At 44.8% G+C, this 1,153,433-nt stretch overlaps 4 protein-coding genes and 1 non-coding gene across 5 annotated transcripts; 3 read left to right on the forward strand and 2 right to left on the reverse strand.

The window, feature by feature from the left end:
• The first annotated feature begins 32,116 nt into the window (after positions 1 to 32,116).
• FARSB (phenylalanyl-tRNA synthetase subunit beta) lies at positions 32,117 to 340,329 on the forward strand. The gene is made up of 17 exons (XM_078665975.1): positions 32,117 to 32,274; positions 45,979 to 46,034; positions 48,401 to 48,555; positions 52,583 to 52,655; positions 61,707 to 61,822; positions 64,860 to 65,010; positions 80,271 to 80,379; positions 93,369 to 93,439; positions 101,333 to 101,394; positions 101,475 to 101,526; positions 146,965 to 147,026; positions 176,901 to 177,108; positions 192,101 to 192,181; positions 210,973 to 211,065; positions 219,296 to 219,413; positions 264,217 to 264,369; positions 340,065 to 340,329. The coding sequence occupies exons 1-17, from the start codon at positions 32,217 to 32,219 to the stop codon at positions 340,214 to 340,216; spliced, it is 1,770 nt and encodes a 589-aa protein (XP_078522101.1). The 5' UTR covers positions 32,117 to 32,216; the 3' UTR covers positions 340,217 to 340,329.
• Positions 316,870 to 326,721, reverse strand: LOC144791999 (uncharacterized). Its single transcript, XM_078666865.1, has 3 exons — positions 326,572 to 326,721; positions 325,403 to 326,312; positions 316,870 to 316,982 (listed from the first exon to the last, which is right to left on the reverse strand). Exons 1-3 carry the CDS (start codon positions 326,719 to 326,721, stop codon positions 316,870 to 316,872), a joined length of 1,173 nt encoding a protein of 390 aa, XP_078522991.1.
• Positions 340,330 to 404,347: 64,018 nt separating the features above from the next.
• On the reverse strand, positions 404,348 to 953,251 carry SGPP2 (sphingosine-1-phosphate phosphatase 2). Its single transcript, XM_078665976.1, has 5 exons — positions 952,830 to 953,251; positions 789,610 to 789,768; positions 502,408 to 502,587; positions 496,063 to 496,152; positions 404,348 to 409,362 (listed from the first exon to the last, which is right to left on the reverse strand). Exons 1-5 carry the CDS (start codon positions 953,052 to 953,054, stop codon positions 408,826 to 408,828), a joined length of 1,191 nt encoding a protein of 396 aa, XP_078522102.1. The 5' UTR covers positions 953,055 to 953,251; the 3' UTR covers positions 404,348 to 408,825.
• LOC144792000 (uncharacterized) lies at positions 613,275 to 715,838 on the forward strand. The gene is made up of 4 exons (XM_078666866.1): positions 613,275 to 613,488; positions 672,939 to 673,071; positions 709,730 to 710,979; positions 715,732 to 715,838. Exons 1-4 carry the CDS (start codon positions 613,275 to 613,277, stop codon positions 715,836 to 715,838), a joined length of 1,704 nt encoding a protein of 567 aa, XP_078522992.1.
• A 187,180-nt stretch (positions 953,252 to 1,140,431) lies between the features above and the next one.
• Positions 1,140,432 to 1,140,504, forward strand: TRNAA-AGC (transfer RNA alanine (anticodon AGC)). The gene has a single exon. It is a non-coding gene; the product is annotated as a tRNA-Ala (tRNA).
• The last annotated feature ends 12,929 nt before the right edge of the window (positions 1,140,505 to 1,153,433 follow it).

The following is a 1,153,433-nucleotide window of genomic DNA, read 5'->3' on the forward strand; positions in this document are numbered from 1 at the left end:
CAGCAGTGTGAGGCGTGCAGCAGTGTGAGTCGTGCAGTAGTGTGCAGCATGCAGCAGTGTGAGTAATGCAGCAGTGTGCAGCATGCAGCAGTGTGAGGCGTGCAGCAGTGTGAGGCATGCAGCAGTGTGAGGCGTGTAGCAGTGTGAGGCATGCAGCAGTGTGTGGCGTAGCAGTGTGCGGCAAGCAGCAGTGTGAGTAATGCAGCAGTGTGCAGCGTGCAGCAGTGTGTGGCGTGCAGCAGTGTGTCATCCCGCAGTGTGAGTATTGCAGCAGCGTGCAGCAGTGTGAGGCGTGCAGCAGTGTGAGGCGTGCAGCAGTGTGAGGCGTGCAACAGTGTGTGGCATGCAGCAGTGTGAGTAATGCAGCAGTGTGCAGCGTGCAGCAGTGAGGTGTGCAGCAGTGTGAGTCGTGCAGTAGTGTGCAGCGTGCAGCATGCAGCAGTATGAGTAATACAGCAGTGTGCAGCATGCAGCAGTGTGAGGTGTGCAGCAGTGTGAGGCATGCAGCAGTGTGAGGCGTGCAGCAGTGTGAGGCATGCAGCAGTGTGTGGCGTAGCAGTGTGCGGCAAGCAGCAGTGTGAGTAATGCAGCAGTGTGCAGCGTGCAGCAGTGTGCGGAGTGCAGCAGTGTGCGGAGTGCAGGAGTGTGAGGCGTGCAGCAGTGTGAGGCGTGCAGCAGTGTGTGGCGTGAAGCAGTGTGTGGCGTGCAGCAGTGTGAGGCGTGCAGCAGTGTGAGGCGTGCAGCAGTGTGAGGCGTGCAGCAGTGTGAGGCGTGCAGCAGTGTGAGGCGTGCAGCAGTGTGTGGCGTGCAGCAGTGTGAGGCGTGAGGTGAGGGTGTGTGAGGGTGAGGGGGTGTGTGAAGGTGAGAGGGTGTGTGAGAATGAGTGAGGGTGAGGGTGTGGGGGGTGAGGGTGTGGGGGTGTGAGGGTGAGGGTGTGTGAGGGTGAAAGGGTGTGTGAGGGTGAAAGGGTGTGTGAGGGTGAGAGGGTGTGAGGGTGAAAGGGTGTGTGAGGGTGAAAGGGTGTGTGAGGGTGAGAGGGTGAGTGAGGGTGAGGGTGTGTGAGGGTGAGGGTGAGTGAGGGGGTGTGAGGGTGAGGGGCTGTGAGAGTGAGGGGGTGTGATGGGGTGTGTGAGGGTGAGGGTGTGAGGGTGAGGGAGTGTGGGGGTGTGAGGGGGTGATGGTGAGGGGGTGTGAGGGTGAGGGGGGTGAGGGTGAGGGTGTGAGGGTGTGTGAGAGTGAGGGGGTGTGAGGGTGATGGTGTGTGAGGGGGTGTGAGGGTGAGGGTGGGTGAGAGTGTGTGTGAGGGTGAGAGGGTGTGTGAGGGTGAAAGGGTGTGTGAGGGTGAGAGAGTGTGTGAAGGTGGGTGAGGGTGAGTGAGAGGATGAGTGAAGGTGAGGGTGTCTGTAAGGGTGAGGGGGTGTGGGAGGGGGTGTGAGGGTGTGGGGGTGTGAGGGTGAGTGAGGGTGAGAGGGTTGTGAGGGTTACAGAGTGAGGGTGAATGAGGGTGAGTGAGGGTGAGTGACGGTGAGTGAGGGTGTGTGAGGGTGGATGAGGGTGTGAGAGTGAGTGAGGGTGTGTGAGGATTTGTGAGGGTGAGAGGGTGTGAGGGTGTGAGGGTGAGGAGGTGTGAGGGTGAAGGTCCGAAGTAAATGGTGGCAGGGCAGACATCATAAGACAGAGAGAAGAGACTGCGTGGTGACTGCGTTGGTCAGTTTCAGAATCAGGAGGGGCAGAGTCAGCAGAGTCTGTGAGGGATCAATGTGTCTAGAGGCAAAGCATATCGGATGTAGCATTGCAGCTAGCAATTTGAGTGTTTTCAAGCTGAGTCTCCCTAGTAGAGATGGCAACCCAGCAACAGCATTTGAGGAGCAAGGCTACTATAAACAAGCACGGTAGGCTTTCACTTTCGTCCAGAAAAAAACCCGAGAAAGGTGCCGAGAACGCCGAACAAAGCACGACTTCCCCGCAAAATGGATGCAAAAAAACCCCAAGCTCTTGGCATTGCTGTGGCGGGGGAGCGGGAGCGTATTCCTTTGAAGTCTGATGGGGGGGGGGGAGTGGCTTGGGAGCGGATTCCTTTGAAGTCTGATGCCGAGGCTTAGACAAATGGTGGTGTGCGAGTCGCTTCCTTTGAAGTCTGATGCCGAGGCCGATGGTGTTTGATGTGCACGCGCCTGCCTCACACGCCTGCCTCACATGAACTGTACGCGATCCGCAGGCTAGGTAGATTTTTTGAACTGCTTAGTATAATCTCGCCTATTTATCCCTAAAGGGATATAATAGGCGAGACCTAAAAAGGAGGGAGGAGAGTGGGCAACCCTGCCTTGTACCAATGGAAATCTCCATCTTAGCTGTCAAGTTACCATTAACCAGTATCCTAGCAGTAGGATTTTGCTATATTGATTTTATTGCTCCTAGAAAACCCACCCGTAAACCATACTGCATTAAAACTCTGTGCAGGAAAGCCCAACTCACCCTATCAAAGGCCTTAACTGCGTTGAAGGTGAGGACCGACAGTTGAGACCCAAACTGTGTTGCCAAATCCACTGTGCCAAGCAACTTGTGTGTCAATTCAAAAATCGGCCTTCCATTACGGAATCCCTTTTGATCTGGGTGTATCAATTGGTCTGCCACATTCCCTAGTCTGCCGGTTAATATTTGAGTGAAGATTTTATAATCACTGTTTAGCAACGAGATAGGTCTATATGACTAGCAACATTTTGGGTCCTTCCCTGGTTTCAATAGAACACAGATAGTTGCCTCGTCCCATCAAGTTGGGAAATCTTTCCCATTTAAAAAAAAAACCAGAGTTCAGTAACTGGGTCAAATACGTGGCTACCTCCTCCTCTAAGGATATATATATCTCATTCGGTAATGCATCTGGACCTGCTGCTTTCCCTCTTTATAGTTTCTTTATTGTCTCCCTCACCTCCCCAATTGTTATTTCAGAATTTATTTCCTCCCTTTGCTCTCCTGACAAAGTGGGGATTTCAAACTTCGCAAGGTACAAATTGATTTGATCTTTTGTTGCAGCTACAGCCTCTGTATACAAATCTTGGAAGAATTTGACAAAGGCATTCTCAATCTCTCCATCAATTGTGGTAGGGGTTCCCTACCCTGCCACCCGGATTGCCTGGATCTTATTCTGATTTCGTTCTGATCTAAGTTTCCAAGCTAGCAATTTCCTGCATCCGTCTCCATACTCCTAATTTGCGAGTTTACACGCCTTTCATTTCTTCCTGGCAATTCTCTCCAAAATATTGGCCAGCTCTTCTTTTTTCTCTTTCACTTCTGTGTCATTCTTAGCTTCCTCCTGAGGGCGGCATCATTGTTCTGTCATCCTCTCTAGCTGTTGTAATTTGCTTTCTAATAGTTTTATTTTATTCCTTATACTACTGTTCTTAAAGCCTGCTAAGCTTATGAGCTTCACCCTGATAACTGCCTTGTAAGCGTCCCAAATAAATTGAATAGAAGTGCTATCTTTATTCAAGTCACAATAATCCTTAGTTGCCTCTTTGAGGTTTGACACTACCTGTTGTTCAAGGAGCAAATTTCGGACTAATGTCCACCTTGAAGAGGCGACAGCTTTGTCAATTATTAGTTCCAGTCGGACCGCTGAATGGTCCGACAGATGGGCCGGTAGATGCTCTACTTTCTTACCATTTTTACTTTCTCTGGTCTGTACTAAAAAAATAGTCTATCCTGGACGCATGCCCATATTTCTTGTCTCTGAATGTGAACGTATGCTCCATTTCTCCTTTTATTTTCCAGACATCCACCAGCCCAAATTATTCCATACAATGTTTCAAACCCATCCTCATTTTGGGTAGATTAGATTCTATAGACGTTTTCATACAGGCCACCTATCTTCCTTTGGATCTGGTAATAAATTGAAATCCTCTGCCAAAATTATAGGGGCAGTAAAATCCAACAGTTGACTATGCAGTGACTGCAAGGGGTGAGAATCGTCTTCATTAGGCCCATAGTAGCCTGTAATCACAAGTACTTTTCCTCGGATTTTTACTTTAGCCACGATCCATCTACCCTTAGGGTCCATATGTACTTCCTTCACTATTACTTTAGGTGATTTCTTAAACAGTATGGCTACCCCCTTCACACAGCAGGCCTGATTATTGCAATCATAACTGTCTAGCCATCTTTGTTTTTTTTATTATTTCCCGCCATTCTACTTTTAATAAATGTGTCTCTTGTAAAATAATGAGTTTGCTATCTACTGATTTTAGGTACTCCAATATCCTCCGCCTTCTTCTTCTGACTCTGAGGCCATTCACATTCCAGGACAGAATGTTAACCAACATTTTACCAATTATGTTGAGGCTGACCATCCTCTGGTCCTTCCCTGCCTGTACTTCTCTTTTTTCCACAAACTTGGACACATCTGTTTTGTCTGTTTTTCTCCCTATATGCTCCAACACACTTTGTGCATGTACCAGTAATCTATGTGAAACCCTACCACCGCCCCCCCCCCTGGAGAACCCTCCCTTCCTTCTTTGGGTGAAAAATGTTCGCCCTAGTCGAGATTCCTCTTGCTCCAAACGTAGAACTTTACTTATTCAGTTGTAATTTGATTTGCTTTATAAGTGCCTCCACTTCTTTAGGCTTTCTTATATTATGCATCTGGTTTTTCCACATAATCTTCAAATAGCAGGAAAACGCATCTGCGCTGTCGCCCTCAAAGACCTCAACTCCTAAATAGGCTGTCCTAGCTCCCATTGTCTATCCTGTGTAGCTTTCGAGATATGCAATCACATTAAAAACAACCAATCTTCCTTGTTATATACACCAGCTTTCAGGGCATCGTTTACGATCCTCTCCTTTAACGTGTAACTCTTAAAGGTAATCAGAATGCTTCATGGGTTTTCCTCATACCCACCTTCCTAAATGGGTCACGATGTACCCTTTGTATGTCCTCCTCCAGGAGTGCAGGGTCCAGCCCCGGGACAAACTCATTTAGGAGAGCTACAACAAAGCTCTTAATGCTCTCACCTTCCTTCCCTTCCAGGATATTCAAAATTCTCAAATTATTTCTTCTTGCATTGTTCTCCAATGTTTCAATTTTTTTCCCTAAGTTCTTTTTTGCTTGCCTTCATCGCCTGAATTCCTACTCGGTTTTCTTCTACTTCTCTGCCCAGATCCTCCAATGTGGCTTCCATTGCCGTAACTCAATTCAACAGCATATTAATTTTCTCCTCTAAGGCATCACATGTTCCCTGAATTTTCCCCTGATTTATTTACGAAGTTGCAAAGTTCTGTCTTGTCTCGGGGGTTAAGGATCCTATTAGCCTCTCCACCCCTGTGTGGTCCACTTGACCCGTGGAGCTATATGTCTCTTTTTGTGCACTCCTCTGCACACTGCCATGGGACTCCCCTAGCGTTTGCTTCCCCTGAGGGATGGAGGGTGATGACATCTCTGGTTCTTCTGTAAATAGAACTGTCACATTTCAGGCGTGTTAGCTCCTAAACTACATCTCCCAGAATGCCTGTGTGTAGTCTGTCCTCCCTTTCTCTACCTACGTTCTGTCTCTGTTTTCCATATCAGCCTCTTGCTGGTAGCACTCGGTGCTTGTCACCTGCTATGTTTGCCATTAGTCCTCATCGGATTTGACTTGCCTACTGAAAGGCCGGAATCACAGTTGCAAAGAGCTTGTTATGCGGCATTATGGATTTCCTTGGGATGTATTTGGAATGATCGTGGTTGTCGCCATGTTCGAGACCGGAGAGGAGAGTCTTTCTCTCTGACTCAGCGGTGCTTTGTGACCCTTGACCCGCTACTAGGAGCCACGCTGGAGAGCAGGGTGAGAGACGCTCTCAACACAAGCAGTGTGCGGAAACATTGACTGGGCCACTTTGAACTTCGTTTTCTCTCGGAAATAAGTCTGACATTGGAGACATTAGCTTAAAGAGCGAAGGCAGCTCTTTTCCTATTTTTGTTCGTTATTTTTTGTGTTCTTGGACAATTCTTATTTGGCTATCCCTAGAGCTGTTGAGAGGCTCGGATTGTGTTGGGGAGCATCATGAAGGAAGCAAGAGTTATTGTTTCCAAACGTCCATCATGGATTGTGTGATGGAGAAATAACCACTGGAGTGGAAGAGACTCCCTGAATGAGCTAAGTCGCACTCTACCTATTTCTTGCATAGACTGTGAGAACTTGTACCTTTAGGCTCGCCAGTGCCTAGCTAAGGGTTTTTTGTTTCTTTTGGTATTTACTTTATTTTTACCTTTTGTGACCTTTTCTTCTTGGATGTTAGCGGCAGCTATCATAAGTGAGTTCTCACATATACACACATATACCTACATTTACTTGTGAAGAAGAGCAGTAAGGAGGGGGTGTATATTCATGCGTGTCTCTTGTGTCTTTTCTGCAGGAACCAAGACAACAAAACCAATGAATGGTATCTACCCGGGTTGTCTCGTGCCGTAGATGGTTTCTGGCTGCCTGCCATTTATGTTTATTTTCTCCACTTTTCCCCTTCCCTGGGTGGGGACCTCAGAGGGGAGTATAAATGTATAATACTCACTTGGGGTGCCGCTCCTAGGGAGGAGAGAAATCAGCCACTACATCGCTCCTGCTGTACAGGATACACAAGGTTAGTCAACCTGCCTTAAGTTGTGACAAGAACTTGGAAAATATTGCTGACTTCTACTCCTTCCCATTGTCGAGCCCTCCCCCCTTCATCAGACTCTCCAGTGACCAATTCGTATTGCTACTTTTGGGGGTAGGGTTGCTGGACTTGAACTTTAAAGAAAGAGGGTGAACAAGGGGTGATTTTTATTTTAGTTCCTATGCCCCTTCCTCCTGTTGACCAATTAGGAAGTGATTAAAAACTCTGAGTTGGTTTCCCTCTCTTGTTCTTACTCGGAGCTGGGTACACCAGTACCGGTCTTGCGTGAGAGGCTAGAGTACTAGAAGCCCTAAATTCCTGTTCTTTAAACAAGAACTTCACCCCGCTTTTCAGTTGTTTCCTAACATCGTGGGCCCAGGGCCTCATGCTTTTTACCTTTTAGTGGGTTTAAATTCACTCCTTCTGTTTCTGGGGCTGTCAAGGCTTGTGTGTTCATTTTTCCAGCTCCCTGTCGACTTACCTGCGTCATGTGCTCACCCGCCTGGCATCTCTGCCTCTCTTTGGTCTTGCCTGCTCTTTTCACCCACTGCAAGCCTGTATCCAGGCCGCAAACTATCCCCCGGAAGGAGATTCGATCCGCGGCCCTCCATCAAACTCCTGCCGCAGCTTAAGCCCACACTTTTCCAACCTAGCAACTGCGAACTGCTGTGCCCTTCACTTGCTGCTGGACCGCTACTTTCTCGAGCATTCGGCCCGTGCTGAAAGAGCCTGTACTAAGGAACCAATAGAACAAGATTCAAAAGAAAGGTTTGTGTATTTAAAATTTTCTACCGGATTTCCTTGCGTGCCGCCATGTTCTACAAACAAATTTACATTCTTGTCAAAGTCTCTTTTACTTCCATCTCAAATCTTATGGGGGCAAGGGGACATACCCATTTTGCCCTTTAAGAAAGGGGGATGCTAAAGAAGATTATGATGACAGAGAGTCTGACTATGGTTCTTCTGAATGCCATGATGGAAATATGGAACTGGAAGTGAATTGATTAATGAATACTCAAATGCCCTAACATTGTACAAATAAATAGCACAACAGGGAGGGGTTGTGGAATAGAAAACATTATATTAGCGTAACTATAGCTTGCTTCAGCCATCTTCTCTTGTGCACACTAAGAATGTGTAGGGAAGTAGGATCTACTTCTTATGGTTACCCTCACTTTTTGCTGGATGTGATGTTGTTTCTGACTGGGATCCTGCTAATCAGGACCCCAGCCTATCTGATTTCTCCCTCAATTGGTTTTTTCAGTACTTAGGTACATCCCAGATTGGATACTGGGGTACCCTTGTCAGTCCCTAGTTTATGGTACCCATGTACCCAGGGCAAAGGTCTCCCATGGGCTACAGCATGTATTATGCCATCCATGAGAGACCATTCAAAATGGAACTACAAGCCTGCCATTGCTGTCTGTGTAAGTTGGTGCATGCACCACTTACTAAAGATATACGTTCACTATATCTAAGGGTCACTGCACTTAAAACCTATAGGTCACCCCTATAGCAGGCCTTTGCAATCCTGAAGGCAGGGTGCTTGGTTCTAAGTGAGAGGGTGCCCCTGCATGAACAGGACACCCTTGCAGCCTATGGAGTCCATTCTCACGGGTTGTCAGTGAAGGAGCCATATACTATATAGCAGGGCACTGTGTAATTATGCAATGACAATCTCGAAAACAACTGCAACGAATCCTATCATGTTTGGTATCAAACATGTTGGAATCATACTCCCACACCTCCAATGGTGTGGGAAGTATGATTCTAAGCACTGGAACGGGCCTCTGTTAGGTTCTCAGTGTTCCTGGTTCCAGTATTCCAGACCCAGACAGCACAAAATTGTTGCTGCCGACCACAGACACATTTCTGCCCTCCTGCTGCTGAACCAAGCTCGAGCAGGGGAAGGTGGAACAATAGGCATTCTGTCACAGGGAGGTGTGACCACCTCCCAGACAGGATTTAGAGTATTGGGACCGGGTGGGTGCACTTGCCAGCGCCTGAAAGTCTGCATGATGGGCACATTTGATGTCCCTGTGCATAGTCCAGTTCAAACCAGTTTTGGGAGTCGTTGGCTCCCACTCTGGCACAAAACTGGACAAAGGACATGGGAGTAACCTCCCCCCTATCCAGACCCTCCCCTGGGAGGGTCCCCTGAATCTTCCCAACCCTTTCCCTAGGTTACTTAAGGGCTTACTGGGGTGTAGGTCCCTAGATTCGTTGTGGGAAAAGATTCAGATCAGACACCACCACTTCTACCATCTGGGCACTCTGGACTTCGCTGGACTTTGTTTGGGCCGGGCTTTGTCTCTTTCCAGTCTGCTGCATCGTCTGTGCCTGTGCATCATACAGCAACCTCCAAGACCTGTGAAGCATCAAAGACAACTGAAGTAATCTACCTTGGAGTGAAGGAGTCACTCCCTACATTTGCAGGCAACTCAACAAAGTCGACCTGTCTACAGACCCTGAGTTCCTCCGGACTCAGTGGGCTCTGCAACACAGGTGATCGTTTCCCTCAGCTCCTGAGGCCTGCTCTACTCTCTCATCAAATTTAAGGCCAGTAGTTCTCGTGGGGGTTGCAATAACCAAACCCGATGGGTTCCGCGTCTAACTTGCAGTTGCAAAAGCTTGTCGACTTCTTTGCAAGAAGATCTTTGGGCATAAGTATCCCAAACCTCAAGCATCTCCTGTGACCAGAATCTTCAGCCACACCGCATCGTGTGCATCGTGGCCTACATCTTTTGGTAAGCTGCTTGAGCTTCTCTTGTGACTCCAGTGCCTCCGATCTGTGGGTCCACTTGAGGGTCACACTTGTTTCTTTTGGGCTCCCCTGTTTACTCGGGGCCTGCCCTGACTCCCCTGCCTGTGGTGAGTCTCCTGGACCTTGCTTGTCCCGACGTTGCTCCTTCTTTGATTCCTGCATGGCTTGCCTTTGCCAAGGCTTCTTGGTGCTCCCGCCGGACACCGACCCCTCAGCACTCGACATCCTGCAAGGAACAGCTTGTATCCGGGTCCTGGTCTTTCTCAGCAGTGCCTGGTCCGCACAGCTGCAGAGTCAAGGTCCTCGTCATCCATCCTGAAAGACCCAACATTGGAGGGCATTTGTCTTCCAAGTCTCCTGTTCGCCCTGAGTGACATAGACTCTGTCCTCTCTGCTTTCAGGTACTCCTCTTCAAGAATCTATGTTTGGATTCTCACTGAAACTTTCTCCTCTTCCAGCAGCGGCACTTTCCTGAAGTCCTCCTTTTTTTTCGAGTGGGGTTTCCGACACCACTTCACAGATATACACCCGGCTTCCCTGGTGTAGGTAACATGGGTACTAGGGTATCCACGGGTGGGGTGGCTCTCCAACTTTCTGCCTTCCACAGGGTTTTTTCAGGGTCCACTGGGAAGGGTCCTTAATCTTTAAAAAGCCAACCGCGACTTGCACGTAGACTTGTATGGAGCACGTGGTTGTGTTCCCACACTACCCATGCTCTCCGTGGGGGTCCCTATCTACTTACCTTGGAAGGTTATGTGGGTCCCCAGCAGTTCTACGTCCTCTCGACACTGTCTTGATCCGAGTCATGGATCTTATACCACTTTCTTAGTATATGGTTTGGTCTCCCCCTGGGGCCACTGTGTATTTAATGCTATTTACTGTATTTCTTTGCTAAAGTATTTTGTGCATTGTGTTTATCTCCATGTTGGATAAACTTGAACATTCTAGAGAGTATTATATAATAAATACATATTTTCGTCATTACTTGGTGTGGTTCTTTTCACTTCCTCTATGCTATAAGATTAAAATTACATTCTGGTAAAACAAGCTGCTTTACACTCCTTTTGGACTAAGCTGAAGGCTGCTCACCACAGCTACTACTCAGAGAGCTTTCTAAGGTTGTCTAAGACCTCTTAAATCACCCTAAGGGTTGTCTGGACTTGTGCAAGGTGCCCACTTACATTAGTGAACATCATATACCAGGCCTGCCTCTCTCAGAATGCCCACAGTGAGTGCCTATCTCAGATATTGAACTGTGCTCACCTCTTGGCTCTCAATGCAAAAAAATGGAGATTATCTTGCTCAGCCGAACCTTTTTCAATATTATCGTTACAATTTGATTGCTGTTTCTCTTGCTATCATGATTACAGCCTAGGCAGTTGCTTGTATTTCTTTTAACAATTTGCTATGCTATGTTATGTGGATTTGTAGAGCACGGCTAATCACCCTTGAGGGTATCCAGGCGCTGAGTAGGGCAGGCCCGTGGGAGGACGAGGAGATCATGCCTGTTTTCTCTGGAAGTGCCTTGTCTTGAGGTTCCTTTGGAAAGCCATGAGGGCCATGATTACATGTGAAACTCACGGGTACTTGTGTATAACTTGTGGTTCGCCATTGTTTCTACAGTAGGCTCCATTCAGTAGTGCTAGGGGAGATTATGGCTGGTTGATTCTGTGATTCACAGATTATTCATTTTTCTTTTTAATAAACCCTTTCAAACTTCACTTGGTGTCTGTGGAGATTTTCACAAACTTGAACTCAAGAGGAATGCTATTCCATTTGTAGTATGAGATTTTAAAATCAACCCTTAAACCAAACAAGCCTTTCTCTCCTGTTGTGAGATTTGGTTGCCCTCTGTCACAGACTTTTTGAAAAGTCTGTGATGGCCTTGCTTTCTCTAATTGTTTTCACATGCATGCCCATACTTTTGGTTTTGCTAGATATATCTTTACTTCCAATTAACTTTCCATTTTCTTTCTAGGCGTTTCTCTCAATTCTTCCATCTGCTTTTGCCTGAGGGCTTTCAGACAGGGTGCAAATATTTGAATGAAGTCAAAATACTCAGCTAATACATGATTGTGTCACCATATGGATGCCTGGAACGCTCTCATTATAGTTTCCAGGATTTCTATCCATTTCTCCATACGGGAGGCTAAATCTATAATGACCAATATCGCGATGCGCTTAGACTCTTTGGGACCCAATGATCGAGATCGTGAGGTTCCTAACTTGTTCCCTGAAGCTACTACTGCGCTAGGTAAACTTTTTGTGGCTTGCCCTTCAGGCCCAAGGGGCAGCGGAAATGGTAGACCCATGCGCAATATGGGTTGGTTTTCACACGCCTGCAGTGTCGCCAAAAAGGAGCTGATCAGGGCGGTAAAAGTCAAGGATGGGGCCAAGATTAGCTCCGCTAGGCGTAACTACAGAAAGACCTTAGCAAAGGCAAGGGTTGAGTATGAGAACTCGTTTTGGCAGGACCTACTGGCAGCTAGTCTCAGGAAGGACTCTAAAGGCTTCTGGGATCTAATAAGAACCAAGGATAAACCCACGGACTCGCTCATAACATGCAATATAACCGAGGGAGCATGGTTTGACCATTTCTCCAAGCTTTATGCAGCCACCGAGGGCCCCGTGTCCATTGAGGTGGGGCAGTATGCCCTGAGCAAATTAGAGCCGAGCGAGGAATCCCAATTTACTTGCAAAGAAGTTGAAGGGGCGATTAAGTGCCAGGTCCCCAATAAGGCGGCGGGTCCGGACGGCCTCCCAGGGGATCTACTTCGTGTTAATTTAGCCGAGTGGGGGAGACTTATTGCCTCTGTTTGAATGCCGGCTTGGCTGGTGCGGCCCTCCCAGATTCATGAAGGGGTGCAGAGGTCGTCCCCATCTTTAAGAAAGGGAACCGGGACGACCCTGCAAATTACCGTCCTATAAGCCTCCTGGATTCCTCGCAGAAGGTGGCAGGCAAAGTCGTCCTAGGAAGAATCACGCAGTGGGTCGAAGAAAACAATATTCTGTCAGATCTCCAAGCCGGTTTTAGAACTGGCACGGGGACGATCGAGCAAGCATTCCGGTTGCTGATGCTTTACTGGAAAGTGGTTGTACTGGGCAAAGGCAGCCTGTACTTGGCATTTATAGATCTAAGGACTGCCTTTGACCTGGTCCCACGCAATCAGCTCTGGAGCGTTCTCGATGCACTAGGCATTCCCCCTTACCTTTTGAATATTCTGATAAGTTTCCACGCAGACAACTTTGCACAGATCAGGTGGGGAGTTCAGGGACAAAAACAGCGCGAATTCCTGTAAATAGAGGGGCTGTGTTTTGGCCCCCACTCTGTTTTCACTATATGTTAACGGAGTGGTGGAGCATCTGCTACAACATCCAGCAGATGCACCATCCCTGGCGGGCAAGAAAATACCTACACTCTTATTTGCAGATGACACCCTCCTGATCTCTAAGTCACCAGTGGGCCTGCAGAGTCTTTTAAACAGCTTTAAGATCTTCTGCGACTCAAGAGGCCTAGTTATAAACACGGGGAAAACAAAGTTCCTGGTCTTAAACCCCCCAAAGAAGTCAGTCAATCCACCTACACTTGACTTAGTCCCACTCGAGAGGGTTAGGGAGTTCGACTATCTTGGCATCCGTCTCTGCGACTCCATGAGTTGGAAATTCCATCTCCAAAAGATGTTGCTGTCCCACAAGAGAGTGATAGGTGCCCTTCTCAAGAAACATTGTGGCTCCTCCTATAAACCAATTGCACCGGCCCTTGTTATCTACAGGGCACGGGGTGTTAGTGCAGCTCTCTCTGGGGCAGATTTATGGGGTGTGCAGAATGTGGACCAGCTGACCCGCTCTGAAAATAAATTTCTTAAAGATCTAATGGCCCTTCCTCACAGTACCCCAACCCTCCCTCTTCTTTTGGATACGGGCACTCGCCCTATTGGCGATCAAGCGAGGTTGCGTCCGCTTCTCCTATGGGCCCGTATCTGGAGAGTCCCTGAACTGTCCAGCTACGCAGATGGCCTTAAGGAGATTCTGGATTCGCTGGGCTGGGCTAAGATCCAATGGCTAAGGGAAGTTAAACACCTTCTAATAGACCTGGGTCTTGAGGATGATTGGGCCAACAGGTCGGCCCCGCCTAAGTCAACTTTAAAGAAGCTATTTTGGTCCTGGGTGGCTGAGGGCAGAAATAGGGATGTTAATTTGTGTAGGTCATCGACAGAATTTCTTTTGGTAAAAGATGTGCACTTTTGTGAGCCATTTTTGGATTTCATTACAGCTCCTTGGGATAGGGCCCTCTATTTCAAGTTCAGGGTAGGTGTTCTTCCAGTGGGAACTGTGACTGCCAATTGGAAGGTCCCGGCACAGACCTCTCCCTTCTGTCCTTGTTGTTTACACAGATTAGAGACAGTTCCCCATCTATTGTTTGAATGCCTGGCCTATGCAGTCCCCCGCAGCAGATGGCTGAAGCCACTCTGTAGAGAACTTGGGACTAGGTCACATAGGGAGGCCCTAGGAATTCTCAGATCGGACCCCCGTCCCTTGTTCGCCACTGGAATGGCTACATTTTTAGGCTGGGCATGGCGTATTAGACTTAACAGATTAGCCTATCTTGCTTGAGAGCACTCTATACTGTTTATTGAAATCAAATAAGTAAAGTGTTGTACAGAGGTTATGTTATTTTAATGTTTGCTGTTTTTTAAATTGTTTTTTAATGCATATGTAATGCTTTTTATGATATTAATTATATATCGAAATAAAGCTATTTACAACAACATATTGTTTACCAGTTTATTATAGGTTTTGGCTCACAGTCCTTCTTTTGCTTTAGTATTTCTTTGCTAAATGATTTTACTGTAGCTGGATGCCTTTTCCCCTTATAGCTTACTCCTTTTAAGAGTCCATTTTTCCGTCCCCTTTCATTCTTTTTGCGTTTTTAATTTTGAGTTTTTCTAGTTCTTTTCCTTGTACACATATTTACCATTTCTGGCTTCCCCTTTCTTTTTTTTTTAGATTGGCCTTTTTCGCTCATCGATCTCTGCAGTCCAAACCACAAAACACTATCTTTGGCTGCATTCCTCTTCAATTTCATCTTAATTTTTTCATTTTCTGTTTCCTTTAATCTCTCCGTTCCTCTTCCACTGTTCTAGCAATTTAATGTTCTTTATTTTCTATTTCTTCTTATGTGCTCCTTCTTTTTCATTTTTGTTTCTATTGTAGTTTCCTTTTTTGTTTCACTTTCTGTCTCTTTCTTTATGTCTCTTCTATTTACTTCATCTTGGGTTTTTATACTCTTTTCATGTTTTCCCTTTCTTCTTTTCTTTTCATTTCTCTCACTCATTTGCTTTTTATTTCTCTCTTTACTGTGTTTTTCGTTGTCATATTTTTCTTTTCATCCTTCCTTGCCTCTAAGTTCCATTTTCTTTAATTGTATTTTCCCTTTCTTTTTTTTTCCTTATCTTTTTTGCCCTTATTCCTACTTCTGTTTCTTGTTTTGACATTTATTCTTTTCTTTCATCTCTCCCCATTGCAACTTTCTTTTTCTTCAAATGTGTCACCTTTATTTGTGTACTCTCTGGTTACTTTGATCTCCCTTGTCTTTTAATGGACCACATCCCTAAGTGATGAACATGTTCAGGTGACATGGAGACAGGTCTCATGTTGGACATAGATTGTAAGAGCACAGGTGTACAGAAAGAGAACCAGGAGGTGATCCAGAGTGTGGAATGAGTCTGTGAGTAACAGACTGTGGGGTCATCGGACTGAGCACTTATGTGACTCTGTATGTGCTTGAAGCAAGAATGTCCTGGGGAAATCAGTCCATAAAAGTTGGGAATAGGTGTCTGTGGGAAGTGTTCCATAGATTGCATGCTAGGTGGGGTGGTGGGGTGTTCAGGGGTCCTTTGAGAAGCTCGCACACCTGGCCTGGCCCTCAAACAATGAATGGGCTAGAACTCTCGGGTATTAAAGTACTTGGAAAGTCACCACTAAGGTATCCTGAGCTACTAGCAGGCAGCCTTTCTATTGATACCAAACTACCAACCTGTCCCTGCAACTACAGCTAGTTCTGGAGGCAGGTGAGGGGTGAATAGTGCATTGGAGCTGATCCCCACAATACATACATTTAATCAATAAACTAAATCCACAAGCAATAAATGTTGTTGTAATCCGTTAATTCCATATTGGTGTAAAATTTGCAGTTGGTCCGGACAGTATCTAAAATGCATAGAACTTACTTCAGAAAAGTACTAATCAACAAGCTTTTCACTCGTTCAACATACAAAGTTGCCCAAGTTCCTGTAACTACTATGAAGCAAAAGCATCTGGGGTTTTTGAGAGTGTCAAGGTTCCTTGGCCTATTGGCCACCTTTGTGTCCTGCCTTGTTGCGTGTCCATCACAGCTGGTGAACAGATTTGGGACAAACCAGCATCTCTGCAGAGCAGTAAGTGGTGAATGCTTGCTCCTCAGTTCACCACAGAGGCTAGTGACCCATCGTGTGGAGGCTAGAATGAGACTCTAGATCCTTATCTAGGGGAAGGGCCTCACAAAGTTCTAGCATAAATACAGGTTCAGTAGCATAGTCTTTCCTTCAGGAAAAGGGAACTTGTGCACCCAAATGGTGTATTCCCAAGGAGACAGGTGGACTAGTACCTCACACAGGTTTCAAATCAAATTTTGTGTCACTGCAGGCTGTGTTTGCATCCTTAGAAAAAAGGTGAAAGGGGGCCCTTAGAAGGAAATTTAAGAGGGTTGTGATGCTCTTGCTCAGATGGGATGTTTTCATCTTGGAGAAGAGTACCTCCATAAAGAATATCTGGGGGCCAGTAAAAGCATTTGACCACACGAGAGAAAGCATAAGATACCCCAGAGTGAATGTATATAATCCCAGCCAAAACTTTGTACGCCAAGAGACTTTCCTCAGACGCATTCTGTTGAGTCTCTCCTGGCCGCTGTGTTTAATTAAACCAACTTGCTCCTGTTCTGCCAAATGCCTATTGTCTTTTCATCTTTTTAATGTAAATTCATATCAGAGCAAAGTGTATTAAGAAAAAAAGTGGGTATTATCTGTTCAGTTTCTGCAGTTAACAAACCCTGATTGCTCTCAACTTATCAGTTGTGGTAATAATGAATATAGGCGGAGAGCAAAAATGTTATGATCTAGATTAACTAAGGAGATAGGTCTATAATTCTTGCAAAGTGTGGGATCCTTACCTTCTTTAGGGATAAAACATATTATGCATCTTGGAATGTTCCTTTTTTTTAATTATTAGTAATGAAGAATGAAAATAACCGAAGAAGTTTAGGTAACAGAATTTTCAAAAAGTGAAGATAAAATTCAATTGTGAATCCGTCTCGCCCAGTAGATTTCCATTTCTTGATCAAGTTAATTGAGTTAAGAAATTTCTAGAGTAGTAATTTCTGTCTCAGGATGGCTAAAGTCAATTGAAGTGTTATATTCTCTATAAAGAGAAGAGAAATATTGTAGCAATTAGTCAGAAGGAGCGAATAATTTCAAAGTATACAAAGTGGAGTAATAGGATTTAAATTCCTCTAGGATATCATTATCAGTAAGGAGAAGAGAGTTGCGTTTGTCAAGAAGGGAATCTACTCTAAAATGTTCCTTTCAAACCTTAAGATAGTTGGCCAAGAGTTTGACCACATTATTGTTCCTTCCATAGCATAGTATTTGGCACTCAATTTAAATAAATAAATAGTGTCTTCTGCAGAGATGTATTAAAAAGACATTTAGCTTTAAGTAACTGATCAAGATGGGGTTTAGACTTAGAAGTGTAATATAGATGTTCTATACGTTGAATATGCTGTAAGAGTTTAGCTGACCTTTGATTTACAATTTTGCATTTTGAGGTGGATATATGATGATGAAGTCTCTAGCCGAAGCCTTAAAAGAATCCCAAAGCAGTTGTGGAGATATATCCGGGGTATTGTTAAAAAGAAATAAATCTTGTGTATATGATTCAAAACCTTAAGAAAAAGTGATGTCTAAAAGAAGAGAGTTAAACTGCCATCTTTCATTACATTTAAGTTTTAGCGATCAGATGGAATTTTATCATAACTGTTGCATGATTAGAGATCAAGATTGAGCCAATTTCTGAATCTAAAATATTTGAAGATAAGGATTTAGAGATGAAAGGGTAGTCAATCCTTGACTGAGAAGGATGAACTGGAGAAAAAAAATTATATTCTCTCAAAGTTGGTTTACTGAGTCCCCATGCACCCACCAAAGATATATGGTCAATAGTTGATGTGAATTGTTAATGTACATTAGTGGAAACAAAAGTGATCTTTGAATTCAGATCAAGGAAAGGATCCATGACCAAACTACAATCAGCTCCTAAAATAGGGTAATCATCTGAAAGAGACATGATTTTTGTGAGATTACAGGCCAAAATGTTTCTCACATTGAGTAGGAGCATAGATGTTCAAAATTGTGATAGGAATATTGTTAACAAATAATTTATCAAGTGTCCATCTCCCTTCTTTATCACATTCCTGAGACATTAATTAAATATTTAAAGTTTTTTTTACACAAAATAACAAAATCGTTTATTTTACCAGTTCCTGGTGAAGAGAAGACTGCACACACCCAATTACGGACAAGTTTATAGGCTTCTGATGGTGCTGAATGAGTTTCTTGCAGCAAGGCCATCTCTATAGTTAGTGTAGCTAGAGAGAAAAGAATTCTCTGCCATTCAACTGGTAAAGCAAACCCCCTAACATTCCAAGAAACTACTTTTAAAGACATTAACTCTTATTCAGAATAATAGTGATAGAAACTGTCTAACATAAACTAATAATCAACAAATTGTGGTAACAGCACACAATAGAAGAAAAACAGTACCGCAAAACTATGCAATGTAATGAATTGATGGAGAGAACAACAAAAAATAAACAATATGTAGCAAAATAGTTGTAAAAGCTATGCATATATATAGTGACAGCAGGGAAAATGCAGATAGAGTAAGAGAAGGAAAGGATAACAAAGTACAGAAATAATGAACTTCATAACAAATGAAAACAAGACACAAATATCGGAAGGACAAACAGAACATACCAATTACCAGACAAATATTCAGCAGTGACGGATTCATAGGAAGAAGATGACATGGTAGGGTCCACGCCAGGTTGGAGGAGGGGGGAACAGTAAATGAGAAAGGCAACAGCAAAACACAGGACTTAACTACAGGAAAATAAAGAGTATAATGGAAAGACTTAACATGTCAAATAAGAACCACATGACAGGCTTTAAACATATAAAATCAGCATTAATTATGCAATAAAATATATAAAAAATGCAACAAGATATATAGAAAAGCTCAAGAGGAAGAAGTCTGTGATGTATAAATGTAAATTTCTCAAATTAAATCTAAAACTTTCTGTAGTAAGTCGGCTCCTCATAAATTGTAGTCTTATTTTTGTTTGTTGCTTTGAACAAACAATGATGGAAGAGACCAATCTATCATCCATCGAGCGAAGAATGGGTCGCATTGATAGGACTCTATTGCGCCGAACTAGAGTAGATTTAGCAACATCTTGAGAAAAATAGAGATTATTACCAGACCAGGAAATTCAACCTTTACTATTAGAGGCTCAAAGCACTTTGAGCATCTCTGTATATTCTAAGAAAAGAAGAATAATGCCTATATGTTTTCGTGAAGGAGAATTATGGAAGGGATGCCCAAGACGATGTGCATGTTGAGTGTTGATCTTGGTGTCTCCTAGCAGGTCAAGAATTTTAGGAATAAAATTCTGAAAGAAAGAAATAGGATCTGCATCCTCCAGGCCTTCTGGCAGGCCATAAATATGCAAATTTTTCTTGCAATTGTGATTTTTAATCTTCTCGGCATGTTTTTTTAAGATGAGCCACTTCGGTTTGAAGGTGTTAAACATGTTGAGCAACATCTTGTAAGTCACAAACTCTATGTTCCACTTTAGATACTCTATCATCAGTTAAAGACCATTTATCATCCAGTTTCTGAAGTGTCTAGTTTATTTCGTCTATAAAAGGTGCTCTAATTTCGTCCAGAAGAAGTTCTATGGAAATGGGTGCCGGTGACTTGACTGGACAAGGCGGATCTTTCTTGACTATCTTATATGCAACATTAGAGGAAGAACCACCTCTTTTTGCCTACATATTTGCCAGAAAGCATAGGAGAGGCGGAAAGGGTGACCTCAATAGAATCTTGCAGGGCGTGAATATTGCCTTCCATTGTGGGGCAAAACTGTGCTGAGGACAGGGGATTAGAGGGTGCAATGTACGCTTGCAATAAAGAATGCCAGGTTGTCGAGGCAGATTTCAAGGAAGAAACTTATCTTGACCTTTTATCATATCTTGAGGAAATCAAAGATGATATGCTGCCTGAGGCAAGATCATAACGAAAACAAACTTCAGGTTTTAAAGAAAGTCAAGGGCAATTTTTGAGGACAAAACTGGCACAAAGCTATTCCATAGTAAAAAATGATTATATTAAGAGCCTTGTGATGCTCAAAAATGGTGAAAGGCTAAAAACGAGAAGCATGAAGTCTCCTGATACGTAGGGAAAAAATGCAGATGGCAGAGCAACTAATGCCGGCGACCGGTCTGCTCCCATCCTTGAGCGCCGCCGAGCACCGTTAATGTGCGGCCATCTTCGTCGGCGTTAAGCCATGCCCCATTAGTTACCAGTATGACACCCAAATAAAGCAATAAGCAGTGGTGTCTCTTCCGCTAAGGCGGAGGAGCATGGTCCCATTGCTCTATGAGCAGTGTAAAGTAAAAATAAAATGATAAATAACTGAAAGTTATTATCATTTTATTTTTACTGTAACGGAGTGGAGCCCGGTTAGGGCTGGCGGGGCTTGTTTCAGAGGGGTGAGTGGATGGGGTGCCTAAGTGTGCATGATGGTTTGGCCGGCCGTCTTGGGCTGGCCAAACCGTCATGTTCACTTAGCATGTTCTCCATCAGGCTGTAATGCACTGCCTGGGTGTAGAACATGACACTCCCTCTCTGAGCGCCGAACCAAGATCCTTAGACCAATCATGACAGTGCTGCCATGGTGACAGCTGCATCATGATTGGCTTAGGGGAGTCTGGAAGCCTGTCTGCTGCCTAGATCAAGGAAGGGCAGAGGACGGAAGGAGACTTGCCGGGTAGCAATAGGCAACAAGCAGGTAAATCTTCATCTTTTTCCCCCTTTATTTACTAACCCCACAGCCACTGTTCCCTGCCAGCCACCATGGGCATTAAGCAACAGAAATATGACCAGTCTAGCTTTGCAACAGGCCTTCCTTTGCATGACAATATGTGTTACTTCTTTTTAGAAACTTCTGACCCGTTTGAGCTGGGAACACATTTTGTTTGGTTAAATCTGGAGATTTTGCAGATGATGAAATATGTGGTAAATGTAGCAAATCAATCATAATGTGGAATACACTATTGCTGCAAAATCGCATCATTCCAGTGGCCCTGGTTTTATCCCAATAGTTATATCACTTTCCACATATCTTTAATAATCCCAGATTCAGATAACCCGTGTTCACAAACCTGCACTATTTGGTGCCAGTCCCTCTCACTAGAAGTCACTAATCCTTGGCGGACAAGGCAAAAACTGGTTACACTTTTTTGCCTTGTTGTTATGTCTCCCTTTCCTCGTGTTTCCCTTTGACCTCTTCTTTTCTAGCTCTTTTTCTGAATTTTCTCTCATTTAATCTCCTTTACTTAATTTTACCTTACTGCAACTTTGTTTTCCCTTTTCACTTGCTTCTCCTTTAGAATTAACATGCCATCCCAATCACTATACTTTTTCACTCTCTCTCTATACCTGACACCTTTTCTTCAAGTTCACTTTCTTTTCATCTACTTTTCCTAGTGTTCTGTTTTTTTCTTTTGCATCTTTCCCAGGTTCTTCTTTTTAGGTCGAGCGACCTATCTCAATGCGCATGCGCATTGAGCGGGAGCGAGATATATAGGGGCTTATCGAGAGTTTACCTAACTGGCGATTTGATGCTGTGCCCGTGCGCTTTTAGGTCAATGCGCAAGCGCATTGACCTAAAATGCGCGTGCACAGCATCAAATTGTCAGCCATCTGTTGCCCAGCTTGGTGCCGCTCCACCCCCTGCGGCATCAAAGGCTTTCACGGCCGGCCTCCGGCCGTGACTCGCATTTCTCCTTCCTTCGTGCCCAACCCCCCTCCCAGCGCTGCCTTGTTTAGTTAAGCTTTGTTTACAATGTGGTTTCATTTGTACAAGTGCTGTGTCCTGCTTAGATATATCAATCTGGCATTTCACTGTCTTGTTTCACGCATTTTTATTTGACCTGTGTAAACTTTTTTGTTATGTAAGCAGAATTTATGGCATTTTGCCCCACGCATAATTTCTGGTATTTTGCGTCATGCTTCGTACCTGAGATTTCAGAAATCAAGAATTATTCCTTGTAGAATTATTCCTGGTGGCAATATTAAATACCATTCAGGTGGAAATCCTATCAAGAGCACGGAAAAAAGTAAATGACTCAAACGTGAAAAGCTGCTGTTTGCAGCATTTTCATTTCTTGCGCTATTATTTTTGTGCGACATGCGTCATCCATAGGCGCATTCTGCACTATAAGTTTGCGCTATATACCAGATTTCCATTTTATGCCATTTCAAAAATGCTCAGCACTGTTTTTAACTCCTCTCTAGGTATATGTTCTTTAGTGGAATTAAAAATGTTCGCTTGTGTAATATATAATTTTGAAAGGGGTTGTCCTCATAAAACATCCGTCACTTCCTCACATGACATGGTACTTGCTGTATTGGGAATTTGGCTTTTGTGGGCAAGGTTATTTCCCCTCACCCACTTCTATTTTCATCATTTCATAGTTGGCATTCAAAACAAATAAACATTGACCGAATTATCTATATAGCTTACAATATGTGCAGCTGGAAAATGTGTGTGATCTTGACAATGAACAGTTTATCCCATAATATTTCGAGCCAGTAACTTGCTGCCCAGTTACCTTGCAGCCTCTGTTCTTCCAGGGCCGGGGGACCTAAAGCATCGCCACCAACTGACAGGGCATCAGACTTCTATACCTTCAACAACTTTCAGAAACACACCCTGTTACATTCTAATAGCTTTTATCTATTATCTAGTTTTGTACGACTGTTCCTTTAAATGCATGCGACATGTTATGTTTCTGCTTGCATTCTGTATTCTGAACAGTTTTCCTGATGTAGCATTCTGCACTTTCTGGTCAGTTGAACCTGAATGCAGCTGTACAAGTAACCTATGCTGTGCTGTTGAATAAACCTTAAAATATAAGCTGTTTCCTGAATTACTACAAAATTTGGCGACGAGGACAACCTTACTCCAGCCATTTACAGCACAGGAGCGGAGTTTTGGACCCAATTTACAATTTTATGGATTTTATCTTCATGCTGGTGTACTTAGAAAATATCTACACCATCTCCACTTGAGGAAGGTTTTTCTGTGGATCGCTACTCGAAAAGTACTCATTGTGGAGGTTTTCTACGTGAATTTCACTTTATTTCAAGCATATTTGAACCAGCGCCTTCAAGTTGCATTAGCTAAATTGGTCTTTCGACTTGATAATCCTGTGTTTTGTTTATGCTGCCATACTATCCACTCTTCAAGATTTGGATTTCCATCTTGTCAAACTTTCAGAAAGGTAACTATTTCGTTTGTTTACCTGCGGACCGTTGCGATCTCAGAGTTGTTTATGCTTGAACAGCGTGTGTGCAGCGGGTGACATCGCGTGTCCTTGCACGCTCACCTTCCACTCATCTTCGGAACCATCGGAGCCAGCGTTCGTTCCAGCCTCATCGCGAAGACCCCTGGCAACCTGATGTGACGCGTCAGTGAACCTTGACACTGAGGTTCGACGTTCACGCACCACGTCATCACGCAGCGGCCATTTTGAGTTCTCCGTTTTCTCTTCACGCCGATGCGCACGGCTGCGCATTTTGGTTACCATAGCTACCTTGTGTAATCTTGACAATTTATGCAACTACGCCGATGCGCACGGCAATGGGATACATTCGACTCTGTATGGTAAATTTTACTTCATTCTCTACATCGTCGATGTGCACGACTGCACATTGAACTAATTATAATGTACTGCGATATAATTCAGTAGAAATTCAGCTACTTAAACGTTCAAAAAAATGTTTTTGCGGTATTTACCACTAGCACTGCTTTACAGTTACAGTCTTTAACACACTGTTGTTATTAGCATTTTATTTAGTATTGCCTTTACATTATCTTAGTTATACAATATATTCATTTACTCTACTTTCCTAATATATTAACATAATGCAGTTTGACCCTCCTGCAAAAGTTTTACAGATTAAAGGGGACCCTCCAATGCCTTGGTCCAGATGAAAGGAGGAATTTTTTAATTACATGAGGGCTATTGATGGGGAGCGAATGGGTGCGAAAAGGAAAAGAAGTATCCTTCTGCATTGTCTTGGTTCTGAAGGACAAGAAATCTTCAGAACTTTACCACAGTTGTCAGTTCCTTCTGGCAGTGGGGACACCATGAATGTTTATACTGAAGCTCTTAATAGATTAGAAAAAAGATTCAAACCCACTGCAAACATCGCCTTAAATCGTTTCATGTTTTACACTAGGGCGCAAAAACAGGAAGAATCTTTTGATGATTTTCTCACCTCTTTAAGGGCTCTAACATTGCATTGTAATTTCGGATCTATGTCTGATGAAATGATTCGTGACCAAATTATTGTTCATGTTAGGAACAAAAAGATTCAGGATAAATTGTGGTGCATTGGTGATCCCAACCTGGAAGAAATAATTGCCATCGCTAATTCCACAGAATTGTCGGAAAAATGGATGGACGCTGTTGTCAAACAGAATTCTAATCCTGGTAAAACTGTTTCTGAAGAAGAAGTTTGTGTTGTTAAGCCCAAAATTGACAACAAAATTTTTATTCCCACACAAGTGAGATCCAAAAATCAATATGGTATCAATAACAGGAAAACAGATGTTAGTAGTAACTTTGTTTCTTGTTATAGGTGTGGTAGTAGATCACATATTGCATCTTTTCAAGGTTGCCCTGCTGTTGATAAAACATGTAATGTTTGTGGTAGAGTAGGACATTTTGGTAATGTCTGTAGAGAGAGGCGTTTTAACAGTCAATTACGAACAGGACAAACACGTCCATCCTCTCACAATATTACTCCCGCAGAGGTTTCATCCATTAACAGCAGCAGCGAGTGTGCAGAACAAAACCTGGATAGAGGTTATGTTGTCTCTATAATTGAAAATAGTTGTGTTATGGTAACCAGTAGGAAATCACCAAAATGTATCTTTCATGTTTTTACTATTGCAATTGAACTTATGGTAGATTCTGGGTCTCCTTGGACCATAATTACTAGGGAGTATTTTAATGAAAAATTACAAGAGGTATGTGATATGGCTAACTTTCAACAATCGGATATATTAGCAGAGGGCTTCAATGGGAACAAAATTGATGTTGAAGGATTTTTCAAGGTTCCGTTAAGCTTTAGAGGCAGATTTGCTCATATCAAACTGTACATTGCTGTTAAAGGTATTAATGTGCTGGGTTGGCATGACCAATGGGAACTGGGTATCATGTTAAATCCGCGTGGTAAGGACCCCATTTCACTGTGTAGTGAGCAAGATATGTTGAATTCTATTTGTCCCAGTGAGGTAGGAAAAAACGATATTTCTTTTTGGAGCAAAAAAATTGATAAAGTTTTCTCTGATCAGTTAGGGAAATTAAAAAACTTTACACATAAAATAGTGCTGAAGGAAGGAGCACTTCCTGTTAAGCAAAGATTAAGAGGTGTTCCTCTCAATATTAGGGACGAGTTGAAAGATATGTTGAATGACTTACTTAAAGATGACATTATAGAACCCATTGAGTCATCAGAATGGGTTTCGCCAATAGTTTTAGTACGGAAGCCTGATCAAAAATTAAGAGTCTGCATTGATTTGAGGGCATTAAATTCCAACATAATTATAGATTGCCATCCCCTTCCGAATATAAACGAGCTTGTTTCTCTATTTGATGGTGCGCAGATTTTCTCCACATTGGATCTCCGATCTGCGTACCATCAAATTGAGCTCACTGAGGAATCTAAAAAATACACAGCTTTCATCACTCCCATAGGTCTCTTTCAGTATAAAAGAATGCCATTTGGGTTAGCATCTGCTGCCTCTGTTTTTCAACGGGTTATGTTCCAAATATTTAGAGATCTTGATACCTTTGTGAAATGTTTTCAAGACGACATCTTGATATTTTCCAAGGATGAGCTGGAGCACGCCTCACACTTGAGTGAAGTTTGTAATAGACTGGAAAAATCTGGTCTTACCCTCAAAGCACACAAGTGCAAATTGTTTAGTAAATCTGTGGAGTATTTGGGCCATACATTGTCAGGGGAAGGTTTGATTCCCAAAAAATTTAATGTGGAGGCTATCCTTAAAGCTCCTTCTCCAAGCAACAAAGAACAACTACTGTCTTTCTCGGGCATGTGCGAGTATTACAGTAAATTTGTTGCAAATTTCGCTACTAAAATGGAACCATTAAGGAGGTTATTAAGACAAAGTAATGAGTTTCTTTGGAAAGCTGAACAAGAAAAGGCATTCACTGATATTAAGAATGATATTGTAAATTCGCCAACTTTAAAACCATTTAGAATGGGAATTTTTTTTATTATTACCACTGATGCAAGCCTGTATGGTCTGGGGTGTGTGTTGTCTCAGACGGATATTGCTATAGAATGGAATGTGGCTTTTTCTTCTAGGACATTGAGTGAGACAGAGCGCAGGTATGCCGTTATTGAACGAGAGTTGCTCTCCTGCGTCTGGGCTATTGAACATTATAGGATTTTCATATGGGGCAGTAAGTTCATCTTAAGAACGGATCATAAGCCGCTTGTCCATATTTTATCGGTTGGTGGAGGTTGGAACTCCACGGCAATAATTGCACGCCTGGCATCAAAATTACAGGAATACAACTTCACTGTGGAATATATTCCTGAAAATTTTTTTTTTACTGCTGACTGTTTGTCACGCTTGCCTTGTGGAAGTATAGTTGATCAAGTTGATTGTCTCAAAGAGGTTGATTTTGTGTTGAGTTTGTCCGATCTGGTTTCTCCTCAATATCGAGACATCACAGAGCAGTGTTGGTTGAAATGTCAAGAAGATGATGGAAAATTGGTTTGGTTAAAAAAAATATCTTCTTGAGGGTTGGCCCAACAAATCCAATATCAGAGATGATTTACCTCCATTTTACAACGTGGCAGATGAATTATGGTGCGAAGGAGATTTGATTTTCAAATCTGGTAAATGTATTCCACCAGTTGGTATTCAAGAAATGATACTTCAATTAGCTCATAAAACCCATCCCAGGATTTCGGCCATGAAGCGCTTAATAAGATTAGACTTTTGGTGGCCAGGGATGGACAGATTTGTGGACCGCACAGTGAGGGAGTGTAGTGAGTGTTGTATCAATGACAAAATGTTGAAATTGCATGTTCCACCTCTCAAGGCTGTACAATGGCCGGAATTTCCCTGGTATAAAATAGCGTTTGATATTTCAGGCCCTTTCCATATTTTGCCAGAGTCTTCACGATTCGCACTAGTCATGATAGATTATCATTCTAAGTGGCCGGAAGTGAAATTTGTGGCTAAAGTTACCTCTGAAGTGGTTATTTCTTTTTTTAAAGAAGTCTTTGCGAGAGAAGGTTCTCCCTCTGTTTTAGTGTCTGATAATGGGGTACAGTTAGTTTCAGCTGAGATGCAATCATTTTTACAGGGTTGCAACATCAAGCACATTCGGACATCTCTTTTTACGAACCACATGAGAATGGACAGGTAGAACGATTTAACCGAGTTTTAAAGGGTTTTGTTGCTGATGCTGTCAAGGAGAAAGGTAATTGGTTGAATGTGCTTAGAGAGAAGTTGTGGACTTATCGCATAACTCCTCATACCACCACGGAAGTTAGTCCTTTCAAACTTCTTAAAGGTAGAGATCCTGCTTCAGATATTTGTCCCTGGTGGTTTAAGGAGAGATGCTGAGACTTGACGAAAGATGTAGTTGACATTGGAGAAATTGCCAACAGGGTTTTTTGCAAGCAGGGTAAGTCGGCCTTGTGGTACAATAAAAAATGGAAGACCAAAGAGCATAATCTAGAAGTTGGTGATTGGGTCAGGATATTGAAACCTTTCATGGTCAGTAAAGGCATGAATAAATATGGCAGGCCCATGCAAGTTAAAAAAGTTTTCAGCAATTCTGTCATTGCGCAAGATGGCAAAGTTTGGAACGTGAGTAAAGTTGCCAAATGTCCCATGCAGAATGATGTTCAGTCACAGTCTTATGGTGATTTAGACAGTGTTGGAATAAACGACAGTTCGTGTTCTGACTCAGTGGCTTCTAGGGTCAAAGATGATACACGTGTCAGAAGAAGACCCACTTCCTTACAAGATTTTGTATAATACATATTTGTGTTGTTTTCCTAATGAGGGGGATGTGTTACATTCTAATAGCTTTTATCTATTATCTAGTTTTGTAAGACTGTTCCTTTAAATGCATGCGACATGTTATGTTTCTGCTTGCATTCTGTATTCTGAACAGAGTTTTCCTGATGTAGCATTCTGCACTTTCTGGTCAGTTGAACCTGAATGCAGCTGTACAAGTAACCTATGCTGTGCTGTTGAATAAACCTTAAAATATAAGCTGTTTCCTGAATTACTACACACCCCCGTCTCATACTTTCTGGATTCCAGGCGCTGCATCTTGTTTTGTGTGTGCAATGTTTACAATTTTTGCATCCTTGCTTAAAAATGCGAGTATTTCAATGTTTTAGTTATGCGAAGTCTCTTCTTTCTCCGTGATTTAAAAGGAATAAAAACATTCTTAACACACGTTAACGTCCGGCGCCACTTCAGTCGCAACTAACTGGATTTTATTAAATGTTGACTATTGTTGTGCTCTCTTAACTTGCGCAGCCAGGTATTGAAAGGTTGGTATGTGGTTGCTGCTGCCCCACCACATCCACCACATGCACCACCACTACATCCACCACCCCATCCACCACCACCAACACCCCATCCACCACCACCACCGCATCCACAACCACCACCGCATCCACAACCACCACCGCATCCACCATCACCACATCCACCACATCCACCACCACCACATCCACCGCATCCACCACCACATCCACCACCACATCCACCACCACATCCAACACATCCACCACCACTTCCACCACCACCGCATCCACCACCGCATCCACCACCACCGCATCCACCACCACCACATCCACCGCATCCACCACCACCACATCCACCGCATCCACCACCACACCCACCATCACCTCCACATCCACCATGACATCCACCGCCACATCCACCACATCCACCACTACCACATCCACCACATGCACCACCACCGCATCCACCACCACATCCACCACACCCACCACCACACCCACCACCACCACATCCACCACATCCACATCAACCACCACTTCCACCACCACATCCACCACCACATCCACCACCACCACATCCACCGCATCCACCACCAGCACATCCACCATCACCTCCACATCCACCTCCACATCCACCGCCACATCCACCGCCACATCCACCGCCACATCCACCGCCACATCCACCGCCACATCCACCATCACCTCCACCATCACCTCCACCATCACCTCCACCATCACCTCCACATCCACCATGACATCCACCGCCACATCCACCACCACATCCACCACCACCACATCCACCACATGCACCACCACCGCATCCACCACCACATCCACCACCACATCCACCACCACCACATCCATCACATCCACCGCATCCACCACCACCACATCCACCACATCCACCACCACATCCAACACATCCACCACTGCATCCACCACCACATCCACCACCACATCCACCACTACTTCCACCACCACCACATCCACCGCATCCACCACCACCACCACATCCACCACCACATCCACCACCACATCCACCGCCACATCCACCGTCACATCCACCGCCACATCCACCGCCACATCCACCGCCACATCCACCGCCACATCCACCGCCACATCCACCACCACCACACCCACCACCACTACATCCACCACCCCATCCACCACCACCACCACCCCATCCACCACCACCACCGCATCCACCACCACCACCGCATCCACCATCACCACATCCACCACCACCGCATCCACCAAATCCACCACCACATCCACCATCACCACCACATCCACCACCACATCCACCATCACCTCCACATCCACCATGACATCCACCACCACATCCACCATCACCTCCACCACCACCACATCCACCACATGCACCACCACCGCATCCACCACCACATCCACCACCACCGCATCCACCACCACCACATCCACCACATCCACCACCACATCCACCACCACATCCACCACCACCGCGTCCACCACCACCACATCCACTGCATCCACCACCACCACATCCACATCCACCATCACCTCCACATCCACCATGACATCCACCGCCACATCCACCACATGCACCACCACCGCATCCACCACCACATCCACCACACCCACCACCACATCCACCACACCCACCACCACATCCACCACACCCACCACCACCACATCCACCACCACATCCACCACCACATCCACCACCACATCCAACACATCCACCACCACTTCCACCACCACCGCATGCACCACCACCACTGCATGCACCACCACCACCGCATCCACCACCACCACATCCACCATCACCACATCCACCACCACCACCACATCCACCACCACCACCACATCCACCACCTCATCCACCACTGCATTCACCACCACATCCACCACATCCACCACCATCACATCCACCACCACATCCACCACCACATCCACCACCACTTTCACCACATCCACCACCACCACATCCACCACCTCCACCACCTCTACCACATCCACCACCACCACATTCACCACCACCTCCACCACATCCACCACCACATCCACCACCACCACCACATCCACCACCATCACCACCACATCCACCATCACCACCATCACCACCACCATATCCCCCAGATCCACCACCACATCTATATGTGTGTGTGTGTGTGTGTGTGTGTGTGTGTGTGTGTGTGTGTGTGTGTGTGTGTGTGTGTGTGTGTGTGGCTCTGTGTGTGTGTAGGTGCAAATGTTCTTGGATTTTCGTCACAATAAAATACACTGAACATAATCTTCACAAAATTTATTTACAAACGTTTAAGCTATTGCCATTATAAATTACAATAAATTTTATTTAAGTATTAATTATTTAACAAAATTAAAAGCCATTGTTATTTGTAATATCAATGCATGTAAGTCACGTAAATACAACACACATTACATTACAAATGCTATAGGTGTCACATTTGCGAAAGTTAAAACTATTGACATTGTAACTGACAAAGCTATTAATTTTGCTATTTTCAAAACCAACACATAAATAAAAAAAGTGTCATTTACAATACCAATCGCTCAAACTTTCCTAATGCGAGACCTATTGCATTTCCAATGCTTGTTTAGTTTAATTATAATGGTTTCTTAGATAATAAAAACAAACCGTTTAATGATACGTGATCAACAAAACATATAAAATGCATTTTTAAACAGCCGGGTGAATAAATAAATAATGAATACATTATAATAATTGTAATTAGTGTTCTTTTAATTTTCCAAGCTAAAACACTCCAGGCGATAATCATTTGTTATTTGTATATTGTTCGTAAACTAGCCTTCTTCGACCCTTGTGGTTTTTAGGTCGATCCTAGGCAGTGTATGCGCTGCTCTGAAAGGCATGATGTATTCGAGTATAGACTTGAAGCCCCGCCTTCTTTCCGCCCATATTTTCCATTGGCTTGTGTCATTGTCCTTTGTAAGCGCTGGCTTCTGATTTCTTAATAGGCTTGTTAGACCCTCCTTAGTACCACCTTGTCTTCATTTGTAACCTCCCATGAGGACTGGCTCTTTTACTTTGGTTGTTACACTGTATGTCTTACTTCGTTGGTAAGCACTATTTTCTTTAATGAGGTTCTGGTACTGCAGGCAGGACCTGCTGTCTTTCAACATGCTTTCCTGCAATCATGCTTTCTTGCAACATTCAGAGAGCCACGCGTGCTTTCACTTTCATTTAGTACACATGATTTGTTTATGTCTACATGGGTCACCTTACCTAGATCTGCAATTTTTCTGCACTTAAAAAAGGCAGTCGCACGCCTTTAAGCTGTTAGCATTGTAAATGACAATGCCTTTTATTTATGTTTTAAAAACAAACATAAATTAAAGGCGTCATTTACACTGCAATAGCTCAAATACGCGTAAATGCGAGACCTATTGCATGGCAAATGCTTGTTCTGCTCGTCCTGTTGTATGGGTTACCCTGGTTTAATCTCCTTGCTCTTTTCGTTGTCTTACTTTGATAGCATCGTGCCTTCTATCCCTTCCATAAAACATGGACATCATTATGTGCCTCATTATTTCAAAAACATCGGCGCTACTCTTATTTGAACTAAAAATAAAATCTCGATTTTATCCTCCCAACTCGAATTAATTACACTGTGCGCAAGCGCTGTGCAGCAACATTTGACAAGAACGACATAGATACTCAAGCACTACACGCAGCTATGCTGCGCATGCGCACTGCGGACAAGCGGAACGGTTTGCAATGGGAACCCAGTGCGCACGTCACTTGTGACTGGGCGGCGCGTTGCTCGTGTTACTCCCTTTCCTGTCGGCACTGAGCAGGGAGCCGGTGTGTGGTTCCGTGTGTGTTACAGCCATGCCGACTGTCAGCGTGAAGCGGGACTTGCTGTTTGAGTCGCTCGGCCGGACTTACAGTAAGTGTGAGATGGGGTGTCTTTTGTGACACTTTGCAGGTGGCAGCGAGACAGGGCTTCTGGCACAACAGGAGCACATGAGGGATCATTCATCCTCGCTCACTCCGAAAGCCTCCCCTTCCCCGCAGTGTTTTGGGGTGTGGTAACGAGAGAGTGCTCCACACAGCCTCAGGGGTGTCCTTGTATGTTGGGGTGCTGCTGTTTCGCTCAAGTGTTTTAGAGGCAGGAGCAGACATAAACAGTGGTGTCCGGGTTAGCTGGGTAGAGACACAGGCACCGATTGTAGTGAGATTGCATCATTCGTAGTGCTGGCGCTACTGACACATGTTTTCCTAGTCGTTGATGTCTGGACACCCCCTTTAGCTTACTGTTTTCCAGCTCAGCATCCTCGATTAGCAATAGGACCTACATAGGTGTGTATTTGTTTGTGGTGTATCTATAGTGCTTAACCCCTAAATAATCCAAGCATATGAGATTGGTAGTCACACACCTGATACTAGGCAGTTCTGTCCTTGCAGTTTGCTGACGTGGGGTAAAATACTTTGGCTCTGATTTATGTATTTTTCTCCTTTGTAAAGCGCATGATAAAGTATACATATCTACCTCTGGCACTGGATGCAGTCTAGCCGAGGAGGGGATCATTTTTTTCTTAATTTATTAACGAAGGCAAAGCAGGTGTCTGCAACAGTTGCTGCCTTTCTGTTCCCCAGATTGCAGTGAGCAGAGTCCAGTAAGTGGTAAGGAGACAGACTAGTGCTGTCTCTTCCCCCAAACAAAAGTTGTTAATAAAAGGACTTTCCCTTTCTGTGATTACGGTCTTTGCCTGTGGTTGTTACAGTTTAATATTGTAGTTTTAACCTGCCTGTGACTGCATATTTTATCACCTGTTTTGTGTTTTAAACTTGTGGTTTTCCCTGCCCATGATTGCTTCCTTTTAACGTGTTGAATTGTGGGATTTGCGGTCCAAACTCTGTAGTTTATCCCTCTCATTCCTGTTGACAATTCAGTTTTCCCTTCAAATTTCTCCTATGCTCTGTGCCAAGACCTGTATGTTAAAACAGTGCACCCCCAGCCACCATTTTGTGTTCACAAGCCAGTGAACCCAGCCCCCCTGCCCCCAGCAACAGGAATATATTTTACATCAGAGGGTGCTTCTGCGAGCTGTTAAAACTGTGTTTACTAGGGACTGTGCACTTCGTTTTGTGTCCAGGAGAGGGAGTAAAGTTGTATTCAAACATTATTGTTAGATTTCAAGTTAGTGAGGCCTTTACCTGCAGAAGTCCAAAGTGTGGATTGAGCCTGTCTGTCTCCTAGGAGATTCTGAACAGGAGCAGCAGCTTCCAACTCCCTGGCCAGCAAACCTTGTATGAGGTCGCCAGGACCTTATATGGTCTGCTAGTGGTTGGTACGTGTGTACACTGATTGGTGGTTGTATCTGGTGTTTCTATTGGATTAGGGTTAGTGTCCTCATTTGTTGGGTATTTGAGGATTCTGATTGGTTTCTGGGTCTGTGATTTAATCAATGTAGGGTGGGGACTAGGTCTAGGGTTAGGATTTTTATTGGAAGTAGGGACTAGGGCTTTCTATGTTATTGGTTGTTGGGATTATGGTGGGACTAGGGCTAGGGTTAGACCTTTAATTGGAAGTAGTGATTAGGGCTTCTGGTGTGATTGGTTGCTGGACTAGTTCTGGGACTAAGAGTAGGGTTAGGCTTTCTATTGGAAGTAGGGACTAGGGCTTCCTGTACCATTCCTTGCTTGGACTTGGGTTGGGACTACTAGTAGGGTTTGGGCCTCTATTTGATGTAGAGATCAGGGTTTTTGAAACTGATTGGGTGCTTGGACTAGGGCTAAAATTGGCTGTAAGGTCCTGGTCTCCTATTGGCTCTAGATTTTAAGGCCAGTGTTGTGAATGGATAGTGTTAGGGTTCCCATTGGCTGAAGGGGTCACCTGATTACTAGGACTATAAAAGGCCAGGGATAGGGCGTCTCAGAGAGGACAAGGGCAGTTGCCTGTTTGAGCCAGAGAGGACAAGAGCAGCTACCTGTTTGAGCCTGTTAAGGGCAGAGAGGACAAGGGCTGCTGCCTGTTTGAGCCTGTTAAGGGCGGAGACGACAAGGGCAGTTGCCTGTTTAGGGCAGAGAGGACAAGGGCTGCTGCCTGTTTGAGCCTGTTAAAGGGCAGAGAGGACAAGGGCTGCTGCCTGTTTGAGCCTGTTAAGGGCAGAGAGGACAAGGGCAGTTGCTTGTTTGAGCCTGTTAAGGGCAGAGAGGACAAGGGCTGCTGCCTGTTTGAACCTGTTTTAAGGATAGAGAGGACAAGGGCAGTTGCATGTTTCGGGCAGAGAGGACAAGGGTAGTTGCCTGTTTGAGCCTGTTCGAGACTGACCAGGGCCAGGGCCAGAAATGCTGCCCATTTTCCCATTTAACAATACCCAGCCCACACCATCCACATCCACAAACTGTAGGTACTTATGGATCTATATCACTTTCTTCTAATTTAGCATTTCCAATGCACTACCCTATTTCTCAGCCCATACATCTATCAATATATCCTCTACATCCACTCTCATTTATCCCAAACCCCATACCCCTAATATGATCCCCAAAATAACCCTTTCTTGACTCCCTCCTACTCTACCCCTCCTTGTATCATCTAACACCTCTTTCTACTATACCTATCCCCAAAACAAACCTTTCTAAACTCTTTCCTCTGACTCCTCCCCTCCAAAACTTCTTTTTACTCATCCAAAAGCCTCCTCCTACTGCTAAGACCTAAAAACAAAACAACAAAAAAGTCCTTCACTCTTTTATCCCTCCACTATCCTTTTTAATTAAAATTAACAGACTAACATGTTCACTTCACAAATTTCATATTCAGCTATACTAATTCACCACTAATCCTTTATGGGTTCCGAAGTAGTGTGCTTCAACACCCGATCAGGGGTAACAAGTGCTATATGAATGCAAACCTTTCTTCCCCTCCGCTACCCTTCTCACTCCAAATTACTGACTACTATCCACCACTGAGATTACTTTCATATTTCACCATACTAATTCACTAAACCTTTATGGGCTTCCGGAGTAGCGTGCTTCAACACCCCATCAGGGGTAACAAGCGCTATATAAATACAAAGCTTTTTTCCTCTATCCTTCTGCTATCATTCCAAATCCAAATAACTGACTAACCTATCCACCACTTAAAATGTACTTGCATGTTTCACTATACTAATTCAACACTAATCATCTATGGGGCCCGGAGTAGCATTTTACTTGCCGAAAAAGTGCTTCGACGCCTCGTCAGGGGTAGTAAGTGCTATATAATTGCAATTACAATACAATACAATATAGTTGCCAACATTTGAAACAATTTCCAGGGACACTTTGCAGCGCAGCTATCAATCACTTTCTTGAAAATGTACCACCTCCACTGCCCCAAAGCTCCGCCCAACCCATATAATTATAATTTAACTCCACCCACTTGTTATAGTGCAGATTTTAGGATCTACTCAATAAAGAGAGAATTGCAGGGAATTGAGATGGGAATTTTAAAAGTAATGCCAAAGTAGCTGAGTTGGAAAAAATCCCCCATTCATCTGCATTGGAGAATTTTTCCAACTCTGCTACTTTGGCCTAAAGTTTGATATTCCCATTGCAATTGCCGGACTGTCCCAGAATAGTGAATTACTCAGGACAGTCTCCAACTTGCCGGGACTGTCCTGGCAAAAGCTGGACAGTTGGCAGCTATGCAACAGTATTGCTTTTCTTTGAAATAGCTGATCATCTGTGATCACTCATAGATTTTTAGCAAGGGTAGTGTGGGAAGAGGTGCTTTCAGATTCATTAGACACATTCCGTGGTCCATGACCAACTACGAAACAAAGAAATCTCAGTCTTATCACCATTCAGCTTGAGGTGATTAGCTATCATCCAGTGTGCTGTCGTATAGTTGACGAAGTTGACGTTGGTGTCCTTTATGTTCTTTGAGATGGAAACAGTTATTTGCATATCTTCTACATGTGGTATGAGGGCAATCTCAAAGGGTTTTTACCATTGTAGCCAGGTGAGTCACGTAAATATTGAACAAATTAGGGGTCAGGAAAACCCCCCAAGGTACTTCACATTTGGAAGATAATTTTTCCGATCTAAAGGGGATGATAGGAAATGATTGGACAGGTAGGACTAAAAGCCTGCCACAAGCCTTACTACAGATTCCTAGGTTAGTGAGCCAAGTGATTAGCACCTGATGGGATACAGTGTCGAAGGCCTTCAAAGGTTCCAGAGGAGCAGGACTTCAGATCTCCCCTGATCTAATATCATACAGACTTCATGGGTCATAGCCAGGAGTACTGAGTCTGTGCTACGACCTGTTCTGAATCCAGATTAGGTAGGGTCCAACAGATACTTAGCCTCTGTGTAAGTAGATATGTGTCTGTTGATAGCCTTTTCAGTTATTGTGGGTAGAAGAGGCAGATGGGAAATTGACATAAAGTTGGCAAGGTTAATGGGATCGTCTTTGGCATTTTTCAGAAAGGGGTGGTAGCGGTGCTCTTCCAACTATTTAGATGGATTACTGCTTTAAAGGAAAGATTACACAATTAGGAAATGACAGGGGAGAAAGTATCCAAAGCCAGTTTCAGAATTTTAGGAGTTGCCGGATCGAAGAGTGGTGGTGATTTGGTGCACAAAAAGAGGTCTTTTATTTTGGTTTAAGAGAGTGGGTTGAATTCTTTCAGGATGGCTCCTTAGCAGTGTGGGGGTGCAGTGTTTTCTGATGATTCTGGGGCACTGTCTTCTGGGAGGTAGATATTTTTTCATTTTGTTTTCTTTGAAGAAACTCTTGAGGTCACTGCAAAGTTTTTGTGAGCAAGAGATCTGGAGGCTGCATGTTCAGGTTTACCGAGAGTATTTACAATCTTCATTCTTTTGACCGGTTTTTGGTGGAGGAAATGGTTATTAAAGAATCTGCTTAAGCTTTTTAAATATTTTGTTTATATGCAGCTATTTTATGCTGCTAATATAAATTGCTATGCTGAGACACAGTTTAACATTTCACCGACAATGGATGTGTACTGTATAGTTTTGCATGTATACAATATTGGAAAAGTTAGGAGAATTGAAGCATTGTACTTTTTGACGCCTGCCACAAAGAGCTGTTATTTTTGGGCATAAAAGCCCTGGCTACCATGTCTAATAAAGAAGATGTTTTGTGAAAACCTATGTGTGGTTGCATGGGAACGCCCATGTACCACACATGGGACACCCCACGGACACAAACCATTGATAGCTCTTACTTTCCAATGCAGATAAACTTTTGCTCTGGATACTAAATCCCAAATTAACAGTTTGTGCCAATTTTTTTTACTTCTGTGATGAAATTCTGCACAAACAGTAAATCTTTTAGTAAGCCTTTGGGTTCAGGGGGACAAGCCATCAAATTCTTTCAGAGACGAGCCAGGGCCTCGCTTGACAATTAAGAGACACATCATGAGTCAAGCTATCCCTACCTTCATAATACACATATCACAACAATTGTTATGTAAAAATATATAAAAATGCTTTCAAAATGAAAAATATATATTTTTTAAATATTTGTTTTACCCATTGAAAATTATCACTGCATTGAATGACATTTGTTGAAAATTGGCGAACAGAAACCTAAGGCAACTCTCGTATTACTATGGGCCAGATTTCCATAAATAAATATATGGGGAAGTAAAAGAGGGCAACAAAAGAATTATGCTAGCGAATAGATCTCAATTAAACAATTATGTTTATTCAAAATTCAATAGAGATATATAATGATTAATTCCAAAGAAACAAGATTCGATCTCTTAATTTCACATCCACATTGCATCTACAATCACACTAATCTCATCCAACCTATAAAAGCAAGGTACACAAGAAAACAATTATTTGAAAAGTGCACCTCACGGTCTGGTGCTCCTGGGCATTGGATGCACTAATATTACGTTGGGAAACATCATTTGTGGTTTAAAAAATGGTTATCTGAAATCATCTAAGCGAGTTTCGGCACCAGCGCCTTCTTTAGGAAAGCCTCTTAAAGGAAATGGATAGTACCTGCAATTATATGAACATATATATGTTTTACATGACTATGATACATGATAAAAGCAAAATACTACACAGTTTGTGTCTATTGGCCAACCAAACTTGAGAATCCCCAGTGCATACCTGTGTTTACATAGGCAAACAAGGAAAAAAACAGGTGTCCAGAACATACCATGGTCCCTATAGATAGTAGTACACGAGGCAACCATAGTTTCCACGAAGTGAGACATACAAGCCTCCGAATTGTGCTATATGACCTATGAACATAGGTGTGAGTAGCTTAACCAAAGGGAAGATAAACACTGTACCAGGCTTGAACCTCCAAGGACTCTGGAGAGTGATCAGTTGTAACCGGCCTGAATGAAACAGGAGAGTACTGTAGCGATAAGAACACGTGGGACAGAATAAATGTATATATATTGGGATTGTTCTGGACTCCTGTTCTTTCCTCATTTGCCTATCTAAACACTGGTAATACACTGGGTGATTCACACACTGATATAAAATGCAAAGTACAAGCCTTAAAGATAACTTGATTTATCTTTTTGAATATGAACTCCTATATTTGTATACCATATATTTCTGGAAATCCTGTGAACAACACTGTTGTCAGTATTTTGTAATATTTTTGACTTTAAAAAAAGATAATCCGAACAGTTACGTTTTTTCCACTGATACATTAGCATTTCAGTTAAACGATTGATCTGTTTGAATGAAGCCTTTTAGTTAGTTGAAGGGTGATGCTTAATGTTCATCTTGTTACTTAAGCATTTTCATATCTAAGGAGCTAAAAGCATGAAGAATCATACTGCGGTTTGGTTTTTAATTTTGCTATTTGCAACTCCTGTGAATAGCAGGTGTTAACACATATATGTACCTTGATCTTTGAGTCTCAGCCTGGAAGTTTGAGCTTGGCAACTGCAGTAGAGTAGCATCATTTAAGGCGAAAATCAAGAGTAGAACAAAGTGTTAGGGCAGTTTTCGAAGGTTTCTGAGCAATAAAAGCATACTTCTGGCTGGCTGAAATAAGGCACACGCCCTACCAAGACCGATAATAAAACAGGAAAAGTATGCATAGATAATCCGCCACACTGTGGGGTAGAAATATATGCTCTGTGTCACATCTGATAGATGACTCTTGGTAACCTTTCTCTGTTCTTTTTTTATTTAAATCGTTTTAATAAATCACCATACAACATTGTACGTCTCATCATAATATATACATATAAGAGAAAATATGCCAAACGTAACCTATTGCTGTAGACATGCCTTTTCATTTCAACTTCCTTTTATGTCATACATGAACCGTAATAACTCACCTAATTGAGCATTCACCCAGTTGGGTGAGGGGTGGGGAAGGAGAACCTCAACAACATTACATACCTACTGAGTCAAAAACAAACAGTATAATGCACACTTTAATCATCTCCCAGGTTGCATATAAACAGGTATGCAGTAAGTGCTTATCCAGTTCCACCATTTAGGTGGTCTCCTCTGACAGCGATGCCACTCTAGTGACATGAATTGCACAATTCCTTTGCTGCCTCAGGTTGGGTTAATAGAAATGTTTTTGCCACTCTCAGATTTAAGCTTCGTTTTCTGTCCTGATTCCTCACTATGGTCATATGATTTTGGTCTGAGACAAAATGAACTTTTGAATTGGCCATCAGAGACTTTGTTACCAGCTGTCGCCCTTGCTATCCGTTTTTGTTTGCCCCAGTTCCTTAATACTGCTGCATAGTTGTCCAGTGCTGCCCCCTAGTCCTGAGGACCCTTGGTGGTCAGCTGAATTTCTTCCACAACCCCGATACCTCCATTATCTATGTCCTGAAATACGACAGAATTAAGAAAGACGTCCCAGTGAAGCCTCCATTGGCCTTGGACCCACCTACTCATGTGCTGTTCTGTCCTGAATATCTGATCAATCAGGTCACTGTGTTCTTCAGGGTGGTGGTGCCTGCTATGATCTGTTCTAGCATCTTTGCGTGGCTACATTAGAGCAAAGCTTCCCCAAGGAGGTCTTGGGGAGCTTTCAGACAACAAGTGAGAACTCTGTGTTGAGCTCTGTGCCAGTGTTGTCTCCTGCAGGTGGCAAAAAAAGACTGGACGTACCAAGACCAGAGGGTCTAAGGCAGATTGGGAGGACAACGGGACACCTGGATTCTTTGTGCGGGAGGCCTATACCCACGGTCCCACTGTGCAGGATGCCACTGAAAAGAAAAGACACCCAACCAATGGAAATACTGACTTTTTCCCACACTTCCCAAGGCCTAGGGCTACACAGGAAGCCTATTTGGTAGGCAGCCAGTGCAATTTGGGTTACTTTTACCCAAGGGGAGCCACCCATTATGGCTAGTCAGGGAGCTTCAACGTGCCTCTTACTGTAATTAGGAGAAGGTGTCCTTCTGACCCTCAAAAGTTGCATCTGAGTCTGCAGGACCTTGGAGAGTCGTTGGAGTACAGCTTGGTCACACAACAAGAAAGTTACCGCCAGTTAAAGGGAACCGCAGGTTTTGCTGTAACAGTAGTCTAGTGGCAACTGGGTTTTAGCTGAACTTCACGTGCCATTCAAGGGACATCAATCCCTGTGGCCATAGTGGACCCACTGTGTTCGTTGACCAAGGAGTTGATTCAGGAAGAACCCTGTTACTGGCTCAGCATCCTTGAGTCATGTATCCCTTACATCAGAACCACTCCATTAAAATCAGTAGAGCCTGGACCTGGACTGGAGACTACTTTGACTGCGAGATAACTGTTTAGCTTAACCTCTTTGGTCCCTGTGACTAGCTTCCTGACGGAGTTTGTTCCTCAAACCAGTCCGCAGTAGTGGTTTACAACTTTATAAAGGTTTTATAAAGTTTACCACTAGTGGTGTTCATTGCAATGATTTATTGTGCCACGTAAAGAAGCAGTGATCTATTGTTCCTTTAAAAATTCATATCTCCGGAACCCTCCTGTGGATTTTTGTCATTGAGGTGTCTATTTAAAGATAAAAATACAACCTATTATTATAAATTGTTGACATATTTTCTACTGAGTCTTGTTTCTTTCACATTCAACAGTTTTGGTACTTCTTAATGCTTTACACTTGTTCCTTTGATAAAGCCTGACTGCTCACAGCTACATCTACTCAGGGTTGAGCTAAGGTTTTTCAAATGAATCTGACTCAACCCAGTACAGGTATTGAGTTTATTAAAAGGTGAGGGCGCACAACCAAACCATATAAAAAACACTTTCCTCACAAAGAGGAATTGTGAATATTCACAAACGTTCACAAATTTCCAGGGCTTTCCCTCCTGAGAATGCATACTCCACTCCCACTAGAGATTTCCGCACACTGAAACCTGCCTAAGTAAATCTTTTTTACAAGTGCTAAACTGACTTCACACACATAAAAAAGTCCTGTTTGGGCAAATCAGACTTGCAGATAACTTTGTGAATGAGGTCCCATGTATGCAGCAATTAGTAACAAAGTAATGGAAGAAAGTCTTGAATTAATTTATTTTAATGCAATCGCTCATGGCAGAATTTCAGTTTATTGTTACTAACCATATGCACATCAGCCTTGGCTCTGATCCAGTAGGAACAGCCTAGACAGACGTGCCACACCAAGTCCCATCTAGCTGAGAACACAAGCAACCCAAGACCAAATTTGGCCTGCTTAGGCCTGGTCAGTGAGTTATACCTTGAGTCCTAGAGGACAGTGAGAACAAGTCTTGTGTCTGAGCATTCCATCCATCACGTTGTTGAAGTAAACACCCTAACTGTATCTGCAGCATGGGCCCAGAAATCTGCTGCTGATTTCTAGACTCTTGTACATGGGGACGGGACGCCATTGGTTGGCCTTCCAAGTCTGGTGTATTAGTAGAGCGAAGCAATGTCTGTTGGAGATTTTCCAAAAAGGATTCAGCGCATCAACATTGAATACACCTTGAGTGGCAATTCAGGCCCTCTGACAGATGTAAAGCCAGTTGATTATGTTAGAACTGTTAGTTCGCAGATTACTTGCAGTTTAATCAAGTCTTCGTTCTGAGCAACTCTGTTTAGCATATGTCTTGCTATTTACTATTGTGTGTATTACTGTGTGTTTGTGTGTGCGTTTTAGCCACTGTCGTTGAGCTCCCTTCACATCCTACAAACTGCACTGGGTAATTACGTGCTCTAAAAATAAATAATAAGTTTGCCCGATTTATTTATGTATGTAAAGAACATAATACATAGTTTTTTTTATTCTTATACTATTTAACTGTTCTAAGTTTCTTATCCAATTGGCCCATTTCTCTACATGTCAGTTTCTTCTAAACAACAATCAAAAACATTGTTAACCTGAGATTAAAAAAATTGTGTTCACAAAGAGTCAGTAAAGCCAATATTTTGTGTCTTCTTGATTTTTCGGTTCAGATAAATAATGCCATATGCATGGTAGAATAAATAACAATTCACACCCGTTTAAAGTTAAGTTTATAATATCGCAAAATATGTAGTATGTGTGAAACGTGTAAGTAAGATGCCTATTATCCTAAATGGACAGTAGTAAACAATGCCTAGAGTTATTACAATTCTCAATCTGTTTCTTCGTCGAGATTGACGTGTCTCTCAGACCTTTTTCCAAAGAAATATTTTATTTGGGTGTTCTGGACTAATTCGAAAACGTGTTAACAAGAAACATCACTTTTTCTTCTTTTTTTCGCATACATCAAAACCTTAGGTTTTTTCTGTTCATCAATCTAGTCCCCAGAACGACTGTTATAATCTGGCTATTCCACTTTTTTATTGATGAGACATGGGGTTCTCTGCACCAACTTCCCATTCTCCACCTACTGGTTTATGATTCCATCCTTCCTGAAAAAAAGGACTGTGATGTTGATAATGTCCAGGAAGTGATCCCTACACTTAATACAACTCAGTCTACTTGATTTCCTCAGGCTGTCACTATGATGGGTTATTTTGAACTAAAATAGTATTTGTACCCAACCAGCACAGTGTAAGTGCAAAACATAGAGAAAAGATAGCACAGTGCAAGAAGATGATATATTTTCGTACATTACCAAGAATTACAATTTCAGCTTTGTTCTCACTCCCCGTCCCAAGTATGTAAGTAGAGCATAAGAATTCCTCCTAAATGAGAGGAAATGCCATTAGACTAGTGGTTAATAGATTATACACTGTGCTAGGTAAAACGCTACTCAATTGAAGAAGGTATTCAAACTCCCTATGTAAGTTTGAAAATCCAATTAATTCTACTATATGAGGAATAGAACTGGCCACCCTATTTTTATCCCAGTGCTTGGTTCAGCAGAATTAAAATTACACAAGGGTTAACAGCGACTTACACCACCGGATTACAGTGCAACCACTCAATTAATGCACAGGAAGATACTGGAATCACTGTATACTGTACTTGTTCCAGTGAGACCCCTAACATTGTACTGCACCTTCACCAAATTTTTCACCTTAAGTGAATAGAATACAAATACTTAAGCCCAAGCAGTAGTCCTTCTTAACCTGTTCCAATACATTTCACACTTAATATCCTATTCTTTTATTTGTAGTTCTTTATAAAATTCCTCAAATACAAAATCTTTGTGTTGTATATTTGACATTCACTTCCTGGGACCACTTAATAAATCATTGATTATGTAATTATGTACATGCGATTACTAACTAATTAGGTAAATAGTAATGCCTGAAAAACAGTTACACTGGGGGTTAAAATGCTTAACTGTGAAGAATAAATCCTTTGAAAATGTAATAAACCAGAAGGAAAAATCTTAGAATCGAATTGATATCCTCATTACTGGATCGTATCCCAGTGCCTCTTTTTACTAATCTACACCACTATAGCAGCAATATCTCATATTTAGATTTGTTACACTGTTTATTAAAATATTTCATGCAGCAAGAAGTAGGCTTGAGGGCTTATTGGAGACTGGTTCTTGTGCCCAGGTTATGAATTCCAGCCGATGACAAATGCTAGAAATGTCAAATAGAGCAAGCCTCTCATGGCTATCTGTTCACACATCTTGATGTACCTACTGTATATAAAGACAATAAAACCGTTTGGTTGTCACTACAGTTTTTTTAGGATGTGATTATACGAATCATATGATTTTCTTAGGGTTCAGGCTGTAGTCCAAAATAAGAATGTCTCAAGAGAGACAGAAGCGGGTCTGAAGTGGTAGAGGCAGCTCAACACAAACCTACTATATGTCTTACTCTCATCTCTTCCACTCAAAAGCCTAGACAAAGTAAAGTGGGACACCCACTCATAGGATCAGCCCTCACTGAAGTTCTAGGGTGATCTAAGGTTGAGTCCTCTTTCTGGGTCCCCACAAAATTTACATCACACAAAGGGTTATTGCAATAAAGTTATTCAAGGCATTCTCTGTTGCCACCCTTTCCAGATTGACTATTTTTCTCATATTCAGGAAAGAGAGGGACTGAGTGAGGCCACATAGCCCCTCCACGTCATTGCAATTCTAAGTTTGAGCAGAACTAATCCCAGTGATAGGGCCTTCACTTGAGATCCGTCACTTACCTTCATTGGCAGGATTTTCTGCAGAGCCAGAGTGACAGAGATAACTAGATGTCATCCCGCAATTGCAGCCAAGTGAGTAATAGCACCTTTAAAATATGCGTCAAATGGCCTACATTCCAATCCCTGCGACAACTAAAGAAGCAGGTAGCTACAATTATTGTACCATAAAAGGGGTAACACATGTCTCCATTAAGCATTTCCATTAAATAATTTGATTCCAGTTATTACAGAAAACAAGCTTGGTGTTTTTACTGGCCATACCCCTTTCTGAATTGTTCGGCCTGGCCTGTCACCTACTTTTCTCGTATCTTTCATAAGTTGCTGAGGTACCCAGCAGACTATATGGAAATGTGTTTTATTCCTTACACCAGCATATGCAAAGCCAAATTTACTGCATGTAGCTCAGGCCTATTCGGAAATCCAGCGTATGTGTGATTGGACTTGGCAACAAGTGATTTCAATTGTAGAAATCTCATTCCCTGGTTTCTGTAGTAGGTAATAAACGGATCAACAATATTGAATCATTCGCCTTATGTAGTTGGCCTGTCTCCTCCATCCCTCTCTGACATTCTTTGAGCCTCTAGACAAATATGCACCCTAAACACCACATAGTCATACCAAAGACATTTGGTCATTTGGCCACGTACATAGTCCTCTAGTTTTTAAAAGTGTTAAGGCACTTGCAAGGGACCCAAGAGGGTTACCAAAGCCCTGGCAGCATGTTGAAATACAAATGTGTGTCCGCCAGTACCAGTCACATCAATATAATGTTTAGTTTATTAGAAACCTGTTCAAACAAGTCCATTAGATGTGGAACACTGTTGCTTGGTTATACATTTTTAAATGAGGCACTTCCAGCCCACCCTTGACACAAGGTTTAGTTATGTGAAATTCTTTAATGATTGTCTCATTAGAATACTGTAAAGCCCGTCTCTTGAAGTGACAAAAGCACTATGTCTACTGACTTATTTTGAATTGGTAGTATGTATTTTTTACTAATCAAAAATTATAAATCTGATATTTTCATTTAAAAGAGAGGCGGGCTATGTCTTGTAATCTCCACTCTCCAATTTAATTGTTTGTGTTTGTTTCCAGCCGAGGAAGAGTTTGATGAGCTATGCTTCGAATTTGGATTGGAACTAGATGAAATTGTAAGTATACAATTTTATACTAACAGTATTGTGCTTTTCAACATTGTTCTTTTTGCAATCTAAAACAGAAAATAGTAACCTTTGTCTTGATGTAACTGCTGCAATATTTGTTTACACAAGAAAGATAGAAGCAGCTTAGCGTGATGAACATGCAGTAAAGTATTTTGGAGACCTACCACTGCAAATGTGGATTGGGAAACAATGAAGAAGAAGAACATGGTGAACTAAATAAATCTGTTCTGGAATGCTTAGTGCATACATACTGTTAGATTTCTAGGCACAATCATCTCAGCAGCATGGATGTAAAATGTCCTGACTAAATCACTGCATTGTTCCAATGTTTAACTGCTCAAGAGAACCGTGTTTTGATAGGGCTTCAATATTGTTAGACCTTACCCATGAAACTGTGGCCAACCACACCAAAATATGATGAATTCAGAAAAAAATACAGCACAGACAGGACAAATATTCTGAAAGTCTGTAATAAAATAAGTGCAAATGTATTTTTTTCTAATGCAGACATAAATATTTGTATGATTTTAGTACTCTGTGGATGAGGTGTATGAGGAAAAAGAACCGATGTTTGGACGTGTAGCTGTGGAACAAGATACTTCGATGTCTGTGGGTTTATTCATGGACAGCAAACCCACTTCAAGCCCTGAAAGATCATAGATGAAGCTGAATTGATTACTATCTCCAACAAAACAAACTACTTCAAAAATAAGATCATAGCCACCGCCAGCGGTTCCAGATCTGTTTGAAAATATAATGTAACGCACTTTGAAAACTCAGCTCCCCAAGCACAAATTTCAAGCTCCTCAGATGTTGTCAATAACATAGCTCTTCTCTCCAAAACATCTTTCCATAAATTGAGACCTAAAGAAAACTCAAATGGTCTGTCATCCCTGATAGAGACCAATCTTAACTGTCTCCTTTTGCAAAATTCGATCAGCAGGAGTTCACATAAATTATCTCATTCCTCACTCCCTCTTTGTACACAAACTACCCGACATCGTCAATTTTACTGAGGAGTTTCTCGCAGGACATTGCACCCCTCTTGATCAAAATTGTAAACACTTCTCTTTAACAAGGCCTATTTCCCTCTTCTCTCAAACCTGGTTAAACAATACCAATTAGCTGAAAGTTAGACCTTCACTCCTGTAACCCCCCAAATCTCAAACTTATTTAAGAACTCCCTTTCCTAGGAAAAAGTATTCAGAAGGCAGCTACCTCAGAACTCTTTACCCACATCTCCAGTTCTTGACTCTCTTTAATGCTAAAATGATCCTAAACAATTTTAACTCTTACATTACTCATTCCTTTTGCCTAATTTTCTCGCTTTAAAAAGTCAACTATCTATTCTCAAAACAAATAGCAAGTGGCTTCCAGAATGGTTTAACAACGACAAAAAAAGCAAGCAGCTCTTCTAATAAGAAAATGTGCATTTCAAATTATTGGAAGCCTATTAAATGGTTGTTCTTTATACGTCCAGGGAAGATGGTCCCTTGCTATATTTTCAGGAAATGTGCATGACATGAGTTGATATGTAGTGAATAATTAGGGGAAACATTTCCAAAGCCTAGTATTAACCTCAAAATCTGGCATAATTCCACGTGGCTGCTTTGACTTTCACTAGACACTCCTAATATGTGTTAATTAAAACTCTACACATACATCCTAGATCTGCATAAAAAAACAAATTATATACCCTAAATTGTTTCCATTATTTATTGTACATTATTCAAGATTAAAGAAGACCAAGAATACGATTAAAGAAGAAAAAGCATACAATGTCCACTATTCTCCTTTTCTCTTCTTAACACTTTGTCTTTTATGTCATTTCTCCTATTTCCTCCCCTTTCCTTTCCTATATGCAAGTTTGTTCTTCTTTATATTAAACTATATATGTTAAATCAATAATGTTTATGGGTCTACTATGATATATTATACTTTTATGAATGTATATACAGTTAATCTCTCAATAAGGAATTATGACACAAAAAAGATTAAAGAAGACAGTAGCAAATAATTACCCATACTTACCTCTTTATTTAATGCTTAAAGACCCACTTTAAGCATCTGCCATTCATTTAAACAAAAGATAAAGTAGAGTCCTACACATGCTGGCTCATGGTTGATGATAAAATCATCCTAAACATTTCAATTCACATCCATCAGCTGTCTTTGATTGTTCAGATTTTCTGATGGGGAGAATTAATAATGTGAACAAGTCTAAATAATGTGATTATGGGCGTGCTACAGTAAATAGTTTCTCCAGAAAGCATCTAATGCTGCAATTAAAAGTCATAGGCTTCCTTTTAAAAAATGTCCCTTGTTTAAATGTATTATTGGCTTTCTTTTTGCAGACCTCGGAGAAAGATATCATAAGTAAAGAGCAAGGGGATTGCAAGGCAGGCTCTGCATCTGATGTGGTTCTTTTCAAGATTGATGTTCCTGCTAACCGCTATGATCTTCTGTGTCTGGAAGGACTAGTTCGAGGGCTTCAGGTTTTCAAGGAGAGGTGATATGTTGCATTCATAAGACAGATGCTTAACTGTACCAATACCTTTTTCACCCTCCCTAGTTGCACAGTATTACTTATTAGGAAAATTGTATCCTTTGTTTTTTCATGTAAAGGTATGCATGGCTAATGAATTTTAGTCTGAATGAGTCTGCATCCTCTCTCATTTACCAGTACCTTGAGGTGAAGTTGTGTGCATATTGTTATTTTTATCCCTCTGATCTGGTGAAAGTGCTAAATATATCCTTAGAGCAGTGCAAATATTCTCCTTTAACCAGCAGTACTTACAGTGGGCAGTAGTTAAGAATTCACAGTTAGCAATACTTAATTAAAGGAATACTGGAATTCTAGTACATTTTGTAAAGGTGTATATTGGCTATTATATTTTGTGCTATCCAGTTTTAGAAACACCTATATGGTTACATGTTGCATTTATTTAATTTAACATATTTCCCACTATGTTGTGCCTTTGATCACGACAAGATCATAAGGACCGTGCCAGCCTGTCTGTTTTTCTTGGCTTTCGATCCTACCTACTTCGTTCCTATTACTTTTTTTATTGAAATGTGAAGTGGTTTTGTGGTTTCCAATATATTTTCTATCTTTGGCTGGTAAGGTCTTGATGATTTATTTGTATGCACCACCGTTTTACAGTCTAGTGGCATGCATGTAGTAGGTTGATGACTTCAAATAAAAAGAGTGGAAAATCATTAACACATTTAGGGGCCGATTATGATGTTGTAAGGAAAGGCTCCGGATGGGATCCGGTATTGCAGAATCCGATTCGGGACCCTTGTTTCGAACCGAATCATACAGATTTTCCAACGACCGATTACGATGCGCGGAAACTGTTCGCGCAATCCGAATCGACTCAAAAAGGCATTTGGACAGCCAGAGTCTTTCAGAGCTGATTCATACAGCTCAATGGACATGGTTTCCGGATGAGCGATTATGATGACTGATTTGGACAGCTGATTCGGTTTGCTCGAGATGAAACGACTGCTGAAGTCAGTCTTTGGGGGCCCGTTGTGAGCCCCCCTTCATCTGGAGACATACAAATGTAGCCTGTGGGGGTTCCCAACCCTGCACAATGTGGCAGGCACCACCGGGTACCCGCCACAGGGTGTAAGGTTTTCCCCAACCACCCCTTTTTTTAATGGAAGCCTGTGTTCTCGTTCGGAACACAGACTCCCATTGATTTCAATGCGTATACGACAGTACGATGTTGGGAAGCATCGGAATCAGTTGTCCGGAATCGCTGCACTCGATTCGTTTGGAAACTATTCCGCAACCTAATTGGTCTGGACAGTTTCCTAACGACATTGTAATTGGGCCCTTAGAGTGTAAACCAACTGATATGTCTTGTACTTTCTGCTAATATTCTGTGAAGGAGCTCAGAGTAAATAGCTGGAATTTACATCTTCATTATTTATGAATGCTCATCCCTGGGTTCAACTCAATGAAACTACTTTCAAACATGCAGGAACATTCTTCATCATAAAGCAGTTCAGTTTCACTTTAAGCCACAATTATTTTTTTTTTTTTTTTTTTTTTTTTTTTAAAAACCTTTATTGAAATACGCATATCAGTACAAGCGCAGGCCTACAACCACAGGGGCCGGCCGCAAAATCAGGAGAGCCAAAAAGGGAGCAACATCAATGTGTACGGCAAAATGAATACAGTATAGATGTGGAATAAAGTCGCTACACAGTAAGCGCCAGGATAAGAAAGGTTCCATTTTATGATTTATAGAGGAGGCAGCAGCCATATCTACCAGGGCGTCATGCAACATATACAGAAAAAAAGGGGGGGGACGGGAGGGATATAGCCCCCCACGCAATCAGGTAACCATAGTAGGGCAAGGCCCAACGACATCCTATGCCCATCAAAGGGGCCAAAAATAAAGGACAAATCATAGCAAACAATTGAATAGGACGCCACATGGACAGCCCACCCGCCCCGAAAAAGGAGAAAGTGCAGACACTTGCGAATCGAAGGAGAAAAAACAAAGGGACATAGCCCACCCCCTAGAAAGGAAGCAAAAAGGGACCATAGAACAAAACAAGCTAAAATAACAAACACCCCCCCCCACCCTACATCACTGTAATGGCTATGGCCTACCCCACTAAACAGCGTGCCTGTCGCCCCAGAGTCACCCGAAATATAGGAGAAAAGAGAAAGGGAGAAATAACGGAGAAAGAAAAAGGAGAAAAAGAGAGAAGGAGAGAAACAAGGAGAGAGAGAGGAGAGGAGCCGGCGATCGAAATACAGAACACCTCCCCACCCGCAACAAAGGATCAATAATCGAGGTCAAAGAGGATACTGAGAAAAGCCTACACAAAGGATGAAGACAGGAACTGTCCAAATAATGAGGCCCGGAGATGCCATTAACAAAACGAAAGTCCCGCAGGCACCCAGGCACGATCACCCCTGTCCACTTCTATGAAGAGCAGAACTGCCAGACCCCGGCATGGCCAAGAAACAGTACGATATAGTGGGATCATACCAGTCAGGGAAAGCAAGTGGAATCTTCGCGGAACACCGTCCCGGCCACCAAGAAGCAACCAGGAAAACTCGGCAGCAGTCAGAATGCAAAAGTACACCGAATATCCACGTGGCCAAGCACAAAATCTGGGCTGTCCAGCACGAAGCAAAGAAATCAGGATGTAGGAAACACTGCAGCATCGGCACCGGGTCCACTTGATCCCATAGAATCGAACACCCATCTGGAGATCCCAGCACAGCAGCTGGAGGAGGCTCAACAATACCAACTCGGGAAGACGACACAGCGTCACAAAATGGCGGAGCAACCATGGCGGCGATCCGCAACTCCAAGACCCGGCATTTCAAGGACAGGTCGATCCGCAGAGCAGCCAGGGCAAGCAAAACAGCACTTCGTGTAGGGGCCGCCCAAAGCAAACGAGGTCCAGGGAGAGCAAAAGCAACAACGTCCCTGTCTCCAGGAGGAAGACACTCCGAGGGGCTATCCGCCATCTTGAGCACATCGCCCGCCGCCATTGTCTCGTCCGCCTCCAAGTTCACCATGAGTGCCGGAGGCCCCAGGACACACAGCCGATCCGCGGCGGATGGCGCCTGGCGGAGAAAGGAGAGTCACCAGAAGAACGGGCGTGCTCCCCACAACTCTCGGGGAGCCCTGCACCGGATACCAGGAGGGACAATCAACAGGAGTGGGCGTCTCACCCGAGGGGTGCCGGACAACGCGGCTTCTCTCTCTGGTCCGGCAGGCAATCGGGCATGTGGGGCGGCCCACTATCGGGGGTGGGTCCGCTCTGGCGCCACCGGCTCGCGGCTCTCAGGCTCCCACCATCGGGTCTCTCCACCGGTTCCGGACCGCCGGCACTCCGAACACCTCCGGGCAGGCACTGCACTCGAGGCCCCGGCGTCAGGGCCGGGAAGGCCGGTAAGACGACAAGGGCAGAACGCAGAAACCACTGCACGCCGGAGCCCCGGAAACAGACGGTAAGTGAAGGCTCTTCCTTGGTAACCGAATTCGGAACGCCCCGAACAGGATTAAAGACAGGATAGGTGGCGGGGAGGAAGGGATCTCGGAGCGAAGCATTTATGCGACCGTTCCGATCGCCATCTTGGCTCCTCCTCCAAGCCCACAATTATTAATGTATTCATCTGTAGTTTTTTGAGTTAGAAATCCCAAGCGTATAAGCACATTTTTCTATTTAAGTGAGGTAGAGTGGTAAGGGAACATCATTGATGCCCTAGTCCATTGTATTATTGGAGGCCTAGGAATCATGGGCATAGGAAGAAAGCCATAATGAAATAGACTTGAACCAGTGCAGTATGTGGAAAACCTCACTCCCAACCTTTACCTTCAATGTCAACAATTTCCTGATGGGAAACTTTATGTCCAGGTGTAGCTTGCATGTCGTACTGTTGAAGTAGAAAATATATTTGCACCAATGGGTATGAAAGTTTATTATTTTCTTGTTTTAGTAGCTGTCCGTGTTATCATGTACCACTGTTTAACATTTTTGGAAATAATTCTTTTTAGGATCGAGGCACCGAGATACAAAAGAATACTTCCAGAAAATGGGGAGATTCAGAGGTTAATTATCACAGAAGAGGTGAGGCACGCTAAAAAGACTTTTGATTCTACAGGTACGGTTAGTTCAGGTGTTCTAAATGCTGCTATAAAACTCCAGCAGAATAGATAATCAGTGCATTTATGTGGAATTGAAAGCATGCTATTTAGTGTATTCTTTAATCTTCAGCCTTTCCTGTTACCTTCTGCTTATCACTACTGTTACAGTTTTCAGTAGCCTGTGCAACAACTGGGATTTGTATTTATTGTGTGGAGGCTGTAGCCTTATCAAAGAATTTATGAAAAATGTGCTTGCCAATACTTATAAAAATTTTACCCAGAGGTCCTGAAATAGGCACATCTGTTATACGATATTGCTTAGATATTTGGTGGCAATTCACCCTTTAAGCATTCTTATTCCATCAGGCCACTTGGACCCTGTGCTTCCAGAAACTATCTCCTTATCCATTAGTTGGAAAAGTGAATGAAAGAAAAGTCAAATTTGGATATATGATGAATTTGAACATTACCCACCTGTATCTATTTTGCTTAAACACCTTAGTGCTTTGAGTTAAGAAATTACAATGCCCAATAACATGGATTTACAATTGTATGAATTACTAAACATAGAAATAGTCCGCAATTACGTACTGCCACATAATAATAAGTAATCACTACCACATATTAATAAATAATTGCTCAATCAGTGGTTTAGAATGGTAAAGCATGTGGCTATAATAGTGAAAATGAGCAACGTGACAAAGTATATTCTGTTTTAATTTATTCAAATTGAATTTGGTATCCGCGGTCATGTACTTGATGAATTGATAAATAGTAGTAAATTGGTGAACATTTAAAAAATGATTACAAATTTATGAAAAACTGTTAAATGTAAGAGCCTGTTATTACTTAATTCTTAACAACGCGTTGGCAATATATCAAACTTTTAACTGTGTTCTAAAAGGTCTACATGAGGTGAAGGAAGAACCTGTGTGTGTTTCCTTGTGTAATTATCCAAACATCCGCCTGTTCTTTTTTCTTTATACTGTTGTCCAGATAGCCCATTTCCTAATCTTATTCTACTGCTTGACTCCAAATCTTACTGCAGCAACCTTAGTTTTCCAGTCAGTCAAGCCCTAATCCTTCTCAAAACTGTTCATAGCCACTGTCCTAATGTGTTACCATCACATTAGACACAAACAGTCGTGGGCATTATTTATTTCTTGAGTTTCATTTTCTTACCTGAACCTTTGGCCCTAAGTTTATACCTTAGATGAATCAATTGTTTTAAGGCAATTTTCCCAATGTATGATTTTCTAAAGAAAAAAATCCTATGTTCTTGTAAGTGATTCTTAACCTTTTGACTTCTAAGAACCCCTACTTAATAATTATTCAAATCGGGGAACCCTCGCTGAGTCATTACTGGAAGCCTGGGACCTGGCACGAGCACTTTCGATGATTTGACCGCAAAACAATACACACAAATTACAAAAACAAGCATTGTCAAATAAATGCAAAAAAAATACTTTAATTCACCAGCAAATCTAAAAATAAAAAATCTTTTAATAGGAATGTTGGGGTATTTTTAATTTCAATTCAGCCCACCTCATTGCCTATACTGTATTCTGTTTGATGCTGTTGCACTGCTCCCACAAATCAATCTGAGTACACTAACTTAATTTTTAACCTCCAGTTTGAAATTCCTTCACATTTACAGGACGTTTTAAAAATTTCAATTGTACATTTTGCTTCTTTATTCATATACACTTGAACAATCTGTGAGTATTATTTTATTTCTAAGCAGTCGTTGACCTCCTGAATTACTTTTGCAGACACCCAGGGTTCAACAGTCCACTGTTTAAGAACCACTGTTTTAAAGCATACCTACTTTATGTATCGAATAAATAATTACACATTGTTTATTAGGAAACAATAACCATAAATTTACAAAATATGTATTAGTTACTTAAGTGATCTCTAGCAACGGGCCAGTAGGGATTTTTTTTCCAAAGATGCTAATTACATTTTTTTTTTAAAGTGTAGCAACGTTTCCTCTCTCTAAGTCCCACCCCCCACCGGCCTTGAGGATTTCTCTGAGATCCACAACATAATACAAGAGAACCGAATCATAGATTTGCTGGCCTGAAAATCTCCCTTTCCCAACTTCTGTGCTATGTTGTCCTAGCTTTATATGAATTCCTTCCACCACCAAGCACGTGTAGAGGTGAAAAACTGTTATTAAACAACTTCAACACTTTGATAATTCGACAGGAGCTCCAACACCAATGTAGATGAACATTTAAGGCTAATATGGACTACCGGTTGATTGTAAACGTATTTGTTTAATGTCTTTATTGGTAATTTCAATAATCTATTAATACATCCATCCATGTGTTGAAATGACATCAATCAAGCTCAATATGATGCGCACTATACACATTTTACTTTACCTGAATAACAACCTGGTATTAGGTTCTCAATCAATTGACTTTTGTGACAATGTAATCGAGTACCATATAGCATCATAACAATGTTTCCTGTTTTCATTCTCTATATGTGCTCTAGGGAGTCACAAATGTCTCTTAATCAATTAGACATACCCTATAAGTAATAAAAAACATCTGTCCCAATCTCTGGGAAACAATGTAACTTCGCATCGTGCAGTGTTGTCCTCAGATTAATCTCTTCATGGTGGGGAGGATGTACACGTCTTCATATGCCTGATCTCTGTCCATCACCCAGCAGGTGGATCGGGGTGGGGGGGCGGTTGGATACCACCTTTCAGCTGGACCTCCCACCTGTCTCCTCCCTCAAGGCTCTGTAGAACCAGTCCATTCACTCTCTGCACTCTCATCGTTGTCCACACTCCCTCTAAAGTGTACTTTGTCCCTGGTGATCCATGCCCTCAACACTTCCGTCCACAATCCTGCAACCGGGCGGCATCGAACCTACCAAGCTTCCTCACGTTGTATTACCCTTTCTTCCGCTTTGGCCCATAGGTCTACGTTTTTTTCTCCAAGCTAACAGTGTGGGCCTCGTCGTCGCTTTCCATGTCATTGCCATCTGTCTTCGCGCAAGGACCAGGGCTAGGTTTTCGACTTTGGAACCCACCTTTCTCGCTTTTGGTCTATCGAACAGTCCCAGGAGAGAGACCTCAACTGAGCAAGGAAGCGTTCGGGTCAGTGTTGTGTTACTGTGGTTTAGAACCGTTCCCCAGAGCCCCTGCAATATTACACACTCCCAGGTCATGTGGACCGAATCCTGCGTCTCGCATTCCACATCTAAGGCAGCCACAAACTCCCATGCATAATGTTCAGTCTGTGAGGTGTCAGGCAGACCATATGGACATAATTAAATTGTATACGTTTTAATGCTGGATTTCTGGACACCTGTTTCGAACTCCACGGTACCCCAGCTATGCAAATCCGTCTGCAACAACAACCCTAGTTCCGGAATGTTCACTGAAGGATGTAGGAGCTTAACCAGCAGCAGTCCCTTATTATCAATAAGGTCCATTGTATATAGCAGCTCAAAGTTCCTTCCATCCAGCCACTGGGCTAGCCATTGCAGTTGGTCCATAGGTGATCCCCTAGATTCGGTGCGCACTAGCCATGCAAGTAATCTGCCCGCCTTGCCCCCTTCCTCATGGTTGATATTCGTGCAAATCTAAGCATAGCAGCCGCGCCAAGGCCTTGTTATACTCACCCCTCATATTTTCCAACTGCTTATGTGTCTCAGTGTCCGCCAACAATCGAAGACCCTGATCATATAGTGTGCTTTCCAGCATGGAGAGCTCTGCCATCAGTTCTTTAGTAGTCCCATGGTCTTCCCCCAAACAATGCCTCCTCACCACCACTTTAAATGGCTCCCACTCTATCGTCCTAGTGACAGTCGTATCCTGATTAAACTGAAAATATTCTGTAATCCTCGTACTTAAAGAATCCCTAAAGCACTCGTCTTCTAGGAAGGCAGGGTTAAGCTGCCATGTGGGCGTCACCGTAGGTCCCGCTAAAGGGCAGAGACATAGTAGTAGTGGGTTGTGATCAGACAAGGTGCGCCCATAATATTCGGTGTGTGTTATAGCTGGGCCCAGTCGAGCCAAGCAGGCGGGCTTATCTAATCTGATGTGGAAGCTATATAGGTGAGTGATCAGAATAATCCTGTAGCAGTCCGTGGTGCACTCTCTAGATGTCTATAAGTTTCCATTGTTCCATCCACTCCCTGAACCACCTTCACCGCCCTTGAAACCAATGTGCCACGTAATGGGGTGGGGGATGGTTGATCTGTCTAGGTCAACTTTCGGGACACAGTTAAAGTCTCCCACTAATAGATGGTCTGTTATACCCAGAGATGAAAGGGGTGTAGACAGTTTTCCCAAGTAGGAGAGTTGGTCTTGATTGGGGCATAAATACTCCCTAATGTGAGCTCTCTGCCCAACAATCTGGCCTGCACGAGTGCGTATCTGTCTTCAGGTTCAATACGCGTGTGTCTCATCTCCAATGGTGTGCCGGATCTTATCCATACCAATGTCCCCCTCGAAAATGTGAAGTAGGAGGTGGCATATAATTGGCTCTGCCACCTACGTCGCAACCTGGCCCCTTCTTCGGAGGTCAGGTGAGTCTCCTGCAGCATCATTATATGTGCTCCCCTATGGGTAATGTAGCTATGTATTTTATAGTGCCTGGCCGCTAACCCCATCCCCCTCACATTCCAGGACAACATTTTAACTTCCTGATGTAGCTGCTTCACACTTGGCTCAACCATGTTCTAAGATCACTCCACCCCCCCAGTCCCCCCCAATTCTTCCTCACCATCCCCAAAAGCAACAAGGATCACTGGACGAGCACGAACACCCCAAACAAGTACCTCCCCATCCCCAGGGCAACTTACCAACGGTTGGTCACCCAAACCTGTGAAAGAAAGCAATACTAATAGATAGCTTTCCCCAGTCACCTGGCAAGGGAAATTTAGTTGGGGGTGAGCTACGAAGCAAAGATGTGTATCTCCCTTCCTGGCCCGGTACTCGAAAACAACAGCAGCCAGGGTCCGGCTTGTGTCCTCTGTTCCGGACAAAGTCCCCCCTCTGTTACGATACAAGTGTGCGTGCCACCCGACAGTCAAGCTGTCCCCACTGGGCTTTTTCTACCCACCCTCATAAAGGCTAAAGAGAAGAGGTCCCATATTTTCCAGCTTACCGTTGGGCAGAGCCAGCCCCCCACACTGGCGTTAAATTAGTTTGGCCAACAATCCCGGAGTCACCACAGGGAGCACAATTTCACTCTGTACTGAGGCCCGAGTCTGAATGACCAGTTCTGTGATCCGGCGACCCTTCAGTGTCTCCGTCTACTGTTTAGATCTCTGCCACCGCTTTCAGTGTTGCTAGTCATTCCTGTGCTGTTGGGTGTCTGCAGTGTAGCTCTCCGAACAGATCACCTCAATCTTCACCCTTTTGCTTTGTTTGCTGCGACAGGCCCACCTCGTGGTAGGGGAAACAGTGTGCCTGTCTAATAGCTCTCTAACCACAACCACACTTCCTCTTGGGAATCATAAAAGTGAGCTTTACCATCCAGGTGTGCTTGGCGGTTGGCTGGAAGCTGAAGGGAGTATTGTATGCCTTCTTCCTGCAGTGCTTTTTTTGCCTCCAGAAATTAAGCCCTCTGTGCTTGCACTTTTGCTGTAAATCCGGAAATATTGACCCTTTACTGTTGTCAATCACATATAGACCGTTTGTGCGAGAATGTTGAATTATGGCATCCTGATCTCTGTAGTATAGTTGTTGTGCCATCACCGAGCGTGGAGGCCACCCTGGTGCCAGCGGTTGTGCTCTCTCTAGAGCAACAGACTGAAAAAGTAGTCCTGGAGCCACTGTGGTCCGGAGACAACCCTCAAGAAAGGATTGGGGGGGCCTTCTGGGATCCCCACCACTCGAACATTATTGCGACGATTCCGGCCTTCTACATCTTCAGCACGTTGCTCAGGTGTCGCTGCTCTGCCAGTTCTATCGTCAAGTTTGCAGGTGAGGTTGCTTGTTCTGTTTGTAGCACTTCCACTGTAAGTTCTACTTCTTTCATTCTATCAACTAATTTATGATGTTAAGCTTGCAGTAGACCCAGCCCCACCGACACCGCCCATATGTCCTGTGGCAAAATGGCTTCTGTATCCGCGATGGCAGCCAGTGCTTTATCCTGGTGTGTATATATAGGTTGGTTAGCGACCTCATGTACTTCTGCTCCATTCTCTGTAATAGCTTGGGTGCTCTCCCGTCTGGTGGCATGCTCCCCTTTTTCGGACGTATTTTGCCCATTAGCATCTCCAAGCCTTGAATATGACCTAACCCAGGCTTCTATGTCAGTCCCAAACTTAATCCACGTCTTAGCAAAATATACTAAACTGGCCTCCACCCCTTTAGCACTTCATTTACCTGTCTTTTCCCCGATCTTGTTTTTTCACTGGGCAGGCAGTAGTCTTGATTCTCTCTGGCCTCCGCTTGGCCAGTTAACAGACTCTCAGAGCAGTGGTCACCCCCAAGGTGCCTCTGGGGCGAACTGGTTAACCTTACCCTCCCTCCCCCCCTCCGTCTGGGGCAGGTGTCAGTCATCAGTGTTCAATTTTCAGCAATCGTTTCTAATCACTGCTGGGCTTCCCGGTTCATTCAGTAAGTCTCTCAAGTTCACAGTGTCTCAGTGGGAGCCTCCTCACCTGGGTCGTCAAGACTTGTCTGCCTGTCCTCTTGCCCCAAGGCATTGGGTGTTGCCACAGTTCGCACAGTGAACCTTATCTGCCCAGTAAGCTTATTTAGGGGCCAAGGAGGTAAAAACTGCCCGCCAGAGGAGTCCTAGGCCCCCAAAAGTAGTGGGCCACATACATTCAGGTAAGGAGGGCCACCCAAAAGGCACTGTAGCTGCACGGCAACAGCAACGACCCTTACCGTGCTTCAGGGGTTCACAGGGCTGACCTGGAAACAGGCAGACGAAAAGCTTAGCAGGCCCAGGCGCGGTCACCGCGCCTCCCCGCACCGCCACGTTCCAGCAGCTGCAGATACCCAGCAGGTATCATTGCTGTGGGTGGGGGCAGAGGCAGGGAGCGATCACCACGAGGCAGCGAGCGACCGCCACAAGACCCCGGTCACTGATCACCGAGAATACACCACCAGCGGCGACGATCAACAGGCCAGATGACCTGCGTCACAGCTTTCTGCTCCAGGCAGGCTCATTCACTCCAGCCCTTGAAGGAACCCCATCCAGGTAACAGTTGTCGCTATGCGAGTGGTAGGGAACTCCTCCGCAGGCAAGATGGCGGGTCAGATCACCGCAGGCAGCTGCTTCCGGTTCCCCGGCCCGATGCCTTCACAAGCTCCATGCTGCATCTTTGGAACAGCATGCCACACCAGCTGTTTGCCCAAAATGCCTCCTACGTCTTACACCGAGGCTCTGCCCGAGCCCGGAACCTGCGGTAGCACTCAGGATTGTGTCTCCGGCAATTGGCAAGCTGTTGTCGGGGTGAAGGAGAGGCTGCTGCTCCGTTACAGCAGGAAAAATGTTGGGCCCAGTACGGAGCTCTTCAACGAGCGTCCAATGCAGCTGGCATCTTGGCCACGCCCCGTTTGATTGTAAACTTATAACATTAGCGTCAAAGAATGGCTTTGAAATATTGTATTAAAATGGCAAAGGAAACCCACAGCCATCGCTCATATATTCCAGTGTGCCTTCCAACACCTACACATACAGTAAAGAGGAAAAAAGTGACTTTTAAATATTTTCTGTAAAACTATTTCTTAGACTATAGAATAACTGACAGGTTATGGTAGTTAAAACCTTTCAAGGTATTTTCTCATGAATATTTAACCATTAATACGTTATAGAGGAGCTCAACTTGTTACATGTCTAACAAGAATTAGTGGTGCTATTACAATATGGAAAAGCTAGACTTAGTGCTGTATGTTATACAAAAATTGCAATATACTATGCCACTCACTTTATCTTTTTTTTCTTTATTGCAAATTTATTTTTCTACACAGCCATTTAAATGTGATGGTGCATTACAAAACATCTGTTGGCTGTATTAGTATATTCCTAACACTCATCGCTATGTATGTTTGTTGAAATATTTGTCTAAGAACTAAAAAATTCGTCGTATCAATACTCTATTATAACCTATCACATTGGATGGTTGCTTATGCAGTTGTCTATGAATTAACAAACAATGCTTGTAAATTATAATGATTGTCTAATTAACTGAATTTCAGTAATACGGTTCAGATGTTGAAGAGAAATGCTAATCTAATCTTGAAATTTTAAACCGAGCTGTTAGTTGCCTCAACAAACCTGTTTTACTCTTGAAAATAATTCCTTGGTATTTATTCTGTGAAACTGTTTTTAATCTTGAAGCCTAGTTCGGTTTCCTAGACTTGAGCAACAACAGAAGTTAAGTTTTGGTTAAGGTTTGTTAGCATACTTGCCACCTGTAATTGATGTCACACTCACGATGCAACAAAACTAGGTGCCTCTGCATCTCCTTCGAAGTGTGATCTAAAAGTGCCTAACTGTTAGTATATATTAAAACACTGAAATGCTTGCCCAGCTCTTTAGAAGGACAGGCTTCTGAGACAGCCAACAGTAGGCCGCCCAAAACTAGGTAAATAACAGCAGCCTCAGTACACATACCTGCCTGCGCTCATTGGCAGTCAAAATGGGTCCTGTCTACCTGTTGGTCCCCCTATTGACAACTAATGTCAAATCTCCAGAATAAAAGCGCTCTAGCAGGCAAACCAAAGCTTTTCTTAACTGCGCTTATACCACATAGTGGAACAGTTAACTCAAACACTCACCTGAAGTCAAGAAAACAAGTATACAAGTTTCCATCAATACAAGGCTTTTGGTTGATGTACCAAAGGTAAATATCTATTAGTAAGTGCATGGGCCAGGTCGAAAATCCGCTTGCTCTTGTGTTTAACACTCTTCTGCTTCTAGATTTTGATCTGGTTATTAGACTTTACAGGTTTAAAGCACATGTATATCTTGTTTATTTTGCTGCTTAAACCCTTGCTTGTGAAATGACTTGTGCGTAATGTGTTCTTGTCACTTTTTTATTTCAGACAGCCAAGGTTCGTCCGTATGCTGTAGCTGCTGTTCTCCGGGACATAAAGTTTTCTAGGGAAAGCTATGAGAGTTTCATTGAGCTGCAAGAAAAACTTCACCAGAACATCTGCAGGTGCGCTTTGTACAATTCTTTGTCAGTCATTCATAATGTTTTGAATTGCAGGTCTGCATGCTCTTTCCATAATGTTCATGTAGTACCACTGATAAACATTTAATTTTGCTATGGAGGGTACAGGCACTGATAATTAAGATGGTTGTGGTATAATTTCCTATAACTTGAAAACAGCTATGCATTTTATTTATGTTATAGGCTGTTGCGCTACAGTTTAGGAGGGCTGTAATTGAGTGGAAGGGCTGCAAGAATGCTTGAAAGTAGGGATATATGAATGCACTTTGATGTGAACGGCTTACAGGAGTCCCTTCCTAAAAACTGTAGTTGCATGGTTGAGTAACGTTGAACATTAGTATCCTGCAACTGTGTGAATGCCACAGAGCTGTCTACTGTAAACATGGAAATGTCAAACGTTTTGTTTGCCTTCTACCCTGATGGGATAGAGTCTGTCATTTCATACTTTTTCTGCAAATGTGGTACCACAGTTCTCTGCTGGCAGTGTGTGTATTGAATTCAGAAGCACTGGTAGCTTCTTGAAGCATAGAGCATGATCAAACACTGTGCGAATATTCAACGTGTGACCACCAAGCATAACTTCTTGTAGTAAACACTATCTTAATTGATTCTTCCATAAATTACTAAAAAAATTAAATTAATCTCCAATTCTAAAGCATTGGTTCCTATTTTGCACTTGTTTGTTATATAGTCATTAAATTACACATTTATCTGTGTATGGTCAAGAACTATTCCAATATGTGTTCAACTTAGTTTAGTGATATGGTGATCTAAGACTTTCGGTGATAAAATATCCAAATAAAAAGCAAAGTAAAGTATACCCAAATATTTTAACTGTGTCGGTGGTTAAAATTACACATTCAAATCCAATTTTACATGCAATGCAATCATGCCTCACGTGCTTGTGTCTGTCTTGCACTGATGCACCATTGCCCATTTCTTCTACCTACAGTCTTAAATAGATTGTGATGAGACAACCTGATCAAAATCTTTTTTTTTGTTGCAATTTCATTCCAGTTCATATTCAGTTCCTCAGTTATTTACACAAATCATTCAAATTGTCATCTTTAATTTTGTTGCACCCTGATATATTGCAAACATGGGAATGTCAGAAAGTAGAATGCCGAAAACATGGAAATGTCACACATCAGTACCATAGAAAACTTGGCATCTGTTTTTGAGCAGCAGTGTGAATCAGTTTGTAGTTGTGTGCAACTCTGAACTCTGACCAGAGCAATACAAATGTGAAATGATCTTTGCAGAAGGGGTGAACTCATGTAAAGTTTGTGTACACTAGAGTGAAGGAGGGAAATAGAACAATGGCAAATTCCACCAGTGAAGTTTGACCCAATTTTAACATAAATAAATTGTCACTGGGAGGGTTGATCACGAAGGGAAGATTGATTGCACTTAACTCTTGCTTGAGGAACTGCAACGTCCCTTTGCTAGTATTTCATTTCTGTACAACAGAGAGGAATTGGTTTGGAAATATTTCAGTAAGACGTTTGAAATTGGCATGGTTGATGTATTATTAGTAAAGATTCACATTATTTTAATGGAAGGTGTTACTTTATTGAGGTTTTTCAATTTTCTATTGTGCTCCCCTCCCACCAACCCTCTTCTTTTTGTTTTTACCTTTACACAACCTTGATTTTAGCATTGTTTTTGTATTACATAGTCCATCGACCCTTATTCACTGAATGTTGCCATACCCTGATTAGGACGAGAAACATCTTATAGCTTTTTTCCTGCCAAGCCATCACAGATTTTTGCAACTATACTATTTATATTCTCTTCCTTTTCCTGGTGTTGTGGTAGGTGATAATAGTCTAAAACCACGAAAAATTACGAGGAGTTTGAACATGCAAAAAATGCATTAATTATAAAGAATCTTTTATAACTTTACTCATTTTATTAGGTTTAACAATATTGTAGCAAAAAAGATTAAACTCTTATAACAAAGTTGGAAAAGCTTTGTAAATGGTTAAGAAGGTTCAGACATTTTCATGAAACCAGTCAAACATTATTGTAAGTTTTTATAGAATAGCAACTTTTTATATTTCCTTTCACATTTCTGAGACAATTCACACTGCAAAATTATACTGCATGAACATGATTTTGTGCAAGAAATGTAGCAGTGAGGGATTTCTCTTTTTGGCCACTTCTAAGCTGTGTATGAAATTTCTGTTACTTAAGACGATAATCAAGATCTGAAGATTACAGTCAACATGTGACACCCCTCCCCCCCCCCAGCTTTGAAATTATTGTGTGTTGGGTAGAAAAATATTTTAAAAGGCTACCACTCCTTTGATAAAGGTGTAGAAAATGTTCTAGGACGGACTTCCAACTAAGATAGGACATATAAGTAGTGGATTTGTGTCTTAAAAAAAAAGTAAATGTTCGAAACTTGAGCAATTTAAAAAAGAATGCGTGTGTAATATATCTGAGAATTCTTTTGAGAGCTGCACATTCAAGGTAGCTATGTTATTTAAATAAGTATCTTCTCATTGTCAGACCCTTTTTGTAACACATTTGCATTGTATTGTATGGTGACATCTCATTTCCTTTTGCATTTTGATTGCTTGATAAGGCTTGCAGTGGGGTTTTGTTCCGGGTGAATCATTTGACATCTCTTATCCACTTATTTTCTAAGAAGCTGAGTTGGTGGAGCATTTAATTTCTTGTATGGGGGTGTCTTGATTTTGTGTAGCAATAATTTTTTTTTACCAACACTGTATAGTGGATGGTTGTTTCTAATACAGTACTTATGTAAAATTAGATAGTAAAACTGAATTATTTGATGATTTTACAACATACAAAATAAACATCCAATCTGACCCATCATATTGAAACTGGTAATCTGCCCCTGAATTCTAAATTCTAGAAAAAAGCAATCAACCTGCTGGATTTAAGTTAAGTGTCTGACATTTTACATTTTCGTGATGGAGTTTGATTATTTAAAGAGTCTCATTACAGTCAAAACTATTTTAACCTTGTTTTTTGTTTTACCTTTTATTTTCAGACGGAGAACATTGGTTGCGATTGGCACCCATGACCTTGATACCATTTCGGGTCCTTTTACCTATAAAGCACTTCCTCCTTCAGATATTAAGTTTACGCCACTGAACAAAAGCACAGAGCTCACCGCACCAGAAATCATGGACCTTTACAGAGTAGGTGTCATTGAATGGCTAATATTTTGTGTATTAAAATAAGTTTGAAATGCAGGGGTTTTTCAACCTCTAGGGTAAACATCTGGAATCGTTTAGGGCTCAAGGTTTAGAATTAGGCACTGTATGTGGGGACAAAAAGCATGTGAATTGAAGAAAGTATCAATGGGGCTGACTTTTAAATACCTGCACTACTTAAAGTCTCCTCCAGAGGATCTTCAGTTATAGTCTTAAACACTGAATATTACTGCCTATGTGCAAGATCCCAGAGTGCTTATAAATACATGTATGTTTAACACTTTTTATTATTGATAGTCAATGTAAAGTAATTACATTTCATTTTTTCCCCTTAAAATGCCAATTTGTTTTTTTTAAAACCTCACTAAATACTAAATCTGATAACCTCTTCTTCTAAATAATTGACACTGCTCCTTTACGGAAACACAGTGACAGTTTTCCCAGATTTTTTTTAATGTCTAATAATGAAATGATGAAGCTCTGAACTCCTTCGCTGTTTTTTTTTATGCTGAAAGTCTTTTTAAACCTTGGAGAATCTGTTTCACTTTTTTAAAAAAATGAGTTTTGGGGTGTTTTTTTCATTTTTATAAATTCCTCACAGGAAATGCTTTTCCACCTATACTGAATGCCATCTTTGGGAAATGTCCCTTATATGTCAGAAAGAAGGCTGACAAAGACACACAGAACCCCGGTATTATGTGTTTGCTATATTTATACAGTCCAGACAGCTCAACGCCTCATTGAAATGCAGAAATAGTGTGAGACCTCAAAGATGAATTATTGACTTTGAGACGCCATCCAGTTGCAAAAATACGCCTCTTCACCTTTCTGCATCCTGTGCCAGGAAATTGAAGACTAAGAGGACTCTGACCATATTTGGCTCAGTAGATGCCAGGGCCTAGCTCTTGTCTCCGCAGTAATCACACCATTCCTCTCGTCAAGTGTCTGCACTTACTGTTTTATCTCTACTAGTGACTCTGCAGCTTCGAGTTTCAACACCTTCAACTGCCCCTCAGCCCATGGATTGTTCCAGTGACTGTGGCACGTTCAGGACAAACTCCTATTCCTTCAAGACATACTCTTACAGCCCAAAGAAGCTAAATCTCCTAAGGGACACAATTTAATGCATTGCTTCAGAGCAAGAGAGACGATTTCATAGGGTCAGACTGGCAATACAAGTACTCCTTGGGTTATACTGCCAGAACTGCATCAACAGTCATTGAGTGTACGATGTTATTAACTCATTTTAACTGACTCACAATAATTGAGAATTTCTCCATTTAGTGAAATCAACATGTTTCATGAGGTTCTAGTGGGAAATGCAGCCAAACTGATCATCCAGATATTTATTCCTCCTACAATATCAGCAATCATCTTTGGAGCACTTTGTCATAGAAATTATGGGACCATGTTGCCCGAGGTTTAAAGCTTGATCTTGCCATCTGTGCAATATCTTTATTACATCAGCCTCTGTACATGCTGCTTTTTCTTATTTCCAAAACAGGGTCCTCTTTTCTATAGAATGGACTCTCCCCCAGATTTTGTTATTGTATTCGCAAATAATAAAGCCCCTCTCATAGATGCCTGGGATTCTCTTCAGCTGTTTGCATAAGATCTTTCTAGGTATAGAAATGTTGACTTTTAAGAAATCTAAGGACATTATGGTCTTGAATCAAGTTATCTCTGCAGTAGCAAGCTTAGCTGATGTGGCTTCACAAAACTATTGTCATGACGTTACCATGAAAAGATCCTCCTGGGTTTACTTAATGGGTTTAAAATCCAAAGCCTGAAGAGAAACTTTAATCTGCAATTGTTGGATGCTGGCTCAGTATATGGTGTACACTTATGTAAGTGGGCACCTTGCACTGTCCAGACAAACCTTATGGTGACTTTAGTGGTCTTAGACACCCTTAGAAAGTTTTCGAATAGGTAGGTGTGGAGAGCAGCTTTCAAGCTTGGTCCAGAAGGAGTGTGAAGCAGCTTGTTTTACTAGAACATAATCTTATAAGTATAGATTAAGTGAAAAAGAACCACACATTATAGTTATAAAAATGTGTATTTTTTATAAGACACTCACTAACCCATACAGATATCTCCTAGCTGGAAATATACACAATGCACACTATACTTTGCAACAGAAACAGGTAAGTGGCATAGAATACACAGTGGTACCCAGGGGGAGACCAAACCATATACTAAAATAGTGATAAAATCTGAAGAGGTAGAAGTTCTGGGGACCCGAGGAACCACCCAAGGTGAGTATCCAGGAGCCCCATGGAGGTTGTGTGCAATGTAGGAACACAACTGTGTTCTCTATACAAATCAACGTGTAAGTCATGGTTGCAATTTGAAAGAAAGAGGACCCTTCACAGTGGACCCTGATGAAACACTGTGGACGACAAGAGGTTGGAGAGCCACCCCACCCCTGGATACCCTTGGAATCAGGTTACCTGCACCAGGGAAGCCGGGTACATAGGTGTGAAGTGGCGGAAACTGTTGTCGAACTCAATGGGAGACTTCAGGAAGATGCCACTGCTGGAGAATGTGAAAATGTCAGGTGGAACCCAAAGGTGGATTCAAGGTGGAGAGTACCTGCAAGCAGAGGGGACAGAGTCTAGGTGACTCAGGGGTGACCAGGAGGCACGGAAGGCGAGTGCCCACCGATGTTGAGTGTTGCAGGAAAGTTGACGGTGACCTTGGAGCGGCAGCTGAGAGGACCAGGCAATGCTGTGGAAGACCAGGAGCCGTTCACGAGCTGTCCCAGGTCGGATATTTAGAGTTGAGGGGTCGGTTTCCGTCTGGAGCACCAACAAGCTTTGGCAACTGCAAACAATGTGGAAAGTGAAGAAGGTGCAGTGTAGGGACCAGCAAGGTCCAGGGGAACCACCACAAGTACGGGAGTCAGGGCAGGCACCGAGCAATCATGGGAACCCAAAGAATTCAAAGGTGACCCTCAACAGGACCCACAGGCCGGAGACACTGGAGTTGCAAGAGGACCTCAAGCAGCTCACCAAAGAAGCAGGCCCACGTTGCAAGCGATGCAGTGTGGTCGAAGATTCTGGTCACTGGAGATGCTTAAATTTGGGCTACTTGGAGCCCTAAGATCTTGATGGAAGGAAGCTAACAAGCCTTTGCAACGGCAAGTTGATGCGGTGCACAACGGTTTGGTTCCTGCGACTCCGACGAGGTATACTGGCCTCAAAATTGGTGATAGGTCAGAGCAGGCTTTGAGGGATGAGAAGAACCACCACCTGCCTTGCTGAGACTTTTGGAGTCCATGGAAGCCCAGGATCAGCAGACCAGTCTGCTTAGTTGCGGTGCCTGCAGATGTAGGGAAGGGACTCCTTCACTACAAGGGAGATTCCTTCAGGTGTCTTGGATGCCCACAGGCCTTGGAAGGTTTCCTGTATGGAGCACAGGCATGGATGTTGCAGCAGATGAGCAGGGCGAAGAGATCAGGAGCAGCAGGAGTCTTGCCGGTTGCATCCTTCATGCCCAGAGCGAAGCCCAGTATTGTCCAGAGTGCCCAGACGGTCGAAGTTTAAGTGGTGTCTGAATTGAATGGTGATCCACGACAAATCTAGGGACCCACCCTCAGGTAAGTCCTTAAGTACCCTAAGGAAAGGGTTGGGACGAATCGGGGTTCCCTCCCAGGGGAGCGGTTGGACAGTGGGGAGGTTACTCCCATGCCCTTTGTCCAGTTTTGCGCCAGAGCCTAAGCTGGTTTGAACTGGACTATGCAAGGAGGGCACCAATTGTGATCTTCAAGCAGACTGAGTGGCGCTGGCAAGCGTTCCCACCCGGCCCCAATACACTAAACCCTGTCTGGGAGGTGATCACACCTCCCTGTGACAGGATATCAATTGTTCTGTCTTCCACTGCTCGAGCTTGGCTCGGTAGCAGGAAGGCAGAATCGTGTCTCTGGTCAGCAGCAGCCATGTTGTGCTGTCTGGGTCTAGAAGACTGGTACCGGGAGCACTGAGGTCCTAACTGAGGGCCTTAACAGTGCTTGGAATCATACCCCTACACCGAGTGGGGGTATGATTCCAACATGTTTGATACCAAACACAACAGAGTTCATTACAGCCAGTTTCGAGATGGCCATCGTGTAATGACGCGGTTCCCCTCTATATGTTACATGACTGTCTCACGTACAGCCCGCGAGAATGGACTCCGAAGGCTTGAGGGGTGTCCTGCTCATGCAGAGATACCCGAGCACTTAGAACCGAGCAATCTGCCTTTAGGATCGAAAAGGCCTGCTGTATGGGTAGCTTCTAGGTTTTAAGCGCAGTGATCCAAGATATAGGGAACCTATATCTATCTTAAGTGGTGTTAGCACCAGCTTACACAGGCTGCAATGGCAGGCCTGTAGTGACAGTTTGAATGGTCTCCCATAGGTGGCATAATACATGCTTCAACCTATGAGTGACCTATGGGTACCCCAGTATCCAATCCGGGATGTACCAAAGTACTTACCTTAACAATTTAGGGGAGAAAGCAGAGAGACCGGGGTCCTGATTAGCAAAATCCCAGTCAATCTAGTAAGAAACAGCATAGCACCAGGCAAAAAGTGGGAGTAACCATAAAAGCAGATCCTACTTTCCTTCAGCAATTACTTTGGAAACCTATTTGAAACCAATGGATGAAATCTGGTGGGGCGTACTAAAGCCCGTGGGAGTGGGAAGAACGAATACTGTTGGTATTTTCACCAGAAGATTCAAACCCACAAGTAATCACATCATCATCATCAGCAGTTAAGGCAATCCTAACATAGGAGGCACCCCATTTAGGGGAAGAGGAGGTCAGCAAGCAAATGCTCCTGCTGAGGGCAAGCAGTGATTCTTCTTTTTCTCCCCCTTCACAGTCACACACTCCACTCTGGGGAAACCATCATGAGTCTGGAAGAGTGACATAGAACCACAAAAGACTGATGAGTGCTGAATAGGGTACAACATGAATATCCTTCCAAGTGTTAACGCCTCTCCGCCTGCAATGCTTCCCAAGAAGTCTCGATGCTATAAGGAAAGCCTTCAACTAGAGGTCATACATCTGCGGAAACAAACTGAGGATAGTGTCACTAACTCCAAAAAGCAGAAAATGTATTCATTTCTGTTACACTCTGTTTCGAAAGAAACAGCCTATGCAAGAAGTTGGGCCAGTTCTGCGTTTGGATGTGAAAAATGAATATGAAAAGTAAAGCTCAGGATGCTTGTCCTGTAACAGTTGTATTGTGGACTCAATCAATGGGTTTGTATGTATGTCATAGATATTCAGTCTGCTTACTTTTGTATTCCAATAGCACTGAAGCATTTGCATTTTTTATGTTTCTTGTGGGCAACAACCATTACTGATACAAGATGTTGCCTTTTCGGCTTCAAATCAACTCTGAGAACCATTTGAAAATGCATATCAGGGGAAGGAACATATCAGAAAATGTGAGAAAGTGACTCTTTTTGCATGGTTAGCTCCACTGTGTGCCAGGTTTTGATGTGGTTTCAATTGTAGTGCACTTGTTCCCTGCCAACCAGGACCCTGTGCCAATGCTTCTTGTCCAAAACATACCCACAAGTAGTACTTCAGCACCCTGCAAGTCCCTAGTAATGGTACACTGGGTAGCTAGGGCCTGGGAGCTGAAGAGGGTCCCCTGGGACCCTTTTCACCTGGACCATGCCACTGCCCTTGCAGCTTGCATGCCCCTGTGAGCGAGAAAGCAACAAAGTTGACATGGCACTCTGCCTGGGTGCCATGCCAGGCTGGCCTGCTTGAAAGTTTAGGAAAGCCATCTCTCTAGCAGGCCTCACAGCCCTAAGGCAGGGTGCAGTATACCACAGGTGAGGGTAGATCTGCCTCAGCAGATATGCTCCTACAATATTAGGATCCATCCCTTAATATTGTAAGTGCCACTGAAGCCATAGAGAGTACATGGTCTGGAAACTCGGCCTATGGAATTCCACTGCACCATGATGGCTTTACTGAACACAGAAGTGTTTGTTACCTAACTACTCCTCTCGATAAATTTGCAATGATGTCAGTGTGAGATTTATTGTACCAAGTACTCAGATGGCACCTCAGAGATGCCCCCTGAAAACCTACCAACCCTGGTGTGATCTCTGACCAGCTGTGGCCAGCCAGCTACTACCAAACATGTTTCTGGGCATCTGGGTGAAGAGCCCCTTCTCTCTGGGACCAGAAACAATGCACATCCTGGGCAGAGGTGTCCCACCTCCTCCCCCAGAATAGGCAAGTGCTCGAATGGGGAAGCTTCAAAGGCCTACTCGCCTTTGTAATTCGACCCCCAGCCTCTGCTGCTAGCAGTAGATGGCAGCCCCCGGTTTACACCCCCACTTTGGGCGGGAAAACTGGCAGGAAAACTTAAAAGAATAGGAGGTGTGCCCACCTCTTCCAACTCTACCCCTAAAGTGGGGGAGGCGAGGTGAAGCACATCTCTCAGTCCCTGCCATCTTGAAGATGGGAGGGACCCCTCCAATCAGGGCTAGGCCTATGCCCCCTCCTGCAAGAGAGTGGCATAATAGAGGGTGTAGTCACCACAGATAAGGTGTCCATTGCCCCGATGTGCTGCTCCTAAAACACCCCTAAATCTATTATTTAGGTGGCTCCCCCATACCTGTATCTGCATCGACCTAAGAAGACAGAAGACATACTTGAAGAGAAAACCGAAGAAGACTACTGCCTTGACCCCAGCCTTACCGGCCTGTCTCCAGCTTCGGCAAACCTGCGACCTGTCTTGCAGCCAGCAACCTCTGAAAACATGCGGTCCCCTAGAAATGTTTATCAACAACTTTCTGAAGACACTCGTAAAGGCAGCTAATGTTATAGTGATCCTTGGCAGCTAGGACCTGATATTGTTAAGTTAATTAACTTGATAGTAGAAGATTTTTGATTAGAGACTAATGCAGGCTTAAAAGAGTGTGAGCTAAACCTGAAGCATAATTGCTAAATGAATTTACATAGACCTAACCAACTGCAGCTATAAAAGAAACTGTCCAGTGTGGCAGTACTCATTCCAGACAGCTGGTTTCAGACATAATGTATAACCTGTGTATTTGTAAAGCATAGGTTCACCCTTATTAATCTTGGGCCTCAGTAGTGGAAGTTTTGATTGTTACCTAAATCAGTAATACTTATGTTATTAACTTTGGGCAGATGAAAGGTTGAGTTGGATGTGCTGGGATTCGAACCTGTGAGCATCAGGTCAAAAGCGAATCCCTTCAGTATATCACTTAGTCGACGGAGCCACCATTTCACCTTGAGGTGCAAGGTACAAATATCGACCTGCCATTTGGTGGCAATTCACTTTTCAGCAGCTCTCAAGTGTGTGAAAAATTGATAACCGAGCAATGAGATCAGTGCCATAGTTTTAAAGAAAGTATTCGTAACATCGACTTGAAGTCAAGTGTATTTAGGGTAAAGTCTGATTCACTCTCATTCACTATCTGTATCTTTTTGCTCTTTTGAAGTATCTACATCCTAGCAAGACAAGTAGAAAAACGGCTGTTCCTGCCAATGTTGTCAAGACAAGATAGAAAGTATGCAGATCTACCACAAGGAGCAAGTGAATGACCAGGTGTAATGTAGAATAGCATGGTAGGAGGGCATTACTTTTCCATCTCGCCTGCCACTATTTTTGTCATGGCAGTGGCAACCTGGATGTTAGGTCAAACAGCTGTGTTCTCTATGACAGATGGATAATGAACACAATTTAAACTGAACACCCTGTAGAATGTGTTACAAAATTGCCAACATCTCCATAAAATCCTGATCCACCGACACTTGAAAGGGCTGCAGCATGACATATTACTGATGAGTGTTATGGAAAAGGTTCCAAAAAATCTGCAGAACTGAAAAATCAAGGGTTTTTATTGTCAAGAAGAAATCTGTGGAGAGTGGCCCTTTCTAGAGCTTAACAGGCTTAGAACAGGCATTCAAGATTTTCACTTTTATGATCTCCTCCTGCTGATCAAAGTTCAATTCCTAAATACCAGTTGACAAAAATAATTTGGAACACTTGTTATGAAAGACCAACACTATTAACTTATGGCCTCAAATCAGCAGCCCAAATTTTGATTGATGTTTGTAACAGGGAGCTATCGAACCCTCGACCTAGCTGGCCAAACCTCACTGCCAAGAATTTAGAATCTGGAGGTGTGTGCCCGTAAAAATAATTTTTTTAGACATTAAATACATACTCCAGACCATGTTTTTCATTAAAAGGTTTATTAACCAACGTATCAGAAAAGGCAACGTGAACCACTTGTCAGTAAGGCGAAACTAAATCATAAAAGATTGCTAACATTTAAAGCCCAAGAGGGTTTAACACATTCTGTGAGCTGGAGGTGTTATACACTATGATTTGCCTAGCTGTTCTCTTTAAACCCCTTTCCTTAAACAGCTACAACCTATTGCTGCAGGCATTTACACTCCATGCACACTGTTAACTCCAGTGAATACCAGAAACTGACATGATGCTGTTGCTAAGTTATTAAGATAACTAGTAGTTCTTATACCACAGGTACATTTCCTCACATTATCCTTTAAACACAAGCACCACATGATTAAACATCCATGTACCAACCTATCTGAACTAACCTTCTTCTCTCTTTCTTTGTTGATCTGAATCTTCCCTGCTCTTTCATTTTCTTGGCAGGCGTCCTCCTTAACATCAGCAACATTATTTTTCAATTTCCTATACCGCATCAATTTGGAATTATTCCATCCCTGCCTATTCTCGGAGATAATCTTATTTCAAGTCCTTTTTGTCTCTTTTCTGCATAAATTAAACCTAAATAAACCTTCTTGATGCCTCCTTTGTACCTTTACCGTTACATTTTCGGAAATGTTGTTCCTTCTTGACATTCACTTTCTGTGTTAAAATCACTCTTAAAAATAACCCACCCTTTTATTCCACCATAACTTTTTGACTCTTTCAGTCCGCCCACCGTGTACTTAACTTACTAAACGATCTTGCATTAAGGAAGATGACTAGTATATCACCTCATTAACAGTACATCTGTGCACAGTTAACATCTCTTATACCAGGGGTCTCCAGCCTTTTTCTATAGCAAGAGCTACATCGGCCTGATGGAAATAGTCATGAGCTACTAATGACTTCGACAATTGTTACAGCAGTATCCACTTCAGAGACCATCACAGCAGTGGCCACACCATACAAAATTGAAAGCAGTAGCCACTAAGAGGTTAAGAGGTATGGCGCAATACTGAGTGATACAAAAATATGATATCCAGAGTATTAAATTAATATAATATCATTAATGTACTTATAAATAGATAAGTATAGATTTACAGTTATATAAACTCATCTATGTTCCCTTAAAGGTATATATATCTTCAAGATAAATTGAGGTAAAGTTTAGAATGTAATTAAAACTATACTTGAAGTTGAAGTAAAGGTACTTATTAAGCGCACGGCTACCAGGCGGTTTCTTGGCGCTAGGGATACGAACCCAGAGAGAGCAGAGCGCGGGTGCTAAGGCGAGAAGGCTTGTGAAAAAAGGAAGGTCTTCAACGTTTTACGAAACTCAAAGTAAGATCGGAAGGCCTGATGGGAAAAGGAAGGGTATTCCAAAAGGTGGGGGCAAGAACACAGAACTTCATGCCACCAACTTTTGTTTTCCTAAAACGAGGCACAGAGAGAAGGGACTGGGAGGAAGAACGCAGCTCTCTACTGGGAATATAAGCTTTAATTTCAGAGTTAATGAAAGCTGGGGCAGTTCCGGCTGGGCCTGAAAGGTAGTGCAGCCCATCTTAAAAAGAGCACGTTCTCTAATAGGGAGCCAGTGAAGGGCTTTGAGTAAGGGGGTGACGTGATTTATGAAGGCCATGGATAAGGCGGGTGGCTTGATTTTGGACCAGTTGAAGGCGCCGGAGATCATAGGCAGGGACACCATTGTACAGAATGTTGCCGTAGTCCAGGCGTGACAGGACCATGGCCATAAGAATAAGTTTCAGGGCAGAAAATTGAAAAATAGCGGGAAATCTTACGGATTGTGCGGAGAGTCAGAAAGGAGAATGAAACCACTGCGCTAATCTGGGAATGCAAAGTAAGATGATTATTGAGTTTTATCCCTAGTGTTTTGACTGAAGGGGAAGGTGAGGGGGGGGGGACTCAGGGCAAGGGGCCAAAACAAAGTGGTCTAGGGACTGGAGCTACCACCTGTAGGTACCAGTTCAGTTTTATCAGGGTTTAACTTTAGGTGGTTGCAGGTCATCCAGTCTCTGATAAAAATCATAACTGATTGAAAATTATGGATGGAACCAGGGGAAGGAGAAAGATTGAAAATAAGCTGGAGGTCGTCGGCATAGTTGAAGACAGTTACCTCCATCTGCTGTAAAGCAAACATTAGGGGAAAGATGTATAAGTTAAACGTACCTTTACATACTTACTTCATGGTATTGTGGTAGTCTTTATGGTGCGTACAGTATTTTGGTTGGATGATATTTAGAATTTGATATTGGAATTGAGCACCAGCCATCCGACACATAAGAGGGGGTTGCTACCAGCAGTGTCAGGAAAAGCTTTGCCATCATAAAATGTCTCTGTGTAATTAATAAAGGAACAGTCACAGAAGTAACTGCCCACTGACTCAAAGAAAATACTAAAAGCTATAAATCTAGACCAACTTTGTATGAATTGTCATCCATATAGAAGTTTGAATATGTTTGGGATTTTCAATCCTTTTGTTTGTAAACCTCAGCATATCACTTTCTCAAAATACATGGTTTACTATCAAATATACACTTTTTATTTTTTATTTAAATCATTTAAAAATAATCTTGTCTTAACTGATTTTCTTTATTATGGCGAGAGTAGACCCTCTGAATTACATAGTGTGCTGCTATGCACTTCAGAGAGCTACTTCTGCAGTACAGGTGAGCTACCAATAGCTTCAGAGTTACTTGCTGCAGCTTTACTTATTGTTGCTTTTACCGTTCAAAAACCATTACTAGTATAGATTTACTATTATTATGAATTTCTTTACTCTTCTTAACCTCATCACTGCGGCGCGAATTCCGCCGCAGTGCTGAACATTCCGATAGCGGGTGTGGTCATGACGGCTCCCGGCCGTCATCAGCACACGCCCACCGTGACTCATGACGGCTCCCGGCCGCATGGAAGAGGTTAACTTCACATATACACAACGTGAGGATATACATATGTATTTTCAAGGTATGTAAATGTGGAGTTAACAGTAGTAAATCTATACTTGGCTTTATATGCTTACTTTGGTGACATAATGGTAGTCTATATTTTAGTCTGTATTTTGCAGTTGATCTTTTTGGAGGTTGAAATGTGTGACTTCAGTATTCTGACATACAGCATTAAACCAGTATCTTCAACATGCGGTATGTTTCAGGCTTTTACTTAGACGAAGACCAAATACTTAAGGAAATTACACCAGTTGCGGATACTCTATGTGCACTGAAAAGGGAACAGCCTTTATCTAAAAGGGGCATCTTCAGTGGATCTTGAATTACATTAGTTTGTTGCAATAAAGCAGGACAGCCTTTACTCCACAAAGTTAGAGGGTATTACTGCCAGAGGAATGATTATGACTATAGTGCTCTTAATAGGCATTTCTCTACCCTTGTGGTGACATAAAAGCCACGCCAAAACTTCATCTGAATGTATGTGAAGTTAAGAACTGAACCTAGCGTGTGATATTTGGTGCTCTAGAACCTGTTGTATTAAGAGGAAGGAGTGTTTTTCCTGCTTTATAGTTTAAATCCAAGTATGTAAATCTACTGATGGAGAAGAACGCTATTTAGTTATATAACTACAGTCGTTCATTGTTGGTATCCGTGCTTAATTTGTAAAATATGAAGTGCAGGTGCTCAAATGTTTGTCGGAGGCCACACCTACTTTTCTCTGGCTCCACCCACTTCCTCCACTGGCTCCACCCTCTTAGAAGTCACTGGGAGGATGATGTCTGACCTACTCCTGTCAGTTTTTTTGCACATCATCTCTCATACCAGTGTAAGGTATCAGAACACTTTGCATCATACACACATTGCATACATACAATCCTACGTGTGTAAATCAGTAAACAGGGAATGTTAAATCAGACAGGACTACAAGGTATAGGAGTCACATGTCATCCATGATTGTCATTGTAAGCAATATAGTTTAAGAGTTCTAAGTCTGGAAAAGCACAAATTCTGAATTTAAAACATAACAGCATTGTTAGGGGTTCTCTCCAATAAGAATTGATTTCTACACAAAGATTAGGATAATGAAAGATTGAGAAAAAAACATATAGCTCTAATATATAACTTGCAGTTTGCATGCAGCTCTTTGGTGACAGTTAATAGCATGCTGTTCTGTGATAGGATTTTAACTTACAAACTGCAAGTAACAAAAGGATCTCTCCGACAGAAGCAGTAACACACTGACCTACTTTACATTAAATGCACTTTTTGATCTGCATGGTAAACATTCTTTGCAGCAGTTATATTAACCATCAGTACTACCTTACAAGCAGTCACGACTTCCCCTAGACAAAACCCCTGGCTCTCTCCAGGAAGACGATTAATCATCAGAGTTATCTTGACATTTTAATTTATGATTTGAACATTACTGGAGGCCAGGAAGGAACTCAGCAGCAGGAGGTGCTTTTAAAACAAGAATATAGTGGCAAACTGACGCCCCCACAGTGTTGCATTAAAGAATGAAACAGAGCTTCGCTAAGGGACCTTACTTTACAGTAACAGTGCAGCCAGGAACAGTGTGTGTCAATTAAAACTTAAGTTACTGGTTGGTTCGGGACAGAGACACACACACTGAGTACTGCAGTAGTGCACATGCTGCAGCCTTGCTTAGGCTGCTGCGCCTCTTTATTTTAACTGATTAGGCCTTGCCTCAACTGGTACCTGGTGCAGTTACTGGCGGGCGGCACTGGCCAGAGTCAGACTGGCCAGTAGTAGTACTGACTCACTGCTGGCAGTGGTTACATCACTGGGGGCCGAGCTACTCTGAGTCCTAAACCCCAATAAGTCACCAATGCATGTCGTCACACCACAATAACCTCGTCTGGCCTGGCCGTTCGCGCTTGCTGCTGGCTTACTTTTCACACTCAAGTTAGAAGTGAACCGACGCTGCTGAACAGTTCTTGTAAGTTAAATCCATGATCGTGAATGGCCATGATGACTCGGTGGTGGTGAGGCTGGAGCGAGGTGAGGCCGTGCTGGGGTGTGGTTAAGCAGCGAATGCGCGTGCATTACTATAAAAAAAATCTGCGCACACTGACAGTGTGCACTGTTCCCGCAACACTCTACCGTGGGACGGGACCCGGACCAGTAAAATGGGACTCTGGGAGTCATCTAGGACGGGACCACCTGACTCACTCGGCTCGGGAGGGACTCTGTCACCGTTAGGCTGCTGCGCACGGCGCAGCTTCATTAACTGATTAGGCAGCGGCGCCTGCCAGGCCTCTGCCTCACCTGGTGCTCCTTATTGCGCAGCTTTATTTTAAATAAATGATGCCTACCAGGCTGTACCTCACCTGGTGCTCCTTATTGCGCAGCTTTATTTCAAATAAATGATGCCTACCAGGCTGTACCTCACCTGGTGCTGTTGTCGTCCAGATCGTGCTGAGCCTCTCTCTCAGAGACTAAATTGAAGCCAAGGGCGGCAGCGGCTGCAGCACCATGATGACACGTTGAGTTGAGGCCGGTGCGGGTATGCTGGGGCATGGCAAAAGGCAGTGAATGCGCACGCATCACAATCTAAAAAATCTGCGCACGCTGACTGCTGCTGCCGCGCACAGCCCCAAGTCAACCCCCGCACCCGCAGAAGACCAACCAAAGGCTTAGCCCTCCTTAACTCTCAGTGTCCCGTCCACTGGGCCTGAGCCATGGCCGCCAGTGCCTGCCACAGTGCCACTGCATTGAACAGTGATTGAGAGGGAACAAACAGTTACAAAGTGAGAGAATTATTTACTAACTTAAACGTGTGTGACATGTGAAGAAGTTCATCAGTCATCAACAACACAACTAATTACTATCAAGTATTAAATCAATTACGTGCGGTGCACTAAATGCGTGCAGACCCGGCCCTGATAATTAAGTGCCGATGCTAAGCACCGGCAAGCACCGGCACAAATTAAGCTTTGGTTGGTATGTTTCATGGATTCGAATGCAGAACTCTGTGCTCCCCTTCCTTCAGACCTCTAGTGGTAGAAGACATCAGAGCTCTCTTGCCTTTGCCTGTACTGCTGTTCACACAATAAAGTAGATGAACAGTACAGAGTACTTACTATGTTAAATGAGAGCATTGAGACATTATTCTGTTAACATTAATAGTGAGTACTGCAGCCTGTTGATGGAGAATAATTCAAAGCATACGATTTGATGATAAAATCCAAATCTGATGAGCTACACTTTTAGCCGAGTAGCTGTCTTGAGGCAACTAACCTGAGTTGAGATGTATTCTCAGTGAGGTATTGATTCTCAGTGAAGTAAAACCAAGAGCTGGTTGTCCAACCTATGTGCAAAATAACTGAATCATCTGCAATGCCATAGATCACTTCAGTCGCAGAACAGTAGATAACACAGCACTGTTTGTTATTGCTGGCAGAATGTAACTTTTTGTCCTGTCTTAAAGGAAACAAATTTGCAGCGAGAATAGTTGTGCAGCGAGATGTCGTTTACAGCTTCTGCTGCCACAGGCTTTTTCGATAAGTCATTGGGGGCTCCTGCTTTTTGTCTGTGCAATTCTTTTTTTATGAAGCGTATTGGTAAAACCAAATTGAATTGTTCTATTTGTAATACTACAATAAGAGTATATGTGACTTGAACTCTTTATACTTAGACTTTTATATTTCCACTATGTGGTATCTGGCATATTGTATGGTGGTATTAGTGTACCCTTTGATTACAGATTTGAGACGCAAACCTTGATTAGTTGTCTTGGATAAAGAAATGTCACTTCATTGATTTCTCATGATCATAGACTTCTCTTGACATGTGAGCAACATGAAAAAGACACACTTGGAAAACATTTGATCAGTATTTTATGAGTGATCTTTCATGTTGAAAGAAGGTATGTGCATTTTATTGACTGCAGAGTTTGTACATTAAGACATGCATACTTTATTAACCAATGAGGATGTTATCCAAAACAGCATTATTTTTAGAAAATACCCAAGGTTAGCAGCATCTTTAAGTGTAAATGTTATTGATCCATTTTTTTTTATATTTCTTTCTTCTAGACTGACAGCAATTTAAAGCATTATTTGCACATTATTGAAAATAAAGAAGTTTATCCGGTTATATATGACAGGAACGGGGTGGTTCTCTCCATGCCTCCAATCATTAACGGTGAGATTGCAATACAATTGTTTCTTTGTTTTTTAAACAATAATTAAATGCTAGTTCCTTGTAGCATGTATCCCCACTCCTTTTAATCGAGGCAGCAATTTCCACATTTCTTTACTAGAGTGTTGGCTAATGAAAGGTCTTGAAACGCACAAGAAATCAATCTTATGATTTGTTCATCTTGGGATCTACATTACCATTCATAAACAGTGACTATCTCAAGGCATTTACTGGATTCCTGACCCGTTTTTGAAGAGAGAGAAATAAAACAAACAATACTTGGTGTAAAGGCAATATTTAACTGTCTATTAATCACAAGAAACGTACTTAATTTTTATAGCTATCAAACTTGAAAATCGAATTGGGTTTAGAAATGCCAAAGGATCTGTGCCTTCAAACTATCATGTTACCAGATAGCCATCAGGCGATAAGACAACCCCTCTAGAGGGCCAGTTAGGCACAGAAGTAGACCAACAATGATTCAGAGCATCAGTCTGCTGGAGGGGCCTGCTGCCAGGTAGCCAAGCAACTAAAAGACTGTACATCAGTTGGCTAGAAAACTATGAGCCCATGATGCCAGAGGGTGCGATTGTAGAGGCTTGCATAGTCTGTGGTCCAAAGACATACTGAGAGCCCATAAAGTCAGGAGACCCCATAAGGTAAGGGGTCCATGTAGTAATGAGGACTGTTTAAGCTGAGTGGCTTACTTGGCCGTTCTTCAGCGCGAGGACACACTAGTACAGTGTAACCAGGCGCTTTACAAACTTAATTATTATTATTATTATTATTATTATTATTATTAAGCTCTCAATTTTCTTGAACTTTGAAGTTGTGTGTTTCTGGACCCCACTTTACACGGGCAAAAGCTTTGAAAATAGTAGATGCACCTAATCACTCTCCCTGGCTACAGTATATGTGGGTCCCATGATGAGAAGAAAACACATGGCACCATAACATGTCAGGGAACCCCAATGTGTCATAAAAGCTTTAACATGATGGCTACAGAATTCCTACTTCTGTAATAGGGTGGACCGATTTTAATGGCAGTCAAAATTCTAGAGGCCTGTGAAGTCCTACCTACTATGCAGCATTATCGCTATCGAGACCTAAAATATTACAAGACCCTTCAAGAGCTTGTCTTCTGAGCAAGATGGTGACTCATACTACCTTTCGTTCCCAAATTAAAATGACCTGCCCTTTTCCATTATCTGGAATCTCTTGAATGCTGACCAATTGATAATTTAAGAGACATCTCTCATCCCGTTTTTCTTTAAAGGAGATGATTATAAAGCTCTTACATACAAGATGTTTTCCAGTGAGGGAAGTTTACCTTTAAGATCCTTTACCCTCTTTATGATCACTGGCTTTACATTAGAGGTTGTTTCAGAAATGCAAAATCTATTCATTTATTTAGACCTTGCCTTTTAATGCAGGAAAGTTAAACTGACTCTCAAAGATAAGTGCTTGCTCCTGCTGCCTGACACATTCTGAAGATCTTTATAAAAGCTTTCTCTGAAAAACGATTCAACAACTCCCAGCAGTGGATCATATATTGCACAGGAAAAAATCACGGTGGAATACACCACAGTTCCTAAAATGAATATGGTACCACCAAACAATGATTTATATTGTGACTAAACTCTGTTATCACCTTTGATATGTGCTCCTTTTTGTGACACTCAAAAATAGACTTTCTCTATAATGAATTTCAATGGGGACCATGTCCCTATGTCCTGTAATGGCTGCCACAATAAGTTGTCCATTTTGTGGCCAACCATCCGGAGGTGGGGCGGGGTTGCTTACCCTCCCCCATGCCCCTTGAGGTCAAGGTGTACTCACCTTACTCCCATATATTTATTTTAAAAATTAATTTTCAGAACCCAAGGAACATGTTCCTGAGTCCCATAATGGCTGCCACAACATATTGTTCAGATTGTGATAAGCTAATCAGGATTGATTACTCCCCTTAAAAGTGGCACATACAAATGTATCAGGGCACCAGCAGTCCAAATATACCAACTTTTTAAACTCCTTTATGACCACCTCAAGCACCTCTCTAAATGTAGATGTCTAAAAAAGAGGGGTTTACACCAAATTGCAAAAAGCATGCTATCTGAGGAACATTCTAGCTTTCTTCCAAAGTTGATGTAAATCTGTTAAGCAGTTTTTTCTGTATTGCTTCCAAAAGTCTCCTATGGGAATTAACATTAAAAATCAATGTTTTGCAAAACCCTTATACCTTGTCCCTTGCTTTATGGATCTGTGCAAAACTGTGTTTGAAGGGTCTGAGGTGGATGAACCTTTGTTTTGGAAAGTTTCATGAAGATTTGTCAAACGGGGCCACAGTTAATAGCTCTTTCTGTGGAAAGAAAGATAGAAAGAGAGAGAGAGATACTCCTACGCACAAATAACATGCGTATTCAGTTCTCCATAGCTGCGAAAGACAAAACAGACTGATCGTAAACATCCTATTCATAAATATATATATATCAGTCTTCACTTCATTCTGAAGTCAAAATATGACCCCAGAGAATCAAGAATCCTTCTCCATGTAACTTGGCATTTCCTTCTGTCCCTATTTGACTTGAGTCTGCGCCCAATTGGTTTATTCCTTGAAAATAAGAGTATCTACTTACAGCATTCTGATTTCATACTGTGTCACTGAGGCTTAACTTGCAGTTAAAACTTAAATGCTGTTTTGTACATTCAGAAAATGCATGCTAATATGTTATATAGTTCCTCAAAGATGTCTAGAGGAAGAATTTCAGTGATGGGATCAACACTGGTTTTCCTCTCTGCAACTGTGATCAAGCATGAGGTTAGAGTTTTCAGATCCAGGTGCCTTTACATTATACCTGAATGTAATCTCTTTATTAATCTTTTAGTCATATGCTGACTGCTCTATCTGCTACATTTTCTTTTTTCCTGTGGTGTAACTTCAAATGAAAAAAATACTTTTTTTGCCTCGATCAATAGTGTGTGCAAGTATTTCAAAGGCCTACTCACCTTTGTAAAGGCTACAGCAGTTCTTATGATGCAGTCAAGTTTGTTATTCAGTATATCATAGCATTTGATTGACATTGCTAATTAGTACCAGACTTTCGAAACGTTTCAGCATCTACATGTACTTTAGTAGGCGTTCTGCTCACATTTATCACAATAGTCTCACGTTTGTATGTACAAAGGTCTTAAAAATCATTGAGGTTTAACAGGCGTGTCTGTCCTCGTCTCTTTCAGCAAGGAAGAAGTTGATTAAAAGTTACAAAATTGTAAAGTTAGTATCCTCTTATTTTCTTTTTGGTGGGAGGTGTTATTTCTTTGAACCCCCTGTATTTTGGTAGCTTCTAACTGAATTAGTCTTGTTTCTCTAAACACGGACACATATCTTTATGTGAGTAGTCAAGCAAGGTTTCATTTGTGGTAAACTTCTTTGCAGTCTGAGAAACGGCAAACAAGCAAATTCCAAAGTCACACAAACCCGGTATGCATTTTCTCACGAACTAAAACCTGCATGTTTTCACACCACCCTGGACTTGCAAAATCTTTATTTCATACTAGAGTTTACCTTCAAATGTTGTTGAATGACCTGGCTTCTTCCTACTCTTCTTTGATGGAGAATACCTTCTTATCATTTACTATCAACAAAGTGGTCACCATGGGAGCAGTATAGCCCTTGCCTTCCAAGGCAATAATATTATAAAGAAAAAACTTCTCATGTGAGCAAGTTTTTGTTATGCGTTTAGTGCATTTATTTTAACAAATCTCATTTCACCATGCAAGAATGGATTTTGACAGTATAAACCAATATTTATTCTTTTCTAGAAACAAGGTGCTCCTAAAAGGTGACGGCACAGTGAAAGTGATTATATATAGTGAATAAAAAGTGAGCTTGTGCTATGCACAAGAATAAATACATGTGGCTGATAGGGACAATAGGATGTTTATAGCCAACACCCATAATACAAGTGTCGAAATCCACCATCAAATGTTAAAAGAAAACTGTCTACGTATGTTATTGTTGACGTCCCGAGCAGTGTCATCATCAGGATGATATATTATAACAAATTGATGTCGCTCTCCAGTAATACTGTTTCAAATGGTTTTATTCACCACTACCACCAAAGCGTTTCACTATTCAGGCTTGAATGGTGAAACGCATTGGTGATAGTGATGAATAAAACCATTTGAAACGGTATTACTGGAGTGCAACATCAATTTGTTATAAAATAGAATATTGGGCAGAATTCCGCCCACCTAGATGCTATCCCTCCAGACTATACAGAATAAGTTTATAAGAAGACTCCTGTCTATCCCACACTCCACTCCAACATTATTTTGCCATGAGGAGCTACAACTAAACTACATGGATGATTACTTCAAATTACAACCCCCTCCTACTGTGGCAGCATATTTGAAAAAACCCAGAAGCCCAATTATGTAGATCAGTGCTGTCAGATTTCATGAATCTGGACAATTGCTTAGACATCCCTTTCCTCAAATCTGTTAAAAAGGGCTTTGAAAGTCTGGGCAACCCAGCTCTTTATCATAGCCCGGCTCTTATATCAAACATCTCCTCTGCACACACCAAAAATCTTTATCAATGTGCGCAGAAAAAACAACAGGCGATAGCCGGGAAGAGTGCAGAGTCAAATTTTGGGCTCTGCTATTACGCCCAGCACTTTACTAACAGTATATTGTAGATAAACAACAGAAGTTCCTACTAACAAGGTTTCGACAGCAAACCATACACTTCTTGGTGGTCTATCACTTCAAAGGTACTTGGTTTTAATTCTTACCCCTCTGTCATTGTGAGAACCCTGTCGAACAAAACACTGTGCACTTTACATTATTTTGCACATTTTACCTACATCAAAGAAGGCAGTTCCTGCGCCCCATATTGCGTGCTTTGGATTCTAGACCCCACATAGCAGCCTTTTCTTACTTGCAGTGCCTGCAAAATAAAACTGTTATTATTGCTGTTTTTAATTAAACCTTACGTTTCCTGAGACTACGATCTAAATATTGAAACTTTTCGGTATCTGGCTGCATTCACACTATTTAATGGACCTTATCTGATGTTTGTATGGTGTATTTTCTTTATTTCCCCCCGGATTTTTTAATCCTACATGAACCCCTTTGCACTGTGTATTTTATGATCTGACTTTGATGGCTCGCTAGAGCCGAATAAATAATTTGATTGATTAACTGTTACTCTTAATCTGATAGTCTCTCTTGAAACACTCAAGCCTGTGGAGCGCAGATAATTTATCCTGACGACCCACTCTTTCAGCGCATGTATTTTTCGACCCATAACCCTATCATTCAAAATTGCGAAACCTGGAATACTATCTCCACAAAACTCCTCAGCATGCAGAAAAAGGATTAGTGTTCACCCTTTTGTCCTTACCATCAGCAGATGCAGGCGTTCCTCCTCACCCTCAAACCATTTTCCTGGTTCTTTATTTATTTGGAATCTCACCTCACTGAAGAGAAAAAGGCAAAAGCTTCTTCTCGAGAAGTGTTGAACAGCCTGGGTTGATTTCAAAACAGTTTGTCTAGCTCTGAGGCGAAATATGGTTTGCTCCCAAGAACAGTCTTTTGCACTAGAAGAAGGCCTTCTCACGAGGAGGAAATTGTGTTGAAGCCTTATTTAGTAAGGTTGAACAAAAAGTTTTAGCATGCTCACACATACTAAATGTTAATTTCCTGTCTGAAAGGAAATGAATGGGTGAGGATGAGGCCTACTGCAGAAGTTCGAGATTACCCACTGTATGGGAAACATCCCTTTTACACTTCTCCACCTCCCATGGCATAAGTCCAAGTGATCTTTCTTGATTTCAAAAAGATTTTGCCAGAGTACAATTGCAGGTTCCCTCAACCTACACCTGTTTGCACATCATAGCATATGAATGCCCCTTGTCTCTCCACAAGGAGTTTGGGGCAAAAGCTACTTTCTGGCCGGGGCAAGCCTGTGACCCACGAACTGAAGAAGAGGTGGAAGAAGGGGATGATGATATTGTTTAGAGAAAGCATTTTCCTCGACAGCTAGGAGCCTACTCACTGAAGTGGACAAATGGATGATTAATCTGCACTGAATGATGGTGCCATGAAACTTATTGCAAACATTTCTCCACTCATCCACACTGCTCTTCTTTCCACCCCTTCTTAAAACTCCCAGCAACCTTCACTCTCTTCAAGGTGACCAATACTTTTCCTTTCTCACTGGTCACGGGTAAATTGTAGCATAACTTTCCTCTCTACTGCAGCCAACCTACTTACTTTCTTTTTAGTAAGCTCCTTCGCAAATATACTTTTACAGCTTTTGTAGCCTGATCTGCTCTTATTTTATTAATGTTTATGCCAAATGGATACCTTTAGAAGCCACTGTTATAATTTATAAGTCATTTTTCATTCTTTCATTTATTTGTGTATATATCTGTGTGTGTATATATATATATATATATATATATTCACTGAAAAAACCATAGGTTTCACACCAGTTATAGTTAGGTGGAAATTTTACTCTCATAAAACCATTGAAATTCCCACGTTATAGTTAGTTGGACTCACTATAACTTGCGCGTGCAATGCACTGCTGATGACATCACATATTACATCACTCATGACATGGTCAGTGACATCACTCATGACATCACTGATGACATCTCAAATGACATCACTGATGACAACATCCTTGTGACAAAGTGGCAGACCTCCTATCAGCATAAAATAACATTTGACACACACATTCAAAAATAGAAACTAACATTTTCTTAAAAAATGAGAAACCAATACCAATTATAACAACTTATTAGGTAATTCCAACATCTACATACACATCCACTCATTCACCAACAGTTCTATATAGTCACTCATGCATGTACTTACTCATCATATGTACTCATACACCTATACATCCTGTTACACACTAATACTCATCCATATAGTTACTCACACACAAATTCACACATGCAAGTAAACTATCAAAAAAACATTTACTTGATTATACTGCTATATACACACCACTACACATACTTCTACAGAAACGGAAACATATTTACTCTCTTAAACAATCAATTATAAGAACACATACTCACTAACCCACCCATACACACAATCACCACCCATACACCCATACAGTCTTGCACACATGCTGTCTTCAAAATACATACAAATAGTGAGTCACTCATTCATGCATCTGTGCTCTAAGTAATATCCCCCACCGAACCATACAGACACTGATACTGATACTCAAAAAAACAACCAATAACCCATATACACACTCATGTAGCTACTCACCAACCCATGCAGCCACTTATACACAAAGTGAGTCACAGATACAGATATTTAAATATTTAAACATTACTCGCTAATATATGTATTCACTAAGATACATTTAATAAGTCAGTTAACCAATCAATTTTACACAAAAAAAACATCCATTTAGACATTTATTTACCCATTTATTCTTCCATCAGCTTTTAGATATACATATATAAAAAATATTTATTTTTCAGAAAGATACACATTCACTGGATGATGTCATCAGTGATGTCATTTGAGATGTCATCAGTAATGTCATGAGTGATGTCACTGACCATGTCATGAGTGATGTAATATGTGACGTCATCAGCAGTGCATTGCACGCGCAAGTTATAGTGAGTCCAACTAACTATAACGTATAATGCTAATTCCTAACTATAACTGGTGTGAAACCTATGGTTTTTTCAGTGAATATATATATATATATATATATATATATATATATATATATATATATATATATCCAAGACGATGTCCATTCATCAGAATAAACGTCACCAACACTCTGGAAGTTGCTGTGCACAAGAGATTTTAATTGGCAGGAAAACAACGCGTTTCGCTTTGCAGCTTGATCACGTTTAAACCCCTCATTTTGTTCCTTTTCAAATTAAATGTATTAAGTGTTACCACTTTATTCCAATCAAGATGACTTCAGGTGTGCCATACTTTTGTCATAAGTAAGACTGTTAGCGTTCTAGTTGTTCTTTAGAACACTCTGGGACATTCTGTCATTGGGCTATAGTTGGGCTACATCTGGCTGATATTTGGGCTACATTTGGGCTCTTTTGTCTCTGGTGGCCATCTTGGGAGACTGCATATCAGAATTTTTTTTATTGAAATATAAGAGGATTTGAGAAGTCACTCAAAATGTGCCCTAATTTTTCTTTCTTCAGCACTAATCATAATTTCTATGGCAAAATGAACCCCCTCATTTTGTTCCTTTGCAAATTAAATGTTTTAAGTGTTAACACTTTATTCCAATCAAGATGACTTCAGGTGTGCCATACTTTTGTCATAAGTAAGACTGTTAGCACTCTAGTTGTTCTTTAGAACACTCTGGGACATTCTGTCCTTGGGCTATAGTTGGGCTACATCTGGCTGATATATGGGCTACATTTGTTTATTTTTGTCTCTGGTGGCCATCTTTGGGCTACATTGGGCTACATTTGGGCTCTAACATATATATATAGCCCAATGTAGCCCAATATATATTTTTTCAAAGTAAATTTTCGTAAAAACCACTGGAGCATATATCTTGAGACATAGCAAAGGCACATCGGGGTACCAGTCCCTACAATTTTGCCAAGTTTGGTGGAAATCCATTCAGCCGTTCGGGCTAAAAGTGAGTCCAACCGCCCTATGGAAATTAACATGGGGAAAACACGTTTTGGGACCCCCCTTTTATCTCGGCCCCCGCTTGACTGATCCCCCCCGAAACTTTCAGGGAAGGAGCAGAGCGCAGCGAGGCAAAGTTAAGGAAAATTACAGGCAGATCCCTCATTCAGCGCCAAAGTTATTCCCAATAGAATGTTGCGGATTTCCTAAGGAAAACGATCCTAACTATAGGTAATATAATATGAGTCTCTGCTAAGTTTGATCTGATGGCATCTGCACTAACTAATTTATTAGTTTGATCTGATTTCAAAGGGAAACTTTGTAGGTCTCTGAGAGTTATTCACTGTTTTGGCTCACCCCTGCCAAAAGAGTTGCATTATAAGAGAAACTAAGCTATTGCTTCTGTGATCATGGATAGTAAGACAACAAGATCAGTACTCTTGTTGTATAGTAATACTATAAACTTTACTTGGGGAAGAAACTTAACAAAGCAGCTCAGGAGCACACAGGCATTCTTTGAGATAGCAGTCTCAGTCAACATGTGCTGACTCCTTCACGGAGCATACCCACACCAATGCCAAGTCAGCAGGTTGGAGAATGTAGCCAGTGTGACAGGGTGTAGCACTGGGCACATATGTTGTTTACAATATTCAATATTATCTCTATCTGACATTTATGAGAGCGCCCTACATACCTCTTACAGGGGACCAATATCAACATCTTCAGGCCCAGCATTTGGTGATACTTCATATTCTGCTTAACTAAGCAAGAACAATAACCAAAAGCTCTTGAAGGCAAAGAGTTTTTTTTTTTAAATTCTTCATCCAGAAGACCACCTGGTAGCCGGCACCATATTTTGGATTTATGAAGCATAGATACCAAGGGTTCCAAATAGTGACACTTCATGACATTCTTCCGTCCTGAACAAGATCTTTGGCAATATAGATGTACAGGATGCCTGCTTCCATAATTAAATATAGCTGTTAGACATGTCATCTTTAGGGTGGCCTTTCCCCAAACTTTTATCTCCTCTTTTTGCTGTATTCTTTTGTTGATCTTTGGACTCTGAGCACTTTACCACTGCTAACCAGTATTAAAGTGCATGTGTTTCTCCTCTAAACCTGGAAATATTGGTGGATACACAGTTGCCATATTTAGCTTACTTATGAGTTCCTTGTAAAGTGGTATACCATATACCTAGGGCTTGTAACCTAAATACTACCAGTGGGCCTGTAGCCTTGATTGTGCCAATCACACAAGTAGCCTTTCAAATCTGTCTCAGTCCTGCTATTGCAGAGCCTGTGTGTGCAGTTTACTGTCACTTCGACTTGCCATTTAGATCTACTCGCCAAGCCTTAAACTCCCCTTTTATTACACATAAGGCACCCCTTAGGTAGGCCCCAGGTAGCCCATAAGACAGGGTGCTGTGAAAGTAAAGGGTAGACATGTACTGTTAAGTTTTACCTGTCCTGGTAGTTACAAACACCCCAATTAGTTTTTCTCTACTATGATGCCTACTCCTCTCTTATGTTAATATCAGAAATTCCTTAATTCACTTTTAAGCTGTAATTCCTGATTAGAAAGGAGTAGCTGCATCATGTTTTATATCTTTGAAATAGTACTGATAAATCTTCTTTACTGGTAAAGTTGGGTTTGACATTAATATTCTAGGAATGCCACTTTTGGAAAGTGGTCATTTCTCTGCTCTTACTTCTCTGTGTGGCTGCAGCCTGTCTCCCATACATGTCTGGGGTGGGTGACCGCTACACTTTCTGCATTCCCTCTAGACGGACACAAACACAGGAAGGTTAGGTGTGTCTGCATACCCATCTGCATTCTAATGGCTTTTCCTGAGCAGGAAGTGTGGGGAAATCTGATACCTACACGTGAATAGGCTGTTTCCTGTTTCCCATACAAAGGGCAGATTACCCCCTAATGATAGTCTGGTGCCAGGGCTGGGAAGAAAGGAGCTGTGTGCACTTCAAAGAGCCTTCTTTGAAGTCACCCCCACTTCAAAGGCACAGCTGGTTAGAAGTAATGGGACTATGACACTAGCAAGACAATACATTACTTGGCCTGTGAAGAACTCAGCCAGGAAGAAGGACTGCTGTGTGGCTACAAGGACTGCTGCTCTGATGTGCTGGCGTTTGCCAGATTCTGGCTACCCTCTGCCCTGCTGAGAAAAAGGGTTGGATCCATCTCACTTGAACCCAGAGTGATTCCAAGGGCATTCTGTTTTGCCACCTGTTCTGAAGTCAGGGGCATCAGGCACTTCCTGCAACCCTTCAACAGCACCTGGACTCTGCCATCTGCGAGTCCCTGCCCTGCCAAGTGGTGCAAACCCAGTCTTGGGCCCTTGGAAGGGAGGCTTTATGTGCTGCTATTCTCGACACATCGCCACCTTTACGCAGATCGGAGCCGGCGCAGTGCACCAAACGATGACACATCGCCAGCTCATGTGCTGATTAATGATGAAGTATTCTCGAGTGCGCGGCTCAACGATGAAGCATTGTACCTCTTTGGTACTGCTCGACCCCAAAGCTTTTCCGGAGTGCCCGGCTAGATTACGACACCTCGCATACGAATCCTTCGGATTGACTACGATGCTTCATCTTCCTGCTCTCATCTCGTCCTCGATGTCTGTCCTCCAAAGGCACTCTTTTTAATGGGACAAGGCTGGTTCCTGTATCCAATCTGCGCTTCCTCTCGGTCGGCCTGAGCTTTGGATTTACCCCAGTTTAACGCATCCAGATGTCTCCGGTTGACACATTATGACTTTAAGCACTGTTTTAATCATTATAAATTCATAGCTCTGGTTCTACTTATTGGATTTTTGCGGTTTGGGTTTTGTTTTACTCATCAAAGTCTGATCAATTTGTCTAACCCTGTGTGGAGTATTTTTGTGGTCTCTTCATTGTGTTAATCTGCATGTGTGATTGTGTTTCACAAATACTTTACAGATTGCCTCTTTAGATAACCCTGACTGCTCTGTGCCAAGCTACCAGAGGATGAGCACAGGCTATCTTTTAATGTGCATCTAGCTTACCCTGACTAGAGTGGTGGTTCCTATGTGGACAGGTGCATACCTCTGCCAAACAGAAACACCATTTCTAACAATAGCCCTCAGTATTGTCTATATCTACATTTGGTAACCAGTCTAAAGTTCTGTTCTTCGACGTGAAAACACTCACATAGTCGTTAATGCATGGCTCCAGTGGTAGCATGTATTCTTTGATAATAGGTGGCAGAGCCTACCCGTCTAGAGAGAGGGGACATAGACAGGCAGCTGACAAAGACTACAATTGCAGGCACACTTCACATTCTGCCAGTATAAGGCTATATTGAGATGCGTGCCTCCATGTATTCTTCTCATACCTCAATGCCTCCTACGTAGGGTCAAGATTGACCAAATAGAATACCCTCACTTGCCATCAGTAGTAACAACCATATTCATGACAACAACACCTGGACTTTATTTAGTGTGTTTTTAATTATCTTTAGAAATGTTATTTTTTTACTTTAAAAATTCAGCATTTCAAAAGGATAGGTGCCACCTAGTGCACATATTTAAAAAATGTAAATGAAATTTATTTTACACGTTAACAAAAAAGTGCAACAGTAAACACATTACATGGGGTACTGCCTTGATCTTGATATGAAGTCACTTGCATTAATCTAATTATTCATGGCATCAGTTTTGTTTTCAATATTTCAAGGTAATCGACTAATTTAATGTAGTCCCGTATAAGGACGAATAATGTTCTTTCTTAAAGTAAAGTTCGTATGTTTTAGCCTATGACAATACATTGTCTATTTTACGCCTTGTGAAATAGGACCGTTTTGTGCCATAGACAGTGTCATAGATTTGGAAGGCGAAGAGTACTTTTTTTCTAGTATGCCTATTTTTCCTTTACATTTGATCTCTACTTACTGTGTCCTATAACCCTACAACATGGGGCTTTTGATTGAGTGGATTTTGCATGCCTGCATCATATTCTTATTGGCTATGTATGGAATTGCTGGTTCTGTGAGCTCTGTCTCTTTCTTCTCTCTTTCTTTCTCCTCTGTCTATCTTGATCTCTCTTTCTTGATCCCTCTCGTGTTCTGATGGGCATGCTTGGCAATGCCATAGTCTCATTTGTGCTGCACTTTAAATCCTCCTTAGACCTTTAATTCCGGCATCAACATTTGAGCCATGTGTTTAATTAGCAGTATTTTAGAATGCACACAGTGACACAAAATAGATTGAATAACATGTATTTTACTAACTAATAACCTAGGTAAACATTCCTAAACTATTGTTATTATTAATGAAGATATTTTTATACATCTAGGGGACCACACTAAAATCAGTGTAAATACAAGAAATGTGTTCATCGAATGCACAGCCACAGATCTTACAAAGGTAAGAATTAAAAGGTTACAAGGCTTCTTTTTCACGGCAGTCCAATTGAATATTGCAGAAATGTGTAATGTTTTGTTGCTTTCAGTTGTGCAGAGCAATGGCAAAGTGTTTTGAATTCCTAGTATAAAGTTGGTAATGTCTGTTTTTCTGAAGGGAAGACTCTTCGAAAAAAGACCTTCCTAGTTGTATGTTCTGTGGCATACATTTTTTTTTTTATAAATCTTTTTATTATTATAACACAAGAGGAGAAATATACATATCAGGTGTCATTAAACGAAATACAACACAGCTGTGGACGGGTAAATGAAATGGAGAAATACCGTACAGGCAGAATCAGCAAAGAAATCAATACCAGCGTAAAGCAGTAGCAGGAAAATTATATAGCAATGACCGCAGGCACCCCCCCACTGCACCCGCCCACCAGGAGTACAGGATATACGAGGCCAACATATGACACTCAGATACAGTGAGGCAAGAATCAGGAGAATACGCCACATCTCTAGTGATGGCATACATTTCTTAATGTCAAAGGAAGACTACTGCAACACTTTTTATTGTTTTCATTTTACTGTTTCTAATTTACTGTGTCAAGTTCCACAGTAAGGGTCCTAACTGAGGCATAGCTGTCATTTGTGCACCAGGGCGCATCAAAGACCAATCAGTGTAAGATGCCCACTGCACCCCAGTTATGGCTTTTACCACTGAGTTGGTGCCAGCTGGTCTTTCTGTTTCTTTCTTTAAGACACTTGGGCCCCTTGTCACTGGGATTCTGCTTTGAAACAGAACTGCGCCATGGGATAGCAGGACGCCAGAATGTAGGGGCTGAGTCTCTCTACCATACCAGTACCTGTTGGCCCAAATCCGGCAAGCTCACTGGGCCTCACCTGAACACCTAACCGTCTCAGAGTAACAGGTGATTTGGCAACCTAGAACATGACCCTCTAGTCCCCAAGGGAATGAATGAATATATCTTTTTATCTATCTATCTATCTATCTATCTATCTAAACACCACAATCCTGAAGTTGAGCTGGATGCACAATATGTATGTATATATATATATATATATATATATATATATATGTTCAAACAAGATGCCTGTGACATGAGAGGCACACTGCAGGGCTCTCCCCTCCGGGCTGAAATGTCTCAGCGCGCTTCTCCACGTTGCAAAGAGTAATGTGCCCGACGCGTTTCTGGGGGACTCCACCCCCGTCATCAGGGGCTGCTTCCAGTCAAATCTCAATGTATTTCACGTGATTTATGGACTTTTTCTATCAGGCAAATCCATAGGCAAACATGTGGCCTCTTGGTTGGAATTATGGGATTTGTAGTCCGTGGTGAAAAATACACATCGATAATCTCGGGTGCATGATGCTTCAATTTGATACCTTGAGTAGGCTTGCTTTTTGTGTTTCAGCGCGCTGATTATTAACGTGACGAGTCCTGCGCTCCTTTACAGCCAAAAAGTTTGGATGCTTCAAGCTACATCCTGCCGCTCCTCATTCCAGAGCAGCAGGCGAAGGTATCAAATTGAAGCATCATGCACCCGAGATTATCGATGTGTATTTTTCACCACGGACTACAAATCCCATTATTCCAACCAAGAGGCCACATGTTTGCCTATGGATTTGCCTGATAGAAAAAGTCCATAAATCACGTGAAATAGATTGAGATTTGACTGGAAGCAGCCCCTGATGACGGGGGTGGAGTCCCCCAGAAACGCGTCGGGCACATTACTCTTTGCAACGTGGAGAAGCGCGCTGAGACATTTCAGCCCGGAGGGGAGAGCCCTGCAGTGTGCCTCTCATGTCACAGGCATCTTGTTTGAACATTTCCACGCGGCAGCCTGGCCGCGGAGAGGGCACCATCGCCTGCTGCTCTGGAATGAGGAGCGGCAGGATGTAGCTTGAAGCATCCAAACTTTTTGGCTGTAAAGGAGCGCAGGACTCGTCACGTTAATAATCAGCGCGCTGAAACACAAAAAGCAAGCCTACTCCAGGTATCAAATTGAAGCATCATGCACCCGAGATTATCGATGTGTATTTTTCACCACGGACTACAAATCCCATAATTCCAACCAAGAGGCCACATGTTTGCCTATGGATTTGCCTGATAGAAAAAGTCCATAAATCACGTGAAATACATTGAGATTTGACTGGAAGCAGCCCCTGATGACGGGGGTGGAGTCCCCCAGAAACGCGTCGGGCACATTACTCTTTGCAACGTGGAGAAGCGCGCTGAGACATTTCAGCCCGGAGGGGAGAGCACTGCAGTGTGCCTCTCATGTCACAGGCATCTTGTTTGAACATATATATATATATATATATATATATATATATATATATATATATATCAATCACCAGGAGAGGGCCGTTGGCTGGACCCACATGTTGGGAGCCAGGAGTACATGTTTTAACTGAGCAGACGACTTGTAATTCAAAAATAAATTGCTTGCCCTCCACACAGCTGTGATCATTTTGTTTATTTAGATAGCTGCCTGAGCTTGAATTTGAGTGACACACACATGACATTGTAATGCTATTAAAGTGTCTTAGATTACGAGACAATTTATGTTGTTTTTCTGTGGCAGCAGCACAGCTGGGAGGAGGGTAGTGTGGATTTTTAAGTCTGACTTGACAGTTTGCCATTTTACCTTTAAACCTACACCAGTATTCTACAGTTCATTGCTTCCACAGAAATACATATTCATTCCCATGCTATTTACTTGTAATGCTCGACAATACCATACAACATTAATTTAAAGAAAATTCTATTGGCATTGGCAGTGCTTGTGTGTGGTATAGCCATGCACTTTGTTACCTAGGGCATCCGAGTTCTAGATATTTGCCCAACTGAAATGACCCCAAATGTCTGTGGTACTCAAATGTAACATAGTTGATACCTCTGCACCTACTCCTGCTATATAAATTACCTGCTGAGCCTTGCTTCAACTCTGATACTGTTTATTGCAGCGTGAGCTTTAACCATTAAGATGTTTTATGTGGATTTTTATGTTTTTGGATGCATTTTTTGTTGTTGTTACAGTTGGAATATATTGTTGACCAACAATGCTTCTAAAAATCTTTATAGTACACACATTTGTTATATGATTACTGTGAATGTTTATGAAATCTACAGTGGATATATGAATACATTGTATTGGATCTGTATTAAAAAAACTAATAAATATCTATATCCTCCACGATGTCCTTTACTGACTTTGCACGTGGATGTGGGCCCCTACTACTTTGCTCGTCTAATTCCATTTCCAAAATAGGGCCGCAGTCCATTTTATGTTTACCGGGTTGCCTTCATACCTTAAACTGAAGTTCTGGCTCTCGGAGTTGATCAGGAAATAGTTTTATGTGCACCGTCTTAAAGTTTTACCATATCGGCACACGATGGCGCTGTACACCCTTTGTTAAATGTTAGGCTTTTGTTTCCTGCGGTCATCATAAAAACATACCGCCTTCTTTGGTCTGTGTGACATAAATGTACAGTCATGTGTTTTTTCTTTTCGCATATATGTATTGCCATTACATGTTAAAATGGCGTCAGTTTATTCCGATCTGTAATTGAGAAATAGCTTTCGGCCTGATTTAGAGTTTGGCTGCTGGGGTACTCTGTCACAAACATGACGAATATCCTGTCGGCAGTATTCAAGTACATTTTATTAAGAGCTCCTGGTTTTATATATTTGCTTCACATTTGCGTCTGTATTTATCCATATTTGTTTTGCCATCCTATTGGTATCTATATTTATTTTGTTTTGAGAATAAATTAATGTGTAAAGTAGTATATTTCCACCTTTATTTAACTGATAAACACACACTTTGATGCATATCACGTTTTAGCAAATGAAGCAGCCAAATGTAACTAAACACAACACCCACAGGTAAATATTAGCTTTAGATACGAACGTTGTAAGTTAACATATGCCTGTGTTTTAAGAAATCTCGTCCTGTTTTTTAACTACTCGTGATATCTGCTCATCTGTTGGCCTGGAATTCATGAAGGACAGATTCGAGAGTCACACATGAAGCACACTTTTCTGTATTTATCCACTTTTAAAAATAAATACCGACAGTAAACGCATTGCTTTCTCCTGTGTTATGTGTAAAAAATCAGAAAGAACGGTAAACTGGGAGCCTTGATTATATATTCTAGCGTGGACCGAATGTCCTCACGTTTTTGACGGGTTTCCATCTGCCTAAGTCTAAATCAGGCCTCGATTCTTATCCTAAGTCTACGTTTTCCGAAGTTCCACTTTAGTGTTCTGACTTGTGTATATGTTTTTGTTTATCATTATCAGACAGTTTATGAGTCCTAGGGACGCTGGCAGGTTGTTGATGCTCTTAATGCGTTTGTCTGGTGTAGTAAAAGCGTGAGTTTAACTTAACACCGTGAAATCCCACCTGCTTTGGAGCTGGAGGTGCGATTTCCAGGAGAAGTATTGCCCTGGTTTAGGTTTCTACTAAACTGCCAATATTTCCTCATGAGTTTATTAGCATTTTCCCAGAGGTTAAAACTGTTTCCCTTGCGAATTGGAACCGGATGTATATGATGGCGATCCATTAAAAATAATATATATATATATATATATATATATATATATATATATATATATATATATATATATATATATATATATATATATATATATATATATATATATACACATATATATATATATATATATATATATATATATATATATACACATATAAGTGGCATGAATTCTTAACGGATAACCCACACCGATTACTTTATGAGCGACGGAGAGAAATCGTATGCTCCTGGGAAAAATTCGGAGTTTACACACAAAAAACTGCTCACGAATATATGCTCCTGTCCAAGTGAAGGACTTAAGGGGCAAAAGTAGCCTTGTGTGCATACAAACACGTGCTCAGTATTACAGTATTGCGGGACCAGAAGAGTGGAACTGCCTATTCCTGTCTGAGGTAAGTCGCCAGCCTCCCGAGCGGCTGCAGATCAGATCAGTTTGATTTAAATGGGAGGTTGTCAGACCACAACGTTTCCTTTTCCCAGAAATGATGCCGATGATTTCCAGGCCGACTATATTTTAGTCGCTGGAGAACATGACCTGCAAACTCAGCGTAAAAGCCACTTTGTAATAGTCGCGTGCAAATCAAAAACAGAAGCTTCTGTGCAGACATTCATGGATTTGATTATGAAACAACCTAACCGTTTCATGGGTTCACCTCTGTTTGCCGCTGCAATAAATAGGTTTCATAAAAAGCGAAAGTAAAGAAAAGAGTGCTGCATGCAGGGTTTTATGAAAAAAAGAGAACCTTGCCTAGAGGAAGGGAAAATAATCAGAATACACCCCAACACAATTTTAACTAGAACGGTGTCTAGTAGGGTATTAGGTGAGTATCAATAATTAATACAAAGTAGGATGTCGGAGGTTCGCAGCCTTACTCCAGTCTTGTCCTTTTGGGATACTCTTTACAGTCCCCTTGAAACAGGAATCTGCCATGTCAACACCAGGATCATCATCAAAATGTATGCAGGCTTTTGCTTCAATCAATCAGGATATTGTAGAGCACGGCTGCCTCACCCGTGAGCAGGGCACAAGTCCTAAAAAAAGAAGTGGGGGGACGCTGACGTCACGACAGGAAGTAACATCATGAAAGGGGGCTTGCACCATTGACACTTTCGAATGTATGTATACCACCCCATCCATTTATGTTCTTATACTGTAAAGCACTCTGATACCCTCTGGGTCATGTTCGCGCTATACAGAACTCTATAGATAGATAAATAAATAAATAAATAGGTTGAACGTCCATGTCTTGAGGTCAGAGCGACAGTGAGGCTCTGAGGTACAGGGGGAGGTCATTCCAGTTCTTGGCCGTCAGATGGGAGTAGGAGCGGCATCCGCTTTATGTCTGGCGGATCCGATGGGTGGCAGCTGGGGCGAAGGATCCGGATCGGAGTTTTCTGGTGGGCTGCTTTAGCCACAAACTTCCATGATTGCAATCCCAACAGCTCAAACTCTGCAGCTGCTCATTATATCATATTTCTCTATACTCCAGTAACCTCTTCCCCCTTTCAGAAAAAATATATATTTTATGGCCTACAGCGACCAACTAATGGTAATATACCGCAAATCTAAGGTTCCAAGCTAGTATAGTAACTGGGCGTTTTGGTTGTTGATTTCAAGTGGAATCTCTCAAAGTATCATTCAGTAGATGAAAAGCGTTGAGTAGAGGGCCATTGATAATGTGAAGTGTCACATGGCATGTATATAATCTTGAAAAAGCTTCCACTTAATGCCCTGATGACACCACAACAACGTTGCTGCTCCTGCGTTTCAAAAAGAGAATGGAAATCCAGAGAGAAAATGACGCTCTTTAAAGGATTTCTCTTCACCTAAAAGGCTCACCTGGCATGAAGTCATGCCATAACTTCTCCACTAGTGAGACATGAGCGTGTGAGCATTGCACATCGATATGCCTGCTGCAGTCCGGAAAAAAACGGACCACCTGTGCCAGGTCACAAAACAGAGCCCGATAGAGACCTGTTTCGAGGCCTCCTTTAAAAAACTGCTGGTGCTCAGCACCGGTGAGACTCGGCCCACTTAAAGTCCTGGCCATGGGTATGACATAGTCTGAGGCCTCTTGAAAAGCAACCTAAAGATTACCATCTCCAGATGCATGCCTGAATTCGAACCTGCTCGGATGATCCATTAGGCATCCGAAAAGTCACATTACTAATGAATACATATTTTTTATTTAAAACCCTATTTAGTCAAGACGAGATCTTTGCAGGCTCTTTAAACAACACATGGCTGGCATTTTTCTTTTGGCAATCCTACTTTATATTCCATTTCATGAAATGCATTCTCACACTACTGCAAAGGAATAGGCAGAGTGGGGGCCCAGGGGGTACTGGAACCAGAAAAAAACTAAGCCTCAGTAACCAGTTTACAAAGGTATGTAAATATGCAAATGGTCTTTAAAGACCTGTGAAAAACTAGGGCGTGCCAGAGATAAGACTCCAGACACTGCCCAGCTGAGCCCCCAGCAGCTCGAGCTGCAACAGCCTGGGCTGAGACATACGATGGGGGGGGGGGGATTTCCTCATTAGGATTCAGCTCGAGGTCGTATTGGACCCTAGGGCTCAAAACGAACCGAGCTTTCATGTATCTTTTGTGTGAAACCCACGCTCTAACCTAATGTGCCAATAATTAAATAAAGAACTTTAACCTGTAATGTAAAATAGGAGAGGAAAAGAGATACTGTCTAGTGTCTGAATTTGCTTAATGTAAAATCGGAAAACCCTGGATTTTTCCCGGCATCCCTGCTTGTTCCTAAGCAAATTTTTTGTTTTACTGTGCTTTTCTACTTGAGAGCACCTTGAAATACAATCAAGGTGTGCGCTATTGCTCCATGTAAAAATCTAAGCCAAACCTGCAGGGTACACATGTCAACTGATGTGCTTTTTAATCCACTAAAGGCATTGTTGTCAAGGAAGAGGAGTGGAGGGGGCATGAATATTTTTTTGTCCATGATTAAAAACTCACTTTTAATAGAAGTCTTAATGTTGTGAAATAATATGTTGTAGTAAGTTGAAACTTTGTTGCATGTTAAATACACTTTTTAGAATGTTGTAGGGTCTTTATCATATTTTTATATGGTGTTTGTTACACAGTTTATGTGCAAACCCTTTTCGAGCTCAGCTATGGGCTCTTAACGCACAGCCAGACCCTCAGCTCGGCGCTTCCTGTTATTTTGTTGTCTCGACCATCTCTAATTTAATACTGCATTTCTTAAGGAAGCTTTGTTTACTGTAAATACATTTCTCCCTTATTAGCGACTTATGTAACGTTTGCGTCTTTTCTTATTTGTAAACTTTTTTTCTTTCAGGCAAAAATCACTCTTGATATTCTTGTCACAATGTTTAGTGAATATTGTGAGAAGCCTTTCACGTGAGTGTAATTTAGCATGCATTATTAACATTATAGGTACTACATTTTTGTTTCTAACAGTCTCATCTTTTTTCCCCTAGTGTTGAAGCAGCAGAAGTTGTTTATCCAGATGGAAAAACATATATTTTACCAGTAAGTGTTATATTGAGACCAAGATTATGACAAAGGTCTGTGTATGTGTGTGTGTGTATATATATAAGAGAATACCAATCCGGGAGTATCTAACTTGTCGTTCTGAATTTGTGATCTATAAACTTAGATGCACATGTAATTTAGAATACATTGGGAGTACGAAACTCCCAGTAAATAAACGTATTCTTCAGCACATTCGTGCTATTCTAAATTCAGACAATAACTACCCCGTGGCATGCCATTTTCGAGCAGTTCACAATAATCAGCTGAAAGATCTTGAGTACACAGTCCTAGGTTCTGTCCCTAACCCAACTAGGGGAGGGGACCGTGAGAGATTACTTAGACAGAAAGAGACACAATTCATTTTATTACTAGACACCAGAGTCCCTAATGGATTGAAAATCAATGAAGGTCTCAGTAATTATCTATAGTCTTTTCTGATTTTGTTGGATGCTTCTGATGCTAATTTCTGTGTTAGCTATCGTATAAGTTGGATTGGGCCTGATGCTCGTGAACATTTTCTAGAGCAGAATGTTTTACAATTCAGCGGCTGCTGTATTGTTTATGAATCAAGTAACATAAAAATGTTGTTTATTCTATTGAATTAAGTATTAGGTTATCTACAGAGTGCCACTGCCAAACTGTTCAAGTGCCCTGTTTTAATAACCATTTAAAATAACTCTTTTTTTTTTGGTTGATTTTTTGTTTTCATTTTGTCACATGCAGTTGACCTTTTAAGATTTATTGCGCTTGTTTACATCGTTTGACTATATGATGTAGGTAGTCAGGATGATGATAAAAGAAGGAAAAAGGAGAGAAAAAAATAATCGTTTTTTTCCATTTGGAGAAAATGAACTTAAAACCCTGATAGTGGAACTTTGGACACACTTTAAGATCTGAACATCATGGTCTTTTTTCATGTTTGTTGTGATTTAACGACCCACATTGAAGTTTTATTTATTACTTGGAACTCATCAATCATAGATGAATTTTTGGGCACTTGCCATAACTTCTTCTTTTGAATACGATAGATGTAATCTCCTTAAAAAGGCACTATTTCATATGTTTGGGTTACACAACACAATTTCTATTGTTTTGTGTGTCATTGCCGTAATTACTTGGTTATCTGCATATGATTGTCTTACATATTATTTGCACTTTAAAAAACGTAACCTTTCAGCCTATTTTTTAAGCTGATAGGCTTTTATTGCACGTATAAGGCACAACCTACGGTGGCGCGTCATGTTGTGAGAAGGCTTCAATAAACTGCACTAAATTCTAATCCTTTTGTGGTGGTCCGTTCCTGTGAAGGTGAAGGAGTTTGCTTTTTCTACTCAGGAGATCTCCTGAGTAGAAAAAGCAAACTCCTTCACCTTGTCAGGCTCTGCCACAATACTCCTCGGGGCTGTGCTGAGAGACCTATACCAACACCCACGCAACCGCCCTGTGGCCTGGTATATACACAGACTTAACAGAAAGGTCCCGTGGGCGCGGGAAAGGAAGGGGACAGCGGGGAGGGAGATCTGAAATGACAAAGACAAGATATTTAGTAACACACCCCTCCCTATCTACACTATAACAATCAATCTCCACAAGGTGTTAAGGCCCCTCTCTTCCAAGGTGTTACTCCTACCTGAAAGGAAAAAACTCAATCTTTATAAACAGGAGAGGGAGGTTAGGGTCCTATCTGTGGTGGCAACCAACTATAAAAGAACAAGAAACTTGAATGAGATTAGGTAACTGTCTACTTAATACATGTCCTTTCTCCCAGCACCTCACATACCACTTTTATGACATTGTTCGACTTTTTGCCACTTCATCCAATGGTGTAGGCACCCCCTTGATTCCTCTCATGTATTAAATATAAAGCACAAAAGAGGTTGTCGCCAAAGAAAACATAAGTTATACCATGAAGGTTAACAGCACCTTCATTTCCTGTTTTAACCCGCTTTCAAAAGATATCAAGTTCTACAAGGAAGCCATGTATATCACATACAACAGTCTTGGGGATTCCAGATACTCTTCCTTTTCCCCAGGTTACCCCAAAGCGTATAGGGTTTTGATAGCGAGTTAAATGTCACTCGCAAACAGCATAAACCAACTTCTTAAGATTATGAAACAATGTCCTCGCTCAACACGCAAGTTTCCAAATGTTATCCCCTGTCCGGAGATGCAGCCGCTATGCTCCGCATATGTGGAAAACAAACAGTCCGGTTATCGTGGGCTCAGGAGCATACACTACACACAGCCGTGTATACTGTCCCACCTCAGCTCAGCGCCGAATCCGCTTGATTCAGCGTCCGTGTGCCTCCAGCCGGCAGCCACACGGAAGGGATGTTACTCACGGTTGCTCCGGTTCCATAAGTCCCTCCGACCACCTCAGCGTACTTCGGCAAAATTATCGGCTCCGTTTATTCTTACTTCCTGGCTTAAGTGTCCGGGGCTGAGCGGCGGACGTCATGCGTAGCGTCCCCCTTGGCCCTCTGGGATTTGTGGTTCTCGGGAGAAAAAGGTTGCCGATCCCCACGCATTGCGCGGACAGCGGCCCACGAAACGCTATTCCTGACAGTACATCCCCCCTCACGAGGGGCGCTGTCCAGGGGCCGGCCTATCGGGATGCTGGCAGTGGAAACGGGACACAAGACGGGGAGCATGAACAGACCCCGCAGGTTCCCAAGAGTTCTCCTCCGGCCCGTAGCCCTTCCAAGACAGCAGGTACTGAAGCCGCCCCCTCACCCTTCTGGGGTCCAACACCCTCAACACCTCGTATTCCTGATCTTTCTGCACCCAAACAGGCACAGGAGGTCTATGAACAGGGACCCGAGAGGGTTTCAGAAGGGACACGTGAAACACAGGGTGGATTTTGAAATGAGCAGGCAATTTCAACTTCACTGCAACCGGATTCACCATTTTCACCACCCGGTAAGGACCTATGAACCTGGGGTTGAACACGCTATACCTCCGGAAGGTGATATGTTTAGTGGATAACCACACCAGATCCCCTTTCTTATACACAGGACTAGGCCTTCGGTGTTTGTCCGCCTGAGCTTTATATCTCCCCTTGGCCCGAACAAGATTCCTGCGCGTCGCCAGAAGAATCTTGCGGATGCGCAACAATCTTGCCTTGACGTCTGGCAGCCGCACTGTTTCTCTAGGGAGGATCAATGGGTTGACTCTTGGGTGGTGGCCATAAGTGCTAAAGCAAGGGGAATGACCCGTCGAGGAATGTTGTGTGCTATTGTATGCCAGCTCTGCCACCCACAACCAATCCACCCAGGAATCTGTGTCGGCCTGAACATAGCAACGGAGATACTGTTTAAGGGATTGATTAAGTCTCTCCGTTTGGCCATCGGACTGAGGATGAAAACTAGTGGATAGGGACGGTGAAATATGTAACTCTGCACACCACACTTTCCAAAACCCTGCAGTGAATTGGGCCCCCCTGTCCGACACAATCACTTTCGGGAGTCCATGTAACCTCACTACGTGTGTCAACAGGAGATGAGCTAAACGTCCCGCTGTAGGTACTTTATCACAAGCGATGAAGTGGCCCATTTTCGTAAGAAAATCCACCACTACCAGAATGGCCGTTTTCCCTTGGTCTTTAGGCAAGCCAACGATAAAGTCTACGGAGACGCTTTCCCAAGGCGTTTCAGGTGTGGGTAACGGTTGCAGGAACCCTTGGGGTTGTTGTCGATCCGATTTCATTCGGGCACATTGCACACACAGGTCTCCCCATCGTTTCAAATCCAGGCGGATGGATGGCCACCAAAACTGCCTCAACGCCTTTTCCAGTGTTTTCACGTGTCCCATATGTCCTGCACTAGGCAGTTCGTGGCACCATTGAAACACGGTACGTTGTAATGTTCTGGTGGGCACAAGCACTTGTTTTCCCTTCATGGCTACACCTTGTCTCACCTTCCATTCAGGATGATGACGAAGCCAGGTTCTCCAGACGCATGACTGTATCCCTGACCGCAAAGATTGAACAAAGTCACTAGTTTGGGCCACACACACCACTTTCGCTGGGTCTATGATTGATCTGTTCGGAGTCATGGTATGCAACACTGGATGTTCTTGTCGGGTCAGGGCATCAGCTTTCTTATTGTTCACTCCTGGTCTGAATGTAGCAACAAATCTATACTCCTCAAAGAACAGCATCCAGCGTAGTTGTCTGGGCGTAAGATGGGGGCTGCTCTTATGGATTGTAAGTTGCGATGGTCCGTATAGACTGTTACCTGATGAACTGCCCCCAATAGCCAATGCCTCCATTCCACAAAGGCGTCTCTTATAGCCAGTAACTCTTTTTCTGCTATTGTGTAATTAATTTCCGCCGGGCTGAGTTTTCGTGACATGTAAGCGATAGGGTGTAGGATGCCAGTATTTTCCTGTCTTTGTGAAAGAACCGCCCCCAATGCAACTTCAGATGCATCAGCTACCACTATAAATGGTAAGTCGGGGTTTGCGTGTGTCAGGACTGGAGCACTGATAAAGGCTTCTTTCAACCCATCAAACGCCTGCTGCGCTTCGACATTCCAGAGAAACGGGACGTTCTTTCTTGTCAGACGGGTTAAGGGGGTCACCAGGGCAGAGAAACCTCCAATGAACCGTCTATAAAAGTTCGCAAAACCCAGTAGGCATTGGATATCCTTGACTGTGCACGGACGAGGCCAGTCCTTTATGGCTTGTACTTTCCTCTCAGCCATAACCTGACCCGATGGCGTAAGCATCACTCCCAGGAATTCAACGGTGGTCACGTGAAATTCGCATTTCGTGATTTTGCAATAGAGATGGTGTTTCATCAGGGCCTCTAGCACCTGGCTCACGTGAATGTGATGTTCGTCCGTTGTGTTGGAGTATACCAAGATATCGTCGATGTAGACGACTACAAAGAGGTCCAGGAACTCCCTCAACACCTCGTTCAGAAAGAATTGGAACGCGGCTGGGGCATTACACAGCCCAAAGGGCATCACTAGATATTCGAAGAGCCCATACCGCGTCTTGAAAGCCGTCTTCCATTCGTCGCCCCTTCTTATGCGAACGAGGTGGTATGCCCCTCGCAGATCCAACTTGGTGTAAATAGTGGCTGCTCTGACTTGTTCCAATAAAACAGAAATCAGGGGTAAAGGATACTGGTTCTTTATCGTGATGGTGTTTAAGGCGCGATAGTCGATACAGCACCTTTTTTCGCCGTTTGCTTTTGGTATAAAAAACAACGGTGATGAAGCAGGAGACCGAGAAGGGCGTATGTACCCGAGAGCCAAATATTTGTCCAAATAAGCTCTCAAGTATTCGTTTTCCGGCACGGTGAGGGCATAGAACCTTCCGTTCGGTACTGCGGCTCCTGGAACCAGATCGATCCGACAATCGAAGGCTCTGTGAGGCGGAAGAGCCTCTGCCTGATCCTCACTGAATACCTTTGCGTAAGCGGAATAACAGGACGGGAGTTTTACTTCTTTCTCGGCCGCTGTGGCGATGTTATAAACCCTTGCCAAGGCCTGAGATGGACTCTCAGTAGTCACCAAACAATGTTCTTTACAATAATCCGAGACGAAACCGATCGTCCTCGAGGTCCAATGGATGTAGGGTTCGTGTTTTTGAAGCCATGGAAGCCCCAATATGATACCGTATTGGGGGGCTTGGATGATATTAAACGAGATTGTTTCCTGGTGCAGGTCGTTGCATATGCACCGATATTCCGGCGTGTGGTACTTTATGGGTCCTGCGATCAGTTCACTCCCATCTACCGCGTACACCGGTTCAGGTTGTTTCTTTGCTATGAGCTGGATACCCAGCCTTTCTGCTTCGGTATAGTCCATAAAACACCCAGTGGCCCGGAGTCCACCATGGCCTTGACTCCTTGCGCTCCATTCTCCAGCAATAACAGCATGGACAGGAATACGTGATTCTTTTCTTGCTCGCAACAAGCCGTGATTGAAGGGATGGTGTTTCTGCTTGAGGGTTCCCCTCCTTCCACTCTCAAGCACTGGAGTTTTCCGCCTTCTTCTCCAGGGTTCCAGCGGCGGCTTGACCTGTTCGGAACCTTCCGGTCTTTGGTTTCACTGGACACTCCCGTAGATAGTGCCCCTTTTTTCCACAATACAAACAAAGACAATTTTTTCTCCGATGCTCTTTCTCGCTAAAAGACAAGGAAGCCCGCACAGCTCCTATCTCCATTGCATCCTGAGTGGAAGCAGGCTTCTCGCTACCCCCTCCTCCTCGCTCATGAACCACTACGACCGGCTCTTTCTTTCTTAATTCCCCTTTGCGCTCCCGTATTCGATGGTCCAGACGGAGAGCGAGTTCTATAAGCGCAGAGCAGGTGCGGGGTTGAGGATCGATGTGTGCCAGTACATCTTTCATTTCATCGTTCAGTCCTTGGTAGAATAACGCAGACTGTTTGACCTCAGGCCAGTCTGTTTCAGCAACCAAACGACGGAAGTTGTTCAAATACGACACCAAATACGAACCAACAGCTCACGGTCTGCTGAGAACGTTTCTGCTCTACGGTCGAATGTTTTTTCAAATTCTACCCTGAATTCGTCCCAATCGTAGAGTAAGGGATCGTCTCTCCTGACTACTGGAACCGCCCACTGAGCTGCCTCTCCGCCTAAGTAGGAAATCAAAAAGGCCACTCGGGCCTGGTTTGTTGAAAACATTTTAGGCTTACACATAAGGTGTAGGAGGATTTGTGTCATAAACACCTGCACCTTTTTGTTGTCCCCATAAAATGTTTCAGGGGGAGCCAACGGGATTTGTGTGGGCATTTCTACCACTAGGGAAGGGGGAGGTGATGTACTAGCCCCAGCATCGAAGGGATTCCCTTGCATCCTGTCCATGCGGGCCCTTAATTGTGCGTTTTCCGTTCCTGAAGCAGCGACCTCTCTGTTGGAGGCCGCCAGTTCCGTCTGGACTAAAGCCAGAGCAGCCAGAACGTCGTCAAGCGTGGCCATTCTCCGTCAACACAGCCAAGAGGAGGACCGTTTCCGTGGGCCGATAATTCTGTCAGGCTCTGCCACAATACTCCTCGGGGCTGTGCTGAGAGACCTATACCAACACCCACGCAACTGCCCTGTGGCCTGGTATATACACAAACTTAACAGAAAGGTCCCGTGGCCGCGGGAAAGGAAGGGGACAGCGGGGAGGGAGATCTGAAATGACAAAGACAAGATATTTAGTAACACACCCCTCCCTATCTACACTATAACAATCAATCTCCACAAGGTGTTAAGGCCCCTCTCTTCCAAGGTGTTACTCCTACCTGAAAGGAAAAAACTCAATCTTTATAAACAGGAGAGGGAGGTTAGGGTCCTATCTGTGGTGGCAACCAACTATAAAAGAACAAGAAACTTGAATGAGATTAGGTAACTGTCTCCTTAATACATGTCCTTTCTCCCAGCACCTCACATACCACTTTTATGACATTGTTCGACTTTTTGCCACTTCATCCAATGGTGTAGGCACCCCCTTGATTCCTCTCCTGTATTAAATATAAAGCACAAAAGAGGTTGTCGCCAAAGAAAACATAAGTTATACCATGAAGGTTAACAGCACCTTCATTTCCTGTTTTAACCCGCTTTCAAAAGATATCAAGTTCTACAAGGAAGCCATGTATATCACATACAACAGTCTTGGGGATTCCAGATACTCTTCCTTTTCCCCAGGTTACCCCAAAGCGTATAGGGTTTTGATAGCGAGTTAAATGTCACTCGCAAACAGCATAAACCAACTTCTTAAGATTATGAAACAATGTCCTCGCTCAACACGCGAGTTTCCAAATGTTATCCCCTGTCCGGAGATGCAGCCGCTATGCTCCGCATATGTGGAAAACAAACAGTCCGGTTATCGTGGGCTCAGGAGCATACACTACACACAGCCGTGTATACTGTCCCACCTCAGCTCAGCGCCGAATCCGCTTGATTCAGTGTCCGTGTGCCTCCAGCCGGCAGCCACACGGAAGGGATGTTACTCACGGTTGCTCCGGTTCCATAAGTCTCTCCGACCACCTCAGCGTACTTCGGCAAAATTATCGGCTCCGTTTATTCTTACTTCCTGGCTTAAGTGTCCGGGGCTGCGCGGCGGACGTCATGCGTAGCGTCCCCCTTGGCCCTCTGGGATTTGTGGTTCTCGGGAGAAAAAGGTTGCCGATCCCCACGCATTGCGCGGACAGCGGCCCACAAAACGCTATTCCTGACACACCTTCACAGGAACGGACCACCACAAAAGGATTAGAATTTAGTGCAGTTTATTGAAGCCTTCTCACAACATGACGCGTTTCAGCCGGGTTGCCCCGGCCTTGATACATATATATATATATATGTATTACCTTCTGGCGGTCGCCAGTATGTAGTTATAGTTAGGACCTATTATCCATAGGAAATCCACAACATTCTATTTGGAATAACTTTGGCACCGGTTATCAAATCTTCGTGAAATTTCCAAAACTGGTGGGGCGCTCCAGTCCGCTCCTATCCTGAAAGTATCGGGGTGAATCGTGAAGCGGGGGCCGAGAAAGAAGGGGGGGTCCCAAAACATGTTTTCCACATGCAATTTTCCATATGAACCGTTCACCGCAGCTACAGCCCGAACTGCTGAACGGAATTACACCAAATTTGGCAGAAAGGTAGACCTTGGTACAGACTCGTGCCTTTTGCTTAAATGGTGTAAATCCGTTCAGTAGTTCCTGAGAAAATCAAAATCACATATATATCTATGGCCGCGCTGGACCGCCACCCCCTGGGGCTTCTTGAAATTAGTTGCGGGGTGGCTCTCAGGCCCCCCCGGGGCTTTAAAAAAATGAATGGCGGGGGGTTCACGGTCCCCCGTGGCCCTGGGGACCATCACCCGCCGGGGCTTTATTTTTATAAAAAAAATACCCTGTGTGGGGGGCTCAAGCCCCCCCACTCGCCCCGGGGACCGCCACCTCCCGGTGGCACTAAAGATTCAAATTGGGGGGGTCTTTGACGGATCCCTCAGCCCCGGGGACCACAACCCCCGGGGCTTTGTAAAATATGGGAGGGGACCGGGAGGCCCCCCTCCTGGAGTCTTGTGGAAGCCCTGGGGTGCCCACCCCCGGGACACTGTAGTTTGCAATGACAGGGCGGGAGCCTCGAGGCTCCCACCCTGTTATTGCAAACTGCTTTGCTATTTGGAAGAGAGACCTGCTCTCTCTTCCAAATAGCAAAGCAGATTGCTTTTCCACAGGGGGAGCAGCATGTTAGCTGCTCCCCATGTAGAAAAGCAATGCCGGCTCCTGCAGGATGCGGGGAGCGGGCTGAGACCGTGGGGGGATTGGGAACCCCCACAGCCCCCAACGAAGAGGGCCAGCCCCGGGGATGGGGTCTCCGGGGCGATTAGTGGCCCGTGAGGGGGGCCACACGGCCCCCTCCTCAAATTGAAGAAAAAGAAAACAAAGCCCGGCCCCGGGGGATGGGGTCCCCGGGACCTCAGGATTCAAGGGGACTTAATCCCCCAACTTAAATGCGCCACGGGGTGCGTTTGCACAGTGGTGAAGGTAGGGGGTGGGTCCCTGGGGGCCAACTAGCCCACCAGGTACCTCCAGTATGCGCCAGGGATTTGTGTTGCAGAGAGGTGTTCAGAGGCCATGCCCCTTTTTACACCTCTCTGCAAAGCAGCTCTGTGGCACCTACTGGAGGTACCTAGTGGGTTAGTTGGACCCTAGGGACCCTCAGGATTCAAGGGGACTTAATCTCCCAACTTAAAACGGACACAGGGCGCGTTTACACAGGAGCGAAGGGAGGGGGCGGGGCCTAAGGTGACGTGTGCAAACACCCCCTGTGGCATGTTTTAAGTTGGGGAAATAATTCCCCACAATCCTGAGGGTCCCTGGGGGTTAACTAGCCCACCAGGTGCTTCCAGTAATCGCCACTGCGCTGCGTTGCAGAGAGGTGTCCCAGGCCGTACCCCTTTTTACACCTCTCTGCAACACAGCTCTGTGGCCCTTACTGGAGGTACCTAGTGGGCTTTCTCAGGGCATTGTGCCTCCCAGTTGGAAAGGGGCCATTGTCAAGGCCCTTCTTAAGAAACCTCATCTCGACCCTCAAGGGCTTGCCAACTTTAGACAGATCTCCCTTCTCCCTGGACTCAGTAAGATAACAGAAAAAGTGGTGAACCACCAACTTTCCCACTTTCTGGAGTCCAATGGTCGGTTGCGCGAATTCCAAACCGGATTCCGCCCAGGCCAGGGCACTGACACCGCTCTCCTCTCCTTCATTGAGGAGGCTAGGCGCATTCTGGATTCATGAGGATCAGTGGCAGTGATCCTCCTGGACCTGAGTGCGGCCTTTGATGCGGTGAACCACCGTATCTTGATCCACCGCCTGGCCGAAGCCGGAATACGTGGCTCCCCTCTGACCTGGCTATCATCCTATCTCTCTAATCGCACCTTTCAAGTCTGGGAAGGCAACTCACAATCTGCCTTAATTCCCCTCCAGTGTGGCGTGCCGCAGGGCTCATCCTTGAGCCCCACATTGTTCAATGTGTATATGGCCCCCCTGGAGGAGGTGGTTGCCCCTTTCGGGATCAAAATAGTAAGCTATGCCGATGATACCCAACTGGTCGTTTCACTTTCTCAACTCAACCAATGCCCAGACAATTTCCATCAATGCCTGACTAAGATCCATGCTTGGATGTGTGACTCTTCACTCAAGCTTAACGGATCAAAAACAGAAATCATGATGTTAGGCCACAAGTCGGCCTCTTTGCCCTCTTCCATCTTGCCGGCATGTCTAGGGGACCCACCCACCCCGAAAAAGGAAATCAAAAGCCTGGGGGTTTGGCTTGAGCAGGACCTTTCGCTTAAGACACACGCGAAAAAGACAGCAGGTACCTGCTTCGGCCTACTCCGCTCCGCCCGCAAAATCCTTCCCCTCCTCCCGCAGCATTCTAGGAGGCTACTGATACAAGGTCTAGTTCTTTCCAGACTAGACTTCAGCAATGCAATCTTCTTGGGAGCCCCGGAAGCTACTATCAACAAGCTTCAACAAACCCAAAATGCCGCTGCTAGGCTCTTAATGGGTATCCCTCTCAGGTCATCAGCTAAACCTGCTCTCAAAGCACTTCATTGGCTCCCCGTACGAGAGAGGATTATTTTCAAATCCCTATGCATTGCTCACAAAATCTTTCAAGGTAAAGGACCCCCGATTATGAGAAGCCTGGTCACCCCCTACAAACCCAATAGACCCCTGCGCTCTGATAATGGGTTCCTGGCCACGGTGCCTAGAATCAAGAAAGCTCGCACCGGAGGCCGCCGCTTCTCGGTCAATGCGGCCTCACACTGGAACTCCCTCCCATTGCAACTACGCTCGGAACCCGGCCATCTCCGCTTTCGGAAATCACTGAAAAATCTCCTCTTTCCTAAATGATTCCACCCTTCCTTCCCCGTCCCCCCCCCCACCGAGTCTTACTCTATCTTAGCGCTGGGATGCCTTCTGGTAACCATGCGCTTTACAAAAACGCCATACAATCCAATCCAATACAATACTTGGACCCCAGGTCCCTCAGGATTCAAGGGGACTTAATCTCCCAAATTAAAATGAACACATGCTGCGTTTACACAGTGGTGAAGGGAGGGGATGGTGTAGGAAAGTGACTCTATATATAGTGGACCAAAGTCAAATCAGCCGAACTACGAATTCCGATTTACTCACCTGTTATCAGAAGAGACCTCAGTGCTGCATCTTTTAGCCCAGCACTGACCCTGAAAACTAATTCTAACCGTACTTACCAGTAACTTGTACTTCCTTCCATCGGAATCCATTGTCTGGTTTTCACCAGAAAAGTCTCTCAGTGTTGATTTTCACAAACTACAAATATTCCTTAAAAATCGCCTGTATGACTTAAACGCATTCTTTCAACTGTTTACAGGAGATGCACCAGTGCTGGATCCAGGATCCACCACTGAGTAAGAAAAAGTAATGATAACACTACTTACCTGCTAAGCGAATTTCCTCCCATAGGATAACATTGGTTATTCTATGTGAAAAAGTTTCTGTGTCAACTTTTAAAATACAATAATATTCCTTAAAAATCACTACTGTAACCAAAACGCTTTTACTAAACTGTGTTTGAAATTGTGTTGCCCATTGCAACAACTGTAACTACTGTACTTAAGTCTATTGCCTATTTGCAAAGTATTTAAACTAAAGTAATTCATTCTGAGAAAGTATATTTTGTAATGTATAATGTAATTATAATGTAATTTAAAAAAAATCTAAAAATAAATAGATTAAAAAAAGTAGTAAATCAGTATAAAAATAAATAAATATAACAATTAATACATTTAAAATTTTTCATTTACAAAACCTTTGAAATTCACTGAAAAAACCATAGGTTTCAAACATGTTATAGTTAGGAATTAGCATTTAAAAAACCTTCGAAATTCACTGAAAAAACCATAGGTTTCAGACATGTTATAGTTAGGAATTAGCATTTAAAAAAAACCTTAGAAATTCACTGAAAACAACGTAGGTTTTCGGGGTCTTATAGTTAGCTGGACATTTCACTCGTACAAAACCATTGAAATTCCTCTGTTATAGTTAGTTCTGCTAACTATAACTCACGCGCCCGCAATCCACTGCTGATGATGTCACATATTACATCATTCATGACATGGTCAGTGAAATCACTGATGACCTTATCCACGTGACAATCAGATACACCTCATCATACACTAGTATAACCTTTCATCACTCACTGTAAAATAGAGTACAATATTTTAATCCATTGACACCCCAATATAAGTTTCTAAAAACCCACTCAGTGATTCCTAGATCTACACACACATCTAATCACATACCTATAGATTCACCCATACATGCTGTCAATGATCAATAGAACATATATAATATACTTATACAGCTATATCGACATTACACACCAGCACACATCCTATTCACTTATGAAGTCATCCTTCTCACTTATGCAAACAATGGATCATACTTACATTTACTTAGCTACACACTTATACAAACACCACTTCATGTATTCATATAGATAGTAACTCATACTTAGTGTGTTATAAAATCACTATTACAAGTATACAGTTATCCATACAGTCACTCATACAATCACTGAGTCCTATGTATACTTATTTATATACAACAACTGTCACATACACTGCCTTTTATTTTTCTAGTTTGTTGGACATGTTCCATTGAGAGAGATATTTGCTCATCTCCACACCCATAAAGATATTCACTCACCCAAACAACTGTTATAACATGTAGTCTTAACCTCATATACCTATTGAATCAACTATTCACACATCTTTGGGCAGTCACACACCCCGTACTGAACCACACACACGTTCACTCTCCCATACAAATATTCAGTTAACTAATCAATAACTAATATAGACTTTCACATAGCTAGTAACCAAATGGTGCAGCAGTTTACACAACTGACAAAGTGATACAGATATTCACACAGTTTAGTCACTATCCAATATATTTAGTGAGACGCTATAAATTAGTCGAGTAATCAGTCAATCATACTGCTAGTAAATCCTCCATCCACATATGTATATTTATATATCCACTCATTCTTCAATGCAGATTGATATATATATATATATATATATATATATATATATATATATATATATTCACTGAAAAAAACATAGGTTTCAGGAGTTATGTAGTTAGGAATTAGCTTTTAAAAAACCTTTGAAATTCACTCAAAAAACTATAAGTTTTAGTGGTGTTATAGTTAGCTGGACATTTTACTCATACAAAACCATTGAAATTGCTCCTATATAGTTAGTTGTACTAACTATATTTCGCGCACCCGCAATCCACTGCTGATGATGTCACATATTAGATCATTCATGACATGGTCAGTGAAATCACTGATGATATCTCAGATGACATCACTGATGACATCATCCAGTGAATGTGGTTTGCTTCGTTATTTAAATATGCATTATATATATATAGCAATTTGCATTGAAGAATAAGTGGATATATATAAATAAATATTTGGATGGAGGATTTAGTAGCAGTGTAATTGACTGTTTACTTGACCAATTTATAATGTCTCACTAAATATAGTGGATAGTGACTAAACTGTGTGAATATCTGTATCACTTTGTCAGTTGTTGTGTAAACTGATTCTACAGTTGGTTACTAGCTATGTGAAAGTCTATATTAGTTATTGATTAGTTAACTGAGTATTTGTATGGGAGTGTGAAAGTGTGTGTGGTTTGGTGGGGGGGGGGTGTGACTGTCCAAAGATGTGTGAATAGTTGATTCAGTAGATATATGAAGTTAAAACTACATGTTCTAACAGTTGTTTGGGTGAGTGAATATCTTTATGGGTGTGGTGATGAGCAAATATATTTCTCAATGGTACAGGTCCAACAAACTAGAAAAATAAAAGGCAGTGTATGTGTCAGTTGTTGTATATAAATAAGTATACATAAGACACAATGATTGTGTGAGTGACTGTATGGATAACTGTATACTTGTAATAATGATTTTATAATTCACTAAGTATGACTTACTATCTAAATGAATAGAAGAAGTGGTGTTTGTATAAGTGTTTTGCTAAGTAAATATGTAAGTATGATCCATTGTTTGCATAAGTGAGTAGGATGACTTCATATGTGAATAGGATGCGTGCTGTTGTTTAATGTCGATATAGATGTATAAGTATTTTTGATAGTGTTCTATTGTTCATTGACAGCATGTATGAGTGAATCCATAGGTAAGTGATTAGATGTGTGTATACATCTATGAATCACTGAGTGGATTTTTAGATACTTGTATTGCTGTGACAATGGATTTAAATATGATACTCTGTATTTTACAAAGAGTGATGAAAAATTGTAATAGTGTATGAAAAGGTGTATGTGATTGTCACGTGGATGATGTCATCAGTGATGTCATCAGTGATGTCATTTGAGATGTCATCAGTGATGTCACTGACCATGTCATGAATGATCTAATATGTGACATCATCAGCAGTGGATTGTGGGTGCGCGAAATATAGTTAGTACAACTAACTATATAGGAGCAATTTCAATGGTTTTGTATGAGTAAAATGTCCAGCTAACTATAACACCACTAAAACTTATAGTTTTTTGAGTGAATTTCAAAGGTTTTTAAAAGCTAATTCCTAACTATATAACTCCTGAAACCTATGGTTTTTTCAGTGAATTTCAAAGATTTTTTAAATGCTAATTCCTAACAATATAAGGCCTGAAACCTATGGTTTTTTCAGTGAATTTCAAAGGTTTTTTAAATAATTCCTAACTATATAAGGCCTGAAACCTATGGTTTTTTCAGTGAATTTGCAAGGTTTTTTAAATGCGAATTCCTAACTATATAAGGCCTGAAACCTATGGTTTTTTCAGTGAATCTCAAAGGTTTTTTAAATGCTAATTCCTAACTATATAAGGCCTGAAACCTGTTTTTTTCAGTGAATTCGCAAGGTTTTTTAAATGCTAATTTCTAACTATATAAGGCCTGAAACCTATGGTTTTTTCATTGAATTCGCAAGGTTTTTTAAATGCTAATTCTATTAGCGGATAACATTTTTATATATTAAAACGTTTTTTAAATCTCAAATGCTTGCTTTGCTAACAGAGTTTTTAAGCACAGGCTCTTTTGTCTCTGGTGGCCATCTTGGGAGACTGCATATCAGAATGTATTTAATGAAATATAAGAGGATTTGAGAAGTCACTCAAAATGTGCCCTAATTTTTCTTTCTTCAGCACTATTCATAATTTCTATGGCAAAATGAACCCCCTCATTTTGTTCCTTTGCAAATTAAATGTTTTAAGTGTTAACACTTTATTCCAATCAAGATGACTTCAGGTGTGCCATACTTTTGTCATAAGTAAGACTGTTAGCGCTCTAGTTGTTCTTTAGAACACTCTGGGACATTCTGTCATTGGGCTATAGTTGGGCTACATCTGGCTGATATTTGGGCTACATTTGTTTTTTTTGTCTCTGGTGGCCATCTTTGGGCTACATTGGGCTACATTGGGCTACATTTGGGCCCTAACATATATATAGCCCAATGTAGCCCAATATATATTTTTTCAAAGTTAATTTTCGTAAAAACCACTGGAGCACATATCTTGAGACATAGCAAAGGCACATCGGGCTACCAGTCCCTACAATTTTGCCAAGTTTGGTGGAAAACCATTCAGCCGTTCGGGCTAAAAGTGAGTCCAACCGCCCTATGGACATTAACATGGGGAAAACACGTTTTGGGACCCCCCTTTTATCTCGGCCCCTGCTTGACGAATCCCCCCCCAAACTTTCAGGGAAGGACCGGAGCGCCGCGAGGCAAAGTTAAGGAAAATTTCAGGAAGATTCCTCAACCGGCGCCAAAGTTATTCCCAATAGAATGTTGCGATTTCCCTATGGAAAACAATCCTAACTATATATACCTACTGGCTATCGCCAGTAGGTAATATATATATATAATATATATATATATATATATATATATATATATATTCACTGAAAAAACCATAGGTTAGAGACCATATATAGTTAGCTGGACATTTTATTGACATAAAACCAATGAAATTCCATATATAGTTAGTTGCACTAACTATATATCGCGCACCCGCAATCCACTGCTGATGATGTCACATATTACATCATTCATGACATGGTCAGTGACATCACTGATGACATCACTGATGACATCTCAAATGACATCACTGATGACATCTCAAATGACATCACTGATGACATCATCTAGTGTCTGTGTGTTTTTGTAAAGTTTAAATATGTTTTACATATTGAAGAATGAGTGGATGTATGGAAGACTGAGTGTGTGTGTGGCTGGCTGGGAGGTGTGTGACTCTGTGCATATCAATGTGTACTTGTATCAGTGATTGTATAAGAGAGTAAGTATGTGTTAGTATATGTGTGAAAAGTATGGTGTTCTGTGTTTAACTGTATAGATGAGGAAATCGAAGTGTGATTGATTCTTCACAGGACTGACTAGGTGTATGAGTGCATATGATAGTGTTGTAATAATGAGTGACTGTATGTATGAGTGATTGTATGGGTGAATGAGTGTGTGTGTAGACGTAGGAATCAGTGAGTGCGTATGTAGTAACTGGTATTGGTGTTTCATGATGTCATCAGTGATGTCATTTGAGATGTCATCAGTGATGTCATTTGAGATGTCATCAGTGATGTCATCAGTGATGTCACTGAAGTATGGTGTTCTGTGTTTAACTGTATAGATGAGGAAATGGAAGTGTGATTGATTCTTTACAGGACTGACTAGGTGTGTGAGTAACTCCATGGATGAGTGGCAGTGTGTGAGTGTCTGCATAGGTGTATGAGTGCATATGATAGTGTTGTAATAATGAGTGAATGTATGTATGAGTGATTGTATGGGTGAATGAGTGAATGTGTGTGTAGACGTAGGAATCAGTGAGTGCGTATGTAGTAACTGGTATTGGTGTGTCATGATGTCATCAGTGATGTCATTTGAGATGTCATCAGTGATGTTATCAGTGATGTCACTGACCATGTCATGAATGATGTAATATGTGACATCATCAGCAGTGGATTGCGGGTGCGCGATATATAGTTAGTGCAACTAACTATATATGGAATTTCATTGGTTTTATGTCAATAAAATGTCCAGCTAACTATATATGGTCTCTAACCTATGGTTTTTTCAGTGAATTTTCAAGGTTTTGTAAATGCAAATTCCTAACTATATATGGTCTATAACCTATGGTTTTTTCAGTGAATTTCATTGGTTTTTTAAAAGCTAATATCTATAGCTGTAAAATATATTCTTTATTACGTGACGTATCACGTAGCCACGTGAGACGCCTCATGACGCGTCGCATAACCGTGACGTATCGGCTCTGCAGCGCAAACAAAACCCGTAACGTAAGCGTGCCGGAGCACGCTTACAGATATATATATTTTTTTTAACCTTAATTAGACAAAATCCACACGTGCACATATCTTGAGGCCTTGCAAAGGCACATCAAACAAACAGTCCCTACAATTTTGCCAAGTTTGCTGAAAATCTATTCCCTTATTTTTTTTTTTTACTGTTTCTCTTGGTTTTCCCCTTGTTACGCTTACCGGGACGCTACCCGGTACGCGAACCGGACGCTCCAAAAACACAAGATGGTGGACTCCCGTTACGCTGCCGGTTAGCTGCCCGGTTCGCGTACCGGAAGCGCCTCTACCGCGAAAAATCGCGGGGGACTTTAATATCCCCCTCATCAATCCTAGGGGGTCAGGAGGGGTTTACCTTGCCCCCTTTCCTTCATTTCCCCCTTCGTTTTTCACCACATCTTGTCTCTCGATCGTACCGAGAGACAAGATGGCGGCCGCTCCGGACTGTTTAGAATGTTGACAGACACCGGAGAGCCAATCAGCTTCGCTTCGCGAAGTTCCGTTACGCGTCAGGTACGCGAACCGGGGCGCTAACCGGAGCGCTGTCACAGATATATATTTTTTTAAACGTTAATTTCTCAAAATCCACTGGAGCACATATATTGAGACATAGCAAAGGCACGTCGGGCAAACCATATCTACAATTTTGCCAAGTTTCATGTAAATCTATTCAGCCGTTCGAGCTAAAAGTGAGTCCAACCGCCCTATGGAAAAATGAATGGGAAAAACGCGTTTTGGGACCCCCCTTTTTTCTCTGCCCCCCCTTGACGAAACCCCCCCAAATTTTCAGGGGCTGCTCAGAAACAAAATGTGCCATTTTCCTGAAAATGTTAGCCAATTCCGTCCACAAACGCCAAAGTTATTAGACATAGAATTTTCAGAAATCCCATAGAGAAAAAATCCTAACTATATATACCCACTGGCTATCGCCAGTAGGTAATATACATATATAAACATATATAATCTGCATATCTATATAAATATAAATGCATGCATACATATACATATATGCATACATATGCATGTTATTTACATGAAAGTTTTAAAAACACTAATAAAAGCAAAGCTAAAAAGCCACCTCATTACAAACAGAATGGCTTTAACTTAGAGGGCGAGATCTATTGCATTTTCAATGCTTGTTTACTTTGGTTCTATCAAGAAGGCATTCAGATGTGTCACACATTTGCCATAAATTCTGAATGTTAGCACTCTAGTTGCTCATTAGATCACTGTAGTAAAGCTAGTGCTCACCAGGGAAGTCTGCTGCTAATCATGGTTTGCAGCCATTTTCCCGCATTTTGTATCCCGCAGACTTTCAGTCCGCATACCATTATCCCGCAAGGTCATTGACCTCGCATACCATTATCCCGCATTTTTTCAAAACGCATGTGCATTTATCGCGCATGCCTTTACAAAGAATTACGTTTTAAAGGCATGTATGGTAAATGCATTTGCGTTGTGAAAACCACGATGACGAGAGAGGTAAGTGGGTTTGTGTTAATTTTTTCGTGGGTTAGTGATTGTGTAATGTAGTGTAGTGTTGTGTAGTGTAGTGTTGTGTTAGTGTAGTGTAGAGTTGTGGTGGTTGTTTAGTGTAGGGTCATGCTGGGGGTAGTGTTTTAGGGTTTAGGGTTGTGTTGTAGTGTTTGCGTAGTGTAGGGTCATGCTGGGGGTAGTGTTTTAGGGTTTAGGGTAGTGTTGTAGTGTTTGCGTAGTGTAGGGTCATGCTGGGGGTAGTGGTTTAGGGTTGTGTTGTAGTGTTTGCGTAGTGTAGGGTCATGCTGGGGCTAGTGTTTTAGGGTCTAGGGTAGTGTTGTAGTGTTTGCGTAGTGTAGGGTCAAGCTGGGCGTAGTGTTTTAGGGTTTAGGATAGTGCTGTAGTGTTTGCGTAGTGTAGGGTCATGCTGGGGGTAGTGTTTTAGGGTTTTGGGTAGTGTTGTAGTGTTTGCGTAGTGTAGGGTCATGCTGGGGTGTAGTGTTTTAGGGTTTTGGGTAGTGTTGTAGTGTTTGCGTAGTGTAGGGTCATGCTGGGGTGTAGTGTTTTAGGGTTTTGGGTAGTGTTGTAGTGTTTGCGTAGTGTAGGGTCATTCTGGGGTGTAGTGTTTTAGGGTTTTGGGTAGTGTTGTAGTGTTTGCGTAGTGTAGGGTCATGCTGGGGGTAGTGTTTTAGGGTTTTGGGTAGTGTTGTAGTGTTTGCGTAGTGTAGGGCCATGCTGGGGGTAGTGTTTTGGCTAGTGTTGCAGTGTTTGCGTAGTGTAGGGTCATGCTGGGGGTAGTGTTTTAGGGTTTAGGGTAGTGTTGTAGTGTTTGCGTAGTGTAGGGTCATGCTGGGGGTAGTGTTTTAGGGTTTAGGGTAGTGTTGTAGTGTTTGCGTAGTGTAGGGTCATGCTGGGGGTAGTTTTTAGGGTTTAGGGTAGTGTTGTAGTGTTTGCGTAGTGTAGGGTCATGCTGGGGGTAGTGTTTTAGGGTTTAGGGTAGTGTTGTAGTGTTTGCGTAGTGTAGGGTCATGCTGGGGGTAGTGTTTTAGGGTTTAGGGTAGTGTTGTAGTGTAGGGTCATGCTGGGGTGTAGTGTTTTAGGGTTTTGGGTAGTGTTGTAGTGATGCGTAGTGTAGGGTCATGCTGGGGGTAGTGTTTTAGGGTTTAGGGTAGTGTTGTAGTGTTTGCGTAGTGTAGGGTCATGCTGGGGTGTAGTGTTTTAGGGTTTTGGGTAGTGTTGTAGTGTTTGCGTAGTGTAGGGTCATGCTGGGGGTAGTGTTTTAGGGTTTAGGGTAGTGTTGTACTGTTTGTGTAGTGTAGGGTCATGCTGGGGGTAGTGTTTTAGGGTTTAGGGTAGTTTAGTTGTTTAGTGTATGCTAAAGGCATATTCGTTCTAAAAGTTTTCGTTATTTTAATTTGCGGCCTAATAGTACATGCGGGATTTTTTTTGCGGACTGATGGTATGCGGGATTTCGTCATATATTCGCTAATCATACTTTCTATGGCAAAATGAACCCCCTCATTTTCTTCCTTTTTAAATTAAATGTTTTAAGAGTTACCACTTTATTCCAATAAAGATGGCTTCAGGTGTGCCATACCTTTGTAATAAGTAGGACTGTTAGCACTCTAGTTGTTCTTTAGAACACTCTGGGACATTCTGTCATTGGGCTATAGTTGGGCTACATCTGGCTGATATTTGGGCTACATTTGTTTTTTTTTGTCTCTGGTGGCCATCTTTGGGCTACATTGGGCTACATTTGGGCTCCAAAATATATATAGCCCAATGTAGCCCAATATATATTTTTCAAAGTTAATTTTCGTAAAAACCACTGGAGCCTATATCTTGAGACATAGCAAAGGCACATCGGGCTACCAGTCCCTACAATTTTGCCAAGTTTGGTGTAAATCCATTCAGCCGTTCAGGCTAAAAGTGAGGCCAACCGCCCTATGGAAAATTGCATGGGAAAAACACGTTTTGGGACCCCCCTTTTTTCTCGGCCCCCCCTTGACGAAACACCCCAAATTTTCAGGGGCTGCTCAGAAACAAAATGTTCCATTTTCCTGAAAATTTCAGGCAATTCTGTCCTCAAACGCCAAAGTTATTCGACATAGAATTTTCAAAAATCCCATAGGAAAAAAATCCTAACTATATATACCTACTGGCTATCGCCAGTAGGTAATATATATATATATATATATATATATATATATATATATATTACCTACTGGCGGTCGCCAGTAGGTATATATAGTTAGGATTTTTTCTCTATGGGTTTTTTGAAAATTCTATGTCTAATAACTTTGGCGTTTGTGGACGGAATTGGCTGAAATTTTCAGGAAAATGGCACATTTTGTTTCTGAGCAGCCCCTGAAAATTGGGGGGGGTTTCGTCCAGGGGGGGTCGAGAAAAAAGGGGGGTCCCAAAACGTGTTTTTAACATTGAGTTTTCCATAGGGCGGTTGGCCTCACTTTTAGCCCGAACGGCTGAATGGATTTGCACGAAACTTGGCAAAATTGTAGGGACTGGTAGCCCGATGTGCCTTTTGTAGGTCTCAATATATGTGCTCCAGTGGATTTTGAGAAATTAACGTTTAAAAAAAGATATATATCTGTAACAGCGGACTGGGCAGCGGCCCAGGACGCGTACTTTTCGCGCAACGGAGCTTTGTGAAGCGAAGCTGATTGGTTCTCCGGCGTCTGTCAACATTCCAAACAGTCCGTAGCGGCCGCCATCTTGTCTCTCGGTAGGATCGAGAGACAAGAGGAGGTCAAAACAAAGGGGGAAATAACTATAAGGGGGCATAGTAGATCCTCGCTGACCCCCTAGGTTTGATGTGGAGGTTTTAAAAGGGCCCCGCGGGGCAAAAAAAAATAATAATAATAATAATCGAACGGCTGAATGGATTTGCACGAAACTTGGCAAAATTGTAGGGACTGGTAGCCCGATGTGCCTTTGCTAGGTCTCAATATATGTGCTTCAGTGGATTTTGAGAAATTAACGTTCAAAAAAAGATTTATATCTGTAACAGCGCACCGCTTCGCGTACTTTTCGCGTTACGGAGCTTTGCGAAGCGAAGCTGATTGGCTCTCCGGTGTCTGTAAACATTCCAAACAGTACGTAGCGGCCGCCATCTTGTCTCTCGGTAGGATCGAGAGACAAGAGGAGGCCAAAGCGAAGGGGCAAATGACCATAAGGGGGCATAGTAGATCCTCGCTGACCCCCTAGGTTTGATGTAGAGGTTTTAAAAGGGCCCCGCGGGGCAAAAAAAAAAATAATAATAATAATCGAACGGCTGATGACCATAAGGGGGCATAGTAGATCCTCGCTGACCCCCTAGGTTTGATGTGGAGGTTTTAAAAGGGCCCCGCGGGGCAAAAAAAAATAATAATAATAATAATCGAACGGCTGAATGGATTTGCACGAAACTTGGTAAAATATTAGGGACTGGTAGCCCGATGTGCCTTTGCTATGTCTCAATATATGTGCTTCAGTGCATTTTGAGAAATTAACGTTCAAAAACAAGATATATATCTGTAACAGCGCTCCGCTTCGCGGAGATAAAATTATATGTGTATTACCTAGCTGTTGCTAACACCAGTTAGCGACGGCTAGTAGGAGATAGCGACCATCTTGGGTCCCACTTTGCATGTGAGTGATATTTATCACTAATGACATGCAAAGTGGGCATGCCAAGATGTTAGCGACTGGAAACAGTCGCTAACATCGCTATCTCCTATTATCAACTTTTGGAAATATTCGAGATAAGCGCGAATATCTCCAAAAAGTAACAGCTGCCCTGAGCAGTTCTTAGCCATGTTATCCAATGGGAGGTGGATAACATGGCTAAGAGCATTAGCTCGGTAATGCATGAATATCGCGGAGTTTTCAGCGACATTAATGCATTGCGCTCGTTTTTTATCGTATTTGCGATAAACCTTGATAATAGCAAGGTTTATCTGCGATAATTTCTGACGGTAAAAAAATCTTTGCAATGCATCGTTAGGGATAAATATCGCTTAACTTTGGTAATATGCCCCAACGTCTGTTAACGTTCGATTCGAAGGAAATCAGGAATTGTTGAAAAACATTGTGTGCGCCATCTTGTCTTTTTTCAAATGCCACACTTTTGTCGTGCACGGCAGCCATTTTAGATGCCTTGACCAGATCCACTCTGTGAACGCTGTCGATCCTTACCATGGCTCCCCACCCTCGCAAGCATCTCCCCCAGGCAGTGGTCACCCCCGCTCTCTGTTTTATGCATGGGTAATAAACCTCCCCCCATCTGCGCTGTTCTTCCCTGAGAATCACACCCTGTGCCCGCCCGACACCTCCCTTTCGCCCTATTCACTACCGCACCCTCTGACACTCCTTTTCCTCTGTGTCCGATTGTCCAGGCCGGTCCTAGGCTATCAGCTAGCCCTGCAGATGTAGTTTATGGCCACAGCTGTAAAGAATCACCCGTCTTCAAAGGAGTTATAGTAGATCAAGGCCCACACTCGATGAGATCCGTCACAGCAGAAGCGTTGCTATTATCTGAAAACCATCCTGTATTGTGATTGGGGAGGGGACCGAGCGTGAAGCGGAAGATTCCAGGGATGACTCTTTGTACATCAAAGTTTTTACAATTATGTGTCACATTAAAAATATATAGCACTCCGACAAAGTAGTAAGATTATAAAACTTTAATAATTTATAAATATATACAAGAAAACAAAAATAGTAATAACATATAAACATTTTTAGAGAAAAACAACGAAGTAGCGGTCGGCTGTGCGAATAGTCCCAACGCAGCACAACGTCCAGATTTCCGGCGTGGGGCGTCGCGGGGGGTGGGTGATCAGTAGCAAACTGTTGTGCGAATAGTTCCAAGGCAGCAGAACGCGCCGAAATCTAGATGACACAAAAGTGATGTCTAGTAAGTTGCCACCCAGCAAATAACGGCGTGGGGCGTCGCGGGGGGTGGGTCATCAGTAGCAAACTGTTGTGCGAATAGTTCCAAGGCAGCAGAACGATGGCACCAAGGTGATGTCCAGTAAGTTGCCGCACTGGTTTTGGTATCCTACAATGCTGCTCCGAATAACGGCGTGGGGCGCCCCGGGGGAGGCGGCGTGAACGGGCCTCTCCAGGTGGAGTGTCATCTGTTGTAGTGGGGCGCCCCTTTACCGTTTCAGTTGCCATTCCGTCCGCTTTTGGTCCACTGTGTCAAAATCCGCCATTCAGCTGAGTTGCGCCCACTCTTGCGGTGCAGCGATAGGCGGCTGCCACAGGACTCTCAAAATGGCGGCAGGCTGTTTCCTTTTTGGGCCTGGTCCACTGAAATGGCCCTGGGACACCTTGGAAATCGGACGCTTGTCTGCTAGGTCTTGGACCCCATTCTCGAAAGCGTCCCCTCCGCCTTGAGAATTCATCAAAAGTTTTGGGGGCTCGACTCCTGCAGGCTTCTGGTGGGGAGCGGCTGCCATGATTGCTCGCGGAATGACCACGACGGAGCTACGAGATGGTGGTGCTCTCATGGTGACGCCAGCTTCAGTCTGAAACATCCAGAAACAAGGTGGGGCTTTCATCGTTTGGGGGGAAAAAAAAGTTTTCATCCAATGAAAAGTGTTGTTTTTAGGTCATATGATCAAGCCTTCCATCATTAGGAAACCAAAAGTAAAATGAACCAATGAAAAGTTTTATAAAGAAGTCACATGACCTGTTATGCGGCATAGGGTATAAAATGTGGAGAAAATACGTTGGCACGTGAGGCGGTGTCAGTAGCGGACCGATGTGCGAATAGGCCGAAGGCAACACAACGCGCCAAGATCCGGATGGCATCGAGGTGGTGTCATAGTTGAGAGTTCTGAGCAGCGGTTGTAACACTGTCTGAAGCTTATTTGCAGCTGCTGCAGCTTCACTACGCGCGAAGATCCGGATGGCACCGAGGTGGTGTGTAGGAAGTTGCCGCACTGGTGTGGCCATCCTACAATGCTGAAAGTCGGCGTGGGGCGCCCCGTTGGCCTGTGAGTTTGCGTCAGTAGCGGACCGATGTGCGAATAGGCCGAAGGCAGCACAACGCGCCAAGATCCGGATGGCACCGAGGTGGTGTCTAGTAAGTTGTCGCACTTCTGTGGCCATCCTACAATGTTGAAAGTCGGCGTGGGGCGCCCCGTTGGCCTGTGAGATGGTGTCAGTAGCGGACTGATGTGTGAATGGGGCTAAAGGCAGCGCAACAATATTTTCTACTATATTTCCGGTGTAGAAGAGACCACAAGGCGCTGAGATGCCAAGATCCGGATGGCACCGAGGTGGTGTCTTGCAAGTTGTGGTACTGGTGTGGCCATCCTACAATGCTGAAAGTCGGCGTGGGGCGCCCCGTTGGCCTGTGAGATGGCGTCAGTAGCGGACCGATGTGCGAATAGGCCGAAGGCAGCACAACAATATTTTCTGACTGACACCACAAGGCGCTGAGATGCCAAGATCCGGATGGCACCGAGGTGATGTCTAAGTTGCGGACTGGTGTGCGAATGGGGCCAAAGGCAGCGTAACAATATTTTTTGTATGGAAGATACCACTAGGCGTTGAGATGCCAAGATTCGGATGGCACTGAGGTGATGTCTAGCAAGTTGGTGTGGTCATCCTACAATGCTGAAACTCGGCGTGGGTCACCCCATTAGCCTGTGAGATGGCGTCAGTAGCGGACCGATGTGCGAATAGGCCGAAGGCAGCACAACGCGCCAAGATCCGGATGTCACCGTGGTGGTTTCATAGTTGAGAGGCACTTCATCTGCAGTGGGGCGCCGAGATCCGGATGGCACCGAGGTGATGTCTAGCAAGTTGCTGTACTTGTGTGGTCATCCTACAATGCTGAAACTCGGCGTGGGTCGCCCCATTAGCCTGTGAGATAGCAGTTCTTTGGATTTGCGAATAGGCCGAAGGCAGCACAACAATATTTTCTGACTGACACCACAAGGCGCTGAGATGCCAAGATCCGGATGGCACCGAGGTGATGTCTAAGTTGCGGACTGGTGTGCGAATGGGGCCAAAGGCAGCGTAACAATATTTTTTGTATGGAAGATACCACTAGGCGTTGAGATGCCAAGATTCGGATGGCACTGAGGTGATGTCTAGCAAGTTGGTGTGGTCATCCTACAATGCTGAAACTCGGCGTGGGTCACCCCATTAGCCTGTGAGATGGCGTCAGTAGCGGACCGATGTGCGAATAGGCCGAAGGCAGCACAACGCGCCAAGATCCGGATGTCACCGTGGTGGTTTCATAGTTGAGAGGCACTTCATCTGCAGTGGGGCGCCGAGATCCGGATGGCACCGAGGTGATGTCTAGCAAGTTGCTGTACTTGTGTGGTCATCCTACAATGCTGAAACTCGGCGTGGGTCGCCCCATTAGCCTGTGAGATAGCAGTTCTTTGGATTTGCGAATAGGCCGAAGGCAGCACAACAATATTTTCTGACTGACACCACAAGGCGCTGAGATGCCAAGATCCGGATGGCACCGAGGTGATGTCTAAGTTGCGGACTGGTGTGCGAATGGGGCCAAAGGCAGCGTAACAATATTTTTTGTATGGAAGATACCACTAGGCGTTGAGATGCCAAGATTCGGATGGTACTGAGGTGATGTCTAGCAAGTTGCTGTGGTCATCCTACAATGCTGAAACTCGGCGTGGGTCACCCCATTAGCCTGTGAGATGGCGTCAGTAGCGGACCGATGTGCGAATAGGCCGAAGGCAGCACAACGCGCCAAGATCCGGATGTCACCGTGGTGGTTTCATAGTTGAGAGGCACTTCATCTGCAGTGGGGCGCCGAGATCCGGATGGCACCGAGGTGATGTCTAGCAAGTTGCTGTACTTGTGTGGTCATCCTACAATGCTGAAACTCGGCGTGGGTCGCCCCATTAGCCTGTGAGATAGCAGTTCTTTGGATTTGGGCCTGGCTCGTCTGCTGTAGTGGGGCGCCCCTTTACCGTTTCAGTTGCCATTCAGCTGAGTTTCGGCTGCTCTTGATGCTACAGCGACAGGCGGCTGCAACAGGACTCTCAAAATGGCGGCCTGTTCTTTGGATTTGGGCCTGGTCCACTAAAATGGCCCTGGGACACCTTAGAACTCGGACGCTCGATTTTTTTTTCCTTTCCTGTACATGCAAAAAAAGGTAAATGCCCGGTACGTTACACGCTTCATCTGCCACGATGAACTCTCTAGAGGAACCGAAAAAAAATATAGTTGTGGTAACTATACCATGCATCGTCATATGGAGAGGTGGCAACAATTAATTATAGTGCTGCATAAAAGAGAGATTTGGAGGAGAACCCCTGACCTGCTAGTACATTCATCAAAGAAGTGGCACTGAGAGCTTCAGAGGCAAGGGAAACGGTCCCAAATATTTAGAAGAACTTTGGAAAGATTAAAATGACATGTTTAGATTGTGGCAAATTTATTTCATGTGGACATCTGAGTGTTACTCTAATAAATACAGCATATGAACATCATCATAGTCGATGGTTGGTAGAGACATTTTGACTATATCCTGGACCTGCCCGTCCTCGCCCAAAATGGCGCCAGAATAAATGGGACTCGTAACTCCTTGTTGTGTACTGGTTGCAGAACCTTGAAATCACGAGATACGTATGCAGTTTTGAAGCACATGGCGGGCGGGGACGAGAATTGATTGAATATTTCGACATCCCTATTGATATTAAGTTCTGATGTGTTATTGATTACTGTACTGTTGAAAGTTCGAATTAACGTCACCCATGGTACTTGCCCGCAAATGTATATCTAGATAATTTTATTGTAACTGGCCCTGTCGTATTTTAATTATAAAATGTACGTCCACCGATTCCGTAACTGTTAGACACCTTAGTTCTTGCAACCTAATGGCCCGCCCGTTACGTTCCTCTACAGTGTAAATGTCTATTCATCATATACGATTACAGTTTGCTCCGTGGCCGGCCCACGTGGTTATAGGCTCGTATTTGTATAATGAAATTTTCACAATAAAGGTTTTTAAAAGAAAACATGGTAGTAGTATATACATTGGTAAAGTTTTTAATAATAGTCACTGTTTTAGAATCATTAAAAGGCAAGTGAAATAAAGCAGACCAATTACATGAAGGGTAAAAGGTATAATACGAAGGAACGCAGTAAAGATAAATGGTCAAGGGCTGTTGTGTTTTCTATTCCTGCAATATAAAGTGATCGATAAGAATCTCATATTCAGGCGTATCGGCGACTAAGACAGCAGGTCGACCCTCTTTTGCTCAACGGCTCCGTCATGGGACGAAGAAACGCTCTTTTTCTCGAAAAAAGAATATATTTTACTTGCAGGACAGTTGTAAAATTTCCGGGAAAGTACATTAGCCTGGAACATTATAACATATATTTAAGAAAAAATAATGTTCGGAAGTAATGAAAAGCGTAATTTTTAGGTCATATGATCAAGCCTTTCATCATTACAATAAGAAAAGTAAAATGAACCAATGAAAAGTTTTATTAACAAGTCACATGACTTGTTATGCTTACGTTACGCGCTGCGCGCCCCGGATGACTTCCGGATGCGCTAACGCGGCGCGTCATATGACGCATTACGCGACAACGCAGGTACAGAATATAGTCAAAATGTCTCCACCAACCAGCGGTCGGAACACAACCCCTTTCAGCAGGCTAAATAGTTCTGTTAAATGACAACAGAAGGGACAGGCAACAAGAACCATCAGTCAAAGAGGGGAGGGCTAGTTCTTCTCTACCGGGTTACATTGGGGCGCTACCGGAACTGATCGAATTGGTAGTCTACAGTGTTTCTGGATGTTTCAGACTGAAGCTGGGGTTAGCATGAGAGCAGCACCATTTCGTAGCTCCGTCGTGGTCATTCCGCAACCAATCATGGCAGCCGTTCTTTATCGTTATTTTGGGCGGGGTGGGTGGCGGAGCCGAGCTGTTTTGCAGCCATCATTGTGTGGAGTTCAGTTCATCTCACTAGTTTTGTATTTGTCATGAGGGGTTGTTCCTAATGTTTCTATTTTTGCGAGGTCAAAAAGAGATCCCATTAGTGGCCTACTGATTTTGCTCGATTCTTTTTCTTTTTTTTTACACGATTTTTCGTTATCTGCAAAGACTAAACAGAGTATTGCGACTCTGTGTTTGTTTGTAAATAGAGAATGAACCAAAGAGAACTAATTCTAAAACAGTAAATACTTGGATAACAATGAATCAAATGGAGAGAGAAGCAGGCACGACGGATTACAATGGGGGCAAAGACCTGCGTTAACTACCTTTCACTATCTGCAAAGAGAGAGTACTCCTAATAGAAATGAGGGGGGGGGGCACCATTCAAAGCAGATCAGTGTGCATAAACACGAAAATGTTTTCACTTACCACGTACTTGACATTCGACAGCTTATGATATTTGCTATTAAAAAACCATTGAAATTCACTGAAAAAACCATAGGTTATAGACCATATATAGTTAGGAATTAGCATTTACAAAACCTTGAAAATTCACTGAAAAAACCATAGGTTATAGACCATATATAGTTAGGAATTAGCATTTAAAAAACCTTATTTTACTCACACAAAACCATTGAAATTCCATATATAGTTAGTTGCACTAACTATATATCGCGCACCTGCAATCCACTGCTGATGATGTCACATATTACATCATTCATGACATGGTCAGTGACATCACTGATGACATCACTGATGACATCTCAAATGACATCACTGATGACATCACTGATGACAACATCCAGTGACTGTATGTTTCTGTAAAGTTAAAATATGTCTTACATATTGAAGAATGAGTGGATGTATAAGTGTCTGGATGAAGGATTTAGTAGGTGCGTGACTGACTGTATGAGTGAGTGATTAAATGTGTCTCACTGAATGCATGGGTTAGTGACTAAACTGTCTTAATTTGTGCATCATTATGTCTGTTGTGATGTAAACTGCTGCATGTGTTGATCATTAGCTATACGAGAGGCTATATGTGTTATTGATTGGTTGCCCAAGTATTTGTATGGGAGATTGAGTTTGTGTGGGGGTGGCTGGGAGGTGTGTGACTCTGTGCATAGATGTGTGAGCAGTTGATTCACTAGGTGTATGAGTTCAAGAGTGCATGTGGAAACAGCTACATGGGCAGTTGACTGTGTGCATGAGTGTATTGATGAGTGAATGGATATCTCAATGCTACATGTCATAGTAAGTACATATGTAAAACACAGTACATGTGAGAGTTGGCATATATAAATAACTGTGCATGAGAGCCACTGAATGTGTGAGTGGTTGTATGGATCATTGTGAACTTGTATCAGGGATTGTATAAGAGAGTAAATATGTGTTAGTATATGTTTGAATAAGTAAGGTGTGTATAACTGTATAGTTGAAGAAATGGAGGTGAGATTGTTTCTTTGCATGACTGACTAGGTGTGTGAGTAACTCCATGGATGAGTGACAGTGTGTGAGTGTCTGTATACACTGAGTGCATCTAAGGTTATATTAGAGTCTGAAGAGGTTTATCGTATTAGCACAAGAATGATGTCAAATGAGATGTCATCAGTGATGTCATCAGTGATGTCATTTGAGATGTCATCAGTGATGTCATCAGTGATGTCACTGACCATGTCATGAATGATGTAATATGTGACATCATCAGCAGTGGATTGCAGGTGCGCGATATATAGTTAGTGCAACTAACTATATATGGAATTTCAATGGTTTTGTGTGAGTAAAATAAGGTTTTTTAAATGCTAATTCCTAACTATATATGGTCTATAACCTATGGTTTTTTCAGTGAATTTTCAAGGTTTTGTAAATGCTAATTCCTAACTATATATGGTCTATAACCTATGGTTTTTTCAGTGAATATATATATATATCAACGCTCCTGAGGTTACCACACTAGCAGGAAAGCACCCGAACAACAGGAAGGTTCACCTCTAAACCTTTAATTTGCGGTACAGGCGAGTAAAGCATGCCGGTAAGTTTAAACAGTTCCAGCGCTTTGCCTGACGCGTTTTGAATGTCTCTTCATCAGAGGCGTCGCGTGGAAAACGTGCTGCGGTGGACACACCCCCATAGATATGCTCGCATCAGTATTGGTGCTTTATGGGAGATATAGTCCGTTATCCCTTCGTGAATCGAGGCACCTTTATATCTGCTATATTTCAAGGCTCTGAATGAGCCCCCCCGCTTGCCTGCTCGTCTTTATCCTCTGCCTGTTGCTCCACCATAGGATAGGTGTATCCACATCCTCAGCGGCCTCCAGTTTTAACAGGGTGGTGCTCTCCCAGCGGCTGGGCTGCCGCTTTAACATCAACGCTCCTGAGGTTACCACACTAGCAGGAAAGCACCCGAACAACAGGAAGGTTCACCTCTAAACCTTTAATTTGCGGTACAGGCGAGTAAAGCATGCAGGTAAGTTTAAACAGTTCCAGCGCTTTGCCTGACGCGTTTCGAATGACGAGCAGGCAAGCGGGGGGGCTCATTCAGAGCCTTGAAATATAGCAGATATAAAAGTGCCTCGATTCACGAAGGGATAACGGACTATATCTCCCATACCTCCGCGTCAGGCAAAGCACTGGAACTGTTTAAACTTACCTGCATGCTTTACTCGCCTGTACCGCAAATTAAAGGTTTAGAGGTGAACCTTCCTGTTGTTCGGGTGCTTTCCTGCTAGTGTGGTAACCTCAGGAGCGTTGATGTTAAAGCGGCAGCCCAGCCGCTGGGAGAGCACCACCCTGTTAAAACTGGAGGCCGCTGAGGATGTGGATACACCTATCCTATGGTGGAGCAACAGGCAGAGGATAAAGACGAGCAGGCAAGCGGGGGGGCTCATTCAGAGCCTTGAAATATAGCAGATATAAAAGTGCCTCGATTCACGAAGGGATAACGGACTATATCTCCCATAAAGCACCAATACTGATGCGAGCATATCTATGGGGGTGTGTCCACCGCAGCACGTTTTCCACACGACGCCTCTGATGAAGAGACATTCGAAACGCGTCAGGCAAAGCGCTGGAACTGTTTAAACTTACCTGCATGCTTTACTCGCCTGTACCGCAAATTAAAGGTTTAGAGGTGAACCTTCCTGTTGTTCGGGTGCTTTCCTGCTAGTGTGGTAACCTCAGGAGCGTTGATGTTAAAGCGGCAGCCCAGCCGCTGGCAGAGCACCACCCTGTTAAAACTGGAGGCCGCTGAGGATGTGGATACACCTATCCTATGGTGGAGCAACAGGCAGAGGATAAAGACGAGCAGGCAAGCAGGGGGGCTCATTGGAGAAGTGGAGAAGTGTGGCTCACTGCTTAGAGCAGCAGTCCCTGGTGTAGAGGCCTGGCCCGGGACCAGGGTTCAAATCCCGCCTCGGCTGATCTCGGTGATCTTGGCGGTTCTTGGGCTCATAATTCCTCGGACCTGATTTCTCGCCTTGGTGCCTACTCTGAGCACGAGTCCCACGCTGCAACTCTGGGCAATAGCTTGCTTAGTCTCCACAACGGCCCCCTACAGCGCTGGGGATGCCTGGTTGCACCCCGGGGATGCCCAGGAGTGGACATTTCACGGGGAAAAGCCAGGATGGGTTCCCTAGTGGTATGAGTACAGCGCCAGGACACTCCTGAGTATCAGTGCGCTCTATATATACGCTTACATTCAGAGCCTTGAAATATAGCAGATATAAAAGTGCCTCGATTCACGAAGGGATAACGGACTATATCTCCCATAAAGCACCAATACTGATGCGAGCATATCTATGGGGGTGTGTCCACCGCAGCACGTTTTCCACGCGACGCCTCTGATGAAGAGACATTCGAAACGCGTCAGGCAAAGCGCTGGAACTGTTTAAACTTACCTGCATGCTTTACTCGCCTGTACCGCAAATTAAAGGTTTAGAGGTGAACCTTCCTGTTGTTCTGGTGCTTTCCTGCTAGTGTGGTAACCTCAGGAGCGTATATATATGTATATGTATATATGTATATATATATATATATATATATATATATACATATATATATATATATATATATATATATATATATATATATATATATATATATATATATATCACACAAAAAGGTCCCCAGAGGTAGGATCGCACTCCGCAGCAGATAAGTTTGCACAAAACTCTTCTCTTAGGCATGTGGCTTCCCTTCCCCACACATTGTCCACAGACCTGACGCGTTTCAAAGCTTCTTGCTTCTCTTCAGAGGCCGGTAACTGACAAGACATTTTGTAAGGCTGCTCCGTGTCCCAGCTGGAATGCTATTAAGTGATTGCACAGTTTGAATGCTTTCAATGATTGCACAGCTTCCGGTGTGCTCCCGTTAGGGAATTGGTTTCCAGTTGCATCTTGGGAGTTGGAGTCTTTGAAGCCTAATTTTCACCCTCCATTGGGTTTGTCCGCAGTACCACAAGTAAGGACACTTTATTTTAAGCCCTCCATTAGGCTCCGGATGAGACTACACATGCCTTTAGTTCAATACCTGCTGTGCCCATCAGAACGTGACGTTACACTTCTGCGAGACCGTTCCATTGCTCTTCGGCGGTGCGTGATCCTCGCGGCCTGGAAGCGCCGCGTACATGTCACACAAAAAGGTCCCCAGAGGTAGGATCGCACTCCGCAGCAGATAAGTTTGCACAAAACTCTTCTCTTAGGCATGTGGCTTCCCTTCCCCACACATTGTCCACAGACCTGACGCGTTTCAAAGCTTCTTGCTTCTCTTCAGAGGCCGGTAACTGACAAGACATTTTGTAAGGCTGCTCCGTGTCCCAGCTGGAATGCTATTAAGTGATTGCACAGTTTGAATGCTTTCAATGATTGCACAGCTTCCGGTGTGCTCCCGTTAGGGAATTGGTTTCCAGTTGCATCTTGGGAGTTGGAGTCTTTGAAGCCTAATTTTCACCCTCCATTGGGTTTGTCCGCAGTACCACAAGTAAGGACACTTTATTTTAAGCCCTCCATTAGGCTCCGGATGAGACTACACATGCCTTTAGTTCAATACCTGCTGTGCCCATCAGAACGTGACGTTACACTTCTGCGAGACCGTTCCATTGCTCTTCGGCGGTGCGTGATCCTCGCGGCCTGGAAGCGCCGCGTACATGTCACACAAAAAGGTCCCCAGAGGTAGGATCGCACTCCGCAGCAGATAAGTTTGCACAAAACTCTTCTCTTAGGCATGTGGCTTCCCTTCCCCACACATTGTCCACAGACCTGACGCGTTTCAAAGCTTCTTGCTTCTCTTCAGAGGCCGGTAACTGACAAGACATTTTGTAAGGCTGCTCCGTGTCCCAGCTGGAATGCTATTAAGTGATTGCACAGTTTGAATGCTTTCAATGATTGCACAGCTTCCGGTGTGCTCCCGTTAGGGAATTGGTTTCCAGTTGCATCTTGGGAGTTGGAGTCTTTGAAGCCTAATTTTCACCCTCCATTGGGTTTGTCCGCAGTACCACAAGTAAGGACACTTTATTTTAAGCCCTCCATTAGGCTCCGGATGAGACTACACATGCCTTTAGTTCAATACCTGCTGTGCCCATCAGAACGTGACGTTACACTTCTGCGAGACCGTTCCATTGCTCTTCGGCGGTGCGTGATCCTCGCGGCCTGGAAGCGCCGCGTACATGTCACACAAAAAGGTCCCCAGAGGTAGGATCGCACTCCGCAGCAGATAAGTTTGCACAAAACTCTTCTCTTAGGCATGTGGCTTCCCTTCCCCACACATTGTCCACAGACCTGACGCGTTTCAAAGCTTCTTGCTTCTCTTCAGAGGCCGGTAACTGACAAGACATTTTGTAAGGCTGCTCCGTGTCCCAGCTGGAATGCTATTAAGTGATTGCACAGTTTGAATGCTTTCAATGATTGCACAGCTTCCGGTGTGCTCCCGTTAGGGAATTGGTTTCCAGTTGCATCTTGGGAGTTGGAGTCTTTGAAGCCTAATTTTCACCCTCCATTGGGTTTGTCCGCAGTACCACAAGTAAGGACACTTTATTTTAAGCCCTCCATTAGGCTCCGGATGAGACTACACATGCCTTTAGTTCAATACCTGCTGTGCCCATCAGAACGTGACGTTACACTTCTGCGAGACCGTTCCATTGCTCTTCGGCGGTGCGTGATCCTCGCGGCCTGGAAGCGCCGCGTACATGTCACACAAAAAGGTCCCCAGAGGTAGGATCGCACTCCGCAGCAGATAAGTTTGCACAAAACTCTTCTCTTAGGCATGTGGCTTCCCTTCCCCACACATTGTCCACAGACCTGACGCGTTTCAAAGCTTCTTGCTTCTCTTCAGAGGCCGGTAACTGACAAGACATTTTGTAAGGCTGCTCCGTGTCCCAGCTGGAGTGCTATTAAGTGATTGCACAGTTTGAATGCTTTCAATGATTGCACAGCTTCCGGTGTGCTCCCGTTAGGGAATTGGTTTCCAGTTGCATCTTGGGAGTTGGAGTCTTTGAAGCCTAATTTTCACCCTCCATTGGGTTTGTCCGCAGTACCACAAGTAAGGACACTTTATTTTAAGCCCTCCATTAGGCTCCGGATGAGACTACACATGCCTTTAGTTCAATACCTGCTGTGCCCATCAGAACGTGACGTTACACTTCTGCGAGACCGTTCCATTGCTCTTCGGCGGTGCGTGATCCTCGCGGCCTGGAAGCGCCGCGTACATGTCACACAAAAAGGTCCCCAGAGGTAGGATCGCACTCCGCAGCAGATAAGTTTGCACAAAACTCTTCTCTTAGGCATGTGGCTTCCCTTCCCCACACATTGTCCACAGACCTGACGCGTTTCAAAGCTTCTTGCTTCTCTTCAGAGGCCGGTAACTGACAAGACATTTTGTAAGGCTGCTCCGTGTCCCAGCTGGAATGCTATTAAGTGATTGCACAGTTTGAATGCTTTCAATGATTGCACAGCTTCCGGTGTGCTCCCGTTAGGGAATTGGTTTCCAGTTGCATCTTGGGAGTTGGAGTCTTTGAAGCCTAATTTTCACCCTCCATTGGGTTTGTCCGCAGTACCACAAGTAAGGACACTTTATTTTAAGCCCTCCATTAGGCTCCGGATGAGACTACACATGCCTTTAGTTCAATACCTGCTGTGCCCATCAGAACGTGACGTTACACTTCTGCGAGACCGTTCCATTGCTCTTCGGCGGTGCGTGATCCTCGCGGCCTGGAAGCGCCGCGTACATGTCACACAAAAAGGTCCCCAGAGGTAGGATCGCACTCCGCAGCAGATAAGTTTGCACAAAACTCTTCTCTTAGGCATGTGGCTTCCCTTCCCCACACATTGTCCACAGACCTGACGCGTTTCAAAGCTTCTTGCTTCTCTTCAGAGGCCGGTAACTGACAAGACATTTTGTAAGGCTGCTCCGTGTCCCAGCTGGAATGCTATTAAGTGATTGCACAGTTTGAATGCTTTCAATGATTGCACAGCTTCCGGTGTGCTCCCGTTAGGGAATTGGTTTCCAGTTGCATCTTGGGAGTTGGAGTCTTTGAAGCCTAATTTTCACCCTCCATTGGGTTTGTCCGCAGTACCACAAGTAAGGACACTTTATTTTAAGCCCTCCATTAGGCTCCGGATGAGACTACACATGCCTTTAGTTCAATACCTGCTGTGCCCATCAGAACGTGACGTTACACTTCTGCGAGACCGTTCCATTGCTCTTCGGCGGTGCGTGATCCTCGCGGCCTGGAAGCGCCGCGTACATGTCACACAAAAAGGTCCCCAGAGGTAGGATCGCACTCCGCAGCAGATAAGTTTGCACAAAACTCTTCTCTTAGGCATGTGGCTTCCCTTCCCCACACATTTGTGTGACATGTACGCGGCGCTTCCAGGCCGCGAGGATCACGCACCGCCGAAGAGCAATGGAACGGTCTCGCAGAAGTGTAACGTCACGTTCTGATGGGCACAGCAGGTATTGAACTAAAGGCATGTGTAGTCTCATCCGGAGCCTAATGGAGGGCTTAAAATAAAGTGTCCTTACTTGTGGTACTGCGGACAAACCCAATGGAGGGTGAAAATTAGGCTTCAAAGACTCCAACTCCCAAGATGCAACTGGAAACCAATTCCCTAACGGGAGCACACCGGAAGCTGTGCAATCATTGAAAGCATTCAAACTGTGCAATCACTTAATAGCATTCCAGCTGGGACACGGAGCAGCCTTACAAAATGTCTTGTCAGTTACCGGCCTCTGAAGAGAAGCAAGAAGCTTTGAAACGCGTCAGGTCTGTGGACAATGTGTGGGGAAGGGAAGCCACATGCCTAAGAGAAGAGTTTTGTGCAAACTTATCTGCTGCGGAGTGCGATCCTACCTCTGGGGACCTTTTTGTGTGACATGTACGCGGCGCTTCCAGGCCGCGAGGATCACGCACCGCCGAAGAGCAATGGAACGGTCTCGCAGAAGTGTAACGTCACGTTCTGATGGGCACAGCAGGTATTGAACTAAAGGCATGTGTAGTCTCATCCGGAGCCTAATGGAGGGCTTAAAATAAAGTGTCCTTACTTGTGGTACTGCGGACAAACCCAATGGAGGGTGAAAATTAGGCTTCAAAGACTCCAACTCCCAAGATGCAACTGGAAACCAATTCCCTAACGGGAGCACACCGGAAGCTGTGCAATCATTGAAAGCATTCAAACTGTGCAATCACTTAATAGCATTCCAGCTGGGACACGGAGCAGCCTTACAAAATGTCTTGTCAGTTACCGGCCTCTGAAGAGAAGCAAGAAGCTTTGAAACGCGTCAGGTCTGTGGACAATGTGTGGGGAAGGGAAGCCACATGCCTAAGAGAAGAGTTTTGTGCAAACTTATCTGCTGCGGAGTGCGATCCTACCTCTGGGGACCTTTTTGTGTGACATGTACGCGGCGCTTCCAGGCCGCGAGGATCACGCACCGCCGAAGAGCAATGGAACGGTCTCGCAGAAGTGTAACGTCACGTTCTGATGGGCACAGCAGGTATTGAACTAAAGGCATGTGTAGTCTCATCCGGAGCCTAATGGAGGGCTTAAAATAAAGTGTCCTTACTTGTGGTACTGCGGACAAACCCAATGGAGGGTGAAAATTAGGCTTCAAAGACTCCAACTCCCAAGATGCAACTGGAAACCAATTCCCTAACGGGAGCACACCGGAAGCTGTGCAATCATTGAAAGCATTCAAACTGTGCAATCACTTAATAGCATTCCAGCTGGGACACGGAGCAGCCTTACAAAATGTCTTGTCAGTTACCGGCCTCTGAAGAGAAGCAAGAAGCTTTGAAACGCGTCAGGTCTGTGGACAATGTGTGGGGAAGGGAAGCCACATGCCTAAGAGAAGAGTTTTGTGCAAACTTATCTGCTGCGGAGTGCGATCCTACCTCTGGGGACCTTTTTGTGTGACATGTACGCGGCGCTTCCAGGCCGCGAGGATCACGCACCGCCGAAGAGCAATGGAACGGTCTCGCAGAAGTGTAACGTCACGTTCTGATGGGCACAGCAGGTATTGAACTAAAGGCATGTGTAGTCTCATCCGGAGCCTAATGGAGGGCTTAAAATAAAGTGTCCTTACTTGTGGTACTGCGGACAAACCCAATGGAGGGTGAAAATTAGGCTTCAAAGACTCCAACTCCCAAGATGCAACTGGAAACCAATTCCCTAACGGGAGCACACCGGAAGCTGTGCAATCATTGAAAGCATTCAAACTGTGCAATCACTTAATAGCATTCCAGCTGGGACACGGAGCAGCCTTACAAAATGTCTTGTCAGTTACCGGCCTCTGAAGAGAAGCAAGAAGCTTTGAAACGCGTCAGGTCTGTGGACAATGTGTGGGGAAGGGAAGCCACATGCCTAAGAGAAGAGTTTTGTGCAAACTTATCTGCTGCGGAGTGCGATCCTACCTCTGGGGACCTTTTTGTGTGACATGTACGCGGCGCTTCCAGGCCGCGAGGATCACGCACCGCCGAAGAGCAATGGAACGGTCTCGCAGAAGTGTAACGTCACGTTCTGATGGGCACAGCAGGTATTGAACTAAAGGCATGTGTAGTCTCATCCGGAGCCTAATGGAGGGCTTAAAATAAAGTGTCCTTACTTGTGGTACTGCGGACAAACCCAATGGAGGGTGAAAATTAGGCTTCAAAGACTCCAACTCCCAAGATGCAACTGGAAACCAATTCCCTAACGGGAGCACACCGGAAGCTGTGCAATCATTGAAAGCATTCAAACTGTGCAATCACTTAATAGCATTCCAGCTGGGACACGGAGCAGCCTTACAAAATGTCTTGTCAGTTACCGGCCTCTGAAGAGAAGCAAGAAGCTTTGAAACGCGTCAGGTCTGTGGACAATGTGTGGGGAAGGGAAGCCACATGCCTAAGAGAAGAGTTTTGTGCAAACTTATCTGCTGCGGAGTGCGATCCTACCTCTGGGGACCTTTTTGTGTGACATGTACGCGGCGCTTCCAGGCCGCGAGGATCACGCACCGCCGAAGAGCAATGGAACGGTCTCGCAGAAGTGTAACGTCACGTTCTGATGGGCACAGCAGGTATTGAACTAAAGGCATGTGTAGTCTCATCCGGAGCCTAATGGAGGGCTTAAAATAAAGTGTCCTTACTTGTGGTACTGCGGACAAACCCAATGGAGGGTGAAAATTAGGCTTCAAAGACTCCAACTCCCAAGATGCAACTGGAAACCAATTCCCTAACGGGAGCACACCGGAAGCTGTGCAATCATTGAAAGCATTCAAACTGTGCAATCACTTAATAGCATTCCAGCTGGGACACGGAGCAGCCTTACAAAATGTCTTGTCAGTTACCGGCCTCTGAAGAGAAGCAAGAAGCTTTGAAACGCGTCAGGTCTGTGGACAATGTGTGGGGAAGGGAAGCCACATGCCTAAGAGAAGAGTTTTGTGCAAACTTATCTGCTGCGGAGTGCGATCCTACCTCTGGGGACCTTTTTGTGTGACATGTACGCGGCGCTTCCAGGCCGCGAGGATCACGCACCGCCGAAGAGCAATGGAACGGTCTCGCAGAAGTGTAACGTCACGTTCTGATGGGCACAGCAGGTATTGAACTAAAGGCATGTGTAGTCTCATCCGGAGCCTAATGGAGGGCTTAAAATAAAGTGTCCTTACTTGTGGTACTGCGGACAAACCCAATGGAGGGTGAAAATTAGGCTTCAAAGACTCCAACTCCCAAGATGCAACTGGAAACCAATTCCCTAACGGGAGCACACCGGAAGCTGTGCAATCATTGAAAGCATTCAAACTGTGCAATCACTTAATAGCATTCCAGCTGGGACACGGAGCAGCCTTACAAAATGTCTTGTCAGTTACCGGCCTCTGAAGAGAAGCAAGAAGCTTTGAAACGCGTCAGGTCTGTGGACAATGTGTGGGGAAGGGAAGCCACATGCCTAAGAGAAGAGTTTTGTGCAAACTTATCTGCTGCGGAGTGCGATCCTACCTCTGGGGACCTTTTTGTGTGATATATATATATATATATATATATATATATATTGTCCTTCAAACCCTGTTTTGCGCTCCACTACTGGTGCTCAGCATAGGGGCCGGATCATGGTCCAAAACAACAATTTTACTCCAATGATGCGGCAAATAAATAAATTATAAATATATATATATATATTACATATTAAATAAGAACCAAACCACATTCACTGGATGATCTAATCAGTGATGTCATTTGAGATGTCATCAGTGAATTCAGCAGTGATGTCACTGACCATGTCATGAATGATGTAATATGTGACATCATCAGCAGTGGATTGCGGATGCGCGAGTTATAGTTAGCAGAACTAACTATAACGGAGGAATTTCAATGGTTTTGTACGAGTGAAATGTCCAGCTAACTATGACACCCCTAAAACCTATGTTTTTTTCAGTGAATATATATATATATATATATATATATATATATTACTCACTTGTGGTCGCTACTGTGTAGTTATAGTTAGGACTGTGTTTCCATAGGAAGTAGATTTTTTTGGTTTGCGAATAACTTTGCCGCCGTTTGAGGACTCTTCAAAAAACTTTACATAGAAAAAGTTTTATCCACCCTAGCTCCTTTCTGGAAAGTTTCTGGGTGATCCGTCAAGCAGGGGCTGAGAAAAAAGCGGTCCAGAATCGCATTATCCTCAAGCAATTTCCCTTGAACTTTAAACACAGCTACAGCCAAAACGGCTGACAAAATTATACCAATTATGGCAGAAAGTTATATATTTACCCAGAAATCATGCTTTTTGTGATGTGGTGTGAATTCGTTCAGTTGTTTTTCAGAAATTAATACTCAAAATGTATAGCTATATCAGGCAGTGGTACTAACGCGGAATCAGCAGATCCAAAGATATAGATGTGATTGGCTGCCTCACATCAGCAAATATGTTTGGTAGCCATTTTAGGACTCAGGGACTCAGTCTCTGTGCCCTGAAAAAGTAATGCAAAGAATATATAGAGGGGCAGGGTATGTCCATCAATGCTTTATGGGGTGTGGGGGAGTCCCCGTGAGTCCCCAGGGTGTGCCAACTATGGACCAAAACAGAAAACAAAATTGACTGTGTTAAAAAAAAAAAACATTATTCTGAGCAAACCTGCCCTTTTTAAATCCTTCCCCTCTCTGGGATGGCGCAATAATAATAACTAGAGAGGGGCATGAGACCTGAGTAATTTAATTACCCTAGGGACCCCATCCCACGGCCCCTCAGTAATTAAATATATTGGTTTTTGGAGGAAGGGGTGTGCGCTGCCCCCTCCCCGAGCCATAGAAGGCTCCCAGGGCTTGATGTGAGCCAGTGTCCCGAGGAACCCATCCCTCATAACATTGTTTCTTCCTTCCTGGGAGAGCACAGGCATGGAACAGAAACCCAATTCCCTGCCTGTACTCACCTAAACATAGTTTGCTCCTGCTCGGCCAGAAAAGAAACAAAAGCAAGCATCAATGCGTCCAACCCCCTGGGGCTCTTTAATGTGGTGGGTGTCCCGGGTGGGCACCCACAAAATTAAGAATTGCCAGCACCCACTGGCACTCAGGAAGGGCACTGGCAGGGGCGTCATGGACCTCCCCCAAGCAGCTGCCAACTGTAATGGCAGGCCCAGGCACCCACAATGTGGGGGGGGGGGTGGGGAGTGTAGTAGTGGGCCTCAGCAAGGCCTACCAGTGCTAGTGGTTCGCCCTTCTCTGCACAGAGTCCTCAGACCAATAGGTTAGAAGTTGGCACAGAAACTGGAATAGAAAATACAAGATTTACTAAACCTCATGAGGTGGAACTACATTCACACAGCACCCTTTGGTAATGTATGAAGTAGCACACAGAATGGAAGGAGCTTGGTCCTTTTATACCCACACAGGGGCTCAAAAGAAGGCGGTACCAGTACAAGAAGAAGGTTTTAGGTACATATAAGGTCATACAGAAAATGCACAGTCAACAAGTGGGAGGAGCTAACAGTTGCTAATTCTGGTGAACACATCCTGACAGTTACAGACTAACAGCAGCTGCAAGGACAGCTGCATGCTCAACTGAGCATGTGCACAGCAGAAGAAACTAAATATAACCTGTCTCTAGGCAGATTCCAAGAGCAGACAATAGCAAGGTAGGACAGAGCACATGGCAGGCACGTGGTAGCACATGGCAAACAAGATGCTGCCAGAAATACAAAATTGATTCCACAAAACGGCTAAGATAACCTCTACATACAGGATGGCTTCTGCTAATGCTAACCCAATCGCTGCCAAATTACAACAGGAGAGGAGTGGCGGGCTGCTGGCAAAAAATGAATTAATGAACAGCCGGAGCTGCTAATTTATTATTCACTACTCCTGGCAAGGAGTGCCCCATATTGCCCTTTCTGGGCAAATTTTCAGATTTTGATTAACTTTGTTGTGCCCCAGTCAAGACGGGGACACCGCCAACATGTTTTTAAAGCCTTGTCGGGACTACAAGGCTTGCAACCGCCCCTTAAAAATTAATACAATTAATCTGGTGTTTCCTGGGTTCAATAGAGCATGACCCCAGGACGTTTTTATATATTTTTAAATTATACCTAAGGCTGAAGATTTGCTCTTCAGTTTAGGAAATCAGGGACCTATTGTGATTATTTCTAGACCTGCATTAACTGCCCTGAGGATTGTTAAAGAAAGATTTTGATACTTGTTTACAGGTATTTAAAAGACAAATGCTTTAGTTACACGTTTATTGATGCATATTGCAGCACTTCTTCCAAATAATCAATAATGGATTCTATTTGTTTTTATGGTAAATGCGAACACTAGTGATCCCTTGACAAAGCAAATAGGCTTGTCTGTATGTATTAATGTGGTGATCCCTTGTCAAGACAATATTCTGGGTTCTGTGGGAATAATGGCTGACTAAACCTTAAAAAAACACACAAATGAAACATTTTTTAAGTTATAGTTAGGTTAACTAATAATATTTCACATTAAATGTAAGAAAAACTCAGAAATTCACTAAAAAAGGTTTAAGTGATGTTATAGTTGGGTGAGGTCAGTTCTAATGTAACATTTTAAGCTAAAAAAACACTGAAAGTCAGTCATTTATAGTTAACTGAAGTAACTGTAACTCAAGCTCTGTAACTATAACAAGTGCCCTCGCCATGCAGTACATCACATCACATATTACATCATTCGTTACATGTTCAGCGACATCATTGATAACATCACTAGTGAAGCTCCTAACCGTAGCGGGTGCCCAGCTTTGTGAGAAGTTAGCCACCAAATTCCGTTACTAATCGTGATTTTGCAATGAAAAAACAGATGCACTACTTAGGAAATAGTGGCTATATCCATAGGTTTTACTTGATCACACAAATAGTATCGTCAACAAAGACCCTTTTTGGTTGGGCAAGAGCCATGCTCACATTTGGCCACCATGTTTTTAAGTAAATTAATATCTTCAAATGGACACCCCCTTCCTGTCACATGATTGCTAAAGAAGTGGAAGAAATACTTAATAATTATTCCAAATTAATCCTTCCGTATTTTTACTACATATAATTGCATATTAGTTCAAAATAATTAAAGAAATTCTGAATTATTCAATGTATTTAGATCCAGTAGCTTAATAAAAAGGGAAAATAGTTGATTAAACAATGTGTTGGCAATCCATAATTAATTTTCTTCTGGAAAATGTTTTTTTCATATGCAGATCCCAAATTTCACTTTCAAGCTGTTTTCTTCTGACTATACCATCCCAGTTCATTTCAAAACATGTCCCGATTTGTATTTACATAATCCATTTACCCCAACTAGGTTAATTTTAAAATAGTCGTTGCTTATCTGCATACACATTTTCTTTCACTGTGCAAAGTCCTATGCAGTTACTACAACCCAGGAACCCTAATCCATATCTCATAATTCCTGGATTTCCGGGGATTGCAATTTGGGTCCAACAGAAGAGGCACCACACTAGGAAGTATTGTAATGTTTCTTCCCCCTTATTTATAATGTGTTTAATGTATGTTTTTATTATTCTATGTGTATTAATTGTTTTTGTCGTTGGCCTGTGAAACTGCATATTGGAACCTGGTTGCAGTTGCGTACTAGGATGGATCGCTTATATTTATCTGTAATATGCTGCTGTATGAATTGTTCACTTTTATATCTTTTTTAATTCAAAATGGTGTTTTAATAGCTTTTATGATACGAGCTGTCGAAATAAAGCATATATAAGCCAAGATATTTCATCAAGTCTAATAAATGTGTTTCAAATCATTATTATAGAAAATCTGTAAACAGTTTAGATCTTCACGCTTGCGAAGTGGCACACAAATTTCATTTGAGCCAAAAATAGTTCCTGTTAGCAACGTCTTTACTTCTTATTTTATCCTTGAAAATAATAAACTGTATTAACTTAATAACCAATCAAAACAAAAAGTGAAAATGAATCACAGTATTATAAACATACTGCCCTAACTGAACATAACGCTATTCATCCAAATTAAAACCGTCTCTATTTCTTCTGCTCACTTGTGTCTGATGTCTGCTCTGGTCCAATGTATGAAGATGAGAAAGAATTTATTGTGAGCTTTATGGAAGAAGGTATTCTGAACTTTTCAAGTTCTGTAATTGATTTCACCTGTAATTGTAGGATCTTCCTTATCGGACAGAACGTGTGACTGCTGATATAATCAACAAGAAAATAGGAATCTGGTAAGTTCTAAAAAGTGTGCGTAATTTGGTTTGATAGCCCAATGCCGAAAACTTCAGGAATGGTATGAGCTGTATTTAACACATAATTTGTTTTTGCGAATGGAAGTGCTCTGTTGAAAATCTTAAAGATGGACCAGAGTAAGACCAATCCCTAGCTTACCTAAAGATATTTTCACCATACTGTTGCAAAATGAATGTGTCCTCATGTAATGAAACTGGTGCTATGTAAAGCGCTCTGATACCCTATGTCTTTGGGTCTAGTTAGTGCTATATAAACCTTTAAAAAAAAAATTAAAAAACAGAACGTTTATTTCAAAAATAATTTAATGAGGGTTGTGTATTTTCTGTTTTACCATATCGACGGACAAAAATAAGTTATTCACTCACAATTGAGTGTCATCAATTTTGTTGGATTTCACTTGATCTGAAAATACAATGATATGTCAACATAGTGCAGATATCCAAACTTTTACGTCCGATTACAAATATGTTTATCTTCCATGGTTAGAACACTACATTCTTGAGCAAACCCGAAGTCTCTACACAATGGTCCTCATACTTTTTCAAACTTTTTGGCTCAGCTGCTGTTTACTTAGATGGTTATTTCTACTTCCATACAGCAGATAAGGTTTTCCTCTACTTCTCAAATAGCATTGACTAAAGGGTTACTGCAGTTTTGTGCATTGTCTCATCTAGAAACCTCGAGGGTCACATTGCAACAGCTTTTTGTTTCTTAAACCTTCATTTCTTCCTAGAACCCGAATGATGTTGTACTGTGGAATATTGCTCTGTAGGTACCCACTACTTTGTGTATTTCTTCGAATACCTTATTCCAGGATTGTTTTATTAATGGGAACTGCCTTATTGTATGAAAGAACTTGCCTTCCTTTTCTCAATTTCTTAGACCTGTACCAGTTTCGAAGTGTCCAAATATTTGCATTTGCGTTCTTTTATAGTATACCCTATGGAAGACTTTGAATGTGGCCACTTGCCTGGAGTACATCTCGCCAATCTTCCTCACTGTATTCTCCTATGTCTTTCGCACATTTCTATTTCAACTTATTGAAAGTCTGAGTTTTGTTGTTTCACTGTGTTGTATATGTTGCAGAGATCCCTCTTTGACTGGTATGTCCTGTGAGTAACGTAGAAAGGTCTTTAAAAATTAACATTCTTGATAGATGTTGTAATTAGTGTTTTCTGTTGTACAGCCTTGTAATGCAAGCCGAGATAGATAAAAATGTTCAATGCAGTTAGACCCCAGACTACTCTGACGACCATAAAAAAGAATACGTTTTCTTTTTGACGTGCAAAATTTTCTTTCTTTAATTGCCTCTTAACTTCAAACAGTTGTGGGTTAGTTTGATACTTAAATGTAAGACATACTCTGAATTATACCATAAAATATCCTTAGCAAATATGCCTTTCTTTAAAGTCATAGAATGGTCCGTCATGATGCAGTTTCTAAATTTCTAATGTAAACCACACCCACTTAGCACTTTTGGCAGCGACAGTATGGAGCCATTAAATGCCAAAAGCATGCCTTCATCTGCATGTGCAACTACCCCATACATACCTGTGGGTTTCCTACTTTACCTTGTTAACCTGTGCCTGTGCAGCAGACATTACAGATTGGAGAAGACCAAATTGCTCAAAAAAGGGTTAAACTGGTACTTAGGCTCTTTGAAGTCCTGTGGCACTCTCTAAAGATTAACCATTCGGTTCTATGTTGTGCTATCCTGCACAACATGCTAGAGATACCATCTAAATTTGATGATCAATAAAGAAAGATATAATTTATGGATAGTCCCAGCATTCCCACAGGTATTCAATACACTGTCCTTCAATATAGACTGTGAGACATAGCCAATGCATTAGATGCTCAGTTCATTTTCGATAGTGGCAGAAGGTGTCGGTTTTATGACCCACCCCCCTCCCGTGATGTTGGAGGTCTGCCATCAACTTTCCTTTGTAATTTATGTATATATATATGCATCAGGTCTCTAATTTCCTATGGGGGGCAATGAAGTTGGAATGTTGTGTTATTATACAACCATTTATATATGATCTCATTATATCAAATACTCTTGTCAAACTATACATTCAGTACAACCTGTGCCGTGGGCGTATGTTGTCAACAGATAGACATTACTCAATGATCGATTGATGTATGATTCATGATACTATCTGTAATGCACTGATAATTTTTCTATGAATGGCTGTATTCATTCTGTTTTTACAGAACAAAGATAAGTAAAACATTTAATAAAGTGTGTTATAAAAAAGAGGTCTCCGATTTCCTATAAGTTTCCATATTATATATGGTTGACTCCAAGCTACATATAGGATGCTGGAAAGAAGGTGTTGGGAAAACTACTTTTAGTATACACTGTTGAAAGTTTGGCTAATACCAAGAACTTGTTTGTCGTGCTTAATCCTTAAAACTAGATTCTTAGTAGTTTGGTGAGCTTAGGTTTCCTGACTCAAACGGTGAGATCCTTTGCAATTGGAGGTAGAATCCTTGTAAAGATGGTTAAAGTCACACAGGAATAGGGAAAGAAATAGACTATTTCATGTGATTGATATACAAATTGCTTATTTAAAGTCAGACGTCAATACTGAATGTTTTGCCATGGTGTTTGCTTTCTCATTTTCCCTCTAGATTGTCATGTTTTTAATTATTCTAGTGTTATTAGACGTTGCTGATAGGGAGTTTGATTGGAAACATACAAGGAAACTGAGAGGTTGACTTAGAGTTGTCAGATGAAGGACAACTGCAAAAAAAGTACAGAATGCTGGATCCGCCCCATTTAGAATTTATTGTTCATTGTGGTTAATGTTGCGAGTGTGTGCTTGTTCTGCTTTAGGTTCCTCTGGGCTTGGGGAGTTGAAATCTGCAGTTAGGGAAAAGCGATTCCTCACAGCTGTGTGGGCTGCTTGTCAGAGCATTGCAATGTGTCTCAAACTGCCAGCGCCATTTTGGGATTTTTAAACAAAGTTTGAAGGTAAACCAATACCAGTTTCAGATATATCGCTGTGTATTTGTATACATATAAGTATTGATTGGATCAAGGTACATTTAGAGAAGCTATATTTTAAGATTTTTACTCTGGTTGCATTTCTTACTTCAATTGTTTTTTTATTTTTTTTAAATATGGCGAGGAAAGGTGAAAATAAATAATCCCATAGGATATCCCGGTACTACTAGACCTTTAGTCGCATTCCATTTTAAATATATAAAGATGTGCAGGAAGAAGTGCAAAGCAAATGTGCAACTCTGTATGAAAGAGTTAACTAAATCTGCTCGTTAAGTCTTTTGAATTGTCATCTGGGTCAACTTAATATTAACTAGTTCATGTTTTTTATTTTTATAAAGCCAGGCCTTGGTGGGCATGGTGCTACCTAAGGCGAGCCGCCAAAGGCTTCATGGCTATGGCGAAGAGGATTGGGGAGAGCAGGCATACCTGCTTTGTCCCCCGGGAGACCTGAATTGGAGGGGGGTGATGGTGGTGACCACCCCATTAATCCAGAGCCTCGCGGTAGTCTTTGAGTAGAGGAGATTGATCAATTGGATGAATTTAGGACTTAACCCCAGGCATGCCAGCAGCGTAACTAGTTATGGCCATGGCGCCTCCAGCACAGGGTCTACCTCCTGGAGTGTGGCAAAAAGGGTTTACAGGTTAGGCATTTTGTCTCTGCCCAGGACAAAACCAGATTAGTCTGGCTGCATTATGAGAGGCAGCAGGGGAAGGATCCGCGAAGCAATTCGTTCGGCCAAGATTTTATTGTACACATTAATCATGGACAGCGGCCTGTATGATTCACAGCTCTTCGGTCCTTATCTGGCTTCAAGATTGTAATGATAAGTGCTTCCATGAGCGACGGGGGCAGCTCATCCCTCTCCAGTGACTCCCCATAAATATTTATATGATGCGGGTCCAGTAATAATGTGAATTTCTTATAAAACGCTGCTGACAGGCCATCCAGGCCAAGGGCTTCATCTCCTGGGAGAGCTCTTATTACCTGGATCACCTCCTGCTCAGTGAAGGGCTCATCTAGAAAAGTTGGTGCCCGTCACCAAGCCAGAGCAGCTGTATTGAATTAAAAAAGGTATCAAGATCTGGAGGGGCTTGCAGCTGCATCACATCATAAAGAGAGGACTAGAAAGAGATTTCCTCCTGCACTGCTTCCTTGCCCACAACTGCCACGTTCTTGGACATGCGGAGTTCTGCAATATAATCACTTGCCCTGGATTTTCTAAGAAGACCAGGTAGAGTTGTGCCTGCCAGCTCTCCCTCCCCCTACTTCCTAGCGCTCGTCTTCCTGCCAAGATAGTGAGCCTCAGTACTGCCTCTTCAAAATCATCGATCTTGCCTCTTATGCGGCTCAACACTGATATACTGTTAGTGCCAAAGAAATTAGGCTCAAGGCCATGTACCACCTCCTCAATGTGATGCAAATCTCTTCTAAGCGTCTGCATAACCCCTGTCTGTTTTGCAATGCATTTTTCCTTATGACAGTCTCGAACACCTCCCACAATAACGAGGAGGATTAAACGGTGCCTACATAAAATTAAAAATACTCCACTCTTTTAGTTCTGATGGCCTCCCGGAACATCTGGTCATGCAAGGCCCTGGGCAGCAACCACCAACTGAATGCCCGACAGAGGCACTCCGGCATGGCGAGCTCAATGAGTACCGGAGAATGGTCAGAGATAGTTCTAGGCAAGTGAGTGGCAGCGGAGACCCAAGATTCCATGTCCCCGGAGGCGTGCCAGTAAGCAATTCACGACCAAGAGGGACCAGCAGCAGTGACACATGTACCCTCCTGCATGTCTCCATTCCTGCTCCTGATATCTACCAGCTTATTGTCTGCCATAACGGAGTGGAGTTGCACCACCGCCCTTGGATTAGGGCGCCGGGGTCCGCCCGACCCATCTCTTCGAGGGTGAAGGACCACATTATAATCCCCTCCCCAGAAAAGTGCACTAGGACCCAGAGTCAAATAATCTCCAAATCTCAGCAAAAAAGTCAGGATCGCTCACTGTGGGGCCGTAGATGGATGTGAGCCTAAGCCGGTGCCCCCCAAGCATGCCGGCCAACATCACATCTCTTCCTTGTTTATCACATAAAGTTACTCGTGTGCACCAGGGCAAGCCCTTCTTAATGAGGATAGCAAACCCCTTGCAGAGTTTGAGTAGCACGCCACATGTTTTCTCCAATCCACCCCGCTCGCAAGAGCATGCTGGTGTGTTCAGTCAAATTCAATTCTTGTAAAAAGCAGACATCCACGCCATGCCGACACAGATGAGCGGCTACCAATCTCGGCTTGAGCCTATCATTCAGGCAGCGAATGCTCCAAGTAATCACTTTCAATCATGTTAAAGCGGGAGCTCATACAGCCATGTACGTGGCTTCAGTTCACCTCTTATGCTCGAGATGCCCCCAGTGACTGCAAGAAAAGAGAAGGCAGTCAGAAAAGAGAGAAAGAACAGAGTCTGGGAAAGATCAATGGAAAGAAAATTAGTCAAAATTAACAACCTAATCATCATTATACTTCGGTTTTTACTGTGAAAACCATAAATGTCAAGCAAACGCAGATAAAAAGCTCCATCATGTGTACAAAATGACAGTGCTATAAGACCAGCATGTGCCCATAATTACAAAGTTAAGAAGGCAAGCACCATATATCAGAACAATGGATCCATAATGAGGAATAACATCATCAAAACACCATAAAATACAGAATTAATGATAAAAACTATATCAAAGAAGGTAACACAATCCCCAAACAGCCCTGTAAAACAGTTATAAGCATGAACCATATTAAAACCCTATCCATTTTGATGTAGTAACTAAGGGATCTCCATCAGGGTTGAAAACAACTTGACCTAAGCCTGATAGTGGCCCTTCGAAAGCTAAGCACGTACAATACTGAGTAGCTTGAAAGAAGTTGTAAAAAGATAAAACCAGGTCTGACCTGCTTAAAACTTTCTTTTTTAAGAATAGGGATGATAAAAGGCTTTCTTGGAGCCTCCTAAAAACTACAAAAGAATAATAAGTGCATCATATCCTGTGGAGACTTACCATCGCAGCCACAGGGTATGAGACACTCCCCTCTATATGCATCAAGCAGATGGGCCAAAAGATAATGAAATAGGTCAAGTCGTTGTGACTACTTTTAAAACATAAAAGATAAGGTTCAATAGATGACAGTTTTTGGTGAAATATACCTACACACACTGGGCTTTCTCAACTCCACTTCTTTTCTGGATCAAATACGTTCTTTGAAAAAACACTCTTTTACCCAAGTTAGATCCCTACTACAGATTGGCTCCAGATTCTCAAATAAATGTTCCCTGCCCAGACTACCAAACATTCTCCATCATACTTTAACGGTGGTCAAGGGAAAGACAGTCCCTTAAAATATCCTTACTAAGGGCACTTTTCTTCTTGTTCCAAATTTTCATCCACAAAGCTAAGGGGCGAAAAGCCAACATGTCTGGCAGGAAGGCCATCCCCAATTCTTCATGTGCTACATACAATGGGATTCTCTGCGGTAAGCAGAGTATGCGTCTCAGGTAAGTATTTTCAACAATTTGCAGTGCATTCTGCCCAATGTAGCCCTATATCTCACTCCATGACGTTTGAGATACATTCTACTCTGTAGATCTGAAAAAGTTCCCTAATCGGTTTACACCCAGTCTAGATGCGGAATATAAAAAGCTTCAGTTGCTCTAGCAACATCCCCTTTCTCAGCCCGCTGCTGTTTAATGTCTATTTGGCCCCACTTTTTACGCTGATTGCCAAATGGGGGGGTCAAGGCAATTTCGTATGCAGATGATACGCAATTAGTCTTCCCCTATGCAGATACGTCGGAGGCAGCCTTTAGCAAAATTAGGGGATGTCTTCGAGATGTGGCTAGCTGGATGAATGCAAACAAACTAAAATTGAATGCAAGCAAAACGGAGGTGCTATTTTTTGGAAAAAATACACATCCCCCCCGACCTGTGGTGGCCTCCTGAAATGGGTCCAGCACCATCACCCGGAACCCATGCAAAAAATTTGGGAGTAAGTTGGGATGAGAATCTCTCTTTCTCCCCTCACATACAGCAGGTTACCGCCGGATGCCTGCACAAACTCAGAAACCTCCGAAAATTTCTGTCTTTTCTACCAGTCGAGTGTCGCAAAATGGTAGTCCATGCGACAGTCACATCCCGACTAGACTACTCAAATGGCCTCTACCTTGGTCTGCCCAAATTTCTGGTGCAACGCCTGCAGATCGTGCAGAATTGGGCTGCGAGACTGATAAAACGTATCCCCCTTAGGCATCATGTCTCTCCGCATCTGCACGAACTACATTGGCTTCCAGTGGCAAACAGAATAAAATTCAAAGTGCTCACCTTGGCGTTCAGAGCACTAAAAGGGACCTGTCCTAAGTACTTAAAACTCAGACTTCCCCGTTACCATCAAGAGCGACAGCTGCGATCTAACTCTTTGCTTAAGCTTACTGTCCCACGAGTTAGAAAAGCCAGACTCGGGGGCAGGTCCTTTTCTGCTGGTACGGCGAAACTCTGGAACACCTTGCCCTCTGCCATCCAATCTGCTACGACAGAAGCCAGCTTTAAGAAGCTCCTAAAAACCTGGCTCTTTATGCAGAAAACCTAATAATTTCTTCATGACTTTTGCTTAATGCTGAAATACTCGTTAGCGCCGGGACACCTCATTGAGAGGTAGCTGTTCGCGCTTTATAAGCATCAGTATTATTATTTATTATTATAATCAAAGGGCGCCAACTCAGGGTGTCATCTAACACTACTTCCGGGTATGAAAAAACGTCTGTCTTGGAGATCGGCATGGTCTCTACCCTAAATGTGTAGGGCTTAGCGGTTTGAGGAACCACCTGCATTAGAAATGATTTACTATGATTGACAAACGGGTCCAAGTTCTCCATGAAATGTTCAAAGGAGCACAGCAAGAGTTGTAGACCCCTTGCTGTCCTCACCATTAGGACAGCATCGTCTGCATACAGTAGGACTGGCAGACTACGCTTACCCAACATCCACCCACACCCAATACAACCCCTCAAACAGGCTGGGTAAAGACCCTCACTCCAAACAGATCCTTCTACGGCTAACAACATGGTAAAACTTAGGAACCATCCCTGAGGGGAACCACTAGGTACCCAGCTCTTGCCAGTCGGTTATAAGCACAAAGCTCCACCCAGCTCCCAACCATCATCCAGCTAGCTAAATCATTGTCACTTGTGCGGCTATTTTCATCCTCTTTCTGCTCCGGTTGAGTATCCAACTTTGCTGGTTGGAGGCCTCTTACAAACCTGGCAGTGGCCTTCGGGTCAGTAAAATTGGATGTTTTGCCAGTATTGAAGAAGCACAAATTTGCGGGATAAACTAGAGATTATTTGGTGTTGGTCTTTTGAAGAGACTGTTTCACTGGCAGAAAGTAAAGCCTCTCTGCCTGTTCAGCTAATGTGAATTCAGGTAGAACAACACCATGTTCCCTTGGTAGGATACTGTTTGCTGAGCCTGTGCCAGCCTAAGCACAACACCCCTGCCTCTATAGGTGAGGAGGCGGGCAATGATGGGCCTAGCATCTGCACCCAGCGGAAGCCGTGTGCCCCACGATCTATTAGCCTGCTCCACTATGCAGACACTGGACAGCGACACCCAAAACAGGGCATGCAGCATTTGCTCCACATAATCTTCAACACGGGTCATGGCTGTGGACTCCGGAATTGACACAAGTCTCCTATTGTTCCGCCTTGACATGGCTTCCAAGTCCTCGTTTTGTGGTGGATTACTTCAAGCACTTTTTCCATGCGTAGCAGTTTCTCCCTTGTTGTGTTCCCTTCCTCTTCCACTACTGTAGTCCGTTGTTCCAACTTTTCATCATGACTGGACACCTTTTCTTTTAAGCGGTCAAATATATCTGCTAGGGAGTCGATTTTGCTATTTATGGCCCTTAGTAACTGCTTAAGGTCTCTGAACATTTCCCTAATGTTGGGCTACTGGGAGGATCCTTTGCAACCTAATGGGTGCCCATCCTCCAGCAGGGTTGCCGCTTCCCAAGCTGGCTTATGCTGGCCAAAGATCAACTAAGATTGACGGGTGTCAGTTTTCCCCATGTTAATAGGAATCACGTGGGAGCGCTCAGAGCAAACGTTCTCCTTGCCACATAGTCAGTTTGGAAACAGTGTGAAGGAGCTTATCTGCGGCGCCTATCATGTATGGTATATTAGGGGTGAGTGAATGGTGACCCACCAAGCTTACGATGACACCTGCGCTTCTCTCTTCCCCAGTCCTGAGCAGCTAGTCTTGTAGATTAACCCCGCTTTTCAAGCGCAACCGGGGGGCCCCAATGCCACACCTTTGGAGCCTACAATTGCGTAGTGTATGATACACTGCTTTAGTGAGCAGGGCCCGCTGGCTCCACACTATTGCTCTAGGCGGAGCCCCCTCTCCAAAGGCCCTGATTCCGCATGGGTCCAAATCCTGCACTCCCCAGTCTCCTCCGCTACGGCTGGGGGGTGGCTTACCTGTTTATCTCCTCCCACTCAGCTGAACAGCGAGGTCACCCCGCGGACCCCCGGGCCCACTCGCTGCCACCAGCCGAGCCACAGACCTGCTTCCTCTTCTGGTTTGTCCGCAGCCGCCTCCTTCCTTCTGGTCGTTTCCAGTTGGCTCCAGGTCAGGCAGAACGCACTGTGTGAGGGAGTGATTCCACTCCTCGCCGGGTGCACAGCTTAGCCAGGCATCACAAAATATGCCACCAAATTAGTCATTCATTACTTCTTCTTTATTTTTCATCACAGTTATCAACTTTTAGTTTCATTCTTCTTCTTCTTACATATGTTTGCTTCTGTCACAAGGAGGAACGCTTACACTTTGGCTATATTCTAAATGAGGCAGAAATGCTAATCCAAGCCGCCTTCTGCGCCACGGTAGCACATGTAAGTTTTGTTCATATCCATTAAAAGTTGATAACTGTGATGAAAAATAAAGAAGAAGTAATGAATGACTAATTTGGTGGCATATTTTGTGATGCCTGGCTAAGCTGTGCACCCGGCGAGGAGTGGAATCACTCCCTCACACAGTGCGTTTCATTGAAGTTACGTGGCAGGGCTGTCCACGTCAACCGGGATTGCACGCGACAAAGAGAATAATAGGATTAACTTAACAGAATTGGAAACAAAAGAAGGTGTGCACCGGGACCCTCATACAGTGCAGTCCAGGTCAGGCAGCACATCTGGCGCCGCCAGCCGCTAGGCCGCACCCCTCAAACACTCATTAGACGTGCCCTTGATGCTGCAACCGGACACCTCCACGGCTCCCGCTGCTGGAGCAACGCCCCTGTCACAAGGGACTCAAGTGCCGCCATCCTGGGCTTCCACTGCTCCAGCCCCATCCCAACGCATCCATCTGCCCTCATCCTGTGCAAATAGGAAACGATGACCTCTGCGCTGTGTGTCGGGATGCTCACTGTCCTTTACTTTAATACAGGAACCTGCTTGCTGGGTGGCCGCGGCCGCCACCTCCTTTCCGGCCGGCTCATGGTTCCTTCAAGCATATAGCCATTGTGACCCTGCACACCACGGGCTGCCCCACTGCTTCACTCTTTCGTCAAGACCCCAGAAGCCGTGCCCAAGCACGCCCGCAGCTCCTCCACAAACAGCTGCCGCAGGTGGCAGCTCCTCTCACAGGGCCCCCTGCGTCGGTCACCAGCGATCTCCTTTCCTCCAATGCCGCCACTGATGGGGTATGCCCAATTTGTCATGGCCCGACTTGCCCGAATTAGGACAGCAGACCGAGGCGGCAACCGCGCTCTACCTCACCAGCTCCCTCGCCCACTCCGGAACATGGTGGGCTCCACCTGTACACCAGATGATGTGGGGTCACCTCCGCCAGCTGGTCGTTACCTATTCAGCCTGTGAAGGCGGATAAATGACGGATATTTAATCCAGCCTGCAGAGCCTTGCAAAGTGGCGGCCATCTTGCGGCTGGGCTCTCTAGCGTACCCCAACTAGTCTATGATAAAACACTCATAACGTTGTCTTTGCTATAGAGAAGTTAGTAAAGTACTCCAAACCATGTATTAGAGGGAGGGACATTAGCGCTATAACAGATTTTATTTTTGTGCCAGCTCCTTTGTTTCTGTTTATCTCTAGATTCAATATAGTTCACAGCCCTATTAACGATCACAACCCCCTGCTGTTAGACGTTGGAGGATTAAATGGTGGTGTTGGCACTCTGACGGAGGCACAAGGCGTGCTCTTTCTTTCTGATCTAGGTAGGAGCCTCAAATGGTCTCAGGTGGACCTTACACAGTTTAAAGTGTCTCTTTTTGTGGGGTGTAGGCAAAAGATTGCCAAATGTTTCGGTTTATGCTCTCCTAGTAGGTCAGTTTTGTTGTCATTTTCTGATATTGCACATGTGTCTGCACTACTCAGCGTTCCTGTGATAAGTACTCCCTCACAGGAACCAAAATAGTTAGATTGTAACAGCTACACTGGACTCCGCCAATTGAAGGCCTGCTCTAAAGCAGGTTCCCAGAGATAGGGATCACTTTGCCTCCTGTTGGAGGGTATTTTAGAAGACTCTTGCAAATTGTAAACTGATCTTATGCAAGAGTGCGTGGGATGAACTAGCACAAGCCTGGGAAACCAAAGAGAGTTTTACTATCTGGAGGGTGGTAAACAAGCCAGGTTTTCTGATGCACCTGGCCCAGCCATACACCGTCCTATTTTGGAGCAACAGTGGGGAGAGAATTTTTAAATTTTGGGCTCTGTGAAGGCAAGGAGGATTGGGATGGTCTAGCGGGGGTAGACCAAATCTGGTCTTCACGTTGGGTGAAGTTACTCAGGGTATCCGGGCTATATCCCGTAATAAAGCCCCAGTTCCTGATGGAATATCTCCAAATCTTTTTCAGGATGACATTGATATTTTGGGCCATGCCTTGATCTGGTTCTTAATACTGATGTAAGGGAGTGTGCACCGCTCTCTTGGATCACTGCCGTAATAGTCCCAGGGTTTTTAAGAAGGGGGACAAGGATAACCCCTAGTGTTATTGACCAATTTCTTTGATTGATGCCCCAGTAAAAGTCTTGGAGAGAGTAGTTTCGAATATGCTGATGTTGTGGGCAGATGAGAACGACATATTTTCTGAGGCGCAATGTGGCTTTTGGCTGGGCAGATCGACAATGGATAAATGTTTAAATCTGTATTTCATTCTAAATAAATTCTATTGCGTGGCCGTAATCACTTCAATTGGCATTTGTGGACCTCATGTCTGCTCCTTGTAATGGGGTGGATCTCAACATTGTGTTTCTCTTATCAGATTTACACACATGCACCTCCGCTTTGGTGCGATATTCTCAGGGCATGGACTGGACTCAGACCTTCTGCACTAGAAGGGGTGTTTGCCAGGCATGCATCCTCTCCCCTTTTCTTCACACTTTATATTAGTGGGTTGTTACAGGCCCTTCTCTCACTGAAGGCGGATAGTTTAAGGATGGGGATGAGATTGCTTCCGGTTTTATTGTACACCGATGGCGTGGTTCTCATGTCACAGACGGCCGTGGGATTGCAGCCATTGTTGGACTAATTTGTTGCCTTTATGGCTAGTTTTGATCTTGCTCTAAACTTTACAAAATCATATGTTATGGTAGTTGGCCCTGTTCCACCAGTTTAAAAACTTTTAAGGTGGAAGATCACTAATGATGGCTAATGCTCTGGTCTGCTCATACCTTCGATTCAAACAAAAACGGGAAGCCCTTAACGAGGTGGGGAAAGGAGAGCTTGAGCAACAAGGGCAGTGGCCAGTTTTGCCTAGAGGTTAGGCACTAGGCCACCCAGCATTTTAGCTAAGATTTATCAAGCTAAATATTTCTTCAGGGCATTATAGGGCAGTGAGGTATGTGGTTACACCAGAACTGACAATAATGAGACTGCTGAAAACATGTTTTTGAGATGCATGTTGCAGGTCCCAAAAAGTACTCCTGCCTTTTCTATCCATGATGAGCTAGGAATACAATATATAGGTGACATAATTGCTTTCAGACCCATGTTACGTTGGATTAAGATCTGGGCTGTACAGGGCACTCAGCTGAACAGGCAGATTATTTCTGATTGACTGTCCCTTGACCAGGTGAAGAAACTTATTTGGATTGATTATGTGAAGGCTGTCTTTGTCAGTCTGGTCAGGGAAGATGCATTTAATAACCCCCAATCCCTGCACTCCCCGGAGCTGAATATGTGAAGGTCCAGTTTTTAGAACATAAGTACTAAGAGAACAGCTAGAGCTGATTAAAACTGTGGTGCAGGGCATATTCTATTTGTAGGAAAGTAGGATCCTTCTAGCATGGTTCCCCCACTGTTTGCCTGGTGTCCGTGTGGTTTGGACTAGTGTGACTGGGATCCTGCTAATCAGGACCCCAGTCACTGTGCTTCCTCCCTCAATTTGACATGGTAAGTGCTTCTGTACCTCACCAATTAGCTACGGTGAACCGCTACAAGTCCCTAGTATATGGTACTGAGGGTACCCAGGGCATAGGTACACCAGGGGTCTCCCATGGGCTGCAGCATTCATTATGCCACCCATGAGAGACAACTGAAATTATGACTACAGGTCTGCCTTGCAGGCTGTGTAAGCTGGTGACAGCACCACTTACGACAGATAGATGTTCTCTTATATCTGAGGTCACTACACTTAAAACCTATACGGCACCCCCAGGGCAGGCATTTCAATCCTGAAGGCAGGGTGCTGGCTTAGAAGTGTGTGGGTGTCCCTGCATGAGCAAGACATCCCTACAAACTCCAGAGTCGATTCTCCAGGCTTTGTAAGTGCGGTCAGCCATTTTGTTACAAATATTGGCCATCCGTCACAATGCAATGGCTAACTATATAGTGGCTGTGCTGAACCTGGGCATTTTTGGTATCAAACTTATTGGAGGTATGATTCCATGCACTGGGCGGGCTCCTCCAGGAAGCACCCAGTAGTCACAATAACAGCCTTCTAGGGTCTGCCAGCAAGCTTGTGGTGTAGCCGATTACAGACACAATTCTGCCCTCCTCCTGCTGCTGAGCGGAGCTTGAGCAAGGGAAGGTTGAACAATTGGTTTCCTGTAACAGGCAGGTGTGACCTCCTCCCAGACAGGACTTAGTGTATTGGGCTGGGGTGGGGGTGCTTGCCAGCGCCACAAGACTGCTTTGAAGGGCACGTTTGCTACCCTCCTTGCATGCTCCTGTTGGAACCAGTTCTGGGAGCCCTTGGCTCCCGCTCTAGAAACTAAACTGGACAAAAGACACAGGAGTAGCCTCTCTTCTGTCCAACCCCTCCTCTGGGAGGGACCCCATAGTCATCCTAACCCCTTTCTTGGGGTATAAAAGGGCTTATCTGTGGGTGAGTCCTCAGATTTGTCGAGGGACAAGACTCAAGCCAGAAATCATGTCACTCTTAAACCATCTGGACACTGGACTTCTCTGGATTTCTCCTGGAACCGAGACTGCACCAAAGAACACTCTTGCTGCTCCCGGTCTTGGTGTTCTGTAAGTCTTCTTCGTCTTCTGTGTATGTACTTCTTCCAGGATCTTCAACAGACCTGTGTCATCAAGGACATACAAAGTATTCTCCCTTGGAGTGAAGGAGTCACACCCCTGCATCTGCAGGCACTGTAACAAAGCTGATCGGTCTGCTGCTCCTGACGTCCCACAGACTTCAAAAGGCTCAGCAACACAGGTGGTGGTTCTGCAACTCCCTCGAAGCCAGACCTGTCCCCTCTGCAGTTTTGAGGCCAGTATCCCTTGTCGGAACACCTGGAACTGAACCCCTGTGCACTGCTTCGACTTGCCGTTGCCAAAGCTTGTTGGCTCTGCACACCAGAGATCTTCAGGCTACAAGAAGCACCAGCCTCCAGCATCTCTTCCTGCCAAGACCAGCGTCCTCTCTGCGTCCTCTCTGCATCCTCTGCACCGTGCGCCTTCATCTTTGGTGAGCTGCTCCAGGTCCTCTTGCAACTCCTGTGCCTTTGGTCTTCTCTTGCTGCAGTGGGTTTCTCTGCTTTCTTGGGGCCTGCTCTGACTCTCTTGCATGTGGTGAGTCCCTTGGACCTTACCAGTCCAACCTTGCTCCTTCTTCTCTTTCCACGCATTTTGCAGCTGCCAAGCCTTGTTTGTTGTTGCTCCCACCAGACACGACCCCCTGGTTCTCGAGTTCCGATGTGGGACAGCTCATAATCGGCTCCTGGTCTTCCTCAACGTTGCCTGGTTCTCACAGCTGCAGCGAGAATGTCACTGTCAACTCCTTTGAACAGTCCGTCATTGGTGGGCGTTGCCCTTCCGTGCCTCCTGGTCACCTCCGAGTGACATAGACTCTGTCTCCGCTGCTTGCAGGTTCTTCTCTTCAAGAAACCACCCTTGAATTCCTCTGGACTCTTGCACAGTCTTCGCCAGTGGCATCTTCACTGAAGTCCTCCATTGTGTTCTACAGCGGTTTCAAACGTCACTTCGCACCCAGCTTCCCTGGTGTAGGTATCCTCGTTCCTGGGGTGTCCACAGGTGGGGTGACTCTCCAACCTTCTGTCTTCCGCTGGGTTTATTCAGGACCCACTGGGAAAGGTCCTTCTTCACAACTGAAACTGAGACTTAACCATTGACTTCTGTTGAGTATGCGGCTGTGTTTCCACTCTGCACACAGCCTCTGTCGGGTTCCTGGATACTTACCTTGGGTGGTTCCTTGTGTCCTCAGCTCACCCGAGTCTCCTTGTCTAAGTCCCGACTTTGGTCGCAGTTCGCATTGCATTTTTTTTTAGTATATGGTTTGGCCTCCCCCTGAAGACACTGTATATTGTGCTTACTTACCTATTTGCAATTTAAGTATTGTGTGACATTTTTGCTTATGTCTCCGGGTAGGAGATATGCCAACATGTTAATGTGTGTTGTGAAATAAATAGACATGTTTATATGTACACTGTGTGGTTCTTTGTGGTTTAACCTACACTGTAGGATTAGATCTGGTAAAACAAGCTGCTTAACACTCCTTCTGGACTAAGCATGAAAGCTGCTCTCCAAAGGTACCACTTAGAGAGCTTTCAAAGGTTGGCTAAGACCACTAAAACCACCACAAGTGTTGTCTGGATAAGTGCAAGTTCCTACACTTAAATAAGTGTGCACCTTATACTAAGCCAGCCTCCTACACTATGAAAAACAGTGCAGGCAATGGAGCCATATCTATCAATTATAACTAACAAGAGGGACAGGTTTCTTTTGGCAAGATTCTGATTTAATCTATTGCACCACCTTCTGTCATCTCCCAGTGGATGGAGCCCGTCTGGTACTCTGGGGCCCTGCGGCTGCCACAATATGTCGTCGCTGACACCCTTCATTTCTTAATGTTCTGTAAATATGTTAGTGTGCCCGGAAGATTGTTTATTAGCCCGCTACTGAAATCTCAGAATCGTTTGCAAGTTCGTCCGGCTCTTATGTTCCTTCAGCTCCTACCTGATGTACCTGTTATTTTTGGTGTCTCCTGTTTTCTAAGAGCTGCACTGAGATCGAGGCTCTCCAGACCTGATTAATTAACTTTGTTGTTGCTATTGGGGGATTTTAACATTAGGATTGGCATTTTTAACGGGGTATTTGACCGCTGTTTTTTATTATTTTTTTACTGTTCTTATCTACGTTGAGTATATGCTGTTTTTTATATTCTTGATGTGTGTGTCCTGTTATGCTATTTTAATGGCTTCTATTTATAGTCGAATACAGATTTAAGATGAACTAGTCCTGCCACTTAAAAAAAAAACTACAGGCATTTACTTTGTGTGCCTTCAGTGTGCAGGGACATGTTTCCTTTTTTGGTGCCATATGTCGCCGCTATGTGGAAGTTTTTTTTTTTTTATAACGTTTACAATTGCCCCTATTGATCCACGATGCTTTTAAAACCCAGTGCCAGTCTCGTGCCTGGTTCTCAACATATGATGCTCTTATTCATGATACACACATTCTGTGCCAATGGTATCATCCCTCATGTTCACTCTAGTATCTTGTACCCTACCCTATTAAAGGGGACCGTTTAAATCATGGTTTCAGTTCTTGGTGTTAGACACTTCATTCTTGGAAATATTGTCTGGCATTTGTTGGAGCTTTATGACTTGGATCTGAAGAGCTGGCTTTTCCAGGAAGTACTTTCTGATCTGTCATTGGGAAGAACATGCTGAGTGCCTCTGAGCATGAGCCCACGCCCTAGGTCACTGTTGGAAACAGAAGAAGATCTGTTCTTTTCGGCTCCGGGGGTGCCCTTGTGGTGAATGTGCGTTTTATAAATACACGTTCTGTTAAATTATGTAATATTATTATTCACTTGGCACCTCGCACCCTTTGTTTACAGATTCCTTTACCTCATAGTTGCTGAGCGGAGGGCAGGATGTTGTCACACACTTGAGTGTTTATGTATTTGCCTCTTACCTCTAAATGTGGTGATTTAAATCTGGAAAATGAGCATTGTGCCTGGTACGGATGAACTGGGGTTATGCACCCCAGGACAACTTTTTTTTTTATATATTATATAGTCAACAAGCTTGTATTCTTTTTCTAAACGGTCTCATTCCAAACTAACTGAACACATATATGTTGTTCTATGGGTGTTTAAAAGCAGCAGTTGATCAATTATCGTCATATATCTAAAACAACAGTTTTGTTCATGTGGCTGCATCAGCTCATTGGCTACCTCTCCTCCTTATGCTGTTGGGTGCTGTGGACGCAAAGTCCACGTCCATAGCAGTACATGGTGCTATGGATGCAAACTCTTTGTCTGTAGCAGTACATGGTACTATGAAGCAAATGCCACGTCCATAGCAGTACATGGTGCTATGGATGCAAACTCTTTGTCCGTAGCAGTACATGGTACTATGAAGCGAATGCCACGTCCATAGCAGTCAGTACATGGTGCTATGGATGCAAACTCTTTGTCCGTAGCAGTACATGGTACTATGAAGCGAATGCCACGTCCATAGCAGTACATGGTGCTATGGATGCAAACTCTTTGTCCGTAGCAGTACATGGTACTATGGAGCGAATGCCACGTCCATAGCAGTCAGTACATGGTGCTATGGATGCAAACTCTTTGTCCGTAGCAGTACATGGTACTATGAAGCGAATGCCACGTTCATAGCAGTACATGGTGCTATGGCTGCAAAGTCCACAGCAGAACATTGTGCCATTGGACGCAAACTCTTTGTCCGTAGCAGTACATGGTACTATGAAGCGAATGCCACGTCCATAGCAGTACATGGTGCTATGGCTGCTAACTCTTTGTCTGTAGCAGTACATGGTACTATGAAGCGAATGCCTCGTTCATAGCAGTACATGGTGCTATGGACGCAAACTCTTTGTCCGTAGCAGTACATGGTACTATGAAGCGAATGCCACGTTCATAGCAGTACATGGTGCTATGGACGCAAACTCTTTGTCCGTAGCAGTACATGGTACTATGAAGCGAATGCCACGTTCATAGCAGGACATGGTGCTATGGCTGCAAAGTCCGCATCCTTAGCAGTACATGGTGCTATGGACTCAAACTCCAAGTTCGTAGCAGTACATGGTGCTATTGATGAGGATGTCATGTTTTTAGTACCCACCTCCAGGTGAGATTCTGGTGCTCGCCTCTGACGTTTTCTTTCTGTAACTGTTTTTGTATTGAATTTGATAACTAGGCCAGTATCCTTAACGATGTCCCGAGCGATTGAGACTTATAAAATAACATTTTATACGGTCATAAGAGGAGTCTTCCAGACGTCCCGATTCTAAGTCTTTAGCAGTGTGTCATACCTTCTTGACTCACTTGGTACTCCTCCAAACGTATTTCCCAGCGCCAGTTCTCACACTTGAACAGTAGCTCCATCCCCACATGTATTGCCCCTCTCACGCTGGAGGACTGGTACGACACCCTGCTTTGAGAGTGGCACAGGGACCTCAAGGAGTGGGATCAAGAAAATGATGAGGAGTGGGGAAAGAGGCAGGTACATTGAAATAAGGAGGGGGAATCAGGCAGGAGGGAAAGTAAGGAAGGAAGAAGCATGGGCTAGAGAAGGCTGCGCAAATTGTAAACACTAACCCATTTCTTGGGCCTCTGAGGGAGGGGTCTCGGAGGGATCAGAACTAGCCTCTCGTGTTATCGCACAATGTTCATGAGGTCCTTCCTCTAAGGCAGAACAATGCAGCTTCCCCAATGTTAAAGCCTTCTGGAAGTTCCACTAGAATCTGGAACTCTCTGCCTCAATCTAACCACCTTCCTGTAATAAGGACCTCAAGCTCCTCATTCTTGGTTAATTCACCCTCGACTGGACTTAAGTACTCTCCCCACTGCGATCTGACCGTGGCTCCTTATATGACCCTACCATCTACATCCATGATTTAACTGTGTATTTCTCCTGCTCATTTGCTGGAACTGTTTCTTGTGACAACTCCTGCACACACCCACCGATGTAAACACCCGAGTTTAATTACTATTATTGTAACCTGCTGTAACCCTTGTATCCTGCTTGTTATAAAGCGCTGTGATGCCTTTGGGACATGTCCGCGCTATATAAAATTAAAAAAATAAATAGAATTCTCTAAAGCTATTCTGGGCACATCAAGTGGCCTATACTTCATTATGAAGATGTGCTCTGACGTGTGAGTTTGGACCAAGGGAGTAGCCCAAAAATGTAAATAAGTTCTTCCGGCACCAAGCAAGTCCTTGCAACCCTCCCCGAGAGCTTGCTTGTTTTTCATCCATGCCTCTATCCAGTTATGCTTACATCCTTTCATCCATCCGCTGATATCCACCATTTCACCTTCACATTTTGTCATCTATTCAATCTGTCACCATTCCGTCCATCCGCCCTTTCACCTAGTCATTCATTCTTTCAGTTCTCTACCCCTTTCATCCATCCCTTCATCTTTCCATCCTTTAAATCTTCCTTTTTGCTCATCCATTCGCCCTTTCTCTCTATCCATCCTCCTTTTCACTCATCCATCCTCATTTACACCCTTTCATTCAGCCATCTTTCCTTTCAATTATCCATCCTCCTTGATAATCCATCTATCCACTCATCCATCCTTTCACTCAGTCATCCATTCTTTCATCTTCCCCTTCCATCCATCTTTTCAATCATCCATCCTTTTGCTCATCCATCTTCAACGCCTGAAGGGTTGTGTTTTTGGAGTTTTTAATTGAACGTTTTAACTTTTGACTGTAAAAATATTGTGATTTTATCTGTGGGGGCTGCTACATTCTTTTGTTAAACTTTTCATGCTGCTATTGGACTGGGAGTGTGTTAAACTCCTTCTTGCTTTCTATTCTTGCACTTAGCACTTTGCGAGGAAACGCTTGCCTATAGTGGCCATATTGTTAGTGCCACGTGTTTTCCCCGGTCAGAGCTCTAGTCGCTGCACACCAGACTTCCACCACCCTATTTAATGGCCACTGCCCGTTTGCCCAGCGGACGCGCACCGATGGCATGCCGAAAGCGTGCCTAAGGCAAGCCATCTGCGCCTGTCAGTGCACCGACAGCGGCCAGGGCCAGTCATGCTGCTCAATTGAAATTGGCAGTGGGTGAGAGGGTCTCCCTCTCAGGTAAGTCCTTAAGAGTGCTCCGGGCTCCTTTGTGTTTACCACAAGGCAGTATAGTAACATCTTGTTGACCAGACTTTGTTTGTGACATATGTGGCTTCAGGCCGATATTAGAATTTCCTGGTAGGAATCCGCCTAGTCAAGTATCAGGGACCCTCTGTTCTCGGGCTGCCCTTATCAACGTGAGATCACTTAGGAAGCATCATGTCGATGCGTTTGATTTGATTTTGGATAATGGTTTGGATCTATTGTTTATTACGGAAACTTGGTTGGACCATGCCTCCAATCTAATTGCTGCATTAGCCACTCCGGCCGGCTTTAAGATCTCCCGCTTAGACCGGAAGGTAGGGAGGGGTGGTGGCGTTGCTATTTTGTACAGGAAAAAGTGTCTCTTCACAAGGAGGACACCAACGTTTGGGACGACAGGGAGGTTTTGAATTTCATCCTACATCTCTCGGCCCATTTTACGTTGGTGGGCTCACTTATTTATGGTCCGGCCAGCACTTTTCTCAAATCTTGTAGCGATGCCGTGACGGAGCGGGCGCTTCGCTTTTCGCATTACTTGGTCTTAGGAGACATTAACCTCCATCTTGATCAGTCAGAGACCAGGGATTCCAGTGACTTTCTGGACTCGCTCAATATGGCCCAACTTTCACAATGGGTTTGTCATCCCACTCATCAAGGTGGTCCTATATCAGAACCCATCTGCTCCAACTTCCCTACTCAGGTGGACTAGACCCACCCGGTCTCTTGGTCGGACCACTTTCTCGTCTGCTTTTCTTGGGAAACCTCGCAGCAGAATCTGCCAACTCTGTCCAATCTCCCACCAGCTTTTTGCAAAATTGACCCTCTTCAGTTCACTAGTGCTTTGGCTTCCTCTCGGCCCTGTCGTCAGCAGAACCTTGAAGGGAGTCTGACTGGGTTTACGGAGTGGATTTCCAATTCTGTGACTGCGCTCTCTTTTTCACACGGTCACCTAGGCTTCCAAGGGAAACCCCCTACAAACCCTGGTTCTCGCCCGAGCTCCAATCACTGAAACATGATTGTAAGGTATTGGAGAGGGTGTGGCGTTCCAACAACTACTGCCCTCATACGAAACATGCTCTCAGAATCAAACAAAAGAGCTACTATTGGGCGATTGCTGGGGCCAAAAGCCAATATTTTTCTTCACGCATTGACCAGGCGAACAACTTGAAAGAAGTATTTTCAATAGTTCAAAGTTTCGTGGCTCCCTGTGCCAAGATTTGCTCGCTGCTGGCCTCTGAGACCTGGTGCATTGTTCTTGCTAAGTTTTTTCTGGACAAGATTCAGTTTATCCAGGCGGCCTTTTCTGGTTGTACTATTGGACCCTTGGCTCTTCCTCCCTTTGCCCGGTCCTCAGCCTGCCTTATCCATAAATTATACTTTTTTTCTCTAGTAGAGCCGTCTTGTACTCTCAAAATTCTCAAGGGTTTGAAATCTGGCTTGCCCGCTGATCCATGTGCAGCTAGGCTTTTAGCCTCCGCTGTGGACATTATTAATCCAGAAGTCAGCAATATTGTTAATACTTCCTTGTTGGAGGCCCAGGTGCCAGCCACCTGAAAACAGGCAAAAATTCTCCCTCTTTTAAAAAAGCCTTAACTAAATCCCTTCTCCCCTGGAAACTACCGCCCAATCTCACTTTTGCCAAGTTTGGCTAAAGTTTATGAGAAGGTGGTCACGAGCTAACTCACTGACTATGTGAAAGGCGCTGGCTGGTTGCACCCTGCGCAGTCTGCTTTCGAGCCTCCTACAGTACAGAGGCTGCACTGGTGGAGGTTTCTGAGGCAATACAGGAGTGTTTGGATGCCGGTGGGAGGGCAGCTTTGATTTTGCTGGACCTATCGGCGGCATTTGATATGGTGCCTCACTCCCTACTTCTTGCTTGCCTCTCGGAGATCGGCATTGCCGCTTTCACCTTAGTTTGGCTTACCTTCTTCCTGGCTGACCGGTTGCAGCAGGTCTGGCTTCCACCTTGCACCTCTGTACCTCGGCCAGTGCCCACTGGTGTCCCGCAAGGTTCGTCCCTTAGCTCCCTTCTCTTTAACATCTATGTCACTCCGCTGATATACTTAGCGGAGGAGGTTGGGGCTAGGGTGATTGCCTATGCGGACGACACTCAGCTTCTGTTTACTTGGGATGGTGATGATGTAGAGGTTTTTTCTGCCCAACATTGCCTAATCTCGGTCTTTCGCTGGCTGGCTCAGGCCCAGCTGAAGTGTAATGAGGAGAAATCCGAGATACTTCTGTATGGTAAATTCCCGACCAATTTCAGGGAGCTACTGTGGCCTGCTGGATTTCCCGTGCCATGCTTGTTGGACATTGCCGTAAAGAATCTGGGTGTATGGTTTGAGGAGAACTTAACCGTTGCAACCCAGATTAGGAAGTTGGCGGGCTCCTGCTTTGACATTTTAAAAACACTGAGGACGTTTCTCTCTCTTCTTCCAAAGGCTGTAAAGGCACCCGTGGTTCGGGCTTTGATTTTTTCCGTCTGGACTACGCTAATGTGCTGTATGTTGGGACCCCTGGCCATCTGTTGAACAAGCTCCAGGTAGTGCAGAACTTAGCAGCCCGCCTCCTGTTGGACCTCCCCAGAAGGAGTAGTGTGTGCCTCCATCTGCGCTACCTTAATTGGCTTCCTATGGAGGTGCAGATTAAATTTAAAATCCTGTTGATTGCCCACAGTGCCCTGTATGGCCGGGGGCCCAGTTATCTACAAAAGAGGTTCTCCTTTTATGTCCCTGCGAGACAGCTGCGTTCCTTCTCCCAATTACTGGCTCAGATCCCCCGGTTCTTTCGTCAAAGGCTTGGCGGATGCTCCCTTGTCTGGAAAGCCGCTCTGGCGTGGAACCCATTGCCATTGGCTCTTCGCAGAATCCAAGATCCCCGGACCTTTAAGAAAAAGCTGAAAACCTTCTTGATTTAAACTCTGGCACATGATCCTCTCAGGTTTCACGCCGGGACACTCTCTGGAGTAGCCGAGCGCGCTATAAATGCATATAACAATAACAATCTTCCCTTGAGCTCATCCATCAATCCATACACCCATTCACCCATCCATTCATTCATCCATCCTTTTCACTTGCCGTCCACCCTTCGATCCCTCCTTCTATCCACTCTTCGATCCCTCCTTCTATCCACTCTTCGATCCCTCCTTCTATCCACTCATCCATCCATTTACCCTTTTGTGGGAAACTGGGTTCTTCTGGCAGTACAGTAGAGGTAGGTAGCCCATTGGCTACTACCTGTCACCCCCTTTAACGCCCCTAAATGTAGTATTTTGGTGGCATCCCTGGACCCTGAACTTTAGATTTGATGGACACAAAGAAGATAAGGACAAAGAAGTGCTGCAGACCCGAGGTCTGAAGTCCTGCTGCAGAAAATTGGCGCCAAACCCTGCCTGATGCCTTAAAGACTACAGTTGTGGTGTGCTGTCACGTCCTGCAACTGTGAGGCCTCCAAGAACCCCGGAGCACCTCCAGCCTTTGACAAAGAACTCCCTTTGAGTAGAGGTATTACTCCCCTGCAGTCCGCATGCACCGAACATGCAGAAACTGATTTCCAGACTTGCTGCTCCCCGGCGACTGACGCAGCACCGGATCCAAAAGTGGTCCGCCAGCTCCGTAGTATCAAACCTGTCTCCCCTCCTAGTTTGGAAGCACCAGGATCTACCAGAGGTGTGCCACACCAATGCCCTAGGTACAGGACCCTCTGCTCCATTCACCGAGACGGAGTCTAATCCGGACTCCAACTGCCCAGGAAGCAACCACCTATCGAGGGATGTCGAGACCCACTTTGTGAGTGGCCCAGCTGTCCAGGAATCACCTCATCAAGCTGACTACTCCTAACCGCAAGGACATCTTGATGCACGCCACCCGGCTGACCTATCTGCTCTGCCTGGGTACCGACGGACCAGCTGGCCAGTTCACGAGAGTGGTGGTTACCCTCCTGGAGCGTGCCCCCTACCCCCCACATCAAGGAGTGAAAAGAAAAGGGTCCATGTGCGCGATGCCTGAGAACTGTTCCTTGATTCCTAAGAGCCGAGACTACATAAGAAGTGAACGTTTGAGATATTGCCAGCATCCGTTAACGTGACATATCAGTTATCACTCCATTAACAAAGTGTCTGGGGAAAGAAAATGTGAGAATACCACCACCCAGTGGATGGTGCAAAAATGGCGGTAAAGTTAAAAGGAGGCTACAGATGCTTTTGTACTCCTACCTGCATTTGACACTGTCCACTAGGTGGCACTGTGGTCACACCATCTGAATAGAGAGGGCTCGTAATTAAGAATTACGGGAATAACCGTTGGTTCTAAATGAGCTTTGGCCTTCAACGCGGTGCATTTCTGTTTAGATTGTTGTTGATGCAGCTGGATTTCCATTAACCACCTAATGTTAAACAACGCGTTTTGTTTACAATAAGCACAAATTCAAGATGAACTGAAAAACCTCTTTGTATACAACCCAGTTCTTAATTCTCACTCACTGTATGTAGTAAGAGTGATGGTTCAATCATCGGACAGTGTAAATGTAATGTGAAAGGGATTGTGGGTCTTACTCAGAAACATGGTATTTTGTTCTGTCCAGTTATTTATTATGCTCAGCGTCCACCCTGAGAATGGATATGGTCAGGCGCGCCACGCCAATAGGGTTAAAAGGGCTTCAGAGTGACCCCCCTCGTGTGTCTCAGCCCGGGCTGCTGCAGCTTGAGCTGCTGGGGTCTCGGCTGGGCAGTGTTTGGAGTCCTATCTCATGCATCCGAGTTTTTCACTAGTATTTGAAAGACCATTTGCATATTTACATACCTTTGTAAACGGGTTACAGGGGCTTAGTTTTTGTTCTGGCTCCAGTACCCCCTGGCTCCCCACTCTGCCTATTCCTTACATTTGTATTTAACTTTTACTGCCATAGTGTGAGAATGCATTTCATGAAAAGGAATATGAAGTAGGGTTGCCAAAAGAAAAATTCCAGACGTGTGAAAAATGCCAGACGTGTTGTTTAAAGAGCCTACAAGGACCTCCTCTTGACACAAAATAGTATTATAAATAAAGTATGTACTCATGTGTAATGTGATTTTTTGTTGTCTTTGTTCCCTTTAATTATCAGTCAGGGATCATTCAGGCAGCCCTCGATCACAATTTAAAATGCTTCCTATTTATATTTGCTGTTTCAGGTATGTACAGACAAGTGCTGAAAATATGGCTTTAGGTGACTGCTTATTTTTGTACAGCCTAGGACATCAATATAATGTGCTGGCAACCCCAATCAGAAGACTGGAAGTTTGTTGCAGGATGAGCACAATATTTATTTCCTCAACCCTCGATCCCTGAACAGGGCTGAACTGGGAACGCAAACCGGCCTTGCCAATTGAGTTGGACCGGATGCTGGAGAGGAGGGGTGGGTAGCACATGGAAAACACTGCAGCAACATTTGGTACAGGGGGCCTTTATTGCAAACTGGCCCCCTGTACAAAAAACGCCCCCCACCGGTCCAAAACCAGCCCCCACCCTTCCGGCCCACCAACCAAGACATGCCCGTTGCCCGCTACGGTCAATCCGTCCCTGAATAATGACATAATAGCAATAGTTTAACTTGTATCTGAAACCCTACGCCAGCCCTCAATAACATGCTGAGTTACTTTAAGTTTCTGGGAATGCACCCTGCATTCAAACAACTCACTGCTCATTCTTGCCCTTCACTTTCACACTCACCCTGCACTCACAGCGATCACAATGCACTCACACTGATCACCATGCTCTCACACCATTCACCCTGCACTCACAGTGACCACACTGCACTTATGCCACTCGCCATGAAGTCACATTGTTGTCCCTCGACTTACCCTACCGTCACATGACCATTCCGCTCGCTCTGCACTCAGTGATCACTCTGAACGCACCTCCGCTGTTCACCCTGTACCTCACCCTGCAGTCACACGAGCACACTACTCACCCTGCACTCATGTGACACTTTACTCACCTGTCCCCCTCACTGCTCACTCTGCAAGCTCACTCAAACAAGCCCATCACTAAACCATACATTCATTCATCCCACTCTGCACTTACATCTGCACCCAAATTCATATGGTGACCTCACTCATCCAGCAGTCACTCCTCTCACCCTACTCTCACACTTGCATCACTCACCGTGCACTCACATGGGAACTCCTGTCACCCACACAGTGCAGAGGATTAATGCGTCTGCTACAAAGAATGTGTACCATGCAGATCACAGAACTAAGTGTGAATAATCTACAAGTAGCCCTTTAAAATAAGCACTTGCAATGCAATCGGACTCCCCTTTGGGACCTTATATGTATTTAGCTATGCATCACATTAGCCTGGGTGCTGAAACATCTACTGTACTTTAACATGAAGGGAAAGTAAGCACCAAACTGCGGAACACACCAGGTATGTGAACACATGGAGAGGAATACTGCCTATCAGCTGGAAATTGTATTGTCCAAAGCTCTGTTTTTAATATGAAATCAGGTCCTTCTGTGGTCATATCACTGAAAATACAATATTTGAAAACAATTATTGTCTATAGGTGCTCAGCAAAGACTCGTTTCTGTGGCCTGGAATCTAGGGAATGCTAAAGCGATTCTGGTATTTTGCTGACCTCTGCTGGTCTTTTACTATCAAGAAAGTTAAATAGAGGCAGTCGAACAGAAAAAAATTCCCTAAGCAAAGGCAACAGCAGACAAGGCCTAGGGCTGATCTCCAGATCCCACAAAGTACATACAATAGATCTTCCAGACAGCACAAGCGCTGTCTAGGCTCGACCTAAAAATTAGATGTTTGTCAGAAAGGGACTATAGAGAGACGAGGTGCATTGTTGGCGAGTGGTAGTGAGGGAATTCATGGAGAAGGGGGAAATGGGGGAGGGGCACCAATAAAGACTGTTGCACCATGCATGACAAGTGCTTTGGCCCGCCCTGGCTGGGAGTCTTGACACCCCGCACCCCAAAAGTTCGGGTCTAGTTGCGCCCCTGCCTGACCGTGATAAAGTAAGGTGTTGCCAGGTTTTAGCAAGGTATTGAGGCGAGGACTAGGGCAGGGTGTGGGAAACAGCCATCACAACGCGGCTGTTACCACACATAGCCTTTATCACACACACCATACAGCGGAGGGGGGGCCAGTCTACTGAGCCTGACTGTGCTCCCCAAACATCCCTGAAAGTCTCAGGGTCCAGGCTGAAGCACCTCACTATTTGCTTGTGAATTGTGCAGATGCAACGCAGTGCATGTGGTTGGATGTACCCGGTGGAAGCCCCAAAGGTCGGTGGGATTTCTTCTCTCAGACAGCCTTCGCTGATGGGATTTACTGGGTCGTAATGCTTTGATTGACGTACATTGTTGCTTATGAACTGTAACCGCGGCGACAAATCGTTGACTCTTTTTATTGAACACTGCAGATTACATCTCTTAATAGCACTGCAGCAGTGAGTTCTCCCCCTCTGTGTGAGCTAATGTTGAGTTTTTGATGACAGATAATGAACCAGTACAACGTATTGTTCAATGCTTGTTGTTAATGGACATGCAACAAAGTCTCACCGTTTTGCATTTTAGACACACATTAACGATGTTGTGTGCAGGTACTCCATTCCCTCCTCATATTTCCTCATCCTTGTCTGATCACATGAAGCTCTAGAAAGACATCTTTCTCAAAGTCCACAACCTGAGGAGCCATCTAGCAGTACACACCTCTTAGTCCTCCCAAGTCTGCATTAAAGCTAATAAGGGCACAATCATTCCTAGATTGTCCATTATCTTAGACCCTTTATAACACTTTAGCACCGTTATAAATGAATGCTTTTGATGCCTTATGCGACACATCAGTAAATGCCTAAGTCTGCCATGTTTCTCTAAAACACATGGAGCACTCGCATGCACCAATGTGGAGCCTGTTGTGGTTCAGTGCCCAGGCCAGGTACTGACTGACTTTAGCAAGTAGACGTATATAAAAACAAGGTTACAGTGTGCCAAGCAACGTAAAGATATTCCATCTTTTGGGATGCTTTTACACCCTTCCTTTTATGGTGTGTTTGTCTTCTCATTTAGAGTCTATTTAAAGGCTTCGGTCATACTTGTTGTGTGTCACAGTAGCTCCAAGATTCCCCCCTGCATCCTCACATTTTTGTCTGGTGCTAGAAGACCTCAAATACTCTGGAGTGAGACTCTACTTTGCCATTCTTCCTGATACCCTGCTCAGTACTAGGGCACTTCTGCCTTGAAAGAGGAAGCCAGCAGGCGCGGTCACCTTCCCTGAGTTGACAGATCGTAAAATTGTCAGAGAAAGACTGATAGGATTGATCCCATGTGGATCCACCAACCTGCTATTTATTGGATCCCTGGCTAGGAAAATGGAGTTGCAACAGGCTGTGTGCATAGTGTGGGGCTGGGCACAGCTCTGTACCCGGAGAGGGGGGCCTACATGTGCTTGCATTCATCACCCAGGTTGGTTGCCCTGTTGGGGTGTGCCACCATGCATTGCTCATTTACTACATTGCTGGAGTCTGATTGTTGCGAGCTCCAGACAGCCTCACTGTTCCTACGCCTGCCTCCTCCACTGCAGAGATGAGGATTGCCTTGGGATTCTGAGCTCTGGTGTGGACCTTCCAGTCCATACATCCCAGATAGTCTTGCCCCTTCTCCTAGGAATGCCTCTCCCAGGATAAATATCATCTGCTCTTACTTGGGATGGGATGGGGTGGGACCGAAGCCCAGTAATGCACTTCTGCTTGCCTGGAATCTCCTCTCCATCAGAATTGGAAAACAGCAGAATACTCTCACAGCTACTCACTTGCAGGGAAAGAGCCAGCCAGTTCACACCTTGTGCTTTCACTCACAGCCAGACACCACTTCTCAGCTGCTCAGAGGTGCGGGTTACTTCCCTCCATCTCAGGATACTAGGTGGGCCAGCCACAGAGGGAGTTACAGGGCCATCACACTCTCAATCATGCACAAACATCAGATGTATTCTGCACACACTAACATCTGTGGGGACGAGACCGGTACACTGCCAGGCAAAGAAATCCGCATGGTGCTTATTTCTTATTTGTTAGCGTGCACTCGTGTTACACTTGGATACCTTCGGTTTTAGTGATTTATAAATGACTGACTATATACAGTGTCTGAATATTGTGTGGCTGATGTGGTAGACGATCATCTTAAATAGAAAGACCTGTATGACACACAAAATAAAAACTGTTATGGTCTGTTTTTTTCTAGTGAGACTCCAGAGAGCATTGCCAAGCTTCTGACGAGGATGTATCTGAAGAGTGAAGTGGCAAAAGATGGCAAGCATCTTGAGATTGAAATCCCACCCACGCGACCAGACGTAATTCATGCATGCGACATCGTGGAAGATGCTGCAATCGCTTACGGTTATAACAACATTCAGATGACTATCCCGAAAACATACACCATAGCTAATCAAGTAAGATTGCACTCTTCAGTAAGTCTCCATATTGTCATTAAAAAGCCAGGGATGCCAGAAAGGCTCTAGGGGAAACAAAACAGAGCGTATACGAGAGACAATATTTTGACCTGCTTCCAGGGGCTGTCGCCATAGAGAGGATTTAAAACAGATGCCCCTGACCTGTAAGTATTTAAGCCCTGTTTTCCTTCTTAGAGGTTTCTTTTTAAGGCTGGCACTCAAGTTATCCACATGCGTTATGTCTTCAAAACCACAGACTTCTACTCTTTAAAAAGCACTCCTTTTTCTTAAGTTGAGACATGTCTTGAAAAACGAATATCGTTCTGAGATTTCTCTCAATACAGTATAATTGCCCTACGTTTAGAAATATGTGCTCAGTTTTACCTCTGCTAGGTGACTGGAAATATTGTCAAGCTCAGTGGCTTTCTGAGCGGATCCAAGTGAAGTGCATCTGTTGGTTCCTTTTGTTTCTACAGAGGCTGAGATTGCCCCCAGTCTATCCTGGTCCCCTGACCCCCTCCAGAGAGTTAGTGGTAGTAGCCAGTTTAGTGGGATCTTAATGTATATTTTTTATCTTGTTTGTCATTTTTAAGATGGCTTAAAATGTTTCTTAAGGGAGTGTTTAAACCTGGACGCAGTTGTGAATGCTGAACAGGAAGAGGGAAAGAATGCAGAAAGATGCAAGTGAACTTTTTCTCAGGGGTTGCTTATTGTGTAGCATGTTTTTAAATTATGTGAAAACAAGATGGGCGATCTTTCGATATTTGATTGCACAAGCTGACCTCTTAAGAACTACAACTTAGATTCGTTGCTCAGTGAATTATTGAGTAGTTTAAATAATTAATCCTTTTTTGCCACCAGTTTCTCTCTCCACGGTGTTTTATAAACCTTTTACTTGGGTTTACTAATTTTTTTATGAAATGTGGTTTGAAACCTTCATACTTTGCCAATGGAAACGTGATTATGGTGTTTGGAAACAAATTTGATGACATGCAAGTAATTTGGTCTAATACTATTTTAAGATGCATTTTCGAATGCAGTTGGTTGTTTAAATGGTCTTAAATATGGCCTTGATTTTTGAAGTTTGAATGAAAGAGCTGAATTGTTTTGTCCTTTTTTTTTAAATTTAAAGAAAACAGAATTTTCTACAAGTTATGTTGATTTTTTTTATGTTTAGCTTTTTAATTAGCAAGTTGAAGAACTGGTTACAATTTGAAAATTACTATGTTTTTGGTGAAAAAACCTCCTAGAATTTCGATAGGAATTTTAATTTGATTCGTTTAAATCGTGTGGCATTAGGAAAAGTTAAAGGCTTTATTTTCTTCCAAAAAGTTGTAATTTTAACACAATGTTCTAAAATGCCTGTATACATTTTACGTTTGAAAAGTATTCTAAAGATGCAAAAGTCACTTTGGAGTTTATGTTGAAGCTGTTAAAATGTAAACCTCATTCTAAACATTGAGAACATTTTTAAGTGTTTCTTTTGAAAATATGTTTAGGACCTTTAAACAAGATGTGATTGGTGTTCTAAGTTATTTAAAACACTTTGCAGAATATTTTAAGCAATGAAAAGCAAAATACAATTCTGATGTTTAAAATCATCTACATCTTAATGTAACTGTTTTATTTATTTATCCACCAATACTAATTTAGTCAAAGCAAGTTCTCTTTTTGCTATTGAAAGTTGCTGTCATCTATCCCAAGCCCCCATTCTCAACCTGCCACTGTATTTCCGATAGTTGTCATAAAGTACTCTACCTCAAAGGTTCTTTTGCAGTTGCAGCTATCACACAATAACCCTCCCATATAATCAGGATCACTGGAATAATTGTCAATAGAGAACATTTTCAGTTGGTACTAAAGAGAGATAATGCCCTCTTTTATGCCTGATCTTCCTAACTGTATTTGTTCTAAAAGCAACAACAGTACAAATACTTCTCTTAAACTCTTGGCAGTTTCTATGTCTATAAGATTGAGGCACCACCTTTTTCACAAGAAATCAAGGTGCATTCTAAAAATGAATCTCTGTATATCACTTCCTTCATCTTCTTGGCATATTTACCTTGCAGATGCGCTAGTTAATACCTTGACCCATCCTCAACTCACCTCAGTTCTGAAGTACCGAAAATTATATTATCACCTCCCAACAATAATCATTACATTACCAAATCCCCTTACCATTACCAATAAGCAGTCGGTCGGCAGTGTAGAAGGTTCAAGCGTTTATTACACAAACACAAACTCTGCCAGAGGAGCTCCTTGCGACCTAACCCACGAGGTCCGCCAAGAAGACTGCTGGCACATTGTCAGCACATCACATATATACAGTTGCGTTGGCTCCATCATGGCCTAACATGGAAAAATACAAATTGGTACAAGCTAGTACAGTAATAGGAAAACCCATATAAGGCACACAAAGAGCTCCTGGTTTCGCTCAGGCAACAAGGTCAGACGGGTGACTCCCTTCTGTCTTCTCAGAGACGATCCACCCTGCACCCCTCCCGGAATGTGCTTATCGGCCCTTCTTCAGCTAACTACGACCTTGCCGAGTCTAACGAGCTGAAACAGCAGTTTCTGCAACAGTTGGTTTCTTTCCCAGGAGCAAGGCTTTAGAGCTAAATGAGAATAGGGCCTGTGCATGCACGATATTAAAGAGGGCCATAATATGGTATTCATATAGCGTAACGTGGTGTGAAGCTAAATTAAAGTAAATACCGCAATACTACTTTTTGCGTGTCTACAGTGTGGGTTTAGGGACACCATGCTAATCCTAACATATCGATTATCAATACTACGTGATCAGGAATCGATTCTAGTACCTCAAACCCTCCTTTTAGCGTGGTGGAGCTAAATAAAACGAGAAACAGCTAATCCTCGAATATTTCCTCATCGATAGTCATCATGTCATGTACCTCCTTCTGCAGCATTTGAGCTTTAATAGAGACAGGGGTTGGAACGCACAGCGTGGTGATACGGGAAGCACAGTAAGAACAGCAGGCTGGACCACACTGCATCAAGACACAACACGTAAAGATGATGCCAGCTGCACCTCCTAAGATCAACATCAGCTTCCATCCCCAAGTGGACAAGAGTCCCCAAAACCAACCTGACAATGACCAGGACCCATTTTCAGTATGCATTTCAGAGGCAATGCGGTGCAGCTTTTGGATGGCTAGATGGACCGAGGGGGCGGAGTCAGGAATATAAACGCAGCAAGAACTGCCGATGACACGACATGCCCCACCCCGATCAGCTAAGATAACATCTAAAACCATTCTATTTTGAAGCGCTACAAGTCTAGTAGCCTGAAGTTCCACGGTGAGGTTTGTTAAAATATCAGTGGTGATATTAATAACATTCTCCACTATTCTAGACAATCTCCTAATTTCCCTACTATTGAAGATAGGCCCCCAGAAGGGTACTAAACCCTTACTAAAATCCGTAAATTGCTGCAAGGAGGTATCTGTTTGATCAACTTCCGTCATATCAAACTGTCTACGTGATCTGTGTAAGAGCGCAATATTGGAATGGCTAGAGATCACAGCGGCGGAGCTTGCTACTGCTGTACTTGTTACAGGGGTTGCTGTATTCCCAGGATGGGATCGCATCGGGGATAACTGATGCGTTTTGTGATAATTGGAGGGGGCCACATAAACAGGAGGAAACAGAAAGGACAGATAGCAACGTCCCGCCCAATTACGTGGTAACCAAGTGTATGCGTGCTCCCCACACACAAAATACACATTGTGTGGGGTAATCAAAGGGGGGCTAATCCGTTTCTGCAGTCGATAGGTATAATTGCAAATGCTATTCCCCATTTGTATCCTACCCATCCCTTGCACACAAAATCCTGCAGAAACATTCAAAATCGGGATAGGTACAGTACGATCTCTGGTAACATTTCGTTCAATGAAAATCTGAAAGTATTGTGTGGCATTAAAATCCTTAAAGTCATACAGTTCATCTTGCAACCAAGTTTTGTTCATTACTGCTAAATACAGCTGTATGCAGCCCTGTGGGTCAATTTTCACCTGATCCCCATTTCCCGTTCGCTTATAAGCATAGTGTGCTCGAACATAGTCAATAATGATATTATGTTCATTGACATCGAAGTCCCTGTGATGCTCACCCCAATGCCGGTATATTGCCAGAAACAGTTTGTACCAAGCTTCACAACTACCTAAATAAGACAAAGGGCGGGAGAGAAACAGATCATGATTGCGCACTACAGATGGCAGGAGCCCACAAACCCAACAATCCGTAGCGTTAGTAACATTGTGTGTCTGGTGCAGCATTTCTATGAATACATTTTTAGCATATTTCTGGCGATGTCTTTCTTTGTGTGGTGCTAGGGTGAACAGGAAATGTTCGGGGGGTGCAACAGTGGTTGGCAAAAACTTCTGTAACGGGTATTTATATTCTAAATATACGAACAGACTCATGAACACAGCTACTATAACAGTTATAGTCACAACAAATGCTATTTTGACCTTCGTGGTCCATGTGGAAAACATAGGTTCATAAAAAGGTACGTGTCGAGGTGCAATAGGAAACTCTTCTTCTACGATAACGCGACCAAAAGGGTACATTGCTAGCTAAAAGTCCAAAAGTAGGCCTAGCAGTCCGACCTGCCAGAGGGTTCTTCTTTCCTGCGTCCGTCAGAGTCTCACAGGCAGACTCGTATCCCTATCCCAAAGTAGAAGCCGTCTTGCTTAACAGAATCTTCTTTCTGAACAGAGCACAATGATCAAAAGTTCCAGCTCTCAACGGGTTCAGTCCAGTGTCTTGCTCAGCGCCCCACACCTGCAGTCTAGCAAGCCCTATCTTATGCAATGAAGTCCTTCCCTATCTCCTAGCAAGGGGGTCTGAGGAGCCGCGTGCCGGCTTCCTGGGCCGGAAATTGTATCGCTCGTGACCCGGCACTTCAGGGTCAGAAAAGAGCACACCCGGAGCTTTCCGTACTTGTGAGGTTTCGTCTTCTGGGGTATTTGAAACAGAATTCAAAGCTATTGCACGTTCACTTGCAACTTCAGTGGAGACCAAGTCATCTGATCTCGCCGATCCCTCCTGTAGCCTTCGCTAAATCTCGCAGGCGTCAGAAAAGGGCACAAATGCATCAGCTCTTTCAGTTTCCTGTGTCAGAATTCCCCCTGGACGTGACCGCTCACCAGGGAGTGGAAGTGGTAGTCGTTTGAGATGCGAAACATGTATCCAATGCTTGCGTCCATCCACTTTAACCGCCGTCCGGGTGGCCAACAAAATCTGCCGTGGCTCAGACCATCTAGGAGCCAAGCTGGTGTCCCGCTCGAACTTTTTGACCAGGACCCACTGGCCGGACTGTAAACGATGACCGGGGCCCTCTGGCAACGGCTGCAGTACAGAAGCTACCTGCTGATGAACAGAACGAAGGTCTTTAGTCAAAGCATAAAGATAATCAATCAACATAGGATATTCAATATCTGCAAAAGAACGAGGTCTAGGTACCCCCCACACGTTAGCAGGCCTCCCAAACAGTATCTCATAGGGAGAGAGACCAGATCGGGAGTGCGGGGTGACACGCAAAGACATAAGGGCTAGGGGTAAAGTGTCAGGCCATTTCAACCCCGTGCTCTCCTGTATTTTTGCCATTTTCAATTTTAAAATGCCATTGTACTTCTCCACAAGCCCTGCTGATTGGGGATGTCGGGCAGCGTGGAACTTCTGTTTAATGTGTAGACCCTCACAGATATGCTGCACAAGGGCCCCATGGAAATGTCCCCCGTTGTCCGACCAGATCAAGCGAGGCAATCCAAAGCGAGGCACAAACTCCTTCAGGAGGGCCTTTGCAGTTGCCAAAGCTGTGTTTTCCTTGGTAGGGTATGCCTCAACCCATTTACTAAATGCACAGACCACGACCAGTACGTACTTCAAATTGTTGACGCGTTCCATATGAATATAATCCATCTGGAGCACTTCAAAGGGCAATGTAGGTGGTGCAAAATTCCCGCTCAAGACATTCTCTCCCTTTCCTGGATTATGCTGCAAGCAAACCATGCAATATTGGACCAAGCGGACAGCCGTCCGTTGAATATTTGGGTTATTCCAAACTGGATCCAAAAGCCCACAAATACCTTTTGCTCCTATATGTGCGGGTCAGTGTGCCATGGTTACCACGGCCTGTACCAGTGCATTAGGCAGTAGCCATCTTTGTTTGTCGGTCAAATCAATCCAACAATCATTTTCATCCAATCTCCCTACCTCGCGTTCCCATCTCTCTAATTCTGCGGAGGTGGCTTCCTTCTGCAGTATTCTCACACTTTCCATAGTATTATCAAATAGGCCAGAGTCCCCCCCTACCCATCTGGCAGAGGAGTTGACATACATGGGTGACATCAGTGACTGTGCTGTCTGCTTGGCCACCTGATCTGCAAAAGCATTGCCTTCCCCCACCTCATCCACAATTGCTTTGTGAGCACTACATTTTATGATAGCCACTTTCTTGGGTAGGGTGAGAGCATCTAACAACCTCAAAACTAGCTGTCCGTTCTGTATCTTCTGACCATGTGAAGTAAGGAAGCCCCTCTCCCTCCACAGCCGCCCAAAACTATGGGCTACACCAAAGGCGTATTGGCTGTCTGTGTAGATATTGACCTCGAGTCCCTCACTCAGCTCACAGGCTCGCAACAAGGCCATAAGTTCAGCAGCTTGAGCTGATCGGTGGGGTACTCGGAGTGTTTCAACAACCGTTTTTAGGGTCGTGATCGCATATGCAGGTGTCGTTGTGCCATCTGTTAGTTTGAAACAGGAACCATCCACATATAGCTCTCCCTGGTGGTGATCTAAGGGTGTGTCCGTGAGGTCAATCCTACCCTTGGTCTCTTCTTCTGTGCGATATATGCAATCATGTAAATCAGTGTCCTGTCCACTCGTAGGGAGCGGTAATAATGTGGCTGGGTTCAGGGTTGTGCATCGAGTAATCGTAATATGTGGTGCAAATAAGGTCAGCTCATACCCAGTAAGACGTGCACTCGTAAGATGCTGCGTTTTTGTTTTATTTAGTAAGGTGTCCACTGCATGCGGCACCATTATAGTCAAATTGGAATTTAAAACGAGTCCTTCTGACTGCCGGATTGCCACTGCCACTGCAGCCGTAGCCCTCAGACAGCTAGGAAGGGCTCTTGCAACATTATCCAATGTTGCTGACAAATAGGCGCACGGTCTTTGCTTACCTCCAAAGGCCTGCGTTAAAACAGACAATGAACAACCGTCGACCTCGTGTACATATAGTACAAAAGGTTTACGATAGTCTGGAGTACCCAGAACAGGAGCGGAGCATAAAGCAGTTTTTAAAGAGTCAAAAGAGAGCTGACATTCATCCGTCCAGGGTAGGGGTTCATGCACATCTTTAGTAGTCAAATGCAACAAGGGTTTAGCCAGAAGTGAAAAATTAGGTATCCATTGGCGACAGTAAGATGTGATGCCAAGAAAAGCGCGGACTTCACGTTGCGTGCAAGGTACAGACATGCTAGAAATGGTGGTAATTCGTTCAGGTGTTAGTCGTCTACCCTCCTTCGATAAGAGATGACCTAAGTAGGTCACCTCCTGTCGACAGTATTGAAATTTAGATAATGATACCTTGTTCCCCTTAACAGCCAAATGGTGCAACAACTTAATCGTAGCTTCTTTACATCCTTCTTCCGTATCAGACGCAACGAGTAAGTCATCCACATATTGCAAGAGGACGTTGCCTTCCGGCAAGTCCAGGTCATCCAACAGAGCCTTGAGGGCCTGGCTATATATGCTCGGACTTTCAGTATAGCCTTGAGGAGCGCGACAGAAGCGGAAGCTTCGACCAGATATTGAAAATCCGAAGATCTGCCTACTATCAGGATGGATAGGAATGCTAAAGAAAGCATTCTTCAGATCGATGACCGAAAAATACTTTGCAGTCGGAGGGATCATGGTGAGAATTGTAGTGATATCGGTCACCACCGGATACTGTGGTACCACTATCTTGTTAACAGCTCGTAAATCAATGACAAAACGATAGGCAGCACCCGTCTCCCCACCATCATGGTTCCTCTTCAAAATCGGGAGAATCGGGCTATTGCAAACATTGGCGTTCGTTTCTTCTACTACCCCTTTGTCAATCAGGTCCTGAATGATGTGCAATAAAGCCTGTTCCCCCGCCGGCGCTATTTTGTACTGCGGGATGCGTGGTAATTTCGCACCTTGTTTCAATGTGATGTGAACTGGGGGAATGTCCAGCTTACCCACATCTGCATCTCCTATAGCCCAAAGGGAAATCGGAATGTCATCGAACTCCGGTGGGAGTCGTTCATTTTTCGTGAAACATTGTTTAACGGGGGCCACAGAGGGACGTATAGTTAAATAGACCCCATCCGCAGAGCAATATATAGTTGCATTCAATCTCTTCAGCATATCCAATCCTAACAAATTTTCCCCACAATTCGAAGTCAATAATAGAGGAGTGTCAATGGTGGCTGGACCGATCGTAAAAGGAAGAGGTTTGGAGATGGGGCTTACGACTGGGACTCCGGAGAAACCCACCGAAACATTATTTCGCCCGGACAGAGCCGCCCCTGGAACCAATGATCGAGCAACGGAACTGTTCATTGCTCCTGTGTCAATTAGAAAATCCTCAGAGGTCCCCAATACTTCCCCTTTCACATAAGGTCCCCTTTGATTGACCGGAATTGACACTTGGCCCCCGCTCTGTCCCTGGCTGTCCTATGCTGGGGCGTATACATCGTTATTCCCTTCTGCATAGTCGCCATGGTAGTACTGTCTATGCTGGGGATTATCGAAATGATTTTTTTCCAACTTGCCTGTCCGGTCGTCTCTGTGCATATCACCTCGGTCGGGGCCCCCTCGTCCTCTACCTCGTCCCCGAATCGCTCCGTTCTGGGCGGCCAAGTATGGACACTGTGCTTTCCAGTGTCCCTCCTCTCTACAATAGGAACACTGGTTGATGCCTATTGACGGGGCTCCTCCCGAACCCCTTCCTGTCCCCGCCCCTCTCGTCATTGGGCCCCGACTACCTCTACCCCCTCCTTGCCCTCGAACCACTTGCTGTAACAGTACTTGAGTCTTCAAATCCTTAGCTTTCTTATCCACTTTATCTTTATTTTCATTTTCTCTATGTTCATAGTACTGGGCCATGCTTAGGATTACAGACGGGGAAGAGGTAGTCCAGGTACTCTCTGCCGCCTCCAATCGTGCTGAAATTTCTGGGGCCAGGTTCGTAACGAACCTGTTAACGAACAACCTCGTGCCCCCTTCTGTTGCCAAATCTTGCCCGCTAAAATCAATGAAAACTTCTTCGAACCTGGTAAAGAAGTCGGACACACTTTCGTCCTTCTTTTGTCTACAGGCGGACAGTTTGTCCCAGTCAACTTTCCGGGGTGGGATTAAGGTATGCATAAAAGTTATTATTTTTGCTGGAAGAGAAACTATTTCCGCTCTTGGTTTGTCCCCTGGTTTGCGATCCTGGTCCCAGCCCCTTAGCTCCTCCCATGTGCCACCTAGCTCAACATGACTAGAATCATGCACCTGTCGCCATATATCCACCGGTACTAGTAGTCCAAAGAACAATTCGACATCGGCTAAAGTCATTACAGCGGAAGCGGCTGCCTCAGTCAGCTCTTTGTAATATGCAGTAGGATTCTTTCGGGGATCTGGCAGTTGGGATTTCAGCGCTAATACCTCACTTCTCTTCCATGGAGTATAAACCCACTGTTCCTGAAACCTAGCCGCTACCCCTTGCCGTATGACTGTCTGATTATCATCTCGCTGCTCGGGGATCTCGGGATGATAGATGGGATGCACCTCTCGCATAGGGTGCTGCGTAGTCCACTGCGGACTCTTCAAAAATAATCGTTTTCGATATTGAACCAAAGTGTCTACATTCTTAAATACTTCCTCCGGTGCTAGACTAAATTTATGAGCCCAATCCCTGATAGTATACAGGATCTGAGGGGCCATCCCATCCCCGAAACTTGTTTCCCAAGACCAAATAAGTGAATTAGACATCTGATATAACACATGTTGTTGCATGACCGGTTCTAAATCCTTCACCGTACTCCATATGTCAGCCGTAGTGTACACGTCATTCCGCATCCACTTAACTGCCTGATCTTCTAATGCTTCCTTTTCGCCATATCCCACAGATGATCTAGTGAACAACCGCTTGCTGTCTAGTCCCCCAACAGCCCCCCTCGGGGTCTGTCCAGATCCGTCAGGTGCGATGCAAACCTGGGGGGGAGGTTTCTCCGGCGTTGGGAAACTCAATTGCAACTGAGGGGATGTGAGTGTTGGTGCAGAATCGGGGATAAGCGTAACCAAAGCCCCTTCATGAGGAGAGGGAACACCGTCATTCCGCCCTAGAGTGACGGAGCCCTGTTCCTCTGGTGCAGATGCCCGTGACCTAGCTTCGGGCTGGACAGGTATTGCGGGATATACACGCTCCGGGGCATATGGCGGGGGAGGCCTTGCATCTAACAATTCCTCTATCTCATCCTCCGTTCCCCCTCTAGCTACATAACATTGGTCTACTTGAAGCCTAAATTGTCTATCTGCAATTTCGATATTTCGTTCTGTCTTATTTTTGTCATACGCGATGGCCTTCTGAGTGATAGTCTGTCCCTTCTCTATCTTCATTAATTTTTCAGATCGAATGCGTCTTCTTTTTGCTTCTTTCTGCCATTTGTTAAGGGTGTCAAACATCGATTGTCGACTGCGCTTAACAAAAAGGCGTTCTTGTAAATACTGAATCTTCTTTTCGTCGAAAGACCCAGTTTTCGGCCATTGTAATTCTACATTGTCCTTAGTGTATTTGTTCCACAAGGAGTTAAAAATAAGGGGGCCAATACCATGCTTACAATACATATCGTGACTAGGCGTCCCCTCCGGGGGGGTCGGCTGACTCTCGTCTAACCTCCCTTCATCACTACGTACACAACCAAAGCACAACTTGCTAAGGCACGGCATATTGGATTATCTCGTTTTTGGCAGAAAAGGAATTTTTGTTCGTTAGTACAAATTCAACAAAATTCAATATCACGTCATCATTGTGCTTTCATTCTCATGGCCATGTCATCAATCATTCTCCCATCCGTCTTTCATTATAAATCTGACAAACAATATGAACGTAAAACGTAACACATAAATTCCAACAGTTGCAATCAAAAAAGTGGAGCCCGTCGGCTCCCACTTGTGAAGAACTCTTCTGCTACTATTCAAAAGGCTGCAAAGAACACTTCCAACAACAGTCTCGTCCTCAGACTGCCTAAAGATAGTCACACAGGTTTTAAACCACAGACCGGTCTACAGGCCATCCGACAGCATTCATGGTTCACTTCCCGGACTATTCTGGCTGAGCCCGCATTTAAGCGCCGCTCCAGATTTGTCCGGGTGCTACCCAATCTCAACCATCGGCTTTCCCGAGAACAGTCCGGCCGAGCAGGAACCGCAGTTCCCCTAGGCGTGTAATCCGTATCTTTAGTATACCCAGAGCGTCCGCACGTGCAGTTCCACACTGCCCCGTCGGACCCCTGCCCAAATTCTCTCTGTGACAACTAATGACCCAAATGCAAATTCAGAGTTCCTCCGTGACCATAGGCCACCAAATGCTTAGATTCCACTATCCAGATCTGTATATGCAATTCAACATACAACGAGACACAACACTCACCTGGTGCACGCAGGTCTGCCAGAACGTTCTCCACTGCCGACGTTTGTTAGTACCAACGCTGCAGGTTCTCGGGTCGCACCCGAAGGACTCCGGCGTGGGGCTACTAGCAGCTGAAGCCCTCCTGACCGGGAGGGCAGAGCAAAAACCCCGAATTCTTATGTATCAGGTCTGCAACCCCCCCCAATCGAGAGCACCCCTTTCAACGTCACCTGTGTTTACACAGGGACGGCCCCAACGCGGAGTCCCGGCGGAGTCGCCAACTGAAGTACCGAAAATTATATTATCACCTCCCAACAATAATCATTACATTACCAAATCCCCTTACCATTACCAATAAGCAGTCGGTCGGCAGTGTAGAAGGTTCAAGCGTTTATTACACAAACACAAACTCTGCCAGAGGAGCTCCTTGCGACCTAACCCACGAGGTCCGCCAAGAAGACTGCTGGCACATTGTCAGCACATCACATATATACAGTTGCGTTGGCATCATCATGGCCTAACATGGAAAAATACAAATTGGTACAAGCTAGTACAGTAATAGGAAAACCCATATAAGGCACACAAAGAGCTCCTGGTTTCGCTCAGGCAACAAGGTCAGACGGGTGACTCCCTTCTGTCTTCTCAGAGACGATCCACCCTGCACCCCTCCCGGAATGTGCTTATCGGCCCTTCTTCAGCTAACTACGACCTTGCCGAGTCTAACGAGCTGAAACAGCAGTTTCTGCAACAGTTGGTTTCTTTCCCAGGAGCAAGGCTTTAGAGCTAAATGAGAATAGGGCCTGTGCATGCACGATATTAAAGAGGGCCATAATATGGTATTCATATAGCGTAACGTGGTGTGAAGCTAAATTAAAGTAAATACCGCAATACTACTTTTTGCGTGTCTACAGTGTGGGTTTAGGGACACCATGCTAATCCTAACATATCGATTATCAATACTACGTGATCAGGAATCGATTCTAGTACCTCAGTTCGATCACCTCTACTGTCTTAACGTGACACACAGTTGTTTCATGTTACCTGCCTGAATCAGGCATGGCTTGTTTCTTTGCCCCCACCATCTCACAATGTATTCTGCGATTGGGCATTGGCCCTGGGGATTTACAAGTCTTGCACATTAATATTACCAATGCCTCACATATGGTAGCTCCACTGTAGCTAAAATAATTCCTAAACCTAGCAGTAAATCAGACAACAAATGATTTAATCGGGAACTGTAATATTTGACAAGAACATGATGCAAATTTGAAATACGGTGGTAAAAATAAGAACATGAACTATAAACTTAGAAAGTGCCACATCCACAGGATGGGCTGCCATAAGGCTGTTCATAGGCCCAAAAAGGTGTACTAGTTAATCTCGGTGTGCCTGGACACGGATCATGGGTCAAGATATTCTCACCGTGGTTTTAGACCCAAGCAGCATCTTGCAGATTAGGCCCAAAATGACTGCACTCTTATGGGATTGCTTGTAGTCCCTTCTGGGATGGACCCGGGCTGGTGGTTTGGGATGTACTGTTCTGTGGAAGCAGAACCAAGTCTGATTTGAATAATCTCGTCTTTGTCTGGATGGCATAGTGAGCAGTTGAAATTAATTGAAGTGAAATTAATATTTATAAAGGGTAACGATTACCCTGAATAAGAGCGTCCTGGTGCTGCCTTCTTTAGGACACCCAACATGTTTTATCAAAATCTTCTCTTTGATTTTAACAGGATGCTTACTTCTTTCATTTCTTATAGGAAATGCATTCTACATATGTATCGTATCTAGGCTTTAATGTTTGAATTTATTTGAATTATTTTCATGCTGAGGTATTAGGATGTACTTGTACCGTTTTACTGAAGAAAACCTTACTAAAGTTTGCAATATAGTTGTTATAAAGCTAACTGGACCAAGCAAGCATATCTAACAGTCATCAGAAACACACTTATATAATCTAAACATGAGAAGCAAACATTAAAAAAAATATATATATGCTTGATACGTAAAATCTAAAAAAGAAATCTGTAAAATGAATTAGAAGTTAGGATGAAAGGATATACATTGTTTCTATCAAAAACTAAAAGAAATCCGCAGATAGATGGCATAAAGCCATTGACTGTTGATTCACTTCAAAATAGCACCTTACCTATGTGTAGATCGGTTTCCTCATTCTGTTTAATTCCCTTTTAAAGAATTAGGATTCAGCACGTGTACATTATTATCCATTCCCATATTTACACAAATACCATAGAGGGCAGAAAACTTCCTCTAGATATTAAACAACTGCAACTTCTAGGTCAATTTAAATAGAATCTAAAAATGTTTGTTCGACATAGCCTGATCAACATACTGACCAAAGAAGTGACTAGCACCTGTCTGCCGTGCTTGATTTTTGCATGATGTAACTGTTAAGGACTTAACTGACGAGGACCACTGATTTTATTTATTTCAGTGTTTTGTTGATCTCTACCTTATTGTGGGTGCCACTTTCTATCGTTGTTCGTGGTACACCGAATGTTTCTAAGAAACTTTGACCCTTTTATCAGTGGTGGTTGAACAGTGTGGCCTGGTTATTTTGGTTAGAGCTTTAGGTCCTTTTGAGCTCTTGTGAGCACTGTTCCTTGAGGAGGCAATAAAGGGGATAGTCCAGCTAGCCTCCTGAAGGGGGATTAAGGCTTTTAATTTGGAATGGTATCTGGAGGAGAGGTAGGATCCTTAGTCGTGTGATATAGAAATTGGTTTTTTTTTTACTACCATTGAAATTTAGTTGACAAACAAAAGGTTTGTTTGGAACCATACGCCTTAGCATTTCTTCGAAACAGTTTTGCAGATTCCACCGCCTCATATTTTGTTTAATGTCTTCATGTCACCATAAGCCATTTTAGTGAGTACCTTCGAAAGATTAGAAGTCAGGCTTTCCATGTTTTATCACACGTAGAAGCATGCAAGTTATAGAACTAGATACACCACCCATTGCCTTTACAACTTCATCTTCTATATGACAAAAGTAATAGGAAAGAGAATGGCAGGCATTACATGTGATCTAATGCAAAGTGCATTGAAACATGGGGAACACTGTATGTGCTTCTTGGAATGCTACAGTTGTTTAAAATGTTAATTGTGTATATTGTTCACCTTTTTTTATTTGATATAGAAGTTTCAGTTTCTTTGATTGTATTGACCCTCCTTGGGTGCGCATCACCAGCTGCTATTTTTTAGAATTAATGTAGCCGAGCAGCTAATCGTTCTTTGTACATTTTGCTCAGAATTTGGTTGGACAAATGATGAACAAAACTGACTTTTTTTCTCCATTATCAGCTGCCTCTTAACAAACTCACTGAGTTGCTCAGACAAGATGTGGCCGCTGCTGGATTTACGGAAGCCCTTACATTTGCTCTGGTATGTGATGATCATATCTTTGACAGGTATTGGCCAATCGGTGTTTTTATTTCAGAAATTAATAAGTTCGCGCTATGTGTATGAAAATACTGAAAATGATTGGACTGCTGATTCCAGTGTTCTCACTAGATTCCTTTAATGTCCTAAAACATTGGCTGGGAAATAACAATATAAATAGCAGGCTTCCTTCAGGGTCTTAACTATTCTCTTTCGTTACTCATCTAATGAGCAAGAGAATATCTCCTCATTGTTCTTTTCCATTTTGCGCATTGTATTCACCTGTCATCTCTTCATCATTGACCAGTTGTTACCAATACTTTAAAAATATGTAGAGTTGGGTGCACCTAGATGAGTATTTTCCGCTTACTCACACTATTGGCTCTTTCTTGTTGTATTACAATTCCCATGGCATGCCTACGTTGTAAAAAATAAGGTACTATTTTACATCACAAAACTTCACTGCAGCAACCGACTTTAAATCATTTATATCATAAATGCTTGCAATAAAGAAAGCATTTTTTTTATTTGCTTTTTAAAAAAATATTTTAGTCTGCACTCAAAATGCAAACCAGACCAATTGTCATTTCCCAAGGTTTGTTTTGTTAGTGAATGAAGAGGACTGTTCTCCTGGAAAAGAGTAACTGTTTATAAGCATAATTCAATTATTGAACATCATACACAACTTGCAAAGGAACTGTATGTTATTTCTTATGCTAGTCTAATTTCTAATTTAAAACATTTATAAAGCGCAGCGTGCACCGTACGGTTTCTTGGCGCTAGTGGATAGTTCGACAACTGAGGAAAAATAAAACCTGTCGTGGGCAAGAGGGGGAATTACACAGGGAAGGCTTGTTTGAACAGAAACGTTTTTAAATCTTTACGAAAAGAAAGATAGTGAGTTGCAGAGCGGAGGTGGTCAGGAAGGGAGTTCCAAAACGTGGGGGCAAGGGTAGCGAAGTTAGTTCCACCCCACTTTTTACGTTTGAAACGTGGGATTTGGAGGAAGGATTTTGAGGAGGAGCGAAGCTCTCTGGTAGGGATGTATTTATTTATTTTTTTTTTTTTTTTTTTTTAAAAACCTTTATTGAAAAACAAGTAGAAATACAAGCGCTGGCCCACAACCACAGGGGCCGGCCGCAAAGTCAGGAGATGAAAAAATAAAGCAATGTATACAACAGGATAAAATCAGGATGGAAGCAAAAAATCATGACATCGCCCGCGCCAGGATAAAGAGGTTTCATTTTACATTTTACACGAATAAAGGAGGCAGCAACCATATCTATCAGCGCGTCATGCAACATATACCAAGAAGAAAAATGGGGGGGGGCGGGAGGGAACAACCCCCTACGCAGGCAGACGAACACAGCAGAGCAGAGCCCAGAGACCTCACACGTCCATAACAGGCGCGAAATAGACAAAGAATATCAAAAAACGAATAAAGTGGACGCCATATGCACAGCCCACCCACCCCGAAAAGGAAGAAAGTGCAGACGCTCACGAGACAAAGGAATAGACACCAAGGGACACAGCCCACCCCCTGAAAAAGGCAAAAAGGGACCATAGAATAAAACAAACTAAAACAACAAACCCCCCCCCCACCCTACATCACTGTAATGGCTACGGTCTACCCCACTAAACAGCGTGCCTGTCGCCCAGAGTCACCCGAAATATAGAAAGAAGAAAGGGAATAATAACAAGGAAAGAGAAGAAACAAGAGAGAAGAGAGAAGAAAGAAAGAAGAGAGGAAGGGAGCCAGCGAACCAGACATAAAACACCACCCCCCGCAACAATAATGCAAAAAACAGAATGTAAAAAACACTGCAGCGTAAAAACAGGAGGAGGATCAATTCCAGGCAACCCGGTTCCCACCAGTCACCAATACACCTTCCACCCCCGATGCAGGACAAGCAGCAAACAGTAAGGCAAACACAGAAGTGGAACAATAATCAACAGCGGTCAAATAATCTGGACGCAAGAAACAATCCCGAACCCCGGTCCATCAGCCCAGCAGCCAACAACAGGAGAAGCACCCTAGCCCTGACCCGAACGTGGATATACCCCTAGATGCGCTTCCCAAGAGAGGCCCGCCCACCGCAGAACAAAGGAGCAAAATGGCGAGAGGAAAGAGAACAACAATAAGGGAGCCCAAAATGGCCACGGTGGATCACCAGGGAGTCCGTCGAGTATAGCAGAATGGTCCACAATAACACCAGGAGCAGACGACGTTGTAGGCAGTGTAGGCAGGAGGCACAGTGCAGGAGGAGACGGCAGCTGCAGCACCACAGACAGTTCTCGAGGCACACACGATAGAGAGTCCGGCCACAATGTTGCACTCTTCACTGAAAGGGGAAACAAAGTATCTCGGGCGGAGTCGTCAAGCTGGTGATCTTGGGCGGCAGCAAAATCGACGGCGAGCTCAAATGTATAGCAGGCAGGAGAAAGCGCTGTCGCCCCATCCATGAAAGGTGGTGGCAGGTGGCAGCTTTGCAAACCCAGATCAGCAGCGCCCCACCTCTGCGTAGACGCCATGTCGTCCAGCTTGTCCCCCCAGACCCGGTAGCAATGGCGCACTTTTGCACGGAGGATGCACAGGGCCGCCAGGATAGTGCCAAGGGTAATATTAGGCTGCAGTCCCTGGACCTCATGTCCCCGAGGAACCTCTCGAATGTCGGGCTCACCTGCAGACAGGGCAACACTGATCGCTGTCGTGGACGGGCGCATCACCTCACAAAACATGGCGTCATACAAAGCCATTGTGACCAATCACCACGACGTCCACCGGGCCAAGGAGATAAGCAGCGTACCCCCTTTTAGCTTCCGGCGGAGCACCCTGCGCCGCACCCAAGAGATCGTCCGTGCAGACCAAGCGCCCCTCGGCAATCCCGGGCAGCGAGGCGTGGGGTCAATAAGCCAATTGCGACCCAAAATGGCCGGACAGTCCTCTCCCCGTATCCTCCGCCTCGAACAAAGGCCCCGTTGCGATGGGGATCCGCAGCTCCGTGCGCGCCGCCCTCTTTCCGTCTGCCCCGCGTCTGAATAGGTGGCTGGGCTCAGGCAGCGCCTCGCAAGGGTCTCATCAGTGCCACAGCAGCCGGCGCCAACGGAGCTCTCCGGCCGGCCGCAGGTCTCAGGGGCACGGCAGGAGGAGCCCACGGAAGCGGGGTCCGGGGCCGTGAGTTAGGAGACCAATATCTTCGGCTGACGGGCAGGCCGGGGGTCCGGGAAAGCGCCGCCGGGATCAGCGCCGCTTCGCACACAATCTGCGAGCGATTGCGCCAGGATGTGAATCAGGATGCCAGCGCGGCAAGAAATGACTAGCGGAGCCGGGAGCCTACAGGTCCGCTCCGGTCGCCTTCTTGGCTCCTCCCCCATGTATTTATTTATTAACGAGGAAATGAAAGCAGGGGCAGTGCCTTGACGGGCCTGGAAGACCATACAGCCGGTCTTGAACAGGGAATGTTCCCTAACAGGGAGCCAGTGAAGCTCTCTGAGGAGGGGTGTGGAATGGTGATAACGTGGGAGACCATAGACCAGCCGGGCCGCCTGGTTCTGAACCATCTGGAGTCTCCGCAGGCTATATGCTGGAATGCCGTTATAGATGGCATTGGCATAGTCTAGCCTCGAAATCACCAGTGCGGCCATAATCAACTTAAGTGCCTGCGGGGAGAAGAAGCGGGAAACAGTGCGGATAGTTCGGAGGGTGAGGAAACAGGAGGAGACAACAGTGCTAATTTGTGAGTGGAGGGTGAGCTGGTTGTTGATTTTAACCCCCAGTGTTTTAACTGCGGTTGAGGGGGTGGGGGAGGGGGAGGGACCAAGAGAGGAGGGCCAGAATCGGGAATTCCAGGGACTGGACGAACCACCGGTGAGAACCAACTCGGTTTTGTCCGGGTTCAATTTAAGATGGTTGTAGTCCCCATCCCCTCCCACCCCTTCAAAAATGTGTATTTCGGCAACCGCCTTTGTCGATGTTTGCACAAACATCGACAAAGGTGGTTGCCGAAACGAGTCTGTACGCCCAGAGTTCCTGTGAATAAAAGTTGGAATTCGCCCCCATGAGTGCTGTCATCTGTGAAAGCGTACGAATACCTGGCGGAAGTTAGAGCGGAATATGAAGGCGGGACCACCCCCGCCGTGACAAGCACTGTTCGCGAGTGCATCAGGCTGGTGCACAGGGAGCAGATATATTACCTACTGGCGGTCGCCAGTAGGTATATATAGTTAGGATTTTTTCTCTATGGGATTTTTGAAAATTCTATGTCTAATAACTTTGGCGTTTGTGGACGGAATTGGCTGAAATTTTCAGGAAAATGGCACATTTTGTTTCTGAGCAGCCCTTGAAAATTTGGGGGGGGTTCGTCAAGGGGGGGCCGAGAAAAAAGGGGGGTCCCAAAACGTGTTTTTAACATTGAGTTTTCCATAGGGCGGTTGGCCTCACTTTTAGCCCGAACGGCTGAATGGATTTGCACGAAACTTGGCAAAATTGTAGGGACTGGTAGCCCGATGTGCCTTTTGTAGGTCTCAATATATGTGCTCCAGTGGATTTTGAGAAATTAACGTTTAAAAAAAGATATATATCTGTAACAGCGGACCGGGCAGCGTCCCAGGACGCGTACTTTGCGCGCAACGGAGCTTTGTGAAGCGAAGCTGATTGGTTCTCTGGCGTCTGTCAACATTCCAAAAAGTCCGTAGCGGCCGCCATCTTGTCTCTCGGTAGGATCGAGAGACAAGAGGAGGCCAAAGCGAAGGGGCAAATGACCATAAGGGGGCATAGTACATTGTCGCTCACCCCCTAGGTTTGATGTGGAGGTTTTAAAAGGGCCCCGCGGGGCAAAAAAAATAATAATAATAATAATCGAACGGCTGAATGGATTTGCACGAAACATGGCAAAATATTAGGGACTGGTAGCCCGATGTGCCTTTGCTAGGTCTCAATATATGTGCTCCAGTGGATTTTGAGAAATTAACGTTCAAAAAAAGATATATATCTGTAACAGCGCTCCGCTTCGCGTAACGGAGGTTTGCGAAGCTGATTGGTCATTCTGTCACTGGGCTATAGTTGGGCTACATCTGGCTGATATTTGCGCTACATTTGTTTTTTTGTGTGTCTGGCGGCCATCTTTGGGCTACATTGGGCTACATTGGGCTTCATTGGGCTACATTGGGCTACATTTGGGCTCCAACATATATATAGGCCAATGTAGCCCAATATATATTTTTCAAAGTTAATTTTCGTAAAAACCACTGGAGCATATATCTTGAGACATAGCAAAGGCACATCGGGCTACCAGTCCCTACAATTTTGCCAAGTTTCGTGGAAATCCATTCAGCCGTTCGAGCTAAAAGTGAGTTCAACCGCCCTATGGAAATGAAGGAAATGAATGGGTAATTTGTAATTAGCAAATAGCTAATCGCAAACTAGGAATGGTAAAGAATCGCTATTTATTCCTTAAAGTTCGCTATTTAGGAAATGCAAAAAACTTTGATGATACATATGGCGGTTCATCTCTAACAAGATAAGAAGCATAGGGATACATTTATGATGACTGGCGCATCACCAGGGATGTGTTAGTCATTCTGTGCCGCTGTTCCGTCATCTATGGTGTGCTGCATTTACAATGCGGCGCATCATGGGGCAAAAACAGCACAGATGCGTGATGTATCTGTGCCGTAAAGGTGGCGCATTGCTGGAGTTGTATCGCAAGTGTGATGAAGCTCCAGCAAGGGTCGGGGGTGCCCCTGTCGCAGGGTTTCTGTTCTCACACAGAACTGTGGACAGAGGATTGGAACCTCGGCGAATTAGGGTGTCCCAAAACTCACGTTAGTAATCAAAAACCCCTTAGCAAGCTAGGTACAGTGTCACATTGGATATAACAAACTCTCAATGTTTAGACAATCCAGAATATGAACTTATAGTACCTCAGGATACGTGGCACTCATGAACAGTCGGTCGTTATATATTTCTTAGAAACCAGAACATGGAGTTAAGAAGAACACATGTGTATTTGAAATGTTTATTTACTAATGCCGTCTTCTCAGGCGTAGTATCTTAGATAATACAAGTACACATATTATCAGTAGCAAAATTACCAGCATAGTTACTAGTACATAAAAACCGAATGGTGATAGTATGTTAACATGCTGTAAATGAATAAGAGTTAGCAACACTTATAAGCAGCCGCGGGCCGTGGAGGGAGTTACGGTGAGGCAGGGAGGCGGGGAGGGGGAGAAGCAGGGTGGAGAATACAAGTACACATATTATCAGTAGCAAAATTACCAGCATAGTTACTAGTACATAAAAAGCGAATGGTGACAGTATGTTAACATGCTGTAAATGAATAAGAGTTAGCAACACTTATAAGCAGCCGCGGGCCGTGGAGGGAGTTACGGTGGGGCAGGGAGGCGGGGAGGGGGAGGGGCAGGGTAGAGAGGGCTCCACCCTGCTTCTCCCCCTCCCCGCCTCCCTGCCTCACCGTAACTCCCTCCACGGCCCGCGGCTGCTTATATCTCACCCTCCCTAATACACATATTATATTATTTGCTAAGAAGGTCTCTTTGTGTTGGTTTAGGGCGTGCCCATACTTTAGTGTCTTAGATTTGAAGGAATCACATCAGCATACACCAGCTCTCTCTTCATGTGAACCGCATCAACTGTTGTGTATGTGTGTTCGGCAAAGCAATATAAAACCCGCCTCATGCCCAGAATTGGCAGAAGTTGCACTTATGTTATGAGTATGAAGTCGTGGAGATCAGACCTCATAACAATTCTGTATCGTGTTGTTCTTGAAACTTTAGCACTCGCTGTACAGATATAGTTTAACAAGCAAAGCAGATAGTAGAGCAATAACATATTATTCTCATGTAAACCACGATGAACTACTAGGTGGAAAGCTAAAGCAACAACTAAGTGTCGTGTGCAGAAGTTGCAAAAAAGGAAAAATGGCGTTTAAACCGGTAATGAGCCCATGCTAACTTAACACGGTGTAAAGATATCCAGGACCTAGATGACACCTCCCCATGATCCGGAAACGAACTGAATAAGATAATAGAAGTGCCATCTCATGAGAGCAGATTGCAAGTTTATATGTGGACGGTCCGCAAGGTAAAGCATTAAAAACTAGGAAAATTTAATGCTAAAGAAAAATAAAACAGCCAAGTACTTTATCGAGTCTTAAGCCAATAGGCAAGGTAAATAATAAAAACTTGACAAATAAGTCAATGAATTGTCAATGAAATGCTAGTACTCAGCATATCAAACATGAAAAAGGTCTATGACATAACTGTGTATGCAAAATAAGCTGCAACAGCCTCCAATAGGAAGTCACCGTCTTCACCCGAAAACAGTTCAGCCATCCAATTTAAAAGCGGAAAAGAACATACGTGCTCTCCCAGCACCGGATCCTCTATCACCATCAGAGGACAGCTCGGTGGGTTTTCAAGAAAGCTCTGTTCCAAGAAAGACTGTGCTGCCGCCAGTAAATTCCAGGGACCAAGTAGTCCATGCATCAATGCCACAGCCATAATCCTTTCGCCAGGACAAACCAACTCGTGAGTAATGATAGGAGTCATCAGCTGATTAAAGTCGACGTCAGGAGAAACCGGTCCGCAGAGACACAAATCAATGGCCCAATCGAAATCACAGGTCAGGCAGTGAAATACAGGCTGGACACAGGTGAAGTAGGAGAATCGAAAAGATAATCCATATGCCGTGCTTAATATCGCCAACGGCATTGTGCCATAATATTCTAGCATGCGATTGCGGAACAGTGTCAGCAGCTGCAGGGTGGGAGGTTGCATAGGAGGGACATCCATATTTAAAAATGTAAAAAAGCACAAGAGCGTCCGCTGGTAATACAAGTAAAAATGCCAATCCACGAAGCAGAGTGGAGAAAATAGAATGAAAGAAAGCAGGGATGACTCCAAAGATTTTCTCAAATGAAGTCACGAGACCACTGGTAACAACTTTAAAAAAGTGCGCCAGGGCCTTTGTGGAGGATGCGTTAAGGATAGTCCGAACCATCTTGCTGAAATTGAAAGGCAAATCTGAATTGAGAAGGGTCTGCACCTCTGTACGGGTGTTCGCTATGTGAAGCACGAAAGTTTCACGGGCCGAACTCAAGGCCACCTCTCTCTGAGACAAAAGAGCTCTTATTCTTGCCATGCCGTTGAAATCTCTCCCAAGGTTGGTATTTGTGGCCAGATTGAAAACTCCCTATGTTCATGTGTGGGAGGAAATAGAACATTTCTGCAGCAAATAACCCGTTCACTTACTGTTACCATAAAAGGAATACTTTTAATTAACTCAGAACAATCTTCATTATTGAGCATCAAATAACTACCATTTTCCAACAACTTGAACGTGGGGATGATAGCAGGAACTGGCGTGCCTTGCAACACGCAAGCCATATTTGGTCGGTGTTTGTTGCATGAACCGTGTAACTGTATGTGCCTACACATTAGTGAATGATCTGGCGTCTCAGTGCATTCCTCTCCATTCAGATAAACTTCTTGATCATCTTTGAAACAACTGTATGTGTATGGAAGCGACCAGACCTCTTGAAGAAAAGCACTACCTAAAGGTTCATAACGACCTATTGGTATATATTTCATACAATTTGAAAACTTATATAAAGCAAAAGGCAGCGTTATTAAACCGTGGATAAGGCACGTTGTCAAAAAACCCGCAATCCTCTGCTGATGATGTCACTGAGCATGTCATGAATGATGTAATATGTGACATCATCAGCAGTGGATTACGGGTAATAGTATCTCTAGTTTACTCCCCTATAGCTGTCTTTCTTTTAACATAAGTCTCTGTTTCCTTCCCTTATACTTACTGTTTTTGGTTCGCTTCCGGTTCGCGTACCGGCGAGCGAACTGGGAAGCGAACTAAGAGAAATAGAGGTTGGCACAGTTCCAAATATTGTACCAATTTTTTAATAACGGGGAGGTAGTTCTGAAAAGAACTTTTTTTTTTATTGTTTTTGTTGTTTTATATTTTTTTTATTATTTTTCAGAACATTTTTTTACTTTTTTTGAATTTTTCTGAACAGTTTTATATTTTTTGGGGGTTTTCTTGGAGGGGGCAATGAAAACGATTCATTGTAAAGGGCTCAACAGGAGCAACAAAACAAAAAAAAAGTATTTATTATTTTGGGCGTTTCGTACAAACTTGCATATGATAGTCAATAGCTCTGTTGATCAGAGTGATGCTTCTTTCTCCGTAGCAAATGAATCCATCGCAAAATACGCAGATGTGTTTTACTTCACCAAATCTCATTTGTATATTTGGCACCATCTCCCTGCCCTCTGGTCCCGTTACTTCCGGTACAACAGATCTTCTGGCCATAATAGGGAGATTATCTAGGTCGTTCCGAAACTGTGCAGCACTGTAGTTGTTAGGATGCCACCTAGTCATATGGCGATGCATTGTGTAGTTTCCGAAACTGTATTTTTTCTCGGTTCCTCTGGACAGTCTATCTTGACATATAAGGCAAGTTACGTATCTTGCATTTACTTTTTTCTGACCTTTGGGAATTTTAAAAAATTGCCAAATGAAGTTTTCTTTCCGGTGAGACGTCTTGGGTTCCTCAGGCAAAAACTGCCTCTCTTCGTGCTCTTCCTCCTGTTCCTCTTCTTCCTCTTCTTGCTGAATTATAACTTGAGCAGGTGGTCCACTCTTCCTTGGATGTGGTGGAGGTGGTGGGGAAGCACCAGCTGAAGCTACTAAAGAAGCCATTGCTCAGTGATCACAAAGGGTCTTTCTCTCACAATGATGAAAGTCAGAGTGAGGAAAGAAGGAGGGATTTTCATCATTTGGGAAAAACAAGAGTTCTCAACCAATCAAAAGTGTTCATTTTAGATTATATGACCTAGTCTTACATCATTAGGAAACCAAAAGTGAAATGAACCAATGAAAAGTGTTATTACCAAGTCACATGACTTGCTGTGTTTACGTTAAGCGCTTTGCAGGGCCTCCCGGTTTGCTTCCAGAAACCTGCGCTTTGCGACTTGCTTCGCGTACCAGTTCGCTAACGTAGCACGTCATATGACGTATCACGCGACAACGTGAAACGTCATGCGGACGGGAGGCGTCACGATGTTGTTTTCTAACGCGGCACTTGCGGTAAAGAAACGTTTACCGGCTCGCGGTCTATTTCGCGGCATCAAGGTCAGCTAACGGGAAGCTTCCCGATACGCGAAGCGGGAACGAAGAAAAAAAAATATTTAAAAAAAAAATTATTCATAAACATATAAAATATATTTTTGGATTTAAAGAAGAATACATTTTACAGCTACAGATATTAGCTGTTAAAAAACCAATGAAATTCACTGAAAAAACCATAGGTTATAGACCATATATAGTTAGGAATTAGCATTTACAAAACCTTGAAAATTCACTGAAAAAACCATAGGTTATAGACCATATATAGTTAGGAATTAGCATTTACAAAACCTTATTTTACTCACACAAAACCATTGAAATTCCATATATAGTTAGTTGCACTAACTATATATCGCGCACCCGCAATCCACTGCTGATGATGTCACACATTACATCATTCATGACATGGTCAGTGACATCACTGATGACATCACTGATGACATCTCAAATGACATCACTGATGACATCACTGATGACATCTCAAATGACATCACTGATGACATCATGACACACCAATACCAGTTACTACATACGCACTCACTGATTCCTACGTCTACACACACATTCACTCATTCACCCATACAATTACTCATACATACAGTCAGTTATTATTAGAACACTATCATATGCACTCATACACCTAGTCAGTCCTGTGAAGAATCAATCACACTTCGATTTCCTCATCTATAGTTAAACACAGAACACCATACTTTTCACACATATACTAACACATACTTACTCTCTTATACAATCACTGATACAAGTACACATTGATATGCACAGAGTCACACACCTCCCAGCCAGCCACACACACACACTCAGTCTTCCATACATCCAGTCATTCTTCAATATGTAAAACGTATTTAAACTTTACAAAAACACACAGACACTAGATGATGTCATCAGTGATGTCATTTGAGATGTCATCAGTGATGTCATCAGTGATGTCACTGACCATGTCATGAATGATGTAATATGTGACATCATCAGCAGTGGATTGCGGGTGCGCGATATATAGTTAGTGCAACTAACTATATATGGAATTTCAATGGTTTTGTGTGAGTAAAATAAGGTTTTGTAAATGCTAATTCCTAACTATATATGGTCTATAACCTATGGTTTTTTCAGTGAATTTTCAAGGTTTTGTAAATGCTAATTCCTAACTATATATGGTCTATAACCTATGGTTTTTTCAGTGAATATATATATATATATATATCTGCTCCATAAGACCCATATAAATCTAAGTGTAATGTCCTTGGCAAATTATTTTTTTGAAAAGATAAGTAATATCAGAGGAATTCATTGCATACAACATAGTCAATGCGCGCTATTTTGCCACTGAACACATCAGACTTTAGAACAATCTCCCCGATCTCTCAGAGCACTTAATCAAATCTGCCATCACAGATAAAAAGCCCTCAGATGCCATGGCTGACCACATCCTCCTGCGTCTTGCAAAATAATTCTACAAATTGTTGATTCCAGACTGGTTTACGCCCGGCAAGCTTCTACTTCCAGACGTTTGCTAAAAAAGGGCATTTCAGACCTTAAAAAAAGGCACACCTAAATTCTTCTCCCACAGAAAACTAGAGACTTATTCCAGGAGTATCTTTCTGCCCAAATTCATAGAAAACTGTATGTCCTCTTGTAAGAAATTGGGGTATTAGTTGAGGGGGTGGGAGGGTAAATGCCTATGCCAAGTAATAATCACAATTCTTGTTATGGTGAACCACTAAAGAGACTAAACCTGAGCTTGAGCCCTTGGTCGTTACAGCACAGAGCACCCAGGCTTAATTTAGAGGCAATGGGTAAACTAATTACACAGTACTAAAATCGTATTAAAATCAAAATGCAATACAACAAAAATCCTGAAACGAATAAGAAACTTAGAGTGAAATTTAATTCTCAAAATGACAAAAACCCAATAAGGGGAACGGGAGAAAGGAATTTTTAAAGTTTTAAGTAGAAATAGCACCAAGAAGCACAAAGTGGCAATGATATTCAATGGTTGTGGTAAAACAAGACCTAAGCACAATTTGACGCTGAAGCAATGAAGCATGAGTCCGATACACTGACTGGGTTTGTCCTAGTCAAAGTTTTTACCTTCTGACTTTAGTGCTCCTGGACCTCAGGGGAGGCACTTAAAAACTCACTGGGTGTCAGGCAGAAGGCCATAACAGCGCCCAGTCCATGTCCAGTTACCACTGGTCAGCTTGGCAGTTCCAGGAAAAGGCCTCTTGGAGCTTGGTGTGTCCTGGTGCTTTTATTAGTAGGTCAGCCTTATGACCCTTTGAGTCCACTTCTTTGTCCTCAGTACAAGAATAAGAGCAGCTCCACCCTTCTAGGCTCTTCTCAGGTCTTAGACAGAAGGTTCATTCATCTTTAGATCTTCGACAGGTCCAAGAGTGTTCTGAAGTGGGTGCCTGGAGATGCAATATTTATGCCCGGCATGAGTTAGTGGGTGGCATTACCTAGGGGCCGCCATAACCAATAAGGTAAAAGTTCCCATGGTTAACCCAGCACAATTTAGGCAATTTCAAGATGGCCGAAGTCTTTGGCCATGCTAATCTTGGGTTCTATGGGGTAGGGGTGCGAGTGTGGAGCGTACTGTGGTAATCCTACTTGCTTACCATATTGAAAACCAAAATCGAGTTTGTGACAGTCCCTGAGGTTTTATCATTCAGACATGGGAGTGCACCCCAAATATTATATGTAAACCGAGCAGACTTGCCAAGCAGTGGGTAACACTGTAATGCCGAAAAGAAGCCCACTGTGATTTGGGTCGAACTGACTGTGGATACAAAAGAAGGTCACTGCCTGTCATCTAACATTTGCCTGCGACAGCAGAGGCCTCTTTGAAGTGCACCCCAAGTGTCATATGAAAAACCCCAGCAGACCTGTCAAGCAAGATGTGACATTGAAGCAGGACTTGATACTTTAATGTAAAAAAGGATCCTCCCTGCCCCTCCTGCATGTTGTGTCAGGTTGTGATGGACCCTTTCTGCCCATTCAGGTCAGCCTATAGTCTTCTCTTGGGAGAAAGTTCATACCTCATTCATGCCTATTCAATTGCTAAATGCTGTCTGGGAGAAGTTGGAGAGCGAAATGCGGATTTACCTTTCATGGACTTTAGGCAAGGCCCAGGCAACTTTCTAAAAGGCGCTTTTGCTTAATTTCTATAAAAAATATGACTTTACTATTGAATTGGATTGTTTATAACTATTATTATAAATTATTAAAAAATAGTTGTTTAAATAATTTTCTAGCTGGTCCTATTCTCAAGGTACAATATTACTATTTAATATTGCATTCCTATGGAACAGCCAACCCTGCTACAGTGAAAACAGGTTTGAGGGGCTAGTCGCAGTAAGGGCATGTTTAACAATAATCCCCAACATATTCTACTTTTAAATACCATGCACCCTGCCTTATGGGCAATAAAGCTTACTTAGGGGTGACTTATAAATAGTTAAAGAAGATTTAGGCCTGTTAAAAGGGGTTATTTCGAGAGGTCGAATTTGCAGTTGAAACCTGCATAGCCAGGTTACTGATAGCAGGCCTGCAGTCATGTCTTCATAGCCAGGTTATTGATGACAGGCCTGCAGTCATGTTTGCATTGTCACTCTAGTGGATGGCACAAAGGGTGCTGCAGTTCACTTGGAACATTTAGCTTACTGGCCCTGGGTACACCTTGGAACCATATACTAGGGACCTATAGGTAAGTTAAATATGCCAATCAGGTGTATTAGAATTTCCTCATGTTGAAGAGAGGAACACAAGCACTTTACCATTGGTTACCCCAGGGTAAAGGTGCACATCGTTTGATAGGTAGCAAACATAGGGCTCGGTAAACAGCATAAAAAATATTCTGAGGTATCCCTGCAGAAAAGGTGACATTTCCAACACCTCTTAAGTGAAAGAAAACACTAAAATTCACAGTCTACAGGGGACTAACCAGTTGGTTTTCAGGCCAGGATACAGCACCAAACCTGCTACCTTGATATTTCTTGGTGGCATACTGATAAATGTTTATGATGGTCACCACAGCTACCTCGTCCTGCCAGACAAGGTGGTGCTATTTTATCCCGTAGGCCTTAAACTATTACTGAAAATTCTTCAAAATAGCATGGTCATTAACTGTAGTATGGTTTGAGTCCTTCCATGCATTGTATGGAATACCCCAAGGATCCATTCTATCACTCATTATCTTCAACCTACATGTTGAATCCTTAGGAGAATTGCTCACAGACCTTTTATATCTCCCCAATCACAACAAACAGATGATTATCTATAGACGAAAGAGCTAAAAGATGCAGACATCACAAAATAAACAGCTACCACAGCTAAATTCCTAGGTTACTCGACGAGCACTTAGCCTTTAAAAAAACTCATTCAAGACATATCCGGATCAGCAAAATTCAACCTTTAAAGCTTTGTGAATCTCAAAAACGAACAATCCAAACAGGACATGAAAATAAAAGTACTTCACCTAAACACCCCTGGATATTTAACACAAACATTAATTATAACATTTGGATCAAAACTTTTAGATGCAACAATACGGTCATACTTAACTTGTGTTGAGAAAAATAGTACCCTTGTGAGAGGATTTTCATGCCAGGCACCCCAAAAATATTTTCATGACTTCAGAAAAGCTTTTACTTCCCGGTCTTCAAAAAACTCAGAAGGGTTTGCAGAGAGAAATATCTGTAAACTTTAATGGAGTTTTAGTATTGCTTCATTACATTACCCTCTCAACACTCATATAAGTAATTGCATAACCTATTTCAACACTGGATCTTACTATTGTAGTGCCTTCCGTTCTTGTATCCATGCCCCAAGGAACTATGTCAAAAATCACTATAACAGTGTTCTTGGAAGTCTAGCACAAAGAGATTTACAGACCATGTCTGTACCACTGTAAATTGTTCATCGGTAGTATCCCCATCCTTCTATGTACATTGTAACCAAAGTCTTTGATAATAGTACGATTCAGGCTCTCCTATGCCCTACTAAATTTGATGTTGCACAGTGCTCTGAAACCTGTCTGTGTTAGGTCTACAGTGTATTAAACAAATGTAAATAAACTAAATCAAAATAGGTGATTCTGTCTTACTATGGCTGATCTGTGTGTACTGAAGATATATAAGAAAAAATAATGTTTTTTTTAATATACGACCTGTTGGTGGAGGTCCGACTGCCATCAAAATGAGGCCCATAGTTGGTTGAATTTTATGTGGCATTAGCAGGTTGTACACATTTTCATCTTGTACTCTGTTGCTTTTGCAGCCTGTTTCTTTTTTATTCTCAATTTTTTAATGGTCTCTGCCACCTAACTAGGACTATGAACAGTTTGTAAAACTGGTACTATATACCTGTGTGCATCCCTAACTACACATGTTTGCGGCCGTGACTCCTTCGTATCCCAGCTGATTTGCACACCCTCACCATAGACCTTGTTTTGACCAAAAATGCATTTCATGTTTTCACTCATTCCTGGAGCTGGATCTTGTAGCCTGATAGATCTAGAGTGTAGAGGTTCCTCTTATATATGGGACCTAAGATTACTTTGCAGCACACACTTTTTTTTTTTAAAGAGCCATGCACACAGTTGATTGACAATGGCAAATTGAACAGTGAATTATTACTTATATTAATGAATATCATTGTAATATATTACCATCTTTAGTGGTTTTAGTGGTGTTGATTTGGTTTATTGTAACATAGGTTTGCTGTTATTACAGGGATGACAATACCCCTCATGGGCAAGAAGTTGTCCTCAAATGTTTTATTTTTGACACATGAACATCCGCAGATCCACTGCAGCTCTCAGCGCGGCCGACCCGCCCCCCCCACATGAGAATCCACATATCTAGACCCCAATCAAAAAAACTCATGCACCCAGTCACAGACCCACTACACACACTCTCTTGACACACACATCCACTCACACATCCACTCACACATCCTCTCACATACTCATACAGCTACTCACACACCCACTCGGACCCAGAAAATCACTTAGATACCCTCATTCACAGCCACACACCTACGTACAGACCCAGAGAGCCACTCATACATCCACTCACAGACCTACACATGCACTCACACACCCACAATCACACTCCTACAGCTGTGACCTACCCACTCAAAGACGCACACAGCCATTTACACACACAGCACATACTCACACAAACACACGCTCACACAACCTCTCACACACCCATACAGCCCATAACACACACACTCGGAGACCCAGAAAACCCCTCACACACCCATTTACACACTAATACAGCCACTCATACACCCACCTACAGACCCAGAGAACCACTCATACATCCACTCACAGATCCACACTGGCACTCACACTCCCATGTACACAGTTAACAGCTAGTTTCACACCCACTCACAGACCCACACACCCACTTCGACACTCACTTACACGCTCAGCACATGCTCACACTTACACACCCATACAGCCAGTCCCGCACCCATTCAGAGATCCAGAAACCCGCTTGCAAACGCATTCCCACATCCATACAGCCACTCACACATCCACTCATAGACCCACACAGGCACTCAAACACCCACATACACACGTATGCAGCTAGTCACACACCTACTCACAACACCCACACACTTTCACACACTCTCATACACTTTCACACACCCACTCACACTTTCACACACCCGCTCACACTTTCACACACCCGCTTACACACTTTCACACACCCACTCACACGCTTTCACGCACCCACTCACCACACTCTCCCCTCACACACACAACATACTCGCACACCACTCACAACCACACAGCCAGTCACACACTCATTCAGAGACCGAGAAAACTAGTCCCCCATCCATTCTCACACCGCTACAGCCACGTTCTAGTTAGGAAATAACATTAGAAACCCATAGAAATTCACTGAAAAAAACAAAGGTTATAGGGACGTTATAGTTGGGTTCAGATTTGACACACACAAACCATAGAAATTTAGCAGTTATAGTTATCTCCAGTAACTATAATTCATGCCCTAAGGTAAGTATAACTCACGCCATTGTCATGCATTGATAATTGCCCCACATTTTACATCGGTTATGACATCTATGACCTCATTAATAATGTCACTGCAACATTTGCAGTGGAAGTATAGATGAGAAAACAGCATGGTGGGTACCAGTTATTGTTACCTTCGGGTACAAGTTATAGTTGCTTGAGATAACTATATCTAAAACGGCAGAACTTCTATGGTTTTGTGTGCGTATAACCTGAACCTAACTAACGTCCATGTAAACTTTTTTTCAGTGTGTGTATATATATATATATATATGTGTATATGTGTATATATATATATATATATCCAAGTTTCAGAAAGCACTCGAGAATGTGTGTATACACAACATTTATTGTGCAACATAGACATGTGCTTATCGGCTCAGCAGAGCCTTTGTAAAGGTAAATGACCCACCATCTTTACAAAAGAAATAAGCATGATTCATAGACATACAAAAGTACATCATCAAAATTTAAAAAGAGACCCCTTCAAATTTGTCTGAATTTGAAGGTGTTAGTTTGTTTCTCCGGACACATTCGTCCTTTGTCCGAATTATGCTTGGCCGCTGAAGGAGGAGATTGTTCTTACCATATCCCTTCGCCTCCTTGGCTGAGGAATCCTATACAATGTACACTTGAAGCATGTTTTGTACTTTAATCTGTACCAAACAAGCAATCTATGTTGATTAAAGCAACTTTTTCTGCCTTCGGAGTACAAAAATGCTAGTTGAACAAGTACTGGGGCCACCATTATGAAATGGATACCATCACCATTGCTACATTCTGCTGTCCGAACTCCAGCTGGCATTGTGACACACTCCACTAGGGTAAATTCAGCGGCCGCAGTATTCTCTGCACATGTACCTATCCAAGGTAAATGCAAGGCAGGTAGTTACTTTGACTGCACTCATTCTACCAACAATATGCTTCAGGGGCTTCCTTCTCAAGTGCTGTAAAATTGGTCCTGGAAGTTCTGCCAAACCTCTTTGCCTGTGCCTAAGATTAAGATTGTTTTGTCTTCAATATTATCTAATTCTCATAAAATACTAGGGTAGAGTTAACTTAACAGTGACTCTTTTAGCCCTAGTTCTTAGGTAGTTTACCAATGTAACTCCCTTCTGCCCGCTTTCCAGCAATTGATCTAAAAACCCACTACATTTTGGCTTCTATTTAAAATAATTGTATCTGACAAAGGTGGGAACACTTGAGGTTATACGGGCATGACGTAGCTTTGTATTAAATAATTCGTTCTGCCACTAAGTATCCGGAATACCCCAGGTTGAAATGGGAGAAAGACCTGTGGACTAAGTAACAGAATAAAGGTAACTTTGTCCTTTTATATAATGAAAATTAGAAAAATCAATTTAGAATGGATGGAGGATTTTTGCTGCATAGTTATATGCGCTGAGACAGCAGCTAGGTTATGATCATCATGTTTTATGTATCCTTTTTGTAGGTTTTTATATGTACAGTTAGCTGTTGTTCATCAGCAATCATAAATAAAGATTTGGATTATAATCGAAATAACATATAAGTTTATAATGCTCTGCAATTTCTTTTCTCCTGCAGTGTTCTGAAGAAGATATTGCCAGTAAGCTTTGTGTTGACATATCTGTGACCAAAGCAGTACATATTGCTAATCCTAAAACTGCAGAGTTTCAGGTAAGAGAAGTCATTTTCTGTATTCTGTGATAAAAGCCTATCTTGGAGAGTAATGATTTTATTGACTGAAAGTAACAATTAAAAAAAAAAAACAAGTATATGGTGTTTGGTGATTGCAAGGGCAAAATAAGAAGAACTATATCAGTGGATGGGGCAGCTCTTGAGTGGGTCTCTGAGTTCTATTACCTGGGTGTATGTCTGGAAAACTGACATAGGCCCCTGATCAACTGAGGAAGAGCACTCTGCCATTAAAGCAGGCCGCAGGGTCCATCATATGGTTTGCAAACGGTGCACCATCCTTCCTCATTTCAGCTCCTCTGGAAATTTATAGAGGCCAAGCTTGCAGGGCAGCCCTCTGTGGAGCAGACACATGGGGCCACTACTAGGCGATGCCATTAAAAAGCTTAACGTGGCCTATTGGGCCCATGTTTTGGGAGAATAAATGTCCAAGACCACTTTGGGAAGGCTAACTGATTTTTTTTATTTTATTTAAATGTGGCTTCCAGTTTGAATTGTATTTAGATATGGTTACAAACCTGTTTACACCAGCACTTATTACATTCAGAATGGGCACATTACCAATAGCTCTCTTTACCTGCCTTTGGAAGAAGGGGTTAGGCACATCAAATGTGTGCCTCATGGGATGCGAGACCATAAATTGAACATGTTTTATTATTTTGCATGGCATACGCAAAGCAACGTACACACTGCATTAGCCCACTCTTCAAAATGATGGGGCTCAACGACCGTACCACAGCACTGAGAATATGTAGATCAAACATGAGTGGACCAGGTTTTTTTTCAATTGGCAAATTTCTCACTGCCATATGGCACCTGAGGGCCAAGAAAATTTCTCCTGGAGAAAGGTCTTTATGGCGAACAAAGCAAACACAAGGAGATGATGGACTGAGCGCTGTAACTTTTCAAACAGTCACCACCAGTCACAGATCTGGGTTGAATCCATAATCGTTCTTTAGCTCACTTCGCCACCCCAGTTCAGACCAAGCTATATGCAAATCAGTCTTGACCCTGTGCCTCATCTGAACTGTCCTGCCCGAACTGCCAAGCCCGGCCTTCCTGGACTGGAAACAAGCATCCTGTGACCGCTTTCAGGGTAACACCCCTCATCAGCCAGGCTAGCTTAAATCCAGTGGCAAAGTGAGCAAGGGAGCCACGTCTGGGCATACCCTGCCAACTTAGGGCGAACAAAGCAAACACAAGGAGGTGATGGACGGAGCGCTGAAACCTTTCAGACATTCACCTCCAGTCACAGATCTGGGTTGAATCCCTCATCGTTCTTTAGCTTCAGTCCAGCCCGAACTGCCAAGTCCTGAGTTGGCAAGGTATGCCCAGACATGGGTCCCTTGCTCCCTTTGTCACTGGATTCAAGCTAGCCTGGCTGATGAGGGGTATTACCCCGAAACCGGTCCCAGGATGCTTGTTTACGGTTTAGGGAAGACCTGGCTTGGCAGTTAGGTCTGGACTGTTCCCATGAGGCACAGGGCCCAGACTGATTTGCATATAGCTAGATCTGATCTGAGGTGGCGAAGTGAGCTTAAAAATTATGATGGATTCAACCCAGATCTGTAACTGGGTGTGAGTGTCTGAAAAGTTTCAGTGCTCCGTCATCTCCTTGTGTTTGCGAAAGGTCTTTGGACATTTTAAATTTCTTACATCTTTGTCAAGAGGGTTGCAACCCGTTTTTATCACTTTTTTAATCCATTGTATTTTTTTATGTTTATATACATATTTGATATTATCCTTTTTTATCTTTATATGTTTGTGCACTGTTACCTTTCATGGTTTTTTTTATTAACCAAAATAAAGGAAAATGATGAACAAGTTCAAATATCTTGAATTCTGTACATCAAAATGCAAAGGTATAACTTTTAGTTTAGTGTGGTATTTTGTTTATGCCATAAATACAGTTTTATTAACTAACTAAATTTAAATGGGTCTAAGTTTGACAAGGTATGAGAATGGCTTAAAATATTAATTCCACAATACTTTTATGCTTGGGCTGGGTCTGAAGCCACGTTTCGCAACTCATTCTCACACACATTACAAGTCATGTTTCCTACTCCACAGGAAATGCATATTGGTACATGCATTGTCCCTTCAAAATATAAATCTGGATATCTCTCCTGCACCACATAATACCCTTCAGACTGCAATGGCTGTTGCATCAATTCAATAGCTGTCAAAATCTAGCTGATGGTGCTCTTCTCCCTCGCAAGAAATACTTTGTATCTCCTGATTCGCTTTCCATCCACCACAAACGTAGCTAAAGTTTCTTGTATCTCAGCTAATCGTCTCCTGCACGACTACCAGTCTGGCTTCAGATCTGCTGCAGCACCGAGACCTAAATCTTCCACATTGTAGATGATGTGCTCTTGACCACCAATGAAAAGGACCCCTGCCTCCTGATATTGCTCTGCCTTTTAGCTGCCTTCTGCACAGTTGACCTTCCCACCTTCACATGCACCATGGAGTCTCAAATGGGATTCGCTGGCAGTTTCCTTCACGGGTTCTTCTCCTTCCTTTCCAATTGACACCAGTTTGTTCACATGGGTATCGCCAGGTAACAAAAGATACCAATCACCTGTGGAGTCCTGAGGCCTCCATACTGTCTCCTGTTATCTTCAACTATTACAAGGAGCCACTTGATGCTCCACTCAGATAGGGAGCATAAAGATACACCAACATAATGATGAAACAAAACTCTACTTGAAAGACTTTGCTTCAGACATCCAACACCTCAAACGCTGCTAGCACACCATCCAGACCTGGATGTGGAACGCCTACACTAAGATTAACCCAACCAAGACAGCATTCCTGTTATTTGCCAAGAACAGTAAGCAAGATACAGTAAACACCTTCAACGAAGATCTCCTGTCGTAAAAGAATACTCCACACACATGCTGTGATGGGAGGTACATGCATGCCTCCCAACCCACAGTATTCTCCCTTGCCCTACTAGCTGGGCCTATTTTATGTCCAGGTCTCTTCATTCCCACCCCCCACCAAAAACTCCTGCCAGAGTCCGGCTGACAATAAGGCATATTCCACTGGGACCAGACCCTACCCCGCACATAATAACCTGCTCTTAATAGCAACCACACCAATAGTATTCCAATACACACATGGGGACCCCTCGCCATATGGTTTTGCTACTGTTTGTTTATTCCTACATATGTGACATCTTCCTCTTTCATTAAAGATGGCTGTACTGACTCAAAATTGAATGTTGAACAACTTACAATCATTGTACAGTACCATGTACTTGTTAAAACTCAGTATAAATGGTTTGTAAAATAAGATGCAGTAGAAACCTGGCTCAAAGACGGGACCATTTTTATATAAAGGTTTATTAAACTTAAAGTACTTTAAGCATTACAATGGTACATCGTCCATGGAGACTAAGTTAGAAAGGGAAAGTATAACAAACAAAACAATATCACATTGAGCACGTTTAGTTATGAAGGCATAACTAGGGGGGTTCATACATTTCTGTACCATCTTGCTTAAGGGGAGTATGTTCTTTGCGCTGGAAGTCACTTTGTTTACCTGTGCAGTAACCTTTTCCGATCTAACAAGTTACTTACATAGAACATAAGCTTGATAGGACTAGAATAGTTACATCAAATAGCCTCTTTATCCCACGGGGATCCATTGCCCGCCCCTCCATCATGAGTAAGCAAATATGAGCTAAGAGGACGCAGGTATGTTGAGGTTGTGAGGCTTTAGGAAGCAGATCGATGTGAAGCTCAAGTTGTTCATTGCAGTATATTATGGTGCGTAAATAATGCTTAAATCTGGGGGCTTGTCCTGTGCCCCATCAAATGACATGAACCTTCATGGGATTGAGCCTCAACTTTCATCCAATGTCAAGCTACTTTAATTCACTCTGGACACCAACCTCACGCTCAAGAAAAACAGTGCTAACAATTTCAAAGACTTCCTGGAACCAGTTCTTTCTTCTAAAGAAGGTCATTCTTGAAAGCGGCTTTAAAACTTCTGTTCAAGCCCTTGTGCTATTTCACCTGGATGGTGGTAGTGCCCTACTCCACGGCCTCCCAGACTCCACACTAGCACCCCCTAGGGGCTTCCTACACCCTGCTGCATGTCTTGTCAAAGATCTGATGAAATATGATCACATCACCCCCCCCTCATCCTACCAGAACTCCATTGGCTCCTCTTGCTGGCCCACAACGACTTCAAAACCAGTTACATCATTTAAAAAACAATCCAAGCACGAACCCCTACTTATCTTGCTGACAAGCTCACCATCTCTGGAGCCACCTCACCATCCAATTGAAGGGCAAGAAATGTGAAAAAAAGGCTGCAGGACTTTTCCGTCAGTGCACCCAGGATCAGGAACAATGCATATTCATCAGAACCACCTCCACCCTGCTCAAATGTATGAAAGAGTAGAAAACTCACCTTTTTAAAGAACACTACATTACAATACATTAACCATTCACAACTGATCTTCCTCTCCTTTTACTCCTTAAATGATGCTAGTCTTTGCCCATATACATCACTCTGTTGCATTTTGGCTAGATTTATTCTAGTATAGAACAACCACATAAATGCAGTTTGATTGTATATCTAGGTAAACATAGAGGGGACCTCATGAAAAAGGCTGCTAAGTTCTGCAATGAAAGGTAGTAATGATAAATCCTGCCTTGCAGCCTGGACAGAACATCATGTCTGTACAGCAACCACTAATAGCACAGCCTGTATAGGGGAAAATTGCCCCTTATCAGTATTGCACTACTAGATGAGGGTGCGCAGTAGCATTGCGGAGTTGCATACTCTGAGCTTTTGTTTAATCTAAAAATGAGAGAAAAGTGTTGAAAAGCCAAAATGCCCCAGACCATGAAATAAACAATGGTCAGCTTGAGGTATACCAGAAAGGCCCTCTTGCAGACTATATTTGTTACCTTTGCTCTGGCTGGGAAGCAGAAATCTGTACAAGGTGCTAGGGCTGGATGCTAGGGTTGGATGACTTATTGTTGTCCCAAATGAGATGAGTAAGACAACAAAAAGGCATGCCAACAGTTAGTGACTCTCCATCCTAAGTTGAACTCATGCTCACAAGAGAAGGCTCCCACAGTGCCAATGGAATACATCTTCAAAACCCAGAGGGAGCCCTTTCTGACTATAAAATGCTTAATATAAAAGCTGCTTCTAAGTCTTGCCTTTTCTTGTGCCTTGTAACATCTGGTTCTTGGATGGTTTGTCCTTTGGCAGCCTCTGCTTCAGTGTATCTTCTACGTCTGTAATCGAACCTCTTTGTAAGCATCCAAGGCTCCTCCCTTGACCAGAAGGTCTCCTTCAGCATTGTGAAGCTACCTCTCCATCAAATCAATGACACACGTATCCACAAAAGACTTCATTGTCAAAGAAAACTTAAGCCATGAGTTTATCCTCGCATTTCCCCAGCTAATCTAGTTTCCGATCCTAATGTGAATGGCCATTAAGCTGTACTTCAAACTGACAGTACACCCTCATCTATTGCCAATGAAGAGTTGAAGAACAATGAACTACAAAACAGGCTCTCTGTTCTCAACATCCCAGTTTCTCTTATTAACACATGGACATCCCTCTCAAGCAGCATGAAAAAGTGCTGACAGGCCACAGAGCCCATTCTCCGAAGAGGGCTTATGCCAAGAATTGAACAAGTCTCTGTTTGGAATATTGTTAATGACCGTCCTTTTGCCCGTTTGTTGATCACTGCTTCGTATGGTTGCTTATGGTTATGCGGTTAAGGGATAACCTTATCCAGACTATCGGTATTCAGTTATCTTAAATCCAGCAGATAGCTTCCCAGCAGAATCGCATAAGATTTTAGGAGTGGTGCAGCAGCAGTATTTAGGAACACGCATGATTGTTTCACAAAATCTGCATAATGGCAAATTGAACAACTCTAGGCACATTTTTGAAACACAACTCTGTAGAACATAATACCCGAGTCTCGAGTTGATTGTTATAGGTGGCTCTATTATACCCAGTTTGTTAAAGACAATGTCTTGCCACCCTGCCTTCCCAAGTTAATGATTGCTACTGTATTTCTAAGGCATACAAATGTATGGGTAATCTTTTTGCTGGTGACTGGAAGGTTACATGCCTGAAATTAATGTTTTCTAGCATTTTAGTTTCAGGGATTCACCTGGTAAATGAGACATTTGTATAATAACTTACCTTCTTGGCTATAGGAATTTAACATGGCCTCAGTGTTAAACTGTACCTGAAGCCCTATATGTTCTGTTAATGACTCCCACAGAGACTAAACCTGTAGTTCCGCATTGTTGTAAAAGTAGGTTAGCTTATGGTGGCAGTGATACACTGTCCCAGGTGAAGGACTCTAGACTTCAAATGTATTTGAGCAATTAACTAATATCAAACTACGCTGGTACTTACATGTTTTAGAATGGTGGGTGAGCTCATTGTGAGGTAAGTTACTCAGACGGTATCGCAGGAGTGTTGTGATTCTGGTCCGGCAGAAGTCCGTCAACACCATCCGGTATGTGGAAACATTCTAGTGATTCATGTTTTGTTCAGCAGAGGAATGTGTGTGCATATATTTGGACTGGCAAAAAACTACCATATTGTACCATTTGCTCTGATTTAAGAGCAGTTTTTTCCGGGGCCTAATTTATTGTTGGAGTATGAATTGTTGGATTATGGCAATCTGTATGCTGGAGCACAACACAAATATCCAAGTAAGAGTATCTGCAGATTTTAGAAATCGAAAACTTGTTGAAGTTTTAATGGTAATTTCCTTTAACTGTCTGGAAGGCAGTTTGAGCCTTCGACCAACCTTGATGGTACTTTACCTCCAGTTCCAGAGGAATGTAGAAGAAACACCCTCTTTTCTTGCTCCATTCAGTGCAGCCTTCTGTCTCTTGGATGTTGGAGCAGCTAAGGCTTTTATTTTTATTTACTTCATTGCCACCAAATGTCAGCTCACTTTTCTGATGGCTTCGTACTGGAACTTGACCACCCAACGGGACCTGCTTACATGAGGAACCTGCAGTTGTCTTCTTTCTTGACCCCAAGATGTTTGTCCTAAAACCACTCCAGTGCTCCAGTTCTCTTCCTTCCTAAACCTCTAAAATAGAGATTTTGTTCTCTGAAGGAAGTGCGTAATAGGAGCCTGCACTGCAGCTCCTGCATACCTGGAAATGAATTGTATTTGTATTATCTTTTATTCGTCACACATTTTCAAGGAGCTATAATGTAAATCCTGCTAGTATGATGCGCTTAACTTCCTATTACTTAAAATTCACAATGCAGAGAGTTTTAAATACTTCTCTTTGAATATGAACGTTATTTAGTTTTGTGCAGATGGCAGGAACAAAAAAAAGCTTTATACTCATTCTACCTAAATTAAATGTACAATGCTGTCAAATACAGTAATTCTGACAAATGAGATGATTGAGGAATTTTGAGATTTATAAAGTGCAAAGGCCCTTATCAGTTAGCCAGATTGCCATGTGACGCGTGCAAGTAGGTGGAATTAACATTACTGATGATATTGCTGGAGAGAATTCTGCCCATTACGAGTTAGACTCCCCCTTACTAGGGAATAAGTGTGTGAACATGATATTACCTGTGGAAATCCACTCACTATTCATTACTCTGCTTCCATTTACCACATCTACTCTCATCAGGTGGTAAAGGGGAGCAGTGGCTTCCATGCAGGCTAGGTTGGTTGAAGGGGAGCTTGGATGGTAGGGGAAGAAAAGGCAAGAATAGTTTTGTTGTGGGGAGCTTCGTATGGTTGCCCCCTTGCCAAAGAGAAATATTGGCAGGGACTGTGGAACGAGGATTGGCTCCTGTTGCAGCCAAAGTCTCTTGCAATTTTATTAGACTGAATAAAACCAGGTTTGGAACACTGGACCATTCGCGATCAAGCAAACCAGTATTCCACCTAGGGATACCTCCCCTCTGACTTCTGAACGTGCCTTCAGTCTTCAGTTTCATAGTACAGGATCTAATTTCATAGATAGTTTTCCACTTTTATGTGTTTTAGAGTAGCTTCTGAAAGCAACTATTTGTAGCTATTTGAATCGAATTCCCTAGCTATAAAGTGGACTCAGTAAATGTTGTAATTACTTGTGATTTGGGGGGTGGATGGTGTTAGGTGTTTTGTAGTTTGCTTGGAACAGAAAGTAATGGCGGTGGTTTTGTTATGTAGTGACTGTTTATTTATGTTGCTTAGGTGGCACGCACTAGTCTCCTTCCTGGCCTTCTGAAAACAATTGCTGCTAATAGGAAAATGCCCCTACCAATGAAGCTCTTTGAGATCTCAGACATTGTGGTGAAAGATTCGACCAAAGGTAAGCTGACAAGTAAGGTGCTAGAGCACGATGAATTGCAAATGGTATTCACTTATGGAAGTGTTCTGCAAGATTATTTTCTTTTCACCCTCTCTTTCCAAGTGTTGTTTTACCTTCCTTTTTGTAAAGGACTGAGGCTTTGGTTATCTAACTACCACTTACTGACTGTATCAAAATTAGCGTACACCATGTGACCGTTTTTAGTCTTTCTTCAGCCTTTCGGTGTGGCCCTGTGTGTTCTTCAATTCAATTACTTTATTTCGGATAAAAGCATATCTATAAAAGCACAAATCACATTACAACATATAAAATACACAATTGCATCATAAGATATTATAAAAAATCAGGTACGTTATAACATTATTCATGAAGTGCACATCATATTAAGGGCTCGTACAGCAGTTTTCAAGAAAACGCCTACTCTGAAGGCCAATTCATCATCTTCCAGAAGGAGAATAGATCTTTATGCAATTTCGTGGTGAGTAGGTGAATTATTTTTAAAATAGGGTATTAAAAGCCATTTAGCGTACTTTATATAGAACTTGCAGAAGAATAGAAAGTGTAGTGTGGATTGCCCACTCCGTATGTCACACCTGCAATGTAAGACATCAAGATTAACATGAAAATCGAGGGGTAAACAAAGTAAAGATTTCACAGTGCCTGCTCGTAAGCGAAAAACGAGTCCCCTCTCCCACAGACCAATAGGTTTTCTGAGGTAGCTAGCCAACTGATAAGAAGTGTTCTCGATTGACATAAACAGCAACTTCTGTGGTTTCTTGGACACCCTGTCTAGTCTGTCTGGTCTAACCTTATTGTAGTGTGTGTAAAGTGCTGTTAGAACTTCTTTTTTCTTTTTTGCTAACAGTGTCTACCTCGTTTGGGCTTGCAAAGATGTGTTCATAGTTAACCCTGCTTAAACTTAAGCGTACCTCTGCTAACCACAGGATATCCATTCCCCTTTCACATTCAAGGCAATCTCCTATGATTTCCTGTGTGAGGGTCGCCACTGGGTTTTTCCAAATGCAGAATCCAGATTAGGTCGTGCCTCTATATAGTCTTCGATGTAATGGAGATTCGATTACCTATGGCAAACATATTGTGACGTGGAGATTGGGGTGCCTAAAAGTTTCTGGCAAAACCTGTTTTCTTCATGCTGGAAACTGCGGCCCCTAGAGAATCCCCAGACATCCGCGGTTGCCGTAGGAATACACTGAAGTTTGAAAAACATTTAAATGGCTAAAACGGCCCGTCATCCTTGTTTGTGGTAGGCTAAAAACCGAGTTAATAGCTTTGGAAAATGTGTTCCTACAATATGCCATGTGGTCAAACCAGGAACCATTAGCAGCAAAAACAAGCCCCAGATAGGAAAAGTGCTAGTACATTGTAAACTCTGATTGCCCACAGAAATAGAATTTAAAAGGCGCTTCGTCGGTCCACAAGCCATTATAAAAGATTTTTTTAAATTAGTGCATAGATCTAAAATGGCCACAAAATCAACAAAACCCCCTACTAAAAGGCGTGCGGCCCATTAAAACCGAGTCATCAGCATATAGTAAGGCGAAAAGTATATTGCCATTAACTCTAGGGACGTCATTGGTTAGCTCAATCAGTGTTTTGTGTAGGTTGTCAATATATATGATGAAGAGTAGGGGGGCCAGAACATATGCCTGCCTGACCCCTCTGCCAACTCTGATGTCGTTAGAGACCTCACCCCCAGCATTTATTTTTTTTATATTTATTTTTATTTGCATTTTATTATGTAACAACAATACAATCATGTCATCACCGGTCATCACACCCATCCCTCCCGATCCCCACCCACCGAGCATCACCATTAAAATTAATGTAGTCTCTTTCAGAGCAAGTATCTTCACCAGAGCTATCCCCGGGTCCAAGTCTGTATTGCCACGGTGACCTTCCTTCCGGGGCACCTGTGCCCATGGACCCCCCTTCTCCCAATGCCCACTTTCATAGTCCCCCCTCAAGTCCATGGTATTTCCGCCATTTGCTCCAGACTCTGCCAAATTTCTTAGGGCAGCCCCTTGCCTTGTATGTGACCCTTTCAGCTGCCATATATAGATCCAGACCTCTCCGCCATTTGCTCCAGCTGCGGTGGTGCGGCTACCCCCCATTTCTTTGCCACAATTTTCTTGGCTACCACCAGAGTCAAGACCAGGAAAATCAATAGCGGGTGTGTGAGATCCACATCATTGGTCATACCCAACAGGACCAGTTTAGGGTCCAGTGGCAGGGAGGTCTCCAGCACCTCCCCCAATTCTCTCAAGACCTCCGTCCAGTTATCATGTATTATTGGGCAGGACCAGATTATGTGGTAGAAATCCCCCTCATTTCGACCACATCTCAGGCAGTTCGTATCTCCAACTCTTCCCATGTTGTGTAGGCGTACCCTATCAAAATAGGTCCTATAGAGGACGCTGAATTGGCTGAGCCGCAACCGGGATTTAATAGCTACCTCTCTTGGATGCATTAGAACTGTATCCCAATCCACTGTGTCCATTTCTCCCACATTGCCCTCCCATTTGCTTCTGAGGGTACCCAGGTCATCGGATATGTTATTCATAAGAGTCCTATACGTGAGCGATACCGCCTTTTCTGGAATTTGCTCCTGTAGGAGGCGGCCCTCTAGAGTTGCATACTCAGGAAGTGTGCCCACTGGGATACCTTCCGCCCGCCAGGCATGCCTCAGTTGTACGTATTTAAAATATTGAGTGCGGTGGAGGCCAAACTCCGCCCTCACTGCTTGAAATGATTTCAGTTCCCCCCCTTGCAATCACGTCACCGAGCGTCGAGATCCCTATGTCGTCCCACCGCTTGAACCCCTTCAGTTTGTTTAGTTCCTTCAGCCATGTAAAGTGCCACAACGGTGTTTGTCTAGTGGGCCTTTTCCCAGCCTACGGTCTTGTTCGCTCGGTTCCCGACCGTCAAGGTAATCCTGGTAGCCGGCAGCAATCCCCCCTCCCTTTGCCCCCATAAAAATAATTGTTATACGGACGGGTAGACATAGAAGCCATAGTGTGTCTCTCCAGTGCGTACGTGGGGTGTATAGCCGGGGCGTGGAGCTAGTCGTTGATCGGCACTAGATGTTCTGCCCAATAGTAGGCCTCTATGTTGGGGAGTGAGATCCCTCCACTGTATTGGTGTCTTTGCAGAGTCGTCAATGCCACCCGCGGCTGTTTGCCCACCCACAGGAAGTTTCTCAGTTCCGCATTTATTTCCTCGAACACCCTACGGGGGAGGGGGTAGTACTCGTTTTGGAATGCATATAGGAGCTTGGGCAGCGTCATCATTTTAAACATGGCTGCACGGCCTAGGATTGCAAGAGGAAGCAGCCGCCATCGGTTTGCATCTTCTATGAAATTATGTACTATCCGTCTTATATTCTTGTCATAGGAGCGGCCGCTATCCAGCGTCACAAACACTCCAAGGTAGGTAAAGCCCTCACTAGTCGTCTGCAGCCTCTCTGGGAGGTCCGTCCATTGTTCCTGGCCCCGGGGATCGTACAGGACTGACTTATGCCAGTTTATTCGGTACCCTGCGTGCGCTCCGTACCTTTCCAGCTCTGAAAACAGTGACTGTATCGTAGTTTCTGGGTGCGAGATGTATAGGAGGACATCATCCGCATAAAGATATATTTTCTCCTCTGCGGAATCCATCGATCCCATTTGAAAACCCTTAATGTCTGTGTTTTGCCGAATTGCTCCCGCTAGCACCTCGATTGTTAGCGTAAAGAGCAGTGGGGACAGGGGGCACCCCTGCCTGGTCCCCCGTCTCACCGGGAAGTCCCAGGACAAAATCCCATTTACTTTGACCTTCGCTCTGGGGTCCGTGTACAGCAATTGGACCCACTTCCTGTATTTGGGACCGAAACCCATGCGCACCAGGACTCCCTCCAGAAACGGCCAGTGGACAGCGTCGAACGCCTTTTCGGTGTCTAGCGATAAAAACCAGTGGGGGTCCCGTCTCTGACCCACCTCCTGTAACCAGTTGTGGGTCCGTCTGAGGTTGAATCTAGTGGCCCTTCCCGGAAGGAACCCGGTTTGATCCAGGTGGACCAGGTCTGGTATCACCCTCCTCAATCTGAGGGCTAGAATGGTCGCCAGTAGCTTCACTTCTATATTCAAGAGAGAGATAAGGCGATAAGACGAGCAATCATCCGCTGGTTTACCCTCCTTATAAATCGGGATTCTCGTGGCCATGCGAAGGTCCGGCGGCAGTTCCCCTTCTTGTACTGCCCCTTCAAAGAGTCCCAGCAGATGGCGGGCCAGTAAGTCTGCTGTTCGCTTAAAAAATTCCGCCGGGAACCCGTTTGGGCCAGGGGATTTTCCCGCCCGTAATTTAGCTAAGGCAATCTTAAGTTCGTCTAGCGTGATGTCAGACTCGAGGGCACGTAGGTCCTCGGCAGCCAACAACGGGAGATCAAATTGCGTTAAGTATTGTAGGTCATCTTCCGGTGTCCCTAGGTCCCTGGCTTCGTAGAATAATTTGTAATGTGTAGTGAAAGCCTCTGCTATCTGGGCGTCTGCCCTTAACAGATTCCCTTGGGTGTCTCTAACCTGCTCTACCCATCTGGCATCCCTTTCCTTCCTACTTAGCCATGCCAGCAACTTTCCCAATTTGTCCCCCACATCATATAGACGATGCAGGGTCGCCAGCGCCTGTGATTTGGCCTCTCCCGTTACCATGTCCCTATATTGACATTGTACATCCATCAACCTTCTAAGGGTCCCTGGGGCTCTGTTAAGTTGGTGTTCCCTTTCCAGCTCCAGTATCTGGGTCTCCAGTGCACCAATATCCTTCTGTATTCTTCGGGTCTCCTCCGCCAGCCTATTCTGTGCCCTGTCTCTTAGGACCGCCTTAAAGGCCACCCAGAAGACTACTTTGGACGCAACCGAACCCTCGTTTTCGGCCACGTAAAATTTTACATCAGCCCTGAGGCCCTTCAATATGGCCGGGTTCTGCAGGTCCCAGGCTGTCAGCCTACAGGACCCTCTTTTCTGTTCCTTCCTCCTCCCCACCCGCACCAGGAGCGGGGAGTGATCCGAGATCCCTCTGGCTTTGTACTCAGCTAAGTCGTCTATCGTCAGAACATGTTGGGCAAGAAAAATATAATCCAGTCTAGAATAGACCCTGTGGGCGCCCGAGAAAAATTAATAGGTCCTGACGTCTGGGTGTAACCATCTCCATACATCCGTCAGTCCCAGGGTAGTGATCGTCTTGGAAAGTGAAGTCGGGGTCTGGTCTTTGGTCCTGTCCCCTGTCCTGTCCTGGATCTGGACCATCACGTCATTGAAGTCCCCCCTAGCACTTGAAGGGTATCTGATGTACTAAGGAGGATATCCGTGACCCCTTTAAGTGTAGCTACCTGCATTTTAGGAGGGGCATAAGCCGAAACAATCGTATACTCCTGCCTTCTCCAGGTGCCCCTCACTCCCACGTACGTCCCCTGGGGGTCCGTCCATATCTGCACCACCCGGAACGGTGGATTCTTCTAAATCAATATGGCCACCCCCTCGAGCCCTTTGTGAATCCCGCATGTGCGAGAACTCTGTACTGTCCTCTAGCCAGAAAGCCGCATCTGGTGCCCTGTAGGTGTGTTTCTTGTAACAGGATTATGTCCGGGCCCACCCTTTTCATGTAGGCGTTCACTAGGCCTCTCTTAATCTTACTTCCCAGACCATTCACGTTCCATGTTAATATCTTGAACACGTCCTGATCCTGCAGTGCCTCTATATGGTTATCTGACATCCTGTGCTGAATCCTGGTGTGTGGTGCATAGATTCGGTGTTAGTGGCGCGTCCTGGACGCAGGTGTGTGTGACCTTTCTGACATTTCCCGCCCCCCCTCCCTTCCCAACGTCCCACCCCACCCTGCCCTCCCTGCCTCCACCCCCGAACATTACCATCTTTAAACCAACAAAACTCCCTCCCCCCCACCCTACCTCCCTCCCCCGTCAGTCCCATCCTCATCAGAGATGGGATTAAGGACTTTCAGGCGGAAAAGGTCTGTCACCCTCCCCAAATTCACCCCCTACAAACCCACTCCAAACAGTCTATCTAACGAGTACGAAAAACAACAGCTTCTCCTACAAAACCCACGCTCATATACATTATAGTCAAGAACTATAAAAGCAGTGGTTATAGGGTGTGAAACGACTTGCGTGCTTCCGGGCTGAGCCGGTATCTCGTCCATCCAGAGTCCCCCTTGATTCAGGCGTTAGAGTCTTGAATGTCGCCCTGCGAGGTCAGCACCTCCTTGGCCGCTTCTTGCTCCAGTTCGTTAATTGCCGCCACTAGCAGATGCATCGACTGGTCCTCCAGTTCCTCACTTCCAGAGGTGATACCCCCCGTGTCCTCCTCTCCTTCCGATCTTGAATTCCCGGCCAGGCAGCGAAACCTGGAGCCCCCCTGAGGCCAGGAGCACCGGAGCCCTGCTGTCGCTTGCTCGTCAGATTCTGTGTGGGGTAGGGCGCCGTCGTCACTCTCTTGGAACCCCGCGTTCTCCGCTGTCGTTGTGTCTTCGGTGACTCCCATTGAGTCCCGGCCGTGTTCACCTTTTCCGCCGCCCCTCTCAACCCCCTTTCTCGCCTCGGTAGTGGTGGGCGCTCCTCCAACCTTTGCCACGCATCTTCAGGGTGGTTGAAAAAGTATGTCTTCTCCTTATAGGTGACTTTGAGTTTGGCCGGGAAAAGCAGCATATATTGGATCTGGAGGTCTCTCAACTTAGCCTTCACTGCATCAAAGGAGCGTCTCTGTTTCTGCGCCTCCTGACTGTAGTCGGGGAAGATCATTATCTGTGTATTCTCCATACGGATCTCCCCCAGTTTCCTGCCTTCGCGTAGTATCACTTCCCGGTACGCAAAGTTCAAGAATCGAGCGATTACCGGCCGTGGTCTCTTCCCCCACCAGAGGCTTCGCAAGGAGCGCCCGATGGGCCCTCTCAATTATGAAGCAGTTGGAGAATGTCGCCTTTGGTAAGGTTTGCAGAAGCCATGCGCGCAGGAACTGCACCATATTGGACCCTTCAATTCCTTCCCTAAAGCCAACAAAGCGGAGGTTGTTGCGTCGGGCCCTATTTTCTGCATCATCCACCTTCCACTGTAGCTGTTTATGTGAGGGCCGGAGCTCCTTCACGTCTTTCTGCAGGGAGTGGATAATGTCCTCCGCCTCACCCAGCCGAGTCTCAGCCGTGGTCACCCTCTCCGTGAGATTACGAAAGTCCTGTCGCAATAGCGTGACCTCGGAGCCCACCTCCCCGATCTTGACCTCTAGAGCTGCACGTGACGCCTGTATGTCCTCTCTGGACGCCTGGATAGCCCCCATCAGAAGAGCCATATCCGAGCGTTGACTCACGGCCTCTGCGCCTGTTGCAGTTGTGGTGGGAGCCGACGCATAGCGATCTAGTGTGCCCTAGCGTGGGGCCTTGGGGGCCACTTCCTTCTTGCCCATCTTGACTGCCCGGGCGTCTGCAGGGGTCTGTGGGGGCCGCTCTTATTAGGTCTCACCTCCTTAGGTCCTGATCCAGGGGCCTGCTCTCCCGCGCCCCTCTGCCGTAGTCGGCCTAGCTTGTCCCCACCACTCCCGGCGCAGGCGATTTCAGGCGTGGCAGGCCCTTAGGCGCCCCTTCTCTCAAGGTCTGGGCCCGTGATCGTCCGGTGTCCCAACCAGTCGTTCGTCCAGGCCGGTGGGGGCAGGAGGAAGCAAGCCAGGGGGGAGGATGGCTCGGGCACCGGCTGTAAATGCTCCCCTCGCTTCACTTACTGGTGGCCGTGAGTGCCCTCCCTCTGCCTCTGTCCCTGGCTCTGCTGATGGCCGGCCCCCGCCCCTGGTAGTCCGCTCTCTCTGGGCCCCGGTCTGATGCGCTCGCGGGAGGCCTCCTCCGGTGTGGGAACTAGGCCGTCCGGCCCCGGTGTCACTGCCAATTCTTCCTTGTCCGGAACGGGCTAACAGCCCGTAGTTGGCACGGCGTGCCTCCCTCTCCGCTGGGCGCAGCTGGGGGCCCGGGGTGTCCCGCGGCCTAACCTGCTCAGGCAGCCTCCCCGCTTGGTGCTAGTGCCTCCCTCCTCCGTCAGCCGGGCCCGCCTCCTCAGGGCCGGGCCCCGCCGCAGCTCCCACCTGCAAATCGGCTACTCTGTGCTCTGCCCTCGGGGCCCCGGCGACACTCCGCCTCTCTGGTGGGATTTCCGGGCGTCCCGGGCCGTCCGTTGTTCTCGTCGGCCTCAGGGCGCGGTCCTCGCCGGTCCGTCGCGGGCCTTCAGGGTGCTGCCATCTTGGGACTGCCTCCGTATGTCTCCGAGGGGCCGCAGTTCACAGCCGGATCACGGGGCTCCGTGGACACTCCGCAGCGCCCCACCTTCGCTCACGGCACTGCGGGACCCTCCGGTCACTCTCTGCGGCAATTAGGGGACCTCTGGATGGCAACAGGTACGGCAGATCTAGTCGGCTCTCCGGAGCCTCGTTGGCTTGCGACTTATTCGGCCATGTTGTTGGCCACGCCCCCACCTCACCCCCAGCATTATTCCTAACCCGAGCTCTCGGGTCCTTGTGCAAATGTGCTAAGGAGTGTACTAAGGCCTCATCTAACCCATATTCTTACAGGATTGACCAAAGCTGTGAACGGTTTACATAGTTGAAAACTGAGGTAAAGTCCATAAAAGCCAGGTAAATAGGTGACTTCTGTTCAATAGTGTATTTCCCAATTATCAGATTGAGGTTTAGACATTGTTCGATGGTGCCTAATCTACTCCTGAAACCTAGTTGGCATGGTTGTAAAATAAGGTTATCTTCGGACCAAGTTTTAATCCCTAACATTTCCAAAGTATTGTCAATCAGGGAAATTGTCTATAATAACTGGGTTGGGAGCGGTCACCCTTTTTAAAAATTGGAACGATAATGCTGGATGACCAAGTCCAGGTAATGGGGCTTGGGTTAAATTGTTAAAAACACCAGCAGGATTGGAGCCTAGAATACGGGTTTGTACTTAATAGGTTCGATGGGTAACCCATCAAGGCCAGGGGCTTTATTGCCCGGGCTCTGATGTATGGTTACCTCGACTTCAGATAGGGATATTAATACCCCCATGGGGGTTTGAGGCTCAAACAGATCTTCCTCATGTGGGGTGGCTGTAAAGATCTTCGAGAAATGAACTTCCTAGGCCTCACTGGTTATATTGCAGCTAATCGGTGTTCGTGGTTATCCCATTGACATCATGTCTTTAACGGCAGCCCAAAAAGTTTTCCCGTTCCTTAGGCTGGCAGCATTAACGAGAGCAGCCCATCGATCAGATAATACTTCATCCTTCCTACGCGATATGACCAACTTATACTTCTGTCTAAGTGACTTAATTAAAGGGAGGCACCTTGGATCAGTTGATAGGGCCTTCTGTAGTTGTCTATTAATCGCTCAGCACTCTCTATTGAACCATCTAGGACCATGCTGCGTAGTGGCAGCTGGTTTTGGTAGCACAGATTTTATGATCGCACAATGTTTAGCGAACGAGCTAATAACCTTGGGGTTGGGTTCCAGTTCGGACAAGCATGAGTCAAAAAGTTCCAAGTTGTCCCTAACTACCATGTGGAACAGGTCAGCACTGTTAAGCCTTCGCCACACTAGTCTTATGTTGTCGTTTGAGGGTGCCAGATCCCTGGTTCCACATTCTATTTTATACTTCGGCCTCGGGGACAATTTAAACATTACTTGAATCGTGATGTGTAGGGACGACCACTGCTTTCACTAGAAGTCTTCGAGGGCAGGGGAGATAAAGATATAATCAATGGTACTTGCACAACCCCTCCCATTAAATGTTGGGTCTGGTGGGTTATTATCATCGGTAGCAGCAGCAATGTCTATAACATTACTCAGAGCATGGTTCTGCAAGTGTTCCTTTAGCCCCATGCCCCTATGACAAATTTGTTCTCCACTCCCTAGCCTTAGAGCTACAGTGTCTTCACTGGGGAGTTTAGCATAAAAATCTCCACCCAGGCAAATGCCGGCTTTTGTGTTGAGACAATTACTATACTTTCAAATGGTAACAAAGTCAAATAGATTGGAAAAATTTATACTGGGGGAATTATAGATGTCATTATAAAAATTAAGTAAATAAATAGATACCCCCTTTTATATAACAAGGCTTGGAATGTGTTGCTATGGGTATGTATGACCTTTATGGTGCCCCCAGCAGCAATATTTACCCAGATAGAGGTGTTGGAGCCAGGACGTTAAAGCAATCAAACCCTTTAAGGTATTTATCTTTGGTAGCCAAGGTTTCTTGGAACATCAAAATGTCATGCTATCTGACCAGTTCCAACCTATCTGCTAGGTCCATTTTTGAATGTAGGCCGGTGACATTTTAACTGAGTATGTTTAGGTCAGGATTGACGTGAGCCTTAGGGGTAAGTATGTGACGTGAGCCTTAGGGGTAAGTATGGCGACATGGTTGTGTGACTCAGATGTATTTGTAGCATGTGTGGGTGTGTGATCAGCCCCGTCAATTGCAGGAAGTGGCAGTGGTCAGTCCTGACAATCCATATCGGACAAGGCCAAAAATGAGTTTTGGGCAACTGGGAAAGCTGGCTTGTTTACGAGGCTACTGGGGGTTGGTTTGTAAAAATAACCCAGTGGTTATGACGAGATTATTGGAGAGTTGTGATCTCCTGGCAGCTCAGCAGCGACTTAACTATAGACGGTCTACGAAAGTTGAAACAATACCGCACCCGTCAATATTCTTGGGTGTATCGCCCAACCAGCCCACTCTTCATACCATGATAATCTCTTGCATGTTTGACACCCTGAACCACTTGTTCTTGTCCAACCAATCTGAGCTTTTATTGCGCAGTTGATCCCAGGTTTCCCTCTGTTCCCTCTTAAGGGATGGTACCACTGCCAGTACCAAAACATAGGGGCATGCTGCTGGCGGCAGGCCCAGCATGTCTGTGTTGGGCCTGGAGTGGGTCCTACTCAGAGGATCAGAAATGGTACTACTAGATAGGCTTGGTCGATCACCGAATAAACTGTTAGTGGGTTCAAGTATTTATTCATTTATTTAAGATTTATAATGCGCATGGCTGCCTCAGCAAAGAGGCGTCCCAGCGCAACCAGAAACCCAAAGAAGAGAGCAAGAGAGACCAGCCTAATAATTAAACATCGGAAAATGGGAACAGCCAAGTTTTTATGGTTTTACGAAACGCAAGAAGATTAGGAATAGCTCTGATGTGAGCTGGGAGTGAGTTCCAGAGTTTTGCCGCTAAAAGGCGAAAGGAGCGGCCCCCTGCCCTCGCTCTCCAGAATCGAGGCGCACAGACCAGTGCAAGGTCGGCAGATCTCAATGCACGCCCAGGCACATAAGGCGTCAACAGGCAGGATAGCCCACACGGGGCTTGGCGTGTCAAAATCTTGTGTGAGATGCACAGCACCTTAAACTGAATACGCTTTTCGATAGGTAGCCAATGAAGCTTAGGGAGCACATGGGCCACCGAGCAGGATCTAGGTAAGGCCACCAGAAGGCGAGCCCCCGCATTCTGTACCCTCTGCAGGCGTTTAATACTGGCTTTATTAGCACCCAGATACAAAGAGTTACCGTAGTCAAGCCTGGAGAGAATGGACGCCTGAACAATGGTTTGACGAACTCTAGGAGGGAAAAAAACAAGCAAAGGTTTCAATCTACGCAAGAGCCCAAAACGGACAGCGGCAACAGCTTTTGTCTGTTTCTCAAACATCAGTCCGTTGTCAAACCACATGCCCAGGTTCTTCACAGCCTCCTTAGGTAATGGGGCGGGTTTAAGACGGCCCGGCCACCACTGCTCAGACTATAGCTCCTGATCCTTGCCAAACAGCAAGATCTCAGATTTACTGGCATTTAACTGTAAGCAGTTTGCCGTCATACAATCTGAGATAGCCAGCAGATCCTCCTTAAATTTCTCCAAGTTGGCACAACAGTTTTTAGAAAAGGCAATTATCAACTGGGTGTCGTAGGCGTACGACACCAAGGACAGCCCCCTGCCTTTTACCACTTCCGCCAGGTGTCTCACATACAGGTTAAACAGAAGTGGGCTTAAAATAGAGCCCTGTGGTACCCCCTGGCGCAGGGCACATTCCTGGGAGTGGAAAGGTGGTACTGAGACCTGGAAGGACCGTTCCTTCAAAAAAGACCGGATCCAGTCCAAGGCCCCATCCCTAATCCTAACTTCCCAGAGGCGTTCGAGGAGAATCACATGAGACACCGTATCAAAGGCGGCGCTAAGGTCCAGCAGGACCCAGGCAGCCGAGTCTCCCACATCCAACCTACTCCGGATGGATTCCGATACTGCCAATAGCGCTGTTTTAGTGCTATGCCGTGGTCGAAAACCATGCTGTGATGAATCAAAAATGTTGTGCTGTGCAATAAATTTGAATAGAGTAGAGTTCACATGTGCTTCCACCAACTTAGCCAAAAAAGGCAGCTGGGAAAGGGGCGATAGTTGCCAGGATCTTCCGGATCAAGAGTGGATTTTTTTATCAAAGAAATGACTTTGGCGTGCTTCCACGCCCTAGGAACAGAAGCTGACCTCAAAGACAAATTGGCCAATTCTAGGCTCACAGAAGCAATCGATGAGTGGAGCTGGCGAAAGTAGGTAGATGACATAGGGTCAGCTGGGGAGCCGGACTTGATTTTATGGCACAGGACCTCAAATTCCGGGAGCGTCAACAATGGGAACGATGATAAACAGTTACCCTCCACGATGTCCACCTCTCCAAGCACCACTACTTTCTCAACTGGAAGGGACGCGTGGGGATAGAGAGCACGGATGGATCAATCCCAATCAGGGCAGGGTGACCATTATCGGAAGGGGGAGGTTTTAGCGCTGTGTTAACCTTCGGGAGGAAGTATTCCCTTAGTTAAATGCAGGTCTTAGGGTGCACGACTAGGGGACCGACAGGCGAACACAGGACAGCGGTGGGGGGGTTAGATTTTGTTAAAACATTCAGTGGGGGAAGGGTGGGTACCCCCCGGTGCTATATTAGTTGAGGCTATCTCCCCCCGCAAAGAAATCTTGTTCACTGCAATGTCCAAGTGATCCAGGCGCTCCCATAAGAATGCAAATTTTATATCTATTGCGTCAATCCTCAAGCAAGCAGAGTTAATAACAAGCATTTACAATGCAATGGTTTCGCCTTTGGAAAAGTTTGAGCTATTGGCATTGTAAATGACAACATTTTTATTTATGTGTTGGTTTTGAAAATAGATAAATAAATGGCATTGTCATTTACAATGCCAATAGCTTAATATCTTGCAAATGCGAGACCTATTGAATTTGCACCCACACAGAGCAACACACAGAGCCACATGCATCCACACAGACAGAACCACACACACACAGACAGAACCACACACAGACAGAACCACACACACAGACAGAACCACACACACAGACAGAACCACACACACACAGACAGAACCACACACACACAGACAGAACCACACACACACAGACAAAACCACACACACACACAGACAGAACCACACACAGACAGAACCACACACACACACAGACAGAACCACACACACACACACACAGAACCACACACACACACACACAGAGAGACAGAACCACACACACACACACACAGACAGAACCCCACACACACACACACAGACAGAACCCCACACACACACAGACAGAACCCCACACACACACAGACAGAACCCCCCACACACTCAGACAGAACCCGCACGGACACAGACAGAACCCGCACGGACGCAGACAGAAAAGCAAACACAGAAAGGGCACACCACACAGACTCTCACTAGCAGGCAGGCACGGGCAACAGAAAAGTACAGGGAAAGAGACAGACGGATACACGAACAACCAGCGCCGGAACACACCGTGCCGGAAGTGGAAGGTCCACTCTTCCCCCTGACCAGCATCCCGGAAGCAGACGGCCCCTCCGATACTGTCTGTGTGTCCCCTCGCCCCTGTGGCAGCAGCGGCGCCATCCTAAATCACATATGTGACCATTTCTGGGAGGTTTGGATTTCAACCAATAGGAAGCCTATTTGTGAAGATGAGGGTTAACAGGTACATTATGGTCAACTGTTGCCTACTCTGAATTCTGCAGAGACGCACTTGTGCCCGCCTTCTTAGGACTTCTAATAATAACCTTATTGCCCGTGCCGACAAAGGCCTAACTTCAGAATGAGGCGTCTGACCTTCCCAGCCTCTTTATCATATTTTAGATCCGGAGACCAGGACGCCTTGAATAGTTTGCTCAACCAACACGTTGACATGCTTGCTGCAGTCTGACGTCACCTTCTCTCGTCCTCACAATGCCAGCCTTTGGACCCCGTCGAGTCTGCGTGCGTGACACCTCAACCCCCCCCTCCACTTTGTAGACAGAAACCACACATATGCACAGAGAAACACTCAGAAACAACCTCAAGCACACACAGAATCACATACACTGAAACATACTGCCACGCATGCACACAGAGTCAAACACACAGACAAAAACAACACACACGGAGGGATACCGACACACATATAGAAACAAAAATGCATGCGCACGGACGCAGACAGAAAAGCAAACACAGAAAGGGTACACCACACAGACTCTCACTAGCAGGCAGGCACGGGCAACAGAAAAGTACAGGGAAAGAGACAGACGGATACACGAACAACCAGCGCCGGAACACACCGTGCCGGAAATGGAAGGTCCACTCTCCCCCCTGACCAGCATCCCAGAAGCAGACGGCCCCTCCGATACTGTCTATGTGTCCCCCCGCCCTTGTGGCAGCAGCGGCGCCATCCTAAATCACATATGTGACCATTTCTGGGAGGTTTGGATTTCAACCAATAGGAAGCCTATTTGTGAAGATGAGGGTTAACAGGTACATTATGGTCAACTGTTGCCTACTCTGAATCCTGCAGAGACGCACTTGTGCCCGCCTTCTTAGGACTTCTAACCGACACACACATATAGAAACAAAAATGCATGCGCACGGACGCAGACAGAAAAGCAAACACAGAAAGGGTACACCACACAGACTCTCACTAGCAGGCAGGCACGGGCAACAGAAAAGTACAGGGAAAGAGACAGACGGATACACGAACAACCAGCGCCGGAACACACCGTGCCGGACCTTCCCGGCCTCTTTATCCTATTTTAGATCCGGAGACCAGGACACCTTGAATAGTTTGCTAAACCAACACGTTGACATGCTTGCACACCGCACTGCCTTCCTAAAGTGGAACACCCCCGAATTCCCAGTATCGCCAATGCGGGAGGGGGGATGGTCTCACGGACAGCGGGAGGGGGACGGGCTCACGGAGAGCAGGAGGGGGGGACGGGCTCACGGACAGCGGGAGGGGGGGCGGGTTAACGGGCACACGGCCAGCGGAAGGGGGGGCGAGTTAACGGGCACACGGGGGGCGGGAACGGGCTCACGGATAGCGGGAGGGGGGCGGGAATGGGATAAATAAAAGTATTAAAATATGCCGCTTACCTGCTAGCAACTCGAAATCGCGCAGCCCACCCCTGCAAAGCACACGTTGGAAATGAAACAAACATGCCGAGACGAAAAAAGAAAAAAAAACGCCCACTGCCGCATGACGCACGAAAATGGGCGGGATGAGTAAAAATCGCAGGAACGCCCACGAATCTGCTCGGGGAATGAGTGACGCATCTCTGTTCCAATGGCTAGCCTCCATTTATGGAGCTAGCCAATGGAAAACAGAGGCGGGACAGCCACCACATACTATTCTCAAAAGATTTCGCCTGCGCGAAATGCTGCTGCGCAGCTGTTCACCAGGCGAAACCTAAAAACTTCCCCATTGTCTAGTATGCTTAATCCAGCTTCTGTTTGTGTGCAAATGGATTGACTAGAATTACTACTCTGCGCTGGGCCCCGGATACTAGCACCAGATGATGAGGAATGTATCCATGATGACAAGCAGCTGCGGGAGGTGCTGGCGCGTGGGGGCTGTTTCCTTTTGGAGCAGACAGGCTTCCTGCATGTCCTTTAGCGTTTGGTGGTCGCTGCAACTGTGGCCACTGCATTTGGGTTGTCCGTGGCTTGCAATGTCCTAGTCGAGGCAGGCCCTTGGGCGCCAGGGGTACCTCCACTGGGGAGCGGGCTTTATTAGAACCAATTGTCTGGTGCACGGGATCACAGATGTGGTGTTAAATACTGGGTCTGCTGGTGCCCCATCCCAGTGACCCTCCAGATGTGAGATCGATGTGTATAGCCTTGTTCCCCAGGGACAGTCTATGCTATGTTAGTTCTACTTCTGAAGAGACCATGCTAACCACTCTCTCCAACATGCTGTCCAAAGTGATGGCTGGGCGAGCAGGTGGTTGACCCATGCTTTTCCCCATCGTAGATTTTCGTGCCCCTGAGTAAGTAACTGGAGGGAGTAGCGGAGGAAAGGGATCACAACTATAAGACTACGAAACCTTGACCCATAGGCAAAAAGATTCCGTAGAGCCTCCCCCCATTCCCCAAGAGGTGCAACCCGGTGCCTAGGCACACACAGATACGCACACAAATAAAGTAAGTGCCACCCTGAGTGCAATATGCGTCACAAACGGTAGAGCACAGTACCTTAGGATGTCCTCTGGTCCAAGAAGTCAGGGGGGTGGCCCAGCTCAGCTTCTTCCGGGCTCTGACGGGCACAGACGGGCCCGCCCTTGGTCGGGGCGTATCCTGCACTGCAGGAGCCCTGGGCGGCTTAAGGCACCTCCTGGCGCAGCGTTGGTGGTGTCACTGCCGCGTTTTTAGCTGGGGACTGGAGTCCTGCTCCCCCAGTCCGGTCTGGCTGGCCTGAACGGCCTCCCGCGCTGCGGGAGCCCTGGGCGGCTTAAGGTGCTGCATAGTGCAGCGTTGGTGGAGTCACTGCCGCAGTGCTGGCTGGAGTCCTGCTCCCACGATCAGCTCTGGCTGGCGTGAACGGTCTTCCGTGCTGCTGGTGCCCAGGGCGGCTACAGGCACCTCATGGAGCAGTATTGGCAGCATCACTGCCGCAGTGGTAGCTGAGGGCTGAAGTCCGGCTCCCCGGGTACAGTCTGGCAGGTGTGAACGCGGTCTCCCGCACTGCGGGAAACCTGGGTGGCTTAAGGCGCCTCCTGGCGCAGCATTGGAGGCGTCACTGCCGCAGTGCTAGCTGGAGGCTGGAGTCCTGCTTCTCCGGTCCGTTCTGGCTGGCGTGAATGTGTGTGTGTTCTATACATCACTTGATTTGTTTGCATCTATTCCCTAGTTTACACCCAACAGTTGCAGCGCTGGAATTGGATAGCTGGGCACTGTAATGTTGAACAGAAGCAGTTACCCAAGATGCTGACCAGGCACAAAAGCCAGCCCCAAGAACCCCAGTTTTAGTAGATGTTTCTCAGTATGGTACCCTGAGAACCTCATTGTGATTATGTGAAAGAGGAGGAGGAAAATAATTGAATCAAGCAAGGGTAGATAGCATCTTTCTGACCCCTACACTATGAAATGAAACCTAAGGTAGAATAGTGATATCCTAAAGCAATAAATGATCTATGTTGTCAAAAGTGCTATTTAGATCTAAAAGGTCAAATTTACTTATCCTTTTTTTGTGTGGACATAATTCATTTTAACCAACATAATTCCAAATGTTCTAACGTCCCTGATTTTTTTTTAAATCTGAATCCAGCCTGACGATAACTTTCTATTGCTTTTGTATCCTGCTTTTGAAGCCTGTTACACAGAATTTTCCAAGATCGTTCTATAATTTTTTGGGCTCATTTTAGCACTCTTTTTATAAATGGGATGTATTCCTGGTTGTAGCCAAGAGAGTGGAATACATCTGATTATATAGGTGTGATTAAGCTGGTTTTGTTTGCACATACTGGATCTTGATAGAAGAAATCCACAGGCATAAAATCCAGACACAAATCCTTATTTTTCTTTTATTCACTAAGTGTAGAAGGACTTTCCTTGATAGCATTTGCTCACTATTATAATAAAGTGTCAAATAAATGTCCAGTATTTCATGATATCCCTGTAGGTCCTGCAAAATCAGTTGCGACATTTCCTTACCATCTTTTTTCTCAGTTCTTTTACTTAGTATGTTCTATCTTGCTTGTATAAGTTCACTCTCTTTCTTGTGTACAAGGCACTTGTAGGTTCTTAAAACACAGGAGGTTCTCTCTACTTCCTGATGATCTGTGTTTAATCTTGGTCAGTAGGCTTCTCTTGGCCCCTCTGCATTCAAGGTTTCTTTTTTGGACACCTTTCTGCGGAGTGATTAATTCAAGTTGAGGTCTCTCCCCCAGGTCCTCTCCTTAGAACCTGGGGAAAGAATGGTTTCCTTGGACCTGCAGCATGCTTACTTTCATGTACCCATCCTTCATTCTCGCATGTAGTGCCTCTACTTTGTGATGGGGATGGACCACTTTCATATCACTGTCATGTCTTTTGGCCTCACCTTACCATCCAGTTTTTACGAAGATGATGGTGGTTGCAGCTCAACTTTGCACTACCTTGATGACCAGCTGTTAAAGGTGAGTTTCTCCCAGTCATTTGTGGACCGCCTGCAGACTGCCATCTCATTCCTGTCTTCCCTAGAGTTCTCCGTCAGCGAGCCGAAATCCAATCTTTGGCTAGTGCAGGGGATTTCCCTTTATAGGGCCTTTTCTGAACTCAATGGCAATCAAGTTTTTTCCACTCCAGCACGGAGTCTGTGGCATTTAGAATTTGATCATGTTGTTTCAGGTTCGGTGCAGTCTTCTGGCCCGAATGGGTCTGAGGCTTCTTGTCCTCCTGGCCATGTATGTTCTGTTGATGGCCCATGTCTGTTAGCAAATGTGGACTCTGCAGTGGAACTTCAGTCTTCAACAGGCTCAACACTGGAGGTGCCTCTCTGATAAAACCTCGATTGGACTGCAAGCTGACTTATACCATCCACTTCTCCCTACTACACCTAGAACTCACAGTGGTGATAGATGCATCTAACCAGGACAAAGTGGAGATTAGAAACATCTGGCTTCTCTTGGAACAGAGGTAACACATCAGTCTTCTAGAAATGTGCAACATCTGGTTGACTCTCAAGTCTGTTCTGCCTTCCATCAAAGGCAGTCTTGTGCAAGTCCTGCCTGACAACACAACTGGTGTGTGGATTCCAACAAACGGGATTGTGGGGTCATGTGTGCTGTGCCTCAGTGGTGGCTAGACCTTTAGGGGATTTCTTAGATGTTCAAATATCTTATATGGTCCTCAAAACAAGAGCAGACAAGCTCATCAGGTATAATCTAAGTTGACCACAAGGCCAGCTGCAGTGAGAGGTGGTTCAGGGTGTTTATGCCCAGTGGAGTTTGCCTTGGGTAGCTCATTTTGCCACTTCCAAGAACATGTTTGTTGATGTTTTCATGCTCTATAATTTCTGCCTCAAGATTCCCTGGGTGACTCTGTTCTGCTTTATGCCTTTCTGCCTCTGCTGTTTCTTCCTCTGGTTGTGAAAATGATGAGGGACTGGGCTCAGCTCATTTTAGGAGCATGGAGTGAGCTTGGATGGTCTGTTATCTGACCTTCTTAGTCTCTATGTCTGTCGCCCACACCATCGGCCTCTTTAGAAGGATCAACTCTCCCAACAACAGGGCAAGGTTCTGCACCCTAACCTCCACAACCTATACTCGTGGAGATTGAGTGGAGACTACTGAGCAGATTCAATCTGCTTTAGGAAGTAGTAGATGTCATCTTGGCTTGTCACTGCTCAGCCACAAAGTGAGTCTGTTCTGGACATTGAACAAAGTTTGCAGCCTACTGTGAAGAGCATTTGGTCGACCTACTGCAGTCAAACCTTTCATAAGTTCTCCTGTATATACTGCCCTTGGCCAGACAAACTCTCATCCCAGGTAACTTTAAAGGTTATTCGTCTGCCATTTAATCTTCTATACATTTGCCAGATCAGCTCACATTTTTTAAGTCACCCTTTGTGTTGTAATGTGTTTTTTAAAAGGTTTTTTATATAGTAGTTTTATTTAGTCATTTTTCAGAAAATAAAATGCAGCGACTAAGCAAACTGTCTCAGGGTGGATATGGCTGTAAATCAAAATGTCCGTTGAGCTGTTAGAAAGTACCCCCAAAGTTATCTCAGGACCCAGGGGGGTAAGATGGCGACTTCTTTCCTTTTCAAAGGGCTGTGTATATATATATATATATATATATATATATATATATGCCCTATGCCTCAATGGGACCTTAATTTGGTTTTTATCTTCTTGATTTGCACACCTTTCGAGCCTATGCATAGCTGTTCTTTGAGGTACTGGCCATCAAAATGGTTTTCCAAATTGTGATTACATTCACATACCGTATCAGTGAACTGCAGTAGCCGTCAATGCCACCTCCATGTATCACCTTCTTTCCAGACATGTTGGTACTTTAGACATGGGCTTACCCTCTTCCGAATTTTGTCGCCTTTCCATATGGGGCAGTCCATCATGCTTCCTGGTTTCTTCTCTCCACAATGTCTCTCTAAGAAGGAGGAGAGGTTTCACAGTTGGATCCCAGGAGGGCCCTTTGTTTCTCCATTGATCAGACTAACAAGCACCAAGGGGATGACCATTTTGTTGGGAAAGGCAGGACTGAAACAGGCCTTATTATGTGGATAGATCGGTTTTCCATGACAATTTACTGTACCCAAGCCACAAAAGGAGCCTCCTTATGGCCTTTGTGCTCCTTCTACTAGCGCTAAAGCCACCACTCTGGCCTGGGCCAGGATTGTTCCAGTACTGGACATCTGCCAGGCAGCTACATGGGCGTCCATCCACATCCTGCCAGGCATTACTGCCTTGACTCTCATGTTCGCAGGAAGGGCCATTTTGCCCTTTAGGTCCTGCAGGGTTTTTACTGATGTGACGTTCATTTTTCAGACCCTCCATCTTTTGGGAGGTACTGCATTGGTATCTATTCAGAATGTGAGGAAACTGTAGTTGGAGTATCTGCAAGAAAGAGTATTACCGAAGCTGTATCTCTGAACCGTGTCCTCGACGATTTACCTGTATTGTAAAGTACCCCGTCTCAGTCCGTTGCTGTAGCCCTAACCCCAACACTAATCTTTACCCAAACCCTTAACTTCACCCTTAACGTATGCCCAAATGTACGCTTAACACACATCCTACCCCAACCAATAGACTGCCCCATGCCTGATCCATAGCCTAAGGACTTTTCTTACCCAATACCCACCTTTATCCATAGCCCTTACCTCTCTTCAGCTCTAACCCTAATACTTTGTATTACCCTAACATATCCCTGTTTTACTGCAATTCCTGTGTCTTTTTTGTTTTTAAACTTTTCTCCTTTTAATTCAAACTAAAATGTACCTAACATTTGTGTTTCCCCCTCAAATTTGTAGTCTCACTTTTATATATTTATTTTTTATTTTTAACTCTCATCCTAAAAAGATCTAAAAGGTAATTTATGACTTTAACAGGCACTTCATTTATGTAAGTGTTGCTGTCGTCGTTATTAGTGATAGGATGGTCCCTGTAGGGTGCTTGTGCAAGCTACTGTTACATTGATCCGATCCCCTTTCCTGAAACATGGTGGCCTGCTCAAACTGTCATTACCGAGACAGGGTCTGGGCTCACTGGCAATAAGGACAAGCCTCACAATCAATAGTAACAAACCAACACGAGCACCAATATTGCCAAACTATTTGAACACTGGATCAAAGGAATGATCGCTCGACTTACTGAAAACAAACAGTAACTCTCAGGGATTATTTTTTACCCGGAGTAAATCTAGTACATTTTTATTTTGCATCAAAAGAACCATATAAATGAGCAATTTTTTCTTTTTGCACAAACACAATTATTTAAAGTGAACTTGACATGAAGAATAAACAATTATTTACAACATTTACACACTTACATTCACACATTCATACAGGATAACACATTAATATTTATATACACATAAACTTTCTGAGATTTATACAAAGATATTTACAATTTCCTATAATTTTGATGGTATAGCATTGGAAATAATATTTGGCGTTTTTAATGTTTAATGATCCAATAGAATGTTCCTAATGCTGAGTAGGGGGGTCTACGCGTTTCGATGTCCCCTGAATGGGGGGAATCTCATCAGGACCAAGAGCCTGTAAATGAAGGAACACAGAAACCAATCAGCCTGGGGGAACCCATGCCTGTAGCACAACAGTGATAGGGGGAGGGGAAGCTTTCCTACCTCTTGGTTGCTCGGTTTTCGTGCGTATTTAGAAGAAACTGTAACCAAAAACAAAGCCCATTTAGCTTCTATACAAAGGAACTTATATCAAATGAAACGACAGACTCATGCGTGAATACTCACATCATTTGCCCCATGTTGAAAATGGCCAGGGTTGGTGGAAGGAGAAATCTGTGAAGATGGAGCGTTTAGAGTCAGAGCATAGCGGAATAAAGCGGGCTCTGTAACTATTGGGCGAGGGGCAGGGGAGAGCACTTACATGGTTCGGGCGCGTGTGGTGTCCGGACAGGATTTTCCGGTATTGGCGGTTGATATCAAGCCTGGTAATTGCTGCAATGAAGCGGAGGGATAAGTTAGATTCTCCTTCGCTCGTGACCCGTCTCCAAGTGGAGTGTGCTTGTGGCGCTAGCGTTTACCTTAATTTTTCGAATGCACTGAATGAATCAGGGGTCCACACCGCTCAATCTCTGTCAAGGAATGACAGCGCTCGCATCAATTCGTCAGTGTTGCTCCTCTCGCGTGATGTGATTAAACACACTTCCTGGTCGAAGGAGTTCTGGGGATTGTGGTTTGAAACCGCAGTCGTTATGGTAACGACATGTGAGACAAATTTAAGTGGGAATGGGATGCAGTTCCAAAGGACTTTGTGCAGCCGACCTGCAGGGCTCTCGCGGGGGGTGGGCCATGAAAGCGCGTGGAATTTAGTGTTGCTGGAGTATTTACAACCGATTAAATCTCCGAGAGTTCGTTTAGTCCATCTATTGCCGTATTAAACTTCACGATTAGAAGAGCCTCATGGCGCGATAGTTTGGCTTCAATATCGCCGCCTCTAGAGTCTTTTTCGATCTTGGCAATTACTGTCCATTTTAGATCTTCTAGCGTATGTCCGTGGTTTTTCCAGTGATTTACCAGTGGGGCGGTTGTTACATTCCTTTTGATGCGTGATTTGTGCTGTGTAATTCGGCATCTTACCTCCTGGCTCGTTTTCCCGACATACAATCACCAATTCAAGGACACTATAAATGTGGATCATGCATCTGCTGCGCAAGTACGGAGGAAGGCAATTTGTTCCAACATAAACATCAATTTTGGAAACACGATAAATTTACAAATTGTAAATCGAGATATGTTATTTATGGCATAACATGTCCCTGCGACAAATTGTATGTCGGGAAAACGAGCCAGGAGGTAAGATGCCGAATTACACAGCACAAATCACGCATCAAAAGGAATGTAACAACCGCCCCACTGGTAAATCACTGGAAAAACCACGGACATACGCTAGAAGATCTAAAATGGACAGTAATTGCCAAGATCGAAAAAGACTCTAGAGGCGGCGATATTGAAGCCAAACTATCGCGCCATGAGGCTCTTCTAATCGTGAAGTTTAATACGGCAATAGATGGACTAAACGAACTCTCGGAGATTTATCGGTTGTAAATACTCCAGCAACACTAAATTCCACGCGCTTTCATGGCCCACCCCCCGCGAGAGCCCTGCAGGTCGGCTGCACAAAGTCCTTTGGAACTGCATCCCATTCCCACTTAAATTTGTCTCACATGTCGTTACCATAACGACTGCGGTTTCAAACCACAATCCCCAGAACTCCTTCGACCAGGAAGTGTGTTTAATCACATCACGCGAGAGGAGCAACACTGACGAATTGATGCGAGCGCTGTCATTCCTTGACAGAGATTGAGCGGTGTGGACCCCTGATTCATTCAGTGCATTCGAAAAATTAAGGTAAACGCTAGCGCCACAAGCACACTCCACTTGGAGACGGGTCACGAGCGAAGGAGAATCTAACTTATCCCTCCGCTTCATTGCAGCAATTACCAGGCTTGATATCAACCGCCAATACCGGAAAATCCTGTCCGGACACCACACGCGCCCGAACCATGTAAGTGCTCTCCCCTGCCCCTCGCCCAATAGTTACAGAGCCCGCTTTATTCCGCTATGCTCTGACTCTAAACGCTCCATCTTCACAGATTTCTCCTTCCACCAACCCTGGCCATTTTCAACATGGGGCAAATGATGTGAGTATTCACGCATGAGTCTGTCGTTTCATTTGATATAAGTTCCTTTGTATAGAAGCTAAATGGGCTTTGTTTTTGGTTACAGTTTCTTCTAAATACGCACGAAAACCGAGCAACCAAGAGGTAGGAAAGCTTCCCCTCCCCCTATCACTGTTGTGCTACAGGCATGGGTTCCCCCAGGCTGATTGGTTTCTGTGTTCCTTCATTTACAGGCTCTTGGTCCTGATGAGATTCCCCCCATTCAGGGGACATCGAAACGCGTAGACCCCCCTACTCAGCATTAGGAACATTCTATTGGATCATTAAACATTAAAAACGCCAAATATTATTTCCAATGCTATACCATCAAAATTATAGGAAATTGTAAATATCTTTGTATAAATCTCAGAAAGTTTATGTGTATATAAATATTAATGTGTTATCCTGTATGAATGTGTGAATGTAAGTGTGTAAATGTTGTAAATAATTGTTTATTCTTCATGTCAAGTTCACTTTAAATAATTGTGTTTGTGCAAAAAGAAAAAATTGCTCATTTATATGGTTCTTTTGATGCAAAATAAAAATGTACTAGATTTACTCCGGGTAAAAAATAATCCCTGAGAGTTACTGTTTGTTTTCAGTAAGTCGAGCGATCATTCCTTTGATCCAGTGTTCAAATAGTTTGGCAATATTGGTGCTCGTGTTGGTTTGTTACTACTGCTCAAACTGTCTGCATCTCTTTTTAGTACTTTCAGCCTTTCAGCTGTCTCAAAATATTCCTTTACCTGCTTTATTCCCATTTTCCTTAACTTTGTTGGTTTGACTCAAAAAAAGTTCTTCTGTGTCAAAAGTTCCAAGGAATTCAGCATTGATGATTAGCCATTGTTTATGTAGTCAGTTTTCAGAAAGTAAAATGCAGCGACTAAGCAAATTGTTCAGGGTGGATGTGGCTGTAAATCAAAATGTGCGTTGAGCTGTTAGAAAGTACCCCCAAACTTATCTCAGGACCCAGGGGGGTACGATGGCGACTTCTTTCCTTTTCAAAGGGCTGTGTTGCTTAATATCCACAGCATGGCCATGTAGTAGTTCCTGTATGCTTGTAAAAAGAATTACTTCTCGGCTTCCGAGTGATGTGGTGCAGCGGCCAGGGCAGCTGACTTCGGAGTGCAGGGTTCACTTTCACTACGTTAACTGCAATCTCTTGTTAGTTCCCTTTTCTGCGAGACAGCCAAACCAACAATACATGTCTGGGGTTTCTTACCCAGTGCACCCCCTAATTGTATCAATGAACTGTAGGTAACTGGTCTTCACTGTGAGTACCCTTCATCAGATCATAATAAACACCCAATACCCTGATGTTTTCTCAAGGTCAGTCGTCTAAATAATGTATTTGACCTCAGAGGTGTGGTGCAGCGGCCAGGGCAGCTGACTTCAGAGCACTGGGTTCACGGTTCAATCCCGGCTCCGGCAGCAGCTCAACTCAGCACCATGTGACTCTGGGCAATAGCTCACTTAATTTTCACGACGGCCCCCAGCGCCTTGAGACTCATAAGGGTGAGTAGTTTGCGCTTTACAAATACGGATTTACATTTATTTACATTCTGATGGCAGTAGGAAGGCTTTTATTGTTTTTAGAGTTGGGTCTTTTTTTAAACCACTTTTATCGATAAAGAGTTTAAAATGGCCACTTTGGCTCAGATTTTGACTGCATGGGAGCTGCGAGACTGGGTAATGTCCTTTACCTATCGGTCACTACATTTGTGAGAACTTACATTGTCAGAGAAATTTTCTGAGATTCGTAGGAAGATGAGGGTAATTGCCAATTTACTGCTCTACTGTTCGATCTGACATCCACTTCAAGCAGGCGGGCAACTAGAGCCAAATTTCGGGGGGGGGGGGGCTGAAAAAGATTTGGGGGGGGGGGGCTAATACTTCTAGCCGTAACCAGAGCGGCTGTAAAAAAGGATGAAAACACAACAAAAGCCTCATTTACAAGTACACGGTCTTTTAAAGACCTGTGAAGTACTTGGGTGCGACTGCAATTAGACGTCACCAGCCCGCGAAACTGTCTCAGTCTGGGCTGACACAAACGACGGGGGGGGGGGCTGAAGCCCGGTGAGCCCAATGGGTGTTGCGCGCCTGACTTCAATGGTTTTTACCAATATCATAGAAAAGTCAAGACTCGTCTTTTTGAGCAAAATAGCCTCATTTTCACTTAAGACAGTTGGCTCAAATAGTTGAGCACTTTGACCCTCGAATCAGAGCAGCTGCAATTGCATTCCAGTCTTCTCAATAAACAGGTCTTTTTCTCTCAAATTGATGATTGTTTCTAGTCCCAGGGTAAAAACTGGGCCCCATCGTGGGTCACTTCACTCTGGAAGACCACCTCGCTCAGGAAAGAGTGGCCAACATGCAAAAGATTATTTTCCAAGCTAGGCCATTGCTAAAAGCATTAGTCTTTTTGACCTTTGGGGCTGATGGATTCTTGCATTTTCCGGGACCCTTATCTGAGGCTTCAGATAAGTTCTCAATAGTCTTAGGGCATAGCAGAATGTGTTCACACATGATCTGCACTACCCAGAAACTCAGCCTTCATTAGTGGTACGCTGTGCAGACTTTTGACTGGAGGAGAATGTTTGCAGTCAGCATTCCGTCCATCATTTGTTTGCTGTAACACTTTTCGCCCTAAGTGGGATGGGTATGCCCAGATGTGGGTCCCTTGCTCACTGTGCCACTGGATTCAAGCTAGCCTGGCTGAAGAAGGGTGACATACCCTGAAACCGGTCCCAGGATGCTTGTTTCTGGTCCAGGGAGGACCTTACCTGGCAGTTCGGCCTGGACTGTTCCCATGGGGCACAAGGTCATGACAGATTTGCATATGACTGGGTCCAAACTGGGGTGGAGTAGTGAGCAAAAGAATGATGGATTTAGCCCAGATCTTTTGACTGGGGGAGAATTTTTGCATTGTGATCATTCCGTCATTCATTTGTTTGCTGTGCAGAATTTTCTTAGCGGAGAACCACCACAGGGCAATTGGCTCCAAGTAACAAACTTCCCGAAAACATCCCTTCTTGCCAGTGGCACTCTCTTAGGAGCCCTTTCCCCTCAGCAAACTGTTGCAAGAGCTGAGAGCCATCCATCAAGTGCTGCTTTTCTTTGGTGCGATGATCGTACTATTTAGATGGATGTATGACGTTATAACGCATGCATTTACAACGCATGCCATCACAACGCAACTTTTACATTGCAGGTGCCATTACAACGCATGGCATTACAACGCAGGTATTTACAACGCAGGGGCTATTACAACGCATGCCATTACAACGTAAGTATAGGTAAGTATATAATTTAAATTACAAATGTAAATAATTCTAATTTAATTAATTTAATTTAATTTAATTTAATTAATTTAATTTAAATTTAATTTTACTTTATTTTTACCCTGTACCCTTTTACCCAAAAACCCAAAACTGACTCTGAACCCTAAAAATACCCCTTTACCCAAAAACCCAAAACTGACCCTGAACCCTAAAAATACCCCTTTACCCAAAAACCCAAAACTGACCCTGAACCCTAAAAATACCCCTTTACCCAAAAACCCATAACTGACCCTAAACCCTTAAAATACCCCTTTACCCAAAAACCCAAAACTGACCCTGAACCCTAAAAATACCCCTTTACCCAAAAACCCATAACTGACCCTGAACCCTAAAAATACCCCTTTACCCAAAAACTGAAAACTGACCCTGAACCCTAAAAATACCCCTTTACCCAAAAACTGAAAACTGACCCTGAACCCTAAAAATACCCCTTTACCCAAAAACTGAAAACTGACCCTGAACCCCAAAAATACCCCTTTACCCAAAAACTGAAAACTGACCCTGAACCCTAAAAATACCCCTTTACCCAAAAAATGAAAACTGACCCTGAACCCTAAAAATACCCCTTTACCCAAAAACTGAAAACTGACCCTGAACCCTAAAAATACCCCTTTACCCAAAAACTGAAAACTGACCCTGAACCCTAAAAATACCCCTTCACCCAAAAACTGAAAACTGACCCTGAACCCTAAAAATACCCCTTTACCCAAAAACTGAAAACTGACCCTGAACCCTAAAAATACCCCTTTGCCCAAAAACCCAAATCTCACCCTGAATCCTAAAAATGCCCCTTTACCTTAAAACCCAAAACTGACCCTTAACCCCAAAAATACCCCATTTAAAAAACAAACATATAACATTTTAAATATAATTATATACTTACCAGTACTTACGTTGTAATGGTATGCGTTGTAATAGCACCTGCGTTGTAAATACCTGCGTTGTAAATACCTGCGTTGTAATGGTTTTTGCGTTGTAAAAGTTCCGTTGTAATGGTAGTGCGTTGTAAAAGTTGCGATGTAATGGGTGTTTCCCTATTTAGATATTAAGTGCCAGCCACCAGTGTTCGGAGCCGCTCCACCCACCAAGTGCGTTGGACTCCCTCAGGACTGCCAGCTTCAGATCTTGCTTTTTTTTTTATCATAGTCAAAAGCTTGATGGAAGCAGGAGGAAATTACGGTTGATTCACAAAGATTTCGGCTGATATTGTGCAAAATGAATGGTTTTGTTATAAACGGATAAGGTGATTCCAGGATATTACTTGATGTAGAATTATTACACGCGGTCCTGATTTTGGGGTTCCGAGGATGCCAGTTTATGTAGATATTACTAATACTTCTGCTACATTTTCTAAAGAGCATCGTCCGGTTTCTTGAGCGGCCCTTTTACCATGGCACTATTGATTGCCACTGTCCAACGTGTCCTGGAAAAACCACTGTGAATGCATGTATGTGTGCAAGCTCCAACAGGCTCAAACAAATCGCCCTGGCCTCCCCTTAGAGCAAACGATTCAAGACTCTTACTGTGAGATAATTATTTTCTACATTTAAAATGCTACTTTAACAATTTCATATTGTAGCACTCACTGGCCATACGAAACACGTTCCTGCCTGAGCAGTGGAGCGATGGGTTATTGGAGTTTTCCTTTCCGAAGCAAGGGGGCGCCACACTCCACTATTTGACGTGAACCGTGTTGTTTTGACCCACAGATTGTCAGCCAACTCTATCCTCTCGAGCAGTTAAAAGCAGCTTCCCCAGCCAGTGCTTTGAAGTCTGTGAAATACATTTATAATTTAGGCTGACATTCTTGGCAAGCCCTTTTGAAAATGGAATTGTTTGATGGCGTGACACTAGCGATCTGTTCGCCGCACTGTAAAGGGCGCAGCAGAGTTTCCAAACAGCGGCCATCCCAGCTCGGGCTCCTAGATGAATACTTCACTTCTGTGTCTGAAGGCAGCCTTCCCTGCCTGGGCATCACACTCGAGCGAGTCCATCGCAGCTGCCAGAAACATGTGCCACATTGTGCCACACGTCCTTTTGGGTGAGACCAGCCCCCTTTTCTTTTCGCAAACTGTACAGTAACGAACTCTTGGACTTTTTCCAGAGTGGCGCAATGGCTGGGTGCACCATTGCTTACTCCCGTTGGAAATAGTATGCACATTATTTATGTCCTTTCCTAGGCTGGCACAGCAACCATGAAAAACGACCCCTTTTGTGAGGACACTCTTAACTGTGCGACACTCTATTAGTCATTTTGTGGGGAAACATTCAGACAACTCTCAATCATATCATTATCTATATACTGCATCCTGATTGATGCAAAAATGTCTCCCTTTATTTGTCAGAAAGCATTACAAATACATTTCATAAAAGTATATTTTGTACCACGATATAGAAAAATCACACTTTAATTTCAAAATTCTCTCAAAGCTGAGTGCATACTAAGGATATCACATCACAATCACAGTATATTAAAAACAATATCCTGTCTGGTTGTGTCTCAGTATGACTAGTTTCTCAATCTTTATCCGTTATACACATCCTTGTTCATCACTGATATAAGGAGGAAACATTAGTAGTGCTAGTTATTCTCTGTTAGAAATGGGATTTCTGGTTGGCTAAGGTTTTCACCAAAGCCAGGCAGAAACCACCACTCTAGTCATGATAAGGGAATTACACTCTTAAAATAACCCCTGCTCACCCTCTTGGTAGCTTGGCACGAGCAGTCTGGCTTATCTCAGAGGCCGTGTGTAAAGCATTTGCACATAACCAACAGTAATACAGTGTAAGCACTACAAAAGGACACCACACCAGTTTAGAAAAATATCCAATATTTTTATATACTCAAGACGACCAAATACAATAAAAATCCACAATACAGTACTTTAAAAATAGTTACTTCACCAGATGTCTTCAAATGGCAAAAAATACGTTGAAAACACAGTTCGTATGAGTCTGTAGCTCGGTCCGAGTATACCGGGAGGCTGAAAACAGAGTCTTGCAGTTCCAGCTGACCGCGTCTGTGCGGGCCAGCAGCAGCGAGAAAAGACTCATTAACAGTACCTTTCTTAGTGCGGCTCACATGGAGGTGCGAGTCGGTCTTGGCATCCGTCGCGGTTGCGATGCAAAGTGGAAGCGGTGCACCGTGCGGTGTCCTCCCGATGCGGTGCGAGCAGCGGCTCCGTGACGATCATTCAGACGGCGTCGGTGAGACCAAGGCTTCAGTGCAGGGCGAGACGGTGCTCGATGCGGTGCTGGCAGGTTGCGATGCAAGCGACAGAGCCGGTTGGGGGGAATTGCCGCTGGCGGAGCCGGACAGCTGTGCGTGATGAGGCGGTCACGGGTGTCGAGCCAGCGGCGACCATGTCGGTGAGACCAGGCCAACGGAAGTGAAGTGAGGCGGTGCAGGCAGCGGTGCCTCTCGATGCGGTGCAGGCAGCGGCTCGGTGACGATTGTGCAGACTGCGCCGGTGAGATCAAGGCGTGCGGTGCAGGGTGAGACGGTGCGGCCTGCGGTGCCTTCAGGACACAAGGCCAGCAGTGACCGAGTCGGTCGCGGTTCCCTCTTCTCTGTGGCAACTGAAACAGTGGTACCCAGAGGTTGGTGAAGTCTTCTTAACAGGGGGCTTGCTCACTTTCAGGCCCTTGGAGATACTCGGCACAAGTAGAGAAAGTATAGCCAGTCCTTTTACTGCCCAAGGCAGAAGCAGCAGCTGCAGGCTAACCCAACAACACAGCAAAGGGGTAGTACTCTTCCTGGCAGCTCTTCCAGCTCTTCTTCTTGGCAGGTTCCTTGATTCCAGCAAGTTCTAAAGTCTTGGGGTCTGAGCCCCAATATTTATATCGGCAAATGCTTTGTACTCTGGAGTCCAAACTAGTTATGGTCAGTTTTGGAGCACTTTGTTTACACGACTCCTGCTTTTCCTTTGACAGTGTAGGACAGGGACATCAGACGCACCACAGACGGTGGAAGCCAGCATTGCGGGAGGCAGGCACAGCCCTATTCAGACCCAGGTGCTGCTACTCTCACCCATCTATGTGCAGATAGGTCTATTCAGCCCTGTCTCCTGGAGTCTCCCCCAGCCCCTGTCACTCACAAACCAGACAGCTAATACACAAGCTAGCAGAGGCAGGCTGGATGGTTAGGTCAGAAAATACCTACTTTCTAAAAGTGGTATTTTCAAACCCAGAATGTTAAAATCAACTTCACTAAAAGATGTATTTTATCATTCTGAGTTCAGGCATACTGAACTCGAATTTCTTCCATGTTCCCTGAGTCAGTTAGGATTATAGAATGTTATAATCAAACTGCCCACTCTGGCCTATGGGGAACAGGTAGCCTTGCAATAGGGAAAAACGAAGTAAGCTGTAATTCACTATCAGGACATGCCACACACACACCAGGGCATGTCCTACCTTTCACATACAATGCACCCTGCCCTTGGGGTACCTTGGGCCTACCTTAGCGACGACTGACATGTAGAAAAGGGAAGGTTTAGGGGCTGGCAAGTGTGTGCACTTGCCATGTCGACATGGCAGCCCCAGGCTGCACACAAGCTCTGCAATGGCAGGCCCAAGTTACACTTTACGGGCTGTTTGCGTGGGTGTCACAATCCAATGCTGCAGCCCACCAACAGCATTTGATTTATAGGCCCTGGCACCCGCAGTGCACTTTACTAGGGCCAGACACATAAATCAAATAAGCCAATCATGGAAATACCAATCCATAACACATTTTCCAACAGGAGAACCTGCACTTTACCACTGATCAGCAGTGAGGAAAAGTGCGCTGAATCATTACACCAGCAAAAACAGAGTAAAAACCGGGAGGTCGGAAAGCAAAAACACGCCAAAAGATGCCAAGTCTAACATTCTCTGATCTTGATACACAAATAAAGACACACCTTATTTTCAGACATTAATCAATCACAGAAATGTTGGATTGTATATCACACAAACATTTTAAATTATATATCACAGAAATGTCAACGCTGCCATTCGGTGGTTTGTAGCTGATTTAACCCACCTTCTTCAGGACAAAGTGATAAAATCAATCAGATTCTCTATTAGGTCATTGAAATGTTTTCTTCTTATCTCTCTCAATTCCTTTCTCTTCTCGCGGTCTCACTTCACTTTTCTTCTGTTCTAAAAAAATATATAGTGATCACTTGAAATAAAAGTCAATATGAATGGTCACTCTTGCAGTCTGGCTAACAAAGTATTCATTGGTCTTGACTTCAAGCAAGTTACTTAAGCTTCCTTTAATAGTCTTCACTGTAGACCAACAGTGTTATGTATTTCCTAATCTTCTCAGCAATAATAGTTTTCAAAATATGATGTTGACTTCCTTACATATGTATTAATAATATATGTCTTGATCCACAACAAATGTTTACAATTTTACGATTATAAATTGCTCTGGATGGGGTTGGGGGAATCGGCCTGCCACAAGTCAGATTGGGATCCGTCAACAACCATTGAAGGTCCTAGGGATCATGTCTGGCAAACAAATGCTGTCAGAGAGGCACTCCAAGTGCAGAGTCCTTTGAAAGGGGGTTTCACTGCAGAGCCCGCATGTGCCAGTTTGGCACCAGCATGATGCACAAAGTTAGGAAACCAAGAAGCCTTGGAACCACCTGGCTGGACCATGGGACTATGCCCACAACATTGAAATTGTGAGACAGTAAAAGCTTTGAATGCCACTATGTCCTGAATGGTCCCCATTACTGAATCCTTTGCACTGGCAAAAGGTGGGATTTCGGTTTGTTAATTGAGAACCACTCGGGGGGAAAAAAAGCGTGAAGATAGTCTTTCCCAGAAGGCCCACAGCTGAACCCTTAGCAGCTGGCTGTTTAAGTATGGGAATATGTATTGTATTGTATTGTAATTGCATTTATATAGCGCTTACTACCTCTGACGAGGCGTCAAAGCGCTTTTTCGGCGAGTAGCACGCTACTCCGGGACCCATAGAGGATTAGTGTTGAATTAGTATAGTGAAACATGCAAGTACATTTTTTTTATATTTTTATTTTTGTACCAAGCAGCTTCAAATGTACATTTACATGTCATAACCGTTACACGCATAACATAATTGTTTCGTACTTACAGTAATATAAAGAAAAATGCACCGTGTAAAACAATCCGTGGCATACAATACATTTGTCGTATCCGAAGGTTTGCAATAACATACAACTTCATTCTCTAAGGCCTGTGCCATAGTTGTGAGCCGACATTTTGTTTACATATAAGCTATAGTAACTTAACATCTCCAGTTGACAGGGAGCCCCCTCCCGTATCCTCAAAATCCCAGTGTTCTGTATTTCAGGTGCATCTTGTATCTGTTGCAAGTAGAACTTAGGGGTTTCCCAGAAGTCTCTGGGTCTAGAGGCCTGAGGCAATTCTTCTGCATACGTTCCCAGTGTTTCTTTACAGTATATCATGTCTGTGACCCAATCTTTAAATCTAGGTGGTCTTTTGCTACCCCATTTCATAGCTATCTGTCGTTTTGCGAGTAGGAGTGTTACCACCAGGTCTCCTGGCTAGTTTGAGTTTACGGCTACCCAGTAGACATATCAGCGGTGTGTTTGGTATTTGCTCGGCCAGCATAGTTCATAACGCTTCTGTGACTTCCTGCGAGTACCTGTGTAGACTAGTGCATGCCCATGACATGTGTAAGAAGTCGGCTTTAGGTGTAGCACAGCGTACACATTTGTCGTCTGCTTTAAGGCCGTCCCAGTGTGATTTGGCCTGTGTGTAATAAGTCTGATGGATAAACTTGAAGTGAATGATCCGCAAATTGCAATTTGATGTAAGTAAATGTAGTTCATTTATTTTATTTATTTTGAAAGTTTTATATAGCGCGAACAAGATCTTTGCAGATATCAGAGCGCTTTACAAAAACAAGGGGTAAGGAAAACAAGAGAGAGATTAACAGACTTTTGAGCCCAGAATAAATGTAGGTAATAAATGAGTAGCTAAATAGGGTAGGTACATGAAGGAGCATAGTCAATCAGATAAACAAATAGTACAAATAGACAATCAGATAAACAAATAGTACAAATAGGTGCAGGGTCTCAAATAGATCCAAAGTAAAAGTTCAGATAAATTTAGCCATGAGGATAGCTTTTACTTCTTTCTTAAAAAATGCAGTGGAGGAAATAAGCCTGGTTTCTGGAGGGAGTGCATTCCAGATGATGGGTGCCATTCCTGAAAAGGAGCGTTTATACGTTTTTTCCTTCCGGAATCTTCGAGGTTTCAGAAGAAGATTTTTTGTGGTTCTAGTGGTTCTTGAGCCACCTGATGTTGTCAGCTTCTGAGTGAGGTAGCTGGGTGAGTTGTGGTGTACAGCCATGTGTATCATGCAGGCAATTTTCAGATGTATTTTGGCTTCAAAAAGCAGCCAGTTCAGGGATTTTAAGTCAGGGGAAATATGCAAGTGTTTTTTTGATCCAGTGATAAGTCTCGCTGCAGCGTTCAAAGAGGCTCTTAGGGGTGCGGTTGTTGATATGGGGAGTCCGCAGAGGGCGACGCTTCCGTAGTCTATGCGAGGAATGATTAGGACTTGTACTGCAGTTTGGAAATCCTTGGCTGGGAGGAAGGGTTTAAGTTTCCTCAAAGTATTGATTTGGAAATTAGCTCCCTTAGTTGCCTTGCTGATATGCTGCTGCATGTTGAGATTGGCGTCAAGAGTTATGCCTAAGGATTTCGCGGAGTCCACGATGGTAGGTTGGACATTGAGTGCAGTTAGGTGCTTAAGCCAAGTTTGAGTGGTGGAGATTTTCGCGGGAGGTGCGATCAGAGGGAACTCAGTTTTCAGAGCATTGAGTTTGAGGTGATTGTCGGCAAGCCATGATTGGGTGTTTCTGAGCGTTGAGTTCAGAAGTTTGATGTCTTCGGGGGATTGTAATTTGAGATATAGTTGGGTGTCGTCGGCGTACATGTGAATGTGTACATTAGATGCTTGTAACAAGGTGGTGAGAGGCTCCATGACTAGGTTGAACAATGTTGGGGATAGGGAAGATCCTTGTGGGACGCCTAATGTTACAGGCACAGGTGGGGACATCAAGTTGTTGCTCTTGAATTTCTGAGACCGGTTATGCAGGAAGGAAGTGAACCACTTGAGAACAGTCCCAGATAGACCCATTCTGGTGTTGAACAGCTCGAGTAAGTTCTCGTGTTTGACGGTCTCAAATGCTGAGGAGAGATCAAGTAGGATGAGGAGGCAGGTATCGTTTTGATCCAGGATTTGGAGGGAGTCATCAATTATGTGTGTCATAGCAGTTTCCGTACTGTGTCCTGCTCGGAAGCCTGATTGATGGGGGTTGAGGAGGTCAAACTGATCAATATGTTTAGTCAATTGGAGTTGGGCATGGCTATAATTCCAGTCCTCCTAGGGTATCGTTTCCTCAATCGTGTCCTCCCACCTCTGTAGTGATTTGTTAGGCCCTGAGGTCTGTTCGGTCTGAGAGGCAGCATAGAGTCGTTTACCTAAGTTTTTCCATGTGGGTGCTGTGAGAAGTATCTGTAATGCGTTTAATCGTGGAGGTTCCTCTGGGAATGACTCATATAAGTGCCTGATTGCAGAGCGGAATCTCAAGTATGCGCACATCTTCAATGGTGTTTGGTGTGCACATAGTGAGGGGTCATCGCGTGATATACATTTATTATGAGGAAACAATGTGCGCATCATCAAAAAAACATATCTCCCAGTGTAATTTTCCTCTTCTTTTCCTGTGTAACCGATAGTTTGGGGTGGTTTGCCAATGGGAGTGCCGGCACATAGAGAGGCAACTTCTGAGCTCGAGATGCCAGAGCATGCCACGCTCTAGATGTTCATTTAACCGGCTGTATCTCATCCCTAGGGAGAACATTAACGGGATCTGAGATGTAATTCGTTATCTATTGCGGAAGTACACTGTCCCTTTCCACTGCAATATGTGGGATATGCGAATGCGGTTGTACCCAGTAGTGTACGTGGTGTTCTTGCGCACAGTAGTAATATAACATAAAATCTGGAGCGCTAAACCCCCCTTGATGGTATGGCCGTGTTAGTATCTTCCAGCTAACTCTGGGTGCACCCCATGTGAGACGTTGCATTACTGTTCTCAATCTGGAAAAAAACGTCTCCTTGAGCCACATCAGGATATTCCAGAATAGGTATAGGAATCTCGGTAGGACTATCATTTTCTGGAGCGCAATTCTATCCGCCAGTGATAGTGGCAATTTAATCAATTTTTCAACCTGTTCTTCTAATTTAGTCAATGCTTTACCGTAATTTTCTCTGATTACTACATCTGGGTCACGGTGCACCCATATTCCAAGGTATTTAACAGGCTCAGTATGCCACTGCAAAGGATAATCTAAAGTGAGTTGAGGAGGGTCTGATGTCAGTGGAATTACAACTGATTTATCCCAATTTATACTAAGCCCTGAGAATTTTTCAAATCGAATATATTCACGTATGAGAGGGTTTAAATTGGTGTCTGGATATCTGGTGTATATTACCATCTCGTCTGCATACAGGGATATCCCAATAGGTCGGCGACTAAATTGTAGGGCTGCTTCGGGATGTTTCCGTCTGATTTTACAGGCTAGGGGTTCTAACGTTAGTGCAAACAGAATAGGCGACAAGGGGCATCCCTGTCCCGTTCCACGGCTTATTTCCATATGTTGCAATGTAATGCCATTTATCCGTACTCTAGCTTTAGGCTCAGTATACAATAGAGAATTCCATTTAAGGAAAGGTGGTGGAAACCCCATTCTAGTCAGAACTGTAGACATGAACGTCCACTCCACTGAATCAAAGACTTTTGCCACATCTAATAGAGCGGCTGCTGCCGGTAGTTCCGGGTTCAAGCTGTGATACATCGCAAATATGGTGCGTTTGTTCTGTGTTGTGGACCTGGTCGGGATAAAACCAGCTTGATCCAGCAATACTAGAGTTCCAAGTAGTGGTTTTATCCTATTTGCTAGTATCTTGGCTAAGATTTTAACGTCAATATTTATAAGGGAGAGCGGGCGGTACGAGTCGCATTTTCCAGGATCTTTACCAGGTTTAGGGAGTGGTATCAATAAGGCCTCGCGTAATTACAGTGGAAGAACACCGTCCTCATATGCTTCCGCAAACATTTCGGCCAAGTGAGGGATCAGGAGGTCTCTGAATTCCTTATAAAATTCGCCTGGTAGGCCATCCACCCCAGGTGCTTTGTTATTCGGCAGCAAATTAATCGCTTCTTTAAATTCGTCCTCCGTGATATGGTGGCTAAAGTATTCCCTATTTGTGTCCGACAACCGTACCGGGCCAATATCATCTAGGTAGTCATGTATTTCTGATTGATTGGGTGTGGACTGTGTGGTATATAGCTTTGAGTAGTAAGACGCGCGCTATTCAGGAAGCCTAAAAAGGATTAGTGGTGAATTAATATGGTGAAATATGAAGTAATTTCAGTGGTGGATATTAGTCAGTTACTTGGAGTGAGAAGGATAGCGGAGGGATAAAAGGGGAAGAAAGATTTGCATTCATATAGCACTTGTTACCCCTGATGGGTGTTGAATCGCTTTTCTGGCGAGTAGCACGCCACTCCGGAGCCCATAAAGGATTATTGTGATAAATTAGTATAGTAAAAAAAATGTAATAATTTGACTAGTGGATATGTTATTCAGTTATTTGGGTAGTATATTAGTATACTTTAATATGGAATTTGAGAAGTGAACATGTTAGTCTGTTAATTTCGATTGTAAAGGATAGTGGAGGGATAAAAGAGTGAAAGATTTTTTTAATGTTTTCGTTTAGGTCTTAGCAATAGGAGAAGGCTTTTGGATGAGTAAAAAGGAGTTTTGGAGGGGAGGACTCAGAGGGAAGAGTTTAGAAAGGTTTGTTTTAGGGGATCGGTATAGTAAAAGAGGTGTCAGATGATGCAAGGAGGGGTAGAGTAGTAGAGAGTCTATAAAGGGTTATTTTGGCAATCATAGTAGTGGTATGGGGTTTGGGATAAATGAGAGAGTGGATGTAGAGGATATATTGATATATGTATAGAATGAGAGATAGGGTAGTGCATTGGAAGGAGTAGTAGAAGAAGTTTGAGACGAGTCAGAAGATTGGGCTAGAAGATATATTGAGCAAAGTATAGGCTGAAAAATAGGGTAGTGCATTGGAAATGCTAAATTAGAAGAAAGTGATGAATATATAGATCCATAATTACATTGAAAGTATATACATACATAAAGGAGGTAAGATTGGGCTAGAAGATATATTGAGCAAAGTATAGGCTGAAAAATAGGGTAGTGCATTGGAAATGCTAAATTAGAAGAAAGTGATAAATATATAGATCAATAATTACATTGAAAGTATATAGATACATAAAGGAGGTAAGTATATGTAGATTAATAGATGTATAGGATGAGAGATAGGGTAGTGCATTGGAAGGAGTAGTAGAAGAAGTTTGAGATGAGTCAGAAGATTGGGCTAGAAGATATATTGAGCAAAGTATAGGCTGAAAAATAGGGTAGTGCATTGGAAATGCTAAATTAGAAGAAAGTGATAAATATATAGATCAATAATTACATTGAAAGTATATAGATACATAAAGGAGGTAAGTATATGTAGATTAATAGATGTATAGGATGAGAGATAGGGTAGTGCATTGGAAGGAGTAGTAGAAGAAGTTTGAGATGAGTCAGAAGATTGGGCTAGAAGATATATTGAGCAAAGTATAGGCTGAAAAATAGGGTAGTGCATTGGAAATGCTAAATTAGAAGAAAGTGATAAATATATAGATCCATAATTACATTGAAAGTATATAGATACATAAAGGAGGTAAGTATATGTAGATTAATAGATGTATAGGATGAGAGATAGGGTAGTGCATTGGAAGGAGTAGTAGAAGAAGTTTGAGATGAGTCAGAAGATTGGGCTAGAAGATATATTGAGCAAAGTATAGGCTGAAAAATAGGGTAGTGCATTGGAAATGCTAAATTAGAAGAAAGTGATAAATATATAGATCCATAATTAAAGATATTGATTGAGGCACAGGATGAGAAATAGGGTAGTGCACTCCTGGCCTTCGTAAATACCCTGGAACATCTTTTGAGGCGTTAAAGGGCAGGATAGTGAACTGAAAGTGTTCCTTCCCCACAGCGGATTAGAGAAAGCGCCTGTGAAACTTGCAGGAAGGATAGATGAAAGTATAAGTTTTTCACGTCTGAGGACACTCTCCAATCTGCATGTTGATCATGCTCTTTTGAAGGAAGGTGTTGCAGAACTGGTTGGCCTAAATTGGATTGAGATAACGGTCTGCTCTGAACACCAAGATGTAAAAGAATTGGCACCCATTGCCCTTTTCATTCCTAGGACTCACTCTATTGCTATTGGCCAGCAATTTATTTATTTTATTTATTTATTCAGAGTTTTATATAGCGCGCACAAGATCTTTACAGATATCAGAGCGCTTTACAGACACAAGGGTGAGGATAGCAGGGGGGTGTCGCAACATAAAATTGGGTGCAGTATAAGTTCAATATCATGATCAGATAGCAGTCACGTGCTGATAAAATGTCAATAAACAATCAGGTAAACGATAATATAAGACGAAACTGAGTCTTTGATCCACCTAGTGGGGAGAGGTGTGGCGCCGCGGCCAGGGCGACTGACGCTGGAATCTGGGGACCACGGTTCGATCCCCGGCTCCGGCGGCAGGTTAGCCCAGCACCATGTGACTCTGGGCAATAGCTCGCTTAACCTTCCCGACGGCCCCCAGCGCCTAGAGACCCTTACGGGTGATTGTGCGCTTTACAAATGTGGACTTTACTTTACCTACAATAGAGTTCAGGAGAGCTTAGGCTAAAGGGATGGCTTATGACAATATCTAAAAGTTACAAAGAATAAGGGGTAGGGACATCGAGTTTCACCAAATTAACGAGAATAGTCTAGTAATAGGTGGTTAGTGAGTAGCATAATAGAGTATACTGATCATAATAGAATTACGACAAACAAGAAGAATCAAAAGGATCGCAATCAGGAAGAATATGATATTATTTGACATTCGACAATCAGGTAGCCAGAGATACCAATGTGGTGCGGAGTCTCTGATCAACAAACAATAAAGTTCAGGTGTGCTTAGCCATAAGGATGGCTTTCACCTCTTTCTTAAAGAAGGCCGTGGAGGAGATAAGCCTGGTTTCAGGAGGGAGTGCATTCCAGATCCTGGGTGCCATTCCTGAGAAGGAGCGTTTGTATGTTTTTTCCTTCCGGAATCTACGAGGTTTCAGGAGTAGATTTTTTGTACTTCTATTGGATCTCGAACCTCCTGATATAGTCAGCTTTTGGGTGAGGTAGTTAGGTGCCTTGTGGTGTACGGCCGCGTGTGTCATCACAGCAATTTTCAGTAAATTCTGGCTTCAAAGGGCAGCCATTTCAGAGATTTCAAGTCAGGAGTTATATGGGAGTGTTTTCTTGAGCCAGTAATGAGTCTCGCGGCAGCGTTCAAGGAGGCTCTTAGGGGTGCAGTTGTTGCTAGAGGGAGACCACTGAGTGTCACAATTCCATAGTCTATGCGGGGGATGACGAGGGCTTGTACAGCATTTTGGAAGTCTTTGGCTGGGAGGAAGGGTTTAAGTTTCCTCAGTGTGTTGATTTGGAAATTAGCTCCTTTCGTTGCTTTGCTAATGTGCTGTTGCATGTTGAGCTTTGCGTCAAGTGTGATACCTAAGGATTTCGCAGAGTCCACGATGGTGGGTCGGACATTGAGTGCTGTTAGGTGATTGAGCCAGATTTGGGTAGTGGTAGTTTTCGCAGGGGGTGATATCAGTAGGAACTCAGTTTTCAGAGCATTTAGTTTGAGGTGATTGTCGGCCAACCACGATTGGGTCTTTATAAGAGTGTAGTTCAGGAGTTTGATATCATCCGGGGATTGTACCTTTAGGTAAAGTTGAGTGTCATCAGCATACATATGGAAGTATACATTGGATGCTTGGAGCAAGGTGGCAAGTGGCTCCATGATGAGGTTGAACAGTGTGGGTGAGAGTGAGGATCCTTGTGGAACTCCTAGGTCGACTGGCACAGGCGAAGACAGCTCATTATTGATCTTGAACTTCTGAGACCGATTATGTAGGAAGGAGGTGAACCATTTGAGAACAGTCCCGGATAAGCCCATACTAGTGTTTAGTAGCTCCAGGAGGTTCTCATGTTTGACCGTGTCAAATGCTGATGAAAGGTCGAGAAGGATGAGGAGGCATGAATCATTGCGATCAAGAATTTGGAGGGCGTCATCATTTATGTGAGTCATGGCCGTTTCAGTGCTGTGTTTCGCTCGGAAGCCTGATTGATGCGGGTTGAGGAGGTCAAACTTATCAATGTGTTTTGTTAGTTGGAGTTGTACACATTTTTCCAGCAGTTTGGCCAAGGTGGGGATGTTTGTGATGGGACGGTAATTGTTTAGGTCAGACGGGTCAGCTGTAGGTTTCTTGAGTATGGGCGTGACTTGCCCCACCTTGAGAGAGTCAGGGATGAGACCTTGTTGAAGGGAACTGTTAATGATTTTGGTCCAGAGTGGAAGGAGCATGGGGGTGAAGCAATGAATGATCCACTTTAGCAAGTATGAAGGCATGTTCTGGGGAGATCTGAGTGAAAGTAGATGCCACTGAAGAGGTGTAGTTGAAAGAATGGAAAGAGCGTAACTGCAATAGACAGCCTGCAGGAGATAATATGCCAAAATAACTGCACTCCAGTTCGGCATGTAAAAGCGTATTCTGCACCCCCTGCTGTGTGGAATGCTTGCACGTCACTAGAGGGCATGTATTGCACATCCATGCATGGAAACGAATCAATACAGCAGTGGCAATAGCATGGCCTACAGAATTTGTAGTACCCAATCCGGCCCTCAACATTAATTTGGACTATCTCGCCCTTCATGGACTGTTTGTTGGAAGGTATTTATCAACTCCACTGGAAAAGAGGACAAGATCTCTCTTGCCATGGCCCACCTGGCATGGGCGTATCTGCGCAACATGCAGACTGCTATCATTGATCGTAAAGTAAAACTGCCTGAGGAGAACACTCTTTACCAAGTACATCAATGTGAGCAGGCGATCAGGTGGAGCAGTGGGATAGGCATTATGGTTCATGTTGCTAGCCGAAGCCTGCAGTACAAGACTCTCAGGTGTTGAAGGCTGTGTACCCTTGGGCAAGTCTGTGACACCCACCTACGGGGGCAACACTGCAGTCTGAGTTTGTCAGGGCTTCCTTGCAGGCTCGTAAAGGCTTCAAAGCTGTAGGGCCAGGCTGCAAGATTAGCCTGTTGGTAGCTGTGGTTCTAACACCTATGCGACCCTCCATACCACCACAGCAAAGTAGGCACTGTCCTCAGTGGGAGGGGCTCTAATGGGGAGTCCAATGCAGTCTCTAGCAAGGTATCAACCCCACTAGCATGTGTGTATTTAAAGTACAGTTCATCATCTCTATGGTGAGGGCATAACAAATCGTCCTCCTCCTCTATGGCATCTGAGTTTGAGCCCGATAATGCCTCAAATCGTTGAAGATACTGGTGCCAAAGCAGAGGCACTGCCAGAGAGTCCTGTTAACTGGCTGTGCCTTAGTTATCTCATAATGAAACATTTGACGAGATCAAGTTGATGATGGCTTTGGACCCAAGATCGGTATCTGGGTTGGATCCAGAACCAGCATCACTTGAGCTAGCGTTGGACTGGCTGGAACCAGCGTGGTCTCTAGCAAAAAAAAGTGGAGTCACGGCCTGGCGACAGTAAGTGGTTGTTTGGCAGTCTAATTGATTCTTTGGGTGTTGGAACAGGACCTTCTGGTATAAGTTTGACTGTAGAACCATGGTGCCCAAAGGAGCTCCAAGGGAAGCTAGAATCTTCCTGAAAAATTGCAGCTTTACCACTATAATGATCTCTGTTTGCTGCATAGTAGAGGATGGCCCAGGAAATTGTGGGTGAACACGGGCTCCAGCTGTGGAATGAGGTCAGAATTTGATAACAGGCACAGAGTTCGTGTCTTTAGAGTGTCGACTTCTGGACTGCTCCCTGTTGCAGCAGCGGCAGGGGGAGGATTCCCATCTTTCCTACTTGTGTTTCCAATGAGATATGCCTTTACACTTCATCTTAATCTTACCCGAGAATTGGGGACCTTGACTAGAGCGGGGTCTTGGAGCAGTAATGAGTCTGCGACATGGAGAGCAACTGATTCTTGTTCTCTGTACTACTAAGTGTCCAGCTCCCGCATTCCCTCCTGATTCATTAGGGAGCATTTACCTCATGACTTCAAATCACGATTGATCAGAAACATGAAACCCAGATGCTGTGCGAGTCTGAAGCAGGCGTCTGCTTCCAGTAGGTGTAGCATGGCTAGAGGCCTCTGGTCTTCAGGGGAGACATACCTACACACCGTACAAAAAGAAGTTGTTTTGGAAGTCTGTAAAGCCCTCATAAAGTTTGGGAGCAGAGCTTCAGATCCATGTCGAATTGGGGGCCAGAAAAAGAAACTATCATTATGCAGGGGTGGCGCCAATATACAGCCCGCGCCTGGAGTTCTGGAGGTGGGACGAAGCCAACTTTGAGTCTAGTAGCACCACCTCTGGCATGTTGGAGTAATTGCTAAAAGGTTGCCAGATCCAGTCTAGTGCTTGGTGGAGTTTAATAGGTGAGGAATTTGTGGTTAGAAGTATCCATCAGAAGTTGGGCTAACTGACCAAAACGTGGGTTTTACTTGACATTGTGTGTTTTTTAATTTTTAATCTTTTTGCATTAAGCATATTGGTACCCTGTTAAAATCTTGTAAATGGTTGTTTAAAGGAATCTTGCAATTCAGAACGTTTGCAAGTAAAACACCATCTGTTTAAAATTGCAACTTAGTAATATAGGAAGTCATATTCACATTTCTGCGTTTAAGACATATGCTTATTTTACTGTAAAAGTTGGAACTCTCTCCTCTTTAAACAACGTATTTTACTTTATTTTCTCCTAAACCTGTAATGGATCGATTTTGTGTTTTTGCAGAGTCTGGTAGACTCTGCTTACTCGAGAAGCACAGAACAGCTTTGATTTTTTTTTACTGTTTTCAGCTCCTTGTCTATTCTTTTGAGGGAGAGTCTACATCTAAATATGAATTTTTGAGGCAAAAAAAAGAGTATGCAGAATGAGAAAGCCCTGTTGTTTCAAACTGTAAACACTTGTGTGTTTTCAATCCTGCAGATGTTGGTGCAGCTAATCACAGGCATCTCTGCGCAGTGTATTACAACAAAAACCCCGGCTTTGAGGTCATCCACGGGCTGCTGGATAGGATCATGCAACTGCTGAACGTGCAGCCAGACAAAGAAAACGGATATGGCATCAAGGCCGCCGAAGGTACAGCACGCCTCGCTATGAAATGGTTGTTTTACATGTGGGCATTTCAAGGGATCTGGCATGGCCCAGTCGCATTGTGAAATGATGTTTCAAAGCCCTATATTTCAGCAACATAATTGTGTGATTCGTCATTTGCATGGCATCTGATTTCTCATCTCCATTGCGTGAATATACCTATGATGTTAATTTTTTTTTTATCGGCTTAAAAGTTCAGCATGCATTAAAGGACCCAAAAGTGAGTGTGCCTAAAGCGTCTATCCAGGCTACCATGTAAAAAAATTACAGAAGCACAACATTTTGAAAAACCAAATAATTCCAGGGATTGGAAGATGAAGTAGAACATGTGAGAAGGGACCATGTCTGACACGGTCTACTTTAAGGGTTTTACTAACATGGTTAAGATAGCGATCTCTGTTGTTGCTTGTGAAGTTAAGCACAAGAATTTAGGGCACGATAAAAGGACCCTTTTCAAAGTCACATTCTAATTGCTGCGGGCCTAAAGACCTGCAGGACCCGCCACCTTAAAGCCATGGGCTGTGGTCCTGTGCTTTGGGTTTAATATGGTGATAAAATGGTTACCACCGCGTTGTGATTCACTGAAGCTTCACTGTCCCATCCTACACAATACGGTCGGTCAGAGTTATTTTTTTTTTGCTGAGTGATCAAGGACACGAGAACATTTTCTACGTTACTAAAAAGTAAAAATTAATTTTTCCCTTTGGGTAAAATATATCATCAACATCAAGCACATTCAGTCAATGTACTAAGCCAGAATCACTCCCCTCATGGGATTCAGTCCACCTGATACATCATATGAAACACTTACAAAGAAAAACAGACTGTTTATTTTCATGTTTAAAAACCATTCCGCTGAATGTACACTCAATATAAAATACTCATTTAGTTAAAAAAACAAAATTACAATACAAATTCTTAAAATTACACAGGAGAAAGGGAAAGACAATCAGCTTTGTCTTGTCACTGTTAATTCAGACTATATGGGCAACACAGGTTTGGGCTTTCATTCCCTATACCCCTTTGTTTGTTGACCACTCCAAATTTAACAAAATATAATGCGTTGACGCGTTTCGGAGGCTTTCGTCGATTATAGCCACCTTCTTCAGGACAACAAATAATTATTTCTCCATATCCATCGTGTAACCTACAGAGATAAAACATGTCTTTACCTCAAGAATATGTGTACTATATACATGCTTCATATTAATTGTCAAAACATTGTGGAAATGTTATTGTTACCTATCACCACAAGAGTACGAGTATATTTTTTTTAACATATTCGTTACACTTCTATGTTATCTTTTCTAAAACATCAAATTTTATCTAAGATGACAGCTTTCTAATTTTCTTCTTAAAACAAAAGGTAGAATCACTTTTTTCACAATACATATTTTAACATTGCAAGTGTTTCACTGACATCCATCTGTTGCAACCCCAACCACTAATACTACACACCATACACTACAATTGAGCACACTCATACTAGTTTCTCCTATATAATTAAGGAACAACTCACCTGTGCGATCGCACATCGGTGAGGCTCCTATATAGGTTCAGCTCATCAATGGAGTTGTCTTTATGTAAACAGGGCCAAAGCTATCGGGTATAATATAATACAGCTAATTAGCCTCAACGGGTCAAGTTATTAAAAATCAAGCCATTTGTAGGATTTCTCATATTTCACAGTGGACTAGATAATACCTACTGTATCAGAAAATAGCGTGGGAATACGTCTCTTAATTTTACGTGGTTCCCTGTCACAATCTGATCATTTAAGGTCCGGTTTGTCCCTGTCAGAAAATGAATATTTATTAAGGCCTATAGTTATTGTTACAAGCGGAAGTACTTTGTTTCTTCACCCTATAAGGCTTATGATAGTTACCTCATGATAAGGTGTCTTTTGCTTCACCCTTTGTTTCGTCAGTTAAAAAACAATTTTTAGTTTCTGGTGTTCCACACCACACCTTTAGAGAAAAAGAGTATATATCAATATAGAGTCCCACCTCTCCTTGTGGCATTTCATTTATTTTTATCTTGGATCTCCAAGATAAAGAAACCACTACTGTATCCTAACTAGGATTGAATCTCACCTGATTCATGGGGAGCCGGTGTATCCTGATCTTATTTTCCGACCCCGGGTAGTTGTTGCTCGTGGCTGCATATAGTGAAAGCAACAAGGAGGGTAAATCAAAATACCTGTTAGGTACTCGCTTTTACATCCTAGAGTGCCTTCCATTACGTACATCATCATTATTTAAAATGTGCCATTACTCTAAGTTAAGAAACACCCCCCACCGAAAATCTAATGATTCACGGGGATGCATAGAGTCTATAAACAATCTAATGATTCACGGGGATGCATAGAGTCTATAAGTAAAAGTTACGTGTTTACCTCCCAATCCCCTATGTGAGCCAGTCCATATACGTTTAATCATTATTTATTACTATCTCCGCGTTCCTTAGGTTAGCAGAAAACGTTTATTTTGGAAGTTGTCTATAACTTTTAGAAGGATAATGCGCCTTTACCTTCCACGGCATATCCTATCAAGATGTTCATTGTTATCCTTTACTGACTAAATAATTACAACCCGCCCGCACCGAGTGTTTTCGTACCTTTTGAATCCAACGGCAAGCTTCCCCGGTGTGGCTCGTCTCTTCCGCGTCTGAAGGATCGCGGTGAAAATAGTGAAAGGACTAACCTCCAGCACGAGGCCCTTTTTAAGCCTGTCACAAATTGGCGTAATTGCCAAGGGTCCGTACGCTAAAGTCCTTTTCTATTTTTTTTATTCTTTTCTTTAAACAAACCATTACTTTATTGTTCATTTGGGGTTCTGACACTCATAATTTATCCTGTATGTGGTCTTATGGCACTCAAACGCAAACAAAGACTATACGCATTAATTGAGCTTGGTAAAAGTGCAGCACCTAATGTAGCCTATCGGGTATTGTTCTTTTCCAATCTCAATCGGGCACATATAATCCATCCTTTATACTAATGTCACGCTGTACTCATAGACAAATAGTAGCAAGTGGGCATCTATGTAGTTCTTTTGTTGTTCACATCTTGTTTCATTGATAACTGCCCTCTTTATAATTCATTATTTCTAATTTTGTTTTTATTTTTATTTCTATTCGACATTTTCTACGTTGCCAATGCTTTTTTTGATTGAAACATTTGTTTTTCTTTCTCCTCAGTGGCCGCCATGCCCGCTGTTGTTGAAATATCATCTAGTCAAATTAAAACCTAAAAGGATGAAACCATGTCTGTCACCTTTCCCTTCCAGACTAGTGCCCTCATCTACCATTAAAGCATCTCAAAGCAGGGCCATGCACACGAGTTAGGACAGCTTGTACACAACATATCGTAATGTCACATTCTGTACCACTCCACAGGCCATCGAAAGATGAGAGGCCAAGAACTGAGCAGCCTCTAAAAGCAAAGGGCAAATCATAACTCTCTGAACCATGGGTTTAGAAAATTATGAATATGAACGGGACCAGAGACTGTGTAGTTAGTGGTGTCTGCAATATATGCTAGGATCCTTGTGTTGACGAGGAGGCCCCTCTTTTCTCCAAAGTTCGGAGTAATTGGCTTTACATTTATCTATGTTACTTGTGTTTCCAACCATTCTAGTCTTCTATTCTACTTAGATAAACTGTACGTATACAGGAACATGCAGCAGTGATGGTTGGTTCAGGGTGCAGGTATAAAAAAAACTATACATCTATATTGGGATTAAAAATACTTGTTCATTTTGTCGATCCTCTTAGTGGGCTATGAAATTACCACCCTGTGTTAAAAGCATAATATTAAATGATAAGAGGATATGAGCAGTCGCCAGTGGAATCCACCCAAGGGATTAGCAAGTTCAAAATTGTCAATTGTTCACTTTGACCTTCTCAGCAAGTTTGAGACTTTGCCTTCTTCAGGTCAGTGGGAGTTGACCTAAGGTCAGTCTTGTGCTGAAAACATTTCTTATTTGGTGAATATCAAGTTGTTGAATGAAATCCAATAAAATTCTATGTTTATGGACGCTTTCATTGATACGAGGTAAAATATTAATTTAAAAACTGACGATTTAATGAATAAAATCTCTTAGACCTATTGGATCTTCGATTCAGTGGGGTAAATCAACTCCAGTTTCGAATGCATAATAAATAAAAATGGAAAGTACAGTTTATTTAAAACCGTTTGGAGAAAAGTTGGCGGGAGAAAACTGTGTTCTGGCAATCAACATTTTGTATCACCCAGTACCCAGCCAGTAAAGAGGAGGGGATCATGGGGCCTGATGGACAGCCGCATAAAAATGTACAAAGCTGAGGTGAAAATAATTGTCTGGAAAAGGAGGCAAATGGGAAGGTCAATGGGTCATTTGGTGGAAGAAAAAGCTGCAGATTTGCAAGTAGGGGATATCAAAGAAAACTAAGTGGGTGGCGGTAGGGAAGGAAGGAGGGAGAAAGTGAAATTGGGTTTCAGTTGGAGATTGAGGTTACCTCTGAAAAACGGAAACCTGTTAAAACTCATCACTACGGAGAATATACAAAGACCAGAACCAAAAATACCCCCTTCACTGTGAAGCCCAAAGAAAGCCCTTTGGTCCAAGCTATAGCGTGCATTTTTGTTAAAATAGAAATTTGTTTGAGCAAAGTTGTGGATTTTGACTTTACAATCAGAATAATAAATTTCATCAGAAGAGGTTCAACTTTGGAACTATACACAACACACAAAACGTACCAAAAGCAGAAATATAAATTACACAATGCTGAACTGCCAAGGAGATATAGAAAGGCCACTCACCACGATGGGTTATGAGGACCGGTTCAATCGCCAACTCTTTGCTCTTATCCTTTTCTCATAGACCTACAAAGAAGTCAAATTCAGACGCAAAGTAACTTGCTATGTTAAATCCCTGCGCAAACCATAATCATAACTTGTGCTTATATGTTGAAAATATGGTTAACCGCATGCGTGCGGCATGTTTTCCGCCCGTACGCTGGATTTTGCGGATTCGCACTTTACATGACGAGCTGGGCTCGTCATGAGCGTGCGAGGAGGCTACCTCATGACGAGCCCAGCTCGTCATGAGCGTCGAAGGGGTTAAACACATACTTGAGATTCATTTTATCCTTTCACTGTATTGAGTTGGGAATTTTTAGCCATTGTCCTCCTGGTAGTATTGTTTCAGACTTCGTTCCGAATTGTCTATTTGTTCTGCAGCTTTTCGCAGGTGGTGGGCCAGGATGTAATGCTTTCTTTGTATTTGATCCAAAGGAGACTCTGTACTAATGCTTTTGTTTGTAATGATGGCAGGTTTATTCTATACAAATGTGTAAACTGGTTGAGCTGAAATAGTCCTATGGCACCTTACATGGGGCAGCCTTATCAGACAAAATATGGTTTTGAATTGAAATGACCTATTCAACACCATATTAAAGAAGACAAATGTAGTCAATGCAAGTTCTCATCTGCAGTACCAGCAGTGACTTTTTCTCTTAATCAACAGCTGCAGAGAAGTCTAATATTACTGCAGGTGTACATCTACTGCTCTTTTATATGTACTACCAACTGTATGGTGTAAATTCTCTGCATTCAATATCTTCCCGAGAATGTAGGTATATGCTAAGAGTGTATAGTTCAGAAAATTGTTAAATGTGTTCCAGTTTCATTTTAAAGGATTCAACCGATCTTGAGCATTTTGCTTCCTGGCAGCCTTCTAAATGGGAGTGGTTGGTGATATTATCAGGGTGGTCTTCCTTATATGATTCATGCTTGAATGACTAAGAATGAGTTTGTGTGGTTACTCGAATAGTTAGAATAAGTGCTGATAATGACCTTTTATGGATTCCTGGGGTTTTAATGAACCAGTTACTTACTTTTTGTAACACACTTTCTGGTGGATTCTTTATCTAACCTAAGACTTCAATTATGAATGAATACCTCAATGCGCCAGACTGGATCTGGAGAATATTTAATTTCAGCAATTCCACTGTGTACCGGTAGGAAGCGTTGTGCAGCTCTGTGTCGACCCCGTCCTGCCCCATAAGTGATGCCGGAACCACATATATTCACCAGCCCTGCGCACTGATGTCTGTTTCTTTCTAAACTCTGTCTATGTTGTGGATGTGGAGACCTTGTCTGACCAGATTTGACAGAGTGCGGACCTCTAAATTGGAGTCTTTTTGAGATGGAGAAAAAAGTCCGGTCCATTCCACAGAATGGGGAAGTGGGAGAGTCGATGAGGAATCTGTGGATAGGTAGAGTATCCACCAGAAAGTGTTTTACTGTAGGTAAGTAGCTTGTTCTTCTAATGCATACTTCTAATCGCAGAGTTTTCAACTTGTGAATAGATTCCAAAGCAGTACCACCCAAGGTGGTGGGTCTGTGGAATAGCTCAGAACAAAAAGTCCTGCAGGACCGAATGTGCAAGGAGTCCCTCCAGGTAGTCCTGGCTATCAAGGCATAAGTGCTTTGTGAGCATGTGAACTGACACCCGCGTTGCGGCATGAGATATGTCCAAGAGAGGTGCTCCGCGTGCCATGGCAGTGGTAGCAACCTTGACCCTGTGGGAATGAGCCCTCTGGGAGCTGCTTCTTAGTCTGTATGTAGCAGATTATGATGCAGAGGACTATCTAACGGGAAATGTATTCTTTTCTGCAAGTCTTTATTCTTCTTTTCAACCTTGAACCCCATAAAGAGCTGATTGTACACCCGATGGTCCTTAATGTAATCGATGTAAAAGCTCCAAACAATTAAGTCTTTCTTCCTCTTTTGAGAAATAAAGTGGAGCAAAGAATATTTCAAGGGTGATGATTGTTTGACATGGAATGGCATCACAACCTTCGACAGGAATGCCGCCCTAGTCCGCAACACTAGCTGGTCTAAAAAAAAAAAAGGTGGCAAATGGTTACTGTACGGACAGCGCTGACAACTCACGCATGCAACAAACTGATATTATCACAGTGAGAGACTGTGTTCAGAGTCAAAAGATGCAGGGCACAGCTGTGCTTTGGTTCATATGGGGTACATATCAGGTTTACCAGAACCAGGTTATGGTCCCTCTGTATCATCACAAATGGTTCGGGTGTAAATATGTGGACTAACGCTTTCAGAAAAACGCATCACAACAGGCAATTTAAAAAAAACAATGGTTGGTGTTGTGAATGAAAAAAGTCTGACAGGGCCAATAAATAACCTCTAACAGTTGCCACAGCACGTCCTTGATGGGGTAAAGATAGAAAAAACAGCAACACATACAACAATGTGGCTTGCGATGGTTCTATCCGACGAGAATTACACCAAACCACAAACTTCTTCCAACATCCAGCATAGATGGTTTATAAGGATGGACGCCTATCTGACCAGATGAAATAGACTACCTCGAGAGGGAGGTTGAAAGCAGCCATCTATTGCCACTCCATTGTCACACAGGGTGGTGTAGATTACTCAGGCCCAGGTGGAGAACCCTGCCTCGCTGCGACAAAAGATCCTCCGAACGCGGCAGCCCGATTGGGGGAACAGATGCTCATGTCCAGAAGTCTTGGGTACCACACTCTCTTGGCCCAATCTGAAGTTGGTAAGATGACTTGGGCACAATCGTTCATGATCTTCTTCAGAACTGTAGGCAGGAGAGGTAAAAGTGGGCAGTAATCCAGGAGTCCCAAGCTCCACTCAAGGCGGAAAGTGTCTCAGAAAGAGAGATGCTTTGTGATTTCCAATGCACAAAAACGTGGACATTGTACGTTCTCCGTGGTAGCAAAAAAAATTGAGCCGGGATTCTCATTATTGCTGGAAGTTACACTGCACCACCTTGGAGTACAACTTCTAATTGTGATCCACTAGGCACGGCTGCTTGAGTTTATCCATCCTGGCGTTTAAAGATCCCACCAGATGGTTGACTACCACGAAAATGCCCTGATGTCCAGTTCTAGAGGTGCAGATCCTCCAGGTTTAGGATCCAACCCCCACCTTATCTTGCTTGTTGCAGCACAACATAACAGTAGTGTAATCCGTGAGTATCTGAACCAGCCTCTCAATGGATTGGATGAAAGGCCTTTAGTGTCGAGCAAATCGACTACAACTCCATCAAGTTAATGTGTAGCCAATTCTCCACCAGAGTTCTCTGATCTCCACCTCTCCCAGATGACCTTCCCAATCCAGCTACGATTAATCAATCACAACTGTCAAGTGTAGGATTGGACAGTGCGCTTGATCCCCTACACTGACCTTAAGAAATTCCGGGGTGGGTCAAATAGGGTTTCTGTTTTGAAGAGGGGCCCTTCTGTTGTCTGTGTTTGAAATGCCTCAAAAGGGGCAGAACTATTGAGGCGACTGCTACAAGGTTGCAGAAAAGAAATGTGTGTGCTGTTGCCCTTCTTTCTTTAAAGTGCTTGTGCTAGAGCAGAGTTTAGTTTTATTGCCAAACAGACGAGTGTCATCTAATAGCATGTCCATCAGGGATGCCTTGATGTCACCTGAAAAACCTGAAAAAACCTGTGGATTTCATGCAGGTATGGCACTGAAGCACCACTCTGGTGCCAACCACCCTTCCCAAGCAGTTGGTAGTGTCCATTCCTGATCGGATTATATACTTTGCTGCATCCTGGCCATCTTGGATAATTTGCACCAGGTTAGGTCTATAGTCCTCTAGGACAGCTGGCAAGAGCTTGCTGTCCCTGTCCTACAATGCCTGTGATTAGCGTCCAAGGAGGCAGCTGGCATTGCCTGATCTTAAGACTGGGCTGGCGAAGGAAAACATTTCTCAAAAGCCTCCATACGTTTCGACTCTTTATCTGGACGTGTGTTAGGGAATGAATTTTGGTTAAGTCTGCTCATGAATGCTTGGACCACTAATCTTTCAGGTGTAAGATGTTGCTTCAGGAATATCAGGTCTTCTGGAACGGGTCTATGACTACTTGACTATTTACCGTTTGGCAGGAACAGCGATTGTTCCAGGTATCCATTAATGTGTCAGTTTGTGCTGCATTGAATGGTAAAAGTGGTTCGAAAGAAGTCTGCCCAGGCTGCAGATCTTCTGCGAGTACTTTTGTTTTAGTTTCCACAGAAGGTAATTGAAGGTTCAGTACTAACGCCTCATGTCGAATGACCACTGCAAAAGAGGCTGATTCCTCTTTGGAGAATGAAACCTGGTATCTCTGGAAGTATCTAGCCCATTGGCCTCCTGAAGGTCCATATAAAAGTTGTCATCTTAAAACTGATGTTCCTCTATGTCATTGTGATTCTCCTCAGGACCATGTTGATTATGGCCTGAATGCGAGACACAGAGATTCTGAATAGATTGTCTTTTTGATGGTAATTTTGGAGCCCTGCCCAATGCTGAGACGTTGTCCCTCCTGTTGAGTTTGGAGAGGATGCAACTTCAGCTTATCTAGTGTTGGATTCGGTTCTGAATCCAATAGCATAATTGGTTCCTCCTCTGGCGTAGATGGTGTTGGGGTTGGTTGCCAACACTGGGGAGCAGGTGTGGACAGTGATGCCAGAGATGGAGCTCAGGCATGCCTCTGCCACGGAAGCCGCCTGACCCTTCTTCGGGGTTAAGAGGCACATTAAGCATAGGGATGGATCAGCTGGTGGTAACCCGACTGGAGGCTCTCTTGTATCCTAGGGCCCGAATCGCAGCAAAGAAAACCAACAGGATGTCAAAGATGCGCAACATGGCCTCCTTTAAGGTGTTGATCTATGGCAGCGTCCCTGATGACCCCAGGAACTTGTGTGGATTTCAGAATGAGTTGGGAGGTTGGTTCCTCAGTAGACGTTTGAGACTGAGTGGCACCTGGGCGCCTCTGCAACTTCTCAGAATGAGTGGTGTGACGCAGGAGGGTCCTACTTATACTACTTGTGCTTTTTTTGGACTTGGATTTCGCTGAAGATTTAGAGTGGGAAGGCTATCATTTGAGAGAACGGCCTCGACAGTGAGAGACGGTCCGTGTCCACAGATTTGATCGGGGCAGCATTTCCTTGCTTTGACGATGTTCTGTGGCATAGAGTTTAGCTTTGTGTTTCCGGATTGTCTACGGACTAATCCTGAAACCTTACCCACAAGACGTGGAGCCGTGTGAGGATCCGAAACACCAGACCTACCTCGTGAGGGTCAGTCACAGACATTTGCTTAAGAAACTCCCTACAGGGTTTAAACCCTGTTGTTTTAGGGAGTGACATGTCCCTTGCACATTGTTAAAAATTTGACAAATACTTTTTTTTCTTCAAGAGAAGAGTGAGGGATTGAACTCTAGATCCGTACTAAAAAGCATGGACAGAAAGGAGCTGACATCAGGGCTTGGAGTAGTGATTATATGTAGTTCCAGCGTCACTTCCAGGGCGGGTCAGAGTCAGTGCAGCAAAACACCACCTACTGGAGTGCGAGGAAATTGCTAGAAAAATCAAATCTCCAGATTCAGTCTGGCACCTGATGTTATTCTTATGGCAAGGAATCTATGGTTAGAAATATCCACCAGACATGAATACGAAAGCGCTAAATGGGATGTTAGTACGAGTCATTTAAAGTTATGTGCTTTTTTCATTGTATTATTTAGTGTCTGGAGAACCTTATTGCACGCTCATATTTAAGTTCTATTTCTAGAACATGATAACATGGGTCAAAGCTGGTTGAATTGCCCTGAAAAACAACATACTGCGGTTTTACTAAAATGTAGTCCACTGTATCCTCTGTACAGAGCTGGTAACCTGAAATATGAAAGCTAGGAGGGTGGTTTGTCCAGTGTACGTCTAGGAGGGCTGGGGCCATACCACACTTTCAAGATACCGAATAACTGTAGGAAAAAGTAATATTTAGGTACATGGCTTAATAGTATGCCAGAGTATTTTCCATAAATAACTTAATAACCAGGCTTGGATCCGGCCCTTTTTAACCTACTTGGAAAGACCTGCCCGAGTCCATCCCACCCGGGCCACAGAGTGTGATATAAACTCCTCGCCATTCAAACACTTCCTGCTGAAAGTGGTGGAATATGCTTTGAGGTTGTTGACCTGCATGCTGTTTATACAGTGTGCTGTTCGTTTTCTTTTTTAAATTATTGTTCTTGTTTCGGTTGACTCCAAATACCATTAAAATAATTGGGAAATCGACCAAGAATGCATGATGCTTTTTCAGCGGTGTCAAACCTGTTTGGTAATAACAGCAAATGTAAACGGTGGACAGCGCACATTCTCTAAATAATAATGAGTTCCTCCTTTTTAAGTTGTTTTTCTCAGCCATGTTGAATTAACGATTATACCCTATACGTAAAAAATATTTTGGGTTGTTACGATTGTTGCAATGAAGTAGTAATTTTTACATTAGTTGAAACCATGTCAACTTTTGTTTGTAGCATAAACACATTCGTAGGGTTTCAGTGTACTCCACACAACGAGTGGACCTCGAGTAGGCCCGAGGCATTTTCCTTTATAATAGGTTTTGCTTGACATCAAAACAGGCGTTAACAGGGTTAAGGAGAAGTCGCTATATGTAAACGGGCTGTGGCAAAGTCAGTTGGTCTGGCTGTGGAAATCTGGTTATTTATTTGCAAACAAATGCAAAATCAGAAAAAAAAGAATTTGCAGGCAATAAATCTGGCGTTGGATGACGACATTTTGGCTTTATCAGTTCTTATTTTGCTTGTGAATGGTTTTTCCATGAAGGCATCGTGCGGATGTGCACATTGTGCAAGAGCAAAATATTGTCGCTCACAGTCTAGTAAGTCAGTGGATAAAGCGGGCTGCCCCCATGCAGTGGTGTCTTAAAATAATATATTGTAATTGCATTTATATACTACACCTGACGAGTCGTCTAAGCGCTTTTTCGGCTAGTAGAACGCTACACCGGTACCCATAAATGATTAGTGGTGAATTAGTATAGTGAAAATAATTTGAGTGATGGATATGATAGGCAGTTATTTGAATTCAGAAGGATAGTGAAGGGATAGAAGAGGGAAAACGTTTTACATTTGTATGGCGCTTGCTACCCCTGATGGGGGGGTGTTTGAAGTGCTTTTTTCGGCACGTAGCACGCTACTCTGGAAAACATTCAGTGTTAGTGGTGGATTAGTATAGTGAAATATGAAAGTAATTTGAGTGGTGTATGTGTTAGTCAGTTGTTTGGATTGAGAAGGTTAGCGAAAGAGTAGAAGAGCTACAAAGATTTGCATTTATACAGCGCTTCCTACCCCTGATGGGTGGGAGGTTGAAGTGCTTTTTTGGCAAGTAGCACGCTACTCCGGACTAAGTAAAAGTAAAATATAGATCCTAAAGTAATAGTTATAGATACATAAGTACATAGAGGGTATATAGATGCATAAAGGAAGGTAGTATATGTAGATTAAAGATGCATTAAATAAACTCTGGCTTTCAAGTGTTGTACTTTAAATTATCTATCTATCTATCTATCTATCTATCTATCTATCTATCTATCTATCTATCTATCTATCTATCACGAAAACTCCACTGCCAGCCGGCCTGTGCATGTCACAAGAATGGGACACGGATCACAGTTCAGTGCACAGAATCTCCTTTATTGGATCAAACTCTGTCGGCCATTACACGTTTCGGCACCGAGGTGCCTTGATCACATATCTTTTTTTTTTTTTTTTTTTGCAAAACAAAGTCAGCAATAGGTGCACACTTGATTCCACTGGTGCTTATGTCGAGGTTAGACCATACCTCTTAGAACAAAAATTCCAAAGCACTCCAGAAGTCGTAGTTTTGATTGCTTTTATTAAAGCATATTGAACACCACCATCACCACCACCAACGTTTCAGCCAAGAGATGGCCTGATAAAGGCCATCTCTTGGCTGAAACATTGGTGGTGGTGATGGTGGTGTTCACTATGCTTTAATAAAAGCAATCAAAACTACGACTTCTGGAGTGCTATGGAATTCTTGTTCTAAGAAGATATGTACATATATATATATATTTTTTTTGTAGATCAATAGTGAAGCACTTGTAGATAAATAGTTATGATAAAAAGTTTTACTTATTTATGCCGACACTTATATACATGTTAAAAACATAGAATAATGTAATTATCCCTGATATGTACATTAGCTAAGCAGAACTAATCAATATCTATATATAATCATTTTTTTAAACATACGTACTCTACATGTTTATGAAAAGCAATATACATATATAGATACATATCGGTAGTACAAATAAATGCATATATACAGAGAGATCTGCTCTATATTTCTATTTGTTTGCATATTGTGGTTATGTGGGGAAGAGCAAATTCTTGAGTAGTTTTCTGAAGATAAGGTGGTGGTTATCTGAGGATCTTACGTTGGGCAGTAAAAGGTTCCATAGTTTGGCTGCTTGAACAGAGAATGATGCGCCACCCGTTGCTTTTTTCTTGTATCTTGGGATTTTGAGGCAAGGTGCCACTGGAGAGCGGAGGTTCCTTTGTTGAATATGTTTTGTGAGTTTATTCCTGATGAAGAGCGGTCCCGTGCCATGTATCGCTTTGTGGGTGATACAAAGCAGCTTGAACGTGGATCTTCTGGCAATCGGTAACCAATGCAGGGCTTTCATGGCAGGGAAGATGTGGTCTTGTGGTGTTGTATGTAAGAGTCATCTGGAAGCAGAGTTCTGAATCTGTTGTAGTCTTTTCATGGTCGTTAAAGGTGATCCATGGTAGAGGCTATTGACTTTATCGAGTTTGGACAAAACAAGGGAAATGGTAGCCTGGACCTAGTGTGAAATCCCAATCGAGAGAAGATTCATCGCAGAGTTTTTATAGTAACAAATCTTGATCTTGCTAGTTTGTCCACTTGGGCATTCATCAATAGCTTGGAGTCCATGGTCATTCCGAGGTTTCTTACTTCCTTTGATATTTTAGACGGTGTTCCTAGATCATAAGGCCACATGGCGAGTGGGTCATAATGTTTCCAGTTGCCACACATGGGTTTTTCCGTTTTGGAAGCTTTCAGTTTGAGATGGCTCCACGTTATCCATTGATCCACAGAAGAGACCAATGAAAATTGGCGAGTTTTCAATGTCTTTGGGGCATTGCAGTTGAAGGAGTATTTGCGTGTCATCTGCATAGTTATAGCATGTGACGTGAAATGTGAAATTGATTGATCAGTGCCAGTAATGACTTCATGTAGATGTTGAAAAGCATCGGTGAGATAATAGAGCCGTGCGGGACCCTATTTTTGTGAAGTACGGTTTGGACGAGAAAGGTGGTGTATGGATTGCATTAGTTCTGTTGAAAAGGTAGGATGCGATCCAGTCTAGAGCAGTCCCTTCTATGCCACTTTGTGGAGTCTTTGTATCAGAGTGTCATGGTCAACCATGTCCAAGGCAGCCGAGAGGTCCAAGAGAAGTAGCGTAGCAACCCCATTGCAGTCAACTATGTTCTTCAGGTCATCCCAGATGTCAAGGAGGGCAGATTCTGTGTCTCTTCCTTGACGGAATTCTGTTTGGAAGTCTGAAAGTGTGGCATTCTCTTCAATGAATTGTGACATCTGGGCGAAAGCAGCTCTTTCTATCAGTTTGCCCAGGAAAGGTCCATTTGAAAATGGTCTGTAGGTGTCAGGGTTCAACTGGTCCAAGTTTGTTTTCTTCAGTAATGGGCGTATGTAAGACTGTTAGTTCTTCTGAAAATATTCTGGTAGTTAAGGAGTTGTTGATGATTCTCCTTACTGCAGTGGCAGCAGGGGCTGTAAATAGAATTGTCTTGAAGGTTTACGGTGGACATGGGTCAGAAGGGCTGCTGGCAGGCCTGCTTGCTTTGACCAGGTCCATAAATTCATTCATTGTGTGAAATGTGTTGAAAGGAACTGAGAGGCTGGGTTAGAGTATTCTTGAATTATAGCTTAGTAAAAGGGTTAGTGCTGATGCTTAGTCTCAGTTTTAAATAAGAGTCCAACATGTCTACTTTGTCCGTGTAATGATTTGGCAGTTTGTCTGTGAACTCTTGAGTGATGGTTTCTCGGCAATTTGGTTTACAAAATTCATTGAGAATTATATAGAATTCTTTATTTGCACGTTTGACCTTTTGAATTATGTCTGAATAGTATTTTTTCTTTGCTTTTTTGATAGCTGACTTGTACAATCTGTTCGTTTTCTGTAGGCAAAGTTTGTCTTGGTTGGTGTTTGTTTTGAGCCATGTACATTGCAGCTTTCTAATTTGCTGTTTGATCTCTTTTATCTATGTATTTCTCCAAGGCGCTTGTTTTCTTTTGTTCTGTTGTGTAGTTTTTAGTGGTATCAGGATAACAAAAGCTTCCACTCATATATATGTTGAACAGAATGTATTGTTTCTAGATCTCTACTGCATTTTTATTGTGTTTCCAAGTGTTCCAAATTGAGTTTGTCCCACGGCCGATAGGTGGATGCATGTAAGGTGATTTTAGGTGCGTCGCTTAGTGTTGTTTTATGTTGGAAGGGAAGCAAATGGTGATCTGACCATGTGACTGGAGTCCATGTTTGAAAGTAATTCTGTATTAGCAAAAATTACATCTAGGATGTGTCCAGCGATGTGTGTGGGTTTGTGGGCGATCTGATGCAGGCTCAGTGCTTCTAGGCCAACGATGATTGTTTTCAAATGGGGCATATTTGGTTTGTCAAACCAAATGTTGAGGTCACCCAGAACGCATAGTTTGGAGTAGTGTTATTTGGTTTGAAACTGTGTCTAGAAGTGCGTCTGAGAAAGTTGCCTTGCTAGGTGGAGGTCTGTAAAGGAGCAAGAAGTTACAGGAGGAAAACGGTGTAGGATTGCATCTGGTGAAAGGGGTCTCACAATTTTTTATGGAGACATCATCAGCTTTAGTGATATGTAATATTTGCCTGAACACAACAGCTAGGCCACCTTCTTTTTTTGCCTATATGATTTTGGGTGATCGTTTTTATAGCCTAGAGGAATGACTTCATGCAGGACTGGAGCCACATCATCTCCCAACCATTATTCAGTAATGGGTAGTATTTCCAGCTTTGCGTCAGTGAGAAGGTCGTGGATGTGATGTTTGTTCTTAGAGAGCCATCCAGTATTTATTAGTCGACAGTTTAGAGAATGTGCTTCGGAGATAGTGTGACTTTGTTTTGTAGAGGAGTGAGCAGTATTTTGTGGGTTTGCAGCTTTTAGTGTTGGTATTGGTGTTGGGTTTATGAGGATAGCAATCCTGTAGCTTTTCTATAGAGTGTTCTTCATCGAGTAGGCTAAGAAGGCATTTTGGTGGTTCTGAGTGCGTAGGTGGTGGAGACGGTGTTTGGGAGAGAGTTGGTGGGCTGTGTTATTTTTGTAGTGTAACCATGTGCAGTAGACATGGAGAAGCAAAGTTGTGATGTGTGGCACGTTGCTTATTTTGTTTGTGTCTGTTTAGGACGGAAGCTGTACGAGTTAGGGGTGGTGGTGCAGTATGTGGGTCATGTAGTAAGGTTGTAAATTGTCCAATGGAAGACAGGCGGTTAAAAGAGAGTTGCTGTGATGTATATGTGTTGGGTGGGGTGGAAGAGCGAAAGCTTGGTATTGGAGTTTGTTTATTTGTGTAATTTGAAAGGTGGGTGTATGTTTGTAGTTTGATGGTAAGTATTATGAGGTGCTGTGATTGAGAGATTTTGTTGTGCTGGTGTGCGAGATATGTTTTGTTTTTGAGGAGTAGTGGAAGGCGATGCTAATGTATTTGTTTTATGAGATGGATTTGTTAGTATATTATTGTTTGTGAGTGAAAATTGTAAAGTAAAAGGGGTGATGTGTTTGTGAGTAGAGTGTATGTTGTGTGTAAGAGGGGATGAAGTAGAGGTGTGAGTTTTTGCTCTTCAGCAACCTAGAATTTTAACGAGACTGAATGAAACCCTCTGTAGTAAGCATGTATAGTATATACTTTTTTTTAGAAAACAAAAGGTATTTGTTAACTTGGTTCGGCCTAAACGTGGTAGCTGTATGACTGAATTTTTTTTTTTATTAGGATTTTTGTTTTTCTCCATGTAGTTGTAGTAGACCAGTATGGGCGTTTTCTAGCAAGCAGATGTTCTTAAAACTGGTATAGTTTTAATATACTTGACCAGATATTTATTGGCAAAAAGAACAATATACAGTTAGCATTGAATTACTGTACCCTGAAGACAAGAGTTTTAACACACCATGGTGAAAACAAAATCCAAGGAAAATAAAGAATGGAACGTAAAATGCTTTTTGCCAAGTATCGGCCCACCAGCTCTGGGTTCTCAGTTGCATTTCTTCTAAGATGGATGTGCACTTGTGACCCAGCATAATGATGTCACTCGCCAGGCAGAGGAGATAGTGGTTGTAGTGGGCTGACCCATTGCCCATGTATGCTATGGTGGACAGATGCAAAATGTGAATGACATTTGAGCAGACCAATGGATGCAGAGGGCCTACTCAAACCCCCTCTGTTTATGTATATGTATGCATTATTTTATTTATGACTTTTTAGCATTACAAGAGGCTGGTGGAAAACTAGGACTGGTGTAAAATGAAGGTTGTTACGTACTTGGAATCTAATCATGTGTGTGTCCTGGGATTGTTTGCCACTCATGGAAAGTCGATCACACGAGGATGTGATCACTTTGGATCATTTATTGCCATGCCTTACTAACTTGGTAGAGAGCATTTTTCGTGTGGGCTGGGATCGCCATATCCAAGTGTTTTCAATTTCACTGATATCTGTGTAATTTAAAATCTTATGCTATAAACATGGCTTTCTAATTGCCATGCTTAACTTTTTACGGAGTTCTAATGACAAACGCCCATGGTTCCCAAGTGTTCATGTTAAATACTAAGGATTCAACTATAGATAGCATTCTTGTAACTATCCCCAAATAAACTTAATTCAATGGAAGTTATATTACACTCTGGCATCCCACTTTAAGCACACTTTGTTGGGTTGATATCTGTACTTGATGTAGGTTCAGAATATTGCGGAGTATGAATTGTTGTAGAGGCAGAAATAAAATGTAACTCAAATATATTACAGAAGTCCATTAAAATGACATAATGTATAACAGAAGCAAACATTATACAGTGTTGCATTGTGTCAAGTACTAAAAAAACAAGGAATCAGTCACTTCAAACAGCTTTATAATTACAAATGTGAAAGATGCTGACACCTCATCTAATTCGCATTACCTGTATTGGGAATAATATGGACATTATAGTATACAGATGGTTCTGGGAGGGTAGGAGTATAAAAGTATGGAGGTCTGCATAATTTGAAGCAAAGTAACAAAACGATCCCTCGCCTGGTTGTCCCCAGTTTCTGGCCATCACATGTAAAAATGCAATTCTTCGTGTTAGTGCATGGCCAACTAAGCTTATTTGCAGACCATGGTAGCAAGGGTGGTCTTAGTCGTGAATAATAACGTGCATATTTGTCAGTTCATTAGAGTTCAGGGCCATTAGCAATAGTTCCAGTTTTCAGGGCTCTTGGCAACTACTTGGTGAACCTGAAAAGTCAGTGTTACTCCACTCTTGTACTCTTTGACCATCAGCTGTGGACTTTTTATACAAATCTCGAACACACACTACAAAACTTTAAAAATAGGGTCCTAGGGAAATCTTTAGAGACCAAATAATATTCAATCCCCACTCTATCACTAAACAACAAAGCAAGAAACTACTGGTATAACCAACAAAAGACAATACGAGCGCAGAAACTCTCAGATGTCTACGCCAAAGAAAGAAAACAACAACATATATTGAAAAAGAATCCCATCAGCCCACACAAGTGGCTACTCTTCGTCATCTGGGATTTATGGGGGTCGCTATACTCATGCAACCCACCAAATTGAGTATCAAAACTCAGCCAGTCTTGTACCCCAAAGATCGGTACAGCCACTTGCAAGTCTTGATATGAGGTGCTGAGGGTTTGCAGTGCAAAAAGTGAAAATTATACAGTGAATATAATAAAATTGGCTACTCGGATAACATCTGAAACTTTAATAAGCATTATGCCAGTGCCAAACTTAAAAACAGTACGCTGGCAGTTTTAAAGAATAACTGTCAATTGCGATGGAAAGGGAGGTCCACATGTTTCAGCCACTAGGCTTTCGTCAGGACCAATAGCGCTGCTGCAAAAGTATTTTGTGCAAAGAAACCAAACAGAATGAATTGGTACAATACAGCCTACCAGTATCCTGTAGCTTCCCTCAGGTAAGCTTATCATACAGGAACCTTTAAATTAATTCCCAGCTATATGTGGGAGTACTCCTCACCTCTCCTGGCAACTGCTCAGGGGACGAGGCCCCGCTCTGTCTGTCGGTACCTCGGAACTAGACTGAGCCGAGGGGGAGGTCAAATCTCGAACACCCAGGGCAATAGAAGTTGATCTTTCATTTAGCCAAGGCATGGTGTCTTTGTTACTAAGATTAGTAGCATCCTTTATGATCAGCTTAGCAATGACCACCATTCCATTAAGCTGTAGCGATGTCTGTCAGAGTGGGTTTGCAACATCTCTACTGACTATTTTTGACTACAAATCCCTCCACATCGGTTGTCTAAGTAATGTCGCCCCACCTAGCACTGGAATGCCTCCGTGTTGCCATGCGCTCTATGAATCTTCATAGTATAGGACTGTTGCATGTAACATGTAAGCTAGTCTGAATGCATTTGATATATTATGATGCCAACCTTTAGAACCCAAACATATCCAAACAGCTATTTTTGATTAATACTTCTAACTGAAGAATCTTCACCTTTAGATTATTCCCCACTAGCTAGACTGAATCCAAACGTTTTTACTGCAGTGCTCCCTATCGCCACTAGGTAGCATTGTGCTCCTCCACGTCGGCCTTGTTCTGCCCTGCACATGATAAAGACGAGACATTAAAGCGCCACCCCTTCAGACCAACGTCTGTGTTTCCGAATGCGGATCTGGAGTTCTGTTCTCCATTTCCTCAGGTGACAAATTCTTCCAAATTGCTGTTCCAGTGTTCAAGGGAATGATCTCCTCACTGATTTAGTGGTGCAAGCGAACAATGTCTCCACTGAAGACTACAGGGTTCAAACTGTTCTGTGACTATTGGGAACAGATGTCGGTGTCTTACATGCACATTGTTTCCCTTTCGTGTTTGGGATAAGGGTACAGCTCCAATTCATGCGAAGAATGAGCCATTATACACCCAAAGACTATCTTTGACCGTGAAGCGCAGCTGTATGTTGCTGAACACAGAAAGAAGTCACAGACATCACATAAGGTCCACTTTAAATCGAGGGCGTGTAACAGTTACACCTCTCGAGGCGGTCTCGTGACAGATCTTTACAGTTGATGTTGTCCAGTAAGTCAAAGCCCAAGTCGAATAACTATTGTAAGAGGTCAAAGCAGAACTTGTCCCCGTCCCGCCACTTTGTCTAAAGATAATTAGGGAGAGGATCAAGGTCTCTATAGATCTCGCTACTGATCTCTCTGATCAAAGAGCCGATTCCACAACTGGTCCTGCTGCAGCCCGAATTTCCTGGTACATCTGCAACGCCACACCAGGTCAAGGCCAGGCTTCATATTTTTTGCATTCTTCTGGCTCCGTCTGGCATCCCTTCAGGCCCAAAAGATCTGAAGGGACCTGCTGTTTGGTTGCCCCGGCAGATCCATCCTCTGTGGAGCCTGAGCTCCTTAAACCTGGTGCACTTTGGGTTTCACACAAACTCTTGTGCCGCCTTTTATACTGGCTTCAAGTCCTGCGCCAGTCCCTCCTTTATTGACGCTGTCCTGATGTCACTGGTGCTGGAAGTCGATTCTCTTCTGACTCTAGTGTCTGACTCAAATCTGGCCAGATTTTGCAGTCAGCCTTCAATTTCTCAAGTTTGAATCCCAAGTTGTTAATTAGAGAATAAAAGGAATTGTCACCTTGCCTACATGGTCGCACCGCACAATAGCAAAATCATTTGAGTGTAGACGGAAAATGTTTTTCTGATGGATTCTTCTACCTGCACTTTCCTCACCTGTGAAATATCCTCAGGCACCAGACTCAATCAAGAAACTTTGTAATTGCTCTCCCGTGCCAGTAGGCTGCATTTGACTCCATCTGGTGTTGTATGGCACCCCAGACATTGCATCCCTTGAGTCATATAGCACCACCTGGTGCCCTGACATCATTTGCCCTTTTTGTGTGCCTTTCGACTGAGACCTGGAGCAGCTTACAGTGCTAGGCAGGATGTCAGGTCATCATATAAGATGCAAAGATTTAAGCACTGCCTCTCCTGCCATAGACCAATGCCAACTTCACACCATCATGAGGTGTGCTTGTGGAATAAGTGCACTGTCATGCGCTCAAAGGCCATAAAGGAAGGGAAGGCAAAGCTGTCCATGGCACATGATGAACTGGGCTCAGCACTTCTGACTTTCCATGACACGGCCCACGTCTAGATTGTCGCACACAAAAACAAAAAAAGCTAAAACTTCACAAGGCATCCACATCAAGCAGTTCATGAACACACTGTGAAAACTGTGCAAAAATACGAGATATTCGAAAGTACATTTTTTTTTAATTTGATTAAAAAGATTATGTACATGTCATAACAATACATCAACATATATTCTATATGCTAACAACATTAATTATATGTGGATGGTATCTAATTGTGTGTCCTTCAGAAAGTGTTTTTAATTATTGTGATCCACTGAAATGCGTCGACAAACATTGTGGATTCAATTCTTGCTTCACGATAATTTTGTTGAAAAAAAGGATTGATGTACTCTACATTGAATGAGGATCAATAGGAAAGAGGCTTTTAGATGTATCTCTCATTTTTGATATATTGTCAGCAGTTATGAAATCTTTTCATGATGAACTTTTTTTTAAATGTTTTTATTCTTCAATAAATTGATATGTCTCCATTTTCTGTTCCAAGAAATGTGTGCAACCATTCTATATGAAAGAATGGCATTTGTTCGAGGCATGTGGGCTGCTGAATTCATATCTGTGCATAGATCGCCACCTAGTGTTGGGTCCGGATGATTGCACATTGTTGTCCTGGAAGAGTCTTCGAAGTATCACGAGATAGGTGGCTCCTCCCTTGGACCACAGTGCGCATGGGCATCCTCTCCATCCCCAGATTGTTTTCCTCCGCCATTAGGTTCGGATGTACTTTCCTACTCTCCAAGTTCGGAATCAAGAAAACTTCTCAAAAGGCTAAAAGGCCTTCGGATAACGTCGGTATTGTTAAGCGCTCGGTGCCGATACACTTTTTATAACTCGGTTGCACTCCAGTCGTCGAATCAGGCAGTGAGGCCTTCTCGACACCACGTGGACCGACCGTCGATGGAACGAAGTCCATTCAAGTTCTGCCCTCAGTGCAACTCGAAGTTTCCGCACACAGACAAACTTCCAGTGTGCAACAAATGCCTATCTCCAGATCACAACGAAGATAGTTGCCTGGCCTGTGCCCAATTCCGATCAAAAAAGACTATTCGGAATAGACGGGCGGCGAGGCAAGAAATGCAACGATCGGCGCGGGAGCCCGATAACATCTTCGGGGATGAAGACGATCTCGCAAGCGCCGACGACTCAGATCGAGACGACGGACAATACTCTGAGCCTGGCTCCGAATATTACCCCGAAGAGGGAGAACTAATCGTCGATCTCAAAGAATATGATCAAGACATCGTAGCAGTTGAAGACGACTCCGATGACGGCGAGGGGCGAACCGTGAGTACACCGCCCCATATAGACACTACACCTCTATCAGAGACTCAGATCAAGGCATCGCCAGCAGGCCTTAGCCGAGACCAACAACCTCGTTCTACAGCCCCGCCATACCGCCCGGCTAAGAACTTATCGAAAGAGCCCTCTGAGACACGTCACACAACATCGGTTCCATCAAAACCGAAACTTGTCGACAATACAGTCTTCGGACCGAATTACGTCGACCCGAAGGTATCGAAGCCTAAAGGCATCGACCCGAAGGCCACAGTACCCTCGAAATCAAAACCCATCGAGTCGACATCGAAGACAAAAGCAGTCGAGTCGAGCTCCAAAGCAAAGGCCGTCGAGTCGACCTCAAAGGCAAAACACGTCGAATCGACGCAAAAACAAAAGCACGTTGAATCGACCCCCAAAAAGCACGTCGAATCGAGCAAATCAGCCTCAGGTATCGACAAGGGGAACAAACCAGTCGACGACAAAACAAAGCCCACGCCCAAAACTACCGTCAAACCGAAACCAAAGGTGGACGAAAAGAAAACGGTCGAGCCGAAATCCACTGAACCGAAAGACGGCGTCGAACCGAAACAGCAGGCTCCAAAACAACATAAAGGGTCTCTCGAACCGACGACACCGCTCGGTCCGAAAATAGTTGTGAAGCCAGCAAAGGTCGTTCAACCAACAAAACCCGTTGAAAAACAACCGAAGGCGATACAACCACCTAAAACGGTTGAGGTACCAAAAACCATCGACCCAAAGAAACAAAAATCAAAGGTTGTAACAGAAAAACCAAGGACTGTTGAAGTTGAGCTTCTTCACCCAGATCCCTCAGCAGAGAACCAGTCAAAATCTACATTGATCCAATAACTGGTAAAGTGACTGTGTATACTAAAAAGAAAAGGTCTCTACCAACAGAAGACATTGCCAAAATCCCCTTAAAGAAAAAGAGACTGTGCTACCTCTCCTATCCTCTTTGAACCTATCACTCCTGCTATGCCTACTACTCCTTATACCCCAACCTCACCAACACGCTCTGACTACAACCCTGATGAAGATCAGGACGCAGATGTAGGTTTTGGGTATCCACAAAACCCAAATACAGACCCAGACACACAGCCATGGGGTACAGGAGGGGAACCAGACAATGAAGGGACTCTGCCCATCACAGACCCTGCAGTATACCCTTCTAAGCCATCACCCACAGAGGATACAGTTGCATTTAATTCTCTGTTCGATAGAGCAGCAACCTACCACAATGTAGATATGCACTCTGATGCTATTGAGGAAGATTTCCTCTTTGATACACTCACAACATCTGAAAGACACGTTAAAACACTCCCAATGCTAAAAGGGGTGTTAAAACACGCAGGTGACATTTTTAAGGACACTGCTAGGGCTCGGGTCATAAACCCAAGAATTGAGAAAAAATACAGAGCTGCACCTATAGATACTACATACATCAAAGGACAGCTACCCCTAGATTCCTTAGTGGTATCAAACGCACGTAAGCGTGCAAACTCACAGACTACTGGTGAGGCTGCATATCCAGACAAGGAATCTAAGATATTTGAGGCATCAGGCAAAAGAGTAGCAGGCAGCAAACTCCTGGAGAATAGCCAATACACAGGCCTTGCTGGCCAGATATGATAGGGCGCACTACGACAGCCAATTAACCCAGACTTTTTATTTGGTCCAGAAGTTGATTCAATTCTGGACAAAATGAAAAAGGATGCAGAAACTGCAAAATCTATGGGAGCACTCCAGTCCCAACAACACCGGGGCTCCTTTCGTCGCTCCAATTATAGAGGAGGAGCGCGAGGAACATCACAGCAATCCTCCAACTACAAAACTAACACACAATCCACGTATAACAAAAATACAGGCAGGGGTGGTTATAGAGGAAACAATACCAAAGGCAGAGGTCGTGGAGGCAATGCAAATAGATCCTCCACTAACACAAAGCAGTGACTTCCTGACACTCCCCCCAGACCACATAACACCAGTCGGGGGAAGAATACAACAATTTCAACTAGTCTGGTTAAATATCACCACAGACAAGTGGGTCAGGCAATTTATCCAACATGGCTATTGCCTAGAGCTCACCTCAACTCCACCCAACATACCACCCGTGCACCGTCCTATGTCACAGGAACATATAACCTTACTTCAGCAAGAGGTCATCAGCATGCTACAAAAGGGGGCCATAGAACCAGTCACGGTCAAGGTCAAAAGTTTAGTTTATTTAGATCATAATCTTAAAACCATACACAGTGCTTACTTACAATAAAATAGCAGCAATCATCAATATTCATACAAAATTATCATTAGATTTCAATCCTTTAAAATCAGTGTAAATGGACTTCCCCCAGACAGATATCAATTGATAGCAGGTACACATTTTTTCAGCAATTCCAATAGTTTCTCTTATAAAACTCATAAAACCAATTTTCTCTAGTCAATTCTATTTAAAACATTAATATTTACTGATTTATTATAACCCTATGTACACTTTTTAAAAATTTCCCAAGTGCAATTGCGATATCAATGTTTGGAAGTTCTGTTATTAGCTCAAGTGCTTGTCTCCTGTTCTTTATATCATATTTTGTAAATATTGGGCGCAGCCAAAGTTTACGCTGTTCTAAATGATTTAAACAGTCTAACAGAAAGTGCACTATGTCCCCTTTTGTGCCCAGCCTGCATTTACAGTGCCCATTAGGGTCCAACATTTTGGTCTTAGATTCTTTATTTGATAACCATGGGTTGATCCCAATACGTAATCTTAGGATCTCTTGTCTAAACCACGTGTTAGGCAATAGATCCAAATAAGGGAACCAGGATTCCTTTGCCCATGCCTTCATCATGAAATCCACTGATATTTTTTTCCCTAGATATTCTCTATCCATACTTCTTGTAGACATTTGTCCATTAGTACGTAATTCTTGTTTTGAGCACTCTATAGTTAGCGCCTCACTAGACATATCCACTTTTATATCTTCGCAGGCCTGTAACATTCTCTTCTTACACAATTTGGCCCATTTTAGGTCACTTTGTTGTATTTCGTTCCGGCACCAATGTGCAATTTTTTGGTCGTTTTCTAGGCGTTTCCAGAACCGAATTACTGCACATTGCGTCTGAACTCCCCAAGCTGTTGTTCCTAGCTCTGTTCTTATGGCTTGGACCATTGCCGATTGGGGTAGGGATAAGAGCTTTTTCATGCATTTTCCTTCCTCTATGTCCCAGGCTCCCTTACCGCTCAAATAAAGGACCTCCGCTCCATAGAGGACTTGTGGTGGGATCATCGCATTAAATGCTTTCAATAATGGCCGATGAGACTTATCCCCATAATCCCGGTTAAACATTTTTAAACCAGCAATTGAAGTTTGTGACTTCGTTTTTTGGGCTTCAAGGTGTGTTTGCCAATTTAATTTCTTATTGAACCACACACCTAGATATCTGTATTCATTTACGGATTCCAATTTAAGATCCCCTAAAAACCAATTAAACTTAATCGCTTTTTTCCACAAAGCATAAGACTTTTGTTTTGTCTAGGTTTACCTTTAAAAACAACTTTTTGCAATATTCATTAAAAGAATTCAGTTTCCTTTGGAGGCTAATTTCTGTTTGATCCACTATCACTAGATCATCTGCATATAGCAGACACGACACCTTTTTGCCGTCCATTCTTGGACTGGCGCTACCCTTTACTTCAAGGTATTTCGGTAATTCGGCTAGAAAGATGGAGAATAACTGGGGGGCCAGTACGCAGCCTTGCCGCAGGCCATTTCCAATGGGGATTTTTGGCGTTAATGTCCCCTCAGTATCCCTGATGACTTGGGCCCAATTTTCCCGGTGCAATTCTTTTAATACCGTCAACAAATCTCTTGGGATATTTTTTTTAGTTAGTATTTCCCAGAGGCAGTCCCGGTCTACCGAGTCAAATGCGGCTCGGAAGTCGACGAAGCAGCAACAGAGTTTTCCATTCTGTTCCGTCGACTTCCTCGCCATTGCCCATAGGGAGAAGCAGTGATCTATTGTTGAATGACCTGCTCTAAACCCTCCCTGTTCAATTGGTATTATTGAGTACTCTTCCACCCAGGCATTCAGTCTGTTAAGGACAAGTTTTGAGAAGACTTTTGCCCCATGTCCAGGAGATTTATCAATCTGTAATTTTTCGGTTCCCCTGAGCTACCCTTTTTATGGATAGGCCTGATTATTGCCCCCTTCCAGTTTGATGGCATTTTTCCCTCTGTTAGGATTAATTGGAAGAGGTTTGCAAAAAACTGTGCCCACCATTTTGTTTGGGATTTTAGGATTATAGCTGGGAGGTTATCCGGCCCTGCTGCTCTAGTTAGGTTCAGCTTCTTGTCTTATTTCTCCAATGTGGTCTTCTGTGAAATCTGATTTAAATTCGTCTGAGATTTCCTGCCACCCTGGTAGAGCTCTTACTCCTGAGACTAATCTTGCTTCATACAATTCCCTTATATATTTGTCCCAGGCTGCCTCACTTACTACGCATATCATTTCTCCTGCAGGTGGAGACGATGCTGCTTTTATCAATTTCCAAAATTGTCTCAAATTTTTATTTTCAATTGATTCTAGCAGCTCTCCCCAGCATTTCTCTTTGTACTCCATTTTTGCATCTAGGGCCATCTTCTTAAGCTCTCTTTTTAGATAGATTATATGTTTTTTCCTCTCTAGGTTAAATTCTTTTCTCTGTTTTCTAGCTTCTGCCCTTATTTCTCTTTTTTTAATTTGGCAGTCCATTGAGAACCATTTCAAGCAGCTGTCACGGTTTGTTTGGCCTTTACTTTTATTCTTTTTTAGTTCTATTCTAAGACATTCAACTAATTGGGCAATTTTCTCCTCGTACCATTTTAGATTTGAGTTTTCTAGATTTACCATTTCTATCTTTTGTTGGATTGATTTTAGCTTTTCCACATAATCTTCAGTTACTCTGGTTGTTGCCCTTTTTGGATAATCTAATTCTTGGTGAATCACCTTTTCCCTTGGTTCCAGCCTTCCCCATTTTAAGCTTACCAAAAGCAAATTGTGGTCACTACCTTCACCATTCAGTACATTAAAGTCCTGCACTAGGTGGAAGTTCCATGCTGGCATAAAGACATAGTCGATTGGAGAGTTTTGCCGACCTTTTTTAAAAGTCTTCTTTGCCGGGCAGTCTGATTTAAATCTGCCATTTAGGCAGAAGAGTCCCTTTTCCCCCAAGTAATTGACCAATTCCCAATCCAGCTTTGAGGGGTCACATGTTGGAAACTTTGCATATGTTATTCCATAGGCGTCTAGTAGTTCTGTGCACCAACGATCGGTCTTCCCTGGGTATAGTTTATGGTTAAAATCCCCTAAAATTAACAATTTGTCTGAAGTGTACCTTTCGAAAATATGATCTACGTCCTGCTTGAAGTTTCCCATCTCTCTTGCATAGTCCTCTGCCTTGTCCCATTGTATATATACATTTACAACAATTATCTTTGCATATGACTTATCCAGACAGAGATGGTTAATTCTACATGCCAATAACCATTTACTCTTTACATTTAATATTGTCACATATCTTAGTATCTTCGTTGAGATAAGCGTCATTATTCCCCCCCGAGGGGCGACCAAATCTTTGTCTCGTTGCCGGACGATTTAGTTGATAATATCCCTCGAAGATGGGGGTTTCGCCGCATGCCCAAGTCTCTTGTAGGCAGGCAATTGCTACTTCGTTTATACGAAGCTTTAACTGTTCCCTTTTTAAATCATTGCCTAGCCCGTTTATGTTCCACGTTAAGAGACTTAGGGCAGTCTGCGACCCTCTCTCCTATCTATGTCGCTCAGTCCCCCGACTACTTCACTTCCCACCAAATCGCACTCGCTTAAGTCCCCTAGATAACTACATTGGCTCCAATTGCTCCACCAATCCTCTTTCACAGTATTATTTATCACCACCTTTAGAACCAGTCCCACTTCAACATCAGGGAACAGGAGTATACTCCCTATACTTCCTAATTCCAAAGAAGGATGGGTCTCTCAGACCAATATTGGACTTCAGGCCCCTCAACCTCTACATTCTGTCAGAGCATTTTCACATGCTCACTCTCCAGCAAGTCTTACCATTGCTTCAACAGGGAGACTTCCTTGCAACTTTAGACCTCAAAGATGCATACTTTCATATACCATTCAAGGGCAACACTACCAATTCAAAGTCCTGCCCTTTGGGGTGACAACAGCTCCAAGAGTGTTCACCAAATGTCTAGCTACAGTGGCGGCACATCTCAGAAGGCAACACATACACGTCTACCCTTATCTGGACGACTGGCTAATACACGCGCCAACAGCCCAGCAATGTGCCGACAACATGTCAAAAACCATACACCTACTGCACAGTTTAGGATTTTCACTAAACTACCCAAAGTCACACCTACAACCCTCCCACGTCCAACAGTACCTGGGAGCGACAATAGATACACTGTCAGCAAAAGCATATCCCAACACAGCACGGGTCCAGGGAATGCAGACGCTAATACAAAAGTTCAGACCCCAACGCTCACTATTAGCTCGAGTGTTTATGCAGCTAATAGGCATGATGGCCTCGTGCATATTCATAGTCCCTCACGCAAGACTACATATGCGTCCGCTACAAGAATGCCTAGTAAGGCAGTGGAACCAGGCTCACGGGCAACTAAAAGACCTAGTGTTGGTGACCATTCGTGCATACAACTCTCTGCATTGGTGGAATCCACAAAACCTTTGCAAAGGTCGACTGTTCCAAGAGCCTGTCCCACAAATAGTGTTAACAGCGGACGCATCCCTACTAGGATGGGGAGCCCATGTCCTACACTACACAGTGCAGGGACTCTGGACTGTACAGCAAATGAAAATGCATATCAATCTCCTAGAATTGATGGCCATCTTTCTAGCCCTAAAAGCTTTTGCGAAACACTTATGCAACAAAGCTGTGTTGATCCGGACAGACAACATGACAGCTACGTATTACATTCAGAAACAGGGAGGAACACACTCACCACAGCTATCACACCTAGCTCAAGCAATGTGGAATTGGGCCATTCAGAGGAAGATCTTTCTCATAGCAGGACACCTCCCAGGCAAGGACAACCAAGTGGTGGACCTCTTAAGCAGGCACAGCCAACAGATGCACGAATGGGAAATTCACCCTAAAGTGCTCCAACCATTTTTCCGGAAGTGGGGACACCCGGAAATAGATCTGTTTGCCACAAGTGAAAACGCAAAATGCCAGTACTTTGCCGCCAGGTTCCCACATCCGCAGTCGCAAGGCAATGCGATATGGATGAACTGGTCAGGCAAATTTGCGTACGCTTTTCCCCCAGCTCCACTAATAACGCTGGTGGCACGCAAAATGCGCCAACATTCGCTGACGCTAATCCTAGTTGCTCCCAAGTGGGCTAGACAACCATGGTACACGACGTTCCTAGAACTGTCAGTGGTGCCTCATCAAACACTACAACTAACACCCAGTCTTCTAACGCAGAACCATGGCGAAATCCAACACCCAGATCCCCAACAGCTGAACCTAGCGATCTGGCTCCTGAAATCCTAGAATTTGGATACCTCAACTTGCCCCCAGACTGCATGAATATTATCAAAGAGGCAAGGAAACCCACTACCAGAGCATGCTATGCAGCAAAGTGGAAACGTTTCGTCATTTACTGTAATAACATTGACATTAACCCGCTTGATGCTTCCACTCAAAACATCATTTGCTACCTATTGCACCTCCAACGGTGCAATTTAGCTTTCTCGTCCATCAGAATACACCTAGCTGCGTTAGCAGCATATTTGCAAAACAGGCAACACCTTTCACTATTCAGGGTGCCAGCAATTAAAGCGTTTATGGAAGGACTTAAACGCGTAATTCCTCCAAGACACCCACCATCACCAGTCTGGAATCTAAACGTTGTTTTAACCAGACTAATGGGACCACCCTTTGAACCACTGCACTCATGCGAACTACAATTTCTTACTTGGAAAGTGGCTTTCCTTATTGCCATTACTTCGCTTCGAAGAGTTAGTGAGCTGCAAGCCCTAACTATTCAAGAGCCATTCATTCAGGTACATGCAAATAGAGTAGTTCTTAGAACAAACCCTAAGTTCATGCCAAAGGTGGTATCCCATTTCCATTTAAACCAAACTATTGAACTGCCAGTGTTCTTTCAGAACCCACAAACAGTAGCTGAAAGGGCCTTGCATACCCTTGATGTCAAAAGAGCTCTGCTATATTACATAGACGGAACTAAAACATTTCGCAAAACAAAACAATTGTTTGTTGCCTTCTCACCACAACACAAGGGTAACCCTATCTCAAAATCAGGCATAGCCAGTTGGATAGTTAAGTGCATACAAATATGTTATATAAAGGCAAAGCGCACCTTAACAGTCCCCCCTACAGCGCATTCCACACGTAAGCTAGGGGCATCCATGGCTTTCCTAGGAAATATTCCTTTACACGAAATTTGCAGAGCAGCCACATGGTCAACCACACATACATTTACAAAACACTATTGTGTAGATGTACATTCAAAACAGCAAGCTGCTGTAGGACAGGCTGTTCTCAAAACTCTTTTCCAGACTGCTGCAGCTAACACAGGTAGCCACCGCTAAGGGAGATACTGCTATACATTCTATGCACAGATATGACTTCAGCAGCCCACATGCCTCGAACGGAATAAGCTACTTACCAGTATGCATCTGTTCTTGGCATGTAGGGCTGCTGATATTCATATCTCCCACCCTCCTCCCCGGTGCCTGTCGCAGCTGCAGCATTCACTCTTTGCATGGACATCTCTTGCTGTACTATACTCCATCTCTGCCACAATGGCGAAAAACAATCTGGGGATGGAGAGGATGCCCATGTGCACTGTGGTCCAAGGGAGGAGCCACCTATCTCGTGATACTTCGAAGACTCTTCCAGGACAACAATGTGCAATCATCCGGACCCAACACTAGGCGGCGATCTATGCACAGATATGAATATCAGCAGCCCTACATGCCAAGAACAGATGCATACTGGTAAGTAGCATATTCCTTATTATAATTACAATTGCAATTCCTTCAACACATTCTTATAGATAAATTTCTGTTTTCACTTCAGTTTACTTATTTTGTTCAATTCCTCTTATTCTGCTTCCTCGTTTAGACATAAATCCTAAACTGTTTTTACTGCATATCTACAAAATGTAGTAGCATACATTGGTGTGTAACGTAATTATGTGTATATGGAAGGATTCTTAATGCAGTTTTGCGTTGTATGTAATTTTGTGCATCAAAAAAATACTACTTCCTGCAGATTTCCTGCCTACAGAAATATCTACAGATACTATCTTCCACATTTAGGTTTCAAACACTTCTTGTTCATAATTTCATAAGATTAACATATGTAAAACATATTTCAGTAATAAGGCCCAGCAGATATTTCCTCCCCCTCCTGGGTCCTTGGATATATGGTATGGTACCTTATATACATTATACACCTGTGAGGAAAGTGGCTCCTTAAATTGAATTTAGTTGTCCCGGGTCAGATTTTTCTGCAGGATCGGCTGTTGAAATAATGTGTTATGCTCTTGGGGTCCTCTGGCATCTGCGTTCGCTACAAGTCTTTCTGGTAATAGCACAGGATAGGTGACCAATTTCTAGTGAAGCATTTCTCTTCTCCTTGGGTGGCAAAGGAATTTTTTTCCATGTCTAATTTAAACCTCCAACTGTGGCACAAGTGCTGTAAATGTGGACTAGAGGAGGTGTCCCATTTCGAAATAATAATTTGTTTTGCTGCCAGAAGCATATTGATTAGCAGCAGTTGCTGTCTTCTGGGTGTACTTTTCTTGATTTTGTGCAACCAGCCCAACAATACACTTCCTGGGTTTGGTGGTATTACAATTCCCCAGACTTCATATATTCCTTTGAGAATTCCTTCCCAAAAGGGGTGCTGCTTTTCACAGAACCACGGTATGTGTGTTATGGTCCGATTTTCGTTTCAATTTCACCAACATTTGTCTGATTAAACCGGTCAGTGGCATGCTATCTCAATGGATTGGGGGGGGGGGGTGCTTTTATAGAGTATTTTCTGATATGTCTGTAGACCCTGTATGTGAGAGGCTCCCTTCCTGTTGCATCTTTTCAATAGAATATGCTGCGTTCCTCGCACTGTAGATTAAATGAGAAGAGGAGGTTGGCCAATAATATACAGAAAACCAATGGCACACTATTCTATCTACATTCTCGTTGGTTGTTCTTTGTAGTAATTCTTCAAATGATGATGGGGAGCAGGTGGATGCAGTTTTACTTTCTGGGTTAAGAACCCAGTGTCTGATTTGGAAATAGTGAATGTGTTGATTTTTTTATTGTCTCAAATTATGTAATAACTTTCTGGAACATATCTCCCAATTTGGAATGCCTAGCTGATCTATTTGCTTTAATAGTTAATTTCTCCATTTATGGTGAGAAGACGTGGTTGCCTAGGAGTGGGTGAATGGGGCTGGCAGAGAGCTGAGGTTAATTTTGGGTCCATCTCATCCCAAATTATTAGTTGAGCTATTATTACTGACGATAAGTACGTATAGCGTTCTCTGTCTTTAGGGTGCAACCATAGTATCCCTCAGAGCGGTCTGTCAGCTAGATTATGATCTACAAAACAATGCCTGTCAGTTTCCGCTTTAAACCATGCTAGAATATGTCAAAGGTGTGCTGCCTGGTAATACTATTTGATGGAAGGGATTCCCAGGTCCCATTCACTATTAAGGAGATATCCAATTTTATGAGAGATCTTTGACCTCTTACTCTTGCCTATAAAGTTCACGCAAAGGCGTTGGAACTGTATAAAAAAATGATGGGACACCATCAATGATCTTGTCTGGCACCAGAAGAGAATTTTTTATAAATGTATCATTTTAACTGCAGCAAGATTTCGAGCTCAGTTACGTAAGGGCCTTGTTGTGCCACCTCAAAGCATCTGACTTTATCGCTTTTAATAATAGATGGAAATGTGCTCCAGAAGTGTCTGGGAAGTTTGTTGCAATATCTAACCCCAGGTATTGACTTGGTACCTTTCTTTAGGGGGGTGTAGTTTTAACCAGGCAGGAGTTTATGAGGGGATACTAATGGATAAAGTCTAGGATGTAGTTAACTTTGAATCATTCAATTAGACTATAATTTTGGAGAATTAAGAGTATGGTTGGAAGCAGATTTCTGATGTTGATCGTGTAGATAATATCATTGGCAGAAAAAGTAATATATTTTAAATTCATCAGTCGCCAGTGTAAGTTCCTTTAGCTTTTTGTCTTGTCTATTCATTTGTGCTTAGAGCTGGAAATATAGCACAAAAAGAGGAGGTGTAAGTGAGCATCCCTACCTTGTTGCCCCTTCGATATAGATTTTTTTCCTGAGTTAAGACCATTGATTCTGATATGAGCCATCGGGTTGGACTATCCAGCTTGTGCTGTTTTTGGAATTTTAAGCTAGTCCTCTCTATATTGTCATTGTTTTTTAGATGAAGAACCAACCAACTCAATCAAAGGCTTTTTCTGCTTCAGCAGAGATCAGCAAAAGCTCACCTTCCCTATTTCTATATTTTATCATTCATATGTAGTGCAGCTTTGGCATTATCCCCTATTTATTTTTTTTAAATAAAACCAGCCTGCTCAGGCGGATAAGTTTGGGCATTATAGATTGCATATTTTGGGGATACTCTGCGTGTAAATGTATGCATGCACATTGACAATTTAGATAGGGCTGTAGGATTTGCAGTCCTCGCAATTTTTCACAGTTTGGGGGGTAATAGATATCGTTGCCCCAGTCCTAGATGATGACATACTCCCCTTGGTGGCAATCTGGTTGCAAACCCTTTGAAAAGGTTATATGAAGCGAGGCCAGCATTCCTTATAAAATGACTTTGGGAATCCATCTGGTCCAGGGCTTGATGCTTCTTGCATGGCTTTATCCGCTGATCTTACCTCTTCATGCGCAATAGGCAATCCAATGATACTCTCTGTTCTTTAGAAATCTAACATGGAGGCGTTTGTCGCGTCAGCCATGTACACATTTTGATAATAGTTCTAAGGTGTTGTGAGAATATCTGTCTGTCGCCTTCTGATTGCTTTGTCAACGTCCACTTTCACGACCAAAATGAAAGTTGTCATTTTCGGAAGTTTCCTGAAGCATAGTTTGTTTCTCCTCTCAAGGTCTGATTTAAAGCGCCTCACTCGTTTCGACCTTGCACTCCTGGAGACTGTCAGTGTGTTTTAGTGTCTTCACTTGCTCTTTTCTTGAATAATTCTATTGCAGACAAATAATGGTTATTAACATTCCTTATTTCATTGTGGATTTTTTATATTTCTTCCGGAACTCCAGTTGTTTTTAACCATGGCCACTCGATTCTGAGGCAGCAGCGTTTACTACATAATAATGGATTCTATTTCAAATGGATCAAAAGTTACTAAAAAAAAAAGTGCCACAGCTGGGTGCTGCTCAGTGGCAGACACTTTGCAAAGTTTAGCTGGCCAACTTTCTTTTGTGGCTTACCGTGTACAGGAATTAAACCAGTAGTTAAAAGTTTTATCCAGGCAATCCTAAATGTGTTGTTAGAATTGCAAAATAGCGAAATATTAGTGGTCAGAATGTGCCAGCACCGTACAAGGAAAGGATCACTGGACTCGGCGTGAGTTAGCGGAAACTGGGCATTACCGGGTCCATGTTCTAGACCAGTATCCTATTCACCAGTGAAAATGTACTTATATGTGTTATTTTTATTTTGAATGGTTTCAGCATAAACAACGAAACGGCACCAACAGGTACCAAACATTTGTCCACAATCCATTCACAACATTCATTTTTGGTCGTGAAAGTGGAGGCTGACAAACAATCATTAGGCGATAGACAGATATTCTCTAAACACTTCAGAACTATTATCAACATTTGTAAATGGCTGAATCGACAAACTCCTCAATGTTAGATTTCTGAAGAACAGAGATTAGCCTATCCACAATCCAACACGTCACAGTAAAGGTTAGCGTTTCACAGTAGTGTGAGTGAAACATCACAAAGACGAGAAGTCCCGCATAGGACCCGGATCCCCCCAGCATGGCCCCGCCCCCCCTAGTTGACATACTAACCCACAATTGAATCCTTCAAAGCATTGAGTGGGTTATAAAAGGCCATGTTTAATTTCAACATATCATAAACATGACAAAAGCAAAGTAACATGCATAATCATCATCATCACAGACACTTTTAATATTCATCTTCATAACTGCAAAAATCATAAATGCAAATTCTCTCATCGCCCCCCAGCACCAAGGGGCCTTCTGGCTCGCATCTCGCACTGAGCCTACCACGCCAGGTGCACCGCGCCTGCGTCAAAGAGAAGTGGGCCCCACCCTCTGATCCTTGTCCGCCAATTCCAGGGCCCACTCCCCGACCACCGGACTGCCCAGGGACCCAGGAGGCTCGTGATCTGTCGCCCTAGCCTCCCCAGCCGGTGGTCACATCTTCCCAGCGAAGAGCTTACCGTCTCCCCCCTCAGTGCTGGCCTATGGAGTCCGTAAGGCAGTCCCTTGTGTTAGTCAATGTCACTGATCGCAGGTCTCTCTTCCGCCAAAAAACCACCCCCTCCAACTCTTAAGCAACAGGGATGGTGGGTGGGAATTTAAATTACAAGTAAAAAGGTAGGGGGTGGAAAAAGGAGTCGCCCGGCGAGGTCGTCAGCTGGGGTGGCAGAGGGCAAAGAGAGACAGAAGCCAGGGTTCCTGACCCTAAATAGGGCAAAGGTCTCCGCCCCCTGCCCCCCCAGCCGGACATACGTGTGCCTGACCCGGAAGTACTTGGGCGACCGAGTGCCGATTGGGCGACCGGTCGCCCCAGATCACGTGACCGGGGGCGTGGCCCGGGGTGCCCGGGTCCTAAGGGCGCGCTTCATGATATTCGCGCTTGGCATAGGACCCGGATCCCCCCAGCATGGCCCCGCCCCCCCTAGTTGACATACTAACCCACAATTGAATCCTTCAAAGCATTGAGTGGGTTATAAAAGGCCATGTTTAATTTCAACATATCATAAACATGACAAAAGCAAAGTAACATGCATAATCATCATCATCACAGACACTTTTAATATTCATCTTCATAACTGCAAAAATCATAAATGCAAATTCTCTCATCGCCCCCCAGCACCAAGGGGCCTTCTGGCTCGCATCTCGCACTGAGCCTACCACGCCAGGTGCACCGCGCCTGCGTCAAAGAGAAGTGGGCCCCACCCTCTGATCCTTGTCCGCCAATTCCAGGGCCCACTCCCCGACCACCGGACTGCCCAGGGACCCAGGAGGCTCGTGATCTGTCGCCCTAGCCTCCCCAGCCGGTGGTCACATCTTCCCAGCGAAGAGCTTACCGTCTCCCCCCTCAGTGCTGGCCTATGGAGTCCGTAAGGCAGTCCCTTGTGTTAGTCAATGTCACTGATCGCAGGTCTCTCTTCCGCCACAAGGGTGGCCAAGGCCCTCAGGTCTGCCACCCTCCCCACCTGCGCTCTGTATAAATGACCAAAGTCCTTTTATCCATGTGTCTGTGCCCAAGTCCGACAAATGCACCCCGTCGTTGTGGTACATAGCCTCTCCCGAGATCATCCGGTGCGGAATGTGACACAAGCGGCCCTTGACTGAGCACAACCTTGCCATCTCCCCGTTGAGTCGCCTTACTGACACGTTCAAGGACCTTGCGCGGACTCCTGGGCCCCATGTCCTGCGCGTTATCATTGCTGACCAAGCAATCCTGGCCAATGGGAAGATCTTTCCTAACCACGCAAACTCTGTCAGCAACGCCTCTTTGACTGCCAATCGACCACGATCAACCATATCATTCCCCCCCAAGTGAAGGATAATCCAGTCTGGGGACTTGTGCCCTTCTTGATCTCTTAACTCCTCCACGAGCCGCCTCAGGTGACGAATTCGCATGCCCCCGATGCCTCGCCACAGGAATTCGGTCCCGCCCAAGTCTGCCGGTTTCACCACTCGCCGTTGATGTAAACGCACCGTAGCGCGACGCACGAACGAGTGCCCCAACACCCACACCAGTTTTGCGGGCATACTAATTCAGAGGAGAGAAATGGAAAAGTCAGGCACAAGTCACAGTCAATCATTGATCAATCATCACAACAGTTCAGGCCTCACATATCTGCGATAGCAATCGGACGACCAGCGCCCCACCCTTTTAATCGCATCGCTCTGCAGGCCCGCCCCTGCGGCCAAGGTAGCTGCGCCAATCCTAAATGAATGAGAAGAGTATCCTGCATCTCCCAGACCCAGTCGCGCTAGCACCAATCCCAGGACCGCCTTAAACTGAAACTGGGACAAACAGTCCCCGTTCTCATGAACAAACAAGGCCTGCCCGCTCCCTACTGGGCGCAGGGCCAGATACGCTCTCATCCGGGTTACCGGACAGGCCGAGACCCCTGGCGCAGGACCCAGACGAATGGTGACCCCTTTTCCCAATTGGTCGGTCTTAGATCTCCTTAAAGTCACCGCCAAACTACTCGGTGATAGGCAAATGTCCCTGTGTTGAAGGCCCCCTTCCTGGTCTACTCTAGAGGACCCTACCACTTCACCCAGACGGAATGCCCCATAAAAGGTTAAAGTGAAGGCCGCCCCCAACAGGGTGCCTTCGAAGGGGGAATCACAGACCAAGGGCAAAAGGTCCACCATAGCACATAAGGTCGGGATGGTCAAGGGCCTACGAGAATCCCGCCTAGGTCCCTCAAGTCTAGCCCAGCCCGCCACAGCTTTTCTGACTAAAAAAGAGCCACCCGGGTCTCGAACTCCTGCCAGTTTAGCAAAGAAGCCTATTGCTGACAAGTTAGCTTTAACGAAAGAGACAGCCCTGCCCTGATCCCTTAATGTCTGTAGGTACCCATGAATAGCATCTGGGGCAAACAATTGAGGCAACCCAGCCTCCTCCACAAAAGACCTGTAGGAATTAAAATGCCTTTGGTAAGATTTTTTGGTGCGATCGTTCATGGAAGCACCTACCAGCCCCGCTAATGCGGGGCACCAATTGTCCACAGTGATGGTGGGAACTCCGTCATTCGCTCCTCTGCCTGCGGGTGAAACCTCCGGAATTCCTGCAACTTGGAACGAGACAAAGCATCAGCAGCATTGTTGTCAACTCCCGGTATATGTGCCGCCTTGAAAGTCAAGTTCAGCCTCAAGCATACCAACACCAGTTGTTTCAGCAGTCTCAGCACATGCACACAGGAGGCCCCCTGCCTGTTGATAGCTTCCACCACAGCCATGTTGTCCGACCAGAATACTACTGCCCTGTCCCTAAAGCGGTCGGCCCAAATTGTCACAGCTACAACAATAGGAAAGAGTTCTAGGAATGCTATGTTTTTAGTCAGTCCTGTCCTGTGCCACTCTGCTGGCCACTCTGCTCCACACCAGGCAGGGCCTAAAATGGCCCCGAAACCGATGCTGCCGGCCGAATCAGTAAACAGGCCGAGTTCCGAGCTGGACACAGGAGGGGCAGGCCACACCACCCTGCCATTGAACTCGCTGAGAAAGCTGCGCCAAACCTTAAGATCTTCTTTCACCTCTGCCCTCAGCCGAACACGGTGGTGTTTGTGCGTTAACCCACCCATTGACCTGGCTATGGATCTAGAGAAAGGGCGCCCCATGGGAATGATTCTTAGGGCAAAATTGAGCTGGCCAACAAGTACCTGGAGCTGGTGAAGAGTAACCTTAGGTCCCGCCAGAGTGGCGTCAATCGCTCGGGAAAAGGCCTGAACTTTGTCCACAGGCAGCCTGCACTCCCCCGCTACCGTGTCAATTTCTATCCCCAGAAAGGACATGCACGTGGCCGGGCCCACTGTTTTTTCGGGGGCCAGGGGGACCCCGAACTCCCGGAACATCAACACCAGTTCATTGAGTGCTCTAGCGCACTCCCCTGACTCCGCCGGACCCATCACCATGAAATCATCTAGATAGTGCACCACATTGACACAACCTGTCCTGTGCGAAAAAACCCATTGCAGCATGGAACTAAAGGTCTCAAAATACTTGCAAGACACAGCACAACCCATGGGCATGCACTTATCAAAGTAGAATTGCTGCTGAAACTGGAAACCCAACAGTTTGTAATCCTCGGGATGCACCGGCAACAGACGGAAGGCAGACTCGATATCAGTTTTTGCTAACATAGCCCCCGGCCCCAGTTCCCTCACCAGCTGCACAGCAGCATCAAAGGATGAGTATGTCACAGAACACAAGGCTGGGTCAATGCAGTCATTCACAGAGAAACCTTTTGGAGCTGAGAGGTTGTGTATCATCCTAAACTGCCCAGGATCCTTTTTAGGTACTACTCCTAGGGGGGAGCAAACATAACCTGCCATTGGAGGAGCGGGGAAAGGGCCAGCCACCCTACCCAAGGCCACTTCCTTCTCTACCTTTGCTGCTACTATTGTTGGGTGCATTCTAGCTGACATGAGATTGTTGCATCGGTCAACAGGAGGAACGCCTAGGGCGGGAATGCGGAAACCTACAGAAAAACCATTGAACAAAACCTTGGCTGCTGCCCTATCTGGGTACTGATTGAGCCAATAAATCAATTTCCCTATGTCTACAGGAGAAGGAAGCCTATTGCTGGGGAGGCTTGCGTTCCTTGTTCCCAGCCCCCCCGCGTTCTTTGAACTTTTTATTACATTTAGACTCTGGATGCGAGGAGTGACCACAATAGGAGCAGACATGTCTGAATTTACACTGGCCTGTGGGATAATTGCATGACTTCCTATTGAATGCCCAGCAAGCCCCCTTCTTCTCCCCTGGGCCACCCTGTGAAGTCCGAAAAGGCTGCTTGGTGTGGTGCCCCCCACCATTAACGTTCTCAAGCCAGGCATTAATTTCCACCTGGTCCCAGCCAATACTCGGGTTCTCCTCTTTAGCCCACCGGAATTCCCTATCATAATCCAACCATGCTGTTCCCCCATGAGTCGCATGCGCTTTCACAATCTTATTTGTGTAGAAAACCAATGGAATCGCCAACTCCGGCCTTTTCTCCAACAAGACCGTCGTGTACACATGAAAGCCAAAGAGCCAATTAGTAAGAGACTCCTCAACCCTCGGCCTCCTGTCTTTGGAGGAGCCCTCTTTTCCTTCCCTCTCCCTGAACTCCAGGTCCCTCCTAGTAGGTCTGATGAGCGCAAATATATCCACATACGCCCCTTTCCAGATTTTTTCTTTCATTTCCGTGGACACATGCGTGGCTAACATTCCAGGTTGAGATAACACATTCCCGTGACACACCCCCGCCACTAACCCTGCTTCCCCGGCCTTGGCCGCCACCTCGCATGCCTTACCTCCAATAGGCATTGTCGCTATAGCTGGTGTCGCTCCTGTAGTCGCACTGGGCTTCGCACTCCGCGCCTCAACTACAAGTGCCAATTGCCTCTGGATTTCTAACAGCGCCCCCTGTTCCACTGTCTGCCCTGGTGCCCACGGGGCTGCTGCCACTGTGCTGGGAGTCTGCCCCGCCGCCGGGGGTGCTAGTTGTCCCACTAGACTAGCTACAGATGCTAAGAGCCCCGCCATCGGGTCCTGCGCGCCTGCTGCCGCTACCACTGGCTGAGGGGGTGGTACTCCCATCACAGCCTGGTGCGGATTCACCGGGGCCAATGCTTTTAGTGCGTCCTTAATCTCTGCCAATGCTGAACTCACTGGGTCAGCTGGCGTTACTGCAGGTATTGGAGTTCCCCCCGTAGGTCCCGCTCCTAGCGGTAGGTCCCCACCTGGTAAGACTGGTATGAGGGGGGTAGGAATCAAATCTTCCAATGCAGTAGCAGGTATCTCCTCAAACGGAAGAGGGGCGGGACCGACTGGTCTCTCGCCCCCAGCTACCCTGCCATGAGACTTCTTACGTGATGCACTCCCCTTACGCTTCTGCTGAGCCCTGGGCTTCTTCACTAAGGGGGGAAAAGCAGCCCTTGGTGGCACCCCCTCCCTACGCGGTCGCTCGCTAATGACCTCCTGCTCAGGCTCCTCCCGGGAGACATCGCTATCGCTTGCGCTCTCCTGATCCTCACCTAGCTTCGCCAGCATTAGCTTCAATAGTTGTGCAATTTCGGGGTCCTTCCCCTTTCGTTTATGGCTGACCTTCTTGGGAGGCATCGCTCTCTGCTTATCACAATGCGGGATTGCGCGGGAAACTGTGCTTCCGAGATGCCTTAGATAACTAATTTCCCCACACAGCCGCTTTCAAAACAACGCAAATTGCGCGGGAAACTGACTCCTTGAAGTGGGCGCTCCAATTAAGTCCCCCACTGCTGCCCTGCGCACCTGACCCAGCTCCCGTGCAAATACCAACCCCCGCTCCCCAGCCGAGCCGCCCACGTTGCCACAAGGTACCCGGACCCCAGGAGCCCCACCGGCAGCCACCAACCACCGGAAGTAAGCCCACCAAAAAACCCGCGAACCCCCTCCCGCAATCAGCGGCTGCAAGCAGGCCCCCCAGAACTCCCGGCCCCTTACCTGGCAATAATGGGCGTCTCTCCGTCGCAGCGCGCCGATCTCCCGCCGACTTTCTCCACAGCCGCCGAGCCTCGCCGCCGGGCTCCGGAACACCAGCGCCGCCTCCAAGCCGCTCCTCGCACTCCCTCGACAATCCAACGGGGGGTGCGAGCGCCGAAGGGACGAAGGGACAATTTAAATTTAAATTACAAGTAAAAAGGTAGGGGGTGGAAAAAGGAGTCGCCCGGCGAGGTCGTCAGCTGGGGTGGCAGAGGGCAAAGAGAGACAGAAGCCAGGGTTCCTGACCCTAAATAGGGCAAAGGTCTCCGCCCCCTGCCCCCCCAGCCGGACATACGTGTGCCTGACCCGGAAGTACTTGGGCGACCGAGTGCCGATTGGGCGACCGGTCGCCCCAGATCACGTGACCGGGGGCGTGGCCCGGGGTGCCCGGGTCCTAAGGGCGCGCTTCATGATATTCGCGCTTGGCATACCCAGTACAAGCCCATTATGCCATCCCGTCCCAGTCCCCCAAACCGCAGCAGGTCATGCCTCAAACGTGTCCGCAGACCTTTCGGCCTCCAATGTGGAGGCGGAATGTTCCCCCTCTGTGTGCATGAACTGATCCAATAATCCCACTCACACCTCCGTGTTCTCATGCGCCCTTTCATCACGTCAACACCTCCTTAAACGAATCTCCTCAGCCACTGCCCGCTCACCAACATCCGCCACCTATCGGTCGGAAAATGTACAGCCCTTTGCTATGCTTTGCAGGGCGTCTGTTCTGTGGTAGAAGCCATTTGCACACCCACAGTGTGCTATGAAAACCTTCAATGAAAGTCCAGGCATCCTATCATTCATCGTTTAACATTCGAAAAGTTTTTTTTGCAGAAGGTAGTATTTCATAGCTAGCTAGATAGATAGATAGATAAATAAATGTATATATCTATATTGGGTTAGCTGACTATGAATAAATCACTCTGAGCCACGTGAGGTGTTTTTTCACCATTCTGAAGGGAGTGCGTGCCGAGAAAATCAATATAGCTATATCTATATCTAAATGTAAATTGATACTTGTATAGCGCACTACTCACCCGTGTATATATATATATATATATATATATATATATATATATATATATATATATATATATATATATCACAAAAGTAACCTCACGGCACTCCTCTTGGTAAGTTCAAAGTTGTTTTATTTCACAAACGTGAAAGGCGAAAGACACGTTTGTGAAATAAAACAACTTTGAATTTACCAGGAGGAGTGCCGTGAGATTACTTTTGTGAGAAATAATTGCGAGACCCTGTCCTGGTCTCGACGCGGGCACTGACTGAAACAGTGCTCCCTCTGTGCAGGACAATTTGAGCAGTGATATATATATCTGTTTTGGAGGAGGGAGTAGAGGAAAAATCTGCGTTCTCTATTCTGACGGAGCCCGTCCCCTCGAGGCCGGAGCATTGTCTTCTCTTACTACATTAAAGCACCTGTTGCACTGAATATTGATACATTTTGAGTATTCCTAAATCCAGTATGCGCTTTCTGACATTTTACACGTAACGCTTGAGCATTTTTTTCGTCGGGTGATTCCTATCATTTCTCCAATTTTCCGCTTGCCTTTTTGCATTTAAATTTTCTGCAGAAGCTTCTGCGTCTTTTTACTGATTGTCTGTCCCTTAGACTAAAAAGTAAACAAAATTGTGCTCGTTTATTCCTTGAAGATCGTACGTAGCAGCACATTTTCTCGACGTAATCCACAAAACTCTTCCTCTATTTTTTTGTACGTTTCCTGTGCCTTTAAGCCCTTAAAAGCGGCAAACGTTTGGCCTCGAGCATCGGCCATTTAGCCCTCGACACATGCGGAGCCTCCTCGCATTCCCAGCACATTACTGCCCAGCACGCCGCGGTCGGGGCGACCCCCGGAGAGAGCCGCCGGTGAGGCAGGTTCCTCACAGCTGGCCCCGGCCCCTGCTGCTCCCTAATGAGGGATCCGGAGGGTATGATGTCCCCGAGGCCTGCGCAGGCTGCTGTGGGGCATGCTTAGGAGGAGGGGGAGTCACCAGCCCCTTTACTTTAGGATGTCGATCTAAGGGTCCTGTCACTTTAATTCCGCTGACTTGGCCGCTTTTTTGATGACAGTAAATTCATATGTAAATACCGACAAGTCACTGGCACTCCAGCACTTCACTCCAGGGTCCCCTAATGATTATTGGCTTACAGAGAGGGGGGGTGGTGACCTGCTCGAGTTAGGCCTTTATTAGCTTAGGTAACGTGTGAGGATTAACCAGTGTTTTTGGTCACAAAGGCACTAAAATCTGTTATATAGCTAAAGGCAACAGCAGCACCGCGAGATTTCCATTGGAATGCTTTTCATGTTTTAGGAAAATAGATTGTATTCAAGTTTTTTTGTATTCGGGGAATTGCATAAAACATTGCCCCCTACATCCAGGGTGTATTTCTGGGACAGTGGGGCATCACAATGCTGTCCACGTGGGTTACTTTTGCCTACACTCATTGGTAGTCTTGCCTGGCCTGCAGAAAGGTGCTGCAATGCCATCCTGATGGCAGATTGCATCCTATTCTTCTGCTAATGAACATGGTTATACATCTCATGAAAGAGAGCAGGTGTGCTATGCGGGTAGGCCCACATCTGTAGAAATAAGGATGCCACCCCCGTGGCACAGCTGTGCACCTAACGAAGAACTTTATTTGTGCGCCAAGATACAGCAGAAAAACAGGGCAGAAATCTGTGTAAATGTAGGCAGCATTTATCGGATGGGCCCTCCCCAAGTGGGAAGGGCCTCAGATTAAAGACCCAACAATGAAAGGGGCCTGCGACTGTAATTTTTTTGTACATCTCAGGTCATATTTATTACAGTAACAAATTATTAGTTACATTTTTGACATGACAGATCAACATATGCATAATACATTTACAGTGCAAAGTGGACAATAACATTTTTGAAGTGGAATCATCCATTTTGAGATATTAAGTTGACTCATGGTTCGCCCTCCAACAAACGGGTCTTTCCCTCTCTGTATAGTCCTGGTGGAAACCAAGGGACCTGTCAAAATTAAGGTAGTCCGCTCCCGGACTGAGAAGCCAGCTCTAGCTCTTATGCGGACATGATAACCATGCCAGAGGCACCCCAGTCGGGATTCCCTTGATGCGTTTCACAGAGATGGGCAATCATGACATAACCTGGTTCCCTGGCACAAACTCCTCTCCTCCACCCCCAGGGGTCGTAAGAATGAGTACCCAACAGAAAGGCTAGGAACATCTGAGCTAGGATCACGCAATCCCCCTTAAGCCGGTAGATTTCCAAAGCCCACATTTGGGATTAAGAAAAACATTTTGTATGGCATTTGATGTGGGGAAAGAAGTATGCCTGCCAATTATGGGCCTATGCTGCGAAGCTTACAAAAACCCACAATACTGCACAATGCAAATATCTCTCTCTTTCTCTCTCTCTGTCTCTCTCTCTCTCCTCCTCTCCACCCCCCCCCCCTCTCTCTCTCTCTCTCTCTCTCTCTCTCTCTCGCTCTCTCTCTCTCTCCTCTCCCTGCTGCTGGGCCTGCTCCTATATGCAACACCTCCTATACCAGGGTGCTCTTTGTGGCAGATTTTCTGGAACGTATGTTGTAACCGACCCAGTTTAGGCAGGTGCTGCTTGTAACCACTGCTTAAAATTACCTTGGTTCATGTGAAACTAACCAAATCTGACATTATATAAAATCAATCTTGAAAAGAGAGAGACTTTCTATGCCTCCTAGAAAGTCACAGGCCCCCTCCCCTTGATTTTAGAGGACAGGGTCACACGATGGACAATATTTTCTCCTTTGCAGTCAGTCAACAAATAAAAAACAGGATTCCCTGATCCAGTAGGAAAAGTCCTGAAAATGTCAACTTGTACTTTGAATAGTGCTATGAAGTGGTTTTCATGTCACAAGGTGGTGCTGTACAATACAACTAAATAAATACATGCTTGCAGTGGGTCCACTGTGTTTACTGGAGCCACATTTCATTCTCAAAGTCACGAAGTACTCTTCTGCTTACTAGACAAATACCTGGTACCACGGGGCCTCACAGCTCACTTAAATACCATTTTTAGGTCTCACCTTAGACAGCACATGTGGTGTTGCTTGCAAGACATTTTGTTAGTTTACAGTGGGCTTCGAGTCCGCCCATTGCTTACAAGTTGGTTGGCTTAATCATCAGTCATGTGCTTGATTCTCTTTGGTCATCGCATTCCAGCTTCACTTCTTTTCTTCTGTTTGACCCTCCATTGGAGCCATGGTTAAAGTACTTCTGTCCTTCCAATTCTTGCCTTGTGTGAGTGAACTTTTTCTTTTTGTTGTAACACTACCTTGCATATGTCTAAGGCATATGCTTCTTTTTACATACAACCCATGACAAATTCTTCTTCTTGCTCTCTTTAGATGTACTTTTCAAATAGTCATTTCCATTTGTTCCCTGAACGTCCTCACCCTCCCTGTTCCATGTTGTTGCTAGCCCCTACTTCTTTCCTCCATGTTGTTGCTTTCCAACTCCTACCCGCCCTCTGTAATGTTGCTTGCCCTGTCTTCCGGGTAGTTGATTGTCTTACCGCCCCTTGTTGTTACTTGCCCCCTCCTGCTCTCTGTGTTGTTCTATGCACCTTTCCGTCCGCTACCTCTCCCTCCATGTTGGCGCTTGCCCGTTCCCAACTCCGTGTTGCCCCCCCCCATAACAAAGAAAAAAGGTCATATGACACAGGCGGCACTTTAAACAAACATTGGCATAGCCAATAGGTCTCGCCTTTGGGACCTTATATGTGTTTTGCCAGAGCTATTGGCTTTGCCAATGGGTTTAAGCTATGTTGCAGAGTTATGAAAGACAACAAACAGAGCTTTTTAAAACTGATAAATGTATCTAAACTTTATTGTCACATCAGAAAATGAACCTGGGCCACTGATGCAAGGTACACAAAGCCTATAACATACATCATACTGCACCTGGGACACTGTGGAAGGCACATCACTACCCAAAACCTGTAACAACATACTGCACCTGGGACACTTGTGCTAGGCACATCACTACACAAAGCCTGTAACATCATACTGCACCAGGGACACTTGTGCAAGGCACATCACTACACAAAGCCTGTAACATCATACTGCACCAGGGACACTTGTGCAAGGCACATCACTACACAAAGCCTGTAACATCATACTGCACAGTACCCAGACAGTTTCCTGCACTAACCGCCCCCTCACAAAACGTGCTGATCACACACATCCACCATACAAGCAAAGGCAAACCTGGATATTAATATGCCAACATTAATGTGACGTCAAACTAACAAATACACAATAATTTGTGATGTCACTGTCTAACATTGTGCCTCGAACTCCACAGTGCACAGCGCATTGCCGGGGACCTCACAGAGCAGTTACTTAGAAAACGACCTTACCCCACTCCGCTGTGACCTTAAAGTACATCTTCTATATGACGAACAGAATAAGTTAAAAAAAATATTTCTCAACTACAGTTAAACAAGTTCCCGCTTCCCGCCGGGCCGCCGCGCGGCCCCAACCGGAAGTCCCGCCCCCATCGCGGCGCGAGAGAGAAGCCACTGTCCGAGGAGCCCCGAGGGCTCCTGATCGAGTCCCGGTCCCGAGATGGGGGACCGGGTGAAGAGCGGCCGGGCGCATGAAGAAGGCGGGGCTCTCATGTGGTGAGAGTGCCCCGCAAAGCGCAACCGCCGCCCGAGAGGCACGCCGAGCACCGCCAGAACAGGTGAGTGTGTTACGGAGGAGGAGGGGTGAGTGGGGGTGGGGTGTGCGCGTGTGTCTGTTGTAGTGTGTCTGTGCGTGCGTGTGTCTGTCTGCGCGTGTGTCTGTTAAAGGGGGGGTGCGTGTGTGTGTGTGTGTGTGTGTATGCATGCAGTGTGTGTATATGCGCATGCGTGCGGGAGCCTTTCTGTGCATGGGAATAGCAGGGACGGCGACGCGACGTGCGCGCTCACGAGCTACAATCTCCAGGAGGACAAGCTCGTCAGTCTGCTGTCTACATTCCCCGGAAAGCCCGGAAAGTGGCGACATAAGTTGTCTCCCTAGACAGCAAAAGCTTCGCTTTTGCTTTCGTCTAGGCGAGACCTAAAAACGTACAGCCATCTGCAATTAAAAAAAAGCTACACACAGCTGACCCTGTCATATTGCTTTTTCCCTACACTATTCTTTTGCTCACCCTCCCTGTGATGTCTGCATCAATTTAAAAAAAAAAAAATGATGCGTCTGGCACAACCCATCTCAAAGCACTTTTTTTTACTTGAAGAGAACATTGTCGTAGCCAGTAGGTCGCTCTTAGACATGACCTATTGGCTTTGCCAATTCTTGTTCCATAAATTGTTGTCTGTTGAGATCCGCAGAGCCTCTGTATAGACGGCTGTACAATTTTAAGATGCTCTGATAGGTGCAAGCCATGCTACAATTAAATTCCTAATTTTACGAATTAAGTGGTTTAATCCAGACCCACTGCCTTTCTATAGCACTGATCGACACACATAATTGATTCTTTCTGAAAGATAGAGGAAATCCATCAAGTGGAACAGTTGCTCACCTGTATATCATGGATTTCTTCTTTTCTGTGCTAATTTTTAGCTGCTCTAAGCATTTTTCGGTATGCACCTGGCAAAAACCTATGGCAATTGGGAGCTCCTGTTTAGCATTGAGTCTAGTAGTAAGCACCACAGACTTCTGAACCTGGACTGTATTTGAACAGTTCTAGGTTAACATCCTGTTTCTCTCTCCTAGAAGACCAAACCTCTACGAGCAGCAGTGTGGGCTTAGACTAGTAACCATTCTCTGTGTACTGTGGTGTATTTTCATGTTTCTTTTGTGCTCATGTTTGTGTGGTTTGTACCATAGTGCCCTTGTTGTTTGACCAGTCTGATAGTATGCTAGCCACACGTTTTATAATCCAGAAATGAAGGGTTTATGATCTTAAATGATTGTGTGGTGTGAGCATCTTTTGTGTGTGTTGCAGAGAGCTGCACGTGAAAAGGCTCACAATAATTACTTGGAGCAGCAATGCTGTTGTGTCAGGAAAACGCAGTGTTGCCGTGTGCCTTTTGAGCCGGGTAGGCTGTGAATTTTAACATGAAAGCAAGGAAGACATGCACATTTTAATTATAAATGTATCCTTATCTGTATTCAGTTCTGTCTGCACGTATTAGCGTTTTTAACTTCGAAGTTTGTCTTGAGGAAGAACTAGTACATTCGAGTTGCCGCATATAGCTACGCAATAGTAACTGAATCAAAAATACTTAGATAAATAGTTTAATGCAAACATAGACGAGAACTCCTATTTTATATTCAGAATAGCAAAAATATTTATTTATTATACAGTGAGCAAAAAAGCTGAAATATCATTGGGAGACTATCCATACAGTTGTTGACAGTCGTCTTTAGGGGTGCATCTGACTGAAATTCATTTCATGCAATGGGACAGTGTGACATAAATACAATCAGCTAAATAATTTCTTAACAGAGCATGATATTCTCTAAGGCTAGTAATGTTAACTCATTGATTATAGTCAATAGGTGATAACAATACAACATATCATATTATGGAAGGCTTGAAGAAGGGACCCCTTTTTTACCACATATTGGCGTTTTTTCAAGCGTTTTCCTTGAAATTTACTAGTACAATTGTAGCTTTTTAATGTTTTTCTATTTCATAAAGAAACATTTCTAGTTAAATAGTAGTCTCATAAATTGAGCAGTCTGTCCAGTCTTCTCTCCTCCCTGATGATATTTTGAGACTGCGCGCTTTCAATTTTTTCCTCCTTTCCATGGCAGTGCAGTAGAGCACAGTAGACTTCATGCTGTGGACTGGAAGCCTGGTCCATTTTTGAGAGCCCGGCCTGGGAAGTCCTCACCATGTCTTTCTCCTCAGACCAGTCCCCCTGGAAGATCTCTCAAGGCAGCCATGTTTACTTTCAGTGCCATATGTGCAAACCCTGGTCACTTAAGCACCTTCTGTTGCACAAACACCTCACAGCTCATTGACCTGACCTCAGGGTTGTAACCTTCCCTCCCCTCGGGGGATACCTGTGAGGAATTACAGCAGCCGGAAAATGCGGGTGAAATTGCGATGTTCCCCTGGCCTTCACACCACTTTTTAATGGTAACTTGAGCTTTGCTACTTTTTGGGAACATTAGAGAGAGCATTACTTTCAGTGGTGCTTCTAGAACAAAAGGATGCATTGAGCACACTGTGGGCCTCCTTGAGCGATGGCATTGATTATAATCATAAAGTGTTTTTCAAACCAATATTTGTTCTATTGCTAGCATGCACTCCTAGCATTCACTGTGATTTGTAGCGCAGTTGAATGAAAGAGATATACAATTCATTATTAGTTACCGATATATGGCTGCCTTTAAAAGCAGTTATATGTTTTTCACCTTTTTTTTCTTAGGCAGTAATTTTACAACTTTGACTCTTGTACTTTGTAATACTTCCGTTGGTAATAGTAGCTAGAGAAGTGGATAAAGAGCGGTAATATTTTCGATACAGATACCACATTAATTTTTTTACCGGCATGTTCCTCGGATATATATGTGTATGTATGTATGTATGTGTATATATATATATCAACAAACAAAATCCCTCCTTCGCAGAAAGGACACTCGGAGCGCACTTTCTCAGCCTTTATTAATCCAAAATCACAAAAATCATAAACTTTGGTCAAGTTGCACAAAGTAACTACTCAACTCGACAACTTTGATCTCATCAAATTGTAATATTTAAAATTACCGGACGCAGTAAACCCCACTAGAGGGGTATAACATTAACGTTAATGGTTTATAGCAATTGGATTAACTGAGATCATAAACTGGACTTGTCCAAAATGTCTATTCACAGATTTCTTAGATAAAACTACAAGGGCCAGAATACCCTTTTGTAGTTTACTCATGGTGCACTAGAAAGTCATGTGATTTATTTTCAAATAAGTTTGCCGGGAAAACTATTGGCGATCTAACCATGACCAAGGTCTCATGGAGACCGAAATGCGTTGGTTTAAGGCTGTGGATTAACCCGTCTTTATGATTGTTGTGATTTCGGTATTAATAAAGGCTGAGAAAACCTTCCGGTGAGTGCGCTCCGAGTGTCCTTTCTGCGAAGGAGGGATTTTGTTTGTTGATAAATATCAGCTGGGCTCAGCCGAAGGAGAATCGCACCGCAGTAAAGAGCACTGCACCATTGCAGCGAAAATCGAGCCTCTTCTGTTGATAATATCAGTTTCGCCTCAGCCCAAGTAGGAGGACCGAAACGCGTTGGGCATGGCAGAAAGAATCTTGCGCTAAATAAACCGCCATCAAAATCTCAACCCTGAGCTTGTGCGACCTTTATTGCTGAGGAGAAACTGATTTATGCTTACTGGCGTGGCTCTGCCGGAGGACAATGCACCGCGCCTGAAAAAAGAGCGCCGGCGTCCAGATCTTGGGGCGAACAAGGATAATCTATATATATATATATAGGGTACTCATTACCCGAAACGCGTCATGCTGAGCGAGAAGGAGGGATAATTAACCTACCTGCGAAAATCCACACTGCCTGGTGGTCCGTTGTTTCTGTGTTGCCGTTCGGGAGAGACAGAAAGTATCTGTGTATATATATATATATATATATATATATATATATGTATATGTATATATGTATATGTATATATGTGTATATGTATATATATATATATATAACCAAACACCTCCTCCATCGGCGAAAGTGAAGAGGCCACACCAGAGGAACCAGTGGAAACAACACTTATTCCATTTGCAACAGGTAAGGATAATCCACATCACCCGCCATTGGGCGAATGCATTTCGGCTTCTCATAGCCTTCATCAGCGCCACGGGTGAATGTTAGTCGGGTGGCGGCAATGCTCACTGATGTAATGTCATGCTCCACCTGATTAGTTGAGCGCTGCTCCACCCATACAGGTTACATCCTATCGCAGATGTCCTTGGCTAGTCGCTATGTGCAGCGCAACTACCAGTCCCAGGATGCAATGTCTTGGAATCTTGCCTGGCTGATGCTGCGAAGGGTGGAATAGCGCTGTGTTGGTAAGGGATCCTGGCAACCTGCTGCCCCAGGAATAAGCCATCTCCTCCAGTCCCCTGAACCGTTTCAACCTTCATCATTCTGGTGTCTTCTGGGCGGGGGCGGGGATGAAAATCATACCAAGCCCAATGCTTATATATATATATATATATATATCCACATGAATCCTCCCGCTTGAAAAAGACACACGGAGTGCACTGACGAAAAGGTTTTCCCTGCTTTTTTAATTCTTATAATCCTTGTAATTCATTCTATGGGTCAATCCACAGTTTCAAACCAACGCGTTTCGATCTCCATGAGACCTTGGTCACGGTTGAATTTTCGCATATTACCCGACATACTTATTTTTTTGAAAAAGGTCACATGACTTCCTGTCAAAACAAACCATTTTTTTAAAATTTAACCAAAACAGGGCACTTGGCATTCTGGTACCTGTGGTTCCAGTTCAAAACATTTAGTGCTTTTGACTTAAAAGTTTTAAATAGAATCCCAGCAGTTGGTATAATGAGCTCTCTTTACTCACACATTATTATATGTATGGCTATGTATGTCTCTCCCCTCTGGTGGTGATTAATTCGGCCATTATAATGTTAATGTTGACAATCGTATAACGCTACAATCAGCAAAAACAGAGCCTTTCTGAAGTTATATATATATATATATATTCCAAATGAAAAGACCCAAAATTTGGAAAGCCTCGCGCAGCGTGGAGGCTTTCCAAATGTTGGGTCTTTTAATTTGATATATATATATATATATATATATTTATTTTTTATCCGCCCAAGGGAATAACGGCTCATTTTCCTTGCTGGTTTAGGAGTGTCTAGTACAACTCTAGTACCCTTGCTGTGTCCCTGGGACCTTGCAGTCCTTACACAAAGGCAGTACCTGATAATGAGGGTGAGAGAAAAGACTGCTTGCCCTGTTAAGCATTTTATTTTGGCATTAAATGCTGGTTGCTGCAAAAAATAAAACGTGGATTCCTTTTCAAGCTATTGCGGTGCAGTTATGATATAGGAGTGTGAAAGCAAGAAGCCAAACTACATTTTATAAATTGCTTGTTGCATTGGGTGACCAGGTATGCCTTAAGTTTGTACATGAAAAAAATAATTCAAGACTGCCTGTCGAAGGGTTAGGCTAAAAGAGAATTAATTATGTGGCTAATAGACAGTTCCACGTTCATAAGAAGGCAACTGTGTGGTCTTGGAATAATATAGTACACCGTGGTTATATATACTTTGTTAATCCCTACAACACACTCAATTCTACTCAAATATTATTCCTGTTGGTTTCTTTGTTGCCATTACACTCGGAGAACCCTCTGTACATTTCTGCTGTTGTACAGTAACGTTTCATCTCTGAATGACTGCTGTTCCCAATTAAGATAAAAACTAATAAAGCTGACGCTTATCTGTAGTTGAACAATGTAGAATGTTATTTCTCCTTGTAAATTCTTGCATATGGATCTCTGTCCCTTCCGCACTCCATATCACATTGCCATGCCGTCCAAGCACCATATGGAACCAGGACTGAGTAGAATAGGTCACTTAAACATTGCATAGGATGGGCACAAGTTGCCAGCGCGCCATGTTTTCCCACCTTTGTCCTGCTTGAGTTGGAGGCACCGCAGTTGAACAAGTAGAAGTGGTGGGTAAAGTATGATTCCTTACTCCAAATGTGTTGATGGGAAAATGAGTAAGGGGTTGTTGGTTCATGGCCGTAAAATAAAAATATAAACCGCAACATTGGTAAAAGTGTAGCTAGTCAATCTGTCCCCTCGCTTTGTCCATTTACACCGTGGTAAATTACATCTTGTTTGTACCCTTGAGCAATAATAAGGTGTGCTAGGGTTTCTGAACTCCCCTACCACACCTTTATTTTTTTTTATATCATCTTCACAGTTAGGATCTCAGTTTTATCTGGGATTATCTTAAGTCAGGCATTCTGTCTGTTAGCACATTTAGTTTAACACATTTAAACACATGACAAATGGTATAAAAACATGTTAAATCAGATTATAGGTGACCCTTCAAGTTGTGTCACCAAGTATTCCTCTGAGTTGATAATGGAAGGGAGTTTGTAGGGAAGAGTATGGCAGTTCATGAATGATGTCTTCTTTGAGTTCCTCTCTTCTTTGAGGGATAATGACAATAGATTGCAACTTGAGGAACCAAAGCCCTTGGTAAATATGATGTCACATTATTTGTCCCATATATTTACCAGGCGCTAAAGTGTTAGGTACCCTGCAGCAAATTTTGAAGACTGTGTTATTTTGAGCTGTTGCAAGGTTTGGTGTAGGGTGAGTTTAATGGTCGAGGTGGGACAGCATTGCAATCCAGAAGGCACAGAGAGCTGAAGGCAGACTTCAATGTTATGATTGCACCAGCACACTTTCCTTCTCCTGGTACATCTCCACAGCAGTGTGTCTGGCTCGGATCAGCTAATATACTGATAAGCATTGCCAATATCCATGCATCTCTGATGTTCCTCACTAGCACAACACTGGCATGACATTCGAGACATTCCTTCAACAGTAGCGCAGTATTATGGCCTCAATACCAGGAAAGAATATGCGCTCGGGCTCCTTAGGGCAGTAAGACAAACAAGATGGCTGCCGTTTTTATGAATCTGGCTTTTCTATTGGCTGAGTGCGCTATCACACTAAAATGGCAGGCACAAACCACCTGCAAGCTTACCGCCGAACATTTTTAATTAACTCAGAGGCTGAGAGTCTAGTGTTGGGGAGGTCAGTGGACGAAGCAGATGTCCTGTAGCCATGGAATTGGGTAAATGTTATTCCAAATCCAGAACTACAACAGAGAGGAATGCTGCACTCCTTAATTGATATATACTTGCATAAGTTGGGATGGGCTACTAAAACAGCAGACGAGATTCCACTCCCCGTCCTACAAGGTCCTCTGTACCCCTGCTTTACACGTCTTAGTGTGTTCTACTCACGCAATCTGTACTCTGGTGTATGTGGTGCATATTAAATTTTATTTCTATCCCGCTCCATCCTATTACGAGACATTCTTGCCAAACAACACCTTTCTTCTCGTAGCCCAGTTCATTACTCTCTTATTACTGTGCACTTAAGTATACATTCATTATTCGAATGTAATAGAACTGATTAGCCTTACTAGGTGAAACGTATATGGTGACCAGCATATTGACCGTGCCCCCAAATGCATATGACATGAAAATTTGCTTTGTTTTAGCTTGTGATGCTTGTTGATAAAACCTAGATGGTGGATTGTCCCTTTTTGTGGCGCGGAAGGAAATAGATATGTATCCATGAGACCCTATCGCCTGCAAGAGCACCCCGTCATGAAGCGGTTGATGGGACAGAGAGCCATGTTTGTGAATAAGGCACCTGGCACCTTAAATGACTCCAGTAAGGGGGGGGGACACATGATACTCAATGCAGAGGCAGACATGCAAGGAAAATAAACCCAAACACTTGAATCCCGTTCCCTGAGGTGCAGAGACTTGCATCCTGCCAGATCTGACTGCATAGAAATCTTTACCTGTCACCTCTTTACTTGAACCCCACACAAGAGCGCCCTGGGCGAAAGGCTGGAGTTAATTTACTGTTTGTATAAACTTAGCAGACATGGTTTGTGTCTTGTTTAACTTGTTGGTACTGTTGGAAGCATCTGATATGATTCACTGGCAGTAGCCAGAATTTAGAGAGACACTCTTCTCACGCCAAGGGTGACAACAAAGTGTCTTGTCCCCCACCCCTTTCCATCCCTCTCTGGCCCTCCCCCCAGTTGCTTTGTCGGGGCTGAATGACATATCTGCAGGTGTGCCCAGATTAGCACCTGTGCACTTCCAAGGCCTGCTGATCTGTAAAACGTTTGTAAGGGCTTTTCTTTCGTTTGATGTGGGAAGCGAGCCAAGGAGCTCACCGGATTAGGTTTAAGGACTCTTAGATACCGTAAATATTTCTCATGAAGTGAAAAGTAAGCGCTTTTACAAATCTGAAAAGTGAAATCCCCGCGGTATGCATTCACCGGAACTCGGAAATTGCAAGATCTCTTGACACTTAAGTTTGAAATTAGCCGTCCAATTACAGGCACTCAATAAGACTTGCACTTCCATTGTGCTGGCCGTGGTAGTCATCCGCGCGCAGCAGCTAAACGCCTAAAAGGACATTTTCACGTTGCACGTGTGGGCTGAATTTTCCGTGCGCTGGTCCGAGAAGAGGAAACTAGGTGTAATGTATTCTTTTATATTACAGCACACCCTGCAATTAGCTATTTACATTTATGAACTCTGGAAGGAGTCGCCGCCGCTTCTGCACATTTGACCATGTGCTCAAATGGCGGCTCTCGATTGAACAGGGGTGGCGAGCCACATGGCGTGGATTCACATTTCTTTCCACATTTCCAGGGCTCATACAAGCTACATTTTCTGTTATCACAACGCTGTCGTTTATTTAAAACCAAGACCGTTTTTTAGGTTTACGGATCTAATTGCCACGCATTAAAAAGACCGTCAAAAAGGATTTCATTCACGCTTTTGTATCGCTAAAATAGCATGACGGAAAGAGACGTTAAAATATTAAACTTATTAACGGCTTTGTCAAAGCCACGTTGGTGCGGACAGAGCTGGGCGTTTGCTTTCATATAACTATTGTTGTTGCTCGAAGTACACGTTTTTCTCCTCTTTATGAACTCTTTGGTGTAAAGCGCTGTTGCCACTCTTCAAGGTAAAGCAGCGCTATATCAGAACCTCTCAAATAAATATAATAATTTATATCAAAACCTGAAATGTCAACGCCTCTTGTGCTTCCAGTAGGTGGCGGTACATATTAAATTGGTTGCCCACTTTTCTTTTTCTACTTGGATGTGATTGGTCTGCAAATGTTGTGTGTTCTATAACGACTATTAAAATAATATAAATGTCGCATGGTAACGCCTTTGAACGAGGGCAAAACTTTAAATAAAAAAATACATTGAGTTAGGACAGGAATTTAAAAAAAAGTTTAACATTTTGAAAGAGTGCGTCCGCAGTCAGTCTGACTTATTGAGATGAACGTACCAGAAAAGCAGAAGCCGCATGCTGTGCTGAAGATAGCCCCTCCCTGCAGCATTATGGCGGCTTCTCAGTTACCCTTCTGCGCACAGACTTCCAATGTTCCAGTAAATTACTGCTGTGAGTAAGCACACTTAAACTTACCCTTCTCTAGGCCTACAATATTACTGTACTCTCCCTTGGAAAAGGAATGAGAAAGACACTGTGAAGGGTGTTTGCACTGAGGAGCAGGGTGAGGATGACAAGCCCTTTGATGGCCACTGGGCCTGAAAATGTGTTAAAGATCAGGTGCGACGGTGGATGATTGGTCCAAGAATGTAGATTTTCCTAGTTATTATGACGGAAAGTCTTAATTTTATTAAAGACACGGAGGCGAGTATTATGCTTACTTATCTTGCATTTTAATAAACAGCAGCCAAGATAAGTGTAAAACTACAGTTCCCAGAGGGCCAGGCGACAACTGGGCCATGGGAACGAGAAAAAACGAGATAACAGTAACCAATCAGAGTACACCTAATAGATAAGAGTCCACACTGACTGCGCAGCTTCCTCTTTTCGCTGAGAGACAGTCAGATAACAATAGAGAATAAAGGAAAAATAGCCATAACCAGAAAGAACGCCAAAGTCCAGGAGCAGAAGTCCTTAATCAGAGGAATCCATCGCCAAAGTCCAGGAAAAGGATCCGAAGGGGATGGAAGAACCAGAGGAGACATCCAAGCAGGAGATGAACGGAGCCGCTGGAGAGAAGATCTTCTATGAAGCAGGTGGCAAGGCCGGATTCGCTGCAGGGAGGGAGAACACATGTTAGTAGTGTAGCGGCGGGATAATACTCGCCTCCGTGTCTTTAATAAAATTAAGACTTTCCGTCATAATAACTAGGAAAATCTACATTTTATGGCAAGACCGGAGGCTCCTATTATGCTTGTTCAAAGCAAATTAATAACATCAGAAGCAACAGAATGAATAGGCTTACAATAAAACATGCGGAAAATACTGTCATTGGACCAATCTGCTGATCTCAGTATGTCCTCTAAACGGGAGCCAGACCAAAAGGCTTTAGAAGCCATGGCTCCCCGAGCCGAATGTGCTCCGAAAACAGAGACATCAATACCGGCAAGGGACATAACCCAGCGAACCCACCTGGCCAGGGTAGGGGAGGAAACAGGAAGGTGAGGTTTACGAAAGGAAATGAGAAGTTGGGAACAAGAGGGCGTTCTGAGATCAGCGGTCTTTTGTTCATACATTTTTAAACACTGTCCCACACAAAGTTGGGGTTGATCGGGAAAATAGGGATAAAAAACAGAGTCTAAGTTAGTCTTTGTGCGTCTGCGAATCTGGAACAGCACACCTGTAGGGGAAAAAAGGCGAGAAGAAACATCCAAGGCTCGGACGTCAGAAACTCTTTTGATAGACACCAAGCAAAGCAACATTGTAAGTTTGGCTGACAACATTTTGAGAGACAAAGCAGAATTAGAGGGCCAATTCAAGAACAATTTAAGTACAACAGAAACATCCCACAAAAAAGTATACTTAGCCAACGGTGGTTTGGAGCATCGAACGCCCTTGAGGAGGCGACAAATCAGAGGATGAGCCCCAACGGGCTTGTCATCAATGTGGGTATGATGAAGGGAGATAGCAGAACGATAGAGGTTAATGGTTCGATAGGCCTTCCCAGCACTGGCCTGAGAAGCTAAGAAGTTGATAACAGAACTTAAAGAGGTTGAAAAGGGATCGAGAGACCTTTCCAGACACCAGCTTGCCCAAAGAGACCAGGCGGATTTGTAGGCTTTGGAAGTGCCCGGGGCCCAGGCCTGGTTGATAAAGTGAGCAGCCTCTTGTGAAATGAGGATGTTAGAAGGGGGAGGCCGGAAACTTTCCAGGCCGACAGAGTGAGAGAGTGGTCCAGGATCAAGCTGTGACGCTCGCCGAGAGGGTTGAGAAGAAGATCGTCGAAGGATGGCAGAAGTACAGGAAAATCCATCGCCAACTCCAGAAGAACAGGGAACCAAATTTGGGATTGCCAGAAAGGAACCACCAGTACCAGCGAGGATTCCTGGCGACGAATCTGCGCCAGCACTCTGTTGATCATGAGGAAAGGAGGAAAGGCATAATGGAGTTGACGAGACCAAACTTGGAGGAAGGCATCCGTGGCAAGAGCCAAGGGGTCTGGTCTCCAGCTGTAAAACTGGGGCAATTGAGAATTGAGGCGAGAAGCAAAGAGATCGATAGAAAAGGGACCCCATAAAGTTGAAAGAGAATGAAAGACGGAGGGACAAAGCCTCCAGTCGCTGGAGTCGCGCAGGAACCGCGAGTGCCAATCGGCCACTGAATTGAGGTTGCCCGGAAGGTACTCCGCTGTCAAGGAGAGATGATGGGCTAGACAATATTCCCACAGACTTCTGGCTAAGTCCGCCAGGGGTTTGGACTTTGTGCCGCCGAGATGATTTATGTAACGAACCGCAGAAACATTGTCCATGCGTAAGAGTATGGAACAGCGGATCCTGTCTTTGGAAAGACTTTTGATTGCAAAGGAGCCAGCAAGCATCTCTAAACAATTTATGTGCAGTCTGGACTCCTCTCTTGACCATGCTCCTCCAGTCGAGATTGGACCACATCGGGCGCCCCAGCCCGATAGACTGGCATCGGATTCCAACACAAGATCTGGGGATGTGGCGAAGATAGTGCGCCCGTTCCACGCATCTAAATGGTCTATCCACCATTGCAATTCTGTGCGGGACTCTTGGTCTAGAGCGATGACGTCTGAGTAAGCGAGGCCTTGGCGAAGGTGTCTGATCTTCAAGCGCTGAAGGGCCCGGTAGTGCAGAGGGCCCGGAAATATCGCCTGAATAGAAGAAGAAAGAAGACCGACAATCCGGGCCAGAGACCTGAGCGAGATGACAGAAAGATGTAACACCGAGGCGATTTCCGCTTTGATTTTGGAAATTTTGGAAAGGGGAAGGCGTAAAGACGCCGCCACCGAATCCACTAGGAAGCCCAGAAATTCCATGTTCTGAGAAGGGACCAGAGAGGATTTCTCGAGGTTTACCAGAAAACCTAAGTCCAAAAGAAGACTCTGAGTGGTCTGAAGATCTGAAAGAAGACCCTGCTTGTCCGAATTCAGAAGAAGGATATCGTCCAAGTAGATTATGAGCCGGATACCAAGAGAGCGAAGAAAAGCGACCACGGGCTTCAGTAGTTTCGTGAAGCACCATGGTGCCGAGGAGAGACCAAAAGGAAGAGATGTGAAACAGTAGGTCATACCGGACCATTGGAATTGGAGAAACTTCCAGTGAGACTGGTGAATTGGAACTGTGAGATAGGCGTCTTGGAGATCCAAACGAACCATCCAATCGCGGGGGCGAAGGGTGTCCCTCAGATGAAGGATCGTCTCCATTTTGAAATGACGATACACCACAAAGTGGTAGAACCATTTTAGGTTTATGACAGTGCGTAACTTCTTGTTCTTCTTTTGAACCAGAAAAATGGAGCTTAAAAAGCCTGTAGAGTCGTGAGGAAAAATTTGAATGGCTTGTTTTTGTAAGAGAGAGCTTATCTCGGTGGAAATGAGATTTGCCATGTGCAGAGAGAACACGGGAGGCGGAGGGAAAAAGATCTGGACAGGAGGAGAGTAAAATTCTATAAGATAGCCTTGAACCGTGGAAAGGACCCACGGGTCTGCACTTATGGATTGCCATTTTGGTAGAAACAGTTTCAATCGACCCCCTACAGGAGGGAAAGAAGACGGGCTTACCTGGTTGATTGGAGTTGGAGTTGCGATAACCTTGACGTCCTCGGCCGCGGAAACCACGGCCTCGTTGTGGGTAGAAGCGCGGCTTGTATTCTTGGGTGTTGTCGTAAGAATTCTTGGAGCCTTGATTGTAGGGACGGCCGGAAGAGCGACCCCTGCCTCGTCCGGCCCGGCCAAAAACCCGAGGAGCAAAAGTCTTTTTGATAGATTGCTGAGCCTTGTCAAGGGAAGCGAAGGTAGAGACAAACCGACTGATGTCGCGCACCAAATTCTCCCCAAAGAGAAGACCATTCGCCTTAGAGCCGGGGTCCATAGGAGCAAGGTTGGCCAGTTTGGGATCCAATTTGATCAAAAGGCCCTTACGTCTTTCGTGGGTAATGGCAGCATTGGCGTTGCCCAGAAGGCAAAAAGCACGTTGCACCCACATGGAAATGTCTTCGGCTGAAAGATCTGAACCATCAAGACGGGCAGACTCTGCCATGTCGAAGATGCGGGCTAAGGGACCCACAATGTCCAATAACTTGTCTTGACAAGTGGGCCATGCCTTGTCTACCCCACGACGAGGGTCCTTGCCAAATTTAGAGAAGAAGGTAAGGAGAGGTTGATCGATGGTAGGAACAAGGGTGATCTTATCTGGAAGGGCTGGTTTGGGACATTCAGACTTCAACCTGGAACGCACAGTCGCCTCAAGAGGGAGACGAAGGCGGGCGGAAATATATTCTCCAACATGGTGAGAGGGTAGCCATTCAGTCGAATTTGGATGACGAATGGAGGACGGGTCAAACATAGGGAGACCCTCCGAGTCAAAAACAGGTTCGAAGTTAAAAGAATCACATTTGGGAAGTTTAGGGGGGGGGGGGGTCAGTGACGTCAAAGATATCAAATAGGTCGTCAGCATCAGGCATATCATCATCTGTGTCCAAGATGGTGGAAATCATTAATTTCTTTATAGGGGACTCTGTGTGCTTAGATTTTTGCTTCTTTTTTCCTTCGGAACCGACAAACCCCTCCTTAGTAGGAGGCCTGTGAGGCACTGAGTCCTCGTCCATAAGCGAGGGAGACTCGCTAACCATAGCTGACTTTTTTGACTTATGCACAGAAGCAGAGTGATCCACCTTGCGTTTTCTGCTATCCCCCGCAGAATGGGCCAAAACCTTGGACAACATGCTGACCATGGAATTTTCCATATTTTTTGATAGTCTTTTCATAGACACTTCCATTGCCTGTTCAACTGAGGTGTTAATAAACCTGTGAAGGTCCTGCTTGAGAGACCCATTATCCACAGAAGAGGAGTTTTCCTCAGAAGAGCTCTCATGTTCCATTGCAGCCAGCAGGGTTAGGGAAGGGTTAATGCCTGAGAAAGTACAGGGGGCGTGAACAGGGGAAGGGCAGGGGCGGGCAGAAATGAGCGAGGAAACTGGGCTGGAGGCAGTCGAGCAGCCGGCTCTGTGAGAGCGAGTGAGAGCGGCCGAGGAAGCAACGAGGGAAGCGGGAAGAAATAAAAACGGGCTCCGGCGCCGGTGAGGCAGGCGAGCTCCAAGCGGTGAGAACGTTCGCGAACAAGCGCGAAGACCGCGGAGCGGGAGAGACCACTGAGGGGGCGGGGACGGGGGAGTAAACAAGCGTGAGGAAGCGGAACAACTGTAAATAAAAGGAAGCGCACAAAGCGCTAGCAGAGCAACGCAACAGCGCGTGAACACAGGAGCAGAAATATTAAGCTGTAAACACAAATATGCATAAATTAATATAAAATATAGCGAGCATAGATAAGAGAACACTTATCTGACTGCGAGCAGCAAGAAAAGAGGAAGCTGCGCAGTCAGTGTGGACTCTTATCTATTAGGTGTACTCTGATTGGTTACTGTTATCTCGTTTTTTCTCGTTCCCATGGCCCAGTTGTCGCCTGGCCCTCTGGGAACTGTAGTTTTACACTTATCTTGGCTGCTGTTTATTAAAATGCAAGATAAGTAAGCATAATAGGAGCCTCCGGTCTTGCCATAAAATTAACCCCAGTGTCACCGAAATGGCCCTACTGCCTGATCCCGAAAGATACCACTAAAGGTTACTAAGCAAATACCACAAAAGCTTTAATTAAATGAACTCTTGGCAACCCCATTAGCCTGTAAAGAATCCTCATGTAGATGTAGCTTGTGCAGTATGGCCCTTTGCACTGTCAGATTAAACGTTGCTGCTGTTAGAATGAGATACTTTGAGAAGACATTGATATTATGGACTGAATTTCCTTGGTATGTCACACCCAGTGTTTCCTTTTTCACAGCAACTATTATGTTCCAGAAAACACATATACTTTAATGTCACTGCCAAAATTGGGAGCCTTTGTGTTTAACAAATCCTTGACTGTTGAGTCGGTATCAGGCCGACAATGGTTGTTGCTTCTCATTTTGCTCAGATAATGTTGTTACCACTAATCTAACATGCTTTTCCAAAGACTTTGTTAACTATAATCCTTATATGGTTCTTCATAGCAAGCTTCTGTGCAAATTATAAATGGCTCACAGTGTATGGGTCAGAATGTTCCCGGACTTTATTCACATGGACCATATTATAAGAATCCTCATCCCATCTCGAACTAGCCTCCTGGTTTGAGAAGTTAGGACCCTATACAGTCTCAATTCAAGATCACTCCACAAAGAAATACATCTTCTGTGGATGCCAAGCTCTCCTCCAACATAGTTCTGTTTTGTCAGAAAACTAAGTAGTTTGTAGAACAGTTTCAGGCAGAACGAGGTCTCCACAGGAAAATTCACCACCCTTGGTTGTTGAGAACGTTTCGGCTGACCCAGCTCCTTGTCTTCAATTTATTCAGTGCGAAACATTCACTGTTGAGTTCTAAGGACACCAAGGTCGCATGTTTATATTTAGAACAGTGCATTCCCAATAGTGGCCATGCTGGAACGGGCAACACATCTCTGCGATCATCAAAGGCCAACTTTGTAGTGGTCTCCCAAGTTTCAGAGATCCAGGGCAGGAGGCTGTACCTTGTCAGTGCTGGCTGCGAGGCAGCGGAACACTCCCCTCACTCACTGAGAGCTGCCACTGATCTACTGGCCTTGAGGAAGGCTTTAAAGCCATGGCTTGTTAAAGAGTGGGTGTCTATCCTTTTGAGTGTGGCCGATTTGGCCTACTGCTCGTCAAGCACCAGGATACGTTTCAGGTCACAGCTACATTCTGTAAATTTAAATAATAAAAAATAAATACATTTCTCAAACCAGGCCCTGATATTTCCACAGTCTGCTTTTCTGTGCAGATCCATGTGCATCTTGGATCTCTTAGGTTTGAGACATTTTTCCTGCCAGTGATCTTCCATCCTGTGAATGTTCCAGCCTGGTGGCTCAGAGGAATAACTCCTCCACCCCAGGGTTTAACCTCTTGCACAAAGGTTCAGATCTTTATGGGCCCACTCAGTCTTTCACTGTTCTGAGGTCGGTAGAGTGAGTATCATTGAGGTGGGCCACAATTAACACCTGTTATTCAGTGCTAAGATGCCGTAAGGTGTGAACATGCGCCTTGCAAAAACATGTTGTTATTTGAGTTTACCACCCTATATCTGCAGTTGTTTTCAACTGCAGAGTTCCCCAAATGTCAAATCCTTCATCAGTTTGTGGAGTACTGTTTCCACTCTGCTTTCCTTTTGGATGACGTCAATCCCTGCGAATGCTTTCTTAGTGTTTTAATTGAAACTTGTTGACTCCACCTTGTCTGGTACGATAATGAAAGACACTTCAAACAGCCATGAAAATTGATTCGCTGCACTATTATTTCAAGAGTTGTGTAAGGAAACTATGAGCATCACTGCACACGTTTGCCAAGCACTTATTCTGTCGGGCAGTTTTATTTCTTCGTTTCAGTGTCTGTTGTATAGACGGTCTACTTCATGGCAACTAGTATTATGTCAGGGCTATATTTTGTAGATTTACTACTACCCTCTCAACAAAGGTGCCTTCAACCGAGCTTATATGGCCAGTAGCAATGTCCTATCTGGTGATGAGGGTGGTAGGTGAGAAGAACTTGTCAAGGATGGCATGACACTCTACCTTTTAACTGTACCTCATCATGGGAATGCAGTGTAATGCAGGCAAACTGTGACTGTGGTGCGATGTAATGCTCGAGGGATCCATGAATGCCTTGGGATTAGTTTAGAATTTACCGTGTGACCCTCTTGCTGCTTCTAAAGAAAATAAAAAATCTGTACTCAGATTGAAACTTGATCTGGTGCCTTGTCATTCTGTCCTACCTGAGTGGAACCGAATCTGCCTTTACCTGTGCACTGAAATGCAGAATATTGGACGAAGAGGAACCTCTCATGGTAAGATCACTTGAGAGCTCCACATGTACTGCTGAGACACTCCTCCTGATGCTAATTCAGTGTCCTGCTATAGCGCCAAGACGCCTCAGCATTGGTGCGCTCTATAAGCATATTACTTACATACACTGTTAAATCTCTGCAGGTCTGCACTTTATTTCTGTAAGGTAGGGATTTTAGCTGCATGAGTGTGGCAAAACATCTTTATTCAAAGAGATGCCAGTCATCATGGGGCTTGAGGTGGAAATATGAAAGTGCAGAAACTCTTTTTCAGCAGTCTTGGTACTCTCCTGGTAAAAGTATTGCATCTTCTGCTTGAAGCGCAGATGCTCTTCTTTTGAAATGAAAGAAGTGCTGGTACTCAGTACCTGTGAATCCCTGCCTATGTAAAGCAGGGAGGACATTTTCAGAGAGATGGCAATGAACACGTGAAACTACTTCCCAAGCAAAAAGGGTGTGGTATGGAAATGCTAGCCACATTTGGAAAAAACCTTCTTAGGCATGCGGTGCAGGTGCTCGGTCAATAAGTAATTAATTAAAAACCCAACCAGGTAGAACTTGAGATGGAATGGGGTGACTAGGCGAGCCTGGCAGACCATACTCCTATCAAGATTTTGTTCACATAATGTAAATAGAGGATGCATAGTGGTTAACCGGGAAGTAAGAATCCATTGTTAGCCACATAGACCCAAGCAAAGAGCTGTACCCCCCCAGGAAAGAAGACGACGACTCGTAAATGCTGCACAGTGGGGAGTGGTACCCAACCGCTTATATCAGTAGGATGACTTATTGGCTGCATGACAATATCATAACTGATCGGAGCTAGGTAGAGGGCCATAAGACATCCCCCTCCATCCGGAGGAGCTCCTTGAAGTGTGACCCATGACAAAACTCATTCAACTTGCATGGATTATAATTTAGGGGTTAGATCGGCCTCCCACCCCAACCCAAAAACACCATGGGAGGAAAAACAGTCATCTAATAAATCACGTCACCTCCACTGACATGTACCATTGGAAGGCAGCCTATCTCCTACCATTCTTTCTATGGTGTCCTTCCTTCAGGTAATCTCATAGTCGGAGACTTTAGTCTGGCCCGAGAATGTAGAACGCCAACAGGCCACAGAAGGAATTGGCGAACACCCCAATATCTAAACTCCACCCAACAGCAAACATGATTCATAGTGTGCATTGTTGTATTTTTTTATATGGTGTTTTAAAAAAAAATGTATTTCGTGATTGATACAAAACTATAACTCCCAGAAAGTATGCCTATGAATTGGTATGATATGACTCCCCTGATATGTTTTAAAATACTAATTTACACGATTGAAAATATGATTCTGTTTTACAAAACCTAGATGTGTGTTAACAGTCTAGATATCCAGAGAAGGCGACATGCTGAAATGATTGAAGGTTTGGAGAGGCCTCTAAAGATTCATCGACCGTGCATTAAATGCCTCCTTTTCGGTTGCATTCTGAGGTTCAGTGACCGTCTGCTTTGGCGAATCTTAGTTTTTTGTGTGTTCCAACTCGCAGGAACTTCGGTTAAATAAAGTAGCATTGCCAGGGTGCAGACATGTTCGAATTTGAGGGCACGTCCTCGCGCGCAGTTTTATCTTCAGCGAGGAGGGAAAGTTATAGGTTGTTATTTTAAAGCGAACCCTTGTAGAGGTGGGACACCCCAAAGGAAAAGCGTGGTGTGTTTACAAAGTGCCCTGTGTTCGCTACTGTAAAATCACTCTCCAAACAAAGAAGGGGAAAGGGCCGAGTGTTTGTTTTGAAGTGGGGAGTGATTACAGACTTCCTCTGGGACGGCCTTTGCTGCGGTTTGTACAGTATACATGAGACTCCTTGAAAGGCCTGCACAGATAAGGAATGCAGCTCGGGTTACTGGTAATGCGGCGTGTAATCAGGCGTGACATTCTTGCTCAGCCCTCGGATGACAGAAAGCTCTATTTACTAACACATAATGAGGTGGGATGGGAAGCTTTCAAGTTTCAGGTCATCTCGGAGGTTTGTCGAGTTTCTTTTGTGTGTGCCCAGGCTGTGCAAGTCACGTGATCAAGATCTGTTCCTTAGAAATGTAGTTTTCTTCACAGCAATGATCTGTTTTGAATGAAAAACCTCAACATGTAAGGACGTTTCATTTTGAGGATCACTTAAAAAAAAATATATATATATATATTTAAATTTTTTTTTTATTTCAAAAGATTTTATTAAGGAGATTTTTTTTTTTTTTTCAAAGACCTTTATTGTTCAAACAATCACTTTACACAGCTTCTGGCCAACAACCCCGGGGCCGGCCGCCATCATATTGTCATACTTGTTGTTCGTCTTGATACACAGCCTTTTAGTCGCCATCCCTGGGGCGCGGCGGCAGTTCACTGTCACCCCTGCGGGTGCGTCTATATCTCAACGCGAATCTTAGAGGTCTAATTTTCTGTTAAAACTTTGAACAGTCAAACCAACTAGTAGTTACAACTTTCGGTCCCCAGTGTTTCTAACATTGTGTACTGCACCCCTGTGTGGTCCTGAGTGATCTCTCGCGTATCATTGGACGCATACCCAGTGTCTGCGGTCCGTTCTGAACCCACCCTCCGTGGTCGGTGTCCTCCCCTGTGCCACTGCTGCCATGTGTCCCTCCCCACTCCTCCCCGCTCTGCATTTAGCCTCCCTCCTGCGGTAGGTGTCCGGACTCCCTTCCTGTTACTCCGGCGAGTCTTCTTCGCCTTCCTCGTCTGATGTCAGTGAGTCTTCCTCTTCCAGTGGGTCACATAGATCCCCCCTAAATGTGTTTCACGGGAGCCATATCTTGTTCCACTTACGCGGGCACGCCCTGACTGTGTACACTGTTCTTTCCACTAGCATGACCCTGTCCATGCTCGCACACAATTGTGGTAGCGTCGGGGTGGACTCCGCCCCCCACTTCTGCGCTATGTCCCTCTTGGCTATTACCATACCCAATGTGGCCCATTGCCGCCCGTGTCTGGTGAGGTCAGTGGGTTCCCATATGTTGAGGAGGCATTTACGAGGTTCGGGAGTCAGGGACACCTCCAAGGTTTGTGAAATAGTCCTCATGACCTGCCTCCAGAACTCTTGAATGCGGGAGCAATCCCATAAGGTGTGGAACAGCGTCCCTTCCTCCCCGCACCCACGCAGGCAATATGGGTTTTGCGTTCTGTGGATTGTGTAGAGCAACGTACGTGTATAGTACACCCTGTGCAAGATCTTGAGTTGCACAAGGCGAAATCTCGCCGATATGCCCACTTCTTTGGGTGCCGCCAACGCCTCATTCCATTCCGCTTCGTCCATGTCCCCTACCTCCTCCACCCATTTGGCTTTTAGCGCTATGGTCGGGTCCGCCAGGTTATTTACTAGTTTACGGTATGTGAGGGAGGTTGCTCGCTCTTGCATGTAGTCTGTAAGCAGCCTGTCCTCCAAGGGTGACGCCTCTGGGAGTGTCGTACCGCCGGGAATGGCAGTTAGCAAAGCATGTCTCACTTGTATATATCGATACTGTTCCGTGGGTCCCATCTCATATTGCTGTCGCAGTTGGTCAAAAGGGATTACTGTACCCCTGTCCCACAAGTCTCCCACCGTGGACAGACCTATGTTGTCCCATGAAGCAAATCCCTTACTACTCCTCAGGTTACCCAGGGCCCTCGCGTCCCATAGAGGGGTCAGTCTCGTGATTGTCCCTTTCCATCCCAGTTGCGCCTGTGCCTTATGCCACAGCGTCACCGCGAGCTTCGTGGGCCCGACGAGTGTACGCACCTTCCTCAGGTCATAGAGTGGGGCTAGGATAGTGCTGGTACCCAACTGCTGTCTGTCCGCCCGGTATGCCGGGTCGTCCTGTGGCACATGCAGCCACTGATTTATGGATTTCAATTGGGCGGCCCAATAATAGAGTTGCAGGTTTGGTAGCGCTATCCCTCCATCATACCACCCCCTATGTAGTTTAGCCTGAGCTATCCTTGCCGGGCGGTTGTTCCACAGTAGACCAGCAACCACAGCGGACACCTTCCCGAAATATCTATTGTGGACCGGGTATGGAGTATTCTCCAGGATGTACAGGAACCGGGGCAGCGACATCATCTTGTAGAGTGCCGCTCTACCCAACAGTGTCAGCGGTAGCGCCGCCCAGAATCTAACATCCTGTTTTAGGCGCTCAAGTGGTGGCGACAGATTCTTGTGGAAGAATTCCGCTGGGTCCCTCGTAACATGGACCCCCAGGTATCGGAATGAAGATCCCGCCATTTTGAGAGGGCACGTGTCTCCCAGCTCGGGGGACGGGCCCCGCAGTACATACATTTCCGACTTGCTCCAGTTCAGAGTGTACCCCGACACCTTCCCCTGCTCGTCACAAAGTTTCAGTAGTGCCGGTACCCCCCGTTCTGGTTCCGATAAATACACCAACATGTCATCTGCGTACAGTGACAGTCGGTCTTCCCATCCCTCAGTCCAGACAATCCCCTTCAGCAATGGGGTGGATCGTATCTGGGATGCTAGGGGTTCCAATGCAATTGCAAAAAGCAATGGCGAGAGCGGGCAGCCTTGACGGGTGCCTCGCCCTAAATGGAACGTCCGGGAGATATGGCCGTTGGCGACCACGTGTGCTAATGGTTCGGTATACAGCAGACGAATCCAGGCCACGAATTTCGGGCCGAAACCCATACGCTCTAGGACTTCGAACAGGTACTCCCACTCCACCATATCGAACGCCATTTTAGCGTCCAACGCCAGGATCACCGCCTTGTCGTCAGCGTGTCAGCCTTAGCCAGTACATTATGTACCCTACGGAGGTTGAGGGCAGTATTCCTGTGAGGCATAAAGCCCGACTGGTCTGGGTGTATTAGGTGGGGCAGGAAGGCCATCAACCGAGTGGCGAGGAGTTTAGCCAAGATCTTAAGCTCGGCGTTGAGCAGGGAGATGGGGCGATATGACCCGCACTCCTCCGGCTCCTTACCGGGCTTGGGGATTGCAACTATAGTCGCCACCCTCTGATCCACCGGAAGTATGGCCTTTTCCCGGCTGTCATGATACATAGCTAGCAGGGGTCCACTTAGCCCATCCGCTGCTGACTGGAACCATTCTATCGGGACACCATTCGGCCCGGTCGCTTTTCCCGGCTTGACTGCGTGGATCGCCCTTTGGATCTCCTCCATCGTGATATCCGCCTCTAGTTCAGCCCCTTCCTCCGGTGAGAGCGTGGGTATGGGGATATTCTCTAGTGCTGCTCTCGCCATTGCTGTTGTCACCGCACATTCTGGCGTATATACCCCTTCAAAGTAGTCAGCTAATGTCTCCACTATTTCTTCAGGGCACGTGCAAAGCCGCCCCTGTTTATCGCGAATACGCTGGATTCCCCTGGCACTGCCTCCCCTCTTGTCTAGCCATGCCAACATTCTTCCTGCCTTGTCCCCTATGTCGTATATTCTATGGGCCGTGTCTGCGATCTGGGACAACGTTTGTAGCCTAAATATGTTCCCTAAGCTTTTGTTGGTTTAGTAGGACTGTCTGGGCGGCCTCTGGCGTGGGATCTGCCTCGTGTGTCGCCGTCGCCGCATGCAGTGCCAGTTCCAATTCCGACCTTTCATGATGTTTCTCCCTTATGTGTCCTGCTATAGTGGCAATGGCCTGGCCCCGCAACACCGTCTTGTAAGCCTCCCATAGGGTAGCCGCTGACTCCACTGACTCAGTGTTCTCCCTAAAGTAGTGGGACGTCGTCGTTTTAAGTATCTTACTAACCTTAGGAATGCGGAGGTATGATGCGTGTATTGGGTATATTCTTTTACGTTTCCGTTCCTGCGTGGAGAGCTCGAGAGTGATTGGTGAGTGGTCAGATATCCCTCTAGGGTGTATCTCAGCAGTGTCAATATTTTGTAGACCCCCTCCCAGCGCCATGAAGTAGTCAATTCGTGTCAGACTATTGTGCACCGTGGAATGGTAAGTGTACTGTTTCGCAGCAGGGTGTAAGTATCGCCATATGTCGATCAGTCCCAGTGCTGTCATGAACCTCTGCAACTGAGAGGGACCGCCCGTGTGTGTCAATGCCGGCACCCTATCTGCAGTGGGATCAAGTATTGCGTTGAAGTCTCCCCCTATTATCGTGTCTCCCTCAGGCAGATCTAACAGGAATTTGCCCAGCTCTGGAAGTATGGTCGAGTGTAGTGCTGGAGGGACGTACACGGATACCACATTCAGGAGTCTCCCCTCCCATTGGCCCTGGAGCGCCGCGAAACACCCCAGCGCATCCACCTTGGTGCTAAGTGTAATAAACTGTGCTGACTTTTTCAACAGAATGCCCGTACCCCTCGAACCTGTGGAGAACTCTGAATGCACCACCATCTTGTATCCCTTTCTGTCAAGCGCTTTCGTCACTGACCCTGTAAGATGCGTCTCCTGGAGGAGCACCAAGGCTGGCCCCAACCTCTTGACCGCATTCAGCACCAACCCCCTTTTGATCTTGTCCCCCAGCCCTCGCACATTCCATGACATGAGCTTGAGCGGCGTTACCCGGGCTCGCAGCGTCCCCTCCTCAGCTGCCCGTGTTTGTGCGTCCTGCATTATGTGATTTGCAAAGTAAATTGTGGTATTCGGGTCCCCGTCTCGGGGTGCGCCCGCATAGCGTCAGACCCAGGCAGTACCTCCGTACCGGTGAAGCGTTAGACCTTGCTCGTGGAACTACTATAACATGTAAACAGCCCCAACCCCCCCCCCCCTCCCTGCCTCCCTGCTTAACGGACTTGCAACCGCCCGCCTCCCCAACTTAGCAGAGTGCTTAACCCATCCCTTGAACAGTGTACTTGCGCGCTGGGGTGGAGAATCTTCCGGAGCAGGCGACATCCCTGCCCTCCTGTGAGTCCCCCAGGCCCAGTGCCCAGGCTTGTCCTCCCGCCAGTTATCATCTTAACGGACAGTTAAACAGCGTCTCTCGTAGAGTCCGCATTCCACCCCTCCTTCAGCGCCCTGACTCTCCAGCGTCGGTGAAGTATTCCCTCGGTCCCTTCCGAATGTCTGCGATTCAGGGGGCCTATCGTTTCTGTGTGTCCGGTCCTGTCTCTTCGTGCGATGAGATTGGTTCGTGGTTCTCCAGCCCTCCAACCAGTCTTGTGCTGCCTCCGGCGTCTCAAAGAACCAGGCCTTGCCCTCCGCTTCCACTCGGAGACGCGCCGGGAAGATCATAGAGTAGGGCAATTCCTTCGCCCTCAACGCCTTCTTGACCTCTAGGAAAGTCTTCCTTCTGCGAGCCACCTCCACAGTGTAGTCCGGGAAGAAGGCGATAGTCGAGTTCTGAATACGGACGGGTGGGGAAACCCTCGCCGCCTGCAAGATGGCGTCCCGGTCTCGGAAGTTGAAGAGTCTCGCCAGGATAGGCCTAGGGGCCGCCCCCGGCTTGGGCGTTCCACCCGGCACTCTGTGGGCCCTCTCCGCCGAAAAGAAGTGTGAGAGGCCCTTCGGCTGCAGGTGTGTCTTGATCAAATCCTCGACATAAATGTCCGTCGCCCCCTTCCCCTCCGATTCCGGCACTCCCAGAATGCGGACGTTGTTCCTCCTCGAGCGCCCTTCCTGATCGTCCATCTTGGCTCTGAGGAATTTGTTTTCAGCCGCCATTTTCTCCATTGCAATTTGTAATTCAGAGACGTCTTCCACCAGGGATTTCGTTACCACCTCCACTTGTTTTACTCTCTGTCATCTTGTGGAGGTCGGCCCTAATCAGGGTGACTTCCGTTGCAGTAGAGCCCACTGTGGTTTGGACCTGCGCCAGGGCACGCATCACATCTTCCAGCGTCGGCTTCTTCGTGCCTTCCCCCTCCCGGGACCCGCCCGTCGAAGTACGGGAGTCCCCTTGCGGTGATGTGTTTTTATCGTAGGCGAATTTGTCCAGTCTCGCCTGCACAGGGTTGTTTTTGGGGCCTCTCCCTGTCATGATCCTTCCCGAGTCCGCCCCACTCCTGGTGCGTGGGGTCGCCGTGTCTTCAGGCTCCGTGCGCCAGGTGCGGGCGATGTATCCCCCCTCAGCCTCCGGGAGTCTATTCGGCCGTAGTTGTCTCGCGGCCACCTTAGGCCAGGATCACTTCACGGGGGGGGGGGGGCGTCAGGATTCCGGCGTTTCTCCCGCTTCTGGGTGTCGCTGCGACCCTTCCGCCACCTTAGGCTGCACTGACTTTCAGTCCTGTCTGCGGGGTGTGTGGTGTCTCCTCAGCAAGTTCCTGCTCTGTCCCAGCGCACAGGCTATTGGAGTGGCCACTGTGCAATCCCAACTGCCCCCGTCCCTCGTGGCAGCCCCCACGCACTTCCTCGCACTTTCGGCCGTCGATTGGGCTGGCCGCTACTGGGGGTTCCGACTGGGCGTATGCCTGTGGTTGGGGATGGCCATGTGCGATTCGAGCAGACTATCGCAGCCCCCGGCCGACCCCGGATCTCGATTCTCGCTAGGGGGGCCCCTTCTGGACTCGCCGCTTCTCTGCCTCCTTCCTCCTCGTGTCCCACGGGGGGGGGGGTCCCAGTGCTGCCCCTTACTTTTATCTGCGCTTTGTCTGCCGGTCGCCCGGCTCGCTTTCCTCCGTCTCTGGGTGCACTGGCTTCCCGGGCGTCTCGGCCGTAGAACGGGGCTTCCCCAGGCTCCTGGCGTGGCGCCGATGCTCCCTTCGTGCCTGTCGCCGATAGCTAGTGCACCGCCGCTGCCTCCTTCTGCAATGGCGCTCCAAGGTCCCGGTCGCCGATCACTTCCTGCGCCCGAGTCCCGCCGCCACCTCACTTCCGCCCGGGCTTCGGTCTTAGGGCAGGCCGCTGCTTTCTGTCTCGCACAGGCCTCACCGCACCGGAGTATCCTTCTTCTGTCTCGCTTCTGTCTCGGGTGCTCGTTTGCTCTCTAGACGCCTCTGCGGGATTCCGCCCGGTCCCAGACCTGGTCAGCCCCACCGGAGTGAAAAATTGGACGGATCAATGTGGCGGATATATGGGGGATATCGCCTCACTCGCGGAGCTCCTCTATTAAGCTGCCGCCATGCTCGGCTGCTAGCCACGCCCCCCCCATTAAGGAGATTTTAACAGAACATGTGAAGCGAAGGCAGTACTGGTGTCTTATGCGCCATAAGGTTACAGTGGGCATAAGGTTTACATAGTTAGGTGTATGTTACATTCGTTGTCTGGCGTGGTACTGGCTAACATTGGCCCACGGTCGTTCCGCGTACCGCCCTCGCGCGAGGAAAGTAAAGGAGAGAAGAAAAAGGATAGGGGAAAGAGAAAAATGGAAGAGCGGGCAGGAAAGTGTGGCGTGGTCGTTCATATGTCACACACCAATGTATGGGCTGTGGGGAGGCTAGTAGTGTCTGTCTAAGGTGGTTTGTGCGTGGCCACGTAGTTGTCTAGGGGGAGCCACATCTCGCCTTTTTTGGTGGAGCGTGGTGAGTTAACCGCCGTTATGTTGTCCGCCCCTCTTAGGAACGTGATCCAATTCAGCCAACATTAAACTTGTGGGTACTGTTGCCCTCTGGTTTACAAGTCCTATCCATGTGTTAATCTTTACCATTTCTATCCCAACATTTAGGACAAGATTTATCAATATTTCATGCAGTGTAGCAAGACAACTGTATGCGTTGCGTGAAAGGAAAAGGGCAGGAATGCAGGACACTTACATAGAGGAAAAACAACAAGGAGAAATAAAGCGATTTCTCCTTGCCGCACTTCCCCAGGGAAGGTGTAGCATTTAGGTGCATTGGCGGGTTTACCAGTCTTGGCAAATCTGGGAATGCGCCAAAATCCATGAGTAGAAGCGTGGAAACACCCACGCTCCACCCATGGAACCACCTTCCCAAGGCAGAGTAAAATAAAACCATGACTTGTGCTGCCTTGCATTACTCCAGATTTACCAAGCCACGCAGGGCCACGCACTGCGGCATTGCGTGGGAAATCTGCGTTGCGTTACCCTTGCAAAGACATGTGTGATGGGCAACACAATACAATGATAAATCTGGCCCTCAGTGTATAAATAGACAGCTTAACGTTTACTAAAAAGGAATGGCCAATGTGTGTGGGTTAGCCAGGTCTTTGCACCCCGGCTGAGCACATACTGTCATATGTATTTATTTATTTTAGAGTGAATTCCTTGCACCTTTGATGTTACATTGCCATCTGGCTACCTGGAAAAGAACTATGGAGGCAGAGTTATGTTGATATAACATTTCAATGCCTTAATGCAGATGGAAAACTTCTCATAAGAGAAAATTAATGTGGGCAGAAAATGATGGTGGTACATTGATCCAATATAGTAACAAAAATACGAGTTAATCTTGGGTGAAATGTTGATTTTTCTGTTTTTTCTTAATCTTTGCAGATCCAGCCTTCTTTCCTGGACGATGCGCTGAGGTCTTTGCTGGCAGCAGAAGCATCGGGAAGCTGGGAGTGCTCCACCCTGATGTTATTACAAAGTTCGAGCTTACCATGCCATGCTCTGCCCTGGAAATTAACATCGAGCCCTTCCTTTAAAACGAGCAGATGGCCCTGCAGCCGAATCTCCGCTCCTTTCCTCATTCAGTTGAGCTCTGATCTGAAGGACTCGCCGCCTGCGCTAACATTTAATAAAATACATTGCCTGTCTGCTTTTCCTTGTCATTATTTCGTCTATTTGGATGCATTAATTAATATAATAGACACCCGGCCTGGGAATAATAATTTTAACATGAAGCCACTAGACTAACTCATAAACAAGTCATCTGTGCAAGATATTGGCCTTTAAACCGACAACAACTTTGTAATAGGTTTACATCTCAGCCTTCCCTGTTGAAAATTTCGAAAATTACTGTGAGGACATGTTTATTGGTAGAGAACCAGCTCTGAGAGTGTGTTACAGAACCATCTTGTTCCATGGTTTATTTTAAAACTTAAGTAAACACATTTTGATTGATGGTAGCAATTGGTTAATAGGTCTTTCCCATAGTTTTTCTTGTATTGGTTCAGGAAGAATATTTAGGAGCATATTTACAAGCCCCTAACGTCACCGGAACGTCTATTGTTTTGACACGCCGATGGCGTTGTGCCATTCCCCATATTTACAAGGTGGCGCTAAGCCACTTAACGCCATCTTGTAAATATGCCCCTTTCCGCCGCAATCTTCTGCGGCAAAGGGGCGGGCAATGGGTGTTTCTGTGGGTGTTCCACTCCAACACCCATTGCTTTTTGAGGCTGCCCCAGATTTACAAGGCTGGGGCAGCTCCAAAAACTATGGCCTGGTAATACCTGGGCTTAGAATGGCGATACAAAGGAGAAATTATTCAGCACATGAACAATTGCCCCTGTGGGGCAGACACACTTGCAACATGGCGAAAGGGTTTCTGCACTGGTGCTAAAGGCACCATTTTTATTAGCACCAGCGGAAACACAGGGGGGTGCCATATTATTGTAAATACCACACATCCCTGCGTCGTTTTGAAAATGTTGGAGCACGGCGTTGCCAAATTTGGCGTAACACCGATCTTCTGCATTTTCTTGTAAATATATCCCCCTTTCTGTCTTGAAATTAAACCTGAATCTTGTTAGGGAAGAGTCGATCTGGTGAGTGAGTAACCAAATATGGATTCTCATTTGAATGCGTAGTGTACCATTGTAGCAAAAGGAGTCCTTTAGAATGCCAACATTCATACAGTTTTGATTTGCTTTTATACTACTAATTAACTTTTTTTTGCATACGCTTTACAAGTCAATATCTTTTATTTACATTTTTTTATATAGTGCTGGCTTGTGAAACAAAGGAAACTTCACATTTCTAGCACTATTAAAAAAAGAACCATCAACCAGACGGGGATCTGCTCATCAAGTATTTCCTTTTTGTGGAAGCACACAACTTCTACCCAATCAAAATATGTACTCCTGGCTACGAACATATGGTTAATGACATAATGTCTGGAGACAACTGTGCTTTCAAGCCACACCCAAAAAGTTCTGCGAATTGAGCACCAACATTGCCAGGATTTGATCCCACCATAACCTGCACAGTATCAAAGAATTAAAATGTAAATACGCCCTGCAATCCACGTACATTTTCTGCTGGTATGCCACAACAAATTCTCCTGCTGCTTCCAGAAATGTGTCCAGAATGCCAATACAGGTGCAAACATTAAACAAGAACTTGCTAACAAGTTCACTAAAAATTCCACTTTTCATTATAAGACTCAAATAGTTTGTGAATTATACAAATTAACAAGTTCTCATTGTCTGACAACATACAACAATATGGTACCTTTTTAGAAGAAAACAATTTGGTTTCTTTGCACATAAGCAAACTATATGCAATGTGCATTGATTAGTTGCTTAATAAACATGACTTTTTTGATGCCAAATGCACATTTTTAAAAATAAAATTATCCTGGTATGCTCTGAATTTCTACTTGCTGCATGGCAAATATAGGTTACCAATCCACGAGATAGCAACTCTAGCATTTATCCCAATCCGCAATGTTCATAGCTGAACCCAGTTGTTTTAAAGTGAGAGCATTAATACAAACAAAGAATTAACTAGAGTTGGCTGTGTGAAGTGAGCATAATCTCACATTGTCTATATTCAGTTTCACCATACCCTAGGTGTGTATCACTCTCCTGAGTGCCTGGCTGCATGTGAAACTGGTATCCAGACTTCTATTTTGACCCTGGCATCACCCTAACCTAACGTGCGGAGAGGACTAGGCCTATCATTGACAATGTGAGGTTGAGGACCTGTCTTGTGATCAGGAAGTATGCACTAAGTGTGCCTTAGTGTAGACTTTGTTTTGCGCTTCTAGTGTGAACACACATTTTTTCTCTGTGTTTTGACGAGCAATCTAATCCCTCTTGTGTAATGTTCTGTGAAACCTAGAATCTTGGGATGAGATTCTGTGTGTTTGACAAATGTGCGTGTACATTTTGCATATGTATGGCATATTTATGTTGCTGTGTGTGTGTCATTCTAAGTACTGGAGCCAATAGGATCCATTTTGGATGGTCCTGTTTTAGCATTGCGGAAGATTGCAGAGAAGGACAGATTGCACCAGACGGTTGAAGTGCTTTGCCTGTATTTCTCCGTGGCTAAGAGGTGGAGACCACTCAAGTGCAGAACAAAAATATGGCTACATGGCTCTCGAGAAATTAGAAGAAGTCCTTGGTGGCAAACAACTGCTTCGAGCAGTCCTTCCTGAGAACTGCCATTTGGTTGATGGCAGGGATGAGGCGCAGGACTGCAATTCCTGCTACCCCAAGGTGAGGACATTTATCAACAAGATCCGACCTTTTGTCTCCCTGATTAATGCTTCAGGAAAGTGATGGGCAGAAGGAAGTGTGATTGTGCACCATTTGGCTGCCATCACTGTGTTTGATGAGCAACTTGAAAATAACATTTGAAAGATAAATACCCCAAACAGGTTCTGAAATCTTAGACAGTGGATTTACATCCTGTCTGGAAAATGTATATAAAATTAGAATTCAAACCACCCCACTGTGTTTCAGTTTCAAGGTCTTCATGACCAAGGAAGGGAATGCTCCACTCAGTACTCTAAATATTGCTGTGTGACCAGGGCTGGTATCTGAATGATGTCCCCTAACCTCCGGGGGACTGTCTAACACCCGAAGTCTGTCCTTTCTGCTGGAGGCGCTGAGTGTCTTCCTATAGTCTAGAAGCCTGTCTGCTTGCTGGGAGAGGTAAGGAGTGAGCTTGACCCTACTAGAGGAGGGACTGCCTAAGAGAAGAAGCCTTGTGTGTTCCTGTGTGGGCATTAGCTAGAGAAAGCAGGAGTGGCAGGAAGGGGTCCATTGGCCTCCTTAAATGTTTCCTAGATTCAGCCAAATCAAGTATTGCACAACAGGCCAGAATCAAGTTAGATCTGCAGCAGTTGTGGCTGAAATTCTGATGGATTCTTCTGCTGCAGATTACTCACCTTTATATTATCCCCAAGCACCAGCTGCATCTGGAAGATTTAAACAGAAGTGTTTCAGCACATCGATATTGTGAGGATCTGATAGATATTTCTAGCTGCAGATTCCTTACCTTTGAATTTCCAAGGCATTAGGCTGGATCCGGAAACTGTTGCTCGAGCAATACCACATGTTCGTGCGTCAGGTTCTCCATTGGTCTCTGCGTGATGTCGTTAGCGTCCTTTATGACATCGCTGTCACCTACATAGGCATGACCCAGGCATTTGGACATCAGTTCTTTTCTTTCCGAGCCAGTTAAGCGCCGATCTGGGAAGAGCTACCCCTCTCTCTTTTTGACAGGCCTTTTTTCGACTTTTGATTTTTTTTCCATCATGTACGAGGATGTCTTTGAGAAAGACAGGTTTTTCCTGTGTGGTGCCTGACACCGTATGATGTCGGTTACCCACCCCCACCTCGTCTATCTCTGGTATCTCAAGCTCAACCACAACTTGAAGCCGTGCTCGGACTGTCGGGCTTTGGGTCTGAAGGCCTTGCGAGAGCAGGCTATGAAGCTCCTTGCGGCGCAGAGGTCCCCGTCCTGATCGAAGAACAGGAGGTCTGTCAACTTTGCACCTCCTTCCCTTTCTGGGAGCCGGAGCGACCCCGCTAAAAAAAAGAGTTTCAGGAGGCCACGTATTTGAGCGGATCGACCCATCCGGTGAGCTCTCTGATCCCATTAGGTTGGAAAGGGCCCCATTGGATTCAACGCCGTAGGCTCAGGCACTGGTAGGGCCTCAGGGTTCTAATAAGGGATGACGCCAGTCGTGCCATTGCAACCATCCCGAAGTCGGTTCCACCGGCGCCCACCGGTGGTGCCAGCCCCATCCTTATCCCTGACGACACGGAGTTGGAACGGCATTGCTCTATGCCGATTGAACCCAGAGGTTCTATGTTGTCGTCTGGACATTTTGGGCCTCATGCATCCTGTTGATAAAGCATGCAAGGTGGAGAATGCATACTCTGCTGTGGGGCCTGAAGTTCCAGTGGTCGCAGCATTGGGGAAATCTCATTGACGTGGTCCAGATTACGGAAGAAACTCCGAGATATCTGCAGTGGTGGTTGACGAACTGTGATTGGGTCAACGGGGAAGATAGTGCAGGTGTTCACAGACAACACCACCGCCATGTGCTACTGCAACAATTGGCAGAATTGGAGGAGGAAAAGAAAGAAAAGGTAGAGAATAGCCCTCCTGGACTATCTGCAAGACCCACTTGTCCAATGTTATGGATCTCCAGTGGGGGAGATGACGACAAATTCGCCCACCAACAGGAGTAGTGTGGTCCTGCAGAATCAGCCTAGGAGTGCTTGGAGGCTGCAGGTGATGGGGGCAGTTAATGTTATCATAATTTCTATAGCGCACTACTACCCTTAGGTGTCTAGGCGCTTGTGGACCGCATACTGCACAAAAAGCTTAGTTCTTAAATATCCACGTTTTAAGGTTTTTCCTAAACTCCATCAAAGAAGGCATCTTTCAAAGAGTAAGTGGGAGAGAATTCCGAATTCCAGAGACTAATGGTGCTATGACTGAAACTCCTGCCACCCCAGTTGGTTGTCTTGATTCTGTAGGTAGGCATTAAGAAGGCAGTAGCCGGATGCAGTTGCCTAGAGGGGGAATACCAATTAAAAATCTGCCAAAGAAAACGTGGGCTAACTCTCTGTAAAGCCTTATGTGCTAAACACAAGGCTTTACATTTTACGCGATGAGCTACTGGCAGCCAGTACAGCTTTTGTATTCCAGCCCTAATGGATTGGTATTTGGGGATATTAAGTACCACTCTGGCAGCAGCATTCTGTGCTGACTGCAGTCTTCTAAGTTGACTAGACTGTAAATTAATATAAGGCATTACAATAATCTAGTTTGATCAACACAATAGAGGTTAAAACCATTTTTCTTGCGCTTTCCGGAACAATGGAAGGATTGTGCGCATTGTTCGAATGGTGAGGAATGCAGAGGACACCACCTTAGAGACTTGGGATTTAAAATTCAGCTTCTCATCGATTATGACCCCCAAGTTTTTAGCTTTCACTACTGGCGTAGGAGGGGGACTTAGGACGCATGGCCACGATACTGGGGACCAGAGAGGGACCAGTTTCCCAAAAAGCACGACCTCGGTTTTACTCGAGTTGAGCTTCAAACAGTGTTTGCTCATCCAGGGACTCAAGGAAATCATGCATTCGTGCAAATTGTTGGCAGGATCGACCTCCTTATCAATGTTTGAAATAACCAGTTGAGTATCATCTGCGTACGAGGTCGGAATCATGTTGAAACTTCTAATCAGGGGTGCAGGTTCCGACACATTAATATTAAAAAGTGTGGGGAGAAGAGCCCTGAGGCACCCCACACAGCAATGTAAAAGGTGGGGATTTAAAATCGCCTAGTTGCACTATCTGAGACCTATCTGATAAAAAAGATGTTAGGATCAACAGGGCCTTGCCTCCCAAGCCAATAGCTTTCAGCTGTTCTGTCAGTAAAGTAAAGTATGGTCCACGGTATCAAATGCCCTGGAAAAATCAAGGAGGATCAGGGCTGCTGATCCCCCGCCATCTAAAGCAGCATGAATCTCTTCCGTAGTCTTGATTAAGGCAGTTTCAGTGCTATGACAAGTACGGAAGCCAAATTGGCTATGACAGTGTGGTCAACGACTTCTGGTCTCCATTCTGGGATGGGAGTGAACCACGTCCTCCTACTGCTTGGGCAGTCTGTGCAGGACAGCGGCTGGCATAGGGCTGATGGGGCTGTAAATCCCTTTTGTTGCCACAAAAGGGGTGAAAGGAAGACTGGCCACAGGGGGTGGAGGAGAGGCTTAAGGATCTGGCCATATCTCGAGAGTCCTTGAATCTGACCAGGGCCGAGTCTGCCTTTTCCCCAAAAAGGCGGGTTCCATGAAAGGGCATGTCCATCAAATTGTCTTGGACATTGCCTGAGAAGCCAGTTGTTCAAAGCCAGGCATGGCGCTACAAGACCACCGTCGTTGAAATTGATCTACCCAGCAAACCGGTCATATCTAGCCCACACCGTATGGTAAGTTTTGCTGCATCTTTCCCATCTTTGACAGCTTGGGAGAGCACAGCCAGGGCCTCCTCCAGGACTTGTGGCAGCTTGGAAACGAATAACCCCTCGCCGAACCGCAACGCAATTGCGCAACCGTCTCCCAAAGGAATGGGGTTAATGGATCAATAAGCATGCACTGACCACAATGCCAGGCTGGAGGAAGAAAACAACTTCTTCCCAAATGAATCCAGCCTCTTGGATTCCCTATCCAGAAGAGTGGAAGGTAATGCGCCTTGGGGCGTAAAGCCCTGCACCACCAAGCTCTCTATGGTGGGGTGTTGGCTGAGGAACTTAGGGTCAACCACAGCTGGGCGATGGCACCATGCAATCTGTCTATTCACAGTAGCCCCTGTGATAGGTTTGGACCATGTTCCTAGACGGACGTCCATAAGTGCCTCATTAAAGGACAAAAGGGGTTCTGAGGTGGAAGCACCAGGTAGAAGCACCTTAGTCAGGAGATTAGTCCTGGCCTGCACCAAGGGCAGCTCCAGTCCAAGGACCTCGGCTGCCCTCTTAACCACCATGGCATAGGATGCCCCTCCTCCGTAGCCACTGTTGGCGGAGAGAGCATGCCAGAATCTGGGGAAGTATCCAGTCCACTGGCCTACCCAAGTTCCCCATACCAATCCAAATTCTCCTCAGAGGCTTCCTGAGTTTCAAGAGGGTCCCCAAACCCCTCCGGTGACAACATAGAACCGCTGGGTTGTATTGACGTCGGAATCGGCATCGATCAACGTCTTTCCGGCTCCGTGAAGGGTATGGGGATGAGGCTTGCGCCACCGATGGGCATCGGCAACGTCTTAGGCACTGACTTCGGATCCGACGCCTGGGAAAGTCGTGATGGCTCGACCGGCATCAAACCAGATCCAGGATTGGATCCCTGAGGCCCCACTGGTGCCATGGCCAGAGCCGACAGCATTGAACCCAATTGGGTCCCTTCCAACCCCACTGAGCCAGAGGGCTCACCAACAGGGTCGTTTTGCTCAAATACGCAATGCATGGCCTCGTAAAACTCTTAATTGAGCGAGAGTCTCTACGGCTCCCGGAAAGGGAGGGGGGGAGGCGCGAAGTCGACTCTGGCTCCGGGGAACCGTGCCTAGAGAGAGTGCTCCTTACCTCTCCAGTTGAGGTGAAGATTAATTCTGCTTGGACTTCTTCTTATGCCTCTTCCCTGAGTGTCCTGAGGAGCCTCGAGTGGGAGGAAGAGGACTTAGGGCTCCAGGAGTGGTCCCGTAACCTGCGCTGGACGGTGTCGACTGCCTGGGCTGAGAGTAGTTTCATCGCCCGCTCACTCAAGGACTTGACCCGACAGTCCAAACACGACTTCGTATCATGGTTGCCCTCGAGACACCAAAGACATATGCGATGGGGATCGGTGACCGACATCATGCAGGAAGAAGTCCAGCATGGCTTGAAACCTGTCCTTCTTGAAGACATCCCTCGCACACGAAGTCAAACAAAAAACAAAATTCAAAAAAGTTAAGAACAAGTCTGCCAAAAAACAGCAGAGGTGTAGCTCTTCCCGGCTTAACTGCCACGGAAAGAAAAGAACTGATGTTTGCGCACCTGGGTGGTGCCTATATAGGCACCGCAACATCATACCAGAGGCTAACAACGTCACTTGGAGCCGAATGGAGCCACCTGAGGTCGTGCGCAAGGGGTGCTGCTCAGCAAGTTTCTGTACAAACTTGATGCCTGGGAAATTCAAGGTGAAACCCCGAAACCGGTTGTGGATGCTTGTTTCCTAGTCCAGGTAGAATCTGGCCTGGCAATTCAGGCCTGGCCTGGCACTTTGAAATGGCAGTTTAAAACTGAACTATAGACTGTAGTGGACAGGCCTGAGACACATTTTAAATGGCTACTTTAGTCGGAGGCCAATGAGTGCTGCAGCACACTAGTAGCATTTAGTTTACATGCCTTACATATATGTAGTAACATATCCTAGGGACTTACAACTAAACTAAATGTACTAATCGGGTGTAGGCTAATTTTACCAGGTTTAAAAGAGAGAGCACAGGCACTTTACAACAGATTAGAAGGGGAAAAATGAAATGCAAAAAAAAGGGTACAGCAGAGGAAGACAAAAATCAGGGGTGAGCTTGCAACTTGACATTCACATTATGCAAACTAAAACAAAACTACATAACCCAACAATGAAGCTATTATAGGGATGATAAAGGCCAATCATGTGTGACTTTATGTCTGGCATTAAGCCTGACTAAACTACAGATTCTGTGCTAATTCAGTGCTTGATGATTGGATGGTGGGTGATTGTAGCAGAGTCTCTGCTCTGACTTTTTATTGACCTACTAGTAGGGATGGCATTGTTAAGCATGGCTTGATGACGACTGGCTCCATGCCATTCCCATCCTGACAATTGCTTAAATTACTTTGTTATTCTCAGAAAGTAGATGGCAACTGGTGCCCCATCCCAAATATCGGTACAAAAGGGGGTGGTGATGGACGGAGCATCTAAACCAATCAGACACTCACACCCAGTCAACAGATCTGGGTTTAATCCATCACTGTTCTTTAGCCCACTCTGCCACCCCAGTTCAGACATGGCCATATGCAAATCAGTCTGACCCTATGCCTCATGGGAACAGTCCAACCCGAACTGCCAAGCCATGCCTTCCCTGGACCGGGAACAAGCTTTGCACTCATTGCACGCACACCGTATGCCTGTGCCTTTAAAAGGCAAGATAGGCACGCTACCGCTATAGCCACGCTGCCCCCAAAAAAGAATTGAAAGCTCGCGCTTGCTATAGTTAAAGCGTGCCGTGTAATGTTTCTGAAAAGTTGCAAGTTGGACAAGCCGCACATTTGTAAAATATCATGCGTGGCCACCATTACTAATAAAACAAGTAAATAAACCAAGCGCGGCCGCTAAAGTCAGCGGACTGCGCTCCAAATAATTAAATAAATAAACAAGCGCAACCGAAAAAGTGAAAGGGGCCCAAACGGTAAATCAATTAAATAAACAAGCGTGGTCCCTAAAGTGAAAGAGGACTAAGCTGCAAATAACAATAAGAAGACTTATGGAGACCGTGTAACACCACAAGTAAAAGATCCAGTCCTGATGTCCCAAAAGGAGACAGGGCGCTAACAAGGAGGGACTCAGAAGCCTCATTTTAATTCGGAAGCCAGCATTTACCAAGGACGATGAGCCAACCAATGAAAAAGATGGGATGGGCTTCCACTCCACTTCTAAAACATACCCTACTACAATATGCTTCGCAGAGCGAGCACATGCGCACTGCAACTCTAGGTGAGATCTAAAAATGACCATGCAACCTAAAAGGCAAACACATTTTGAATGTGAAAAGTTTTGTAAAATCTATTTAAAGAAATGAACATGACACTAACAACACAAGTTATATTGGTTGAATTACTTAATCAACTGTTCTGTCTATGCTTGTAAGAAAGTGGGTTTCTGTTGCAGTAACCCCACTCTTTTTGCCAGATTTCTGATGCACTTTTCCTTGGTGTGCCCTGGGTCCTTGACAATCAGGTTCCCAGGGCCTGTTTTCTTCCCCCAAAAACTAACCCAATTGCCATCTCTGGCCACAGGTCAGCCCTTGGTAAGTGGTACCACAGGTACCTAGGGCACTGTGACCAGGGAAGACCTCTAAGGGCTGCAACACTTATTGTGCCACCCTTGGAGGCCCTGTACCCTGACACTCACACACTGCCTTGGCAGGCTGCATGTCGTGGTGCAAAACAAAGTGAAGAGTCAACATGGCACACATCCCTGTGTGCCATGCCCACAAAACACTGCCCTGATATACCTCAGTTACCCCTCTAGCTGGGTGCCCTATGCCAGTGGTGAGGGTACAGGTGCATGAGCCCTGTACCCCTACTGTAAGTGCAGTGCAGCCATTAAGAGTATATGGTGCTGGGAGTTTGTCATTATGAACTCCACAGCACCATAATGGCTGCACTTGGTATCAAACATCTCAGCACATTAAACCCACACTGATGATGCCAGTGTGGGATTTAATGTAAAATGCACGACAGAGGGCATCTTAGAGATGCCCCCTGAAACTCGACCAACTCCTAGTGACCTGACTGAGTGGTTGCCCAGGCTGCCACCACCAGACATGTTTCTGGACCCCTGGGTCGAGAGCTTGCTGCTCTCGGGGACCTGAAAAAATGCACATCCTGGGACGAGGTGCCAAGCCTCCTTCCCCAGGATGGGCAGGGTTCACGAAGGAAAAGCTTCAAAGGCATTCCACCTTTGTGAGCCTCTCCAGACCACTTGCTGTACTCAGCAACTGGTCCCCACTGGTTCTACCCCCCACTTTAGGCGGGAGAACCAGCGAGAAAAACAAGTGAGGAAGAGAAGTGTGCCCCCCTCTGCCAACTCCACCCCTAAGGTGGGGGAGGCGAGGTGAAGCACAACCTTGAGTCCCCACCATCTTGAGGATGGGGGACCCAGCCAACCAGGGACAGGCTCCTGCCCCCTCCCACTGGAGAGTGGCAGAATAGGGGGTGTACCCACCCCAGGGAAGGGACCCAGTGGTCCCTGCCCTTTACCTACCTGTAACGCCCCTAACATTAGTATTTAGGGGCACCCTTAACCTTCCTTCCTTAGATCCAGCAACCACAAGAAAAGAAGGACGAGAATCCGTGCAGAGCTAGCAAGAGGACGATGCCCACTGACTTGTCCCCAGCCCTAAAGGCCTGTCTCCCCTCGAACCTGCTCCTGCAAAACCCCGGCGTGTCCAGCGGCCAGCAACCTCAAAAACCCCGGAGGACCTGCCTGCATTCACTTTCCAAGCTGTTTCTCCCGTGAACACCAGACGTGTTTAAACTGCAGCTTCTGGTGCCAGCCAGAAGCCGCGAATCCAGCACACTCTGCACCCGCTGAGCCCGGCCCGTGTTTGAGTGAACAAACACCATGAGGAGGTTCCCCCGGCGATCGTGACCCCTGACCTGCCTCAAGCCTCCACAAGACGCCTGCAGCCTCAATCCAGAGGACCCCCCCCTACAACGACCAGAGCGAGAAAGAAAATCCGATGTCCAAAGGCATCCCTGCACCCGACGCCCCACGGCCCTGGGTGCCCAACCCAGCAGTGCCTAACCATCCTTCTACATCCCAACTCTACATCCCAACTTACCCCTCGAAGTGGCAGTCACTCCTGGAAGATCCTCGTCCCCGAGCCTGCAGTGTTTTTGTCCTGGAGAATCTCCATTGGAATCAACAGGGCAGCCGACCTCAAAACAGCACCCTGCACCCTGCTGCCCTAGCACCGCTGAGAGTGCCCCTTTGGTGCTAAGTTGGTCCCCAACTTGCCCTGAGCTTAACCCTAGGAGCTTTGCTTCCACAACCCTGTGGCCTGCTTGCCAGCAGCCACCAACCGGAGTCCCCCTATCCTCCGTAGGATAACATTGGGCCTCAAAACAGCACCCTGCACCCGGCTGCCCTAGCATCGCTGAGGGTCCCCCTTTGGTGCTAACTTGGTCCCCAACTTGCCCTGAGCTTAACCCTAGGAGCTTTGCTCCCGCTACCCTGTGGCCTGCTTGCCAACAGCCACCAACCGGAGTCCCCCTATCCTCCATAGGATAACATTGGGCCTCAAACACTCTGTTCCCGGCCGCCTTAGTGCCGCTGAGGGTGCAACAACAGTGCATCACTGACCCTGGGAGACCCCTGAGTCTAACCGCAGAACCCTAACTCAAAAGATCGATTACTTACCTCGAAACTGATAACTAATTTTTCTTCGCAGGATAACATTGACACTTTTTCTCCCAAAAAGTTTCTAAGTGTCGACTATTGAAAACTAGAAATATTCCTTAAAAATAGGTCAAATAACAAAAACGCATTTTTTCAACAGTTTTCAGGAAATGTCCCAGTACTGAATCTAGGATCCAGCACCGAGTAAGAAAAAGTATTGATAACATAACTTACCTGCTAAGGGAATTTCCTCCCATAGGATAACAGTGGTGATTCTATGTGAAAAAGTTTCAAAGTGTCAACTTTTGAAAGGCAATAATATACTTTAAAAATCTTACCTTTAACCAAAACGCATTTACTTGCCTGTTTTCAGGAAATGTCCCAGGGCTGAATCTAGGATCCAGTCCTGTGTTAGCAAAAGTAATCTGAAAAGCAATTAACTGCATTTTACTTAAAAAGTCCATTCACCTGCAATGTGCTGCAAACTGCTTACTCAAAACTGTAACCAAAACCAGTACAAGTTACACTGCAATTTTGAACTGTGTTCATACAAGTAATTTACTACTGAAAAGTATTCTTATGCTTACCTGTACCAGGCTTGCTTGGTTCTAGAAATAAAACAACAGTATATTTTTTTATACAAAACAATTGGCCTAGAGTTCAGTTCTTGAGTGTGTGAATTCATTTGCTGACTGAGTGTGTACATCAAATGCTTTACACTGTCCTCTGATACTGCCTTACTGCTCGACCAAGCTACCCCTTTAGAGGGTAAGGTTCTATCTAACTTTAGCCTTTGCAAACCTCTGGAAACTCTTGGACTCTATACACACAGTACCTCACTTTGGTGCAGTATATATAGAGCCAGTTTCTTACAATGCTGGTATGCTTTTCTGTCTGTGCTGGTACCCATCCAGTGTGGCCTTTAGATCATGTCAACGTTTTAATAATTCCTGCTTGTCTATCAAAATTGTATAAGCAAACTTACAGTAAAGGGCCATTACTACTAAGACCTAATGTGTAGTACACTGGTTCATAAATAGTCATCATCATCATAGTAATATTTAATTAATTAATAAAAACCATAAAGGTACATGCAGTATGAATAAAATACATAAAAAGTGTGAAAAATATATCAGAACAGTTACACTCACCTAACAGCCAAAAAGCATACAGACAATCTAAAAATAAAATTCGTATTAACAATACTTATAGCACTGGTTTGTTTAAAATGCAATTCATATAAGAACATAATATACAAAAAAACAATAGCATGACTAGTACACTTCATAAAGTTACCCCAAGTACAAAATAAATAAAAATAAATCGCTCACCCCCTTCTTTTTCTGCACCTGAACGCACTAATCTTGCTACATTAAAACAAACATATTCATTGGGTAACATTTGTAAAAAAAAAATAAAAAAAATAATAAAAGCTGGTCTAGCCAGTGTGAACAGTTGCCCTTTCAGAAGTGGAAGAAAAAATTGCCTACGGGGGTCATGAAAAAGATCACAAAATAGTATCCTGAGATGAAAAAATGTCAAAGCAACATGGACTTATATTATCAACAGTGTTCCAGACTATAGGGTCAGCTAAAAGCCAAAGCAATTGATTCAGCCTGAAGCAGGTCAGCAAGAAGCGATGTTGCAAGTTAGTGACAAAAGTAAGATAAGGTTCAATATACATGTATGTAGAAATAATAGCATGTGCTCGAACTGAAGGCTTAACTAATTCCCCACTTTCCGTGTCAGCCTGAGCAGAAATGTTTTTTTTACCCAGGACATATCTACTTTACTTACATTTTCTGGATGGTCTTACAACTCGTGGCCCCCCAGCTCTCTGCACGTAGTTCATATATATTTCAACTATGGGATGAGTGTGACATTTCCAAACTCATACAGTCCCTCAGGATGACCCTGTTAAGCTCCAATTCGGGATCAGTCCAAGCAGTCCATCTTAATAAGGAACAGATGGACAGTAGGTCAAAAATGTAGCCCACCCCAGCTCCTCATGGACCCCAAAGGAAACAGTAGCTTGGGGCGCTACCAAGAGGCATCTTAAAAATGTATTTTCAATTGTTCGGAGATCATGGGCATTTTTTATAGCCCTAAACATCACTCCCATACGAAACCGGGGAGATACATTTTGACTGATGAATTTGATGAGAGCCTTGATTGGTTTTCCCCCTAAACAGCTTGCAAAACCAAACACGGAGACCACTGACCAGACAAAGGCATTCCTTTAGCTCTGAAGAGGGGAACCAAGAACCCCTCATCAAAAAAGCCCCCCCCCCCCCCCCAATATGGGAAAGTATTGACTGTAGAGATCTCAGCCTCTTCCAGGCCATAGGTTCTCCTCCCCTTACCACCTCTTCCTGCCACCAAAATATGCGATTTACTTAAGTTGGTACGTAAATCCAACCCCTCCATACAGCTGACAAAAGCATTTAACATTTTTGTAAGCCTACCGCTGTCCTAGATAGTAGGACAGCATCGTCAGCATACAACAAACCCAGAAAGCTACAAGTACCTGCACGTGAGGTATCCAAGCAGGCTGCGCAGAGGGTGTCCCCCCAAATAATTAATGTAGAGGGTAAATAATACTGGTGCCAGTATGCAGCCCTGCCTTACACCCAGATGAACCTTAAAGTGTGTTGTAATATCTCCATCTTGATTATATCTAATCGCAGCCTCCAGGTCGAAGTGCAGAGCATGCAACAATGGCATATAACCTGAGTGTTATGGGTTCCTTGTATACAAAGACACAGCATGACTCCATTTTTGAATGGGGTGAACTGTGAATCTCTTGTACTGGCAACTTACAAAAATGTGACTGAATACAGCCTTCTGCAGCTTGCACCTCAGCAAGCTCACCTACTCCCCCTGGAACAAATGTGTGAATGTCCTCTGAAACAAAGTTCTTTCCCATAGGAGCAAGCACTTACTGAGTTGTGACAACACCACTGAAGACCTATCCTAATTCATCCTTCATCCGTCTTCTATGATCTTTAAATGTTTTTCTGTAGAGACCTAGCTATTTGGCTGATGCCTGGTGGAGCTACCTGATAGCTATGGAGATGGGCTGTGGACTTCCCCCTCGGCCGTCACCTACCCAGCCGGACATTGGCCAGACTTTCCTTCATCTCTCCGCTTTATCTCCCTCGCCGTTACCCTTTTACATTACCCCTTACCCTTCTACACGTCATGAACCAACTGATGTAACTTGTAACTTATTTATCTTCTGTAACAATGTGTAACTTGTAACCTTCCTCATGTAAAGCGCTCTGATGCCTACAGGTCTAGCCAGCACTATATAAAACACAAGTAAATAAAAAATAAAATAAAGAAAGAAATCCTCTTAGTTCCCTTGGGCTACCTACAAAGGGCTTTAGCCAACAGTCTACTGTAATCCATGGACCACAATTCCAGGGCCAGTGTGGCAGAATTACTCTGAAATACTGGCTATCCATTGTAGCATAGCCGTCGGTTCAACTTCCCCTGCATAAGTGACTGCACTTTAGTGTCAACAGCAGCCAATTTGGAAAGTTCTCAGCTCACTGACATTCAGTGAGAGTCAAACCGCTGCTCTCTCTGGCGATAGTAGCATCACCCTTCCCACTGGTGTCACCAAAGCCAATAGTCTGGTTTGCAGATGTATATCTGCCAAGCAATTACACAGGATGTGGAATCAAGTTGTTCAAATCCTGATAAGTTATAATGCTGCTGCCAATTTCAAAACCATTTTATGGCTTCAGTACAGGTTACACAGTTCTGCTGAGACTGGGCTGTCCTTGTATTTCCTCCCATACTTTTCTAGAGTCAGCTCAGAATTTTAGATCATGTTTTCCTTTATGTATGTGTACTGTCTGTTATATTCAGTTTCTAGTGGTAGAATGGAGAAACTACTCCAAAATGTAAGCCCTCAGTAGTCATTTTCTATTTGATTAGGTTTAGGTTTTCCGGTTAAAACCAATTATAACCGATAAAACACCATCAAAGGGAAAATTAGCATTTTAGTAGAAACTGGAAAACACTGGATTTTGTTGCACTTTTACTCCTAATGCACCCTCTGGTATCGAACCGTATAAATGCAGCCCATACCGTTAAGCACTTTTCTATGATGGCCATGATAAGCCACTTAATATTCCCTTGTGGACATCTGAAAGGACCCAGGAACACTAGGACCTACTTCTGCTCCCTTTTTGGATGCAATGCTCGTATCATATGCCTTAAGCTCGGTGTTCACTGCAGACAGGGCAGCAGGTTAACCCCTTCGCATCGGGAGTAATTCCCCCGTTGTGCTGTGGGGAGGGGGCGTGCACAGCGCCCCGGTGCTCGTGACGAGCTCAGCTCGTCATGTAGCATTGTGGCCGTGTGCTCATGACGAGCTGAGCTCGTCACGGCCACACCCGTTTCTGTGTAACGCTCAGCACAGCGGGGGAATTAGCCCCTTGTGCGAGCGTTGCGGCCGTTATGACGAGCTCAGCTCGTCATGAGCACGCGGCCACCGTGCCTCATGACGAGCTGAGCTCGTCATGAGCACCCATGTGGTTAACAGATGGAATCTCAGCAGTGCCTCAGTTCAGGGCAAGTAGCACCTCCATGATTCCTGTCTCTTTCATTCATAGCTGAATAGAACTTTGCTTTGTAAAAGCTCAGTTATCAGCATTGTGGCAACAAACAACATAGTGCAAACAGAGTTCTTCGAAGTCAATGTCCTTCCATAAAACTACTACCAACACTACTATTCTCAGGCTTACATAGTGCTAACTAAAAAGCATGCCTCTAGGAGCTAAATGATCGCTTCACAAAGAAGGATCATTAACATGTTCAGTGCCTATGGGCCATGCAAAGAGGTCCATGAGCAGGATTTGGTGAAACTGAACTGCTTTTAGTGCATATATTAACTCGGAAAATGTATGTCTTTTGTTTATAAGCTATAGACAGTACAGCTAGTGGTTTCCTAGCATGCGCTGCAGATGGTGACGTTTCAGCAAAAAGTGGCGCATGGACATCTTCTGAACCTATGCTTTGTCATAGAGCCCCAGGGTCAACAGATTCAACTTTCATTCCTACAACTTCAATGTCAGTGGAAGCTTGGGCCCTATGGTGCTGAAACAAGCTTTGACACTTGGCAAAATCACCTGTACATACCACTATGACTGTATTTCATGGAAACATATTGAGCTGCACTCATTCTATAATCCAATATGGAAAAATGACCTAAGTGCCTTGTGTAACTGTCACAAATGTCGGAAAGGAACACAGTGACACAGCTTTGAAAAAACAAATGCCTGAAGAAAATCAATGCTCAGAGGTGATCAAACAAACAAAATACCACAGTCAAGGCCCAAAATATAAAATGAATGTCATTACTTTTTCAAACTGGCCATGTAAATGATCCAAGGGATCCTGAAGATGATAACGCTTCTCTACTGCCTTAGCTGCATGTTCATACAGCTGCACAGTTAGCTAGAACCAAAGTCCGGATAGCGAAGAGAAAGCATATAATAATTTCTTAACGAGTATATCCTCTATGACTAGGTAGTGCATGAGCAGGGCAAGATCAGATAGTACAAATACATGAGTTAGTATCTCAAGGCGAAGAACGGGGCAGAGGGACACTGGCTTGCAATAATTGATCACTGCCAGAAAGAGGAATTTCGGCACTTAGAAATTAGACAGTCAAATAAGAAAAAATGAAAAATAACTTGAAAGAGCGAATTCATTGAAAGGGTACACAAAGGGGAGCTAGAAGAAAACAATTTAGGAATACACGATCAGAGAAATAAATAAGGGAAAGAAGGAAATTAAATCAGCTTTCTTTATAAGCACTTGAAAACACCAAACCATGCATATAATTTTCTGAAACAAAAAGAAGAAAACACACTGATAGCCACTGATTCCTCACAATTTATCAAAACACAAGAATTCACCTAAAATAGAAACAGAAAACAGTAAAGCCTAATTACGATGCAGTTGTGATCAAATCCCTATAACCAATTAGCTATCCCACCACTGACATAGATTCCTAACATATCTTTTCTAAGGTGGTGCCTGGGTTTTTCCCAGTTTTAAGATCCTATCACCATGTTATCTCAGTTTCCAGGAGAGCTGGATCCTTGTCAATTTTTTGTCAGGTCAGTTAAAACCCTTGCTCCTTCTCTTCTGCCAGTTGCCTTACTTCCAGAGTCGAGCAAAGTAAACATTTCACCCCTGCTTTCTTCACTTCCATGTTCCACTGTGTCAGTTTACTAGCAGTGAGACTCCTTACAGGCATTTTATTTTTATTTTTTGTATTTATTGGAAGGTTTTATAGAGCGCGAACAAGACCATTGCGGGTATCAGAGAGCTTTACAGGCATATGTGGGAGACAAACAGTTCAGTGAAAGCACACTATCATAATATAGGTTATATACAAAGTTTAAGTGCATTTGGATAGGAGAATAGATTTCACTTCTTTTTTGAAGGGGATAAAAGACCGTTTAAGTCTGGTTTCTGTGGGCAGTGCATTCCAAATCCTGGGCGCCATACCCGAGAAGGGCCGGTTATACGTTTTCTTCTTGGCAAATCGTTGTGGTTTCAGTAGAAGGTTATTGGAGTTCCTGGAGGATCTATTACCACAAGAGAATACCAGTTTATGTGCCAGGTTGTGATGTGTGGCCTTGTATGTTATACATGCGATTTTTAGATTTTTACTGGCTTCGAAAGGTAGCCAGTTGAGGGCTCTAAGGTCAGGGGAGATGTGACAGTATCTTTTTGAGCCAGTGATGAGTCTAGCTGCTGTGCTGAATGAGTCTCTTAGGGGGGGCAGTCGTTGATCTGGGGAGACCGCAGAGAGACGCACTTCCATATTCCACTCTTGGAATTACTAGTGCTTGAACTGCCTGTTTGAAGTCATTTGCAGGAAGGAAGGGTTTGAGTCTTCTCAAGGTGTTCATCTGAAAGTGTGCTCCTTTTGTTGAGGTGCTGACGTGTTTCTGCATGTTTAGATTTTTATCAAGAGTAACTCCCAATGATTTCGCTGAGTCGATGATGAGGGGTTGGCAATTAGTGCTGTTAGGTGTTTCAGCCAGTCTTGAATGATGGTCGATTGGTTAGGGGGAGCGATAAGGAGAATTCCGTTTTGAGAGTGATTAGTGTCAGATGGTTTTCGGCAAGCCAGGTCTTGGTTTTCTGTAGCATTAGGTTGAGTTTTGATGTTCTCTAATGAATGGATTTTAAAATATATTTGTGTATCGTCTGCGTACTTGTGATAGTGGACATTAGCGGAGCTGAGATTTTAGGTGAGCGGTTCCATGAAAAGGTTGAAAAGTGTAGGCGAGAGGGATGATCCTTGTGGTACTCCTAAAGTGACTGGGATGGGCTTGGACAGTGATTGGTTAACTTTGAATCTTTGGGATCTGTATCAGGTTTGGGTGTTGCTTGAGAAGAGCGACGGATTTAGCAATTTTCTCCTTTTAGTTCTCCATGTCATACATATTCTCTAGGTCCTAATCCTTAGAGGCATTTTCGTTGGATTGTTAAACCTCTTTCCAGGTTCTTAAGGATTACCCTGGCTCAGCATCTTGAATCTGAACCCAAATGAGAGTACTCTTGCCTTGCACATCTTTTTCTTGAATTTGTAATTTTACAGCTTCCCTGAATTACTCAAGGATTCTTGTCTCTATTAGGGCTGGCTAGAAATGATAATCGCTCTTAGCAAAAATGTTCAAACCAGCCCAACACTGCAAGAGGGGATAGAATGAAGCAATTGAGGCCTTGTTGGGTCATGGTATCCCAACCTGCAATGAAAGCAGTCCCCTTGCCTGCAGCCCACTGGGAAAATGTCAGAAATGTCAGCCCTGTTTTCTACCACTCTATGAAATTTGTATATATTTTTTTTTAATTCATTGGTGAGAACAATAACCCTCTGGGCAACCATCTGGGGGTTTGAATGGCGAGTTGCATCCTGGCCAGCAGGTTCTAAGGTTTGTTGCTCCAGACGCCAGCCTTACTCTTACCGAACATCAATGGGAAGCATCTGCATAAAGGTAAAAGGTACGTAACTCAATATAAGTAACAATGCAAAGGTCAGTTCTGAAAGTTTGAAGAGCTTTGTGGCATTGCAGAATGAGATGGTAAAATATTTAAATTGTCTGTAACTATAGAGCAGACTAAGACAATGCATAAAAGGTGGTAGCTTGTGTCTGCCAACTGTTCTCTTACAAGTTGCTTCAAAACAAAGTAGTAGGGTTTTAAAAAGGATTTCAAAATGTCAATTTTTTATGACAGGCATGTTCCCTTTCTAAATACATGGGTAATCATTTTCGGTGTCTTTAGGCATAAAATCTGATTGTTGGTTATCAAACTGTGGCAATAGCTACTTTATCAAGAACATATTGGAAAATATTCCAGCACACAGTCATACACCCCAAACATCATTGCATATGGTTACTCGTACTGATAATAAAATGTGACAGTTATTGGTAGTATGCAGATGAATATGTGCTTAGAGGGCATGCTGAGAAGAGAACCTTAAGGATGATAACCCAGAGCGAGCTAATACTTTGGAGTGACAGATTTAATGGGCTGTGCTCAAGACACATCACATTAGCAAAACAGTTAACCCTTCCCCTTTAAAATTCTTTCCAGTGCTGGACTGGCCTTTCTACAACCTGGTACTGCTAGATGGCCTAGCTTGAAAGGGCTAGTATGTGTGGGTTGTTTTTTATGGTCCTGCCACAGCCCATAGGACCAAAGAAAAGCAGACTAGTGCTATCTAGCTGGACTAGCTGGTAGTTCTAGACTGCCTGATAGGCCAGTTCAACACTGGTTCTTTCTGTAAGCTTTTGGATATGCCACCAAAATAACTTACAGATACCTGTTGACATATGTCAAAGCAACCATGTATGAGATTTACAGACTAACTGTTGGGTTCTACCTTCCATACACACCCCTAAAAATCATATTATGTCTCTTTATAAAAATAAATTGTGATGTAAAATCACTGCTCACTAGGCTGTTCACCAGACACTGTTGAAGCTTGCTGTGAATTTCTCCCTTGTCCACTATCCATAAACGGAGTCAGAGAGGATATGCTCGATGATGGCTGAGATGTTAGGAGAACTATGTGGCACATGGAAAAAGAGACCGATGCTGTCCTGGAGTGAAAGGATGTGTCAGAGTATGAAAGATCCTTCATATTAATCCAATTGCTATGAATATTTGTTTTATATTCATCAAGACTAACTCGCGCTTACCAAGCCTACCTTTTGCACACCAAAGCCAGAAGCAGCTCAATCAACTGCACAATGCATGGGGTCATTCATGCGCAAATGTTTTGATAACATTTTCAACAGACACCAATCCCCTGGTTGAAGTTAAACTGCTGAAAGCATTGACAGAGAAATAAGATTATATGATTTTTGACGGAGCTTCAAACCAACTCTTAATGCTCAGGCACTCATGGTACATACAGTCAATTGGATTATATCCTAGACGCACGTAAGGATTGTCAAATGTATGAACTAGAACATCACCGTATATTTGTCATGTATTGTTCCCAGTTACGAGCTGTAATGTTGGTGCAGTAAGGCAGGGCACTAGTACCAACCAGGTGTTTGAAAGTCGAGGCTCTACAGGAATGTCCGTTGAGATGTAACATCAGGGAAATATTTGATAGGTTTTTAAGATCAGCTGGAACACCGCATCCAGCTGGCCACCTGAGTGCAAATGACTAAGATTTGTGATACAAAATAATACCCCTAGAGGGAATTGGATCATTTGGAAAAGGAAATTGACCCCAATGAAAGAGAGAGACTGAAATGGTGGTACTCAAGAGGAAACATGGCAAAGTTTGTAGGACAATTATTGACCCAAAAAATATTATGGTACCAATATACTGTTGTAAAATTATTAAAAACCCTATTATCGATTTTTTGAAGCCTCTATATACAATACATTATCAAGCAATTCCTATGATATATGAAAACATAGTTAAAGAATACTGAATTAAAAAATATACAAAACACCAACAACACAATACACCAAATAAGACCTAACCTAAACATCGGAATTACAAATATTGAACAGCAGTATATTGCTAAATAAAACACCAAATACAAATTGCATTTTATATTTGACAATGGTATATATTAAATTAATAAATGGAGCAAAATGCATAAAAATATTACTAGGCTTCTTCCGATAAAGAAAAGAAATCATAATTAAACCTTTATCCAATGAAGCTTAAAATAAAAGCAGTTAAATAGAAAACTCCCAATTTAAAAGAGAGTACAAATAGAGAACAGCAAAATTAGCAAAATAAACCAGACTTCTAAACTGAAAGCAACCACACCTGAAGAGCATTACTCTGGCGGAGTTAAAAGCTATGGGGAGCAAATGCTCAAAAGATGAGAGAAAACATTTCAAACTCGACAAAACAAACATATAAAAATAATTGAAAAGAATTAACGCAAATTGCATCAAAAACTATTTTATAATACATCAAATTGCTTAATGTCATTTTATTTTATAGGTCCACAATACAGAAGACTAAAAAAGCATATAACTGTTAAAATGAAAGAACAAGCAAAATCAATACAAAATCACATTGATTGAAAAGGCAAAAAGAAAATGTAAGACTAACATTTAAAATATAAATAAAAACCAGATCTAAAAATTCGAAATACTAAATTATTACAAATACCTACATTAATAATATAAATGTAAAAATACATAAAAAGAAATCTTCAAATATCCACACCAGACGGAGGAGCTTCGCGCGCAACCGTGATCAGCACAGGGCTCCCGGACCTTCGCCACCTCCTGCATTTATCCTGAATACTATCCTGGTTATGACGACGGGTCATTGAAGATGCAACCCAGCTGATATAATAGCTGTTTTCAGAAATCGCTTTGGACTCCGGGAACCGATCTTATGATTCTCTGAACTTTTGTGGCCTGCTCCACGGAACTTCCCCGGGCTTGAGTCAATGGCCTGCCCGGACAGTAATTGAACAACATCGGCCTGCCTGATCCTGCTCTCTACCCAGCTCTTAGCTTTCGGTTTCGCTTTTGGCCTTGGACCCTCTCCCGCCTCGGTCTCGCTCCTGCCACCCATGGCGTAATCAACTCCGCAACTTCGCTCCAGTATCGTGATCGCATGTCACTGGTCGTCGTATGGCAAGTTGTAACCTGCTCTTCTAGCGGACCCCTTTGGGTAAACTGAACGGAGCCATTTTCACCAGGTCTCGAGGACCCCTCTGGGGCGCAACTTCTAAGATGGCCGGCAAACCGAAGATCGAGAAGCGAAAGACCAAGTCCGTCTACCGTGGGGGTACCCGTCAATCGAATGTTATGGACCGATACATGCATCCTAAGGGATCCCCCGGTGGTGTGAGTAAGTCCCTGGGAGATGCGGGAGATGACTCGACGGCCTGAGACGATTTGACCTTACGTGATGTCATGGGCGCCATTGCCAGCATGAAGACCTCTATTGGCCAACAATATGAGACTCTGGCCCTAAAACTTGACACTGTGGCAATCGATGTCAACCTGATCAGGGTGGATTTAGCTAAGACCAATGAAAAAGTTAAATCATTGGATTTGAAGACCTCCAGCCTCACGACTGATGTCTCCGATCTACAAACGGAGGTCCGCAATCTACGATCTTCCAACGATTTCTTTTCTCGCCGACTGGAGGATTTTGAAGGTCGGGCAAGATGAAACAACGTTCGTATTGTTGGGGTCCCTGAAAAACCAGAAAGCTCAACTGTGGATCTCCTCGTTGAGGACCTCATCGTAAACCATCTTGCACCTAAAGGCTTAAGCAACTTCTTTGCTGTTGAACGTGCTCACAGGGTGTCGGGAGGAAAGCCTAAGCTGGGTGCTACCCCACGACCCATAATCGCCAGGATCTTCAACTTTCGAGATAGAGATGCTATCCTGCAGGTGTCGCGGCTGGGTGGCCCCACGAAATTCGAAAATACCACGGTGAGCTTCTACCCGGATTTCACCCAGCTCGTGCAGAAGCAAAGGATGGGGTTCCAGGGGGTGAAGAAACGATTGAGGGACAGGGACATGAAATACTCAATGCTCTTTCCAGCTCGGCTGCGTGTGGAATATGGAGATCGGACGTTTTTCTTTGATCACCCTGAGGCCGCTAGTGACTGGCTCGACGCGCTGCCCAGGCAGCAGGAACACTCTGAACATTCTGGCGGAGCTGAAGGTGGCCCGATGGAGCAGGAATGAGAAATGGACCTGGTTTCCTGGATTACATACGGATCATTCAGCTGTGGTTTGCTGACTCTTAAACTGGCTTGATAGTGGTGATTACCCGGGGTGGCGGGGGGGTGGGTCTCTTCCTCCTCCGGGGTTTCTTTTCGTAGATTAGTTATATGTTAGGGCGACAGGCACACTGCAAGTTGGGGTGGCTTTTGAGTCTAACGCAGGGGTCCAGGGTGGTGGGTCGGGTTTCGGGTATTTGTTGGGGGGTGGAGGGGGGAAGTTGTTGGTGTTCCGTTTATTTCAAGGCAATGTATTGATTGACTTCTGGATTTGGATGTCACGTTCGTTGTGGGGTGGATGCAGCAATTATTCCTGGGATGGGGGTAGGGGATTGAATTTACTATGCTGGAATGTTAATGGGTTGGGGGGATAGGATAAAGAGGGGTGTGGTGTTACAACTGTTGAGACGCCTCTCCCCCGATGTTGTACTACTGCAGGAGACACATCTGATAGGAAACACATGCCCTGCTATGAATCGGCGAGGATACCGTCTTCTGGCACATTCTGGATTCACCACTGGCTCTAGGGGGCGGGCATACTGGTCAGGAATTCCCTCCCTCTGGAGGTGGATGATATCATCCTTGATGATAGGGGCGGTACGCCGCCATTACTGGAAGGTGGGAGGGGGGGACTATCAATCTGCTTTCTGTCTATGTCCCGCCTGGCCTTCAGACTATGACCTTTGCCGACTTGGGGAGAGTGATTTTGGAGCTTCCGGAGGGTATCCTAGTGGTGGGTGGTGATTTCAACTCGGTTGTTTCCGGAGATGACGATCGCTACCTTCCCCAGGGAACTCGTAAGATCACGGTCCTGGCTGGGTGGCTTCTTGGATACGTTGGGATTAATAGATTGCTGGAGGCTTCTTCACCCTGGACAGTTACAATACACGTTTCACTCTGGTGCACACAGTAGTCTCTCGAGACTCGATTACATTCTGATGCCCGCAACACAGGCCTCTTCTGTCAGGGAGATTAGACATTTGGCTAGGGGTATTTCAGACCACTCCCCGTTATGGCTTGTGATGGAAGCGAGGCAGGGAACTGAGGGCCGGGTAGCCCCGATTAACCCCTGGTATCTCCGCGATCGTAGGACCCGTGCGAAATTGATCAACTCACTGGATCGATACTTCACGGAAAATGTGGGATCTGTGTCATCTTCTATCTTGCTGTGGGAAGCCTTCAAGACTGTTATTCGTGGCCAGGCGCTATCATTAATCAATGGCGCTAAGAAACGTAAATACGAGGCTGTTGTCCAACTTGAGACTGAAATAACTGACTTGGAAGGGGAATTGGAGCTTGGTGTCACTCAGGACAAGCTCCAGCTCCTCAGTCTCAAGCAACTTGACTATAGGGCACTGGTAACGGACGCCGCCAAAGTGATGAGTAGAGAGCAGCAAGGACGTTTGTATGATGTGGGAGATAAGGCGGGAAAGTTGATTGCCTGGCTAGACAAGAAGGAGAGGGTGAGTCGTGCGGTCCCTTTGATTGAGAGAGTGGATGGAGTGAGAGTGACTGATCCTTTTGAGATTGTGGAGTGTTTTGCGGAACACTTTCAAACTGTATATTCCCCTGTCTCCTGCAAAAAACACAGTTGATGGACAGAATGTAGAACAATGTCATACATTCACCCCAGTACAAGGATCTGGGCCTAAATCCATCGTTTTTTTGCACTCCACACCACCCTGGGTTAGACACTGGCTATATGCAAATCAGCTCTGACCCTGTGCCTCATGGGAACAGTCCAGTCCGAACTACCAAGCCATGTCTTTCCCAGACCGGAATCAAGCATCCAAGGACCGGTTTCTGGCTATCAGCCTTCATCAGCCTGGATAGCTTGACTCCAGTGGTGTGGAGAGCCTGGGACTCACGTCTGAGCATACCCAGCCCACTCGGGTGAAAATTGCAAAAAACACAGTTGATGGACAGAATGTAGAACAGTGTCATACATTCACCCCAGTACAAGGATCTGGGCCTAAATCCATCGTTTTTTTGCACTCCACACCACCCTGGGTTAGACACTGGCTATATGCAAATCAGCTCTGACCATGTGCCTCATGGGAACAGTCCAGTCCGAACTACCAAGCCATGTCTTTCCCAGACCGGAATCAAGCATCCAAGGACCGGTTTCTGGCTATCAGCCTTCATCAGCCTGGATAGCTTGACTCTAGTGGTGTGGAGAGCCTGGGACTCACGTCTGAGCATACCCAGCCCACTCGGGGTGAAAATTGCAAAAAACACAGTTGATGGACAGAATGTAGAACAATGTCATAAAATGTGGGATCTGTGTCATCTTCTATCTTGCTGTGGGAAGCCTTCAAGACTGTTATTCGTGGCCAGGCGCTATCATTAATCAATGGCGCTAAGAAACGTAAATACGAGGCTGTGGTCCGACTTGAGACCGAAATAACTGACTTGGAAGGGGAATTGGAGCTTGGTGTCACTCACGACAAGCTCCACCTCCTCAGTCTCAAGCAACTTGACTATAGGGCACTGGTAACGGACGCCGCCAAAGTGATGAGTAGAGAGCAGCAAGGACGTTTGTATGATGTGGGAGATAAGGCGGGAAAGTTGATTGCCTGGCTAGACAAGAAGGAGAGGGCGAGTCGTGCGGTCCCTTTGATTGAGAGAGTGGATGGAGTGAGAGTGACTGATCCTTTTGAGATTGTGGAGTGTTTTGCGGAACATTTTCAAACTGTATATTCCCCTGTCTCCGACAGGCCGGAGCAGGACTCGCATTTGCTGTTAAGAGACATTGTGCTGCCTCGCTTGTCGGAGTTAGACAGGGAATCGATGGATGCGACGCTTTCTGTCGAGGAGGTGGCGACTGCTATTCGCTCCGTGCGATCTGGAAAGGCCATGGGCCCTAAAGGACTCCCCATCGAGCTATACAAACTGCGCCCTGATAAATTAGCGCCGTATCTTCGGTCTATGTTTTTGGAGTCGTTAGAGGTGGGCTCCCTCCCTTCTGATCAACGGCTTGCATCTATTGTCGTGATTCATAAGGAGGGGAAACCACGAGATCGTTGTGTATCGTACAGACCAATTTCGCTCTTAAATGCTGAGCCCAAGATCCTAGTGAAAGTGCTCGCAAACCGCTTGATAATTGTAATTGGCATCCTGATCCATCCAGATCAATCCGGTTTCATTCCACACCGTAACACGGCATTGAATCTGCGGCGCTTACATGGCGCCCTTGCGAGGGCTGCGTCGCTACGTGAGCCGGCCATATTGGCCTCCTTGGATGCCACAATGGCGTTCGATACGCTAGAATGGCTGTACCTATGGGCGGCCCTTGCGAAGTTTGGTTTTAGCCCGGTTTTTATCGGCTGGGTGTGATTGCTGTACGAGGAACCATTGGCCCAGGTAGTCGTGAATGGTCGAGTTTCTGGGCCGTTTACCCTCGGAAGGGGTACGCGCCAGGGGTGTCCGTTGTCTCCGCTTCTTTTTGCCCTCGCCTTGGAACCCTTGGCAGCCTGGCTGAGGTGGGAGCCATCGATGAAAGGTATTCGGTGGACCCCGGATTTTGAGGACCGAGTGCCACTTTGCGCGGATGATATCCTGTTGTACCTCATGTCACCTCGGAAGTCGCCGATAGTGTTGTTTGATGTTTTAAATTCTTTCGGGAAGAATTCCAGCCTCATAATTAACTGGTCTAAGTCTTGTGTATATGTCCTCTCGGGTGAATCTCCTCCCTTGCCGCGTGGTTGTCCCATACAGGTGGTGCAGGCGGGATTCAAATACTTGTTTTTTTTTATTGCCCTAGATCCTGTGGTCCGCTATGAACGTAACTTGCTCCCCCCGCTTCAACGCCTAAGGACTGATGTTTGGGCCTGGCGCAAGCTTCCGTTGTCCCTCCTCGGACGAGCAGCATTATTTAAGATGATGTCACTGCCCTGGTTCTTATATGCGTTACAAAATACATTTGACGTTATCCCAGCGAGCTACTTTCGAGAGGTGGAAAGTCTACAGAGACAACTGATATGGGGCGGGCGATCCCGCATTGCCCTTGCCAAGCTGACACTCCCCTGGTACGATGGTGGAATCGCACTCCCAGATATTAGGCGCTATTATTGGGCCTCCCAGCTGGGGGCAATCAATCATGGCACGTATGGTTCTGCGTCGAACCCCGCGTTCGAAATGGACAAGTGGCTGTTGCCTGGCGGGGATTACAACAGGGCGCTCTATACAAAATCTGCCGGGAAGATGCTCACGGGTCCAACTAAGATAGCGGTGCAAGCATGGTATCGTGCAAATGCTGCAATGGGATGGGAGGATAGATTGACTCGAGGGACTCCACTTTACGCATCCGAGAGGCTTGGCTCCCTGTGGAAGACGAAAGGCTTTGATAGGTGGGACGTGATTGGTATTTGCAGAGTGAATGATGTCTGGGTCAAGGACAGGGTCAAGACTTTTGAGGAGTTGAAGGCGGAATACGAGTTGAGTGATAGGGAGTTTTTCCGTTATGTGCAGATTCGCCATGCGTTGACCTCGGTCTTTCCGTCGGGTACTACTATTCCGGAGGCATCCCCACTTGAAGACCGGGTACTGGACGGGCACGTCCCCGACAGTACAATTTCGCTGATCTATAAAAAGTTGATAAATAATCGGGTTGACCTCTTAGACCGTCTCAGAGAGGCCAGGACCGGCGATGGTCTGGAGTTGGATGATGAAGACTGGCAGTCGGCGGTATCTTCACCGAAGGAGGTTGCAATTCCGGCTCGTCTCCGGTTTGTGCAGCTTAAAACCCTCCACCGGATCTATGTGACTGGTCTTCGCCTTATTAGTATGGGGTATTCCTCAGACGGGATGTGTAGGCGTGGATGCGGTCTACTGGGCACTTTTCTTCACATACTCTGGGAGTGCCCGGCGGTTGTGCGTTATTGGAACCAAGTGCATTCGGTTATGGAAGAGGTCACAGGTGTTGCGTTGTTGCCTGAAGCTAGGAGATGTTTGTTGAATGTTTGGTAGCCGACTGACTATGATGTGGCTCAGACTCAGTGGGTGACCCTCGGGAATATGATTGCCAAGAGAGATATTGCGCAATTGTGGGGTTCTCAGTGGCCACCCACTGTTCTGGTATGGAAGGAAACATGGACTGGTGTATGTTTAGAGAGAAAACAACATACGTGGCAAATGGCAGGCCCCGAAAATGGGGGAAAGTCTGGGGCCAGTGGAACCCCTATCGAGGTGAAATATGTACACCTCCCTTCACACATGTCGAGACCACTCCACCTTCCCCCTGACCCGACATTCCTACTACTGTTTCAGCTAAAATGCCTCCTGACTTGCAATTTCCCCTTGCTCTCCCCCATCCTGTATTGTTGACTGTACCAAAGTTGTGTGCTTTCCTTCCCGCAGGACGCTTCACCATTTGTAACAATTGTATTGCCTTTTTTTTTTATTGTTTATTGTTTATGTTTTAAGATTTTAATAAAAAGAAATATTTTTTAAAAAAATATCCACACCAGAAAAAAACAATAAAAAGCACTATAAAATTTTTTTTTTAGACAATTTATAGCTAATAGGGAAAAAAGGGAAGAAAATATAAAATGAGATTATAAAATGTATAATCTTAAACATGTACAAGAGCTATAAATCTAATTACAATATGATAATATATTTTGCCTAAAAAGTGCATCAAGTATAAGAAAATAAACCGGTTCAACAAACCAGAACTTTGACAAATGCAGCATGAATATAGCAGTATTTTGAGTTCACCATATATTACAATCAAAGTAAACATATATCCTTGTCCATTCTCAGTGTGCAACTCGGGGGGGGGGGGGGCAGAGAGGGCTCACACGGCACAGTCGCAGGTATGCACTCTACATCTAAAAATCAAGAAAAAAAGCATTTACAATCTTGTAATACTAGAGGGGCCGTGAGGATGGGGGCAGCATACATCCACCAGCTGCACACCCAGTCACAGCAACTGCAACTCTCATCGTATATCCGATCCTCACCTAGTCAGGAGGGGGCGGGAAAGCAACTTTCTCAATATTATTGAAGTACACAAAACCCAAAATATCAGAAACTGCAACACATAACTTTGTAGAAAGGAAAGCCCTTTTGGGTTACATAGGGCTACACCTATAACACGAGAAGTAGTACTAATGAAAAAGCATTGGGAATGTACAAAATATTACTTCAACTGCTGTTGTGGCAGAGCAGCCACAATAAATGATATAGTACAGAATGTAAGAGAACACAACCATCCTCCAAATATTAAAGAGGTGCAAGTTAGAAATGCTATTCAAGCAGTTATGAAACCAATGTGAGTTCCTCCACATCTAGAGGAATACTATTAAAAGTTACAACACATGAAGTTCCCAAGGAAGCAACATGACAATTACCTGCAATAGCCAACCTCAAAGGACTAATAAGCAGAACACAAAGAACAGCCAGGCAAATAAGTGCCTCAAGAACATTCCAAGAAATAGAAATCCATGACCACATAAAATAATGTTATTAGGTAAGCAAAATAATGAATAACTTATTCAACTGCATACAGCCTACTTGATCTCACCAAAAGCACAGCTGGATGATGGATTGGATTTTTAATCATGCCCCAAATGATTTGCACACGTTTATACCATTCACAGACAATATACACACACACATACATACTCCACAAAAGCTGGGGTCCCTCAAGGCTATCATTTCGCCCATGATTTTCAACTGTAGGATATAGGAGACACAGCCACCAAACTGATGGCATGGCTGGAAAAAAGGCATAAGGTGAGAAACTCAGACCCCCCCGAAGCCGATACATGTGTGACGAACGAGGCCATACCAGAAGCATTCCAAACTACTAGGAGCAGATATATCAATCCTCCTCAGCCAGAACTGAAATAGACTGTGTAGAATTCCTAAAAGATGCAAACCTCCCCACAATAACCCAGGAGGAACGTGGAGACCTGGACACAGACATAACTGCAGTCGAAATCTGTGATGCGATCAAGGCATTGCAGTCGGGGAAGGCGCCAGGTCCCAACTGTCTCCCGATAGAATTGTACAAAGGATTGGCGACGTTAGTGGCCACACACATGCTAGACATGTTCACTGACTCGCTGGAGCAGGGCAAACTACCGGAAGACCGAAGACTAGCCACAATAGTGGTTATCCCAAAGAAGGGCAAACTGCATGAAGACTGCTCCTCTTATCGACCAATTTCACTACTGAATGTGGAGGTTAAAATATTGGCCTAGGTCTTAGCGGCTAGATTGGCTACAGTAATACCGGCACTAGTACACCCCGATCAATCAGCGTTTATACTGCAGGAGAGCACCAAATTTAATCTACGGAGCCTATACTGGGTCCTACATGGGACTGAGAACGAATCAACTGAAAACGCAGTGCTGCTTTCCCTATATGCACGTATGGCGTTCAACAGCATGGATTGGCACTCTCTCTTTACAACACTGGAACACCTTGGCCTAGGACCCAAATTCTGCACCTGGGTGGGGTTACTATACACAAGTCCCCTGGCCCGAGTGAGAGTGAATGGTGTGATATCAAAGAAAGTGACACTACACAAGGGTAAAAGGCACCTTCCTGATTTGAGCTCGCTAGCATTTCACATATGAGCGTCTTGCCAACACTTTTGTTCCATCTTTCGTTGGTCTGTCGCTTCAGGTGGCGCTCCACGGCTACCGGACTACATTTCCCAGCAGGCATACACTTCTGACCAAAGCTTGCCCCGGAAGCATTTCCATTACTCCAAGCACCTTCCACCTGGTGTGCTTTCACCCAGCGATATTTAAAATGCGTTGTTTTCTAGGGCAGCATCTCCTGCCCTGAGGATGTGTGTCTTTGTTCTCGACGCAACATTTGGTGGTAGGTTTTGGGCTTCTCCAGCATCCAAACAGCGCTGAGCACCTCCACGGCCAGCGCTGTAGCATTTGCATCCCTCCCTCTCCTATTGAGGCTTTAATTTGGCAATGGCAAGTGGCCGCAACTCTGCTCACACTGTCCTCCCTACTCTGCCCAGCCAAGCGCTTACACATAGTGCCGAGTTGTGGCCATGCATGACAGCCCACGGGGTTGGGTGGACTGTCTCAATGACAAGGGTTTCACATGTATTTTGCATGGCCTTTGCCTTTCTGCTCACCCACGCACTTTTCATGAGTCACCTTTACACGTTGAGCTCTCCGGCCCATTCTCGCATATGGCCTTACTAACAACCCCCCCCCCTCTGTTATGCGCTCCATCAAGCAGAGTAATTGTGGCCCATAGAGAGACTTGCACTTAATTCAGCCCATTAAATCCAGTGGAATAGTTCCACAACTTGGGACTCTGGCGCTGCCCATTTTCCACAACAATTTTTTTTATTTTGATTGATCAGGTAAGGCATGTACGCAGTGCTCCACAGTCAGGAGGGCCTGCCAAATGTCAACATTGGTACGAGTCGCACCGAAACCCAATCAAAGAAACAACCCCAAACAGCCCCCCCACCTCCCACGCCCACCCCATGGCCCACCTACCCACCCCTTATCCTTCCCTAACCATGCGCGCGTGATCTCAATAAGCCTCCAAGAAAATTAGTGTCCAGCCAGGAAACTCGTGGTCCCACAGGCCTATACTCCATTGTCCACATCTAGACCATCCTCAGGTTCCACTGGAGGCACCAGAGTCAGACCCCGATACTCCGCCCAGCGCTTCCAAATTTTTTAATGTTTCCGGGGGCATCCCCTGGCCTCAAACACAGGGCGCTCTAGTCCCATAAAGTAGTCCATCCCTGCTTTCCACGCATTCAACGGGCGGGCACGGTCCCTCTTCCATGCTTGTGCCAAGTCCCGTTTCGCCACTATATGACCTAACAACAAAAGGTGGCGCTTGTAAGTATTCCCCCCCACGCCCTTCAGTATATGTAACAGGCCCAGTCTAGGGGTACGGGGAAGATCCCAGCCCAGCACCTCCGAAAGGCAGCTCCATACACCCCTCCAGAATCTGGTCAGGCCCACACACGACCATAGTGTATGCAACAGGGTACCTAGCTCAGCTCCGCACCGCAAGCACTCTGGGGATCCAATCAAGCCCGCCTTCCACAGTCGCTCCCTCGTGTAATAGGCCCTATGCAAATATTTAAATTGGATCAGCCTGAGGCGCACCGCGATAGCAGTCCCTCGCGGGGACTCCAAGGCTTCCCTCCAGTCATCCTCATCCAGGGGTCCAACGTCCCCTTCCCAGGCTTCCTTCAGTGTGTGTAGAGTAGAGGAACAATGGGTGACAAGGGTTTGGTAAATACGTGAGACCTTCTTGTCTCCAAGATCCCCCATAAAGACATTCGCTTCCAGGGGGCTAAACTCCGGTAGCGAGTCCAGGCCCACCAGGCTGGGCTCAAGCGCGTGGCGTAACTGCAGATATTTGAAAAATTGGGTATTGGGCATTTGGAACTCGTCCCTCAGCTCCTGAAACGATTTGAGGGCTACTCCGGACACAACGTTTCCCAGCGAAGAGATTCCTATAGAATCCCATCCGCCAAACCCTGCCAGCGCGGCCAAAGCAGGGAGCCGCCCATTACGCCACAGAGGAGTCTCCGCTGTCAACCTGCCCCACCAGCCCATGCGACGCAGCGCCTGTCGCCATATCACAAAGACCACTTGCGTGGCACGAGGCAACTGCCTCCTCAGTGCGGCTGAGTACAAGAGTGTATGCAAGGTGTTAGCTCCCATCAAGGAGCGCTCTAATGCGTAAGCCGGATCCTCCCTATCTCCGTACCACCAGTCATTCAACACCAACAAGTGGGAGGCATGGTAGTATGACAGTACATCGGACGTTGCGAGGCCACCACAGTAGGTGGACAGAAAGCAGGTATGCAATGCCACCCTGGCTGCACCTCCCGCCCACAAGAAGCGTCCCAGCACTGAATTAACTTGCCGGAACCACTGGGGTGCGACCAGGTGCGGATGATTCTGCAGCTAGTACAGGAGGCGCGGGAGTGCAACCATTTTGAAGATCGCAGACCTGCCATAAATGGTGAGGGGCATGCGGGACCACGTTTTAATGTCCGACTGGACCTTTTCCCACACCGGCAGGATGTTGCGCTCCCAAGAGATCGCCATAGACTCTGACAGGAACACGCCAAGATACAGCAAGCCTCCAACTGCTACCTGCAAAGCCGATGCCCAAGAGCCCGCATACGCCCCGTCTCCCAACACCCACAGGGTGGACTTCCGAGGGTTGAGATAAAGACCCGACACTGCGCCAAATATGCGCATAATTTCTAACACCCGAGGGCCCGATCTATCCAAGTCCGTGAGGAAAAAGAGGACGTCGTCCGCATAGAGTGCGATCCTGTCCGTGAGTCCCCCGCGCAGCTGTGCGTCAATTCGCACCCAGGAGGCCAAGGGCTCCATAGCCAGGGCAAACAGGTACGGGGAGAGCGGGCAACCTTGGCGGGTCCCCCGACCGATTGGGAACTTCTCGGAGACCGCCCCAGAGACTCGCACGGACGCCGTGATGTCGGTGTATAGCAGCTTGAGATAGGAAATAGAGACCGGTCCCAGGTTAAGATGGGGCAGGATCGCAAACAGGTAGGCCCAGCTTACGGAGTCAAATGCCCTGTCAATATCTGCCCGTAGTAGGGCTGCCCTCTCTCCCGTGGCCCCCATCACGTCCACTGCCGTCTGCGCCCGCCGAATATTGTGTCGCGTTGCCCTGCGCGGCATAAAGCGCGCCTGATCCGGGTGGACCAGTTCCGCCACGTAAGGGAGTAGACGGTTCGCCAGTGCCTTAGCCAGCAGCTTAGATTCGATGTTAAGCAAGGAGATAGGGCGGTAGGAGTAATGGCGATCCGGCGGCCTACCCGGTTTTTGAAACACCACTACTTCTGCATGGCGCCAGTCGGCTGGCAACCTCCCCAGCTCCCGCGCCGCTTCTAAAACGGCTCTATAGTGGGACCCTAATTGGAGGTGGAATTTCTTATAAAACTCGCACGGGAAGCCACTCGGCCCAGGGGCCTTCCCGGGATTGAGCTGACCTAGCGCATCACCCAATTCCTCCGCTGTAAGAAGGAGGTCCAGTGCCGCTCGCGTATCATCAGAGACGGTTTTCGGGGGCAAATCAGCAATAAATGTATCCACTTCAGCAGCCGGAAGACAGTCCCGTGGTGCGTATTGCCCCGCGTAATATCGAGCAAAGCTAGCCGCCAGCTCTACTGGATCCGTCAATGTGACCCCGGCATCATCCGTGAGTCCCGGCAGCGTCAGTGTCTTGTCTCCCCATTGATAAACCCTACTTCGCGTGGCCAGCCACGCCTGCCGGGCCTCATCCAGCAAAACGGACGCGTAGGACTGCTGTGCCTGCAAGAGTAGCCGCACCACCACATCGTCTCCCCCACCTTGACACCGCCTCTCAAGGACCTCCACGTGTGCCGCGGCAGCTACTATGGCTTCCTTACGTCGGCGACGTGCCGCCGCACACCACGCGATGTCAACTCCCCGCAACGTGGGCTTCATGGCCTCCCAGACCACCGTCAGGTCCACATCCGCCCCCAGGTTTTCTTGCCAATAATGGGCGATCGCCCCCCGCATATACTGCACATAGTCAGCCTGCTGGAGATGCTATGAAGACATCCGCCACCTAAAGGGTTGTCTCTTCCTGCACAGCTCAACATCCACAGCCACTGGGGAGTGGTCAGATAGCCCCCGGGGCAAAATGTCCGCCCCACGCACTCTGCTCAGGAACGCTCCGGGCACAAATATACAATCCAGGCGCGAGAAGGAGCCATGCACAGCTGAAACGTAGGTATACTCACGAACTTTAGCATGCAAGTGTCGCCACACATCAATCCAACCCAGCCCGTCCACATTGCACTCAGCCAGGTGGGGGCAATCATAGTCTGAGTCTCCTGCGGTCTCCGACGGTCCATACTCACATCCATAACATCATTCCAATCACCTCCTAGTACAGCCAGGGACTCCGGGATCTCCGCCCACACCTCAAACAGCCTCTCAGCCAGGGACCACTGCAATGGGGGAGGCGCATATATACTCCCAAACACAACAGATTCTGAACCCACCATTCCCTTCACAAAGACGAACCGACCCTGCGGGTCAAGCCACTGCCTCTCATGCACATAAGCCAGTCTGCGGTGGACCAATATGGCGACCCCCCTGGAGCCCCTGGTAAACCCAGCGTGATAGACCTGGTGGTAGCCAAAGCGCTGTAAACTAAGCACTTTCGTCCCCATCATATGGGTCTCTCGTAGCAATAGGACGTCTGCAGCTTCTCTCTTGTCCCAACGTAGAATTGCCCCCGCTTGATTTTATCCAGCATCCCTCTGACATTCCAACTCAATATATGCATGGATGCCCTAGGGGGTCCCGGAGGGGATGCATCAGCCATAATCCCAGGGAACACCAAACCAGAGCAACCAGTAACAGGCCCGGGTAAACCACACAATCAGAAATGAAGCAGTAGAAATCACGTGCAACCCCCCCACCCCCCACCCCCACCCCCCCACCCATCCTCCCCTGGAACGCCCCCCTCAACCCCCATCCCCCTCCCTCCACCACCCCCCCCATACCTCATAGAACACTGAAGTATCTGTCGCGGCATGGGTAACATCGGGCCCAAAACAGAGCGCCCAAGGCCAACCATACCAATGGATCCCAACTACCCACTCAACTAGGAAGAACCCCCCCCTCCAACTCCCTCCCTCGTAGGAGACAAGAAGCCCCTGCATATAATCTCCCCGAACCCCACCCCGTAGCCTCTAACAATCGTGGAGAGGCCAAGCAAACAGTCAACATGTGCTCAGTCCTCGGCTGTCTGATCAGCGGAGGGCAGCCCTCCGAGTACCCCCGGCAGGGGGCCAAGACGCCAGCAGATAATCTCACACCCCAGCGTCCGTCAATGTTCCTTTCCGGAGTGGTCAGAGTCGGCAGTTGTCCCATCCTGTGCTGCACTGCGAGAGGAGGAGCGCTTCCGCGACCTAGATCTCCTGTGCCGCTTGCTCCGGACAGTTTGGTCGCCTCGCTCCTGTGACGAGCCCCGCGACGAACCCGGGTTCAAGCCCGGCGGGGCATGTGGCCGGACCCTCACTGTCTCGTCGGTCCATCTGAAGACCTCCTCTGGGGTATCAAAGAAGTGGGTCCGTGACTGAAACACCACCCGCAGGCGGGCCGGATAGAGTAAGGAATACTGGAGCTTCAGGCCCCTCAGTTTCGCCTTGGCCGCAATGAAGGAGTGGCGTTGTTGTACCATTTTTGTATAGTCCGGAAAGATCATGATCTTCTGGTTCTCGAACGTGAGCTGATCCTTAGCCCTCGCCTCCCGTAGGATGGTGTCTTTATCATGAAAGTTCAGAATCCTGGCGATCACCGGCCGGGGCCGCTCCCCAGCAGGCGGCTTCTGTGTTAGAGCCCTGTGCGCCCGTTCTATCACAAAACATTGCGACAAAACATCCGGGGGGAGCCAGCTCTCCAGCCACTGGGATAAGAAGTGTTCCATGTTCCCCTTCTCGCAGCCCTCCGGAAAACCAACAAAGCGAAGGTTATTCCTGCGCGCCCGCCCTTCGGCGTCCTCCACCCGGAGTGCCAGGCCTCTTTGAATGTTCTCCATCGCTGCCACTTTTTGCTTTAGGGTCCCCACGTCGTCCTCTACACATGAGATTCTGGACTCGGCCTCCGTGATGCGAGTCACCGCGTTGCGAAGATCCTGACGGAGCAGAGTCACATCGGCCCCCACCGCTCCTATCTTGGTGTCCAGCATATCCCTGGATTGGGTGATCGCCGCCATAAGCGCCGTGTTGTCCGGCCCTGCGCCCTGGCCACCGCCAGACGCCCCGGGCCCCCCACTCGGTCCGGTGAATTTATCAATGGGCCCTTTTTTGGCGGACCCACTGCCCCCTCCACCTCTGGTCATGTCGGGGATGTATGGGGGGGCAGCTCCCAACAGTCCAGGCGCGAAACGTCTCAGAAAGGGCCTACTGCGCCACCAGGATCAACTAGGGCCACTCCACCCTATGGGCTCCACTGCCCCAAGGCACACGAGTCCAACCCGCAGTCGTCTACTAATGACCAAGGACGCCTCCGGCCTCCAGGCAAGTCCGGCCGTATGGTGGGGGATATAATGTGGCGCCGGTCCAGCTTTGCCTCCCCGTCTCTGTGGCACAAGTCCAGGCCCCTCAGCTGCCAGCGGGCCGTCGGCTCCCCCACACCACCGCCCAGAGTCCCGGGGCGGTCTACCGGCACACCAGCAGCTCCACCGCCACTCGGCAGCTCACACGGGGGCCCCAGGGACACTCACTGTTCACTACGTGCCTCCGCCGCCACTACTCGCGGGCTCACTCGGATCAGGGGGTCCACTGGCCAAGAATCCGGGCAAGCACTGGCACACCAGCCGGTCCACCGCCACTCGGCCGCTCACACGGGGGCCCCGGGGACACTCACTGTGCACGTCCTGCCTCCGCCGCCACTGCTCACGGGCACACTCGGATCAAGGAGCACCAAGCCGTGCAGACTGGGTAGGATCTCGCCCCGGTGGGCCACAGAGCCGTCGGTCCCTCCGCTGCACTGCGCGGGCCTCCTCTGCGCACCACTATAAACTGCCGGGGACCTCCAAACTCGAGGCCCCGGTCTCCGGATCGCGATGTAGGCCGCAGTCCTCCTCTAGAGCCTCCGCAGCGCCAGCAGCCACACCTGTGCGTGAGGGCCTGGCCAAGGCCCCACTCTCCACTCCGCTATCGATCAAAGCCCCAAGGCAGGGGCCCAACAGCCGTAGCGGCCGGTCAGCTCCGGATGTCCCCGACCGGGGGTCACCAAAATCGAGGCCCCGGCTGCCCACGCCGGGACTAGGCCTCAGGCCGCCACAGCCGCCAGCTCCACCGCCGAGAGTCCGGGAGCACAAATCGCCGCACCGAAAGGTGCCCCCCGCCGCTCACCACCACAGCAGCAATTGTGGGCTACAGTGCGGGTCCGGGGGCCAGGATAAATCGTCGGATCAGGACCGGGCTGGTAGGAGCTCTAGCAAGCTGCGTCCACCATCTTCGCCCGCGAAGCCACGCCCCGGCGCTGCGCATTTTGATAACACGCTCACTCACGAGGCTCTACCCGTGCTTGTCATTTTTGTACCCAGAAGCACCAGTCCTAGTTATCACTGCGGACAGTGATGGTTCTACGTTTCATATCATAATTACTACAGTGAATAGCCTCGTTCCAAGCATAGTGCTAATCAGGGTGTCTTTGTTTAATTATTTGCTGTCTCTGTTAATAAATTAATTTCAAAACAATTTCCATAATATCAACACTGATGGATTGGGTCAAACGCCACAATACTTCTGTTTGAGAATACTTTGTATTTCGTACAAACTGGACAAGCTTGTTCGCACTCCCAGTTGCTTCTTTAAAGCACATAATACCTTTCCTTTTCTTGAAAAGCATTCTTCAATTTCTTACCAATTTCTAACGCCACCACCTTTTCTATCAGGTCGGATTGGCGCATGTACCCTTTGGCTAATAGGCAAGGACAGATGTGGTGAATCTTTTGACCAATGATGGTGAGTCACAAATCCTTATAGTAATGCTCATGTATACTAAAGTAGTTACATGCCGCCCAGTGTTTTGACCATTTGAGCAGATACACTCTTGTTTTCATTCAACCTTGTTTTTCATGCACTGTCCTTATTTGCACATGCCTCATTGTAAATAGCGCACATTGTTTTTTTTGTCCTACCAACAGGTTCCAACAGTGAACATACTGAACAACAGGACCACTGGTTCAGTTTAAATACACAGTCGTTACTGCACATTCTTTCACATGTGCATGTACCTCACTTTGCAGTAGCTGCATACTCAACCCTGATGAAGGCCATGACAGTTGTATAGGGTCTTAGGCCGAAACATGTTGGTCATATTCTGATTCAGAAGCCTCTAATGGTGGCAGCTGTGTTTTCAGCTATTTGTTGTTTTTAACCCTGACACAAGGTAGCGGAATAAAGTTGCTACAGAGCAAACCTTGTAGCCAGTTAAACACACTCACTTTAGCACTGCACTTATCAAGCACACCACGCTCACATAGGGTTTTAGTCCAACCCACCTCATCTATATTGAAAAACATCCCTGAGCTCCTCCCTCATAGTGAGGGGGTTGTAGCCTGCGTAAAGACTGGGTCTTACACGCAAGGAGGCACCCCTAGGATGAAGCATGACACTTCTGGTGTGATGTATTCCTATAGGTACTGTATCGATTCCCCTATTCCTGACCCTGGTTTGGTTAATAATTAACTAGCAGCCATCCAACGGTGCAAAAACCGTTATCTGATTAAGCCACACCACGGCACAGAAGCGCGTTATCTGATTAGGTCATAACGCATGCCATCTAATTAGACAAGCGATATTCCTCCAGCCCCTGATAAGGCATACGGAGTTCTCAAAACAAATCAAACCTACAGCGACCTGGGAAATTCCCATAGCCATTGTTTTGATTTCACCAAGAACTTCAGCAAAAGAATGTGCGAACGAGCCCGTTCATATGACATCCTTATTGACGTATATATGTCCATCCTTACGTCAATCTCGGCACCTTTCAGGTATAAATATTACCGACATTGCCTTAAGCAAACACAGGCGGTGGTGACGAGATCGGAGCAGCGAGACGTGCTGAGGAGCCCAGCAGAGAGCGAAGCCCACAGACGCTGCCCCGCCTTCCTGACGCGCTGAGAACGAGACGCTGCCTTTCTCCTGCCGAGAAATCCAGCTCCGGCGCTTCCAAGCAGCCCTCGCAGGCAGCTGGAATATCAAGACCTGGGATAAGAGATACCAGCCCATCATCATTCTAGATCTCAGGTACAGAACTGAATAACCCCTTGCAGAGAATTCTCGAGTCAGTCCCTTGGCAAAACAAACTTAACTTAAACTGCTACTTATCTACTCCCGCCCACGTATTAGGCTTAGGTCAGGTACATTGGGGTAGGCGTGGTTAGAAGCACCAGTTGAGTACGATTAGTCAAATGTATATATGTATGTATCTATTTTATCCATTTTAAAGTATCATATGGCTCAGAAACCATATCAATGCTTTTACAGTATTATTTTATAATTCTGTCTCTACTGTATGCACTTTACTTAACTACAAGTATTGCAATAATAGCGATTCATTTCTCTTGTATGAGAAAAGAGACTGATCAATAAATAACATCTTTTATTGAACCACGCCCATCTCTTATTTCTCTACAAACTGGTGAAACTAAGAATGCACGTACTGACTGAGTAAAATAAGTTGTCTATTGTTTTCACACGACTCTAGAGATACACTCTTGATTAGGGGAGAGCAAAGTTGTCATGTTCTATGGTTGTCAGAAACTAAATCCCTTCTTGTCTATCCAGGGAGGTTAAAATCCTCCTTGCCTATTCGAGAAAGTTTCTAGTGAACTCTGAGCTAGCTGGCAAACACAAAACTTTAAGTCTAATATCGTCGGTAGAAGACCTAGTTAACCTCTGCCCTAGGTCTATACTATTGAAGATATTATTCCAATGCGCAGAGCCTATTGGGATAATAGGAACTACACTACATGGCGCCCAACATTTGGATAGGCGATAAAACTAACGCAAGACATTAGAGTAACTCAGTCGTGCTTTTTCACACAGACCCCTTTTTTTCCCATAATACTCCAAAGACGTCTGGAGTGGGTGAAAGGTCATATCCGCCAAACCTCGCAGGAGGAGACTCCTATGTATGGTTCTTGGTTTATTCAACGTTGAAGGATACACTGTTCCAAAATATTGTGCATCTAATTTTTGTTTCCATAGAAACCTGATCTGCAAATAAATAAAATAATCTTCTTGACAATAAAATGTCAGACACTGAAGAAGAAAGAGAGACAGCTAGACTAGCAGCTGAACTAATAGCAGCTGATAATACTCTGCTACAAAATGACCCGGATATAATACTCATCCCGGTCAACATAAGAAAATCTATAACTTTAAAACTTATAGAAAATGGACTGACACCAAGAGGTGGTACAGTCATATTCGTAATTGAGGCACACGAATATCGGCAGACAGAGGTATTCTATTCATGGATAAACTTTCCAGCAGCAAACGCTGTAACAAAGGACTTCCACTATTACAAAATAGAGGAACCTCCTAATGAGTACACTCCTTTCGAGGAAGTGGAAATACCACTCAAATTCCAAGAGCATCTGCTCTTGTTTAATGGCGCCCTAAAACATAATAATCACATCACCAGGCTCGGTCCACTAGGTAGACCAGGAGCAACGTGGCCGGTCCTAGCCGGATATACACCACATCCAGACATTGAAGAAATGCCTGCACCAGAGCTTTTAACACAGCTAAAACAATTAATAAAAATACATAGACAATTAGTCCAATATGTAATACGGACTTCAACAATCCAACCAGCAATTAAAATTCCACAGCTGACCAGTCATCAGGGGAACACAAATAAAATTACACCACAGAACATACAGTCCTGTCTAGGTAAGGTACCCGCAAAACGGGAACAAATTCCTTTCTGGCTAGCACAAAAAATAACTCAAATAGAGGCGGTGTTTCCAGATACCACCCCTGTTGAGAAACATAGGATTCTGACTATCTGTCTTCCAATGGGAATCGCACCACATGTGGAGGACTGTGACACTTGGGGAACAGTCTTTGCTTCCATTTACACAAAAACACATGGTGTACCATCCATGTCAGTAATACCAGATGTGCTAAAACAGATTCAAGATGAATACGGTCCAGAACCCGCCTTAACTCTCGGTATGAAATTACTGAAAGATTTCAAGCAGGTCTCGGCAATATTATTAGCCAACATAAAAGGAGAAGCAGCAAATGTGGCGATTCGCCAGAGGTTAAAAGAGACAAATATAGCAGACCAACCATCTGAAATTGCCAGAATCATAGAAAAATCCTATGAAGAACTAGGAAGAGATAGTTTGGGTGGAATACCAGTGAAACCCCAACTAGTTGAAAGTCCTGAAAAGGTATTTATAAAAAATAATTTAAACAATCAAAAAAAGAGCTGGGATGGAAATAAACAATCCAATCCTAAAGAAAAAAGATTCCAGTCCAGAGGAAGGTCTCCTTGGCGGAGAGAAAGATCTCCCGACCAAGGACGCAAGTCTCCCCAACGGGAGCCCTCTGTGAAAAAATACAACCTTAGAAATAGGGATAATATAAAAAAACCTGATAGATATCAAGATACTGATACACGTCCCTCTCAATCTTTTCAGACTTCCTCGCAGAAATCGGAAAGAAGAGGACGATCAGAACAAAGGAAAGAGCACGTCAAGTCCAAAGACAAAGAACCTGCTCATCTGAATAAAAAATTACAATTTCCAAAAAAGAAGGTAGCCAGTATTAAAGTAATCAACAATGCCGAGAATACTGAGGACACAGCTGAAAAACGGAGAATGGGCTCAGACAATGCTAGACAGCGCAGCAGAAGTGAGCATAGCTCGCAAAGTCCTTATGAATCATCTGGAGACAGTGGACATGAATGAATACATTCAGGTGGAAACTGCAGATACCAGAGTTAGCAAACCTCATAAAATATATGAAATAACATTGCGTATAGAGGGGGATAAGACTAGAAAAATAAGGGGACTATTTTGGGATAATTTGTCCAAGGGCTATGACATCCTTCTAGCTGAACAAGACTGGCCTCCAGAGTTTGTCAGGGAGTGCCCACATGGCGAAGAAATAATTATGCCTGCCTTCTCAAACCATATTCCAATTCATAAAAAATATACACTTGCAAGAAAGTGGGCAGTAGCTCAAGCCCCTGCCTTATATAAAAATCATGTGGGATGGGATGAGGACTCTCCTCCTCACAAAATCCAGTTAAAATCACAACCTACTGCCCAGAGGCAGTACCCGATTAAGCAAGAAGCTAAAAAAACAGGTAAAAGAGATCCTAGATCAACTTGAATACCAGGGGGTGATTGAAACTTGCACCTCACAAATGAACAACCCTTTGTTTCCTGTCTCCAAGCCAGACAATTCATATCGTCTTGTTTTGGACTACAGACACCTTAACTCATGTTGCAAAACATTTGCAGTACAAAACTCGCACAGTGCTGCACTAATGAATAACATAGTGCGCAAAAAATACAAAACAACCTTAGACATTTCTAATGGTTTCTTTTGTCAAAATATAGCACCAGAGAGCAGATATTTGACGGCGTTCTCAATAAATGGCACGCAAAAGAATTTCTGTCGTTTGCCCCAGGGGTTCAAGAACAGCCCAGGATTATTCTCAGCGAGAGTAACAGAATTACTACAAACATATGATGACGAAGCATTATCTTATGTCGACGACATCTATCTAACAGACGATGACTTGGATACTCACTTGAAGAGAGTGAACACCATAATACTTGGGTTCGCAGCAGAGGGTTACAAATTCAACTTTAAAAAGTCAAGAATTGCCCATCTAACAGTCCTGTTTTTAGGATATGAACTATCAAGTGAAGGCAAAAGCCTGGCTGACAATTTCCTAGAGAAATGTGCTGTAATCCAAGCACCCAGAACACTAAAAACCTACAATCAATTCTAGGCTTCCTGAATTTCGGAAGAACTTACATTATAAATTATGCAGAGAGAATTAAACCTCTCTATGATCTAATAAAACCAAATTTTAAAAGAATCAATTGGACTCAAAAACACACAGAAATTTTGAGATCATTACAAACAGATATGTTAGTTAAAACAAAATTACAAACACGTGACAACACACGAAACCTTGTGATTCGAGTCATCCCAGGAAGATGCGGATTCACATACCTGACCTCTAATGAGGGAGAGAAGGTACCAATAGCATACAAATCACATTTGTACACAAAAGCTGAAATGAAATTTAGCCCAACGGAAAAAATTCTGACCGCGGTACAGACTGCTGTAGCAAAGGAGCGGGCCCTAGCACAGGGTAAACGAATAATCATCGTGACACCGATACCAGCTCTAGAGGCGGTAACCAAGGCAAGCATTCCGAATGCTAAAGCACTCCATCCAAGATGGATACAGTGGGCTAACTCTCTTGCTGCAACAGACGTGGTATACGAATTTGATCCCAATTTAAAAACACAAGAATTTCTCCAATATGAATTCGAATGTCCTCCGCCAACCGAAATTCTGCCTCTAGAAGACTACGGCTGTATAATATATACAGACGGATCAGCACAACCCGCAGTGGGGGGTAAGCAAGCCTACAGTGCTGTGTGCGAGATTGTTAAAGGTCGCTGGCACGAAGGAAAATTTGAACCTGTGGTCACTAAAACGCAATCTCTAGGAGACTGTACAGCTCAAAGAGCAGAACTACTGGCATTCAAGATGGCGCTTGAAAATACCGATCGAGAATTCCCCACACTTATTGTGTGCGATTCGTACTACTGCGTCCAATCTTACAATGAATACTTGCAGATCTGGGTTCAGAATGGTTTTAAAGATGCAAAAGGTGGCACAATCAAACATAAAATGCTTTGGGAACAAATAGTTCTTTTTCAAAAAAAACTACAAAAGACTCACGTGATACATACACTGAGTCATCAACGTGATGGCGTTCACGTTGCAGGGAATTCATTGGCTGACGAAGCAGCGAAGGCAGCAGTGCAAACGGCTTCCGTAGCTGCTATCACTCAGTCAAAAACAAAAATAGACAGCGAAATATTACAGGCTGTCTGCGCTACAGAAAAAGATGCGATAGAAACACTCCCGAAAGGCTTTCCAGTAAAGTACTCATACATAACTGATGCAAATAATGTTCCGTTTGCTCGAATCCCTGGAGTGGGGGATAGGGCAATTCCAAACATGGAACATAGGTTAGGGCTCATTATAGCGGCACACGAAGGAATCGCTTCTGTACATGCTGGCGTTTCAGCCACAGTATCATTATTAAAACAGAGATATTGGTGGCCACAAATGAGAAGACAAACAAGGAACTATGTTCTAGAATGTGAAACATGTCAACGAATGAAAGTATCAACAGTGAAACGACCAGCACAGACGCCCCTTCTAATCTCAGATAAACCATTAGCATGTGTTTACCTGGACCACTGTGGTCCCTTACAAAGGGATGGTAACTATAAATATATCTTGGTCGCAGTGGATTCATGCACGAGATTCATATGGATGTGGCCCCAGCGATCGGCTGACGCCAGAACTGTTATAAAAGATTTGCGAGTCTTTATCGGCACATACGCAATTGGCATGCTACATTCTGACCAGGGTCCTGCTTTTAGCTCGCGGGCTTATAAGGAGGCCATGACCAGCATGGGCATTGCATTGCGGTACTCTTGTCCATTTCATCCAGAGGGAAACGGAATCGTAGAAAGAAAAAACCGTTACATAAAGCAATCTATAACAGCAAAGGTATTAGGTTCGGGAGCTGGGTGGGTCAAACATCTAATAAATGTCCAACGTAGTCTAAATAACCTGCCAAGGAATTCTCTGAAAGGGTTCAGTCCGTACGAACTATTGTTCGGGACTAGAATGATAATCCAAGATCTTGATAGTCAGACTTCAGTGGTTAAAGACAAAAGCTTTGATATCAAAGATCGTTTGGCTATTTTGCAGGACTTAAATGAAACAAGAAAAGACCTGAGCAACATAAAACTGAAACAACAGCCAACAACCACTGAAGAGAAACCACCTGTCCCAGCAAGGCCTGTCTGGATTCCAAAAGTCGGGGATCTAGTCAGAGAAAAGATCGCGGTAAAGAAGGAATTTGGGCCTTCTTACAGAAAAGCAGTTCCTGTCTTGTCTGTCAACGGGACAAGATCAGTAGTACTACCGCCCCTTGCTGGTAAAAAGGAGAACCGAGTTGTATCCATCGACCTGGTTAAACCACAATCATGTGGCCGATAACAAACAGTAGGCCAAGTGGACTCCCAAGAAGTAGCAGAACACCAATGTTTGCTACGAATACAGAGGCTCAAAATGGAAGACTGATCACATTTGGGAAATCTACAGTGAATCAACAAGGACTATGCAACAAAGCAATGGAACTTGAACCTCTTAAAACCCAAATTAAAACTTTTCTTCAAGAAATAACAACCTATGATGATGTAACTGCAGACTTTGCTAATGAAACAAAACAAATACCAAAAACAATTGGAACAATTGACAGAACAGCATCCGGCTACTTCATCAACTTCGATGATTCATCTGAAGACCTGAGTGAAGCAAAGAAACAGCCATCAACAAAAACTTTTAAAGACAAAGCTAAGGAACTTTTTCAACAGCTGAAAGAAACCTATCTGATCTCTCCATGGATTGAATTTTGGGTGGCCTTTGGTGCATTTATCCTCATTCTTTGGCTCATCCTAGTACTATGTTTGGGACATTTCATTGAGGGGAAATATGCTAAAATGGACACAGCAAGCCAGAAAATCAACTTGGTCCTTAAACCACACACATCTTCACACATCGAGAAAAGAGAACTTTCTTCAGTAAACTTCACAGCCAATCCTATACCAGGCGGTGTAGCATGGGACAAAACTGATTATGAAATCTATGGTCCGGTTGAAATCCTGAAGTATCCACACCAATTCAAGATCTCATTGAGTGACTTTGTGAAACCAAGCTCATTTGCAGATGATTGGGACTTTGAAAGTATCAATGATATGATGTCTGATCTTGTTATGTCTGCTAAATTCACAGAACATGATTATTTGCAGGGTTCGTCCAATTATGATCAGATGTTCTGCTACAACCATTATGGTAACCATTATCTACATAAATCTGCTCAACCTAGAAATGTTTTAAATTATAACCAATGGGAACATTGTGCTACTCCTCCAAAAGATAGCTCAAAAACATTTTATGATAAATATTCATACTTTTCAGGGTTTAACACAAGTAATGCAGAAACATTTTATTTCAAATTGTCAAATAAGACAGGTATGAAGACCATGCTTACAAACACAAAATTGATATATTCCGATTCATTCTTTGAACAAATGAATACATTTGGGTTTGATTTCTGGAACAATAATATTGAAGCAAAAACTGTTTGGGGTACAAGAGATTGGCAAGTACAAGGTATAGAATCATTGTTTAGAGCCTGCATGATCCCAGAACAAATTATATTTTTGAACGACACTATTCAACAAACTACCTGTCTCGGCTTAGCCAAAATCAAAGATTTGAACAAACCGTCTATTCCAAAGCCAACAGTGAACAGTAATAGCTCTATAGATGTTGAGATAGACGTAAACCATATATTAAACCAAAACAGAACACATCCTGAATGGAAAAAATGGTTGATCTGGCCCACAGATACAAATAACTGTCAAGACAGATTCCTGAACAAAGAACAGGGGTTCACATTGACTAGGCCAGACCCTAGATATTCCCAAAGACAACATCCAGGGATAGTAACAACCTACAGCGTGGGCAAGCTCTGCCTTCAATGGCTACAAACGTCCACACTGGCTGAAATTAAGCAACACCTAACTTTACTTACAGAAGGTGCTGACTTGCGTGATTTCATTTTGGGACCACACAAACAGCGTCAACAACGTTTCATAGCGGCCTCTATATATGCAGCTTATAACGAAGTTTGGAAAGTAACTCAAATTGAGACAGCAGAAAAAATACGGGAAATTGACCGTATTAATTTGGAAAAATCACTTTCTGTGGTGGACAATGGGTTAATGACTCTGTCCTCCAGAATATATTCTCTGGACAGCATTGTGTCTTCAGCAATCGATATAATATCGCAAGACTTACTGATGTTACAACACGGTCAGTCCCAATTGCGTTCTATTGTACAGCTTGGCTGGACGTTACAAAATTTGCGTTCTGGCTATGTGCCTTGGTGTTTAATCAACACAACGTCATTATTTAATATCTTTAATCTCACTGATAAACAAATCAGTTTGGCACAGAAGGGTGCTGACTATACAATTCTGAGCATTGAAAAACTTGAGAGATTACCATTGACAATGTCAGAACGACCTGTCATTGAATGGATAATACATGGAATATTAAATATTCCGATAACTACTTTCCAGTTTCAATTCTGCCAAAAATATATACCGGCAGGCCAGTATGAAAGGTTGGGTAAAGGATACATTAAGTCAATATGGAACTTGCCCTATACACACAAATGTGTCAGCAATAAAGGCCAGAAAGTGTTTGTCAGTGGCGATAATTGTGCAAGATCACTGAGCGGTACACTTCTGTGTCAGGGTATTAGTTTGCACGGAGCCTGTGAAGGGACTTCAAATAACCTTTCATGTTACCAGCTAGGCACACCTGCAACACGAATAGAACCATTCTTTAGGAGACTCTCGAACGGGAGTTACATTCTAATAGTAGATCGCAGATGTTGTAGTTTGCTGCCCGGAAAACCTTATGTCATAACTGTGACTAGGAAGGTCATGTGCTGTGAACATGTATTGTTCCCCAGCGACTCTGCAGACAGGGAGGCAAGGTTATGGCCCGATTTGAAAATTGCTTCTATTCTAATAGATACTTTAAGCAGAATGAAGACTGTGCTCCTACAGACGCCGACGAGGCTCACGTCATCAAAAGAAACGTATGATCTCCAAGTTGCAAGGACAACAGAAGAGATTCATTCATTGTTATCAACTAATTCCCCCATACATTTCGCAGAAATACTGAACGAAATCTTAAATATTTCTGATACCACTGGTATCTCCAGTGTATTTAAAGCAGTGTTTTCGGGTGCTTTAACTCCATTCAAAGCCATCCTGGGTATTTTTCCAGACTTTGTCCATTCCATTTTTGGCGGACTTCCTCTCCTTTTAGGACTAGTAGCGGGTATTCTATTTTTGATCCTGTTATTTCACTATGGCAAACCATGTCACAGACAAAACACCTGCGACAAGGGAAGAAATGATCCTAGCCATTGGCTACCGGGACCGGGTAACTAAAATCCTTGGACTATCCCGGCTTAGAGACCTGAACATGACTTGGTTTCTTTCATTTAGACCAATGTGGCAAAGTTGTGTTATGCCTGTATTAAGATGCTTGCTATGCGGCGAAGAATGCGTGTTGGACACCTGTCTGGCACTACAATCGGATGTGCCAATGGACGCAGATACCTTGTTGGGTCCGGTAACGGCTCATGCATTGTGCTGTCCCCAGCGGCTACCAATCCTGATGACGGCATTCGTGGAGTCTTCACCACTACGATTGAGGGGTAGTGAAGTACAAGATGAAAGCAGCATCGATCAGGTACGACCTTCAGTCAGCTATGCTGATCAAAACATCAATGGAGGCAATCATGCTCAAGCTCATGAATGCATGGTAACAACTTTTTTCGAATTAGTGGAACTTACGCAAGAAGCTGTTGACAGTTTTTTCAACAGTCTAAATGATATGATGTTTTCACCAGAACAGCAGGAATAACTTTGAGCAAATTGGCACTCGGAGTTCCCTAAATGCTGAATTTGGCCTTCAACTTTTTAAAGAAAAGCGATATGAAAAATTCTCTCATAATTTTTTCAGACTGCAAGAACTTTTCCCCAATTCCAAAATATTTACGATTTTTGGGACACTTATCTTCTGCTTAAAGTAGACGTTATTCTTAGAGAACTAAATTTCTATTTTTAGGTAGTCACAAGACATTCGCTATGCTAGCACTGTTATACATAAATTTATGATTGTGATGAAATGGTCTCGCATTTTTTTTTTCCTGTATTTAGAGCCCTTTCATGTGTAATTTTCGCGTTTATTGATGCTGAATTTAGAAATATGCGTTATATGTTTAGCATTATTAGACAGCTTGTGCATATAGTATACGTGACAGTATATGTGATTGTGTTTCATATATTTTATAAAATCCAATTTTCGGAATGCATATAAATGTATTTTGGGGTGGTACGGTATACACAAACGCTACTGATATTCACTATGCCTAGATTTGTAAATATGGACATAGTCTACGTGGAGTGGGTGTGATGTATTCCTATAGGTACTGTATCGATTCCCCTATTCCTGACCCTGGTTTGGGTAATAATTAACTAGCAGCCATCCAACGGTGCAAAAACCGTTATCTGATTAAGCCACACCACGGCACAGAAGCGCGTTATCTGATTAGGTCATAACGCATGCCATCTAATTAGACAAGCGATATTCCTCCAGCCCCTGATAAGGCATACGGAGTTCTCAAAACAAATCAAACCTACAGCGACCTGGGAAATTCCCATAGCCATTGTTTTGATTTCACCGAGAACTTCAGCAAAAGAATGTGCGAACGAGCCCGTTCATATGACATCCTTATTGACGTATATATGTCCATCCTTACGTCAATCTCGGCACCTTTCAGGTATAAATATTACCGACATTGCCTTAAGCAAACACATGCGGTGGTGACGAGATCGGAGCAGCGAGACGTGCTGAGGAGCCCAGCAGAGAGCGAAGCCCACAGACGCTGCCCCGCCTTCCTGACGCGCTGAGAACGAGACGCTGCCTTTCTCCTGCCGAGAAATCCAGCTCCGGCGCTACCAAGCAGCCCTCGCAGGCAGCTGGAATATCAAGACCTGGGATAAGAGATACCAGCCCTCCATCATTCTAGATCTCAGGTACAGAACTGAATAACCCCTTGCAGAGAATTCTCGAGTCAGTCCCTTGGCAAAACAAACTTAACTTAAACTGCTACTTATCTACTCCCGCCCACGTATTAGGCTTAGGTCAGGTACATTGCGGTAGGCGTGGTTAGAAGCACCAGTTGAGTACGATTAGTCAAATGTATATATGTATGTATCTATTTTATCCATTTTAAAGTATCATATGGCTCAGAAACCATATCAATGCTTTTACAGTATTATTTTATAATTCTGTCTCTACTGTATGCACTTTACTTAACTACAAGTATTGCAATAATAGCGATTCATTTCTCTTGTATGAGAAAAGAGACTGATCAATAAATAACATCTTTTATTGAACCACGCCCATCTCTTATTTCTCTACAAACTGGTGAAACTAAGAATGCACGTACTGACTGAGTAAAATAAGTTGTCTATTGTTTTCACACGACTCTAGAGATACACTCTTGATTAGGGGAGAGCAAAGTTGTCATGTTCTATGGTTGTCAGAAACTAAATCCCTTCTTGTCTATCCAGGGAGGTTAAAATCCTCCTTGCCTATTCGAGAAAGTTTCTAGTGAACTCTGAGCTAGCTGGCAAACACAAAACTTTAAGTCTAATATCGTCAGTAGAAGACCTAGTTAACCTCTGCCCTAGGTCTATACTATTGAAGATATTATTCCAATGCGCAGAGCCTATTGGGATAATAGGAACTACACTACACTGGTGTGTGAGGGGAACCGTCCTTAAAAGGGATCCCGCTTAAGCATTAGGTTGACTACACTTTGTCACATTTTGTACTGCTCATTTGGACTTGTGACCTTTTTTGTGTTTAATACAAAGAAGGGATTCCCGCTCTCAACCATGCTTTTTGTGCTCGCGCTTGAACCCTTAGCAGCATGGGTCAGAAGAGCCTCATTAATAAGAGGAATATCGGTGGGGGGCAAATGGGAGGAACAATCTCATTATATGGGTATTACATACTCATATATGCAACAAAACCCTGCACACTTCACATATTCCAAATGTTTGGAAGCTACTCTGGCTGCCAGATAAACGGGGATAAATCCTTTGCATTCATTTTAGCAGGAGATGTGCCGATTATGCCACCCAGTGGAAACATGATATTAATCAGGGCCAAATTCAAATACTTGGGTATAGTATTATCACGTAATGTGGCAGACTTCTTAAATGATAACCTATTTCCTCAATTATATAGACTACAGCAAGATGTTGTACACTGAACAAAGTTACCAATTTCACTACTTGTTGGGGCTGCTCTCCTAAAAATGATGGTGCTGCCACGACTACCATATGTCCTGCAAAACACGCCATGCAGCATACTAGCTAAATTCGTTTGTAAAGTAGATTAAGTGAGGCAGCTACTGTGGGACTGGGGACACTCCAGAATTGCACTGCATAAATTGCAAAGGGGAGTATACAAGGGAGTCATAGCAGTCCCAGACATTCAGAAATATTACTGGGCTGGGCAATGAGTCTTGCTCAATGGTTGGGTATTTGCGGGCAGACAGGAACCGGCCTACCGGGTAGACCGTCAGGCAATGGGACAGAAAGGATACTTAGATGCGCTATATAATAAGAGCTCACAAATAGTCCACCAAAATACACCCAAGTAACTATCAGAGTTTGGAGGGAGGGGACTAGGTTCCTGGGATGGGAGGACAAACTAACAGAGCGAACGTCCCTGTGGAATAGTGACGTCCCAAGTGAGGTGCGTGGACTGAAGGGATTCCGTGCATGGACCCTACTGTGCATTGAATATCTGGGGGATGTCTGGAAGGGGCAGAGAATGGTGGACTTCCAGGATAATCAAGCTGACTACCAAATGCCAAATACTGAGCAATATCGATATCTACACCTGGAACACACCTTAAAGGCACACATTATGACGGGAGAGCAATGACCCAAGTACACACCACTGGAAGATGGAATACTATAAGACCCAGTCGTGGGGAAAACCATCTCCTCATATGGAATAAAAATCATAAATAATACCCCTGACCCACTTAAGAAACTACAGGAGGCATGGGAAGGGGATATCGGGATCATAGAGGATGATGATTGGGAGGAAGACATACAGAGCCCTAGAGAAGTGGCCATAAGAGCGGGATTACACCTCATACAGCTTTGAGTCCTACATAGATCTTACATGACCCAGATGAAGCTACTCCGCATGGGCACAGGCGACTCGGACAGCTGTATGAGGGGAAGTGGGGAAGAGGGTACATTATTTCATGTGCTGTGGAGCTGCCCGTGCTACAGAGATACTGAAGCCAAGTTACAAAAGTGATGACTGCAGTAACGGAACAGCTATTCCCTCTAGATGCAAGATGGCTTATCCTGTGTGTAAGGGGGAAACCAAATGGTCAAAATACACCAAGCAGTGGCTGTCATTAGCAGCGGCAATAGCAAAGAGCAATATAGCAAGGAATTGGGGGTCATCACTCCCTCCCAAGGTCACCGACTGGGAAAAAGACCTTGACTGGTGTAGCACTGCAGAGAAGGTGATTTACCAAAGCAGGGGATGCCATATGAAATGGGGGAAAGTATGGGCTAAATGGGCAGAATATAGAAGGACCTGTTGAATTGAAATGTTAAACGTAATAAGTAATACAAGGAGTGCAAGGTATAGCGGGATAGGAACTGCCAGATAATATACGTTACTTGAGATATCTGGATCCAATAAAAACTGCCTACATTGGAAGCTGTTGGTAGCGGAGCCCTTGAAGAACGTAAATGATACTTGCTTGTCATTCAAATGTGATATTGTGATGTACATCTGTAAGTTTAATAAAAAAAGAAATTTAAAAAATATATATATATTTTACTTTTCCCACTCCATCCTAGCAGCACTCAGGAAAGTGTTGGACTCTTGAGGGGTCAGATATACTGTCCTCTCCTCTAAAGGTGGTGTACTCTGGGTAGATGTGAAAGGTTTCAGATTTACTATTTCAACACCTAATTTAGCCACATTCAGGAAATTATTGGACTCGCAAGTCCTCACATTTACTATTCTCACACTAAACATAACCATATTTGGGAGAATGTTTGACCTAAAACATCATATATACTATTACCATAACAAACTATTTTAAGATATATAAATAATTATAAAATACTTAAACAATAATTACTGATATAATATCATAGGAAATTAATTGTAAAATACAAATGAAAAAACGAATTTCAAATAGATTACATGAATTAGAAAAGTCATTAATAAAATAAAGAATCAATTACATTAAAATAAAGTGATCACACATAAATCTTTAAATTGTCCAGTCAGAGTTTAATACAAAACCAACAACCAATGAAATTCACATCATAGTAAAAAAAATACGATTGCAAAATAAATATTTATGTAACAATTAGTCAATAAACAATTCAAAATGTATACTATCAAAACATTTTTCACTCTATTGCCCTACAAGCCAAATAGCCTGCTAATACAATGACATATTTAAAAAAGCAACAATGATTACAATTATACAAAAATAATTAATACCATAAAAACAATAATTTATTAAGATTAAATAAACATTTAAGCAACATGATGAAACAATTAACATTTAAAGAAACATAAATATTGAAAAACTATTCCCACCTACAAACCCAACCTGCCCAAAAAATAAGAATACATGTTTTAATAAAATGCTATAAACAAAACTTTACAAATAAAACTAGGTTCTACGTCACTATTATACAAAATAATTCATTAAAGTAAACAATTATAATCTCACAAAAGGAAAATAGATATTATTCACAACAGTTTTAAAGTTATGTTTTTTATTTACATTATTTTGAAATAAGTAAATATACAAAAAATAATATTTGTATCTTTGATATTGTCTCCCGATATTCTTGACCTCACAATATTTCGCCCTCAATACTTTTGAGTTGATATACAATGTGGTACACCTTTGTGAGAGTTGGGATCTGAAAAATAATTATGCAATTAGAACATATCAGAAAAAGTTATATTGGGCAGAGAAGATGGGGCCATTGCTTGTATGGATATAAAAGAGGTAAAACAAATAATAATACTGCACTATTGGAACTATTAAAGGAGAATGGGCAATTATATACACCCAAACAGGTATAAAAAAAACTCTTACATGGACTGTTATCCAGCTTGTTTGGGCAACAATATGAAGAAAGCAGAAATACTTGGTCCAATTTGATCAAGAACATAAGATTGACTGAGGAACACTTTGATCCCCTGAAGTTTCCCCTAGCCAGAGAAAATATTTTGGCATCAATTCAGACATTAAGAAAAGGGAAAACTTCAGGTGGGGATTGTTTACTGATTGACCAGTACCAGACTTTTGTCCACGTGCTAGCAGACAAATGATTGGAGATATTTCAGGACGCACTGGTCACAGGGATTTATTTTGGCCTCCATGCACAAAATGATCATATTAATGATATCAAAATTGTAGCGAGACCCACAGGAGTGGATCACCCACAGACTTATCATGGCTTAATAGTGACATGATAGTCCAAAGTAAGACATTGGCCAACAGGCGCCTAGGAGTAGTAGAAACACTGTTTTGTGGTAACCAACGTGGCTTTGAGCCACACAGGAGCATGATGTTAAACATTGAGGTTCACCCATATCATGTTTAGTCTGAAGAGCGAGAATAACCCACACATGCTTCCATTCTGGATATAGAAAAGCCCAATGATACACTAAGCTAGTCCTATATGTGAAGCATGTTGAAGCACACAGAATTTAGGCCTGTGTTTTTGGGGTGGATTAATTCACTGTACATTGACCTCAGAGCCAGAGTCAAGACAGGTCAAGTGATATCTGACAGCTGGTCTATACAAAGTAGAGCCAATACGTCATTCTCTACTGTAAGCCCAGGGACTGGGTGTACAAATAGGCAACATGATGAATGTGGTTTCGATGTATGCAGACATCACTCGGGTATACATTTAGGATGCTGCACTGTTGTTACTCCGCATTCTGCAAAAGTCATCCTGTATTACAAAGGTCTATGGACTGTGCTTGAATAAAGCGGAGTCCAAACTCTTCCCCTTGGGTGGGCTGATTGGACTGAACCAAAATGAGCTTCATGATTTTGAAATCTGTTGGGAGCCATATTTGGCTTCAAATACTTGACAATAGAGTGGTGTGCTGAGCAATGGATCACTATAGAAGTAACATTGGACGTGTTATTAGGGGTTTGAAAAGCTTTCTCAATCAGTTTGCCTTTACCAGATAAGGGTTGTGTTACATCAAATAAACAAAAGGTAATGGGAGGAATGCTCATAAAAAGTCTAAACAAGTGGCAATCACTTGGAGTAGCATTCCAACCCGTCATTTATTGGCACACTGTGGTACTCTAGACAAGGATCCATCCTAAGCAAATACGTACTGACCCTGCTTCCTATGGGGATAGTGCATCCTGAACTGCCAGGCCGTCTCCAGAAGAGAACATAATCAACCCCAGACTTGTTTCAGCCTCATCAGTGAGGTATAGTTTGGATCCTGTGGCACAGCGAGCAAGAGACCCACGTCGGGGCATACCCATGGCCTCTTAGGGCATTACATCGAACATACAAAAGATGATGGGAGGAATGCATGAAGATAATCGGAACCACTTTCTCCCATTGTACTACGCTAAACAGATACCTGCCTAATATTTGTATTCCTGAATGTGACGGCCGAAAATATGGCTGGTATGCCCATAGGTAGGTTCTTTGCTCACTGTGCCAATAGAGACAGGTTTTACCATACTGAAGAGGCCCAAATATTCTAAACCTAGGCGGGGTTGTTTGTGTTCTGATTCAGAAGGGACCTGTCCTGTTTCTATTGGAGCAGGACCAAGGCTGATTCACATATGGCTGGGTCCTGTCTGAGGCTGCATGGTGGGCAAAAAACAATGGCCTGGGACACAGCCCTAAGTACTTACAGTGGCTGAGATTAATTCAAACATTCCACAATCTCTAAGGATTGTCCTAAAATCCTAACTGATAAATAACGAATGAGACCACCTCCAGGTAAAGGTAGTATCAAGCAATGCCACATTTAAACTGGTTCAATTTATTATCTACCCGGACTATATCTGACCTCTGTCAAGTAACATAACACCTACCAGACTGCCTGCGCTGCTTAGAGGAGGCACCAGGATTCTGCCCATGACAAGATCCTGCCCATTTCTACATGCATTATAAATGCAACTATTGTCCATGCTGCTCCCTATAACGGGGCAGCCATGCCCATAATTTGAACCAATGTTAATTAGGAATCATTTCCAAACCCAAAGTGGGCAAGCTGCAATATAAATTCTGCTTCTACAACTGGTTTTAACAAAAAGGCACATAACGATTCAATGGATTAGGCACAGGAAACCAGAACTAGAGATGTGGGTGGGGGACAGATTGAGAGGAAGTGGAAGAGATTTTCCTGAAGCTCACTAGAAAAGACAACATATTAGTCAAGTATTAGTCAAGCATCTAGCTGAGTGGGCATGATGATTCTGGAACCTATTCAACCCCAAAGCCTGGCCTCCGTGAGAAAGCAATGACTGGGAGGTATACGAGATAGCGGACTCACCTATTTGGGGAAAATGAAGTGAAGTAGTGGCACAACAATAGTGTAAAGTAGGCTAGAGGCATGGGGCAGCAGCTAGATTGAGATTAACACTGGGACAAGAGGGAGTGTGAAATTAGATGGGCAAAGAAAGGGGCCAGAAGAATAGGAGGAAATCGTAGCGGGGAACCAGTAATTCCGAGGCATGGACTGAATTGGTGGGTCCATGGGGGGACGCCATATTCGTGCAACTTTACATTTCACTTGATGATGAAAGAAGGGTCCAAGGTGGCATGCGAGGGAATTAGCTTGAAGTGTTTGCATGAGCCTCGAAATGTGTTTCTGGACTTTACGTCAAAACCTACCAGAAAGCACAGTTGTCTGGTTGCACAGTTATATTGGGAACATGCTGAAAGCTGTCCTAGGAATGTATTCCATCCATTATTTTTTTCTTTTGTCACACAGATTAGCCTGCTTTCTGTGCCCTGGCTTTATTTGTTTTAGCTTGTTCACCTGTCTTTTGCCCCTCCCATGGAGTGTAGGTAGCCTTTTAAACGCCTCTCTGATTGGCTCCTTCTATTCTTCCATGACTGCTTGCTTTTTGAGAACTCTTTTCTTTTTGCCTAGAGCACTGTATGATAATGCATGTTTTTTAAACAGCTGTCCCCAATTTGATCTTCACCCAGCCCCAAAGTCGTTCTCCATCACGGTGTGCTCCTGTGCCCCCGATCCAAACCCCTATTGCTTTATTTCATGTGCTATTGTTTTTTAATTTTGTATATGGTGAGAATTTGCCTCATAGACATTGGAGTGATTTAGATTGAGCACTAGTTACATTACATAATGTCACATTTTTGAGGTATGAGGAGATTAAGTATTGTGCCCAGAATCATAGGATGTTGAGCCGACATGGGCCTCAAACATGGTTCCCCAGTTCCAAAGTCGGCAGCCCTGACCATAAAGTCACATCTTCTGCTCCCCCCAGGCAAGTGCCTGGCTATCTGTTGTGAAGAGGTGCATTTGTTCACATGTAAATAACTCCAAGAGATACAGAGCTGGCTTTCTTCTGGCTGCTTTCTCTCCCCTACTGTGGTTGATGGCTGCAGATGTCCTCTGGGAAGACACTTCTCAGGCTCCTAGCTGATGTTCATGCTGTTGTGAGGGGGTGATGCCGATATACTTTCCAGTAGGAGGCTGAAGCAGCGGTACACAAGGAAGGTCAGGGCATTGAATGATATAAGGGGTAAAGTATCATCTGTTGTACACTATAAGGATATTGCTTGTCACCGAGAAGTTCCATAACCATATAGAGGAATGAAGCCATAGGCCGAGTTCCTTTATAAGGTTATGGACCTCCGAGGTGACTTGCAATGTCCTTATCATGTACGCCAGGGGGTACTTTATCCCATATAATACATGGACACACCTTCACCTTTGCCACAAACCACTTAAAACCTTGGTGCGTAGCTCTCTCACATGAAAGAGCAAGCCTGTTTGCTAACATCAAGAATAAAAATAAAACCTCTATTGCAAAATTAAACATCACAATACTGTTAATTTGTTGCACACAGACATTAGAAACAGTTCAACAGAAGTATACTTTTTTTTACGCGGATTATATCTTGGAATGTGTCGATAAATGCAGAAAGATTCTAACTTTTCTCTAACTACCTAGAGCAGAAGAAAGAAAAGCTACATTCATTTTAAACAGCTGCTTCAACTATGCATTGTGACCTTGAATGCTGGCAGAAGGCATTGTGACATCAGAACTCAACTGTAATGTAGCCTTATAGCCCACTGCTAAAGAATATACTGGTTGTTAAAGGCCCTAAACCTGAGGCGGGAAGACCTTGAACAATCATTATATATGTTGAGGCAGAAGGGCTATAAGGCTACTTGAACATTCCACCAACTAAGGGTAGTGTGTTCTAAATTAAAAAGGTAGAAGCATGCAGACCAACATTAGAATGTTGAAGCCCTGAGCATATACCAGCCATTATGAGCCTGGGGCTACTCCCTTGTCTTCAATAGAGCTCTCAACATTCTGGGTGCATCACAAGTTGCCGATTATAAACAAATTAGAGATTGGCATTTATAGACGGATTACAGAATCCGAAGTATTATACATGCTTCGCACCCCGAATTTCTGGCTTCATGTGGTTTTCGAATCCTCCTGTTTTTGTACCAGTCTATACTTAATATTTTCCTCAGATTTACAAGCGGAGAAGAGTTATGCCTACGGACTTTACTGAAAGATATTGCCACAGCTTGCCCAGGGTTTCTGTGGTTAGCAGAGGAACATGTTGCAAATCAGATCTTCTTGAATCAAACCCTCTACATGTGATATGTAACGTGTTTTTGTTATGCTAGATAACATGGATCAGTCACTCCCTCTTAAATGTACATCAATGCCCCTCTTTGCTCTGTTTATTACATTTGGCGTTGGTCCAATTTGGTTGCTACCCCAGATGTGACACACCTGGATTGTTGCAAACAGAACACAAAGCTTTTCCTTAATGCTAAAGATATGAATTGAACAAACATTGTATTTTGTGCTATTATTTATTCAATTTAATTTAAGTAAAACATATGTTGGGTCCATTGTTGCAAGGCGCTGCCTCTCCTGTGTGAGGACACATAAGAATGCTCTTCCAAACCTCATCCTTTTAGACATAAATTAATGAGGATAATTTACATGGAACATGAAGAGAATTTGGTTTTAACTAATAGAGTTAATGTGTGTGTTTGGAAAGTGAAGCTGATGGTAATTACATCACCAAATCATTGTCTGACAGTGCAGACCTAGACAGGAAAGACAACATGCTATTCATTATAATGCTATGTATTCGCATATAATCTAATTGCATATCTGTGGTTCTCTGAATAGGACAAGTCTTTTATAAGAAAAAAGAATATATTATAATGGTATTATGCTGTTAAAAGCAGACAGGCCCTCTGTTTCTGAGATCATAATATGATCTTTTGTTTTTTATTTTAGTCTATGCTGCACTTACCAGGAACATAATGGCATGCATACATTTTAGAAGTATTACATTTAGCTATTATGATAGTAAATATGCTGTCATATACTCAATCCAGTGCTAACAGCTCTGAGTGTTAACGGCGCTTGTATGCCTGTCTTTGCTTTCACGCCTCACCTAAGAGAAAGCGCATGCGCGGTCGTTTGCAAGAGATATTGTATACAACAAGGGGCTTGGAGCCCACCAATTGCTTGCCATTTGTTGGCTTAATCGTCACTCTTATTTGCTGCTTCTGCAGTGGCCAGCATGTGCCAACTTCATTTCCTCTTTTTTCATCTGGACCGTGGACTAACTATTGATTGCATCATCTTGATTAGTGTCCGTCCGCTGCTCGCATTGTGGTTGAGGTATTTTTTTTAATTTCTTCTTCCTTCTTCATCCTGGTTATATCTTCCTCCCAGTCGTCATTGTAGTGTTGCTTCCCCCCCATTGACGTCCTGCCCCCTCCCACCCCGGTTGTCTGTGTTCCTTCTCCTCCTACACCCCTTGTCGGTATTGGTTCTTCCCCTCCCATACCCTCTTGTCTGTCTTGCTTTTTCCCCACCCAACCCCGCCCCAGCCCACAAAATATTCCATGTTGCCTCTTCCCTCCCACTCCTCGCCCTCCCGTTCTCTGTGCTGCCTCCTGCCCTGCAGAAGAAAAAAAAGCACTAGGACGTTGCCAGCGCCCCACGTTATAGCACTTTTTTTTAACATCATGTTGCCAGTTACCTCCAACCCTCCCTCCTGATGTTGGTGTTGCTCTGGCGCTCTAAAGAAGTGCTGGTGTATGGTTGTTTCTTGCAGGGTGCCAGACAGAGTTTCATGTCCAAGGAAAATATAAAACAAATGTTGTTATATTTGGCATATATTTACTTGTTCCAATGCCTTTTAGTTATATTCATATTTCACCTTTAGTTTTGTGTTAATTAATTTTCTTGTAAAATTTACTGTAGAGTTTACGGTCAAGTATTATTTCATTCTGCGCCCGTGAACACTGAGACTGGTAAAAGTTTAGCTGAAATGGTGGAAATTAGATTCTACGGTTCCCTACGTTGCCAAACTTTGCTGCGCTCTGTTTGAAATTAGTTCTTCAGTCATCAATTCATAATACAGTGCTGCTTCTCAACAGTCCCCCAAAGTTATATTCTAACAGCATTTGTTGTAACTTTTCATACTGAAATAGAAGTGAACTCTTTGGGTTAAATTTAACAGAGTGCACAAAAGATCTAATAATGCAATGGTAGGAGGAAGGACTACCAATTTCTAATATGTCTATTATCCTAATTAAGTGAAGCCTTGCAGGGTTCATCAAGAATAAACAGATGAAAATGTTCTGTTCTTTGGGGGATTTGCTGTTGCACTGTTGGTATGCAATTCCTTCTTTTTGAATTGCAGGAGGTTGGCCTCAGTTAATTATAATTTGTATGCCATTAATCCATTTCAAGTTGGTGTGTTCCTTCAGCTTGTACCCAGTTCATTTGACTAAAGATTGGTTATATTTTTGTTCAGACTACAATAGAGTGCATCACCTATGGGTAGAGTGCAACTAATAATGCTGGTTTAGGCCTAACATCAGATCACTTTGTGGGCACTCACCCTACCACCCCTTTAATATGGGGAAGAACGAGAGACGCCTAGGATCCCCTCACACAATCCCTGGATTGCCTCATGAAGTACTGCATCATGTGAATTAATAGTGTGCATCTTTTCCAAATATCAACATTTTTGGTGATGTTGAGGCCTTTTACAATCTGGCGACCTTGTGTGGTGTTGAGGTTTCTGACAAAATGTAAGTCTTTGGGAATCAGGTGCATCTTCTCAATGAATGGTGATGTCATGTGCTTATGCAGCTCACCTCAAAAAGGTGGCCTTGAGGGATGGAAAATGGGTTCCCTCAAAATGACATTTTACATTGGTGAGGTACTACAAAGGGGCAGGTTCAGGTGAGGCCTTTTAACCTCTTGCCTTCTGCCGTCGGCCAACGGCCGACGGGAGCACTACCTCCATAGTGCTGCCGTCGGCCAACTACCGACGGAGCCCCGCCCACCTAATATAACGCCCGCACCGCGGCGGAAAAACCGCCACGGTTAAGGCGTTAAAAAATGCCAGCCATATGTGGTGTAGCCTGACACAACATGGTGGCCACATATTTTGTTTTGAAATCCCACAAAAAACCAGCTTGTATGTTGTAGCTCACCACTGAGTTTTGAGTTTGGGTGTAAAGCTTTTATAAAAGAGCAACCTTATGTGGCATCCTACAAAACAGAGTACCCCATTGAGTAAGACTCATTACAAAATGTTCATTTTAGAACAGGGTAAGGACTTCCCATAATGGCTACATCCAACAGCAAAAGGACCTGGTGTGGAAGAGGTGTGGACCAAAGGAAGCGAGTCATCTGGGATGGTTGGGATCAGTTACAGCAAGGAGGAGCAGGGTCACCGTACACTTTTGCTGCTATTTACTTTAGGAATAGTATTTTACGCAATCACTACCATCCTATTCTCAAATAGATCTATCTTTTTATAGTGTTATATTACAGTGAAAGCACAAGATGCTTTGCCAGCAAGAAATGAGCATGAAACAAATTGTATATATTTATTTGAACGCATGAATACATATTTTCCCACTGTACAAGATGTACAATTTTTCAGAAATATACCAAAAAGTGGATATGGAATATAATACAGTTGTTCAGTTTACCATTGTAGCTTCATGACCTTAAACAAAGCAATATTTACTAAGTAAAGTAAATATGGTTCAGCACAATCAGACAAACATCTGTTATGAAAATAGTTATGTACATGCCAGTCAAGGTAACAAGAGACTCTCTCCATATTTAACATTTTTTATAACTCACTATCACTCAGCCTATCCAATTTTGACATACATCTTTACCAAAAATGCAGTAAGTCCCGACATTAGCCTTTCACATCAATCCAATTAATCGACAGCAATATTATAAATATTCCAAAGCAGTGACATGCATTGCAACAGAGCAATTATAGATGTTTGTACTTGGAATTTAGTGCATAAAATAATGCCATTACACGTTTTGGAAAATAACGTGCTCTGACAAGCCAGAACATGATATCAAATGTGATATTATTTCAATAAATTATGACGGATCTCCTGTAACAAAAATAGTTTCTTAATTCACTGTATAATATATAATAAAATAAAAACAGGTAGCAATCCGCTATTGTACTATGTACTCTCCTGATGTTCTGGCCACATTAATACATCACTTAAACTTGAATTTCATGTTATTAAATTGGCATAAGTATGGTTTATTCTATCACCACAATTCTCAACTCATTTTTATTTGACAGACAATAAATAAATGAATACTTGTTGCAATTCTAATATAGATAAAAACTACAATACATACAAATAAATTCTTAGAGAATGACATTGTATAATGTATTTCGTGCTGTACATTTATTTCACATTTATTACTTATGAGCAGCAGAGACAAAGATGCCTGCTTTTGTTATTTAATGGTAAAAAAAATAAACCATGCTAAATTTGTTTTATGGTTTCTACTCATTTACCCCAAGAAATGTCTTTAAAACAAAGCAAGCCCTGTGATTAAATTAATAATTCACATACTTTTTAACTGTGAACATACTTTTATGCTACAGACTTGTGTCCTACACAACACCTTCAATTCTGTCCTTCAGAATCCTTGTAAAGTGTATTCAAAGTATTTTAATTCAAAGTTAATTATTCAGGAATTTAAAAGCTACTTATTCAATGAAACCTTTAGCAAAAACAATGCTTAGTAAAAACGGGATGAGGAAGCTTGTATCATGTGTACTAACAAACCATTTGCCCAGAATCATCTTACCCATTTTCAAACCAATCATCTGAAGGCTTCAATAGTTTATTGTTTAGGCCTTTTGGAAGCCTCTACACATTCATTATGCATCTCTTCCTTGGATATAATCTAGTAAAATAGCCCAAAACTCATTATTTGCAAGATTATGAATAGTTTCCTGAATATACCTCATCAAGAATGGCTTGTGAATACTGTCTTTACATTGGATACTGATCAGTAAGCTTTCAAATATTTTTTTAATCCCTTCACCCCACCTAAGTAAATGCAGTGGCTTCAGTTTATACGTAGGTCCAACTGAAATTAAACACCTGTTCCCTTTTCTCCTATCAGAGAGGAGACCATCGTTGATATGCTCCATCAAATGAGAACCTTTTAATAGTGGCAAATGTTTATTATCCAAAAGTTATTATTGAACTGGAGTGTTACTTTTCAGAATAAAAAAGGTTAATCTCATTTGCTTTGTCTTTGCAGTTTTATTTACTGATCTAATTCTTTGAGAGATAGGGTTTATTCTGACCAGTGGTGCAACAAAATGTCTACTGGACTAGACACTGCAGGGCTATAAACAGATCCAACCAGTTAGCATGGGTAGTGGTGTGCATAGTAACTGTTCCTGTCAAGAAGCACTAATGTTTATTGTAGGTAGTTGTTCTATATAAAAACAATGGGATTGTTTCAGCGAAGATATGGAAAAGGATAAACTAAATATCACTATGTAAAGAAACCCATTAGTGGTTAAAGAATGGCTTTACAGAATGTGAGCTTTAAAGAGCACCCTTCATAGCAATCAAGCCAAACAAAGATGGAGAAAAGTGATATCATGCCAGTGACAAAAAAAATTACTTTTTTGCAATAGAGGTGCAACTGGATACCGACGTGGTGCGAGACCAACAATGCCACATTTCTATATTATGATTGCTTTTTATATAATGCAGTTCTAGATTAGTTTTGAAAAAAGTAGGGGTTCAGACTGTACTAGAAAGTTGTAGGCAATCATCTGAGTTATGTAATATTCAAGTTGTTTTACCAGATTGATTTAAACCAATAGCAGACTAGTATCTTCTTGTTTAGTTTACAGTCACTGCTACTTCTAGTGCTATGAAGGGTTGAAGAAGGGTCCTTTTTGAACTCTCTCTCTTCTCATGTTATCCTGGGCCTAGATCAAAGGTGAGACTGAAATACAAAAAGGTGCCTATTGGAAAGAGATAAATGAAGTCTAAAAATGTGCAAGAGGTTAAGACAGCAACAAGAACTATGGTTGGTTTCTAGTAGACTACCTAATCACATTTCATATATTTACAGGATTGTAGGTACACTGCAGTTCTGATCTACTTAGTCCCTGGTTGAAAAAACCTAAGAGATACAAAATTCACACTTGCTTAAGGTGTAGGAGAGAATCTCAAGCAGGCATTGGTGATCTGGACTGTAATTATGAGAATCTACAGTACACTGCAGTAAGTGATCATTTTCTTACACATTGTTAATCACGATCAAGCACATAATGTAGCTCTAAGCACCAACCAACAATGTCCACAAACTATATCTAGGCAACATGGGTATGGGAAACATGTTTACAAAACATGTGGCAGTTAAAGAACTGGAAAGTGGACAGTGGTCCATGTAAATCAACAGTATACAAGATTGGTTCCGCAGGGTGAATCCATTGTAAGATTAACTGCTTATCATGTAAAAGCATTGTACACAAATTTGTCACATGGATAATGTGGAAATCTGGCAAGAACCCAGCTCTACTGGACACACCTTGTAAACCCCCAACACAAACCATGTTTAATTTCATGAGTAAGGGTGTGCTTGAGTTGAAGAGTTACTACTTAATGATGTGAGGAGAATACCTCCTACTTGGCATCCCAGTTGTATAGCAAACATCAAGAATGGCGTGGCAACTGACCACCTTTGACTATAAGGCAGCCGGCTCCCTAGGTGTATGGGCAATAGAGAAGATATAAAACTCACTGGGCGTTTCAACAATGGCCATGCCCATCACACAGAAAGATTAAGAATAGCTGTTAATTATTTTTAATAAATGTGTGGCTCTCTAATGGACTGGGAGGATAAAACCAGAATTCAGTTAATGTTGTTGTTAATAGTAAAGTTGACCCTATAATTCCTACACAGCATTCCCATAGTCGTGTTTGAAAGTTGCACTGTGTATCATATCCAGTAGGCACCTTTGAGCGTGAGCAGATGGCTCTGAAGAATTAATTTTAATGTTGCAGTCAGCTGCAATGTAATGGTAGCAAAAGATATTCTCCAACAGAAATAAAGTGTAAAGAGCTGAAACACTTTCCTGGGTGAAATTCAATATATCTGCACCAATGTGCACATACACTGTAGAAAAACTAATGTATGCAAATGTAACAGTGCACTTTGGTTCTATTGTAACACATTTATACCAAATCCTGAGCATCTTTAAATAAAAATCCATGTACCCAAAGAGTTGACCAGTGCTGGTATCCTCTTGCATGCAATCCCCCTAAGATACCATGGTGCCACCTGTGGAGGACTACATTTCAGATCATTGTAAAGGGACTAGCCAAAGAGGCATAAAAACTCCATGTACCACAACAGCACAAAAAAAGACAATTAAAAAAAAAAAGTCTTCAAAGTTCTTTGCCACCATAGATAAATCAAGATCTGACTTTGTAAATGAGTATAATTTTCCATATTTTTTTAACTCGATGAGCAAGGACTGTTACTTATCAATATATCAAGTTAGCAATCATACTTTAATGGATTCAATTTACCAAAACATGTAGATGTTTTACCTTCATTTAACAGTTATGTGTTTTCCCAATTTTTTATTTCTGGACTAGTTGTAGTTTGTTTTTTATTGGTACCAGGTTCTTCACCTTTTCTTTGAGGAAAGGTGAGGCCCTGGAAAAAAAGCAGATGCTACGCTTTTTCATGTTTCTACCTCCATGGACACTGCCCTGATTAGTCAAAATTGGACTCTGCACATCAGATCAATCAGGCTGATACCAATAATATCTCTGATCAATGACAAATCAGCACCGTGATTTCCTTCTACCTGCTAAAATGGGATCTACAAGTTGAAAGAATTCATAAAAATCCAATGTACTTCACAGGATCTCCAGTAGCAAACTAATATTCTAATTATATTAATTTAACATAAATATATCTTTCACTGGTGACTGGAAAGATGGTATGGTTACGTGTCTTAGAACAGCAATCTGCCAATTTTATATTCCAAAAAAATGGTAAACCAACGGCACAGCTCTAATAGCAGCAATGCCAATTGAGGAATATGTTACAAACTTGTAGGGCACTTCAATTTCCAGCTGCTGCCTGGCTTCTGGGTCAGTGACAGAAGCTTTGTACCAGAAACACAGAACGTGGAGTGAGATGGTTTTTACAACTTGCCGTGTAAGGATTAGAACACAGAGACCCACTAGGAACCTTACTGTTACTATTGCTAGCATTGTGAAAGAAGAAGAGCTGAGTGGAAGCGATCCAAAGGGTCCATAGTCATTTGCGTGTTGGTGGTTCATCCAGAATCCAATGCTTGATCCAGTGAAGACTCCCATTATGATTGTTGTGTCCGCTCTAGTCGGGCTGTAATGATCAAGTTTGGGATAGTTGTAACACATGACAAACGGCACCACAGTAACTAATAGTGGGCAGAATGGGGTTTCCAGGAGGATGTGGTCCATTATGTCCCAGAGGGGATAGGTGAGGGCCACAAAACCGCCAGAGACCAGTGCACCAACGATTACATCCTGCAAAGGAAGAAATAAGATAAGGAGTTACAAGGTATTCATGTTCATATGCAAGGTAACACTGTCGCCCTTATACAATCTCTGAGAATTAGCATTCTCGCACCCTTCCATAAATACTCTGTGCTCTGCAACGGTCTCAAAGAACTAGCAATCTTACAACCAGCCACAGAACCACTGACACTCTCCCACTCAACATGAAATCCCAACCTATCCCACAGCCTTATGCTCCTAAATCCTTAACGAAAAATGGACAGTCATCTATGTTCCAAGTCATTCCTCATATTCTACATGTGCCCATACTTGTAACTGAGTATCTCTTTCCACCAATGAGGGTTGTGTATAACCGCCGTGGTATAACCAGTGCAGCAATATAGACAATCTGTGTTGGGTTTATAGGCTCTGTTAGCAGAGTCCATGCCACTGTCGTCTAGGTTTACTTGAATAATGTAGCTTCTATCCTTTTGTGTGTTACTATCAAAAATCCCTCGGTCTATTACTTGTCGGTTCAAGCGTAAACACCTTGATTAATCAACGTCTGAAAAAATGACTACACAGTTCGAAAAATAAAACTATTTATCTTGTCTATGGAAGAGACAAACCTCACAAGAAAAGAATGCCAGACCGTTACATATATACATGTAGTGGCTGCCAAAGAATGGAACTCTCTCCCCATGAGCATCAGACAAGCGGACACTGAGACCATGTTTAGAAAACGTCTGAAAACCCATCTGTTTTCTCTATAACTTCCTCTCCTGGCCCTGACCTTCTCCACAGCGCGGGGACACGCCGGGATGGCATCACCATGCGCTTTACAAGCCCCTTTATTATTATTATTATTATTATATTTCCTAAATCACAACAACAAACAGATAACTAGAAGTGCATGGAATTAGGGGATACACCTATATGGTTTGGAGACACCAAAAGGCAGCCTGTATCATTTGATCAGAGATTGAAATCACTCTCTCAAATAATGGGGAGTCTGGCTTCCAGTGTTGGAGGGTATAGCCTGCAAACAGCCCTTGGTGAAGTCTTCACTACAGATCAAAATTATTGTTGCTACCTTTAAAACAAAATGAGAGAGTGTGTCTGAGTATGCTGCCAATGAATGTCCCAATCGGTGGGGAACATAGTGGTTAGCAGTGAGCTCCTCTCGCTGATGCTATAAGCAGGGCCGGACTGGCTACCGGGCAGTTGTGTGTGCTGCCGAGCAGGGGGATGATTTCGTTGATGGGGACCTGTGTGTGTAAAATGTAATTCGTTTTGCTTTTTTTATTTCAAAGTGCACGCAGGTCCCCATCAACGAAATGAGCCCATACCACGGAGAAATCATCCCCATGCTCGGCAGCACACACAACTGCCCGGTAGCCAGTCCGGCCCTGGCTATAAGACAGATGTTAGTTATCGAATATAGAGCCTACCGTGAGTGGATCCAGTGCTTTTTTTTTTACGTGTTCCTGGGTGCAGTGCAGAGTTCTTGTGTGCTGCTTGTCACCAAATGAGCGAGGCATCTCGGGGTGCCTACGACGGCTGAGACTGATGGGCGACAGCAGGCAGGTTAGGCTCCTGGCTGCATGTGGCTCAAGATCTTCACAGGAACTCTGCAGAGTCCTTGCACTGCAGGGCTTCTGGGGGTCTCCAGTCAGCATCAGTATGGACTGGAGGCTGCCCTCTGGGCCACATACTACTCTCCCAATAAGGCAGAAGCAGAGAGCAGAAGGCAAGGCAGAGGAGGATTCTATGAGCCAGTCACAGGGAAATAAGGGGAAACCCCATGAAATCAACATATCCTCAATGCTGGAAAAGAAAATTCAAAGGAGGAAACCGGACCATCGGGAGAAAGCAGTTCCTGTGGGGGTTGAGCCGGTAAGGAACCGTAGTTGTAAAAACAGATACTCATTAAGGAACAGAGGCATTAACTTTGAGAGTCCTATGATAGAAGGTGAGGGAGTGGAAACTTAATACAATCAAATTATATAGTATCTCTCCCAGTTTGTCTTGTTACTGGTGACTTCAAAAGAGTGGGCACACCTATCTTCTCCCTAGGACTACCCTTGAATAGTACAAGTAACAAGTTAAATCAAGGATCTCAGCTTATAGCTGGGGGAAGGTTAGGATTATGCCTTCACTGTGATCATTTTTAAAAGACAAGCCAGGAAAGAGGGGATAAGCATCATCAACCAGTCCAATTCTGTGGTCCTGCCAATGGACACCAATAGCACGGAAAAGCAACATAAGTTGACTGAAGGGAAGGGGTGGTTCTAATAAACAGGTTTAACATGCTATTGCATGAAATTACTGGAGACAACAGAGAGCGTAGTAGATGCGTCGACTCATGTAGTGCCTCCCAGAACGGAAGGACATGTGCAGGCTGCTGTAGAACAATCCCAGCATGGAGTCACTCTTAGTTATATTGTCAGATGAAATTAAATGCAAATTTGCCATTTCAGAACAAAATCAGGCCAAATTGCAAGGTGCCTTTGACAGTTTAGAAACTAGGATAATTCATCTCATAGAGAGATTATCCAATATGGAAGTTTCCATAGAAAATCGAAATAAGGAGGTGGAAATAACCCACAGAGAGTTTCAAGTACTACAAGCAAGAGAAAGAGTTGTGTGACAAAGTTGGATCTTTAGAAAATATCGCTCGGAGGAATAAATGTAGGAATATTTATTATTCCGGAAAACCTTGAAGGTGAAGATTTGAAAGGTTTTGTGTGTAAACTAATCAATGAGTTTATTCCTTCCGTAGCATTAGAAGTTTTTGAAGCTGATATACAGACGATAGATCGAGATCCCTTTCGAAAAAACTCCAAGGAGTGAAAAACCCAAGAAAGTACTACTTAATTTCAAAAGGTACACCTTAAAGGAGCAGATTCTGATCAAAACCTTGAAGGCAAACAACTTTAAAAGTGGAAGTCTCTTTATGTATTAGGTCTGACATCTCTAGAGTGACACAAGACAGGCAATGGAAATTAAAAAAAATACATACAGGAACTTAGATCCCTAGGGGCCATGGCTCAGTTGAAGTTTCCTGCAACCCTCAGGATAATATGTGAAATTAAAATGCACATTATAAAAGATCCAGCTGAGGTCAAGAACCTACTGCAACACATAAAAGGCAAGCATTAGTAGCTGTAGGGGAGAGGATGCCCAGGGGTATCTGGAGATAGCCAGTTGAACTATATGAAGGGTTCCCCAGGGAGGGTGGGAGGTTGGGAAGTGACAGGAAGGGGGGCACAAGAGCTTTTAAAACTTATAGATTCTGTCACCGGGTGGAGCATTTGGGATCATTTAAAAAAAAGAATTCCTCATTTGAGAAAGAAAGTTGCAAAGTGACTAAAAAAAGCCATCAGGTTAAGGATTCAACTAACAAGATGACAAAGTAAATCTAAGGATTCTGACCTGGCACGTTAATGGGCTTCGGGGACATGATAGGAGGAGGAGAATTTTAAAATATCTAAAACAGGCAATGCGATTATAATATTGCAGGAAACGTGCCTACCTCAGGGTGAATGGGAAAAGATTTTAAGAAGACAAAAATGGGTCGGTCAGTTTACATGTACAAATCAGAGATGTAATGTGAAGGAGTTGTCATTCTGATAAAAAATTCAGCGCAAGCTAAGGTGGAAAACTATACTACAGATCCTAATTGGAGATGGCTGATGGTCAATGTTAAAGTACCGGGAACTAGGTACACCTTTATAGGATATTACGGCCCAAATATTGATGACCCAGGACCACTTGGAGAACCATATGGCCGATTAGCAGAGGTTCGAACTAATATGGTGATAGGAGGTGGTTTTACTGTACTGCTAAATCCATCTTTAGACAAAGCAATGACCAGAGCAATGGTCAACTCTCCAAAGATGAAAGAATGTGTGCAAAGCATAATGAATGATATGGGCTTAATAGATAGTTGGAGGCAGAGGACTGGCCAGAAAAAGGAGTTTACATATAATTAAAAATACAGTCATTCTTCCCGAATTTACTTCTTCCTAATAAGCACAGGGTTGAGGCAGACAGTTAAGGAAGTGGAACATCAGCCAGAACATCTATCTGACCATTAAGCAGTGAAGTTAGTACTCTTATTAGATAAAGAGCCAGCTCCCAAAAGGAGGACTGTGGATCGAACTCTGTTAAACAACCCAACTATAGTAAGCCAACTCAAGGACGACACAATAGAAACTTTTTAAATAAACAAAGGTTTTGCTTCCATACACATAATATGGGATACATATAAAGCCTTTATTTGGGGGAGTTAAATATTGAGAGTTTGCAAAGAAGACTGAATATCTGTAACACAGTGAAATAACAAGTAGATTTCGGTAATAGGATTAAAGACCAGAGAAGAGATGGTAGGTTACTTGGACTGAATTACGTGGAAAAAGTGGGAGGCTAGTAAATTAGCCCATTATGAGTATAGAGAAGGCGGCGGGAAAACACAGGCATGGAAGATAAGGATAGAATGAGATTCAAGAAACTACAAGCAAAGAGACTTGTGAATGTTATGGAGAAGATCAGGTTTTAGAGGGAAACATCACTTACAACGCAACTTTTACAACGCGATGCTTTTACATCGCAACTTTTACAACGCAAACCATTACAACGCATTGCGCTGGGGGGCGCTCTAGGATAGGGAATATATTTAATTTACTATCCAACACCTTCCCTACTATCCACGGGGACTGGAGTTGGAATAGTAAATTAAATAATTCACTATCCAGCGCCCCAAAGCACTATGCGTTGTAATGGTATGCGTTGTAAAACTCGCGTTGTAAAAGCATGCGATGTAAAAGCATGCGTTGTAATGTCGTACATCCGGTTTTAGAGTAGGCATCTGTTGACTTCTTTCAGGATTTATATAAAAATGATAATTATATTACAGTAGAACTGGTAAATAATTTGCTAAAAGAAGAGGAATTGCCAGCCCTACAAGCAGAATTGAAGAACAAGACCAAGGAATAAGCATGGCGGAAGTTAAAAGAACACAGGGAGGGCTAAAAAAGGAGAAAGCTTCTGGTCCGGATTGTATACCCAATTAATTATATATAGCCCTAAAAGAAGAACTCAGTCTGGTTCCGCTAGGTAATTGCCGGCAATATATGTTGATGGTAATGCTCACCTGAGGTCATGGAACGAAGCAACATTAGTATAATCTTGACACCCAAGAAAGATCCTAAAGTATGCAAGTTATATAGGCCAATATATCTACTAAATAGTGACTACAAAATATATACACAAATTATAGCTAAAAGATTAGAAAAGGTGATTGGTGGATTGGTGCAAGTAGATCAAAAAGGTTTTAATAAAAGGTAGACAGCTATATGAGTTGACAAACAATTTAGTAGGTGCTATAGACATAGCAACTTTAAAACGAAGGGCGTGTCATAGACATAACAGCGGAAAACTACCCTCTCATCATAATTAAATGTGACGCCTCTAAGGCCTTTGACAGAGTAAGATGGCCTTCTCTATACGCAGTGGTCGAAAAATATGGATTAGGATATAACTTCCTTGCGGCAATTAAGACCATCTATAAGAATCTGTCCGCTATGATCATAGTGAATGAGAAGTTGACAAAACAATTTCAGATTAAAAGAGGAGCTCGGCAAGGGTGCCCCTTATCCCCACTACTTTTTAATCTGTATATTGAGCTGCTAGCAAAAAAGCTCTGCGAAAATCAGGAGATTATTCCATTTCAATATTTTGACTTGGAATAAAAAGTGGCACTATATGCGGATAACTTAACGATTTACACACAAGACCTTGCGAGATCTTTTCCCGCTATTCAAGTTGCTTTAGACGATTTTGTAGAAGTGTCAAGTTATTTAGTGAACCAGCAAAAGACAGAACTAATGTCATGTGTTTAGAATTTGTGCGTCAGTCATTGCTTGAGCATCAGCTTAGCGGGTGTCATTCAGTTGGAACAATAGGCTCTCAAAGAATAATCCTACCAATTAATTTTATTTAAGAACTTGGCGGTGACTTTGTCAATTTTTTTTGTCTCTGTGCTAGAAAGAGCTCATGATAGCATAGGGCCCTGCCTCTTTATGCTCAGAGGTAAGTAGTTCAGTGCTAAAAGGTTTTCTACACACTGTCAGGGCTAGGATTTTAATACTGCACGTGACTGTTGAAATTAAGCATGCTATTAAGGATCCTTCATTGTGAATACATGTCATATTCTCACACTGACTCTTAATCTCAGCATTTCACCTTTTGCTACAGATAAAATTAATATGACAATTTTTTCCATGTTAAACTAGGGTGGTCTGCCTTTACTATATTCCTCATCTCATCCGCTTTCTAGAGCACATTTTTTGAAATAAGAATTCTTTTTTTGATTGTGTAAGGAGCTGGATAGCACATTATCTTGCCCTTGATTGGTTCACATCAAGTCTCAGAGACTATGGGCGGTACCACATAAGGCCATCACTGCGTGCGCTTTGTCGACACCCTCTCTGCCACATTTGTGTGTTGATTTGTGTCTTAAGCAGTTGAAAAGCTAGAGCAGAGCTATTTTACCCCCTTAGACAGTGAGAATGGTTGCTTGTTGTCGGGGGAACTTTCAAGATATGTGCTGCTTTTGGTGAAAACTATTGCAGCATTTATTGGCATCTAAAGTAAGCAATAGAAGGTGATGCAATACCATACTCAAAACAATATAACATTCCAGGGCACCTCACAACAACACTGTCAAAATAGAAAGCAACACAACAACTGCAGTATAGTACAATCAAATCACATTGCAATCTTGATGCGCAAATACACAGCAGTATTAAAAAAACAGAATGCATCATCACCGCCACAAAACACCACACAATAAATATGTACTAATGCTCTTGTCAGATATTAGCATCTCCAGAATCCAGTTTTCATGTTACCATGGTAACCGGTGTTTGGAACAAGCACTGCCTTAACTTACCATCAAGGACATGATAAGGCGCTAGTCAAAAATGTGTTGTGATCGCGCCTGTGTCTTAACTTAGCTCTCCCAGTGCTCGCTTAATGTGATACGGCCAGTTCTTCCAGTCACTCAGATTTCTGCTTCATGACTACTAGACTTACACACCTGGCTGCAGAGTGGTTTTTACCAAAACAACGTTGATTCCATTTATACTGTACAATGAATATTGGCATCCATTTAAGGATTTGGCCTCAGCTCATGTGCGCATTCCCAGACACACAAAGCAAACAAGAGAAGGCGCGGTGCAGTCTATGTGGTGTGTTATTCAAAGCTTACGCCAGTGACTGACAAGGCAGACAATGAAACAGGAAGTGTCATTCCAACTTGAAGAAACTGCACTCACTTGAGGGATTGCGTCACGCCATCTGAAGGCTAGCTGCAAACTGAACAAGCATTGGCAAAACCAGTAGATGTGGCCCTGGCTAGAGTGCGCTATCTTACATGTTTTCTAAATATTTTCCAAACATATGCAATATGCAAAAACAATTTGTCAAAAATGTAAAAAAATAAAGCAGTAGTCCAGACCAACCCAGTGAAGTTGACACCTTTTCAGGCAGCTGTTCTCATATAATGAGGTGAAATGCTGTGACAATGCAGGAGAGTCAGCAGTGCATGAGGTGGGCTGAACCCTAGACCCATGTTGTATGGTGTGGTGGGAGGAAGCAAAATGCAAACCACAATTACACAGACCAATGGATGAAGAGGGCAGACCAAAAGCCTCAGTACATATGTATATATTTTTCCCATTATTTTTCTTGGACAGGATAGGCTTTCAAAACATCTAAAGCTCTCTCTAGCCAGAACTAAAGAAACAGGTAATTTCAGCTTGTCAATGTCAACATAAAGTGATTCATCCTTTCTTATCTGCAGTCATGGGACCATGAACTGAGTAAAATGTAAATGATGCAGTTTACTGATCTCCCATGTAACAACATTCTTCAACTTTGAAAAGTAATTCTTCCAAAATGCACTTGCACTGTGCCCTGAGCAAGAATGCGTGAAGTACTCTGCAGTGCCAAAAACTACCCTATAGGAAGACTTAAAATACATAGCCAAATAAAAGTATTAGCAGAATCATTTACTGTATTTCAGCTTTCTGTCCATACAGCGAGAGCACTGCTCTACAACTTTCTCTGATTTAACGAAAGGTAAGTAAGGAAATGCCTCTTTTTGTGTGTTAATCCCCACATTTGTGGTTTGATGCTGCTGGTTTTTCGACTCAGAGAGTGCACTGAGGCTTGCTAACCAGACCCCAGTGCCAGTGTTCGAACCCATTACAAAGTGTTTGCCGAATTGGCTAACCCTGAACTGGCAGAGACTGACTGATTTATAAATCCCTAGTGATGGTAACAATAACATCACTGTGACTTCTAATCCCTTCTTATGGTGTAATCATTTTGCTACACCTTTCTCATGCCGCTCCTTTCCCCATACTCAGGCCTCAGTTATTACTCATACCATGCACACAAGACGCATCTGGCCCAGGGTAACTCCTTCTCTAGACCCTAGTCTAGTTTACCACCGGATTTTCTATCTCAAACTCTCACGGGACTTAACTCTAGATGCAGGATCCTAATCTCATTGGATTTCATCTCCAATATTTTCAAATCACTCCCATAGGATTTTTTAAGTAGAGCTGGACAACCCCTTCCCCTCCCTGGTTTTCTAACAGCTTAAGGCTGGCAAGAACAAATGCAAATCTATGGAAAGAGAATAGTGAAGAAACTACTGCTCGGAAGCCAAAATTACTTATAAGAATTATGAAAGATAATAGATCACATTTATTTGGCAGACTTGCATCTCCTACTTTGCATCTATAATAACACAACCCACATATTTTACTGAATACATTTTTGCTATCGTCAAACCTATGCTCACGTCAATTCTTATAACACAACTGCTAAGCATTCTGAATAGAGCAGCAGAGCTAGGGGAGACAAAACAAACGAAAAAAAAGTGTACCATATATTTTTAGTTGTGGTGTTTTCTTTCTGTTTGACCTTGTCACAACACAGTGCAGCATGGGACAGATTCACTAACTTTCAACACAACACAACAGATTAAGCAAACTTGGCAAACTGCTTTCTGTCAGAGGCAGAGAGTAGTACAGTGCCAAATCTTATACATTTGGCACGGTTTTCCTGCAGTGGTGCAACTTAGACTGTTTTTTTTTGTAAAAACATTTTTTATTGGCAATCAAGTGCTGAGGACACAATACAGCATAAAATCAACTCAGGCATCAGTGAACGACGCGGTAGATCAGCTCAGCTCAAGCAAGATACCTTTTTTATAGAACCGTCCCCAACGTGCCCACCCCACCCTGCATTCCCCCCCCGTAGCCAGTGTGCCGCTTTCTTCCTTTCCAGTCATCAACTTGTTATCCCCACCCGTCCTGGACAGGGACCTCAGTAAAGGGTAAGTGGTGTCATTCAACGGGTTGTCAAGACCCCCATGGTTGCCATCAGTAATAGTAAGTAGTGTGTGCGCCTTGGTATGTGTGAGAAAGCCCGGTTCCAGTGCCCTCACCCTGGAGTCCCTCCCTCATCCTCACTCTGGTCTCCATCTGGCTGTTGGAGCGCTACCACCAAGGCCTCCCACGCCCTGGCCACCTCCAGCGCCTTGTCATTATCTAGGCTCCTAGCCTGTCGCAGCCGCAATGTGCTCTCCGCTTTCGCCCAGCGCTCCAGAGTGGTCTTCCACCGCGTGTAGCTGGGGCCTTGAGTAGATTTCCAGTGCATGGAGATTTCCCGTTTAGCTAATATCAAACCCAGGTCGCAGAATTTGCTGGTAACTCGAGTGCGAGGGGTGTGAGGGAACCACAGTAAGAGGCATGTACCCATGTCAGGAGCGATCTGCCGGTCCGTGACAGCATTCAGGCAGGACATTACCGCCTCCCAGTAACCCGTCAGCTTGATGCAAGTCCAAAACATGTGGGCGAAGTCCGCATCCGCAGTCCCACATCGGGGACAAAGCGAGGAAGCACCCTCGAAGTATTGCGAGATCTTCGTCGGTGTTAGGTACGCCCGGTGCAGGGTAAAAAACTGGACCAACTGGAACCTGGCGTTCCTCGTGCCCTTCCATGCCCTGCGCAGTAGCTGTGGCCACGGCGTGTCAGGAATAGACCGCCCCATGTCCCCCTCCCACTTGGCTCGCAGCCCATCCAGGGGTCGCAGGGCAGCAGCCGACAGCCGTCGATAAAGGCACGTGACAGCCTTGTAGGTGCCAGCGGCCGTCACCACATACTGACAGCACTCCGATGTCTGCGGCTCGGTGAGCCCACACTTCCAGTAGCGGCGAATACCAGCCACTAATGCAGCGTGTAGCAAATACCCACCCCTCGGCAGATCGTAAGAGTCTCGCAGCTCCTGAAACGGAATCAGCGAGCCATCCTTGTAAAGATCGCCGACCATCAGCAGGCCAAGCTCCTCCCAAATCGCCAGTGCTGACCAGTCCCCGCCATGCGGGAAGGCTGTGCACATCCCGAGCGGAATTTCCGGGGCGTAAGGGCGAACGGCACCGGAGCGCTTGTGAGCCCGAAGCCAACAGCTGCGAATTGTCCGTTCCTCCAAAGTGAGCTGAGTCAGGTCCAGTTTCTGGCCCAAGACTATAAAGGAGAGGAAGTGTCTCGGGAACAATTTGCCCGACACATCGTCCGGGCCGCGGAACTCCAAAGCCACCGCCTGGGTGAGCCACTGCAGTTGAGCCGCCAGGTAGTACCACTCAAAATCCGGGGCAGCAAGGCCCCCGTCCGCTCTGGGGCGCATCAACGTGGTCAGCGCAACCCGTCGTCTACCCGAACCCCAGATGAACCCCGTCGTTAGGGAGCGGAGTCTGGTGAAAACAGATGCAGGAATCCAGACCGGCAGGGTGAGAAACAGGTACAACAGTCGGGGAAGTGCCACCATCTTCAGCAACGCGACTCGTCCCGCGACTGAGAGCGGCAGCGTCCGCCAGAAACCCATGCAACCCTGTAGATTCCGAATTGCCCTGTTGACGTTACCGTCTAGGAGGACCGCAGGGGAGTGGTAGATTAAAGTGCCCAGATAGGGGAGGCAATGGTGTTCCCATCGCAAGGCACCCTCCGGTTGGGCGTCACCGGCCCCCGGAGTCAGCGGGAAGAGGCAAGACTTCCCCCAGTTGACTCTCAGCCCTGAAAGATGACCAAAATCCGCCAGGAGCCGTTCGGCCCCGCGCAGGGAGTCGTCCGTGTCCGCTAGAAACAACAGACAGTCGTCCGCATAGAGAGAGATGTAGTGGGTGTCGGTTCTCAGCGGGAGCCCTGCATACGCTCGGCCCAGCCGGGCGTGCGCAGCTAGTGGCTCTTTGGCCAGTGCAAATAACAAGGGGGATAGAGAGCACCCCTGTCGGGTCCCCCTACCCACCGCGTAAGAGGCTGAAATGGTGGACCCCGTTTTGACACGGGCCGTAGCCGCGGCATACAGCAAAGCAGTCCATTTCACAAAGCGTTCACCCAGTCCAAAGGCCTCTAGGACACGGAGCAGGTACGGCCACTCGACGCTATCAAATGCTTTCTCGATGTCAATGGAGAGGACTGCGGCACTCGGAAAGTCGGCGGCCTCCCCTCCCATGATCCGCAGCAACCGGCGCACACAAGTGGCAGTGGTGCGTTGAGGAATAAAGCCCGCCTGGTCGCTATGCACCAAGGAGCGCATGTGGGTGAGGAGCCGGGTCGCGAGGATCCGGCTCAGGATCTTGTAATCCGTGGTGAGCATGGAGAGCGGGCGGTACGCCGAACGGCAGCTCGCATCACCGTCTCGCTTCAGTAAGGGTATCACTAAGGCTTCGCGCGTAGACGCCGGCAAGCACCCCGAGTTCCAGGCCTCTCGATAAACCTCCTGCAGTCGCGGAACCAGCACATCCGCATAGGCCACATAAAATTCGATCGGGAGCCCATCCGTACCCGGAGTCTTGCGGCGGGCCATGTGTTTGATGGCCACCCTGATTTCTCCCACGGAGATATCGCCGCCCAACTGTTTCGCATGCTCCGGATCGAGCCTGGGCAGCTGCGCCGCCATCAGGAACTCCTCTAGCTCCGCCGGGGGGACCGGCATCCTACTCCCATAAAGACGTTCGTAATACCGATGGAATTGGTTGTTAATGTCCAATTGCGTGTAGACCATGCGCCCCTCCGGAGTGGCGAGCGCCACTATAGGGGAGCCTCGGGTTCCAGGGCTGGCCAACCACGCCAGTAGCGAACCCACTTTGTCGCGTTCGGCGTGAGCCCGGACCAGGAACTCCTTATAATCAAAGCAGCGCAGTTTTTCCAGCGCTGCCGCCACTACCTCTCGAGCCTCGGAGACCGCTCCATGAGCTTCAGGGTCCGTGTGGCTGCGCCTCTCCTCAGCGCGCAAACGGTCCTCATTGTGCTCTATATCCTGCAGCAGGGTTTTACGGACACCCGCAGTAGCCGAAATACAGACGCCCCGGACTACCGCCTTAAAGGCGTCCCATTCCAGTGCCCGGCTGGAGGCCGTGCCCACATTGGTGTCAAAGTATCCCTCCACCCCGCTACGTACACTGGCCTTAAACGCTGGGTCCTCCAGCGTCAGCGGATTCAACCGCCACGTCGGGATAGCTTGGCGTCGCCTCATCCACTGTATCGTCACCAGGCAAGGGTTGTGGTCAGACACCGTCCTAGTCAAGTACTCACTGTGGCGGACCAGGCTCTGGATGTCCAGTGAACACAGAATGCTGTCTAGACGAACATGCAGATCGTGTGGGGGGGGGAGTAAAAGGAGAAATCCCTTTCCGTTGAGTGGTGGGTCCTCCACGCATCGACAAGGCCCCAGCTACCCTGCCACGCTCTCCTACTCTGCGCCAACTTGTGAGCCGCTGCCTGCGCTAGGGGCGGGTGAGAGCGATCCAGTTCCACGTCCAGCACTGAGTTAAAATCCCCCCCAAGCAGGACCGTACCAGCCAGGACAGTCGCCAGCTTCCCAGACAGTCGCGCAAAGAAGGCAGGCTGGTCTACGTTAGGGGCGTAGACGCTTCAGAGCGTCACGTCCCTCCCATCTAGGCGGCCCTGCACAGCAACAAACCTCCCCTCGGGATCAACTATCGTCACCAGAGGCTGGAAAGGAACCCCCGCCCGGACCCATATCAAAGCCCCCCGCGCAAAGGCCGAGTAGGTGGTGTAAAACAGATGCCCCCGCCATCTGCGCTGCAGAGCCCGCCCCTCAGTTAGATCAATGTGGGTTTCCTGCAGGAAGGCAACCTGAACCCCCCTGCGGACAAGATGGGCATGAACCCTGTGGCGTTTCAGCATGGAATTCAGGCCCCTCACATTCCAGGTCACACATTTCAGTTAAAGGAGGGTCCCCATTCCCTACGACTAGCACAACCCCAAAGAAAGCAACTTTCGCACGCACACTGGCCACTCCCCAAGAAATAAACCCCCGACAGTCCCCAACAACCCCATGTCCCACCCCTCCCCAGAATAGGTCCCCAACAGCAGAAACCCATCCAAATGAGCAAGTCCCAACAGTAACAGTCTCTGGCAACTACCAGAGTCCCACAGTAGGTGTGGGAGAAGAGGGGGTGGCTTGTCACCTTTCTCAGCAGACCGCAAGCAGCTCACTCTATCAAGCCAGGTAGGCCTCCCCCTCATGCCCCAAGTGTCCCGCATCTCCTCCACAAGGAAGGCGACCATCACCTCAGAGGCTGGCCGCCCAACTCCAGGTTCAGGCCCAACAGGTCAATGCCGCCACAGCCCCAAACCCCGGTCAGGAACACATCAGGCTATACGATACCACTGCCGGGGGAACATCAGCCTCATTCGTCCAGCAAACCATCTGCAGTTCCAGGCGTGACATGGGGTGGCGCGGGGTCTCCAATCACCGACTCCTCCGAGGACCCCTCGTCGGTGCCACCTCGAGACCCCGACCCCATAGCTGTCGCGGAGTCCAATGTTCGGGAGATGTCAGAGACCGCCTGGAGGGCATCTCTGCGCTCCAGCTCAGTTTGTGAGACCGTGGGTGTCCGAACTTTTGGTGGTCGTTTCTTGCGTCTCCTGCCCCACCTGGGTCGTGGTGGCGCCCGCCGCTGCTCCCCGGTCGCATGAAGAGCATCCGCGCCGGTCTTGTAGAGCTCCAGCCAGTTCCAAACGTCGTCGGGAGTGTCGTAGAAGGAAGACTTGCCATCTAGCATGATCCGTAGGCGGGCTGGGAACAGGAGAGAGTAGCGGATGCCCTCCTCCCGAAGCGCCTTCTTGACCGCCAGAAAAGTCGACCGCTGCCTCTGGACTTCCAAGGAGTAATCAGGATATATGGATACCTGGGCATTGTCCACTCGATAGGGTCCCAGAGCTCGCGCCCTCTGCAGAATGAGGTCTCGGTCTCTGTAATGCAGCAACCGCGCCACCACCGGGCGGGGAGGCCGGCCCTCGGCTGGAGGACGAGCCGGCACGCGGTGAGCACGCTCTAGAGTGTAGAACGGCGAGAGCCCTTCCGGAACAACCACATCTCGCAGCCAGGCCTCCAGATAGCCCAACATGTCGGCCCCTTCAAACTCTCCGGTAGGCCCACCACATGAACGTTGTTGCGGCGGTTGCGCCCTTCTGCATCCTCCGCCCGCTGCTCCAGAATGTGCACCCTCTGCTGCAGCTCCCACAGCAAGGCGTCCGCCGCTTTCGACGAAGGTTCCAGCTCAGCAATCCGGGTCTCGGTCTCCTTGACCCGATCCGCCAACTTGCCGTGGTCTGCACGCAAGAGGCCCAGGCTCGTGGACACCTGCCCGATGTCATGATGCAGGGCCTCCCTGGTGTCAGCGATGGCCTTCAGGATCTGCTCCAGTTGGCTTTGCGGTAGGCCCGCCGCCGGGATGGGATCCAGAGTGGGGCCCCGATCATCCACCGGCCCCCCAGCAGCTTCCGGTGGGGGCTTTAGGGGGCGCTTCCCCATGGGGGTGGTCACGTCTCGCCCTCGCAGCAACAGGGTCGGCGTCTACTCCTGCGTCCAACTCACCAGGCCGCAATCCTCTGGGTCGCTCGCCGCATGGCACGTCCCCTGGTTTCGCCGGCCCCCGAAACCAGCAGCTCTTCGATGGCTCCCGGGCCCCGCTCGTCGCCTCGCAGCCCACCGAGCACAAGGAGCCCCTCTGAGTGCACCGCTCCTCCAAGTCTGCAAGCAATGTACAAGGCCACCAGCCCAGATTGGCGACAGGGGCGGGTCTCCAGGGTGCCAATGATGCAGGGGCAGGAAAAGGCACGCCCGGGCGCCTAGAAACAGGTCCCCCGGGGGGTCTTCAGAGCCAGGTCACCAGGCTTCCCGGTGGCAGCAGAGCCCCTCGATAGCAGAAGGCCAGGGATCAGCGCAGGACCACCCCCACTCAGGCCGGTTGCACAGGGTCCGGTCCCAGCCCAATCCCGGGTCGCGCAGGGCTGGTCTGCACCCCAAGCCCGCGCTCCACAGCTGGCGCACAATGGGAACACCCAAAGTCAGGCTGGCAAGGGGCAGCGCCGGGCAGTTGCGACCCTGGTAGGCCGCGCTGAGAGAGGCCCAAGTCCAAGCACAGCCACACGCTCCCTGTCCGGCCAGCAGCAGGCCCCCCCGGGCCGGGGCAGTATCAGGTCCGCTCACCTGCAGATGCCCCCGCTGTGCCCCCGCCGATGCTCCGCAGTGAAGTAGTCCGAGCCCCGCCGCCGCGGCGGGCTCAAAAATCTAGGGCTCCGGGTCCCGTGGTGGCCGGTCAGGAACCGCTGCGGGCCGGCCCCCGGATCACTCGAGGCCGGGGATGCGGCCGAGCGTCAAGGCCGCAAGATGGCCGGCGCCGCCCACCGAACACCGGGCGCAGCGCGGGTTCCGCGCAGTCGGGGATCCGTCTCCACTGTCACCGGCCAGGTCCTCAGGCACACAGGAGGAGATGCGGGCAAACTCGGGGCTCCAAGGCCATCAAGATCACCAGCGCCAGGATTAATGGAGGAGGCCACGGCGGAGCTCAGCGCTCACACGTCTACCTCCATCGGCTGCCAAGCCACGCCTGGTGCAACTTAGACTGTTATATGCCAATGCACAGAACCTTGCAGCTTACCAGTATATTCTGTGTGTTCTATAAATCATAGGTTTAGCACTGTAGGGGGAACCTTCTAGTACAAAAACTATGCTTTCCCACTTTGTCTGTGGGATGTAGCACACACCACACACAAAGTTGAAAGAATGTGGAGAGCTTTAGAATTTGCTCCACATTTATGACGGCTTCAAGATCACATAAGTTTGTGGCACAGAGCCCTATATACCAACAATAGTAAATAAGTATTAGCGCAAAAAAAACCTGCACAATGTGTTAGTTTATCTGGGCAGGATGCTGCACAAAATTGTGCTAAAGAATATGAAATCTGCACAATGAAATAAAGTGAACAATTTAACATTGACATAGACATGAGAAAAGTAATTTTTTTTAACCAAGAAAGATCAACAACAACTAATTGTTTTGTTTTTTAAGATTAATTTTTTCATTTTTTTAAAATGTTCAGGGTTCAACTAAAAATAAAAGGAAATCTAAACTTGAATTAAAAAATATTTTTTGCAGTTTGCTTAGTGAGCAGCCGACAGCTGGTATCTCGCTGTTACACTTCGTTTGCAAACAGATATGAATTGTTTGCATTTAATGCACTATAATGCAATATCTGCATGTAGAAAGTTGATGCCCTGGATGCGGGTGCGAACAACTTCAGCAGAAAGAGAATCGCCAGGTTGGAGATTTTGAAGTGGAACAGAGGATGGTGCGGTTCCCTCGTATGCTTATCGCCTTTTCTTCACCGCGTGAAATGGCATCATGTTTCAAGCGTTTAGATGATTTCTCATCCCAGTTGTGCCAAATTAATATTTTTATTTCAGTACCCTTGGAAAAGTTTCTCTGGAAGAGGTTAGGATACCCTCCAGGGTGAGTTGTGTGCTTTAAAAGTACACAAAACATAACAATACACCTTGGCTGGGTCTTCTCACCTGGAGGAATCGAGAATAAGCCACAGACATTGGACTGTGAAGAGGTCCTCTGTACCTGCTATTGTCCCTGGGATTCCCCGGGTTATGCATTTTCTTTTCCAGATGCCATTTTAACAGTTGTAGTAAATCTCCCCAAAATTGGGAGACCTACAAGAAAAACTGAGCAGAGTGCTAAGGATGTCAGAGATTCAAGTGTCACTCACAATACCAGTAATTTCTAAAGAGCTCTTACAAATACAATACATCACTATGATGACATTGGCTAACGAGATGTAGTTTACTGTGAGTCACAGATACAGCGGTACCAATTTTTAGGCCCGACGGTACAGTAACACCTGAAAGCGCAGACATTTTACTAACCACTACGATAGATCTTGGTTATTTGTGTCCATGAGGATGAGGCTGGGGCACCCCCCTTGGTTTTGTCTTGATCCGCGGTAAGTACTTTGCTTTTTCGAACTAACTATATTATTCCTGGGTCCTGTAGCCATTCACTGTTTTATTGATCCCAACATGGGGGAAAGAAAGGCTGTCTCCAGCCAACCACTACCCTCTCCGGTAGCTGCCAGAGTCTCTACCATTGTCGGCTTCTTAGCCTGTGTAGTTGGGGTAGTTTCTAAAGAAATTGTGTTGGCTGAGTGCACACTTTGCCTGATGGGGAAGGGCGCTCTACTGCGCGGATTGAGTTTGGATGCAACACCTAGGGAAGGCTCCTGGGTGCCTGCCAGCCAGCCTGAATCGGAGTTTACCCCTCTGTTGGGCTATCCCCCCACCCGGCCATGTACCAGCACTTTGACTGCAAATGGGCCACCTGATGCTGATTTGACACAGGGGGCAAGTCAGCCCCAGAGTTCTAGTCCAGTGTGCAAATGTGGGAGAACTGTTACCTCGAAAGAGAAACATACCCAGGTCAATCCACACATACCATCTGAGGCTTCTTTTTGGCAGGTTTTGAACAATGTGGGGGACTGGTTAATCGGCTTAAAGTGGAGTCAGATGCTGTCTTGAGCAACAAGGTAGACACAGTTATTTCCTGGCTGGTGTCTATTGAATCAACCCAGTCACGACGTGTGGAAGTCAAGGCTGTTAAAGTAGAAAGGAGTGTTGATCCTGGGCAGGTATCGCAAGGCAGTATTGTTCCCCATGCCACTGACTCTGGCTGCCTAATTACTTCTACTATAATTCGAGTGGTGGCTGCCATCCGGCTACTGGAAGGCTTGAAACTCTGGAGTAATCAGGGGCTGCTCTGGCTAGTTTCCAGGGGGATGTAACAACTGTTCCATTGTGAGAAAAACAATACCTAGGCAGTATTTCAATATATCAGACAATATTATAAAGACCAACACTGGCTGCAGAACAGTTTCTAAGTAGTAACAAAAATTTATTACAGTCACATAAAAAATTATACATGTATCTTGCAACAATAATTAAAAATATACCATCCTTAGAAAGTATATATACATAAAAAATACGTGAACATAAATGAATCAGTTGTGTGTCGACGCGTTTCGGCGGCCAGCGCCTTTCTCAAGACAGTTTACAACTTTCTGAAAATAAAAACAATGATCAATATACAAAGTATAGTCATACATTATAATTTTAGCTACACAGTGCAAGCATATTAAAAAATCACGTATATACATAATTCAATTTCTAACCTAGAAACACATGTTCCGCCAGGCGGGTCCTAAATTAATATAATGTGAACAGAACTAATGATGACATAATTAGCATAACGTACATGATATCACATAACGTAACCTCTATTGTAGCTTTCTAATACTAGGAACATTACTTAGATCTTTAAATAACTTTCAGACATAGATATTATAGATGATACAATATGTTGCTGTTACCACCGCCAATATTCTGGTGGCCACTATTGACTAGTGAATTCTTTGCACAACATTGCCTCTGTTTTGGCTTTGCACTTATCGACCTGGGTCTTTAGATAGCTAGACTGCATGACTGAACCATGTAATGGATATTACATACGCTCGTATTCTGATGAAAATTATTAAACGTATATCAACCATAAAAGTTAGATGTTTGTTTCTGGTGCAAGACTAGCTATGACTATGTCGATCGATTACTAGGTATAAATGTTCTAATCGTTATGATGCACATACTAATCTTGGCCTCTAATAAACAATGAATACAGTAATGTCTCCCAATTAGATCCATCTAGACCACATAGGCACAGGGAGAATAGAGTGACAGAAAAAGAAGTGAAAAATAGAGTGAGATAAACAGAAGAGGGTCTATTGGTTCCCTACTACATGTGTACTGGCTTTACTGTTTGAAAGTCCAAGCCCTTAGGGGTCTCTTATTTTATTTAAACATATACGGACACTTCTAGTAATTACTCGAATCTCATTTTAGATATTTTTATGGGTATGAAGGGTCGTTTTTAATTGCAAGGATAGATATCTATGGAAATGGTTCCACTTACCTAACAAAGTGAAATAAGACAGCGATTCCCTCCACAGTGGTTAGCACTTCACACTATGGGGATCCATTTGGTGGTTAAAATAGAATTGCTGCTTCAAATCGTGCACAATTCTATAATCATTAATAACAAAATAATTTTTATTAATCCCACATCTCATAGCTGATACTCGTTTTATCATGGCTAAATGGTGATTAAATTCAAAGACAATGTAACTAACCTAATCTGCTAAGTTTGCAGTTTGTGTTATAGTAGACCGATGTACAAAGGCCTCAGCACTCTGACAGATTCGGCCTCTATTGCCCAGAAACACGAACTTCCTATATAAAATGAAAAAAACCTTATTATATATGTACAGAAAAGGCTTCTCGGAACCTGAATACTCCTATGTAAACTCCTTACCTGTACACGGAGCTTGTAAATTTCGGCGCCTCCACGGACTGATTCAAACTCTCAGGCTAAAAATTATCTGAAATATGATAAGTGAGATACAGATTTTAGGAAATTAGCCGGGGGGAAGAGCGATAAATTAGCTAATGCTACCCTCTACGTTCTTACCGGGTGGTTTTTAGAATCACAAACGTTTATTAATGTGGGGTCTGTTATTCAGGGAGTTGCTGAATCACCGTGCTCAATTCCAAGCCTAAATAAATCAAACACTTGCTTACTCACGATCGATAACAGGCATCCTAGCTAAGTCTCTACTATAACTGAAAAATAACATACCTCCAGAGTAGGCTCTTTAAATTTCAATGCGCTCGCACAATGGCGATAAAGACACATGAAGACGCTAAATGCTTCTCACGGAGTTCCTGCCAATTAACAGAATAATAATATATTAACCTCGTGTCCTGCACACGTAGCATTTAATTTACCTAAATTAAATAAGCATGCTGAACTTCTCATGGGGAGCGCAATAATATTTTAAGTAACTGGTCATTTAATAAAGACCAAAGCATTTGGCTGCTAAGTTGAAATCGGCATGCCGAACTTCTCGTGTAAAGCGGAATAGTCTTATTAAATAACTGGTGCATTTAATAAAGACCGAAGCAGTCGACTGCTCAATGAAAGCGAGAAACATGTATGGAGCCGGCGTCTGAAGCGTACATACCTATAGTTTCGTGGATGGAAACCACATGGAGGCGGATGTCTGACTCCGTCAAGTTCCGTGATGAAAGTGAGGGTCGAGTCAAATGCGCGCGCATATTTAAATAGACACCTGTGTGTCTCATTAAGCTGCTCATGACGTGGCTCCAGGTAATGAAGCTCGAAAAAATACTACTCTGCTAGTTACTTCAGAAACGAAGTGACCTACTCAACTGTTCCTACATTTACTATTTGTAGTAGGTGATCCATCATGATCTGCTACAAAAGATTATCTATAAAGCACTGATTACCAATCTAAGAAAATAACGGCTCGAAGTAAGACTGCGCTAATGGTTATTTAAGCTGGAAGTAACTCGCTCGACTATTATGTTGGTCTTTATAATATTGTCTGATATATTGAAATACTGCCTAGGTATTGTTTTTCTCAGATTTATTCCCTGACCTAGGGGTTGAATGTTATTTGTTCTAACAGGGAACCCTTGTTGTTTACAAGTATTGTACAACTGTTCCATTGGGCAGCTCACACCTGGGTACCACCGTGTAGGGATGGACCTTCTACATTACACCTCCCACCGGCTTCAAGTCCATATGTGATTGTGTTGGCCACCGCTCCTGTGTTACTTCTGGGTACTGTTGAAATGACGAATGAACTGAGAAACAAGGTCTCCCAATGGATGAACACTAAAACTAATCTACCTGTCTGACCTGCTAGAGACATGCTAATAGTGCAAAGAATTGGGTGGGTGGGCTTGCGACTTAAATGTTTTAAGGGGGATTGTTTCATTGTGAATTTCCAGAAGCCCAGGATTGTGGAAGGGTTAGTGTCTCCGGTCTAAATGGACCTTATTCTATCCAGTTGTTGTGATGGAGCAAGGATTCGCACGTACAGCGCCTTGCTTGAACTCATGAACCTCGAATAACGTTAATAATGTAACCAACATGTTTGTTTTACTAAATTTGCATATTTTCACTTTGCACGGGGTGTCCCAGTGACGCTTGCCTATGTGTTTTCTAATCGTAATACGCTTGCTACTAAGATGGCTGCTGCCTCGCGGGAATTTCTTCTGCGCATGCGTCGGTCATACCCATGTGACATGACGTACTTGCAGTTCTGGTGGGAAACCTTTTGCAGTTGCGCAGTATAACTAAGATGGCTACTTTATGTTCTCACATGCCTGAAGCTTGCATTGCTGCTTTTGCTAAGCTGTTCGTTCTGCATTATCCTAATGCTATAGTTATTATAAAGTAATGGGAGTAGTATAGGGATTCATGGTATACAGTGCATTCATTTTTTCTGTGTTTTAAAACTGTTTCTATTTACTTTCTATGTATCGTAAATCCTTGGGCATGAGGGACGGGAATACTCCATGTTGAAAATCCCTTCTGCGCATGACAGTCTTCAGCCAGAGGATGAACTCTGTGACATTGAACCCACGCCAACACAGAAGTCCAAGGCAGAATGCGCCTGGGAAGAGGCACCTTCACCTAGTAGAAGAAGCTGAATTGTACCAAATGTATTACAATGTATAAATTAATAGATTCACCATTGTTACGTGTAAAAGACATGTCATGGGAACCTGAAATTCAAGGGGTGGTCTTGAAAATGCAAATAATGGGCTTGACAAAGTCAAATCCTAGGAAATGTGATGACCTGTCCTCTGTCTTGTCCAATCGAAATTGGGGATCCTTACACTTGCAACATTTGGGGGGTGGAACACTGACCCTAAAACAGTATAACTAGCCTAGGTTTAGCTAGAGAAATTGTCCGACTTGTCCGAATAGCTGACCTGTCACTGTCCCAACGCACTCAATAGCTGATCGAGAAACAGAGGTGCTGCGGAGCACTCTGTCAGACAGACTCACAGACCCGTTCTGGGTTTTGAGAACCTTAAAGTGCTGGCGAAGCACATTGCTGGGGAATTCGAGAACCCAATCGGGGTTTTGACTGATAGCTGCAGAGAAGGTGTAGCGCAGGCGTTGCAACTGAACTGCGGGTGCTGGTCCCAACTTTGGTGTTCCTGTCCTGATCCTAATCTGGTTTTCCTGTCCTGGATTTCCATTCTGCACCTGCTGGCCTACTGGCGACTGCATTCCTTGGGGTTTCTTCTGTACTTAACTGACCCGTGGCCAGGGTTGGTCTCCACACCGTTCTAGGTAAATATAAATCTGTGAGCGAAATACACTTGCGTCCTTTCTCCCTTATCCTTTCCTGAAATCTTGCTAAAATAGCAATTGCATATGTTCCTTTTCTTTACCCTTCCTTTGTGACAAAAATACTGAAGTCGTGAAAGTGCCTTTATTGTATGTTCCTATTTTCCCTTCCTTATAGGTTGAATATTAAAGTACTGTCTCTGAATAAATAGATGTTCCTTCTCTTTACCCTCCCTTTACTGAACCAAAGAAGTCATTCCTGAATTATTAGCATGTTCCAATTTTTACCTTTCCCTTAGTTGTATGAATATTCCAATTATCGTCAATTCAAATTGAGTTCTTTTTCTCTTATCCATTTCATTAACAGTGATAAATGTGACCTTCTAGCATGCTCTTTATTTTCCGTCCTTTAGAAACACCTTTCTAAATAAAGATTCTGTGATTTCATTTTAGTATGTTCCCCGTTTCCCCTTCCCTTTAGACTTCTAAATGGTTGGCCTTATTTTATTCTTACATGGATATACGCTTTTTATGATTTTGGTTATTGATAGTTTACTCGCTGTGAATTTCCTGCTTTCTGACTTTGACGAGAACTAGATAAAGGTTTTCAAAACTTCCTGAGTCTGTGGTTATTATATAAGAGTGCAAATATTATAATTGTTATAGTATTTTTAGTGACTGCTTATCTTTTTCAGCTAGCTCCCTGATCCATTGTGATCCTAGGTACCCGTAACGAAGATTGGTAAGTCGGGTACATTGGAAAGAAATAGGAAGGAACTGGTTTACTGGTAGTAGAGTGTAGGTTACCGGATTAATGAATATGGTAATTTGAATTTATGGGCCCAAATGTGCATATGGTAAAAATATTATAATCAGGTAGCCTGCGCGCTCTATCAGTTGCCCCTCTCATACTTTTATAGCAATCTGGCTCCAGTGCTGAGGTGGCGGATAGCTCAAACCAATAGGGTGCAGCACCTGGGGCTCACGGTTTCAATTTGTTTTGCGCCTGTTAGACCTGGCATCCTTGGCATGGTTTTCCCAGCCCTTTTGACTCTACCCCCTGTATTTTTGATAGTATGCTGGTGTGACAAGGTGGGTGGAACAACCCAGTGAGGAGATGACAATAAACGGAGACTGGTGGTCCACTGTACCTCTTTTTCCTCTTCTTACCCCCTTTCAGCAGGAGGAATGGACGACGCCATCACAGACTTTATTGAGAGATCGAGAAGAACAAGAAGCCTGCGGCTTTAACTAGGGATTCCTGCCCCGCCCCCAAATGACGTCATGACGTCTATGCCGTTAAGATCCGGAAGTTGGAGGAAGCCGGTGTGCAGCGTCACCAGGGAGGAAGAGCCGGAGCTGAGCGTGGTTTCCAGAGACCTGATATTGGAAGAAGATGGGGAAGGTCAAAGGCTGGGCTCCCTTGTAGCCCCAACGAAGCTAGGAGGCCAACGACCCCGCGAACAGCCGTGCCACGCTCCCAGGGGAGGAGCGTGGCTCGACCAGGTACGGAGTGGGTGGGAAGAGACTGCACCAACCAATAGGCTTACTACTCCGCCACCCTCACAGTCATTGTAAATAACCCCTTCCCGTCACGAGCACTGAATCACTGTTTGCCCGTACTACTCGTGTGTTGGCACTCTGAGCACTAGAGTATGGTGTCTCCCTCACTACTCAGGCCCCGGTTTAAACGGCTTTTAATAGGACAAGAGTCCTGATTCCTTTTCTTTATTTTCTTTATTTCCTTGTTGTACCGGACCTCCTCGGCGGCCTATTGGACCTCTGGACAAGGGTTAACAACAGACAGGAGTCTGCTGTCCCAGCCAACTTCTGTATTGAGCAGCCCACTACCTATCAGCCTAAACAGATCCCTCCAGCTTTGCGAAACAAAGACTAACCAGTAGACATAAAAGAGTGTTTGGCAAAATAAAGCCGTACCTAAAAAGACCTGGCCTACTGTCCGTTACTGATACCCCGCCACAACTGGTGTCAGAAGTGGGATCCATCTCCCAGTCCGTCAGCCAACCAATGATGGACCCCCTTATTCAACATCTAATTAAAGGCCAGGAGAAGCTTCAGTGGGCTATTGAAAGACAACTCTTGTCAGCTCAGGCAGATCGTGAAGTGTTCCAGAATACGATCACTGTCCATATAGAAAGCATGCACAAAGTGGCACATGACCCTGGCACCCCAATCCTTGTGGAAAGGCGGGCTTCGGTTCCCAATCCCTCAGGGATAGCACTTCAAAAATACATCCCCGGAGAAGACCCGGACGCCTTCTTGTTGAATTTTGAAAGGGCCGCCAAGGGATGTGGCAGGCCCGAAGAAATATTTGGCCCTTCTTTTTGGCCCCATTACTGACAGGCGAAGCCCAGTTCGCCTACCAAGTCCCCAACCCTACAGGAGACACCCCATACCAGGGGATCAAGGAGATGATTCTAGATCATCTAGGGCTCAATGCAGAAGCCTACAGAGTTAGGTTCAGAAAAGAATGAGGTTTACCAGGGAAGAATCCCAAAACTCTCTTCTTTCGCCTCAAGATGGCTGCCGACAAGTGGCTAAAACCGGCCACCAGCACCAAGGACGAGATCATGACGAAGGTCTACCTAGAACAATTCATGGAAGCTCTCCCTTACAGGACACAGAGGTGGTTGAAGCAGCATTCTAACCTCTCAGCCGAACAAGCCATCGAAATGGCCACAAATTATTCCAGAGCCCAACCTCAGACTACAGGGTGGGAATCAGATAGAGCTCACAAAACTAGTCTACCTGCCAAACCTGAGAAAAAGCCGAAACCCCTGTTGGACACTCCACCAAAGATTAAAAACATCAGAATGGAGACCCCCACGTTCAGAGGGCCCCAGTGCTTTGAATGTGGCAACTGGGGCACATTGCCCGTCTTTGCGCCTCAGGGCAACTGTAGCGCTTTATAAATCAAATTTTCATTTAATTTTTCATTTCATTTAATTTCATTTCATTTCATTCTTTGCCCCAGAAAAAAACCAGGAGAGGAGCCAATGGAAGTGGGGTACCTCCCAAAAGCAGTACTGTATTTGGCAGAGATGGGGACATCTTTTTACGTAAGTGTACAGGTGAATGGAAGAATGGTAAAAGCCCTTTTAGATTCAGGGTGCAAGCAGTCAGTGGTGCAGAAGAGCCTTATCCTCCCTACACAGTATGTTCCTGACACGTAAGTTCAAATTTGTTGCGTTCACGGAGACGTGAAACCCTACCCCCTGGCCCTTGTAACTATGGTGCCCTTAAGACAGGGACCCTTGTACGGTTAGAGTGGGGGTGGTAGAGTCCCTGCCCGAAGACATCATACTGGGGGTTAATAATCCTGACTTTCTTTCACTCTTCCGCGATAAAATAGGAAGACAGGTGGGAAACCAAGGGAGCCCTGTACCAGCCTTACCCTCAGATGCATCAAGCATCCATTTTGCGATTCCTTATTAGCGAAAAATAAGGATTCGCTAATAAGGAATTTGTCAGAACTCAAAACTTGCTCTTGGCTTACCAACTACTGCACAGGAACAGAGATGCTAGAACCCAAGTCCCTCTCAGCAATGCTGGTAGGTCTTTACACAGAACCTCCCATCATTACCTTAAGGGACGGGGAATTGGATAAAATAACAAACAGAGAAGAGACTGGTCCTGCGTTGGCTTCCTCAGTCAGCTACCTTCGGTGCTGTCTTGTTAGATGGAAACCTAAAAACAATAACATCATTATAATCCTAACCTCCTACTCTCTATTGGAATCTACTCTGTTATTTTCTCTCACCCACCCTTATGCTGCTGGACCTTAGCTCCTCTTCTTTATATGTGTAGTGATCCTGTTCTCCTCTATTAGTTGACACTAGTGTGAAAGAAGAAACAAATTTACATATGTATATTTATTTCCTTCTCTAGTGATTCTTAACTAATTGTATCTATTATTCATTGTAAGTGCACTTACTTCACTATTAGTGGAGTCTTTTTCTAATTGGGGGTTCTGATATTCTCTGTATTCTGAAGAAGCCTTTTCTGGTTTCTAACCTTGCCTTTTTATTGTCTCATTCAGGTTGGCAGAGTTATTCAACACTTCATAGCTCCTTGGTGCGTATTTACATATTTACATAGCATTTACATTTCTCTTGCAAGACTGAGTACTGTCCATATTTAACCACTTCGTATCTTTCTGTTTTTTCTGTACAGGAATGCTTTTTGACTGGATTCCCTTTCAAACAGTAACAATCGGCTCTAAAGTCTATTATTTTTCACTTAGCTTTTATCTTTGTAAGTCTGTATTCCAGTGTATAAACTCCTCTCCTCAGAACTTGTCACTCAGCCCTTTCCTCTTCCGAAGTCCTCAAGTTACAAAATCCTCACTGCTCCTTTCTCCGCTCGACGTTCGACACCCTTCTCCTCAGGCGTTCGCTCGCAAGCGGCAAATCTTCACAAGACGCTCTTCAAATATACTCGGCAACTCGTGCTTGGATTACGCGCCGAGTTCCGAACTGAATTTACATCCACATCGATGTTGCGGCAAGACAGGAACTCCGTTACTAAACCTTCACCATTACGTCAGGACTCTCAGCATATTCACGTAACGAATTTCTCTGGTCAGATTCTTTCAGTGAAGTGCGCATACCTCCCAGCGCTCGCGCTTCACATAGGGTTCACTGCAGCTGGGGGCCTGGGAGACTAGCGCGCCTACTGGGCATCTGCCATGGCAACAGCGGCGGCCATCTTAAGTCTCCAGGTCCGCACCTTCTTTGCCCAAGCATCTCCATCAGCACCTTATCCAGTGTGCATCGTGGTTGGGTAGTAGAGGATGGAACCCAGGGTTCGGGTCCTGACAGAATTGCAAAATGCCATGCATCAAGAATTCGCTTTAAAAATAGAGATTTCTTAAAATTCCTTAATTGTGACTCGCAAATTGCGAATCGCAATTAAGGAATACCTCCCCATTCATTCCTATGGGCCTAGAGGCCCATAGGAATGAATGGGAAGTCATTTGCGATTCGCAATTAGCGAATCGCAAATAGAGAATGCAATTTCAAGGGTGCAGCGGTGTCCAAAGGACACCCTGTTGCACCCCTGAAATCTGCATATAGGTATATCTTGCACACACACATGCCCTAAGGGCATGTGTGTGTGTAAAATGGAACTTTGAAAAATGCACCTTAGTGCATTTTTCAATGTTTTTGCAAATTACCATGAAGTTCAACTTCATGGTAATTTGCTACTCCTATTTGCGAATTTGCTATTTTTTTTAGTTTGATGCATTGCATTTAAGGAATCTCAATTTGGGATTCCTTAAATGCAATCGCAATTTAAGGAATCTCAATTTAGAGATTCCTTAATTCAGATTCTTGCATTTGGGATGATGCATCCCAAATGCAAAAATACCGGTCGCAAAGTGGCAGATTCTGAGAATCTGCCCTTTTACGACTTGTTTTTTGCTTGATGCATCTGGGCCTTAGTGTCCCCAAAGCCTTGGCTGATAGACCGTAGCTTCCGCTTTGCCCAAACCAACGACACCACTCTATTCAATCCCTGGGAGTCCGCGAATGTTAACCAGAGCAATCCGACCCTCACTTATCCCCGTTTTCTCATCAAGAACGAACTCCTACACTGAGAAGGGGGACCAGGAGAACCCGCCCAACTGATAGTTCCAGTGCCCTTCAGGGAACAAATTCTGTTTTTCTCCCACGCGCACCTTACAGCAGGACACTCCGGAACGGAGAAAACCACAGAGTGTGTGTTGCAGCACTTCTTCTGGCCAGGTATCTACAGGGACATCCAGAAATACTGTCAAATCTGTGAGATTTGCCAAAAGAAGAACATGCACCGACCTCAGGCAGCCCCCCTACAACCGATACCCGTCATTGGAACCCCCTTTGAACGAGTCGGCATGGACTTGATAGGACCCCTATCCAAATCCTCAAGAGGGCACCTGTATGCACTTGTTATTGTGGACTACGCCACTAGATTCCCAGAGGCCTTCCCTCTCCGAGCTCCGACCACTAAGAACATAGCGGAGAAGTTTGTAAAGCTGTTCTCCAGGGTGGGTTTCACCAAAGAAGTGTTGACCGATCAGGGGACCCCATTCGTCTCTCGACTGATAAAAGAAGTATGTTGCTCTTTGGACTTACACCACCTCTGTACATCAGTGTACCACCCCCAGACAGACTTCCTCGTCGAGAGATACAACCATTCCCTGAAGACCACGCTAAAGAAAATGCTCACCGTTGAGGGACGTGACTGGGACCGGCTCCCACCCCTGGCTTTGTATGTCCTGCGCTCTCAGTTACAAAGCAGCCTGGGTTGTTCAGCATTTGTAATGCTGTAAGGATGACAGCCCAGGTCATTACTAGAAATGACCAAAGACGTATGAGAAACAGAAGAAGAAAATGACCAAAAATCTCTATTGGAATATACGCAACAACTGAGGTCGAAGCTGGGGAAATTGAGAGACCTAGCCCACTCCAATCTTGGGAAAAGTAGAACCCAACAAAATAAATATTACGATCGAGGGAAGAAGTTGAGAAGACTATCCGTTGGAGACTGGGTGCTAGCACTTCTCCCCTCCTCCACCTATAAATTCCAAAGTGAGTGGCTAAGCCCATACCGAGTGACAAGTTTCTCTGTCCAAAGTCCAATGTTACCACATAAACATGCTTAAAAAATGGCTCGGTCCCCAAGGCCGCACATTTTTTGCTTACGCATCTTCCAGCCAGGACTCGACACTAGAAAATCTAGTAATCAATGAGGACATTACAGAGGACATGAAGAAAGAGCTAAGGCACACTTTATTCCCTTTCTCCGACATCTTCTCGGACCAACCAGGAAAAACAGACCTAGCTGAACATAAAATAGAAACAATACCAGGAAAAGTAGTAAAGCAAAAGCCATATCCGATACCAGCTGCCAGAAGAGAGGCCGTGCGAGGAGAAGTAAAAGAGATGTGGTGGCTAGGAGTAATCTGCCCATCCAACAGTAACTGGGCGTCCACAATTGTAATGGTCCCGAAGCCGGATGGGACAACGCGCTTCTGCATGGATTTTAGAGCCCTCAATGCCATCTCCATATTTGATGCCTACCCTATTCCCAGGGTAGACTAGTTAATAGAAAAACTTGGCGACGCCACATACATCACGACCTTTGACCTTACAAAGGGGTATTGGTAGGTGCCCCTCCGTGACAAAGACCAAAGGAAAACAGCCTTTTCTACGGATGAAGGATTATTTTAATTTAACGTTCTTCCATTTGGACTCCATGGGTCACCTGCCACGTTTCAGAGATTGACAAACACTATTCTTCAACCATACCCCTCGTTCAGTTCGGCGTACCTGGATGATATTGTGGTCTATAGGAGCAGTTGGGCTGAACACTTAGAACACCTGAAAATCATCCTGCAGGTCCTCAAACAGGCAGGCCTCCACATCAACGCAAAAAAATCTTGTGTGGCGTTTCAGAGGGTGAAATACCTTGGGTTTGTGTTAGGGGACGGTGCAATTGCCCCTCAAACTGAAAAAGTCAAAGCCATAGCCGAAACACCTTTTCCTACCACCAAGAGGGAACTAAGGGCATTCTTGGGACTGGTAGGATATTATCGTAGATTCATCCCCCAGTTTGCGGACCTGGCAACTCCCTTGACCAACCTCCTCCGCAAAGAGGTCCGACCACAAATACTCCAAAACCCGACCCCAGACATGCTAAGAGCTTTTAGGAGCTGAAAGGGATCATCACTACTCTCTTTCAAACGCCTGGCTCCTCAGTTATGGAACGCTCTGCCTCTGTCTCTTAGGACCAATGGTAATCTTTTAGCTTTTAGGAAGGATCTTAAAACTCTGCTCTTTGTTCAGTAGGTGCTCTTTTGCTCCCCGTCTCCTGTACCGCCGAGGGTTTTAAGCGCCGGGACACTCCACGGAGGAGCTGAGCGCTAAATAAATCTCTCCTTAACATAACATAACTACTAAAGCGGTCCTTATATCACCCGATTTTAGCAAACCTTTCATATTGGCCACTGACGCCTCCAATTCAGGGCTGGGGGCCGTATTGTCCCAGGTGGGAGGAGATGGGCTGGAACATCCTGTCTTATATATCAGCCGGAAATTGTTCCCCAGGGAGTGCAAATATCCCAGGATAGAAAGAGTGTGCCTGGCCATTAAATGGGCCATTGACAAGCTGCGCTATTATCTAGAAGGGAAACCATTCATCCTGTACACTGACCATGCCCCGTTGCAATGGATGAGCCAAAACAAAGCCCAAAACCCGTGAGTACTTCGCTGGTTTTTATCTCTCCAACCCTTTGCCTTCAAAGTACAACATAAAAAGGGGAAGGATAACGGAAATGCGGATTACTTGTCTCGGGCCTTTCCTCTCCCTGAATGGGAGAATCCAGGGGGGGAGGAGGTGTGTGACAACCCAGTGAGGAGATGACAACAAACGGAGACTGGTGGTCCACTGTACCTCTTTTTCCTCCTCTTATCCCCTTTCAGCAGGAGGAATGGACAACGCCGTCACAGACTTTATTGAGAGATCGAGAAGAACAAGAAGCCGGCGCCTTTAACTGGGGATTCCTGACGGATGAATCCCCGCCCCCAAATGACGTCATGACGTCATGACGTCTATGCCATTAAGATCCGGAAGTTGGAGGAAGCCGGAGTGCAGCGTCACCAGGAAGGAAGAGCCGGAGCGGAGCGTGGTTTCCAGAGACCTGATATCGGAAGAAGACGAGGAAGGACAAAGGCTGGGCTCCCTTGTAGCCCCAACAAAACCAGGCGGCCAACGACCCCGCGAACCGCCGTGCCACGCTCCCAGGGGAGAAGCGTGGCTGGACCAGGTACGGAGTAAGGTCTCGGGGTGGGTGGGAAGAGACCGCACCAACCAATAGGCTTACTACTCCGCCACCCTCACAGTCCTTGTAAATAACCCCTTCCCGTCACGAGCACTGAATCACTGTTTGCCCATAGTACTCGTGTGTCGGCACTCTGAGCACTAGAGTGTGGTGTCTCCCTCACTACCCGGGTCCCGGTATAAACGGTTTTTAATAGGACGAGAGTCCTGATTCCTTTTCTTTATTTTCTTTATTTCCTTGTTGTATCAGACCTCCTTGGAAGCCTACTGGACCTCTGGACAAGGGTGAACAACAGACAGGAGTCTGCCGTCCCAGCCAACTTCCGTATTGAGCAGCCTACTACCTATCAGCCAAACCGGATCCCTCCAGCTTTGCGAAACAAAGACTAACCAGTAGACATAAAAGAGTATTTAGCAAAATAAAGCCATACCTAAAAAGACCTGGCCTACTGCCTGTTACTGATACCCCGCCACAGCTGGACTTCGGTTTTGCTGGTTTGTGTACTCTGGGCATTTTACCACTGGGGATCAGTGCTAAAGTGCATGTGTAAATTGTGATGATTGATTAGCCATGATTTACATATTTGTGTTACTGGTAAGTCAATAGTAAAATGCACAGGGTGTGGCCAGGGCGTCTAAATCAAATGCTACTACTAGGCCTGTAGGAGTGGTTGTGCCACCCACAAGAGTAGCCCTGTAAACCTGTCCCAGCCCTGTCATTGCAGCGTCTATGAGTGCAGTGTTAAACTGCCATGTCGACCTGGCAAGTGCAGCCTCTTGCCAGACCCAAACCTTCCCTTTTAGTACATGTAAGGCACACTTAGGGTAGGCCCAAGGTACCCCCAGGGGCAGGGTATGTGAAATATAGGACATGTACTGATGTGTTTTACATGTCCCGATAGTGAAATACTGCCAATTTCGCTTTTCACTATTGCAAAGACTAGCTCTCCCATAGGTTATCATTGGAGTGGTCTTGTAATATTTTATAAGTGTGTGCTTGCCTCCTGTTGGAAGTTTCAAGGCCATCAAAGACTTAATCTACAGCATCTCTGAACTCCTCTGCTGGGAGTTCTGACCTGCCAAGTGGTGCCAATTGCAGTTCTGGACCCTTGGAGGTAGTTCCACTGCTTCAAAACACGAAAATCCAAGCATCGCCCTTCCAGTGCCGTTTTTACCGACGAAAGCTTGCTGTGCGGTTGAAAAACTGACGCATCGCCTGTTTCCGGCTTGAAGAATCGCTGCAGCCAGAGTCCAGAGCACTGAGTCTCCGATGTCCGAGACCCCAGCTTTGACTTTGAAGCAGGCCCTGCTGTGCGGCTGAAAGAGTTGACGCATCACCTGTCTGCGGCTGTGGAAATCGACAGAGCACCTGGATTTTTTCACACATCACACCTGTGCACCACAGTTTCCAACGCATCGCCCTGCCGAAAGGAGTCGCCCCTGGAAATCGACACATCGCTACTCTTCGCAGTAAGGTATCGACGCAACACTGCTTCTGTGTGCAGCAGAACGGACGCATCCATTCCCCTGGGACTCCTGAACCAACACACTGCTGTGTTTTCAGACTCTTTTCTACTCTGCAGCTGTTTCAGTCTTGGATTTTGACCCTTCAACAGTACTGTGTGCTAAAATCAAAGCATCCATAGAGTCCCATGGCCAGAATTGCTCAAAACTATTAAAAGTGATATTTTGTGATATGTATTTTGGATTTTTGTCGTTTTGGTCTCGTTTTGTTTAGATACAGATTGGTTACTTTTCTGAACTGGTGTGGTGTCCATTTGTAGTGTTTTCACTGTGTTACTGTGTTTTTATGTACAAATGCTTTACACATTGCCTTTGAGATGAGCCTGTCGAGCCAAGCTACCAAGGGGGGTGAGTAGGGGTTATCTTGGGTGTGTAACTCCCTTACCCTGACTAGAAGGAAGGGGCCGTACTTGGACAGGGTGCAAGCCACTTCCAACTAGAGACCACCATTTCTAACAGTGCCACTCTCCACCTTGCCTAAGCTTGATTGACTCATGGATGTATGCCACTGTACCCGTTTATCATCAGCTACCCCACCTCCCATTCTCCTACAGAGCACAATGGAGTCTCCATTAAAGCAATTGGAGAATATTCCAGCTACCATGGGCTTGCCTAGGCATTTCCAGGGTGGTGAACAAGGCAACCTATTCCCTTTTAAAGTGCTGACTGGGCAGCACTATCTTAGGGTGCTTACCTGTAACATAGCAGGGGTCATAGCCAATTTGGGATCCCAGGCCTTTTGACCTGAAACGGCCTTTGAAAGGTGGGCTATCTTTAAAACGTCGATTTTTCAGATAAGGGTAATAGGAACTCTGTTTCTTTGTCTTCTTGTATTAATTTCTTGATCTCTAGTGCGCTTTGTCCTGGGGGAGTTTTAATCTATTGGTAGTGGGAGAAAGTAATGCCAAGCGGGGTGATACATCAGCTTTTATCGAGTCCCAGTCTTTGGCTTGGTTACGTCAACCTTTTAGCAGCGATCGTGATGCTAGAGGTTTACTTCTCTTCCCTATCTTAGTTAATAACAATTTGTGTAATGCTTTTGATTTTCTTGATCAAATATGTATCCAATTTTGCCACATTCACCGGGGAAGGACAGTGCTCCATTATTGATTATGTCTTTGTGTCCAGAGACATGTCTACTATAGTGATCGAAAGAGGTGTTATTTCTAATGTATTTGCTGACCCTAATCCTCTACATATAGCGGTTAACCTGAGTTGGCCCAATGGGGCACTTTGGTGGGTAATTCCCTGATAAAAATGAAGGACAATTTGAGCAGACTAGTATGGAGGCACACAAATACCATACTAGTGTTTTGTAAATTAGTGGCAGATAACCAGATTCATATTCTCAATTGTCTCGCTTTGCAGATTGACAGTTGCTTGGTTATCGACTCATTTGTAACCTTGTAAAATTCAATCAAAGCGATCCTTACAAAGAAGGCTAGGGCCAATGACCAATGCTTGGCCTCCTGGTTTGATAAATCCTGTGGGATGCCAAGTAGGAAATTGCCTCAAGCCTTAGGGAAAATCCATAGGAACAGGGAGGAAATAGTTAGCTGTAGAAGAGATTAATCACGGAAATTGAAGACGAGGAAAGCTGAAGTAAGAAATATGCCCTAGTATAAGTTGGTGGAAGCCTGTAACTTGAAAGACTGTAGGGCCTTCTGGAACCTGGTCAACAATTCTTCTCTGGCTGATGCACCCAAGCAAGCCCTGAAGTGCAACATTGCTCCGGAGGACTGGTTAAGCCACTTCCAACCCATTTACGCTGCGAAGGGTAATGCCTTTAGTGAGATGTTTCCTGCCCAATCCAACTTCCCTGTGGACATTTCCTTCTCTCTGGAAGAGTTATTGCAGCCATACAGCATAGCCTAGCCAATAAAGCTCCTTGTCCAGACTTCATCCCAATGGACCTGTTCAAGGTCAATATTAAGTTTTGGGCCCCCCTCCTTGTAAATCTTTTTAAATCCTCCTGTCAGGGTGGGCTCCCAAAGTTTTGGAGAGTCGCTATTAAAGTCACTGTATTTAGGAAAGGGAATAGACAAGATCCAGCTTGTTATCGGGTCATTTCCCTTTTAGACTCTTCTGTTAAATTTGTTGGCCAGAATATACACTAAGCGCTGGCATTTTGGATTAATGAGAGTTATGTCCTGACTGAGGGGCAGCTTGGATTCCACCCTAGTCTAGGGACCGCCGAATAATGTATTAATCTCCACCTCATAGTTTGTAAATACAAGCTGCTTAGGCAAAGTGCTATTCACCTCACTTTTATGGATCTGTTTAGCGCTTTTGATAGCGTTAACAGATCCAAGTTGTGGGATCTCTTGACTGTAATGGGTGTGGAAAAGGGGTTAGCACAGTTCCCGATAGAGCTGCCCTTGAATCTTTGGGACAGGATTCGGTATGGGAAAAATGGGGAATGTTCTGACTCAGTCTGCAGAGAGGGGTCTGGCAGGGGTGCTGACACCAATCCCCTTCCTACTGTACATCAGTAAGCTATAGACAGCCTTAGTAGGTTAGGCACTGATGTCCCTAAAATTAAGAGCAGGATAGTGCCGGTATTACTCTATGCAGATGATGCTGTCCTACTGGCCAGAAACTTCCAACAGGTTGAAGACTCTCATTGACCATTATGTTGATTTCATAGAGGAACTCAACCTGGAAACTAATAGGTATAAAACAATCATAATGGTTAGTGGCCCCAGGACTGTGAAGACCCATACTATTTATATTAAGGCCCATCGAGAAGAGCGAGTGAGATCCTTCCCCTATTTAAGTATCATTTTTTAGGAAACGCTTAGCTGGACCATGCTTGGCAAATCGGTGTTTGAGTTTTATATGTGCCACTGGGTGGATTTTTTACGTTTCACCATGTATAGGGAACAAGCCCATTTATGCGCTTATTGAGATTTATAAAAACAGATGTGTTCCTGTTTTGACACATGGTGCAGGCATTTGAGGTTGTGCAAATTCAAGTAACCTGAAGCTAGAAGAAAAGGGTGCTGCCTACGTTTTATGGGGTTCCCCCATCAGGAGAAATATAAAGGTGCATGAAGAGCTTGGCATAGACTTTGTTGAAGATCATATTAAGTTAGCTCTGCTATTACTCTGGTGTTCAATTTGGTCTAATGCCCAAGCATCATTGTGTAGAGCTGTAATTGAAGATAGTTTGGCAGGTGTCTAGGGTCTTTCATTGTCATGGTTACAATACATTCAAACTAACCTCCACAGTCTTGGCAGACCCAATCTTTCATCGATCCTACATCCATCACGAAGGAGGATAAGAGATGGATTAAGGAAAATTTACTGTTGGAACGATTCAGGTTAAGGGACCGGGCCCTATCCTCCTGGAATTCCTATAGATTTTATGTGATTATTAAAACTGTTCCTAGTTCCTATCCATACTTAGAGTGGGAACGGCCACACCTCACTAGATTTTGCCTGGGCTATGTTTGATGGAAACTGTTTCCCTCTTGGTCAGCATGATATTTCTATCTGTTTGTGTCCTTGCGATGAATCATCTGACCAAACATTATTGCACTTACTGTTTTTCTGTAGGATTTACAGAGAACTGACAAGGAGCTTACTCATTCCGGCTCTACGGAGAGCTAAGATAAAAAATGTAGAGCTGCGCTTTATTATCTTCAGTCACTGCCGGTCACAGGCATCTGTTTTAGAATGGGCTTGTTATTAAAGTCTGCTGTTACCCATCATAATTCCTTGATGTTTTAACTGATTGTTTCGATTTTATGTATTTTACCATGTGGACGTGGATCTTGTCTTGTTATCTGCTTATTGTGGTTTTAACTTTTATTCTGTATTGTCATATGTTTATTGTTTTGAATGTCCTTTTATGGTCAATGTCCTAGGTCGAAATAAAGATTATTCTTCTGAAAGCGACCGTCTGTTTGGACATTCAAATAACAATACTCAAAAAATAAGCCCACAGCCTTTAGAATTAACCTCAAATGATTTTCCTGAGCCAATTGCCAAACTGGTATTTAAGATAGGCAGTTTGGTGGCAATTGAATCACAGCCCATCATGGGCTCAGACAAATCTGGACACAAAGATACTAAGCACACCTCCCTCCAGGCCCATCACTGGTGCAGTATCAGAGGATTAGGACATTGTCATTCCATTTACTTCTGCAGCACCACTGCAACCGATGCCTGAGATGGAATCAGTTGCCGTGGCATTTTTTTTTTAACTTGCAGCTGGCCAAAACAATGTGTGTACAGGAGGTTGTGTGCACTTTGTGCAACTAAGTGCAGCACAGACACAAAGCTGGACAATGTTCCATGCAAACCCAGAGATGCGGAAGCACATGAGGGCTATGCATCACAACAGCATAGCTCATGCAGAGATTTTTTTTTATTTTTATTTATTGAAGTTTTGTATAGCGCTGGCTGGACCCGGGGGTATCAGAGCGCTTCACAGCAAATAAGAGATATGCAACAGGTAAAATGAACATAGAAAAACATGGAAAAACATGAATCAGGAACAACAGGTAGGAAATAGAGTCTGTAAACAGCAACTTGAGCGCAATATGTGACGGAGTTCAAGAGCGAGTCAATCTGCTCTGGATTCAGAGAAATATTGGGCTTCACCATCAGGCGTGGGGTTCTTGTTAAGCACCGGAGCGTTCAAGGAAGAGGGCTTTGAGTAGTGATTTGAATTGTGGGAAGGAGGCGGTCATTCTGATATGGGGGGGGATGGCGTTCCAGATCCTGGGAGCATTCCCCGCAAAGGATTTATTTGAGGTATTGCGTTTCTGTGATTTCAAAGGTATGAGTAATAGTGTGTTGGAGCTTCTGAGGTTTCTGGATTGACCCGCCCTTTTGAGTTTGGTGGCCAGGTTTTCGGGTTTGCCTGTATGCAGGGCTTTATGTGTGAGGCAGGCTGTGCGGAAGTTAGCTCGTTGGTCAATTGGGAGCCATTTCAGCTCTTTGAGTGCCGGAGAGATGTGGTCATATTTCTTTGTTCCTGTGACCATTCTTGCTGCTGCGTTGAGGGTGGAGGTGAGAGGTCCCAGGTGAGACTTGGCTGTTCCAGTCAGTACAGCGATGCCATAGTCGATTCTGGAGAGCACAAGTGCCTGCGTGGCCTGTTTCAGATCTTTGGGGGGGAGGAAGGGTTTAATTTTATAGAGAAGTTTCAGGTTCATGAACGCGCTTTTGGCGGTTTTAGAGATGTGTTTATTCATGGCCAGTTTGGGGTCGAGAGTGATTCCTAGGGATTTTGCGGAGTCCGCTGGTGTTATAGAGACATTGAGGGCATTTAAGGCTTTGAGCCATTCCACTATTAGTGGGTTTTCATCTTTGTTCGAGATTAGGAGTACTTCCGTTTTCTCTTCATTCAGTTTGAGGTGGTTGGCTGAGAGCCAGTGTTGGACCTCCATGAGTGTAGCATTTAATCTGTGAATGTCTGCGATCAAAGTGGTTTCCAAATAGAGTTGAGTGTCATCCGCGTAAAGGTGGAAGGGGATGTTGGATTTCCTTAGAAGTGAGGTGAGGGGTTCCATGTAGATGTTGAAGAGTTGCAGGGAGAGTACTGATCCTTGAGGGACTCCTCTGCTGAGGTGGAGGGGGTCTGATTCGAAGCTGTTGATCTTTATTCTTTGAGTGTGATTGTTAAGAAAGGAGGAGAACCATTTTAGGACTGTCTTTTCGATGCCCGCTCTCTCTCGGAGGACATTAAGTAGGAGGGTATGGTCTACTGTGTCGAACGCAGCCGAGAGGTCAAGGAGAATGAGAAGGCTACAATGGTTGGAGTCTAGTGACATGTGTAGATCATCAAGAACATTGAGGATTGCGGTTTCAGTACTGCAGCCTTTCCTGAACCCTGATTGGAGAGGATCCAGTAGATTAGAATTCTCTAGATGTTGGTTTAATTGTGAAAGCACACATCTTTACAGAATTTTGGCTAGGAACGGAAGGTTCGAGACTGGCCTGAAGTTGTTCATGTCCATGAGGTCAAGGCCAGGTTTTCTCAATAGTGGTGTGACTTGTCCTAGTTTAAGGCAGTCAGGGATGTAGCCCTCGCTCAAGGAGCTATTGATGATCTTGCCCCAGATTGGGGCTAGAGTTGTAGTGTAGTTCCTATATTCCCAATAGGCTCTGCGCATTGGAATAATATATTCAGCAGTGTAGACGTAGGACTGAGGTCGACTAGGTCTCTACTGACTATATTAGACTTAAGTTTTTGCCAGCTAGCTCAGAGGTCACTAGAAACTTTCTCGAATAAGCGAGGAGGAGTTTAACCTCCCTGGATAGACAAGAAGGGATTAGCTTCTGACAACCATATAACATGACAACTTTGCTCCCTCAGAATAAGAGTGTATCTCTAGAGTCGTGTGAAAACAATAGACAGCTATTTCACTCAGTCAAGTGTGCATACTTAGTTTCACCAGAGTGCAGAGAAAAGAGAGACAGACGTTTTCAATAAAAGGTGTTATTTATTGAGCAGTCTTCTTTCTCATACAAGAGAAATTAATTGACACAATTGCAATACTCATAGTAAAGTAAAGTGCGTACAGTAAAAGGAGGATTAAGAAATAATACTGTAAATGCATTGATATGGTTTCTTAGCCATAAGATACTTTAAAATAGATAAAATATATACATACTTATATACATTGACTAACGTACTCAACTGGTGCTTCTAAATATGCCTACCCCGGTGTACCTGACCTAAGCCTAATACGTGGGAAGGAGTAAGTAAGTAGCAGTTTAAGTTACGTTGGTTTTGCCAAGAATCTGAATCAAGAATTCTCTCTAAGGTTTTAGTCAGCTCCGTACCTGGGTATTAGAAAGCAGGAGGTCTTGTATCTCTCTCTCAGGACTCGATATCCCAGTAACCCGCGAAGGTATCTGGAAACACCGGAGCTGGATTTCTCAGCAGGAGAAAAGACAGCGTCTCTCTTAGTGCGTCAAAGAGGAGGGGCAGCGTCCGTCGGCTCTAGCATAAGCTGGGCTCTCGGGCAAGTAGATAGCTGCTCTGCTCCAAAACCACCACCGTGTGTTTGCTTAAGGCAGCGTTGGTATATTTTTACCTGAAAGGTGCCGGGTTTTGACGTAAGGTTGGACATAAGACGTCAATAAAGATGTCACTAAGAACTGGCCATTCTTAGAGTGCTCACAGGAGTTCTAGGACGAAATCAAAACAAAAGCAATGGGGAATTCCCAGGTTGCTGGAGGTTTGGTTTGTTTACAGAACTCGTTGTACTTGCTAGGAGCCTGAGGAAGTAGCCTTGCTTAATTTGGACAGCATGGGCTATGACTAAATATGGATATGATTCTTATGCCTTTATAAGGATATTATTGATTATAACCACATAAGTGCATAAGTCAGGACTATCGAATTTAGGGTCCTAGATAGAACTACAACAGAGTGAGCTTCAAAACCTTGGTTAGTCTCGAGGGAAGTTGATCGAGGGAGTGAGTTGAGGGTTTCGCAGCGGCGATAAGATTGCTTATCATTTCTTCTTTGACCGGCTGGAAGGAAGACCAGCGGATAGACGGGGTTACTGGGGGGATGGGGTTGTTTGCAGGACACGAGCTGAAGAAACGATCAATTTTGGCGATTTTTTAATTGAAAAAGCTTGCAAAGTTGTCGCACTGGGTTTTGGACGTCCTTAGGTTGTCAGACTTCGGAATGGAGGTTTGGTTCCTAATGATGTTGAAGAGTTCTTTGGGGCGGTTTTTGGTATTATCTAATGCAGAGCAGAAGAAGGAAGATTTTTTGCTTTTGATGTGGGTATAGTAGTTTTTGCGTGCTGCCTTGAGTTGGGCCCGATGGATGGAGGTGGGGTTGTGTCTCCAGGTTCTTTCCAAGGATCTTAGGTGTCTTCTTTCATCATTAATGTCAGTAGAGAACCATGACCTAGAGGGAATGCTTCTGGGTTTTTTTAGTTTCAGAGGTGCCAGCTGATCCAGGGCGAGCTCATGGTTGGAATGGTAGAGCGAGGTGAGTTCCGAGGTTGAGAGGGACTCCGTCGTGTTCGGGATGAGAGTGCTGAGTCCTTTCTCTAGCTTGTCTCGGGGGACTCTGGAAGTGTTCCTGACCCACTTAGGGAGGGCTTGAGTGGGTGGGAGGGATAGGGCCGGCTGGAAGATATGAAAGAGAATGATGTGGTGGTCTGACCAGTCCACTGGGATGATGTGATCAATCGAGACTGCATTTTTGTTCACAATGATGGCATCCAGGGTCGCTCCTCTGTAGTGCATTTCCTCTGAGCAGTGTTGGGTCAAATCGTTGTCTTGCAGAAGGGTGTTGAGAGATTGAATCAGCTGGTTATTGGAGTCGTTCCATCTTAGGTTGAGGTCGCCCATAATTAAGCTGTTGTCGCTGTTGAGTGCAGATTGGGTGATCAGATCTGACAACTGAGCTCTAAATTCGTTGGAGTTGCCTGGGGGACGGTAGAGGAGATGGCATTGACGTTAACTATGACCGTGAGATTTGAGGTTGACCGACAGGCATTCGAAGGAGCTGTACAGGCAGGAGGGGGCTTCAGAGATGTGGAGGTCACTTTTGTGGATAATAGCTATGCCGCCACCTTTGTGTATGGGCCTGTCTTTGCAGATAATTGAGAAACCGGGTGGCACCAGCATGTCCAGAATGGGGTGGGATAGGGTGTTTAGCCATGTTTCCGTGATGAAGGCTACATCTAGGTCATGAGAGAGGATGGATTCAGCTATTTCCGTTGCATGTTTGACTGCGGACCAACTGTTAATAAGCATACAGTTCAAGGGGGGGTCTTCTTTTGGATTCAAATTGTCAGGCTTGGCTCTGGGAATGGCTGAAAGAAACAATGGGGGTCTAGGGGCTCTACAGGGGGCGGGTTCCTACCCACTCCGGTGATGACTTGGATCGAGGAGGTGAGAGTCGAGTTCAGTAGTGGGGCCTGGGTTGGCTGGTTCGGGTGGAGTTCGTATGAAGCGACGAGTGCGCTCACTTCCTGGGGGGAGAGGGAGGTTAAATTTCTTCTGGGGTTGATTGCTCGCGACTTCGTCAGGTCTTTAGTGGGAGGAGGCAGGGAATCTGGGTGGGGATGAGCCCGGTTGGTGGGGGGATAGTCATTCCTAGGGAGAGGCGGAGGGATGTGGAGTGGAGCGGAGGGAGGGGAGGGTAGCTGGAGATTCCCAAGGGCAGATAGGGTTTCCTTCAGGCCTAGGATCAGGGTCGTGATTTGTGCTTCAATAAGGTCGAGGCGGCGCGACAGCTCGGGTGAGGGGAAGGTAGGCGGAACTGAGCCCTGGATGTGAGGGGCTTTGGGGCGAGTTTCTACTCGGGGGGTTAATAGGAGGGGAGGAGGCTAGATCAGGTTTGGGGTTCGGTTGTGAGTAGGCTGTTATGGGCGGGGAGTGGCGATCCCTTCGGGGTGGAAGTTGTCTTCTATGAGGGGGGTGGTGAGAACTATAGGGGGGTGGGTTGGTGGGTTGGGGGGTTGAGTATCGGAGTTGTCTGGTCTATATATCAGTTGAGGGAGGGCTAGAGCGTGAAGGGGGTTGTTGACCAGAAGGGGCTGAGGGTATTCTTCATTAGCGGGGGCAGTCTGAACTAGTGGAGTGGGGAGAGGCGGGGTGGGGGACTGAGAAACGGAGTTGTTAAGGTGTCTGGAATCCCTGCGGGGTGGAGGCAGAGAGTTGGAGGTGTTTTGGGTGCTAGGGACTGGTCTAGGGTCACTAGGGGGGGGGCTGAGAGTTAGTGGTGCTTTGGGGGCTAGGGAATGGGTGGGTGGGGGTCCTTTGGGGATGAGGGGGCGGCGGAATGCTGGACGTTTGGGAGCGATGGGAGGAGGACGAGGGTAGGGAGAAAGGGGGAGCTGGGGCTGTTGATGATGTGGGAATGGCAGATTGGAAGAGCAGGGAAGGGTGGGGACGCTGGGGTGGATCTTTGAGGGCGGAGGACTGAGAGAAAGGGGTGTTTCGGGAGCCGGGGGGAGGGGAGTTGGGGGTTCTTAGGGGGTGTGGGGGGAGCTGAATGATAGGAGGTTGGGTGTGAAGGGTGGAGGATGGGAGTTGAGAAATAGGGGGGCTGTGGATTATGGTGGCATCTGATTGGTGGAGTGACTAAGTAGAGTAGTGAAGGGATGCTGGGGTGGCAAGGAAATGTTTCGTAGATTGAGAGTTTGTGAGGAGCCAATAGGTGTGGAGGGGGTAGTTTTGTGTGGGTAGTGGGTAGTAGCCATCTTAAGTGAGGGGAAGCGAGTCGAAGAACTCGAGGTTCTCGTCTTTCGCCTGAATTAGAATGGTGCCATTCTCATAAATGGTGATGGAGATGTCTCCGGTCAGCGATTGATGGTTCAGGGGGGCGATAGTTAGTTTACGGTTATGATCAGTGAAGGTGGTTTTGGAGACGGGGAGGGATGAGTTGAAGATGGTGGCCCATACGTCAGGTCTGTTGGTGTGGAAAATGAAGTCCATTTTCTTCTGACCTCTAGTTGTGCAGTGGTAGGAGTTAACAACTAGCGTTTCGGGGTGTTGCCTAATTATATTCTGTTTGAAGCGTTTTTTAGCTTTGAAGGAGAGGGTGCGTGGGAATGTTATAGCGAAGGTGTTCAGCCATTGAGGGGATAGGTGGTTAGGAGAGGGGCAGAAATGAGTGACCAGTTGTGCGGCCGGGGGCATCCTAGCTGGGCAGTGGGGAGGCGAGACCTCTGGGGTAGGAAGGGGGGAGGACAGAGGGGTGGAGGGTTGATAGGATCGGTGCAGAGGTAAGGGGGTGCCCTTCCGGTGGGGAGGTAGGGGTGTAACGCGGCATATGCTGGGGGAATTGCGTATCGGGTCACGTTAGGTGTGGTCGGAGTTCACGTGGGGGGTGGGGGAGGGTTATCCAGTGATAAAGGGGGTTAGCGCCGTGGATCTAGGATGGGCATTAGGGGTCAGAAGCAGTTCTGGAAAGAGCGGTGGTCAGCATGCCGCGGGGCGTGCTGAGCTAGCTGAAATTAGGCGTGGCGATGAGTTTATGTAGGCGACAGGTGGCCCTTGGAGAGAGAGGTCAGGTGATAGTATATAAACCAGTGTTGTCTGACGCGATCGGTGTTGCTGCTCAAGGGGTTTGAGGTGAGCTAGTCTCTGGGGGGGCCGGCGTTTGCAAGAAGTGAGTAGTCTGCTGCTATTTTGGTTAAGGCTCTGAGATCCTTTAACTGTGCGAAAATTGAAACCTTAGGTTAAGGCATTAGTAGGACCGGTTTCCCTGCCTAATTTAGCTGATCAGAGTGATCTTAGCTCGCCAGGGCTAAAGACTAGAAATCGGCAGAGCAAGAAGACTATGAGTCCATAACGGGCAGTGCCCTGCTCAGGTATTTAGGACGAGTCAGGAGTAGGCTTAAAAACGGGGAGAACAAGTCTGATTACTCTGCATGAAAGATGTCCGGGTGGCGGCCATGTTAAAGTCAGGCAACCCTTAGAGAGAGAAACTGAATAGGCACTTGCGTGGAGGCTCACCTGGGAATGATGCTAGGGTTCACTGGCTGTGGCGGCGGTCTGGAGGTGTGGGGCCCTTATTTTCCAATTTGGGCTCACCTGGAGTTTTGTAGATGATGGACTTGTGGGCGGTCGGCCATCTTGGGTGCAGGCAGCCCTGCCGGTGAAGAGCGTCGGGACCTGTGTGAGGTCCGCTACCCGGAGCGGGGCCTTCCGCCTCTCGACGATGCCATTCTGCGGAGATTGGGTGAGGAGGAGGCATCCTGTTGATGTCCTTGCCAACGGGCACATCCGCGCGTCGCTCGGTGTCGCTCCCGCTGACCCGGGATCACAGATCCGGCGGAGCCGCCATTGGATGGCTCTCCGCTACCTCAGACCCAGTAAGTGAGGGGGGGGGGGCATTCACTGTTTGCGAGGGCGTTCCACCTGGAGGGGTTGCGGGGCGAAGCTCCGGCGCAGGAGCCAGGTGAGTGTAGCTGTTTCGAGCGAGCAGGGGTCCTTCTGGTCCTTCAAGACGGTCAAGCGGTCAGGCTGGTCAAGCTGCCCCTTCCGATGATTTTTTCAGGATCCCGGGGGCAGCTGGCTTCAGTGAGAAGGGGGGGGTTGCAGTGGGGTCGCTCCGGGCGGGGATTTCCACAGAAAGTGATCCATTGATCCGGAGCTCGTCCCATTCACTCCCTCCTTGTAGGAGAGCCCAAGTAACTGAAGAACAACACACTGTCCTACTGGAAATACTGCACCAACAATGTGGCAAATGAAAGCAACAAGAAAATGCAGCATTTTGCAACATAGTGATGGCACTGCTTCAAAACAGTGGCCTCCGGGGAAATAACTAAACAAATATTTTCAAAGGAAGACCATCTACACAGAACACAAAGACTTGTGGGAAGAACTGAATAAATAAATTCCTTGTGCAAACGCCGCGCTCAGCGCTCATCACTCACCCACCTCGGACCCAGCCTCCTGTGAGCCGCCACGCCTCGCCGGACCCGCTCCGTGGTTTGCAGCGGCTGCTGATTCCAGGGGCAACTTCCATACTAGTAGACCGGCAGGGCTGCGAGGGTAGAGCGGAGGACTCCACGGACCAGGAGTCCCCGCGCGCCCGTTTCCAGCTGGGCTCCTCTCCCTGCCGGCCCCGCCCCCATCACCGCAAGTCTTAAGGGGTTGAGAAGTGCACCTTCGGCGGATTCCTTGTGCAAACGCCGCGCTCAGCGCTCATCACTCACCCACCTCGGACCCAGCCTCCTGTGAGCCGCCACGCCTCGCCGGACCCGCTCCGCGGGTCCCGCTTCGTGGTTTGCAGCGGCTGCTGATTCCAGGGGCAACTTCCATACTAGTAGACCGGCAGGGCTGCGAGGGTAGAGCGGAGGACTCCACGGACCAGGAGTCCCCGCGCGCCCGTTTCCAGCTGGGCTCCTCTCCCTGCCGGCCCCGCCCCCATCACCGCAAGTCTTAAGGGGTTGAGAAGTGCACCTTCGGCGGATTCCTTGTGCAAACGCCGCGCTCAGCGCTCATCACTCACCCACCTCGGACCCAGCCTCCTGTGAGCCGCCACGCCTCGCCGGACCCGCTCCGCGGGTCCCGCTTCGTGGTTTGCGGCGGCTGCTGATTCCAGGGGCAACTTCCATACTAGTAGACCGGCAGGGCTGCGAGGGTAGAGCGGAGGACTCCACGGACCAGGAGTCCCCGCGCGCCCGTTTCCAGCTGGGCTCCTCTCCCTGCCGGCCCCGCCCCCATCACCGCAAGTCTTAAGGGGTTGAGAAGTGCACCTTCGGCGGATTCCTTGTGCAAACGCCGCGCTCAGCGCTCATCACTCACCCACCTCGGACCCAGCCTCCTGTGAGCCGCCACGCCTCGCCGGACCCGCTCCGCGGGTCCCGCTTCGTGGTTTGCAGCGGCTGCTGATTCCAGGGGCAACTTCCATACTAGTAGACCGGCAGGGCTGCGAGGGTAGAGCGGAGGACTCCACGGACCAGGAGTCCCCGCGCGCCCGTTTCCAGCTGGGCTCCTCTCCCTGCCGGCCACGCCCCCCCGGTGCATCTTTTAAAAAGGAGGCAGTAGGCCCGCTGCGCGGGAGCGCGCGGGAGGGCGCCGGGAGAAGCCCGGGACAAGGGCGGGACCGTCTGTGGCCGTCCGGGGCCGATAGAGGCCGGGCCGGGCCCATTCCCTTAATCCCTGTCACATTTACGAATTAAGTAATGCCCTCGCCATCACCATGTGAAACCCCATCAAGGGAGGGGGCTTCCAGTATAGGGACGTTGGACAACTATTTTAAATCTGCCAAGGGAGAGGCGGGCAAAGAAACCTCACTAGAGAAACGTAGGGCGGAGCGTAGGCGCTCCATAGAATCTATGAAAAACAGATCTTTGACTGATATTATCCCCTACCCTATCTCTCAAGAGGAAGGTACGCTTCCTGACACCCCAAATCCCCTGACCCTTGAGGATTTTCCCCTCTTACTCAGGGAAATTCCCTGTACCTCAGGGACGGCACCTGGAAAGCAACCAGACCCAGTTGTCCCAACACAATCTGTTATCCCAGTCAACCTGGTAACCCAATCCCCTCCTATGCAAATGGCCAAGAAGAGTAAGTCAAAACCTATTGTTGTGGTCGAGGTGCATAGGCCTCCGCCTAGTAAACGCATTAGGAAATCAATAGGGGGAGGGGGGAAACCCAAACTATCTCATCTTGATTTTGGCAAGAAATATACTAACCCACTCCTACCTGGGAAGGCGGTCGAGAAAGTGCCTACTATTCCTCTTACAAAGGTTCAAAGCCCCATTATAGTTGCTACCAACAAGGATTTAGAGGCCAATGCATCGAACAAAATCCCCCCATTAACATCTGTAGGGAGCATTGAAACTCTATTCCGCTCCCTCTTGCAGCCCCATTAGCGATAGTTTGAAAAAAGTGGAGATTAGGCTCACTTCATTAGAAACATCCCTTACTACCCTGAACACCTTAGTAAGTAAGCAAACTAAGCTAGTGGGAACCCATCTCTCTGTAGGGGATCCTTTAGAAGCAGGAGTTCTAACATCTGCCAACAAAGCCCCACCCCAGAGTGTGCCATCTGCCCCCCCCCCTCAGCCACTTATGGCTATTAAATTTCAGGCACAGCACAACAACCAAGCTAATGGACTACCACAATTATTAGACTACCCCCCTCAAAGATCCCAGGAAGAGTCTAAGGGAAGAGGCCAGGAAAACGGTAAAGCCACGCCATATTCTCCGGTCGGGCCAGCCCCAAGAGCACGGAGACCAGATCTCCCGCCAGAAGCCAATAGCCTAACAGTAGTCTTAGCAGGCGCCCCCCATTTAAGATCAGGGGAAAAGGAAGATTATTTATCCCTTAAGAAAAAGGTTATCAAATGGCTTAATTGGAACCGACCCTTACCATCTCATTTTAATAATGAGATTATTATGGTTAGAAGGGTCCCGTGGTCAGGGAAGACCAGAAAATCAATAATAGGGGACTGTATTCTGGTAACTTTTAAAGATCCGGGCACTGTGCTGCACATTTGTGAAGGAGTAAATAGATCACTGGATTCCACCATTCAGACCCTTCCAGTTTCCTTCTTCTTCCCTCCTATTCGCATGCATAAGGTCCCACTGCATGATGAATGGACAAGGGTGGATCATAGACGCAGTCACAAGGACCATATACAACGCCCACATCCCCAACTGCCAGACACACCGTATTTCCATTTTAATCGTTTCAATTGCTTGAGTGGCCTGGACGGGGTCGACTGACTTGCTGTACATAAGCCAGTTACCCGGGATAATGGCGCCTGCGGACTTTCGGTACCTTCTATCGTGGCTACTAGTATAATCTCTGGCTTATCGGATGATCTAGTGGCTCCTGATAATGACATCTGTGGCCCTTTCTATCTACCCGTGGATAATGAAGATACAGCTGAGGGAAGTGAACGGGACCTTCTGCTTGTGGATAACGGTTTGCTCAGTCACTCTGAGCCATCTGTCCCTATTGCTGCCCCTGTCTCAGGCCTCCCGACGGAAGTGGCGCCTGGAACTCCCCTCCCCAACCCCCATGGCTTGGCCACCGATACCCCATAACATTTGAAGTTAATTTGTTGGAACATTGCGGGTCTGGCCAACAAACTGGGCGAGCCAGATTGGGTAAATTACATTGAGACGGGTGACGTTTGTATGTTCCAGGAAACTTGGGCCAGAGAGGACTACGGGCACCAAGGTTATACATCATTCTCCATTCCAGCAAGGTGGGAAGGTAAAGGTCATCCGTCTGGGGGGCTTACGACGTGGGTGGCTTCTCATTTGGGCTGTGTGGCCACACGTTGGCCGTTTAATTCCGAAGACATCCTTGTGGTCTCACTACTATGGCCAAACAAAGCTAAACTTGTGCTGGTTAATATCTATTCCAGGCCGACGGGAATGGCAAAGGAATCACCGACCATTGATGAACTTTCGAACTTTTTATCTGAACTGTCGAATGATTCATATTATGTGGTGGGTGGGGACTTTAATTCCCATTTTGAGCCATTACCCGGCCTTTTGGAAGGGCTTTCATTGGAAGAAGATGCCAGGTGGGCAGTTGCCGCGGTGGAAGCATCTCCCGCGAAAGCTTGGACTCCACTAGCACTACAAATTACTGCTCTCACCCTAAGGTTCGGAATCAGAGCCTGTAATGGGCGAATGAAATCCGATATACCTAGTAAAACCACCTATAATAGGCGGGGGAGAGAGTCTCGCTTGGACTATGTCCTGGTCCAACTAGTGAGGTGGACTACAATCCGGGATTTTAGGGTGATGGAAAGGATCGAGAGTGACCACAACGCCCTTGAGCTTGACCTGGTGCATCCAGGCCCCCAAGCCCTAGGGCCTATAGTGGAAGGGAATAAACCCGCGCTTCTCCTGGATAACAGCAGGAGAAGAATCAGGTGGGAGCACATGGTTACAACTAAGGATAAACTCCCCCTACTATATGCTGAGATTGTCCCTATTTTGGAAACCGCGGGGAGCTCTGACATTGAGGAAAATAATATAGACTCCCAGAGTAGATTGTTCAATGCCCATGAGGACCTTACAAAAATTGCGGCACTCCATTTTACCAGTAGCTCACGAAAGCCAAGGGAGAGGCCCCGAGGCAAAGCATTGTGGTACAATCTAGCATGCAGACGGGCTAAAACTGAACTTCTCGGAGTAATTAAGGAGGGTACAGGAGGGGAACGCCTGAAACAAAGCAGGCGAGCCTATAAAAAGCTTCTTGCCCAGGCTAAAACAGAATGGGAGGAAAATCAGTGGGAAGAACTCACAAAGGCTTTAGCGCTCCAAAACCAACGTTTGTTTTGGAGGATAGTGAACGGGGGGTCAGGGAATATACAATCGGCACTAGAGCCTAATATAGCACCTGGGGTCTGGCAGGCTCATTTTCAGTCCCTTTATAGCTCTGAGCCGGGAGAACTTCCTGCAGCTATTGAGGCGGATGGGCCGGGCTATCAAGGGGAGCCAATAACGCTGGGCGAGGTCACTGCTGCTATCTCAGGCCTGGCTTCTGGGAAGGCGCCGGGACTGGACAGCTTACCGGGGGACCTGTTCAAACAGGAGCCCGCTGTCTGGGCACCTTACCTTGCTGCCCTTTTTAACAGTGTTCTTGGTGGGATGGAAATCCCTAGTACTTGGCTGGGGGCAGAGGTGGTCCCTATCTTCAAAAAGGGCTCCCCTCTCCTCCCAGCCAACTACAGACCGATCAGTCTGATCGACGTACCGCAGAAGCTGTTCGGTAGGGTCTTGCTGAACAGGCTTCAGGATTGGATAGAGGAGGTGGGAGCCCTCAGTCCCTATCAGGCGGGGTTCAGGAAGGGGGTATCCACAGTGGACCAGGTTTTTAGAATGAATCTAATCTATTGGAAGACAGCAAAGTTCGACGGCGGCAGTTTGTACACAATTTTTGTGGACCTACGGGCCGCCTTCGACCTGGTCCCCAGGGGGGAACTTTGGAGCGTCTTGACAGAGATGGGCGTCCCCCCAGACATCCTGTCAATCTTACAGAGGCTCCATCATGGTAACTACGCCCGAGTTAGGTGTGGGAGGTCGGGGGAACTGACTGATAGATTCCCCGTTGGCCGAGGGGTAAGACAGGGCTGTGTGTTGGCACCGACCCTGTTTTGCCTTTTTGTCAACGGGGTAATCGCCCATCTCAATGCCACCGATTACACCGACGCCCCCAAACTAAATGGCTGCAGGGTGCCCGCAATCATGTTTGCGGATGACACCCTGCTGCTTTCAAAAACCCCTATGGGTATACAAAGGATACTTGATTCCTTCATGGCATTCTGCCTTGACAGAGGGCTAGAAATCAATGCCACAAAAACCAAATTCATGGTCTTGAACCCAAACCAGAAACTGCGCCAGAACCCACAACTGGGAGCCGTGCGGCTTGAGAGAGTAGCCACCTTTGAATATCTTGGTGTGACCCTGAACGAAACCATGACTTGGGGATCCCACCAGAGTAGGGCAAATCTCAAACTCATACAAACCACTGGGGGCATTGCCCGAATAATGACTGGCTCGACGTACCGTCCATTGGGGTCTCTAATCCAGATATATAAGGCCCAGGCGAGGGGAGCGATTATGTACGGGGCTGAACTGTGGGGTCATATGCCCTGCCGCACCCTGTCAGTAACAGAAAATAAGTTCATAAGACAGGTAGCCGCACTCCCCCCGAGTACACCGCTTCTTCCCCTGAGGCTTGACTTAGGGTTACGACCACTAGCTGACGAGATAGGCCTGAGACCCATAGCCTTTTGGCGTAGGCTATGGAGTAGCAACGATCTCGTAGATTATAGGGCAGAACTGGTCGAACTACTGAACCACCCCAAGGTGCTTAGTGTCCCTTGGGTCAAAAATATTCAAGCCACCTGTATGGAATTGGGGCTCCCTGATCTATGGACAGACCCGGCAACGGCAGCATCCAACATCTCTAAGAGGTCTCTGTCGAATTTGTACCATGAACGCAAATTGGCAGGGGCCAAAGCTGCCCAGCCAGATGGGTCTCTATCAGCTGTGTTCTTGCAAAGTAAGGACCTTTATAGGTTTGAAAAGGCACTGGACCCTATCTACCCCATACTTGCCAGGAAACTGTTCCTCCAGTGGAGGTATGGCACATTGCCCCTCCGATCTTTTACAAGCTTGTGGTCATCGGCTTCCCCTGTAAAGCACTGTCCTGTATGTGTGGACAAGGAGGAAAATGACCTGCATGTGGTTTTTTTCTGTCCAGCCTATAAGGCAGCTAGAAAGTACTGGCTCCTTCCGTTGATAAGGAATATGGGTGGCAGGGAATATGCACCAATGTACAGGATTTTAAAATCTGATGTTACTGGCCCAACTGTTTTTGCACTTTCAAAGTTTTTTATCAATGTCTGGTATACGCGTAATCGCTTTTTAAAGATGTTGGGTAGCGTCTAGGCATTTTTATCTTCTCTAAAGATGTTTAATCCTGTATAGGAGCCTTTTAATATATGTATCCAATGTTTTATCTGTTATGATGTGCTTACATGTGCTTTTTCTTTCTGTATCGTGCATCTTTTATGACCTAATGGTCGAAATAAAGATTGGAAAAAAAAAAAAAGAATAAATAAAAACAAAATGTTTATAAAGATTAATAAAAAGTTGTAAAAAGAAAATTAGATGTCATTTGCGATTTTATCTGTGATGTCATGAATGATGACATTTAACTTGTCATGAGTGATATAAGATGGGAGGTCATAAACTGCACCTGAAGGGGTTCAAGTTAGAGCTAGCTTACTGAACTAAAACAGGTATATTTCAGTGGTTTTACGTTTTTTTAAACTTTTTTTTTGGGGGGGTGAGAATATTAACATATACATACACACACTTTATTAACTTGATAATATTATTTAATTTTGTATGCAATTATGGAACTTAGGTTAAGAAATGCTGTTTTGGAGGAGCTTCGCGCGCATCCGAGATGGCCGCGTGAGCACAGGGCTCCCGAGACCCTCGCCGCCTCCCGCATCTATCCTGAATAATATCCTGATTCCAAAGATGGGTTATTGAAGACGCAGCCCAGCTGATGTACTAGCTGCTTTCAGGAATTGATTTGGACTTCGGGTTCCTGAGCTACGCCATCCTGCACTTTTGTGGCCTACCCCGTGAAGCTACCTGGGCCTTGAGTCGTGGCTGTACCCGGGCTGTAATTCAACAACACCGGCTAAAGGGGTCCAGATCACGGCCCGAATTAACTTTCGGTTTCGTTTTTGCTGCCTGGCGTTCCTCCTCACCGAGACAAACACTGGGCGCAGCTGGCTCCCGTGCTCATCACCTGGGCCTGGGGCCAGCGAGTGCTTGACTGTGGACTCATATTGGCTTTTCTCAGCCTTTGGTGCTCCCTGTGGGTGAACTCTGAGGAGCCATTTGGACCAGATCTCAGGCGCCCCTCCAGGGCACCCAGCCTGCCATGACAGGCAAGCCCGAGGGTGACAAACGGAAAGTCAAGACCACCTTCCGAGGAGGTGCAACCCAGACGAATGTTATGGACCGTTACACTCATCCTAAAGGATCCCGCGGTGGCACACCAAAGGTCCGGGAAGAGGAGACTGATGACCCTACTGTGTCGGTGGATCTAACGTTACAAGACATCATGGGCACCATTGCTGGCATCAAGACATCTATCGGCCAGCAATACGAGGCCCTGACCCTGAAGCTAGACAGAGTAGCCATCAAAGTTAGTCTTATCAGAACGGATTTGGCGAAGACAAATGAGAAGGTCAAATCTCTAGATTTGAAGACCTCCAGCCTCACGACGGACATGTCTGACTTGCAAACGGAAGTACGCAACTCGAGATCCGCCAACGATTTCTTTGCTCGTCGTCTGGAGGATTTTGAGGGCCGTGCAAGACGCAATAACGTGTGTATTATTGGGGTCTCGGAGGACTCTGGATCACTGTCCACTGATCTTCGTGTCGAAGACCTCATCCTCAATCACCTCAAACCCAAGGGACTGAGTAAATTCTTTGCGGTGGAACACGCACACAGAGTGCCGGGAGGACAAGCGAAGCCGGGTTTCCCCCCGCGGCCGATCATCGCCAGAATTTTTTACTTCAGAGACCGGGACGCCATTTTGCAGGCTGCGCGGACGGGTGGTCCTACGCAGTTCGAAAACACCACGGTGAACTTTTATCCGGATTTTTCCCAGTCCGTCCAGAAGCAAAGAATGGGATTTCAGGGGGTGAAAAGGCGTCTCAGGGATATGGACTTGAAGTATGCAATGCTGTTCCCGGCCCGGCTGCGTGTGGAATATGAGCATCGGACACTCTTTTTTGATCGCCTGGAGGGAGTGAGTGACTGGCTAGATACGTTGCCTACCCGTCGCGATCGCAGGGAACAACCAGGTGGTGCTGAAGGGGGACTATTGGAACAAGAATGAACAATGGCGCCCGAGTCCCGAACAATGACCACAATGGACAACTGTGGCTTGCTGACTTCTGTGATCGTCTGCTTTTCAGTGCATCCCCGGAGGCGGCGGGGAAAGAGAGACCCGTTCCTCCTCTGGGTTTCTTTGTGTAGATTAGATTTTTGCTAGGGCGACAGGCACACTGCAAGTTGGGGTGGCTTTTGAGTCTATGCAGGGGTGCAGGGTGGGGGGAGTTGCGCTGGGGTATTGCGGGGGGAGGGGGGGAAGTATGTTGGGAGTATTTCATTTTCCTTTTTCTTCAAGGCAACGAACTGTTACAACTTTGGACTTTGGTATGGTGCTCGTTATGAGATGGGAGATCATCGTGGGTTCGGATGGGGGGTAGGGGGTTGAAACTACTGTGCTGGAATGTGAATGGGTTGGGCGACCGGATAAAGAGGGGGGTGGTCTTGCAGATGTTGTGACGCCTTTCCCCTGATGTCGTGCTGCTACAAGAGACTCATTTGATTGGAAATGCTTGCTACGCTCTGAACAGGCGGGGATATCGGCTCGCTGCTCATTCTGGGTTCACCTCTAGTTCTAGAGGGGTGAGTATCTTGGTCAGGACCTCTCTTCCCCTGGAAATCGATGACATAGTTCTGGACGCTAGGGGGCGATATGTTGCACTCACAGGCAGATGGGAGGGGAAAACTATCTCACTGATATCGGTGTACGTCCCACCTGGCTTACAAACCACTACATTTGCAGACTTCGGACGAGTTGTTTTCGGTCTCCCAGATGGTGTCCTGATACTGGGTGGTGACTTTAATTCAGTTGTCTCCGGGAGGGAGGATCGCTATCCCCCCAGAGACCTCACGAGTGCACAATCTTGGTTGGGTGAATTTTTTAGAAGCGTTGGGGCTCGTGGATTGTTGGAGGCTGATGCATCCAGAGCAGGCGCAGTACACTTTCCACTCAGGCGCTCATGGTAGTCTCTCTAGATTGGATTATATCCTGATGCCGGTGGCCCACTCTTCGTCAATTGGGGAGATTAGACATCTAGCTCGGGGTATATCGGACCACTCCCCTCTATGGTTTCAGTTAAATATGAATATAGGCGCTGAAGGGAGGGTGGCCCCGATTAATCCATGGTATCTTCACAACCCCAAAACCCGTACTGAACTGATTAAGTCACTGGATCTGTACTTTGCTGAGAACGTGGGGTCTGTGTCTTCGCCTGTCTCACAGTGGGAAGTGTTTAAGACGGTCATCCGGGGACAAGCATTGTCGTTAATTGGGTGTGCTAAGAAAAGTAGAAATGAGGCAGTTGTCCGTCTTGAGACTGAAATTACCGAGTTGGAGAGTGCCTTGGAGCGTAATGTTACCAGAGACACGCTTCACGTCCACAGTCTCAAGCAACTCAAATATAAGAATTTGGTTACCGACGCAGCTAAGATGATGAGTAGGGAACAGCAGGGACGACTGTATGATGTGGGTGATAAGGCAGGGAAATTGATTGCTTGGCTGGATAGAAAGGAGAGGGCAAGCCGTGTGATTCCAGTGATTGAGAGATCTGATGGTATGCGAGTGACTGACCCGGTTGACATTGTTGAATGTTTTGCTGATTATTTCCGAGAAGTTTATTCTCCGGTATCCGACAGGCCCGAGGAGGATTCTCATTTGTTGCTAAGAGATATCGCGTTGCCTTGTTTGTCTGAGTCCGATAGGGACTGGTTGGATGCTGCACCCTCAATTGACGAGGTAGCTCTCGCAGTGTGCTCTATTCGTTCCGGAAAGGCTCTGGGCCCTAATGGTCTTCCCATCGAACTGTATAAGCTGCGCCCTGACACGCTAACGCCATATCTCCGAGATATGTTTTTGGCAGCGCAGGAAACTGGCTCCCTTCCTCGTGATCAGCATCTTGCGACCATCGTGGTGATCCACAAGGAGGGGAAGCCACGGGACCGCTGTGCGTCCTATAGGCCTATCTCACTCCTGAATGCTGAGCCTAAGATTCTTGCCAAGCTGCTCGCAAACCGCCTGATAAAAGTAGTCAGTGAGCTGATCCACCCAGATCAGTCGGGCTTTATCCCAAATCGTAACACAGCATTGAATTTGCGGCGCTTGCATGGTGTTCTCGCGAGGGCAACGTCACTGCGTGAACTGGCCATCTTGGTGTCCCTGGATGCCACGATGGCCTTTGATACAATCGAATGGCCGTATCTTTGGGCTGCACTTGCAACGTTTGGTTTTGGCGCTGGCTTTATTAGTTGGGTAAAACTTCTGTATGAGACACCACTGGCACAGGTAGTGGTAAATGGCCGGGTCCCCGGGCCCTTTGTTCTTGGGAGAGGCACGCGGCAGGGTCGGCCTTTGTCTCCGCTTCTCTTTGCCCTCGCTTTGGAACCTCTCGCTGCCTGGCTACGGTGGGAGCCCTCGATAAGAGGTAAACATTGGACTCCGAACTTTGAGGACCGCATATCGCTATATGCGGACGATATTTTGCTGTACCTCACATCGTCTCAAAAATCGCTAAATGTATTGTTCGACGTGCTTAACTCGTTCCGGAAAAACTCAGGCCTTGTCATTAACTGGACCAAGTCCCATATATATGTGCTCGCTGGTGGCGTCCCCCTCCTGCCGCGTGGATGTCCTATCCAGGTGTCGCAGTCTGGATTTAAATATCTGGGAGTTTTTATATCATTGGACCCTGCGGTCCACTACAAGCGTAATCTACTTCCTCCGCTTCAACGTTTACGATCGGACGTAGTGAGTTGGCGTAAATTACCGTTGTCTCCACTAGGGCGAGCGGCTCTTTTTAAAATGATGTCCTTGCCGAGGTTTTTATATGCACTCCAGAATACATTTGATGTGATTCCGTCGAGGTACTTCCGAGAGGTAGAATCTTTACAGAGGCAATTGATATGGGGCGGGCATTCGCGTATCGCTCTTCCAAAGTTAACGCTTCCCTGGTATGACGGCGGTATAGCACTTCCGGATATCAGGCGGTATTATTGGGCTTCCCAGCTTGCTGCAAGTAACCATGGGATGTATGGCCTGGCGTTGAATCCAGCATTTGAAATGGATAGATGGCTGTTACCGGGGGGAGACTACAACAGGGCGCTCTATTCTGGATCCTCTCGCTTACAGCTTTCGGGTCCCACCGAGATAGCCGTACGAGTGTGGCATAGTGCGACCGCGGCTATGGGCTGGAGGGATCGATTGACCCGCGCGACTCCGCTTTATGCTTCTGCGAAACTGGGTTGCCTGTGGAGAACGAAAGGATTCGAGAAATGGGATATGATTGGCATCAGTGAAGTGCGTGATCTCTGGGTTAAGGGCAGGGTAAAGACTTTCGCAGAACTACAGGCGGAATATCAGCTAGGCGATAGGGAATTCTTCAGCTATGCTCAAGTTCGCCACGCGTTGAATTCGGTTTTTCCCGTGGGTAGCGACGTTCCGGAATCCTCCCCCCTCGAAGATCGTATATTAGATGGTCACGTGCCGGATAGCACTATCTCTTTGATCTACAAAAAGATGATCAATGATCGCTTGAGCTTGCTCGAACACCTCAGGGCGACCTGGATTGCGGATGGTATTGAATTAGACGACGAGGACTGGCAATCTGCGATCTCCTCTCCCAAGGAGGTCGCAATCCCGGTCCGTCTCCGCCTGGTCCAGCTTAAAATCCTCCATCGGATTTATTTTACCGGCCCCCGCCTGATCCATATGGGCTATTCAACGGATGGCTTATGTAGGCGTGGTTGTGGTCTGCTTGGTACCGTTCTCCACATAATTTGGGAATGTCCTGAGATGGTGCTTTTCTGGAACCGTATACATGAGGTGATGAATGAAGTAACAGGTGTTGTGATGTTGCCAGAAGCCCGACGATGTTTGTTGAATGTATGGGGGCCAAATGACTATGATGTGTCGCAGCTACGATGGACGACCCTTGGTAATATAATTGCTAAGAGAGACATTGCACAGCTATGGGGGTCCCAGAGGCCCCCCACAGTGACGGCCTGGAAAGAGAACATGGACTGGTGCATGTTTAGAGAGAAGACTGTATATGTGGCGAGAGGCAGACCCAGAAAATGGGGGAAAATTTGGAATCAATGGAACTCGTACCGGGGAGATATATGTACGCCCCCTCTCACAGAGATCTCTAGTCCCCCCCAGCCTCCCTGACCCGACATTCCTGATGTAGTGTAGCGTGTTTTGTTCTTGATTTTGCATTTCCTGCCTCCGGCCCCTCATCTGTATACAACAACTCCTGTGTCTCTCCCATCCTCCTTGAGCACTCGCCCGATTGATGTACTACTGTTATATTGCCTTGATGGTTTTTTTCTATGTTTTTTTTATGATAATAAAAAAAAGTTACCAAAAAAAAAAGAAATGCTGTTTTAAAGAATGTGTAACAACAGGTAAAGCAGACCATTGCACAATCAAGACTGACTTTAAAAAATGAGGGAGTGTAATGTAAAAGCACAAGTTAGACTTGCTTTTCTCACAAATGGCACTGACATAGTCAAATCTAAAGGCCGACATTGTATTGTATTATAATTGCATTTATATGGCACTTACTACCCTGACGAAGCATCATAGCGCTTTTTTTTGGCAAGTAGCATGCTACTCCGGAACCCATAAAGGATTAGTGATGAATTAGTATAGTAGCATTAGAAAGTCATTTGAGTGGTGGAAATGTTAGTCAGGTATTTGGATTGAGAAGGATAGCGGAGGGATAAAAGAGGAGAAAAGATTTGCATTTCTGTAGCGTTTGCTACTTGTGATTAGGTGTTGAAGTGCTTTTTTGGCGAGTAGCACGCTACTCCGGAACCCATAATTGGGTTCTAATGCTGACGTCAAGGAGGTAATTGAAGAAAATAGATGATATTTTTGTAGTGATTATTCTTTGAGTCAGTCTAATACCTAAGACTGCATTTAATTTGGGGCTAACACGTTTCGGTTTGCGATGTGTAGGTAAAGGACTGCATTGCATATCCAATGTGATCCTTCTCCTTGTGTAATGTTATGAGTAAGTATAAAGCACACCATCACCCGGAGGGTATCCTGGCACTGTGTAAAAGCTTATTTCTCAGTTCCACACTTTTCTTGGTCTGGTTTGCCATGCCTTTGCGTGGATGTGTTTTTTAATTAATTATTTGTTTTCCAAAATACACGCCTACACAGGTAAAAGATATCAATCATGATGGTTAAATGATGGTATTGCTGGGGAAAGTCTGTGGAGAAGAACCACCAAGGGCTGTGTAAAGAAGGCATTATGTGAAAATCACTAAACCATAACCAAGAAACCTTTAATGTCGAAAACATTACCAAGAAAATCTAAACTTGTCATTTGGGGACGGTGAGAGGATGCACGGGACCTCACCTACCCAGGTATGTGGGCGTATCTGAGAATGCAGTTGACCCTGTCCCCATAGATAAGGAGCAACGGTGACGTCCCAATATATAAGGAGCAAAAACAACATTTGTTAAAATGGTTTCTGGTAAAGGGATTTTTTTTATTTCTACATAAATCAGCAAGAAGAAACTGTAACCCAATAACTCTACATTTCTTGTATTTAAAATAAATGAAACAAACATAAGGAAAACAGTGTGTGTGGTGTGTATTTTTCGGTCCACTTTCATTAAACGTATGCATTTGAGAAACTAAAAAGAGGCACTAATTCTGCTCTACAGAGCACTGATTTAATTAGTCTAAGATTAAAGTTCGGAGGGCAGGTCTGGGTAGAGCAGCAAATAAGGAATGGTTTCAAAACTCTGTTTCTGAGGAGTTCTATGGTAAATGAGTCGAGAGTATATATACTAACCCGCATATAGCATGAGTCGCTAAATACATTAGCCAAGTGAATCAGTATTGGCGCAGAATTACTGCACAGCAAACGGTGCCCATCAGGGCAGTTTAACAGAGCCAACACAAGGACATCAGTTATCGACGTTCAGTATCATGTGGTAGAGTTTGCTTAATTTGTGGAGCTAAAAAACCCTCACATGAGCATGAAGCTCTCTTCCGGCCAGGGGGTTTTGCACTTTAATTCTTTTGTGGTAGTATTTCTTTAATTCACGTTGCAGCATGGGATTTTGGACTTCTGGAGCTTAGTTTCCCCAGGGACATTAAACGGACGGCCAGCCACGGTCCGTGCAGGTAATAGGGGTGGGGACGGGTAAGGGGGGATTTCGAGGGACCATGCGGAGGACAAATTAATTATTTATTGTTCCTCTGTATTGTCCCTCGAAATCCCCCCTTACCCGTCCCCATCACCCCACCGCAGTTACCTGCATGGACCGCGGCATCGGACGGTGCATCGCGCCTCACTTCGAACCTCAATCGTCATTAATAAAAATTGTGCGTCATAGAAATTTCTGAGCTTTTGGCCAGATGGACAAATGGATGCTACTTTAGCAATGGGCAATAACCAGCACATTTTCTAAGATGGTGATAGGGGTACGCACAGCTGCTTCTGCACCTCCAACATGGCAAACAACATTCCAATATAATCATTTGGTTTGGGGTGTTCGGTGCTTATATTTTTCTATCCAAAGACAGAAGCTTTGTTTATGCTCTAAATTATTGTTGAAAAAAATGGTGCAAAACAGGGGAATAGAGGTATTCTGTATAGCTCTCGCTGAGAGCCGCTAGTGTAAATACCAGATTCTAAATGGCCCTTGTGCCACTGCACTTGCTGCACCATTCAAATCATGACCATAGTGCCTGCAAGGTAAATGCACTTGTGACTGCTTGTTTAGTAGTAAAATATAGCAATAATAAGTGTTCTGTATGGCTCTTGCTGAGAGCTGCTAGTGTGAATACCAGATTCTACATCTGGGTATTCACTCCTATTCTGAGCTACTCTAGGTTCTCTGTGACCTCAAGGGCAGCTCAAGCTTTACTCCCGTCTATTTGAGGTCTCTCGGAACCCTGTTATTCACTGTTATCCATTTCCAATTCTACATTTATAACTTCATGTTGACATCTGTTGCCTCAGGGACAGAGTTTACAACAAGAGACTTTCATAAGGTATGACCATAAAAATACAAATTAGTGAGACAAAACTGAAGACAACGGTCCAGGTGACAGCTTTTAAGAGATGACTGGAAGAAATATAAAAAAAAAAAAAGAAATGGCAGGCAAGAAAGATTTTTTGACTCAAACGAAGATACGAAAACTTAGTAAAGACCGCAAACGGTTTTAACAGGAAAAGGTCTATCCATATACCAAGAGCGATTACAATCCACCCGAAGAGCCAGGAACCAGGACAGGCAGATTACAACTACTCAGGAGGCAGCTCTACGGACACCACAGGATAGAATAGTGGAGATGAAAACTAGAACAAACGTAGAAGAAGCAGTCCAGGATGGCAACCAGCCTGGCAATGACTGAACTATAAAGAGCAAGCAGTCCTATTTTTATAACCCTTTCCACTGCAGCTCGGAGGATGAATAGACCCGTACATGATGCTTCCCAACCCCAAGATTCCCCCCATGTGTTATTTCTCCTTTTTCCACAGGGGCCAGAATTCACAAGGAGGAAGAAAGAAAAAAAGTAGTGAGATGGGAGGACACAGAACAAGGCATACAGACCACGAGATCAAACAGCAGGGACTAGCAGTAGCTAATGTTCAATCTGATTGACTGGGCTAATAGAAGCCCAGCTATTGGTCTTAAACAAGGGACTAGGTTTTGTCTCCACCCCCCTCCTCAATAAGTTCAAGCTTCACAGCCAGGTAGCAGAATTGTTCAGGAGAATTAAACTCAATGCCTTCTTCAGAGAAAAGGAACAACCCTAATATGGAGATAAATGCCACACTGAGAAAAATCCACATTTTGCCCCTTCAACACAATGGTACATCTGGAGATCCTCGTCTTTGAACAGGACTTATTCAAGGAAATAGACTATTCAAAACTCTAATTTCAAATTCTTCCACAACATCACCAGACAGCGCTAAAGAAACTCACAGACAATCAGGACCTGGTAATTAAACCAGCTGATAACGGTGGCGGGATTGTCCTACTTTAAAAAGCTGGTTACCACAGCCCATGTACCAAGCTACTTGCTGACGTCAGATACTACAGACCCCTGGCTGTAGAACCTACAGCTAGACTATGGAGAACTATAGAAAATATGATTTGTGGAAGTTGAAGTCAACTGCTGGATTTTGAAAAAACAGGTAGAGTGCCTATTTACAAAAGAACCAAGAACACCATACTTTTATTCATTACCTAAAATGCATGAGAATAAAATTTCCCCCATAGTGTCGGGATTGGTTTAGTTTTGGAACCATTGTCCAAGTTTGCTGAATACTTTCTGCTGCTCATCGTGCAATGCACTCCCATCACACCTACTTGAAAGACACTAGAGATTTGTTGAACCTACTAAAGGACTAAGACTATGATCCTACTAGCAACCTTTTAGTAGGGTTGGACATTGGAAGCCTATATACCAGCCTACCACAAGATGCCACCTTGTAAACCGTCAAAGGCATACTATTCAAAGACAATTGGGAGCACAAAACACCAAGACACTTTATACTTGAGTGCTGCAGGCTAGCACTGACCAAAAACTTCATTGAATATGAAGGCTCACTGTACCTCCAGACTCCAATACAATTATTTCCTCACATCTATATTATCCGGGTTGACGATCCTACCAAAATGGGCTAACCAGTCTGTGTAATGGACATGGGACTCAACCATGGGGGCGGTTATATCCACAAGAAATGGCTGATTTACTGTTCCCCAAAATAGAGTATTATTCCTATATTCTGCTGCCTGCTTTAGATCTTCCCATACCCTTTCACGTAGATGGCCTTTCTTTCTCTAGAATATGTTTATCTATTATTCACAAATATTGTACTACTCTATTTCTTGGGGATGCCTGTGAAGCCCTTTTTAGGTTCTGGTTGGCATGTGAACATTGGTGATCGAACTAGCCCTGTTTATATAAATTGTTGGTTTTGGTTCTAGTTTTTAAACTTCCTGCTATTGCAGCTCTAAGTTTGCGAAAATTCCATTGGTATTTTACAGGGACATAAGTCCCATTAAGTACAGGGGAGAAATTCCTCTTTACTAACTTTGATAATTTTTCCCAACATGAAAGTTTCATCAATGCCTGACCATTTCAGACTAATCCCATTAAAACCTTCAGTTACAATATGCTCAGCTAACCGTTCTCCATCTTTGTGTTGGGTCTTGATGTTAAAAATTAGCATCCCCAGTACCTTAATTGCTTAAGGTACTGGGGAGTACTATGAATGCGTCAAATGTTGCCATGCCACTTTTATTATCCCTATATGCAATAGGCCTCGCATTTGCGAGAGTTTAAGCAATTGGCATTGTAAATTACAATGTAGTTTATTTACCTGTTTTGATAATTAACACATAAATAAAAGGCATTTGCACTTAGAATGCCACTAGCGCAAACTCTTGTAAATGCGAGACGCATTTCATTTGAAAGAAGCGGCCGCCATTGTACCAAGCTGCTTGGAAATTGAAAGCACAAATGGCATGCTGAATCTTGCAGGAAAGCATGTCGTGCCTGCAGTTGGAGAAACTAATTAAAGAAAAAAGTGCTTACAGACTAAATAAGATGAACCCTGTAACAACAGAAGTAAAAGGGCCAGTCCTCATGAAAGGTTACAAATGAAGACAAGGCGCTACTAAGGTGACACTAACAAGCCTATTTATGAATCAGAAGCCAGCATTCACAAAGGAAAATGAGACAAGCCAATGACAAATATGGGCAGAGAGTGGGCGAGGCTTCAAGTCCATACTTGAATACAGCGTACCTCGCAGAGCAACGCACGCGGTGTCCAGGCTCGACCTGAAAATGCTTTTAAATGGAAGTATGTTGTGTGCGTGTTTGCAGTTTTTAGTGTGTCTATGTAAGTGTGTGTGTATGTGTAGGCAGTGTGTGAGTGTGTATGTCTGAATACGTGTGTATGTGTAAATGTGTATATGTATGAGTGAAAGTGATGGTCAAAGGGCATGTGAAGTCACTTCTACTACCCCTGTCATTTTGGCGAATTGATGTCCATGATGATGTTTTCCCAATATGATTTTTATAATGATTGAAATACTTGGTGTGTGTTTAATATGGTATACCATTCTATTTTAGAAAAGTTTTTGTAGACGTCAAGAAGCGCTTTAAATAGATTTACGCTACAGGGTTTGCATGCCATCTGCAGGGCACCTTAACCTTGATAATAAATGGTCCAGATGTCTTCCTGGAAAGCATGCAGTCCTGGCATTGCATCCATCTTTATCAAATTTACACTTCCACCAAATGGTAATCTTTAGGAGTACACATGGGGAGGTTAGAGGTCGTACAGTGCTTCCCTCACAAAGACCACTTGTGTTACAGTGACTGCCAAACCTTATCGGCCAGTTTCACAAACCTTTCTGCACACCTACATACTGGTTCAATTCGCAAACAGCACCATTTATGATACCTCTTCAACTTTAATACTCGCGAAATGTGCATCTGCACTTGTAAATATATTTACTCACACATAAAATAACCACCACACATGGGTGGGTTATCGGTGTTCCAATGTGTATACACCTACAAAAATGGCTGAACTCCCAGAAACGTGTAGATTTGTGGGCATTCACAAAACTTCTGCATATAGTTTCTCGCACATTTTTATTCCAAAATGTACACTAGACATTTAAACTCTATTGGCCCAAAGGCGCACACATCGAGCAGGCATTTTACAGTCAGGAGCAGTCCTGAGATGTTTGATGACGTCCCTTCTACTCCGACCAGATCCCCCTGTCTGCTCTACTCACCCTGCCTCGATCTCTGCATCCCTTGCGTGTAGTAAAGGTATGGTAAGAAATCACGTGTCAGATGTGTCTTTTTTAAATACAGGTGAGAATGTTGAATACTATGATGCCACACATTACATGTATAATAATCTGGGGCAGTGAAATGATGTGATTTTTGCAGCTGCTGCACTTTTTGCGCATTTATGGATTTACAGCATTTGCCACATTATCCATCATCTACTGCATAATCTGACGTTTTGACAAAAAAAAAAAATTCTAGCTCAAACGGATCAAATGTTGCAAAAACTCATGAATTTATGTTGCCAAACAAGCTTCCCCGGAAGCTTGTTTCCTTTCCAGTGAAGAATTGGCTTGGTTGTTTGGTCTGCCCTGTTCCCATGATGCACTGGGCCAGGTACAGACTAATTTGCATATAGCCAGGTTCTGAACTGGGATGGTGCAGTGAGCTAAAAAACGGTGATGGATCAAGCCCTGATCTGTTGACTGGGTAGGAGTGTTCTGATTAACTCAGATACTCGGTCCATCACCACCCCCTTTTGAAATATTTTGGCCACCACAAGTGTGGAAGGGTATGCTCAGACATGAGTCCCTTGCTCACTGCACCATCAGGATTCAAGCAAGCCGGGCCGAAGACGGCTGTAATGCCAGAAACCGGTCCCCGGAAGCTTGTTTCCTTTCCAGTGAAGAATTGGCTTGGTAGTTTGGTCTGCCCTGTTCCCATGATGCACTGGGCCAGGGACAGACTAATTTGCATATAGCCAGGTTCTGAACTGGGATGGTGCAGCGAGCTAAAAAACGGTGATGGATCAAGCCCTGATCTGTTGACTGGGTAGGAGTGTTCTGATTAACTCAGATACTCTGTCCATCACCACCCCCTTTTGAAATATTTTGGCCACCACAAGTGTGGAAGGGTATGCTCAGACATGAGTCCCTTGCTCACTGCACCATCAGGATTCAAGCAAGCCGGGCCGAAGACGGCTGTAATGCCAGAAACCGGTCCCCAGAAGCTTGTTTCCTTTCCAGTGAAGAATTGGCTTGGTAGTTTGGTCTGCCCTGTTCCCATGATGCACTGGGCCAGGGACAGACTAATTTGCTTATAGCCAGGTTCTGAACTGGGATGGTGCAGTGAGCTAAATAACGGTGATGGATCAAGCCCTGATCTGTTGACTGGGTAGGAGTGTTCTGATTAACTCAGATACTCTGTCCATCCTCACCCCCTTTTGAAACATTTATGGATTTACAGCATTTGCCACATTATCCATCATCTACTGCATAATCTGACGTTTTGACAAAAAAAGAATTTCTAGCTCAAACGGATCATATGTTGCTAAAACTCATGAATTTATGTTGCCAAACAGTGTAAGGCTGTGCACAAAGGTTGAGTGGTCACCTTTCAGTTGCTTACTGTTGTGTTTGTGTGTTAAACTAGTAGTAATGAGACGGTCCCTTTGCCTAGACATAGTTAACATACATAACAAGCACAACGAGCAGTCCTGCTGCAATAGAGAGGGGCATGGGGGTGTGAGCCGGCAGCGTGGTGAACGCGCGAGGGGGTGGGAGAGAGAGCGGCAGCGTGGTGAACGCGCTATTTAGGCAAGATGGAGTCGGACTGTCCACAGTCCGTATCGACACGTGCATGCTGTCTGCATTGGACAGATGGTGAGAGCAGCCATCTTTGTCCATGCGGACGCGTGTATGGAAGTGAGGGAGAATTGATTCCAAATGGTGCTCTCCATGGCGAGGGCAGCACATGCGCTGCTTTCGCCAGGTGAGACCTAAAAAAAGTGTGCTTCCGTAAGTGTGAGCAGTGGAAGCTTCCAAGTCAGCCAATCAGAAACCAAGGTGAACAAGGTATGGTACAGGAAAGGGACAAACACAAGAAGAAGAATGAAAACCACTGAATAAGAAGCAACCAAATAGGAGTGACAATAAAGCACTAATTGTAAGCAATGTGTACGTCTTTGCTATGGTCCATACAGGGTCTTTCACAAACACTTATCAAAAATGAACTAACTTATAAATTACATTACTGCTTCCAAATTCATGTAATCCAATCAACATGTAAGCACTAGAGGCAGTAGCAGCTGCTACCAAACGGAGGTGGTGGGGCAGGAGAGGAACGAATGAGGGAGCAGAGGGGGGGGGGGGGGGGGAACAAAACAACAACAAAAAAAAAAAGAATAAAAGCACTTACCTGGGGGCCGCCGGACGCTGCCTCTCCTTCGCCCTCTAACAGCAGGAAGCACATAGCCTCCCAGAATACCCTAGCCAATCACAACTCTGCCTTACAGCAGCAATGTGATTGGTCTGAGCACCATGGTTCAGCGCTCAGACAGGTGCTGGGAGGCTGCGCATGTTCTCCACCCAGGCTGTACATTACACCCTGGTGGAGAACATACAAAATGCGCATGACTGTTTTGCCGGCCCAAGACAAACGGTCAAACCATCATGTGCACTTAGAGAGTGCCACCACTCCTCCCCTGCTCTGGCCAGTCCAGCCCCACCCCCAACCAACTCAGCCAGCACAGTTAACTAAAATAAAAATAACATTGCGTTACTATCATTTTATTTTTCCATTTTGAACTGCTCAGTGAGCAGTGGGACAGCACTTCTCCGCCTTAGCGAAGGAGCCGCCCCGGACTACAGGGGTGGCTTTTTGGTAGAACTGTGATTCATTTTGTTAGAGACATCCTTTCACCAAAAGGACTTTAACGTAGGCCCATGTACTGCCCAGTGTCCTCAACTACGCACTTAAGTTTGAGATTTTGGTTCAACACTCCATCTATCTGGCCAAGTCAACTCAGTAACCTCTACTTGCTTTCCCCCTTTGACACAGCTGAAGACCATCCTAACAGACCTCCCTCTGGACTTCACAAACCCTGCTGTGGCGGCTACTGCTGGGTCTGACCCTGGCTGTAGCCACACAGTCGGCTCTAGCCTGCAGTTGGGCTTGCTTACATTCTTAGTGAAACACCTGCAAACGACTTTGATGGTGGTGGCCCATCTCACTCTTGGAGTTGGTGCAAACCTGCCAGCAAACGAGATTTGTATATTTTCCACAACCTTTACGAAACTGAAGTTGTGAATTTGAAAGAACGTGAAACAAGGTCTGTTATGCTTAGATTCATTAGAGTATTTTCCTCCCTTTCTGCAGAAAACACACACCACTTTATTAATTTTGCAAATATATAGTTGTTTAATGCCATACCGCATCCCTAATTTAAAAAAAAAAAAATCAAAAAGCGTAACCGCATAAAATGTTTTGGCAGATAAAAGGTAAAATACAAAATTACCAACAATTTCGCTGGTGGCAGCTAAATCGCAAGTAACCTTGCAAGCGAGTCATACGTGATTTTCCATTCCAAGTTTAGGCTTCTGTCCCAAGTAATGCCAAGATAAGAAAGGCACGCGTTAGATTGTTTGGGCGTTATTGTGTTTTAAAAAAAAAGGACACAGCTCAAGATGGTGTTAAAAGGAATTAAAGGGATGTGCCCCGTGTCATAGTATCGAAGTCAAATACCGTCTGTAATCATCCATTGGTTTCTTTGGTGTAAAGAAAAGCTGATCAGTGTAGGCCCACCGCAAACTGTGGAACTAATACCACAAACTTAACAGGGCGGCGACCTGGCAAGGCGAGAAAACCGTGAGGGGCCGAATCAGAGAAGAGGGTGGGATTCTAATGTCCTCCCCGAAACCGAAACCCAGAAGGGGGCATAAACCTCTCATTACCTCCCTGCGCTCAGCGGTGCGCCCGGGACGGTGAGATTACAACCACGCCGCTGCTCCCACCGGATTAAAGGATGAAACCACACCTCGCTGGCGCGATTGCCTCGTGGCGCTTTCCTCTGGTGACGTAAGGTAGCGTCACCTCAAACGACGCACTGCAGGGGAGGGCGCCAATACTACATTTCTGCAGGTAATAGAATGGCATTCATTTTTGTGGGCCGTTATAGATTTTTTATCATCAGACTTTGAGCCAAGAAAGACGCGAATTAAATAAAGAATGACGTAGACCAGATATGGCGCAGGTGCACAAAAGGGAGCAGGTGCACGAAAAAGCCTAAAGGCCAGAGCTGCCGACTTTGAGGATGGGGAACCAGGTTCGAGTCCTGGCGTCAGCTCAACATCCTGCAACTGCAAAAAAAAAAAATGGAGTGAGAGAAAGGGGAAATGTAGGATGGTGGAAGCAAGATACATTGTACCTTTCAAATTGAGGTCAGACAGTCGTTTTCGGGGCTTTTACAAGCGGGAAGGAATGGAGAGCACCGCCTGCATGGACATAGGGCCCGATACAAGAAGCACAGGCCGCGTAGGACTGACCGCTTCCTGGGAAAGGCAATCATTCATACATTCGAGTAACATAAGCAAGCCATGTCTACAGAAGCGCGAAGAAGTTATGCATGGGCACCTTATGCCAAAATTATAGGCCAACGTACACATAAGTAACATAGAACTATTACGAGGTGTTAGTTCTTTGGGGTGTACTGATAAAAAACATTGAGTGTCAGATGGGAGGTAAAATGCAAATCTCATGATGTTATGAATATATACAGTGCGATATAATTCACCCACGTAAAGTAGGGTGTTAAGTAAGTGGAATATGCCAGTTAAGCACAAAAAAATGCAAAAGGTATGCAGGAAGGAGCTACAAATATTTGAAAATGTACTCGCTGGACAACACACAGTGGAATACAACTATTTGCAATTTTCCAAACCTCTGCATGCGTAAGTGATGACTATCAATAGGGTTACAACACGCTGTTCCATGCAAATACCAATCATTTTCGTGCCAGTTTCCAGAGTACCTAACTTACCCTAATAGTCAGCCAACTGAAAAGTTACTTAAGTAGCACACTGTTGAACATACAACATACATAAAAAGCATCCACTTTATTATTATTTTTTTTTAATTTAATGTGATTTTATATAGCGCAAACTTTACCCAAAGGTGTCAGAGCGCTTTACAAAAGGACCAGTTACACTACATAAGGACTTCGGAGTACATGAGTTACATAAAAGATACAGACCGAACAACTCTAAATTCGCAAAAGAACAGTAGTAAGTACATACGTCTACTACAGATACTATAGGTTAGATTTGCATATATACAAGTTGAAGATTCACTCAAGGAGAAGAAATAAACAGAAAAACTCTAAAATTACATAAAAAGTGTAGTAACTAAATACGTCTACTACAGATACTAGTGGTTAGGGTTGAAGGGTTGCAAGTCCCTGGTGCTGTGTCCTTACGACAACCTCTTACTCATTTGGACAATTCCAATGTATTTTCATGTGCAGGAGACCCACGCCACTAGTCACCTGACAATTACTGTACTTGACTTTAGTATGTTTCTAACCACCCGTGTGCTAGATTGTTTTGGCTATACCCAAAGCTGTACTTCTTTTAACATAGGTGGCTAAAGCCGCGGTGACCCGACATGACACTACTGAGTGAAGGGTGCAACTTAGCTGGGACACTGCCTGCAGGCACTCCCTGGTGCACCTGTGCAGTGTGCCATGGCAAGGTTCTCCTGATTCCCTATCATCGCATGGAGCGTTCATAAAACTGCTTAATAATTTGAGAGTTTGGGAAAACTTGGATTACGTTTTTCTGGTGTGTGCTGCTCGTCAAGATGTAAGGTGCTCAACAGGGTTTAATAGTTTAGTTGTAATCAGTACTGCTGCCTACCTACATGCTTCCTCTGCAGTGCTTAATTTGAGCCGGTCCCCAGAAACTGAGTGCCGAGGGGTCCCACCTGCAACAGGTGGGGCCAATCGGCAGGTGGGGCCAATCGGCACTCAGTTTCTGGGGACCAGCACTTATTTCGCATGAAGAAAACGCATGAAGGACAGAGCAGGAAGAAGGAAAAGACGGAAAAAACATCTCAAAGGAGAAAGCAGGGAACTAACTGCAAGAGTGAGATAAAGGGGCAGGGAGTGTCTGGAAGTGGATTTGAGAGGTATAAAGTGGATTGAAGATTGTGCTGGCTTGGTAATTGGATGCAAGACAAAGGGACGCATGGCTAAACCATACGTTCCTGTACTATGCAGCCCTAACAACGAATGAGTCTGAAAAACGCATTCCTTTACCACGCATGCCTTTACAGGGAATTTCTTGGTAAAGGGGTGTGTGGTAAAGATCACACCCCAACTCCCACTACCCTGAGCCCTAAAACCCTGGCCCCTGCCCTATAAGCAACCCGACCCCACTGGGCCCTAAAAACGACCCCACCCCTAAACCCTAAAACTATCCTGACCCCCTCTCCCCGAGCCCAAAAATCTGGCCCCTGCCCTAGAAATAACTTAGACCCCACTTGAGTCGTAAAAACTACCCCACCCCTAAAACTCCCCATCACCCCCACAAAGCCAGCCCAGCTCCTCTTACATGTCCGCATCAAGATTTCTGTCCCGCCGCTTCCTGTTCTTGCCCACCCGGACATCTAGACCGCGCACTGCATTAACCACGCATATGCGTGGTTAAGGCATATGCATGGTTAAGGCAAGTGTGGTTTCGCTTGCTGGGAAATGGCACGCATGGCTCTGCCCGCGTTGTAATGGACATTTCCCTGGCAATTGACATGCTTTACATTTAATTTCGCCAGCTGTGGGCTACCGACCCACGCTTTGGGCACCGCTACTCAAACTATTGCAAATTAAGCACTGCTCCTCTGCACTGCTTCCTTGGTTCCCCACAGAAAAACTTTTTGTATAGCCAAGTCCCTCTGTCTGGCTTTGAGTTCACATCATGTGAATCATAGTAGGAAGGTCTTTCTGTACTCCCTGGGCCCGGACATGCCAATTCAAGCAGGTCTGCCTGTTCTAGGACAGGAGCAAAACCTAAACAATGATGTGTCCAAAGGCAGGGCCAAGGAGCGCCCAGCTTACACAAATAGATCAGTAGCTTGTCCATTCCCTGCATCCAATGCCCTGTAGAGTCAGAAAGGGAAGAGCCCAGTAACAGGATCTCATATCTCAGATGGTCTGGAAGCCAATACCTTTCCGAGAGTGACTGCTTCCATGTGGCCAGTGCATGCAGTCATGACTGGTCCCACCAAAATGTTGAGACTAACTCTGAATTTGACTGGTCAACTGTGGCTGTACTGGTCAAGAGTTGACCCCTTTGTCTCATCCAGAGTTCACCTTTTACTTCAAGGAGCACTGTAAGCTTGTGTAGACATAGGCTGGGACCACAGGAAGACATGTTTGCTCCCTTGCGGGGAAAGGACGATACTCACGAGAAGAGGGGTGCCACGAGGATGACTGAGCTTGCTGAGCTAGGGAGGCGCTGATCACTGCACAGCCTGAACCCACATTTCCATTCCCTTCAGCACCACTGATCTCCCATGCAACACAATGCCTACTTGAGGCCCTGTGTACCTGCACACCACAAGGCAAAGCTCTACAAGCATTTCAAATAGGAGATCTTTACAAATGTTGATGCTTGTGAGTAATGGGGTCGCTGCCAGTGGAACCACATCTCCAGTGTACACAAGAAGTGGGCAAGGGCGTGACCTTCAAAGTGTCCCCTACGTCACGGTGGTGCGACTAAAAAGTTACTCTGAGGGCCCCAATACCCAGTCCTCAAATGATATGGTCATCAGACTGCCAGTTGGCATGCAAAATACCGGTCTGTTCGGCATCTGTCCTCTACACCTGGTGTTGAGGACAATAACAGGTCAACATCATTGCCTTTAAAAACAAGCATTTGCCGTGGAATAGGTCTTGCATTTACAAGAGTTTCAGCTATTGGCATTGTAAATGACAATGCCTTTTATTTATGTGTTGTTTTAAAACCAGATAAATAAAAGGCATTGTCATTTACAAGGCCAATAGCTTAAACTTTCGCAAATGTGAAACCTATTGGATTGTGTGCAGGCAGGACAAAGTTATTTAAAAAAAAAATAGTGCTTGGAGGCTGCAATTAAAGCCTGCTGAGCAACAATACACATAATAGGGGGTGTTCTCCTATGAGGTTTTCATGGGAGGTTACGAAATGAGACAAGGCAGTACTAAGGAGAGACTACTAAGCCTATTGACCAATGAAAAGCCACAGTTTACAATGGACAATCATACAAACCAATGAAAAATAAGGGCGGAGAGTGGGCGGGGCTTTAAGTCCATATCTCAATACAGCATGCCTCGCAGAGCAGCACATGCGATGCCCAGGCTCGATCTAATAACCAAAAGGTCCAGTGGCTATATGTGTAAATATTTAAACATGAACCCTCACATCTGCAAGGAATATGTTATCAGAATCAGTGTACCCCACTGTACTTTCTTGAACTGTGCACCTTGACTTACAGTTGAAGGTTTACACTGTTCGCTTGTGAATTGTTTTGTCGTGTGCAACTGTGTGTAGTTAGTGGACATTTGTATTTTAGATGTCGGGATTATGAATGGTTCGTGTTGGTCAATATGAAAGTAAAAGGAGTTTGATCCACATATGGCTTTTCATAGTGTGTTGTACCTGTGGATCCGCATTTTATTTCTTGTTGACCTAAGTGATGGATTCCGGCATGTGCAGTTTGTTGTCACAACAGGCCTCTCGAGCCACATATAAAACGATGAAGATTTACAGCACTTCAGGTCCACCATAGAATTAAAAGTAAGAGATTAGCTTTTAATGTTCCATGCCAATGTCCATCTAAACAAGTTACAAATTCACCTGAGTGGCACCTAAATGTACATGTGCAGCCTTCTGCTCATCAGCAATGATGGCTTGTGCTTATGCTGATCTGGGTATCTGGTGTAACCGAGATCGGAAAGTGGGCCTTTGGTGTTCATCTGCTAGAACATACCCAAAGTAGTTATTTTTTGGCCATTGAATGCAAGGTATGTCTATTGGATGATATATAGGTTGGAGTAATCATTTGTATGCTTGGGGGTCTCTGAAAGGTACTAACAGATGCAATGTGTTGGGAGGCGTGCATATTTGTAAAGTTACTTTCCATTTCAATGTTACACCTGGAGACTCCTAAGTTATGGTATACATGTGCCTTTTCCTTCTTTCATGCCTTTTTTAGGTCAAGCCTAACAGGCAGCACAAGCGGTCTGGCTGCAAATGACCTAGTGGGGGCCTAGCAAGAACTGACAGGGGATTTCAACCCGCTCATTGCTTGTCTTTGGCAGGCTTTATTGTCACCCTCACAGCTTGCTTCTTATTCGGCGGCTTTCCTTGGCCCGCTTCTCCATTTTGTGTTTGTCCCTCCCCCTGGAGCATACCCTCTTTACCATCTCTCGCACTAGTTTGAAGTAAGGACATGTACCACCACAGGGCCATGGTTTTCTTCAGATCTGGAATGCAGAAGAGAGTCCGAACAACTTGAATTAAACTTCGAATAAAATCCACAGTTACTGCAGAAAATTCAGACCAAGATAATGATATGGCTTTAAGGCGCAAGAAAGATACCAATGTGTCGAGAATCAGTAGAGTATCTGGAACAGAGGAAAAGGAGGCCAAAAGACGAGCTATCTTCTTTTGGAAGAAGTTAGTTAAGTCAGAACAAAGGGTTTGTGAAGGGACAATCTGGTAAATCATCACTTTAGAGTGGGCCAAGGAATTGTAGCCTACGAACATTTCTTTAGTGGGATTTTTTTTTTGCAAGAATCTGTTCTTGATATTATTTAGTTTGGGCATTGCTTAAAAGGATTTTGTAAGTATTAAAGTCTTGCTTACAAATGCATTTATCTGAAGAATTGTAAGTGAGCTGCCAGGAGAACTCTGGTATATTTTCTTTTTTTCTTTTCCTCATGGCCAGAGTCAGGTCTGTTGTATACCAAGGAGCAGATGTAGTAGAACGTTGGGAAACAAATAACTTTTTAGGAAGGGTACTAAAGGATGTCACAAGAAGGGTAGCATATCTAATTGACATAGTTGTCTATACTACCTGGAGGCTCAGGCACAGTATGCTCTAAGCAGGTGATCAATTTAGGCGGTCCCAATTTAGACCATGAGTGATCAGAAATGTTGGACGACTCATTGGTTTTTGTTTTAGCCTCTCTCCTTGATTGACCAAAAAATTGCTTTGTGGTCCATCTATGTCCATTCTAAAGTAGAGAGAGTTGACTTAAGTTTGACAGGCCTAGATGTGGGCAACAATACGGCCCACTGAGTGAGTTGGTGCTAATTTTACCAAATTTTTGATACTTGCAAAAAAGAAATTTGATGTCAGAGAGTAGAGTCTAGTAAATCTGAAAAGTTTGGATAGCTAGGGATGAATTCTGTATTATATAAGAAAATGTGCTCTTTAGTAATGAAATTAATATTGCTATTATCTATATCAAGTCTTTCCTATAGGTTTTAAAAATGATGGATTCAATTAATAATTCTGTGGTATTATCTGGAGAAAAAAAATTCTGATTAAGATTATTAAGTAGTTTATACTCATTTGAAATGTTTTATTGGGTGTTTATTAAAACTTGTTCTAATTGTAAGATTTTAATTATTCATACAATAAAATTTTTACTTGGTCCTTGTACAAGTTACAGCAAATCGAAGGCTGAATAAATAGCAGCTCTGTTGCTTTCTTGTCAGATTCCCTGTCCACACGGAGAATAAAATTTTAAAGCAAGATAAAATGGTTAGTTTCTAGACTAGAGGGATAGACTACAGTTTTGAAGCAGCAATGTTCCTCACAGGGCCAGAGAGTCTGTAAATTAATACTATTTTATAGGATTCATTTTTATTAATTAAAATTTTGAATGAAAAATATTCTGCAAAGGAAAGCAACTTCATAGTCCATGAGGAGACTAAACATTCATTTTTGTAAATAATTTCATGGGTCTACTGCCTAATTTGAAAAGACAACCCGGAGGATTGTAAGATCAGGGGGCGAGTCCACTTTAAGTAGGTTTCTGCTATAAATGCAGAATCAAAATAAGTCTTCCAGACTCCTTCCCTTAGTCACATGTTTGACCATCAGACATTGATTAGAATGCATGTTATAGTGGGATTCTGACAGGTATGTTAAACCGCTCAATTAGAAATTCTAGAAGATAAGGGAGGAAGGGGTAAAGATGAAAGGTATGTGCTGCACCTTAGATATTCGGAGGCATCAGTGAGGAGGTTCAAACTAATAGGTTCAATGCAACACAGGTGCAAACCATTTAACAGTAGTATTGAATCCCTGCTTACCGGCTGTGGAAAAAAGACTGGGCAGTGTCCCCGGCCCTGGACATTGTCTGGGCATAGAGGGACGCAGACAGGTTTGCCGTTAGCGCGCTAGTGGCACTTCTCTCTGCTCCCAGTCTAACATAGGGAGTGGGTGGATGACATATCGCAACTGGCAAAGACTAGAGAGTGCACTTCCAATATGGCACTTCTAAAATGGCACTATTGAGAGTGAAGTAAAAATAGCCGATGCTCTTGCCGTAATACAAGCGAAGCATAAAGTTAAATTGAAACGAGCATTGGCCAGTAGGCCTATGGAAGATATAGTCTTTGGAAATGTGTTTAGCTATGTCTCCAATGCACTACCCTATATTTCACCCTATACCTCTCTCAATATATCCTCTACCTCCACTCTCTGGCTCATCCCAAACCTCTTTCTACTACTATGATCTGCAGGATAGCCCTTTCTAGACTCTTCCCTCCTCTACCCCTCCTTGGATCACTGCAAACTTAATTTTAATATTAAGATTTCCTAAACAATCCATATTTCTTCCCTCACCTATCCCTCCTTTGACTCATCCCAAACCTCATCATACTGCTATGATCTCCCAATAAACACTTTCTAGACTCTTACCTCTTCCATCCCCTCATCATACTTTTCAATCCAACTAACAGACTCACATATCCACCGCTCAAATGAACTCATATTTCCCTATACTAATCCACCAGTAATCCTTTGTGGGTTCCGGAGTAGCATGCTACTCGGCGAAAAGCACTTCAACCCGTCGTCACGGGTGGTAAGCACTATATAAATACAATTACAATATGTCACCTGTCACTTCTCTTCATAGTAGCACCCTCAGGAACCCAACTCCTAACGTCACTGGCATTTATTGTGGTTACGTGTGCAGTTAGGCGATGAGTGGGCTTCAAAACAACAGGTTTTTGGACTTTTGGGAGCTGATGCAAGTCACCTCAGTCTTTCCTCTTAATAAAATAAAAAGAAAAACTTCAGCTGAAAATTGATTTCCTCACACTGCAAGAAGGCATCAAGCAATCCTTTCAGTATTCCCTCCCCCCTCATGCTGTTATTAGTTACCCATTAGAGGTTGCTGGAGGTCCTTGGTGACCATCTCAGGTTACAGATGGTTTCTGTGATCTTTTCCTGAACTCTCAGTGCAGCAGAGGTCAAAGGTTGCTGCTCTTAGAGCAGGCCGCATCCAATCAGACCAGGACCTGGTGCTCTAATGCACGCGGCGCCTTTCCGTGCAGGACTGCACCGCCATTAGGGACGGGGGCGGGGAGGGGGGGGGGGACGGACGGGGGGGAGGGTTCAGCATAAAGGCTGTCTCCATGCTCGATAGGATTTTAGCACCACCCTGTCTGTATGGGAGAGTTTGCTCTGAAACATAGTATAACATTTATTAAAACAGAAATTAGGGGAGGGGACTTTAAGTGATTCTGAAGAGCCTACAAACAGCCCTGCTGAATGCCACGGTTGTCGAATACTAAAGCGCTCTAGTGTTGAGTCCACCTCATGCCTCTTTCTTGCACCACCCTCCACTTCCGGTGTTTTTATCTCACTGTCACATGTTTCCTTTTCATCCCTGCTTTCTCCCTTTGTATATGTTTTACTACATTTCACATCAGCACTTTCCCCCTCTGCTGCACCTCTCTCTTTCTAGTTCAGCGTGAAAGCTATAAATTCCGGTCCCCAAAACAGGAGTGCCAGTGTCCCTCACAGGCCATATCAGCAACCACCTGCACCGACTATGCACTGTCATGCCTTTACATTTTCTGATTGCTGAGTCAAGACTTCGCTTCTCGGTTGTCCTGTTCTAAGGGATTGATTTTCTTGCACCTATTTTTAAATTTTTTTTTTAAAGGACGTGCTTTATCAAGTCAAAGCTAGCAGGAACTCGAAAACTTTACAGCAAGGGGTTCAAACACCGTGTGCGGGGACAGCTAATTTGAGCAAATGTTCATAGATTTTATTATTTGGGGTGAGTCAGTTTGCAGATTTGGTGTTGACAATGTTTGTTGCTGGGTTAGCATTCAGGTTTTGCTACTTCTAGTTCTTTTCATTTAAAAAAATTCTATTTCTTGGCTTTCTAGCTGATACGTCTATTCATTCTTAGTAGGGCTCAAGTTCCACTTTACTTGAGATTTTCAAACCAGCTATAATTTTATCAAAACTTGATGGTGACGAAGCTTTCTAGCTCCTCTGGAACCTCTGTTTTCCATCTTGGTCTAATGGCTATGGTAGAAATCAGAGGCAGGAAAATTGTTTTTGAATCCTCGCTTCCATATTTCATCATACTGTGTGATCCTGAGCATATCATTGAATGGCTTACTTAAAGCTTGGAGCCAAGCCCTAAGGTGTACCTGCCAATATTAAGCTTTCTCCTCTGCTCGAAAGATAATTTTCTGCAAAAGGTGCCTTTGCCAACAGAGTAAGAGTCTCTTTTGATGACATTGCTCTCGCCCAGCCAGCCACTTTGCAATGCCATGGTGACATGATGGCATGGCTGGCATGTTTTACATTTAATAAAGTCGAAAGAACATGAAAAATGTAAAATCAATATCTGACATTGAGATTTAAATCACAAAATGAACGCCAGAAGTGCTAATTTAACATAGGTCTCTGCCTCAGTTTTTGGCAGGCTGGTGTCTTGCATAGTCGAAGAACCAAAGCAGATGTTTTAGCACTTTAGACATTGGTAAATAGTTGTCGCATGAACTTTGAAGGGTTGTGCTGCTTGTGGCTAGAAATGTAACAGAACTTGTTGGCATAGCTATGGAAAACAAAATTACATACGACAATAACAGACATACAAAACACAGAAAGACTGTGGACTCAACATGATAAGACAGGCAAATGAGAGGGCAACAGAACAACTAGCACAGTACAACAATACATCACATTGTAATAATTCAGCACAAAAACACAGCAGCATGAAAACCAAAAAACACAACAGACCACACCACCAAAACAAATATTCACAAACATTTTTGTCCTACATTACCATCCACAGAAACCTGATTTTATAGTACAGTGGTAAGAGTTGTTTGCACCAAGAATTACTTTAACTTGCCACCAATGACTTGAAATACCACCAGCCAAAACTGTTGTGTGATCCAGCCCTCAGAGTCTTCTGAGTGCCTGAGATGCGCAGATTTTTCTCTAACCAGTACTGCCAATTTCGCATGGTAGACCCATGCAGGGAAGGTCAAGGATGACATGGCATTGAAAGCCCAGCCCTAAAGAGGGTGAACCTTCCAAGTGAAGGGTTCTACCAGAGCCTGTGCATCAGTGCTCCCTTTAAACATTCTTCTGCCTCCAGGTCGCCTCTGTACTCTGTATATGCGTCTCCAAGATGCACATATCAATATCTGTACAAGAGATCTGGATAGCTGCTGGTCTGATTTTTCTTGAGACTTTGTTATTTTTTTCAACTATTTCCTTTTAGTTCTTTTTACTGTTATTTATAATTGTAGGGACTGGTTCCCAGATTCACCTAAGCTGTGAACCTACTTTGACGTCCAAAAATGGCACAGTTTATGCTTGCTCTAAACCAAAAAATTCATACCTCCCTTTACTCGCCATCACCGTGTACAGTTATTCAAAAGTAAACCCCATTACAGGGGTGAGGTATGGTTTTCAATGAGAGCGTGTGATCACCCCAGAACTTGTGAGTTAGTCGGCAATCGCAGACTCCTCTCTCGCCCCTTCTCACTCTAGATATGGTTTACTCCTGCAAAAGAGGCTGGATTACCTCCTCATCCAGGGTTGGAAGAAGAATAGGCAATCCTCAAACTTTATAGGTGTGTAGTGGAAGGAATTTCTCCATGAGGAAAAATATTTTGACCAGTGAGAACACAAGCATTGGCAACGCCAATAGTTCTAGCCTATGCAAGTGCTATTGGCTTTACCAATGTGTTTTAGCCATGTTGTACACCAGCGTGGTTGCTGTTCAGCATGGCCAAAGTTAGTTGTGTAGAGGAGAGTGGCTCAGAGTGTTGTAGTGAAATGGTGAAGAGTAGAGTGTTGTAGGGTGGATTGGCAGAAAGTGTTGTGTATTTAAGTGGCATTGAGTGGAGTGGCATAGAGTGGCATACAATGGAGTGGCTTAGATTAGATTGGACTGGTGTAAAGTACATTGGCATAGACTGTTGCAGAGTATAGTGGCGGAGAGTGCAGCTACATAGAATTCAGCAGCATATAATTCAGGGCAGTAGAATGCAGTGGCGAAGATTAGAGTGTTGCATAGTAGAGCGCAGTGGCATAGAGATCAGTGGTTTAGTGTTGAGTGGCATACAGTGCAGTGGTGCAGAGTAGAGTGCAGTGGAATACAGTGCTTTGGGACAGAATGCAGTAGTGCAGAGTAGAGTAACGTAGAGTGCAGTGCTGCACAGTAGAGTGTCGTAGAGTTCAATGGTATAGAGTGGGGTTGAGTAGAGTGGTGTTGAGTAGAGTGCAGTGGTGTTGAGTATAGTGATGCAGCATGGAATGCAGTGGCATAGAGTGGTGCAGAAAAGATTACAGTGCAGTTATTTTGAGTGGCATAGAACGGACTGGTGAAGAATGCATTGGCATAGAGTTTTGCAAAGTATAGTGGCGTAGAGTGCTGTGTTGTACAGTGCAGCGGCAAGAATTTAGTGGCATACAATGCAGCGTCATAGAATGCAGTGATGTAGATTGGAGTGGTGCATAGTAGAGTACAGTGGCATATAGAGCAGTGGTGCAGAGTAGAGTGCAGTGGTGGAGAGTAGAGTGCAGTGGTGCGGAGTGGAGTAGTGTAGAGTGCAGTGTCAAAGGGGAGTGATGCAGAGTGCATAGGCATAGAGTGCAGTAGAGTGGTGTAGTGTTCAGCGATGGAGAGTGCAGTGGTGCCATACAGTGTAGAGTGTTGTAAAGTGCAGTGGTGCCATACAGTGTAGTGACGTATAGTGCAATGGCATAGAGAGCAGTGGTGCAGAGTAGAGTGGTGTGGTGTAGAGTGCAATGACGTAGAGTGCAGTGGTTTAGAGTAGATTGCTTCAGAGTAGAGTGAAGTGACAGAGTGGAGTGGTGCAAGGTAGAGTACAATGGCATAGTGTGTAATGGCATTTAGTAAAGTAGTGTACAGTGCAGTGACATAGAATGCAGAGGTGCAGAATAGATCAGAGTGGCCTAGGGTGGATTGACTTTGAGTCCAGTTTTGCAGCGTGGTGTAGATTGGAGCTGTGCAGAGTAGAGTGGCCTAGGCTGGAGTGGTGTGGAGTGCAGTGATTTAGAGTAGAGTGGCAGAGAGTGCATTGGCATAGAGTAAAGTGGTGCAGAATAGAGAGGCATAGAGTGGAATGGTGTAGAGTGCAGTGTCTAAGAGTCAAGTGGTGCAGAGTGCAGCGGCACAGAGTACAGTGGCATGGAGTGGTACAAAGTGGAGCAGTAAAAAATAGAATGCATTCTCGTGGAGTGGTGCAGAGTGGCGTATCGTGGTGTATACATGGTGTGATAGCACACTGCCATTACAGACAGCACATTTTTAATTGAAATGGCCATTACATTTCGACCAACATGATTTTTTAAATAAAACTATAAAGTGTACAAACCATAATGTGTGGAAATGGTGCGTTGATTTGTTTTGATCATAATAAAGTATTTGTTCCAACACCATTCAGAAGCAACAAAAAATTGGCTTCAATTGTGCTTTCCAAATTCGGATATATTCTGAAATACTTGTACAGCTCATTTAAATGTGGTTGTGTACTAGAAAAAAAACCGTTCCCTTCCCCAGTATCCTGCAAGAGTGACACATAAATCCTTTCACTTTGAAGTCAAAAAAAGAAAAGTAAACACCAAGCTTACTCTGAAGACACAGCCTGACATTCGACCTCTGTCTCTGAATGCACAGCAAATGTGATACTATAAGTACAAGATGTCCAGGCCTGTTTACAAAAAGGAGCACTCGTAGAAGAATACAAGAAGAGATAGTGTGAGAAGGCTTTGCTCCTTAGGAGTGATGAACTTACATTGGACAGGCCAAAACAAATAAAGCCAGCAAATAGAAAGCCAGAAAATGTCTGTTACAAACCACAAAGCCAGCGGTAAGCAACATTCAGAATGCATTCCCGGTGAAGCTTTATGAATGTCCCCAAGATGTCTTTAACAAACCAGATGGCTTCAACCTAAAAAAAACTTTGCGGAAATAAGATACTGAAAAGTCAATGCATTCAGTAAAGTGCCCCTGTAATCTGCATCTCCACAATGTCGTTATCATTTTAATTAGGGTGTGCACCTGAAGATGACAAATATAGATGCTGTGTAGTGCTTTTACTAGGTTACCTGCGTATTTTGGTCTAGCACCACTGAGTTTGATGAATTAGCAATATTTAATCAGGTTTATCGTTTCAAATGCTACTTGTTGAAAAACAGAGACATGCATAGTGAAATTTGTTGGAGATGATATGCATTGTAAAATGGCTATGCTGAGATTATGGTTCTTGACTTATAACCCTTTCAAACTTTTAACCTTCCTACTCTGTGAAATAACCTCAGAAATAAAACCTTTTCTGATCAAGGATGGGTGCCAGTCACGTGCAAATTGCCTCGACGAGCAGCTAATGTGGCCTTTATTTTCAACTGAAGGACAAACCTTGCAAAGAAAGTAGGCTTACTTTGCCATGCGCATCATTGGAGACAAACAAAACATAGACCATGCTGCAAAAGCCATTTCAGGATTATATTAACAGTCAAGGCTAGCAATTAAAAAAAAAACATTTCTGTACTCGTCTAAATAAAAAACCCAACATGGGAGAGGATGTGGCGCATCAGCCATACCAGCTGACACGGGAGCTGGGAATCCGGGTTCGAGTCTTGGCGTCAGCTCAACATCAGGTGATTCTGGGCAAATCACCTAATCTCCCTGTGCCCATGGACAGTGCCCTTGTTACCTTCACGGCTGATAAGCTGCACTACATAAATCTACAAATATATAACACGTTTATTGCCGGCCCATTCAAACAAAATTGTAAAGTTTTAGAAATGGATAAACTGGCTAAATTGGGTCAAAATGTGCATACCACAGAACTGCAACAGAATTGCAATAAACAACCCGGCTGGGAGTTAATGAGCCAATAACACAGGAGCTGGTCAAGTGACTCTCAGGGTAACAACTGAAGGGAAATCAAGGTAGTGTTGCTCTCCTCATACAGCCAGGAGTTATTGTGTCCCTCCTCTGGTGCCATAGAGAAGCACAAGCAATAGCAAAGCCACTATCTCGCACCTTTGGGACCTGTTGACTTTGACAATGCAATGTGCATATTTTGGGCATATGCACCGACCACTAAATCGTGTTTTTATCAATTGTAATTTGGTGTATTCCCTATCAATAGAAGACAACACATTTAATGAGGAGCAGAGAAGGTTAGCACCGGAGAGGAGATCTGGCGACTGAGACTAGATGAGGACAAAATAAACTAAGTGAAGAGAAAAGTACCATCAGCAAGGAACCGGAGGCAGTGGTCCGTAGGAAGTACCGTATTTTCCGGCATATAAGACGACTGGGCATATAAGACGATCCCCCTACTAAATATAGGGTTTGGGCTATACTCGCCGTATAAGACTACCCCTCTTCAATGGCTCAATGGCTATTGAAATTAATGACCCATCCAACCTCAAATATGTTCAAAAGGCCTATCCAACCTCTATTGTGTTGTGATTCACTCACCCAATATGCGAAAAAAAGGCCGCGTTGGTCCCTTGGTTCTTTAAAAATCAACTAGAAGCCCGTCCCGACGTTGTCCGGGGTTGAAAAAGTAGGACTGGGTAGAGTGCCTGCACGTTTGCCGTCTATGTAGTTCCTTCGTTGTGTGTGCATGAAGAATTATTGTAGTAGTGTGGCATCAATGTACGTTCTCGAGTGCCTGTTTGAGTGCCTCTGCGTTGGCCGTATGTTTACTTCCTTCGTTGTGTGTGCTGATTTGTAATTTTTGCCTTCGTCAATGTGCGTGCGTGATGATGTTCAATATTTGTCGTGCGTGAACGTTTGTTTGCTTCCGCTTGTTTGAATGCTATCGATTATTCCTTTTTTTGTTTGTACTCTGCCTACCTCGGTGTAGCCGTGAGACGGAGCCGTTAGGAGTAATCCTGCAAGTGTTTTGCAAAAGAGTTAAAGTTGAACATCTGGGCAGATCCTCAATGTTTACCGGAATCCGCCTATTTTTTTCTTTACTTCCTTGTATTGCAAGCCCCTCTCCCTACGCGGACGCGTCCAATCGTGAGAACACGATGACATGAGAACATGAGTACATTGACACGGCCATATGATTGACAGCCACGGTACGCCCACATTGCTGATGCGTCCAATGATGAGAAACGTTTGTTGTCACACGATTGTTGTTGTTGCCGCACCCCTTTTTATGCTAATGTTAGTACGCGGAGATTTACCGGGATATATGCAGAACGTTGTGCCTGATTTGTGTCTTGCATTTTCACGTGGATAGGTGTAAAGTTGTGCATAAAGCGGCGGCGCCTCATTTGTAGTTCGCTGCCCACGATACGCCCACATTGGTTGATGATGGCGCCCTCGACCCGCCCACTGTAGTGAAGGTGTTGAAGTTTGAGGTCGATGAGACGGCATACGCCACGCCCCCCAATGACGCCCAGTGAAGGTGGCGAAGTATGAGGTCGATGAGACGGCACACGCCAGGCCCCCCAATGACGCCCACGGCACGCCCACTGTAGTTTACAACGCCCAGAAGGGACTACTTTACCCCCTATGTTCTTTTACCTTTATAATGTATATGGGGCCCAGATGTATAGCCTATGTCCATCTGCTAAAACTACCTTTTACAATGGTGTATTGGGTGTTATGATTGGTGCTGTACTTCTTGAGTTTACCCGCCTCAAAGGTTCCCAGTTCTCTCTTTATAATAGTAGTATAGATTAATAATCCCAGCTCCTCTATGCAGGGAGTGAATTTATCCAATTTGTAAGGAAAACAGAATTCAATTGTACACTGTACTAATGCTGTGCACTGTAACGTTGCACATTACTCGAAGGACACAATTTACAGATCAACACACGCTCATTTCACTTGACACTGGGACACTGGCAATTACGACACCCGGCTTATAAGACGACCCCCAACTTTCAAGAAGATTTTCAAGGGTTAAAAAGTAGTCTTATACGCCAGAAAATACGGTGAATATGAATGAGAGACAGGGAGGGAGGACCGGCAATATTTCAGAAGTCCCTTTTCTAACCTCTCTGTAAATCCTATGTTTTTTTTAGGCAATGCGTACAAAGAACAGGGCTATGAAATGGGCATTTAACCCAGCTTTCAAACTTACCTTAGAAGGAGAGCCCCACAAATCTCACCACAGCGAAAGTCCGATATGCTAGCTATGCACAGCGCTTAATTTGAGCGGGTGGGTGCCTGGGGGGTGGTGGTGGGCAATGCTGCCATTCATTTCGAGGACAGGCCTCTCTTTCCTCATAGACCATTTACCACCAGCATGGGAAGGAAAACACATGAATTGGACAGACGGAGCAAGACAAATACGGAAATAACATCATAGAGAAGAAAGTGAGACCCTGAAAGAGTGAGATAAAGAGGCAGTGAGTGTCCAGTAGTGGATTAAAGAGGCTTGGGGTGGATTCAAGACTTCCAGCCTTGCTATTTGGCATCCTAACATTTAAAAGCGTCTGCCGTGGGCTTCTGAGCAGAGCTTTGGGCAGTTGCATTCACTCCATTACAAATTAAGCACTGGTTATGCTGGATGTAATATTGGACTGCTGTTTAGACTCACCTGCATTTACCCCCTCCCCACTCAGCCCAGGGTGCTCTCCGGGGCCGGACTGGCTGTAGCGGTCACCGGGCATTTCCCCGGTGGGTCGGAGAGGTGGGGGGCCAGTTTTGGAGCCGTGGGGCCAGCTTTGTTACTGGAGGCCGGTTTTGCAGCACTGCTGCAATATCGGCCCACTGTAACAAAAGTGGGAGGGGTGCTTCTCACTAGCCTCCCCCGCCCCACCTCCCGCGCCGGGGACTTGCCGACAAGCAATCAGCGAAGGGCTGGTTGCTGTTCCCAGTAGGGCTGTGGTGGTCTTCATTTTTCTCTCAACTGCACCCCCCACCGTTCAGTGTCGTTCGCAAGTTACTCAGTTAAATTTTCGCTTTTCCATCTGAAACAGCATTCCACATGATGGGACAAAGACAGTTTAGCAAACCTGTTCAGAAATCGTTTAATTGGCAATGACCAATTGTCCGATTAGATGTCTAGTTACAGAAAAAGAGCTTCCAACTTAATTCACCACAATAAAAATGGGTCACAATTTCAAAGGTGGAGTTAGATGTGTTCATTTTCATATCTCTGTAGCTGAGGCGTGAGAAATATGGTTGATGTTACAAAGTATTTTTAAGGCTGGTAGTTGGGAAGAAGTATTACTAATACTACTACCTCGGTAGCAGGAACATTACCGTTATGGTTATGACAGTAACTACCTGTGCTTAATTTGAGCCCTTGGTTTCCAGTGCTAAGCACCAGCACTTAATCATCAACACCGGCGCTTGAGCACCAGTTAAGGACACATTCATTTTTGGTGAGCACATGGTGATTAAGTGATTTGCACAGAATGCTGAGCTGACTCCGAAACTCGAACCTTGTTCCCCAGGTCCGAAGTCGGCAGCTCTGGCCATTATGCCTTATCCTACCCCACTTGTATGGTTTATTGGTTCTGTGTTAGGCAGCACTAACAGGAGAAACGGGCTAGTCAAAGTTGCCTCCTGACAAGAGCCCCGGCACTTCATTTTTCACAAATTAACCACTGGTAACTGCCTCATGTCTCAGTCTAGGTCTTATAGTACAGCTTCATTTGTTGTAGGACTGAACTGGTGTTTAATAGGCACAACTTAAATGGAGGACTGTCTTGTCAACCACACTTCGTTAAACACACACACACTTGTTGAAATCTTACCAAGACTGTGTGCATTCCTGTATACAATCTACTGAGAGACACCAGGCTGGAAGTGAAAACTGCCACAGCGAGTCCCAAGTCAAACGGATACTGTTAAAAGAAGAAAACAAAATGTTAACTGTAATTGCTCCATGTTTGTGTTCCACGCCAGGGCCTGTGTTATGAATCAGGCTCGTGAACATTCATTCTTACACAGATTTTGAATTCTGGACACATTGTACCGAATTAACTTTATTTCATGTCCGTACACTGCGATCACAAAGTCGATACTTGTTTCGAAAGCAGTGTCCAGCTTGTTCTTTTCAGCAGAACTATTTTATCTAAAGAATTTAATGCAGAATTCGAGAAAATTTCGTATTTTGGATGAGACCGTTCATCGTTTGAGCCATGAAAATGTATTTCATTTCAGTTCAAAAAGAGTTGAATCCAACTCAATTAAAATACATTCGTAAACGTAATTGATTATGGAGGGGGGGGGGGGGTCCGGACACTGTGCAAGGAGGGTGAATGATGGGTTTTTAATTGTTTGCAGAACCTGTTGTGACAAATATTAGCATGGCAATTTAAGGCCTGGTGCCTGTCAGCACAGGTCAACACAGAGCAAGTGAAGAGCTTCATACATTTTGGACAAGTTCCATGTTCAGCCTTATGGCATCACACATCAAATAAGGATCATTTTACAAATGGAACGCAGTGTTTAGAGTTGAAATGGCATGAAGTCTCCATATGCCACTTTAGCCCCAAAACCAAGTGTGCAGGCACATTCTGGAAGCACGGTAACCCTGCAATAAGCATATTCAAGCAGATTGATATATATTGAGTGCAGTAGTCCAGGTGAGAAAGAATCAAGGATTGGACAACTATTTTTTGAAAAGTGGACTGGAATAAAGAGAATGATTTTGCTAGTTACCTGAAGGATATAAAAAAAAAAGATGAAGTTTATTGCTATAATCTTCAAGTGAAAACTTTTGGGCCTATTCACAAACTGTATTTAGTAGTACTACAGTAGTAATACTCACATACTATAAAATGCTCTTTGCAAACCTACATGCAGAAACGCCTCTGCTTCTCTTCACTTTTAGGTGAGGAGAACTTGGTCTTGACTGAAGATCTCTCCACACATGTAAATATATGTTCTTGTTGTAAATGTGAGAGGACACTGATGCAGTGACTGAAAAGTAGGGAATATTCATAACTAAATGGGAGGGTTTATGGAGGTGTAATGAGGGATTTAGGGCAGGACATGCACACAACCAAAAAAGAGTAAGCCCATTCCTATTCACAAACTGCACTTCAATGGCTACTACAGTTAAAAAGACCCAAATCAGTCGTAAATGCAGCTCAGATCAAGAGAAAGTCTAGCACCAAGCATGCCAATCACTGCAATTGCATTTGCTCATGGAAAATAATGGAGGTAGGGACATAAAATAAAACCCAAAATGAAATAATGATAAAATAAATAAATGTATTAATACTTTTTGGAAATCTTTATAAATGTAATTTAAATGTAAAATTAAGTATATAAATGAAAGATAAATAGTATTCTATTTCAAAATATTTTAATTGCCTTTTAGTTTAGAAAATGAATGTCACTTTTTAAGGTAACTATATTAGTTCAAAGATATTTAATACATAAATTAGTATTTTTTTATATTTAATAAATAACATTTTACTTTATGCAGTTTTAATGAATTATTTTTAATTTAGTTTAATATATTTACATGATTTCAATATTTCAAAATGAAGCTATTACTGGTGTAGTGTTTTTTATTTTGTTCTACATTTAAAATAAATATATACATTACTTTAAATTAATATTTAAAATTGAATTAAGGTTTTCTTATTTATTTTTAACTTTGCCCTATACTTTACCATATGAAGCTTGTCACTCCAGTGGCGGAGATCTCCACCTATGTGTGAAAAGTTAAAAGCAGTAACTTTACACTTGGAAATTTGTCTCCACCTCCTGTTTTCAGGGGTGAAGACATGCAAGTCTACACTTTGCAGTAAATTCACGCTCATAAATGGTGACTACCTAAAAGTAGTAGATTTATACAAAGTGTAAGAGTAAACTTACACATGTAGATTTACTCGTGTAAGTTTACCTATGTGAATAGCTCCCCGTGTGTCTCAAACAATGTCAACATTATGCACCAAACTTGTTGGGTGTAGTAAGATTTTACATTCACTATATATAGTACCAGGAGAAACTGTTGCTAAATATCAAAGTCTCAGTTTTATCTGAGAGGACTTTGGGTTATTTATTTTATGATTCAATATATGCCTTTTTTAATAAGTCACATGTAAATAATCTTTGCCAAGGGATTTAAAAATCTAGCTGTGGTCTTAACCCCAGATGTCAAATTACATAGATGAGTTTCGTAAAGGTGGCAAATGTGTTTGCTGCATGAATACAACAACGGATCTGGTCATTAATACCAAACTGTCCCCTATTCCTTAACTCTTGTTGGAAGGCACTTTGCCTACTATTTCTATGACATGTTATAAATGATAGGACAGATGCACTGGAATTAATTAGTTGGAGGAGTGCATCTGATATAGCACCTGCATACGTTTTTTTGGGTCCTAATTAAGCTGATGACATTTTTAAGGTATATGCATGTATATTTTATATTACACTGCCTGAGGAGTATTAATCAATAATTTAGTAAATGTGGTTTATGTAATTATATTATAGTTTTCATTGATGATGATTGTAATAAACTTGAACTGAAACTAAGAACCAACTGAATTAAAACCAGATGTGTGGCTATTCTGCACTTTGATCACATTCATAATGGAATGAGTCATATCAGCATATAAATAACAATAACAATGTAATTATGAGCCAACCTTGGGGGCTGTTTGAACTGCACATTAAGCAGAATTTTAATTTGGCTTTCATTTCATTTTAGATTTTTATAAGTTATGTGCATATACTTTTAAAGTTTTTTTTTGTCTGGGTGAAGATAATACTAAACTATAGGAGAACGAAATAGTGCATTGACCTAATTAATTTGCACTTCTAAATTCATTTCGATCAGTCAAGAATATCTCCACTGTACAATATCATACGTCATAGACATAGAATTTAGTGTATTTTAGGTTGGTTATGCACCTGCAAAGTCTGACCCCCCCCAACTGACAATTCTTACTAGGATATTTTCTCTTACACTGCATCAATATTGATTACCCACCTGTGACAATCTTGTTATGCATGTATATTTGTAAATACAAAGTGAAAACTTGTAACATTTGTAAAAATTCTGGGAGGTTTCTGTCATCAGATTCACCTTTCAATAATCTAAAATTAGAGAAAATAAATAACTCACCCTTGGAGCCACTTTTGTCCATCTACTGTACTCACAAAGAAAGTTGGTCATTTAACCACAGAGCCTTATAAGAACATTTTTCAATACATTTAAAATCTTCTTGCCATTCTCAATGAATTCTAGGAATTCTCCTCGGATGTGGCAACAATAAAAGCTCTCTATGTGTACTTACATGTGTAAATATGTACACACAGAAAATGGCTTGTTTACATAATTGCATGCACAACTATTACACATTGGTAATTTTAAAATTTTTGTTTGGCTTATAAATTAGGAAATTATTTCTCTGTGTGTAGAAACCACTACCCTTTTACCTCTATCAATGTTTGTTATGTTCCCTCTATTTCCTAGTCTGAAATTTCTAACTCTTACAGTTAAACAGGTGTAAAGCGCAAACATTCTTCAGAGTCTTAAAAACATTGGGAATACCCCAAAGTTATGGCACTGTTTTGCTTCGCCACCTTTTTCAGCTGTCCCACCCAGGACATCCAGCAACTGGACCATATGAGCATATATACTCATGTAAACTTCGACAATATTGGGCATTTTTTAATTTAAGAGTTAGTATATCCATTTATGCCAATAAGTTCACCCTTTTTGAATCTTTGATGCAGAGTTTATAGCTATAAATGGTGATATGCTCACTTAATAATTACTTATATACAAAAATATCTGGTGAATCAGACCCACTGCATATATATCTAAGACACCATAAAATATATATACGTAATTGGGGAAAAGGGCACTGGATAAGAAAATACCAAGATATCAACAGGATTATGCTTCAATTGCTCTAGCTTTCCTGTGACGAAGTACAACACAATCTAATTTGAGTATTGGTTCAAAGACCGCCATCACTGGCAGTCTCATGAACAATATTGTATGATTCAGAAGATTAAATTTAGCTTGCAAATCTTACAGCATGGGAGCAGTAGTCACGTCAAAAAACTTTATTTTGGACACAGATGTGACCTTAAGAGTATACAGGACGAACGTCATGATCCGATACTTTTAAAAAGATACATAAAAAGAAGTTAAAAATAAACCAATTCTTATCAAATTCAGCAACAAATAGAACTCCATAAATACACAAATTGATCACAAAATAAGCATTCAATCACGCAGAAGCAATAGTCTAGCATTGCAGAAAAGTACAAATAAAGTGTAGTTTAAAGTGCCTAAATCACATAAGGAAATTAATTTGGAAGCATATGGCTTTCAATCAAGAGTTAGTCCATCCAACTAAAACATTAATACTTTCCTTCTGCTAACAGCAGATTTCAAAAGAGAGCAGACCAATATTAATGCAGTTAGATGGGGAATCCAGTTGTTGTATTACCCAATGGCTAGTCCGGACATTCTGATCCCTTTTCTTCAGTATAAGGGGATTTAAAACATTTTTGTACGATCGATAAAACATTTACAGAAGGTGAAATGTAAAAGGCTTTGTGGGGAAGATTTGTCACGTGAACATATGACTTTTGTGGGATCAAATTGGCCAAGAGGTAAGTCAGGATACCACCTCACGAATCCCAACCTGATCCTAGTAAGCAGACACCTAACCCGTGAATTAATAATCCACTCAAGGTTAGGCTCCAGGGAGGGGGAAAGGTGGACCTATGCATAGTCTCTAACAGACCGTTTGTTAAACTTGAGGCGCTCTCCTAGTGTTCTTGACCTGGTTTAGAAATCAGGTTTGACCCACACAATATCAGTCTTCCGTATGTAGGAAGGGTTGATGAAGAGAGACACCCTACCCAATTTTGTTCATTCGGTTTGGATATAATCAAACTGGGGGATTTTCAAGGATTTCTCACATGTAAGGCAGTCATTAATAATTTCTTAATTTAACCCAGCACGGGGATTGACCCAGATGGAACACCAAAGGAGCGAGCTTGATAGTATTCTCAGCATACTCCATCCCAAGCTTCTCTTGGACTATGAAGGTGAAACATGCAGGTGGGACTTCCAAGAGTCTCCTGAGCACCCTGTTTTGTTCCACCTGGAGGTTGCTGGTATTCGCATAACCCCAGATTCCGGCACCATAAGTAAAGATCGGGAGGCATTTCCTCTTATAAACTTTCAATAAAGGGGCTACAGGTTTTTTACCAATACTTTTAGCCAGGTTGAAGATGCAGCCCACCGAGCTAACATTGGAGCAATAAATTGGCACTTAGGCTGCTTTATTTAATGCCCAAAGTTGTTTGTTGTACCTTAAGTGCCTTTTCCAGTTTGAAAGTAAGATTTTAATGTCAGTCCCATATATAGTTGCAAGTGACCTTTCGCTAACTTTTATGAGACTTTCAAGTGAAAGGGATAATTTTATGGAACAGTAATTTGACAGATGAACGCGGTCTCCATAAGGCTTATGTAGCATATCAACAAGAAATCTTCTAACATGCTTTATAAAATTCACATCAATACTTGTGGGATATGGTGATATTTTGGGAAAAGCTGGCACAGGAGTTTCAACACAGAACAAGCAGTTCAAATATGGTGCTAGTCAACTGAGAGTACGTAGACTTTCTCCAGTTCAGGCACTTTTTCAAGTATTGAATCCCTGGACAGATCTGGTCTGTAACAGCAGCATCGGATGGTCATTAATCAACCACCAAGGTGATCTTCAATGCATTTCCAGAATCCAGAATTTTGTTCCATGTCAGCATGTTTTTCCTAGAGTGTCTGGTAGACCGGCTTCTTCACGTGAATAAGGAGCAGAATCGAATGGTTCGTGAGAAATACGGTACATACAGGGGCATCTGTTCATTTAATTTGGCCAATAATTTAATTATTCTACAATAATGTTTCAGCAGCCTGTGGCATGTATGTTGCTCTCAAGTGATTACGTGTTCTTAGCAATCTTCTCCATCTGTGTCTTACACAACACCCAGAGCTTGCTCAAACCAACTTATAAACACTTTTCTGGTTTAGAATGCATGTTAATAGTTAATCCGTTTATTTAGTGGTCATAGTTCAATGCTTGTATTACGCCTTAATGTGTTTTCCTTCTTACCTTATACCGGTCCATAGTTGAGAGGAGGAAAGTGAATGAAATGGCGGTAGCTGCCATGGCATGGGTGGATGGCATGCCGTACTCTGCGTCAACTCTGGTTTCTAGCTTTACCACTGGAGGCGACTTCGGCCGAGGCCACTTCAGAAGGTCCTTGGACACTTGACCAATGTACATGACGAACTGCAGAGCAAGAGAACAGTGGGAATTAGACACCTATTAGGAATGCTCATTTGCCACAACAGTTTACAATTGTAGACTTTAACAATCCTTAATGTTTGCTGGTAACTGCTGAAGTTCAGTACAAGCATCATTCTGCAGTTAAAATCAAAGCCAAAAGACGAGCAACTGAGATGCCCACGAGCACAGGCTCTGGACTTGTTGTGTGGAACAGTACGTTCCTTACCTGCGGATCCATAGTTTTCTGTTGTGCAAGGGAGTAGACAGAAAATTAAAATACTCCCCACTTTGATCCATCCTTCGAAGGCCATCAGGTGAGCAATGCCAGTAAACTCCACCCACTCTGGACGAGGTCCCTTAATCCAGCCTTCTGCCCATCTATTTCTCCACCCTTTAAGCCTGCAATGCATTCATCCATCTATCCATCTTTTCATGTTTCCACCCATACATTCATCCTTTCACAATTCCATCCATCCATCTACCCTCTCATCATTGCAGTCTTGCAGCCATCCTTCTACTCACATTTCCAACCACTCCTCCATACTTTTACCCATTCATTCATCCATTCATTTTTGTCAATCTGCCAATTCATCCTTTCACCCTTCCATCCAGACGTCTATTCATCTATCCACCCATTCATCCAGCCTGTCATTACAGACACTTCCTTTCACCCACCCATGTAAATCTTGTTTTTCCCTTCCACTCCTTTCAACCTTGCTTTTATCTTTTCATCTCCAGTTCCTTCCTTATTTTTATATGTCCTTCCTTTTGCTCTGCTTTCCAAATCATTCCCTCTCTTTTTCTCTTAATGTCTTTGCCGTGGTTAACTCCTTATCACGGTGTTATTTATCGTTTTCCTTTACTTTTGATTTTTTAATAGCTTTTACCTCAGAGCTGCACCAGGACAGGGTCATAAATAACTAATTGTCAACACCACCCCTGCTTAAGCTGTGACAGCAGGAGTTCACGATGCCACTGCTGTTGTGTGTAGTGTACCAGGCCAGCATAGTGCACACACATCCTTCTATGAGCATGTAGTACAAAGACCTCGCTGAAAAGCTGGAGACAAATTTAAATAAATCTGCTTGGGCATTTATGCAAAGTGTTTCTCTACAACTTAGGCTTCTGAGGAACTTGGTCATCTAACTTAATATAAATTCAGTCATTGCATACCAGCATTCTGAAAATTTAGCAATCCAGTATAGATATGTACCAATGTCAAGGCACAGTGACCCAATAAAAAGCCACGTGTCATAGCGCATCATTGGTTAATAAATTCCAGGGCGTGCCCTTTCCCTGGCAAAATTGAGATATTTTAAGGTGCCTGACTTCCATGCCGCCTACCTCACGAAGGAGCCAGTTAACAATTGTAGGCCAGGTGGAGAAGAAAAAGCATCAACCACAAAATCAGGTGCCAGTGGCACCCATAAGCCGAGAAGGAAGATGGGCTAGGGGCATAATTGAATGTATGACCTCCAACCATAGGGGTGTTTCCAAATCATACATGCTCCATGTTGTGGTTGGGAGGCCATCGCTCCATATACAACCGAGACATCTCCTTCTTCACCACTTTATTGACACAGAAGCAACCCGAAGCATGGGGTCCGTGCAGGTAAGAGTGGTGGTGCCGCGGGGGTGGGGGGAGTCGACAAACTACCACGAGAGAAAATTCAATAAATAAATAATTTTCCCTCATGGTCGTCTGTCGAAATACCCCCGCCCCTTCCCAACTGGCCCACTGCTCTTACCTGCACGGGCCGCGGCTGCTCTCTAGCTATCTCACATGGACTTGTATAGGTGGCTATGCACCCTAGGCAAATCCTGGCCCGGCTGCCTACGGGCAAGGGAAAATAAACCTCCTGCAGTATGGCATAAGCCTACTGCGTATGTGGGGGTGACTGAAACAGCGCGAGACTTGTATATAGGGGATCTGGAGGCTTTCTTCGGAGCAAGCAGCTCAGTCTCTAGCACTCTCATTTTGTTACGAGCCTTGGACACCATAGATCTACCCTTAATTTGCCCAAATGCACTGGGGAAATTCATTTCTGAGTGTGCACTATTTTAAAAAATTATCTCGGCGGCAACTGCATGCCACTCTGAAAAGGTATGCAAATTAGATTTCAAACAAGAAGCTACGAGTTGCTCCAGTGCCCAAGTCTGCCCTGATATTCTATATCATAACCTAAACAGCGTTTTTGATTATATCGATGGAACATGTGTTTTGAATTCTTACGATTCTGTGAGTGAAACAGCCACTGCCAAATCTTGATCTAGTTCACTAATTTGCATAAACATTATGACCGACCTCGAGACACCTTTGCTCTATCCAGAGCAGTCTTAAGTAGGCTAGGATCTCAGAACTGTATTTCAGATGAGACACAGTCGCTGCTGGTGCCGTAATTTTTGCTGCTCTTTGCAAAGGAACTTTTTGCTGAAGTCTTTGTCCTCAGGACGATATTTGCCAATGGCTAGGGACACTTGGCGACTCCTTGATAGTGGCATTGGAGACAGATCCTTGTATTACCTTCCTCTGGAACTGCCTCTATACACTGGTAATTGTGGGTCAAGTTTAATCAGGGGTAACCTGGTGAAAACCGTGAGGGCGCAGAGTGCAGAATTCCATTTTTGCATCTTGGAAAGAGGAAACCAAGCACAATGTATCCACCATTTTGAGGACTTTAGCTTGCTGTCCAACTAATTACAGCATCCTGCGCAGTCAGTAATTAATGAGTGCTCTATTTGTGCCTACATTTTTACCAGAGATGTCATGTGCCCTTAGCCTCTCAGAATCAGGGTCTAATTGGACATCACTGTATTAGGAAACTAGTGACAAGCACTGGCAAAGCCAACAGATCTCGTCTCATGGACCGATTGGCTTTGCCAATGCGGTTTGCTGATGCAATGTGGCATCGGTAAGAAAAGAAACAAGCATTTACAATGCAATGGTCTCGGCATTATTAAAGGTAGAGCTATTGGCATTGCTCATGACATTTTTTATATTTTTTTAAACATAAATAAATGGTATTGTCATTTAAAATGGCAATAGGTGAGCATTAGAGAGTAGTAGAGATTATTCGTGGGCAAAGAGCCACACATACAGAAAGCCCCCCCCACACACACACACACACACACAGAAAGTCACCCACACACACACAGAGCCACCCCCACACACACAGAGCCCTACCCACACTCAGAGCCCTACCCGCACACACAGAGCCCTACCCACACACACAGAGCCCTACCCACACACACACAGAGAGCCACAACAATGCGCCCATTGATTCCTCAGGGGCAGAACGCTAAAAGTTTCAAAACAAATCCTTTTTGTCCCTGCCCACCCTCGAGAGTTATCTCCCTGAAAGTATCAAGCACCAGTGTATTAAATAATTGCAGTCACATGTGAAAATGTAACAGTCCGCGTGAAAGGCAAAAGAAAAAAAAAGCCTGCTACTGGTTATTGCAGCTGAAGCAATGTTAAAACTGTGAGGGGGTGGAACCACATCAAGTGGCCACTGCGTACACCCAACTGCTGCATCTCATTGCTGCACTTAAACACACAGGGGCCACTGTGGACACCCGAACTCCTGCATATCACCACTGCGCTAAATCAAGAACTGGCCACTGCGGACACCCGAACTCCTGCATATCACCACTGCGCTAAATCAAGCACTGGCCACTGCGGATACCCAAACTCCTGCATATCACCACTGCGCTAAATCAATCACTGGCCACTGCGGACACCCAAACTCCTACATATCACCTCTGCGCTAAATAAAGCATTGGCCACTGCGGACGCCCAAATTCCTGCATATCACCTCTGCGCTAAATAAAGCACTGCCCCTGCGGACACCCAAACTTCTGCATATCACTACTGCACTAAATCAAGCACTGCTCCTGTGGCCATCCAAACTACTGCATATTCCCACTGCGCTAAATCAAGCACTGGCCATTGTGGACATCCAAACTCCTGCATATCACCACTGCGCTAAATCAAGCACTGCCCCTGCGGACATCCAAACTCCTGCATATCACCACTTCGCTAACCAAGCACTGGCCCATGCGAACACCCGAAGGCCTGCATATCACCACTTCACTAAATCAAGCATTGGCCACTGCGGACAGCCAAACTTCTGCATATCACCACTGCCCTAAACCACACACGGACACGGACAACTTTGGACACCCAAACTTGCTCTACACCACAACGGGCCACTGCGGACACCTGAACTCCTGACTTTCACCATTGCCCTAAACAAAACACTGGCCACAGCGGATACCCAAACTCCTGCATATCACCAGTGCCCTAAACCACAGACTGCCACTGTGGATACCCGAACTCCTGCATATTACCTCTATGATGATACACACAATGACCACCCTAAATCTTGCATCTCATCATGGTACATAACCCAAACGTAGCGACTCTGGGAACACAATGTCTTGCACATCACCACTTTGCCGAACTCTACAACGGCAGTCCTTGGCATGCAAACTCATGCATGACATCACTGTGTCAATCCAGATAATGCCCGAGGTCCTGACATCAGCCTTAAGCTATTCACCATTAAGCTCAACCAAACAATTAGCGGCTGGCATGCCCGGGACTTGGGAGACCTGGAACAGGATTATTACGCAATCGCCTTCACCACACAGCCCCCCTGTTCCAGCGAACAGAGTTCACGTCGAAGCACGAGAGGGGATAAGGGGAGGGGGTCCAACCAGCATCCCACGCCTGCTCCGCCCCCCACGCTCACCTGTCGGGATCACTCCACCGTGGTATGTGCAGAACAGCCTCACCTGGACCCCGCGGCTAAAGCAGAGTGAAATCACAGAGCAGCGATATTATCAGCAGCGAATTCCTCCCAGAGAGAAAGAGGGAGGGAGAGAGACGACGAGGGGAGTGGGAGAGAAGGAGAACAAGGAACAAGCACTCACTGGAAGACTCGGCGGCGGCAGGGAGGGAGAGAGACGACGAGGGGAGTGGGAGGGAAGGAGAACAAGGAACAAGCACTCACTGAAAGACTCAGCGGCGGCAGGGAGGGAGAGAGACGACGAGGGGAGTGGGAGGGAAGGAGAACAAGGAACAAGCACTCACTGGAAGACTAGGCGGCGGCAGGGAGGGAGAGAGACGACGAGGGGAGTGGGAGGGAAGGAGAACAAGGAACACGCACTCACTGGAAGACTCGGCAGCGGGAGGGAGAGGGACGACGAGGGGAGTGCGAGGGAAGGAGAACAAGGAACAAGCACTCACTGGAAGACTCGACGGCGGCCAGGCAACAATGGCGGCCGCAAACATCCGAAAATTTCGGATTCGGGGGCGTGTTTTTGGCGTTCTGAGTGACGGATGACGTCACAGGGCGAAAGAACACCAAAAACACGCCCCCGAATCCAAAAGAGACAGGGCTTTATTGGAGTGACTCCCTTCTCCTCCAATGGCTGGCCTCCGTTTAGAAAGCCAGCCAATGAAGAGGGCGGGTTCCAAGCCCCCTAACGCCAAAACAAATTATTCGTGACTCCGCCCCGACTGCTTCGCAGTGCAACAGTCCCTCGACCTAAAAAAGATAAAGGATTGGTGACATGACTGCATTTGTGGGTCACGTCATTCTGTATGTGTGTGGATGCATTGCCCCGCATGCACTTGTATAGAGAATGACACATTCACCTTTTTTTTAAAGTCTACTGAACCAAGCTAAATTCGACCCAATTGTGTTTTTTAAAAATACATTTTTTTAGTCCAAAGGCGCAAAATAAAGGACGGCAAGAAGGGAAACAAAGGGAGTGGCAGGTGGGGTAGTGGATGGGGGCGAAAGCTGCACATGAGGGAGAATGTAATACGTGGGTGGGTGAGAGTGTGAGAGAGAGAGAGAGAGAGAGAGAGAGAGAGAGAGAGAGAGAGAGAGAGATAAGCACAGGGTGTGGGGTGGGGTGAGCATATTGCAGGGGTCAGTCACACAAGGGAGAGAGCTGGAAAACACATGCACTCATGAAGTGCATAACCAAAAAGATCAATAAAAAAAATAGTTCCATAAAAATTAGCAATGGAAGGACAAGTCAGCCAATCAAGAGAACGCTAAAGAGGTTATGTTCCAGGGGAGGGACAAACATAAGAATAGGAAGGCAAGCCATAGAATAAGAAGCAAGCACGTGAGAGTGACAAAGTTCACCAGTGGTAACCAATGAGCATTCTGTAAGCCAACTACAAGTTATTGGTAAGCCCACAATAGGTTGTTTGTAACCAGAGACCTCGTGCGGTCTGTTAAGCAAATCCTAGAAAGCAGTCTGCTATGTTTTTATATATCATTTAATGATTCATACCCACGTAGTGAATCAGCTATGCATTTAATAATATACAAATAAGAAACATATCTTAGGATGAAGACATATTTAAGTGAGAATGAATGAAGTAGCATAAAGAAAGTATATGGGTGTCAAAATAAGATGGACTTGTATGGATGATCGGAGCAAGAGTTGGCCGTAACAGTAGTTACCAGCCACACCAGGTAAATACCTTCCATTCCTACTTTTCAACTGGGAGATAAGGCATTACATGCAGGAGCAGCATTGCACAGAATTCAGCATGTTTTGCCCTTTTTCCCCAAACATTTTTACCAGATAAATTCCAGCAGGCTGGACCTGCCTAAATCAGCCCAGCTAACTTGGAACATTGTAGTGTTGACATCAAAACTTTAAGTTTCGATCCCTGTGCAAGCCTGAATTTGCACAGGGTTTGGGATTCTCCTCCAAAGTCTGACTCGGGGCCTTAGAGCCTGATGAGGCTGGGTGCTGGACTAACAGGAGGTATTTCAGACTCAGTTTGTGTAGAGAGTGATGTGGGATTGTCCTCAATCCCTGAGGTGACAAGGTTTGCTCTTATAGAGGACTTTGTTTTCACATACTTATACAATGCTAAATAGAGGCATAAGCAAGCTCCTTTACTTGTCTGCTAGAGCAGGCCTGCTTCTGCATAGAGACACCTAGCATTAAGAGTAAAACATCTCTAATGTACTGTGTTGTATTTAAGGGTTTACTGTCCCATTAGGTAGGTTTCTTCATGTTCAGGAATTTGCATAATAAAAACTGGCTACTGAATGAAGGTGTTAAAAAAATGTACAGTCTCTGCCATTGGTCTGCCAGCCCATTATGCACAACTACATATCCAGTGAAGACCAAGTTTCCTGTAATCGATGCAGGGCAGCATAGAGATTTGGGTAGATATTATGAATTGATTGGTAGGAACTTACTGTTTTATCGGCTTGAATAGGGGAAACATCCTTTACAACGCAACTTTTACCACGCAGTGCTATTACAACGCAGGTTTTACAACGAAAACCATTACAACGCATTGCGCTGGGGGGCGCTCTAGGATAGGGAATAGATTTAATTTACTATCCAACACCTTCCCTAGTGTCCACAGGGACTGGAGTTGGAATAGTAAATTAAACTATTCACTATCCAGCACCCCAAAGCGCTATGCGTTGTAATGGTATGCATTGTAAAAACTGCGTTGTAACAGCATGTGTGGTAAAAGCATGCGTTGTAACGTCATACATACCTTGAATAGTTTTAGGGCATCCATGAAAGTAAGTCAGCAGAGCCTATGCACTCATAACCTTTTGAAATACACAAAAAAACAGTAGGGAAAAGCGTGTCCTCAATTAAACAAGTGCAGCACCTGAAAAGAAGCTGAAACAGGGCTTTGCCTTTCCATCCTACAAGAATGCATATGCAGTAGAAACTCTTCTACTAATGATTTGCATTAAGATGGCAAACTCTGCAGAGTTATATTGGGATCATTTTTCTCCATATAGTGATCAGTTTGCAAAATACACTTTGAAATAAACGATGAGCAAGAGACAGAGCCAATAGACCAACTAGGTTTTGTTCGGTGCGGAGAGCATGAGCAGAAAAATGCCAACAGTGTAGCATGACTGGTCACACACTTGAAGATCGACAGGATTTCTCGAAAGTGGGTTGTGCAAAATTAAGATTATCTCCATGTAGTCGAGAGGAAGGGCTCACTCTGCAATTTCACACAACTTATCCAGAATTTATTGGCAACAAATGAGGGGATTTTTCCTGCAAAAAGTAGGATTTGCAGTATTCATGCAGTTGGCAAAAACAAAAGTTTTGGAATTAAGCAGAAGAGAATTTTGCAAACTTTTGCAGAACCAAGCCTTTTTAATTTGTGTGTTGTTCACTTTAAGCCAATTAGCACAACTCCTAAATCAGATCCGTGAGACTGGATTTTGGATTCCCCGGTCTATTCAGTGACTGGAGAAAGCATTTAAATCCTTGCAGTGCACGGATGTGCACCATCTAAAAAGATTTTAATTGTATCTTATTTTAAAAGGTCCTTAATAAAATCTTTTTATAGTGATCTAGACCTTCAGTGAATATGGACACAGAGAGAAGCAGAGACAAACAGCTGATAAGAGGAGAAGTGTGGCTCAATGGTTAGAGCGGCAGACCCTGAGGCAGAGATCTGGCCCGGGACCAGGGTTCAATTCCCGCCTTGGCGGGACTTGGGCTCAATTTCCTCGGACCTGATAATTCTCGCCTCGGTGCCTATTCTAATCATGGGTCCCACTCTGCAACTCTGGGCAAAAGCTTGCCTAATCTCCACAATGGCCCCAACAGCTTCACCTTGGGGGTGCCCAGGAGTGGACATTTCACAGGGAAAAGCCAGGAAAGGTTCCACAGCGGTATGCGTTACAGCGACAGGACACCCCAGTTGGGGTATAAGTGCGCTTTACAAGTACAAATTTAATTTAATTTCATTTCAATTTCATTTCTTGTTTTTAATCATAAAACAGGTCTTCATGCTCTTTCACAAACTCGAGAAATGAAAGGCAGATAAGATAGTTTGTCCCTGTTTCCTCGAGTTTATTGGAAGCAAGGTGAAACCCACGCACAAAAAAAACGAAATAAATACCAACAATCAAGGTCACTTTATGCAACATATACGAATAAACTTACCCTTCACTTATGACAAGCCGATTAATACTGAGAATTGACATCCTGCACTTGAAACTCTGCTTGAATACAAGTCAACCCTGGATATTCAGTCAACCTCCAGTGAGATCCTACCACATTGGAGCAAATTATGAGGGGAAATGACCACCATCATTCACTTCCAGAATGGCTGATTGACATGCGACTCGAGAGCTTGTACCCGACCCTCACTACATGTGGCTCAGACTCTCTCAAATCTGTACTCAATGCTGCCTCCGCGCAGACCTCTGCCCAAATGCATTGAACCTACTGAGAATTTTCAGAGGATACCAATCTGGCATATGAAATGTATTTTCTCTGGCGCACCCACATCAACATTGGCTTGAATCTATGTATCCTACTGGCCCTGTTGACAAGGGAGGAGAATGCAAAGAAGCATGTAAATCCTCCCTCCCCCCCCCCCCCCCCCAGTGGGGTAACACAGATCCCGGCAGCGCCTCCACGGTGCGGGATGCCCCTAGCAGCAGGGAGGGACCCACAGCACAGTACTCACATTAAATCCGGTGCAGGGGCCCTTCCATGCACCTTGCAGGGGGGTCTCAAGTTTCGTTATGCACATGATCCCCCCCCCCACTCCCGCTCAACTACTTTGTAGCAATCTCCTCCTCCACGAGAAGGTTGACACTTGTTCATGATGTTTAAGAAATAGGTTATGACTAGGGCTCCCTCTTTTCCATTTTTACAGATTTTTACAGATAAATACAGACAGAAAAACATTTATTTTCCTGTCTGTATTTATTTATAAATGCAGATAAAAACGGAAACTTGGTTTGTTTTTGAGTGATTCTAAATGCTGTCAATCATGACTGCCAGGCCAATAGCAGTGCAGATTGAGAGGCAAGGGGATTTCAAAAATATAGGGATTTTAGTAAACGGGCTTAAACAGCAGTAGATTTGCACAACCTTGGTGCTAAAATCTACATATTTTCCTACAAGTGCATATTCTACCATCTGAATGTGTATATATCATTGAAACCTGTCAGGTGTTGAGGCATGAGTGCGCATTAACTGGATAAATAAATGCAAAAATAAACACATTTCAGCTTAATTTTTTCACAAAACCTTAAATAATATGGATGCAGGTAAAATTAGCAAAAAATAAATATGGATAAATACAGACGGAAATTACAAAAATATAAATACCATAAAACCGGGAGCCCTAGATATGACCCTCCTTGTTCCCTTCAGGTCTGGATATCTGAGCAACTCATGAAGGCAAAGCGGCAGAAGGCACCGACTATATAGAGGTTGGGATCACCGAGTTCTCAGACCTCACCCAGCCCCCATTCTGAACCTATTAAGTATTCCAAGTGGTTACTGTAGTAGTATGAACTGATGTTCTATATGCTCGCTTTCACTAACCTCTGAAATGAACGTATGACCAATAGGCAACGTCACAAAGTCATATGTTCTTCGTAAAGCGCTACAGTGCCAAGGCCGTGATACTCAAACACACTCAATTAATACTAATATAAAAATTATAACAGCAGTCCAAGGTATTACCTTATGACAGGGCTTGGTTTTAATCACTTTGCTTATTAGCAAGTCATGTAATGTTCAGGAAAAGGAAGGTACTAATTCCCAAAATGAAACCTCGTGTGTGTATAGTATGGCACAGTTTATGCTTAAGCAGGATCTTCGTTGATGAGGTTCTAATTGATCCACATGCATTTCCAAACTACATCAAAGTTAAATGAACAAGTGTATTCACGACTCTGAGCGTTCACTTGTAGAACCTGTTGACCGTAATCTTCTGGAATGAAACGGCAAGTCAGAACTATTGGGCGCTCGGTGTGACTAGCTTTCTGCTCCAAACTATCATACACTCAACTTGGCTTATTTTATACTCCCCTTTTTCGATCCCTAAATAATACCCTACTTCTTAGCTATTTGTTGGGCTATTATTCGCTTGTACGTGTTAATTTTCTCCCCTGCATTAGTCTCATAGCAAAACAAGCATTGGTAGAGACCATAGGTTTGACGTTGGCTACCAGCCTATTAGCTTTGTTCATGCACGTTTGTTTTGCCAAAACTTATTTGTTGAGGAAGCTGTTGGGCCCTTGTCAATCTATTTAATAAAAAAAGTTGGCTAAATGCTAAAACATTGTTGATAGCAAAAAGCACACATTGCCACATAAGAGAATTGCTTTGTGTGTGGATATGGTCCGTGTGAAAGGGGAGAGTAGGCGAGAGAAAATGTGAATTATACAATTACAGGTTAATGGATGAAGAGGGCTAGCTGAAACCCCATATAAATAAGGCCAATGGAAACATGACTCATAGAGCTGTGGCGTTTTATACGTAGTTATGGATTAGCCACACTTGTCAAATAATCATTCGTTTATCTGCTTCATAATTTATAGATTTAACCCCAAAAAATTGTTTCTAGCTCAACCGGATCAAACTTACTAGGAAAGCCTTTCCAAATGTTCACTGGTCATCTTTCAGTGGCTTACTGCTGCTTTAACCTAGTCCTAATGATATGAAACCTTTGCCCAGACAGTATTAACATGTGAAAACTGACAATCTAATGAAGTAAAACTATCACAAAGTGTGCTAAATTAGGCCAAAAAGTTTGCCTGCATAATTTGCTCAACCTTGCCACATAATTCCAGTGGCCCTGCCTTTAAGTAATTATATTTCGCATTTAGTGTTAGTAAAATCTTAAGGTCTTAGCTAACGCCAGACCTAAACTTGTAAGTGAGTGGCACAATGGGGTGTCAATCAAACACACTCAAATCATGTGTCTGTAAGTTTGTTAGTTCCCTCTCCAGTGACGTCCCCAGACCTCTGCCGCCAGATTTCTGGCCTTTGGATTTTCAGGGTGCTACTGCGCCCGTAGAGTCAGTCCGCAATCTGGGAGTAGTGTTCAGTACTAATCTGCAGCTTGATGCTTCTGTGAATCGCACAGGGTCCACCTGTATGGCACTGCTCTGCTCGCTGCGTAAGATCTTGCCCCTACTCCCGCCCCAGGTAAGACCAGAGGTAGTGCGGAGCATAATTTTAAGTCGAATTGACTACTGCAACGCACTACTCCTGGGAGCTCCGGCCAATTTAGTCGGAAAATTACAGCGGTTGCAGAACTTTGCTGCTAAATTGGCCCTTTCACGCCGCCGCGCGGATTCCTCCACCAAGGCACTAAGAGACCTCCACTGGTTGCCAGTCTCGCAGCGCATTGAGTTCAAGGCACTATGCTTGGTGTTTAGGGCCCTACATGGGCAGGGTCCGCCCCCTTTGCGGGACCTCTTCTCCTGGTACACCCCATCTAGACTGCTTCGTTCAGCTTCCTCCCACCTGGTGGTTGTGCCTAGGATTTTGAGGTCCCGGACGGGTGGCAGATCCTTTAGATTCGTGGCTGCAAAACTGTGGAACTCTCTTCCCCTGGGATTGAGAGGTTTGGAAAACTTCATTTCTTTTAAAAAAACTTTGAAAACTCACCTGTTTCCCAAGGTAATGTAACCATGTATTGTATGTGTATTGCATCAGGATAGTCTAAGCGCCAGGATGCCCGTCGGGTGACAGATACGCGCTATATAAGAATACCTATACATACATACATACATGTCAAGACCCTCCCCCCCAACCAGCCCTTCTTGACCAATTTAGGTAACAATGTATTTTCTATTCAGAGCTTTGGCAGGACAACACAACCAACATGCTTTTGAGAAGCACAGGCTAGGCAATTTTGAATGAATTGCACAGGTGGAGGCTTCTAGGCACGAATGGATTCTTGGCTTACAGTGTGATCCGGGCACATCATTCCTGTGTTCACCAAGCCAAGGTTATTTTAAGCATTTTGTTTTTAATAAATGAATTGAAGTAATCTGGCTGATGTAAAAAATTGGCACCTTGCAGAATGTTACATTTTTCTGTATTATATGCTTATGCAGTGCCAAAACTTTTGAGCGTTTTGGTTTCAATAAAACTGAGTACTTGTTATATCGCAAACAAGTTCTATTCTGTAGGTGAGCTCTAACAATAGCGAAACACGTCTCAGGAGCTGCTTTAGTTTATTCCAAGTTCTGAGCGGATGCTACTATTACACACTTTGTAACACATTAGTGCTACTTTAATCCAAATGTTTGCAGACTTTGCCTGAGCACAGGTATTTGAAATCGATAATGTCCCTGGCTGATTGATGTATTCCATACAGAAAGCTCTCTCCTTAAAAGGTGATTCTCGCATGACACACAGACTGCTCTTTTTATGTAAAAATGTGTATGTTTTGAGACAACAATATGTATCCAACAGTAATAATTCAAAAAAACAAAAGCAACCGAGGCAAAACGTTTCTCGACATTTTTAGAAGAAAAGGTACAATTACATTTGTCTTACTTATTTATGGAAAAAAACGTTTCTGGTGCTTTTATGTTAGAGATAAATGAAAGCTCAATAAGAAAAGTGCTGGTTCTTCTCCTGCACGGTCGTCGGTTCTGCTTTGTTAAGAAAAAAAAATCACAAAAGCTCTTGCTAATTCTGTGTGAGAACCTGGAGAGGTTGCATGTATATTTAAAAACTTTGTGGAGAAGCAGGTGTTTTGTAACAGTTCGATTTGATTATGTAAAAGCCTGTTACATAAGGCCGAAGGGTAACATCAATGTGTGTTTCTCAACAGTAGGCCTAGCAGGGGGTTGAATCGGCGTGACGCAGATCGAATTTGAGTCTGGATGCCGAAGCCTCCCTGCCCTGCCGATAAGTGGAGGTGGGGGCTGCAGCAGAAGGGTGTTTCAAGGCCAACCCACGGCAGCTTTAATAATCATGATGTTTAATAAAGCACCTCACCCCGGCCTCTTGAAGGCTAGGCCCTTTGCAGCCTCGGCGCCCCACCTCACAGCCACGGTGTATCCAATCAATCACAAACCTTGGCAAATTGCGTATCACTGACCAGAAAATTATCCCAAAGGAGTGGCACCGATAAAATCCTATTTTTGACCAATTACAACCCTAAAATGCCCACTGTTTATTTAAACGTCATGGTTTATTTAAAAAATCACCCAAACCGCAGGTTGTGTTTTATTAAACCTGGTCGGGGGTTCTGTCAATCAAGTGGCCACTCATTAAATGGAGTGTCACCATGTTCGAAGAATATTTGAAATGCGCAAATAACTGGTTAACATCATAATCTACATTATTCAGACTGGTCAGAGCTCCACGTCATCGAAACAATATACATACACGTTGCTCACGTTCGTCCACGCGCACAAATCCTGACCCATATCCGGGGCCACTAGTATTAGCAGTGAAGGACCAAAGAATGTCTGCCATACGAAAAGTCGAATTCGAACGCGCAGCAGTATTTTATCACTTTAACAACGTTTATCATATGTGGACAAAGTTGCACTGGAAAGTAGTTTTTGTTTAGTAACTATAGATCAGTTTGAGACGCACTCTGCATTTTTTTTGGGGGGGGGGGGTCTGCTAATTATGCAGCTGGTGGGAGGAGATGTGGCATAACGGTTAGAGCTACCGAGTTACACCTGGGTAACCAGGTTCGAGTCTCAACGTCGACTCCACGTCCAGTGATCATGGGCCAATCACTTCATCTCCCCGCGCCTAAAAAAACCTTCGGTAACTTCAGGTCACGTGCAGTTCTCTTCCTCGTGGGATTCAAACTACAACGCTATTTCTCTCTTTTTTTTTTAGCAAAATATCTAGAAACATATTATTCTCATTGGGAAATACACTTCAATACAAAACTGTCAACAGAAGCACCTGTTTCTAGTGTAACCAAAACGCTAAAAACAAACACTATTATAATCTTATGAACACATTTCTTCCCTATATGCTCGGATACCCTTTTTCCTTCATTCACTCACATTCATGACTACTCTGGTTGGCAACTGCAGTGTTTTACACTTAGCTCTCCCGACTTTACCCTCAGGTTTCTTGTCACTCCGGATCAAACAGTTTTTTTGTCTATGACATGTTGGCTTTTATTGAATTATCTTCCTAAGGCTTTAAGTGTTTGTGTATTTTGTGTTCTTCTCAACAGATACCCAGAGTATAGCCTGACACAAGCAAAAGAATTAAGCAGGAATACTGGTGGTGTATCAAAAATTTATTTTTCCTATTTTTCACATTTATTGCAGCAGCAATGTATAATATCTGGTCCTGAAGAAAGCCGATGATACATATAAATTGATCAATAGGCTGAAACATGTCGACCCACCTTTAACAGTGGTTTATATCCATACCACTGTGCTGTTACGCTTTTTAATCCTGTCAGGTAGAACACGTTAATAAAGTCAATTGGTGATTCTATCTAGACAGTTTTAATTCACACCCTTCCTTCATACAGCGCTGCATAGACCCCATCACAAATCCATCACACACATATGGGATTACCATCCTACTTCCTTGAAAACTTAAAACATCTCTGAGCTCCTTCCTTAAACCCAGAAGTAGTAGCTCCCAGCGGTGACTAGGTCTTCCCACTGGTAAGGAGGCCCCATATGATGAAGCATGTCACCTTCTGGTGAGTGAGGGAACTTATCCTTAAGGGATGCTTGCCCTGAGTTAGAAAACACTTAGAAAACACTCTGACAGTTGAGAGAGAAATTAAGGCTCTATCTATAATACACATGTGAGAGACTATAGGTGTATATAGTGGTTTTCAGCACTTTAAGTGTGATAACAAACTGGGAGGGGGGGGGAGTTCTCTAAAAGGGGCGTGCCCAATGTAATAAAGGGCTTGGCTTAAAAACACGTAAGCCAAAAATCTGTGATTAGCATAGTGTGCCGCCCAACTTGTATTTTTCTGTTTGCCATTGCATACATATATATGATACAAGTAGCATCATAACTACAAGTCAGGACTACTGACTTTGTCAATGGGTGTTGGTTGCATGAGATAAATAAGCAGCAACTATGGCTTGTATACAATATTGAAAAAGCTTCAACTTAAAGCCCTGGTGACACCACGAAAATGTTGCTGCTCCTGAGTAACTCCGAGTTTCAAAAAGAGAAGGGAAATCCAGAGAGAAAATGACCCTTTAAAGGTTTACAACGCTCACCTGGTCTGAGGTCAAGCCATAACTTCTCCACTAGTGATAAGTGAGCAATGTGAGCAGCGCACATCGATGTGCCCGCTGTCACTGCAGTCCAGAAAAAACTGGACCGCCTGGGTCAGGGCTCAAAACAGAGCCCGATAGAGACCCGTTTCGAGCACCCCTTTAAATAACTGGCGGTGCCCAGACCCTGTGAGACCCGGCCCACTTAAAGCCCTGTATCTCCCCTACCACTGAGCTCTGTAAAGCGCACCCTCCCTAGTATGGGTGCTACCTATATCCTGTATCTTTTTTCTTCGTGTATGATTTTATTGTTGCCACTATGCTTCGCTCTGCAAACTTGTAAATCGCACGGATACCTGCAAGGGTCAAGTTTGTGCTATATAAAACTAGCAAATACATACAATAAATACATCTAGTTACCATAAATTGTAAATAGAGAGGGCTTTGAGTTACCACTGGTGTGACTGATGCAGTGCTCAGGGGTGTAGTACAATAAGTGGTAAGTGCCACGGATATATAAAACATTCTGCCCGGATAGCAGCAAGTGGAAAGAGATTGTGAGAGAAGGGTCATCAAACACAGTCTGTAATGTGACACAAATAGATCTGGTCTCGCCTACTTGCCCCACACTGGAGAGGGCTTGAACTAGTGCAGTGAGGTTGATTTGCCAACAACAAATGAGTCAAGGGACCAGTGGACGAGAAAAAACTGATCCTAGTTCCGTGGCAGGTTAGTCTAAAGTAGTATGACCGGGTATCATAATCAGAAACATTGGTTTATAAATATTGTGCCTTGAATACGCTTTACAAAAACATCATCCCTTTGGGTGTAGGTTTTCTCTTATTAACTCTGATGTGGCCAGATTTAGTAAACAATGCTCGGGGCACAGTTTATATATGGCAGACAATATTCAGACAATGATAGTCGGCTACCGTACCTAAACTAAGCAGGATGTTTGCTTATTCTGCTGCGGGGAGCCACTGGTATCCATCTCGACTACAGTTCCAAAAGCATGTGGAAGCTGTGGCTGAGGAAGGCATCTACGGTGTCCATTGTGGACAATTCGTCAACCTTCTCGATGAAGGAAAGTTCTTGATATTCTAGTGTTTAGGATGGCTCTTATGAACTGGATTATCCTTGAGGGTGCATGGGATTCCTTTAGAAATTTGAAATAAATTAAAGATTACTGGGACTGGATCTGACAGGCCAACACCAAACTGGGTACACTTTGCTCTGTAGAAGACCTCACAATCTACCCAATTGTCCATTTCAGGGTAACACTGGACCTTCTGCAGATGTAGGAAGTCCAACACCGTGGCCTGCAGATTGTGTAACATTTGAAGATGCATAAAGGTCCATGGTCACCATTTTGTACTAAAAAGATGGAAACTCTTGGTGAACAGAGGTACTTTCATCAGATCAAGCACACAGGGATGTGGATGTTTAATGGCCTGCAAGTCCACTAAACACAACCGAACTGCTGCCAGTATGTGCATCAGAGTCAGCTTCTAAAGGATGTATGGGTACAGAAACTGCTTAAGATTGTACAGGCCCACAATGGAACAGTGGCCAACCCTTTACTAGAAAGCAGTGGAAGTTAAAGTTCCCCACTGTTGGCAGGAAGTTTTATGATTCTGACTCAGGTAGATCTGTTCTTGGTGATAGACTGGCCTGGACGCACAGCACGCACAGTGTGAATGACGAAGCGAATCTTGGAGCCCTGTTTGGTCTTATTTCCATGATGGTGGTGGAAGGGAGGTCTTTGCCACTGGTGAAGCATGTATTTCCAAAGGTAGACGTCTGTGGAAGTTACAAGCAAGTCAGAGTAATTTTCTGGCATAAGTTCAGGCTGGGGTTTTAAGTTTTGTGTTCCTTTGGAAAGACCTCCTTTTTGATTGTAAAGTTCAGCTACAGGGTTGGTGCAAAATTCAACTGTATCTTTTAAAGACTGGTCAGCTTTGGTCAACTAGAAGGAACATTAGGCCTGGCAGATGTTCCTTGAATGGTGCACAGTGACATGACCCTGGCCATGCCTGCCTTGTACTGCTTGACAACTTTTTGCAGAGGGCTGCATTCATGCCGCAAGGCCGGAGCCCGAGGCACATCGCTTTAAAGTGATCTATTGCTTCATGCAGTGTTGGGACACTTTGCATATGAAGTAGGGACAGAGGGCTGCAAGACCCATAATCACTTGATTCACGCCGCCAGGTGGAGGCAGGAGCCCAAAGCAACAAGATTTAAAGCACACTATCACTTCCTGTGGTGTGGAACGAGCCTAGGGCGAAGACCAAGCCAAAAGCGGCCCAAACTATGCCCATCAGAACCCGAAAAAGGCCAGGTCGGACAACCCCCCACTTTTTATCTTCCATTATTGACTGTGAATCTCTTGTAATGGGTAAACAAAGCTGCAGGTAATTCAAGTGTACCGCCCAATGGGATGACAATTGATAGTTTTCTTGCATGGGCCTTTAGGGTCGTTAGCACAAAAATTGAACTTGCTGAGAGAAGGTGTCACTGTGATGGTACAGTTTCTGGGAGTCAACCACTGACTGCCATCATATTCAATACCATTTTTGAAACTACTGCAACCAGCAAGCTTAGCTCCATCTTTGATCCTGCAACAAATGGTGCATCCCCGCCCACTGAGCCCCAGTTAAACACAAAAGATGGGCCCTGAGAGCACAAACTACTCATTATAAGGGTGTGAACACTTTTAGAGATATGCCAACGTTTTCTTCTTCAGAGTCCACCTTTGTGGACCAACTGTACCTTAGGTTAGAAGAAACAATGGTTAAGGAGCGTTTAAAACCCCTTCTTGCAAAGCTGGGCCAGATTGAAGTGTCATTAAACCAAAAAGAGCGCAGAAATTCTATTGAGCTGTTGAAAACGTGCCAGCCAACAATTGATGCGCCGTCTTTGACCATGACACAGACGGCGGTGGTGGATGCAGTTGTTGCCTCAAGCCCCGCTGGATTCACTGCTGTTTCTAGGTGTATCTCTTGGAAGGCCGATTAGCAAATGCAGTCAAGGGAGTGAGCTGATTGCCCAGCATAAAATGTATCCACCAAAGCATTCATATTTTAGATCATGTTCCTCTGGTAGGCATCAATACTAGGGAAAATAGCTCATAACTAAGGAAGAAAGTCATCCACTCGTTTTTAAAGTACCTAGATTTTCATATTTTTAATTCTAATCAAATAATTCTGGTTCGGAGCGTCTCTTGGATCGGTTCGACTCCGAATACCCATCTATGTTAATAATCTGCTTGTTCATTTCAGCAACTTTGATGTCGGGCGCAGTTGTATCTTTGGTCTTCCACTATTTTTTTTTTTCACCTGCCCTTTGTCGCAATACAACTACCACATAGGACTTGTTAATTCCACCTCTAGGTAGCGAGTTCTAATCTCAATATCCTTTCATGTCAGGTTTTCAACCCCATAAAATCCTGATACTATGGATTGACAGCTCAAACAACAAAGCTCAGAGTCTTTGGGCATCTCCAACTAATGACTCTAGCTCAAATATGGATTTAATTCCGGGGATACTATGGTATTCTCTACTAGCAGCTGGAGCCTAATCAGTTGGGATATTGTGGGCCTTGCCTCTAAAAATAACTATCTTTTCTCAATGCATACAACATCATTCTATTGAAGGAGACCTGGGTAGTATCTGATAGGGTTTCTGACGGGTAAATTTGTCCATTGATTCCTGCGGTACCATCCAGCTCCAGAAGAGCAAGGGGGCCTTTTAGTTTGGTTCAACCTTGCCATAAATTTTAAGGTTACATCTATTGATGCTAGTAGTAGTGTCATACAGGTGCTTGACATTATATACTGTAATGACTAACTTTAATCTATTCAATTTTAACAATGAACTATTTTCATATTCTAATTATAGTAATTGTGAGGATTTGGGTATTTTATATGGTTTGGTTGTGTGGCCTTACCATTTAATTCACTTTCAAAAACTGTTCTTGGGTCCAGTCACGTTGATTTGTAAACCTTAAGCTCAATCCTGGGTAGCTAGGGTTTTGAACTACAAGGCTTAAACAAAGGAACTAGGGTAAAGAATTTAACAGTACCAAAAACAAAATAAGAAAGACACAACACTAACAAAATCCAAAACCAATTTATACAAATAGAGCATATTTTTATGAATTTTTAGAGACAAAGACAAGGCAAGTCCATCGGAGAGTTCTGGAGATGCAGAATGTATCTACTCCGACCGACTAGGGTGACCAAATCCTACAGAGAGAAAGTCTTGGGGGTCAACATGGAGTATACGAACAGTTACCTGGCCACCAACACATTTTCCAGTCCAGTTCCAAACTTTACAGCATAACCATTAAAGACATAAATGGAGTGGTCCTGAAGCTGTGGATGCAGAGGATGAAAGATGCTCTGGGTGCTGTTGGGTTGATGGGGATGCAGTTGGGATTATTGCTTGGTCCACGGGCCAGTTGGGGCAACTTTGGCCACAGAGGTCGGAGTCCCTCGAAATCCTTTTTGTGCCAGTAGAAGGCCAGGTGCTGCTGGGCTACCAGACTCCGGCCACAGCAGTCCCAGAGACATCTTTTGGTTGAGACTCGTTTCACTCTTGGGTGACCAATCTAGACTCGGAAAACACTCCGGGGTCGGGCAGACTCAGGTGCAACTTTTGGCTGTCGAGGATCGGTCTCTTGGGACATCCAATGACAGTCAGCGGTGATTCTTCAGAAGTGGCTACTGACTTGCGGAGTTGGGCTACTTCAGCTTTGATGGCCCCAGTGTTGGTTCCAGGGGAACAGCCGATTGACCCTTGGTGTCATTTCATTGGTCTGGGGTTTGTGTGCGACGTTTTCTCAAGCCAGGAGCCACAGGCATAGTCCTATCTTTGATAGCCCAAGGTGTGGCAGCTGCAGTTCAGCAGACAGTGCAGCCTCTCTTTGCCAAGTCCAGGGGTCAGCAGGGCAGTCCTCCTTTGGTACTTTCTCCAGTTCTATTGTGATCTGAGGTTCAGGGTGCCACTGGCGCCATTTTTATGACGAGAAAGTGCCTGGGGAGGGAGATGCAATCACTAGCCAATGGACTACCGTGATTCCACGCCGGTCTACTTGAACAAAGGGCTGCCCCTCAGGAGAGTGAAAGCCATTTGCCCACTGTAGGAGAGTAGGGTCTGCAATCCTATGATCACCCAGATTTTTGCTTTTTGCTTCACTGGTTTACGACTTTCCCTGGCTGTGGGCCTGCTAATCAGACCCACAGCCTAGCTGTTCTCTCTAATCCAAATTGTACCCAGGTACTGAATTGGCACTGGGCCCTCTCAAGTCCCTGTACCCAGGGCTGAGGTGCACCCAGGAGTCTCCCAGGGGCTGCAGCATGTATTATGCCACCCCTGGGCTGACTAACTAAATCAGACACAACTGGCTGCTTGACAGCTGGGGCAGAGTGGTGTACTCACCCTCTGCTGTAGATATAGTATTCCTATATCTAAACCTAAATGGACACACAGATATCCTATCAGTCACTCCTATGGCAGGCCTTAACAATCCTGAAGGCAGAGTGCTTGGAATCGTGTGAGATGGTGCTCTGGCATGAGCTGAGCCTGTCTACGGCTTTCGGGATCCATCCCTTAGCCGTTTCCATGATATCGCATACCATATACTCTTAAGTGCACTATAATCCTCGCGGTTATATGCCAACTCTGGTATCGCTTTATCAAAACATGTCGAGTAAGGTGTCATACGAATTGGAATACTAACCCCTCGCCAATTCTGGCGACGGGGTTAGCATTCCACCCTTCTAGAGGGACACGACATGTATGTAACCTGTAACCCCGGTTAAAGTCAGACATAGCCTTAGCTCCACAAAATGGATGCTGCCACCGAGACACAAGTCTGCCCTCCTGCTGCTGGGAGTCCTCCCAGAGCAGGAGGCAAGGACAAAGGGTTTCCTGTCAGGGGCGGTGCCAGCACCGTCCCAGACAGGATTTTGTGTATCCTAGGTAGGCAGGGCTTTAGAGGAAGGTGACTGCAAGTGGCACCCCGGTGCTCACTGTGCATAGGCCGGCTGAAACCAGTTCCAGGGGCACTCCAGCCCCTGGCCTGGGGAAAGCCCGCCAAAGGAGAGGGGTGTAACCACCCCCCTCCTAGTCCCACCCATAGGGCAGGACTTAGTCGCGTGCCAGCCCCCTTTTTCAGGATAAAGGTAGGAACTGGCCCCCTTCCAAATCAGATCATCTTTGGAATCAAGACACGACTTTCTACGAAAGGACATCAAGATTTCTTCTTCAAGATCCTCCCTTGTGACTAAGGAGTAGTCACCCTGCATCCGCAGGCACCATCTTAAGAACACTGCGGTCTGCTGCAAGTCCTTCCTCCAGAATCTGACTGCCCAGCTCGACGAGAACCAGCTACCCTGGCACCTCTGACCTCTACCCACCTCTACAGCTAAGCTGAGAACCGTGGGTGCGACGAGACCTCGAGGGACCGGCCATCTTCAAGACTGCACGACTTCTTTCCAGCACAACCGCCGAGGGATCCTCTGGTGAGTGCTTTGGGGTCCGAGAAGCCCCGACCCTGAGCAGCCCCAGCACCGAAGTTCAGCCTCCCAGCATCTCCACGATCTGCGTGGGGCCCTTCTGCTTTTTGCTGCTCATCGCGTTGTTTGGCTACTAGCCCGCTGGCTTGTGGCCTTCTTAACGACGCCCGACGACATCACTGTTGCTGGTCTGGTTGCTCCAGACTGGCCCTTGCTCCCTTCCAAGAGAGGAGCACCCCGGACCCTCCTGGTCCACTCCAGACGCCATTTTAGGTCCACCGCGTGGGCTTGAATTTGCCAAGACTTGTTGCCCCAATCCTGGGTCCAGCGACGTCGAGAGCATCATCCATCGTGGGACAGCTCGTACCTCCATCCTGGTCGCCGACAACGCCTCCTGGTCCGTGAGACTACAGAGCCCAGCGTCGCCCACTCACCTAGTCGAGGTGACTACCACCCGGTGCCCTCCTGGTGCCACCTGACTACTGGCTAGTAGTCACGAACTTGGTCCCCTCTGCTTTCAGGTGTCATCTTTCTTCGATCCAGGCTTGGATCACCCGAACAATCTTCACTGGTCGCCTGCCAGCAACTCCTTTCCTTCAGGCTCCTGGTTCGTCAATGGAGAATCCCGACGTCTTTTCAGACCTATGCAGCTGCAGCCCCTGGGCTAGGTAACTTCGGCATTTCGGTGCCTCAGCATAGCCTCACTATCCAAGGGTCCAGATCCACTTTCGTTTTTGACCTACCTAGTCGGGTTCGCCCGAGAACACTAACTTTGTGAATGCTAGCTTCCATAGACTTTGTCCCGCATCGCGCGTGAGAGTGCACACTCTGCACCCGAGTTCCCTAGGCCTCCTGCTAGTAATCTAAAGGTTCAGTAGTCCAGTCCTAGCGATCCCAAAGCCTCTGAGAATCGTTACTTACCTGCTAGTAATTCGCATTCCACTTTTGTAGTATATGGTTTTTCGTGCCCCTCGGGCATTTGTGTAAATTGTGCGACTTAAAGTATTTTCTTAAGAGTTTTGTTGTGTGCTTAGCTCCCTGACTCATAAAGAGTTCAGGGTAGTCTTGTTATAAATAAATATCTGTTTATTTTCATAACTTGTGTGGTGTCCTTTCACTTGGTGTTCAAGGGGTAATGTGATGGTAAAACAGCTGGCTTAACACGCCCTCTAGAGTCTTAGCCTTAGATTGCTCGTATCCATGCTACTAGGATAGCTGGTCTATAAGGTTGACTTACAACCAATCATCAATAAGGGTTGTTTGGACTGATACATAGTGATCACTAGAATAGTGAGCACTGCATATCAGGCTAACTTCTCACATTGGTGAGCAGCGGTTGGGATTTGAGCTTGCTGTTGTTTTACCACACATATCCTAAGAATATCTTGTGAAAGATCACATAAGTACTAAAGGTACATATAACTTAGCTTAGAATACTCTGAGTTCTACTGAACCAGCTGTTGTAGCTCCCAGGGCCTAGCACACCCTAAACTACAACTCTAGCAAGGGATCAGTAGGCAAACATATAGTGTAGGTAAAGTGCACCACTTACACCTCACTAGAAAAGCATGTCTACCCAGGGAGAGTCCTCAGGGACCCCTCTTGTGGTGATTGACCCTCCACAGGTCAGCTCAAGATATGCAGCTCTCAATTTCCAGGAGTTGAGACACTTGTGTACCTCCAGGAAATTGAAACAGGGGGCTAACCCCACCACTCCCTTCCTGTTGGATCTCTTAGAGACCTATGATGCTAGTAAAGCATCTCAGGGAGAGGGGAATATGCCAGCCTTAGAGGGGCACCTTGGTGATCCAGACCTCCACAACACTGTAAATGCAGTTGAGGAGGAGGAGCCTGAGGAACTCTCTGGGGATGAGGTAGACAAAGGTCTTGAGGTAGTCAGAAGGCTAACTAGGGCCAACATAGACTTGCTTGGGCTAGGATCTGGGGGACCCCCAGGACTGACCCTAAGTAGGCCTAACCTTGGAGTTAGGAGAGATAGATCTCTTTCTAGGGACTCCAATAGGTCTCTGCACTCTAATGCCTCTTCTCAGAGGAGAAGGAACTCTCCCCAGAGGAGATTGACCTCCCCTCAGAGAAGGGAGCATGAAGCTAGGATGAGGCAGGCTACTCTGAGGATTGAAAGGGAAGAACTTGCCCTGGCCAAAGAGAAGCTTGCCTTTGCAAGAGAGCAGAAGATGAGTGGGTTAGCTCCCACTGGTGGCAGCAATCTCCCAAGAGATAGAGAGAAGGGTTTAGACACTAAACACCTGACAAAAATAGTGCCCCCCTTTAAGCAAGGGGATGACATCCAGAAATGGATGGCTGCTTTGGAGAGGGCCTGCACTGTGCAGGGCATTCCCCAAAGTCAGTGGGCAGCTATACTGTGGCTCTCCTTTGATGGTAAAGGTAGGGACAAGCTCCTCACTACAAGAGTGGAGGATGCTAATGATTACCAGGTCCTGAAAAATACACTGATTGATGGGTTTGGTTTAACCACTGAGCAGTACAGGTTGCTGTTCAGAGACACCCAGAAAACTCAGTCTCAGGACTGGTCTGACTTTGTGGATAGTGCCACTAAGGCTTTGGAGGGCTGGTTGCTGGGTAGCAAGGTTACTGATTACACAGGATTGTATAATCTGATGATGAGAGAACACATTTTAAATAATTGTCAGAACCAGTTGTTGCACCAGCACCTTGTTGATTCAGATCTGACCTCTCCCCAAGAATTGGGAAAGAAGGCAGACAAATGGGTCAGAACAAGGATCAAGCAGAACCAGAACCAGAACCAGGGTGGTCAGAAGAAAGCAGACCAGAAGGGTAATACTAAGAGTGAACAAAATGACCAGAAGTCTTCAACAGGTCCCCAACAAACCAAAGAGGGTGGGGGTCAGGCTTCACAGCAGAAAAAGAAGACTCAAGAAGGCCAGTCAAAAAGGTGGTGCCAGTACTGTAAAAGTAAGTCTCACTGGTTTAGTGAGTGCACCAAAAGAGGAGGGCAAACCTCTACCACTACAGCCCCTAAGGCAACTGCACCCCCTAGTACAGTCAGTAGTGGTAGTGCACCTCCCAAGGGATTAGTTGGGTTAACCTTGGGAACTGAGGAGTCTGACAACTTAGTTGGCACACTCACTCAGGCTGTCCTTGTCTGTACAGGGGATATGGATATGTCCCCTGATGTAAGTCCCAATACTTTGGGCAAATACAGGCAGACACCTTTAATCAATGGCAAAATGGCTCAGGCCTATAGGGACACTTGTGCCAGTGTCACCATGGTGACACCTAACTTTGTGGACCCTGGACAGATCATGCCAGGTACAGATTTCCTGGTGACCAATGCCAGCAACGTCACTACCAGTCATAGTATGGCGATTGTTGCTTTCTCCTGGGGTGGAGTGAAGGGTCAAAAGAAAGTTGTAGTCAGTTCAGACCTCCCAGTTGATTGTTTGTTGGTCAATGATTTGGAGTCATCACTATGGTCAGAAGTGGAGCAGAGGACTCACATGGAAATGTTAGGCTTGCCAGCACATGTGCTTGCTGTGACTAGGTCACAGGCCAGAAGATGCCCCACTGAACAGGTGCTGGATCCTGAAAGAATGGACCAGACACCTTCCAAGAAGAAGAGCAGTAGGGTTAAGGCTTTGCCTTCCCCCTTGCCCCAGGTTGAGGATCAAGTCTCTGAGGAGGCTGATCTGAGAGAGCTGAGGGAAACTGAGCCTAAAGAACTTGACCTTGATCAAGTTGAGTTTCTGGGCTCAGGGGGACCCTCCAGAGAAGACCTGGGGAAGGCACAGTTAGACTGCCCTTCCCTTGAACCCCTCAGACAGCAGGCGGCTGCTGAGGCTGCAGGGAATGCCACAGGTGCCCACAGGGTATACTGGTAAGATGGACTCCTGTACTCTGAGTCAAGAGACCCCAAGCCTGGTGCAACCAGGAGGCTGGTCATCCCCTTGCCTGAGAGGTTTCCTTCTCACCTTGGCCCAAGAGATTCCCCTTGCAGGTCACTTAGGTCAGACAAAGACTTGGGACAGGCTTGTCTCACACTTTCACTGGCCCCACATGAATGAGAATACCAAGGAGTTTTGTCGCTCCTGTGTCACTTGCCAAGCCAGTGGTAAGTCAGGTGGCACAACAAAGGCCCCCCTCATACCACTACCTGTGGTGGGGGTTCCCTTTGAAAGAGTGGGGATTGACATTGTTGGTCCAATGGAACCCCAGACAGCATCAGGGCACAAGTTTATACTGGTGGTGGTGGACCATGCCACCAGGTATCCTGAAGCTATTCCACTTAGGACCACTACAGCACCTGTAGTGGCAAGGGCCCTAGTTGGAGTGTTCTCCAGAGTGGGCTTCCCTAAGGAGGTTGTTTCTGACAGAGGTACAAACTTCATGTCAGGATATCTGACTGCAATGTGGAAGGAGTGTGGTGTGAACTACAAGTTCACCACACCCTACCACCCACAATGCAATGGGCTTGTTGAGAGATTCAACAGGACCCTCAAAGGGATGATTCATGGACTACCTGAAACTCTTAGGAGAAAATGGGATGTCCTGATCCCCTGCCTCTTGTTTGCTTACAGAGAGGTCCCACAGAAGGGGGTTGGCTACAGCCCTTTTGAACTTCTGTATGGGCATCCTGTAAGAGGACCCCTATGTTTGGTGAAGGAAGGATGGGAGAGACCTCTCAAAAAGCCTGCAACCAACATAGTGGACTATGTACTTGGTCTCCGCTCCAGGATGGCTGAATACATGGAGAAGGCATCCAAAAACCTAGAGGCCAGCCAAGAACTCCAAAAAGCTTGGCATGACCAGAAGGCTGTCCTGACTGTATACCAGCCTGGGCAGAAGGTGTGGGTAGTGGAGCCAGTGGCACCAGCAGCCCTCAAAGACAAATGGTCTGGGCCCCACACCATCATTGAGCAAAAGGGAGAGGTCACCTACCTGGTGGACCTTGGAACCCCCAGGAGCCCCCTCAGGGTGCTCCATGTGAACAGGCTCAAGGCATATGTCGACAGGAAGGACATGAGCTTGCTCATGGCCACAGATGAGGGACAGGAGGAAGAGAGTGACCCTCTCCCAGACCTGCTCACTCAGAATCCTGATGATGGATCAGTAGATGGTGTTGTCTTTTGTGGCAGCCTCTCTGAACATCAGCAACAGGATTGCAGGCAAGTTCTGCAATCCTTCAGACATATGTTCTCTCTGACACCCAGCCAAACTGATTGGTGTACCCATGAGGTTGACACTGGAGACAGTCTGCCTGTCAAGAGTAAAATCTACAGGCAGCCTGATCATGTCAGAGACTGCATCAAAACAGAAGTGCAGAAAATGTTGGAGTTGGAAGTCATTGAGCCCTCAGATAGCCCTTGGGCTAGCCCAGTAGTTCTAGTGCCAAAGCCTCACACCCAGGGTGGTAAGAGAGAGATGAGGTTTTGCGTAGACTACCGAGGCCTCAATGCAGTCACTAAGACTGATGCCCACCCAATACCAAGGGCAGATGAACTTATAGATAGATTGGCTTCTGCCAACTACTTAAGCACATTTGACCTGACAGCTGGGTATTGGCAAATCAGGTTAGCTGAGGAAGCCAGGCCCAAGACAGCATTTTCTACCCCTGGTGGTCATTATCAGTTTGTGGTAATGCCCTTTGGGTTGAAGAATGCCCCTGCCACCTTCCAAAGGTTGGTGAATCAAGTCCTCACTGGGCTGGATGACTTCTGTGCAGCATATCTTGACGATATTGCTGTCTTTAGCTCCACCTGGGAGGATCACCTGGTCCACCTGAGGAAAGTGTTAGAGGCCCTGCAAAAGGCAGGCCTCACTATCAAGGCCACTAAGTGCCAGATAGGGCAGACACAGGTTGTATACCTGGGCCACCTTGTAGGTGGAGGCCAGGTTCAGCCACTGGAGAGTAAGATACAGGCCATCAGGGACTGGACTCCTCCAATCACCCAGACTCAGGTTCGAGCTTTCTTGGGCCTGACTGGGTACTATAGGAAGTTTGTCAGAAATTATGGGTCCATAGTGACCCCTCTTAATGACCTGACAAGCAAGAAGATGCCAAAGAAAGTTCAGTGGACAGCAAGCTGTCAGAAAGCATTCAATGACCTAAAACAGGCCATGTGCACAGCACCTATCCTTAAGAGTCCAGATTACTCCAAGCCATTCATTGTCCAAACAGATGCTTCTGAGTTGGGTGTGGGAGCTGTTCTGTCTCAGCTGAATTTTGATGGTAATGACCAGCCTATTGCTTTCATTAGCAGGAGGCTGACCCCCAGAGAGAAAAATTGGTCAGCTATTGAGAGGGAGGCCTTTGCTGTGGTTTGGGCCCTGAAGAAGCTGAGGGCCTACTTGTTTGGTACTCACTTCACCATTCAGACCGACCACAAGCCCCTCTTGTGGCTAAATCAGATGAAGGGTGAAAACCCCAAACTGCTTAGGTGGTCCATTTCCCTACAGGGGATGGATTTTACAGTGGAGCATAGACCTGGTACTGATCACAGCAATGCTGATGGGCTCTCCAGGTATTTCCACTTAGAGCAAGAAGACTCACCTGGTCAAGGTTAGTTTATTGTCCCAAAGTTTGGGGGGGTCATGTAGGGGAGTAGGGTCTGCAATCCTATGATCACCCAGATTTTTGCTTTTTGCTTCACTGGTTTACGACTTTCCCTGGCTGTGGGCCTGCTAATCAGACCCACAGCCTAGCTGTTCTCTCTAATCCAAATTGTACCCAGGTACTGAATTGGCACTGGGCCCTCTCAAGTCCCTGTACCCAGGGCTGAGGTGCACCCAGGAGTCTCCCAGGGGCTGCAGCATGTATTATGCCACCCCTGGGCTGACTAACTAAATCAGACACAACTGGCTGCTTGACAGCTGGGGCAGAGTGGTGTACTCACCCTCTGCTGTAGATATAGTATTCCTATATCTAAACCTAAATGGACACACAGATATCCTATCAGTCACTCCTATGGCAGGCCTTAACAATCCTGAAGGCAGAGTGCTTGGAATCGTGTGAGATGGTGCTCTGGCATGAGCTGAGCCTGTCTACGGCTTTCGGGATCCATCCCTTAGCCGTTTCCATGATATCGCATACCATATACTCTTAAGTGCACTATAATCCTCGCGGTTATATGCCAACTCTGGTATCGCTTTATCAAAACATGTCGAGTAAGGTGTCATACAAATTGGAATACTAACCCCTCGCCAATTCTGGCGACGGGGTTAGCATTCCACCCTTCTAGAGGGACACGACATGTATGTAACCTGTAACCCCGGTTAAAGTCAGACATAGCCTTAGCTCCACAAAATGGATGCTGCCACCGAGACACAAGTCTGCCCTCCTGCTGCTGGGAGTCCTCCCAGAGCAGGAGGCAAGGACAAAGGGTTTCCTGTCAGGGGCGGTGCCAGCACCGTCCCAGACAGGATTTTGTGTATCCTAGGTAGGCAGGGCTTTAGAGGAAGGTGACTGCAAGTGGCACCCCGGTGCTCACTGTGCATAGGCCGGCTGAAACCAGTTCCAGGGGCATTCCAGCCCCTGGCCTGGGGAAAGCCCGCCAAAGGAGAGGGGTGTAACCACCCCCCTCCTAGTCCCACCCATAGGGCAGGACTTAGTCGCGTGCCAGCCCCCTTTTTCAGGATAAAGGTAGGAACTGGCCCCCTTCCAAATCAGATCATCTTTGGAATCAAGACACGACTTTCTACGAAAGGACATCAAGATTTCTTCTTCAAGATCCTCCCTTGTGACTAAGGAGTAGTCACCCTGCATCCGCAGGCACCATCTTAAAAACACTGCGGTCTGCTGCAAGTCCTTCCTCCAGAATCTGACTGCCCAGCTCGACGAGAACTGGCTACCCTGGCACCTCTGACCTCTACCCACCTCTACAGCTAAGCTGAGAACCGTGGGTGCGACGAGACCTCGTGGGACCGGCCATCTTCAAGACTGCACGACTTCTTTCCAGCACGACCGCCGAGGGATCCTCTGGTGAGTGCTTTGGGGTCCGAGAAGCCCCGACCCTGAGCAGCCCCAGCACCGAAGTTCAGCCTCCCAGCATCTCCACGATCTGCGTGGGGCCCTTCTGCTTTTTGCTGCTCATCGCGTTGTTTGGCTACTAGCCCGCTGGCTTGTGGCCTTCTTAACGACGCCCGACGACATCACTGTTGCTGGTCTGGTTGCTCCAGACTGGCCCTTGCTCCCTTCCAAGAGAGGAGCACCCCGGACCCTCCTGGTCCACTCCAGACGCCATTTTAGGTCCACCGCGTGGGCTTGAATTTGCCAAGACTTGTTGCCCCAATCCTGGGTCCAGCGACGTCGAGAGCATCATCCATCGTGGGACAGCTCGTACCTCCATCCTGGTCGCCGACAACGCCTCCTGGTCCGTGAGACTACAGAGCCCAGCGTCGCCCACTCACCTAGTCGAGGTGACTACCACCCGGTGCCCTCCTGGTGCCACCTGACTACTGGCTAGTAGTCACGAACTTGGTCCCCTCTGCTTTCAGGTGTCATCTTTCTTCGATCCAGGCTTGGATCCCCCGAACAATCTTCACTGGTCGCCTGCCAGCAACTCCTTTCCTTCAGGCTCCTGGTTCGTCAACGGAGAATCCCGACGTCTTTTCAGACCTATGCAGCTGCAGCCCCTGGGCTAGGTAACTTCGGCATTTCGGTGCCTCAGCATAGCCTCACTATCCAAGGGTCCAGATCCACTTTCGTTTTTGACCTACCTAGTCGGGTTCGCCCGAGAACACTAACTTTGTGAATGCTAGCTTCCATAGACTTTGTCCCGCATCCCGCGTGAGAGTGCACACTCTGCACCCGAGTTCCCTAGGCCTCCTGCTAGTAATCTAAAGGTTCAGTAGTCCAGTCCTAGCGATCCCAAAGCCTCTGAGAATCGTTACTTACCTGCTAGTAATTCGCATTCCACTTTTGTAGTATATGGTTTTTCGTGCCCCTCGGGCATTTGTGTAAATTGTGCGACTTAAAGTATTTTCTTAAGAGTTTTGTTGTGTGCTTAGCTCCCTGACTCATAAAGAGTTCAGGGTAGTCTTGTTATAAATAAATATCTGTTTATTTTCATAACAACTTGTGTGGTGTCCTTTCACTTGGTGTTCAAGGGGTAATGTGATGGTAAAACAGCTGGCTTAACACGCCCTCTAGAGTCTTAGCCTTAGACTGCTGGTATCCATGCTACTAGGATAGCTGGTCTATAAGGTTGACTTACAACCAATCATCAATAAGGGTTGTTTGGACTGATACATAGTGATCACTAGAATAGTGAGCACTGCATATCAGGCCAACTTCTCACACCCACCAAAGGCAGCTTCGCCTTTGAAGCTCGCCTTTTGAGCAAACAACATGAGTGGCTTCCTGTGAAGGGAAGGCAACACCTCGCTCTGCAACAGGCTGCTATTGTTTCTAAGCCTGGGAGTCATTTACACTACTATCTAGGAGAGTAGAAAGCTGTCTGGTGGCCAGTGACTGTGTGATGGCACTGGTCAAACTGGGTCACAGAGTGTCAACTTTCTAAAAGTTGCTTGTCAAAAAAAGTGACTTTAAATTTGACTTGGGCATAAAGTCCAGTTTAATGCCATGATTCATTAGATACTTTACAGTACCATTTCAGTAGTACCATTCAGAAGATAGTCGAGCTGAATGGTCAGCCGGTAACTCAGTGTTAGCCTATGGGGCTACTAACTCTTCCCCAGCAAAACAACAATTTGGAAGTGTTGTTGTCAAGACATAAATAAAAATACATGTCCCACTCAATATTATACAGCTCGATGCCCTAGGGCTTGGTATGCCTTCCTTACGGAAGACTTACATATGTTGTTAAGGGAAGTGGGGGCTTTGCCACTGGTATAAATGGCAGAGTAGAACTAGCAGTTTTGACACTGCCATTCCAGTCTGCAGGGGCGGACTGGCAGGCATTTTGGACTTTGTCACACACAGGGTGGCACAATCAGGGCTGCAGCCCTGGGAGGAGAAACTGCCTTACATGCGGTGGGTACCATATAATAGGTACTTATAAGTAAGTCTGTCTCTGCAAATTAGGGGTAGCCAATTCGACATACACTTTGCAATGGGTTAGAACACTGGCACGGATTAGCAAGCCTCAGTTCACTCAGAGTCAAAAAAACAGCAACACCATTCCAACGGGGGTGGGGGGGGCACATGCACATGTTTTGAACCACTGGATCCCACTTGATAATTCATGTGGCAATTTTAACTCCAACATATAAGTAGGCACCCATGAAACTGACTACTTGGAAATCAGTTCAATTCCTGATGCATCATCTGTACGTCCTAATCTCAGAGGTATTGAAGTGGGACTTTACTGTGGAATGTGATTTAGTAAATAACCATGAATGTGTTCTAAGTCAGTTGTTACATTCACTGTCTTTTGGCAGACGATGTTCCTTCAGAATCAATTAGATTTTTTTTTGTCCAGGAGTCTTATGAATTACTTACTTAAAAGTGATACATTTTCCATGTGCATAGGGGACCATAACCCTTTGACAGCTATTCTAACATTTCCGGGTCTAACACGCCTGAGACACCTGGTTAAAGGTACAGAACTAGCACTAAGAACGATGACTGAAGACTAGCCTGGACTTTACCTTATACATGCAAGTATTTAGAGTCCCTAGTTAGTGGTCACCTCAAAGCATTTAATATATGCCTATCTGATTAGGCGGCTAATGGCAATATTTTACAGACATTCACCCGTCTATGTGCCGTGGTAAAAGCTTTTCTTTTAAAACCGTTTAACCTTCAAGGTAAGAGTCACCTAGTTGGTTTGACGCTGCCTGCTCTCAATCCAACAGAAGCTTGAGGGAAGCACTTTCCCAAAAAAGAGGAGGTCACTGCCTGCCGGGCAGGTTTTAAAACCTCTCTCAGAGCCAGGAATGAAGAAATTAAGGTGAATAACTATTTTGCCTTAATTAATGCGAATAAACTGAAAGGTTCTACAGAAATTTGGCATCCAGTCAATTCTATTAGAACTGGAAGTAGCTCTCACATTCCTGCTGACTAATGAGCTGCAAATGTTTCAAGTATTTACCGTCTAATTCCAGTGTTGATAATCATTAAGCAAACTTAGCAGTTAGATTCAAACCTCATCTTAGCTATATAGATTCAAGATGGAAGTGCAGTGCTAAAGGAATGTCCTTCCAGCAAAGTCCAAGGCCCCAGTTGGGTAGCCATTAATTTCTTTAAATCTTATATCAAGTTTGGGGCCCACTTGTTCACTAATGTCTTCAACAGTTTCATTACTGTTGATTTGCCCCTCTCTTGGTCCACCTCTTTAATTCTACCTATTTTTAAGAAGGGTAACCACTTTGTTAAAGACCCATCCCCCTTATTAGCTCATCTGTCAAGGTGCGTGGGAGAGATATTTTTAATAGCATTAGAATTTGGGCACATAAACAAAACATATTTAGTTTCTGTCAATATGTTTTTAGGGAAGGCAAAGGCACACTGGAGCAGTGCTTAAATCTCCAACTCATTATTGGTAAATATAGGATTGCCAAGCACTGCCCATTGTATCTTGCCTTGATGACCGCTCAAGAGCATATGCTTGGATGAATCAATGTAAATTATGACCCTTGTCACTGTAGATGTGTTTAGATGTGACCATTGTAAATACTCTCTCTGATATCCACTGCAATCTGCCTGCTAGAGTCAGGTTTGGCCCCAATGGCGAGCGTACTGACTACTTTATTTTAGAATGCAGAATAGGACAAAGTTGCATTTGAGCCCCTCTATAATCCATTCCCTATATTGATAAATTGAGCTCTTTTATGGTGGAATGTGGGCAGGAGGTCTCACTGATCAATTGCACTCTTATTTCTGCCTTACTAAATGCGGATGATGGTATGTTATGGGCACGCACCCCAAAGAGGCAAAATAAATGGTGGCTTTTTCCAACTTTATGATAGAGCTCGTGTCGGATACTACGTATTCCAAGTTCCATACCATGGCTTGTGGTCTCAAGAGTTTAAATATGAGCACACTTTCTATTAACAATAACAAACTGATAAAAGTATTCAGCTTTCCATTTTTGGCGGTGGTTTTTGATTCCTCAAACTCTATGCATTCTAACCTGGCCTACAGGGGCCAAAAATGTGTTCAATCAATTGGCACACTTTTTAATCTGACTCCCTCTAATTGGTTGCAAACCCCTTGCTCCATTTATTGATCTATATCTACAATGTAGTGTGTTCGCATTGCCACTTTTGAAGCTGGTGTATGGTGCTATGCCAATGTTTTGCATTTGCAGCTAGAGGGGAATCAAATTATTTGGGGAAATTGCGAAGGTCAACCCTTTTTGAGAATCCTTGTTCCATCAACAAACAGGATAAACCCGGATTAAAGCAGACCTTTTTAAAGACTCAATGACTTTAGAGAGAGAGCTCAGAATTAACCATACCTTTAATCGGGCAATATATTGCCTTACAGACCGCCATTTGCAAAGAACCTTCCCTACTGTATCAGATATGTCATTGGAGAAAGGCCTTATTATTTAGATTTAGATTTGGTTCCATATGCAATTTGCTCTGTTTTTCCTTGAGCCAACTTGGTAGTGATTGCATTACTGTATGTCCCTGTGATGGTCTTACCAAGCCGACACTGTTGCATTTTATATTTTTTTGTAAATTTTATGTAATGTATACATATGGATTTTTGTTACCTTTATTGAAGGTAAATAACTTTAATATTTGAAGACCTTATATTTACTTTTTGCAGATGTTAAAGGACCAGGAGGCTTGCTTTGTTGTGGGACACTATGTTAAATCAATTGTTCGTTGTTGTAATTCTATGTTTAACAAACATTTGTAGAATTTTAATAATTATCCTTTTATCAGTATTTTATATAATCAAATAAAGGTTTACGTCTCACTGTCTGCTTGTCTTCAATCGCTGGAGCACCTCATTCAAGGAGACAATGATACATTTGTCTCCCTGAATGGCAAGCTAATCGCTTTGGCCTGAACCATATCCTTGAAACAACAAGACTTCACTCAGGCATTGCTTCTCCCTAAGAGGCATTATGTTAATGAAACATATGGTGGTGTCAATGTGGCCTATGCCATTTCTTCTCTGCTGCCTCTTTGACAAAGTTGCACATGCAGTATACTACTTCTGGACTTGTTTGGGCACCATGAAGGCATGGAGATCACATTATAGCCACCGGTGGAATCCATAGCTGCTAATGATTGTGTTGGCTGCCCTAGAGAGGCACCCATAGATTAATAGATCTTTTTGTTAGACTTGTAAAGGCTCTTGGACTCATTTTTCTTGTATGAGTGCAAATCCTCACAATACAGGAGGACACATTCACAACCACAGTCTGCACTAGATGTTTCCTAGTAACAATCACAGCTATCTTTATCTGTCCTACATTTGACTATCATCAACTTTCAAATGGTAGGTCTAAAGTTTCAAATCCTTCTATGGCGTTTTGAGTCTCAATGAATAGCTGAGGCTTTGGCGAGGGAGCAAAGGCTTTGAGGAAAAGAAAATATACTCTGCAATATAAATACATTTTTTGTCCAGCAGAGGGTTTATATGGGCAGGTATGGTAAAGGTATTTTCTTTTAGGACCCAGGTAATCTGCATCACTATTGCGGCTGGGTTATCCTAGATCAAGGAACCTGCTTAAGTGACCAGTGCCTATGGGAATGAACCTTGAGGGACGGTATGAACCATCTCCGTCCTTACATGCTCCAGGTGGACAAAACGAATCTGAAATGATGAGGGCGTGACAGAATGCGACAAAGGTGCACTGAACAGCTTGAATTTGCCCCTCGTTCTCAATGTAATGATCGAGTGATTAGAAGGACCATAGACTTCCTCCATAGAGCTAGCCCTTCCAGAGATTTTGGTTTATTTGGATCAATCTACCACAGCATTCTGATGTAGGTGGATCACAGGTATTAGTGAAGTGCTCCGAGATGGGCGAGAGAAGAGGCAGAATTGTCAACCTCCAGGGTCTGCTATGAGAGCGAAAAAAAGGGGGTCACATATTCCTCATTCTGAGGTAGCAGATCTGTAACAGGAGCTATTTACCAAAGGGACTGGTTAAGCAGGAGCGATATGGTGGTAGATGTTACCAGGGTAGTCTTATTTCATTTTATGTGCTGCTTCTTAAGCTTCCCTGGTACCAGTGAGTTCTGGGGCTCTATAGGTAGGTTAGCGTGCTCCTCCCATTGCCAACCTTCGCTTGAATCGATCTATAAGGAGAGTCGACTACTGCACAGGAAGACGATTCTAAAGCCAATAGACCATATGTAGATACGAATTGAGTGAATGGGACAGGGAGATGACCTCCCTTGTGGAATCCTTTAGTGCTTCGGTGAGGAAACTGATCTCTAGAAAGACATTGGGAGGAAGGAATACTCGACTTCCTGATGCAACAAACTTGTAACCACACCCAGAAAGGGAGGCTAGCTTGACTGAATAGGGCATGGGCAGGCCAGGTCCTTTGCATCCAGACTGGAAATCAAACTAGGTCAGAAGGAACAACAGGATCACCTGAGCGGGTAGAGGTTTGGTCACCATGCAGCCTGCGTCTTCCTTCCCTGAAATACTTCTTCACTGGACCTCAAACTGTAACTGACTACATCAAGTCATCAGGTACTGAAAACTAGATGCAAGACCCGAAACGTTGATACTTTTGGTGAATATTAACATTTGTGAGAGTGACCTTAATATGGACAAGAGGGCAAACAGATGTAATGATTTATTTTTCTGCCAGCTTTGTGCCAATCTTGTTTCCATGCCACTGCCTCTGGTCTTTGTTTTAAGATCTAATTTCTCCCATGGCACCTATGATCTGCATGAACAACAGATATTGCTTCAGAGACGTTGTATTGGTAGCAAACTGCAAAAGCTTGCAATGGATGTTTTTTTTCCAGGTAGTAAATTATAGTGTGTACTCTTACCTACCTGAACACTAAAAAGCGAACAAACATTAGCAAAGCCAATAGGTCTTACCTTTGCAAGATCTATTCGCTTTGTCAATTTTTTTGCCATGCTGTATAGTAGCCTGGCTGCAGTGTATTGTAGAGTACAGTATGGTATGGTCTGTCATTGGTATGGTGTGGTGTGATGTGATATGCCATTGTATAGTATGGCATAGCCTGTCATTGCATTGTATAATATGGTATGGTCTGTCATTTTATGGTATGGTATGGCATGATCTGTCATTTTATGGTGTGGTATTATGGCCTGTTATTTTATAGTATGGTATAATATGGCCTGACACTTTTATCAGTAAAACCATATGTCTGTGCAAATGTAATGGTCATTTCAATTGAAGAAGTGTTGTCTGTAATGGTAGTGTGCTACCACACCATGCATTCTTCACTTTACCCCACTCCACTCCACTCCACTCTACATCACTCCACACTACCTCACTCTACTCTGCACCACGCCATTTCACTCGATAGCTCTCTACTCTACACCACTCTACTCTATACACTTTACCCCAAATTACTCTACTATGCACCACTGCACTTTGTCACTGCGCTCTACACCACTCCACTCTGTGCCACTCTTCATCTTGGCACTAGCTGAGTTAACAGATGCAGGAATAAGTCAAAGAGGCAGGATATCATGTAGAGAAAAAACACAATTTTAACGCCTTCCTAAAACACAAAAGATTATGCATGGCTTTAATGTGTAAATGAAGGTGAAGAGAACCCACCTAATCTGACTGCTTGCTCCCGACACAATAGGAAGACGTTTAATAGCTCCCAAGCTGTTCCATTCACACCTATCCTCCTCACAGTATCAAAGGCTGCTGATAGATCAAGCAAGATCAGTGCAGCACCACCACCCTGATTGAGAGTCAACCTGATCTCCTCTGTAGCCTTAATATGTGCGGTCTCCGTACTGTGACCAACACGAAAGCCGAATTGTGTAGAGGCCACGAGGTTATTGGTGTTAATATAATTCCCCAATTGTGAGTTAGGCACCTTTTCAAAAATCCTGACTGGCAAGTGGAGACAAAAGATGGGCCGATAGCTGTTGCGATCATTTGGGTCGAGGAAAAGTTTTTTAATGAGAGGCAAAAAAACAGCTTTCTTCTAAGTTGAAGGAAAAGTACCCGAGAGGCACATCAAGTGAAAGAAGATCTTATATTTGTCCTTTTCGCTGCTGCAGTAATTTACTCGCCAACATCTTTCTTGCCTCCCACAGGTCTCTTTCAAGGTCCTTAACTCCTCAGAAAACTAAGGCGCAGTTGTGCGATGCCTCTTGAATGTAACCTTTTTTCGCAGGCGCAGACGATGGAGGCGGCATCAAGCCATTGTGTATAATTCTCAACTGCTGAATCAGCATCACAAGATGAGTCAGGTAAAGTTTCAGTGAGCAATTGAGAGAGTTCGTCCATTTGAATCCTGGGCCAAGCACGAGAGAGGGTCCAAGTTGGACTAGCCAGGGGAGCCTGACAGAAGTCTATAGAAGATATACATTTTTATAAATGGCACGCAAGCCATGCCATTATGCCCTACGCCACTCTACACTACTGCACTCTATGTCACTGCATTCTACACCACTCTATTCTACTCTGCACCACTTTACTCTACTCTACTGTTCTATGTGCCACTATATGCCACTGTACTCTATGACACTGTACTCTGCACAACTGTATTCTCTGCCACTAAACTCAATGACACTCTACTCTGGACCACTGCACTCTACGCCACTGCATGCTACTCCACGCTAAGCCACTGCGCTCTATGTCACTACACTCTATGCCACTGTATTCTATACTGCACCACTGTGCTCTGCAGCACTGTTCTCTGCACCACGTAACTCTGCACACCTGAACTCTGCTCTGCACCACTCAACTCTACACCACTCTATGCCAGTGTACTCTACGCTACTACACTCTGCATAACTCCACACCAGACTAATCTATTCTGCACTACTATACTCCATGCCACTGCATTCCACACCTCTCTACTCTACACCTCTCTGGTATACGCCTCTCTACCATTTGCCTCTATAAACCTCTCTACTCTACCCTACATGACTTCCCTCTACTCTGAAACAATCTACTCTACATCACTGAAATCTACTTTGCACCACTCTACTCTACGTCACATCACTCTACGTCAATGCACTTTATGCCACTTAATTCACAACCAATGCACTCTATTCTAATCTACTCTGCACTAATGCACTTTATGCTACTTCACTAGAGTCCATTCTAGTCCATCCTACGACACTCTACTCCATTAAACTCTACTCCACTGTATGACACTCGATTCCACAACATTTTGTTCACTCTATGCCACTCTAAAACAAAACTCAAGTCTACGATGCTCTATGAAACTCCCTCTATGCCCCTCCATGCCGTTTTACTCTACTCTGTTCTTTGACATACGACTCCAATCTATGCCACTACACCCCACTCTGTGCTTCTCCACTCTATGCCAGGGTTTCTCAACCTGAGGGTCAGAGACCCCAGGGGTCAGCGAAGCCCCCTCAGGTGGTCCACAATTAGTTAGAACATGTAATTATATTAACAGATTCATAAAGTGGACATAGAGTGTACATAGCTAAAGAAGCTAAATGTACAATTAATTAAAATATATGTATTTTTGTAAATGTGAAGGAATTTGAAATTGAAGGCTTAAAATTAAATTAGAATCTTCAGATTGAATCGTGGGAGCAGTGCAGGTGCATCAAACAAAATATAGCATGGCAATGAGTGGCCTCAATTGAATTTAGAATAGCTCCAACCATGCTGTTGGAATTAGAATTTAGTTTTTTTAGGCCAGGGTCCCTGGCTTCCAGTAATGATTAAGAAAGGGGTTCCTGGGTTCCAATGATGATTAAGTGGGGGTCCCCAGAAGTCAAAAGGTTAAGAACCACTGCCCTATGCCACTGAACCCTGAATTATGTTACCTCTACAGGGGCCCTCCTGTATGAATGAGCCTGTAAGAGGGGTTTAGCTCTGTTGTATAAATCTAAGATTGAGAGATCTGTGCGGATAACACTTGTTGCACCCTGCCCCTTCCTAACAAATTCAAGGTCATAACATACGTCTTCGAACTCTATCAAAAGCGAGAACATGCAAACAGAAAAGGAAGTCGGATGTAGAAGATGCTGGTAGGGCATGTGAAATTGCATGCAGGATTTTAATCTGCCCATACTACCAATAATTTTTTACACACTTTTAGGAAATTGTGCTGAAAAATATTAAGTTTTGGCACCAGTTTTTCTGAGTTTTCTTAGGGAGAGTGAATGTTTAATACCTCGTGTGGCTTAAGCTTTCTTGAGATACCATGATAGCATTATTTAATGATTGCTCCCTTCATAATCTAAGGCTTTTTAGCACATTTATTGGGAAATTGTCCAGTAAATTTCAATATTTGAAATCATTTTCCTTCTTCGGTTGAGTAGGGGGTGAAGATCCCCCAAGTTTCTTTGAAGGACCTCAGGCTTGTGTGATTCCTTTTTTTTGAGGTGGTTATTTAGGCCAAACCACTCTCAAAGTTTACTGGCAGCCACTTAGCTGGGCAGGGACCACCAAACTCTATTCACTTACATATTCTTGTGATTCTTGAGGTAAAAAAGTGATAAGGGGCAGGCTGGTCAAATAGGACTCTGGGAACAGAACTGTGGGCTAGGGAGCAAATGCTATTTTCAGAACTGGCTGTTCTGAGATACCATTAACCTAGCCACACACGAAGGAGCACCACAGAAATCCCAATGAGTACCAACATGACGTGCCACAGAGGAAAAATAAGGATTCTGGGTACTGGAAAATGCCATTTGTATTCATATACAGCTGTTTGTAAATCATATCTCTGGTCATTTAAAAAGTTGCAAGAGTGCTATAAATTAACTCATGCGGCCACATTTGGAAACCAGCATAGGCAAAGCTAGGGCGGAAAAAAAAGGAACATGCTCCCTAGGCGGAAACAAAATAAAGGAACATGCTCCCTAAACATGATGGCCTTATTGTTGCGATGGAAATTTTGAATGAAAAAAGCTGTAGACTACAATTGGGTGGGTGTTTCCTAGCAGGCAGAGGAGCTTAGAACACCCTTTAGGTGTTAATGCACATCACAAGAAAATATGATTTTTGTTATTCTAAAGAAAATGTATAATTGGCTTTGAAATACTGTAGCCTGAAGACATAGTTTAAAAATTCAAGGAAGACAAAAACAATGAAAAACTATAAAAAATGGACAGAAAAAAGCGTCAGCAACGTAAAGTTTTGGACCATTTGCCCTGGCAAGGAAATGTACTTCTATGTAGGTGAATGTGGGCATATGAACAGGCTAAATGATGCAACTCACAGTCAAAGAGTCAACAGCTGAAGCAGGCTGGCTGACCCATTGGCCCTGGTGTGAAGCTGTAGTGGGCAGGAGCAAAAAGTGACTGACAAATTACCAGACCAATAGATGAAGAAGACTAACCCAAAGCCCTCACTGTGCGTATATATGTATTTTTTAATACTATTTTTTGTATATAGAAGGCTGTTTCTAGGTCAGACCTAAAAATATTGGGGAATTCTCTCCACTCTGCCTCCTTCCCAACCTCCTAAAGAAGAAACACAACAGAGAGGGTGTGGCTTAACAGCTAGAGCAGCCGACTTTGAAGCTGGGGAACCAGGTTCGAGTCTGGCGGGAGGCTCATACATTCTGTGATTCTGGGCTAATCACTTAATCTCCCCATGCCTAGAAATGAATGTGTCCGTCTTTATTGAAGCTGGTGCACAATGAAAGCGCTCTGATACCTTCGGATAGAGTTCCTGCTATATAAAACTGCAAAAACAAAAAAACCTCACTTGGAGCCATCAGTTTTCCCATTGCATAGATTTAGTGCTCGAGTGTGTGGGTGGCAGGCACCGGCAAACATTTTTTAGGAACCGAGACCTGTTTTCCATCAACACACACTGACCCTGTGCAGGAGCGAGAAAGGCACAAAAGGGAGAAATAATGCAGAAAGAGAAAGATTGGAAAACAGTGACGAAGAGGGAAAGAAGGGATGAAAAGTAACTTTCAAGTGAGCTAAAGAAACAGGGATTGTAGGGTAGTGGAAGAAAGACATGAGGTGGTTCAATACTAAGAAGCTTTCATATGTAGGGCTGGAATGGCCGTAGCGGGCACCGGGTGTTTCCCCAGTGGGCTGTGTGGGTGGGGGCAGTTTTGGGCTCCTGGGGGCTGTTTTTGTTACCGAGAGCTGTCAATATCAGCCTCCTGAAACAAAATCGTCCGAAACCGGCCCTAGCAAACAGCTCGGCCTCACCCCCAGGGGGCCGGCCAAGCAGTTTTCCTGGGCCGGTTTCGGTTCCCAGCCCGGCCCTGATTCGGCTACCCTGGCATTCGGCAGAGCCGGAAGCAGTGATCGAAGGAAAAATTTGAACCCCTGGTTTTCTTCATTTGCTTACACCCCCCCCCTTCAATTTACGGAATATGTTTCCATGCCTTGTGCGTTTCAACGCAAGTTTGAACTCTTTTTAGGGTACAATACGGAATTGTGTAATTGTGGACAATGGTGCAGAGGTAATGCTGGGTAGGGCGGTGGATAGAGCTGCCAACTTACACTGTGCCACAGTGTGTCACACGATATCGGCTACCCTCATGAGGTCACACGGCGAGGAACCGACGTCACAGTGGGAGGAAAAACAGCTGGAAACCACAGCACAATAGTGGCTTGCGAGCTGTTTTTGAAGCCTCTGAGTAGCCGATGTCAATTAAGGAGTGCGAATACACCGCTGCGACGCGGCCACAACAACCTCAGCAACCTTTTGTTCGTTTTTTGTATGTTTTTTGCCATTGGAGGGGGGCAATCGAGGATGGAGGGGGCAGAAGCATATTTTACAGAAGCAGTTCTCTGCACGAGGCCACGCCCCTTCACTGCCCACTTCCGCGGCATTCGATACTGTGGACCATCACCAATACTAACGCGGATGAGTGATCTAGGGATCCAGGGCACGGCTCTGGCCTGGTTATCCTCATTTCTTACGGATTGGTCTCAGAGAGTACAATTAGGAGATCTGGTGCCCCAGCCAGCTACGTTGGTTTGTGGAGTACCCCAGGGTTCAGCTCTATCTCCCCTGCTCTTCAATGCCTACCTGCAGCCTCTAATTGCGGCGTTAAATCAGTTGAGTTGCAGGGTTTATAATTATGCCGACGACACCCAAATCCTGATTCAGATCGACCATTCACCTGGGGCTCACCTGAGAATGGAAGACATTCTCAAGTTTACCATTAATTGGATGTCGGCAAATTCGCTAAAAATCAACCGAGGAAAAACTGAGGTTTTAGCGGTCACTACAACTTCCAACCCATGGAATGATCTGTTCTGGCCCACAGAACTAGGACCTTTCCCCCAATCGGCCACTGCCGTAAAAAGTCTTGGTATTAAGATTGATGCCTTGCTTTCCATGACACAGCAAGTATCGGCGGTGGTTGGAACCACTGTGGGTCTAATGCGTCAGCTCCGGAAACTTGCTCCACTTCTGTCTTTCAGCACCCTTAGACTGGCAGTTTCCGCCCTGATCTTATCACAGCTTGATTATGGGAATGCCCTATACTTGGGTCTGCCAAAAAATCTTTTGGCCAGGCTTCATGTGGTAATGAATGATGCGGCGAGATTAATCTTTAAAAAACCCTGACATACACAGGTCACGCCCTTATTGCAGAACTTACACCGGCTCCCGATTCTACAGAGAACCAAATTCAAAAGTCTCTGTATTGTACACAAGGCTGTACATGGTTCAGCTCCGAGCTACATCAAGGGCCGTTTGACTAATTACTGCCCGAGTAGGGTCCTCCGGTCTGCTGATGCTGCTTACCTGGCCTGCCCTCGGTACAATCGCTCGTCCTTGGGCGGGCGAGATTTCTCAACCGTTGCGCATCAGGCATGGAACCGTCTTCCCACCGAACTTCGTCTCCTCCGCTTTACGAAGGGTCTGTTTTGTTTTTAGAGGCTTGGGGTCCGCTTTGAACAGCTCACTTTGTTTCAACCAGTCTGATGCCCGCTGATAGCGCTTAGAGACCCCTGGGTGATAATGCGCTCTATAAATCCACAGTAACATAATATAACATAACATAACATAACAGACTCCTCACTACCATTCCTATGTGACTCTTAGAGTTTATCCATTTGTATCTCTTCCTTGAGTGACTTTACTACTTGTACATTTGCAATTTTTCTTTCTGTTTGTATCTCTTCCTTGTGTGACTTCATCTTGTACATTTGCAATTTTTTCTGTTTGTATCTTTTATGTAACGCATGTAATACTAAGTCCTTATGTTTTGCAACTGGTTCTTATGTAAAGCGCTCCGACACCTTCGGGTAAAGTTCGCGCTATAGAAAATCGCATTAAATAAATAAAATAAATACAATTAATTTGGCAGGTCTGGGAAAGCGGTCAGCAGGTTAGTGACTTTGGAGTCAGCCAGTGCTCCCTCCCGGCAGACGTGCGAGGGAGCCTGGCTTCTGTAACCTACCCTTCCACTGTTACTAATTAACTAGTTTCTCGTGTAATGATTCTCTAACTGGGCCCGTGATGTACTTGGGAGGAGAATTAGCCGGCAACGACCCCGTCGCGGCGTGTGGGAAGGAATGCTTGTCCTGTAAACGTCCTTGCTTTGGGGGACTGTGCGGCGGGTAGCGTTTTATGGGCGCATCGTAAATATCCGAAAGGGACAGAGTGGCAGAAATCCCGGGGGCAGGTGCCGGCGGAGATCGTAAATCAGAGGCGGCAGTGAAGGGACGCCTCAGACTGCGCGACCCGGGGGCCCTCGGTCGAGAGGGGGCGCTGAGTGCATGCGAGGGGGGCGTCTCTGTGCACTGCTGTGTGCGGGTCGTGGCGCCACTGGGACAATGGGTGTCTTTTTACAAAGCTCTCAGCGTTCGATCGACATTTAGTCCAAATGTACTGGCGCAAGGGACACAATGACGTTTATAAATGTGTAACATTTTGGGTGAGAGCTGTTTAAGTCGCATCTTATATTGTTTAATTATTATCCACGTTCATTTCACTAATTGATTTGGTAATTTGGTTGAAGCCCACCGCGTTCCCTCATAAACCAAAGGCAGCCTCCTCCAATATTCCTTTTTTTCCCTAGTTTTCTATCCAAAATGCCAACTGTAAACGCGCCCCTCTGCAAGCCAAAGCTTTCTTGGCATTGGCTAAAGAAGCAGTTTGCGAAAGACTACAGAGCGTTCACAGCCGTGTCCATATGAGTCACTCAGGCCCACAGGTGGTTGAGTGCCTAATGTGTGCAGGTGGTTGGCACCGTGCATCGTAGTTCCATAGCAGAGCGCTTGTGCAGTTGTTTAGGTACTCTCTATATTTAGGTCTGGGCTTTCTAGGTCAGTCCTTTTACTGCTCTTGGTATCTTCCGGACAACATTGGTGTATGAGGCTTCTGTCAGAAAGACCTCTTTCAGGTCGGTTTTGTAACAGAGTGTTAGCGCCTCACTGCAGCCTCTTGTGTTGAATTTTAAAACAGGGTGTGTTGAGAGATCTTTCATATAGCAGCATTGTGTGTACCTGTTTCCGAGCCACCCATTCAGCAACTGCAAAGGTTTGACATTTGGAATGGATTTGGGCATATTTTAGATCCAATAAATAAAGAAACACTTTAGCCGAAAATGTCTTATTTTTCTATTCCAAAGTAGTGCAGCCTCGGGATGGAATGCAAAAAAAGGTACAAAACACAAAGAAGAAAAAAAGACTAAATAAAGGAAGACAGAGTGGTTGCCAAGTGGCCAGATTGGTTTTATTCACAACCACCCTCATTTGCCGCCACTTTATAGAGTTTGCCAGTGAAGCGCTACTTTTGTTTTCTCGTCTTTCGTTGAACAACATTGTTTTCCATAGGTGGGGAAGTGCACAATTCCGGGAGGTACAGCAATACCTGGCTGATGTGCAGAGTGGAAAACTTAATGTGATCCTTATCAGCAGTTTTTCTTATTTTAGTTTATAAAATGTGTACCATGGCTCTGTGTTCAGGGATGTGGTCTTTTTAAACCATACTGCTTTCGTTTTGTAAGGCTATAAGCTGTGGACACTGCTATGGGTCCCTTCTGGGCCCTGTAGTCATGTCCTTAACTTTTCAGGCAAAAACACACATTGATTTCTGGATAACAAGTGTAAAAACATCAAGGTAACCATGTTGTTCCTGCTTACATTTCACATGCTGTACTTAATCTTGCATTCCCTATTAGTGTTTGCCTTTTCCAGGATGTGGCTACTTTTTTGGTTTCAGCCAGCCTATTACTCTTGTCTCCCCTCCCTCATAACCTATTTCCCATTTTCTGGTTCTCCATGGCCGCAAAGTTATACGAATGGTAATAGCGCTATGTAAATATAATCCACTGCATACAAAATAACAAAAGTAAAAAAAAACCTTGCCATTTTCAACGACAATAGCTCTAACTTTCACAAATGCAAGACCAATTGCATTCCAAATGCTGGTTTCTTCATCCAGCTGAACCTCAGATACCCAAACATAGCACTCCAATTATATGCCTTGCTTTGTAATAAATATTTGTTTAAATGCTGATTTATGAATATTAATTACATTTCTATTGAACTTAAATTAAGATATTTCCTTAGGTGCTGTCTGGTTCTTTTATGGGTATATATGTACATAGTTCAGTACATTTTGAAATAAACATCATGGCCATGCTTGTAGGGAAATTAGACATTTTTTAACATGTGGCTAAATATAACGAAACAAACATGAAATCATGTCTTTGCTTCTTAGCGCTTTACTTTGTCATGGGCTGCTTCAAACCATGGCAGCACAAAAGAAGAGGGAGGGTATGACCGAGCAACGAGAATTATATGGGAGGGAAGAAATGTACAAGTACTGTAAAAAGTTAATCAACCTTGCCTTTTGGATTTCCCAATGCAGACTTATTGGGTTTACCAATGGCTTTTGCTAACACTGTTCAGCATCCTCAGAAAGAAAAAATACGGTTATGGCCAATACTGAACAGTATTGGCAAAAAAAAAGTGATATGTATGCGTGTATGCATCATCACTCATGCACACATACTGTTAAGATGTTACAGTAGGTGCTGTGTAGTGGCACATTTCACCAAGCACGAGTGCCCATAAGTCATGACGTGATGGCAATTTTGTTTTTTAAATTAACATTCCGAGATTGCGGATGCCAGTCTTGGAAAAGTAAACAAAAAAACCACACACAAACAAAAGCAAATAATAAACAGACAGGTAGCAAATTGCCCTCCAAAAACAGAAACCTATTTTAAAAGTGTGATGAGGTGGGGCAGAGGAGCAACATAGGAGTGGGTGGGGATGGAGGAGGAAGTTAATGTCACAGAGTCGTAAGAGCAAATGGGTGAGAGGCAGGGCCAGACAGGCCTTTTATTCCACTGGGGAAATCTGGAGCTCTTGGCGGATGGTTTTGAAAGGCCAGGGCTGGTTATGGGGCTTCTGTCACTTTCCATAGTTCCCCGGGGATAATTGCAGCAGGCAGGGGGAGGCTTCAAGAGAGATAGACCGCGCGAGCGAGAGACAGAGAGAGATGGAAGGTAGAGAGAAAGTGATCAGAGGGAGAAGAGAGAGGAGAGAGAGAATGGATGGATAGTAAAGAGAGAGACTGTGCAAGGGAACGAAGGGCGAGGGGCTGGTTTGAGCAGTTTTGGTGCCAGGGATGCTTTTTGGTTTTCCAGTCCAGCCATGAGAGGGGCGTGTAAGCCAGAGAGGACCTAGGGCACAAGATTTTTAAAAAAAGTTAGATGGGGAGGGTTGAGGCAGCAAACAGCAGAATAGTTGGAGGGGGAGATCAACGCAGAGAATGGAAGGGGTTTGAAGGGAAAGCAACACACAAGGGAAAGACTGAGTAAACACATGCACTGCTATGGAGTGCCAAAACAGACAAAAACAGCAGTTCCTTCAGTTTAAGCAGTGGAAGGAAACATGTAATCCAATGAAAAGAATGGTACAGAAACGATGCTCCATAGAAGAGAGTAATAGCAGAGGAAGGTAAGCCATGAAATATGAAGCCAGCAAATGAGATTGACAAGAGAGCCCATGACAAGCAGTGGGCTGACCCAGAGCCCACTATATGTATTTCTTTTGATGCATTGGAGGCAATAGGTTCACCTAAAGGGGTCTGCAGGCGAGACCTAAAATAGGCCAAGGGAAGAAAGAGATGTGACCACAGGGTTACCTCAAATTGTAATTAGAATGGTGTGTACATCGTCACAGGGGCAATTGAAACATTAAGAGGAAGTCGCTTTTCCCTATATTTAAAATTTAGATATCAAAGGCAAGTAACTGCATTCTCTAATGAGATTTGAAGAAATATTATTTACCAACTCAACAGGACACGTTTTATTAATCTGGCAATGATGAAAGGATGAGTCTGCTTTTGGTAGCACTTGAGACATAAGACACCAAATCTAGTGAAAAGCGGGAAGAAAGGCCAGAGTCAGGGGATCAACCAACTGTGTGTGCCGATTGCAACTTTGCTGTACAACACGCGGCAAGTAAGAGGATAAAAAGTCATCACAAATCCTCCCCATACATAATGCCAAACAACAAAAGATGCGACAAACCTACCATAATGTCCACAACAAACAAATTATTTGTACAACAGAATAAATATTGGATGAGGAAACCTTTGCAACATTTTTGTGGCATGCTTCATCATACGCAACCTCGTCCCACCCTGATGAGATAGCACTATCAGGGTGAGCTCAACCTCAGTGTGAGGGAATTTTTAATAAGTATTACTCGATAGGCCAGCTATCCAGCTAATAGATAAAAAATACCTCAGGGTAAGCCCAAAGATTATTTCTTTATTAGCGGCTACCCACGATAGAAGCAAAAATCTTAGGAGCAAAGCAATTTTTAGATCTGTATCTAAGAGGTTCAGACCACACCTGGCTGACGCCCAATCCTTCTCGGGTGCAGCCCACCCTCACTCTTTGGAACTTCTTACCTAAAGATGACCAACAAGTAGAACTCTCACAGTTCCATTTCTACCTCCCACTGGGTCGGTTTCCTTCAATTTCTTTTCTATTTTCACCCGTTTGCCCGTCATCCTTTCCCTCTCTCCACCACTGTTCTTCCCCATTTTGCCCAATTCCCCCTCCCCACAACCCATTTTGTCTGACTTTTCCTCATCAAATTCTTCTTTCCTGTGTTTTCATCTATCAACCCAATACTGTTTACCTTCATTCATTTCTCTTTCAGTAATCTGTCAGCTTGGTATTTTTCAAGCCTTTTTTGCCTATCGAGTTTTCTATACATCTTAATGTCATTCTTCTCCAGTTTACAAGGAGCTCCCAAACACCATTGTTGTTTTACTTGTAAAGTGCACTGAAACCTTGCTTCAGGACAGTTGCGCTATATCAAAATGTTAATTTAATAAAATGAAAAGCATATTATGCCACATTGCTGAACTGTAAACCGATTTTGTCTTCCCTTGCATGGCAAAAGCACTGGACACAGTGATAACTACCCAAAGGTGTACATAGTAGTAGGGACACCTACTTCAAGCTGACTTCCAGTCCGCGATCAGTCAATGATGATAGTTATAATCTACACTACTCTTCAATAGCTACACAGCCCTGCTGAATATTATTTTGGAAGCCCACCACATTCCAGAGACAACATCCAGATCTGCCTCAAGTTGGATAAATTATCTGATAGTTGAAAAAGAGTGGCTGTGCACTATGGCTGGTCTTGCGTTCGAGAGGCCAAATACCTCTCCAATTCTCAGAGACACATTATATGTTGCGCCCCCCGCTACCCAGCAAGGCCAGTGGAGAAAGCAATCAAATTTGATGTGCTGGTTAAGGGTGACCTGCTTTTCACTCCTCACTTAGCTGCCTCCATCAAGATCACATTTGAGCGTATAGTTTGATTTTGGCCATTGAGATGATCGGGGGAGCAACATTCACAGAGTTCCGAATTGCCACAGCTAGTGGCTCAATAAAAAAAGCACAAGGCATAGGTGACAAAGGGCAACCTTGCCTGGTGCCTCGTTGAACTAAAACTGAGCCCACCATGACAGAGTTAATGATTATATTGGCTTTAGCGCCAGTGTATACATTTTGAATTAAGCTAATAATTTGTGGGGGAATTCTAAAGTGCTCTAAAATAATAAAAAGTGTTGCCCAAACCACCAAATCAAAACCTTTTTCTGCGTCTAATAATACAATTAAAGCGGGAATACTGCTTATCTGAAAATAATCTAACGCCTCAATCAAAATGTGTGTGTTGGTAATTAGCTGACGACCTGCTATAAAGCCATTTTGATCGAGGTGAATAAGATCAGCAGCAATGGTATTAAAACGAGTTGATAGTAATTTGGCAGTAATTTTATAATCCGAATTCAATAATGTAATGAATGGGTCTATATGAATTAGGATCTTTAGAATCTTTCCCCTTCTTCAGAAAGCTCACTACCGTACCTGCACGAAAAGAATCTGGAACCTGCCCACCATCCAACATAGAATTTAACAATTGCAGTAATAAATCAGAAAAAGAATTAAAAAAAACGTTGAAGAATTCGGCAGGAAGCCCATCCGGGCCGCAAGCCTTACCGATCGGTAGGTCCTTAACCACCATTTCCAATTTTGCCTTAGAGAATGGGCTCATCATTGTCTCCTGATCTACTTGTGAAAGAAAGGGCATCGCATATCTACCCAGAAAGTTGGAGAGCTTTTGATGGTCTATATCTTGATGTTCACTATAGATCTGATAATGAGAGAGCATTATAGAGCCAGTTGCCACGGACTGTGATATCTCCCTATGTTTAACGGGACATTTTAAACAACGGATCTGGTTTGCGGCGGCTTGCTCTTTAGCCTACCAGGCTAAGAGTTTGCCTGTAAAGTTACTTTCCTCGTAGATTTTTTGTGATTGTGTGGAAAATGATTATTTAACGTACAGTTATGTCCCATCATACACCCTCTTCCGTCACGTCCCCGAGCCCAGCATGCCAAAACACGAGCACACGAGAACACGAGCACCCGAGAAAAACGAGCACGAACCGATTACGCGCTGATCATGCGCCTCATGTAGTCACACACGCGCTCTCCTTCCCCAAAAAAGTCAAACGCTCATCCTTATGGTCAAAGCGACTCCGAGAACCAACTGCCTCACTCAAACCGTGCATTACTGTGGTTAAGCCGATGCCGAGAACAAGACCCCCCCATCTGTAACCATTTCCCTATAATCGGGCCAATTCCGAGAAATAGGCCCCATTCTGTTAAACCACGATAACCAATTCCGAGAAGAAGAGCCCCCGAATGCTGAAACACGACAAACAGACATCCTGTCACGACCATCTCTCCCTTATCTAAGGAACCAGCCTAGTGTTATTTCTCCACACCTTCGCCTCTCTTGTGCTTCCTCCTTCTAAATCATGACTCAGCCTTATCTCCTCTACCATGTCTTCACTCTTTCATGACGCTGCCTCCTTTTATGGTCATGACTTCTGTTTTATTGCAACATATGATCCGGGCCTACATGACTTCTGTTTTATATTAACGTATGATCCGGGCATTCATTGAAGGGAAGCTCCTTCCTCTTTTCCTGCTATAAATACTGTGTGTTCAGATAATAAAGTTAGAGATTCTTCCGATCCTCCTCAGGTGACGGAGCTCTCCCTTAACTCGAGTTACTGAATAAAGACCCTGAATTCGAACCACCACGGACTCTGCTCTTCATACTTTGAACTTATTGATATTGTCTAGAAATTCCGATCAAGGTAAATTACTAAAATATTTACCACAGCAAATTGGCGCCCGAGCAGGGACTTCCCTTTCTCCCCACATGCCGGTGATGCGGACCTAGACCGGTCTCTTCAAGACATCGACGGACTTCTACGTGCACACTGCAGGGTGTTCCTGCATGAACTCCTTCGTGTCGAAGAGGGGCTGAGCCATGGCCTAGCCATCCATACGAGGCGGTGAGGACGACAGCGGAAGTTCCGACCCAGAGCCCGAAACCTGTGAAGATTGCAGAGTCCGAGGTCGTCTGAAACCCGACCAGTCCCTGTCCACAAGCGCTGCGTAATCAAGTGTCCAGATCTTCAAGGTCTTCAAGTTCTCTGCACCTCGGTGAGTACTGCTGGGGGTGTATAAAGACGGGTTCTGAATTTTCAGAGCAGGGTAAAGACGGGTTCCGAATTATTCGGAGCACGGTAAAGACGGGTTCTAGGTTTCTAGAAAACGGTATGTTTGTATTCTGATACTCAGAATATATAGAGTTTTTTCAAGTGTAAAGTTTTATCTGTATCTGATACAATGCCTTTGTTCTCTAAGCTGTGTAAACTGGGTACCCGGAAGGGGTTATTGGAACAGTCTGTACCAGTCCCCCCGAAGGATACTCCTGGTTATTTTATGTACACAAAGTATGGGATTGGTGCCATCTTGTATTTGGATCTTTGGGAAGGTTACACTAAAAATTTAGACATCGCGATCAGATGGCCAAATAGTGGCACATGGGATTTGAATTGTATCATGGCGGTTGAGAAAAGATGTTGGGAAAAGAAAGCGAGACCCTCGATGTTAGAGAGTGTTGATATATGGCGAAAAGAAGCACATCAAAGGGAACAGAGAGAACAAGGGAAAGTTGAGAAAGCAAAAAGAATGTCGGAAGAAAGTAAGATGAAAAAGTTACAGGATCAGGATGATGATATTTGTTCTGAACAAAAGAAAAGGGAGGTCTCAGCCTCAGTAACGGGTATATATCCTGTCCTCTCACCAAAAACAGGGTCCGAGATTAACTCAGATTCTAGTACCCCTACGGCACCTCCACGCCCTAAGGTTCCTTCTGTACCCGACGATTTTATTACTACTTACTTGATGGAGCCTCCTCCTGCTTATACGAATCAGGTAGCAGCCAGACGAGTAGTTACTCAGACGGAACCCATCCCTGACACTTCGGGTGGTGTTCTACCTCTGTTAGAATGTGATTATGATCCAACCCCAGGGGAAGGTTCACAAGCCGATATTTCCCTTCGCTTACGAGAAGCTCTAGAAGGTATACGAGAGGTACCGAATATCACAAATTTCCTAAACAAAATTTATGAAGCGCTTCGAACAGGAGAAAATTTAGAAACACTACAGGAGGCTATAAAAAATAGACCCATAGCACATAGAAAATGCCTCTCACGATTCATGATCACTTGTTTTATTAGAATGATAGCTAGTGCAGGAAAAAGAGTTCCTGATGATTTACTACAACTAGACCAAGCAGTAGTCGCAGGAAATTACAATAAAATAAAAGAAATAGATCTTTTTATTCCACTCTTCATAAGCAAGGTTTCCGATTCCCATCGAAAAGATGCCTCTACCCAGGGAACTGAGAATGAGAGTACGAGCGAGGATAGAGACGAAGGAACTGCTTTTCAGGGTGCAATACGTTCCCGTATCCCTCGTTCTCAGAATAACGGACAATTCAAACTTAGAACTAAGAAATTGTCAGCCCCCACAGATAGGTTGTTCCAACGAACGCAAGAAGCTCTAGATGATTGGATGGACGACGAGCCTCCACTCACCACACAAGAAAAAGAACTCGCTAGATCAAGCACCCATTGGGTATCTCAATACTCCATATATGGCTCTGATATAGTTGCTCAAATGTTTTTATCAATCCCTCTAACCTCTCAAAGGCTAGCTAGCATCTATATGGTTCAACACCTCATTATAATGTACGAAGACATTGGTTGCCCACCAAAAAGATTACATCCTCTCTTACGAGACTGCTTAGAAGGGAGGTGGGTGGCTAGGGGACAAGAATTCCTTAATATCTTCCTTGAACTACGACAGCGATATATCCAATGTTTTACAGACAGTTATGATCCAAATCCCCATCCCTATGACCAAGGACAGTTCCCCCTCCGAGAAGTACACCCCGTTGCAGATTCCGATGGAAAGTTGCAACAAACATTTGTGTACACTCCTTTGACAAAACTAGAAATACTCGAGATGAAGAATATGGTCCCTTCCCACGAAAAAGACCCTTCGGGTTTCCATAGGGAACTCAAGGACATTCTTCAAATGGGTTCCTTTACTTATAAAGACCTCAATATTCTCCTTAAAGTCCTGTTAACTCAAGGAACGTATGACAAGCTAAAAGGAAAAGATTGGGAGATTGAAGGGAAAAAGGTAGCATGGGCAGACTTAGAAAAAGAAGATACCACTCGTAATCCCGGACAAGGTTTGGGACCTCTAGTTCAGGAACTCCCTCGCTGTCTCCCTAAAATACTGTCCCACTTGCTGACCACTAAGAAAGAAGATTGGGATGCTATCTCTGCATGTAAACAGAAACCAGAGGAGGATATAGGGGACTATTATTCCACGTTAGAGAAATGCTTCCTCATCAACAGCGGCCTCTCCTCCGGTGGAGATGCCTATAGTCGATTATTTGTTTCCAAACTCGTAGAAAATGCCTTGCCCACGATCAAAAATAGAGTACTGAAGGTAGAAAGTACTTGGCAAGCAAGCTTCCCCTCACAAGCACTTCAGATGCTCCAATATCACCAAAATAGAATTAGGGACGAACAAGAACAAGAAAAGAAGAGAACAAAAGAAACTAAAATGAAGGTATTAGTAGCACAAACTAATACGATCCAACAGACCCCTAAACAACCCCAAGTATCACAAGAAAAAGTTACTTGTAATTACTGTAAAAAGCCAGGACATTTCGTGCGTGACTGTCCAGTATTACAACATAATATTGCCACTGGGAAGACACAACCTCGTAACTATCCCCCTCGTCCTTCTGCTCCTCCAACTGATGCTAAACTTACCACCCAACTCTATCAGTACCCAGTGTCATCCTATCCTGAATTCCCCACGATCTCATGAAACAGCTGGGAGGAACTCGATAATCGTCCACTAATACCGGTCCCGGTTGACCAAGAGGGTCCCTATGTACATGCTAAACTCCTAGGTAAGGAAGCAAAATTTCTGATCGACACCGGGGCTAGTAGGACGACAGTGCAGCACAACGAAGTTCCCAAGGTACCCCTCTCTAGCTCAAATAGTATTTCCTTGGGTTTTTCTGGTACACCTGTCATCAACAAAGTGTCTGAACCAATTTCTCTTAAAGTTGGTCCTCTTACAACTTCCACCGATTTAGTACTTACAAAGTCCTGTCCCGAAAATCTCCTTGGCATCCAGACACTAAAAGAACTAGGTGCTATAATATGTTGTTCCCCAGAAGGAGTCTGACTATTCCTCCGAGATTTTAAAGGTCATTTCATCACACGAGAACTAGATGTCAGACTAAGAGACATTCCTGTTACACTTTGGGCTACTGATCCAACAGATGTAGGATTCATGGATATTACACCACACTTAGTGACACTGAAAGAAGGCGTTGTCCTACCTCGTATCCGTCAATACAAATTACCTCCAGATGCAGAACAAGCCCTTATTCCTATTATCGATGATTTGATAACAAAAGGAGTAGTCAGAGAAGTACCTTCCAACACATGTAACTCGCCAGTCCTGCCAGTCAGAAAGAAAACTGATGATGGTGCGCCACCAGTCTACAGACTCGTGGTTGACTTACGTGAACTCAATAAATGCGTAGTACCACAATACCTGTGGTCTCGGATATCAGTACTCTGTTAACAGCCATAGATCCTGAGGCTACACATTTCACTGTAATAGACCTGAAGAATGCTTTCTTCAGTGTACCCATCCACCAAGACAGTCAGTACCTGTTCGGATTCTCCCTACGAGGTCGTAGCTTCTGTTTCACAAGAGCTCCCCAAGGATATACAGAAAGTCCCAGTATCTACAGTCAGGCACTTAAAAGACAGCTAGATGACATTGTTCTGCCCGACAACACGACATTGTTACAATATGTCGATGACTTGCTGGTCACCGCACGCTCCGAACCAGAATGTGAACAAGCTTCACGAATTGTCCTAATGTTCCTTGCACAACATGGCCACAAGGTGTCACCCTCGAAATTACAATTGTGTTTACAGCAGGTGGCCTACCTAGGACACCTGCTGTCAAAGGAGGGTAGGGCACTCACACCTGAAAGAATTCAACTCATTTTTAACATTCCTGTCCCCAAGACACAGAAAGAAGTCCGTGCTTTTATTGGTCTCACGTCTTACTGTAGACAGTGGATTCCCCAGTTTGCATACTTGGCCAAACCCCTGATACAGCTAACAAGCACAACCTCTTCCCCATTGCCATGGACACCTGAGCACACTTTTGCTTTTGACACCCTCAAACAGGCATTATGCTCTACACCTGTCCTAGCTACACCTGATTATGCCAAACCTTGTCCTCTTTGTCACAGAACGGGAAGGTACAGCCCTGTCAGTACTCACACAAACACAAGCCAACAAACATCGTCCCTGTGCTTATTTTTCTAGCACTCTTGACCCTGTTGCACAGGGTTTGCCGGCCTGCCTAAAATCTGTTGCAGCTACAGTTCTAGCAATACGACAAAGTGATTCCATAGTACTAGGACACTCCCTTGAAGTACAAATTCCACATGCAGTAGAATTGCTTTTGAATAGGACACAGACACAACACCTAACCATAGCTCGCCTCACAGGTTACGAAGTCACTCTGTTCCAACCCCATATTATCATCAAAAGGTGCAATATCCTCAACCCAGCTACGCTACTGCCTACTGTTCCAGTTGACAACCAGGTTCATGACTGCTTAGAGGTGGTCGAACTAGTCACAAAACCCCGGTCTGATCTTACAGATGTCCCTCTAAGTACACCAGAACACACACTGTTTGTAGACGGTTCCTGTATGCGTCTCCAATCAGGCGAACTCTCAGCAGCCTATGCTGTCACTACAGAGAACACCGTCCTTCTAGCAGCCAGAATACCCGTACATTCTGCACAAGCAGCAGAACTAATAGCTCTCACCCAAGCATGTGGATGGTCCAAAGGAAAGCGAGTCAACATCTACACCGACTCACAATATGCATTCGGGGTAGTTCATAATTTCGGCATCCTTTGGAAAGAGAGAGGTTTCCTGACCTCTCATGGAACCAAGATCCAACATGGAGACCTTGTCCTCCAGCTACTAGAGTCAATACACAAACCCACAGAAATAGCCATACTAAAATGTAAAGCACACACCAAAGTTGTAGACTCTATCACCAGAGGTAATGCTCTGGCCGACGCCACAGCTAAACATACTGCTCAGACAGAAACACTAAACACCGAAACCACCATTAGTACTATCTGTCCAGTTATCGATCCGACCAAGGATGTAGTAGACATCCAAAATCAAGCCACAGAAACCGAAAAGAGAAAATGGGAAGAGGAGGGAGATTCACACACAGATCAAGGTTGGGTAACACAGGACAAATCCAAATGGTTTCTCCCTGACCTAATGGTTCCCATAATGATAGAAACTGCTCATGGTCCCGCACATCTAGGAGAGAAAGGAATGTTAGACAGTTTGAATCTGATATGGCACAACAAGCATCTGCGTGCAGCAGCCAAACAAAAAGTACAAACCTGTATGATTTGCTGTCAGTTCAATCCAGGGAAAAGTGTATCAGTTGAACAAGGAGGGTTCCATCCTCCAGATCACCCCTTCGAAGTCCTACAAATGGACTACATACAGATGGAGAGATGTCGGGGATATAAGTATGTCCTCGTAGTAGTCTGTACCTTAACTCGATGGACTGAAGCATACCCCGTCCCAGACTATGGTGCCCAGATGACTGCCAAGCAATTGGTGAGGGAATTCTTCCCTCGCTACGGGTTGCCAAGAGTCATTTACTCTGACAACGGACAACCATTCTCCTCTAAATTGATGGAAGCTGTCTCCTTACTGCTAGGATACACCTGGAAGTTTCACTGTGTTAGGCATCCCCAAGCAGCAGGCCTAGTCGAACGACATAACCAGACATTAAAAACAAAATTAGCAAAAATATGCGCTGACAAACAAATAGATTGGGTTACAGCTCTTCCGGTTGCCCTCTTCTATATGAGAATGGTGGCACATTCCCGGACGGGTCTGTCCCCCTATGAAATTACATTTGGGAGGCCTCCGAATATCTGGGGTGTCCCATCTCCTAAAAAGCTAATTAACATTGATGCAAATGTACTGACAGATTACTTGGCTTCTTTGATGTCTGCACTACGCTCTTGCCGTTCACAGGTGGCTGCAGCCTTCCCGGACAAGACCACGCCCGATGAGCACCCCCTTCAGCCTGGTCAATGGGTGCTCGTCAGAAATTTTGATCGAACCAGCCCTCTGGAGAAAAGGTGGACGTCCCCCAAACTGGTGCTGCTGACGACGAGGACCGCCATCAAGGTCGAGGGACGGAAAGGGTGGTTGCAGGTGTCGCATTGCAAACCCTTCTACGGACCAACTCCGGACACTGTTGCTGATCCTGAGACCAGAGACACTGAAAAAACAGACTTTAAAGACACTGAAACGACAGACTTTATTTCACCCCTCCCAGAACTTTTACCCCAAGAAGAGTACAAATCGCGGCTGCGATCCTACCCCAAACAGACTTGAGACATTTGCATCTGAATCCGGCCTGCCAGTGGCTATTTAAGCCCAAGACGGACGCTTGGTGAAGCGGTTGCTGGGAAGAGTCCGGTTACTGGTGCATTTTTTCCTCTCAAAGATTAAGCAGCCGAAATTATGAAGATAAAGACTCATTGTGCGAAACTGTTACATGACAAAGTTCCCCTTTTCCTTTCTATCATGATTCTTATTTTCTGCATCATGGCTTGTCTAGGTTGGTTCCTTCATCTAGCCTTCCCACCGTCTTCCCCCGCGCCCTTGAACAATACTGCTATGCATTCACACGTAGATCTTCCTCCACATCTCATGAACAGAAGAAAAGAGTTCTTCAATAACACATTCATCTCCACACTCCACCAACATCAATTGGTGATTAACAAAACAAATTGTTGGGTCTGTGGTTTAATGCCACATTCTGTGCACTGAGGAATGCCTTTTATTCCTCTCCCTTTTGGCTATGCTGCATCTACCTGTGCACTCTCTATGATATTTTCTGCCTCTGTTAGGAACATTCCTGAGACCCCGATCAAAAACGCTAGTACCTGGAATGAGATAAAAACAAAAACAGTAAGAGCCGTCGCAAGGATGGTAATTTTCACAGCAACATGGGGACGAGCAGACATTAGTGAAAACACCAGTTACTCCCTCTTTAATGACACCACCTCCTTTAGGGAGACATTTTCAGTCCAGAAAAGACAGACAGACCAGGGAGGATGGGCCGTGCCCCACCAGGGCCTATTCTGCGTAAGAGGAAAGGGCAAGGGTCAGAAAATGGGAGATAGTGAATGTAACAAGACCTACACCCTACCTGATCCAAATTTCCCAACGATGGCCACTGCCCCCAACACCTACTTTATCTGTGGATCTCACGCGCGCACTTGGTTACCTCAAGGCTGGTCTGGAAAATGCTACATTGCATTTCTCCTTCCCCCTACCTACACCGCCCCAGCAGATTATCATCTCAGTGACCCCCCCCAACCGTAATTAATAGACGGCGAAGGGGGGCCATAGATGCTGAAGATACCGCAGGCCAAGAGGCTGGCGATTTCTTTAAAGGAGTCATCCCATTCTGGGGGCCTATGATCAACAGCCGCCACATAAGACAACTGGCTCGTGTAGTCCAGGGAGCCATAAACGAAACAGCCGGTGCATTAAGTAACATCACCGCTGAGATGGCTGCCGACAGACTCATGACGTTACAAAACCGTATGGTCCTAGACATCATATTGGCTGACCGTGGTGGTGTATGTGAACTGATCGGGTCCAGCTGCTGTATATTTATCCCAGATAATGCACCCTCGGTGTATGCCGCTATTTCCCGCCTTCATATACTTTCCAGAAAACTAGATGCAGACACTGGTGCCTGGTCCCTGACGGGTTGGCTCTGGAGCCTCCTGTCCTCATGGGGATGGAAGGTGCTTACAGTCCTAGGTCTTGCTCTAGCTATTCTCTTCACCTGCTGCCTCTGTATTCAGTGCGGTCCAGCACTCTGTAGTTTCTGTATCACTACCTGCATTCCCAAAACCCAGACCAGAAAGAAAGAAAGAGAAAGAATCATGTTACAGGAACAAGTAAACGACCTAATGAGTATAGAGGTGGACTAGAAAAAGCAAAGAATTTTCGAAGGGTATATTATGGGACAAGGAGGGAATGTGGAAAATGATTATTTATCGTACAGTTATGTCCCATCATACACCCTCTTCCGTCACGTCCCCGAGCCCAGCATGCCAAAACACGAGCACACGAGAACACGAGCACCCGAGAAAAACGAGCACAAACCGATCACGCGCTGATCATGCGCCTCATGTAGTCACACACGCGCTCTCCTTCCCCAAAAAAGTCAAACGCTCATCCTTATGGTCAAAGCGACTCCGAGAACCAACTGCCTCACTCAAACCGTGCACTACCCAGTTCCTGAGGCGGACAGCCGGGAGCTGGAGGTACTATTGTATTTCGAGAAACTGTGTTTGATTTAAAAAATTTTAAAATCTAAGCTTATTTTATAAATTGTGTGGTGTCACTTACTCTGTGCTTATAAACCTTGCACCACCGCCAGGATCTGCTCTCACTTCAGTGCACAGCCGACCTTAACGCTGTCGCGCTTCTCATCATTCCCAGCGGCCGCCATCAGACCAGGCGTGCACGCTGACCACGCCCACTTTAGGCCACGCCCCCCGATCGCGCTACAAAAGCGCTGATTACTAGCGCTTCTGCACATTTCCCTACCCAGTTCCTGAGGCGGAAAGCCGGGAGCTGGAGGTACTATTGTATTTCGAGAAACTGTGTTTGATTTAAAAAAATTTAAAATCTAAGCTTATTTTATAAATTGTGTGGTGTCACTTACTCTGTGCTTATAAACCTTGCACCACCGCCAGGATCTGCTCTCACTTCAGCGCACAGCCGACCTTAACGCTGTCGCGCTTCTCATCATTCCCAGCGCCCGCCATCAGACCAGGCGTGCACGCTGACCACGCCCACTTTAGGCCACACACCCCTCTGGGTTAAATATGTGCATGCACAGGAAGCGCAGCGGACGAGCGCAGCGGGAGCGCCTAAGGCAAGCCCGTCTGTGCCCGTCCGGGCCCGGACGGACCCAGGCCCTGGGACTCTGCCGGATGTACCCCTCATCCGCTTCTCATACTCAGCAGAAGCGCTCCGGAACCTCCGACCTGAAAAAAGCCAAGGATGTCGTTACATTCACGAAGTAGGGAAACCCTTCTCTAACTGCAAGCACTGTGACCCAGTCACTCAAGCCGCAGCCAACTCGCAGTTGAACATGGGTCTCCTTAACTGTCGCTCCCTCCCCAAACATGCACTAGAAATTAATGTGCTGATCCAAGATCAAGGCATAGATGTACTGTTTCTTACAGAAACATGGCTCTCGGACAGTACGGATTCCGACATCGTCACCGCCCTTCCCCCAGGCTACCTCATTCTCACTCTGCACAGACCCAGGGGAAGAGGAGGCGGACTGGCTATAATCTACCGGCAACATCTTACCTGTAGAACTAATGACGCTAACATCGCAGATTCTGAAAGCTGCCATTTTTCTCTCCAAACATCCCCGGCGCACGCCCTCTCGGGACTTCTCATCTATCGCCCCCCGGGTCCCCTTGGGAAATTCCCCTATGCAGTCACTGAAGCGGTCTCTCAAATAGCCTCCTCAGTGTCCAACTTTCTCGTCGTTGGTGATCTTAACCTCCACTTCACAGATCCCACCGACCGGAATGCCTCCGACCTGCTTCTTGACCGCCTGTCATTTAACATGCGTCTGGTTAATAAGGAGCCCACCCACGAGAAGGGACACCTTTTAGATCCTGTCCTCCCCAACGTCATCTCCATTACCACCAAGCCCCCTTTGCCACTGCCATGGACCGATCACTTTTTAATCCCCATCTCATGGGAGTCTCCTTCTGCTACTCTCCAATCCGCGAAAATTAAAATCACGGACAGGCGCTGGCATAAACTCCTACCATCTGAATGGGCCACCGCCCTCGCTAATTCGATCCCGACGCTCTCTCCCGATCCTACGACGGCGGATAAACAGTATAACTCCTGGATCACATCTTCTCAAGACACACTTCTTCCTAAAACCGCTATCCTTAAACACACCAAACGGATGCCCTCGGCCCCCTGGTATACACCTGTGCTTAAAGCGCTACGGCAGGACTGTAAAAGAGCAGAACGCTCTTGGAGGAAGGAAAGGTCCATCTCTAACAAGGATATTTACCTGACCTCCCTAGCAAAATAGAAAACCTCTATCGGCAAAGCAAAAAGCCTACTCTTTCAGGAAAGAATTGAAAAGGCCGTTTGCTCTAGCAAAGAAACTTTCACCATCCTGAAAGAACTTCTCAAAGTCCCCGATTCCGTCCCGACCAACCTCCCGGACCCCATAGCAGACCAGGAAAAATGTCATCAGCTAGCCAGCTTTTTCCAAACAAAGATTCAAAAAATCCTCGACTCCATCCCCTCTACCAACCTTGGAGAGAGTGACGACCCCCCGACACTTCAATCTTCCCCCGCTTATCCTCTTGGGGGCAAGTAACCATCAAAGAAGTTGAGGATACGCTAAAAGTCATCAAAAGCGGATCTCCCAGGGACCCTGCCCCGCTACGCACCCTCAAGGAAGTAGCCTCCATCATCATTCCTCCCCTCACCCACTTGATAAATGTGTCATTACAACAAGGAGTCGTCCCTACTAGCTGGAAAGCGGCAGCTGTCAAAGCACTCTTAAAAAAACCTTCATTGGACCCGGGGGAACTGGCCAATTATCGACCAATTTCCCTTCTCCCCGGGACCAGCAAGATTGCGGAGAAACTGGTGAACAAGAAACTCTCCCAGTATCTTGAATCTAACAAGCTGTTAAAAAATTCGCAGACAGGGTTCCGTCCAGGACAGGGCACAGACATCGCCCTCCTGGCGGCGGTGGAGGAGGCCAGAGCACTCTTGGACGAAGGGGGATCAGTGGCAGTGATCCTCCTCGACCTGAGTGCGGCCTTTGATACCGTTAACCACCAACTTCTGATCAAACGGCTCAAGAGGGTAGGAGTGGAGGGCACAGCTCTATCTTGGCTCTCCTCCTTTCTGGCCCAACGATCCTTTCAAGTTTGGGAAAATAACACCTGCTCCTCCGAAACACCCCTCCAATGTGGGGTCCCTCAGGGCTCCTCCCTGAGCCCCACATTGTTTAACATCTATATGTCCCCATTGGAGGAGGTTGTGACCCCGTTCGGAGTGAGCATCGTTAGCTACGCGGACGACACTCAGCTAGTGGTCTCCCTTTCCCACCCTAGCCAACAACCTGCGGATTTATTCAATTGTTTGACGCAGATACAAAGGTCGATGAATAGCTCAGCCCTAAAACTGAATGGCTCAAAGACGGATATTCTCCTGCTGGGGCAGAAAGGACTCACCCTCCCTCAGAACATCTGGCCACCCTGTCTGGGCCCCCTCCCTGACCCAAAACAGGAAGTAAAAAGCCTGGGTGTATGGATTGAATCCGACCTCTCATTCACTACACAAGCAAAAAGAGTAGCCGGTACTTGCTTCGGGTTACTGAAATCAATGAGAAAGATCCTGCACCTACTTCCCCGTACGTCGCAGAGACTGCTCATCCAAGGACTTATACTTTCCAGGCTAGACTATAGCAACATCGTCTACCTGGGAGCCCCCGAAGTAACTCTGAATAAATTACAGAGAATACAAAACGCCGCCGCACGAATTCTGACCGATACCCCCGCCAGAGCCTCAGCCAAACCTGCACTGAAGCTCCTTCACTGGCTCCCTGTGAGGGAACGAGTAATATTCAAAGCTCTTTGCCTGGCGCACAAACTACTGCAGAACCTAGGCCCCCCGATTCTCAGGAAGTTTATAAAACGATATAAGGCCCCAAGATCTCTCCGATCGGATAAAGAGAACTTCATCATCCTTCCCAGATTCAAGAAAGCTCGCACGGGGGGAAGACGCTTTGCGGTCCACACCGCTCGTCTCTGGAATGCTCTCCCCCGTGACCTGAGAACAGAACCGAGCTACCTTCGCTTCAGGAAACGGCTGAAAGCTCACTTGTTCCCTTAAATGCCACGTTCGCATTCCCTGATTCTACTGTCTTCACTCCCCCCCCCCCCCCCTGTTCTTCGCCCGGAACCACAGTTGTAGGGATTTTTTCAGCGCTGGGATACCTCAGGGGGACTACGCGCTTTATAAGCTTTTTTATTAATAATAATAATAATAATAATACTGTGGTTAAGCCGATGCCGAGAACAAGACCCCCCCCATCTGTAACCATTTCCCTATAATCGGGCCAATTCCGAGAAATAGGCCCCATTCTGTTAAACCACGATAACCAATTCCGAGAAGAAGAGCCCCCGAATGCTGAAACACGACAAGCAGACATCCTGTCACGACCATCTCTCCCTTATCTGAGGAACCAGCCTAGTGTTATTTCTTCACACCTTCGCCTCTCTTGTGCTTTCTCATTCTAAATCATGACTCAGCCTTATCTCCTCTACCATGTCTTCACTCTTTCATGACGCTGCCTCCTTTTATGGTCATGACTTCTGTTTTATTGCAACATATGATCCGGGCCTACATGACTTCTGTTTTATATTAACGTATGATCCGGGCATTCATTGAAGGGAAGCTCCTTCCTCTTTTCCTGCTATAAATACTGTGTGTTCAGATAATAAAGTTAGAGATTCTTCCGATCCTCCTCAGGTGACGGAGCTCTCCCTTAACTCGAGTTACTGAATAAAGACCCTGAATTCGAACCACCACGGACTCTGCTCTTCATACTTTGAACTTATTGATATTGTCTAGAAATTCAGATCAAGGTAAATTACTAAAATATTTACCACAATTGTCTACGAAATATTTCTTCGCTTTGTATGAATAGGATAGAACTAAGTTCACGTTTAGCTTCGTTTAATTGATTTTGGACATAACTCGAAGGATTAAATTGTTGTTGCAAAGTTAAAGTCTGAATTTTCTGTTGTAGTAAATTTCTGGATTTCCTAATGGCGGACCAATCAGCTGCATCCTTACTTATCGCCATACCACGAATGAAAGCTTTCAACGAATCCCAAATAATATGCAAAGGGGCTGTACCAGAATTACGAGCTATAAAATCTGTGATCTCCAATTTAAGTGGTGACCCAGTCACCGTCTTGTAAATATGCCTTATTGAATAACCATCGCTTAGGGGCTCTAATATCTGCTCCCAAGGCAAACTCAATAGCTAACATCGCATGATCCGAAAAACCATTATAACAAATTCTCTGATAAGAAAAATTTACTTGCCTGGAGGCCAGGAAAAAATCAATGCGAGAGGAAGATTTAAACCTACCCGACAAGCAGGTAAAATCTTTTTTTTGTGGATTTTGTAAACGCCATGGGTCACACAGATCAAGTATTGTCATATTATTAGTAATTGATCTGCGTGATTTGGGTTTGAGCTGTTTTTTGGAAGACGTAGTAGAATCTAACTTTGTATCTATAAGAATATTAAAATCCCCCCCAATAACGATGTCCCCTGCCACCCTAAGCAATGATTGAAACAAGTCCTCATAAATCTGAGGGTTATCGTCCACTGGGGCATAGAAACAGACAAAGGTAATCGGCCTATGTCTATTCTTAACTGAACATGTAACCCAGCACCACCTGCCTGCGCCGCCCTCTTCTGACTGTATAATTTCTGCATCCAAATTCCGATTTAAAAAAGGGCGACACCCTGTTGAGATACTATAGAGGACGAAAACCCCCGAAATGAGGCCCACATCTTAAACATAGAAAAATCATAAATTTTTGCAGCGGGAATATGGGTCTCTTGCAGCATTATTACCGCTGGATTCTCCGTTTTAGGTTATATGATTAAATAACGAGTGCCTAAACCACGAATTCCTTAACCACGAAGGCTAAACAACGATCAATGCCAAACCACTACATTTTTTTCAACGAGTTCCTGAACCACGAAAAAAAAACATCTTGTGACTGGCCAATATATGGCACTATTGTAATTACAATACTTCTGGTTGTGATGCAAAATGACCAACTGAGAAGAAATAATGAGAAGTAGGCAGCCCACACACTGCCATAAATCCGACGCACAAACTGACTTGTCAGACTGACGCATCTGGCTCTGCCAGATTGCCCAATATGCCTGTCTGACCCTGGCCCCAAACTGAATGGATTGCAGCAGCTAAAGTATCTCAGAAGTGACCACTCCTGCTTCATTACTTCCAGTGTCAGCAGGTCTGCTAAGAATGTTCTGTCACTAATGGAACCTGCACCTATCGCACCAATTTGAACGCAGCACGGGACATATGCACATTTTTGCCAAATGCTTTATTTCTGCCCCCCTCTAGACGACACCAGATCATTTATGGTAAGAATAACAAAGTCGTCACAGTTTAACTGTCAGCAGTTGTGCAGGCTGAAAGCCCATCCAATGGGATATATGTTTGTGAAAATAACGAAGGTTGGAGGCTTCAACTTGTACTGATACACAAGCAAAATGTTCACACCTCACCAGATGAGAGGAGGGCGGGTTGGAACTGACAGCTATCGAGAGTGTTTTGGGTGGCTCTGATTGCAGGGAAGAAAGTTTGTGTAGCCAACATCCTCTACACGCGTGGTATCTTGGGGACATTTCCTCATCTGCACAGATCTAATTTTAGTTCATATTTGTATGTATCGACTTTTGTTTTTACTAATGCTTAATGTGATGCATTTAAATGACTTTGCCCTCTTGCTCTCTATTTCAGTGCACTTCAAAGGCTATTTATCTATTATGCTCTGATGACAGGCACTCCCGTGCCAAATGATTTCTCTGCTTCGAACGCCCTGACCTTCTTGGCACGCAGGCTGGCAGTTTGTATCTGCTGTGTGTCTTTGAGCACGCCTTTCTGTTGAAAGCTTTGCAGAGGCAATGCCAGGGGGTGAAGATTGTGTCAGGTCAGGAGGAGCAGAGGGGAGAGACTTGTGGTTAAGGAAAGTCGTGGTTTAGAATTGTCGTTGTTAATGTTTGGTCGTTGTTCAGGATTCGTTGTTTAGGTAAGTCGTTATGAAAACTTCGTTATTAAGGATGTTTCCCTTCGTTTTGATCCATGACTCAATGGCTCTCATTTTCTTCTTATTATTTAGACCATTAACATTGAAAGAAATTATTTTAAGCCCCCTATTAATAGACATTTCAAGTTATAGAAGTTTGCAATGAACGTTCCAACAATTATATGCAGTTTCTGTCCAAGTAAATTTCCTCTAAATACTGATATATGGTAAAGAGACCCCTCAGCCACACAAAAAACCCCACAAAAGACTACATTTTTTCCTTTTTTCACCCCCAGCACCCGTGTCCACCCCCCAACCTCTTGATTCCAACCCTGTGGCCCTGCTCTACTCCTACTACACCTCCCCACGCTGGCCACAAGGTACTAACCCCTATCATAGAGGTGCCTTGTTATTGCACCCCTTGACCCCTGGCACCCCTACCCTGGACCCTACCCCCCCCCCAGCCCACAAGAACCTGACATAATCTATAGGCTGAGCCATAGAGTCGCTAAGAAGGAAGACCCAGACCGAGACATAGCAAAAAACGAATTCAAAAGAACTCAAAGGAAAGACTGGGCTTTTCCAAAACAAAGTGAAACAGAGCAAAAGAAAAAAAAAAGAAATAAGGATAAGTCAAGTCAAGTCCTGCTAATTTTGTGAGATCCTGTGAAGTAGCGCCTGTGCTTCATCCACATCGGTCAGCATATGGAATTTGCCTTTAACCAGAACTTTTAGCTTTGATTGTTGAGCAATCATGGCTTGGGCACCTTTGTCTTTAAATAGATGAAGGATTTTAACAAATTCCTTCCTCCTCCTAGCTGCAGCAGCGGACATGTCTGAGAAGATCCGGCATTTAGTGGTGGCATTAGCGGCAAATTGCCTTTGTTTAAAGGCTTTGGAAAGAATTGTCTCTTTAACTCTAACGGTACAAAAGGGGGTGGTGATGGACGGGGCATTTGAATCAATCAAACACTCACACCCAGTCAAAAGATCTGGGTTTAATCCATCACCGTTCTTTAGCCCACTCTGCCACCCCAGTTCAGACATGGCTATATGCAAATCAGTCTGACCCTGTGCCTCATGGGAACAGTCCAGCCCGAACTGCCAAGCCATGTCTTCCCTGGACCGGAAACAAGCTTCCGAGGACCGGTTTCTGGCATTCCAGCCGTCTTCAGCCCGGCTTGCTTGAATCCAGTGGCAAAGTGAGCAAGGGACTCACTTCTGAGCATACCCTGCCACACTTATGGCGGCCAAAAGCTGTACAAAAGGGGGTGGTGATGGACGGGACATTTGAATCAATCAAACACTCACCCCCAGTCAAAATATCTGGGTTTAATCCATCACCGTTCTTTAGCCCACTCTGCCACCCCAGTTCAGACATGGCTATATGCAAATCAGTCTGACCCTGTGCCTCATGGGAACAGTCCAGCCCGAACTGCCAAGCCATGTCTTCCCTGGACCGGAAACAAGCTTCCGAGGACCGGTTTCTGGCATTACAGCCGTCTTCAGCCCGGCTTGCTTGAATCCAGTGGCAAAGTAAGCAAGGGACTCACGTCTGAGCATACCCTGCCACACTTATGGCGGCCAAAAGCGGTACAAAAGGGGATGGTGATGGACGGGGTATTTGAATCAATCAAACACGCACACCCAGTCAAAAGATCTGGGTTTAATCCATCACCGTTCTTTAACTCTAACATCAGAAAAGTTCACCAGAATGGTCCGGGGAGTGTGGAGTTAGGGAACGGCTGAGCTGGAACCCGATGGGCACGAGTGATCGTTAAGTCCCCTTTAAATTCAGGAATAACCTCATGAAGGAAGAAAGAGGTAACCCATTGCATCATATCTGAGCCCTCAATTTTTTTGGGAACTCCTACTATTTTAAGATTCGACCTCCTATTATAATTTTCCAAATCATCAAGTTTAGAAGTTTTAGAAATAATTTGGACCTCCTTCTTAACTTCAGACATATGATCTTCCAGACCAGAAATTCTAGCCTCAGCTTCTTGAAAACAGGCGGGGAAAGAGGACATTGAGTCTTCGATTTTAACCAAACGTTGATTAATAACAGCCAGCTCCGTTTTTTTAAATTGCTTCATTTCCCTCACCTCATCCAAAATCAGGTTTAGAATATCCTTAACTGATATCTGAAACTCTCCAACCGTCTCAGTGTCCATCCTTAAAATCGGACTATGCGAATTGGTGACACCAAGGGATGTAAAATCGGTTTGTAGCACTGCAGGGGTAGCCGAGACATATGTTCCTTTGACAGCAGAGGGTAAGCTTTCTTCGTTAGAAAGTAAAAGATTAGTTGCAATTGTATCAGCAGGACTCAACGCTAAGCCCGAATTCTTTGGGAAGGCCATAGTGACTGAAGCAGCTGGTATTTCTGAAATAGAGCTAGAAGTCAGTCCGATAGCAGGCAGGGCTGAACTGTTAAACACTGACATAGTGGATTTTTTCTCAAATAAAGGGAACTGTTTAGGAGTTTTAAGAGCCACCGGCGTCATCACCTCTTTAGATGCCTGCAAGCTGGATGGCCAAAATCAAACTATACGCCGACGATATTATGTTATTAATTAAACCAGACCTGCAATCTCAGACTTCGAAGCCTTAAGTGGTTATCGGATTAATAAAAAAAAGACCAAAATTTTGGTTTGCGGGGGCAAAGACCCAGAATTCCATCCAGATTTAGCTGGCTGTATAAACCCAAGACCTAAAAGTTATTTGGGGGTTCTGTTTTCCGCCTCAGTACTAGATTTCTATATACTTAACTTTGATCCTCTTCTTCAGAGTTCGCTCCATGTTTGCTAGATGGAACCTGATGCCACTATCCATCTTGGGCCGTGTCGCACTGATTAAAATGTCTGTACTTCCGCTCTTTAATTTCTTATTTTCGACCATCCCTTGTTTTTTGCCTGGTACTTTTTTCTTAAAAGTAGAATCTCTGTTTTCAGGTTTCATATGGGGTAAAAAGACTCCCCGTATAGCAATAGGGACACTCTATGTAGATACAGAGCAAGGAGGTCTTTCGTTACCAAATATTAAAGACTATTAAAATGCATACTTTGCACAATATCTGGATAGATTCAAAACTGAAATACATGGTCCAGATCTATTTATTAACTTTTTTGTTGATCAAATTTGTCGCGAGGCTCAAATCCCCTCCCCTTTCCAAGTGCCTAAATCTCGGAAACTTGTTCGATATAAGATTATGAATTGGTTTTTCAAAAGACGGGATGCCATGCTCAAAAGATACTCTGTCCCGCAGTTTAATTTAATGACTCCCTTAATGTATGTCTTCACCTACATAGGGATTAAAATTGGATCAGAAATTGTAGTATATTGGTATCGCGCTGTGTTTAATACATTATCAGATTTCTTAAGGGATGGATCGTGGATAACTCAGGGAGAGATGCTACGATTAATTCAGGGACATTTTTTGTTAATTGGCTCTTACATTTTGATTTATAAAATGTTGGAACAATTGGACCTAAGGTATATCAGCACCCCCACTCAGTTACGGAATGATCTTTTTTGATTCCACGGGCTAGAAAACCTGGGGAATGGAAACGTTGTCTGGCACAGAGTATCGAGAAGGATTTGAGCTCCAAAGCAATAAAAAAATGGCAGGAACAAGAGAACCATGGCTTATCCCTTAACACCTGGAAGACCATAAATAAACTCAATTTTAGTGTATTGAGAGGTTCTAACTGGCGTAGAATTTTATTTTTTAGTAAATGGCTTTTATATCGCACTCTGGCTGTCATCGCCAAAATGTATGTTAATACTTCAGCTTACTGTTTTAGATGCCAGCAATTTGCTCCAGCCAATTGGTCTCATATAATTGCATATTGTCCTAAAATTATGCCATTCTGGAATGAGATTTTCGCTTTTCTTCAAACCTACTATAAGATAAGGATTACTTACAATGTTAAATTAATGTTGTATGGTTATGATTCCGATCTCGAACTAGTAGACCACTTGGTAAAATTGGTGTATATAGTAACGGCAGTGGCAAGGTCCTTGATATTACAGAATTGGCAGTCAATACAGGTCCCTTTGTTCCCGGAATGGCTTCAAAAAATGAAGAAAGTTAGAAAGAATGAATCTTTGTATGCACAACGAATAGGAGGGATGAGAAAGTTTGACAAAATTTGAGGTCATATTTTGATTAATTATGGTCAAATGTACTAAGACTAAAAAGTATGCTTCTTCTGCTTTTGTATTTGTAATTTTCGTTCATTTTCCTAATTGTTTTTAATTCCTTTCTGTATGCTCTGTTTCTATGACCCTAAGAACTTCAATAAAAAATATATGGAAAAAAAAAATCACATTTGAGCAAACTTCTAGTCATTCTCTTCTCTGGCAACTGCCTCAAAAACTGACTTTGTGTTGGCTATATCCACCTCTCAGTAGACCACTGCAAAGCCTTTTTCAATGAAGTGCTGGAAAACAATCTCTTCAAGATCTTAAGAACCCAGAACAATGACACCTGGCTTTTTTATGGCTTAAAACAGAAAGATGATGAACACTGGTATTGATAATCAGCAATGATTTGCATCTCTTCTGGCCGAGACTTAAAAACTACCTGTGAAATGGTGCAGTTTTCTGGTTGAGCATCTCTTGTCCCATGTTCCTCCCTGGCTGGGCTGAGGGTAGTAGGCCATTTATTTTTTATTTTATTTGTGGTATTTGTAGAGCGCGGCATTCATCCCAGGGGATATCAAGGCGCTGAATAAGAAAGGGCTGCTGAGGTTTGAGCAGGGGGGGTTAGTATTTGGGAAAGAGATGTGTTTTGAGTTTTTGCCGGAATGAAAGAAGTTTCACAGTGTGTCTCAGATCCATCGGTAGTTCATTCCATCGTTTGGCCGCCAGGTGCGAGAAGGCTCGTCCTCCTGTTCTTGTTTTGTAAATACGCTTGGGTTTTGCTAGGGCTAAGTTAATGGATCTTAAGTTCCTGTTTGGAATATAAAATTCAATTTTCCCTTGCAGGATTGTAGGGCCTGTTTTATGGAGGGCTTTGTGCGCATGACAAAGTAGTTTGAATGTGGCGCGCTGGCGCATCGGCAGCCAATGGAGTTGTTTTAGACATGCCGATGCAGAGTCTCGTTTGCCTTTGTTACATACCAGCTTGGCAGCCTGGTTTTGCAAAACCTGAAGGCGGGAGAACAACTGCTCGTTCATTCCTTCGAACAGAGCATTGCCATAGTCCAGGCGGCTGACTAGAAGGGCCTGGGTGATCGTACGACGACAGTCAAGTGGGATCCATGTGAAGATCTTAGCGAGGAGTTTCAGGATTGCAAATCCCTTACCCCAAAGTGTGCGCACGTGGTCCTTCATGGATAGTGCGTCGTCCATCATAATGCCCAGATTCCTGGCATATTGTTTCGGGGCGGGGGCTGTTCCCAGTGACGGTGGCCACCAAGAATCGTTCCACGAGAGTTTGGCTCCTCCGAACAATAGAATTTCGGATTTTCCGGCATTGAGCTTGAGACAGTGGTTACGCATCCAGTCCGCCATTTCGGAGAGGCAGCTGTGGAGTTTGTTTTTAGTTGTTTCTAATTTTTCCGATCTTTCATCCAAGGTCACCATCAGCTGCGTGTCGTCGGCATATGAGCAAATGCCGATGCCCCACTTTCTTCCGATATCAGCCAGAGATGATACGTAGGCATTAAAGAGAGTGGGGCTTAGGGAAGCCCCTTGTGGGACTCCACAGCCAATGGGACGGGGTTCAGAATGGAATTGGCCCATATGCACTGCTTGGGTGCGGTTGCACAGGAAGGATTCAATCCATTGCAACGCTATGTCTTGTATTCCTTTGCTCCGGAGAATGTTCAGTAGACATTTGTGCGACACTGTGTCGAACGCTGCCGACAGGTCCAACAGTATCAGAGACACCGAGCCCCCTTGGTCAGTGATGCATCTGACACTGTCCGACACTGCCAGCAGCGTAGCCTCAGTGCTATTGTTGGATCTGAATCCAGTTTGGGTGGGGTCCAGAAGCGAGTTGTCCTCGAGATATTTGGATAACTGTAAGTTAACCATTTTCTCCAATGCTTTGGAGAGATAAGGGAGTTGTGAAATTGGCCTATAATTCTCTGGGTTGAGAATATCGGCCCCAGCTTTCTTCAGGAGGGGGGTTACAGATGCGCGTTTCCAGCAATCTGGAAAGGACGCGGAGGCAAGAGATTGATTAAAAAGTTTGGTGATGATTGGGCATAGAGTCGGTGCAATTTCAGAGAATACAAAGTGTGGGCAGGGATCTGCAGGGGAGCCGGATTTTATTGCTCTAAGGACTGTTAGTACTTCCTCTTCGGAGAGTGGTTGGAAGTTAGATAGGCGAGGGGAGTTGCCCAAGTCTAGGCGATCGTTGTCGTTGTCGGATGTAGATGGGCGTACGTCAAAATTATCATAGGGGGAGACGGTATGGGAGGGGGTGAAGGTTGAATAAATTTTGTTGATTTCAGAGAAGAAGGAGCTAATCCGTTCGCATGCTTCTGTTGAAGGGGTGAGGTTTTGCGAGGTGCAGGATGGGTTGCTGAGCTCTTTCACAATTTTAAATAACTCTTTTGCCGAGTTGTGATTTTCGTTGATTCGTTGCACGAAAAATGCCTTTTTTGCCTCTCGGATGGCAAGGATGTATTGTTTCCTTTTGGCAATGTAGTTGGCTCTGGTTGTGGGGTTTTTCGCTTGTCTCCATTGGTGTTCTGTTTTTTGGCATTCCCTTTTAAGGCTCTTGAGGGAGGGGGTGTACCATTTTTCGTTAATGGTTGTTTTTTTCCTAACATCTCGCAAGGGTGCTATTTTGTCCAATGTTTGGCGGATGCTAGTTTCTAGCCGGATGACATTGTTACCAATAGGTTCGTTATCTGGTAGGGAGACATCTGTATCGTGAAAATGATTTTGAAAATTGGAGTCTTTGATTAGTTTCCAGGCTCTATTGGAGGTGAGGGGGGAGGATCTGATTTTCACGGGTTTGCCAGGAAGTTCAAGTGAGAATGAGAGCATGAAATGGTCAGACCATGACAGAGGGAGAGTTTCCTTGAGAGTGGTCGACTCGATGTTCGTAAAAAGGAGATCCAGGGTGTGCCCTGCTATATGCGTGGGGCCATCAACCAGTTGTTTCAGTTGGAGGATTTCCATGTCGTATTTGAGCTGAGCGACTCCAGGGGCATTGGGGTTTTCGTAATGGACATTAAAGTCTCCAATGATCATGTAGTTTTTGTGTTTTAGGCACAAAGGGAGTACTTGATTCAGGAGTTTCGCACTGAGGTTAATTTGTTGTCCAGGTGGGTTATAGACGACTGCGCCCGCTAGCATGACATGATTCTCAACGAGAATTCTAAATGGTAGTAGCTCATGTTCAGGCTCCGCTTTAGTTATATCCATTAGGCAAGTTAAGTGGTCCCTAAAAATTACGGCGACTCCACCTCCTTTTTTCTTGCTTTGTCTGTTTTGTGTTATTATTTTATAATTGGGGGGGAGAGCGTTGGCTAGGTCCGGGGCACTGGCATCGGATAGCCACGTTTCGGTGACAAAAACCAGATCTGGCGTTTTGGAGGTTAAGGTGTCCCATATGTCGAGTGCATGCTTGGGTAGTGATCTGGCATTAAAATATAGACATTTTAGTTCATACTGGGGGTTGATAGGGATCGTTTGAGGATCCGTTGAGGATTGACCCAAGCTGGTCCAATGACAAGAATGGCATGAGATGGGGCCGTGGGATAGACCTGGGTCGGTTTGGGTGCAGTTTGTTGTTTCAGTAGGTTTACGCAGGGCTAGTAGATCGATACGATTATAGTGAATGATGACTGCCTCAGGTGTACTGGAGCCTGTAGGGGGTATGGCCCCTGGTCCCGGTCGGTCGCGGACGGGCGCAGACGGGCTTGCCTTAGGCGCGCCTTCGGCGCGCAATCGGCGCGCAATCGGCGCGCCCGCTGCGCTCGTCCGCTGCGCTTCCAGGGGAGGCACATACTTATAGTTGGTGGGTAGATGGTCGGTGGGCGTGGCCTCCGGTGTGGGCGTGGCCTGTCGATCGGCCGAGACGCAGGCTAGCGTTCAGCCCGCTGGTTTCTAGGCAGCGGAGGTGCCGCTTAAGGTGCTAAGAGCTTGGGTGAGTGAGATATTTCAAATTTTAAAAGCACAAGAAAGTAATGACAATTTTTAAAATCGGTGCGCTCTCCCGGCTTTCCGCCTCAGGAGCAGCGTTTTCTTAAGATGGAGAGGCTGTGAACAGCGTCTCTTTTAGGCTGTGGGCGGTGGGCGTGGCCTCCGGTGTGGGCGTGGCCTGTCGATCGGCCGAGGCGCAGGCTAGCGTTCAGCCCGCTGGTTTCTAGGCAGCGGAGGTGCCGCTTAAGGTGCTAAGAGCTTGGGTGAGTGAGATATTTCAAATTTTAAAAGCACAAGAAAGTAATGACAATTTTTAAAATCGGTGCGCTCTCCCGGCTTTCCGCCTCAGGAGCAGCGTTTTCTTAAGATGGAGAGGCTGTGAACAGCGTCTCTTTTAGGCTGTGGGCGGTGGGCGTGGCCTCCGGTGTGGGCGTGGCCTGTCGATCGGCCGAGACGCAGGCTAGCGTTCAGCCCGCTGGTTTCTAGGCAGCGGAGGTGCCGCTTAAGGTGCTAAGAGCTTGGGTGAGTGAGATATTTCAAATTTTAAAAGCACAAGAAAGTAATGACAATTTTTAAAATCGGTGCGCTCTCCCGGCTTTCCGCCTCAGGAGCAGCGTTTTCTTAAGATGGAGAGGCTGTGAACAGCGTCTCTTTTAGGCTGTGGGCGGTGGGCGTGGCCTCCGGTGTGGGCGTGGCCTGTCGATCGGCCGAGGCGCAGGCTAGCGTTCAGCCCGCTGGTTTCTAGGCAGCGGAGGTGCCGCTTAAGGTGCTAAGAGCTTGGGTGAGTGAGATATTTCAAATTTTAAAAGCACAAGAAAGTAATGACAATTTTTAAAATCGGTGCGCTCTCCCGGCTTTCCGCCTCAGGAGCAGCGTTTTCTTAAGATGGAGAGGCTGTGAACAGCGTCTCTTTTAGGCTGTGGGCGGTGGGCGTGGCCTCCGGTGTGGGCGTGGCCTGTCGATCGGCCGAGGCGCAGGCTAGCGTTCAGCCCGCTGGTTTCTAGGCAGCGGAGGTGCCGCTTAAGGTGCTAAGAGCTTGGGTGAGTGAGATATTTCAAATTTTAAAAGCACAAGAAAGTAATGACAATTTTTAAAATCGGTGCGCTCTCCCGGCTTTCCGCCTCAGGAGCAGCGTTTTCTTAAGATGGAGAGGCTGTGAACAGCGTCTCTTTTAGGCTGTGGGCGGTGGGCGTGGGCGTGGCCTGTCGATCGGCCGAGGCGCAGGCTAGCGTTCAGCCCGCTGGTTTCTAGGCAGCGGAGGTGCCGCTTAAGGTGCTAAGAGCTTGGGTGAGTGAGATATTTCAAATTTTAAAAGCACAAGAAAGTAATAACAATTTTTAAAATCGGTGCGCTCTCCCGGCTTTCCGCCTCAGGAGCAGCGTTTTCTTAAGATGGTGGGCTAATAGATTGCAGGTGGATGAGCTCAACAGGTGCTGTCCCCTTAGGCCTACCTTGGGAGCTAGATGGGTTGACGGTTCCTCTGTCTCACTTTCCATTTTGTTTTATAGAGATCTATATAGCGCAAACTTGACCCGAAGGTATTGGATATCAGAACGCTTTACATAGCACCAGTTGTGTTACATGTGTAAACATTCATTTTTTGTTAGGCACTGGGAGATTAAGGGATTTGCACAATCACAGGATGTCCAGCGTCGTTGCCGAGACTCGAACCCAGTTCCCCAGATTCGAGGTCGACCGCCCTAGCCGTTAGGCCAACTCCTCTCCCCATGAAGGCAGACCACAGGCCTCTGCTTCTTCGCCACCTCTCAAGTGTTGTCCGTCTTGCCTACTCAATTCTGCTTTAATTTTCCTCTCTTCTACTATGCTTTAAAAAGTTGTAGATCTTATTATTCTTTCTCTTTATCTACTCTTTCTTTTAGAGGTTCCTGTAGTCCGAAACCAATGAGAACAGGTGACCGCGAAACTATTCTATTTTAATCATCTCTTACATGTGTAATGTAGTCCTGTATTGTATTACAAGGCTAGTAATGATTAAATCGACAGATGAACAAATAAAATGTTCATTAAATTACCTCAGAGTGAAACAGCATGAGGGCAAACAATTACAGGCACAGAAGACACATTTGCAATGTTAAAAAGAGGATCAGAATCTGACTGAAAATAGGTTAGTCTTGAAAAATAAAGTCCCAATGTTTCAAAGTAGGTTTCTGTCCAAGAACACCTCTCTTTTCTTAGAAGACTCGTGGGCTGAATAAAAAGGAGGGATTCTAGAGACTACAAAAATAAGAAATTATGAAAACTCAGGAAATAAAATGATTGCTACAAAATTCTGAGGAGTACCACAAGGGACTGCAGTGGCCCTCTTGTGGGCAAAGACAAACTGAAGCAAATTAAAGATGGCAGCTGTGAACTTTGCGTACACCAGTCACCAAGCCTATCACTTCAATCCCTGATGACTCAGTCTATACAATGAGAATTCTATGGCGCATCTACTGCTGCCTGGGGCTCTCAAAGAAGATGCAGGCATCACTGGCCCTAGTGATATTAGTGAAGATTAGATTATGCCGATGGGCTCACACATGGAGCTCACTAGAAAATAAATTCCCAAACTATAAAGAATGCAGAACACGACAGATAGCCACACTCACTTAAACAGATGGGACCATATTACAACTGTAGATACACAAAAAGGGGGCCTGATGAGATTTTTACACTGGCAGGGGGCAACTCATATTTCACAAACTTATAACACACAAAAAGGCCCCTGGGTCTAGTAGAAAATAGCAGAGGAGTGTTGGAGTGTCCCTTTTATAGGACAGTTTCCCTCACCCACCCGAAGGTGGCATGCTTCCTCATAGGGTAACCTCCTCGCAATATGAACCTGGTCACAAAATGCGCTGCAACCCCCTCACTGAGAGGGAGGAGATCAGGGTGTTTTAGATGTAAGATTAGAGGAATACTTAAACCTGTAGAGGAGCAGGGTATGGAGAAGGGTGTGCAAGGAGTTTGCAGGAAGTGTGTGTGAATTAAAACTAACTCTGAGGATTCAAAATACTTTATTGGGGAATCCCAGGGTTAGGATAAAGAGCAAAATCTATGACAGGAGTGGATTAAACCGGTCACAGAATAGTGATGGTCGACATGTTTCAGCCTTACATCCTCCGTAGAGGTGTAGTGGCTTTCTTCAGGACTATTAGTCAAAAAGTATGACTCCTATGGTATTGCAGGGGCATAAAAAACCATAGAAAAGTATACTGAGCCAGTGGTTGGAGTGGACCACCACTCAGTCAAAGTCTCACCGGTAATTGTGTTACCTGCTGTGTCAGGTAACTGCAGACACCGTCACCTCGGCGCGAAACTGGAAGGGGCGTCTATGTCCTCAACCATGAAGTGTGGCAGGTGTTGGATTGCGACTCGGACAGTAAACCATATCACACCTGCCCCCAAAGCCCTGCTTTGCTTACCAGCAGCCAGAAGTTATATCCTGCAAAGCTGTGGCCCCAGTTCTTACAATCAAAACTCAGACATTATAACCAAAGGGAAAGCCTCAGATCAGGAATTGCCCTGATGCTGGTTGTTCCTATTTACTATTCAACCTGCATAGGAGGTAGCTGCTCCTCAGTACAGACAGGCTTATTAGGGTTTAAACTGCCTAAGAAATTCAGAAGTACCAACAATCATTTGCATTTCTGAAGAATTACAAAGTTCTCCCAAATTAAGATACGGTCCCTCCAAGGTAACAGTCCTTACTGGCTTGTATAGGCTGCTTGCGAACCTATGCTCTCACGTCTTCGCTTTGTGTCCACATGGTGATGTGCTCGCATGCCGCTGCGTCAAGTGTGAAGCACATTCTCCGGACGCCACACACACACCACCAAGACTCAAGACTAATTGAGGACACCACTACCACCACCCTTCTTCGATCCATGCACCTCAGAATCAGAACTATTGACAAGTGGTCTAAAAAGTGCTGTGGGGCCTCGAAATGAGGTTGGAAAGTACTGCAGAAATGCTACAGTAATGTAATGTAAATACCAATTTATAACGCGCGACAATCGCTCCAAGGAGCATCTAGGCGCCCAGAAAGGACCACCAGATGTTAGGTAGTTCCTATGCTTACTTGGCCGAGACCCGAATTACACTAGGCTTTGGACAGTCGTGTCTTGTAGATTAAAGATCCAGGTTTTTAGGTGTTTACGGAAATCTATTTCTTTATCCAGTGATCTCAACTGGGGGGGAAGAGTATTCCAGGCTTTTGCTCCCAGAACCGCCAGGGATTTACCCCCTCGAGTTTTAAGTCTGAAACTTGGGACAGTAAGCAGGTTGGCCGTTGAAGAACGCAGTGCTCTGGTTGGGCAGTATCTGCTGAATTTTTTCCTCAGGTAGGATGGGCCTGAGTTGTAGACAGCTCTAAAAGTGATTAAGAGTACTTTAAACAAGACCCTTTTTATAATAGGCAGCCAGTGTAATGCCTTAAGGGCTTTGGTTGCAGATGATCTTTTCGGCCACTTTAAAACCAACCTCGCAGCTGCATGTTGCACCATCTGAAGTTTGTGTGTGACAGCTTTATTTGTGCCAGCGTAGAGGCTATTACAGTAATCGATGCGTGATGTTACTAGTGCAACCGTAACTGTTTTCCTTGCTTCAAAGGGCAAAAGATCAAAGAACTTTCTCAGTCCCTTTATTACCCCAAAGCACATGCCTGCCACTCTAGCCGCTTGTTGTCTAAAAGACAGGTCAGAGTCAAAATGCACCCCCAGATTGCGGGCCACGTTGGTTATATGAGGTGGTATTTCAGCTTTTTCTGGCCACCATAATCGAGGGATGAACTCATTATTTGGGCCTATAGGCATGATCTCTGTTTTGCCTGTGTTGCATTTCAGATGGTTTAGACGCATCCATTCGAAGGTGGCCGTTAGGCAACCTTTGAGATTTTCCTCCCAGGCTTGGTTATCCTTATCCATTACCAGGATAAGTTGTGTGTCATCGGCATAGGCTATGGCATCTATGCCAAATGACGAAATCAATTTTATCAGGGGTGCGGTATAAACATTAAACAGGGTCGGGCTCAGGCTCGAACCCTGCGGGACTCCCGTCAACAGCGCTTTTTCACTGGAACAGAATTCCCCCAGGGTCACCACTTGCCTCCTGTCACTTAAAAAGTTTCTTATCCACTCAAGCACTGTCCCTGAGACGCCAGATGTTATTAGCCGGTCTAATAAGATGGCATGTGAGACCGTGTCGAAGGCCGCCGATAGGTCTAATAAAATCAAGACGGCCTTCTTACCTTGGTCTAGGGCTGAGCGGATAGTTTCTGTGGTGAACAGGAGGGCCGATTCGGTGGAATGTTGGACCCTGAAACCTGCCTGGTTAGGGTGCCATGCCTCACTCTCTTCCAAGAAACGAGTAAGTTGTTTATTTACAATTGACTCTGTAACTTTACACAGGGCCGGAAGTAGTGAGATGGGTCGTAGGTTCGACAATGTAGTGGGGTCGGGGAGTTGTTTTTTTTGCAGTGGTTTCACCGCCGCCAGTTTCCATTCAAGGGGGACTTTGGCTGTGGACAGTGAGGTGTTGACAATGGCATTTATTATTGGATTGGCGATGTCCACAATGAGGTGTAAGAGTCTAACTGGACAGGGGTCAAAGGGGGATCCAGATTTTGTTGCCAGAATTCCTCTTTTGGTCTCCTCCAGGCTAACTGGAAGGAAAGTTTTCAGCTGCATGGCTCCTTGCCTCACTATATCCTCCTCTATTCTGGGCTCTAATATAGGAACATCAAAGTCCTTCGTCAGCCCCTGTACTTTTCCCTCAAAGAAATCTGCGATGTTATCACAGAGTGCCTGCGAGGGCGGGATATCCTGCGCTAAACATTTAGGTTTGTTAAAGCCGTTAACAATTTTGAATATTTCCTTTTGTTTGCTGCTGGCTGTTTCTATTGCCAGCGAGAAGTACCTTTTTTTTGCTTGTTTGATCAGCGCATGATAGGCATTTTTTATCCTTTTGTATTTGCTGCGTTCTAGGCTAGAATAATTTTTCCGCCAGCTTCTTTCAGCTCTTCTGAGCTCTCCTTGTTTGTCTTTGAGAGCTCGATCGAACCAGGGTGCAGATGTTTTCTTTCTACCCTGCCTCATTCTATTTTTTTCCTGCCCAACTGTGCCTTTCAGATCATTCATCCATGTTCTGAAGCTGATGGGATTAGCAGGTACTACCAGCTGGGGTCTACAGTTCCTGGCTATGGTTATCAGTTCTGGGTGGGACAATATCGTTTTCCATTCATCCCTTGTGGCCATGCTGTGTTCCTTTTTAAAATCGTTTTCTCGGTAGGACACAAGAGGGAACGTAAAAGGAATCAGCATATGGTCGGTCCATATTTGGGGTCTAAGGGGGTAAGTTGTCAAAGCATCTAGGTTGGTGGCAATGCAATCTATTGTATGCCCTGCCTCATGGGTGGCTAGGGTGTCTAGGATAGTCAGACCCATGACCTCCATGGTTTCCCGATAGGAGGCAGTATAAAACAATGATGCCAATAAAGTACTTACAAGGCAGATTGGCAGGCCTTGATAGTTAAAAGGTATTACAACTAAGTGTAACACCTTACTTTATGTAAGGTCAGATTCTTCCAAGATGGGACATGGTTGAAAATCGAATTCTGAAAATATACACTAACTAATGTCAAAGGCAGACAGAGCAGCAAAACCTGAGAATGTTCAATTCTATCATTTATATAAAAAATAGGAAAATGCAAAAGTAGCTGGATTTGCTTTTTGAGCAATTAAGTGAAATGTTGGCAAAAATTACGCAAAATGCAAAAACAACATTTGGAGCTGTAATTTAGTACGAAATGTGCCCATGTGTCCATTTTGGATGTGAGGACGCGCTTTGCACAAAGAAGTGCAAAAGTACTCAAGGGCTGCAAACCCCAACTGCTTTAGTCTGGTTCTTTGCACTGTTCCTGTGAGCTCACGCTAAATATTTGCCACAAACGGCATGTAATTATGATACATAGCATAATAGCATAATGTCAGTTATTTCGCGAAACAGGCCTAACAAAATGTACCTTAATGACCGAAATTATGCTGGTGTAACACGAATTTCGCGCAGGTTTTTGAAATAATGTATTTGCTTTATTGTAACCCAGTCTGCAAGTGTAACATGAGTTTTGCAAAGCAAGGCTCATCACCACCTCCTCATTTTTCAATTCTAAACTGAAACTAAGGGAACCCCATTTGGGGGAGTTCACTTTACTTAAATATGCAGCTCGCTGATATCTGACCTTTGAAAAGCGTGCAGCTTTAATGAAACATTATTTGACAACCCAGGGGGCATCTCTGGGGGCAGGGGCACGTTTCTAGAGGTTTCCTGGGGCTCCTATGAGCTTTAACTGCCGGATTCTGAATGTGTGGTTTGTACTTTCCTAAAAAAAAAAAGCAATTAGTTCCTCGTGCAGACTGGCACCAGGAATCCTGTAACTCGGAGTATTAGCTTCTCCCCTCTGGCTAGAAGCCTTGTGAGCTAGCCGGGATGCGGCCTTTGTCTTCCGACTGCTCTTATCAGCAGCAGAGCCCGGGCTTTACCACCAGGGACGGGGGAGAGGGGAGGAGGTCTGGGGCAGGATGTGTGTTGATTAAGACGTTAGCATCTTAAGTCAGCCTCTCTATGAAGTCTTAATATGCATGATGACATGCAAGGAACCCAAAGGTGAAAAGAGGCGGGGGGAGATGAGCAGTCCTGCAGCTAGAAACAACAGGCATTGGCAAAGACAATAGGTCTCGCCTATGTCAGATCTTTTGGCTTTGCCATGTTTGTTCAGTCATGTTGTGCGGCAGGGCGGTTGGTCTGCAGCATGGATAAAAAAACGCGCTATGATGCAGTCAACGCCTGCCATGTCATAGTTTTTTTGTTGCTTTTAAACATGCTGCACAGAAGCCGCTCTGCCCTACAACATGGCTTAAAAAAGCATTGATAAAAACAAATAGTATAGCTATATGGCTTTGTCAATCTTTTGCACCCACCCATATCATACAATGCGTAGAAAAGAACACACATTGAAAATAGAACAGTAAAAGCTAATACCCTAAGCAACACACATGGATACTTAACTCCTCTCTTTTAGAACACGCAACACTAGTATTTATTCTTCCAAAATAGCACAACAAAATGACTCAACAGGTACCAGGTGATTCCTTATTCCATTAACCACTGAATAATTCACCTTACTTCTCAAGAGGACCCCATGAACTCACAAGCACCAATCACCACATTATCCACAAAGCTCATTGGATGGAAACAAGAGGGCATGTTGGTCAATCGCATAATGCAGAACAGGAGAACAGAGAAAGAGAGTTATCTCTCAAGCAGTTTACTTAAGATAAATCATTACCAAGGAATTGAGGGGGCCGCTCAACATCTCAGTTAGGGAAAATCTGGGCCACCCCCTAACCCTGTGGGCAATACGGTGTACATGCAGATCTCATGATCCTCCACTTAAACTCAGCAGTGGAGGAGCAGTCTCTTACTTGAGGTCCCTCAGAAGCCTGTGATTAACGTGGTGGTTAATGCGTTTCCTTTAGTCAAGAGACTATGCTGCTGGTCTAGGATGCCGTAAACCGCAAATCTTTTGCAATTGTCGTGCTGGGCCCAAAGCTAGGATATTGAGAAGACAAATACAACAATATCTGCACAGGGAACACAACTAGTTCTATAAATCATTAGGTTATCACAATAATCTAAATAGCACGATTAGCATAATTTTTTTTATAATATAATGCTTTATTCAAACAAGGCCGATTCACTCTTCTCCTTGTCTGTAACATGGACATAAGTGCATCACGTTACTACGCTTCTCAAAAGGTCTTCTGAGAGGTACACTTCTCAAAAGGTACCTTATCTTCCCATTAATAAGCTTGAAAAAGGGATATGCTGGTGTTTTCATCTACCCCTATGATTGAGCAGTCACTTTAGCCTGCTTTGTAGCCAAAAGGTATGGGGGAAGAGGTGCGTACAAACAGAACAGCGTCATTTAGGTTTCTTATTTTGACCATGTGCGGCAGCCTTTTCCATTACTTTGCAGTTAAATGATTGAGAAGGTTGCGTTTCAATGTTGTTCTTCATTTAATGTTTCATTCCCGCAATCCGAGGCCATGCACAAATTCAAATTCTCAGATCTTGCTGAGTCATGCATATTCTTACCCTTCCAGACAAGTATTTCAGTCCTGCTGATTTTCGAAAATGTTTTGGTTTTAAGGGGTTTTGGAAAAAATTCTACTCGTCTTGTTTTTACGCCTTCTGCGTTAATGTACCTTAAACGCAATTCACACTTAAGAAATGACAGTTTTGGACAGAGTTTCATTAGGAGTTTTTATATCTCTGTTCGTTGCAAACAACATTGAATATATGGAAAGCGGAGTAGAAAACTTGCTAGGATTCCAACTCATGTTCTAAGGATCACTGCATAGTTCAGCAGCGAGAGTTTAATTTAAAGCACCATCTTGCCCGTGGACAATGCGCGAGCATTGCACTTTGATCATTTTATTTTCTTAAATTTTCAGAAGAATAGTACTAAACTGTTAGGAGCCGGACTGTGGCTTCACATTTCCCATACACAACAAAGAATAAGACAATTGTCTGTGCTTTGCACTATTAATTAATACATCTGGGCGCATTTGTAAAGGAAAATGGTCTTTTATCTTATGACTAGTGCAAAAGTTATTTATTTTCATTCTTCTAGTTCTCTAGGACAGGAAACCACAAATGAGCTGCTATCCAACTGTATATTCCATGCGCCGCATGCATGTGTGTAAAATAAGCATGTTTAGTGCAGCTAAAGACAGCAATAAGTTTGCCATCCGAAAACACATCCATCTCAAACAACTTGCAAAGCCAAATACCACAAGACTCGAGATAACCACTTTCATTAACATATGAATGCAAGCTATAAACAAAGGTTCTTAATTAGGGCCCCCGGTTTTATGGTATTTATTTGTTCGACATTTTCGTCTGTATTTATCAATATTTATTTTGTGCTAATTTTTTCTGCATGTATCCATTTTTATATTGTGTATTATGTATAAATGAATCTGCAATGGGTATTTTCCCACATTTATTTAACTAATAATTGTTAACTTGCATTTGCATGTCAAAATGGTTTCAACCGTATACAGTACAATAGCATTATCTGAAAGCACTTGCATTGTAGAATACCATAAATAATTGTAGCTCTGCTCTTAATTAAGCTTAATCAGGAAATCTACTGTGTTTTCATCTCTCCTACCTCTCAATCTGTACATCTACTGACCTGTAACTCATGATTGACCGTAGAAAAAATCCTCCAAAGAAGACCTATTTAATGTATTTTCCTCTCTGTATTTATCTGTAATAATCAATAAAAACGGAAAACTGGGAGTTCTATTCTTAATTAACAAGGACCAGTGGACCTGTATTTATTTAAGCCAACACAGATAGTGGGAAGGGTGGGGATGAGAGGGAAGAAGTCAGATGGCAGCGGGAGGGTAAAAGGAGAAAAGCAACTTGAACAGTGAGAGGGTGGGACGGAGGCAAGGACGATAAGGGAAGAATAAAAAGCAAAAAAAAGTGCAAGATCTTCGGAAAGAGAAGAAGGTGGGGAAGTGGGAGGGGGGAAGAAATACTACCTCAGTCATATCAGGAAAAGCAGACAGGCACGGATTAACTTCAGCAATCTGTGCTTGGCCCCTGCTCCACAGAAATGACGTTTTGCACGCACTAGCCAATTAAGGAGCATGTAAACAAGAGGGACGTGAAGCCAACAAATGGTAAGCAATGGGTGGGCTCGAAGCCCTTTTCTGTATACAATAGTGTCTCGCAAAAGAGACACATGCACTAATGCATGCTCTTGCAGGCTCGACCCTAAAATACCAAGCACTGGCTAAGCTAGTAGGTCTGACTGTGGCTGCCAGGCCTTTGTTAATATAAAAAAATTGCCTATAAGCAAAATACATTTTTGGGTTGAAAATGCTAAGTATGGGCGAATTTTGCGGATTTGCGGTCCGCGAAATCTTGCGAAATCGCAAAAAAAGTCGCGAACTCGCGGATTTGCCCAAATATACTAGACTACTGTTTCTACTGGCTAATCAGTAAGTGCTAGCTCGTTGGGTAAATGTATAGTGCTTTCACTTACCGATTAGCCAGTAGAAAGTACTCCAGTTGAGTAGAGGTATTGCACAAAACAGTGGCATCTTCGTGGATAACTATGCAGGGCTGGATTCATTCTGGCACGAGGCTCCACTCACAAAAATTAAACCTCAACAGGAAGCACTTACAGATATAAATAAAGCAGGTGCCCGAGTTGAAGCTCAAATTCAGTAACATTTTAATCAGCCCAAAACATTAGTGAGCACGGTCGAGGCTGGGCAAGTGTGCTTTAACCCCATATCTGCTGTCGAAAATTAGCTGTAATAATTGAGGGAGGTCTTTGCATCCATGAGTTTCTCGAGCGCAACTCCTGTGTAGTTCCTGTGATCAGGCGGCTGCTTTCTCCTCATCTGCTGGCCTGCTCGCTCTCTGACCCTTTATACACAAGAGGCATGTGAACACGCACAGCAGCCCCGCTCGTTTGGCCCCGCACACCACACACCGCACACCACACACTTTTCCTACACTGCAGCTGCGTAAAGGGTCAGAAGATTTGTCTCCAGTGACCATGTGTGCCTGTAACTTTGCCACTGCGCCAAAAGGCGGCGAGGTCCCCTGAGTGAGCTGTCCATCATAGTTGGGAAAGGGCGGGAAGACGTTTGATACCGCTAGTGTGTGGTGTGCGGGACCAAACGGGGAAGCCCCGCAAATAACCTTCAGACGAGGATTGTCCCTAAAAGATGAACTCAGCCAAAACCAGGTAATGTGTAAACCAAGAGAGTACCCAACTTTGAATTCAGGTTTTTCGTGCTGTATGCGTTGTAAAGCGTGCACTTACAGCAAGAATTGTTCTACTATTAAAGTTCCTAACAGTGATAGGGACTTTTCTATTAGGGGCAATTATGACTGCAATACAGAATTTTGTGTTTATTGTTTGATCTGTCCGTGTAAAAAGTATTACATTGGGAGCACAAAAAAAGAGCTAAAATGAGAATTTTTGAACATAAACGGGCAATAAGAAACAACAATGAACAATACACGGTAGCCAGGCATTTCAAAACATCTCATGGACAAAATGACAAATTGTTGGCCTTTGTTATCCTAGATGTAGTGAAGCCACAGAAAAGGGGAGGTGACAGGGATTATCAATTGAGGGTCTTAGAATCTAAATATATAATAGATTTTGAGACACTTACGCCCGTAGGCCTGAATTCTAGTGAGGAATTGGCAGTTCATCTAGGTTGACAATGTGCGCCAAGCTAATCACTTCATGTTGAATCATGAGTATTAAATAGGTAACATAGAAAAGATGTTACTAAATATAATCCTGAACTTGTTTATCCATACTTACAGAAAGATTATTATGAACGCCCCAGAGAGATACCCCAATATCGCACACCCTGGCAACAACACCAGGGCCAGAACTTCCAGAAAAAGAAGGTCAGATTCTTTGACACTTCATATACCAGCTCTGACAGCGAACCAGAAATACAGAATGACAACAGGAATATTAGCAAAGACAAGGAAACCACAAAAAGTACGAATAGAGATTCCCTCTCTTTTTTAGAACAGTGACAGAATTTTGTCGAACAGAGAGGGAGAGGCAGAGGGAGAGGCAAATATCCCCTTCAACCTCAGTATCAACAGAGACCGCATACCAGGAGCCAGAAAACCTGGGACATTTAAACAAATTAACCTATCTGAAACAGAACTGTCCATCATAGAAATTAAACTTCTCGAGAAAGGATTAGGATACGCGATTGCTTCACCTGTAGATAGATTTAACCTAGAAAGGGATCTTCAAACTTTCTTTAGAAAAGTCAGACTCCAGTCATTCTTTGAAGACAGAGATAGGGCACCCTCTCTTGACCCCTACCGCGCTACCGCGTTTTCCCACTGTGCGCTGGAATTTGAAAAATGGCTTGTTTATGACAAAGCCAGCTCGTCATCCGCATAGCGCAGGTAACGCCCATGACGAGCTGGCTTTGTCATTAGCGCGGAAGGGGTTAATAAATCCGGCTTCAAGCCCAAATCTACCTGGACCCCTCAAATTGGGCAAGTAAACAAAGAGATTGAGGCTTTTGAAACAGCTGTAACTAAAGGTATCTCAGATTTACTTGATCAAAAAAACTGGATTAATTTTAATTTGAGCAAAGAGGAAAAAGAATCCCTCACCAAATTGAAGAACTGCCCTATGCTAACTATCAAACCTGCTGATAAAGGCGTAAGCATAGTGGTGATGTCAACTACACAATATGATGATAAACTGATCTCACTCCTAGATAATAAAGAACATTATCAAAAATCGAGCAGGAAAGAGTGGTCTGACCTCCAGAGTAAGATTAAAAGGATGTTAGACTTCGCTAAAGAAGATGATATCATCTGTGATGAGGAGTATAGATTTTTATTAAATAACAACCCCACAGTCCCAGCATTGTATGGACTTCCAAAAGTCCACAAAAATCCTACAGACCCACCGATGAGGCCCATTGTGTCAAGTATAGGTTCTTTAACAGAACCACTTAGTAAATACGCTGACATCTTCCTTCAACCACATGTGATTAAACAGAAAGCGTACATCAAAGACACAGCTGCCATCATTAAAAAAATAGAACACTTATCCTTTAATCCAGAAACACAATACCTCATAACCCTCGATATCGAGGCATTATATACAAACATACCTCAAGACAGCACTATAGATATGGTGAATACTCTACTATGTCAGAGTGGTAATGATCCTACTCCTCATGAATCATTCATCATTGAATGTGTAACTGTTGTGTTGAAAAACAACATTTTCTTATTCAATAAAGATTTTTTTAAACAAATCAAAGGCACCAGCATGGGAGCCACCTGTGCTCCCAGTCTGGCTTGTCTATACGTAGCACAATTTGAGGAGACATATATTCAATCCCATCGCCCCCCTTTTTTGAAAATATTTCAGTTTGGTCTCGGTATATAGATGATGTTTTTTTTATTTGGACTGGACCGTTAGAAATTTTAGAAGAATTTATTTCCTGGTTAAACCTAGGAGATAGCAATCTCAAATTCACTGTGCACCATGATCAACATCAATGTGAATTTTTGGACATCATAATAAAACACGAAGGAGGCAATTTACAGGTAGAACTTTTTACCCAAAAAACGGATAGAAATACGATGCTCCATTATAAGAGTCATCACCCACCCTGCCAAAAAAATAATATTCCCTTCGGACAATTTTTAAGATTGAAACGTAATTGTTCCCAGAATTGTGATTTTATAAAACATGCAGAAATCCTCACTACGAAATTTTTGAACAGAGGCTATCCAAAACGGATGGTAAAACAGGCATGTAACCCCTTCCATGCTGCTGACGAACCCCAGCCGTCACGCTCCACGGTGCTCGTGTGCTGATGACGGCTGGGGTTCGTCACGGCCCCGCCCTGTTCGTGCGGCTGCCGCACACGGAGGGAATCGCGGCCGCACGGAAGGGGTTAAAAGAGCGAAGTATTTTAACAGAGAGAACCTCTTTCAAGAAAAGACTAAAGAAACGCCAACTGACAAACGATTAGTATTTGTTAGTAACTACAGTGGAATAAGCAATAAAGTGAAAAATATAATAAATCGAAATTGGAATCTGGTGACCAAAAAGAACAAAGAAAAGGTCCCTAAACCCATGTTTGCTTTCAGACGTAACCCGACTATCAGAAACAGCTTAGTACATACCTACAGGGAGGAGAACAAAGTGTCCCAACAGAGTATTAATAAAACCCCACTCCCGTTGGGAACGTTCCCCTGCAGTAATTGCTCAAACAGTACTAATATAATGAAAGGTGACTGTGTGGAACACAACAAAATAAAACACTGAATAAAATCATTTATTAACTGTAGATCAAAAAACTTAGTATATCTAATCAAATGCCCCTGTGATTATATATACATCGGTGAAACTTCCCGTGAAATTTGGTTGAGGATAAATGAACATAAATCCGCCATTCGTTGCAATAAAAAAGGTGCCCCTCTTACTGAGCACTGCAGAACAGCAGGGCACAGTATTGACGATTTGAGATGGTGTGGTTTAGAACTCACCACGCCTAATAGCAGAGGGGGCAATACTGACATTAAACGCAAAAAGCGTGAATAATTTTTTATGTGCAGATTCAACTCAGTAAGAGATGGACTTAATACCAAAGAGGACTGGAAACGCATCCTATAGGACTGTGTAGACCGTCAGATCTGAGTATATTATCAACTTTATTAGACATATTCCCCATAGGATAAGCTTTAAACATACACTAGGACAGGTATGGTTATTACAACATTTGAAATTAACTACATATGTTAATGGACAAGCAAACCTTCGGTTAAATAATCCCTATACATACGCTTAATGACACAAACAAACAGGGATTCAGTTATGCTACTATCACCTGACCTAATAGTAGGAATATATGTAGAATAGTTGTTCACACCTCAAAATGTACTCTACGAATCTACATTGCCGAAATCACTATAACGTGGGACACTAACAGTGTTGATACGTATAGCGTGTGTTGTCCCTAAATAGGATGGTATACAGAATACGCCTAAGCATTAATGACTGTCCGAACTTTCCGTTTAAATAAAGCTTTTGGTAGTTTTTCACATTTTACACCCGGAAGCTTATTGTGATCAAAACTACTTCTGTAGTCCTCCGGGTAAGCGGCGCATCTCTATGATGTCAAAGAGATGGTGGACTCTCGCGAGAATACGCCCAAACAATGCCGCATTAATTTGCTTAAAAAGCCCAAAACGAAACTGGGGGCTTATTTCTACTGAATCGCAGTTACCAGGAGACGTGAGGGGAGCAGGGAGGCCGATGTACGAAAATAAGGTAAGACTCCTATCCTCCCGTCCACTTTGTGTTAAAGCACACTGGCCCAAGTGAGAACAGATGTCAGATTGTACAAATGGCGTCCGTGGTTCTATCTAGACCTGCAGATGTCTTCTTAAATTAATAGTGTTTAGTTAATAAAGCAGAGCAAATGTTAATATTCTCATTACTTAATCCGTGACTGTTGTTACGTAGCCAAATGAATAAAGCTCTTGAATTAAATCGTAATTAATGTCCGTAAAATAATGGGTGAAAGAGACGGGGTGTCGCTAATAATATTGTCAAACTTGTAGTTTGCAATAAAGCAATAGCTTATTTACGTTTTTTTGGGTGGGTTACTTCCTACTTTTTAGTTATTAAATCGCTTAACTATGCTAATTTCGAATGTCAAAATAAAAAGAGGGAGACATCAAAAAAATTATGATTCACACAAAAATGTATAATATAGTAATGCACCGTGTAACATAGTACCAAGGCAATAATCCATAATGTTAATTGAGCCACTGACATTTAAATCTCAGAGTAATACAAATGGTTAAGAGATGTATACTTTTAATCAAATGCAGGTCAATTGAACAAAAAAACGCATCTCAAAGGATAGCACTGGTAGAATTAAAAGGAATCCAGTCACGCTACCTAGAGGGCTCAACATCCCTGTTTTCAGGGTAAGTACCAGTTCCTTTGCATCCGTGTTTCGTCAAAGGGTACAATCACCCAAATGACTTCTTCAGGGCAGAAAGTTAAATCCGTTACGAAATCATACGGGCCAATTCCAGAAGACAGTTATTCCTCAAATATTAATTAGAACTCAATCCATTTTCCTATCTCAGAGTTCTTCTTGTAGGGTAATATATAATTTAGATCAAGGAGAGTGCTCCTCACGCCGTCAGAAAGGATTCAGTTTTCATTAAAAATGAAAATGAAAACTGAATCCTTTCTGACGGCGTACTCTTTGACGAGACACGTGTTGGCATTGGTCTTTTTTGATCTATTGGCTACATTCTGTATGAACTTGATGAAGACTATGAAGAATATTCTGATGTATGAAGAGAAAAGAAATGGAAATTAAAGAAATGTGATTCAATGGACCTTGAAAGAACATTGATATGACTGTGGTTATCTTTTCTCTTGCCAGAAACCGGTCCCCGGAAGCTTGTTTCCTTTCCAGTAAAGAATTGGCTTGGTAGTTTGGTCTGCCCTGTTCCCATGATGCACTGGGCCAGGGACAGACTAATTTGCATATAGCCAGGTTCTGAACTGGGATGGTGCAGTGAGCTAAAAAACGGTGATGGATCAAGCCCTGATCTGTTGACTGGGTAGGAGTGTTCTGATTAACTCAGATACTCTGTCCATCACCACCCCCTTTTTGAATCGTTTTGGCCACCACAAGCGTGGAAAGGTATGCTCAGACATGAGTCCCTTGCTCACTGCACCATCAGGATTCAAGCAAGCCGGGCCGAAGATGGCTGTAATGCCAGAAACCGGTCCCCGGAAGCTTGTTTCCTTTCCAGTAAAGAATTGGCTTGATAGTTTGGTCTGCCCTGTTCCCATGATGCACTGGGCCAGGGACAGACTAATTTGCATATAGCCAGGTTCTGAACTGGGATGGTGCAGTGAGCTAAAAAACGGTGATGGATCAAGCCCTGATCTGGTGACTGGGTAGGAGTGTTCTGATTAACTCAGATACTCTGTCCATCACCACCCCCTTTTTGAATCGTTTTGGCCACCACAAGCGTGGAAGGGTATGCTCAGACATGAGTCCCTTGCTCACTGCACCATCAGGATTCAAGCAAGCCGGGCCGAAGATGGCTGTAATGCCAGAAACCGGTCCCCGGAAGCTTGTTTCCTTTCCAGTAAAGAATTGGCTTGGTAGTTTGGTCTGCCCTGTTCCCATGATGCACTGGGCCAGGGACAGACTAATTTGCATATAGCCAGGTTCTGAACTGGGATGGTGCAGTGAGCTAAAAAACAGTGATGGATCAAGCCCTGATCTGTTGACTGGGTAGGAGTGTTCTGATTAACTCAGATACTCTGTCCATCACCACCCCCTTTTTGAATCATTATCTTTTCTCTTGAGACAATATAAGAAGTTGCATATATGTGCTCGGGGACAACCTATCTTTTGTCATTGAATTCTCTGTTTAGAGAGGAGTCCTTTTGGGGACGCAGGTGGCCGCTTTCCCCTGTTACCTTGAGCCATCTTATTAGGAGAATACTAAATTAGTTGTTGTTGCGCAAAAGTTACCCAGCCACTATCTGTTTTGTTTTTTAAGATAATAGGTTAGTAAGATCTTATAATACAGATGACTTGAAGGATAATGAGCAGTGAGCGAGCTGAATGATCCTAATGTATATATATGTTTCTCTATAGATATATACCTAAGCAACACGGTGGCCCCCCTCCGATCTCATCCTTACCACATACACACCCGAAGGTAATAACGAACTAATGGGCACATTTTTAAAAAAATGAGGCCCCTCAAAGTGAAGCAAAAAGCCGTAATTGAAAAATTTGGCCATCTAATTAATAGATGTGTTGTGTCAATTTATTTCTTCCCCCCAGCAAGAAAACTGTGGCACACTTTACAGAACAGAGCCCTTATCCTTCGAGGCATCACGTATCTTACAAAACCCTCAAAGTTAGACGAGAGGCTGAATGAATTATCGTAGGTATGCATAATTATATTTCAATGCTACTTTAGAGTGACATAGGTCACTCTTACTCGAGCCTGAAAGTATAACCTCACATAACTCAATAACTAAAACAGGATTTTATAGATGTGTAAAAAAATATTATGTGAAACAACCTAAAAGATGTTAGTATATCTCTGTGCCCTAGAATATATAAAAGAAAGTTTTTTGAAAGACTAATGCTTGTTCTCTAACTGTATGTTTTTAAAAAAAATAGAACCTTGTCCTGATGAAGGTGCTATCGTAAAAACCGAAACGCTGCGTCGACAACTTTTGAACCTTGTAATTTTAATTGTTCTTCATGTGTATGGACATATTTTTAAAACATTTAATGGCACTGTATTACTGTTATTAAATATTCAATTGAATTATGTGTAATAAATTGTTCAATTTTTTACAAAACTGCTTTTTTGAATTTATGCTTTATTTTTAACACTGTACACTTTTTTGATTGTGAGGTTGTTATCACTTTAATTTTCTTGAGTTATGAGGGGCGTATACAAGAAGTTTTCTCAAAAACTGAATACTGGGACTTTTTAAAGATTCTGTATATTAAATAGGTGTAACACTGTCAATCAAATGTGGATAGTTTACACCCAATGATGAGTAACTGTTTTCAGAAACTTCCTGTAAATATTATATATAAAATTGTTTTTAGTTGTATTATATACTTTTTAAGTCTTTTGTTTATGCACCTGTACTTAGAGCACTTCTTTCTTATTTTTGTTTACCATTATTACTGCGATTCGGGGGTAACTGAACAGATGAAGTCATTCAAAAATTGTCCCAAAACCACAGTTCCACTGAACCATGAAATATCATCTCAATTTACGTATTCATGATATATGAGTAGTATACCTGCCCACTTGGGCATAATTGTGTTTAAGATGACCCAAACAAGCCCATTTGGGCATGATTGTATAGTGGTCTATGGACAACTGTTAAATATTATTAATATATTGTCTCTTTAAACTTATCAGTTTATTGATCCTTTTTGATTTAATACGAACATTTGTGTAATTGTACCAACATGTATATACAGCTGGCAAGTTCATGTATTAATGTAGTAGCCACTACAAAATGGCGACCATTTAAAAATGTTACAAGAATCATGTCAGTCCTTTTTCGATTTCAATGAATTTTGTGTATGTAAACGGAAGCTTACTTGTGCAATGTTTACCGTGACCAAGCCTTACGGCGAAACGTGTCAGTTTGTGATCTTGTGTTGCAAATAAAACTTTATTAAGCATCCTGGAGTGTGCGGAGTACCTTTTTTTATTTAAAAAGGTTGTTTGCGAATATATATATATATATATATATATATATATATATATATATATATATATATATATATATATTACCTACTGGCGGTCGCCAGTAGGTATATATAGTTAGGATTTTTTCTCTATGGGATTTTTGAAAATTCTATGTCTAATAACTTTGGCGTTTGTGGACGGAATTGGCTGAAATTTTCAGGAAAATGGCACATTTTGTTTCTGAGCAGCCCTTGAAAATTTGGGGGGGGTTCGTCAAGGGGGGGCCGAGAAAAAAGGGGGGTCCCAAAACGTGTTTTTAACATTGAGTTTTCCATTGGGCGGTTGGCCTCACTTTTAGCCCGAACGGCTGAATGGATTTGCACGAAACTTGGCAAAATTGTAGGGACTGGTAGCCCGATGTGCCTTTTGTAGGTCTCAATATATGTGCTCCAGTGGATTTTGAGAAATTAACGTTTAAAAAAAGATATATATCTGTAACAGCGGACCTGGCAGCGTCCCAGGACGCGTACTTTACGCGCAACGGAGCTTTGTGAAGCGAAGCTGATTGGTTCTCCGGCGTCTGTCAACATTCCAAAAAGTCCGTAGCGGCCGCCATCTTGTCTCTCGGTAGGATCGAGAGACAAGAGGAGGTCAAAACAAAGGGGGAAATAACTATAAGGGGGCATAGTAGATCCTCGCTGACCCCCTAGGTTTGATGTGGAGGTTTTAAAAGGGCCCCGCGGGGCAAAAAATAAATAATAATAATAATAATCGAACGGCTGAATGGATTTGCACGAAACTTGGCAAAATATTAGGGACTGGTAGCCCGATGTGCCTTTGCTAGGTCTCAATATATGTGCTCCAGTGGATTTTGAGAAATTAACGTTCAAAAAAAGATATATATCTGTAACAGCGCTCCGCTTCGCGTAACGGAGGTTTGCGAAGCTGATTGGTCAATCTGTCACTGGGCTATAGTTGGGCTACATCTGGCTGATATTTGGGCTACATTTGTTTTTTTGTGTGTCTGGCGGCCATCTTTGGGCTACATTGGGCTACATTGGGCTTCATTGGGCTACATTGGGCTACATTTGGGCTCCAACATATATATAGGCCAATGTAGCCCAATATATATTTTTCAAAGTTAATTTTCGTAAAAACCACTGGAGCATATATCTTGAGACATAGCAAAGGCACATCGGGCTACCAGTCCCTACAATTTTGCCAAGTTTCGTGGAAATCCATTCAGCCGTTCGAGCTAAAAGTGAGTCCAACCGCCCTATGGAAATGAAGGAAATGAATGGGTAATTTGTAATTAGCAAATAGCTAATCGCAAACTAGGAATGGTAAAGAATCGCTATTTATTCCTTAAAGTTCGCTATTTAGGAAATGCAAAAAACTTTGATGATACATATGGCGGTTCATCTCTAACAAGATAAGAAGCATAGGGATACATTTATGATGACTGGCGCATCACCAGGGATGTGTTAGTCATTCTGTGCCGCTGTTCCGTCACCTATGGTGTGCTGCATTTACAATGCGGCGCATCATGGGGCAAAAACAGCACAGATGCGTGATGTATCTGTGCCGTAAAGGTGGGGCATTGCTGGAGTTGTATCGCAAGTGTGATGAAGCTCCAGCAAGGGTCGGGGGTGCCCCTGTCGCAGGGTTTCTGTTCTCACACAGAACTGTGGACAGAGGATTGGAACCTCGGCGAATTAGGGTGTCCCAAAACTCACGTTAGTAATCAAAAACTCCTTAGCAAGCTAGGTACAGTGTCACATTGGATATAACAAACTCTCAATGTTTAGACAATCCAGAATATGAACTTATAGTACCTCAGGATACGTGGAACTCATGAACAGTCGGTCGTTATATATTTCTTAGAAACCAGAACATGGAGTTAAGAAGAACACATGTGTATTTGAAATGTTTATTTACTAATGCCGTCTTCTCAGGCGTAGTATCTTAGATAATACAAGTACACATATTATCAGTAGCAAAATTACCAGCATAGTTACTAGTACATAAAAAGCGAATGGTGATAGTATGTTAACATGCTGTAAATGAATAAGAGTTAGCAACACTTATAAGCAGCCGCGGGCCGTGGAGGGAGTTACGGTGAGGCAGGGAGGCGGGGAGGGGGAGAAGCAGGGTGGAGAATACAAGTACACATATTATCAGTAGCAAAATTACCAGCATAGTTACTAGTACATAAAAAGCGAATGGTGACAGTATGTTAACATGCTGTAAATGAATAAGAGTTAGCAACACTTATAAGCAGCCGCGGGCCGTGGAGGGAGTTACGGTGGGGCAGGGAGGCGGGGAGGGGAAGGGGCAAGGTAGAGAGGGCTCCACCCTGCTTCTCCCCCTCCCCGCCTCCCTGCCTCACCGTAACTCCCTCCACGGCCCGCGGCTGCTTATATCTCACCCTCCCTAATACACATATTATATTATTTGCTAAGAAGGTCTCTTTGTGTTGGTTTAGGGCGTGCCCATACTTTAGTGTCTTAGATTTGAAGGAATCACATCAGCATACACCAGCTCTCTCTTCATGTGAACCGCATCAACTGTTGTGTATGTGTGTTCGGCAAAGCAATATAAAACCCGCCTCATGCCCAGAATTGGCAGAAGTTGCACTTATGTTATGAGTATGAAGTCGTGGAGATCAGACCTCATAACAATTCTGTATCGTGTTGTTCTTGAAACTTTAGCACTCGCTGTACAGATATAGTTTAACAAGCAAAGCAGATAGTAGAGCAATAACATATTATTCTCATGTAAACCACGATGAACTACTAGGTGGAAAGCTAAAGCAACAACTAAGTGTCGTGTGCAGAAGTTGCAAAAAAGGAAAAATGGCGTTTAAACCAGTAATGAGCCCATGCTAACTTAACACGGTGTAAAGATATCCAGGACCTAGATGACACCTCCCCATGATCCGGAAACGAACTGAATAAGATAATAGAAGTGCCATCTCATGAGAGCAGATTGCAAGTTTATATGTGGACGGTCCGCAAGGTAAAGCATTAAAAACTAGGAAAATTTAATGCTAAAGAAAAATAAAACAGCCAAGTACTTTATCGAGTCTTAAGCCAATAGGCAAGGTAAATAATAAAAACTTGACAAATAAGTCAATGAATTGTCAATGAAATGCTAGTACTTAGCATATCAAACATGAAAAAGGTCTATGACATAACTGTGTATGCAAAATAAGCTGCAACAGCCTCCAATAGGAAGTCACCGTCTTCATCCGAAAACAGTTCAGCCATCCAATTTAAAAGCGGAAAAGAACATACGTGCTCTCCCAGCACCGGATCCTCTATCACCATCAGAGGACAGCTCGGTGGGTTTTCAAGAAAGCTCTGTTCCAAGAAAGACTGTGCTGCCGCCAGTAAATTCCAGGGACCAAGTAGTCCATGCATCAATGCCACAGCCATAATCCTTTCGCCAGGACAAACCAACTCGTGAGTAATGATAGGAGTCATCAGCTGATTAAAGTCGACGTCAGGAGAAACCGGTCCGCAGAGACACAAATCAATGGCCCAATCGAAATCACAGGTCAGGCAGTGAAATACAGGCTGGACACAGGTGAAGTAGGAGAATCGAAAAGATAATCCATATGCCGTGCTTAATATCGCCAACGGCATTGTGCCATAATATTCTAGCATGCGATTGCGGAACAGTGTCAGCAGCTGCAGGGTGGGAGGTTGCATAGGAGGGACATCCATATTTAAAAATGTAAAAAAGCACAAGAGCGTCCGCTGGTAATGCAAGTAAAAATGCCAATCCACGAACCAGAGTGGAGAAAATAGAATGAAAGGAAGCAGGGATGACTCCAAAGATTTTCTCAAATGAAGTCACGAGACCACTGGTAACAACTTTAAAAAAGTGCGCCAGGGCCTTTGTGGAGGATGCGTTAAAGATAGTCGGAACCATCTTGCTGAAATTGAAAGGCAAATCTGAATTGAAAAGGGTCTGCACCTCTGTACGGGTGTTCGCTATGTGAAGCACGAAAGTTTCACGGGCCGAACTCAAGGCCACCTCTCTCTGAGACAAAAGAGCTCTTATTCTTGCCATGCCGTTGAAATCTGTCCCAAGGTTGGTATTTGTGGCCAGATTGAAAACTCCCTATGTTCATGTGTGGGAGGAAATAGAACATTTCTGCAGCAAATAACCCGTTCACTTACTGTTACGATAAAAGGAATACTTTTAATTAACTCAGAACAATCTTCATTATTGAGCATCAAATAACTACCATTTTCCAACAACTTGAACGTGGGGATGATAGCAGGAACTGGCGTGCCTTGCAACACGCAAGCCATATTTGGTCGGTGTTTGTTGCATGAACCGTGTAACTGTATGTGCCTACACATTAGTGAATGATCTGGCGTCTCAGTGCATTCCTCTCCATTCAGATAAACTTCTTGATCATCTTTGAAACATCTGTATGTGTATGGAAGCGACCAGACCTCATGAAGAAAAGCACTACCTAAAGGTTCATAACGACCTATTGGTATATATTTCATACAATTTGAAAACTTATATAAAGCAAAAGGCAGCGTTATTAAACCGTGGATAAGGCACGTTGCCAAAAAACCCGCAATCCTCTGCTGATGATGTCACTGAGCATGTCATGAATGATGTAATATGTGACATCATCAGCAGTGGATTACGGGTAATAGTATCTCTAGTTTACTCCCCTATAGCTGTCTTTCTTTTAACATAAGTGTCTGTTTCCTTCCCTTATACTTACTGTTTTTGGTTCGCTTCCGGTTCGCGTACCGGCGAGCGAACTGGGAAGCGAACTAAGAGAAATAGAGGTTGGCACAGTTCCAAATATTGTACCAATTTTTTAATAACGGGGAGGTAGTTCTGAAAAGAACTTTTTTTTTTATTGTTTTTGTTGTTTTATATTTTTTTTATTATTTTTCGGAACATTTTTTTACTTTTTTTGAATTTTTCTGAACAGTTTTATATTTTTTGGGGTTTTTCTTGGAGGGGGCAATGAAAACGATTCATTGTAAAGGGCTCAACAGGAGCAACAAAACAAAAAAAGAAGTATTTATTATTTTGGGCGTTTCGTACAAACTTGCATATGATAGTCAATAGCTCTGTTGATCAGAGTGATGCTTCTTTCTCCGTAGGAAATGAATCCATCGCAAAATACGCAGATGTGTTTTACTTCACCAAATTTCATTTGTATATTTGGCACCATCTCCCTGCCCTCTGGTCCCGTTACTTCCGGTACAACAGATCTTCTGGCCATAATAGGGAGATTATCTAGGTCGTTCCGAAACTGTGCAGCACTGTAGTTGTTAGGATGCCACCTAGTCATATGGCGATGCATTGTGTAGTTTCCGAAACTGTATTTTTTCTCGGTTCCTCTGGACAGTCTATCTTGACATATAAGGCAAGTTACGTATCTTGCATTTACTTTTTTCTGACCTTTGGGAATTTTAAAAAATTGCCAAATGAAGTTTTCTTTCCGGTGAGACGTCCTGGGCTGCTCAGGCAAAAAGTGCCTCTCTTCATGCTCGTCGTCCTGTTCCTCTTCTTCCTCTTCTTGTTGAATTATAACTTGAGCAGGTGGTCCACTCTTCCTTGGATGTGGTGGAGGTGGTGGGGAAGCACCAGCTGAAGCTACTAAAGAAGCCATTGCTCAGTGATCACAAAGGGTCTTTCTCTCACAATGATGAAAGTCAGAGTGAGGAAAGAAGGAGGGATTTTCATCATTTGGGAAAAACAAGAGTTCTCAACCAATCAAAAGTGTTCATTTTAGATTATATGACCTAGTCTTACATCATTAGGAAACCAAAAGTGAAATGAACCAATGAAAAGTGTTATTACCAAGTCACATGACTTGCTGTGTTTACGTTAAGCGCTTTGCAGGGCCTCCCGGTTTGCTTCCAGAAACCTGCGCTTTGCGACTCGCTTCGCGTACCAGTTCGCTAACGTAGCACGTCATATGACGTATCACGCGACAACGTGAAACGTCATGCGGACGGGAGGCGTCACGATGTTGTTTTCTAACGCGGCACTTGCGGTAAAGAAACGTTTACCGGCTCGCGGTCTATTTCGCGGCATCAAGGTCAGCTAACGGGAAGCTTCCCGATTCGCGAAGCGGGAACGAAGAAAAAAAAATATTAAAAAAAAAAATTCTTCATAAACATATAAAATATATTTTTGGATTTAAAGAAGAATACATTTTACAGCTACAGATATTAGCTGTTAAAAAACCAATGAAATTCACAGAAAAAACCATAGGTTATAGACCATATATAGTTAGGAATTAGCATTTACAAAACCTTGAAAATTCACTGAAAAAACCATAGGTTATAGACCATATATAGTTAGGAATTAGCATTTAGAAAACCTTATTTTACTCACACAAAACCATTGAAATTCCATATATAGTTAGTTGCACTAACTATATATCGCGCACCCGCAATCCACTGCTGATGATGTCACATATTACATCATTCATGACATGGTCAGTGACATCACTGATGACATCACTGATGACATCTCAAATGACATCACTGATGACATCATCTAGTGTCTGTGTGTTTTTGTAAAGTTTAAATACGTTTTACATATTGAAGAATGAGTGGATGTATGGAAGACTGAGTGTGTGTGTGGCTGGCTGGGAGGTGTGTGACTCTGTGCATATCAATGTGTACTTGTATCAGTGATTGTATAAGAGAGTAAGTATGTGTTAGTATATGTGTGAAAAGTATGGTGTTCTGTGTTTAACTATAGATGAGGAAATCGAAGTGTGATTGATTCTTCACAGGACTGACTAGGTGTATGAGTGCATATGATAGTGTTCTAATAATAACTGACTGTATGTATGAGTAATTGTATGGGTGAATGAGTGAATGTGTGTGTAGACGTACGAATCAGTGAGTGCGTATGTAGTAACTGGTATTGGTGTGTCATGATGTCATCAGTGATGTCATTTGAGATGTCATCAGTGATGTCATTTCAGATGTCATTAGTGATGTCATCAGTGATGTCACTGAAGTATGGTGTTCTGTGTTTAACTGTATAGATGAAGAAATGGAAGTGTGATTGATTCTTTACAGGACTGACTTGGTGTGTGAGTAACTCCATGGATGAGTGGCAGTGTGTGACTGTCTGCGTAGGTGTATGAGTGCATATGATAGTGTTGTAATAATGAGTGACTGTATGTATGAGTGATTGTATGGGTGAATGAGTGAATGTGTGTGTAGACGTAGGAATCAGTGAGTGCGTATGTAGTAACTGGTATTGGTGTGTCATGATGTCATCAGTGATGTCATTTGAGATGTCATCAGTGATGTCATCAGTGATGTCATCAGTGATGTCACTGACCATGTCATGAATGATGTAATATGTGACATCATCAGCAGTGGATTGCGGGTGCGCGATATATAGTTAGTGCAACTAACTATATATGGAATTTCAATGGTTTTGTGTGAGTAAAATAAGGTTTTCTAAATGCTAATTCCTAACTATATATGGTCTATGACCTATGGTTTTTTCAGTGAATTTTCAAGGTTTTGTAAATGCTAATTCCTAACTATATATGGTCTATAACCTATGGTTTTTTCTGTGAATATATATATATATATATTTGACTCACCTTCGAACTACAGTTACCAGCAATCCTGGCAACTAGGCATTGTTAACCACACCCACTTAGGGCGGACATGATTTAAATAAAACGCATTTAAATCGCCTAGGTGAGCCGATCATGCTTCTGTGTCATTGTCCATGAGGAAGGGGCGTGTCTGCCCCGAAACGCGTCGGACTCTTTTAAACAATGAGGAGGGAAGCTGCGGGGTCCTCGGGAGCAAGCAAAAGCCGGATGGTTTGGGGGTGCCGTGGTGAGCCCTTCCTAAAGCGCTGGGCGCATTGCTTCTGAATATATATATATATATATATATATATATATATATATATATATATATATATATATATATTCCGAAATGGCTCCAAGTTTCGCAAGACCCCTGGCGCTTCTGTCTTCGGTGCGGTACTCCTTAGCCGAGCCCAGCCTTCAATTATTCCGCACACCCCTTCACAAGGAAGGATTAAGTACGCACTCACAAGGTTCTAATTTTCCCAAATTTTTAGTTTATTTCCACTATTTCCAGCATCTCAGCACAGAAAACCGACGTGTTTCGCTGCACACACGCAGCTTGCTCATGGTTAATCATTAGATATTTTCGAGCCCCTCCTATTTCTACAAGAGAACCGCCAAACCAATTCATACTCAATACCTCACTTCCTGTGTCTTAAGTCGGATGTGACCTGGGAGTTGTAGTCTTTTACCCATATTTTAACTACAAAGTGAGGAATTATATGTACATCATTGACGCAAAAGAATTGGTACAGTGTGGTGTTTGGTTCATTTTAAGTATGGGTTCGGATAACAGAGGACAATAATTCAAAAGGATTGTGAAATAGTTATGATGGGAACTAAAATGAGATCGTTTACAGGATGCATCTACAATGACATAAATGAGAGTGGTATCATTTACATGTAAATATATAAGACAATTCAGATAAAGTAAAGTTTTTCTTGAGTAGGATTTAATCTTGAAATATATGTCAAAAAGCCCACCGGAGGGCATGCTATGTGTTTCCAATAAATGATGAAATAGAGTGAAGTATTGCTCACATAAAAAATATTGGGAATATGAATTGGCAGAGTTATCAAGCAAATCGAGAACAATTATGAATTCAAATCCCACTGGAGGGCATAAACGTTTACTGATGAATTTTTGAATATTGTGTAAATAAGCCACTATAGGATGATTTGTGATAAGAGACAATTGCAAAGATATAGCATATCATCGATATATGTCTGAAAATCGGCTTTGTAAATATTGATAGGAAGGAATGAAATGTTCAACCAAACGGTATAAATGCATCTATGACGATAACAACCCAAATTTGTAGTTAAAATATGGGTAAAAGACTACAACTCCCAGGTCACTTCCGACTTAAGACACAGGATGTGAGGTATTGAGTATGAATTGGTTTGGCGGTTCCCTTGTAGAAATAGGAGGGGCTCGAAAATATCTAATGATTAACCGTGAGCAAGCTGCGTGTGTGCAGCGAAACGCGTCGGTTTTCTGTGCTGAGATGCTGGAAATCGTGGAAATAAACAAAAAATTTGGGAAAATTAGAACCTTGTGAGTGCGTACTTAATCCTTCCTTGTGAAGGGGTGTGCGGAATATATATATATATATATATATATATATATATATATATATATATATCCATATCCCAGGGGCGGTCGCTACAGGGTAGTTCTAGTTAAGTCAGCTCTTGAATAGGATAAATGTTTTTTCTGTTGCTATTAACTTGGCCCAGTGTGATGGAGCACCACAAAACTTTCCAAAAAGGTGCTACTTTTTCACTAATTTGTGCATTGAAAGTTTGGGGGGTGATCAGTCTAGTGGGGGCCAAAAAAAGGGGGTCCCAAAACTCAAAATCCCCATGCATTTTCTATAGACTTCTTTATGCAGGGCTACAGCAAAACTGCTGGGATTTAGAACGTGATATAAGTGGGCAGGGTAGAGATAACGCTGCCCACTGAGGCCCCCTTGGTAGGGGAACCTAGTGGGACAAACCTTGAAGCCAACACACAAAAAAAGGCAATTTTAGCCGTGATCCCATGGGATCTCAAAAAAGCCCCAAAATGGCATTCTTCAATTATAGACCTTGGGGAGCCCAACCCCAGGCCAACACTGTTTATTGAAGTGGGGGGGGGGGGGAACGCCGCCCCATGAGCCATTATTGGCCCAGAGACCCCACCCCCTGGATTGCATTACATAGGGAAGGGGAGAGCCTGCCTCCCTCCCCAGGCCATTTTTGGCCCTGGAGACCCCATCCCCCAGGGCCCAAGTATTTATTTATGGGAGGTGTTACATAACCCCACCCCCAAGCCATTGTAGTCCCCAGGGAGTCAAACCCCGGGCCAACATGTTGCAAAAAGACAAAAAGAGGAAAGGCCCCTCCCATAGCTTTCAAAAGACCCTGGACCAGCTCACTTGCGAGGGCCTCCTTGGGACACAGCAGTTCCCTGCACGCACCAGCAGGGATACTTGCGTTGGCTCCCGCCTGGCGGGAATGTTTAAAAAAACTCCCTCCAAACAGGAGCATACACAAAGTCTGCTCTCAGTTGGCTGGGAACTGACGTGATCTGTCTCCCTGTCCGCACTGATGTACTCACTCTGCGAATAAAGGTGTTTGGAAAGTAACTTTCTCCCATAGTCTCTTTTTAGCTTCTTTGGAGGAATGAACTGCTAAAGTCCATTTTCTCCTTTCATTCAGATTTAATTATAGCTTCTAAGGTTTCCTCTTGATTTTATATTCTATTCTTCCTTCCTCTCAGCCGCTTGTTAAGTTTTCTTTATCAGTTTCCACATGTAGTTAAGCAGAGCCATTCAAAGCATAATACAACATTTGTAAAATATTTGCGGGATTTCAAACCATCACTGCTTCTATGAGCCACATGTCTGTTCCTAGTTTCAAACACTTTGGTACTGCACGATAGAACGGGTAACATTTTAACAATGCTTCTACTTGCAGCATTTGATAGAAAAAAGCACTATTTATCGTCAGATCTGGCATCTGTCCTACAGGCCAGGCACTAAGTTAGGGTGCGGTGGGATTTTTTGTTTTGTTTTACATCTTACTTTATATTGAATCCTGAACAGAACCCCTTGATCCTCTGCATACTGTTAAATGTTCCTTTTGAGGTTACTGGGCACTAAACATTATACCCAGGCTTGCGGCCAGCCACAAGGTTCTGTGGCTAGAGTTAGAAACCTTTCTTTATTTGTGATTTCTGTGTTATGCGTGGCCTTCTGTCAGCCTCTGTAAAATACAAATTAAAGCGCCCCAAGGCTCTTGCTACTCTACACCCATATGTATGTGTCACACACTCTGGCTTATAGCTTCCCAGCAGCCTGTGTAAGACAGGATGTTCACATCAACCACACTCTTACACAGCATGAGAGTTTCACTGCTGCTGTTGCAGCCATTCAGATATGCTACATTGTACTTCTGAGGATGAAATACCTTTCCTCAGAATAGTCTTTTCTTTATTACCATAACCGCAGTTACTTCAGATGACATGAAAAAAAGATCATATAAATATTACACTAGTTTTAATGGGATTTTTTGACGTAATCTGCAGTTGGACGTATGTGCCATTGTTGCATAGGAACCATTGAAGAAAGAGGTCCTCACACACTATGCAGGCATCTTTTGTTCAGTCATAAAGCAAATAGCAGAATTAAACCAGTCATCCAAGTATGTAAATCCTCCCTCGCAATTGTTCAGAACTGTAATCAAAGGCTCCATTTTTTTGTAAAATTCTGTGGTGTAAAGGCAAATTCAAAAAACAAAAAAAAATCTTCGACCCAGCTGCCTGTGTCATTTTGTAGGCGCCTGCCCCGCGTGTGTACGCAGCTCCAAAACGATGTAAATTTTCTTTTAGGTACTAATGGGAGTTGGATTGGTAACTAAAAAAAACCAAAAAAATGCAAAAGTGTTTTTTTGTTAAAGCGGGCCAGTGTGGGAGTTGAAGCAACACAGGGGAGTGTAGCAGGAAGGGTGGCAACACAGGGGAGGTTGTAGGTGAAAGGCGAAGCAAGACGGTGGAGGTGAAGTAACATGTGGGAGTAACTTGGGTAATGCTTTTGCAACACAGGAGGGGATGTGAAAGCAACAGGGAGGAAGAGCTGGAGGGGACGTAAAAGCACCAGGGGGAATGGCAGGATTGAATGTAACACAGTGATTGGGTGACAGCAACACATAGGGCTCAGGCCGGGAAGGTAATGAAAAGAAGCACACAGGTGAGCGCAAGAGGGAGGAGAGAAGAAGTTGGGAAACAGAGAGCAACATGGAGTGCATGAGGCGCAGCAGTGGTGGTCCAGCCACTGCTGCACCGGCGGTCTGCCCGCCGGTTTATAACGTGGGTGGTCAGACCACCATGGCACTGCCGCAACTGCTGGGGATCATAGATCCCTGGCGGTGGTGCGGCAGTCTGAGGGCTGCAATATGCTTGGTAGTGCCCTGCAGCAGCAACAAGCATATTATGACTTTCCTCAATGCCAGCGGTCTCATGGAGGTTCTTACTCCTTGAAACTGCTGGTGGCGAGGAAAGAAAGAGGGCCCTACAGGCTCCCTGTTGCCTCGGTGCACTGGGGTGCATGCAGGGGGGCACATGTTGTGCCCCCCTGTGTGCATGCACCCCATTCCTGCATGGCATGGACTGCACAGGGCAAGAACATGCACTGACAGTCCCGCAGTGGTGCAGTTTAAGGTTCACATATGAGCCTTTAAACTGCACTGCCACAGGACCGCTACGCCTGACCGACCCTAATTTTACTCATAATCTGACGGGTGGGTGGGGGGCAGTGAGGTTTGGCATTGCAGGAGCAGGGTGGTGGCTTGCCGCCCGCTCCAGCACCGCCAAAACTCGTAAGGAGGCCCGTAGCTTTATTCAGTTACATAGTACATCAGAGTATATCATTGTAGCTAGATGGAGGTTTACACCCTATTAGCATTCCCTACCTATGTCCAACCTCTCTTGACATCACTGTTTTCTCCTTCATCTTTAGATTATTTTATATTTATAACATTCTTAAGTATTGATCTGCAAAAAATAAATATCCTGATGGGACAAAAATAGCAACTTGGTTTTGTGATAATAAGCTAGTAGATAACAGAAATGCATTAACATTTTGTAACAAATAATTTTAACACGCTGTTTTTATCGAATATGGCATGTTACAACTCATGCTATAGCATCGCATACAATTACAACGGGGTTGTTACAACGACCGCGTTGTTAGTACGCAATGCATTTACATCACAAGTCATTACAACAACTTGCACTAGGGGGCGCGCTGGACTTATCACCACACGGATCCAAATAAAGATTTTATAGAAAATAAATATCTGAGCTAGGAAAAACACATCATGCATCCTTCAGATTTAGAGTCAGCTGAAATGGATCTCATGGTGTTAGGATCTGGCATTCCAGGCTGTAACTGGACTTCACAATTTTCAGTACTCATCTATCTGCTATGGCTACTTCCGTTAGATTTAAGAAATGCTCTAACTAGCCTCGTTAGTGCTACAGTTCCTGATTAGAGGCATAGTCATGCTTTGGAGGGTCAGGAGACAAAAGTAGTAGCTTGGAGTTAGGATTGGCCTTTGAAGGACAGCTGTCATAGAAAAGTCCAGCTGCAATGCAGCAAAATATACGACCAGTCAGATGTTCTCTGAGATACCAGCAATCGCCTCTCACGGTAGCGTCTAGAAACCAGGACAAGAACTTCTCATTTGTGGACTTCTTCCTAGAGCCCTCTAGCAGAGAAGTAAATAACTGGAATCTAAAACAAACAGTTATTGGCAAAGCCAATAGTTAGTTCTTACCTTCGTCTTGGGACTGATTAGCTTTGCCAACTCCTTTTGGTAATACTACCCAGCATCAGCAAGATGCTTTTCACCATTGCCAAAAATAAATATTTAACCCCTTCCATGCTCATGACGAGCTGAGCTCGTCATGCAGTACAGTGCTCCTGTGCTCATGACGAGCTGAGCTCGTCATGACCACACCCGTTTTTATTGCTGTCCAGCACAGCAGGGGAAAACCTCTAGCAGGGATGTGGTTAAAAAAGCAAAAAAATCTTGACTGACATGCCCACAGCAGCTGCATAATTGTGTGTGTGAGTGCAATGCACAAAGACGTGTGAACACCTACAAAATTACACGATGGCATGATAAGCAGCATGAAAGTGATTTTTTCTAAGCGGTGAGACGGGAAGCAATTTGCTGCCAGGTCCTCTCTCAGAAGAAACACACACACACACATATATATACACACACACACATATACACACACATCTATAATAATGAATAATTTACTGATGCACTGAAGTCTAAAGGAAATAATCTAAAGTTGTTTAAACTCCGTTTTTGATGCATTAGGGGCAATGAAGTGTCCTGGGAGCAAGAAGCACAAGAATCCATATATATCTGATGGGGACATTCCTTACCAACAAGTGCTGATCTATGATTAAGGCTGTTTAGACGAAACGTGTCAGAGACAGTCTAATGATGCCGCCCCACAAATGAATAAAGAGCTTTGTGTTCTAAATGTGCCTCTGCATTTTCTTTTGTGCTGATGGCAGTTTGTTATGTTCCCGCTGTTTGCTGAGGCTGCCCTGTAGGGTTGGAGGCTCCCTGCTCAAGGATGTTTCCACACACCTACACACACCCACACACACACACACACACAATATATGTGTGTGTGTATATAGATATGTGTGTGTATATAGATATATGTGTGTGTGTGTGTGTGTGTACTGTGGGTGTTTTCTACCGAATAAAGAAGCCTTCGCTTTTCCCCTGGTGTAGCCTCTCTTCTTCCTACGGAGGAGTTCTTGGTGATATTTGAGCGCGTGCACCAGAAGTTGCGCTTTGAGAGACCCCCGCAGCACAAGTTGGCCTTGGCAACGCTGGTCTTCACCTTGGCGAAATTTTCATTGTCCCTGGTAAGGGAATGACCAGGGCCCACCTTCGAACCTGGGAGGAGAGTGGGCGGTGCTGCAATCGGCTAGATTGCACGTTGGGCGTGGAGGACTTCCTACCTTGCCCCCGCCGATATTTCATCCTGTGGTGTGGGGGTTGCTGCGGTTTGGGGAGCGGAGGAGGCAGCTGATGTTCGATGGACACCCGGGGGCACAACAATTGGCTGGCACAGGACTCACCCCCGCAAAACACTGAGAACTGCTAAGAATGGTTCATTCTGGGTCCTGTAGGCAGTGCACCACAAGCAGCCTGCAGGTAGTGTTCAGCGATTGGTACTTACCTGGAGGGGCGGAGTCACGTGGCCAGCAGCAGGACATTTAAAGTCAAACTGATGACTGAACTGTGCACATACCCCTGGCGCTGAGGAAGGCAAATTCAACGCCGAAATGCATTCGCCACTGTGTGTGTTTTCTACTGAATAAAGAAGCCTTCGCTTTTTCCCCTGGTGTGGCCTCTCTTCTTCCTACGGAGGAGTTCTTGGTGATATATATATATATATATATATATGTAACTGTGGGAATGGGGGATAATGGCAGTGCGGCTGGAGGAAGCACAAAGGAGTGGGAGGGCAAAAGCAGCAGACAAGTTACAGCAATAGCAAAGGAGACGCAAGAAAGCAACCTAGAACACAGAAGTGGCATGGATTTTGGTCAGGGAAAGCACACAAGAGAGAACATGCAAGACGAGGGAGTCAGCAGCCCGAAGGACACAGCAACATGGAGCATGGGAGCAGGTATTTGGCGGGGGAGAAGCACATAAGGGAGAAATCTGGAAAACACCTGCACTTTCCCGGAGTGCTTAAGCAAAGGGAAAAAAGTTGTTCTGTAGAAGTGAACAGTGCAGTGGAAGGACATAAATCAACCTATCAGAGAGATGGTAAAGAGGCTATGCTCCAGGGGAGTAACAAACACAAAATGGACAAACTAGGACTATAAAAGCCAACAACTAAGAAGCAAGCAAATGAGACAATAAAACCAACCAATCATAAACAATGGGCAGGCTGTAATCCCATGTAAATTCTTAGTAATCCCACTAGAGGTTTTTGCAGCCAGACAGCGTGTGCTCTCTGGTATCATCAACCTAAAAAGGAGAGAAGTAGCTGCAGGCTGTTATGAATCTAGCTTTAATGACCTTATTGCTGGATTTAGTCTGGTAAAGACTGCTGCTCCACTGGCTGCTGCTAACTCACCCACTGTTGCATCAGACAGGAAGTGCTCCATCTGCTCCTTCTTGGCTTATAATGACTAGATGGCACCCTCACCTTGCTACAATATGAAATAGTTGTTGAAAATTAGATTGTATTGGTCGCAAATGTCTCCACCCGCACCAAGAAATCCAATGCAGAACACTAGTGTGGAGCAGTCATCTTCACCTTTCAATAAACAGTATTAGCTTGGAAAGCTTCTTAAGAGGACATTGAACTTTGTAGGAAACAGGTAGCCAACCAGGAAATCTGTTGTGGGTATAATATTAAACTCAATCAAAACTATCCATTGAACAATGTGATTTTCCATAAAAATGGAACTGTAAGAATACCTAACAAGGGGAAATAAGTTAAGGGAGAAAAGATTCACAAACGTCTGCTTTCTGTTTCTTTTACATCCCACTCAGGAAGCAGTAAGGAAAGGTTGGGTGGAACTAAAAGGAAAGAAGTATGCATCTATGTGTTATTCATAAAGCACAAACCTAGCTGAAGGACTTTACAGTGTCCAAGCAGGACAAAGAGAGAGTCAGTGTAATTAGAAATGTAGATGGTTTCTGAGAGTGAAAGTAGACTGTTACAGCAACATGAATTAGTGCTCTTTAAAGGGGTGCGACTTCAGCTCTTTCCTAAACTAGAGTACATTTAGGTTAGCCCTGATGGATGCAGGGATGTTCCAGATTCTGGGTGCATAGATGGAGAAGGCTTGTTGCCTTGTTGTTTCTATTTTCCCCTTCTTAGTCTCCTTTCTGATGGTGTACTGACAGCAGGTCTGTGGCATGTCAAAGGCAGACACTTGAGCTCCATCAGTGTATGTGTGTGTGTGTGTGTGTGTGTGTGGGGGGGTGATGTGGTCATATAATTCTAGGTTCTTGATGAAGTGTGTTGGCGTATGTACGGTGGGCACTGTGGAATCTGGGAGGCCATGGAGCAGGGCATTTTCGCCATCCATATGCAAGAGTGCAATGGCTTGATCAGCAGTTCTGAAGTAGCTTTGTTGGTACCAGGCTGTCTTACTTTTCTGTCCATATGTTCCGTGAAGGTGAGATTAGTGTTCAGGATGTAACCAAAAGACCTGGCATAACCTGAAATTTGGGTTCGATGCCGTCCAGGTTGATGTACTTGAGTTAGGGTCGGACTAGCCGAGTTAGTTTAGGACTAGGTGTTACTAGTTTCTCTTAGCAACCAATAGAATTCAGTTTTGGAAGGGTTAAGCTTCGAGGAGATGCACAACATTCAAGTCTAGATGAAAAAGTATGCAGCCTGAGGCACTGGATGTGTGGAAATGGGAGCCCTTCAAAAGCAGTTGTGTCTCATCAGCGTATTGGTGAATTTTGATTTATCTGCGAGTAGAACCCCAAAGGGCTCATGAAGATGCTGAACAACGGAGAGGATGGAACACGCTGGAAGGTTGTAGGTTACTGGGATATTCTGGGACCTGTAGCTGTCATTGTGAATGACTGGTATTGGCTGGATAGGTAGGAGGAGAAACCGTGAATGACATTTCAATTAATCCCATTCAAGATGTTAGGGTTTGGATAAGGGAATCGTGGTTGAAGTGACAAAGGCAGCTATGAGTTCTAGTAAGATCAGGAGAAAGTGGTCATCTTTATCTGTGGTCAAGAGGAAAGATGAGAGCTGGAGGTGTAGAAAAAGTATGAAAATGGGTGGAATTTAGGAGTAGTGAATTAAATTAGGAAGGCAGTAAGGGAGAAGGAGTCGGGGGATAGGGAACAGAAGGGGCTTCATTGTCTGGACCCTTTTAATTCTATGGGTTATTGAATGCTAGTGCAATTAGCTTTGGAGAGGGTTCTCTATCCAGAGACTCAAAATAGAGGTTGAGACTTATTTCTCCATGGCCTTCTGTCAGGCAGGAATACGTGAACGTTGCAAACAGGGAAGTGTTCTTTTATTCATCCATTTCCCACACTTCTCTTCTGAAAGTGAGTCAAGTAGGGTACAAAAGGGTAAATGAGGCAACTGGTTGGTCATTACTCCTGTTCAGATAGGATTAAAATGACCAGAATTTGCTCTGGCAGATTTCTTTAACGCTATTCCATTGCCAAATTTGTGTCATTTTCTTCTGAAATGTTGGGAATTCAAAAGGTACCCAGGATTACCTTGGAGGAAACTGAACAAATAGTCAAAATATTATTTTTGGGAAATATGTATTGGACAAAGAAAATTTGTGTTTTTCCAAAGAGTAGCAACAAAAAATGACTATGGTTCTAAAATTGCCATTTCCCTAACTTAAAGAGACATGCTGACTTGATAAAAACATATATATCTTTTAACCACCGTTTTTTACCACTTTCTAAGTGGTAGTCTATATTTTCTATTTTTTATAAAGGCTGCACATTTTTGTAAGAATATGCAATTCTGTATTCGGGAAATGGGAGAACAAGGGGGGAGGGGTCACTGGTAGATAAATCATGCCCCTCCCCCAAAAAAAACTACTTGCTGAAATCAAAAGCTGACGAAAGTAGGAAAAAACAGAAGTAGGTGACTATTTTAATCTGTATTTTTTGCCCAATAGTCGATCTACAAAAGTAATCTATTGTTACATCCATATTTTTTTGCAAAATAAGTTCTGTCTTGCACAACTTAGTGGAAGCTAAACATGGAGAAAATTTAAATAAAGTTTTCAAATATTCCATGTTTCCGCACTTCGCTCAATAAAAATGATGCCCCACTTGTGTGGATGGTCTCATTACCCATGACTGAAAAGCACACAAAATACAATGTTGAGAAATCAAGATTTCTCCTTGGAATTTCCAACATTCTGAGGCTGTGGGTAGCTTTGGCATTTAGACCCAGAGCCAGCAGGCTGGCATCCGGCCTTGCAAACCTATCAACCTCAGGCACATCTGAAAACTAGAAACCCAGTGGAGTCCAGGGTGCTTTTGCTATCTGGATTCCACCACTTTCTCTTACCCAGAATGCTAACCAAATTTTATACTTTGACTGAAATAGCAAATTTCCCCTCATTTCTGCGAGGTGAACTTCTGGAATTTGTGGCGATCGTTAAAAGTCTTACCACGCAGGACTCCCATATTTTTCCAGAGAAAAACAGTATCCCACTGGTGGGAATGGACTTATTACTTAACACAGGAAATCCCCAAAGTGCAACGTGAACACATCACGCTATTTCCTTTCAAATTGTTCTGGGGATGTGGGTATCTGCTGTATTTGGGCCAAGAACTGTCTAAGAAGACATCCTGGGATTCATGCAATTCACACCAGCATTGATTCCCCTGGGTCTGTACGTTTCAGACATGCCCGTGGTTGGTAGGTTTTTCTGGTTCCGGACCAACACGAGTTGAAATGTTGCAAGCTGCATGCATGGTACAACAACAGCAAAAAATCTCAGCTTGTGAGGAAAGCTCTTCCCTCTCAAATTGGGGTTTGGTTTAAAAAAAGAACATCTCTCCAACGCTAGAGCCATGGGAATTGTCTGCGTTTAGTCCTTGGAAGCGACATGTGAATCCTCCTCACTACAGAGGTATTGCAGAGGGCGTGAGCATTCTGGCTAATGAACTAAAGGGGATAATATGAGCTGCACTGAGGTAGAGCAAAGGAAGTGAGTGTCACATCCATCATACTAAATAGATTCAAGTGATCCAGTTTCTTTTTAGGGATGGGCTTTCCATCAAAATCTACCTAACAATAACCTACATCACACAATTCAATATGGTACCTGTTGTATTCCAGTGCACTGAGTTACCCCTTCCTCCTAAATCCACCCATGGTCCTCCCAGGACAGCCCACAACAATCCAAAATAAATCTTTACTACTCTGCCATCAGAAGCTCCAGCCCTCCTGAGGTGCTCAGCACAGTGATGTCTTCTTGCCTCATATCAGAAGGTAAAGATGGTGGACAGCAATTCAGAGGTCAGTGTGTTGAGGAATAACCTGCTGGTTATTTTCTGTACCCAGCCTGGTATTTGTGAGGTTTTCTTTTGCTCTAGCTCAGGCTGTGTGAGCTGCAAAGTCCCCCGCAAAGTGACAGCGACACTAATCCAAGGATGCAGATGTCTTTTACGGCACTCAGCAGCTACCCTTTAATTGATCTGTGCCCTGGCCTCAACACTTGCATTTCATAGCAATTATTTTCACACTCCTTATGAATGCCCTGGCATTATTTTAGCAAAATTATATTTGTTATAAAATGTGGACAATTTTTGAATGCACTTCACTTTGACACCTACTGAAATGTTTGAGTATTGAGGACTATCAGGAGTCTCAGAGTAATTTTTTTGCTAATTTTGCCCAAGTCTTGCATTGTCCAAAGCTCACCTAATTTGCATCCAAGTTATAAGAGGCCCTGCAAGAAGCCATCTTAGAGTTTCAAGCAGAGGCTTCTGATTGGACCTGGGAAGCAGGTAACCCTCTGTTCTTCCTACCTCTTTCTTGCAGGGCATTGAAGCCCATTTGCGGGGGAGGAGCTATGGGCAAAGAGGGTTACTGAGCCACAACTGTGATGTTTTCTAAAGCTGCAGTCTCATGTCTTGGCCTACTATGGCATTGCAAAAGAAAAGCCAGGTACTCCCTTTCAGCACCTGACGATCAGAGAAGCAGAGCGATCAGGTCTCCTTTTCTTCAAGGAGGCAGGGCGGTGGTAGAGACTTGGAGCTGAACAGTTACCGAACAGCATAGAATAAGGCCTGTCCAGTCCTCCATTTTCTTTTACAAACGAGAAGTACTCAATTATGCACAACAAAATACCAAATAAAGGAGTATGACTATGGGAACAGGGTTCCATGTCAAGTACAAGTGGGAAAATAGGAAAGAAATACCAGGCTTAGAATCCCCCAGGATTACTGTGTGAAGCATTACACTGGTGTCTGCGGTGCATAGTGCAACTTTCACTTTTCCTAAAGCCAAGGGAATGCAAATGTCTACAGGGCACAAGTTCAACAGCGTTACCAGAATGTAGTGGCAGCGTGTCCTCATACGTGAGGACCTCACTCTGGAGTGCACATGCAACATCGCCAACTTCGATCGATGTAGTGTTAGAGCTCTGTCCAGACCTCAACTGGTCAGAGGCTGCAAGGTTCAGTGAGGAAACAGTCCCCCTTCCTAAACAAGTGAAGAGCCCACCCTCCAGTGCAGGTGATCCTTGGTCTTTGGTGATCATCTGTTTGCCGGCAGACTCAACACAGGATGTCGGGTGCAGTGTTTTGGAGGTTGCAGTAATGTCATCTGGCTCTCTCTTCCTTGCTTGGCCCAATGTGCATGTTATGGTTTAAGCAGCAATTGGGAGGCAGGGAGACCCACACCAACACTTCCAACATAAAAAGGCCATTTGCAAGTCCTTAAGAACACATAGCCCAAAAAATATCAAAACCAGGTGGCCGATCATGTCAATCCCAACAAGTACAGATCCAGATACTACAAAAAAAAATAGGAAAATCTAGAACGAATATGAAATGAGGACACACATGGGAATCTTAATCTCAAAACTAAAATGGATAAGATCTAAGGAATATCATACAAGCATTAATGCTGATCCCCAAAAAGCAAAAACAGTTTTGGCGAAGGAGGTAAACCAACTATATCAAAATGAAACACAGTGAAGCAATTTACCATGAACAATACCGAATTTATGTCATGATTAAATGCAATGTTATGAATAATTTAGAAAGTGCACTAACACCTGATATTCTCTTCTCTTCGCATCTCAATGAGCAGATCAGCCAAGGAATTGACTAAAAAGTTGCATCTAAATATCCAATGGGATTGCGTTGTTCTGCAATGTAAGAGGTGAGTATTCCACAGCTTTGGAGCCAAGACAGAGAAAGATTTCCTCAATCTTTTCAAGAAGAGGAGCAAATAGTTCTGAAAGGAGTATAAGATCTAGGTGATGATGTATTCTTTTGGCAAAGTGCCATATTACACTAGAACTATATAGAGCACTTTAAAAGTGATGCCCGTTGAATAAGGAGCCAAGGAAGAGATCTCAGAAGAGGAGTAACATGACAAAGGTAACGTGTCGGGGAGACTAACTGGGCAACTTGGTTTTGAAATGCTTCAGGTCTCTAAAGTAAGTTGTTTTGATGCCCAAATATAAAACATTACAATAAACCAATCTAGATGTAATAAACGCAGATATTGCCATATGTAGGCAGTATTTGGTAAGAAATGAAGAATGGGCAGCTTTTCCTTATCAGAAGATGCCTCTTTTTGCATGATCACCCCCAAATTTCTGGACTGATGCCACTGGATTTTCGACTCAAGAGTGCACTGAGTCCTACTAACCATACCTCAGGGCTAGTTTTCTGGCCCCTAATAGTGTTTTAAGTTTGACTTGTGTATACTGGACTGGCATAGGTTAACTTACTTATGCAACCCTGTGGGGAGAGGATGTAGCCTTATGGCTAGAGTGGCCGACGTTGAAGCTGGGGAACTGGGTTAGAGTCTCAGCAACGACGCTCAACATCCTGTGATTCTGGGCAAATCACAACCTCCCTGTGCCTAACAAAAATTAATGTATCCTCATGGAACAAAACTGGAGCTATGTAAAGCGCTCTGATACCCGATATTTTCGGGTCTAGTTTGCACTTTATAAAACTCTAAAAAAAAATGAATTAAAAAAAACTAGAATTTGGTACCAAATGTGAGTTTAAGTGTCCCTCAGGAGCTGCTGCACTTACTGTGCCACCCTGAGTGTAGTAAAAAATGAAATAAAATCTGTCTCCCAGCCTGCCACTGCAGATTGATAGAGCAGTTTTAAACTGCTAACTCGACTTTGCCATTCAAACTAATGACAGAGTTCAGATCTCCATTTCTGATATATATGTCACCACAACAGCAGGCCTATCACGTCCTAATGCATGGCAATCTATTTTAAAAAGTAGGACATATATGGTCATATGTCCTACCAGTAAAAAGACCAAGTTGTTGTTTTTATCATGGAAAAGCTAGTGGCCCCATTGGAATGTACAGGGTTACACGCTGACAACTCAGCCATGCTAACTCCTCAATAGGACTACTACATTTGGTACTTCAAGGTATCAAAACATTTGTTACATTAAACCAGAATTGATGCCCAAGTTGAATTTAATGTAACTTTTGAGTAAAAGGCAACTTTAGAATGTTGCCACTCTGTTGCCCGAGTTTTCGAGTGGCCATTCACAGATTCTGGCCACAAAACAGCCTTCTGCCCTCCTGAGGAGAAGGTGAATGACTATCAGGAAAGGAAAAAATAGAGGCCTAGCGTTGAAAGAGGAGTCATCCCTAACTGGCAGGAAGCCAAACAGAGTTTGAGCCCAAAATGAGAGTTTCAAAGGGAAAACAGCCTTTGAAGGATAATTGATGGACATACACAAGAGGGGCTGCTCTTTTGTTCCGAAGACAGGTTGGAGACAGGGAAAATAGTTGCCAAACCAGTTTTCCCAAGGGTGTGTAGCCCCCAGGTAGCCACACCTATGTGAGTGGGCTACCAAGCTCCACATACAGAGAGAGGGATTCTGCCATCTTGAGAGTGGGCAGAATACTGCATTCTGGGTTAGCTAAATGCTGCACATCGCAAGAAGTTATCAGGCAGGAAAGAACCTAGTAGTTCATTGGCTAGTAACTGCCAAATCCCCCAACTGCACTTTCTGGGCATAAACATGGCACCCCTGGCACCAAGGCCTTCAATTACATCTGCATTGGAGAAAGAACTGAAACAGGACTGCCCTGCTATTTCCTGGGCCTGGCAGCATCAAAGAATGGACTGCTCCTGGGCTAGCACGGCACCTGTGGTGCCCTGACCGAGAAAAAGTCATCCATGAGCCCCAGACCAAAGAGGTGAATGCTACTAATCCTCACTGGTCCCAATGATCTGCTCCCTTCTGAGTTGGTCGCTCAAAACGGGGCGGAGTACCTGAACACACCTTTATAAAAGTTTTACAAAGTTTCCGCTAACCGCAAGAGTTGTCAATACTTGTTTACATTTTGAATGAAGAGCTGGGACTTGTATTGCGACTTATATAGCGCACGTATCACCCGAAGGTATCAAGGCGCTTGCTTAGGGAACCCGTCCTGGTATTCCCCTGTGAGATACCCCAGCAGGGTATCCACAAGGTGAAAGCCAGGCATCCCGCCGCGAGGGGCCGTAGTGGAGATTAAGCAAGCTATTGCCCAGAGTCGCAGAGTGTGACCCCGTGAGTCGAGTAGGCACCGGAGCGAGAATTGTCGAGTCCGTGGAATTTTTGAGCCCGAGACCCGCCGAGGCGGGGAATCGAACCCTGGTCCATGGCCGATCTCAGCTTCCGGGTCTGCCGCCTCTAACCACTGAGCCACGCTTCTCCACTTACTTACGTCATCATCAGCAAAAAGTATTGATAAAGCCAATAGGTTAAGAGGTCAAACCTACTGACCTTGCCTGTGCTTGTTTTCATTTTCTTCACAGTGAATTAATTTTTTTCCTGTGAAGAAACTCATCACTCTACATCCCTCACCAATTTGGGGGCAACTACATTTAAGGCTCAAATAGGCCATAAATAGTTTTGTGAACAATCCACAACTTCTCACGTTTATTTTTGCCAACCCTCCGAGGTAAGGCTTCCAAACATCTTAATCCTGGCATGCCCACTTCCTTCCCCTTGGAGCTCATTTACTCCCATTTAAAATAGCTCAACCCTGCTGTAATTTTGCATATGAGCAAATCAATTTAGGAGGAAACAAGGGCATCGTTGCTGGGAACTTCAGGGCAAACTGTTGGAGGTAGTCGATGAGTACAAGTATCTGGGCATCACCTTTGACAGAAAGGGTTCCTTTGGACAACACAAATCGACTATTAGAACAAGAGGGACTGCACTGGCAGTAGCACTAAAAAGAATAAAGCACAAAATAACAGGCCCGGATCTATCGTCCCTTCTAGAAGTCTTTCGAGCAAAATTGCTTCCTACCATCACCTACGGAAGTGAATGCACGAGAGGAAGAGATGAAACAGTTCTGGATAATGCAGTGTCGAAATCAACACGACTAATTTTTAACCTCCCCCAATACATTTCTCCAGCCCAGCTAAGACTAGAATTTGGCCTCCAAAAACAGCAAGTAGCACGGAAGGGGTCATATGCAAATTGCTGGTACAAAATAAAGGGAGCAGAGAATGGTTCTATGAACTCATACTTATGGAAAGAGATGAATCAAAACAAAGACAATCCAGCTGCGGTTTACCTACACTCGGCAATAAACTATTTAGCCCTACAGGAGCTCTGGGAGATCAATGGCCCACAGAGAACGTGTAAACAATTAGTAAACAAAACAGCACAATTATTATCTTTGGAAGAAGACACATTTACCCTATCCAAGAGAGCACACGGATGGTTTGTCATTCAGACTTACACAAGGGCCACACCGCAAACATACCTGGGAACAGGATTCTCAAAGATTGCAAAGGAATCATATCTGAAATTGAGGATGGGTGTTTTACCGGTCAACCAGCACCTCCCACCCCTGGCAAAGGTCAGACACAACCACAAACTGCAATATCGGCGGCGACGCCAAAAACGATATCCTCAATTTGTTGTGTAGCTGCAGAGGCTTAGACAAAGAGGGCAAATTGCTACTAAAACCAGCCTGGAACATGAGAGGGATCCGAACCCTCAGGCAAGCATTAAAAGCATGCTTTGACGGAAGTGATATTCAACTAGCATGCAGATTGGTGAAATTTGTTAATACTGCAAAAGATAAGTTAAACTTAACTGTAATATAACAGATTATGCGCAGAGACCTGGTTTCAAATGACAGAAGCGGCTACTTTCAAACCGCGGTTCTAACTGGAAATCATAATCAGATACTAATGGAGCACAATGCATGGCACTGCATTATGGACATTGACAATAATCATAACGATTAAATCAGGAGGTTTTTGTTTTCACTCTTTTTTATTTACTTGTTTTTACCTCAGTCAATTTGATAAAACCTATAATCAACTGTTCTAACTGTAACGTATATTTAAACTCTTTAACAAATGTATTGGTATATGTGACCCCATTTTTAATGTACGATTTTGCAAAGATTTTAATTAATCATGCAATAAAGATTTACTTACTTAAATTTAGGAGTGTAACTACACATTTTTTTAAAATTCTGTTTGGAAGTTACAATGGTGTATATGAAGCCTGTTTCACACCCAAGTGGAAGGTCGGTACGTAAACTGCTTTGCGAACCCGGCCTACACCGGCAATTCTACTATAAGCTTTCCTTGCCACAAAATGTTACTGTTCAAATTCAGGAAAGTCACCAGAAAATATAACAGCGTTAAATGATTCTGGTATGCTCTCCGCCTCATGGGACTACTTATTTTTCTCAAAGCAGAGCGGATTATAGGAGGAAAAAATAAAAAAGAGTTTTTTTTACTTGTTTCAAAATTTATGACAGTGGATATATGTACAGGTTCAAAGCCTAATAATTGTGTGAAATATGTCCTCACCACCATTGCCTCTAAATTGATGGATGCTTCCAATTATATCCAATAAACACAAATGACCTGACTTTTCTATGCCTCGTTTAGGGTATTCACTCATAATCATTCCAAAGCAGAGTGTCAAAATTTTTAACTGGACACCTCCTCGCTCTTTTGGAGTTGGCAAGTAACCCTAAAGCGTTCTGGGCCAGCGTATGAGCTTCACGGCGCACTCGAAAAGCCATCAGTACCCACTTCATGTCTGCTTGTTAATTAATATTTCATATTTCTGGCCATTTAACAAAGACCTGCTGATTCATCATTCATGCCCTTCCCTCCACCAGGTCAATATTTCTTACTTAACAGATTAGCTAATGATGCAGCATTGTGAATTAGCCCCCAAAATAAACAATATGGCTTAGTAAAAGCATCTATATATGTGAAACTATCCAGAGGATATTACATTTTCTAGTGTAAGAAATAAAAAGAAAATACCAGATCTTCCTGAAAATGAGTACGTTATAACGATATGCCACATAAAACCGCATACATATTGTTCACAAGAGCTATATTTGAGCCCCAGTTTTTCACGTGACTGTAAAAATCTGTAAATGCTCGTTCTGTCAACGAAAACACTGCAAGCAAGTTTACCAATCAATATAGACAATACTTCCAATCCTGTCTTGAAAAATTAACCAGTATTTCTGCTAATTGTATGCATTAGAAGGTTACTGAAACAGGAAATATTAATGCAGAAGAGAAAATACCTTCTGATGTCAGATTATCATGAATCATAGCGTACACTGTTGTTATGACTGCGACACGGATTCTGAACACTGCACAGGCCAGTTATAAAAAAAATTTAAAAAAATTAAAAAGATGTTCGATCACGCAACCTTGAGAAAAGTGTGCTGTCCTGTTTCAGCAACTACAATTGGGCCAAAATTGCCAAACAGACAAAAAAACATACAGTAATGGATACGCAGAAATCAACCTAAGGTTCTATTCTAAATCTCAGCACGTTACCCGTGTATGAGACATCTGCACCGACTAACCACAAGGAGGCGCTCTTCTATTGCCGACGTCTCATTTGAAGAGCGGGTTTCAAGGCGACAACGCATCTCCTGCCTCTTTAATGTCCACGTACAAAGGAGGCATGGCTTACGTAAAATGAAGATAACTTAAAAATATGTTTTAATGTTTTCGTCTCTTAAAAATAAGTCCACCAAGAATTAGACTGGCCCTTTTTGTGCTCAAACGAACTGTGTTGCTGCCGTTTCCAAAAGTAGAAAGCAAAGTGTTGATACCTTGTTTATTTCAAAATCACATCTGGGGCCCTGCCCTGTAGAAGTATTAGTTTTGATGGTTTCTTTCATTCTTTGAAAACGCTTTTCCGTGGTAAATCACAATGATCACGGTAAATAATAGTTTTAAATAACGATTATAGCAAAATTATAAGCATTATGCATTTTAAATTCACAGGTTTGGGTAATTGAATTTAACTGCAGAAAGATCTTGAAACTACTAATTGGCAGAATATATACATTAAGGAGCCGTTTTAATAATGAGTTATTTTTAAGCATTTTCAACATTAGGTTTTTAGATTGGTGAGGAGCCAAGTTTTCAAAAATGTTTTAAAAAACGTAATGGGCGGAAGCACCACATTCCAACAAAACTAGAGCGTAGGCAGCTTTATGAAATATTTTAGAATCAGGGATTAAACTGGAATGAAAAAACTGGGAGGGGGTGGGGTCTCTCAAAGGGGCGTGGCCGATGTAATTAAGGGTGTGTCTTAAAAACACGCAGGCTGAAAATCTGTGAGCATCATATTGCTCCGCCGGACCGGTATTTTGCTACTTCTGTCATTTCATCCAGACATATAATACAACATGTAACATTACACCTATAACAAGCCAGGACTATTGGCTTTGCCAATGCTCATTAGTTGCATAAGATAAATAAGCAGCAACTGTGGCTTCGTTAGTTCTGTATAATCAGGGCACAAGTCCTATAAAAAGAAGTGGGGGGACTGACAATATGCAAATGATCTCATGACATCACGTGCTGAAGGTGTCCGGTGTGTGAAAATTACACCGGGACACGTTCAGCATATTTCTGTGGGGCCCAGCTTCTGGGCAGGGGGGACGGCATCCACCCTGTGAAAAGAGTGGGGCGACGCCGTGTACCTGTGTGTACCCCGACTCGAGCCCTGTGTATAATATTGAAAAGGCCTCAGTTCTGAAATGGTGAAACTGTGAAGGAACTAAAACGAGTATCTCTGAAATTACATCAAAGGCAGTGAAGGGTGATGCAGAGTTGAGATATACTTTTCCCCCCCTGTTTTAAGGACAAACATAGAGAGCTCGCTAGAGAACAGTCTTGTAGTGCCCTAGAATCCGTTAGCATTCTAGTGCTAACTCTGTATTTACACCTAACACCCACCCACCACTGATGTCACTGGTCACGTGATACAGTACCAATAAAAGAGGCCGAGCGCACGTGCTCTGGGCCAGTTGCACCGAGTAAGCAGTGTGTCCTGCGTCCCAGTCATTTCCAGCATGAGGGCCTAAGGCCCGACCCTACAATGGCGACGAGGGCGGAGCTGTGCCCAGCGTGCCACAGCTAAATAGAACATTTCGAAGAAAAAGGGGAAGAGAGAGCTGCCTGCTGCAAAGGCACACCCCCTGAGAAGGAAGCCGGCCGCCGAGAGGCCCACGAGGCGTGTGTCGAGCCCAGGGCCTAAAGAAAAGGAAAGAGGTGACCGGAGCCCACCCGCACCTCTCCAGCCTGCCGTGGTCCGCCCTGCCGTGGCGGAGCCCCGAAAAGACAAGCGGAGCCATCGCGGTGCCCACCCGCTGAAGAACAGGCCCGTCGGCCGAAGGTGAGCCCAGACTGTTGAGCACCAAAAGCGGAGCCCACCCTCGATGATCACAACAGCGATAATGGCGGCTGCCTGCTAGCGCCGCCCAGGGCTATACAAAGCGGAGCTCACCCGCTAAAAACACTGACTGTGCCCCCTAAGGCGTGAGCGGCGTTGGCTACTGGCCCCGCAATTAAGACAAGGCTCGCGGAGCCCACCCGCGGCCTGCCTGCTGCGACGCGGCGTCGGCCGCAATGCCCCCGATGATAAAGCAAGGCTCGCGGAGCCCACCCGCGGCCTGCCTGCTGCCTCCCCCGCCGCGTGTGTGAAGTGCGGCGGCGGGGTGAAAAGAAAAACCTTAGCGCACAGCGCCCGCAGCGTAAGGAGAGCTGCCGGGCGCCGAATGGTTGAAGCGGAGCCCACCCGCGATGAGCTGAAGTGCCAACGGAGCCCACCCGCGGTTAGTGTGGTCGTCGGCGGAGCCTACCCGCTGTGCAGTGCTGTCACCCCGCGCCGCGTGTGATGTGTGGCCGCGGCGGTGGGGGAAGGGAAGCGAGAAAACAGCACCCGGCCCGCAGCCGGTAAGAGCAGTGCAAGCCCCCCCCCTGCGCAGCCTAAACAAAATAGAAAACTCACCGCAACAGAGAAGCTGTCCAGCGGTGACCGCCTGCCTCGCTCCATTCCTAAGAGAGAAAGAAGCGACTGCTCCGTGTGTGTGTGGCTGAGGCCTGAGAGCGGCCCGGACAATAGCACTGACACCCCTTCCCTGCCGCGCAGCGTGTAATAAGTGAAGCTGCGGCGGCGGGGCGCAGGAGAACAAAGGCAGCATCCAGCATACTGGGAAAAGTGAGGACACGCGATTGCCTCGAGCTGCCCTCCAGCTCCTCTGCCCCAAAGGACCCAGTGCCTGCAAGAAAAAAAAAAAAGGGAGCAAAGGTGAAAGCACTCACTGTGGCCCCCATGCCCCATTCGTCTAACTGCATCAAAAAGCCAGCACCAGCCACAAGGAAGAGGAGACTGCACGAGCCCCTGCAGCATCAAGAACCACTCCAGGTTCATCAAAACAGACCAGCAAAGTAGCACTGCCACCTAATAAATACCCCTGGTACTGCAGCAACGTGAGACTCCAACAAGCACAAGGCAACCCAAGAACACTGAGCAGTACCATGGGAGCAAAGCAAGTACACCACAACAATACAGGCTGCCATTGTTCCCCGAAAGTGGAAAACGCAAGGACACTGGAAGGCCACCAAGCCATCACACAGCCTGTGGAGATAAAAGGCGACGGCGCAGGAGCGCGCCGGAAGCACAAGAACACAACAGAACTTAAGAATCGCGCCTGAAGCCCCAGGAGTGCAGCGACTCCTCACAAGATATCCAAGAGAACGCGCGACAAGTGCGCCCACGCGAAGAAGTTCACAAGAATCGCAACCAGCACCAAACAGAAGAAGATCAATGGAGTGGTGACGCAACCCTCCAGAAGCGAACACCCAAGAAGCATCTACGCCACGCCAGAAGAGAAGACAGCGATGCCTGGTGGCCACAGGCCATCGCTGCAGCAGTATGGCGAAAGCAGGAACACCCCCCACACAAACCAACGATGGTTCTGGAACCCAGCACGAGGAAGTGCGAAAGCGCATGACGCTAATGCGCAGCAGTGCGGACAGCACTAGCCCAAAGCAGCAAGTCACAAGAGAAGACATGAAGAGCGCACCCAGATGCGCACCAAAGCAACTCAACTGCGATGAAAAGAAAATGGTTGCGCTGACAACCTGCAGCATTGAAGATTCAACACAGAAGCAACCTGACCACTCAGCTTGGTCACAAAGCACGAAGTCGACCAGCCAGATGGTCGCACCAAGAAGCCTACCTGCCGGACATCGGCAGAAGGGACCAGCACGAGGTCCAAGAAGCTCAGCACCACAAATCCTACCTGCCAGACCTCGGCAGAAGGGACCAGCACGAGGTCCAAGAAGCTCAGCACCACAAATCCTACCTGCCAGACCTCGGCAGAAGGGACCAGCACGACGTCCAAGAAGTTCAGACAAGGCACGGTCCGACGACCTAGACCCACGAACTTCAACCACACAAATTCACGAAAGTAACAGGAAGAAGATGTGAAGGTCGCGACGCTCACCCTGGGAAGTGAGTAACAAGAAGATAGTGTCCTAGGACCAGGACAAGACCAGGAAGACACGTGCAGAGTGCGCGCGCTGCATGGGGAAGCCTGGCCAGAAAAGATGAAGAAAAGGGGAACAGGGTACGTTGCGAAAAGAGGAGAAGAGAAGAAGAAAGTTCGGAGCGGCACCCCGCCACCGAAGAAAGGAAGAAAAGAGAAGTCAGAGTGACACCCGGTCACTGCAAGAAGAAAGGAGAAAGAACAGAGTGGCCACTGCCACTAAGAAGAAAAGAAGGAAGACGTAATCAGAGTGGCACGACTGTCAAGCTAAGAAGAATGAAGAAAGAACAGAGTGGCCACCGCCACTAAGAAAAGAAGAAAGGTGACAGGCACTGGAACACCAGAGTGCAATGGAGAACAAGCCTGGTAAGAGCACCGGCAGAGCAGACCAAAGACAACCACCTACGAGTCATCCATCCACATGGCGAACGCAGAAGGGAGCAAGATAGACTGTTGAAGACATCTACCTCTGGGGTTGGCGGAAGATCGAATGGCGAGAGTGCTCACACATCCAGCTGATGAACTGACCACTCCACACCGACCCGTGGCAACCCAAGAAGAGGCCTCAAGGAACTCTGGTGGCAGCAAGTCCCACGCGGGAGACAGATCTACAGAAGCACGTCTACAGGACCCAAGAGGATGAAAGCCTCGAGAGCAATGAAGAGAGTCGACAACTCAACCTTCAGGTGGAACTAGGACACGACGGTGAGGCTCGTGGAGCGCCCTGCTCACGGCCCGAAGGCTATGGTAGAGCAACGCGACCAAAAACACCAGTCCAGTGGAAACCTGGCAAAGAGGTCCTCCCGGACATCTTGTGGCAGAAGAAAACCGGCGAGAGGGGCATCCTAGTGAGAGGGATGTTTGCACCTACTCTATTCACCTGCCAAGAGTCAACACTAAGGCCTGCCCGGAAACATCACAAAGCCAGAGGAGAGAACAAAACCAGAAGACTGTTGACACCCATGTCATCCATCTATCTCTCATCACCTATAGAGCGAAGCAATGGAAGAGCTGAGAACACCGGACAGACAGCACCGACAAATAGTGAACCCGCCGAACAACTGCGAACCGTGCCACCGAGAACTATTAGTCCTGAACGCAAGAACTATACTGCCTGCGGCTTGCAAGCAGCCAAAGAGACTCATTTTGAAAGCGAAAGTCCAATGTAATTTTCTGCGTTTTCCTCCCCCCACAGGTTTTGGACTTTTTCCGTTTGGTTTAATTTTTAACCAATTTGGGAAGGGATGTAGTGCCCTAGAATCTGTTAGCATTCTAGTGCTAACTCTGTATTTACACCTAACACCCACCCACCACTGATGTCACTGGTCACGTGATACAGTACCAATAAAAGAGGCCGAGCGCACGTGCTCTGGGCCAGTTGCACCGAGTAAGCAGTGTGTCCTGCGTCCCTGTCATTTCCAGCATGAGGGCCTAAGGCCCGACCCTACAAGTCTCAGCACCAGCAGGACCCGGCCCACTTAAAGCCCTCCTTAGAATAACAGGCAGCCGATTGCTAACACCTGATAACCATTCTGAAAGCAATATAACACCACACGTGTTCAAACAGTTGTAGGTGAAAAACAGGCACGTGAACATTTACATTAAGGTGTAAAATCACCATTGGTCTACCGTTGGTCTACCGTTAATCTATACACCTAGACTTGCACACATGCACAGCCTATTTATCTATGCACCGTGTTCATTCTTTGCCAGCTTGTCTGCGATAATTTGTTTATTTTTTGCAGTTTAGATAGTGCAAACACGACCCGAAGATATTTCTGTGCATTGCATGAGCACTAGTTACATTACTTAGTGGCAAATTATTTTTTTTAGGCACGGGGAGATCAAGTGATTCGCACAGAATCACAGGATGTTGAGATGAAGCCGAGAATCAAACCAGGTTCCCCGGTTCCAAAGTCGGCAGCTCTGGCCACATCCTCTCCCTAGGTTTAAGGGCGTGCTGTTTTTGTGTGTTTTTGTAACATTTCCTAAGCTTGTGGTGCTGGTGCCATATAGCACAAGCTTCGGAAATACATAATGCACAGCCATTGGAGGCTCATGAAAGTAAGGGTGCACAGAGAATATATGATTTTTCAACGATTTCAAGTTCCACGCATGGCATAACCACGCGAATTTTACATCGCAAGTGGCTTTACCACGCTGGAATTTACAACGAAGGATTGTACCACGTCTTACCTGCACGTCTTTCTCCAGCAGCCCTTACTTCCATCTACCATGGAAACAAGCGTCAAAACACGTCTTCCAAAATAAATAAAGGACTTCTTTTTTGACGTACACTGCACGTCTTTGGGGGAGGCTCTTTCCTTTTACTTCATTAATACCACAGAGCGTTTTTTTTTTTAAATCTAACTCGCTCCTTAATTGTTGTTATTTTTTTGGGGGGAGACCCCCCCAGCCCCCCCAGCCCCCCTAGCCCCCCTCCCAACCCTCCCCCAGACCCCCCAGCACGACTGGACGGAATACCACGTCTCCCCCCAACCCACGCTGAACGTACTTTCGTGGTATAGACGGTCGTGGAAGGCACCCACGTTGAAAAAACGTTTGCGTGGTAAGTGTACCGTGGTAAACGTTATGCGTGGGGATGCCTTCGTAGTAAATGATGTTTCCCGTGCACAGACACTCAGCACAAATAGTCCACGTGCCTTTGCTCTTGCCATGGTTTGTTTGCATTAGCACATTAAAGCCGGCCCTAGTGGCTTTTGCGGTGCCTGGTTTTAAGACAATTTCACCAAAAAGTGTTTATCCCCCACCCCCACCCCGCCAAAAGAAATAAAAACAGAAAAATATGTGCTTTATGCAAAACAGAAGACATATCCGTGGTAGGCGACAACATATTCGTCGGATTCCAAGCAGTTCACTGCAGGATTCGCAATTGCTCTTTTCAAGCAATTGAATTGCGTTTAATGAGGACATTTTTACTTGCCCTTTACACAAACACTCAATTTTGTTTCTTTAACAAGATTAATGTACATCAGATATTACTTTTCATGTATATTTCAGGCAGAAATGTTGATGACTCAGAATGGATGCTCTGCTCTTCGTACTTCCTCTTCCTGCTATCACGTTATCCACATGATAAAGGCACTTCTCATATGCTATATCTAGATTGACTCAAAATATCTAGACAAACCACTTAATTGGGTTTCTGAATGTTTTTTATAGGCAGGACGTTCTGCCCCTGTCAATACATTGTTGAAATTGTCAACTTGGCTGCTTTCAACCGTTAATCGTTTTGGTGCGACAGTGTTTTTCCTTCACCTAGATTTCAGTTTCTCTGCTTTGAGTAGTTTTTTCTATACAACCACACAGTAAAAACACAAACTTTATTTTGTCTGCCTGATGAATTAGTCCCCTTTAGTATAAGAAATATTCCATTATTCACTGCTGCAGATAATACAGGGATGTAATAATACTGTTTGACATACAATGTTCTCATTAGCAATTTATAATTGATATTGCTTACATCGTGTCTTGTTTTAGCTGTACTGACAGATGTTTACTCAGAGTAACACAACCCTGAAGAAGTCCAGTGACAAGTTTTGGACAGGTGGCGAGTTGAAACGTTGATTTTTGACTCAATCCAAGTAAGCCTAAACTGTTCTATACCCTGAAATAATTTGTCTTTGGAGAATTTTGGTAGCTATGCCTTTTACATATATTGTGCCTCCAAAATAAGATACTTCCAAGCCTTCTGTGGTGACTTAGCTCAATTCTTTGAAAACCATATGAAGTAATTTAACTATCTGTGCCACCAGGGTGGGTTGGCTGAGATGTATTGTGCTTGTAATAAATATCTCCCTTTTATAACTTTGGTCAAAGGGGCTCTACCTTGCTCAGGATTATCTCCAGTTTGCCAAACAATCTCTTTTCCATTTCTCCTCTCAAGGTTTGGTCCTTGCCACTCCTTCTTTATGAGAGCTTATCAAAATCTTGCTCACAACCATGGTGGTCCTGGAGAACTTTAAAAATGGAATAGGCACCCCCTTACTGAAGTAACTAGAATGGATCTTGGAAATTGAATAAACTACAAGTCAGTCATGCCATTGCCCTCTTTCACCAAAATTATAGGTCAAATGGCTATCCAGCACACTTGAGAGAGGTTATGGGTCGCTCTCAGAAGGGTTTCCAGATGAGACATTTCAAAAGTGGTTCCGGTGGCCACCTACAATCAACTTAGTGTCACAAGGAACGATGACAATTCTGCAGATATTTTGTATCTTGCTAGTGGATCTCTCAGTTGTGTTTGTTAATGTCCATCATGATCTTCAGATCAACTGACTGGTAGGACCAGCCACTCATCAGGGTATTTAAAATCTATCTCTAGCCTCTGGGGTACAACATATGATCATTCAGTTTTACGGCACTCTTACATGCTAAGGGCACCCACCTCCTGATGGGTTATATGACAGAAACACGCATGGCTAAATCACGTGCTTCTCAACAGTGTGGTAGCAACAATGAATGAGTCTTATCCACACATTCCGATACCACGCATGCTTTTACAATAAATCTCGTTGTAAAGGCATGATTGGTATATGAAAAGTAAACATCACACTCCGGTACCCCCTCCCTGAGCCTTAAAACCCCACCCCAGCCCTAAAAACGTCCCTGACCCCCCACCCTGAGCCCTAAAACTAGCCCCCAGTTTAAAAACGTCCTAGCCCCCATGCCCAAGCCCTACAACTGCCCTTGCCCTAAAAACTGCCCCTCCACCCTGAGACTCATTTCATTTCCCAGAGCTTTCTCTCCCAATCATTCTTGTTCCTCTCTCCACCCATCCGCACTTCTAGACCGCTCACTGCCTTAACCACGCCTATGCATGGTTAAGGTATATGCGTGGTTCAGGCAAATGTTGTTCAGCTTGCGTGAAAATGGCACATGTGGCTTAGCCAGCGTTGTAAAGGCCGTTTCCCTTCCTAATGTGGTTTTATAGTGAGGCCTGAGATGGCATAGGACATTTATGAGAGAGCCTCATGCCCATCCATGACTTGATGGCATCATCGTATCGGGCGCACATGCTGCAACTCTAAAATGTATTACACATATTATACATCGGCTGAATTGTGATTATCGTCCTATTTCTGGCTCCTTCCTTTTTATCAATATACATCTTTGCGTCAATTTTATCCATACAGACACACATAAGAACATACGATTATATGAGAGTATGACTGTAGACATGACTGGTTTTGTCTAATTGAATTTTCTTATTATTGAATTGATTATTAATAAAACATAATATGTACTTTCAAAAATAATTTCGTTGTTTTTTGCTCTCAAATAATGTTCTGGCCTTTTTAAATTGATTGTCATTTATTTTTGTGTATATTATCAAAATTGTTGCCTTAACCATTTACATTGTTGATGGCAAGGTGCTACATAAAGGTAGATGGGAAAAGTCCAAGATTCAGATAATCGGATGTTTAGTTTGATCCAAATTTGAATTTTGTCACTTAGATACAGTAAATTTGGTCCCTCTGATTTAAGGTACTATATATTTTGAAAAATAATCTAGCACTCATTCCGGGGTAAAAGAGAGCTACAGTCATTGGTACTATGATCTTGTCCCACTCTAATTACATCTATGGTACTCATAATAGGCCCCCAAACGTCTAGCGAGGGAGGCTTCCGAGATTAAGGAACACAGTGGTTCACCTTGCATGTGGTCTTCAGGAGTATGACCATGTGCATGAATCCTGCAGTGCCCTTCACTGCCTGCTAATAAAGCAGCACATTCAATTTATGTCTGCTAAAGTACTAGTTCAGTCTCCATTTCTGATCTTATAATGCCCTACACTTCCGCGTGAACCCAGAGATTGTGCTCATGCTGTTTGACGAAGATGCCCCGCTACAGAAGAGTAATGTGGAGAGAGAGAGAGAGTTCACGGTACTTTGTACCAAAATGAGGAATGCCCTTGTGCTTCATCTTGGTTTGATTTGTGTCATTCTTTTCAAGAAAGACTTGGAAACACTTCTTCCTCTTTGTAATTGAGGGATGGTCTCTCAGATGCAACTTTATCTTATTTATTCTTTAAGTCTGTGATGTTGTAGCACCATTGTGGCATTTCCAAGTATACATCAGCGCTCTACAAATAAATAAATGAATAATTAAGACACATTTTGAGTGACCACCTGGTTCTTCAGTTGGCCAGTCAACAAGCCAATATTTTTAATTTCACCTTATGCTGTTGGGATTCTCAGGTGCCTCTGGGGTACTTTGTGTCTGGTATCTTCCAGTTGGAAACCATGGAAGCGATTTAAAGACCTATATTTCAAAATCTGCCAGTTGGTGTAGAGTTTTAGACAAGGAGTACATTTATTCCCCGATCACTGTATTAATACATGGGCTAACAGTTGCTAGACCACATGGTCATGCCAGGCATAAGTTAGAAAAGGATGCCTGATGAAATGCAGATTCATTTGCTGCACAGAGGAGTGGACCAAAGGGCCCAACGTGGTGCCATGCAAGTTGGAGTGTGTGACTAATTATACATACACAGAGGGTGCAAAAATATGGTGGTGCACGTACAGCATGATCCTCACGCAGGATAACTAATACACCTGCCTAAACATGTCTATCATCTGGACTGCTTGGCCAAGTCTCCACTGCGGCATTGCTGGTCCAAATTTCTTAAGATACCTGAGCAGTCTCAGGAGCTTGAGAATTGCCCTGCCTGACATCAATGTCTTCCTTGTTCTCAGGCATGCTCCCAGTTGAAAACAGATACTTCAAGGAGGCAGGCACTGTAGGTCAAGGCACAATCAAAACTTCCAGCTTGGTCCTAGCTGGGAGGAGCACAGAGAAAGATGCAAGTCTATCATATTTCGCTTTTCTATAGTTTGGATTGGCTGAACCGGACCAGAATGTATTCAGGTCACGGAAGAGGGACAGGGATCAACCTTGCGCTGTGCAAGAAGCCTTAATTGAATATTTTGGCAGCAAATCACTCAGAATGGTGCAATTTTCCAAGCTCGTTGTCGGGCTGACTGGCTGTGCTGGATGGATATGGACTCCACATCCAAGCCCGACATATTGAAGAACCGGGGTTTAACCCAGCGGCGTCAGGGGCACGCCTAAGATCTTCGAGTTCACCTGTCTTGGTATTCAAAGACACATAATACTTCTGGATGGCGTCAGAGACCAAGTTTATTAGCTGCAGCTAGTAACAGTGATCCTAGAAATACATCACGTTGTAAATTCTCAGGAGACTGCTCATTTTACTAAGGCGAGACGTCTCCTTTTATACCCAATATTCACATTATAAATGTACACCCACTGCACAAAATTCTAGCCAATAAGATACATTTTCAAACAAAGTATCACATAGCAAAAACTCAATTTACAGTATCCCAACCCAAAAGTTAATTATTAGGAATGTCCCAAATTCAATCTCCACAAGCCGGACAAACCTATAATTGAAAGCATAACCCATGTAATGAAGAAACATAAAAAAGAAACAGTAACAGATGCTGAACAAGATAAGGCATGTGCAAGGAAACTAAAAAGTTAACGATGTCCTGAACACTGATTGTCAATCTCAGACAAAGATCAATCAGGGAAATTGGCTTTGCGAGGTCAGTTTGAGGTGAAGAGGTCAGTTTCTTACAGTTCATTTCAGAGTCAAAAGAAAGCTAGTTAATGTATACATGAACTAAGAAGGCCAGGCCACTTTGTTCGCCAGGCTACCTTTACAGGCCTACGTGAGGGCAACACAAAATGGTGGCACAGAACAAAATGGAGTCAGACTCGAGAATTACAGAACCTCAGACCCTCCTTTTGCCATTACCATTGCGTAAGACTCATGTTAATCTGAATCTAGGTCTATATTGATATTCATTAGATCATCAAAGTGTTGCTGTAGCATCATTTTATTATTCTCTACTTCTCTCGGGACAAATCTCCATACACGCATAGTAGCACAAAGACTACAAATGATGGGACCACACTGGATGCAAAGACAACAAGAGAAAAGTATGGCTAAAACCATACCAAGGAATGTCAGAATCTTCCATCCCCATTTAGACAGCAGTCCCCAAAACCATACCGTCAATGACCAGTCTCCTTTGTCTACATGGATAGACTCCGAGATCTCATGCAACCTAGAGATGGCTTGGTACACTGTAGGGGCATTATCTGGTATGTAAACACAGCAACTGGATCCAATCAATTTACATACTCCTCCTCGATCTGCAAGTATGATGTCTAATACCATACGATTCTGCAAAGTCATAAGGCGGTCCGCTTGAAGCTCAGCTGTAACATTACTAAGAGCACCTGCTGTCTCATTAATAGTAGCTTCAACAACGCGGACAAGCTGTCGAATATGCATACTATTGATCATAGGACCCCAAAAGGGCAGGAAACCCTTGAAGAAATCTCCTACTTTGTGTGCTGCAGTATCTTCCTCATCGAAGACACCTCTACCATATCTCGTTCTATGATAGTCTGATGCAGTAGTGTATGTAGGGGGAAGCAAAAACGCCACATAACATGTTCCTGAAAAATCAGGTGGCAACCATGTGTAGGCTCTGTCATGACAAACAAAATATGTGCCTTTAGCTGGCACAAACGGTGGAGAAGTCCGGGATGAATAGACATAGGTTTGAGCACACACACTCTTACCTAGCTGAGCTTTCGGATTCCGACCAGTACCTTGCAAACAAAAATGGCCTCGATGGGGTACAATCCAAATAGGGGGAGACCTTTTTCGTCTCTCCTTCTCTGTCAAGCTGGTACTATATCCAGTCACATTCCAACCAACATAAGCCTGCACCTCATCCTTAGGGATAGCATTATATGCATCAATATCTTGGATCATAGCTACTATTCCCCTTATCAAGGCACTATTGCTGGAGCTATCTTTAAGGGAAAGTACGGGGTGTACCTCGTTTGCATAGATAAACATGGTCTGTAAAGCCTACACAGACCCATTAAAAGAAAAAGGCAAAACCAAATATGGCATACCTTTATCCGTCGTATGAGGCATAAGATCACAAACCCAACAATTAGTGGTATTTACTACTAACTGGTGCTGATGCAACAACTGTATGAACGAGTTGTTGACAAATTCCGATCTCCTTGTTTGTTCATGTTCAGGCAACGTATAAAACTGGTGTAAAGAAACAGTAGTGAAAGTAAGCATAGGTTGGGAGGTGGGGGCAGATGTCTGTTGTGTAACAAACAATCCAACCCATACAAGCTAATGTGATACCGAAAAACATCAAGAAGCACAATATTATAAAACATTTGCTATATATCAATGTACAAAATCTTTTCTTAAGATCTATTCTCTCAACATCTCTTTCAGTTACAACAGACTCCATCCTCTAACGTGCTGCTCGCGGCAATTTTCCTTCTTCACTCAAGTGTGCGTCCAGGCGTCCTAGACGTCCCTAGAACCGCAGACTTTTCGTCAATACGCGAGCCACCCCTTAAGTCTTATACCGCGACCCTGCAGCTGAACCCGGATGGTGGCTCAAAAAAGAAAAAAGAAAAATAGTCTCTTGTCTAAAAGAGTGTAATTCACAAAAAAATTCAGATTTTATTTGTCCTTTTTAGACTTTAAATTGTAGCGTTCTTTACCAGGCACAGTTTGATCCTGAAAGAGTGTCTCTGGATGCGTAGTATCAAATCTCAAACACGGCGGCACAGCTTCTTGCAAGACTTCATTATCCGCACGTTCTGACTGAGTCCATTCCAGATGTGCATCGCTAAAAGGTACAAATCTTGGAACCCTTTCACTCTCGGAATCGGCAACACCTTCCCGGACCCACTTATCGTATGGTAAGGGCAAAGGTATCTTCTTACAAGGGGTACCATGTACCCAGTTTTTCTTGCTGAACAACTTAATAGCAGTCCGAGTCGATAACAGGACTTGGTATGGACCAGTCCATCTTGGTTCCAAGTTCTTTGACCTGTGGAAATTCCTGGTTAGAATCCAGTCGCCAGGTTGAATCGTGTGGCCTGCGTCTACAGAAACTGAAGGCAAAGTGTCATGTACCTGTTGGTGAAGAATACACAATTTAGCAGTCAAATCATGTAAGTAGTTAACCAACATAGGGTACTCGATATCACTGTACTTCTTAGGCCTCGGCACACCCCAGACATTCGCCGGACTTCCAAAAACAATCTCGTATGGGCTAAGTCCCACGCGAGAATGTACTGTCGTTCTCGTGGACAAACGTGCCAATGGTAAGGCATCGGGCCATGTAAGACCAGAGCTCGCTTGAACCTTGGCCAACTTCAGCTTCAGAGTGCCATTATAGCACTCGACCAGGCCTGCTAACTGTGGGTCATTCGCAGCGTGAAATTTCTGTTTAATACCCAGCCCCGCACATACTTTCTTCATAATCTGACCCACAAATTCACTTCCATTATCACTCCATACCATCCTCGGCAAGCCATATCTGGGAAAAAATTCTTTGAGCAAAACCTTGGCTGTAGACAAGGCAGTATTATCCTTTAGGGGGTAGGCCTCTATCCATCTGGAAAAGGCACAAACAACCACAAGGACATACTTCAAGTTATTGCATCTTTCCATATGAATGTAGTCTATCTGCAGCACCTCAAACGGATACGTTGGAGGAGCAAAATGACCCGCTGGAGTTGGGGTTCCCTTTCCAGGATTATGCATCAAGCAAATCATGCAGTGTTTAACCAAATTCTCAGCACACTCAGAAATTCCACCATTCTGCCATACCGGAGCCAACAACTTACATATCCCTTTTGAACTAATGTGAGCCAACCCATGAGTCGTAGTAACCACCGGGAGAACATATGCATCCGGCAACAACCATCGCCGGTGCTCTGACAACATTCCTGTACTCTCTCTCCACATACTCAATTCTTTCTCAGTAGCTTATGCCTGAATCATCTTCACACTTTCTGTTGCATCTTCACACATTCCTCCTTCCACAACCCATCTGGCAGGACCTGCAACATACATCCGACTCGTCACATCTTTCGCTGTTTCTCTCGCTACTTCATCTGCAAATGCATTCCCTCGACCCACATCATCCGTAACCTTCTTATGCGCACTACACTTTACTATCGCAATTTGGGTCGGCAAAGTAAGTGATTCAAGAAGTTCACTCACTAATTGTCCATGCTGAATTTTCATACCATGGGAAGTAAGAAATCCTCTCTCTTTCCACAAACGACCAAAACTGTGAGCCACGCCAAATGCATACTGGCTATCAGTAAAAACATTCACTCTCTTTCCTTTTGACAACACACACGCTCTGGTCAATGCGATCAACTCCGCTGCCTGTGCTGAATTCTGTGCAATACGTGCTGTTTCAACAATCGTGTGCAAAGTTGTGAAAGCGTATGCTGCAGTCGTCTCTCCATTCGGAAGCTTAAAGCATGAACCATCTACCCATAGGGTACCATCAGGATTCGAAAGAGGAGTATCTTTCAGATCAACTCTACCCTTCGTTTCCTCCTCTGTCCGGAGAAAACAATCATGCTGTTCCTGAACATCTGTCTCTACAAAAATTGGCAACAATGTAGCTGGATTCAATGTGTTGCACCGCTTGATGTGCACATGGCTAGCCAAAAGCGTCAACTCATAACCTGACAAACTGGCACTGGTAAGATGTTGAGTCTTTGTTCTGTTCAATAGGGTATCCACTGCATGTGGAACCATCACAATCAATATATCATCCAATACCAAACCAGGGCGCTGCTTGCCTCCAAATTGTTGCATCAACACTGACCACGCACAACCTTCTCTCTCGTGTACATAAAGTGTAAAAGGTTTACTATAGTCGGGGGTACCCAACACCGGAGCAGAACACAATGCATCACGCATTTCAGAAAAACTCTTCTGACATTCGTCAGACCAAGGAAGAGGGTGTGATGTGTCCTTAAGAGTAAGTGCCAACAAAGGTTTCGCTAGCAAAGAAAAATTCGGAATCCACTGTCTACAATACGAGGTGATACCTAAGAAGGCACGCACCTCTCTGTGTGCATGGCACAGTCATTTGGGCAATCGCTTAAATACGCTCTGGGGTCAATCGTCTTCCCTCCTTCGACAAGAGATGACCTAAGTAGGTCACCTCTTGTCGGCAATTCTGCAACTTTGAAGGTGACACTTTATGATGAAGGTCAGACAGGTGTTGCAACAAAGAAAGAGTAACCTCTTTACAAATCTCTTCATCATCTGCAGCAGCAACCACCAGATCATCAACATACTGGATAAGAGTAGCACCAGAAGGCAATGCAAAAGTATCAAGCTGAGTTTTTAAAGCCTGACTGTAAATGGAGGGACTCTCACAATAACCTTGAGGAGCGCGTTTAAACCGGAAACTGCGGCCTCCTAAAGAGAAGCCAAAACTATCCCTACTTTCCTCAGCAATCGGAATACTGAAGAAAGCGTTCTTCAGATCAACAACAGAAAACCAAGCAGCTGAGGCAGGGATCATAGTCAATAAAGCAGTAATGTCTGGGACAACAGGAAACTGTGGCACAACAATCTTATTGACCTCTCGAAGGTCGATCACAAACCGATACACAGGTGGCTGAGAAGAGTCAGTACGCTTAAGGACAGGCAGAACAGGACTATTACACACATTACCTCTCGTTTCTTCAACCACACCTTTCTCAACCAAATCATAGATAATCGCTAAAAGAGCTCTTTCGCCATCACTGGAAATTTTGTACTGAGGAATGCGAGATAATTTAGCATTCGACTTAAGAGTAACAACGTAGGGTGGAATCTGCAAAAGACCAACATCATTAGGACCTGTAGCCCAAAGTGTATCAGGGAGAGAACGCAGTTCCAGTGGAAGGCAATCCTTAGACAGATACATCGGAGAAATCACTTTCTTACCCACTGTAAGATGTACTCCTAAAGGAGAACAATGTAATGTTGCATGCAATCTTTTCAACAAGTCCAAACCCAACAAATTCTCGCCACAGCCAGTCGTTAGAATAAGGGGAGCCTCCAATTCACATGGACCAATAGAAAGGGGCAAAGGACAAGAAACCGGGTTACGAACTGGGGCGCCAGAAAATCCTACCGAAACATTAGTCAAGCCAGACAAAGGTGCGCCAGGGAGTTTAGAGTGCATAATAGAACTCTTTGCTGCACCAGTATCCAAAAGAAAAGGTTCTGCCACACCTGATGTAATCACTTCAACATAAGGTCCACTCTGGTCTACTGGAACTGACACTACTCCCTCCCTTTGTTCATGGCTGTCCTAACTATCATTAAAACCAGCACTCTCACTTCCAACATAATAACCATCAGTGTAGTACTGAGCGGACTGGACGGTCGGAACATTCTGTTGGTCAAAATAATTTATGGAATTCTGAGGGAAAAAGGAACGTTCATTCTGGGAAAACGTACCACGTCCCCTACCCCTAGGTACTTGTTGGTAACCACCATGACCTCTCAGACCAGACATACCATTCGCACGCTGTAGCAAGATCGGGCAACTATTCTTGAAGTGACCTTCCTCTTTACAATAAGCACACTGATTAGGGCCTAGAGGAAGTCGCGAAGCAAAAGTCTCAGGCTACTGCAACAGTTTGTGAAACTGTGGGGGTTGCTGAAACTGACGCTGATTAGGGTGAGGCGGATAAGCCTGCTGCAGAAGAACTTTCGTTTTTAATTCTCTAGTCTTCTTCTCTACTTTATCCTTCTCATCTTTATCTCTATTCTCATAGTATTGTGCAGTAGCCAATATCTGGGCCGAAGAAGAAACAGCCCATGAACTCTCAGAGTCCTTTAACTTATTGGAAATTCAGGAAGTAATTTAAAAACAAACTTCTCTACAAACAATCTCTGACCACCTTCTGTACTCATGTCCTGACCACTATGATCAATGAATGTTTCCTCAAACCTCGTGAAGAAATCAGACACACTCATCTTTCTTTTGTTTGCATGCTGCTAACTTGTCCCAATTCACCCGCAAAGGAGGCATCATAGTTTTCATTAAATTAATAATTCTATCAGGTAGTTCTGCAACTAAGGGTTCAGGTTTGGCACCTCCTACCTGCCGACCATCTGCAGCAGTAATATTAACCCACGTATCTCCTAACTCTGGCGCGTGATCCTCGTGACGGATCTTCGCCCACAAGGGTTGAGGAACTACATTACCCATCAACATATCTATGTCAGCTAAATTCATAACACACGCATCAACTGTCTGAGACAAATCCTTGTAATAACCAGCAGGATTTTTACGAAGGTCTGGCAAGGTCTGCTTAAGAGCCAGGACCTCAGCTCTCTTCCAAGGGACATGCACCCACACTCGCTGAAAATGAGCCGGTGCAGCCACAATACCATGAACGGCATCAGCCACAACTGCCTCTCTCCATACAGGGGGAACCTCTCTCATAGGATACTGCTTCACTTTTCTCCTAACAGAAGGGTCAGGTTCGAACAATAACTGAGGTGGAAGTCTAGACCTAAAATTGAGTAGTCTCTACCGCTTCCTCAACATCGGAACCCACTATCGTTCCTTTAGCAAATTCAGACTGAACATTAATCATTCATCATTTCAAAATCTTTAATCGAATTTTTGCAAATTCATAAAAGCATTTCACACAATCCCAAATCAAATTACCATAGTTAGAAAATAGAGCATATTATTAAATACAATCAATTATCTGTAAAATCCACAATTTACTAAGGGTACTCCATTGTTTTCCGAACATGAGTAATAACCCTTAGAAAGGTGCTAGTGCGAAATATCAGCTCTTCATTATTCCAAGTTAACATCATCAAATTTGATTCCTCCAAAGAAAGTGGTCTATATTTTTTAAAATACGGTGCTAAAAACCATTTAAAATATTTTTGATAAAATTTACAAAAGAAGAAAAAGTGTATTTCAGTTTGCAAACTCATATCATCACATGGGCACAAATTATTTCCAGATTTTAGGGATGAGTAACCCAATGGGAAGCATAATAAAAATCTGACTGAGCCTGCCCTAAGGCGAAAGAGTGGAATCGAACCCAACTCCTGACGAAGGAAGGTACACATGACATCAAAAACATACCTTTGTTTTGGTGCCTCCCACTGTAGGAAGATATACTTGTGGACCGTACTTGGAGGCATTCGAAACCCATCTACGAGCAAGGAGATCTAACACTGCCCACTCTTCGGGACCATGAAGCTGACTGCGTCTTTGCTTACGTTCAGAAACAGGGGTCATAGTCAGTGACCCAAAGAGAGGAGACAAAAGACTAGAGACAGTCTCAGTCTTTCGTTGCCGAGCAGAAGGAGAAGAAGTTGACATGAGGACAGGAGACAAAGTGTTTTGAGGCAAGAGAGACGTAGGGACAGAAATAAGAGAAGTCGAAGATAAAGGAGTGTATGGCAAAGGAGTTTGAGGCAAGGCTGGTGACAAAGCTGGCGGCCCTGTAGGGGGCTGCGCCGCGGGAGGAAGAACCATCTGTGAAGCAACAGACGGCTGAACAACAGCAGGGGGTTGAACAACAACAAGGGGTGCAACAACTGGAGGTAACGGAGGTGCAGTTGCACCCTGCACATAAGGGGGTGGTAATCTCAGTAAATGTGACATCAAAGGATCCTTTTCAGGGTCTTCAGTCACGTTTGAAAGGGGAGGTGGCAAAGCCGGGTAACATTTGTCAATGGCCATGCAATGTTGTCTATCTGACACTTCAATCGCACGATCTTCTTCATCTTCCTTAAACTGCCTAGCAGCTTGCATTACCGACATATTCCTTTCTTTCCTATCTCTCTTAGCTTGCTTAATGTCTCACTGTTTGGCTTCCTTACGCCAAAGGCGGAAAGAGTCAAACATCGCGGGCCGGGCTTTCTTCTTAAATAGCGCAACTTCTAGGTTATCTAAAACATCTAATTCAAAACTACCATGTTGGGGCCATCGTAAGACACCATCTTTCCTTGTATAACGGACCCATACTTCATTAAAGGTAATGGGACCCACACCATGCTTTGAATAGAGCTCATAAGTTGGAGTTCCAACCGGAGGTATCGGACACGAGTCCTCCAATCGGGAATCCTTATTACAACTACAACAAAACCATTTCCTAATTTTACCAAAACCAGGCATCTTTAGCTTACTAGTCTTGTTTCAAACTTCAAGGGGTTATCAAAAATGATACACTCGTAAATATACGAACCCCTCGGTTTCGACTATTGCAATGGCCGAATCAAAACCAAGAAACAAAACAAAGTTGTGGGAGCGACCCACTTATACATAACCAAAATGTCTGTTACGCCACCAGAAGACCGTCTAACGTCTCGCCTTACAAATCATCACAAGAGGGTCCAAGACAGGGCGACAGTCAGGGCAGCAGTCCTTCACAGCCGTCGGAAAGGGGAAACCTCGCAGAAAAAACCTTCAGTCCACGTCGACATACAGGGGTCAATGAAGTGGCGGCCGTCCTCCAGAATTTCCTCACGGGGCTCCTCACAATCTTCAGGCTTGGACCAGTACCGCTGAAGTCGCCCCACGTTAGGCGCCAGTTGAAGAACCGGGGTTTAACCCAGCGGCGTCAGGGACACGCCTAAGATCTTCGAGTTCACCTGTCTTGGTATTCAAAGAACAGAATACTTCTGGATGGCGTCAGAGATCAAGTTCATTAGCTGCAGCTAGTAACAGTGATCCTAGAAATACATCACAGTGTAAATTCTCAGGAGACTGCTCATTTTACTAAGGCGAGATGTCTCCTTTTATACCCAATATTCACATTATAAATGTACACCCACTGCACAAAATTCTAGCCAATAAGATACATTTTCAAACAAAGTATCACATAGCAAAAACTCAATTTACAATATCCCAACCCAAAAGTTAATTATTAGGAATGTCCCAAATTCAATCGCCACAAGCCGCACAAACCTATAATTGAAAGCATAACCCATGTAATGAAGAAACATAAAAAAGAAACATTAACATATGCTGAACAAGATAAGGCATGTGCAAGGAAACTAAAAAGTTAATGAGGTCCTGAACATTGATTGGCAATCTCAGACAAAGATCGATCAGGGAAATTGGCTTTGCGAGGTCAGTTTCAGGTGAAGAGGTCAGTTTCTTACAGTTCATTTCAGAGTCAAAAGAAACCTAGCTAATGTATACATGAACTAAGAAGGCCAGGCCACTTTGTTCGCCAGGCTACCTTTACAGGCCTACGTGAGGGCAACACAAAATGGTGGCACAGAACAAAATGGAGTCAGACTCGAGAATTACAGAACCTCAGCATATTATCAACAACTCCTCCTTAAATGGTCACTCTGGATGCTGGCATTCGCTCTGGGGACAAAGCAGGTCCGCTATTGAGGAAGCACAACACTTCAAGCAGGTAGTGATCATAGGGATGTACCTACTACATTACTGCAATCTTATTATACTTATGGGGGCGAGGAATGTTGATGATGGTGGACTGCATGGGTTTTCTCCAAGGGGTGTTAGTAGTACGCCCCCACCCTGTGAGATGGAGTAAATCAGCCAACAACTTGCCAGCGACTAGATGAGTCAGCCTACAGATGTAAGGCAGACTCTCCTCTCAGATTAAAAATGGGGAACCTTAACTAGAGCCTAGAAATCAGCCAACGAGCACACAGAGCTAGCTGCTGAGTGGATCTGGACAATGGAAATGTTTCATGGAAAAGAAATGCAGTGTTGGACAGGTCAGACATACAGCTCCTTAGTTTCACTCTTACACTGGTTAACTGCATTCTTACATAGAAGCTACAACCCACACGACGGACACCATACAGACTTAGTATTATTCAAGAAGTGTCCTAAAAAAGGTCTCTTTTTGCAGGTCTAAGGTCTCAACCATGTCCATCTCAAACTTTAGAACCTCTTATGAAAACTAACATAGTGCCATGAACTCAAGTGTCCATCACTGACCTCCACAGCCGTGAATGGCAGACCGGCGTGCTCCGCGAGTCATTGCTCACAGCGTGGAGTTCAGAAGTTTAAATATCAGTGAGGATGACTCAGCCCTTCATTCATCCAAGTGTAATACACAGAGTACCATTAAATTACGTAGTTGTAACGCATCAGAGTACTACACAAGGTGTGTTGAGAAACAACAACAATTATGAGTTAATAATAGACAGCCCTTCAAGAGTTTGACTGTCCAGTGCCAAATATCCCTCAAGTATGCGTAAAATAAAATATTAGAGCCATGATTTTCCCCAGGGGGATATTTATATTGTACTTTGAGTATGTGTTTCGATTTAGTGGTAAGTAATTTCCCGATAAGAACTCAAAGGCTTGTCGAAACCCCTGACAAGTGCCTAACCTCACTAGAATATGAACCAAAATAAGGCCTCTCTTGAGGTAATTTTAGATTGTATAAACAATAACAACGTACAAAAATAAGCAGGTTTTTGTCAATGCTCTAACTGATGCCAGATGTGTGTGATGTGTCTGCAGATCAGAGTGGGAACACCACCTATTCACGCCATGCTGCAGTAGAAGCTGAGTGGCATGGTGAGCAAAAGAATGATGGATTTAACCCAGATCTCTTGACTGGGGATGAATGTTTTGATTTGTTCTGCATTCCGTCCATCAACCATTTGTCTTTTGCTTTTTCGCCCTAAGTGAGCCGGGTATGCCCAGAAGTGGGTACCGCGCTCACTGTGCCACTGGATTCAAGCTATCCTGGCTGAAGAGGGGTGAAGCCCTGAAACAGGTCCTAGGATGCTTGTTTCCGGTCCAGGGAGGACCTGGCTTAGCAGTTCGGGCTGGACTGTTCCCATGAGGCACAGGGTCAAGACTGATTTGCATTGGACAGGTCTAAACTGGGGTGGCATGGTGAGCAAAAGAATGATGGATTTAACCCAGATCTCTTGACTGGGGGTGAATGTTTTGAATTGTTGTGGATTCTGTCCATCAACCACGTGTCTATTGCAGTAGAAGCTGAAGCACAATACCTGGTAGGGACATTCAAAAACCTACTAGAGTTACAGAGCGGGGTCTAAATTGCTATTCCTAGCACCGACTGTAGGTTCAAGTATCGGTAGTCATATGGGGCCTAACAACTGACCTCAAAAAAGTTAACTTCCAATGTGCACTATTTAATTTCCCCTCGTCTTTCCTTCTTCACACAGCTAAATGCTGGGACTCAAGAAAGGATAAAAGCACCAATCTACTTCTTCATGTATGACACCAAAACGCTTCGCACATAGGCCCAGAATAAGTACAACACCCTTCCACCCAACACTCCCCTGTGGAATAGGGTGCCACCTGCACAATAATGGGTCTCAGTACCTACGGATGGAATACGAAGCACTATAAAAAAGCAAGAACAGTACAATACAATGTTATAACAGGGTCACTTGAACTATGCAATTCAGCAGCGCTACGCAATTTGGACTATAACTGTGGGTTGGCCACATAATTCACCATATGCTGAATAATCTGTAGAAAAGTGACAAACAAATTGGCAACAAGGACAATCCTCGGCTTATAACCCACGAATTGCAAATAATTCAACCAGTAAACTGCTTCATTATGCAGGTAAGCAAAAGAAAAGGGCTGACCTATGATTCGTCGCATCATTATATAGTTATGTATAACAGTTATGGCCCACAATAACACTAAAACCATAATACCCAGCAGTGGGCAAAAAACTATTACTCATACCTATTGAATTCACATAATACATATATGCTATGAAGGTTGTCCATCGCCAGCACTGTACAGCCGACAAACAAAACACTACCAAATGAACAGGCATGCAGTAACTGAAGAGGTCTGTCACTTGTTACTTGGCAACTTTCGAGGACTTTAATATGGTTTCATTTATTGCAGGTCCCAAATATCTATACAATGCAACCACTTCTTTACATCTCACACACCCACTCAGATACGGGATAATAAAAATGCCCATCCTTATAGATCTCGCCACTTCTCTAACCTTCCAGCCATCCCAGCTCAGGTCCACAACTACACACAAAATCTCAGATTGGCCAACCAACTGCATTAAGTATCACACAAGGGGTCTAGAGGAGGTTTGAGGACCAGCGGGAGCCAACTCCCCACTCATTAGTCACATCACAAACGAAGCACACCAGACTCTCATAGGGTTCTAGTAGACCCTACTTCCTAATACACAAAACCATCCCCGAGCTCCTCCCTCGCAGCGAGGGGGTTGTAGCCCACGGGAGAACTAGGTCTCTCACGCGAGGAGGTACCCCTATGATGAAGCATGACACCTCTGGTGTGTGAGGGTAACTGTCCTTAAAAGGGAATCCCCGGTTATGCACTAGAGCACATCGAGTCATTTGTTAGACCGCCCTGCAATCACGGTTTGTGATGCAACCCAGTGCATTAAACAGCTAATCAGACAACATCCTATGAAATACCGTAAAGGAACCTGGGGAGCTGTTCAAAGCTGACAGCATACTGCAAACCATCAAATTGCGCGTCTGTCTCTTCCACTTCATAACCCACCTCACTACTAATCGCAACGTTCCATAACATGATAACTGCACCTCGGTGGTCATCACACATGACATGGAAAAACTTCATAGGGTGAAAACAAAAACATCAACTTCCAACCACACAGCCTACATGGTGTAGCATGTTGCTCATTCAGGTTAGCACATCAGCACCCCACGCGAAGTAGTAGGCGCTATACAAATGCGGCAATGTAATGCAATACCTGCGGCTGTGCAGCGGAAGGCTCTTGCCAAAAGTCGACTAGCCACCTTTCAGATTTTTAGTGCTTTATTTGGATGTTAAACAAGTTAGCAAATGAGGCAAAGCATTTGCCGAAACAGTGTTAACATATGTGAAAATAACAAAATAGTGAAGCAATCCGATCACAAAATGTGCCACATTAAACCTCATAATTTGCCTTCTCTGCCTGCTTAACTTGGACCCCCGCTGCCGCATAATTACAGTAGCCCTGGCTAGAACGCATAAAAAGACAAGATTCCAGGTACAAATGGAATTAGAGCCCCGTCGGTCCTGGAAGGGTGGACAGAAGACGGCTGAGTGAAGCACATTATTAACTATTACAGCCCTTTCTAGAGAGGCGCCTGGAGAGGTTATGGAGAAGTCTCGAGCCATTAGCATTGGCTTGGGACCCCCGCGAGACCCGACAGTGCCTCGTGACCACTGACCAAGGCCAGTGAAAATCAAAGCTGACAACATTTCACGGCTTGGTCATGGAGCGAACATCAGATTTCATGGTTCACGTGCACGGACAGAACAGCTTTGTTTCTTGGTGTACATTTGTCATATGGACAAACCAAACTCGCCGTCAAATGTTCCCTGTGCTCGGCGAAAGATGCTTTAGAACAAAGTGTCCGCTGTCCCATCATGTTTCATAACTACAGTAAATAGAGCACTTGAGCATAATAAAGTGACATTAATTTTAGAGCGCTCCTGAGCACAATCATTTTACAGGGTCTATTAGGTTTGAACTCGGCCATGAAAACGCCATCCCTTCCCAGCAGCAGGCTCGTGTCGTGGGGCTCTGAAGGAGGCTGTTTCATAGATGTGGAACTGATTATTCTAAAATCGGTGTTTAGTATTCGTTCAATTAACTCGCTCAGAGAATAACGTGCAGAATAAAAGTCCCACTGTCCCACGACGTACATTGAATAAAATTCCTATTCGTTAACAGTTTTAGAGTGTTCAAAATGTGAAATTATTGCATTCCAAGACTCGAATTTTTATATTGCACAAAATGACAATTATCAATGAAAATATTATGATTTAATATTTTCAGCACTTCAATAGCAGCCATCTCCATGAACAAAAGCAGAATCATATTTCAGATGACAGATATCAGGACTGGGGCAGAAAACAGGTTTGGGAACCAAAATAAAAGTGGCCCACAATAAGGCTTTAATAATCTGAAAAAGTGACCCATGTTTGCATCAAGGCCTGTGACGGTTGCTTGGCGACCTTCTTTTCTACCCCAACTACGTTCTCTACTGATGAGAAGATATCCCGAAACCCGGGCCATGTCTCGGGTCTAGAGATCTTCACAACAACAAGTACTTACTTGCACCTACTGAGGTGAACCACTTATGAACTATACGTACCAGAATCCTTAGGGGCGATCCGGAGGAGGGGCTAGCGGTGTGCGATCCATTGCGGTTGATTCTACAAATGGGCTCCCTTGAGCCTTTAAGCTGACGAGCTTCTGGATGACGCACCTGCGTGCCGGTTAGGCATCAAGGCCTGTGACGGTTGCTTGGCGGCCTTCTTTTCCACCCCAACTACGTTCTCCACTGATGAGGGAAGATATCCCGAAACCCGGGTCATGTCTCGGGTCTAGAGATCTTCACAACAACAAGTACTTACTTGCATCTACTGAGGTGAACCACTTATGAACTATATGTACCAGAATCCTTAGGGGCGATCCGGAGGAGGGGCTAGCGGTGTGCGATCCATTGCGGTTGATTCTCTGAAGGAGGCTGTTTCATAGATGTGGAACTGATTATTCTAAAATCGATGTTTAGTATTCGTTCAATTAACTCGCTCAGAGAATAACGTGCAGTATAAAAGTCCCACTGTCCCACAACGTGCATTAAATAAAATCCCTATTCGTTAACAGTTTTAGAGTGTTCAAAATGTGAAATTATTGCATTCCAAAACTCGAATTTGTATATTGAACAAAATGACAATTATCAATGAAAATATTATGATTTAATATTTTCAGCACTTCAATAGCAGCCATCTCCATGAACAAAAGCAGAATCATATTTCAGATGACAGATGACAGATATCAGGACTGGGGCAGAAAACAGGCTCTTGCACCAAAATAAAAGTGGCCCACAATAAGGCTTTACTAAGCTGAAAAAGTGACCCATGTTTGCAAATTGGGGCAGTTTTGAACTTGTGAGGATATGCTGTGTAAGTGTTTTGCTAAGTGTGGAAGACTAATGGAATTTGAACTTGTTGTAGGCAATATTAGGGAACTCAGCAGTAAAAAGCAGCACATTAGACTGTAACACAGGCCGACACACAGCAAAAAAATAACGCTCTGCACACTGACTCGTGAGTCCAGCCCATAAGCCACTGCCAGTACTTAACTTGTTAAAATTTAAAAAAAAGTGGCAGAGCCCTCTTCAGGAGGCCCTTGCAGCATGTATTGTCCCTAACACTGCTGCCAATTACTGTACCAACACAACTACTAACCATTACACTCCTACAAGTGTTACAATTCAGAGTATTCCCGCCCCCAAAGATATAAGAATGGCTTGGGCGGCTGGTAAATGTATATTGAATTAGTAAACAGCAGTTGTCTGTGCTCATCTCTAAATTAAACAAATAGTGACGCCATGTGGCAGACGGTCATAAGTGCTGGTGTCGACAAATAAGTGCTGGTGCCCAGCACCGGAACCCACCCTCTCAAATTAAGCACTGCACTCACCGATTGTTCTGTAGGCCAGTCCGATGCTGGATGATAAAGATTTGGAAGGTCAGCAAAAGAGAAATGCCTGAGAATAAAAGTGGCTCAGTGAGGAGCACTCAATCATTCCAATTTAGGAAAGGTCAAACAAGGACAATCCAAATCAGAAGTAGAACCTTTCTGGTCTCTTGCCTTCTGAGCCATCTACTGTAGTTCTAACTCTGTTCCTGCTAACCGAAGAAAGGAGTACAGACTAAGCAAATGTTAAGAAATTGCTTTCATTTTATGCGAAAAAGGTCTAGCAGACGGATATTACAGGAGTTGCATGCCCCTATGTATATTTCAAGAGTTCCTGGTACATAGAGGAAATTTATGTAACCTCATGGCATTTGTGCAATCTGAGGGTGTTCAACCTAAATTTGAAAAGGACAGAATTCAGTCATGTCAATTATGCACAGAATGCCACTCACAAATGGCACAGACATCCACTGATATTTCATTTTTCTACACCACAATATTTTGTTTATTGTAGTCAGTCGCATGCCGTCACATGGCACTTTAGAACTTTCCATAAAACGTTCCTGTCTGCCCAGAATATTTAATAAACATACAAGATCTTCCTACGCACTATTTACACCTTGTAGTGTAATCTTCATGATTGCATGGAAGGTGTGGATTTTCAGCACCGTAGTGCAAACCGTGCGCTACAATTGGATTAACATAACAGCAAGGCTAGAATGGAGGGGGAATGGGACCCAGTTTTGCAAATTGTTCTGGGAGGAGATATCTAATGGTTCACAAGGGGCAATTTCTCCAGATCACTGTTGCTATCACAATGAGGTTTCTGCCAAATGGTCCAACAACATTTTTCACTATTCGGCTACATTCTTCGCTCAAATGTTTTGTTTTGTTTCTTAAGCCCCACCAGCCTTAGATCCCAAGGGACTACTTGTAACCATACCCAACCAAGGATTAGAGAGGCAGGTAAAAGTATGCTTTACTTTGCAGAGTTGCATCAAGCACATTATTGCGCAACTGTGCAGAAGTTGCACCATCTATTGTGAGAGATTTAGGTACATTTCCTGGTATTTAGCTGGTAATTGTCACATAATGCTTCCATACCCTCATGTATAGCCATCAGATTATCGGTTTCGATACTACATAACCCTATCCCTCAAGTGCATATTCCTTACGTGTAGGTCTGAGGCTTATTTTATTTAGTGGGTAAAAAACTTTAACACGCAAGGGTGTTACGTGCACCCCACTGAAAATTAAATACTGGCAAAACTTTCCTCATTGGTCCTTACAGTGACTGTAAAGATGGTTACATTGCACATTAGTATCAGGGTGATCTCGTGTTGATTTATCTGCATTTATCTTATTATGCTTGTTAGGATTTTATCTACTGTCACAACTGAATGTGATATTTATATGTCTCATAACGAATAATAATAGGATTTATCCCCAGAACCGTGTACATTATAAGAATGCTTTTGTGTGTAAGATTTGTGAACAGAAATGAAGATTAGTGTGACAACAAATAATGCAAATTAAAATCTATTCTAAGACAAAGTAAGAGGTAATTATGCAAGTTTAAGGATGGTATACAAGAAATTCAGGTTTGTAGATAGTATACAAGAAATAATGTGCACCCAGTGCTAAGATTTGAGCTATCCAATCAAACCCTAAAAGGTGATGTGGTTATATAGAAACTTGTCTGCTGTGAGTTAATAAACTATTTGCTGCTTGTATCAATCTCTATTGGTGTGAAATTGTAGGCCTGCTCCCACATCATGATGAACTGCAAGACAGAGGTTGCACATGTGGTTAGAAATTAACGTGGAAGGTGATGGATTCAACACAGATCTGTGACTGGGGGTGAGTGTTTGAAAAGTTTCAGCTCTCCGTCCATCATCTCCTTGTGTTTGCTTTGTTCGCCCTAAGTTAGCAGGGTATGCCCAGGCGTGGGTCCCTTGCTCACTTTGCCACTGGATACAAGCTACCCTGGCTGATGAGGGGTGTTATTCCAAAACTGGTCCCAGGATGCTTGTTTCCGGTTCATGGAAGACCTGGCTTGGCAGTTCGGGCTGGATTGTTCCCATGAGGAACAGGGTCAAGACTGATTTACATATAGCTGGGTCTGAACTGAGGTGGCGAAGTGAGCTAAAGAACGATGATGGATTCAACCCAGATCTGTGACTGGGGGTGAGTATCTGAAAAGTGTCAGCGTTCCCTCCATCATCTCCTTGTGTTTGCAATGAAGTTAAATATCCGTGTAAAATGGTTATAATTTGTCGGCATCTTAAAGATATCCTGGTAGATCTCTGCGTTGAGGTCCTTGCAGACATGGATGACTGGCATTACTTAAAGTTTAGGTGTGAAAAACGCTGTTTTGCTGACAAAGGAGTGTGGTTCCACAAAGAGATGCATCCAGCTTCAAAATGCTAAGGCAGCTGACTATTGCTCATATTTTGTGGTCCCATAGGACTCCTGTGGGAGCAGGAAGATCTGTGCAGACTCCCATGGTAGTCCCGCAAGACCATACAGGTCCATACAGGTCCACGCTGGCCTCCATTGGGCGAAATTTGAAAAATATATTTTTTTAAAGAATCTTGGCCCCTTAGGCGTCACTGTGGGCCCTGACAAGATGGCTTGGGGGTCACGGTATCCCTAACTTGCACCCTTCTATGGGGCAGATTTACAAGCCCCTTGCGCCTCTTTTAAGCCGCCGGTGCGTCTCTTTTGTGACGGAGCGGCGGCGTAAAAGATGCGCCATGATGCGGGGTATTTGCAACGTGACGCATCTGGGAGATGCGTCACGTTGTAAAGCCCTGCGTCAGAAGGTGGCGTTCCTGCGCAGGGGGGAGGGGGGGGGCGTTCCGGCACAGGAACGCCTTCTGAAAGTGGCTGAGTGAAATCTACAAGGCGTAAGGATTGACGCAGCATTAACAAGATAGGGCCCCTTAGAGCATTTCTGGAGCTGCGTCGCGCTTGCGACGCAACTCCAGCAATGCGTCACTTTTCTGCACAGATGCGTCACGCATCTGAGACGTTTTTTGCCCCATGGTGCGCCGCATTATAAATGCGGCACATCCATGGTGGCGGAGGCATGGTGCACAATAAGTGGCGCATCCCTGCTGATATGCAGGGATGGGCCACTTATTGTAAATATGCCCCTTAGTGTTTTTCCAGGACCCCTGTATTGGCTGCTGCAACCTCTCTCCTCATGTTAAGGACAGCCAATCAGACAACTTGGTCCTGTGGGCCCAGCAAATCAGAATACTTTATTTTGTTGTTTGTTCCCCCACTGCACTACATTTTTAAGTTTAATTTCTCAAAAATGTCTTCACAGATTCACACCAAATCACAGAAGCATGCTTTCGAGCAAAGATCTACTGTTCTGCCAAAGTTGGCGTAATTCCATTCAGCAGTTTTCTCTGTATGGCTGTTCAATTTTGCCACTCGAAATTGCATGGGGGAAAAGTATTTTGCGACACCCCATGCCTTTTTGGCCCTTGCTTGGTGGCTCACCCTGAAAACCCTAAAACTTTCCAGGAAGGAGCTAAGGTAGATTACGTTTTTTTTTTTTTTTTTTTTAAAGTTTAGTTAAGATTAGTCAAACAGCGCCAACGTTACTAATGTAACAAAAAGGCTCTTCCTATGGAGATTCGGACTACTGTATAACTACACCGTGGTGGACAGCCATTTTACAATACTCATAGGATGATCAGTATAAAAGAATATCAACGTCTCTGTTCTTAGCTCTAAAAAATAAAAACATTCATCATATAAAGGCATAACTCAGGAAGGAGGAGTTCGTGAAATAATTAAATATCCAGGTATATAAACAAAGGATGTATTATGAAAAGACAAGTAGAACACAGTAGCCTGTGCCACAGTAACTATACAGCGGACTATCAACAAAAAAAGGAATAGATAAACACAAGATGTTAATCACATTAAAAGCAACTGAACTCTGGACAACAGTTATTAAAACTACTAAACCATTCATTTATAAATGGCAGTTGGCTTTAAAAAATGTTTATGAACATTAAAGTTTTGATAGCTTGTGGCATCTGGGTCTTTCACTTGTCATATCTCTGTGAGAATTGCTCTTCAATCCCAGTCTTTCTCCAGTGCTCATCTTCCTTCTTGCCAAGTGACTCTCTGCACTGGTCTTTCTACAACTGTCATGTATCATGTAGGACTATTAGTCATGGCGTCCAATTTGTCATTTGAAACTTAAACCTCTACCCCTTTTTTTAGTCCAGGCCTACCAGGCAGCTCAGCTGTCTGGTTTGCTAACATCATCTTGGAGACATTCTGAAAGCTTACCTTGGAATGCATTCCATCCATTGCTTACCATTAGCTTTGTGTTTTGTAACTCACATTTGGTTGCTTTGTATTTGCTGACATTATTAATTTAGGCTGTCCAGCTTGTGCTTGTCTCTACCGTGGAACATAGCCTATTTACTGTATTCTTCCATGAGTGCTCACTTTCTGTAACAAAGCCTATAAATCTTGTTCTTATCTGATCACATTTGCTGTCCATTTAAAGCCAGTGTCAAATGTCAGGTTCTGCCTTCAAGGAAAATTGGTGTTTACTTTTCTTTCGCCTACTTCAAAGTGAGAGGGCTTATGTGACAACCTTGCTGTGAAAGGCTTTTTCTAGCACACAACACAATTTAAATGTCTGTAAATAAACTGTGGAAATATTTCAGAATATAACAGATTTAGGAAAGCACAAACGGAGCCCATTTTTAGTAATTCTGAATGGTGGTGGAAACAAATATCTGAATACGATCAAAACAAATCAATACACTAGGTGATGACATTTCCAAATATTATCGTTTGAGTGCTGAATACTTTTATCAGTAAAAATGTATGTCTCTGCAAATGAAAGTTCACTACAATTGAAAATGTGTTGTCTGTAATGCCTGTGCTCTACCAAACCCTGCATGTGCCACACTACGTCTCTTCACTCTATACCACTCCACAACATTCTACTCCACTCTATTCCCCTCCACTGTACAACACACTACTCTAGGCCACATCACTCCACGACATGTCACTTCACATCCCTCCACTGTAAGACACTCTATGACATGCCACTCCACTCTATGTCACTCTACGACATGCCACTCTACCACAAACCACTCTGATACTTTACACCACTCCATACTACTCCACTCCATGCCAGTACACTCTACTCCATGACACTCTATGCAATTCCTTTTACGCCACTGTACTTTCCTTCACACTATGACACAATACTACACGCCATTCCACAGTGCTCTAAGACATTCCACTCAACAACACTCTATGCCACTCTACAACTCAACTGCACTCTACAAAACTCAATCTACTCCACTCCACTTTACTCCACTCTACACCACTTCACAACACACTACGTCCTCCATTAAATGACTCTCCACTCTACAACACTCTACTCCCTCCATGACACTCCCCTCTATACCACTTCACTATACGTCACACTACTCCACAACACTCTATGCCACTTCATTCTATGACATTCTACCCCACTCTATGCGACTCTACGCTACGACAATCTACTACACTCTACGCCACAACACTCAACTCCACTGTACGCAACTCCCTATATGCCACTTTATTCCACTCTACGACAGTCCACGCCACTCCACTCTAGTCTATTCTATGCCACTCCACGACACTTTACGCCACTCCACTTTACGACACTCTACTCCACTCTAAGCCCTTCCACTCTATGACACTTTGCACCACAACACTCCATTCTAATCCACTCTTCTCTATTCCACTCGACTCTACGAGCTGCACTCCACACCACTAACTTTTAGCCATGCTGAACAGCAGCCACACTGGTGTACCACACAGATAAAACACATTGGCTTTGTCAATAGCTCTTGCATAGGTGAGACCTATTGGCTTTGCCAGTGCTTGTCTTATGAGGAATTCATATCTTACCTTACATTTCAAGTTCCACAAAGAGCTTTTAAGATGTCGGGCTATACCACACACAAAAAATCAAACGTGTAGTATGTAAATAAATGTTGGCATTATTGCCTCGCTACTGTTTTCTTCCTTTTTCACAATCAATCTGATGGTTCCGGTAACCAAAAATGAACACCTGTTTCTACCACCTCCAACCACCGGCACAAATCAAGCACTGTCAGTTATGTAGGTTCACGTTTTAGGCTTTTGAGAACCGTCCCATAAAAACGCAGGAGGATTCATAAAACAGACAATCTTAGAACTGCTACAACATGAAAGGCACAGACTTAGGAAAACATGGCCTGCCAGTGGAAAAACAATTTAGCTAACAGAATAAACAAACATGCACTATGCCAGGTCCTTTCGTTGCTTCCTGCTCAACACTTTCAGAGTATGTCATCTCTCAAGACTCTTGTGTTTCAGATTTCCTGGTTGAAACAAGTTTATTTTCTTTTTCCTCTCTCGCAGGAAAAAAAAAACAGATCTTCTCAAACCGCCCACATGAGAAACTAAATAGCTATAAGCGGGCTGATTCCCAGCTGGGTGGATGTGGATTAGGTCTGATCAAAAGAACAAGCAGATGGGACAGGCTGTATGGAAAAAATGTGCGTCTGCAGGTTTTCAGTCATCAAGGGAGAGGGTCGTCTTTCAGATAATGATAGTGGGGACTCCAGAGCACCAAACTTACTGAGGATTCAGGCCACACCCTGGCAATTGTACTGCAGCCAGACACAAAGCAAAAAAACAAAAACACGCACACAATTTAGGTTTGGCCTTTTGCAGCATTTAAAAGATCAGATCATTTACATATTTGTGCAAATCTGAATTAAATTACGCACATTTGTCAAATAATCAGTTAACAAGGTTTGGTGATGTCATCCAATATTAAAGAAGAAAAAAAAGCTAGTACAAATGGATGCGTCTGATCAATCCCACTTTGCTGCAGTTTAGCTAAATAACTACTTTGCAGGGATTCTCAGTTGCTGACTGACATCGACAGGAGGCGCTGCGGACCTGTTCTGACTGTGACTTGTTTGGTTCATTGCCCGTCATGTTGTTGTCCCAAAATTGCCGAAATGTTGGTTTAGTGTATCACACATTTGATAAGCATATATGAAGAATTTAGAGACATGAAGAATTTAGAGACATGAAGAAACAATACACTGCAGTCACGTGGTGAAAGAGAACAGAAAAGAAAGAAGTGGAAACACAGTTGCTTTAAAAGGATTACAAAGATAAACAAGCATTTTCTATGCAATAGCTCTCGCATTTGCGAGCGTTTAAGATATTGCCATTGAAAATGACAATGCCTTTTTTTATGTGTTTTTAAAAGGAATACATATATAAAAGGCATTGTTATTTTTTAATGCCAAGTGCTCAGACTCTCGCAAATGCGACACCACTATAATGGTGGCCACACCCCTTTTTTTTAGATGCTGCTCGCATGTTCAGGTTACATTGAGCATCATCTAAAGAAAGGCACACAGCCAACATTGAAGTGAAAGTGCGTATGGCGCTTTCACCCAAAGCAACAACAAAAAGTAATTCCAAAAGGTTCTGTAGCGCAGCCGCTAAAGTGAAAGTGGCCGGTGCTGGTAATTAAATAAGTGTAGCCACTAAAGTAAAGCTTGCCTGCGCTGGGAATTAAATAGGCGAAGCCTCTAAAGGGAAAGCGGACCACTCTGTATATTAAATAATTAAATAAGCGCGCCCGCTATAAAGCGGACCGCGGTGTAATTTGAATGATAATACATTACTATTAAAAAAAAGCAGGCGGGTGCTCCGATGTCGTCGGTGGAATAGGGGAAGAGCATTAAAGAAAATAGTGCTCGCAGACCGTGTAACAACCAAAGCAAAAGGGCCATTCCTCATGGGAGGTTACAAATGAAGACAGGGCGGTACTAAGGGTGGACTAACAAGCCTATGTATGAATAAAAAGCCAGCATTTATGAAGGGCAATGGCATGAACCAATGACAAATATGGGCGGAGAGGGGGCGGGGCTTCAAGTGTATTCTCCAATACAGCATGCCTTGCAGAGCGAGCAGCGCATGCGCGCTCCCCCTAGGCTCGACTTAAAAAACGGAAAAACTGTCACTCAGGGAGAAGTCGGGGACCTGCAAGAGTGAGATAAAGGGACAGGGAGTGTCTGGTAGTGGACTAAAGAGGCATCAGGTTGATTGAAAGCCACACATCTTTGGTATTGAGTACGCTGATAATTAATTGCAACCACCACATGCTTCTGAGCAGAGCTTTGGGCACAGGCACTAATTCTTTTTTAAATTAAGCTCATTGAGAAAGAGGCAGAAAGAGAGCTGTACAGAAGCACCCTAGGTCAGTGCTGAGCCACTCTTATTCTCCACAGTGAACAAATCATGTGAGGGAAGTACTGTGGATGTTAAATAATGGAAGTTAAAAGGGAGTTTGATACACAAGTTCTTAATAAATTCCACCAAGTATAGATTTTTGGAAGGTGAAAATTTCTTTAACATAGTAAATACTTGTTTTCAGTTATAAATGTGCCAGTCTCAGTAAAGATTTTACTTGGGACAAACTAGTTACCACTATAGATTGAAATTTGAATTTGAAATTGAATTAGATATTGCCACCAGCAAGTGCGTACCTGAATGCCGCTCTCGGGGATAGTGGGGGGGCTGTAACCGTGACTCTGGATCTGCTGTGACCGGAAGTTACCGGAAGCAGCAGGATCCAAGGTCAGAGGTCTAGTTCACATGATTAACGCTGGCAGCCATAAAAACGGGGCCGCCGCGTATTACACACGAAGGATTGCCTAATTGAGTGAGTCGCTCAAGGACAGCGTTTTAATCCTTTTATTTGCTCTTTTACCAAATACCTGTTTTAATTTGCTGCCAATTTTTTTAATTCTGTATTGAATTTGAAAACTGAAAACTGAAATTGAATTAGATATTGCCACCAGCAAGTGCCTACCTGAACGCCACTCTCACGGATAGTGGGGGGGGGGGGGGGCTCTAACTGTGACTCTGGATCTGTTGAGGCCGGAAGCAGCAGGATCCAGGTCAGCGGTCTAGTTCACATGATTAACGCGGTCAGCCATAAAAAATGGGCCGCTGTGCGGCCGCACAGTGAACGTGTGCAGCGGGTGCACCGAAGGCGCGCCAAAGGCAAGCCCGTCTGCCCCCGTCTGTACCCATCCGGGCCCAGGGGCCAGACCCCCTGCTTCTTTTAACCCAGAACTTAACACATATGCGCCTCTATTCTAGGGAAAAACTCTTAGAGGTTGCAGACCATTTGCTCACACTAAATCACATTGCTTTAAAGCCTCTCCTGGGGACGCGATGGGCCCCTTCTCATGCCTTTGCTGGAAATGGTGCAGTAACACAACCCACAACTGGTTACAGAGCAGCACTACCCAGAATGACCCCCTATCTGAAGTGCATATATTTCAATGCTAGATCAGTACCAAAGCACTGGTCGAAATCTGGGATGTACTAGCGGAAACAAAGACCAACTTGGCTTTTATTACAGAGACCTGGCTAGACACTGGAACTTCGCCAGACATTGCTATTGCCTTGCCAGCCGGCTTCAAAATCCTGTAACAGGATATAGCGGGAAGGAAAGGAGGGGGTATAGCCATACTTTTTAAGGACTGATTTTCTTGCCTACCTGAGCCAGAGGTGCAGCTGGGGAAGCATGAAATCCTAGCATTCCATATATTAAATGGTATCCATGACATACTTGGGGGTGCAATTATTTTCAGCCCTCCTGGATATAAATCTGACTTTAGCACACAGCTCCTCACTCAGTTGTTCCCCTCATGTTTGAAACATAAGAATTATCTTTTGATAGGAGATTTCAAAGTTCACTGTGAGGATGTCAATGACTATGAGGTTAAACATCTATGCATTGAAATGAAGATCTTGCAGTTGAAACAATAGACTGATAAATACACACATACCGCTGGGCACACCTTGGATCTGGTGTTTTCTAATATAACATCTACCAATATATCAGAAATAAGACCTTTATTGTGGACAGATCATTTTCTGATCTCGTTCACCCTCAGCCTCCCGGTGAAGCCATCCCGTCCCCAAACGTCATCAGCAAGAGCAAAAAGAACTCCTAACCCCCGATACATTTGAGTGCCATTTCTATTTCGAAGATCATGATGCCTTTATCTCATCACCTGTACAGATATGTGTAGAAAATCTCCTTGCAAAAATGTCAAGCACCCTTGATGTCTGCGCCCCTAAATTAGGAAATAGACCTCAAGTGAGAACAAAATCCGAAAAATGGTACTCAACAGATCTTAAGATATTGAAAAGAAAGTGCAAAACATTTGAGCATAAGAGGAGAATGTCCGGATTAGATATCGACAGACAGTTATACAAGACGGAAATGAGATGCTATAATAATGCCATAAAAAAATGCCCAAAAATCTTATTTTGCAAAACGTGTGGATGAGACTAGCAGTTCATCAAAAGAACTTTACAAGATAGTTAAGGAGCTCTGCAACCCAGCCAGCTTATCTCAAACCCTGGCCCCCTCCCTTGAGGGCTGTGATGCTATCAGCAGATTCTTTGTCGAAAAAATTATGGGAATTTAGTCCTCCTTCAATGAACAGCTACTACCAGACGACTTAGATCAGAAAATGCTAAACCCTAATCCCGTTTCACAAGTCCGTTTTAGCAGTTTTGCCCCCTTCACAGAGATGGAGGTGGAAAAAGTTATGTCTGAAATCAAATCAGGGTCCTCTTTAGACCCTTGCCCTAATTTATTTATTCCCGGATTGCTCCAACCATATGTCCTTACGTTACTCAAATACTCAACCAATCTCTACTTACTGCAGTTTTCCCAGAGACTTGGAAAAAAGCTACAGTAGTTCCTCTACTAAAAAAGCGGGTACTGTTGTTCAAAACTCGGCAAACTATTGACCCATATCTCAGCTTCCTTACCTATCCAAAGTAATGGAAAAACTGGTAAATAGGCAGTTAACCAACTACCTAGAGTCTAATGAACTCCTGGATAGCTCTCAAACTGGCTTCCGAGCTAATAATAGCACTGAACCAACTCTTTTGGCAGTGCTACATAACATCAGGTGTCTGGTCGACCAGGGTAGAGCCACCGCCCTGATCCTATGGACCTGTCGGCAACTTTTGACACCGTCTCACACAAACTTTTGCTGAAAATACGGTTTGATAAAGGCATACACTCTAAAGCTCCTCAGTGGCTCCATGCTTTCTTGAACAATCGTACTCAAACCATACGGTGCTTTCACTTCAAGCCCCCTACCAATTAAGCATGGTGTGCCACAGGGAGCTTCATTGAGCCCAACCCTCTTTAATGTCTACGTGTCCTCAATAGCAAAAATCTGTGAAAAATGGGGCATCAGTATCTGTTCTTATGCAGACAATACCCAATTGATGATTGCTCTGGAATGGCACGAAGTCACTAGGATCAGACTTACAAGTTGTCTTTCAGATATGGCAGCATGGATGTCCGACCACTGTCTGAAGTTGAATGCAGACAAGTTGGAGATTCTGCTGTTTGGATGAGCACATTGAGTTTGGAATGCAACTTGGTGGCCCTCTACATTGGATGAGGCCCCTGCCCCTAAACAAGTGGCAACAAATGTGGGGATTCTTGTTGACAGTGCACTCACCATGTAGGACCACGTACGTGCACTCTGCGGGAAAAGCTTTGCTACCCTAAAGTTTCTAAAGAGACTTTTTCAATGGATCCCCATAGAGTGTAGAAAAACCCTTGTCCAAGCCCTGCTTATTAGTAGGATGGATTATGGGAATGGCCTTTTTGTAGGCATGGCAGACAATCTCTTCCCCCGACTACAGCTGGGCCAGAATGCGGCTGTCTAATTGGTATGCAATAAGAGCAAGTATAGCTCAGCATTGGAGGATATGAGGGCTCCCAGTGAGACAAAGGGCCAAATTCAAGCTGCTAAGACATGCACATAAAGTGTTACATCATCTAGGACCCAAAATCCTCCAAGACAGTCTAATTATATTTACCCTCTCGGAACCGGAGGTCACGCCTTCAGGCACGGGTTATTTATTACCTAATGTATCAGGAAGTCTAGAATGGGGGTCGTTCCTTTTCCCATTTGGCGGCAACACTCTGGCTCATCGACACTTACATGGTATTTAGGAGAACATTTAAAATGCTTGAAAGTCATTTGACACACAAGGATACCCAAATGATGAAGCTTATCACCAGGCTTGGGGAATGATGGGAATCCACACACATACACTTTTATGTTATCTTGCTACATTATACTTTTGAGTCTTGTTAAGAATTCTCATTTGGTTCTCTTCTCATACAGACGCTGGAATATATTTTGTATTTACATGTTAGTGTTGGGCTGCATATTCCAGTTGGTCTCAAAACCTTGGCCTTTGACCCTTTTTTACTTTTCCTGTGGGCTTTAACCTTAGTTTATGCGCATGGGTAACCTGTGAGGGAACTTGGGGAGACATCCAGCGTACAGGGCCACAGTGATGTCTAAAACCTTATGGCTGTTCATTTTTTGCAGTGTTTTTGCATTAATTTGTGTACAAAACAAAAACTCAAGGAAATTTAAAAACACAAAGGATCTCCAGCTACCTTAATTTGGAGGCATTGAAATGTTTCTTGAAACTCCTGGAAGAAACTTGAGCCAAGGGTAGCAACCTATAGGCCTATGACGGACTTTACACAGATTAAAAAGACCACAGTGTTACTTACACATTAGAAATTATGTTAAAACAATACATATATTCTTTTTATTAGTCATTGGTCAGCATTTTCCTCGTACCAGGGCAAGACAAAGTATCACATTAATGACATGCATATACATATGCATCTTCACCAACGAGCAATACAATAGAAACAAAAACACTAACATAAAATGGTACAGTTACTATGCAGTTACATCATCATCATCATCAGTGATAGAATACTAGGAATGCAGTTCCTGGTTCTCACTCCATACAGTCTCCATCCATCTGGCACCTCCAATCTGGCTGTAGCTCGTCTCTCCAAATGTAGCCATTCATACCCCTCTCTTCACAATTCTGGGAAAACCCCTAGGTCCCTACTCTTCTTTCCCCCTCTAACTGTGCTCCCTCATTGAGTGCCAAACACATGCTGGCTTAACACAATGCTGTCCCTGATCTTCGATTGTGTACTCCAACATTACACCAAGATACCGGAATAGAGTGGTCTCCCATCACAACTCCAACTGGACAAGGTCCGTCTCTTGCGCCCCCTCGAGTGCACCCAGGGTAAACAATAGCGACTTCCTTCTATTAACTCCAGGGCCGGACTGGCCATTGCAGGCACCGGGCAATCTCCAGGTGGGCCACAAGGGTGGGGCCGGTTTTGGGCCCCTGGGGGCCGTTTTTGTTACAGGGCCGTTTATGCAACAAGGCTGCATAATCGGCCCTGCAACAAAATCGGCCGAAAACCGGCCCCGGCAAAGAGCTTGGTCGCGCCCCCAACCTCCCCTGGGGGGGCTGGCCGACCACTTTGCCGGGTTCGGTTTTGGTTCCCAGTCGATTAACGCACAGACCCGCCACCTGCCCAAATGTTTCCAATCATGCCAAAAGCTGTATTAAGACCTCCCCTGGACGCTGCAGGTAGAACAAAACAGCATCTGCGTAGAGGAAATTCAGATTCGTAACATCCCCACCATGATGCCTGCGTCTCGCATATCTTTCCGAAACTTTGACGCAAATAGTTCCATTACCAAGGTAAAGAGGAGTGGCAAGAGCGGGCTTAGAAATAATTGTTTAAATTGATTGCCATTTAGAACTACTGCTAACCTATGACCTATTCTCAGTCACACTGTGGACCAAAGCACAATGCAAAAAGACCTCAGCGAGCAGATAAAAATATAAGGAATTTGCCAGGAATGGACCTAATCATTCTTCCAAAATCACAGGCAACATATTGGGATTGGCTATTCCCAGACTTAAGACAATTCAATTAAAATAATCTTTATTCTGAATGTTATTCCATGAAAGATATATGCATATAAAAACACAATACTATATATTAAATATAAAAAAGTTAAAATACATAGGACATTAAAAAAACATTACATTGTGTACAAATACATCTTTGTTACAGTAATAGACTAAACAGATGGATGTCAAGTACTGATTATTACAGCAAAGTTCTGTGCAAAGAGGAATAAATGTATTAATCTGATTCATAGTGCAATATTTCCAAATGGCCATAATATTTTCTTCGCTTAATTGCATAAACACAAATGTTGATACTATGGAGAACAATTCTACTGTATTTAAATTAAATAAATAATCCAGGGCATCCTTAAAATAAAAATTTCTGTTTTAGAAAATATTTGTTTTAAAAAGCGTTTCCTAATGCCCTGATCAAATTTTCAAAACAGAATCAAATGTTCAGTTGATTGCACAGATATTCCTTTGCAGGGACATTTGGGCAAACAAAAAAAATCCACACACCCATTTTTGGAAATAGACCAGCATAATGTAAAACACCTAATTGTAGCCTTGTGAGATACAACCTTTCCTGTACATTATTCACAAGTAACAAATAGTTTGGGATGTCATTACAAGCGATTCCTCCGATATATCTTTGTTCAGTACTTTTGCTTCTTTCCCAGGAATTTCTCCTGTTCTCCATAAAGCTCATAAGGAGAATCTTTATTTTTTTTTTGCTATAACATAATATGGTTGCAGGGTCATCCAGGAAACATGTTTTATCTATGATCATTAAAAGGCTTTTCACATGACCAAACCAGGTAATTCTCTCTCTACCGTCAAGAGCTAGGCAATCATTGCGTTAATGTGAATGGTATCTTCAATGTGAGGAACTGCTAGTTCACCATGAATGATGTGAGGACGTAGATTGTGGTACTGCCAAAGAACGGCACAAAAAATTATTCTCCTGTGTTTGTAATACTTTCCCATTTTGACAGTGCTGCCCCATACTTTACACTGCCAATACATTTGCTTTTGTACAAGAGCAGCATCTCTTTTATAGGCTTATTTCCAATTGTGGGTGCAAACCTTAATATTTCTTCTGATGTAATGAATTTCAATGTATTCTTGTCTAAATGAGGGTTCTAAGAGCTAGATTTAGAGAACTGAACACCCAAATAGGAGAAATTATCTACCTCTGTTAATGCCTGTCCCTTGACATAGTGAGTTTTCTTCTTCATTTTGCCTCTACCTCAGGCCATACCATAAGTTTTGGTTAGGTTTAGATTCATGTCTTTATCCTCCATTAATGTGGCGAATCAATTCTTTAAATGCTGTAAGCCGTTAGTGGTGCATGAATGTAAAACCGAGTCATCTGCATACAAGAGGATTGTGGTTGGGCGTCTACCAACTAAAAGGGGGATTTGCCTTAATTTGTTGCGCGTAACCATCTACCCCATTCACATATAGCAAAAATAAAAGTGGTGCAAAACCACACCCTTGTTGTATGCCCCTCATAACTCTAAAAGGTGAGGTGCATTCTCCATTTGGACCATAATGAACATGGGCAGTCAGATGACCATAAAAATGAAATAATGTCCGGAGGAGCGCTCAGTTGTACCAGTGTCTCCCACACCTTGGCATGATTGACTAGGTCAGGTAACGGCCTTTGCAATACGGGCTGAGCCATGCGTGCCATTTCCCTGAAAGCGGAACCACGATCCCCATAACCTTGTATGTGCCTTAACCACGCAGGGGTTTGAGGGTAGCTTTTAGGGCTGGGGAGGTCAGAGTTATTTTCAGGGTTCAGGGGGGGCAGGTTGTTGCAGGGACATCTTACAGATTTTGGGGGCCCTGTGCCAAAATTATTTTGGGGCCCCGTTCGGAATAACTTTCAATTTAAGGTCCAGTTTCAGCTCTTTTACGCCCACTTGGCCAGGTCACTGACGGGGTAAATATGTTTACATCTAATATTTAGGGATAGTTATGTGTGTTTTCAATATTGTAACACAGCAACAGCTCACTAATATTACTGCAAATAATCTCGGTGACATATGAAGATGTGAGGTCCTCTTTTGATCCGAAAGAAACCTTTTTATGGATGTTGAGGGGAACATTAGCACAATATTTCTCTGCAAAATATCTGTTATAGAATCTCAGGTATCCCCCACTTTAAAAACAAAGTAAAGGAAAACGATATTTGGAACAATCTGCGTAAGAATTATTGAAAGGCATCGGGGCAAGACTGCAGAACAGAGGTGGCTGTATCAGGGGGTCCCTGAAAGGTTGGGGCCCTGGGCCAGATCCCATGTTGCCCATGCTTTTAAATGTCTCTGAGTTGTTGTTAGTGCTCAGGGGTGGCAGGGTCATTTTTAGAGCTCTGGGGAGTTGGTAGTTTTTAGGTCTCAGGGTTGTTTTTAGGGTGGGGGGGTCAGGTTGGTTTTAGGCTTCGGTGATCGGGGTACTTTTAAGGGCACAAGGGAGGCTGGGGCAGTGTTTAGGGTTCAGGGTGGGGGGCTGGGGTCGTTTTCAGGTCTCAGTGTGGGGAGGCTGGGGTGTGATCTTTATCACACATAACCCTTTACCAGTCATGCCTTTACTAAAAAATTGCATGGTAAAGGCATGCGTGGTAATGGAATGCGTTGTTCAGACACATTCGTAGTTCAGGCAGCGTTGTAGAGGCATGCATGCTTTAGCCATGCATGCCTCTGTCATACAAGCGACTAGGTCAAACGTGCTACTTAAGTCGGCGAAGCACAAGAACAGGTGGCCTTTATTAGCTATGGTGTATTTGCTCACTAGCAAATGTAATTTGGTACATTGCTCCAAGGTGCCAACTTCAATCCTAAAACCAAGCTGTGAATCATTGAGCACATGAGTTTCCATTACCCAGGTCTCTCATTTTTCCAATAATATCCTGCCCAACATTTTGACTGATGTGTCAAGGCGGGAAATCGTCTATAGCACTGCGCTTCTCCTCTATTTCCTTTTTAAAAACTCAGAACTATGATACTTTCAGCCCATGTTGCTGGCATGCAACCTTTTGAAGCTGCTGTGCATACCTGGGTTACGATAGGTCCCAACGTGCCATTTGTGATTTTATGAGAATCTATAGGGACTCTGTTAGAGCTTGGGGCCTTTCCATTTGCACATCTTTCGAAGGCTAGATTTCCTTCTTTTACTGAAGCTGGGAGTAATTGGGGGGGGGGGGAGGGGGTGGAGATTACAATTATTTCCTCATATCTATATTATCTGGGTGGATGATGGTTATATCCAAAGAATCGGCTGACTTACTGTTCTCCAAAATAGAGTATCATCCCTATATTCTGCTGCCTGCTTTAGATCTTCCCATACCCTTTCACGTAGATGGCCATTCTTTTCTCTAGAATATGTTGATCTATTATTCACAAATATTGTACTTCTCTATTTCTTGGGGATGCCTGTAAAGCCCTTTTTAGGTTCTGGTTGGCAGGTGAACATTGGTGATCGAACCAGACCTGTTTGTATAAATTGTTGGTTCTAGTTTTTAAACTTCCTGCTATTGCAGCTCTAGGTTTACAAAATGCCAAAGGAATCTTACAGGGACATAAGTCCCATTAAGTACAGGAGAGAAATTCCTCTTTATTAACTTTGATAATTTTTCTCAACAGGACAGATTCATCAATGCCTGTCCATTTCAGACTAATCCCATTAAAACCTTCAGTTACAATATGCTCCGCTAACCATTCTCCATCTTTCTGTGGGGTCTTGATGTTAAAAATTAGCAGCAATAGTAAATAATCGCTTAAGGTAGTGGGGACTACTATGAATTAGTCAAATGTTGCCATGCCACTTTTACATATTAGGATGTGCTCAAGAGTCAAAAAACGCCCCTCCCCCTCCCCGAAAGGTAGGTAACGTGGCATTTCCCATTCCCATTGAGCCATTAGTTCAAAATTGTATGTATATATCAGTTCATTAAGGGTCTCGACATATGCATTGTGTGAAAAGTGAGATTGGCCATTTCCACAATCATCTGTATAGCCATTCACTTCATTGCTTGCAGTTTCACATTTTGTAGTGATAAAGTCCCGATCCAAATATACACATAAGGTGCCTTAATAATGCCAGTAAACAATTTAAGCTCCTTCTGTAAGGCAGTAACCACCACACTTTCAGTAAAGTCAAATATATTGTTATAGTAGTTTTTTAATACAATGCCAAAACTTTTATTTGAATATAAATAGATGATCTGAAATAAGGTGAGCTAGTATACATTTCCAACAGTTTAAATGGTATTATGGTGGATACCAGTGCTGCTAGCCCCCCTTATGCTCTTCCACTGGGTGATGGAGTAGCTGGAGTAATAGAGGAATGACCTTCGATGTGAAATGCGCCCTTGTGCCATGTCTCTTGCAAGCAAATCATTTGTGATTGCTTTAATGCCTCCTGCCATTCGGCATTTGCCAACTTATTGTTAACTCCTGCAACATTGCAAGATATGATATTTTCTTAACCTGCGGAGCAATATGTTGGCACTCTCTTTTGACCATTTTCTGTTCCATCTTATTTTCCAAATATATAGGGAGGGGTCATTTTTGACTCACTGTAGGTCCTTACTGTTAATCTAGGTCATCGCTGCTGCTAAGAGGTGCAAATTTATGTCTACCTCCCAGTAGATCCTCCCTAGTTTGATTACTTGATGGGTAATTTACGCAGTTATGCTGGGCAGAAACTTCTGGGTTAGGCTTGTAAAAGAACCCCAGTTGTACAGCAGCAATTTTCTCTCTCAGACCCATGTTAGTATGCGGTCTATGATGAAGGTCAGAGAGAAGACATTTAACCACATGTAGACAATGGAAAATAACCACAATTATTTATTTTGGCATTTGTAGAGCGCACAGCTACTACCTCCAACGGAGGTGTATCGGCACTTGGATAAACACAGGGCACACATAAGCTTAACGGCGGTTACAGAAAGAAGTTTTTGGGGCTCCCATGAAGGCAGATTCTGGATCAGTCAGGTGGAGAGGGAGCGGCATGGCATTCCACAGTTTCGCGGTCCTAACCGTGTAAGCTCTGCTGCCTACCATAGCCTTGCGAAAGCGGGTAGGGGTGAGGAGATTCAGGTAGTTAGATCTCAAGGCCCGGTCTTGATGGTAGTGTTGGCATTAGGTGCACATATGCGATTTGACAGCCAATGAACCACTTTATTATGTAGATTCTTCCATGACCCAGTAGTATGAGGTTTTAGTTCAGGGACACCTTTCAGAATATTCACATTTGGTGTGACTTCCAGATGTAATGGAAAGTATCAGAAGCTGCACAAGTCGCGCCAGCACTTTGGTTACTCTGCTGGGGGAGAAGTCCTGTCTCTCTATGTGTAGGCTGACGCAATGTAGAGGTATCTTTCATTGGTTCATGTATTTTAATACATCATAAAGAGCATAAGACAAATTATTTCAGGGCTCCTAGGCGATCCCTAAATCCATTCTTACTTTTCAATATGTACGTTGTCTCATTGTAACAGGTAAGTGAATGATTTCCGATGAATGCTTGTACGTACCAAAGCCCCAATGACGTGGATTAAACCCAGAGGTGATCCAACATTACAGCATCCTTGACCTGAACATGCATGTTACAACAAAGTTATATTGCCTCCGCCTCAGTGCAAAAAAATAAGATGGCAGTATTAAGTAAGAGAAATTACTATTTAAACACCCTACCTCATTAGAAAAGTCCTTCATCCTGAGCCTAGCATTAACTAACCCCGAAAGGTAGCCGGATCTCTTCAGTCCTATTTGTAGTCTAAAAAAATCTATTGAGGTGTTTAAGAAGAGAAGATCTGAATCAAGATATAGACTATAAGGGTCCATCACATCAAAGTCTTGCCCAAGCAGATGGCCTATTGCAATTGCCACTGGTTCAAAGTCATCACATATTTTTACTTTGGATGTAGTCAACAAAATCCAGAAAGGTCTAATTTTCTAAATGAAGTGATTCTACTAGAAAAGCCAAGCCTATTACCAGGACTTGAAAAGTATTCCACTTGCAGAATTGGTGAATTATTTGCTCTAAATGGAATTAGATATTTTGAAATAGATATTTTGCTGAACTTCTCCAATGTTGCTTTAATAAATGACAAATAAACTTTGAAAACACATAAAAGAGGAGTGCGGTAGTGGTTTCATTTAAACATCTCTCCAAGGTTTAAAATCCTACTGGCACGATATCTCCCTACAGCTACAAAAAAAATTCAGAACGACTATTTCATTATACCTTCAAATAATTTTACTAGGACCATATCTGGCAGATCCCCCAATTGATCTCTCGGACATGGATCTTTCCCTCCTTGACAGTTTACTCACCATTGCTATCAAAGTAATACTGATCGATTTGAAAGCTGGCAACAACATATCTTACCGTATAAGGTGGGCCTTGGTTAGCTATTCAAGAAGCACACACATAACCCAATCTAGTATCAAATGTTGCCCTGTCACCTCCCAACATATCTGGGATACGCTTGATCTCCTTATTCACAGCACACCCTCCTACACGGAAATCCTCCAAATCTCCCCCTGGCACCAGGTTTTACCCTCGCCAGCTCTTAGGTTTTTGCCAACTCTCATACTGAATCACATGACTCCACTCCCCCATCCTCTACCCCTACACTGCCTTAGATTTAGTACCAGACACTCAGAGATGTGTACAGTCTGAATATATTTCTGCTTGCATTCCTCAAGACTTGTATCTCCCCCATAATCAATGCTCCAACCTTACGCCACGCTCTCAGGGTATGGCCTACAGCTAATGGCATTTTACGAATTATGTCGATAAGTATCATAAGTGTCAGATGAATGTATAACATTACAATGCATACATTTACCACGCATGCCTTTACAAGGCAGTTTTCACAGCACATCGTCCTTTACAGCGCACTCCATTACATCACATGACACTACATCGCATTTTTAGAAACTACCTTTACAACGCATTCCATTACATCGCATTATACCTTTACAATGCATACCAAAACAACGCATACCATTACATTGCATTTAAGGTACGTATTGGATAGTATAGGAGTAAAAACTACTATTCTAACTCCAGGGGGTGCAACAGTAGGGTAAGTGTTGGATAGTGTAGGGATACTATCAGGGCCGGACTGACAATGCCGGGCACCGGGCAATCCCCCGGTCGGCTGCCAGGGGTGGGGGCCGGTTTTTTGGCTGGGGCCGGTTTTCTTGCTGGGGCCGATTTTTGGTGCGGCCCCCGCCGCAGCGTTCACTAAGAGTAGTCAGTCACTACTCTGCGTCTTTCCTCGCTCCGTGTGGGGGTAAATAAAGCACAACTATCGTGGAGTGTTATCTCGTGCAAAAATACATAAATAAATTATGGAACTGTGCTGCGCGCCGTTCAATAGGGGGAGGGTCTCTACTGCCGCGCTGGTGGTGACATGCGCATAGTAGCTCGGTAATAAAACGTGCGCGTGCATGACCCATGAGCACAGGTCGAGAGGAGCATTTCAAACTGTGCAAGACAAGTCTTTTTATTTATTTTTTAAGTCGCAGAGAGGCTCCCCATAATTCAATTATATATAGCACCTGCCTGATAGTCCCCCCTGTTGTCGCCCGCCGGTCGGACTGCAATTTCAATCCTGCAGGGCCCGATGAGGAAGTCGGAGAGAGGAGTGAGAGAACCCTGGTGAACTTGAAGGTGGCCGGCCGGGGCACTGCAGTTTTACAGAAGCCTTGTTCCGGAGTTCCAGGGTTGCCGTGCTGTGTCACCATCGACTGAGAGTGGTGAGTGTGAGCGGCCTTGGTGGCAGGATGACAGCAGGCAGCATGGGCAGCAACACTGACCTGCTCCGTAATTTCGCTGTGGTGCTGCCGTGTGTGACAGTAGTACTTTGAACTACTATCTCTCGACTCTCGCAGGAAGACAAAGCACTGATTCTGAGAACTGCTGACACGACTTCCCCTGCACAGCATACTATGGAGTCGCTTGACTCCACAAGTGATTGTAATTTTTTTTTGTGGCCTGACGGAGCCCATATAAACGCACCGATGCTGTCTTAAAAGTTGGGAGGAGAGCGAGTGATGGATATTGCTGGTGAATTCAATTTGAGGCTCCAGGGTGAGTATGAGGGGTCATTTACATCTGCGATTTTAAAATAACTGCTCAGACATTGGGACAGGTCATTCTCTACTAACATGGAAGCAACGTCATGCTCGGAGGCGAAACCATTGCACAAGAGGGGGTCTCGGTTTTCTATGGTATCCAGTGACTTAAAAGTCCACTATCACTGTGACAAGCAATACAAATGCCAAGGGTGTGTGGGACGCATGCGAGGAAGTTCGAAAAGTGTGAAAAGGAAATTGTGATACAATTAAATAGAAGCTCCATTTAGAATAGTGAAGTACACGTCTTGAAAGAGCCAAATCACGTGACTCACCCGATTTAGACTGCTTTAGTTCAGGCGTTTTATACGGATAACAGGGCTATCTGGTCCTCTGGCGCTCTCAGATGGGTCAGTTTGAAAGAGCCAGTGAATGGGCCTTTTTTTTCCCTGTGGGCCGTGACAGGACAAACACATACACGGCCCACACACAGACCCTTTCAAGGCAGTGGCAGAGTGCCCGACAAGCTAGTTCAAACACCATAAGCTTCACACTAATTTTTAGGAATATATTTTATTCACATTTCTCTCTGATGGGTACATTCTTTGTCAAGTGTATTTATTTTCTTATTAACAAAAGTGTTGACACCTGTGTGAGTACGAATGCTTTCGAGCAGATTAGTAAATTCGTAAAATTAATAAAACCTCAGGAGGACACCTCCACTATCCTACTCGGTCTTTAATTCTTTTATCGCGGCTTCTACTTATACTTCTTTTCCTCCTTCTTTAAGTTCTTTACAGCCTTCTCCTGCTTTTTTGCCTTCAGTAGCATGGGCCACCTGGCATTTAAAAGGCACTCCATTTTACAAAACTGTTTTGTTGTAAAAATACCAGAGATGCTGGCTGAGGTGACCTCTTGTAATACACAAGGATGTGTTTGGTAATTATGTTGGGGTACATACGAGACCCATCCTGTTCTTTATTTGGGGGTGTTCTGTTTGCGGATGGATTTCATTACTGTACCATATATCATGTGACTGCGACTCAGTGGAGGGGGGTAGGAGTTAACTGTCTTTGCTTGAATGAATAGTGCTACAGTCGTTATAGAAATTAATAAGAACAGAGGGGCATATTATCAAGGACAGGCGATACATTATCGCCGCTTTTAGTGGCAGGAAACTGCCGATAAAGCGGCGATAATGGGCTTGATAATATGCTCTATGAATTCCAATCGAAGCCCATGTTAGATGTGAAGACATCTAACACGGGCTTCGATTGGAATTCATAGAGTATATTATCAAGGCCATTATCGCCGCTTTATCGGCAGGTTCCTGCCACTAAAAGCGGCGATAATGTATCGCCTGTCCTTGATAATATGCCCCAGAATTTTTTAAAAATAACAAGCAAAAACACATGGCAACAGAAATAACGAATGAGTCGCCGTACTATGAATTTAAGCCTGTTACTGAGAAAAAACGATGTACGAGTACACAGAAATAGGTAAGCAAAGTTAAAAATACAAAGCTACACCTTTGTGCTCATAACTTGAATTGTATTCAATTTAAACCCCAAAAAAGACAAAACAACCATAATGTGGTACCAGCAGGGCTTTAAGTGGGCCGGGCCAGCAGTTTTTTAAAGGGGGCTCGAAACGGGTCTCTGTCGAGCTCTGTTTTGTGCCCTGACACAGGCGCTCAGTTTTTTTCTGGACTGCTGTGACATCAGGCACATGAATGTGTGCTGCTCACACTGCTCACTTCTCACTAGTGTGCGCGTCCTCACGCTGCTCACTTCTCACTAGTGGTGAAGTTACGGCATGAGGTCAGGCCAGGTGACCGTTGTAGGGGAAGGGAAATCCTTTAGAGTCATTTTCTTTCTGGATTTCTCTTCTCTCTTTGAAACTCAGGAGCAGCAACATTGTCCTGATGTCACCAGGGCTTTAAGTGGAAGCTTTTTCAATTTTATATACAAGAAGCCATAGTTGCTGCTTTTTTAGGTCTCGCCTGTCGATGCGCATGCGCATCGAGCTTGCGAGACTATGGGGGCTTATCCACTCTTTATCCAACTTGCAAGGAATCGTGGCGATTCCTTGCAGTGCACGAGAAATTGAAGCTCAATGCGCATGCGCAATGAGCTTCAAAGCGCGTGCACAAGCCCCCAGCCGCCGGCATTGCCTGCTCTCTCTGTCACAGCCTCCCCCAGCTCCGCCTCCTCACTTTTTGATTGCACGGCCGTTAGGCCGTGCCTCCCCTACTCTACTCCCCCCTCCTTCTCCACTCCCCCTCACGAGTGTCACGACGCACCTCCGGATCCGCCCCCTCCCCATTTTCTCTGCCTGCCATGTCGCGTCGCATTTCTCCTCCCCTCTCCCCCCAGCCGCCTGCCTTGCCTACTCTCCCGCCCCCTCACTTCTTGATTGCACGGCCGCTAGGCCGTGCCTCCCCTACTCTCCTCCTCCTACTCTCCTCCCCCCTCCCCTTATCTGGCCTTCCCTCCGTCTGTTCCCTCTCCCCGCTCCGCCCCCTCCCCTGCCCGCAGTCTGTTCGAGACAAGACGAGAATTGAATTCCCTCTCAATAGGAAAGGAGGGAAAGAAAGACAGCGCGGGTCCCGCCTTCTGCAGCCACCTTCTTTGGGGGTCCGGGACTCCGGATGCTTGTTTTATGAATGAAGTGGATGCAAGTGGTGCAGGCGCTTTTTTTATTTTTTACTTGGATTTTAGAACAGCCCGCGGCGGTTTGCAGTGAGCTTTTAACAACACGTCGCCCACACACCAAATTGAGGGAAATCAAAATAAAAACGTCTTGGGGATGTTTCTTGAGTCGTGAACGGAGTCGGCCTATTTTTAGAAAATGCGCTAAGCACATAATTGGGTTGTGGCCTACAAAGGAATGGCGCCACCTTTCACGTATTGGTGGCCTCTGCTCAAATAGCAGCGGGTGTTTTTGTGGCTGTTTGTGTTATGTCTTTGAGTTGTATGGCCTTGTGTGTGTTTCTACGGGTGGAGTCTAGCTATGTGTATGACGCGTCGCATTTCTCCTCCCCCCTCCCCCCAGCCGCCTGCCTTGCCTACTCTCCCGCCCCCTCACTTCTTGATTGCACGGCCGCTAGGCCGTGCCTCCCCTACTCTCCTCCTCCTACTCTCCTCCCCCCTCCCCTTATCTGGCCTTCCCTCCGTCTGTTCCCTCTCCCCGCTCCGCCCCCTCCCCTGCCCGCAGTCTGTTCGAGACAAGACGAGAATTGAATTCCCTCTCAATAGGAAAGGAGGGAACGAAAGACAGCGCGGGTCCCGCCTTCTGCAGCCACCTTCTTTGGGGGTCCGGGACTCCGGGTGCTTGTTTTATGAATGAAGTGGATGCAAGTGGTGCAGGCGCTTTTTTTATTTTTTACTTGGATTTTAGAACAGCCCGCGGCGGTTTGCAGTGAGCTTTTAACAACACGTCGCCCACACACCAAATTGAGGGAAATCAAAATAAAAACGTCTTGGGGATGTTTCTTGAGTCGTGAACGGAGTCGGCCTATTTTTAGAAAATGCGCTAAGCACATAATTGGGTTGTGGCCTACAAAGGAATGGCGCCACCTTTCACGTATTGGTGGCCTCTGCTCAAATAGCAGCGGGTGTTTTTGTGGCTGTTTGTGTTATGTCTTTGAGTTGTATGGCCTTGTGTGTGTTTCTACGGGTGGAGTCTAGCTATGTGTATGACTATCTGGCACGGTGTTATTCAGCTGTACAACGATGTGGTGCACAAGTGTATGGCTGTTTCTGGGTTGATGTGTGTGTTTTGAATTCCAGGTAACGTGTAGCTACAAATACTTTATGCAAATACAACTTCATGCCAGTTGCTGGGCTCTGAGACAGAGAAGAGTAAGTCACGAGACAGTGCATCTGTTTTCGTAAACACTCATCGAGCCTGGGAAAACTGAATCTCTCCAGGGCAAATCATGCGGCTTTTGGCAAACGAGTTCGATGTGAGGTGACAGTCACCTTCACCACTATCCCGCCAAGAAATGTTAAATGGACTTAACAATTTGTTTCATAAACAAATTGATTTGTGACCAAAAAAACAAGTCGTTTCATGAAAAACTGGATTTGGAACAAAAACATCACATGCAGCGATGCGATCCAATCTTCTTTGCTGTTAGGTTCAGGGTAGCAGATTTCGTACCGCCCTGCCTGTTTGCATATGTCTTGGCTACCATGTTGTCTGCCCCTGCTTCCAGTATGCACACCCCGAGCACGTCCTCGAAACACATTTCCATTGCATCCAGTGCAATAGGTCTCGGAGCATTTGAGTTAGAGCTTTTAGAAATGTTTATGGCTTTTTTTTTGTGTAATTCTTTGGCATTGGCTACAGGAAACAAAAATGCTAAAGATTTACAAAAAAAACCCATAAACAATTCTAAAAGCACTAACTCTAATGCTGCGAGACCTATTGCATTTCCAATGCTTGTTATCTTATGCAACTAACAACCATTGACAAAGGCAATAGTCCTGTCTTCTTGTAGGTATGATGTTATTTGTTGTATCATATATCTGGATGCAATGACGGAAAGAACAGCAAAATACAAGTCGGGCGTCACACAATGCTAAGCACAGATTTTTAGCTTATGTGTTAAGCCACGCCCTTAATTACATTAGCCATGCCCCTTTGAGCGACCCCCCCCCCTGTTATTTCATCCCACTTAAAGCCCTGGTGGACCCGATACTTCGCACCAGACTGGAGCCCAATTTGCGGCGGAGAGGAACAGCGGCATTTCACCAGAGATGCTCCGCAGTGGAGCGGGCACCTTAAAGTTGCTCCCTCTTCACCGCTGACAATTGCTGGCAGGAGTGAGGACTGCGGATTGCTGCCTGTGCAACCTGCTGTTATCTGGCTGTTGCTGTTTGACCACCCTGCACACCATTTGAGGGAATGGTGTTGTGTGGGGTCTGCTGATGCTCTGCAGCGCAGTGACCTGCTTGTGCCCCTCGAGGACCTGTGGCCCGGCGGGGCAGCCACCTGTACTTGTGCTGCCATGTGGCCTGGCCTGGCGATTGCTGCTCAGCCACGCCACAGGCTAGGCTACCTATGAACTTGTTTATACCAAAGGTAGAGCAAGGGTATTTTGTAGGTACCTACTCCTTAGGCCTATGAACTTGACCTTCTGAGAGGTCCGCCTTGGCTTTGGTGAAAGTATTGGGGAAAGGCACGGCCAGCGACCCAGCAGCACGTTTCCTTCATCCTGTCTGACAAGAAGGGCAGATAAGTGTGTGATTCTGCACGTGTTCCACTTCCTCCTAAGTCAGTGGGTCACCAATGCATGTGTATAATGGCCCAATGTTAACTCCCTAGACTTCTTTGCCGCAATATGTTAAACCATAGTCTCCTCTGTGGTCACTCGACAGTGTTATAGGTGAGTGACTTATATGTTATTTTAGATCTCTATCCTGACAGATCATGGTCCAACTGGAGCACACACCCAGCGCCGCAGTGCAACTGCACTCCCTCCGAACTGACCATGACTTAGTCGACATCTGGCCAATTAGGCACCCCAAAGTGTCAGAGAGGACACCTGCGTGACATCTTCTCATGAAGCATGGTCATGAATAGACTACTGGCTTACTACTAGGGATGTCTGCATGCGCACTACAAATGTCGAGCACTTAGTCCGAAGGCTGTCGGTTCACATGCCGATTATCTTAACTCTGTCTGCAGTTTGCACACCTGATCACAGCTTCATTTAGTAGAGACTTCCCAAAAATGCACCTCGATATCCCCTTTTTAATACCGAGCTACGCAGCGCCAGTACTGATTTCTTCACACATAATGGCAACACTGTGGAGTGCTCTGTGAAGCCTTTAAGGTGTACATACCATGGAAATCTCACACATAAGCAGTCTGAAAACTTGGCATCTATGTACATACCGCTTACTGGCTACCAGATTTCCCATTTGGATAAAAGTTAAACTTCGCCCAGTCTTGTTCACCTTGGATTGTGACTTGATTTTGCTCGCGAAAAAGTGTCACTCATTGTCGTTGAAATGTCACTCATAATTACACTGAAATTCTGAACATGTCACACATAGCAATTTTAAACCTTGGCAGCTATGCAGGGAGTCACTGAAGTCATTTGCATTTGCAATCAGATTCATCAAGGCATTGGCACTGTGGGCAGGGGCGAGCTGGGATTAAACAAAAGGTATAGGCCCCCCGCAGCGCTGTCCCCAATGACTCAGACAAGGCTCTCTAAATGAGATAAAATATGCTTCTTGTGCCTGTACAAAGTCGGCCGGTGCATCGGAGCTACACGTGAAAGTGCTGTATATTAATTGAACCAACATTCTGTGCTGTGTGGTATTTTGGGGCATCCTGTGAAGCTGACAAGCAGGAGCAGCAGAGGCACAGGGATGAAATAGCAAACAAGGCGGCTCCATCGCATGTGATTTGACTTTCTAATAATGTATGACAACGTCATATACATTCGTTATTACAGTGATGAGGATGATTTGAGGAAACAGCCCTAGGGTTAACAGGCACAGCATGTCAGTAAGAAAAGACAGGGATAGGACGTTATCTATTTTAACATCAAGTAAATTTTTTTAAAAGAATGATTTAACTATATAAGAACAAAATACTAATTCCTTGGCCTATCCCTTTTTGTTTAATCCCCGGCCCGGTTCTGCGCATTCAGTGCATAGCGCACTTCTAGCGCCCTGGCCTCCTGAGTGTGGATCAGGGCTGGAATGGCAATGGCACTGGCAGCCCTTTGGTTCCTCCTGCCACGGCCCATTGGCCGCCACCCCAGCAGTGCAGCACTGACCTCAAACATGATCTCAGGTCAGATTCTGTATAAATGGGTTTTCTTTTCGTCAGGTGTTGTTCGTGTGTGTGTCCGTCTCTGGTGATGCTGTGCTGCTGGACTCTTGGGGGCTGCAACTTCGGCGAACCTGGGGTCAGCAAGTCTGCTTAAAATTTATTTTTCAGCACAAGCCCCAACTTGGGGCTTGTGCTGGAAAATATATTTTAAGCAGAAAACAGGGCGTTCTAGTGTTTTTTTATTGTATTTATTTTTTTACACGAGTGAGTCCTTTTGTTTTCCACTGGCCACTGGTGTTGTTGCCACTTGCACTTGCCACTTAGGTTAATGTGTACATTTCTAGGAGCCCTCTGTGCGTTCCCTTGACGCTGGCTCAGTTGGTTCGTGATCTCTTTATTTTTTTTTTAATTGTCCGGATTTCAGTCCGGATTTCACGACAAAGGAGTTTGTGCTGTTAAAATGTGCACACTTGTGTGTTCAGCGGATGGTTCACTTCTAAAAGATGCAATCGGGCCACAGTGACGGTATGGTAGCTGCAGTTCCCAGTGTGCAATCTGACAGAAGTTTTAGAAAGAGACTTGCTGTTTCATAATACCCAATTTATGTGTATTCTATGATGTTTCGTTTTTAATGTCCAAGGAACAGATTATCCAGCTGAATAGCATTCGTGTTTTTTGGCCTCAGAAAGCTGAAAAGGGTGGTTCTGCCTTGCATTGATTCCAATATTTAACGAATTAGCTGCACAGAGTTCTCTAGAGAAGGCGCAGTGTTAGGCAAATTACATCACCAATCCTCTAATGAAATCACAGAGTTGATCTCTGATCCCAGCCCAAGCCCTTCAACAGCCTCCTAGTCCTACTTGCTCCTACGTGCCCAGGGGCAGCAAGGGCAAGATGTGGAAGCTAGAACTGCTACCTCACATGGTGTGAGTGTGTGTCGCACTATTGGCTCCCTTCGCATGGTCACCTGGGGAAGAGCTGTTATCATAGTGCTAGACAAGGTGAGCTGGAAACCCTTGCACAGAGCAGCCTTCCAGCTTGTGTGTGGAGGCTTTGCATTGCTGACGTCCATAAAGTGGGTTGCAAGCAGCCTCCCTAGGAAATTAGTGGTAGCCTCTGAAGCTTCTGCTAGAGTTCTAGAGGAGAGAGAGGTGTGGCTCTCAGGCTACTCGCTAGCCATACCTCTCCTTGTTTATGCCCCCTCCTCCTCCTCTCTCTTATAGTCAAAAGTTTTAAAAGTTGTCAGGTATGGGGCACTTCACACACTAATAGGCCCTTTAAAACCCTCCTTAGTTTCTATTTCTGCTCCTGCCTTCTTCATTACACCTGGTGCAGGGGTAGAAACCAACAAGGGCAGTGCCACACCATGAGTACCCAAGGGCAAGCCAGGGGTGGGCACCCCTAACTGAGTTTCATTCTTACCAGCCAGAGTCTCTGAGATAAGGTACTTATATTAATTCACCTAAAAATGTATGGTGGAGATCAGAATTTGCTATATAACAAGCAATAACACAATTCAAAACATTGTGTTTTGTGTTAAAATATCAAGCTTATAACAGCAATTCTGCCAGTGACTGCCATGCAGCAAATGAACTCGAGTACTGAATAGTATTTAATTACCACCACTAAATTTAAGATTTAATAATACTGTGCTTTCAAAGTTAATTGGCATACATCGTAATTAAGTGACTTGAGCCTTAAGCATATATTCTGAATGTAAATTTCATAAAGTTACTTGGTTGGCTCATCTGACAAAAATGCAATTGAAGAGGTGAAAGGAGATGTATTATAAACAATAGTTAAGGCTCTCTGTTAAAATAAAGGCAGGAAGGCGTGGAATTGCAAGTGAACATTGTCAGAGCCTTTCTCGCACAGCCTATGGGTACTAGGGCATTGTAGCACACAGAGCATAGAAGAAAAACAATTGGGAGCCAGACGAGGAACAAATTGTGCTGCAGTGACAAGGCACCGTGACTTAAGAACAATGGGTGGTTCTGGAGTACAATGGCACATGGATATGATTTTTAAAACATGGCATATGGTTTAATAGTCTTAATATTAAAACTGAGAATGTTGCCAATGTTGTACATATTCTTTCCAGCTGCCAATTTGAAGTTGTATGGAGAAGGAAGCTTTACATTAACCATAAAAAAAACTACATCTATTATTACAAAGGGGAGTAGGTCAGGTTTCTTTATGGTTCAAGTAAGAGGGTTGAACTGATTATATGCTCAAGGTATGTTGGGTGCTTTGTTTCTACCCTGACTACTGTATTAACGATGTATAATGATCTAACAAGGGTAGCATGAGTAATTTGCATTACATTTAACACATAGATCCATAAATATCTGCTTTAGAAGGGAGTAGTTCTTCTGTGCACCAAAATATATGTTGGACTTGGGCTGCCACTTTCTGGTAAAAAAAACATCATAAATTAAGACACACTGTCCTATTTTCTTTGTGGGTTGAAAAACAATGTAAGTAATTAATCCCATGATTGAACTTGGAAAGGACACTAACTGATGATAAATGCCTGCATTCTAAACTGCATCCTTTTCTTCAGGCACCCAAGGAGATATAGAAGGAAGCTAACTCAGAAAAATTTCCAGCGCCATTAGTACATGTAAAATGTTTTTTAGATGCATATTGTTCATACTGAATGCTGAGACCTAGTTAGATAAGTCCTCGTCGGCCTCAGATTCCTCCAAATTAAAATCCTGTTTGATCTGCTTTATTACATCAAAAAATTACATTTTTGTTGGTTCTTAGGGCTCAGTGCACTTTACCACCACTTACCAGTGCTAAAGTGCTTGCGCTCTTTCCTTTCAAACATGGTAAAATTGGCTTACACCGAATTGGCAAGTTCAACCCCCCCAAACTCCCCCTAGTAGTGGTTGCTCACTGTGCTTGCTCGTTAAACACCATATGGGGGCTGGTCTCACTTTTACTTTGTTCTCTCTGATTCACTACTTGTATCTATTTTTGGTGCTCTCTGAAAGAATGTCTATGGGTACATATAACTGGGTGGGTAACCTGATGTTCTTTAAGGTCATCATCTACTATTTACTGTGCTTTGAAAGTTGATACAATTTAAATATGTAATGAAAAATGTGCTGTAAAATTCACTATTTTGGTCTGTTGATTTCCAAAATTTTCTTGGGGGGAGAACCCCCCCAAACCCTCCTAGTAGCGTTCAGGCTCGCTCGCTGCGCTCGCTCGCGATGTGCCGGACGGGGGCTGGTCTGGCAAAATTTGCCAGGGCTGCTTTCAGTTCCCAGCCCGGCCCTGGATACTATGCGTTGTAATGGTATGTGTTGTAATGGTATGTGTTGTAATGGTATGCGTTGTAGTGACATGCGATGTAGTGTCATGCATTGTAATGGTATGCGTTGCAACGCCTGCGTTGTAGTGACATGCGTTGTAAAGGATGTTGAGATGTAATGACTGCGTTGTAAGTGTAGTGCGATGTAATGGTTGCGTTGTAAAGGTTGTTTCATGTGTCAGATTGATGTACACATCATGAAATTGCTAATCTTCTGTATTGTTTTCTCCTTATTAAAATACCAAAAAAAACATCTTGAACACAAAAAAAGATGATCCCGCCTAGATGATCAATTTGGCTGCATTCCTTATTATTTGTTTAGAAGAGATATCCATGACATGTGGCCTAACTTCCAGAGCTGCTGTCCTGAATATCTCTTCTAAAGAACTGGGGAACCTGGTCTGAGTCCTAGCTTCGGATCAAAATCCTGTGATTCTCGTCAAATCTCTTAATCTTCATCATGCCTAAAAAACAGGTAATGTAATTTGTTTATCATGCAAAGTGCTCTAATGCCCCGGGCCAGGTTTGCCCTCTATGAAACTACAAAAAACAGAAAGCAGTGCTTTGTGGAATAACTTTTGTAGGTTCCAAACAAATAGGCTAAATTATCATGGTCAATTTTAAAAGGAAATAAATAAAATGGTTTTCCTCATTGTATTTATATAAAAGTGTGTTCTTATTGCAAAAAACATCAAGCTGGTATTAATACAGAATAGATGTGGTAGAGCTCTTAAATCGTGAATGTTGGATTATCCACTTGACAGGATTATGAATCAGTAGTTCATTTAGATCAGAATACTAACATATGTAAATCTTTTACAATATGTAATACCTAACTTCAAATGCAGACAATAGAAATTACATTGTGCGAAGACGTAGATTTTCAGTTCATTGTCATCTAAATGCTGCCCCTGGGTGCCCAACTTGCAGGCCCTTCGCCCATTCCTGCTGCGGGCAGACAACCACCACTACCCACAACCTTCAGTGGGTAGCAGCAGCAGGGGCGGCCCGTGCAGGTAAGAGCACTGGAGCGGGGGGTGGGGACTCGACAGATGACGATGAAGGAAAATTAATTATTTGATTTCCCCTGGTCATCATCTGTTGTGTGCTCACCCATCTTACCTGGACGGGCCGCTCCTGAGCAGCAGGGCCTTGTCCCTGTACCTAACCCACTGCAAGCGACAAACCCCTACTACACACAGCCTATGTCATGTTAGGTGGCTACAGGGCTGCTGTCCCAGCCCCCCATCCCATTTTCCATTGTCAGCTTGCTGCCTCTCATCTTGCTGTATACCCTCTATTGTTAGCTTTCAGCCACCACCCCCTTCCGCCTGCCCTCCATTGTCCATGAGCTGCCCTTGCCCCTTCTGCCCTCTGTGGTCAGCATGCTCCCCCCGCCCCTCCAACCAGCCCTCCATTGTCCATGGGCTGCCTCTACCCCTTCCGCCTGCCCTCCATTGTCCCTGTGATGCCCAGGCCCCTCCTTCCTGCCGTCCATAGTTATCTTGCTGATCCTCCCCAACCTGCCCTCCATGTGCTGCCCCCGAGCCCTCCCACCTACCTTCCTTGCTCAGCTTGCTGCCCTTGCCCTACCGTTGTCAGCTTGCTGCCACTGCAGCCTACGACCCGCTCTCTGTTCTCCATGCACTCCCCTTGCCCCCTTCTTGCCTTGAACTCCATTGTCAGCTTGTCGCCCATGCCCCCTCCTGCCTGGCCCTGTTTTCCGTGCACCCCCCCACCTGTCCCCATGCCCAGCTTGCTGCCTTGCCCCTATGATCAGCTTGCTGCCTTTGCCCTTACCTTTTATCCTCTGTGGTCCATTGTGCTGCCCTGCCCCTCTAGCCTGCCCTTTGTAGTCAGTTGACTGCCACTGCTCCTCCCTCCTTCTGTATCTGGCCAGCTTGCTGCCCCTGCCCTCAGTGGTCTTTTGAGATTCCCCCTCCCACCTGCCCTAAGTAGTCAGTTTGCAGCCCCTGCACGGCTGGGTACATTTTTTCTTTTTCTGAAAAGGTATTCGTGGTAAGAAAGTTGTGGCACTAGTTCAGTGGTACTGCAGGGGGCATTCCGTTTACCATTCTTCTCAGTGCCTGGAATAGTTTGTTTGTTTTTTCTTACGTTTTTAAATGAGGGTGGGGTTCCTTTGAGACAATGCTACATGGCTCTGGGTGTCAGGGTGTGTCCATATCTGCTTTGAGAAAGAAAACAAATCAGGAGTTGGGGACCAAGTCTCAGAGTCTTGTAATGGCAGCCAAAGCATTTGTTTCTAACACTTGCCAGCCAATCAGATTAGAGGGTACTGCCAGACCAGTCTTAGTCCTGCAGTACTGAGAAGGCCAAAAAGACAAAAATCTCCATGGGCCAATCAGACCGCCCCACTTTTTTAAATGACAGTACAGTGAACCAACCATCCAGATCTACTTAACTTTATAACCCCTTTATGACTACCCAAGCACCTCTTTAAATGCACATTTTTGGAAAATGGCTGAACAGATTCACACCATATCACAAAAAGCACGCTTTTGGAGTATAGTTCTAACTTTCTGCCAAATGTGGTTTAACATAGTTAAGTCTTTTTTTTTCTGCATCACTTCCCAAGATTTTCTATGGGAAATCAATGTTTTGCCCCCCTTTTCTTGGCAACGACAAAACATTACAGGAAGGGAAATGTTGTAACTGCCATTACAGGGCACAGGGACTTCCTCCCTGTGTCCTGAAAAATAAAAAATAAATAATAAAATGCAGAAAGGGGCAGGGTAGTGGGTACCCTCACAATCTGGACCTTGTGTGGGGTCCCAGAATAATATTTGTGGGGGGTTGAGTTTCCTTGATCTTCATGAGCATTGCCATTTGGTAGATAGTAGGAGTGGGGGTAGGACTGTAGCTTCTGTTGTTCAAGGTGAGGAAGTTTCTTGGGCAGTGCCTGATCTTGCAGGCAGCTGCAAATATCCCACACTTCGTTGTGCCCTTGTTTTGGTACTGCTGTTTGGAACCAACTTCATCGCTACCTGTAGTGAGAGCCATCATGTTGCATAAAAGGCTGTGTCCAAGGACCACCACAGTATCACTCAGCAACACCACATTATCACTTAACTGGAATATGTGCATCCAAACCAGCTCGTCTTCATGACCAAAGAAGGAAGCTCTTGGCAGACTACTAAGAATGCTGTGTGGCTAGGGCAGGAGTGTCCCTGATAGCTAGTCTCCCACAGACAAGGAGACAACATGAAGTCTACACTTTCTGCTGGAGGAGCTGCAGTGCTGTCTAGAACATAGAAGCCCACCCGCCAGCTACAAAAGGCCATACTTTGAGGCCCCTGGGAAAATGTTTGCGAGCACCCATGGTCTGCGCCATAGAAAGGATAGAAGTACTCTGGTGAAGAGTACCTTACCAACCGACCTTCATTACAAATAGAAACAAAACAGACCTGCAATGAAGGAAAGGGATCCTTCGATACATATAGCCTTTTATTCCTTACCATTATCTGGTGCTCATGCTGTGTTTCAATGTGTCAGGACGTTCTACCCAGAACCATTTTCATTGCAGATATTGTTTTTTTTTCTTTTCTGCAACTTTAACATATAAAAAACGAGGTTTATTTCCAAAGTATGGCGTTCCATCTTACTCACTATTTATGGAACATTACTTCCACATGTAAGGTGCAATATTGTGTCTGTGTTGATATACGGAATCATTGCTCTAAGAGACAAGACGATGTGGATAGAATGCCTTAAAAACAATAGACAGAAGAGTTTCTCTTATGACATCAGAATTCTAAGTATTCTGACATTGACAAGTCCCAGTAAAAAAAAAAATTGAAGATCAAGGCTTTTTTTTGCAGATTTCTCAATAAGCCCAATTCAGGTAGAAACTGCAGTTTCCATATCAATCGTGATTACCGGATACGTGTTGGAAAAAAAACCCCACACATAACCACCAGGATTTTCGAAGTACATTTTTCACCAGTAAAAACCTGGCAGGCTATGCCAAGTAAAAACTGACAGCTTTCCACCATAATTCCCATTCTGTTGGTGACTTCCGGGTGCAGCAGCACCACACCAGATCTCCCGAGGATCTCATAAAGAGGACTTGAGAGGACAATGGATCTTGCACACACCTGGGGATCGCCTTGCTTTCCCAGTCCAGGTCTCCCCAGTGCAGTGTTTCGCCCTGGTACATGGTGTACCCAAGTAATGCTGACAGATGCAGGGGTTCATTATTTATTTATATATTCGGTTGTGCGCGGGGCCTTTATCCATTATCAGCTGAACAAGAGCTGTGGGATTTACTCCAGGCACTAATGACCGGCCGATCCTTATTGCGATGGTAATGGATGTCTGCGAAGGTCACAATGCGTATTAATAACCGTAAAGGCGCCAAACAAAGGCAAGATGATCTTGTGGTGGTTTGTTTACATAGGCAGTGAACTGCTATGAGCCTCCTTTGGCCAATGGGAGCACATGACTCAATCTCCACGTTAAGCTCTCCTTCCCAGATTCTTTTTTTCACTTAACTGGAATTCTGAACAGGTCCAGGCATTAGAAAATGTATAATCTTTATTAATCTCCTTTTCCTGTAGTGGACTTTAGCACTACAACCACTTAGTGACACACGTTCCCACTGACGAGATAAAGGCTGTGTAAAAAATCTTAGTGTGAAAGAGTTCCACGGTTTTAACCTTTCTTTCTGATGGAGATAAAGCAATCAACTGTTTCCTACCCTGTGAAAAGGATTGTTTCAGGATTTCTTTAAAGTCTGGATACAATGTACAAATGTACGGTATTTACTCATTACAACACACACATATACTTCTTCATTTCGTTAAAATGTCAAGTTTGAACTAAACTTTGGAATAAGATTTTTATGTAGCGCTTCATAGAACACTTGCACTGTGTAGAAGAGCTGCACATAAGATGTTACTATAACTTACATTAATACTACTCAACTTACTCACCTAAGATGGACAGAAGGCAAAACCGGCTTGCTGGAATTTAAACTCGTGACTTGAAGAAGACCACATTTTTCAGTGCTTAAGGTTGAATCCACTTACCCATGATCCTGCATACAGGCATGTTTAACCAAGGCGGGCTCGATTCTCCAATAATTTGATGTGACATACACTCAGTGGTCGAAGTGAGGAAAAAAAAAGTAGGGGAACTGTGGACGGCGAATCAGAGAGCGGAAAAAATCGTGGATTGGGTCAGTGGGCGGAGTCAGATGTGTGGCCAGAAAAAGCAAAACATCCCAATTTTTAGTATTCGTTTGGCATTTCACTGACCAGTTACAGCTTTTGTTATTTAATTCAACCAATGGATACACATGTTTAAGGTTTAATATGAGTTATTGGCTTTAAAATACATTCACAAAGTTTGATACGTTTCCAATGACAGAATATCTCAAATACCCTTAAAAGTGAAATAACAAGCCAGTTGTCTCTGAGCCACGCAATTTCTGTCATCTGGACTTCTGCTCCCTTTTTCCAAAAGAGCAGTTCGGACATGAATGGCAACATCTCCTAGTTTGCAAATGTTTTCCACATAATGATGGCTCTGTCATATTTGCCACATAATACATCATCTGCTGCATAATCTCACTATTTTAACTGAGAAATTGTTTGTAGCTCAAACAGATTAAAAGTTACTAGAAAATGTGACTTGTGTTGCTGCAAAGTGGAGTGCCATTTGCAAAGATTGATTGATCACCTTTCTTACTGCTACATTTGCATGTTACACTGGTAGTAATAAGGCAAAATCTTTGCAAAGACTGTTAGAATGTGTAAAAATATCAAAATAATAAAGTATCAGAAATTATACTGCATCACACTGCAGCCTTTTTTCTGCAGCATAATTTAGTCAACAGTGCGCCATAATTTTTTCCTCCATTGCTGCATAATTCCAGTGGCCCTAAAGCAGGCAGCGCAAAGTTAAAAGTGATTGTGCTTGGAGCAGAGAGACTGTGAAGTTTATGAACTTAGTTTGGTGTGCGTGCAAATACTACATTGCCGATCCCTGATGGGTTGCACTACCACTGCTGAAACAAGGCCAATGGAGGTACCAATGAATGAGGTGGACTGGCCTCAAGGGTCCTGTGACCTCGGTCACAGAATCACTGCTGCTCTAGAGTGTGCTGCTTTGTAGACCTGCCGGCAAGACTGGAGGTGAACTTCAGTATAGATTGTGGTGGACAGGCCTTCAAGGTTAAATCACACTTGCCACTGCGAGGGCCCACCTGCTGGTGCTGAGACACCAGGGCTTCCAAAGTCTAGCATGGGAATGTGCTGCCTCAGGAGAGTAGTCTGGTGGACTGGGCATGAAGGCTGAACCGGGTTCCAGAGTTCCAAATTCAGCAGCTTTGGCCATAGTGCCACATCCTCTCCCCCACTGAACACCATACTGCCCCACTGAGAGAAACTCGCACTGCCTTCAGCTACAACACAATTGTGCCCTCTATAAACATCTGGATGCAACTCAATTCAAATTAGGCACTACACAAGAGTAATATGCTGCCTGGAAAATAAAGTAACATCATCCTAGAAAAGGCAAACACTCATAGTAAGATTAAGTACAAAAATGTGAAATGTAAGCAGGAACAACATAGTTACCTTAACACCTTTATTACACTTATTAATCAGAAATCAATGAGTTTTTTTGCCTGAAAAGTTACGAACATAACTACAGGGCCCGGAAGGGACCCATTTTAATGTCCACTGCTTATATCCTTACAAAACGTAAGCAGAATGGATTAAAAACACCACATCCCTTAACACAGAGCCACGGTTCACATTTTATAACTTAAAATTAAGAAAACAGCTGATAATGATCACATGTTTTCCAATCCACCCATCAACCAGTTAATGCAGTACCTCCAGGAATGAGGCACTTCCCCACCTGGGGAAAACAATGTTATTCAAAGATACACGAGAAAATAAAAGTAGCGCTTCACTGGCAAACTCTGTAAAGTGGCACTAATGTGTTTGGGTGTGAATAAAACCATTTTAGGTACTTTGCACTCTGTCATGCTTTATTAATTGATTTAGTTATTTTTCATATTTTGAACCTTTTTAGGTCTCGGCCTAGCGTACACTGCGCAGCAGTGTCGCGCAGCCGAGATTTCATGTTTTCCTAGAGTGGGGCTTGAACCCGCCCCTCTTCTCCATTGGCTTCCTTCCTAAACGGAGGCCAGCCATTGGAGGAGAGGGGCATCACTCCGTTCAAGCCCCGTCTTTTTGGGATAGAGGGGTGTGTTTTGGCTGTTCTTTCTCTCCCTGACGTCGTCGGGAGAGAGCAGCCCCTCATCAAGCTGCCTGCACGCCCAAGTCAGCTCTCTGATTGGTGTTCCTTATTAACCAATCAGAGGGCCAACTTGGGCGTGCAGGCAGCTTGAGCATTTCTGCCCGACCGCTGCCGGAAGAAGTCGGCTCAGCATCCTGTAATTCGTCCTCGTCCGACGAGGAACTGGAAGACGGGCTGCTGGAGCTGAACCCGAGCCCGGGCTTCGAGAGAGCATGTGCCTGGCCTCCTCGACGCTCGACGAGGACCTGGACTTTAGCCAGGAGGCGGGCGCCGGCTCGCACTTCGAGTTCCCCGACTACTGCATGCCCGAGGTGAGCGAGATGATATCCGGGGACTGGCTGGAGTCCAGCATCTCCAACGTGGTGTTCACCTACTGAGGGGCCGGCGGGACAGGGCACAGCCATGCGCACACCACAGCCAGGAACCCACCCGGGGACAGGGGGCGACACTGCACCCCCGCACGGTCCACTTTCCTGCCGGAGCTACCGAGGGTAAGTGCTTGTGCCTCTGTTCCCCGTTTCTTGCCTCTGTTCCCTGCTTCCCCCTTGTTGGTTGTGCTTGCTGTCCTGCCCCCTCGTTGCTTTTGATTGCTGTCCTGCCCCCTCGTTGCTTGTGCTTGCTCTCCTGACCCCCCTCGTTGCTTGTGCTTGCTCTGCCCCTGCCCACTCGTTGCTTGTGCTTGCTCTCCTGCCCCTGCACCCTCATTGCTTGTGCTTGCTCTCCTTCCCCTGCCCCCTCATTGCTTGTGCTTGCTCTCCTGCCCCCCCCCTCGTTGCTTCTGCTTGCTGTCCTGCCCCCTCGGTGCTTGTGCTTGCTGTCCTGCCCCCTCGTTGTTTGTGCTTGCTCTTCTGCCCCTGCCCCCTCGTTGGTTGTGCTTGCTCTTCTGCCCCCCCTCGTTCGTTGTGCTTGCTCTCCTGCCCCCCCCTCGTTCGTTGTGCTTGCTCTCCTGACCCCCCCCCCTCGTTGGTTGTGCTTGCTCTCCTGCCCCCCTCGTTGGTTGTGCTTGCTCTCCTGCCCCCTCGTTGCTTGTGCTTGCTGTCCTGCCCCCTCGTTGCTTGTGCTTGCACTCCTGATCCCCCTCGTTCGTTGTGCTTGCTCTCCTGACCCCCCTCCCCTCATTAGTTGTGCTTGCTCTCCTGTCCCCTCGTTGCTTGTGCTTGCTGTCCATTTTTAATGTTATGATGAGTTTTCACTACTTCTTTTATATGGCTTAGAAATGTTGCCGTACTGCCCATGACTTTTTGCAGCTTACCCAGTGTTCTTCCTAGTGAACGTGACATTCATGCAGCCCCTTGGAGATGTTCCAAGACTGTCCAGTTTACTTTGCATTTTTTCAGTGCTCTTATGTCCCTAAAAAACGAGATTAGTGGCAAAAATGTATGAAGGCGCAACTGCTTAGCTCTTCTTCAGTGGCTCTCATGCTGGAGTAATTGACAACTTAAAGGCAGCCCAGTAAGATTGCCCTCTGTCCCCAATTTTGATCGTTTTGTTTATTGAGTCTTTTGCTGTGATGAAAGTGGAGTTTGGGGACATCTGAGATACAGTTTACCTTCTTAATGTAGTTCAAAACAGCCTTTATGCTGATGGTATAATGCTTTATCTTGCACTGTGCCTCCCCGTACTGAGAACATTTTAGCACACATTTAAGGATGTAACATGGATGCGGAGTACTGTATCAGCATCACCAAAATAAAGTGCTCTTAGTATTGCAGATAGAGGTCATGTTCCATCTGCCTTAGTGTTTAGTGACATGCTTTCTCTGGTTGAATGTTTGGGGGGTCTTGACTGGATGTTCATTGGAGTATGCACTGAATTATAAACCCTTGTTTTAAAGAACTATGAATACGACATGTTGTAAATTGCCTATGCTTATTTTTGGCAGGATACATTTGGTGAAAATGTTTGTTCTCCCTGGCCCTGTTTTAATATATCTATGTGATGCATCCCTTGCTTTCTTTACCAAAAAACCTCAAGTCCTCAATTGTGAAATGTATTTGGACTAAAAAAATATCCATGCTTAGTAGGGAAAGTCGATTTCTGGGAGATCAAGGCTGGTCGTTTTAGATCTCAAGGGTCATTTATTTTGCTGCGGTGGTCTCATTTGCAAAGATTTTTGGAAACCCACTCTACCTCTTGCCCACAATATGATAAACATGGTGTGGAATTAAAATTTAAGAGGAGTTCGGGTTGTGATTGTCAATTTGTGCCAGATTGTGTGCACTTTTAGAACATTTGGGAAGGTTTAGAAGTAGAATTCCTTCAGAGTTTAGTGGTACATTTCAGATGTTCTCTGCAGGATTTCTCTACAGTGTATTGCTAGATGATGAAGAAAGGTCATGGTTTCTTTGTATGGGGCAACACTTGAATAGAGGATAACCTAATTTTCTGTGATTCACATAAAGAGCGTAATCTGCAACAGAGTTCCAGGTTTCTATTTTGAAAGCACTGTTAAATTTGACATTTCCATGGCACGATTGATGGTGTTTGAGGGAGGGCTGAGACCCTGATTGGGATTCGCTTGCCGTCTAACAATATTGTTTCAGTCGTACCCAAGGGGTGAGTTATGTTCACATTTAGCCACATTCACAGTCCAGACAATTTGCACCATTGTGATAACATTCTCTGACATCTGGAATACACCCTTGAGTGTTACTTAAGGATGCAAGAGTGTTGTTTGAAAGGGATAGGCCTCAAAATCTGAGGCTCTTCAACTAACATTTATCGAATAATCTTAAAGTATGAGGCCCTGTCCTTGGATAGGGACAGACCCATATAGTCTGGGATCAAGTATGCCTTGATATAATATATACATTTTGGGCCTCTCAAAGAAATTATGTCAACAGAAAGTCTTCACAAAGGTTTTTGTCGTGTTCTAACTCATGAGCTCTGTGTCATGAACTGGCTCTGTCTGTTTGTGTGTGGCTCTGTCTGTGTGTGTGTGGCTCTGTCTGTGTGTGTGTGCGTGGCTCTGTCTGTGTGGCTAGCTTTTTTTGTAGGTGGCTCTATGTGTGGGTGGCTCTGTGTGTGTGTGTACGTGGCTCTGTGTGTGTGTGGGTGGCGCTATGTGAATGACTGTGGGTGGCTCTGTATGAGTGTGTGGGAGGCTTTGTGCGTGTGGCTCTGTGTAGGTGCAAATGCAATAGGTCTCGCATTTGCGAGCGATTAAGCTATTGACATTGTAAATGACAATGCCATTTATTTATGTTTTAAAAACCAAAACATAAATTTAAAAAATGTCATGAGCAATGCCAATAGCTCTAACTTTAACAATGCCGAGACAATTGCATTGTAAATGCTTGTTTTCTCTCTGTCCTGAGGCTGCACTTCGGAACAGAAAAATGTCAGGAAAAGACGACATTTCCAGCAAAAGTGTTTCTAGTTTTTTGGATCCATTTCACAGGGGAACGAATAGAGGTAAGGAGGAAAAAGAGAGCGTAAGAGCCCTCTCTTGAAGTCATGGTTTTCAGCAGATGATGATGAGGGAGACAGACAGAAAGAGAGGGAATACGAGGAAGAAAAAGAGGGTGGGGCAGCTGCCAGCGGTAGAGCAGGAGAAGTGCACACTGACTGTCCTTGTCTTCCCTGGGCAATTAGGAAGAGAGATCCTTTTCCTTCTTTGCCCATTCCCACCAGTCCCTGAATAGCCATGAATGTCAAGTCTTATAACATGCCTTGGCTAGTTCTGCCGTCCTGTGACACGCTTTCAAAATAAAAAAAAGTATGGGAACAGATTTTATTAAATTAAAGAAGTAGATGCATGAACTGCCCTGTCAATCCCGCCCACTTTGACCACTGCACACACGAAGTACTACTGGCTCACCACTACATTCCAGAAGTAAGCCAGGAGTTCCCAGAATGTATAAGCAAATCAGGAGTACTCCAAGAGTAACTCACACCTACTAACAGCAAAGTCTTAGTGATTTAGGCCCAATTGCAGCTAAGGCCGTGCATTCTGCACTAAACAGCCACATAAGTCATTCACTATTTTACTCGTTCATATGGGGTCTCGACTGCACTTGCAAGCCACGGATTCTACCAACCTGGTATGAAGTCTAGGTGTCATAGTAAGATGATGCATCACCTGTATTATTTAAGGGTAGTTCCGAGGTAGTTTTAGGAGACTGTGGCAACCGAAACACAGTGAGAGAGTGGGAAAATGGCTGGCATAGGAAAATAATTCCTATAAAAACCTATCTGTCACCTAACACAAACTCGTCCCTACAACTGGCCACCCCAAAGGCTGCTTGCAGCATTTATGCACTGAACAGACACTGGGTGAGTATCAGACGACCCCCACTCCCAAATTCACCACTATCTAAATGTGCCCTTAGTCCGATACAATTGATTTATAAAATATGAAATTTGCAGTCTTTAGGGAATCAGCTAAAGTATTGTGTTACAAGTACCTACAAGGAGAGCACTGCCCCTAGTTGCATTGTATTTTGTAAATAAAGGGGTTCGACCCATGTGGTCAGTGGGACCTGGGTAATTAGTTGAGGTATATGGAGGGGTCCCAGACCAAGCACACAAAAATAATTATTTACTTTCACCTAATTATTTGAATAGAATCAAAACAAAATGATGGTGCTCAGTGTTTTTATTTTCACTGCACCAAAAGACATACAGTGATTAAGAATTCAATGGTATAGTACACAAAATTCAGGTGCGCCCACAGGGGGAAGGGAAGGAGTGCAAAGGAAGGGGTGTGTTTCAATTAGTTATACATCACTAATCAACAAATCATTAAGCATAAATCCATAAGTAAAACCATCATTATCATTGATCCACATGTGGGAGATCAAGAGAAAGCACATGTCAAACAGAACATTTTGCATGAAAAAGAGACTCCCGTAATGATTATTATTATCAATCTGGGGTTTAGGAGTTCTTGAGAGTAGATGATGGTCTACGTTTCGACCCAAAAGGTGTAGGACAGTGGATCCTTACTCGCGGGTCTTCATCAGGACGTGAGGGGGGGGTTGTGAAGGCTAGTGTGGGGCTGATTCCTAGGCACAAAATAAGAGATAAACGCTCATTACTTAAACCGGTCTCGAAGAGTCCCGACATAGTCAATCTAAAAAAACGGAAGCCCGTTCTGTCAAAGTTTTAAAGTATGAAAGGAAGAATAAAATTATTAAAAGGAGAGTAATTCAACTAAGGACAAACCAGGGATAGCACCCATGGGACTATTTTGTTACCTGACGAGGCAGGTAGAAAAACGGCCAAGCCCGCTGGGCGTGTTCCGTCTCCAGGCGGTGCCTAGTCCAGTTCGGTATTGGTGGTGTCTGGAAAAACGTAATGGAAAGGCTAATATTATAACACCAACCCCAGATGGGTAATCAGTTATACAGCGGTTGGAGGGCAGTGGCATAAGAGGCCTACCTTATTAAACACTAAGGTGTAGATCATCCGATCTCGCCGTCATGCCTGGATATGTTCAATATTCTCAAAGGTCCCCAAAGCGCTCGTCTGAAAGACACCGATTTAGAAACGGGGTATAAGTCAGCGGGAGGAGAGGGATTGTTGTTAGGATGACTGACGGGCATTGCCAATGTGCTGACACTCACCCGAGGGGATTGCGAAATTATTTCACGAAAGGAGCAGTCGGGCTGGCGTCTCAGCGCGTCTCCTGGTGGGGGTTGTTTAAATCTCCGTAGCCGGTGCGTTCAAAGAGTTAATCAGGTACACCCGACAGCCATCTGGAAAAACACCGAATTACGGGAAAAGGTGTTAGGAGTGATCGGATGGCTCGATTCTGAAAAAGGATTGAAAACGCTGCTACTCTCAAAAAACTCACCCGAGGAGGGTCAGAGCGGAGCCAGCGTCTATCCGTGTCTGCCTGGAACCAGGAAGTGCTGCCTTGGTAACCAGGGTAGATTACTAACCTCCTAGAGGAAAGACTCAGACGCGTTGCTAGGTTACAGGTTAGCATCAAGTGTGAAGGAAAGACTACCACATGGGTTTTATCCAGAAGTAATGGACCCGTTGCAGATTGTGTCAGTATATCGAAAAAACAACAGGGGATCCGAAAAATTACGACGTTTGAAGGAAACATTGGTTTGTCACATACGGGCCCGCTACGGGTTGCGTGGACCTGCGATCATTGCGGTCAAAGACGCTTACCTGAGTGCCCACACGTAAATCAGTTAGGCTTAGAATACAGGAAGAGTTACATTTGTTAAAGACCAATAGGAAGGCATGAAAGCGCGAACCTGCCAAACATGGCGGTCAGGCGCACATTATCCCAGACGAAAAATCAATGAAGAGTGTCCCACTATGTCCAATGACGAACATTCCCTAATACCACTTTAAAAGCGCTACAAAGGCATGGTAGTCATACACTCATTTTTCACAAACATCATGAAGGCAGTCATATATTGCAGAATATCTCATTATGTCCAGTAATATACATTTTTGAATGTACTGTAAAGGCGCGGACCTGCCAAACATGGTAGTCAAACGCCCATAGGTCATTGAAGACACTCAAAAAGGACTATGGAATTAATTGGAAATTATGAGAAGGTATACAGAGAGCAGTGAGTTAGAAGATTCCCAGATTGTTATAGACACCCATCAAAATGTGGGACTTGGACATAGTTCACAGGGTGGCCATTTGCGCAAAACTACTCTCAAATTCATTCAAACCCCTAGTTACTGAGTCAAAAAATCGAATCCATTTTATCTCCCTTACATTAAGGACGGGTTCAATGCTACCACCCCTTGGGCCTAATCTGACCTGTTCCAAAATTGTCCACTTCAGGCTTTCCGGGAGGTGATTGTTTGCGTTACAGTGGTCAACCAAAGGGGCACCCTGTAACCTAGCAACGCGTCTGAGTCTTTCCTCTAGGAGGTTAGTAATCTACCCTGGTTACCAAGGCAGCACTTCCTGGTTCCAGGCAGACACGGATAGACGCTGGCTCCGCTCTGACCCTCCTCGGGTGAGTTTTTTGAGAGTAGCAGCGTTTTCAATCCTTTTTCAGAATCGAGCCATCCGATCACTCCTAACACCTTTTCCCGTAATTCGGTGTTTTTCCAGATGGCTGTCGGGTGTACCTGATTAACTCTTTGAACGCACCGGCTATGGAGATTTAAACAACCCCCACCAGGAGACGCGCTGAGACGCCAGCCCGACTGCTCCTTTCGTGAAATAATTTCGCAATCCCCTCGGGTGAGTGTCAGCACATTGGCAATGCCCGTCAGTCATCCTAACAACAATCCCTCTCCTCCCGCTGACTTATACCCCGTTTCTAAATCGGTGTCTTTCAGACGAGCGCTTTGGGGACCTTTGAGAATATTGAACATATCCAGGCATGACGGCGAGATCGGATGATCTACACCTTAGTGTTTAATAAGGTAGGCCTCTTATGCCACTGCCCTCCAACCGCTGTATAACGGATTACCCATCTGGGGTTGGTGTTATAATATTAGCCTTTCCATTACGTTTTTCCAGACACCACCAATACCGAACTGGACTAGGCACCGCCTGGAGACGGAACACGCCCAGCGGGCTTGGCCGTTTTTCTACCTGCCTCGTCAGGTAACAAAATAGTCCCATGGGTGCTATCCCTGGTTTGTCCTTAGTTGAATTACCCTCCTTTTAATAATTTTATTCTTCCTTTCATACTTTAAAACTTTGACAGAACGGGCTTCCGTTTTTTTAGATTGACTATGTCGGGACTCTTCGAGACCGGTTTAAGTAATGAGCGTTTATCTCTTATTTTGTGCCTAGGAATCAGCCCCACACTAGCCTTCACAACCCCCCCCCTCACGTCCTGATGAAGACCCGCGAGTAAGGATCCATTGTCCTACACCTTTTGGGTCGAAACGTAGACCATCATCTACTCTCAAGAACTCCTAAACCCCAGATTGATAATAATAATCATTACGGGAGTCTCTTTTTCATGCAAAATGTTCTGTTTGACATGTGCTTTCTCTTGATCTCCCACATGTGGATCAATGATAATGATGGTTTTACTTATGGATTTATGCTTAATGATTTGTTGATTAGTGATGTATAACTAATTGAAACACACCCCTTCCTTTGCACTCCTTCCCTTCCCCCTGTGGGCGCACCTGAATTTTGTGTACTATACCAGTGTTTCCCAAACTGTGGTCCGCGGACCCCCAGGGGTCCCTGACACATTCCCAGGGGGTCCTCAGGCAGCAGTTTTAAAAGAACTGCAAAGTATCTTGTTTAATTAGCAGTTTCAAAGAACAATAAAAGTGTCAAGATAACACCAGTGATTAATGTCCCTGCTGGAGCGAGATGAGAGTTTTGTCCAGTAGCAGCATTGACTTATCTGATGTAGCACAGAGGTTTAATATGCCTACTGCAAAGAACGTGTACCATGCATTTTAAAAAACAGTATTTTATAAGCATAGGTCAGTGGGTAACTGCTTTTGTCAGAGAGATTCTTTTGTTAAAGTGCAGTTCATAAGTGACAGTCATAATCTAGCACAGTGACCTATAGACTGTCATCAAAGAGCTGCTTGCAAACTACAAGGTACAAGTTCATGATTTATGTTTTTTCCCAGTCTTTCATTATCCCGATGTTGCTCAAAAGATTTATTTGGGTGGAAATGCATTTTTATTGGTAAAGTAAATGCTAACCACTGTGTTATGTTCTGAATCCTGAGTTTGTGCTTCTAAAGACCAAGCACTCTTTAAAAATGCCTACCAGTATGAATGACGTGAATTCTACACCTTGTAGTCCCCTTTGACTTATGTAACATTTTCTATACACTTATTTACACATATGATTCACTCTCTCTTTATGTGTGTGATGTAAATTGGTCTGACATCCTACAATGGTATGAGATATGCTATAAAAAATGAAATACATGTGACAGAGGGGCTATGGAGATATGAGAAGCACTGTTGGAGGGTGATAGTGGGGGAATCATTGAAGAACCCCCAGAAAGATTTTTGTTTTCTTATACATAGTCAGGTCTTCATTTACTATTCTTTAAAAGCTAATACAATTCAATATATAATGATAAATGTGTTGTAGACTACACCATTCGTTCCTAAATTTCTTAGAGGAGAGCCTCCCAAAGCCCACTTTGTACTGGTCAGGCTCACTCACTGCACTTGGTGTGCACCGTATGGGGACTGGTCTGAAATCATTTGCCAGGGCTGCTTTGGGTTTCCAGTCTGGCCCTGGCAGGAGCAGGAGCATCGTACTGCGAAATAAAACCAACCATTGAAGAGTTAGTCACGGAGACGCAGCACCAACCTTCGCGTTAACCTTTTTTCGTTTTTTTGCAAATTCATATAAAATACAACAGAAGTAGCGGAGGGTGTCGTGAGCCTCCTTGGCTTAACAACACACTCCGCCACTTCAGAAATGCAGGGCTGCACCAAATGTACAAGAATATGGTGCAACCCTGTGTTTCCACTGCGCTGGCACTACACTTAACCGGGGAAGATTGTTTATGTACAGGAAGGTCCCCCTTCCTGCACATAAACAATTTTGAAATGTCGTTTTGTCACTTCTATGTGTGCTGCCTAATGCAGCACACATGGAAGTTACAAAATGTCATTTTTTTAAAGATTGTTGATGTGCAGGAAGGATCACATTCCTGAACATAATCAATCCAAGGCGTTTTTCAAAAACGAGGAGAAATGAAGAATTTCACCTTGTTTTGCCAAGTTAAGACCAGGTTTTCCCTGGCCTTAATTTTGGCACTGCCTCCCATTTACGCTACCCTTGTAAATAGGGGGCAGTGTCAAAATCAAAGGGTGTTGCGGGGGAAATGCCCACCGCAACACCCACTGCCCACCCCTTTCACGCTAAGCATTGGGTGAAAGGGGGTCTTATTTACAAGGCACCGTTGACTGCCGTTAAGTGGCTTAACTTTGCCTTGTAAATAAGGCGAAGCCCCTATCGCCACGGGAACATCTCAAAAAGTGATGTTCCCATGGTGATAGTGGCTTGTAAATATGTCCCTAAAATCATTAGTAATTCGAGTATTTGTTTTGTGTGTACACGTGTGTTAAATTTTTTTCGAATTACTGTTTTAATGTTAGAAATTTAAATCCTAAAAAATTGCTTGGGGGTCCCCGGCTTCCAGTGGTGACTCAATGGGGGTCCTCAGGAGTCAAAAGTTTGGGAACCACTGTACTATACCATTGAATTCTTAATCACTGTATGACTTTTGGTGCAGTGAAAATAAAAACACTGAGCACCATCATTTTGTTTTGATTCTATTCAAATAATTAGGTGAAAGTAAATAATTATTTTTGTGTGCCTAGTTGCATTGGCCTCACTATTACTATGTGTGTGATTAAGACTTTTGATTTGGCATAGGTGCCTGCTCATAATGTTTCAGAGTACTCCGATGCATCCATATCCAGCATTTGTGTGTGACATGAAACGCTCCTTCGTCTAAATGTTTTTTCTCAACATCATTTGCTTAAATTTATTCGCCAAAACATTTTTTTCGACTAATTCTATTATTTGAATAAACCCATTTATTGTTTTAAATGTAAAACTCATTCCCTTCCTATTAACATATTTGTTGTTTCATTTTCTTGTTGTACTACATCAGAATAAAAAAAAAGGCTTCTCTTACTTATAGATATGCACCCTACAATCGCTCTATATTAACTTTTCTGGGAAAATCCGGAACTTTTACCACCCAACGCAAAATTAATATTAAAAAGGGCATTTTGGAGTTGCATGGTCAACAAGGCAACAAACGTCTTGGCTGCTGGAACTCTGGTAATAAATTTTCTCAGCTTCAAGGATGAGCCGTTATTCGAGATTTTTCTCGATGAGATAGAGCCTCCCCTAGCCAAAACCCTTTTTCTAAAACTTAGGTATGGCAATTTGTTGACTAAAACAACTTTAGCACGATGGTCAAGGAGGACAAATGATCCACCCTTGGAGGCTGATGAATTATGTGCCATGTGTGACTGCAACCAGATTGAATCCGAGGCCCACATGTTTTTCTTTTGCCCCGCTTATGCATTACCCAGAAAAAGATGGATTAAACCACTATGCTTACTGTTAGGTTTGAGCTCATGTAACCAGGCTCTAAGAATACTCAAAACTAATACAAACCAAGTAATAATATTTAGTGTTAGCCGATTCTTACATTCAATCTTTTTCTTAAGGAAAAAAAAGGGACAACAGCTATAAATGAATGATGTATATTCCCAAAATTAGAATTAGCAAATGACCCTTCACAAAGGGAGGTTATTTGGTATATTCCAAAGGTGTGCTTAGTTTAGTCAAGATATGTATACTTATAGATGGTTAAAAATGTTTTTATTAATGTAATGTTTTGTGCTTGACTCTTTTATGGCATTCTTGCCGAAATAAAGAAATTTGAATTGAAACTTTACAGATGGGGTTAGCCCTTGTATCGCCAAATCCTTATTTGCCCACCTACCATGCAACAAACATCCTTTGTATAGCATTTAATTTCAAGGCAACCTATTTTAAACTTATTTACATTCTAGAATTATTTTGCTTTTCTAAATTCTCCTTATTCGCGATCCGCTCTTTAAATTGCAAAGAAATATTTTAGATTCTTAAACATACTTTATGCATAGTTAAAGAATCTGATATGTTAAGCTGCACTGTCCAGTTAGAAAAATACTGTTTGCAGTAGTTTCTATTTTGTACTATAGAATGCATATTTATGTAGGTCGAGGTTATTATAAAAGATTTTTGGGAAAAGGGCATTGAAGCAAAATGTTTTGGAAAGTAATGTTATCACATGCTCTCATTTCATATCATTTTTATAACACATCGGAAAGTGTGATCTTGCCTAAAAGTCCTGTTAAGTTATACTGCACATGAGTTCTAAACAAAAAAATAATTGATCAACTGCAGACATTTATTACAGGCAAACAGTGAGGTCATAATGACCCTACAGGCAAAGGACAGGCTTGCACACAGTTACTTACGCCAGCCAAGTTCCTTCTATAATTTGAAACTGAACTGACAGGCAGGTGGCAGCTATCACCTACTGCTGCACCATGCTGTGCATTCACTTTCCTGAGACATCCAGCATGATTTATTCTAGAATGTGCTCAGTTTGTGAAAGTAATGAAAAAAACTGCTGCACTTTACAAGCAACAATTAATATATATATTTAATGCCATTAACTTCTTTTCAGAAACTCAGTAACTACTTCTCAATTGTGGCACTTACCTGGAAAATGCTAGTCCTCAAGAGGTTTTAATGCTACAAGTGTGTTATACTGGATTGAAAACGTGTGCCCATCGAATTGAAATAATGTACTTTTTTAATCCACCTGTGCCTCATTTGACACATTTAAAAAAGAACTTAAGATCCTACTATTTTGGTGCCCTTTCTGAGTACTAATGAACCTGCATTCAACCTTCGTAAAGGTCAACGCTACCCTCATGCATGGCATAAAGTTATAGAGAGTCATCATTTTACTACAAGATGCACAGCGTGAGGTGTATTAATGGTATATTGCATATTATACTTTTTTGTTACCTGTAAGAAACTGCTGCTAGAGAAAGGTGCACTGGGCACGCTATATAAACAAATCAATAGATCATATATTAGCCCAATTCCGCCATATACACGTGATGGGGATATTGCAAGTTACCTCTGTGTCTCATGACCTTATAAAGGCAATCAGCCTGTGCCCCATTCCTCTATATGGTAGGGCTGACACCTTTCTCGGAGAAAAATAATGGCCATTTGGGTATGTGTTGCAGGCACCAGGAACTAATACCCTAATTGTACCAGTGGCGTCACTAGGGGAGTGCGGGGGGTGCGGACCGCACCGGGTGTCACCCCAACATTGGGGTGACACCAATCTGGTTAGTTACGCTGCTGGCTGGCTCGCTCTCGCTCTGCACTGCACAGTGGAGTGCAGCCTCAGCCTCGCCCTCACCTCTGCTGCCAGTGCTTTTTATTTAAAGTGCAAGCAACCGCAAGCACACGCCACAGTGCGCAGTTGGCACCTGCTTACAAATTTAAAATACTCTGTAGTCAGTGCAGACAGTGAGTGTGCACTGCAGCACGTCGCCTCGCACGCACCGGTGGTGATGATGTCATGCATTTGATGATGCTGGTGTCATGTGGATGCGCGCCGCGGCGTACCCAGTTTGTGGGTCCCAGGGCCGTCAATCTTTAGCGCCACCAATGACGGCCCTGGGACAGCCCCCGCGCGCTGGGCTCCTCTGACGCGTCGCGGTCACGCGCCAGGGAGGAGACGAGACGGGCGGCAGCAGCGCTTGAAGTGCGTGCGGTGCGCTGATAAAGAATTAATATGAAGTTAACTGCCAGTCTGCCACCATGGCATCTTCTTTGATATGGCGGGCAGGGCGAGCGCCGTCGCCTCCCTTTCAAATTTGGGACAGTGGGACTTACTTCTTGGGTCCGGAGGCAGTCGGTCACGGTGAGAGAGTAATTAATTTCAAGTTGGTTGAACTCGAATTAGCTGTTCTGATTTTAGATTGATGTATTTACATTTTATTTTTTTGATGGCAACCTGTACCATTGTAAAGCGCTCTGATACCGTCCGGTCTTGAAAGTGCAGTGCTATATATAAAACTCAAATAATAAACTCACGAGGCATTTTCGCAAAGAGAAATGAATTGACAGTGGCGCAGTGGGAAAGGGGGGAAGTTCTCAAAATTGGTATTGACACACTTGACACTGATTGATACAGAAAACATACACGTTTCCTGCAAGGCCTGTGAGGGTTAGAAGAGGCAGTCGAGACAAGAGAGGAAGCTGTTATTAAAGTGCCCATGGGATGGCAGCTCATACCACCTCAGAGCACCCCTGGGCAATGATGGCTGGCTTCTACTTCATGGTTAGAAATCCCCAATGCCCTCCTATGTATGTGGAGGTGGGTTGAGAAGGGGTGCTGCAGAGAGGCAGGGAAGCGCCGATAGGGATTCTGTTGTGTATGCCCAGACCACGTGAGAGTTGGGGTGCTTGTACAACCCTGCAGAGTGGGTGCACTTGTCGTGCAATTGATTCAATGTGTGCTTCCTGGCAGTGCTGCATAGAGTGTCAGGGACGTGCGATTCGGGCAGGTCCTGGATGTGACTGCGCCTTCGTCCATCAGTCAAGTGTCAGGACAGCGAGAGGCGCTGCATGGGCACTGGCAGGGGATTGAAAACGTAGCAGTTCAGAAGTAGTACCAGGACACCGCTCTGACACATATGGGGGATTTATGAATGAAAAAGTACTTGCTGAGAGAGCATTTTTTCCAGTCAGCCAATGAGGTACTGCAAAACCTGGTATGGTACTGCAGTAATTGACGTTCTGATTGGCCAGCCGTAACTTTTCATGAAAATGCTGTGGTGGTCATGTCAGTACTCTGGGAATCTCGCAAGCTTCCACCGCATGGTACTATGTCACCACTCAAGCTTCATGAGGAAGCTTACATTGTTCTGTGGTACCATGAGGTGGAAGCTTGCGATAGGGATGCCATAAGAGTACAGCGGTACCTGAAATGTTTTGGGTGTTTTTATAAAAGGAGGAAGACATTGCATGATGGGTGCACAAGGCCAAAGGAGGTGCACTGTTGGGGCTGTGTGCATGCAAAAGGAGTGGGTGCTGTGCCTGGCCAAAGGCCACACCCTGCAGCCAACCTCTGCAGCACATGGACAATGATCATGCACAGCTGGGGTTTGCTGAATTTGAAGGTTTCGGACTTGGTCCACTTTCGAATATGATCAAAGAACCCCAGAAATTCAGTGAAAAAAGCAAAGGTTAAAGTGACATTTTAAGTTTCTAATACCTTAATTTACATAAAAAAATTAAAAACAAAAATTCACAGAAAGATTAATGTTAAACTGATGTTGTAGTTAGTTGCTGGAATGAGGCATTAGCTAATGTTTAAAAAAAATCTAAAACTTTGGAAATGTACCAGTTATAGTTTAGTCAAAAAGCTATATAACTTCTGCCCAAACATGATCACGTATGACCTTAAATAGTATAACACTCATGACGTGAATTTCCGTTTTTAAAAGGACAAGAATATGGATTAGGTGTTTTCCTGTGGGTGGATGCACTGCCTGGCTGAAGGCCAGTGCATAATGGGGTGGAAGTTATAGTTTTTTTTACTAAACTATAACTGGTGTATTTCTGTGGCCTTTGTAAATATAGGAAACTAAATTTACAAACGTTACTAAGGATTCTGTATGGTCCCGTTATTTGCCATCTGTGTCCACTGGCGGACTCGGAGCGGAGGAGGTCCATGCGGTAAGTCGTGAGGGGGTGACACCATGAGTTACCAGCACCGGGTGACACCAACCCTAGTGACGCCACTGAATTGTACTTTGCAGAAAAACATCTGTCCCCTTTCTGAGATAGCCATTTTTATTCAGTTTGCTGAATAGCGGAGGGATACCTGTCTACTCACCACCATGTGGTGGTCGTCACCTGCTTTTAACTTCAATTCACCCGCGTAACAAACAAAATGCCTTCATAGACTTTAATGGGCCTAGTAATTTTCAAAAGTATATTACTCTCCAAAAACTCATTATTCATCGTTGGGATCACCCTCTTAAAATGCTTTACTTTACTCACATTTTTGATGCAAGAGGCTGACAGGCACGATGCAGCAATAGAGTGTAGGTTGCATTTACACTTTCTGAAGTGTTTTCAAATTGTGTGGGTTTATTTAATGTTCCCACTAAAACACAGTGCTTTCTTGTAAAACGTGTGAGGGTGTGAAAGTCTCTCCTAGGCTTTGATTGGCTAAAACCGCGCTAGCGATGTGAAAAACGAGCCATAGCTTCCCCACGAGCCAATCTACAGCTCGACAAAGACCTGTGTACATACACATACTACGTTTCCTTCTCTTCCTTTTGAGCGCCCGGAGCCATCTACAACACCTGCAGAATAATTGCGTAACAACGCACGTTGAGGATTCTGCTCTCTGACCTTGACCCGGTAGAGATTATCCCTCTGGGAGCGGCGGAGCACTTACGCAAGAGTGTTATGCACCTTGGCGGCTTCCGTTTCCCACGGCCATGTTTGTGTATCCTCGCGGCCTGGCGCGCGGCTTCCACTGCCAGCCGGCGATTTCATTGACTAGGATCATTTACCACATCACAAAAAGATAAATACGCAGTTAGCGCACTAATCACGTGCATTAGGCAGCGGCTGGAGAAAAGAATGGCGGAGATGGGGACATCCCACTTGTCCTGGATTGCTCCGTCAAAGCAGCTCGCGCCTGACCTTTGACGCCGCACAATAAACAGGGGTTTAGCAGCATGAATAGCAGGATTTGTCACCTGGGGGAGCGACCTGTCTGAGTACCAGAGGCCCCTGGCGCATGCTATTGGAAGTAAACCAAACCCCTCCTTGGAACAACCTGCGCCACAAAGCAAGATCAGAAAACTAAAACAATTTGTTTTATTTATTTTTAGCTCTGTTGAGCGCCGAGCAGGTGCGAGTTTGAGGCCAAGAACCTTGTTGGGTAAACATTACAGCTCACATCAAGCAGTGCACTCTCTGTAAGGCCTGTACAGTTGACCAAGATACAAGCCCTGCCACTGTTACTATGCTAACTATACTGCATAGTACACAAGGCTGCCTGAATTACGTGACAATGAAGGGTCAAGTTATGCGTATATAGTAACAATTGGTTATGTAGGGAAACGCACAATTTCTTAGAATATTTGTATCTCCTGATTAACTAGGAAATGTCTATAAATGGCGTGACACATATTTTTACACAGAATGAAATAATTCTATGGCAGGACAGGAGGCTCAGATTATGCTTTCTCGATTTCTTTACTACAAACAGCAGCCAATAGGAACACAGTAAAGAAACCAAAATCTACAAATCCCATGAGCACTTAGGCAACCATAGAGAGCATATCCCTATATAAAGAACCATAGAGGGCAAGACTTCCTCTTTCTTTGCTGCTTCGCAGCCAGTTAAGTCATTTTTCCTTCATTATCTTTGTCTATTGTGATTCTTATATGACTTGTTTTGTGCTTGCCTTGTGTGCGCTCGTTGCGCTTGTCTGCTTGCAGCGTTTTTTGTAATTTCACCGCCTTCGGCGTCTGCATTGCCGCTGCTGCGCTTGTTGCGCGGTGTATCTTTCGGCTTGCCGTTCTGCCGTCTGTGTTTTGAGAGCGCGGGTTCGCCTCTCGTTGGGCTCGGGCGCTTTGGTACCCGCGTCGTTTGTGGAGTGGGACTGGGGACTCGAGCGGTCGCGCGATTCAGTCGCGCGCCGCTCTATTTCCGCATTTGCAGGCGGGCATCTGCGCATGCGCGACAGCCCTTTGTTTACTTTTCCGTGTCCCTCACGGATTTTCTGACACGCTAGAGGCGGCGTTCATAACAGCCTGTGCCCACTGCCTGCCGGAGTGCTCCCCAATTGACACCCTTTCTTGTTTAGAGTTGGGGTTGAATAATAAGTAGAGGCTTTGCCTAGGGTGGCTTTCTGCAAGCCTGTCCCTCCACTTTCTATCGCTTTAAGTGGAGAGCGTGTAGCTCTCCGTAGTTGGCTTGCTGAGGGGTTGTCACTCCCCCTGACTGGGTCACTTCTGTGTCCTATTCCTTTTTCCTGTGTGGGCCTTTGTCTGTCTATCCTTTCAGCCTCAATATATTTATCATGGCTGTTTATGAGGAGGAAGACTCTTATTATTACGACGAGGAGCCTGAGGACTCTTTTGAATACAATTTGGTCGATGCACTTGACCAAGGGGTGCAACATTCTGTCAATTCCGCGCTGGTCCGTGCAATTGGGCCGTTGAAGCGTCATCTGATGGACTATGCACAGCAACAAGGTTGGATTCCTTCTTCTGCGTCTGCTAAGCTCTCTTCTAAGTCCCCAAGGAATCCACACAAATTGGATTTTGTAAAATTGGCCAAATCTTTGTCAAGCTCCAGTGGTTCTAAGAAGGTTAAGCCCTCTACCCCGGATACTGACGATTCCTCTTCCTCGTCCTCCTCTTCTGGTCCCTCTGCTCCTCCTGCTAAGAAGTCGAGGAAGGAGCATTTTGTTGACGCATCGGCGCATCCGCCGGTGCTTACCTTTGAGCCTACTGACATAGTCCATCCAAATTCGAAGTCTTGGCTCCCGGCTCCTGAGGTCGCTGAGTACGTCCAAGCCCATATTCGGGAATCTTTTGACCAGGAGGTGCGTTCTCGTCTTCGATCCGAGTGTCCTCGTCCGGATTTGGCAGACAAACTCGCAGAAACTCCTGAGGTAGATCCCACAATCCTTACCTACCTTAGAAAGTTCACGAAGGACCCCAAGAAGGGCATTGATAGATCCTGGCGTCTGTGCCAGGATAAATTGTTAGATCTACTTGGTCCGCTCACTAAAATTCTGGACTTAGGTTACCAAGCTCAGGGGTCTGCTTCTGGCATCGACCCGGACGAACTGATTGGTTGGGCCCAACGGGCTATGTGCCAGTTGGGAAATGCGAATTGTGCTCTTTCAACGGAGCGTCGCCGTTCCATTCTTCTTAAAATTGACCCACGTTTAACGGAACTGGCTTCTTCAGAATCGGGGCCCTTTGCCCAGGGTCTTCTGTTTGGTCAACCGTTCCTTAAGGAGCTGACGAAGTTAGTTTCTACGTTTAGTGGCCTGGATAAGGCGCAATCTTTGCTACGCAGGGGGTTCCGCCCGGTTTTTGGCAGGGCCGGACGCTCCAAGGGACGTTTGTTCGGCCGTGGTTCAGGCCAGCAGCGTGGCAATCAGTCCCAGCAGGGTGGAGGTCAGCAGTCTTCCTATTCTGGTTCCAAAACCAATTTCTACCCCTCCCGCAAAGGCCGTGGGCAGCCCTCTAAAGGCGGTTATGGCGGACAACAGGGAGGACGTCAAGATTTCGCAAACACAGGTGAGCCTAATTCCTTACGATTCAGTTGTCCTGGGGGGCAGAGTGCAATATTTCCTCCCCAATTAGCGTACAATCTCCAGCGATGCTTGGGTGTTACAGACAGTTCAAGGTTACCACATAGAGTTTTATCATCCTCCCCATCAACCTCTCACCCCTTCTCCCCTTGTTTTTTCCCAACGAGATCAGGCCGTCATCTCCACGGAAATAGAGTCCCTTCTGAGAAAGGGAGCCATTGTACAGACTTCTCTGCATCCTCAGGGGTTCGTCAGCAATGTGTTCCTGGTGGAGAAGAAGGGGGGAGGTTCTCGCCTAGTGCTCAATCTCAAGGAGTTCAACAACGGAGTGGTATATCGCCACTTCAAGATGGAGGGCATCCATCTTCTCAGGGATCTCCTTCGCAAGGGCGACTGGATGGTTCGCCTGGATTTGAAAGACGCTTACTTGTCCATCCCCATCTTTCCGCCTCATCACAGTTTCCTTCAGTTCCAATGGTTAGGGACGTGGTTCGAGTACACGGTTCTCCCGTTCGGTCTCTCATCCGCTCCGTGGTGCTTCACGAAGCTCCCGAGACCAGTCATGGAATCGCTGAGGGCACGCGGGGTGCGTCTGATCGTGTATCTGGACGACATTTTGTTGATGGCTCAGTGTCCTGTCCAACTGCAGACCCATTTGACATGGACGGTCGACCTGTTACAGTCTCTAGGTTTTCTAGTAAATCCTCAAAAATCTCTTTTACATCCCACTCAGTCGATCGAGTTCCTGGGTTTCCTAGTCGACTCTGTCTCTTGCCAACTGTTCTTGCCCTCCCAGAAAGTCCGGTCTATCAAAAGGGAGTTGAGGTTACTGTTGTCCGCACAGAGTGTGTCCTTACGATCGATCGCTCGGATTGTCGGACTGTTGGCCTCATCCATTCAAGCGATTTTTCCGGGTCCCTTGCATTATCGGGCCCTACAACGTCTCAAGATCAGGCATTTGCAGAAGGGTCTTCGCTATTCCGATCTTGTTCCTCTGTCACCAGACGCACAGTCGGAGATGATGTGGTGGCTCAACCACATGGAGGCTTGGAACGGGAAAACCCTGTTCGGCTCGACTCCGGATGTGGTGCTGGAATCAGATGCGAGTCTTTGGGGCTGGGGAGCCCGGTGCGGGTCTGTGACAACGGGCGGCCGTTGGTCACAAGACAAACTGAGTCTTCACATCAATTGTCTGGAACTCCTGGCGGGATCGTTTGCGATCCGCAGCCTTGCTCCTCAGGCCACCAGCTGTTGCATACTGCTCCGCATGGACAACATCTCTGAGGTGAGGTATGTGAACAAACTAGGAGGAACGAGGTCGAAGCTCTTGGCCGAGATTGCGAAGGACTTCTGGCACTTCTGCCTTCAGAGGAAGATCACTCTTATTGCAGAGTATCTCCCGGGTCGCCAGAATCAGGTGGCCGATTGGCACTCTCGCCATCTGCTGGATTTCAACGATTGGCGGCTTCATCCCCGTGTATTTCGGAACCTGTCTCGCCTCTGGGGTCGGCCTTGGATAGATCTTTTCGCCTCTCGCCTCAATGCCCAGTTGCCCAGGTTTTACAGCTGGCGTCCGGATCCGGAGGCTCTGGCCACGGATGCCTTTCTCCAGACTTGGCCCCCTCATCTTTGCTATGCGTTTCCCCCATTCGCGATGATTCCGCGAGTCTTGGCACGAACAAAGCACTTCCAGTCGGAGGTCATTCTGATAACTCCTCTTTGGAGGGCTCAGGCGTGGTTTCCGGATCTTCTGGATATGAGTTGCTCGACACAGTTCCTGCTTCCACAGAAGTGGAACTTATTGTTGGATCCTCTGCTAAACCCACATCCTCTGGTTCTGTCAGGTCAGCTCCGGCTGGTTGCGTGGCACCTTTCGGGGAACGCTGGAAAGTCCCTGGCTTATCTGGAGACGCTACACGATTTATCGATGAGGCTTGGGCCCCCAACACGCACAAGCGTTATACATCAGCTTGGCGGCGATGGTGTGGTTGGTGTTCTGAACGAAACTTGTATCTCGCTTCAGCGGATGTTACTTTAGTAGTTAATTTTCTTGCCTCCATAGCTTCTTCTTCTGGTTCTGCTTATAGGACAGTCAATTCATTTCGCTCCGCTGTTTCTGCGGGCCACGATTTTGTTGACGGGAAGCCTATTGGGGAGCATTCTTTGATTTCTAAATTACTTCGTGGCATTCGGCTGGTTAAACTGCCTTGTCCAAAGTATGTGGCTCTTTGGGATGTCTCCATTGTCTTACGTTTTCTGGAGGCTTGGCCTCCCAACTCTTCCTTGTCTCGTAAGCAACTTTCAGCGGAGTTGACAATGCTACTTTGTTTGGTGTCTTGTAAACGCATTTCTGATGTACGAGCGTTAGACCTCGCGGGACGTTCGTTTTTTCCGGACGGGGTCACTTTTACAGTTTCCCGGCGCACCAAAAGTAACATGTCTTCTGTGACATACCCAGCTTTTCCTCAGAACCCACAGTTATGCGTGGTCCAGTGCATAAAGGATTATGAGGTAAGTACTGCTCCTTTTCGACAAGATTTGTCTGGGCAGTTGCTGATTGCTTTGCAGAAGCCTTTTAGGCCTGTGGCGCCGGCTACCCTGGCCCGTTGGATACGTTGGCTTATGTCTGAGGCTGGAATTGATATCTCCATTTTCGGAGCTCATTCCGCTCGGGGTGCCATGGCCTCTAAGGCTTTTACTGTTGGTGTGAGTTTGACGGACATTATGAAGGCCACTGATTGGTCTTCCGATACTGTGTTTAAAACGTATTATTTCAAACCCATTGTGGATATTGCTTCTGTTGTGGTGACTCAGCTTTGAACAAGCATAATCTGAGCCTCCTGTCCTGCCATAGAATTAAAAATTTGCAAACATTCGTGACAAGAATTTTCAATTCTATTAAGGACACGGAGGCGAGGATTATCCCACCCAAATTGTAGTTTACTGCTTGTATCATGTCTTTTCTCATTGCTATGGCATTGTGACATGTTTTTCTTGCACTATTTCCCTACCCCTTTGTATTTTACCTTATGGTACTGGGATGGTGTATTACGGTTTTTCTTTTAGGTTCTGACCAGAAGTGAGATCCTTCAGTTTTTCTCCTGCCTTGGTTCCAGTCTTTCGGATTCTGGACCTGTGGAGTTCTGCCTGCTCCAGTCTCCTGCTCCTTGGTTTTCTTGGAATGTCGCCTGATGATCGTTCTCCTGTTGCCTACGGATGTTTTCCTCCAGGCTGTTCTTCGGTTCCACGTGAATTGACTATTTTCATTGACTTATTTATTTATTTTACTGACCAAAGAAAGAGGAAGTCTTGCCCTCTATGGTTCTTTATATAGGGATATGCTCTCTATGGTTGCCTAACTGCTCATGGGATTTGTAGTTTTTCGTTTCTTTACTGTGTTCCTATTGGCTGCTGTTTGTAGTAAAGAAATCGAGAAAGCATAATCCTCGCCTCCGTGTCCTTAATAGAATTGAAAATTCTTGTCACGAATGTTTGCAAATTTTTAATTAACACTGACACAAAAACTGAACTTTGGACGGTATATTGATGTTCCTATATCGTGGAGAAGTGTTCCATATCAAAGACACCGGGCTGTTATGCAACACCAATAACAAATTGGTACCATACTAAGTGTGCTTCACATAAAACATAATACAATCTACGAAACACTTGACAAACATAAAACACAAAATCACTCAGTTGGGCGTCCGTTAACTACTGCTTAGCATACTCAAATATATATCCTCAATTCTTGGCAGTAGATCTGTGAGACATTGGTACGGAACACCTATTCATATCGTATATTATATACATATACAATATGAATAGGTGTTCCGTACTAATGTCTCACATATCTACTGCCAAGAATTGAGGATATATGTTTGAGTATGCTAAGGCGTAGTTAACGGACGCATTGTCAAGTGTTTTGTAGATTGTTACCATATACTATTATTAATTAAGATTCTGCGGGACACTGGGACACCCCATTAGTATTAAGGGTCAAGTTATTGTAGTAATGCTGTATTATTATTATTTAGTCAGTCAGTAGAGTGTAGAGTATTAGTATGTAATAGAGTTCCTACTCTGTATTCTCATTCTGTATTCTGGTGTATGTCATGAAATTCCATGCAACTGTTTCCTTGGAACTGTGCTCACTTTTGATATGACTTGAAGACATGAATGGATGTACCTAATGCTTCTCCAATAAAGGATGCATTATTTAACCTTTAATTTGATATGGACCTCGTGATTACTACAAAAGATTTGGCAACGATGATTTGGGATTGATACTCTTCATTTTTTTTACATTTTTTTTAAAAATAAGAAGAAGAGAAGAGGAATTTTTACAATTATTTTTCTTCTCAAATTGTCAATATTTTTTGGGGAAGATCGGAGTGCTGCTGAGTCCCTGTGCGATTTAAATCATCGATGTAAGTACCTTTTCAGTGATTGTTACAGTGTGGGAGTTCGATCTACTGTAACAGCCCTGCAACGTACCTGCCATTTTTTGAATCAAGGGCTCGCTCCATTTTTCTGCTTCAGTGCGCGCTTTGTGACCTTTGTCTCCGTCATCAGACCAGCGCGTCACTCCAGCATTCTTTCTCCTCGGAGACGCTGCTTTCTCTTGCTGTGCTCGCGTTCTGTGACTCTTTGCTTGGTCACTGGGTTGACGCGCTGCGTCATTACGCGAGGTTACGTTACTTGACCCCTGTAAGACGCCATCTTAACTTCTGCACAGAAGTTGAAATTGACAGCAGCACCGATCGATTTGACTTTTCTCCTGAAGAAAATCAAACCGGCTACATTCCTCATTACCGGCTTTATTCTTTTGCAACATCCAAGTAAGCTGTTTTCATTTTGATATTTCTTTGTGTGTTTATTGTATACATTTATAAGACTCATTCGTCATGACGGAAAATGCAGCTTCTTATGCTACTACTGTAAATACCAATCCATCAATAAACCTCAACAACCCTAAAGAGTTTCTTTCTTCTCCTGGTGAGCCCATTGTCAAATGGCTCGAGTGGAAAGACTATTTTATGAATTATATAGCCACCCAGGAAGATAATATTGGAATAATGTCTCCTGAAAGGAAAAAAAGAATTTTACTTTATTGTTTGGGAGCTGAGGCCTTGAGAGTTTACAACCAAATGCAGAAACAAGAACGATCTGGTGATATATATGTATTTAAAGCTGCTATTATGGATCTCACTGATCATTATTCTCCTGTTGTGTGCATTGGAGTTACGCGAAGAGCTTTCTTTAAAAGGAAGCAATTGCAAAATGTGTCTGTTGCAGAGTTTGTGGCTGCGTTAAAAATACTTGCTGCACCTTGCAAATTTGGTGTTCTCCACGATGAGTTAATAAGAGACCATGTTGTGGTATGTTCTAAAAACAAAGGAATACAAGACCGACTTTGGATTGAAGGCGATTCGAACCTTAAAGACGTTATAACGCCTGTCAAGAAGGCTGAATTGTCGGAAAGAAGCAATAAGGCTATTTCTGAACAGAATGATTCTGACAAATCTGCTGCTGTCAACAATATTTCTGAAATTAAGAAAGGGATTTTCGTTCCAAGAAAAAACAATTCTCTGGCAACACGCAAAATTTAAAAAATGCTACGAAGCCTAAATGTAACAAATTTGATTCAACATCGTTTGCTTGCTTTCGTTGTGGAAGCAAATCGCACAATGCCAGTTCAGAGAATTGTCCTGCTAGACTTACAAAATGTTCGAATTGTAGAATAGTAGGACATTTTTCGAAGTCATGTAAAAGGAAGTCTGTTCAATCTCCGAAGGTTTCATGTTTGAATGAAAGTGATTCTGACACCTCTTCTGGTGACTCTGATATTCATGATCAAAGAAAGTGTAACATTGTTTTAAATATTAATGACAAGGACAGTAGTGAACCTTTATGTATCGTTAAATTTGGTGGTATTCCTTTGCAGGTAGCAGCAGATTCTGGATCCTCATTTACGATAATAGCTAAAAGTATATGGCAAGCTAAACTAGTCAATAATCTTGGTTCACATTTAGAGCCACCTGATGTTCTTCCTGAGAGTTTTACGGGGAATAAGATTGTCTTGTTGGGATTTCGTTCTCTTGTTTTTGACTTTAAAAGTCGCTCTGCTGTTTGCAAGCTTTACATAGCCCAAGATGGACCTTCTGTCTTAGGGTGGAAGGACCAAAGAGCATTGAATATAATTCTTGACCCAAACAGTCCGGAGCAAGTTCTTGTAGCTTGTGATAGCGAAACCACTAAGAATTGGGTTGTGAAAGAATTTCCAAGTGTTTTTTCTGGGAAAATTGGTAAATTAAGTGGATTTTCTGAAAAAAACAGGTTAAAAGACAATGCTACTCCGAGGATTCATAAGGTAAGACATGTACCCCTTATTGTAAGAGAGGAAGTTAAGAAGGAACTTTTAAAATTACAAGAGTGTGATATAATTGAGCCTGTAGAAGCATCTGAGTGGATTTCTCCATTGGTGGTTGCCAGACGTGCCAACGGCAAAATCCGCTTATGCGTTGATTTGAGAAACCTGAATAATAATATAGTTGTTGACCAATTTCCCTTACCAAGGATAGACGAGATGTTGTCCCTTACTCGTGGTTATAAATATTTTTCCACGGTTGATTTATCATCAGCCTATCACCAGGTTGTTTTGCACCGTTCCAGCCGAAGCTTGACTACTTTTTGTACACCTTTTGGTTGTTTTAGTTTTAAACGTATGCCATTTGGTTTAGCTTCGGCTGCGGCCGTGTTTCAACGTTTAATGGCACAACTATTTGGTGATATGCCTGGTATCACATTCTTTCAGGACGACATACTTGTTATAGGGAAAGACTCCACCCAACATGATTCAAGGCTAAGGGAAGTCATGAAAATGCTTGAGAAATATGGCTTAACAGCTGAAGCTTCTAAATGCAAATTTTCAGAAAACCAAGTTGTTTACTTAGGACATGAAATTGGAGAGTCCGGTATTAGACCCAAAACTAAATTGGTCAGAGCAATTTTTGATGCTCCTGCCCCTAAAACCAAGGATGAATTAAGGTCATTTCTTGGCTTAGCGGAATTTTATTCGAAATTTGTGAATAACTTTTCAAGCAAAACCCAAGTCATGAGAGAATTACTAAAGAACAAAGTTTCCTTTTCTTGGTCTAAGGAGTGTCAATTGGCATTTGATTTAATAAGGAAAGCCATTTGTAGTGCTCCAAACCTTCAAGGTTTTGATCCCATGTCTTCCACTTTCTTTACTACTGATGCTAGTTCAAGTGGTTTGGGTAGTGTGTTAACGCAAGTCACAGAAAGTAATGGTGAAGTCATTATTGCATTTGCCTCTAGGTCACTAACTCCTTCTGAGCAAAAGTACTCAGTAATAGAAAGAGAGACTCTAGCAGTAGTTTGGAGTTTAGAACATTTCAGAATATTTTTGTGGGGTAAGGAGTTTTGTGTCAGAACTGATCACAAACCCCTCACAAAATTATTGACTTCTAATGGTTTATATAGAGCAACTGCCAGATTTGCTAGACTTTCTATGCGCCTACAGGATTACATATTTGAAATCCAGTATGTACCTGGAGCAAAGAACGTGATAGCTGATTGATTGAGTAGGCTTTCATTACCTGTGGCCAAAATTGATTCCAATTCTTGGAATGATTTTTCTGTTGCTAACATCATTCTTGATGGAAATTCAGATATTTGTATTTCAAAAGAACAATGGTTTGAAGCGGATGTTTTGGATTCATTGTTAGCAGAGGTTAAGTCAAACAATGTTAATGGTTGGTCTACACCTGGGAAAAAAGATTTGTCAGAAAATCTTAGACCGTTTTGGGAAGTAAGAGATGAACTTACTGTTTGTGGTAATTTTGTATTGAGAGGTGATAAAGTAATTCCGCCTACATCCTTGAGAGATCGAATAATTTTATTGTCGCATGAAGGACATCCTGGTATATCACGTACTAAATCCAGGGTTAAAGACTCTTATTGGTGGCCTGGTGTAGACAAATCTGTTGAGGTTAAAGTAAGATCTTGTATTAGCTGTGAGACTTCAGACAAATCAAAGAAAACGTTTAACCCTCTTTTAGGTGTTGTTCATTCACCTAGTTTGCCCTGGGATGAGGTTGCTTTAGACATTATGGGCCCCATTGTCTGGTTTGACGATTCTACCAAATATATTATTGTTATTGTGGATTTGTTTTCTAGATGGTTTGAGCTTAGAGTTGTAAACACAATTAATACCAAATCTGTAATTGAGTTTCTTAAATCTATTTTTTTGCAAGAAGGTTTTCCATCGTCATTATTGACTGATAATGGAGTACAGTTTAAGTCAAATAATATGTTGCAATTCCTTTCTATGAATGGAATTAAACAAACTTTCACTCCATTATATCATCCTTCTTCAAATGGTGTGGTGGAAAGATTAAATAGTGTTATAAAAAACACGATACAGTTATGTAGAAAATCGAAATTATCTTGGGAAGATGAATGTAAAAAAATGTGGTCATATCGCATTACTCTTCATCCTTCTTTAGGTAAAAGTCCTTTTTCTTTGATGCGTTGCAGAATTCCTTATTCTAAAACTAATCCTGGATGATGAAGAGAGGAGGTATGTCTTTTTGCAACCTTAATGATGTTAAAAATACTTTAACTCATTCCCAAATGAAGAACAAAACGTATTATGATAGTAAGCATGGTACTCGTCCTACTGATTTACAAATTGGTCAATTAGTTTGTATTAAAAATCCTCGTAAGGTACCTAAAGGCTTCAGTAAATTTTCACAACCAAGAAGAATTTCTAAAATTCATCATAATTCTGTTACTCTTGACAATGGAGAAACGTGGCATATGAGTAATTTAGCGTTAGCTAGCTTGGATATGGACAGACTGATTCCATCATCTCAATCTGTGCCTTTTTCTGTTTTGGTGTTATGATAACGATAATGCTGTTATTGAATTACCTGATGAAAACTCTAATGAGATTTCTGTTAGTGAGTCTATTATTCAACCAAACATTTTTTAGTCATCTAGCGGAAGAATTGTTAAGAGACCAGAGAAATACAATTAATTTGTTTATTATTGATTTTTCTCTTATTACTTTAACGTGTTTTTTTGTTGTTTTTATAAAAAGGGAAGATGTGTAGTAATGCTGTATTATTATTATTTAGTCAGTCAGTAGAGTGTAGAGTATTAGTATGTAATAGAGTTCCTACTCTGTATTCTCATTCTGTATTCTGGTGTATGGCATGAGATTCCATGCAACTGTTTCCTTGGAACTGTGCTCACTTTTGATATGACTTGAAGACATGAATGGATGTACCCAATGCTTCTCCAATAAAGGATGAATTATTTAACCTTTAATTTGATATGGACCTCATGATTACTACAGTTATGCAGCAGATTTAAGCTACAGATGAAACAGTATCAAAAAGTTTTCTTAAGAAAAAAACATTTTACATCATGCCTAGTCGAAGAACTTTCGTATACTATATCAACACATTGAGTGGGAAATGGGTCTGCCCATTGCTCATCATTCATTGGCTCTCTTATCAATCCCATTTTTGCTTGCTTTTACTTCATATTCAGTGGTTTTCCCCTTCTTCATTTGTTTGTCCCTTCCCTGGAGCACAGCTTTACTATCCTTTTCATTGGATAACTTGGATGCTGGATGTTCCCACCAGGGAACTCTGTTTTTCTATTTCTTAGAGCACTCCAGGGTAAGACTTATTTATTTGATCTCTCCCTGTGCATAGTTTCTGCCATCACATCCCCACCTGTTGTGCTCTCAGCGTTGCTCCCCATACCTCCCAACTCACTTGTAAAATCACAGAAAGTCGACTTTTTTTTTTCGAGGAATCGACAAAAGAACACACTTTAGATTGGATTTGTTTTATCTCTTGTGCGCCATGTATTGCATGGACACAGAAAGGCAGAGCTTATGGTGCTGGGTGAGGGGTGGGCTGCCGCACTCATTTAGTTGTACAAACGGGGGTGGTGATGGACGGAGAATCTGAACCAATCAAACACTCACACCCAGTCGAAAGATCTGGGTTTCATCCATCACCGTTCTTTAGCCCACTGATCTGTTGACTGGGTGTGAGTGTTTGATTGGTTCAGATGCTCCGTCCATCACCACCCCCACCCCCTTTTGTACTACTTTGTTCGCCATAAGTTTGCAGGGTATGCTCAGACGTGAGTCCCTTGCTCACTTTGCCACTGGATTCAAGCAAGCCGGGCTGAAGACGGCTGAAATGCCAGAAACCGGTCCTCGGAAGCTTGTTTCCGGTCCAGGGAAGGCATGGCTTGGCAGTTCGGGCTGGACTGTTCCCATGAGGCGCAGGGTCAGACTGATTTGCATATGGCCATGTCTGAACTGGGGTGGCAGAGTAGGCTAAAGAACGGTGATGGATTAAACCCAGATCTGTTGACTGGGTGTGAGTGTTTAATTGGTTCAGATGCTCCGTCTATCACCACCCCCTTTTGTACCACTTTGTTCGCCATAAGTTGGCAGGGTATGCTCAGACGTGAGTCCCTTGCTCACTTTGCCACTGGATTCAAGCAAGCCGGGCTGAAGATGGCTGAAATGCCAGAAACTGGTCCTCGGAAGCTTGTTTCCGGTCCAAGGAAGGCATGGCTTGGCAGTTCGGGCTGGACTGTTCCCATGAGGCACAGGGTCAGACTGATTTGCATATGGCCATGTCTGAACTGGGGTGTCAGAGTGGGCTAAAGAACGGTGATGGATTAAACCCAGATCTGTTGACTGGGTGTGAGTGTTTGATTGGTTCAGATGCTCCGCCCATCACCACCCCCTTTTGTAGCACTCATTTAGTTGGCATTTGAGGCAGAAGGGGAGCTTAGCATGACTGAAAAAGAGATGTCTGTCCTCTTGGAGACCCATGAATCTATTCCGTAGGCTGTTATTATTATTATTATTATTATTGCCCAGCACCAAATGGCTCTAGCATTTGTTACATTCCTGAGCCCTGTGGAAAAGTATATCAGATTTTGGCAAGCGTTTTTGCATTTTTCTTTGATCTTTGTACATTGTTTGGAGAGCTCTGCCTGAAAGGTATTTGAAAAAAAAGTAAAGCATTTATAGAGATTCAAAATATTGGATGTGATGTGCAGTTTTGAGATATTTTAAGAATTATCTTTGATTTTTAGCCATTATTTATATTTTTTCCCTTTACCTTATTTCCCCAACATTATTCACAAAAAGCATTAGTAAAGCTAATAGCCTGACATCCTTGTTATAAAGGTAAAACATAGTGCCTTTGCCAATGCTCGTTTTTCATGCATAGAAGCATAGGCATGTGCTCTTACCACTATTCTCACTAACTACACGACTACAATTGATTGTGTCAACATACACAGTTGCATTTAGCAGAAACCATGTACACATTTGTTTTTAAGAAATGGTGTGGCTCTTGTATTCTTCACATCCAGGGTATGTTTTAAAACTGGAGCAAAGGGACCTACGAAATGGCAGTTGATTTTACTATTTACTTTCTTAAGGATTTTAATAAAGTGCTACTTCTTACGTTTGTCGCTTCTGAGGACTACAGAAGTAGGATAATAAGCATGTAAGAAGAAAGTTCTGAATAAAAGGCCTCTTTTGAGAATTTCGGTTTTCTGGAATTTCCTGAACTGTACCAAGTTTAAGACAGTCGAGGCCTGAGGCTGTTCTATAGTTTTGACATGAAAAGGAAACTTAAGGAAGTTTATAAGTCCCTTGCTGAAGTGTGAGGACATTCCAGTTTCTGGCAATTATCATTGTTAAGAAGTATTTATAAAAAAAAAAAAAAAATCTTACATGCGTGCTGGGTTCGCAGTAGACACATCAAGAGTGATTGAAAGTTCAAGATATTGGATGCTGCTAGTTAAATAAGCCAACAACGACTGCATTAGAACTAGTCTGAGCTACAAACAGAGCTGCCATTTTAAGTGATAACTTGCCTGCAAAATGCACTTGAAAACACGGCATGGGTGACAAAAAACAAGAGGTCAGACTCTTATCAAAGATGTTGTTCTTGCGCTTTCTCACCTAAAAGGCACTCCCAAGGAACTTAAAAAAAATATGCAAGGGAACTGTAATAAATCTGCAGAGTAACAAAATATGCACTCTGCAGTGGTTGAAAAACAAACAGCCATTCTTCAACAAAACTCAATATAACACAAAGAATAGATTGGTTAGTGATCGAAGTAGTTGAAAGTAAGAAGGAGGAAAAGGGATGGTAAGAATAATGTTGTTGACTAATTTAAGTTGTGCATATGAGGCTTGTAAAACTGCTGCTGATGCCTGGAACAAAGGTGATTAAATTCACATTGTGTAGAATGTTTAAATGGAAAACAATAAAAAAAATTGAAAACATGAGGTTGGTCTTGATTTTTAAGAAACACAAAAGTTGATGGGTGGATGCTTGCAATAAGTCTGACCACTGGCAATCACTCGGGGTAGCATTCCAACCCATTGTTCTTTTGCAAAGCCCAAATCATATTTATTTTATAAACATAGTAGAGTAGTTTTTAAACTGTTAATTCTCTATCACAGGAGGCTTGGCTTGTGGGCCAATGGAGGTCGCCAGCACCCCCATCTCAGGAGGTTTGGCTTGTGGCCATGGTCCAAACAGCTTCGCATGAACGCGTCATTTACAATGTGCAGGACCAGACCAAATTGTTCCTACAGATGTGGGCACCTTTCCTCCATGACGAGAACAATAGCAGACACCCTGCCTCCATTTTGCAGCACAAACTTGACCTTCGCCCCACGCACTGTCTGCACCACCTGACCTGGGCGATCTACCTACTCACTAGTCTCACCACCCCTCTGCACAGGAGATACCTCTTATTAACGGTGCTTATCTTCCCTTGCCCCCACCCAAAAACCTGTAATACTACAGGCACCACAGGACGTGTCCCCCGGGGGCCAGCCCCACGCCAGCTACACCGGCCTTTACAGTTCCTCTCCTTGCAGGTCATCATCCTACATCCTTGGTCCTCTGAATTACCGAGGAGCATTTATTAGCACCCCCCCAGCAGCTCTTGGACATTGCCTCCTACCTCGCCCCTTACGGCTACCTCCAAATTGGCCCTCCCTCCCTTCTCAATGTTATGCATCACCGCATCCTGTTTACTACTGTACGAAGTTGTCACACCTGACTGTTGGATGACGTTTATCCATGCTGTGCATTCCTATTCCTTACTTATTAAACATTTGCAACACAAAAATAAGGTGCTAACTTGACTTTGCCATTTAAAGTAATCGATAAACCCAAACCTTCGTTTTTAATATATAGGTCTTCCCTAATGCTAGGGGCAGTATATAAAAAAGTAAGACCTGTGTTTTTACATTCCGACACATTGTCATTTTTACTGTAGAAAGACTAGTAGCCCCTTTGGCGAGTTCAGTGTTACATACGGACAAGGCCCCAGTGCTAACTTATGAATGGGACTACTAAATATGGTAGTTCAGGTAAAAATAATGGTGGCATTAAACCCACTTTGTTGTTCAATTTAAATTTAGTGTTGGTTTTCTACAAGTGGCACCTTTAGGAAGTTAATACTCGTACTCTGCCTTCCGGACATCGTGTCTCCCTCTGCATTCCAATTTGTTCCCTGAATGGTTTACGTCAATCTTTTGTCAAATATATCATTATAATTTTGCCAAACAAAATATGACATGAATCTTTTGTTTGTTCACTCGGTTGGTTCCCAAGTATATTCAAATAGTTTCTCTTGAAACTTCCAAATATAAAATGCCATGTATTTCAGTGCTCCTCTGTTCAATATTTAACAATTCACAATCATTCCTCAATGCATGTGAGACTATTTAGTCCTTCATCAGGATGTGATTTTCTAAAGAACAAAAAGAATAATAGAAACATGTCATCCCTTCATCAACATAAGGATTATATCTATTACCTGCATGGCCAATATTAATCTCTTACCTATGGTCTTAGAATCATTGCATTTAATGATCCTTCATACGCTACATCGTCTTTCAACTCATGAACTCCAGGTCTATCAAGCAGGAAGCGTTCCTGAAACCTGTCCAGAATATGAGCAAATGTCTAAAACTCTCCAATATAAAAAAATAGATATAAAAAAAATTTGCAAATATATGTCCCTAGTTACAAGGCATCGGTGACCAAAATAAAAGATTTCTTAAACATCGTTGCTGTAACATGCACTAAAAGTGCACCATTTACCTGCGAATCAATTAAAGTAAACCCAAATAAAAAACACAAGAATGTAGTGCACCAAACCAATCCTTCATCCCGTTTATCAGTGATAAGTGATTGGTTAATCCATGTGTTGAATGTGGTGCATATAAAACATAACCATAGTGCCAAAAAACATTCCATCAAGATTAATCCAAAGTTAACGACCTCGTTTTTGGTGTGGTCATTGAATATTCAACTGTCACCTATTAAGCGCATCCCTTAACTGCAGTGGTATGTGAAATAAACCTCAACAGTGGTGTTTAGGTGCCCAATTTAGTACCCAAAAAACTCACCTAATGTGCTATGAAACAGTCCCCGATCTCCTACCCAGTGTGTTCCATGAGTGCCATGTTTCTAATTCCCTTAAAAGACGGTCAAAGATGGACTATCTTGTGTGAATCGGCCATCTTGTAGTGGATTTCTTAGGTTGTAATGCTATGTGTGCAAGTCATTTAATGTAAACCAAAATGAAAATTGTGTAGTGCAAATACCCCACATTCAGTCAAACCACGCTTTCAGGATGAGTGCTTGTTGTCACTTCTGAGTAAAGTCAAAAGAAAAAATACACAAACTGAAATTGCAATTGCAGTGCTAGTCCATAGCCTGAGCCTTCAAAAAACCTTGTATCCTCTACATCAAAAAAACGTACGTATGGACGTTGTTGCGCTCTAACAAGTCACAAACAAAACTATTCATATAGGTTTTATACAATGAGGCAAAATTATTGTGTGAAAGAAGATTTTTAAGGTAAATTCACAGAAATACTTAGAATTATACAAAACTAAAGAAGAAGTCCAAGAGTATTATTTCTATCTGATGAATTCCCTCATCAGTTGTAAGTTATGGGAGTTTGTCGCTCATCTCTCAATCAATCTCTACAAAAACTCGCTTATTCTAATCTAGCATCAATCAATAAATGAAGCATTTGTAGAACGCACTAATCACCTGTGGGGGTCTCAAGGCACTGAGGGGAAGAGAGGGGTGCAGCTACTGCTCGAACAGCCAGGTCTTGGGACGTCTCCTGAAGGTTAGCAGATCCTGAGTCTGTCAGAGGTGGGTGGGGAGGGTGTTCCATGTCTTGGCGGCGAGGTAGGAGAATGATCTGCTGCCGGTGGTCGTCCTGTGGATGCGTGGAACGTTGGCGAGGTCAACGGAGCGAAGCTGGCGGTTCGGGGTGTAGAAAGAGAGTCGATTGTTGAGGTATGCTGGCCCGGTGTTGTGGAGTGCTTTGTGAGCGTGGGTGAAGACCTTGGAGGTGATCCTCTTGTTGACTGGGAGCCAGTGCAGGTCTCTCAGGTGGGTTGAGATGTGGGTGCGACGGGGGATGTCGAGGATGAGGCATGCAGAGGTGTTCTGTATGTGCTGTAGTCTTTTCTGGAGTTTGGCTATGGTTCCCGCGTAGAGGGCGTTGCAGTAGTCCAGTCTGCTGCCGACGAGGGCCTGGCTGACCATCCTTCTGGTTGCATCATCAACCCAATGGGTATTATCATATTTAGTCTTTTTATCCAATATAATTCCCTTTTCAGTAAATCCTTTCTGTTATATGTATCATTTTTTTCAAATCTGTTTATTCGAATGCAGTAAACAATAACAGTAGCAATAAGTCAGAAGCATGACAACATATTTCATATAAAGTAAATCGATCTTCAAATCTACTGCATATGAAAAATGTTTGCAAACGCCATGTCTATCACAACGTGCTTATGATGAACAATTCCTTATACTAACAAATCACAGAACGAAGAGGTGAGAGAAAAACAGCGGAAATGAGTCTAGGGAAAGAGGAGGGGGAGGAGGGACAGGGGGGTGCCTGAGAGCATAGCAAATACAGAGGAGCCTCGGCAGTAACAGATCGACACACACACACATCATCGGAGAATCACCATTAGCATGAGGGCTGCCTTTTTGCATCCGTCTCCACTCAGGTATCGCCTATTAGGAGAAGAGTTACTCAACCACCACACGGAAAGGGGCCTGAGTCTCTTCCTGCACCCGCAGTCATATATAAGCCTGGAGTGTGTAGTGTCCTGCCAGGACACAGTCTAGTTGTTCTCCAGTGTAACCATGCACTGTGCACCCACCCACCACAGACGTCACTGGGTCAGGTGACGCTGATAATAAAAGAGGCCGAGCGCACGTGCTCGTGGCCAGAATAACCATCTACTAACTGGTGTCTGTGTCAGGCCTTTTATACACCATGTGGGCCTAGGGCCCCATCACCACATTGGCGACGAGGGCGGACGCTAGCCATGCGTGCCGCAGCTGAAAAACCCTGGAAAAGAAGAAGGGAACTGCCCATGTGAAGGGCACCCCCTCGGGGAAGCGGCACCGGCCACCGAGAGGCCAGCAGGGCGTGTGCCGTGCCCCGGGCCTAAAGATCCATGAAGAGGTGACCGGGAGCCCACCCCGCACCTCGCGTTCCAGCAGCAAAATGCCCGGTGGGGAAGGGACCCCCACCGAGAAAGCGGACCGGCCAGAGCCCACCTGTACTGGCCGCAAGTGAGCCTGAAGATAAACGGACCGACTGGAGCCCACCCGTGTCGGCCGCCACTAAGAGTCCATGCGGAGCCCACCCGCGCTGAGGTAAAGGCCCGTAGGCCGGAGGTGTGCCCGGGTGCTGTGATTGGCTTCGGGGATCGCGCATGCCAGAAGCGACCCCCCTTATGACTGAATATCAAGCGGAGCCCACCCGCTATCAGTGAACACTGTCCCACTAGCGCAACATAGTCACCGGACCGGCCAATAAACCCCAAAGTGAAGCAAGGCCAGCGGAGCCCACCCGCGGCCTGCCTGCAGCGTCGCCCGTCCCGCTGCGTATGTGAAGTGTGGCGGGGATAATGAACTTTTAAGAGAAGCGCCCGCAGCGTGTAGAGAGCTACGGGCGGAGGTACATGGCAAGCGGAGCCCACCCGCACTGACGCAAAGCAGAGCGGAGCTCACCCGCAACGACTCTGCCTCCGCCTCCCCTGCTACCCGAGAGAGGCTGACACCGGGGAAGCTGAGGGACGGAGAGCGATAGGAGAGCGGCCTGTCGCAGCACCTGCCCATGCCCCAACCCTTCGGGCGGAAGAAGAGACTGCATCCGGGCGAGTATGGACGAGGCCGCGGGAGGCCCGTGACTAGCGCTAATACCCCTCCCCCGCCGCGCAGCATGAGAAGAGTGAGGATGCAGCGGCGGGTTGGAAGAGCGACAACGGCAACCGCCGGTGCAAGTGCCCCGGTGCAGCCCGTGAGTTGAAAGGGTTGCCGCGAGGGGTGGATCACAAACCGTGTCTGGTGCCAATTACAGCGCCCCCTCAACGCACGTGCAGCAAAATGAACAGTGTGTGGCTGCCGCGGCGGGGGAGGGCGAAGAGGAGTGTGAGCAAAAAAACCCCGCAGGGCTGTGTGAACCCGAGCAGCACCAGTGCCTCACCGCAGTGACGGGAGAGGTGAAAAGGGGAATAAGGTGTCTGTAAACCCCCCCCCACCCGCAGGAAGCAAGCGCGAGTAGCCGGCAGAGGAAACCACTAACCCTAGGCAACAAAAGGCACCAAAGAAACTCACCGGAGCAGGCTGGGGAGGACTGGAGCTCCGTGGGCAGCTGGGACCAGCAGCGAATAAGATGCCCGATTGGAGATTCCACAAGTTACCCTGCACTGCATCCAGTTACATCCAGAGCAATTGCAGGCAGAGGAAGGATCCCAAGGGATAGGAACAAGCCTTGGACGAACCAACAGGAAGGATTCGGGATAATAAAGCCTGCAGCAACACAAACTGACCACTGCAGCCCTGCAGTGTAGCCCCAAGCGCGCCAAAGGAAAGTAGACTCCCAGCAGAGGAGGGCAAGCTGAAAAGCGCTTAAAGAACAAAGCACAGGGCAAGCTAGTGCTACCAGACGTGACAGTGGTGCCGCGCCACTCCAGGACTTCGGAGCACTGAGAGTGACACTGTGCAGCGCCTTGCTAGCACCACAGGGCACACACTAACGCCAGACTGGCGCAGGAACACCACACAGCGACAAAGAAGCCCGACCGAAGACGCAGCACAACACTGCGCAGGAAAACAAAAGGAGTGAAGGAACTCCACGCACAAGAACACAGCCGCGCCCGGATGACGCCACGTCAATACGCAACCTCCTGAGGACGAAAGGAGACGGCGCAGGAACGCGCCAGAAACGCAGAAACACGCCACGAGGCGCGAGGGATGCGCCAGGAGTGCAAGAACTCCACACCCGCACGCCAGGACAGCGCAGCACTGCGCCGGGACGTGCCAGGAGCGCCAGAAATCAGGAGCGCCAGAGTAACGCTGCACAGCGACACGCCAACGCCACAGGACAGCGCACAAAGATCCCAGAGTGAGGCAATGACGTCTCACAGCAACCAGAGCGCCATCATCAGCACGTATGACGGCATGCCCAAGCGAAGATACAAGGAGTAGTGACGCAACCCTCCACAGCGCAGACGAAGCGCGCCAATGCAGAAAACACCGCAACGGTGAATAGCGATCACACAGAAGCCGACCCACCAAACGGTCGCACCCAAGCAAAGAAGCTGACCCGCCAAACGGTCGCACCCAAGCAAAGAAGCCGACCCGCCAAATGGTCGCACCCAAGTAACGGAACCGACCCGCCAAATGGACGCACCCAAGAAAAGAACCGACCACCCAGTCTGGTCGCCAAGAAAAGAAAGAAGAAGCAACAGAGAAGATCGCGACGATCGGTCCAGTCACAAGAAGAGAAGATCACAGGGTCTGAGAGCCATGACCAGACCAGAGAGAAACAGGTGGAGTGCACGCTGCCTGGAGAAGACTGGTCGGGAAGACGAAGACAGCAAGATGACCAGACCGCGTCGCGAGAAGGAACATGGAGAAGAAGGGCGCGACGCCACAAAGAAAGGGAAGAAGACAAGAAGCCAATTCGCCAGAGAATTGCAGAAGTGCCACTGAAGAAGGAACCGTAGAGACAAAAAAACCCGATGACTAAGGAAGGGTTTCCCAATGAAAAGCAAAAGAAGCGATCAAGTAAAGGGACGATACGACGGCAGGTCTAGTCACCAAGCCAAGTGAAGACAGTGTCCCACCGCATGGACAAGACCAGGGGGAAAACATGTAGAGGGCCCGCTACATGGAGAAGCCTGGTTAGCATGAGTAAGCAAGAAAGAAGACTGGACCGCGTCGAGGAAGAGAACGAAGAGGAAGAATGGAGTATCACAACATCACTCCACCGAGGAAGAAAGAGACATCATTCAGCACACAGGAACATCCATGATGTCAAAGGAGCATCGCACCATCCGTGTGGATCCCAGTAATCCCGACAACCTGCACCTGAGGAGACCAACCACCGAAGAGCCGTATGGGTGCCCCATGAACCTGAAGCTTGCCGAAGCAGAGCATACCCGAACACTAGACAATCCACCCTTGTGGACTACACAAGACTCGACTGTGGCCATGTCCGAAGTTCCGCAGCAACCCGCACAGCCCACGCGGTCAAGTGGCAGTCCAGGGGACAAGGGCCTCGGCGGAATTCCTGTGACAGAGGAATCCGTATGGGAGAGGTGTAGCAGCGGCAGCTCCACGACAGGCTACAGGAAGCACAAAGGCCCCAGGTGAACACCTGGCACCGAGAAACAGTCTGAAGAAGGCACAACACCCATATCCTAATGGCAAGACCATCCTGGCGATGACATCAACCCCCCAGGGGCAACATGAGCGACTTGTCGGGGAGTCCGTTGGCAGTTCCTCAGCGATGCCTTTGCGCGGCTCATGCGAATCCCCGCACGGTCCACCCGGTCCCATCGCGTCCAGCAGGTGGGTCCTCCCAGTGACTCTAGTGAGAGAAGAGTCCAAGCCAACCGCCTGAAGAGAATCCGTTGGGGGCTGTAAATTTCTGTTTTTCTGTTTTCTTGCAGGTTGGACATTCATTTTTCCTTTCCTTTAATTTTGGGAGGGATGTAGTGTCCTGCCAGGACACAGTCTAGTTGTTCTCCAGTGTAACCATACACTGTGCACCCACCCACCACAGACGTCACTGGGTCAGGTGACGCTGGTAATAAAAGAGGCCGAGCACACGTGCTTGTGGCCAGAATAACCATCCACTAACTGGTGTCTGTGTCAGTCCTTTTATACACCATGTGGGCCTAGGGCCCCATCACCACAGAGTGGACCCCAAATATCCTTGGGGCAAGATCAACCTGGTATTAAATCCCAGTACGTCTCAAGCTGATTTTGACAATATAACACATCTTTAATCTATTCCTCCAGTCGGGGGATTGTGTGACGACCCAGCACATCGCCACCCATTGCTTGCTAAGGAATATTAGCAATGAAATTAACTTCTGGCTGTCTGGGGGATCCCCTTGACGTATCCCCGGTAATGCGGTAAGGGGGTATGCACTAATCTCAAGCTTATCATCTCACCTATTGCATCAAAAACAGACCCCCCAGTATTGCTTTATTCCAGGTACTCCAAGGACAGATGCAGATAATTTGCGCAAGGGGCTGAGCATTGGGTGCAGTGCACATCATCTTTTAAGCCCACTTCTAACAGCCATTCCGGAGACTGATACAGCCTATGCAGAAATTTAAAATGTATAAGGCACAGCCTATAATTAGGTGACCGTGCTCGCACCTGAGCACAACAAATGTCCATTGTTCCTCTGATATGGTTATACCCAGTTGGTCGCCCCACTCTCGCCGCGCAGTAGGGATGTGCACTGGAGCAGAGCGTTGCATTTCGAAATATAAACGCGTTATTAATTTGCGTGGGAAGGGGTTTCCACTAAAGCTCTCTAGCACCTGTAGGGTAGGCGGTGCTGTAGGGAACGATGCATAGCTAGCGTGCAGGGCATCTCATAGCTGGTAATAAGTGAACCTTTCCAGGACAGTGGCTTCGGCATCTCCCAGGGCCTGCTGCAGCATAATAAACATTCAAGAAGAAAACAGCGTTCACAAGGAACTCATTTGCATAATTTGATATAATTTCTCGCAAGCCCTCCAGAAACGCATCATCCATTGTGATAAGCTGGAGGCTCCTCAACCTGTGGCAAGCACCTGCATCTTGAGAAAAGGGCTGGGTGTTTGGTCAATGGAATAGAGGGGGCTAGCAATACAACCAGTCGCTCTCGCAGCTCGTGCCATGCCCAAACAGTGCAGCTAATCGTATCCGTGGCCTGGTTTATGGTCTATAAAGAGCCATATGTAAAGGTATTAGCGCCGCATGATCATGGCCGGCGCTGTGTGGGCCATCAACTATGTAGGGTATAGCCAGTAAAACCTAAATTGCGCCTGTGCACAACTGTAATAAATGTCCATGTCTGGTGCGCCTAGTTCACCATGTTCAAATAGGTGTGTAAGGTTCTTCCAGGCAATTCTGGGCTGTTTCCTGGCCTATGCCAACGAAACCAAACACGACTGAAGTCTGCGCCTAAAGCACCTGGGTAGAGGAAGGGGGAGGTTAATGAATAGATTAAGAATTTGGGCTTTATAACCATTTTAGAAATGGCCAGCCGTCCCTCCATGGAGAGTGGGAGTCGCATCCATCTAGCCAATCGGCTCTCCAGCCACTCCATCAGACAGCCATACTTTGACTTCCAAAGGATATATACCGCTCAGCTCGGCCATATGCCCCGATATTTAATCAGTTCAGTCGCCCATCGGAGAGGAAATTCCGAGCAGAACTGTGCAGTGGCCTCCGTGAGCGGAAAAATCACTGACTTGGCCAGTTGATCGATAGGCCGTATAATCCACCAAACAAGGTGAATTCCCTAATCAGTGGACCTAAGTTTGCGGTGGGATGTTTGACATCTAGAGTGACATCGTCCACATACATGGAGACCAACACCACTCAGGGGTGAAAGTTAGGCCTCTATGCACATGATGCTGTCTAAGGCGCTTGTTGTATGCATCTGCATCATCTTTAACTGGTATCAGTTCTAATACAATAAATCTTAGTTGGCTGATATTGTGGCCTGATGAATTGAAGCATATGGATGTTGTTGATTTTTCATTCTTCTTTCTTACATTGCTCTTATGTTCTGTAATCCTTAATTTGATTTTTCGCTCAGTTTTTCCCATGTATGTGAGACCACATGGGCATTTTATCATGTATATTACATTCTTGCTTTCACAAATTGCAGTGACCTTTATCTTGATAGTAGTGCCATTGGATGAATAGTTTACCTCTGGAATTTTTATGAAGTTACTACAGTTGGTGCAATTGTAACACTGAACAGTCCCCCTATATGATTTACTTTCATTGGTCGTATATTTGGAATGTAATATTGCCTTCAAAATTCTAGACCATTCATAAGCAAACATAGGCAGATGAGCGTATATTCCCTTAAACTCTGGTTCAGTTGATAACATTGGCCAATTTTTCAAAAGGATGTTCCTGACTATTGAGCTTATGGTACAACATTTTTTAATTAATATTCTGGATGAGGTTTTGGTGTATGGTCTACTAACCAATAATTCTTGTCGGTTTCTTTTCTCTGCTCTGTACCACCTCATCGATGATGTTGGTAGGGAAATTTCTGTTTTTAAACATGTCATAAATCATCATTTTTGCCACGTTGTAGGTCTGTGGATCAGATGTTATTCTAATTTGTAAAGATTATGAGTAAGGTAGATGATTTTTCAGAGACAATTGATGGAAGCTTGTGAAATACAATAAGGTGTTCCAATTAGTGGGTTTCACAAAAATATCAGTAGTGATTAGTTTATTGTTGGGAGTTACGATGACATTCAATAAAGGTGATCTGAGTTTAGGAAGTCTCCACTTTGTTGCCTAAAGTTTTCCAGAGACCGTTTACAGATGCACCCAAACTGTGGTCCTGAAGGAGGTGTTACCTCCTCCCAGCAGAAAGGTCAAACAAGGTGCAAGCCCAATAGGCAAGCTTCAAAAAGGAAGCCACCTTTAGATGGCAAATGGTGGTCACACACGAGAGGAAATGCTCTTTTATTTTAGCAGACAGGCTCGCATCAGGGTTGGAGATGGCGAAGCCGTTGCAAAACCTGTTTTTTTCATGGGCGTGTAGCCCAGAAGTAGCCACACCTCTAGGATGGGCTATGGAGATCTACACAATAAAAGAGTGTTGTACTATGTTGGAAGTGGGCGATAAAGGTGCATTCTGGGCTAGCTAGACACCACATTGGACAGGAAATCGTCCCTACGTGGGAGTGGACTTAGTAGCCCATTGGCTAATAGTTGCTGCATCCCCCAAGGGCAGGAACTGGGCATAAAAGTGGCACTCCTGTCACCAAGACCTCAGATCATGTCTGTACTGGAGAGAGGATCAAGAAGGACGTCCCTGCAGTTCCCTGGACCCAGCAAACATAGGGTGCACCAAACAGTGGACTGCATCTGCTGCACCTTGGGCTAGCAAAGAAAGGGCTGTGCCTGGTCTGCCCCACTCAAGGAAAAACATCCCAGAGCCCCTGACCGAGAATCTGACTCCAAGGGTCAGTTGTCCAACTCCTTCTTACAGCTACATGGTCATTAAAGCTGAAGAAACCTTTCTTGGCAAGTTGGGAGCAGAGAACGCTTGGCCGCTGCTGAGCATCAAAGTGCAGCCTGGGAGAATGAGTCCTAACCCTCAAACCTTGCACCTGGACCTGTGAGAGTCATTTGAGTGCAGATTGGTCTTGCAGCACAGAAGTTACTGCAAGTTAAAGGGAAGCGTTGGCTTGGTTGTAACCGGAGACCAGTAGCAACTGGTTTTGTGCTGGATTAGGACTTCATGGGATATTGACCTCTAAGGCTTTTGGTCCGAGGAGAGGCTACAGGAAGATCCATGACACTGACTTAGCATCATCAGCATCCTTGAGGATCTTCAGCATCCTGCATCCCTTGCATCAGGACCACGCCATGGATTCCTATGGTGGTACACTCAGAGCCTGGAACTGGACTGGAGGTTGCTTTACTTGTGAGGCAACTCTTCTCTTCGATCAAATTGGTCCCTGTGACTTGCTGCCTGCAAGAGTTGGTTGTCACATAAGTACCTTTATAGCCGTTTTCAAGTTGTTGTGGCTGACCCTACACTGCGAGTTGCTGTAGATTCCAATGAGTGATGCATTACCGAAAATCTGCAATTTATTGCTTCTTTAAAATTAATATCTCCGAACACTCCAGTAGATTGTTGTGATTCAGATGTCTATTTAAAGAGACACACCCAATTTATTTATAAATTTGTGTTGCATTTTGATGATGATGTGTTTTCTTCTCACTCAACTGTTTTGGTACTCATAAATGCTTTACACTTGTTCCTTTGATAAACCTTGACTACTCCGAGCCACTGCTACTCAGTACTGAGCTAACGTTTTACAAACAAGCTTGATTGGACCCAATACTGGTTTGTGAGTCTATTACACAATGAGGTCACACAACCACCCCATGTAATAAACAACTTTCCTCACAGGTGCTATTTCACTTAAATTCTGCCAAATTGAGTATGTGATGACCCCGACCTAGTTTTCACTTACGGCAGTGAGTCATACTGTAGCCAGACCATCCATGACAAGTGCAAGTAAATTTGACCTCATGTCTTCAGTACAGAAATGCCCGCACTGGCTGCATTCGGAAGTAAGGTTTAAATTGTAAGTGGATAGCATAACATTAAAGGAAATCCCTTGATGTTCACTATATTACCATACCCATGTGTTTCGTTTCTCAGTAAGAACAACAGTACCAGTTAAATTTTTGTTAAAGATCTCAATTCTTTCCTGGGGTTTGCTACATCAATCAGAATTGCCTTCCATTAGCATTGTGCACAGCTACAGTTCCTTTAAAGTCAACAAGTGCACAGTATTGTTGCTCTCGAAATCGATTGTTTTTAACAATCATAATGGCAAAAGCTGATAAACTCAATCAACTATGTGTTATGTTTAAATGGATCCTGTATGCCTGACTTTTGTTGGCAAGGAATCTGAATCCAAGAATTCCACTTGATGAGAGAACGTGGGGCCTGTCAACAAAGCTTCATATCACTCCAGGAAGTACGCGATGCAGTATGCTGTATGCCTGTCTTTTGAGGGCAAGGAGGAGGAGAGGAGGTGGGGCCTGTCTGCAAAGCGCCATGCAAACCCTTAAAATCACCCAAGGAAGCCCACGGTGTGGGTCGCACCCAGGCACGTCCCTGGTGAAGACCAGGCCAAGCGCAGGCCCACCTGTGCTAGACCTCCCTCTTTTGTCCTCATCTTTAAATACCCCCCCCAGCCGACTTCGGACAAGGGTAAGCCCAAGTCAACAGGTAACATGCGACATGCGTGCTCCGTTCAAGGTTTAAACTATTAATTTTCTGGCACAGGCGAATGTGGTAATTTCAAAGGAAATAGAGTTAACCCCTTCGATGCTGATGACGGAGCGGTTCCGTCATCAGCATCGGTTGGGCTGTGCTGATGATGGAACCGCTCCGTCATCGGGACAGCCCTTGGGGGGAGCGCTGCCGCTCCCCCCTGGGGCATCGATCCTCGTTTTGGATGCAGGGGTGGCAGCGGAAGACTTTCCGCTGCCACCCCGAGCCCCCCCACGCTTCCTGGTGATGTCAGCGCGCTCAGCGCGCGCCGTCACCAGGAAGTGCTGGACGCGCTGGAAGCCATTTCTTTCCAGCGCGTCCAGCGAGCAGGTGAGGTTTCTGCTCTCCGGTGGTGCGGGGGGGGGGGGATGGGGGCGTTTCTCAGTGCCTTGAGGCATCGGGGGGGGAGGGAACACTGTTTCCTCTCCCCTGCTGTCCCAATGCAGGACATTCCTGGTTCAGGATCGCGCACAGCGTCGCGATTCTGCACCAGGTATGCCCCCACTAGTCACCAGGGATGTTCTTTTGATGAAAAAAAGAAGCGACCCCTTGGGCAAGGGTCGTTTCTTGGGGGCCAAAATATTATTTTAGACTTTCTTGCCCCCCCTGGGGGCAGATCGCCCTTTTTTTGCCGAATCTGGACCCGGGGGGGGGGGGCAGAAAAGCCCACGAGACGCCAGGGTAATTTTTTTTATCAAAAGGAAGCGACCCCTTGGGCAAGGGTCGTTTCCTGGGGGCAAAAATATTATTTTAGACTTTTCTGCCCCCCCCTGGGGGCAGATCACCTGTTTTTGCAGCTGAATCTGGACCCAGCGGGGGGTAGAAAAGCCCACTAGACACCAGAGATTTGTTGTTTTTTTTGCAAAGGAAGCGACCCCTTGGGCAAGGGTTGCTTCCTGTGGGCGATTTAATTGTTTTAGACTTTTCTGCCCCCTGGGAGCAGATTGGGCGTTTTTTTACCGAATCTGGACCCGGGGGGGGGGGGGCAGAAAATCCCACTAGACACCAGGGATTGTTTTTTTCTTGAAAAGGAAGCGACCCCTTGGGCAAGGGTTGCTTTCTGGGGGCAAAGTAATTATTTTAGATTTTTCTGCCCCCCCTGGGAGCAGATTGGCCCCTTTTGTTGCCGAATCTGGACCCAGGGGGGTAGAAAAGCCCACTAGACACTAGGGATTGGTTTTGTTTTGCAAAGGAAGCGACCCTTGGGCCCATAGTCTTTATTGAATATATTCTGCCTCATAATTTTGCCTTCCTGCCCTCAGGAGTGAGCAAAAAACCCTACTAGACACCAGGGAAATCTTTTTTTTTTTTTTAAATGGAAGCGACCCCTTGGGCAAGGGTTGCTTTCAGGGGTCCCAAATTTAACAAAGATTTATATTCTGTCCCCTATTGGGACAGTCACCCCATTTGTAACATAACCTGTGACATAGCCTGTTGTAATGTGTATTTTTTGTTTTCTAAAGTGTGTGTTTTCGTTTCTCTTTAGACTGTTGCAGTGCGCGGTTTCATTACTGGTGGTTCTGCAGTTTGTGTAGTTGCATGCGTTTGGTAAGAGACCTTTTTTGTAGAATTTGTATGTAAATGTTTTTTTTTTTAAAGTGAGTAATACGAGTATGTTTGGTTTCTGTTTTTTGTGATTGTAAAACATGTTTTGCATTTGTTCTTGACGTGTACTTCTGTAGATGTAAGTTTTTTTTTCTTCTTTCTAGTGGGATATCGTTGCCTATTTGCTTTGTCTTTGCAGAGTAGGTGCTGGTGAGTGTAGCTGTCTTTTGTAAGTGAATTGTATATTTTTTCAGTATATAGATCTTTGTGATAAAGGCTTACATTTTTTACTTACTTTGCACACTGTTGGTTGTTGAGTTGTTTGTGCAGACTCCTTTCTTAGTAAGGATAATGGCTAGCTGCCGGATTACTGCTCAGTAAGTTGTTGGAATGCTTTTTGATTCTTCTTCTGACCATGGTGCAGAGACTGACTCTGATTCTGAGGCAGAGGTGGGAGGTGAAGATTCAGGTAGTGAGTTTTCTCTACACATGGCTTCATCTGATGATGAAGATACTCTGAGTGCTGATGAAGCTACTTTTGGTGTGGATGAAGTGCCTGTGGTTGCGGAGGACATTGTTGTGCCGATAGTGCAGCATGAGGCATCTGGGCTGCAGCCTGGGGCTGCTAGACTTCCAGTTGGTGTAGTGAGACAAGAGGCAGCTGGGCGGCAGCTTGAGGCTGCAAGACTTGTCGTTGAAAGTTCTGACCTTTGGGTTGCCCCAGGCATGGTGCAGCAGGCATTGCCTGAATTTACTGGTGTTCCAGGGTGTAGGGTGAACACTGAAAACTTTTTGCCAATTAATTTTTCAAGTGGTTTATGGATGATGTCTTTTTGGCAGAGATTGTAGAGCAGACTAATTTGTATGCAGAACAGTTTTTGAGGGAGAACAGTGCCAGCCTTAAGCCCCACGCTAGAGCTACTCGGTGGACTCCCACAAATTTGGAGGAGATGAAAAAGTTTTTGGGTTTAACTTTTTGGATGGGCTTGCTTAGGAAGCCATCAATGGCTTCATATTGGTCTACTAGTCCTTTGATGGCAACAGCTATATTTCCGGCAGTCATGAGTCGTGATAGGTATTTGCTTCTGCTTCGGATGATGCATTTTGTTGACAATGGTTTTGCTTTGCCACGAGATCACCCTGACTGTGACCGTCTTTTCAAGATTCGGCCTGTCATTGATCATTTTGTTGATCGATTTCCTGAGATCTTTGCTCCTGGGAAAGAAATTTCAGTGGATGAGTCTTTGGTGTTGTTCAAGGGCCGCTTGGTATCTAGGCAATACATTCCTAGTAAGAGGGCACGCTATGGAGTTAAGCTTTATATGCTGTGTGACAGTCAGACTGGATATGTCTCTAATTTCAGGGTGTACACCGGTAAGGAATCCAGGATTACCCCCCAGTTGTCCGTCGACTTTTGGAGTGACTGAGAAAATTGTGTGGGAACTTGGTCGAGGATTTTTTAACAAAGGCCATCATTTATATGTAGATAACTTCTGTGTGCGGTTGTTCAGGGAATTGGCCAAAGTGGACACTGTTGCTTGTGGCACAATCCGCTCTAACCGTAAAGGTTTCCCAAAAGAACTTGTTTGTCAAAAGCTTGCTCGGGGACAGTGCAGTGCATTGCGTTGTGAGGAGCCTCTAGCTGTGAAGTTTTCAGAGAGGAGAGATGTCTACATGTTGACTTCCATACATGATGAAAGCACAGAACCGGTGACTGTTTGGGGTCAGGTTGCAGAAGCGCGCAAACCTGTGTGCATTTTAGACTATAATAGGCACATGGGTGGTGTTGACAGAGTAGATCAGAGGTTGGAACCGTATGCTGCTCTTCGTAAGGCTTACATTTGGTACAAGAAGTTGGCTATCCATCTTTTCCACTTGCCAACCTTTAATGCTTTTGTTGTGTTCCAGCAATCTTGTCCTCAGTCAAAGATGACTTTTGTAAAGGTTCAAGAGTCTGTAATAGGCAGCCTTGTTTTAGTGGAACAGGCAAGCGTTCCTAGAGTTGGAGTGGTGGAGGATGTTGCCAGATTGAAAGATCGCCACTTTCCTGATCAAATTCCTCCTACAACCTCAAAAGACTTTCCCAGTCGGAGATGTAGAGTCTGTTGGCGAAGAGGTTTGCGGCAGGAGGTTCGTATGTACTGCCCCGACTGTCCTTCTAACCCTGGCCTCTGTGTACCTGCTTGTTTTAGAATGTACCACACGCAAAATAATTTTTGGGAGCATCCATGAGTGGTAAAGTGAACTGGCTGGTCTCTATTCTTTAAAACTTATTGTTCAGTTTCAAAGTTGGCATTTGTGTAGTGTATTTAGATTTAGTTGTTGTGTTAGTAGATTTGTATCAATTTGCAATTTGTTTTTTATTTGTATTGAAAAAAACTAAAGTATGATGTTGGTTTGCGTGTAGTGTCCATTGTCTGACGGTGTGCATGGTTTGGTGCTTGGCTGGCGGTGTCTGCGGGCTGGTGCTTGGCTGGCGGCGTCTGTGGACTGGTGCTTGGCTGGCGGTGTGCGTGGTCTGGTGCTTGGCTGGCGGTGTGCGTGGTCTGGTGCTTGGCTGGCGGTGTGCGTGGTCTGGTGCTTGGTTGGTGGTGTGCGTTGTCTTGCGCTTGCCTGTTGGTGTGTTAGAATTGGTGCTTGGCTGGTGGTGTGCCTGGGCTGAAGCTTGGCTGGCGGTGTGTGTGGAGTGGCGCTTGCCGGTGGTGTGTGTGGACTGGTGTTTGGCTGGTGGTGTGAGCGGTCTGGTGTTTGGTTGGCAGTGTGTGTGGAGTGGTGCTGTCCTGGCGGTGTGTGTGGACTGCTGTTTGGCTGGCGGTGTGCGTGGTCTGGTGTTTGGTTGGCGGTGTGCGTGGTCTTGCGCTTTCCTGGTGGTGTGTTTGGGTCGGTGCTTGGCTGGTGGTGTGCCTGGACTGGTGCTTGGCTGGCAGTGTGTGTGGAGTGGTGCTGTCCTGGCGGTGTGTGTGGACTGCTGTTTGGCTGGCGGTGTGCGTGGTCTGGTGTTTGGTTGGCGGTGTGCGTGATCTTGCGCTTGCCTGGTGGTGTGTTTGGATTGGTACTTGGCTGGTGGTGTGCCGGGACTGGTGCTTGGCTGGCGATGTCTGTGGACTGGTGCTTTCCTGGCGTTGTGTATGTGGACTGGTGCTTGGCTGGCGGTGTGCGTGGTCTGGTGCTTGACTGGCGGTGTGTGTGGTCTGGTGCTTGGCTGGTGGTGTGCGTGGACTGGTGCTCGGCTGGCGGTGTGTGGGAAGTGACTTAATGCTGGTTACTACACACAGTGCTAGCTGAGCGCCATTCCATGCAATCCATGTTTGTGTAGTTGCTGTGTCAGGAATGTGGACGTGTGAAAGTGATGGGCCCTTGATTGGCGTTGTCTGCTGGTGGAAGTATAGTAATGTGATGGGTCCGCGGCTGGCGGTGTGAATGTTTTGTATGTGTCACATGTATGAAAGATGTATGAATGGCCTGTAAAGAGGTTGGTGCCTTGTCGTGGCTTTACAGCTCACGAGCTGTGAGTCAATGGTTCAGTTTCTCGTCCTTTCCATTATTAACAGGGTATTTAATTTTTTGTGAAATCATTTGCTAATACAATGGTATATACTGAACCATCACTCACCCTCGTGCCAAATCCAACCAGTATGTGTGTGTGTTTGAGAATTTGATGTCTGTGTTTATTTATTTTATTTTTTTGAAGCAGGACGCACCTTGTCACTTTTTTTGTAAATGTTGTGATGTGTTGCTTTTGTGCCTGGTGGTGTGAATGGTCTTCTGTGTGTCAGGTATGAAAGGTGTGTGAATGGCCTGTAAAGCGGTTGGTACCTTGAAGTGGCTTTACAGCTCACGAGCTGCGAGTTATTGGTTCAGTTTTTTTGTCCATGTAATTGACAGTGCATTTCATTTTTGTGAAATCTCTTGTTAATAAAATTATATATACTGAACCATCACTCGCCCTCGTGCCAAATCCAACCAGTATGTGTGTGTGTTTGAGGAATAGATGGCAGTGCAGGGTCTTGTTTTTTTAGTCTCTCTGCCAAGGTGTACATTCCGCCTACGAATGACCTGCCAATTGTAAATACTGTTGAAAACCCATGGTACTACATGGTGATGTCTCCCTGCAAACCTTAAAATTAGGTTAAAAAAAACACTTTTCCATGCATTTTTGCGTGTGATCTCCGTGCCGGCACAAATGTCCTTCCACCCAGCGTTCCCCTTGTTCTCCCGAGTAAAATGATACCTCACTTGTGTGGGTGGGCCAAAGGCCTGTGACTAAGATGACCCCAAAACAGTAGAATTATCTGTCCTTAATTTGTCAATCCCGAACGCTACAATTTATTAAAAATATATTTTAGCCTGTTCTGCTTTGGACACCCACAAAAGTCAGGTATCATTTTACTCGGGAGAACAAGGGGAACGCTGGGTGGTAGGACATTCGAGCCGGCACGGAGATCCCACGCAAAAATGTATGGAAAAGTGTTTTTTTTACCTAATTTTAGGGTTTGCAGGGAATTCTGGGTAGCAAAACGTTGGGGGACCCACGCATGCCATACCTCCCTGGACTCCCGGGTGTATAGTTTTCAGAACTGTTTGGGTTTGGTTTTTTCCATAGATGGCCGCCGAGCCCCGGGCCAAAAACTCAGGTGCCCCCCCAAAAAATAAGGTTGTTTTGCTATAGGTTATTTTTAAGTCTCCACCGTACGATTTGGGCCTTTTCCTGTTGCAGCCACTATGCCTACCCATGCAAATGAGGTACCATTTTTTTCGGGAGACCTGGGGAAACGAGGGGTGGGTGGAAATTTGTTGATCCACGCAGATTCCAGAACTTTCCACCACAGAAATGTGAGGAAAATGCATTTTTTTTGTCAATTGTTTAGCTTTGCAAGGGATTCTGGGTAACAGAACCTGGTGGGAGGCAGTTGAGTCACCCCATCCTGAATTTCCCTGGGTGTCTAGTTTTAAAAAAGGTATAGGTTTGCTAGGTTTCCCTAGGTGCCGGCAGAGCTAGGGTTAAAAAACAAAAGGTAGGCACTTTGCCAAAAAAGGGCCCGTTTTCACTGCGAAATTGCGGTGCAATCACGTTGTGTTTTGCGCTGTTTCCTGTCGCAGGCACTAGGCAGACCCAGGCAAGTGAGGTACCATTTTTTTGGAGAGACCTGGGGGAACGCGGGGTGAGTGGAAATTTGTTGATCCACGCAGATTCCAGAACTTTCCTCCACAGAAATGGGAGGAAAATGCGTTTTTTGTCAATTTTTTAGCTTTGTAAGGGATTCTGGGTAACAGAACCTGGTGGGAGGCAGTTGAGTCACCCCATCCTGAATTACCCTGGGTGTCTTGTTTTAAAAAATGTATTCGTTTCCCTAGGTGCCGGCAGAGCTAGGGTTCAAAAACGAATGGTAGGCACTTTGCCAAAAAAGGGCCAGTTTTCACTGCGAAATTGTGGTGCGACCACGTTGCCTTTTGCGCTGTTTCCTGTCACAGGCACTAGGCAGACCCAGGCAAGTGAGGTACCATTTTTCTCATAAGACTTTGGGGAACGCGGGGTGGGTGGAAATCTGTTGATCCACGCAGATTCCAGAACTTTCCACCACAGAAATGTGAGGAAAATGCGTTTCTTTTCCCAATTTATTAGATTTGCAAGGGATTCTGGGTAACAGAACCTGGTGGGAGGCAGTCGAGTCATCCCATCCTGAAGGTTTCCCTAGGTGCCGGCAGAGCTAGGGTGCAAAAACTACAGCTAGGCACGTTGCCATAAAAGGGTCAATTTTTAACTCCAAAATTGAGGTGTGTCCACGTTGCATTTTGCGCCGTTTCCTGTCGCAGGCACAAGGCCGACCCACACAAGTGAGGTACCGTTTTTATAGGGAGACTTAGGGTAATTCAGATTTGTAAACCAACTGTTATTACCTATTGAGTATTCATGCATTTCTCCCTTCCCAATGAAAGACACTGTGTAAAAAAAAAATCTTTTTGAAAAATTACCAATAATTCTCATGCTAGTAGGAGTATTCCCAATTTTGAAAATGTCCAAATTAATACTGTTTCTAAACTCTATAATTTGTACCCAATTCAGAAATACATAGGTGTCTTTCATACCGATTTTTCCATGTATACATTTTCCAAGAATAAGTGCTCTATACCCGGTAAATAATAAAATACCATTGCAAGTTGCTGCTCAATTTTTGGCTCTGGGTTCGTCGGGTTCTTGGTGAAACTACAAGTCCTATATATCCCCACAACCAGGAAGGTCAAACGGATGTAACGGTATATTGCTTTTAAAGAGCTGTCAAAATTACAAGACGTTACAGGTGAAAACGTTGAGACAAAAGGCTGTTTTTTTCAACTAATTTTCAATTATTCCAATATTTAACTGTTAGTTTCTATAGAGAAACCTTCATGGATTTAGACAAATGACCCCTTTCTGAATTCAGAATTTTGTCTGCTTTCCAGGATCCATTATTGCTTTCAAACTCATTCCTACCATTAACTGGAAGGAGGTTGAAAGCTTTAAAAATAGCAAAAATAGGCTATGTCCCAGAAAAATGCCAAAACTGTGTGAAAAATGTTGGTTCTCTGACAAAAGACTGTCATTCCCTAAAAGCTGAGAAAATGAAGATTTCAGCCCCACAAACCCTTTTGCAGGGAAAAACCCAGAGGCTTTTATTTGCAGCCCGTTTTTCCCAATTTTCTGAAAAAAACAAATATTTTACTGTATTTTGCTTAATTTCTGGGACCCCTGCAAGGGAATCCACAAACCCTGGGCACTTTTAGAATCCACATGATGTTGGAAAAAAAGGACGCAAATTTGGCGTGGATACCTTATGTGGTCAAAAAGTTACAGGGGACTAAGCGCACACTATCCCAAATCGCCAAAAAAAGGCTTAGCACAGGAGGGGAAAAGGCCTAGCAGCGAAGGGGTTAATGGAACTCTTGACAGCCAATCTTTCACCTACAATCTCTTCCAACCGTTTCTGTCATCAATGTGCCTGCTGATGTTACTGGGCAGAGTTGCGCTCTGCCGGCCACAAATTCCACCTCCGGGTATCTATCAATTGAACCTGTTTGTTAAATGTAAAACCAAAGACTGCCCATATGCCTAAATTCCAGAATCGAGGTGTGAACAGCTATGTTGATTGTCTGCCTCTCAAGTGACTTCACCATGCTTGTTTCTTTACAGTACACCGCCCGATAAAAACCCCAAGATGCAGGCTCATGGGGCACGCAACATGTGAAATAACTGTATGTATATGTCATATGTATTTACTGATGAGTGTGTGCACAACTCGTGTTTGTCTGCCGTTTTTTCCTAATAACGGACTACTGAATGTTTTCTTTAAATAACATCACGTCTCTTCAATTTTAAAATGGAACCTTAAAAACAGACTTTCCTCTTGCGATCAAAACCCACATCGTATAAGATCGCTTCTGGATGTGTGTGTGGAATGTATCGAGGTTGGCACAACCATGTGTGTGAGACTTTGGAGGGTTAATATACCCACTAACCAGAATTATGGAAAAATATATCACTGGTCCCTTTTTCTTCTGGATTGATTACGAGCAAATAAGTTCCACTATTAGATGGGTACTATGCCCCAATGTGACTCACGCAACAAGTGGATTATGAGAACTATGTGTAGAGTTTTTATGTGTAATTACAAATTGTATTTTTCTTTTCCTTTTCTATTCACAGGGACCACAACAGGTCAACCATTTTTTGCGCTTCACTATGGGCCCACCAAGCCCAGAAGCTAAACCAAGCAGCCGATTTTTGCTACTAGGTTTTAGGAATTTAGGCATATTACATCTAATTAGAATTGAGTATTGTTAGTAGGGACCAATAGAGGTCCTGAGGAGTAAGCAGGAGGGGACTGCTTACGAAATATGTCATGTCGACCAAGTAAATAAGCGTATTTCACCCTACTTAAAACCCCTTTTTACTGTTCCCAGCCAGAGAAGTCATTAAATCAATTTTTCCACTAGCCAGGGAATTTTTAACTTTTTAATTACTTTTCACTCACATAGGTCCCTACACCCCAATCACTATTCACTGTCCTCACACTACACATAGCCTATCGTCAAAAACGAAGTGCTCCCACGTAGTTAGTTTGGTCGCAGCACGCCCCGCCCCGCAGAGGAACGGGAAGACCCCTACGATGAAGCATGACACTAAGGGATTCTTAGTGTGTGAGGGGTATTTTAAAAGCACATAGTGCTCTCCATTTGCCATTTGCAAAGGGAGCCTTTCTCACCACCTTTAATTATTAGACCTTCATCAAAAATTGAAAAAAACAATAAAATATTCACTCCTTTCACATTGATAGAATCTCATTGGTTATGTACACCTTTAGAATCCACATGATGTTGGAAGAAAAGGACACAAATTTGGCGTGGATACCTTTTGCGCTCAAAAAGTTACAGGGGCCTAAGCGCGCACTACCCCAAATCGCCAAAAAAAGGCTTAGCACAGGAGGGGAAAAGGCCTAGCAGCGAAGGGGTTAATGGAACTCTTTTGACAGCCAATCTTTCACCTACAATCTCTTCCAACCGCTTCTGTCATCAATGTGCCTGCTGATGTTACTGGGCAGAGTTGCGCTCTGCCGGCCACAAATTCCACCTCCAGGTATCTACCAATTGAACCTGTTTGTTAAATGTAAAACAAAAGACTGCCCATATGCCTAAATTCCAGGATAGAGGTGTGAACAGCTATGTTGATTGTCTGCCTCCACCGTATTCAAGGCACGCTAGGTGAATGAACTTTGCTTTAGGATTTCCTCCATGATTAAAGAGCACCTTTTGCCCCTAAATGTAAACTAGTAAAGATAGAGTCAAACCTACTCAAAATTGATAAAAGTGTGGATACTTTTTTAGATGAACGTTCTTCTGCTTCAGGGCTGCCTGTACCGCAAATCTAAGGCCTCAATTGCCTGTCACCTGCCTACACTGAGTTCCAGACTTAGCTGTACCCAACAATGTCAATTCCAACCTTAGTGCTAACATCTGTTTCCACATTTCCAATTGTGGAAACTCCATCAATGACTTACAGAATAAGCCTACTCCTACACAGGGCTTGTGTACCAGCTCAAGCAAGTTGCTTACATTAAGCTTCCCTTCTGAAGCCTGTCCATGTGTGCTTATTTTGGCCAATCAATGTTCCTGCATGGATTGCTGATACAGTTGAAAATGGCGGGGCAACTAAAGTATAAGGTTGTTCATCGGCTGTTTACTAGAAGAGCCTCTTGGATGGGTCTTCTAGAAAATCTATGAAGGGCGATTATGTGGTCATCAATTTTAGGAGGTCAACCTTTGTACGCAATTTACTGCCACAATATAGGCACTCTATACAAGAAAAATGTACCACTTGGTTACATTTACAGACCTCCTAGTAAATTTCAGTATGTTGGTGAGGGTGACACCCCTAGGGAGCTGGCTCGCTCGGACTAGTTTGCTATTGATCAGCAAAATAGATTATTGTCCTCTACAGATTTTAGATAATCGGGACTCACCAGCTGTTACCTCACTGGTCAGCTATGATTCTGCGTATGCGAGTGAGCATGCTAATCCATTTTGTGTGTCTTCTAACTTACCCCTCTACTAACGCTGAGCTTTTTAGGTTGAAATATTGCGGGGCAAAATTAACTTTACAGAGTAACCTGCTTTTATTGGTTTGTATACATGCCACACTGTGCAGTAACTGGGGGTGCAAATCCAGAGGCTCTGAGGCAGACCTTAGTTGCCTCATTGCCACCCTTTTCATGGCAGACTCACTGCCATGAAAAGGATAGTGGTGAGGCAACTCAAAATATGTTGGCACCACCAGCATATTTCTGCCTCTGACTGCTGCATGAACACCGTGGGAGCCCGCATCCCTGGCAGTCGCAATGGTCCTGTGGCGGTCTGACAGCCTCAGTCGTAATACTGCTGGCGGTCCTGCAGTGTGGTGGTGGTCGGACCACCACCAAGAGTTTGGCAGTCGTAATCAGCCCCAAAGTTTAGGCTCACCGCAACGGAGCACCGGCCAGCCACAGGACCCATGCAGGCCCCGGAGAGCAAAGTACCTTTCCTGCTCGCAACAGTGAGATGCATCAAAGTCAAGGACCCCAGGTGCAGGATGCATTGATCTTCTCCACACAGTGAAGTTGAGGTGTCATTTAAGAAGAAGGGTACCAGAATTGAGAGGTGTCAAGCGATGCGCCGGATTATGTCACTCAGTCGAGGGGATGCGCAATCTCACCAAGCTACAGTGGTAGCGATACGCTGTCTGATGCATTGATCTCTGGAGGCAAAGCGTTGGTTCCGAGGAGATACGCCGATTTTACTCCCGCAACCAGGTCGATGCGCCAGTTTTGCTACAAGCAGACAGGAGATGCGTCGAAATCAGAGTTGCAAATATCTGGCCCACTTGCAGTGAGCCAACACAGGAGCAAGGGTAGATACTTTGATATCCCTAAGTCTCAAGCTAAAGGAGGCAAGCCAACAAGCCCTTGGAGTGAAGGTAGAGTGCAGCTTTTCTTCAGCACAGGCAGAGAGATGCAGGCAGCAGGGCAACAAACAGAAAAGCAGGTCTTTCAGATAAGCAGTCCAGTTGACTTCTTTAAGCAGCACAGCAGTTCTTCTGATAGAGTTTCATTTACAAGTCAAGTAGTGTTTGATTAGGTGGGGCCAGAGACCCTGTACATATACCCAAAAGTGCCTTTGATGTGGGGGTGACTTCAAAGCAGCTCTCTGAAGTGCACAAGTATCCATTTCATTCCACTCCTGTGTGCCAGTCTATCTGTGGGGTAATCAGCCCTGTGTGTGGAGACAGGACACCGCCTGTTCAAGTGAAGAGTTAGCCTCTTCCTTCCATTCTGCCGAGGCAAGGCCATCAGAATGTAGATGTATGTAGATGGGTACTCGGATACACATATCCTTTCTCTGTTGTGCCGGTCTAGAGAGAATTCACAAAGTGCAGCCGTCACCTACCCACAACATGTGTTGGAGACAGGCTGTCATACAGACAGAGTTACAAGCACAGAAAAATGTCCACTTTCTAAAAGTGGCATTTCTAAAATAGTAATGCCAAATCCAACTTTACCAGTAAGGAAGATTTGTCATTACCATTCCAAACTTAAGAAACATGAAAAAGCTAATTTTCTCTAATCAGGAATTGCATCTTAAAAGGGAATTAAGGAATCCCCTATGCTAATTTATTAGAGGAGTAAGCCACACAGTAGTGAACAATGAAATAGGCTGTCACTACCACAAAATGCAAAATATACCAGTACATGCCCTACCTTTCAATTACACATAACCCTGCCGTTGGTACTACCTAGGGCCTACCTCTGGGGTGATTTATGTGTAATAGAAGGGGAGTTGCAAGTCTGGTAAGTAGCTTTAAATGCCAAGTTGAAGTGGCAGTAAACTGCACACACAGACCCAGCAGTGGCAGGCCTGAAACAGGTTGGAAAGGCTACTTCTGCGGGTGGCACATTTGGTGCTGCAGTTCGGGCTGGACTGTTCCCATGAGGCACAGGGTCAGACTGATTTGCATATGGCCGTGTCTGAACTGGGGTGGCGGAGTGAGCTAAAGAACGGTGATGGATTAAACCCAGATCAGTTGACTGGGGGTGAGTGTTTGTATTGTCAACGCTCCGTCCATCATCCCCTTTGGTTTTTCTTTGTTCGCCCTAAGTTGACAGGGTATGCTCAGACGTGAGTCCCTTGCTCACTTTGCCACTGGATTCAAGCAAGCCCGGCTGAAGACTGCTGTAATGCCAGAAACCGGTCCTGGTAAGCTTGATTCCGGTCCAGGGAAGACATGGCTTGGCAGTTCGGGCTGGACTGTTCACATGAGGCACAGGGTCAGACTGATTTGCATATGGCCGTGTCTGAACTGGGGTGGCGGAGTGAGCTAAAGAACGGTGATGGATAAAACCCAAATCAGTTGACTGGGGGTGAGTGTTTGTATTGTCAAAGCTCCGTCCATCATCCCCTTTGGTTTTTCTTTGTTCGCCCTAAGTTGGCAGGGTATGCGCAGACGTGAGTCCCTTGCTCACTTTACCACTGGATTCAAGCAAGCCCGGCTGAAGACGGCTGTAATGCCAGAAACCGGTCCTGGGAAGCTTGATTCCGGTCCAGGGAAGACATGGCTTGGCAGTTCGGGCTGGACTGTTCACATGAGGCACAGGGTCAGACTGATTTGCGTATGGCCGTGTCTGAACTGGGGTGGCGGAGTGAGCTAAAGAACGGTGATGGATTAAACCCAAATCAGTTGACTGGGGGTGAGTGTTTGTATTGTCAAAGCTCCGTCCATCATCCCCTTTGGTTTTTCTTTGTTCGCCCTAAGTTGGCAGGGTATGCGCAGACGTGAGTCCCTTGCTCACTTTACCACTGGATTCAAGCAAGCCCGGCTGAAGACGGCTGTAATGCCAGAAACCGGTCCTGGGAAGCTTGATTCCGGTCCAGGGAAGACATGGCTTGGCAGTTCGGGCTGGACTGTTCCGATGAGGCACAGGGTCAGACTGATTTGCATATGGCCGTGTCTGAGCTGGGGTGGCGGAGTGAGCTAAAGAACGGTGATGGATTAAACCCAGATCAGTTGACTGGGGGTGAGTGTTTGTATCGTCAATGCTCCGTCCATCATCCCCTTTGGTTTTTCTTTGTTCGCCCTAAGTTGGCAGGGTATGCTCAGACCTGAGTCCCTTGCTCACTTTGCCACTGGATTCAAGCAAGCCCGGCTGAAGACGGCTGTAATGCCAGAAACCGGTCCTGGGAAGCTTGATTCCGGTCCAGGGAAGACATGGCTTGGCAGTTCGGGCTGGACTGTTCCCATGAGGCACAGTGTCAGACTGATTTGTATATGGCCGTGTCTGAACTGGGGTGGCGGAGTGAGCTAAAGAACGGTGATGGATTAAACCCAGATCAGTTGACTGGGGGTGAGTGTTTGTATTGTCAACGCTCCGTCCATCATCCCCTTTGGTTTTTCTTTGTTCGCCCTAGGTTTTCAGGGTATGCTCAGACCGGAGTCCCTTGCTCACTTTGCCACTGGATTCAAGCAAGCCCGGCAGAAGACGGCTGTAATGCCAGAAACCGGTCCTGGTAAGCTTGATTCCGGTCCAGGGAAGACATGGCTTGGCAGTTCGGGCTTGACTGTTCCCATGAGGCACAGGGTCAGACTGATTTGCATATGGCCGTGTCTGAACTGGGGTGGCGGAGTGAGCTAAAGAACGGTGATGGATTAAACCCAGATCAGTTGACTGGGGGTGAGTGTTTGTATTGTCAACACTCCGTCCATCATCCCCTTTGGTTTTTCTTCGCAGGCCTACCAGTAGCATTTAATTTACAGGCCCTGAGTATATGGTATAACACTTTACAGAGGACGTACAAATAAATCAAATATGCCAAACTGGTGTAAGCCAATTATACCAGGTTTAGAGGAGAGAGCACATGCACTTTAGTACTGGTGAGCAGTGGTAAAGTACCCAGAATCCCACAGCCAATACAAAGGTCAGAAAAAGAGGAGAAAGGCAAAACGTTTGGGATGACCCTTCAGAGAGTGCTGTTTCACAACATCCATTTTAAGTAATGCGGACATGGGGTGGGTTAGTGAGTTCGAGGGGGGGTGCGCCCTACAGCTCTCCGTTTTTCCCCACAGCCCTCAGCGAGGGCGGTCAGATGCTGGGAGCAGATATTGTGTCTCCCTAGGTCCCAGTCATGTGAGGGGCGGATCCCCCCTACCGAGATACAGGGTCCAGCTCACCCTGTCCCCTGCCTGGCCCTGGACATGCACATAGGCTGCTTAGCAGCCCCCAAGTGTCAGCCCGAACCATCACTCCCTCAGAGTGGTGGACTCATCTGTGTCAGACTCTGGCACTAGAGGAATCATTTCTACTCAATGATGTTGCTAGGTCCTCCCACCTGCCTCCAGAGGCGCTGCAACACATCGTCCTCCGATTTCGCCCAGCTGCGTACATCGCCACACCATGCCATAAGTGGGGGTGCTGTGTCTGCCCTCCAGTGTCTCACGATTGCTTGCCTCGCCAGTAACAACGGCAAGTCTATAATCCTACTGCCCACCCTGTCCATCTTGGGTCGGGGCACAAGCATGTTTTGTGTGTGTATGTGTTGCTGGCCCATGACTTGACACAGTCAAGTGTTTGTCTTGTAAAATGGCTAGATGCAACGCATGGTTCACCAGTTCTGAGCGAATATGGTGCCCTTTAGCCTGTGTCCCCATTCTGCAAACATTCCAAGTGAGGCAGCTGAACACTAAGTGTTGTGGTGCATCATTTGCCATATAGGGTCGCAATTTGGGTGTAGCTGGCGCCTACCCTCCCATGTCCCCCAGTCATCTCAACCCAAACCACCTATCCCAAGCAGTGTATTACAGTGTGCAGTGGCTGCCACTAAGTCTCTTTGGGTGCATAAATGTATCTCTACCTGCAAGTGGTGTATAAACAGGGTAACAAAAGACCCTCAACATGCACTCGGCAGGCTGAGTCAAAGTCAAAGTCAAAAAATACTTTATTCGATTAATTAAAATCATAAAAGTATACTACAAGCACAAAAACACATATAACAATGTAGTAGGCATACATTTCATTCATTTTTCACTTTTCATTTTTCACCAAGACAATACATTATGTAGTATACATTAAAAAGATGTTAAAAAGAACGTTTAAAAAGAACAGTTATGCAGGATGGATCGGGTTCAGGTGTTACTTTAACTTGTAGATAAATCAAACCCCTTGATTTAAAACAGCACTTTATATTCTAACGGTAATTCATTACCATATTTAAAACAATTAAAACTATACTGAGCAAAAATAATTATGCAAATCATAAGGAACATGTTTTATAGTATGCTACATCTCAATATTTACATAGTTCATTCAGCTGTTGAGGTATTCAGTGATCCAAGTCGTTTAGCTCTCATGGCTGCAACCAGAAAGCTAGCAACCCCAAACATTACAATAGGGGTCTCCATAATTTGTAAAAACAGCAATGCGGGTTTCACTTGCATAAATCCCCTGTTTCTCAAAAGCGGTAGTAAATATTTTTCTCTCCCCTCTACAAAAAAAGAGCAAAAAAATACAAAGTGGATCTGGTCTTGGTCAGAGAAAGAATCGCATTTACATGGGACATGATCCATTGGCTTGTTCCATTTCGGATAATCACCCAGAAGGAGGTGCATCTGATTGAATCGAAATTTTGTGAGAAGCCACCGGTGGTATGGCCTATTCACTACCCTCAAATAAGGCTGGATGGTCATGGTTGAAACAACAGTGTAGTGAGCCCTAACAGTTGTTTTCTCTATTTCTTGGGCTTCACGAAGCATGTCCCTAGACTCTATAAAATGTGTTTTAATCCATGTGACATCCTCTTTACATAGCCTCTCGGGATTACTATACAAATCAGGGCGACCCAAATGAGTAGCAACAGACTTAATATAGCTTAGCCATTTTATATCTTTAACTCTGTCTCTCCCCATGCAGTCTGTAATAATTTGTCGATTTAGCATCAGGTTCGGGTTCAACCACATTTTCACCCAAAGAAGTAGTGGGGCCAGGTTAAGGGCATCCTCAATGTATCCTTGCCCTAATTCTGTCAAGACAGAGAAGATGGGTGTAGACTGTGGTAAGCCTAATAGTGAGCGCATGGACCTATTCTCTTCCTTCTGAATCAGTGCCAAGTCCCTGAATCCCCAAATCCCAGCCCCATATCTAGCCAGGGCCAGAGTTTTGGCTCTATACAGTTTGAGGATGGCTTCAGTTGGTTTACCCCCCAGTCTCTTAGCAAAACTCAGTATCGCAGCAAAAGACCGCCGTATAGCCATTGCTTTATTTGCGACCTGCGGGGTCCAGTTGCCCATGTCATCGAAGATGACTCCAAGGTATGTAAATGTTTTGACTTTGGATAAAATCACTCCATTGCATCGTAGGGTTTTTGTGGTGTTTTTACCTTTCCCAATGGACATAACGTGCGATTTTTCCATATTTACAACCAAGTCTAGATTTTCCATAAAAGCCCCAAACGAGTCAAGAAGCAACTGTAAACCATTGGGGGTTCTAGCAATGAGGACCGTGTCATCGGCATACATCAGTACCGGCAACGGTGACCCTCCCATATTGGGTATATCTGGGGTAGCTGTTTTTAGAACAGAATACAGGGAGTTAATATACAAAGAGAATAACATGGGGGCCAAAATGCACCCCTGTCTAACCCCTCTTACTGATCTAAACCCAGTGGTACACTTGCCTTCTGTAGTCATCCGTACTGATGCAGTCAGGTCACTGTGCAAGAAAGCTAAAAAATTAATCAAAGCAAGGTCCAGACCCAGCTCCGCAAGAATCGTCCACAGCTTCGACCTATTTACTAGGTCGAACGCTGTGGACAGGTCCATAAAAGCTAGGTGAATAGACCCGCTGGATGCGACAGTGTATTTACAAATGGTCATGTATAAATTAAGACACTGCTCCTCAGTCCCCCTTCCAGTTCTGAATCCATACTGAGTGTTGCATAAAATTGCATGTTCCTTTTCCCACAAATTAATTTTGTTTAAAATGACTTTACCTAGAATTTTAAATGAGGAATCAAGTAGCGATATTGGTCTATAACACCTGGGATCACCCCTTTGCCCCTTCTTAAAAATTGGTATAATAACCGACTGTGACCAAGTGGTCGGAATGTCAGACAAATTCATACATGCTAAATTAAAAACATTCGCAAGTACTATAGACCATATGTAGGGATGTGCTTTATACAAATCAGCGGGGACCCCATCCGGGCCTGGGGCTTTCCCGCCGGCAGTATTTTCAATTGCGTTTAATACTGCTTTTACCGTTACCCTTAGAGGAGTGTGTGTAGGTAAGGTATCTATAGGAGTAGAAGGGGTAGTAATGGTCTTACTTCCATAGATGTTTTCAAAGTGATCTAGCCATTGCTTCTCGGTGATATTAACTTCTAATGGCTCATTCTCTTTGCCACTAAACAATGGAGAGTTCACTATAGACCAAAATTTTGCACTATCCCTTAAAGTAAGATTCTCATAGAGTGCTTCCCAGGCTGTGTGTTTTATTTCTCTTTTACGAGCCTCGGTCATACTCCTATATTCTTTCCTTAGTTGGGACACTTCAGTTATGTTACGTGGCTTACATTTTAGGGCTTCTAAGAGTTTTTTATGTGCCTTTGAGCAATCGGCATTAAACCATCCCTGTGCCCTTCGTGGCTTATCAGCTGGTTTGCTTGTAAGGGCCTTAGCAACATTTTTACATATGGATTCAAAGGCTTTTGTGACATTTCCTCCTGCGGTCAAAGGGTCCCTGCATATATTTAGTTCCACACTTACTTTATCACACAAATTGGTAAAAAATTCCTCAACGTTAATCCTAGACCATTTGACTTGTCTACCTTGGTCATGGGCCCGGATGACAGTGGGGTAGGTTAACTGTTGGTCAAGATTTATAATGGTTGGTTTTAGATTAGTCAGTTCCATAACGACCGGATTATGGTCACTAAATGCCGTTATAATGGCATTGTATGAGATGACATTTGTAAGAACACTGGGTGACCCAAAAATATAATCAATGATGGTATTACTCCCTCTTGCACTATAAGTTACCACTCTGTCTTTCGGATTCACAAAGGCGGGTTCAGACATATCCATATCAATCAACAGTTCTTCTAAGGCGCCCCCTTTTGCAGAGTGTTCGAAGTGCAGATGGGTCAAATAGTCATCATCACAGGAACTGCCGTCATAACAGTTGAGTTGACAGAGATGTGTGTTAAAATCACCTAAAACAATATAATAAACCAAAGTAGATTGACTCTTCTTATAATTGTTTAAAAATTCAGCCAACATTAGGATATTTTCGCTTCCTTGTAGCCCTTCTGTTGAATTATAGAAATTTACATATAGGAGTTTTTCCCCCATACTCATCGAAACCTCCAGAATAAGGCAATTAGGGGAATTAATATTTAAAATTTTCATCACCCCCATGTGGCTTACTGAGATTAAAAGTGCTAGGCCTCCCTTACTTCTGCCCCTATTAGACTTTTGAGCTGCTTTAAAGTAGGATACATATCCTTCTACCCAGAAGTTATTTTCAGTGTCCCAAGTCTCTTGTAGTGCAATCACATCCTGTTCCTTAATGATATCGAGCCATTCTTTATCATCTCTTTTGGCTTGAAGGCCGGAAATGTTCCATGTCATTAGCTTGACTGATCTGTTAGCCCCTTTAGATCTGGGAGGTTCCTGCGGCCCCAACTTGGTGCCCAGTCAGGTGTTAGTATCAAGGTTTGTAAGGGCATCAAAACGGTTTCTTAGCTCCAGGCCAGGGGTCTGAGCTACTTGTTGATTGCAATCTAGGGACAGTTGGGAGCTAAGTGGTTGAGTGGCCCAGTTAGCTAGTTGCGCTTTGTATCTTGGGGTGTTGTTCCTATATCCTATATCCCGGCTGGCTTGTTGTGTTGGGCGGGGATAGAAAAAGCCCAGTGGGACCGCACGTATTTGCCCTTGGATGATGTCAGTTGCGTCCCAAAAAAGTCTTGTGCAAACGTGTGGATTCCTAAAATTGATAATGACGCAATCGTCAGAGAAGCGTTTGGCCGTCGGACCCAGCCAAGTAACTCTTCTCGCCAAGCTTATATGTGCAGAAACATCACTCGGGCCTGTACAGCTTTTGTCGCACCAGCTCTTGACATTTTCCATGAGAGTTAGTTGTGTTTCAGGTACTCCCGGGATTGGTCTTGGGACATTAACCAGAACTGCCACGAAAGGAGTAGCCTCAGGGGGTAAATTTACCATAGGCTTGGGATACACACCATTCCCTGTTCTCTTATGAGTCGTTTTAACAGCAGCCTCGTCCTTTGCCTCGCTATTATTTGTGTTGGGATCCAAGTTATTCTGTCTGGTAGGGTGCGGAATAATTCCGACAGATTTAGGATTGTTAGCAGGGATCACTGCTGGGATCAGTGGCAAAGGTGCTGCATTGGGCATTGTAATTCCGTTGTTAGTCACCTCCATAGGTTGGGTTAATTGCCTTGTGGCATGCGATGGATCTAAAGCTAGATGCTCTGTCACCTTTTGGAGCAACAGGGAGTTCATCCTCTCACAAAGGGACATAATACCTGCTACACAGTCTTTAAGAGTTTCGACTATGTCACTCGAGATCTTGATGAGTGTAGGGTCAATAGTGTCTGTTAATACCCTTTCAATCATGTTTTTAATTGAGCCTTCGAGTTTAGCTGAAGATTGTCGTGGCTTAATGTTGGCTCTGTATTGAAAGGGGAGAGGTTTATGAGCTCTTATTCTTTTCCTACTTTTACCTGCTTTAGCACCCCCCATCGGAGTTTGGGCAGGCACAGGGGAGTCAGGTGCCCCTGTAGGGTGCTCAGGATGCGCTGGTTGTTGAACGTTGGGTAAATAATCACTGGCACTAGTAACAACAATATTGGGTTCTAGGGGTACCCTTGGCTCGTTGTGCTCAATCGTAACTCCCTCTAAGCCAAGCTCACGTTCTTTCTGAGCGATTTCTTTATTGAGCTTCCCCACGGCAGATGTTAGGTAAGTCAAAATGCTTTCTGGAGCACTGGTTTCGCGTGCAATTTTTACTTTGCTAGTTCCCCCTGTAAGCGATGTCTGTAATTTTCTCTTACCCATTTCTGAACTGAGGTGTTGGGGGACCGGCCTGTCCTGTCCTCTGTCGTCCCCTGACGGCCACAGACGACCCGCCCTCTGCCCGGGCTCCGCCCGGCACCGCCCGCGCGCGTCCGCGAGGCGGAGGGGGCTGTTGCCTTTTGTTGCGCCTCCTGGCGCTTGAGCAGGAAGTGGGCGGTGGGAATCTGCAAGGCACGCTGGGAGTTGTGGTCCGCTCCGCTCCGCGGCCGTGCGATGGCGCTGCACAGCGGCGGGGGCGGCCACAACGTCAGGGACCCAGTGGCGCTGTGCTGGTGCAGAGAGACGACCCCTCCTGGAGCCGGTATATTTCAAAATGATCCCCGCACCTCACCGGGTGCTGCTGCCTTTTGTTGCGCCTCCTGGCGCTTGAGCAGGAAGTGGGCGGTGGGAATCTGCAAGGCACGCTGGGAGTTGTGGTCCGCTCCGCTCCGCGGCCATGCGATGGCGCTGCACAGCGGCGGGGGCGGCCACAACGTCAGGGACCCAGTGGCGCTGTGCTGTGCTGGTGCAGAGAGACGACCCCTCCTGGAGCCGGTATGTTTCAAAATGATCCCCCCTGAGTCAAAAACCAAACTCCACCCACTACTGTAACAAAACAACCAGCAAAATCATAGTAAAGAGTGAAAAGAAAGTGGACAGCCCCTCAGGAGTGGTGTCCCTTCACAACCACCCCTCTAGGTAGTGACCATGACCTATTTTTCAGCCTTTTCTTCCAGGCCCACCTGGATATTGCTGCGGCAGGCGCAGCCCTCTGTCACCTCTGATCTGTTCTCTTGGATTTGAAGATGGTCGAAGAAGTCACAAACCTGTTGCTGGCTGCAGGCGTCAAGTGCCCAAGCAAGGTCTCAGCGTGGGCCATTCGCTCCACTAATTTCTTTTAGCCCTTTAGGAGCAAGTCTACGTCCGTCCACCCAGCCAGCGCTGTACCTCTGTCTGAGTGAGGAAGTGTCCCTCCGCCTCTCCACAATATGCCACACTGTTCTCCATAGTGGGGTCCAGTTGGCATACCAGCTCCCAACCACCATGTCTGCTTGCGGTCGATATGCCAGCAAGATCCGCTGCTGCCCACGCCAGCCATCTGGGTTACGGAGGCTGAGCTGCATCATCGATTGGGTCCGCTTCGGCAACGATGCAAAAGGATAAGAACGGAGGCCCAGTAGAGCTCATGGAGCTGTGGCCGCCATCTTCCTCGACAGGCAGTGCACCAATTACCTATGTGAGGTTATACATGGCTTTCAAGAGAGTCTAATTATTATTAGTCTGATTCCAAATGGCAATTATTCAATTAAATTGAAAATATTTGACTTTTGGACGTGTGCACCCTTACCCTTTATAGTTACCATAGCAAGTTTGTGATGTCTTTTTGAGATGAAGGAAAAGCTGGATGGAAGAGGAGGCCTCAGGGAACTAGGCAGGGGAATGGAGCAACAGTTCACTGTAGCAACAAAAGAATCTGCACTGAGAAGATGTGTGGTGAGGTATGGTCTCTAGTCTCTGTGCAGCGTGACCGAAGAGCAAAGCGACTTGTACTACCAATCTGGGCTATATGATACCAATGGAAATGGAAAAATAGCCACTGCATTCTGAAGTTTCATTGGAAGAACTCAAAGTAACTGTGTGAAGCTTACACTACAAAGAAGACAGAGCTGCATTCAGCAGTTACCTCATCCAAGACTCAGCATCTACAACAGTTTGATGCTACAGAAAAATTCCACCTGAGTCAGAAGTTGATCAACCCTTTGACCAGAATCACCATAGTGACCTTGGGTGGGCTCTTCCCTTATTTCGGAAGTGGGCTAGATCTTGGGCTCCACACCCCCACAGAAGATTTCAATCATTGCATGTGTGTTAGTGAATGAGTGAATGTGCGTGAGCGTGCACTCTGTGTGGCTAGGTTCCTTCAGCCTAGGCTATTTAATGGGGAGGTTCATGAGTGCACCCTACTGCGCGATATGGGCCTCTATAGAAGCCAGTAATTCTGGGTCCTGCACACAAACATGATGGCATGAACTACAGAACATTTCATAGGGTATGGGCCAGCTACATGTGTAACTCTAAGACAGTGACACTTGTAACAAACTCAGCATTGGCTTGAAAGCACCCACTAAGCTTGACGGGGTCAGGGGAGGACAATGTAAGACGCATTGATTCTGTCCCAAACCCCGATATATATCGGAGACAAACTTCTAGTTTAGCACGAACTAGCCTCTCCAGGACGCTCTTGTGAATACAGACTTTTCTTAAGTAAAGCACTGGCCGAGCAATAATTTTCTAACAGTTATGCAATGCTGCATTGAGTTCTCAGTTTCTACCACTACCCCTTACCATAACCCCTAGTAATTCTGGTGCAGTTGGATTACCCTGTCCTGAAGATCAGGTCCTAAAGGAGGTGTTTTGGTGCTCAGTTTTAAATTTAACAAGAAGGAAAGCCCTAAAACACCTATAGTAAAGGGCTCTCCCCTTTCAGTTTGAGCCTAGTAACTTCAGGTTTCCTGGGACTCATGAACATTTCTCAAAGGCTATAAAGTGAATAACTAAATATGAGTGCATGTCAGCTGTTTATGATGATTCTATGTACTCTGGTTGCAATTACAACTTAAAATGTCTTCAGAAAATATATAGACATAAAGGTGTAGCATAGTGTAAAAATCCTAGTCAAGGGCTGGCACCCAGGGTACTTGACACGCATGGTACCTTGAGGACAGAATGGAAAATTGTGGGGATTGTTGTGTAGTATATGACGTGATTGTGTGAAAATGTGTATCAGAAAACCATTTTGGGAACCATTTTAGGCCCAGTCAGGCTCATTTGTAAAGCCTCTAGCTCAACCCCATGGCAGCTGTGGCTTTGAGCAGCAATGCTTAAACAAAGGAACTAGTGTAAAGTATTTAGGTGCACCAACAAACACAGAATATGAAAGTTACACACCAAGAAAGAAATCCTACACCAATTCATAAAAAGAGATCATATTTTAATGGATTTTTAGTTACCAAGATGAGGAGAATAAACTGAATGGTTCTGGTGATCTAGGTATTTAAGTAAAACGTACGTCTCAGCTTTTTAGTGCAATGCACAAACAAGCATTGGTAACCGTAAAGTTTGAAAACTTTCTAAAACTCTTAAAGAGTTGTATTTCATTACTCCGGGCCCAGCCTGGGTGACTTATTCCAAAAGGGAGAAAGTCAGGGGGCCAATAAGGAGTATTAGGGCAGTAGTCTCTTTATGGAAATACCGTCATGGACTTCAATGGAGTGATCCTGATGCTGAAAATACAGGATGCTGTAAGCTGCTCTAGGTGCTGTGCGGTCAACGAGGGGCTTCCTAGGGTTTTCCTGTAGTCCACAGTCCAGGTAGGGTAGCTTTGGCCACAGGGTTCGATGTCCCTCAAAGTCTTTTTTGGTCCAGCAGAAATCCAGTAAAGTCTGGGCGTCTTGTCTCTGGTCACAACAGTGCCAGCAGTTTCCTTTGGTGAGGGTTAGTGTCTGCCTTTGGTGACTAATCTGCACTCCGATGACTCTCCTGGGTCCGACAGATTTGGGTGCAACTTTTGAGTGCTGATGAGTGGGGTTCTTGACTGCACTTCAGCGGTCAGCGGCTATTTGGTAAATGTGGCTGCTGATTGGTCAGAACGCGCTACTTCAGCTTTTATGGCACTGATGTGGGGACCGGGTGTCAGCAGACTGACTGTTGGAGTACACCATTTCTGTCTGGGACTGTGGAGAGACTTTTCTACACTATGCCATAACTGGGTAATAGAGTGGCACCTCTCTAAAAGTTGCCTTTCCTGAAAAGTGACCTAAAATAAGACTTAAGAATCAAGTCGGGTTTGATGCCACAATTCATTTGATACCTTGAAGGATCAACTTTAGTAGTCCTATTAGGAATTAAGAAAGTCTGAGATGTAAGCCTGTAATTTTGTACATGCCAATGAGGCTACTAGCCTTCCCATAGTAAAAATGACATTTTGGGGCTTTTACTGTTAGGACAAAAGAAAGGGAATGTCCTACTTAATAATATACAGCTCCCTGCCTAAGAGCTCAACAGGCCTTTCTTAGAGGTGACATAAATATTATATTTTTTTGTTTTATTAAGGGTACAGCAAATAGAAAGTACCACAAATATTAAGACAAACCAAACAAAGAAAGCAAGCAGAGCAAGACCATCTTATCAACTCAGAGAGACTAGAGACATGAGCAACAGCACCAGATGCATATACATTAAGGGAAGTTTGTGCTTTGCAGTACGTTTAAATGGCAAGGTGAACTAGCAATTTTAAAACTGCCTTTTCTGTCTGAGTGGCAGGCTGTGAGCTCTGTTGTACTTCGTCACACACAGGGAGGCAAAATCAGTGCTGCAGCCCTGTGTGAACACTTTAACTTACATGCCATGGGTACCTCTGCTACCATATACTAGGGACGTAAGAGTAAGTTAACTTCTGCCAAATGAGGGTAGCAAATTCAACATATACTGTGTAAACCAATAGAACACTGGCACTGAGGTCTGGTAAGCAGCAGAGTAAAAAAAAAACCAGCAGCATCAGTCCACAACTTAGGGGGGTTATTATGCAAAAAGAAGCATTTCCTTACAGGAATGATACTCCAGAATGTCAAGAAAGGGCAGTGGGCTGCTCTTCGAACTGCTCTCTGCTCCCTTCCAAACCTTTGTATGCAAGTAGGGAGACAGAAAGTCAGTAGTACCCTAGACTGACCTCTCCCATCTTAGATTAGGTCAGTTAAAGATAGTTCCCCATAAGTTGCAGTTTGACTAGTTAAGTTTGGGAAGAGAGATGGCCAATCACTTAGTCCTCTTTAGAGCACAACTCCACTTGTTTGCCATCCCGGAGTGCCACAGCTGTGACATGGAGCCTTGTGTACTGCCCTAATTCCACATCAGTGAGTGGGAGTATAAGGTAGATGAATGTGGAAATAGTATGGCAATGTGTATTTTATGTCCTGGAGAGCTAAGAAATGTGGGACATAGCATGGCAATCAGTGCCTTCAATGGCATGGAGAGCAAGAAAGCGAAGGATTTAGGCCCAGATCTCTGTACTGGGGTGAATGTTTGACATTGTTCTGCATTCTGTCCATCAATTGTTCTTTTTGCATTTGTCACCCCGAGTGGGACGGGTATGCCCAGAGGTGGGTCCTGTGCTGTCATGCCACTGGAGTCAAGCTAGCCTGGCTGATGAGGGGTGATGCCCCCAAACTAGTCCCAGTGTACTCAGTTCCGGTCCAGGGAGGACTTGGCCTGGCAGTTCGGGCTGTACTGTTCTCATGGGAAGCAGGGTCAAGACTGATTTGCACATGGCTGGGTTTAAATTGGAATGGTACTTGGAGCAAAAAAACAATAGATTTAGGCCCAGATCTCTGTACTGGGTGAATGTTTGCCATTTTCTGCATTCTGTCCATTAATTGTTCTTTTTGCATCCTGACTGTAAGGATTGCAGGCTGGTTCCACAGGAGCGTCAGGAATCCGAAGAGTAGTCCGCAGCCTTCCCCTACGGCCTTCCGACTCTATCAAGCACTAGAGTACGAGAGACACGCCAGGGGAAAACAGGGAAACAAAACAAGGAAAGATGGGGAGAGACACAGATGGTGGATGGTGACCTCCAGTAGTGGCTGCGGGTATTCAACAAAGGGAACCGGATATCAGGTAGGCTGTAACGAAAAGAGGGAGTAAACACACTATCTATAACCCAGTAACTGGAATACTCTAACATATATGTACACAACACCTGTCACATACCCCAGGTTCTTAACGTGTCGCTGATGTAACATAAGAAGATGCAAATAAGGTACAGCGTCTGGAGCTGGGTTAGAAATGACACAATGGTAAAATGAGCACGTGTAGATTAGATACTGTACTTAACAATATAATCTAGTTAATTCCCTTCTTACTTCAATTGTTGTGTAACACGCCCTGAAGAAACGTTCACTACTGTATTGCAAGAAAAGAACCTTCAGCCCACATCTTCCGCTGATGTTTATAACCATCTAAGTAAACCAGAGAGAAATATTCAGAATTTACATAAGATCCAATAGTAACAAAAGAAGTGGTAGCGCATAAGCGCTCTTACCGTGATTCCCTGTAGTGTAGAATATATGCACCCACCCTGATCCACGCAAGTATACCACCAAATACCAGGGAAGTGAACATCCAGTATAAAAATCAGGAATCTTGAAGATATACTGGTAACAGGGGGGACGAAGGAGAAGGAAAGGAATGTGGACAGACAATAAACACTAACTAACTAACTAAGCGGGAAATCCCAGAGGGATAGGGGATATGCCTGCACCTGACAGCGGAGAACAAGCCCGGCCGTCGAATGCAGCAAGTAATGATCAATGCCTGCACCTGACAGCGGAGAACAAGCCCGGCCGTCGATGCAGCAAGTAATGATCAATGCCTGCACGGGACAGCGGAGAACAAGCCCGGCCGTCGATGCAGTGAATAATGATCAAGGAGGAAAGAAAAGATGAGTCTTACCGGATGGCGGAGTAAAACCCGGCCGCCAGGCAAGACTCAGGGATCAAACGGGAAAAAAAAGGAAGGATTCACGCTAGGGCCGTGAACCCAACTACCTATGTGGGGAGAAAGGCTGAGCCAAGCCGGATGGCGGAGCAAAGCCCGGCCGCCGGGCGAGGCTCCAGATAAGGGGAAACTAGGCGTCTAATAAGTACGCCCAATGGCAGCGGAATAGCTGCGGCTTCAAAGCGTAGGTACGGAGCCCGCAAAGGAGCGCGGGGGCCGCAAAACGCTAAGCTCTAGAAACAACAGGCAGAATCGAAAACAGGAACTGCGGAGTCCGGAAACAGGATACGGAAACAACAGGAGCTTGACGCAAGAACGTGAAGCGTCGTTCTCTGTTTCCTGATTCTTTAAATATCCCGTGTCTTAAAGGGACAGCGTAGGGGAGACCCGAGGCATGACACTGACAGCCACAGCTGCGACATGGCGCCTCATGTACTGCCACACTTCTACATCAGCGAGTGGGAGTATAAGGTAAATGTGTAAATAGTTACGGCAATGTGTAGTTTATGTCCTGGAGAGCTAGGAAATGCTGCAAAAAAGCATTGCAATCAGTGCCTTCTATACAGTGGCCACATATGGGTGACTTATCAAAATGTGGTTTACATATTGGGATCCTGGTTCATTGTTAAACTGTCATGGTGTTATGTGCTCTCTATGTTGGGGGGGCATAGGCAAAGTAGTAAACTATGTGAACATTTATGCTTTCCATATTAGGACAAACTAGTAACTGGCAGCCCACAGTATTATTTCTAAACACTGAGCCATGTTTTACATATTGGGGACCTGAACAATATAGACACTAGCAAGGCAATATAGGCTTCACATGCTGTGATCAACTGGAAACTGGCTTGCCAATTTGTGCAACCTGTGACAGCAATTTTTGTGTTGCATAAGAGGACAAACTGGGAACTAGCATGGCAATGTCCGTTTCACATGCTTAGGACATGCGTAAACTGAATGTAATGTGTGTCCAAATCGTGCAGCAGTGTAAACATAAGATTAATGACAGTGTCTAATCTGGTGGGTCTTGTGAAAGTGCAAAAGTGGCCACACAGTATCAGTTGGGTCTGACTCTCAACTTCCTGCTGCCCAGTCACGGTAACTTGTGACATGGCACATAGCATGGGGTTACTAACAGCTTTGGCATCCCTGTGGACAGTTGGCAGCTCACACTAAACCTTCTGACAAACATTCAAACATTTGCAGCCACCTACAGCAATTACCAGTGCACCCAAAGGGGTAAAGATTGATGAGCAACACTATGCAGAAGGCTTGGAAGTGAAGGGAGGGTGTCTCCACCAACGTTTCCAGCCTCTTGTTCATAAAATAGAGCATGTCACCCTCCATTCACAGCACTGTTGGAATTAGAGCCACTTCTGGGCTAATGCAACCACTCAGTTATGTTTCTAGAAGCAACGCGACAAGCGGAGCTCACATGCTCATGGTAGAGACGGGGAGGCCTATGTCGAAAGATAGAGCAATTTTGGTCAGTGGAGGTATCAGAATTGACTGACCTGGTCCGACACTTGTAGCGGGAGAGTCGGAAAGCAAGTCCCTCATTTGGGTGGGCGGGCCCCCATTGAGATGGGCCCATTTCTAGTCCTTGTGTGAGCCAATAAGATGTTGTAGGTAAGCGAGGCATTCTCACCAACGATGGATGGGGTGAAAATATAGAACATACCTATGTCTCTAGGTCAGAAGGCAGGCCGTCGGCATGCTCCACGCGCCAAACACTTACTAACGAGGTGGATCTTTTAACCCCTTGCATGAAAAGCTCATTCCCCCAATGTGCTGGGGGGAGGGTGGGCGAGCACAGCGCCCCGGTGCTCATGACGAGCGGAGCTCGTCATGAGCCACGAGGTTGTGTGCTCATGACGAGCTGAGCTCGTCATGAGCACACCCGTTTGTGTAGAACGTTCGCACAGCAGAGGAATTAGCCCAGCGTGCGAGCGTTCCAACGGTCATGAGAAGCTCAGCTCGTCATGAGCACACGAGCACCGTGGCTCATGACGAGCACAACCTGCACAACCTGCTTCTGTTTTAGAGCCATTTTACAATCTGCTTCTGAGCATTCTTCATGTTCATTGGCAAACCATGGTTACTCGTAGTCAGACATATATGGCCATGTTTGACAATTGTATCCAATTCTACTTCCGAGTACGTCCTCTTATTTACAACCCACCTCCAAACCCATTTTAGGATATACAGATATCACCTGAAATCAAATACTGGTCTTACCAAGGCCGAGTAGGACTCACTTTTTTCATTCTCATTCAGCCCTCATATTTCTCCTAATATTTTGTCGTGCTCTAAACTAGACCTTAATTTCCTCAACCGGCCTTTATGGTATGCTCTGCAATCCGACCCATTTCGCCTGACCGGGCACATGAAGTACAGCCAAAAATGGTCTTCCATCTAAGCCAACTTTCTCCTGGGCGATTTGGGGGTTGTCAGCACACCAAAGGACTTAAGGTAAAAAAAATTAAAGTGTAGATCTTCAAAAAAGGAAAAGCTGAAAGACTTGCATCGATGCACACCTCGAATCCGCTTTGCATTTGTAGAACATTAATCCCTTTCCCACGCTCACTCATTCCACCCAGTTCGAGTATGTTATACCGCAGGTACTTGCACCCTGGGTTGCTTTCATTGCACTTGCCACACAGGTTTTTTTTTTGTGCAAATGTTACTCTCACCTTCATTATTGCTTCTGTTACCCCGAAAGCAGTGCTCTTTAACCCAAATATTTTGCAGGTAAGGCCATGCAGCTGAAAGGGTTCAGATACAAACTGCATTTACCGTTTTAGGCTTTAGCAGTGAGATCATTGACTGATCATTGACTGCTGGAGGTGAATAGCCTTCATCAACCAGAACATCTGGAGCACAACACTGGCACAGTGAAAAGTCCCTCTATTGCAGAGAGAGGCCTGGTCTATGTGGGCAGCATTATTGCCATGGGTATATTTTGAGCGGAAGTGGCAGAATGATCAGCTTGGTCTACTCATGCGTCAATCATTTCAACAGCAGGGCAGTTCATTAGGTAGGCATGTTTGAGCAGTCCCGCCAGTTGGGTGGCACAAAGGGAGAGGATGTGGGACACCGGCCAGAGCTGCCGGCTCGGGAGCTAGCGATCCTGATCTCGGCGTCAGATCAACATCTGGTGATTCTGAGCAAATCACTTCATTTCCCACACCCGTGGATAGCGCCAGGATACCCTCATGGGTGATAAGCTGAGCTATATAAATCTACAAACTAACAATAAGCACTACAACATCAAGACCCTGGAATATTGAAGCAGAGTCATAATATAATGGGAGGGACCCTGGGATTTTGGGACACTCAGACTGATATTGAGAGCGCCCGCATTATAATATTAGCAGTTCTTAAGGTATTTTATTTTTTGGCGGCTACATTTGGACTGGAATTAACTGACAGATTATGTCCTTTCTTCTTGCAATGGAGTTCAATGAGCAGATATTCTGATGGTGCAAATAGATCAGATATATTTCATTAGTTCTCAGAACAAATTTTAAGATCATGCTCTTGCTTAATTTGTTTGGGATATTGTACACCGTATGACCATATACTGGTGTTAAAATTTTCTTTGGGGGCAGGGTGGCACCTAGTAGAACGTCAGGCATGAAATGTGGTTGCCATGGAAACATTTTGGAGGGCTGCTTTAAAGTTTATCAATGTCCAGATCAACTCTGCATGACAGGAGGGTAGTGCAGGTTACCAAGGCTCCAAGAATGCTGCAACACTTGTTTTTCGTATGAAGTGCACGTCAGATAAATGCTAGTTAATAAGGAAAAAGCTTCAATACAGATTTAGATCTGAGTTTGTGGAGTCAGGAATAAACTGTAGTTAAACGGCAAAGAGAGCTACAACTTGGACTCTAGATCTTAGGGAGAGACAATAAGAGAGGCAGAAGTGGCAGCAAAGAGGAAGAGACACAGCAAAGAGACCTAGAAGTAGGAAAGGGTGACCGCATTAACAGAAGATTAAAGTAATGTGTGTTCTGTAATGTATAGTAGCATCTCTATAACTTTCCTACCCCAGGATGAGGCCAAACATGCTTTACAGCTGGGTGAGTATGTTGCTGCTGCATTTGTTATGGAGAGATAGAGAACATGTTTGGTGAGATGTCCACCATAAGGTAAGTGGCATGTTATGCATGAGGCCAGTGATGTGCTCCAGACTTAATGTAGTACCATGCATCTGTGTCTTTTACATGGAGACTTGTGCGAAAAAAAAGTCTGTTGGATAGTTTTGCTAGATCACTTTGTTTCCCATCATCACCCATCTGCACAGGAAGTAGCATCACTACTTTCCCACCAAAACCATTTTTAAAAGAAGAAGCCAAACAAGAGTCTTAATTTCCCATCATCCATCTCCACCCTAAGGGACATCACTTCCTGCCTCTCCCAACTTTAATCAATTCTTTGGAGCTTCCCATTGAGCAGGCATTCCCAGCAAAGGGAAGACATAGGAGGTATTGCCTATTTCAGGTTGTAAGGCCAGATGTTAATTTCACTCAAACGTATAAGATAACATCATGTGTCTCATCGAGAACCTTGTGCTGCCTACCTCCATAATCACACGAAGGCCTAAACGACCTCAACCATAAAATAGCATTTGCACAAACCACAGACCCAAGCCCGCACATATTCAACTAACTACTGCACACCCTCAAACTACTAAACACATATTCCAGATCATGCTCATTAAGGCTCGCTCTGCAATAATCCACACTCTAATCACATACCTCAGCACCCATCCCAAGCGTAATGCTCTTTTCATCACTGAAACGCAGATCACCCCCATCCTCTTGCATCCTAACCTACTTATTACCACAAGGTAGAGCATCCTTTGTGTGGACTGTGCACATAAGACGGGAGGAGGCTATGTTGTCAATTGCAAGTCCACCATGTTCTGCACCCAAGGCAAGTTAGTAAAACTCAACACCGTGGAACTGCTGAAAAGTCATTTCGCATTCTGCAACTCAGACTGCCACATTCCATGTAATTTAAAGGCCTCCTGGGCAAGAACAAGGACTTTGTTGATTAATTCTCAGATCCTCTTGCCTTTCGTCCATCAAACATGCCCACACTGCCCTCTTGAGTGACTTCAACCTCCCAGATGTCACAAGCTCAAAAAAACAAGTGACTCCCTCTTCAACCTTCATCCACACAGTCAATGTGGTACAGCGTGTTACACAACCAACACACTCCAAAGGCCACATGTGTGACATGATCTCAACATCACCCAACATTTAATGCAAACCACCCATACCCTTGGACTGGACTGACCACTTTGCCTTCCCTATCATGCTGCTTAATATCATCGGCTATGCTCCATGTGAACGACCACCACAAGACGAGAAAAGAAAGCCATTGAACACGAGTCAAGCAAATGAGGTTAGCAAGAAAGCAAACCAATGATGAGAAATGGTCTGAACCAAAGCCAACTGTAAAGATTGGTCTGACAACAGACCAAGACGAGTGTAAGCGAAACCTAATAATAGACTAGTCTGTTCCTGATCAGAGGGCTGAAACGTTCATTTTTCGGGCATCAGTCACTAGCTGATAAGTTAACATTTACAGAACCTCTGCCTTCAGAATTATTGAAGCAGAAATCTTTTTTTTCAAGTATTTGCTAAGGTTTTTTAAATGGTATAACACAGCACATGGCTAGGCCAGTGATATTTTCATTCCATCAAACTAGGTTTAATTTCCAATGTAGATAATCTGTATTATATTTGTGTTCTAGGAAAAAAAATTCAAGCAAACATGAATAGTCGACTGTTTTCTGGAAATATGCTTAAAGATGGACCTGCACGAAAAACATTGATCACAGGGCATGGCTACCAGACGTATTTGATGAACTTGTGTTCTAAAGTCAGGTAGTGGCCTGGCACCTACGGTCAGTGGTCCAGTGCAGAGATTTGTCTGAAGAGCTGCCCTAGTGTAAAGTGTACTCAGGCATAATTGCAAACATATGGTACAAAAGAATTGTAAGGTAATAATGTATAGTTACATGAGAAAATTATGCTATGACTTACATGGGTCGCAGAAACCGGTCCCAGGATGCTTGTTTCCGGTTCAGGGAAGATCTGGCTTGGCAGTTCGGGCTGGATTGTTCCCATGAGGCACAGGGTCAAGACTGATTTGCATATAGCTGGGTCTGAACCTCAGGTGGTGAAGTGAGCTAAAGAACGATGATGGATTTAACCCAGATCTGTGATTGGGGGTGAGTGTCTGAAAAGTTTCAGTGCTCCGTCCATCATCTCCTTGTGTTTGTTTTGTTCAGAATTATTGAAACACAAATCTTTTTTTTCAAGTATTTTCTAAGGTTTTTGTAATGGTAGAACAGAGGACACGGCTAGGCAAGTAAATTTTTCATTTCCTCAAACCAGATTTAACTTACAAAGTAGATAATCAGTACTATATTTGTGATCCAGGAAAAAATAATTCATGCAAACATGAATGGTTGACTGTTTTCTGGAAGTATGTTTAAGATCGTTAGTAAAACATCATCAGGACATAGCGGACCTTATGGGTAACGAACCTCCTGACATATTCTGTCTGACAGAGACTTGGCTTCAGGACTCTGACACAGCTGTCCTGAATTTGGCTTTTCCCTCCGAGTATTCTACCTACTCGTTGAATCGCTCCTCTAGGGGCGGCGGAGTAGCGCTTGCTGTAAAATCTCGCTACCCTTGTACCTGGAAAGTTCAGAACATTGCGAGCTGTGAAAGCGCCCTGTTTAAGGTGGCGGTTACATCTCACTTCACCTTCTCAGGGCTGCTTATTTACCGTCCGCCGGGCAGCGATGTGGCATTCCGAGAGGCTCTTCCTGAGGCTGTTAGTTCACTGGCAGTAGGGTGTGCCAACTTTTCAATCATCGGAGACTTGAATCTTCACTTTGACACCATGACCCTACCCTCAGTGAGCAGGTTGGGGGCTGATCTCAAGGCCCTTCAACTGGTCCAATTGGTCCCAGATTCCACCCATGTTGGAGGACATACTCTGGACCCCTTCTTTTCAAATCTAGCGGGGGTAAAGGTGGCCCCCTCCCTTCCCATGCCTTGGACAGACCACTCGTTGGTGACGATTCACTGCCCTCTGTCAGAGGCTCCTTATAAGCCCTTGTTGCGAGTTATGCCTAGGCGGCGTTGGAGCAAATTAAAGTTGGAAGACTTTTACCGCATTCTTACGGAAGATCCGTTGGGCCCAGTGGAGGATGTGGAATCTGGTTATGACCATTTCTGCGAATGGGTAACCAGAGCCCTTGACTCCCTTATCCCGATGATACAGAGTAAATGCGGACCTCGTGATCCCAGCCCCTGGTATAATGGCACTCTGCGTGTACAGAAAAGCGTCTGCAGGCGTGCAGAGAGAGACTGGCGGAGAGCGTATGATCAGAGTAAAAAAATCTTCTATATGGCTACTGTTAAGGCTTATCATCGAGCGGTTTGCAGAGCCCGGGCTGCATTTTATGCACTGGAATTTCGCAACAGCTCTAACCCGGTAAAAAACATCTTTAAGGCTCTTAAGGACCTCGTAGCAAAAGAAGCCCGCTGCTGACACCATTAGCTCTAACGCTCATTGTGAAACGCTGGCGGCCTTTTTTCTGCAGAAGGTTCAATCCATCTATAGAGCCTTCCCTACTGCTGCGCAGGCTGGCGCCGGGCTGCCTACTGTGCCTGGACAGTTGGTATTAGACTCTTTTCCCTGTCTTACTCCGGAGACTTTTAAGATTTTGGCTCTTCGAGTCAAATCTGGATCTCCGGCAGATCCGCTTAAGCCAGTAATGTTCAGAGATGCGACACTCTCTCACCCAGTCTGTGACTTGATCAACATCTCGCTTACATCCGGCCGGGTGCCTTCGAGGTGGAAGCAGGCAGTAGTAATGCCCATCTTGAAAAAGCCATCTCTTGACCCTAGTAAATCGGAGAGCTATCGACCCATCTCACTTCTCCCGTGGCCAGACAAACTCGCGGAGGTGCATGTTAACATCGCCCTCACTGACCATCTGTCGCGTACCAACGTTCTGGATGCTACGCAGAACGGTTTTCGAGCTGGTCACAGTACGGAGACAGCTCTCCTATTTATGGTCGAGCATTTGAGGGCAGTGCTTGACGCAGGTCAAACGGCGGCGCTTGTTTTGTTAGATCTGAGCGCCGCCTTTGACACTGTCTCGCACGTGATCCTCCTGCAGCGCCTCGAGGAGGCAGGCGTGGCCGGCATTGCACTCCAGTGGTTTCGTTCGTTTCTAGCGGATCGGTCCTTCTGTGTGGCTGCCCCGCCCTACCAGTCCAAATTTCATCCTCTGTCTCTTGGGGTCCCGCAGGGTTCCTCGCTGAGTCCCACGTTGTTCAATCTCTACGTAAGGCCGCTGGCTGAGGTCATGAAGCTCTGCGGTTTGACCATGGTGTCATACGCAGATGACACTCAGCTAGCGGTCACGATCAGCGGGAACCCCGAGGTGGAGGCCCCAAGATTCAGGTACGGACTTCGGGCGGTGGCCAGTTGGATGACGTCCAACTGTCTCCAACTGAATGCCAAAAAAACAGAGGTGATGGTCTTTGGCAAGCGGACGGATCTCTGGGGAGATTCTTGGTGGCCTTCGGAGCTGGGTCCCACCCCCACTCCGGTTTCGGAGACAAAAAATCTGGGGGTGTGGTTGGACCCCTCACTCAGTTTTGTCGGCCATACCAAAAAGATGGCGGCTTCCTGCTTTGGCATTTTGCGTAACCTAAGACCTGCACTCAAATATTTTGATGCAGCAACGCGCCAACTCGTGATCCAGGCGACGATATTGGCTCGGCTAGACTACGCCAGCTCCCTTTTTATAGGGTTAAATCAGGCCGAGCTGACGCGTCTCCAGCGAGTGCAAAATGCAGCTGCCAGAGCAGTTGTAGGCCTTCCTAGGTTCTGCTCGGTCTCCGGCACCTTGCGTGCTCTACACTGGCTGCCTGTCAGGCAACGGATACATTTCAAAGTACTTTGTCTGGCCTTCAAGATCTTAAAGGGCCCCTCTGCTCCAATACTGTATCACCTTTTGCGTCCCTATATCCCTGGCCGTTCCCTTCGCTCCTCAGACCAAGAATTGGCACTACCCTCACGTTTCAACCGTAGTCGAGCTGGGGGGCGTTCCTTTAAGGTGCGGGCAGCCGCTCTGTGGAACGCCTTGCCTCGGGAAATCCGGACCTTTGTTGACCTGCTTTCTTTTCGCAGGGCCGTTAAGACTCTTTTGTTTCCATAGCCTGCTGTAACTTTAATCTTTTAATAAAATTTTGCCCTTTGTTATGTTGTGTGGCTACCTTGTCGGGCGCCGGGACGCTCCTTCGCTGGAGCAGCTGAGCGCATTACAAATGCCAGTAACATAACATAACATAACATAACAATGGACCTGCACGAAAAACATACATAACAATTCATGGCTACCAGACGTATTTGATGAACTTTTGTTTTTAAGTCAGGTAATGGCCTGGCACCTACGGTCAGTGGCCCAGTGCAGAGATTTGTGTGAAGAGCTACCCTAGTGTAAAGTGTGCTCAGGCATAAGTGCAAACATATGGTACAAAACAAAGAGAGAACAGCTGGGCTGTGGGTCTGATTAGCTGGCTCACAGCCACACTAAAGTCGAAAAACCAAAAAGTCACAGCAAAAAGTGGGGGTGACCATAGGAAGCAGACCCTACTCTCCTACAGTCTTCAACCCCGGAAGGAGGTAGGGCACCTAGAATCCGAGCAGCAAAAGGTGTGTGGGGGGGATGTTGAAAACAAGCAAGCATGTGTTGCTCTTATTTTGGTTGTGCACTGATGGAGTTTGTTGGTGTACTAAGTATTGATGTACTAGGAGGTAGTTGAATCTGGGTGGTAGTCTGGGCACCAGGACACTGAGGGAGTAGGGGGCATCAACACCTAAAGGGGCGCTAGGAAACCAGGTACTGAAAAGGGATGCTAAATGATGTGTGGGCTCAATGCCAGTAGAATCGCCATGGCGAGTATTGCTTTGTAATGAAGGTTCTTTGGAGTCACTCAATTGGAGGGGTCATTAGGCGAGTTTTGGCAAGTGGGTGTGAAATATGGTGCTGATCGAGGAGTCCATTAGGTCAACATACCTTTTCAACAGGTTGTTGAAAGATAAAAAGCGCTTCAACACCCCATCAGGGGGTAGCAAGTGCTATATAAATGCAAACCTTTTCCCCTCTTCTATCCCTCCAATATCCTCCTCAATCCAAATAACTGACTAACATATCCACCACTCAAATTACTTTCATATTTCACAATACTAATTCACCGCTAATCCTTTATGGGTTCCGGAGAAGCACGCTACTCGCCGAAAAAGTGCTTTGACACCTCGCCATTGGGATTCTGAAGATTAGTGTGCCCTTGAGTGATTTTATTAATACAAATTTCAAGGCTTAGGTTAGATTGTCTTTAAAACAGGGTGTAAGAAATGTTCAGCTAGTTTGAGTGAGTTGATGCGGTGTAGGATGAAGTTTTTTAGAGACATTCTGAATAAGAGAAGGATCAACAGGGAGCAAATTAGTAAAACAATAGTGTTCCAAAAGTCGAGGAGCCCATGTGGAGGAATGGCTGTCACCAGAACAGCACATCTGGAATGGGATATTTTGAGGTTAGGCTGGCTGACTGAACTTGGGAGTCCTGGAGAATATGTACAACCCGAGTTAAAATGGTGATGTGCTCATCACAAATCAGTTAATGAGGAAGAATTTGTATTTTTTTCGGGTACTGTGAGATAGTGCAGGTATTTTCAGATGCAGGATAGCTGGTGTCTAGTGTTTGAGGCAGGCAACAAATCTGGTAGTGGAGTTCTGGATGTTTGAAGGATGGTATGTTGCTAATCTGAAGTGCAGAGTTGATGAGGATGCAGACTACTGGGGTGCTGAGGTGAAAGATTAAGCATCATCGGAGTTTGCAAAAATATAAACATGGACTTTTTGCGCCAACACCTGTTTATTGTGGGGTTCCCTGTACAATAACCTATACTGACCATAACAAATAACGTTGTGGGACGGAATTTACAGACTAAGGGCCTTATGTATCAACACATTTCCCCATAGACACAGAAAGGGCAAAACCATTTGATACATCTGGCCCCAAATTTCCAGGCTCAGTTCGGATGTTCTCTGATAGATACTGTCAATTGTTTTGTTTTAAAAAAAATGTTTTTATTAATCCAAATAACACAAATATCTTGAATACACAAGTGATGTGAGATGATGATTTCAAGTCACAACCACAACAGGACGGGGTGTCCGTATTACCGACTGAAGTCATTAATGATGCGATCATCATCCAATTACAGTCAATAAGGGCTACATGCATGCAGTGTGGCCCTCCCTATAAACACGGTAATTAAAGTCTATCTTTATTCCTTCCGTGAGCCCTACTGTGCCAGTCTTAAAGTTTCTTCCTCGTCTCCATTACCAGCCCTTAGTATTTCAACCAAGGGGTCCAGATCTTCTTGAATTTGCGTGGGCACCCCGTGGCCTTATATGTTACTCTCTCCGCTAACATGCATTGGTCCATACAGGCTTTCCATTCAGTCAGTGTGTGGAGGGGGGGCTCGGGGCTCCCCAGTAGCGAGCTATGTCCCTTTTGACCACCACTAGCCCTAGGTTGCATAAAAGAAGTTTGCTATGTGGTAGGTCAATTTCAGTGGGGATACCTAATAGAACATACTTAGCCTCTAGCTATAGTTGCGCTCCTAGTATATTGTTCAGATCCCACATTATCTGAACCCAGTATGCCTCCCTTAATGTATGTCTATATGTGCCATGCACAGCCTTGCATCGCAGGCATTCGGGTGTGTCTGCTCTCCCCATAGCATGCAGCCATGGTCTGTCGAAGTAGACTATGTAAAGTCTTACATTGTATGAGACGCAGCCACTGCTTTATGGCTACCTCCCTTGGGTTCATCAGGGATGCCTCCCAGTCAATGTCTTCCAGCTGTCCTGTAGTGTTCTCCCATTTGGCCCCGAAACTGTCATAATTGTTGGACGTTCGACAGCAATTACTCAGACTAACTTTTCACCTGTGTCGGCAGTAAGGCTCAGTAGGCATAAACCATGAGCAATAGGAAAGGTGGCTGGGGGGGTGCCGCCTCACAAGAGCACAAGTGTATCTGCGAGTGCATAAACCATATACAAAGGAAGCCCACCATTCAGTGCCAAAGAAAACAGTTTTAAGTGTAAAGGCCATGTGGGCTGAGAGCCTATACTTGTGTTGCCCGCGGTATATGGTTTATGGACATCAAGTGTCATTCTTTATGGTCAGTTTCATGAAGAGGTTCCAATAAGTGACCACCGATAGGGGTATGAAGCTTCTGCCCATTTTGCCAATTTCCCTCACCAAGCGGAGGTTTGTGGTCGGTTGTGAGACTTCCACAGCAATTAAATGCCTCTTTTAGCCAGTCAAACGGCCTCAATCACAAATGTATAGGCAAGCAGGTTTGGATCATATCTTGGTATTACACTAAAGGAGCAGTGTTTAGGATTAGAAGTGATCGTCCTCTCTACTAACTATACCGCTTCACTCAATATAGTGCGCCAATACCTCTGTATGGGGAGACGTCCAAAACATGTGAGTGAAGTCCACCTTTGAGGTGTCACACCATCGGCAAGTATCCAAAATTGAGAACATTTATGCAGCTGTGTAGGTGTGAGGAGGTATGGTTGATGTAGAATGTTGAACTGTATCGACACTTTCTGTTCCTACAGATTATAAAATGGGTGTTCCAGAATACATACCCATTTCGTGAATGAGATCTACCTGCCTAAAGTTCTCTCCCATATTCCTCTAAATGGAGCAAAGGGCAGATCATTCATGGTCTGAAGGGCAGTGTGTGGGACCATGATGATTTTCTTAAAAACAGTTTGTGTCAGGAGCGATTTAAGAGGTAGATTTGTCTGTGGCTCATTAACGCCGGTCTTGGATTGCTCTCGCTTCAGTCTTGTTCGATGGAAACTGATCAGATGAGAATGATTACAAGTGAGAGAGAGAGACTGAAGGTTAGGAGACTTCCATTTACTAAAATGAAGCCCATGTGTAATATCCTTACTTCGCCCATGTGGACCTGTTTGCCACCGTGTTGAGCTTCCTAAATGTGCGGCAATGCCAGAGAGGGAATATTAGTGCATTTACGATGTCTTAGTTGTCGTTCTCATGAGGTATATTTGTCAGCTGTGTCATGCAACATCACATAAAACCACTGGTCACAAGGGTTTATGTTTCAAGTTGAGTAAGAACTCCTGCAGGGTTTCACCCAATGGAGACTCATTTAGAAATGTAGCTTCTTCCGTACCCGATTCACAAAACCAGTTTGACGACCACTGCAGTTGTGTTGCCACATATGAAGATCATAGTCTTGGGCATTCATTCCACTCGGTCTATTCCCTGGCCACCCTAGATGAAGTAATATGTTGTTGAGGGTTTTAAATGGGTGCCTCCTCGTTTCAGAGGAATATAAATAAAGAGAGGGGAGCCTAGGTAGTATCACCAATTTAGAGCGTGCTATTGAGTCTCCGGCAGAAAGTGGAAGCTTCCTCCAAAATGCCAAAAATTATCTGTTTGCAGTTAGAGGCCTGAGTATGTTGCTTTCTAAGATTGTAGGCAGGTAGTGGTATAGTTTGGTACCCTAGGTATTAAATGGTAACAGCTCCTAGGTTAGTGGTAATATCAGGAGGTTCAAAGCATGTGGGGAGTCTGGGGGTAGAGCGAAAAATCTGCAAAATGTAGCCCGATTCACTTCCAAGCCAGACACAGTGCTGACCCTGGGTGATTACATATACACACATGCATACACACTTACATACACACACAGAGCAGGGAGAGAAGCACATAATGTAGAGGGTAACAAAGGATGATGGAAAAAGCACACAGTAGAGAGTATATATATATATATATATATATATATATATTTTTTTTTTTTTGGAGGGCTAGGCTGCAGATTGCTGCTGGCCCCTCCTCCTTAAAAGACAGCGCTTTTGTGCTGCTCCAATTTAATTTGTTTTAATGTTCCCATCCATCTCTAATCGATAAACAAAACAAAATTATTAAATGGGCTCATGCATGCGTGGTGACGCGTGCAAGCGCTGTGTGATGACGCAGCCATCAGTAGAGACCAAGTCATCACTCCTTTATCATTCTTTTGGATAATTCTGCACAGCTTTGTAGAAAATATGTTTTGCAGATGCTGTATAGAACCGCCAAAGTACACTTGCAGAGCTAATAGGTCCTGAAGGAGAGAACTATAGAGTTTGGTTATACTTGTAGCATGGTTCCCCTTCGCGGGGTATTTATTTATTTGCCTAAGCAACTAGTTTTTACAGGTTAGGTGATATTTAATTTGCTCTTCATGTTGGACAAACAGAGCAGTTGAGAGGGAGCAGAAACCTCATGAAGCGATTTCCAGTGGTAGAACTGAATTCCACTGAGGCTTGTTTTGTCCTTTACCAAGCCACCATGGGTTATTGCCAGGTATGGTTGGCCCTAAAGTGAGAAGATATTTTCTATTGTTCAGATCAGTTTAACTGTTCTCTGCATCTTAGTTTGATGGTTCCTGGATTTTATCCGTTTGCTTGTTACAAGACCATACCATATGCAAAGAGAATTATGGTGCGGTCTATTGATTTGGGCATTCTCACTGAAAAAGTGACTTTGCAGGCAGGTTAAACACTCTCCCTCCATGTTCTGTTTAATGGAAGGTGAGTTTCAGTGCCACATTTTAAATGTAAACCTTGCATTACTTGCAGTGACAGTATTGGAGAACATGAGTTACAACAAAAACCAAGTCCACCTTGGATGAGGTTTTCTTATTTTCTTGAGTAACATTTTTCTACTACTCATCTATAATCTACCTTTTTATGGTCCATGCTCTCCCTTGCTCTGTGTTTCTCTGTAATTATTTTCCTTCAAGCCTCTTGAGAACTTCCTCCAAAGAAAATGGCTGCCTACGCCCTTTTATCTCTACAGCGCATTACCCTGCTCTCCTCCTGGGGTCATCCATTCCCTCTTCACCCCTCCCTCATATTTGGTACTTCCTCCTTCAGAGTGAGGAATTGTCATGTATTGCTTATTTTGGCGCTTCCTACATTCAAGTTCACTCTTCTGCATCTCATCTCGTGGGGTGTGATGAGGGAAGAGGTTGTTTCTGGGAAAACCAGTACCCTGTTGTAGTTTCCGCCTGCCAACGGATTTTCAACGTCAGTTGCATTGATACTTTCGCATCGAATTCTTGCATGCCCATAGAAGGCGTCCCATCGCCAATTACTTACTTGGTCTGGTCCATTGGCCATTTCAAAGTATTTGGGCTCCTTGCCAATCACGGGTAGGTGTTTTGGTTCTTTTGGTGGCATTACGGCGCTCTGTTTTGCCTGTGCAGGAGGCAGGTGCAGGACACGCCTGGAGCCACGTGCTCCTAATTTCTACAATCTTTGATTGGCAATGTTATCCAGCCAGGTCCTTTAATCCTGAGACAAAACAATTCAGAAATCCTGTGCTCCTTGGACTTTATAGGAGTTGAAGGATTTCCAGAGGAATTCAGCGTCAAAAATGCGTCACTGGCTACTTTCTTTCTCCATTCTTACACAGGAACGAGACTGGATGCAAAACACACAAGGCGCAGTCTGGCTTGGGTGGCGCACAAAAGGTGTCTAATGGAAGCATACCAACTTTTGAAGATCCTGCTCACTATTACTTTAAAAACCGTGAAAATCTAGCCGCCTCCTCGGAAAGGCTTATGTACCTAGCTGCTCTCACCTACTAATTAATACCCGTTTTGATTACTCCTGTGATCCACGGTATTGCCAAAGACCAGCTCCTACTTGCGTAAAATGGTTCCCACACCACTGGTGCCACAGAGTTCACAATCCGTTTATTCCATTTTTCAATTGTTTTTCTAATTTCTACCATTCTAAGTCATAAGAAGCCAAAACTTTGGATTTCCCCCGTTTCTTGCCCCAACACCAAGCTTATTGGTACATCCCTAGTGCCTTTAATTCCAAGAATAGGCAGGGATGAGACCCTTTTTTTATTTTTTAAATGTTATCTCCACCAACTTTTGGCCACTTCTATTTTTAAATTTTCGATCAAGCGGCAACCGTCTGAGCACAAGAGCCTGCTTGATTTGATTATGCACTCAAACTTGTCATACGAACAGTATTGTGTGATAAAAAATTCAGAACCGCATACGTTTCTGATTTCTCATTTTCAGTATCTTACAGTCTTGAACTGCTTTGTTTCACTGAACTTCACTTGCCTTTTAAGTACATCCTTGATTCTGATTGGCAGCATCAGCACCAAGAGAGGATTTTGGGTCCTTCGGCCCACATAGATTTATTTTTAGCCTCTCACCACCCTTTCCATTTGCCGCCCATGGTCAATGCCCGTCTTTTCTTGCTCCTCTTGGGCGACTTTACCCCACTATCGTCTTCTCATTTAGATCCACTTCAAGGTCTTGCTCTCTCCAATGTTTGATCCCTTGCTGCACTCTATGTCCCCGTCCGTAATCTAGGTTATGCCTCTCAACTTTGTCTCCTTTCTCCTTCTACCCCCTTCCTTAGCTTTATTTTCTCTGCTGGGACACAATTCATAAAATCGTAAACTAGTCTCCCAGCTTCTGCCCTCTCCTTCTCTTCATTCGATTGTTTTCTCATGCAAGAACATTTAAACTCCAGGTCTTAAACTCCTATGTCACTTGACACATTTTCTGCCTTATGATCTGCTGTATAGCATGCTGGAAACTCCAGGTCTTAAACTCCTATGTCACTTGACACATTTTCTGCCTTACGATCTGCTGTATAGCATGCTGGAAACTCCAGGTCTTAAACTCCTATGTCACTTGACACATTTTCTGCCTTATGATCTGCTGTATAGCATGCTGGAAACTCCAGGTCTTAAACTCCTATGTCACTTGACACATTTTCTGCCTTATGATCTGCTGTATAGCATGCTGGTGAGAGCCTTAGCAAAATTCAGTATGGTAAAATATATAACTAAAACGGTCACACCACAATTCATGGATTTGCTCTATACAGAACACAACCACTCACACCAGTGGTTTGGACCCATTTGGATTTTTTTTATCACACCATCTGATACAAGTTGGTTAATATTCACAACACTTTCCCCCTGAATCTCAGTAGCACTGAAGTATTTCAGTGATGAATACGCAAATGGAATTATTTGAAAGATCACATGATGCTGTGAATAATGGACCGCTGACATCAGCAAGTTTTAATTACTTGGTAACAGACCAGAGATGATTCAGTCTCAACTGCAGCTTTGTTTTTACTTCTCTTTGATGTCTCCCATCCGCATGTTCTGTCCGTCGGATGTGCACTATTTGCCCTTTGACCTCAATTTCCAGTTGACAGCTTTCAGGGGTACGAGACACCGAGCGCTTCAGTGAGAATTTGAAATTTGGATTGGAACGCTGCGGAACGCTTCCTGTGGTTAGTTCAAGTGTGAAGTTTTGCTTTCAATAAGAAGTGGAGTGTGATCCGGGACCCGTGTGCTGTTCCAGTTTTACAATAATGACAAATCAATTACTTTGGTTTCTTCTGAGAAGTACATTTTAATCAGTATGGAGAACTTTGTAGCCTGCAGAGCGCAATGGAGTCAGATGATGGCTCGAGGCACACGTCACTCAAGGTATATATTCAGTTAAAACAAGGGGGTCATTTTTCAGCTCTTATAAAAGATTCTGGGAATCTATTTTTTAATAAAAAATATTTTAAAACCACCACAGCCTTAATTTTTGAAAAGTCGAGTTGTGGGCAGCCATTCAATGTTCAGGAGCATTACCATCAAAGAGAAAAAAATGGTTATATTGATAAAATGGAATAGCATGGGAGCTATGATAGGCATAAAAGAAGAGGAGTGCACTGGTAAAAGAAGCAGATAACTCAAATAAAAATAGTTTTGCCTTAAATGTCAACAAACGAAATTTGGCTCAGACAGTTACAGGATACGCTATAGACTGAACAAGAGCTATAACTGTCCTTAGCATGATAATAGTGAACTAAGGGGCAGATGTACGACCAATTTTTGTGGTCACAAATGGAAATTCGGCCCGTTTGCGACCACAAAACTGGTCTGCCCTATGTACAAACCCTATTTTGCGAGTCAGTAACCTATTACGGACTCGCAAAATATGCTTTGCGACTCACAATTAGAAAGGGGCGTGCCAAGGGCGTCCCTTCCTAATAGCGTGTCTAACTGCAATATATGATTGTTTTGCAACCGTATTTGCGGTCGCGAAACACTCGCAGTTTACCACCTACTTCAAGTAGGTGATAAGCCACTCGTAAACGGGAAAGGGTCTCCAGGGGACTCCTTCCCCTTTGTGAGTGTGTGCGAAAATATTTTTTAAGAGCAGGAAGCGCCCTACGCTGAAAAAATGAAACAAACGTTTCATTTTTCTTTTTTAAATGCATTCCCTTTTCCTTTGTGGAAAAAGGGCTGCATTTAAAAACAAAAAAATTGCTTTATTTAAAAAGTAGTCACAGACATGGTTGTCTGCTGACCCCAGCAGGCCACCATCCCTGGGCATACTAGCCATTCCTATTGGGGTCGCAAATAGCAGCTGCCTCATGAATATTAATGAGGCAGGCAATTTGCGACCCCATTAGGAATCGCTAACAGGGTCTGTGACACTGTTGTACATTGCATATTGCGAGTCACAAAGCGACGCAATTTGTGAGTCGCAAAATGTAAGGGTCGTACATCTGGCCTTGAGGGGTGCATCTGGTTGTTTGGTTTCACGGTATGTCTCAAAGCCTAAGTTGGCACCATCAAATAAAGGAACATTCTAGAATGTCTGTTGTTGGTGAGTGTTGGCGGGCGGTATTGGATAAAGAGAACTATGTTATTTCTCCACAGTGGATAGCCCCTCTAGGTGTGGCGGAGTCACTTGTGACAATGGATAACAAGACTACTCTTGTCTCTAAACAACTCACATACAATGCTGGGGATGTGACCAGCTTATTACAACAATATTGAGAACTGGAAAGGTGCATTAAAGTGGCCATCCAATGTATACTTAAGAATAAATACATTCTCCTTACCTAGTACTACATCTCTACTAATCCCCAGCAGTAGGCATCCCAGAATTTCCCTTTATTTGATGATGTCCGCTTGGATTTTGTTCCCTGCTGGGACTTCAGCCACTGGACTTTAGGTGAAGAAGCTGGGAAACCACGGCAAACCATGAGTGTAGGGAGAGAATCAATATGGTACTAGCAGTACGTGAGGAATAAGAGGTCCATTAGTATGGAATGTTGCTGCTATGTGTCCTGAGCGTAAACTGTGATGCAACAGCGAAGATCATGAGCTAGATGAGGGAATGAAGAACTAAGGTCCTGAACTTCTGCATCAATTGAAAATGTAAAGCGATGGACTAATAGGATTTTACAATACAGGTGATGCAAAATTCCACCCACAGAAGAAGTCACTGAACCATTAATGGTGTTGGTGCTGTGAGAGAAGGCAGGCGTTTTGCTCTTGGTGCTTGGGTATACGAGAAATCCATCAAATGGACTGTTTGGATTTAGGGAACTGATCAAGATGGACGCTTAAGTGTTTTTCCCAATAAGACGAGGGTCGCTCCATACAAGCGCTGTGCTCTGATCCTTCATCATGCATTTGATCAGCATGGAACTTGCATCTGGCTGCAGCTGTCCCAGATACTTCTAAAAATGGACCATTCCATGGACATGACAGCCTTGAGGATTTGCGCCTGCTCCCAGAAAGAACAGTGGGCAGCTGTTTAGTCTGCAGGTTAGGATTGAGGGTTAGAGGCATAGTTTTCTACATGGAGAATGCCCACAATAAAATATTGGACTCTTTTGAGAGCATCCCCCAAATGCACATAGTGAAATCATTTCTGTATTATACATTTTTAAATAGAGTACTCCTTGGCATAGCTTTCAATTGGAAAACGGGTCTTGTTTATGAGAGGAAAGTGTTTAAAGGAGAGGCACAGAAACTGAAGAATGCCTGGGTGACAGGACTTTTCGCCAAATGCTTTCCCATCCTATAGTACTTGCAAGAGAGACTGAAGGAATACCACAGCTTGCATTCTGGGGCGAAGGGTGCTGTACTCAGGGACATTTTGAGGATTTTGGGGGCCCTGGGTAAAATGTATTTTGGGGGCCCATGCTCTGAACAGCTTTGATTTTATGATCCATGTTCAGCTCTTTCGTGCCCTCTTTGGTCAAATTCGGATGTGTGTACATCTAATATTCAGGGATAGTGATGTATGTTTTCGGTATTGTAACACAGCAGCAGCTCATTAATAGTACTGCATACAATCTCGGTGACACCCTCCCATTTCTCATATGTGAATTCCAGTATTGATGTATAAGAAACTTAACTTGTGGATGTAGCATACAACACATTTTTCCTGCAAAACCTCTGTAATAGACTCTCACACATTAACAATAATTGATTAAAAAAAAGCAATTTACAACAATCTGCTTAAAAAGTATTCAAGGTCATCAGGGCAAAACTCTGCAGAACATAGCTGGCTCCAGCAGAGGGGCATCTTTGCCCATGCCTTAAAACGTCTCTGGCTGTACTCAAGGCAACTACACAGGTAAAACATTGACACTGTAGTGAGGGCCGCTATATAATAATACAAAATAAAAAAAAAGATTAAGTATGTTATGATGGTAGCTGAAAGAAGACATTCTACATCCTCACATAGGAGTACCAATTTAAAAGGAAAAAAGATAACCATCTTTAGCACCAAAGAAGTACCTGTCACTACTCAAAGAGAGAATTCATTCTCATTTCTTGTACTAATTGCTGCTACTCTTCCTGGCTCTTCCTTTGTTCTTTCCTCGCACATTGCCCATAGCATTTATAAAGCTGCATCTTAGCTTTTATTCTAGCTTCTCCTTCATTCAGACATTGCCCTTGCATAGATTATCTTTTTTATCGATTATATATCCTCCACATACATATTGACAGCTTTGCAAATCTTTTCATCAGTCTCTCTGCCCTCATCTCACTTTGCACTCACTAAAAAAAAACTACCTTCCAATCTTCACCCTTTGACGGCATATTTTTCACTTTTTCCATTTAGTTCACTCTTTCTTAAAAACCCGTCTCACATGACCCCTGTTTTGTCCCTATATTTTCACTTTTAACATGTTATTTCATTGCCATGTCCCACCCTTATCATTTCTCTCCTATCCCTTAGTTTTCATTGTGGAAATGTAATCCAAGCCAATGTGCTTGTTAAACATGGATTTTATTACGGTACTGCACCATCACGAAGTGTATATAATGGACATGTTTCAACCTTCTTCAAGGTTGTTTAGGTATACCAGATATATTCTTATGACAGCCAAAATCTTCCTGATCCAAATGGCAACCTAGAGAATTTTCTTGTAGTGACAGAATGCCTGAGAAGGGTGCAAACATGGCCACACATTACATGAACTAAGAAGGGAGAGGGGGGGGGGGGGTTCAAGAGAAGTTTAAAGACCGGCAAGGACTGATTCCCTAACATTAATGCAAAAAACAAAGAGTCCTCTGGTCTAGTGTGCTGAAAAAAGTATACAGAGGGACAGCAGCAGCAATAACCGAGTCGCAAACGGGGAGGTTCCTTTAATTAGGACAGAATCTCACCAAGGTGGGATGCATCATCATCTGGGATTCTCCTCTTGGTGGAGAGTCCTACCTCTGCCAAGGGCTACAACCCCCTCGCTGTGGGATGTTTTAAGAGTACTATTCTACAGAGGATGTACCAAATCCTGCAGATAAGGGGCTTAGAATTGGTTGGGTAGAAAGCGCAGTGCAAAAGGAAAAGAAACTCAGAACGAGGACTCTGTGTTTTACACGCATATTACATCTCAGGGTGAGCAAAATAAATTATTGCACTGATTCAGAAGAGTTACCCTTGTTTTGGGCAAAAAGCCCCCCCCCCAACCATTTACCTTACCCCAACTTCCTCCAATTTGCTATCTGATACTCCAATGCAGGCTTTGTAAATATATCCAATGGAAGGCATTGGTACTCCAAAGGGGTGTTGCTGATCGTGACAAAGTGATGCTGATGGAAATACATTTTAACGTCCAGGCTGCGGGTGGTACCCAAAGTGATGCTAAGACATGTACAGTTTAACACCCAGATCTAGCACAGAGACAAGGGGATGCTGAAACTAACATTTATACACGTGCTGCTTTCTTCTTTGCCCCTAACCCTCATTTGTGTAAGAGCATGCACTTGCTTTGCAGAGAAAATATAAACCACAACTTCATGTGTGGAATGTAAGAGCCTGCAAATCAGTAGCACACAGATCAGGGAATTCCCAGTTTGCCTTAGGAGTTGAAAAATGCTTCATTGATGAATGGTTGGCCCTTGAAAGAAACTTGCAAAATAATTGTGTTAGCCTGTGTAATATAGCATTTCGTTGCTTACTTGAGATGGATAATATTCATGTTTAATTGGCTGAAACAACTATTTCTGCCCCCTCCCCACCCCTACAACCTCCCTCCAACAATTTCAGACCCCTCTCTCCCCCAATCACATATAGAGGTGACAGCCTCTGTGTAATTATAGGTAGGTTGCATATTTCACAGGAAAATCATTCTTGATGGGTAACAACTGTGGATCCCAAAGAATTTGTTTTAAAATTTTGGTTGGCACACTCAAAAATTGTAAGCGTTAACATTCATATCTGTTAATAAAAAGACGACACCGCTGACATATCAAGCTTTTTAGGGATTTTATGAAGCAAATAAAATTACATTGCAACTTAGGTTTGAGTCATATACTTTCAATAAGTCAGTGGTAAACCTGTTGCTTGGGTCCTCCTGACATCAGAGTGTAAGCTATTTAAACTGGTTTCTTAAATGTGCGTATCCTACATTTTTGCCAGCATTTTATTTATTTTGGTTGCATGTGCTAACAACGGCAAAAGCTGCACATTTTCACCTCTACAGCATACCTAAACTTGTCCCTACACTAGGATGGCGGGTGGTAAGCTCTTAATGACATGGAAGGGTTTTCAATGCTACTCTACCTCTTAGCAGTCTCTTGAAACATCTCATGAAACTTGATTGATAAAGTAGCGGCTCTCCAGAATAGGATCAATGGTCCATTGAATAATCTCTGGTCTTTGGAGATGTGATCGCGAGTTAAGGTATTGTGTTCGCTTGGGACAACTGCATGTGGATCTCAGATTAAAGAGTCTTACGGTTGATTTGGAAATCCCCAAACGGGTTTGCGCCAACCTATTCTCCATTCCGCACCACCCGTGAGAGCACTATGCTCAGCGCTGCTTCTCTAAGCCAGCATTCCAGAAGGGTGCTGCACAAAGCTTTCTGGGAAATGTTGGGAAGTAAAAGGAATTTAGATTAAATTCATTACTGAATCATGAGTGATCTTTTCCACCTTTCTAAAGCTTTAAGCAGAATTTGAAGAGTTACCTGATCACTTTACCTTGTGGACCGCCTTATTTCTGTAAGTCTGATGAGGCTGGCAGCAGGCCTCAGTGTTATGGGACTCGCAGGAATAAAGAGGATCCATTTTGTTTATTGGGAAATTCCAGCTGTTTCTGCAGCCAAAATCTCCTGGTGAAACTCTGGGGAAAAGTGAGGAATTACTGTGGTAATCGAACCCTGACTTACCAATGCACAGGAGTTGAAAGAGCTCATCTGATTTCAATCTAACACATCTACCTTCTGCTGGTCAACTCTAACCACCAGGTATTTGATGGTTTCATATTCCATTTTCAATGGGCAATGGATGTGGTAGTTAGTGTAGGCATAATTCATTTAGAGATTTAGTAAGTACATAAAGATTTCCTCCTGCTCATATGCAACCCAGATACTTTGTTAAATGTTTCAGGGACTCATTGCATTACCCAAGTCCTACTCTACAATACTCTGGGGTACTGTTCATAATCTCCTGTAAATACTCCCCCCTGGTTAGTGGGTGAAGTAACAGGGAATTTAGAATTAAGCCTATATTTTCTCAGCAGAGCTAGCTGCTGATATGCTTTACTGGATAGGGTTTTAATATTGTTAAATTCTTTATTGGAGGCACCACAGTTTTAGGGGCTTACAAGTAGATCCTATTAAATAGTTTCCAAAGTTCTAATTGTAAATTCCTTTAAATTTTGTATTGTTTAAAGGTATTGATGATTAACTAGTGTTACCAGTATTTTTTTTTTGTAGGATCCTCGAAGCTGGATTGTATAACGCATTATATTGAACGCCACAAATACAACAAGATTGGGGCTTCCCTGGTATTGCTTAGATAATTCTAGTCTTCTGCGGTGTTCTCTTAGCTACAATTCCTAAATCACTGCAAATGCTGGACTATTCGAATTGTAATTATGTACGAAAGAGCCAGGTTTTTGTGTACTTTTATACACTCCACACACCCACACTCTGCTAGAACTTGTATTAATTGCAACAGCATGAGTCGCTGCCCCCAATACTACTAATCATTCGTTATTTTGAAACATTTGCATCTAGATTTACGTGTCCAAACCATACCCTCCAGCAGTGGTGTTCGTGATAAGATACCAGGGGCCTCAGCTATGCCACATTTTCAGGATAACAACTAATGTTGTTGCTTGATATCTATTTAGATTATTTGTATGTAAATTTAGTGCATGTTAAAATCTTGATGATCGGGCACGGCGCCAATCCCACTGGCTTACAATAGACATCCCCGCCAAAGAAAAAGATCATTTATAACTCGTGTCTACTTGGTCATGCTCAGTGACGGACTAAACCCCCTGAGGAACCTAGGCAGTCGAAATTTCGGGGCCCTCCTCACAAATTTTCTCGAAATACTTTTTTAATTTTACCAACCAACAGTTTTAATAAACTAAATGTTATTACACAAAACTAAACATTAACAATGTTTGTTAAACAAAAATGATTTTTCTAATTTTGAATTAACCAACAACAGTTTAAATATTGACTTTCCTCAATTTGTTTGTGGTGCAATCTTTCAAGATATCTAGCAAGTCTACTTTTCGCAAGATGTTGTTTTTAGTGACCATAATGGCAAGTGAGTTCAATCGTTCTTGCGTCATTGAAGATCAATTTCAAGATCAAATCAATATTCTTTTGATCCGTTGTTGCGGGTGTCCCTGAAAAGAGTGGGGCCAATAGGCCGTTGCCTATTTGATAATCTGGCACTCTACATGCTCAATTTTGCTGAGTATATAAATGGAGGGAACAACTGCTGAAGAGTTTACCAGGATTTGCTGGATATTCGAGGGCACATATGTACATTGTTACTTGAATAAAGAAGTTTATGTTTTGTTTACGCTTGATATCAGGTTTGCCCTGAATGATCACGTTATGGTTGCATGCTTGCCTCAAAATTGAGCAATAATACTTACAGCCCACACACTGATTAGTTTTCTGGCTATGTAGGGGTCCATGTTCCAATAAGTGAAAGGCAGGAAGGTGATGTAGAAGACCTCTTGTCCTAATGCAGCCGCAAACCTGAACAGGTAGTAGAGAAAATAGTTCTTCACAATGTACTTTGCTGCTCGATCCTAGAAAAGAAGCACATACAATGTTATACTTTATTAAGGCTGTCTTATTAACAACATACTCTTGTACCACTCCTAAACAATCCTTAATTTAGGAATTCCAAAGGTTACAGTAAATTCCAAGCATTCCCATCTTATACACATCCATTAACTGCACTGTGCTTTAATGGACCAAGTGCGCTTCACCACCAATTCTAAGGTCATTCATGTGTACCACACTTCAGAGACACCTCTTCTCCCAACATATTTCCTTCTATTCACAATCCTACATAGTGTACCTCCTTTATTTTAACCTCAATGGTAGCCGGTGTCTTACAGTGATTCAGACTGCCATTTATAGGACTGAAGTATTAAATGCTGCAATGAGGGACAGTGAAATCAGCAGGTGAGCCGGGTTGATGAATCTGATTCGAAGGGGAAATTCAGTTGCCATTTGCTACCACCAGTTGTATATTTATAATCAAAATGTCCCTTTCAAGAAAACAAATCTATTAGTAAATGCCATACAGAACTGATCAGTAATGCTCCAGCTAATTGACTGTGGGTGGGATAGTTGTGGTATGAAAGAGTCGAGGGACCAACCCCTATTTAATAGGCCTGAATGGAGTTCCGGGAAGTGACCAAACACACTTTGCCATGCTATGCAGTGTTCCGCAAGCGGCAGAGTGCATTGGGTATGCCGTTTGTGCTGATTTTTAGCACCGGCTGTTTGTCCTGAGCTGGAAATCAGTGCGAACAGCACCATGCAAGAGGACGCTGCTCTTTCTGCCGCTCGAGTAGATGTTCTTCTCGAGCGGCAGTTTCCTCAACGCGAACGGAAGGTTTCTCAACACGAGCGGTGGTGGCCCTCCACGACCAGCTGCGTTGAGAAATCTCGCCGGAGGTGGTCGGGAGTAAGATTTTCATTGGCGAGAGCGAAAAGAACTCAGCGGAGCAACGTTTTTCAGAACTCCGTGTGCTACGCAGAGAGTGGAGTGGGAAAAACCCCGCAATCTACTCCAGTGGAGTGGAATTTTACACTCATGCCTACTATTTAACCAGATGAATCGACACAAATCTTTTGTAAAGAAAGTTAATTTATGCAGCTCTATGCAATGAAACACCCACCAGAACCAGGGTGTATACAAAATTGTTCACCTTGCTACACTGAAAGGAAACCTGTATATCCAAAAAAGGAAAACCAAGATGCACCAAGAGATCATGCTCATCCATGTACCTATCTAGTCACCTATAAGTATTATTATGGTAGACAGCAATTGTTCCAGAAGATATTCAATGTAGCTCCTTCCACACAAATAATGCGATGGTACGCCGCGAGAAAGGGCAAAGTGGCAGCCGGTGTTTTCTAAAATACACTTCACACGGACCTTGTGGAGGCTCTGAAAATACTCTATACGCTGTTAGCTTCAAATATATGCTTTGATTCCTACTAGTGACGCCACTTGTAACATGACATTAAAGGGAGCATGATATATAGGATTCCAAAAGAATATTAAGTCTGAGCTTCTTAAGGTTTCATTAGAAATCTCAAGAGGCCCTGATCGTGGATTCAAAGTCGCCTATAACCTCAGAGATTTACTTTAATATACAATTGATGTATAATTGAAATATTGACTGTTTGTGCAAAGACTTTAGTATATACCTTACAAGCGGTGTGCAAAATTAATGGAATTATGTGAAATTCTGCGAAAATTACATCGAATGCGAAACCAGCATTTCGCAATAAATTTTAGCGCAAAATGCATCCTTGTGTCCATTTTGTATGAGAGGGCCCATTTTGCATTCTAAAAAAAGTGCAAAAAACACAAGGGCCTCTAACCATCGCCACTCACGTTCTGGGCATTTGCATTGTTCGCATGCTCCTGCGCTAAAAGTTTGCCATGAACACGGCGCAATTACGCCACGTATTTACATGTACTAACGCTCGTCATCCAGACCTCAGCCTTGGATTGACAAGGCGGGCATAGGCAGATGGGCCTGTGGCTGAGGACAGTAGGTGGGGCATTTTTTGGGTGGTATGAGTAGCCCCACCCTCCTGGGCCGTCGCACACACTAGCATACTTACACTAACAGCGATTGGATGCACAGCTGGGTTGTGGTCAGCGGCAAAGTGGCAATGGCTGCTCCTGGTCTTCCCAGCATGAGGTGCTCCTTCCTCCTGGCCACTTCCAGGTGTGACAGTTGCCTCAAGGAGCTGCTACTGGGAAGTCATTAGCACTTGCTGTGAAGAGGACTCTGGCAGGGGAGCACACTGGCGAATCGGAGTGGTGGGGGTTGGTGAGCCCAACTGGGAGACCCTCAGTTTATTTATTCCCCCCTCACCTCCATGGAACAGGCAAAGATAAATAAGCCTCTTCTGTTCCCCTTTGCCTGCCTGATATCAGTTACTGCAGTCAACAGAGAGAGGTTGTGGTCTTAGCGACTTCGAAACTGCTGAACCAGTTCAGGTTCCAGCGTCACCTCAACATCCTGTGATTCTGGGCAAATCACTTAACCTAGCTGAACCGAAAAAACATGAACCCGACCTTTTGTAAAGTTATCTGGTGCTCATGTTTAGTGTTCCAGTGCCTCTAGGTCAAGTGTGTGCTATATAAAACTGCATGTATGTGAGGAAAGTGACACTGTTTTTAAAAAAAAATATTTGCACGTTAGCATCATTACCATTGTACGAATTTACATGTGATGCTAGCAGCAAATAAAAAAAAAAACAGATGCACCTTTCACCAGTCTCTCAGCATTAGAGAGCTTTTCTCAAATATTGTAAAAGAATGTGGTGGATATCTTAAAAACCCAGACTGATCGTAAAAGGCAGCCTAGATCTGTGGTATGTCCGGTTTCCCAGGAGAATGTAATCAAATCATCCACAGCAATCCATATCCACAGGATAAAAAAGCAATTAAAAGTGAGTTTTTAGTATTTTTGATAATTTTAAGCTTCCAACATATATTTTTGCCACTGCAATGTTTATTTACAATTTAAATCCCTTTCACACGTATGTTTCTTTAACAAATATTTGCGTATATAATGGAATTACTATTTTTTACTGAAAATCGGAACATTCTCTCTGAATCAAAGTATGTCGTCAATACATTTTTTTGAAAATGAAATAAACGTTATGGACAGCTATACAAGTCAGAAGTGAGGTGCAAAGATTTACAGATAAGACGATACCTCTGAAAAGGTCCTTAGGAATGAGAGAGTTGGACTCACATCAGCAATATATACTAGTCTCCCCTTTAATACCAGATTTTCATACCCCACATTTCACCAAATGTACTTTAAAATATATATATATTGGGGTCCTAGATGGCCAGGTGCTGGAGCACATTATGGTGGTTAGGTACTCTGGCCAGACTCCTCTTCTCCAGGCCCAAAGCCGCTTTCAGTCCAAGAGCAGACGGGAAATGCTCTCCCTGAAGTCTGCTTTGCTAGATGATTCCTCCTCGTGAGGTTTTCTTCCCCCTATCAGCTAGAAACATGAGAAGTACAATTTCTGTGAACTTGACAAGATCAAGATTGCAGCACCAGCACTCTTGGGCCCTAGCAGTGTGAATGTCAATGTGGGCATAGCAGAGGACCTCCATCGCGACCCTGTTGATTTAAAAGTGACCCACACCAAGAATTAAGAGCGGCAGTGTACCGGAATCGCACACCGGCACCTGCCAGTGGATGAAGAGTGCTGTGGCGAAAGACCAGAGAAGTCAGAGAGGGCCTAAGAGTTGGGGTTGTCCCAGGGTAGAGCGAATGAATGTCCCTGCATTACAGCTGATCCTGGGGGCCTTGTCAAAACCGCTGAAACCTGCACCTAGAGAGACCTTAAGCACTGCACTTGCCATGCCTCCAAAAGAAACAAAAATAAACGCAAAAAAGATCCATTTGACTTTTGATTTTCCACAATGCCCTCTGAGACAGGGAGATGATGGACACAGCTATGGAGGATGATGGTTGAAAGTCTCAAGGGAATCTAATCCTGAATGCCCTAAGAGAGCTGCAGTGAGCTACATCAGATATCAAAAAGGCAATCGCTTTAAACACGAAAATGGCCTCATTCACCCTCAGCAATGCTAAACAGAGGGGACAGTACAGGATAACAAGATAAGGATTGTCTAGCTGGAGGCCCCAGCAACAGCACTGCAAGATGATAACAAGAAGCTCAGTTCATATGGAGTCACAAAGTGAATGCCTGGAAGACTAGAACTGTGCAGCTAACGTACACCTTCTGGGAGTTCTGAGGAATCTAGTGAGGAAACCATAAAGACTAGAATCAAGAGGATTTTGAACTCCATGGACATTCCTTTGGATTATGGCTCTAGAATTATAGTAAGGAAGGCATATTGAAACACCACAAAGAAACTAAGGCGGTAATAAGGACTTCAGTGAAACGGCCTATCGGAACTTTGAGCCCCACAAGAAAGAACATTTTCCAAAGAACATCCACTCACAAGCAGGGTCGGATTGGGAAGGCGGGCAGTCCGGCATTGGCTGAAGGGCAACTTGTGGGCTGGGTTTTCAAAGGCATGATCTGCTATATTCCTGCCCTGCCTGGCCATTGCACTTCAGGCTATGGTGGGCAGGCAAGGGTGGTAAGTGCGACAGTCAGTCTTACTGGAGACCAGGTGTTGCTCCATTTGTTGGGCCATTCTTACCTCGGCACCCCATGGGGCCAGCTCGGCCCAGAGGCAGTGTCTTGCCCCTAACCCATCCCCTGCTGGGCCATCACATTCAGACAATGGAGGGTGGAGTATGCAAGAACCTCACTTGGGCGGCGGGGTTTTCTGGCTTTGGGCCATCCACAGCTCAGCCCCCACTGGAGCAGCAGTAGCCGTGCTCTTTTTCTTGACTTCTTCACTTCAAGGCCATCACCCTAGAGCTATGAAGGGCTGGGGAGGGTGTGAAGTAAGAGAAGCCTTCCTGGAGGCAACCTTCATTAAGCTGCTATTAAAGTAGAGAGTTGGTGGCCTTACATTCAAACCTGCTGACTTTGGAAGTGGCAAACGGGGTTCCAGTCCCAGCGTTGGCTCAACATCCTGTGATCTGGGCAAATCACTTAATCTCCGAGTACCTGAATTAAAAATACATTTTTTTTTTGAAGACCTTTATTGGCATCATTAGAAGAGACATACATGGGCCTACAACCAATCCGGCCGGCCACAAATCAAAAGTCAAATTAAGCAACACAAGGCCAGTCGGTTGATAGACAGACATAATTAAACAGTGCTAGTAATGAAAGAAGCGGCAATAAAAGCCCAGTATCAGGATCAATGAGGTCAATTTTATAATAAGGGGACAAGGCTCATGGCTAAATCACAAATACGGTGAAATCAAGAAACAGAAATACACTCACGCCCAAACAAAAGGAAGGGGGGGGGAGAGGAGGATGTAAGGACGCGAATCACCCGTAGCACAAAATAAACGCAAAGCATATTGAAGAAGCATACCATTGCTACCAGGATATCATGTCCCCCACCCAATAACACGCTAACAAAGGCAAGGGGAGCGGAGAACTATACGGACAAAACCCACTTCTATCGATACGAGCCTGGGAAAGAGGGGAGGGGGGAGAGGAGGGGGGGGGAAAGGGTGGGGGAGGGAAAGGGGAAAAAAGGGGGGGGGGAAAGACAGAGGGGAGAAAACCAAGAAGGGACAAAAAGAGGGGAAAGAAGAAGAGGAAGAACAAATAAAGAAAAAGTTAAAAGGAAAACACAGTCGTTCAAGATGGGCGCCACCCCGGGCCAGGCAACCCGCGGCTAATAGTACAGAAGAATTGGAGGCTGGCGAGAGGAGGGGTATGGCAGTCACGACGAAGCACCGAAATCAAGAAAAGTGACATAGCAACAGACCATGACCCACTCATGCCTGAGAAGCGAGGACAGAAGCGGCACCGCTATATAGGGATAGAAAAGGGCCATAGAACCAAAGGAAAACATCCGAAAGACCCCGCCCACCCGTCCCACCCCGCACCCCTGCAGAAGGCTACGGCCTACCCTCCAAACAGCGTGCCTGTCGCCCTAATCCGAAACCCGAAATGTAGTTGAGAAAGAAAGTAGAAGAAGGAGACAAAAAGCGAAGGAGAGGAAATATGAAACAGAAAATAAAATGTGAGGGAGGAGCCAGAGGATATAAACAAACACATTCGGCTACGACCCTTCCCCAACCAACAAATGAATAAGTGTCAAATTAGCAGTACACCTTCACATACAGCAAAAACCCACAGGGAGGGGGAGGAGGAAGAGATTGTAACATTTCCCCGTGACGGGTACACAAGCATCAGTGCAACGGGCGGGTAAACCAGCAAACGATCATGTCGTGCAGCTCACCCCCAACCCTTCCTAACCACAAAACCAACCCAATAAAGGATAATGTGGAGCGGACCACCCAGCACAGAAAAAGCGTAATGTTGTCCAGAATCACGGCAGTGACATAAATCAGGGAGAGCCTTCGTACGGAGGGAATATAGGAAGTCAAGAATGCAAGTCAATTGTAGCAACAACGACAGGGAAGGCAAAGGCAAGCCGGAGTCCAGGTGTGCAGGTCGACAATACAGAGGGTCCCCTCCGGGACAAGAGTCCGAGTCCGACGAAGCGGGGGCAAACGGCGGCCCACCACAAGTCCTAGGTGCCCGGGAAGGAGCTGATCTCCGCGTCGTGTGGAAGCCCTCGAAATCCAGGCGGTGAAAAAGCAAAGGGTCAAAAGTCACCGGCCCATCAAGCGGCCGAAGAACAACAGCAGCAACTCCTGGCGCAGCCGAAGGGGGCGAAGCAATGGCGGCATCAGGCAGAGAGGGGTGCATGAAGGAGCGTCGACCCAAAATGGCGGCGAGCCGCATGGAGTCGGTAGAGGCACCGGGGGCCAAGACAGCTTACAGTGACATCAAGGCATCCAGGACATCTCCGGGCGTGGGCGCTCGGGTACTCACCCAGGCCTCTACACAATCCGGCCGGTAAGGAGCATCGGCGCAGAGCGGAGCACCCCCAGCGTTATCGGTAGCCATCTTGTGAGTTTCGCCGCCCCACACTCCACCGTGGGCCCCCAAACAGTCCCCAAATGTAGGACTTTACAGATCTCCGGAGGCTCCCAACAACGGCCTCACCGGCACAGGATGAGCGAGCGCCAGACGAGGGGGGGGGGTCCCCTCCGAACAGAGACAGGCCCCACAGGCGAGAGCCAGGCGCGGGGTTCCGGGCCGCCGGACAGGACAAAGGCGAAGGGACCCCTTCACACAGTCAGCCCCCAACACATCTCGTCCCCCTCCAGCCGCACAGTCCAGTCATCGGGGCCGGTTCAGGATCTCCGGGGCATACGCACAGCGGTTCTCACCAGTGGCTCACTCTCGCGGCCGGGGCCGGCAATCTCTTCTCCGCCGGTCGGGTCCCGCAGGCGAGGTCCCGGTCTCGAGTGCCCGGAGGCCAATTCTCACCGAGAGCACAGCTGCGGACCCACAACACTCAGGATCCTCCAGACCAGATGGTGAGTAAGAGCGGGTCTTTAAATTTCAAATTCTGTATGGAAGTTTTGTCACGAAACAGGATTTAGTACAGGATAGTCGAAGTTAGCTGGAGGGCCGACGGAGCCGAGTTAAAAGGCGGCCATTGCGTTCTCGAGCTAGGCTCCTCCTTAAAAATACATTTGACCTCGAGCTCATGCTATGTAAAACTACTAAAAAGCATTTAGAAAAATCAGCAATGTATTCATGTTATCAGAATCTACAAGGACCAGAGCATGATAATTAGAGAGCACTCTTTATATTTAAATAGCCATATTATTTTTTACATGGCTTTTCTGTCTTTGTTTAGTTTAGCTATTAGTCATAGATGAGTATAACAGCTTCAGAACACATTTTAAAAAGCTTTCACATTAAGTTGACTGTTTAAAATACATACTGATTAGAGGGAAAAAAACATAGACTTTCTGTGATTTTCTTTATTTTCGCACAGGTCATGATATTAAAATACAGGTCATGTTGGTTAAAAACGACCAGGTGGCAACCCTAGCCAGATCAGGTATTGAGGCCCTTAGAACATTTTATTTCACCTCGCCCACCTGGCCAAAATGCTGTGCTTCTCATTTTCACCAATCCTATTGATAGGCTTTTAAAATGTTTCTCTAAAAATGAGTCCAATGAGACTAACCAAATGAAAGGGCACAATCCGCGAATGGAGGGGCGGGGGGATCGCTTTTTTTGGGTGACTGTCCAGGCCCAATTGCAATCCCAATCCGACCCGGTCAGGCCTACTTTGTACACAGTAGAAGCCAAAGAGAGTTTCCACCTTATAGGGTTTGTATCAGGCAATCAAATGTTAGCATGATGATATCCATCTGAATGGTACTCTTTCGTTGAACTCTGGCAAATGAGAGGCTGAGCCGACTCAATGGGATCTGCGAAAGGCGGGGTAAACTACGAGGTCTGCAGTATTAGCCCAATGATTTCGTTTCACAGCCTGGACTCACCATAGAATAATGCGTGAAGAAGGATTTGCATAGTACATAGCTGTAACTTAAATTTATCTAAAGCTGCCCCATAAGTTATCAAACATCTCTTTGATCTAGAAAGTGTCTGTTTTTCGAACGCACATATCCACAATAACAGCAATAAAAAACAAAATTGCCATATTGATAAATATAATGTAAGTTCCATTCTTGCATCTAAACCTAAACAGTACATACCAGTTACTGACAAATGTCTCTAGCTGTAAACCTGATATGACTACAAAAGGTAATGGCAAGACTATTCCTGTAGGATTGATCCATTACAACCTACTTTGAACATATAGATCAAGGCCATTGTTGATCAACAGAAGACACTTGTTAGCGTAGTAGGCAGACGGAATGCAGGCTCAACACAAACTGGGCTTGTTTTCACAGAATGCATACATAATTTGTAATTTCATAGTGCTCCATGCAGGCGCTTAATATTTCAAGTAGCGAGTCATGCTCACGGGCTTAACGACTAATAATGCGTGGAGATGGATTTGCACAGTACATAGCTGAAACATAACTTATGGGGCATCTTTAGATATATTTATCAAACATCTCTTTGAGAATACTATATTTATTGCATATTTGTTTATTTGTGTTGAATTGCTTGGCTAATTTGAAATCGGTCTTTCACAAATCCAATAAGTCTGGCAACGTCTGCCATCCTTTTGGATTCACCAATGCTTATTTGGGCTTGGATTTTGACAAACTTTATTGTTGTGAAAGGTGCCTGGGCTTTCATTGGCAAAAAGCAAAAATATTTTTGGGTCTCAAAAAGCATGCATGGGGGAGTGTAGCCAAGCCCAAGACTGGACCAGACATGTGAGGGCAGAGCTGCATTCTGGGATGGACCAACAGCGAGACCCCCCCAGGGGCTGTCCCCAACCCTGCATCAGGGGCTGGGACCGGGGGTACTCCCGACCCAGTGCAGTCTGGCTGCATGCATGGAAAAGAGCCGGTATAGTAGGTCAGCAGATGACCATGAGGACAGGCCACGCCTGCCGGGTGACAATGACTCAATGTAGGAAGCAAAGACCAAGCAATAAGAGGTGAACCTCTGGTAGAGAGCGGCTGAAACAGCCTGTGGGACTCTTGACCCAGTGCAGTGGAACATCTCAACCAGAAAAGTGAAGTGAGGGCCGACACAATAGACTGGCTGGCAACCAGGCCGCACCTGCCGATGACAGCGACTCAGCCTGGGCGGCGCGACGACCAGTAATAACAGGTCAGTCCGGGTAAAGGAGCGCTGGAGCGGCCTATAGGACAGTACACTGTAGGAGCGGGGGGAGCATCCAGCTAGACGGGGGCAATGGCCCCTGAGCCGCATGGATTGAGGACCTCTGTGGTGCCGCCTGGGAGGGGCCCGGAACAGAGTAGCTGAGAGCAGACTGTGGGAACCATTACAGATAGCAGGATCACTAACTATTCCTCCAATTCCAACCAATCCAACCAGGAGAAGGTGCTGGATGCACCGGCCCCCCCACTGTAAATATGAACATATTGCCACATTAGGGGCTGACCCCCCCAGCTCTACTGATAATGTCCATGGCCAAAGGCCCACATGCAGCGCCTCGTTAATGACATGGGGGCCTCTGGGATCTGGTACTAATGGGGAGTGAGGTGATTACCCAAACAGGGCGGCTGACCCTCAGGTGGCCCCGCACGATAGACTGTGCACACCCTGGATTGAGGTACAATGAACCACAGGGCCTCCGGAAACTACAATGGTGGGCCTAGAGGAGAGAAGGAGACCTTGCGAGCACAAGAACCAGAATGAGATGGCAACCACCAAGCACCAGTGTGATGTCTCGATAAAGGCCCTCCTACAGTTGCCTCAAACTAAGAAAGGGCAGACCTCTAGCATAACCTATTGGAACTTAAACACGATTTAGGTGACCCGGGAAAGAGCGTTGACTCACTGGAGAATACCCAAGATAAGCGCCCCTTGGAACTGGAGGAATACCGCTCCCGTCTGGTGACAGTCACTGAACAACTTGTGAACCACCAGGAAAAGCAAGATGACATGCAGAACCACTCTTAGCGGTGCAAACTCCACATACATGGAATTTCCCGGGGCACAGGAGAAGGGGACGTCAGGCAATACATACAGTGCTTAGTGGAGGCACTGCTAGACCAGCACAGCCCTAACCCCCTACGCATTTCGAGCACACACAAGCCCACCCAGGAGACAGGTCCCAGAATAAGACATTTACCACCCCACCGCCCCCCCCCCACTCCCACCCACCGCACAGATATCCTGTTCTGCTTCCACCATTTTGAAGACAAAGAAGCGATCCCGGAGGTGGCTCGGTGGGGAGCCCATACGCTATAATGGGGATAAACAGCGGATCTATCAGGATCTGTTAACGCGGACCCTAACGAAGAGATGAACTTTTCGCAAGGTCACCACCTTCCTAAGAGCTAACAAGGTGCACCACAAATATGGCCATCTATTCTGCCTTCTCTTCAAGTGAAAGGGTAAGAAACACACCAAGTTGATCCGAGGCACCCAATACGTCCTGTGCCTGATTTTTCCGTGGATTTGCCCAAACTATCGGATCAGTGTGAAAAATGGTGGGATGTTATGATGCCTGAACAATCCCATGAAAGGAAGAGATTTTGCCAGGTCACATAGCAGCACTAGAGCCAGTCCAGAAAGTCAGTGGGGCCCAGGCACCAGGCTCCCCGTAAGAAGACTATCTTGAACCTCCTTCAGAATACCCTGGGGAGGAAGACTAGAGGAGGAAACAAAGAAAAAAACACGATGGGGCGGGCCATGTCTACATTGCCCTACCTTGGTGTAGACCACAGTCGTTTTGCCAGAACACAGACACCAGAGGCCTTTACCCCACACGCTCCTACAGGCACTGCTCTGGTGCAAGATGGAAGGACTGATGGAGCTCTGACCAGTTGTGATGAACAGTAATTCCAATGTGTTCTTTGCTGCTGAATGTTCAACCACTGAACATGGTGGTGGGGGTATGTTGGGGAGGCACCATCTCCCGAAACGGGTACCAGAGATACCTCATAAGAGTCCCCAGAGGGGAAGACACATAGACATACCCTGCACTTCCCTTTGCCTGCTACACTAACTCTGTCCACCTATAATGTAAGGGGTCTCAACAACCCACTCAAACGGAGATCCATCTTGCATGAACTGGCTCAAGATTCCAGGAGAATCGTCTCCTGAGAAAGAACATGTTGAAAGCAGTGCTGCATGGCAACTGTATTGTAGAAGCAGCATTCTTGTGCAAAATGAGAAATGTCTTGAAAATAAAACCCTAAGATGAGCACTAGAAAAAGACCACAAACACACTCACGCCTAAAAACTCTGGAGGAAGATCCTAAAGGTGCGAGGCCAGATTAAAGCCCTAGAATTTGATAGAGCAGCATACCTGCTCACCCATCTAGACAATAAATACCAGGAGTGTGGAAATAAGCCAGGCCAACTTTTAGCAAACCTCCTCTGTGCACGCAGAACCAAAACCCTAACAACAGAAGTTAGATCCCCGGACAGAAGGATATACAGCCAAGAGGAAGATAAAGCCCAGTGCTTCCAAACATATTACACACATCTGTACACTGGGGAGCCAACCGATGTTCAGGCATGAGCTGCATGTGTAGCAGAGTCCACTCTGCCCAAACTGCAATGGCCAGTTAGGGAATGCTTAGAAAAACCTATAACCATGGAGGAGGTTCTCCAGGGCATATCTAAACTACATCTTTCCATAGCCCTTGACGGGATCACTGCCACTTTCTGCTGTTCCTGGAACTAGCCACCTATTACGCAGTGGCTTACCTGCCATTCTTAACTCATGGGACATGATTAGAAATTAGGAACAACACTTTATCGATCTCCAGTCACGAGAGCCAGGTTAACACTTAGGACAATATAGCGGTGAAAAGAGGTATCACCACTTTCCCTACCCCGTTTACCCCCCTATGGGGTAATCCCTAGTTTACACCAGGTATCGGATGAAACCCCTTCCAGAGGTCGTTAGAGGAAGGGTGCAAGACACTCAGACATGTTTGACTGAGGGGAAATAAAAACCTTTGGCCAACTACAAACCAAATTCACCCAGCAATGGAATATTTCCACTACCTACAGCTCTGACACTGGCCCCGGACTCAAAAGTTGAACCGGGGAACCACTCGATATCTTACCCTTTTTGAAAAATACCTTTTATACTGCCCGGGGGACAGTCATGCCATATCTCACATGTACAAGATCCAGACAGACAACAGTACTATGATGCACTACCTGAATAAGCAGGGATGTCAAAAAAACTAGCAACCCATATGTCCATGTGAACTGCTTATACAAGTATTAACTTGGACAAGTGTTCACATGCAACTCATTTTCAGTTACTAATATATATTTTCACAAAAGGAAGAATTTTTGTGTTGATTAAATCAAAACATGGATTATGGATAAATGTACAGAGTATGTGTGTCCAAAATTAGATACATATTGGTAAGAAGTAGCCAAAATCGGTTATTTTCTGCCAACTTGATTCAGCCGAATCAAGTATTTATTTTGTCATAATACAAAGTTTATTTACACATATTTAATGCTTGCCATTACGGCACTTCAAAAGGGTGTTACTAATCAAGAATAAGAAAAAGAGAGTGGTCAAAGAAAGCCCCAATGAAAGAACCATAACCTAAACATATGTGACAATAAGGTGACTTGGAATTAAAAATACACAGTTATTGGTATTTAAAGAAGGATGTCCAATCATGCGGTTATTAATAAGAGGTAGATAGACCAGAAGGTTCAGGTGCTTCACTCTAAGGACTATCCTTTTGTTGTAGTCAATGACGTTTCGACCCTTCTCGTGATTTTTAGGGTCTCATCAGGACAGGAGTTGTCTGGGGAATAAAAAATTACACTGTATTAAAATTGACCTAAAAACTTTGATAGTATGTTCAAAATCAGGCTACAAAAAAGTTAGTGGGATAGGCTTAGCTAAGGATTAATGTGTTATTCCTAGTCTAGATATAGCTGTATTAAAATTGACCTTAAAACTTTGATAGTATGTTGAAATTCAGGCCACAAAAAAATTAGTGGGATAGGCTTACCTAAGGAATGATGTGCTCTTCCTAGTCTAGATATAGAATTTCTGGTGCGGGAGTCTGTGTATAGGATCTTTCTACCAGCAATTATGTCTTCTCCGAATGGAGGGTAAGAAATGCAGAAAATTACAGTTCTCGTCCAGCGAGCATTTTAGAGTTTGATTATTTACGGAGTCGGTGCTACTGTGTTCAATGACTCACCTTGAAGGGTACGGATGTGCGAATTAGTTGATTTTTGCCATTTAACGATGCCGCGTGGGCTGTCTCATCAATGAGAAGAATGTAATCTGCTGTTCTTGTAAATGCCTCTGTTACAGTGGATGGTGATTGATGATTATTTGTAATAAGGATTTCCTCCCAAAGAATGTGCGCAGAGGATGAGAAGAAAATACATTTACAATCTCTTTGAAAGCGGACCAAGAGGCAGTAATAAGTAGGTCCATGGTTCGGATTAGTTGGACTCAACTAGCGGCCCTCGGGTGCGCGTCGGGTGGCGGTCCGGTGAATCCGTAAATAGCGGGGTATTCAATTACATACGTAGAGTTCATTTGCTAGCACCTCAGCTCTCTGCGGGCAGCGGGTCTCAGGAAGCCATATAAATGAACCTTGACATGTGTAGCATCCTGCACACATACGTGGTGATGTCACATGCATGGCCAGGCTGGAACTAGACCTGCAACCCTTTGGTTGCAGCATACAGATTGGAATCCACTGACATCTCGGTTCTTTGCGGGCAGCGAGTCTCTGGGAGCAGTATAGATCAACACAAAAATTCTTCCTTTTATAAAAATATATATTAGTAACTGCAAATGAGTTCCATGGGAATAAGCAGGGAGGCACATGTGCAGGGACTCTGTCACTTGAGCCTAATGCAACATGGCTCTGGGTGTTCTTGTAGTCCTGGTTCTGTATCACAGGAATATTCTTTGAAATTATGAAAGAACTACCTGTCTCAATGGCTGGATTATCTTGGGGTCTGGAATATATTTAATATTCCTTTGAGCCTTTAATTCCCAGATTCTCCTAAGAGTAAAAAAAAGTCTGCCTGAGGGAGGCAACAGTTAGTGAGCTGCATCATAGATATTGGAAGTTCCTACAATCTTAAAGGCACAGAAGTATTTTTCTTCACAGTTCATAATGTAAGCCTAAACAGCTGCAATTTTGTTCATACCCCGTTAGACAGGCTTGCATGTTTTGCATATCAAATGTTGTAATGCAGTTTTAAAATTGACTCTTTGAGCATTTTGCAGTCTACAGTTTAGGAAAAAAATTGACCTTGAATAGGCTTCTGAAAGGTGCTTTAAGTCATATGGACACATGGATATTGGAATCACCTACATACTGTTAGATAGGCTAATATGGATTAGAGTGTTCCAAGGTCCAAGCATGCACCGCATAATTATTATAGTGTTCGACTTCAATGAAGACTCTTCCAATGAAGAATCATGACTGCAAGTAAGTAACCATTTCTTATACTGCAACACTCAAGATCTTCGATTTTAATTTTTTTCCTCACAGCTACGATTGGCTGTTTGGCGCAGATAACTATTCCAGGTTTACACCGACCACTCTAGGACCATTAAACTGTGATGTTTTGCTATCACAACAAATCCCTGTTAAGAGAGAGAATTTACTTTATAGTCCTACATTAAACACACTTCCACTTTTTCCCATCAATTTATAGTAGAGGCATAAACAATTCTCACTCCTTTCCAGTGGCGGCTGGCACGGATCGGGGGGGCAAGGGGGTGTAATAATGAAGAAAAAAAAAACATACGTTATTGCCGCGTCTCTCCTCTGCGTCGAGCCAGGACAGGAAGCACCCAGGCTCCCCTAAGTCAATAACAATGCTGCAATGCTGTATTTTGATTGGTCTGAGCACAGTGGTTCGGCGCTCAGAGGGGGACTGGGAGCTTAGGTATTTTCACCACCCAGGCTGTAATGCAGCCTGGGTGGAAACATGCAAAGTGCACATGACTGTTTGGCCGGCCCGAGAAGGTAGGCCAAACATTTATGGGCACTTTCAGAGTTCCCACTATTCCTCCCCCTGATCTGGGAGCAAAGCATTCCCACCCTGCAAAGCTGCCGCAGCAGGAAAAAATAAAATGATAATATCAAGTTATCATTTAATTTTTTCTTTATTTACACTGCTGCAAAGCAGTAAGTTTACGTTCCTCCGCTTAGTGGAGGAACCGCCACTTCTTTCTTTGTAAAAATATCCTTTTAGATTTCACAAATGCTGGCATGCATATGTCCCGCAAGCATAGAACCGATGCTTCACACTGCCTCCACAGATGTGTAGACTGTAATATGCTACTTATTACTACTGTTCATTGTGTGAAGGGGCCGTGACTCATGAGAGGTGAAACCATGAGTGAGTCATAATGACCATCCCTTTCCTCACCAATAGTAATAATTGGCATATTGCTCTCCGTGCATATCGATTTTTAGATCTCTAATACAGACTTCTTTAAGTGTCTGCAGGTAGACCTATTGTTTCCTATACATAACATATACTTAGAGTTGGCTTTGCTGCACACTATGCCAATACACTGTATTTCGCTCTAATCTAATTGCACCAGTGCACTCTAAGCCACTGCACTCTACACCACTTAACGCAAATACTCTACGCCACTCGACTCTATGCTAGTTAACTCTATCCTGCGCCACTCCACTCTACGCCACTGCACTCTATGCCGCTACAATCTACACAACTGTAGTCGAATCCACTCCACTGAGCTCTATGCAACTCTACTCTCCACTTCTGCACTCTACGCCACTGCACTCTGCAGCACCCCACTCTAAGCCACTCCACTCTACTTTGCACCGCTCTACACCACTTCATTCTACGCTACTGTATTCTGCACCATTGCAATCTATGCCACAGTATTCTATGCCACTGCACTCTAATCTGCGCCACTAAACTCTGCAGCACTACATTCTACAACATTGCATTGTTTATGTACGCCACTATAATCTGCAACACTCTACACCAATGCACTTTACACCAGTCCACTCTACTCTACGCCACTCCATTATACCCCACTCTCCTCAATTCTACACCACTGTACTCTGTGCCACTGCACTCTGCATCACTGTACTCAATGTCACTGAACTCTACCCCGCTCTACTCTGCACTAGTGCATTCCATGTTAAAGCACTCTACCCCACTCCCTATACTCTGCATCACTCTGCTCTATGCCAGTGCACTCTGCAGCACACCACTCTACTCTTCACCAGTCTATGCCACTTTACTCTATGGCACTCTACATCACTGCACTCTACACCACTGTACACTACACCACTCTGCTCTAGTCTGCACCACTCCACTCTGCACCACTCCACTCTAATATATGCCAGTGCATTCTGCGGTGCTGCATTGTACGCTGCTTAATTCTATGCCACAGCACTGTATGCCACTGCACTCTACACTACTATATGCCAACGCATTCTACACCATTCTACTCTACGCCTCTCCAATGCATGCTACTCTAAAACATGACACTCAATGCCACTCCATTCTACAACACTTTACTCCACTCTTCGTCATTTCACTCCACAACACTCCGCACCACTCTCCTCTAGGACACTAGCTTTGCTGAAAAGAAGCCATAATGATGTACAACATTGCTAAAATACATTGGCAGAGCCAATAGCTTTTGCATAGGCGAGACCTATTGCCTCTGCTAAAGCTCGTTTTATTTAATATTTAGCATTCCATGAGAGTTCATGTATTTCCTTACTATCCTTACTATCTCCCCTGGTTGTTTTATCCGCTCCCACCGCAAGCTCTCTCCTTATTTCTATCCCGCTCTCCAATATGTTTTACATCTGAAATGTTTGTTTATTTTTATGAGGGCCTAGTAGCTGCAGAGCGCTACCAGCCAACTTGCTTCCTCTTTTTGAAGTGCCCTTTGTACTCTTTGTTTTCACTTTTTTTAACACTTATTTTGCCATTCTAACATGGCGGTCTGCCATGTTAGAACTGTAAATTAAAAAGAGCACAAAGGCCCCAATGCGTCATGCAGTATGTGTACTCAGGCATCAGATCGCACACGCTGGCATGAGTCATGGTGCACATGCATCATGAATCATGACGTGTGCACATGACCCTTGCGTCTGCATCACCAGCTAGCTTACAGTGAGGTTTTTTCAAAGAGAGAAAATAGAAAGTTGTCTGCATGGGTTTGCATGCATCATGATGCAAGCATTCAAACAACAATAAAAATAAAATTGGCAAAGCTAATCTCACTGCTTTTAACCCCTTCCATGCTCATGACGAGCTCAGCTCGTCATGCAGCACAGTACTCGTGTGCTTATGACGAGCTGAGCTCGTCATGACCACACCCGTTTTTATTGCTGTCCAGCACAGCAGGGGAAACTCTCAAGCAGCGATGTGGTTAAGAGTCAAGGTCAGTTGGTTTTGCCAATGCTGGTTGATTTATGCCATGTCGTTTTTTGTAATGTGCAGCATATATATATATATATATATATATATATATATATATATATATATATAAACATTTTTTGGCAGAACCAGGATACAAGTGTCTGAATCTATGCGTTTCTATAAAATCACACTAGATATGCCTTGTCGCTTTTATCAGAGTTGTTTACGTTGGTCAGCTTGCTGTTAAAATGAGTTAGGTTAGAATACTGTGGTAACATGGAATATGACGATTGCACTGCAGTAATAAATATGTCAATGTATGATACTGCTTTAAATGACGTGCTATCTGGCCACATTTATTTTCAATGGTATGTGATAGAGAAATTGGGAGATATACACAGATGGGGATATATATATATGAATCTCCTTATCACAGTGACAGTCACCACTGGGTAGTTATAGTTAGGACCCTATTTCCATAGCAATATCATATTTGGTTTGCTAATAACTTTGCCACGGTTTGACAAATCTTTACAAAAATGTTCACAAAAAAGTTAATACGCCTCAGCTCATTGCAGGAAACTTGCAGGGTGGGGTGATCTGTCAAGCAGGGGCAGAGAAAAAAAAACAGTCCCAAAATTAGTTTTCCTCATCCAATTTTTCCATAGGAAGATTAGACACCCCAACAGCCAAAACAGCTCAACGGAATTGTTTTGGAAAGTTTTGTGAAGCTTTCTCAAACAATGCACAGTCTTCCATTATTAAATGCAGATACAAACATCATATATATATATATATACACAGCGACGCACCTCCAGATAGAGCACCGCTGCCTTTCCGCAGAGGAACCAATTGGTGTGGGCCGCGGAAGCGAATAGGGAAGGCTGGTGAGCGCCAAAGACTGTCTTTGGTATGGACCCCGAGCCAGCCTCGAAAATGGGTTGCTTAGGGCACAACGAACTTTGCATATTATCAAACCAGGACAAAACAAACTTCAAAATAATTAACCAATGGAGGGTTGCAAACACATTCAAATCAGTGAACCACATGAACCAGAAGACACTGCAAGCCAATAGAGGCGGGGACAAACTTACAAATTAAGCATAAAGCGGAGTGGTTTCACAAAAATGAACATGGAAGTCACGGCGCACCTTTGAAAAAGTTCGAGAGAGAACGAAACATGTCAGGATTGCCGTTGGTTTTTAATAAATAATGCAAGCTTCGTTGTGCGGCTGATTTCTTCTTCAAGGAAGATATTGTGGCTATATATATATATATATATATATATATATATATATATATATTTTTTTTTTTTTTGTAGCACGGTTCAAGATCACCGCCGTTGCTCCACTGCTTCCCGGGTGCCAGAGACGCCAGCGTTGGTGAGACGCTTCAATATTACTGCACAATTTCTGTATCCTATTTCGGTGTCAGAAAAAGAAAGGCCGGCACACTGGTATCCGTTTCAAGAATTTTAATCACCAAACCCCCCTCACCCCTTACAGATGCGTTTCGCCTTCACAAGCTTCGTCAGTGTAACGTTAGTGTGCGATTAAAATCACCATTTTAAAGCCATTGGTCAACTACACTCTCCATAGACATAGAAGAGGGACATGTTTTTTACAGCATTTTAGTGGCCATCTTGTAATGTGCAAATTTCATTATTGCACCGGCTATACAATGGTGATAATGTGAAAGTGCATTGTGCTCATTAAAAACAAGTAACGTTGTAAAACAGACAATCAATACTTTTCATCAATTCAATTTTCACAGTAAGAATAATTAGGTCAACAATTGAGATATTTACAATAATAGTTTTAAGACTAATAATGTGTTTGGACTCCAGGATGCGTAGAGACTTTTCCCTGTCCCCAAGCTGCGATATATTGTCAGCACCATCAAACCTGTTAAACTCAGGATTCTCGAGCACATGCGGGCTATCACTAACAACGATAAATCATATCCAGTAGCCCGCCACTTTGGACAACACCATCAAAGCAAGTGGGAGAAACTAAGTTTCTATTGCATGGATCAGGCCCCCAAATTAGAACGAGGAGGGGACAGGGAAAAGTCTCTACGCATCCTGGAGTCCAAACACATTATTAGTCTTAAAACTATTACTCCTTGGGGTTTAAACAATAATGAAGAACTGTGGGTTCATTTGTAAACAGTAAAGTGTCACAATGATTGGGGATTCATAGTAGACAATGAAACTGAACTGGATAACATCTCTACTTTCCCAACGATGTGTCATGCCTTAGTTATCTTTTCTGGTTTGCACTGTTGATAAAACCGCCCATTCAGGGCTGAATAACCTAAAACGGACACATTGAGAAACGAATTGTTGTAAATATCTCAATTGTTGACCTAATTATTCTTACTGTGAAAATTGAATTGATGAAAAGTATTGACTGTCTGTTTTACAACGTTACTTGTTTTTAATGAGCACAATGCACTTTCACATTATCACCATTGTATAGCCGGTGCAATAATGAAATTTGCACATTACAAGATGGCCACTAAAATGCTGTAAAAAACATGTCCCTCTTCTATGTCTATGGAGAGTGTAGTTGACCAATGGCTTTAAAATGGTGATTTTAATCGCACACTAACGTTACACTGACGAAGCCTGTGAAGGTGAAACGCGTCTGTAAGGGGTGAGGGGGGTTTGGTGATTAAAATTCTTGAAACGGATACCAGTGTGCCGGCCTTTCTTTTTCTGACACCGAAATAGGATACAGAAATTGTGCAGTAATATATATATATATATATATATATATATATATATATTCACTGAAAAAACCATAGGTTATAGACCATATATAGTTAGGAATTAGCATTTAAAAAACCTTATTTTACTCACACAAAACCATTGAAATTCCATATATAGTTAGTTGCACTAACTATATATTGCGCACCCGCAATCCACTGCTGATGATGTCACATATTACATCATTCATGACATGGTCAGTGACATCACTGATGACATCACTGATGACATCTCAAATGACATCACTGATGACATCACTGATGACAACATCCAGTGACTATGTTTCTGTAAAGTTAAAATATGTCTTACATATTGAAGAATGAGTGGATGTATAAGTGTCTGGACGAAGGATTTAGTAGGTGCATGACTGAATGTATGAGTGAGTGATTAAATGTGTCTCACTGAGTGCATGGGTTAGTGACTAAACTGTCTTAATTTGTGCATCATTATGTCTGTTGTTCTGTAAACTGCTGCATGTGTTGATCAGTAGCTATATGAGTAACTATATGGGTTATTGATTGATTGCCCAAGTATTTGCATGGGAGACTGAGTGTGTGTGTGGCTGGATGGGAGGTGTGTGACTCTGTACAGATCAATGTGTACTTGTATCAATGATTGTATAAGAGAGTAAGTATGTGTTAGTATATGGTTGAAAACGTAAGGTGCTCTATGTTTAACTGTATAGAGTAGAAAATGGAAGTGTGATTGATTCTTTACAGGACTGACTAGGTGTGTGAGTAACTCCATGGATGAGTGGCAGAGTGTGAGTGTCTGTATAGGTGTATGAGTGCATATGATTGTGTTGTAAACATGAGTGATTGTATGTATGAATGATTGTATGGGTGAATGAGTGAATGTGTGTGTAGACGTAGGAATCAGTGAGTACGTATGTAGTAACTAGTATTGGTGTGTCAATGGTTTCAAAAATTATACTCTGTTTTTAACACTGGGTGAAACAGAGGTTATATTAAAATGTGAGGAGATGCATTGTATTGTCACATGAATGATATCATCAGTGATGTGGTCATTGATGTCAAATGAGATGTCATCAGTGATGTCATCAGTGATGTCATTTGAGATGTCATCAGTGATGTCATCAGTGATGTCACTGACCATGTCATGAATGATGTAATATGTGACATCATCAGCAGTGGATTGCGGGTGCGCAATATATAGTTAGTGCAACTAACTATATATGGAATTTCAATGGTTTTGTGTGAGTAAAATAAGGTTTTTTAAATGCTAATTCCTAACTATATATGGTCTATAACCTATGGTTTTTTCAGTGAATTTTCAAGGTTTTGTAAATGCTAATTCCTAACTATATATGGTCTATAACCTATGGTTTTTTCAGTGAATTTCAATGGTTTTTTAATAGCAAATATCATAAGCTGTCGAATGTCAAGTACGTGGTAAGAATTTTTTTTTTCGTGTTTATGCACACTGATCTGCTTTGATTGCTGCCCCCCACCCCTCATTTCTATTAGGAGTACTCTCTCTTTGCAGATAGTGAAGGGTAGTTAACGCAGCCCTTTCCCCCTTTGTAATCCGTCGTGCCTGCTTCTCTCTCCATTTGATTGATTGTTCTCTTTGGTTCATTCTCTATTTACAAACAAGCACAGAGTCGCAATACTCTGTTTAGTCTTTGCAGATAGCGAAAAATCGTGTAAAAAAACAAAAGGAATCGAGCAAAATCAGTAGGCCACTAATGGGATCTCTTTTGACCTCGCTAAAATAGAAACATTAGGAACAACCTGTTGAAAATAGCAATGCGTATGTATATAAGCGGCGTTCATTTGTGTTCACAGTACCCCTTGTTGATTGTTTCAATCGAGCATTGAATTGTTCGAAGTTAATTCTCTTAACGATCTTCTCTACCTGCAAACGAGGAAGAATAGGAATATTCTATCTCCCTTTGCAGATAGTGAAGGGTAGGTAACGCAAGCCTTTAACACGTCGTACCTATTTCATTCCTCATTGATTGATTGATTGTCCGAACATTGACTGTTTGGGAATTAGTTCTTTTTGGAGGTATTCCCTGTTTGCAAATAAACGTAGGAAAATCTTTGCAAGTAGTGAAAGGGTACGTAATGCGGACCGTTCTCCCCCGTTGTAATCTGTCATGCCTATCTACTCCCCACTGATTGATGCACCTTTTTCACCCGGACCATTTACTAGAGATACGTCATCTGGCCCGACCAGAGAGCACCCCTAGTGAAAAGGACATATGCAATAATAACGAAGTGATCACTGTATCCTGTTAACAGAAACTTTACCATGAAACAACCTGGAAAGAAAAAAATAGGAAAACGAAAATCAGTAGGCCACTGATGAACATGAACTTTTATTAAACAACGAACAAAGAAACGATAACATAACGTAATGATAAAACCTATTAATGTCCTAGAAACAAGAAAACGTTAAAATATGCCAGTGGTGAGAGACCAGAAAAACAGTAAGAGAAACCAAATCACCCCTCGCTGTCCCACCGCCTGCCACGCCAAAAAAATCGATAGACTAGGGAAAATGCAAGTCAGTAGAACATCCACCCCCACTCTGGAAACTTCCAAGGTGGGGCAGGGTTCCGGCTACGCCCAGCCGGGAGCAGCCCATATAAGGCAGGTCCTGCTGCCACGCCTCGGCCAGGAGATCCTAACGTAGGGTGTAGCCGGAGGAGAGGCCGAGACCAGCGGGACCCGGCCAGGGGATTGCCTTTACAACGCTGAACAGTTGCAGGGGGGGGGAATGTCTCCTCGACCCTCCCCTCTCTCTCCCAGTCCGGCCGCGGTGGCCCTTGAGAGTTGCAGGTAGTCCCGCCACATGCTCTTCCGGTCCGACCACCAACGGTCGGGGGGCCGAGGCCGACGGGATCCGGCTGCAGCCGATAAACCAAGAAACCCGTTCATGGGGCCAGAGCCAGGGGCGTCCGGCCGACATCCACCGGAAGCCCGGCCCGAAGACGGACGGGACACTTCTTTCTTTTATAATGGCTGCGACAACACTGGAGGGGGATGTCTTGCACATGCCTCCGACCCCCCCCTCGTCCTCATCGCCTGGTCCGGCCATAACAAATCTCAAGCGAGACGCCGTGGGGTGCACTGGGAGGGAGAGACGGTGCGAACAGGCCTCTCCCGCCTCCCCAGGTGGAGGCTTCCCAGCTGCACCCTCAGCGCTCCAGGCGGTGGCATCCTAACAACTACAGTGCTGCACAGTTTCGGAACGACCTAGATAACGGTTCTTCCACTGTGGCCATGCTGCAACGTCTCGCCCGGCAGGGTGGAGCCCGTCCGCTCATGTGACCCCGCGATCGCCGGTAGCTGCCGAACTCTCAAAATGGCGGTCGACCTGGCAAGAGCGGGCCCAACATAAAGAAATGGCCCGGTCACTGGTTGACTCCACCACCGTAGTCCTCCACGACCTTGAAGATTCTAGAGGAGCCGCGGGAGTCTCCGACCCCCGATGGGGAATGACTGCCATGATCGCCCGTGGAGTGACGAAACTGTATCCGCGGGACGTCGGCGCTCCCATGCTGGCGCCAGCCTCACTTTGAATTACTACAATCCTGCAGACCTCACTTCCGGTGAAAGCACAGTGTGACCCGGTAGGAAAAATTATTGCACCCCCTCCCCTTTTTGACTGATAGTTCAAACCACTGATCCTTTCCTTTGCCCTTTTAACGGAACTTTGGACTGCCTCCCCCTCTTTTACATTTTCTAGAGAAAACAAAACATTAACCACTACATTAGCATAGCAGTTGACACCAGAACTGTTTTCAAATTGAAAACCAACAACATCTTCAACAGAATCCTTTTTGTTTCTGCTGTGACCCTGCTACAGCACAGGCATTGTCCCCAGCAGTAATTCTGCAATGCCGGTAAGAATAGCTGTGGTGCCTACTGGACTCACTCACCCCCGCGGCGCCCCACGCCGTTTTTTGCTGGGCGGCAACTTACTAGACATCACTTTCGTGCCATCTAGATTTCAGCGCGTTCTGCTGCCTTGGAACTATTCGCACAACAGACCGCTACTGACAAGAATATTTCATTATTGGTGCTGTCAATTTCAATAAATCTATTGGATAATTAAAAAGAAATTGCCACGGTCTCTTCGTTGTTTAAATGTTTTTACTGTTTTTGTTTTGTTGTATATATTTATATGTTATTAAAGTTTTATATTCCTACTACTTTGTTGGAGTGCTATATATTTTTAATGTGACACATAATTGTAAAAACTTTGATGTACAAAGAGTCATTCCTGGAATCTTCCGCTTCAGGCTCGGTCCCCTCCCCAATCACAATACAGGATGGTTTTCAGATAGTAGGAACGCGTGTGCTGTGACGGATCACATCGGGTGTGGGCCTTGATCTACTATAACTCCTTTGAAGAGGGGTGATTCTTTACAGCTGGGGCCATAAACTACATCTGCAGGGCTAGCTGATAGCCTAGGACCGGCCTGGACATTCGGACACAGAGGAAGAGGAGTGTCAGAGGGTGCGGTAGTGAATAGGGCGAAAGGGAGGTGTCGGGCGGGCACAGAGTGTGATTCTCAGGGAAGAGCAGCGCAGATGGGGGAAGGTTTATTGCCCATGCATAAGACAGAGAGCGGTGGTGACCAGTGCCTGGGGGAGATGCTTACGAGGGTGAGGAGCCATGCTACGAATCGACAGCGTGCAGAGAGTGGGTCTGGTCAAGACATCTAAAATGGCTGCCGTGCACGACAAAAGTGTGGCATTTCAAAAAAGGCAAGATGGCGCAGACAATGTTTTTCAACACTTCCTCATTTCCTTCGAATCGAACGTTAACAGACGTTGGGGCATATTACCAAAGTTAAGCGATATTTATCGCTAACGATGCTTACCAACCAATTTTTTACCACTAAGCATCGTCAGAAATTATCGAAGATAAACCTTACTATTATCAAGGTTTATCGCAAATGCGATAATAAACGGCCGCAATGCATGAATATCGCTAAAAACTCAGCGATATTCATGCATTACCGAGCTAATACTCTTAGCCATGTTATCCACCTCCCATTGGATAACATGGCTAAGAACTGCTCAGGGCAGGTGTTACTTTTTGGAGATATTCGCGCTTAGCGCGAATATCTCCAAAAGTTGGTAATAGGAGATAGATATCTTGCATGTTGTAATGCAAGTTATTGTGGTATATGGAACTCATACCATAATCTCTCAGAAAAGCAGAAACTGATCCTTTTGGGACCGCCTAAAAAGGCCTAGGGGGTGAGGAGTACTCTACTTTGCCCCCTTTTCACGTTCCGAACTATTTTATTTTACTCTCTTCTGTAATTACACAAATACCAGCGATAAGATGCATCGGAGACACACAGTGAGAGAAAGGAGGCCGGAGATGAAGAAGACATGTCAAATACACATTGGAGATAATATAGTGGCAGAAGGGAAGTAAATATGAGTAAACTTACCATGTAACATAAAAATGTTGCACTCTATACTATAAGTCTCATTTTATACTACAATCACTTCGCTACAACCTCATAAATTAAAAATAAAAATGAATAATGTCTCAAACAATTTTTGATTTCTAAATATAAATTTATTCTTCAGAATTTTCTAAATTTGAAAGAACTAGTAACATGTCCTCATCAGTAATTTCCTCTTCAATCATCTCATCTGGAATCTCCTCATTAAAAGTCTGCAATGATGATTCTTGTAACTCTATGGTCTCCAAACACTCGATAAATTCGCCATCAAGAGATTGATCAAAAAAATCATTCAAGTCATCTCCTCCTTCTGACAATATTTCATTATTGGTGCTGTCAATTTCAATCAATGTAGTGGAATCATTCAAGTCATCTCCTCGTGACAATATTTCATTATTGGTGCTCTCAATTTCAATCAATGTAGTGGAATCATTCAAGTCATCTCCTCCTTGTGACAATATTTCATTATTGGTGCTGTCCATTTCAATCAATCTAATGGAATCATACAAGCCATCTCCTCCTTGTGACAATATTTCATTATTGGTGCTCTCAATTTCAATCAATGTAGTGGAATCATTCAAGTCATCTCCTTGTGACAATATTTCATTCTTGGTGCTGTCCATTTCAATCAATCTAATGGAATCATACAAGTCATGTCCTCCTTGTGACAATATTTCATTATTGGTGCTCTCAATTTCAATCAATGTGTTGGACAATTCAAAAGAAATTGCCACGGTCTCTTCATTGTGAGCCATTTTATTTTGAAATTGCTTGCTGTAAATTGCAGAAAAAAATAATCACTTTTATTTATCGTCTTTAGTAATACATAATATAAAACTAACTTTATCAAGTATTTAGTATAACAGAAGGACTGCAAATAAATAACAGAAAACATTTTTCAAATTATCTTCAAGTGTACAACATAGTTCCCCATACAAATTAACAACTCACCTTTTTAAAAGTAGCAGAAGTGTTAGTACTGTGTAAATCAAACACCAGAAATTCACCACCAAAAATTCCTCACAAATGTACCTCAGACAGTAGTATCACAAAATGGCTGTGGTTTCCTCTCATTTGACATATATACATAACCAATTAACTTTCATCACACACAAATACAAAACCAAAGTAACATTTTAATTGGTTCTAAATTTCAACACTTTCAAATGTGTTTTCCCCATGCAATTTTCCATAGGACATTTACATACGTCTACAGCCTGAATGGCTGAACGGAATTACACCAAACTTGGCAAAATGGTACATCAAACCTAAGAGGTCAGGAAGGATCTACTATGCCCCCTTATGGTCATTTCCCCCTTCGCTTTGGCCTCCTCTTGTCTCTCAATCCTACCGAGGGACAAGATGGCGGCCGCTACGGACTGTTTGGAATGTTGACAGACGCCGGAGAACCAATCAGCTTCGCAAAGCTCCGTAACGCGAAAAGTACGCGAAGCGGAGCGCTGTTACAGATATATATCTTTTTTTCAACGTTAATTTCTCAAAATCCACTGGAGCACATATATTGAGACCTAGCAAAGGCACATCGGGCTACCAGTCCCTAATATTTTGCCAAGTTTCGTGCAAATCCATTCAGCCGTTCGATTATTATTATTTTGTTTTTTTTTTGCCCCGCGGGGCCCTTTTAAAACCTCCACATCAAACCTAGGGGGTCAGCGAGGATCTACTATGCCCCCTTATAGTTATTTCCCCCTTTGTTTTGACCTCCTCTTGTCTCTCGATCCTACCGAGAGACAAGATGGCGGCCGCTACGGACTGTTTGGAATGTTGACAGACGCCGGAGAACCAATCAGCTTCGCTTCACAAAGCTCCGTTGCGCGAAAAGTCCGCGAACCAGAGCGCTAACCGGTCCGCTGTTACAGATATATATCTTTTTTTAAACGTTAATTTCTCAAAATCCACTGGAGCACATATATTGAGACCTACAAAAGGCACATCGGGCTACCAGTCCCTACAATTTTGCCAAGTTTCGTGCAAATCCATTCAGCCGTTCGGGCTAAAAGTGAGGCCAACCGCCCTATGGAAAACTCAATGTTAAAAACACGTTTTGGGACCCCCTTTTTTCTCGGCCCCCACTGGACGAACCCCCCCCAAATTTTCAAGGGCTGCTCAGAAACAAAATGTGCCATTTTCCTGAAAATTTCAGCCGATTCCGTCCACAAACGCCAAAGTTATTAGACATAGAATTTTCAAAAAACCCATAGAGAAAAAATCCTAACTATATATACCTACTGGCGACCGCCAGTAGGTAATATATATATATATATATATATATATATATATATATATATATATATATATATATATATATATATATATATATATATATACATACATAGTGTTTGGTGTATGATAATTAGGTTCAAATACTTTCACGCGAATACCCTACAAGTATGGTTTCAGTTATTTCACATTAAAACGTTATCCCATTTCTGAGCTTCACAAATGTTTATATAAATTATTGATTTTAGGCCCTTGCTAAATGCACTATATTGGGTAATGTAGCGAGGTCTGCTGTTATCTTTTAGAAGCAATCAAGTACGATCTTTAAGGGATCGAACACCTGAATTTATCCTAACACAAATTTGTTATTAAAATTACTCCTTTTCTACCGGATCAACAATGCAACCTGTTGCAATTTAACCACACATCTGATTTGCCTCAGTGTCTCTGCCAGCAGTGTGTGTTCCCAGGCACGGTCATCCTTGTCAGCTAGTGATGGGCGGCTGTTGCCATACCTGCCTCTATTGTGCCTTTACAATTATTGTCTACCATTCCTCCAGTTTTGTAGTAACCTATATGTCAAAGCCTACTTGAGGATACGGTTGAGGCGTAGAATGAGGGACGGTTGCAACTACGGATAATCAGATTGGTCACTGCATAGCAGTCGAGTAGGAATGTTTGTCGTTGTGTCCACAGAAGGCAGTTTGAAGCTTCTTGATCCTATTTGGATAACCCTGCTTTTCGGCTGCCCCCTGAAGAAGGGATATTTGGTCCCGAAATGCATTGGCCTAGCATCTCAAGAAACTAAGTGGATCACAGATGAAAAATGAGAAATTAAAATACAAAAGAAATTATGTTTATGTTATATATTACAATTTGATGTTTTGTTAACAGGTGAAGTTTGTTCATTTGAGGTTTATTTGTACTAAAAATACCTGAATTTGATGTGATAACCGAAGAAATACAATATTGTGATTGAAAACAAACCGCGATGTACATGGTCAGTTTTTTTTGTGATGAATTCATACAAATTGTGTTTGTGAAACACATTCGCAGTGCATACAGGTTATTGAAGGCTAACTTTGACCTGAATTATTGCTGTTTATCACTCATCAGGGAGACAGACAGTTCCCTGACGCTCCATAGCACGCAATAACTGGAGCACATAAGTTAATCTTAGGTTGAAAAATCCAACTTGATAACCGTGTGTGCCACTCGCTGTATTTTTTGTACAAAGCCTACTTGGGGCTGCCTGGATTTCTGGAGAGAATCAGTAATTTTAAAGGTTCATACTCTACTTTAAATCTCAAACTATGGGGTAATGAGTGAATAGCTCAACTCATACAGTGTGGTCTGTTAAATAACTAATCGCGGTACAGAGTTTATATAGCTAAATTTCAGATAACCGTGTCAGTTAAATGATTGTCTCTTGATCACCACTGTTCTATTTATTCAGAAATAAGGTTGCTTCCATTAGTACATACCTTCACACCGACTCCTTTTAAAAATATGTGTAGAGGCAAAGCATACCTGATACTCTGGATGCTGACAATATTACTACATAAATCAGACACACAGCTGTAGTTCAACCAAGATGCTGTTGTAGTGTCACTGGGCCCTTTTTGATCATCACAAGCTTCTTTGTTTGATCACAAGTCTTAGTTCACATTCACTTGGTCCTCCGATGGATCTTGCTTCGCGCCAAGAGGGGTCGGACATAGGGGATCCAACACCAGTTATCCGATGAGGAACAGGAACTGGGTAACTGACCCACAAACTCGTAATTAGATTCATGTTGAATTTCAGATCATATTAATGGGAGGTTTAGCCCTCCAAATGACTACCTGTATAGTAACAGTTACTCTACCTTTGGTCACAGTGTCGGTGCACGAAGACACACACACGCACAGACACAGACACACACAGACACACACACAGACTGTTCACGGTAAAGATGCCTCACATCTTCTTCTTGGAGAAAATTTAACTTATTTGTTTTCAAAGCCCTACCTCCAAGACGGCCAAGCCTTTTGCAAGAAAATACCACCCCTACTGTGTCCTGTCGTAACCTAGACTACAGCGTGCCCAGACCTATGTGGGTGGCTGAGATATTAGTGAAACCCTCTACACTTCTCCGGGACTAGTGGGTGACAAGGCCGGTGTAGCAGGAGTCCCCAAACACTGCACCTCCCAGGATGAAGGCAGATGAAGAGCACTGGTGCCAACCTTCTAGACCCCACGCTGTCCACTGGTGCGCGTGTTTTTTTTATTGCAGGGCAGTCACTGGCATCAATCTCTAGTTCCCTCACAGGCACTTCACCATTGTAAAAGCCTCTTTGGCAGACCATAAAGTTACCATGACAACACTTAAGCGTCATGACTCCATATTGCCAAGAGACAGTTTTGTCCTTATGAGCAAATGAACTGCTGAGGCCATACGTCCAACCCTCATGTAAACATTCCTCTACATCTTGAAAGAAAGAGAACACATAGCCTTGTTGGCAACAATCATAACTATTGCCAGGAAGATTAAGGTTCCCCATTTACAGGAAACCGCTCACCCGTCGTGGTGGTGGCACCGCCTCTACCTAGAGAAATTTCACTATGGCTTATTTTGGGAGAAACTTATAGAGAACTGTTTACATAAAAAAGATGCACTGGTCGAGTTTTAAAAGGAGGATTATAAAGGCTATTTAACGGATAGGACTTATCTACTATATACTCACCTGGTCTCCTGGATGTTTACTTCTAACCATAAATGTGAATAAACAATGTTTGAGGCGGTCTAACTTACTGCCGCTCTCTGTGTATTGCTGTGTGGGTTTTATAAGCTTTGTAAGACGTGCTCACCCTGATAAAAACATCACGAGCCCATCAGGGGTCTATTAGAGGAAGGGAATATTTTGCAATCAGCCTCCATCTTTAGTAATGGCATGATGGGGCAGCAGGGCACCCACTTCCTGTAGCCTCGTAACCTACCCTTGTCAACATAAGTTCTGGACAACGCCATCTTGGTTTTTAACGCCACTGCTTTCCATGCACTCAGGAGACAAAATGCAACATTTGTTTACAGCTGTGGCTTTATTACTCTCAAAATGCATTCAGCAAAATTACTTTTGCATTGGATTGCAGTCCAGCCAACAGTACCCTTTCATGACTGACTGAAGGAACCTGACCCCTGACACCCAGCAGGACGACACTCATTAAAACGCTTTGTCTGGCACGCTTTCCTGTCCAATAATCCCCCTTTCCTTCCTAAACACACATATACACGTGATGGATGAATAGCCCTTCTATCAAATATCGGGTCTCAAGGCACCCACGGACAATACACAAACGCAGAACATGTGACTGATCAGCTTACGCCAATTAAAAGAGGAAACGAGATCTGAGCGCCTCTTGTCACAAAAAATATGGACGCAGCCATGTTGTATGAAATTATTTATATGCTGCAGCCCATAAAAGAGAAACGCTGGGGGCCTCAAACCAAAGTCTCACATTTCTCCCTGCGCAGGGCATAATTATGCAGTTATAAAATGATGTGTATTCTATTAAGTGCTTTACATGACCAGGTTGGAAAAAAGCCAAACGTGAAAGACAGACTAGTGAAGCCACTCTCCTGGGGGACAGCAGTGTTGTGGTATAGCGCTCATTTCTTGTGACGCACATTTTAAAACAAACTGCTACTTAGAAACAGGTGTGTTAATTTGGACCTTAAAATGTACGGCAGAGATTCTCTATCTAGGTCTATTGGCCCATGATGCCAGCAACGGGTCTTGCTTCCTATTGGCTAAGCAAGAAGGCTTCGGAATTCTGAACTTTGTATAGAGGAAGTAAGAAGAGGAAGTTCGTGACAGTTTCCGGCAGCCACTCCCACCACCACACAAAAGGTACGAAGGAGGCAGAACGAGAGGTCCAAAGCAACACTGGCATAATTAGAGGGGTTACTAAGAGACATCGGACACCCTTTGAACCTCAATCACGACACCCCAGACTTTGGTGCCTTTATAGCACTAGTGTGACCAGATTTTTAAAAACAAAAACCATGACATTTCAAACCATGACATTTCACAAAAATATATGTTGGACTACAATTTTACATCGCAGTGGAGTGTGGTCTATGTCTAGAAATCGCTCTATTCCCTTATCAACTGTGTTAGAACGGGCAGTCAGTAAATGAGAACATCGGAATAAATAAGTCATTATAACCCTTCTGAAATTAATAGAGTTTTCAGGAAGAGAATCATGGAGCTCCATAGAAAATACACTGCTAGAGGTGTCGCTTAAACCCTGAAAGGTTGGAAACATCCAACAGATATAAGAAACAACTCACAACAAGAGTAGATGACTTAAATTTTTCCCTGATGTATTGGAGGGCTTACACATACATACCATTAAGTAAAAAACACTAAAAGTGGAATCAAATATAGGCCAGGTGAATTTCAAAGATGGGTGATGTAAAACTTGTGTTGTCGCATGGTGCCTTCCCAGTAAACTTACTCCTTTGTTTGACTGCATTTTTTTCTGCACTTTTGTCCTCCTTTCATCTCTTTCCCTCTTTATTTTTGATGAATCTCAAACTTGCTCCTTCCCCAGTTTTAAGATTACTCTATTCCTTACTTTTTTGGGGGGGGCTAGTTCACTATCCTCATTCAACCTATTAACTCTTTCCCTACTCTGCCTTCTTCTACCACCATTATTTACTTAGTTAATTTCATACCTTTATATAAAATCTATGCTTCCTAACCAGGCTTTACTTTAGGTGGTACCCACATTTGTTTTCATTTAAAACTTGTTTAGTTAGTAAATTAATATTCATTTCTAACTGTTCTTTGACTTTAAAAACTTTTTTTTACTAACCTGTACTTATATTAAGTTGTTTCATTATTCTATGCTGGTGATATGGTGCTAATGGATAGGAACCTAGGGGTTAGGCAGCACGGCCTTGACCACTTAGTCAAAGTTAAACAATCTTACGGTCTTACGGGATGCTTTGGTTACCATACTGTTAGGCACCAGTGGAAACTATGTGAAGGCAAATTTGAATCCGTCAGTTCATATCATTATCCTTACTGACATTTAACAATAAATTGAACTGAAGGCTAATGCTTTCCAAAAAAGAACTGATCTGATGATATCCGGACGGAAGTTCAGTTAAATTTAAAGTGGATTTGGGGGAATATTGTAATATAGCCAGTAGTAAGGCCGATTTTGTGATGGTACTGACGATTCGGACCTATTGGCACTGAAATATGGCTTCCAGGATGTAGATTTTGATCTATCAATAAGGGAATCTCAATGCAGCTGCCTACGTTTTCTGATGGAAAAGAGAAGAAATCAACCGAATAAAACTACTACTAAAGTCTCTTTTGTGTGGGTTTATATTTTGTTATTTAGGATATACGTTTTGGGAACGGGGGCAATCCCCATGGTGTATGGAATGCACACACAAACCACATTTATAATCTGAAGAATCTGGCAATATAGAAGGTTATCAGGACTTTAGGACCCCAACACTTTTTTATTTGTAAATTTAATCTAGATGCAGTTGAGTCTGCAATCTGTAGAAAGGTACAGGGCCTGCAATTTCAGTTCTTCTTGTAGCCTTAATAATGATCAGCCTTGGGCATCACCATGGCCAGGTATTTAAACTGTCAGTCCCACGTATTTGTGTGCAGTTCCAGGATGTATACTGACTTTGATCAGGGCTAACAGGCTAACAATAAAAATCTACTGTATATTACTGCTTGTACAGAAGTTAATCAGTTAAGATCTTCATTCAATTTTGGAATTTTTGGAACTGAATGAGATATTCTACAAATGACTACTAACCAGGTGACAATTTAAAGTAGCAATAAGCACACATCTGAACAGATATTTAAGGTATGCAGATATAGCTCTGCCAAAGAACTGTCACACTAAGAGCATGGATGTCCCAGGGATTAAAGATATGGTAACTCTCCCATATGTTTGGTCTGACTCACAAAACCAGCTGTACAAACACTATGCTTCGGATGGATATTCTACTGTTTATTGTACATTATAGGGGCCTGGTCTAGGCTTGAGAGAGATAGCATAACTTGCAGACTCTGCAAGGGAGGGGATCAATCACTTCATCATATCACAACAGAATGTTCCCTCTTGATTTCCCCTAGAGAGCCCTTATTCTAACCAATCTCGGCAAAGTTGGTTTGGAGGTTAGAAGAATCTAGCTTATGAGCCTTAATTTCCTATCCAATCGCAGAACACGGGGGAACTATCTTAAAGTTATTAAGTATATTCTGATCATCATGCAATCACAGCGGTTGGTTAATATGTAACTATGTGTCAGAAATGACAATTAATAAGCAATGTTGGAGCCTCTGGCTCATTCATTTTAAACTGATAAAAATGTAGCGTCTTAATATCTTTCATAACGGTAGGTAGTTTTTTTTTTTAACGGTTGACAACCATTTACAATAAAACATTTTCTGCTAAATGGATTTTCATTAATTTTATTTTTCAAAAATGCATACGTATTAGGTTGTTTTCCTTTGAATTTACATACAGTACTCTCTTCCCCCTCAAACAACTCAAACATAGTTAAAATGCATCCACATGTAGTACCTATAACAGCTGAATATTTAAAAAAAAAACAAATATCAACACTTCAAAATCATTTAAGGACAAGCTTTTAAAAAAATTAGAAAAATATGAAGAAAATCAAGTTTGAAAACAATGAAATAGAAAAAGGTTTTGAACAAATACGAAAGATTCGAGTTAGTTAAAAAATCAAAATGTGCTTAGGGTAAGAGTTAGACATAAGGTAAGGGAAAGTCATTAAGTTAGGCATAAGGTAATGGATAGTTGGTAGGCTAGAATTTGGTTTAGGGTTAGATTTTGGGTAAGAGATAGTTTGTGGGTTAGGGTAAGGGATAGACCTAGGAATAGTGTGAAGGTAATGGTGTGGGTTATGGATAAACAGAGTAAGGTAAATCTTTTGTGCTAGAGCTTTAGTTACTTTATGGCAAGGTTAATTTTAGGGTAAAGGGTACGTTTAGTGTTAGGCAGCCACACCTAAGAATTACATCTAGGAGTTTTGTGAAAGTAATCTATTCACAGTTGTGTCTAGGGATCTGTAGAATAATGTTTACTAAATGTGTTTATGCATATTACACTTTCCATTTAAAGTATATATTTTTCACTAAGGGTGTCTCACTTTTTTTAATACAACCTAGTTATTCCAAATGTTATTTTTTTATTTGGCTATAAGGTTGTCTATACACATATCTAAATATATACCTTTGATTTTCTTAAGAAATCACATAGGTAAACCTAACTCAATATGACTTTTTGGGCACCAGCATGCAGAACATTACATCATCAATGCAATGAAACTAGGAGGAAAATAGTAATTATTTGCCCCCACCCCCAGTTGACTGTCCATGGTGTCACCAACTAAGTAAATTATTTAGCATAGAAGGCAGTATATTACAGCAAAGGTAGATTGGCTTCGATCACCATTCCCTCATTGCATAAAAATTCAAATCTGCAAAGGGAAGGAGATCTGAACTGATGTCTCCTTCATACTACCTTACTTGGATGCTCAGCTCAGCCATTCAGACATTTATATATTGGTGTTGCAATAACTAATGGTCTCCTGAGGTCATACATGATTTTGTAAGCTGTGCCATTGAGGTGATACTGCAATATTAATGATTATACTAATAATGACATTTTGAATGACTAAGCAATCAATTGTTAATTGTACCTCAGTTTCAACAACCCGTGGCATAGTGCCGTATTTGAGGAGAATTATATCTCCTACACACCGCCATTGGCATATCTTGTTTAGACTTTGCACTTTTTATTTGCCTTTCCTTCACCGGTGGCCTGGAATCTGGACATATCTTTTTGTGTGTGCGACAATATTTCAACGCAAAGTACTAGCCACTTATTTCTGGTTTGCTATTTGTATCAAGAGCCAAGACACCGTATTTTGGTGCCGGTGCTGCGCAAGGCTTATGTGAGACAGTATAAGGATGGATTCATTTTTTTGGCAGCCTTTAGATTCACTTGAAATTTGTTCTGTGGTTTTAAATTTTTATAAAATCTGCATTCCTTATTAGGAGATTTACATTTTAATGGCTATTTTTAATATTAAAATTTTAGACATGAATTAGTGGAGTTGTTTTTACTTTTAAACAGAATCTTATTATATAATTGTTACATGAAAAACTGGGCATTGCATAAGACCTTTGTATAAAATGAAATTTCAAACTAGGTTTTATTATTTTGTGTGCTTTTATGGCCCTTGGCCGAATAACGTTTTTTTTTACTTGAAATTTTGAATGTCAATCCATGTCATGTGTTATCAGCTCAGCATTAGGGAATTGTATTGTATTGTATTGTAATTGCTTTTACATAGCACTTACTACCGCGCTTTTCGGCGAGCAGCACGCTACTCCGGAAAACCATAAAGGATTAGTGGTGAATTAGTATGGTGAAATATAAAAGTAATTTGAGTGGTGGATATTAATCAGTTATTTGGAGTGAGAATTACATTTGTATGGATACTTTGGTTTAACTAAAGCAGATTCAATGGGTGTCACTTTGGGAATTCTGTTCTCTGGCATCTTTTAAACAGTTTAAACTAATATATGTATACATTCAATCTAACTTTCGTTATACTTCCTGGATGCGTTGTATCAAATTAACATTTTCATCACTCCAGTTCCATTTCAGTCATGGGGGCAGCAAGAAGGCAGAATGATCCCCGCCCAGTGTTCTGGAGGTCATGATTTTGAATCCCGCCAAGGCAGACGCAGTCTCTTGTTAAATTGGTTTACAGTAAATCTGGTGTTTCCAGTGCTTAGAAAAAGCAGAACTAACAACATAAAAATAATTCATTTTTAATGTAGCATCGAAATCTATTGTTAAAATACAAAATGTTCTGCAACCTATCCTGTTCTCATTTGAAGACGGTCAGTTTAAGACTTTATTATTTACATCACACAATCATGCTTTAAATATTTCATCCGTTTACAAGGCCCCTTTCAGTCAGTCCAGCTCTGTGATTATTCACTACAGGAAGGTGCAAGAATTTGTTAGGTCGAAGCCTAGAGTTGCGCACATGCGCAGTCTCGCTGGCGAGATTTAGCGTTATCAGGAGGTTTCACTAGCGGGCTTTAAGCCCCGCCCCTCTTTCCCATTGGCTGGCGTCACTGTTTATGCTAAACGGTGGCCAGCCGTTGGCAAAGAGCACTTGGGGACGTACAGTTTTCTCTGTTTCTGCCGTCCCACTTGGACTGACTGCCCTGACTTCCTGCTGGCGTAAAAGGTTTGTTATCTTTATGAGGCAAAACAGATGGCCCCATAAAGAAGATAATAAACCTTTTACGGCAGCAGGAAGTCAGGGCAGTCCGTCAAAGTGGGACGGCAGAAATAGAGAAAACTCTGTCATGGCGAGCGCTTGTTTGTTTACTGTGCTTGCCTGTGAGGAAAGACTTACAGGAGAGGATGCTGGGGTCATTGCATCCTCAGAGGCACTGGTTTGGTTGCTTGTTTGCCAGCAAACTGGGCAGACGCCTCAGAAATCCGATCCAAATTTATCGAAACCGGCGCACTTCCCAGCAGTCCCGGCTTCTTGCACTTTGGGCGCACACACATGTGAGCTTCTCTCTTTTTTCATTTCCATCAGTGTCAGGGTGATGGTCTTATCTCATCCCCAGTGCCACCGAGCCTTACCAGCGAGAACACGCCACCCTGCTCTTGCCTGCCAGTACTGGCTTTTCACTCTGGCCATCTTCATACTACTCACTAATGCAAGCTCCTCACACTGCCACCGTCTCACACTGTCCACCAGTGCAAGCTTCCCACACTCTCCTCTGTTCACTAGTACCGCTCAAAAACAGCAGCTCAGTTTCAATGCCCATTCAAAACTTGGCCTCTCTGCCGTAGGTGCAATTCGGTGTGAACTGTAATTTGCTTACCTCGGTTAAAGTCTGTATAAAGACACTTGGCTGTTTTGCTAGGAATGGGACAGACCCTATGACTTCGGAAGGTACCCTAAAAGCACCCACCCATTCTCTAGGCTCTTTCTCTGGAGCAGGACTCCCACTGGATGGCGCGCACCAGCTCTACGCACGGTCTCAGCGGCCCTTTTCAAATGAGACAGCTGTGACAAGGCCCGGGTTATTTTTAGCTCCAGTGTGCCTGCTGTGATAACGTTTCTGCTGGGCACAAGCCTGCTTCGTGCGACGGTGGACTGTGTCCGTCGTTGAGCACAGAAAGAGCCTGCGCGGGTGTGTGTCTGTAGATGAGGGAAACATACCTGTACAGGTCTCTACTCAGGGGCCTGGTGTTGACAGCCTGGAAAGCGCTGACGTAGCTGTGCCAGCGACGGTGCGGTTTTCAGACTAGGCACTAGGGGCAGAGCGCCACCCCTCCCTGCTGGGGATCCGCTGACTCACCCGGATCCTGCTTCCTGATACCTTCCGCTCTGACAGGGCGGCAGGGATCGGCCTGGGATCAGCCAGAGACGCGACGGAACGAAGGTTCCAGGCGTTTCCTAGCCCTTTTGTACCACTGCATCACTTTCACTTACTGCAGGGAGTGAACACCACAAGCCTCCGACATAAGTCCGTCTACCTGTAATTTCACTCTGAACAACCAGCAGTGCAGGAACTGGAAAAAGTATTTACTCCAAGAGCATATGGCCAGGGTAACTAGAATTATGCAGCACAGGAGGGCCGTATTATGTTGCAGAGTTGAGTAAACTATGCGGCAAGAAAAGCCAAAGTGTGCGGCAAGTTTTGGGATAGTATTACTTCATTATTTTGACATTTTTAAACTTGTTAACACTGTCTGGGCATTTGTTGTACCTCTTAGTGCCAGTTTAATACCCAAAATATAACAATAAGCGACAGAAAGGTGACCAATCAACCTTGGAAAAGGGTCTTCCACTGCGCAGCAGCACGTGTCACTGTGTTCTTAGTAACTTTTGAGCTATTTAAGCTAGAAACATTTTTTTTGTTAAAATCGGCAGATTATGCAGCAGATGATGATTATGTGGCAAATGAGGCAAATCTATAATTATATGAAAATCACTGTAGCCGCACAATCGCATAATTCCAGTGGCCCTGGATATGGCTTAATAGTCAGAGCTGCCAACTTTGGCTTGTGGGAACCAGATTCGTCTCTCGGCGTTGGCTCAACATCCTCGGATTCTGGGCAAATCACTTAATCTCCCCTTGCCTATCAAAAAAAAATTGAATGTGTTCTTGTGTAAAGTAACTGGTGCTCATGTAAAGTGCTCAAATACCTTCGGCCCAGTTCGCCCAATATAAAAATGCACAAAAAAAACCCAGATATTGAAGGTCAAGGAGTGACAACAAAAAGGGGGTGGAGTCATTAAAAGCAGTCTGCCAGTCACAGTGATAGAACCTTACATTTAATTTCCTTTAACGCAGCTTTTTCTATTAAGATCTGGAATTTTTTTATTATATATTTGTTGATAATCGTGGTAAAAGTAAAACAAGCATTGGCATAGCCAATAGGTCTTGCTTTTGGGACCATATAAGTATTTAGTTATGCAGCACAATATCCTTGGTGCAACAACATTAACTGTTGCTGGGATAAACACTTATACGGAGCAAAGCAAATGGCTTTAACTTAACCAAAGGCGAGGCCTGTTGCATTGTTTTTCAATTTCAGTCGCTAACCTTAATGGGGTTTACATCAGTCCTTGTATGGCATCTTTTTCGACCTGTTGTGCACCACCACTCGATCTCCTTTGGTGCAGAGATCCTTGGGGGGAGGGGACCCTTGCCATTCCATATCCCATGCCTGACTACCAAAGTCCTGTGAACTTTTTTGCTCAGCACATGGTTCATGGAACTAAAGCAAGCTGGCCCTTATTTACTAAGGAGTTTTCCAGATTTAAGGCTGTGTTACACTAGGTAAGAAGGACAGATTTACAAAGGAGTTTGAATTATCTTAGGTATATTTTAAGTCCCAGAAAACCACTCAAATTAGGCCCACTAGTTTTAAGACTATATTTCCTGGGATAAGTGTCTTAAATCTATATCAGTCATGAAAACAAAAACTCGAAATGCACGGCTTGACTGTCTTAAATCTGGAAGACTACTTAGTATATTAGGCCCTCAGACTTTTAGTACTTCCCTGCTGCAAGAGGTACAAATTCAGATCTTTATTTTGCTTTCAAGGTAAATGTAGTTTATTACAGAAAAGTTTTAGGCACAATTCGAACACTAAAAATGGAAAAAATACATGTGCTTGTGAAAAATGGAAAGATAAGCTACACAAACTTTGGAAAAAGCAAAACTGAGGCTATAATATCCAGTTCAATCGAGGGTCTTGAAAGTATTGCTCTGGTGGGTTTCTTACCAGGACCTATGCTAGATGTACCACTGCTTCTATGTGGCTGCCTTCATACATTCCTCTACATGCAAGAACAGCAAAGTTGTCTGCTGTGTATTACCTAAGTGAAAATTCTGAGAACTCACCTAAGAGAGAAAGACAGCCAGGTGATGAAGGGATTGGGCCATACCTAATAGGTAACCATGGACAGGGGCATAGCTATCAATAGTGCTGGCATGTGCAGTGGCACAGGGCTGCCTCTTTACCCTAGTTAGAAGTTCTTTTACTACAAGTCCTGGTGATGGATGGCCCATTTGCCTTACTTGCTCTAGGGCCCATGGCACCCTTGCTGTGACACTGACCACAGCGTTCATATGTATAGGGCAGGGGGTTTGTGTCGGATTGAGAAGGGGAGCTAGGTCCACCATGCCCCCTTTAATACTTTTCAAGGATTTATGTGAAACTCTCTAGTGCACTTTTCATCGAAAATTACAACAAACCATTTCGAATTTAAGTAGCTACACCCATTTACCAATTGAAAAACTATAGAAAAACATTAGTTATTTTTAAACAAAAGGCAGTTCTGGGATTAGAAAATGGGAGCAAAATGTATCACATATAATTTGAATATATATAAAAAGAATCGGAAGAGGTAGGAAACGTTGAGTGGTGTTCAATCTATTATTCTAGCCCCACCTCACTGCACAGGCCTGCTTCAAAATAAATTATTTTGACAAAGTCAGCTGTCCGCTCTACCTCCCTGAAACCAGTTTCTGTCCGCTATCTGGGCTAACAGAAGCCCTGTCTGGCTACCATGTGTCAGCAATTTACTATGCCTTTTACTACGCCCTTCTTGTTGACCTTGATCACAGCTGGAGGGAGGGAAGACATTTTCATGGCATTTGTCCGTTTCCTCACATGTCCACTGAAGCCACTGCAGAGATAATTAGCTTCTTCTTTCTTGGTAGTCACAAGATGCGATTATGAAGAGTTCAGGTCTCAACAGGAAACCCAAATTAGCCAAGGGGATATTAAATGCATGGCGACATTAGTGGGCGACATGATTTATCCCTCACTTCATCCATTTGCACTTCTATCTTCGCTTGATTCACGCAGACTTCACTCTACAAGCAGAGTAAATAAATTGAACAATCGAGTCATAACACACACTTGGCTTGAGAAAACACAATTTAAATGTAACATGAGCTGATTTATAAACAATTTGTATTTGATCTGCCTTTAATGTTCAGGAAGAAGAAGCCGAACCATTTCAAACGAAGCAAAACTAAGAGCCAAGATTCAGGTTTTAGAAACGGCAAAGCATTAACTCTTTAAAAAAATATATATATATATATATATATATATATATATATATATATATATATATATATATATTTTAAACAATGTGCCTTGCGCATAGGAGGTCATTCGACATTGCCTTAGTGAAATGCAGCCTGCTTACTTAGTCCATCTTTAATGACTTCATGCCAACGCGTTTCAGGATACCAAATCCCTTCTTCATGGGCAACAGGCAAGTAATGAAAAGCGCACCACATTTCACTTTCCAAGGCACATTGTAAATAAAAATAAATACATTTATAAAAAAAGATATATATATATATATAGTTTTTTAAAGTGTCTCATGCTTCATTCAGCTCGTTATTGGTCCTTAGTGGTGTTTGGAAGGCAGTGCGAACCAACACCAATGCCCTTAATGCTCTTGTTTAATATGCTCACTGACTAAGAGAAGTACCCCTACATACTGGCACCCAGCCGCATTCAGAAATGCTTTTAAACATTTCTCCCAGCCCCGGGAGTGTAGTTCTAGTCCACCGCCACCAAACTTCATTGGTCGATTAGTCGAGCAGTGCACACTTATAACAACCCGTAAAGCCCCACGACAGGACTAGTGAAGGATGCAGGAACACCAGGAGAAACTGCAGGTCTCAGGGTAATTAAGATTACTGGTAAATCAGCAGGGAATTAGCAGTTCACCCCTCCATCTTATCTCAGTCCTCATTGGTTGAAGGTACATAGTGTAAGTGCAACAGCTCTGGTATAGGAATGTCCCAGGAGAAGCTGTTACAGATTCACTGCACCAAACACAAGCATCGCAAAGGAGTCAGTGGAAGAACCCAGACTAAGCTTGTTGTGGGAAACAAGGTTTCAGTTGAGGCCCAAGTGGCTGAACACAAATGTTGTTAACGAGCCTGAGATCGCGAAGCAGCTTTTACACTCATGGTTCACTCTGGGCGTGATCATGCAAATGGACTTCCGTTAAAGCAAAGGCAATGAGATGGTCAGCCATAGTAACGGTGCAGGTAGACAGCCTTCTGTCCCTGCCAGCTGTCCCAAAGACCACAAAAACGGAAAATTGAGAAACATAAGGGAGTTGTGTGAAATAGGTAGGCCTCTGCAGCCCTTTCCACATCCAGGGAATAAAGAGAATCCCCTCATCCAACCTATTAGCAGGAAAGAAAGGTGGCAGCAACATCCAGACAGAAGTAGACATGTGAAAGAACCACAGTAAATAAAGGAAGGGGAAGACTCCAGCACTAGGCCTTCTGATAGAGGAGGACATTGAGTACTGTACCCATCAGAGCCTCAATACACTAAAACGTCTAGTGGGCCTGACGGTCAAGAGAAAAATGAATGCTAGTCATCGCCTGCAAAATGGAGCCACCTCCCGCCCCAAGGTTTCAAAGGGGAGAAGGCGAATGACATTGAGGAAAAGGATTATTCCCTTGGAATTGGAGAATGAACACTGGGTCTAGCGAGATGTAAGAGGCACAGGAAATGAGCAGTATAGACGTCTGGGCCCTGCAGGCCAACCCAATGGTTCTCGATGACTAGCAAGCCACCAAAGGCAACATAGGGAAAATAATATTACCGGTTATCTACAATCCTAAAACCTTCGCAAGAAAGAGGAGCCAGATCCCCCACAGCATTCCAGCTGCAAAAGGAGCCTAGCACAGTCCTTCAGAATGGAAGACCATCTGGATTGCTCCAGACATAAAGCAACCAGAGGATGTCAAGGTAAGGAGAACTGGTTAGTGGCAGAGCTGCAGGCGGGAGACTAGGAGGGGTGACAGTGGGTATTCCGTAGCAGTGGTCTAACATGTACATGCTTCCCATAAAATGTTTCTGGCAGAAAGCACTACGCTATGGAAAACTGTTGGCAATTTCACATTTGTGGTGGCCTGATGTTCTTCAGCAGATTCCAGGCTAGACACAGAATGCTTTTCTAGGATACATTGATAATCACAACTTTCTTCATGAGCATTTAGTCCCCCAGCAAACGGTTCTGTGTTTTCATGGGGACTTTGAGGCGGGCCTAATCCAGCCTGAATCCACTGGGAAGTGAGGAACCTAGTAGAGTAGCCTGGCACCTGGCACTGAGCAAGCTTAAGCACTGGACTGAGGAAAAGGCTCTACATAGCTGCCAATCTGCAGAAAATGGCGGCAAGTCAGATTATTCAGAATCGCCAGTTGCCCGGGCTGAATTAGGGCCACTTTTGTTGGGGTGCAGGTCCCTGGAATTACTAAAATGGCAAGCATCTAAAAGAAGAGTGGGAGAATCCGTTCTGAAAAGTTATCATTAAGACAAGGATAGAGTCTTCTGATGGAAAAGAAGGGAACAGTTGCTACAATCAGCAGACACATCTTCACTAGCCAAACTTTTGACCCAAAAACAACAGTTTGTGGAGCATGGATTCTTTCCAAGATTCTTCTTTTTAAGTCCTCATCAAAACAGACACCTAGCAGCCACTGCTAACACATCAACAATAACTGTAGCCGTGATGGTATCAAACGCCACGTCAGAGACGAAGTGTATTTGATTCATTATGAGGTCCAGCCGCAATTGGCACTCTGTCCCTTCGTCAATGGCCTCCAGAAGGGCCTGGTAGGTCTTGCTTAGTGATTGGGCTGTGTAGCCCCTAAAATTATTTGAACAGAGAGTGAAGGTATTCACAGAATGAACCCTTGAGTGCCAGTTCCACTTCTCTGTTTGGCATTTGTGGAAATATTGTGAGAAAAGGGTCATAGGGCAGCAAGTGATGCTGAGAAGGAAGGACTCAATCCTTAACATGCCTGGAATGTCACTGCTAAGAATTCTTGGGGGAATCTTTGCGCAGCCAGAATCTAGGAGCAGAAATGAGCTCAGGATCCTTCCATTCTTGCAGTACAAGATCCCGATGGAGGGGGTAGGATGGGAGTGGAGTTTCCTTCTAGCCTGAACATGCCAGTTGTGGTGTCGTCTGTGGGGCATGTGTACAGGAGTACGGTCTCCATAAACCCCATTTTCTCCTTCAAGAAGTAACCTCCTCCAGCGTCTCCCTTCTGGTGATTCAGCAGGAATCTCAGAACCCCGTCCTCCTGCCTGAAGAGTCCTTCTTCCAAGGTGTGGATATGATTTTTAGAATCCATTCTAGGGTACTTTACTGCAACTTAGTCAGGGACAAGTGGGAAAGGTTGGTCCAGAACAACATTAAGTGTGGCATATATTTGGTATTTTAATTGGTAGTTGGAGTGGGCTAATTCTGAAGTCAGAACAGGCATACAGAAAGTTACAGTGCATCAGTGCAATGTTCACTGGTATACTGGAAAGTCAAGGAAAGAAGTCAGTAGCCAAGAGGAGGCAAGATGTTTGAGACCAAAAGGTCCAACGAGAACTAACATCTTAGCAATGCCGCCTCCTGGCATGATTTCAACTCTTGTGCCTTCACCAGAGGATGGTGGATCCGATAACACTGTTGGGGACAAGTCTCCCTTCCCTAAACCATAAGCCATTCTGTTCTCTTGCTTGACAGACACTAATGTAAAGTATAACTAGCATTTACACTTACTATGTAATTGATTCTAAGTACCGGTGAGAGCCACCCTTTCTGTTTAACCAGACTGCGCACCCAACCTTCAGTCAAAGAGACAGTCCTGCACTGTCCTGGCCGAGAAGTAGATCCTCTCCCACATTTCTGAGTAGGCACTGGAGATTGAAAACAAGGTTTGGCTTGCAGAAACCTGCACAGTGTTTCATTTGCAATTAATAAATATTAAGTGAAAGGACACACCGTTTTCCTTAGGAGCCCAGAACCAGAGCGGATGAACACTCGAATTTCAGATTCCAAAACGCACGCTTCTTTCTTCCTCAATCTATACTTCGAGTCCCTTTATCTCACTCTTGAGTTTTCCATTTGTTACTGTTTTCCTATTATCCTCTTCTTCCTTTGCTCTCAGCTCCTGCCTACCCTTCTCTTATTCTAGGTTAAATGTCTGACTACTGATAATAGTTTAGCACTGCTGGTCTTCAGACCTGCGACATCTCAATTCCTCACGGCCAACACCGGGTGCCCAAGAGGGGAGCACTGAGGAATGCATTGGGTGGATGAGATGAGTCGGAGTGCAAAGCAAGACTTCAAACGCCAATCCACCAGGCCATATTTCTGCAGGAAGACGGGCCAGGCACGTAAGCTCATTCCCACCCCAGAGGGGTAGCCGGGAGTCTTTCATGGGAGAGACACCTAATAATAGAGAAATTAGCAACATCAGACTGGCTTCATGGGAGAGCCACCTAATAATGGAGAAATTAGCAACATCAGACTGGCTTCATGGGAGAGCCACCTAATAAGAGAGAAATTAGCAACATCTATGTGTTAGACCGGCTTCATGGGAGAGCCACCTAATAAGAGAGAAATTAGCAACATCTATGTGTTAGACCGGCTTCATGGGAGAGCCACCTAATAAGAGAGAAATTAGCACCATCTATGTTTTAGACCAGCTTCATGGGAAAGCCACCTAATAAGAGAGAAATTAGCAACATCTATGTGTTAGACCGGCTTCATGGGAGAGCCACCTAATAAGAGAGAAATTAGCAACATCTATGTGTTAGACCGGCTTCATGGGAGAGCCACCTAATAACAGAGAAATTAGCAACATCTATGTGTTAGACCGGCTGGCTGAGAGGCAGGGGTAGGCCCTTGTCCCGTAAGAAGACAGGACAGAACACAAGGTTCTCCTACTAGTTAGCCTTTAGTGTATCCTCCTAGTTGTGAGAAGTTTATAATAGAACCAATTTGAAGAATGTGCTGCCCGGTCCTAGGAGTGGACCATTTATTAACAAGACAAGATCAATACGGATACTGCCTCCTGTCGTGAACTTTTCACCAACAAATCGTTGATTTTAGGCAGGGGCGGCTCTAGGCTCATGGCAGCCCTGGGCAGGGAGCGTAGGTAGGGGCCCCGGTAGAGGGGGTCCAGGCGGGGCGGAGCCCCCTGGAGCTCAGGAAGGTGTTGCAGAGCCGGAGGCTGCCACATCCCTGCCAGGGGCCGCCACGCAAATATGTATCCATCCTCAGAGGATTATTATATTAAGGCTATATATTGGCGTGGCGGCCCCTGGTGTTTGGCAGCCCTGTGCAGGTGCACAGCTTGCACATGCCTAAGGCCGCCCCTGATTTTAGGTGTGTTACTCCAAGTAGTTCAATGGAATCAAAAGACGACGAGAGCATCCAGAATGCATTAGGGCATCACTCAAAAGTCCCGGACTTGAAACAGTATCCATAACGACCTGCATGGAGGCGGTCACCCAGGAAGAGACAAAATGGGGATGACAATGTAACACATATTTATTTCAAATAAAACTACCAGATCCAAAAACTCAACATGTAACACATTCTAAAATCTGGTACTTTTGCCCCAATTTTCTTTGCGAATAGGACCTCGAGAGCGCTCTTGTGCACGTCTAGGTGTGTAATTTGCGGTTTACTAGAAGTTTTCTATGCAGCATGGCTAAAAGTTAGTTACTTATATAAATTCCTGTCCGTTTTCTATTTCAACTTCACAGGCTGCGTCAGCAAGCACAATTTCTTGGAATAAAACAGGTACGTGCTAAAGCTGGAAAAAGTGAAAAACATTTATAACTCCTTGACTAGCAACATGAAAATGTTGCACCGTATATATACAATAGGTCAGAGGGATACGCCCTCAGAATCACGTGTCTTTTTACTTTCGTGTCAAAACGAGGAAGTGCCAATTCCTTCGCTCTGTCCGCGCCCCAAAGGACGTGGGGGAACCTGAAATGTTAAATTACTCACAGTTTCATCAATGCATGCAAATGACCTGGCATATGGGTCTTGTTGAAACTTGTCATAAGTAGTCTGTGCTCATCGCACAAGCGGAAGAATATTTTTATATCAACTCACTAAAGCTTGTGACAACTTTATGATTAGTTCAATAAAGTAAGTCATTAAAATACACTCTACGATCACACACACATATAAGTGTATATATAAATATATATTTAAAAAAACACTGACAAAGCCAATGGGTCTGGTCTTGGCAAACTGGCCGATTTTTTTATATAGTATTGCATGCAGATGCCACAAAAATATAAAAGTAGAAAAAAAAATACATCCAAATTTGACAGTTTATGGTTGCAATAGAAATGTTACATTAAAAAGCGTAACCATTGCAAGAAATTTTATGGCAAGACCGGAGGCTCCTATTATGCTTTCTTATCTTGCATTTTATTAAACAGCAGCCAAGATAAGTGTAAAACTACAGTTCCCAGAGGGCCAGGCGACAACTGGGCCATGGGAACGAGAAAAAACGAGATAACAGTAACCAATCAGAGCACACCTAATAGATAAGAGCCCACACTGACTGCGCAGCTTCCTCTTTTCTTGCTGCTCGCAGTCAGATAAGTGTTCTCTTATCTATGCTCGCTATGTTTCATATTTATTTATGCATATTTATGTTTACTGCTTAATATTCCTTGCTGGTTTATGCTCCTGTATTCACGCGCTGTTGCGCTGCTTTGACTAGCGCTTTGTGCGCTTCCTTCCATTCCAATTCGTTCCGCTTGCCTCACGCTTGTTTCCTCCCCCGTCCCCGCCCCTTCCGTGGTCTCTCCCGCTCCGCGGTCTTCGCGCTTGTTCGCGAACGTTCTTACCGCTTGGAGCTCGCCTGCCTCACCGGCGCCGGAGCCCGTTTTTCTGTCTTCCCGCTCTCCACGTTGCTCCGCTTTTGGTTTCCTCGGCCACTTTCACTCGCTCTCTCGGAGCCGGCTGCCTGACTGCCTTCAGCCCGGTTTCCTCGCTCTTTCAGAGTTCAGCCCGCCCCCGCCCTTCCCCTGTTCACGCCCCCTGTATTTTCTCAGTCATTAACCCTTCCCTACCCTGCTGGCTGCCATGGAACATGAAAGCTCTTCTGAGGAAAACTCCTCTTCCATGGATAATGGGTCTCTCAAGCAGGACCTTCACAGGTTTATCAATACTTCAGTTGAACAGGCTATGGAAGTGTCTATGAAAAGACTATCAAAAAATATGGAAAATTCCATGGTCAGCATGTTGTCCAAGGTTTTGGCCCATTCTGCGGGGGATAGCAGAAAACGCAAGGTGGAACACTCTGCTTCTGTGCATAAGTCAAAAAAGTCAGCTATGATTAGCGAGTCTCACTCGCTTATGGACGAGGACTCAGTGCCTCCCAGGCCTCCTTCCAAGGAGGGGTTTGTCGGTTCCGAGGGAAAAAAGAAGCAAAAATCTAAGCACACAGAGTCCCCTACAAAAAAATTATTAATTTCCACCATCTTGGACACAGATGATGATATGCCTGATGCTGACGACCTATTTGATATCTTTGACGTCACTGACCCCCCCCCCGAAACTTCCCAAATGTGATTCCTTTAACTTCGAGCCTGTATTTGACTCGGAGGGTCTCCCTATGTTTGACCCGTCCTCCATTCGTCATCCAAATTCGACCGAATGGCTACCCTCTCACCATGTTGGTGAATATATTTCCGCCCGCCTTCGTCTCCCTCTTGAGGCGACTGTGTTGAAGTCTGAGTGTCCTAAACCCGCCCTTCCTGATAAGATCACCCTCGTCCCTTCCATCGACCAACCTCTCCTTACCTTCTTCTCTAAATTTGGCAAGGACCCTCGTCGTGGGGTTGACAAGGCATGGTCCACGTGTCAAGACAAGTTATTGGACATTGTGGGTCCCTTAGCCCGTATCTTCGACATGGCAGAGTCTGCCCGACTTGACGGTTCGGATCTTTCAGCCGAAGACATTTCCATGTGGGTCCAACGTGCCTTTTGCCTTCTGGGCAACGCCAATGCTGCCATTACCCACGAAAGACGTAAGGGCCTTTTGATCAAATTGGATCCCAAACTGGCCAACCTTGCTCCTATGGACCCCGGCTCAAAGGCAAATGGTTTTCTCTTTGGGGAGAATTTGGTGCGCGACATCAGCCGATTTGTCTCTACCTTCGCTTCTCTTGACAAGGCTCAGCAATCTATCAAAAAGACTTTTGCCCCTCGGGTTTTTGGCCGGGCCGGACGAGGCAGGGGTCGCTCTTCCGGCCGTCCCTACAATCAAGGCTCCAAGAATTCTTACGACAACACCCAAGAATACAAGCCGCGATTTTACCCACAACGAGGCCGTGGTTTCCGCGGCCGAGGGCGTCAAGGTTATCGCAACTCCAACTCCAATCAACCAGGTAAGCCTGTCTTTTTTCCCTCCTGTAGGGGGTCGTTTGAAACTGTTTCTACCAAAATGGCATTCCATAAGTGCAGACCCGTGGGTCCTCTCCACGGTTCAAGGCTATCTTATAGAGTTTTACTCTCCTCCTGTCCAGACCTTTTCCCCTCCTCCTCCCGTGTTCTCTCTGCACATGGCAAATCTCATTTCCACCGAGATAGACTCTCTCTTACAAAAACAAGCCATTCAAATTTTTCCTTACGACTCTACAGGCTTTTTAAGCTCCATTTTTCTAGTTCAAAAGAAGAACAAGAAATTACGCACTGTCATAAACCTGAAATGGTTCAACCACTTTGTGGTGTATCGTCATTTCAAAATGGAGACGATCCTTCATCTGAGGGACACCCTTCGCCCCCGCGATTGGATGGTTCGCTTGGATCTCCAAGACGCCTATCTCACAGTTCCTATCCACCAGTCTCACTGGAAGTTTCTCCAATTCCAGTGGTCAGGTATGACCTACTGTTTCACATCTCTCCCTTTTGGTCTCTCCTCGGCACCATGGTGCTTCACGAAACTGCTGAAGCCAGTGGTAGCCTTTCTTCGCTCTCTTGGTATCCGTCTCATAATCTACTTGGACGATATCCTACTCCTGAATTCAGACAAGCAGAGTCTTCTCACAGATCTTCAGACCACTCAGTGTCTTCTTTTGGACTTAGGTTTTCTGGTAAACCTCGAGAAATCCTCTCTGGTCCCTTCTCAGAACATGGAATTTCTGGGCTTCCTAGTGGATTCGGTGGCGGCGTCATTACGCCTTCCCCTTTCCAAGATTTCCAAAATCAAAGCGGAAATCGCCTCGGTGCTACATCTTTCTGTCATCTCTCTCAGATCTCTGGCCAGGATTGTCGGTCTTCTTTCTTCTTCTATTCAGGCAATATTTCCGGGCCCCCTGCACTACCGGGCCCTTCAACGTTTGAAGATCAGGCACCTTCGCCAAGGTCTCGCTTACTCAGACGTCATCGCTCTAGACCAAGAGTCCCGCACAGAATTGCAATGGTGGATAGACCATTTAGATGCGTGGAACGGGCGCACTATCTTCGCCACATCCCCAGATCTTGTGTTGGAATCCGATGCCAGTCTATCGGGTTGGGGCGCCCGATGTGGTCCAATCTCGACTGGAGGAGCATGGTCAAGAGAGGAGTCCAGACTGCACATAAATTGTTTAGAGATGCTTGCTGGCTCCTTTGCAATCAAAAGTCTTTCCAAAGACAGGATCCGCTGTTCCATACTCTTACGCATGGACAATGTTTCTGCGGTTCGTTACATAAATCATCTCGGCGGCACAAAGTCCAAACCCCTGGCGGACTTAGCGAAAAGTCTGTGGGAATATTGTCTGGCCCATCATCTCTCCTTGACAGCGGAGTACCTTCCGGGCAACCTCAATTCAGTAGCAGATTGGTACTCGCGGTTCCTGCGCGACTCCAGCGACTGGAGGCTTTGTCCCTCCGTCTTCCTTTCTCTTTCAACTTTATGGGGTCCCTTTTCTATCGATCTCTTTGCTTCTCGCCTCAATTCCCAATTGCCCCAGTTTTACAGCTGGAGACCAGACCCCTTGGCTCTTGCCACGGATGCTTTCCTCCAAGTTTGGTCTCGTCAACTCCATTATGCCTTTCCTCCTGATCAACAGAGTGCTGGCGCAAATTCGTCGCCAGGAATCCTCGCTGGTACTGGTGGTTCCTTTCTGGCAAGCCCAAATTTGGTTCCCTGTTCTCCTGGAGATGGCGATGGATTTTCCTGTACTTCTGCCATCCTTCGACGATCTTCTTCTCAACCCTCTCGGCGAGCGTCACAGCTTGATCCTGGACCACTCCCTCACTCTGTCGGCCTGGAAAGTTTCCGGCCTCCCCCTTCTAACATCCTCATTTCACAAGAGGCTGCTCATTTTATCAACCAGGCCTGGGCCCCGGGCACCTCCAAAGCCTACAAATCCGCCTGGTCTCTTTGGGCAAGCTGGTGTCTGGAAAGGTCTCTCGATCCCTTTTCAACCTCTTTAAGTTCTGTTATCAACTTCTTAGCTTCTCAGGCCAGCGCTGGGAAGGCCTATCGGACTATTAACCTTTATCGCTCTGCTATCTCCCTTCATCATACCCACATTGATGACAAGCCCGTTGGGGCTCATCCTCTGATTTGTCGCCTCCTCAAGGGTGTTCGATGCTCCAAACCACCGTTGGCCAAGTATACTTTTTTGTGGGATGTTTCTGTTGTACTTAAATTGTTCTTGAATTGGCCCTCTAATTCTGCTTTGTCTTTCAAAATGTTGTCAGCCAAACTTACTATGTTGCTTTGCTTGGTGTCTATCAAAAGAGTTTCTGATGTTCGAGCCTTGGATGTTTCTTCTCGCCATTTTTCCCCTACAGGTGTGCTGTTCCAGATTCGCAGACGCACGAAGACTAACTTAGACTCTGTTTTTTATCCCTATTTTCCCGATCAACCCCAACTTTGTGTGGGACAGTGTTTGAAAATGTATGAACAAAAGACCGCTGATCTCAGAACGCCCTCTTGTTCCCAACTCCTCATTTCATTTCGTAAACCTCACCTTCCTGTTTCCTCCCCTACCCTGGCCAGGTGGGTTCGCTGGGTTATGTCCCTTGCCGGTATTGATGTCTCTGTTTTCGGAGCACATTCGGCTCAGGGAGCCATGGCTTCTAAGGCCTTTTGGGCTGGCTCCCGTTTAGAGGACATACTGAGATCAGCAGATTGGTCCAATGACAGTATTTTCCGCATGTTTTATTGTAAGCCTATTCATTCTGTTGCTTCTGATGTTATTAATTTGCTTTGAACAAGCATAATAGGAGCCTCCGGTCTTGCCATAAAATGTAGATTTTCCTAGTTATTATGACGGAAAGTCTTAATTTTATTAAAGACATGGAGGCTAGTATTATCCCGCCGCTACACTACTAACATGTGTTCTCCCTCCCTACAGCGAATCCGGCCTTGCCACCTGCTTCATAAAAAATCTTCTCTCCAGCGGTTCCGTTCTTCTCCTGCTTGGATGTCTCCTCTGGTTCTTCCAACCCCTTCGGATCCTTTCCCTGGACTTTGGCTATGGATTCCACTGATTAAGGACTTCTGCTCCTGGACTTTGGCGTTCTTTCTGGTTATGGCTATTTTTCCTTTATTCTCTATTGTTATCTGACTGTCTCTCGGCGAAAAGAGGAAGCTGCGCAGTCAGTGTGGGCTCTTATCTATTAGGTGTGCTCTGATTGGTTACTGTTATCTCGTTTTTTCTCGTTCCCATGGCCCAGTTGTCGCCTGGCCCTCTGGGAACTGTAGTTTTACACTTATCTTGGCTGCTGTTTAATAAAATGCAAGATAAGAAAGCATAATACTCGCCTCCGTGTCTTTAATAAAATTAAGACTTTCCGTCATAATAACTAGGAAAATCTACATTTTAATAGAACATTACCGGTGCTACTAGCACACAGGTGCACCTAGGACAAATATCAAAAACCATGTTAACTTTCATGCATGTTACAAGAAAATAGGATTCTTACTGGTGCAGGAAAAGGTGCCATTGGTTTTGAATTACTGTAACTGAAAGGCATAGCTTAATCAAAGAAAGAAGACTAAACAAGCATTGGCAAAACCATTGGGTTTTGCCTGTGCAATATCTATTAGCTTTGTCAATGTTTTTTAGATATGTTGCAGAGCAGCATGGGCTACTGTGCAACATGGCATAAAGTAACAAAATAAATATTTTTTAAAAGCACTGACCATGTCCTAGAACTTTTTTCTTTTTTTCCCATTAAACAAAGCCAAATGTGTTAAAAAAATATGAAACAAAAGCAAATAGCACTTAGATCCAGGCCATTTCAACACAAAGGACATTGGGTGGAGCGCAGGGAGGCAAGTACAGGAGGGAGGTGGGTGGGAGCAGCAACACAAAGTAGGGCGGGTCAGGGCAGGGTGGAAGCAAAATGGGGGAGGTGTGAAGGAGGCGGAAGCAGCAACGAAATGCAGAGTGGGAGGACGGTGGGGACACAAGTATGGATCGTGGGAGGGAGGGACTGCAGACACACGCATTCTTAAAGAGCGCATGTAAAAAGTACAATTAAAAAAAAGTATCTGCAAGTGCCTACGGTCAGTTGCACAGCACTGGCCTCAAAGAGGAAGCTGTACTTGCTTCATGTTCAATGTCCAGTGGCAAAGCTTGGTAAGTAGGATTGAACGGGTGTAAGCATCAGAGATCCCTACAATGAGGCTGGGATATCTTGTTAAAATACATTATAAGAAGCAGGACAAGAGGGGGGGGTGGGCTTAAGAGGCAGTGGAAAGAAAAAGAGGGTGTATTTTTAGGGGTACTTAAAACACAATAGTTTTCAAACTAACCAAGTTTTAAGGCAGAGACAAGAGGGAGTGTATGTGTGTTTTTGTGAACGATTCAGGGTGAATTCTGACAGACACCTCACCAGACTCGACTAAAAGAACCTGTACTTAACTATTACTACAGACCACATTTATTAGAGGGTTCTAACACTCCAACCCCATCCCCCGAAGCAACGCCCATGCCCATGGCAGGGATACACACTGAAGCCTCAGGAGGGAGTGGGAGGGGAACAGTAGGCAGTGACCCGTAAAAAGCAAGAAAACTAGAGTGATGTCAACACCAACCAATGGTAAGCAATTTGCATGATTAAACCAGTTTTAAGCTTTTATAATTTAATAAAAGATTTCGTAGACAGCGAATGTACTGTTTTAGTGTAAAAAAAAAAGATAATGACTGGAAAGGAAAGGAAAAAAACATAAGTACGTTTTGGTCTCCAAGACCTGGAAGTGAAATGCATTTCTTTTTAGGTGAAAGTGCACATTTGATTAGGAAAAATGCTATCACCCTGCGGGCAAGACTGTCGTAGGCTGACCCAGTGCCCCATGTTTTATGCTGTGGTGGGAGGAAGTAAAATGTGACTGACAGCTGAGTAGACATAAAGAATGAAAGGGCTGACCCAAAGCTCCAATTATGTAGGCACGTATACATTATTTATGAATTCTTTTAATTACATGAGACTTTCTCAATCTCTAGGGTTGATCTAAAAAGTATACATTACTGGAGAATGAGCAATGAAGGTTAGCAGAGTTGCCACTCATTGGAAATTCTCTTTGCCTAATTACAGCTTTTTTTCCCCTAGGCAATCACACATGGGTGTGTGGCCATAGTTCTCCTATGACACAATGTGTGGGCACACAAATCCAAATAGTTGACTAAGTGTGAGGCTACAAAAAAGTAATGGGTACCAACAAGGGAATTTATTTGCTAATGACTCAGTGGAGTATAGTATTACTTGTAGGATTAGTCCATCTGGAACAAACCCCAATGTGTCATAAGACAACTTCAAATGCAACTGTTTATCACGAACAACAAAAAACACGGGAGATCCTAAACTGTTAGAAGTACAAAGTTATTTTATATGAAGTAATCGTTAAAAAGGAGTACATATACATGAATGAAGTCAGCAAGAGATCATGAAAAGAAAGTAAAAATCAATTATTCTAACAATTCATGACCAGCAACTATTCCACAACAGTACATAACACGACAAATCTCAACATGAAAATATATGTTGCAAGAGATTTAACACAATTTCTCCGGAATAGAAGAGAAGGTCGATGTTTCGGTCTTGTGGCTTCCGTCCTTCAGACCATCATCAGGACAATAGTCTTTGCTAGAACAAGACTCTTGTGTATAAATGTGACATGCAGCCATATACCAAAGGATAAATCAATGGTCAAAGCATCAAACGTAGTATTCTCTGGCGTCTATGGTGCGCCTAGGTACTTAAGAGATCTGCCGAATCATGCGTTGTGGTCAGGAGAGCAATCTTCCATACGTGATGTTTTATAACTTTCTAAAGTTTCAGTGGTCAATCAATGGCGTGGCTTGAACACCACGTGCGTCCGACATTCAGAACAGCTGTATGCTGTTCTGAATGTGGTACGCACGCTGTGAAATTGGAAAGACATTATATTGAACGTGTAAATGACACAGGAATGGGGAGGTGGGGGAGGGAAAGGAATTATGTTTTGCTATGTAACTGTTTTTCTGGAGAAACTGTATTACGTACATACTATGACCAGTGGCCACTGTTTAGGGGGGAGGGGGGGCACAGTCTGACGGACTTTACTTTGCCCAGAACTATAAGTGTACTATAATTATCTATCCTGATTGACGATAACTATATAATGTACTGAGGTGTTCAGAATTGAGAAGACTGATGTTTATGTATGTTTTATGTGAAACTGTCTGCTAAATGTACTATTCCGATGAAAAAATTCAATAAAACGTTTAAAAAAATAAAATAAAAATACATGAGCCCTGTGGGACCCCTTTGTTGATGTGCATTGTTCTCGATTCAAAAAGACCCAGCTGCACATTCTGGGTGCCATTGTCTAAGAGGTCCCTCAACCAGCGTAGCGCTCTTCCAGTATCAAATGCCGCGGATAGATCCGGCAGCAGCAGCATTCCTGGGGAGCCAAAGTCAAGGGACATACGAATGTTGTCAGTTACTACCAACAGCGCAGTCTCCGTACTGTGATGTAATCGAAAGACCGACTGAGTCCAAGATCTTATGGGGCTCCAGGAAGGTTGTCAGTTGGCTATTAATAAAGCTTTCAAGTATTTTTGCCAGCAGGAGAAGTGATAAAATAGGTCTATAATTTGCAGGAACATCTGCATTTAAGGATTTTTTTTAAATAGATGGGATACCAGTGCAACTTCGTTTCACCTTTCTGCGCTAATAGCATAGGCAAAACCTAGAGAGAGAAGATCCAAGGATGCATATACACTCCAGTATATTCAAGTAAATCAGAAATATTGATAATTGTAGGCATGACCAGGCCATCTGTAAAATGCATATGCAGGATTAAAGATTTTTATTATTAAAAGATGACATTTACGCCATTCTTCGTTGATCGCAGCATAGGATTGTGTGCATCCTTTTAGAAGAATTAAACTCTCAATTATCAGGTCACATTTTATCAATATTGAATCATGTGTAACAGAAAACACTGGCAAGCATATACAACGAAAAGTCACTACATAATGAACACAAACTAAAGAACCCAGTAAAAAGTCAAATTCATTTAAATACATGGATTTAAATACAAAGGCACTGGATACAAATCTGATCAATTGCAAGCTAAGGAAGGGGAAATCAATTAAATACCTGTGCATGAGTAATGTGCTCGAATTTTGTTTGTGTTGCGAGATGTGTCTGAACACAAAATAATAAACCAAGTGACTTCAAAGAGAGTAGTCACGGACTTACTTTTGCAGAAGAATCTGGACAGACAAGTTAAAATTGAATTTCTCCCTTGTAGACATAACAAAAAAAGATAAAAGTGGGTATTGGAAGTTGGGAAAATAAAGACCTATGTATGTCTTAAGTACCCACAGAGTAGAGAACTCTGATTCAATGAGTTAAAACAGACGACGCAGTATCTACTATGTCTTACTGAAACGAGGTTGGCTGGATGGCTGGATAGCTGCCAAAGAGTCAAATATCTAATTCTAGTATTTACAGCCATCCAGTTTACCTCAAATAATGGCTCACCCATCATATCACCCATCATATCCCAGGCCAGCACCTTAGATTGATTAATCAGAATCTGTTCGCCACACTCAACTAACTAAAGCATTTTCTGCTCAAGAACCCACTCTCAACCCCCCACTCTTCCCTAATTCCTGGAACTTTAAGGTAAGCATGTAATAAACTCCGCATCATTAATTAGATTCTCTTTTCCCGGCTCCTCATTGTCCCATTCACCCTATAGCTTTCCTCTGTTACATCATTTACTCTTAGAAATGCTAACATGCCTAATAAATAAATAAATAAATAAATAACAACAACAAATCACTGTTAAGTGCTCATAGTGTTTCTCCTTTACTAGCAGCCATCAAAGTGGTAATACATGAAATCATGTCCGGAGACCACTATTATAGCTTTGGTGAGATGGCAGCCAGAGGACCCTATTGTGACGATCACAGTGTGGGGCAAAACATGGCTCAGAAAGCACTGATGTTCCTTAACACACTGGACAATAACCTCACTCTTAACTGAGTCTGACATACAAACTGTAGGAGTACATGGCAATACATAACAGCAAAAACATTTGGTACACAGCTCCTCTATCAATCATGTTTCTTGTAAAGCGAGACTGCTCACTCGTTAGGGTTTCAAGGCGCTGGGGGGAGGAGTGGAGGTATCTGCGGTTCTCTGAACTACTGGAGCTCCTGAGTATGGTGCAGTGGAACATTGCTGCTCACAGAGCATGGACCAAGGTGATCTTCGCTGGTGGCTTGGCATAACCAAGGGTTTAAAGTGATAGAGGGGGACATAGGAAGAACAAAGTGATCGCTTGTCCGCTGCTTACGCGAACAATCAGCACATTCAGGGCAACACTCGTCCGTTCTTGAAGATTTAATGCATGCAATTTGGATTGCAGTGTACGCAACGAACCACAATTGACTCACCGTAAGTGTGAAAAAGGCCTCTTTATTGAAGACAGGTGCACCTTTCAAAACATAGCCTCTGCCTTTGCCTCACAAAACTATAGCTAACTATACAAACTTCATCTACGTATCCTCCTCCCCTCATCCCTAAGGTTTACCCAAACACAATTGCAATTTATTTAACAGACCCCAACTTGATCAATAACTTTCACCCCTTTAAAACCTTGTAACCTCATCTCAACCTATCTAAAGCTCTATCTACTCGATCAATAACTGTTAACCCTTTAAACCCTGTAACCTCTTCTCTACCTGTCTACAAATCTATCTACCAAGTATAACCTATCCTAACCTCATTACCTACTAGTCCCCTACCATAAAATGAAACAGTAACTGGCCAAAAATAAGTAACTGATGCCTCGCACCTGCTTCAAGCGACAACCAAAGTACATTTTTTAACCCCCGATGCACCTGTACACAATGAAAACAAGGCAGAAAAATATATAAAAACAAGAACACCCCTCCCCCTCCTCCTTTAAAATGGGCGGGAGGGTGGCAAAAGCTTTCCCTGGCTGGCGGTACAATCAGCAGCAGTTTCACCTTCCGAAATGGTGACACGGCTCCCGAAATGACCGCATATAAACTCCCCGCACTGAAGCCAAGTTACAGCCCAACACAACCACAATTCGGCTTGGCAGCACCACCCGGCCCAAAAACCTCGGGAGGGGGCCTCCTTGGTGGTCGGCCGCCCCCCAAAGCCCCATTGGGCCACAGTGTACAGAACAAACCACAATTGACTCATCATAAGTGGGAAAAATGCTGTTTTAATGAGGACAGGTGCACCTTTGCCTCACAAAACTATAGCTAACTATACAAACTTCATCTACATGTACTCCTCCCCCCACCCCTAAGGTTTCCCCAAACACAATTGCAATTTATTTAACAGACCCCAACTTGATCAATAACCTTCGCCCCTTTAAAACCTTGTAACCTCAACGCAACCTATCTAAAGCTCTATCTACTCGATCAATAACTTAACCCTTTAAACCCTGTAACCTCTTCTCTACCGGTCTACAAATCTATCTACTAAGTATAAACCATCCTAACCTCATTACCTACTTTTCCCCAACCATAAAATGAAACAGTAACAACTGGACAAAAATAGGTAACCAATGTCACTCAGAAATTGTCCTTACGACTTTGGCCGCATATATACTGCCCACCGGAAGTCCAATTGCAGCCTGAAGCGAGCCCAATTGGGCTCGGCCGCACCACACAGCCCAAAAACCCTAGCGTGCGAGCCTCCCTGCCTGTCGGCCGCCCACCAAAGCCCCATTCTCTGTAATTTTAGCACTTACGCGTCCCATAACAACCAATTCCACAGCTGGATAGATTTTTGAAGATGCCTATGAAGTGAGAGGCAGGATTGGAGCATTGGTGGCACCTTAGCCAATGCTAGTGCACTTTGGAATTCCGAAGTGCTTATTAGCCGTGGAGTCACCATGTGCTTCTCTATGCTGTTTTTTTTTTTATTTAGTAAAGTAGCACTCCATAAGAGTTCATCATGTTGCAGGACGTCTGGACGTCTGCACCTGCCCCACCTCTCCAACCACGCCCCCCATTTTATTGCTGCTCGTCTACCGTGGGTTTCATTCAGTTCTGTCTGTGGTCCTCTGTGCCTCAGTTCTGCAGTTTGTGGTTTTCCTGGTCACCTCTTTCTTCTGTTGCATTATCTTTACAGCTCGTCTCTGAGCTATGTATTCTCTGTCATGTCGTGATACTTTTTTTGTGCGGGTTTTCGACATTGTTTGCACTGGAGAAGTGTGGCTCACTGGTTAGAGGAGGCAGACCTGGAAGCAGAGGTCAGCCCGGGACCAGGGTTCAATTCCCGGCTCGGCTGGGTCTTGAGTCCTAAAATGTCCATGGACTCGACAATTCTCGCTCCGGTGCCTACTCGATTCACGGGTTCACACTCTGCGACTCTGGGCAATAGCTTGCTTAATCTCCACAACGGCCCCTCGCGGCGGGATGCCTGGCTTTCACCTTGCGGATACCCTGCCGGGGTTATCTCACAGGGGAATACCAGGACGGGTTCCCTAAGCAAGCGCTTAGAAACCGCTTGGTGATTTGCGCTATATAAATTCCTGTACATTTACATTTACATTTGCACTGTTTATCCTTCGTTCATAATTAAAATACCTTGTTTCTTAGGAAGCAATTGGTATTACTTTTTTTTGTTAATGCTGGAACTCATTGGTGTAGGTCCAGGCCTGATAACATCACAGCTCTGAGAGTTGAAAGATTCAGTTGGCCATATAGTATTGTAAACAATGTCCTGCAGGCCATACACAAATTGCAGCAATATGCGCTTTAGCCTGTTACGCCCCTCAATGATCGCATCACATACTGTTCATGTTCAGAACTCTGCAGCAGCTAGCTTACTGAAATTGTGACCGACAGGCGATGCCTGATGTTTTAACCAACCAAGCTTTTTTACTGAAACTGTGAGCTCCAGGCATATCGCAGCATCAGGTTCATTTATCCATTTAGTAGAAAAAAAACAGGTCTGCTGTTAGAGGCTGGCACAAGTCCAGGAACTAGACAGGCCAAGGAGCATCTGTGGGAGCTGGACTCAGGAAGCTGCTGCTTGGGCACTTTGCTTCAGTTACTTTATGAGCTACTCCTTGTGTGCTCTTGCCCAATTATTGTATTTTCACCAAAATGTTTTTCTCCATTATCACGCAAAACAAGCACTTTCAAATATGTGAGTTCAGAATACAGCACAATGTGCTCTTACCCAAATATTTTATTTCACCCCCCAAAAAATCTTCATTATCGTGCATGAAATCGCTTTCCAACATTCGAGTTCAGAATACCGCGCAAGCTGAGTCATAGCACTTTTTTTTTTTACAAGACATTCAGCCATGCTGAACAGCAGCAGTGCTGCTATTCAACATGGCTAAAAAGACATTGACAACGCCAATAGCTCTAGTATTGCCAAGACCTATTGGCGTTGCCAATGCTTGTTCATTACATATCTGTATCCTTGTTAAAAGGCAGGTTAGAAGTCTAGTTGTCTTATGTTCTAGTATATTGAATTAAGAAAGTGTGGCTGCCATCTATATGCCCCCTTGGCGCTTACTACTGTCTGAACCGGTGGGCTACTTATGGCTTTCCCTGTGCTGGGAGACCCATCCAGTGTCATTCTCCATATGTGTGTATTTTTGTGCATGTGTTTGTGTGTCTAGTTAGTTGTGTCTGTGTACTCAGGGGGTTGTAAGCAAGTGGCGATTTACAACCTCATCAAGATAGGCAGGATACGCTTAGGCTTGCGACCTTGCATCACAGAAAAAAAGACATAATTTGGGTACTAATATTTACAACTAATGTAACGTCAACTAAAATTGTTGATTGGCATGTAGGAAGAACTCAAAGATCATTCTAGTGTTCTGAACTCACAGGCACAGATGTCTGCAAGCTGGAAACAGGAAGTCCCACCTATAAACGTCATCATTTGATCTCACGTAATTCCTGTTCCGGTATCACAAGCTTAGTAAATAGCACTTAACTAGAAATCTGAAGGAATGACACATTCATATTTTTTTACTATACGAAATTGTTTCTACTGGAGGATGAAACATGGCCTCCCTTGGTGCATTGATTCTACATTCTGGAAGAGTAACTGCAAAATCTTGTGTGTTTTAGAGCATTATGGCCTAATGCATCAGCATATTCTGGCTGTCCAAATGAGGTACTCACCTCAAACGTTCCCAAGAGCCGTGCCTCCCTCCTATAATGCAGACAATTTCCTCTGGTGCAAGCAGCTCTGGGGCTTGGGAACCTTCTACAACCCAGCAAACCAATAGATATCTCACGCATAGCAAAAAAACCTACTTAAAGCCCCCTCACCCCCGAATAGGCCTGATGTCACTGGCCGACGTTGTAATGAACTCGCATACTGCTTTCATAATAAGATCCAATCAATCTACTCTTCATTCTCCCTTGTGGATAGCCTAAACAAATTCCACCCAGAGGATATGGGTCTGCGTAGTAGAGACCACTCCCTTGAGGCATTTCCCCTGATGGATTGTGAATCACTCCAAACCATCTCGGCACTCGTAAAGAGCGGGTCGCCTAGAGACCCAGCTCCACCTAATATCCTGAAACAAGTGTCCGAAATAGTCTTCCCGATCATCCTTGACTTGATTAATGCCTCTCTCCCCGCTGAAGTGGTCCCACCCTTCTGGAAAAGAGCGATAGTGAAGCCTCTTTTGAAAAAACTTAGCTTGGATCTGGATCTACTGAGTAATTTCTGCCCTATCTCGCTCCTCCCGTGGATTAATAAAATAGCAGAGAAACTTGTCAATGCAGAACTTTTGGCATACCTGGAATCCCACAACCTTCTCCATCCCTCCCAAACTGGCTTTCGCCTGTGTCAAGGAACAGAAACTGCGCTGCTGGCAGTGGTCGAAGAATCTACAAAGATTATTGATGCTGAAGGTTCAACAGCGATTATCCTCCTGGACCTCAGCGCAGCCTTTGACACGGTCAACCACCAAATTCAGATCCATCGACTCAGAAATTTGGAGCCCTAACATGACTGCATCCATTTTTAAAAGAGAGATCCTTCCAGGTGCTCGAGGGTGATGTCACCTCAAAACCTCTGCCTCTCCATTGCGGAGTCCCTCAGGGTTGTCCCTTAGTCCGTCCCTTTTTAATGTTTATATGACTCCGCTTGCAGAGATCGTGCTCCCATTTGGGGTTTATATAGTGACTTACGCTGACAACACCCAACTGGTCGTAGCTCTGAACCACTCTGATAATGCCTCTATTGGCCTCTGTCCCTGTCTAGAAAAGGTAGTTAAATGGGCGAATCAATCATACTTAAAACTAAATAGTGACAAGACCGAGTTGACGCACCTTGGTAATTCATCCCTCTTCAAGGCAGATATTTTATGGCCAGCTTGCATGGGCCCTGTCCCGGTCCCTAAGACCCAGATGAAGAGTCTGGGTATCTGGCTGGATCAAGATCTCTGCTTTATGGTCCAGGCACAGAAGGTTGCAGCTTCCTGCTATGGCATCCTCAGGATGCTCCATAAAGTGCATCCACTCCTCCCCATCTAGGCAAGAAAGCTTAAGGTTCAGGCACTTATTCTTTCCCGCCTCGACTACGGGAATTCCCTTTACATTGGAGCTCCGGCCTTGACCTTCACAAAACTCCAAATGGTGCAGAACTGCCCTGCCAGGATTCTTGTGGGGATCTCGAACTGTCAATCTGTAAAGTCCGCCTTGAAGTCCCTTCACAGGCTCCCTGTTTGGGGGGGGGGGGGAGTCAATTTAAGGCCATGTGCATTACCCATAAGATGTTCACAGGGAATGGTCCTGCGATCAACCACTCCATGGTCCAGCCTTGTATGGCGAATAGACGGCTACTCTCAGACGATCTATGCCTGACTGTTGTTCCCAGGATTAAAAGAGCCAGAAGTGGCGGACACCTATTCTCTTACAATGTTGCTAAGCTGTGGAATACCCTCCCCCTCCGCCTACTCAGGGAACCCAACCATATAGCCTTTCGGAAATTAATGAAGACTTGGCTTTTCCCTTAAGTGTGCTGCAATGTCCTTCTATGTTATTGCCATAGCGCTGGGATGCCCCTGGGTAACGAGGCGCTTAACAAATGCTGTTTTCATTTCACTATAATCAGTGAAAGGGCCAAAGTGGTTGAATTTACTGCATGATGGTACCTTTTACCCAAGTTGTTCATACATTTTAAATACAAGTATTAATATGAGATTTATACTCTGAGAATTGTAGACCATATTTAAGGACATGGTTAGGCATTGCTGATAAGATTTCAAGACAATCTTTTGGACCTCATTTTGCAAGCATACGTGTCTTTGTGGATGATTGCGAGGCCTTCTCTAGGTTTGCAGAACCTGTTACGGTGGACCATCTTTTTGTCATGTCCAATGACCACTGCGAAAGGGGGGTGGATGAGCAGGGTTGCGTTGTGAAATAAGATGTTTGGGGATTGTGTCTCAATGAGGTCCCAGACCTCAGTGGCGTGTTTGAAGAGGGATCTGGTGTTGAGGAGCCTGCAGGTGATGCGGGGTGAGGTAAGTGCAGAGGGTGGCATGCGAGGGCAAGAGAAGAGGCATTAAGCGCTTGAGTAAGGTAATATGGTGCAAAAGTACTATAGATATACAAAATGAAATTTACATTAAAAATACATTTTTACTGTAAATAATTTATGATCATTCCAAAATAACAAGTGTTAAAAAACAAATACAAACAATTAAACAATATAAAAAATATTTAATATGAATCTAGTTTAATCAACAGTATGGAAAGTGTTGGCCTCTGAATGGGTTAGATATACTATTCATACTCCAGTTTAAAGAACAGTAGGGAAAAGTGTAAGACTCTAGAAGAGTTAGATTTACCATTCCCACTACGGTCTAAAAACACAGTAAGGAAAGTGTTGCACATCGAAGGGGATAGATTTACTATTCTGATTCCAGTCTAAGCAACATTAGGACAATGCTAGAGTTCAGATTACATACAACATTCCTACTACTAATCATTTTTACAAAATATATAAAAACATACACACAAAATACAGCAATATTTAACTTGTATTACTTAAACACAAATAAAATTTAAAAAAAGTGTTTTAAAAGCATTAAAACACTTACTAATAAATAATTAATGGATAATTTAAATTAAAAAAATGTTCATAGGTGAGCCATAAAAATATACTTAAATATCAGTTATGAGCAAATAATTAAAAACATAACTTTAATACATTTTAATCTTGTTCCCCTTAAAACCCATACAACCTGCTACTTAATAATTAACAAAAAATTTAAAAATTTAAATAAGAATTAAGAAATCAATGTTAAAAGCAATCAATTCACATACTTAATATATCAAAGTGAAATATTGATGGTTCAGCACCCAAAATGTTTAGTAATATGTAGGGAGGTGCATTTACATTCCGTATGGTTTCCCATACATTATGAAACAAAATTATTCATGACAGTTTTAGCACCCAAACATAAATGTATATGGAGAAGATTTCTTCATTCAATAAATCTTTATTAATCTATTTCTTCTAAAAACCATGTTAATGAACAGTAGCCAACGCATTTTGTCCTACAAGGAGTCTTCAGGTCTCTGAGTTGTATGTAAACGTCACAAGAGTACGTATGTGGTGTCTGCTTCAGTCTACTGGAGGAGCACACGTACTCCAAATTCAGGCACTTGACAAGTTGATACATTTTGGAATGTTTTAATATCGTCGGACCCTGATCGACTAGTGACGTTTACATACAACTCAGAGCCCTGAAGAAGTCCTTGTATGACAAAACGCGTTGGCTACTGTTGATCGACGTGGTTTTTAGAAAAAAAGCCTGCAACAACGATATCACACCCTCGCAAGACCTCTGCGACTCACTCGCCTCGTTCTTCCACCGCAAGATCGCCGACATACACAACAGCTGCGGCGCACAGACCACGCACCCTACCACGGAACCAACGCCCCCCACCACCACCCTCTGCACCTGGACCCCTGTCAGCACCGAAGACACCACCCGCCTGATGAACACCATCCACTCCGGCTCCCCAACCGACCCCTGCCCACACCACATCTTCAACAAAGCCGACTCCATAATCGCACCCCAGCTCCGGAACATCATCAACAGTCCTTCGCATCCGCCACCTTCCCGGAGAGTTGGAAACATGCCGAGCTGAGCGCCCTCCTGAAGAAACCCACCGCAGACCCCACGGACCTCAAGAACTTCCGCCCCATCTCGCTCCTCCCCTTTCCAGCCAAAGTCATCGAGGAGACTGTCAACAGACAACTCTCCGCCTTCCTCGAGACCAACGGATCCCTCGACCCATCACAGTCCGGTTTCCGCGCAAACCACAGCACCGAGACCGCTCTCATCATAGCTACCGACAACATCAGATCCCTGCTCGACAACGGGGAAACTGCTGCCCTCATCCTCCTAGACCTCTCAGCAGCCTTCGACACCGTATGCCACCGCACCCTGATCCAGCGCCTCAGCAACACCGGAATCCAATGAGATGCCCTGGAGTGGATCATCTCGTTCCTCGCCGGAAGAACCCAGAGAGTCTACCTCCCCCTCGTTCCGATCCGCGGCCACCGAAGTCATCTGCGGCGTCCCGCAAGGATCCTCACTCAGCCCCACCCTCTTCAACGTCTACATGAGCCCTCTCGATGCCATCGCACGCCAACACAACCTGAACATCATCTCCTATGCCGACGACACCCAGCTGATCCTCTCCCTCACCAACGACCCCGCCACCGCCAAAGCCAGCCTCCAGGAATGAATGAAAGACGTCGCGGAATGGATGTAGATTAGCCGTCTGAAACTGAACTCAGACAAGACGGAAGTCCTCATCCTCGGACCATCCCCTTCCGCCTGGGACGACTCCTGGTGGCCCCCTGCACTGGGCACCGCACCCAAGCCAACGGACCATGCACGCAACCTGGGCTTCATCCTGGACTCCTCCCTCACGATGACCAAGCAAGTCAACGCCGTCTCGTCTTCCTGCTTCAACACCCTGCGCACGCTCCGAAAGATCTTCCGGTGGATCCCCACCGAAACCAGGAAGAAGGTCACCCAGGCCCTCGTCACCAGCCGTCTGGACTACGGGAACACCCTCTACGCCGGAACCACAGCCAAACTCCAGAAAAGACTCCAGCGCATACAGAACGCTTCTGCACGACTCATCCTGGACATCCCTCGCCACAGCCACATCTCTGCCCATCTGAAAGACCTGCACTGGCTCCCCGTCACCCAGAGGATCACGTTCAGACTCCTCACCCATGCACACAAGGCTCTCGACGACACGGGCCCGAAATACCTCAACAGCCGCCTCACATTCTACACACCCACCCGCCAGCTCCGATCCGCCAGCCTCGCCCTCGCCTCCTTCCCACGAATCCGCAAATCCACCGCCGGTGGAAGATCCTTCTCCTACCTGGCGGCCAAGACATGGAACTCCCTCCCCACCCACCTTCGGATGACCCAGGACCATCTCGCCTTCAGAAAGCAACTCAAGACCTGGCTGTTCGAGCAGTAGCGACTCCCCCCCCTCCAAGCGCCTTGAGACCCTAGCGGGTGAGTAGCGCGGTCTAAAAATTTGCTGATTGATTGATTGATTGAATAAAGATTTATTGAATGAAGAAATCTTCTCCATATACTTTTGTTATGTTTGGGTGCAAAAACAGTTATGAATACTTTTGTTTCGTAATATATGGGAATCCATACGCAATGAAAATGCACCTCACTACACATTACTACTAATTTTGGGTGCTGAACCACCAAGATCTCATTTCGTTTTGGAAAGTGTTTTCCATTAGGAGTATAGAAGGGTTGTATTTCGGGTTTGTTGCACCATCAGTAACATTTGAACTTTGCCTAACATTTTGTTGGCAAGTGCGGTATTCTATTGCCTCTACCCATCCTCTTCTTTTTATATTGATATATCAAAGGTTTAATTACAATAACTAATTAACATTACATTTTAATGAATTCTTATTTAATGAACTGCCCATCTTATTCCACCCACAAACCAACAGCCACTCCTAATATATAAATGGTTAAAAAAAATAACAAATAAAATATACCTTAAAATAATCAAATATACCGAGGGTCCCCCCTCGGTGGCACCGAGGGGGGACATGTTCCATCGGCCATGCCAGAGGTTTTTCTGGCTGAGTTTCCGTCAGTCTCCTCAGTGTGGAAGGGTATGCTCAGACATGAGTCCCTTGCTCACTGCACCATCAGGATTCAAGCAAGCCAGGCCGAAGACGGCTGTAATGCCAGAAACCGGTCCCCGGAAGCTTGTTTCCTTTCCAGTAAAGAATTGGCTTGGTAGTTTGGTCTGCCCTGTTCCCATGATGCACTGGGCCAGGGACAGACTAATTTGCATGTAGCCAGGTTCTGAACTGGGATGGTGCAGTGATCTAAAAAACGGTGATGGATCAAGCCCTGATCTGTTGACTGGGTAGGAGTGTTCTGATTAACTCAGATACTCTGTCCATCACCACCCCCTTTTTGAAATTATTTTGGCCACAACAAGTGTGGAAGGGTATGCTCAGATATGAGTCCCTTGCTCACTGCACCATCAGGATTCAAGCAAGCCGGGCTGAAGACGGCTGTAATGCCAGAAACCGGTCCCCGGAAGCTTGTTTCCTTTCCAGTAAAGAATTGACTTGGTAGTTTGGTCTGCCCTGTTCCCATGATGCACTGGGCCAGGGACAGACTAATTTGCATGTAGCCAGGTTCTGAACTGGGATGGTGCAGTGAGCTAAAAAACGGTGATGGATCAAGCCCTGATCTGTTGACTGGGTAGGAGTGTTCTGATTAACTCAGATACTCTGTCCATCACCACCCCCTTTTTGAAATCAGTTACAACAGAGGGCAGAGCTCTGCAGATATCTTATTCCCGGATTTTATTAATTTTTGCAGAAAGTTTTAATCATGTTAAAGGGCAAATGAGGCCATTACTCTCTTGTGTGGCTTGTTTGTGAATATCGGCTCCGAGAGCCACCAGTCGCCCCTCACTGTTGACAGGATTTGAAACATGAGACATCTTGTACCGTAGCAGAACAGAGACACGCGGGTAAAAATACCAGAGCTATCGTAAACACCATTTTTGTTCTCTTTTTGTGTAACAAAATAGTTCTCACCAAGAAATATGTAATAGTCTTGTACACATAGTATTTTTGGTTTGAGACTGCTGGGGCTGTTACATTTTCTTTGCATTGCGTTTGTGGACGTGAAGCTGTCCTCAGCAATTTCAAGCTATGAGACAGCAAACATTCTGGACTAGTACACAGGCACTGTCCATGGGCAGTCACAGAGTATATTTGACATGAGCAGTCGTTCTTCATCGCGCCTCATCACTCTCGCTATCAAACTCCTATCCACGCCTCTCATAGTTTTTACCCCTGCCTCGCTAGCCACAACAGAGATCTTTTCACCGCCACCCCCAACTCTCCCATTCTCTCGCTTCACTTGCATCTTTCCAGTTTCCCTAGTCTCTTCTCCATCTTGAACTCTCTCACCATTCCACCCTAACGCTCCAAGAATGCACCCCACCTTACTACCAGTAATGCGCACTTGCCTGCTTTCTGTATTAAAAGAAGTTGCACGCTCTACAAAAGATATCCTACACTTTCCAGTGGAAAAGCTTGAAGAGCAGCGGAAGAGATTGTGTGGGGTATAGGAGGAGCCCTGCCGTTGCCAGGTGCTTTGTAAATACACTAACAATCTATGTGAATTAAAACAAGCATTGGTATAGCCAATAGGCCTCGCCTTTGGGACCTTATAAGCAGGGCATAAGTCCTAAAAAAAGAAGTGGGGGGACGCTGCCGTCACGACAGGAAGTGACGTCACGAAAGGTGGCTTGCACCATCAGACTCATTGCCTCACCTCGCTCACCCCTAAGATGCGATTGCATCGGAGAAGCCAGCGCCTGAGCAGCGTTCTGAATGAGGTCCGATCTCGCCCCAGAGAGGCCAAAGAGTGAATGTGTGGCTCCATTAGCTCCAGTTATCGAGCTCCCGGTAACATAAGTGGGGGGACGCCGTCCACCCACGTGGTACCCTGACTCGAGCCCTGCTTATAAGTATTTAGTTATGCAGCACAATATCCTTACTGCAACAGCATTAACTGTTGCGTGGCTTAACACTTTTAAGGTCCCAAAGGCGAGACTTTTTTTGCCCTTAAATAGATGTAGTTTAATTTAATCTGTTTTTGAGATATGGCAGTGTAGCATCCTACGCATTTAGCAACCCAATTCAGTGACATCATGTAGAACTCTTACTGGGTTTGTGACTGTCCCGACTTCTGGTTCTGAAAAATCAGATAAATACACATCACACACAACCTGCTTCCCAAAGGGTGAGGGCACGCACACGAAGTCTGTGAAGTCCAAATCTTATCTTTTATTGTGTTTGGCCTCCTTTGACCCAGCACTTGAAAGACACATTCCGACAGCCTAGCTGCCTTTATCAATCTAAAATCCGCCATGTTGACATTTTCATTTAAATACTGAAAGGCAGTAAAGTGGTGAGCCTGGTGGGGGAGGGGTTGAATTTCGACATATTATTTATATATTATTTATTTAATCCCGCCCCCCTCCCCCACCCCACCAACCTGGCCCCACCGTCCCACTGCTCTTTCCTGAACGGGCCGCGGCAAACATCGACCAAGCACTTCAGTAATATTTGCAGTTTGTCCCCTTTTAAATTCAGTTTGATGTTTCACAAGCTGCCATTGTTTTTAGCATGGATGAGTCCAAATAACGAACTTAATTATAAACATGAAAACAACTGGATATGGTTCGATTCACTGGCATGCTTTGTGAAAGTGAAGGGCTGCTACTCACCAAATTGATTGGAGGGTGGCAGAAGAGGCGTGTCTTCGAGGCATGTATAACAACAGCATTTTCTTCTTCAATGTGAAGTGCCCTTTGGCCAAGTTCAGCTCATAGGTGCAGGGCGTAATTTGTATTTTTTTGTAGTTTTATATAGTGTGAATTTGGCCCGAGGTCATTAAAGCACTTTACATGAGAAGCAGAAGTTTTACGTGAATGCAAGCTTTTTTTTTGTTTTTATTGCTTTTTTTATGACAGCGTGACAGTTCCAGTGTCAGGATCTCTGGCAGAGACATATCTCCTTATTCCTGTCGCGCGGTCAGTTAGTGTAAGGCTGCAGGAGCAACCTGCAAGTCCCGGTAATCAATGGAAAAACCCTGAGAAGTGCTGGTACTCAGTACCTGTGAGTACTGGCCCATTTAAAGTACCGATATGTACACTGGTTTAATCATGCAGTCAACTAATCGCAAGTGTAAGCCTCAAATACTGATCTCCACCCACCCTTTCAGTTTCTGGACATCTGAATATTGTACCAGTATTTCGAAAGCAATCTTTCAGTACTTTTTTCACACAGCCCTAAAACACAAAAAGAGGAATGAAGGCATACTGGTTTGAGACATTCTTCAAAAACACAATAAAACATGATTGTTGTGTTTGTGCATGTGCCATTGAGAGTAACAAACATCCTTCAACTTGTTTTCAAATCCCCGTATTATAATTAATTTTGTTTTCAAATGCCCAGATTATTATTAATTTATGCACAGTTTCATCATCTTTAATTCTTTATTTGGTCTTTGGTTAGCCAAGCCCTTTTGATTTTTTTATAAATGTGTGTACGATATAATTATACAAAAGGGCTTTCAGCCAGCTTAGTACATCCATAAGGGATTTGCAACTTTACCTGATCCAGCACCACCAGATACCCACGGTTGGCCCTTTGTGCTTTTTGGCACTATTTTTACTCAAATCTTTAAAATTGAATTTCTCTGGTTATACTAATTTTTTGGGGTATTTTTGGTCTTGTTTTATTTATTAAAGAACGTTATATTTTTCTAACTAGGTGTTGGATCCTTTTTGTGTGGTGTTTCTATTTTATTACTGTTTGAAGTGTTGCACAAATACTCCACACACTTTCTCTAAGTTAAGCCGGACTGCTCTGTGGCAAGCTACTAGAGAGTTGAGCGCAGGTTAATTTAGTGTTGGCTTGTGTCTCAGCCTAACAAGGATTGTGATTGCTGCTTGACCAGGGCTGACACCTCAGTCAACCAACAACCCAATTTCTTAAATTTGTGATCAGTGCTGAGGACTTGTTTTTGTGCAGTGCCATACAGTTATTTGAGGTACACTACATCCCATATTTAAGACCAATTAGAGTTTAAATTCTCCTGGATTGCCTTCCTTTTGTTTTTCCAAATTCGTCCTCTGACTGTAGTGTCTGAGACCACACCTGCAAAGGTTGGAATATGAGCTGGCCAAAATGGCAGCCCAGGCTCAATGAGTACTGCTAGGAGGGGGGACTTTCAGCAAAGAACACCACCAGGAAGGTGAAGCTCCAAAAGGGACTGGGCGGAAACTTACCAGTCAGTGATGGAAGCCATAGAGGGGAATGATGCAATGGTAGGACAAGGATAGGGCCTCCCTGAGATGCAGCCTATAGCTGAGTTGGATGCCAGGGCAGTATGTCTTCCCACAGCCTGTGCCCCAGAGGAGTGGACAGAAAGGAGGAAGGAGAGGGAGAGTTCAGGTTGGAGATGGGCAGACTTGGGATGGAAGAAAAGTGACTGGCCATGGAGGCAGAACAAAAGAAGGTTTAGGCTGGGAGGGCCTTGGCAAAGGAGAAGTCTGAGAAAGCCTTGGAGAAGAGAAGAGACTAGCCATGGAGGAAAGGAGGATTGCACATGAGCAAAGTGTCAGAGTGCTGGACATTAGAGCTACGTAGGTGGAGTCCAGCAAGAATGGTGGCAGCGTACCTAGAGTGCCCTCTAGAGACAAGAGAGCACTGTCTGGTGTCTGACTTTGTGAGGGACAACATTGGCAAGTGGTTTGAGGCTTATGATATTATTTTACAGATGCATAGGATCCCAGAGGAGGATTGGGGTCTAGTATATCCCTAGCGAGGGGAGGGATTCCCTACTGGCCATAGAGAGGGGGGACGGGATGAAGTATCGCCCCATGAAGGAAGCCTTCGTCCGAAAGTATGGCCTTACCCTTGAGAAGTACAGGCGGAAGTTTAGGGACAGTCAGAAAGTGGCCCGCCAGACCCTGGTGGACTGTGTGATTTCCTCTTGCAAGGCACTAGATGGTTGGGTGAAGGGCAGTGAAGTAAAGGATTATCAAGGGCTGTACAATTTTATTGCAAAGGAGCACATGTTCAGTCTTTGTGATGCAGATCTGTGCCAACACCCGATTGATAGTAAGCTCTCTGACCCCAGGGACCTTGCTAAGGAGGCAGAGTGCTGGGTCAGCACCACCTTTCACAAGAAGGCATCTGGGGGAGGGAATCACCACAAGGGTGGGCAGGGTTCCCACCAGAAGGAGAGAGCAGACAAAAATAAAACTAAGGGGTTCCAGAAAGGCCCCCAAACTAGTTCCATGAGCCAGGACTCCCATCCCACAACTGAGAAAAAGAAGAAAGGGTTCTCTGAAATAAAGTCATCAGGGAAGGCGCCACCCAAGTGCTATAACTGCCAACAGGAAGGGCACTTCCAAGAGGAAGCCTAGTGTCTCAAGAAGGCACAGCCCCCCCCACCGGTGGGTGGTTACTGGAGCTGGCTAGTATTTATTTATTTATTTTATTTAAATTCTTATAGCGCGCCTGAATCAGCCCCGAAGGGGTATCTCTGCGCGTGGCTACTGTATGAGATGGACAAATTATATTGAGGGGGTGACAGAGAGAAAGGTCAAGTTAATCTGGTGTGAACAGGTGAGTTTTTAGTTTCTTCCTAAAGGAAAAAAGGTTGGAAATTTGTCTCAGCTGCGGTGGAAGGGAATTCCACAACAAGGGACCTTTAAGGGAGGGTGCTCGGCCACCCTGTCTCGCTCTGGTGACTTTAGGTACCTGCAGCAACATGGTATTGCTGGATCGCAGAGCACGTCCGGGAGAATAGGGAAAAAAAATATCTTTTAGATATTTGGGACCAGACCCATAGATGCACTTATGCATAATGCAGCAGAGTTTGAAATGTACCCTCTGTTGCACTGGAAGCCAGTGGAGGTGGAAAAGGAGAGGACGGGAAGGGGTGCGGGGAGGGGCATTCAGGATGAGTCTTGCCGCGGTGTTCTGCACCACCTGCAGTCTACGTAGTTGTTCATGGTTGGCGGAAATGAGTAGACTATTGCAATAGTCTACCCGTCCAAGGACTAGTGCCTGTACCAGCGTTTTCCTGTAGGTGTTTGGTAGGAAAGGGAAGATACGCCGTAGAAGACCAATTGTACGGAAACACGTTCCCGTGATCTGACTAACGTGTTCTTTCATAATCAGAGTTTGGTCCAGGCGTACCCCCAGGTTTTTGATGGTCTGTTTGGGCGCTGGGACAGGTCCCAGCTCAAGGGGCCACCAATCCGGCAACCATAGCAGGGTGGCCCCTCCAAACAACATGACCTCCGTTTTGGTCACATTGCATTGGAGGAAGTTCTGGGCCATCCAACCAGCCACCACTCTCATGCCATTTTGGAAGGATTGCATGACTGCAGGTGTGATGGTTTGAAAGGGAAACAACAGCTGAGTATCGTCAGCGTAGGAGATTGGGGAGAACCCGTAAGATCTTATAATCTCTGCCAAAGGGGCCACATATACGTTAAATAACGTAGGGCTCAAACATGAGCCCTGTGGCACACCTTTGGTAAGCTTCCTGCAGACAGATTTATGGGAGCCTAGTTTGACACCTTGTTGTCTGTCTTCAAGAAAGCTTTCAAGCCACGCAAGAGCGGTCCCCTTTACTCCCACTCCCTTCAGGCGGTCGAGAAGAATCTTGTGCGACACCGTGTCGAAGGCAGCGGACAAATCCAATAGCACCAGAATCACTGAGCTCCCCCTGTCAAGTGACATTCTGATGTTATCTGTCACTGACAGGAGGGCTGATTCGGTGCTATGGTTGGGCCTAAAACCAGATTGCGAGTGGTCTAGGCCGCCCGCTGCCTCGATGTAATTGGACAGGTGTGCGTTGACATGTTTTTCGACCATTTTGCTGTAATACGGCAGAAGGGAGATGGGACGGAGGTTGGAAAGTTCCGTCCACAGGAGAGCCGCATTCTTGCGGATGGGGTTCACCACTGCACTTTTCCATTCAGTTGGTACTTTTCCCTCTTTAAGAGACTGATTGATTACATCCTGAATGTAGGGAGCTAACAGGGTACGGAGGGAGGTTAAGGTTTTGACAGGGATAAGATCATCCGGCGATCCAGATTTTATTTGGGTCATTATTGTATAAAGCTCTTCAGTGTTAATAGGAGGGAATGTAGTTAATGTGAAGTTGACATTTTCGTTGGGGGAGGAAACATTCAAAGTATCACTATTTGTTTGGGATACTAAAATTTTTTCATAGAGGGATTCTATTTTGTTTTCGAAGTATGATGAGACTTCGTCACATAGACTTTGTGAAAAGTCATCTGAACTTATACAGGCCATAGGTTTTACGAATGTTTCAAGAATCCTGTACAGTTCTTTAGAAGAGTTTCCGGCTTCTATGAGCTGTTGGGCAATGTTATTTTTGCGGGCAGCTTTTATATGTTTATAGTAGTTGGTTTGAGCTGCACGATGTGCCTTTTTATTCTCCTCAGAGTGTGATTTCCTCCATCTCTTCTCTATCCTCCTGCATTCTTGCTTCTCTTTCCTGAGAGCCTCGGTATACCATTTTTCCTGTTTAGCCACAGGTAGTTGTCTAAATGTTTTCAAAGGGGCAATTTTATCAATGGCTGCAGTTAGAGATTGCTGAAACATAGTTAGCTTATGTTCTACTTCCTCAGTATCTCTAATCTCGGGTTTTTCCCACACCTTTTGTAGCGTCTCCAGTGTGAGTTTATGCCACTGTCTGCGTATAGTGGAGGGTAGGGATTTCTTATGGGGACCTTTATTAACTTTAAAAATAGTAAATTGTAATAAAAAATGATCTGACCAATTGACTTGGGTAGGTTTATGACACAATATATTGTCGAAATTGGTGTATATCAGGTCGATACAGTGTCCACCTTCATGGGTGGGATCCTGATTCCTTTGTGTAAGACCGATGGTTGTCATATCAGTAGACAAACTTTTGGTCCCTATGGAGTCGAGTTGGTCAGTATGAATATTAAAATCTCCGAGGAGAAGGAAATCCTCATTGGCCCGTATATAAGGGCCTAGCATCTCTAAAAGAGATGTGGAAAAACTGGGACATGGAAGAGGTGGTCTGTATACAAGAGCACCTTTACTAGTCTTTCTGTTGGAGAAGATAATTCTGAAAACCATTGTTTCCATTTCTTTGCAACATTGTTTGTCTAAAATATCTAATTTGAGGAAAGCGCTTGGGCAGGAGGTTGTCCCAGTTAGTGTGGGGTGGGGACAGTGTAGCGGTCACCCTAGTGTCTCTGGGATTACAGCGAGAGGGTACAGATAACTCTTATGCCTAGTAATACTAGGAAATACAGGCCATGGGTTTCCATAAAGGGGCAGATGGTGGAGGCCTTGAGAGACACTGGAGCCAGCATGTAGTCCATAATGTATTGCACTGAGTTATCGCAGCTGACAACCATGAGTGTCACTAGCCCGTGGCTCTGGTTTCCTTTGAGTGGGGGGTGGGAGGGGGTCTAGGATACCGTGAGGCACCACAGAAAGAGGTTGGCTTCAGCCCCGTTGAACTCTTGTATGGGCACCCGGTGCGAGGACCTCTCAGGCTGGTCAAGGGCAAGCCTCCAGGTAGGTCCCCCAGGATGTAGTCAGCTACATGCTGGCCCTATGGAACCAGATGAAGCACTCCTGTAAGCATACACAGGCAAATCTAGAAGCCAGCCAGGAGATCATAAAACAGTGGTATAACCAGGAGGCTACTCTGGTCGAGTTTCAGTCTGGCCAAAAAAGTATGGGTGATGGAGCCTGTGGAGCCCTAGGACTGCAACACCACTAGTCTGGGCCCCACGAGGTGAAAGAGAGCAAGAGTGAGGCGACTTCTTTGGTGGATCTCAAGATTCCAAGTAACTCTTTGAGGGTTTTACAATAGCCTCAAACCCAACTTCAAGAGGTTTCTGAGTTAGCCATGCTCATGAATGATGGGGTGGAAGTGGAGAGTGAATCTCTCTCCAACCGTTTCCAAGGAGCAGGATGGGTCAGTGGAGGGTGCCATTCTCTCCCATACACTAACCCTAGAACAACATAGACTCCCGCCAGTTGTTGGGGCAGTTCGCCTCTTGATTCTCCCTTACCCCAGGACTCACTACATGGTGTACCCATGATATTGACACTGGGGACAGCAACTGGATGAAGAGTAAAATATACTGGTTGCCTGACAAGGTGACAGCCAGTGTTAAGGAGGAGGACTCCAAGATGGTGGAGTTAGGGATTACTGAGCCCTCAAACAGCCCGAGGTCCTGGCCCATGGTCCCCAAGGCTGCCCCTCTAGGTGCACTCCAGAACTTAATTTCTGTGTGGATTACCGGGGGCTCAATGCAGTCGCCAAGACTGACCCACACAGCATCCACCAAACTGATGAGTTCATAGATCTGGTTGGAGCTGCAAAGTTCCTCAGAACTTTTGATTTAGCACTTGAGTACTGTCAGATTGCCTTAACCGAGGGGTCTAAAGAGAGGTCTTTAGTGGGTACTTCCAGTACGGGGTAATGCCCTCACTGACTATTACAGGAGATTTGCCAAGGGGTATGGCACCATTGTTGTACACTTGACACAGCTGACTTCCAAGAAGCTGCCACGTCTGGTGATCTGGACAGAGGAATGCCAGAAAATTTCTGACACCCTGAAGGAGGCCATGTGCCTAGTACCCATGCTCAAGGCCCTGACTTCTCCAAGGAGTTCATTGTCCGGACAGCCGCCTCAGAGCATGGCATATGGGCCATGTTCTCTCAGCTAAAGAAGAAGGGCTTGTATCAACCTGGAGCCTTCATCAGTAGGAGGTTAATTCCCCAGGAACAGCAGAGAAGTACACGTGAAAGGGAAACCTTTGCAATGGTCTGGGCACTGAAAAAACTGAGACCATATGTATTTGGTGCTCAGTTCCGCATTTAGACAGACCCCTCAGATGGCTAATGCAGATATGGGGTCTGAATGCTAAATTGTTGAGGTGGTCCATCTCCCTACAGGGAATGGACATTATGGTGTAGCACCGTCCTGGAGCAGACCACGCCAATGCTGATTGTCTCTCCAGGTTCTTCTGCCTTAATGAAGAGCACTCCCAAGCGGTTGAGTAATTCTCCCCACTTTCAGCTGGGGGAGGCACGTGTTAGACCTGGCATCCTTGGTGTGGTATTCCCCTAACTTTTTGCCCACAGACCTCCCGTTTTCAAAGACTTCGATTTTGCTGGCTTTGGGACTCTGCGTGCTTTACCGCTGATATCCAGTGCCAAAGTGCTTGTTCTCCTTCTTTAAAACATGGTAACATTGGCTAATACCCATTTGGCATCTTTAATTAACTTGTAACTCCCTAGTAAAGTGGCACTACCTGTGTCCAGGGCCTGTAAAATAAATGCTACTAGTGGACATGCAGCAATGGTTGTGCCACCCACTTAAGTGGTACAATAAACACGCCCCAGGCCTGCCATTGTGTGTGCAATTTTAAACTGCCATTTTAACCTTACAAAGTAAATCTTGTATGAGTCCCAAACCATCCCTTTTAATAATATAGGTCACCCCTAGGGTAAGTCCTGTACAGCCCAGAGAGCAGGGTGCAATGTATTTAAAAAGTAGGTCATGAACGTTTGAGTTTCACATGTCCTGGTAGTAAAAAAACCTCTGAAATTCGTTCACTTCTGCAATGCCTACCTCTCCCATTGGATAACATTGGAATTACATTTTAGAAGTGTAATTTCCAAGAGGGAATCTGTTTGGTGTCTCTGAAATCCCAATTTAAAATCCTAACTTATGGTGAAGTCAGATTTTAAATTGCAATTCTGAAACTGCCACCGTTAGAAAGTTGACATTGTCTTGCCTAAGCTATTTTGGTGCCTGCAGCCTGTCTCTGGGTCACATGACTGAGTGTGGGTGACAGTTGAGCTTTGTGTTTTCCTCCTATACAGCCACACACAATGGGGAGCTTAGATGTGACTGGATGGGCTGTCACTGGCAGGATGGGACGGATGAGTTGATGCCAGCTCCACTTACACTTGAAGAGGCTATATCCTGTCTCACACAAAGCACTGCATAGCCCTGTAGTTAGTCTGAAGCCAGGGCCAGGGAGGCAGGGCACCTGTGCACTTCAAAGGCATGCCTCTAGAAGCTTCTTGCCATTTAAAAGGCACAAATGGGAACATACACTGGACCTCAGACAGCAACAATTCAGTACACTTCTGGACCTGCGGACACTCTGCCAGGAAGGACTACTGTGCTGGTACAAGAACTGCCACTCTGATGGACTGCAGCTCTGAAAAAACTGCTGTCCTGGCCTGCTGTCCTCTTGACTGAGTGAGAAAGACTGGACCTGCATCTCATGAATCTAGAACCCAAAGCGACTCCAAGGACTAGTTGGCTAGCCTCTCGATCCTTAGGTACACAACCGGTTTCCAACAACATTGCATATGCACCTGGACTCTGCCATCTGGGAGTCTACCCAGCCAAGTGATGCCACCCTAGTCCTGGACCCATGGAAGGTAGGCCGGACTGGCCATAGTGGACACCAGGCATTCCCCGGTGGGCCGCCAGGGTGGGGGCTGGTTTTGGGCCCCTGAGGGGCCGTTTTTGTTACAGGGCCGTTTTTGCAGCATGGCTGCAATATTGGAGCCTGTAACAAAATTATCTGAAACCGGTGCTGGCAAACAGCTCGGTGTGAGAAGTTGGCTTGGCATATGATGTCCACTATTCTAGTGGGCACCTTGCCCCAGTCCAAACAACCCTTATTGATGGTAGGTTTAGACAACCTTTATAGAAAGCTATCCTAATGGTAGCTGTGGAGAGCAGCCTTCAGGCCAAGTCTTGAAGGAATGTAAAGCAGCTTGTTTTACCAGTCTATAATCTCTTGAAAGGACCAAATGAAAAGAGCTCCACACCAGGTATATATAAAAATATATGTATTTATTCTAAACACACCCCTCTAGTCTCTTTAGGAGGCTAGAGGCAAAAGTACAATACAGGAACTTAGTTAGCACATAGTAAACTAGCACAGTATACGTTTTGCCCTAGGGACCTCACAAACCATATACTAAGAAAGTGGTATAAGTACCGCTCTCAACATGGAGACCAGGCCTAGAGCCTGTAGAACCGCTGGGGCAACCAGGAACCACCCAAGGTAGGGATGCAGGAGACCCACGGGGGACGCGTGCAGTGTCTAAACACAGCCACCAATCACCATTGACTTCCATGGAGAAAGTTAGAGTTCCAATTTTAAAGAATAAGGACACTTAGGAGTGGACTACGGTGAAACCCTTTCAGTACTGGACACTACGAGAGTCAAGACTCACGGGAGCACCGAAGTACTCGTGTTACCTCACCCAGGGAAGCCGGGTGCATAGGTGTCTATTTGTGTCGGGTTTCGTCGTCGTTTTCAATGGAGAGCTGCAAAGAAGTGCTGCAGGCGTCCAGGTGAAGAGTGTCCGGATGGATCCAAGGGTGGATCGAAGATCTGAAGAACCTAAAAGCAGAGGGGACAGAGTCTGGGTCACTAGCCAGTGACCAGGAATGCGACAAGAAGATGCCAGCCGATGTCGGGTGCTTTCAAGTGATGTAGGTGAAGCTTGACTCTTCAGCCACGAGGTCCAGGAGGTGTCAACGACAACCAGGAGCTGGATTTGAGCGGTTTCACGCCGGATGTCGAGTGCTGCAGTGTCAGTATCCGGATTGGACCTAACAAGTCTTGGCAACAGCAACCCACGCAAGATGACTAGATTATCTTCGGAGCAGACCAGAAACATCTGAGGGACTCACCCTTTGGAGGGTAGTCAGGGCACATCTGGAGCAACTAGGGAAGCCCAAAAAACAAAGTAGATTCCTTTGTGGGGACCCACCAGTTGACAGACGAGGGATCGCAAAGGGGTCTCAAGCCAAAATGCAGGAAGCAGGCCCACGGAACACTCGTGAAGTGTAGGCCTCTCAGCTTTGGTGCAAAAGGTGCTCAGGGCTTGGACTATAAGTAGCCCAATGCACAACTTCAGGAAAGCTCGGGAAGTTGATGCACTAGCAAATATGCAGGATGTCCAGGAGTTCCGGTCCCATGTCTCTCGTGATAGCTACAGGTCTCAGCTTTACTGGGGACTCGTGTCAGCCTCGGAGATGTCTGGAAGTCCATGTCCTGTGTCGCAGATTCTTCGGGATCCGGCAGGAGCCTCAAAAATGCAGACTGGCAAGATGCTTCTTTGGTGCCTGTTTGAACAGAGGAGTCACTCTTTGACCCCAAGGGAGATTTCTTCCGTCTTCCAGTCGATATGGAATGTAGAAGGTCCATGATTTCTGTTTCAGAGTTTTGGTGAGGGTAATCTAAAGTCCTAGGGACTGGGTTCCTATACTTTTACTATGTTTAGGGGTTGGACTACCTCTAGGGTCCCACCTATGTGAGGACCTGGGGAGGGGGTGGTTATACCCCTTCCCCATTGTCCAGTTTCGCATCAGAGCTGGGGCTGAGTGCCCCAGCAACCGGTTTGAACTGGGAAATGCACGGGGACACCTTGTGTGCTCCAGGTACTGTCTGAAAAGCATTCACTGACTGCAACCCACCCTGCCCCAATACACTAAAGCCTGTCTGGGGGACAGAAAACCTATTGTCCAGGTCTCCCCTGCCAGAGTTTTGTCCAGCAGCAGGAGGTCAGACTTGTGTCTGTGACAGCAGCATCCATTTTGTGATGCTGGGGCTCTGTTTAACTTCTACCGGGTTTACCAGTGTGTAGTTGTCTTCTCCCTCTAGAAGGGTGGACTGCTATCCCCACCGCCAGAACTGGCGGGGGTTGTTTTCCAAAGTGTTTGACACCAAACACAACATATTTTGATGCAGCCATTCCAAAGTTAGCATTTACCGCAAGGTTATAATGCACTTAAGAGTATATGGTATGGCTGTATCATAGAACAGCTATAAGGAAGGGATTCCAAAAGCTGCAGAGTGGCTCAGCTCATGCTTGGGCACCCTCTCAGACAAAACCAAGCACTCTGCCTTTAGGATTGTCAAGGCCTGCCATAGGAGTGACTTATAGGTTTATATGTGTCTATATATATATATATATATATATATATAACCTACTGGCGATAGCCAGTAGGTATATATAGTTAGGATTTTTTTCCTATGGGATTTTTGAAAATTCTATGTCGAATAACTTTGGCGTTTGAGGACAGAATTGGCTGAAAGTTTCAGGAAAATGGAACATTTTGTTTCTGAGCAGCCCCTGAAAATTTGGGGGGGTTTCGTCAAAGGGGGGCCGAGAAAAAAGGGGGGTCCCAAAACGTGTTTTTCCCATGCAATTTTCCATAGGGCGGTTGGCCTCACTTTTAGCCTGAACGGCTGAATGGATGTACACCAAACTTGGCAAAATTGTAGGGACTGGTAGCCCGATGTGCCTTTGCTATGTCTCAAGATATAGGCTCCAGTGGTTTTTACGTAAATTAACTTTGAAAAATATATATTGGGCTACATTGGGCTATATATATGTTGGAGCCCAAAGGTAGCCCAATGTAGCCCAATGTAGCCCAATGTAGCCCAAAGATGGCCACCAGAGACAAAAAAAACAAATGTAGCCCAAATATCAGGCAGATGTAGCCCAACTATAGCCCAATGACAGAATGTCCCAGAGTGTTCTAAAGAACAACTAGAGTGCTAACAGTCCTACTTATTACAAAGGTATGGTACACCTGAAGCCATCTTGATTGGAATAAAGTGGTAACTCTTAAAACATTTAATTTAAAAAGGAACAAAATGAGGGGGTTCATTTTGCCATAGAAAGTATGATTAGCGAATATATGACGAAATCGCGCATACCATCAGTCTCCCAAAAAAATCCCGCATGTACTATTAGGCCGCAAATTAAAATAACGAAAACTTTTAGAACGAATATGCCTTTAGCATACACTAAACAACTAAACTACCCTAAACCCTAAAACACTACCCCCAGCATGACCCTACACTACACAAACAGTACAACACTACCCTAAACCCTAAAACACTACCCCCAGCATGACCCTACACTACACAAACACTACAAAACTACCCTAAACCCTAAAACACTACCCCCAGCATGACCCTACACTACGCAAACACTACAACACTACCCAAAACCCTAAAACACTACACCCCAGCATGACCCTACACTACGCAAACACTACAACACTACCCTAAACCCTAAAACACTACCCCCAGCATGACCCTACACTACACAAACACTACAACACAACCCTAAACCCTAAAACACTACCCCCAGCATGACCCTACACTACGCAAACACTACAACACAACCCTAAACCCTAAAACACTACCCCCAGCATGACCCTACACTACGCAAACACTACAACACTACCCTAAACCCTAAAACACTACCCCCAGCATGACCCTACACTACGCAAACACTACAACACTACCCAAAACCCTAAAACACTACACCCCAGCATGACCCTACACTACGCAAACACTACAACACTACCCTAAACCCTAAAACACTACCCCCAGCATGACCCTACACTACGCAAACACTACAACACTACCCAAAACCCTAAAACACTACACCCCAGCATGACCCTACACTACGCAAACACTACAACACTACCCTAAAACCTAAAACACTACCCCCAGCATGACCCTACACTACGCAAACACTACAACACTACCCTAAACCCTAAAACACTACCCCCAGCATGACCCTACACTACGCAAACACTACAACACTACCCTAAACCCTAAAAAACTACCCCCAGCATGACCCTACACTACGCAAACACTACAACACTACCCTAAACCCTAAAACACTACCCCCAGCATGACCCTACACTACGTAAACACTACAACACTACCCTAAACCCTAAAACACTACCCCCAGCATGACCCTACACTACGCAAACACTACAACACTACCCTAAACCCTAAAACACTACCCCCAGCATGACCCTACACTATGCAAACACTACAACACTACCCAAAACCCTAAAACACTACCCCCAGCATGACCCTACACTACGCAAACACTACAACACTACCCAAAACCCTAAAACACTACCCCCCAGCATGACCCTACACTACGCAAACACTACAACACTACCCAAAACCCTAAAACACTACCCCCAGCATGACCCTACACTACGCAAACACTACAACACTACCCAAAACCCTAAAACACTACCCCCAGCATGACCCTACACTACGCAAACACTACAACACTACCCAAAACCCTAAAACACTACACCCCAGCATGACCCTACACTACGCAAACACTACAACACTACCCAAAACCCTAAAACACTACCCCCAGCATGACCCTACACTACGCAAACACTACAACACTAACCAAAACCCTAAAACACTACCCCCAGCATGACCCTACACTACGCAAACACTACAACACTACCCAAAACCCTAAAATACTACAACCCAGCATGACCCTACACTACGCAAACACTACAACACTACCCAAAACCCTAAAACACTACCCCCAGCATGACCCTACACTACGCAAACACTACAACACTACCCTAAACCCTAAAACACTAGCCCCAGCATGACCCTACACTACGCAAACACTACAACACAACCCTAAACCCTAAAACACTACCCCCAGCATGACCCTACACTACGCAAACACTACAACACTACCCTAAACCCTAAAACACTATCCCCAGCATGACCCTACACTACGCAAACACTACAACACAACCCTAAACCCTAAAACACTACCCCCAGCATGACCCTACACTAAACAACCACCACAACTCTACACTACACTAACACAACACTACACTACACAACACTACACTACACTACACAATCACTAACCCACGAAAAAATTAACACAAACCCACTTACCTCTCTCGTCATCGTGGTTTTCACAACGCAAATGCATTTACCATACATGCCTTTAAAACGTAATTCTTTGTAAAGGCATGCGCGATAAATGCACATGCGTTTTGAAAAAATGCGGGATAATGGTATGCGAGGTCAATGACCTTGCGGGATAATGGTATGCGGACTGAAAGTCTGCGGGATAAAAAATGCGGGAAAATGGCTGCAAACCATGATTAGCAGCAGACTTCCCTGGTGAGCACTAGCTTTACTACAGTGATCTAATGAGCAACTAGAGTGCTAACATTCAGAATTTATGGCAAATGTGTGACACATCTGAATGATAGAACCAAAGTAAACAAGCATTGAAAATGCAATAGATCTCGCCCTCGTTTAAGTTAAAGCCATTCTGTTTGTAATGAGGTGGCTTTTTAGCTTTGCTTTTATTAGTGTTTTTAAAACTTTCATGTAAATAACATGCATATGTATGCATATATGTATATGTATGCATGCATTTATATTTATATAGATATGCAGATTATATATGTTTATATATGTATATTACCTACTGGCGATAGCCAGTGGGTATATATAGTTAGGATTTTTTCTCTATGGGATTTCTGAAAATTCTATGTCTAATAACTTTGGCGTTTGTGTACGGAATTGGCTGAAATTTCCAGGAAAATGGCACATTTCGTTTCTGAGCAGCCCCTGAAAATTTGGGGGGGTTTCGTCAAGGGGGGGCCGAGAAAAAAGGGGGGTCCCAAAACGCGTTTTTCCCATTCATTTTTCCATAGGGCGGTTGGACTCACTTTTAGCTCGAACGGCTGAATAGCTTTACATGAAACTTGGCAAAATTGTAGATATGGTTTGCCCGACGTGCCTTTGCTATGTCTCAATATATGTGCTCCAGTGGATTTTGAGAAATTAACGTTTAAAAAAATATATATATCTGTGACAGCGCTCCGGTTAGCGCCCTGGTTCGCGTACCTGACGCGTAACGGAACTTCGCAAAGCGAAGCTGATTGGCTCTCCGGTGTCTGTCAACATTCTAAACAGTCCGGAGCGGCCGCCATCTTGTCTCTCGGTACGATCGAGAGACAAGATGTGGTGAAAAACGAAGGGGGAAATGAAGGAAAGGGGGCAAGGTAGACCACTCCTGACCCACTAGGATTGATGAGGGGGATATTAAAGTGCCCCATAAAAAAAAAAAAAATTTGCGATTTTACGCCGTAGAGGCGCGTCCCGGTACGCGAACCGTGCAGCTCACCGGGCAGCTCACCGGGCAGCTCACCGGCAGCGTAGCTGTCAACATTGTAAACAGTCCGGAGCGGCCGCCATCTTGTCTCTCGGTAGATTCGAGAGACAAGATGTGGTGGTGAAAAAAGAAGGGGGAAATGAAGGAAAGGGGGCAAGGTAAACCCCTCCTGACCCCCTAGGATTGATGAGGGGGATATTAAAGTCCCCAGCGATTTTTCGCGGTAGAGGCGCTTCCCGGTACGCGAACCGGGCAGCTAACCGGCAGCGTAACGGGAGTCCGCCATCTTGTGTTTTTGGAGCGTCCGGTTCGCGTACCGGGTAGCGTCCCGGTAAGCATAACAAGGGGAAAACCAAGAGAAACAGTAAAAAAAAAATTAAGGGAATAGATTTCCAGCAAACTTGGCAAAATTGTAGGGACTGTTTGTTTGATGTGCCTTTGCAAGGCCTCAAGATATGTGCACGTGTGGATTTTGTCTAATTAAGGTTAAAAAAATATATATATCTGTAAGCGTGCTCCGGCACGCTTACGTTACGGGTTTTGTTTGCGCTGCAGAGCCGATACGTCACGGTTATGCGACGCGTCATGAGGCGTCTCACGTGGCTACGTGATACGTCACGTAATAAAGAATATATTTTACAGCTATAGATATTAGCTTTTAAAAAACCAATTAAATTCACTGAAAAAACCATAGGTTATAGACCATATATAGTTAGCTGGACATTTTATTGACATAAAACCAATGAAATTCCATATATAGTTAGTTGCACTAACTATATATCGCGCACCCGCAATCCACTGCTGATGATGTCACATATTACATCATTCATGACATGGTCAGTGACATCACTGATGACATCACTGATGACATCTCAAATGACATCACTGATGACATCACTGATGACATCTCAAATGACATCACTGATGACATCATGACACACCAATACCAGTTACTACATACGCACTCACTGATACAATCACTCATACATACAGTCACTCATTATTACAACACTATCATATGCACTCATACACCTATGCAGACACTCACACACTGCCACTCATCCATGGAGTTACTCACACACCTAGTCAGTCCTGTAAAGAATCAATCACACTTCCATTTCCTCATCTATACAGTTAAACACAGAACACCATACTTCAGTGACATCACTGATGACATCACTGATGACATCTCAAATGACATCACTGATGACATCTCAAATGACATCACTGATGACATCATGACACACCAATACCAGTTACTACATACGCACTCACTGATTCCTACGTCTACACACACATTCACTCATTCACCCATACAATCACTCGTACATACAGTCACTCATTATTACAACACTATCATATGCACTCATACACCTAGTCAGTCCTGTGAAGAATCAATCACACTTCGATTTCCTCATCTATACAGTTAAACACAGAACACCATACTTTTCACACATATACTAACACATACTTACTCTCTTATACAATCACTGATACAAGTACACATTGATATGCACAGAGTCACACACCTCCCAGCCAGCCACACACACACTCAGTCTTCCATACATCCACTCATTCTTCAATATGTAAAACATATTTAAACTTTACAAAAACACACAGACACTAGATGATGTCATCAGTGATGTCATTTGAGATGTCATCAGTGATGTCATCAGTGATGTCATTTGAGATGTCATCAGTGATGTCATCAGTGATGTCACTGACCATGTCATGAATGATGTAATATGTGACATCATCAGCAGTGGATTGCGGGTGCGCGATATATAGTTAGTGCAACTAACTATATATGGAATTTCATTGGTTTTATGTCAATAAAATGTCCAGCTAACTATATATGGTCTCTAACCTATGGTTTTTTCAGTGAATTTTCAAGGTTTTGTAAATGCAAATTCCTAACTATATATGGTCTATAACCTATGGTTTTTTCAGTGAATATATATATATATATATATATATATATATATACATACATACATACATACATACATATATATATATATGTAGAGATAGGTATACTATATCTAAGTAAGGGGTACAAGTACCACCTTACCCAGGATGCAGTAGCAGACCTGTGGTGCCATTTTAGAAGGCTTCCCAGGGGGTGGCATAATACATGCTTCAGCCCCTGGTAGGCCTCTGTGGTACCTATGCCCTTGGTACCCCAGAGGCCTAGTATACCTAAGGTACCATATACTAGGGACTCATAAGGGTGACCCAGTAACCAAGCTGGAGTGTACCTAATGTACTGGTAATCAATATAGAGAGAGAACAGCTAGGCTGTGGTCCTGATTTGCAGGGCCACAGCCAGACTAAAGTCGATATACTAGTGAAACACAGCAAAAAGTGGGGGTAACCATAGTATGCACATCCTACTCTCCTACACTCGGCCACTCCCCCAAACCTCCGGGGGGCGGCCGAGCACTTAGCCTCGGCAGGTTTTAGTTTCCAGTCCGGCCCTGCTTGGAAGTGAGCTTAAGGTGCTCGGTCAGCCTCTGTGACTCTAGCAGCACCAATGCATCTCCTCTGCTGCAAGGGCAACCCCAAGCAAAAATGACGCCTCTCCGTTGCTGCGTAGATTGGACCTGTTGCAAAGACCTGCAATGCCTTTAGAACCGCCACTGCACAACGCATCCTTGGTGCAGACCCTCCCATCCCTCGATGACGGACTCCGCATTGCAGCTCTCCGGAACCAACGCATCGCCCTGACTGTGCAGTGCTTCTTTGACGCAGATCCTCGCACTGCTCCGCAAACCAGGATTTAAGGTGCTTTGTTCAGTGGCCTAACTGGGTTCCTGTAGGTTGCCCGAGTTTCCATTTTTTGCAACACTTCAAACACTAACAAATACTTTACACACTGCCTCTAAGTTAAGTCTGACTGCTCTGTGCCAAATTACCATAGGGTTGAGCACAGGTGAATTTAAGTTTGACTTGTGCCTCACCCTGACAAAGACTGTGGTTTCTTCATGGCCAGGACCTTACGCTGTGCAGTCAAGGGGCCGCACAGCACAAAGCTAACGTCTGTAATACCAAACAAGCATTGATAAAGAACCAAAGGCCGATTCACAAAGTCATAAATAAGTGAAGAAATGCGTGACGCACCCCTAGGCTGGGCAGAAATGTAAGACTGATGTACACATTTCTCCTCCTGGTGTACACATTCCAAAGGTACAGTTTGTATAAGTAAAGTATGTAAGGGTGCGGCATTAACAAACAGAAGTGATGGATAAAATTTTCCTAACTTTAAGCGTGCAGAGTCTATGCAATGTGTAGGTTTCAAATGCATACGCTTTGGGGTTCTGTGAAAGTCAATATTTATTATCAAATCGCAGTCTTTCTTTCATACACACACCATTTTAGAACGGGCTGTAGCAACACACTTTGCCCAACTTTCACCTCGATCGCACAGGTGGAAGCCCCCTTCTTCATATGCAAGATAAACGTATGGAATGTGGAATTTGAATATGCTACAAAGGGTACTAATTCACACATCCAATGTAAAACTTAAAGGTGTTTTGCCTTTGTGCATCTCTACCAAATGACGCACGTGCCAGCTATGACTTGGTGGTCCAGTGGCACCAGAGGACGTGGGTTCGAATCCCTGCTTCGGTATATGACTGTAAATTGTGCGATTATGGCAGGGCACAAGTCCTAAAAAAAGATGTGGGGAGACGCTGATGTCACAACAGGAAGTGAGGTCACGAAAAGGTGGCTTGCACCATCAGACTCACTGCCTCCCCCTCGCTCACCCTTTAGATGCGATTGCATCAGAGAAGCCAGCGCGTGAGCAGCGTTCTGAATGGGCACCGATCTCGCCCCAGAGAGGCTAAAGAGTGAATGTGGGGTTCCATATCCTCCAGTTATCGAGCTCCCGGTGAAATATGTGGGTGACGCCGTCCACCCGCGTGGTACCCCGACTCGAGCCCTAGATTACGGCCAAACCGCATTCTCCTTGCATGCTTGAATAATTATGTAAAGGGCACGGTCACTGGGAAATGCAAATGTGCACAATACCCAAATGATTTTCAGTGCTCTGTTGCCATCTAAGGACGTTCTGTCTATATAAAAAGTTAATACATATATTATTATAATAATTGCATTTATATAGTGCTTACCACCCCTGACGTGGCGTCAAAGTGCTTTCCGGCGAGTAACGCGCTACTCCGGAATCCAAAGAGGATTAGTATGTATGCAAACATAAGCATGCAAACATAAGCCTCGAAAAGATTTTGACAACCAAAACTAAAGAGTCCAACATATAATCATGGAGTCAATCTAGATTTTTGTGGGCGCACTGGGAACAATCTCCAGCATATGTATTTTAGGAGGTGTCTAATTATTGGGGAAAAACATCATCATCGAGGGTGCCACAGCATACATCAGCAAGGGCCATGGTATATCTCAGTATGGACTATGTGGGGGTTGGTTAGTGCAATTTGTCTGTTATATTTATAAACAATAACAACTTAATCAAACACAAACCACTACATGCATACAACAGATCAAAAAGTTCCTGATGTCATCCAAAACTATTACAAGAGTAGAACCTAGAGGAGCAAGGAGTTGCCAACAGTGTGAACATGGCAACAATGTTATTACCAGGAAACACATTATTCATCCCAGGTTCAGAGCAAAACTTGAATTAACGCACACATCTGATTGTAATTCCAGAAACCTGATTTACAGCATTAAGTGTCCATGCGGACTGTTATACATTTGTAAGACAGAAAGGAAGACAAAAACACGAATCTCTGAGCACAGGAGCACCATCCGCACTCAGAACACAACATCCCGCTTGGCAGAACATTGGTTAACTGCCAAAAACACCATTTCACAGTAACGCTTTCAGGTAGTTGAACCCGTTGCAACAACACATGGGAAGGATCTAACTAGATCCTTATTATAGAGAGAAATTTATTGGATCAAGAGACTAGACACACAAATTCCGAAGGGTGTAAATGGGAAGGTAGACAGGAATAGATTCCTTTAAATGTTGTAATCATAACCACCTTATTACACACCAGGAATTGGTTGAAATAGTACAGCCATGATATGGAACTAAGTGTTCATACACAGATCGACGTTCTACTTTGCATGTACACTTGAGCACTACCAATACACGTTGATTTCAGATCACTTTCTTGCGTCTTTGTAGAAATGAGTTTTTGAATGGACACATAAGTTTTCCTTTTCACTGGTGCATGTGCACTTTTTATCATGTTTTAAGATGGCCGTGGTGTTACTGGTCTAGGATCACAGTCATGCGATAGTCCCCTTTTTAGGTTGATTGCGGTTTTCACGTTTTAAGTTGAGCAGAATCGATGGCTGTGTGACAGACTTTGGGGTTCGTAGTTATACCGGAGTGATCTTCGAGTAAAGTGGAACGACATTTAGTTGAATCAGAAGGTGAGGAAGGGTTAAGGATGAGAGTAGGAAAGCAGCAGCTTAACTAAGTATGACGAGTGTTGGTTGACAATTTGGTACTTTTTTATTCATTAGTCAGTGAACGGCATTGTTCACACCTTTTGTTGCCTGGTGCCCTTTATTTATTTACTGATTTGTAGAGCGCATGGCTGCCCGTAAGCGTCCCAGCGCTAGTGAAAGAAGAAGTAAGTGGGGGGAAGTGAGTTTTAGGGAAACAGCCATGTTTTGAGAAGTTTGCAAAAAGCGAATTAAGAATTAAAGCACAGGTCAGTTTTTCATTTCATTCAGCAGTGAAATTCAGCGAGTGGTATAAGTTCAAATGTTTACTAGGCATTGTATTTTCACACAGAGATTTTACTCGGGACAGGATCCAGTGGAACCTGGATGTTAGGGGAAGTTTTGCGAAGTAAGTTGTAGTTGGAAGGGTAGAAACTTGAAGGGTGATTTGGTACAGTGTTGGAGCAGATGGTAGAATCCTTTGCACATTGGTAGGTAGTGGTCTCCTGTTCACATCATTTTTTTTAGAGTAGTAGAATGACATGGAAGCAATCATCACTCTGTACATCGTTATTGTTCAATTTTTCAGACTGGCCCCTGATGAACGGACACAGGTCCCAAAATGCATTGGGCGGGCAAGAAGAGTCTGAACACATAAATGTCGCAAACCTCCATCTGTAGATGTTAAATTTAGTATATTTATGAATGTGTATTTTGTAAAATTCATATGTAAACCAATATGAATTCAATGTGATATGTTAATGAATATATTCATGTGAAATTGATGAAATGAAGAAATTCTGAGAAAATTTCAAGTGACAACTGTTATTTGTAAATTGTGCACATTGTTTTAAGTGCATGTACTTGTTTTTCAAGAGATTTGATATCTCAGCATGGGCCATTTTATCTTTAACATGTCACACTATAGAGTTCCCAGTGTCCAGCATCATTCAGTTGATCCAGCTCAAAATAGGTTTCAGAGAGGTATACCCTACAGTAAAATGAGGTATGGGCAATGGATAAGATACGTCATCACTGAAAACTGTACCATAACCAACTCTACTTCTTAAAATAATATGCTAAGCAAAATAACACAATCCAAAATAGTCTGTAGGAAAAAACAAGTCACGGCTGCATTGCTTCATAAAATCGGATTTGTTTCATAGGAGGGACCTCAGACCCCCTCACTGGAAGGATTGATTTAGAAGTCCACAGGGTACACTTAATTCAATTTCCAATAAATGTTCCATCAAAGGCCGGTGGTGACAGGGAATGGATCTGTTGCTTCGTGACATTTTCAACAGCAATGTTTTATCCTTGTGTTTGTATGGTTAGTATGTGGGCTAACAGGTCAAGAAACCGAATATTGAGTTGCCGCAGAGCTGGTATAGACGAGTGCAGACTGCCTTTTGAGGAGAAACAACATATGAGCGGTGGTGAGGGGGAGCCGACTAGATCATTTAATCTGTAGGGATCTGTGGCTTACACAGAGAATTTTCGATTGGGCACAAGCTTCACCTGTAAATCAGATGAAGTGTCCTAACGTGGTGGCCTCAGAAAGCATTTTTTCTTTTAAGTCATTTGACATGATGTTAAGTGGTTACATAGGCCTTGGGCATGCAACACCATCATTTTATATGTTCATGTTTAAAGTGAAACAACAATAGGGCAACCCAACAGTCCCAAGGAACTGGGTATAATTAATCACAAATCAGCAAGTGTTCCTAAAGGAATAATTTGACACCATTTATAAACTTGTAGCTTGTCACAAAAGTGAGCATGAAATCACAATACTCAGGAGACAATTATATCAAACAATGTATTTTCTTTATATATCGATTTTTTAAAACCATATACTTTTTTATATCGTATAGGTATTATTCCACATATCCATTCATGTACGGCAACAAAGAAATGTACTGCATTTTACTCTGCACATGCAGTACGTTTTTGACACTTTTTAGACGTTATATGACTCGATGTCCCATTTACGAAAGAGGGCGGACGAGGTGTATTCTTTTGTGTGCACAAACATCACGAGGGCAACTTTGTGGCTTTCGGTACTGCTGCGTTTAACTACAATTGAGGCAGAAGAATTGGTGACAAAAAAAACGTCACAATTCATGGCGCAACGCACGTCCTGAAGATGGTCTCGTGGAATGACTATGTGAGACCGAAACGTCGACGCTATTGACGCTTCTTTGTATATATTGCCTGTTCATTTGATGAATGTCAACATTGTACAAAGTTGTAAATTAATGTATATATGGCTGATTTGTACATACTGCCCATATAACGTCTAAAAAGTGTCAAAAACGTACTGCATGTTTAAAGTGGACATCTTTTTTAAACAATGGCTTAACACACATTTGCTTGCACACCCATATGGGATATTATTCTCAGAAACGGATTTGCTTACACTTACACTAGACCTAGCAGGCCCTTGAACATTTTGTACAAGGACTAAGTTTACTGTACAAAATGTTGTTTGTTGTGGTCTGTTCGGCAACCACTCTGCAAGGGTAGAATAAACAATACAATCCAGACTAGAACTCCAACATAGAGAGTATGGGTGAAGTTTGTTATTTTAAAAAAAAAGCCTTTGACTAATACTGTTGAGGTCGTCCCATGTTGGAATTCCAGCCCAGCTGAATCCTGCTACTTTCCTGAGAAGGAGGGCGGCCTGCTCTACACCAAGACAGGCTATCAGATGACACATACCCACAGGTAAATAGGGAGTTGGGCCACTAATGTATTCTGGCAGATTCACACCCCCCTATGCCTATTAGGATAGGAAGTGCCAGGTAGGAGCATAGATACAATTATATGTAGTCATACAATCAATGTAATAGCACAATGGTTTAAATGTTTATCTTCTTTACCATTCTCGTAATGCTGATTACTCTGTTATGTTTCCTTCTATTAATCATTGCAGATCACTTATTTTGTACAATAATTATATTGCTTCAATAAAGAATTGAAATGGCAATTTGAGTATTTCTTGTGTCTCCCTTTGGGCATGCCTGAATTACTAACCAAAGGGTTAGATCTATTTCCACAATTTCCTTGGGGAGTCAGGGCTGTCATGTTCTGAGGTTGCACATGCGATCCAGTACCTCATAGGGTTGATGGGTCCAGATGGTGCACTGTGAGCTAGCCAGGACTAAGGTCAACATATACTATCGGTGTGCACAGACTCAATCCCGCATAGTTTTGAAGTTTATGTTGTCCAAACAAACAGTCTTACTGAAATGGTCCGAACCGTATGACAATGTAAGTTATTACGTTCCCCAATTTTTCAATTTGTGGGACAGACTGAGGCTCGGCAGGGCTGTCAATCATTTTAGTTGTTAAAATAGGCAACCACATATGCTTTCGATTAGACACTAAGGTTGAACGTGAGAACTTTTTAGTGAAAAGATTGAGTAAATGCATGGCATACCCAGATAATCAGTTTACGTTTTGCAGGCACTGTTCCAATAACACATTCTTGGAATCCTTGGTGGTGTGATAGCATGATTTGAGGAGATAGAGTGGACTGTACCTAATAAAAAATGTTGGGTGTTGGGAATTCTGGTATCATGACTTTCTCTGGATTAACATAATAGTTTTGAGCAGCCTCAACCATTCAATCACTAATTAATGGAAGATATCCAGATACTGAATATATATTTTGATATCTGTATGAATTGCAGGTTGGCATAAGCTTGTGACTTATGGGTGATCTGTTGATATCTTGTTAAAGGTTTTTTCTGTAGATGCTGAATAGGATTGGATATTGTGGGGCATCCTAAAAAACTTTTCAATGTATTGAGTTTGAAAAATGTCCACACAGTTTGGAACTTTAGCACTGGTTAGACAAGAATGATTTGAACAATTTATTGTCAGGTTCTAACATAGCTGATTATGCATGTTAGAAGGCAAGGACCTACTGTGTTACACTCTGCTGACAGACAGAGTAGAAATGGAATACCACTGGTGTGACTACAAAACGAACTCAAAGGCCATTCCACAGTCTTTAAATGTGGCTTATGAACCCAGATGCATAGGGTTATTTTTGAGACCTTGTCAGGACTACAGGTGTTGAAGTTTCACAGGACGAACCCACGCTCTTGAAATCCTATTACTATTATTTATTTACTGCATGATTAATAAAAACCGTTGCAACATGAATAAAATAACTTATCTAAAATTTGCCATATTTCATAAATGGGTTTTCTCTTCATATAATGCTCGCTTAATACAAACGAAAAGTAAAATAATTGCAATAAGGGATGGCCTTGTGTCCAGAATTTCTCATTTCCAAAACAGTGGTGTTTCTTTATACAACGCCTGCATAAGAGAGAAGAAGGAGCCGAACTATTAGCACCATTACACACAAATGCACCTAATTGAGTAGTGCTGCAAGTTCAAATGGTGGTGGGTTACTATGGCCTTCTCTTAAAAACCTTTGACCTGTAAAACTTTAGGAACAGGGAACCCGATCCAAGAACACTCTATAGTTCAGCCTCTGTTACCACGACACAAGTTGGTGCTCGATCTAGGCGCCTGGCCTCCCCGACCAGATGATGGCTACTTGCAAAAAGAAAATTCAGAAAACATGAGGTTTGGGGAATCCAGTCCACGGTGCATTGGGAACTTTGTAACCTCGCTGCCCTTCTCCTGTGTGATCCAAGGACTCGATCTTTTTCAAGAAACAGCAAATATATTAGACCAGAGCGCAGTTCAATGTGATATTAGATGGGTCAAAGCAAGCTACGATTGCTTCCCCGCAGGATCTTGTGCCCTTGGTGAACCATCCCCTGCGTAACAAAACCCTTCTGACTTCTAGAAGGAAAGAGCATGGGCACAATACATGTAGTATGTCCTCCTTTTGCTGTTTGCAAAGCCAGCAGGTTGCCTTTTCCTCACCCCTTTTCCACAATGGATAATGGGTTGGGATAGGGATTACACTCTTTAATAGTTCATAAACTGGGCTTTTTTCCATTCTTTGTAGGGTTTGTGTAAGTAGCACTGTGTTTTCAGATATTGATAGGTACACCATGTCATCAAACAGGGTTTACATGCTGAAAGACAGGCCTTGTTTTCTATTAATGAGAGCCATTTTGTGCTGATTTTTGCCACCCTTTTGAATTCCTAGTGGCTAATAATTAGGTCCCAGGTGGTTGTTAGGCCAAGCGTGATCCAGGCGTGTGACAAGTAGGACTTTCCCACGGACCTATTTTTTGTTTCCAATTCAGGCCATACTTGATGGCCCAAAGTGCTTTCCTTGGTGGAACTAAGCTTATGTCAGCTTTACCTTCCAGGGCCTGCCTGCATATGCCAAATTCCAGCCTAATTTTAGCTGGTGAGGTGTAGGAAGGGAGCCGGAAGAGTGTTCTGTAGATATTCGTAAACGTTTTGCCCCCTGCCCTTTTAGTGCCTCACACCCATATGCTAGGGTTGGGAGGATTTCTGCCTATGCCACCTGAAGGATGGGCCTAAGTGTGGATCCTTTGAGGTGGTGTACAAGGATCTGAGGGCGAACGATATTGCGGTGCCTTTCTTTTTTATTTCATTCATCTGGGTCCTGTATCTACCGTTGTCATTGAATTTGACTCCTAAGTATTTGTGAGATCTAGTTGCACCTAGTTTTTCTTGCTTCAGCGACCGGAGGTCATTCTCAGTGAAATTTGGGGTAGAGGCTGAAACATCGGTATCATATCCCGAATATCCTGGACTCGCTGCTCCGGAGGATAGGCCCGAAACTGCGCTGTATCCAGAACTGCTCCGATGAAAAGGAGCCTCTGAGAGCAAATCAGGTGCGACTTCGGCATGTTGATAGTGAACCCCAGCCAATAAAGGAGGTCTGCCATAGTCTGGAGGTGGGATACGACAGCCTGGGGTGAGCCCACCTTCAACAACCAGTCGTCAAGATAGGGAAAGACTGGAACCCCAGGTCTGCACAGATGAGCTGCGACCAACTCCATCACTTTCATGAACACCCATGGGGCACTGGTAAGGCCAAAGGGGAGCATGGTAATTTGAAAATGCTCTGGCCTACCGTGAATCTTAGGTAACGCCGGTGGGCAGGCAAGTGAGGGATGTGAAAATAAGCATCTTGCAAGTCAGACGCTCCCCTCCAGTCTCCAAGGACGAGGACAGACAGGAACTGAGCCCAGGTTAACATTTTGAACTTCTCCTTCCGGAGGAAGCGGTTGACATCCCTTAAGTCTAAGATAGGACGCAGGGCTTTGTCCTTTTGGGTACCAGGAAGTAGTGGGAGTAACAACCCTGACCTACTTCTGCCACAGGGACTTGTTCGATAGCTCCCTTGGCCAAGTGAGCTGTAACTTCCTGGCGGAGAAGGGCCTTTGGACTCTCTACAAAACCCACCTGTCCAACGTGGTTTTGTGTCAGTGGGGGCGGTGATGCTGGATTCTGCCGCCCACTGGCAACTGGTGGCCCTGAAAAGTCAAACTAGGAAGGTTTGGAGGCTACTGCAGGGGGGCATTGGTGAACTGGCCTGTCCGCTGGCCCCCAGAACCGAGATCCTGGGTCCCCGGCCACAGATGGGCTGGGTAGCTTGCGCAGCCCTGCGGCTCTGGGCGGAACATGGTGGGGCACCCCTTCCGTAGCCACAAAAGGGGCGAAAGGCAGACTGCACAGTGCGAGAAGTTGTTTTGAGGCTCAAGGATCTAGCCCTGGCCCTAGAGTCCTTGAAGCGCTCAAGCGCATGGTCCGCCTTGTCACCAAACAGACGTCAGATATCAAAGGACATGTCCAAAAGTGTGGATTGGACATCCCCAGAGAAGCCAGAAGTTCTAAACCAGGTGTAGCACCTCAGGGCTACTGATGTGGAAACGTTCTACCCAAAGAGTCGGAAGTATCAGGTCCATACTGGATTGGGAACTTAGCTGTGTCTTGACCCTCAGCAATTGTGCGGGTGAGCACGGCACAGGCCTCCTCTAGGCACTGTGGCAGCACTTGCGCAACCGTGTCCCACACAACATCCCTAGAGACATGCAGTACTTACCGACCGCAGTCCTAAGCTGGCGGAAGAAAATATCTTCTTCCCAAGATGGTCCAGCTTCTTGGATTCCCCATCTGGGAGAACAGTAGGGAATGCACCTTTTGAGGATGAGGCTTGGACCACCAAGCTCTCGGGGTAGGGTGTTTGAAGAGGAAAAGTGGGTTGTCCGGGGCAAGGCGGTTGCGTCGGGCAATCATCCTATCCACAGGAGCCCCTGTGCCGGGCTTGGACCAAGGGCCCAGAAAGATGTCAGTGAGGGCCTTATTTAAAGGCAGCATGGGCTCTGAAGAGGCTGCTGCCGGCTGAAGCACCTCAGTCAGGTCCTGACAGCTGCCGTAGGAATCTCAAGGCATCAGCTGCCCTATGCAACACCACAGCGTTGGAAGCTCCTTCCTCTGTAGCCACGGTAGGGGGAGAAAGCATACCAGGGTCTGGGGAGGTATCCAGACCACTGGCATCACCCAATTCCTCTCGACAGTCCGGCTCCTCAAGTTGGTCTGCTAGAGGGCCAACAGACCCCTTCCAGTCCTCCTCACCCTCCTTTGGCTGCCACTCAGGGCGATAAGGAATGCCAGGGATAAACAGAGGTACAAAAGTACCCTTCGGTGCCAGTACGATGTCAGTCCGGCACCGGGTCCAAGTCAGGGGTGAGGCTGGGTTCAACGCCGGTTGGGGGCACAACCGGTGTTGGGGACATTGTCACTGGGATGGGCACCGGGGAAGGTACAGTGGGGTTGACCGGCACCAATCAAGTTCCAGGCCTGGATCCTCGGGGGCCCTCCGGCACCAAAGCCACCGGCCTTGAAGGCCCAGGGCCCTCAGCCGAGTCCGCATGGCCCAAAGGTGCGCCGGCAGAGTCGGGCTGCCCAAATATGCTGTGAAGCGCTTCATAGAAAGCTCTAAGCTGGGCAGGGGATGCGCCGTCTCCGGGAAAGGGAAGGAAGCACGGAGTCGTACCAGAAGTGGGCTCTGAAGGCAGAGCTGGACAGCAATGACGCTCCGAGTCCCATGCTGCGTCAGCCGATGGACGGGGAGAAGGCGAAGAGTGATGGTGCTCCTTAGCCTTCTACTTGTGCTTCGACTTACCAGAGGAGTGCGAAGACTTCGAAGAGGAATGGTGATGACTCTGCGACCGGTCCTGCGAACTTCCTCTCAAATGGCACCGAGCAGACTCCTGGGCCTCCAAAAGCTTTCAGGACCGCTCCCGTACAGACTTTGGGTTCATGGCCCGGCTGACGGATCAGGACTTCAGATCGTGGTCACGCTCCAAGCACCAAAGACACACGAGGTGCGGATCAGTGACAGATATCAACTTGTGACACGAGTCACAGGGCTTGAAGCCGGTCGGACGATGGGACATCCCTCGTGCACCAGGAGTCGAAGACTTTTTTTTTTTTAAACGTCGACAAAAACAGAAAAAGGGTTAGTCAAAAAGTGACTAAGGGGCAAGCTCTCTCCGGATCCGTGCTGGCTGACTCGGAAAAAGAAAGAACTGACGTCAGCATGCAGGGGCGGCATCCAAGTAGACACCGCAATGTCATCCCAGCAATCACGAAGCCGACGACAAACGCGAAGTCGACTGACGCCATCTACCGACGCGCAGGAGTACTGCTAAGAAAAAAATTCTCTTGATCCAGTCTGACGCCCGGGGGTAATTCTAAGGTAAGGAATCTATAACTAATAGTCTCTTTTAGATTACATATTTATTTACTGCACTACTTCTGTGATTAGGGGATAGCACCTTGTGAGTTTTGCCATTAGTATTCCTCCACAGGTCAGGGTGTGCCTTAGAGAGCGCACTCCAACGTGGATGCTTGGTCCTGATGAATGCTTAGCAAATCGCACTTCTTAAGCAGAAACATTTCGACCACCCACCACACTTATACCAATTTGGAAGTGCTTGGTCAATGTAACCAGACAGCTAGCGTCCCCCACACTTGTTTTTAATGATATCTGGTTTTCCACCATTACATTTACTTTGGGATCAAACCAGGCATCGTTTAACCTGCACTATTACACTGCTGCACTGACACTGTCTCATCAACACCCGCTCCCCTGTAACTCAGGCGTCGTAGCACACCAGGGAGGCACTGGCCTCTCTGCTGGGAACCCAATGATGAAGCATGTCACCAACTAGGTTGGTGAGTGAGGGTTCTTTTAAATAAGAGGTATTCCTTGTGCTGTCCTGCTTTCTCTACTCACTCTTTTGTTGTTATCACAGCAGTTGTTGGCCATCTGCAGTGGAAGATGTGCACAGTCTGGTACGTAGTGAGTCTCGGTGACCAACCCGGTCACCCAGAGAGGGTTTAGTTCATGGCCTGATCAGAGGTAATGCCTATCACCCAACGCCCCTGCACACAACCAAAATCAGTGCACAGTGTGGGATGCCCGCTCACAGAGGGTTGGGCACAGGAAATTCTTGGAGTGGCATAAATAAAAAAATAAGTAAAAAAACACTGATTATTCATTGACAAAAAAAGGTTAAAGTGAAGTTATGATTAGCTTTGGTTAGAACATTTCGACATAGGTTTGATAGAACCTCTGAAATGTACCTAAAAATCCACCGTTAAAATGAAGTTACAATTCCAAATTAAACCAAAACAAAACCCACTGACATTCGCAAGTGATGGAAAAAAATGGCAGGGGATGGCTATTGCAAGAATTTAATAGAACAATATGAAACTGGAGCATAGGATACAGTGGAGCTTCTAAGTAACTGATGGTAGTTTCTACAAAACCTTCATACGCCTATTAGAGCATTGAATTCTTAAGTGCACATACTATGTGCAAAATACAAGCTGTGTTACTTGGCAACAACTAAACTCAAATATATATATTTTTGAACATAACAGCAAGAAACGCGGTTTCCTTGCCGTGGATGACAAATGTATGGAGCGGTCCTCCATTAGGATACAATCGAGCAACAATGGTCGGACAGCGAAGGATTAAACTGCAGGCGAGTATGACCTGCAGCATCACAGTCATCTGGGCCACAGAAGTACACAAAACGGAAGGCGCACACCAGCCTTCAATTGGCAACTGTTAGACACAGGCAGGAACACTGCTTTTCCAGTCCCGGAATTCAACTTAGGAAAACAGTGCATTCTGGGTGTGGGTGTTGGAGGCTTGGTTACCATACATGCAACCATCCCAATTCAGTTGGGATAATACTGATTTCAAGGCTAGTCTTCCGCAGTGGCGGCTCTTCTGCTAAGACAGAGGAGAGTCGCACCACTGTCTTCATGCAGCAAAAGAAAGGAAAAATAAAATGCTAATAACATAACGTTATTATCATTTTATTTTGTCCTCCTTCTGTGGAAGCTGGCGTGAGGGGTTAAAGAGCAGGGCAAGAGGGTACAACCCTCCTAAGTGCGCAATGACTGTTTGGTCGGCCCTAATGTGCACTTTCCCCGTTCTCCATGCAGGCTGCATTACAGCCTGCATGGAGAACATGCCCACAGCTACAGCCACTGGCTGAGCGCCGTGCCACGGTGCTCAGACCAATCACAACGCTGCATTGGAGGGTAGTGATTGGCTACAGAAAGTCCTGAAGCCCTAGCGCTTCCTGGTTCCTGTTTCACCAAAGGAGGAAGAGGACGCAGGAAAGGTGACGGCAGCCTGCCTGTTGGCCGGCCGAAAGGTATGAGATTTAATATTTTTTTACCCGATCATTCCCACCACCACCTGCCCCACTGCGGGTTGGAGGTAGCAGCAGCGACTGGTCTTCTGACTCCCAATTCCTGCATGCAAAAACCAGATTACTCGCCAGCCTCCTGCAGACAGGTTATGTAAACCAGGCAGTGGTATTCTTTATAGGTAAACAGCGCCAAATAGAAAATTCACACAAATTAAATAGAAAATTCACACAAATTATTATACAAGAACCCTGTATTTTGACGGTGCTATAAGGTAAGGAGAAACCACCCCTCTCCTCAGGATAGGCCACAGCCTTCTTGAACAAGTAACACTCCTTAGCACACGTGATAGTTTAAACAACACAAGTATTGTGACGTGTTGCCACAACAAAATGCATTAATGAACAAAAGGTAAGTATTCTTTCTTCTTTGTTGGTCACTTTATTCAGTGTAAGTTTTCCTGGAAGTTCTCAACAGCCTGGCAGAGAAAGTTGCTACTCAAACGCGGATTTAACAAAGCCAGAGTTTTTCTAAATTCACACAAAAAGGTATTTCGCTGACGCCACAACGCACAAACGTGCGATTGTTAAACTCCCTGGCAAACGCCATGCAAGGCGTTATTGCCATTAGTTGAAATAGTTCACATAAGTACTTTTCGGGGTCTTGACTGATCTCTGGACGGCCTGTCCCCTTCGGCTGCGGGCTTTTTTTACTACGGGCCCCCATAAAGCCATAAATACAAGTCTTGTAAAGCCAAAGACAAAACGAACGTGCTGCGTCCCCCCAGACTGCGGCCTTATTACCCCAGCATAGCACCTCCCCCGCTGTGTCCCCCATTCAGGCAGGCCTTCGCTTTGGGCACAATGGCCCAAAACATATTGCGAGCGGCGGCCGAAGTGAACAGTGGGATGCGTCTGTTTCTAGGCGCGTCGGTCTGTCTGGCCGTAGCGCTTTCATCTCGGTACTGTAAGCTTTATTAAAGCCGGCTACCTCAAGAGGGCAGAGAGGGCAGAGATGGCGTGCTCCACGCGGGTCATAACCTGCTGACATCAGAGCGGGCGAGTTCATGTGTTTTAAGAGCATCACTTGTTCCGCGAGGTCACTTTAGAGCGTCGTGGAGACGTGCAGCAAGAAATGAGCTAATCCTTCTTTAATGGGAAATACACAATGCGAGACATTTTGTTCACGGCGACGGGGTGTGTAGATCTCCTGCTCTCCGGGCCACTGTCGGCGAGTTACTGGTTCGAGAAGGGCAAATATACATTTCTCAATTGCATTTGCAAATTTAAGGGGCAAAATCAACATTCTGTGAGAAGACATTCCCTTCTTTTAACATCCCAAGATAGGGAAAAAGGTAAAAAAAACAGAGGGTACAATAAAAACTAAACTAACAACTCGGAGGATTTGAAAAGATATGAATAAAAAAAAACGAAGAGTAGGCCTTGCTTGACAATCGATAACGATTATGTTCTTGCCTTACAATCAAACAGCTACATAAGGGTGTCTCCACATAAAGTGCACCTAGAAAATAACCTGTTTGAAGTACAGCAGGGATTTGCTAGACAAGGCCTCTGTCCACTGCGAGTTCCCTCAGGTGGCAGGGTAGACTCCATACCTTTCCAATGGCCTAATTTTCCTCTAAAAGGGAAATCCTCCAAGTTCTCGAAGAATTGCACACGAGGGCTTTCCTCCATCATCCTATTCATGTGGTGGAGTTGATTCCTTTGGTTCTGGTACTGATCGAATGTTGACCTCATACCTCTGTTGTTAAGATTGCTGTTTCAAGGTCTTCTTGAGTGTGGCCACTCGCACTGAGATTCCCTGCCGGTTGTATTGTATTCCCCGACGCTACAGGAGTAGCTTATTGAACTGACCCGTTTCCAGGCTGAGAGGAGGAGGTGAGGAGGAAGAACATCAGCGTGGCCGCAGAGGAGGCGCGAGGCGTGGCTCCGGGACTGCGAGGCTCAGCTATCAGTTACATCAGCTGTTGCCTCTTCCCGTGCGAGCCGCGCCCCCTCCCAGTGCCCGCCCCCACCAAATCGCCTACAACCTCTCGCGGCTCCCGCTACGCGGGCGCCACTCGCACTGAGCTTCCCTGCCGGTTGTATTGTATTCCCCGACGCTACAGGAGTAGCTTATTGAACTGACCCGTTTCCAGGCTGAGAGGAGGAGGTGAGGAGGAAGAACATCAGCGTGGCCGCAGAGGAGGCGCGAGGCGTGGCTCCGGGACTGCGAGGCTCAGCTATCAGTTACATCAGCTGTTGCCTCTTCCCGTGCGAGCCGCGCCCCCTCCCAGTGCCACGCCCCCTCTCACCGAACAACCACTTAACCGCATTACTAACGCGCATCGCGGGACGCGCGCGGGTCGGAGCCCGGGGCGAAGCCCGGGCCAAGGGCGGGCCCGTTGTTGCCCGTTAGTGCCCGGTAGAGACCGGACCGGGCCATCCCTCTTACACCGACAACTCGGTAACAAACAACATGGCCCCCAAAACCAGAAGCACCTCTAAATCCAAACCGAAGTCTAAACACGCGCAGGAGGTAGCACAGGTAACAGGTCCCATTGACCTATTTATATCGCGGGTCAATGAAACAATAAATCAAAGTATAGCCCTCATGGAAAAGAGGGTTTCATTGGACCTCACGATCGCTAATGCCAAGCGTTCATCACTTGGCGCCATAGCGAATGCTGCTTCTCCAATCAATCTGACCTCTCAAAACAGTTCACTCCCAGTACTCCCTCTAACCACGGAATTCAATACTGTTCCTTCTGAAGTTGACTTGTCAGTTACCCATTCCGAGTTGGAATCCTCATCATTATCATCAGAAGATTTGGAAGCAACTCCAGACCTAGCTGGCTGTCAATCGCAAGGAGATATCTTAATTCACGACAACCGACCCCAGCACGACGTACGGGAAAGGGCAACATCAGAAACCCGACTACCACGCAGCGAAAAAACACAAAACTCACCTGCAAACAACTCAAACTCCTCATGTTCTAATAGTATACTACATATTCCTGACTGCACTCTTCCGCACAAGGCAATATCCAATATCAACAACCAAACTGAGCAATGTAGAACCTGTAGTATTACAACCCAAGTGTTAACTACCACCAAAGACCTACTTTACCAATATCTGAAACCCATCCAGTTGAGCATAAGAAACCTCGAGGCTCAATTAACGATAATATCAGCTACTCTCTTAGACTCAAACACCAGGATAGATGTAAAGGGACAGCGAAACACCACACACCCATCAAAAAAGCAAAACCAGAAACAAAATCAGAAAGTAGCTAATCCTACAAACACAATACATACAGTACAAATGAACCCCAATCCACCGTTAATCACGCCCAAATCAAACACAAATACATCTCACCCCCAGCAGGTGAAACCAATACTGCAGAACTCACCACAACAAAGCAAAGGACAACAGATAGATATCAAAAGTAAGGCTGAGTCACAAAGCTCATGTCCAGCACAAAAACCAGATTCTAGTAGAATTCCCCAGGAGAAACCCGTCTCTCAGCCCACGAATTCCTTACCCCTCCAAAAAACACCCAAGATCACTTTGGTAACCACCCCGAAAAAACATCCTGTAGTTAGACGCCCTGCCCATCTGCCCCCTGAAGCTACTCCCTACACAATAGTCTTAACAGGAGTACCCGAGTTAGTAGATGACACCCCAGAAACTGCATGGTCACTCAAAAACAAGGCCATGCAGTGGCTTAGCATAAATAGACCTCTTGAATCCCACCTATCAGGAGGGATCATATCAGCACGTAGGGTAGCCTGGATAGGCAAAACCAAAAAATCAATACGCGGTGATTGCATAATAGTAACCTGCAAAGATCCCGCAACGGTTGATCATATATGTGCCTGGCCACAACTCGAGAAAAAAGGAGGAGTAGACGCCTGCCACCTTTCTCAGTTCTACCCCCCAATGAAACAACAATTCAACCCCCCTCCTTGGGAATGGCACCATCTTCCCAAAGCCCGACGAAATCAGGATCCATGGCGTCAAACACCGTGGAATCGGCGGGACTTCCCTTGTGAGTACCCAGATAGGGGAGGACCAAGAGAAAGGTATGTTGATACCCAAGTTCCATATTGGCAGGATAGACCTTATCCCGTATATGAAGATTGGCAGGGCTTCCCAACCCACAACCGCTACGAGTGTCTCGATATGATCGATTGACCATTCACGGCCGATCTGAATCAACCTACAGCTGCCTCTCATTACTTAGCTGATGTCTCACATTCCCTAGCCCCAAATAAGTACCAGAAAATTCCACCTGAACAGCTCGAGCTAGCAGAGTCCTCTATGACTCAACAAAACAATCTCTTAACCCTCTGTCCTTCAGAGATCCCGGCCACGAGCGCAAGCCCACTAACTGAGCAACCCGCAACCACTGAAATCACAACCAGTGGCAAAACCACTTTTGCCATCTCAATAACTAATGAGGCCACTGCCGTAGGTATAGCTTTTTGGAATGTTGCAGGCTTAGCCAGCAAAATAACATGTCCTCAGTGGCTGGAAATAGCACGAAGCCATCAAATCTTGTGCTTACAAGAGACCTGGCGTCTATCCCCCCTCCACCTACCGGGATACAAGACATTTTTCACCAAAGCAACGCCAAGCACAATGGGAAGACCCAAAGGTGGTCTAATGATATACTTCTCTAACATTCTAGCAGCCACGGTAAAATTAATAAAAGAAACATCTGCCTTCCAGGTCATCCAAATGACATATCTCACCACTGCATCAAGGAATATCTACATACTTATTAATTACTATAACAACACAGGTACCCAGGACCGTTGCATAAACCTGGAAGAAATGGTGGCTCATATATCCACACTGCAAAATTCGAATCCAAGTGCAACAATAAAACTCATTTGGGGAGGAGACTTTAACCAGCCAATATGCCCAAACCACAAAACCGGAACCTGTGGCCTACTATCTGTATTCGGCAATCCGGTCCCTCATTTTGCACACTCACAAAGTGGAAACAAGCTGAACGAAATTCTATTTACCCTGGATTTAGACTTTGTAAATGAGTTAGTGGACCCGGTACAGGAATTTCAACCCACCTTCCATGGGAGAGGCTGCACATCTACTATCGACTTCATCCTAGCCTCAAACACGTGTAAAAACACGTTAGCAAACTATAAAGTAGGGTCGACCCCGATCAGCGACCACTATCCCTTAAGCGTGGAGATCATAATGGAGAAAGCAGGTCCTCCTATAACGAGAACGAGCTCCCTCGATCAGCAAACAATAACATTAAAGAAAAGGAATGGTTTTGCAATTAAATGGGCCAAAGTCGACCCTGAGACGACTACGCAAAGGATACTCGAAAAAACGCTCCCCTGGCAAAGGGACTGTCTGTCCGCAGAAGCTTCTCCTGAACTAATCATCGCCTCCTTCCACAACATACAAGGGGCCATAAGAGACGAACTAGTTAAATACAGGGCAAACAAACCTACATCCCAAACCAACAGATGGTTTAACTCGGACTGCACAAAAGCCCTTTCAGCTTTAAAAGAAGCTCTTCGGCAGAAGCCAAGAGACGCCCAACTAATCTCATCCCGGAGGAAACTGTATAATGAAACAAGGAAAGAGCGTAGGCGTCAGATCAAGAGAGACCTTTGGTGCCAATTGCACGAGAGCGCATTAAAAAAGGACAGCACCACTTTTTGGCAGACCATTAGATCTCCCTTCTTGGAAAATGACACCGATCCAAACCATCTCGACGTCGCAGTGTCAGAGAATGAATGGGTCCTTCACTACACAAAAATTTTCGGCCCGGCATCCGACACACCCCAAACAGAGCACGTGGCCGAGGCAGAAACCCATCTTCTTCCAATCAACTTACGCTTTACAGTCACTGAGGTCAGAAAAGCAATTCGAGCATCAAAAACTGGCAAGGCCCCCGGCCCGGACGGGGTACCTATGGACTTGTTCTTGCACAACAGTGACTACTGGTCATTAATAATAACCCGGGTAATGACCGCAGTCGCTCAAGTCGGTCTCCTTCCCTCGTGGTCGTCATCCACTCTTTTGCCAATATTTAAGAAGGGGGACCGAAACGACCCAGCGTGCTACCGGCCGATCTCCCTTCTGGATTCTACGGGCAAAATTGCAGGCCGACTACTTTTGGACCGCTTACAAACTTGGGCCAAGGTAAATAACATCTTCACGGATCTGCAATACGGCTTCCAGAAGGGACTCGGTACGGTGGAGCAAGCCCTAAACCTGACGCTCTTGGCTGGGAAATATGCCCACGCAAAAGAAGGGAAGATTTATCTGGTCTATGTAGACCTGAGCGCGGCTTTCGACTGTGTTCAGCACGCCAAATTGTGGGAAATTATGTCGAATCTCGGAGTAGATCCAGAGATACTGGCCTTTCTCAGGGGCCTATACACCAACGCAGAAGGCCGAGTGCGTTACGGCACCGGCGGCGACTTATCGCGCCCCTTCAAAATCACGCGAGGAGTCAGGCAGGGGTGTGTATTGGCTCCCTTCCTATTCAACCTATACACTAACGGGATTGAGGAAGCAATGTTGGCAGGGAGCCAGGATCTCCCGCAAATAGCTCGTCGCCCTATACCCATTCTACTCTACGCCGACGACTCGGTCATCCTGGCCCGAACAGCCAACCAACTACAACGACAGCTGGACAAATATGTGATGTTTATGGACTCATTGGGACTAAAAGTAAATACAAAGAAAACATTTACAATGTCCATAGGACCCAAACCAGGGAACACAAAATCCATATACATAAACAACACTAAGCTGGAAAAAACGTCAGTATATCCATATTTGGGCATACTTGTCGACGATTCAATGACTTGGCGAAAAGCCATAGAAGCCAGAAACCTTAACTTTCGTCGCGCAACATCTGCACTTTGCGCTTTCTCCAGAAAATTAGGCAAACCGGCTCCGTCAGAACTTATAACTTTATACTACGCAAAATGCCACAGCGTGGCGAGTTACGGAGCAGGCATCTGGGGTCATGGGTGCATCAAGCAACTACAGGCTACGGAAAACGCCTTCATTAAATACGTACTGGCTCTCCCCCAAAGCTCTCCGATACTAGCATCTCATCGAGAGCTAGGGATGGAATTCGTTACAGACACCATACGCTGTCAACCTCTCATCTTATGGCATCGCATATGGTGCAACCCAGAAAGCCAAGTATCACGCGCCCTCATCACAGACTGTCTTAGCCTAACTCACTGGAGAAAAATTCCCTGGCTTAATTACGTTTTTAAATTTTTTCAAGATCTTAAACGTGAGCAATACTTTTCTGATCCATCCTCGATTGAAGATATATCCAAGAAACAGCTGAAAGAACTGTGTCTAGGCCACTTGAGAGAACTCCGGAATCAAGCAGAGATAGTGAAAACACTAAATGAAAAAATCTCTAAATTGCAATCGGAGAAGCTGATACAGCCTTACCTCACGTTCTTTCTTTCGAACCACGAAAAGTTTCTATTGACTAGACTCCGGTTTGATCTCTTCTTTCGCCTGGTCTCATTTCCAGAACAGAACAACTGGTCACGAATCATGAACTGTTGTCCTTGCGATGGGCTTTCCAAGCAGTCAACGGTCCACGTCACACTATTCTGTAAATACTACAGTGTGGCCAGGAAAAAATGGATCCTTCCCCTTCTGCGACTAAGTGGCCTTAGAAACACATATCCGGCGCTTGCCTATCTACAGTCACCGGCAAACCCGCATGAAGCCAAAATGATAGTGACTTTTTTAAAAATAGTAACAAGAATTCGATCGAAAATTGTTTTATAAGATGTAAACTCTAAAATGTAAACCCCAGTACAAAAATGATGGTTCCTTTTAAGCTGTACTTTTTATGATTATGTAAATTTTTGATAATCGAATAAAAGTTTATTGAATTGAATTGATTCCTTTGGTGGATCCCTCAAGTGCTTGAAATGGAAAAAAAACAGAAGTGCAGGTACACTGAACCAGAGTACCTGCTTGTTTCTGAGAAGTGCTGGTAGTCTACAATTAAAAGAGTTACGTCTCTCTTGAGACGTGCCGGTACTCTCCCATGGAAAATAAAAAAGTGCCGGTACTCCTTACCGGACAGTGTAGCGGACCATTTAAAGCCCTGGATCCCTCTAAATTCAGAAGTTCCAGCAGAAACAAAAGGGAATTCTGATAACACATCAGAATTTTGACTATCAGGCTCCCAACAATACCTCGAAAGAGCGATCAGATATGCGGCTCTGTAGGGAAGGGGTAACTTTTAAGACCCCCCCCCCCCCCCCCAACTCCACAATTTGTCAAAATAAGTTCAAGCCAATGTTGCCCCAACGACTTGTGAAGTGAGAAGTAAAGTGGGCTCAAATATTTTAAAAATTAACATTACGCTTCATACCGACATTCACAACAAGGACATTTATTTATTAAGTTTAGCAAAGGATGCTATTTTTAAAGTGACAACAGCTGAACGAGGCACACCTATCGTAACTTTGATAAATAAAGTTTTGTACACAAAAGACTATGGGCCTGACTATGGTCTTGTCGGATGGGATACTCCGTCACAAACGTGACGGATATCCTGTCCGCCCTTTTACAAGTTCTATAGGATATAACGGAATTGTAATTTTGCGGCCGGGATATCCGTCATGTTTGTGATGAAGTAACACCATCCGCCAAGATCATAATTAGGCCCTATACCAGTCGGACATACTGCTCTCATCCACGTCTGGGTTTCAACTTTAAGAAAAATCAGGTCAGTGTATATAACTGTGCTGCTACAGAGAGTTAACATTGCGTATAGGTGGTCAGAAACTATAGCTATCCCAATGCTCTGTAGAAACGTTACCAGTTCACACAGTGGCAACTCATAAAAGCAATATACTATATGTCTAAGTCTACATCAGTTAAACAAAGGATCTCTAAAAAAACAGATGAAGTACATCAGCATTTATTTTCACATAAGATCAATGTTCCAGGAGGGGTGTTGGTTGACTGGTCTCTTCCCCAGTGCCTGAAATTTGTCAAGTGTACAGCAGCAGTTTATAGAAGACAAACCGTTGTGTTGTGGGATATGTTGTTTACGTTGATTTTCTGGGTTTTGTAGTATAATAAATCAATAAAACAGAAATGTAAAAAACTGTGTACAGCGGCATTATTTAACTTTATTTCTTGGTTTGTTGCCTTGCAGCAGGCACTCCTTTCTGCTAGTTAGATTTAATGATTTTTCAATAATTTTTTTCAAGTAGTATATTGCCAAAAGTTGGGCATTAGCATGAAGGTACACTTTGGTAGAAAGAATAATATTCTGACAGCACACCGATAACCGTGGGTCAAAGTTTATATGACTTCTTGACCCAAGCATGCTATTTAAGCAAATGAGAGGACACCAAGAGACTAAGGCTTGAATCAGAGACACCCATCCCTAAGACTTCCTCGCCCATGTATCCTCAACAAAGGGTAGACAAGACAAGAGCTTCTTCTTTTTGATCCTTTTAGGGCCTGGAAAAGACAGGGTGCCTTATTCTCTGCCTCTCAGGTAAGCTTCCACTGAGTTCCTACACTCACATAGCATGTGCACAATCCCTACCCACACACATTCCACCTACAAACATTAAATTAGGAGAACTATTCCCAGCAACGTCTAACAAATCTTTCTCACCACCACAGACATGCATCAGGCAGATGCTGAATTTCACATTTGTGATGAACACTCAAAGGTATGTCCTGCCACTGATAGAGGAGCACCATATGTTGGATTCACACTACAATCTGCTGAAAATAGTAAATTACTTGATTTATTCATTGACAGCAAACCTATCTTTAAAGGATGTATGACGTTACAATGCACACTTTTACAACGCATACCTTTACAACGCATTTTTTACAACGCAACATCCATTACAACGCATTCCATTACAACGCATGCAATTACAACGAAATTTTAAAAACTACATTTACAACGCATTCCATTACAACGCATAATACCTTTACAATGTATACCATTACAACGCATAGCTTTACATTGCATGTTTGGTAAGTATTGGATAGTGTAGTGGTAAAAAATACTATTCTAACTCCAGGGGGTGCAACATTAGGTTAAGTGTTGGATTGTGTAGGGGTGAACATTAGTATTCTAACTCCAGGGGGTGCAACAGTAGGGTAAGTGTTGGATAGTGTAGGGGTAAAAATTACTATTCTAACTCCATTGGGTGCAATAGTAGGGTAAGTTTTGGATGGTAATGTTATGCGTTGTAATGACATGCGTTGTAATGACATGCGTTGTAATGGCATGCGTTGTAATGGCATGCGTTGTAATGGCATGCGTTGTAATGGCATGCGTTGTAATGGCATGCGTTGTAATGGCATGCGTTGTAATGGCATGCGTTGTAATGGCATGCGTTGTAATGGCATGCGTTGTAATGGATGTTGCGTTGTAAAAGTTTCGTTGTAATGGTAGTGCGTTGTAAAAGTTGCGTTGTAAAGGTTGTTTCCCATCTTTAAGGAGTGCATTGCCTAGAAAAGCTTGGTGTCCGCGATCTCAGCTCCACAGAACTTGCCTTTCGGAAGCGAATTTCAGAAACTCCCTGCAAAAGTCTAAAATCCCCATCCCCCACACATTGAGAGAACCTCATTGGGTCCATTAACAGGCAGTAAAAATCTTCAGGGTCAGAAGTGGTACATTCGAGTGATAAACAACCAGGACACCTTCCTACCTGGCTTCACAAAAGCCTCCACCCCAGACGTAAAATGCAATACATGAAATCATGCCATTACCATGCCACCCGGACACTAATAGGCTCAAATAGGACACCGGGGCAAGACACGACCTCCCAAGCTATAGTCCATGAATCTCCCAAAATATTACAACAACCGATTGCACTAGGTAACTCTGTTATCCGGGAGGAGGAGAGGGAAAGAGAAGGAGAGAGAAGAAAGAGTGGAAGAGAGGGAGAGAGAAGGAGAAAGAGAGAAAGACTCACCCGCACCTTCATGCAATGCAACATTTAAATAAAAAGGTTTCCTTGTATGTGGGCAGTGGGAGAATAAAAGTCGTAAAGTCAAAAGGATGGTAAAGAAGCCATGCTCGGGGGAGGGGAAACTCAGGAAGAGGATGGGAAGGCATCAGGTTGACAAGCGAATGAGATTTACAAGATAGGCAAAAAATGATAAGCAACAAGTTGTCCCAAAGTTCAACGTAAGTATTGGTATTGTACACAATAGGCCTTCCAACAACAACCAGTTGTACTTGACTATAGATGAGCCCGAAAAATAATCTGTGCGGATACAACTCACTGAGGGCATGAGTGATGGGGAAAAACTGCGACACAATCCTCGCTGTGTGTTCGTCAGACCCTTGTCTCCGCGGTAGATGTGTCGACCTTGCAAATGGGTTTGAGTGTTCCTGCGAAGACGGGTGGACCGGGCTGCGATGTGAGACCAACATAAAGGACTGTTTTTCATCACCCTGTAGAAATAGGGGCTCATGCATTGATTTGGGCAAGACATTTGCATGTGTCTGCTTGCATGGTTACACAGGTGAAAATTTAAAGGTAATAATAACATGTGCCATCACTCTCCTGTGAAGTCAAAACTTTGTTTAAACAGAGGAACATGTCTCGATGGTCCAGGAAGAACCTTCTACTGCAGGCTATTGGGACCTGTTAAATTTGATGGCGGCATAAGCCTATACACCAGCAAGAAGTGGAGGTTTACAATTCCGTTTTAAGCACTTTGTAAGTGCATATTCTTAGATAATATTCCAGATTAGCTTGTATCTATCCTTGAGATCGATGACGCGCTTCCAGACTTACCATACTGCCGTGAGGGGAACGGCTGCTTCCAGGCTCCGCTGCGCTGCGCCGTGAGGGGTACTGCTTCCTGCATTGCTCCCGCGCCGTGAGGGGAACGGCTTCCTGCATTGCTGCCTACACCTCCCAGCAGCCTTTGCAGGGGAGCCAAGTCAGTCCTGCGCCGGCACCAGCACTCAAAGCGCTCCCGCCCCCACGCATCGCGGGACGCGCGTGGGCGGTGCCGGGCTAAGCCCGGGAAAAGGGCGGGCCGTCTGTGGCCGTCAGGGGTCGAAGGAGGCCGGGCTGGGCCATGGAATTAACATTTATTTCTTGGCTAATGTAAGTCTGTGCCCGTACTTTGTACATCTGGAACTGGAAAAACTTGGCATATTATTTGATACTATTGAGTGGTATACATGCCTATGTTATTTTTGTAGGGATTAGAATTGTTTGGTGTTAATTTATATTGGCAAAAATTGTTGATCTGCGGGGTACATTTGGAATGGCAATACAAAAGGATGGTAAGGGGAAGGGGGTAGTTGGCACTTTAGATGCCTTTTTATTAAGAGCTGAAACTGCCATAATTCATTCCTTGGACTCTCAAATGCCCCATAATGGCAATACTATCTCCAGCCCTAATATCATTGATTGCTCCGCTAATGGAGGTTCACAGATTAATGGGTGTATTTTATCATCGCCTAAATCACCAAGTAATCAGGAGATTCTAGATTCTTTAGATTCTTCCCCTGCCCCCAACGATAAACCCTGTGTAGTGACAAGGGCACAAAAAACCAAGCAAATGAATGGAAATCGCCCTGTCCCGACTGTTAAAAAACGAAAGGGCCAAGTACTTAAAAAAAACCAGAAACAGATACAGCATATGCCAAGACCCTTAGTGAGGAAGGCCTCAAAGGAAATCCCAGAACCTTTAATCGATCCGGCATCTGAGGCAAGCATAGATATAGTTCTTGAATATACACAAACTATACCTACACTACCAACTATAGAACAGGGCTTGGAGGGGGTGTTTTGGACTAAACTGGAAGTGGTAATCTGCGCTCACTTAAAACCGGTGCTTCATAAATTGATGACCATTGATAACAGATTATCGCGCCTAGAGAACAAATATTCCAGTGCTTGTGTTTTAAACCCCGAAATGAGACCCAGCACGAATAGGCCCAAAGGAAACCCTGCTAGCGTGGACGCAAATAAACCAGATCCCCTGTGGAAAAACATAACATATGATGGGAACCGGAGGGGAAATTCTGGGAATGCAAGTCCCTATTTAAATACTACTGTGATAACACCGGACGGCCGGACCAAGGATGGCCCCCAGGTTCCTAGTATCAATAAACCGATAAGGGATCGAAATATTCAAAATAAAGACACAGTAAACACGGCCTCAGCTGAGGAACATCATACATGCTACTCATCCCAGAGTAGCCCTGATTTGATTCTTAATCTGCCCCCACAAACTACTCCTTACATCAATGTCTTAGCAAACGTCCCTCCTTTAGCTCCTGGAGAGAGCGAAGATTGGCCCTCTCTGAGGAATAAGTCTTTATACTTTATAAATGCGAAAACAGGTATAAATCAAAATTCCCTGTTTTAGGAACTTAAGATGGCTCGCAGGGTTAGATGGGTTGGCCCTGCTAAGAAAACAATGGAGGGAGACTGTATCGTTTTAACCTTCAGGCCCCCTGGCTTGGTAAGAGCCATAATCGACAGGGTGAATGAGCAGAACATGGACAAGTCTAGGGTTTTGATACTGCCTCTGGGGTTCTTTTATCGACATCTTGTAGGGCGATTCAGCCAAATAGAATCTGTATCTCAAATAGGGCCAAAGTCATATCCATCATTGCCCATGGTACAATCCAAATCGTTTTGATCCCTTGAGTACCTTGGCTGAGGTTGATTGACTTCAATTAGAGAGTGATGAGGAAAATGCGAACACAGAAATAACTCTCTCCCTCCCTGATCCCTTGGCCAATAATAGCGATTTTCAGATGTCTCTTAATACTGTTAATAAGATCCAGGGCTTAATAAAAGACAGCGAGGAGGATCGGAATATGACACAAGTCAAATATATAATGGAAAGGAACTAGTCTAGTAAACCCCCTAGTTTAGCAAATAGTCAGTCAGTTGGTGGCACCTTCCGTCCGATTTCGTGGAATGTAGCAGGCAACTTAGGTAGGCTATCGGACGAGGCATGGATAGAATACATCAAATCCTTCAACATTATCTGTCTCCAAGAAACGTGGAGCAGAGAGGACCTTTTCTTAGATGGTTATAATACCCTGACTGTTGTTGCTGAACCGTCTCCCTCTGGAAGGGCAAAGGGTGGCTTAATGACTTCAATCTCAATATGTAATATGCCATTAAGGATAGAAAAAATATCTTCTTCTCCATGGTACCAACTGATCCTGTGCACCAATTTGACTGTTGTACCTTTACTTATGATTAATTGGTATTATAACATCTTTGATACTCACACGTCTGTTGTCATTGACTCTTTGCAGGTGGACATTACTAAAGTGACTGAGAACATTTCACCTTTATGCATTATGTGGCTTGGGGATTTTAATTGCACTCTATGCCCATTTAGCGGGAGTCATGTCTGTGGGCTATCGGACATCGATGAACAACCCCTGGCACATTTTAAGCACACTACACAGGGAGATGCACTAAATAACATCATTCTGGTAAACGACCTTTGCATACTTGATACCCCGACTGATATGTCAATGGTGCCTATTCCAACCTTTCAGGGGGTCAGAGGGTCCATGAGTATAATAGACTTCATTTTAATTTCTAGCAGATATGCCCATCTAGTTGACGATTTTAGGGTAGAACCGAATCCTGTCAGCGATCATAACCCCTCACCTTATCATTGAGTACAGCGACACCAAGGATTAGGCCCCTAGAACAACCAATAATATATAAATCACAACCAAGGGGTTAGAATAAAATGGGGCAAGATCAATCCCAAAAAGATGGAGGAATGGATCCTTGAAGCTAATTCATTAGAAATAATGACCTGTCTAACGGCCACCTCTGATCCAGAGCAGATAGTCCAAAATTTCGAAGTCCTCTGCAAGAGTGTGGCCACAAATCTACTCAAGTGGGCCAAGAAAGGTGTTACCAAGGATAAGAAATGGTTTAATGGGGAATGTTCCAAAGCGCAAACAGCGCTGAGGACGGCTCTCCATGTGGTACCCCGGGATAAAGAAATGGTCAGGAATGCAAGACAAATGTACAGAAAGGCTGTTGAGAAGAGAAAAATAGAACTGAAGGAGAAGGCCTGGGACGACTTGGAAAAAGCCAGTGACCTGCGAGATAGTAGGTTGTTCTGGGAGGTCATAAACCGTCCACTTTTTATCAGTGAAGAGAGGTCTATGGTATCGCATATAACCAGGGAGGTTTGGGAGGCCCACTATTCAAAGATATTTAATCCGAAGGGTATTTTATTATTAAATGACTGTGAGGATGATGTTCCTTTGAATGTTGAGTCCTCGCGGCAGCTTAGCCTATCGCTTTCCCTGGAGGAAGTGGAGGAGACTTTGAAAAAAGGCATCGCTCTGAAGGCCCCAGGGCCAGATGCCGTACCATTGGATTGGTTTAAAAATAACCCTCAATGTTGGGCACCCCTCGTGTTAAATGTTTTTAAAGCGACTATTGTGGGACGTATTACATCATCTTGGAAAGAGGCGGTAATCATCCCCATTTTTAAAAAGGGAGATAAAAATGATCCCCGCTGCTATAGACCGATCTCCCTAATAGATGCCTCTTGTAAACTATTAGGGAGAGTAATATTGGCGCGTTTGGAAACATGGGCGGATGCCTCTGGCATCATTTTGGACTCCCAATATGGTTTTAGGAGAGGCAGGGGGACCACAGAACACTGTCTTAATTTGGCCATGATTATGGGTAAGTACATGAAGGCCAAGGGTGTTTAAATCCACTTGGCCTTCATGGACTTATCCAGTGCATTTGATACTGTATGCAGGGGAAAGCTGTGGTTGTTAATGGAGTCTATGGGATTCTAGGAGCCATTGGTCACCCTGTTGCGTAGGCTGCATGCTGCAACTTCTGTTGCTGTACGATATGGTAGTGTAAAAAACCAGGACCCCCTGTTAGAGAAAGTATTGATTGCCACCCCCCTTTTTTCTGTTTTTAATTTGCATGATTAATTTTTAACATTGTGATAATTGGTCATTTCGTTATTGTTTATGTAAATTTGATGCATACAACTCATGATTTTAAAAGAAATATTATTAAAAAGAATAGAGTTTTTAATAATTGTGTAGATCTGTTGTTTTGCACTTTTTCTTCCCTTTGCTTGTTATAAATGTTGATATATTATACACGCTGTACAATATGGCCCAGGCGGTGAAAGTGATGAAGCAAAGCTTCGCATATTTTGCGGCTTGCCGAAGTCAAGAACCTCGTTTATGTGTAATAAGGTAACAAATGTATGTTTTACTAACGTTTATGTTAAGTTTGAACACAGATAGTGAAGCTTGCACATGTGTTTTACTAAAATAATTTACCCAAGTCACCTAAAATGGCCGCCGCTTGTATTTAGTTACTGCGCATGCGTCAGCCACACTCACGTGTCCTGACGCGTCTGCAGAAGTGGAGGGAAAGTTATGCGCATGCGTAATTCATAGCTGTGCTTATCATGTGGTACTGCTCGTGCCACTGCTCTTGTGACTGTGTCAATGTAGCTAACATTTTAATGCAATAGTTTTATTTCTTGATGATGAGTCAAAAGTACAAATCCTGTGATGTATTTTCATAATGACATTATTATGTATTAATTTGTTTTTCGCTTACTTTTTATGTACCGCGGGGAATGGGGTTTGTCTGTGCCGAGAACCATTTTGGAGGTCCTTCTGCGCCTGCGCGACCTGCCAAGCCAGAGCAGACCTTGAATGATGGAACTCAGCCAGTTGGCAGTGATGAGCAAGATGCTCCTGAGAACGACCCGAAAACTCGGCTGAACCAATCACATGTACTCACAGAGCAACAATGTTAAAGTTGCCATTGTATTTCTGCATCAGTTCTCATGAGAACCCCAATCTAGTTAGGCGGTACCCTATTATGCAAATGAAGGCTTGAGACTCTATGTCGTGATTGGTGTGCTACCCAAATCCTACCTTAGGACCAATCCAAATTGAAGGATTCTGACACTTTGCAACATTGGGGGGTGGTACACTGACCCCAAACTGTATATCTACCCTGGGTTCACCTAGTGAACCGTCCGACTTGTCTGGTTTAGCTGACCTGTCACTGACCCAACGCACTCAATAGGTGACTGAAGATACAGAGCGCTGCGAAGCACTCTGTCCGAATTTGACCATAGACTAAGGTTCTACTGAACCTTAAAGTGCTGGCAAAGCACTTAGCTGGGAGTTCGCTGACCCAATCGGGGTCTTGATCGATAGCTGCAGAGCGGGTGGAGCGCAGGCGTTGCTTCCGAACTGTGGGTTCCGGTCCTGTCCTGAAGAGGGTCCTGTCCTGAGGGTTTGCTGTCCTGTCCTGAGGGTCCTGTCCTGATTCCTATTCCGAGGGTATCCTGTCCTGTCCTGGGTGTCCGTTCTGCACCTGCTGTCCTTTGAGGGGTATCCTTCCTTGAGGGTTTCCTGTCCTTAACTGACCCGTGGCCAGGGTTTGGTTTCCACACCTTTCTAGGTAAATATTGCTCTGAAAACTCTTTAAATCTTGCACCTTCTGAATTTCTGACTTTTGCTTTAATAAAGTTCATCATTGCATATGTTATATTTTCCATGCTTTTCCGCAACTATTGAAAGTCAATTACATATTTTTCCATAAGGTTTTGTTCCTATGTCTACTCACTGGTTAGAAATTATATTTTGCATTGCAGTCTGTAATTTTATGATATGGTCTAGAACTTCATTGCCTAGATTGTTCAAAGGCCCATTCACCTTAAGTGAAGCGTGTTACTCTTTATAGACCCTCCCATAGTTATTCATGCATAAACTGTCCATGCTTAAACATTTCTGAGATTTTATAGTATTTTCCATCTGCATTTCATATTACATTCGAATGATTACCCTGTCATTATTTCTTTATGCCTATATAATTTACGTTACCTTGGTTATTGATTGCCTTATTTTACTGTACCTCATGCAAGAAGTTATTGAATTTAGATAAACATTTTAAAACTTCCAGTTGTCCGTGGTCATTTAAACAGTATTTGAATGTTATTGTGTGGGTTTGCATTTTGCTGCCTTTCTTTTACAGCTAGCTCCCTGATTCATTGTGGTCATTAGATACCCGCATCGGTGGATGGTAAGTCGGGTGCACTGAAAATTATTAGCAGGGAACACACACACATCAACTTGGTAGAGCTCGTGAAGTCACCGATCGATGTATATGGTGATTTGAAAGTATATGGGCCCTGAAGCCGGAAACGGCGAAGACTATTGGTCGGGTGGCCTCGCGCGCTCTATCAGTTTTCTGGTAGCTAGAGGATGGTTAGGGACTAGTTGAGAGTAAGGCAGGGATTAGTTGGACTAAGTTGAGTCGGAAGCTGCTATTATATTGATGCTGCTAGAAGAGCGGCTGTTCTAAGAGACCTGATCATTCTCTTGTGAATACGCTGCTGAAACTCATGAATTTTTGCATTTTTATTATTCTTGTTCTTATATTGTTATATGTACTAATCCATGCATTTGTCAATCGTTTAGTTTCATGTTGTCCGAACTCCCCGGGGAATTGAAAGGGCAAGTGGTGAATAGAATCCATTGTCCTGAGGTCACAGGTTCGAGGAAAGTTAGGTGCAGGTTAGGATAACCGGGAAGCACTAACTAGGGTTTTCTGAATACATGTGTGAATAAATGACAGTAACGGGGTTCATTGGCAAAATTCCCATAGTGGCGTAACCTAGTAAGGGTCACATCGGAAGAGTAGCAGGTTCCTCGGAGCTAGCGTGAAAGCAGAGGGGTCCGCTGAGAAACCTTAAAACTCGGAATATATCCCGGAAAGAAGTGGATGAGTTTAGGGGAATAACAGGTTCACCGAGGCTAGAGTGAAGGGTAGGCGGAAGAGATCTGCCCGCAGCGAGTGAAAAGTAAATGGAAGTAGTTTACTTGCAGTAAAACAATTCTTTCTCTGTCTAGACACTTGAGCACTGTGGCGAATGTGTATTTGTTGTAAAATAACCAAGCACTGAGCACTTTAAAAGAAAGAAAGTTTCCGTTACCTTGTGAAGGGAGGGAGTCAGTCGCGAAGCGCCTCTGACGTCACTCTGTGCCGCGCTGGGATTGGTAGAAGCAGCGGGCGGGTAGCGGAGCTGGAATTGTAAAGGAGGGGTGAGCGCCGGAGCGTGGGAACTGTCTCACGAAGGGGCCGCGCACCCATTGGCGGAGCTTATTTAGTATCGCGCACCCATTGGTTACACGAATTTCTGAAGCGCGTTCTGATTGGAGGTAGTTTGTAAACAAAGTTTAGCGCAGAAGTCGTATGTGGCACTCGCAGACTACAGGAACTCGACCTGATCCAAGGCACCTAGGGTTTGAAAGGGATCAGTGGAAGACTAATAGATACGATATTATGTACGGAACAAAAAGAAAAATGTCCCTTATAAGTAAGGTGAAAAATTATTTTAAAACGGACAAACCGATTAAATCTAGGGAAGGTGTTCCTGTCCCACCACCTAATAGTCCTGCCTCATTCATGATGTTTGACCGAGGGTACAATACCTGTGTGTGGTTGGAGAATTGGGTGAAATACACAAAAGATGACGGAGTATTGGCTTTTCCGTTAGATGGTACTTTCAATGGTAGGATCCTATTTAATTTAAGGACTCGGATGAACGAATTGCATCCCAGACCGAGACTAACGCAGTATGAGGCATTAGAGGAATGGGAGATTGAGGCTTTTGAAAGAGAAAGACCCCGAATGGACAAGGGTTTGACCAAGTGGTACCCCAGGCAGAAACAGGAGTCCAGGGATAAAAGGATGAAACAGTGGAGGCAGAGCATGATTGTTGAGGGTCTGTTTCCCATGATGCCGGCATGTCATAACATTGGAGCGGGTGAGAAAAGTACTGAAAAATGTAAGCATTGGGGGGCCCTGGGGGAATCAGATGATGAACTAATAGATGACATCTGTACCAGAAGTCCGCCACCTTACAATGAGGGAACCCGACCTTCCAGTGTAGGAGATGTTCCCCGACGCCACTTCCTAAAGGAAGAAGACAGGTCCCTGGGACTGGGAGGGGGTGGTCAAGTATTGCCCTATCCTGAAAAACCCGAACCGGCGGAAACAAGGGATATATATCCCAAAGTGCCCGCGAGCCAGGAAGAAAAATATTCACGTACGAAAATCTTTTTTCCCAGACCCTTGTATGAAAGCGAAGAGAAACCATCGAATTCAGGACTGCCTTTTGTTCAACCTCCATATGGGGAAGAGCGCAGGTCCTTTAATACTGGAACTTTATTCCCGAAACCAAATTATGGGGGAGGACCAAGTGAAACGCATCCTACTGCCCCGAGTTTTACTCCTCCGTTGACCCCACAGATATTACATGACACAACTTTAAGAAGGGTACTAGTGGAAAAGGAACAAGAGGCTCTAGCTAGACAAAGGACAGAAATAATTCAGAACATTTCCCAGTTAAATACCAGTCCTGAGGCATTGACTATTCCAGTAACTATTGGACCGGTGGTCCCGTTATACGGAAATGGTCAGGGAAATCCGATTACTCCAGTTATGACCCCAGTCATGGCAACCCCGAGACAGGAACCGATCATCATAGATGATCAGTCCAGTGAGTGCGAGTCTGAAGTTGCGTTCTTGGAATTGCCAAACAAACAGACTGGAAAGGGAATACAGCAGAGGCATAACCCTTTTAATACAAAAGAAATTAAATTAGAGACAGCAACAGGTACTAGGAATGTCTCTCTGGTAACTCCGGATGAAATTGAGAGTTGGAGTCGTGAATTAGAGAAGCAGACTCCGCAAACAAAACCTTTAGACCTCTACAAGCTGAGGGTCGAAATAGAAGAATTAATGGCAGGAAATGTGGGGTTGGATCGATTGAATACCTACTCTGAAGAAGAATTGTCGTTCATATGTAAAAGCTTTACAAGGAACACCAGAGTGCTCCACGAAAAACTGACCGAAACAGCAGTTAGTATGGGGGTAGATATCTCAAAATCCAAGCCCTTACAGAAACCGTACAGAGCAGACTTCTCAGACAAAGATATAGAACACCTGAATGTGGCAGGGAAGAAGTTGCAGATTAAAGAATTAATGGGGGTACTGCAGAAATGGGGAGATGTGGAAAGATGGAGAAGCAGGTGGGCGAAAAAGAGGGAAGAGGTTCGCTCCCGACAAGTGACTCCTGAGTTTGCTTTAAGGGAGGTAGAAAAACCTGAGCAGTTATGCCCCATGCGCGAAGTTCCAGGAGGGAAATATGTGCATGTCCCCTGGTCTAGGCAGGATATTGTGTCCTTCACGAACGATTTTCCAAAATTACGAGAGAAACCAGTTGACTGGTACAGGCAGGTGGAGAGGTTCGTGAAGGTACAGAAATGTCTGTGGAAAGACCTGGATGGGTTTTTCGACATTGTGGTTCCAGTAGATTTATGGACCCAGTGTAAAATAGCCATAGACTGGCCCAGTGAGGAGTATCCCAGAAACAAGGAAACTGGGGAGCCATCAAAGGATGTCATGCGAAAATATGAGCAGGTAATTCAGCATTTGAAAGAAAAGGTGCCCGCAAAGGAAACTGATTGGACAAAAATAGATAGAACAACTCAGGAAAGGGACGAGACAGTGCACTCCTTCTATGAGAGGTTATTGCAGGTATTTAAAACATACAGTGGTATTGATAACATCGATTTGAAGGACATGACGCACTTTATTTACAGGTTTGTAAATGGTTTAAGACCTGAAATTTGTCAGTGGATAAAAGATAATAAAATCTGTTGGCATACTAAGAAAATGGATGAGGTCCTGCGGTACGCTAAGTACTGCGAGGACGAGATGGCAGAGAAGAAAAAGGCCCTTAAGGAAAAGGTGATGTGGGCTCAGGTGAAGCTCGCAGAACAGCAGGAAAAACAATTGAGTAACATGGTTAAGAATGCTGAGAACAAAAGTCCTGGGGGAGGGGGTGGAGGAAAGCCCCGGCCCAAATTTAGCAGGGAAGAGGCTATGAAGAAATTTCCCTGCCATCAGTGCGGCGAAATTGGACACTGGCGAAACGAGTGTCCCCAATTAGTAGATGCTAATGAAAAAACTCCTGATTTAACTCCACAGACGCAGAAAGAAAGACCAAGAAAGACTCAACCCCAGGTAAAAACAGTCCAGGTGCCTCGAGCACCCAAGCAGGTATACAGGGGAAGACAGGCAGAAGATGAAGAGATAGAGGTTTGGGAAAGCGGGGAGAACAGAAATACAGCAACTTCGCAGTATCTGCTAAATGATACCTTCCTTTGTAATGATCAGGACTGACGGGGCCTGAGAGGGGAGGACGAGGAGTGCGTACTTGGCGCTTCCTTGCCGGTAGACCAGTCTGGACCATATATTGAAGGAAAGGTTGACGGAAATGATGTCACTTTTCTGTTGGACACTGGCGCTACCCGTTCTACTGTAAGAACAGTGGACGTTCCAAACCTACCCCTCTCGGGAGAAAATATCCAAGTAGTGGGTGTATCTAATCAATTGATTAGTACTCCTGTTACCGAACCAATGGAGATTTCAATTGGAAATTTTAAACAGATGCATAGATTTGTCGTCTGTGACACCAGTCCAGTGAATCTACTGGGTCGTGATTTGCTGTGCAAAATGAACTGTACCATCTTTTGCACACCAAAAGGTGTTGAAATACAGACCCCAGATGAAGATGGCATTTATAAACTATTGTTACTTAGACCTGACTCAGAAATTAAAAGATTGACCCTGCAGGACTTGCCCCAAGAACTCCAGGAAGCCGTAAAGCCAGAGGTGTGGGATTTCACTGGAAAAGATGTGGGGTTGATGAAAGATGTGGACCCCATACAGATAGCCATCAAGGACAATGCAGTATATCCTAACACTAGGCCCTACCGAATGAATGCTGAAGTGAAAGCAGGTGTCACTCTGGAAATACAAAAATTATTAGAAGGAGACATCATACAGGAAGTGATGAGCAGCCCATGCAACTCACCGATTATGGGCATCAAAAAGCCTAGTGGCAAGTATAGGGTAGTGCAGGACCTGAGAAAGGTTAACAAAATTGTAGTTCCTTGCTGCCCTATTGTCCCGAACCCTGCAGTGATATTGTACCAGATTCCTTGGGATGCTGAATGGTTCACTGTGATTGATTTGTGTCATGCATTCTTTTCGATACCCCTGCACCCCGACAGCAAATTTCTTTTCTCATTTGCCTTCGAAGGTCACGTGTATTGTTGGAACCGGGTCCCTCAAGGGTATACAGAGAGCCCCTCTATCTTTAATCAGATCTTGAAAAAATGTCTAGAGACTTTGATCTTACCTGGGAACTCTGTGTTAGTGCAGTACATAGACGACCTTCTACTGGCGTCTAAAAGTCATAGGGACTGTGTAGTTGACACCATTGCCCTCTTAAATCATCTGTGTGAGAAAGGGCATAAAGTGGCCCCTGACAAACTACAGTTCTGTGCGAAATCAGTGAAATATCTGGGACACCAAATAGAAAAGGGTGTCAGAAAGGTCACATCAGAAAGAGTGAGAATAATTCAAAAGATGCAGTTGCCCCGTACTCAAAAAGATGTCAGAATGTTCCTGGGTGTATTAGGGTACTGCAGGCAGTGGATTCTGGGATTTGCAGCCTTAGCCAGGCCCTTGATAAAAATGACCACGAGAGGAATGCCAGATGTTGTAGAGTGGGACGATGAAAGTCTAATGGCTTTCACAAGACTGAAAAATTGTCTGTGTACAGCCCATGCGTTGGGAATGCCAGATTATTCCAAAGAGTTTGCCCTATTCTGTGACACTCGCGATAATTGTGCATTGTCAGTCCTGACTCAAGAACATGGCACGACCAGAAGGCCTGTGGCCTATTTCTCTGCCACTTTGGACCCAGTAGCTGCTGGGTTACCAGGCTGTCTGAAAGCAGTAGCTGCTACCTGCGCAAGTTTGGAACAGAGTGAGTCCATTGTCATGGGACATCCTGTGACCGTGTATGTTTCACATGGAGTGGTAATTCTATTGACCAGAACTAAAACACAGTATCTCACCCCTAGTCGGCTGACTAAATACGAGAGGATTCTTGTGGGTGCAGCAAATGTAAGCATTGTTAGGTGCGGTATTCTGAACCCTGCCACTTTACTCCCCGACCCCTTGGAAATAGAAGGTGGGGATGATGATGAACATGATTGTATTGACCTGACAGAGTTCAGTACTAAACCACGCCCAGACATAAAAGAAGTGCCATTGCCTGAACATGATAAAGAACTATTTGTGGATGGTTCCTGTCTAAGACATGAACTCGGAGGCTTGAGTGCTGCTTATGCAGTAGTCTCTTTCACAAAAATTGAAGAAGCAGGTTACCTATATAACATCAAGTCTGCACAAGTAGCCGAATTAATAGCTATGATAAAAGCTTGCAAAATTGGGAAGGACTTACGCATAACAGTGTATACTGACAGTCAGTACTGTTATGGAGTTGTGCATGACTTTGGCCAATTGTGGCTGCAGAGGGAATTCATGACTTCCTCAGGTACTCCCATTCGGAATGCAAAGGTTGTTCATGACCTTTTAGAGGCCATCCAGTTGCCCAATGAACTGGCAGTGGTAAAATGTGCTGCTCATAAAAAGAGCATGGACAAAGTATCACTGGGAAACGATTATGCTGATCGAGTGGCCCAATGGTGTGCCAAAGATCGGTATATTGTAAATCCAAAACGAGGGGGGCCAGGAACCAGCTGCCAGCTTCAGGTGTTTGAAGAAGTGCCTACATGGGATGAAGTGAGAGAGTGGCAGGAATCGGCTCCTTGGCAAGAAAGAGAGAAATGGAAGGAGGATGGGTGTAGACCGAGGCGTGTGGATGGTGTGATTTTGGGCCCAACTGGTATGCCTGTGTTACCCCGACACTTGCTTGGCGCAATGGCAAGATTAATACACGAAGGATCACACATTGGTAGGGATGCCATGATTCTGGTATTTCAACAGACTTGGTACAGTAAAAAGTTCAGGAAGGTAGCAGAGTCCCTCTGCCAGAGGTGCCTGTCATGTCAACAGATGAACCCAGGCAAGAGGACAATGGTTGAACTGAGCAAGATTGGGAGATCAGGGGGTCCCTTTATAAAAATACAGATTGATTTCATCACCATGCCCCGTTGTGAAGGAAAGCGATATGTCCTTGTCATTGTTTGTGTATTTTCAAAATGGGTAGAAGCTTACCCTACTCCCAAAAGTGACGCACTGACAGTAGCGAAGTGTTTACTAAAAGAACTGATACCTAGATTCGGCATACCATACATTATTGAATCAGATAAGGGTGGACATTTCCAGAATGAGATACTGGCTGAATTATGTAAGGCCTTCGGAATAAGGCAAAAATTGCATTGTGCATACCACCCAGAGGCTTCTGGAATAGTAGAACAAGTAAATGGAACTATCAAAAACAGACTAGCAAAGCTGACAAATGCTACTGGCATGACCTGGGTGAAGGCCCTGCCCCTGGTCCTGATGGGACTGAGAAGTGTTCCTGACCGCAAGACAGGCCTAAGTCCCCATGAAATCATTATGGGAAGAGTGATGAGACAAGCATGGGTGCCAGGAAGCAAACTGTTGAATATTACTGATGATTTGGTGCTTGAATACTGCAGAAGATTGGGTGATCAAGTGCGTTCTATCTCTCGCCAGATTGGAGACGACGGCATCCTCAATCCAACGACTCCTCTCCACAGCTTGGTTCCAGGAGATTGGGTCAAAATAAAGAAGCACACTCGATCAAGCTGTCTGGCACCAAGGTGGGGAAAGAAACGCCAAGTAATCCTGGTAACAACCACTGCAGTGAAGGTCGCAGGTGTTCCCCAGTGGATCCACGCTGGACACACCCAGAAGGTATTACCAGACAGAGGATTTGAAGAAGAAGGGCAACCAGTAGAGGACCCTGAAGGAGCCAGACCAGAAGCAACTGACAACGAGCAGCCCAGCACCAGTCAGGTTGCAGGAACAGCAGACATTGGCCCAGGAGTAGTTGACTACGAACTGCCAAGAATCCAGCCTGCTGAAGAGGTCCAGGAAACTGAGCCAGGAGTAGCTGAAGACGAGCTGCCAAGCATATGGCCAGAAGAATGGATACCGATGATTGATCTGACCGAAGATCCTATCAGAACAAGAGAGCGACTTAGTGAAGGTAGAGAGTGGACTAGTCAGGAAAAGCAAGGCACAGGCGAAGAACCTCAGCCGCTTGAGATTCACATCAAAACTGAGGAAGGAGAAGGTCAGACAGGGACAGAGCAGGTGTTCGATACCCCACCGCTAACACCTGATGCAGATAAAGGAGAGACTAGAAATAGAGTGATAGTTCGAGCAGAAGAAAATCAAGAGATCGAAGTGCTTGAACAGGATCAGAGAGGGTTAGAAGAACGGGTTCAGGAAATAGACACAGAAATAAAGACAATCGAAAGCCAAAAGCAAAATATTCCTGAACAAGGCCAGATTAGCAACCAGGCAGAAGAATTTGATGCTAGCCCTGGAACTAGCCAGATAGGGGAAGTAGAAGAAGAAAGTGGAGAAGAATTACCACAAGATAAAGAGAACAAGAGAATAAGAGAAGAAAGTGAAGTCCAAGTACCGACTAAGAGACTAAAGAAAAGAAACAACCTTGAGCCTAGGTTTGTAAAAAGATTGAGACTAAGGATAAAGACAGTGGAAGAAAAACGTGCAGAAGCAAGAAGAAGTGCTCGGATAGCAGAGCAAGAAGAAGACTCTTCCAAAATAAGGAGTGAACGAATAAAAAGACAAAACAAAAAGTACAAGTCTCCTGAATGGACACTGGTTTTGGAAGAACTTGAAGATCTTGATATAACTGACGTGAGCGACGGAGAGCCCGTCCCTGGGTACTCAGCTGAAGAAGAAGACGAACCACCGTGAATTTGCACGAAGTAAGCTAGTTGTGTAAAGCCAAAAAGAGGGGTTCGAGAAACTCCTTCTGAGCCAAAATGTCTGATTCAACAGTGAATGGTAGACCTAGTTGCAGCCGTTTTAAGACGTGTTGCAAGGTGTGTATATGTAGTGTAGTAGTACTGATAGTTATCTGGATAGGATTAACAATTTTCATTCCCTTTGCTGTAAGTAAAGATACTAACATTGTCCCTACTGAAGTTGTAAATACTGACAGTGAGGAGCTAACAACACAGAGTGTAGCACGACATGAAAGAGCCCTGAGACAAACAAAACAGAACTTAGAAGCATCAGATGAGGGAGGACTACATTATCATGGAGTTAAGAACAAGACACACTTAAATGTTTTCGCAAACTTATTAATACACTATGTAGAGACTATGGAAATTGAAGATTGCTATGTCTGCATGAAGCTACCTACTTCTGTGGCTGAAGGCGTGACATACCATCACCTGCCATTGACATATGGAATCTCCTGTAGCATTTTAGCTAGTTTATTTTACAAAAGGGGACCGTTACAGTACTATTACTCTAACAATGACGTGATCTTTTCTGAACTTCCTATACGTGGGAACTTGAATCCTGTACATACCAAAAGTGACACCATAAGATATATGGGAGACTACTTTCTGACTATAGGTAACATTGACATAGCAGACGCACACAGAGATAACTTGACTTGTTCTTTGCGTGAGCAGGAAAAAATGTTCCTGAACATGGCAGAGAAAAGAAGAATTAAAATTCAAAAGAAGGCTAATGACGAAAGTCAGAAAAAGCCAAAGTGGGCAGAGAACATGGAAGGCACCTCATCTGGTGGAGCGGGTCCTGCTCTGTTGCTGGATTTTGAAAAGAAAGGCAAGCTATGTCTTCACCGCGAGAAGACTAGCTATTATAATAATGTTTTCATTGGTTCCAGTGAATGCGAACATAATTACAAGGTAATTGGAGGTTGGGGTTTCAAAAATGGGTCAGAGCCTGTGTTTCCTGGAATTTATTATATTTGTGGGGACAAGGCTTATTTCAAATTGCCAGATCACTGGTATGGAAGCTGCTACTTTGGCATTGTCTTCCCGAAAATATACCATGTGAATGGGAAAGCTGGAAGCAATGAAGATACTAATGGCTTAGTGCGTAGTAAAAGAGAAAGTATAGGTGAAATTATGGGTAGTATTTTCAGTGCACTGATACCTGGAGTGGGAGTGGTTCTGAACACTCACAGAATTTGCAAATTGTCTACTATAGTAGATGTGCTGTCTACTGAAACAGCTCATGGATTTCTGCTGGTCAATACTGAAATGGTTGCGATCAGATCAATGGTGTTGCAGAATCGACTTGCTCTTGACACCTTATTAGCGAAAGAGGGCGGAGTCTGCCGGATGTTGAAGGCGCAACATTGTTGCACTTATATTCCGGATAAAAGTGTACAGATCAAAAGATATGTGAAAAACATTACTAATTTGGCAAAGGAACTCAAACCACTCGAGGTTGATAGTGCCTGGAAGAGACTGGTAGATGGTCTCTCAAATGTAGGTCATTGGCTTGCTAGCATAGGTAAAAGCTTATTGTTCAAAATTCTGATGCCAATTGGTATTATAGGTCTTATTATACTTTCCATTTTCTTATGCTGTAAATGCCGCAAGCGCACAAAAAAGCACGGGGTAAATGCAAGAGGAGTGAAACGAAGTGTGGATGAGATTGAATTAGAGGAAGTGAATGATCAGATATACAAAAAGGTGAAGACTTCTCACCCTACTAAAACTGAGAGAGAAAAGTTAGAACGGTTGCTGGAAGAAATAGAACTTTATAAAGTGTGAAAGAAAGTTGGCATCTGGTTCCATTATAATTTGTGATGATAGAAAATATCATCAAAGAGGGGATTGATGAAGCAAAGCTTCGCATATTTTGCGGCTTGCCGAAGTCAAGAACCTCGTTTATGTGTAATAAGGTAACAAATGTATGTTTTACTAACGTTTATGTTAAGTTTGAACACAGATAGTGAAGCTTGCACATGTGTTTTACTAAAATAATTTACCCAAGTCACCTAAAATGGCCGCCGCTTGTATTTAGTTACTGCGCATGCGTCAGCCACACTCACGTGTCCTGACGCGTCTGCAGAAGTGGAGGGAAAGTTATGCGCATGCGTAATTCATAGCTGTGCTTATCATGTGGTACTGCTCGTGCCACTGCTCTTGTGACTGTGTCAATGTAGCTAACATTTTAATGCAATAGTTTTATTTCTTGATGATGAGTCAAAAGTACAAATCCTGTGATGTATTTTCATAATGACATTATTATGTATTAATTTGTTTTTCGCTTACTTTTTATGTACCGCGGGGAATGGGGTTTGTCTGTGCCGAGAACCATTTTGGAGGTCCTTCTGCGCCTGCGCGACCTGCCAAGCCAGAGCAGACCTTGAATGATGGAACTCAGCCAGTTGGCAGTGATGAGCAAGATGCTCCTGAGAACGACCCGAAAACTCGGCTGAACCAATCACATGTACTCACAGAGCAACAATGTTAAAGTTGCCATTGTATTTCTGCACCAGTTCTCATGAGAACCCCAATCTAGTTAGGCGGTACCCTATTATGCAAATGAAGGCTTGAGACTCTATGTCGTGATTGGTGTGCTACCCAAATCCTACCTTAGGACCAATCCAAATTGAAGGATTCTGACACTTTGCAACATTGGGGGGTGGTACACTGACCCCAAACTGTATATCTACCCTGGGTTCACCTAGTGAACCGTCCGACTTGTCTGGTTTAGCTGACCTGTCACTGACCCAACGCACTCAATAGGTGACTGAAGATACAGAGCGCTGCGAAGCACTCTGTCCGAATTTGACCATAGACTAAGGTTCTACTGAACCTTAAAGTGCTGGCAAAGCACTTAGCTGGGAGTTCGCTGACCCAATCGGGGTCTTGATCGATAGCTGCAGAGCGGGTGGAGCGCAGGCGTTGCTTCCGAACTGTGGGTTCCGGTCCTGTCCTGAAGAGGGTCCTGTCCTGAGGGTTTGCTGTCCTGTCCTGAGGGTCCTGTCCTGATTCCTATTCCGAGGGTATCCTGTCCTGTCCTGGGTGTCCGTTCTGCACCTGCTGTCCTTTGAGGGGTATCCTTCCTTGAGGGTTTCCTGTCCTTAACTGACCCGTGGCCAGGGTTTGGTTTCCACACCTTTCTAGGTAAATATTGCTCTGAAAACTCTTTAAATCTTGCACCTTCTGAATTTCTGACTTTTGCTTTAATAAAGTTCATCATTGCATATGTTATATTTTCCATGCTTTTCCGCAACTATTGAAAGTCAATTACATATTTTTCCATAAGGTTTTGTTCCTATGTCTACTCACTGGTTAGAAATTATATTTTGCATTGCAGTCTGTAATTTTATGATATGGTCTAGAACTTCATTGCCTAGATTGTTCAAAGGCCCATTCACCTTAAGTGAAGCGTGTTACTCTTTATAGACCCTCCCATAGTTATTCATGCATAAACTGTCCATGCTTAAACATTTCTGAGATTTTATAGTATTTTCCATCTGCATTTCATATTACATTCGAATGATTACCCTGTCATTATTTCTTTATGCCTATATAATTTACGTTACCTTGGTTATTGATTGCCTTATTTTACTGTACCTCATGCAAGAAGTTATTGAATTTAGATAAACATTTTAAAACTTCCAGTTGTCCGTGGTCATTTAAACAGTATTTGAATGTTATTGTGTGGGTTTGCATTTTGCTGCCTTTCTTTTACAGCTAGCTCCCTGATTCATTGTGGTCATTAGATACCCGCATCGGTGGATGGTAAGTCGGGTGCACTGAAAATTATTAGCAGGGAACACACACACATCAACTTGGTAGAGCTCGTGAAGTCACCCGATCGATGTATATGGTGATTTGAAAGTATATGGGCCCTGAAGCCGGAAACGGCGAAGACTATTGGTCGGGTGGCCTCGCGCGCTCTATCAAAAGAACTGGGAAAATTGCCTCATCTGAAGGCGTCCGCCAGGGCTGTATCATTTGCAGTCGCTCCAAAGATGTGACCCTCACTTCTATAAGATTGTTGCCTTCTTTTCATCTTTTTTGTAAAAACCTGAACCTCTTCCTTCAGGCAAGCAAAGCCTGACTGTAGCTAATTCAAACCGCTGTCCTAGCCTCTATTATAGTTTTGTTCTGTATGACTGTTTCACTTAAAGATGTATTTTTCCTACTCTGTGTCCTATTTCCTTTTATAGTTGTACTTCATTTTTATATGGTGATCTAACAGATTGCTCTACGATACCTACTGCCTATGGGTTAATAGTATATACCCAATGTACCGGACTACCACAATATAGCGCACCTTGCCATTATATTGTCAGGAAAGTATAGGTTAATATACATGAGTGATGACATTTTATAAATTGTGCATTAAAATATCATAAACATAATAATATATTTAAAGTAGGGAGTTGAGCATTACCCCTATAATGAGTTTTTCCCCACACATACAGATATAGAATATAAATTAAAGGGCATAACTCCAAAATAACAAATATATGGTTAAAACGAGTATGATTAATAATATAAATTAAAGGGGAGGGGTGGCTGGAGGGGCTTTACACCCTTTTTATTTTCAAAATAACATTAAAAAGAACGTACCTGTATTTAAGTGCATAAAAGGGTGTGAGACATTTTTAGAAATACATCTTTTTTTTAAATATAAGCAAAGTATGGGGTTTCGAGGTTTCAGTTTATAAACTCGAAAAACAATCACAAATAAAAACAGACAAACTCAACAGTGGCAATATCCAAGTACTCCTCTATAACTACCACTTCAAACTCTTAAGGCCTTATTACGAGTCTGGTGGTGCATGTTGGGGGGGGGGGGGCAATTGCACCCCCGTTCCTGGAGGTGTGGCATGCATGCCACACCGTGCAAGAACGTGCAGCAGGTGCGGTCCCTGCGGCGCGCTGCATGTTACGCTCTCCTATGAGCCAAACAGCCCACCGCCGTGAGACCGCCGCAGTACCGCCCGCCATGGATTAGACTCTTAATACGGCAGACGGGTGCACTACGGGCTTGGTCATCCTCCTGTTGGCACAGCGGTGGCGGGCTAACAGGAGGACCTCCAACCTCATAAGGCCCTTAATCTTTTAATTGCTCCCCCAAACCTTCTTCCACCACTAACAAGTCCTCCAAACCCTTCTGCGACATTAAAACCCTGGTTTCTGTTTAAATGCTACCCTCTAAGTAGCACTACTCAGCTACCAAACTTTACAAGAACAAGCCAGCGTTGCAAATACTTGAATTACCTGTTCACCAGACTACAGTAAAATCATACACTGTCTCGATGCACAAGCTCAATAGAATCACAACGTATATGTGGAGTAATCATTAGAAATGTTGCAGATTGGAAGATCAACCTTGAACTTGCATCCCTGCAACGCATCCTAGGTACCAACTGAAACAAACCTGACAAATGAGGCCCTTTCCAATGGAGAAATTAGCTCTAAGGAACATGATTTTTTAAACTCGAACAAGGGTAAGACAGTGTGTATCTATGGCTTGCCTAAGGTACACAAAAATGCAAACAATCCACCCTATAGACCTATTGTGTCTACAATAGGAACCATAACGGAGCCTTTATCTAAATTTGTTGATTTTTATTTAAGACCCTATATACCTAAGACTAAATCTTATATTAAAGATACAGGTCATATGATCAACATAGTTGAGAATCTGAATTTTGCGCCAAGTAGGGATATCCTAGTTACTATGGACATTGAGTCCCTTTATAGTAATATCCCCCTTAATGAAGCTATCCTGGCGACTGATTGGTTTATTGATAAACACAACATAGTCTGCCCTAAAAGATTCCTTATTGATTGTTTATTGATTGTCTTGATGGAGAATATTTTTGAATTTGGAGACTTACTTTATCGTCAGATAAGGGGAGTAAGTATGGGTGCTTCAGTTGCACCATCAATAGCTAATATTTGCATGTCGGCTTTTGAGAGCAAATTTATCGACAATGAGATTGCCCCCTTTTTTTAATCTATTTCCCATTGGTCCAGATATATAGATGATATCTTCTTTATCTGGACCAATGGGGAAGATTCTTTACTTGAGTTCCTAGAATGGATCAATATGACCGATGTCATTTTAAAATGTACTGCACAGTATAGCACAGAACAGGTTGAGTTCCTTGATCTCTTGATAAAAAATCAGAACAACAAATTACAAGTTGACCTTTAAGTGAAACCTACGGCACGTAATACGCTGCTCCACTTTAGTAGCTTTCACCCTAGGAGTCAGCGTCAGAGCATCCCCTTTTCGCAGTTCCTAAGGGTCAGTAGGAACTGCACTAGTCTCAGTGATTATGACAAACAAGCCTCTGTCATGAGGAAAAAATTCATGGATAGAGGCTATCCGCACAGACTAATCAGAAATTCTTATAAAAGAGCGCGATTTTACGACCGTGATGCTCTACTAAGATCAAGCGAACGAAAGGTGAATGACCAACTTGTCTGTATAACGAGACATTCTACCCTCAATGACCGTATCAAACAGATCATTAATGCCAATTGGCATATCCTTAATTGTAATCCAACTTCTAAGAACAATCTGGCGAAACCTTTATTCGCACACAAGAGAAATAGGAACATTAAGGACCTCATTGTTCACTCAAGATTTGAAAAGAAACCAGCCCCCACTGGATCCAGTCAGAGATCTTTATTGAATAATCTTCCAGTGCGCGGGACAGTGAAATGTTCATCGTGCAAGTCATGTGTGAACATTCTAGGAGGTGAATACTTTTCTCACAATGGTTTTTCCACCAGAGCATGTGAGATTTGGAACTGTAATACAGCAAACACTGTGTATTTTATCCTATGCCCCTGTGGTCTAGGTTATGTTGGCGAGACCTCCAGATCTATCCAGGTTTGCCTAACTGAACACAGATCCGCTGTTAGAACAGGTAAACTTACAGCACCTTTGGTAAAGCATTTCTTGGAGAAGAACCATAAGCCAGAAGATTTCCAATGGCGCATTTTTGAAAAGATAAGAACACCTGATAGTAAGGGTGGCTGTGCCATTCGCAAAAAGAAGGAAGTATATTGGATTTTTGTTCTGAATACTTTTATCCCCTCCTCAGTGTGCACTGAGCTCATCATCAATTGGACAGTTCTTAAAACTCAATCAGGGGAATTAATTACTCATGTGGAAAATCAGCCACAACTATCCAACCAGACCGCTCCAATAGTTATGTGCAAAGACTACACTCTTGGAAGTCCCTTAGAGCACTGACACCAAGTCTACTAAGTCCTAGCTGTTTTCTTGATGGGATTTTCTTTGCTGTAATGGTCTCCCACATTATGCAAGCCATTCTTTAAGAGGCACCTCAAACACACAAAGAAAACAAGATTACAGGTTTTAAGGAAATAGAGCCTCAGTTCTCCAAAGGCTAGTTCCATTATTAAGATACATTAGAAAAGAAGTGCGACTATTAAATCCAGCCATTTGCAACTGCTGCAGGTAACAGGAGAATGCGGGTTTGTGCATGACACAATGTGATCATAACGGCTGGTCTGGTGCTTCCATTAGGAGATGTAAGGCAGGCGCCATCTAGTGGTGACACCAACTTACTTAAAAGGACTTGGAAAAAAACAAAGGATATAACACATTCATTCACAAGAGTTAACTCTGCCCATTTTTTCTTTGGTGTGTACTTCTCAGTCATGGATGTTCAGTGTTGCATTCTCGACCTTTCTACTCAGGAACACTGCGCGTCACCCCGATTTCCATTTTTCCCATATAAAGTCCAATTGACTGTTTTCTTTAAAAGCCCAACATTCCACCCTGAAATCAACCAGTTTTTTCGTGTATAAAGAGGAGTAGTCTGGAAAAAGAGGAACCAAATTGGATTCTTCTTAGACTCCGCTCTGTACATTGTTGCTGGTCGCACTTGGGCTTTACAACTGTAAGTTCAGTTTCTCTGGTCGAATACGACAATTGAAAGTTTGCTTTGGAGCGGACTCCGCAAGATCACTCGTACAACTTGAATCCGTAGGAAGTTAAAGTGACCGATACCTAGAACCCCTCTGAGGTACATACTTAGCTAAGTCCGGATGTGTGTGGTTTTATTTGACTTCTGGGACTACTTATGAAAAATGAATGTAGAGTTCATCTTCGCTAGGATGGTTGTCGATGGTGAGGAGTCCTGGATACCGGACCTCTGAGCGGTTTGTGGGTCAGGAAGGGGCCTATGACAATTTGACTGGATTGTCACTCCTTTATTTGTGGCGTTAGCCGACCTCAGTACTAGACTTAGTCCAAATACCTGTACGCATAGTGCAAGGTTAATCATCTCTGGTGGTCTTGTGGGACCTGTTGTATTGAAGTTCTTGAATGAAGGCACTTCTTTTCGAGTGCTTGAAGTTAAATCTAGGAGATCACCAGGAACTGTTTTTGTATGGATGTTGTGAGATGTGGCTTTTTGGGATTTTGATGTAGTGTGAGGATTTTACAATCACCATGTTCCAAATTACTTTCCCTGGCTACCTGGGTACTTTCCGATATAAAAACCCACCTGAATAAGTCTGCATATCATTTGATGGATACGTTACATTGGGAGGGGCACCCATATAAGTTAGGAACTGCCTGGTGCACCTCTCCCTCCTACCTAGTGGCTCTGCCATTTTAAAGATTGACAATTTCTATTGCTTCTTGATGGTCCCTCCTGGGTTAATACCAGGTTGTGCATTGAAACCGCTGCCTCTCCCTCCACTTTCCGCAGTCGGTGTTCTAGGTCTGGCTGACTCCGCCTTGGGTAGGCCATTAGTACGGTCAACTACAGGTAGTATTATTTGAAAGCCGCCACTTCTCCTTGCTTTCCGTCATATGTTTAGGTGTAACGCTAACAAACAGCTGGTTAGTAAAAGTCTGTATATTTGAAACGTTAAGAAGGAATTGGAGCTATGCCACAGCGGCAGCTGTATAGATATATAAAGTCAATATTTGCTCCTTTTGTAATGTTTATTATTCATATTTTTATTTTATTTAATAGCAATTGTAAATTAGAGGTTGGTTTACGAGCTCCAATTGTAAATTAGAGGTTGGTTATCGAGCTGGAAACATTATAGTTCTGTGGTGTTGAAATCTCATTAACAAAGTGAAAGATAGCTATAGGACATAGAAATAAGCACCCCTCTTATTTGTTGCACCCCTCCCTGGTGTGTAAAGCAGGCAAGGGTGGAGACCAGCAAACAACAGTGTCTTCATTGTTTCTGGGCCCTTGGGGACATCATCAATGGCCAACAAATGCCAGCGATCATCGCTTGAGTGCCGGGCTCCTTACTGCCACTCATCCGCTCTCCTCCACTGAGCCGAAACTGGCATCCGCTAGAATCCCTGATGCCAGAATGGAAGCAGCTCTGCCTGCCAGGGTCTGTTTGCTAGCCAGAGCTGCGGGGCTGTGATGCTGCAAGGAAACGCAGATTATGAATTGTGGCACAAATGATCTGGAGTCATATTTTTAACTCTTTGGGGCACTGTGCATGCATTCTTGCTCATTTTGCACATCTCTTTCACCAAAATGTAAAAGAATATTGCCATGCTCCCTTTTATCAAACCACAAGCAGCTCACCCTTTGCCCTCAAAGCAGTCATTCATACCTATGGTACTCTGAAGACTTGGCCATGTCATCCAAATTGGGGTTCACTAGCATGGGCCTCGAAAAGAAAAGGTTGCAGTAGTCATTTGGCGAGGAGAGCTTCCATTTGTCAGAGAGAGGTCAATGCTGTGCCTAGGAAGCAATCAAAGTTCCCAAGAGTGGAAACATGAAACAGAATTTTCAAAGAAGATAGTAGAGAAGAATGAAACCTTCTTCTCCATAACCCCCAAGATATGGATCGTATTTGTCGTTTCCATAGTGTAGTCTGCCCACATGCCCAGTGCCAACCACAGCATCTAAATAATCCATCCTCACTTTCTCTCAAGGGTGTGCTTGGTCATCCATGGTCTTGAAACCCATAGCTCGAGTCCTTCCTCTACCTTTGGTGTGTGGCATTCCAGATAAGACAGCTCTGCAGAGACTGCCATTTTGAACTAGGCTGCATACCTTAACTTCAATGGGATAATCTCCCTGTTTCACAGTTCAAGGTACTAGCTACATCCGAGTCAAATGTATTAAAATCACTTGTCAGCAACACATCAAATTTCTCCAAGAGATTCAATGGATCCTGTGGTTTCTTGAGTTGCGCCCCTTCATAAATCATGATAGACACTTGAATCATCCAGATCCCACCGCACTGTCACTCTTCCGCACGAAGCCTCACAGCGAGAACACGGTGTTCATGTTTGTTAAGTCTTGCCAAAAAGTCCAGAACTTTGCAGCACAGCAGAAGAGTAATGCTTTGAATAAAAATCTGACCTCATCTACAGAGGTTGACAAAAGACGTTCTAAGGTCTGTCAACATAGTGCTTGTAGACCTGCCCCACAGCTAATCTCTCAAACTCCAACTTTTATAAATGTAGGAGATTCTATTTTATTTAGGTTCAGTCTGCTTAGAACTAGTAACAGCATGCTGTAATCCTCATATTCAGTGTTACTCATTGGCCCTCCTTTCTCTTCTTATGCATTTATTCAAGTAGGTATACTAGACTGCTACTGGAAAGCTTTGATTGGGTTTTTACTTATACCCCTGCATCAGGTATTTCTTTCAATTTCCAGGTGCTGCACCACATGCTGTGCACCTACGTCCCAGTCCAGGTACCCATCACTCGTCTTCCTTCTTTTAAGCATTTCTTTAAGACGGAACTAAGGCGATTACTACACTACCTAGGGTCCATGTCCGAGATTATCATTATAATTTGTAGTAGTCCAATTTATTGCATTTGTCCACTGTTTATCCCTTCCATGCTGTGCATATTAAATGAACAGTGTCTATAGATAATAATTGAAGAAAGCCGCCGTCAATAGAGATGAGAGCTCCATGAAGCTGTGGCGGTGTCAAATTGTGCAACAAATCAAAGATATTGCAGGTTCCGAATGCAGACAAAATACAAGGTACTTTTAATCCAATCAACTGAGGATTGTGTTTAGCAAATGTTTTGACCTGGTACTTCGTTGCTAATGGACACATAATAATCTTGTCGTTTTTCCGGCCTTGGAACCTGCAGTACCTTTGGTATGATTTAGCAGATACACTGCTGGTTAAATTTCTTCTCTCTCTATCCTCTACTGTTTTTGGCATCAAAATGTACTTCAGTAACATTAAAATCTATTCCCAAATCAGGTGTGATTTCCCATTCCTGCAGACTCTTTAAGACACCATCACTTGTAATGATTTTAACAGCATCAACTTTTTTGAAAACTGACCTATACACCGGGTTATGTGTGTGTTTCTTATACTCTATCACACATTGTTAAAAAATAGATTGAAATGTCGTGATGTGTGTGTTTATAAAACTTCTTTTTAATGATTGTTTTAACAGCATCAACTACATTCTTTTAGATCAGAAATAAACCCCTTTTCTGATAATTTCAACCCAAACTTACAGCAAGCATTGATTATGTAAGGAAATCCCTCTTTTAGCACTATACCCCCAACATGTTAGACTGATGCTGCTGGTTTTTTGAATGCTAACCAGATCTCAGCGCCAGTTCTTTGCCCCTTAAAAGTATGTTTGATAGGCGTATACCCAATAGGAATAAGTTAACTTATTTATATATCCCTAGTATATGGTACCAGGGGTACCAAGGTCCTGTAAGTTAAATTATCCCTCGAGGCCTGCAGCACTTATTGTGCTACCATGAGTGTGACCAAGTAAAACATGTCTCCTAGCCTACCACTGCAGACTGTTAGAGCTGTTTAAAACTGCTAACTCAACTTTGCCATTAACACTAATAACAGCATCTAGACCTCCCCTTTTTTTGTTAATACAAACATTATATGTCAATGCGCATAGATGACGCAGGGCTCTGAACACCAGGGGCATCTGCCGAATCTGACATATGGAAACATACAAGCAATCAATGTTTTTGTAGATAGTGTCAAAATGCAAAACACAAGCATGCTAACTAAAATAGAACCCCCACCCCAAAACTCCCGTCCTCCCTCGCCACCCCCCTTGAATCGCCTCTGTCTGTCCACAGCTTTGAAAAACCAAGCAAAGAATCCTTCGCTAACATCATGCACCCCTAAGGTCCACCCCTCCTCCCCGCACCCAAATGACTAATATCTACCCCGGTATATGGGTCTCTGCCTCCGCTGGCGTCTCCAACCATATACCCCGATAATCCGCCCACCGCCCCCAGATCTTGTAATGCTTGCGCAGACAGCCCCTGGCAACAAAAATAGGCTTCTCCAACCCCATGCAAAAATCTAAGCCATCAGACCTCCCTTTTTAATTCATAAGCTCTCCCTAAGGTGGGCCTATCAAGCTCTAAGGCATGGTTCTGTACATGAGAAAGTAGTACGTGTATTTTCATATGTCCTAACAGTATCAATCCCAAACTGTCTAGTAGCCTAAATGGCGAGTGTAGGGTTACACACTGACCACTCAGCTGTGCTAACTCCTGAATGGGTCTACTAACGTTGGTACTGATGGAGCGAGATAGAAAACAGAAATCTGTTTAAACTCGTGAAGTCACATTTCCATAACATAAATAATAATATTAATGATTTGTGATGTGTTATGCTAATACAACCTAGATTAAACTTTACACACGGGGACATTAACATGTGTACTCATAAACGTGCATAATTGTTGCATCTTTTGTTCGTGCAAAAATAATAAATTAATTTTGTCGTTTTCGGTTTTGTCATTACTAACTGCAGCAGATTTAAAAGAAGCATGTGGTTATTTTGCTTTCCTTGTCTATGTGATGTCATTTCTACTATTCTAGGTGCACATAAGGTTTCATGAATTCATGAAGACTGGTAGATATAAAATGCTGCTTTATTTGTATGCTTTGTGCTAGGTAACATTAGACTAATTGGGAGGGTTAATTATTTAGTAAACGAAGGGTGGAAACAAAATAAATAATATTTCTTACATTAATACTTTTCTTGTGTTTGTTTTATACTAGAAAAATAAGTTGCCTGCTTTTGGGCCTAGTTTGCTCGAGTTTGCTAAGAGATGAATTTAATTCTGCAAGGAACACGAGATGTCCATGTTGAAAAAAGTTTCCGTCAAAATCACATTCACTGAACAAAGATGAAATGTTGTCATTATTCTGTCGGACGTGGCCAAGGTCAGAAACCGGTAGAAAGAAGACTTGTTAACTTGGCATCCGAGGAAGTGAAATAGAGTCAGTGAGAACTTTTGCTCAAATTTGTTGCAAATCAAGGAAGCTTTGGAACACGTACAAGAAAGACAATGGTCCCAAAGAATATGACCTAATGGAAGTTTTGAAATGTAGGTGACATGTCACTTGTCACTCTCGGACCAATGAGACATCGACTTTTGCAGAAAATTTTCCTTTACTTAGATTAGCTAGCATAGAAAGGTATAAAAAGTCCATGCCCCAGGGATGGGCTGGTTGCTGCTTTCTGACTTTCCGATGAGGGTGTCGTGCTGATGGACTTTGCGTGGAGCACGTAAGATTCCTCAAAGAACTTTACTTTTTCATTCATTTAGCTTAGCTAGGGACTTAGGATTTAAAAATGCTAAATTTATAATTTCTTGCTTAAAACTGTATTTTTTTTATGATACTTTTCAAACATGCTTGCTATAATTCTAATAAAATTGCATTTATAAAACTATATTTGAATAATCTAAAATTAGTTAAATAAATCTTACTTTTGGAAACAAGCTGGTCTTGGTTATTCAGAAGTGTTGGTTACTATTAGCTAGACGCCATTGCCATGGTGGTCATTTAAATAGTTAGGATTTGTTCAAATAATGTCATCATTTACCACGGTTGTATATAGTTTGTATATAATTTGTGAATAAGGTGTATATAGATTTAATTTGATCACCTGATTCAATAGGTCAAATATGTCATGTTTGGTTAATGGGTCCTTGAGTTAGAGTAGTATTTTATGAAGTAGGTTATAGAGTTGGGTAGTATTGTTTATGGCATATTTCCTATAGGCCGCTGGATCAATACTTCTGGTAGCAGAAATTGATGGTTGCTAAGGGTAACCAAGGTGTTGCTAAGAGTAACTAAGGTGTTATTGGTATGTTATGGTATAGAAATAGGATCGATGTTTAACACATGTTGAGTTTGTTTTTGTGCTATATGTGAGCTGTACCGGTACAGATTGTGTGATGAGAAGGTAATCACGCAAGGCATTTGATCTGTTTCAGAGTAGTGATATCGCCGTGTATCACAAGTGATATCGCCGTGTATCACGTGTTGTGGCCGTGCAACACAGTGTTGTGGTCGTGCAACACAGTTTTAGGGCTAGGTGTGAATCTTGTATAGTGAAGATTATCTAAGAAATTAGAACAGCATGAGAATAGGGACAAAGCGCCTGTTGTAAAACTCACTGTGATAAGAGTATTAGTTATATTTGAGCTTGAGTGAAGGGTAGAGTAACGTCGGTGCATGATTATCTATAAACAGGTGAGAGTCCTGTAGGGGTACATGTTTTATATCTATAAACAGGTGAGAGTCCTGTACGGATTTCATGTGTGTTTGAAATTAGGGATTTTTCTGTGTGAAAGTGTGAGTTTGTTCTGTAATTTATGTTCGAGTGGAACTTTCGGACAGTCACTTGGTTGTGCGTTCGGAGGGAAATGAGTTCATAATTACTTGTTTGAAGGGCAGAGTAAAAAGATTACTCTACTGGCAAATGAAAATTATTCTATGAGAATAGGGCCAACTATTCCAAGTTGAGAATACTTGAATGTATATAAACTATCCTATTTAGAGAAACAGACAGATGAGTCTTTATTGTCATTGTTAAAATTAATTTTCACCGAAAAAGTGTTTTCAAAATGGCGCTGTGAAAAGATTTTGTGAAGGAGGGGTAAGCGCTAAGAGTGAGAAGCGAGAAACCGCAGCTGCTGTGTACGTCACAGAGCCGCGCTGGGATTGGGTGACATACGTCACAAGCTGTGTTCTGATTGGTTCTTGAGTCTCTGACGAACTGTAAGCTGATTGGTTCTTCAGAAAATCTTCAATTTTATTGGTTGAGTAAAAAAGTGACGTAGCTCAACTCTTATTGGCTTGTTGGTGTATTTCGCGCACGGATTGGTTGTTATTGCGGAACATCCCGGAAATATTTTACGAACAAATTTGTTAATTGAATTTAACTCTTAAAAATGAGTTATCATTTTAAACATGTTGAGAAAAAGCTAACGTTATTTCAGAAACTTAAGAATTTTATTTCGCCTGACAAGAAAATAGAAACGCGAGGTGGTAAACTACTTCATAAGTACAAAACACCTGCAGCGTATATGGAAGGTGAATATGGTTATCATACTGTTTTGTGGTTTGATATTTGGAAACACTACACAAAAGATGATGGTGTTTTGACCTGGCCTGATGATCGTTCATTTAATGTAAAGGTTTTAAGAAATTTGCGAGAGAAAATGAATACTCTTAATCCAAAGCCGAGACCAACTCAATTTGAGGCTTTAGTTGAATGGGAGGATGAGATGTACCAATTACAAAGAGAAGCGAGTGGAATTAAAAGACCTCCTAAACCTCCAAGTTAAAGAAGAGAAACACATGAAGACAGGATGAGAATGTGGAGACAGGGAAGCATGAGTGAGGGACTTTACCTAATTAGAGAAATGGTTTTAGGTTCTCCTGAGGGAAAAAGAACTGAAAAGAGAAATAATGCCCCTGTAGAAAGTGAATCTGAAGATGCAGTTTTAGAGGAAATTTATACTTCGGATAAAAGGAATCAGCCTTTGAGACCCCCTAGATCATGGTCTACTCCGATTGTTTCTACAGAAACTACACCGAGTGCACCTCCAATTAATGAAGCTCCTAAATTGTACCCAAATAATGGTGAAATCCTTGAAACTCCAAGAAGACCAGAAACTGAGACAAATAAAATTGTCTGTGAGGAGGGTAGGCATTTTTCATTAATTCCAAGAGCAAGGGAAGCTCCAAAAAATTATGTGAGAGAAGTCAGAAATGTAGAGGCTGGAGATTCTTCTGAGTATTTACGATCAAAGGAAGAATTCATTCGACAAATAACAAAAAGCATGGAAGCTGTGACAGTTCCGGTAACTATTGGTCCTGTTCAGCCTGTTTTTGAGCAAAGAGAAGTTAATAAAACAGGGTTGACTATTCCTTTAAATGCAGAAATTCAGAAGGTTGCTGAAAAATTTTACTCAGATATATCTGAAATAAACTCTTCAAGATCGAGAATGCCTGATTTGACTTTTAATGAGGATTTATCTCCGAAAACACCGATGGGTGCAGAATCTGATGCTGAGAGTCCTGAAGTCAGGGTGACAAAACCTAAACTTGATGTTGCAAAATTAAAAGCAAATATTGAGGAATTAATAATTGGTACGATTGGTCCTGACAGTTTAAATTATTATCGAGATGATGAACTACTGTTCATTTGCAAGAGTATTCAGTGGAAAACAAAAAACAAATATGATCAGTTGGATGAACTGGCAACTGAACTTGAAATTGATTTGAGCAGGCAAAAGAATTTTGCAAAACATTACAGATTAGACTTTTCAGAAAGCGACATTGAGAGTTTGAACTCAATGGGAAGAATAATTCACATAAAAGATTTAATTGTTTACATTAAAAAATTGGGAGAATTGAGCAAGTGGAGAGTGAAATGGACGAAAAAGAAGGAAGATGAGAAATTGGAAAAATTGTCAAAACAATTTCCAATGAGAGAGATTGCAGGTGGAGGATATGTTCATGTCCCATGGTCAAGACAGGACATTTTGTTATTCACAAATGATTTTCCAAGACTGAGAGAGAAGCCAGTCGAGTGGTACAGGCAAGTGGACAGGTTCATTAAAGTCTCAAAAGTTCTGTGGATTGATCTGGATGGATTTTTTGACATTGTCGTCCCATCAGATCTTTGGACAGAATGCAAAATAGCCATAAGTTGGCCAAAAATAGAACCTGATCGTAATAAGGAAACAGGTGCTCCAAATCCTCTTGTAATGGATTTTTATGAAAAAGTGATTTACTGGTTGAAAAACAAAATTCCACCAAAAGAGGTTGATTGGGTTAAGATAGAAAGAACAAACCAGGAAACAAAAGAATCAGTTCATTCATTTTACGAAAGGTTATTGTTGATCTTTAAACAATACAGTGGCTATGAAAAACTAGACGAAAAAGATATGAGTCATTTCGTCTACAGATTTGTTTATGGTTTGAAACCAGAAATTGCAGATATGATCAGAAATAGTATTGTCGGATGGCAAGCACTTTCTGTTGATGACATTTTGAGAAAAGCAAAATACTGCAGTGATGAGTTAGAAGTGAGACAAAAGAAGCTCAAAGAGAAAGCCATGTGGGCTCAGGTAAAAGTGGCTGAGCAACCGATTACTAGTCTTGGTAATAAAAACACAAATTTTGTTCAAAGTACAAATTCGAATCAAGGTCAAGGGAAGTTTAAAAGTAATAATTCTGTGAGAAAAATTAACCCAAGGATTGAAGAAATGAAACAAAAATTACCTTGTTTTAATTGTGGTGAGCTTGGACACTGGAGAGACGAATGTAAGAAAGCACCTAGAAATTTAAAAAGTCCATTGTTAAATCCACAGATGCAGAATGATGTTGACCTGCAGCAACAGCTACAGTTGCAACAGAATTTAAACGGATTAAACCTTCAGCGACAGTTGCAGCAACAGGTGAATCAGGTGAATAACCGTCAAAATCAATTGCCACAGCCACCGTTTCCAAATTGTGGGGGAACTCAAAAATATAATTCAAGTGTGGGATTTCAAGGAGATGATCAGGTAATAAAACCGCAAAGGCAAAAGGTGCAAAATGCAGCACAACAGTTTTTGTTAACAGAAGGTCATGAAAGTGATTCTGGTGATTATTACTGACGGTGCCCGAGAGAGGAGGAAGAGTGTGTTGTTGGAGCCACTCTTGAGGTTGACCAGTCTGGTCCATTTGTAAATGGGAAAGTTAATGATGTAGACATCACTTTTCTAGTGGACACTGGTGCTACCCGTTCTACTGTTAGATCAGTGGAAATTGAAAACCTACCTCTCTCTGGGGATACTATCCAAGTTGTTGGAGTAAGCAATCAACAAATCAGAACTGATTTGACTGATCCAGTACCAGTTGAAATTGGAAATTTTAAAGACAAACACAGATTTGTAGTTTGTAACAGTAGTCCAGTGAATCTATTGGGCAGAGATATATTGTGCAAGATGAATTGCAGAATATATTGTTCTCCTGAAGGAGTTGAATTACAAACAATGGAAGAAGATGGATTGTACAGGTTGACAATGATGTTAATGGAAACAGAGGAAACAAAATTGTTTCCTGCGTTTGAAAAAGAAAATTTGCTAGAAGAACTCAAAGAAACAGTGAAATCTGAAATTTGGGATTTGACTGGGAATGAGATGGGTCTGATGAAACATGTCGATCCAGTCAAAATTACACTGAAGCAGGGAATAGAATTTCCTAATATTCCTCAGTACAAGATGAAAGCAGAGACAATTGAGGGAGTTATACCTGTGATTGAAAAATTCATTAAACAAGGTGTTTTAAAAGAAATTGAGAGTAGCCCTTGTAATTCACCGATCATGGGAATTAAAAAGTCGAATGGAACGTACAGGATAGTTCAAGATTTGAGAAAAGTTAATCAGATTGTTGTTCCATGTTGCCCTGTGGTTCCAAACCCAGCAGTCATTTTGTATCAGATTCCACATGATGCGGAATGGTACACTGTCATTGATCTTTGCAATGCATTCTTTACTGTTCCTTTACATCCAGAGAGTCAGGAAATTTTCGCTTTCAGATTCCAGAGTAGGACCCTCACATGGTGTAGAATCCCTCAAGGATATACAGAGAGTCCTTCAATCTTTAATGAGCTGTTAAAAAGATCTTTGGAAAATTTGGATTTACCTGGCAGGTCTACGTTGGTGCAGTATATCGACGACTTGTTGATAGCTGCTCAAACGAGAGAAAATTGTGTGACAGACACAATAATACTTTTGAATCATCTTGCAGATGAGGGACATAAAGTGTCTCCAGCAAAATTACAGTTTTGCAAACAAGAAGTGAAATATCTTGGTCACAGAATTGCAAAGGGAAAAAGACAGGTGACAGTTGAGAGAATAAAAATGATTCAAGCAATGCAACCACCAAGAACACAGAGACAGGTTAGAATGTTTTTGGGAATGGTTGGCTACTGTCGACAATGGATAAGTGGATTTTCAGTAATTGCGAAACCACTACAGAGACTGACAAAGTCTGATGTGAAAGATCCAATTATTCTCAATGAGGCTGAGATGGAATCTTTTGAGAACCTGAAAAAGAGCTTATGTCAAGCTCCTGCTTTGGGCATGCCGAATTATGAGAAAGATTTTGAACTGTATTGCAGTGAGAGAGAAGGTTGTGCATAGTCTGTGTTAATTCAGAGACATGGGAATCTAAAGAAACCCATTGCATACTTTTCTGCAGTTCTTGATCCCATTGCAAAAGCATTACCAGGTTGTTTGAAAGCAGTTGCAGCTACAAGTGTCAGTCTTGAGCAGAGCGAAGGAATCATAATGGGATTTCCTGTGAAAGTTTTTGTGCCTCATTCAGTTGAAATATTACTGACTAGAGGTAAAACTCAACATTTAACAAGCAGCAGATTAACTAAGTATGAGAAAATCATACTAGGAGCAGACAATGTTTCCATTTCAAGATGTTTGAATCTGAATCCTTCTACATTACTGCCTGATTCTGAAATTATTGATGAATATGAAGTGGAACAAGAGTGTTTGGATGTCATGGAGTTTTGCACCAAACCAAGGCAAGACATTAAAGATGTACCTTTGCCTGAATCAGATGTTGTCTACTTTGTGGATGGCTCCTGTCTGAGGACAGAGGGAGGTGTTTTGAAAGCATCATATTCAGTCTGTACAGTTGCAGATGTTAAAGAAGCATCATGTCTTGAAGGAATTCGTTCAGCACAAGTGGCTGAATTGATTGCTTTGATTCGTGGTTGTGAAATATCTAAGGACATAAGAGTTACCATCATTACTGATAGTCAGTATGGGTACGGAGTTGTGCATGATTATGGACAGCTCTGGTCTCAGAGAGGCTATTTGACCTCAGCAGGGTCACCAATTAAAAATGCAGTTTTTATCAAAAGATTAATCGAGGCCATACAGTTGCCGAAAGAGATCGCAATTGTAAAATGTGCTGCACACACAAAAGGAGTGGATTATATCTCAAAAGGCAATGCCTATGCTGATGAGACAGCAAAATACTGTGCAAGAAAATGTTGTGCATATAATCGGGAAAAAAGTAAAGAATCTGATTCAAATTCATTAATGCTAACAACAGTTGTAGAGACATGGCAGGAGATCAGAGATTTACAGAATGAAGCAGATGATGAAGAAAAGATCTGTGGCTAAGAGCAGATTGTAGACCACGTGATGAGGATGGAGTGTGGACCTACAAGGATGGCAGAATAGTCTTACCAAATTGTTTGATTGCTGATATGGCCAGATTGTATCATGGCCCAGCTCACCTTGGAAGAGATTCTATGATCAGACTTTTCCGAGAGACTTGGTTCAATACAAAATTCAGAACAATTGCAGAGTCTTTTTGTCAAAGGTGTTTGTCATGCCAACAAATGAACCCAAACAGAAAATCAGTTGTAGGTACAGGGGTAATTGGTCGAGAGGGTGGTCCCTTTACCAGGTTGCAGATGGATTTCATTGAAATGCCTTTACACAATTGTTTGAAATATGTTCTTGTAATTGTTTGTTTGTTTTCAAGATGGGTGGAAGCATTTCCTACACGACATTGTGATTCAATTACAGTGGCAAAATTGCTACTCAGAGAAATCATCCCAAGATACGGTTTTCCAGTCACTATTGAGAGTGATGGAGGAAGCCATTTTGATAACAAACTGATGAAGCTGATATGTGAGGCATTAAGCATTGAGCAGAAAATACACTGTGCATACAGACCAGAGGCATCTGGGGTGGTTGAGCAGATTAATGGGACAATTAAAAACAGGATTGGAAAAATGTGTCTAGAAACTGGTGTAAAGTGGACTGATGCTCTTCCACTTGTTTTAATGTCATTGAGAAGTACACCTGATAAAAAGACAGGTTTGAGTCCTCATGAAATACTGATGGGAAGAGTCATGAGGCAAGCTTTTGTACCTGTAGGCAAACTATTGAGCATAAATGACAGTGCTATTTTGGATTACTGTAAAAAGTTATCTGATATAGTGACTTCTGTGTCTAATCAGGTGGGAACTGAAGCACAATCAAATGAGAAAGTTCTGACACATGATTTGAGACCTGGTGATTGGGTCAGAACAAAAGTACATCGAAGAAGAAATTGTTTGGCTCCTAGGTGGCAGAAGCCTAGACAAATAATTCTGGTCACTACAAATGCAGTGAAATGCAGAGGATTGAAAAGGTGGATACATCCTAGTCATACTATTCCAGTGCCTACTCCTGAGAGTTCTGATATAGAAAGTGATACTACAGAAGATTCTGATTCAGAAGTAGAAGGTGAAACAAATCCAGATACTAAAGATCGACAAAGAGGTCGACATCTGGAACCTGTGCCTGTGAATGAAGAATTGACTAGAAAAGGCTCTGAGATAATTGAAATAGATTCTGAAGAAGAAGAGAATCTATTAGAAGGAAAAACGACTGAAGATTCAGTAAAGAAGATTAATGGAGTAAGTTCCATTGAGAACAGAGAGGCTGAACCAAAGGAAATTTCTGACCAGGAGAGTATCGAAAAGCAGAAGTTAAGCTCTGAAGTAAGGAATCCAGAATCTGGGAAGTTGAAAGTAATTGAAGAGGAGGAGGAAGACGAATTACCGAGTACCAGTGATGGAAGACAAAGTATAGTTCCTGAAGGAGTGAAACTGCCAAATAGAGAAGTTCCTGAGTCAATAATTGAAGTTTCAGACTGTGACACTGAAGAAAGTGATGTGGATGGTGAAAGTAGAAGTCCAAAGAAAAGATCTTGGAAGTCTGAGACAAGTGCTTCAGAACCAAAGAGAAGATTTGTGAGGAAAACTGATTTTTGGCCTGGTGGAAGATTGAGAGTCAGGTTGATCAAAAAACCGAAGGAGCAGGTGGAAGAAATCAGTAGCCAAAAGGGTTCTGAAAAGGAAGTTGGAGTTGGGAGAAAAATCGAAATAGTGACAAGAAAAGGAAAGAGGATTATAAGGCCAAATCAGAAATATAAATCGCCTGAGTGGACTTATCTAGTAATTCCACCTGTCATTGACATTTACGATAGTAGTCAAGAAGAAGAAGAAATTGAAGAAATTAGTGACAATGATTGAAGTACAGAATTTTTAATTGGATTTTTGGGTTTTTAATTTTTGGCAAAAGGCTGAAGAAATCTTGTTAGGTGACACAAGGTTGAAGAAAAGTTGTTTAGTTGAAGAAAACTTACTTGTGACATAAGGTCGAAGAAATACTGTTAGGGTTTGAAAAAAAAATATATATATATATATATATTTTAAAAAGGGGGGTGTAAATAATTAATCATTTCATTTAAATTAAATTTTTAAAATAGTTTTTTTTTAATTTTTCTTTTTAAGGCAAAACTAACCAAAGATGCCTTACGTCATGGAACAGAGTACTTCAAGATGTTCCATTTTTAAGAAATGCTGTAAGATGACTCTGGTGTGTCTGCTCATTTTAATTCTGCTCTGGTTAGTTTTAGCTGTTATTATTCCATTTGAAATTAACAAGGGTTTTCACAAAGCCAACATGACAAGCAAAGCTTCAGTTAGTCAAAACAAACATAGTGCAACTGACAAAGTTATTGATCATCAACCTAACATTCATCAAGACAAATCTATTAGTGATTTTTCAAGCAATACATTCACAAAGCTTTTGAGTGAATATGTCAAGGTAATGGATGCAAAAGATTGTTCTGTCTGCGTTAAATTACCTGCTTCTGTTTCTGAGGGAGTGACATACAATATGCTTCCTCTTACATATGGTGTGACATGTAGTGTGTTAGCTAGCTTGTTCTATCAGACTGGACGCTTAGAATACTATTATTCAAATTTTGACGAGATTTTCGTAAATTTAAAAATTGAGGGTGCTTTGAATAAGCATAAGAAAGCCAAACAGATGAGGGAATTTTTCCTTGTTACTAATGAACTCACCTATGAGTATGCTTACAAGAACAATTTAACCTGCAAACTAAGTGCTGAAGGAAAGAAATTTTTGAACCTGGTTGAAGAAAGGAGAGCAATTTACAAGAGAAATGAGATAGTCAAGCAGACTAAATCCAGATTCTGGCAAAAAGAGGATGAGAAGCTTAATGGCAAAATGCTTGATAATGTTGCAATTCACATAGACAAACCAATTAGTGGTAAGCTTTGCATTAGGAGAGACAATACACTTTTTGATAACTACTTTGTGGGTGCAAGTAATTGTGAAGATACATATCAGATCATGGGAGGTTGGGGATTTAAAGGTGGAAAAGATCCAATTTTTCCTGGGATTTATTTTGTTTGTGGTGACAAGGCTTACTACAACCTTCCTGATCATTGGTTTGGAACGTGTTATGTTGGGATTGTTTTTCCTAAAATGTTCCATGTTGACAGAGATTCGGAAGGATTGTTTAAAATTCACAATTATGTAAATAGGGTTAAAAGAGAAACTTTCACAGAAGGTTTGGGAGATATTTTTCAAGCAGTGATACCTATTGTAGGTATAACCCTGAACGCAGGAAGAATCAGAAAATTGTCCACAATTGTTGACAGATTGTCAACAGATACAGCTGATGGTTTCCAATTAGTGAATGTTGAGGTCATTGCAATCAGATCCATGGTGATTCAAGATCGCCTTGCTTTAGACATACTCCTGGCAAAAGAGGGAGGAGTCTGTGGCATTTTACATGTGCAACATTGTTGCACATATATTCCTGATGAAAGTAAGAACATTGAAATGTACATTAAGAACATCACAGAGATGCATTCAGAGATAATTCCATTATAAGAAGAAGATTTTACAGAAAGACTTTCAAGAAGATTCCAATCAATCAAAAATTGGTTTCATGACATTGGAAGTTCAGTTCTTGGCAAGATTTTGGCACCTTTGATTGTGATAATATTCATTTTCATTTTGACAAAAATTGGTTGTTTGTTGCATAAGAGAAAGAAACAAATGAAGGAAAAGAGAAGAATTTATAAAATCAAAAAAGAAGAAGAAAGGGAGATTGAGTTGCAGGAATTACACAGAGCACGTTATGACAATTGCAAGGATTTTGCAGAAACAGATTTTTAGAAATACTGACACAGATGAATTTGAATCATTTTCCAGAAAGTCTAATTTTCCAAATTTTGGGTGGTGGTGTGGTGATTTGTTAATCACCAGATGAGGGAGTTGATGGAGCGAGATAGAAAACAGAAATCTGTTTAAACTCGTGAAGTCACATTTCCATAACATAAATAATAATATTAATGATTTGTGATGCGTTATGCTAATACAACCTAGATTAAACTTTACACACGGGGACATTAACATGTGTACTCATAAACGTGCATAATTGTTGCATCTTTTGTTCGTGCAAAAATAATAAATTAATTTTGTCGTTTTCGTTTTTGTCATTACTAACTGCAGCAGATTTAAAAGAAGCATGTGCTTATTTTGCTTTCCTTGTCTATGTGATGTCATTTCTACTATTCTAGGTGCACATAAGGTTTCATGAATTCATGAAGACTGGTAGATATAAAATGCTGCTTTATTTGTTTGCTTTGTGCTAGGTAACATTAGACTAATTGGGAGGGTTAATTAATTAGTAAACGAAGGGTGGAAACAGAATAAATAATATTTCTTACATTAATACTTTTCTTGTGTTTGTTTTATACTAGAAAAATAAGTTGCCTGCTTTTGGGCCTAGTTTGCTCGAGTTTGCTAAGAGATTAATTTAATTCTGCAAGGAACACGAGATGTCTATGTTGAAAAAAGTTTCCGTCAAAATCACATTCACTGAACAAAGATGAAATGTTGTCATTATTCTGTCGGACGTGGCCAAGGTCAGAAACCGGTAGAAAGAAGCCTTGTTAACTTGGCATCCGAGGAAGTGAAATAGAGTCAGTGAGAACTTTTGCTCAAATTTGTTGCAAATCAAGGCAGCTTTGGAACACGTACAAGAAAGACAATGGTCCCAAAGAATATGACCTAATGGAAGTTTTGAAATGTAGGTGACATGTCACTTGTCACTCTCGGACCAATGAGACATCGACTTTTGCAGAAAATTTTCCTTTACTTAGATTAGCTAGCATAGAAAGGTATAACAAGCATTTACAATGCAATGGTTTCGCCTTTGGAAAAGTTAGAGCAGCGCAGCTATGCAGTTTAAATTCCCTTTATTGGTATGTCCGTGTGCTACATACAGCACCTGGTTACACTAGTGTGCTAGGTCCTTTAACGGTAAAATACACTCAATCTAATCACCCTACAAATGGGGTGCCAAATAGCACAGCTGAACGCCTTGCGCCAATATACTGTGTGATTCTTGACAAAAAAAATCACATAATCTCCCTGGGCCTAAAAAACATGCCTCCTCCCCTCTATTATATAATCCAAGGGCTCCAACTGCCGTGGCCAAGTTTGTGCTTCTTAAAACTGCACAAAAGTGCCTTTAGGGTTCAGAGAGGGGCAGTGCGCAGGGGCAGTGGGCAGATTGTAGGCCTCATGCGTGGGCAGTGTGCGGGGAGTGGGGAGTTTTAAGGGTCACTCATAGGAAGTGTTTAGGGGCAGTAAGGCGTTTTTAGGGTCGGCTCAGGGTGGCAGCTAGCTACAGTAAGGTGTTATTAGGGCCCAGGGATGGACAGGGTATGGCTTACCAATGTGTATTTTAGTGTAATTAAACCACAATCATTAAATAACATTTTATGAAGCAGCCGGGCTCGTAGTAGTAAACACCACATAGAATCACACCGTCCGTAGTGCAAACCTACAACGAAGCGCCAAGAGGCGCTGGGACACGCGCTGGGCGCATTGAGGACTCCTGGTCGCTGAATACCATTCCTAGATTAGCGCAATCTAGCGCCTAGACGCCCAATCCGTCTGGATTGTGTCATTGTAAGGATCTCATTACATAATCCAGAGCACCTCACCGAGTAACCACCTCGATGATATTCAATGTATCGACATTGGAAGGATGAACAGCTAAGCCACGGCTCGGCTGGGTGCTTTATCTGACATAACCTCAAGGCACTGGAATTATGCATCGGAGGGGGGCACATTATGCAGCAGGGTTGACTGAAATATGAGGCAAGAAAAGGCAAATGGTGCAGCGTCATGCAACGCATTTGCTGATAGCATGACATCATTTTGTCATTTTTACCCTCGTTAAAACTGTCTGGGAACAATAGTCTGCAGCTCGTCTTAACACACAAACACAGCAACAAGCCTCAGAAAGGAGAGAAGACAACCTTACGAGGGGCTTCCACTGCCCGCCATCAGTTGTCACTGCGACTTTAGTAACGTTTGAAGTGTGTGAAATAGAAACGGATTTGTTTTTTGTTCGAATCATGCCATGGTGGAGCAGAGGACGAATTATGCAGCAAATGCAGCGCTTCCATAATGTGCGGAAAACGTCACAGCCGCACAATGGCACAGCTCCAGTGCGCTGCAGGACGTGTGTTTGTGTGACTGTTTGCCTATTGGTGCAGATGTGTAGGCATCCTGCAATCTTCGCCCGTGTGCACCTGTGTGGGGTGTCGGTGTGTCTGTGTGTTTCTGTCCTCTGTGACTCTGTGTGCACCTGTCTGTCTCTGAGTAGTCGGACGCGTCTGCCCCCCTGTGTCTGTCTGTCTGCGTGTGTGACTCTGTCGTTTGAGGAGTTGTGCATGGCTATCTGTTGTCTGTGTGCCTCTTTGTATGTTTGTGTTTGAGTGTGTCGTACTTCAGTAGTTGAACGTGGGTATTGTATGTGTGAGTTTGTGTGTGTGCCTATTTGTGCATTTATGTTTGTGTGTCTGTCTTTGTGCACAGTTGTGTGTCTCTTTGTGTGTCTGCCTTTGCATAGATGAATGTGTGTGCTCGTGTTTGTGTCTCCTTGCCGTCTGTGTGTGTGTACTCTGTGTCTATGTGTGTGCTTGTGTGTGACTGTTTGTCTGTCCGTCCGCGGCTCTCGCAGTGAAGTGTGGCAGGGTCGGGGCAGTGCCTACAGGGCAGAGTCCTGGTATCCCCCTCCCCCCGGGGTCTCCCGATCTAAATACTCTATCTGAACTACCCTGAGTGACCGCCACACTTTTCTGAACCCGCTGCCCGTTTCACGGAGGCGGATGGCAACCGATTTCCTAATCCAGGCCCTCAGCTCCGTACTCTTACCCCGGCGGCCAACTTGGTGAAGCGTAGGAAGGGAGGAGGGAAGGAGCCCCGGCCACGAACAGAGCTATACAGCAAGCCGTAAAGCGAGAGGAAGTGCTGTAAGGCCGTGAAATACGCTTGACATAGAAATAAAACTACAATTTGGCGGCGGCTACTGGACAAAGACAAGCATTTACACACGGGCTCAGGGAGGGGGGACGGGCTCACGTGGGTGGTGAGATCTGCACGGTTCTAACGTCTTCCGCTGATCCTTACCTGATCGCTGCTGCCCTCCTCCTTGCTGCCGGTACGGATTTGCGGTGGGCACCACAATGTGCCCCGCGCCCCCTCCGCTCCACCCTCGTCAGGCTCCTCTCCGGTCTCCCTCCAGGCATGGGAGACCGGCAACACCGGCAAAGGCTTCCCCCAGGCAGGGGGAAGCGGCAAACAGCAAGGCTTCCCTTTCCCTCCCCCGGGCTGCGGGTGCGGGACTTCCGGCCGGCCGCGAAGGGATTGGCCGGCCGGCCAGGTACTTCCGGGTCGCCGCGGGCAGCGCGGCGGCCCTCGCTAGGCAGGCAGGCGGGCAGAAATCGCGAGGTGGGCACTCGCTGGGGGCGTGAGAGGACACGGACGGCGGGAGGGGGCGGGAGGGGGCGGGAGAGGACACGAACGGCGGGAGGGGGGCGGGAGAGGACACGGACGGCGGGAAACGTGCACAGGACAGCAAGGGGGGCGGAAAGGCACACGGAGGGGGCGGGAATGGACAGCGCATCTGAATTCACTTTCAGTGAAAGGGGAGGGAACGGGAAAAAACGTAACTCCGCCCTGGGGAAAAATCTCCGGAACGCCCCCGAGACTGGTCCAGCCTTGATGGACAGATCCGGCACTCAATGGCTAGCCTCCATTTATGGAGCTAACCAATGAGAGCCGGGGGACGTTCCAGGAGTCCTTATTGACGACATAGGATTTCACCTGCGCTGAAGAGCTGCGCAGAGCGCAGCCTTAGGCAGGCGAAACCCAAAAAGTCCATGCCCCAGGGATGGGCTGGTTGCTGCTTTCTGACTTTCCGATGAGGGTGTCGTGCTGATGGACTTTGCGTGGAGCACGTAAGATTCCTCAAAGAACTTTACTTTTTCATTCATTTAGCTTAGCTAGGGACTTAGGATTTAAAAATGCTAAATTTATAATTTCTTGCTTAAAACTGTATTTTTCTTATGATACTTTTCAAACATGCTTGCTATAATTCTAATAAAATTGCATTTATAAAACTATATTTGAATAATCTAAAATTAGTTAAATAAATCTTACTTTTGGAAACAAGCTGGTCTTGGTTATTCAGAAGTGTTGGTTACTATTAGCTAGACGCCATCGCCATGGTGGTCATTTAAATAGTTAGGATTTGTTCAAATAATGTCATCATTTACCACGGTTGTATATAGTTTGTATATAATTTGTGAATAAGGTGTATATAGATTTAATTTGATCACCTGATTCAATAGGTCAAATATGTCATGTTTGGTTAATGGGTCCTTGAGTTAGAGTAGTATTTTATGAAGTAGGTTATAGAGTTGGGTAGTATTGTTTATGGCATATTTCCTATAGGCCGCTGGATCAGTACTTCAAGGTATCGAAATAATCATTGCAATAAACCTGACTTGATGCTTAAGTCGAATAAAGTTGCCACTCTGCTGCCCAGGTTTTTGAGTGGCCAATCATAGATGCTGGCCACAAGTCAGCCTTCTGTCTTCCTGGGGACCTATTATTGATAGGGCGCACTTTTCCTGTTTGCACCATGGTGCACCTTACAGCAGGTGCGCCGAATGCAAACAGGAAAAGTGTGCCCCATCGTGCAGAATGCGCTGCCCTCAGGGCAGCTGTAAACTTGTGCTGCCCCCCAGGACAGTGTATTCAAGAGAAATATGGAGCAGCAGTTTAAAAGATGCTTTGGGTTTCTCTATGTAGGTGGCAACCCACCTGCACTTTAAAGAGGAACTTGAGTTCCCCTTGCAGGCGGGTGCAGTGAGTGACTCGGTCGTCTCATTCACCCTCACAATGAACGCCACAAAGACAGGGATGGTCGTCGCCTAGATCAGGGTTTCCAAAGTCGGTCCTGGAGGGCAGGATCCGGACCAGATTTTCAACACATCCCCATTTAGATAAATGTAGTTATCTTAAAAATCTGGCATGGATCCGGCCCTCCAGGACTGACTTTGTAGAATCCTGCTCTAGACCCGCAGTATACCTCCCCCTGCTTGGCGCAAGCTTAAACATTGTGTATTGTTTTGGGGTCTATTCTTGTCTCGTCATCAGTTCTCCGCGTCTCGTTCTGGATTAATACTTGCCATCTCAGCCTGAATTGCCTTATGCAAGGAGTGAGAATAAAGGCTCTGAAAACAGGAGGAGCTCGGAGGAATGACCTGGATCTCCCATTGCTGCTTGGCAGTTTTCTGAGAAGCAGCCTTCCTGGATGTGTTTACTACAACTCTTCCCAGCTCCGAGAGCTCAGCGGGAACAGATCCCAGAGGGATAAAACCATACTACTCCCTCTACTGGAAGGAGCAGGCTTTTTAAGTTCACTAGGAGTGCCACCTAGTAACTGATTAAGTGTGGTAACTGACCAGCCCAGCTCAATCACTGAGCAGATCACGGGGAGCAGCGGCACTGTGACCTCCTGGTGGATGGAACAGCGTTGTCTCTTGGGACCATATCATGATTCTGATCTGTTCCCATCAGTGGTCCAGAAGGGAACATGGGCCTATTGTCAAAGAAAATGCAATTTTGTTGAAATTGAGCATTTTCCTTCCTTAAGAGCATCTGCAAAGGATCATGTGCCTGGAAGATGGGCAACCAGCCTGCTATGGTGGGAGTAGGTGAGGTTCAACTTGGCTTCTGACTGCAAGGTCATCTTCAACCCTTAAGTCCGAATAAAAGTGCCGGAGCCGACTACTGGCTGGCACTGGCAGTCCAGGCTACTCTGTAGGAACTTTCAGGCTGAGAGCATAAAAATTAACTCGTTGAATTATATAAGAGCAGCCTAGACTTTTAATGTATGCAGCAAGGCAGAAAGCCATTCATTTCTGTCTTGGGAGCCTCAGACAGACCCAGCTACAGACACAAAAAGCAAACTAATTTAAAGCATTTTTCAAGACAAGAGGGCTGGTAGTGTTACACACTCGATCCTATGATGGCCTACTTGGAACTGTGCTTGACTATCTTCAAGTCAACATTTATGATCAACATATATGGAAACATCATATAATCCTCCAAAACGTGCGTGGGGTGAATATATATTTAACCTATTCGATAACCAGATCTAAGTTCAATAATAATATAAAACATGCTTTTATTAGCAACGTAGAAGATGTGTAATCCGTATCCTATGGTGGGTGACCAGGTGTTCAATACTAAAATCAGCATCAGTGCATAGACATAGAAAATGGACCACAATCACAAGACCCACAAAGTATGTCATGACCACGACAAATCACAGAGCTCCTGATACCTGCATATTGCGGCAATCACGTGGAAAACATAAGACTTTAATTAGACACAGTATAAACGAAACATTAATTCACTGTTTTAAAGGTATTTTGGCCTTGAGCGTGTCGCGACATTGTAGACCTACTCTGTCAGCGAGTGTTGCCACTTCAGCCCCACTGTGCCAGTGGTCACTGACAATTTCCACTCATACGTCTCTGTGACATGTTCCGCTTCTAAGTCTTCAACACCTGGTCACCCAATTCATGCATTCACTCATCCCATCATCCATTCGCCTATCCCCAATACCACGCATAAACTCGGCATTAAATGCAGAACCACCATTGTTATTAAAGCAGGAATAGCTATGGCCTTTGTCGAAGCATCCCTTCGTTGCGTTGTTGACGTTGATTATTTAAAATATAAAAGTAATTATGCAAAACAAAAAAAAACAGGGTGGGTCGGATGAACACCTTGCACAAGTCAGCTTTAGGGCTCTCCATTCATAGAGGTTAATTGACAATGGGCGTGCACGCTCCCAGCCACTGCTCTCTAGCCTCACATCCTGGGAGTGTTGGTTTCTACAACCAGAACGTTGGGTTACTCATCCAACGGGGTATCTGATTGTCATTCATCTGGTTTGCTTGGAAATAGCAAAACGAGGATGCGGCTTCAGGTCAGAGTTATTTAAAACGACATACTTAATATTTCGAGTCAATGTACTCTCGGATATCACTTTGAACTTGACGTCGGGTCAACATCGATTATAATTTTTTTTTTTTAATAGAATCAATAACCGGTAGCCATTTTGAAAGGCGTTAGGTCTGCTCAAAATGGGCAGATGCAATTATAGAGAGAGACGTTGCTGAAGTCTCAGCAGAGAGGCCAAGACTCGACTCTCACTTCTGCGCAGCTGGAGAAGCTGCCGCAGTGGAAGACTTTAGAGTCCAGCTCGCTGTCTCCTGCATGCGTCTCTGACGCACGTCCGTGAACCCACGCAGACGCCTAGAGGCGTTCTGCCAAAGACTCGCTTGGTTTGCACTTTCACAACACCTGCCCGCCTAGCTCGGTTGTGCTCACCCCCTGCTTTACAGGTATATTCTCCAGCAAGCAGAGAAAAAAGGTGTTTGCACAGTACCGTTTTCAGAGTTTATTTTGAGGGAGTCACCGCACTTCTAATCACATCCGTACTCTAGCTTACAAGGGCCATGGTGTACTAATAAAAACATAAAAATGCTGCATTCTTCACCAAGGTAACCGGGACGCAAATCGATGCTGGTTCAACAGCAAAACCAGACGTACAAGTAAAACTGCTTTTGGGGAGGATGTTCTGCAGAGTTGCACGTTCTCCCATCTCATTCCATAGGCCACGTGATCTCATAAGGGGGGGGGGGGGCAGATGGAGTAGTGCCTCTATCCGACAATGAAGACGTCTACTTTTAGGATTTCCTTACTGCGCTGTATTAAAACTACTTTAATCGGGGACTTCACATGAAGGTCACCACCTGACATCAACAAGGAACAACTATGGTAGCGAGATTAGTGGTACCGTCCGTGCAAAACTGACTGGTCCGAACAGAGACGCAACTAGAATCAAATTGGGGGGGGGGGGGGGGGGCTGAACTTTTAATCAGTAGGCAGAGTGGAGCTGCAGGGCCGCCAACAAGGGGTGAAACAACAGCAAGGCCTAATTAACATTCAAATGGTCTTTTAAAGACCTGTGAAACGTTCGGGTGTGGCTGTGTGTGTGCCTCATCCCGGGCTGCCACACACGGGGAGGGGGGGGGCTGCTGAAGCCCGGTGAGTCCAATGGGTGTTGCGCGGCTGGGTCCGAATGACGTGCTGGTTCACCACAGAAACGTAGCTCCAGCCCTGCGCCCCCCCCCCCAAAAAAAGCCCTGGCTTAGAGGGTCGCCATTCAGGCCAAGAACTGTCAAAGCCACTTGTTCCAAATGGTTCAGGTGAGGGCAATGCAGGGGAGAACACATACTAATGACCTCTGGTGTTTCCACTGGATTTGTGTAACAGCGGGCGTTGGGTGCCATCCTGGGTGGGTGTGTCTGCGAACTGGGTGGCAAACTGACAGCTCGGCGTGCACCGCACCCTCGATTCTTGAAAATGTTACCATGAATGTGTGCTGTAGCTCCGGCTACCTAACCCCGCCCCAGAGAGTACCAGGGCACGGAAGTTTCCCGAAGTCGAAGATATGTTCCACGAAACACCCGCGACATGTTCTGAAAGAGAATAGGGCGCACTGTTCACACGTGTGGGTGACAGAGAGAGACCCAGGAATTACACAGTCACAAAGTGGACTCAAACGTCGGAGGCTCAGAGCCAAACCTGGGGTGTTATTAGTTGTGTATCACAAACAGTGTGTGTGTGTGTGGGGGGGGGGGGGGCACCTACGACAATAGACGTGCCCCTGTGCGCCAGCTTCCAAGTGGCCCCATATTACATTCATCACCATCATGTCATGCTTTTCACCAGAAGCAGATTGCCTTCTGGGAGTTGTAGTTTGCCTTTAATGTTGCAAGAGTGCGCAAAGTGTTGTTAGCTACAAGCCAGGGCAGGACGAAGTTAGTTGTCACACAACATGGCATACGACCACACTCTAGTCATGCCAACCCTGCTACCCCCTGCACACACTACCTGCTTGTGGGTTCCGTTGGAGGTCACTCCGTTGGCACTCCCGTTCTGGCAGTGCGCCCCCTGGCCTCCTTTGCGCGGGGCGGGGCACCCGTTCCCATTGCTGAGATGCGCGCCTCCCCCGTTCTGCAGGTGTGTGCCCCCCGCGGGAGCCGCGTGCAGCCCACAGGCGCGCTGGAAGCGGGCCACCAGCTCCGAGTCCTGGAGGGTCTGCAGGAGGCTGTCCATGGCCTGGGGTCGGGGGTGATGGATGGTGTCCGCGGTGGGCCGGCAGCCTCGCCTGAACCCGACCGAGCGCAAGAGCCGACAGGTGTGTGGGGCGGAGAAGTCCTGCGGTCCTAGCGCCGCCTACCGATACCAGGCACCAGCAGGAAGCTTCCAGCAAGGATGCGGATTGCAACAACACTAGAGAGCGTGAGAACTACCAGGGAAGGGGCCCTTAGCCTGACTGTCCTCAGAGCTGCTTAGTGTACACCCCATCATGTGATGGGTGTTCTGAATGAACGCTGTCGTTTCTGGATTGTGCGTCGCTTCACATAGGAAACCAACCAAATGTCCTGGAACAGGTAGACTTACACTGACACAAGAAGGGAGTGTGGACTGTGGCTGTTCTAGGGAACAGGACAACCAGGCCAATAAAAGTAACCAAAAATGGGCAAAGTCAAACGTGGTGAGTATATGTTTCACATCCAGTGGTCGAAGTTGGCGGGATCGGCAGGGCACGGTGTGCCCCTACTTCTTTAATTCAATAGAGTCCGTCCCCCTATTTTTTTTGTGTGTAAGCAAGCGTCTCAGTACAGCAGAAATTGCCAAGGCCTACAGATAAGGCCCAGCGTTCGGGTGGGGCGAGTGGGCAGAGAAGGAAAAGGACTCTGAGGCAGATCTACAAGAAAGTGCCGCAGCGTGGCACCGCAAGCACTTTGGCTGCGCCACGCTGCGGCACTTTCAGAGCACAGGAATGTGACCTATCTACAATGATATGTCGCATTCCTGTGCTCTCCCCTGCGCTGGCGCAGAAACAGCTGCCATGCGCCGGCGCAGGCACCCTTGCACCATGGTGCAAGGGTATCTGCGCCATGGGGAGATTGCTGTGGTGAAGGAAGGGGACCCTTCCTGCACAAAAACAATCACTGCAGGAATTTTTCTCTTTCAATGCATTCTGTAGAATGCAGCACGCATTGAAAGAGGAAAAAACGAGGAGAAATGAAAACATTTCTCATCGTTTCTCTTGGCTACGCACCCCTACGGTGGTGCAGCAAACTGACGCATTTCCAGGTTTACTATTTCTCGTAAATCTGGAAATGCATCATGGACATGGGTATTTCGTGGGAACACCCACAGCAACATCCATATCCCGCCCCTAACACACAAAGTGTTGCGTGAACAGGGGCGATATTTACAAGCACAGGTTAAGTCACGCAGGGTGACTTTACCTGTGCTTGTAAATATCCCTTAGCAGGTTGCGCCACCGGTGCGTCACACAACATGATGCACCGGCGGCGCATGGGGCTTGTAAATCTCACCCTCTGTCTTTTCCTTCTTGCCCAAAGAAAACAGGTGTAGTGACTGGCTGGTCACTGTTCTAGTGCTTGTAGTGCCAGCCACTCCCCATGGGCTGGCTTACACTCCACCCCACACTCATCCAACACAGGCGTCACAGGATATAAGACCCTGGTAATAAAAGGGGCGGGAGCAGGTGCCCTGGGCCAGTTCCACTAAGCATATTCTAGTGTCCATGTCATCATTTCAAGAGCATGGGGGCCTAGGGCCCCAACACTTCACAACAAGGACAGTGTCCACTTCTGCTCTGCCACCAACCCCTTGTTTTCTTCCTCCCTCTCTTCCTGTCTAGCTCCTAATCAATTTCTGAAAACTGTGAGTTCAAGAAACGGTTCTTCCCTGTGAAATAGATCCAAAAAAGAAAAACACTTTTGCTGGAAATGTCATCTTTTTCTGAAATATATCTATTCCAAAGTGCTGCCTCGGGAATAAAAGGTTCAAAATATGAAAAATAAATAACTAAATAGAGCAAGACAGAGTGGGCTGTAAATTGTCCGCATTGATTTTATTCACACCCAAACACATAAGCGTCACTTTACAGAGTTTGCCTGTGAAATGCTACCTTTGTTTTCTTGTCTTTCTTTGAACAGCATTGTTTTCCCCGGGTGGGTAAGTGCACCAATCCTGGAGGTATTGCAATGCTTGATTGATGGGTGGATTGAAAAACAATATGTGTATTGCGGCTCTCTGTTCATGGATGTGGTCTTTTTAAACCATACTGCTTATGTTTTGTAAGGATATAAGCAATGTCCATTGAAACGGGTCCCTTGTCCGAGTGTAAAAGCGTTAAGGTAACCATGTTGTTTATTGTTCCTGCTTACATTTCACATGCTTTATTTATTTTTGCATTCCCCATGACTGTTTGTTTTTCCTGGATGTGGTTACTTTTTTTTAGGCAGCATATTGCTCTTGTCTAGTGAATAATTTGAATTGAGTCGCTTTGAGGTGTTTATAGCGGTGCACAATTGGGATGTAGCTGAAGCTAGTGAGAATTTCTCTCAGTAGGGCAGTCTGGTGTTTAGTGAGGGAGAGGATATGGCACTATGGTCAGAGCTGCCGAATTTGGAACTGGAGAACCAGGTTCATTCTTCATGACTAAGGCTTCCAGATTTACGTTTGTACTGATTTTTACAGGTAAATACAGACAGAAAACAATGTTTTTCCTGTATGTATTTATTTTTAAAAGCGGAAAAATACGGAAAATTATGCTTCTTGTGGGTGACTCTCCATGCTGTCCTTTGTGCTTTCCAGAACAACCGCTCAGCAGATACACAGATTGGTAAGTTAAAAAGTTCAGATTTCTCTGAATACAGGCATGTGTTAGCATCTATTTTTATTATAATATTGATATTTACCTGTGAGGGGAAGGTTTGGCTATATTTGGCTGCTTAATTTGCTAAAACGCGATCGGAGCAAAGTGTTAGTGCATGTTTATTAGTTAAATACATGTACAAATATACAGTGTTATGACTCTATTCTCAAAACACAAAATAAATATGGATACATACCAATAAGATGGTCAATAAATAAATATGGCTAAATACAGATGGAAATGTTAAAAAAACTAAATACCATAAAACCGAGAGCCCTATTCATGACCAGTCACCCAGACCACTCTCTTGAGGGAGCACGTTCCCATGCTAGACCTTAGAACCCCCCGCAAAACCTTACCCGCCCTGGTGTCTTAGCACCAGCAGGTGGACCCTAGCTGTGGCAAGTGCGGGTTAACCTTGAAGGCTATATACCTCAATCGATACTGAAGTTCACCCCCAGTCTTGTGGGCAGGCCTATGAAGCAGCACACCCTAGAGCAAGGACCCTTGAGAAGGGCTGGCTCTAGGATGGTGTGACCTGTGTGACCGCACCGGGTGCAGACTGTGAGTGGGTGCGTCTTGTTTGCAAGTATATTATGGTTTTTAAAGTGCTTGCTGCCTCCTTCCTGGCCTCCAGCAATTTTCAGCAACAATAAAAATGTAATGAGAAGACGGTGATTCATGTTCTTCCTAGAGAGAGATCAGAGTTTTGTCTAGTGGAAGCTTTGACTCATGGAAAGGTAGTGCAGAGGGTTAATGTGCCTGCAAATAACATGTACCATGCAGATCACAAAGTGCATATAATGTAACTAGGCCAGTGGGTTACTGCTTTTGTCAGAGAGATCCTTTTGTTACTTACAGTTTATAAGTTAAACAAGCATTTACAATGCAATGGTCTCGCCTTTGCAAAAGTTAGAGCTATTGGCATTGTAAATTACAACATTTTTATTTATGTGTTGGTTTTGAAAACAGATAAATAAATGGCATTGTCATTTACAATGCCAATAGCGTAATCTCTAGCAAATGCCACACACACACACAGACCCCCACACACACACAGACCCCCCCACACACAGAGCCCCACACACACACATAGCCCCACACACACACATAGCCCCACACACACACAGAACCCCTCACACACATAGAGCCCCACACAAACACAGAGCCCCACACAAACACAGAGCACAGCCTCTCACACACACACAGCCTCTCACACACTCACATCCTCTCACACACACAGCCTCACACACACTCTGTCTCACACACACACTGTCTCACACACACACAGTGTCTCACACACACACAGTGTCTCACACACACACAGCGTCTCACACATGACTCTCCGCTCTTGTCCCCCACCCCCCTGTTCCTACCCTGCCCGTCTCCAGCCTTGCCCCCTCCCCGGATCTCTCGCTGACCGGTGCCAGCCTGCTCCGCCTTGCTTCACTGCCAGCCCCCCCCACCGCAGCACTGCCAGGCAGCCCTCGGTGCGAGCAACAGGAGGCCGCAGCCCAGACATGAATAAAAGCCCCCACCCAACACCTCTCCTCCAATGCGAGACGCAAGAGTGAGGGGAGGGGGTGAGGGAAATTGCACATACTCGTAAGAGAGGGCATTGAGGCGCTGGACATCCGCGAGGGGGGGCCTTTAAAGATGCACAGGCCCAGTCTAGGAGGTGATGCTGCGCTAATGCACAGAGCAGTCCAGTCTGACCTTAGAGGTGACCCAGTCCATGCACTGAACGTGCCGGAAGTAGTGCCGATTCGAAAGTCGTTATAATTGCTCTGAAGAAGGTGATGCAGCTACGGCCATGGAGTACTGCCCTGAACCGGTTAGCAGACACTGCCCTGGCCCGGTTAGCGCACACTGTCCATTAACTGTATCCCGTCTGTCTGCACCTGTCCAGCCCCGTTGGCACCAGTCGGTGATGTCCCCCCCCAACCCCCACCCCAAGGACGCCAGTCCGTCATGGTTCACCCCCATATCCGTCATCTTGGTTGTTCAGATGCTATCCCATCACCGCGCTGAGGGAATTACACAGCGCGGGGAGCGCGCGACGTGAAATGACCTCACAAGTGCTCCGGGCTGAGGAGACTCGGTCATGGGCTGAGGGGGCCGTTAAGGCGCTTGAGCAAAGGTAAGCAAGTGCCCTGAGTGACACCCCTGCCCCGATTGTGGGCTTTATCTCCCGTGGAACGAAGCCCTAATGCCAGCAGCACAAGTCACTGCAAGTAAGAAGCATATCAGGTGTTGCAAAAGCTGCATGCGCGACACGTGTCCGCGTGGCATGCTACCAAGAAGCCTGTGCTAGCTATGAGCACGTTTGCTTCTGTGTGTTTAAATTGGTTACAGCGTGTGCGCGGATGCGCGCGATACTTTATGATAATTTTTTTTAATGGATTTTCACCAAAAGGACAATATGACTATATCAGATTTAGGAAAAATTCAGTGTCGCATGTGCGAACCAATCAGGGGCAGATTCCTTTATAGTGTACAAAATCAGCCCTTCAAGGTTTCCAGATTTTTTACGTGAGTTCCACTTCTTGGGGTTTGAGTGAGAAAGAATCAAAAGGGTTAACCTACACTTCAATTTACTAAATTGCCAATGGAAAGTGCCGTAAAACATCAACAAAGGTTGGGAAACGCCACACGCCATGTCTTAGCGCCTACCTCTGATTACCTCCGAACGGCGCTGAGCGGTGGATGCCTGCACTGCGAGGACGTATTTCTTTCTCTCGAAGCTCCGTCTTTTTCAGACTGGGGGGCGTGTTTTTGACTGAGAACGTCACTAGGTAGAAAGAATGTCAAAAACACGCCCCCCCAATTTGAAAAAGACGGGCTTAGAGCGAAAAGAGAACGTCACTGAGACCTCTTCTCCAATGGCTGGCCGCCGTTTAGGAGGCCAGCCAATGGAGAAGAGGGGCGGGGTTTAACCTCGCTACTCAGTCATTAAATCTCGCCAGCGAGACTGCACATGTGCGCAGCCTACGCTAGCCGAGACCTAAAAACTAACATAGAACAGTGAGCTATTAACTTCCATCTAAGAGCTGCATGCAAACTGCAAGGTATAAATTAGAGCTTTATGGTTTTTCCCCCAGTCTTTAATGATCCTAATGTTGCATAAAGTGTTCATTTGGCTAGACATCAGAACCCCCAACCATGGTATTACATTTTAAATTCTGAGTTTGTGTTTCTCCAAACCAATCACTTCTAAACTATATTGCCTACTACTATGGTTGTCATGTGACTCCTAAACCTTGTAGTCTTTTATCTTATGTAACATTTCCTATACAGTGATTTACACACATATAATTGATTGTCTCTGTGTAATGTGTGTTATGTAAAGTGCTCTGAAACACTACACTGGAATGAGTGGTGCTGTAAATCAAATTAAATGCATCTGAGAGAGAGTGTGGTTATGGAGACTTGAGGGTCACTGTTAAAGGGTGGTAGTGAGGGAATCTGTGGCGGAGGAGGTAATTGGGGGCACCAATAAACATTGTTGCACAGGGCGCCACAAGCGCTAAAGCCGGCCCTGCCCGCCTCACACATTGGTACCTCCATTGGTCTTGTTTCAGCAGTAGTAACTGCAACTCACCAGGGATCGGCAATGCAGGATTTGCACACACACCAAACTAAGTTTTCAAAGTTCACAGACTCCCTGTGAGGGAATCTGTGGCAGAGGTGGTCATTGGGGGGCACCAACAAACATTGTTGCATAGGGTGCCACCAACACTAAAGCCGGCCCTGTCCTTGAGGCCAGTCTGCCTCACCAATTGGTACCTCCATTGGCCTTGTTTCAGCAATAGTAGCTGCAACTCACCAGGGATCAGCAATGCAGGATTTGCACGCACAACAAACTAAGTTTGCAAAATTCACAGTCTCCCTGCTTCATGCACAAGCACTTTTAACATGTGCTGCCTGCTTTGGGGCCACTGGAATTATGCAGCAAAGGAAGACAAAATTATGCAGCAGTGTTGACTAAATTATGCAGCAAAAAAAAGGCTGCAGCGTACTGCAGTATATTTTCTGATACTTTATTATTTTGACATTTTTACACACGCTGACAGTCTCTGGAAAGATTTGCCTTATTAGTACCAGGGTAACAAACAAATGCAGAAGTGAGATAGCTGATCAGTCAACCTTTGCACAGGGCCGCCCACTTCGCAGCAACACAAGTCACATTATTTAGTAACTTTTGATCCGTTTGAGATACAAACAATTTATCAGTTAAAATTGTCAGATTATGCAGCAGATGTATTATGTGGCAAATAATATATAGAAAGTATTTGCAAACTATGATATTTTGCCATTCATTTTAGAACTGCTCTTATGGGAAAAGGTAGGAGAAGTCCTGATGACAGAAAATCCATGGTGTGGAGACAAATGTTGTGTGCTTCCACTTTTAAGTGTATTTGGGACATTCTGTAATTGGAAACATATCCCACTTTATGAATTTATTTTATTGTCTATAATTCATATTACACCATATATATATTCATGTGTATCCATTAGGTTGAAATAAATAACATAATAAGCTGTAACTGGTCAGTGAAATGCCAAACAAATACTAAAAATTGGGATGTTTTGTGCATTCTGGCCACACCTCTAACTCTGCTCACTCGTCCAATCCTTGGGTTATACCCACCTTCTGATTCTCCACCAACAGTTCCTCTACTTTTTACCCCCACTTCAACCCCTCTTCACATCCCATGAAATGTGTAAATATAACCAACGTCAGATTGTTTTAAAATATAAATGTACATTAAAGTAGGAAACGGGGAACACAATCTGAATACTTTCCCAAAAGCAGGCTCAGCAATTCTTTAGGAATTGCACTGAGATATCTTAAAACAAGGTTATTTTAGTCCTAGTTTTCTCTTTGTGCTGAAATTAAACTTTTTGGAAAAAACAGTATTTATCAGATGCACCAATGGGCGCAGTGGAAAATAGATTACTCTTCTTCCATGACTGCCGCATCTGTGTGCAAAGGTGTCTCTCCAGAAGCGCCAGAAGCAAGGCAAGGGTCCCTTCGCTCAATTTTCCACAACTACATAGTTCATATTATACCTCCAAGAAGCACTTCAGGAGAAAGTCAAGGACGAAGAATGAATGCCCAACATTGACCTGCAAGCAGTTCAGAACATAAGTGCACCAGAGACCACCCCATGCTCCCTCCGCTGGTTAGTGAAAGACATCTAATTGAGATCTCACACTCTTCGGCTCAGGCGCAAGAAAATCAAAAGTTTACAAGATAGTCATATCGAAGGCAAACCATTATGTAGCTGAGGGGCAACAAAGAACCAACTATTGAGTTAAGGGATCCCCTTTGCATCTCTTGATAACAGCGTCCTGTCCACCCTAAAGTACAACAAGCATTGGCAAGCGCAAGCCCAATAGGACTGGCATTGATCACCAGCCTTTTGGATGTGCCAATGCTTGCTTTATTTTGTCATGGATTTTTCATATCTTTATTGGTGGAGAAGCGGCAGGCCCTCATCAATCTAAATCCATGTTTCCCATGAAGCACAGGGTCAAGACTGATTTGCATATAGCTGGGTCTGAACAGGGGTGGCGAAGTGAGCTAAAGAACGATGAGGGATTCAACCCCGATCTGTGACTGGGGGCAGTGGCGTCACTAGGTAGGGGGGGCTGCGGACCGCCCAGGGTGACACCATAACATGGGGTGACACCGTGACACCAAAATGCAATACTGTCTGTCGAATCTTACCTGGCTACCGGCCAAGATTATTGTCCAATTAGGCTACGATGTCAGCTCGCGTCCAGACGTCGACAACGTTCGAAATGTCACTCACGTGATGTGGCTCCCGGGCCCACCGCTTTCATCACTGCCCACGCCCACCACTACACAACGTGCTTGAAAAGTGAGCACTGCTACTGCTGTTTCTTCGTCCATGATCATCACCAGGTAAGGTCCAGGAAGCGCCATGGGGTGGGGTGGGGCAGGGCGGAGCGCGACTCCTCTGTGGCTGTAAGTAGCAGAAGAGCAGCCAGCTGTGTGAAATGTAAAAGGTGGCTTTCTCTTCTGTAGGATGGTTTCTTCCACTAGGACGAAGGGATTGGTGCGACCCCCGGCCTCAGCAAGCATGTCATTTGGGATATGCGGCGTATCCCAAATGCATGATGCATATTCCTCAAGTAAACAGCTGTGTGGAAGTGTAGTTGCTCCTTATCACAGCCAAGTGTACATGCCTGTTTCCTGTATATGTAAACATGTTTCTGACCCTACCCAAGGTCATTTGAAGCGACTGGAAGTCTTAATTTAGCAAAGTTGGCCTCTTATGAAGGCCTTCTAATTGTGATCTTCACATGGCCTCACTTTGAGCACATTTTCTTCAGTTCACTAAAAGCACAAGGTCGAGCCTTTGCTTGTGAGCTATACATTCATTGCAGGATCTTCCGATATGTTGTTTCTTAGTTCATAAACCATTTTTTGTTTGTTCAACTTTCCAAGTAGACTTCTGATACTAACAAGTAGTGCCTTATATGAGGTCGTGAGTCTCAAATGCTCGTGATCCCTGTATTTGGCCCACTTTTCTTGCCAGGTGCCCAGGCCTGGTTGTGGGTCCAATCCAGCCCTGCTATTTCCTGAATGAAAGTCTGTCTTTGAACCGAGTGGATGCCAATCACTGTTATATTCGTTTGGGGGCTGCTTGCTGTTGTCGGGGAGCGCTGCGCATTGTCTTGTTCTGGATTTCATGCTCTGCTCCGTTCCATGTCTGCATTGTCTGGTGGTTGAGATCCGGAACTTCAGAACTGTTCTGATCCGTAGTTTGACTTGTTTTAATTCCAGCTATGTGGTTGCATTTTTGGATTCGGCAGTTGGGAACAAACTCCGATCCTTTTCCTTGGACGTTGTTCCATCGTGGGTTTCTTGGCACATGTGTAGGGTTTCTAGCCTGAATGCCCTTCCAGTGTGGGTGGTTTGCAGGGTCTCAGGGTTGCCTCCTTCTTATGGGTCGTATCTGTGGTAAGTGAATGCGCATTTCCCCTGCATCTCCCTTACCAGCAAATGTCACATTATTCATCTTGTTTATGGTGCGTTTCATAATTTTGGCTGTTGGTGCCTTCGAGCACTTGTGAGTGTTTTGGTTGGGCTATAGCCTCTTCATCCTGTTGTGTGAGTGAGTTCAAGGGCTGTCTTTTATGTATGATTAGTGGCTGGGACATACACAAGCGCTTTTTAATGTATTTTTAGTCAGTTTGTTGTTGGTTATGTCTCTCGTTTGGTGGACCATGCTGGATAATCTGTGCTGTCATTGCTGTAGCCACCTGTAATTGAATCACAATTCATTTGAGGCGCCATTTTACTTATTATGTACCCCCTGCTATACAATTATATTTGCATACTTTGTGCTACCCTGAAAATAAAGCCTGTGAGAGACCCTGGCCGAAGGGAGGGCTCGTCCGGGACTGTTGGGCCCTTAGCGGGGGTCTGGAACTAGACCTCTGTGGCCCGTTGGCCCGGACTGCCCAGGGCTCAGAAGCTGGAAACAGTTGACCTCTGCAGGTCCGGAGCATAGAGATGTGCATCTGCGAGCTAAGACCAGCCCGTGCATAGGGGCCATTCATGTTGATGGTGCTGAGCAGGGGGGATTCGCCCCCGCAAGTCCAAGGCAGAGGGAGGGGCTGCAGGGACATGTAGCCCCTGTGCAAAGACAGAGGGCACTCATGTCTTTTGTGGAGAGAAGGGCCCGGATGACGGAAGCCTGGGGACTCTGAACTATTTACAAAAGGTGTGCGAAATTCTGCAAAATCTTGGAAAATTAGACATAATTATGCATATGAATTTTTTTAGTGCAAAATGTACCATCACGTATATTTTTGATGCAAAGACACATTTGCATCAAACATTTGCTGAAAAAAACACAACTGCTGCGAACAACAGCTGATTGTGCTGTGGTTCACCACTGTATCGATAGGAAAGGGGAGTCAATGCCTAAGAAAAGAACTTACCTGCCATAGGTACAGTCGTGAGGGGGTGACACCATGAGTTTTACCTGCACTGGGTGACACCAACCCTAGTGACGCCACTGACTGGGGGTGAGTGTCTAATAAGTTTCAGTGCTCCGTCCATCATCTCCTTGTGTTTGCTTTATTCGTTGTAAGTTGGCAGGGCATGCCCAGACGTGGGCCCCTTGCTCACTTTGCAACTGGATTCAAGTTAGCCTGGCTGAGGAGGGGTGTTACCCTGAAACCGGTCCCAAGATGCTTGTTTCCGGTCCGGGAAGACCTGGCTTGGTAGTTCCGGCTGGACTGTTCCCATGAAGCACAGGGTCAAGACTGATTTGCATATGGCCATGTCTGAACTGGGGTGGCGAAGTGAGCTAAAGAACGATAATGGATTCAACCCAGATCTGTGACTGGGGGTGAGTGTCTGCAAAGTTTCAGTGCTCCGTCCATCATCTCCTTGTGTTTCCCCTCAAGAACAGCTCTGGTACATTGTTTTGAGCTCGAGTAACAAACTATAGTTGTTTGGTGTTCTGAGTGTGCACAGTTCAGGTTATATAGGTTGCTGTTCCTCTCCCTTCAGAAGTTAATAGCCTTAACCTTCAAGGCAGGAGTCACCAGGCCGATAGCGAGAAGTATATTTTTAGGTGGGCATGGACCTCAGCTATCACCATACATTAAAGCTGTGCACTGTAAGTGCATTCTTTCCCGAATACTGGTTTTACTACTAAATATCAACCCCTAGAATATTGTGGTAAAAGAATATTGAGGACATAATATAGAACGTAAATATTCCTAGGATAGTATAGATTTACTATTCCCTATTACACATCTACGTATCTTGAAGAGATATATATAGCTTAGGTACATATATGTGGAGTAAGATATAGAAACTCTATACTTACCTGTCAACATTTTGGTTTCGATTTTCTGTCCTCGATATTATGTGGCATCAATATTTTATTTTCGATATTCAGGGTGCATACTCCATGAACTTTCAACAATGTAACTTTGAAAATCCTATCAACTAGATGGAATTTGGGGGGTGTGGCTAACTGCCGAGCATGGCGGCTGCGTAGTAAGCGAGCTCCGCCCCCGGACCTGCTGCATCCTGCATAATCCTGGCGGTTTCGGCTCCTAACCGTCACCAAATTGAATGCCAAGTGAACCCCTGTGGTCTGAGCTGACAATTGCCCGGTGAATTCGCCGCTGTGTGCTGACGGCCTCTCCTGAACACCAGGGTGGGCCTGGCTGCTGGGTATGTGCTGCGGAGCCAGAGGCCTGTCTCCGGGGACAAGTGAAGGTGCCGGGGGCCGGGACTGGTGCTGTTGTGCCACTCTGCGCGCTCCTGCTGTTGCTGTGTGGCCCCCCTGCGACCGAGGAGGGGGGGGCGAAATGGGGGAGTAAGCAACGCGGAGATCGGGACCGGCCTGTGAGCTGCTGAGGCCCAGTACAGAAGCGATCCTGCCGAGCGGCCTACCTGATGCCCCCGGCTGCCCTGGAGGTGTCTGCAGCCTTGCGATGTTGTGTGCACCGTCATCGGCGACCATCCCTTGAAATTTGGTGCCAGGAAGTGAGGGGCGGCGCTGTGACTGTGGCCGCGGCTGTGTACCTGAGACTCTGCTGTGCCGGGTAAGAGCGACGCTGTTCACGGATCCCCACCGCACATGGGGTCCGCTCTGCCGCCCCCCCCTCTGGGCCAGTGGCTTTGCGTGCATTGGCGGCCTGGGGGTGCGGCATCTGCGGACTGGACCTAGCTCTGGTGCTTTTAATTGCCACCCTCTGATTAAACACAACGGATTGCCCGGGGGAGTGTCGACTGAGGCCCTGTTGTTCTCTTACTACCGCTAGATGACTGTTGAGGGCTGAGCTCGCTGGCGCCTGTTGGTGTGCTGGCCTGCCCCCGCCCCTCTACAATATTTTACTGGACACTGAGATTGGCATCAGACGCCGCTGCTGGTGGGGGGCCGCCATAAGCCTGAATCAGCTTTTAGGGGAGGAGCGTGTGCGGGCCTTGACCTGCGGAGCTGGCCCGGTGAGGGGGTTGACACCCTACTCTGGGCCTGAGGAGTCACTCTCAAACCCACTGTGGCCCATTGCGCACCTCTTGCCACACGCCTTGCCAGTCCGATCCCGCCCCCCCGCCCACAACACGGCATGTGCAGCCAGGATCCGCTGCTGGACTTGGTGTGGAGACGGCTCTGGGTGAGCCTGGCCTTCCTGGGAGAGCGCCTGTGGGAGACCTTCTGGGGCTGTGTTACGGACTCCTGCTAGAACCTTTCCCTTTGGATGCTGCCGGTGCAGCGGCACTGACAGAACTGAGCGCTATTGGGGGTTGTGAGATCGTGGTGAGCATCCGGCCATTGGGTTGTGGACCTCGGGGCTGGTGGAGAGAACGCCCATAACAGTTAGGGGGTGCCCTTGTCTGACATCTGCCCTGGGTCCACGGCTGGCACTACAATATCACGCCACAATGGGCCGTCCCAGGGCCAAGGGGACAGACACTGGAGCTGCTGATAGCCAGCAGATTGACGACTCTACGCCGGCGTCCTGCCCACTGACTTGGGGACTCCCCCAGACAAGCTGGACCTTATCCTGAAGGAGGTACATGACTCACGACAGGCCATTGAAAGACAACTTGGGCCTTTGACAATGGGATTCACCCTCCATAAAGCTGATCATGACAAGTTAGCCACTGTTGTCAAAGATAACAAACTCACTCTAATGGAATTGGCGCCACAACACAAGGAGCATTGCACACAGTTTGCGCAGCTCCAAAAACAGGTAGCGAGCCTGCAAGAAAGGGTGGATGACGCAGAGGGGCGCGCCCAGCGCAACAACTTCCGTGTCATAGGCCTGCCGGAGCAATGCGAGGGAACAGACGCTACTAGGTTCATGGAACAGTGGCTCAGGGATCACGTGGCCCCAAAGGGCCTCTCGGATCTTTTCTGCATAGAAAGGGTGCATAGAATACCAACGGGTAGACCAGTGGCGGGGGCTTGCCCCCGGCCCTTGATTATTAAAGTTCTGAATTTCAGGGACCAAGACATCCTATTGCAAAAGGCGAGAGAGCTGTCCCACATCCAGTATGAGAATCAGCGGATATCCCTATACCCGGACTACACCGCTCCAAGACATGAAGAAAAAACTCAGGGCACTGAATGTCAAATATGCGCTGCTGTTCCCAGCTAAGCTGAAAGTGATCCAGGACCACAAAACACAGTTCTTTGACTCCCCGGATGAAGTGACAGAATGGCTTGAAATAATGTGTCCCCCCCCCGGCGGGTCGGAACCCTCTTAACAAACGGCCTCTGCCTCTCCGAAGCCAAGGCGAGTTCGCCAATCAAATCGCCTCCCCTAGGGGGTCTTGCAGCAAAATCTGGGATCCCTGCTCCGTAGCAGGCACTGCTTGACCAAGCGGAGGCACTTGAGACAGCTACCAGGTTCAGGGATGAAACTCACCCAATTCTGTCGTACTCCTCAGATGAAGCATCGTACCACTCTGACTCTGACTCTAGAATTAACTTATTTAGCAATATTACACCCCAGACTGCTAATGGCTTTTTCGGATAGTGGTTGGCTATGATCTATGTTGGGGCATGATGTATGGTAACTAAGCCCTTTCTGCTCATGGATGTCTCATACTCAGCAGTAAAGTGTGAGGGCTCTAATTCCGAAACTGCGAAATGTGATGGTAACCAATGCGGTCTGGGCTGTGAGAAGCTCGTAACATTCTAACCTAGATGAGCTGGCTATGGGCACGCACCCCCCTATAGAGAAAGCAATACACACACAGTTACTGGTTTGCACCGTTGTGCATATGGCTTGGACCAGCAAAGTTCCGGGAGCTCGCCCGAGTATTGTAGAAGGGAGTTCTGTAATCTATAGGTTCTGGCCCACCACTTGCGTTCATCGGAGAAATGCTGCTCCCCTGCTATTGTGCTGGCGTTATATAGTAGTATACCTTAGATGTCGATGCAGGATAGTTACAACGTGATTACCTGGAATGTACGGGGACTGGGGTCGGTCCACAAACGACACAGAGTACACGCACAATTGAATAGGTGACGTGCGCACATAGTATTCTTACAAAAATCCCATCTGATTGCAGCCAAGGTGACTAGACTCCGCAAAAAATGGAGAGGTCAGGTTTTCTCCACATCATATTCTGCATTTGCTAGTGGCGCGTCCATATGGGTCCGGAATAGGGACCCCTTTGAAGCGCTGGAACAACGGGTGGATCCATTGGGCAGATACATCCTAGTGAGAGGCACACTAGATGGCACACCAATTATCATTGGCAGCATATACTCGCCCAATTTCGAACGGGATCAGTACTTATTAAGCCTCAACCCAGTCCTGGCGCCTTGGGCTGCGTGTCCGTGGATATTGGGGGGGGACTACAATACTGTAATGGTAGGTCGCACCCCCCCATTGGAGGAGCCAATACTGTCCGCCAAGCGGAGGCACTGTGCAGCTGGGCCGAGGGATGGGGCCTGGGAGATGTTCGGCACTTAAAATACCCCACCAGTAGAGAATATTAATTCTTCTCGCACCCGCACCAACTCCGCACCAGCATAGACAGGATTCTTTGTTCCAACCACATCACGACTCAGGTGACGCATGCTACATACTTGGGCAAGACGTTATCTGATCATAACCTACTAGAGGTCTCACTTAGCTGGGGCAGAATCCCTACCCCAGTCCCTACCTGGAAACTTTGGCCCTTAATGCTTGAGGACTCAGTCTTTAGGTAGACATTTGCGGCAGGCATAGATCATTACTTTGCTGAGAACACGGGAACTGCTTCACACCTTTCAGACTTTATCTCGTCCAACCACGGCCTCATCCCAGGGCCCCCTTGACTTTTCCCCTCTCTCTCCCCTTCAGTCCACAGACACAGAAGACCCCGTCGGAGTACAGCAGGAGGAATGCGGAGGCTGGCCCTTTAACCTTAGTCCTTACTTTGACGATCCCGCCCCACGGGAGGCGGAACCACAGAGCGGTGAGCCAGATAAAGAATATTGGCACCATGAGGGAGGCGGAACCCGGAAGGAGGAAGCAGGAAGCTGGAGACCGAGCGAGGAGACACCAAGGTTCCTGGAGCAGCCGAGAGGAGACCCCGAACCTTCGTTTGCAGAGCTGAGTGGCCATCCGGAGGACGCTGCACCCAGCCACGGCCCCGGAGGGTCGTGGCTTGAGCAGGTGCGTGCTAGGGTACGGGGGTTCGGGAGCGGGGTGGGAGTCTGCAGACCGGCCGGACAAGCGGGGTAGGCTCACCCGAGTACGCCGTAGGCACTTTTAAATACCGAGTCGGGATAGGGTTGCCTAATCGATTCCTAACCTTCTCCGGTGAGGGTATTCCATTCCGTCCCCCCCTATCTTACCGCACACGCCGCCTTGTGTTTTCCATCACTGGCCCCACCTACCTGAATTGTTGCTGGATCCATAGTCATACGAGCACCAATCAGTGCCTACTTTTCTCTTGTGTGTTGTTTGTTTTATTTTTACTTCCTCCGTCTCAATCCTGACGACGAAGCAAAGCCTGGCAATGTTAAAGTGAAGAGGCTTCTTCCCTGAAGAAAACATCGTCCGGACTGTGGTTACGCGAAATCAAGTGTTATAACGCTGTATGCGCTCACCTCTGTTGAATTTGCATAAAATAAAAGAACGGGAGGCCAAACCTTGGCAATTAACCGTCTAGTGGTCTGTGAAATCCTTGTCACACTCCCACACGTGGTGAGCCAGATAGGAGCCAGGACCCTCCATTGTAACGGAAAATGGAGGCATTAATCCAGCACCTGGCCGAGAAATTGGAGTGGGCGGTCGAGAGGCAGATGAGCACCGCCCAAGCTGACAGGGACCTCTTTAAGGATTTAATGAAAGGACAAATGGAGGCCCTCATGCCTGTCAGGGAAGAAGTGGTACCGGGCAGTGGAGGACCCAAGGGTGGTAAAGCATTTCCCTCCACACCGACTGTATCCCTTCAGAAATATGTCCCCGGGGAAGATCCTGATGCCTTCCTTTTGAATTTTGAGCGGGCTGCCAGGGCCTCTGGCTGGCCGGTAGCCAAATGGCCATATTTTCTAGCTCGTTTGCTGTCAGGCGAGGCACAAGCAGCCTATCAGGTTGCAAATTCAGGGGGCGTCACGCCCTATGAAGATGAGGTGTTGGGTTCAAATCAGGCCTACATACTCTGCTAAACTCTCGGACACCTTAGTATAGAAGTTGGCACGGACACTGGAAAATGCAAAAGACAAGTTTATTAAGACCCCATGGGGTGGTGGTACATTCCTACAGCACCCTTCGGCAATGTAAGAAGTAGCACACCGAACATCGGTGCGCGACCTCTTTTATACAGTTTAATGACAATAAAAAGATAGGCGGTTACAAGTTACACACTTTAGGTACATATAAGGTCATTTTTGGAACACAGCCAGCATGTGGGAGAAGTTTAATGGCACTGGTCAGTTTGTGCTAACATTCCTAAAGAATGACCAGTCAATGCATAGTGCGCATGTGCGCTTGACCAGTACTAAAAATAGCCTGTTGCCGAGCAGAATAAATGACCATGGGTATCGAGAAAGGACAAAGGGGCACGCTGACCACGAGGCAGCGTTTTCATACAAAATGGAAGTCGGAAGGGTTCAAAATGGCCCCCGTACATTTTGGTCAAGTTAACGGAAAAGATCGTGTAGCTGAGCTAAACGCTAACTCAGGAGCTGCCAAAACACGACAGACGGCCCTTTTAGCGTTTAGCAAAAGCTACCTCATAACGGACGTAATCAGGATTCTCGTCATCAATGTTAATGGCCATTATTTTCAGCACTTCATCGTTGACCAATTTCTCTTGCTTAATAATAGCTCGTTTGGACGGGATACAGGCTGTGTTACATACAGAGCATAAGGTTGGGCCACATTGAATACATAAACAAAGGGAAAACAATACTCCAATGAAAATACATAGAATGGTTAATAATTTCCAACCCCAAGTACTAAATAGGGTCCAGAACCAACCAGAAAAGGTCCAAGTCCCATTTTCTGGGTGGATCTCAGCAGCTATCTTATGTAATTTCGTAATCGAATCATACACGGAAGGTGAATTATCTGGCACGTACACACAGCAACTACTACCGATAATGCGGCATGCTCCACCACGATCAGCTAGTATCACGTCTAGAACCATTCGGTTCTGGAGCGTCACAATTCTAGTAATCTGCAATTCTTCAGTTATATTCCCTAAGGCAGAGGCAGTTTCATTAGCAACGGCTTCCACCACACGTGTAAGCCTCCTTATCTTTCGGCTATTCAACGCAGCTCCTACAAATGAAAATAAACCTAGATTGAAATCTACATATTGCTGTAAAGTAGTATCAGTTTGATCCATCCCATCAAGATCTAATGTTCTTTTAACTCTGTTTAGTACGAAGTCATGGTACAAAACATAATCATTGTGATACATAGGAGGAGCAATGAATACAGGCGGCAGTACAAAAGCTATGTAACATGTCCCTAACCATCCCAGTGGCAGACGGTGGTATCCCTTGTTCCCACAAATGAAATATGTATTACGTGAGGCTACAAATGCAATTCCGTTTGGTGTATCAAAAGCAAGTGTAACATTACATTCACTGCGGCCTACAGGGATTGTACCTTTATTTCTAATACAAAGATCTGCTTTTGTGTCAATAACCGTTATCACGTGTAAATTTGTTACATTTATAAGTCTTTGATTCGTATAAACACGAGGTGCAGATACATTGTCCGAACGATATTCTTCCCATTCAAATTTAGTTCCTTCAGCTTGTGGATAACCATCTTTGTCATTAAAACATATCTTGTTCAATCGAAAGAGTAGTCCACCTTTCGTTGGCCATCGTAAAGTAAAAAGAAGAGTGTACCAAGCATTACAAGAACCATTATGAGAAAACGGGAGAGGAATAAGTGGCGTTCCTCCTCTCTTCTGATGTCCAGGCAACATTCCACATACCCAACAGTTTGATGTGTTGGTCATGTTGTGAGTGTGATGCAAAATCTGAATAAAACTGTTATTCAAATAGGTCTGTCTATGTCTCTCTTCATGATAAGGCAAAGTAAAATGAAAATGTTCGGACGGGCTTGGAGTGGTAGGCAGTAAGTGTTCTCGTGCAGGAAACAATTGTTCTATAGTCCAAGCTACCACTGCAATCACTACTATAGTCAACACAAACAATACAGCAACAAGAATTCTCCCTTTTCGTGTCGAAGGAGATGCCATAATTCGCAAAACAAATGATCTTCAAAAGCAACACTAAGAGAAAAAAAACAATGGTTCTGGACTGAGGCTGCCGTTGGTTTGTTCTCCGAGATTCAAGACGGGTGTCGCTACACTGGGCAGAACTGCTCCCCCCCCCCTTGATATTCCCGGCTTCCGTTTCACAAACCTCAGAGCGGTTACCAACCAGTTAGAAATTATTTCCTAGAACGTAGATTGTACTTCACTCCATCAGAAACAGTGTGGTCCGGGAAGGCTCCCTCCAATTCATCAGACGTAACAGCTGGGCTCTTTTCTGCATCCAAAATGTTCCTGTAGTCGGATAGCACCACAGGGCTCACCAGATCCGGGGAAACACGACGACAATGGGTGGAATGGATCCACCGTTTCTTGTTGGTCACTCGTACTGCTGTTCGGGTGGCAAGCAGCACCTGCTCAGGACCATGCCACCTCGGTTCCAAACTGCTGGATCTCTCAAATACTTTGACCATCACGTGGTCCCCAGGGCGAAGATCGTGAGCCTCACCAGTGGAGTTATCGGGGAGCGCTTCTCGAACCTGCTGATGAATAGAAAGTAAATCATTTGTTAATCGTGCCAGATAGTCATTCATCATTATACAAGGCACATCATGTATCAAACGAGGCTTAGGAACTCCCCAAATATTCATCGGCCTTCCGAACACCACTTCATATGGTGTGAGGCCAGATCGAGAATATGGCACTGATCGAATAGACAGCAATGCCAAGGGCAAAGCGTCCGGCCATTTCAAAGATGTGGATGCCACAATCTTTGCTAGCTTCAGCTTCAGAGTTGCATTGTATCTTTCTACCAAACCTGCTGATTGCGGATGAAAGACAGCGTGGAATCGTTGCTTGATTCCCAATCCTTTCAGGACGTACTCCACTACTTTCCCAATAAAATGCGGACCATTATCATTCCACATAAATTTACAAACACCATAGCGCGGGAAGTACTCTTTGAGTAACACCTTAGCTGTTGTCAATGCTGTATTGTCTTTCGTAGGGTAAGCCTCAATCCATTTACTGAAGGCACACACCACCACTAAGACATACTTGAGGTTATTACAGCGTTCCAGCTGGATGTAGTCCATTTGCAGTACTTCGAACGGTGCAGTAGGTGGAACAAACCCTCCTTTAGGAGTATGAGTCCCTTGTCCAGGATTGTGCTGTAAACATATCAGACAGGTCTGCACTACTCTCTTAGCCGTACTAGCAATTTCAGGATTTTCCCAAACCCGTGTAATCAATTTAATAATTGCGAGAGCTCCAATATGTGCCAGCCCATGTGTCATTTGCACCATTGTTTGTAAATAGGCCATGGGTAGTTTCCATCTTTCCATATCTTTACTGCGCCAGCAACCCTCATCATCTAATACTCCTTCAGTGGCCCATTTCGTAAGTCTACTTCAGATGCTGACTTCTGTATATCTAATATTTCTTCTCTAGCATCATGCCACCGCTCGGCTTGTGATTTCACCACGTACATGGGGGAATTATTTTGTAGCATAGCGGTCTCTCTCGCAATGCGATCTGCGAAAGCATTGCCTTGTCCTACTTTATCCGTCACCTTTTTGTGTGCACTGCATTTGACTATTGCTACTTTCTTTGGACATAATAGTGCATTCAGGAGATCGCGTACCAATTCTCCATGCATGATGTGTACTCCGTGTGAAGTCAAGAATCCTCGTTCCTTCCAGAGTAGGCCAAAATCATGCACTACTCCAAAAGCGTAACGACTATCCGTGTAAATGTTCACACATAGCCCAGCACTTAACTCACATGCTTTCGTTAAGGCTATCAATTCAGCTGCTTGGGCCGATTTCTGGGGTATCCGTGCTGCTTCTACCACTGTCTTAAGTGTCGTGATCGCATAAGCTGCGGAAGTCGTACCATCTGGTAACTTCACACACGATCCATCGACCCACAGTTCCCCATCTACATCTGGAAATGGTGTATCCTGCAAGTCGATACGACCCTTTGTCTGTTCCTCAGTCAGAAAAACACAGTCATGTTGTTCTTCCTTCTGGGTCTCAGCAACAGGATCTGGCAGTAAAGTAGCAGGGTTCAGTATCGCACATCGCTTTAGTGTGATGTGCGGCGCCAACAACGTTAGCTCATATCCTGTTAGGCGGGAACTGGTTAGATGCTGTGTTTTTGTTTGATTCAACAAGGCATCTACCGCATGGGGAACTAACACCAACAATTTGTGTTACAAAACTATTCCCTCACTTTGTCGTATAGCTACTGCTGTTGCTGCAACTGCTCGAAAACATCCAGGCAACCCTCGAGCCACAGGGTCGAGTACTGCCGAGAAATATGCACAAGGTCTCTGTTTGTCTCCGTGTACCTGCACTAAGACTGACAATGCGCACCCATCCTTCTCATGTACATACAATGTAAAGATCTTCGTGTAATCAGGTGTACCTAGCACTGGTGCAGAACAAAGAGCTTGTCTCAATTGTTCAAAAGCATTCTGACATTCATCTGTCCATTCAATGGGAATCGGTGTATCTTTGGACAACAAGGCTAACAAAGGCTTAACAGTGTGAGAAAAACCCAATATCCATTGCCTACAAAAAGACGTCAGACCTATAAAGGCACGTACATCCTTCTGAGTGCGGGGGACTGGTGTATCTAAAACTGCTTGGATTCGATCTGGTGTTAATGCACAGCCCTCCTTAGACAAAAGATGACCGAGGTAGGTCACCTTGGGTCTACAATACTGTAACTTCTTCTTCGAAACCTTATGATTATTTTTGGCTAAGAAAGAAAGCAAGGAAAGGGTACTTTTCTCACATTGTTCCTGCGTGTCTGCTGCAAGCAAGATGTCATCCACATACTGTATAAGAGCCACTCCATCTTGTAATTCAAAGGAATCAAGCTGTCTCTTTAAAGCCTGACTATAGATGCTAGGACTTTCAGTATAGCCTTGAGGAACTCGTCAGAATCTATACGATTTATTATCTAATGTAAATCCAAAGAGATATCGACTATCAGGATGTACAGGAATCGAGAAAAATGCGTTTTTCAAATCGATGACCGTAAAAGTAGTTGCCGTCGGTGGAACCAACGTAAGCAACGTGGTGATGTCAGACACCACCGGGTACTGAGGCACTACTATCTTGTTTATTTCCCTCAAATCAATAATAAAACGGTAAACCTTAGCATCTGTATCTCTTTTAAGGATCGGTAGAATTGGGCTGTTGCAAACATTGTAGGGAACTTCCTCAACTACTCCTGCCAAAATCAAATCATTCACAATGTGTATCAAAGCAATTTCACCTTCCCTCGAAATTTTATATTGTGGGACACGTGGCAGAGATACTCCCTCCTTTACCGTAATATGTACTGGGGGAATACTCATCTGTCCTACATCAGTATCAGAAGTGGCCCACAATGATTTTGGTAGGGAGGCTAATACTTCAGATTCATGGAGAAGACACACTCGCTCTATTTCTGGATAATTTTCGTTCAACACAACCCGCACTCCTTCTGGGGCACAGCGAATAGTAGCTCGAAAATGTTTTAACATATCGAGCCCCATAATATTATCTGGTGTATTTGGAGACAGCAAAAAGGGACAAGGGGCAGCAAATATATCAACATGAAATGCAACAGGTTGAGACAGTGGGCTAGAAGTAGGTGTTCCATCGAACCCTATAGCTGTAATTACCTCGCCAGACAGGGGAGCCCTTGGAACCAAGTGTTTGGACAAAGCGCTACGAGTAGCTCCTGTATCGACCAGAAATTGATCAGTGGAACCCAAAACATGTGCTTCTATGTATGGACCCCTTTGATCAACCGGTACCTCAACCGATTCCATACCCCATCCTACGCAACCCTATGCATAGCGCTCATCACGTTGTTCAACAGAGCCACCCTCATTTATCTGATATTGATTGCGATTATCGAATGTATTATAATCTGTCTGACCACGACCCCTTGCTCCATATCCTCCCCGATCATTCATCCCATAACCTCCTCGATCATTTGTCCCATAACCTCTCGGTCCTCCATAATTATTCCTGGACCTACCACCTCCTCGTCCCCTCCAATTACACTGTTCTCGAAACAATGGACAATCTGCAATCCAATGTCCAAACTGTCTACAGTATGCACACTGATTCACAGATATGTCGGAACGAGGAGGAGGAGCGTTATTATACGATCCTCGTCCCCCTCGATTGTTTCCCCTCGTAGCCTGCACCTGAGCCAACATTACCTTCGTCTTTAAATCCTTTGCTTTCTTATCACTACTTTCCTTTGCCTCCAATTCCTGTCGTTCATAATATTGAGCCATAGTCAATAAAGAAGCAGGGGTTGCCGTGGTCCACGAACTTTCACTCGTCTTTAATCGTTTTGCAATCTCCGGTAGGAGATTAGCCACATATTTGTCAACGAATAAATGTCTGCCTGTATCTTCTGTCAATGATTGTCCACTGTAATCATGGAACGCTTCCTCAAAGCGAGAAAAGAAATCTGAAACCGATTCATCCGTTTTCTGTTTACAAGAGGCTAATATGGTCCAATCAATCTTTTTAGCGGGAACAAGCGTTTTTAATTTATTTAGTATGCACCCTGGAAGGTCCAATATTAATTGACAAGGCTTACATGCCGGTTCCCTGTCTAAGTCAGCGTGAACTATATCTTTCCAACCTGCCCCAAGAGTCGTGGGATCATCAAATTTACGAATCGCTCTCCACATATCAGGGGGCAATATTAGCCCAAAAAACAGATCAATATCAACTAACGTCATAATACATGATGAAATCGCGCTTTCAACACTTTCATAGAAGGCCGCTGGATTTTTTCCGGGGATCAGGCAAAGCATTCTTAAGTGCCATAACATCTGCTCTATTCCAAGGCGTATAAACCCAGTTATATATAAAATACCCCTTGGCGTCTTTAGATGTTTTATCATCATCTGTGCCATCCCCTTTATGAGGGACATACAAAGGCGCAGCTTCTCGCATAGGTCTAATATTAATCGCGGCGATATTATCTGTTCCAAAGATAGAGCATTCTTTGGATATCTCCGTCGATCCGGACGCAGGCGGACCCCTTTGACTTTTCCAACTCCCGTAGTCGTGTCGCCTCATTCCGTAGCTGAACCAAACATTTGAAAAATTCATCCGCATCTGAAAGAACAAAGAGACCTTTACGAAAGTTATCGCGACCCTTGGATATATCCTTGGGTTCTAACTCTGGAGAATATTTTCTAAAGCGTTCAACAACCTCATCTCCAAAATGATCTAAGAAATACATTCGCTCCTGATCAGACCATTGTTCCATTTGCTTACTAATTTCAGAAACAGTGATAGTATTAATATTTAACTTTCGTGCAAACGAACGCAATTCCGCAGTTCGTTCCGCATGTAACCTTGTACGCTGTGTATTCTGGTCGTCCTCATCCGCATCCTTGTTCGGAGCCGTAGGTGCGACGTACGGAGGCGGACAGCGATCTAGTAATGAAAAATCATCTGTTTCATTAGTAAGGACCGGATAAAGAGGACGCCGGATGGGAAACTGACCATTAACCTGTAAATTATGTTCCAGAGTCTCCCTCTCTTTCTGTTCCTGCAACTCCTTCTCCTGTAGCTGTAAAGCTTTGTCGCGTGCAGCCTTTCGCTGCACCTTCTCTGCCAAGGCTTCCTCACGCTTCATTCGTTCACGCACCTCTTTCTCCCACATACGCACACAATCAAACATCTCTTGTCTAGACCTTCGCTGAAACAAACACTGCTCCACATACTGAACCTTTCGTAAATCAAATGACCCATGTAGTGGCCACTGTAATTCACGATCGGCTTTACTGTATTTGTGCCATAATGTGCTGTACATTATTGGCGGAATGCCAAATTTTACATACATCTCACGATTTGGAGTCCCCTCTGGGGGAGCTGGCTGTGATTTATTTAATCGATAACTGGTACCATTCTCAAAGCAGCACATTCCTCGGAGCGTGCTGAAAACAGGCATGTTCAAAAATACCACGAAAACGTGATACTACATAAAATGGCACTTAATGTGTTTCATACACGGTGTGCCGTTCAAATCAAAGAAATCAGAGAAATATCCCTACATGCCTGCCTATGTGAGGTGCACTCCACATATAAATCAAATTCAAAGATTCAAATGTTAGCTAACTCAACAAATTCAAATTCAAATTCAAAAAGCCATAGTAAGTGTCAGTAGACTACCTCACCAATCAGAAGCTTACAACAAATTCAAAAAGCCATAGTAAGTGTCAATAGACTACCTCACCAATCAGAAGCTTACAACAAATTCAAAGAGCCATAGTAAGTGTCAATAGACTACCTCACCAATCAGAAGCTTACCGAATATCTTCAAACGTCCAAGATCCATCTGCCAAGTTCTGTGATCGAATCAGCCAAAACGGCACTACACGACAATCCAAGATCGGAATCTCAGTCGAGGACCGGCGCCACCTGGAAGGTCAGATCAGAAGGAAGGAAAGAAACACCGTGGATGCCAAGACTCGGGTCACTCAATGGCAGCGATCGCTTCCATGGCGAGTTTCCAAACCTTCGTCGCGACCTCTCCTTCGGGCATCCGAGTCGCCGATGAGTCCCTTCGTGGTCTCCAATTGAGGTGTTGGGTTCAAATCAGGCCTACATACTCTGCTAAACTCTCGGACACCTTAGTATAGAAGTTGGCACGGACACTGGAAAATGCAAAAGACAAGTTTATTAAGACCCCATGGGGTGGTGGTACATTCCTACAGCACCCTTCGGCAATGTAAGAAGTAGCACACCGAACATCGGTGCGCGACCTCTTTTATACAGTTTAATGACAATAAAAAGATAGGCGGTTACAAGTTACACACTTTAGGTACATATAAGGTCATTTTTGGAACACAGCCAGCATGTGGGAGGAGTTTAATGGCACTGGTCAGTTTGTGCTAACATTCCTAAAGAATGACCAGTCGATGCATAGTGCGCATGTGCGCTTGACCAGTACTGAAAATAGCCTGTTGCCGAGCAGAATAAATGACCATGGGTATCGAGAAAGGACAAAGGGGCACGCTGACCACGAGGCAGCGTTTTTATACAAAATGGAAGTCGGAAGGGTTCAAAATGGCCCCCGTACATTTTGGTCAAGTTAACGGAAAAGATCGTGTAGCTGAGCTAAACGCTAACTCAGGAGCTGCCAAAACACGACAAAGAGGTAAAAACCATCATCCTCGACCATCTGGGCATGGTTTCAGAGACGGATGAAATTTCGGAAGTAGAGCGGGTCACCGGGGGATAACCCTAAAACGCTCTAATTCAAGCTGAAGCTGGCGGCAGATAAGTGGCTAAAGCCAAACGAACGTACCAAAGATGAAATTATGAACTCCATCTATTTGGAACAATTCATCGAGGCATTGCCTTATCCCACTCAGAGGTGGCTTAAACAGCACTAGAACTTGACACCGTAGACATGGCTGCGTCATACTCCAGAGCCCAATCCCGTAGCCCTCATTAGGAGGCAGAAAAATCTTCACAAGCCCACCCTTTTCCACGGAAACCTCTACGCCCCAACAAGGATCCAGAGAAGATTCCACCTCCCAGAGCAGACGGGCCCCCTTCCCGTGGACAGCAGGGTTTTGACTGTGGTGGGTGCAGCCATATTGCCCGGGCATGTCCAAAGAAACGCATTGATGAGCCTATGGATGTAAGCTGCATGGGAAATATCCTTTACAACTAAACTTTTACAACGCACTACCATTACGACCCAACTTTTACAACGCAAACCATTACAACGCATAGCGCTGGGGGGCGCTCTAGGATAGGGAATGTATTTAATATACTATCCAACACCTTCCCTACTATCCACGGGGACTGGAGTTGGAATAGTAAATTAAATAAATCACTATCCAGCGCCTAAAAGCACTATGCGTTGTAATGGTATGTGATGTAAAAACCGCGTTGTAAAGGCATGCGATGTAAAAGTATGCGTTGTAACGTCATACATCCAAGCTGCATACCACGAAGCATACATGGAGGAACTAGGCTCCTGCTTCTATGTAAGTATACGGGGGAACGGGGTCCACATAGAGGCCCTTTTGGATTCTGGGTGCAGACAGTCTGTGGTACACTCCAAATTGGTTAGGAAAGAACAAATCACTCTAGGAGGAAAAGCCTTCATTCATTGCGTCCACGGGGACATTGAGGAATATCCCACAGCCAGAATCCCCCTTGTATGCCCCAGGAATACCCTCACCATGGTGATAGTCGGGGTGTTACCTACCCTCCCTAAAAAGATGATCTTAGATACCCCCACTTGTCCCTTATTTGGGAAAAGACAAAGGCAGGGCGTCCCGTACCCGCATCAGACCGCCTGGAAGTTCCAAGAGCCCTACTCACCCAGGAGCCATAGTACCTTGATAAACATTTCCAATGGACCCAAACTAACGACCCCACTCTTGCCACATTATTTGAACAAAACAAGGGAACCCAGGGCGCAATATGCTAAGGACCTTGGGTAGGTACTTAATTTTAGAGACAATGGTCCTTAAACAAAACGTGAAAATTACAGGAAAATGAATATAGACCAAATGGAACTATATTTTTATAAGAAATGTCCAGCCGGACAATTTATTTTCTTGATACAAACAATCATGAGACAATAAAACACAAAGTGTGATAGAAGCAAGACACCAGCCGATGTCTGACCAACACACTTGGGGAACACAAACAAGGGAAAAATAGTAGGCAATAACAGGTCATCTGAAAAATTGTAAATCATAAAACAGATAATCCTCAGTGTACACATATGCATGTAAGATTTAGTGTCAGCTATGCATTTAGTGCATCTCAAGTCGATGACGTTTCGAACCTTGAACAATGTCGGTTCATCCTCAGGACATAAAATAATTGCCTAAAGAGTTTACAATCAAAATTGTCCCCACTACATGGAAACCAATATGCCATACCACAACAGAAAAATTCAAATGAGAAGGAAAGAGAAAACATAAACATGTCAATAAATCAAAACCTTTGTTACAACTGCATATATCGTGCAAGACTCACACCATGCCAAAAATGTCAGCGGCAACAGAGTATGATGCATACTAAATACAGGCAGTGTGGAGAAACAACCGGAGCAAGGTGGAAGGCACGAAATCCAATTTGTGACACAAACTCACTCATGCTTAATGTGGGATAGAAGTGAAACGCTATCGCGCAATTCAGCCGGTGAACTGTGACAACAGTAGGAATCTTAAGGGAAGGTGACGGAGAAGGTCGGAACTAGTGGAGTGTAGTGATGATGGAAACCAAGTGGAGGCTTACCAGTGGAGGGAGGCTGAAAGATGTTTCAGCCTTGGCCGCAGTTGGGAGCTGTCTACTGGGCGGGAAAAACGGAAAAAACGGAAAGGTCATTGAATAAACAAATTGACCATTAAATTAAATACCGTAAAATAGGGCGATGAACCTTACCAATTAGGTGGGTCCAAATCTATATACAATTGGATCTGTAGGGAAAGGGAGAGGGTAAGTAGGGGTATCAGCAAGCACGTAAGCAAGGCAAAGTGAATGCTCAAATGAAGCGGGCTTACCGGTCGGGACGATGCCCTCGTTTGTATTTCTGTTAAAAAATAATTGCCGTTAGTGCTAGCGAGTATAGAGGAATCGGGTGGTTTGAACCAAACAAAGGGATCGGCAGGGTCTTACCGAAAGATAGAAGAGGCAGGTCCACAATGGGGGTCCTTGCAGGCGTACACGATCAACTCGGCTCGCAAAAAAACGCAAGGACGATATGAATGTTGCTTGTGATCACATGGCGCCAAGGGACCAATAGGGAAGTGTCCAAAACTGTCGGCCATCTTGGATTGGGTGCCGATTAAAAGTATGGCAGCCATCTTGAGTGTACTGGACTAAACGTCGAGAATGCAAATAATCGTTCTATAGTACAGCGATTGCATTAAGGAATACCAACAATATATAAGCATGCATTGAAATTTTTTTTGAAATCAAACCACAATTTGCTAGCTTGAAATTAACAGAATAGGAATTCTTTTCCCCAGACAAACCGTTTTGTAATAACCTCATAGAGTTGAGGGTAAAAGTGAAAAGTACAATTAAAATAAGTGAGCAAGACAAAGCATATTATACAGAAGCGAGTTACATCATAACGTTCCATTCAGTGGAGCAAACAATGAAACTTAGATCAAAGAAGTCCAATCCTCAGTGCGGTTCAGACCAGTATGTAGACTGTTTGCATGGCAACAAGCCCATGCCACTGCCTCCTGCCTGATACTAGTATTCCCTTTGTTTAAGACAAACAACGGATTACTGTATAGAGTCGCCAAAGCTAATGAGGACCCCCGGTTGCTTGTTCCCCATGAGTTTCGAAACCAGGTTATGTTCTACACCCACTCACACTTGTTAGCGTGACATTTAGGACCTGATAAAGTAACCCAGAACCTGTTAAGATACTTCTATTGGCTCGGCATTTATGCCCAGGTAAAAAAATACTGCCAGGAGTGCCCTATATGCCAAACCAAGAACCCCTACCGACCACGGCCCGTTCCCCTACAACCATTACCAATATTAGGCAAGCCCTTTGACCGAGTAGGGATGAACCTCATAGGACCCTTACCTAGAACCTCAAAGGGACACCAATACGTATTGGTGATGGTAGACTACTGCACGTGCTTCCCAGAAGCATTTCCACTGCGAGCACCCACCACCGCCGCCATAGTAGATCGGCTCCTGGAGTAATTTTCCCGCGTTGGATTTCCCTGTGAAATCCTCACTGACCAGGGAACCCCCTTTGTGTCTAAGCTTATGACACAAGTTTGCAAGCAAATGGACATCAAACAGGTAAAAACCTCGGCCTATCATCCCCAAACCAACGGTTTAGTGGAACGTTACAATGGCACCCTAAAACTAACCTTAAAAAAGATGTTGGAACTCGAGGGGAAAGAGTGGGATCATCTCCTCCCGCCTGCCCTGTTTGTCATAAGAGGACAGGTCCAGGGAAGTCTTGGCTGCTCATCTTTCAGATGTTGTATGGGAGACAGCCCGTACTCTGTTGGAAATGATTAGGGAAGCCTGGGAGAAGGAACCAAATGAAGCTGTAGAGCTACTCGAGTATACCCAACAACTAAAGTCCCATCTAGGTAAGCTGCCAGACCTGGCCCACACCAACCTTGAAAACAACAAAGATAAAAAGAAAGCTCAATACGACAAGGGGAAGAGATGGCGGTCTCTTCAGATAGGCGATTGGGCCTTGGTCTGTTTGCTTAGTTCTTTAGCCACTGTAAAGAATGAGTGGAAGGGCCCCTATAAAGTGATAGAAACCTTTGGCAAAACAACATATAAACTTCAGATAGGACCCAACCGTACTCAGACGTACCATATTAATCTCTTAAAGAAATAGTTAGGTCCTCCTCCCTCTCCCCGTGACATTCATCTAGCACAAGTACGGACCCATGCATACAGCACCATAGAGCAACTATCTGTTAATGAGCTACTCGGTCATCAACAACGAGACTCCTTGACAGACATTTTAATAAAACACCAACCCTTGTTTTCTGACTAGCCTGGCCGAACCACCCTGGTGGAACACTGCATTCATACTACACCTGATAAAGTGGTTTGTCTCCGCCCATATAGAATACCAGCTAACTGAAGAGAAGCTGTCTCCCAAGAGTCAAGAACATGTTAAAGATGGGGATTATTAAACCTTCCCACAACGATTGGTCCTCTCCTATCGTACTGGTTCCTTAGCCCGGCGGGGGTATACGGTTTTGCATCAACTTCAGACGCGTCAACGCCATCTCTACCCTTGATGCATACCCCTTACCCCGGGCCGACGAGCTTATAGAACACTTAGGGGATGCCCAATACATAACCACTTTAGATCTAACGAAAGGTTATTGGCAGGTCCCCTTGCGCGCTTCTGATCAAAAGAAAACGGCCTTCACCACCCCAGATGGCCTATTTGAGTTAATTGTCCTACCCTTTGGGTTACACAGCGCCCCAGCCACTTTCCAACGTCTCATGAACCAAATCCTGCAACCCCACCAAAAATATTCTTCAGCCTATCTAGATGACATTGTCATTTTTAGTTTGATCTGGGAGGAACACCTAGAACATTGCCATCTGATTTTCAAAACCTTGGGGCAGGCTGTATTAAACATCAACTCAAAGAAATCTAAAATAGGGTACAACAGAGTAAAATACCTTGGTTATATCCTAGGGAACGGATGTATAGAGCCACAGAGCGAGAAAGTGAGGGCCATCACAGAGGCACCCGTCCCTACCACAAAGAAAGGGGTGCCTGCCTTTTTAGGCCTCCTTGGCTATTATCGATGCTTTATCCCTCAATATTCCACCCTCTCAGCTCTGCTCATGGATCTCCTTACAAAGGGGGTGGTACCACGCGAGAGCTCCTCTCCCCTTCCCCATCAGTCCAGCGTGCTTTTCAGGATTTAAAGAAGGCTATAACCCAGGGTCCCATACTAATGTCCCCTGATTTTTCCCGACCCTTTATCCTTCAGACCGATGCTTCCGAGGTGGGGTTCGGGGCGGTCCTGTCCCACATGATGAAGGAAGGGGTGGAGCACCCAGTTCTTTTCATCAGCCGCAAACTGTTCCCTAGGGAGACCCATTACTCGGTCCTGGAGAAGGAATGCCTAGCAGTCAAATGGGCCATAGAAAAACTGCGTTACTACTTATAAGGAAACAAATTCACCTTATATACCGATCATGCACCCCTGGTATGGATGGCTCGCAACAAGGGAAACAACCCCAGGGTCATGCGGTAGTTTCTCTCCCTACAGCCTTTTATATTTGACGTCCGGCATCGTAAGGGAGCTAGTAACTCTAATGCTGACTTCCTTCCCCGTTTTCCTGTCCTCCCCGATCGGGATGACTCTAGGGGAGATGTATGTCGGACTTTATCTCATCCAGCCACAGCCTTGTCGCGGGGCCCCCTTGATTTTTTTCCCCTCTCTCTCCCCTTCAGTCCACAGACGCGGGAGACCACATTGGAGTACAGCAGGAGGAATGCGGCGGCTTGCCCTTTAACCCCAGTCCTTACTTTGACGATCCCGCCCCAAGGGAGGCGGAACCACAGAGCGATGAGCCAGATAAAGAACATTGGCACCATGAGGGAGGTGGAACCCAGAAGGAGGAAGCAGGAAGCTGGAGACTGAGCGAGGAGACACCAAGGTTCCTGGAGCAGCCGAGAGGAGACCCCGAACCTTCGTTTGCAGAGCAGAGTGGCCATCTGGAGGACGCTGCGTCCAGCCACGGCCCCGGAGGGTCGTGGCTTGAACAGGTGCGTGCTAGGGTACGGGGGCTCGGGAGCGGGGTGGGAGTCCACAGACCGGCCAGACAAGCAGGGAAGGCTCATTCGAGTATGCCGTAGGCACTTTTAAATACCAAGTCGGCATAGGGTTGCCTACCTCGATTCCTACCCTTCTCCGGTGATGGTATTCCATTCCGTCCCCCCCTATCTTACCGCACACGCCGCCTTGTGTTTTCGATCACGGCCCCCACCTCCCCGAATTGTTGCTGGCTCCATAGTTACACGAGCACTAATCAGTGCCTACTTTCCTCTTGTGTGTTGTTTGTTTTATTTTTACTTCCTCTGTCTCAATCCTGACGATGAAGCAAAGCCTAGCCTGGCAATGTTAAAGTGAAGAGGCTTCTTCCCTGAAGAAAACATCGTCTGGACTGTGGACACGCGAAATCAAGTGTTATAATGCTGTATGCGCTCACCTCCATTGAATTTGCATAAAATAAAAGAACGGGAGCCCATCCCTTGGCAATTAACCATCTAGTGGTTTGTGAAATCCTTGTCACACTCCCACAACACCTCAGTTGGAGTGGGATGCATTTAAGACGGTGATCAAGGGGATAGCCATTAGCACCACGTCGGGGCGCGACAGGAAATACATAACAACCTGAAAGAGGTTGAAAACTCCCTGAATAGTCTCAAACAAGACGCAGCGAATGACCCTACAAAGGTACCACTTCTGAAGGACGCCTGAATAAATCACGCTGAGCTGCTAGAAACACTTTGACACATAGACTATACCGCCTACACGCAGGTGAAACACGCTGACGCTGATAAGGCAGGCCCTCTGTTAGCACGCATACTTAGTGATAAACCCCCACACACCCTCCTCTGGGTCACTGCCCCCATCCACTAGACAAGCACTTGTAGTGTCTCTCCCCAAACCGGGACATCCAGCGACCGATCTGTCAGGGTACAGACCACTGTCCCTACTCATCACCAAATATAAAATACTGAGGAAGGTACTGGCTGGCCGCCTGCTCCCATACTTACACAAGCTAATTCACTCAGACCAATGCGGTTTTGTGCCAACGCGAAGCACCTCATTTAACATCAGCAGGTTATACCATGTCATGGCTGCCACCCCTCAGGAGAGAGCCAATGCAGGCTGTCACCTTAGATTTGAGACAGGCATTTGATACGCTCCTGTACACGCACCCCACAGCAAGGGCCCGCACGGGACGCCACATCTCAAAGGAGTACCCGGTTGGTAAGGGCACCCGGCAGGGATGCCCTTTAAGCCCCCCTGTTATTTTTGCTAGCCATGGAGCCCTTGGCCCTTAGGCTACGGCTGTCGGCGGCCCAGCGGGGCATACACCTTGGGTAAACGACACACGTCATCTCCGCATACGCGGTTGACATTATTCTGTATGCTGATGACCTCACCTCTCTATCACCCATCCCAGGCATTTTTTATTCTTTTGCACACCTTTTTGGCCTTAGAATTAATGACAATAAGTTTTATTCCTTCTTTTTCCGGCAAGGGAACCGCCCGGAGACGATCCAGTTTGGCCCTCATTCCCTAACTGTCACCGAGCATACTTTTAAATATCTTGGAATACAGGTTTATAGATCAGCGCCAGACCTCATTGAGGGTAATCTATGTAAGGCCATACGGTCGTTCCGCTCACAGGTCACCTTTTGGTCCTCCCTACCGCTATCTTCATGACCTACCTGATGGGAGACGGTCGTCATCTCACCAAGTGGCTCTACAAAGGCATTACTACCCATGCTAGAAGCCCGCTAACTGATTTATGCAATAAATGGACCTGGGGACAGACCTAACAGATGGGGACTGGTGCAGGGCCTTGGCATACCCTAGGAGAATCCCTCGGAATGCCAAATTCAAATTCATTCAATATATGGTTTTACACAGGGCATATATCTCTCCGCACCGCTTGCAACGTATTTTCCCGACCACGCAACACTGCTGTCCTAGATGTAAATTAGAGGACGCTGACTTACTACACATGATATGGCAGTGCCCCATGCTTATGCGTTACTGGTCAGAGGTACTATCCTTGCTCACAGCTGCGGTTGGTATCCCAGTCCCGGGCACGCCTGCAGTGTGTCTATTGGAACTGATACGACGCCCTAAGACGCAGAAAGTACAACTCTGCTTTATAGATTTGGCTCTACTTCTGACTAAGTGATCCATTACGATGAGGTGGAAATCGGCCACTCCCCCACAGCTTTATGGCTGGCATGGGCAAGTGGTGAGATGGGGTGGTGCAGAGAGTGTTGCTATCCGCCGGGAGGAAGCCCTGGGTATGCGCAAAAGAAATCATCTCTCTAGATTGGGACAGCATTATGGAAGCATTCAAGGCCCTGGCCCCACGGCCTGCGTCAGTAACTCGGAATTATTAAACCCTCGTTTTACCTAGCCCCTGTTCCCAGTTTCCACTATTAACGACCTACACTGACTGCGACTCTGTATCATAGGGTGCAAACATACACTTTGAACTTTTATGTGCAATCAGAAGTAGGTGATAGAACACCTTGCCATATGAGCTGTGAGTGGATGGTGCCAGACGAAGTTGGGTTGAGGGAGGGAGGGATGGGATAGTTGTGTTCATATACTATACGCTTCCTGTAGAAGATGATGCACGTACACTGTACGGCGATTTCACTATGATGTATTATTGTGTATAACTGCAATAAGCTATAATTGATGGGTTGAAAATTGAAAAATTAATAAAATGTGTTAAAAAAACTAAATGGAATTTAATGTAGAGGGGTGTAAACTTGTAAAGTCATCAGACTCGCAATTTTTTGTATTTCCTAAACTGTTCAGGTGAGATTTTGCAGAGTTTTTCAAGTGGGATGTATTTGGCACATCACATTCCTTTTGGTGGTTTATAGTGCTGGGAGGTTGTCCCACGGTGTAAAATCAGCATGAAGTGCACCAAGTAGCTCGCCAGAGGACGCTGATTCTTTCTGCCACAGAAATCTCACTGGAGGTGTTCTCGTGCTTAAAAACATGCTGGAGGATGCAAACTCTTGTTCACCAACTTAATGTTGCTGAGCCACACACGAAAAAACTCTGCCACGCGGGGGTTGACAGAGATTTGCCAAAACTCGGTACTCTAAGCAGAGTGCGAAGTGGACAAAACTTTACGAACTCCGACAGCAGAGCAGGATTATTGGCCTACCCCCCCCCTAGAAATCACCACATCTGCAAAACCTGAAGGGATAAACCTTATCTCATGTAAAGTTATGAAACTCCATCTGCTACTCAAAGTGTAGAGTTTCCAAATTCTGCCCAACTTTGTAAGTGAAGTTTTAATTTAACTTGTCATTAATTTTAAATAACTTTATAGAGAGCTTCGAGCATATCCATAAAGAGCATTTTGGAAAGTTAGTAGCCAGCAGTGTGTTTGAAACATTTTAGGACTGTTACAATGGAGAAAAATAAAGAGAAATTAATGTAATTTTACAAGGGAAGTTGAAAAAGTCCTGCAATGAATTCCACTATAAGTTTGTGATAAAAATCGATATTTCTTATACAGTCTTTTGGGCCTACTCTCTTACCATGTGTCTTTCTCTGATGAACCTTTCTTTTCAGCACTAAGGGGTGAGGAGAGTTAGCATTTTATGACTCAATAAAAATTAATGGTGGAACCTATTTGGCTACACAAGAAGGACCAGGAATCAGTAAATACAGTTAAGAAGGTTTATTGTAAGTTAATCAAGTTTAAGTCACATTTCTTATTACTATACTATTGAGATGTACTTTTTTGAATCTCTGAGATTGTAATAAAGTTTATATGATGACACAGAAAAACAGGAAATTCCAACCTCTGGAACAAATTGAGGTGGACCAATATCAGGCAAAGAAGAAGTTCAGTAACAGCAATACAAAAGAGTAATATAAGGATGTGATGTTAAGAGAAGAGTTTCAGGATTTCCTGTCTATACATTAGTAAATCTAAGTATTCTAAATCAGAGTCCAAGCTAAGAGGATGGTTCTTAAAATCTGAACGAATCTAAAAACTCAGCGAATTTCCCTAATGAAAATTCGAACAAGGAAAGGAAAAATTAAGTAGGAAGGTGTCAGTATTTCAGAAGCTCAGTCAAGAGACTTCTAGGGTCAGGGGATAAGTGTTAACCTAAACAAAGAATCAAAAGGAAGCACAGGGGTTTAAACCTCTCAGAGTCCAAAGGAAAGGGTGGTAAAGGGTCAGGAAAAGTTCTGAAAGCATTCTGGGGTCGTTATGAAAGAGATATGATCTCAAATGGTGTGAACACTACATTATAAAACACAAGCGTCTCTTGGGCAACACTCCTTTGTATGCATCATCAGGGGTCTATTGTCCTCTTCTATTCTCATGTTACAGACTGAAATATGTGGAAAGCATCTCATACTGGCCATGGGAACAACATTGTCTTCTCATACACAGGGTAGGTTGCAATAATACTGAATAGGCCTTTCAGTTAACACACTGGCTCTCCATGTTGTTTAGCAAGGGTCCTCTTCTCAGGCTATCTCCTTCCATCACTAGTACAGTAATGTTCTCAAACTAACAACGCATGTGAATACCTACAAGAAATGTCATATTAGCAGAAATGGAAAATAATATTTTATGCAGCACAGCACGCAGCCCTCCTAAGTACAACTTAAAGTATTAACTCAATTGTGCACATTTAATATGCATGTGCACATTTATACACCAACGAATATAAGTCTCTAGTTACATTAGATTCATATTACATGTGGCATACAGTAAAATCTTAAAATGATATGTGTAAGTATGTCTAAGAACTACATTTTAATGCAATATATGAACCACTAGTGCAAAGTTTACCTAAAGCGAATTCGTTTTAATATAAATGACATTTCATAATGTGAGGATGATTTTTGTTTTTACTCAAACATCTAAACAGTAAATGCCAATTAATGCATTAATTTAACAACAAGGGGTGGTGATGGACAGAGTTTCTGAATTAAGCAGAATACTCTCACCCAGTCAAGAGATCAGGGCTAGATCCAACACCGTTTTTTAGCTCACTGCACCATCCCAGCTCAGAACCTGGCTATATCCAAATTAGTCTGTTCCTGTCCCAGTGTATGATGGGAACAGGGCAAACCAAACTACCAAGCCAATTCTTACACTGGGAAGGAAACAAGCCACCGGGGACCGGTTTCTGGCATTTCAGCCGTCGTCGGCCCGGCTTGCTTGAATCCTGATGGTGCAATGAGCAAGGGACTCACATCTGAGTATACCCTTCCACGCTTAGGGTGGACAAAATATTTAACAACAAGGGGTGTTTACTAAGTAAGGATGGTCTATTCAACAAGACTGCAAGGAATATCTCCATTGGTATGTTTAAAGCACACAATATGAGTAAATCCACTAATCCTAGAGTAAATGCACTTTAGAAATAATGTCAAGTGCAACACTTATTTTAATATTGTTACCACGCAAGAAACATGTACTAAGTGCATGTTCACATCATGTATCTGTTATGAAATTGTGACAGATTTTTTTTGGGATATCAACAAAAACCAATCCCCTTCCATTCCCACCCACGCCTGCCCAACCCCAACTTGGCCAGGATACCATCCCTCCCGCCCACCCGAACATTTACCATACCTGGACAAACCCCCTTTTGCCCCAAACCACCACCCACAGCAGACCTCCCCCAACTTGGTTGCATGAAAGTCCAAAAAAGCCCCCCTTGCCCCCACTTTCCCCCCACACATGCACCCACCCATAATGCTGAAGCTGTGCAAGGCACTTGTAGGCAGAGGTAGCTCCCCGTGTTGATCACTGTCTATCAAAGACAATTACACACCCCAGCCCAGGCACCCGCGCGTGGTCAGTATCAATTTACAGCATTTACCTTACGATTTGTTCCATCCATAACTTCCCCCAATGTTTGTTTGTAGCTTCTATTTCCCTCCCCCATGAGGCGGTGTGAAGCCAGTCATACCCCGAACCCCTGCATCGGCGCTCACTATGCCAGTTCTGATTCTTCTCTCGTGCGATCCTGACCTCCCTTCCTCCCAGACGCAGTTATAAGAGAGCAAAGAAATACCCCAAACTGTCAGGCACCTCATTGTCCAGCACGTACAACCAGACCATGTCCCAAGTTCTGCCCCTCCCCCATCCCCCTCCCGCTCCATTATCTTACTCTCCTGATGGTCGCTGTCACATGTAGTCAGTTCTGGACGTCCAACGAACCTCCGGCAGCTTCCTCCAGCATCCGTCTCTCCGGGCTCTCCCACCGAGCTTTGGTTCAGCTTTTAATTGCCTGCTGCAGTGCCTAGGGGTCTGTGAAAATGTGTGAACGCCCTTGTCTGTTAACTCTAAGCTTCGCCGGGTACAGCATGGCGTAATCAATACCCAAGTTGCGTAACTGTTTCTTCAGTGGGACGAAGTGTCTGCGGGCCTCCTGAACCTGAACCTGAACTGTGAAGTCAGGGTACAATGACAACTCGGAGCCTTTGTATCTGAACACTTTCTTCTCCCTGGCTATGCGAAGTGCCTTGTCGCGGTCACGATAGTTTAATAGTTTTGCGATGATTGGCCGTGGTGGTGCACCCACCGGTGGTCTTGGGCCCTGGGAGCGATGCCACCACAAACATCGCGGAAAATACCCCTTTTCCCAGAAGCATCACCAACAGTTTCTCCACAAACTGCTCCATGTTTCATGTGGAGGTGGTCTCCGGCAGGCCCGTGATTCGCAGATTGCATCGGCTAGAGCGTGCCTCCAAATCCTCCTTCTTGTCTTGCAGCACTCTAAGAGCCTTCCCGAGTTGCTTATCGTCCGCATTGGGAGTAGTATGTGCTTCTTCCACCTCTGTTATGCGCCGTTCAGACATGTCTAATCTTTCTGCGTGTTTATCCAGGCGGTCAGCCATTCTATCCATTCTGTATGCGAGGGCGTCCATTTTAGCATCCAGAGAGGTGATGCCACCTTGCAGGGACTTCTCCATTGATTTAAGCATGCTGCGAATGTCCAGGTCTGAGTCTTCGCTCCCCGGCGTTTGCATCCTCGCTAGTAGTGGCGTTGTGTGATTTAGACCGCTTCTGTTCAAAGGATATCTTGGTCTGCGTCTTGTCTCCTCTGCCCATGGCTCCGGTGTTGCGGCCTCTGTATCTGCAGGGTGGTTTCGGCCTGCTTGTTCACTGATGCCCGCAGGTAAGCAGGGCACAGCCAGACGATAGCTCACTTCTGCCTTTTCCACCACTGCGCCTGTACACCAAGGCTAGGGACTGTGCATATGATGGGAACCCCCTGCCAGGGATTTGCGCAATGCAGACCCTAGTCATGTGCCTCACCGCAATACACCACCCGTGGTCTTCATACACCTCTGGTGGGACCTCTTGCGTACCGCAGGGACTGCTAGCCAAGCTCTTATCACCTTCGGTCGAATGGTTGTTTTGCGCTGATTCCACCGCCCACAATCCTCCGTGGAAGTCACCAGCTCCCCCTTCTGAGATGCCCCCACATTGTCTGGAAGCAAGTACTAGTCACTAGGTCCACATCCCCTAGCAGTTGGCATGCCGTGGGGGGAGAGGGGGAGGGCTTATCGTTCCTCACCAGTCTAGGGTGCTATCTTCCTCCTCCCATGCAGGCGCCTCAGCTTAGCTCAGTCCACATTCTGCCTCACTTAATATGGTACCAAAGGAGAGTTCCCTCCAATCCCAGTGGCTGCCGCTTTTCCTTCTTTCACCTGTGTCCGTCAGGCCCCCTTAGGGGTCACAATCAGCAGCCTCCAGCTTATCACCAAGCTCCAGCCCTTACCGCTCCATACTGTCGAGCACTCCTGATTTATTGTGCTCCGATATGCCGCTCCAGTCCGAGCCTCATGGTGCGTGTGTGCCTCGCTGCACTGGGCTGTTGGCAGCGCTCCTGCACTTTCTAGCCCCCGGCTGCGCCGCACTCCGCAGTCGTGTAGGGCTCAAGAGTTGTATGCGCACGCTCAGGCTACTTGAAGCGACGCCTGCCTCCAAGCACACCTTCTGTCCCCCGCGTCCACCGCACATCGCGTGCCGCTGCCCGGCCGCCGCTCTCAATACAGCTCAGGGCTGCAGTGGCCTGTCTGCTCCACCACCACGCTACTACGTAACTGCTGTTGTGTCTCACCAATTTTGGGCGTAGACGGCTCAAAAGGCTCCTCTCCACTTCTGATTTCTTGGGGGCACAAGCAAATCACCTAATATGGCATATGCTGTCTGATTACTGGTGGATTGTTCAACCACTTAGCGGAGCCCCGGGCTCAAGCATCCATTTTGTCCGCGAGCTAGCTCCGCCCCCAATTGTGACGGATTTCTGTTGTGTAAAGAATGGGCACATTTGCGCTGCACCAGTTCAATTACATTTGATCAAAAGCACATGTTTAAACTGCATGGACCTGAAGCAGCCTCCGACACTGGCATATAGTCCTCATAGTTACAGGAAGGTTGTTTGAAAGGTGTTGTACAAAAGGAGACATTCATAAGACATTGACCAGCAAGACAGATAGGCATGATTGTATCAGCCTGGGATGGGTCTATTTGAGGCAGGTGGCCTGGCTGAGGACACTAGTTCCATCTCCAGTTAGAGGAACTGTAGATGGGCAGGCAGCAGCACTGCCCCTAAGACTGAGTGGTGGTTCAACAGTTTGTATCTAGGATCCTGTTCTGTGATTACCTCTCTCTGATGCTGCTTGCATGGAACCTCCCATTTGGATGCTACAGAGTCCTCCACTTACGGGAATATGGACATTCTCCTCTCTTTCACATCCGGTAGACTTCTTGCATAGAATGCTCACGGTAGCACCCTTTTTATGTGACTGACAAATACAAAGGTTCACTAGAAATCCCAATCATCTTCATAATAGAACTTGGAGTTCTCAGCAAGTTGGTTTCACTATTCAGCAACTATAATATAAAATAGAGACATGGCTGATATGTGTTAAAAGGGAAGGTGTCAGTACTTCTCAACAAGAGCATATAGTAACAAATAACAAGGGGGTGCCATTGTTAAGCAGTTTGCACAAAGGTAAATGGTTAAACCTTAATAGGATTTTAAAGACCTCTATGCAGAGTGATTTTCGGATCTCACACTAAAATCATGTTTAGAAAAAATAAAGTGCAGAATTGTGCCTTGAAATCACACTGGACCAGGTACATTGACTAAACCACGATAAGGAACAAATCTATACTACTATAATAAAGCAGAAACTTTCAGGCTTTGAGGCGGGTAAACTCGGGAACCACTGCGCCAATCTACACACCCGATACACCGTTGAAATCGGCAGGGTGTGTAGATGGTTATAGGCTACATAAATTAAAAAAATAAATGTTATTTAAAATTTTAGATTAAAAAAAAGTAGTCCCTCAAAAGTAGCGCCGGCCGCGACGTGCGTGGTCACGTTAGGAGCACGGGGAGGAGCGGCGTCCGAGGAGCGGCGGACATGGCGCGGGGGAGGAGCGGTGACATCAGGAGCAGAGGACCGGCGGCGGAGAAGGAGGGGCGGACATGGCGCAGAGGAGGAGCGGTGGTGCGAGCGGGCAGGTGGGAGCAGCGCCGGCGGAGGTAAGGGCACTCATGTAGGGGCAGGCGGGGGTCGAGGCAGGCGGGGGACGGGACGGAAGGGCGGGCGGACGGGTGGGCGGGCGGCGGTCGGGGAAGCCTAAGGACAAGAAAGAGGAGGCAAACGGTGCACTACAAATGTCAGACAAACGGTGCATTCAGGAGGAAAAGGAGGAAAAAGTGACGTGTAGCCAGAGGGGTTTTAGATGCTGTGCAGGTTACAAAAGTGGGGCGGGCGGGGGCCCTGAAGCAAAGTAAATTACAGGAGGAAAAAGTGACGTCTGCAGGTTACAAAAGCGGAGCGGGAGGTGGCCCTGAAGCCTAATTGCTCCCGGGCAACGTCGGGACGGGCTGCTAGTTGTACATAAAATCTCAAATCACCTTTTCTTCATATATCCAGCTCTCATTTCACTTCTCTAAACTCTCTCTGACTTTCTGTCTTCTCTCTCCGTGTTCTAATCACTATTCTCACTACCTCCCTCAACCTTTTCTCCACTACCTCTTTCTGTTTTCCTATCTTCCCTTTCCTGTCTCTCCTGCTCTCTTGCTTTTTCTATGTACTCTTCTTCCTTCCTTCCTTCCTTTCCTTCTCATCTCCTTTTCTAGAACCTCTTCTCTTTTATGTTCTCAGCCATGCCATCTCAGGACACAACTATACACAAACTTCCGACTGGACAACTCAGTGTGTAACCATCTAAGCAGACTATAATCATAACAAATACCATAAGAGGACTTGCAGAACTGTTCAAAGCTGCCAGCGTACTAAAAAATCATAAACTGCACATTTGTGTCCCTCACACCTCATCATCCACCACACTGCTATGCACTGCATCCCACAACGTAATAACTGCATCTCAGTGGTCATCGGCACGACATGGAAACACTTCCCACATAGGATCTCAAAACAAAGACAACACCCTTCCAATCACACACCCTATATGGTGTAGCTTGCTGCCCATCTAGGTAGGTGCTTCAGTGCCCCACATAGGATTAGTAATCGCTTTACTAATGCTGCAATACAATTAAAATATCATGAGAACAACGGTTCTTATTAGAAATATGCCAGGATAATAAATGAAGCTAAAGCTCAATGGCTCTATACATTTGTTCTGTTCAAGAATTCATTAGGAAAGAAGCAGTCAAAAAACTGCGTTTGAAGATTATTTGATTTTTATATATACAAGCGGGTAATGTGCTGAGTATTCTACGTGAAAAACAGAACAAAACAGGAACACTTAGGACACCTGGAGCAGGAACCCCAAGAGGAGAAATGGACAACTCGGAATGCAGATGCTATAAAATCAACAGACTAGTACTGGAGCCGCTGTGGAAGTCTCATTGAGAAAGCGCCAGTGTCAGATTAGGCCATACATCACACGGCACAGTCAGAGAGAATCTCCACCTAGGATAGACAGGGTGGGCTGCACGGGTTCAGCTGACATTGACGGAGCGGTTCGGCTCTCCGACTTCACCGCGTGTTGCATTTATAGACCAGCACCCAGCTGTCAACATAGCAAATAATGTTTCCAAGGCAGTTTTAACTAGGTAAACTAAAGAGTAATATGTGTACCCACTGGAAGGCCTATTTCTTTCATGCCCTTTGATTGGTAATAAGTCCACCTTTAGGCTAGTGAATTCAATTAACAAAGTCAGTAGAATTATAAGGGAATTTGTGCAGCCAGAACCTGAGCCTAATGAGATTTTAAACAATTGCCTTTAAGTCTGGCAATATCCATTGTACCCCTTGTCTCTATACTTCCCACTGGTTTAGCACTGTGGGCGTAATTCACAAAGGTAACTTGTACTTTCGAAATAATTTACACTTTTAGTAAGTTTACTGCTTTTGGTTATTTACAAAATCTGAGTGTAACTACTAAAAAAACTTTTTGTAATTCACTCCACACTTCTTCCACATAGCAGTCAAGTAACTAGACATAAAGTTTGCATATCTGTCTGATACTACCTCCTTAGGGAAACCCACTCTGGAAAATACTTCCAAGAGGGCCCTTGCTGTCCTTGGTGTCTTCAGACATATGGGGCCAATGAAAGTGAGGGACAATCCTGTCCCAAGTCTTGTTTTGGCCCAGGTGACCTGCTAAGGGAATATCATGGGCTAGTGTTTATAGGAATCACCAAAACTTTAGAGGTATAACCAACCTCCTGGCTGCACTAGGCTTGAGGTCTGTACTCTCTGAGTATAGGAGTCCATCATCCCAATAGATCCTATGGGTACCACAAGCATTCCCAGAAGCCTCAGCAGCAGCTTGCTGTCTGAGGGGTTCAAGAGAGGGGAAGCTCAGCTGCTCCTGGCTCAGATCTGCCCTGGAAGGGCCCCCTGTCCCCAAGAACTCAACCTGATCAGGCTCAAGCTCATCTGGGACAGTTCCTTCTTCAGGACTAAGATCCTCTCCCTCAAGAGACTGATCTGTATTCGGAGTCGGGAGAAAGGCACTGCCTTAACCTTACTGCTCCTCTTCTTGGAAGGCACCTGGTCCATTCTTTCAGAATCCAGGGGCTGTTCAGCCTGTTCAGTTTTAGACATTTTGGCCTGTGACCTGGTCACAGCAATCACATGTGCAGGGATTCCTAACATTTTGGCATGGGTCCTGAGCTCCACTTCAGCCCAAGCTGAAATCTCTAAATCATTGCCAAGCAAGCATTCAACAGGGAGGTCTGCACTTACACTTAAGGCCAGTTACCCCTCCCCAGGAGAAATTAACAACTGCCAGGGCATGGTCAGTCCGGACATTGCTAGCATTGGTCACTTGGTAAATTTCACCAAGTATGATCTGCTCAGGAGCCACAAGGTCTTGTGTCACCATTGTGACACTTGCTCCTGTGTCGCTGAATGCCAAAGCCTCTTTTCCATTGATCAAAGGCTGCTGTCTGTATTTGCCCAGATTACTGGGACTTACAAAGGAGGACATATCCATGCCTCCATCGCAGATCAGTACAGCCTGAGTTTGAACTCTGACTAGGCCCTGAGTCCATCTCAGAACCCAGGGTTAATCCTACTACACCCTTATTCTGAGTACCACCACTTGGAGCTGAACTAGGGGAACAGTTGCCTGTAGGGGCAATGGTGGCTGGAGTTAAGTCTTTGGGCTTATTATAATCACTAGTCCAATGGGTTTTACAGATTTGACACCAAGGTTTCTTTTGGCATTTTCCTTTGTTGGGACTCCCACCAGACGCAGATTTTTGGGTACCTTGAGAAGACTTCTGGTCTTTACCTTTTTTCCCACCCTTGTCAGAGTTCTTAGAATCTTGCTTCTTAGGGTCACCTTGGTTCTGAACCTTCTGCCTCACCCTGGTTCTGACCCATTAGTCTGCCTTCTGACCCAATTCTTGAGGAGAGGTCAGATCAGAGTCCACCAGGTACTGATGCAACAGCTGATTTTGACAATTATTAAAGATCTGCTCTCTCATAATTAAGGTGTACAATCCTTTAAAATTACACACCTTACTACCAAGTAACCAGCCCCCAGAGCCTTAGTAGCACGATCAACTAAGTCAACCCAGTCCTGAGTTTGTGCTTTTTGGGTATCCTGAACTTTATCCTGTATTGTTCAGTGGTTAGGCCAAACCCTTCAATCGGAGCACTCTTCAGGACTTTGTAATTATCAGCATCCTCTTCTCTTACAGTGTGGAGATTGTCTCTACCTTTGTCTGCAAATGAGAGCCACAAGATTGCTGCCCACTGCTCCCGAGGGACCCTCTATACTTTACAGGCTCTCTCAAGTGCAGTTATCCATTTGTGGATGTCATCCCCACTCTGGTAGGGAGGGACAATATTGTTCAGGTTCCTATGGTCATGAGTATGTTCTCTAACTCTAGGGACACTGATGCTGCCACCATGGGACTCTAGGCTCAACTTTTTAGAAGCTCTCTGGAGATACAGGGTTTTCCTGTCTAAATCCAACTGTGCTCTTCTGATCCTGAGTCTTTCATTCTGAAAGGCAAGCAGTCTGCCATTTCTCTCAGAGGAGGACTCTCTCCTGTAGGAGGCTGAGGTCCTATGAGAGACAGAGGTCCCTACAGATGAATAAGAATGGTTAGATTCCACTGAGGGAGTTCTGGACCTTCTAGGTACACTGTTAGCGCCACCTGGAAGGGGGAATAGGAGACCCTTGGGGATCCCTTCTTCATCCACAAGAAGAATTTGGTTATCCAGGTTAAAATCACCCTGACCTACCTGGTCAGCATCAAGGTCTAGGTTTTGGATGCTTTCTCCTCCTGACCTTTCCTCTTCCCGTGCCCCACCCAACCTGCCTCTCTCATCAGACATAGGGGTCTTTTTAAGATCATCTAAAAGCAATACCTCTATGAGGCGTTGGGTATATGGGTGTCTCCCTGTCTTCAATTTCCTAGCTGTACACATGACCCTCAATTCTGGAAAGGAGACATGGTCATACTTAGTTAATCTGGAGCCACTGGTTTCAGCATTTGAAGACATACTAGTGTGGTGTGGTGTCTGCACCTATCTACTCTAGTGGGACTACTAAAATCTCTCTTGAGTTGTAGAAAGGGTGTGTCAGAGCCTTGACACACAACTCGAAGTTCAGTAGAACTTACTTTATTCTATCTTGATTTATATGTACCTATGTACCTATAGTGGTTTTCAGTTAGTCACTCAAAGAGATTATCTAGTAAACCAATAGCAAGCTTAAATCCCACCACTACCACCAATGTGAGAAGTTGACCAGGCATATGTTGTCCACTATTCTAGTGGGCTCTTTACACCATTCCAAACAACCCTTATTAATGATAGGTTTAAGATAACCTTTATTGAAAGCTATCCCAGTGGTAGCTATGGAGAGCAGCCGTCAGGCTAAGTCTTGAAGGAGTGTAAAGCAGCTTGGTTTACCAGATTATAACCTCTTGAATGTCTAAATGAAAAGAGAACCACATACGATATATATATAAAATATATGTATTTATTTTTAAACACTCTCTAGTAATCCCTTTATGAGATTACAAAGCAAAGTATACGCTTTAAATGCAATACAACTTCAGTAAATAGAACAGTATACACTGGGCCCCAGGGGGCGACCAAACCGTATATTAAGAAAGTGGTATAAGGAACACAACTTGACTAGACACAAGGCCTAGAGCCTGTAGAATCGCTGGGACCACAAGGAACCACCCAAGGTAGTGACAGAGGGGACCCACGGGGATGCGTGCAGTGTGAGAACACAGCTGCAAAGCGTCGTTAACTTCTATGGGGAAAGTCGTAGTTGGAAATGTAAAGATTAAGGACACTTCAGAGAGGACTTTGAGCAAACCCCTTTAGACTTAAGGGGTTCTAGGACCAACACACATGGGAGCACCGTAGTACTCGTGTTACCTCACCCAAGGAAGCCAGGTGCATAGGTATCTTTTGGTGTCGGGAATCGTCGTTGATTTCAATTGCGATCCGCTGCAAAGTGCTGCTGCCGTGGAGAAGAAAAGTTTCCGGTGTGATACAAGCCTTGATCGAAGATGTGAGGAACCTGAAAACAGAGGGGACAGAGTCTGGGTCACTTGCCAGTGACCAGGGGCACGATAGACGAATGCCCACCGATGTCGGGTGATACAGGTGTGAAGAGGTGAAGAGGTGAAGAGGTGAAGCTTGACTCTGCAGCCACGAGAACCAGGAGGCATCGACGATGACCAGGAGCTGGATTCAAGCTGTCCCACAAAGGATGTCAAGTGCTGCGGTGTCGGTGCCCGGATTGGACCCAACAAGCCTTGGCAACAGCAACCCACGCAGGAAAAGAAAATATGCTTCGGTGCGGACCAACAAGATTCTGGGGGACTCACCAAGTGGTGGAGAGTCAGGGCACGTCTGGAGCATCCAGGGAAGCCCAAGGAAAGTCAAAGTTGCCTTCTCAGGGACCCACCAGTCAATGGACCAGGGATCGCAAAGGTGCCTTGAGCGAAAACACAAAGGGCTGGCTCACGGAACACTCGTGGAGTGTAGGCCAGCAATCTTCAGTGGAAAAGGTGCTAGGGGTCTGGGCTACAAGTAACCCAATACACAGCCTCAAGGAATGTCGAGAAGCTGATGTACTTGCAAATGTGCACGGTGTCCAGGGGTTCCGGTTCCACGGTACCCACAAGGGCTGCAGGTCTTAGCTTTGCTGGGGACTCAGGTCGGCCTCGTGAAAGTCAGGAAATCCACCTCCTGTGGTGCAAATACTTCGGAGTCCGGCAGGAGCTTCAGAGATGCAAACCGGTCAGATGCGTCTTTGGTGCCTGCCACGCATGTGAGTAACTCCTTTACTTCACGGGAGATTCTTCAGTCGTCCAGCATCCTGCAGATCATCGAAGTTCCAGGATTCAGTATTAGAGTTTCGTCCAGGTGTAATCTAAAGTTCTGTTGCCAGGGGTTCCTATCTTATACCCAAGGAAGGGGTTGGACAAACTCTGGGGACCCACCTATGGGAGTGTAGTGTAGTTCCTATATTCCCAATAGGCTCTGCGCATTGGAATAATATATCCTATAGATGTGACTAGGGATTAGTTTCTGACAACGCATGAACATGACAACTTTGTTTCCCCAACATAAAACGTATCTTCAGAGTCGTGGAAACAATAGATAGATATTTTACCTAGTCAATCATGCATGCTTCATTTCATCAGAGGTGCCCAGAAATAGAGAGACGAGCGTTTGCAATAAAAGTTTTTATTGAACAGTCTTCTTTCTCATGCAGAAGAAATTAACTGCTACAATCATAAATGTTGTAGTACTTGTATAGCACCTGAATCACCCCACATGGGGTCTCTCCGGCGCTTGTACGAATACCGCTGTGGAACCCTTCCTGGCTTTTACCTGTGAGGCGCCCACTCCTGGGCACCCCCAAGGTGCAGCCAGGCATCCTAGCGCTTTTGGGGCTGTTGTGGAGATTAAGCAAGCTATTGCCCAGAGTTGCAGAGTGGGACCCATGATTAGAATTGGCACCGAGGCGAGAATTATCAGGTCCGAGGAAACTGAGCCCAAGACCCGCCGAGGCGGGAATTGAACCCTGGTCCCGGGCCAGACCTTTGCATCAGGGTCTGCCGCTCTAACCATTGAGCCACACTTCTCCGTAATACTGGCTGTAAAATATAATACGTACAGCAAGCAGAGTATCGTAAAATAATACTGTAAAAGCATGGTATGGTTTCTAAGCCATAAAATACATACATAAATAAATAAATACTAAAAGTACTCAACTGGTGCTTCTAAAATACGCCTACCCCGATGTACCTAACCTAAGTCTAGTATGAGGGAAGAAGTAAGTGAGGTGTAGCATAAGTTTAGTATTCTTTGCCAAGAATCTATCCAAGATTTCTCTTAGGGTCTAATCAGCTCCGTACCTTGGATTAGAATGAAGGAGGTCTGGTATCTCATTGTCTCGGGACTCGATTTCCCAACACCCCGCAAGGGGAGCTTGGAAACACTGGAGCTGGATTTCTAGGCAGGAGAAAAGACAGAGTCTCTCTCAGTGCGTCAGCTTCCTTCGGCACTTGCTGTAGCGAGCTGTGTCGGGCAAGTAGATAGTCGAACTGCTCCAAACCACCGTGTGTTTGCTAGGGCAAGTGTGGGCATATTTATACCTTGAAGGTGCCGAGTTTGACGTAAAGTTGGACATAATAACTTCATCAAAGAATCGCAGTTCTTTGAAAACTCCATGAGGTCTTGGACAAATCAATATTCAAGCAAGGGAAAGTACCTGACTGTTGAAGCCGAGTTTTCCAAGAAATCGTTGTGGCTTTTCCGAATTAGTGGAAGTATCCATGCCTGTATTTGGACTGCATGGGCTATGTCTAAATATGTTTATAATTTCTATGCCTATATAAGGACAAAGCGATTTATACCTATATAAGAGCATGAATCGGAAAATTACACCAGGGTCCTAAAATGCTATACAACACCCACTCCACTTTATTATGTTCGACATTACTAAATGTAAGCACTAAAACATATCTAAAGCATGTGTTTACAATCCCACCCAAAAATACATAAAATGCATTTCAAATGGTTGCACACGAAAATGAGCATTTATACTGTATGCATTTGAAAGCAATGATTTCATTTTAAGCATATAGTATGATATTGGCAATGCTAACTGAAAGAATCATGAAAATTACATTTATGAAATGGCTCTTAAATACAGAAGAAAAAGGTCGAGACCATCCCTTAGCAGAATATATAAACTGGTTTGGTTTGTGGATAAGATCAATATTGTTTCAAGGAAGTATTCAAAGAATTCTTGTTCTCTAAGAATAGTTCTACTTTAAGTAGATTACTTTGTGCCAAAGTTCAATTTTGGAAAAGAGTCAAATCAAATCGTAGAAAAATACAGTTCCAAAGTTAGAAGTTTTTTTGTTTTGAAAAACGAAGGTCGAATTCAAAGTTGATAGAACGCTGTGTGCTAATTTCAAAAGTTATTCTCGGTGTCAGGAGAAAACATTAAATATTCTAAACTGGCAAAGAAATCATCTACCACAGTAGGTGAAAGTTGAACCACTTCATTAAGTAGATCAATCGTACACAGATATGAAGCATCGCCGTCAGCGTCAGTCGCATTAGCTATGTTCGCAGTAGATGGTACCTGTGTGCCTGTTGGTCCACGTATCTCACCTTCAGCTGGATTTGCTGGTGAGACCTCAATGAATGCCGTCATCAGGATTGGTAGCCACTGGGGACAGCACAATGCATGAGCCGTTACAGAACCAAGCAAAGCGTCAACATCCGTTGGCACTGTTGATGGAAGTGTCAGACAAATATCCGACACGCATTCCTCTCCACAAAGAAGGCATCGTAGAACAGGTAAGATGCAATCTTGCCAGATTGTTCTGAACGATAGGAACCACGTGGGATTCAGATCTCTCAAACAAGCCAAGCCAAGAATCTGTATCATGCGCTCACGATACTGCATTGCCAGAAGAGTGTTCTCCATGGTAATCTGGGTATCGCTGGTGAATGGACTTGCCATATCGGAGCAGAAGGAACAAGAATAGTATTCCTGCTACGAGTCCCAAAATGAGAGGCAGGCCGCCGAACACAGAGTGCACGAAGTTTGGAAAAATGCCTAGGACTGCTTCAAAGGGTGCTAACAGTCCCGAAAAAATTATCTTAAATACATGTACAGTACTACTGGTGTCAGACATGTTTAAGATACGACCTAACATTTCTGCAAAATGTATGGGGCAGTTAGTTGATAATAGGGCATGTATCTCTGCAGAGAACCTTGCAACTTGCAGATCATACGTCTCTTTGGACGAGGTCAGTGGCACCGCTTTTTGTAAAAGAATGGCTTTCATTCTGCTTAAAGTATCAATTCGTATAGAAAAGATGTTCAGTGAAGGCAATAGCGGCGACTCCCCATCTGTCTTAGTTTTAGGAAACAATACTTGCATACAACAAGTGACCCTGGCTGACACACTAACGAGATAGGCTATTCCTGGCATCATTCCTCAACAGCTGTGATCATTCAACATTATGTAGCTCCCATTGGAAAGCTGCCTAAAAATTGGATCTATCACTGCTGCCGGAGAACCTTGCAGGTGGCAGGATAAGTTGGTCGAAGAACCATCGCAGGCTCCATGCAAATTAATACCCTGACGTAAAAGTGTACCGCTCAGAGTGCTTTTGCAATTTTTACCACTAAGAAATACCTCCTTTTCCCACTCCAACATTTGTGTGTGTATGGTAAATACCTCGTCGACTTTATGTATTCTTTACCCAATCTTTCAAACAGGCCTGCTGGTATGTGTTTCAAGCAATACTGAAACTGGAAAATCGTCACTGGCAACGTAATGGTGCCATGCATTATCCATTCTGTGGCTGGTTTCTCAGAAACAGTCAATGGTAATCTTTCCAGTTTTTCTATGCTCAGCACCGTATAGTCTGCTCCCCTCTGTGCCAAAGAGATTTGTTTATCTGTAAGGTTAAATCCAGTAAACAATGACATGGTGTTGATTAGACGCCAAGGCACATAGCCTGAACGAAGATTTTGTAACATCCAGCCTAGCAGCATTATAGACCGCAATTGAGACTGTCCATGTTGTAACATGAGCAAGTCCTGTTCCATTATGTCTATGGCAGAGGATACAATGCTGTCCAAAGAATAAATTCTGGATGACAGAGTCGTTAACCCATTGTCAACTACAGAGAGAGCTTTCTCTAAATGAATACGATCAATTTCTTGTATTCGTTCTGCAGTTTCCATTTGCGTGATTTTCCATACTTCTACTCAAGGCACAGTTTTCCTACACTGTATGTTGTTATTATCCCTGGATGTTGTCTCTGGACATATCTTGGATCTGGCCTAGTTACTGTAAACCCTTGTGTCTTGTTCAGGAATCTATCTTGACAGTTATTTGTGTCTGTGGGCCAGATTAACCATTTTTTCCAATGAAGATTAGTTCTGTTCTGTTGTAAAATAAATTTTACGTCTACCTCCTCATCTGTTGTGCCATTACTATCAGGTGTGGGTTTAGGTCTGGACTGTTTGTTTAAGTCTTTTATCTTAGCCAGGCCAAGACAAGATGTCTGTTGAACAGTGTCATTTAAAAACATTATTTGTTCTGGGATGATGCAGGCTCTGAATAAGGCCTCTAAACCTTGCACCTGCCAGTCTTTTGTGCCCCAGACCGTTTTTGTCTCAATGTTGTCTTTCCAAAAGTCAAAACCTAATGTGGACAATTGAGCATAAAAGGCCGCAGAATAAATTTGCTTAGCATTAGTCAACATACTTTTTATTCCTGTTTTATTAACATTTTTAAAGTAAAATGTTTCTGGATTTGTGACATTAAAACCTGAGAAGTATGGACATTTTTCATAAAATGTTTTTGAGCTACCTTATGGTGGCATTGGACAATGCTCCCATTGATTATAAGTATAAACATTTCTAGGGTTTGCAGATTTGTGAAAATAATGATGACCATAATGATTAAAACAATACATTTGTTCATAATCTGATGAATCTTCTAAGTATTCATGTTTTGTAAATTTTGCTGACATTTCTAAGTCTGCCATCATGTTATTAACAGTCTCAAAGTCCCAATCATCAGACAATATGCTGGGTGAAACAAAGTCACTTAAGGAAATTTTAAATTGATGTAGAATCTTCAACAGCTCTACGGGACCATAAATGTCATAATCAGTTCTGTCCCATGCTATACCACCAGGTAGAGGAACGTCTGTGATATTTACTGATGACAAGTCTCTCTGTTCACGATGGGATGATTTGTGTGGTTTCAGTTGCAAGTTGATGTTCTTTCTCGCTGTGTCCATTATACTATTTTTTCCATTTATCAGCATTCCCAAACTTAATACAAGAATGAGCCAAAGTTGGATAAAAAGCACGCCTAACACAATCCAAAGTTCAATACATGGTGATACCAGATATGTATTTGCAAGCTGGTGAAAAAGTTCTGTTACTTGTTCCTTGAAATTTTTATTTGCTGCCGTTGTTTCAGGTTCACTGGGATCTTAAGCAAACGTATCAAAGTTGATGAAATAGCCAGAGGCAGTTCTGTCAATTGTTGGTATTGCATCAGGATTACTTGAAATCACTGAAGCTATTTGATCCCTTGTCATATTAGTAGAGTCAGATGCTATATAATTGTAGACAGGAGTGTCTTGACGAACTGTTATTTGGGTTTCAAGAGGCACAAGTTCCATGGCTTTGTTACATAGTCCTTCTTTTCGCACTGCAGATTCTTCAAAGGGGATGAGTCTCTGAGTTTGAACCTCTTGGACAGTAGCAAGATTTAGTCGTCTGTTCCATCTTTGGAGTCCACTGGGCCTACTACTTATTATCGACCACATAAGGTGGTTTCACCAGGTCGATGGATACGAACCGGTTCTCCTTTCTTCCAGCAAGGGGCGGTAGTAACATTGTAGAGTGGTGTGGCTCAATGGTTAGAGGCGGCAGAGTAGAGTGGTGTGGCTCAATGGTTAGAGGCGGCAGACCTGTAAGCAGAGAACGGCCCAGGACCAGGGTTCAATTCCCGACGCGGCAGGGTCTTGGACCAGGGTCAACGGACTCGATAATTCTCGCCTCAGTGCCTACTCTAACCAGGGAACACACTCGGTAACTCTGGGCATTAAGCTTGCCTTAACTCTACAACGGCCCCCCACAGACGCCGGGGATGCCTGGTTTCACCCTGGAGATACCCAGAAAAAGGGACCATCTCACAGAGAAAACCAGGACAGGTTCCCCAGCGGTCTACAGTGCCAGGACACTCGGGTAGAGTAACAGTGCGCTTTACAAGTATCCCACATTTACATTGATCGGTGGATTGCTAAGACTGGTACTGGTTTTCTGTAAGAAGGCCCAAATTCCTTCTTATCTGCGATTTTTTCTCTGGCTAGATCCCCAATCTTTAGAATCCAGACAGGATTTGCTGGGACATGTGGTTTTTCTTTAGTGGTCGTTGGCTTCTGTAATGTGTTGCTTAGACTTCATCTTGTTTCATTTAACTCCTGCAAAACAGCCAAACGGTCTTTGATATCAAAGGGTTTTTGTTCTACCACTGAAGTATGATGATCGAGGTCTTCGACAATCATTCTAGTACCAAAAAGGATTTCATATGGAGTGATTCCACCCAGAGAATTTCTTGGCAGATTATTTAAACTACGTTGGACACTTATTAGATGTTTGACCCACCCGTCACCCGAGCCTAATACCCTAGCTGTTATAGATTGCTTTATGTCCCGGTTTTTTCTTTCCTCTACCAAATTTCCCTCAGGATGGAATGAACTTGAGTACCGCAATGCAATGCCCAGATTGGCCATGGCCTCCTTGTAAGCTCGAGAGCTAAACGCAGGACCCTGGTCAGAATGTAGCGTGTCGATTGCCTATGTGCCGATAAAGACTCGCAAATCTTTTATAACAGTTTGGGCCAAGCGCTGAAGCCACATCCAAATGAATCTTGAGCTTGAATCCACTGGGACATTATATATTTATAGTTACCATCCCTTTGTAAGGGACCTCAGTGGTCCAGGTAAACACATGCTAATGGTTTATATGAAATTAAAAGGGGCGTCTGCGCCGGGCGTTTCACTGTTGAAACTTTCATTTTCTGGCAGATTTCACATTCCAAAACATAGTTTCTGGTCTGTTTCCTCATGCGCGGCCACCAGTATCTTTGCTTTAATAATGACACTGTGGTGGAAACACCTGCGTGTGTAGAGGTGAGTCCTTCATGTGCTGCTAAAATTAGTCCTAATCGATGTTCCATGTTTGGGATTACTCTATTCCCCACTCCAGGGATTCGAGCAAAAGGAACATTATTTGCATCAGTTATATATGAGTACTTGAGTGGAAAGCCTTTTGGAAGTGTTTTACCACTGTCTTTTATTGAAGCAGTGACAGCTTGCATTATTTCGCTGTCTATTTCTGTTTTTGAACGAGTGATTGCAGCTACGGAAGCCGTTTGCACAGCTGCCTTCGCGGCTTCATCAGCCAATGAATTCCCTGCAACGTGAACACCATCACGTTGATGACTCAGTGTATGGATCAGGTGAGTCTTTTGTAGTTCTTTCTGTAATAGAACTACTTGTTCCCAAAGCAATTTCTGCTTGATTGTGCCACCTTTTGTGTCTTTGAAACCATTTTGAACCCAGTTCTGCAAGTATTCGTTGTAAGATTGAACGCAGTAATAGGAATCTCACACTATGAGTGTGGGGAATTTGCGATCGGTATTTTCAAGCGCCATCTTGAAAACCTGTAGTTCAGCTCCCTGTGCTGTACAATCTCCTAGAGATTGAGTTTTTGTGACCATAGGTCGGAATTTACCATCGCCCCAGCGACCTTTAACAATCGCACACGCAGCACTATAAGCTTGTTTACCCCCAATTGCGGGCTGTGCTGATCCATCTGTATGAATTATACATACGTAATGTTCTAGAGGCAGAATCTCAGTGGACAGAGGACATTCTTGTTCGTATTGTAGAAATTCTTTAGTTTTCAAGTAAGGGTCAAAAACGTACTCAACGTCTGTTGCAGCAAAAGAATTAACCCATTGTATCCACCTTGGATGTAAAGCTTTTGTATTCGGAATGCTCGCTTTTGTCACTGCCTCTAAGGCAGGTACAGGCGTAACAACCATTATGCGTTTTCCCTGTGCAAGGGCTCTCTCTTTTGCTACTACAGTTTGACCCGCTGTCAGAATCTTTTCTGTTGAAGTGAATTTCATTTCAGCTTATGTGTACTAGTGTGATTTATAAGCTATTGGTACCTTTTCACCTTCATTAAAGGTTAAGTACGTGAATCCGCATCTCCCTGGGATGATTCAGATTACAAGGTTGCGTACTTTTACGCGTGTCTGTAAATGGGTTGTTGCTAACATGTCTGTTTGCACTGAACTCAAAATTTCTGTGTGTGTTTGAGTCCAATTAGTTGATTTGAAATCAGGTTTCATTAGTTCGTAGAGAGGTTTAACCCTTTCTGTGTAATTTAGAATGTAAGTTCTTCCGAAATTCAGGAAGCCTAGAATTGACTGTAAGTTTTTCAGCATTTCAGCGTTTTTGGAGGTTGGAGCAGCGCACACTTTTCTAAAAAGTTTGCTGCCAGGCTTTTGCCTTCACTTGAATGTTCGTATCCTAAGAATAGGACAATGAGATGGGCAATTCTTGTTTTTTCTTTTTATTAACAGCTCAAAACAAGCGGTGGTCAACACAGTCTTGCAGTAGAATTGTTACATTGCACCATAGACAATACAGAGCCAACATTGCACGATCTATTTTACAGTGTTTACAGCAGCGTATAATAAAGCATTTCACAATTCAGTCTCCCCGTCTGTGTGCAAGGGTTGGGGGGGTTCACATATATGGCCTCTATCTTTGTTACAATTTGACCACACTGCCACCCATTTCTTTGGGCACCCTCGCGCCATGTAGACAGTCTTTTCCTGGAGCATGCACCAATCCAAATCTTTTTTCCAGGAGTTGAGTTTCGGAGGCTCTGTTGCCCCCCACAGCCTGGCAATATTTCTCTTTGCCACTGCTTGTCCTAGCGTTACCCATAACCTCCCCTTCGCTGACAGGTCTGTGGGCTCCCAGATGTTTAGGAGGCACCTCTTAGCCTCCATACGCAGCTCCACCCCCCAGACTTCTGTCATACATTGAAGCACTCGTTTCCAGTAGGTCTATAACATTGGGCACTCCCATATTATGTGAATGAAGGTTCCTCGCTCCCCACATCCCCTCCTGCAGAGACCCTCCTCACTGCGACCCATCAGCATCAGTCTGGTGCCAGAAACATACACCTGGTGGAGTATTTTAAGCTGGATAAGTCTTAGCTTAGCTGATATAGCCACTTCCTTGGCGGAAGCAAGTGCACTATTCCACTCCTCTCGTCTATTTCTAGTCCGTCCGCCTCCCACTTCCCTCTGAGAGCTAGCAAAGGGTCCGGTAAATTATTTATAAGCTTTTTATATGTGAGGGGAATTGCGTGTTCTGGGAGGTCTCCATCTAACAATCTATCCTCCAGGGGGGTAGCTTTTGGGGGTGTGGTCACAGGGGGAATATTCTTATGAAGGGAGTGCCTGACCTGCAAGTATCGGAAGTATTCTGTTTGTGCAAGTTCGTATGTGCTTTGGAGTGAGGCGAACGGTATGACTCCGTCTGGACCCCATAGGTCCTTAACGTGGGAGATGCCAATAAGATCCCAGTTGCGGAACCTCTTGGTGCGGCCCAGATTGCCTAGCTTTTCGGAGACCCATTGTGGGGTAGCCATTGTTAGGGTATTGGCCCATCCCAGTTTGCGATGAGCAATGTGCCATAATTGGACTGAGTGTTGTGTGGGCCCTGTGAGCGGGTATCTACCAGGTATGGAATAAAGCACAGCCTCAAAGTTCCCGCCTGGAGGGAGCCATCGGTTCATTCCGTAACCCGGGTCATTGCCGTCACAGTAGGTGCCTTGGTTGATGGCCGAGAGGTGGGCGGCCCAGTAATACTTCCGGATGCCTGGGAGCGCTATGCCCCCATCAAACCATCCCAATGTCAACTTCTGTTGGGATATTCTGGGTGTGCCGGAACAAAGGAGTTCTCTTTGTGCGGCCTCGACGGCCGCAAAATACGACTGCGGGACCAGGTCAGGGTAGTTTTGTAAGGCGTAGAGGAATCTTGGCAGCGCCATCATTTTAAAAAGAGCCGCTCGGCCTAGCAGGGATAGCGGGAGCTTCCCCCAGGTCGCAGAGTCTTGTTTAAACCGCTGTAGGGGCGGCAGAAGATTTCTCTCGTACATGGTGGCTTCATCCTTAGAGACGAAAATTCCCAGGTATTTGAATCCGTCCGTAGCCACCTTAATTGGGCAGTCTCTAGGGATCACCGGGGGCCGCCGTGGAGGACATACAATAGGGATTTACTCCAATTAATACTATACCTGAATTCTTCCCAAAATTGGTGAATATGTCCAGGGCCTCCATGAGAGACCTTCGAGGTCTCGAGAGATAAAGGAGGATGTCATCCGTGTAGATCCTGTCCTCCCAGCCGTCGGCCCACCGGAGCCCTTTCAGAGAAACATCCTGTCTAATCCAGGCCGCAAGTGGTTCAAGTGAAAGGGCGAACAGAAGAGGTGAGAGGGGACATCCCTGCCGTGTCCCTCGTCCTAGTGCAAAAGCCTCAGAGGTTTTATTATTTACAAAGACCTGGGCCAGGGGTTCTGAGTAAATGAGACGCACCCATCCGATAAAACTGGGGCCAAATCCTAATTTCCGAAGATCTGCCATCATATAGGGCCACTCAAGCGTGTCAAATGCCATTGTGGCGTCGAGCGACACCACAACCGCATCTTCTTGAATAGTATGACATCGTCCCATCACTCTGCTAAGACGACGAAGGTTGAGCGCGGTGTTGCGGTGGGGCATAAAGCCCGATTGATCCGGGTGGACAAGTGTATTCAAGATTGGCTTGAGCCGATTGGCGAGGACCTTGGCCAGTGTTTTGGGCTCAGCATTCAGTAAAGATATGGGCCTGTAGGAGGCACATGCATCTCTTGGTTTCCCTTCTTTTGGGATGGCCACAATTGTAGCTAGACGTTGAACCCGCGGTAGCACTCCCTTCTCCTTACTTTCTTCAAACATACGTTTGAGGTAGGGTCTAAGGGCATCAGGCTTGAGCTTGTACAGCTCGATCGGGAGGCCATTGGGCCCAAGGGCTTTACCCGGGCGAAGGTCTCGAATAGCCCGCCCTAGCTCTTCAACGGTGAGCGGCCCCTCCAATGAGTGTTGTTCATCCTCCGAGAGAGCTGGCATCCGAATGTCGGCCAATAAAGCCACGGACTCTTCTTCCGGGCGATCGGACCCTCTGCTATATACCCTTTGGAAGTGTTGTGCAAATTTGTTGACTATCTCGCAGGGTTTCGTAAGGACGGCTCCAGATTCGGTCGTAAGTTCAGCCACCACTCTCTGCGCCTGCTGTTTTTTATTGAGCCAGGCTATAAGCTTACCCGCCTTATCGCCTTGGTCGTATATTCTGCCCTCCCTGTCCCTTGCTAAAGTTTTGCCTGCGTCAGTGGCTAGGGCTCTATATTCTGCTGCTTTGAGTTGCATCTGGTGAATCAACCCTGGGTCGCCGTCAGTCTGCGCTACCTTTTCCAACCAGAGAAGGTCAGTCTCGACAGTTACCAACTGCGCCTCCCTTTCTTTATGTCGGCCAGCGATCGGAGACAGGGCCTCCCCCCTGAGGAGGGTCTTGAAGGCCTCCCACAATACTACAGAGGATTCTACCGAGCCATCATTGCTCTCAAAGTATCGGTCGATTGAGAGAGTTAGCGTCTTTCTTAGGTCGTCGCTACGCAAATACCAGGCGTTGATCGGCGCAATACACCCTTCACGCCGGTCACCGATTGTGAGGTGGGCCAACAGCGGGGAATGATCAGAGATACTCCGTGCCAAGTGCGTGACTTCCTGTATTGTGGTGCCCTGATGCATAGGTGCCAGAATGTAGTCTAAGCGGGAGAAAGCGCGGTGCGGGCCTAAAAAGAAGGTATATTGTTTGTCCGTCGGGTGTTTTAAATGCCAGACATCAGCCAGTCCGAATGCCTCAATGAAGTCAGCCAGCCACAGGCGCCCCAGCGGTATGTCCCTGGGTGGGTGTCTGTCTAGGTCTCCCGATACCACTGCATTAAAGTCGCCCCCCACTAGGAGTTGACTGTCCGGGAGGGAAAGGAGAAGCTTGCCCAGGTCTTGGTAGGACTGAGTTTGGAGACCCAGTGGGATGTATGTCGATACCAGGTTCAGGCTACGCCCCTCCCATTTTCCAGATAAAGCCACAAATCGTCCCTGTGGGTCGATTTCTGTGTGGTCAATGACGAGGGGGAAGCTACGACGAAGAAGAATTCCCCCTCCCCGGGACCCAGAGGTGAACCCAGAGTGAATGGTCAAAGAGTACCCCCACCTGTTCAGTGCGTGGCACGTGTTGCCCAGCAAGTGGGTCTCCTGCAACAAGACAGCATCTGGGAGGTGTCGTTTAACAAATTGCAATACAATGGTACGTTTGAGCTTGTCCCCCAACCCGTTGACATTCCAGCTCATTAACTTGAGGCTTTTGTCCCACTTTTTAGCCATAACCACTCCTTACTGAGAAAACAGCCCTGTGCGGACCAGTACACTGTTTGACTGAATAACTACATTACTGGTGTGACCAAACCACAATTCCCCCCCTGCCCCCCACCATCCTCCCCCCCGCCAAACCCCCAACACCCCCACACCCCACCCCCCTCCCTGCTGCCCTGCTCCGTAGGCTTCGAACTCCCACATCCCCAATTAGCAGAGTGCCTTTCACCCGATACTCAACCTGGAAAAGGAAGAAACAACAAATCAAACAAACCCCTGTCTTTCCTTCCCGGTGAACCTTTTACAAGGAGCGTGCACTGGCTCCAGCTCCACCCGCCTCCCGCGTCACCCCCCATAGATTATTACAATACACCATTGAATCCAACACTCCATGGCACTAGGATTATGTCCAACTGGAGTATGCAGCCCACCCAGAGCGGCATTATTCCAGCCCACCTCTGGACTGTCCGGCCCATGGATAAAGAAGTGAGAGGGAAAGGGAGGGCCCTCAACAATGTCAAATTGTTGGAGCCATGTCCCCATCGCTGAATGGGACGTATCTTCTCCCCCCCCCAGGTTTTGCAAGATGGGCCCGACCCGCCCCCCGGCATCACCCTCAGCATACGTTACATAATACAGCGGTCCATCGTGTCGGGTCCATCCCCCTCAGTGGTCTGCCGCTTCTTGGATAGTGCCCCAGCGGGGGCTTGCGGACCGCGATCTCCAGGATTGCTGACTCAGGCCGTCCATATCTGACCTACCAACCACTGACTCTGGGGACGGAACCTGGGTGTCTCTCCAGATCTCACCACCCGCACGGTCCCGAGCCTTGGACACCTCCCGGTCAATCCAGTCCTGCACGTCCGACGGTGAAGTGAAAAACAAGGACTTGCCCCCGGCCAGGACTTTGAGCTTAACAGGGAAAAACATCATGTATTTGATGCCCTTCTCCCTCAGCGCCGCCTTCACTCCCACAAAGGATCACCTCTCTCGCTGGACCTGAAGAGTAAAGTCCGGGAAAAACCGAATGGTGGTATTTTCGTATTGCAAGTCACCCCCCTGTCTTGCCGCCTGCAGTATGGCGTCCCTATCCCTGTAGTTTAGGATTTTTGCAATTATCATCCTGGGCGGTGCCCCTGGTTTGGGTTTAGGGATAGGCGCCCGATGTGCCCGCTCTATAGTGAAAATGTTAGACAGGCGTTTAGTCTCCAGATGGTTGAGGATCAGGTCCTCCAAAAAGAGTTCCATGCTGGGCCCCTCCAAACCCTCCGGTACGCCTACCACGCGTACATTACATCTTCGAGCCCTTCCTTCCTGGTCCTCCAACCGCAGGGCCATCTGGCGGTGCTGGTGCACCAGATCGTTTACGCGTTGTTCCAGGACTTTGGTGGACGTCTGTAGCTCTGTAATACCTGCTTCATTGGCTTTGGTCTTCTCCGACGTCTTATTGAGGTCGGCCCGAAGGAGGTTGACCTCTATGGAAAATTTATCAATTTTCGTTTCAAGGTTGGTGCCAAGAGACTGAATGGCCGCCATGATGGAGGCCAACGACGGCTCTTTAGGGCCTGTCTGGTCCCCAGCTGGACCCTCCGCCTGTGGAGTTCCCTTCTGGACCGTGTACTTATCCAGTTTATTGGTTTGGGAGGTTGTACCTTGTTTGGGCCTCATGGTGGCAGTGTCCCACCTCGCAAGCCACAGCTAAGTGAAGAACACAGTCCTGTACAGCAGCAATGATTATGTCCTCCTTAAGTATCCGAAACTCTGTACTTGTCTCAGCCGCGTCACCGCACTTTCGCCCAGTGCTCCCAAAGGGATGCGAGGCCCCACGTGCCAGCTGTACGGGCTCTCGGTCCTCAGGCGTCCACACAATGTACTCACTGCTACTGGACAGCGATCCCCGCACTCCACCTCAGCCCCGGGCACCGCTTCACCGGAGGCACATACGCCGCATATAACAGCACTCTCCGGCCACCTTTCTGCCCACGGTGGGATGCTTGTTGATCATGTAGGCGCAGTAATTCTAATCCGATGCTCCCAGCAGCGAGGGTATAACCAATTGTAATTGGAACTGTAAGGGCCTCCCAGACTGGAGGACACCGCTGGTCAGCTCCTGTAGGTCCCCTTCCCGGTACCTGCGGGGCCCCTGCACCTACCTGGCCCACAGTAGGGAAGTGGGTGATGTCTGCGCCTCTTGTTGCTTCCTTCCGTCGTGGCTCAGGATGGGAGCGCCGACGGGCCTATTTCTGCCCTGCTGGTTACGCAGGCCTCAGACCAAGTTTCTTGCGGGCCTATGCTCGATGCCCACTTCGGCCCTCAGCTGTCTCCTAGGCGATTTAGGGAGGTTAATGTGGCCAAATCTGTGCGGTGGCCTGGTGCCTTATCCCACCTGATGGCGGCGGAGTCCTGCCGCAAAGGCCGAGCCGCGCCCCACCGCGCGCAGACTAGGCCGCAGAGCCGGGGCCTCGCCTGATTTTTGAAGCCGTCAGCGTCACCGCAACATTCCGGGATGGCGCCTGGTCCCCAGGCATCGGGGGCGCCGCGCAGCCACGGAGACAGATAGCGGAGTCGGAGTAGGGTCGCTGGGTGCCCGTTCGCCACGCCGGGTCCGTGCTACTTCAAGAGTGCAGGTGCCTACGGATAATTGGCGGATTTTGTGGGGGAGAAGGCTCGGTGAGTCGGAGCTTACGGGCTAGGCAGCCATCTCAGCCGGCGCCTGGCCACGCCCCCAATTCTTGATTTTTTAAAGTTGAATTTGTACCCTTCAGATACGAACCCAAGTATTATGGTGTTCACTCTGTTCAAGTGCCTATCCAATTCATCGTCTGTAAGATAGATGTCATCGACATAAGATAATGCCTCATCGTCATACGTTTATAGTAACTCTGTTACTCTGGCTGAAAATAACCCTGGACTATTCTTAAATCCCTGGGGGAGACACCAGAACTGACGCTGTGTCCCCATAATTGAAAAAGCAGTCAAGTACCTGCTTTCAGGCGCAATGTTTTGACAGAAGAAACCGTTAGAAATATCTAATGTGGTTTTATATTTTTTGCGCACAATGTTATTCATCAGTGCTGCGCTGTGTGCATTTTGTACTGCAAAGGTTTTGCAACAGGAGTTTAAATGTCTGTAGTCCAAAACTAGACGATATGTATTGTCTGGTTTGGAGACAGGAAACAAAGGATTGTTCATTGATGAGGTGCATGTTTCAATCCCCCCTTGGTATTCAAGTTGATCTAAGATCTCCCTGACCTGTTTTTTAGCTTCTTGCTTAACTGGATACTGCCTCTGTGCAGTTGGTTAAATTTTTTAACTGGATTTTATGGTGAGGAGAATCCTCATCCCATCCTACATGATTTTTATATAATGCTGGAGCCTGGGCTACAGCCCATTTTCTGGCATAGGTGTATTTTTTATGAATAGGAATATGATTTGAGAAGGCTGGCATAATGATTTCTTTGCCATGTGGGCACTCCCTGACAAATTCAGGTGGCCAGTCTTGTTCTCCCAAAAGAGTGCTCTTATTTTTCTAGTTATGTCCCCCTCTATGCTGAGCGTTACTTCATATAACATATGGGGTACACTAACCCTGGTATCAGCAGTTTCAACTTGAATGTACTCATTCAAGTCCACTGTCTCCAGATGATCCTTCAGGATCTTGCGAGCTATAGTAACTTCTGCTGTGCTGTCTAACATTGTCTGAGCCCACTCCCCGTTCTTGAGTTGTGTCCTCTAGATCCTCGGCATGAATTTTAGACCTGCTACCTTCTTTTTGGTGAATTGGGTTTTCTTATTTTTTGGAACGTGTTGATCGTCTTTGGACTTCATGCGTTCTTCCTTGTGTTCTGATCGTCCTCTTCTTTCCGATTTCTATGAGGAAATCCGAAAGGTATGAGAAGAACGTGTATCAGTATCTTGATATCTTTCAGGTTTTTTCAATTTATCTCTGTTCCTGAGGTTATACCTCTTTTCAGAGGGCTCCTTTTGAGGAGACCTACCTCTGGATTGAGAACGCTTCTCTTTAGGAAGTGTCAATTTAGTGTTTTCCCACTTCTTTTTAGGAGTAGTGAGAGTGTTTTCAATAAAAACCTTTTCAGGATTTTCTGTTAGTTGGGGTTTTACTGGTTTCCCACCCAAACTATCTCTACCTAGTTCTTCATAGGATTTTTCTATTATTCTGGCCAGTTCATACGGTTGCTCATTTACATCAAGTTCTTTTAGTTTTTGGCGGATTGCCACGGATGCTGCTTGTGACAAGGGGAGCCAGTCTGGAACTGAGATGTGCACACGTCTGACACCGAAGAATAGGAACAGACCTCTCTCACCTCTCTTCCTACAGCAGGCAGAAAACTGGAACAGAGCCGAGCCCCCACTCTTTCTACCGGAAGAAAAAAGTGGTCCCTGTTTCTTTAACTGGACCGAATTCACAGGAAGCCCCGCCCCCTTGGATGACGCCGATGGCTCAGAGCCGGTAAAACCAGGAAGTGAAGACAGGACGGCGTGTTCTACACCCGGAGGAGGAAGCGAGTGCGGAGAGAGTGCAGTGACTGTCGAGAGAAGAAGACCGGATGAAGCAACAGGAGAGGAGCCAACCCGACGTCTACCGGAGCCAGGAGGCCAACGACACGGCGTATCGCCCAGCCACGCTTTGGGGGAAGTGTGGCTCACACAGGTACGTTCGCGTATCTTGGGTTGGGTGGGACGGAAGGGTTTTAAACCACCGTCACTCCCCTTACTGAGCACAAACCGACACGACGTACCAGTTATTTTGTTTTTGGGTGCACAGAGTGACTCCTCACTTCCTTTCCCCTGATCACTGTAAATATTGGGCACCCGACTGAAACCAATCTTTGTTTTCCTTTACTCCCTCACTCTCCGGACCGGCGACTGGCCTCACGATCACCTTGGAGTGGAGAAAACGAGGACAAGGCTTTCCAAAAAGGCGTGTATCGGAGAAGGAGTCAAAAGCGCCCCAACCTTATTATAGACTTGCTACACGCAGAAAACAACTGTTAAAACCAATAACACCAGGTTTAACTCTCTATAGTGCCTCCGCGATTTCCTCTAGCCCGCCACACTGCTTCACCTTTAATATTAGCTAATATTATAGCTGAGACCTGTTTGTAATCCTTCAGTAACTTCATACCGAGATTTAAAGCAGGCTCTGTCCCGTATTCATTTTAAATCTGTTTCAAGACGTCTGGTATGACCGCCGTAGACGGAACATCATGTGTTTTTATGTAGATTGGAGCAAAGACTGTACCCCAAGTGTCACAGTCCTCCAGGTGTGGTGTGATCCCCATTGGTAAACATATTGTTAGAATCCTGTGTTTCTCATGAGGTGTACTATTGGGAAATACTGCCTCGATTTGAGTAATTTTTTGAGCTAACTAGAATGGAATTTGTTCCCTTTTTGCGGGTAATTTACCAATGACCGATTGTATAGTCTGTGGTGTAATTTTGTTTGTGTTCCCCTGATGAGGGGTGTGCTGTGGAATCCTTATAGCAGTTTGGACTGTTAGAGTCCGCATTACATATATGAACCAATTGTCTATGTATTTTAATTAATTGTTTTTGCTGAGCTAATAGTTCTACATCTGTCATTCTTTCAATGTCAGGATGTGGTGTAAAGCTTGCTAGTGTTGCTCCTGGTCTACCTAAAGGACCGAGCCTGGTAATGTGATTTTAATGTTGTAGGGCGCCTTTAAACCAGAGCGCATGCTCTTGGTATATTAATGGAATTCCAATGTCCTCGAAAGGAGTGTATTCCGCTGGAGGTTCCTCTATCTTGTCGAAGTGGAACACATGTGTTGTTGGATTTGCTTCTAGGAAGATAATTCATAAATAGAATACCTCTGTCTGCCGATATTCATGTGCCTCTATGACAAATATCACCCTACCACCTCTCGATGCTTGGCCATTTGTTATAATCTTTATAGTGATGGTTTTCCTTAGATTTTCCGGGATGATTATAGCATCCGCGACGTCTTGTTTGAAACCTGTCACGCCTAAACCCGGTTGGGTTGCAGTTCTTGCAGCTCCACCGTTCTCGGTGTTGCTATCCGACATTTTGTTGACTGAAAGTTTGCAGAGCAAGTTTCAAGGAAACAAAGATAAGGTGCTCAATATTTTGGAACACTGTATCCTTCAACGTTGAACAAAACCAAAAACTAATGCATAGGATTTTCGTTTTCGCTGGATTTCTCAGCAAGAGAAAAGACAGCGTCTCTTTCAGTGCGTCAGCTGGAGGGTCGGCTTCCTTCGGCACTTGCTGTAGCGAGAGGTGTCGGGTAAGTAGATAGTCGAACTGCTCCAAACCACTGTGTGTTTGCTAGGGCAAGTGTGGGCATATGTATACCTTGAAGGTGCTGAGTTTGACGTAAAGTTGGACATAATAACTTCATCAAAGAATCGCAGTTCTTTGAAAACTCCATGAGTTCTTGGACAAATCAATATTCAAGCAAGGGGAAGTCCTTGACTGTGGAAGTCGAGTTTTCCGAGAAATCATTGTGGCTTTTCGGAACTAGTAGAAGTATCCATGCCTCTATTTGGACTGCATGGGCTATGTCTAAATATGGTTATGATTTCTATGCCTATATAAGAGAGGACTACGGCCTCCCCCCAGGGCAGTTCTTGACGCACCGACAACTCATTGACTGCTATCGCCCGCACAGTGACCTCACAGCCGGCGAATCATACCCCGCCGCCAGGACTGGCGGGGGTCTGATTCTAAAGTGTTTGACACCAAACACAACATGTTTCCTTACAGCCATTACAAAGTTAGCATTTACCTCGAGGTTATAATGCACTTAAGAGTATATGGTCTGGCTGCATCACAGAACAGCCCCGGAGAATAGATTCAGAAAGCTGCAGAGGAGCCCTGCTCATGCATGTGCACTCTCTCACACAAAACCCAGCACCCTACCTTCAGGATTGATAAGGCCTGCCATAGGGGGGACTGATAGGTTTATATGTATAGTGATATAAGTTATATATAGGGAACCTAAGTAAGGGGTGCCTACACCACCTTACACAGGCTGCAGTAGCAAACCTGTGGTGTAATTTTGGAAGACTTCCCAGGGGTGGCATAATACATGCTGCAGCCCCTGGTAGGCCACTGGGGTACCTATGCCCTGGGTATATAGGATACCATATACTAGAAACTATGAGGGTACCCCAGTAACCAAACTGGAGTGTACCTAAAGTACTTGGAATCCGTTTAGAGAGGAAGCAGCTAGGCTAGGGGCCTGGATAGCAGGGCTCCAGCCAGACTAAAGTAAAAAACAGTGAAACACCAGCAAACAGTGGGGGTAACCATAAAAAGCTGACAAGACGAGTGTGTATGCCACACTAAATATATAGGAATCATGTGCACTCCCTGGGTATTGCGCCACAATGTCAGTTATTACGTTTTTGGCATTGCATACATCCTGTATGTTAAGGGAATGAAAACATTTTCTATTCCTATATATTTATTCATTTCCTGCAATGGGGACATATTGCCACATGGGTGCAATCAATGCAACCTAAGACTTGTGGGAAGCGAGCTATCTGGTAAAATTCCTGTTTAGACTTGGTGAGGTCATGTGCGGTTGTGGGGAAGCTAATGTGTGAGTTGATCCGGGACATCATGGCATCAAGGAATGATTTGAAGATTCTTGAAAGTGCGCTTTGAGACACACCTCCAGCTACTGCTATGAACCCCTGAAAACTGCTTGACGCCAGTGGGTGCAGGCAACATAGGACCTGCACATGTGTGGGTATGGCATTGGTCCTACGTGTCTGTCGCTGCAGAATGGGATCCAATTAATTGATTAAATCATGGATCCTAGCTCCACAAGTGTCTGCCTTTCCAATTTTTGCTGAATTATGAATAGAGGCGAATGCGCCTGCTGCTTGGCATCTGTCAGTGCTAACCAGTGAGCGGAACATTCATTCTCAGATGCCATGGTGAGGTGTGGAAACCTCTCTTGGCAATGACTATTTCACAACTGATTCCAGACGATGGTTTTGTATATCACTTGGAAAACTTGTGTTATAATATTTCTTGGAAAGCACATTGCATGCAAGCTTGTATTTGGAAACCAGACTATAGGAGTCTGCAAACAGCCTCAGACAGTGTCAAGTTCAAAGCATTGGTTTGGTTAACGTTTGAAAACTCATTTTTCAGGAAATGCTAAATATTGATGTGCACAATATATATATTTTTTGCACAACAGAGGCACTGCCTTGATCAAGCAAGTTGAGTGGAACTGCCAACAGAGATAATAAGAAGTTTGCCCATTTTTTCCCTGGCACTTTGAAAGACAGCTGCAACTTATCAGGAAAGACAGGGTTGCCAAAAAAATCCATAACACCTCCTGTCCCCTGAAGGAATCTTCTAAGCGCCCTCTTGTTTGGATCTGTTGCGGGTTAGCTTCCAAATGTACTTGAAAGGATTCACATGAAATCACTCGGTGCCTTAAGTCATTGGAACAGACACACTCGTATAGTCAAATGCAGCGGATGAACCACTACAGTTGTCTGTGATCCTGCACAAACATAGCATAATGCTTTTAAGGCATTACTTCTCACTGCTAAAAAATCACTAACTGTTTTCAATGCTTGCTGATATGGAATTCACAGTTATTCTGCGGGGAATAGTAACCGAGCAAAGCATCTTTCTCCCAGATTTTAGCACTAGTCTGTACTTTTTGTTACAGTTTCATTCCTCCCGGAAACAATTAGTTTAGCCCACAATTTTCTAAAACGTATGTCTTGAAAGTTCATGACCATTTAAACTATGCAATTCTGCGGTCATGGTGGTTTGGTCATAATTATGTATTTACTGCACTATCCACATAATCCACCCTCTGCCACATAATTTGCAGATCAGAACAAATAATTGTATCCAGCCCAAACGGATCAAATGTTCCTGAAACAAGCATTGGCAAAGCCCCTAGGTCTTTCCTACGCTAATATTGGCGTTTTCAATGTTTTAGCCATGTTGAACAGCAGCGTGGCTGCTATGTACCATGACTAAAAGGTTTACCGTCCTTTTTTTTTTTTAAACTATGATGCGCCCGCGCTAGATACGTCATATCGCTTTGTTATTGCTAGAGGCGGGGACTGAAGTGTGGGGGAAAAAAAGCACGATGAAGCGGCCAGTGGTGTCCACTTCATTGTGCTTTTTTTTTGTTATGGCAGGGTGGCAGGCAACAAAGTAAGGAGGGTGCCAGGTGGTTGCAAGCAACAACGGAAGGAGAGAGGAAGGGGTGGGAGGCAAAATGGATGGCCTGTGGGGAAAAAGCGCTATTACACTGCCAGTGATGTCCTCGTCATTGTGCCCTTTTTGTGGTGGGGAAGCAAGCAATAATCAGTGGCGTAACAAAAGCTTAAGGGGTCCCCCTGCAATGTACACGGAGGGGCCCGCTCTGGATTTAATCTGGAGCGCTCAGACCTGAGTACTGTGCTGAGGGGGCCCCTGCAGTTCGGGGGGATGCGGGGGCCTGTGTTACGCCCCTGGCAATAATGTTTGGAGGCAGGTGTGGGTTGCAAGCGACAATGATGGGAAAGACAGAGTTGGGGTTTGCAAGCAAAAATGGAGTGAGGGAGGTTTGGGCGGGAAGCAGCACGGAGTGCAAGTAGTGAAACAAGCATTGGCATAGCCAAAAGGTCTCGCCTTTGGGACCTTATAACTGTTTAGCCATGCAACGGTTGATATTGTTGCACCAAGGATATTGTGCTGCATAACTAAGTACTTATAAGGTCCCAAAAGCAAGACCTATTGGCTATGCCAATGCTTGTTTTGCCTAGTCGGTAACTGTGAATTTTGGGCCATAGCTCAGCATAACCTAGGGAAACCTAGCAAACTTGCACATTTTTTAAAGCTAGACAACTAGGGGAGTCCACGGGTGTGCGACTAGTGTGGCTCTCACTAGTTGACTTTACCCAGAGGCCCTTGCAAACATCAAACTTGATTAAAAAAACATACATTCTCCCCACATTTCTGTGACAGAAAGCTCTGGAATCTGCAGCTAGCCACAAATGTTCTACCTCCCTGAGTTCCGATATGTCCCTCGATAAGAACTGTACTCAAAACGTATGAGTGAGCCAAGAGACCACACCACAAATGCCACTAAGGTTCTACATTGTTAGATAAGCAATAGGTTTAGCTTTCATTTAATTTATTATTTAGACTTACCATAGGCCTCACGGCACTCCTGCACGACCCAGAGAGACAGTGATAGAGTACTGCGGGATTCCAGTGTGGGTTTAATTCCTGTTCTGCGTCACGCAGGAGTCACGCAGGATATGGAACTTTAGAAACAAAGAAGTGTTTTCTATGAGGGAGTAATTTTATTAAAACTCTGAGCCTTGAGTTTTTATCACATGTACAAATAAGCATGATGTCTTGCAGTTTTTCGTATATTTCTGTGTTTTAAGATGTTGTATTACCATGGTACCTGGAAATAGTACAATAATACCTGCAATTCACAGTAAAGCCTTTTCTGTCCGGGTACAATCAATGTCTTTAGTCATTTGAAAGTAGGTCTCACTTTATGACTTTCAATACAAATTTGAACTTGAGAGAGTTCACATGTAGTGCACTATACAATATATTTGTTTGGACACTTTCTAATTTTTGGTGGGATTAACTGTTCACAGAATTTATTATGGTATTAGGAGGAGAGTAAGGCAAACATCAGAAGTCTCATGAATTAGAGGCAGAGGAGAGAACCACCCTCAGTCCATAGTGTGGGAGTTCTTATGTATACCTACTGCAGGGAAGAAGGTACATGCACAAATCATGACTTGTAACTTATGAAAGAGATAATTCAGCCCTTGGATCTGCAAAAAATATTCATGTGACACCTGTCTAATGTTCAAATATCGAAGAACATGGCATTCCCTCCAGCTGAACAAGGCAAACTGAGGCATGATGAAGAGGGACCGTCACATCATATGCAGCCCTCCAGAGTCACCAAACTGGTGATACTGGACCAGCATTCAAAGCACTGTCTCTGCCCCATGTGATTGTAAAGGGTACATCTGAATCCTTCAATGCGCTTTCTTTGCCACTTGGGATTGTAAAGGGTACATCTGGACCATTCAAGGCGCTTTGTATGCCACTTGGATTGTAAAGGTACATCTGGAGCATTCAAAGTACTTTGCCAGCCACTTGGGAGTGTAAAGGTACATCTGTAGCATTCAAGGCGCTTTGTCTGCCACTTGGGATTGTAAAGGTACATCTGTAGCATTCAAGGTGCTTTCTCTGCCACTTGGGATTGTAAAGGTACATCTGTAGCATTCAAGGCACTTTCTCTGCCACTTGTGATTGTAAAGGTAAATCTGAAGACTTCAAGGCTCTTTCTCTGCCATTGGGATTGTAAAGGGTACATCTGGACCATTCAAGGCGCTTTGTATGTCACTTGGATTGTAAAGGTACATCTGGAGCATTCAAAGTACTTTGCCAGCCACTTGGGAGTGTAAAGGTACATCTGTAGCATTCAAGGCGCTTTGTCTGCCACTTGGGATTGTAAAGGTACATCTGTAGCATTCAAGGTGCTTTCTCTGCCACTTGGGATTGTAAAGGTACACCTGTAGCATTCAAGGCGCTTTCTCTGCCACTTGTGATTGTAAAGGTAAATCTGAAGACTTCAAGGCTCTTTCTCTGCCATTGGGATTGTAAAGGTACATCTGGAGCATTCAAGGCGCTTTCTCTGCCACTTGGTATCGTAAAGGTACATCTGGCGAATTCAAGGTGCTTTCTCGCCCACTTGGTATTGTAAAGGGTACATCTGGAGCATTCAAGGAGCTTTCTCTGCCACTTGGTATTGTAAAGGGTACATCTGAATCATTCAAGGCGCTTTCTCTGCCACTTGGTATTGTAAAGGCACATCTGGAGAATTCAAGGCGCTTTCTCTGCCACTTGGTATTGTAAAGGGTACATCTGGAGCATTCAAGGAGCTTTCTCTGCCCCTTGTGATTGTAAAGGTAGATCTGAAGACTTCAAGGCTCTTTCTCTGCCATTGGGATTGTAAAGGTACATCTGGAGCATTCAAGGCACTTTTTCTGCCACTTGGATTGTAAAGGTACATCTGGAGCATTCAAGGCGCTTTGTCTGCCACTTGGAATTGTAAAGGTACATCTGTAGCATTCAAGGCTCTTTCACTGCCACTTGGGATTGTAAAGGTACATCTGAATCATTCAAGGTGCTTTCTCTGCCACTTGGGATTGTAAAGGGTACATCTGAATCATTCAAGGCGCTTTCTCTGCCACTTGGTATTGTAAAGGTACATCTGGAGAATTCAAGGCGCTTTCTCTGCCACTTGGTATTGTAAATGGTACATCTGGAGCATTCAAGGAGCTTTCTCTGCCCCTTGTGATTGTAAAGGTAGATCTGAAGACTTCAAGGCTCTTTCTCTGCCATTGGGATTGTAAAGGGTACATCTGGAGCATTCAAGGCACTTTTTCTGCCACTTGGATTGTAAAGGTACATCTGGAGAATTCAAGGCGCTTTGTCTGCCACTTGGAATTGTAAAGGTACATCTGTAGCATTCAAGGCTCTTTCACTGCCACTTGGGATTGTAAAGGTACATCTGAATCATGCAAGGTGCTTTCTCTGCCACTTGGGATTGTAAAGGGTACATCTGAATCATTCAAGGCGCTTTCTCTGCCACTTGGTATTGTAAAGGTACATCTGGAGAATTCAAGGCGCTTTCTCTGCCACTTGGTATTGTAAAGGGTACATCTGGAGCATTCAAGGTGCTTTCTCTGCCACTTGGAATTGTAAAGCGTACATCTGAAGCATTCAAGGCGCTTTCTCTGCCCCTTGTGATTGTAAAGGGTACATCTGGAGCATTGAAGGCACTTTGTCTGACACTTGGGATTGTGATAGTCTCATGAACCTCAAGTGGATAGAAAACACTGTTCATTACACTAAAGTGGAAAGCAATGGGGAATTAAAATATACCAATGTGTGTAAAGAGTGGGGACCATGTTGGAGGCGCTGCGAGAAAAAAAAGCCAGTAGCTGGAAAAGAGCATACCTGTGGGATAATCTTTGCGGGAGGTAACCAAAACGCTACCTTAAATAGGATCTATAACTGGATTTTAAGTTGAAGGAATCTGCGACCGGTACCAGTTTGCTTAGAAAAGCTGAGAAGCCCAACATAAATGCTGGCTTACTGAAGGACATGAAAGGTTTGAAATCTGGAATAAACACTTATCACAAGAAACAAACATTTTTTGGGCAGAGAAGTGCTGGTCGGTTTTCAGGAAGCATTAGAAAAAGTATAAATTATACCAGAAGCCGAAAAAGGATATGACAACCTGCAGGCCGCAAGTGTGTTCGGGTAACGTGAATCAGGGAACAGTTTAGAAAGGAGGTGGGGCGCCTCGGAGCCACGGCTGCTAGTGGGCGCTCTGGGCTAATTTCTTCCCTCAGACCAGCGGCCCTGGCACACTAATAGGTTTTAATAAAAACTTTCAATTGGCTCAGTAAACCCCTCTTTAAGCTGTTTTGGTGCATGAATTTAAGAGCGGGTGGTGCACGAGGCTGCCTGGGGTCTTTAATTCCCAGCATCTGGCGCAAGGTGGTGTTGTGACTGAAAACACTAGAGTTCAAGTGTCCGAGGCCATTCCGACATCCGAGGATGTCACTAGCATCGGCCTAAGTGACAGTTTGAACAAGCAATGGCCACGCGGCGGTGAAACTGACACGGCCGCGCAGCGCAAAAGTCAGATGGAATGTGCATGTCGCGCGTGCGCGCTTGTGCGCGTGACATCAAGCTGGTGGCCGGCAAAAGTAGCACTTTTAAAAGCCAGCTACTAAATGTCTCGCCAGAATAGGGCATGCACTGGCTCTAGCGAGACCTAAAAATCGGCATGTGGACAGAGTTTGGTGCCAAAGGCAATGGCGGCTCTCTTCTGAGGCTCCGAGGAGGGAGGCGAGGCTGGAACCGTTTGATGACCTTTCAAATTCTGCCAAGTGAAGGAAAATGGGAAATTCCTGAATCGAGGTCGTCCTGATCGTGTGACAGGCTTTCATTTTTCTTGAGAACACCCCACTTCTTTGGACTTTCTCAGTGTCCTTAGGTGCCATGCCCTAAGCATTCGACACATGCTCTCCTGCTCCCCAGAACTTTCAAAACTAATCCTTTAATTACAGGAGGCACTGGAAACCTTTTGATGTGAACAGAGAAAGAAGACAGGAGCAAGTACTGACTGTGAATTCTTAACACGCCCATTCCCTCCTCATCAGAGGGGATTTGCTGTAATCCTGCTCCTTTGGTTAGTGCAGGCTCTAGTCACATGCTCCTCCATGCTTTCACTTTGCATGAGACATATGGTGACGCAAACTTTTGCCCTTCTCTTTTCTTCCGAATTTAGCGCTGATGATCTTTTATTTGCCTACTAAAAATGGCGAGGGGAATAAACACTACAGAATTATACTTACAATTTACTCAGATTAAAGGACCACAGACTCCGTATTCCAGTTTATGGATTTCATTATAATTCCAAAAACAATTGTATATATACGCATCTGAGAATCAATGAATATAGGTATATAAATATCAATACAGAGCCGAATCTACGCATATAGTTCATTCGGCACAGAAGACATAAGGTGATAAATTCAAAAATCAATAAACAACACAGGATGGAGGCTGAGTCAAGTTCCTTATTCATTAGGAAGAAAAGCATGAATTCTCTTTCCCTACACTACTCTCATCAGGGATCTAGCAGCATACCCTAGCTTCTTCCCAAAGGTGTCGGCACATGTAGACTTCCTTAGAAGTACTCACGTTAAAATGGGTCAAGATAGCTTAAGGCTATGGAGCTTGTTCTTAAGATGCTCTTGATTCTCTGTCCCTGCACATCATATTAAAACACACTTCAGACCCCTCCAAATGTATCACATGACAAATTATTTCACTTACAAGATATTTCAGTAACTTTCCATTTGTTCTTTAATTAAATCTTCTTGTCTTCCAGTGGCCTTGAGGTTCAGATAAGCCAGGCACAGAAGATATCCTCCCTTCCTGCTATCAGGCTCTTCAAGGACATTCCAGGTATCTCCTTAAAGTAAAATAACGAGGTGGAATTCCGATACCTGCAGTGGTTGAGGGCATACTGTTCTGGCACGTACAAAGATACATTTAATTATTTCTTTAGCAACCGGGGAATTGAAACCGTCAACAACCTGCAACTCTGGGCCTATACTGCAGGCAACTTTAACACACACGATTACATTTATGAATATAATATTATCCTGCACACTTGTGCATATAGAAATGATGATGTATTCTAATACATGCAAATCCTATTTAAAAGTGCACATTACATTTCTTATTTATCATGTAAAATAAATGCATTAAACAAGCATAATACATTGTAATAATGAAACATATGCGGGTGCATTTAAACCATGAGTATGATGCACCCATACATATAGAGTGCTGTAAGCACTCTATCAATTCCCCCCTCTTATGACTAGTGTCATGACACCAACATCTTATTTTCATTTCATTTTCTTTGTGCAGAAGAGATCAACCTAAACAGAGGCCGTAGCTTGTCGTTCCTGTCTGACTTTTTCTAACCCCTTAAGGTGCAGATAATGACAGCCCTGCAGTCTTTATAACTGCTGCTCTCTTTTTTTCAAGGAATTTGCATTATGGCGTGCCTTTTGCCATTTGTAGGCTTTGATGGCTCCCAGTAATACAATGATTCATATGGCTGCTATTATGATTGGTTTTAAAATGTATCCCACTATTCTTTGACCCAGGCTTCCAAACCAGCTTTCAATCTTTCCAAAACCCTTGCCAATTTGTTCCCAAACCCCTTCTGCAGCCAAATCACTCAAATCTTGATGTATCTCTGAAATATTACTGATATATTTCTGTATGTCCCGACTGTTGTCAGGAATATATGTGCAGCACTGTTGAACTCTCAATAATTTACAGACTCCAACGGCTTTTGCCAATAGGACATCCAAAGCAAGACGATTTTGAAGAACCATAGCCCTTATCGAGACCATCTCCCCATCAACGAGTAATAATATTTGGGCCGAATTCACCGAGAGTTTATCTACTATTGTTGCCAGCTTTCCAATTTTCACATCATTCAAAATTACACCCACACTTGGAATCATAGCTCCAAAAACATCTCCAATAATTTCTCAAACACTTACACCAAGTTTTCCTCGGGGAACGCTCTTCCCTTCCAAAGGCCAAAGATCATCTACATGGAAGATTTTTGGGAATACCACTGCTAAATTGCATGGACCATACCAATTCTTGGGCAATTTCACATAGCGCTTTTTTCACATACAAAATATACATTTGGTACTATGGTTAATTTGTCTAGCAATGCCTTTCTGATTGCTTCCTCAATTAAGAAAACGTGTTCACAATCACACTCATCTACAAATATTTTGTCATAACATGTGGACGTATGTCTAATGCATAATTTTCCTTTTTGCTGGAAATCCAATGCTATTGGACCAGAACTTCCTTTTGCCTTATGATCTAACTCTTCCTGTGTCCATGGGATAACCTTATTCTTCGAGTCTGCTCTAAATAAGGTCTGTCTATGTCGATCTTCTATTTGATCCCCAAATTTCTTTTCAATATCAGTCAACATGCAAGTTAAATTGTGTCTGTGAGTATATGACGTATCTAAAGTAATGGTGGGCACAAAATATGCAGGCATCCTTTCTGCCTCCTTATAGTAATCGTACTTATTCATGTATTTAAGGACTGGAACTTCTGAGCGTACTACATCATAATTTGAGAAATAATACTCAAAGTGGGCCTTACTATAAAACATGCTCAACAATACGCTACATGTGATGCCATAAGTCAAAGATGAATGATGATATCGGATACCCTCTTCCACTGATGCAGACAATTGCATACACACAGAACAATCTTTCACTTCCATTGTATCCACTTATTCATACAACAAACAAGCATATGCATTCAGAGTGAAATCTCCTTTTGACAGATCTACATGTAGCATTCGACTAGTTACTCTAATCATATCTCTTTCCTTAGCAGATGCACCCTCTCCTACGTCTGTAGTAGATGGGGTGGAGGCTATGTCATTCTTTTCACCGTCGTGAGACCCAACCAAAGATGGAATAATCACCACAGTTATGACAATAAGCACCACCACAATAAGGGTACCAATTATGCACTTTTGCTTGCGTCCTGACTTCTCGGATTCCATCTTGAATCTCTGTTCAATGTGAAATGTAACTGAATTCAACACAGTCTTTGTTTTCTTTTACTCAATTGATTTCTATGCAATGTCTTTATTTTCCATTCTGCATTGATTATACAATGTCCAGTTTTATTGATACTAAACCTATTGAAGTGAAGTAGTCAGCCCTAACTCTCAATTCTTCTCTCTATTGAAAATACCTAATTTTATAATCTTCTTTCTCTGGGAGCTAGGTTATCTTCTTTCTAAGGCTAATAACAGTTCACTCTTCATCATTTATGATATTAGCTACAAGCATAGCAAGAACAAGCTGTAGAATTTCAGCACGGATCTCTGCCATTTCTTGTGCAGTTGGCAGTTGACCAAAGGTAGGGAAAGCAACCTGGTTGAGGATCAAAAGCATAATCCACTTAACCTTGGTGGATCAGGAACTGTCAGAGTCAAAGTGTTCTCTCCGTGACCCACCGTGCCGGTCCCCAACCTCCCAGTTCCTTCCGGTCTCTGCATCTGCATCCAGACATGTCCACTCAGGAGATGCGTACTTTTGTGATGGTACTCTCTCCCTTCTGGATCGGCTTACACTTTCTGGTTGTTCTTCGGTTTCACTTTGATTTGATTCAGATGCTTCAGGAATCGAAGCAAGATTCTTTTCAGATGCAAGCCTTAAGTTCAGCCTCTCTTTCTTTGATGGCCACTTTGCTTCTGCAGCATCTGCTCTCCTCTCTTCCTTTTGATTTGATCCTTTGGTACCAGGCTGTTTACTCTGCTCTGGTTCAAAGTTCACCTCTATAATGTCATCAATCTCAGAGTCTGCATTCACTTCAGAAGCTGTTTCCCTTATTCTTTCTTGCTCAGTTGTCTGTTACGCCTCATCATGAGTGTTCGCGATCTGGTCTGTTCTTTCAGTTTCTATCGCACTCTCGATTGTGGTTCTGGGAACAAGAGGAGTCGTGTTTTCAACAGGCTCTGGAACTTTGCGAGTATGTGAAGCGTGGATCCAGTTTGGCAATCCTCCACACTTCACCGCTGTGCTTGTGACTAGGAGCACTTAATATGGTCCTCGCCAGCGAGCATCAAGGCAGCTCTTTCTCATGTGCTTTCGGACAAGCACCCAGTCACCAGGGTTAAGATCATGCAGCAGGTCTCTCGAGGTGGATGCAGTCACAGCCTCGACCTGGTGGGACACAGATTTAACCACATCAACTAGTCCTTTACAATAATCCATAACCAAATCAACGGTGATGTTTATCAATGCTGTAGCTGGCACCATAGGCAGTCGCATAGCTCTTCCCATCAATATTTTGTGGGGAGAGAGCCCTGTCCTCCTATCAGGAGTACTGCGCAGACTCATTAGTATTAATGTCAATGCATCTGACCATTTCAGTGAAGTGGATGAACACACCTTTGACACCCTCATCTTGATTGTACCATGTATCTGTTCTACAAGACCAGAAGCCTCTGGCCTGCTACTACAATGCAGTCTCTGGTCTATTTTCAAAGCTGTACACAATAGTCTCATGAGTTCGCTATGGAAGTGTGTTCCTCTATCTGTCTCCACCGACTTCAGAAATCCAAACCGCTGTATCAGTTCCCTTAGGAGCAGTTTTGCCACTGTGAGACTTGTCACATCCTCTAGTTGGATATGCCTCAACCCAACATGAAAAGATACATACCACCACTAACACATATCTCAGCTCATTACATCTTGGCATCTCAATGAAGTCCAACTGTATCCTTTTGAAAGGTCCTCCTGATCTCCCAATGTGACTCATCGCAACCACAGTTCTCTTCCCAACATTCATTTGTTGACATGTAACACATCTGTGACACACTGCTTCGGCATGCACATGAAATTGAGAGTTAAACCAGGTTTGTCTAAACACGTGCACCATGGCATCTCTTCCAAGATGAACTGCTCCGTGAATCTGCCTCGCCATGGGGCTCAATAAACAGTTAAGTAACACTGCTTTTTCATCTGTAGATACCCAAATCCTGTCTTCTCTCTTTTCACATCCTGCTCTGACCCATGAGGCGGCTTCCTCCTCTGGAACATCATCCTGCAGCCACTTGACCTCATCCCATGTATCAGCAATAGCTAACATCATGCTGAGCTCAGTCTCTTCTGTGTTTTCTCCTATGTACTCTCCATTGAAAACATAACCATGTAATGCACAAAATCGAGCTACTTCATCAGCCTAGTTATTACCCTTTGTAACAAACTCTTCTCCTTTCCCACGGGCTGTGCACTTTACAACAGCTATTGCTGTGGGTCTCAGTAAAGCTTCCAGTAACTGAGGCACATAGTCTCCATTACGGATAGGGGATCCTGATGACGTTAAAAATCCCCTTTGAGACCATAACTGTCCAAAGTCATGAACCACTCCAATACCATATTGGCTGTACGTATAGATGGTCACTCTAACTCCATCTGCAATAGCACAGGCACGTATCAAAGCAATAATTTCAGCTACCTGAGCGGAGTATACTCCTTTCAAACAGGCAGCTTCCACCACCCCCAAGATAGTACAAACAGCAAAAGCTGCTCTCAGCACCCTTTATTGTATCTTAGGCATGAGCCATTAACAAAAGGCAAATTACAAAAGAGGGATGACAGAGTGTTAATTGCGCTGGAGTGTGATATTAGTAAAAGTTTTCAATCTGTAAAGCAGCTCAAAGGATAAGGTTGCGTTCACCCACCCACAACCAAACTGGGCAATGTCAAAGAACAACGCCACATCTAGACAGTAAACAAATATATCCTGACCTAAACAACAGTGCATCAAAATAGATGAGTAAATTCCAAAAGATGAGTAATCTTCAAATCTTCTGTTTATTAATTCCGTCTTTCTTCTTAAACACACTAGCCGCCAACACTTGTTTCGTCTTGGTATAATCAACCTTAGACTTCTTCAGGGCTAGAATATTATAATACATATAATCAAGATTTACACGAGACATGTAATACAATTCATAAGTTCACTAACAACAACAAATACATATCTCTATTATATGTTTCTCAGTCAAACACTAGTGGCTGAATATGCATGCAAATAGCTCCACTTAAGAGATGTTATGTTTATACTAAACAAGTGATGTAGTACACCACAAGTCTAAGGGAGCATGAGTAGGTTCTCCTCTCCGATATAAACAGAGAGAGACGACAATATGTAAGATTCAAGATACAAAAATCTAAACTTCACATTGTCATTTCAAGGTCATGTTCATCTCAACATAACTAAATGTTAATATTACAATTGTTACTTGCAAGAGGAGAAGCACATCTGAACTATGCATAGTTCATATTCGTCAATATTCATGCAGACGAGAGCATGAGCAATTGAGATATACGGAAATATTAAAATACACACCACATAGACACCAAACGTGCAAAGCCATATAAATATAAAAGTGACGAGATAGAAGTCATTACAGATCATAGAATGAATATTGACGAATATGAATTTAGCTTACACAACAAATCACGTCCCAATAAACAGACTGGGCTTGATTCACACACCACAAATTGGTGCTTATCCTGAAAGGGTCCTATTCTCACAGGTAATTAATTTGTCAACGGGTTCGTCATTTTCAAATTGGTTACTCCCACCACTTGGATCGTTTTTCCTGACAGAGGTAAATCTGGGACCAGCTCTGTGCGTAGAGTTGGGCACACAGCTCCTGTGTCTAGTAAAAAGGTAACAGGATGTCCATTTACTTTTACATCTACAAACGGTCCACTCTGATCCACTTCCAAAGCAGCACCCAAAGTGCACTCTCCCTGCACCCCCCTCTGGCACTCATGAGGGTCTTGTATTTGGTGTAATCTATCTTTTATCTCAAAGAAAGGCATTTGACGATATGTCTGAGTATTCATGGGTATTCTTGGTGGTTGAGGTATCTGCATTTGGGACTCACAACTTCCCCCATACGGATTTGCTGGATTTAATCTACACTCAGTTTCCAATGCCCGATTTTGTGACAATAATGGCAAGTGGTGCCACGCTTTTGATTTGCCATCCACTCAGCTCCCGTTCCAACATCTGCACCCCTTCCTCTACCCTGTCCTCGTTGGGGCACCATCTGTTGTTGGTTCATTCCTCTACCGCTTCCTCTACCTCGACCCACTGCACCCTCAACTCCTTGTGTCCAATCGGGCCTCTCTGCATTTCTTAACTGTACCAACATGAATTTCTCCTTTGTTTTGTTTTGTGCTGTTTTCTACCTGTTCACTGCAGTATTTTGCATATCGCAAAATTGTGTCGACAGAATTATTCAGCCAACAAATCAAATGAAGCTGTATCATTAGACTGATGTCAGGTCTGAATCCAAACGCAAATTTAGAAACAAATTGTCCCATATCCTTTGGTTCAACCGTGTCCCATCCACTATGCTGTTTAAATGCCACTAAAAGTCTCTCGTAATAGTCATGCACTGATTCTTTAGGCACTTGAGTGGTACGATCAAATTTAAGCCAATCAACAGTTTGTGGGGCTACCTTAGATTGCAACGATGTAATCACTTGATCATATTTCTTCATCACCTCAGCTGAAGGACCATTAGTCACTGACAGGCACATGCATCAAAGGATTTTGCGATCGCAAACATCGGCCGTTTGCGATCGCAAAATCCTCTTTTGGAAAGCATGAAGGTTCAAGGCCCTCGCAATTTATGAATTCGCAAATATTTGCGAATTCTCAAATTGCGATTGCATTTAAGGAATCGCATTTTGCGATTCCTTAAATGCAATGCATGAAACATTTAAAAATTGCGATTTCGCAAATAAAGGGGAGCAAATTACCATGATGTTGAACCTCATGGTAATTTGCGAAAACTTTGAAAAATGCACTTTTGTGCATTTTTCAAAGTTTCATGTTGTGCCCACACATGCCCTAAGGGCATGTGTGTGCACAACATATGTGCACAGATTGATTTCAGGGGTGTAACAGGGTGTCCTTTGGACACCCCTGCACCCTTGAAATTGCATTTTCAATTTGCGATTCGCTAATTGCGAATCGCAAATTGAGAATTTCTTCCCATTCATTCCTATGGGCCTCTAGGCCCATAGGAATGAATGGGGAGGTATTCCTTAATTGCGACTCGAAAATTGCGAGTCGCAATTAAGGAATAATAAGATATCGCAAATTTTAAAGCAATTTCTTGATGCATTGCATTTTGCAATTCCTTAATTGCAATTCCTTATTTTTCGCAATTAAGGAATCACAAAATGCAATAATGATGCATGTGCCTGTGAATCTCTAGCTGGTTCTACAATAGGCCAATCAACAGCAACTTTACATGCCGTCCCTAAATCACCCGGGACCACTATGTCAAACAGGGTATTCAAATCAATTCCTAACACCTTTGAAATCTTGACAAACATATCAATTTGTTTATACCAATCATCAGGTTTCTCCCTCAGCCGAGGAAAATCATTTGTGAATGCTGCTAAATCACCTCTGCTCCATTGGCACATGGTTGATAGACAAAAGAAAAGCCCTTATTCCGGAGTGCAGATGTGGATAAATAGTGAGTGGAGATCAAAAGGCTTCCTTTTGAATCAGTTGCTGAGACGTGCTGACAGAAGCTTTATCCAGTCTGTGATGGTAACATCTATTCTGTCCCAAAAAAGGGCATACATGCATATTAGCACAATCAGATGTTGGAAGTGAAGCAGAGAACATGCCTGAATCACACAAAAGAATGTACTTGAAGGCATGTCTTGGCACTTAATTGTGCATTTTACAAATTCTGATTGGTAACACTTACTTTCCAAACATTATTTTTGTCACATTATTTTATGTTTTATCTTAAGAAGATTTGATTTTCAGATGAACAAGCTAAGCAACTGTCTCTGCTTTGACTATAAGTCTGTTCTGCAGAATTGGCCTTCGGTGTAGGTCAAATCTCACCATTTCAGCACATGGCAATGGCTTTTTTCGTGTTTTTTGTGTAAGGTATGGGCTTAACTTTAAGCATCCATACATTATGCTCCCAAACTAAGTGAGAGAGCTGTTGTTTAATCTAATGCTTGGGGTGGAAGCATTTAGCTCTGCAGTGCTAGTTCTGAAAAACTGTGGATATGGGCTGTGACCTTACGAAGGCTAGGGTGGTGATACCCAACAGTTGACGTCAGCATGTGGGCTTCATGGTGAGAGAGGGGCGACAAATGGCATAGGCAACCAATCTAGCCTACATTGTTTTCTGTATGCAATGTTTCTTTGAAGTAACAAATGTAGTCTGTGGTCGTCATGGCTTTGAGTAGGATGAAAAAAGTTGGAGGGGGTCTTTCAAGGAGGCGTGGCCTGTATAATTAAAGGCATAGTTGAAACACATGAACTACATTTCTGTGATTCGAATTGTGTATCGCCAATCAGTATTTTTTCCCTTTTTGAGGTTTCTCTTATTGTATCCAGATATAATATACAACAACTGATATGCATCTAAAATCAGCAAGGACTATTGGATTTGTCAATGATAATTTGTTTTTTTAATAGAAATTAAGAACAATGATGTTATTGAAAATAATTAATATTGAAAATGTTTCAATTCTGAAATTATGAGACAGTGAATTAAAGTCTGTGCAAGAGGTAGTGGTCTTCAGAGTGTCTCAATCATTCCTGTTATCTTCACTCTGTGTTAGAAATGCAGAGTGTTCCACTCTCCACATCTCTACAAGCACACTTTACACCGCATGGGGCAGATTTACAAAGCCCCTCACGACATTTTTGCGTCACTTTTAACATCGGAAAAGTGATGTAAAAGTGGCGCATGGGGCTTGTACATCTGTCCCCATATCTTTTCTCTTCAGCACCCCCTTTCATTCTTTCCTTAATGCACTTCCTCACATCTACATCATCCCAAACACACCATGCACACAATCCACCTATAAGCACTGCAATTTCTTTTACTTTCGCCATGTCAATGTTTTGTCAAATATAGCCCTCCTTAACACACATTTGTACAGAATCATGATTGCATCTAGAATATGTGACCATTGCTCTGTGCTCTCTGTCGAGAGATTGGATGACCATGTATTCTGAACACCTTTATAACACATTGACAGGCACAGTGAGAAACTTGCACTGCCTTTATCCTCAAACTCAGACCTCTCAATCAAGGATTGTTATAAACACCTGGAGGCAACTAAGTTCACAGTATGCACTATACAAGAGTAATATGCTACATGGAAAAAAATACAAAAACAACATCCTGGAAATAGCTAACATTCTTAGGGAATGCAAAATTAAGTAAAGCATGGGAAATATAGACAAGAACATCCCTGACATGGATTACCTAAACGTTTTTTTAATTTACTGTTTAGAAATCAAACAGTGTTTTTTTATCAGTAAGGTTAAGGAAAATGAAGTAGGACCCGATAGGGACCAGTTTCAATGTCCATTTTCCATTACTTCAGGGTCTGGGACCCAGCCCACTCAAAACCCTTGTGGGGATTTAACAGTTTTTGAGACATAAAATAGTCCCTCATGCATTGCAATGTTACTGCTACATTTTATCCTGTGGATCTGCTTTTAAAAATCAAGTGCTTACTTTTTGTTGTGGGACAGCTCGGTTTTTTATTTTTGGGAATGGTGGGCTAAAATATGGGAGTTTTCACAGAGTTTTGCTATTGGTAGCAGATTTTCCCTACACAAGACTACTAGAGGTACCATTTTTGGTGAGGCTGCGCTCTAGTTGCTCGATGGCGGAGAGTGACTGATGCCGCTGGTGCTTTTAAACAGCACAGTGGTGCAGATGCCTTCTGTCTTGATGAAGGCGTGTCTTAGGCAAGCTTGACTGCGCCCATCTGTTTCCCGAACGAGGCCAGTGCCAGCCATGCTATTCTTGGGGCACCTGCTAATCCCAGGCGTATTTGCTATCTTAGTAGTGAGCTGAGGGCTCTTTGTCCATGTTTTACCTGTCCTAGCAGAACATTACCGTGGATATGTATTCTGCTCAGCATGTCATTAAGAACCCTCCCAGGACCGTTTAACCCCTGTTCCCTTTCTCAAGCCTAAAGGAAGGCTTGTTAAACACCTTATGGGGATGGGATAATCTAGGGAAGGAGCCGTCAGCCCTCTTAAACAATGTCCGCTTCCTGCACACACATGCCCCCCACATCTTTGACCTTCTCAGCAGTGGTGGGTTAGACATGCTCTTATGACTAAAACCTGGCTGAATGAGTCTTCCGCCCCGGGCATCACGCTGGCTATTCCCATAGAGTACTTCTTGGTTCACTGTGACAGAAGCCACAAACAGGGAGGAGGGGTGGAGATAGCCTTTAAACAGCCATTGCCATGCTTAATTTTTGAGCTTGGTGATCTTAAGAAAGCGGAGAGCCTAGGCTTCCAACTGGGGCTATAAGCTCAAACCATTTCTTTCAGGGGCATTCATTTTTCGATCCCCTGGGTCCCGCTGGGGATTTTATTGGATCCCTGGAAGAAGATCTGGCCCCTTATCTCCTGCAATGGGCCAACTTCACTGTTTTCGGGGACCTTAACCTTGCGCGTTGATGACCCATGGGACCCGTTGGCACTCATATTTATCGAGCGTATGAATCTGCCCCAGTTTGTTTTAGCACCCACTCACTTGGCAGGACAGTCCATCGACCTTATTTTTTCCAACTGCCTGTTGTTGATCTGTCCTTCCAAGCCTACTCTGTGATCCAACCACAATAAGATTTTTTTCAACTGGATACCAGATAACCCCCACCAACAGGGTAGGACGTTCGACCACACTGTTTTCTGGGCATGGAAGAAGGTGAAAACCTCAGACTGTGAGGATTTCTTTGCCAATACTCGCCCCTGTCTGACCAATGATATCTGCCAAAATGGGAGGGCTGTTAGATGCAGATGCACTAGCTCCACTACAAGAGCTGAAGAAGAGAACGGGCGGGACTCCCTGCCTCTTGGCTCTCTGCTTATCTGGTTGAGGAATGTAAATCATGCTAAAAACTTGGATGCATCACGTGTAAGGATTATTCCTTGGACAGTAAAGCTATTTACAAAGATGCTCTCAGGGCCTAACATGTCTCCCTTAAACAGGCCCAGAGCCTGTCTTTCACTGCCTCCCTGCAGGAGAGTCTCCTTTTTACCTGCCATTCAGAACCGGACAGTCTCAGCAAAAGGCATACCCAGTTTAGGCCCATTTCTTTGGAAGATTCCAGGGAAGCCATTTTGAAATGTAAATCGGGCTCACCTCTGGACCCATGCCCCCCTACTCTGCTATCTGCAGCAGCAGATATCATCAACCTGATTATCAATCCCATCTTTAACCTCTCCCTTTCTTCCAGGGTCATGCCTGCTAACTGGAAACTGGCTGAAGTGACCCTCTGCTTAAGAAGTCTGTATTAGACCCCAGCATTTTTTGTAATTATAGGCCCATTTCCTTTCTCTGGCCTCTACAAAAATGCTGGAAAAACTGATCAATGTTCAGCTTTCAGAGTATCTTGAGCAAGGCAAATTGTTACATCCAAGTCAATCTGGCTTTTGCCCCTGTCACAGTACGGAATCTGCAGTACTGGAGATTTCTAACCATATCAAATGGTCATTGGACTCGAGGGGACAAATGTGGCCTTGATCCTTCTTGATCTGTCTGCTGCCTTTGACACCGTCCTGCACTCTATCCTCCTGCACCGACTATCTACAGTGGGAGTAGGGGGTTCTGTGTTGGACTGGTGCAAGGCCTTCCTGGCCTCCAGAGGCCAATCAGTCTGGCTCGCCCCTTTTTCCTCTGAAGTAAAGGCAGTCAACCAAGGGGTCACGCGGGGCTCATCACTAAGCCCTACCCTCTTTAATGTTTTCATGTCCCCTTTGGCTTCTGTAGTCGAGCTGTTTGTATGTGAAACCTTTTCATACGCTGACGACACTCAGATGCTCTCTGCCTTGGATGGGTCGCATGCCTCCATTGCAGCGTCTTTCATAGGCTGCATGCAAGTCATCTTTGATTGGATGCAGAGTAGTCAGCTCAAATGTAATGCACAGAAGACGGAAATTATTCCATTTGGGTCACATGGGTCCAAATGGTGGGAAGATCTATTGCCCTCTGCATTGCCAGCCCCGCCCCCTCCATCTTTGGTAGTTAATACTTAAGGGTGAAGTTGGACACCACCCTTTCCATGAGGCTGCAGATATTTGCATTGGTGGGCGATGCTCCACACTCTTAAAAAGTTCCTCCCCTCCTGACTCTGGAGGTGAAAAAAGTGGTGATCCATGCTCTGATCACTTCGTGCCTGGACTACGCAAAAACCCTTAATCTAGGATCCCTGGTGAATCCCCTGCAGGTGGTCCAAAATCCAGCCGCTAGGCTGCTTCTGCATCTTCCTAGGTGTTCTTTGACCTCGTTGGCCCTGAAAGCTGTACATTGGTTGCCCGTCAAGAAAGGGATCCTATCTAAAGCCTTAGTTTTGGTGCACAGGGCAGTGTAACTCTAGCACTGACTACTTGGTGAAGAGATTTGTCCAGTACCTCCGCTCCAGAATGCTGCGCTCTGCTTCTGCTTCACTTCTGTCAATCCTGATCTTCAAGAGTGTCCGAAGGGGCAGCAAAGCTTTTTTTCTCATGCTGCTTAGTTATGGAATGAGCTCCCTTGCAAACTGCACCTGATCTCTTCTGAGACCACATTTTGGAAAAAAATTAAAAGTTGGTTCTTCACAGTGGGACAGTAAGGTCTTGTTGGGGGCACGTACCTTGGGCTCTGCTTGTCAGCGCCGGGACAATCCTCTGAGTTGCCATACACTCTATAAAACCCCATTCATTCATTCATTCATTCATTCATTCACTCCCACATTCATTCAAGTACTGCCTAAGAGGCGAAATCGCACAATAAGTAGCCAACAGAATAAAGTCAGAGGGAATACTCTTCTGAGTGAAGTCAAAGCCCACTCTAACTTTATTTAAAGAATTGCTAAAAAAAGGTGTTGCAGACATCTACACTGGCATGTCTGACGTAACAACTATAGCAAATGGGATTGACTAATGGGTTGACGCCTGTTTAGGTGGCTAAACACCAAAGTAGCCAACCAGGAGGTAAGAAAACGAGTCTTAAGTCTCAAAGAAAGTGTGCAATCTGCACACCTGGGGGGTTATCAGCCCTTAATTATCAATCACTAATGATAATGCAAGTTGATCCAACATTTTCGCCACTCAGGTTAAGTTTAGTGGGAACTTGCAACATTAAACTAGCCAAAAGTCTGTCACTGCCCTATCACCCCCTTAAAATTATATGGTGATATCTTTCTCTTTGAAGGATGGACACAGACTGTCTCAACATATCACAAAGGTGGATGATAACAATGCACAAGAGGTGAAAATGTATGTTTTACATAGTATAATTGTGATGCTTTCTTTTGTTTGCTTATGTTTGTTTAAGTCCATAACACAACAATATATATTTCCATGCCAGTTGTAGACAAATACTAAAATATTTCAAATCTGAGAAACTTCACTCCAAACTGTCATGGCTCCCCTTCATAACCTGGTTGATGCCAAAGTAACACATATCAGCAACTAGAAAACAATAGAATTTAACAATGCATACAGCCTGGCACATGGGTAATTGAGAGAGGGACAGTGCTGCGTGGCTAGAGATTCATTCACTTGAAACAGGGAATTTGTTACATAAAGGTCAACCAGCGGAAGGAAGGAACTTGCTGCAAGTCTTCCTCATGTTACCCATCTCCATGAACAGATGTCTTACTAACACAAATGATCATGTGCCGCTTTTCTCAGACTGAATGCTACAGCTTCTCCAGCACACACAGGTAAGCTATTCTTCTGTAACAAAATCGCCTCTGTAAATGCCAATTTCGACTCTTAAATGCACCCCGTCATTGTTGCAACTGAACTTCTGATCATAGCTATAGAAAGACCAAACCCTGACCTCGTGACCCACCATCACAGGGCCCACCATCAAAAACTTCAAAAATGCTGTTACCATGAAGACCATCCACTTTGGGGCCTCCTCTGACCTTTCGCCCATCAAAAAGCTTCTACCACTCAACAAAACACCAACACCTATCCTCAATGCCTCCATCTACTTATCCACATTCCCGGACACCTGAATACATGCCACCATCATGCACCTGCTCAAGAAACATCCGTTGACCCAGCAACGCTCTTCAACTAAGGACTCATCTCCCTCCTACCAAAAGTGGCCAAGGTCTTAGTTAAAATAATGAATCAATGCCTTACCGAGTACCTCAGCAACCACCAGCTCCTCAGAGCCACAAGTTCCGCTCTCTGCTGGATCTGCTCCTTCTTAAGAGATAGAACACAAACTATCAACCTGGCACCCCTACTCCTCAGAAGCCTATAATTTCCTCTCTAGAGTACCTCAAGTTTCATCCCTTAGCCACACCCTCTTCAATGCATACATGATCCCTCTGGCCAACATCATCTGCATACATTGCATCAATATACCCTCCTACGCAGATGGCATGCAACTCATACTCTCCCTCTTGGACAACACACCCAACACAAGATACGAGTTCACAGCCTGCCTGACGTAAGTCACTAAATAAATGAAAGACAAATGTCTCAAACTCAACACCGACAAGACAGAAGTAGTTATGTTTGGCAAGAACACCTCGCCATGGGACTCCAACTGATTACCAGTCAAACTTGATTCCACACTCAGGACCCATGCCAGGCACCTCAGGATCATCATTGACAGTAAATAAGATGTGACTGCAGAAGTCAACACGTCATTGCATCCTACTTCCACACCCTGATGATGCTGAGGAATATCTCCAAATGACTCCCAAGCAACATCAGAAAAAACAACACACACCCCAGTCACCCGCCAGTTAGACTATGGAAACACGCTCTACACCAGGCTCACCAAGGAACTCATCTGAAGATCACAAACCATCCAGAACTCTGCAGCCAGGCACATCCTCAACCTCTCACAAAGAACTCACACCACACCTCAGAGAGTTCCATTGGCTGCCAATACACAAATGTGCTCATTTGAAAATTCTCACACACACATTCAAGGCAATACACAACTTAGACACCACCTACTGAACAGTTGCAGTTCAATACACCAACCATCAAGACACCTCTGCTTCACAGGACCCCTACTCACAAACATTCCATGCATACACAGAAACAGGAACAAGGAGTTATCTTACCACTGTCGATTAGGAAGTATTACAGCTTATGACTCAGAGGGTGTAGTGATACAATTGTCCAAAGCCACCTGCACGGAGTCCTTATTAGAGAATGAAATGCTGGTGGTGTTCACAAAACCTTAGCACTGAATAGAGTAATGCTCTGTGTGGGTCTACAACACACTATGCAATGGTGCCCCAATGACAAAATACATTTCTCAGCAGCTCCTCAACTCTCACTTGTTTAGCCACAGCAGGGGACATCTTGGATTGTCACGTATAGTCTTCCTTGTGTTTCACTGTATCCTTCCTATACAATTGTTAAACAATGTTACTGCAGTCAGGACCTTGCTACTTGATTTCAGGATTTCCTTTTTTGCAAAGAATGGTTCCTTGAGAGCTTGCTATAAGACATTTGGAAATAGAGAACCCGGTGACAATTAAGTTGTGTTGTAAAAATGAACTTTGAAATATTTTTAACATTTAACTTTCAACATTGGTAATGACTTGGGGATAGATGTACAAAGATCAGATTAGCGATTTCCTAATTGCTATTTTTTGCAAATATCAATTAGGAATCACAATCCCTAATGTATGAAACTCTTGTATTTCATTATTGATCCGTAGTAGGTCGCAAAAAGGGCTATTTTATGAATATTAATGAGGTAGGTCGAAATTTGTGACCCACTACAATTCACTGCCATCACAGGGATGGTGTTCTGCTAAGGTCAGCAGACCACCATGCTTGTGACTGCTTTTAAAAAAGGCAATCTTTTTTTTAAACGTAGCCTGTTTTCCTTAAATGAAAATGGGATGCGTTTAAAAAGAAAAAAGTAAAACTTTGAAGTTTCATTTTTCAAGAGCAGGCATTGGTCCATGGGACCAGTGCCAGCTCTTGAATAATATTTTGCCAACCATTCTCAAAGGGAAAGAGGACCCTTGGGGACCTCTTGCCATTTACCAATGGGTTACCTTCATCTCTCAAATGGCAGTAAATTGCCAACGTTTTATGACTGCATTATGGTTGCAAAACATTGATAGATACTATTTTAATTTGGTATTAGGAAGGGATGCCCTCAACATGCCCCTTCCTAATATCGAATCGCAAAATCCAAATTGCGATTCAGTAACAAGCTACTGAATAGTAATTTGGGCTTTGTACATCCCATAAAGCATTTTTGAGGTTGCAGATGGGCCAATTCTGCGAATTAGTCTGTTTGCTACCACAAAAATTCTTTGTACATCCAGCCCGTAGATATTGCTCCATTTATTCTTGGCGATGTAGCCTGTGATTAAATTGGAAAAATGTTCATGTCAAGATAATATTGCCACTGATATTTGCATAGGATTATGCGTAAGGTGCTAAGAGTTCCTAGCAATTGATATATGAACTGCAATGATGGACACTGCAGACTTTTAACGTATAACAATTACTTTTCCAGTGGCCAAAGTCAAGTAGAAACTGAGCTTATCTGCAGTAGGCAGTGCCTAGCTACGAAGCATGAGGTAGTCATCTCACTAATAGGGGAGAGGTGCAGTTAAACTTATATAAAGATATTAATTTCTAGTTGTGCTTTGGTACCAGAAATAACAAGTTTCACATTACAGCATAGAGAGATAGGTACATAGAGATACATTCACTGGTACAGATAGGTGTAGGACTTTCTTGTCAAATTGAAAAGATATCTATTATTGCCCTTAAACACCCACTTGCAGAGGTGAGTGCCCAGCAGAAGTGATAAGTCAAACTGGTGGTCACTAGTGTTGCTATTTTCTCTCTGTCATTCTCCTTTCCTCACTTCCACTACTTCCAACAGATTGCTGATGTGCGTGCTCATTGGTGGTGCAGGAGAGAGACAGCTTCCATTGGAGCCAGAGCAGATGGTTACTGTGTTCTCTTGTTTGTATGACAGAACCACGGATGCCTAAACCGCATGTGCCTTTACAACACGGTCTAAACAACAACTGCGTTATTACCATATGTTCCTTTAGCATGGAAATCGTTACAACGACTTGCTTAAGATAAGCGCTGGACTTTCAAATGGTATAATTTACTATTCCAACTCCAGTATGTGTATCAGAAAGGAAGGTGTTGGACTTAAAATCCAACACCAGTCCAACACCGCATTCCCTAAAGCAAGTCGATGTTACGACTGGCATTCTAATGAAACACGCGGTGATGTCGCAGAAGTTCTAGTGCTTGCACTGTGAAGACACTGCGTGGCCTTGACTGCGTGCTAAAGTATGTTACCCTGTGCTGCTATATTTAGTGGTTATCCAGAGAAGCTGGGGATATGGCATGGTAGGACCTCTATCAAGTGGAAATTGTGATTCAATACCAGGGCTTGTTTCACGGATTGCAATGTTTACAATACCATATGCGGCCGCCCACTTGACTTGCAGGTGGCCTGTGCTAATGGTAATCATCAAGTTACTCCACGTCCGGGGTAACTATGGACATGCACACTCAAGTTGCCATCACTGTGCATGACCTGTGTGGAAAGTGGTTGAATTGGGTGGCACAAACCTTCTCAACAACAACACAGCTGCAATTGGTCACAATGAGCTGGAAGTAAAAATAATTTATTATCAAAAAAGAAGGACTCCTGTGGACATTTTGTAGTGTAGTTCCTATATTCCCAATAGGCTCTGCGCATTGGAGTAATATATTCAGCAGTGTAGACGTAGGACTGAGGTCGACTAGGTCTCTACTGACTATATTAGACTGAAGGTTTGCCAGCTAGCTCAGAGGTCACTAGAAACTTTCTCGAATAAACGAGGAGGAGTTTAACCTCCCTGGATAGACAAGAAGGGATTATCTTCTGACAACGATATAACATGACAACTTTGCTCCCTCAGAATAAGAGTGTATCTCTAGAGTCGTGTGAAAACAATAGACAGCTATTTCACTCGGTCAAGTGTGCATACTTAGTTTCACCAGAGTGCAGAGAAAAGAGAGACGGGCGTTTTCAATAAAAGGTGTTATTTATTGAGCAGTCTTCTTTCTCATACAAGAGAAATGAATTGCCATAATTGCAATACTTAGCATAAAGTAAAGTGCGTACAGTAAAAGGAGTGTTATAAAATAATACTGTAAAAGCATTGATATGGTTTCTTAGCCATATGTTTCTTTAAAATAGATAAAATATATACATACTTATATACATTGACTAACGTACTCAACTGGTGCTTCTAAATACGCCTACCCCGGTGTACCTGACCTAAGCCTAATACGTGGGAAGGAATAAGTAAGTAGCAGTTTAAGTTAAGTTGGTTTTGCCAAGGAATCTGAATCAAGAATTCTCTTAAGGGTTTAGTCAGCTCCGTACCTTGGTTATTAGAATGAAGGAGGTCTTGTATCTCTCTCTCAGGACTTGATATCCCAGTAACCTGCGAGGGTATCTGGAAACACCGGAGCTGGATTTCTCGGCAGGAGAAAAGACAGCTTCTGTCTCAGTGCGTCAAAGAGGAGGGGCGGCGTCCGTGGGCTCTCGCATCAGCTGGGCTCTCGGGCAAGTAGATAGCCGCACTGCTCCAAAACCACCACTGTGTGTTTGCTTAAGGCAACGTTGGTATATTTATACCTAAAAGGTGCCGGGTTTTGACGTAAGGTTGGACATAAGACGTCAATGAAGATGTCACTAAGAACTGGCCGTTCTTAGAGTGCTCACAGGAGTTCTAGGACGAAATCAAAACAAAAGCAATGGGGAATTCCCAGGTTGCTGGAGGTTTAGTTTGTTTACAGAACTCGTTGTACTTTCTAGGAGCCTGGGGAAGTAGCCTTGCTTAATTTGGACAGCATGGGCTATGACTAAATATGGATATGATTCTTATGCCTTTATATGGATATTATTTATTATAACCACATAAGGGCATAAATCAGGACTATCGAATTTAGGGTCCTAGATAGAACTACAACAACTTAATGAAGTAATCTCAATGTATATGGGTACAATGGCAATATATTGGGTTATAGTGATATTGGAGAGAGAAGGAAGCAAATAGACCTCTGATTTGTTTTTTAAACAAAAATATTTATATAATCCTTGAAATAAAATACTTTTACAAAGTAATACATTTGAACATATAGTTATGAGTGAGAGGTGTCCCAGTGAAAAACGGAACCTAGGAAATTAGTGACAATATGTGAAATATATACAAGGTTTCCAATGCTTCATATAAACAACCAATAACATATATATGTACAGTGGACAGCGCTAGATACAGTGATCAGTGCTGGTAAACAACAGTTTGTTTATGCAACTGGTCGACGGCGTTTCGTGCCTTTGTGCAGTGTAGGGTCTCTTCAGGACCTATGATCGTAGGAAGACCTATGAGAAGATGCGGGATAATGTCAGCATGTGGCTCATGTTAAGCAACTGGTATTATATAGTGGAACTAAGGTTTGTTTGTATAGCACCTGAAGGGTAATGGACCAGCTCGCGTGGAGGGTGTGGCACCGTGCAAAGGATAAGAAGAAGATACTCACATGGGTCCCAGCCGGGAGCTACACATGTGAGAAAAACAAGTAATTAGTATTCCAATAGTGGGGGTTGGCGGCATGGCATATTATTGCAACTTGAAACAGACCTGGAACTTACCCCAAGTGTGAGGTGAGTGTACACAAAATCGCCTCTGTAAATGCCAATTTCGACTCTTAAATGGACCCCGTCATTGTTGCAACTGAACTTCTGATCATAGCTGAAGAAAGAACAAACCCTGACCTTGTTGCCCACCATCACGGGGCACACCATCAAAAACTTCAAAAATGCTGCTACCATGAAGACCATCCACTTTGGGGCCTCCTCTGACCTTTCCCCATCAAAAAGCTTCTACCACTTAACAAAGCACCAAAACCCATGCTCAATGCCTCCATCTACTTAGCCGCATTCCCGGACACCTGGATACATGCCACCATCATGCACCTGCTCAAGAAACATCCGTTGACCCAGCAACGCTCTTCAGCTACGGACTCATCTCCCTTCTACCAAAAGTGGCCAAGGTCTTAGTTAAACTAATGAATCAATACCTCACCGAGTACCTCAGCAACCACCAGCTCCTCAGAGCCACTAGTTCCGCTCTCTGCTGGATCTGCTCCTTCTTAACAGATGGAACACAAGCTGTTAACCTGGCACCCCTACTCCTCAGAAGCTTATAATCTCATCTCTAGAGTACCTCAAGTTTCATCCCTTAGCCATACCTTCTTCAATGCATACATGATTCCCCTGGCCAACATAATCTGCGTACACTGCATCAATGTACTCTCCTACGCAGATGACATGCAACTCATACTCTCCCTCTTGGACAACACCCCCAACACAAGATACGAGTTCACTGCCTGGCTGACGTAAGTCACTAAATAAATGAAAGTCAAACGTCTCAAGCCCAACACCGACAAGACAGAAGTATTTATCTTTAGCAAGAACACCTCGCCATGGGACTCCAACTGATTGCCAGTCAAACTTTATGCCACACTCATGACCCACGCCAGGCACCTCAGGATCATCATTGACAATAAACTAGATGTGACTGCAGAAGTCAACACATCATTGCATCCTACTTCCACACCCTGATGATGCTGAGGAATATCTCCAAATGAATCCTAAGCAACATCAGAAAAAACATCACACACCCCAGTCACCAGCAAGTTGGACTATGGGAACACGCTCTACACCAGGATAACAAAATGAACTCATCTGAAGATCACAAACCATCCAGAACTCTGCAGCCAGGCACATCCTCAACGTCTCACAAAGAACTCACATCACACCACACCTCAGAGAGTTCCATTGACTGCCAATACACAAATGTGCTCATTTGAAACTACTCACACACATGTTCAAGGCAATACACAACTTAGACACCACCTCCTGAACAGTTACAGTTCGATCCACCAACCAACAAGACACCTCTGCTTCACAGGACTCCTACTCACATACATTCCACGCGTACACAGAAACAGGAAGAAGGAGTTATCTTACCACTGAGGATTAGGAAGTATTACAGCTTCTGACTCAGAGGGTGTAGGGACAAAATTATCCAAAGCCATCTGCACTGAGTCCTTATCAGAGAATGAAATGCTGGTGGTGTGCACAAAGCTTTAGCACTGAATGGTGTAATGCTCTGTATGGGTCCACAACACACTATGCAATGGTGCCCCCATGACAAACTTCATTTCTCAGCAGCTCCTCAATTCTCACTTGTTTAGCCACAGCAGGGGAAATCTTGGATTGTCATGTATAACCTTCCTTGTGTTTTACTGTATCCTTCCTAGACAATTGTGAAACAATGTTATAGCAGTCAGGACCTAACTACTTGATTTCCTTTTTTGCAAAGAATGGTTCCTTGAGAGCTTGTTAGAAGACATTTGGGAATAGAGAGAAGCCCGGTGACAATTAAATTGTGTTGAAAAAATGACCTTTGAACTATTTTGAACATTTAACTTTCAACATTGGTAATGACTTAGGGCTCGATGTACGAAGATCAGAAAAGCGATTTCCTAATTGCTATTTTTTGTGAATATCAATTAGGAAATCACAATTCCTAATGTATGAAACTCTTTCGAGTTTCATTATCGATCCATAGTGGGTCGCAAAAAGGGGGATGTATGACGGTACGACGTGTACCGTCACAACGCGTGCTTTAACAACGCGTCCCTTACAACGCAAGTCGTTACCACGACTTGCGTTGGGGGCGCGGATTGAGAATAGTATAATTTACTATTCTAACACCAGTCCCCGTGGACACTAGGGAAGGTGTTGGAATAGTAAATATACTATTCTTAATCCTCTAGCGCCCTCCAGCGCAAGTCGTGGTTACGACTTGCGTTCTAATGGACGCGTTGTTAAAGCCTTGCGGAGTAAGATCCGCGTGGTAAAGGATGTTTCAAGGGTTATTTTATCAATATTAATGAGGTAGGTCAAAATTTGTGACCCACTACAATTCACTGCCATCACAGGGATGGTGTTCTGCTGGGGTCAGCAGACCACCATGCTTGTGACTGCTTTTAAAAAAGGCAATCTTTTTTTTTAACCGTAGACTGTTTTCCTTAAATGAAATTGGGATGCGCTTAAAAAGAAAAAACTAAAACTTTGAAGTTTCATTTTTCAAGAGCAGGCATTGGTCCATGGGACCAGTGGCAGCTCTTGAATAATATTTTGCCAACCATTCTCAAAGGGAAAGAGGACCCTTGGGGACCTTTTACCATTTACCAATGGGTTACTCCCATCTCTCAAATGGCGGTAAATTGCCAAAGTTTTATGAATGCATTACGGTTGCAAAACATTGATACATACCATTTTAATTTGGTATAAGGAAGGGATGCCCTCAACATGCCCCTTCCAAATATCGAATCGCAAAATCGCAATTGCGATTCAGTAACAAGCTACTGAATAGTAATTTGGCCTTTGTACATCCCATACAGCATTTTTGAGGTTGCAGATGGGCCAATTCTGTGAATTAGTCTGTTTGCTACCACAAAAATTCTTTGTACATCTAGCCCGTAGATATTGCTCCATTTAATCTTGGAGATTTAGCCTGTGATTAAATTGGAAGAATTTTCATGTCAAGATAATATTGCCACTGATATTTGCATAGGATTATGCGTAAGGTGCTAAGAGTTCCTAGCAATTGATATATGAACTGCAATGATGGACACTGCATACTTTTAACGTATAACAATTACTTTTCCAGTGGCCCAAAGTCAAGTAGAAACTGAGCTTATCTTCAGTAGGCAGTGTGTAGCTACGTAGCTTGAGGTAGTCATCTCACTATAGGGGAGAGGTGCAGTTGAACTTATATAAAGATACTCATTTCTAGTTGAGCTTTGGTACCAGAAATATAAAGTTTCACATTACAGCATAGAGAGTTAGGTACATAGAGATACAATCACTGGTACAGATAGGTGTAGGACTTTCTGGTCTCTTTGAAAAGATATCTATTATTGCCCTTAAACACCCACTTGCAGAGGTGAGTGCCCAGCAGAAGTGATAAGTCAAACTGGTGGTCACTAGTGTTGCTATTTTCTCTCTGTCATTCTCCTTTTCTCATTTCCACTACTTCCTTCAGATTGCTGCTGTGCGTGCTCATTGGTGGTGCAGGAGAGAGACCACTTCCGTTGGATCCAGAGTAGATGGTTACTGTGTTCTCTTGATTGTATGACAGAACTACGGATGCCTAAACTGCATGTGCTTTAACAACACGGTCTAAACAACAACTGCGTTATTAACATATGTTCCTTTAGCATGGCAGTCGTTACAACGACTCGCTTAAGATAAGCGCTGTACTTTCGAATGGTATAATTTACTATTCCAACTCCAGTATGTGTATCAGAAAGGAAGGTGTTGGACTTAAAATCCAACACCAGCCCAACACCGCATTCCCTACAGCAAGTCAATGTAATGACTGGCATTCTAAAGAAACACGCGGTATTGTCGCAGAAGTTCTAGTGCTTGTGCTGTGAAGGCACTGCATGGCCTTGACTGCGTGCTAAAGTATGTTACCCTGTGCTGCTATATTTAGTGGTTATCCAGAGAAGCTGGGGATATGGCATGGTGGGACCTCTATCACTTGGAAATTGTGAGCCATTACCGGGGCTTGTTTCATGGATTGCAATGTTTACAATATCATATGAGGCCGCCCACTTGACTTGCAGGTGGCCTGTGCTAATGATAACCATCAAGTTACTCCAAGTCCGGGGTAACTATGGACATGCACACTCAAGTTGCCATCACTGCGCATGACCAGTGTGGAAAGTGGTTGAATTGGGTGGCACAAACCTTCTGAACAACAACACAGCTGCAATTGGTCACAATGAGCTGGAAGTAAAAATAATGTATTATCAAAAAAGAAGGGCTCCTGTGGACAGTTAATAAATTAATCGCAATGTATATGGGCACAATGGCAATATATTGGGTTATAGTGATATTGGAGAGAGAAGGAAGCAAATACACCTCTGATTTGTCAAAAATATTTATATAATCCTTGAAATGAAATACTGTTACAAAGTAATACATTTTAACATAAAGTTCTGAGTGAGAGGTGTCCCAGTGAAAAACGAAACCTATGAAATTAGTGACAATATGTGAAATATATACAAGGTTTCCAATGCTTCATATAAACGGTCATTAACATATATATGTACAGTGGACAGCACTAGATACAGTGATCAGTGCTGGTAAACAATGGTTCGTTTATGCAACTTGTCGAAAGCGTTTCGACTGTTTGTGCAGTGTAGGGTCTCTTCAGGACCTATGATCATAGGAAGACCTATGAGAAGATGAGGGATAATGTCAGTATGTGGCTCATTTTAAGCAACTGGTATTATATAGTGGAACTAAGGTTTCATTTGTGTAGCACCTGAAGGGTAATGGACCAGTGGGTGAGGAGGGTGTGGCACCGTGCAAAGGATAACAAAAAGATACTCACATGGGTCCTAGCCGGGAGCTACACATGTGAGAAAAACAAGTAATTAGTATTCCAATTGTAGGGGTTGGAGGCATGGCATACTATTGCAACTTGATACAGACCTGGAACTTACCCCAAGTGTGAGGTGAGTGGTGAGCCGGCTATTACGTGAATGCGCACAATGTAAGGCACCACGTGTGCGGAGGATGGTATGATCAAAGTGTTGTCAAGACGGGTCTGTAGTTAGGGGGAGCATGTGCATTGTTAATAGTGCGGGGATATTTGTAGTGGTGTGAACATATTATTAATTAAAAGGTCAGCGCTTACAGAGTTCCGATTCTGAACTCATGAATGGAAGCAGGCTACTTCCTTCTGTCGTCAATCACGATGAGGCCATACAGTACCCAGGGCCATTCCTGGGCATTGTAAGTGCAGTGATGCAATTAAGAGTATATGGTGCTGGGAGGTTGTCATCACAAACTCCACAGCACCATAATGGCTACACTGAAGACAGACAAGTTTGGTACCAAAATTCCCAGCACATTAAACCCTCACTGATGCCAGTGTGGGATTTAATGTATGATGCACCAGAGGGCATCTTAGAGATGCCCTCCAAAACCCAAACCTACAATCCACGTCTGGGCTAAGTGGCTGCAGAGGCTGCCACACAGCAGACATGTTGCTGGACCCCTGGGTGGAGAGCCCTCCGCTCTCCTGAGCCTGCAACAATGCACATCCTGGGCGAGGTGCTATGTCTCCTCCACCAGGATGGACAGGGGAAAGCTTCAAAGGCATGCCACCTCTGAGAGCTTTTCCAGACCATTTGCTGTACCCAGCAACTGCCCCCCACCAGTTCTGCCCCCACTCTGGCGGGAAGACTGGTGGGAAAACTACGTCAGGAAGGGGTGTGTGCAAACCTTCACCAACTCCACCCCTCAGGTGGAGGACGCGAGGTGAAGCACGACCCCGGGCTCCGGGTGGTCGGAAGTTGCCGTGAGTTTGTAACCTATCAGTGAGGCGACTGTCCGGTTGTTCGCGGATGGACAGTTGCCAGTACAGGTGACAATTACAGTTAGACTGTGGCCGTACAGTCAGGGAAGTGGTTGCTTGGTCGGAAGTAATCATTTTCAGTGTATGATTGGGACGCATGCGAGACCGCGAGAAGTACGGAGAGAGGAGGGGAACTGCTGCGAAACGGAGGCGAGTGACGTCAGAAAGAGCCGCGCTGGGATTGGTCGGTTGGTGTGGAGCCGCGCTGAAATAGGGCGGTTAGTGAGAAGCCGCGCTGAGATTGGTGGATTGTTATCAGGAAGTAAACAAGCGCTGTCGAACAAGGAAACGTTTTGGGTTTTCATCATGAAATGTTTTAAGGTGTTGCGGAAATGTTTCAAAGGCGAAAACAAGATCGCACCTCGGGGTGGGGAGGAGGCTCCACCCGAGGATACTCCAGCTCATTACATGGCTACGAATGTTGGGTTGCATACCATCTTTTGGCTTGATACCTGGTGTAAGATGACAGATGGAAATGAAGAATTAACCTTCCCTAAATACGGGACGTTTAGACTAGAAGTGTTGTATCAGCTGAAAGCGATTATGGCTGCGTTGCGACCTTTGCCCAGACCAACACAATTTGAAGCGCTAAATGCATGGATCAGGGCAGCCCATGACAGGGGCAGAGATAGGCGACAAGAAAGAGTGAAACGATCAGTTAAGGCAGTCCAAGATGCGAGATGGGATGCCATGGAAAAGAGATGGAGGGTACAGACGATAGAAGAAGATAGATTGTACCCGTTGCTAGACGCACAGAGGCGAAATACAGAAGACGAGGATGAGGACAGCGAGACAGACGATGGCCTGATAGAGAGGATGTTGGCAGAGAGACCACCTCCATACAATCCCGAGTTGGGGGGGAACGCCAATGTCAGCCAAATGCGGGGAACATTCAGAGGGGGATGGTGGGGTCAAAATGGTGAGTGATAAGAGCACCTCAGAGGATATATTTTATCCAGTGAAGGGAGAAAAAGCACCTCCACCCTCCCCAGTGACGAGAGTAGTGGGGCGATTTACAGTGCAGAAGGTTCGGGTGGAAGAGGGTGTCCACTCACAGAAATTGCCAGATGCGCTGACGGTACCTGTTACCATAGGTCCCATAGTATCAGTGTACAACCCAGAGCAGAAACAAGTCGAGAATCCGTTGCAAAGGGGGAGTGAGAGATGCACCAGTGAAGACAGGAGTAATGGGACAGAAGAAGGGTGGAGGCAGTTGCCAACACCAGTAGACAGAAGTACACCTTTGGTGGCATCGGCAGACTCCTCGGAAAAACAGACGGGTTGGAGGGGACCAATGGATCTAAGGGGACCAAGGCCGAGGTCGATGAGAGGATTAAAGCCAGACTTGAGAACGTGGGAAACGGTTGTGGACACTCAGAGTGATAGATCCAGGAATGTCTTCGGGTCTGACAACCAGGAAGAAAGGATGGTATCCCACTGTGCGCCTAGTGAAAGCAGGCAGGAGTGGGAACGAGAAGGGGTGGGGAATAGGGGGGCGTCCCATCACACCTCTAGCGATAGTAGGCAGGAGTGGGTTCGGGAAGGCTGGGAGAACCGAAGGGTTCCCCCTAACACACCTGAGGAAAACAGACGAGAAATGCAGGACAGTGGCGGGAGAGGCTCTAATGGAACTACTAGTCAAGGTACATTGAGGGCTGCCATAAAGGCAAGAAGAATAGATGTGCTGAGGCTGAAAACAGAAGTGGAGGAAATAGTGGAAGGTACATTGCCACTAGAGAGAATTGAACTATACGAACCAGATGAGCTACTGTTTGTAGCGAAGGATGTTACACGGAGGGCTAGGGCTGCTCATGAGAAACTCGCGGAATTGGCAAATAAATACAGCGTAGATTTGACAAAAACAAAAGCTTTGCAGAGTGGCCACCGGTTACAGTATTCAGATCAAGATCTAGAAGAAAAGAGGGTGATCGGATTAAAAACTCACATCAGGGAGCTGATTGTGGGGATACGAACGTGGTCCCCTCTGGAGAAATGGGAGGAAAGGTGGTCAAAGAGAAAGAGTGTTAGAAGGAGCGTTCTTGAGACATCTCCGGGAGGAGGGTTGATGCATGCAGAGGCATACCCCTTGCGGGAGGTGGCTCATGGAGGCTATGTACACGTACCCTGGAGTACGGGAGATCTGGCTGCCTTTACGAACACATTTCCAAAATTGAGGGAGAGTCCAGTGGAATGGTACAAGCAGGTAGAGAGGTTCGTCAAAATCTCAAAGGTGCTGTGGATTGATTTGAACACTCTGATTGATATTGTGGTCCCATGTGATTTGTGGATAGCATGCAAGGTCAGTGTCGAATGGCCCACAGCGGAGCCAGAGAGAGATAGCACCACAAATGGACCGTCACCTAGGGTAATGGCAAAGTATGAGCAGGCGATCACGTGGTTGAAGACTAAGGTACCACCACAGGACATAGATTGGGTGAAAATAGATCGGACTAGACAGGAACCAAAAGAGACAGTGCATGAATACTACGAGAGGTTATTGCTGATCTTTAAGCAGTACAGTGGGTTAGATGTGATGGACCCAAAGGATATGGGACAGTTCGTATCCAAATTTGTCCTAGGACTAAGGCCTGATATTTGCCTTATGATACAGCAACATCTGATCTGTTGGCAAAATAAACCCCTAGATGAGATTTTGAGGTATGCGAGGTACTGCAGTGACGAGATAGACTCAAAGACAAAGAAGCTTAAGGACAAACTGATGTTAGTACAGATGCAAGCGGGAGGACAGGGTCAGTCAGGCAATGGCACCATGGGGAGGAGGTCAGGGGGGCAGAAGAGGGACGGAGAGGAAGGTCTGAGACCTAGGATAGATATAGAGGCCCTGAAAAAGACGACCAAGTGCCATCAATGTCACGATGTGGGGCATTGGAGACGCGAGTGTCCCCATAACCCTGACAATCAGGTACAGGAGGAGGAGGAGGAGGAAGTACAAGCCCCTCCGGTACGGAAGGTGGCAGTGACCAAATCCCAGATGACAAAATGGGGGACGTCAGCCCCTAGGGCTCCAGTTCCCCAGGCACCGAAGATTTCAACAGGTAGCAAGGTATATAAGCAGATGCCTTTCATAGTGGAAGGGGACGAGTGTTACCAATTTGATCCAGTGACAGGATGGTATGTGGATGGGGAGGAGGGCTGTACTCTAGGAGCTGTACTGGAGGTAGACCAGAGAGGACCTTTTGTAGAGGCAGATGTAGATGGCCATCCCACCACATTTTTGGTTGACACTGGTGCCTCTCGGTCCACTGTGAGGTCTTCGGTGGTCCCCAACTTACCCCTTTCAGGACAGACCATCCAAGTTGTAGGAGTTGCAAACAGAAGAATGACAAACCCCCTGACTGAGCCAGTCCCTGTTAAGATTGGAAGTTTTAGTGACCGACACCAGTTCGTGGTGTGTGATTCCAGTCCTGTGTGTCTGTTAGGAAGAGATCTTTGTGCAAACTTAATTGCACCATCTATTGTACCCCAAAGGGAGTGGAATTACAGACTAATGATGATGATGCTGATTTTAAGGTTGCAAATACGCATACGTGCATTGAGTTGTACCCTGCTATAACTGTGGAGGAACTCCCTTGGGACTTGAGAGACTCGGTCTCCCCAGAAGTCTGGGACTTCACAGGAGAGGAGATTGGACTGATTAAGGGGGTAGAGCCAGTCAGAATTCAGGTGAGACAGAATGTTGAATTTCCTCGAACTCCCCAGTACAAGCTGACCCCAGAAACACTTGAAGGTATAAAACCTGTGATTGAGTCCATGGTTAGACAGGGAATCCTGAAGGAGGTTATGGGAAGTCCCTGTAACTCTCCGATAATGGGATTGCAGAAACCAAGTGGGAAGTTCAGGATTGTGCAGGATTTACGAAAAATTAACAATATAGTTGTTCCATGCTGTCCAGTGGTACCGAATCCATCAGTGATACTGTTTCAGATATCGTTCCAAGCTGAATGGTTTTCTGTGATTGATTTGTGTCAGGCTTTCTTTTCTATCCCACTGCATGAGGAAAGCCAATTTCTTTTCGCATTTAAAATAGAGAGTCGCGTTTTAACATGGTGTCGTATCCCACAAGGGTATACAGAGAGTCCATCGATCTTTAATCAATTGCTGAAAAGAAATCTTGAGAGTCTAGTACTGCCGCAGAACTCCGTTCTTGTGCAGTACATAGACGACCTCCTTGTTGCGTCAGACACCGAAGATGCTTGTAGGATTGATACCATTGCCTTGTTGACCATCTGGGGAAAAATGGACACAAGGTATCTCCCAGTAAATTACAGGACTGCCTGCAAGAAGTGCAGTATCTGGGTCACAGAATAGAGATGGGGAAGAGAAAGGTGTCACCTGACAGAATTGAAACTATCATGAGAATGAGTGTGCCCTCGACTCAAAGAGAGATCAGGATGTTCTTAGGCATGGTTGGCTACTGCCGACAGTGGATTGCTAACTTTTCCCTGAAAGCGAAACCACTGCAGAAACTGACGCACAAGGACGTGAGTGATCCGGTACCATGGGACACAGATTGTATGATGGCCTTTTTGGAGCTGAGAGAGGACCTGTGTCGCGCTCCAGCTCTGGGAATGCCCGATTACACCAAATCATTTGCATTGTTCTGCTGCGAGAGGGAGGGGTGTGCATTGGCAGTCTTAGTGCAAGATCATGGGGGAGTCCGTAGACCATTTGCATACTTTTCGGCTACCTTAGATCCAGTAGCCGCAGCGTTGCCTGGATGTCTCAAATCCGTTGCTGCAACAGGTGTCAGCATTGAAAGGTGTGAAAGTATTGTGATGGGATATCCACTGACAGTGCATGTACCTCATTCTATGGAATTGTTGATGACCAGGACCAAGACGCAGCACTTGACCAATAACAGGCTCACACGCTACGAGCAGGTTATACTTGCTGCGGAGAATGTGACTCTCAGGAGGTGCTCTGTCTTGAATCCTGCTACTTTGTTACCATTACCGAATGATATAGAAGATGATTGGGAAGACCATGATTGTCTTGATGTAACTGAACTATGCACCAAACCTAGACCGGATTTTGTTGAGGTGCCATTAACAGACCAGATGAAATTTATTTCGTGGATGGCTCATGTGTAAGAGACAATACTGGTCAGTTGAGAGCAGCCTTTGCTGTCTGCACTATTTCTGGAATAATTGAAGCAGCCTGCCTGGAAGGAGTACACTCTGCTCAGGTGGCTGAGATAATTGCATTGACGCGCGCCTGTTTAGCAGCCAACGGCATTAAGATCACCATATTTACGGACAGCCAGTACGGATTTGGGGTGGTTCATGACTTTGGCCAGTTGTGGTCCCAGAGGGGTTACATGACATCATCGGGGTCCCCAATCAGAAATGGTGAATTTATCAGGTTATTGCTGGAGGCCTTGCAAAGACCTGCAGAAATAGCTGTGGTAAAATGCACAGCACACACAAAGGGAACGGATTTTGTGACACAAGGGAACCGTTATGCTGATGAGGTTGCACGCTATTGTGCAGAGCAGGGATATTCCTTTACGGAACAAACAATTGAGGGACCAAGGGAAAGAACCGAACTAAGCATGATGCTTGAGGTGGCAGACACATGGGAAGAGCTGAGAGACATGCAAGGACAGACATCTGATTATGAAAAAAGGGTGTGGGAATCGGCTGGTTGTGTCAAGGGAGATTTGGACATGTGGGTTTCAGCTGATGGAAGAGCTGTGTTACCGAATGAGTTGGTGAGTGCAATGGCACGACAGATACATGGCCCTGTGCATCTAGGAAGGGATGCGATGGTGCGTGTATTCAGGCAAACGTGGTACAACCCAAAATTTAGACAGGCTGCAGAAGCAGTATGTCAGAGATGTGTAACCTGTCAACAGCTGAATGTTGGGAAAAGAACACCTGTCACATTGAGTCATATTGGGAGGTCTGGTGGACCTTTTTATAGGATGCAGATAGATTTCATCGAGATGCCGAGGTGCAATCGCCTCAGGTACGTCTTGGTGATTGTGTGTGTGTTCTCAAGATGGGTTGAGGCATATCCCACTCGTAGGTGCGATACACTCACAGTAGCAAAACTGTTGTTGAGGGAGCTAGTGCCACGATTCGGGGTTCCGACCTCTTTGGAATCGGACAGAGGAAAACACTTTAATAGTGAAGTTGTGAAGATGATTTGCTCAGCCCTGAACATTGACCAGAGACTGCATTGTAGCTATCGACCAGAGGCTTCTGGCATAGTGGAGCAAATCAATGGGACCTTGAAAGCTCGAATGGCAAAAGTGTGCTCATCCACGTCCCTGAAATGGCCCGATGCCTTGCCATTGGTACTAATGAGCATGCGTAGTACCCCAGACAGAAGGACAGGGCTCTCGCCTCATGAAGTACTGATGGGGAGGGCTATGAGACTGCCATCTATTCCTACAACTGCCTTGATGAATATCACAGATGATGTGATTCTTGACTATTGCAGAGGACTTTCTGATGTCATGCGTTCTGTGTCTCTTCAGGTGCAGGCTGCTGAAATTCCGGCTTCTAGCGACCTTTGTCACGGCCTGTGCCCTGGTGACTGGGTCTTGGTGCGGAAGCACGTCAGGAAGTGCTGCCTGGACGTACGTTGGAGGGGACCTTTCCAAGTGATCCTAGTCACTACTACTGCTGTGAAGTGCGGTGGATTGCCAAATTGGGTCCATGCTTCTCACACCCGACGAGTCCCAGCACCCAAGGAGAGAACAGCTCCTCTCGTAGATGAAAATAATAACGAAGAAGAAGATCCATTAGAGGGAGCGAGTCAAGCTGTGGGGGTGCCTGTTGAACTTGGGGACTCCCCTGATCAAGCAGGAGACGGCCAAGACGAAAGTGACACAGAATCTGCCTCAGAGGGAGGAAGTGGCGAAGAAGGCGATCTATGCGCAGAAGAGGTCGACAGTGGAGACGAACAGGGTGTGCAAACGAGAACAAGAAGGGCAAGAAGTGCAGGGGATCATTGGCCCGAGATACGGAGGCGAATGAATGTGAGATTGGCTTCCGAAACAGATCTTGCTCCTGTGTCCGAAGAGTCAGATCCTGAAGAGGGAGAACAAGGAGCTGAACAAGGGGGTCCGAGAAGGTCAAGGAGGGTGAGAGTACCTTGCCAAAGATACGCCACCCCAGAGTGGACCTACCCTTTTACCTATGCTCGGAGTACCAATGCCAGGAGTACTGAGGTCCGGGAGGGTGAGGTCAGTAGCAGTGACCAGTACGATCCCAAATGTTAAGCTGGAAGTGATATTGTTGGTTCCTGGACTTGAAATCGAAGGTAAACTGACACTCACTATTCCCAATCCCCCTCTCCTAAGCAAGATACGTGATTTACTCCTGGATAGACTGATTTTTCCAACGTTTGTTCCCGACATGCCAGCATATGATGAAGTGGTGCTCCGCATGGAACTTTTAGATTATGTGTTGCAAGCAATCGGATCAAGTATAATCATAACCTATTGAGAACTTTGAACTTTGATTTTTGCTTTGAAAGACTTTGTAAATAACTGTTGAACTTAACCTAGAGCAGAGTGGAAGAAGAATAAATTTAGGGACTTTCCATAGAGGACGGAGAAGGGTTAAGGTTGTCTGTCGTTGAAACAAAAGAAGAACTGAAACGGGACTTTCCGCTTTTCAAGGTGGTTCGAGAGACTCAAATAGCACGGAAGGAGATTTTTGGGTGCTTTCCGAGAACGAACTACTTTGTACTGAGACCATGGCGTCTGGAAACCCGAATCGTAGAGCCAAATGCATAGTAGGCACTCTTTTAGGAGGAGTGATACTCCTTATAGCTATAGTAGTTTTAGTTTCTTATTTTGCACCACACGAACAGGTAGCGAAGGCGGTAGGGACATCGACACCTACCACTCCTAGCCAGAAAGAAGAGAGAGAGCGAAGAGAGAAAGCCATACTGGCTGCAGAAAGTCGTAGGCTACACACTGATCTGTCTAAAGGAAATTTTGGGCAGAATGCTTATGCAAAGCTGTTGTATGAATACATTGAGGCGATGGATGCAAAAGACTGTTATGTGTGCATGCAATTACCAGCTTCAGTAGATGAGGGTATTAGATACCATCACCTTCCATTGACATATGAAATATCCTGTAGTTTGCTGATTAGTATCCTTTATGGGCGAAATCACTTTGAATATTTCTTTTCGAATTATGATGCTGTGTTGCCAGAAGTTCCGAATTATAAGCATTTGAACACGTGGGACTATTATAAGTCAGAGGACAGACTTGGATATTTTTTCATTCCCACTCGAGAGCTAGACACCCCGTATGCACACCGACACAATCTGACATGTTCGTTGTCAGACGTAGAAAAGAAGTTCATTGAACAAGTAGAAGATAGGTACACGATACAGAAAAAGTTGCGAGATTCAGGGCAAGGAAAGGTAGATTGGACCGAAGAAGAGAAGCAGCATAAGTCAAGAGGGAGTTATGGCCCAATAGCTCTGGATGAAGTACAGAAAGGGAAGTTGTGTCTGCACAGACCACAGACGTATTATGAAAATGTGTATGTGGGTCAGACTACGTGTGACCACACCTTCACATTAGAATACTACACAAAGGACTTCTTGAAGAGCGTAGTTCAGGTGATTCCTACTGTGTATTTTGTCTGCGGAAAGAATGCGTATGTGAGATTGCCAGAGAAGTGGTATGGAACGTGTTACCTAGCAATTATCTTTCCCAAAATTTACCATACTGAGGATTTCGAACTCTTAGAGGGAGGGTCTCAAAGGAGGGTAAAGCGAGGGGAAAGTGCTGGAGCAATTGTGGGAGATGTGTTTGGAGCAGCGATACCTATGTTGGGTGTCATTTTGAATGACATAAAGATACGGCGGCTGGCAACTGTTGTGCATGAATTGTCAATGAATACTGCCAAGTCATTAGTGTTGGTTGAGGGTGAGATGTTGTCAATCAGGACGATGGTTTTACAGAACCGTCTTGCTCTTGACGTCATTCTAGCAAAAGAGGGCGGGGTCTGTAAACGTTTGAAGGTCCAAGAATGTTGCACTTATATACCAGACAACTCTAAGGATCTGGAGAAATATATAAGCAACATTACTGCAATCCATTATGAAATTGAGGACTTGACACAAGAGAATGCGTGGGAGACAGTTGGCAAAGGATTTGGGAAGGTTGGAAGCTGGTTTGCCAACTTGGGAAAGAGTTTTCTTGGATTTGTACTGAAGCCCCTTATCATAGCAGTGGCGTGTGTGATTGGATTGTGGGGTTTGGTAAGATTGTACAAGTGGTACAGGTCCAATAGGTTGGCGAGATCAATGAGAGCGCAGGAGATGCAAATGGAAAGGCTGCAGGATAGTCAATACGGCAGCCTGAGAGCGTTGGAATCGTTCAAGCGAGGGAAAATGGCCACAAGCTCAGTTTAGTTGGTTCTTACCCTAAGGAAGATGTGTGGGTGGTGATGACACGGGTCATCAAAGGGGGGAACTGAGAGAGCGCCATTTACAGTGAAATTTGTAGGGGTGCAGCATATGTACAAGTAGTCAGCACCCGTATATATAGAGGACTTTTAATCATGTTTAGGCGCAATGTATGACAAGTACTCAAGTAAATTGGTATCAGAGAATGTGCAGAACCAACGTTACAAGGTGCAAATTCATATTTGCTGCAATATAGAGCTGCTTTGAAATGAAATATTTTACTATTGAGAAGAGTGTTTAATTGATTTACTAATGTGTCTTCAGATTAATTAACGGAAATGTGATCATGCTTTATGTACTCAATAACTAGTCGAATATAGAGAAAATGCATTTGTCGTTAAGGTTGAAGGCCTAAGTGAACACAGAGAATTGCTCATATAAACGTAAGGCCTAAAGTCTAGCTGAGGCCTAGTTATGGAAATGGCGCAGGCCTGTATGAAAATGTTTTGCTTAAACATATAAATGGTAGAAATGCTTATGAAAGAGGCTTTAGAAAATGTTGCAACATTATTAGAATGTGAGCCGATTTGCGTATATTCTTTTGCAGGTGCATCACCCAGTAGATTGTAGAGTAGAAGGGCCCATTGTGTATGAGAGTTAGAAATGCTAGACCCAGACATGGAGGAGTAAACCAGGAATTTGAAGATATAACTGGAAGCGACAGAGAGTCTGAGACCCAAGGACGTTTAACGGACAAGGATGGAAGAAGGCCAATGTGGAAAACTTCATGTAATCGACACCTTGGAGAGGGCGTACCTGAAGGCGTGTCATTCACATTTTGGGGTTTCGTATGAGGGACAGCACCCCGAGGGGGGAGACAGAGCAGATGGGCTGAGGAGTCAGAGAGAGTGGTTGGTCTTGGTAAATAGCTTAGCTATGACAGATTCTCTAGTCTTGGAGAGAAGTGAGTGAACTTCTTTGAAGTCACCACTGCTGACACCTTTGATTAGGTTGGGCTATTGTTGAGTAGGGATGTCACTTAGAGTAGTGTAGGGACAGATTAACCTGGATTTATGTCTTTTATTCCAATGAGTACCAGAACTCAGGTTATAGCTATTCTGTTCAGTCTGATGGTTCTGGAACTGATCCTCGTCTTGTTTATCAGTCGCCTGAGACTTTTCCGTAGGATTATGTTTGTATTAGTGCCTGTTTACCTTTTGAACCTCTTGCTGAGGTGTTTGTACCTGCAGTTATTGTTGGTTATGTAATAAACCTTTCAAACTTAGTTTTGGTCAGTGGTTCTTGGGGGAAGCTATTGGGTTTACTAAATTGATGTTGATTAATTAGACAGGATTGCCTAATTCTCTCTATGACAGGTAAAAAGGTCTAGTCGACCTGTGACGGGATTCTGGAGAATGGTAAACAGACTCTAGAGGTAAAATCCCGCCTTTCCAGTCATAAATGTTACAATATAACGGTTTATATAATTTTGTATAGCTAGGCTGCATATGATGGTGAATGTTAACCATTTCGTATTGCTTTTTGAAATAATACGCAGTTTCTCTCCTCTATGTCACTGAATCCTTCTTTTCCTTTACACTGAGCACATCTCACTCTATTAGCAAGTTCCCTCTTGGAGCAACCTCAATCTAACTGTTACTCCTTGAATATCAAAAGAGTCTCCACTTGAAAAAGAATACATTAAATTGTTTGGTGGACATTTACTCTTGGTCTGCGTTTGTATGTTTTATCCTTCAAAATCTGATGTCTTGAATAATTGATTTATATCGTGTTTAGGAGTCTGGCCCGAATTTTGGCCTCAGGCTCCTGTTTTTGAACATATGAATCCTATTAACTATGTGCTCTGATTAAATTGCTGTTGTAAATTAGGTTCTAGAACCATTGTTTTCTGAGCAAGTGACCAGGAGCCCCGCTCCCAGAGCCGCGTGGCCTGCTAGCCAGCAGCCACCAACCGAAGGCCCCCTTTCCCTTATTGGATATCATTGGGCCTACCTACCTCTGCACCCGGCCGTTCCTGTGCCACTGGGATTGAACTAACTGTACTTACCGGACCCTGGGGGACCCCTGAGGCTATACCCAGAACCTTAACTTCACCAACCGAGTACTCACCTGGAAACCGGTAATTCACTAACCTTCCATTGGATAACATTGACCCATTTTGACTCGAAAATGTTCTAAGTGTGAAGTTTTGAAAACTGAAAATATTCCTATAAAATCAACCAAAGTCTGAATTCCGAAGTACTCACCTGTGATGAGGGAAGAAGCCAGTATTGTACCTTTCAGCCCAGTACTGAACCGCAAAAGTAATCCCTAGCGGGTTTACTAGTAATCTGCATTTTCTCCATACGAACCCATTGTCTGCTTTTCTATGAAATTTCTCCGAAGTGTCTACTTTTGAAAACTGCAAATATTATTTAAAAATCATACGAAATACTGAAACGCAATTACCTACCTGTTTTGAGTTAAGCCGCCAGTGCTGGCCCTAGGAAACCAGTGCTGGGTTACAAAAGTAACGCGATCGTACTTTACCTGTGTTAGAACTGGATATTTCTGGTAGGCTAAGGCTGACGCCAAAGCCAGGCAGAAACCACCATTCTAGTCAGGGCGAGGGAGTCACACGCCAAGATAACCCCTGCTCACCCCCTTGGTAGCTTGGCACGAGCAGTGAGGCTAAACTCGGAGTCAATGTGTAAAGCATTTGCGCCAGCGCACAACAGCAACAACATCCTAGGCACACCACAAAAGGAACTCCACACAAGGTTATATAAAAATAACATCTGTATTGTCAAAACCACATCAGATAGAAATCACACATGTACATTGTGCCAACTGGCACGGGCAATATTCACAAGGGATTATGTACAAGACAGGGCCACATGGGCCACTGTCAGAATCAGCACTTAGTAGAAATGAAATACTGTCAGAAATTAGAATAAAAGGATATAAAATCACTGTAGCACAAAGTAACAGTTATAAATTGCAACCAGTATCTACTGGTAACAGGTAAGTACCACCTACGCAACCCTAACCACCTTAGGAGAATGTCACACAGGGAACCAGGACCTCACTAGGACCACCTGTATCAAAAAGAACAACCACCTAAGTATCACACAGCATTTAGGGGTCTAGGAAAGAACACATTACCCATGATGCATAAATATACATTCAGAGGAGTAGTAAAGGGAAACACATGATGCATAAACCTACACATTCAGCGGTGTTATGAACAAAGCACATGATGCAATAAAAATACATTCAGAGGTACAGCGCAAGAAGACACATGATGCCTAAAACATTCAGAGGTGTAGCGCAGGGAAAGAAAGACACATGATGCATTAAAAACATTCAGAGGTGCCTCAACCCAACTCAATAGCGCAAAAACACACAGTAGACAATTACCATCCTAAACATAGCAGGTAACCACATTGCGCAAAACTCACATTAGCAATTACTATTAAAAACATAGAAATCACATTGCGCAGAAATCACATACCAGCCCCCATCTAATAAAGGGACTAAAAGAGCCCGGTGTCCAGAATGTCAGGGCGCGCTGTCATGCAGCGCCAGTCAGGGGTGCGCCACTGGCGCAAAACCTAAACGTTGCAGGTGCCCACTATTTGCTGGGCACCTGAGGACATCCCAAAACCTAAACGGTGCAGCTGCCCACTAATTGCTGGGCAGCTGGTGAACTTCAAAACTGCGCCAGGGCCCTCACTGACCCTTAGGCGCAAACGGCGCCACTGCTGGAGCCACACAGGCTCTGAACTGCGCCCTTGGAGCCACACAGGCTCTTAAACAAAATAGGCTCCATGGAGCCCTCAGGCTCTCAAAACAACGGTGCCCCCTAGAGCCTCCGTGGCTCTAAACACAAAAGGGCCCTCGAGCCTCGCTGGGCTCGTAAATCAGATATGCCCCCTCTGAGCCTCGTGGGCTCGGTCTCACTGAAAAATGCGGGCTGGAGCCTCTCAGGGCTCTACACACGTTGGGGCGACCCACTGCCAACCGGGGCCGCCCTTGAAGCCCTCGTGGCTTCCCACTGACCATGAGCGCGAGCTAACGCTACCGGGGGGGGGCGGACACCGACAATGTGTCCCGGCGCCCCTCCCTTTCCTCTGCCCCACTCACCGGTTTACTGGTGAGCAGCGGGTCTCCTCACTCGGTGCTCCCTCAGCACACGGGAGCCCCAGCAGCCAGCCACGCTCCTTCTCTCGGGGCTCCCTCTCGGTCACGGGAGCCCCGCAACGGCCGCCATCTTCTTCCTCCCTCACCGGGCGCTGGCCAATCCCAGCGCGGCTAGTCGGTGCGCGCTGCACCAACCACAGCGCGGCCTTCAGGGCGAGCCTCCTGTGGCCCGCCAATCACAGCGCGGCATTTGCTGAGGGGGGCTCGTCGCTCTGACCAATCAGGGCTCCGCTCCTTCGGTTCTCGGTGATTTCAAGCCCCGGGCAGCGGCGGTTAATGGGAATCAAATGCCGGGTGGGCTCCGGCTCCAAATAATTAAATAAAAACGGGGTGGCACCCGTAAATTAACTAAATAAACAAAAATAAAAGCGCTACCAAGCGCTAGAGGACCAACAAGGTCCCAGTGGAAATGAAAGCGCTCCCAGGCGCTTAGTGCAGGGATAAAGCGCTCCCAGCGCTAAAGGCAATAATAAAGCAAATAAAAAGTCCTTCAGCAGTCCAGGACCTCAGCAGTCCAGGAGGAAGAGAGGGAGCAGCATAGCCCCAAGCAGGAAAAGTCCATCAGGTGTCCAGGGGCTGGGCAGGGCCCAGGGATTCCCCCGAGCCCAAGCAGCAGCACGCCCCTGGTAGATTCAAGTTAGAAACAAGAACATTTTGGAAGGGGACACAGCCCCTTCTTATACACAGAAAAGTATTTGAAGTCTTTGTGCAGGCAGTGTGAGAACCAGCTAGAACTGGTTATAGGAAAGTCCTGTCAGTATCAGGGACAGAGGTGACAGTCGCCCAGCGGGGAGGTGGAGCCAGCATTGTGGCAGGCAGGCACAGCCTCATTCACACTCAGGTGCTATCTCCACCCACTTCCTTGGCAGCAGATGCTGCCTTTCATCCACGGGCTGACTCAGACAACCTCCTGGGGCTCTGCAGCCCCTGTCACCCTCAAACCAGACAGTCAATCCACAAGCAGGCCCAGGCACTCTGGGCCAGGCTCACCAGCCAATCACACGCCAGGCACAAATTACACAAATATGCCAACTTCTCAAAGTGGCACTTCTAGACTAGACACAACCATGCCGCATACACCATTACGCAGCATTCAATCTCACGAGTTCGCACATATCAAACTCGACCCTGCACTCCCCACACATCAGGAACTACCATGGGCATACATATTCCCCATTCATTCCTATGGGAGGGCAGGTCACTCACCACACATACACAGAGAGCTCACGCACTTTACACTGTACCACAGTGAAAAAGTGCGCCAAGGCCTAAAATCACCAACACCAGGTCACAGAAACAGGCTAGGGAAAAGCAAAAAGTCTCGGGGTGAACCTGCCAAAAGGGCCAGGTCCAACACAACCCCCTTCCAGCCAAAACGCAGGGTAGACCAATCACTCCACTGATGGGCTTCACTGCTTTGGGCGACAAAACACGACACGGGCCCGCACGGCAGGGACACCCTCCTGTTTTTCGCCACTCTGAACCCACATAGATTTCTCTCAACAAAAGCTCTCTGGCACAACTAGGGTACCCCACTGGTACACACTAGTCATCCACAGCCAGGACCAGGCCCTAGGCCATCCAAATATCACAGATCCTGTCCAAACTACAGAGTGGGGGGTAGTAACCCCTGGCACACAATAGCCACTCTCCACTCTCCCTCTCAGGGTAGCTACAACTACCACTGATCACTCAACCTAGGGACCATACCCTCAGGCTGACCAGAGGTCACGGGCAAGAATGCCCCACCCTACCTCTACTTCTGGGTTTCCGCACCCTCACAGGGAAGCACTCACCAGAACACAACTCTCCTACCAGATCAGGAACTCACCCCATCACTGGTCTACCACCTGGAAACTATTTCACTTCTGAGGTACAAAGCACACAGCACAGTCCCTCTTCAAGCAGGTGGGGGAACACAGCACACAGCAAAGCCCCCTTTCCTCTACCTTAGTAGAAACAACAAACTGCAGGTGGGCCCCAGAACACACAGCAAGGGCAGCCCCCTCAATCTCTTCAGCTTATCCACTTTGGTAGAGATTCCTCTTGACCTGGAAACTTCCTAGTCTCCCAACCTAGGATCTAAACCCTCAGTTGCACCGGGGTCAGAAGTACACCGTCTCTCTGCACCCCCATCCAGAGTTCTGCACCCTCCACTTAGGAGCGGTACCCCTCAAAACCAGGACCGCCGGAGTTCTGGTTACAGACACTCCCCATCCTCTAGACACAGGAAGATCCTCCTCAAATGACCTGTAAGTACAGCCTAGGCCCCTGACCTGGCGCTCCCGGGGGAACCCTCCAGGCCCAGAGACAGGGTTTCGGGCCAACGTGGGACACACCGTCCCACACTCATTCCGCCTCCACTGAGACAGGACGTGAGCCCCTACACCCCTACCATCCTAATGGGACCTAGCTGGGCTACACATGAACCTCTTCACCTACACAGGATCATCAGATACACAAGCCACTACTTTTAGAATCACTCCCTAATGTCTCTGCAAGATATCTAGCACACAGCCAGACATCCACCTTCTTGTCCAGTGCCTCTGCAGGACCTCCTGCACTCCACCAGAGGTACACCTCCTGTGCAAGCTCCTTTAAAAAAAACTCACACCAACTCCTCCAGTTCAACACAGCACTCATCCACACACTCCCCCTCCAAACTGGTGAGACAGTTTCTCACTACCTCTGACTCTCAACCTGTCACCCTCTTACTGAGCACCAGGCACCATACTCTGGGAACTGGGAATGGGACTTCACGCACTGGACACATTTAAGCTGCCACCACTGGATCCTACCATACTGGGGAATCCAGACACACACGCTACACTCAGGGGATAACTACCCTCCCAAGCAAGCCATTTTTCCTCCACACTCCCTCTCTTCCATCTACCCACACAGGAACAGGAACAGGAACAGGGATTGGACACTGGACCCAGCAAGGGATTCCTAATCTATGGGAACCTCCCCCTCTACTTGCATCCCGCCTGTCATTTTCTCTCATCTTCCACTAAACATAAAGCGCAGAAACACAATCTGAAAACGACACTCTTGAGGAAAAACAAAATCAAAAACAATAATCCCAAACATGTGACTATCTGAAAAATGCAGAGTTTTGTAATGTAGCCAGCTGTCGCTGTGGCACTGCGCAAATACAAGTCCAAATCCGCACCGCTGACCACCAATGTTAGAACTGGCTATTTCTGGTAGGCTAAGGCTGACGCCAAAGCCAGGCAGAAACCACCATTCTAGTCAGGGCGAGGGAGTCACACGCCAAGATAACCCCTGCTCACCCCCTTGGTAGCTTGGCACGAGCAGTGAGGCTAAACTCGGAGGCAATGTGTAAAGCATTTACGCCAGCGCACAACAGCAACAACATCCTAGGCACACCACAAAAGGAACTCCACACAAGGTTATATAAAAGTAACTTCTGTATTGTCAAAACCACATCAGATAGAAATCACACATGTACATTGTGCCAACTGGCACGGGCAATATTCACAAGGGATTATGTACAAGACAGGGCCACATGGGCCACTGTCAGAATCAGCACTTAGTAGAAATGAAATACTGTCAGAAATTAGAATAAAATGATATAAAATCACTGTAGCACAAAGTAACAGTTATAAATTGCAACCAGTATCTACAGGTAACAGGTAAGTACCACCTACGCAACCCTAACCACCTTAGGAGAATGTCACGCAGGGAACCAGGACCTCACTAGGACCACCTGTATCAAAAAGAACAACCACCTAAGTATCACACAGCATTTAGGGGTCTAGGAGAGAACACATTACCCATGATGCATAAATATACATTCAGAGGAGTAGTAAAGGGAAACACATGATGCATAAACCTACACATTCAGCGGTGTTATGAACAAAGCACATGATGCAATAAAAATACATTCAGAAGTACAGCGCAAGAAGACACATGATGCCTAAAACATTCAGAGGTGCAGCGCAGGGAAAGAAAGACACATGATGCATTAAAAACATTCAGAGGTGCCCCAACCCAACTCAATAGCGCAAAAACACACAGTAGACAATTACCATCCTAAACATAGCAGGTAACCACATTGCGCAAAACTCACATTAGCAATTACTATTAAAAACATAGAAATCACATTGCGCAGAAATCACATACCAGCCCCCATCTGATAAAGGGACTAAAAGAGCCCTGTGTCCAGAATGTCAGGGCGCGCTGCCATGCAGCGCCAGTCAGGGGTGCGCCACCGGCGCAAAACCTAAACGTTGCAGGTGCCCACTATTTGCTGGGCACCTGAGGACATCCCAAAACCTAAACGGTGCAGCTGCCCACTAATTGCTGGGCAGCTGGGGAACTTCAAAACTGCGCCAGGGCCCTCACTGACCCTTAGGCGCAAACTGCGCCACTGCTGGAGCCACACAGGCTCTGAACTGCGCCCTTGGAGCCACACAGGCTCTTAAACAAAATAGGCTCCATGGAGCCCTCAGGCTCTCAAAACAACGGTGCCCCCTAGAGCCTCCGTGGCTCTAAACACAAAAGGGCCCTCGAGCCTTGCTGGGCTCGTAAATCAGATATGCCCCCTCTGAGCCTCGTGGGCTCGGTCTCACTGAAAAATGCGGGCCGGAGGCTTTCAGGGCTCTACACACGTTGGGGCGACCCACTGCCAACCGGGGCCGCCCTTGAAGCCCTCGTGGCTTCCCACTGACCATGAGCACGAGCTCGCGCTACCGGGGGGGGCGGACACCGACAATGTGTCCCGGCGCCCCTCCCTTTCCTCTGCCCCACTCACCGGTTTACTGGCGAGCGGCGGCTCTCCTCACTCGGGGCTCCCTCAGCACACGGGAGCCCCAGCAGCCGGCCATGCTCCTTCTCTCGGGGCTCCCTCTCGGTCACGGGAGCCCCGCAACGGCCGCCATCTTCTTCCTCTCTCACCGGGCGCTGACCAATCCCAGCGCGGCTAGTCGGTGCACGCTGCACCAACCACAGCGCGGCCTTCAGGGCGAGCCTCCCGCGGCCCGCCAATCACAGCGCGGCATTTGCTGAGGGGGGCTCGTCGCTCTGACCAATCAGGGCTCCGCTCCTTCGGTTCTCGGTGATTTCAAGCCCCGGGCAGCGGCGGTTAATGGGAATCAAATGCCGGGTGGGCTCCGGCTCCAAATAATTAAATAAAAACGGGGTGGCACCCGTAAATTAACTAAATAAACAAAAATAAAAGCGCTACCAAGCGCTAGAGGACCAACAAGGTCCCAGTGGAAATGAAAGCGCTCCCAGGCGCTTAGTGCAGGAATAAAGCGCTCCCAGCGCTAAAGGCAATAATAAAGCAAATAAAAAGTCCTTCAGCAGTCCAGGACCTCAGCAGTCCAGGAGTAAGAGAGGGAGCAGCATAGCCCCAAGCACGAAAAGTCCATCAGGTGTCCAGGGGCTGGGCAGGGCCCAGGTATTCCCCCGAGCCCAAGCAGCAGCACGCCCCTGGCAGATTCAAGTTAGAAACAAGAACATTTTGGAAGGGGACACAGCCCCTTCTTGTACACAGAAAAGTCTTTGAAGTCTTTGTGCAGGCAGTGTGAGAACCAGCTAGAACTGGTTATAGGGAAGTCCTGTCAGTATCAGGGACAGAGGTGACAGTCGCCCAGCGGGGAGGTGGAGCCAGCATTGTGGCAGGCAGGCACAGCCTCATTCACACTCAGGTGCTATCTCCACCCACTTCCTTGGCAGCAGATGCTGCCTTTCATCCACGGGCTGACTCAGACAACCTCCTGGGGCTCTGCAGCCCCTGTCACCCTCAAACCAGACAGTCAATCCACAAGCAGGCCCAGGCACTCTGGGCCAGGCTCACCAGCCAATCACACGCCAGGCACAAATTACACAAATATGCCAACTTCTCAAAGTGGCACTTCTAGACTAGACACAACCATGCCGCATACACCATTACGCAGCATTCAATCTCACGAGTTCGCACATATCAAACTCGACCCTGCACTCCCCACACATCAGGAACTACCATGGGCATACATATTCCCTATTCATTCCTATGGGAGGGCAGGTCACTCACCACACATACACAGAGAGCTCACGCACTTTACACTGTACCACAGTGAAAAAGTGTGCCAAGGCCTAAAATCACCAACACCAGGTCACAGAAACAGGCTAGGAAAAAGCAAAAAGTCTCGGGGTGAACCTGCCAAAGGGCCTGGTCCAACAACCTGCAACCTAAATTTCCTCCCATTGAATATCATTGTCAGATTTACATTGAAAAGTTTCTAAGTGTGAACTTTTAAAACAGCTTTATTTTCATAAAAATTCACTACAGTAACTTAAATGTTTTTGCTAATCTGGTTTCAGCTTAGACCCTAGGACTGAATCTAAGATCTAGTCCTGGAACTACCAAAGTAATCCATAAAGTAATCAACTGTACTTATATGTAGAAAACCCATTGAGCTCAATGCTAAAGTATGTTTTAGGATTGTGTTGCTTACTACCAATACTGTAATCATTGTGTGCACAAACCTTATTGCCCCTCTGCAAAGTATTTACATGAGGGTACTCATAACCAGAAAAGTATATTTTTATAACTGTTGGTTCTAAAAATAAAACAACTATATATGTGGATATAAAAACAATTGGCCTAGAGTTCAGTCCTTGAGTGTGTGAAACCTTTTGCTGACTGAGTGTGTACAACAAATGCTTTACACTGTCCTTTGGTACTGCCTTACTGCTCGACCAAGCTACCACTTGGGAGAGTAAGGTCAGTTCTGACTTTAACTTCTGTTATACCTCTGGGGTTGGTGGACTCTATACACACTGTACTTTATTCTAGTCCAGTATATTTAGAGCCAATTTCTCACATTGGTGGCAGTGGTGGGATACAAACTTGCATTTGTTGGACTGCTTGGTTACCATCTGATCACCCAACATAACTCATAAATTGCCTTTAGAAGTCTGAAATTGGTATTTTCCAAAAATACTAAAAGTCTGATAGGGCCTTGCTCAAATCCCCATTAGAATTTTTGAAAAATAAAAGTCACTACAAGCTAGGGTAGAGGTTTAGAACTATCAGGTTAGAATGTCTCAAAAGAACCCAGCTATTAGTGAAGATAATACAGACCTGGTGGAGGAACTCAACCTCACACCTTACTTGCCCTTGGACTTCAAGGAATTGAGGGCCCTATGCAAAGTTTAAAAAATAACTGTAGGTCTACATCCACCCAAACAAGGGTTCCAGGAGCTCCTGGCTGAGTATGCAAAAGACCACCCCTCTGAGCAGGGTGACACCCATCCAGAGGAAGAAGGGGTGGAAGAGGGGGAGGATAATGGTCCCCCCCACCTTTAGGGACGAAAGGGTCCCTGTACCCTTAATTACAAGAGTCAGCCTTTGGGAGCCTGAGAACCACACAGGTGGACTGGGCCCCAGAAAACACTTTGGGGAGAGCCCTAATGAAGAGGACAACTTTCTAGCAAAGTTAGCCAAGAGATTAGACCTAGAGACCAGACTCCTGGCTCTAGAAAAAGAAAGAAAAGAGATGTGCTTAGCCCCCATCTCTGGTGGCAGCAATACCAATAACATGGATAGAGAGCAATCTTATGATCCTAGAATCCCCAAAGGAATTGTCCCTAAATTTGAAGAAGGTGATGACATCACCAAGTGGTTCACAGCCTTTGAGAGGGCTTGTGATATCAGACAACTAAAGAAACCTCTCTGGGGGGCACTTCTCTGGGAACTGTTCTCTGGTAACCGCAGAGACAGGCTTCTGACCCTCTCTGGGCCAGATGCAGGATCCTATGGCCTCATGAAGAAAACTCTGATTGAGGGATTTGGACTCACTACTGAGGAGTATAGAATTAGGTTCAGGGGGGCTCACAAAACCCAGACCCAATCCTGGATAGATTTTGTAGACCACTCAGTAAAGACACTGGATGGTTGGTTAACTGGACACAATGTGCATGATTTTACTGGACTTTATAATTTGTTTATGAAGGAACACATTTTGAGTAATTGCACAAATGAAAAGTTGCATCAGCTTTGGTAGACCTAGGTCTAATGTCTCCACAAGAATTGGGAAAGAAGGCAGACCACTGGGTCAAGATTAGGCTGACAAGGACAGCCACTGGGGGTGACCAAAAGAAATTGGTCACAAAACCTCCCCAGGGGAAAGGTGGTGAGAATCCCCCAGATAAAAAGTCTGAGTCTTCCAAAGGGCCCCAAAAACCTGTGCAGGTGGGTGGGTCCCAAACTACTCCATATGTGCCTCAGCCCTTTAGGGGAAGAAACTTTGATCCTAACAAGGCCTATTGTAACAACTGTAAGACGTTGGGACATTTAACTGTAGATAAGAACTGCCCCTACAACAAAGCCCCTAAGGCACCCATTCCAGCTACTCCAGGGACAGTGAATCTACATATGGGATCAGAGGAGTGTCCAGAGCAAATCTGGGAATACACTCAAGCTAGTCTAGTCTCATTGGGGAAAATGGAGGTTGCCAATGTAGCTGGTTGGCCAACCAACTGTAACAAATATCGGCAATACCCCTCCATTAATGGAACTAGAGTAGAAGCCCTGAGGGATACAGGTGCCAGCATCACTATGGTAAGGGAAAAGCTGGTTTCCCCAGAACAATACCTGGTTGGGAAAACTTACCCAGTCACCAATGCTGACAGCTTACTACCCAACGCCCTCTGGCTATGGTGACATTAGGATGTGGGGAGGTTACTGGCCTAAAACTGGTGGTGGTCTCTCCACAATTGCCAGCTGACTGCCTGCTTGGAAATTACCTGGAATCCTCAGCCTGCGCTGAAGTTGAGCAAGTAACCCATGCAGCCATGCTGAGAATCCCTAGACTGGTGTGTGTCCAAACCAGAACACAGAGCAAAAAGAAGGGTGAACAAGTGAGGTTGGAGCCTGAAAGTATGGCCCAACCAACCAAGAGAAAAGGCAAGGAGACTGGGCAACCAGCTTCTACACAGCCAGCCTCTCAGGACCCTCTCCTCGGGAAGAGGACTTGGAAACCCTAGCGGGAACTGAGCCTATGGAGCTTGAGCCTTACCAGGCTGGACTCCTGGGCCCAGGGGGACCCACTAGAGAAGAGCTGTGCCAGGGTCAGCGAGACTGCCCCACTCTTGAAAGCCTGAGGCAGCAAGCAGCTGCAGAAGCACAGGGAGATGTCAGTGGTACCCACAGAGCTTATTGGGAAGAGGGATTACTATATGCTGATGCAAGAAACCCCAATGCTGGAGCTACCAGGAGAGTGGTAGTACCACAGAAGTACAGGGAATTCCTCCTAACTTTAGCTCATGACATCCTCCTAGCTGGACACCTGGGGCAAACCAAAACTTGGGAAAGGTTGGTTAGCCACTTTTACTGGCCCCAGATGAACCAAAAAGTGAAGGAGTTTGTGAGATCCTGTGTTACCTGTCAGGCCAGTGGCAAGATAGGTGGCAAGCCAAAGGCCTCCCTGATACTACTGCCAGTGGCGGGGTGCCCTTTGAAAGGGTAGGTGTGGACACTGTGGGTCCACTTGAACCTCCCACAGCCTCAGGGAACAGATTCATTCTAGTAGTAGTAGATCATGCTACTAGGTACCCTGAAGCAATTCCCCTTAGGGTTACTACAGCTCCTGCAGTAACCAAGGCCCTCCTAGGTGTCTTCACCAGGGTATGATTTCCTAAGGAGGTGGTTTCAGACAGAGGTACCAACTTCATGTCTGCTTACCTGAAACACATGTGGAAGGAGTGTGGGGTGCAGTACAAGTTCACTACCCCATACTACCCACAAACCAAAGGTTCAACAAGACATTGAAAGCTATGATCATGGGGCTCCGTGAAAAACTCAAAAGGAGATGGGATGTCCTATTGCCATGCCTGCTTGCTTATAGGGAAGTGCCCCAGAAGGGAGTGGGGTTTTCACCCTTTGAACCTCTGTTTGGTCATCCTGTAAGGGGACCACTTTGTCTTGTAAAGGAGGGTTGGGAGAGGCCTCTCCAAGAACCCAAACAAGACATTGTGGACTATGTGCTTGGCCTAAGGTCCAGAATGGCTGAGTACATGGACCCGGCATCCAAGAATCTTGAGGCCAGCCAGGAGCTGCAGAAGCACTGGTATGACCAAAAAGCTGCCATGGTTGAATTTCAACCTGGGCAACAGGTGTGGGTTTTGGAGCCAGTGGCACCAAGGGCTCTCCAAGACAGATGGAGTTGCCCTTACCCTATCCTGGAGAAAAAGAGTGAGGTCACTTACTTAGTGGACCTGGGCACCAGCAGGATACCCAAAAGGGTTATCCATGTGAACCGCCTCAAACTCTACAATGACAGGGCTGACCTCACCATGCTGATGGTGACTGATGAGGAACAGGAAGCAGAGAGCGAACCTCTCCCTGACCTCCTCTCGCCAGCCCAAAAGATGGGTCAGTGGATGGAGTAGTCTTTTCAGATACCCTCACTCTCCAACAGCAGACTGACTGCAAGCAAGTCTTGTAACAGTTTGCTAGCATCTTTTCCTTGACCCCTGGTCTGACCAGCTGGTGTACCCATGATGTGGACACTGGTGACAGTAACCCTGTCAAAAACATAATCTATCGACAATCAGACCAAGTCAAGGAAAGCATCAAAGCTGAAGTCAGCAAGATGCTGGAGCTAGGATCGATTGAACCGTCTGAGAGCCCGTGGGCTAGCTCAGTGGTTCTAGCCCCCAAACCTCATCAACAGGGTGGAAAGAGAGAGATGAGGTTCTATGTGGACTATAGAGGGATCAACTCTGTCACCAAGACAGATGCTCACCCCATTCCAAGAGCAGATGAGTTGATAGACAAACTAGGGGCAGCCAAGTTCCTAAGCACCTTTGACTTAACTGCAGGGTACTGGCAAATGGGCATGCCCCCAGGAGCCAGGAGCCAAAGAGAAAACAGCATTCTCCACCCCTGGTGGGCACTATCAGTTTACTGTGATGCCTTTTGGGTTAAAGAATGCCCCTGCCATCTTCCAGAGGTTGGTGAACCAAGTCCTGACTGGGTTGGAATCCTTCAGTGCAGCCTATCTTGATTTTGCTGTCTTTAGCTCCACCTGGCAGGATCACCTGATCCACCTTGGGAAGGTTCTACAAGCCCTGCAATCTGCAGGACTGACTATCAAGGCATCCAAATGCCAGATAGGGCAGGGCACTGTGGTGTACTTGGGCCACCTTGTGGGTGGAGGCCAGGTCCAACCCTTACAGCCCAAGATCCAGAGCATACTGGACTGGGCAACTCCAACCACACAGACCCAAGTCAGGACATTCCTTGGCTTGGATGTGTACTACAGAAAGTTTGTGAAGGGCTATGGGTCCATTGTGACTCCCCTCACAGAACTCACATCCAACAAAATGCCCACAAAAGTGAACTGGACTGTTAGTGCCAAAAGGCTTTTGACATCCTGAAAGAAGCAATGTGCTCAGCACCCATTCTAAAAGCACCAGACTACTCCAAGAAGTTTATAATGCAGACTGATGCCTCAGAGCTGGGGATAGGAGTGGTCCTATCCCAGGTCAATGAGGAAGACCAAGACCAACCTGTTGCTTTTATAAGCAGGAGGCTACTCCCCAGAGAGCAGCGTTGGCGTGCCATTGAGAGGGAGGCCTTTGCTGTGATTTGGTCCCTGAAGAAGTTGAGGCCCTACCTGTTGGAACTCACTTCCTGGTTCAAACTGACCACAGACCTCTCAGATGGCTAATGCAGATGAAAGGGGAAAATCCAAAACTACTGAGATGGTCCATTTCCCTACAGGGAATGGACTTTAAAGTGGAACACCGAACAGGGACTGCCCATGCCAATGCAGATGAACTTTCAAGGTTCTTCCACTTAGACAATGAAGCCTCCCTAGGGCAAGGTTAGTCTCATTACCTTTCGTTTGGGGGGGGGGGGAGAAAGTGCCATCTTTCTTGCATTGGTATGCCCCCACTTTTTTCTGAAATGCTGATGTACTTTGACTGAGTGTGCCCTGGGTTCCTGCCAACCAGGTACCCAGGGCCTGTGTTCCTTCCCTAAAACTATGCTGAAGCAAAAGACCCAATTGGCATCTCTGGCCACCTGTAAGCCCCTAGTAAATGGTACCCTAGGTACCCAGGGCATGGTGACCAGGGAAGACCCCTGAGGGCTGCAGCACTTATTGTGCCACCCTCAGGGGCCCTGTACCCTGGCACCCACACACTGCCATTGCAGGCTGAGTGCCCAAGTACAGAACTAAAACAAGATTCGACATGGCACACATCTCTGTGTGCCATGCCCACAGGACCCACTGCCCTGGCATACTTCAGTCATCCCTCTAGCTGGGTGCCCTATGCCAGAGGTGAGGGCACAGGTGCATGAGAGCTGTGCCCCTACAGTACCCAAGGCATTCCTGGGTACTGTAAGTGCAGTGATGCCATTAAGAGTATATGGTGCTGGGAGGTTGTCATCACGAACTCCACAGCACCATAATGGCTACACTGAAGGGTAGTTTGGTACCAAACTTCTCAGCACATTAAACCCGCACTGATGCCAGTGTGGGATTTAATGTACGATGCACCAGAGGGCATCTTAGAGATGCCCTCCAAATCCCGAACCTACAAACCACATCTGGTCTGAGTGGCTGCAGAGGCTGCCACACAGCAGACATGTTGCTGGACCCCTTGGTGGAGAGCCCCCTGCTCTCCGGGGCCTGCAACAATGCACATCCTGGGCGAGGTGCTATGTCTCCTCCCCCAGGATGGACAGGGGGAAGCTTCAAAGGCATGCCGCCTCTGAGAGCTTCTCCAGACCATTTGCTGTACCCCGCAACTGGCCCCCACCAGTTCTGCCCCCACTCTGGCGGGAAGACTGGCGGGAAAAACTATGTCAGGAAGAGGGGTGTGCCAACCTTCGCCAACTCCACCCCTTAGGTGGAGGAGGCGAGGTGAAGCACGACCCCGGGCTCCGGCCGTCTTGTAGATGGGGAGCCCTGCCCAATCCCAGCTAGGCTCCTGCCCCACTCCCACAGGAGAGGAGCAGGCTAGGGGGTGTACTCACCCCAGGACAGGGACCCATTGGTCCCTGCCCTTGCCCTACCTGTAACGCCTCTAAATTTAGTATTTAGGGTCTCCCTGAACCTTCCTTTCTTAGACCCCGATACCAAAAAGAAGAAAGAAGATCAAGAAGAAGAAGACCCGCCTTGCAGCTGCTAACAACAGGACAACAACTGACTTGGCCCCAGCCCTACCGGCCTGTTGATCCTGGAACCTGCTTCTGTCTAAACCCGGTGACCCCCATGGACCGCAATCTTGGGACTCCCAAAGGACCTGCCTGCCTTGACCCTCTTGAAGATTGGGACTCCCATCAGCAGAGGCTCTGTTGCAACAACCCACCTGGTGCCCACCAGGAAGCTCCGGACCAGCCTACTCTGCACCAGCCGAGCCCGGGCCGGGCCAACCCGAACCAAGACCACGAGGACATCCCCCCGGCGACTGGGACCCGAAGTCCAGTGCCCATAGACCCTCCTCGACGAACCAGCCGACGCCTGCAGACTCAGAACCAGGGGCCACTACAACCGCGACCAGCAGAGGGTAAGCTTTTCTGACACCCAAAGACACCCCTGCACCCGGCGCCCTACAGCCCCCTGTGCCTCCCTTTGGGGTATCTACCTGTGCTCCAAGATCCCAACTTACTTCTCGAAGCGCTGGTCACCCCAGGAGAGTCTCCGTCCCCGAGCCTGCAGCCTTTGTTCCCTCTTCAAAATCCTCATTGGATAACATTGAGCGCCCGACGGCTCAAAAGCACCCTGCACCCAGCCGCCTGAGTGCCACTGGCTGTGAACCCTTTGTGCTATCCTATTTCCTCACTTGCCCTGAGCAAGTGACCAGGAGCCAAGCTCCCAGAGCCGCGTGGCCTGCTAGCCAGCAGCCACCAACCGAAGGCCCCTTTTCCCTCATTGGATATCATTGGGCCTACCTACCTCTGCACCTGGCCGCCCCTGTGCCGCTGGGATTGAACTAACTGTACTTACCGGACCCTGTGGGACCCCTGAGTTTATACCCAGAACCTTAACTTCACCAACCAAGTACTCACCTGGAAACCGGTAAGTCACTTACCTGCCATTGGATAACATTGACCCATTTTGACTCGAAAATTTTCTAAGTGTGAAGTTTTGAAAACTGAAAATATTCCTATAAAATCAACCAAAGTCCGAATTCCGAAGTACTCACCTGTGATCAGGGGAGAAGCCAGTACTGTACCTTTCAACCCAGTACTAAACCGCAAAAGTAATCCCTAGCGGGTTTACTAGTAATCTGTATTTTCTCCATAGGAACCCATTGTCTGCTTTTCTATGAAATTTCTTTTTAAGTGTCTTCTTTTGAAAACTGCAAATATTCTTTAAAAATCATACGAAATACTGAAACGCAATTACCAACCTGTTTTAAATTAAGCCACCAGTGCTGGCCCTAGGAGACCAGTGCTGGGTTACAAAAGTAACACGATCGTACTTTACCTGCAACCTGTCAAGACTGCTTCCGTAGCCGGAAAGATGGCGGCTTGGCAACGCGCATGCGCGAGGAGGTCAGGCAGTCTTAAGAGCCTGACTTCCCCTCGACGCAACGCTTTCCGTTCTAGCCTTGCCGCGACCCGTTACTTCCGTGTTCCTGACTACCTGTTATCCGAACCTCAGCATTGCTTTGCATCTACAGGATTCCCTATTTTGCTTTACCGACGCCGTGTTCGAGTCCCGCAATCCTGAAGTGCTGTCACTCCACATGAGCCCGGATTATATCGTTGCTTCCCCCGTGTTTGAAGTCTTCCCAGGGCCGGACTCCTCCCCTTTTGGTCACCGCAGGGCCGGCCGGACTGCTTCCGGTCTGGTTCCGCCAGCCGGCCGGACTTGTTTTCCGTCGGCCGGCCAAACTTAGGCTGGGCGGTTCCGCGGGTTCTTTGGTGGATAAGGGGGTTCTGGAGTTCCGCCCGTCTCTTTGCTTTTCCCCTTTTTATTTATTTGTGAAAGCCTTTTCGAGTTGGAGCGTGTATTTCCTGTTTGCTGGCCATCTACGTTAAGAAGTCCCCTATCCAGCCTGAAACCATCATCAAAGACTGGTAACAGCGCATGGCGCTACTTTTGCTTATTTCATGCCACTTTTATAGCCACAGTTGTTAACTTTCATTTCCCTTTTTAGTTTAACTTTTAGTTTTGGTGAAGTAGCCCTGTTCTTACACAAGGACTGATCCTCGGCTAACCCCTGTATGTACGAATGGTGAGAAAAGGGTTAGATGGGGAGTTAGAAGAGCATTATTCAGTATATAAGCCTAAAGGTCTTCCTGTTTTCCATGTATATAGGATCCTCCCATCGTTACCTGAGGCCAAGACTACAAATCAGCTTTCCCCTCGACTTATAGATTCTGCACACAGAGGAAAGAGTTAGGTAGTTATTCTGCAAGCACGTTCTTCCTGCATATATTTATTTCCTTCTCTACTACCTTGTAAATTCTTCCTTTCCTTTCAGCTCCTGTCTAGGGCCAATCCAGCCAGTGGAAGGGATTCGTGCAACCACCGGCAGAGGGTATCGCTCCACAGATTCTTCCCCTACCTTTCCTTGTTTTGTTTCCCTTCTTCCCTGCAAGCACACTCGTGATCTAGTGTTTGATAGTCACTTGGGTGTTGGTGGGAAGTTGTGGGCCTGTCTTCAGTTCCTGGACGCTCCTGCAGAAACCAAGGTGAGATCATTTACAGAACGCAAAGCCTAAAAGAGATTATTCTGCCCGAGCGTCATGGAACTGAATCAGGTAACGTTGGCTGATCTAGCCAACATGATAGGAAACTTACAGGCGGAAACCCAAGCTTTAGCTTCTAGGGTAGACGCATTACAGAGAGATAGAAGACCCGATCCTGAGGCGGGCAGAGCAGGTCCTAGTGTAGCCCCTCCAGTAGTACATGTGTCCACTCCTCAAACTATTCCTCTCGCCCCTCCAGAACGTTTTATGGGAGACACAACTAGGTTTGCGGCTTTCATCAGCCAGTGCCAGCTCCATTTTATGTGCAAGGCCAATCGTTTTGCTAATGATCAAGCGAAAGTAGCATTCGTAATTTCTTATTTGGGAGGTTCAGCTGCTAACTGGGCCATTCCTTTAATTGAAAGAAATGATCCCCTACTGTAGAACTATTCAGCCTTTAGGGGAGAGCTCAAGAAGCTTTTTGATAAACCCACTTTCACGCACTCAGCAGATACTGAATTACTTTCCTTGAGACAAGGAACCAAAGATTTACCCTCTTACATTACCACATTTCATCGTCTGGTGGCTGAGGCAGGATGGCCGGAGGAGAAGCGTACCGCTTTGTTCTACAAGGGGTTACGAGACGATCTCAAGGATGCTTTAGCCCAGGTTGTTGACCCCCCTGAAACTTGTCCTGAACTCATAGATCTGGTAGTAAAGTTAGACCACCGAATACAGGAGCGTAAGAAAGAGAGGGGCAAGTTTGATATCAAGGGAGTGGTTTTACGAGGAAAAAGATCTGAAACAGAAAAGACCGTAGAAGAGGCAGAACCTATGCAGATAGGCTCAGTGAAAGGACCCCTGAGTACCGAAGAGAGACAAAGAAGAAAAGATAATAAACTATGCCTATACTGTGGTAATGCAGGTCACTTCTTAAGATCATGTCCTATCAAACCCCTGTCTAGTAGGAAATCGCAAAACTAATATGCCCAAGACCTTACGAGACAGGGATCTCGGGCAGTTCTGGTTTGATTGTCTCCTCCTCTGAAACAAAAACAATTCTTATCCAGCATTTCTTTGTACCTGCTCCACTATCATGGGAGGGTCAGAGGTTAGAGGTGCAGATAATGATTGACTCCGGGGCGACGGGGAATTTCATAGATTTGGAATGGGCACACAGACATCGAATAAGTAGTAGGCAGAAACACACTTGGGAGGAAGTCACTACTATAGATGGCAGTGCTTTAAAATCTTGACCCATTACTCATCATACAATCAGTTTAAGACTAGAAATGGGACCAACACATTCTGAAGATGTAGAGTATGATCTGATTCAGTCACCTCAATTCCCTGTGCTTTTAGGGTTACCCTAGTTAAGATTACACAAGCCTATCATTAATTGGGAACAACTGACTTTGACATTTAAATCAGATCAGGAAAGCATTCGGTGTGCAGCCAACACCTCTGTGACGTCTGAAGATGATTACAGTACCTTGCCCATAGAATATCATGATCTCAGAGGAATTTTTGACGTAGCACAAGCTACAAGCCTTCCGCCTCATCGACTGTATGACTGTCGTATTGATTTACAGGCAGGAGCCAAGATCCCTTGTAGTAGGGTGTATTCCCTTACAGAAAAAGAAAACATGTACTTGAGAGAGTACTTAGATACCATGTTAGAAATTGGATTTATCCGCCCTTCCAGGTCCCGAGCCTCTTCGTCTCTTTTTTTTATTCCGAAGAGAGAGAAGGTGGCTTCCGGTGTTGTATAGACTATAGGGCAGAGCTTTCCAAACTCTGTGTCGCGACACGGTACTGTGTCCCCTGACAAGGGTGAGTGTGTCGCGGGATGACGCTGGCACTGCGCATTTCAAGGTCTGTTTCAGTTTCTTAAGGAACTTGCCGTTCAACTTCTCCAAGCCGGGTTTCTTAATGTAGTCATGCTTTTATACAGCACCAGTTAGGCCCAATGAAAATAGGAGAGCTTTTTAATTAAAATGCGGTACAAATAGAAAAGGCTGTTCTTAAACCAGATATCCGTGGAGAAAGGAGAGGAAGACAGGCAAGCGTGTGCAGGCGGCACATGCGCAGTCCGGTCCTCAGAGGCGCCTCTGCTACCCGTTCCCTGCAGGAGTGTTAGCCCAGAGACAAGGAGGAACAGCGGGGGAGCACAATACATTGGCTGCAGAGCTCGGCTGTTTGTGTGAACCCCGTGGCAAAGAGACGCCCGGGCGCTACTGCCACAATGAGAATCACAAAAAACACAGTTGATGGACAGAATGTAGAACAATGTCATACATTCACCCCAGTACAAGGATCTGGGCCTAAATCCATCGTTTTTTTGCACTCCACACCACCCTGGGTTAGACACTGGCATATGCAAATCAGCTCTGACCCTGTGCCTCATGGGAACAGTCCAGTCCGAACTACCAAGCCATGTCTTTCCCAGACCAAAATCAAGCATCCAAGGACCGGTTTCTGGCTATCAGCCTTCATCAGCCTGGATAGCTTGACTCCAGTGGTGTGGAGAGCCTGGGACTCACGTCTGAGCATACCCAGCCCACTCGGGGTGAAAATTGCAAAAAACACAGTTGATGGACAGAATGTAGAACAATGTCATACATTCACCCCAGTACAAGGATCTGGGCCTAAATCCATCGTTTTTTGGCACTCCACACCACCCTGGGTTAGACACTGGCTATATGCAAATCAGCTCTGACCCTGTGCCTCATGGGAACAGTCCAGTCCGAACTACCAAGCCATGTCTTTCCCAGACCAGAATCAAGCATCCAAGGACCGGTTTCTGGCTATCAGCCTTCATCAGCCTGGATAGCTTGACTCCAGTGGTGTGGAGAGCCTGGGACTCACGTCTGAGCATACCCAGCCCACTCGGGGTGAAATATGCAAAAAACACAGTTGATGGACAGAATGTAGAACAATGTCATACATTCACCCCAGTACAAGGATCTGGGCCTAAATCCATCGTTTTTTTGCACTCCACACCACCCTGGGTTAGACACTGGCTATATGCAAATCAGCTCTGACCCTGTGCCTCATGGGAACAGTCCAGTCAGAACTACCAAGCCATGTCTTTCCCAGACCAGAATCAAGCATCCAAGGACCGGTTTCTGGCTATCAGCCTTCATCAGCCTGGATAGCTTGACTCCAGTGGTGTGGAGAGCCTGGGACTCACGTCTGAGCATACCCAGCCCACTCGGGGTGAAAATTGCAAAAAACACAGTTGATGGACAGAATGTAGAACAATGTCATACATTCACCCCAGTACAAGGATCTGGGCCTAAATCCATCGTTTTTTTGCACTCCACACCACCCTGGGTTAGACACTGGCTATGTGCAAATCAGCTCTGACCCTGTGCCTCATGGGAACAGTCCAGTCCGAACTACCAAGCCATGTCTTTCCCAGACCAGAATCAAGCATCTAAGGACCGGTTTCTGGCTATCAGCCTTCATCAGCCTGGATAGCTTGACTCCAGTGGTGTGGAGAGCCTGGGACTCACGTCTGAGCATACCCAGCCCACTCGGGGTGAAAATTGCAAAAAACACAGTTGATGGACAGAATGTAGAACAATGTCATACATTCACCCCAGTACAAGGATCTGGGCCTAAATCCATCGTTTTTTTGCACTCCACACCACCCTTGGTTAGACACTGGCTATATGCAAATCAGCTCTGACCCTGTGCCTCATGGGAACAGTCCAGTCCGAACTACCAAGCCATGTCTTTCCCAGACCAGAATCAAGCATCCAAGGACCGGTTTCTGGCTATCAGCCTTCATCAGCCTGGATAGCTTGACTCCAGTGGTGTGGAGAGCCTGGGACTCACGTCTGAGCACACCCAGCCCACTCGGGGTGAAAATTGCAAAAAACACAGTTGATGGACAGAATGTAGAACAATGTCATACATTCACCCCAGTACAAGGATCTGGGCCTAAATCCATCGTTTTTTTGCACTCCACACCACCCTGGGTTAGACACTGGCTATATGCAAATCAGCTCTGACCCTGTGCCTCATGGGAACAGTCCAGTCTGAACTACCAAGCCATGTCTTTCCCAGACCAGAATCAAGCATCCAAGGACCGGTTTCTGGCTATCAGCCTTCATCAGCCTGGATAGCTTGACTCCAGTGGTGTGGAGAGCCTGGGACTCACGTCTGAGCATACCCAGCCCACTCGGGGTAAAAATTGCACAAAAAACACAGTTGATGGACAGAATGTAGAACAATGTCATACATTCACCCCAGTATAAGGATCTGGGCCTAAATCCATCGTTTTTTGCACTCCACACCACCCTGGGTTAGACACTGGCTATATGCAAATCAGCTCTGACCCTGTGCCTCATGGGAACAGTACAGTCCGAACTACCAAGCCATGTCTTTCCCAGACCAGAATCAAGCATCCAAGGACCGGTTTTTGGCTATCAGGCCAGATCCTTGTACTGGGGTGAATGTATGACATTGTTCTACATTCTGTCCATCAACTGTGTTTTTTGCAATTTTCACCCCGAGTGGGCTGGGTGTGCTCAGACGTGAGTCCCAGGCTCTCCACACCACTGGAGTCAAGCTATCCAGGCTGATGAAGGCTGATAGCCAGAAACCGGTCCTTGGATGCTTGATTCCGGTCTGGGAAAGACATGGCTTGGTAGTTCGGACTGGACTGTTCCCATGAGGCACAGGGTCAGAGCTGATTTGCATATAGCCAGTGTCTAACCCAGGGTGGTGTGGAGTGCAAAAAAACGATGGATTTAGGCCCAGATCCTTGTACTGGGGTGAATGTATGACATTGTTCTACATTCTGTCCATCAACTGTGTTTTTTGCAATTTTCACCCCGAGTGGGCTGGGTGTGCTCAGACGTGAGTCCCAGGCTCTCCACACCACTGGAGTCAAGCTATCCAGGCTGATGAAGGCTGATAGCCAGAAACCGGTCCTTGGATGCTTGATTCCGGTCTGGGAAAGACATGGCTTGGTAGTTCGGACTGGACTGTTCCCATGAGGCACAGGGTCAGAGCTGATTTGCATATAGCCAGTGTCTAACCCAGGGTGGTGTGGAGTGCAAAAAAACGATGGATTTAGGCCCAGATCCTTGTACTGGGGTGAATGTATGACATTGTTCTACATTCTGTCCATCAACTGTGTTTTTTGCAATTTTCACCCCGAGTGGGCTGGGTGTGCTCAGACGTGAGTCCCAGGCTCTCCACACCACTGGAGTCAAGCTATCCAGGCTGATGAAGGCTGATAGCCAGAAACCGGTCCTTGGATGCTTGATTCCGGTCTGGGAAAGACATGGCTTGGTAGTTCGGACTGGACTGTTCCCATGAGGCACAGGGTCAGAGCTGATTTGCATATAGCCAGTGTCTAACCCAGGGTGGTGTGGAGTGCAAAAAAACGATGGATTTAGGCCCAGATCCTTGTACTGGGGTGAATGTATGACATTGTTCTACATTCTGTCCATCAACTGTGTTTTTTGCAATTTTCACCCCGAGTGGGCTGGGTGTGCTCAGACGTGAGTCCCAGGCTCTCCACACCACTGGAGTCAAGCTATCCAGGCTGATGAAGGCTGATAGCCAGAAACCGGTCCTTGGATGCTTGATTCCGGTCTGGGAAAGACATGGCTTGGTAGTTCGGACTGGACTGTTCCCATGAGGCACAGGGTCAGAGCTGATTTGCATATAGCCAGTGTCTAACCCAGGGTGGTGTGGAGTGCAAAAAAACGATGGATTTAGGCCCAGATCCTTGTACTGGGGTGAATGTATGACATTGTTCTACATTCTGTCCATCAACTGTGTTTTTTACAATGAGAATCAAGCCACCCCCCGGCTGACCTGACTGACCTGCTGCACCATGGAGGTGCTGCTCCAGTGGGCGCCAGACCTGGTGGAGTTCGCTGTGCTTCAGCTTCTGGATGGCAGCCGCGTGCCAACTTCGAGCATTCAAAAAAAAAGATCACAAGCATCACTTCCTCATCACATGATGATGCTCTGTAAACAAATGAAAAGTGAAGAAGGTGAAGGTAAACGGTGTTGGTAAAGGTAGAATTGATTTTTTTATGCTTTTTATTTGTTTGAGCCTACACTACAACTACTCTATTAACTGTACAAATTATAAGAGCCTCTTTATGGGCAGCGGCAACTCTGCAACATTTCGCACACAACGTCAGGTAACACTAGAACGTCAGAGATGCACGTCAGTAACTACAAATGTCTATTTTTGTCCTGTTGCCGGATGACATCAGAGTCACAGGAATATGAGTCAGGAGGGAAGGAGGAAGTGGATCCACAGGTGAAAGGACATTCCCTCCCAATGAGAAGCACGTTATTAGGGACTGAAACGAAATCAACCTTGGTCAGCTTAACAACTTTGCCCAAAGAACCAAAACCTGCTTAGCTCCCCCAGAACAGCAAAGTAAATGCACGAAGGGCATAAGGTACATTCAGGGCAGCAAATACACAGCAAAAATATAAATAGCCCTCATGTCCTAGCTTTCAGAATTTCCAAAGTTTAAACACGGGTTGCTTGACATTAAAATGCTGGTTCACTTTTAATCGAAATGCTTTTGTCTTATATTTTTTGACAGTCACAAGAAAATGCTAATTTTAATGCTGAGTTCAGGACAGGCCTGCGATACTACAAGTGGGGCAATTTGAAAGTTGAGAAATACAATCAGTTGGGAATTCTCTGACAGTGAGTTCTGAAGGAGGTGGGGGCACCCTTCGAGTGCTGGTGGTGGGCAGCTGGGGATGTACAGTTCTAGCTACATACCTAGTTCTGTTCCCAGGGAGGAGGTCTCTATACATTTTGTTATTTACAATTTCTAATCTATGACATATGTATTTGTCATTAGCTCTTATATGCAATTAATTTAACCTCTGGTTTGCTAGTAAAACTGAATTATCGTGTCGCGAAATTATGCATGTCTAAAAATGCAGTAAATTTAACCACCGAATTGCTAGGAAAACTGAATTACCGTGTCTCGAAATGATGCATGTCTAAAAAGTGTGTCACCAAGATGAAAAGTTTGGAAAGCAGTGCTATAGGGCTTTGAATAACATCACCATCAAGAATCGCTATCCACTTCCTTTGATCACCTCCCTCCTTGACAGAGTAAAGAATGCCTGTATCTTTACTAAATTGGAATTATGCGGAGCGTATCATTTGGTACGTGTCAAGGAGGGAGACAAGTGGAAAACAGCATTTTGCACCAAATATGGGCTCTTTGAATGTCTCGTAATGCCCTTTGGGCTTTGTAATGCGCCTTCCGCATTTCAGTTTTTTATAAACGAAGTCCTAAAACACTTGATTGATGACTTTGTCATCGCCTACATTGATGACCTCTTGATTTTTTCCCCGTCAGTAGAAGAACACATACAACATATCAGGAAGGTATTAGAACGATTAAGGGACAACCACCTCTATTGCAAATTAGAGAAATGTTTCTTTCATGTGCAGGAAGTAGCATTTTTAGGTTACATCATTACACCTCAAGGGTTAAGCATGGATCCTCAAAAGGTGGAAGCTGTTCTTAAGTGGCCTGCCCCAAGAACTGTTAAAGAAATACAACGCTTCCTTGGATTCACCAACTTCTATAGGAGGTTCATTTGTAATTTCTCCAGTTTGGTTGCTCCCATTACAAAGCTTCTGAAAAAAGGAGTAGTTTTCCAATGGACATTTGAGGCTGATAACACATTTGAATCCCTCAAGAGAGCATTCACTCAAGCCCCAGTTCTACGCCATCCTGATCCAGCCCACCCTTTTCTGGTAGAAGCTGACGCCTCTCCAGTGGCAGCAGGGGGGGTTTTGTCTCAAGCAGACCCTGAGACAGGTCTGTTCCATCCGGTGACATTCTTTTCTCGCAAATTAACCCCGGCTGAAATCAATTATGCTATAGGAGAAAAAGAATTACTGGCCATTAAGAATGTTTTTGAAGAATGGAGACAATACTTGCTGGGAGCTAAACACACGGTTACGGTTTTAACAGATCACCGCAATCTCCAGTTTCTAAAATCGGCCAGAGCATTGTCCATGAGACAACTTCGTTGGGCCCAATATTTTAGTGAATTTGATTTCATTATTCAAGACAGAGCAGGCAGAAAGAATGGTAAGGCTGATGCCTTATCACGTTTGGGGTTTGAACAACAGGATGAGCGATTGGAACCACCTCCTATCATAGCCTCTGACAAGTTTATCAGAGGAGTCTGTTCAGAAGATGAATTTATGAATAAGGTGAAAGAACAACAAGAGTCAAAAGAAATGGATAAGATCAGAGAGTCCCAAGAAACCACCATGAAACAAGAGTGTTTCTATGTACAAGATAGATTAGTCCTTCCTTCTTTGGAATTGCAAACCCAGGCATTAGAGTGGTATCATTCACATCCTTTAGCAGGACATCCCGGCTATAAGAAAACCCTAGAAGCATTACGTAGATGGTATTGGTGGCCTGGAATGGGGAAAGATACCAAACAATTTATTCAAACGTGCCATGTATGTGCTCAGAGTAAGACCATGCATCAGAACCCTGTAGGACTGTTACTACCTTTGCCCACACCTCCAAGTCCTTGGCATACAGTGTCATTAGATTTTATAGTGGAGTTACCTCGTACCACAAAGGGACACTATACGCTATTGGTGGTGGTGGATCTATTCACTAAGATGGCCCATATCATTCCCTTAAAGAACCTTCCTACATCGAAACAGTTGGCTTCTGTTTTTTTGCAGCAGGTGGTACGGTTGCATGGTCTTCCGTCTGTACTTGTTTCTGACCGAGGGTCCCAATTCGTGTCACGATTCTGGAAGACCTTGTGTTCCATTTTACAAATAGATGTACGTCTTTCATCTAGTCATCATCCCCAGACAATGGGCAGACAGAACCAGTAAACCAGTGTTTTGAACAGTATATTAGAAGCCAAGTTCTTCTTTCTGTCACTGAATGGGATGACTTGGTATGGATAGCAGAAATGTCTTATAACAACGGCCACCACTCTTCCACTAACTTCTCTCCCTTCTTCTGCTCTAATGGCTTTCATCCCAGACTCTTACCTGACCCACCTTCTTCTGTTTGTCCCACACCTGCAGTAGCCGAATTCATACAGGAAATACACAAGATACACACAGCCACACATGAGAATATAGAGAAAGCTAAAAACAGATACAAGAAAGTAGCTGATCAACACAGGAGTCCTGAACCACAGTACCAACAGGGAGATGAGGTCTGGCTCTCCTCAAAACATCTCAACATCAGAGGGGCCTGTAAATTTAAACCTAAATATATTGGACCCTACAAGATCAACAAGATAGTGAACCCAGTGGCAATAAAACTTGACCTCCCTCCATCTATGAAGATACACCCGGTCTTTCATGTATCACTACTGAAACCTGTACAACCTGGCACTCGTTTACCTAAGAGTCCTGATCCAGTGGAACTTGATGATGATATAGAATACGAGGTGGAAGCAATAGTCGATTCTAGGAGAGTCAGAAGGAGGCTACAGTATCTAATCCATTGGAAAGGCTATGGTTTGGAAGAGAGAACATGGGAACCCGCTAGCCAGGTCCACGCAGCAAGACTGGTGCGCTTGTTTCATAGACAACACCCTAATAAGCCCAAGCCTGTGGGGGTGGGGGGTGGGTGTGGGGGGATGTACTGTCAAGACTGCTTCCGTAGCCAGAAAGATGGCGGCTTGGCAACGCGCATGCGCGAGGAGGTCAGGCAGGCTTAAGAGCCTGACTTCCCCACGACGCAACGCTTTGTGTTCTAGCCTTGCCGCGACCCGTTACTTCCGTGTTCCTGGCTACCTGTTTTCCGAACCTCAGCATTGCTTTGCATCTACAGGATTCCCGATTTTGTTTTACCGACGCGGTGTTCGAGTCCCGCAATCCTGAAGTGCTGTCACTCCACACGAGCCCGGATTATATCGTTGCTTCCCCCATGTTTGAAGTCTCCCCAGGGCCGAACTCCTCCCCTTTTGGTCACCGCAGGGACGGCCGGACTGCTCCCGGTCTGGTTCCGCCCGCCGGCCGGACTTGTGTTCCGTCGGCCGGCCGGACTTAGGCTGGGCGGTTCCGCGGGTTCTTTGGTGGATAAGGGGGTTCTGGAGTTCAACCCGTCTCTTTGCTTTTCCCCTTTTTATTTATTTGTGAAAGCCTTTTCGAGTTGGAGCGTGTATTTCCTGTTTGCTGGCCATCTACGTTAAGAAGTCCCCTATCCAGCCTGAAGCCATCATCAAAGACTGGTAACAGCGCATGGCGCTGCTTTTGCTTATTTCTTGCCACTTTTATAGCCACAGTTGTTAACTTTCATTTCCCTTTTTGGTTTAACTTTCAGTTTTGGTGAAGTAACCCTGTTCTTACACAAGGACTGATCCTCGGCTAACCCCTGTATGTACGAATGGTGAGAAAAGGGTTAGGAGGGGAGTTAGAAGAGTATTATTCAGTATATAAGCCTAAAGGTCTTCCTGTTTTCCTTGACCCGGTCACTCTACTACCGCACGGCCTCCGTGTGCCTGGATTCTGCTGCCGCTGCCTGCTTGGCCCTCTTGCTGCCGCCTCTCATTAGGGCCCCTGCTCTCCAGGCTTACCCTCACTCTCCAGGCTTGCCCAGGCTTGCCCTCGCTCTCCAGGCTTGCCCAGGCTTGCCCTCGCTCTCCCCCGCTCCGCTTTCCTGCTCTTTCCAACCCCCCTCTGCTCCCCGCCGCTGCTCTCCTGCGGCCCGCCCCTTCACCTGTCTCCCACTCCCCATTCGCCGCCCCGCTCCCGCCTCCCAGCTGGTCCTCCCTCCCACTTCACCATAAATGGCGGGGACCGCGCGTACGTGCAGCGGCCACGCGCAGCGGGCGCACCGATTGCGCGCCGAAGGCGTGCCAAAGGCAAGCCCATCTACGCCCCTCTACCCCCGTACCGCACCCAGCGCCAGAACCCCGCCAGAGCCAGCCAACCCGACTGAGCTATGACGCCGCCACCCTCCACGCACTCAACACCGGCCGACATCCAGCCTGCTACCAAGCCACCCCGAAACGCACCCACGGAGCCTTCACCTGCCACGCCTGCTACTGCACCTGCACTCGGTCCTGCACCGCGCCAGCCAAAGCAGCCGCCAACAATAACCACCTCAAGTGCATCCTGCTCAACACCCACTCCATCCACAGGCACGCCGTCGAACTATGGGACCTCCTGGACAAAACGGCACCAGACGTCGCCTTCTTCACGGAAACCTGGATGAACGCCTCCTCAGCCCCCGACATCGCCATCGCCCACAGAAACACTATCCGCATCACGACCAACACCGACGACACCCTCGCCACCGCAGAGCACCTGCACTTCCAGATTCACACCGACCCCAAGACCACCCTCAGAGAAACCACCATCTACAGACCCGCGGGACCACGCTCACACTTCAGCGAGGCCATCGCAGACTTCATCAGCGCGCTCGCCCTCACCTCCCCCGACTACATACTCCTAGGAGACCACAACTTCCACCTGGAAAACAACCAGGACAACAACACCACCGCCCTACTAGACAACCTCTCCAACCTTGGATTCAAACAACTGGTCAACACCCCCACCCATTACGCCAGCCACACGCTCGACCCCGTCTTCTCCTCCAGCAACCACATCTCCTTCAGCCACACCACCGAGCTCCACTGGACCGACCACAGTTGCGCACACTTCAACTTCAGGAAAACAACGACCCACCACCGCCCTCAACAACCCCCCCGAAGATGCTGGAGCAAGATCACCACTGACCGACTCACCACCTCCTTGAGCCTAAACCCTCCCACCAACACCACGGACCCCAACGAAGGAGCCCACAACCTCACACAGTGGATCACCGACTACGCCGACACCCTTGCTCCACTGAAAAACCATCCCAGCAACCTCAACAGCAAGAAAGCCGCGTGGTTTACCAACGATCTCAAAGACTCCAAGAAATCCTGCTGTGACCTCGAGAAAGCCTGACGCCACAACCAGTCAACGGATAACATGACAGCCCTCAAGAACGCCACCCGCAAACACCACCAGCGGATCCGCACCACCAAAAGGTCATCCTTCAGAGAACGACTGGACAACAACACCCACAACAGCAAGGAACTCTTCAACGTCGTGAAAGAGCTCTCCAACCCCAACGCCAGCAACAACGACATCACGCCTTCTCAAGACCTCTACAACTCTCTGGCCACCTTTTTTCACCATAAGATCGTCGACATACACGACAGCTTCGCGCTCAGAACTCGTACCCCACCACTGAACCTTCACCCCCCACCAACACCCGGTGCGCCTGGACTCAGGTCAGCACGGAAGATACCACCCACACGATGAACACCATCCACTCGGGCTCCCCAGCCGATCCCTGCACACACCACATCTTCAACAAAGCCGACTCCATCATCGCACCCAAACTTCGGGACATCATCAACAACTCCTTCATATCCGCCACCTTCCCGGAGAGCTGGAAGCACGCAGAGATCAGCGCCCTCTTGAAGAAACCCACCGCAGACCCCTCAGACCTCAAGAACTTCCGCCCCATCTCGCTCCTCCCCTTCCCTGCAAAAGTCATCGAGAAAACCATCAACAAACAGCTGACAGCCTTCCTGGAAACGAATGGCTCCCTCGACCCATCGCAGTCCGGATTCCGAGGGAACCACAGCACCGAGACCGCCCTCATCGCGGCCACCGACGACATCCAAACCCTGCTGGACAACGGAGAAACCGCCGCCCTCATCCTGCTCGACCTTTCGGCTGCGTTCGACACGGTCTGCCACCGCACCCAGACAACCCGCCTCCGCCACGCCGGGATCCAAGGAAAAACCCTGGAATGGATCACCTCCTTCCTCTCCGACAGAACCCAAAGAGTCCGTCTCCCGCCCTTCCTCGCAGAAGCCACCAAGATCATCTGCGGCGTACCTCAAGGCTCCTCGCTCAGCCCCACCCTCTTCAACGTCTACATGAGCCCCCTCGCAGCCATCGCACGCAAGCACAACCTCAACATCATCTCCTACGCCGACGATACCCAACTGATCCTCTCCCTCACCAACGACCCCACCTCCGCCAGAGCCAGCTTCCAGGACGGAATGAAAGACATCGCAGACTGGATGAAGCTCAGCCGCCTGAAACTGAACTCAGACAAGACGGAAGTCCTCATCCATCTCCGCCTGGTACCACTCCTGATGGCCCCCTGCTCTGGGCCCCCCACCCAAGTCCACGGACCACGCACGCACCCTGGGCTTCATCCTTGACTCCTCCCTCACGATGGCCAGGCAAGTTAACGCCGTTACCTCCTCCTGCTTCAACACACTCCGCATGCTCCGTAAGATCTTCCGCTGGATCCCCACTGGAACCAGGAAAACGGTCACCCAGGCCCTCGTCACCAGCCGTCTGGACTACGGGAACGCCCTCTACGCTGGGACCACCGCCAAACGACAGAAAAGACTCCAGCGCATCCAGAACGCCTCAGCACGACCGTGTTGGACATCCCCCGACACAGCCACATCTCCGCCCACCTGAGGGACCTGCACTGGCTCCCCGTCAGCAAGAGGATCACGTTCAGACTCCTCACCCACGCACACAAGGCTCTCCACGATTTGGGCCCCGAATACCTCAACAACCGCCTCACGTTCTACATGCCAACCCGCCAGCTCCGCTCCGCCAGCCTCGCCCTCGCCACCGTCCCACAGATCCACAGAACCACCACCGGAGGAAGATCCTTCACCTACCTGGTGGCCAAGACCTGGAACACCCTCCCCACCCACCTACGACTCACCCAGGACCATCTCTCCTTCAGGAAGCAACTCAAGACCTGGCTTTTCGAGCAGTAGCAGCCCCCCCCAGCGCCTTGAGACCCTAGCGGGTGAGTAGCGCGCTTTACAAATACTCTTGATTGATTAATTGATTGATTTATTGATTGTTTTCCATGTATATAGGATCCTCCCATCGTTACCTGAGGCGAAGACTACAAATCAGCGTTCCCCTCGACTTATAGATTCTGCACACAGAGGAAAGAGTTAGGTAGTTATTCTGCAAGCACGTTCTTCCTGTATATATTTGTTTCCTTCTCTACTACCTTGTAAATTCTTCCTTTCCTTTCAGCTCCTGTCTAGGGCCAATCCAGCCAGTGGAAGGGATTCGTGCAACCACCAGCAGAGGGTATCGCTCCACAGATTCTTCCCCTACCTTTCCTTGTTTGGTTTCCCTTCTTCCCCGCAAGCACACTCGTGATCTAGTGTTTGATAGTCACTTGGGTGTTGGTGGGAAGTTGTGGACCTGTCTTCAGTTCCTGGACGCTCCTGCAGAAACCAAGGTGAGAACCTTTACACAACCTGAATTTCCTCCCATTGAATATCATTGTCAGATTTACATTGAAAAGTTTGTGTGTGAACTTTTAAAACAGCTTTTTATTCATGAAAATTCACTACAGTAACTAAAACGTTTTTGCTAATCTGGTTTCAGCTTAGACCCCAGGACTGAATCTAAGATCTAGTCCTGGAACTACCAAAGTAATCCATAAAGTAATCAACTGTACTTATATGTAGAAAACCAATTGAGCTCAATGCTAAAGTGTGTTTTAGGATTGTGTTGCTTACTACCAATACAACAATTGGCCTGGAGTTCAGTCCTTGAGTGTGTGAAACCTTTTGCTGACTGAGTGTGTACAACAAATGCTTTACACTGTCCTCTGGTACTGCCTTACTGCTCGACCAAGCTACCACTTTGGAGAGTAAGGTCAGTTCTGACTTTAACCTCTGTTATACCTCTGGGGTTGGTGGACTCTATACACTGTGTACTTCATTCTAGTCCAGTATATATAGAGCCACTTTCTCACACAAAGTAAGTGTGCACAGAGTCCAGGGAGTCCCCAGAAATATAGCAGAAGCTTAATTAGACAAGTACTAGCAGCTCTCTTTGTGGTAGTGTGGGCGAGCAGTTAGGCTTATCCAGAGGGTGTGTTTAGTATTTTTTTTATTCACTCACTCAAGGTTGGCGGCACACACTCTGAGACTTAATCCAGACCAATTATTTAAGTATAAAAAGATATACATGTATTTTATTTTGTAGAACCAAGCAGGACTTGACACAGGTAAGTAAGAACCCCTTCAAATGCAAAGCTGTGCACAGAACTGCAATTGTGGGTTGTATCACAAGTTTGTATTGCTTTTAAAACAGTTAAACATACAGTAAGATTAGTTTTGATTACTCTTGGATAACTTTTCAATAGCTTTTAGAACTTGAGGTGATATGCCAATATATTATTCACTGGCTGGTGTCACTTACAGTTAAGTATGACAATTCTTCTTAAATTAAAGCACAGTTACTTTATTTTCATACAAAAGTTCAACTCGACAGAACATTTTTAAGGACAAAACATTACATTGTTTCCTATGGAGAAAAGTAGGTTATCAGTTTGCAGGTAGGTAAACGACCTGCAGAATAGTTATTGAAGGTTAGAACCAAGTTTCCGCAAGGTTCAGGTAGGCACTCAAATTGCACAACCAGTGGCACTAGGGCGGCCTGGTGCAGATTGCAGGGGCCCAATATTACCCAATGGGGCTAAGGTGGCCTTTAGTCAGGAACTGCTTGCAAGCAGGCCACTTGACTGTGGGAGCAAAGCTCCTGGGGTTAAGATCAGCACTGTAAGTGCCAAAAATCAGCATCAGGGCTGCACCCCCAATGGCACAGGAGCGGCCGGGTGCAGAGTGCCAAGGTAACGTCGGGGACCCTGTGGATTCCTTTTATTTTTAAATGTTTATTGGTTATTAGACATGGTAAACAATACATTCATGAAAATATTCCGTCTTTACAAAACATAAATGTCCGTGTCGAATACCGCTCTTTTTTTTTTTTTAATCCAGCCCCCCCCCCCCCCTATCCCCCCTCCCACCCAAGGAAGATCGCGGGGAGTTAGACACTGAGGAAGAAATATATACATAAAGTAGAAAAGGAAAAGAAAAAGAAAAAGAAAAAGAGAAAAAAAGAAAAGAAAAGAAAAAGGTCAAAAACCAAAGCACTTAATCATTTTCAGTCATCTGTCAATTTCTCCCTTTTTGGGCCCTAGCTTCTAAAGATCATCCAATCGTTCAGGGGTTTCCAAATTCGTTCTCCCTCCCTCCGAGCCCTGTTTCCTCTTCTCTTAAATACCGACATTTCCCATCTACATACATTGACAAATTTGCCAAACCATTCATATACATTTGGGGGGGTGGGATCCAGCCAGATAGTGGCAATTGATAACCAAAAAATGGTCATAGCAATAAATAACAATTTACATTCTGGCTCAATCAAATTCTGATCCGCTACCCCTAACATTATAACCTGTGGCGTCAAGAGTATCCTACATTTAAATATTTGTTCCAAATATTGTTTGATCTTATTTAAAAGAGGAGCAAGACAGGGGCAGCTTGCAAACATATGTATACTGTCTACTGCATATTCTCCACAACGTGGACAGTTTACCCCAGTCGTACCTCCCCACTGTTGTATACGATGAGGAGTTATATAAAGATTACACCATGTCTTAAAACACTGAACCTGTAGGTTTGCTGATAGAGTGGCCGTTTGGCTATAGCCTAGGGATGTTTCACATATCTCTTGTCCTGCATCTGGTCCAATCTACCAGCGGGTAAAATGTTTGATTAGATCGTCAGTCCGCCCCTCATTCAATAGTATATAGATCTTAGATATATTTGACTCTCCCCCCTTGATTACATCTAACAAAGGAATTCGATTCCAGCTAAGTGTTTTCCTCAAAAAGAAATCACGAATTTGTAAAAATTTGAAGAAGTGTCTATTGCTAATCCCGAACTTCTGCTTTATTTCTTCGAAAGTCAATAGCCCAGATTCAGACACTATGGGCCATATGTATCAAGCTAATTAGCATTCGCAAACATGTTTGATGCAAAATAAGGAATAGCAAAATTTGCTATTCCTTATTTTGTGATTGCACTTAAGGAATCGCAAATTTTGCGATTCCTTAAATGCAATGTATCAAACAAAAAATATTCAAAAAATGCCATTAAGGATTCGCAAATTACCACCAACTTCTAGTTGGTGGTAATTTGCGAATTCTTTTCAAAAAGCTTTTTTCCAAAAAACAAAAGGTGCCATATGACGCCCATACATGCCCTTAGGGCATGTATGTGCGCCATATGCCCCCAAATGTCTTTTTCAGGGGTGCAGCAGGGTGTTCTTGAGACACCCTTGGAAAAATTCCTAATTTGCGATTAGCAAATTGCTAATCGCAAATTGCCCCTTCATTCCTATGGGCCTCCTGGCCCATAGAAATGAATGGGTAAATTGCGATTAGCAATTAGCTAATCGCAAATTAGGAATGGTAAGGAATCGCTATTATATAGCGATTTTGTACATACATACCGTTTTGCGAATTCCAAATAGCGATTCCTTAAAATTCGCTATTTGGAAATCGCAAAACGGAAGTATGATACATATGGCCCTATGTCTCCTATTACAGCAACCCCTTGCTCCACCCAATCTCTAAAATATCCATCCTGAAAAATTCCAGGAAGTAAATTATTCCCTACAAAGGGTGAATATACATGAATCCTACTAATATTACATAGTGTCCGGACCATAGACCAAACTTTAAAGGCCCCCCATAATACCTTAAACTTAACCCGTTTAAAATAAGCATAATCTATATGTCTAAGTAACAGCCCCCGAGATACTTCGCCAAGAATTAAATGATAGATTGAGACGTCCGAGCCTTCTTGAACCTGAACATTTAATAATACAGCAATATGTCTCACAGTTATTGCCCAATAGTATAATTGAAAATTGGGCACGGACCATCCCCCTCTCTCCCTGGGCAATGTCATATATTTCATGGCACGCCTGGGCCGTTTCCTCCCCATAAGAGCCGGGAGATGACCCGATCCAATTATGTAAACCAAATTTGCTAAAAAAACAGAGGAATGGCTCTTAAATAATATAGAATTTTGGGTAAAAATAACATCTTAATCAGATTACATCGACCCATCGATGTTAATTGCAAATTATTGATCCGGCGGGCGTTAACTTCGAGTTTGCCTATCAGAGGAGACAAATTGATCGGGATTATCTCATCTGGGTTAGCACAGATTTCGATCCCCAGATATTTAGCATGGCGCACTACCCGTGAATCAGCTAAGCTTATTTTATCATTATGAATAATTTGGGTTTTAGCCTCATTTAGATGATACCCGGAGATCGAGCCAAACTGAGTTGTAATAGTCTGAATTTCTTGTAGGGCCACCAGTGGAGAGTCTGTCAGGATAGCAAGATCATCTGCATAACCTAAAACTTTAGTCACCCCCCCCTTGGCTTGAATTGGACTGATCAACTTATCAAAAGAAAGTTTTCTCTTTAAAGGGTCAATATAAAGTGCCCGTGCCTAAAATGAAAGTGTGTCCTCATGTAACGTAACTGGTGCTATGTAAAGCGCTCTGATAACTGATTCGGTTCGGTTCTAGTTCGCGCAATATAAAACTCTGCAAAAAAAAAAAAAGTGCAAATAATAAGGGGGAACAGGGGCAGCCCTGCCTTGTACCTCTCAGAATATTAATCATACCGGTCTGGATCCCCATTACAGAAATTTGAGCAATAGGATGTTTATACATACTTCTTATAGCACCAATAATTCTATCCCCCAACCCATAATGCCTTAAAGTAGCCCATAAAAAAGGCCAGGAGACCCTATCAAAAGCTTTCTCCGCATCCAGCAGAATTAAAGCCATAGGGTCCCCTGAAACCTTGGTAAAATCAAACAGTGCAATTGTGCTGCGTATGTGATCTATCGTTTCCCGTCCGGGAACAAACCCGTGCTGTTGTGGGATAACCAATTTTTTAATAACCCCAGACAGTCGATTTGCCAATATCTTTGCGAAAATCTTTATGTCACTATTTATCAAGGTTATAGGTCGGTAGGACCGGTATCTGACGGTTCCTTGCCTTTCTTCAAAAATTTAACTATTCTTGCTCTTCTCCAGGATTCCAGAGGTGCATCCCCATTCTGAATCTTACCAAACATATCCATCAACACTGGAGCCAGCTGAGATCTAAAACATTTATAAAACTCTCCGGGCATAAAATCCGGGTCGACGGCTTTACCCGCCGGGAGGGAATCAATAGCAACCAAAATTTCATCCATTGTGATATCAGTATCTAACAAATCCCTTTCCTCGGAAGATAAAGTATCAACTTCGATATCATTAAGATACTCTTGAATTTCTAATTGTATTGCCTCACTTTCCCTAATATCCTCTTTATAGAGTTTTTGATAACATTTTTGGGAAGCAAGAGCAATAACCCCTTCTTCCGAGACCAAACCTACATCGGGGTCAAAAATATTTTTAATACGTGTGGTCGTATCTCTCTCTCTAGTTCTAATTGCCAATAGATGTCCCGCTTTTTCACTATTTTCGAACATCTTAGACCTCCAAGCTAAATATTTACTTGCAGCCTTGGTTTGTGAAATTTCTATTATAGCAGCTTTCACCAGAACAATTTGTGTCTGGGCAGCCTCGATATCCTCAGTCCGGGAAAGTGCTTGAGCTAAATTAAGCTCTGCCTGTTCCAGATCTCTATATAGCGCCACTAATTCCCTTTTCTCTTTTTTTTGAATTTCCCATCCAAAACGGGTAGTCTCACCCCTTAAGTGTATCCCAGACGTTTTGTATCCCGGTATTACCGATATTGTCTTCCAAAAATCTTGTAATCCAAACCACCATAGACTCTAGATATAGGCTATCTGTAAGCAATCCCTGATTAAATGTCCATGAATCCGGTTTGCCCTCCCTCAATTGAACATTAATTTCCAACAGAAGCGGGTTGTGATCTGACATCACTCTAGGATACCTTGTGATATTAGATTTGGAGGCCAGAGCTGAAGATATGAGAAAATAGTCTAATCTGGAGCAAATTTTATGAGGTGCAGAAAAGTAAGTAAATCCAGGGTCTTTAGGTCTAAAAAATGCCCAAGCATCTATCAACCCATGTAAATCCATCATATACCGTAAAGCCTTATAAACCTTCGGTTTCCGACCCACATATGTTGCCCGAGGTTGATTCATCAGGTCACTATCAATATTTATATTTAGATCCCCACACACCACCAAAGGGCCAGGCCACCCTACTAGTTCAAGATTCAGCCATCTATATACATCGGGATCATCTAGTACAGGGCCATATATTGATCATAAAGTGAATTCCAAATTTAAAAATGTACCGTGAACAATGACCCAGCGACCATACAGATCTGCTGTAGAGCGAACGATATTTACCCTGCCCCGTCTTGCTAGAATGTCGACTCCCTTGGTCTTAGCTTCCAATTTAGTCCAGGATACTAACTGGAACCCCTCAAACTCCAGAAATGTATGCCGACTGGCCTCAATGTGCGTTTCTTGTAGGCAGAGTACATCTGCCCGCAAGAAATGAAGGTCCTCTTGATCTGCCGACGTTTGTTTGGGTCATTGAGCCCACATATATTGACCGATACTATTCGAATATTAGCCATCCCCCTAGGAAAACATTTCTCGGATTTGACCTTCCCATAAACAAACTCATATATAGCCAGATTCCTCTTTCTCCAACTGCCCCTCTGTCCACCCCCCGCGATTCTTCCCCCCACCCCGACAAGCCCCCCCCACAAAGCAGGCAATAGGGGTCCTTAGACCCATGTGATGCCTCCCGCTTCCCTAACTGCCCGTGGTCACTCCCTGTCCACAACACATCCAATTTAAGATTGAAGAGATATGCAAATAGTAATCCAAAAAGGATTAACATATACCAGAAAAGATAAGAGAGAAAAGAAACATATATAAATGCCACCTTTGCAATATACCAATGTCAGTAGCCATTAAGAGGGTATATTCAGAATTTTATAAAGCAGCAAGTCTATTGACCATCAGGAAGTTCTTTCAAGTAGTCCCCGGCTTGAATTTCTGAAGAAAATACCCGAATCTTGCCACGGTGGATGACTTTTAGCCGTGCAGGATTTAATAAATAAACCTCACAGCCCTTCTTTTGGAAGGGAGTAATCAGTGAGCGGAGACGCCACCTCCGTTCCACTGTGGTGTGGCAAAAATCGGGCCGTACAAAAAATGAATGTCCCTCTGCAGATCTTTTGGCGTTAGGGCGGGCTTTTTCGAAAATAGCCTGCCGCAGCAAGAAATTGCCAAAAAATATTAATATCGCTCACGGCTTAGCTTCAGGATCTGGGTTCTTTTTAGGTGTAAACGAAAATCGGTGCACTCTTGGGATCTCTGATTCCCAGCACCAATGTGAAAGTTCAGGAAATGCCACTTTAAACAACTTGACCACAAATCCTCTTATATCCTGCCCTTTAGCCTTTTCTTGAATTCCTAACAATCGCAGGTTATTTCTGCGCGCCCGATTTTCGGATTCTTCCAGCTTCCACATTAGATCATTAAACTTTTCATCATTGGCCATGGTTTTACTTTCTGCCCCTTGTAGCCCGGCCTCTAGCCCGACAATCCTTTCTTCAAGGGCTGCCGTCCTTGCAATAACCCCAGCGCAAGCTTTTGTGTTCTTTCGAATGGCCCCCTGTATTTTCATAGTCGCCAGTTGGGCCCTCTTATGTTCTTGCCGAGCTTCGCTCTGAATGGATTTCAACATTGCATATAATAAAGAATTTGGGGGGGATGAATCCGGCTCCCCTCTGGGGCCCCCTGTTGGTTTTTCCTGTATGCTCACCCCCTCTGCCCCTACAAGACTAGTAGTAACATGAGAATGGTCCCATTGGAGATTATTTGTGGTCTCAGAGGTCTCAGAAGCCTCACTCTCAGAAGCTATATATTTCCGTCCATCCATCTTCTTCCCTTTAGTATGTCGCGGAGTCACCCTCCTTAAAGTATTCCCTGTGTTAGGTGGGCTGCCACTCTCTTCATCCGAAGTATAATCTTGATAGGCAGAGCTCACTGTTGATTCTGAATCTTCTGGTACAGAAAAGAATCCATCGCCATCCAGAGCATCCTGACTAACTCCAAAAGCTTGTTTCCCTCCAGAGGGAGTTAAAAAATTAAGTGCTTCTCTTTGATCCATCTCGTTGGTCTCCTGCGGAAAGTTAAAATCCTCACTCTCTCCTGGGGTATTATCCGCAATACCAGAATGTTCAGATGTGGGAATCTGGGCGATCCCATTTTTAACCTTGTCTTGGACATTGCGGGTTTCCACATCCGAGGCTTTTGAGGCTCTTAATCTAGCTGTAGCATTTTCCACTTTTCCCATCTTTTCAGCTTTTTTACCAGTTCCTATTATGCTCCCCCCTGCTGGTGGCGTTTTGACATTCTGTGGCAGATTTTTCGCGAGTGGAGCCTTCCCCGGGAACATCCCAGGGACTGTAATTGGCTTCACTCCCACTGTACCCCCTGCAGCTGCTGTCCCGTTCCCCTTATTCATAACTGTATCGCTAGTACTGATACTGGGAGGGGGTGTATTTTCTCCACAGGCTTCCCCTTTAGTATGCCTTTCTTTAGACTCACCATAGTAGTAGTTGTAGTTGCAGTGGCAGTTACAGTCCGAGAGCCCCCTTTCTCCCCTTTCTCAGTTTTATCAGTTTTACCGGCTCTTTCCTTCTCCGGCACAGAAGTAGGCATAGTCTTGCACACAGCCGGGGGCCAATCCTCTGCAGTTTCTGATACTTTAGCTGTCCTGTTTCTCCGAGGCGGCCTTAGCTCTCTCAAACCACCGAGCTCCGCAGCCTCGCACTGCTGATCCGCAGCGGACCACGCCCTCCAAACCCACAGGTGAGCCCGGCTCCGCAGAAGAGTTACGGAGAGTCACGCCGCTCTCAGCCACGACTTCTGGTCTCGGAGATCCAACACCATCAGATTTACGCTATGCAATCCTCCAAGCAAGACCCAAGCAAAGTAACTGCAAGGTAGCTACCGCTGCTTCGATCCTCTTACAACAGATTCTTCCTCCGCACTCTCAAATAGCCATAATTCTTCCCATTGGGACAGGGAAAGACGCTCACTCAGGTCAAGCGGCCGCCATCTTGCCCCCACCATAATTCTTCCCAGTGGGACAGGGAGAGACGCTCACTCAGGTCAAGCGGCCGCCATCTTGCCCCCGGGATCCTGTGGATTCCAATGGAGGACATCGGTTTGGCAAAAATGCTGAAGATTTGGGCAGGGAGACTTTCTGAAGGTGACCACTGGTTGGAGAGGTAAGTTGGGTTCTGGAGGGATGCATGGACACCATCCGTTGGGCCACCAAAGGCCGTGGGGCATCGGGTGCAGGCGTGTCTTTAGGTGTCTATTGGTGTTGGGGTCTTATTACCAGCTCCGGTTGCGGTCAGGGGGGCCTTTTAGGTTGAAGGTGCAGGCGTCAGCTTGAGGGAGGTCGAAGATCACTAGATCCCAAGTCAGGATCTCTGGGGAGACCTCCTCGTGGTGTTGGGCCACTTGAACTTGGGCCGTGGGCTTCGGGTGCAGAGTGATGCAAAATTGCCGAGCAGCCTGAATCCGGATTCTGTGAGTGAGAATTTGTTGAGCAAATCCGGTGCTCACAGGAGACAGAGGCTTAAAGATGGTGCAGGCATGTCTGCAGGCTCTGGTGGCTGCTGGCTGCTGTTCAAGCCGAGTTTTTGCTGTAGTCTGGTCAGAGTCGGGACTGGCCGGTGTCATGTCCTTTAGGCTAGACCTGTCATGCACACCCCTTTTTACATACATTGTCCCATTCACACGACAATAACGGTTCTGAACAGGTGACCTTTTACCTAGTAGCTTGCATCTGTCCCATCGACTCCAGCTCTTAGTATTCTATCCTAATCCCTGTACCTGACGTACATAAACATGTCCTTAGGCACAGCATAATTTCTCTGTATAAAGGTCACCGCTATTTTTAATCCTTGGCCAACAACCAGCTGTGCATGATCGCTTTTCTTTGGAAAAACATTTACGATTGTTTTGAAAACAGTTATGACTGTTTTCAAAACATGTTGATTCTAGAAGAAACCCTAGAGTGACCACTCTAGTATATAAGACTCTTATTTCCCCCCTGCAAATTTCAGGAGAATTCCTTCCAAGTTGACACGGGATCCTGCATGCTGAATCTTCGACATGCAGTGGTCTGACATCCCTTGCAGGGTGTCATCCTCGGAGCTGAGACGGAACCTTCGTTCTTTACCATCAGGTGAGAGGGATTGTTCTACCCTAGAGGATTCTTGGCTATATAGATACATACATATACGCATATACATGCTACACATGCAAATCTATGCTAGGTACATTTCGGAAAACTACTTAGGGTGTGCATTTTAGGAATATGCAAATGCTACTGTTTTTATCTGAACTGCTTATGTTCATCTTGTTAGCACTATGGTAGAAATGTATCTACTGTTTGGCATATCAGTACTTGCAATTTCTTTCATATGCTTCGGTCTCCTGATTATCGCAGCAAATATGTTTTACATAAGACTGACGCTGGACAAATAAATACTTATTGAAACTTCCTAATCGCCATTCTGTGTATTTTCTGAGAATAGCAAGCAAGAGTGACTGAGCGAAAAGTACTGTACTGTTTTCCACGATTCCTGAGGAATCAGAGTTGTCATGTTCAGCGTTTGCTAGAAACTACCTACAGTGTGGTAGTGGCACTGTAGAGCTAGCTGGTCTAATGGCTGACATATCCTGTGTGGGTGTCCGGAAGCGGTTGGGACACCAAGCCCTCAGTTTAAGCCATCCAACACGCGCAGGTCCTAGGGAGTCCTAGGAACTACCCGACACCGGTAGGGCAGGGGCCAAAGCAGTTGGTGTCCTCTTCTTCCTGGGTCAGCACAGCTCTTCCGTCCTCCTTCTTTCTTCCTCGAATTTGAGGAGGCAAGATTCAGGGTTGCCCCTAAATAGTAAATTTAGGGGTGTTAAAGAGGTGTGCAGGTCGGGACCATGGGTCCCTTCCTTGGGGTGGGTACACACCCTGGACCTAGAGAGCGGAGGCTCTCTAACCAGGGATCCAGAAACCTGTCTGGTGGTGGCAAATGGTGGACAGCCTTTTAGGGAGCCACACAAGGGCTGGTCGTTTTTCAAGGAGCATCTATAGGATGCCCTCTGAGTGAAAATTTACATTAAATCCCACGCTGGCATCAGTGTGGGTTTAATGTGCGGAGAAGTTTGCTATCAAACTTCCCAGGTTTTAGTAAAGTCATTATGGAGCTGTGGCGTTCGTAATGGCCAACTCCCAGACCATATACTCTTTATGGCTTTACTACACTTGCAATGTCTAAGATTGGACGTAGACACTGTGGGGGTACATGGCTCATGCTGCTGTACTATAACCTGAGGGCTAGTGTACCTTGCTAGAGGGGTGACTTACCTAGGCACCAGGCAGTGGTTTGCAGGCCTGGCACACAGGGATGTGCGCAAGGCCGACTCTTCATTTTTCTCTGCACCAAAACACACAGCCTGCAATGGCAGTGTGTGTGTGTTAAAGTACAGGATCCCTAAGGGTGGCACATTAGGTTCTGCAGCACTTAGAGACCTTCCCTGGACACAGTGCCCTTGGTACCTTTTACAAGGGCCTTATCTGTGACCAGAAATATGTCAATTGTGGGTACAAATGTACAGTTTTGGGAAAGAACACAGGCCCTGGGAACCTGATTGGCAGGGACCCAGGGCGCATCAAGTCATGTTATGTTATGTTATGTTATGTTATGTTATGTTATGTTATGTTACGCGAATTTGTACTGCGCACGGCTGCCCCAGCCAAGGGGCGTCCCGGCGCATGTCAAGGTAACACGCAACAACCACAGGAAACACAACAACTAAAAAAGGAATTAAAACTTAAAACAGGAAAGTTTTTATCGCCTTACGGAAGGAGAAAAGGTCTTCCAGCAACCGAATCTCCACTGGGAGCGAGTTCCAAAGTTCGGCCGCTTTAACCCGGAAGGAACGACCACCAATACGACACAACTTGTATCGCGGAGTAATGGAAAGAGCTTGGCCCAAGGATCTCAGATGTCGGGTGGGGACATACCAGGACAGAAGACCCGTAAGAGTTTGAGGGGCCATGCCCTTTAGGATCTTGAAGGCCAAGCACTACACTTTGAATTGGATTCTTGCTCTGACCGGCAGCCAGTGCAATGTTTTCAAAGTGCCGGAAACAGAGCAGGATCTGGGAAGGCCAACAAAGGCTCTGGCGGCCGCGTTCTGCACTCGTTGGAGGCGTGTGACTTCGGCCAGATTAGCACCGACCAGAAGAGAACTGGCATAATCCAGGCGCGATGTAACAGTCGCCTGGATTACCAGCTGCCGTGTATGAGAATCGAAAAACTTCAAAACTGGTCGCAGAGCCCGGAGAATTCCGAAACAGCATGCTACCGTTTTCTTCGTGTGCCCCACAAAACTGAGAGTGGGGTCCATCCACACTCCCAAGTTTTTTAGTTCTGTCACCGGGAGGGGGGCCGGCCCAAGCTCCGAAGGCCACCACCTATCCCCCCAGAGATCTGCCCTTCTACCGACGATCATGATCTCGGTTTTCTTCGCGTTGAGCTGGAGGCTGTTAGCCTTCATCCAGCTTGCCACCGCTCTAAGTCCGCTCTGAAACCTGGGAGCATCCTGGTCCGCATCCCCGCTGATCGTAACCGCTAGCTGGGTGTCATCGGCATATGACACCATGGTCATACCCCACTGCCTGACAACCTCAGCTAGCGGTCTCACGTAAAGATTGAACAACGTGGGGCTCAGCGAGGATCCTTGCGGCACTCCCTGTTTCAGAGGATGGAAACTGGACTGGAACGGTGGAATCGCAACGCAGAAGAAACGACCGTCTAAGAAGGACTGGAACCACTGGAGGGCGGACCCCCCCACTCCAATCTCCTCCAGGCGGTGCAACAGGATGGAATGAGAGACGGTATCGAAGGCGGCGCTTAGATCTAATAATACCAGCGCCGCCGTCTGTCCTGCATCCATCACTGTGCGGAGATGTTCAGCCATGGTGAGAAGGGCGGTTTCCGTGCTGTGCCCAGCACGGAAGCCGTTCTGGGTGGGGTCTAAGATGTTGGCACGAGTCAGGTGGTTGGAGAGAACCTTGTTCACGTGGGCCTCCGCGACTTTGGTCGGCCAGGGGAGCAGGGAAATAGGCCGGTAATTTTCCGGCTTTTCCGGGTCCAAAGAGGGTTTCTTTAAGATAGGAGAGACCACAGCCCGCTTCCAGCTTGTAGGAACCGTCCTTGAGGCCAGTGAGATGTTAATCAGGGAGAGTACCGAGGTACGCCCCACAAACAACTGGTCTCTAAAAAGGGCTGGCTTAAGAGGATCGGCGGGCGACCCAGATTTCACCTGCTGCGCCAAGATGGTAAAACCCTCGGGAGACAACGGAGGTAGCACATGAAGCAGGAAATCACCGCCGAGGTTGCGTGGAATACCTGCCGGTAACCTAGTGTCCGAAAAAGTTGAATAGATGTTTTGAACTTTTTCTAAAAAGAACCGGGCAAGGGCCTCGCAGTGCACGATGGAACTCGTTGTTATGGCCGGGGCTCGTTTTGCCACTAGGTCCTTTACCACTTTGAAGATGGTTTTGGAAGGATTAAGGCTGTTGCCAAACTCCGCAGCATAGAAAGTTGCCCGGGTCCGACATATAGCACGGTGGTAGGCTTTAACGGCAGCGAGATACAGAGCCTTCTTCCCACTGTCGTACACCTTTCGCCACTCCCTCTCTGCTCGCCTACAGCTACCCTTGAGTATGCGTAAGGCACCATCATACCAGGGGCTTGACTCCCTGGAACTAATTTTCCTAGTTGAAACAGGAATCAGGGAGTCAAGTGCCTCAGTAATCCACGCACAGAACCGGTCGTAGCCTGCATCGGCGTCCTCAAAAGGTCCCAACGGCACTGCCGCGAGGGCCTGATGAAGGTCCTCGAGACTCAGTTTACTGCAGTGCCGTGTGGAGATTGTCCTCACAGGAGCCAAGGAGGGAGTTCCCGGCAACGGGACATGAATGACCACTAAAAAATGGTCTGTCCAGCCGAGCGAGGTAACGGCCGTTACTAAAGCCTCCGTCAAGTTCGTAACAAACGGGTCCAACGTATGACCGCCCACATGTGTGGGATGCCGCACTATTTGATGGAGTTGGAGAGCCTCCAAATCGGCTAAGATACGACACACCGAAGGGATGTTCTGATTCTCCAGGTGCAGATTGAGGTCCCCCAAAATAGAGAAGTTAGCACATCCCAACGCTAAGGAACTTACCGCGTCGGGGAAAGCAGCCCTAAATGCCACCTCGCTACCCGGAGGGCGATAGACTACCATCCCTGAGAGGGAGAACTGGGGGTTAACCTGAATTTTGAAGGTGGCACTCTCGCAGCCTGCAATATTGAAGGGCGACCAACAACAAGGGAAACTAGATCTTACTGCGAGAGCGATACCCCCTCCCCTGGTTGAACGATTCAAAGTAAAAATCGAATAATCTGGGGGGAATGCCAAATTGATAATGGCCGTGTCATCATCCTTCAGCCAGGTTTCCGTGATAGCAACAATATCAGGGGCCTCATCACACATCAGATCCCTAACGGCTTGATGGTGTTGCACTAAAGACCTTGCATTAAAGCTCAGAATGCGCAGAGCCTGGACCTGACGGCCACGACGCGAAGCGCCCGGTGGACTTTTCTGACTAATTTTAGCAGGAAATTCCAGTGCCCACTGACCACAGACGCACTGATATGGGCCACAGAGCGGGTGTATAGGTGCTTGTATACATCTCGGGACCAAACGTCCTAAGGCCCGCAGCGTGGCAGCAGAATATACAATCATAGCGTGGTCCCGAGAGGCCGACCGTAAACTGGTATCGGTCCCTTAAGTCCGCCACGTCCGGCGCGTCCTTAGCGCGGACGGGCGCAGACGGGCAGGACTCAGGCACGACTCCGGCTAAGCGACGGCGTCCCACTGCGCCAGATGTCAGGCAAACTGTGTGTGTGTGTGGGGGGTGGTGTAACCATACAAAAAGGGGCACTTTGCTACACCATGGCCCCCTTCCAACCACCACTACCGCTCGACCTCTGTCATTGGCAGGTTTGGAATCCAACTCAGAGAAGGGAGCGTCTGGATTTTCCCCAGCTGGGCTGAGCAGTGGGGAGCTTGTCAGATGGGAGGCTGAGGTTTGAATTGTTGGTACTTATTGGGACTCTTCGATGGAGAGGTGGGAAAATGCGTTAAAAAAAATATTTTTAAAAATATTAATACGATTTCAAGTGTTGTTTGATGGACTTAAGAGGGACAGTTGTGCATGAAGAGCAAGTTCTCTTTGAAAAGCTTCTGGAGGGAAAGAATGAGAAAGAAACATTGCACTCCAGAACTCACTGTGGTATTCGAATGGCAGCATTTTCTGTGATGTGTGCACAGGGGCATAGCTGTCAATAATGCAGCAGATGTAGTGGCACTGAGGTTCTCAGATCTCAGTGGCACACAGCACCCCATTACACCTGTTTTTACTAAGAAACCAGCTAGTGGGTGAATTTTTCTGTCCTTGCTTTAGAGCCCGTGGCACCCTTGCCAGGCCACTATATGTCAAACCAAAGGTGTAAACATGAGATTTTGAATTACTTCATTTCACGCAATGGCCACAACTTGCAATTTATTGGCGGCATTGGATGAAAGGCTGAGAACGGTGGTTGAAAGATTATCCCTCAATGCATGCAGTGTTGGAGGTGGTCAAGAGACTGGACTGTGTCAGCAAGAGTGAATGATTTAAAACAGGGAATATTGTTCAACTGGAAGGAGTGCACGCTGTGGTACATGTTGAACACACAAAGCAAGTGCTAGAATGAATTGTAACCAAGAGAACAACACAGGGTCTTGACTTCTAACCAGTAAGGCTAAGCCAAATGCATAAAGTAAACAACACAATTGCCAATACTGAACATCACTTCATCCTTTCTAATATGACCTTAATGAACAAAAACATCCCGGTCCGTTTTATGAATTACGTCTCTAGTTTATTTATTCATTTATTTCACTAGTCAGACTTTTTTCTTTTTTCAATGACTTGAAGATTTTTTGTGCATAAACAAAAATTACAAAAACATACAAAATGTTACAATTAAATACAATATCTGTACAAATTTACAAATTTACAACACATTCACTCCAAACTTTTGGCCAAGACATCCATCACACATTCAATCCAAAAGCACACATACCACATGAAACAAAAAAAGCCTTTTGTCAACGTTGTTTTGTTATGCTAATCAATAAACCAAAATTGCTTATTTATGAATATTGTTTAACAAGGAATGTAGATTAAAAACCAATCTTTAATTCCTAACACAGTCCTTCTAGTTATTTTCATTGACAGTAGGCCAGGTCAGGTCGACGCGTTTCGAACCCCCAATTGCGGGGTTCTCATCAGGACAAAAGATTTCTTCCCAGATGCAGAAATGAAGTCCCTTAGTGTAGATTAGACATTGTAGACACAACTCACTCTCAGGTCGTGTGAAAGAGCGTGAGCTCCCTGATTCTGTGTAGCGCGGCTCGAAAACGAGTAAATCACTTAAGCCGGTGGCTACCTTATCCTTAAGCCCTTAGTCTTAGCCGGAGTGCTGCCGTCTATCGTAAACCGGAGGTCGAGTACATTGTAACATTTTGTATGTTTTTGTAATTTTTGTTTATGCACAAAAAAATCTTCAAGTCATTGAAAAAAGAAAAAAGTCTGACTAGTGAAATAAATGAATAAATAAACTAGAGACGTAATTCATAAAACGGACCGGGATGTTTTTGTTCATTAAGGTCATATTAGAAAGGATGAAGTGATGTTCAGAATGAATTGTAAGGCATGTATAAGGAACAGCAAGGTGGGCAATGACAGAACCCTGAGTAATATGTAAGAGGGTCAATCAAACAATCAATCAAACAGGACTTAAAAAGCGTGATTAATCACCAGTGAGGGTATCCAGGCGCTTAGAACCTGCTGCTTAAAGAGGGTGCAGTTGAAGAGCCAAGTCTTTCCTTCCTGAATTCCAACTAAGAGGATGAGGTCTGGAGGTGAAGGGGGAGGTTACATGATTTTGCAGCGAGGTAGGAGAAGGAGCATCCTCCAATATTGCATTGGAGGATGCGGGGAGTGTGAGTGTGAGCGAGAGAGATGGAGTGCAGGTGTCTGAAGGGTTGATGGAAGTTCAGGCGGTGGTTGATATATGCTGGTCCTTGGTTGTGTAGGGCTTTGTAGGTGTGGATCAGTATCTTGAATTGACACCTCTTCTGAATGAAGAGCCTGTGAAATTTCTTGAGGTGGGGTTGATGTGGGTTCGCTTTGGGAGGTTGAGGATGAGTCTGGCTGCTGAGTTCTGTATGGTTTGCACTGTATGGAAGAGGTGTGGCGCAGCACCCAGGGTGCCTGACTCTGGACCACGGGGTTCACGGTTCAATCCCTGGCACCGGTGGCAGGTTAGCCCAGCACCATGTGACTCTGGGCAATAGCTCGGGAGCCGGGACACCTCTCTGGAGAAAGCTGTGCACATTACAAATACTGGTATTTCATTTCATTTTATTCTTCAGGTGGTGTGATGTGATTCCTACATAGAGTGTGTGGCCATAGTGCACCCGGTTGGTGACTAGGGTTTGCGTGACGGTTTGTCTGGTGTTGGCAGGGAGCCATTTGGTGATCTTACAAAGCATGCGAAGAGTTAGGAAGTGGAGGAGAATGCATTGATCTGGTTTTTCATGGAGAACTTGCTGTCCAGGATGATGCCACGGTTGCGGGCATGGTCTGTCAGAGTGGGTGAGGGTTCTAGTTTGGAAGGCCACCAGGCGTCTCTCCATGGAGAGGTGTACCCAAAGATGAGCACTTCCATTTTGTCTTTGTTGAGTTTTAGGCTGTAGGCTTTCATCCAGTTGACCACGCTTGTCATGCACCAGTGGAAGTTGCCATTGTGGTGGAGGGGTCTTCTGATAGCGAGAGGATGAGCTGGGTGGCGTCAGCGTAGGATATGATGCTTAGTCCATGGGTTCTGATCATGTTGGCCTAGGGGGTCATGTAGTTGGTGAACAGTGTAGGATTGAGGGACAGGGCTTGAGGGATGGCGCAGATGATGTTCTTAGGTTCCGAGGTGAAAGATGGTAGGCGGATTCTCTGGGTTCTTCCAGTGAGGAAGGAGGCGACCCATTTGACAGTGTCTCTTTGGATTCCAATGTGGTGAAGCCTCTTGACAAGTGTGTTTGTGGAATACAGTGTCAAAAGCTGTTGAGGGCTCGAGGAGTATCAGGGCCGCCACTTCTTCCTAGTTAAGAAGGGTTCTAATATCATCTGGGCAGCCATCAGGACGGTTTAGGTGCTGAAGTTGGTGCGGAATTCGGATTGGGAGTTGTGTAGAAGATTGTTGTTCTCCAGGTGTTCCGTGAGTTGGCACTTGTTGGCCTTTTTGAGGACTTTGACAGGAAAAGGGAGAAAGGGGATGGGATGGTAGTTCTTGAGTTCGCTGGGGGCGGCAGACAGTTTCTTGAGATGGGGATTGACCTCTGTGTATTTCCATTCTTCGGGGAAGGTGGAAGGTGGACGTGGTGATGGATGCATTGAAGATGGCTGTGAGCTTGTTGCTGATCGTTTTACTCCTGAAGTTGAACACGTAGTGGGGCAGGGGTCCATGGGTGCTCCTGAGTCGGTGGAGTTCATGATGAGTGTGGTGCTTTGCGTGGTGAGCTGGTCCCATGTGGTGAGCAGGTGGTCAGGGATTGTGTTTGTGGGAGTAAGGCGGCTGAGGATGTGGAAAGGTGGGTTGGGGTTCGAAGTTTTTGTAGATAGTGGAGATCTTGTCATGGAAGAAGTCTGCCAGGGTGTCACTGAGTTTCTGGGTAAGGGTGATGATATGTTCAGTGGCTGAGAGGCAGGAGAACTCTCTGATGATGTTGAAGGGTTCTTTGCTGTGGTTAGAACTGGCTTCAATACGGTCTGCAAGGGTGCTCTTTTTTGTCTCTTTCAGGAGCTGGTGGTATTGATTGAGGGATGTGTTGAATGTGACTCGGTCTGTGGGTTCCTTGCCTGTGCGCCATTCCCTTTCCAGTCGCTTGCAGTTGCGTTTTGTGGTTCTCAGTTCCATGGTGTAGCTACTGGTCAGTTTGGGGGATCTCTTGAGCTTGGCGGGCTTGACGGGGGAGACTCTGTCGGTGCAGTCGATGTTCCAGGCAGAAAAGTTCTTGACAGCCTGTTCTAGATTGGTTGCGGTGCCAGGGTGGGAGGTGTTGAGGACGTCGATCCACTGGCTCTCTGATACTTTGTACCAGCTGTAGTGTACGGTGCTGGGCACCTTGGTGGTGGTGCCAGGGAACCTGTGATGGTGAAGTAAATGATGGTGTGATCTGTGCAGGTGAGCTGAGGGACATGGCTGTACTTGACACTGTCACTGGCCGTGAAGATGGTGTCAAGTGTGTGTCCTGTGATGTGTGCGGGGTTGGGGAAAGCTTTGATGAAGCTGATGTTGTTCATGCTCTCTAGGGGGTTGGTGGTGTTTGTGTTGTTAAGGTCGTTGAGGCGAAAATCGAGGTCTCTGAGTAAGATGTAGTGTTTGGAGTCAGTGGTGAGTGGCGGGAGTAATTCAGGGGTGGTGTCTCAGAAGCTGGGGTGAGGTCCTAGAGGCGAGGGTGCCTCTGATGGTGCTTTTGCTGTCGATATGGAATTGGAAGTTGAGGTTTTGCATGATTGGGATGGTGCAATGGTTGTTTTTTTTTTGGGGGGGGGTGATGGTGATTCCTCCACTGTGTTTGTTGATGAGGTGTCAGTGTGCTACCTTGTAGCCGGCGGGCGGCGTTGCTGAGGCAATGGGTGTGGATACGGGATTGAGCCAGGTCTCGGTAAGGAAGATGATGTCGGGGTGAGGGAGGTGATGGTGTCCCAGATTTCAGTGGCATGCTGGGAGAGTGATCATGCATTTAGCATGAGGCAGTGGAGTTGTTCTGAAGTGGTCATGGTTGGTGTGGTGATGGTCATTGTGTGTGCAGGTGCTTCGGTGTTGCAGGAGAAGAGGCAGTGCAGGCAGGAAAAAGGTCCTACCATTGATCATGGAGAGGTGCGGCAGCAGTTGTTGTTATGGAGTCTGGGTCCCAGGACTTGGAGCTCAGCGGCGTTGTATCTGTGAGTAGCAGGAGAGCCAGAGTTCTTGGCACTAGGCGCGGTCCAGGCGTTGATGGGCACAGAAGGACTTGTCTTTGGCACACCATTGGTGCGGCCACCCTTAAGTAGGTCCTGGGAGGGGGAAGGGGTACTGAGATTTGGTAGGCGGAACCAGCGAGGGCCGGAAGCGGGAGGGAGATGCAGCAGGAAAAATGCTGGGAAAAGAAGCGGGCAAAAAAACAAACAGAAATTAAGACAAAGGTAGTACAAAACCAAACAAGTTGAACGAAATTGAACTAAGATGAGTTAAACAAGGTTGAACACAGTAACAAGTAAACTGATCAGAAACCAGGGCGGCAGTGAAGCAGCAAGAGGAGAGCTTTCTTGAAGTACCTGCTCAATGGGGCTGCGCTGAGGCCTTTATCAAGTAGGTCCTGGGCGGAGGGAGGGGCACTGGTAGGTTGTGGGCGGGGCCAGCGAGGGCAGGAAGAGGGATGGAGATATGGAGGGATAAATGGCAGGAAAGAGAGCTGGCAGAAAAACAAACAGAAATTAAAACAAAGGTGGTACAAAACTAAACAAGTTGAACAAATTAAACAAAGATGAGTTAAACAAGGTTGAGCACAAAAGCACGATAAAAAGTAAACAATTCAGAAATCAGGGAAGCAGTGAAGCAGCAAGGGGGGAGCCGTCATGAAGGACCTGCTCAATCGGGCCGCGCTGCGGCCTCCAAGTTGTAGGTCCTGGGAGGAGGGAGGGGCGCTGGGAGGTAGTGGACGGAGCTGGCAAGGGAGGGAAGTAGGAGGGAGATGTGGCAAGAAAAACAGCTGGAAAGCGAGGGGGCAGAAAAGCAAACAGAAATTAAAACAAAGGCAGTACAAAACTAAACAAGTTGAACAAAATTGAACAAAGATAGGTTAAACAAGGTAGAACACAATAACAAGTAAACGATTCAGAAACCAGGGAGGCAGTGAAGCAGCAAGAGGAGAGCTGTCATGAAGGACCTGCTTGGAGCAGGTGTTATCAGAGTGTGTGGCCAACCAGGGTTGGATTGAGAAGCAAAATAGGCCGCGGCACCCTAAAAAAAAAAGTGGCCCACATTTGCGGATTGCGCATTTTCGTAAATTACTGTGTAAGTGTTTTAACTATTATGAAATGAAGGGGGAAAGTTGTCTAAAAGATGCAAGTTTTCTTCACTGAGATCAAAGTAATACAAATGCTGCCAGGACTTTTTGTGCACGGTTTAGTTCACACTGGTGAACCACACCTAAATATAAGTGAGGCGACTTCTGCTCAGGCCCCCTGCCCCTGCTCAACCTGCATAAATTAAGGGGCAGCCCAGCGAGAGACTGCGAATGACATATCTACCCTGTTGGTAAACGAGAGGTAATAGAAGCCGATCTGCCTTTCCGGAAAGGCCGCACAGGCCCCAACTGGGCTGTTGGCAGAATCTGAACAAATCGGCCTCCATGCTCCCCAAAAAAGCAGCCCACAGCTGCAACTTAGATACCGGGTAATCGCCCATTGCCCGCCTTTCCAATCTGACACTGCAGCCAACATGCTGCATTTGTTAGTATCATCGTGCATGAAGTGCCAACACAGATGATGCTGCTGCAAAAAAAATATTATTAAAATGTTGATCCTTACACTTCTCTTTAAATCCAGAATAAACATTTGGGCTTTGACAGATGGTCTTGGTTCTTTACTTACGATGCGGGGATGGAACTTCAGTGGAGTGCTGGATGTGTTGTTGATGCTTCAGCTCAAGTCATAAAACTTGGTCTTCTCCCTTAGAAAAATGCGGACAATTTTAGATAACGATGAATATTAATAGGCATATTTCAAGAACGGGTTAATGTTATCAAAAAGGCTAAGTGGAATTGATCTTACATGCCTCTGTAAGCTGGCCTTATGAACGCATTGACCTCTAGAGTACATCACACTCTTTGACTCCTCTTAGTGCTTTTAAGTGCTTCTCTAGTACTGAGGAAGATCCCACAGAGACAAGCAAGAAGGTTGAAACACATTGGCTGCTAAAAGAGGCGGAGACACGCATCATTCAGAATCATTACAATTCACTGTGCCAGACCTACAGCATGTAACAGGGTACCAATGTTAACTGATATCGCTGATTGTCTTTTGTTTTTGATTCTCATTTGATTAATAAAAATATATATGTTTTAAAGAATAATTACAATCCTTGGAAGGTCCACCATATCTCCTGAAAAAAATGAATGTATTTTGGAGCTTCCAATGTGCTTCTCCAAGGGCATTATAAATAATTGTGCCCAGTCATTGTCGTAGTTGTTTGAATCATGGGCTTTTGAGGTCCCCAGTAACCATATGAGTCTCTTTTCATTTATAATAACTTCCTCATAGTTGTTTTCAATAATATCTGTAAGAACTCTTAACAAGAGGCAAAATTCATGGCAATTTTACATCTTTACACTTTATTTTTGTTCTGGAGTAAATTACAGCATAGTTTTCTGTTGGGGTACTGAGGAACGAAAACTTGTGTGATGATGAGCTGGTTATCCACAGGGGAAGGATGGAATAAAGCAACAACTACTTTCCGTATTCAGTACGCACCCGTTTAGAGCCAAAATACAAGGGGCTCAGAGCGCATTCGGGATCAGTCGGGAAATTAGCACAAATGGTAGAGCGCTCGCTTAGCATGCGAGAGGTAGCGGGATCGATGCCCGCATTCTCCAGTTGCACTTTTGAATCCTTTTCTGTCTCAGAAATATTTAATTTAGAAAGTATTTTAATTCTTGTACATGTACAGTAGTTGGAATCAAACAAGAGCGAACCGTTTAGGTACCTTTTCCACAAATATGAACGTAAACAGTTATTTGATCACAATAGAGCGAGCGCACGTAGCTCTGCAAACGGTTACATCACTTTAAATTGAACTTTTCAGCACTAGGATGTTACTTGTATAACCACGACCCTGTCTTTGCTATGGTCTGTAGCAGGAGTTAATTTCCATCAAAGCGGGGCTGCAACCCACGTGCCATGTGCAACAGGGCAGGACAGAAGCCGAAAACTACCTTAAAAGATTTTTGGGCCCCTGGACACAGCTCTGAATAATTTCAGGCTCCCTATTTAAAACATCTACACATTGCAAGTGTTAACATTTCATATTATTGGGGAACAAACTAGAAAACGATGTTTCCGGAGTTTTTCAATTATTTTCACAAAATCGTGGGTTACTCGTCTGCAATGCTACGGGGCTCTCGGTAGGATTGCCACCTGGCCGGTATTTTGCCCATCTCGCTTGTATTTTTATGGCCAAATGAGGAGAAAAAAACATGTGGCAAAAGTTTGAAAGCTGGTGATTTTTTCTTTTTGAAATGTAAGTCTAAACCAGAAAACACATTAAGAAATTGCTTTAAAAGAATGTGAGAACTGTCTAAGGTATTTCTACTGATTATTAAAGCAAACAGAGGGTCATTGTTATGTTTCAAAAGAACATTGATAATTTTATACAAAGAGTCTGATTCACAAAGGGCCTCAGCACTGGTGTTGGAGACTCCGCAGTCACGGCGGAGTCCACCAGGCTCAAATAAAACGATAATAAAATGTTTTTTAAACTCGTTTTATTATTGTTTTATTTTAATCCCCTGGACCGGACCCCAGGACTCAAACAAGTCTTGGGGGCGGGTCCAGGGGATGTAGTGCACTTCCTTCACTGCGCATGAGGCTTTGGCCAGCCGTCTCAGGCCGGCCAAACTCTCATGCGCAGTGAGGCTCTCTCCAGCCCCAGCTCCGTTGCTGGGGCTGGGGAGAGCAGGCACAGGCTCCCAGTTTGCCTGGGAGCGCAAGTTGCCCAGCGCTGAGGCCAATCCCGACGATGCTTTCATGCAGCGTCAGGATTGGCCATTGTGTAGTCTGGGAGCCTGTGCCTAGAAGCAGGAAGAGCGCGATGCCGTGGGAGACGGTGGCGTTGGCAGCGGTGTTCATGTGCGTTTTTTTAATTTAATTTTTTTTCCCAAAACCCCCTCCCCTCCCTACCTACCTCCTTCCTTCCTCCCTCCTACCTCCCTCCTATGGCAGGGGATGGGCCGCTACTGGCGGAATCTCCGTAATGTGAATTCTCAGTGCGCAGATTCCACGCCGAATGCGGAAACTCCCGTATGACTGCGGGGCCTCCACAACAAGTGCTGAGGCTTTTTGGGAATCAGGCCCAAAGTATTTTTCACCTATTTCATACACGTCAACATTTTAGAGCAGGAAAGTGGGAGATTTAAAAAAAGATTCGGGAGAATGTATTTGCCTCACTGACATATATTGAAGCAGGGGCAATCAGCCTGAATCAGGTCTATTGATAGTATGGTGGCAGACAATCAGCATTTCATTCTTGCCAGTTAAATAGCATAGTGCAAACAAAAACAGAGTTTTAAACTCTGATTTTGTTTGCGCTGTGCAAAACTGCCAAAAACAAAACGTCGAGGCATGTCACATGCTCTAATCTTCTCCTCCAAGAATTAAGGACAAAACGTTAACCTTTGATGTCAGACGTAGTTCTTGAAGGGGGAGATTGGTGCATGCATGACACGCATCAACATTATTTTTTGGCATTTTACAAAACTCTGAATACGGTTAACGCATGCAGGAATCAGGAAGGGGGAGACTAGCCATGAAATCGGAAGTCTCTGGCCTGAATCAGGAGGGTTGGCATGTATGCTATTTCCACGTGGCCCTCGCGCAATAACCACTCCACGCCATAGGTTTAGCGTAAAAGGCAATTTATTAGGACATGTATGACAACCAAATCCAACATAAACCCACATAACAGTTACCAATCCCCCAACATCATGACTTCCAACCATCATGACTTCCAACCATCATCCACCCACGTACTCCAATTACTCACTCCCAATTCACACCACGACCTCTTCACGTATACCATTCACTTCCCCCTTCTCTTTCAAACTCCTCCAGCATCTCCAGCCATCGCACTCCTGTCTACCACACCCCCCATCCTGCACCTGTAACCCCCTCCCCGGAAGGGTGATTCTGCCCCTCATGGACTCCCCACCCCTCCCAAGTCCTGCAAACACACCCCCCCTGTCAACCCGTCCTAAACTGGCACGCTGAACAACATCAGAAGAAAAAACAAAACACCCTTTCCCCACTCCTAAAAAACTGTAGGGTGGGAGGGTGGTCAAATTCCTAACCTAATACCCTGAGGCACTGGGGACAGGAAGAGGAAGAACTTCCTCCCCTGCCCCCTTAAGTAACTTTCCTAACCCCACCCTCTAACCCACCCCCTAGCCTACCTCATAGCCTGTCCCTGGTCTCGCGCGAATACCCCAGGGGAAGACTGGTCTGTCGACCTTACTTCCCCTGGGGGCCGCAGCGCTCAATAACCACTCCACGCCATAGGTTTAGCGTAAAAGGCCATTTATTAGGACAGGTATGACAACCAAATTTAACATAACCCCCCATAACAGTTACCAATCCCCCAACATCATGACTTCCAACCATCATCCACTCGTACTCCAATTACTCACTCCCAATTCACACCACGACCTCTTCACGTATACCATTCACTTCCCCCTTCTCTTTCAAACTCCTCCAGCATCTCCAGCCATCGCACTCCCGTCTACCACACCCCCCATCCTGCACCTGTAACCCCCTCCCCGGAAAGGTGATTCTGCCCGTCATGGACTCCCACCCCTCCCAAGTCCTGCCACCCAGGGAACCCCCGGAGGGCGGTTACCTGCCCCACCATCAGTGCACCTTTCGGCCTCAGTTCCTGCGACACCAGATAGACTCATTCCACAACAAACTGATAGTATCCCGCATCTCCATCAAATAATAAGCATTTCCCATGTATGAAAGGTGCACTCCGTCATTACGAAAGAGAAGGGGCTCCTCGAGCCGGAGCCCAACATGAGCAATCACTTTGATCCCGTGATCAGCACAAAAAAGTTTCATAGCCCTATTCAACTTCCGCCTCGCCCTTTCGATGGCTGCAGGCTTCAGCGCCCCCCTCCAGATCTGTTGTGGTACAAACTCAGTCCAAACAATGCAGGCTCCAGCCAGATTGCTCCTCATTGCCTCCAAATCCTGTTGCATCAGATGTAACAAGGACACTCCCGACTGCTTGACCAAGTCATTTTCCCCCAGGTGGATAACAATCATGTCCGGGCAGCGCAGCTGAGACACCTTCTTCGTCAGCCATGGCAACAAAGCGCCCCATCGCGTCCCGCTCTTACCCCACCAGTGGACCTCATGATGGCTGCTCCGCAGGCCCAGGCTACGACCATAAACCTGTCTGTCCGTATACTTTGAGGCCCAGTGAACAAAGGAGTGTCCAACAATCCAGGTAACCGTCTTGGCCCCCGGCCCCCGAACGCAACCTACGAAGAAAAAGAGATTAACACCACAGCAACAGCAAGATATGCCAAACAACCGTAGCAGCCCTGCCTACCCCACACACTGCCCCCTCCTCTTTTTCGCACATAGCGTTCGCAGCAGCGAGACCTCCAACGCCCAATCCTTTGGATCTCCTCCCACGACCATCCTAGACCTGCCACAGCCGTGGCCGCCCCAATGCGAAACGAGTGCGCCCCATAACGCGCTGGATCCAAAAATATCTCCCCCACAGACCTCTGCACTCGGCCACAAAAAACCCTTCCACTCACGCACCGGGCACACTTCCGCACACCCACTCTCACTCAACCACACCCACTTGCCCCGGCCAACCTGATCCGTCTTTGAACGAAATACCAAGCCGAGCCCCATCCACACGCACATCCTCAAACATTCGACTCGGTGCTCCACACAATCCCACCAACTCTGACACCCTAAACGCCCCGAAAAACATCCAAACCATGCACAACCAAAACAAAGCCAATTCACAACCATCATAACAGCAATGTGGCAACTCCGCCAACAAGCTCCCCAACAATTCAAACATAATCACCTCCCGAGGCAACTCACCCCTCCGCCCTCACCCGTCCCCAACCCTTCAACATTCTGCTCAGCAGATCCGTCCTAGCCGGATCAAAATCCAAGTATACCATGCTGTAAAAAGAAATGCACACTCTGCTGGACAGAAAGCGTGAAAAATAAAATGGTAAAAAAATTATTACCATTTTATTTTTTACTCTCTGCCGAACAGAGCGTGGGGCGAGGCCAGTACATCATTGCTGCTGATTGACAGCAATGAGGAGTGGCCACTTCAGTTTGAAATGTGCATGTCAGTTTGGCCAGCCGGACATGTACAATTCAAACATCTCCAACCCAACTGTCTTAGACAGCTGGATTGAGAGCAGGCACAGGCCTCCAGCGCTTTTCCGAGCACTGAGCCAGCCTGCTCCAGCCAATCCAGATGCTTCACTCATGCTGCTTAACATTGTTAATAGCATGAGAGCTGTGGTAACTAAACTTTTATTTACCTCTTGCTTGCACAGTAACTGCACTGGGCACTATAGCAGCATGCTGCGGTCCTATCACAGCACTTGTTCCATATCACTTCTCACCCTTCATCCCTGAAAGCAAACTGCACATTTAGGTGAAGGGGAAATGTTTGGAGAGGTTGGAGCACTGAGCGTAAGGCTGAAAACACTTCAAAAACCTTGAGAGCTGCCAATCAGTTGAACAAAGAGCCCCTCCATTACTCGGTAATCAATGGAAAGCTGCCTCCCACAGACAGGTGTGTGACCTTGCCCATCAATGGACCAAGATATGTGTTGGACAAAATAAGTCAATAATATTTTGAGCAGGCAGGTCCATTTTTCTTCTCATAATATGCTGTTTTAGCTTTTTTGCCTCAAATCCTGTTCCCCAGTTAAAGCTGTATTCAAACCGTATGTGTAGAGATCACACTGCACAGGACACACGCCAGAGAATAAACCGTTGTGTTTGCACAGCTTAGTGCGGAGATGGGCGGTGGTTTACAGAAATAAAGCTATAGAGGGTGCATAGGAGATAACTGATAGGGAAATTCTGGCACCCTTCCTGGAGCAAATAAATGAAACTCACCAGACATAGCAGGTTTGCTCAGAAACAGAGTGAAATGTATTTTATTGGTACCAAATGCATGCATCATTGCTAATTAGCAAGGAAGAAGTCTGGTCTCCTGCCTTAGGGGCTCTCAGACCGCTTCTTCCCAGAGTGACAGGCTTCTGGGTGCTATATACATTTAGTAATGGCATGTCAGCGGAACTAGAATAAGGCACCAAGCCAAATATGGCTAACCGGGATGTACAAGATCTGCACCATACCAATTATAAACAGCTAGATATGGGCAGACCAGAAAGGCTGGCTCGGCACTGTGTAAGCAACTTGCACAACCAGATAAGGAAACTATCATGACATCAGGAGAAGGAAAGTGACCTCTAAGGGGGTTCAGAATAGCTGCTGAAGCTTGTCCAGGCAAGGTCAGCTAGGAAGCCCTTTGGAGCTCCAGGCCTCATGTCAGTGTGATATATCTAAGCATGATATCTTTTGAAATGCATACACATGAATTTATGTGGACATATAAATATATTTTTCAACAATAACCAGGAGATGGACGGGTGCAGTGGTGACAGGAGCACCCAGCCGGGAACAGTGTGCACATTTAGTGTGCATAGAAATGGTGACAGGCAGGGGGCTGGGGTGGGGCTTGGGAGGCGGGGTGCCGTTCATTTTGATATCTTTGTGTATCGCCAGTGTTTGATACCAGAGCAATCAGACAGGATTGAACACCCCTCTCCCCTCCCCACTGATACAATTCCCACCCCAATACAGAAGGCCTACTTGATAATGACATTACAGGGATCCTTAACATGTAAATTTCTAAATGGTATGGTACAGACTGAAATGTACTAGTTCTTGTTGGACAGTGGTTTCGTACATGTTTTGTATGCATTGTTCACCTGTCCACCCGTGCAACCTCTAACTCCAAGTGGGCCCAATTGTGACACTCTTCTGTGGTCAGAAGTTGTTCAGGAAATGTGAGTGTGTGAGGGAGGGCAAAGTGTGCCATTGTGCCACAGTGCAAGGCGGCAGATGCAGTCTGCACCAGTATAAGGAAGCAGACCATTAACTCCGCCAGGAAATGCTAACAGAAACGTAGAACCAATCACAGAGAGTAGTGAGGGGAGCTGAGGTCCAGAATGCACAAGACAGTAGCACGAGAAGGCAGCGGTCTCAGATAAGCAAAGCCAATTTCACTGAAAAGGGAATCGAGGACATAGGGGCAGCTGGACAACCAAAGCCGAGGGCACAGAGGCAAGTTATACTCGTTGTGACCAATAGAAAAATATAAACTCATGCAGGGGGTGGATGTGGGTGTCAAAGAGCTGTTAAAAATATGTAAAATCTATTTTTAAAAACACTGTTTAGGGCAGCACTGATTTTCACGATGTCACTCTATGTATTGGTTTTCTCTTAAGACGCCTTTATACCAGGCATCCTGTGCAGCGACCGGTGGCACATGTGTATGTGGTGTAATGGCCAGAGCTGCCGACTTTGGAGCTGGGGAACTAGTTTCGGATCCCGGCGTTGGCTCCACATCCTGTGATTCTGGGCAACTCACAATCTCCTGTGGACAAAACAATGAGTGTGTCCTTATGCAATGTAACTGGTGCCCATGTGAAGCACTCCAATGCCCTCGGGTCAAGTTTGCCCTTATATAAAACTGCACATGTGTAGGCCAAGATAAGCAATAAATAAGAGGCCAAAGAGCAAGAAGAGAGATTAAAGGAGGAGCCACACGTCTAAGGCTTTGCTAAAGGAGGGTAGTAAACGTTAGCACGTTCAGCCATGCCCAAGAGATATTTAGATGTGCTTAACAGATGGGACATGTACCCTCTTTAATAGTGTGCAACGTGTATAAACAAGCCCTGCTATTCTCAATTAGTCCATTTTTTTTGGTCCCATGAATTCCACATGTCACCAACCGCCACTGAATTATGCTGCCATCTGTGTGAGCACACGTTTTATCACCAGTGTGAATCACCAAACTGTATTATTTATATCACCTGAGCACACACGTTTTCACGAAGGGCCAGATGTATCAAAGGGATTTTACCCATTTTGTCTATGGGAAAATGGGGTCGTACATATGTCTCTAAATTTTGTTGGAAATGTGTTAATTACAGGAACAGATCCACACTCTGACAGCGACCAATCGTCAATCATTAGTTGCCTTAGAGGCCACTCCAGCAATAATAATGGTTAGCTCGCCGGAGAACTTAAACACAAGGCAATTGAGGGGGGTCGTGAGGGTGCAATATCTAAAAGGAAATGGAGTAATACCACCGTTGTGGGAGGTAGAGAAGCGAAAGTAGCAAAAGGCACAGGTAACACCGATATCTCCTCCAATAAAAAGGGAGATAAAGCTCGGACTACCCCGAATAAGTCTATCGTTACGTCACCTGATTTATTGAACCAAGATCTAGTTTCAGGAGACGGGCTAAATATTGCAGCCAGAACCGAGGAAGAAGAAGACCCCTTGGTAAAAAAACTGGGAGCTCTGTTGAGATCCTTCCTCGCACCCCTGGAAACCAGACTATTATCCATTGAGCAACAGCTCTCCAAGCTGGAACTGACTGGCAGACAAGATGAAGGCCAATACGTTACAATCATGCTCTGTTCAGCCAAGTGCCGTACCCGACATACAGGTAATACATAAATCCCCGTCTTCCATTCAGCAATCCTATTTAAATATCCTACATGCCATGACATCTACATCCCGGGTAGAATCACTTAGACCTATCCAGCTCTCTGAAAATGATTTCATAGCACTTAAACCACGCAAATCCTACCACAAAGGGACTGGAAAAGTCTTACCAGTTGGGGCACCTCGGGGGGGGGGGGCGGTAATATTAATCTGCCACCAGGAACTAGTCCGTACTTGGTGGTACTGACTGGAGTCCCAGAACTAAAAACTCCCAACAAGGAATCGTACATGTCCCTGAAGAATAAAGTGATACATTGGCTTAACATAAATCGCCCTTTACCCTTACATATTATGAGCAGAATACTGATGGTGCGCAGAACTGCATGGGTGGGTAACAGCCAGAAAACTATCCCAGGTGACTGTGTGCTGATAAATTTTAGGGACCCACGTAGGATGGAATATATCTTCACCTGGAGAAACCAAAATACTAGGCTCTCCATAGAAGCCCGTCCAATATCATACTTTTATCCGTTAACTAATCCACATGACAATAATGATGATTGGACTCGGGTCCCGCACCATGCACGGGGGAGGGTGGAAACGAGAGGGTTTGGTCAATTAAATGGCTGGGAGGATATACCCACCGAAAATAGATTTAGCTGCCTAGAAATGGTGGATTAACTGCCATCAACCACAGAGAACAAACCTAGTTATGGCGAGGGGCAAGGAAACCAGGGGCCGTTAAAGACTCACAGCATAACAACTAAAAACGATTTAGCGGGAAACTCTGGTGGGGGCCCCCAAAATACAAACATTCTAGCAGGCGAAGTAGATCCCAGTGATTTTTACAATACCCATCCCACTGGAGGCTCCCCCTGTGAAACGCTGGCCATACCCCTGGCGATTGACCAAGAACAACCTATGTTAGACTATCAACAGGTTGCAGGAGCAGGCATGGCTTCAATTTTTCGTGGTAGTGGTTTAGCTGCTCCAAAGAAGGATAAGGCCCCAAGAAAGATCACAGAGAAGGGAGATATTTGTACCTTCCTATCTTGGAACGTAGTGGGACTATCTAATAAGATTAAGGATCCAGCATTCCTACCATTTATAGAAAGCTTTTCAATCATTTGCCTACAGGAGTGTTGGGAGCAGGAAGAGGTTCACATCAATGGTTTTCGCACCTTTCACTCACCAGCCAAACTCTCATTGAGGGGCAGAAACTCGGGGGGTCTTTGCACCTACATATCAAATACTGCAAATGTTAGGGTCATAAAACATCACACAGGATCTAACTACTATCAGTTATTGTTACTTACAATGGGAGGAAATCTAGCTGTAAGTTGATCAACTTCTATAATAATATTCCAAAGGCAGAATTAAACAACGTCTTTGAAGAGCTTTCGCGAAGCCTGCAAAATCTAGATGAAAACAGCTTGTTAGGGAATTGTGTTGTTTGGACAGGGGATTTTAATTGCCACTTATGCCCTTATGGCCACTCAGATATTTGTGGGCTGGAAAACCACAAAGGTGACCCTTGTACTCACTTTACACATTCCACCAGTGGGAATCTTTTTAATACCTAAATATTTCAGATGGACATGGGGTTCATAAACGAATCACGTAGCCCACAGGTAGCTTTTGAACCTACCTTTAACGGGAGGGGGTGTAATTCTGTAATAGATTTTGCTTTGGCTTCAAACAGCCATTCTCACAATGTTCTTAGCTTTAAAACTGGAGAAATCGCATTAAGCGATCATTTTCCCATTAGTTTTTCTTTAAAATTTACTTCAGGAAACAGCAAGAACAATGATGTAATTGATAATATATACATATACAAGAAATTCTTAGCAAAAAAGAATGGCTACTCTATAAAATGGAATAATGTAGAGCCCAATGCCTTCTTTGAAAGCTTACTAAAAAATAAGTATAAAGATTTCATGATGTGCCTAGTAGAACCCATTGATAGTGTTTCAGTAATCTCGGCCTTCCGTAACACATCAGAAGAAATCTGCAAAGTCCTCTCAGGAACCTTGAGGAAAAGTTCAAGAATCAAGGCGGAGGGCTGGTTCGATTCAGCGTGTAGTAAAGCACACGCAGTGTTAAAGATGACACTTAAAAGAAAACAAAAAAACGTTTCTGAGATAAGAGAGGCCAGAGCTAATTATTATATTAAAATTAAAAATCGTAAAAAGGAACTGAAACAGGAAGCATGGCGAGTTTTACACCAGGCCTGCATCCAGAAATATAATATTGGATTCTGGAAGGCGGTGAACGCCCCCTTTTTTGCGGATAGAAAAAACGACTCCATAGAGATGGCTATAGAGGAAAACACTTGGATAAACCACTTTACTGAATTATACAAAAAAGATGATCTAGTTCGAAGCAGCTATGCTGATATACCTGAGACAGAGGAATGCAACCCACAGGTATTCTTCCCTATAGATATTATGTTCGCGCTATCTGAAGTCGAAGTAGCAATCGCAGAAAGCGTAGCAGGTAAAGCCCCAGGGCCAGATGGGGTCCCTGTAGATGTTTTTAAGTTTAACACTGAACTATGGGCACCCCTCTTGACCAACGTCTTAAATAGTAGCAATAAAACAGGGTTTCTTCATACGTGGCAAGAGGCTATTGTGGTCCCAATCTTCAAGAAAGGGGACCGAAACGATCCAAAGTGCTATAGGCCCATTTCACTATTGGACTCCCTGATGAAGGTGGCAGGAAGAGTTATATTAAACAGGCTGCAGACATGGGCTGAAGACACAGGTGCTTTGTCAAAGTTTCAGTATGGTTTTAAAGCAGGATTAGGTACTGTTGAACAAGGGTTAAATCTGGCGATAATAATAGGCAAACATGTGGTAGCAAAAAAGGGCAATTTATTCTTAACATTTATTGACCTAAGCTCGGCTTTCGATTGCCTGAGCCATGAAATTTTATGGGATACCTTGTCACAACTAGGTATTGATTCTAATATCCTGAAGTTTATCAAAGAACTGTATCGAGGGGCTGGTGCAAAAGTACGATTTGGCAGTAAGGGCGAATGTACATCTAACTTCCCCATAAAAAAGGGAGTCCGCCAGGGCTGCATACTTGCGCCTTTTTTATTCAATCTCTATATAAACAGCGTGGCTACCCATCTCACGCAAAACCAACAGGACTACCCCCAAATCAGAGGATGCCCAGCCCCAATTTTACTTTACGCAGACGATGCGGTAATCTTGGCCAGGACACAAGTGGGCCTCCAGAGATCGCTTACCACTTTTTCAGATTATATGGGCGCCAGAGGTTTAAAAACTTAACATTGCCAAAACTTTTAGTATGTGTTGTACAACAAAGACTAATGTCCAGTGCAATATGTTGGCTCCTGCCCACCTATGCCCATGCACTGCAGGAGCGAAGATAACCCCGTTCCCCTGAACCCACCACTCCGTGGCTCACACCATTAATAGTACCATGGGCCAACGAACTGGCTAGGGACAGGGGGCGGGAATAAGGGAAGGACAGACAAGGGATCCTAGGTCTTCTTTCCAGGGAAAAGAGTCCTTCTGCCAGGATCTCGTAACTCCACGTGCTGTATCACAGGGGACGGGCTGAATCACCGTCTGCCACACAAAAAACAACACAATGTCAAAATCCTAAATACACCAGCCCTCTTTCTCTTCTCATGCCCCCACACACCATCCCATAACACTCCTCCTTACCCAGGACAGCTGTGATGATTGCCGGGTGGAGTGCTCCGTCCAGGAGTGTTTGCAGAGTCCAGCAGGCAGGCAAAGGGGGGGGAGGGAACCACCAGGGGAAGATAGGGCTAAGCAACAGGGGTAATGCTTCGGACCAAGGGGGCCAGTGAAGGGGGGAAGGGGAGGAAAAAGTCGTGAAAACGACTAAAAAAACCTCCTCTCTCAAAGCCACTGGGAGTCTTCCTTTTCTTTTATCAAAACAAGGGACCAATTCGGGTCTGCACCGAGGCTGCAGTTCAGCGCAACACAGGCTTCGTTGCGCGTTGCCTCCAAACGCGGAAATGCCCAAACCGCGGCTCCGCCTCCACACAACGATGCGGAGAGACTGACAAAGATGCGGAAATGCGGGGCAGCGTCTGAATACACAGCCAAGTGCGGGGCAGCGTCGGGATACACAGCCAAACCAGGAATCACCGGGTAATCCCGCCGGACCACCGATTCCCAAGTAAGAAGCGCCGGAGCCCCAGCCACTCCTTAATCCCAGCCGGGATAAAATGACTCAGAAAGCCCACACATAGAAAGCACATACAAACAAGACAAAACGGAATGAAACAAGCTAACAAGAAACAAACCAAGAAACAAACACAAAACACAAAGGGACAATACCAGGGGAATCAAAAAGGGGGCAATGGAGTCAAAAACACGATACAGGGAAATATCACGAGCCCGTGAAATAATTAAATATTCCCAAAAGTACTAATATAGCTCCCAACAAAGAACAGGAACCACAATGCTAGATAACGAGCACCGGTATCAGGGAATTCCAGCCTTTTAACCCCACCTAGTGTCACATGGGCTCTGTGTACATGGCAAGAGAAAGAGGACTGTAGAGGGCAAAATCCTAACAGTACCCCCTCCCAACGATCCTCCCCACAGGGCATGGCTTAGACGGATGTTGACGATGGAACATACGGATCAGACGAGGAGAGTGTACTCCCCCAGCCGGCTCCCAAGTGCGGTCCTCAGGGGCATACCCTTTCCAATCTATCAAATAGAAGAGACGCCCCTTCCGTCTTTCTGAATCCAGGATAGCCCGGACCTCATACTCCTTCTGTCCATCCACAACAATAGGGGGAGGAGGTGGCGTCACCTGTGAGGAAGGCACATAAGGTTTTAATAGGGACGTATGAAATACAGGGTGAACCCGATAGTCACCGGGCAACTCTAATTTCATGGCAACAGGGTTTATGATCTGTACTATCGGGAACGGTCCCGCATATCTAGGTTGTAATTTGCGAGAGCCCCCAAACCTCAGATTCTTCGTAGCCAACCATACCTGGTCTCCAACTTGATAAACAGGTGCAGGGACACGATGTTTGTCCGCCTGCAACTTCATAGCAGTCTTAGCTGCCAACAACTGCTCCCGGGCAATATCCCATATCTTGCCCAAACGACCACACACATCATCTATGGCTGGCACGTGCCCAGTGGGCTGAATAGCCAAGGCCCTAGGATGGTAACCCAATGAACAGAAGAAGGGTGTCATACCCAAGGCCGAGTGCTGGCTGTTGTTATATGCAAACTCGGCAATGGGAAGAGCCATAACCCAATCACATGCCAGTGACGACGTTAAACACCTAAGGTACTGTTCCATTGTCTGATTGGTGCGTTCGGTCTGGCCGTCAGACTGTGGATGATATGCAGTTGACAATCTGACGTCCACCCGCAACACCGAACACAATTCCCTCCAAAAATGGGAAACGAACTGAGCCCCTCTGTCTGTCACCACTGCAGAAGGCAAGCCATGTATTCGTACTATTGAAGACATAAAAACCAAAGCCATCTCTCTGGCTGTAGGAATCTTCGGAAGAGGGATAAAATGAGCCATCTTGGTAAACAAGTCTACTACCACCAGAATAGCAGTAAACCCAGAAACAGAAGGAAGCTCAGTCACGAAATCCATACTGATGGTGTGCCAAGGTGAAGGAGGCACCTCCAAGGGTTTCAACAGACCCGATGGTTTATTATGTGAGGGCTTACTAATAGCACATACCGGACAAGCCGTGACGTACCCCTGAACATCCTTAGCCAACGATTCCCACCAAAACCACCTAGCGCACATCTCCTTCGTCTTAGGGATCCCAGGATGTGCCACCAGGGCAGATGAATGGCACCATTCCATGACCTGATCTCTCAGTGAAGGGGGTACAAACAACCGATCCTCGAAATACAATAAGTCATCCCGAAATGATGCCTGGGGCAAAGACACCCATGGTGTAAGATCCATCGTACGCAGCTGCTTCTTTACCGATGCAGTGAACACCTCCCCATTCACCGCCCCGACAATCCTGTCTTCTGATATCATGGGCCTGCTCTCCCTTTCCTTACCCTGTTCACTAGGGTCTACATGGATACGGGACAAGGCATCAGACTTAACCTGTTGTGCCGCTGGCCTGTACGTGATGATGAAATCAAATTCATTAAAAAAGAGAACCCACCGCATTTGGCGTGGCGTCAAGGCTCGCGCCGAACGAAAAAACTCCAAGTTCTTATGGTCCGTATAGATAGTAACTGTGTGCCTCGCCCCCCACAGATAATGTCTCCATTCCTCGAAAGACAACTTGACTGCTAGCAGCTCCCTTTCTGCCACAGTATAATTACGCTCTGCAGGCAGTAGGGTCTTGGAGAAATAGGCAATAGGATGCATACAACCAGTCTCGACCACCCTTTGGGACAGCACCCCACCAACTGCACACAATGATGCATCCGTCTCCACAAAGAATGGTAAAGCCGGGTCAGGATGGACCAACACCGGTGCCGATGTAAATGCCCGCAACAGCCGCTGGAAAGCCCCCTGCGCCTCCGTGGACCACTCAAAGGACACACCCTTTCGCAACAGTTGAGTCAGGGGAGCCACGATGTCTGAGAAATGAGAGATAAAACGCCTATAAAAATTGGCGAATCCCAACAACACCTGTATATGTTTTACAGACGTTGGAACAGGCCAGGTGAGTATGGCCTCGATCTTTCTTGGATCCATCCGAACCCCTCCGGCAGACACCACAAACCCTAGGAACTCCACCTGCGTAGTGCCAAACTGGCATTTTGTCAGTTTTGCATATAGATGGTGCTCCCGCAACTTGCGTAGAACCTGAATCACGTGCTGCTGATGCTCAACCCCTGTCTCAGAGAAGATCAAGATATCATCAAGATACACGATTACACTCCGATCCAAGAACTCCCGAAGCACCTCGTTTATGAAGTACTGGAATGCCGCCGGAGCATTGCATAGCCCGAACGGCATCACACAGTACTCAAAAAGGCCATGCTTTGTTTTAAAAGCCGTCTTCCACTCATCCCCATTTCGTACACGCACCAAATGATAGGCGCCCCGCAAATCCAACTTGGTGAACACCTTTGCGCTGCGAAGTTGGTCTAACAACACAGGGATGAGTGGAAGAGGGTATTTGTTCTTGACGGTGGCCTTATTGAGTGTGCGATAGTCCACACATGCCCGTAAAGTGCCTTCCTTCTTCGGAATGAAAAAGATAGCCGAAGAAACAGGCGAACACGATGGACGGATAAACCCCAAACGCAGCATCTCATCGAGATACACCTTCAGGTGCAACTCCTCTGGCTCAGAGAGAGCATACACTCTACTACAAGGAAGAGGCGCCCCAGGGATAAGATCGATCTTACAATCAAATGATCTGTGTGGGGGTAAACCCTGCGCCTTTTCTACGTCGAATACCTCCCTGAATTCCTGATATTGCAAAGGCACTGCATCCATATCAGTAGCAGCACAAGATAAGGACACCTCCTTTTCACCTGCATCCCTGTAACAATGTTTTAAACAATACGAGGAATCAAGAGACACTAGCCTTTGTACCCAATCTATCCTGGGATTGTGCTCCTGCAACCATGGCACACCTAAGACCATCCCGAAGGAGGGGGCATCAATGAGATCAAAACAGACCATCTCGGAGTGTCCGTTCTCACACACCAGACACAGAGGCATCGTCCTCTTAGTAATTGAGCCCGATGTTAATTCGGTGCCATCAATCGCCCGCACAGGTTCGGGTTGATCTTTTACGCAACAAGGAACCTTCAGTTTGTCAGCCAACGTAATATCGAGGAAATTCCCTGTAGCCCCCGAATCCAACAATACCGACACCGGCACTCTATTCTCTCCTCCGAGTACCAGATGTGCATTAATGATGAAGTGCCTAGGGGCCCTGTCTACTGCCCCAAGCACCTCGTACTGCCGCTCCTTCCGTTCATGGTACAAACAGGCCACCTTCTTTCCATAAGAGGATCCAGAGGGTTTCACGGGACATTCCCTCGCAAAGTGCCCACCCTGACCGCAATATAAACACAGACCCATCTCTCTCCTTCGTTTCTTCTCTTCATCAGACAAAGGCCCCCTTACTCCACCTATCTCCATTGGCTCTGACACACCCTTTGTCTCACCAGCTCCCAGGGACTTCTGATCAGGCTTCACAAACCCTCCCCGAGACACCTGATAACGACTCCTCTCCCCCCGTCTCTCCGCCAAGCGATGGTTCAACTTAACCACAAGATCAATAAAGGCAGCACAATCAAGTGGAGGGTCTACTACCTGTGAGACTATGTCCTTAAGATCTTCGGACAATCCCTGATAAAACAAAGATGTTCTCTTATCCTCGGGCCAATGTGTCTCCGACACCAAACGATTAAAAGTGGAAATATATGTCAATAGATCCTGACGTCCTTGTCTTAATTTCAAAAGTTCTGCGTCACTTGCCTGCATAAAGGCGTGTTTCGCAAACAGACCACGCATCAGTTCTTTGAATGCAGGATAATTAGTTAACACTGGATCATCCCTGTCGACTAGCGGTATAGCCCACTGTGCCGCTGTGCCAGCCAAGTATGAAATCGTAAACGCCACTTTGGCCGAATCATTGGGAAAAGCAGTTGGTTTGCACATAAAGTGCAGTTGGCATTGATTCATAAAGGTGCCAAATTTGGCGCTATCCCCTGTGAACCTCTCTGGTGGCGCCAACGGTACAGGAACAGGAGTGTTCACAGTCACTGCTACCGGTACCCCCCCACTAGCTCCCTGCCCTTGCCCACCAGTATATTGAAATGTGGCTGGATGTATTACCTGGGCCTGAGGTGTCCTAAGCTGCACCCTTTCTCTGCTAAGTAGTGCCCCAACCTCCTGCTTCATAGCCACATTTTCCTGTCTCAAATCATGAATCTGACTCTGAAGAGCAGTCAAAGCACCCATGACATCCTGCAAAGTGGGAGATGTACCAGCCGTAGCCCCCACATCCTCATCCATCGTCGCTCGGGCAGTGCAATTATTACGTGGGCTCGTTATTCTGTTGGCTCCTGCCCACCTATGCCCATGCACTGCAGGAGCGAAGATAACCCCGTTCCCCTGAACCCACCACTCCGTGGCTCACACCATTAATAGTACCATGGGCCAACGAACTGGCTAGGGACAGGGGGCGGGAATAAGGGAAGGACAGACAAGGGATCCTAGGTCTTCTTTCCAGGGAAAAGAGTCCTTCTGCCAGGATCTCGTAACTCCACGTGCTGTATCACAGGGGACGGGCTGAATCACCGTCTGCCACACAAAAAACAACACAATGTCAAAATCCTAAATACACCAGCCCTCTTTCTCTTCTCATGCCCCCACACACCATCCCATAACACTCCTCCTTACCCAGGACAGCTGTGATGATTGCCGGGTGGAGTGCTCCGTCCAGGAGTGTTTGCAGAGTCCAGCAGGCAGGCAAAGGGGGGGGAGGGAACCACCAGGGGAAGATAGGGCTAAGCAACAGGGGTAATGCTTCGGACCAAGGGGGCCAGTGAAGGGGGGAAGGGGAGGAAAAAGTCGTGAAAACGACTAAAAAAACCTCCTCTCTCAAAGCCACTGGGAGTCTTCCTTTTCTTTTATCAAAACAAGGGACCAATTCGGGTCTGCACCGAGGCTGCAGTTCAGCGCAACACAGGCTTCGTTGCGCGTTGCCTCCAAACGCGGAAATGCCCAAACCGCGGCTCCGCCTCCACACAACGATGCGGAGAGACTGACAAAGATGCGGAAATGCGGGGCAGCGTCTGAATACACAGCCAAGTGCGGGGCAGCGTCTGGATACACAGCCAAACCAGGAATCACCGGGTAATCCCGCCGGACCACCGATTCCCAAGTAAGAAGCGCCGGAGCCCCAGCCACTCCTTAATCCCAGCCGGGATAAAATGACTCAGAAAGCCCACACATAGAAAGCACATACAAACAAGACAAAACGGAATGAAACAAGCTAACAAGAAACAAACCAAGAAACAAACACAAAACACAAAGGGACAATACCAGGGGAATCAAAAAGGGGGCAATGGAGTCAAAAACACGATACAGGGAAATATCACGAGCCCGTGAAATAATTAAATATTCCCAAAAGTACTAATATAGCTCCCAACAAAGAACAGGAACCACAATGCTAGATAACGAGCACCGGTATCAGGGAATTCCAGCCTTTTAACCCCACCTAGTGTCACATGGGCTCTGTGTACATGGCAAGAGAAAGAGGACTGTAGAGGGCAAAATCCTAACACAATACTTTTTTAGCAAAATCAAAGATAGAACCAACGAACACTTTTTCTTATTTAGGAATTATTTTTAACAAGAAGGGAACTTGGTCGTCTGCTGCCAATACGAGGAAACTAGCTTTTTCTCGCGCTATTGGAGAAGTACGAAATTTTGCAAATAAATAGGGGGGGCGTCCAGTACATATATTGGTGGACATTTATAAATCAAAATGTATTTCCACAGTCACCTATGGAGCCGGACTATGGGGGATTGCAGACATCCGTGAGATTCAATCATGTGAAAATGCTTTCCTCCGGTTCTTATTAGCTGTCCCTAAATCAACCTCTACTTATGCATGCCATAAGGAGTTAGGTCTGGATTACATCTCGGACCTTATCAAAGTGAGTCCTGTATTGCTTTGGCACAAGGTATGGACCACTGAAGAAACTGGGCTCAATAGGGAAATAATCCAGGAATGTTTAACGCACCAGAGAGCCCATAATATTGACTGGTTCATTTACGTCAAGGGCTTCCTAAAAGAGATTGGACACCCTGAATACTTTGATTCCCCTAATTCTCTAACATTAATCTCAAGGAAAGAGCTGAAAGAAATTTGCCTTGTCTTGTTAGAGAATAAACGTTGGCAGTTAGAGGGAAAGAAGGAGACTGTTATGCAGAATCAATTAATGTTGCAGGGACAGGGAATTCAGCAATATTTAATTCTTACCCAGAGTAGTTACACCAGGATGTTATTAACACGCTTTAGGGGGGGGAAGCTTTTTTAGACTAATTACATTCCCCAAAACTAATACCTGGTCAAAAAATCTGGCTCTGTGCTCTTGCGACGAAACATCACAACAGTCTACGATACATTGTACTCTATTTGTAAATTCTATTCGCTACCTAGGAGAAAATATTTTATCCTTTTGCTGAAAAAATGGGGCCTGAGACAATGTAGACCTGCATTACTGAAACTCCAAATGTTAGAGGATGAATTGTCAATGTATTTGGTTTCAATGTTTTTAAAAAGTGCGATAAGATACAGACTTACAATGAATTGAACTTCTAAAAGAACTATATCTTTAGTTGGCACCGCTTGTTCTTAATTGAATTTTATTGTTGATCAAATTGCACTGTATTTTATTGTATACTTACTTGTGCTTTTATGATTTTTTATAACTGAAATCGAATAAAGCTATCTTTGACTTTGACTTGACTTTGTGGCTTCGTGAAAAGTATGGAATTGCAGACATTTTAATTTTCTCTCTAAGCCTACAGTTCTTTGATGTTTAAGTACCCAAAGCTTTATTCAATAAATGTTTTGCCCTTCAATTATGCTTACATACCATTCTCTTTGCTTGGGTTTATAGGGTTCTCCCCTACAATGAACACTACGCATTTTTTGTTTTTTTATATAGCGCGACTCGAATGTATGGGAGTGCTTTACATAAGCATTAGTTACCTTACACAAGGACACATGCATTTTTGGTAGGCACGGAAGATTGAGTGATTTGCCCAGAATCCCAGCAAGCATGTTGAGCTAACGCCAAGACTCGAACCCAGCATCTAGTGGGGCAGCGCTGGCCGTTACGCCACACCCTCGCCCCATTGCTAACTTACACATGCCTCATCTGGGAACAGAAGTTAATACTTCTCCTAGCATTCATTCGGCAACGCACGGTGATGAAAAAGACCAGGAAAACTGAGTTCAAATGCTAATTTCTCTTCACTGACGAGGCTGAAGCCATGACCCGTGGTCTGCTTAAGGCGCATCCGCTGTAGGCGCTTACTTTCGAGCAGCAGGACGCTGATTAAGGTTTTGATGAGTTGAATTGAACTTGTTAGTTTGTGAGATACAATTAGATCTACTGTTACATTATAACAAGCTATCGAGGGGCAGCATGCTTCTTTGTCATATAACAGGGGTCAGAATGAATGCCGATCAGTTTTTAACATTTTATTTTTTTACTGGAATAAATGTCAGCATAGTTTTCTGTTGGGCTACTGAGGTAAGAAAAGATGTTTGCTGATGAGCTGGTTATCTCGATGGGCAAAGCGAAAGAATTAAATAAAACACCAACTCCATTCCATAGTAAATGAATGCCTGTGTTGAGCATGAGTAGAGGGGGCTCAGTGTCTAGTGAGTTCAGGCGGGGAATTAGCTCAGATGGTAGAGCGCTCGCTTAGCATGCGAGAGGTAGCGGGATCGATGCCCGCATTCTCCAAATTACATTTTAGAACTTTTAAACTCAAATTATAGATTATTTAAATTCTCGTACGTGTCCAGTGGGGTGAGTGGTACAAGAGCGAAAAAATGGGAAACTACGCTCAAAACATTAAATATTTGATGGCACTGCAGCGACAGAGCATGAAACTAAACTTTTCACATCAGTTTAAGTCGTCCTTTTTCAGCAATATGATTTTTTTACCTCTACAACCACGACCCTGCCTCTTCTATTCCCTTTCATAGTTCACGTTCCATTCACGACACAAACATTTGAAACCAATTCTAGAATGAAAAGAGAAGAGGGCTTGCGAAAATCTGAGCTAATGCTCGTCAACGGGAGCCGGCTGCAGCACACTCTGTGTGCCACGTGCTAAGGCAGAAGCCATATTTTTGTGAGTGTGCTGTCCTCAAGATCTGTGGTATACATTTTTATGCCCTTGTTCTGGAATGGGCACATACATATTTTGACCCCCCTCTCCTTTTCAAAACATTAACCCAAAAACGTGATAGAAATTGTGTGAATATGGAGAAAAAAAAAACTATACTACTTTTTTCACAGATTTGTTAAAAATGATTTTCACCAAAACATGGGCTACAATTCGGCAATATGCAGCAGGCTGTTTGTAGGTTTGCCACCTAGAGGGTACTTTACCCCTCCAGTTCTAGTCTTAGTCCACGTCAGCAAAACAGTAAAAACAAGCATTTGCAATTCAATAGGTCTCTCATTTACGCGAGTTTAAGCTATTGGCTTTGTAAATGACAATGCCTTTTGTCTACGTTTTAAAAACGAAAACAAAAATAAAAGGCATGATCATTTGCAATGCCAATAGCTCAAACTTGCGTAAATGCGAGACCTATTGCATTGCAAATTCTTGTTTCGGTAAAAGTGCCTGCCTTTCACCACAACAGAACCAAGCTCCACGTGACGTGCCTAGCTCTAGCCCCGCCTGTGCCCCTCATGCAGAAGAAAACAGAAAATTAATTAAATAACCAAGCGCGGCCGCTAAAGTGAGCGGACGGCGCAGCAAATTAATTAAATAAAGAAGCGCGGCCACAAAAGTGAAAGTGGCCCGCGATGCAAATCAATTAAATAAACAAGCGCGGCCGCTAAAGTGAAAGCAGACCGCGCTGCAAATAAAAAATAATAAAAAAAATAGTGCTGTTAGCCATGATAAAGCAGACCGTGTAGCATGACCAGTAAAAGGTTCAGTCCTTGTGTGCGGTAACAAATGGAGACAAGGAGGTACCAAGTAGACTCTAAAAAGCTTATTTACCAATCATAAGCCAGCATTTAAGAAGGACAATGACACAAAGCCAATGACAAATATGGGCGGAGAGTGGACGAGGCTTCCACAGCATACCCTACTACAGCATTCCTCGCAGAGCGAGTAATGCATGCCCGCTCCGCTAGACTCAACCTAAAAATGGTAAAAGTTGTGGAATCCAGTATGTTTTTTCATTAGGAAATACAGATCTAATACAGCAGTGAAACAAATGAAGAAATCACTTACAAAGAAGTTAATAGCTGTCTAAAGTATTTCTAAATAATTCTTAAATTCAAAAGGGGACTGGCTGCCATGCTGCAAAGAATGTTGAGAATTTTGCATACAATATTTTTCACCTACCAGCTGCTGGCCCTTCCAGAACAACAAAACATAAATAAATGGTTGGTATTTCTTTCTGACAAAAATGGCAACCCTAGCTGTGGGCCATGGTTGTCTCGGTGCCATGGTTTACACTCAGACCCTGTGGCATCACGTGCTGCTCGTGGTCGCGGCTGGACCGCAGCCTCAGTGCTCCTTACCTTTTTGGTAATGGTGTGCAAACGTTTTATTCGAAAAGCACCACAGCAAAATTTGCACCCTTTTTTCCTTTTCTCCTATGGAGACGAAATTGAGTTACACCAAAGGAAAAATAAAAATAAATAAATATTGCCCCCAAATGATTTTTTTTTTCAGGAGCACTGTTAGGGTCAGTAAGTACCTTAATGATCTTTGCATTAAGTTTCACTTCTCTCGAAAGTAACTTTCCCAACAGGACACCCATTGTGCAGTAGCTGTCTGCAGGGCCTTCCTGGCTGTCTTGCAGGCAGGAGCCACATATAGTCTTCCATGCTTGGAAAGTTGCTTTCAAACACTTTCAGATGTTCAGATTTTAACAAATTTAATGCAATTAATATTATGTAATTAGATTGTCAGGTGAAGTCACAGACAGTGCTGAACAACGCATACCTATTCATTGTTCCTCACATTAGGAATTATACAGACATCAGGTACAGTCTTCTTCTGATCTTCCATAGGTCCAAGGTTGTTCTGAAGTGGGTGCCTGGAGGAGTCATATTTATGCCTGGCACTAGCTAGTGTATGGCAGTGACTCCTGGGCACGCCATAACCAATAGAGTAAAAGTTCCCAGGGCCAATCCTACCCACTTTGAGCATTTCCAAAATGGCAAAAGTCTTCAGCCATACTCAACTTGGCCTCTGAGGGCTGGGGGTATGTGTGGGGAGGTTACTAAGGGAATGATAGTTTCCTACCTCATCGCACACTAAAATCCAGTTTGCAGCAAATACTGCACCCCCAACAAACCCAGAAACAGATGTCTGGTACGACAAATATTGATGGATTTAGGCCCAGATATCTGTACTGGGGTGAATGTTTGACATTGTTCAGCATTCTGTCCATCAATTGTTCTTTTTGCAGACGTTTGTCCCTTGTTCTCCATGCCACTGGAGTCAAGCTAGCCTGGCTGATGAGGGGTGATACCCTGAACACCGGTCCCAGGATGCCTGTTTCTGGTCCAGAGAGGAGCTGGCCTGGGAGTTCGGGCTGGACAGTTCCCATGGGTAGCAGGGTCATTACTGATTTGCATATGGCTAGCTCTAAACTGGAATGGCACGGGGAGCAAATAAACAATGGATTTAGGCCCAGATCTGTGTACTAGGGTGAATGTATGACATTGTTCAGCATTCTGTCCATCAATTGTTCTTTTTGCATACGACAAAAGCAGAGTGCTTCAGCAACCAGACAGTGGATCCACAGAAATTGTCCTGGCATCCTGTGCTCCCCCCTTCCAACTGTGCTCTAAGGGTTATATGTAAAACCAGAGACAGAGGTCTGATAGGACAAAAGTAGTGTCCTTCAGCAACCAGGAAGTGGAGTCACAAACATTATCTTGGAATCCTGCTCTAACCGCTTTCAAGTGTTATATGTGAACCCAGCCGACCTGTCAAGCAGGATTTGACTCTCAGTCTAAAGCAGCATTTGGACCAATAGTGTAAAAAAGATACCGACAGCTCCCACCCTGCATATTCATAGGAGTCATCTTTACCCTTTCAGTCTAGCCTAATAATTGCTCCTGGGAGGAATTGCACACCTATTTATTCATATTCAATGTAATTACTGCATAGTAGAAGCTAGAGAGCCAGTGCATATTAGCCTCTAGGATCTTCAGGCTGGCAAATGATGCTTTCACTTAATATTTATTAGAAATCAAAACTTCACTATTGAATTGGATTTTTAATAATTAAAATAGTTATTCAAGTAGCAAAAATAGTTTAATTATTTTTCTAGCTGGCCACATTCCCTAGCTCTACAGGATTAGTATTTCAATCTGTACTCTGGAATTATCTACATGGGGCAGCTAGGCCGATAGTGATAATAGCTTTTGGGTGCTAGTCACTATAAGTATATGTTATCATTACGATGACAAACCCAAGTCCATTGGGAGGAGGTTCAGAACCCAGGAGCACAGACGAGGAGCAAAACAAAGGACCAACAACCAGGCCCCAGCACGAGATGAGCCTCGTAACTAACCTTTCATCTCACAACTTGACACCAACAGAACTTGCAGTCCTGGAAAAAGGACTGGGATACGCGCTGACAGCAAAATTAGACAAATTCCAGCTACATTGTGAGCTTGCGGAGTTCTTCTGCAAACTAAATTTTAAAGCATTTTTGAAAGCTCACCGCCTCAACCAGAAACAGATCTACAGGGTGACACCCACTTCAAAGTGAAGTCTACCTTCATCCCACCACCAAGTGCCATATCACCTGAAATCATGTATATGAACAAGCAGTATTCAAAGAAATTGAAGCACTGAAAGAAGAACACACGTTCCAGAACACCAGTAATGCAGATCGCCAAGCACTTAAATCATTGAAAACAAATAATACAATCGTCATAAAACCAGCCGACAAAGGCGGAGGCACCGTCATCCTTAACAAAGATGACTACCGCTCGGAATGTGAACGGTTGCTTAATGACACCAAGAACTATCAAAAACTCTCCCTGGATCCCATTGAATCACTCTGAACACGTATTCATGCACTGGTTGAAGAAGCAGAAACCACAGGACAAATCACAAACAATGAAGCCAAGTTCCTCACATCCACCCCAGGGAAAATACAGTTCTTTTAATTAGTACCTAAAATACACAAAAACAGACTACCCCCTCCCGGGCGCCCTATTGTTTCGGGCATAGGGTCTTTACTCAAACCCCTCTCACGCTACTGCAATTTTTTTCTACAACCAAAGGTTCAGTTCACCAGTACATATTTGAAAGACACTAAAGACCTTTTAGACCTTGGCCTACAACACAGAGACTTCATTCCTTGTCAGCCTTGACGTCGAGAGTCTCTATACTAGTCTCCCGCAAGACGACACCATCAGAATACTGAAATCTGCCATTGATGAAACCACCTGGGACTACCAAACTCCTAAAAGATTCCTCTTGGAATGTGCTACACTAGCACTCAAGGACAACTTCTTCGAGTTTGAGGGCCAACTCTACCTACAGAAGTTCGGCACTTCAATGGGGAGCGTTTTTCGCCCCCAGTGTGGCCGGCCTGTATGTGTATAACTTCGAGACCAGGTATCTACTTGACAACAACATGCCACGGATCCCCCAAATCAGATTCTACAAATGCTACATAGATGATATCCTACTGATTTGGGAAGGAGACATACATTCCCTTATGGCATTCTGCGAATGGCTAAACACCTGTGATCCCAACCTCAAATTCACACACAGCTTCGACAAACATAATACAACGTTTTTGGATCTGGAGATACAAGCAGAGGGAGGTGGACTGAAAAGGAAGACCCACTTCAAACCTACTGCTCGCAATTCTCTCCTACATTTCACCAGCTTCCATCCCAGAACCCTGTGTGAAAATCTCCCCTACGGACAGTTCCTCCGGCTCCCTAGAAACTGTAGTGATGTACAAGACTACAAAAGCCAGGCCAAAGCCATAAGTGCAAAACTGCAACAACGAGGCTACCCCAAACGAATCACAGAAAAAGCCAGGAAATGCGCTTGTAACCAAAACCGCGAAGGTTTAATAGAAACAACGCTATGGGAACCCACCACCACACCTCTTACATGTGTAACCACTTTCAACGCAGTCTCGAACAAAGTCACACACATTATCAAAAGGCACTGAAAAATACTTCAGACCAGCAACTTGAACTGGGAACCTCCACTTCTATCACACAAAAGAGCCAGGTCCATAAAAGGTACTCTAGTATCTAAACACCCAGCACCACCACTACAATCAACCAACACAGTCCTCAATGCCTGGGGGCTTCCAAACATTGTTGGCCATTTTCCATGCGGTAACTGCAGTGTATGCCGCATCACTGAAACCACTAAAAGCCTCAATCTGGAACCCGGGAAAACATGGCAAATAAGGCAGCACACAAACTGTAACATGGCGCGCGTCATCTACCGCATCGTATGCCCCTGCAACCTTACATACATCGGGAAGACAAACCGTAAGGTAAAGACCAGGATCTGTGAACATCGCAGTACCATCAGATGTAAGAAAAATACCGACAAATGACTAACCACTTCTTAGAGGTAGGCCACACAACCAAGAAATGGATTGGACCGTCATTGAAACACTGGATACCAACCTACCCAACATACAGAGTTGCCTCTTAGAATAAGAGCAGAGATGGATCTACCGCCTATCCAGTCACAAGACAGGCCTTAATGATAACAATCTGTGGAAAAGCCTAAGGAAGCCTCCATGATATCTACCATTGGCTCGTTAAACAGCAGATCCAATAATCAACACCAAGGGCGCAATACCAACCAGCCCAGGTGGCTAAGACACTATTTCTTCCATCCTGAGGCCCTATAGAACAGCTCCTGAAAATCTCCTTAAAATCCTCATATGGCTCATGAAACAGCTGATCCAGATAACAGAGTATTTGCTCCACTCTCTGTTGTGCTATGGAACAGCTCCTGACAACCTCCATGATATCCTCAGACGGCTCATGAAGCGGCTCATGAAACAGCTGATCCAGTAATTAGCACCAATGGCGCATCATCAATAAGCCTGTGTGGCCTTCACACCACTGTCCAGCTTCAAACACAGACAGGGCCACATCAATTAGCCCTGTTATAAATACATTGAGAACTCCTTTAAGTCCGCATATGGCTTACCAAACATAAAAACCTATACTGAGAATGATGGTGCTTGACCAACAGAACCCATTTGCCTAATACACCACTTTCTCCACGCCTAAGATCAACAGGACAAGGCAACACAGGCATGCCATACGTGCATTACCCTTCCTGAAGCAAGACTCACATCTTTTGATATCCCAATCTGCGGCCTCTTTTCTCATCGTTCTTTTAACCCTTGTGGCTAATACACCACTCTCTCTATTCGTAAGATTAACAGGGCAGGGCCACACCAACTGCCATGCCCTCCCGCAATTTTTGATATCAATTCAATTCAATTCAAAATCTTTATTTCGGTAAAAATTTACCATAAAAGACATATAAGACATACATTTTAAAACTGTTGTTTTGTGAAAGGTTATACAGTATAAAATATAAAAGTCGGGCAATAGCACAGTCCCAAATTACACTGCAGTGTCTTAGAACCAAAGGGATCAGTTGCCATCCCTAAGGCATTTCCTTCTGATACTCCAGATAACACCCAAGTATTTGGCCACTGCAAACACAATATAATCAGTCAAATTGGTTTTCAAAACTCTAAAAGCAGCCAAACACTTCACAAATCCCAGGTTTCTGCATAGTGGGACTATCCATTGTTTGCGAATCTCTCGATAAGCAGGACAAAAAAAGAGAATGTGGAGTTCAGATTCGTCAGAGGATCTACATGCTGGGCAAATACTGGTTGCATCCTTGCTCCATTTGCTTGTGAGTGATCGAATGGGGAGGGACCCATGTCTCCACTGCAAGTATAATTTCCTGAGCAGGGGAGGGTGGACTTTGTCTAAAGTTAGTTCGAAGTTGTAGGTGGCCTTGAAGGACATAAAGGAATCTGTCAATGACCCAGGTTTTAGTTCGTTACAAAGCGACAATGATTTACTGTCGTGATATGCCTTGGCTAGTACCTTTTTGTGAATAAGTTGACAAGTGGCCAAGGGGTCAGACCACATTTTAGAAAGTCCCAAACCCTCCAGTTCCAGTTTAATGAATTTGAGCCATTGGATTCTTCCAGCATTCGGCATAGCAAGCACCTCCTGTAGTCCCTGTCTGTAGCTAGCCAATTCTGGGGTTGCCCACAGTCTGCGCCAATAAGCCAGCGGGCGAAAAGCCAATTCGTCGTCTAACGGACGCAGGCCCAGATCCAACCTAAGGGGGACTAGGGGCGTGCTAGGAGGGAGTCCTACAAGCCTTCGGATTAATTTATTCTCCACTTTCAGGAGGTCTGATGATCCTACGTGCCCCCAAAGTTCGGACCCATACATTGCAGCCCCCTTAGCCTGTGTTTTGTAAATCTGAATTGGGGGACCAATAGGCCTAATCGAAGATTTATTATTTGCCAAGAGGCTCATAATGCCCCCCGAGTGTTGGGTCAGTTTGAGGTGAGCTTTCTCGAGGTGCGTGTTCCAGGATAATTTGTCGTTTAACATAATACCCAGGTATTCAAAGGTTTTCACCCTCTCGAGCCTGCTTTGTGCGATTCTGGGGCTGAAATGGAATTTCGGTGGGGGATTGAGGACCATGAATTTAGTTTTAAGAGTGTTAATTTCTAAACCATGGCCCTCACAAAAGTCCGCAAAGCCATCCAGGATACGCTGGATACCCATTGCGGACTTTGATAGCAGCAGGGTGTCGTCGGCAAACATAATTGCCGGCACCCTTACAGCTGCCAACTTTGGAGCGTCAGAGTTGGAGATCCCCTCCAGATGGGAGATAACCCCGTTGACATAGAGGCAAAACAGGGTTGGTGCGAGCACGCAACCCTGTCTTACCCCCCTGCCAACGGAGAACCTCTCGGACAGTGCACCCATCCTGCCACATCTCACCTGAGCGAAATTGGCGCTGTGGAGGCGAATTATCATTTTCAACAAACCCTCAGGAACCCCCAGATTAGCCAGCACCTCCCACAGCTTGGACCGGGGGACCAGGTCGAACGCCGCCCTCAGGTCCACGAATACAGTATAGAGGATGCCACCCTCCATCTGCACCGTTTTCCAATAGATGAGGACAAGCCGAAAGACCCGGTCTATGGTTGAGACCTTCTCCCTAAATCCTGCTTGGAAGGGACTCAAGATATTACAATCCCTAATCCACTCGAGCAGGCGGTTTAGCAGCAGCTTGGCAAAAAGTTTTTGTGACACGTCAATCAGGCTTATTGGCCTGTAGTTGGCCGGTAGCAGAGGCGATCCCTTCTTAAAGATAGGGACTATCTCTGCCCCCGGGCATGTCGAAGGGATTGGCATGCCATTCAGGATTGAGTTGAATAACACCCTGAGATAAGGAGCCCAGATCTTGGGTTCGTGTTTGTAGAGGTCGCCTGGCAACCTGTCAAGGCCCGGCGCCTTTCCAGCAGCCAAGGCCGTGATTACCATGGCGACCTCCTCCACACTGAATCCATCCATGATGGCTACACTTTCAGTGGATAAGTGCAGTACATCTTCAGGTGGGATCATCGGGGGGGTCACTACTGTGTGTTTTGTAGAGATTTTTAAAATGTTCCTCCCAAACAAAGGGTGCTATGTTGGCCTCTACTGCTACGAGTGGTTCAGCTGAGCCATGCTTAACGATTTGCCAGAAAGTCCGGGCGTCTCGAGATGCAAGGGCAGCTGTCATTTTAGTCCAATTTCCCTCGTCCCAGTCTACTTTAGCTGCACGGAGGACTGATTTGTAAGCTAATCGTTTTTCCTTGATTTCGCTTGGAGTGTCTCGTGCTTTGAGTGATTCCAGTAATGCAGCTTTCGCTATCCTGCAGGGAGCGCTGAACCAGGTGACTCTTTTCTGCTTGGGCTTCTTAAGCCTGGCCACCGGGTTCAGCACCTCTGCCAGATTGGTACATAGCTCGGAGTGAATGGTCCCGAGCTCACTGTGTTGTGCAGACTTGCAAAGGGAAGGGTTAGTTACCTCGGAGTTACCTGGGGAAGGGGATTCTAGATCATTAGCTAATTGGTGCACACAGCGCTCAGCCTTTTCTAGGGCGGGGACAACTAGCGCATACAGTCTACCAATGTTGCTCGGATTTTCCAGCAATTTAGCCCATTTAATTCTGCGTCTATTGCTGGCTAATTCGAGGTCCACCTGATGTGCGGGATTTTCACCTGCCTTGGTTGTGTATAACCCCTGTAGCTCAAATCTTAGTGAAAGCGGATTATGGTCACTATCAGATCTGGGAGTTACTCCGAAATCTTTCACTCTTTCCCAGTCCCTGACCGAGACCAAGATATAGTCAATGCGTGACTCGTGACCAAATCTGTTGAAGGTATGTTTTGGCGGAATGTCCCCTTTTATCCGGCCATTGCAAGCCCTCAACGAGTGACTGAGCGTAAAGGACGTTATTTGGGTGGCGAGTGGGGTCCAGGCCTTAACCGGTGTGTCGGTCAGAGTGGGGATGTTCCATAGTTCGTCCTCTTCACTAGATATACCCGCCAGGTGGTCTGGGAGTGGTTCATACTGGTGGTTAAAATCGCCACCTACAATTATCGGGGAACAGAAAGTAAACGAGTCAAGAAACAGGGCTAGGTCCTCGACTGTTTCCGAGGTGGCTGCTACCCCCACCGGTCTTGAATATATATTGATCAGTGTTACTTTTCCTCCACCTGGCCATTCCAGAGATACACACTGGAAATCCAATGAGTTGGTTTCCAAGTGGGTGGCCCTGCAGCCCAAATGGGAGCCAACCCAGATCAAAAGACCCCTGATGGACGGCCCTTTCCTCCCCATTTAGCCTGTGTCTCAAAGGTGGCAAAGCCCGGACGGGGATGTTTTTCCCTGGCCCACGTCTCTTGAAATAGGCAAATATCATACCCCTCGATGAATTCCCTCCATTCAAGTGAATCTACTTTGTTATCTAACCCGGCTACATTCCAGGAGAGTATGGAAATTACTCCTAGAGCCTCCGATCTATCAGTGGTAGCTAATGGCAAAGAACATTCACGTGGGGTAGATACGCATGAGTGGATGGGGAGAGATGCGTCTGATGGCACAACCTTAGATTTTGGGCAGGCCTGAAAAGAAGGGCTATCCTTGTCACTCATAACTAGTTTATGGGTTTTTATTTTAGTTGACTTTAATATTGTGACATCATGCCTGCCTAACCCTTCGGTGAGGATATAATCCTCCGACTGATTTTGTGATGGGGGAGAAACCGGTTGGCCCGGGTGTGGGTTTAATATAATTGGAGCTGGTAGACCCATAGAGTGGATCGGGCAACTAGTTGAGGCGGGTGCTGAGGCTATGGTAGTGGTCAAGTGTGGGCGTCAATCCACTTCCTCAAGGCACCCATATCTGTTGGAAGTCGGTACCCCGTTCCAACCACCGTGTGTATCCGACCAGTGGTTGGGTAACCTTCCCCAGCCACCCTTCCTCTCCGGGATCCTTCTCCAATTCCCTCCCAAGTTCGAATAAGAATGGGGTGGGTAGAAATAAGTGAGGGGTCTATATGCTATTGGTGAGTTTGTGCTGTTGTAATTCCAGGAATGTATGGCATGAGCAGTATTAGGGTCCTCAAAGGAGACAATCACGCAGTCGCCACTGACGGACTTGTGCGTAGTACCTACCCATGGCACCCTACGCACCATAAGGATTTTACTCCTTAGGTGGTTAGGTATTGGCCTATTAACACTGAGCCAGTGGATCACTTTGTTCTTTAGTGAAGCAAAGTCCTCCTGCTGATTGAAGGTCAGTTCTGTGACCCCTGTCAGCACCACTACATAGGATCTAACCTCAGGGGGAAGATCAACATAACCCCTACGGCGAGTATTGTTGGTGTTAACTCTCTGGGTTATGGGGTGGTTGAGATTACAGCCATTATACCTCGGGTTTGACTGGTCTGTCATGGGTGGTGCTAATTGGCCTGCCTTGACTGGAGTTGGTGGTAAGTTATCAGCCGCCAATTGGTTGGTGGTCATCGGTGCCCTATTGGTGGGGACATGTGTGTTGGCCTTGTACCGTGGTTTTGGAATCGGTTTGGTCTTTGGGATAGCAGTGGTGGTAACAGCTGCGGATGCAACAGCGGGAGGGAATGGGGTGGCATTAATAGATGCCGAGGGCATAGCCTTCGGGGGGGCCACCGGGATAGCAGCAACTGGGATTATAGCATCAGGTAGTACTGTGGTAGTGTAAGTTTCATGTGAACAGGTTGGTTTTTTGTTCTGCATACTAATGGTTGCCAAGTTCAGGATGCTTTTTTCAGTTTCCAGGAGCTGGGTTTCAATAAATGAAAGTCTCGCTTCTAGGGGGGAGAGCAATTTTTTGAGTGTTTCCCACACAATTGTTAAAAACTCAACATCCTTCCCTTTTATAGTGCAAAGTGGGACCCCAGTAGTATCACTTTCTTTTGTGGGGTTATCATTTTCATGTATGACTACCAGTTGTGGAGGGGTATCTTCTGGTCTCATTTCAGGTGATTGGTTCGTAGTCACTAAGAAAGGATCTAGGAATACCTGGGTTGGTGCCTTAGTTACCAACTGGGCCTTCGCTATCTTGGCCTTTTTTCTTGAGTATGCCGAAGTATTTTTGCGCTTCCTTTTATTAAGTGGACCGTTTTGTGAAGTTACAGTATTCCCTCCTTTTGGTGGTGTACATTTGCGATTTTGCGCCGTTGCCAATGGACCCACCTCAGCCTCCTTCTCCAGCCCGAGGATTTCACCCGGTTGGGATTGTGATGAGTTTGTAGTTTTTAAAGGAGACCCCCCCTGCGATGTAGGTGTATTAGCTATATGCGACTGATGAATGTCTGCAAGTGTAACGATTAAAGTAGGGTCAGGTCCTAGTGGGCGATCAGGTGTTTTAGCCCAGGCAATGGGCCCTAGGGAGGATCTTTTGGCTGCAGTTAACTCCTGTGACAGTCTTCTTGCAGCGTCTAATTCAATAGACACCCTGTGCTGCATTTTGGCGATCTCGGTATCAATCGCTGTATGGGTCCTAGTAATAAAATCGTCTAGAGTGCCATTTTTCAGTTTGGACTTGGCCGCTCTATCTCTGAACTCGCGGGTTGACATGATGATTAAACAATATAATATAATCAGCAAGGTGGTGTCCGTAAGGAAGAGCGATGGGACCAAGTAGGGTGGCCCAGTCCAGTCTCTACCTGCCTCTAACGGCCTCAAACGGCCCGCTCTTAGCCCGGTCTTCGCCCCGAGCTGCGTCCCGCGCTGCGGGAGTAGAGTTCCTAGATGTAGAGACCGTGCTGGGCGGTGGGCGGGCCAACGGGGAGAGCGGACCGGAAGGTCTCACAGGGTCACGCAGGGACTCCTGGGCAATGGAGTCCCTGCTAACGCTCGCAGCCCCGCTGAGCCTCGCACTCAAGCCCGAGTCCTCCGCAGCGCCAGGTGCAGCAACTAGAGTTCAGCCCCCAGCAAAGGACGACAAAGCGGCACCCGCGGAGCGGGTGCGGCGAGCTTCAACTGGCAGGCAGTGGCGGAATCCCAGAACAGCGCCTTCAGGTACAAGCGCTGGTCAAAGTTTA

The sequence above is a fragment of the Lissotriton helveticus genome, chromosome 11, assembly GCF_964261635.1.
Source record: "Lissotriton helveticus chromosome 11, aLisHel1.1, whole genome shotgun sequence".
NCBI classification, from domain to species: Eukaryota; Metazoa; Chordata; class Amphibia; order Caudata; family Salamandridae; genus Lissotriton; species Lissotriton helveticus.

Bases quoted from the DNA above. Each gene is read 5' to 3' on its own strand.
- FARSB (XM_078665975.1), top strand. From the start codon at position 32,217: ATGCCGACTGTCAGCGTGAAGCGGGACTTGCTGTTTGAGTCGCTCGGC. The intron at 101,395-101,474 runs GTGAGTGTAATT...TTTTTCCCCTAG, and splicing joins TATTGTGAGAAGCCTTTCAC to TGTTGAAGCAGCAGAAGTTG. The intron at 211,066-219,295 runs GTAAGAGAAGTC...TATGTTGCTTAG, and splicing joins CTAAAACTGCAGAGTTTCAG to GTGGCACGCACTAGTCTCCT.
- LOC144792000 (XM_078666866.1), top strand. From the start codon at position 613,275: ATGGGGGATAATGGCAGTGCGGCTGGAGGAAGCACAAAGGAGTGGGAG. The intron at 613,489-672,938 runs GTATTTGGCGGG...TAATTTTACTAG, and splicing joins AACATGGAGCATGGGAGCAG to GACCATATCTGGCAGATCCC. The intron at 710,980-715,731 runs GTGAGCCTAATT...ACTTCTGCACAG, and splicing joins TCAAGATTTCGCAAACACAG to AAGTTGAAATTGACAGCAGC.
- LOC144791999 (XM_078666865.1), bottom strand. From the start codon at position 326,721: ATGGAACATGAGAGCTCTTCTGAGGAAAACTCCTCTTCTGTGGATAAT. The intron at 326,313-326,571 runs GTCAGCATGTTG...TCTTGGACACAG, and splicing joins AAAATATGGAAAATTCCATG to ATGATGATATGCCTGATGCT. The intron at 316,983-325,402 runs GTAAGCCCGTCT...TTGTTTTGACAG, and splicing joins CTCCAACTCCAATCAACCAG to GAAGTCATGTGACCTTTTTC.
- SGPP2 (XM_078665976.1), bottom strand. From the start codon at position 953,054: ATGGACAGCCTCCTGCAGACCCTCCAGGACTCGGAGCTGGTGGCCCGC. The intron at 789,769-952,829 runs GTAGTGTGTGCA...CTTCTTTTCTAG, and splicing joins CCAACGGAACCCACAAGCAG to GATCGAGCAGCAAAGTACAT. The intron at 502,588-789,609 runs GTAAGTATTATT...CTTGCTCTGCAG, and splicing joins AACTAATCAGTGTGTGGGCT to TTCGTCATGTACATTGGTCA.